The 1027774-nt window shown below is 43.9% G+C and overlaps 1 protein-coding gene across 7 annotated transcripts; it reads left to right on the top strand.

Moving 5' to 3' along the window:
- Positions 1-92633: 92633 nt before the first annotated feature.
- Positions 92634-962896, top strand: TENM4 (teneurin transmembrane protein 4). 7 transcript variants are annotated; one of them, XM_075919465.2, is made up of 33 exons: positions 92636-93077; positions 310558-310643; positions 371259-371349; positions 440543-440668; positions 443586-443874; positions 460322-460591; positions 582925-583134; positions 679999-680251; positions 689124-689222; positions 692823-693058; positions 726868-727038; positions 734228-734442; positions 736274-736484; positions 766637-766738; positions 771196-771390; positions 776568-776768; positions 807553-807738; positions 820486-820632; positions 837753-837969; positions 858822-858941; positions 867175-867436; positions 871546-871813; positions 873672-873815; positions 875940-876189; positions 895005-895237; positions 902865-903019; positions 907017-907894; positions 923005-923177; positions 927749-927984; positions 934580-934876; positions 936687-938301; positions 944134-944276; positions 956255-962896. In XM_075919465.2, exons 5-33 carry the CDS (start codon positions 443652-443654, stop codon positions 957011-957013), a joined length of 8469 nt encoding a protein of 2822 aa, XP_075775580.1. In that variant the 5' UTR covers positions 92636-93077; positions 310558-310643; positions 371259-371349; positions 440543-440668; positions 443586-443651; the 3' UTR covers positions 957014-962896. The 7 variants fall into 7 exon arrangements, with proteins under 7 accessions (XP_075775584.1, XP_075775580.1, XP_075775581.1 ...); XM_075919466.2 differs by lacking the exon at positions 310558-310643; XM_075919462.2 differs by lacking the exon at positions 440543-440668 and having other exon boundaries at positions 92637-93077.
- Positions 962897-1027774: the final 64878 nt, after the last annotated feature.

A 1027774-nucleotide genomic window follows, 5' to 3' on the forward strand; every position in this document is an offset into this window, starting at 1 on the left:
GGAATTTGTCCCATTTGCTCTTGCCGACTGGATCAATTGGCAAGAGGAAATGGGACAAATGCCTGGTGCAGAGGAATGTGCAGGGGATGAGTCAAGAGACCAGCCTTGCACAAGTGAGGAGGTAGGGCTGGCAAGAAGGGGGTGTGGCAGCCAGTGGAGAAGCATAAACTGTTCAGTGTTCCAGAAACCAGGCAACAGCCTTACACGGAGGTAGGAGTAACTCACGTGAGCGGCTGAGGTTGTCCTTTTTTCCCTTTGGGAAATAATGGTCATCATAGTCAGAATAGATGCACACTTTATGGCTTTATAATTTGTGAGATGAGGATACTTACTTAATATGTTTACAGCAGGGGTTCTCAAACTTTTTGACATGGGGACCAGTAAATCCATTCACGAACTTTTGGAGGACTGGTAACATTAATTTGCATATTTGCATATTAATTAAGCAAATAATGAATATTCAAATTAGTTGTTTCTGGTCCTCCTAAAGCCCCCAGTGCCAGCTTTAGCAAAGCTTTTGATATGGTCACCCACAATATTCTTGCCCTCAAGTTAAAGAATATGGATTGGATAAATGGACTGTAAGACAGACAGAAAGTTGTTTAGACCAGGGTTTCCCAAACTTTTTACTTGAGTTGGAACCCTTCTTTTTCAGTACTGTTTTTTGCATCCCAAAAGTATAAACATATAAAAATAAACTGAGAAAATACCAGACATATAACATGTCTGGTATTTTCTCATTAGATACATTTTATTTTTACGAGATGTATCAGTTTGTAGTTTCAAACTGCCTGGTTGCTAAATGTGCTCAGGCTGCATGAGTGTGACTACCAGCCAGCCAGTTCGCAACTACTTGAGGAGGTGGGGGGAGAGGGGGCACAATAGAATCTCCGGCCGAACTCACTCGTGCTTTGCGGGGGGGGGGGGGGGGGCAGTGCCCCGAGATCTACATATGGCCTGGTCAGTCCCGCTCCCCCACCCGTTCCCCCTGCTGCACCTCTTGCCAGCCCCACTTCCCCCAACCCCCTTCCAGACAGCCAGTTCTCCCCCACTTCTCCTCCCAATTTCCCTTGGCCAGCCCCACTGCCCGCATCCAGCCCTGCTTCCGGTGGCCACTTCTCTCTCCCCCCCTCAATCTCTCCCGGCCAGCTCCGATGCCCCAGGCAAGCCTTGCTTCTGGCAGCCACTTCTCCCCTACTCCTCCTCCCGATCTCCTGGCCAGCCGCCTATCCCCCGGCCAGCTCTGCTTCCGCCGGCTGCCCCCCGCCCCAAATCTCCAAAGCCTGCCCTGATTCCCCTGGCCAGTGCTGCTTCCGGGAGCCGGCTCTCCACTCCTCCTCTCCCTCCACCCCAACCTCCCCTAGCTACGCCTCTGCCGGGAGCCGGAACATCGGGCTGCAGGTTGTGCTCAGGCCGGCCAAGGGCTTGGTGGACCCGGTGCCACATGGGCACTCTGGGAGCCCAGAACACCCTGGCAACCATGCTGAGGCCCAGTATTTTTTTCCTGTGGCCCGGTACCAGGCCACGGCCCATAGTTTGGGAAACACTGGTTTACAGGATCGGGCCCTAAATTTGAATTTAGGAGCCTACTGTAAGCACCACATTTTGATCAAAAGAAATTGGCCTATTTTATATAATTGGTTATTTTGGATTGGAACAAGATGTATTTCTTTAGATTGTGAACATTTTGAGTTAGGAATTATGGCCTTTGCACTCTTCAGTTGTGATGGTCAATAAATAATAATAGGCAACATTCCTATTAGCAAATGCACTGCAGCAATAGCTGATCAGCCATGATTTATGAACAACTCACATCTGAATAAATGAGGAATTGCTTTAGTTGTTTAAACACATGAATGGCAATAACTTGCTAATTCTGCAAGTATCTCAAAATAATGGGGAAAATACAGAAGCAAGAATAACCCCTCAGGAAAACAGGGCAAGAAGGAAGGAACACCAGGGAGAGCTTGAAAGAAGTGTCCTGCTGAATGGAAGAGTTGCTAGTTAACACCGGTAAGTCAGTGCTTACCAAGGGGTAGGGGCAGAGGGGGAAGGCTGGAAGCTTGCACTATGTGCTGTGCTATCAGGATTTTTCTCTTAGGATTCCAAGAGAAATCTTAGGATTCTTTTGTGCTCCTACATTCGATCACATGCAATTTTCCAGGTACAGGTTGAACCTTTCCAGTCCAGCACTCTCTGGTCCAGAAACATCCGTAGTCTGGCATGATTTTAGTTAGACAGATGTCGATTTATCACGGGTGGACAAGTTTTGCGGGGTCCCATAAAGTTTGTTTTCAGCCACAGTCCTGGCTTTCAATGTTCTGTGCTGTTATTTAGCTCAAATGTACCCCTAAATGTCTTCTAAGAGCCCACTAAGTAGTGCTAGTGTTGATAATGTGGCTTGACAATATTGGCCTCCTGTGGTCCAGCAAATTCTCTGGTTCAGCACCGCTCAGATCCTGAGGGTGCCCAACTAAAAAGGCTCAACCCATAGTGTATTTGAAGGTATCTTTAATAAATTAGTAGAACTGTTTATGGTTAAAATTGAAGCACAGAAATTTAGCAGCCACATTAACTGAAGGAACTTTCTTTTGGGACTGAGTTTCTCCCAATAATATGTAAGGTGTTTTATTATTTACTAGAAGACTTATTGGAGCAGGGGGAGAGGGTGACGGGTCTGCACACCCTGTCTTCTGGCTTGTTCCCAGGTCAGCCCAGAGCCAGAGGGGGGCCATATATTCTGGCTGATAGCATCTTCCCAGTGCTGGCAGAAGGGGAGAGGGGCACACTCCAGCTGCAGGCTTTGCCCCGGGGGTTGGCCTAGGGGCAGAGGTAGCCATGCAGGCCTCCCATCAGCACTCACTGGGCCCAGGCTGGGGCAGGAATGGAGACTCAGGGCAGAAAGGAGGGGGACACGCACCCCGGCTGCTGGCTTTGCCCCAAGATCAGCCCTGGAGTGAAGGGAGCCACAGATGCCTCCCGCCAATACTCTCTGGGGCAGTCCCGGGGGCAGAGGAGCTGAGCAAGGCTGCCCACTGGCTTTACCCAGGTCTACCCCAAGGACTGCCACTCCCCAGGGCAGGCTGGGCTATTGGGTGCTGCTGGCCAGCAGCTTCTGGCTGAACTGTTTTCTGCCCCCTGTGGTTATTTTGCAGTTTAACTGCTCCTCCTGCCAGACCACTCCCTTTCCATTTTATGAGAAACAATTGAATTCCAGGCACATGCCACTGTCCTGGCACAACCAAACCCTGACCTTGCTTTAAGCTATGATAAGAGGAAGCTGCACATCAAATTTGGTGGTCCTAGCTCTTACCATTTAGGAGGAGGCTTCAGGGGGTAGCTGAGTTAGTGTATTCCAGAAAAAAAAAAACAACAAATGGTCTGGTAGCACTTTATAGACTAACAAAACATGTAGATGGTATCATGAGCTTTCCTGGGCACAGCCCACTTCTTCAGATGACCGGAGTTGTTCTTTGACTCATGGACAGACACAGACAGACAGACAGATGCACATTTCTAAAATATATAAATAGATTTTCATGACCGTAATGCTTAGACGGTCGCCCTCAGTTAGGTGCTAGACAGGAATAGAGGATGGTTCCTATTCTAAAAAGAGCTTTACAGTCTGAATAAAGAAGACAAACAATGTATTTTACATTAAGGCTGGTCAACAGTAATTTTCTTTCAATTTAACAGAGTTAACACTGGAATGGTTTAATCACTACATTAAGCACTACATCATGAAGCCAGAAGAGAAAAGAACCTACACTCCTACCTAATTACATAATTATAATGTTCACAATTATATATAATAATTTGTGGCCAGTATTTTTTTCCTGAAATGAGGCAAATTTGTAATGGGCTTTAAATTAGAAGGAATTCAGATAAGAAGAAATTATTGAGACTGTAAAGATTGTCTTATGAGAGAATAATAGATAACTAAGTGTTTTGAATTAAAGTATTTTAAAGCACTCACATGTATTGTTATCACCGTTGATTAATTAATGTATTTATTTTTTCAGCATTTTATAACATGGCCAGCTGTGTACAAGGCATAAAAATAAAGACAATCTCTGTCCCCAAAGAATTTACATTTTAAATGTATATTATTGCAACTAATGTTATAATTTGCACCTGGGTTCAATTAATTATTCAGATATGAGATAGAAGAGCAAGGAAAATCAGAACATGACTTGTGGCAATATATAATTCTTTTTCTGAAAATTAAACTCTTTGGGGGTTCGCGTTTGTATTTATTATTGTGTCTTGCTGAGCTAAGTACACCTCAGAGCTGAACAAATTGTACAATAATATTACATGTCCAAAACACAGAAAGCAGGAAACAATATAAAATCCAGAGGAAGGATTATTTTGTTGTTGTTGTTGTTAAATCATAGTTGTTATAACCTTGTGTTTGGTAGGACCTTTTAGGTTTTTAATAATATGCAGCCTAAATTGTTTTGTCTAGTTTGGCCCCAGGGGGTAATTTCCCTAGACTACTATCTTCAGTGGAGTGAATGTTTACCAGGAAATCAATAATTTGTGTCAAATTATTTTGAGTCCTAATAAGAGAGAGAGCTGGTCAACACTCACAAGAGATTGCTAGTGAAGTGGAATGAGAAATATAATGGAAAAAAGAGAATGTTCTGTTCTATACAGGTTCTTATTGTGCCCTTATCTTCATAGGTTTCGGAAAGGTAGCTCTATTAGTCTGTTTCAGCAAAAACAAGGACTCCAGTGGCACCTTAAAGACTAACAATTTTATAAAGGCGTAAACTTAATATTCCTAAAGAACACCATCAGAATAGGTCTGAATACGGACTAGAAATGGCTTTCTCATTACAATAAGTAATTTTCCCCTTCTTATTTACATCCAACCTGATGTAAAGCTCCCATCTCTGTATCTCTACCATCTGTTTCTTTTTCTTTCTGTTCATGCCTCTGATGAAATAAATTGCAACTCACGATAGCTACTGCCATAATAAAATTGTTGACTTTAAGGTTCTATCAGTCTCTTTGTTGTCTTATCACCATATTATCTCAGTGCCTATCTCAATAAACAATACATGTAGAGGGTATCATGAACTATCGTGGGTACAACCCACTTCTTCAGATAAATGGAGTATTAAAAGTCCAGTTCCAAAATAAATAAGGGATGGGGAGGGGAGGGTGGAAAGAAGTAATGGGGAAAAATAGTGAATTAGAGTGTTCATGTTACATGAACCTGATAGAGAAGCTTTAACCTCAGCCTGGATCAGTCCACACGAGAGATCCATTTCCTTGACACTACAGTACAATTATATGATGGACACATTTCCACCACCTTATACCAGAAACCTACTAACCGCTACACTTTCCTTCATGCCAAGAGCTTCCATCCAAGACACATTTCTCAATCTATAGTTTACAGCCAAGTCCTAAAATACAACCAGATTTGCTACAATCCCACAGACAGAGACAAACACCTACAGGATCTATATAGAGCATTCCTAAAACTGAAATACCCACCCAGAGAAGTGAAAAAACAGATCGACAGAGCCAGAAGAGTACCCGGACATGAACTACTTCAAGACACACCAAGAAGAGAAAACAACAGAATTTCACTTGTCATCACCTACAGCCCACAACTTAAACCCCTCCAACATATTATCAACAGTCTACAACCTATCCTGGAAAATGACCCCTTACTCTCACAGGCTTTGGGGGAAAGGCCAGTCCTCGCCTACAGACCACCCCTAACCTCAAACAAATTATTTCCAGTAACCACACAGCAGACCTCTATCATATTCACCCAGGAACCCACCCCTGCAATCAACTTTCGTGCCAACTCTGTCCACACATCTACACAAGCGATGTCATCACTGGACCCAACCATATCAGCCACTACATCAGGGGCTCATTTAACTGCACATCCACTAATGTGATCTATGTCATCAAATGCCAGCAGTGCCCCACTGCCATGTATATTGGTCAAATGACAGTTTCTATGGGAAAGAATTAATGGACACAAATCAGATATCTGAAAAGGCAACACACAGAAACCTGTTGAAGAAGACTTTAACCTGCCTGGGATCTTAGTAATGGATCTCAAAGTCACTGTGTTGTGTCAGGTCAATTCCACAAGCCAAATACAAGGGACGCATTGGAACTTAACTTCATTTCCAGGTTTGGGACCCATTGCAAAGGTATGAATAAAGACATTACCTGGCTAGTACACTAAATTCCACATCCTAATGACTTAACCAACCAAACAATGGGTACTTAACATGAACACTCTAATTCACATGTATATACCATCTATATGTTTTGTTAGTCTATAAGGTGCTTATTCATTGTTTTTTAAGTTTTTCCAATTACTCAGTCTAACCCAGCTAGCCCTCTGAATCTCATTAAACAATGTGACTAACAGCTGTCCTATATGGTCTGCTCTCTATGGAGTGGATTGTTTTGGTAAGGTTTGCTTTTCATGTACATGCTGATCTGTGTTTGCATTAGTGGAGGCAGGTCAAAGAGGTGTGGCTTGCACTTGTAGCAGAAAGTGGGGAGGTTTGTGTTGGTCCTTAGTTCCTGGGTGCGTTGATTCTACAGTCTCAAATGGGCTCCTCAGAAAACTCTGTTGCCTGCTGTGATGGGGTATCCAACCCCTACAGGACTGGAAAGGGTTAAAATGACCAGGTCTGCCTATTAACTCCACAGGCTGCACCAGAAAGGAGACACATGGAGCAGGGCATTGACGGTTCAGTTGAGTGGGAATTGGAAGGGCTTGTAAAGGCAGGAAGCTGGTGCTGTTGCAGGGAAAGGGTAGGCACTCTCTAAGGCTGAGGATGGGTTGGTCAAAACATGGCCCTTGGGCTGGATCCAGCCTACCAAGCCATCGGATCCAACCTGCGGACACAGCTAGGATCCCGAGGCAGGCTCCTTGTTTGCCTCACCCCACCCAACGCCACTCAGAAAAGCAGCTGTTGAGCCTTTTCTCTTGCACAACTGTGAGCCTGGAGGGCGGAGGGGAAGACTCCATGAGCCCCCAGCACAATCCCATTAGCTAATGGGGGCTGCCTGTTTCAATAACTGGTAGCACACGAAGCACCACGCCCCCCACTTCAGGCTCATAGTTATTCACACACACGTGGTCCCTGCAACCTGTGCAGGGGTGGGGCAGGCAGGGAAGCTGCTTCAGAAATGTGCTGGCCTGCCGACTGGGAGTCACCCAGAAAAGTCTCCCAGCCACAGCCTGCCTCTGGCAGCCCAGCTCCTCCCTCCCCCAGCCTCTGCCCCCCACTCCTGTCCCCCTACCCCACATAACCCAAACCCTCTGCCCCCCTCCTGCACCCATACCTCCTCCCAGAACCTACACCCCAATCTCCTACCCCAGGTCCCAACCCAAATCCCTGCACCCCCTTCTGCACCCCAATCTCCTGCCCCAGGTCACAACCCCCTCCTGCCCTAGGTCACATCCCAAACCACTGCACTCCAGTCCCCTGCTCTAGGTCACAACCCAAACCCCTACACCCTAGGTTACAACTCCTTCCTGCTCTAGGCCACATCCCAAACCCCTGCACCCAGTCCAGTGCCTCAGGTCACAACTGCCTCCTTACTCCAAACTCCGTCCCAGACACCACACCACCTGCACCCCAGTCCCTCACTGCAAGCTTCCTTCTGCACCCAACATCCATCTCAGACCCCTGCACTTCCTCCATTAATATCATGGAAGAGGTGCGGCCTGAAACCACTTTCCAAAATCTTGGCGTTGCCCCCACATCAAAAATTATTGCCCACCCTTGTCGTAAGAAGAGGGAGGAGGGCCAGGGGCTGATGCACCTGGAGAGAGCAGGGCAACCAGAGTGGTTGGAAGCAGTCCAGGGAAGGAGCAGTGAGGTCTGGGAAAGGAAATCCAGAACAGCAAGGCGTAGAGTTCCTGGCATAGAGGGTGGTCTCAGGTTCCTTTACCAGCTATTGAAAATGTGTCAGACTGCAGGGCTGTGAACAGGAAGACCAGCTCACCATGGGAGTGACAGAGCATTGAAGAACTGTCCTCCAAAAGGAGGAAAACACTGGCCAGAGGACTGAGTCATGAAGAGGATGCTGTGGGTCCTGGGACAAGAGAGAGAAGCTGCAGTCCTGCAAGAAACAGTGTGATGGCATGCAACCATGGGAAGGAGTGTTGAGCTCAAACAGTCTCATAATTCTTAAGCCAGTTTCACAGGCCCTGGTTCAAGTTTATTTAATTGTTGGGACTGGCAACACTGCAGTTATTCAGCACAATAAAAGGGCACGTGGCTAAGAGTAAAGATATGAAATTAGCATTTGGACAATTCAGGGTGAATGTCGGGTAAAGCTTCCTGAAGTGGAGATCTTAGGTGCTGCTGATTCTCACGATTTAAAGTACAGTGATTATGGCTCCCCCCGGAGTCAGTCTATCCTTGAACTCAGAAGCTACAGCCTGAGGGGATTCCCAGTTCCACTCAGCAACTCTGATTGACTGCCTTTTCCACTTCCCCACCTCTTGGGGAAGAACAGCCAGTCAGAGCTGTTGCAGGAGGCAAGCAGTGCTCTCCCCCCTTCACTTATCTCAAGGACCAACAGAAGGGAGGAGAAAGATGAAGGAGCAGTAGCTGATACTCTTTCCACAACTGAGGAGGAGAAAACAGAAAAAAGCATAGAAGTTCGGGGTAGCTCCGCTCCCTCCTGTGAAAAATGGGTCTGCCCTTCACTCCTCTTTTTGAATCCTACAACATGAGGCCTGGAGGGGAGGGAGCAACTGCTCCCCCAAGACTCAGAATGGGGGTCAAATACTTCTGCACTTGCCCCCTTCCCAAATTTGGAGTGGGAGGATGAAGAACCTTTTACATTTGCAGGAGTAGAGCTGGAGCTGGCAGGCAAGAGCCAGAGGCTAGGGTGGATGTGGAGTCTGAGGTAAATGGAGGCTAGGACTGAACTGAGGTGAGGTTGGGGTGAGGATGGGTTCTTGATGATGAGTAGGTCAAAGGGAGCAAGGGGCATGACCTATGTGGACTTTGTTGTATCAGATGGCATTTCATACAAACCTGTGTGATTCAGTGTCACCTAGATCTTCTATCCGAGTGTCTCTCAGGGTACGTCTAGATTACCGCGTTTTGTCGACGGAAGTTTTGTCGACAGATACTGTCGACAAAACTTCCGTCGACAAAGAGCGTCCAGACACATTGAGTTCTGTCGACAAAGCAAGCTGCTTTGTCGACAGAACTCCGTAGTCTGGACGCAGTGTTACAGGCAATAACACCTTCTGTCGACAGAGTTCTGTCGACAGAAGGTGTTATGCCTCGTAAAATGAGGTATACCGGCGTCGACAAAACTGCTGAGTTCTGTCAATGTTATGTCGACAGAACTCAGCAGTAGTGTAGACGCTGGTATAGTTTTGTCGACAAAAGTCCACTTTTGTCGACAAAACTAGGTAGTCTAGACACACCCTCAGTTGGGGAAGGGAAGGAACATTTGAGCAAGCGAGCAACACAGGAACTGACACATTTACTTACGGATGGGCAGGAGTTTAAAAATCAAGGTAAGCTCCAACCACAGTATAATCTTTTAAAATAAATAATTAATCATTACTTTGGAGTCCATTTCATTATTTTATCCATTACAGCCATCCACTAAAGACATAAATGCATGCTTAATATCATGCAATAGGATCAGTTCTGTTTATGTCTATGCCAGTACTCACAATGCACAGAGTTAGTTAAGCACTTGAAAATAGCTTAGCAACAGCAGGGTCTCTTGTGCTGTGAAACAGTCTTTGATAGGAAATGGTGAAAACTCTTATCACATGGATCATTTACCCTGCAGTGGACAAAGAACTTGAAAATGTATTGTAAGAAATGATCCTTCATGACCTGGCTTTTAGATTGGGATATTTAACATTGTAAATCTTTCCCTTCTCTCATTTCTATGATCTCTGCACCATCACTGCAAATCTGCTACAGATTGAGGTGAAGAATGCATCAAGTAGCATAAATAGCATCTTCTCCTGCATAACCACCATTTCAAAGGGCAGGGATTCTGGCATAATGTTTTCAAAAAGGAGACCTTCTGCAATTTGTCTCCTTTTGCTTGGCCTAGCAGTGAGATTACTTCTAAGCTGAGCGCTTGGGCAGCCACCCAGGACTGATTCATATGTCACCCATCTTATTAGCAGAGTGTCCTCAGCAGCCAGCATCATCTATTTCCACTGGTGGTGCACATCCACACCTACTTTAGTGCACATAACAAAATGTATTCTGCATGCGGATGGAAAATATTAGCGGGAACACTGCCCAGCAGACCCCTAATTTGTTGACTTTCTACTCTAACTATTTCCCCAAGTGTGTGGTAGGGTAAATGGCTGGGAAAGACAAGTCTTAGGACAAGAGCCTCTCCTATGAATTGCAGAGCATGTTCATGAGCTTCTATGAAAGCTGTAGGTTCTCAGCTTTTGTAGGTTTTCAATATTTGGCCGTTGTATTGGGCAAACTGGAGAACTGTGGACCTGGATAGCCTGTTATGCTTTGTTTATATATTTTGTATGTGCACTTAGACACATGTAAAATATATAAATGAATAGCCTTTGCTACTGAAAAAAAAGATTCAAGTAAAGTAGGTAATATGGGATATATATTCAGAATTATATTTTAAGCACTCTGGGGGTATGTCTAGACTACATGGCTCTGTCGTCAGAGCCATGTAGATTAGTTTACTAGACATACCCAAATGAAGTGGCGATTTAAATAACCACTTCATTTAAATTAAAATGGCTGCCGGGCTGTGCTGATCAGCTGTTTGGCGGCACAGTGCAGTAGTCTGGACACTCCGCGGTCGACATCAAAGGCATTTGTCAACTGCCCCGGTAAACCTCATCCCACGAGGCATAACGGGGTGGTCCACAAATGCCTTTGATGTCGACCGTGGAGTGTCCAGACTACCGCGCTGTGCCGCCAAACAGCTGATCGGCACAGCACGGCAGCCATTTTAATTTAAATGAAGTGGACATTTAAATTAAATTTACTAGACATTTGGGTATGTCTAGTAAACTAATCTACATGGCTCTGGTGACCGAGCCATGTAGTCTAGGCATACCCTGGGATTTTTTAAAATTTCCCTATTAGGAGCCGTGGGTTTTTGCATATGCACAGTCTGTACTTTAATTACTGTTTATTGAAAAAAAAACTAAATGAGGTTCACAATCTTTGCCACAAACACATAATTGTTAATGCAATTGATAATACTCAACCATGTTTTAAATTAATTCATACTTGACTTATAATAAGCAGTCAATAAAGATCTCAGACAAATGCAAAAATTGACTCTTTCTAAGGACATTGTTCAAAGGTCAATTGTCTACCATACTGTGGATGACCCATTTGTAAGGTCTAATCTACTGGACTTCCTACCTATTTTTTTTCTAACTGACCCTAGCATAGGAAAAATTAACCAAAAGAAAATTAGCTAACAGCTTTCATTTTGGGAAACTTCTAAACCAAATGGTGTTCCTCTAATTTCCTTCCTCTTCAGCATCATTGCTAAAACCTTTTCCATGACAATCTTCTCCTAATCTAACTACTGGAACCTCCCTGTCTCCAAGTGCTCCCATGAAGTCTGCCCCGCATGCTTCAGTTAAAAACATCTTTCTTACTAGACATTTCAGTGTCCTTCCCTCTCATGCTCATCCAGAAATTTCTGCCCTGACTCTATTCTCTGCATCAGATTCCAGCACTTTGTCTTATCCTTCAAGGAACTGCATAGCCTGCATTTCATCTCCTGCCTCCTATTACTTGCATGTGACCTAGGGTTGTAAGATGGTTTAACCTGAAATACTGACCACCCCCCCAAAAAAAAACACCGGGGTTAAAATTCTGTTAAAAAAAAGGAGGGGGAGACCAAAGTTATTGAGTAAAAAAAAAGGACCCCGAGACTTATTAAGCAAAAAAAAATAAAAAATAAAAAAACCCAGCATGGCCCCTTTAAGAACACGGGCTGGGCTCTGCCTCTCCTAACTGGCTGCAGGCAGCCGGCAGCCATCTTCTCTCCCTGCTCCAGACCAGGCAGCTCCCCCCACAGAACCAGGTAAGCAGGCGGAGAGGGGCGGGGGTTGAGCCTAGTTGGTAAGTGTGTGCAGGGTTGCCAGGTGTCTGGTATTGATCCAGAAAGTCTGGTATTTTCGCCTCTTGGCCAGGAAAAAATCTGAAAATACCGGGCAAAAAGGAAGCTTACTAAAAGTGGAAACTTGGACAGATGACCAGGGAGGGGTTTAAATGTATAACTCGAGAATGCCGGGGGGTTATCAGGAAGGCGAAAGCTCAAATGGAATTGCAACTGGCTAAGGATGTGAAGGATAACAAGAAAGGTTTCTACAGGCATGTTAAGAAGAAGGTGATCAGAGAGGGTGTGCAGCCCCTACTGGATGAAGGAGGTAACCTAGTGACAGATGATGTAGGGAAAGCTGAAGTACTCAATGCCTTCTTTGCCTCTGTATTCACGGACAAGGTGGGCTCCCGGACTAATGCGCTAAGTGACGCAAGATGGGATGAAGACGGACAGCCCTTGGTGGGTAAAGAACAGGTTAGGAACTATTTAGAAAAGCTAAGCGTACACAAATCCATGGGTCCAGACTTAATGCATCTGAGGGTACTGACGGAGTTGGCAAATGTCATTGAGGAGTCTTTGGCCATTACCTTTGAAAAGTCATGGAGACTGGGAGAAATCCCGGATGATTGGAAAAAGGCAAATGTAGTGCCCATCTTCAAAAAAGGGAAGAAGGACGATCCAGGGAACTATAGGCCGGTCAGTCTTACCTCGGTTCCTGGAAAAATCATGGAAAAGATCCTTAAGGAATCCATTTTGAGGCACTTGGAAGAGAGGAAAGTGATTAGGAATAGTCAGCATGAATTCACAAAGGGCAAGTCGTACCTGACCAATCTGATTAGCTTCCATGATGAGGTAACTGGCTTTGTGGATGTGGGAAAGTCAGTGGATGTGATATACCTTGACTTTAGCAAAGCTTTTGATACGGTCTCCCACAATATTCTTGCCAGCAAGTTAAGGGAATGTGGATTGGATAAATGGACAGTAAGATGGATAGAAAGATGGCTAGAAGGCCAGGCCCAGCGGGTAGCGATCAACGGCTCGATATCAGGATAGCGGTCAGTTTCTAGCGGAGTGACCCAAGGTTCAGTTCTAGGACCGGTTTTGTTCAATATTTTTATTAATGACCTGGATGAGGGGATGGATTGCACCCTCAGCAAGTTTGCGGATGACACTAAGCTAGGGGGAGAGGTAGATACGCTTGAGGGCAGAGATAGGGTCCAGAGGGACTTAGATAAATTGGAGGATTGGGCCACAAGAAATCTGATGAGGTTCAACAAGGACAAGTGCAGAGTCCTGCACTTGGGACGGAAGAATCCCAAGCATAGTTACAAGCTGGTGACCAACCCGCTAAGTAGTAGTGCTTCAGAAAAGGACCTGGGGGTTACGGTGAATCAGAAGCTGGATATGAGTCAACAGTGTGCCCTTGTAGACAAGAAGGTTAATGGCATATTAGGTTGCATTAAGAGGAGCATTGCCAACAGATCCAGAGATGTCATTATTCCCCTTTATTCAGCTTTGGTGAGGCCAAATTTGGAGTGTTGTGTCCAGTTCTGGGCCCCCCACTACAAAAAGGATATGGACTCATTGGAGAGGGTCCAGCAGAGGGCAACCAAAATGATTAAGGGGCTGGAGCATATGACTTATGAGGAGAGGCTGAAGGAGTTGGGTCTGTTTAGTTTGCAGAAGCGAAGAGTGAGGGGGGGATTTGATAGCAGCCTTCAACTTCCTGAAGGGAGGTTCCATAGAAGATGGAAAAAGGCTGTTCTCAGTAGTGACAGATGACAGAACAAGGAGCAATGGTCTCAAGCTGTGGTGCAGGTTGGATATTAGGAAAAACTATTTCACTAGGAGGGTAGTGAAGCACTGGAATGGGTTACCTAGGGAAGTAGTGGAGTCTCCATCCCTAGAGGTGTTTAAGTCTCGGCTTGACAAAGCCCTGGCTGGGTTGATTTAGTTGGGATTGGTCCTGCCTAGAGCAGAGGGCTGGACTTGACGACCTTCTGAGGACTCTTCCAGCTCTATGGTTCTATGATTCTATGAGGGTGTGTCTAGACTACAGAGTTTTGTCGACAAAAGTGGACTTTTGTCGACAAAACTATACCTGCATCTACACTACCGCTGAGTTCTGTCAACATAACGTCGACCGAACTCAGCAGTTTTGTCGACGCTGGTAAACCTCATTTTACGAGGCATAACACCTTCTGTCGACAGAGTTCTGTCGACAGAAGGTGTTATTGCATGTAGGGTTGTGTCTAGACTACAGGGTTTTGTCGACAAAGCAGCTTGCTTTGTTGACAGAACTGAATGTGTCTAGACGCTCTTTGTCGACAGAAGTTTTGTCGACAGATACTGTCGACAAAACTTCTGTCGACAAAACCCTGTAGTTTAGACGTACCCTTACATTTTAGGTGTCCGGTATTTTCTGATTTGTTTTACCAGACAGGAAGCGAAAATACCGAACTGTCCAGGTCAACACCGGACACCTGGCAACCCTAATGTGACCTGCTGAAGGCCTTGTATCTAGATTCTGTTCTTCTCTCACAAGCAGCTCCCTGCTAGGCAGCCTCATGGCTTTTTCGCCAAATCCCTCTTAGCAGTTTGCTGCTTCTGGCACGTGATCTCCCTCCCTCTTACCAATCATTCCTCTGTCAATGCTGCTGTTCTCATAATCTACTAAGTGTATGTCAAATACCTAAAACCTCACTCATGTCCCTTCCCCCACATTTCTTCCCCTTGTTGCTACTTTAACTCTTCATTTAGTTCTGAACACAGATCAAATAAGGGTCTTTATTCCCTCATGGACAGGGCCCTACCAAATTCACACTACATTTTGGTCAAATTCACCATCATAGGCTTTAAAAAATAGTACAGTGAGCCCTCGCTACTTCGCGGTTCGACCATCGCGGATTCACGACTTCGCGGACTTTTTTCATATATATATTATAAAAGAAATATATCGCGGATTTTCCGGAAATTTCGAAAATAGCCGCGATATATGAAGACCCCAAATATTTCGTTAATTCCATTAATAATTAGTAATATCTGCTCTTACTGATGGTTCATTGCATTACATATGACATATAATTCAGTACAGAAAGAAATAAAACACGAAAAGAGAATGTGATCATACGATAATTCAGTATACGTAGTAAAATTAAATCGAACATGAAACACAAATCAGATGCAGTCTGACTTTGTCATATTTGAATGGTGTAAGGCTGCTGATGGCTACTACTACAAATGTAATGGATGTGCATCTTTTCCATGAATCTTTTGTATGTATACGTAGTACTGCATCCAATAATATTGTTTGTTGCTTGTCTCCGACCAGTAGCATCTTCTCGCGGCCACTTTGTTTGCCGCTCTCTCGCTGGGTAGATGCTGCTACGTTACTGTGTAACTTTAACCTGTGCTGTGCGTGACTGTTTGAAGTTGAACTTTTTGTTGAACTTTCTGTTTAACCCCTGCAATGGCTCCCAAGCGTTCTGCTTCTGCTAAGGCTGGTAGTGAGCCTAAACGCCACCGAAAAATGATGACGATTGCTGAGAAGGTGACACTTCTCGATATGTTGAAAGAAGGCAGAAGTTACGCGGCCGCAGCCCGCCATTTTGGAGTGAACGAATCCACCGTTCGCTACATTAAGAAGGACGAGGCGAACATTAGAAAGACGGCTGCCATCACCTTTAGCAGGTCAGCGAAGCGAGTTGTTACTGCTCGTAATAAAACGATCGTCCGTATGGAAGGTGCTTTAGCAATCTGGATTGCCGACTGCCAGAAGAAGAACATAGCCTTGGATACGAACACCATCCGAACCAAGGCTTTGAGTTTGTATGAGAATTTTGCGGCAAAGGAACCTCAAGACGACGATGGCGACCATGCTGAAGAAGACGAAGATGATGTACTAGATGAACCTCAAGCAGGGACATCCACTGATTCCCAGCCTCAGAAACAACGTTTTTCCGCCAGCAAAGGATGGTTCGCGAAGTTTCAGAAACGCTTCGGCCTGAAAAGCGTTTCCCTGCATGGCGAGGCTGCTTCCACTGACACTACCGCTGCTGAAACTTACGCGAATGAGACATTTAAGAATATTATCACTGAAGGTGGATACAAGCCCGAACAAGTGTTTAATATGGATGAGACCGGCTTATTTTGGAAGAGAATGCCGTCGCGAACTTTCCTGTTCAAAGAAGATGCCAAAGCCTCTGGCTTTAAAGCATTCAAAGATCGTGTTACCCTCGTGATGTGTGGCAATGCTGCTGGATTTTTGCTAAAGCCGGGGCTTATTTACAAATCGAAAAACCCTCGCGCTTTGAGAAATAAAAATAAGAATCTCCTTCCCGTGTACTGGATGCATAATCCAAAAGCATGGATTACGAAGATGCTGACCTCCGACTGGTTCCACCAGTGTTTTATCCCGCAAGTCAGTAAATATCTCTTAGAGAAGGGCTTGCCATTTAAGATCCTTCTCCTTATGGATAACGCTGGTGGACACGCAACTGATCTGTCGCATGAGGGCATTCAGGTTGAGTTCCTGCCACCCAACACAACGTCATTAATTCAACCGATGGACCAGGGGGTTATCAGGGCGTTCAAGGCCCTCTACACGAAGAATACCTTGGCGGATCTCGTTGCGTGTGTGGATGCTGCCCAAGATGATGAGGATGAAACATTCAATTTGAAGGCGTACTGGCGGCAGTACACAATAGCCACGTGCATGCAGAACATCCAGAAGGCACTGAAAGAAATGAAATCTGCTACTGTTAATGCGAGCTGGAAGAAGTTGTGGCCCCAGATTGTTTACGATGACGAGGGATTTACACCTGCTGAGATTCAACACTCTGCAGTACGGAAATCTGTGCAGTTGGCTGCGATAATTGGAGGTGACGGGTTTGGCGACATGACGACTGAAGACGTCGACGAGTTGTTGGACTGCCATTCCCAGCCGCTAACTGACGCAGACCTCGAAGACCTGACGAAATCGGCCAGTGACGAAGACAGTGAAACACAGGAAGAGAACCAAGAAATTGTCGAAGAAACGGGCTTAACATTAGAATGGCTTGCCAAGCTCTGCAACCTTGCGAAGGAGTTGAAAGAATTGTCGCAAGAGTGGGACGAGGATATGGTTCGTTCTCTGCAATTCTGCCACAAAATCGATGAAGACATGACTCCCTACAGGATGCTCTTCGAGCGAAAAAAGAAGCAGCGGCAGCAACTTCCAATCACAATGTTCTTCCAGCCTCGCAAAAAAGAGCCAGTTCCTCCTGCTACTATGCCTTCGGAAGAAATTGAAGAAGTGTCCCAGGAAGAAGTTGAAGAGGTGTCCCAGGAAAAGACACCTCCGTCTGAAGAGACGTAAAATACTATCATTGGCTGCACAGTAGAAGACATCATCAGCTTCATCATCATCATTTCTACTGTGCAGCAAATTCATCGCCATCATCATTCAAGTTTTTCTTCAACTTCTTTCGTGGTGAGTACAGTAACAATCTTTATTTTTTTATACTTTAATATTCTAACATTTTAATATTTGTGCCTGTTTTAGTTTAGGGTACTGTAGTACATGCATTAAGTGTTCTGTACATTAAAGGGTGGTTTGTTAACAGTACTACGTAAAGGGAGGGTTTTAAAAGTCTGAATATACATGTTAAATAAATACGTAAATATGGTGTCCCTACTTCGCGGATTTTCAGCTATCGCGGTCGGGTTTGGAACCTATCTACCGCGATAAACGAGGGTTCACTGTAAACATTATGATTTCAGCTATTCAAATCTAACTTTTCACAGTATTGTAATTGTAGGGGTCCTGACCCCAAAAAGGAATTGGGGGGAAGGGTGGAGTGCAAGATTATTGTAGTGGTAGCACTGCCTTCAGAGTTGAGCAGCCAAAGAGCAGTGGCTGCTGGCTCAGAGCCCCACTTGAAGGCAGAGCTATCACCACCAGCAGCATAATTGAATGACATGGTATGGTATTGCCACCCTTACTTCTGTGCTGCTGCCTGCAGAGTTGGGCCCTCAGTCACCACATGCCATTTGCTGACCACCTCCTAGCACCGAAGGCAACAGTATACAAGTATAAATGATATGGTGACGGCATTCCAACCCATCTCTGCCTTCAAAGTGGGTACCCAGCCAACACCCGCTGCTCTCCTGCCACCCAGCTTTGAAGGCAATTCACACATAAGGGTGGCAATACCACAACCCCTGCTAAATCAACCCTTTTACCCCACTGAAACTCACTTTTGGATCAGGACCTCCAGTTTCAGAAGCTCCCCCCACCCAAGTCTGTGTAGTATGAGAACATAAGAACGGCCATAAGAACCAAAGGTCCATCTAGCCCAGAATCCTGTCTGCTGACAGTGGCCAATGCCAGATGCCCCAGAGGGAGTGAACAGAGCAGGAAATCTTCAAGTAATCCCTCTCCCATCCTGCCTAGAGCAGGGGGCTGGACTTGATGACCTTCTGAGGTCTTTTCCAGCTCTATGGTTCCATGGTTCTATGATCCCGTCACCCATTCCCAACCTCTGACAGTGGGTAGGGAAACCATTCCCAACCATCCTGGCTAATAGCCATTGATGGACCTAAACTCCATGAATTTATCTAGTTCTTTCTTGAACCCTGTTAAAGTCCTGGTCTTCACAACCTCCTCTGGCAAGGAGTTCCATAGTTTGACCATGCTGTATGTGAAGAAAAACTTCCTTTTGTTTGTTTTAAACCTGCTGCCTATTCATTTCATTTGGTGACCCTTAGGGTATGTCCACAATACAGCACTATTTCAAATTAACTGAATTCGGAATAGTTAATTCAAATTAAGCTAATTCGAAATAACGCATCTATACACAAAAACTATTTCAAAATAGCATTTTGCTATTTTGAAATAGCACGTCCGCACTGAGTAGACCCTGAACCGATGTTAAGGCTGGCTGGAACCAGTGCTGGCAGGGCATCAGGATAGGACTTAGTGTGTGGGGCTGCTGCCTGAGGCTAACTGAGCTCCATGCTTAAAGGTACCCTACCCCCATCCCCGGACAGACACTTATCAGGGTTCCCCGCTTGCTTATCTACCTTGATGAGGGACAGCAAAGCAGTCCTGTTTTGGAGTGCCCTGAGTGCCCGCACTCGGGGCACCACAGCACTTGGCCACATGGAGCCAGAGCTGCCCCTGGGCATGCCGGTGCATCTCATGGGGTCGTTGCCATCAGCCCGGCTGCACTTGCTGCAGGCTGCCATCCGGGGTGTCTTTCTGGGGGCTGTCAGGATCCAGGAGGCCCTGCAGGAGAGTGTCCACCCCGAGGAGCCCTCAGAGCCTCCCCGGTCCTCCCCAACGGGGGTTTGTGCCCCATTCCTCCCTCACATCCTTCCACTTACCCCTCCCTAATCCCCCTTCCTGATGTCAAATAAAAGACACATATGTTCAAAAATAGAAACTGGGTTTATTGAACAAAACTGGGATGGGGAGGGGATGAACCTCTGTGGAGACTGGAAAAAGGCGGTGGGAGAGGGGAAGAGAGAGAAGGGTGGGGGAAACCTGAGAGGAGGGAGCTGGAAGGGGGAAGCAAGGGGAAGAAGGGGGAGGGGAAGCTCAGGGCTCAGGGTTGGGGGGGGTCTCACCGGACCAACCTGACTTTCATGCAAATCTGCTCCTGGGTTCGCATGTGGCCTTTGGTGGCCAGGCAGGCAGCTAGGGATGAGATCATGGAAGTTGGGTGCATCCCCCCAAACCTGAATAAGGTCCATGATCTTCACCCTTGATCAGGAAGGTGCCCACCTTCTCCGGCCCCTGTCAGGCTCCTGGGAGCTGGAAGACTGCTCCTGGGGAACGGTGGATGTCTGGCTGCCAGTGGCTTGCTGGCTCATGTTTTGGGGCCACTGGGTCAGGGGCTCCGGTGGCCACTGCTGGCTCTGGGATGGCAGGTTTGGACCTGGCACAGTCACTGTGACCAGGGTCTACCCCTTTAATGGCTCTGGGGTTGGGGGACAGGAGAGTAAGTTTTCCTGGTTGTGCCCAGAGTGGCCACCAGGGCTCCCTGGGAAGGGCTGGAAGCCCCCTATTTCGAATTAAGTGTCTACACAGCACTTAATTCAAAATAGCTATTTCGAATTTGGTGTTACTTCTTGTAGAATGAGGTTTACCAAATTCGAAATAAGTGCTCCACTATTTTGAATGTATTTCGAAATAGCGGTTTAGCTGTGTAAATGCTATTAAAGTTAATTCGAAATAACTGTTGTTATTTCGAATTAACTTCATGGTGTAGACATACCCTTAGTTCTTATGTTATGGGAACAAGTAAATAACTTTTCCTTATTCATTTTTTCCATAATAGTCATGGTTTTATAGACCTCTATCATATTCCCCCCACTTAGTATCCTCTTTTCTACACTGAAAAGTCCCATTCTTTTTAATTTCTCTTCATATGGCACCTTTCCAAACCCCTAATCATTTTGTTGCCCTTTTCTGAACCTTTTCCAATGCCATTATATCTTTTTTGAGATGAGGCAACCACATCTGTACACAGTATTCAAGATGTGGAAATACCATGGTTTTATATAGAGGCAATAAGATAGTCTCTGTCTTATTCTCTATCTCCTTTTTAATGTCTCTTAACATTCTGTTTGCTTTTTTGACTGCTACTGCACATTGAGTAGATGTTTTCACAAAACTATCCACAATGACTCCAAGATCTCTCTCTTGAGTAGTTATAGCTAAATTAGTCCCCATCGTCTTGTATATATAGTTGGGATTATTTTCTTCCAATGCGCATTACTTTACATTTATCAACTCTAAATTTCATTTGCCATTTTGTTGCCCAAACACTTAGTTTTGTGAGATCTTTTTGAAGCTCTTCACAATCTGCTTTCATCTTAACTATCTTGACTAGTATCATCTGCAAATTTTGCCTCCTCACTGTTTACCTCTTTCTCCAGATCATTTATAAATGGGTTGAATAGGATTTGTTCCAATATGGACCTGTGGGGGACACCATTTGTTACTTCTCTCCATTCTGAAAATTTACCATTTATTCCTACCCTTTGTTTCTTGTCTTTCAACCAATTATCAGTCCATGAAAGGACCTTCCCTTTTATGACATGAGAACTTACTTTACTTAAGAGCCATTTGTGAGAGGCCTTGTCAAAGGCTTTCAGGAAATCAAAGTACACTATATCCACTGGATCCCCCTTGTCCACATGTTAGTTGATCCCTTCTAAGAACTCTAGGGCTACATCTAGACTGGCATGATTTTCCGCAAATGCTTTTAACAGAAAAGTTTTTCCATTAAAAGCATGTGCGGAAAAGAGCGTCTAGATTGGCACAGACGCTTTTCCGCAAAAGCACTTTTTGTGGAAAAGCGTCCGTGCCAATCTAGATGTGGTTTTGCGCAAGAAAGCACTTGCTTTTGCGGAAAAACTTGCCAGTCTAGACGCAGCCTAGTAGATTAGTAAGGCATGATTTCCCATTACAGAAACCATGTTGACTTTCCCCCAAGAACTATGTTCATCCATGTATCTGACATTTTTATTCTTTACTATAGTTTCAACTAATCTGCCCAATATTCATGTTAGACTTACCGGTCTGTAATTGCCAGGGTCACTTCTAGAGCCCTTTTTGAATATTGGTGTCACATGAGTTATCTTCCAGTCATTAGGTAGGAAAGCTGATTTAAAGGATGGGTTACAAAGTGCAGTATAGGGCAAAAGCACACAAAAGACCAGATTTCATGGTCTCTGATGCATTTTTTGTGACTATGAATTTGGTAGGACCCTAGTCATGGAGATCTAGTGCAGTCTGAGACTCTGTAGGGAGCCTATGTGGGTATCCACTTGTGTACCTGTTTGCAGGATAAGGACCTTGCTCTGAGAGGGCCTGTGCCACACCCCATCACCTTCACCAGACCTCCCCATTGACACATGCCTGGATTAGCCTCCATGAGGCAACTGGCAGGTTTGGGGCCAGTCAGTAAAATCCTTGAGGCAGGGACCTTTTGTTTTCAGAGAGAGGAGCTGGGATAGGAGAGCGGAACACCTCTGTGAGCCATGCCCGCCTGAAGTGCTGGAGAGATAAGAAATAATAATGTGTGCTGGGAATAGAAGAGGTCAGAAGTGCATTTTGAATAAGAATCAGTGCATGTCCATTGTGGGCTTTGGTGTGAAAATACATAGGATGACAGGAAGCCGCATCCTACTTTTTTGTTGAATTATTCCTGTTTAGCATGGATGGGCTGCAAAACAACTCTGTGCCTTGGCTGGGGAGTACAGGAGCTGAGATTTGCCAGATGAAGCAGCTGTCAAGGTCAGACAGATTTCTGTGTGTGCCCATGTGGACAGAATAACCCCGATAGTGTCATTTTTATTGAAACTGTTAATTTATTTTTATGTAGTCTGTTGAAAATCTTGTCACTAAAAGAACCCAAGTATGTTCCCAGCTCATTTTCATTGATTTGGCATCTTTTAAACAAGTCATACTAGTTTATTTTTTCTGGCAGTGAAAACATCATCTAACATGGCAAATTACATAAGGTGGAATATCCATGTATGAAATTAAGAGAACAAGCTAAGGGTGGAATTCTGAAGACAGCAGACTATTAGAAAGGACCCCAATGTTCATTATTTACAATCCCATCAATCTCTGTCCATGGGCAGTGACAGCTGTCCCAAGACAACAGGGATAGCTACTCAGAAATGCTGACATGTCAGCACTCTCTGAATGGCTAACCCGCTCAGAGGACCTCTTCCTAATGACTTCCCTCTATCAGTACAATGCTTCCTTTATGTAAGAGTGAAACTTTCACTCGGACGTTCTGAGTCCTGTACCCTAGCCAAAGAGCATTATGTAGATTTCAAGTAGCAACTGCTAACCGCTATCTTGACAGTCAGCGTAAGTCCTCAAAGTTAATTTGACACTGCAGGTTACTTTCAGAGAAGTGGTGACTACCCATCATTGTAATACTTTAGATACTTACTCTGTGTGTGTGTGTGTGTGTGTGTGTGTTTGTGTTTGTGTGTACGCAACAGTTACCAACAGATATATATTGTTATTCAAGCAAGTAAGGCATTGGTATTTTTAAAAGGCATAGGTAGAATAACAGAGCATCAATTACATTCTGAGTCAACACTTGAAGAAGCAAAACTCATTCAATTTAAAACTATTGGATCATCATATTTTTTGAAGCACAAATGCTGGCAAAATTTATGGAGATAAAGATTGCATAATCTTAACACTCTGCTAAAGAGTCCAGTTGTGGCTCCAGATTCCAGCTGCAGCTCCAAGGCTGATCCCTATCCTCTGGAAGGTCAAAATTTTTTTAATGTAGCATTTTTAATGTGATGGCTTAGATATAGAGTAAGAATTATTAACAGGATTTGTGGTCCATTCCTGATTCAGTCTGAAGCCTACTTACAACAGCACTTATAGGCTGTGTCTACATTGGCACCCTTTTCTGGAAAAGGGATGCTAATGAGACACTTCGGAATTGCAAATGCCGTGGGGGATTTAAATATCCCCCGCAGCATTTGCATGAACATGGCTGCTGCTTTTTTCCGGCTCGGGGTTTTGTCGGAGAAAAGCGCCAGTCTAGACAGGATCTTGCGGAAAATAAACCCTTTTCCGGAAGATTCCTTATTCCTACTTTCAAGCCATAACTCATTATGCCATCACTTTCAAGTAGGAATAAGGGATCTTCCAGAAAAGGGGTTATTTTCCGCAAGATCCCGTCTAGACTGGCGCTTTTCTCCGGCAAAACCCCGAGCTGGAAAAAAGCGGCAGCCATGTTCATGCAAATGCCGTGGGGGATATTTAAATCCCCCGCAGCATTTGCAATGCTGAAGTGTCTCATTAGCATCCCTTTTCCGGAAAAGGGTGCCAATGTAGACACAGCCATAGTCTCCATCTTCTTCTTTCACAGGCCATGGGGAGAACAGGATTGACTGCATTACCCACAATATATATGTCTATTTGCATCAAGACAAATGATTGCAATTAAGTCTCCTGCTTCAGGGCCTCAGTTGGTCACTTGCAAGGATCAGGAAGGAATTGGTTTGCCTGATGCACAACTGGCCAGAGGGATTCTGTGATATTTTTTGGCTTTCCTTGGACACATAACATATTGATCACAGCTGAAGACAGGACATTGGTTTAATATTGGCAGTGTTCTGAAGTGGAATAGAAAATTCTCTTTCTTAGATGCCAGACTGATATCCTGCTTATATGCTCAGGATCCTTCTCTTCTCCCAGTTTGGGGTTGGACAATGATTTCCCCCCAGGATACATAGGCAAGGTGTGACATGCAGAGCCCCCCAATGGCACCTAGCAACAGGTTCACTGTTCATAGTGTCATAGAATCATAGAATACTAGAACTGGAAGGGACCTCAAGAGATCACGTCCAGTCCCCTGTCCTCATGGCAGGACCAAACACCAGCTAGATCATCCCTTCTAGATGTCTATCCAATCTGCTCTTAAATATTTCCAGTGATGGAGATTCCACAACCTCCCTGGGCAATTTATTCTAGTGTTTAACCACTCTGACAGGAAGTTTTTCCTCATGTCCAACCTAAACCTCCCTTGCTGCACTTTAAGCCCAATTTTTCTCCCTCCTCCTTGTAACACTGTGACAGACTGCTGGCTAGGCCAGAGCTCTGCCACTGTAGCCTGGCTAAAAAGGTTGAGGGGAAACAGCTGAACAAGCCCAGGCCTGAAGAGCTATTACAAGCAGCTGTGGGCCTCAGTGGGAGAGGGCTATATAAGGCAGAGGAAGGAAGCCAGCAGAGGGCACAGAGGAGCAAGGAGCCAAGGTGTGGCTGAGCGTGCGCCCAGGCAAACAGAGGCACTAGCTGAATTGACTGTAAGCTTTGTACATAGAAGGTGGTGGGAACTAACAATAAAAGCACGGGTGACTGCACCAGAAGCGTCTCTGGATGATTTGTGGACCACAAGGTGTCCCAGACCAACAGGCCTGAGTGGGGACTCCGCCACAAACACCCTTTTAGGTACTTGAAAACCACTATCTTGCCCCCCTCAGTCTTCTCTTTTTCAAACTAAACAAGCCCAATTCCTTCAGCCTTCCCAAATTGCTCATGTTTTCTAGATCTATAATCATTTTTGTTGCTCTTCTCTGGACCTTCTCCAATTTCTCCACATCTTTCTTGAAATGCTGTGCCCAGAACTGGACACAATATTCCAACAGAGGCCTAATCAGTGCAGAGTAGAATAGAAGAATGACTTCTTGTGTCTTGCTCACAACACTGCTGTCAATGCATGCCAGAATCATGTTTGCTTTTTTTGCAACAGTGTCACACTCTTAACTCATATTTAGCTTGTGGTCCACAATGACCCCTAGATCCCTTTTAGCAGTACTTCTTCCTAGACAGTCACTTCCCATTCTGTATGTCTGAAACTGATTGTTCCTTCCTAAGTGGAGCACTTTGCATTTGTCCTTATTAAACTTTATTCTATTTACCTCGGACATTTCTCTAGTTTGTCAAGATCATTTTGAATTTTGATCCTATCCTGCAAATCACTTGCAACCCCTCCCAGCTTGGTATCATCTTCAAACTTAATAAATGTACTCTCTATGCCATCATCTAAATGGTTGATGAAGATATTGAACAGATCGGTCCCAAAACAGACCCCTGCAGAACTCTACTTGTTATGCCCTTCCAGCATCATTGTGAACCATTAATAACTACTCTGGGATAATGGTTATGTAAGCAATTATGCACCCACCTTATAGTAGCCCCATCTAGGTTGTATTTCCACAGTTTATTGATAAGAAGGTTATGCAAGAACATGTCAAAAGCCTTACCAAATTAGGTATACCAGGTCCATTGCTTTTCCCTTTTCTACAAGTCTTGATATCCTATCAAAGAAATCTATCAGATTGGTTTGACATGATTTGTTCTTTACAAATCCATGCTGGCTGTTTCCTATCACCTTATTATATTTCAGATGTTTGTAGATGAATTCCTTAATTCATTGCTTGATTATCTGCCCTGGCACAGGAGTTAAACTGACTGGTCTATAGTTTTCTGTGTTGTTCTTATTTCCCTTTTTATAGATATGCACTAAATTTGCCATTTTCCAGTCTTCTGGAATCTCTCCCAACTTCCATGATTTTTCAAAGATGATATCTCCTCTATCAGCGCCTTGAGTATTCTAGGATGCATTTCATCAGGCTCTGTTCTGTGTCAGCAATTCTTAAGAGTCCTGAAAAACTCACTGCACCCAATACATTGATTTCATGGTAGTTATCCAAAATCAAATGACATAACTAACTGTTTATATCATATTGATATTTATAATCATAGCAAGATGTATGTACAGATGATATTTCAGGACTTGTGTGTATGTACTGAAAACGTTTCAAGATTGTCTTGGGCCAAGTTGACAAACAGGTTTCCTCCTGACAAGGGGTAAGTTGATTATCTCTGCCAGATGTAAATTAAGTATGGTAAGTCAATACACTGGACACTACATTTGCATATGGAACCAAGAGGAGGATGTGAAATGAACAGAGAAGAGCACACCAGTGACCAAGCAAGAGGGCATTTCAAAGAGTCACTGGACCAAAATGAGGATATTTAGTCATCCATTCAAAGAGGAATCTCAAGAGTGCAGTTTGAGTATATCAGGAATGGATGAGGAGCCTTGAGAGGAAAGGCAATCCTGTGCTCAGCCTACGACCATGTGATTATAATATGTACCTTTCCACATATTAATAAAACAACAACCTAAAATCCCCGTCTCTTCTTAGCTCTGCCTTTCCCTTTTTATAATAATACTAATATTTCTGTTTCAGAGAGAAACAGCTAAAAGTGATTAATTGTGTAACGTTCAAAGTGAGAAATAAGAATGATGGATGTATGCATGGGATTTGGGCTTATTAGTCTAGAGATGAGTGAAGGGGGATTTGATAGCAGCCTCCAGCTACCTGAAGGAGGGTTCCAAAGAGGATGGAGAGAGGCTGTTCTCAGTGGTGACAGATGACAACGAGGAGCAATGATACCAAGTTGCAGTGGGGGAGATTTAGGTTGGATATTAGGAAAAACTATTTCACTAGAAGGGCGGTGAAGCACTGGAATGGGTTACCTAGCAAGGTGGTGGAATCTCCAGCCCTAGAGATTTTTATGTCCCAGCTTGACAAAGTCCTGGCTGGGATGATTTATTTGGGATTGGCCCTGCTTTCAACAGGGGATTGGACTTGATGACCTCCTGAGGTCTTCCAACCCTATGATTCTATGAGTCTAAACCCCTTGAAGGGCATGGAAAGTTCATGAAAACTTGGATCTTGGTTTTAACACAAAACCAGCAGCTCTGTCAAAGTCCTTGGGAGAAAAGCTACTTTATTAAATAAGAAAAGTAACCAGTGATAAGTGTAAACCTTGAGTTATGCTATGAAACCATCATGTTTATCATCAGAGGCCAAGTTTTAAGAGACAGCTAGGAAGGATAATAAGTGAAAACAAAAATGGTTACACAAGTAAAAGAAAACACTAGTTTCACTTATATAATACTTCAATGTTGTGATTCTATAAAAGACTGATCCAGAGTTGTGCCAGTAAAGCTGTTTGCACACTGACTCTTTGGGGACAGCTTACCTGTAAATTTCTGTGAGTTTCCAATGATAGGGGCTGGACACCACAAGGAAGACTGAGGATCTGGAGATTAGTATGTGCCTCTCGCTAGAGTCACAGAGAGGACAAGGCCTGATGAGACAAAGTCAGTGCTGATGTGGCCAAAAGCTTTTGGTTTCAAGGAGCTTAGTGACAGCAGGCACAGCCACAACTGTTTCATTCTAAGGGAAGGGGGTAGTGTGGTAATTCACCACTCTGGGTACCTTTGGGGTGTATCAAACAAGGACTTTGGGGGGGGGGGTTGCTTTCTTCTGCAGCATGGAGCGTGATTCAACTGTTAGCATCATCTGAGCATATCTGACTGAATCAATGCCCTTCCTACAGTTAATCAATACGATTGTAGGAGCCTCAGGCATTGGTGGCAGCTCCATCTCTCCTCTTCTCTGCCTGCTGCACATCACACTGTTTATTTTCCGGAAGACTGAAATGCCTGGGACTAACTAGAACCCTTGGGGTCAACATAAGGTATCTAGGTGAAATGTAATGGCCTGTGATATACAGAGCTTAGACTGTGATTTAGTGGCATCTTCGGGCATGAAATTATGAACTGCAAACTACAAATGTACCCAGCATTGCTCGGATCCCTAACTCAATTTTGTTTTGTTGTTTTTTGGGGAAAAAAATGTACATGCTTTACTTAAATCATTGTTCTGGGGTGGGACAGGAGATGAGGGGCTTAGTATGCAGGCTTCCATAGGGAGAGAGCACTACCCCCGACCTTTCTATCTACAGCAGCTTAGGGGCAGGTAAAAAGCGCATCTCCATTGTTGATGCAGTTCCAGTGAGCACATTGAGAGGTGCATGTACCCCCAGCTGTTGCCAGGTCCAGGTTTGGCTGCCCCCTGCACTCCCCAGCCAGAGTGAGGAAAGCAGCACACTGTGCACTTTCCCCTCACTTCCTGATGAAGGGGAACAGCTACCAATGTTCTTGTATGAACTGGGAAGGAGGGGAGCTTCAGCCCAACCCCCAAAGGGAGTCTGGTGTGGGGGAGAGTCTCGGGGCTGCAGAAGTCACCTGCCTAGTGATTCTATCTCTTTTCTGTTTGTTTTCTTGAGAAGCAATCCCATTCCAGGCACATGCCATTTTCTGGAACAAGTGAAACCCTGACCTTCTTTAAGTTAGGATAAGTGGAAGCTGCATACCGAATTTGGTGGTCCTAGCTCTTACCGTTTAGGAGGAGTTCTTGAACAGACAGACTTGTAGACAGACACACCAACAGTCAGATTGACAGATACCAAAATCTCTATATAAATGAAGGAAACCCATATTATTAGTGCTGTATTTATATTAAAACTGACCATTCTGTCCTATCCTAGTTTTTATAACATACCTGTCATTATGGCACAACTTTTAAAAAAGTAAAACCATAAAACTCAAATTTAAAATGTAGTTGGATTGCATATAATGGACATTCATCTATTTGCCCAAAGAGCTTATATATGCATCTACTAGCATAATAGATATCAACCAGACCAAGAGAGTCACATTAGAAATCTTCTGAAATATACCAAAAAGCTTCCAAATTTTACAGATTAAGCCATCTGGGAATTCTCCTCTACCATATCAGAAAAGAGGATCCACCTTGCTTAATAGCTAGTAAATTTTACTTTCAGTCTGTAGATGAATTCATCTATTGTAAGGTTTTTATTGTGGGAGAAGAAAAGGTAAATCGGAGCAGGGTAGAGAGAGGTCTGCACTGTTCCACTTTTTGACCAGTACCATTTTAGATGAGATAATTAGTCGTCAATGCCAATGTTGATGGAAAAATGCAAATGTAGTGCCCATCTTTGAAAAAGGAAAGAAGGACAATCCAGGGAACTCCAGTCCAGTCAGCCTTACCTCAGTCCCTGTAAAAATCATGGAGGGGATCCTCAAGGAATCCATTTTGAAGCACTTGGAAGAGGGAAAAGTGATCAGGAATAGTCAGCATGGCTTCACAAAGGGCAAGTCATCCTGACCAATCTGATTAGCTTCTATGATGAGGTAACTGGCTCTGTGGATATGGGAAAGTCAATGAATGTAATATACCTTGACTTTAGCAAAGCTTTTGATATGGTCTCCTAAAATATTCTTGCCAGCAAGTTAAGGAAGTATGGATTGGATAAATGGAGTTTTAGATGGATAGAAAGCTGGCTAGACCGTCGGGCCCAACGGCTAGGGATCAACGGCTCGATGTCAGATTGGTGGTCGGTTTCTAGCAGAGTGCCCTAAGAATAGGTTCTTGGACCAATTTTGTTCAACATCTTTATTAATAACCTGGATGAGGGGATGGATTGCACCCTCAGCAAGTTTTCAGATGACACTAAGCTAGGGGGAGAGGTAGATACTCTAGAGAGCAGGGATAGGGTCCAGAGTGACTTGGACAGACTAGAGGATTGGGCCACAAGAAATCTGATGACATTCAACAAGGACAAGTGCAGAGTCCTGCACTTGGGACAGAAGAATCCTAAGCATTGTTACAGGCTGGGAATTGAATGGCTAATTAGCAGTTCAGAAGAAAAAGACCTGGGGATAACAGTGGATGAGAAACTGGATATGAGTCAACAATGTGCCCTTATAGCCAAGAAGGCTAATGGCATATTAGGGTGCATTAGGAGGAGCATTGCCAGCAGATACAGAGAAGTGATTATTCCTCTTTATTCGACTCTGGTGAGGCCACATCTGGAGTATTGTGTCCAGTTCTCAGCTCCCCACTATAGAAAGGATGTGGACGCATTGGAAAGGGTTCAGCGGAGGGTGACCAAAATGATTAGGGGGCTGGAGCGCATGACCTATGAGGAGAGACTGAGGGATTTGGGTTTGTTTAGTCTGCAGAAGAGAAGAGTGAGGGAGGATTTGATAGCAGCCTTCAACTTCCTGAAGGGAGGTTCCAAAGAGGATGGAGAAAGGCTTTTCACAGTAGTGACAGATGGCAGAACAAGGAGCAATGGTCTCAAGTTACAGTGAGGGAGGTCTAGGTTGGATATTAGGGAAAACTATTTCACTAGGAGGGTGGTGAAGCACTGGAATGGGTTACCTAGAGAGGTGTTTAAGTCTCGGCTTGACAAAGCCCTGGCTGGGTGGATTTAGTTGGGATTGGTCCTGCCTTGGGCAGGGGGCTGGACTTGATGACCTCCTGAGGTCACTTCCAGCTCTGTGATTCTACGACATAGATATGTATTTCTCTATTCACCGTATTTGTCAATAAGTAAGTTGACACTTGTAGGAACTGATGCGTTATAAGTCCTCCCATTCCCTGCTCTTAAGTTGAAATTTGTGCAAAACGCAATTTGTGCAAATGGAAGTCAGCTGTGGGGAAAAAATTCCCTGCTTTAAATTGTTTCACTATAAGTCCAAGTTTTTTTGGAATGTATCTTGGACTTATAGCGAGGATGGCCTACACCTAGAAATTCAGTGTTTAAGCATTTCAACATCCACGTATAGTGCCAGTGTGTCTCTCTTTTTCCTTCTATTACTCCAGAATCTTTGCCAAGAATGTGGTTTGACATCAGCTCAACGTAGGTAAATGAGCTGTGTTCAGCAAACATGTTAGTTAATGTGTTAATTAAGATGTCTATAAGCACCACTTAGCATCTAGTATAGGAAAGGACACCAGTGCTTAAAATGTTAGCCTTCTATGGTTGACCAAGATATTAAATCCTGTTTTGAAATTTGGATGCTGGAACTATAATGTCTCATTATATTTCCTATTCAAAGGTAGTACCACCCCCTGTTTATCCATCCCAGGTTTGCCTTAGCCATCTGAACTACAATATTGCACCAAGAGCTCATGTTTAGTCAGCTACCTGCTGCAACCCCTAAGGCATTGCCAGTGTCATAGTATTTCTGCATATACTCGGCCATCTTACAAGTGTGACCTATCTGGTTTATATTTAAATGTCTGACCTGCCTTTGGCTTGTGAATATGTTTGTACAAATGAGCTTACCTTATCAAACAATCCAGATTGATCTATATAAAGAACATGTCCCCAGATTTACTTACCACTCTACCAATTTTTGCCATCTGCAAATTTGACCAGATCTGATTTTATCTCTACTTCCAGAATCATCACCACTGGATGGCTTGAAATTCAGTGGACGCTGACTTCTGTTATTGAGAAATCTTCTAAGTTATTTTAACTGTCCTTAAAATCAGTGACAAACTTCATTTCTTGTATTTCAAATGATATAACCAGACTAATCAAAACTACAGTTTCTAGCTTTGATTGATAGTTCCTGATTATGGTTAATAGATATAGTTTCATATCCTCCAGAGCCACAACCATGCTGCATAAAAAGTCATGTTTCATGACTGTGATATCAAATGAGTGATGCAATTGACCCTCTCTTTGTCAATTGAATAACAAAGCAAAACATTTGAGTTGCCAAAAGGATTTCAACACATATGCCTCTGGCATTTTTCAAATTTTACTTTTTTCTTAAGAGCTTAAATGTGATATATAAAACTCCTTGTTGTGTTCATTTTAAAACATACTGCATTACTAGTTGGTTTTAAATAGAAAAATCAGATAGAATAGCAGGATTATTTGCTTCCAAAGTAAATTAAACTATATCAAATTAAGATCATTTAATTCTGAAAGAGTGTCCACACAGTGGTTTAATGCAGTCTATCTAATCCACTTTATAGTCAGAGTGTTAGTTTCTTTGGATTAATTTTGCAGTGTGTGCCGATATAGACTAGCCCAGATTTGTAAACTGACATTGTTAACATGGATTTTACTATTTAAGGTCTCACGAAGGGACCTAACTTCCCCCATCCTGATTTTACTCTTTTCCCTTTGCTTGTTCAGCAACCTTTAATGTATTTCTTGTGATTGTTCTTCAGTCCATTTCCCATGTTATTGGTGTTATGGGTGATTTCCCATTTCAGGTAGTATAAAAGTTGGCAGAGGCCATTTGTTCAGCACCTTCCTGCTCTGCAAGGTGATTATCCACGCTGTGATTGGGACACATGGACTGTGTTCATCTTTTTTTAACTTTTTTTTTTACCAGTGCATTTATTTTTACTCGGGATTTTAAGGACATCATTCTATTCTCACACCCCACATCTGCCCCCTCACAGGGATAGTGGGACCAGACCACAGTTCTGCCACAATAGACATTGATGCTGAGTCCCCACTTAAAGGGTCTGCACTTTTCACATGCCATGGAGCTGGGCTTCACACGACCCTCTGCACTCAGTTCTGTTGCCGGCAAGAGTAATTCTCAAGTCCAACACTGGGTTCTGTAAATACAAAACTCGCTGCACAAGTCTCTGTCAAACACAAGCAGTTTATTTCTTGACAGTTTTCAGCTATACTCCTTAACTAAAAGAACAACATGATAGGAAAAGTGGCGACTTACGTCACTTCTGCAAGCTGGGAACCCTGTTTCAGCTGTGGATAAGTCAGAAGGTCGTCTAGGTTTCCAAGGCACCAGTACCAGAGTCCATCGGTGAGGTCCAAATTGCTATACTGTGGTGCAGCTTTAAATACAGTGTCTCCACCTTGTTTTGAAGTATGGACATTTCTGGGGGTTATGTATTACTTGCTAATGTATGGCTCAGCTGTTATAACTATCAATCTGATACTACTTGTCCTTTGACCTCGTTTACATGATCAGTACAACTGGGTAAATAAGATTGTTATATGTCTTGCCCTTATCTATAACTTGTTCTTGCTACAATGGTACCACTACTTACCTTAAATGGTGTGTGTTCCTAGAGGCTTGTTTCTGGCTCATCAGATATACGGGAAGAGGGGTGGGAATGTGTGCCTCACCACCCCTACACTTCACATGTACAGAGCTCTTCTGCAATTAAACTCCTACAAGTTCAGCACTGGCTGTTGGGAGAAAGGGAATGGGACAAAGCACAGAAGGGATGCTAAAGGTATGGGGAAGTCTGAAGGTGTTCTAGACAGGGGTGAGACTAGGCCAGATGAAAGTCTGAAGTCAGGCTGGTGCACCCTTGACATGAGAACATCAACCATTCTCTATAAGGTGGGGTTCGAATGAAGCAGCCATGGGTTCTACAACTGTTCTGAAGATGTAGAACAGCTGTGCTGCTTGGAGGTGCAGGATAAGATTTTTTCCCTATCTGGCACCAGCAGTGTTATCACATTGCTCAGTTGCTGAGCTGAACTTAGGATATGGTCCAGAAGAGATGGAATATGCAGTTTTGAATAAAACTTCATGGAGAGACTTAATTTGTTCCCCAAATGATATTAAATATTTTAAACAAGCCCATGCCAGCCCATGCCAGCTGGTGTTCTTCTCTATTCGCATTGATTTTCTTTTTCTTGGCTTTCTTTCTTCACCTCTCTAACCCCTCATATTCCCTGGTTTTTGTTTTTTGTTTTTTTGTTACATGTTATAGAAAATCTTTCCAATCTACTAGAATTATTTGAAGGGGTCAATAAGCATGTGGACAAGGATGATCCGGTGGATATACTAAACTTATATTTTCAAAAAGCCTTTGACAAGGTCTCTCACCAAAGGCTCTTAAACAAAGTGAGCTATCATGGGATATGAGGAAAGGTCTCATGGAGCAGTAACTGGTTAAAAGATAGGAAACAAAGGGTAGGAATTAATAGTGAGTTTTCATAACAGAAAAAAGGAAATAATGCTGTCCCCTGGGGGTCTATATTGGGATCAGTACTATTCAACATATTCATAAATGATCTAGAAAAAAAGGGGTAAACAGTGAGGTGGCAAAATTTGCATAGTATACAAAACTACTCAAGCCAGTTAAGTCCAAAGCAGACTTCAAAGAACTATAAAAGGATCTCACAAAAGTGGGTGTCTGGGCTATAAAATGGCAGATGAAATTCAGTGTTGAAAAATACAAAGTAATGCACATGAGAAAACATAATTCCAACTATAGATATAAAATGATGGGGTGTAAATTAATTGTTATCGCTCAAGAGAGAGAGCTTGGAATTCTTGTGGATAGTTCTCTGAAAACATCCACTCAATGTACAGCAGCAGTCAAAAAAAGCTACCAGAACATTAGGAGGCATTAAGAAAGAGATAGATAATAAGACAGAAAATATCACTTTGGTGCTATCTAAAATGAGCTATATTGGAATTGGAAAAGATTCAGAACAGGGCAACAAAAAGGGATATGGAACAGCTTCTGTTTGAGGGGATATACATAAGATTGGAAAAGAGACAACTTGGGGAGGATATGATACTATAAAATCATGATGGACGTGGAGAAAATAAAAAAAAGAAGTGTTATTTACTACTTCTCATAACACAAGAAGTGGGAGGGGGCACCAAATTAAATTAATAGGTAGCAAGTTTAAAACAAAAGGAAGGAAGTATTTTTCTCACAATGCACAATCAAGCAGTACAAATCTTTGTCAGAGGGTGTTGTGAAGACTAGGACTTTCAAAGGAGCCAAAAAAGAATTAGACAAATTCATGGAGAATAGAACATAAGAACGGTCATAATGAGTCAGTCCAAAGGTCCAATACCAGATGCTCCAGAGGGAGGGAACACAACAGGTAATCCTCACGTGATCCATCTCCTATCATCCATTCCAGATAGACAGAGGCTAGGGACACCATTCCTACCATCCTGGCTAATAGCCATTGATGGACCTAGCCTCCATGAATCTATCGAGCTCTTTTTGAACCCTGTTAAAGTCCTAGTCTTTACACCCTCCTCTGACAAGGACCCTCAATGGCTACTAGCCAGGATGGACAGGAATGGCATTGCTAGCCTCTCAGTTTGTTAGAACCTGGGATTGGGTGACAAAGGATGGATCACTTGATGATTACCTGTTTTGATCATTACCTCTGGGACACCTGGCATTGGCTGCTGTAGGAAGACAGGGCATTGGGCTAGATGGAGTTTTGAATGATGCACCCGCAGCTGTCCCATGGAATAAAATATAGCTCTGTAGTTGCCTGGTTTTGATGTGAAACCAGGTGACATTGTGCAGTTCAACTTTCAATGTTTTTTTTCTGAGTTTTTGCTAGAGGCACACTTGAGACACAGCATTTGGGTTTTAAAGACCTCCATATTCAGGTATGTTTGCATTAGAGACTTTGGTTTGGCCCATTATGGAGCCTACAGTGTTTGAATCCAGATTTAAGTTCTCATTTTGAGCCCTGAAAAGTTTCTGGACAGATGATTGTGGCCCATTAGGAAATACGGGTATGAAAGAGATGTAGTATTAGCCCTAATAATATTTTCCATAAGTCAGATTTGTTTAAAAATGTGCTGCAGAATCATAGGGCAGCGCTGTTCCATTCCATGTATTCATAGTGAATTCTAAAACTTTTTATAGTTTTTGTTTCCCTCTTCTGTCCTTTCTTCAGTTTGTCCACATATTTATTGAAGAGGGGCACCCAGAACTTGACACTACTTCAGCAGAGACGTCACCAGTGCAGAGTAGAACATGCTAATTGCGTCCTGCCTTCACTCCACTTCCCTATGATTCCTGCCACCACAGGGAGTGCAGAAGGGACGACTTCTGCCGCTGCCCCGTGCCAGGAACCCCAGTAATCCCTGAGCCTGCGTCCCTTGGGGGGGATGATGTTATGAGGGGTAAAGGGCAGGGTGGTAGTGGGAAGGGGCGGCATTTGGGGACAGGTTTGGACATGCCCCCCTAGACTGCCAGATCTCCCAGCCTGGATTCTGAGGTAAACAGGATGAAGTTTAATAAAGACAAATGCAAAGTGCTCCGCTTAGGAAGGAACAATCAGTTGCACACATACAGAATGGGAAGCAACTGTCTAGGAAGGAGTACGGCAGAAACGGATCTAGGGGTTATAATGGACCACAAGTTGAATATGAGTCAGCAGTGTGATGCTGTTGGAAAAAAAGCAAATATGATTCTGGGATGAATTAATAGGTGTGTTGTGAGCAAGACACGAGAAGTCATTCTTCCACTCTACTCTGCACTGGTTAGGCCTCAGTTGGAGTATTGTGTCCAGTTCTGGGCACTGCATTTCAAGAAAGATGTGGAGAAATTGGAGAGGGTCCAGAGAAGAGCAACAAGAACGATTAAAGGTCTAGAGAACATGACCTATGAAGGAAGGCTGAAAGAATTGGGTTTGTTTAGTTTAGAAAAGAGAAGACTGAGGGGGTTCATGATAGCCGTTTTCAGGTATCTAAAAGGGTGTCATAAGGAGGAGAGAGAAAACTTGTTCATCTTGGCCTCTGAGGATAGAACAAGAACAATGGGCTTAAACTGAAGCAAGGGAGGTTTAGGTTGGACATTAGGAAAAAGTTCCTAACTGTCAGGGTGGTCAAACACTGGAATAAATTGCCCAGGGAGGTTGTGGAATCCCCATCTCTGGAGATATTTAAGAGTAGGTTAGATAAATGTCTATCAGGGATGGTCTAGACAGTATTTGGTCCTGCCATGAGGGCAGGGGACTGGACTCAATGACCTCTCAAGGTCCCTTCCAGTCCTAGTATTCTATGATTCTATGATTGTGAATATTCTCTGACCCACTGATGACAGTTTGAGACCCCTGGTCTAGGTGTGCTGGATCCTGCCACGGGTGCAAGGGATTGGACTTCATGACGTGTAGAAATCCCTTCAAATTCAGTGATTCCTGTGGGGAGCCTGCTCTGAATAAGCTCTTGGCTCAAAATCATGCAGGGAAAGAGAGGACCGCATGGAGGAGGGGAGAAAGCAGAGGATGATTCCCTGGGCTTGTCCTCTTATCCTCCATATGGACCATATCCCAGTGAAGGGGAAGAGTGGAATGCAAGAGGACTTGTGAGTGTTATTTCACTTACCTGAGTGGTGCAACTAAAGATTCTCGCCCATGCCTGGTGACTTTGGCTAAGTGCTGGGCTGTTAATTTATCCCTCAGCCTCTAACATTGCAAGAGAGGATTTCAAATATTTTCCCCAGTCCCACCCTTGCATGTGACCAGCTATGCAGAAACAAATGAGTATCCTACCTGCACATACAGGACTGCTTCCGCAATTACTGGCACCTCTTAAAGAACAGGCTGAAAATGTGATGAATTATCAACAGAACAATTAAGCACCATGCTCCAAAACAAAGTAACATTACGCCGCAGGATGCTCAGAAACATGTAGCTGATCTGCACCCCTAATGCTACAAATGCTACTTAGAGGAATATCTATAAACAAATGCTGCATTGTCAGTCTACAACAATGAAGAATAATTTTCATTCCTTGAGCAGAAGAGTGCCAATTATAATCTAATTCAGCTCAGATTAACTGTGTTTTGATGACATTTTCATTAACCCCCAAAAATAAATTTATTAGCCAAGTATACTATGTTGTGACTATAGCACTAATGCTAATAAGGAGGCTGTTTAATTGCCTTAATGCAGCATTTCAAGCACAGTTACAAGATACTTTTATAAAATTAAGAGTGAGAGTGAATAAACAGTATACAAACATCTGTGACGGGGTGTCCGCCCCACATAGGACTGATGGAAAGGGGTGTTAAGATGGCCAGGTAGGTAGGCCTAGAGGAGAAGCCCATGAGCAGGAAGCTAATTGAGAGGCTATGCAGGAACTGGCAGGGCCTATAGAGCCAGGAAGCTGGCCACAGATGAGGGCTGCTGCTGGGGAAGGACATTCATGCCCTGGGAACCAGGAGAAGGGTTTGAAGCTGGTACATCTAGAGAGAGGAAGGAGCTAGAGTGGTAGGAAACAGTTCATGGAATGAGCTGCGAGGAATAGGAGAGGAAAGCCCAGAAGTGTTGAGTATAGGATCACTGGACTGGAACCCAGAGTAGAGGGAGGGCCCAGGTTCCCCTACCAACCACTGACTAGTTACAGGGCACTAAACTGTGTCAATATGGGAGTTTCAAGAAATTTGAACGAGTGAATCCAAGAAGGGGGAACAATGACTCACCTAGCTACAAAGCAGATGCTGCACTTCCAGGAGCAAGAAAGGGGCTGCAGACCAGAGAGCCAGAACAGCAGAGTGCAAGCCCAGGAAAGGGGCATTGGCCTGAAGGGCTAATCCCTGGGGGGCCCAGAAGAGGTGCCAGCCCAACTGTGAGCAGAATCCCACACAAAAGTCACTCCTCATGATTTCCAGGTGAGCTGTTAATAAAGGCTCATAATGTATCCCAGGGGGTTAAAATCCTTTCTGTTAAGAATGTTCATGGGAAGCCTTCAAAGACTTATCTAATTTTTTGTCCCCTTCAGATAGAGTTCACAACCTATGTTGCTGGGTGTGGTCTAGGGAAAAGAGAACAGGGGTTCTGTGTGTGTACGCATGAGTGAGTGAGTGAGTGAGTGAGTGAGTGAGTGAGTGAGTGAGTGAGTGAGTGAGTGAGTGAGCCAAACCTGGCCAATCCATATACATAGAGGCAAAATATACTTGTGCTTTATGGCTCAGTGCAACAAGTCAGTGCATGCACTCTACTGAAAGGAATCAGTAGGAAGTCAATGGATGACAGCATCACAACAGTGGCTACATCTAGACTACAATGTTTTATTGGAAAAAGGTACGGAAAGTGTGCTGTACAATTTGCGTACCTTTTTCCAATAGTTTTGTCGGAAGAGGCTTTTCCAAAATTTGGCCTGTTTACAGTAGGCCAAATTTTGGAAAAACCTCCTCTTTCAGAAGAGCCCTTCTTCCTCAGAATGAGGAAGGCAGGGCTTCCGAAACAGCGTGTCTGCTCTTCCGTAGTCTACATGTAGTCAGTAAGATATGTGGTGAGATTGCATAACTTCAAGCCACTTCCACTAACCTCCGAAGCAACCTCATAAACATATTGTCCTTTATCTTACCCATTTACTTTCCCCCTGTTTTTGTCTTCCCTGTCCTTGTTTTATTTAGATTTTAAACACTGCAGGGAAGGGAATCCACCTTTACCTGTACTGAAATCCCATTTTACAATGGCAGATGTTCAGTGCTTAGCACATCTGAAATTCAGGGAAGTTGTTTAAGAACTTAAATATGGATTTAGGAGCTTAAGTTTCTGCTCTGGATTTTCAGAATCTTGATTGTAAAAACTTCCCTCCAAGAGCCCAATCTAACGGCCCTTTGTAGCCAGTGGGAGTCCTGAAGTTGGATCAGACCCCCTGCACCATGATCATTTTTGTTGGTATCATGACCATGAGGGTTAGCCAGCAACCTGGGGACTAAGGGGTTAACTGTCCTTAAGCCAGGTATCAGACAGCCAATAGAAATGTAGGTAGGAATTTCAAACTGGGACAAAGGAATGTTTGGGTTTTCCCTCCTTTGTCCCTGGGCAGCGTCTCTCCAGCTACTGAGGAGGTCAGACATCATGTCTATCTCCAAGAAAAGACTCTTCACTATCTGTAAGTAGGGTAAAGTTTAGATAAATCTGTTAGGTTTTATTGTTTTATGGTTTGGGAATGGGAATCTGGTGTCTGTGCATTTAAGAATGGGTTTTCCTCTCCTTTGTAACTAAGCTCTTGGCCCATGGAAGGTCCCCCCATGAGTACATTAATTGGTAACTTTTCCATCTAGTCATTATGCTTGTAACAGGAGGATTGTGGTGATAAAAAAAAGTTCTTTCTCTTTTTTTTTATTAACCTGGTACTGGTTAATTTTTGTGTCCCAGTTTTTACTTTAGGGGTGAGATTTCCCAAGTGATCTCACCCCTGGTTTCTTTATCATTACTTGGGTGGTGGCAGCAGATTTTTATCCCCAAAATCTAGGTTTTTAAAATTTTGGGGGGAAGTTTTATACTAACGCCTGGAGAGATAAGGTTTTGGGGTACTTTTGTGGGCCCTCACTTCTGCGTTTATCATGACAGAATGGGGAAAAAGTCTTGACATGGTGCATTGGCCAGGAAGAAATGTCTCTCCTAATGCAGATGGAACAGTTCCTTAAGGGTGTTTTGGGAGAGAGTAAAGGGTACTTCCTGATGTGCTTGGGGCCTGATGGATGGAGCTAAGGGGGAAAAGCAGCCCGGAGAGCAGTCTGAGGGGGACCTCCCACAACCGGCGATCCTCCCAGCTCCCACCTTGCAGAGAAGGGAGGATACACTTCCATGGAGACCCCAGATTTTCCCTCGTCCCTCCACTCCATCCTCCAGGAACCCACTTCACCCCAATGATACACCTGTGATGCAATGCTTTAAATGTAATGAAACGGGCCATGTAAAGGCCAACTGTCCCAAGAGTATCAACAGACTGCAGCTCATCACTCTGGGGTCAGCACAAGAAGCTTTAGGCCCAAATGCCTCACAGATTCCCCCAGAGCAAAGGGAAACTGTGAGTGTGTTGGTCTTCAAACTATCAAATGCCTTTCAAGCAGTCTGTGCAAAGAAATTAGGCACTGAGTTTGATTTCTCACTGAACCTATAGGATGACAATGTACATGGGGCCTGTGTTAACTATAAATGTCTGCTATTGAATTATTTACCTTGAAGGAAGCTTAGCCTGTGTTCATATCATTTACTACTGCTGTTATAGGTATGAATCACTCTTGTCATTTACTTCATGATAAATGATAATATTTCTGTCATTGAGCTTATGTTAGCGAGACTGGGTGGTGTGCTTTAGTTAAGAAGCTGGCTTTTTAAAATAAAGAATCCCCCTTTGCTTTTGGACTATCTATAAAAACAAAAAGATAGATGCAGTGACAGCAGGAAAATTCTGACTACTCCAAATTTATATCGATGGAAGCTTCATTTTAATTACTTTCCACAGTAATAGAAAACCAGACCCTGGCTGTATTTATAATTATGTTTCATTCAAATTTATTTCCTCATCAATGTTGTATGTGAGCAAAAATCATCCTTTGATTTCTGCTTCTATTCTGCATTTCCATTTGATAACAAAACATGATTTAACATGGAAATCATAATCCAATTTAAACTCCATCCAGGGGAAAACAAAGTTATTCAATGTGAGGCTAGAAGCTGAAAAGCAGAAAAGCCAAAATAAATATGGGCTGATCATCAAGCCATTCAAATTATTTGTTGTGAACAATTTACTCCACATATTTAATACATTTTTTGCGGGGGGGGGGGGGGGGGGGAATTGTACACAAACAGATCAACCATTAAGTTTTGTCCAGTTTATTTTCCCCTTAAAACTGTTTCACAAATATTCTGTATAAACACAATTAAGCAGGTAGATTACTCATGGGCTGCTATGTATAAGTAGAGGGACCCCCATGGGAAGATTTCTGATATTAATCTAGCAGACAACAGTACAAGACCTAATGACTGTAAGCTGCAACTAGACAAATTCAGGCCACCCAAAAGTTACTTAAAAACCAAAACAATCCAGTGAGGCAGCTAACCATTGGAACAGTTTACCTAGAGATTTGGTAGATTGTTTATTGCTTGAATAAAGACTGAATATTTTTCCATGGGATGTGCTCCAGAACAACCAGCCCCTGGGAAAATGATATGGTTTGTGTGATGCAGAAGGTCAGACTAGTTGATCGTAATGTGACCCTTTAGCCTTAAAAAAACCTATTAAGTACTTATATGCATATTTGTGACGTGGGGAAGAACTGGTTAGACAGTAAGGCTACGTCTACACTGGCACCCTTTTCCAGAAATGCTTAAAACGGAACAGTTTTCCATTATAAGTATTTCCGGAAAAAGCGCGTCTACATTGGCAGGATGCTTTTCCGGAAAAGCACTTTTTCCAGAAAAGCGTCCGTGCCAATGTAGACGCGCTTTTCCGCAAAAAAGCCCCGATCGTCATTTTCACGATCGGAGCTTTTTTGTGGAAAAGACTACTGTGCTGTCTACACTGGCCCTTTTCCAGAACAGTTTTCCAGAAAAGGACTTTTGCCCGAACGGGAGCAGCATAGTTTTTCCGGAAAAGCACTGATGATTTTACAGTAGATCGTCAGTGCTTTTCCGGAAATTCAAGGGACCAGTGTAGACAACTGGCAAGTTATTCCAGAAAAGCGGCTGATTTTCCGGAATAAGTAGCCAGTGTAGACACAGCCTAATACTGCTGAAAAGGATCTGGAGGTTTAGAGAATCACAAATTGAAAACGGGTTAACAATGTGAAGTAGTTTGGGAGGAAAAAAAGCTAATATTCCAAGGTGTATTAAAGGGGTGTTGTGAACATACTCCAGGTCATACATGGCCTGCAGGCTGAAGTTTGAGAGTATGTCTACACTGCAAAGTTAATTTGAAATAAAAGCGGTTATTTCGAATTAACTTTAATAGCGTCTATACATGCAAACCGCTATTTCGAAATTGGAGCGCTTAATTCGAATTTGGTAACCTCATTCTATGAGGAGTAATGCCAAATTCGAAATAGCTATTTCAAATTAAGTGCTGTGTAGACACTTAATTTCAAATAGGGGGCCTCCAACCCTTCCCAGGGAGCCCTGGTGGCCATTCTGGGCACAACCAAGAAAATTTACTCTCCTCTCCCCCAGCCCTGGAGCCATTAAAGGGGTAGACCCTGGCCACAGTGCCTGTGCCAGCTCCAAGCCTGCCAGCCTAGAGCCAGCAGTGGCCACCGGGGCCCCTGACTCAGTGGCCCTAAAACATGAGCCAGCAAGCCACTGGCAGCCAGCAAGCCACTGGCAGCCAGCACTCCACTGCTCCCCAGGAGCAGTCTGTCAGCTCCCAGGAGCCTGACATGGGCTGGAGAAGACAGGAGCATTCCTGGTCCAGGGTGGAGATCATGAACCTTCTTCAGGTTTGGGGGGGATGCACCCAACCTCCATGACCTCCGCACTAGATGGAGGAATGTGGCCGTCTATGGCAGGATAGCTGCCAGCCTGGCCACCAAAGGCCACATGCAAACTCAGGAGCAGGTTTGCATGAAAATCAAGTTGGTCCGGCGAGACCCCTAACTCTGGGCCCTGAGCTTTCCCTCCCCCTTCTTCCCCTTGCTTCCCCCTTCCAGCGCCCTCCTCCTAGGTTTTCCCCTCCTCTCTCCCACCCTCTCTCTTCCCCTCTCCCTCCTTTTTCCATTCTCCCCAGAGGTTCATCCCCTCCCCCCCCCCCAGTTTTGTTCAATAAACCCAGTTTCTATTTTTGAACATACATGTCTTTTATTTGACATCAGGAAGGGGGGCTAGGGAGGGGTAAGTGGAAGGACGTGAGGGAGGAATGGGGCACAAGCCCCCAGTGGAGAGGACCAGGGTGGCTCTGAGGGCTCCTCAGGGTGGACGCTCTTCCACAGGGCCTCCTGGATCCTGACAGCCCTCCAATGGGCCCCCCAGATGGCAGCCTGCAGCAATTGCAGCTGGGCTGATGGCAATGACCCCCAAGACGCACCGGAGTGCCCAGGGGCAGCTCTGGCTCCATGTGGCCGAGTACTGTGGTGTCCCGAGTGCGGGCACTCAGGGCACTCCAAGACAGGATTGCTTTGCTGTCCCTCATCGAGGTAGACAAGCAAGCAGGGAACCCTGAGAATGATCTGTCTGGGGTGGGGGTAAGGTCCCTTTAAGCACGGAGCTCAGTTAGCCTCAGGCAGCAGCCCCACACACTAAGTCCTAACCTGATGCCCTGCTGGCACTGGTTCCGGCCAGTATTAACTTTGGTTCAGGGTCCACTCAGTGTGGACATGCTATTTTGAAATAGTTTTTGTGTATAGATGCGTTAATTCGAATTAGCTTAATTCAAATTAATTATTTCAAATTAAGTTAATTTGAAATAGCGCTGTAGTGTGTAGGGGATTGTTACTTTCTAAGTGGAGTACTTTGCATTTGTCCTTATTGAATTTCATCCTATTTACCTCAGACCATTTCTCCAGTTTGTCCAGATCATTTTGAATTTTCATCATATCCTCCAAAGCGCACACAAGTCCTCCCAGCTAGGTATCATCTGCAAACTTTATAAGTGCACTCCCACCCCCATGGTGTTTATATCCAATAGGTTCATTGTGAGGAGGTGACTGGCACTGGAATGAGGTGCATAAGGGATGTGCATTGCTTTTGTAGTGGCTAACTGTGCAGGATCTCTTTATGACAGCATGAAGAAAGTATGGAGGGAGAGGGAGCCATGAATGGGCAAGCTGGAGAGGGTCAGGGTCAAAGGAGCCACTCACTACACTAAACCTACTATCATTACCACTTTGTTTGAGACAGGGGATCATGTCCATCAGAGACCTTGGCAGACCCTACTTCAGCCATTTGAGATAAGGAGCTTCAGCGAAGTAATACCACAGCCTCTCTAGCCTCTGTGGGCAGGATCATTTTCTCAGCATGCCTCAGCCCTTTGTGTTATCTGATGGCATTTCAAGCACCATGCTGTGCAGAGCTAGTCTGAGCAGGGCCAGGAATACAGTGCTTACAACACTCATGCCTGCCCAAAGGCCTGTCTTCACTACTGCCCCCCCCCCACTGCTCTCTCCGGTGGAGCGACTGGGGGGAACACAACACTGAGAAATGTGGGTCCAAAAAAAGCCAACTGCTAAAGTTCCAGTTAATCCAGAGCATTTATATCACGGTCATCACGACTGTATTTTAGTACATAGAGAATTTGTGTTAGAACCCTGTATGCCCTTGGAGATTAATACCTAATCCCTAGGAGATTAATACCTAATCCCTAGAACAATTAACAAGCAGTAAATTCATCCCTAAAGTTTCTCAATAAATATCTGTCTTTCTAAAATATATGATCTACTTCAACCAGAAGTTATTGGGCTTGATACAGGAATTACTGGGAGGTATCGAGGAGGTTAGACCAGATGTGCTTAAAGGTTTCCTCTGGCTTTAAAGTCTATTAATCTGTGTAACAACATGGTGGCACATTAGACCCACAGCAGCGGCTTCCTTACAGAATTGGGGAGTAGGCAGAGACCAGACGCAATGCTGGTATACAATACTCTAAATACTTTTTATTGCTTACAAAAAGAATCTCACTCACTCCACATTCATACCCCAAACATACTGCACCAGAATCCATAGTCAGAAGTCCCAATGGCCAGTTGAAATTCCTTCCCATCACAAGGTGTGGGGAGTCAGCAAATACCACACCATATCTAAACATGGCTCTGGATAAATAAACAACTCCATATTGCAAATGCATGCAGCCTCCATTTATAATCCACTTCATGACATCATGGTCTTTCGTCTAAGCCTTTCCCCCACACAATTCTGAACATACAATCCTGGACAGGTCACCATAATCCAAGATATGCCATTTCCTCCAATTCTTCTACATTTTTACAGCAGTCCAGCTGGCGTTATTTCTTTATCTGCTGATTCTTCATATTTTCCAGGGACATAACAAAGTTGTTTTGAACAAATAGTTCTTGACCTCTCAAAACCTTAAGTTCTCATGTAAGTTGCCAACATGCAACACACGTGCTCATATAAAAACACACTTTATCCAGTAGGCCTCCATCTCCTATAACATATTAGGTGTGGATATCTACGATATAGTTGAGAGAGTCTGTCTTGTATGTTTGTGAGTCTGTTTGCTCAAGGACTCCTCCTAAACGGAAAGAGCTAGGACCACCAAATTTGCTACACAGCTTCCTCTTATCATAACCTAAAGCAAGGTAAGAACTGGGTTGTGCCAGGAAAATGGGATATCCCTGGAATGCAATTGTATCTCATAAAATGGAAATGGAGGGGTCTGCTAGCAAGGATGGTTATACTGTATAATGACCACAGGGGAGCAGCAAGTGGACAGATATGGGTACCATCAAGGCACCATGAGTTGAGAAAGGGACCGCTATCTACTATATAGTTGAGAGAGTTTGTCTGTCTGTTTGACTGTCTGTCCCCCAGCCAGGAGTCATGTATCCCTCCTGTGGATGTGTTAGCAGCAGCTGCAGCAGCCACGGACAAATGCTTCTCACCTGGGCCCAAGGGACAGAGGGCTGGGGTTGTCCTCTCTCCCCAGGGCAGCCTGCAAACTGAGCCCCTTATCTCCAGCCCAACTCCAGAGCAATGATTCTAATGAAGAAAAACAAACAAAAAAGTATCAGTTAAGGACCTAAGCAATCCTTTAGTGTGTGTGTGTGTGTGTGTGTGTGTGTGTGTGTGTGTGTGTGTATCTATATCTATATCTTAACAATGTTATGTTACATTCCAGCATAACCACACCACATCTATTCCCAATTCTGCTGCTGATTCCCTCTGCTTCTTTGTGTTCATCTACGATATAATGTCTTGATGCTGATACAGCGCTTTCACAGGTTGGGGAAGAGTGCTACATAAAAACTACAGGTGATTATTATTCCCATTCAATTAGGTAAGGAGATTGTCCCGCATTTTCCATTCCTAGTCTAAGCCTCAGTTACTATTCTTATTCTTAACATGTGCTCCCCTAAAGAATTCTAGCTCAGAAACCAGCCCAGAGCCTCCCTCTCTTGGCAATCTGTAGTATTTCATGGGATTCCTTCAGTAGTAGGGTTTTGTGCAAGTGAGAAATGTGTGTGTTAAGAGATATTTGTGAAGGCCACCAGACCAGATGTTCTAGGGAATACCACTGGACCAGATGTTCTAGGTAGAAGCCAAGGACAGATATAAAGACACTAGTGATTGCTGTATGTTCCCATCAAGATATAAGCCGTGGGCAGATTGATGGCTCTGAAGGGAGGCATCCCTACCAATATACAGGCCCTCTCAGAGAATGACAAAGGCCCAGGCCACTTCGAGTTTAGAAGTCCCAGACCAGTCCCGGCCCAAGGCCCCCAACGTAGCTAACTTCTCATCCACAGAGTCATACTAAAACCAAAGGAATATATGAAAATGAACACTTGAGACATTTATTTATTAACAATTAGGTAATTATACAAATAGCATGTATATTAAAATGTAACTTTAAGAGTGCTTTTCTGGCTTTGTTGTATACAAACTCATTTATAATTGAAGAAAAATCTAATTTACATGCAGCATCGCTGTTAATGTTAAGCATTGCAAGCCCATTCAAATACTCTTGTCCCATTGTAGACAATGATAGTTCTTTACTTGTTTTAATATGTTGAATGTGCATTCACCTGAAGCCACTGATGCAGGGAGACTGAAAAATACATAATGTAATTGTGATATTAGAAAATATAGTCAACAACCCAAGATTGAATATTTCTTGAAGCAGTTCTTTTGGCTTGCAGTCTAATTTAAAGTTGGTGGAATGTATACATTTCAGGAACACAAGCTTGTCATAGAGATCTCTTGAAATTTCGTTGTACCTTTGTTGAAACTATTCAGCCACTGAATATAGATCTTCATCACTTAGTTCTCTGAACTCCCAAAGAAACCCAAAAAGGATACAAATTTGTCACAGTGACTCAAACTAACATGTAAGACCAGATTTGATGGAGTCAATAATAACAATAAGAAACAAAAATTGACTCAATAGAGCCTTCCGGCATCAGATTGAAATGTTAGGCAGCAATTGATAGAAAACTCAGATGAAATGTCAATACTCTGTGTTACTGATTTGGATTCAGAGAGGATTGTGTCCCACTGATCATGAATCTTTTGAATATCTTTAAGAAGTCACTCAATGTTACCTCTCTCAACATCTAATGAAGCATTGCGTGCTTCAATTAGAAGATTACTTTCATGGATCATTTTTAGCAGCTCCATCCACATGGACAACATTAAAATGCATTCACTCAGGAGTAAGTTTTCAATTGAACTGTCAGCTAGTGCTGCTGTATTAGCTGATTTCCATGTAATGTAGTTACCTTTATGCGATACTGAAGTTTCATGTGTAGGTATTCAGTCTTTCAGCTTCCTCCAACCTTTACTGATGCTGCAACTGGATGGATCAGACAGTATTGATGCATTTAAAGTATTACTATTAAAAATGAAACAGGGTACACAGTAAAGAACCTGAGCATGCTTTTCCATGCTCCAGCAGAGCCAGTCTCTTGTATAGATCTCTCCATTTAGAAGAGTTGCCAGCAGATGAGTGGGAAAAGCATGATTTTCAGCATCTTTCAGTATATTACTTGGAATCTGAAAACAACTAACATTGAGAAATGATTGCATTTGAGCAACATTGTTCTTATAAAAAAGTCCAATATCAGGTTCTGATGCCACTGTTATTACACTGGGTCCTGTGCTAGTCATAACTTCTTGTCTTGTTGTGCAGCATTTCCAAGGTCCTCATTTTCTGCCTATCCAGTCTCTAAATAATGCTTAGATTCTGCATCTACCGCTACTGTTGGCATTTCTGTGACTTGATTAATGATCTCTTCATTTTGAGGCAGTGGCTTTGAAATGTCATTTATGGGTACAAAGTTTTCATCATCAGAACTGGAAGTGTCACTGTCAATATGGTCGCCATCCAATAGCTGAGGCGTCTTTTCTATGAGAAATGATTTATTGGCTTTAAACTCTGAACTGCTGCTTCACTCTGTTGTTTTCGCCATCTCTTACTTGCACCACTTTCAAATCTTTGCTTCATTTTTATAAAGGAGTTATTTTAAAACACAGTAACACACAATAAATTAATTCACTAAAGGCTATTGGTTATACAAAATTTTAATTGTATATACTTTGCAATGAACATTATGTAATAATGGTTTGAGGGTGTTATTTACTATGGTCCTTTTAGCCTTATTTCAAAGTTTTGAAATTTTGTCTGCTAAGATGTTTCCATTATTCTTTTAATAATGAATGTGTTATTATGCAGATGCAAACTCGGATATGGCCAAAAAATTGGTGAAGGCCCGAGGTCCCACAATTATTTAAATACATTTTTTACAGGTATATATAGCTTCTTTTGTTGTATCTGTTATAACTGCAAGGTGTATACAAAATGGAAATGACTTGGTAGAAAAATGTCAACATTTGAGGCCCCTTTGTCTCTTGATGCCTGGGCCAAATGGTTTCTCCCCCTCCATCCCCTCACTCCCCAATAGGGCCTGCCAATATAGTAGGGTTGCTGTAATTCCTGTGGTCTGAGCTATATATTCCTGATGGAGCATGTGCAGGCCAACAGTTCAGATCATTGAAGTAAGTGGTGCATGGGAGGTAAGGAGCACACTTTAATGAACTCTTTTACTTTGTGCAGCTCAAGGAAAAAATAGTTCACAGGAAGTAGTTCTATTTTGGTTAATGAAGATGAACCAGGAGGCTTCTGCAGTACTTGAACTTCCCCCAGCATATGCTGGCCTGCTGAAGAACCAATATTGGCACTCCACTTATTGCTGCCCAACTGATTACAGTACAGACAGATCCTAAATAGCCATGGGCGATGGAGTAATGTAGCATTTGTTGGAGCATTCCAGTTCTGGGTGGATGTTACTGTGCACATCACTAATCACTAGGGCAGTCAGAGTACATTTGTCTGTCATACGATGGATGACATTCTGTTTTGCTAGGCATGTGTGATAGCTGTCAGTCATCTGCACCAGATGCATACAAGGTATGCAAGTCAGAGGAAACTATATCTAGCCACAGAAAGAGAAGAGTGATTTCAGTTGCCAGGAGGCCTTAACATTCATTAGGGATTTTCCTAAAGGATTAATTTGAGGAAAATTATGCAAATAACTGCTGCCTATGATAGCTGGAACTTCTGTGCTAACATCACATTTTTAGGAGTTATAGAAGTGGGTTTTAAAAGCCACTTTATTTCAGTATTTAACAAAGCCTGTATAATTAACCCAGCATTGCATGGTGCAGGTGGCATTTCTGTAGGAATAGCGGTTATTTTAGGAACTACAAGCTAAAGTGTCATAAATTGGATTCATTGGAAAGTATAGACTAAGCACAGGGAACAAGACCAACTGAGTGATGGTGTAGCCTTCTAGCCCTCCTAATAATGCCCCTAATTTCAAAATAATAAGTGGAGCGTCTACACTGCCAAGCCCGTTACTTCAAAATAGCATTAGTGCGGATGAGCCGATGCTGCTAATTCAAAATAATTGGTGGCCAGAGGCCTCTCTCAGCTGCTCTTCTGACTGCTCTGGCCACACCTGCCATCTCCACTTCTCCCTTTTCCTGTGGAGCTTAAACTGCAGGCAGCAGGAGAAGGGCTTGTGCCATGTGGCAAGCTTTGCCAGCCCCATGCCACACAGCAACATCCCAGGGAGCCCAACGCTCCCTCAGAGACTTCCATGGCTGCCAGCACTCCTTCTGCTCCCTGTGACGGACTGGGCCGTGTCTGGGCACAGCTGCGGGCGTCCGCTCAGGGCGAATTGCTCAAATCCGGGGCTTCTTACAGCCCCCTTGACTGGTGACCTCTCCAAACAGGCCACAAACCAGTCCCACAGAGCACTTCAGCTGCCTGCCTGAAGCCTCCCGAGCAAAACCCCTTCGACACCCCAGCAATATCCGTGCCCCAGATGGCCCCGGGCCTATACACGGGTGGGGGGTCCTAGCACCCAATCCCACCTACCCCGAACAAGTTCTGTCCGGTTCCAAGAAACCAGCCACAGATCCCTGGTCAATTTACCCTCTGGATCTTACCCACAAATCACGCTGGGCCAATCCTTTAGAATCTATATCTAAAGGTTTATTATTACAAGAAAGAAAAGCCTGAGAGTAAGGTTATTAAAGTACAGTACGTTACATGCACCGAATCTCCCAGTCCTCGATGCAGGCTCTAGCAGAGATGTTGCAGCTGCTGGTTAAAAGTCCTTATTGCACATCCTACGATCAGGATGGGTTCACAGGTCTTCCGGGCTCTTCAATCCCTGCAGTGCTGCCTCTGGGATGAAGTGCTGAGCTGAGAACAAAATGGCATCGACCACATGGCCTCTTTATACCCTTCCTGGCCTCTTCTAGTATGCAGCAGGTCACCTGGTCCTCAGCCTCTCTCTGCTGGCAGCTCTTGGGTCTCCGCCCTCCTGCTTTAGGTGTGTCTTTGGGCCATCAAGGGCCATTGTTCCACAGGGCCTCACTACTCAGCCTGTCCATAGCAATGCTCAACCATATTCACAGAAATATTCAGCTTCCACACAGATTACAGATTCCTACCTACACACATAGACATTATACACTCACATAAATAGCGTACATAAGATCAACAAACAATAATCTCCCATTCAATACCCCACATGGCTCCCCCTACACCAATTTCTGGGGCCAACACCCCCACTTAGGGGTGCAGCAGCGATCTGGCTGCTTCCCTCCAATTCAGCAACGTGACACTCCCTCAGCTGCCACTGACCAGGGATGCAGGAGAGCTCTGGCCTGGACTGGTGTGAAGATCCTGGAACTCATTGAGGTCTGGGGTAAGGAGACCAGTCTCCAGGATCTTCACACCAAAAAGAGGAATGTGGACATGCATGGTCAGATCACCGCCAGCCTGGCCAACAAAGGCCACAATTGGACACTCAACCAGGTCTACATAAAGGTGAAGGAGCTCCAGCATGCCAACCAGAAGGCCAGGGAGCAGAGTGGATGCTCTGAGGTAGCACTACACATGTGCTACTACTTCAAGCAGCTGGATGCCATCCTGGGAGGAGGGTCAGTCACTCTCTCTCCTCCTCCCTCTCCTCCCCATTGTTGCGGAGTTCAAAATTATTTTCTAATGTAGACATGCTTCTAGAGAGTTTGGTGGGAACTGCACTGCTTTTAACAGAGGAAGGAAACTCTTGTGGTTTAGATAGTGGATTGGGAGTCCAGAGTCCTAGATTCAATTCCTTTCTGCTGCAGACTTCCTGTGGGAACTTGAGCAAGTCATTTAATCTGTCTATTCTTCAGTTCCCTATCTGTAAAAATGGGAATAACACTTTCTTTCTCCTCCACTGTGCCTAGTCTGTAAAAATAATCTATCATCACTGTGACGGCGCGTTGGGGGTTCCCCGTCTCCTGCACCCCGAAATGGCACAAACAGACTGCACCAGCCAGTGGAATTGAGGGTGGTTTATTGCTCCTCCAGCACAGCGCAGCACAGATGTAATCTGGTTACCGGAACTGGGGCTAAGAAGCCTCAGTGCCCCCCCTTTGAGATAGGGGAGTCCCAGCCCCCTCCCCAGCTCCTTATACCCTGCCTTCCAGCGAGGAACTAACTAACCCTCTTCCAGCCCTGCCCCCCAAGCCAGGGCAGCATTCCACCTTCCTTTGTTCCTCTCCATGGGGGGTGTCTGGCCACTGGTTCAACAAGTTTGGCCTTACCTCTGCCTAGTGAGGCTTTCCCTGCTGGGTCTTGCTCCAGACAGCAGGGGTCACCACATCCCAGCAAGTACCCCCACTACATCACAATCACACCAGTGGAAAATATACTGTGTGAGACATAAGAACATAAGAACGGCCATACTAGTCAGACCAAAGGTCCATCTAGCCCACTATCCTGTCGTCTGACAGTGGCCAGTGCCAGATGCCCCAGAGGGAGGGAACAGAACAGGTAATCATCAAGTGATCATTCTTCTGTCACCCATTCCCACCCTCTGACAGAGGCTAAGTTCACCATTCCTACCAATCCTAGCTAATAAGTATTAATGGAACTTCATAAATTTACTTAATTCTTTTTTTAACCCTATTAAAGTCCTGGTCTTCACAGCATTCTCTGGCAAAGAGTTCCATGGGTTGACTGTGCACTGCATAAAGAAAAACATCCTTTTGTTTGTTTTAAACCTGCTGCCTATTAATTTTATTTGGTGACTCCTAGTTCTTATGTTATGGGAACAGATACATAACTTTGCCTTATTCATTTTCTCCACACCTGTCATGATTTTATAGACCTCTATCATAACTCCACTCCCCTGCTTAGTCTCCTCTTTTCTAAGGTGAAAAGTCCCAGTCTTTTAAACAGGCTTGTAATGGTCCAAGGAGGACTGGATAGTAAAAATAGCCCTTTAACATCTATCATCCATGGATCTCAAGGCATTTTACAAAGGTGGGTAATTATCACTAGCCCCATTTTACAGATGGGGAAGGAAACAGACTTGCCCAAGGCTATCTATGCAAAACAGCATCCAGGTCTGTCAATTCCTGGACCTGTTGCTTGGGCCACATTATGGGTGTGACCTAACCTAATTCCTGTGATGGTGATAAACAAGTCTCCTTACAGTGGGCCTAAGAAAACTGCATAAGATCAATGAATAAAACTGTTTTCCCTGATATTCACCACTGTCCCTGTGCAATAATTGCTCTGCAGACATTTTTTTTCCTGAGCTTGGTATTTTATTTACACGGAAATGTCTCAGCTAACACCCACAGTAAACATGAGGCGGTAGTCAAAACGTTACCACATCTATTATCACAGGGAGTGGGCTGAGGAATTTCCACTTCTGCTATGAATAGGCCTTATTTTATTATCTTTGTTGTATACTCATCATTTGTGTTTGGAGAGATGAGCAATCCCATTCGAGATTATTGTTATCATTAATTAAGGGTGCCCAAGTCTCGGGGCTTTGTATTTATTTTACTACGTATTTTAATACAATTAATATATTTTAAAATTAAATTTACCATGAAATGCTCAAATTGTACTTGGTAAATTATGTGCCAGGGACATAGCACGGCACAAGTTGTGGTGCGCATTAGAGCTCTAACAAATAAATAGGAGTGTGGCAGATAGCTGTGCTGAAAAGGGGGTGGGAAGATGCATCACCTGCCACCAGCAGCCTGACTTCTCTGGCCCATGATCTCCTATGCCCTCCTTTTCAAATGTGAATGAGTCATATTGTCACCTGAGGTAACAGAGCCTCTCAGACTTGGCTCAGCCAGAAGTGGTTAAATTGGAGCCTGAATAACCCCTTTCCCCCAGCTCTGTGACCTACGATGTTGTGTGACTATCACCATGTTTCTCTGTGGGCACAATGCAATCTAGCAGTTAGAACTTTGGACAGGGAGCTAAGAGTTCTTCTCCCTGCCACCAGCTTTCTGCATGACCTTAGTTGCAAATGACTTGCCTAAAGTTTCAAGTGACTTTATTTTTGGGGGGGCGGGACTTCCATTTTTTTATATCGGAATTTAAATTCCTGGTATTTAAACAAAATGCAAGTAATAATCCTTATGTTCATAGCACCACAAGCTGGGCACTCAGAAATGGATGACCGTTAAGACTTTATTTCGATGCCTCAGTTTCTCCATGTTTAAAATGGGGAAAATATTCAGTTTTGTAGAATCCTGTAGCACAGATGTGGGGAACCTAAGGCCTGGGGGCTGGATGTGGCCCCTGGCTTGCCTGGATTCAGTCCCCAAGGCTCAGGGCTCCCTCATGGGGCCGGAGCACACAAAATCTACTATCTTGGGCCCCCCTAGGCTTAGGGCTGCCAGATGGTTTAACAAAAAATACCGAACCCCCTCTCCCCCCCCCCAAAAAAACACAGGGAAAAATTCTGTTGAGAAAAAAAAAGGGGGAGACCAAAGTTATTGAGAAAAAAAAGGGGGAGAGACCAAAGTAGTTAAGCCAAAAAAAATGGTGCTGTGCCTTTAAATGGCCCCACACTCACTGCCTCCCATCCCAATGCACTCACCCCTGCCTCAGAGCCAGGCCCCACACAGCATCCCCCATCCCAGTGCACTCACCCCTCCCCCTGAGCCAGGCATCCCCAGTGCTGAGAGCGCCCCGCCCCAATCAAATCCTGCCTCCCCGCGCAGAGCCAGGCACTGGGTAAGGAACAGGATATCCGGGTAAGGAAATCTTACCTTTAAAGTCACCACTCCTCCTGCCCGGCTGGGCTGCCTCGGCCCACAGTGTGTGTAGAGGGAGGCATCATGTGGAGAGCTTCCGAGTCTCTGCTCAAAGCATCACATGGGCCAGAGCAGCATGCACTCTACTCACATACCAGCCTGGTGCCCCCTAGCATGGCGCCCGGCAAGTGCCCCTTCCTCCCCCCTTCACTATGCCTCTGCCGCGCACTTCACTCCCCTGCCCCCGCCAGATGCGGCAGGGGAAAATTGTCTCCGCCGGGCTTCCGTCTGAGGGAAACTGGAAATACCGGACATTTCACATGTCCAGTATTTTCTGGATTTTTTTATCGGACAAAGGCCGCAAATACCGGACTGTCTGGGCCAATACCGGACACCTGGCAACCCTACCTAGGCTCTGGTGTGCAAGGGGAATGTGAAAACACTTTCTCCTTCTCAAGTCAGGGGACACATCAGTAAAGGGTTTTTTTGTGGCCCCTGTCTGATTTGTCAATGGGTCTGTGGCCCCCATCCCAAAAAATGTTCCCCACCCTTGCTGTAGCAGAAGGGGAGTAAGGCCTACATGACAGTGCATTAGCTCTACACAAGCAGCTTCATATCTTCACAAGCAGAGAGGTGGAATTTAGTGTAATAGTAAGCACAGTACAGGTGCCTGCGCCAGTGGATGGTAACCACTGCTGTAAGCGATCTCTAAAGACAAATAGGAAATTTAAATCGAGATGTTTGAAAGCGTAACAGTTTCCTAAATTTGAGAACACCTGCAGGAGGAAGCAGGGCTGTTTAGAAAGCTGTGGCCAAACGACTGCTTTATGATGTATGGAATGTGCCACAGAAGTGCTAAGTATTATTATCATTTATTATTACAGCTGCACACTATTCTCAGCCATTCTTTAGTTTACGAAGTCATCTTCTCTCCTCCCTGCAGCTGTCACCAGGCTGCGGTTAATTTGCTGGGTGTTTGTTTTTTAGCAGTTTAACACAAAGGAAAAACAATGGGAATCAATTATATTACATGTTACAGGCTGGAAAAGGGGGAATGTGCCAGCAAACTAAAGCTCTTTAGCATACGACTCAGTAAAATAATCTGTAAACAAAACCCTCTAAGAGAACAGAAACCTACTCCAGAAAACAGTTAAGCAAGGTATACATGGTAGGCAGGGGTTAAAATTAGTGTTCTAATGAGATGTGGAAAAGATCCATACTAATGAGAAATGACCTTCATAACTCATTTCCAGACCCACTGAGTTTCATTTGTGAAATTTATTTTTTCATATCTCATACTGATCCATCTTTGTTATCACTGTTATGGAGTTATTAATACATCAGATAGTCTTGCTGCAGTTTCATTTTTTTTACTTCAGAAAATTGCCTTCCTTACAGAAATCAGTGTTTAAAAATTGTCTTTATTTTTAATTTCCTAGTATTTTATTGCTATAATTATATCTTAATGCTGCTTTCCACCACTTTACTTGCTGGAATCTCAAAAGTACCTTAAAAGTTTATGCACAGACTCACACCACCACTGTGACATTGAGAGGAATGGTAATACTTAGCTATTATAAAGCGTTTTTCATTCCATAGCTCTGAAAGCCCCTTTCAAAGCACAGATTGGGAAACCAAGGTACAAAGAGACACATCCTGCCCAGCTAAGTTTAATGAATTAGTGATAAAGACCATTGAAACCCAGATCTGATTCCCAGTGTCCTGTGGTTGACAGTTAGGATGACATACATTTCAGTGTTTGGAGTTTGTATTCAATGCAGGATTCCCAAGGCCAATGTTGACATAAAACCTCTTGGGTCTGAAAAACAGGGTAGGAAATCTTACAGGATTCCCATTGCATGATGCTTCAATTTTAGCAGTTGCGTTCCCCATCCTGGCTGGAATCCTGAAGAATGGAGGTGCAATAAAGAAATAAAAGTCAAGAAAAGTTCATTTGATTTCATATGAAGAATTTGGTCAGTTCTCATTTAATCTCTCCCAATTTCCTCATCTTTCTCTGTTGCAGGGGAAGAATTATGGACACATCAGTAATTCAGAGTGATCACAGACAGTGGTACTACAAGACTATTAATAGTGGGGGTGCTCAGAGTCAGTCCTCTGGCATCAGTCTGCCCCTTCCTTCCTGGGGCTGGAAGCAGAGCCATATCTCCAGGAGGAGGGGATCTGGACAGGTAGAGCCCTGTAAATGTGTGGATATCCACCTCTCATTTTTGCAGATACATGTGTTGATGTGGATATAAATTTTGTATCTAGAACCCTGCATGTCTGCAGATATCCGTGGATTATTTTTGCAGATGCGGAAATTATATTTGTAGCCTCTAGGGACAGAGGCCAGAGGCCAGAGGCTGAGGCTACAGCCACAGCTGCATGCAGGTTCAGGACTGGCCGCAAAGCCCACATAAAACTTGTGGGTGCTGCAGCACAGCTCTGCATCCCTAGTTCCTGTGTCTATGAGCGTGATGCATTCCTAAGTGAGCTAGAAAGCAGGGGACCATCCACCATGTTAGCTCAGGGAATTATGATACCATCTAGCCATCCAACCACATAATATATGGGCAGTGATCTGCCGGGTACTGCAACCAACGTGCCCACTGCTGCCTTTCAAGAGAGCAGCACTGAGCACTCCCCAACCTTCGTAAGTCAGCCTGACCTGTGTCTGAATAGCAGCGCACCTCACACGTGGCATACGTGGCATTGCTGATATTCAGCCATTGCTGGTTCCTCCTCAACCCTTCAGCCACAGCTCAAAGTGAACCTCTCTCCTGAGCTTTAAGCTGAAGTTAACATTCCCTCCCAATATGGGCTGATTTTTGCACCTCTCTTCATTAGATGGTTTGAGGCAGGGCTGTGAGAGGAAGTCTCAAAAGAATCTGTTCCCCCCTGCCATTTGCAGTCCAGGTCTGACTGTCATCCACAAGAGAAACATTATCATGGAAATTTCAGCCTCTTTTTGCACACAGGCGGTAGCTAAACACCCAGGTGTGATCTCATTTGCACAAGTGGTAGGCATGAGTTCCTTCAGTGGAGTTGCTCCTGGTTTAAGATACGGGAGACAAGTAGGCCCAATGTTTTCAGTATTTGCTATTGCAAGAACATCTTCAATTTACACTCCTCACCACCACCTTTTAGAAAGATGCCCTTGGTATCAGGAATGGAAACTTGGGTGGCCCACCCATCCCTTGACATTTCTGCCATTTACACATACCCCAGGTTTGTGAATCTGAAGCCCTATAAATATTATCAGCATTAGAGTCTATCTTGACCGCTCTGTTCAAACTCTTCTTTAATTCCTTCCCCATCTCTATTCCCTCCTTTATGATTTCCAAAAATCCTTGTTGATCAGACTTCAGTACTCTTAAAATGTAACAGTTTATAGCTCTTTATCTCCAGCTAGAAACAGACACCTAGAACCCAGACCCTCTGATTGTAAGCCCTCTGGGATGGGAACTTTCTCTTAGGGCTCATCTATATTGCTGGGAAGATCAACGCCGCAGCAGTCGATCTTCCAGCATCTGATTTAATGGGTCTAGTGGGGACGTGCTAAATTGAAGGCTGAGGGTTCCCCGATCGACACCAGTATGCCCCAGTATTGCAAGGAGTAAGGGAAGTTGACGGCAGCATTTCTCCTGTTAACCTCCCGCAGAGAGGATAGTGCTCTAGCTTGGCTTAAAGTACATCAACTCCAACTACATTATTCATGCACCTGGAATTACGTATCTTACGCTGACCTTCCCCTATAGCGTAGACCTGCCCTTAGTATATATATGTATACCACCTATCCCTCTGGGATTCCAGTTTCATCTGGGGCTTTATGGCACAGTTAGAATAGAAATAATAACTTTAAAACCTATACTTGAGACCCAGGTATCCGACTCCACGGGATGGTCCTCTTGTCATTGCCTGGAGCTGTCAAGAATGCATGTCAGAGTGCTCTTCTCAGGCGTGCCTGCGACAGCTCAAGATTGTCAGCCTTCAAGGCTCAGTGTAGGAATTTAGTTGGTCTTTTTTTGTGTGTGTGTGGCTTTTGATTAGTGTACTTAGCAAAGTTCTATGTGTGCTTTACAGACACAGTATTGTATGTGTCGGCACAATGGGTGCTATAGAAATACCTAACCTGGATTAGATTTGATTGACTGACAGACATCTGGTTCAAAGTCAGTTATCCTGGTGAGATAAATCCTGTTTATAGTGAAGGGAAAGCACTTGCTCGTTAATTGAGAAAAGTAGTTAGGAGAAGGAGAGATTATCACATCTCATAAATGGCGTGAATTCTCCAGTGGCAAGATGGTCGTCTGGAAATACATTTAAGTTTATTTTTAGTACCTTGTTACAGTGCTACAGTAATAAAATGCAAGTACAGGAAGGCAGCAGTTTCAAATGGAGCTTTTAGAGAGAAGAACTAGAGACTGCTATAGCACTGTTTTCAAATTCTAGCTGCCTGTCCAAACAATACTGTCTTAATGTGGGAAACTAGCTTTTTGCTATGAAAAATTACTATTGTATCCAAAAAGCTTTTATCCTATGCAGATGATTGCTTTAGTCATCATGGTGAATGGAGAGGGGCTTTGGAAGTTGATTACAAATTAACATGATTATTTACTTGTTTGCATTATAGTAGCACTTAGAGGCCCCACTGAGGTCAGAACCCCACTGTGCTAGGCAATATACATGCACTTAGTGAGAGACAATGTTTGTCGCAAGAAGTTTACAATATGCATGACAGACAGACAGTGGGGGGAAAGGAAGAATGGTGAGATCAGTTTTACAGGTGAGAAGGAATTGAGTTACCAAAAGTTTCACTGGGTAGCCATGTTAATCTGTAACATTAAAACTGAGTAGTCTTGTGGCACCTTAGGTCATGTCTATCCTACAAATAAGATCAAAGCAGCCACAGTCGATCTTCCGGGGTTCAAATTAGAGGGCTTAATGAAGACACACTAATTCAAACTGAGAAGGTGCTGTCATCAATGCCTGTAGTCCTTCTTCTACGAGGAGTAAGGGAAACCAAAGGAAGAGTGTGCTTCCTTCAATGTCCCACAGTGTGAACGGCACCAAAATTCAAGTTAAGATACTTTGACTTAACCAGTTCTCGCTCTCCTGCTCTGTGTGCTATTTAGCTCTAAATTACCCCTAAATGTCTTCTAAGAGACCATCAACCAGTGGAAGTGCTGGTAATTCTGCTAAGCGTAAACATGGTTTTTATGCTTTATCAATGTATTTCCTTATTTCAACGTATTCACAACACCAACACTTTGGTATGAAGAGAGCTGATAAGCCTTGGCTAGGTGTAGGCTTATATAGGGTGCATCAGAGCAGACATACATTCTTAAACAGCTTTGCAAGCACTGTTCCATTTATTTGCGTTGGTGAAATAAAAATAAAGAGGACCACTCCTGTGATGTGGCAAATTCTCTGGTTCAGCACCAGTCAGGTTGCGAAGGTGCCACACGAGAAACGTTCAACCTGTACTGGCAAAGAGGAGTACAGAGGTGCGATGAGATGAGGAGACAAGGAGCAAAATACCACCCCTATTAAAGTCAGTAAGAGTTGTGCCATTGATTCTCAGCGGGCCAAGGATTCAGAACTCATGAGTTTTCTTCCCAGCTCTGTCACCATGCATGGCCTTGGCGAAGTCATGTAACCTCAGTGTGCCTCTGGTTCCACACACATGAAGAAAGACGAGAATTCCCTATGTCACAGGGCTGTTGAGAGATAGTTAACATTGGAGAGGTTATTTTGAAATCCTTGAGTGAAGGGTAGTTTTGTTCCTGTGGTCTGTTGTCAGCAGAGACAGAGTTGTGGAAAAGGCATCATTGAAAGGTTCTCAACTCTAGAGTGGCTGGCACAGAGGTAGCTGCTTTACAACATAAGAGCACCACAGTGGGTCAGACCAAAAGTCCATCTACCCTAGTATCCCGTCTTCCAACAGTGGCCAATGCCAGATGCCCCAGAGGGAGTGAACAGAACAGGCAATCATCAAGCAATCCCTCTCCTGTCATCCATTTCTAGTCTCTGGCAAACAGAAGCTAAACCTTTCCTTCCTATCCTGGCTAATAGCCATTGATGGACCTAACCTCCATGAATGTATCTAGTTCTTTTTTTAACCCTGTTAAAGTCCTGGTCTTCACGTCCTTTGGTAAGGAGTTCCACAGGCCAACAGTGCGCTGCATGAAGAAAAACTTCATTTTGTTTGTTTTAAACCTGCTACCTATTAATTTCATTTGGTGACCACTAGTTCTTATGTTATGGGATACACTTTGGCAAATCTAATGCTTTGAGACACTCAGACTAGGGATGTTAGCAACTACTCAACTATCTGATAAGCAAATGCTTATCGAATAGCTGAATAGCTACTTGATGCTCCCCTGCCTCTTGCTGCCTATATAAGAGAGAGGCAGCAAGGGGAGGGAGGAGCAGGAGCCAACTGTCTCTGTTGGGGGGGAGGGGAGGCAGAAGCACAGCAGGGAAATGGCACAAGCGGGGTCTGTTTCAGTCCCTGCTAGCGCTGGTTCCCACTGACAGTGCTTCTGCTTTTGAAATGTACAAGAGCCCATATGAGCTTTTGTACATTTCAAAAGCAGAAGTGCCTCAGGGAGCACAGCTCCCCCCAGCACCGTCTCCAGGGTGCCGCCTTCCCCCCTTCCGCCTTTATCAGAGTTGGGGGGACTGAGCAGTCCCGGCTCACACTGATCACTGTGCCTCTGCGTTTTAAATGTACTAAAAGCCCAGTGGCTCTCACTACATTTAAAATGCAGAGCACCAGTGTGGGTGGCTCCAGAGCTGGCTACTGCAGCTACCTCCTCTGCGGCTCCACACAGCAGCACTTATTGACTAATCATATAGTCGATACAATTTACGATTACCCAGATAATCGCATTTTAACCTCAAGTCAGATGTGGCCATGATCAGCGCAGAAGTGCCTGTTTACGATTACCCAGATAATCGCATTTTAACCTCAAGTCAGACGTGGCCATGATCAGCGCAGAAGTGCCTGTTTTAATGTCATAAGGCCAGAGGGAGGGAGACATAACACATTTTAAGTGAATGTCCTGTGGCATGTTCTGATGATGGATCAGTGATAGGATACAACATAGGCAGGAGAAGAAAATGAGCAGCAAGATGGTGTAGAGAAATCATCAACTGGAACTTACAACAGATAGTTTGTCTGCAAATGGTATCTGTTTAATCTCTCTGAATCTCTTTTCACTGTTCATCCATGGATTGCAAGAGATTGGGCCTGGTACCCCAAAAAAGATAAATTCTATAAGGACCAGATTCTCGGCTGGGGTAAATGGGGGACATGGCATTGAAGTCATTACAGTTGCACCCATTTACATCCGCTGGAGATTGGCCCATGCAATTGTTCTACTAAATGTTTTTTGTTGAATGAACCTGAATTTTTTGCTTCAAAATCAATAGTAGTTCTTGGGAAAGTTCCTCGGTTGAAACCATTGAAAGGCTCATGTGAATTCCCTGGAACCAACAATCTCAGCAGCAAAAGAAAGGAAGAGGCCTATGGCACCATAAAGACTAACAGATGTATTTGGACGTAAGCTTTTGTGGATGAAAACCACACATGTATGGAGTGGAAATCACAGAGGTTACAAGGGAGTTATTTAGAAAGTGTAGGACCAATGTTAAGGAGGTCAATTCAGTTTGTTAGTCTTTAAATGTGCCATGGGACTCCTCATTGTTTTTGCAGATACAGACTAACATAGCTACTCCTCTGAATCTCAGCAGCCTTAAGTATGGCTTAACTCAGCAATTCTGGTGCAAGCTCTGTAGCAACCCAGTTTTTCAACTATTATCATATCATCTGATTGGTATTTTGAATGGTTAAATTTGGGATAGTTTATATCACTACACAGAAACATGAAACTCAAAGATCATCTCATCTAAGGAAGTGGGTTTTGCCCACGAAAGCTCATGATACTATATATATATATAATCAATCTCTAAGGTGCCATAGGACTACTCGTTATTAAAGTTACAGACTAACACGGCTACCAATCTGAGACTTTCAATATCTTCTTACACCCAATATTTATTTCTGGAAACACTCACTAGCCATTTAAACCTTGCAAAACAACTATTGTAACATATATTAAATTTCATCTTCAGACTGAGAGATATGCAGTAAAATCTGCCATGTCCTTGCTACTGATGTGCGACGGACTATTCTGAAATCATCTTGCAGAACAAAGAACAAAAGCACAATAGATGCTCGTAGTGTTTTGAGAAGCGGTGCAAACACAGCTAGCCCTGTGGCATAGAGGAACACTACTGTTTTGACAAGGGATGGTTTAGGCTGTCAGGCACTGTGTACATTGCTGGGAATGTCACATAGCCAGGCGATGCTCAAGCTGCAAAGAGAGGTAATTGCCAACACCTCTGGAATGCTGGACCCCCTCCGTGCGCTGCCAAAAGACCAGCATTGATGTCAGCTTCAAAAACATTAACCATTTGCAACAAAGGCGCTGAGAAGCAGCCAGTCTGAAAGCAGATGGGCTGAAGAGAGAATCAATCACTGAAAGTGGTGGGATGGGAAGATTTAAGTTTTACAATGAAGACTGGGACAGTTTATGTTTGATTTCTGAGATCAGCATTGGCAGGTGGAGGTGGGTTGCATGGTCAAGTTAAACTTTATTACAGTTATTTTATTACAGGCATTTGGTTTCTGATATACCTGGTCTGAAGCAGAGGTGGGTCCGAATATCCCTGAGGGTATGTCTACACTACCCTCCTAGTTCGAACTAGGAGGGTAATGTATGCATACCGCACTTGCTAATGAAGCCCGGGATTTGAATTTCCCGGGCTTCATTAGCATAAGCGGGGAGCCGCCATTTTTAAATCCCCGTTTCACGAGGAGTAACGGTAGTTCGGAATAGGACCCTAGTCCGAACTACCTAGTTCGAGCCCCGTGTAGCCGCGCTACACGGGGTTCGAAGCAGCGGGGATTTAAAAATGGCGGCTCCCCGCTTATGCTAATGAAGCCCGGGAAATTCAAATCCCGGGCTTCATTAGCAAGTGCGGTATGCATACATTACCCCGCTAGTTCGAACTAGCGGGGTAGTGTAGACATACCCTGAGTTACTGGACAGTTGGGTTCTGAATCTAGCTTTTAGATATGGCTCTTTTTGGTCAAAGACCTGGGTTCAAACATCACCTGATCTTTGGGAAAATCTGGATCTCAGCTCCTTCCTTGGACCCAGGGCCATCCCATACATTCGGGGGTCGGACTCTCCAGACACCATGTCCCATGGCAGCTGCCTCAACTGTCCTATGGAGAAGGCCCAGAACAGTTCAGTTGATTACTGGGGTCCTCGTGCAGGGCAGCAGCAGGGGTCACCTCCCCATTTACCACATCAGTGGAAATTGGAGCGACCTGGCAGCCTGCTCCATTGTGCTAAGTGCAGGATGCACAATTTTTCCATTCACCGCTGAAACACAAGCCCACTTAAAAAGCCAGGCACACGTTTGGTGGCCATTTTTGACAGATGTGCAAAGGACAGAACTGCACTGTCAGCTCTCAAAGGGCATCCCAGGAAACAAGGCTGATCCGCTTCTTGGGGGGCAGTTTAGGGATGTTGGCACTGCCACTCTCTGTGCAATATTACTTCAGTGAACAGACAGTTTCCAGGGCTGTCAGTCTGGTATGTTTCATTACATTTACTCTCAAAATAAACAAGAAAAATGTATAAACCAACAACCAAAAAATAATGTATCCGGTGAAGATGAAAAGTAAGGTATAGTACGACACGGCTCGCTTGGGATTTTTTAGTGTGGTGTCAATATTGCTTAAATCTAAATCATATTAAATTCCTGCTGCACAGATATATTCTATTTCTCCCACAATATTTATGTTTTATTTGCTGTCAGCCCTCCTTCCCCTTTCTATCCCACCTCCCCCCAACACTGCCTTGTAGGAAACTGGGTTCCTTAGGTTCAGAAATCCGTGGAGTCGTCAAAAGTCTCTACATATGAATTTGAGCCAACCCCTAAGGGAGATGAGCATGGCATTTGCACACCCTATTGACATTTAAAACAAAAGTCAGACCCTGAAAACATAACAAAATTATGGGTTAGATTCCCTTTCGGTGCCTGCATAAATTAACAATACTGCCATCATTGTCATTTAACGCTACGCCTGCATCCATGTGGCAATTCATATGAATGGCACTGGCCCACCAATGTCACTTGCTGTCAAAGTTGAGGAATAATTTCACATGAGGCTGACACTGTGTAGTAGGATTCTCTTCTTTGCTGAGTTACTGTGAAGATTACATTGTGGACTTTTAAAACAAAGGACAAAAAACGACCTTGCCATTGTAGCAATTCTACAGGGTTGCTGTCATCAATTCACGTAACCTCTCCTGCACGCTTTTCAAAACTGATTCCAAAGCTCAAGAAGCAGATCTATCACATACCTTTAGGTTAGACTTGGGTCCCAATCCTAGACTCCAGTGGTAGCAGGGGGAGATCCTTCACACAGGATGAACTCCAAAACCTTCCTGACGTTGCATTCAACAGGGCTTTGTGAGAAGCCCACTGAAATCAGTGCAGGTGGTTTGCACTATACAGTACTATTCAGTGTAGGTGTCAGAGTCTGCTCCTTTGTAAATAACTATTGAATAACTTGCTTGCGTTGACCTCTAAAGAGAAAGTGGAAACCTTTGAAACATGGTGTGTTTCAAGTCTAATAGTCTGGATTGGCCCCAAATAAGTTAGTAACATTAGTTTCGGTGGGAGAGTAGATATAAGAACAGAAGACCATAAAAATGGCCATACTGGGTCAGACCAAAGGTCCATCCAGACCAGTATCCTGTCTGCCGACAGTGGCCAATGCCAGGTGCCCCAGATGGAGTGAACCGAACAGGAAATGATCAAGTGATCTCTCTCCTGTCATCCATCTCTACCCTCTGACAAACAGAGGGTAGGGACACCATTCCTTACCCATCCTGGCTAATAGCCATAATGGACTTAGCTTCCATGAATTTATCTAGTTCTCTTTTAAACCCTCTTATAGTCCTAGCCTTCACAACCTCCTCAGGCAAGGAGTTCCACAGGTTGACTGTGAGCTGTGTGATGAAGAACTTCTTTTTATTTGTTTTAAAAGCCTTAGATAAGGAACCCACGGGATTTTAAGAAAACATGTTTTCAAACAATATGGTTCTAAGACAGTTTGGCTCCAAGTACGTACATTAATTGGCCGTCACCTCCCTAGCACTCTTCAACCAGAAATCTCATAGCCATTTTACAAAGCTTCACTATTCCTGTTTTCCAGGTGAAGAAACTGTGGGCAGGTAGAAGCAGGTACACTACACAGATGCAGCTGTGCTGCTGTAGTGCATCTGGGGAAGATGCTCTGTGATGACGGGAGAGCCCTGTCCCATTGGTGTTACTACCCTACCTTTGCGAGAGGTGGACACATAGAGCACCCATGCAGATAGCACGTAGGGTGCTGTAACTTGCATCTCTCAGGCTTGTGAGTTTTCACACCCATGGGTGATGTAATGTAGCTTGACTTCAGTAATAGTTAGACTATTGTTGATTCGCCCTCTGTCACAAAGATGTTCAATTGACTTGGTTACAAGCTTCTCAGTGGCAGAGCCATTAATAGGATGCAGACCTCTAAACTCAGAGTTTGGAGGGTTATTCACTCAGCAGCATTACTATGGTTTTGCTAGAAACCAGGTGACCTGGAACAGATTTCACCGGGGCTACCTCACATGGCAAGGACACTGTTGTGACTGGGTCCAAAGACAGAATATGGCTTTGCACCCCCAGAGAAGGTCAGTTAGTGCGACTGAGGAGACTAGTAATTCCTGCCTGAATCTGTCTGCACTGATTTCTTACAAACATGGGTACAGGACAGAGCACAAAGAAACACATATCCAGGGGCCTGATCCTGAGCAGTGCCACACTCACAGGAATCAAGGGCACTCAGGCCTGGTCTACACTAGACCAGGCAGGTCAATTTAATGTACATCATCCAGCTATGCAAAATGCGTCTGCACTGTGGGAGGCTGACAGAAGCACATGTTCCCATCTGCTTCTCTTACTCCTCACAGAATAAGGAGAACATGACACTGGCAGGGGCTACCCTCAGTGTTCAATTTGGAGGTCGGCACTAGACCCGCTAAATCAAATGCTGGAAGATCAACCTTTGAAGAGTCAATCTTCTCTGTAGTGTAGACAAGCCCTCAGTGTCTTGTAAATCAAGCCCAGCACCACAGAGTTGTGAAAAAGCCTGTTTAGCTGTATTATTTCTTATAACTATAGACATTCCTCATTTCCAATATTCTAGTTCTGCACAGCCCTTCAAAAATATTCTGCAGCAGGAGACCACAAAGGGGATGGGGGTAAGGAAGGAAAGGTTAATAATATTTTACAAATTAGGGAAACTGAGGCATGGGTGTTAAGTGACTTGGCCTATGTCTTGGAGAATCAGCTTGGTGTTCTCAGCTCTAGGCAGTGCTGCCTCCCTGGCCCTGGGGAGAGATAGGTCACAAGAGATCCTGCTGCTGCCTGTGCCTTAACGGAGACAGACAGAAATAGCACATACTTGCTACCAAGCGTATGCCCTGTTGTTTTGGGCTGTAATTCTATAAAGCATATCCAGTTTTTTCAAATCAGCTTACAGAAGGGACAGCACCTTTGGAAACAAGATTAAGGTCACTGCTTCATCCCCAATCAACCTCACAGCCTCGTTTGTTCCACAGCGGCAGGAAGGCCTCGCTGTTGCTGCCGAATGTGGCAGTCCCTACAAAGTTGCATGTTCATTTCTGTGGCTGATGTCCCATCCCAGGCAGGGCTGTCATTTTAGAAAAATTATTTTAGGGGGAGGAGTTGTCTAAACATCCCCACTTCTACCTTCCTGCTGAGGGGGCAGCTGCTGCTGCTCATGGCAGGGTTAGAAGCTGATCCTGAGGGAGCGAAGAGGTGTTATGCCAGTGGGCGTGGAGGGTGTCTGACCGATGGCTGGCCTGAGGCAGGGATAAGGGCCTAGCTCACTCTGTGATCATCACAGGTCCCCGCTGCTGCTTCCTGTCCGGATGGTGTGGTGAGCAGGGAGGAACTGATGATATAGCTGTTAGGAGCCCCAGTCTGGCCTGTGTTCTTTCCACCCATGGGGTATGTCTGCACAGCAGCTGGGAAGGAACCAGGTAGACAGACTAGCACTAGCATGCTAAAAATAGCCATGTGAATATAGCAGCAATAAGGCTGGCTAGGATTAGACAGCAGAGCTAGCTTGCCCCAGCCCAGCCCCAGCCCCTACTCCTGCAGCCTCCTTCTCCCCCTCACCAACGCTGGTTCCTCTCTAGGAGGCAGCAAGGGGGAGCGCAGGCAGGTCCATGAAGCCTGCTCATGTGGAGAGCTGGCCAAAAGCTGGCTCCCCACAGATATTGGCGCCTGCTTGCCCCCTCACCCTCTGCCCTGCTGCCTCTCGAGGGGTATGTCTACACTACCCTCCTAGTTCGAACTAGCGGGGTAATGTAGGCATACCGCACTTGCAAATGAAGCCCGGGATTTGAATTTCCCGGGCTTCATTTGCATAAGCGGGGAGCCGCCATTTTTAAAACCCCGCTGGTTCGAACCCCGTGCAGCGCGGCTACACGGGGCTCGAACTAGGTAGTTCGAACTAGGCTTCCTAGTTCAAACTACTGTTACTCCTCATTTCCTGAGGTGTACCGGTAGTTCGGAATAGGAAGCCTAGTCTGAACTACCTAGTTCGAGCCCCGTGTAGCCACGCTGCACGGGGTTCGAACCAGCAGGGTTTTAAAAATGGCGGCTCCCCGCTTATGCAAATGAAGCCCGGGAAATTCAAATCCCGGGCTTCATTTGCAAGTGCGGTATGCCTACATTACCCCGCTAGTTCGAACTAGCGGGGTAGTGTAGACATACCCTATCAGAGGCAGCACCAGGGTTGGGGGGGCAGACGCAAGGGGGGAACTGCATGTAGTCAACGGGATTAACCGATAAACCCAGACTTATCAATTAATCGTGTAGTCAGCTACACGCTGACTTCCCTAAGGGCCACACTGTCCAGATTGCTATTTTTAGCCCGCTAGCTTGACCTAAGCTAGTGCCAGTCTGTCTACATAGGCCAGGAGGCATGCTCCCTCCCAGCTTCACTGTAGATGGTCCCACAACCAACCGTAAAAGCCCAGGGGTGACACTACATTGATTACTGGCAAGGAGCACAGAAAAATCAGGTGATGGTGGGGAAGAGATCAAAGCTGGGTGGACAACTGCTCAGCCACCCTATGACAAATGACGTCCCTGCTCCCAGGCTCGCTCTTATTGTAAACAATAAAGCAAGTTTCCCTAACACTGAAAACAGAGTGTTTTTCCGTACATTCCTCTTGCAAGGAAAATCAACAGCCAAGTTTGCCTTTGGATTTTACTTACAGGTGCATGATCAGTGTAGTTGTGGGAAAGCAGGAGTGACAGACTCCTAGGGAATCAGGAAGGCAGCATTTTTACGAGTCGACTTTGTAGCATTACTGCCTTGCAGTAGGGGTGTCTAATCCTTATTGCCAAATGAATAAATTCAGTGGGAAATAATCAGGGATTTCAGACATCTACCAGATGCCATTGCAAATAAAGCATCTGTCCTATGGTCAGTTTGTTCTGAATCCTCTGCTTGATTTTCCTGATTTGAACTTATGGGAATTCTGGTTTTCGATCAGGCAGCAAGAAGAAAACCTGTTATTTGCTGCTCTCTGAGAGACCAATGCACAAAAATCTTTATAGCAAAAAGAACAGTGCCATTAGAAGCCAACATGGATTTAAAATTTCTTTTTTTCCCCTATTACATTTATCTATTTCTTTCATACCACTGACATGCAAGTTATAATGGGCCAAATTCAGGCTTAGGTGTGACTTGACTGATTTCAGCATGAATTTGGCCAAATTTTCTAAAGGATGAGCTTCTCTTTTGCTGGTGTAATTTGCATCTGTAGTTGAAATACAGGTACAAATCAGATAGCTAGAATAAGTGCCTGGATCTACCATTGTAATTCATTTTTCAGGTGTGAATTTAGTGAGTGCAAATGTTGCTGCAAAAGGGAAGAAGAAATGTCACGAAGAGGGCAAAAAAATATGATAGATCATTCTATTCCCCCCTCCCCTCCACCACACTCCCTTTCACTCCAACACACACGTCTGATGGTGGGTAGGACAGGCCTTGTTCTGTGTTGGTATTTCAGGATGGGCAAACCTGATATGAGAAACTAGATGGAAATCTATTCTCAGGACTAGTGTAGGCATGAAGCAGAGACAACACAGTTCATCTTTGGGAATGATGGAACAGTCAGTCATTCTGTACAAAGCCAAGTGGTTCTGGGGAATGGGGTAGATGTATGAAAGAGCTAGGATTAAAATATAATCTGTTTTTTGTCATCCACTGACTAAAAGCTTTGTAAACCTCACAACTCTTGTCTTTTAGCTCTGCAATGAACTTCAAAACCTGAATGCACTTGTCAGTAAATACTATTTTGGCTCCGCAGGGATTTTTTAAAAATCAAGACCAGTGTATTTGTGAGACCATGATTCGAAGTAAGAAAATGGGGGTCCTTTTTGAAGGAAAACTCATCAGAGAGGGATAAAAAGGAAGAAATTGTTAGGAATCGTGGGGCAGGATCCTCCCAGGGAATCAATGGGAGGCCTGTGCTATTCAGGGGGAAATGCTGTCTCGCCTTGCTAGCTCTGGGTTGCTGGTGCTTCCTCGCTTCCTGGCCTCACAAGCCCAACGTAGCTAGACAAGGCTTCCAGTGGCAGCCCATAGGACCTTTCTGTGTGGTTGTCCCACAGTGGATATGAGCCATGGGAAAGCAATGCAGGCTCAGATTTCCTTACTGAGCTCTGCAAGGTTGATGGGTGGGTGGTGAGCATCCCCTTGCTACTCTCCTGCCTGCTCCCTCCCCATGCCCCAGTCTCTGGAGCCAGGGGAATCCTGCCACAGGGCCTCAAGAGCTCCCTTTTCTCAAAGGAGGCAGTAAGGCTCAAGCAAAATAGGGATGTTAGATAGTGGTTAACTGAATAGTTGTGTAACCACACAAAATAGGGTCAGTTACACAACTGTTCGATAGTCCTCAGGGGCAGGGCCAGTAGCCAGTGAGCTCCCAACCCCACACCCAGGGAGCCCCCTGCCACCTTGTGCTGCTGCCTCTCAATCAGGGGCAGTAGTGAGGGGTCGCAGCAGCCCCTGTCTGTGGGGGTTCAGGGCTGATACAGAGGCAGCAGAACACAGGGAGTGGGGGAGGCTAGTGGCTCTTGTGAGCCAATATGCATGGGGAGCTGGCTTGAAAGCTAACCTCCCCCCTCCCACCGCCATGGGCACTAGCTCCCACCTTCCCCTCCCTTTGCTGCCTCTGATACAGAGGCAGTGTGAGGGGGAAGTGTGTGTAGGCTTATCAGTTAATGGTGTACTCAACTATACATTGACATCCCTAATGCAAAGTGCCCACCTAGTGCTGTGATCTCATGCAGGATTGGGCACTGAGTTTTTAAATGTATTGAGGATTAGCACAGCAGCTCAGATTTTTGAGGTGTTGCAATAAAATGGAGAGGCCCAGTGGAGAGGGTCTGTTAGGACAATTGGGACTTCAGATTCACCCTAATTGTGAGCTTAGCTGTGAAAAGTATGTGAAAGCCATAAAATGTCACAATAACCTATAAGAACAAATATTGATGGGGAAAGGTGCAAGAGTCAGGCAGAGAGATTAGATTACTCCAGGCAAAAAGGCCACCTAGATATAATTCACAGACGATATTGAGATCATACTTGGAAAACAAAAAGTGGAATCAGAAATTAATTAATCAGAATTGGTGTCGGATATTAAGCCAGCCTTGGCACCCTTGCTGTACTACTGACAGGGAGTCGCTTGAGGTAAGCCCTTCCTGCTCCAGCCCTGAACCCCCAAAGCCAGAACCCCCTCCTACATCCCAAAGCTCTCATCCTCAGCCCCAACCTGGAACCCGCGCTCTAGTCAAATTATGCTGGATCATGAGAATCAATTATTTTCTTCAGCTGGGTCATGAGGAAAAGAAGTTTGAAAACCACTGCCTTAGGCCTTGTCTGGTCTTGCAAACTGTGGATTGAACCTGATTTTTTTATAGTTCCTGGGTATTAGAAAGACAAATCAAAGGTGCCCCAGAGAGTGTTAATGGTGATTTAGCAAAGGACACTAGGTCTCTTTTGAGTTTGGAGCGAGTCTAAGACACAGCATGGCATGGGGGGTACTTTGCTTTTGCAGTCTGGATGCTTTAAGATGAGAGGTAAAACTACACTCATTCATGAAATCATTGCTCTTCTTGTAAATATTACCAGCCTGAGCCCTGCTGCTAAAATAAATTTTAAATTTTCCAGCCTAAGTTTTCCCTGCTATACACACAACAATGGGATGCTGAGTGTATTCTTTCCCACTTACAACTGTTTGTTAGTGTTTCTGTGTACAGCTGCTGTATTCTGCCTCTCCAGCGGTTGCATTTCAGTGGGGAGAAGGCAATTTTAGTGTGAACTGTTTTGTGGTTGATATTGTCTACATAAATGCAAGATGCTGTCATAATCCATGGCCACAATTTTTGCTACGTTATACAACATTTCAGATTTCATTCACAGCAGGGGGTAGAATCCTCTACCACTTGAATAAAAAGAACCTCCATGAACTTTCACACAAAGGTGAGCTGTTCTGATTTCCTCCAGTAGAGGGCCGCAGTATGCACACTAGTTAGTTTTTTAAGTAAATTTTGTTTCATGATAGTATTTACTATTAACATAAAATGTGGCAGGGAAAGAAAAGAATTTGGCACTATTTTCCGGATTGAACTACAACAGCTCTTGTTGTATTTTGTCAAGTTGAAATTTCTCCAGACAGCACAGGGCCTATTTTAATCCCCTTTATTTCTTTGCTAAAAGCTTGCAACTGTAGTAACCTTCAATAGCCTGGGGCCAAGAAATAAGTATCTCAATGCTGACCCGGGAAAGAGGGCCTCCTGCAAAGCTACTGCAGTATCCAGCGGATGGTAATTTCCCCATTAAGCATTACAAAACACTTGTGCCATGGGGGTTCCAAATGTAGTTTTGATTTAACACTATTTCCTAGCACCAACTTTTAAACTATCCTTTCCTTGACACTCACAGGGGTGGATTTGAGAGGGATACACAGCAAACATCTTGGTGATGGGAGTCTGTTTTTAGAAACAGGTCTGAACAATATTAGGAATTCATAGAGCAAAAAAAAAAAAAAACCTGTAAGCATACATGCACACACATTCAAATTTACACACATGCACCTCTCCAAAGGCCTCCCTGTTATAAAATCTTTGCCCTCCCCGCCAAAAGTCAGTCTCTTCTCTCACACACACTTCTCTCCCAGCACAGGATCTTTCTGTTCTTTCTCCTCATGTGAACCCACACAGAGAGAAGAAAAAAGAAAAAGTGTGCTCATATCCATGTCCACAAACTCCCCAGTTCATTCCAATGGTTTTACATTTTAAAGTCTATTTCATTTTTCCCTTAACCATTTGCCCTCTGCCTGTTTAAAGGCTGGAATTCCACTGGAGATTAACCAACCTCCAGGAAAGATTGTGTCCCTCTCTCACGCTTCCTCGAGCTACCTTCCTACCTGTTTGCAAAGCAACCAGATGACTATGTATTTCCCTTCTAAACCCTTCCCCCCCACACATCTACCATTGCAGGAAGGCAAACTGCATCAGCTTCCAGTCTTTTGATTAATGGATTTTCCACGTTGAGCTACAGCATGTGGGTAACAAGAAAATCTTATTAAAGTGACATCAAACAGCAAAAGGACTGTCAGATCAGAAAAAACTAAAATCATATACACTACCTGTCTTTCCTTCTTGCCCTCTAAAAGAAAGGGGAAGGGGAAAACAAAACAAACAAACCAAAGATCAATACCAGCAATCACAACGGAGAGACTTTTATATGTAGGAAATTAATCGTTAGCACTAAAGACACAGTCACTCTTTTAATGAACAGGCTGCTGCAATATCATTGCAACAACTAGCAACCCACATGTTCTATTACAACAGGTTGAGCCAGTGCATGTTCCCCTGTGCCATAGTTAAAAAAAAATCAAATGCCTAAACCTGAGGCTCCGTCATTTCACATGCACAGATCTATCTTAGCACAGGCTTTTGCTTTATCTTTCCTAGCAAAGAACTGGTGATGGCTTATTTATCTCCCTACCTATCTTTGAACAGGGATGTGACTTTTATTTCAATAAATTAAATCACCTGTTTCTAGCAATGCCTTTACCCTCTTGAGTCTGGAGCTAATTCTCAAATTAATTTTTGCTTAACCCCCATATTTTAAGTTTTCAACCAAATATCTGCAGTCTGCAGGATGAATTTCTATTAAAGGACCTTGAAGAAAAGTGAGCCTTTGGGTAAGCAGAAACATCATAATGTCTGGATAATGCTCCTGGTTTTGTAGCTTTTGTAAGTTATCTGTAATAAAATGAAAAGAAAATGATAGGTTGCATGAATAGAGTAATTTGGTTTGGTCTGTAAATATTGGGTCAGATCCTGTGCTGTACTGGTGCAGTCCCATTGATTTTTAATTATGTTTATTTTGGTATTTCCTAATAGCCTTAGCATAGAAGATATTTATGTTACTTTTCATAAACTTAAAGGGACAGATCCTGATTTCAGTGACACTGGTGCGCATTCCAGAGTGAGTTTACTGAAGCTAGGCTGGATTTACAGCAGTGCCACTGGATTAAGAATTTGGCCTTCACACTTATTTTAAAAGAAATCTAGTAAGCATCAATCACAACCAGCTTGTTCAACATACTACAGCAAAAACTGAAAATGTTTTTCGCACAAAGATGGCTGAGTGCCTTCCAGGCAGCTGGTGAGCAGCAGCAAAACCTTGGTGGTGTAAATTGGCCTACCACCGTTGAGGTAGCTCCTTTGAATTTTAGACCTGCTGAGAATATGGCCCCTGGCATGGAAGTTACAGAACAGATTTTTTTATTGTATTCCTTTGGGAACAAGATTGTCAGGAGAGAAAAGACAATGTTTTGCTTTTAAACGATATGTAGAAAACCAATGCAATTCCTAATAAATTATCTGAGTTAAGGTATTTCTTTTCTTCTGTAAATTCTAGAAAGCCTTAATAAAGATCTTTGTACCAGCCCCTTAGAACTTAACATGTTGTAAATGTGGCATACTTTTAGATCATACTTTTAGATCAAGCCTATGTTATTCTATATAGCTTAGCTTTTTTTCCTGTAGTGCCCATTCCCATAGGATGCAAGCACATATATTGTTTTAGAACCCTTGCACATTAGGAAATATAAAGAGTACTGATTATAAGGAACATTGCCCACCCCATTTGCCACAGTTGTTGTTTAATCCTTGGCAGAAGTACTTATTTGTTTAAATGTCATCAGCGTACCCAACAGTGGTCAAGACACAGAAACAGACATGAACTCTGTGAGAGGAGCCATAAAGGCCATATTCTGTAATATTTGCTATTCTCAGTAGCTAACGAATCTCCTTGTGGTGGCAAGCACTATCAACAGTAGTGATTGCAAAACTGGGCCCAAAATTCAGATCCAAGTGCCACAGTCTGATCTCTGTTACTTTGGTGTAAATCTGAGATAACTGTTAAAGTCAAGAGACTTGCCCCAGATTTTTACCCAGGTAAGTGAGAACAGAATTTGAGCCTAAATAGCATGGGAATTATTTTATTAGTAGTTGTAGTAATATTTCAGTGTAAACAAAGAACCATAGACCATGACGAAACTGTCATTTTTATCTCACTTTGTAATGCCCCAAATCCCATAATCTAATTGTTACACAGCCTCGCTCAGGAGAATGGCTCAAATATTAGCTTAAGGTTGTAATAACAATTAGCAGTGCAGAAGCTTAAGATATCTGGGTAAATCACAGGGTTTGCGTACCATATTTGGGTTTGCGTACCATATTTTCTATCATTGTGGGCTAGGGGCACCTTTTAATTTTATGTTGGACATTTTTAATTGTATTGATATCTTCTCATGGAGATGTCTTATGCATGTTCATATATCCTGTACTTTATTTATATTTTAAGATGTGGACAGGGCATGTTAAATACACCATGAGTCCACTTTGGGAATCAAGCATTCAAGGAGGTAGGAGGTAGTAGCAAATACACTGAGAAGTATTTGAGCACTGGACCTGGTGGGCTGAACAGAGAGCTGAGCAAGGAACTAAGGATTTGAGTGTCCACTGCCTGCCACCCCGAGTAATAGTTTACTTCTGTGCAAGGTTATTGCCAGATACTCCCACCATGTAAGTGAATGGAGAATATTACCATTGAGCACCCACTTTGCATGGGTGTAAATGACTGCATGAGGAGCTGGGCAACAAACAATCAGCCCCAGGCTAGTCTAATCATGACAGACCCACAGACTTGCTCCTTGACCTTGGGAAAGTTGCTTAAACTGAAATTTTCAAATGTAGCTACCCTGGTTAAGCACGTAGGACCTACTTCTCATTTACACTAACACAAACTTATTTTTAATGTGGCATTAGGGTGCCCAGAGGTGTCATTTTAATCCCCTTTACGGAGCCTTTATGCTGCCAGGGTGAGGTAAAAAGTAAGTGAGAATGTGGCCTTTCAATTCATATTTTAGGATCCGGCGATTGAAGATGTTGCCCTTCTCAATGCCGCAGCCTACAAAGCTGTAAAATGGGGATAAATGATACTTATCTCCCTCACAAGGGGATGAGTGAGATGAATTCAGTAATGTTTGCACTGTGGTCTGAAAATGTAAAATGGGTTATGCTCCCTGACTGGAAATGCGGGCCTGATTCAGCCGCTTTTCCTTACAATGTACGGCAGCTCACACAGTGTAAAAAGAAAGGGGCTTCCTAGTACTCAGACTCAACAGTGATGAGATCAGTGTAATTACCTGAACAGAGTGGGACATGAGCATGAGTGGCAGAGCTGGGCTCTGTATTAATAGTAGGTAGTCATTTACAAGGCAGTGAGACAAATCCTTCTCTATACCATTGGTCCAAATACAAGTCCCATGGGCTTCAATGATATGTCTACACTTTAAGTGAAGGTGTGATTGTAGCACTGGCTAGTATATGTATATCTGTGCTAGCTTTAATCCAGCTAGCAAGAGTAATAGGACCATGGCAGCTAAAGCTAGCAGTCAAGGCACCTGGGTACATACTCAGGTTACTAGCCCATGACATTGTAACACCAACAGGTGGAACTGAACCTGGGACTTCTGAAACTTAGGCCAGGTCTATACTAGAGCTGGAAGGTCAGCTTAAAGTACACAATTCCAGCTATGTAAATAAAGTAGCTGGAGTCGACATACCTAAACCAAACTTTCACAGAGGGAGGTTGATGGGAACAAACACTCCTGTTGATTTCCCTTACTCCTTGTGACTGTGAGAAGTACTGGAAGTGACTGGTGCTATACTAGACTCACTAAATCAAACACCAGAAGATCTGTCTCCGGTATGGCAAGTGAAGATGTGGCCTTAGTGGAAGAGATAGTGTGTGAGTTACAACAGCATATCTATACTGCTATTCTTACTGTGTGCATGCATATATGTCTACCCTTGCTACAAGAACACCTTCACGTACCAGGTAGATATACCCAGTAGGATTAGGCATATGACTGAGAATCTGCAATATCAGCCGCTTGTTTTGTCACACCAACCATACCCTGAAAATCTGTCATTAATTTCAATGTAGAGATTGGGCTACATAGCCTATTGCAGGATCAGATGACTGAAATACAAACATTTCTCCAGGTAGTTTTGCAATTACTCTGATTTCAGTGAGTATGTAACCTTATAGGAAGTACGTAGCCAATATCAGATAGTAAAGTCACATTTTACTCTGCAATGAGGATGTCGAAGGGTAACTTGTCCTATAAGGGAGGCTGAGCATAGCCCCACCTGTGACTAATCAGCTGCTGCAGAGACAACACTGAGGCCAGAGATCTGCTGATTGCTTGAGGATCACGTTGGTGCATAGGCCAGTTATTTAGCCCCTTGGCTTACAGAGGGTCTGGTTGTTCTCATTTACACTGATTTATATCAAGAGAAACTTCACTAAATCATACTGGTATAAAATAGTTGTGAGATCAGGCCCTATATATCACTAAAAGCCTCAGTCAACCTAAATTCCTGATTTAATGCTTTGTAGAGTAATAGATGGAATAGTAAGTTTAAAATCTTGTTTCATGTTCTGTTTACTTTTACTCTTAATGCTTGTTTATGAATGTTGTGTACAGTGCTAAACTCAGCCTTAAAATACTCTATAGTGTGATGTCACTCATTATATTTTGTAATAAATGGCACTGACTGCATTATAATTTGGATTTGTAGGCTATGTACAAACACACATCCCATGCAATATGTGCTTTTACAAAAGAAGAAGCATACCTAATATGATTTAGCAGAGTCCAAAATATGCAGAGAGGTTGCTGGAGCATGCAGGGTAACTTTTACTCTATATTTTCCAGTACTCTGATGCTACCTCAACATCCCGAGCATAGTAACCAGTCCTTTCTTCCTTCTCTTTAGAAACCACCAACTGGAAATGCTGCTCTTCTTGCAAAGCAGAATGTTCAGTTTTCAACCCTTGTTCACATAAGTGTAGCCACTGATTTCTAAAGGGTACTAATGAATAAAAAGATTTGCATGATCAGCATCTTCCATGTTTGATTTTCAAGAGATTTCAGGAAACTTTCTTATGTAGGCTAGCTTTCAAACTAATCTTATTTTACCTAAAAGTATAGTGAGGTCCTTTCAAAACTCCACTGGGTTACAATTCTAGAGGAAGAATGTGTCTGCTCATGAAAACTCAGATATTAATGTATTTTTAATATCGTACAATACCTAGTTAGGTGACTAATTTTAATTGCTTCAGAGGATAGCTGAGTTAGTCTGTCCAGGATAAACTTAAAAAACAATGAATGGTCTGGTAGCACTTTATAGACTAGCAAAACATGTAGATGGTATCATGAGTTTTCGAGGGCACAGCCCACTTCTTCAGATGACTGGAGTTTTGAGTTTAGGATGTGCAGACCCAAAATGAAATTTTAATTGGGCATTTACATGTATATGGACAGATGTGAGTAAAGATTTGCAGGATGGGACTCTGTTCTTTCTGTGATACCATAATATGAAAGGACCTTCTTCAACTTCAGGCAACCTTTAACTACCTTGTTAGTTTTAAATTACAGTGAGTGATCTTGCACACTGGAAAATATTATTTATCCTCATTTAGACTGAGTCTGCCAGCCTAAACAATGTGCTCCTACTTATGCTGATGTACAACTGAAATAAAACCACTGATTTTAGCAGAACTGAAAACTGAATTTGGCCTGTTATGTATAAATATCGGTGAGGGATAAGACAAGGAGGAGTATGTCCGCAACTAGTGTGTTTAACTTCACAGGGTGGTTTAAATTTCCCTCAGCCCTGGTTTAAAGTTTATACACACAGGGATGAATATCTGCTTTCCCTTAGTTTGTAACAGGTTTTTTTAAGTCTATCTGTTTTAGGCTCTTTTGTCCCTCCTCACTGGAGTTTGTAAGCACTTCACAATCTTTAACACTAAGTGCTATTATTCAGATTGTACTGGTGGGAAACTGAGGCACAGGGTGACTTGATGAGGTAGGTCACAGAGGAAGTTTGTGGCAGAGTTGAGAACCAAATCTGGATCTCCATAGTCCCAAAGCTTGCATCCATCCAGGCTCAGACCAGTGTAGTTTAAGAGCAGAGGTTAGCCTGGTGTCTCAGTCTCCTCTGTAAAATGGAGATGATAGCTACATAAAATGGAATATTTGGAAGATAAATTGGTTAACATTAATCATGAGTGCATTGGAAATGTCAAGCGTTATACAAATGCTACATTTTTATGGGCAGTAGTATTTATTAATGATGCACGAGGTATATATTTCAGCTTATTCTTCTTTATTGGTATTGGATGTCTCAGGAAACTAAGATAATCTATCTGGGGAACACACAGGAAATATATATCATAGAAACATAGGGCTGGAAGGGACCTGAAGAGGTCATGTACCCTAGCTCCTTGGGCTGAGACAGGACCAATGCATATATTAGAAAATGTTATCTGAGGAGAAGAACCAAGGCTCTGCCTATTCCCTCCTCCCCTGTGCAGGATGGGGAGCAGTATCTCAGTGGTGCTACTTTTTCTCCCTCCTCAGCAGGGACACGTGATGTAGGTCAGTGTTTCTCAACCAGTGGTACAAGTACCCGTAGGGGTACTTGAGAGAAGTCTGGGGGGGTACATCAACGCAACTGAAATGTGGAGAAAACTGAATTTTTGTTTTAAGTTTTATAGTGTTTTATTATTTTTGTACTTTTTACACCCAAAAATTGCATCACCCGCCCGGCTACGATTAAGTTGTTTAAATAAATGTGTTGCAATGGAAGAAAAAAATGTTGTGTGTCTAAAAACTGTAGGTACTGGGGGTACTTTATAAAAAACAGTTGAGAAACACTGATGTGAGTAGCCGGTGCAGAGGGAATTCCTGATGCCCTTTGCTGTCTTGAGTGGACTTTCAGCCAGGCTCCAGACTGAGAGATTAGCAAGTGATGCAAGAAGTGTGTGTCAATGTCTATAATTGAATCCAGATCTTCTCTGGCCTAACCCAGTGCCTTAACCACAAGCCCATCTTTCCTCTTCTCAGTCAGATAAGGATGTGCTAGCTTTGTCACTTCAGAGGTCCTTAGTAAGTTCATGTTTGTTAAAGCACTGCAAAATGCTTGGCTGAAAGGTGTAATAGAAGTGCAAAGTAAGATTCCTAATTCTCTCCCTCAGATGCTATCCTTAAAAGGAAGGAATGTTCCCAATTCACATCTATTCTTTTGATAATACTGAAACTGTTCTGAAGAGAAATAGTAATTTCTTTCCCAAAAAATGTGAATTGGTGTCTAGTGTGTATACACAGTAGTAACTGAGCCAGATTCTGTTTTATAGGAGTATAATTCTGGAGTAATTAATTTAAAATTAGCAGAGCTAGGTATCATCTAAGAACTAGATGATATTACGCAAATGTATAAGATACCAGAATTTGTCTCAGTGAGCTAAAATCTGTTTTGCAAAGAGGATGTGCTCTAAATGAGAGGGAAAATAGTCCTTATGTTTTATTTGACTCCAAATATTGTCTGATAGGCTACATATCCTGTTATAATTTAACAGCAATTTCAACTCTCCTGGCATTTCTAAATAGGTTCTTATGCTGCACCATTAGCATGGTAGCCAAGTGCCTTTATTAAAAAGACTGCATCAAACTATCTTTATTCATGATTCTTTATTCATGAGCTTGAAATCGTATTTAATTTTTTTTTTAAAGTTGATGATTTAGTCTGTCCATTTTGTACAGTGAGATGTGATTAAAATCCATCAGATGTCATGTTTGGTACAGTAAAAGAATTATTATAGTACAGGGACTGTTTCAACATGTTTATGACTACTTACAAAGGGGATGGCCTTGAATTAGAGTTGTTCAAGGCTGTTCTGTCATATCCCATGGATTTCTTTAAAAAAAAAACAATATTCTAAGTTTTCAGAGAGAGGAAACTATATAAGTAGTGAGGAGTAATTTGATCCTCTGGGCAATTTATACTCCTTTTGACATGATCTTCCTCTTCCTTATGCAAATTTTCCTGCTTTTTGAGTAAGAAATGAGTACGGTTTTTGGAGACAAAAGAACCCATGTTCTACATAAATTAGAATGAGAGAGTCAATCTCTCATTTAAGTTGGCCCCATAGGGTCTGTGAAACATGTTTATACAATACCCAACCACTTTATTTGTAGAGAGAGGTCCTTTCATGCAAACTGCATTGCAAAATGCTTTCTGTAGTTTAAAAAATACATTTACAGAGTTAAATTATAAATAATTCAGGGGGAAAGAGAAAATAATAGGCACAGGCGAGGGAGAATAGAGACCTATACACTTAAAGGACCTTACATCTAATTGCCTATAAATAATTATCTTCTACATATTACCCGTAAGAAGAGTGCATGGTCCCTGACAGAATTATAGAACTGGATGTCAGCAGTGGAGCTCTGCTACTGTATGTAAATGGTTTTAACTGTGCTCTTGATTTTTACTGTGCTTACCGTATCTTGTTTTGTTTTATTGGCACTGTACTGTAAGCCTATTCTGTAATGCACAAATAAAAAGGTTTGCAAGCATGTGGGCTGAATCTTTTGATCTTTATCAAGGCAAAAATCTAGTTTACTTGAGTAGGAGCTTTGCCTAGGTAAGTAAGGACTGAGGGCCTGTTCCTATCTTCAGTTCCATGAGCATTGATTTTAGTGGCTTTTGGATAGGGCCTTAGAGCATGACTGGAAATCAGTTCTTGGTAAGGAAGAGAGGCTTAGGATTTGGTAGCTCAACCAGTTGTGAAACACATGCCATTCTGGCACCAAATACCAAATGTCAGGCCATAAGGGGAAGTGCATTATTCCCCGTTCTCCAGTATTTGGTAGTAAATTAACAGACAACTCCCCTTCCTGTCAATGGAACCCTTATCACAAGCCACCCATAGAGGAACCCCAGGCTGCTTAAGCAGAACTAGGAGAGCTGAGTTGAGCAATGGAGAGATGCCGGGGCCTTACAATCCAGATGGAGGTATCAGGGCACAAAACTGTTTGCTTCTTCACATAGAAATGGAGAAACCCCACTTTCCCTAATGGAAGAGTTTGAGAGTGCATTCTCTATGATCCTCCTTCCTGAAGGTTTTTGCACAAAAGGTATCCTCTGGCCATGAGTCAGGACTGCAGCAGTTCACCATAAAACATCACTGTGTTCTGCATTCTAATGTGTAATTGGTCCTATATATTGGGCTTTGAATCTTGATTACATCAGATCGGAAGACTTTGCTACCAGGTTGTGTCCTAATCTTCATATATGTTGTGGGATTGCACCTCTGCCCTTGAAAGATGCATGCATATCCTTAATGTTTTGCTCAGTGTATAGAAAGTCCCATAGGGTCCTTGGAGCCTGATCCTATGTATCTTATTCACATGGGTCGCCCCATTAATTTTAGCAGTTCTTTATTAAAAAGACTCTGCATCATACTATCTTTATTCATGATTCTGAGCCTGAAATCATTATTATAAAAAACATGTTGATGATATATTCATCCATTTTGTACACTGAGGTGTGAATAAAATCAATTGGATGTCATGTATTGATACAGTAAGGAAGGAGGATCATGTCAAAAGAAGTATGAGGAGGATTGACTCACCCAAGCAGGGGCTTCAGGATGAAACCTTTATTGTCTAATCCTGTAAACCTTAATGCTGAATTGTTCCATTCATTTGCTCTCAGAAGAGTGTTTGCAAAATCTGTTTAGTTATAAACATTGTTTATTCCTGTATGGAAAGAGAGAAGAATGATATATATCTAAATTTGGATTGCCTGGACCTCACAAGCTTTAAGGACTAAAGAAGAGGTCTGTATGAATAAAAGAACGAAGAGTATGACTTCTCCTTTAAAAATATAAAGAAAAACATTGGGGACTTTTAGCGTAAACAGTAGGTGTGCAGTTCCATCAAAGGTGAGGGTTTGAATAGGTCTGTGCAGTGTTTCACTACAACTGATTGAAAATATGTGCATCTATGCCTTTTGATTACTCACTTAAGAAAAAAAAATGGTTAGTGGTGGCTGTCATCTGGTGTGGCATATATTGGTAAGGGCATACTTAATCAGCTAAAGACACCTCTGCTGCTGAAAGACACCTTTGACCACAGCAGATGTTGCTATTTTTGCTTGATGAATGAAAACTTTATGATCTGTGTTTTCATTGTTTTCTCGGAGCAAATGTCAGTGTGGAAATGTAACCTGACATCAGGACCATTAAGTGATAATCTGAACAGCAGCTTCAGGACTTGATCTCCTTGTCCCCTGGAGCAGAAGGTCTAATAGGCTAATGCATTAGTCTTTTCAATCACCTTCTTGCTCCACAGATGGAGCTTCCTTTACAAATTCTGCTAAAACACTGTTTCCGTATCCTGCATCATGCATAGAGCATTGCAGTGCTGCATGTTTCCTACATTACAAAGTACGTACATGTGTGATATGACCCTCTGTGCTGGTGAACACAGGCATTGCTTAATAAACTGCCTCATAAAAACAGTCTGAAAATTTGCATGCAGCACACTCCTTCAAACATAGTAATTTGTTCAGAATTGAAGCAGGGGATTTTCCTAAGCAAAGTAGATTTCCCATTAAATTTACTATTGTTCAATTTTCCAAAAGCATCATTGTCTAGTTCAGTTAACAAGGAAGGGCCAATCATGTAAAGAATGCTGATCTGTTAAATCTGAATTTAACAGGCAGAGCCTAAACCCTAACTGCACTACCATGCACTTGGGCGCAATAGTTTCTATTAATATTTTAAATGTATTCAAAAATAAAATAGCTGCAGTAAATGTTTTGATGAAATGGAAGAACTTCAAAACTATGGAACAGTATTACAAACCAGTAAGAGCACTAACAGAACAGGGAAAAGCAAAAGTTATTTGCAATTGCAAGTGAGGATGTTCCATTTCCTTTCTAAAATCAAATGCAAGCTGCTCATGTGACTGATTTAGTATTGAACAAGAAGGGAAAATTGCCTCTTGGCATTTAAATGGAAATGTTTCTTGTTCAGAAATTTTGGAAGCTTGCATTCCGTACGATTTTTTTGAAAGGTTTATACAATTACCATTGAATTTGGATGAGGTAAATTCTCGTAGATATATACATTTTTCCTATTAAAATTTACCCTTCTAAAGACCCAAATTACCTTCCTCTTAATCTTGATTCCATAGTTTGCATGTATTCCAGAATCGATAACATCAATGAAAATATAGTTCATTTTTAATATATACAATTTTAAAAGACATTAATAAGAGCAGTTCTTCTGTATAATAGATCTTTGCTCCATATGGCAATGAGTGTCCTGCTGGTTACGATGATGCCGATTTGCAGTGTGCTCTTTTGCTTGGTTTTCTGTTTGGATTAACATACAGACCTTTTTTGCTCTTCCTGCGGGTTGAGAATGATAGGATGAAAACTAGAGAGAAAGCAAAGCTGGATACTGTGTGAAAAGCCAATTTCAGTGTACACTGAATTGTTGCATTATGTATTTCAGCCTTAGTAATCATATTCAGAGAGTACAATTTTAGGGCTGAATTCTGCAATCATTCTACATATGGGACTTCCATGGAATCTAGTCATTATTTTGCACTGCATCCTTTTTGCAAACAGTAATGAACATTGTAAACAAGCGCAGAGGATGATGCAGTCCCTGCCCCAAGAAGCTTTCATGTAATACTCACACAGGAGAACTGATGGAGGTAGAGGTGGGAAAGGGAACCCAGCTTCCTCCACTGCTACTGCAGATGTTAGAGCCATAGGCCTTTTAAATTGCCACCAGAACCCTGTGTGACAGGCTCTGGGCAGTGCTGAGGGCTGTCAGAGAAAGGCTAACCCTAGCCCCGCCCCCCTCCACCTGAAACCCCATCCTTTCTGGGGGTGTGGTGCGCCTCCTATTTTGCCCAGTAGCCCAGCGAGTCTATTTGCCCCCTTGCACCCAGATAAAACATTTCAGACTTATATAGCACAGTGCATTAGGCGGAGATGTTGCAGAAACCATTCAGCAGTAACTATGAAAAGTTTTTCAGGAGTGAGTTTTGAGGAGAGCCTTGACATGGGAGAGGACAGTTCTGTGAATGAGAAAATGAGGCTGTAGGCTGGTTAGGCCTCCCAGAGGGGTTCCTCCGCCTTCCGGTCAGTGGGCAGCCACTCTGCCCCACTGCACAGACACTTAAAATAAAATCCCAAGTCAGTAGTTCAATAACCCGGCCTTGCTTCAGGTTGGGATGAGAGGCAAAGTGTTCAGGGGTCTACCCCTGGTGCAGAGCAGGCAGTAAACAAACCCAGTCAGTATAAAGGCCTAGCTTTGGCTTAGGGCTGGCAACAAGCACAGTTAGGCTATATCCTCAGCCCCGGTTCAGGGCAGAGCAACAACCCAGTATAGTTAGTAGTGGAGCCCGGCCCTGGCTCTGGGTAGGCTGCAATCACCCAGGCACAAATAGTTCAGAGTACTTTAGCCCTGTTTCAGGGCAGGCCACAGCCAGTAGTTCACAAGCCCAGGTCTTGGTTCAGGCAGGGCAGCAACAAACAGTCAGTTCAGGCTCCCAGTCCTGGTTCAAGGCACGGCAGCAGACCATCCCACAGTTTAAAACAATAGTTCATAAGGCCCGGCTTTAGTTCAGGCAGGACACCAAAGACATCCAGAGGCTACGTCTACACTACAAGGTTTTTGCGCAAAACGAGCTGGTTTTGCGCAAAAACCTGCAGAGCGTCCACACCTCAATGAGCTCTTGTGCAATTAAACGGGCAGTTAAACGGCAGAACAGAGGGCTTTTTCTGCTGTAGGTAAATCTCCTTTTACGAGGCATAACTGCTTTTAGCACTACAGCTATTGTGCAAGAAGGCAAGTGTGGATGCTCCAGAGGGGTTTCTTGCGCAAGAAACCCTTAAGGGAAAAAGCACAGGTCCATGCAGTGTGGATGCTCTTTTGTACAAAAGCACATCGCTTTTGCGATGTGCTCTGAGGTGTGGACGTGCTCTTGCGCAAGACGTTTTTGTGCAAAAACTCTTGCGCAAAAGGCTTCTTGTGCAATAAGCATGAAGTGTAGATGTAGCCAGACAATTTATAAGTTCAGGGAGCCCCGGCCTTAGGGCAGGGCGGGGCAACAACACACAGTTGAGCAGTTCAAAGGGAGGACAGGCCCTGAGTCGGGGCGTGGCAGCAAACAAACACAGGTTTGGGGTCTCCTTGTTCAGGAGGGTTGCAGGTCGCTCTCCTGCAGTGGCGGAGAGGGGGAGATTGCCACCCGGTAGGTGGGTGGTACGGGGGAGAGGGGACGCAGGCCCACCCACTCTACTGCGCCCCGGCCCAGGGCCCTAGATGCAGAAGAGCAGCTGCTGGGGGTTCAGTGGGGGCTCCAGCCCACCACATGCTGGCCTGAGGCATTTAACAGCCCTCGCTACTCCCTGGGCCACTTCTCCCCCTCCCTTCTCTCCCTCAGCAGGTACCTGGATTTCTGGCAGGTCACTTGGAGAGTCAAGGGTGGTCTTGTCCAGCTGGGGTCCAGGCAGTCCAATCCAGTCCTCCACCACTTGCAGGTCCAGTGGTCCCAGCTGGTGCTCTGGCTACGGCAGAGGAAGGCATCCCAGCTGATCCTTGGGTTCAGGCCTGGCTGGCGGTCCTTGCAGGTCCGGTGGCCCCAAATGGTCCCAGGGTACAGGCTGGTGTTGGGATTCAGGCAGGTCCTCCGTGGCAGCCATGGTCGGAGGCCCAAGCCTCCCTGGCAGGAAGCCCTGAGCAGGCCTCTGGTTCCTCTGAGTCAGAGGCAGTTGGAGGCTCGAGCCAGGTCTCGGCCTCCCAGGTAGGGAGCTCCGTGTGGGCCTCTGGCTCCTCCAGAGAATGGGACCAGACTGAGCTCCCTGGCAAGGTTCTTATAGCCCTGGCCACGCCCCCTGGCTTCCAGTCAGGTGACGGGGAGGGGCTATGCTGCGTCCAAAATGGCTCCCGGAGGGGTTCCTCCCCCTCCAGGTCAGTAGGAAGCCACTCTGCCCCACTACATCCCCCTCCTTAAGTCCAGTTCCCGGCTTCTGGGACTGGGCCCTTGGTCTTCTTCTATGTGGGATAGTGCTGCTGTGTTCGCATTGTCCCTCCCTGCTCGGTGTTCGATGGTGAACACATCACGCTGGAGGGATAGATACCACTGCATGATGCGTTCATTGGTATTCTGCATTCTGTGGAGTCATTTTAACAGAGCGTGGCCTGTAAAAAGAATAAAAGCATCCCGCAGGAGTTAATATCGCAGTGCTTTGATGGCGCATTGGATCGCTAGGGCCTCCTTCTCGATCATGGCATATTTACACTCTCGGGGAAACAGCTTTCGGCTGATGTATAGTATGCAAGGTTCTTCGCCCTCAACTTCCTGAGACAGTACTACTCCCAACCTGCTGTTGGATGCATCTGTCTGGACCATGAATGGTCGGTTGAAATCTGGTCTGAATAGAATGGGTTCGCTGCATAATGCGTCTTTCAGGCTCTGGAACGCGGTTTCTCACTTGGCATTCCACCTCACCCTTTGGGGGCTATCTTTGGTGAGGAAGGCTGTGAGGGGCACCACAAGGGTGGCAAATTGTGGCACAAAGCGGTGATAGTATCTCACCAATCCCAGGAAGTGCCTCACTTTCCTCTTGGTGGTGGGGACCAGTAGCTTTGAATTGCCTCGATCTTCCTCACTAGTGGGTGGACAAGGCCCCGTCCCAGACAATACCAAAGGTATGTGGTCTCCTGCCAACCGATCTTCCATTTTTTTTGATTGGCCATTAGGCCAGCATCCTACAGGGTCCTACAATAGGTGTTCCTGCCACCGTTGACTATAGATCACCACGTCGTCGAGATACGCTGAGGTATACGCCATATGAGGGGAGAGCAAGCAGTCTATCATTCATTGGAAGGTCGCAGGAGCCCCGGGGAGGCCAAATGGCATCTTTATAAAATGAAATAATCCTAAGGGGGTAGTAAAGGCAGTCTTCTCTCGGGACTCTGGATCCAAGGGGATCTGCCAATACACTTTGGTGAGGTCGAGTGTGGTTATGAAATTTGCTTTCCCTAGGCAGTCTAAAAGTTTGTCCATCTGTGGCATTGAGTACGCATCAAATTTCGAGATTCCGTTCACTTTTCTAAAATCAATGCAGAAGCAGATGCTGCCATCAGGCTTTGGCACTAACACCACCGGGCTTCACCACTCACTCTTAGATTGTTCCACCACTCCCAACTCCAGCATTGTTCGGACTTCTTGCTCCACTTCCTCTCTGATGTGGGGGAAGGTGACGATTACTTCCACGAATTACCTGGATTAGACGGGTCCAGATGCTATGCGTTATAACGGTGATGCATCCGGGCTGGGAGGTAAATGTTTTCTGGAAGGCCTCTATGTGTTGTTGCGCTTGCTTTCACTGGTTCGTGAAGAGGGTGTCCTCAAGTTGCAGTTCTCCCTCCTCAGTCAGCTTGGGTACCTGGGGGCCCAGGGCAGGTTCAGAGGGATATGGAGCAATCATCAACCCCTCTTGTTCTCAACATGGTTTCAACAGATTCATATGGTATACCTGTTTTCTCTTTCTCCAGTTGGGCTGATAAACCTAGTATGTGACTGGCCCCAGTTTGCGGGTGATTTCATATGGTCCCTGCCACCGAGCCAGGAGCTTCGATTCTTCAGAGGAGAGTAGTAACAATACCTGATCCCTGGGTTCAAAAGTTCTCTTTCGCACTCCGCGACTGTAGTTTTGTTCCTGTGCTTCTTACGCTGCCTGGAGGTTTTCACAAGTAAGGTCACCGGCCTGGGCTAATCTCTCCCAGAGCTGGAAGACATACTGGAGAAGCCCCTGTGATGGTGAGGGGGTCTGTTCCCATGTCTCCTTCATCAGGTCCAGGATGCCATGCAGATGCCGCCCGTATAGGAGCTTGAACGGGGAAAAACCTGTTGAGGCCTGTGGCAGTTCACGGATAGCTAGTAGCAATGGGGGAAGCAATTGGTCCCATTGCTGCATCTCTGACCGGGGAAACCTACTTAACATCCCCTTCATGGTGCGGTTAAAGTGCTCAATGAGGCCATCAGTTTGGGGATGATAGACCAAGGTCTGTAGCTTCCTAATGCCCAAGAGTTTACACACCTGCCAGAGCAGATGGGAGGTAAAATTGGCTCCCTGGTCCATGAGGCACTCACCAGGAAGCCCCACTCGGGCGAAGATCTTCACCAGTTCCGAGGCAATGGTTTGGGCGTAGGTGTTGCACAGCAGAATCGCTTCGGGAAAGTGATAATCCATTAAAACAAGGATAGACTGGAATCCGGCTTTGCTCTTGGGAAGGGGACCCACTAAGTCAAGGGCTATCTGTTCATATAGAGTCCCCACTATGGGTAGAGGGACGAGTGGTGCTTTGGCCACCCCAGGGTCGGCGGCCAGTTGGCAGTCCGGGCACAACTGGCAGTAGTCCTTCACCTCCCAGTGTACTCCAGGCCAAAAGAAGCAAGATAATACTCTGGCCAGGGTCTTCTCATGTCCCAAATGGCTAGCAGCGGGAATATTATGGGCAAGGCGGAGCACAGCCCTCCAATGGCAGTGTGGCATGAGGGACTGCGTCTCCACTACCTGGGTCTGGGGGTCGCGGCTCACCCAGTAGAGGCAATCAGCCCTTAATTCAAAATGAGGCCACTGCTCGGCCCTCTGTGGGTCTGTCACTATGCTGTCGACACAGGCTATCTGTTCGTAAGCAGCCCTCAATGTTGGGTCCTCCCACTGATCCCGAGGGGAGTCTGTCAGGGCTAGAGGCAGCGGGTTCTTCCTCCCGGGGGTTGTGCAAAGGGTTGGGCGCCTCCCCTGCCTCACTCGCGGGGGGTTCCTTCTCTCTGACGGATTCTCTTGGTTGGGTCTCTGGCAGGGTTTCACCCAGCAGGTCTCCTTCCACGTCGGTCGGAACAGGGGGTACCCCGAGACTAGTCTCTCTGAGGAGGGCATGGAATCCTCACTAATCACAACTCAGGATAATAGGGTAGGGCAGGGCTGGCGCCACCCCTACTGTCATCTCCGCTGCCCGCCCTTGGATGTTGATGAGGACCCTCGCACGGGGGTAGGCCTTCACATGGCCATGCACACTCTTCAGGCACAGCTCCCCCTCTGTCTCTATGCTGATAGGGAGAAACTCCTGGTGGACGAGGGTCTGGCCACACCCCAAGTCTAGGAGGGCTGCCACTTCCTGCGAACCCTTGTGCAGGGGTTGTGAGCTTTGAAGGGCTGCTATAAGGGGCTTGGTTCTGCCGTGCAGACCTGACCATACTAACAACACACTTCCGGGTATCCCCCTTGCTGGAGCCTGCTTGGACGTTGCATCTCGCCACCCTGACTCTCAGCTGGTAGGGGTCCGGCATACGGAGCTGCCCTGAACCCGGGTGATGTAGTTGGCATGGGGCCGAGTGCTCTTGGCCTGGGTGTCAGGGTACTGAAACCCAGCCCCATAAGGTTTTTGGTGGCTGGAATGTCTGTCTTCCCAGTGAGAGTCTTAGAATCACTCTTGTGCTCCCTCCTCATGAGGTGGGGAGGTCCGGTGGGGCTGGATGACTCTCTGGCAGGTCCCGTCAGTGGCCCTTTGGGTTGGGACGAGAGGGCAATCAACTGCTGGAGATCCTGCTGTTCGAGATTCTGGAACTGGATGCCCAGCTGCTGTACCAGCTGCCAATGTTGGGCCGCTAACTGCTGAGCCAGCTGCCAGTGTTGAGCCACAAGCTGCTACAGTTGTTGGTGCTGGCGCTACAAATTTTGACCACCACCACGGTCCGTTTGGGCCAATCCAAAAACAACAACTAGGATAACAAGGGGGGAAGAAGACATTTTTATTTTATTGTATTTTATTTTGTCTACTGAGGCCCGTCCTCAACCCCTTATCTCAGGGGTGGGATCAACAGTACCCACGTTCTCCACCATGTGTAGGCTGGTTAGGCCTCCCAGAGGGATTCCTCCATTTCTGGGTCACTGGGTACCCACTCCGCCCCACTACAGAGGCAAAATGGGCTGATTAAACTTTTACAGTAAAATGTAACAATTACATGCATATCCCCCCACTTTTTTTCTTTTTTTTTTTTTTTTTTTTTTTTTTTTTGCATAGTAAACTATGATTGGTATATATTAGTATATGTTAAAGTAGCATCTAAATGCTCCAACCAAGAGTGGAGCCCCATTGTATTAGGCCCTGTGCAAACCCATGGCACAGACAGCTATTGCCTCCAGGCACTTGGATCCTATAGACAGACAAAGGGTTGGGGGAAAGGAAGTAGTATTGTATCCACTTTACAGTAGACAGTGACTCAAGGCTGATAGAGATTATAAGTGATTTGCCCAAGGTCACACAGGGCATCAGTGGCAGCACTGGAAATTAGACCCAGATCTGAGGCCCCACCTATTATCTTAATTGCATAACTCTCCTTCTTCTCTTAAGAACTATTAAGTGGGAAAACGTTAACTTTGGTTTGGCTGAAGTTTTTTTTTTTTAAATCCAGAATGAGGATGATTTAAAAAAAAAACACCTGATCGTACATTTTTTTTCTCCTTAGGAAATAACCTTTTGTGAGTGATGCAATTAAATGTTTGCTGTTCGTCTCCTCCCCTCCCCCCACGAGCAATATAGTTATAGGTGCCTGATAACAACGATCCCTTGACAGTGTTTCTGTGTGGGATCTCTGAGCAAAGAATGTAAAGACGAGACATGCTGGGAGCGGTGTTCGCGTGTTAATTACGTTGGTCGGCGCTGCAGCCAGACAACCCTTAAATACCACCGGGGCGGGCGCTAAACCCCACCTCAGAGTGGGAGTGGGAACCTGCGCGGGGGCTGTGCCACTCGGCGATAGCCATTGGCAGCATCACCTGCACGGAGCCTGCCTCCTCGCCCCCCCTCCCCTTTTCGCCGGAGTGGTGCAGACCAGCTTTGAATGCATGTGTGCTTGTCATTCCCAGGCAGTGTAGGATTGGCTCCTGCCTCCCATTCATGTAACCTGTGTGTGGCTCCCTGCCTCTCTCCGTGTGTGTGTGTGTGTGTGTGTGTAAAGGAGAGCGAGGCGAGGCGAAGGGGGGCGGGTTGGGGGAGTGCTGAATAAAAGCCTTTGGATTGCAGCTGCTGGCTTGGGGCAGCCCTGCCAGGGACGCTTCTGCCTGGGGGGAAAAGCTGGACCAGCCTTCTGGGGGGTTGTGGCTGAGCCGCCTGGCGGGATGAGCTCCTGCGCCTGGCTGTAGTTGCCCAGTTTGGGATCGTGCGGAGGAGCCGTGCATAGAAGTGGCTTGGCGCGGGGGAAAGCCTGCAGACATGGTAAGCTCGCGTTTCGCTGGGAAAAGTGCGTTTGTGTCTCTTCTTCCTCCAGCTCTGTCTCTTCCCTCCCCCCCTCCTCCCTGCTGCACACGTACTCGGGGTTTGGGGAACACTGTGCAGCCAGCTCTCTGGATTGCTCGCTATTTAGCTCCCAACCCTCCGCAAAAATCCTTCTCGTGCCCCACAACACGTGAACCCCCCTCACCATCGGTAACTTTCCATGCATTCTTGAAAGAGCCTCCCTGCCTGGCTGGCAGGCTGGCTTCTCCCAGCCTTTGCACAGCTTCATTTCCCTCTGTCCTTTCGCAGACACATTTCCGCGGCTGCTCCAGCTCCCGGTTCCCTCTGTCCTTAGTTTGCAGCCTCTTCGTGCAGCTAGAGCTCATGGCTCAGCACAGCGTCTGGAAGAGATGCTGGGTAGCTGGGACCCTAAGCCTGTAAAATTTAGGTGTGTAATTTGGGAGGGTTGCTTCACTCCCCTCACCCTGCTCCACTCCAATCCATTTGGGTCAGCGAGGATGGCAGGTCTTCCCAGAAAGGCTGCCAGAGACTGGAAAGAGGAAGGGAACAACCTAGAGCTTTTACCCAGGGTTGCAAGATTTCTTAATTATTATTGTATTATAATTATCAGCAAAAAAAGGGCACCATTATTTCTCACCACAAACCCCTCTTTCTAACCTCTTCGCCCCTTCGCCCACATGCAACACAGTGTTGCATGTGTTTACATTTGGATCTGTGTCAGAGTTGTGGTTGTGTTCCACATTTTCCAAAAGGTAGATTTCTCAGTTTAAAAAAAAAATTCTGCTAGACTACAACTTGGGAGACAACCCCCTTTCTTGGTAGTTGTTTTTTAACCCTTCCCTCACCATTCCCATGTCCTTCCAACATCCCTGCACATGGTTTGGCATTTTTAAGAAAAATGGGGGGGGGGGATTTGTTATTTTTAAAGATTGCTATTTTTAATTCTAAACTTGGATATCCAAAACAGTAATATGGTTACATAACATAGAACACACAGGCTCCTTAACTGCGTTTCTTAGAACTATTTATTTATGGTGTTCAGAATGTTATTATTGCTGTGATATTTAACTTTGAAAGTGGCAACTGGTAACACATTTGCAGTGCTTCTAAAAGAAATATTGTAAAGGTTATATGTGGAGCTATTTGCGCTATAACACTAGACTATCCAGGGTTGAAAACTATTTTGGTGAAATAAGTAAGAAATTGGATATATTTTGAAAACTGTTATATAAATGCATATTTTCTTACCCTTTCTAGTTTATTGGGTGAGTTATGAACACATTTTAAAATATCTTATTCATATAGTCAAAATAGATGTGCCTAAATACTTGATGCCAAAACTTTCCAGTCTTTGGGTAGCATATTGCTCAGCTCTTGTGCTTTCTGGAAAGTTTGATTCTTTCAACTTTTAAAATAGAGTTAAGGTAATGACACAAAGTGGCAAAAGCAAGACAATTTGAAACTGAAGTTGGGCTGTGTCCTTTACACACTCACTTGTGCTTTTTAAGTAGCAATTCATTGCTGCTAGGTTGAAGAAATTGAGGAGGAAGAGTTATCATGCTGTGAGCAACTCAAGTCTCATTGTTCTGCATAGCTGATAAAATAGTTTGCTTTCGGGATAGCCCCTCCCATAGGGTTGTCAGGTGTCCGTTTTGAACCGGACAGTCCAGTATTTGAGCTTTCTGTTCGGGAAACAAATTGAGAAAATATGAATGAGAAAATATACGTCTGTTTTTTTTCTAAATAAGATGTAATGTAGATTGTGATGTAATGTCAAGTGTGTCCGGTATTTTTGTTGAAAATCTGGCAACCCTACTCTCCCACCGGAGAGTGTCCTGCTGTTGGTGTGTGTACCATCTCTGCCTGCAGTGTCGAAGATCTACCATATACACCTGTAAAATACCACCACCATGTGTGCCAGCAACACCCAGAGACACTGTGCCCACGTTAGACAAGCAACAACAAGTTGAGGGCAGGGTATCTGCCACAGTAAACAGAGTCCTTTCTTGAGAATTTTTTTTTTGGGGGGGGGGAGGAGTTTGTGTGAGGCAGGTCCTAAGTCTGTAGTTTGTATTTATTTCATTGGCCTTTTCAGAATCCAATGCCTCCCGCTTTGTGTCACCCTGTAACACTTTATAGAGTCTGATAAAGAAACTCTAATAATAACATATATTTTTATGCCTATGATAGAGGGGAAAAAACCCTTTCTGTGAACCCATACAGCTTCCTCCTTTTCCCCCCACAAAAGCAAAGACTGAATATATTGAGGCTTTTCTGATGCTGCTTGTGATAAGGACATGCTGGTGTTTGCTATTTTGTGTCAGTTGTGTTTCCCTCCCCACTTAAATTCTTCAATCCCGGCCTCTTACATGCTGCTGGATAAATCCTCCTAGCTCAGGCTGTTCAGGGCCATTAGGATTTCCTGCTGCCATGATCCTTAACAATGCGAAACGCTTGTGCAGAGAAATGACTGGTGTTATCAGTAGAGGTAGGGGTTGCGTGAGAGGGCAAGCAGGGAGGACATATGTGGAGGGGGCATTTTCTGTAAGCAGTTAGTCATTCCTTGTGTTTTTGCTCACCTCAGGAGGTGAGTGCGCTGCTTTGCCGTGCACCTTCCTCAGAAAGAGGAGGGAGCTCTGTCTGGAGATGGGATGGGGGGAGGGGTGTTTCCAAACAACCTGTTTCCACTTTGCCCCTTAGCCTGATTCCCTCCAGAAGCCACGGCAATGGGGAGCTCCAAAAGCACTAACATGAGCTCTGCTCAGGCTGGGGATCCTGCTGAGAGCTGCCTCTGTAGCTCACCCCTACTTTCCCTTCCGTGAATCGGTCTCTTACAGAGGAGGGATTCAGTCTGGCTCTTCACTTCAGTTTTTGGGCACTTGCTGTGTGTTCTGTTGCAAGGAGAGCACTTTTGGGGAGGAGGGGCTGTCTCAGATACGGTTTGGGGGGGCTGGCAGTAGGAAGGGAGAGCTGTCTTTAATCTGTGGCAGGAGAAAAGGGGCAAGTATTCATGGATTTTTTTTTTAATTTAAAGGGGGCAAAGGGTTGGGGGAGGAATTAGCTTTCGCTAAGTTTAGAGGGTATGGCAGAAAGGAAGGCTACTGGGAGAAGAAAAGGGTGGGTGAGAGGGGGAAAAATACTCCTCTGAATTGGGGGGATGGGAAGGGATGTGCCCTTAGCTTAGCAAAACCTCAGAGGTGGGAGAGGGCAAATGTCACCTCTCTTCTTGGTGGCTTGGGAGAGACAATTTTATTCCTTGTTTTCTGCGGTACCGCTAAATTAACTTGCTAGAGTAATTAAAATGCAGTAACTCTGTTTTTGTGTGCAGGTAGCAATGATGATAGTTGAAATACTGATTCCTTATTTTGTTTGTCAGGGTGTAGTTGTGATGTGAGGTTTTTTTCTCCCTGGAATGGGTTTTAACTGAAATGCCATTTCCCTCTCTAGTGTGCTCAATGCTTCAATTAAAATAGTCTTCCCTTATTATTGTGTTTTTTCCCCAACCTAGCATTATACTTCTTTTCTGCCCAAGAAAACAAAACACTTACTGTGGTTCCACTTAAAAATAGCTGAGATACTTGAACAAGACTCTCCTCTTCCTTCCCAGGAAAGTCATTTCCAGTTTTGTTAGAATTTCTGCTTCAGTGGTTCATTTTCTGACAGAATCACATCCTTGTGAGGGAGCAGAACCACAGTCTTATGTAACTTGATGTTTCCGGATCAAAAGTTACAAATATTGCACTAATAAAATGAGAGCAATTTGACAAAATTAATATTGTGTGTCATGAATGATTTCTTACTGGGATTTAAAATCAATGCCATTTTTAATAGTTAATGAAAAATAATAGTTGAATAACAACCTTTTATTTTTTTATCGCTGTTTTATCTTTTGGCCCTGTTTAAACAAACCCCTATTTGTGTGTGTGTGATTTTTTTAATACACATTATATAAAACCGAAACAACTGAACTTGAAATTGCCTCGTCCAGATTTGATTCAAAGAGCTGAAACTCTGTAAATCAGTCAATTCAGATTTAGTAATAGAAATGTAGCTGAAGCAAAGTGCAGGACTATGTAGTACTTTAAAGACTAACAAGATGGTTTATTAGATGATGAGCTTTCGTGGGCCAGATCCACGAAATAGTTGAAGAAAATAGTCACAACCATATATACCAAAGGATACAATTAAAAAAAAAACCTGTCATTCATGCTAAAATTCGACACTCTCCGGGAGGGTTGAACAAAGACCCCAACTACCTTACCCATTACAAAGATAGCTTCCCCAATTATCACCTCTAATACTATTAGCTCACAGACATCTACCTTTCCCCACCTCTAATATCATTAACTCAGACATTTACCTTCCTTCCCCCCCCCCCCCCCCGCTGCATCCCCCTTCTGTTCTGAAATGTGATTTGTCCTTTTCATATGTGTTCATTTTTTTTAATTGTATCCTTTGGTATATATGGTTGTGACTATTTTCTTCCACTATTTGATCTGAGGAAGTGGGTCTGGCCCACAAAAGCTCATCATCTAATAAACCATCTTGTTAGTCTTTAAAGTGCTACATAGTCCTGCATTTTAATTCAGATTTAAAGACTGGTAGCTGTCTGCCCTGTTACAAGCTCTGTAAGTCTAGCTTATTATAACTAAAAGCTAAAATATTCTGTTTCTGCTTTGATCCAACAGATTGGCATTTCTGGGCGCTTTCACAGAATAACATGCACCACTTGCCTATGAATTGGGTATTCATGGATCCTTGACCAATATATTTTCAGAGGAAAGATGAAATTGTCTTAAATGTATCTCCACTTTGATACAGATTTTAAAAAATCCAGGTGACTTTTTTTTTTCTTCACCTGATATCCCTAGCTCAGGAGTGATGTATAGGCTATTATATTGTAGTTCTACAGGAGAAAAAAAAATGGGATCTACGTTCCTCTGTGCCATTCCACCATCACTATGCTGACAGTGAAATTATTTTCCTAAAAATATTTTTCTTCGATAGCTCTTTTGAATGATTGTTTCCAATAACAACTTGTAAGCCAGCAATACAGATAAAATATGAATATTGGTGCAAGTTTCTTTAGCTATATGGAGTGGCAAATACTTATTGTGGAAAGTTTACATTCCTTGACATGTTTGACCCTCATGCACATAAAACTTTATTCCTAGCGTGTAAACTTGCTTTGAAAGAAGTTGCTTGTATCATCAACAGAAGACATGGGCAGAGCAATTTATTTATTATGAGATTATTTTTTAAAGAGTTATTGAAATGTTTGTTCTTGGTGTTTGATTGCAAAGCTGAGTCGCAGGATAGATGAATATATTGGCAATCACCAGAAGGGGGGGGGGGGCATGAATAAAGTTGACAGTTCAGACTTCTGATTCCAAGAAGAGATTTGCTTCCTGGGTTTTGACACATCTTACTTTTAAATGAGATAAAGGGGGAGGGGCTGGGAACAGCAGGAGAAGTTGCTGAAAGCCTGTTTCGGTGGACAGGCCTGCGGAGCCCCACTTACCAAGTCACATTTATCAACCTATTTTAAATGAGAGAATTCAGTTAGATTTTTATTGATGTCACGTCAAGTTTTTGTACAGCAGTACACTACCCTGTAGGAAAAAGCCTACAATTAAGACTGGAGTTTTGGCAGCATGTATATTACACTTACAGCAAAATAAAATGTGAAGTTTGTGGCTATTTGTATACTGATCCAGGTTTGGGTTTATTATTGCACGCTACACTGCCTTTCTGGTGAATCTACGCTACGCTCTACGTATATAAACTCTCTCTCAAAAAAGCAGTTTGTATTAAAAGAAGATTATTGAACTTTCCACGACAAGCCCCTCACACAATGAGAAATGAAGGCTGCATGTACACCCTTAATTTGGCCCCCTAGTGCATGGTCCTTGTGGGCTCTGTCTCCCCTTCCCCCTGCCATCATTTGTCAACCACCGCGTCCTAGTCTCAATCTCTTTGCTCAGCCAGTCCCAATCTTCCTACCTCACCCAGCTCCTCATCTGATCCAAATTGCCCCATTTTCCTTTCCCATCCTTACAGATTCTGGGACTAATTGGGCTCTCTAGCTAACAATCTCTGTTTCTTTTTGAGGTGTCCCCACCCTTAGCTCCTTGTCCCAATCTACTCCCCTTCCAGGTCTCATTCTCATTCTCCCCCCTCTAATCCCCTCATTTGACTTAGACAAATTAGACTCTTCCACACTGCGTGGGCGTCAACAGAGGAGGGCATAGAGAACACAGATGAGATGGTCTCCCTGCACTCAGTTTTGGGATCGGGCACAATCCTCTATCTCAGAGCTGCAACCACAGGGACAGTGTTACTCAGCCCTCTGCTGGAGCATACCCAGCATGGATGGAATCTTTGGAGACTGTACTGTTAAGCAGAAGCCTGCAGATCCTCAGGATCTTCTTTATATACATGAGTATTCACATACGTGGATAGCTGCGGCTCATTTTTCCATATGAAGATGCTCGTGTAGATACCAGTTTTATATCTGCACAGAGTTCTACTGTTAAGCTCTAGCTACTCTCTAGTGAGCAACGGGCGAGCACAGAGTCTTTTTTTCCCCCAAGGGTTTAAAATGTAGCCAAATTCCTATGGATTTTTATGGGGATGGCAAAAAGCATGTCCCTGACATAAAGGCCACTCCGAGGGCACATTTCAAATCCCAATTCCAAAACACCAGGTACTAGAGTGATTCAAACAAAGAGGCCACCAAAATCTATTACCATGGCCAATAAAGTGTATTTTCCCCCCTAGACTTGTTGGAAACAGCTGAACTGTTCTGACGTTTAAAAACAAAAAATGAGCGAATGATGAGCCAGCCTCAGACACCCAGCATGGAAGGGCTTGACCAAGTTATAAGCAATTGAAAATGGGGCGTTATAATGGGGAGTGTTGGACAACTGTAATAGGCAAACGTTACCAGGCCTGCCTATTATAGCTATGATAAAATTTGGTATTTTGTCATCTGCCAGTCAGTGTGTCTGAACACATGTACACATGCATGTGTATGTTAGCAGATAACAAAAACTGAAGCTTTATGGTTAAGAAGGGAATGCAATTAATGAGAATCAGACAAAGCTGCATCAAAAGGATCCAGCATTGCAGAATTTGTAGAATGGGATTAAAAGGAAAGAAATCCCAAGAGAAACAGCATTGACAGAGCAATCACGCAAATTGCCCAGCCTCACACCTCTGTGGTCGTACGTCTTCTGTCAGAAAAAAACTCAATTAAATGACAGTGTCCTACTCTAACAGAAACTTTGATGATTAGAAATCACAGACAAATGACTGAAATGTGGGAAAGTATACCATTAGGGGTTATTTTTCCTTTTAATCTTCAACTTCCTGTTAAGGATGAATGACTAAATCTTGTGGTTGAGCTTGTAAATGTTCATGGCAGTATCACAAACCTGACTTAAATTAAGCCTGATTCTTATTTACATGGAGTTCCCCTTTGCCTGGCTCTGTAGTATAAAAGTGCCTTACAATGAGCATCAGTTATGTTTTATGCCCACTGTAAGGCCGCTGTGTCCTGCCAGAGTGGCATAGCGGGATCTTGGGGTAACTTAAAAGCAAGGACTCCGTGTTTTTTTGTATCTCCTCACCCCATCTGTAAAGGTGACTATCCTTGTGAAGTACTGAAGGAATCTTGCGTACATTTTCTTCTGTCTTATGCATTCATGATTGAGGTTTTTTTTGTCACCCTCATAATGGCCATCCATTGCTTCTCCTTAACTAACTAGTCAGCTTCTGTGGATCTCTGGTACTCAGTCGCAGAATGGACTGTCATGACTGAGGAGTTGAATCTTGTGAGTGGTAACTTGTGGAGAGAATCAGCTGGCTGGGCAATGAAAAAGCAGAGTATCAATTAGTCTTTTAGGCTACATCTAGACTGCAGGCTTCTTTCAGAAGAAGCTTTTCTGAAAGAGATCGTCCGAAAAAACTTCTTCCGAAAGAGCGCGACCACACTGCCAAAGCACATCAAAAAAGCGATCTGCTTTCTTGAAAGATAGCGTCCATTCAGTGTGGATGCTATCTTTTGAAAAAGCAGATTGCTAGCTCGCATTTAAGCTGTGACTACTATGGATGGAGTGGCTACCAGGGCACCTCTGCTTTTTCCTCTTTCCTCTTCTTTCGAAAGAACTCCTTCTTCCCCGTCCACACACGCCTTTTTGCAGTGTGGATGTGAGTGAAGTTTTTTCGGAAAAACTCTGTAGCATAGACATAGCCTTAGTCTTGCTTTTCTGCATGCTTCCTGAACAGAAACATGATCAACAAAACAACATTTAACTGAGGAAAGAAACTTCTCCCTTCTTTCCCCACAGCCCCATGGTACAGCTCAGCTTGTGGCCACAAAATGTAGTGTTCTGCCTTCTCAAAAGGTCCCCCCACCCCCCTCATCTACTGAGTAGCTGGGTTTCCTTGGGCTTTTTGTTCCTATTGTTAAAGAGTTTCTGGTTTTTCTTGTGAGCAGCACATTGTGGCTCCAGTCTGACCTCAGTGTTCGATCCTGAACACCTGTGTGAGACCTGAATGGGGAGAGAACTTTTATAGTTGCTGGTAATGAGCTAAGGCCAGTTCACCCCATCACCCCATTTTCTCTGATTCCCTTCCTCTTGTCCCAGGACTTCCGTGTGCTATTATAGCACTACTTCTGTGGACTACCTCTTAAATACATTCAGATGTTGGGATTTTTCCAAGAGATATGATTCCACTGCTGTGTGTTACACGCAGGTCCCTGGACAGGTACGTGATGATCACAAACTGAAATAGGCAGAGAATATTTTCTCTAACATTAGGGGTCACATTTTCAATACATGTGTTAAATATGTATAAACAAGTACTGGAAGGAAATTGTTAACACATGGAACTGTGCTGAGACAACACTACTCCTTTGAAAACCCTGCTAATGCGATTCCACCCTTCAAAAATATTGTCACAATTATTTATATGCTTAGAAAAACAAAGCTAAATATCATCTCTGGGTGACAAAGAAGAACGAAGATTGCCTTGGGATGAAGGCCTGGAAATGGTAATCATAAGTTCTAGATTGTATTCACATCTCTGCGATATACTGTCTACGGGTATGTCTACACTACCCCGCTAGTTCGAACTAGCGGGGTAATGTAGGCATACCGCACTTGCAAATGAAGCCCGGGATTTGAATTTCCCGGGCTTCATTTGCATAAACTGGGCGCCGCCATTTTTAAATCCCTGCTCGTTCGAACCCCGTGCTGTGTGGCTACACGCGGCACGAACTAGGTAGTTCGGACTAGGCTTGAGGAATGAGGAGTAACGGTAGTTCGGACTAGGAACCCTAGTCCGAACTACCTAGTTCGTGCCGCGTGTAGCCGCGCGGCACGGGGTTCGAACGAGCAGGGATTTAAAAATGGCGGCGCCCAGTTTATGCAAATGAAGCCCGGGAAATTCAAATCCCGGGCTTCATTTGCAAGTGCGGTATGCCTACATTACCCTCCTAGTTCAAACTAGGAGGGTAGTGTAGACATACCCTATGTGACCTTGTACAAGTTTCTTAGGCCTAGGTTTCCAAAAAAGCTCCTTATTTTCGATTCCTCTGTTTTTACTGAAGTGTTTTACTGTGCATGTTTGGCACCTGTAAAACAACAGGTCCAATATGTTGTCATTCTGGGGACCCAAAATTACTGGCCACATGTGAAAACATTGAAACTCAAAACCAAGGAATACTGGAGGTTCATTATCAGATGCATGTTGAACTAAATTGGATTCAAATTCTGGATGCCTCAATTTCTGGGTGTACAAGTTCAGACCTCCTACTTAAGTACCTAGCCTTCATAATTTTGGCATGAAAATGTATAGACAGTGTTTTCTTGGAAGTTCCACAAAGATTGATTTAGAAAAGCACAACCTTTTGAGGACATTGACCCATTAAGATTAATTCTGCTAAGTTTATTACTCTGGCTACTAGATTTAAAGTCTGCAGGGTTTGGAAGTTACTGATACTTTCCAGGATTCTGGCTAGGATCTTATCCCACAATGAGTTCTGATCAGGCAGAACCTTTGCCCTTCTGTGGCACTGCAGTTGCTTCCAGTGGAGCAGAATATGGGTGTAGGGGTCTCTGCATGGGACTGATTGTAAGACTGGGGTCTTAGTGGCTTACTTGTGGTGCTGGTGTCAGTATCATTTGGGGTTGGAAAAAAAAAGAAATGGCACATCTAGGATTGCCCCAATCTGCCAATCTTGCCTAGTACATGCCCCACATACGCCTTTAAATGGCAGCTGTTTGCAGACGTCTGCGCTAGAAGCTGCCGATCACAGGCTCCAGGGAACTGCGTTTATTATGCACCTGCATCATTTGTTTTTGCATGATTTTATGTCTTCTGCATAATTAATGTTTTGTTGGAAAATTTTTGCTTTTTATGTCATCTTCTGAGATAATCAGGCAGCAAGTGTCTAGCTGGAAGAAAGGAACAAAAAACAAATTAAGGGATATCAGAGGCTGACTTGGAAGGGGGAAAGAGGGAAAGGAGCTTATCAACTTCTGTTAAGTACTGGGATGCCAGTCCTTTCTTAAGAGAGACTGGTTTTCCATTCCCTCCACAAGAGATCTGAGCTATTAAAATGATGTGCCTGAAACAAGAAGGCCTGGGTTACTTTTTTTTTTAAATATTAGTTACTCTCCCTCTTCTTCCCTCCCCCCCCCCCAATTTCAGAAACAAATGCTGCTGATAAAGATTAGCGTGTGAGCTCGTCATTTAACTGATGCTCAGATTTGTTTCTCTGTCCCTCCTCTATACAAAAAAACAAAACATGAAGCCTAGAATAACCTTTGCAGAAATGGTACAGACTATATGGTTGCTTACAAAACATTCCAGGGAAAATTTCATAAAGGCTTATCTTTCAGTCTGTATCGGGGAATGGACAGGGTGACATTGGTTTTTATTTTTAATTCATTCATTCATGGGGGAGAGGGGTTGTCTGTACTAACCCTATCATTCTCTAGTGCACAAAGTACAAGGGGGTTGATATTAGGCCAGGTAAAAAGCCCATTAATTCAAAGTCTTCCATGGACTGTAACGGGCTTTGGATCAGGCCCTTATCTTGTGAGCAAAGATAAAGGCTGTCTTCCTCAGTACAGCAACGGCAAATCATTATGAATATGTGAAGGCTGGTTTGGAAATAGATGGGATTGTGAATGCCTGATTAATGAAGTGTTCTAAAATGGACTAGTGATAGGTTGGGCATTCTTAAGTCTTCACAAAAGCCAAAGTTCCTGTAATGAAAACGTGTATGGTGTGGTGTTTTGTAACTATTTTTATACCTACATCAGACTTGATGTTAGTGGCTTTGAATTATTTAACATTTTTCTTCCTCAGCTGTCCTCTCTGGTGAGTTTCCATTGCAGGGCGGCAGGATTTCTTGTTGTATAAGAAACAATGCAGTTAGACTGGTATTGTTTACAAGGATTTTTTTTGTTTGGTTGGTTTTTATATCTATAAGGTTATTTTATCTTTTTTGTTGCTGGTGAGGGGATTACGGTCCAAAGTATTAAATCTCGCTGACCAATGTGGACTGAAAATGAAAAACATGCCTGCTAAATACCCAAATGGAGAGTGTAAACCACTGAACATGCATGTCTATCATAGGCAGAGCCAAGTATTTACCATTCAGTCCATTCAAAAAAAAACATTATTAGGTCCCATAGGTAATTTAAAACCACATCTGTTAGGGCCATATGTGGGGTCAGTACACTTCTTCTTTTAAGTTCCAAGTTATCCTCTTTATGGGGTTATCTTCACTGTGGGCCTCTTTTAAAGTTAAACTGACAGCCATGAAGTGCCTGGAACAAAATAACCACATGAATTGAACTCTTATCTTTCCCTGTTTATAATTAATGCTGTAGACTTTTAACAGATATTGGAAGGTAGACATCCAGCTTTGATGACAGGGAGCCTTCTGTGAATCAAGATCATGCCTTGTGCTATGCAGTCAATAACCCAATATTTGTTTTTTATTTCTGCTTTATTGGAAATTTCATATAATTTTTCTTGGCATTCTTTTGGCTTACTTTAATAATGGATGAAACTCAAAATGGCTCTTTCAGCTGGTAAGAGTGGCTAATTTTTACCTCACATAAAGAATCACAGTGGGATCATTCTGTAAAGGCTCTTATGTACAGCTCTTAAAACAAGCTGGGGCACTTTTCTTTTCAAAGCACCCGATCATTATTATTTCGCTAACATTAATAGCACAGTCTTGAGATCCAGGCTCAAGGTGAGGCTGTGCTAATAGCACGGGGCCCATAGTCAGCAGTGGTGTGGCTCTGCATAGACCCTGAGGATCAAGAAAGTTTCCTTGAGCTCTTGCATTTCCATCGTGGGAGAACACTTGTGCTATTCCTTTATGCTGTGCTCTGTGGCCGGCCAGCTGTGCTCGCTCGCATGTGGGGTGAGTGGAGCTATGTCTCCTTGTACTTGCTGCCTTCTTTCTAGCAAATTGCTCCCCGGGTAGTAACTTGCTAGTCACACCAGGCACACCAGAGTGCAAAGGCTGCAATTCTGGACCCACTATGGAACCTGATGAAGGGAAAGAGAAGGTTCTTCTCCCCCCTACCCATATCTCCATCCTCTCCAGTTGCACACCTACATAAATGAAGGCCGTTGTTTCGTTTGTAGTTTGTGCTCAGTCCTAAATCAAATTCCCTAATTGCTGGCAAAAGCTATCTATGTCAAGGAACTGCTGCTCATCAGCATTGGGTGTATATACTGTTGCACTTCCCCATCCTCAATAATGACAGTTGATGTCAGTGGGAACTGTGTTTTGAGATATGACCATCAAAATGCAGCACTGAACTAGGTGTTCTGGGTGGGAATCAACTGAATCTAACCTTTGCACTTTGAAATTAATAGTTAGCTGATTAGCTCAAGGACTAGCTAAGTTAGTCACTGTATCCTCACTGCATCACTGTAGTTACTGCTCTTAATTACACTAGCATAGTTATCAATAATGAGTAGTCATGTAGCACCTTAGGGTATGTCTAGACTGCATCCCTCTGTCAGTGGAGGGATGCAGATTAGGCAGGTCAACATTGCAAATGAGGCAGGGATTTAAATATCCCATGCCTAATTTTCATAAAAATGGCCACCGCTTTTTGCCGACTCAGCACTTTGTCGGCAGAAAGCAGCAGTCTAGAGGTCAATCTGTCATGAAAGAAAGCCTTTTTCAACAGATCCCTTATGCCTCCTGCAAGGAGGTTTACAGGATCTGTCGAAAAAGGCTTTCTTTCTCGACAGATCCTCCCTAGACTGCCGCTTTTTGCCGACAGTGCTGAGTTGGCAAAATGTGACGGCCATTTTTATGCAAATTAGGTGCGGGATATTTAAATCCCTGCCTCATTTGCAATGTCGACCTGCCTAATCTGCATCCGCCTGCCGACAGAGGGATGCAGTCTAGACATACCCTTAGACATACCCTTAGAAACTAACAAAAATATGTATATAGTATCATGAGCTTTCGTGGACAAAACCCACTTCCTCAGATGAGTAGAATGGGTTTTGTCCACAAAAGCTCATGATATTATATATATATTTTTAGTCTTGAAGGTGCTACAGGAGTACTTGTTTTTAAAGTTAACACAGACTAACACGGCCTCTGAGACTTTTAAATACAGGTTGAACCTCTCTAGTCCAGCATCCTCAGGACCTGACCAGTTCCAAATGAGAGAATTTTCTGGACTACAGGAGGTCAATATTGTCTGGCATCATTGCCAACACTTCCACTGCTTACTGGGCTGTTAGAGGACATTTAGGGGTAAATTAGAGCTAAATAACAGCATAGAACATTGAGAACTAGGACTGGTGGCTGTGAACAAACTGGGACCATGGGAAACTGGGCCACACCCATAAAAAGTGGACATCTGGCTAACTAAAATCATTCCGGACGATGGATGTTTCTGGATGATAGAATTCTGGATTAGAGAGGTTCAACTTGTAGTTGTCAGTGGGTATCGTAACTGCACTGCTGTCCCTTTTCTTGCCAATAAATCTGAATGTGTGAACCCTGCCTCCTACTGAAGTACTGCTTTGAAGTCTGGGATGTATCTCCAAATAATGGAATGCTCCCTGGACATGTGGAAATCTGTCAACATTTTCAGGCCTTTTATTATCTCCTACACCTGTCTTCTCTACCTACTTTAACTATCACATTTTGAGGAATATTGAAAAGCAAAATTATCTGAAGTAGCTATGGATGAAAGATGTTTCATTTGAGAAGCCACCATCACAAGTTACAGAGCTTTCCTTTGGCATTTGTACAGTTCATTTCCCATCTCTCTCAAGCTTTTAATATTTCACACTAACCTACAGCTTCCTCAATTAAACAAAATTTTAAGTGGTGAAGGGGTTGGAGGACCTGGGAGTCAATGAGTGAAATACACATAGGCAGATGTAAATATCAGATCTCCTTCCATGGAATGCATTGTAATTGTAGCTCTAAAGGTTTTTTGGTGGCTATGTTGTGAGCTTGAAATGCCTATCTTTGAGGAACATGTGTAAATCTCTGAAAATTGGTTTTTGTTGTCTGAGTGGTTTGGCATAAATGCCATTTAGATATGTAGTTTTGAGTAGCAATATGATAAAGATGGTTTTGCATGTCAATGGAGCAGCATTTTTCAATTCATTTCAGGTTAAACAGTTTCCAAGTTTTTCTGAGTGCATTAATTTGTTCTCAATTTAAACAGAAACTTCATTAAACCCTGGGCGACTCAGGCCTTCCTGTTCTGAGTGTGATATTGGAATGGATTTATAAGATAGTTTCCAGACAAGGAATGGAAAAAAGTATCTATCCTTTCATTTGAATAGTGCGAATATTAGGTGTGGGAGGAACTGGAGAAATCTTTGAGAGAAGCTGAATGTTTTTTGTGTTTTGCTTTGTTCAAAAATGCTGTTCAGAATGTAATGCTTCAGGTTCCATCCTTGTGTGATCCTCTGATACTTGACGGATGAATAAGATAACTGTTGATCATCTAATGAATCTCTGCCAGTAGCACTTACCAAATATAATTAATCTTCACATTTTAAGCTTTTTAAAAATAAATTTTCTCACCAGATATCATAGCCACTTTCCCATTGTAGTCAACTGTTAGAAGGAGAGGTATTTGGGGTTCTGTTTTCTTCATTCACTGAGTGGTGCATGTGTTGTATTTCCAAAGCAACTCCCCATTTCTTGTAGCTCTGCTTACATTTTAGGTTTTGCTAGAGTCTTTCATGATAGAATTAGACTAGCTCCAGCTAATTTTTATCTCACTAGGTAATTTACCCGAAGGCTTCTGAAGCTGCAACAGTGAATAAAGGAAGTTTGGTGTAGTTCATCTCCAATATTATACCTCTGCTATTAAATTCAGAATAATTTCTTAGAAGACTTTTAGAATATTTGCTATAAAGCAAAGCCATACAAAGCTCTCATTGCTCTATTCATAACACACTGAGCAACATTTCTGGCCATAATCTGCTTTCACACTGGTATAATCCCATTGAAAGTAAGAGCCGTATTTGGCTGTACATCTGTTTCCTAACATAGGCAAGAAGCTATCATTCTGGAAGGATGATAAAGGCACCCTGCCTGGGAGGGAATCCCTCTAAACAAAGAGGACTGATGGATTGATATTGAAACATAAATCCTGATGAGCATAGATTCTGCACTGTATATCCCAAACTGTAGGATCCTACTTGTCTGGGCAGGATTCTAGAGGGATACATAGGGATATGAGCTGCGCCATTAGCTTGTGCACTCTGTTTGTTTGTTACAGCATGTATGCTAGATAGTTTGGAGGTTTTCAGACCCTCCCACTGCTCCTCCACCAGTATATCATCTCTCATTAGGGAAGTAGACTGGCCTGCTTTCTTACTTCAATTGTGTGATATTGTGCAGAGAACCCCATCTTTCTGCTTGCTTGTGAGGAAACAGTCAAAAGCAAGTCTCCATGTGGGGCACCAGAACAACAGTGCTGGCACTCAAGGAAGTGAGGGAAAGGGATGTAGGGCATAAGGATGTGACTGGTTAACCAGCATCATCCAGTAAGGTGGTTACCAGTTATGGTTCACCGATAGGGGCTGGAGCAGTCTCCAACCCACCTCAGGCAGGGGGCTGCTCCAGCCATGTGGGGCCTGATACAGGCTGGCTGGAGAAGCCCTTGTCTGCAGCTGGCCCAGCCTGTGCACCCCCGTTTAATCACTTGAACATAATGTTTAACTGATTAACTAATTCAAGGAGATTTTACATCCTTCTCTTAGCTCACTTCCAGTTTTAATGGCACTAATTAGTCAATAGAGAGGCAGTGCATCCTTAATTTAGCCTAAAGGACTGGGAAGTCAGGACTTCTGTCTCCAGCTCTAAACTGGATGCATGACATGGGGCAAGCCACTTTCTCTTCCTCAGTACAATGAATGTGGGTATGTCTGCACTACAGCATTATTTCGAAATATCTTATTTCGAAATAGTTAATTCAAAATAAGTTATTTCAAAATAATGCATCTACACACAAAATGCATTTCGAAATAGTGTTCTGCTATTTTGAAATAGCGCATCCACACTAAGTGGACGCTTAATCGCATTTAAAGCCGGCCGGAACCAAGACCAGCAGGGCATCAAGTCAGGAGTTACTTTGTGTGGCTGCTGCCTGAGGCTAGGTGAGGCCTGTGTTTAAAGGGACCCCCCTGAACAGCCAGTTCTCAGCTTTCCCTGCTTGCTTGCCTACCTCCATGAGGGACAGCAAAGCATTTTGTCTCTGAGTGGTCTGGTTGCCCACACTTGGGACAACACAGCACTCTGCAGCATGGAGCCAGAGCTGTACCTGGGCACTCTGGTGCTTCTCGTGGATGTGTTGCTGCAAGCCTGGCTGCACTTTCTGCAGGTTGCCACCCGGGAGGTCCATCGGGGGGCTGTCAGTATCCAGGAGGCCCTGAGGGAGAGCTTCCACCCTAGGTAGTGCCAAGAGCCTCCCTGGTCTGCCCCACTGGGGGCTTGTGCCTCATTCCTCCCTCACGTCCTTCCACTTACTCCTCCCTAACCCCCTTCCTGATGTCAGATAAAATACATGTATTTTCATAAACACAAACTCTGTTTATGTAACAAAACTTGGGGGGGGGGAATGAAACTCTGGTGAGACTGGGGAAAGGAGGTGGGAGAGGGGAGAAGAGAGGTGAGGGGGAAACCTGGGAGGAGGGAGCTGGAAGGGGGAAGCAAGGGGAAGAAGGGAGAGGGGAAGCTCAGGGTTGGGGGGGATCTCGCCAGACCAACTTGATTTTCATGCAAACCTGCTCCTGGGTTTGCATGTGGCCTTTGGTGGCCAGGCTGGCAGCTATCCTGCCACAGATGGCCACATTCCTCCATCTAGTGCCGAGATCATGGATGTTGGGGGCATCCCCCCAAACCTGAATAAGGTCCATGATCTCCACCCTGGACCAGGAAGGCGCACACCTTCTCCAGCCCCTGTCAGGCTCCTGGGAGCTGGCAGATTGCTCCTGGGGAGTGGCGGAGGTCTGGCTGCCAGTGGCTTGCTGGCTCATGTTTTGGGGCTACTGGGTCAAGGGCAGTGACTACTGGCTCAGGGCTGGCAGGCTTGGAGCTGGCATAGGCACTGTGGCCAGAGTCAACCCCTTTAAGGGCTTGAGGAGTGTTTTTGGTTGAGGCTGGAGTGGCCACCAGGGCACCCTGGGAAGGCTGGAGGCCCCCTATTTCGATATAAGTGTCTACACAGCACTTATTTTGAAATGGCTATTTCGAATTTGGCGTTATTCCTCATGGAATGAGGTTAACCAAATTCGAAATAAGCGCTCCACTATTTCTAATTAATTTCGAAATAGTGGTTTGGCTGTGTAGACGCTAGTAAAGTTATTTCAGAATAACAGCTGCTTTTTCAAAATAACTTTGCTGTGTAGATGTACCCTGTGAGAATAACTTTAAGCAGCACAACTGCTGTTTTTTCCAGATCTTTTTGATATCTTGTCATCTGGGTCTGTTTTCACCCCTGTGTACTTATACCATAGTAAATATGACTACTACTCATTCTCCAATGAAATGTGCTATAGAAATTCAGAACATCATTCTTTGTCTGAACTTAGAAGTCACATTTGTAACTCCAATGATAAGTAAAAACCTCTCTTTGGGGGTATTTTGTTTTATTATATTTCTGCCTGTGATTGTCTCGTTCCCTTCTGTGCCATTCTAGAAAAGAATTCCCAGTCTGATTGTAAAATGTGCATTTTTCTTTAAACAGCAAGGAGTCCTTTCTAAATTTGTTAGATTTAGTAAGGAAAGATTAGCCCATGTAGCTGTCATAGCAGGTCTGAAGGTCCAGGATTGTTAGTTCATATAATACACTGTGTTCAGTATAGCTGTATTCCCAAGTATGAATATTTTAGCAGGGTTGTATGTCACATTTAAAAATGAATTGAATTCTCTCTTTGATCTGCCAGAGTAGTTGAATCTTATGCATTCCCACAATTCATGCATTAGTATCCTTTCTTTTGGACCAGGATTTGACGGAGATTAATAGCAAGCATTTGAACCACTGCCCAGTATATTCTAGACAGGACCTTTCTTAGCTAGAGGTGATCTCTCTTCCCAGGAGGAAAACAATGCAGGAATGAGTGCTGAATGACCCTGGAGCCACAGCTAACTGTAGAACTTTTTCCTGCTTCTACCAGTCCTTACCCCTGACTGCTCTATGGTTTGGAAGATCGCGTAGGCACAGCAGTGATACTCAGCATCAATAAGAGAAGTGTGGGGTTTCTAACCTTCACTGTCCACCTGGCACATATTTTGTCTATCAGGGGTTTACCCTGCCTTTACCCTTAGCAGACCTCTCTTGGGCAAGCTGTACCCAGCTTCAACAATAATTCCCCAGAACCTTCAGTACTAGACACTTATGTTGGAGGAACCTTCTCGGGGTTCCTTTCATTCACCAAAAAGCCAACATCTGAGAGTGGCTGACTCCCTAGGATTCCACTCACAGGTCAGAGCCCTTCCTCTGGAACCTCGTATAGCCATTAAGTGAACAGCCTTGAAAATTAAGGGGCAGTAGTGCACAAGCAACTCACCAAACGTAGAGAATTCAGAGTCCCATGAGACTGGATTCATCTCCCAAGACATCTGTGGGTGGCCCCCTGTACGAAGTAAAAAATGTTACAATTAATAAGAAGACTGATAACTGGGTTAATATATTTCAATTTTATTCCCACCCCAAATCCCACAGAACTTTATGATGAAAATAGGTTCCAGATGGTCTTATAGTATCTGACATGCACAAAAACTTATGTTGACAGCATAATTTCTTTAGAAACCATACGGTAAATAAGCAGAAAATTGGGAGATTAAAGAATCTTTGTGAGAGGAGCAAGTGTATACCAGTTTTCAGTTTCCCTTATCATATCTTTAGTCCTTTGTAGATGTCAGTTGAATCCTAATAACCTCAATGCATTAATTTGCTATGTATTTTCTTCTTCATAAAGGATATTGGACATAGTGGCATAAGTAGGTCAGAGTTGGATGAACTAATCCCCATTCAAACAAGGGGGGCATTTCTAAGGAAAGTTTTATTGCCTTTGATGATTATTTCCAGTGCAGTGTTTTTAAATCTCTAAACTCCTTTTTTATTGCTGAGTACTGTACCTTCTTAGATCTTTCTCTACATGTTCCCAAGATCACGAGGGATCAGTTCTTGGTCCTATGCTATTTAACATTTTTTGTCAAAGATGGGCAAAGGAACATAAAATGACTATGATAAAGTTTGCAGATGACATAAAGATTAGGGGAGTGATAAATAGTGAAGAGAGAAGTGTGACCTGATACAGAGCAATGTGGATCCCTTGTTAAGCTGAATACAAACAAACTGTTTCCGTAAGCCAGTCATATTTATAGCTCTATCCTGGAAAGCAGTGACAGATTTCGGGTTCATGGCATGGATAACCAGTCTGAATGTGGGCTTCTTGTGGCTAATGCAATCCTGGGATATGTAAATTGGAATACGGAGTAAGAGCAAGAAGAGACCGTATCAGCTCTGTATTAAGCACTGGTGTGCTTACTATGGATAAGGCCCCGAAAAAGTTGTGATTTCACGGCCTGCATAAAAATTATTAAATTAATGGAATCCTAGGATTTTTTCCCTCTCTCTCCTACAAGTGGGGAGGCAGAAGTGGGCCTTTGCAAGAGCCAGCCTTGTGCTTGGTGTTGCTCACAGCAAGTGGCTGTGTGATGTTGGAATGGTAATTCAGAGAAGACTCAATGGCTGGTTTTATGCAAGGCATAATAGTGGCAGTGGTGCTAGCTTGGAACAGGAGCAGCTGGCCCCAGCAGGGAGGTGAACGCGGATGTTCATGCTTACAGGTCTTATCCAGCATGTGGCTTGTAGCACATGTTCCAAGTGGCAACAGCACAGGCTGCAATCACCTTTCACTATGTTCTGTGCAATTTGGTAAGATTTGCTACTTTACCTCATAACACTGCCATGAATTTTCTTAAAATGCACCCATGATTTTTCTCAGGTCTTCATTATGTCCAGCTCTAGTGTCCACAATTCAAAAGGGATGTTAATAAATTGGAAGAGGTTCAGAGAAGAAACATGAGAATGATTAAAGGATTAGAAAGCGCACTTTCTAGTAATACAGTCCAGGAGATCAGTCTGTTTAGTGTAACAGAGGAAAGGTTAAGGGTGACTTGATCACAGTCTGTAAATTCCTGTGTGAGAAACAGAAACTTGATCACAGAATACTCTTCAGCCTAGCATGCAAAGATCTGACACAGCTCAGTGGTTGAAAGTGGATGCTAGACAAATTCTGATTAGAATATTAGTGCCATTTTATTAAACAAAGGAACTAATTAACCATTAGGACAATTTTACCAAATGTTATGGTGAATTCTCTTTTATTTGAAAGTTTTGAACCAAGGTTGGATGTTTTTCTAAAAGAAAAGCTCTAATTCACACAGGAATTCATTCAGGAAAGTCCTGTGTTTTCTGTAATATAGCAGATCAGACTACATGATCATAATGGTCACGTGATAGTCATACTGGTCCCTTCTGGTTTATAATCTGTGTATTTGTGAATATATCATATGTTGGCTTTGCTCAGAAGGATGCATTTATAACCTCTTAAATGGTAAACTTTTAGGCTATGTCTACACTGGTGGGTTCTTGCGCAAGAATGGCCGTTCTTCCGCAGAGCATCCATACTGCCCATACACTCTTGCACAAGAAGACTTACAGTAAAGCATGGTAAGAGAGGGATTCTTGCGCAAGAACTACACTCTTGTCTAACAAGTGTAAGCCCTCTTGTGCAAGAGGGCAATCTGGACATGCGGCAGGTGTTTCTTGTGCAAGAAAGCCCTATGGGTAAAATGGCCATCAGAGCTTCTTGTGCAAGAGAGTGTCCACAATGTCATAGATGCTTTTGCGCAAAAGCACATGGCTGTGTGGACGTCTTTTTCCACAAGAGTGCTTGCACAAGAACCCTTGCAAGAACCCGCCAGTGTAGACATAGCCTTACTGTTTTCCCTCAGCCTATCTATGATTCTGGATCCGTTCTGAGTTAGATTTCAGAGCTTGTGTTTGACTTGCATAAGCATCCAGAACATTGCATTCTCATCAGGTGTTGATCTGGATTGCCCACATCACCTGTGTCTGGGGAAAAAAGCTGAAAATGTCTTGTGTAGTCATTTACATCTATACAAAGTGAATGTAAATCCTGTGTGATTTGATAATTTATACCAAGTCTGCCTTAATTTTGCACAGGTGTGGGTGGCCACACAGAGTAGGGCAACAGAATCGGATCTGAAACTTCTGGCTGCAGACAGAATTTTTAATGTGTAAAAGGATGGAAAAAATAAATGTTCAGAATCTTGAAAAGTGTTTAATTTGGGGCTACAAGTAGGGAAAATTGTATTAGGTTTTCTTTTTTGTGTAGTGAGGGTTGTAAGGTGAGGTGAAGGATTTTTTTGGTGTGGTGAAGGTTGTTATTTTATCTGATATTGCTTCGCTTATCCCTAATGCAGACAAATCAAAGTAATAGCAGAGGTTGCTGCTTAAACGCCAGTTTCTGTTCTCACATGTGTGCTTGGGTCCCATGTTAATTTGCTGACCTCTGGCCCAATGCTACCTTGATTATTTTAGTACTGAGTTCTGCAAGTGTCCAAAACCTGAGCAGGCTGACATTACCCAAACAAAGGCTATGTCTAGACTGCAAGCCTCTTTCGAAAGAGAGCGTCTAGACTGCACGTTGAACTTTTGAAAAAGCGGCTTGCTTTTTCGAAAGAAAGCATCCAGTGAGTCTGGATGCTCTCTTTCGAAGAAGCCCTATTTACATTGAAGAACGCCTTCTTTCGAAAGAGGAACTTTCGAAAGAAGGCGTTCTTCCTCGTGAAATGAGGTTTACCGCCATCGAAAGAAAAGCCACGTTCTTTCGATTTAATTTCGAAAGAACGCGGCTTGAGTCTGGACGCAGGTGAGGTTTTTTCGAAAAAAGGCTACTTTTTTCGAAAAAACCCCTGAGTCTGGACACAGAGAGAAACTAGGCAGGGGGAACACTGTTCTTTCCTTTCCTCCCAGTTCATTTAGTTGGAGCAGAGACTGAGTACCAGACTTCATGACTCATGTAATTCATTAGTAATATCTCTGTAGCTCTTAGGTCTTTTTCTGCACTTGGGGTTGTTCTTTGTGTGTGGACAAGTCCTTAGTGCTATTCTTGATAATGTCAATGGAGTTGAAACAAGAACATCTTGAGTCAGACTGATCCTTATCTCATATTTAACTCTGTGTTGTGTGAGTCTGTCTTTGGAGCAGCCTCAGAAAGAGGAAAATATTTTTGATTGTGCTTTATTAAAATTTTATTAAAATCTGCCAAATGTAATACATTGCTAGATAACATGTGGAATAGAATTGAGTAGATATGGTAGAATTAAAGGCTGGGGAGGATGACAATTGAGTGCCAAGGAGCCTTCTGTGTTACCAGGAAATCAGTGGGGTGAAGTGGAAGTGTGGACGACTGTCCAGTATTCCATCTAAGCTGCCTGGCAGCACAGCTTTTCTGCTGATTAATCAGGCCCACCCAGTCAGAGGCTCAGGGCTCTGTTCATGGCGCTGACTGGGCGGAGCTGATTAATCACCAGAGAAGCTGTGCTGCCACACTGTGTAGAGGGAACACAGTCTCTGCTCTGGACAATACTATGTGGACAAAAGAAGAATGGTTGAAGCTTTACTTAAGAGTATGAATATATATTCTTTGAATACCTGTTTTGGACCCATGGCCTGATTCTATGCACAGGTTTAACTATAGGTGTAATTTTTAAACCAGTTCTGTTACGTTGGTATGGCCTTGGGTATTGTTTTAGCTTGAATGCATAAATTAATGTAGGTTAAGGCCCAGTCTATGCTAGAAAATTAGATCAGTATAACTGTCACACCAGGACATTAATTGTGTCACTCAAAAGAGAGGACTTTTTAACTGACTTAACTCCAGGTGTAGATGGTGCTATATGAACAAAGTGGACTTTTGCAGTCGACATAGCTACTGCCCCTCTTGGCGGTGAAGAACCCATGTGGTAGCAAGGCTTCTTCTGTCATCATAGGTAGTGTCTTCTGTGGAGCATTTTAAGTGTAAAATATTGACTTAAACCAATATACTCACTCTATATCAGTGTAAATCAGGCTTCTATCTGCTCAGGGGCTCTCTTAATTCTGTTTTTAAATTGAATGAAGTTGAACGGGTGCAGCATCCGTAGGTGGACAACCTAATTCTTCATTGCCCCCGCTGCACCTTTTGTAGCTTTTTTACACTACTGCAGAATGAATGCCAAACGGGTGCAGAATGCAACCAGGTCAGACAGGAGTAGTGTTTTTACACCCATTTGTAGTCACTGTGCCCTGGTTAAAAAAGTTCCCAAGATGGAGAATCAGACTTTGTGTGCATATGTGGTTTAGTGGTCTTACTCAGTTTATGCCAAAGAGGACGATAGTGAGTACCAAATTTATCTCTGGTACAAGTAGATGATTTCAGTGAAATTGCATTTGTTTTATATTTGTTCCCCTGACTTTAATGATTTAAGGTCAAACACATGGTAGGGCAGGCAGCCTTTTAATAGTCTGGAGCACCCAAAGAATGAAGAAAAGAGGATTCCACCTTGCTTTTATTTGTATTCCCATCTTATTCCTTCTTAGCCTTCTCAATTAGGGCAGTGATTATCAACGATTTGCTTTGTCTGATGGTTAGTGACAGAAGGACGGGGTCCCTGTATAGATGGGAACAACTTGGCTGCTTTCTGGAACTAGAGAGACCGAAGTGAAGTGGCTATTCAGTGCTATGGAACAGAACCACATTATTTCTCTTCAGGAAATCTGTCAGGCCTTGGGAGCTTTAGCAGATCTTTATTTCAAATGGTCATGGTGATTCATAGGCGCAAAGTTATATGGGCTTTTGTTGTGGTGTATTCTCAAACTGTTTAGTTTGGCAAGCAATAGTATTCATTGTAGGCCTGTCCCCTCATAATTGAGTATCGAACCAATGATTGGCATTGTAAAACCTCTGCTCCTAGCACAAACAAGAGGGAAATGGGCAACTCCTCCCATCTCAGTTTAACCCACTTTGTTGACATGTGCCAACTTTATGTATTTTAAACTAGTTTTTGGTTGTTTTTTCTTAATTTTCCTTCTCTCTTAAGTCACTCTAAAAACATTTAATGAGTTGAAAAGAAACTCACCCCTCCCCAATTAGTGAAGAATAATACCTATGCAGCCTTCGTTTTCTAAGGGGTTTTATTACCAACTGGGACCCAAAATATCTAATGAAGTTAATAATGCACAATGTTATAATGACTGAGGGCCATTAGCAATTTAAAAAGCAGATGGCTCATAATGAAACTGTGAAATAATTATTTGTTTATTTTCTGTGCTACTCTTAACCGGCTTTGTCTTTTTCTTTTTTGCCTTGTCTCAAGTCATGGTTGTCTCTGATCTCAAGGCAAAGGTTCCCATGCATAAAATAATGGTAAAGTCTATTTATTACCCCACACTTTGTACAGGACTGAGATGTTATCCTGTCTGTTTAATGTCTCCATTTTTACTGTTTTTTAATCTATGGAACTGATGTTCAGTGGAAGCCTGTGGAACTTTTAAGTCTACAAAAGAGTATGGAAAATCATAGTTACGTAGGACCTGGGTTCCTTAGTTTTGATGCATGCTAAGCTATTATGACTTTCTGTCCCCTTGTAATGGCTAACCTGTGTATGGCAGGCCATGAAACTGTAACTGTCTCTGAGCTAATAGGACTGATCATTTAGCCCAAGATATATAGGCTTCTGCTTCAGATCGACAGGTCTCTTATTCATATGTATCTATGGCTCTGCCCCTTTCGGTGGCCAGAATAAATACAGAGGGTTGGGTGGGGGCAAGGGAAGTACATAGTTGCCATGTATTACTTTGGGCCCTGTCACCCTTCACTAGCTCAGACCCATGTTTGGGCACAGTACTCTGTTTGCACAAACTCAAGAAGTGAAAAATCATGAGATTGACCCAAAATACCAGGAGATATTTTTTTTTATTTTGTCTTGTTTTTTGAACTCTTCTTCTCCAGGATATATGTAGGTGATAATTCATGCTGACTGTGTTCCCAAATATATTGGGTGAGGTGATTTTTTTGGCCTGTGTTTTTTAAGGAGCTGGCACCTGGCCTATGATGAGCAATGAGTGCTTTCTCAACCTGATCAGTTCAGTTCTCCTCAACCATCCCCTTCCAAAGGTTGGGGTCTGAAATGGGGTCCCCTTTCTCTTTAAAGGATGTGTGGGGCAGCTCCATGGACTCTTCACCTCACTCTGCCCCTTCCCAGGCTTTGGAGGGAGTGGAATTGTCCTAAGCTGCTGGGGTCTTTAGCTCCGTCCTCCCCTTCTTCGAGATTCACTTCGTATGGGGGCAGGGAGGGAAAGCTCTGCCTGCAGCACCTCAGCCTGAGGAGGCAGGCAAATGGAGTAGGCCACTAAGGCTCACACTTGCTAGGGAGCTAGAGTTTCTTGCATCATTGTGAGACTGGCTCCATTCCCGACCAAAATTCCAACACCTGGAAACTTTTTCCATGCCAGATGGTGTTTTCTGAGGGAAATTCAACCTTCTGTGGTGCATGTCGGGGTTGGGGCATGAACATATTGCTTGTTAGGATGTCACATGCATTATGGAAGCACAGGGACTGCAAGAATGAACGAGTCGGGAGGGGAGTGGTTCTTTTGACCTCTACTCCCTGACCACTTGTGAAGCACCTGTGCAAACACTTCACTGTGTACTCCCCCCTCTTAACCTCCTGTATGTGGTCTGGCCACTAGAACGGGACAGAGAGCCACACTGCTAGCATGGATTAATCATATGTGTCTTCAAACTGAGCATCCAGATATGTAAGCCCTGGAGTTATCCTAGAAGCTGGGCTGGAGGGAGTTTTTGGCTGAGGTGGACTAGTGGTTGTGGGCATTATGAAAGAAGCAGCAGGTCTGTAGAAGGACTATAAATGAAGTTGTGTTGCCCACTTGGCGTGTTGGTGTCAGAGAGGCTGGGCACAGGCGTCCAATAGGCAAAAAACAAAACAAAACCCCAAACCAAAAAGCAGCAGAATACATTCTCTAACCAGTGGCTTCCATTTGGAGGGGGTTGAGGCCTTATTGAGCAAGCTACGTAAGAACATAATTACCTTGAACAGCTTGACTAGTCATAGGCTATGACTACCATAAAGAGCTTAAAGCAGTGCAGCTTCATCTGTGCTGTAAGCTCTCTAGCGTAGCCACTCTAAGTAAACGGGCGAAGCTACATGGACATAAGTAGTAGTGTAGAAATTGCCCTATTGATGTCAATGGCTTTGGAAATCTGTGACCTGTTTGCCTCAGGCGAGGTAGGAATGGGATGAGTGCATAGTTGGGGAGACCAGGATAGCATCGAGAGAGCCAGTTTCGCAGGCATGTTGGGTCAATCAGACAGAAGGCTTTGAAAGTCAGAGTTGGATTCTCAGCAGATGTAAATCTGTGTAGCTCGATAGACTTCAAAAGAGCTTTTCCAGTTTGTCATTTGAAGATCTGGCCTGGGGATGGAAACATTGACCTGGGCTTGAGAAAACACTGTAGTAGGGGCCTGTTGAAATGCTTTTTATCCGGTAATGTGGTCCCAGTTCAGAAAGGCACTGATGAATTTGCTGAGTGCGAGGTTCCTGCTTTTAGTACCTTGCCGAACTTGGACAGCATAAGCTGAATTCTGGTCTAACGCCATCTTAAATCCAGAATAACTCCACCAAAGACAAAATGTGATATCATCTATCCCCACTACAAGCCTTTGCCCATCAGAGCCCTGCAGGCAACATCTACTGATCTGGCAGCTTGTGCATATGTGTACGTTTGTGTGACATCAACAGTAGAAAGGTCACTTTCAAGTTCTCCCTGAAGAGCACCCTCTGAGCTGACACATGGCGATAAAGATATTGCTCATTAGAGCCATTGTGATTTTTTTTCAACCCAAAAGTGTTGTGGTGGAGGGTGGGTCAGATTTAATCCTTGGAGTGCAGTACAGTCTATAAACTGGCCCCTTGGCTTGCTGACCTGCAAAGCAGCTCTCATGTTCTCTCTCATGTCAGGAAAGAGTTACGAATTATAACACCAAAAAATAAAAGTCTGATCATTGTACAAGATGGTTTAAGTGCTGTATAGCATCACGGCACTGAAAACTGCAGACTGAGTATTTAAATCTTTTTTAAGTATCCAATGCTGGGAACAGATCGCTTTTTGGGAGGAGTTAGGAGAGGAGGAATCTGTATCTGAATTGCGGGTGTGAAATACAAACCATGTAATTTTGAGGATATCCCAAACTATGGTGACTTTTCATGTCTAGACTCCATGCAAGGAGTTTATATGTTGGAACAGCACCTTTTGAAGTTCATGGAACTATGCATTTTGGCACCAGCTGAAGATCTGGCACCTTTGTGCTTAGAAGGGAAGTTAGAAAGTGGTTATTTTAATAATTGTGTACATTTTTTAGTGGTTATACAGTTACTCAATGGTTACTCACTTGTTGGTTAAATGGTTAGCCGACTAGCCATTAATGCCCCTAGTGCTTAGCACAAACTACTTGAGCCCTCTGCCATATTCTAGCCTCACTTGAGCGCTTGGGAACTAATGGTGACCTAAGAGATTTCCAATCCCAGTTCCCCTTAGCAAAAGAATAGCCAAAGAAGGTGCTGTATTGGTTTTATTTGTTTGTTTTGGGGTTTTTTTGAGGTAGAGTGGGAGTGCCAGTAGGTCAATGGGAACAGAAAAGGATAGCCATAGGATGGAAAAGTAGAGGAGAGGTTGGGACAGTACACTGAGGAGGATGCATGTGAGAGACTTATGGCCAGAGGTGAAGATGACTGGGATGAGAAGACTTAGCAGGGAGAGGCCCAGTATTGAGATGGTAGACAAAGCGTGCCAAGAGAGAGGAGAAAAAACCAGCTTATGGATCTGGAGAGAGAAATATAAGCACTCAGCACACAGCGATAGGACCTTGAACACAAACAAGAAAGGGATAGGCCCTTGGCACCCAAGAGAATGAAAAATGTGGCTTTAACAGATGTGAGTGGGAGCTAAAACTGGACAGAAAGCCTGGCAAGTAAGTTAGAATCTGCAGCCAAAGTCAGCTGAAGGTCCCCGTTCTTCCTGTCCTCATGTTTAAGCACTGAAAGGATGTTTCTGAGCTGTTACTGGATGCCTTATGTTGTGTGCAACAAGGCACAAGGATGGGCAATGAAGGCCAAGTGAATAAATCCTTGAAGTGCAACGATTGAATTTATCATAAGCTGTATGGGGAATCCCACTGCCACCGTGGAATGGAATTTGGATACTTAAAAATGAAAATTCTTAGATCCATTGGTGTATGAGTCACTGCTACTTTGGTCATAAGAATGTAGAAACTATCCTGCAGGCACAGAACCTGCTTTATTTGTGAAAGCAGAAGATCTACTGTTTATAAATGATTTTTTTTCCCACCCAGAAATTAAAGCTGAGATTTTCCCAGGGAATTGTGGGGATTGCCTGACATTGCTACATTAAGGAGATGGCTGAAAAGAGTTTTGTTTTGGAAAACAAGGCTCTGGAATAAAAGGAGCTGTAGGATGTAGAGATGTTGTTGTGTTTTAAATACATAATAATAATTTAAATATTTAATATAATCTCTCTCTACATAAATGTTATTGACTGAGAAACGGGGCCTTCCAATCTCTTCAGCTGTTTCGAAATCTCTACTGTTGCTTCATTGACGAATGTGGAAAAGACTGGATTCTGCAATGTCTCAAGCTACTGAGACTCAACTTAAATGTTAATCATCATTTTTGTTGATCCAGGTCAGCACCTGCAGGGAGTATGTGCTCATGGTGCTATCACAAGATTTATTGGGGCTGTGCGTGAAATGTGGAATGGCTGAGGGTGGACGGTCCTGTAATTTGTTCCAAAGTCCCCATCTACTAGTCTACTGGTCATTACATTCAGATTTAAAGAGTTGTTGCCATTTTTTAAAAAAACAAGGGAAAAAAATTCTATTGAGGCAATTAGCCTTTACAAAAGCAGTGTAGACTAATGATTAGAGCACAGTTAATTGATAGTCAAGAGTGTAGATACTTCTTCTTTGTCTGCCCTGGACTGGTGTATGATTTAATCCCAGGTCCTCAGTTTCATCTTCTGTAAAGAGGCTTCTAACACCTGTCTCTTTCAGGTTAAATAAGTAGAACGGTATTATTTTATCTCATACTCTTTCTTTTTCCTTCCTTGTTGATCTTATCAAGGGACGTTTGAATTAGGATGCGGGATTATAGAGTAAATTCTGCTGGTATAAATAGGGAATATATAAAATTCAGTGCAGTTGTTTCAGATTCACAGCAATGTCACAGCAGCTTTTAGTATAGCATCTTTGTTGCTTTCTTTGTCATTTTCTCTCTGTTGCTTTCCCCTGATTTGCAGCAAAAAAAATTAAAGTCTCCGTGTGTGTGCAATTTGTGCATACAAATAGGGTTGTGCATGCACATTTTCTTATTGACTCATGGAAGGGTTCATGTTTAATTCACACAAGGAAAAGCACTGAGAGAGGAAGACCAAATGAAAGCATCTTCACTTTGGTTCTGCCCAGCGTAAGCTTGTGAATAGCTTAGAGGAAAGAGATGTTTATCTGCAAGAGAGTTCTGAGTATTGCTTTGAATGGAAAAAAAGGTGACACAGAATAAAACCACCTAATCCTTCATGGATGTGTTGGTGCAGCTTTTTATTTTTCCTAGATGGAGCAAGTGTGTGTTTTTGTTTTTAAAACCAGCCTGCAGAAAAGCCTTTGAAAGGCATGGTTTTGAGTTTTATACAATTCTGATAGTTGTGCCTCTCCCTTGAATATTAAAAGACCAAGTTCAGCAAGTCTAAATAGGAGGACAATGCTCACTTTCAATGTGATTAATGTCCTGCTGTTACTTACAAGTGGTCCATATTGCCTGAATGGGCAAAGGTAATCAACCTTGAAATCAGTATGCAAACTTAACCTTAATTAGAAGTTTCTAAGTCCAGTTTCTAAATCCAGACCAGCCAATTTTTTTTTTTTTTTTTTTTTTTTTTTGGTGATTTAAAATTTAAAGAAAGTCATTGGGGAATACTATGAGTTAGCGTGTATTTGGATGCTTACCTGTAGAATCCTGTAAGAGCTAGATGGTGTTGCAACAGAAAACAAATATGGAAACACAAGAAAAGATGGATTTATCAATTAGCTTGTTCATTAATAGTTATAGTGTCTCATTTCTGTGGAACAAAGGAATTAGGATAATCCTTTTTGTGCATGCTGTCACGGAATATTTGAAATCCCTCTCATTTTTTGTTAGCCCATCTCCTGGAATTCCCAAAAGGAATAGAACTGAAGCCCTAAAACATGCGGAAGAGGACTGGACAGAAAAATGGCACTAGTGTTGCTGAAAAGAAAACATATTGGTTGTATGCCCATTGTAAGGGACAGATGGTATTTCACTGATTCTTGTGTGTATATGTGTTTGCCATAAATCTTGTTGCTTTCATTTGTGGCTTGCCTTTTGGTGCCCAAGGACTACTGGGCTTTATTTTAAATCCTTCTCTATTTTTAAGGGTATTACTATAGTTCTCTCTCACATCAATAAGCACCTGTCTGTCTCTTGCAGAAAACCAGCAGGAACAGAATACTATTAATACATTCTCTGCCGTCTCTCTTTAAAAGGGGAAAAAAGTGACCCCTGAACCCAAAACACAGCCCAGTTCAAATCCATATATATTTGTGCTTACATTCATTTATGCAAAACTGTCTAGTATCTTCTGGCATTTCTTATCTATATAAAAAGGTGATCCCTGCCAATATCTGGGATATTTAAAAAAAATGTAGGGGGGATAGTCCTGAGTTCTCTCAGTTCACTAGTTCTCTTCCCGCCCATTTTTTGGTGACTAGTTCAAACAAACAAAATCTTTTCATCTAATAGACAAACTGTCTAATGGCAGTTGTATAAGATTCTGTCATTTTCAACACTGTGTGTGTGTGTGTGTGTATGTGTGTGTGTGTGTGTGTCTGTTACATGCACGTGCTATTTTTGTGAATAGTTACAAAGTAACTGTAACTGAGAAGGGACTGAGGTTTAGAGATTGACATCAGAACCTCTGGGTCAGTTGGTTAGTGCCTCACTTAACCCATTTGTAAAATGTGGGTAATAATGCTTATCATCAACGCAGTGGTGTTGTGAGGTTAAATTAGCTAATATTTGCAGAATGACTTGGCATCTTTCATGTACCTTTGCATTTAAATTGAAGTTGTATGATGGAGTACAAAATATCCCGATGATGATATACCAAATAGAGAATAGCTTTCCAAGGAAGTAGCAAAGGCCTGTTCCTTTTAAAAAAAACCTCAAGTCTGTCATAATTGTAGCTGGATTGGGAGACTGATGGACTAGAGCAGGGCTACTCAACACGTGGCCCATGCGGCCGCATGCGGCCCACAGCTCATTTGTTTGTGGCCCATGGTGCAGTTTGGGTTCACATGGGGCTCAACACGCAGCCCGCAGGAGGATCCACTGGAAACACACTCCACAATGGAGAGTCAATATAATGGTATTCTGTTGATATGCGTTTTAGTAGTTAAATTCCTGGACTGACATTACTCATTAAAAGTGCTGTCATACTGGTAGAAATCAGGTAAATATTGCATATTATTATTATTAGCAGAACTGACTTAATTGAGGCCTGCGAGTTGCGTAGTCTTGCCTTCATCTTTGTATTCATGCCCATCAGTGTGAAAGAAGCTATTTGCATATATTAGCATATATGTGCAACAACACTTAAGTAGTGGCCCTTGGCATGTGCTGTGAGTATTATTGTGGCCTCTGAAGCTTCCAGAGTTGAATAGCCCTGGACTGGAGAGTGATGGCAAAGATCTTCAAAGATAATTTCCATGATTCTGAAATTTAATCAGCCAAGGGCTTGTCTAAATGGGGAAGTTACTGTGGACAAACACCGTGACTTCTGTTTTTGCAGTGTTTTCCTGCATTCTGGTTTCACTGTGTGCCATGTACATCCTCCTGCCTCCTGGGCACCCCCATTTTTTTTGGATTGTCCTTGAACCCTGCAGCACTCATGGGTTGGGCGCTAATGAATGGGGCATATGCTAGGATGTTTGACGTGCACTAGCTCTTCTGCATTACTTTGCTTTTGTGAACTAGAAGTATATTTGTATGGTTTAGCTTTCTGCACAAAGGCACTTTTAGTGAGCTGTACGAGTGTCCATGTGGGGAATTAGTGCAGAGCAGCTTGCACATTGTAAATTCATACCCCACTTTCCTGCACAATAGCTTCCCCATGTAAATAGTGCCATAGTTCAGAAAGGCAGATGTTTTAAAAATAAAACACTCTTTCACCCATATAAGTCCCTTTTGTTCAAGTTACGACATTTTTTTTTCTGATGTAGCTGGTTCAGTTGAGCCTGATGAGTTGTGTACTGTTGTAGCAGGTGATGTTTTTAAAGAGCTCTGTGTTTGCCGTACATCTCCCTATGTTTTGTGTAATTGCCCCTATAAACTATTTTCAATAGTCTCTGAAAATCATGAAAAATGTTTTCACTATTATTGATTTATTCCTAATCTAATATACTTCACGAAGACACTTGAGAAGGGATTGAAACATGACAGGAAAGGGTGTTCATTTTGATAATGGTGAGCAAGCTGCGTTGTCTTTCTATGTGCATTATTTTAATGTAATTCCTTTGGATCCCCTAGCCTTCCATATGCCACACTGGGCAGCTGGGTTAATTCAAATTGTCCACTTCCTGTAGTGAGATTTTTCTTTGACTCTTCTAGAAATTTGATGTTAATTCTTTTTGTCCTGACTCCAGCAGTGACAAAGGCCTAGATTTTTAGAATAGCTGACTGTATTTTATTTAAATTAGGTGCTACTCTCAGGCTTCTAGCAAGTTAATAGCATGACTTATTTTTGGGGGGAAGCTTGGTCACCCCTACATAACTAAACAATGTAATTCGCTGCGGCTTGGCTCTTGCTGTTGCTACAAATCTGCCATGAGCTTCACTGGACACGACGGCACTAGTGGTACTGTAGAAAAGACAGCAGACGCATCCTCCAAATTCTACATCGTTCAGTGATCCGAAGGAGGAAATACACTGGAAACGTGGTAGATTTATGTCTAGTTGTGGTGAATTCCGTGGAAAGCCTTCCTTTTCCAAATAGTAACACCACAACTCCACTGCTACCACAGCTGCAGTCTCTGATCTTTCTGATGGAGGTTAATTCAGTTTATAAGTTAATGGGACATTAAAGAGTGTTTGCTTTAGTTCTCCTTGGCAGTACTTTTTCATTTGGGATGGAGAGCGTACCGCTGAGATTGGTTGTTCTAAAACCTCCACTGACCATGCCAATTTTTCTTTTGTAGGATGTGTTCTGTGCACAAGTTTTTGCAGGCATTCTGTGCACAAGTTTTTGCAGTGTGGGAAGGATCTCTGATTCTGCAGCTGCAGAATATGCTTCTGAATTGCTGGAGGGTCATGGAGGTGGGAAAAGACAATCCAGCAGAACCATATGCATAAATCTTGGACAGCTGAACTTGTGGATGTTTACCCAAACCAACCAGCGGGGCACTTGGAGGTTCATTTCCAGCAATAAACACTATTTCTAATTTATTCATTGCAGCAAATTGATGGCAAGTGGAAGATGGGCTGAGATAAGGCAGTCTGCACTGTGTGGTCTACATTATGGAGATGTGGGAACAAAGAGTGGGAAGTGTTGTCTTTTGCTCCTGATTGCACATTTCAGCTGTAACATAGAGTGAATGGTAGTGAAAGGCCTCATAAAACAGCCTTGTCACCAATTAAAACAGGAGGGCTCTGCTTCTGGTCTGGAGCAGTGGAAGATTAGCCAGCCATATGCATACAATAATCATTATTAAAAATCAAGTTTCAACAGGCTAGCCGTGTTAGTGTATTTTAGTAAAAACAACAAGGAGTCCTGTGGCACCTTTAAAGATTCACAAAAGTATTTGGGCAAAGCTTTCGTGCCATAGGATTCCTTGTTGTTTTTATTAAAAATCAGCATGTGTTGTCAGCTGTTGTTACGCAGTGGTATTTGCGAGATTCCATATTTCTTCCCTTTGTACCAGAATCTGACACTTTGTAGTGGGTGAAATCCTTGCCTCATTGAAGTGAGTGGTAAAATTCCTCTTGATTTCAGAGGAGCTAGGATTTGTTCCATTAAGAACACAAGCATTCCAGCTGAAGCAAATCAGACTTTCTGTGGAATAAAGTGATAGCAAGAAAGAGTAAGGCTGTCAGAATCTGGCCCTAGATTTAAAATAGGTAAAAGTTGTTGCCTATCAGTAGGTAGATGTTGTCAGTTTAATTGTAACCACTCTTGTGCTATCAATGTGCTCTGAAGCACTACATGAGGAAGAGCTTTTAAGAACAGTGATTCTGTTAATTACAATTTAATATTCTGGCTCAGCTTGCTGCTTCTCTTGTTTCATATTTCTGTACTAGTGGCCTGTTAGCTATGAATATACAACATCCTAGTGAGTATCAATTTACTAGGCATTCTCTTGAATTTAAAAAGGCGAAAAAGTATTCCACGGCATATTATGAAAATCAATTTGTACCAGGATGGATCAATTTAAATGGAGGTGATTTTAAATCAGTGATTCCAGTCATCATGATTTAAATGACCAAGTGAAAATGTTCAGTTGCAATAATCAATGGTGATCTTTTCCATTTGTACTTCAGTTATTTTGTAAACAATTTTCTTATTTGTTGATATAAAATGTGTTATAACTAAACAAAGGCTTAACACTAAATTCGGTATGTCTTTTTGCTACCTAAAAGTGTACACCATAACTATATATTTTATTTCAACAATAATATAGCTTAATATTTCCAAATTCTTATTATGCATTCAGTATGTTAGAAAATGATGAATGACATATTGTTTGCCTACTACATAATTAACTTTTTGCCCATGATTTGCATCAGGATGCATTAGGATGGTAAACTGGAATTGAAAAAGACAGAAAAACAGCATGTACAATTTTTTTTATTAAATAAAACAACCTCCAAATGTTCTAGATACATAAACGTCTCTCGTAAAAACATGTTTCACATTTACAACTAAATGATTTATTTAGCAGATTCACTTAGGCATATTTGAAAAACTTCCCAACTTGACCTGAAATTACCATTTTCTTTCACTGAAGATAGTTAAAGTGACAGCAGCTTAGAAGGAACTTAAGTCTTTTAAGTCTCTTAAGTTACTTAAGATGACCTAGTGGGTCACATTTGTAAAGCTTGTCTTCAAAAGTTAGATGTTTTCCCCCCAATTAATTCTTTATATAGAAAAGCAGCCTCTAACACTGAGTTTTTGATATTATCTCATGGGTTCAGCATATTGATTTTTATTTAAATGTTTAAAGAGAATAAAGTTTAGGTCTTGCCATATTTTGTAATGCATTCACATTTAATTTTGAACACGTTTACTTTTAAAGGGGAAAAAAGTTATTATAATTTAAATAACAAAATGTTTTTTAACATTGATTTTTATCCATCCTGATCAGCACTAGATACCAACCTTTTATAACCCCTGCATGTGCCTGTGATATTTTATTCATGTTGTGGGGAGCAGTGGATGAAGGAAGGAAAATGTGCTGTGGAGTTGAATACTGAACTTCCTGTTGCCACTTGGGTGATCTGGGTGGAAGGTTGTTGGAGGTGAATGTGGGTAAGAGATTGTTGGCTTTTCAGTTAATGATGATGTTATATTGAGTATTCAATCCACCATCCATCCCCATTTACCTGGTTAGCATTTTGCCTTTTCTTCCCCACATCCAGGGTCTTGCCAAGTCTTATTTCTTCCTCTGTCACATCTCCAAAATCCACCCTGACTTCTGAAATACCCCCTGATCTATGCCCTTGTATCAGCTGCAGCATCTTTCCTCCCCTTTTGGCCTTCCTGCATCTCATGTCTCCTTTAATCACTCTATGGCTATTGCTACATGATAGAGCTTACAGTATAGCAGCTCTAAGCCAAGAGGAGAGAGCTCTTCCATCCATTTAATACATCCCAACCAGTAGCAGCAGCAGCAGCAGCTCTCCCACCAACACACTGCTATCCATGCTGACACTTGGTATAACTCGTGTCACTCAGCAAAATGGCTTATTTACAACTCTGAGTGACACAAATTTTATACTGGCATAAACGATAGCATACATATTGCCCACCCTTCTAAGCTCTTGATCACTCGTGGCCAAGTGCTCCACATGGAGAATGTATGTTTGTGGTTTTAAAAACAAGAGACTATCCATGGGAACAGAGCTAGCCCCAGTGTTCTACCAAACAGAAGCTCTGATGTTCATGAATCCCAAGCTGATATGGGGCTTTGAGGTCCTCTGCTTTCTCTGCCCCCAGAGAACTGCAGAGGCATGTGGGAAAGTGATTAGACCTAGCATGCATTTAAGTACATTTTCCATAAAAACAGTATATTCTGCGCTAGGCCTTGTTCCAGGGATTCCTACTTGATTAAGGAGATACTTCACTATGTCTATGGCTGTCTCATTCATCTTTATCCATTGCCGAATTAAATGTATAATACAGCGGTTCTCAAACTTTTTGGGTTCCGAAGCCCTTTCCATGCGTAAAAATTTATGCGGAGCCCCAGTGGTCCACTGATTGTATGTGTTGTACCTATCGATGTTTCCAGTTTGTCAACCCCGCGGAGCCCCTGGAGACCTCGCGGAGCCCCTGGAGATGTATCTCAGAGCCCTGGGGCTCCACAGAGCACAGTTTAAGAAACACTGGTATAATGCATGTGCTCAGTAAGTCTAGTGTTCTGCACTCTACTTGTATGCACATTGATGCACATGTATGATCAGTTAAAGTGGTATGCACATACGGGGTTGGTTGGTAGAACCTTGTGCAATGCATGTTATCTAGGCAGGAGAGAGAGCTACGATTCTGCGTTACCTTGTTTTTCCGAGGGGTGTAATCAACTTTCAGAAGCACAGCTTGGCAAATCCCCAATAAGAGCTTGGTGTGCAGCAAGTTGGCCTATTTTGCCTTAGCTTTGACTGAAATTTATTTTAATATTTTTAAAAGATGGACACTATCTCTGACTACTCCCAGGTGGATGAGGCTGAAAACTCTCCCCACTGCTGTCTCCTGGCTTTCTAGTATATACTCTTCTACTGGCCCTTACCCAGGCTGACAGGGACTCAGCATGAATCCACGAATAGTTGACTTTATAGAGTGGAGGTTGGACTCCTCGGTCCTGTTCCCATTCTCACTGGGACCCTGAACTCTCAAACTCCCTATGCCTCAGCTTCCTTACATGTGAAATGGTGACAAGTGTGCTGGCGCCACTTTGCACATTCATTTTGAGCTCTACAAATAAAAAGCACTATAAATATTGATTTGGTTTTCCACATGCTAATTTGTTGCCAAGGGTGTGCCCTGGTTAATAGGCAGTATAGCTGCATACAGCTTGGTCACAGGTGTTCTTTAAGAAGTCTTCCAGTCAATTGTAGCTAAAGCCTTCGCCATTTTGCCTCCCCATCTTAGCTGCTACCATTTTGTCTCCCTTCTAGGGCACTAGTGTCAGGGCTGTGAAAGAGGACATTAAAGGAGCAGGTAGTCTAAGAAAATAATGAGGGATTAAGTAGGCGTTTAGCAGAAATGCCTGTCTGTTTTTGTTTTCTCCTCCTCCTTCAAGATAGGACATTTGTTGAACTACTAAATCCGGCAGTCAGCGAGTTAAAAAGAATGCATCCCTTCTTCAGTATCTGTCCGTCCTTTTAGCATTCCACTTACAGCTTGAGTGGCTGCTGTATTGAAGCACTCACCTCTGTTCCTCTCCATTTCGTTGTACCCTATTTGTCGTTGTCAGGCAAGGGAAAAAATAGAATGAAAGGACTAAAAGCAAATGGTAATCTTGGTGAGATGAAACTTTTCCTCCTGAACTCCTGAGAGTAGATCTTATACATGCAGATTTCATTCCCCTCTTAACTTGGGAGTAACAACCCCCACACACTGAGATCCATTCAGTTTAAGTGCCTGCAAACCCTTCACTGAAGTTTTCAGCCTGTGCTTGCCTGCAGACTGGTTTTTTTTTCTCTTTCGCTCCCTTTTATTCTGATGCCTTTTGGTTCTAGCAACTGGATTTCTCACCAACATGGCTTCTTCTTGGCTTTCAAAGAATATACATAGTCATAAAAAGCTGTGTTTGGCCTGTTGGGGACTTATTTGTCATGCATTTAAAAGAGGAGTTTGGGAGAGATGTTAAAAAAAGAACCCTACTGATGAGGTGGGATGTGCACAGAGGTGCAAGTAAGTGGGTGAGCTCTGGTGCACAGCTCCATCAATAGCTGGCTGAGCTGTGGCAAAAGCTATCAGGGAGCTATTTAAAGAGCTGGCAGAGACCCGGTTGCAATAGGACAGAAATTTTAAGTTCCTTTCACCACTGGATGTGCATGGGCTGGTAAGTCAAGGATTCTCCTAACCGAGTTTGTTTTTAACGCCTTGTAATAAACTCACGGCAATATATATCTTAAGGCTTGGCATGGTTTGAGACCAGGGGCCACATGTTCATTTCGTTTTAGGCCTCCCCACACACATACAGACGTTCCCCCTGCTGCAGAAAGACAAGAGATGTCTGAATTTCCACACTGCATTTGCCTCACACAGCTGCATGCAGAACGCTTTAGTTGCTTCAGTCATATCCAGTTACAGAACGTGACTCTATTATTGCTGCTGTTAATCCTGCTCAACAGAGGCTGAAAATTTGTGCAAGCTGGAAATTCAGGACCCCTCCCCCAAAAGACCGATAATAGCAGCCCAAATTATTGCCATTTTCAGGCATCAGAGGAAGGACATAATCGCCACTGCCTGCAAACTGTGTGCTCTTGGCTCTTGTTTTGTTTTTTCTATCATCTCCCAAGCATTTGGATCGAAAAGGCTAGACAATAGCGTCATTTCCCCCCCAGAATGGCTCAGCAGGCTGTTGACACAAAGTATTAACAATTATGCATTGTTACTAAAAGCCCCAATACACAGACCCAAAGAAAATGATGAATATGCAACTAATTACGCTTTTTTTTGTTTGTTCCCCAATCTGTCATCAACCAAAGGAAGGTGACTCCCATGTAGCATCTCATGGATAAATAGATGGGTTTTGGACAGTGTGTGACATGTGGTGTCTTTAACCTCCAGCGGGGAGGAGAGAAAGCGTTTAGGGAAGAACAATTTCCTCTATAATTTGAATACTTAGTCATGCCTCGTGGGAAAAAAATAGGAAAAATAGTCTAGCACCATGCTGTGTAAATACCCTCCCTTTAACAGACGCTTGTGGGATGCAGCTCCTGGTGGAGGGAAGCTGCTTGCTGAAGGCCCTCAATGTCCTGCTGCATATTCATCTTTGTGATAGAGCTGTGGAAATATAGATCCTGATTCTCTTCTTTCCGTCAGTGAAGTTTCTGTGTACTCCTGATTTACACTAGTGCAATTGAGAGGAGAATGGGGGCCGTAATCTCCCACCAGATCATCTCCACAAAGCCGAAACTCAAATTATGTGTCTCAAATAGTAAAACTCTGCACCAGTAGAGGTACTGTGGAGTAGAGAATGACCGGGAAAGAGCATATCTTCATGCCAATTTTTCAGCTCTTCAGAGTCTAATTGGATCTGCAAAATATTTAAAGACCAACTTTCATCTGAAGACAGTTCATCTGAAGACAGTTTGGCCTAGTCAAAGAGTGCTCTTGTTGCCCCTGCCCACCAGAGCACTTCCGCACTTGTTCTACTGCACCTGAGTTGTCACACTGATGTTAACAGTAACAGAGAGGTAGATGTGTTAGTCTGATCTCAGTAAAACAAAAAAAGCAGTCCTGTAGCACTTTAAAGCCTAACAAGATAGTTTATTAGGTGATGAGCTTTCGTGGGGCAGACCCACTTCTTCATATTTGAAGAAGTGGGTCTGCCCCATGAAAGCTCATCACCTAATAAACTATCTTGTTAGGCTTTGATGTTAACAGGATTGTTAAGGTGCTTGTGTGCTAGATCCAGGACTTGGTAAACCCAACCATCCTAAGATGGGGGAACTCAGCTAAAGCGATCGTCAAAGAGTTGCGTGGGATTTTGCATAACTAAACTGGAGCAAGTTTCTGAGGAATGAGAAGCTAGAGCAGCCTCCGCTATTCAGTAGAGTTTCTGATCTCATAACTGAATGGACTCATTGGACTTACCATGTGTCTTCTCACAGCAATTTCCCTTTCATGTACCTCCAGTGACTCCCATGGAGTTAACTCTTCGTTTACACCAGGTTGAATGAAAGGAGAATCAGTCCTATTGACTGAGCGCCGTACATTTGCATAGCTAAGTCTTCAACCAGGAGCATGTAGGTAGCAGCCAGGAACAATGAAAAATGCACCGAAAGGATGCGTCAGCCAAGGAAGTAGGATAATTTTTGCCTAGTTGATAGTTGCACGTGTCACAACTAGTACTTGTACTTGCATCAAAACACAGCACAGCGCTTAAAAAAATCACTTAAGGCTCACAGCATCTTTGTAACATCAGTAGTATTTCTATTTGACAAAGGGGTAAACTGAGGCATCTACAATTATAATTTTTCCAACAGTTAGGGCTGAGACATAAATAGAACCACCTGTTCTGCCTTGTAGTACCTTGCTCCTATTAGTTGACATGTTATAGATTAAAAATAACAAGTAGTCCTGTGGCATTGTAGAGACTAACAAAAATATATGAGCTTTCATACTTAATTAAACTATATCTAAAGTAACGATGTTAAATTTTGATTAATCGGCTAATGGAGTAGTCAATGGATTTTCCATTGACTACTCGGTTAGTTGATAAAGGGGGTTCTCGCTATCCCCGCTGCGCTTCTGCCTTTGAAATGTAGCAAGTATGGTGAGCAGCTCTTGCTACATTTCAAAGGCAGAGGCACAGAGTGGAACCCAGACAAGGGAGGCAGAGGTGCAGCAGGGAACCTGGGGTGAGTGGGGACTGCTCGCGCCAGGTCCCAACTGCTGCGCCTCTGCCTTTGAAATGTAGCAAGAGCTGCAGGTGGTTCTTGCTACATTCCAAAGTAGAGGTGCAGCTTCTGGGACTGGGTGTGAGCTGGGACAGGTGAGTCTTGGCTCGCGGCTGGTCACCCATTGCACCTCTGCCTCCCCTTCCTCCCCGGTGGAGACGGTGCTGGGGGGAGCCAGCTTTTAAACCAGATAACCCCAGCACTGGCTCTTACTCCCCATGCACTTCTTGCTGCCTCTGGTAGATGGGAAGCAACTAGCTGAGTAGTGACTTGACTACCTGATAAGCAGACACTTATCAGGTAGTCAACTATTCGACTAATCACTTACATCCCTAATATAAAGTGTAAAGTCCTACAGTACTCTGTGGCTATGGTCCCAGACGTTGCCGTAACACTCTTGAAAGGGTTGGTTCTTCAAAAACAATCTCTACCAACTCTAAGTTTAAATATTCAAAATAAATCATGAGTTTCCGTCATGTGGAAACAAAACTATTGAAACAGTAAAAGACTACATTTCCATAACTTTGACTCACATCTGCATGTTCAGCATTTGAAAGTCAATGGGAGCAGCGTAGCTAAGTGAAAATAGACAGCTTGCCTCTCTCTTGGCAGCCACAATGGTATCTTGGAGCAGAGGAATCACCTGTGTGATTTGCGTTTGATTTCCTCACTCACTGATAAGCAGCCTGAACACAAACACAGGAGATGCATTAAAAAGAGTTGCATGCTGTAACGATATGAGAACAAACCGCATTCTTGAGAAGTAGAATGTGCACTGTCCCACTGAAAGCTCTGTAAGCTAGGAGGGAAGAGGATGGTCTTATGGTTAAAGCAGAAACATGAAGGCTGAGATTGGGGTTTTATTGCTCACTCTGGCTTTGCCGACACTGCTAAGTTTAAAGTTCAGCAATGGCAGTGCTTTGAAGCAGCAGTGTGGTCACAAGACCGCCTCCACGAAGGGAGTAGCTAAGAGTGCCGGGTGCTTTATAATGTTGTAAAATGCTGCGCTCAAAGTGAGTTTTTTTCATGCCCCTGAGCGAGAAAGTTACAGCGCAGGGAAGTGGCAGTGTAGACTAGCCCTCTGCTAATGCCGTCTTCTGGAACACTGGGCAAAGTTTTTAAAGAGAAAATGTCAATTTGTTTTAATTGACTCATTTGAAGAGTAAATCCATTTTCACACTTTACATAGCATGCTCTGATTCTTTAGTAGCTTTGGGGAAAGCATTTGTAAAAGTTTCTCGTCTCCCCTGGGTGGAGAGAAAGGTCCCCCTGATCCTGCAGTGAGGTCAATGTGGAGTCCCGTTGATAACCAGAGGGCTTCTTGTAGGTACGAGTTTACTGCGCAATCTTGTTGGATTGGGGCCTATAGGGGAACATAACAATTGGATATACCCACAGGGTTTTCAAATATCTAAACACAGAGATGGATATATATTTTTCTACTAGCTTAGATCTCCCTTGCAGCTGTACACTCCAGTCCTGCCCCGAAGATGTGTCTAGGAGTGGAGATCCACCCATGTAGATGGTATAGTGGTAGGACTGTGGCGATTCCAGCTGCAGCCTTTTCAGTGCGGTAAATGACTCGTTTTTTTTTTCAGCTGTGAACTGCAAAGGCTTAGCTGCCTCACAAGGGGTTGAGTTGTGCTCCATTAATTAGGGTTTAAGTGCTTTGAGATCTCAGTAGCTATCCCAGGGTAATGTGGTAGTGTTCTCTTTCTATGCATTAGAAAACAGTTCCTTCTTGCCTCATTAAAGCTTTGAAAATGAGTACCTTTCCCCAACAGACTGAATGCCAATCAGAAATATTATTGACAGTCAGGTCACCCGTTAGGAATTATTAGCAACTTGGATTGAGCCCGGTGGAGCTTTGTGTGGTTATTTGTGGTGTTTTTGCCCAAATTTATCTGTTTAGGAAATGGCACTAATATATGCTAGACTTACACATGCTAGAAATGGTATTCAGAGTCTATACCACACCGTAACACACCAAAACTAGGAAAAGCCAGAGATAAGGCTGATGCTATGACTAGGGATGCAAAAGGTTTACCAGTTATGGTTAACCAGTGGGGGCTGGAGCAGTTCCTTGCCTTCCAAAAAAGGGGGCTGCTCTACTCTGTGGGAGGCCTACCACGGACTGGGGTTGCTCTGCCCACCCCTCCTTTAATCAGTTAACCAGCTAAATTTCATGTTTAACCAATGAAATGGAATCTTACCTCCCATTCCCTAGCTGTGACTTCATCTGTTAACATTATCATGCCTAGTCATCTGAGTACTGTAATACTGTATCTAGGACAAAGCCATCTTTGAAGACTCTCCCAGTGCCAAGATCCAACAGGAAGGGAACTGTGCAAAATAAAACATACAGCATCTTTTTCACTATTCAGGTTTTGCACCATTACAGAAGTATACTCTGATAATATTTATTTTAAATAAAGGAGGATCACATGATAGATTTTGGGCTGGAAATCTAGTCTACTTCCTTGCTCTTTGGCTCTCAGTCTTATTAGACTACTGTTGGTATTACTGTAATGACTAGGAGGTTTAGTATCACAGGGTGGCTTAGCCCCTTTAAGGGGAGCCTACTTATGACCAGCTTCATTAAGAATGACCCCATCTTGCTCTCTGTTTATCATTTCCTGCTTGTGTGTCTGGTTGGCTAATGAGCAACTGGACCTGAGAAACAGTTTTGCTTAGTGGAAGGGGGTGCCTGTAGAGAGAGGAGGCTCCTAAAAGGAAAAAGTCTCCCAGGGAAAGTGTTGTAGGGAAGGAACTCAAGGTAGTTGCAGAAGGACCAGTCTGAGTAGGTGTATGCTGCTTGGGGAGGAGCTGCACAGCTTCTGGCTCCAGGAAAGGAACAAAGCTTCGGAGCACCTTCCAGATAGAGACCCTCATGGGAACCAGCAAGATTTCCGGGACCCTGAGCACTGTAGGGGGTGGGGCCTTGGGCAGAAGGGGATGGACTGGGGCAGCCTGCCCCCAATGCCCCTAGGACAACACAGTGTTCCCACCCCCCACTCCAGTAGCATGGAACCCCAGGCCCTTTAAAATTGCTGGGCCCCAGGGCTGGCTCCCCTTTACTCCCTGCCCCCATCAGCAGGCCTGGAAGTTCTAGCCAGAGGAGTGGTGGACTCAGACAGAATTTGCCTTCCCTACTGACAAGCCTGGGTGAAGGTCCTTCGTGTGTTTCTCTTGCAGTCAGAGCCTCAGAAAGGGGTGTTGTTGAACACACAGAAGATTCATTGACATTACTGACAACACGACTGGGGAAATGAAGGCACATCAGACCTGCACGGGCAAGTGTGGGAGATAATGTGCCTTTTGCACGTAGTGCCCAGCTGCACTAGGCAGACAAAACGAAAAGACAGTCCGTGCCCCAAAGTGCGTACCATTGAAGTCTAAAGGACTTTGACTCTTACTCCAGTGTGCTACTTGTGTATATGTGTGACGGACGCAAATGGCAGTTCATTCTTTCACATAGGATTTTCCTTGATGTGGAGGGCCTCCCACTGGAAGCTGGCCCACCCTGGGTTTGCAGTGAGAGAGCTGGGGAAGAGGTGCTCTGTGCTCCACCCCACTTTGAAGTTGGAGGAGGAGCCTCCTTGCCAGTCCTACAGAGTATAGTGTTAATTGCAGCCAGGGGATCTGCCCCTACATTGATCCAGTGGCCTTTGCAGCAGACACACAGGAACTACACTCTCTGTTTCAACCCACAGTCAGGTGTGTAGTTTGTGAAGCCGCTGTCCGGCGTCCTGATCCTAGGATGGGGTAGGGGTTACCTGATGTTGGTATTGTACACATCTCTTCATTGCTGGATATTGCGTCCTTTTGCATTTTAGGAGTGAGGTTTTTAGCTGTTTGATGGCTTGATTTTTGACTGATGGCTTAAGGTCAATATGATCACTGTCCTTTCCAGTGCAATCCACTATACCGGATGATGCAGTGGGAGGAAAATGCCAGCCATGAGACTAATTAGCACTATGTGTGTACCTCCTATGACTGCTACAAGTGGTATTGGCACGTTTCACCTTTCACTGAGTCAGCAATGCAAAGTGGTAACCCACAGGCTGGACTTCAAGTAGAGTGCGTTTGAGCCCCCACTCTCATCTCAGTGTTAGTAAAGCAGGGCAGGAGGAGAAAGCATTTTGCCCCATGGCCTATGTCATAGTTAAGCAATCTTTTTATATCTATTTTAAACAAATTGTACTGATTAAAAATAAAAACATGACGTTGAACTGAAACTTAGATCTTAAGAAAATAGTGATGTTTGGAGAATTACAGTAATGTGATGGTAGCTCTGTGATCCTGCAGCCTTTCTGTACATCTAGAGCAGCCTTAACTGTGATCCAGTTGGCTTTTAGCTCAAGCTGTAGAAGCTCATGCACTAATCTCCAGAGGTCCCAGGTTTGGTTCCACGTGTCAGTGCTACATGAGGCTGGACCCAGCGTTGGTCCAGCTAAGATCCAGATTTGTAACTTACCAGGAGTGCACGGATCACATGTGACTATAATGACCTTACCCAGGGTATAACTGGGACTGTTGAACAGCTGTGTTCCCTGAATTCTCTAGCCTGGGGTGCCTTGACACTGCTTTGCTATCAGAACATCCACTCCTGGCCAGCTGACACTGCCTTCAGCATGCAGAGTCATTCCCTGCTGAGTACATGAGTACTCTGACCAGTCACTCAGAAATGTGCATCTGAACAATGCAAGCTCATAGAAATAAAAATGATAATTCACCAGCCTTGTTATCCCAAACAGTGTTTCCCATACACTTAAATTCAAACATACTGGTTCAAATAAAACAATAGAAAGAAACTACTGCTCAATTCAGTCTCCTTCTGATATTCATTGATGTCATGAGCAGAGAGGTGGGAGAAGAAAAGTTCGGTTTCAGGCCACTATCTCCCCTTTTCATACCTCTTTCCCTTCTATGAGTATCAACCCTAGCTTGGGGTACAGACTGTCTGTCTTGTGAATGTGAGGTTTGAACTGTCACTGTGACAAAATGTGTTTCTTTTTTTTTAACCTCTTCTTTCCCCTACCTTCCCCTAGCTGGAGAATGGCCTCCTAACAGACTATAGCTCTTTAACATCTGGCTGGGGCCAATGTATCGTTGTCTTTGAAAACCTGTTCTATAGATGTTCCCCAGAATTACAACATAGTTCAGTAGTTTCAGAGGGGTAGCCATGGTAGTCTGTAACTGAAAAAACTGTAACAATGAATGGTGCTACATAACTTAGTTCACTAACATTCACACAGTAGAATGTCATATATAGCATTGCTATATATATTTCAACAGGATAATGATGTACAGCAGATTATGAGTTTTTAAAATGATACCTCACAAGGTATACATTTGTACAGAATTTATCATAGTTCTGTAAAAGTGGTGAACCACAATAGTATAAACAGTCACAGCCTCCCTGCAGTGGAACATGTGGCTGGCCCTCTCATATTTATTACAGAGGGACAGGACAACCTGTGGGGAAGACAGATCTCAGCTATTAAATTTCTATATTAGAACAAGTTGGAAAATTGCATCCTGGGACCTATAATTACTGAAGGCATAGGAAAGACAAGACTGAACTGTAAGGCCCCAATTCACCAAGGTATAATAGTTCATAATTTTTTAAACACTTCTGGATTCCCATTGAAGTACTTTAATGCCATGATTAAATTGAATGTTAAGTGCACTTTCTTTGAAATCAGTGGGACTACTCTTATGCAATTGGGACCATGGAAAGTGGGTATCATAGGCACTAAGGATGTTAAATTTTGATTAATCAGCTAATCGAGTAGTTGATGGAATTTCCATCAACTACTCGATTAGTCCCTGCTTGCTTTGGGTCTCGACTGCTGCACCTTTGCCTTTTAAATGTAGTAACAGCTGCTTGACTCTTGCCACATTTAAAAGGCAGAAGCGCAGCAGTCGAGACCCTGCGTGAGCGGGAACTGTTTCAGTCCCTGCTCACGCTAGGTTCCCCACTGCCTCTCTGCCTCCCCTGTCCTCCTGCGGAGATGGTGCTGAGGGGACCCGGCTTTTACGATGGTTCCCTCCAGCACTGGCTCCTGTCCCTCCCCCTTGCTGCCTCTGATATACAAGCAACAAAGGGGGTGGGAAATGTGAGTAGTCAACTCGACTACTCCATAAGCCTTTTACATCCCTAGTAGGCATGGGAAGGCTCTGCTGTCCCCACCCATGCTCACCTCCAAACTCCCGCCTTCTGGTGCTTCCATGCCAGTGGCAGAATGGCATGGCCCTCAGCCTGCCTGTGCCCATTCTCCCCATGCAGGGGTCTCTCCAGCTGCACTGCCTGCCCAGTGCAGGGGCTGGCAGCTCAGAGCTGAGGGGCTACAGAGACAGGGAGCCATGCTGGCTGGGGGCCAGGTGGGGCTGTGGGTGAGGCTGGGGTCATGTTATCTGGTTCTGTGGTGCTCCAGGGCCTGGGAAGGCTAAGGCCATGCTGCCTAGTACTCTGGGGAAGAGGGCCAAAGTCTGGGAATCTGGGCAGCAGCCAGCAGCAGAGGGGCCTTGGGTGGAAGGGGCCGGGCTGGGGCTAGTTCACTCACTGCTTATGATGGAGACCTAAGTGTTCGCTGAGCCTAAAATTCATTCTAAAATGAAGTTTGACTATTTTTACTTAAATATTAGGAGCCATACACAGGTCTCTTTAAATATTTGCCTTTCTTCATGTTTAAAGGAATATATTTACTAAATAAATGTGGATGTTCTGTGAATTTGTTGATGGATTTTCCCATAAATTGGTTCCTTCACTCACTGTTCAGTTTCTATCGGAACTGAGGCACACCTTAAAAAAAAAAAAAAAAAAACCTTACCATCAGCATTTATACCATGCCCATTGCAATGGTGTCTGAGCTTCCAAGCGCAGGCATTCTAGTGTGTGATTCTTTTTTTTCTTGCTTATATGTGTATCACAGAGCGTTAGAAAATATAATGAATGTTTGAATGCGGAAACCTTTCCATTCCATTTAGAATGTTCCATCTTTAATTTGCTTAATGCACAGTGATACAGCTGATCCATTTAGCTATTCGAGGAACTGATAAGTCCTAACACACTGAGAATGCAGAATTTGCCTGTAAACAAATGCCTTACTTGTATTGGTTAGTTCTGTAGCAGTTTTCAAGAGCATCTGACATTATTTACAGCCTGTGAATGGAAGGGAAGAATATTCCACCAGGTATTTTTCCTTGCCCCAAATACATTACAATATATATGTGCATGCTGTAAACAGTTATTTCCTGATCTCCTTTCTTTCATTTCTAAAAATGTAAGTGGTTATTAGTAATTCTTTAAAGGAAGTCTAGTTGCCTTGTCACTGTTTATGATCTTTAGTTATTTTTTGTTTCAGTCAGCTTGGTCAATGGAAATCAATAAAAACAATTTCACTTCTGTTTAGACTTAGTTTAACTGTTCAGCATCTTAGTGCTACAGAGTTTGGGTTTGCTGAACTACAAGAGACTGTTTAACTGTGGTGGTGGTAGAGGTGGTTTTTTTTATATAGTAACGCGTCTCTTGGATTTCCTGAATTTCATAATTTCTTTTTACAAAATATATAGATGCCAGATTGGATTCCAATTCAGCGAAACACTGTAAGCATGTGCTTTAGAGCATTGTTCAATAGAAATGAATTTCATGTAGAGGCTCAAAACTGAGCAATGCATGAAGTGTTTTGCCGAATCAGGGACTTAGTGTAATTAAAGGAATGTGTTATTTATACTGAAATGGGTTCTAGATACTGTTCGGGAATCTGACAGAATTGCTGGGCCCCTGGGTAAGGGGGTGGGGATTATCTCATTGTCTCCATGCTCCTGGAAGGGGTGGGGCCTCGGGTGGAAAGGGTGGCCAGGACTGTGCCATGCTCCCCTCCGCCAGCCCTTAGCGCAGCTGGAACCTCGTTGCCTGGCACTCTGGTGGCGATTTTAAAAGTCCTGGGGCACTGGCTACCACCTGTGGTAGCCAGGAGCTACAGTCCCTTTTGAATCATCAGGCCCTGGGCAGTTGCACCGTTCCCCTCACCCCCGACAGTGGGCCTGGATACTGCAATCAGTGTCTCATTGTGCTGGTTACTTTAACACACATGGTTAAAGAGATGGTCCCCACTGTTAGCACTGTTGAAAGCAGTGTGGGGTGGGCCTGACCTCTTCCTGCTGCAAACCCTGTCCCTTCCCTAAATCCGCCTCTGTCTTTCAGTATCTAATATTGGATTTCAAGCTCCGTGCCAGGGAAGTTGCAAAGTGCCTTGCATTCTGGAGGCACCGTGGCTGGGATTTTGAAAGATACCTAAAGGCAATTCAGTGTCCAGACTGAAAATCAGTGGGAGTTGGGTCCCTTAAATGCCATTGAAAGTCCCAGCCTGCTCAAAATAAATAAAACCACTGCTGAGCACTCCTAAATTCTTTCTTAGCCACTGGCTGCACATGTCATTTTTGTTCTGGTCACTGCAGGACTCTCCTATGCCCACAAAGATACAATAAAGTTTAAACCCAATGGCTGGTGCCACCCCGACCTGTTTGCAGACTATGGCTAACGTTTTCAAACAGAAATAAAATTAGGTGCTTACACTCACATTGAGTTTTGCAATTAGTGGCCTGTTACCTCACAGCTCCCAATGACAAACACAGAACGTGCAAGATTTTAAAGGAGAAAATGTAAAGCATGGCTTGGTATTTGAACATCTTGACCCTGGAGGAGGCAGGGAAGAATTTAAGCAAAGTAAAGGAGATCAGAAGTGAAGCAAAATCCACCTTTCTTTGACAGGTGTAAATAGGAGTTCAATTTTCCATCTAGCACACTTGCAGATTACCTATTCTTCATTCCTTAAATCCAAAGGCATGAAAAGTCACCCAAACAAAAGAGGCAAAAGTGAAGTATTCCCCCTTTGCAGTGTTTCTCATTGCTGTTTCCACCCCACTAACTTGGAGAGAGCTGTGTAAACCCCAAGTGAGCCAGGCTGAAGAGAAACTAGCATAAATTGAAGGTTTTTTTTTTTCTTGGAGCTTATGTCCCACAGCAGTGGAGCAGTGCACCAGTGCTCCATAAACACCTTGCTTCTGTCTTGCACTGCTACTGCCTTGGGTTGCATCATACTTGTGACAGCGACATTCTGCCAGAGTTGCGCTGGGAAGAAGTGAGGTTTAATCGCACTTATCTGATGGTAATTTGTTGAACAAGGAGAGACATCCGAAAGAGAGAGAGACCAACAGAGGCTGTTCCATCCTGAACCAGGGAAATGTTTCTTCACAAGTTGGGGTTGGCATGTTTTTAACAAAAGCTTAAGTTTGTGACTCTGCTTGCTAATGCGATCTGTCATTTAAATTTCCATCAAGCTCATCGGCCCAAATATTTGCACATGCAAATTTGTTCAGCTGAGGCCCCTTGATCTGTCATATTCCTGCAAATCATGTTTTATGTGGGCTCACTCTTTGGGACAGATTGCCTACTTTTGGATTTGTTATTAAAAGATAATATTGACTTAGTTGCATTTGCACTGAGCAGCAGCCTCATCTCCTCAAGGCCGGCTGGGCTATTTTTTGTCGCAAGCTGTTTGCGAGGAATTCTATCCTGCTGCCGTTAATGACAACAATAATTAATGACACTTTCCCAGAGCTGCCAAGTGTCACGCATCTCACAGCCCTGTCATGCCTGCCAGCAGTTCAGCAACCAGCCAAACCAGCAGCTGCATTTGCCTCCTCTGCCTGCTTCTTTTGAGGGCTTGGAGCTAGCCTCTCTACTCCCCGTAGGCTGGGATCCAGCAGGGGACCCAATACCAGTCCCAGGATCCCCTGTCCCTAATTCCCCTAGTGAACTGCCCAGGCTTCCCCATCACAGCTCTCCTAATGCCTGCCTGCCCACCTGCATTAGCCCCAGGCATCCATGCTAGCACCTACCTCCAGCAGCCCTAGGTACTCCATTTCGTTCTATATCCTCAGCTGCCTCAACAGCTGCCCATCTTCAGTAGCCTCGAGTCCTCCAGCCCATCTGCACCACAACCAGCTTCCCAGGACCCGTTCTGTCTAGTGCTTCCAGCTACTGTGCCCATTATCAACCCAGCTAATACTGTACCTCACAAAGCACCCCACCCACCTATTTAGCCTCTCTGTTCAGTGCCTCTCGCCCTTGTGACAGATAGGGCTCTGGCTGGGTGCTGGGGATCCTGGAATGATTCCTTTAGGCTGTTGGGTGGGATATCTGTATTTGGGGGCTCTGTGCAGCTGTGAGTATCTATAGAGCCAGGTTTCCTCTTCTCTGTGTGGCTCATTGCTCCCTGCTGACTGGCAGGCAGGAGAGACCAGATTGTGGGGGTAAAGGAGGGGTGGCAGCTACGGTGCCTGTCTCCCTGCAAGTAGGCTGCAGGAGAGGGAAGTTGGGGTGGACATTTCCCCGCATGCCAATCCCTTTACCAAAACTCCCCCTAGGAGCGGTTCAAAATTTGGCTGGTCTGTGTTACCCTTCTGTAGCTTCTTCCACACGTGGGACGCTCTGCCAGCAGCAATGCAACAAACCCTTCAAGGCAGCTCAGAAGTACTCCCCTTGCTTTACATATGGGAAAATTTGAGGCCAAGTGACTGGTGCCAGCCAGAGCTGGGAGCGGAACCTCAGGTTTCTGATTCCCTGAAGCACAAGATCACCCTTCTCCTTGGCTGTGTCTAGACTGGCATGATTTTGCGGAAATACTTTTAACGGAAAAGTTTTTCCGTTAAAAGTATTTCCGCAAAAGAGCGTCTAGATTGGCACGGATGCTTTTGGGCAAAAAGTGCTTTTGCGCAAAAGCATCCATGCCCAGTATAGACGTGCTTTTGTGCAAGAAAGCTCTGATGGCCGTTTTAGCCATCGGAATTTCTTGCGCAAAAAAATAAGGTGCCTGTCTACACTGGCCCTCTTGCACAAGTATTCTTGCGCAAGAGGGCTTACTTGCACAAGAGGGCTTATCCCTGAGCGGGAGCGTCAAAGTATTTGCTCAAGAAGCACTGAATTGTTACATTAGAATGTCAGTGCTCTTGCGCAAATTCAAGCGGCCAGTGTAGACAGCTGGCAAGTTTTTGAGTTGTTATATTGCATTTCATTCAGTTTAGACAGTGAAATTTAGCGTAATCAATTTCACTTTTCTTTGTAATTAATTTCTAGTCAGTTTTAGAAATGAAGTGAAATGCTGCTCAAGCTGAAGTCTGTATGATCAAGCACAGAAACAGGAAGGTCTGGCTGCTGACAGGTAGCACCAGGAGTCAAGAATTCTTCCTCTTTTTCTGGGTTCTGCTATAGACTTGCTCTCTTAACACTAAGCACATCACTTAGGGTATGTCCACACTACCCCGCTAGTTCGAACTAGCGGGGGTAATGTAGTCATCCGCACTTGCAAATGAAGCCCGGGATTTGAATTTCCCGGGCTTCATTTTTATGAAGCCGGCCGGCGCTATTTTTAAATGCCGGCTAGTTCGGACTCCGTGCCGCGTGTAGCCGCGCAGCACGGAGTCTGAACTAGCCAGCATTTAAAAATGGCGCCGGCTGGCTTCATGGAAATGAAGCCCGGGAAATTCAAATCCCGGGCTTCATTTGCAAGTGCGGATAACTACATTACCCACGCTAGTTCGAACTAGTGGGGTAGTGTAGACATACCCTTAATGTTTTTTGGAATAACATTCACATCATTCAAATAAGAGATATACAGTTAGCCTAGGCGCCTGATCTGCTACCATGACAATCAATAGGGAATCACCCACTGACTTCAAAGAAAACAGGATTGGGACCGAGGCAACTGAAGACAATTACACAGCTTTACAGGGACATTACTTTCTCTTCTCAGCTAAAACAAAGGCTCTGAAATTGCTTTGTCCTGAAAGTTGGGGGCATGGAGGTCATTAAACAAGACAGAACTGGGAGTCCCATGATAGCAATAGAAACAATCAATTTTCGCTGCCTAAAATCTATCTATGCATACGTCGTACACACTCATTGAGCCAATTTTTGCCCCAAGCTTTGCAGATTCCCTTCCCTGAGCTCTAGTAATATATTTCTAGGTTTGTAGAAATGACTCTTGCTCTTCTTCCTTCTACAACTGTAATGGAAAACCAGGCCAGGGAAGAGGAGTGTGGCTTGCTTTGCTTCACTGAGTGCAGAAAATAAATAATTGTCATCTCCAGCATCCATTACTTATCCTGACTGTGTGTTTTTTAGCCTACCTACTCTGAAAGAAGATAATTTATAATCATGTTATATATTAAGAGTGTTTGTTCACGTCTGTCTGTCGACAAGTTTTATAAATCAGTTAACCTCAGACAGACACACTGTGTAGCTTTCTGTGTTGCCAAAGATGTCACTTGCTCATCAGCTAGAAGAAACACTAGCCTTAACCATCTTTTAATTTGGGTGCCTGTGAAAAACAATTAAGTATAGCGTCTCTTGTACGTGTGTATTGACTGTTCTAGTTACCTGGCAGTCTGGGGAAAACATACTGGAGAGCCAAACATTTGTATAAAAGAGAATACAGTATGTAGTCATATGAGAGATTATGTTAAAGAAGTTGGGGTGGGGGAGGTCAGTTTATATTCAGGGTAGTATAATTGATTGGTTGCCGTAAGCAAGTTATCTGGTTAGGGGCAGAATATGAGATTGGGAGCAATAGAACTGGGGAAGTGGTGAATGAGACTGGGAGGGGCTTTGGAAGTCTGCAACAATGCAAGTCCGTGCAGAGATTTGAGGGATTATTGAAAAGTATCAAGGAAGCAGGCAAAGTTAACATGCCTAGTGCATACAACTGCTCTTGGGTTCAGAGGGAAAACTGTTGCCAAATTTCTGTACTAACTTGCTTAGGTCATCATGGTAATACGTTGTTGTTTTTGTTATGGTCAAAGACAGGATCACTTCTGGGCTCTTTGGTATGAACCAGGGCCTCTGAAAGTCCATGAGGCTGTGACGCTACACACTAAAGTGGAATAAATTGTCTGTGTGCTAACTAATGGTTTAAAGATAAAGAATAAATATGATCCACTCTATGTAGGGTCAGGCGAACCAGTGTCACAGCTACTTAACTTTGTCATCACTTTTCTCTGAGAACTTGGGCTAGCCAGTTAAATGCTGTGCCTCAGTTTACATCCCTTGTCCAATGAGGAAGCTATTGGCATGCCGATTACTTTTTTCAGAACATGTGAATATAGACATGTGATTGAGCAGAGCAGTGCAGAGAAAGTGAAGAGGGGGTGAGCGATGAAGGGGAAGTGATAATGAAGGTGGGATGTAGAATGAACATAAAGGGAGTGAATGAAGATGTAAGTGGATTCAGAGGGGAACCAAAGTGTGAGAAGGTAAGAAGCTGGTCTCTTGCGTGTTTTAAATGAGAACCTGGCTGGTTGTTTTTTTTCACAGCTCATACTCACACCTCCTCTCTCTCTTATGCTGTTAAAATAATGAGATCAGCCATTGGGAGGAGGTGGAGTGAACCACATGGGTATTTTTCAGGAGCACTTCAACATCAGGCACTTGAACTTTGGGAATAACATCACGTTGTATGATGGAATTACATAGATTGACTAGTCTGTTCTCCGTACTTTCTGCCCCAGTTCTTTAAAATTTACATTTAAATTTCTTCACCTTTGTGATACTATTTTATTTCCATAGACCTGTAAATGGGTTAATCTTTAAAACCTTGCAATAATAAAACTGTTTTAATTAGCATTAGCTTGGAATGACAAGACTACAAGTAATTAAGTTACATTGGGATCTAGTTGGAATAAAATTGATACAAGGGGATAGCAAAAACATAAATCAGCATTTAAATAAAGTGAGATCAGATTGCTGTAATTAAAAGGAAAATCCATTGGTATTAAGATGTAAAAACAACTGATACTGTGTTTGTTAGATCTGCAAGATAAACAAGCTAAAAAAATGCACATCATCCCAAAAAAGAAGGGAAAAAGCCAGTGTGGCTAGGGTAAGAAAATACAATTCTATAATGTGGAAATGAAGTTAGAAGAATGAATAAATGTTATGAGTGTCAGCTTGGAATGCCATTAAAGTTAACCTGATACATTGCAAGTGAGTTCTTAGTTATAAAAGTAATTACAAGAAACAGAATCCATTTGGAATCCACAAGCAAATGGGAGAAAGAAGGATGAGCACAGAAGAAAGTCATTACCTCTTGGAAGTTATGAAGGGTACATGCAGTAGGAAGCTACCAGGAAACTTCTAGCATGAGTTTAATTAGACTGTGGACAGAGAGCCCAGAATGCATCTATCAACACATATTATGCTTTAGATTGCTTACTGCCACAGTACTTGGCACTTTCGGATGATAAAAAGGTAACTGGTTCATTAGCTTTTTGGATTAAAGGAGCCATTGCATCCTGAAGTGTTTGTTACAGTAATTAAGGTATAATAGTTTGAGTGCCCCACTTTTTTTTTAACAAGGCAATAATCTCCTTCTGCAGAACTGCCGAGACATTGAAGGGTTTGGAGGAATTGATGTAGGAAGGGCAGATGAATAGAATTCTGACACCAGAGATTCAGATTGAGCTAGGGCAGTGGTAGGCAAACTTTTTGGCCCGAGGACCCATCTGAGCAGACAGGTTTTTGTATAGTGGGTCATAAATGCTTGTTTTCCCGCCCACCTCCCAGTTGTGGATTAGCCATGGGCCAAAGGGGCATGCCTAAGGGTCCCAGCCAATTGGGGATCCCATGAAAAATGGGAACCTCCACACCTCCCAGGTCCTGTATTATTGCTGGGGAACAGGGTCACAGTGGGGCTAGCTCCCAACTGCGCTTCCTGGCAGGCACAGTGGACAAAACAGGGCAAGCCCCTGAATGTGTTCCCCAGCAGGAGCTGAATGTAAAGGCCTGAGAGGCCTGATGTGGCCCTCGGTCACAGTTTGCCCACCTCATCTAGGGAATGAGAAACCTAGCGCCATTTTTGACTAGCTCAGTGAAGATGTCCTGCCAGGACGCGTGACATGATGGTGGTCAAAATAGTTAGACTGAGGAAAGAAGAGAATACCACACTGAATACTACTGTGCCATTCTGTCGATTGGTGATAGATTCTGTCTTTGAATGTGGTATCATTTTGGTCTGCTAAAATAGGATAAGGAAATGGAACAGGTTGAGAGATGACTACAAATTCTTCAAGGAATAGGGTGGTGTGTGGTGGAGGCTTTCTGGAGTGTGGAGAGGTTGAAAAGCCTAGAGCTGTGAATCTGGAAAGGAAAAGAAGATGCAGTACTGTGTATACAATGATTAATGCAGATAGGGCTTAATAAACACACTGAGAGCTTGTCTATATGCAATGCTAAACTGACTGGTTTAGCTTAAGATATGGCAAACTAGCTTAATTCAACAGGTGCTAAAGCTGTGTAGATGCTTAAATAGTTTCAAACCTGGCTTAGCGTAAATCACCGTTTAGCGTAAATCAATTTGGCGGTGGTTTAAACTGACTAGAAGGGAGCCACTCTAGAAGTAAAACAAGTGTGTGCGCACAAGAATTTGCACCAGTTTAACTAAAATGTGTGTTCTGAGAAGGCCGTAGTTTTGTTCTCCTTAGCATGCTGCTAGCATGGAGACCAGGGAGATGGGATAACAATGTGTCAGGTGTGCATAAAGAGGAGTTGTATTTTGTGGACACTTGTGACTAAAACTGGGATCAAACAAAAGAGAAACTCTAGGAAAGGAGGAATAAACAGCTGCAATGGTAAGCAATATGTGACAACCCAGTCTATTCTTCCTCTTGTTTGATACTAACCTAAATCAGACAGCTGACGCTCAACTGTGTAGAATGACATCAAGGTAAGTGAGAGGTGACACAGGGTCTTAGTGTAAAAGCCTGCCCCCACTGAACACAGTGGGAATTTTGGCATTGGGGTCAATGGGTCTGAGATTTCATGGTCAGTCTTTAATCAGTGGAAATACCATTTGATTCTGGAATAATAGGAGAGCAATTATTCACTGTGGTACAGAACCTTCACGTAAATACATCAAAGTTGCTCTTTCTGTGTTGATCATATATGTCAGTACAAGATAATTAGCTTTAATTATAGCGTTGCCATTTGCAGGTTAGGGATCAAACGGGAAAATTAACAGACTAACGTTCTGATATAAATGAAACAGGCATTATTCAGGCTGACTTGACCACACATTCAGCTCCTCGGACTGAATGAGTGCTTATGTGGCTAGTTAATATTGGAGGTTCAAGTGTTAATTGCTCTCTGCAGGTCGCTGGATTTTTCTGTGCCCCTTGAAGGAATGGAGCAGAAGAATAATTTGAGCCGAGCCTTTTATTTTTTTTTTTTTTTTTTTAGCGGCCTCTGGTAACTTGGTGAACCATCAGCTGGGAAACACCAAGCTGCAGATGAGACTGAATGGTTATGGCCTGGCATTTGCATAGTTCCTGACATCCATGTGTAACCCAGAGTGCTTTATAGATTTTTATTGGCTGTGGCTGTACAATGTGCCAGGTTCTGTAGTGCAACTACCCTTCAATTGAAACAGCAACAGGTGGACAGTTTGCTGCATCCTCACACAAGAAATCTGGAGAGGTCATGAGAAATACTGTTACCTGCTGATAATACAGGGGAAGTTGTAATAAATCAAAGTGAAATTGGGTCAGGGCACTAGAGGTGTTTGTTGTCATTATATGCAGAAAGAGGAATAATCTCCTTAGACTCTTTAACTTTTTCCTTGCAATTGTAGCTTGTTTTACAGTATGAAATCCATTTTGATCACAGGATCTTTAATGATGACAAGAGAGTAGAACTTCAGCTCTGTGTTTCATCTGAAAGATGGTGCTCCCAGCAGCACAGTTTCCCCTTTCCTTTGCACCATGCTGAATCAGCAGGAAAAGTGTCACCTATTCCTGGAATCATCTGGGCCGGGGGTGGGTAGCTTGCGGCTTGCGGGCCACACACTGCTCATCAGGGTAATTCACTGGCAGGTCACAAGACAGTTTGCTTACAGTTACCATCCACAGGAACAGCTCTCTGTAGCTCCCATTGGCCAGGAACAGCAAACCATAGCCACTGGGAACTATGGGAGAGGGGTATCTATGGATGTTCAACATAAGCAAAATGCCTCATGGCTTGCCAGTGAATTACCTTGACGGGCTGCAGGTTGCCTACCACTGTTCTAGGCTTTCCAGCCAAACCCTTGTGTAGTTTCCTCAGCCTTTTCTTAGGAAAAGGTTGGACGACCTCACTGTTAGCTGCAGTGTCTTGTTCATAGTGAATACTACAGCTTGGGGCAGTGTCTCTGACAGTAAGATATCCTGCTTTCTCCTGCCTGCTGCCTTGTCCTGGGCATCAGTTTATGACCAGGGCTCAGTGTTTGTTCTTGGCACACCGGATATAACTGATTTCTGTGGAGTCAGTGACTCGTTGGAAAAGAGCTGAGCAGGCATCAACAGCCTGCACTTAGTAAAATAGATTCAGAGGCACTGCTGTATGAAGAGCACATGCAAGAGAGAATCAATCCCTGTTGGGAAATCAAATTAAGGCTGCATTGAAATGTACAAGCTGCTCATTGAAACGAAGTCTAACTTGGGGGTGGGAGAAGTGTGTGTGCGTGCGCGCGTGCGTGTGTGGATGGGGAGGCTGGAGTGAGGAAGTGACATGTCAGCAAAGCCTTTTAGTTAAACCACAAAGGTCCTTTGCCAGCACCGCAAAATATAAAACCTGGCCTTGCTCTGCTCTTGTAAATCTCTGGAATACAGAGGCCATGACAACAGAGGAAGCATTCTACGAAGCAAGCGCAGAATGGAATCAATTTCTTTGGACGGGCTTTTACGTCCTGGTATGAGGAATGGAAGTATTATTTCTTTCAGAATTCAGTCTCGTGGCCATTTCTCTGAGTTATTTAAAAACCAAAAAAACCAAAAGTCTCCCAATCAGGTAGTGCTGGCTCTGCTCCCGACCCTTTGTTAGTAAATCTTCTCTGCCAGGCTGGCTGACTAGCTCTTGATTCCTTTCTGCGTGTGGTTGTTTGTGTGTTGATCCATGCCTTCGTGCTGAAGACGCTTAAATGAAGAAAAATGAAAATGTGGCTCAACGCCAAAGCGGTTTTGCTGCTGACTCGCTCATCGTGAAGGATGAGTGTGAATGTGGGCAAACAGGCAGAAATATATAATGCTGTGTCCTTCATGCAACCCCCACTCAGAGCCTTGGCCACCCCACTATCATGCCTTAGCCTCCTGCACTCTTCTGAGATGGGAGTTACTAGATGCATTTCTTGCTAGGTATGAAACAGAGATGCTGAAAGGTCCTACAGCCCTTTTCACAAGAAGGTCCTGTGATACTTGGCACAAGAGCAAGGATGTTAGCCCTAGTGCCCTGGCCAAATTCCATTTTGGATCACTGCTTTCTGTCTGCATAAATTTGTCCTGCTCTTTCAAGTGCATTCATGTTTTCCTTTTGACTTTCTGACCTAATTTGTTGTGCTGTGTGTCTGCACACGCTTAAGGACTTGCTCTGTTTCATCAGATGACTGCTTGTCAGCAAGGGTGAAATCATTTCTATGTATGAAAATAGGTTTTGTATCTTCTCAAAAATGCCTTGTGGGGAAATAACTGTAATGATGATTGTTTGTATTACATATGGGTAACACTTTAAATAGAGACAAAGTCACTGTCAGAAGTTACTTTTTAAAATGGAGTTTAGTCTCTTGTCTCACTTAGGGTATGTCTACACTACCCTCCTAGTTCGAACTAGGAGGGTAATGTATGCATACCGCACTTGCTAATGAAGCCCGGGATTTGAATTTCCCGGGCTTCATTAGCATAAGCGGGGAGCCGCCATTTTTAAATCCCCGCTGCTTCGAACCCCGTGTAGGGCGGCTACACGGGGCTCGAACTAGGTAGTTCGGACTAGGGTGCCTATTCCGAACTACCGGTACACCTCGTTTCACGAGGAGTAATGGTAGTTCGGAATAGGACCCTAGTCCGAACTACCTAGTTCGAGCCCCGTGTAGCCGCGCTACACTGGGTTCGAAGCAGCGGGGATTTAAAAATGGCGGCTCCCCGCTTATGCTAATGAAGCCCGGGAAATTCAAATCCCGGGCTTCATTAGCAAGTGCGGTATGCATACATTACCCCGCTAGTTCGAACTAGCGGGGTAGTGTAGACATACCCTTAGCTACTTGTAAAAATGTTGCCTGTGGTTACCAAGTGAAGGGGTCTCATTGTGCTAGATTGTGCACATACCCACAGAAACAATCCCTGATCCAACCAGCTAACAGTCTAAGGCAGGGGTGGGCAAAAGGGCCTCCACAGGCCAGATCTGGCCTGCCAAGCAGGTTGATCCGGCCCGCGGAGGCCCTGCCGCTCTCTGCCCCCAGGCCAATTAGGATCTGGGGGTGGGGGAGCGCGCAAAACTTCCTCCTGCCCTGGCAGGACCACGCAGTGCTTTGAAGCACCATGCGCTCCTCGCAGGGTGGGAGGAGACGTCACGCACTCCCCCACCCCCAAACCCCGACTGGCCTGGGGGCAGGAGGAGTGCACAAAGTTTCCTTCCCCCTTTCTCCCCCCCCCCCCCCGCCTTGCAAGGAGCACATGGCATTTCAAAGTGGCGTACGCTCATGCAGGGTGGAGGCAGAGCGAAGGAAGCTTCGCGCAGCTCCCCCGCCCCCAGGCCCTGATTGGTTTAGGCCCTGCCCCTTCCGGAGCAGCCCCCGGCCAAAAATTATTGCCCACCCCAGGTCTAAGGGTACATCTATGTTTGGGGGTGATTTTTCAAATGACACCTGAAAGATGCTTGATCTTCTCAGAAAGGGACAGCATTGTGCTGTTTTAAAGCAAATGGCCAGGAGTTGGAGCAGTGAGGGGGAGGTGGGGATGGCACCACGGAACTGGTGCTGGGGGAACTGACTTTTGAGCCAGCTTTCCCCAGCATTGGCTTCTGCTCCTCTCCCCCCCTCCTTCCCCCTCCGCTGATTCTGTAGGAGGCAGCAGGGGCGGTGGGATGGGTGGGTCCATGGAGCTGGCACGCGGGGAAAGCCTGTTTGAAAGCCGGCTTCCCGTGTTTATCAGCTCCAGCCTGCCCCCCTAACCCTCCGAGCTGCTACCTCTCTATGGGTATGTCTACACTGCCACCCTAGTTCGAACTAGGGTGGTTAATGTAGTCATATGAATTTGCAAATGAAGCCCGGGATTTGAATTTCCCAGGTTTCATTTGCATGTTGCCGGGCGCCGTCATTTTTAAATGTCCGCTAGTGCGGACTCCGTGCCCGCGGCTACACGTGGCACGAACTAGATAGTTCGGACTAGGCTTCCTACTAGGCGTACAGATAGTTCGGAATAGGAAGCCTAGTCCGAACTATCTAGTTCGTGCCACGTGTAGCCGCAGGCACGGAGTCCGCACTAGCGGACATTTAAAAATGGCGGCGCCCGGCAACGTGCAAATGAAGCCCGGGAAATTCAAATCCCGGGCTTCATTTGCAAGTTCGTATGACTACATTAACCACCCTAGTTCGAACTAGGGTGGCAGTGTAGACATACCCTATCATAGGCAGCAGATTGGGGATGGGGAGGCAGGCGGATCCAGTGCTTGTGGGGAGCCGATTTAAAGCCGGCTCCCTACAGGCAACAGCTCCCACCTTACTGCCTCTGATACAGAGGCAGCAGGGAGTGGGGGAATGTGTGCAGGCAACAAGATTAATTGATAAGCCCAGAATTATAGGTTAATCATGTAGTCATCTACACATTGATATCCTATTGAAGACCACTAAAAATGCTTAATTTTAAGACAGATTCAGGGAAATTCTTGCCCAGACTGATTTATTCTCCATATTCACAGTGCAGGATATACCAGACTCCAGTCTCAGTGAAGTCAATGATGATTTCACTCAGTGTGGTCTCTTGGATAGAACAAAGGGGTGAGACTTTAAAGACATGGGCTCTATTCTCAGCTCTGTCATTGGCCTGATGGGTGAGCTTGAGCAAGTGACTGCCTTGCCCTGTGCCTCAGTTTCCCCATTTGTAAAATGTGGCTAATGATACCTACCTCCTTTGTAAAATGCTTTGAGATCTATTGATTTAAAAGACTCTGTAAAAGCTAGGTTGTATCTATTTATTTATTTATTACATGTTAGCATTGATTTTTTTTTTTAGCAGAGCAGGATAAAGTAGTGGGTGAACGTCTTTTGGTTCATTCCACATATCGGCAGTATTTTGCAGCTGCATATGCCACAATCAAGTTCATTTTGTTTGACCTTTTCGGAGCAAACTTTTCTGCTTTTTTAGTTTTTTCTAAAAATAAATCAAATAAAAATAAAAGTCCGCCACAGCTGAGCTAGTAAGAAGGGGAGAGAAACAGCCCAACAAAACAGCATACAGCACCTGGGACATAATAAGTGAATATGTCGTAGAGGAGAAAGTGGAAGAAACAGGTGTATTTGCGTTGCTGTCAGAGGTATGCTGCGGTACAGCATTATAGTGTGTAATTGTATTTTCATGCTGCCTAGGATGTCAAGTGCTTTGCAGAGACTTCTGAGTGTGTTTGCTTCACAGCCTAGATAAAGGCAGCAGTTGCTGTGTGGCGTGACCAAAATCAAAGGCAGAGGATTTTTTCCTAGGAAATCTGGAGGGGTTGAGGTGGGGAATGACACTAAGGTGAGGCAGGAGATAAAACCTTGTTGCTTCTCTCAGGAGGGATTCACTACAGATTCAGATTTATCCAGACACTTCTGGGGTTTGGATCATGTGGGTGAAAGTGTTGTCTTTTGTTTTTGTCACTGTCGGGGGGCTCGCCCCTGTCTTGGGGTTGCCACCCCCATCTGGGGCCTAACTCGGCCCGTCTGGGCCTGGCCCTCAAAGTACACTGCCCCTCTCGTAGGGGAAATACGGCCCACCGGCCTAGTCCTCAGTTTGCAGGCCCGGAGGCCTAGTCCACAGTTTGCAGGCCCGGAGGCCTAGTCCACAGTTTGCAGGCCCGGAGGCCTAGTCCACAGTTTGCAGGCCCGGAGGCCTAGTCCACAGTTTGCAGTTTGTTACCCTGCTCCCACGTGCCAGGGTCTCAGGCAGCAGGGGTAGGGGGGTCCGGGCCCTCCCTCTCCACCGGACCCCGACCCAGGGCCCTAGTAGTGGCGGGCGGTTCCCACCACTGGCTCGGCGGGGGCTCCTCCCCGCAACGCCCCGAGCCCTCAGGGGCTTCTACAGCTCCCTGCCCTGGGTCGCTTCCTACCCCCTGCTCGCAGCCTGCCGCGGTCCCACCTGTCGGCGTCGGTCGACGGGCTGTAGTGGTCCTCCCCCTGGCAGCTGCCGAGTTGGCGGAGTCCGGTCCAGCACTCGGGTCGCGGGTGGTCGGTCGGCGGCTCCAGCGTTGGGGCCGAGCCCGGCAGAGGCCCGGCAGCAGCACGCTCAGCTCCCCCGGCAACTCCCTCTCTGTCCAGTGGCCGCTAGCTCCTGCTCGGGTCGTAGTCTGCCTTTTCTGAGCAGGCCAGCAGCCTTTTATACCTTGGCTCCCTTTGGAGCATGCCCAGTAGGGCTGTGTGGGTGGGGCCCTCTCCGCCCCCGGCCCCAGGTGGTTTCCCTGGGCTTGAGTGCGGGGCGGGGCCGCCCCGTCACACACCCCCCCCCCTTAAGTGGGTACCTATCCCCTCGTCCGTTCCCGTCTCTTCTTCCCCCACTCTGGAAAGGAAATCAGCATTCGTGTGCGCCTTCCCTGGGCGATGGGTTATACGGAAATTGTACGGCTGTAAAGATAGATACCACCGCATTAAACGGGGGTTCGTCTCTTTCATGCTATTTAACCATTTCAGGGGGGCATGGTCTGTCACCACCTGAAACGTGTTGCCCAATAAATAATATCTTAGGGCGTCTATAGCCCACTTTATTGCCAGTGCCTCCTTTTCTATGGTAGCGTAGTTCTGTTCTCGTGGGAAGAGCTTGCGGCTCAAATATACTATCGGGTGCTCCCCTCCCTCTGCCTGTTGGGACAGCACTGCCCCCAAGCCTCTTTCTGATGCATCCGTTTGCAGTAGGAAGGGTTTTGAAAAATCTGGGTGGAACAGGACCGGGGCTTTAGTAAGCTGGTCCTTCAGTGTCCTGAAAGCCACCTCACAGTCCGCTGACCATTGTACCTTGTTCGGCTGGGTACTTTTCGTGAGGTCAGATAGAGGGGCTGCAATGGCCGCAAAGCCGGGGATAAACCGGCGATAGTACCCCGCAAGCCCCAAGAACTGGCGTACCTGCTTTTTGGTTGCGGGTGTCTTGCACTCCTGCACGGCTTTCACTTTGTCCACCAGCGGTCGTACTGTCCCTTGCCCGACCGTGTACCCCAAGTAGGTTACTTCCCGGCGTCCCAGCTGGCATTTTCGCGGGTTGGCTGTGAGGCCGGCCTCCTTCAGGGACTTCAATACGGCTTCTAAATGCTGCAGATGGGCCGCCCACGTTGGGCTATAGATCACCACGTCATCTATATATGCGGCTGCGTAGGCGTGATGGGGCTGTAACAATCGGTCCATTAATCGTTGGAACGTGGCCGCTGCCCCATGCAGTCCGAATGGCATGGTCACGAATTGAAACAGGCCCCATGGTGTAGGGAAGGCCGTCTTCTCCTTAGAGGCTGGTGTCAGGGGGATCTGCCAATACCCTTTCGTCATGTCCAGGATGGAGAAGTATTCCGCTTGGCCGAGCCGTTCCAAGAGCTCCTCGGTTCGTGGCATCGGGTAGGCATCGAACCGCGAGATGGCATTCACTTTCCGAAAATCGATGCAAAATCGCGTCGTGCCATCTGGCTTCGGGACTAGAACTATGGGACTCTTCCACTCACTATGAGACTCCTCCACCACTCCCATATCTAGCATGGTCTGGAGTTCCCGCTGGACCGTTTCCCACATCTTCCTAGGGAGGGGCCTGTGTTGGTCTCGCACCTTATGGCCTGGCCGGGTAGCGATGTGGTGATGCGTGGTGTGGACGCGGCCGGGTTGAGTGGAGAAAAATGGCGCGAACCTCTGGGCCACTCGCTGTAATTCTCCTCGCTGTACTGGATTCAACTCGGGCCCCATCGTTACCTGAGCATCCCCCTGGAGGTCCTCTACGGCTGGCCCGAGCTCTGGCTCCGGGGGATATGGGGTGACCAGTAGTCCTTCGGCGGTCTTCCACTCCTTCAAGAGGTTGATGTGGTATAGTCGTACCTCTCTCCTCCTCCCCGGCAGCCTCACTTCGTAGTCCACCATCCCTATTCGCCGGACCACCTCGAACGGGCCTTGCCATCGTGCCAGTAGCTTGGACTCTCGGGATGGCAGTAGGACGAGGACGTGGTCCCCCGGTTCAAAAGAGCGGAGTTTGGCCCCTCGGTTGTAATATCGGGCTTGGACCTCCTGCGCCTGTAGGAGGTTAGCCCTGGCAAATTCCCCTACCTTCCGCAGGCGTTCCCGCAGCTGTAAGATGTAGGGTACTGTCCCTTGTACCCGCGATTCTTGTTCTTCCCAGCTCTCTCGTAAAAGGTCGAGTATTCCCCTCGGCTGTCGCCCATACAGGAGCTCGAATGGGGAGAAACCCGTTGACGCCTGGGGGACCTCCCGAATGGCAAATAACAAGGCTGGTAGGAGCTTGTCCCAGTGTCGAGGGTCCTCAGCCACGAACTTACGCAGCATCGTCTTTAGCGTTTGGTTAAAACGCTCCACCAGGCCGTCTGTCTGGGGATGGTAAACCGTCGTCCTCAGAGGGTGGATGTTCAGTAGCCGCGACAGTTCTGCCATCAGCCGGGACGACACATTGGTCCCCTGGTCGGTCAGGATCTCCTTCGGTATCCCTACTCGTGCAAACAGTTTAAAAAGTTCCTCGGCAAGGGTGCGGGCGGTGGTATTACGTAGGGGAACCGCTTCTGGGTAACGGGTGGCGTAGTCCACCACCACCATAATGTACTGACAGCCTGAGCTGGCCTTTTCTAGGGGTCCCACCAGGTCCAACCCGATCCTTTCAAAGGGGACCCCTATCACGGGCAGGGCCACCAAGGGGGCTTTCGGCACCCCCTTTCTACTGGTGAGTTGGCACTCGGGGCAGGATTCACAGAAGGCCCTCACGGCGTGGTGTATGCCCGGCCAAAAAAACCTCATCCCTATCCGTTGCAGGGTCTTTTCTCGCCCGAGGTGGCCAGCCCAAGGCAGCCGGTGCGCCAGCCGGAGTACGGCGTTCCTAAACCTGTGGGGGACCAGGAGCTGCCAGATGTCTTCCCCCGTCTGGGGTTCCCGGACCACCCTATATAGCCGATCTGCCTTCACACAGAACCGCGGGCCTTGGGGCTTATGGGGGTCTTGGCTGGTCCCCTCCCCTGGGTCCTGTACCTGCTCCCAAGCTCGACTCAGGGTCTGGTCTTCCCTTTGCTCTCTCATAAAGTCGCCCTCTACTTCTAAGGTTTCGATTTCCTCCTCCCAGGCGGGGTGGTCTCCCCGGTTCGGTGGCAGGCCCGTCGCTGTTCCTGGGTTCGGCCTCTCCTCCCCCCTTAGACTCTTGCCTTGGGCGGCTTCCTCCAGGTCGTGTAGGGGGTTGCCCTGCCCTGGCACTGACTGCTGTCCCCACTCCCGCAACACCCGGCCTAGGCCTCTCCAATCGCGGCCTAATATCACGGGGTAGGCGAGCGTCGGGACCAAACCCACGCTATAGACCCCCACCTCCTGGCCATCATCTAGCTGCACCCATGCTGTCGGGTACGCCCGTACGTCCCCGTGTACACACAACAACCGGATGGGGCCCCCGGCTGGCTCTGGCTCAGATATTAGGTCGGCCCTAACTAGGGTCTGGCTGCACCCTGAGTCCACCAGTGCCACCGTGGGGTTCCCTTCTACCCTAAGTCTCACCACCATTTTAGCAGGGTCTGTTGGCCCCCTACCAGGTTCTACAATCGGCGCTTGCCCAAAGGGGCAGCCCCCGGGGGGCACCGCCCTTCCCTGGGCCCCCAACTGGCTCGCGACCTCCCGCTCCCATCGGTCCTGTCGCTCTTGTAGGCCTGCCAACTGCCTCCGCAGTTCGGTCAGGTCCCCTTCATACCGCTGTCGCCAGGTCAGCAACCCCGGTTTCTGTCCCCGGGGTTCTCGCGGCCCGCATCTACCAATCCCCTTTGCCAGCCCCTCTGTCCAGGGGCGGGGTCGCGTGCCCACATTCTCCACCATGTGTCGGGGGGCTCGCCCCTGTCTTGGGGTTGCCACCCCCATCTGGGGCCTAACTCGGCCCATCTGGGCCTGGCCCTCAAAGTACACTGCCCCTCTCGTAGGGGAAATACGGCCCACCGGCCTAGTCCACAGTTTGCAGGCCCGGAGGCCTAGTCCACAGTTTGCAGGCCCGGAGGCCTAGTCCACAGTTTGCAGGCCCGGAGGCCTAGTCCACAGTTTGCAGGCCCAGCGGCCTAGTCCACAGTTTGCAGGCCCGGAGGCCTAGTCCACAGTTTGCAGTTTGTTACCCTGCTCCCACGTGCCAGGGTCTCAGGCAGCAGGGGTAGGGGGGTCCGGGCCCTCCCTCTCCACCGGACCCCGACCCAGGGCCCTAGTAGTGGCGGGCGGTTCCCACCACTGGCTCGGCGGGGGCTCCTCCCCGCAACGCCCCGAGCCCTCAGGGGCTTCTACAGCTCCCTGCCCTGGGTCGCTTCCTACCCCCTGCTCGCAGCCTGCCGCGGTCCCACCTGTCGGCGTCGGTCGACGGGCTGTAGTGGTCCTCCCCCTGGCAGCTGCCGAGTTGGCGGAGTCCGGTCCAGCACTCGGGTCGCGGGTGGTCGGTCGGCGGCTCCGGCATTGGGGCCGAGCCCGGCAGAGGCCCGGCAGCAGCACGCTCAGCTCCCCCGGCGACTCCCTCTCTGTCCAGTGGCCGCTAGCTCCTGCTCGGGTCGTAGTCTGCCTTTTCTGAGCAGGCCAGCAGCCTTTTATACCTTGGCTCCCTTTGGAGCATGCCCAGTAGGGCTGTGTGGGTGGGGCCCTCTCCACCCCCGGCCCCAGGTGGTTTCCCTGGGCTTGAGTGCGGGGCGGGGCCGCCCCGTCACAGTCACCATAACATAATCCTCCTCCTCCCCCCCCCCACACCATGGATGATTAATCTTTTAAAATACAATGTAAAAGCTCCAATTTGGCTTCTAAGCCTAATGTCAGTTATAGTCACAGTCTGGGTACGTCTACACTACAGCGCTAGTTCGAACTAACTTAGTTCGAATTAGTTAATTCGAACTAAGCTAGTTCGAACTAACGCATCTAGAACTAAAAACTAGTTCGAACTAGCGTTTTGCTAGTTCGAACTAGTAAGTCCACATTGAGTGGACTCTGAACAGGGCTTAAGGATGGCCGGAAGCAGTGCCGGCAGGGCATAAAAGGAGGACTTAGAGCATGGAGATACTGTCTCAGGCTAGCCGAGGGCTGTGCTTAAAGGGTCCCGACCCCCACCCCGGACACACAGTTCTAAGGGGTGCCCCGCTTGCAAAGAAGTTCTGGCTTGGAGTGCCCTGAGTGCCCACACTGGGCACATCACACCACTCGGCCATCAGCCCGGCTGCACTTGCCGCAGGCTGCCATCTGGGGAGAGGGAGTAATTGGGGGGCTGCAGGAGAGCTTCCAGCCCCAGAAGCCCGCAGAGCCAGCCCAGTCCTCCCCATCGGGGGCTCGTACCCCATTCCTCCCTCACCTCCTTCCACTTGCCCTTCCCTAGCCCCCCTTCTTATTGATGTACAAAATAAAGATAACGTTTCTTCCAACATTGACTCTGTCTTTATTGAAAAAAACTGGGGGAGACTGGGAAAAGGAGGTGGGAGAGGGGAAGAGAAAGGCTGGGAGAGGGGAGGGCAACTAACATGATCAGGGGTTGGGAACAGGTCCCAGATGAAGAGAGGCTACAGAGACTGGGACTGTTCAGCTTAGAAAAGAGGAGACGGAGGGGGGACAGGATAGAGGTCTCTAAAAGCAGGGGTTGGGTGGAGAGGGTGCATTCAGAAAAGTTCTTCCTGAGTTCCCATAAAGAAGGACTAGAGGACACCAAAGGAAAGGAATGGGTAGCAGGCTTCAAACTAGTAAGAGAAAGTTGTTCTTGACAAGGCAAATAGTTAACCTGTGGAACTCCTTGCTGCAGGAGGTTGTGAAGGCTAGAACTAGAACAGAGTTTAAAGGGAAGTGAGATCAAGTGATGGAGGTTGGGTCCATGGAGTCCTATTAGCCAGAGGGTAGGAGTGGTGTCCCTGCCCAAAGTTTGTGGAAGGCTGGAGAGGGATGGCACGAGACAAATGGCTTGGTCATTGTCTTCGGTCCATCCCCTCCAGGGTCCCTAGGGTTGGCCGCTGTCGGCAGACAGGCTACTGGGCTAGATGGACCTTTGGTCTGACCCAGGACGGCCATTGTAAGCTCAGGGCTCAGGGTCGGGGGTCTCAGTGGACCCCCTTGATTTTCATGCACACCTGGTCCTGGGTGGCCAGGCTGGCAGCTCTCCTGCCCTAGCCGGCCACTTTCCTGTGCCTAGTGCGGAGATCGTGGACGAGGTCCACGATGTCCGCACTAGCCCAGGAAGGTGCCCGCCTCTTGCGGTCCAGGGCAAGCTCCCGGGAGCCGCCAGCCTGGTCCCGGCAAGAGGGGGTGGGCTGGGGGGCATCGGGTGGGTGGCTCTGTGCCGTGCCAGGTGCAGGGTCTGCTAGCTGGGTGCTGGCAGGCTTGCACCTGGCACGGGCACCGTAGCCAGCCCGTGCCCCTTTAAGGGGTCCGGGGCCGGGAGGGGGGCATAGAGTTTCCCTGGTGTTGGCCAGAGTGGCCACCAGGGAAACCTGGGGAGGGCTAGCCTCCCACTAGTTCGAACTAAAGGGCTACACAGCCCTTAGTTCGAACTAGCTAGTTCGAACTAGGCGTTAGTCCTCGTAAAATGAGGTTTACCTAGTTCGAACTAAGCGCTCCGCTAGTTCGATTCAAATTCGAACTAGCGGAGCGCTAGTGTAGCGCATAGGAAAGTTAGTTCGAACTAACGTCCGTTAGTTCGAACTAACTTTCTAGTGTAGACATACCCTCTGTGTTTAGTATAACCCACCACCTGCCTGTCAACATTCAGTAGTAGGTTTGGGTGCATTTCCCAATGATGAAGGAGACTGGATTCATATAGCCCTTGAGACTGAAATCCTTTGTATTGCATGGACATACAGTGTATATTGACTCGTACACCCCCATCAGTACACTGATACTCTGACCTGGACAGGGACCACCAGGGAAGAGAAATTATGAGAAGAGAAGAGCTGGCACTAAAGGAGATTGAGTTCCATGCCTGGCTGTAAGTCTGTAAGTACCCAAATGGGAAACAAATATTTAATAACCCCTTTTCAGCCTAGCAGAGAGAAAACATGTAACACCCACCAGTGGCTGGATGTTGAAGCTACAACTGATAAGGTGCATATATGTTTTAATCATGAGACTAATTAGCCACCAGAACAGTTTTCCAAGGGTCGTGATGGATTCTCCATCCCTGACTATTTTAAAATCAAGCTTAGATGTTTTTTTTCCAGCTCTCTCTAGGAATTATTCTGGAGAGGCTCCATGGCCCGTGTGATACTGGTGATCAGATGTATCACTGTGGTCCTTTCTGGCCTTGGAATCTATGAAAAAGAGACTCCCTGTGAACATGGGAGATGTCGTTCAGTCTCACTGTGCCTCCGGTCTTCCAACTATAATAATAATCCTTTGCCCCCACCCTGTGTCTTGCCTGTTTAGATTGTAGCGCCATTCCCAGCAGGGCTGGTGCCCTATGCAGCTCAGCACTGACACACACACATATGCGGCGGGAAAGGGCTGAAGCTGTGGGTGACAGAGGGTTGCCAGCTTTCCCGGAGTGCAGCAAATGGCATCCAGTCTCTCCAAAGTTTGGCAACTCTGGAGCAGGGCAGGGAGAAAGGCTCTCATGAGAAGCACAGGTTGAGCAACAGGCGGAAACGCCATTGGCCAGAGAGAAGCAACGCTGCTTCTCCCTGCTCTTCTGGAATCTGGCGAGTGAGGGCAGGGTGCAGAGCTCGTAGGGAGGAGGGCCGCGGGCTGGAGGCTGCTAGAGCCCCGGCGCTGAGCCTGCAGGGATAGAGGGCATCCGTAGGCATGCACAGCTTAGCGTGGTGCCCCAAATGTAATGGTGCCCTGTGCAGCTGCCTATGCCTGTGGACAGCCCAGTTACAGGGAGCTCTTTGGGGCAGAGGCGGTCTTATGCTGTGTGTATGCGCAGTACCTGGCACAAAATAGCCCTGATCTGCATTGGACCTCTGCTTGCTACGTGGGAATTGCATAAATGGTCTACTCCCCGCCACCCCATGTCATTTAGAAGTGTGTGTCAATCAGTTTCAGTAAAGACAAGTGAACATTTTCCCTCTGTTTTGTTAGGATGCATCTTAACAGCGCTGCCTTGATTTCCAGTTTATGCGTTTCTATCCAGGGGAGGAGGGTGTGTGTCTGGTGGCACCCTGACCTGTGTTCCACCAAAAGTTGGTGAGGGTGCTTTTTGGGTGGTTCTTTCTATTACCTTGCCTGATAATCACAGAGTCAAGGCTCAAGTGTACAAACACAAGTTACAAAGATTAGTCCTGTGCTGGAGAGCTCATAGATCTAGGGTTGCCAGATGGTTTAATAAAAAATACCGAACATGCCCTCTTCTCCCCCCCCCCAAAAAAACCACCGGGGAAGAAATTCTGTTGAGGGAAGAAAAGGGGGAGACCAAAGTTGTTGAGCCAAAAAAAAAAAAAAGGACCCCGAGGGTTGTTAAACAAAACAAAACAAAACAAAAATGTAGCACCTTTAAGAAACACTTTTGATGCTTTTTGGCCCTAACAGGCTGCCGGCAGCCGTCTGCCATCTTGTCTCCCTGCTCCGGACTGGCTCCCCTACAGAACCGGGTAAGCACCTGGGATTTTTGCCTCCTGGCTAGGAAAAAAATCAGAAAATACCAGACATTTTGGGTGTCTGGTATTTTCTGGATTTTTTTTACTGGACAGGAGGCAAAAATACCGGACTGTCCAGGTCAATACTGGACGCCTGGCAACCCTAGATAGATCACATGATGGATAGGTCACAAATGCTGGAAGAACTAGGGGGACAAAGAGAGTAACAATACAGCAAAGGGTTTTTCTACATAAAAAAGAAAAATCTCACTTCACCTGTTGCCATTCAAGAGCCATATTCCATTGAGATTTTCAGCCAGGCCACAAATAGGGTACGTCTAGACTACATGCCTCTGTCGACAGAGGCATGTAGATTAGGCTACCAGACATAGGAAAATGAAGCGGCGATTTAAATAATCGCTGCTTCATTTAAATTTACATGGCTGCCGAGCTGAGCTGACAAACAGCTGATCAGCTGTTTGTCGGCTCAGCGCGATAGTCTGGACGCGCGGATGTCGACATCAAAGGTATTTGTCGACCACCCAGATAAGCCTCCTTCATTTTCCTATGTCTGGTAGCCTAATCTACATGCCTCTGGCGACATGGAGGCATGTAGTCTAGACGTAGCCATAGGCAACCTCTGAAGATTTCCAGTCTACTTTTATAAATTATTATTTTTATTTATTGTATACATTGTTCTCTTGACTGGAGGTTGTAAATGTTTGCGCGTGTGTGTGTCTTTCACTCACCATCTGTGTGCATAATAAATACAGATAGCATCTGTCCTAGATGGCTGGACACAATTTTCAAAACCCGAATTAGCTCACACCCCCCCAGTTTGTCTAATAGCTTTTAAGTCAGTAGGAATTAAGGGCACTCAGACTTTTCAGATTTGTGCCCACAATTAGCCCATAAATGCTGTCAAGGACTGTGTGACAAATTTGTCTTGTCCTGTGTTTATGCTGAAGATCAGCCCAGATGGTCTGTTCAAGTCTTAGAATCTATGAATTTGTGCACCAAACTAGATCAGAAACAGCCAATCCTCTTATTTTTCACAATTTGTTTATTTTAAAGTAATATTTTGAATCAGATCCCTCCACTCTAGGATCAAAAAGTCTTTAAGAACATTGAATTAATTTAAGTTTCACAGCATTCTTGTAAGATACGGAAGTATTATTACCACCATTGTAGGGGTTGGTAAACTGAGGTATAGGCATTCAAGCAATTTGGTAGAGAACATATGAAAAGCTAGCAGCAGAGCTAGGAACAGAGCTTGGGAAAAATGGACCGGGAAGAAATCTGTGCCTTAATCCAAAGACAGTCTTTCCTCTCTTTATGAGGAATAAGGCCTTGATCCAGCAAAGCACATTTGTACGTGCATGCATATGATTTCAATTAGATTACTCATGTTTGAAGTAGGGATGTAAGCTACTAGGGAGAGTTGAGCCTTTAGCTTACCAGTGCGTTCCATCAATCCTGGGTGGAACAGAACGTATGTTCAACATCTCTCAGACTTGTGCTTTCCAGGAATGGATCTACACTGTCTGTGTTCACGTGATGGCACAAATGGAGAGGGAGCTCAGTGTTACTGACTGAAGGAGAAAATATCTGCCCCGGTTGACTCAATAGGCTGAGCTAACAGGTCAAAACACTAAATTCAGTTGTTCAGTGATGGGTCTGTCTGTGTGGGCGTGAACAAATTCTCCATTGTGTGCAGCACAAGTAGCCTTTTCTTCCACAGCGAGCAGCAAGGCTTGTTTGTTCCAACTATTTTTTGTGCCATAGAACAAACATATTTATTGTCAACAGTGCAACAGAATCCTGCCTCCCTTATGTCTGAGTTCCCATGTGTCTCTCTTACACTATCCTGGGGCACTGATTGTGTATGCGCTCTTATTCCAGACCCTTATCTGGCTTTTATTTTATTAGTGCCCTTGGCATCAACTTGATAGTATCTCTGTGACCCTCTGCATCACGAACCTGCTCCGTTCTTTAAGCACCAAAATAGAATTCCCTCCTTTCATCCGCTTGGCATCTGCTGATACTTCCAGGGCTGTGGAGTTTATGTGGACACTGACAGCAGATGTTTAGGCAGCAGGGGGGCCAACCAAATTTCTGGGCTGCTGGGCAAGGTGCGGGGGAGGATGGGCCCCAACAAGGCTGTCATTACCAATACGCAGCTGTGGAGGGCATCCAAAAATCTGGAGCACCACTAGGTCTTAATGTTCACTCATCTGCCTCTTATCCCTGTGCTGCAGCCTGGTGAGTGGTCTTCTGGAGATGGGCTGGTTAACTTAAAAGTGAAATAGTCTTCTAGACAGCCTATTAGTAGAACACTGAACCAGTGAAAAAGTCATTCAAGTGGTTAAGAAGCCAATTAACAGGTGTATACTGTTAGTTTCTGAATTTACTGTTAGTCTACAGGACCTTCTTTTAAAATTTGCTTTAAAAATATTAGTGTGGTGCTGAAGATTATTAAATTGTATATTTAAAAATCATCTTTTCCCCCTCTTGGGCTGCCATTGGGTATAGGAGCACCGGTTTAACAGTACTGTGATGGCCCCATAAATCCTAAGGATGTCTCTGGACACTGGCTCTGCACCTGCAGAAGGGGCAGGCCCTTGGGCAGAAGGAGTGGGGCAGAGGCCAGCCAGCCCTCCGTTCCTCCTGGACTGCACTGTGCCTCCTCCCAGACAGTCCTTAGTGCTACCTGAAGTGCTCTGCTCTGCCCAGGGCTCTGGCCTCCACTGCTGCTGCAGTAGCAGCAGTAGGCCCTTTAGAATCACCAGGCCAGTTGTCCCATTTGCCCCTCCCCCATTGGCAGACCTATTAGGTTGTGCTCTCAGCAGTGAGTATATCAAGACCACGAGCTTGAGTGAGCTGTATTAGTGTAGTCCTGCATTATGACATACTCCAGTTATTTTGTAATACACCTCGCAGAAGGCAGCTTTTTTGTAGCTGAGTAATAATTCCAGTTATTACTTCCAGACTTGCCTCCTGTGACACATAAAGGCTATTATCTCCTTGTGGTACATACATTGAGACAGGCCCTCCACTGGCATAGAAGCTATCAGTGGGGCGGTACTGATTTATATTGTCAGAGGCTGGAGAGGGATGGCAGGAGACAAATCCCTTGATCATTGTCTTCGGTCCACCCTCTCTGGGGCACCTGGTGCTGGCCACTTTCGGCAGACAGGCTACTGGGCTAGATGGACCTTTGGTCTGACCCAGTACGGCCGTTCTTATGTTCTTATGAGCAACTGACCCAGTAATTAGATCGCACAATGGCTAGCAGCCAACATTATCATGGTAACAGGACAGCTGGCCCAAGCCGTGCGTTTGTCCAGGTTCATTCCAGGTGTGACTCTATTCAAATAATGGAGTTACACCAGGCCTCAATTTGGCCCCCTGTGCTCATAGCAGCAGAGATGAAGGAAGGGTGTTTGAATGTGAACTAGCAGTTCTAGGTGACTAGGGAAGGTGACTTTATGGCTTAAGGCACTAGGCTAAACTGAGACTGGTGGACTGGGCTCACTTCCTGCTCCTCACAGATTTCCTCTATGACCTTGAGGAAGTCACATAGACCTACATTTTCAAAAATGGCAAGTGGTTTTTGGGTGCCTAAGTTTGGGGAACCCACCTTGAGATGCCTTAAAAGGGGCTGTTTTTCAGAAAAGTCCTGAGCATCAAGAGCTCTTTAAGATGTCCCAAAAGAGCCAAAACTTGATACCCTCACAGAGCCACTTAAAAAACATAATCTGGAGTCTCCTTCTGCCTCAGCTCCCCATTTGTAAAAAATAGCTATCCCTTCCTTTCCCCCTTATCTTGTATGTCTTTGAATCATAGAATCAGAACTGGAAGAGACCTCAGAAGGTCATCAAGTCCAGCCCCCTGTTCTAGGCAGGACCAATTCCAACTAAATCAACCTGGCCAGGGCTTTGTCAAGCTGAGACTTAAACACCTCTAGGGATGGAGACTCCACTACTTCCCTAGGTAACCCATTCCAGTGCTTCACCACCCTCCTAGTGAAATAGTTTTTCCTAATATCCAACCTGGACCTCTCCCACCACAACTTGAGACCATTGCTCCTTGTTCTGCCATCTGTCACTACTGAGAACAGCCTCTCTCCATCCTCTTTGGAACCTCCCTTCAGGAAGTTGAAGGCTGCTATCAAATCCCCCCTCACTCTTCGCTTCTGCAGACTAAACAGACCCAAGTCCCTCAGCCTCTCCTCATAAGTCATATGCTCCAGCCCCCTAATCATTTTGGTTGCCCTCCGCTGAACCCTCTCCAATGCGTCCACATCCTTTTTGTAGTGGGGAGCCCAGAACTGGACACAATACTCCAGATGCGGCCTCACCAAAGCCGAATAAAGGGGAATGATGACATCTCTGGATCTGCTGGCAATGCTCCTCTTAATGCAACCTAATATGCCGTTAGCCTTCTTGGCTACAAGGGCACACTGTTGACTCATATCTAGCTTCTCATCCACTGTAACCCCCAGGTCCTTTTCCGCAGAACTACTACTTAACCGGTTGGTCCTCAGCTTGTGACTATGCTTGGGATTCTTCCGTCCCAAGTGCAGGACTCTACACTTGTCCTTCTTGAACCTCATCAGATTTCTTGTGGCCCAATCCTCCAATTTGTCTAAGTCATTCTGTACCCTATCTCTGCCCTTAAGCGTATCTACCTCTCCCCCCAGCTTAGTGTCATCCGCAAACTTGCTGAGGGTGCAATCCATCCCCTCATCCAGATCATTAATAAAGATATTGAACAAAACTGGTCCTAGAACCGAACCTTGGGGCACTCCGCTAGAAACCGACCGCCATCCTGACATCGAGCCATTGATCACTACCCACTGGGCCCGGCCTTCTAGCCAGCTTTCTATCCATCTTACCGTCCATTTATCCAATCCACAATCCCTTAACTTGCTGGCAAGAATATTGTGGGAGACCGTATCAAAAGCCTTGCTAAAGTCAAGGTATATAACATCCACTGACTTCCTCATGTCCACCGAGCCAGTTACCTCATCATAGAAGCTAATCAGATTGGTCAGGCACGACTTGCCCTTTGTGAATCCATGCTGACTATTCCTAATCACTTTCCTCTCATCCAAGTGCCTCAATATGGATTCCTTAAGGATCCCTTCCATGATTTTTCCAGGAACCGAGGTAAGACTGACCGGCCTATAGTTCCCTGGATCATCCTTCTTCCCTTTTTTGAAGATGGGCACTACATTTGCCTTTTTCCAGTCATCCGGGATTTCTCCCGATCTCCACGACTTTTCAAAGATAATAGCCAAAGGCTCCACAATGACATTTGCCAACTCCCTCAGTACCCTCGGATGCACTAAGTCCGGACCCATGGATTTATGTACGTTTAGCTTTTCTAAATAGTTCCTAACCTGTTCTTTACCCACCACAGGCTGTCCATCTTCATCCCATCTTGCGTCACTTAGCACAGAAGTCCAGGAGCCGACCTTGTCCGTGAATACAGAGGCAAAGAAAGCATTGAGTACTTCAGCTTTCCCCACATCATCTGTCACTAGGTTACCTCCTTCATCCAGTAGGGGCCGCACACCCTCTCTGATCACCTTCTTCTTGTTAACTTGCCTGTAGAAACCTTTTCTGTTATCCTTCACGTCGTTAGCCAGTCGCAATTCCATTTGCGCTTTCGCCTTCCTGATAACCCCCCAGCATTCTCTAGCTATACCTTTAAACTCCTCCCTGGTCATTTGTCTAAGTTTCCACTCTTTGTAAGGTTCCTTTTTGTGTGTTGTGTTAGTTTGTTACTGCGTGTCTGTACAGCACCTACCATGATGGCAGTCACTATACAGAGCACAGCAAAGGATTTGAGATGTGATAGTGTGAAGATGACTCCATTGTCATTCCAGGCCACCAGAATGATCTGCAGTGGAAATCTTTAGAAGATACTAGGGGTGTTAAAAAGTGGTTAATTAGGTAACAGTGTAACCATTAAAAATGTTTGGTGTTACACGCCAAGGTCTTTGCCGCATAAAGCTTACACTGCAAAGCCCTCAATATAGACGGCTACCAGGGGAGGGGCCAGTAGCCAGTACGCGATCCCGTTCCTAGGAAGCCAGCTGCTGCCCTGTGTTGCAGGCTCTGATACAGAGCCAGCAGTGCAGGGTGGCAGCCAGCTCCCCGGGAACGAGCATATAACTTACGGTAACCAAGGGGCTGATACTTATCTGTTAACCATTTAAACGGTTATACTATTACGTCCCTGTAAGATACTGCTTCTCACCCCCAAGGGCACAGGCCTTCATGCTATGCTATGAATGGTTTTGGGTAAATAAAGCCTGATCTGAAAAGTCATTCTGACTTTCGTTGTGCCCATATTGTGCCGCGGAGCAGCAAAAAGAGGTTTTTTTTCTGTGTTAAGCAAGTGGTGCTCATCATTAAATGACTAAGAGCTGCTTTATCATCAAATGATGTTGTGGAAAATGGCAGAATTATTGTAAAGCAATGTAACATTTCAGGCCGTCATTCTCCTGGACTGATCAATGTCATAATGCAAAGATTACAGCATCCGGTCAGGTTGTCATCAGTGTTTATTTTGTGTCTTCAGGGCTCTCCATCTGGCCCAATCTCTCTCCTCTTTCTCCTAGCTTCTGGAGGACATAGGCAAGGCCCTTGCTGTCTTCAGACCACTCTTTACTGTGCAGCCTGGCATGTGCCAGCCAGTTTATTCTTGTGGTCAATATTCCTCGTGCCTTCCTGAGAGTGCAAACCTTTTGTGATCTTTTGCAAGTGTAAGGGAACTGTTAGCCCCTTACTAAAACTCTGTGGGAGTTTTTGATTCGCCAGCTCCCAGTGTCAAAAAGGGAAGGGTCCATGAGAAATCAGGGCCCTGGGACTAACAGACCCCAGAGACAATGGAAAGCAGCCAACACTCCAGCTCAGCCTGATTGACAGGTTGGACAGGCCAGTGAGGAAAGCAAGAGGCCAGGCCTCGTCCTCCCTGTGAGCTGAGATTGTTCTGGGTCTGTCTGAGCAAGCAGAGAGCTGAGAGACAGGTAAGAGCAGTGCAAGCTGTGTGGAGAAGAAGTCCTGAAGAAACAGAGAGCTGAGAGACAGCTAAGAGGAGTGCAAGCTGTGCTGAGGGGCAGTTTTGCAGCAGCAGAGCCAGGCACATACAGCTCAAGGAGCGCAGACCCCGTGTTGAGCAGCAGACTGGCAGTGCTCAGAGAGCCAAAAGGAACAGGAAAGCAATGCAAGGAGCTGGAGACTGGCCAAGCAGCACAGCCTGCAGCTGGATGTGGTGAGCAGCTGGGACCAGCAAAGTGTGGGGATAGGCTCTGGACAGGGAGAGGGGTCTGGCCACTTAGAGCTTGAGTCTGTGTGGTCACTGCCAGAGCAAGCGTGTCCAGCCTGCAGCCCCCCTGCAGCACATCCAGGGCCTCTAAGGGGCCTATAAGGAAGAGACTGTGGACTGTCCTTACATTCTGCAGGCTGCTGTTTTGATGTCCCTGTGCTACAGAGCAGGGCTGTGTGTTCCCATTTAACCATTCTCATTTTTTCTTATTCTTTTCTCTTTAATCAGTTGGGCTATGTCTACACTGGCCCCAAATTCCTACTTTCAGGTAGGAATAAGAGATCCTCCGGAAAAGGGCTTTATTCCGGAGGATTGCGCCAGTCTAGACGCTTTTTTCCGGCTTTTCCCCAAGCCGGAAAAAAAGCGGCGGACATGTTTATTTAAATCCGCGGGGGATATTTAAATCCCCCGCGGCTTTCCCTATTCTGACTTACCTGATTTGCATCCCTTTTCCGGAATTTGGGGCCAGTGTAGACGTAGCCTTGATGTTTAATAAATTGTATTTGCTTTGAACCTTATGAAATGATCACTGGGCCAAGAAAGCATGCAGTGTAAAGAGAGCACCTTGGAGTGGGGACACCCTAACTCCTGCCCCTAGTGACTGCAAGGTCAGGGATTAAGCCCCAGGAAACCTGGGCCCAGCCTTGTTGGGGTTTCGAGGACTCTGCTACTCAGGAGAGTGGAGGGGGAGCCCTCAGGATCAGGGATGCCGTGGGGTAAAGGAAGTGGGAGCGGGGACTCAGATCCTTTCGCTGGTCCATTTCACCGGAGTGGTATAGAAGCCAGGAAAGTTCCCCACAATAGCGGGACCATCCCCCCGCTTACACAAGTAACTGTCTGTAGTTCTAGAGCCAGTGGTTTTGTATCCTGAGGCATTTCAAAGGGTCCTGACAAATATCACAAATTCTCTAGCAAATGGTGGAGTTAGTTGGCTTTTATCAAGCAGTTAAAGGGCCACTGTATGAAGTAAATTGAAACTCTCAGAATTTGGTGAATATCACCTGGCTTTTACATAGCTCTTTAAAAACAAAGGGCCGTATTCCCTGCCATGGACGTTTCTGGCTCTAACGCAAGCACAGGTTAGAGCAGGCCGCGGGGAGATCGCCAGAGCGTAACCTTTTCCCAGTACTCCCCTTCCCAGCCCTCAACACAGCCCCTGAGCTGACACATGGTAGGAGACTGATGTTGGCACCAGCTCTACTGGTTCTGGGCTTCCAAAGGACTCCCAGGCTTGGAAAATTCCCCGCTAAGGTTTTATGGCCAACTCTGTTCCCTTCGTGCCACCCGAGCAGCACAAAGAGAGCAGATTAGGGTGTAAATGGCTAACCAATAAGGATCACCCTTACCGGATGATGCTTACCAGCTATGGTTAACTAGCAGGGACTGGAGTAGACCCTACGTGCCATGGGCAGGGGACTGCTCCAGCCCTCTAGGACCCACTGCAGACAGGGGGTACTCCAGCTCAGCCCAAGCAGCCCCAGTCTGCCATGGACCTGGCCTGGCAGGCTGGGAGCAGCTCCTATTCACAGCGCACCTGGTCCAGGCCTGCTGGAAATGGGGGCTGCCCCGGCCGGGCTGGAGTGCCTCTGCCTGGGGTGTGCCCAGGCATTCAGTTTAGCTGGATAACTTGTTAAATGGGATTTAACATCCCAAGAGCACAGTGTGCCAGAGAATCTTCCCCAGATACACCGTAAAAGAGGAAAGCCCAGTTGCCATTGTTTATATAGGATACCTACATGAAAACAATGTTCTGTGCACTTTTTTGGTTGAACAGAAGGTAATTAACAGCAGCTGTTCCCCAAAACTTAGCTGAGAGTAATGGCATGCAAGCAAGTAAACATGGGATCTTGTTTTGATTTATATTACTAGAAACCCAGAAGAGGCTTCAATGAAATGACATTGGTAAGGGGCAATGGAAAATAATACGGACAAGTGTCCACAAATGGAGCTGTCGTAATGTTTCTTTAAGATCTTTGGGTTATGTGATAAACATGCTGAAGCCTTGCTTTAATGTTTAAACCACTGAAAGGCAATCTCTGCTCTAATATGACCATTTTAAACTGTCCCCAAGGTTTCTGGCACGATTATGTTTGACCGTTAAAGATCAACTCTATGAGGCAGCTGATTTTTTTGCCAGTCCCCACAGGAGTTCCTTAAGACAGGTTTTACTGTCTGTTGAATACAGCAGTACTCCAGATGTTTTTCTCAGGCAGATGTTGCCTTACTTAATACCAAGCAGCATATTTCTTGAGCTGCTATTTTGTGTGTGCAAAGCAGCTGCAGCTGTGATTCAGAATTAATTTTCCCCTATGTCATTTAAATTTCCTATGCAGTTCATGTACCCCCAAATGGTTTCATATTTAAGAAGCACTCCTCTTAAGCAGTGACATTTGTTAAAAAATACTGGAAGATTGCTGCTTTAGACGGGGGATGCACCATGTACTTTTTAACAGTTTTTAAAGGAAACCATTTAGCGTTGCATGGAGTGTTTAATCTCCTTTGCATAGACAATTAATTGGTTTGAGTTCAGGGTAGTCTTTCTGGAGCCAAGGTAGCAGTGTCAAAACAAGAGGGAACAAAGTCATGTGATGCACCACTGTGAGCTGTGAGCTGAATCCTTCCAAGTAACTTCCTCATTTCAAGTGTTGATTTTTGACTTCTCAGTCAATTAAATCACAAAAATAGCTGTCAAAACCTCTATATGTTCTATGAGCACTACAAAAGACAGTTCTTCTAAATTTTATCATCAAAACTATGAGCTCTGAAAGATGGTTGCAGATTTGAAAAACAGTCAAGATAGTGGACACATTCAGTCTGCAAGAACCCACAAGCTAGCTCCTAAGATCCTCCAAACAGTGGACTACTTTAATAGATAATGTTTTAGGAAATGCACGTTTCTGCCGCTTTCTTTAGACCACCTCGCCCAAACGGTAGACATATTTCACAACCACCATGAGTGAAACAAATAGCCATGTTTGAATACATCAGTCTGCAACTCTATAATAACAAAATTAGTTCTGATTTAAGAAGATTTTTACATTGAATGGATCACAAAACTTCTAGACCTACATTGCACCCTTATCTAGAAACAAGCTACACAATTTAGCTACACAAATTGCATAGCTTATTTTAAGTTAATTTCGAAATAGATTACTTTGAAATTTGGTGCTGTTTATGCAGCACCATATTTCAAAATAGAGTGCTATTGCGAAATGTCCCTTAATCCTCATTGAACGAGTTTTACATGGATGTGGGAATAGCGAGCACATTATATTTCGAAATTATGGGCTAGCTCAAAAGAATAGCCATTTCAGGATACTTCCGGTATCTTGCAATAAGCTCCACAGTGTGGATGTAGCCACGGAGACCTCAGACACAAACTGTACTGCAAGAAATGGTCTTTGCCCCTGACTAGTAGGTCCCAGATTAGATACTTTATGGATATCTAGGTCTGTTCAAAGCTGCCATGAAGGACATAGATCTTACTAACTTCAATGAGCACTCAAAAGCAGAAAAACTTAAGTCAAAAAAGCCTTGGAGGAAACTTTTTTGTATATATTAATCAATGCAGCTATATAACATCAATATTGTTAAATGACAGAAATGTAAATAACTTAGTGTTTTATTAGTCATATGCATGACTTTGGGTCCAATGATAATATTCTAATTAATAAGGAACCATTTCAGTTCTGATTTAATGGCAACCTCATCTTTGATGATCTTTGGTGATGTATGTATCTCTGACTTTTCTGTTGAATTTATTTATCCGTTCCTTCCTTCTTATAAGTTCTTCATTTTTTTCTTTGAGGAGATAAAATCCCCCCAATTTCCAAATAAACAAGAAGAAGTAATACCTTCAATTTTTCTTCTGTGAAGACTTTGTTAATGTCTCAAGGGTGCAAAGCCAGGTTTGATAAAGAATTTTGTTTCCTTTTCCAAAGTTTGTGGTTCTTCATCCACAATAAGTTGCATTTTATATAGCTTTGAAGATAGGTGTGATACTTATCTCAGATCAAGTCCCCTTGGCTTGAAACACATTTTGGCAAAGCCCAGAAACCCAGATGGAGAATTGACTCTAATTTAAAACAGAGAGAATTTATTTGGTTTACTTAAGAATATTTGGGACGTATTTTAGGTATATATTGGTGGAATGACCATTATTTATGGACATGTGATTAAAACCCAAAGCAAAATAATTCATGGGGGGTTGGAGGGAGAATTATAGTCTCTTCAGCAACAACTCTGCTGTCGCTTTGGAATAAATACATGTTTAAGCTAAGAATTTCGATTGAAATTTGAGAACTGTATTGTATCAATTTGTTTGTTGCACTTGGAAATAAATCCCATTATCTGTGTTCAGAAATAGTCAGGACATCGCACTAATGCCCTGACTATCATACCTGTAATTGTAATATAAAATCCTAAATGATTGGGTTAAAGAAGTGGTTACTTTTAAGTTTTGCTGAAATGCTTGTTCCTCTTTAAAGTTCTTCTGCAGCAACACAAATGCACAGTTTTGGGAGAACCCAAAGCAAAAGAACAGTATGAAGCAGCGATACTAACTGATGAAGTCCAAAAGTTATAATGGATCCTCCAAATAGCACTTTACAGAGCCTGACCGCTTTACCAATGAGTTCTATAAATCTTTTGGGGAGCTTTTAATGCCTCAGTTATTTCAAATATTGCTACACTCCACTGAGCAGGGAACATAGCTGAATTCCTATTTTCAGACAAGGTATTACCATACTCTTGACCATTATTGTTTATTAATCTAGATGAAACACTGGGGAAAGTCTTAGCAGGCCAGTTATCTGTAGACCTACAGCTACTTATTTATGGTTGACCAATCTGGCTTTCGTCCAGACTATGAACTACAAATACTCATGTTCAATAAACTCTAAATATCATCCATCTCACTAAATGAATACACATAGCTTACCATCATGAGGTGGAGAGATAGTGTTCAGTGAGTTCTTTAGTATGATCATTTTCCAGCACTAGGAAGATTTAAAAATGTGGACATAATTGATTACCTCCATCAAACTGTTCTACAGTCCATTGCTCAGTCTGTAACTTGGCCTTTCTGAGAAGAGTCTTTGAGAAGGCAGTAGCTGACAAGCTCTTAATTCCCAATGGCATTTGATATACTCAGATTCTTTGGACCCCTATCAGCCATGTATAAGTCCTAGTCATGAGACAAATTACATTAGTCACAGCAGTTGTTCCTGAGTCCACTCTGTTTAAAATTCTATATTGTGCCCCAGTCATGGTATTTTGTATCCACCCAAAGACTGTGTACATCATTCAAGACCAGAAGCCAGAGATCACTGTTGAAGCCAGAGATCGTTGTTGCTATTGCAAGATTTCACTAATTATGGGTGCTGTTAACAAAACTGCATGACCTGCAACAATGGATCCAACTGTCAAAGAATGGATTTGCCCATTCCTCTCCCAGAGATCTCGGTGGATGATGTTAGGTGGAAGCATCTCATCTTGAGCCACACCACTGATCTAATCCTATTGTACTTTTTATTCAGTGGTTTTCTAAACTGACTGCAGGAAGCTGAAATACAGTAAGGGCTACAGTGTCATCTGTGTGCTGGTGATACCCAGCTCCAACTGCTTCCGTGCTCCTCCACTGTCAGACACTGGGACTTGGATGAAAGTTGTTTGAGTTGAACTCAGTTGGGAGAAGATGATGATGATAATGGCTGGCTGCAGTAAACATTCTGAGAATATGGCAAAGTCTCTAATCTGTATATTAATGGGGGGCTATGCCTCCTTGCCTCTTATTAGAGTAGTTTTAATCACAAGGTACTGGTACCCTATGGAAAAGTTCTATAGAACTTAATAGAAAATGTTATAAATATCCCCTTCTCTTTAAAGTGCCACGGATTATTTAATTCTTCGTAATTTCTATTGAGACTTCTTGGCTTCGTCTCTGTTAAATTCTATAGGACTTATCTATAAAGGTGTCCTATAGAATTTTAGATTTAGTTGGTAGATTTCTTATTTGCAAAAAGACTTCAGTGATCTTTGGATCAGACCTTTTTTTTTTTTTTTACTGCTAGGTATGTAAGCATTTTGGCAGCATTTAAGCATTTCTGATTGTTTGTGGGGAAAATGAGCTCAGTCTCTTATAGCTGGCAATTTCTTGCAAGGTGAAAGTAATATAAGGAATGTGCATTAAAATATATTAAAATAATCTACAATATTGAAAAGGGACACAGCTAGTGATCTCCTTTATGTGGCCATCAATAGATCTCAAAGCACTTGAGAAAGATGGGTTGGTGTCATGACACCCCTCATTTACAAGAAAGAAACTGAGGCATGAAGAAGTGACATGACCTATCCAGAGTCAGACAGCAGATCGGTGTTACAGCAGAGAATTTCACTCCTGATTTCTGGGCAGATGTGCAGAGTCAGGTTTATGGATGTTGTATTGCTGATAATGCCACCTTTTGCATGAAATGTCAAGCTGCAATCCTGGTTGCTTGTGATCATTAAAGATCCCATGCATTCTTGCTAGGGAGGTAAATGATGGTTTCTTGGCCAACTCCCAACATGGTCTGGTTTCCTAAATGTTAGTTCAATTGAATATGCAATATTATTTTCTTCCTATACCACTGTTAACTGAGGTTAGCATCATTGCAACTGTACTGCTTCACACACCTCACAGGCTTTAATAAAAACCAAAGAACTGTTCTTCATCTTGGACTCAGATTTGGCTTTTCTGTTTGTTATGTTAAGTGTGATGGCCAAAGCTCAAAAATTTGGCTTGAAAAGAGCATCTAGCTAACATTTCAGATCTTTAATATGAACTTTTGTGACCAGGTAATTTTGACGAGAAATGTTGGAAATCAGAGCAAAAATTTCCTCTCCGGCTAGTGCCACACAGTTGATATAATCAGAGTTGAAATGGCCAATAAGACTCAGGTTTCTAAAAGTGAGATCAATTCACCATAGGACTAGGTTACCAAGGGATGTGGAAAATCCTGTGTCACTTGAAACTGGTAAATCAAAATTGGAAGCCCATTTGAAAAGACATGCCATAGCCCAAGCAAAAGTTATTGGACATGATATAGGACTCACTTGGTCTGTACCATGCAGGAGACCAGATTGGATGATCTTCTTGTCCCTGGAAAAACTTAAACCAGTTACAGACTAACTTGGCTACCCCTCTGAAATGTATTGTCCCTGTTAGCTTTACAGTCTGCAAAGATTATTGATTGGTATGGTTTTGTTGACATGGATAGTTACTCTGGATTTATACCAGTATAGCTTGGCTCAATTGTGTGCCTATCTGTGTACAGCCCCTGTCCATTTAATTCACAATTAAAGGCTCAACTTGCACTCAACTCCAAGTAATCAACCAACGGGATCTGATTGCTCAGCTGTGAAATTTAACAGTCAAACCTTTGACCTTGTTTGCAAATTGTTCGCCAACATGTATTTCTGACTCTTGTAGCAGTGTTGCATCACTTTTCAAACAGGTAGTTGTCGCATATTAAATCATTTATCACAAGAAGCCAGGTCCAGGGCCCTGCTTTGTTGACTTTGTGCTACATTGGCTGCATCTTCCCTGTTAGGCAATCCCGAATGTACATTGGAAAACCACAGCAAGTGGAGACCTGACTCTTGTGCATCTCCCCCCTGCCTCCCCTCCGGAAAATACCAAGATAGCAGTTGTTGGAGTGGAAAAGAGACAAAAGCAATGCTGCTCTGCCTAACTCCACAGTGAAGAGCTACTTGGGAGCCACTGCCAGCTATCTAATCCCAGTTTGTCTATTTTTCTTATTCACTGACATGGCCCTGACCAGAATAGCTGAATGTCTCATGACACTACTGTGATTAGGGATGTAAAATCCCATTTTACTTAGTTAACCATTTAAATGTTAAATTTACCTGGATAACTGATTATATGGGGGTGGTGCCGTGGCCTGGGAGGGCTGGAGCAACCTGCCGCAGGTGGAGGGCTGTTCCCTGGGTACTGGCTAACTAGTTATCTGGTTACCCTTGCATGCTTGTGTTATAGGGCAGTATGATTTTCCCATTTTTACAGATGAGGGGCTATGGCATAGAGAGATTAAATCCTCGCCCAGGGAATCTGAGGTGGGGCAGAGACTTGAACTTGGTTTTTCCTGACTCACAAGATGGCTCCCTGGACCTCTTCTGGCCTCAGCTGTAATTAAATTGATAAGTCATGATTTATCAAGGTCACCATTCCAACCACTAAGCTGTTGACTCTCCTAGGACATACCTAGAGGTTTTGGAGATGACGTCTAAAACTGGGTGAACTCTTTAGCGCAAGTATTTTGTTTAGTAAATTTTTGCCTTTTCTGTTTGTGGACTGTTATATCATCTGTTTCTTATTCCTGATTGCTTGGTTAGAGCCTGTTTCTGATGTAGAGGGGTGTGGTTGGCAGATATCTTGCACCGTTGAAGGCAGTGGTCATCTTACCATTAATTGCAATGAGAGCAGGATCTGACTCATGGACTCCTGGGTCGAGGACCAGATATTTCATTGGTGTTAGTTGATATAGCTCCATCAATCTCAATACAACCATGCTGATTTACACCTGGTGAGGATCTTGCTCAAACACTGACAATCAAAGCTTGTTTACACATTGGAACAACTCTTAAGAAGTTTATAGGGGGGTTGTTTGAGGGTAACACCTGTATTTCTTCTAGCTTTTATTAATGCTCATCACAGTTATTGATTTTCTCTTTATTTTCTCATCCATTTCTAGCATTGAGTTTTTCCAGCATTTTAAGTCCATCATCTATCCTGACATTTCTTGTTTATCATCCATAGAGGAAAATCTAAACATCTTTGACTGACCCTTCCACAGACCTTCTTCCTTTCCAGTTATGTAGCTAATGCATTGTCCCTGAAACCTGCTGTATAGCCTCCCTATTCTGCCGGTGATTAAAGGGTGTTAATGTGGAGTGTGCATTTCCTCTTTCCACCTGTCACAATTTGTGAATATATCACTATGACCTGAGACTAAGGAGAGTCATCAGAGACAAACAAATTATGAGTTGTTTTCAGCACTGGCCAGATTTCAAGTTTCCTGAAGGCTATGACTATTTGTTTATTTCCCAGAAAGAATTAGGTAGTTAACTCCCCAGCATTTTTTGCTGGTCTTTTACATCAGCTTCTTTGATAAATCTTTTGGGACGTCACATAATCAAGTGTTGCCATAAAACCTTTATACAGATCTATAAACTAGATTACATTGTGTGGGAAATAATTAAGCTGTTCAACTTGAAGTGGGCTGTTAATATTAAATGCAAAGCAAGGGTCTGCACAGATGTGCAGGGGTTCAGGATAGGTAGTCCAATAGCAGCTTTCCTTTTTAGCCCGGCCCAAGTGTTGATGCCATGAAAGATCAAGTTTACAAAGAAACACCCTTGGAGGCCAAGTTCCCTGATCCCCTTGATTTTGTTACCTCTGGGTTCTCCATCAGGCTGCTACCATTATTGCACAGCAAGGGGAGTCATTGCCAAGTGATTTTAAAGTGTTGCATCATTTGGTGGCAGTCATTTTAATTTAGTATTTCCATGCCATCCTGCTCTGGGATAATTCATGAGGGATCTTCAGTAACTTCACGTCATTCTGTGTGTATTAAAACAACTGCCATCCACATGCAGTTGTGTGGAAAAAGCCTACGTGAACAAGGTCTTCAGTGCAAATTTTATATCAGGTGTGATGCGAGCCAGCGCATCCTTCCCCCTCTTTGCCGCAAGCAAGCAGAGAGCCACTCGTGGAGATGTCAGTCCAGCCTCTCATCATCATCATCTAGCATGCCACTAAGTATTTCAGTGGGAGCAGATTCACCACTTTTTCTCTTATTTTACATGAGGGATGTAAAATGTCATTTAAAAAGGTACCCATGTACCTGCAAAAAATCTTAGCCTTGACATGCACTGCGAGCTCTTCAGTTTAAAGATTAGCTTTATATTGCAGAGCTTTCAGCGAAGGCTCCCCAGGAGTGGAAATGCCTGCTCGGCTCCTGGGAAGGGGGCTTTGCTCCCGCTGTGAAGCTGCCTCCCCGGGAGCAGGACTGGCAGGGGCTGCCGGCACCACTTCTGGGGAGGAGACTTTGCTGCCGCAAGGAAGCCACCTCCCCGGGAATGGGGCCGACAAGGACTGCCGACCCTGCTCCAGGGGAGCCACAGCCTGTAACCTGTGTCGGGGGTGCCACAGACAGGGACTGCTCTGGTCAGCTGGCTCCTCCCACTCCAGCCGGTTAACCTTTTACATCCCTATTTTACGCCATTGATTACAATGAAATTATATCTGTTGCTCTGTCGGTGGGTTTTATACTGTCAGCCATCCCTGTAGTTATCCGAGTTCCTTCCACAGGAAATCAGTAACAATAGTGAAGTCCCTACTGGTTTAAAAGTGTAAAATTGTACTGGTGTAAATTGGAATTGTAATGGGGTTAAAAATCTGCAGAAAGTCACCCTTCAAAAAACCCTTTGCACTGTAACAGTGGCACCCCAGAAAAAATCCTCAAGATCAAATAAATAAAATTATAACCTTTGACGCAAACAAATCAATCAATCAAAAATCCAAAACGGACTAATACCCCAAGCAGACTTTTTAACTCCAAAAGAATGAAGTGCCAGAGATCCCACAAAGTCCACTAAGGACTTTGTTATTGATATTGATATTTTATGTGGGAAGCTATTCAGATATTTCAGTGACAGGGCAGCAGCGTAAAGACCCTCAGAAAGATAGAGGATAGCTGTGGTGAATCAGGCAATTAATATTTATATTATTTGCAAATAATAATGTATTTTCAACTTTAGAGAACTATACAATTATTAACGCCCCCTGAGAGGTAGGCAAATATGCTTCTGAAGATGGGAAAGGAAGCAGAGAAGTCATGTGTCTTCTGGCCATAGTCACATATGTATCCTGGAAAAGCAATGCTGCGTCCAAGGAACGCGTCGGCTTTTCTGAAAAAAATGTTGGAAAAGTGGATGTGTTCTTTTGCCATCCCTGTACACTTCATTGTACGAGGAAGACGGGATGGCTCGAAAGAGCAGGTTTTTCCAAAATTTGGTGCCATGTAGGCATGCCAAATTTCGGAAAAGCCTCTTTCAAAAGAAAAGCAGAAAAAGATACGCAAATTGTGAACCACAATTTGCATATCTTTTTCTGACTTGTCTTTGTAGTGTAGACATAGCCTCAGTTAGAATTCGGGAAGATCTGAGCCCCAGTATGGTACTCACACTACAGGAGTTTTATATTCTTGATAGTAATATCAGCATAGTATTGCATCCTTTTCAGTGGCAGAGCTGCATAGAGATACTAGTCCATACAACATGGAACATATTGTTTAGATAATAAAGTATTTCACAAGCATGACATGCTAGTAAATGCAACACAAGACTGGAAATTTATATCCTCATGTGGAATATAAAGCTAGTATTGTACAGTCATGATAGCAAACAATTGCCTCTTGCATTGCATTTCTGAGCAGATTGGTTGCTTATCTTACCCCAGTGTTTGTTATAGTGAGGAACAAATATTTCTTAATCCTGTTGCTTCTCCACCAATCATCATGAAGAAAGCAGCATAACAAACTATCTTACATATATACTCAAACTGTTGACATTTTATTACAGTTCTTAGCTTAATAAACAGAAGTTTTGTATTTTAAAATATATTTTTTATTTTACTACTATTTTTGTTTATTATTTTTGAAAAGGGGGAGTAAAAAGTCAAATTTTCTCTCTAATTCTCAGCCCCTTGTTTCTGTGTTTACACGTAGGCAGTTTTCCTTTCTAGTTCCATGGGTCCTTACCAGTTTTGCTGTTGTGGAGAAGTGATTAAACTGAATGCTCAGTTTCTTTTAATTTACTTCACTTTTTTAAAATGTCCTGTCTAATCTTAACTATATTGAGCAATGGTGCTTTTACCACATCACTTGATTTATAAAATCACTGTCAGGAATTATTTTAATGATATGGAACTCTTTTTTAGCTTTGCCATCTATGATCAAACAGATTGCATGGATGATCAAATGATAGAGTGCGTAGGGCTAAGTGTTATCAACTAATGCCAGTAGTTGGTGATAACATTTAAAAATATGTTTTCTTATTGGATTCCCACAGAACTCTGGTTCTTATCCAGCCTTCAACAACATAGTATCTGAGCATCTTACATTACTGCAGTAAGTGGGGTGACTGGCATCTGTCATAACATTTGTCATCTTTTCTTCTCCATGGGTGGTGGGCTATTTTGAGGCAATTTTTAATTTAAATATAAAGTGTGTGCACTGCATTTATTACCAAAGGACAAAGAAGCGAGTCATTATGGTGGATCTTGGCTCCTAAGATAGATGGTTCCCTGTCGCACATGAGCTTTCACACACACTCTCGTGTGGTGCAGTTGTAACCCACACACATTCTGGGTGTGGTGCATTGTCCCATCTAGTGGCATTGAGAACACTTACAGAGAGAGACTGAGAGAATGAATGAGTTTCCTCTACAACCTTCACTGTGAGGTAACTAGCTTTTAAGTCAAGCGGTAGAGGTTCGTGTCCTGAATTCCAGAGGTCTCAGGTTCGGTGTTCCCTGTTGGTATTACAAGCGGAGCATGTCTATGATTTTAACTGGGTCTCTAAAGCTGAGGACATGGTCCCTCAGCAAGGGGAAGTATGTAACCCATGCACCTGCTGTGCAAGGCTCACTGTCCTATGTAGTGGCACTCAGACCACTTACAGAGAGAGAGAATGAGTGTGCTCTACAGCCTTAGCTAAGAGGGAGGTGGCTTTTAGCTCAACCTGTAGAGGCTCATGCATTAAGCTTCAGAAGTGCCAGGTTCGGTTCTGCCTGTCAGTGTTACACAGTTATTGCTCAAGGTCCTGGTCCCAGACATATGGACGCAGCATCTTTTTTTTTTTTTTTTTTTTTTTTTTTTTTTGCTCACATGTCCTTGATATTTTGTGTGGGCCTGGAAGTCCCAGGCTTCTTTCCATCCAGTCTTCCAGCACTGATGTTCTCCTGCACAGTGGTGCACCCTTGTTGCTTGGAGTGATTGCTCTGCTTTTCCTGAATGGGTAGAGAGGCAACAGGATGGCTGATACTCCAATACCGTCAAAGGGCTATAGTTGTTTTATATGCAGCTTTGGGTCAGGATCTAAACAATGAGGTTGTAGTGAAACTTTCAACAGAGGCAGGATGAACCCACTGCACAAATTTAAAACAAAAAATCTTTGCAATTTGTGCTAGCTGGGATTTGCTTTGCCGTTGTTTGCCCACTCTTCAATCCAAACAGGGAAGACCTATTATTTGATCAGATCTGACTCTCAAACAGAAATCTCATTAGAGCTGCTTTCAGTAGCACAGTCGCTTTTTCAGATGCACAACAGCTCTTGGTTATTGTGAAAGGAAGGAAAATCTCCATTCTTTGTAATGCCCTGCCCAGGGCTGATCCTGAGAGGTGGCAAACATCCCATAGCTGTCTGCAGGATCTTCAGTGGGGGTTCAGGTCACTCCACGGAGGGCTTATTTGTCCCAAAACTGAGTGCCTTCCGCTCTGATCAGACCTAATGGAAGCAGAGGGTCCCAGCCCCTTGTACTTCTCTTCTTTCTCCTGTATGGGACCATCCTGATTATCTAGTCTGACCTCCTGCACATTGCAGGCCACAGGCCCTCACCCACCAGGCATCTAGCTCAGTTACTGAAGTCCTTCAATCATGGTTGAAAGACTTCATGCTACAGAGGAGTCATCCTCGGCTCTAGTTTAATCCTGAAAGTGACTCATGCCCCATGCTGCAGAAGAAAGCGAAATCTACCCCAATCTGATATGGGAGAAAATTCTTTCCTGATCCCAAATTTGGTGATCAGTTAGACCCTGAGCACTTTGCAACACCCTCCAGATACATGAGAGAGAATTCTCTGTAGTAATGCAAAGCTCTCTCTGTTTAGTGTCCCATCTCCAGCAGTTGGAGATTTTTGCATAATTGGGTTCAAAGTGTTCCTTGCTTGGGCAGCTTGGTTTAGCACTTGTATACACTTGACAATTAGTTTGGATTAAGGTAGTGTGTGAATTTAAAGGTTAACTTCATATGGTAAGAAGCCCTTCAAAATCAACTATAAAACTGAAGCACCAAAACTCTCTCCACTCCCTCTCAATTTCTTTCCTCCCTTCTCTTTCCTCATTTCATAATTTACTTCTGTAAATAAAATCTGAATCTTTGGGATTAAAATTTCACTTGAATTTGGAAATCCAGTTTGCAGTGTAACTCAATAAATAGAAGACAACATCTGCTCTTTAATCTCTGTAATAGGTGCAGAGAGTAGTGGTTGGGATTTAGACTTCTCCTTATTTTCACAGAGGCCTTCTGGGTATTTTACAAAGCTGCTAAAGTTCACATTCTAGGATAAGGTAGAATGTCTTTGAGGCATTGACTAGCACACATTTAATGAAGATAGAAAGCCAATCACTTAACATCGGACGAGGAACAGCAATTTCCTTCAGTCTGGCACTTTGTGTATTGAACAAAATTGCATGAGAGCTTTGAGCGCTAGGAGAGCTGTCAAGTGACCGTTTGTCTAGGGGCTAGTGCAGTCCCCTTGGAAACCGCTTTAACCCTTTTAAATGAGAGCATTACAAAATGTACATCTCTGTGTAATATATTGCTCGTAGGCTCAACTGTCAAGGGCTACGCTACAAAATGTTTAATTTTGTTTCCTGATAGTAATTTTCATGCTTTCACACATGAACAGAATCCTCCATAGGACTACTAGATTACTCAAGAATCAAGAGTTGTACATAATGTTTGTTCTTAAAAACTTTTCAATTTGCTTAGCTAACTAAATAACACTTGCCTTAGTCTTTGCAATATTCCCTAGGTGCATCTAATATAAAGAACATGCCAAATAGTGAAGTTCTTTTGGTTAAATAGGGCAAAATCAGACCATTTTAAGGTCACCTGCTGTTTACTGAGGAGGGAATTGCTAATTTTAGAGATCTGTTAATGGATTTCCAGACAACTTGTGTCTGCTGTTATCTATGTCTGTGGGCCAAATACAGAGGTTTTTCTTATAGTTATAAGTCAAAAGAGGGTGTGTTACTGACTAATTAGGTCCTGAATTGTATGAGTGCTGAGCAGTTTCAATACCAACTGAAATCAGTGACCAGGATGCTACAGCAAAGACTCTGTCACAAGCACCTATTGTCTGAGGCTCTCAGAAGATGGTGTACAAACCTCATTGTAGACTGATGTGGGAATAATCTGCCCAGGCCTAGGTCTCCTCCTGATCTATAATAGTCTGAGAATGGCTTAAACCAGGGGTGGGGAACCTAAGGCCCAGAGGCCGGATCTGGCCCCTGAGGCTCAGGGCTCCCCCCCCCCCCCAGCACTGGGAAGCCCATGCTGGCACTCCAGACACCCTGCTGTCCCACTAAGAGGCTGGAGTGCACAAAATCTACTATCCTTGGCCCCCCTAGGCTCTGGTGTGTGAAGGGAATGTGGGGAGTGTCTTTCTCCTTCTTAGTCAGGGCCACATCAGTGAGAGATTGGTTTTTCTTTTTTATATCTCACTTGTGCGTGGCCCCCGACTGTTTTTTCTGTGGGTCAGTAGCCCCCGACTCTAAAAAGGTTCCCCATCCCTGGCTTAAACCCTGAAGCACGAAGTTTAATAGCCCTTCTAATATTTTTAGACTTAATTATAGTAAATGTGAGTATCCCAGCTGTCTGGATAGCTCTCATCCCTTTTTAGAATTGTGTTGGTTTTGACCCTAATGTCATCCTGTGGCAATGAGTTCCCCAGCCTAATGATACAAACCAAATCCACAGGGAAAGCTTGGAATTACAATACATATACAAATTCAACTCACATGCTAATGGGCTCAATCGAGATACAGAATGGTGGAGTCTTTATCACTGAAGGTGCTAACAGCTTTGTGAATGGTATCCTTCCTACCTTAGCAATCTATCTACTGACTTTGATTTTTATCTGCTCAGATTTAGCATCCTTTCTCTAGAGACTTTAAGAAAAAAGGAGGGGGAAGGAGGATGGGAGACAGCGCCTCTTTCTCTCCCCCACCCCCTTCTCCTATTTATTTCGAGTTTTCATTTCCCCTACTCATAACTCCGATCATCTGAAGAAGTGGACTGTGCCCACGAAAGCTCATGATACCATCTACATGTTTTGTTAGTCTATAAAGTGCTACCAGACCATTTGTTGTTTTTTATTGATACATTGTGTGAAAAAAATATTTCCTTATAATGTTTTTCATGTCATTGGTTGTCCCCTTGTTCTTGTAAATATATGTATGAGGAAATAGAGGCACAAGGAAGTTAAGAGACTTGTCCAGGAACACAAAATGAGTCAGTGGCACAGCTTGGAAATAGGACCCAAGCGTAACAGGTTGGTCTGCCGCTTTAGGAATCACTGGGGGGCTGGGGCTAGCCAGCCCTGTTCAGACCCAACTAGAAGTGATGCAGGTGATCCCTTTAAAGGATTGGGAGAGTTCAATTGAGAGCAGTTGGAGGAAGAAGAAAGATTCTTTTAGCCAGTCCTGAAATAAGAGGTTGGAGAGAAGAATGCATCTTTCAATGCTGAAAGAGGCAGGGGGAGGGGAAGCGGGAGTTGGTAGCTGCAGCCCAGATTGGGCAGAAAAGGTACTTTTGTCTGGATATTTTGCCCAAGTTTTGTTGGAAGTGGAAAACTGTCTGGATAGAAACTTGGGTGTGGTAGTGAATCCTTCCTGGGCAAGTCAGGAGGAGATCCACCCTGAGAAAGGGACAGCAGAGGCAGTAGCTAGCATGAGACCAATCATAGAACCATAAAGCTGGAAGAGACCTCAGAAGGCCAGCAAGTCCAGCCCCCTGCTCTAGGAAGGACCAATCCCAACTAAATCAACCCAACCAGGGCTTTGTCAAGCCTAGACGTAAACATCTCGAGGGGTATGTCTACACTACCCCGCTAGTTCGAACTAGCGGGGGTAATGTAGTCATCCGCAATGGCAAATGAAGCCCGGGATTTGAATTTCCCGGGCTTCATTTGCATGAAGCCGGCCGGCCCTGTTTTTAAATGCCAGCTAGTTCGAACCTTGTGGAAGCCTAATCCGAACTAGCTACTCCGTGCCGCGTGTAGCCGCGCGGCACGGGGTTCGAACTAGCCAGCATTTAAAAATGGCGCCGGCCGGCTTCATGCAAACGAAGCCCAGGAAATTCAAATCCCGGGCTTCATTTGCAATTGCGGATGACTACATTACCCCCGCTAGTTCGAACTAGCGGGGTAGTGTAGACATACCCTAGGGATGGAGACTCCACTACTTCCCTAGGTAACCCATTCCAGTGCTTCACCACTCTCCTAGTGAAATAGTTTTTCCTAATATCCAACCTGGACCTCTCCCACTGCAACTTGAGATCATTGTTCCTTGTTCTGCCATCTGTCACTACTGTGAACAGCCTTTCTCCGGCCTCTTTGGAACCTCCCTTCAGGAAGTTGAAGGCTGCTATCAAATCCCCCTTCATTCTTCGTGTCTGCAGACTAAACAGACCCAGGATGAGGCTGAACATCAATCCTCTGTTAAAACCCCAAAGATCCAATTCATCTCTTGATAAACACAGAATTCACAGCTGTTAAAAGAAGGGTAAGAGTGTGTAAAAACATCCTAAATAAATAATGCTCTAATGGGCATAGTTGACCATCCTGTTTCTCTGACCTTAACTCTGTTGCTTTGAATGTTTGCTGACTCTGTACACCTCCTGCTGCCCTTTCTCCAGGCATGCTTAATCCTGGGGGAAGGCAATGCTAAAAGGATGTGAAAATGCAAAGAGAATTGGCCAATAGCTCAGAGGAGCTCCTCTGCTGTTTTCTGAGAGGTTTCTTGATGATAGATGGGAATGCATTTGTTGTTTTGAAGGTATTATTCATGCCAGGGCAGAAGACCCACTGGGATCAAAATAAATCTACAGCGGTAACATAAACAAGCATAAGAGAAGTGATTATTTGAAACAAGCTGGGGAGAAACTAATGGTTATAAAATGATAGCAGGACAGGTTTTAGAAGTTAGTTGGCAAAGAGGCCAACCCATTGTTTACAAGAGGTCCACAACACAGGGCAAGAGTTTATAGATCATGAAGCTGCCTTGAGATCGATTGCAAGTAGAGTAGCATAAATAATTTAGAAGGATTCACCTCTCGGACAGTGTTGTGGGCCGAATCCTCAATCAGAGTTCCTTAAAGCCAAGGGGGAGATGTGGTGGAGTCTAGGTGGAAAATACATTGTGGCTACATCTACATTGGCAAGATTTTGTGCAAATACTCTTTAATGCAAGAGTTTTTGCGTTAGAGTATTTGCGCAAGAGAGCATCTACACTGGCATGTGCTTTTGCGTAAGAGATGTGCTTTTGCGCAAAAGCATCTGTGCCAGTGTAGATGCTCTCTTGCTCAAGAAAGCTCTGATGTCCATTTTAACCATCGGGTTTTCTTGCACAAGAAATTCATGTTGCCTGTCTACGCTGGCCTCTTGCTCAAGAACACTTGCGCAAGAGGGCTTATTCCTGAGCGGGAGCATCATAGTTCTTGAGCAAGAAGCCCTGATTTTACACATTAGAACATCAGTGTTCTTGCACAAGAACTCACGGCCAATGTAGACAGGCAGCAAGTTTTTGCGCAAAATCTTGCCAATGTAGACACAGCCTGTGTGTATCCCCAGGGCTACATGCTGGACTTAGTCTAGCAGCTTTCGGTCTGACTTTGCCCTTCTGCCTGCTGTCGCACCCTGGGAGGAGGAGGATTCTGGCCAGGGGATTTACAACAGTGAAAGGTTGTCCTTTGAGGCATCCCCACGTATTGCCCCTCCTACCACATTCATGGCTGCCTTCTGCCACAGATGGGAAAGGTGTGATTCCCCCCGAAGGCATGTGCGGGTGCAATTACATTCAAGCCCTCTGACAAAAGCAATGTGGCATGTGTGGTGGTTGGTGAGGGGATGAAGTCTTCAGAAGTGGCAAGTGCTGCCACCAAGAGAGAAAATAGGCAGTCCTTCGCACAGCTGTCCACTCTGAGGCTGAGGGAAACTCGGGTGAGAGGCATCAGTGAAGGGATTCTGGCAATTGTGAGGGGAAAGAGAGAACATTCATCCTGAGACTGTAAACTGCTTGTGACAGCCAGCCTTTGTTGTTTGTGTGTACTGCACAGCAGAAAGGAGCTTATTTTTTTCTATATCTAACCCTTCTGCCAGGCGGATCCAGCAACAACCAAACCTGAGTTCAGTAGCTAGGGGTTCCTTTTCAACAATACAACACAGAAGCAGCTCGAGCACCTACCCAGCAACCTGGGAAAATCATACACCACTTCTGGGTGCCTCTGAAGCTACATTTAGGCTACAGGCTTCTTTCAGAAGAAGCTTTTTTCAGAAGAGCTCTTCTGGAAAAATTTCTTCCAAAAGAGAGTGTCCACGCTTCAAAAATGAATAAAAAAGGTGATCTTCTTTTTCGAAAAAGAGCGTCCAGACTGAATGGATGCTCTCTCACATGTAAACTGTGATTGCTATGAACGGAGTGGCCACCAGGGCATCTGTGTTTTTTCCACTTTCCTCTTCCTTTGAAAGAACTCCCTCTTCCCCGTCCACACACGCCTTTTTCCGAAAGTGCTCTTTCACAAAAAGGCTTCTTCCTCATAAAAGGAGGATTTCCAAAGACAGAAAAAATCCTCAGTTCTTTAGATTTTCTTGTGGAAGAACACAGTTGCAGCATGGACGTTCCTAAAGTTTTGTCGGAAAAACTCTTAGTATAAACATACCCAGAGAGACAATACTTCCCTACTTACAAGCATGGAGCCTGAGTGTAGCGAAGACACTTTTAATGAAAGGAGGGAAGTCGCTTGATATGAATTAGGGACAATGCCACAAGCAGGATTCATAAACATAAAACTGTGAACAGGACATCCATCCCAGTGGGCATGGGGAACAGTCACCTGCTCTATGTTCTTGAGTTCTACAACCAATGGTTCCTTTTCTGCGCCCATGCCTGCTCCCACACCATTCCCCACTCGTAGTGGTTGTATTTGTCAGTGAGGACCCAGGGCTCAGAGGTGCATCTCTGTGAGTTCACCTCTCACCTGGGGAAGAAGGCACCTCGCTTGCTCCACCATCTGAGCACTTGCTCTGGATGAACATCCTACTGGCCATGGCTCCTCTCCACTGGCCACCTCGCAGGTCGCTCACTCAGCTGCTGCTGGCTGCTGTCCCAGCCGCTGCTTGTGCAGGTTGCCTGCTCTGTGCTCCTGCTGGCACCTGCTTCCCTGCTGTGACTGCTGCAAGACAGCCTCTTAACAATGGTCAGTTCTTAGTGATTTTCAGCTTTTAGCAGTCTGGGCACAAGCCCTGTCCTGTCACGAATGATTTCAGCTCTCATTCAAGCACTGAAAATCTCAAAAGCACCTAATGATGCCTTTTTAGCTCTGGCTATGAAGAGTGGGGAAGAACAGGTTAAACTAGACCGGGTATCCTTAGGGAGAGTTCACATCTTCTGACGGGGGCATCTGCCCCACCCCTCTGACTTCCACAGGGATTTGGCTTTTGAAATCCTGGCTTAACAAAGTCCTTCAGCTGAGGGTGAGCTCTCATTTGGGACAGGTGAAGCACAGTTCTGCTCCCCTTTATTCATACAACAAAGACAATAATATTGATAACATTTCACTAGCCCTGCATTCAATACTAAAGTGATTTGTAACCCAGTATAAGCCAAAGTTGATCATTGTGAGCAACATCGCTCTATCTGTTGGATATGTTGGCAGTAGAAGTATGTTGATGTAAATACAGTTTGTTCCTGAAATCTCTCCCCTCCCAGCTAACTGTCAGAGGGGAATTCATTCAGACCCTACTTATGTCTGGTTTCCCCAGCATCACTAAAAGAGGGTGACAACGCAATGTGAACTGGTCTAGTAGCACCAAGGAACAACATTAGGGCCCGTAGGTGTCACTGTGCTAAAAAGAATCACTCATAACAAATAACCTTTCCTTTCCATGATTAGAAAAATAAAAGAAAATAGCAACCAGGACTCTCCATGTTGTTGCCTTGTGAAAGTCTTTTATTTTTCTAGCTCCCCCTCCCTTTCCCCCCCTTTAGAACTTTTGGGAGTGAGTGACGATTAGAACCTGCCTATATCAGTCACATCTGTGAAAAAGAGGCAGTCAAAAAGAGAATAAAGTTACATGTTATCTAGTTCATGTGCATGCCCAATAATGAATTCTATTTAATCATAGCTCTTATAGAACATGCTGCAGGACCATTAGTTTTTACGGTTTTTTTAGTGCTTTTCAGCCATAGATATCAAAAGTGTTTGAAAAAGGAGTGTAGCCTAATTATCCCTATTTTACAGATGGCAAAACTGAGGCACATGACAGTGAATGTCACCCAGCAGGCTAGTGATCAAGAACCCAGATCTCGAGAGTTAGTTCAGTGCTCTATCCACTGGGCACACTGTCTCTCACATGGCTACAATGTACTTACCCTCACTCTGCAGAACACAAGCCTAAACAGCAGTCTAAGGGAGCCCTAATGTAAACAGAAGTATTTTGTGGGTCACAGAAGTTGTTACTTGTACATTGTGTCATGGTGTGGGTGGTTTTTACAGGGTAGATATGCATGGGCAGCGGGTCACATACACTAGCAGAGTGTGCCTCCCCAAACAGCCAGCCATTGTCCCACCCATGCACTGCCCTGCCCAGGCCCCCAGCTCATGCAGCTCCTCTCTGGTCCCCCTGTGATCTGGCCAAGGCTGGAAAGGCTGGGATGCTGTGCCACCTGTTGCTCTGGTGTTTGAGTTGGGAAGCTATAGCCATGCACCATTCACTTTCCCTATGTTCTGGGGCTGGAGAGGCTACAGTCTTGCGCTGCCTGCTTTCCCCATCACCCTCAGGGGTTGCCAGGGGCTAGCTTGGGGCAAGGCTTTGAGTTATTGGCCATGCTGAGGAGAGAGGCTCTGGGGGACAGAAGGGGCAAGTGGAAGGGGAGGGCTGGGGCATAGAAGGCCTGTTGTGCAGCTGGGAATAGAAACCAGGTCTCCTGACTCTAAGACCTGCACTCTATACACTAGCTTAGTGCTGCCATCTATCCATTAAATATGTATGAAGGGTCATCCCTGCCAGTGAAGACCTGTTCCCTATGATACACTTCTTACTGTATCAACCTGTTGAAAGTCTTGCATGAGCAGGATTCTCTCTTTTCCCGTGGGAAGCTGTCCACATCCTACAAGATGTTACTATTGTGCAGTGCAATCTGTGTTTTCTCTTTCTTAATTTCTTCCCATTACATTTAATTCTACACTTTTGAACAGGGCAGGCAAGATGCGTCCCGGGGGGTTGGATCCGGCCCACTTAACACTTTGATCTGGCCCGTGGACTGATCAGGCTGCTTTCTATTTATATCCTGCTACCCGTGCCACTGAATTTTAAGGCTCAGGTAGCAGGATCTTATTAAAATGGCTCACGGCTCACAGTACGGTGCTTCCCGTACTGTGGAAAGGGCCAGAGCTGCGAGCTTTTTAAATAGCCGCAGCAATCCTGGCCAGCTGCCAGGCAATGTGGTGACGACAGGGCTGGGAGCCATGAGCCCATTTCTGCGTTTTTAGTTTAAAGCCACTGGCCCCAGACTGCTCCGGGGGGAGGCTAGTTCCCAGATATGCCCCTTCCACCCCAGGTCACGCCACTTATAAGGGGGGAGGAGGTGGAGCCAGCCCATGACCAGGTAGAAAAATTTATTTAAGTAGCCCTCTGTGAAAATTGTTGCCCACCACTGCTCTTGAATCACCCTTAATAATTCCTCCCTAAACTGCTGTTCAGTGTTACAGTAAGACAGCAAAGCATGTCTTGACAGCTTAACCAGGATAGTAAATATAATGAAGACCATGCAGTGCAAACTAAAATTAAATGAAAAGTCAAATAACTGGCATTTATTACATTTAAGTAGCCTTTATTCTTGAGCACCTAGCAATAATCTGTGTATTTGTTCCCTCTTATGCAGCAATATCAACAGCATGCATCTCTGGTTTTCAAATAGCAATGGACACCCATTTGTAAGTCTACTTCACCGTGCTATGCTTATTAAAATAATAACGTACATTATTAGATTTATTGACTAGCATACCAATTTTTTTTTCATGAACAAAGGTGCAAGATGTCATTAGGCTCCTGAAGGACCCCCTTTTCAGATGAGATGTAAACCTGTGAATCTGTCCCGTTTGGGTTGTTCACAACCTGGTGGTACCTTTTTTAAAGGAGATTAATTAAAAATGACTGAGCAACTTTTCTAAACAATTTTCCAACAAAAATTGGCTTTTCAATTAAGCAGAAAATGTCATGAGAACTTTTTGCTTTTGCCAAATGTTTTGGGTTTTTATAAAATAACCAAAACACTTTCAGTTTTTCGGTTTGATAAGCATACAAAAATCCTGTAAAAAGTCAATTAAGTTGAAAATGCATTTTCATCTATATATTTGTAACATAAAATATATATTTTGATAAGCTTTTATTTTTTAATCTTTGTGTAAGCAGGGTCAGGGTAAACTCTATTCTGACATCTAGTGGCGAACTGTGGCAAGTGGTGCAAAGAGACTTCAGGGGCTGAGCCCAATTTGCATAGACACACCCACCCTGTCTAGTATGTGCCACAGCAGCCCAAATCGTCACTTTGGCCACTGTGGGAGCCCCAGTCTCTCTGTTATTGAGGCAGAGGGGATAAAAGTGTTGTTACCCTGATTATGCGAATCAAGGACAATGGAATGGTGGAACTGTTTATGACAGAGGGATTCGCCATAAACTAAGTAGCACTCTCTAGACAAGGGGCATGGGTTCCAAACCCAGTCAAATTGAGAGAGGTTGGGGACAGATCTTGGTACCTGGTGGTGGGGCCCTGTCTGAGGGCCTAAACAACACTGATTGCACTCCCTCCTCTCTCCACTGTGGAATATCAGAGTTAATTTAGATTCCATTAGGAGTCTAGTTTTGAGCTGTGGAGCTAACTTTGCTGTGGGCCAGCGCTAAGGCTCCTCTGTTATGAGCTGAAATCACTGTGTGCTGTGGACGAGAGCTGAAATCGCTGTTGCTGAGGGGAGCCTGGCAAGAGCTGAAATCACTGTTGCTGAGGGGAGCCTGGCGCTGTGCTGCTAGCAAAGCAGTTTGCAAGGGGCAACCAGCAAGCACAGGTGGACAGTAGATGCAGCTGGCGGGGGCCTGTGGCTGGTAGGAGCGGCAGCTGGTGGAGCAGCGGCAGGAGCAACCAGCTGGCAGCCCGGAGCGTGGACTGAGGCGGTTGGTGGATTTGCGGAGCCGGACAGTGGAGGCGGCTTACCTGACGACAAGTAGAGTGTGGCGGAGTGACTCGCGTTGACGGTGGCGGCACGGAGAGGCGGAGCCACCGCCGGGCCACGTAAGGTGCATCGATCCCCACCCCTCCAGGTTGGAATGGTGAAACCCTGCCGGGTGGACTTTTGAACCCTGGGATGGCACTGACCCAGGGCTGAGACTCTTGGGGTGTTGGACTTTTGGGACGTTGGGGAGATTTGTGGCTGGGGGGAGGGCCGTTGCTCATTGGGTTACCTCATGTTATTAAAGGTTTGCTACTCTACTGAGGCTCTGTGCTTGCGAGAGGGGAAGAATTGCCTCTTTTGAGGCACCCAGAGGTGTATGTAAGATTTCCCAGGTCACTGGGTGGGGGCTCGAGCCGGTGTTGTATTACCTCGTTGGGAGGAGACCCCTAGATACTGAACCCGGCCCTTGCTGCTGCTATTTACTCGGCCTGGCAGAAGGGTTACATTTGTCTTGCTGATTTCAGATAATTTAATTCTGGCTATTTAAATTCTCTTTGCAATTTCAGATAAACACAGTATTCTTCACAACAGTGTGGGGTAATAAGTATTCTGCTAGTGAGATTCTGTACTTTATCCAGAGGCAGGTATGTTTCAACAACGGGTGATTTGATCCCTATGTACACCTGGGATTTTGTAATACAAGAAGTGCAAAACCAGTCCGTTCACTGATTAAAAGCCATGAAATGGAGATGGAAGATGAAGGGCACAGTACGGGTGAAAAGTATTATCACTGTTATAGTATAATTATTATATTACACTGATACATTTTATTATGATAAAGAACCTCTTTGCATAGATGTAAGAAAACATAGCAGCATCAAACAAATTAAGAACATTATGGATGGCAAAATGTTGGCTTACAGACTCATTTAAAACGGGTTTTATAGGTAGCTCCAATTTCCATTTGAAAATCCCAGATATATAGTAGTTCAATTTCGTAATTGTGAAAGGAAAATATTGTCCACAACTTACTTGCATGGCCTACTAAAAGAACCCAAGAACCTTAATTTAGTCAGTTTAATTATTCTAATTTTATAAACATTAAAATAGCCCTGACTTCCCTACTTTCTGCAAAAGCACTACGTTGAGTACTACAGGCATCCCATTTCAGCAAACTTTTTTTAAAAAGCACATTTTTCCATAGGTGAATAGACTGTTCCTTGTTTCACCCTCATTTTTATGGGCTGCTTAAGCACATTTAGGCCTTGTCTACACTGAGAGATGATTGAGTTTATTAAAGTCAGTTTACTAGCACCCACTTCTATAAAGTCAAAGGTGCATGCACCCACTATGTGCAAGAGTTCTAAGTAGTGCATCCCCAGTAGGGTGGCTACTGTCAACTTTGACAGTGATACACTGTGAGTAGCTATCCCACAGTTCCTGCTCCCCTTTGATTCTGGGTTATGCTCCTAGTGCATGCTGGGCCCAGAACTGTGCAGTGGGTGGTTCTGGGTTCATGTTGTCTGTGTCACTTGTCTCTGCCCTTCACCTTGCTTGAAAGCAATGGCAAACAAATCTTTTTGTACCCTTTTCCCACTGGTTATCCATGCAGATGCCATAGCAGAATAACCCAGAATGGAACCTGTTCAGCAGCAAAGTACTCCTATGGCAATCCTATTAACCATCTTGCACCTTATACTGCAGTAGGTCCAGAGCATATCCAGGGACTGCCAGAATGAGGACGAATCTCAGAAGGCCATGAATATGCTCTTCTGTAACGCACTTGAGATGAGTGATTGGAAGATGCTGGTGGCATTTGATCCTGTTAACACAATTGGTTTTGGTGTCATGAGACCAGCACAGACTGGTGGGTTCACATAGTGATGCACCTATGGGGCGATCAGCAGTGGCTGCTAAACTTTCCATGCATAAGATCACTTTCTTGGAAGCCTGCAAATTGCTTTCCCCCTCCCCCCGCTGCCCTGAAGTGCAACAATACCAGAATGAAGGGCAATAGCCCGGTGAAAGCTTGCAGTGCCAGACAGCTATCAGTAAGCTGGGAATTAATTCAGAGTGGGGAAATCTACAGTGCAGGCTGTGTGGTCCAAGTAGCCAAGACAATCAATACCCTTCCGCTATAAAGGATAGTGGCTCTGGGAAATGTGCAGGACATAGCGGAAGGCTTTGCTGTGATGAGGTTCCCTAACTGTGGTGAGGCGATAGACAAAATGCACATCCCATGTGTACCAGCTCCCGCCTGCCGCCCCCCTACCCCTCGTACTGCTGCCTCTTTATCAGAGGCAGCAGCGTGGAAGTGGGGGGCCAGGCAACTCTGCACAATCCGGTGCTCATGGGATACAGGGACAGTGGGAAGGGGAGTCTGTGTAATTGACAGGTTTAACCGATAAGCTCAGGCTTATCGGTTAATCGTGTAGATGTCTACACATTGGCATCCCTACTTGGCGTGGAAAGGTGTCTTACCACGGAGGAGGGAATAAGCCAGGCCTCCTCAGAAACTTTGTTAGAAGGATGAAAATTTCCTCTATGAGAGCTTTGTGGAGATGTGCAGGGAAGATTCCCACTCCAGACACGTTTTGGGAATTCTCCGCTGTGTAGATAGAGTGGCCGCCACAGATCACAGCCAATTTCCTTAAGCCTCTTATAACATGATTAAAAATGTGAAAACACCAGAGGTGCCGTACCCGTCATCAGGGCCTGGTAGCAAGACCAGGGAAGAGGGAATTGACTCCAAATTTTTTTAAAAAAGGTCCTGGCTGTTAGTGAGGTTGGATGCTCTGATTGCCTCCTGACCATTCTCCTCTTCCTTATCCACACTGTCCTCCACGCTACTGCCCGAAGCTGCCCAAAGAGTGTTTTGAGAGGAATCCACGGACTGGTGTGGGATACTGGTTGGGTCCCACCCTAGAATCCTATGTAGCTGCTCATAGAAGCTGCATGTTTGCAGTGCTCGCCAGACCGTCCATTTGCCATCTTTGTTTTCTGGTATGACTGCCTGAGCTCCTTCATGCAGCACTGCTAGGTGTCCCTGGTGTATCCTTCCTCCGCCATGCCCTTTGTGATCTTGGTATAGATATCAGCGTTGCTTTTGCTGTTTCACAGTGCTGCCTGAACCAATTCCTCTCCCTATACGGAAATGAGGCCCAAGATCTCCTGCACACTCCATGCCGGTGCTTGTTTGTGATCCTGAGCACTCATAGTCAGGTGTGCAGCTCTGAGGTCTGCTTGCCACACTGACTACACAGGAAATGAAATTCACATTTTCCTGGGGCTTTTCTGTGCACCTGGAGAGCAGCAGAGTTGAAAGTCCTGGCCAGAGTGGGGTACTGTGTGACACCTCCTGGAGGCCAAGAATGTCGTCTTCCACAGTGCTACACCTGCACTATTCTAAAGTTGACCATGCCAGGTTGAATTTACCATTACTCCTCATGAAAAGCAAGAGTACTGAAACCGACTTGAACAGCCCTTAAAGTCAATGGAACAGGTTTGGTGGTGTGGACTCCACCAAATTATTTGGAAAATCGACCTAATGTGGTTATGTTCAACCTAAATTCCCAGAGCCTTGTACAAGGAGTCTGAGACTTCTTATAAATAATAAGAAGAACTGGGACCCTGCCTCAGCCTTCCCTTGTGACATGCGTCAGCTCACTTTACCTCTCTGTGCTTGCTGATTGTACAATACTGCTACACAGGCTCAAATCATGTACAATCTTTATGGCAGATGTGGGGTACAACACGGGTGGCAAGTAATATACCATTTGATGGAATTCTAATAATAGCCTGTTAGAATGTTTCTGCTGATTTTTGGCTGTGATCCGGCCAAACACAAAAGTATGTGCTTAACTTTAGACATTCTAACAGAGTATTTGGATGTCAGAGTCCTTACATGCTGTGCTTTAAGCACCTGCTTAACTATTTTGCTGGGTTGCAGCTGATATGCAGCAGTTCCGTCTGTTTGTCCTGTCAATCAAGGCAATGGAGGAAGTGAATTCTCACTTACAAAACAAGCCTTTATCAGATCTTTTCCATATATTCACCCATCACTGCTTTACCTTGTTGTTATATATTTGCATTAAACAAAGCGCTCCATTTGTCTTGATTGAAAGAAACTTGAGATGATAACGAAAATAGGGGCTGATGTGACTTGTGGAGTGTGACTGTGCAGATGCCCTTAGCAGGGTGCATTTACCCAGTCTTCAGAGATAGCTTCTTGTGCTCCAAAAGGACGGCTGTAAAGGCTATGTTATGTATCCAAAAGGCTTACAGTTTCCTGGCTACAAATACAATGATCCGAAAAGATTTATATCCCCATTTGTGGCTTCTGAATCTTGACTCTCTTGTTCAGAGGTCATTGCTTGCAATGGCTCAGTCATAAAGCCAGTTGCTAACTTTCTGACCAAATAGTTTATCAGAAAATGCCAATCCAGCTAAACTGAAATGTTGACAGGGAAGGGTCAGTTTCCATGAAGTTTTTTACTTGAAATTGTTTGGGGGGAAAATCATTTAGAATTGTCATAGTTTAGTCTTGACATTTTCTGAAGGAAAAAAAATCTGTTTGGGGAGTGAAAATGACTTTTGTTTTGAAATGTGAACTATATATCATAATCTCTTTTTTTAATCAAAACAAAACATTTTGATTAACTCTAACTCCATTTTTATAGATTTTTGGTCCATGAAAAAATTTGAGATTTCAACTGTTGTCCTATTTTGGGACAGGAACACTTTTTGGATCTCTTGAAAAATTTTCTCGGGTGGGAAAGCATTTCCCATCAAGCTTTACTTAATCATCAGGTAAAAGAGGAAACTGGATCTAAAAACCTCGCCTTTTCTTTTGCATGAGCTGCATTTAGCAATCTCTTCACTAGAGTGGCCCCTGTATATGTTACTTGATAAATTGCACGCTGGGTTATGGTGCTCCAGGAGGTCAGCTTCAGTCAGCTCAATACTTCTTTATTTATATCTTGTCAAGTCTTACAATTAGCTGATTTATTAGGCCCTCTGCATTCTTGACCCTTTGAATATAGACCTGTGCTCAACTGTCATTAAGGTGGGCTGGAAAGTAACAAGTTTCATGATTCCTTCTCAAAAGGGGCTGAAAAACTGTAATACCTAAAGGAAATGCTAATGGCTGGATGATTGGATGTGTGAATTTTCTTAAACCTCATGTAAGTGCTGTTCTTTCCAATAGTAGTTACAAGAGTAGGTATGTCCCCAGAAGGAGGCAAGGGACCCTTGGCTATTAAGAATGATTCTGTGAATATACTGTTTCCAATGTTCCAGGGGCGAAAAGATTCTCCCACACCACACTGTGATGCTAATATAAAGCAATGGAGCATAGTCTTGCCAAAAGAATGCCAGACCCAGCAAAACTTCTTGTCCTTAAAATGAGGCTCCAGGCTGAAAAGAGACGGTGAAAATGGTATAATGGGAATCCATGTTAATTCTGTCTCTGCGTTTTCTTGATCAAATGCTCACAATTTATAAGTGAATGATTGTTACAGACCTGGCTGAGTTTCCCCATAGACAGTTGTAATTAGACCTACCCTGTGGATTCCAGATAATTCCAATCAGCGGGGTCTGTAAAGCCTCTACTCCTGCTGTTACTAACTCGGCTTCTGAGGTACACTCTTCTCTCTGTCACTTTACGTGGGGGGTGGGACTCCACATTCCAACTCTTCCAAACCACCTTCCCTGGCTTATAGACATGCCAACTCTTACAAATTAATAGAAAAATCACATCTCTTGAAGTAAAATGATTAAGCATGACTCATAAGCTTGCAATAGAACTGCCAGGGCTGATAAAAATAATATAAAAAAAATTCCTGACCTTTGAGAGTTCTATCCCAAGATCATGAGTCAGACTTAATAATTTTACTTAGAAATTGCTGTCAGCCCCAGGCTGCAGGGGTCCTGCTGTGAGCCAGCCCTGGGACTGACAGTGGAAGCCACAGACACCTGGGGATGGCAGTGGGAGCCCCTCCTCACAGAGACTCCCCACAGTGCTGGCTATGGGGTGGTCAAGTCTCTCTGCTGTCAGTCCCGGGGTAACTGGGGCTCCCTGTTGTCAGCCCCAGATGGCTGGGGTTCCCCTGCCAGCCTGGGAAATGAGAGAGGAAACCCCACTGTAGCCTGCCTAGGCTTGGGATAAGGGTGAAGAGGAATAGAGGTGAGGCTGGAAGGGCTGAGCTATGGCCTGGGTGCAGGGAGAAGTGAGGAGGGTGGGGGCTGATGGGGTGCGAGGGTTGTGCTGATGGTGGATTCTGAATAACTGAGGTGAGTACTTAATTGCTGAGGGGTGCTTCATTCCCAGCTCTGCTCTAGGCCCACCTCTGCTTCATCCCTTCCCCCAAGACCTCATACCTGCCCCACGTATTCTCACCCCTCCCCAAGTGCACTGTGTGCTTGCTCCTCCCATTCTCCCCCCCCCCCCGTCCTAAATGCTGCAGAACAGCTGATTGTTGTGTGTGGGAGACACAGAAAGGGAGGGACAAATGCAAGGTGGGAGAGGGAGGTGTTGTTCTGTGGGGTCCATCTGGAGGCACTGGAGGTGTGGGGAAAGGAAGGGAGCTGATGGTGGGTGCTCAGTGCTCACCATTTTTCCCTCAGGGTGCTCCTGGACTTGGCACCAGTGAGTCCATGTCAGTTGGAGAGGCCCCTCTAGCCCTCTGATCCAGGGAGAGAGAGTCCTCCTGATGCCTAGATGTTTACCTCCGGAGAAAGATTTACCTCCGTCAGTGAGTGACTGAACATCTTCAGCACTCAGCTCAGGTGGTTCCAGCCCTCTGGCCCTAAGAGTTCAAACTGGGAGAGCCAGTTTGTCAGCCTGGCTATTCCAGATAGCAGAATCATTGTTCAGACAGTCACCAAGTGTGTTAATCCCTTCAGGGTGCTCTTGGGCTTTATCATAGAATCATAGAGCTGGAAGAGACCTCAGGAGGTCATCAAGTCCAGCCCCGTGCCCAAGGCAGGACCAATCCCAACTAAATCAACTCAGCTATATAAGCTGCCTTAGTCCAGCATTTCTCACACGTGGCCATCGTGGCTGCATGCAGCTAGCTATCAGTGGATTTTTTGGCATCCAGGATAGCCTCCAAAGCATGAGCAGAGATGGAGGGGGTGGAAGCAGAAGCTCCGCACTGTGTCACCCAGCTGTTGCTCTTAGATGCTCTGCCTTGGAGTTCATACTGGTACTCATCAGCCCCTTGCACAATGCAGCCTACTTGGGAGTTCTAGGCATCACCTTTAGACACACGAGGATACCAGATTTGCCCGTTGCTCTGGGGTATGCTCTTTTATAAGAATTACTCTTCTGAGGAAGGGGGGTTTCTTGTGTCACTTGTGCTCTCATATGGCGCTCTACTTCTCCCTTCTGCCAATTCCCTCCCAGTGGAGCTCTCCTGCAGGGTCCCCAGGACTGGGCTATTCCCACCCTAGAATCAGATAAACACAGACACTCACACCCACTCTCAGAGCACTTCTGAAAGGACCAGTTAATCAGCATTCGCAAGCTGACCCCTGGATCTAGTAGGATGGATTGTACTGCAATGAGAAGCTATGACCCTCAGGTGCCCTTGGATTTAGTGGCCTGGGTTAAAAAGCACTTTAAACTGCCACCCTCATACCACAGTACCTCCCTAGCCTCACTTTCACACAACTGCTAGTTACCCATTTGATGAGCAAACCCCACAAGATTTTTGGGCACTACAGGGATCTTTAGCTCATGTACAAGGAGCGTTGTTGCAGAATGAATGAGGAAGCTAAAACAACATCCATAAGAGGGAGAAGAAAAGAGAGAAAAGTCCTACGCAGATAACAGCGGGTCTGAGATATGGCTTCAGCCCCAGGGTTCCGGGTCTCTGGTGTGGTATTGTAGGAAAAATTGTCAGATCAGCAACAGTTGTTCTGAGGCCACCAAAAATATTGTTGCAAGAACTCCTGCCTCAGTGTGTCCTTGACATCTCTTGATAGTTAGTTACAGACTACACATATAAATCATAGTTTTCAAATGGTTGTTACAAGGTCAAATGAAGGTCATTATTTGCTAGAGGTGTATGGACACACCAGACAGTCACAAAGATTTCTTTTTCTAACTGGATGCAAATACAATGTGGTCTCTCAAATGTCAAATTGAGTTCCTAGGGCAGGGGTGGGTAATAATTTTTCCCGGGGGCCACTTTTTTTTTTTAAATGGCCCTGGGCCACACCAGAAGGGGCAGGACCAGGATGCTTCAGGCTTCCCAACCCACAGAACATTATTGATCTATTCGTGGGGGAGCCCCTTTGCCCCCCCTTCCCACTAAGCACCCATGCCCCTGGTGGTAGGAAGAGACTTCCCATGCGTCCCTACCCCCAGGCCAATCAGAGGCTGGGGGCAGGGGAGCACACAAAGCCTCCTCCCGCCCTGCCAGCAGTGCACAGTACTTCTAAGTGCCACACGCTCCTCACAGGGCGGGGATAGGGCTCCTCCTGCCCCCAGGCCAATCAGGGCTTGGGGGCGGGGGAGCACGTGAAGCTTCCTCCCACCCTGCATGCTCCTGGCAGGGTGGAGGAAACTTTATATGCTCCCTCCTGCCCTCAGGCCCTGATTGGCGTGGGGGCGGGGGAGCAGCAAGGCCTCTGTGGGACGGATCAACTCGCTTGGCAGGCTGTATCCGGCCTGCAGAGGCCTTTTTGCCCACCCCTGTCTTAGGGTCTCATAGAAGTAATAGGTATTTAGGACCAGAAGAGAGTTCTCAGCCCTGAGAGAGGACCAAGTGTTATATAGACCATCCCTGACAGCTGTTTGTCTTACCAGTTCTTAAAAAACCTCCAGTGGTGGAGAGTCTACAGCCCCCTACTAGCAACATTAAAATGTGTTGTGGTTGGTTTTTTGGGGTGGGGGATGTAAACATGTAACTGCTGAAATTTGCAGTGTTTACACACAGGAGAGAGGCAGCTCAGCGGGAGCCAGTTCGTGTGGGTAGCCAAGCTTTTAAGCCAGCTTCTCGTGGAGCCTCCTCCTCCTCCCCCCCATGCTGCTGCCTTTGATACAGAGGCAGCAGCGTGGGGGGCAGGCAGGAGTTGGTGCTTATGGGGAGCTGGCTTTAAAGCCAGCTCCCCACAAGCACCAGCTCTCAGGGAGCCACATGCCTCCCCTGCCCCCCACATTGCCGCCAGAGATGAGGTCAGGGGAGGCAGATTGCTCCATGGGAGCTGGTACACATAGATAATCAGCTTAAGAGCTGGCTCCCCATGAGCACTGGTTCTCGCCTACCTCCCACACTGTCTCTGATACAGAGGCAGTAGCATGGGAGGGAGAGAGGGGGGAACTTGTATGTAACCTCAAAGGTTAATCGATGAATCCAGGCTCACTGGTTAACTGTGTAAATGGGTAAACTATCACATCCCTACTTCATATATAATCTGTTCCAGTGCTTAACTACCCTTACAATTAGAAAGTTTAATCTGTGTTCTCCTGTCCTCACTAGGGAAGGACAATTTATCACCCTTCTCTGTAAACTCTTGAAGACTGTTATTGTGTCTCTCCTAGCCTTCTCTTCTCCAGACTAACTGCTTTTTCCATCTTTCCACATAGGTCATGTTTTTGAGACCTTCACCCAGTTTTGTTCCTCTCCTCTGGACTTTTTTTCAGTTTCCGCATCTTTCCTCAACTAGGGTGCCCAGATCTTGACACAATATGCCTGCTGAGCCTTATCAGTGCTGAGCAGCATGGAAGAATTACTTCTCGCGTCATGCTTACAGCATAATTATTAAAAGTTCCCTATATTTGCAACAGTATCACATTTGTGACACATTTAGTTTGAGACTCACTTTTCTGCATTACTCATGCCTAGGCAGCCATTTCCCATTTTGTACTTGTGCAATTGATTCCTCCTTCCTTAGTGCAGTACTTTGCATTTCTCTTTCAGATTTCATCCTGTTTAACTCAGACCATTTCTCCGGTTTCTCAATATCATTTTGAATACTAATCCTGTCTCCAAAGCACTTACAACCCCCATCCCGGTATTATCCATAACCTTCATAAGTGCATTCTCTATGTCATTATACAGATTGTTTTGAAGATATTGAACAGAACTAGACCCAGGTTATATCCCTGTGGGACTCCACTTGCTATATCCTTCCAGCTGGATTGTGAACCTTAGATAACTATTAAGTGTGATTTTCCAGCCAGTGGTGCACCCCTTTGTATTTGTTCATCTAGGCTATATTACTCTAGTTTGTTTGAGGTGATCTCATAGACTCATGGACTTTTAGGTCAGAATGGACCATCAGGATCATTTTGTCTGAGCCCTTGCACATTGCAGGCAACAGACCCTCACACATTTCTGTAATAGACCCCCTAACCTCTGGCTGAATCGCTGTTATGTGAGACAGTATCAGAAGCTTGATTAAAGGTGAGATATGATATCTACTGCTTTCCCCCACTCCACAAGGCTTGTTATCCTGTCAAAGAAGGAGATTAAGTTGGTTTGACATGATTTGTTCTTGACAAATTCATGTTGGCTGTTACTTATTTTGTCTAGTTAGTTACAAATTGATTGTTTATTTGCTCCATTATCTTGCGGGGTACTGCAGTTAAGCTGACAGGTCTCTAATTCCCTGGATTGTCTTTATTCTCCCTTTTATAGGTAGGTACTATATTTGTCCTTTTCCAGGCATCTGGTATCTCTCCTCTCCCCAGCATTTCCCAGAAATCACCAGTGGCTCTGAGATCTCTGAAGATAGTTTCTTACATATCCTAGGAAGTATTTAATTGGACCCTGCTGACTTGAAGACATCTAATATGATTTTAATGTTTAAATAAGTTTAAAGGAACTATTATGTCTACTAGGGATGTAAATGACTAGTTGACTACTCACATCCCCCCCGCCCCCCGTTGCCTCTGTATCAGAGGCAGTGGGGTGGGGCGGGGTGGAAACAGGAGCTGGTGCTGGGGGGAGCCGGCTTAAAAGCCAGTTCCTCCCAACATGGTCTCCGAAGAGCTGCCCATCTCCTACTGCTGGCTCATACTCCCAGCTCCTACTGCCCAGCAGGCTGCCTGGCTCCTACTGCCTTTTAAATTGCAGAGCAGGGTTTGGTCCTGGACTTAGCGCGAGCCGGGATTGAGCCAGGCTGCCTTCCCCTATCAACAAATCAAGTAGTTGATAAAAATTCTATCAACTACTCGATGAGTAAATTAACCTCATTTTAACATCCCTAAAGCCTGCTGTACCTGTGTTCTCAGTGATAGAGCTCCATCGCAGGGGTGGGGGAGGAGGAGGGTGTGCAGAAGTGTAACTGATTTGAACTTGGTAAATAATTCCGCTGAGGATGCATGAATCAGAATAGATTCCAGCTCACACCGTTAGCTGTGTTAGTTCTGCAGGGGTAACAACAGACACATGGGTCATGGCAGTCAATAGACATTCCTCCTCCAAATACATGGAGGAAGCTAATCTGCTGAATAAGGAAGCATTTTTGTATAGTCATTGTTCATATCGGAACCAAATTTAGAATCCCAGAAATGTAGGGCTGGATGGGACCTTGAGAGGTGATCAGCTCCAGCCCCCTGAACTGAGACAGCACCAAGTAACTCTAGACCAGTTTCAAGTATCAGAGGGGTAGCCGTGTTAGTCTGGATCTGCAAAAGTGACAAGGAGTCCTTTGGCACCTTATAGACTAACAGATGTATTGGAGCATAAGCTTTCGTGGGCAAAGACCCACTTTGTAAGATGCATGTAGTGGAAATTTCCAGAGGCAGGTATAACTATGCAGGCCAGAATAAGGCTAGAGATAACAAGGTTAATTCAGTCAGGGAAGGTGAGGCCCACTTCTAGCAGCTGATCTGGAGGTGTGAACACCAAGAGAGGAGAAACTGCTTTTGTAGTTGGCTAGCCATTCACAGTCTTTGTTTAATCCCAAGCTGATGGTGTCAAATTTGCAGATGAACTGTAGCTCAGCAGTTTCTCTTTGAAGTCTGGTCTTGAAGGTTTTTTGCTGCAGGATGACTACCTTTAAATCTGCTACTGTGTGTCCAGGGAGATTGAAGTGTTCTCCTACAGGTTTTGTATATTGCAATTCCTAATATCTGATTAGGTGCCAGTCTGTGGTGCCAAGACAGGCAGGTTGTCTGCATTAGCATCCTCACTGGTCACCTGATCCCCCTGCAGCAATGAGACCAGGTGCCTGACATTCAAAGGCCCAACACGTGAACATCTACAAAATCAAGGTATGAGGTAGCAAAAAGTATGCAGCTTATATTGCAAACAAAAAATTGAAAGTAGTGTGAAGAGTAGAATTCCATTGTTACAGAGCTGCACAACAGATTAAGTTTGATGTGATCCTAACCGGGAGGTGAGAAGTGTGGCTTTTTTTAAACACCACACATCTATTTCTACAATATATCTGAAGGATTGGGAGCAACTGTGTCTCGGATCTTTATGGAAGGTTCCATGTTATTAAACAAACAGTAAAACTGATAGTTATCTCTGTAACGAATCATAAAGAGATTTCTCTCAATGAAATAAACTTAATGTACAGTGTCATATGATAGGCAAGTACCTGCAAATGTGGCAGGTTTAATAAGGGTTCAGAGACAGACATATTGTTTTGCAGCAGGCTAGTTAGTTAATCAGAATTTCACCTTCAACCTCCTAAATAGGGGGTAGATTTATGAAGTTGAAAATTCCCGGAACTGCTGACTGTTGCAGTTACAATCGTGCTAATCTGCCTGACCTGCTCTTAATGCTATAATTGTAGCAGTAGGAGACTGTTGAATTAAGAAAATGTTTCTCACAGTCTTTAGAACTGAAGGTGTGCATCTCTATGTAAACTTGTTAAGGCAGTAAATGTGACGGGTTGGATTTTTTTGTATTGCTGCCATTTTTCTCATTACCTCTATTAACTGGAGTCGTCTTGTTTTCTTGAACAGCACTAAGTATTTACAATGTCCGTGAGATACAATTTGATAATGTAAAGCAAGGTGGCGAAATACTTCAGATTGAGTTACAAAGAATGTAAGACACCAGTGGGCATCTGCTGTAAGTCATGAAGTGGAAGAAAAAACAAATTCCTTGGACCTATTATTGAGGAGCAAGATACAATATTCATGGGGTACTTTAGCTACCCAGACAGCTGATGAATAGCAAACAGTTAAACCAGGATTGTCAAGGACATTTGTACATTACATGGAGGAAACACTTTATGATGTGTAAAGTAGAGAATATAACCTAAAGGAGCCATTCTGTAGGTTTTTTCCTGAGCAATATGAAGGAATTGAGAATGTGAAAGGAGGTTTCAAACTAGTGAGTGCAAACTATTTGAATTCCAAATGAATAGGCTCACAAAATGCAACAGAACAGGGTTATTGGATTTCAGGAAAGCAACTCTGTTAGAATTCAGACACCTCCTGAATATGGTGCAGTGCAAGGCAATGTTGAAAGTTCCAATGGAGATAAACTTGTAATACAGACAGAACTCCAGCCAAAGAATTGTCACCGAATGATCAAAAAGCAATGTGTGCAATAGTGCAGGAAAGCACTCTGGGTGGTGCTAAGGATATTTGTTTTGGGTATAGCCCCATTTAATATTTTCATTGATTATCTTACGGACTGTGTTCATTATATTTGCCAATAATATTGAGAGCAAGATTGGCAAACTCAGGCTTCTGAGGAGAAAGGATTCATAGGGATTCAACTGCAGCTGAATCACCTAAAAATTCTTTTGGTAGATCGTCAATGGCACATACTGGAGTGATTCCAGGGCTCTGCCACTCTTTAAAGGGGTGGTACAGCCAGCTCCCTGTTTTGTATCCAGGGACTAATATGTGGGGAAGAGGGAGGTCCATGTACTTGCCTCCTCCTTACAAGTAGCTGGCTGGCACCCACTCTATCACTCTGAGCACAAAGAGAGGGTGCTAGCCATGAGCTGAGGACTACAATCCTCAACAGGATTCAGGCCATCCCCAGCAGAAGATACAAGGGGATTGAATTCCTTTTGCCAGTTGCCGCCCCACATCTGCAAAGGCGCCAGCCAAAATCTGACTCAAAATGAGGAGCGATGGCTATGCTCCAGGAAAGATATTAAACCACTGAAAATGGAATGGAAGATGTCCTAAATATGCACTACATATAACAAAAGGAGATTTGACCTAGAAAAAAATGCAGGCTAATGTATGTGGGCACATGAGGAGAAGAATAATCTGAAATACTGATATTCAGTCAGACAAAAACACCAGCAAATAATATATAAGCCTGAACTGCTATAGCATGACAAAAGGGGACAATGTTATATGGGTCTGCATATGCAGCAATGTCATTTTTTTGTCCATAGGGAGGAGTTATTCCTCTCTAGAAGGCACTGATGAAATTGCATCTAGAATACTGTTGATACATGTTGGGAATTCTGAGAACAGCAGCAAAAATCATTAAGGAGCTAGAGGATTTGACTTGGAGGAAAAAAGAAAATTGTGTGCTAGAAATGGAAGAGTGGAAAGAAGAAGAACTGTTTGTTATCCCAAGGTGACAAAGACCAGAGGGAAGGGATTAGGTTAAGTATAGGAAATTGGGCTGTATATCAAGAAATATCTGCCATCTAGCAAGACATTTAGTTAGTCTCACAAAAGACACAATGGAAGCTGCTTGAGACATTATTTCCCATCTGAAAATATATACCTGTGATTGTTACAAATAACACTCAAATATAGCTGATAGAGATTAATTAAAATGTTCATTGTCTTTGGTTTGTTCCCTTAAATGCATCTGACAGCATTTTGTGTCTAGTTAGATTCCCTGATTTATTGGAAGTTGGACTACCTGTCTTGTGGCCTAGCATGAAGTCACACGATGCTGGAAGGAAACAATCATGTGTAGCCCATGCTTATCATTCTGGGTCTCTCTACCTGGAAAACACAGAGACTGGAGAATTGGCTACTTGGCTTTTGACTACTAGAGTTTAGTTCTTTTGGTTATGGCTATGGTACATGAAAAATGCATGGCACTGAATCTAAGGGTACATCTAGGCTGCACTCTAAAATCTAAATAATATACGCAGTTTGCACTATGCAAATTGCGTATCTTATTTAGATTTTATTTCAAAATAGGCTATTTCTAAATTTGGCGCGTTTACGTGGTGACAATTGTCAAAATACAGCACTATTTCACCACATCCCTTATTCCTCGTGGAATGAGGTTTACAAGGATGCTGAAATAGCGCGACTGTTATTTCGAAAATTATTTTGAAATAGCGGATGCATTCCTTGGACTCAGGGTAGCTATTTTGGGATACCAGAGGTATCTCAATATAGCCTTGCAGTCTATTCACTTGGCTGGGACTATGAGGCTCAAAATAGAAATGTAGATATTCCTGCTGGGGCTGGAGCCCAGGTTCTGAAACCTGTGAAAGGATGAGAGTCCTGCAGCCAGAGCTCCACGAATCTGTCAGTTGACTTTGGCTCTGAGATTCACTACAGATTGGACTTCTTTGGTCTCACACTCTCGGGACCTGACCCATCCTGGATGAGGGATTTTGCCAGACCGGGGTGGTTATTTCTGTTCCCCCTACCGCTGCCCTCCCAGCAGGCTTCCCCCTCTCGCTAGCCCCGCAGCCCTATCGGCAGCCCCGTCACTTCTGTGCACCAGGCTTCTCGCTGCCTCTGCTCGCCAGGCTTCCACTACTGCACCACACAGCCCCACCTCCTTTGCGTGCACCAGGCTCCTGCTACAACGCCCGGGAGCCTCGCTTCCTTTGTGCACTGGGCCCTCAGTACCATGCTGTGCAGCCCTGCTGCCTCTACGTGCCAGGTTCCGGTTGCAGAGCGTGGCTCCTGCTGCTGCTCCAGCCAGCCCTGGATCCTCTGCGCCAGGCTTCTGTTTCCACAGGTAGGGTTCCTGCAGCCCTGCCAGGAAGCTCTGCTGCCCTGCCAGCTTGCAGGGCTCCCTGGTGCTAGCCCTCTACTGGGACTCTCTGGTGCTGGAACATCCATGGTCTGGTTGCTGGACCAGAGAGTCCCAGTTAAGAAAGTTTCAACCTGTACCATATTTTTGCAGTGTAGACATACCCTTAGTCATGGACTAGAGGCTCATGCTTTTAGATCTAAAAGTCCTGTGTTCGCCACTTACCAATGTACTACAAAAGGGTTTATTTTCAGCTTCCAGGTTGATGGAGTCCCCTTTTCTCTCTCCTACCCCAGCAGAAAATACAGCATAGCCCCCTCACTGGTGAAGTGTTATAAGGATGAATTAGTTAACGTCTGTGCAGAGCTTGGGACACCTACAGCACACACTAAGATGTTACTTAACACACCAGCAGCAGCAAAGCTGAAACTGAAGAGGCAGCCATCAGCTGTTTAGAGCCAGGGATGTTAAAGACTAGTCGATTCCCCGCCGCCGCCCTCCCATGCTGTCTCTATCACATAGAGGCAGCAAAAGGGGGGGAAAAAAAGGGTATTTGAAAGTGGCAGCCCCGCACAGCTGATCCCGGATCAGCTGTGCGGAGCTGTGCGTGTGGAGCCCATGGTCAGTTGGGGAGTCTCCAGCTGATCCCCGGTTCCACGGAAATGCTGTGCTGGAGCCTGGGATCAGCTGGGGAGTCCCCCGCTGATCCTGGGCTCCATGATGCACTGCTGCTTTGAAATACACAAAAGCCCCCACTGGGGACTTTTGTACATTTCAAAGCTGGCACCCGGTGCAGCCTGGAGTCAGCGGGACTTCTCTCTGGCCAAGGCCTGCAGGTGGAGTTCCGCATTCCTCCTTTGAAATGTACAAGATCCCCAGCAGGGACTCTTGTACATTTAAAAGAAGGAATGCGAAAGTGCCTATCGACTAGTCGAGTACTCGATGGAAATTCCATTAGATACTCGACTAGTCAATTAACTGCTAGTTAACATCCTTAGTAGAGCCCTGTGATCTGTAGTTATGTGTTCTGTGTTCACGGGTATCCGCAACTGTGAATATGGATGCAAATATCCATGGCTCATTTTTGTGGCCACAGATGCAGATCTAGAATCCTGCAAATCTGTGGATATCCACAATCATAGATGTGGATATCTGCTGCTCTTTTTTGTGGATATAGATGTGGATACAAATTTTGTGTCCATGCAAGGCTCTATAGATATGTGCACAGAATGAAAAGGGGGTATTTGGTGGCTGTGCTAAGCCACAAGACACTTCTAGACAACAATGGGTGGGGGGACAGAAACCCTGTTAATTAGTAGGGGGTGTGTGTGCGCGAAAGGAATGTATTACTAGGCCTTTTCCAGCGCTGATTCCTGTTATTTTGTAATGAGATTATCCACCATTTTATGGTGGGGTCTCTGTGCAGCTGGAGATGGGCCAGTAATGTTGGAATCTCATTTCCTCTGCTATTTTACTTATGAAAAATTAATGACAATTAACTTAAACTCAGTTGACAGGAAATGGAACTGTAACACTCTTACAACCTTAAAGTATGGAAGTGGCATTTGCTTTTTAATATCTAGTAAAGTGTTAATTTGCTTTAATATTTATGAGTAGTGATGGTAATTTTTTTTGTTTCTCTCCTCCTTCCTGTTGTTAAACTGATCAGAGTTGTTGGAGTTTTTTTGAAGAACATATACATCTCTTTTTCTATGGTCATTTCAAAAAATTACAGTTTGAAATAGTCGCCACACAAATGTACGCTCCAGTAAATTAAACAAACTGGGACAGATTCGACTTTACATTAAGGTCAGTGTAAAGGGGCCTTCCAGAGGGAATGAAGTACATCAGTCCATGTCAGAATGGATTTAGGTGATTTGCTTCCATTACTGAGAAACCAGGCAGTCTGGCTTGGGTACATTTAGTGAGACCCATTCATTAGTTACGTGGGTCTGATCCCATTGACTTTAGTAGCATAACACCAGAGAAACTCAGAACACAATATGGTTCCAGCAAATCTGGGCCTAATTTTCCACTGTTCCCCACCTTACAGTCATTTATACCAAGTCAGTGTTTGTGTAAAATGTTGCCATTCTCATCTGATATAATTTTACATTCTCTTCCCATTCACTTTCCTTGGTATAAACGACTACACAAGAAGCAGTCCAACAGAGAATTAGATTCTCTAATATAGTCACTTAGAAATTACATGTATTCCATAACATGTTTAATATCTATAGGATCTTTCATCTGATGACCCCAAATGCTCCACGTGCAATAAGTCCCTTAGTATCACAATATTGCACTGTTTTTACACATGGATAAAATAGTGCCTGGAGATTAACACCCAGACACTAACTCTCTAGAAACAGTTTTGGTTCCGATCCTGCAAACACTTATACCTATGCTTAACTTTAAGCATTTCACTACTCCCTCTGGAATCAGTAGGGCTACATGAATTTCAGTATGGATATGTCTACACAGCAAAGTTATTTTGAAATAACTTTACTAGCGACTACACAGCCAAACCACTATTTTGAAATTTGGTAAACCTCATTCCATGAGGAATAATGCCAAATTCAAAATAACTATTTTGAAATAAGTGCTGTGTAGACACTTATATCGAAATAGGGGGCCTCCAGCCTTCCCAGGGTGCCCTGGTGGCCACTCCGGCCTCAACCAAGAACACTCCTCTCCCTCCACCCTTCCCAGAGCCCTTAAAGAGGTTGACTCTGGCCACAGTGCCTGTGCCAGCTCCAAGCCTGCCAGCCCAGAGACAGCAGTCACTGCCCCTAACACAGTGGCCCCAAAACATGAGCCAGCAAGTCACTGGCAGCCATCCCTTCACTGCTCCCCAGGAGCAGTCTGCCAGCTCCCAGGAGCCTGCCAGGGCCCGGAGAAGGCGGGAGCCTTCCTAGTCCAGGGTGGAGATCATGGACCTTATTCAGGTTTGGGGGGGATGCCCCCAACGTCCATGATCTCCACACTAGATGGAGGAACGCGGCCGTCTATGGCAGGATAGCTGGCAGCCTGACCATCAAAGGCCACATGCAAACCCAGGAGCAGGTTTGCATGAAAATCAAGTTGGTCTGGCGAGACCCCCAACCCTGAGCCCTGAGCTTTCCCTCCCCCTTCTTCCCCTTGCTTCCCCAGCTCCCTCCTCACAGGTTTTCCCCTCCCCTCTCTCACCCTCTCTTCTCCCCCCTCCTGCCTCCTTTCCCCAATCTCACCAGAGTTTAATTCCCCTGCCCCCCAGTTTTCTTAAATAAAGAGAGTTTGTATTCATGAAAATACGTGTATTTTATTTGACATCTGGAAGAGGAATTAGGAAGGGGTAAGTGGAAGGACATGAGGGAGGAATGAGGCACAAGCCTCCAGTGGGGCAGACCAGGGAGGCTCTTAGTGCTCCTCAGGGTGGAAGCTCTCCTACAGGGCCTCCTGGATACTTATAGCCTCCTGGATGGCAGCCTACAGAAAGTGCAGCCAGGCTTGCAGCAACGCATCCACGAGAAGCACCACAGTGCCCAGGGGCAGCTCCTGCTCCATGTTGCAGAGTGCTGTGGTGTCCTGAGTAAGGGCAACTCGAGTACACAGAGACAAAATGCTTTGCTGTCCCTCATCAAGGTAAGCAAGCAAGCAGGGAAAGCTGAGAACCAGCTGTCCAGGGAGGGTCCCTTTAAGCACAGGCCTCAGATAACCTCAAGCAGCAGCCACACAAATTAACTCCTGACCTGATGCCCTGCTGGACGTGATTCTGGCCAGCCTTAAATGCGATTCAGCGTCCACTCAGTGTGGACGCGCTATTTTGAAATAGCAAAACACTATTTCAAAATGCATTTTGAATTAATAAGATATTTCAAATTAATGCTGTAGTGTAGACATATCCTATGTGTTTGCAAGAGCTGCACTTTAGTGTACATCTACATGGCATACCACTAGCGCAGCATGGAAGGTACATATACCTCGTGGGCAGTGGGTAAACCTAGGGCTGGGGGGAAGCAAGCCCCCAGATCTGCCCTGCCATTACCCATTCCTGCCACTTAGGGCCTTTGTGGGAACCAAGCCCCCACCACTTTAGGGGCAGGCCACTAGGGCCGGCTTTAGAAAGTGCGGGGCCCAATTTGAACCATTTCAATGGGGCCCTGGCAGCCAGGATTTCTTTGTTGACCAAAAAAAAAAAAACCCACACACAAATTTCACAAATTTTGGTTGAGCAAATAAAAAAAAAATAGCACACAAAGAAAAAAGTTGCAACTCCTTTAAATCCCCAGCTACAGGGCAGAGTCCCACCTTCCAGCCAAACCCAGAAGCCGACCCCTCCTCCTGCGGTGTACAGAAGCCGCCACGCTCCTCCTCCGGGGCTGACGCCCCCTCCTGCAGTGCGCCCGGCATGCCAGCACACTTCCAGGTTTAGGGCGCGGGGCCCTTTTAGACGTGGGGCCCAATTCGGGGAATTGGGCGAATTGGCCTAAAGCCAGCCCTGCAGGCCACCACCTCCAGCTGGCAGCTAGTGGTCCCCAGGAGCATGGGGAAGGTGGGCAGTCTCTCCCTGCCCCAGCCCCAGAGCATGGGCAGTGCCTGGCCCCAGCCTTCCAGGTCCTGGGAGAGCCAGAGGGATGGCCCCAGCCTCAGTGGGGCTGAAGCCAAGGCAGGCCCCAGGTGATTGTGGGAGCCACACTGAACAGGGGAGGAGGGAGGATGTCAGAGCGTGGGTGCAGCTAGATGGGCAGTTTGGGAAGGCATTGCCTTTCTCTACCTCTTATACCGCCTCCCATGGTATAGCTGCACACTCCCGTGAAAGGCATGCTGCTGCAGCCTTTCTCTGCTGCCTCTCATATGCTGGAGACTTTCCCTGCTGCCTGAACCTTTCTCCAGGGTGGGAAAAGACTCCAGTGTCAGAGAGGCAATGGGACACTCTGCTGTTAATAATAGTGTGGACAGGGGAGGCACTGCTTGAGCATGCAGGGAGCAATGTAGGATACATACCCACAGGGTTCAGGCGTGTCTTTACTCACCTCAGCAGTGCCTTCCCATCTGTGTTGCCCTTTGCATCCAGGGCATCCAATGCATGTGTTCTACATACTGCCATACAAGGCATGTGCAAAAGACATACCAAGTGTAGAGAAGTTTTGACTTACCTCGTGTCTCTGCACAGGAGCTGGGACTGCAACCCAGGACTGACAATTCCCAGTCCTCTGCTGTAACCACTAGACCAGGAGTGGGAAAAAGGGCCTCCATGGACCGGATCCGGTTCACCAAGCAGTTTTATCCAACCTGCAGATGCCCTGCTGTTCCCCTGCACACAGGCCAATCAGGGCCCAGGAATGGGGGAGTGTGCAAAGTCTCCTCCCCGACCAGTGACGTGCGGTGCTTATAGTCAACTGCTCAGCTGGAGGTTGACTCTAAGTGCAGTGCCCCCTTGCAGGGTGGGGGCAGAGAGCGAGAGACTTCCCATGGTTACCCCGACCCCAGGCCCCGATTGACCTGGGGTGCGAGTGCTTAGGGGGAACCACCAGCTCTTCAAAACAGTTGGTGATTGGCTCGGGATAGGGCGTGGCAAAGACTTCACGTGCTCCCCCCATCCTCAGGCCAATCAGGGTCTGTGGCCAGGGAAGTAGGGAAGTGTTCTGGCCCGGCCCCTTCTGACCGAGGCCCTGCCCCTTCCGGGGTGGCCTGGGACCATTTCAAAATTTTTTGAAGTGGCCCCCATCTAAAATTATTTCCCACCCCTACACTAGACCATGCATTTGCTCTATATATTTATTACAGATTGCATTATATTTATTTATTACAGCGTGTGTTCTCTTGTAATGTAAAATCTATTGTCCAAAATCGCTTTGACCTGCTACACTTGGAGGCTACATATTAGGTTGTAAATGAAGTTATTGCAGCTGAATAACTGCCATATGGCTCTGTCTTGTTTAAGACTTAGGGCAGGGAGGTTTTTGTTTTATTGTGCTATATTCATCTTAAAGAGGTTTTGTTTTGCTATTGGCTTATTCTCAACATGACTGTTTTTGAAGTAGGGGCGAGGAAGGGACATCTGAGAAGGAAGCAATAATTCACAAGCAAAATGATAACTATAAAGCTATAATGAAGTGCCGCCGAGTTAGAAAGATTTACCCAGCAGATACAGTAGGACCAGTTCATCCCTGGTAGATGTTTCCTGACTTCAGCATTGCTCCCCCAAGCATGACTTTGGCCCAGCATGCGTTGTTGACCTAACTCCAATATACTATATGAGAGCACTGGTTAGTCAAGCTTTGGTAACGTTGACCTTCACCCTAACAATTGTTAAGTGAATTGAATCATAGTAGCTTATTTCTCGAGCGCTGGTGCTTTAATGTGCAGCCTGACAAATTTCATTGCCCATGGCAAGAAGCAGTGAATTTCAGATATTAAACTTCCATGTGGGTTATTTGTTCCATGAGTTGATCTGTCAGTGCCACTTGGAGAAAGGGTGAAAATCAAAGAGCTGAGAACAACACTTGCTTATCAGGCACCAGTGACCTTTTAAAAAAAAGTCAGTCCTGTGAGGCCATTCATTCTCAGGAAAGAAAGTACTTAAGAGCATAATTCTTCCACAGTACCAAGAAACAACCTTTTAATAAGCATCATTAAGCCTTTAGATTGCAATAAGAGGCCATCCGCCCTTTTATCCCATATTAGATTGCCCAAATTCTTCCTTGCCCCCTTTGCTGTGGTTAGATGAAAGCTCTGTGTATTCATATTGATCATTAAAAGCACTTTCTCTCCCCTTGTACCAGTTCCCTGCATCACTTCTAATTGCAGTTTATCTGATCTCTCTTCCTTTGGCTCCAGCCCATTCAAGACTTTCAAAACTGTAGTTTAGTGCAGGTCTTGAAGCCAAGTGATCATGTTTCTTACATCACTGTGGCTGATGACATGAGGATCTTTGTTTGGAATAACATTCAGAGGAAAAATAACTTGCTATGTTTTCTCCCCCCAATCCATCTCGCTTTCATAAAAGTTATTTCAAGCTAGATGCAGCAGACTCTGGAATGACTTGTGTGTGTGTCCTGCCCTTTCCCCCTTTTTATTTGGTATTAGGTTTACCAAATCTTAGACATTATGAAAGTGTAGGTATGTTGAAATATAACTCTTGATGCAAGCTAAGCACTTCCAGGCTGTTGGAATAAATGGTTCTCAGAGTTATTCTTTTTCACTGTGAAAGACCAAAGTTGCTCTTTGACATGGTAATGAAATGATATAGGCAACAAAGCTATCACCCAGTCGAAGGGTTATCAAGAATGTGAATGTAAACAGGCCTTAGCTTCAGTGGCTCTCTATCCCTCTGGTTTTCTTCCTGGCTTGCAGTTTGGGTTAGTACAGACTTACCAGTGAAAATCAATGTAGCTATGTCAAGTCCTATTTTCCCCCTTCTTTTGTCCTGTACAGTGCAGTATGGAACACCTAGATTCCTTTTGGTTCTAAGGATTGCTATTTGGAGTGATAGGAGCCACAGCCACTGGGCCAGATAGTTTAGAAATAGAGATTTAAAGTTTGAGTGGCATACTAATGAATTAAACTAAAGCAACATGCATGCATGCACATGGACTAAATACGATTGATGGTGGGAACAGGTCTTGGTGGGCAACTACAGAGGCTGAAAGCACTATGCGAGCTGAAGAATAGAAAATGGCACAACAAAATCTTTGGTTCCCCGTCTTGTGAGCATGCAGCTTCACAAGTGAAATTCTTACCACCTTCTGTCCAGTATTGTGTGTGTGTACACATGCGCACGCGCGCGCACACACACACACACACACACACACACAATCAATATTGCCACTGGCTAGAAAAACCATTTTTGACTGTAACTTCCTCCTTCCCACAAGATTTAGTCGATCCACTTGGTGTTTCATCAGATGCAGTTTAATCTTATGCAAGAATGTGAAATGGCACGTGGTTTTCATTCAGGAGAGATAATTGACCCCTCTGTGATTTCAACCAAATGGGATGAAGAAATTCTTCATCTTTCTTTTGGGGGTGAGCGCTGGTGCGGGAGGGATAAGGAACAAAATGTTTGCCTCTGAAGAATTTTTGGAACACAAGAGTCCTAATATTTAAGGTTTGTTCCATGCATTTTCCTGTCCATTTGCTCCCGTTTTATGCTAGGTTTTGAACCAGTAATGGGCAACCTAGACTAGTGAGTGGACAGCATGAGTGGGCCTCCTTCACCTCAGTGGGCCGCAAGATTGTCATAACTAAGATAATCTCACAGGATAGGGTAGATTTACTAACTGCACATGTGTACTTAGAATTTTTGGGGTATGCTGATTAAACTGTAGCAGCACTTTGATTGGATGCAGAAGGAGCCCACAGCTCATACAATGTTGTGTGTAATGAGTACACACCTCACTTCACATGCTCTTGCTTTGTGTGTGTGTCGCTTTTGTAATACCAGTCACAGGAAAAAACGGTGTGGACAAAAACCAGCGGAAACTGTCAACTCTGTGCCTGGGCACCGCAGCCTGCCCGCAGTGCTGCCTACAGCGTGGTGCCTTTGCCCCATTTACTTCTCCTGTCAGCGGGCCTGCTTGTGGGCCACACATAGAACCCCAATGGGCTGCATGTGGCCCTAGGGCCACAGGTTGCCCACCTCTGCTTTGGACCCTTTCAATATGGAGTCATTCCAAGACAATGGGACACTGTCATGTGCCTTGCCACTCCTCACCCCATACTCACTGAGGAGCCTTGCTGCTATTAGTAGCCTAACCACAGCTTCACAAATCTCTCCCAGCCAAGGTTCTTACATAAGCTAGAAGGAAGAAAAGACAGTGAAAACACCTTTTCCCTCCAAGAAGCTTAGGGAGTGGCTCTCTATAACACAAAGGATGAAACAACTAAGCTTGGACAGCATCCTTATAAAAAATTCAGCACCATTCCCTTACAGAGAAGTTAGAATTCCAAGGCTAAAAGAAAACCTCACAGAAACTAAGACTTTTTTCATCAATATTTTGCTAGTGGATTTGTGGAGCCCACTGTCCTCAACATCTGTCAAATTTACTTTGGTTTCTAGGTTTAGGCCTTTGATTCTTAGGTGCCTGGTGTGTGTTTCAAGTCATGCCTCTAGCTGCATGGTGCTGAGCTCGTGAACAATACATTTCTGCTGCTGTGCTTGCTGTTTCAGGCTCTGGAATCCCAGTTTTGTTTAGGGTCCATGGAGTTTTCTTCTAGCCACTAGCCATCTGCCATTCCTCCTTATGGAACAAGTAGAAAGTGGTTTTGCTAGTATGACACGGTGTGCCCGGACAATCACTCCACTGCACACTTATAAACAAAATGCATCCTTTGATGGGAAAAGATTTTATGATTTTGATTTGAAGTATTCTTCCCCCACCTCGCAAAAAAACCCACACTCCAAATCAAGACAGGGGGAGCTGCTTTCTTGCTGATATTAAAAAATCAGGGCTCTGGGAGTGATCTCGTAACTTGGAGAGTCACTTTTTCCATTTAGGATGAAATCATGAGCTCAGTGCACACCATGTAAAGAAACATGCAGTATGCTATGGAGGGAGTATAGATGATAGTCCTTTCTTTCAGACCATAGGTAGAATCAGTTTTCCTGTGTTTGGGCCTTCTGTAGTCATGATACATTAGGAGCAGTGGTTGCAAACTATTCCCCCACAATTGTCATGGCATTTTTATAGTCATCTGGAACAATGAAGGACAGAAAAATCTCACTTGGAAAGAACAGTGTGTTTTTACTTCTTGCTGCGTATGGCAAATTGCACAGCAAACACACCAGTATTTTGCCTCTTTTCTATCCAATGTATAAGCCCCATGTCCTGTCACTGTAGAGTGAGTTGGGTTGTTGTGAATTCTGTTCCGTAAGGCAAGGGCTAAAGATGTGGCACAGGGCTATTAATCTAATCTGGTTGATATAATACTTTTGTGTCTAGAAGTGCCTTTCAATGTTAAGCGCATTCATTAAACCCTACGACATGAGGTATTTCTGGATTTATAGATAAGGTAACATGAGTGCAGAGAAGCTTAAGAATTTCATTATTCAAGGGTGGCAGGTATAACAGCTGTGGGCGCCTGAACCCTGGTTGCAGAGTTTGGTGGCAAACTTTGTTCTGCTTTATGCCCTGTGCAGGTTCCGGGACGTCCATGGAGGTGATATCTGCTGAGTAGCAAATACTGACTCCTCAACCACCGTGGGAGTGCACAGGGCATATAAAAAGTGTCGGGAAGAGATGCTTTTCCCTAGGGCAGCTTGAGTCTCGGGATGGGAAGCACAGCTGCAGCCAACCTAGGGTTACTCTAGGCAGGTAGGCGGGGAGCCCACCAGCTGTTCAGCCATGTCTTCGGCCACTCCTAGGTTCTTCCAGCCGCAGGGGACACTTGGGGCTTTTCAAGGTGGGCAGCGGCTTGTGGCTCCAGCCATGGGAGAGGGGCCCTGTGGGTGGAAGAGGCAGAGCTGGGAGCTAGCTTCTCTGAAGGGGGGCTCCATCCACTGCCCATGTTGTTATTTATTTGTAGTATTATAGCACCTGGGAACTCCAGCCCTATTGCACTAAGTGCTGTACAAACACAGCACAGAAAGACTGTAAGATCCATGGGGCAGGGACTATAAGAATAAAATGTGCAGAAGTGGACACCAATATCATGTGCCTCCGTTCTTCTCTGTCTGGCTAAATCCCGGTGCTCAGAAAATGAAGGCCCAAGTGTCTGCAATTGAACGTCCCAAAACCCCAGCAACCAGCATCAGTGGACAATTTTGAGCATTTTGGATTAAGTGCCTTGCTAGGTCAAGTACATAAGTGGCAGATCACGGGCTAGAACCCAGGGGTCCTGCTTGCAAACCCTTGCTCTGGTAGCCCACACATTGAAAAGGGCTTACACCATTTCATCTCTCTGCTGTTGGTTCTCTGAAGATACAGAAGATGCATGTACCTGGGATCACACACTTTATTCTGCAGACTAAAAAAATCTTTTTACCAGGCTTGCCAACCTGTAGACATCTTAATGAGTGAGGTGTCCATAAATAATTGAGCTCTGTCAGCTAGAGCAGGAAGACCCTTGGCCTTACTGTCATTCATCTCATTCAGTAAGGGATGTTCTGGTGGAACATTCAGAATCAACAAGAGTTTTGTCAGGATGGCACTGATATTGTAGCCGATTAATGTGCCTGTTCCTAGTAATGATAAATGGGTCCACTGTCGGTTCATCTGGCACAATGCCTGTAGCGTTACGTAATTGTCTGTGAATATACCCGAGGGGGTCTGTATTCAACTACTCAGCTATTATGCATCATCCTAATTCTTCGAGGAAGATGGATTTGGTAACTAGCTGCTGAAAAATGGTTTAGGTTTAAAAAGAGCAAAGGTCAGTTCTGCCTTTGTAATGGGTACAGTGATGAGCACTGGAAAATGGAATGAAAATTGGCTCTAGTTGTGCAAACCAGGGTTAAATGGTGATACATCAGCCTTGGGGAAGCAGCCTAGGGGAAGGGATCAGGGTTAGGTCCAGTCTGTTTGAGCACCTTCATTAGTCATCTAGAAGAGGGGGGTTAATGTCTCATTCATGAAATTTGCAGGGGATACAAAGTCACAAGGTATTTCAAGGCTAGAAACCAAGAATAAAGGGACTTAGGGAACTAAGAATTGGCATTCCAATTGTGGAGAAATGCAAACCACTAAGTCTGATTAAACGACAGAAATCTAGATGGATAATCCAAGATGAAGATGGGAGGCAGAGAAACCTGGGAAGCAGTGATGCTGGAACAGACCTCACATGAGTTTGATATTGCTGAGTCCCCAAAACTATGCCTAAATCCCTTGGTGCAAGGTCCCTGGATGCTGGGGCACTTAGATGGGCAGACTGGAAGAAGTTTGGTGAAACCATTTATTTATATTATTTATAAACAAAAATTAATGATGCTGAGCAGCAGATTAAGTATGAAAACATGGAGTGAGTCTTGAATAATTTTAACGGTTCAGATCCTGGGCTTGGAAGGGAAGGCTATTGGAGGGGGATTGGCAGGATAAGAAAGAGTTGATTACTCCTAGGCAGTACCCCTTCTGGCTGGTCCCCCTCTCCATCTGGGTTGCAGCCACCTTTCGCTGCTTGAGATAATCCCTCTGCCTCCTCTGGCCCCCAGGTGCCACCCTTGCTTCATACTTTCTCTGTGGACCAATCAGTCAGCAAATGAAAACATGCAGGGATGCATCAATTGCTGCTCCAGGGCTTGGGAATGGGAGGTAGAAAGGGACAGCTGCATATGAGATAAGAGAGGGAGAGGATAAAGAGAATAAAGAATTGGGTAGAGATGGGGAGCTGTCCTACTCAGCTGCTATTGCTCACTTCAGAATTCTCAGGGCTGTTTGCTTAGCTATGGGCTCTGAGTAAAATCCTAAGCAGGTATTAAATGGTGGCACTGAAGTCAGTAGATCCAAGCAGATGTATACCAGCTATGGATCTTTCCCCGGGGTTAATAAAACTACCATATCCTCCTGTCAATCGTACATAATTACCATATGTCACATCTTCTGGGGATTGGAGGTGGGGTGGGTGGGAAAGCGGATAATCGTTTTTCTTAAAATATCCAGAAGCCTGCAAATGTCAGCTAGTGAGCTCCCTATGGCTTTCTAGTCTCAATCCTCCTAGGCTCTATTGTTATGAGTCTTTTAAACACCTAAGCTAAAGATAGCAATTTTTGTATATAATATTGGTGCCTTTTCTTTTGTTTTATATAGAAGAAGGGGTTCTAAATAGGACAAGCCTCTTAGATTGTATAATTTTGAGTATACAGCATTGCCAACTCCAAACTTTGAAAACTGAACCAGTCCTCCAAAAATTAGGCAAAAATCTATGACTTTATGGCTTATTTTAAATTGCCTTCTAGTTGTTGAGCCATTAGGGCCTGCATGTTTTAGGTTGCTTCTGCAACCACAAGGGCTAGAAATGTATCTTTCCTTTTTTATGAAACCTGAGATTCTTGCATTACAAGCAGTTCTCAACTTTATGGCCTTCGATTTGCAAGAAATGGCACGTGTGACATTTATGAATTAACACCCTGATTTGACTTACGATATTGGTTTCGACTTTATGATGTTCGGTCCCATAATGAAATGGATTGTGGTTCCGAGTTATGTCTTTTTGACTTATGACACAATTTTCAGGAACCAATTCTGTCAGAAGTACAAGGACTACATGTGTAACACCTTCAGTAGCTGGGTCTTTAGGGAAAACACCAGCAACTGTGTGACTTGTGATATCTTAGGACTTGTGGTCCAGTCCTCGCTGTTCTATAGTTTGAGCCATCCAGATGGAAATGGTTAGATTTTTATATTGTGACTAGAATATGTGTTCACCTGTAGTTCATGAGGCATATAAACACGTCTTCTATAGCTCCATTAATTTAAATGAAAGTTGTATATCTATATCCTCTAGGCTGCTGTGAAAATCTCACCTCTGTATTATTTTCTTATTTCCTTCTTTGTCTAACTTTTGTTATAAACAAAAAAGGAGTTCCTGGGAGGGTACAAAAAGGAGGATTAGAGATATCAGGCTAGATCCTTAGTGGCTAAAAATCAGTATGGCTCCCTTTAAGTCATGGCTCCCTTTAAGACACCATAATAGAGGCCCAACTTAAATGTATATCCCAAATTAAAAAACATAGTAAGAGACCTAAAAAGGAGTCACTGTGGCTTAACGACCATGTAAAAGAAGCAGTGAGGGACAAAAAGGCATCTTTTAAGAAGTGGAAGTCCAATCCTAGGCTATGTCTAGACTGCAAGCCTCTTTCGAAAAAGCCTCTTTCGAAAAAGAGAGTCTAGCAAGCCGCTTTTTTGAAAGAAAGCACCCAGGCAGTCTGGATGCTCTCTTTCGAAAACGCCCTGTTTGCATTCAAGAATGCCTTTTTTTGAAAGAGCACTTTTGAAAAAAGGCGTTCTTCCTCGTGAAATTAGGTTTACCGCCGTCGAAAGAAAAGCTGCGTTCTTTCGATTTAATTTCTAGAGGTGATCCTGGCAATTACAGTCCGGTAAGTCTAACTTCAGTACCGGGCAAATTAGTCGAAATAATAGTAAAGGATAAAATTGTGAGGCACATAAAAGAACATAATTTGTTGGACAAAAGTCAGCATGGTTTCTGTAAAGGGAAATCATTTCTTACTAATCTATTAGGGTATGTCTACACTACAGCACTAATTCGAACTAAGGTAATTCGAATTAGCGCATCTAGACTTAAAAACTAGTTCGAATTAGCGTTTTGCTAATTCGAACTAGCATGTCCACACTGAGTGGACCCTGAACCGAGGTTAAGGATGGCCGGAAGCAGTGCCGGCAGGGCACCTGATTAGGACTTAGAGCGTGGAGCTGCTGTCTCAGGCTAGCCGAGGGCTGTGCTTAAAGGGACCCGACTCTCACCCCGGACAGACAGTTCTCAGGGGTTCCCCGCTTGCAAAGCAGTCCTGACTTGGAGTGCCCTGAGTGCCCACACTTGACACATCACAGCACTCAGCCATCAGCCTGGCTGCACTTGCCGCAGGCTGGCATCCGGGGGGGGATCAATCGGGGGCTGCAGGAGAGCTTCCACCCCGAGGAGCCCGCAGAGCCACCCCAGTCCTCCCCACCCTCACCTCCTTCCACTTACCCCTCCCTAGCCCCCCTTCCTGATGTACAAAATAAAGGACACGTGTGATCAAAAATAGAAACTCTCTTTATTGAACAGAACTCGGGGAGACTGGGAAAAGGAGGTGGGAGAGGGGAAGAGAGAGGGTGGGAGAGGGGAGGATAACTAAAATGATCAGGGGTCTGGAACAGGTCCCATATGAAGAGAGGCTAAAGAGACTGGGACTTTTCAGCTTAGAAAAAAGGAGACCGAGTGGGGATAGGATAGAGGTCTATAAAAGCATGAGTGGAGTGAAGAGGGTGCATCAAGAAAAGTTCTTCAGTAGTTCCCATAATAGAAGGACTAGAGGACACCAAATGAAATTAATGGGTAGCAGGTTTAAAACTAATAAAAGAAAGTTCTTCTTCACAAAGCAAATAGTCAACCTGTGGAACTCCTTGCCAGAGGAGGCTGTGAAGGCTAGGACTGTAACAGAGTTTAAAGAGAAGCTAGATAATTTCATGGAGGTTAGGTCCATAAAAGGCTATTAGCCAGAGGATAGAAATGGTGTCCCTGACCTCTGTTTGTCAGAGGCTGGAGAAGGATGGCAGGAGACAAATCACTTGATCATTGTCTTTGGTCCACCCTCTCTGGGGCACCTGGTGCTGGCCACTGTCAGCAGACAGGCTACTGGGCTAGATGGACCTTTGGTCTGTCCCAGTACGGCCGTTCTTATGTTCTTATGTAAGTTAATGAAGCTGCACTCATTCATCCCAGCTGAGGACCAGGCCATGAATTCTAAGAACAACTAGTTGAAAACTGATAATGTTTAAATTGTTCTTTCCTGAAGAGAGTATAAGTGATCGACATTTAATGTATTCTCTACTAGAATCCTTTCATGGCAGCTCTTGCCAGTCAAAACAAAACCCTTTTTTAGAAATTCTGTTACTTTAATTTTCATGCAAAATGAGGACATGGTTTGTTTGTTTTTTTCTCATTTAAAAAGGAGCACAGGGTCCATATCCTACAAACAGTTGTGCATATGCTTAACTTTACACCAGCTGGTAATTCCATTAGAGAAGTCAGTAGTCTTCTAGAACTCAACATTACTTACATCCATCCATAAGTGCATGCAGAGACATGGCCATGGGCCATACTCATCCCAGGTGTAAGTACATTAATATACAGGCAGTCCCCGAGTTACGTGGATCCAATTTAAGTCGGATCCCTACATACGAACGGGGCTTTTCTCGCCACGGAGGATGGGGGCTGCGGGACTGCCCAGATGCGCCGCGGTCCCGCCGCCCGCGTCCTCTGCAGCGAGAAAAACCACTCCGCGTCTCCCTGGTCTGCTGGGGGGGAGGACCCCCCAGCAGACCAGGGAGACGTGGTGCAAAGCCGCGGAGGGCGCGGGAGGCGGGAGCGGCTTTTCTCGCCGCAGAGGACGCGGGCGGCAGGACTGCCTGCGTCCTTCGCAGCGAGAAAAGCCTGGTCTGCTGGGGGAGGGGCGCGGGCGGCGGGACCGCTGAGACGCGCCGGTCCCGCTGCCCGCATCCTCCGCGGCTTTGCTCTGCATCTGCCTGGTCTGCTGGGGGGCCCACCCCAGCAGACCAGGGAGCTGCGGAGCGGCTTTTCTCGCCGCGGAGGATGCGGGCGGCAGGACCGCCCACATCCTCCGCGGCGAGAAAAGCCTGGTCTGCTGTGGGGGGGGGGGGGCGGGGGCGCAGATCAGCCGCAGATCAGTTTTAGCAGCAGCTGACTTGGGAACACCTGGGGTAGAGCAGCTGGGGTGCTGCCGGGTTGGTCCCCGCAGTGCTGAGGTGCGGCGCTGCAGGGACCTACCCAGCAGCGCACCAGCTGCTCCGTCCCAGGCGTCCAGATTCAGCCACTGTTGAAACTGATCAGCGGCTGATTCCAGGAAGCCCGGGGCAGAGCAGTTCTGCCTCGGGCTTCCTGTAGTCAGCTGCTGGTCAGTTTCAACAGAGGCTGAATCTGGACGCCAGTTCCGACTTACATACAAATTCAACTTAAGAACAAACCTACAGTCCCTATCTTGTATGTAACCCGGGGACTGCCTGTAATTGGAGTTACAGCAACATAAAACTCTTTCAAGAACACACTTATCGAATCAGCCTGTTTTCAAACCATGCCAATCCAGAATGTGGTGCTACATTAAATCCTTAGAAATAAATTGCTTGTATTATCCCCATAAAACATAAAACTTAACGAAAAGGGGGGGGGGAATCAAACAGTTCTCTAATAAGATTTCTTTTTAAAGATGGAAGAGGAAGAAGCAACTGGTGCTTATGGAAGTGTGGGAATCAGAGGCGGGGATATGCTGGCACCGTTTGCATGGCTAGAGAGTCTTCCAGAATGCTGACTTACAACACTTGACTCCCTCTCTACTGGAGAGTGCCAGGCCAGCCATACTGTGCCTTGATGTTTGTGGATGATGAATTTAAAACGGGGGTTGAAAAGAGACTGCCAAACTCAATTTCATATGTGGCTTAAACGGAATGTGAGCTCTCACCTCTATATTCATTCTGTTGCTGAAAAATGAAGATCTAAAATGTGTGAAGACGTTAATTGTTTTTAAGGGTGTTTTGCTTACAACAAGGTAGGGACCAAGTACAAAATCCTTAATCAATTGCAAGCATGTGATGTATACATTTGTAATTTGCTGTGGTGTTATACAAAGTACCTCTGCACCTAAACACTGTTGATAAAATCAAGCTATTTGAATTCTTGTAAGATTATAAGGGATCATCATTTTGTTTCCTAATTCTGTTCTTTTTTCTATGTGTAGAAATAGCACAGGAAACCTTTGTGAAGAGATATAGTTGTTTCAGGAGCAAATAGTGTTTTTTTTCTGGTTTGTTGGTAAGACAGCTAACTGATTTGTTTGACTGAAGAGGGAAAATTGCACACTGGGATATGTAGTTTTAATGGGCCACACTTCCATGTTAATGGTTTTTTTTTTAATTCTGCAAAATCAAGCTCCACAAACAAATCTTGGTCTGCTTCCCCTATCTTTAAACAGCCTGTGTCTGTATCCTAGAAACCGCATCGCCACCATCACAAATGCTCTTACATGTGCAGTATGACTGCAACATAGCAGCCCATATTCGGTTTAATATATGCTTTATACACTCAAATGCAGGTTACCTTTAACTCATTAAATAGAGATTAAAGACCTGTCCTTTCCTTCTGCACATTCACCCCATGCTCAATAAACAACACGTAAAATTCTTTTCCTGGTTTGTAAAAAGGGAACTGTCCCAGGTTCTAGAAGCTCTTGACAGTTCTTTTAAAAACACACATCACAACAGAGACAAATAGTTCTTGATATGTCTCTGTAAATGTAACTGCATCTTAAAGGTTTTTATGATCTGGCAACACAGAATTTCTATTTTTAGCTGTAGTTGCTGCAGTAGCAATGGATACTGCAATAACTAACTGCACAACTGCCAAGCATTTCTATTTTTATTTGGAGAATCTTTGGAGATATTTCAATAAAAATTTGCTGCAAAGTGGGTGTGGGCCTAGCCAATGTGTTAAAGAAGAAAATATTTTCGTGACCAGTGAAATGTGTTGTAAGGTATAATGGAATGCCCTCATTTCCTCTCAGGAAAGAAATGGAATGAATGCCTGCAGTGTGGACCAGCCAAATTATAAATTGGAGCACCTAGCCAGCCTCTTGAACATTAAAATATACAATGGAGATTGTAGCTATCATGAAACTTGTAGCACTCCCCTTTTTCTCTCTCCATCACAATTCACTTAGCAGTTCTTAAAATGTCTCATTTCTGGGAAGAATAAGTATCAATATTAACAATGAAAGATACAAAACTGGGTTACCACAAAATGGAGTTTCTCTGTTAAGAAATTGACCATACTAATTCAGACTTTCTGACAGTTATGAGACTAAGACAAGATTATATTCAAAATGGGCATTGTGTTGGGGTAGCCATTTGCTGCCAGATGTATTGTATGTAAACCCTTCTTTGTTTGTACGTATGTATAGGTGTGTGTATATAATAGGTATGGTTTGCAAGCAAAGGACAAGAGATTTCTCTGGAAAGTACACAGAGAAGGAGCTCGGTGCATGGGGGCTGAAACCCACAGAGACTGTCAGGATGTTGTATCAGCAAAACAAAGGGAAGGGCATAAACTGATGCTTACTCCTTTAGCTTTCCAGTCTTTCAAAAAGAAGGTCATAGATATTACATGGTATCCATTAGGAAAGAGTGAAAGGGGGAATTCAATTATTCCTAGTTCTCAGGGATTACACTGCCAGCCTGCAAGAATCTATCCTTCTGAGAAATAAAGGTAACCTGTAAAACTATCACATTGTCTTGGGGCTGCTACTACAATCCTAATAGCTCATGGCCTCACACCTCCAGGTTTTTTTGTCAGCACAGAGATTTGTATTTCCAGGGAAGAAAATAACTGGCACCAGTGAGGCAACATCTGAAGTATTGTGTCCAGTTTTATACCTCCCCCCCATTATAGAAAGGATTGGCGAGCATCCATCAAAGGGCAACAAAAATGATTAGGGGGCTGGAGCAAATGACTTATGAAGAGAGGCTGTGGGATTTGGGCTTATTTAGTCTATAGAAAGGAGAATGAGGGGGGATTTGATAGCAGCCTTCAACTTCCTGAAGGAGGGTTCCAACCAAGGAGGATGGAGAAAGGCTGTTCTCAGGGGTGACAGATGTCAGAACGAGGAGCAATGGTCTCAAGTTGCAGTGAGGGAGGTCTAGGTTTTATATTAAAAAAAAATATTTCACTAGGAAGGTGGTGAAGCACTGGAATGGATTTCCTAGGGAGGTGGTGGAATCTCCATAAGAACAGCCATACTAGGTCAGACCAAAGGTCCATCTCGCCCAGAATCCTGTCTTCCAATAGCGGCCAGTGCCAGGTGTCCCAGAGAGAGTGAATAGAATAGTTAATTATCAAGTGATCCCTCTCCTGTCATCCATTTCCAGCCTCTGACAAACAGAGACTAGGTACACCATTTTTACCCATCCAGGCTAATAAGTATTGATGGACCTAAAATCTCCATCTCTAGAGATGGAGTCTAAATCCTGTTTTGACAAAGCACTGGCTGGCATGAGTTAGTTGGGGTTGGGTCCCACTTTTATTAGGGGGTTGGACTCGATGACCTCCTGAGGTCTCTTCCAACCTATGATTCTATTATTATATTCTTGATATTACTGCTGGTCTGCTAGGTGACCATGAGTAAATCTTTCTCTCTTTGTGCCTCATTTTTCCCATCTGTAAAATGGAGATAGTGATACTGGCTTCATATTTGTAATGTGCTTTGAGATAATAAGTGCTTAAAGGCAAGGTGATTATTTACTATTACTTTATGTCATTCCCAGAAGACGTGCATGGTCTGAGGCGGTGTAATCCATGCAGACCGTGGCTGCCATTGCTATATACATTGACTTTCACCACCCTGTCCTTTGGCTGAAAATATTAAAGTGCAGTACCTCTTTCGTGAGACATTTATCATTTCTACAGCACACTGCTGACAGTGCTGAGTGATAGCTGATCACAAGGATTTGGAGAAGATGCAGAGCTGGCAAATAAAACTGATGCAGTTTTTTACATGTGGCAGAAGAAAAAAACATATTTGTTGAGGTGGGCAATAACTCTTTTCCTTGGATATAAACCCGTCAGAGTTGCTAGATTCCCCATATTGAGGTGCAGAGTTCTCCTGAAAAATGAACTATCTTTAGAAATATAATGTCAATAATTGATTTGAAAGGTTTCCAATTTAATCAAATTGGGGACAGGTTCCTGCTTAATGCCCCTGCGCTCAGCAAACTCTTCACTATAATTGGGGGATATAAGTTGTATCATAACATTTAATTATGTAGGGCCTCATGGGTTTTCTAGCTTCAGTAACCATTTTTTGCCAGTGTAGTGTGGTTAGAAATTGCTGCCAAGTCAAATTCTTACAAACAGAAGGAAGATGCAAAAGACAGAGAAAATAACTGAGCATGGGAGGTAGAGGGGTAAAGAAGAGAGCTGGAGATGGGTACTTTCCTGTCTTTCTCTCTCTCTCTCACACACACACACACACACACACACACACACACACACACACACACACACACACACACACACACGCAGGCACGCCTCCTTGTGGGAATAGCACAGCTGTTGTATCTGCTTACCTAATTTAATTTCTGTGAGGACTAGAGGTTCCAGGCCCTTTATCAGCCCTGAAGGCAGCATCAGGGATGGGGAAGCCAAGTCTCTGCCCCGCCCTCCAGTGTGGTTGGAGCTAATTATCTGGGGGGTCTCTATTCTCAGTCACCTCCCGCTCTTAGGTCAGGAGTTACAACTGCAGGTTCTGGAGTAGAGCTGCTTCCAGTGTAGGGATCCAGGCCTGGTCCTGAGTTGGAAATCAGATCTTATCAAGTGGCTCTGGTCAAGAGGCCTTTCCATACTCTTCTGATAAGCAGACTATCTTCCTTGGTCACTCTTCCCACCATCTTTCACTCTGTGATGGCTGGATTTTTTTCAGCAGTAGTGACTCAAATAACTCCAGCCACCTCTGAATACCCCAGCTATGGTAGGCCCCTGAAAATTTAGGGTCAGCCTCTCAGTGTGGCCCCTGAAAAATTAAGGCTCATCTGTCTCAGTGCTGTAGGCAGTGGTTTCTAGTTCACCAGTGTGGCAGCACCAAGAGCTTCTTGGGACTAATCTGGCACTTCTTCCCAACCTGTAAACTTAACTTTTTTTATTCACCTTCTTTTATTCACACTTCACTCTCCTGCCTTCAGCAGAGCTGAGGAAACAGTTGGTTGTAGCCTCCACCTTGTGTCAGTCTGCTAGGGAGCCAGGATTTGATCTTCTTGGCATGCAGTCTTTCAGGAGACAACTCTCTGAAGTTTAGTTGTAAAGCTCCTTAAAGGTGTGTTATAGGTCCATGTTCTCTTTCCTGCGCTCATGGGTAGCTCTATAACATCATCTGTTTCAGAAGTGTGAAGATCATGCTACTCAAAGCAGAGGATCTTCTAAATTCTCCTTTCTCCTGCGCTCACTGAGATGCAGAAGGCTATGGGGAGCAAAATGGGTAGAGTGGGCATATCTATAGGGCCTATATATAAAGAGAATTTCATCCCATAAAATCCATCTCACATCTGGACCAAGATCATTTCTATTGGTTCCAGCAGCAGTGATTGCTTGAATCCTACTTGGATGGATTCTTTCTCACACACCAAACCCTTCGTGGCTGTTCTGAATTTCATAGTGTGCCCAGCGTGCTATGAGTATACAATGGAGATAATTATTCTATAGGTGGTGTGCTGTATTTTGTGTGAGGTATGCGTTTCAGCCTCCATCTTTGCTGAGTCAGTGATGTTTGCAGTTTGGTGACTCCAACTGGAAGCCATGAATTGAAGTCCCAATGACATTAGAAATAATTAAGGAAAATCCATCTCTGAGAACATCTGTTGCAGAACTTGCAAAATAAATACCTCTTTCTGGATGGTTTTTCTCCTGCATTGCTTAGATAGTGAGATTCCTATTGTATCAGCAGATAAAGCAATTATGTATTTTAAGCAGGATTTCAAAATTAATACACTAGCTTTTTACAAACTCCTTTATTACATACATGTAATAAAAAGGAAGGCAAAGGCTCCCGAATCCTTATCTTCCCATTGCAGATCGGATGAGAAAGGGGCTGCCTGTCATGAGAAGATGAACTCAGCATTTGGTTTGTGAGCTACAGAACAAAAATGGTTACATTTCTTTGGAAGTATAATCTTCAGTGGAGTTGGCTTTTTAAACTGAAATGTAATGAAATACCAGTAGCCTTTTCATAAAATATTTGACAAAGAGCTCTTGTTTGATAGCATTTGTCAATCAATGCTGGACTATTGTTCCTTTTTTTCCCCCAATTGGCCTCTGACTGGGAAAATCACAAACAAACTTGGCATTTTAACTAAGGCATTGTGGAGTGGTTCTTTTTCAACATTTGAACGTCTCAGGTAGAAGAAAAAATGGCTCATGGGCATTGTGACGAACAAGGCAGAAAGGTGAGGAAAGCTACTAAAAGGGGTAGAAAGATGGCTTCTTTATTTTACCTGGATGCTTCCAGGAACCTTATTCTCATTTTTTAAAGATGTCACCAAGTGCTTTTGAGATATAGGCAAAATTCTGTGAAACTCTAGAACCATTAAACCAGGGATGTACACTAACAGTACAATGAACTCAAGTCTCTTCAGTGACCAGTCATTTAACCTCTCTACACTTCATTTTCCCCTTCTGTAAGGCAGATTTTAATAACAGCCACCATTTGCCATTGTGTAGAAAGCTATAATTCAGATACTGTACTCTGGTTATCTATACCTAATCATTTCATTTCTTATTGAAAGGTTAAAGCATAGTTATCTCAGGCTGTCTTCACACTGGTTCTGTCATTCATTTTCATGTTGATTGTATTCTGGAGCATGAAAGCAATACCATTTTATTTTAGTTGTGTAGGTGGTTCCCATAAACAGCAGAAGTGTTTACTGCTTAGTCATCAGCTCCTTCTTTTTCTACATCAGAGCCAACAAAACCCTACATTGTCACTTATCTGCCTGTAGCTGGTACCTAAATTCTTTGATGTGCCATTTGAACAGGACCTCATAAAGGTTTTGTTAAAGTAAATCAAATAGTCTGAGGCAGCAGAAGGTGAAAGTATGAACATGTCCATCAACAATCACCATGGTCCCAAAGGACTAACAAATACCTCGTTGGGCATCATTATTTTTTACATGGCTGTACTAGGGAACTTTTTATTGTGGCATTTTTTGTCAATACTGATGTGAGTTAGAAAGGCTGGCAATATATTCACTCCTTACAGCCTGCCAGATTAACAAACTAGGTTTGTAAAACAATAGCTCACCCCTGAATGCATTTTTACCCCCAGAAGATTGAACCATGCGCTGATACGAAACAAAAGTCTTTCTCTGAGGGAGGGCTGATGTTCCATTATGTGCGCTATGTGCTGTAGTATCGGAATATGTGAATTTATGTAGAATTTCATGAGGTTTAAGCTTCAACATAGCAAGACTTCACTGCAGAATCATAATCCATCTCTGATCTGAGCAGAGGGCTCAGGAAGCTCAGAGAACCCTGTGACAGATTTGGTGTAGGTCAGACTTGTTAGCAAAGCTTGAAACCTTGTGAGTTTAGGGTTTCAGCTTCAGTGTGAACATTGGCACCATGTTGCATGATTCAGTTACTTAGATGTTGTAATTTTGCTTCACAAGAGGAGAGTGGGGGATGCCATTGTGACAGTACATAAGTGCTTACACCAAACTGTACTGGGGGCCTGCTTGGCTTTTCTGTTCAACTTAAGGCTTCTTTTAAATGAAACAATTCTAGCCCCTTATGGTGGATAAAGAAACCTTCCAAATGTGAGTCAGCGTCATGCTGTCTGATTGATTAAAGGCTTGGCTATATATCAACGTTGTGCTGCTTTAGCTAGACCTGTATTGCTAAAATGGTACAACTCTTCCCTAGTGTAGGTATCATTATGTTGGTATAAATGTGCTTTGCATGTGACGTGATAAGGCGAATAAGCTTTACATGTGTAATAGCATCCCCCTGAGGAATTGTATAGGTAAAACTATCTGGGTGAAAGTAAAGGTGTTAAATGTCGGTTAATTTACTCGTTGAATAGTTGATGGAATTTCCATCGACTACTCAACTAGTCAATAGGCACTTCTGCATTCCTCCTTTGAAATGTATGAGAGCCCCCTGCTGGGAAGTCCCGCTGACTTGGGGCTGCACACAGGCATGCCAGCTTTGAAATGTACAAGAGTCCCCACTGACCCTGGGCTCCATGTTGCACTGCTTATTTGAAATGCCACACCAAGCCCATGATCCTATGCTCTGTGCGGCATTTCAGCAGAACCCGGGATCAGCTGGGCTCCATGCAGTGCTGTCACTTTGAAACACCACCTTGGCATTTCAAAGGGGCAGTGCCGCACAGCTGACTTTGGGTTCAGCTGTGTGGTGCTGCCACTTTGATGTACCCCCGCTTCCCCTCTCTTTGCTGCCTCTATCTGATAGAGGCAGCAAGGGGGAGGGGAATCAACTAATCAACTGACTATCCGATAAGCATTTGTTTATCGAATAGTCAACTAGTCCTTAACGTTCTTTGGTGAAAGTCACACTCAAACCCCTAACTGACATAGTCAGACTGGTCCAAAAACTATAATCCAGATCTAAGTGTGCACGCAGCCTGAAATTGTGTCTCGGTGTGGTGTGTCGTACCAACAAGAACAAACTTCCTTGTTCACCCTAGTAGGGGTTTAAGTCTGGTCTAGTAATGCCAATTTAAATGACAGTGTTAACGATGTGGAGAAATTGAAAAGGGTACAGAGAAGAGCGACAAGAATGATTAAAGGTCTAGAGAACATGACCTATGAAGCCAGGCTTCATGAACTGGGCTTGTTTAGTTTGGAAAAAAGAAGATTAAGGGGGGACATGATAGCAGTTTTCAAATATCTAAAAGGGTGTCACAAGGAGGAAGAAGAAAATTTGTTCCTCTTGGTTACTGAGGACAGGACAAGGAGTAATGGGCTTAAAGTGCAGCAGGGGAGGTTTAGATTGGACATTAGGAAAAAATTCCTAACTGTCAGGGTGGTCAAATATTGGAATAAATTGCCAAGGGAGGTGGTGGAATCTCCCTCTCTGGAGATATTTAAGAACAGGTTAGATAGACATCTGTCAGGGATGGTGTAGACGGAGCTTGGTCCTGCCTTGAGGGCGGGGGGCTGGACTCGATGACCTCTCGAGGTCCCTTCCAGTCCTATTATTCTATGATTCTATGATGTGAGTGGAATCATTCTAGCTCTTCTGGGATTAAGGTGGATATGTCAATGGTAGGTGGAGCTTCAGAAGAGCATCATCCCCACTTGACTGCTTTCCAGTGTGGTGGGTGTGCATGGGACTCAGAGGGTACATCTACACTGCAATGCTATTTCAGGATACCAGAGTATCCCGAAATAGCTGTCCCGCGTCTTCACAGCAAACCAATTATTTTGGGCTTGCTATTCTGATGTCCCAGTAAACCTCATTCTATGAGGAGTAAGGGACGTTTCGGAATAGCGCTTTATTTTGAAATTTGATGCTGTGTAGACAGCGCCAAATGACGAAATAAGCTATTTCAAAATAGCATTGAAATAAGATGTGTAGCTCAAATTGTGTATCTTATTTTGCGTTACGGTGCAGTGTAGACGCACCCAGAAAGAGTCGCTATCTGAATACACTAGCTGTGCTGCATAGAGACCATGGTATCAAATAGGGATGTTAAAGAAGAGTTGTTGTAATGATTAACTGATGAGCCTGGGCTTATCAGTTAATCCTAATGACTACACCCACTCCCCCTCCCTTGCTACCGCAGTATCCCCTGAGCATCTGACTTTTAACCCTAACTCTATCCCTGCCCCCACACACTGCAGACTCTTATAGAGATGTATCAGTGAGGAGGTTGAGGGGGGCAGGTGGGAGATGGTAGATGGGGGAAGCCAGCTCCCCATGCGTATCAGCTCCCGCAGAGCCATATGCTCTCCTTGCTGCCTCCCACAGAGGCAGCCGCGGGGGAGGAGCCAATGCCTGGGGGAAGCCAGCTTAAAAGCCAGCTCTCTGTGCGTGCTGGTTTCGTGGAGCCACATGCTGCGCCTTGTGCTGCTGCCTCTGTATACATGAGGTGGCAGGTAGGAGCTGGTCTGTGCTGGGAGCCAATTTTAAACCGGCTCCCCTTGTGGACTGGCACCTGCCTGTTATCGCACAATGCTGCCTCTGATACAGAGGCAGCAGCCTAAGGTGATGGGGGCTCCCTGGGAATGGGGCCAGGAGTGCACAGTCTGCCGCCCTGTACCTCGGGATCATCGAATAATTCTGTAACTGAAAATATTTGGTGCAGTTACATGATTATTAAATTACATGACATCTAACATCCCTAGTATAAAAAATGTTTTAAAAAGGCAAAACACCATATAACCATGTCTAAAAAACAAAGTGGCCTAGAGATTTGATTGGTCATGAAAGCATCACAAATCTAAATTAGTACTTAATTGTATCAAGCAATTGCAAGATATGGCATATCGGCAGGGCTATGAGGTTGCTTGTTTTTATTTCATCAAGCTGCATAAGTTAATACCACTGACAGGTGGGGGAACAAAGTGAAAATAGCAGAATTCCTATCTTTTAAGCCAGTGAGTAGGGGAAGTGGCAAATGCAGAACTGGAGAAGAGGCAAAGAGCAGAAATCAGGAAAGAAAGCATGGAACAGAAGGGCGTTCGTGGTAAAAGTTGGTGAACTAAGTCTCAAGTCCATACAATTTAGGCTTACTCAGTATTCTCCTTGATATACTTTTAGGCAGAATTATTGTCACAGTCTGAACATACATTTATTGTAGACAAATAATGATAGGACAGAATTGGTAAATTCTGGGGCACTGAGATGTTTGAAAATGAATGTCATTTTTACTGATCCCTTGTTCTGGTCCTTCAGTACCATTCTTTTAATGATATCTCAGCAAAGAGAAGAGTCTGAATAGCCAGACAAGAGGGAGAGGAACAGAACGGGGAGGGAGAAAGCAGAGAAACAGCAGGATGGAGCAATGGCAGGAGCGGAACATGTAGAGGCTTCTAGTTACTTTAGTGATCATCTATATTAGACAAGCCTCAGACGAGTGCATATGCACCTCACATACTGCAGCCATTTTAAAATTCATAGATCTGTAGATTCAAGCCCAAAAGATTATCTGGTCTGACCTGCTGCGTATAACTGGCTATAGAATTTCATTCAGTTACTCCTTCCTGTATTGAACCCAGTAACGTATGTTGTCTATCCTGTTTCTCACAGCAATTCATCAACCACCACTACTCTTAACTCCCCCTCCGCCATCTACTACACCTCCTTTAGGAACATAACTAATACAATAACAAAGTGGGGTGTGACGAATGGGGGGTTATTAATATGGAGGAAGTAATTAAAATTTAATGGCCTGTTTTGTCAGAGCATCCCAGATGTTCAGTCCCTGTATGAGGGGACAGTTTCTGACTAAAGATTTTCCCCTTCCTATTTTAGGTGTTGTACAGGCAGTACCCAGGTTACATACAAGATAGGGACTGTAGGTATGTTCTTAAGTTGAATTTGTATGTAAGTCGGAACTGGTACATATTGTAGGGGAAGCTCTAGCCAAACATTTCTCCAGAGCTCAGTTTTATTCTCCCACACCTCACTTCCCTCAGTCCTTTATTCTCAAGCTGAGGTGTCTGCTGAGAAAAGCCGCTCCGCGTCTCCCTGGTCTGCTGGGGGGAAGCAGCTAGTGCGGGGTTGCCTCACCCCGTTTGTAAGTAGGGATCCGATGTAAGTCGGATCCATGTAACCCGGGGACTGCCTGTAGTTAGGTGGATTTACTGCTATAGTGTCCTTACAGGTCTCTGGCTCCGTCGATGATGATAACCAGAAGACTGCTTGCGTGTGTGCTCAATGATTTGGGCCCAATGACCATAGCAGACCCCAAGAGGGCCCCCAAAGACCACAAACCAGATAAGGATCAAAGGTGCCAGGCCAGGTTTATTGTTAATCAAAGTACAGTAAGAGTTGTCAGTAGACTCTACTGAATCACTACGCACATATACTTGCCACAATGGAATGATTCAATCAGTAGGAAATTTCCACTGGCCCCTAAGTCATAGAAAGACTGTCCCCCACTCCCCCCACCCCCCAAACACCACTTTATATACAGCTATACACAAATCACACCACACTGCTGACGTATCAGGTTGCCACCCTCTGATGCTACTTAGATACCACCCATCACCCTGTACCTCATGGTTTGATTAGATCATCTCTGCATGCTGTCATTTTAGACCCTTTCCTGAACCTGGGTCTGTATCTGTGAGGAGTGGGTACCAAGGTCTTTTTTAATGAGCTGGTGGTACCATGTGCATTCAACTTATGACCGGTACCAATTATTGTTCTGCACCTGGGCCTATTACCAATTAGTGTTTTGCACTCTCAGCCCTGTTTGTGCCAAGTTCTGTCAGCAGGGGCCTGCCTCTTGCTCATAGCTTAGCTTTGCTTCCTGTGAGCCATATTTTGTCCAATGTTAGCAAGGCCTCAGGCCTCAGACCAGGCCTGTGCTGCAGGGGCTTATGTTTTAGGCTTTCATCTTACAATAGGTGTATAATGACCATTGTTGAGATATGCATCATGCAGCATTAGCCTTGTGAATATTAACAAGTCAGACTCTGGTTGGCCAGTGAGCAGAACCAAATAGTCTGTTTGCTTGGTTTCATTATCAGGATCATGCATTCATTTTGTGCTGTCAAAGCAATTAGCATACAGTCAAGCATGCATGTTTTTAAAAAATATTCTCTTACTCCTAGCTAAGGGTGGTCATCTGCTCACTTGCTTCTGCACTTCCTTTCTTTGCTTGTCCAAATTTTCTTCCTCTGCCCAAGTCATCTTTTCTGTAGAGAAAGAGAACCAGGATGGGGGTCTCTGAGCAGGTGATCTTTAGAACTGTGCCAGATTGTGGGTTCACTTCTCAGGGATTCTTCAATTTCAGTTCACTTAAGGGTCAAACCACTTGATTTGCATGGATTTTCAGGTTCAGCACAAGTGTCATCTGTTTTTTTATTAAAACCATATGAGACTGCGATTTTTGCATGGCTTCAGTCAAAGGTGGGCTGCCCTAGAAAATGCTGAAACCTGAGGAAGTCTGAATCAGTGTCTAGGTCTGATCTTAATAAGTGACAGATAGGATGAACTAAAACTCTGGATTTAAATCCATAAATTCTGGGAGAGTTCAGCTTGACAACTTTATGGATTTGAGTTCATCACTAATGTCAATGAAAAACCACATGTAGGATCACGCTTGAAAATGTTAAGAAGCTGTCACTGAAGACAATCTTATGGCAAGTCTTTAGAAACACCTGTAGAGTTTCATGAGGTTTCTTGAGTTGTGCAACTTCTCTTCTAGAATTCTATACCTCTAAATCAGTGTTTCTTAAACTGTGTTCCGTGGCACACTGGTGTGCTGCGAGGCAGTTGGAGGTGTAACGTGGAGAACAACAGAATTCAAAATAGCCACCTTTAAAGGGGCAGGCAACCTTTTTGTTTGTTTGTTTTTGCTCAATAACTTCCCCTGACCCTTTTTTTCCTCAATAACTTTCCCCCCGACCCTTTTCCCTCCAACCTTTTTATTTCTCTTCTCAACAAAAAATCCTTGGTGTTCCCCATAAAAAAAAATATTGTTTGGTGTTCCTCAGTCTTAAAAATTTAAGAAACATTGCTCTAAATTATTCTTGTTGAGGTTCATGGCATATCTCTTTAATGCCATTCCTCTCTTCCTGTGTCTGACAAGACTTGCAACAAGAGCTTTGCTGGGTGGATCACAGAGGATGAATTTAGCCTTAAAAATGCAGAGTGGAATTAGACTCTCAACTCTGGGAAGAGTGCCAATCTTTAGATTAATAATAATTCAATTGTTTTAAATTCATTTATAATTGCATAAATGTTATTTTTTCTTGATTAAAGTTAATTAATACTATTTAATTGATTTGATATAATACAATAATGCTGCTGATTACAAAAAAAATGGATGCATTGTTGAGATGGCAAACATGGAAATAAAGCAGATTTCAAAGTTTTTCACCACACCAAGGTCTGAAAATAACTATATACCAAATAGCACAGCTTTTTTCAAAATTGGCAGCTACCATTTTAAATGAAGTAAATCAAGGAAAAAAACTGAACACCACCCATAAGAACACCTTGATTCTGCCCCCCAGTACAGTGACTTGCAATCTAGATTGCATAATTCTATTAAAAAGAACCTTATTATTTAAAAATAATATTTCTGCCTGAGACTTTTGTCTCCTGTTGTCAAAGGTTAAATTGAGATGTACTATCATGGAACAATATGTTTTTCTGTTTCTTGAATGGGCTTATCTTGTATATTTTAACAGCATTCTGGTCCTGAAACAATGCTGATCACAATTATTTTGACTCTCGATTTACTTTAATGACCTTTGGAACAGTTTAGACCCCTGTCCTGCTCCCCATGTAGTCATCTATTTAGCCAATCATCCACGAGGAGAATGTTGGGCGGGATGTTATGTGTTTTGTTATTTTAGGTATGCGGTATGAGAGAGAAAATAGATGTGTGTAAGTGAGACAGTTTTGTAAGAGCCCATTGGCTGGCTAGGAGACACACCTCAATATTTGAATGTCAGCAGAAGGAGGAGGACACCACAGGAGTAGGACATGTGGAGACTGGCCAACTAGAGGTGGCTTAGCTCAGACTTGCTAAAGTTGCCAAGGAAGATCTGCAGAGACTAGTCAATCAGGGTTCAAAGATACAGGTTGCCAACAGAGGGGCAGAGAAACTAGATTGGGAACATCAGACTCCATGGTATATGAAAAATGAAGCATGTCCTCAGGATATGAAATAAGGTTTTCTGGGCCTTAAGAACAGTAAGCATTGCCCACTGGAGTTCATTGATCAGTTTTAATTGTAAACAATAAAACACAAGAACGTTAATTCCATCTGGAGCAGAGTTGTGGGGAATAGGCATTTCTGCAGGGAATTTGAAGAACACCTACCCTACCTATCAGTGGACCCCTGCTCCTAGGAACAGAGTCCTTATAATAGAGCACTGTGGTATCATGAGGTAAAATTTCTAAATGAGAAGTTTGGTGATGTGTCCAAGTGTCCAGCACTGCGTTCTAGAAACTCAGCGTCGAAATACCCATGTTCTCTGAGTCTTAAAAAATATATTGTAAAGAGACAGATATTCAACTATTTTAAACTTCTTGATTTATTAAGATTTCAAATTGACAGTAACCATTTAAAACTGTGTATATAGTTAAACAATTGATCTTACTAATAATCGCAAATAGGCTAATACTGAAGCAGAGTTAGTATTCTTACGTAATAGTTTAAAATTTTAAGGCCATAGAATTTCATCTCTTTACACCTGTATTGAGTCTAGTGTTCCCTAAGCTTTGCACTTGTGTGGCCATTCAAGAGAGATCCAAGTGCCACCCAGATAATTAGCAGAGTACCCACAGCTAGGTTTTTTTTCTACTGATAGTGCTCATCACACAAACCTCAATGCACAAAAAAATTATTCTGCACCTGAATGGAAAAAAATGGCACAGGGATGGAAAAGATTAGAGGGAACATCAATTGAGCCCAATAATTTTTATTGACTTACCGGTATTTCTTGTCTCCTATTTGTAATCTGAACGTTTCTAGTTATAAACTTCCAGCATTAGTTATAACTTCCAGCCATTAGTTATAATGCTTTCTTCCACTCGATTAAAGAATCCTTTAGGACTCAGTATTTTCTCCTTGTGAAGCTGCTTATACACCCAGGTCAAGTCACTTCTTGATCTTCTTTTTGAATGTTGTTTGTGTACTTTTTTGCATTTTGCTCGTCTGGGATAGTGAAAATACACCAGTTAGTTTCACTTCTCTGTACGGTCTGGTTTTCACATGCACGTACAACAATGTTGTTCTTTGGTCTTCAGACTCTGGAGGGTGTATTTTTTTATTTTTAATTTACACTTCACAAAATCATTTTAGTATCACCTCATTCCTTCCTTTTCTTTCACTAACAAAGCCTATGTGTTAGTCTGTATTCCTGGACAATACCTCTATAAAGTTAAAACTAGTACTTCTTCAAAACATGCCACAAATAGAAGCCTGTACTTTTTCTCATTAGTTACCTGCCTCTTTCTAGTAGTTTTGTTAATAACAATTGGAGGCCAAGAAGTTAGACTTATTCTTTCCACCTGTCTTACATTATTGTCTAGCTACTGCTCCTGTGTTAAAACAACCTCATCTCAACAGTCTTATTTTTGAAGATACATCCTTAATAATGGCCCTTTGGTGAACTTAAGAAATGGGGGGGGGGGGAACAGCTTCTAAGTGCTGGAAAAATAAAATGAAGTATCCATATATACACACGCACTAAGCTGTTTTCACTTCCAGTGATAGCAGTTCAATAATGAAGGAATTTTCCTCACAAAACATTCAGAGACAGCTTCCAACACTTCTAATTTAAATCAGTGTGTTTTAGAGATGTACTGCAGTGTGATACCATATAACAGCAACATGTCTATTATTTGAGCCATAATTCCAGATAAGCTATTAATTAACATAATAATTGCATCTGATTCTTCCCTGTTACATTGATGTGAATGATCATTTACATCAGCAGAATTAAAGAAGTTTACATCAGAATGAATCAGAGGAGAAATAGAACCAATGTGTTCTTCCAGGTTTATTGCATAGGGTAATTCCTTTATGATCTCTGTGACATGGAAACATAGAAAAAGGAATACTGTAGTAATATTTAATTAGTAAATAATTAATTGTTAGTAAAACATAAGCAGCATTAATAAGAACCTTTCCAGACATCCTTAACCCCCTCTGTGTGTGGCTATGCATGTGAATCACATGATTACCTTAATTATCAAGCACTTTTGACCACCTCACTTGAGTTCTGCAGGCTAGTTCCTTTGTCTAGGGCTGGATTGAACATTGCCCTGATCCTTCAAAGACTTAAGCATATGCTTAACTTTAGTCAGTGGGTCTATCACAGTGCATAAATTTAAGAACCTGAATTATTGTTTTCAGGATTGGGACCTAAAAGTATAAAATTTGTATGGATGGAAAAAATATGTTAGGTAGTCTTTGTGGAGATGTTTCTGAGTTTTACTTTTTCCTCTAAGCCGTGTGCAGCTGAATTTGCAATAGATAATGTTTTCTGGCTTTCCAGGTGAAAGGACACAACAAATATTCTATTAATATACAGTTGTGAACATCCTAAAATGGAAGTGTGTCTCAAGCAGAATAAATGCTGCACTGTTGCATAAAAGTGCTGAGCTGTTGTATACAAGGGTTGCTGGCACTTATTAAGGGAGACATTTTTTGGCCAGCGAACTCTTTTGTGTTAGAGCCAATCTCTAGCCTTCTCCAGCAGCTACACCCGATCCTGTGCTTAGTTGTCCAATGACTGGAGCTGTCTAGTGTTTGTGATGTCCTGATAGGGAATGATAGCAGGTTCTTTCTAGGTTCTTTATTGTGAAGTGATATTTCTCTCTCTACCCTTAGGCCTTCCCATTCCTTTCCTCAGAGGGAAGCTCAGTGAGTGGAGTGATTTTGATTAAAGCAGAGCAGAAATATGCAAAGGGGCTTCAGAGTTTCGCATGGCAGAAGCAGGTGTTGCATTGGACAGGGGAAGCGTGGCCTTTGGAGAAATTTTCTTGGGACCTCTTGGAGAGTGATTGGCCTGCAAACAATAATGAAGACCTCAGGGTTATTCTAGTAGCAGTTATCTGCTAGACATTTTCACTAGCTGTAGCCTGTCAGGCCAAGAGGCAAACAGTAGGATCCGTACTTTTTGGCAAAGTATTTTTCAGTTTCAGTGTCTTTAGAATCCCAATGAACAAAAATTGAATTGTCCTTCCCATACTGTGGTTTTTTTGTAATAACAGCAAAGAATTAAAAACGCAAAATATAAATAATGTGGTTGGCAATGTCCTGCAGCAGTTGGGTCTGCAAGGAAATGCACAATGGAATCCCCATTTGGGTACAGGTTGAATCTCTCTAGTCTGGCACTATTGGTATCTGACCAGTACCGAACCAGAGAAGTTACCAGACCATGGGAGATCAGCAATATCTAGCAGTATCACCAACACTTCCACTGATTATTGTCTCTTAGAAGACATGTTGGCTGTGTCTAGACTGGCAAGTTTTTCCGCAAAATCATCTGCTTTTGCAGAAAAACTTGCCAGCTGTCTACACTGGCCGCTTGAATTTCTGGAAAAGCACTGACGATCTCATGTAAGATCATCAGTGCTTTTCCGGAAATACTATGCTGCTCCCATAAAAGCCATGGACACTTTTCCGCAAAAAGTGCTTTTGCGGAAAAGCATCCTGCCAATCTAGACATGCTTTTCCGAAAATGCTTTTAACGGAAAAGTTTTCCGTTAAAAGCATTTTCGGAAAATCATGCCAGTGTAGACGTAGCCGTTGCGTATAGTAGACCTGAATAACAGCACAGAACACTGAGAGCCAGGACTAGTGCCTGTAAACAAACTTTATGGGACCCCAGGAAACTTAGCTACACCCATGATTAGTGGATGTCTGGCTCACTAAAATCATGCAAGACCACAGATGTTGTGGGGCCAAAGAGTGTTGGAGAGGTTCAACCTGTAGTTGACACCTGCTAACTTGGCCTTCCCTGCAGAGCTAACTTGTTATCTAAACTCAGATTAATGCCTCTTGAGTTTGCCTAGCTCAACTGAGAGCAGCTACACCATGAAATGGCACAGGAACAACAGAGTGATTTATAGCTGCTGATGAGTTGTGAACTCACTCCAGATGTAGCCTGTATCACTCCAAAGACAGCCAGCTCAAGTGGAAAGCACTAGCACAGTCAAGTCGAAGTTTTCTATGTGTGGACAGGACAACACCAGGTTTATAACTCAAGTGAACTCTACAGTGAAGACAAAGCCCATAGTCAGGCTGCAAAGAGCACTGTGGTATCCACCTATCAAGCCTCTTTCCAATAGAGAACATTTTATTTTACTATTAAGTACTAGCAACTCTAAGAGCCTATGCAATATCCAGTTGCATCTGATTTATAGCTATAAGGGTCAGATAAGTGTCTCTCTGGCCCTCTGAAAACATATTAAAATGCTGGCTTTAAAGAGACATATCCACTTAAAATCATAGGTTGTAAACAACTTTATTAACCTAGGTTACTCTCATAGCACCTGAGAACAAAAAAAGGAAATCATTTTAAAAAAGCACTTTACTTGTTTCTAGGTATTGATGCCCTTGGCTTGCTTTTTGCATGTGCCTCAGCTTGGGTGGTGAAAAATCAATCAAGCCAGTTTCCTTTTTGTTTATAATCATTTCACTCTTTGAGTTCTCTGGGCTCTGATGGTTGAGTTTCAGACACTGGAGGGAGAATGTTTGTCTAAGCACAGGGCTTTTCCATTGGAATTATTTAGATTTTGATTTGAGGTTTTAGGGAAGCTTGAGTTTTAAACAAAATGTAAGCGTGGCCGGCAAGGGAAGGAACAGGCTATTTGAAGGATCAATCTGTTCAGTAAACTTATGTTTGTAGCTGGTTGAACTTGTTTTGCTGGAATAAAATTGGTTATTAAATTGCCAGTAAATTAGCAGAGAGACACATTAGCAACTGTGGTGCAGTTATTAGGACACTAGCTTGGGGCTTCAGAGACAGGAGTTCAGTTTTCTTGCTCTGCCAATTGTCTGCTCTGTGACCATGGGCAAGTCTCAGTGCCGTGGTGTTTCACGTGCACAATGGAGATAATAGCATTGCCCTGCCACACAGGAGTGTAGTGGGGTTAGGAAAATACAATAAAGATTCTGAGGTGCAGACAATGTGGTAATGGGGCTATATAGTATCACAGATAGATGATCATTAAATGCAGTACACCAGCAAATTAAAATGATAGCATTAGAGTTACATGAGTAAGGAGGGTATTATGAATTAGTCTTTAAGGCCCCTGTTCAGCAAACCACTTAAGAATATGCTTAACATCAGGCACATGCTTAAATCCATCCCTATGAGGCAAAAGCACATGCTCAAGGCCTGTGGAGGTGCCTTGTTGAATTGGGACCTAAATATTGGAATGTTGCTGGAACACCTACAAGAGAGAATGCAGAGAAGGAGAAAAGGAGAGACTGATGCAGCAATCAAACGATGCACAAGTCAGATGTGGAGCAGAGTTAGATATTGCTATTTATTTTTAAACTGAGCTCTCTGGGGTAGGGACTGCATCCTAATGTGTGTGCTGGAAATGCCTAGTGCTTTATTATCAAAATAGGACTAGGAGTATTATTAATAATCCCAACTGGGCCTCAGAGTGCTACCAGAATGTAAATAAATAAATCCACCTGACACACATCCTAGTCTGGGAGATGATATAATCAATGTCCGATTGGACTGATGCTTGATAGGATTTATGAATCAGCACTTCCCCTTATGATCTAATGCTTTCCTTTTCACAGGGAAGCAAAGGGAGAATAGGTTAGTCTCCAATTAACCTGACTTCAGTATATTCATTAGTAAGTGAAATCAGCCCAGAGTAGTCCAAGGAAGAGAAAAGTCAGCAAAAGGTTAAATTTTATAAAGAAAGCCAAGAAAACTAAGATGCAGTTGTTCAGAGGTTAAGGAAAAGGTCACTTGTAAACTTCATGGATTGAAAAAATTGAATTTTTACAATTTCTTGTATATCATCAGACAAGATTTAGAGTAAGTGATGTGTGGGTATGTAATGCCTTCATGAAAGCTAATGATTGTGCAGGGTTGTGACAGAATTCAGAGCCTGGAGAAGGGGATATCTCAAGTGAATGCCCATGAGCCAGGGTCATGGTTGACTCAAAGTCAGTTTGCAAAAAAATCTATGCAGGGGAATGTCTGGCCTAAGCAATTGAGCTGTATTTATCAACAGGCGTCAGAAATGGGCTTCTCACCAGTAGCTACCTTAAGCTGTGTTGGAAGTAGCTGACTTGTTCATGTAGCTAAGGATGACGTGCTCAGTGTTGCTGAGCACACCGAACCCCTCATTCTCCCAAATGTCTGACATGCTGTGCTACAAAAGCAGTTGGACTCCACCGTCTCTTTTCAACAGCCCACGGAAGAAGAGAGGATTTTAACAACCATTGTCAAAACCATCTCATTTGCCTCATGGAGAAAGGGCTTAAGGAATGTATAGCATATGGGTGTGATGTCCATTCCTGCGTCATCGCTTGCACATCTGTTGTCTGGTGAACTCTGCTGTGTGTCAGAGTGCTGGGACTTTCCTGTATGTAACACCATCCCCTAAAATTTACTCCACTACGCCTACCTTTCTCACCCTCCTGTGCCCACTATACCCGCAGCCCTGCCCTGGCCCTGTCAGTGAAATTCCTCTCCCTTTTCTTTCCATTTAGCTTGCTCCCTCCTACTGAAATCCATTCAAAAACACATTTTCTGCCAGCCCTCTCTGTGTGTATCATGTCCACTCCCCAACTCTGTCGCTCTTGTCTGTTGAGATTTCAAGCAGGGATTGGGCCTGCTTCTTTTCTACACTGTGCCTAGCCCATTGGGGCCATGCTTTTTGGGGGCCATATGGCAAATATGTTTAATAACAAGAGCACTAAATGTCATAGGCCAAGGGATAGGGCACTGGACTGGGAGTCAGGTGACTTTGCAATTGCTTAATGAATCAAACCTGAGGTACATCTGGTCCCGTGTCCTATCTGATAGCAGCCGGGACTAGATGCTCACTCACATGAAGGTTTAAGAATCCCACAGCAAGCAGATATGGAATAATCTGTCCCCTACACCAGTACTTTCTGGTCTCTAATAGTTAGGAATTGGTTAACATCTGAATCATCTGGCTTAGTAATGCCTTTAAATTCAGAATTAGTAGCTAACTAAAGTGAGGAACTGGGGGGTTTCTTAGCCAGAAAAATTGACCTAAATCTAGTGTATATTTGAAAGAATGTCTGTTCAAGAACTCTCCCTAAACAGTAAGAGCCAGGACTACCAAATTCAGTATACCGCTTCCTTTTATCATAACTTACAGCAATGTAAGGGTTTAGTTGTGCCAGGAAAATGGGATGTGCCTGGAATGGGATTGCAGGAGACAGAATCACTTGGCAAGTGAAAGAGGCTGGCTGGGGGTGCATCCCTCCCCAGTCTGAGTCTTCCACTCTCCCCAGCTGCCCATTGAGGGGGGCTGAAGCTCTCTCTCCACCTCCCTCCCCCCCCCCCCCCCGATTCATGCAGGGTATTGCTTGGCTGTTCCCCTTCATCAGGGAGACAGGGGATAGTTCACAATTTGCTGCATTCCTTACTTTGGCTAGCCCTGGTACGATTCTTGAGGGGGAGGGAGGGCGGGCTCTCCACCTTTCTCCCTACAGACACCCACCCATACTTCTTGTCCCTGCCCAAAGCCCCTCCTCACTCTCCAGACCTAACTCATGTACTCCCTATCTCCTTAAACCTCTGACTTGAGCCCCTCCTGAAGGACCGGAGCAATGCCAGGTAAATATGCTAGTAGTTGTATATTGTAGACCAGATCCTCAGCAGGGTGTGGCTCCATTGACTTCATGGAACAATGTTGATTTAAATTAGATGAAGACCTGGCCTCAGAGTTTATTTAACCACAAACTATCAAGCTGAAAACATTGATTAGTGCCGCCTGGGCTTCTGCTCACTGTTTTTGACCTGTGGAGTCCTCTTGTGTAAACACACACTCTTTGGTTAGTGAGAGACATAATGATCATCTGATTTCATAAGATGAAATCAGGTTTATTTAATAGGCCTCTCTGAGACCGTTTCACCAGCAGCAAGTCAATGATGATGATTCTTATCAACCATATGCTAGAAAGGACTTTGTGATGTGACCAGAAACATGGCTAAAATGAGCAGTAAAACTAGCAATGCCGTGTAACATAAAGTTATAGGGTTTGCATTCACCTGCAAAGAGATTTCAAAGTAGTTCTTTGGAATGATTTGTGCCATCATGTAATTTGTACCTATACAACAAGGAGACTGGGGCGGGCCTGTTAAGTTTAAGGAGGACTGAGAGTCAGGTGAGATGGTCCCCACCTGGCCCTTGTGATCTCAGGCACTCGCTTCTCCTCACTGAGTGTCTGTTTCCTCATCTGTAAAATGAGAGTGATTGGGCTTTGAAAAACCCAATGACCTCCTCACCCAGGAGCTTTTACTGGATATAGCCTAGGGGACTACTGATTCCTTCTCTAAAGAGGGTGAGGGAGGAAGCAGATCGCTCCAGGCACTGCTCATTATTTTTAAGGCTGGAGAGGAACAGAGTGTCTGGAGCTGCTACTGTGATGGTTTGGGACTTCTGGGATGCCAACTGAGGTGCTGAAATTACCACTGATTCAGCTTATTCTGCTAGCCCTATTCCACGTTATCTGGATTTGCTGAGCCATGCACTAAAAGCATTCTCCAGCAAAGCACACAAGAAGAGCCACACCCTGCTGCAGAAGGTACAGAGACTGAGATCAGTTCTGGGAAGACCCGGGATAAGGGCCTTGCTGCAGCACCCAGCAGTTCACCACCCATTAGGGTACACACCCAAAGTTATATGGTGTTCACCCTCAATGTGGAGGAAGGTATCCACAGCCTCTAAAATTACATACATTGGATGATGATAAAGACAAGGAAGAAGTTTCTTAACTACTAAAAGGTATATTTTAAGTGAGTAGCAAACAGAACAAAGCAGATTACTATGAAAATAGTACAAAGCACGCAAGCTAAGCTAGGTTCACTGAAGAAATTTGTTACAATAATTTCCCTCCCAATATATTGTTTCAGGCGGAGTCTTTCACAGGCCAGGTACTTTCCACCCCCTCTGCAAAGAGTTGGGTTCAGAATGCGTTTATTGGATGGTAGAAAAAACTAGTTGGGGTAGCAGCACTAATTGTTCTAGGGAGAAGAGCAGCATTCATTGCTTTGGGGGCTATGGAACTGATTTTTATTTTGGGCAGAGCAGAACTGATGGAGGGCAAGATTGGGTCCCCCCAACCCAGTTGTCTCATGATGGATGAGGAAGAGACTGAGATTTTTTTCTTCATTGGAGGCAGAATCCCCGCTGGCTTGGCACCTGAGATTGCATCTGTACTTAGTGGGGCCTTTTGCAAATAACTCCTACAAAACACTAAACATGTTGGACTCCATTTGACTTCAGTGGATGTAGCAAGTGTTCTGGATCAGGCCTTGGTTCATGGAATCAAAGCAGTGTGTGTAGGTCTCCAAGCACTGCAGGCATGATCTGATTTTTAAGAATGACCTTGGAAACCCCTGAAAATAGGAAGCAGTTAATGGAAATAGTAACTGAGTCGAGTTCTGGTATTTTCAAGGTATTGTCAAACCAAAAATGAAATGCTGTGACTTTAAATGGAAATGCAGGTGGTTGGTGAGAAATGAAAGAGAAGAAGAGCAGTGAAAAGCAGAGTTAACATCCTCCTAGTGTGTTACAAAGATACCGATATCCTTGTCACTTATTAAAGTTTTATTTTGTTCCCCCATGAACAAGGCAATTAATTATTTAGAATACTAATCAATCAGGGATTAGATGTACTAATCAAACACATTCTAGCTGCTAAGTATTGCTCACTAAAGACATTGATCAGCTGTGGGATGCTCTGTAGACCACTGAGATGAGTATTTTACAGACAATGTGCTTTAAACCCCCCTGAGGTCAAATCCTTGACACCATCCACTGGCCCATGCAGATGGTTGAATGCCAGCCCATCTGACAGACTGTAATTGTTTTCCATTCTGATGCCCTTTACACAGTCATCAGGGGATCAAATTTCGGAGTGAGGCAGGAAAGTTCCTTGAACAGCAAGCAGCTAATGGATTGAAAATGAGCCTCTTTATGTTATGTTAATTATTTTGCTAGTTTATGTTGTTGGAACCCCAAAATGGATTATTGAGGTCTAGTTTTAAGATCTGACCACTTCAATGTCTCCTTTGTGACAATCCCTACTGGGTGCTATGATAGGCAGTTAAAGCACAAAATAACTGGGCACCTTTCCATTTATTTTTAGCCTTAACTATATTCCTTGCAATTCTATGCTGGTCCTTTCTGAGGAATAATTAGAACAACTTAAGAGTAGATTCCTGATAAATAATTGAATAAGAAGGCACATTGTTTGCAGTCACAATGTGATTGCAAAATTAGGCTTCTGCATAGCAAGTTGCTATACGATTTCTCCTTATGTTGATCCCTGTGGTAATTGGAATTTCAATTATTCATTTTCAATTACAAGCATGGCATGATGATCACAAATGTCATTAAGTATTAAATTATATCTAATGATGGATGAATTCTTTTTATGGATCATTTCTTTATTTAATGCTATCCTTTTAGGGCAGAGCTTTTAAAATTTTAAGAATTTGGTGACTGCTATTTATGCCTAGTAGCTGAGACCTACTGTCATGGACACCACCCAAGAGCAGCCAAGGTTTTTGTCTTGGTGGTGGAAAAAAAAATGAGCCAAACACACATCTCGGATTCAGATGCTTTCAAGTGTAATTTAACAAGGCAAGTGAATAGAGTAAGATATTTGCTTTCTTCCTCACTTCAGAAGATGATCTCCTTCTGCCCGTAAATGGGTCCTGTCTTGTACTGCCCACGCACCAAGTTCCTAACATCAGCATGTAGTAGTGTGTGGAATGTCATAGGAACATAAGTCGATGGGAATTCCCATACCGGGTTAGACTACTGGACCATTCATGTCAATCCCCGTTAATCATATGGGAATAGCATACAGATTTAGGGCCGAACCTTTGAGTAGCCTTGGTCCATGGAAATTTGTGGGCATTGAAAGCACTATGGAGCTTGCCATGTCATACTCTCATTGACTACATCAGAGCTATAGTGCTGGCTACTTTTCTCTTTTTATGATCTTTGTACTCTGGGTACCCCTCATCGGAGTGTAAGTAAAGTAACTCCCTCTCAGCGATTCACTTTACCACTACTCTGTGCCCTCATCAGCAGCAAATGAATAATGGGGATTACTTAGTTGGTGCCTATGCAAGTCTTGGAAGCTGATGCTATACAGATATTAATGAATAAGTCTAAAATCATCATGGTGAGGTGAGTCCTATTATCTCTTTATAGAGACATGTTGGATTGAACCTGTGACCTTAAGGAGTTAAAGCCATATGCCTCTACAACATGAGCTAAGAGTCAACTACTTTTCAGTTAAGGCTATGAGCAGACTTCATTCTTCCTTGCCAGTGATCTCAGTGTTACATGCTTCCCTCAGCTGAGGGAGCAGGTCCCAAGCTTCTTAGACCTCCCCAAAGTGCATCCCGGAAGAGCCCCCACTTGTAGAGCTGACAGATCCAGGTCATCAGCATGTGTGATTGATCTTGCAATCTTAGGGGCTAAAGCCATGTGCCGCCACTGCATGAGCTAAAGTAGCTATCAATGAAGGCTGTAGAGCAGACTTCACTCCACCTTGTCAGTGGTCTCAGTGCCTCTGGGTTACACCTATTTTATACAACAGAGAAATGAAGTGACTTGCCCAAGGTTGCACAGTGAATCAGTGGCAGAGCTGGGAATAGACTCAGGATGTTACACCTTTCAGGCAGATTAGTTCTTTCCCACCTTCCCTTAATTTCATGTTCACCTGAGGGGAAAGAAGGGTTCACTCTCCACTGCTTGGTTAATTCAGCACTTCAGAATTAGGGGATAATTGTTTTATAATGCAGGATTTTATCCCCTGTGGTTTGATTCTCTGAGCAGCAAGCATCTCTTTCAAATACACACCAGCCATTCCACAGCCCAGGTCTCTGATTCCTGCCTCCCCTTCTCTTGTTCCTTCACTCCCCCTCAGGCTTCATCTTCCCCCCCCCCCCCCCCGACTTTATCTTAGGATCTCTCCATGTCACAACTTGAATGCCTCCCTGCTCTTGTTGCTATCCCTTTGATATCCCTCCCTCCCCCAATGGTTTGTTTATTAATTGGCTCCTAGCCTGGACTTTGGTTCCTGTCTTTCTCAAACCCAGTTCTCAGTGCCTGTAGCAGCAGCGGGGAATCATCCATCACTCTGATCGCACCTTTGCTCCTGCATGGCACTGCCTTTCACAGCATTGCCAGCAGCATGATGAAACTGATTAGAATTGTACAATCCTAGTTAGTTTCGTGTTGCTGCCAGCACTTCCAGGAAATTGCTACTGTGCAGATTGCACAGATATGATCTCACCTTAGCTGATGCATGATTCTGCAGGATGTTTTCTCATTCAAGTGAGTGGCAAAAACACAGGAGGGCAGGGGGATTCCCTTAAGGCTCAGGATCTTAAACAACCCCCTGCTCACCTCGTCCCATGCTGGTATACATCTTCGTGAGGCATCGTCTTTCCAGCCTGCTGACCGAAGGGCCTGGGATTTTAGCTGTAACGAATGTATTAAACCTCAGAAATCTTAAAGATAAGATAATAAAAACAAGTGAGAGGAGGCTGGTTACAGTCTGTCCTTGGTGTGAGGCTCCTGCTTTTGTAGGATCTGCAGGTGGTCCTGAATTATTAACTAAATCTGATTTCTGGTTGTAAATTACCTGCAATCAGTTAGTAAAAAGACTTGGGTGTGATTGCAGATAGCTCAGTGAAAACTTTTAGCCAGGGTTCAGCAGTGGCAGTCAGAAAAGTACATATTTTAGTGCCTCCCCTCCCTAGAAAAGATTGGTACTGCATTCAGGTCCTGTCTCAACAGGCAGAAATAGAAGAGATCCAGAGAGAGCTTATGAATATGGCTAGACTTGAGGAAATACTTCATATGAATAAAAAGGAAAAGAGATGGGCACTGTTTAATGTATAGAAAAAAGAACAAGAGGGGGATTTGAAAAGACATACAAAATAATGAATGGTATAATGAAGGTAAATCTGGCTCCCCCTTATAAATTTGCTCTTAACACAAAAACAAGAAGGTATCCAATGACACTGAATGGCAACAAATTTAAGACTGATAAACTGACTTTCTTGCAGTGTGTCATTTAACCCATGGAATTCTTCGCCACAAGATATTGACCCTTCATATAGTAGAAGTAGAGACCAGGTTTAGTGTTTGGCTTCAGATCTGATGGTATCTGTAGTTTGGCAGGATTTGGAAAACATGTTCAGTCCTTTTCATCCCGGTACCAACTACGTCTCCTTCACCATGACATCTGTGCAACTCACAAACGTTAATGAACATTTCTGTGTGGTGCAGAATATTATTATCCCTCAGTTACAGATGAGGATCAGTGACCCAGATGGTGGAAATCTGCCCCTGAATAGTGGGGTGATACAAGAGTTATTTACTACTTAAATCCCCCACGCAGAATTTAAGTAGGCCTTAAGTGGTACATAGACTTTGTGCTGGCTTTTTCCCCAGGAGTGAATTTTACCCAGAGAGATTAGCCTGGAGTCTGGCAGGAAGCGCCTAACAGAATTGTGTATTGAATACAGATTAAATGAGTGTTATCCCAGCACCTTAACTGTGAAGCATCCTCCCACTGTGTTCTCCTTTTGGAATAATGAGAAGTGAAAAGGCACCGTATGTTGAAGAGAGCAAGAGAATTTGGTTTAAATGTAAGTACAGTGCATTCATCCCTCTGCCTTTTTTACATGGCCGTGATCCCTATAGTGTCTGAATGCCTCTAGGAATTATTATTGTGAGTTTGTTATTGTAAGTTTGACGTTTTTCCTCTCTTTTGGATCCCTCAACTCCCATTGGACGACTATCACTGATGAGTGCATAGTTGAGAAATTAGGCCAATTCTGGCAAGGAACACTCTCCGGCAGTGGCTGTATGTGAGGTCTCTATTTCCATCAGTGCCGACACCAGATCTTCTTCATGGAGATAACGCTTGATCTCAAAGTGTCAGCAATAAGCTGACAATAAGTTTGATGTAAGAACCTGGCAAACCTGCCCCTTTCCTGCTGTTTATCTTGATGTGCTTCAGAATCTAAGCTTCTCATTGAACCAAAAAAGCTCTAATCTTTATCATTACAAAAATAACATCCAAAATGTGACCAGAGTGTGTGGTGTGACATTGGTGTCTGCCGGAGTCTGCAGACAGCTTGAAAACATAGCTCTGAAAGAAACATGAATTGTTTCTATTTCTTCTCAGCGGATGCTCATTCTGAAATGCAGTGTAGCTGAGATTTCCAAGAAGCTGAAGGGAGTAAGGTGCCCAACTCTCATGGATTTTGAATGGGAGTGGTATGCCTAGCACCCTTTGGACATTGTAACCTTAAATGTCAGCATTTGAACTGTGTCACCACTGGTCATAGATCACAAGAAAAAAGGAGAATTATGCTATCCATGAGTAGCACCTTGAAACGTGTTGTATAATGTTACTGCATACTTGAGACCCGTAGGTGCTGTCACAATATAGTCATGTAGTGGATTGTGGGCAGAGCAACAACGTTCTGTTGACTCATTCAGGGCTGAAAAGTTGGAGAGAAAGAAAATGTCCTTGAAATACATTGACTTGAACAGCTTAATTGGAGACATTCCAGAGAAGAGAAGAGTAATTTGGACATCTTTGTCTGAAGAAGTTTTATGTTAGATGGGAACGTTTTCACGCCTTGTATTAGAGATGGGGTTTTTGAAAGTTTACAGGATGTCAGAGTAAGCAAAGGCACAAGGGAGCAAATGAATAAGTGAGTGGATGAGCTCTTCTTTCTCATCTGTTTTCTGAATGAATGCAACTACTGTACTTATAGTCCAGCTGGGAAGCAAAATTAAATTGTCTGGGTACTTGATGGCCTACTGTTTTTAGAAAGCTATTAAGATGCGATGCTATCTAGTAGACAGCCTCCTTGACCCTCTTTAGCTGGCTCATCTAGTGGCTCCCCCGTTGACTTCATCACTGTGCAGAAGGCAGCAAACCAGGGGTGACCATGTTTAGCATTGTCTTCCACTAAGTGGCTATTTAGTGAGCAGCTGAGAGGAAAAATGTTAGGCCGATTCCTCCATTCTGCCCCCCTCCACTTCTGGAATATTTTGTGAGGGTTGTGTTGTCTCTGAGGAGTACCGTGGAGGAAGAGGACATCTGATACAAGCATGATCCTCACTCACTTGACATCTTCAAAGTGTGAAGGGGAAAAAAGCAGCAAATGCAGTTTTAACATAGAACCAGGCCGCACTTTCTGAGCCAGACTGATCCAAGGGTAAATTACATCTCCCTGCACTGGCTGTTCTCACCGTGTCTCGCATGATTCACCCCAGCAGAAAGATGGGAGTGTTGGAATTGCTGCTCTTTTTCAGGCTAATCCCTCAGCAGGGAAGGGAAGCTTTGTACAATGGGCGAGCTTCTAAAAGAGCCCTGTGGGTGGAGGCTGCTGAATCAGATCATCACTTGCCTTTCCCCTTCCCAGCCAGTGGCAAGGGCTTTTTGAACCCTGCTAGATCTGTGTGGCTCTCAGGGGAGGGAGAAAGTATGGCCTCTTTTTTTTTATTATTATTTTTTTACACAGCTGCAACCTGCCCTGGATCGCTGGGTTGACCTTCCTCCACCAGGTTCCATAGAAAACTGGCCCTTTGTGTTCTTGTCTGTAATTCAGGCATATTTCCTAAGAATAATTAAATTTAAATGCAATGGACAGAGTTCACCATTACTTGTTGAACTTCTTACTCCCTCCCTTCAACATCATGTTATTAATCATAACTGAAGAACTAGTGACACAGCACAAAAGTGCACTAGCATCCAGGTTCTAGTACAAATCAACAGACACACCCACTTCTAAGTACAGGCACTGATGTACTCTGAAACGGAGCCCCGAGAGTGCCATGGTGGGCTTCCAAGCACTTCCTTTCAGTTACTCCAGATCGAAACACGTACAAGTGAGACAAAGATGTCAGCACTAATAATTTCCATCTGGGATGTAAAAATCAAGCTGCTTCCTCTGACCTCATCATCACTTCTACAGATTCGTCAATGGAAACTTACATTAAAATATTGATGCACGAGGCATATAGAACCAAGATAATTCTTCTTGAGTTGTATTGTCTCTGGAGTGCTGAAAGCAGTAAAAAATTCGTTTTGCTACTGAAGCTAGTGGATTGGGCATAGAGGGCCATATCCTGAGGGCTTTCATCATTTCCTGCTTAGCACATGTTCCAGGGAAAATTCCTACTGAAGTCCATTCTTTAACTTGAGTAAAGATTTCAGATTGTAAGCTGAGAAGCAAATACATTTTGTAAGAAGAGATTGTTTTTTTTTATTGTCAACGACACTCCAGCCTAGTATCATCTCCTAACTGCACTCAGATTTCAGAGGATATTCTGAATCCTGTGTGAGCTTTCACAATCGACGTGCATTGTTCTGTGTAACTGTGGATGAGAGATGCGTGTCGCTTTTAGGAGTCACGAACTAGAATTTTCAAGTGTACTGAAATACATTTGCTTGCTTAAAGAGCTGAAGTGTGAAGGCACATCTTCTCAGAGACTGAATGAATCCCTATGCCGATAATACTATTAGAGTGGCATTTCATTTGGTGTGCTGGACTAGAATAGGTTAAATGTAATACTTCAGGAATGTTGTAAGTGCACAGTCTGGTGATCCCCAGTTGACTGATTGATGAATCAGACTCAAGTTTTGTTGTTTCAAAAAGCCCAATGCTTCCTGCCAGGGGTGGTTTCCTCTTGTTTCTTTATTTTTGTCTTCAGTCAATGCCGCTGAAAGGGCATAAAGGTTCACCTTAAGGGGAATGTGGACAGATACCAGCCAGCCATTAAAAAGAATCCTTTTCAGAAGAGATGAGAAGAAAAAGCAAATGGCAACAGGTCCCTCCAGTCAAATTTCTGGTTAAATACTTTCATGGGGGTGGGAAGGCCAAGTTCGGACACTTGTGCTTAGAGCAAGCAGCTCTTTTCAAACTGGTATTTTTCAATATAGTTGTTTGCACTGAATCTGCACAACAGCCCAGATCTTCTGATCTCCTGAGCGGATGAATGACTGGCTTCTTCATCTGGCTCTGAACCCTTCACACAGGATTTCTAAACCATTATTTGCAAAGAGCAAAGCTGCCCCTTAGCACAATGTCCTCCAATGAACCAAAAGGAGAACTGGCTTCACTCTGAAATGAGCCCATTGTTCTGGCACATTGGAATGCTGCAACATCTGCTTCAGATGCTCCTTTATTTTATTTCTCCCCACAGACTGTTCTTTTTAAGAAACTAACCTTCATTCAAATCTCTGAAAAACCTGTCTCATGGTCCTGGAAGAGGCAATGGAAGTTGCTTATCTGTTGTGTTTGTGTAAGTTTTCTTATCTTGAATAGCTAGTCATACATTCAAATGCATCAGGGTTTCTTATCATCCTCTGAGCCAGATTCTGATCTTGGTTAAATCAAAGGAGCTCCATTGAAGTTCATTGATTTACACCATTGACTCGGTTGGCTTCAACAGAGCTACACTGATTTACACTTGCTGATGTACCATATTACTACTATACCAACTTGTAGGAAATGAAGCCATGTAGATAATGATAGGGTTTTATTCCAAGATAACACAGACGTTGTATATTTTATTAGAGCTTCAGCTGTATTGATGCCCAACATAATCTAACCTTTCTCTCCCTTTCTCTACATGGATTCAGTTTCACAGAAGTAATAAAACAAAGTGAAGAAGAAGAAAATGCCCCCCATAATGTTATACAAATGAAGCCCTTTAGAATAGTAGTTTTCTCTGAAAACTTAGATCACCAGCTTGAAATAAGGTGCTGCTGTTATTAAAACATTTTCTAAGCTATGCATAAAATAAAATAATTGCCAGCTTGTTGAAATAGTGTATCCTTGTTGCAAATATGATACAAATCTGACAGCATTCCTTTAATTAAACAGAAATATAACAAAAGCTCTGTTAATTGGCATGTTGGAGAAATGTGAAGGTGCTGGTTAATCAATTATCCTGGTTAACTGAGAGTTAGACTTTACCAATGGATTACCAGTCTTCAAAGAATCAGAATACAAGAAAATGAACAAAGTATTACACAGCATACAGGTAGTCACCAATCCAGCGGTACTGCACTGCAGAGTGGTTGTTTCTTGAAGTACGTTGGTGTACACAGGTGTAGTTTAGGTTATCTTATGACTCTGCATGGGCAGCACATGGCACCCACCAGGAACACTTGCCACTAAAATGATACCGAACATTATTTAATCTTTCTGTAATTCAGAAGGCACTTCAAGATCATGCAGTGCCTCAGGATCATCATTATCGCTGTAGATGCAGTAGGGGTAGGAGATTGGGATGAATCTGTAAGGACCCTATGACATATCCTGGAAGCTGCTTTTTTAAATAAATCCCTGATTTCAGTTTGCTTACTTGTCTTCTGCTTCATTTGCATAAAAGTAGAGGCAAGAAAGAGATATCAGAAATGCTAGTTAATTGAGCTTTCTGATTAATTGAATGCTGGGTAACAGAGCTTTTACTGTAAATAGAAGTTATTGTAGTATCCCAGTACTAGATGTAATTTCCTTTTTGGCTCCACTGAGACTTCTCTGCAAAGAATTGTTGTCTGATCGGCTTCAAAAAGGCAGGAATTGAAGCTAGCTGTAGAGACATATGCAACCTAGGTAGTTCAATACATAGAAGTAGCTCTAGCAGGAAGTGAGAAATAATCGAAAGGAACTGACAATGTATGAACCTGGTCCTGTGTGGCATTCACACTCAGACTGTGGTGTAAATTGGCATCAAAGAACAGATGCTGTTTACACCAATGAAAATCAGGTGGAGAAGAAATTTGTGATGGAGGTCGGTCGAGGCAGGGGTCCCTTCTTTTGCTGGTTTTGGACCTTTTATCAATTGTCCTTTGTCCTAACCAACGTAGGGGCCTGTGTCAGGGATCAGCATTACTCATCCAGAGCTCTCTCTTGGAGGAATTGCCTTATTGGTTGCCTGGTGAAACAGCACAGAACACTTTGGTATCTAATGTTGGCTGGGATGGTCAGCATGCCTTGTGTTACTCTTCTGCCTTCTCTTAGGAGTCTTCCGAGGAAAGGCCCCAAAGAAATAAAATGTCTAGGCAAAGAGGAGAGGAGTTGGGGAAGGCTGATCTTTCTGTTCTCTACAAGAAACACACTCACACAAATAGGCAGCTGAACTGACCATCGTCAGCAGAAGACTCACCAATTTCCATGGCAGTTAATGGTGTAAAGTGCTGTTCATAATTCAGACAGTCTGCAGCTCAGCAAAAGAAGACACAGAAAAGTAAGGGTGGCGTTATTACAGCCAAGAGAGCCGACAGCCTCGCCAGGCCTGTGGGAAAGATGGGAAGGATAGGCTTGGTGCTCCCAGGAGGGGCAGGCCCTTGGCTGGAAGGTGCAGGGTTGAGGGCAGACACCCCTCCCTGCCAAACGGAGAACTCTGCCCCTCCCAGATATTGATGTGAATAGTTAACTGGTTATCGGTAAGCATCACCTTTAATGGGTGATGCTTACTGGTTCCAGTTAACCAGTGGGGGTTGGAGCAGCTCCCCAGCACTCTCCTTCCACCTGCCACCCCCTTTGGTCAGTTAACTGGTGAAACATTACGGTTAACTGATTAAGCAGGGTTTTACATCCCTTCTCCCAGCCCTCAGCACTGCCTCTAGCAGGCCACATGGTGCTCCAGTGGTGATTTAAAGGGCCTGGGGCTTCTGGTGCCACCGTTGCCATGGTAGTGGTAGTGGTGGCTGGGAGTCCTGGGCCCTTTTGAATCACTGGGCCCTGGAGCAACTGATCTTTGTTCAGTGCGTGCTGAGAAGTTCTTGGAAAAAGCTCTTCTACACCTCCTTTCATGGGCACTGAAACTGCACTCTGCTAAACGGCTTGTAGGGATAAAATGTATATGTGTCTGTCTGTCTGCCCGTCCATCCTATCTGGTGTATCTATCTTCTGTACTGTGTCCTTGTACAGCATCTTCTCTCTGGCAGTTTCCAACCACTCTACACACGTTTAATTAATTAAGCTTCACAAACCTGCTCTTGAGTAACTAAATAGCGTGTTAATTAATCCTTGGCATGTATCTTAATCTTTACTCCTTGAATAGCTTTTCATCTTAGAAGATTGTCAAGTGTTTTGCAGGCTGTGGGCCCAAATGTGAAAACAGGCACTTTAATCAGGTGCCCAAATCCTGTATTATGGCTGCTCCAATCAACACTGAATCACTCTAGCAGTCTTTCATTAATAACAGCATTTTAATCATCATGTTGCACTCACCACACCTACCGACCGCACCTTTCATGGATGGCTCTCGGGCTACACAGAAATAGGGAAGTAATGTTAGTCCTAGAGTCACAGAAATGTTAGTCCTAGAGTCTGATTGCTATCCCCATATATATTAGGAGTAGTAGTAATATTATTCCCTATCAGGGAAAATGTGATTCCAGACGTTTAAGTGAGGTGCCTCAGTCACATACAGTTCTCATTACCATGATGGAGAATATAACGTAGGAGTGAATTCCTGCTTCTAATGTAGCCAGTGAGAGGTTTGCCATGGACTTCAGTGAAGCTAGGATTTCACCCTAGGCCTTCTGACTCCCAGTTTTCTGCTCTAACCATTAGTCCATGCTGATTGCCAAAGTGCTATGTTTAGGGCATGATCCAAGATCTACTGGCGTCAGAGTGGTTGTCAAAGATAGGGATGTAAAATTTCGATTATTTGACTAATCGACTAGTCGATGCAATTTGAATTGACTATTTGATTAGTTGATAAGGGGGCTTCCGCCTTTGAAGTGTAGCAACAGCCCCAGGATTGCAAAAGTGCTATGGGGAGCATGAGGCCAGCGGGGGACTCAAGTAGGTGCTCCCCGCAGCGTTTCAAAGCGGCCGCACCGCATGAAGCCCAGGGTTAACAGGGGAGTCATTTTGAAACACTGCATGCAGCTCTTGCCAGCTGGAGACCCCGGGCTACAAGCTCTTTAAGTAGCCATAGCAACCTCTGGTGGCTGCCAGGCAACAGGTTAGCCATGGGGCTGGGAGCTGCAAGCTCTTTGCTGTGTTTTTAATTCAAAGCTTCTGGCCCCAGACAACTGGGTGGGGGGCCTAATCTCCAGCCCTGCCCCTTCTACCTCAAGCTCTGCCGCATCCGGAGGTGGAACTGGCCCATAATCACGCACCAAAATACATTAAGTGGCCCTCCTGTGAAAATTATTGCCTACCCCTGCTCTCAAGTAACTATTCCTGTGGTATATTGAGTCAGGAAGGAGGGAGGGAGGAAGCACCAGCAACTTCCTGGAAAGAGTTCTGCCTAATGCTATAAACTCATTAGCTGGTTTGGATTAGCCTCTGAACAAACTAGATCTCAAACAAGTCAGCACCTTGCAGATTTTCCCAGCAGAGCATGACCAGAATGGGTGAAGATATTGGTTGTAGCTTGCCTTATTTTTGATCCTCACCTCAGTTTTGTCCTGGTGAAGCTCCGTTGACTTCACTAGAGTCCATCTCCAGCTTTCTACTGGTACGAGAGAAGCAGGCCCATCATTTATAACAGTGCCTTTTCATATCCTCCGTTCATGGACTGTCAGTCCCAAGAGCAGGAAATCAAGGTCATTCTCAATCAAGGTTGTGCTTCTAATAGAAGTGCTGTTGCTGCACAGTGGAAGTCAGGAAGAGGAAACACAGGAAGGAAGGATAGTCTAGTGTGTAGGGCATGACTGTTGTTAGGATGACCCAGGACTGTGGGTCACATTCTTAGTCCTTGTCTCTAACGAGAGGTGGGAGTTAGCTCCTTAAACCATCTGGCTGCCTCTACACTGGCATGATTTTGTGCAAATACTTTTCACGGAAAAGTTTTTCCATGAAAAGTATTTGCGCAAGAGAGCGTCTATACTGGCATGTGCCTTTGCGCAAAAGATGTGCTTTTGTGCAAAAGCATCCGTGCCAGTGTAGACACTCCCTTGCGCAAGAAAGCTCCGATGGCCATTTTAGCCATCAGGCTTTTTTACGCAAGAAATTGATGTTGCCTGTCTACACTGGCCTCTTGCGCAAGAACACTTGCACAAGAGAACTTATCCCTGAGTGGGAGCAGAGTATTTGCGCAAGAAGCACTGATTTCATACAGTAGAACATCAGTGTTCTTGCACAAATGCTCACGGCCAATGTAGACAGGCGGCAAGATTTTGCGCAAAAGCATTTGCTTTTGCACAAAATCTTGCCAATGTAGACACAGCCTCAGCATTTTATCCACTCAAGTATTCTCTTTTGGGGCATGCCAGCCTGTCTTCAGTTTGCAGGTTGACATCAGGAACTCCCTAACTCCAGTCCCTTTGAAGTATTCCCCTGCAATATCCAGTCCCTGAAACTGAGTGCTCATGGAAATCCCAGATCCTTTGCCCCCAAAGGAAAATGCATCCCAGTATACCAGTGTTACCTTAAATCACCACTCCTGTAATCCACACACCACAGAATAAGAGATCTTCCGGAAAAGGGCTTTATTCCGGAGGATCGCGCCAGTCTAGACGCTTTTTTTCCGGCTTTTCCCCAAGCCGGAAAAAAAGCGGCAGACATGTTTATTTAAATCCGCAGGGGATATTTAAATCCCCCGCGGATTTCCCTATGCTGACTTACCTGCTTTGCATCCCTTTTCCGGAATTTGGGGCCTGTCTAGATGTAGCCAATATGAACTAGGGTCTCCATCAGTGTTCCCTGTAAGCTGAGCACTTGTGCAGCCACACAGGAGAGATTCAGATGCCGCCCAGCTGATTAGCAGAGTGGATAGCTGGCAGCATGTGTTTCTACTGGTGGTGCACATCTGCACATGCCTCCTCGGTGCACATAACAAAATGTATTCTGCACATGGATGGAAAAAATTAAAACATTGGTCTGCAGTCTTTCATAATTACATTTCTTGTGTAATAAAGTAGATTCTCTCCCTCCCTCAGCAAAAGTCAGTCTGGTGCAGAACCAGTTGGCTTCACAAGAACCAGGAGCCAAAGAAACTTCTATAAAAATATCCTTTCTGCACAAAATGTCTCCTCAGTGAATAGATTCAGAGCACCTCTCCCTGTTCTTTTATGCTGAAACAGTGTTTTGTCTTCAGGCCCATCAGTGGGGGTGAGGGTAAAGGGTGCAACTGCCCTGGGACCTGGCGATTTAAGAGCGCCTGCTGCTTCTGTGGCTGGAAGCCTTGGACCCTTTAAATTGCCGCTGGAGCCCCATGCAGTGCACTCCTGGCAGCATTAAGGGCTGGCAGGTGGGTGCAGCGCAGTCCAAGTGGCTCTATGAGCTGGCTGCCCCAGCTCCACCCCTTCCATCCAATGCCCCGCCCCTTCTGGGAGCCCAAAGCTGACCCCAATCTGGCCTAAGAGCCCAGCAATTCTGTCAGCCCCCCCTCCCATTTGTTTTTATTCAGAGACAATGGGATCTTCTGTTAGTTGTAAGGTTTCCTCTTTATTCCACATGGTTTTGATGGCTTGCAGTTGTCTCTGATGGTTTTCTATTGATTGCACTGAGAGCCTACACAACTGAGTCTTGCATTAATCATCACCAACTAACCAGGTAGAATGAGCCATCTCTGAGAAATGTTATCCCCTGGTGACTAACTTCTACTTCTAGACTAGTGGTCCCCAATCTTTCGTGGCTGCCAGGCGCCCAGGGGTGGGGCCGCTCATGTACCGAGCGTCCGGGGGCAGGGCCACTCACGCGCCGCGCTTCCGGAGATGGGACCACGCATGTGCTGCACGCCCGGGGGTGGGGGCCGCCCACGCGCCCTGAGCCCAGGGCCGGCACCACGCATGTGTTGCGCGACTGGGGCAGGGTCTGCCCACGTGCCCTGGGCTGGCACCGCACATGTGCCGCGCACCCGGGGCAGGGGTCGCCCACGCGCCCTGAGCCCAGAGCCAGCACCACGCATGTGCCATGCGCCAGGGATGGGGCCAGCCCAGATGTTTCGATGGGCGCACATAAATGCCCTGGCAGGCGCCATGGCACCCACGGGCACCATGTTGGGGACCACTGTTCTAGACCATAAAGAATACTTTCATGATAGTCCCATTATTCCGCAAATTAGTATCTATGCATTAATCTCACAATGATTATAAGTCTTGATAAGTTACAAGCTTTCTGTAGATTCCAGACCTTATAAATATATTCTGTGTGAGATGTGTTTGGTATAATAAGTTTGTCAGGCCTGAGAAAAGAGTTGTTGCAAAGAACAGGGAACCCATTGAAGAGAGGCCTTTATGTCACATAGGGCACATTCCTAGAAGTTGGAGAACCTGGATTTGATTCCTTGCTCTGCCACACGCTTCCTTTGTGACATTGGATAGGTCATTTTGTCTTTCAGTGACTTAGTTTCCTATGTGCAGCATAACATAACGTAACACTTTCCTACCTCACAGTGTTGTTGTTATATTATGAAGCATGCAGATGACATGTCCATGGGGGCCATAGAAATAACTAAAGTCAGTAGAAACAAATCACAATTCCCTGCCAATATATAATGGAAGAATTTGATTTTTGTTGTTTAGACCAGTAATCAAATCCAGTTTGGGTTAGCTTTTCCTCCCTACACAGCGAAGACAGAGAGCCCTTGAAAGAAACACACCACTCTTTTTTAAAATTCCTCTGTGAGAAGGACAATAGCAACACATGCTAGTTGGCAGAAGAGTGTCATTGGCTTTGTATTTCAGACTCCTCAAACCTTTTCTGAAGGCTTCTGTTCAGTGTCTTTCAGCAGATATTTCTGCTGTGCGGTTATAAATAACTTTACGGGCTGTTTCTCTGTACACACACTCCATTCTACCAAGCGAATGGTAACACTGAAATCAAGATCCATGCTTCCCAACCTCACAACAATAGGACTGCTACTTCTCTGCAGTACCACGATTTGACCCGAGAGTCCTCCAGAGCAGAGGCTACAAAAGATTAACATTTCAGTCTGCTGAGCCCACCGGTGTGGTCTTGTCTTATCTTATAAGCTCTGCCGGAGGAATGAATTACCCTAGTTCATTAAGACCGTTTTTGAACTGTGGCGAGAGGTCACCCCCATAAGTCACCTCCAGTCTATTCTGCGAATAGAGGGGATTGCAATAAAAAGCCTGCTGGGAGGTTGAAGCTCAAGGGTTTTGTTTTCTTTATTCTTCAAGGTGGGCAGAATAGAGGGTGGAGAAATCCTGATCAGGACATTTCCTAACACTGAATAGTAGACTATAGAAAACTCCTTTTTGTTCTTTTTTTAACCCATGAATGAGTGACCTCTTGATCTTCCTGACCCCTTTATTTTTTCCATGAAAGAAGTAAAACTAGCTGTGCCTATACAAAATCTTCCTTCTTTTCAGTTTTCTCATGATTAAATCCCCTGCTGTGGTTTTTTGTTTAAGTGCACTGAATCTGCCTCTTGGAATTGGGCAGATGTTTGACTCTTTGAAGCAGCAATTTTTTATTATTATTATTTAGCACAGGGCTGCAATCAAGGCATGTTCACCCACATCAAGAATAGATAAGAAAATGTGTTTCTATAGCACCATTCATGTCTAACCATCTAAAAAGTGCTTTACAAGTGGTACATTTGGACACAGTAATTAGGAATGTACATCAAAACATAGTCCGATGCACATAATGCGGCGCGTGATAAAACAAAGGCTGTATCAATGTTGAGTAGATTATGGAAATGCACTAATTACAGTTTTAAACCTCTCCATATATAACCAAGTCAAAATAAGGCAATGGAGGATGAGGCTGAAGGCAGATGGCATATGGTGATCTGTTTTAGTGGCTTATTTAAAAGTGAGTGGAAACAGGCACAAAGAGGAATACATGGAAATAAAATGGAAGAAAATAGATGTACTTTAAAGATTTACAGTCAGATGCTCAGCTGGTGTAAATATTCCTTGTTCCATTGACTTCATGGAAGCTTACACACAGAGCTATTAGAATTATTTATACTTCAGTATTTAGAAACGTGCCATACAAATACTGAGAGTTTAATTTTGGTGGAATAGACAGCCTTCAGGATTTCACCACATGTTCCTAAAATAAGCACAAATGTACTATAGTTTTTATGCAGTTGTTTCCACATATTTTTTATGCCACATATAGCCAGAGGTTTGGCTGCATGATCTACACTCCTGGTTTGAAATACTACAGCTAGTTTCCCTCTAACCATATGTTCAAATTCCATCAGGACTAAGCTAGCCTTTCCTTATTTCTCAGCTATGTCCCATTTGGTATCTCTGGTGTACTCCTCCCAAGATGTAGGTGCATTTCAGTGGAGCTGTATATAAACAGTAGTGAAGTTAGGGCTTTGTTTTCTGTGTCGCTTTATTCATGCTAGTCCCAGGATTTTAGAGAGGCAAGATGGGTGAGATATCTTTTATTGGCTCTCCAGAGATTGATTCAATAAAAGATATTACCTCTTCCCTCTTTGTGTCTGTAATCAGTTGCTACTGGGGTTGTCAAGTGGTTAAAAATAATTAATTGTGATTAATCGTACAATTATTACACTGTTAAACAATAACAAAATACCACTTATTTAAATATTTTGGATGTTCTCTATACTTTCAGATATATTGATTATAAAAGTACTGTAATGCATTCTTTTTATCATGAAAGTTGAACTTAAAAATATAGAATTATGTACAAAAAACAACTTCATTCAAAAATAAAATAATGCAAAACTTTTGAGCCTACAAGTCCACTCAGTCCTACTTCTTGTTCAGCCAGTTGCTCAGACAAACCAGTTTGTTTACATTTGCAGGAGATAATGTTGCTAACTTCTTCATAAAAATGTTACCTGAGAGTGAGAATAGGCAATTGCATGGGCTGTGGTAGCCAACATGGCAAGATATTTATGTGCCAGATACACTAAAGAGTTATATGTCCCTTAAGGTTTCTACCACAATTTCAGAGGACATGCATCTATTTTGATAAGTTCTGCTCAGTAATGATTCAAAGAAGTGCGGATCAACACGTTCATTTTCATCATATGACTCATGCCACAAACAGAAAGTTGATTTTTTTTGGTGGTTTGGGTTCTGTAGTTTCCACATCAGAGTGTTTCTCTTTTAAGAGTCCAGAAAGGATGTTCTATACCTTATTCCTCAGATTTTGGAAGGCACGTTGGATTCTTAAACTTTGGTTCAAGTGATGTAGCTATCTTTAGAAATGTCACATTGGTGCCCTCTTGTCAATCTGCAGGGAAAGTCTTCTTAAGATGAACATGCTTTGGGTCATCATCCAAGACTGCTGTAACATGAAATATATGGCAGATTGTGAATAAAGCAGAGCAGGAGACATACAATCCTCCCCCAGGAAGCTCAGACAAAATTTAATTAATGCTTTTTTAATGAGTGTAATCATCATGGATGCATATACTCTGGAATGATGGCCAAAGTACAAAGGGGAATACAAAGTTTAGCACATCTGGCACATATATACCTTGCAATGCCAGTTACAAAAATGTCATGAGAACACCTGTTCTCACTTTTAGGAGGCATTGTAACTAAGATGTTGGGAGCATTCTCTCCATAAATGTAAACAAACTTGTTTCTCTTAGCAATTGGATGAACAAGAAACAAGGCTGAGTGGACTTATAAGCTCCAAAGTTTTGCATTATTTTGAGTGTGAGTGCAATTGTGCAGCAACAAAAATCTACATTTGTAAGTTGCACTTTGATGGTAAAGAGATTGAATTATGGTTCTTGTGTGAAGTGAACTGAAAAATATTATTTCTTTGTTTTCATTTTTACAGTGCAAATATTTGTAATGAAAATAATATAAATTGAGCAGTGTACACTTTGTATTCTGTGATGTAATTAAAATCAATATATTTGAAAATGTAGGAAAACACCCAAGAATATTTAATACATTTCAATTGGTATTCTATTGTTTAACAATGTGATTAAAAGTGCAATTAATCATAATTATTTTTTATTGCATGAATTAACTGTGATTAAATGACAACCCTCATTGCTACCCAATTTGCTTTTTATTACGTAAACACGAATTTATGCTGAAGAAATCATACACAGCATATTGTGTATGCATGAACTGACAATGAAATCTTGCACTAACCACCACCTTCACTAGGAGACCTTTTATTTTAATCAACCACTTTAAAATATCTCCAAGGTTGCCAGCACACTTTTGTTCAATCTTTAGTTTAAAACTTCTACTAAATCACATTTTTTTCTGATCCTTTAGGAAGGGTGCTAATAGCAACTTTCATAAAATTTGTGTAGTACAAATATTTTAAATAGGTGAGAGAAGTAGATTTAATGTTTTATATAATCTTCCCCCAATCCTACAATAATTTGGGTTTACTTTTACTCTTTTGTGAAGTTTTGCTGGCATATAGAAGGTTAACTCCTGCTCACCTTAGACATGAAAATAGTGTCATTCAAACCAGTAAGTCTATTGGTATGGGTGAGTAGAGCAGGATTTGCCCTGCAGCCTTGCTCCTTTCCCTGTGTTTGAATAAGGATGCTCATTTTCCTTTATCAGTCTCTGATCTGGGATGAGAAAAAGAGCTGGAGACAGTATGCACCAGTCTTTTCTGGGAGTCACTGCACGGATGTAAATTATTGCCCTAACTGTGAAATATCATTTTTGCAAGATCTTAAAAACCAAAATCTGTGAAATTGACTTCTAATTGATTTTAATTGAGATGAACCAAAACTTAAAATATCAGAAACAAAATTTGTATACCTGTTCCTCCAGTTGATACAGGCATTTTCTTGTGGCATTTACCGTATATCTGTTTCTTTCAGATATACACAGAGCATGCATTTTGTTATGAAGTGTTACTTCATAAAACATCCCAGAATTTATGATGAAGCTTAGATATCATTTGACCAACTTTGAAAAAAAGAATGTCAAGGTGTCTTTTCTAGCTCCCCAGTAATTCTGCATGCTTACCAAAAACCTGGAAGCAAACATAAAACTGTTACTGATAAAGTGTGCATATTACACCAAAATTGGGCAGTGGTATATGATGAAGATGACAGGTCACTGGTTCAGAGCAATCGGGATCACTTGGTAATAAGCCTAAATATAACTTTATACATCTAGGAACAGAGGCCATATTTATTGGATGGATGACTGTCATGGGAAGCAGGGACTCTGAAAAAGATTTGATGGTTGTGATGAATAATCAGCTGATCATGAGCTCCCAATGTGATGTTGCGGCAAAGAGTGAACTACCTCCCGGGACACGTAAACAGGGGACTCTCACATAGAAGTAGAGAGGTTATTTTACTACTGCATTTGGTACTGGGCAGAGGTGATTGGTCAGAGAGAACTTGGGGGCCATGTGCCCCCCCCAGCTGGGGGGCCAGGACAACCCCCCTCCACCCAGACCCCACCTCTCCCCTTGCTCCACCCCCTCCCCATCCTTGTTCCACCCCACCCTCTCCTCTCCACATCTCCACCCTTCCCCCTCCCTACCTCTTCCTGCCCTTGCTCTGTCCCGACCCCCATATCTTCCCTCAACTAGCGAGGCTGGTCCGCTTGTGCAGTCACCAGCAGTGGCGGGGTAAGTGGAGCAAGGGGACCCTGCTGCTTTGCTCTCCCAACCATGCCACTCTGGGGGAGGGAGTGGGACTGGCCACGCTCTCCAGCGGGAAGTGGAGTGATACGGTTTCTGGAGGAGCCCCACACTAGTCTCTCCATCAGATGCCTGCTGGCTTTTCCTGCCCACAACGTTTGGGGCCTGTGACTCCTCATGCTCCTCATGCATTGCCCCCTGGCATCAATGCTATTGCTGGTGGAATCCTGTGTCCTCTTCTGGTGCCCACAATTCAAGAAGGATGTTGATAAATTGGAGAGGATTGAGAGAAGTGTCTTGAGAATAATTAAAAGATTAGTAAACAGACTCAAAGAGCTTGATGTATTTAGTTTAACGAAGAAAAGGTGAAGGGGTGGCTTGGTTACAGGCGGTAAGTATCTGCATGAGAAACAAATATTTGACAATGGGCTCTTCAATCTAGCAGAGAATGGTACAAAAATTGAAATTGAAGCCAGGCAAATTCAGACCAGGAATAGGCTTACATTTTTAACAGAATAATTAACCATTGGAACAGTTTACCAGGGGTTGTGGTGGATTCTCTATTACTAACACTTTTTAAATCAATGTCTAAATTAAATGGGTCAGGAATGAAGTGAACTTTGTGGAATACGCTGCAGTGGTGTCAGTTTTGAGGAAAAGTCTGAGTCCGTCCTTCTCTTATCTAAATCCATTGGCTCATCCTTAGGATTAAAGCAGCCCTTAGAAAGTCATCCAGAGAGCTAAAGCTCCTATCCACGAGACATTCTCAGTTTTGGTTTCATTGCCAGGGGACTGAGTGGAGTGTAATAGGACACAGATGGCAATTCACAAATTAATGGCAATGAATTAATCTGCCAGGGCTAATATCATAACATAATTACTACAACGCTGTTCCTAGCTTAATTGAAAACTGTCTGTATAAAAGACACAATTAATGAGAAATGCATGTTTTGGTGATTCTGAAGAGACACAATTGGGGGGCCCCTTGGGGGTAATAGAGGGATAGGGGGTGGATTTGACTGTCCTCTGAAATGTGAAAAATTACCTAGACTTTCACTCAATGGGCCCATTTCTGTACATCATACAGATCTTTACCCACTTGGATTTTTTCCTGGTTCCATTGAAGTCTCAGGCAAAGTTCCCATGTTCCTCTAGCCAATATAAGTAGTTGCTTGAGGCAAATTATGTGCATATGTTAATCTTTACAAGATCTGGGCCTAGTTTTATTTTAATTGAAGGTATTCGATCAAATTCTACCCCCTCATGTGAATGTAGCCTTGCTGATGATGTTGCATGAATGTGTGAGCTGAATTTGCTCCCTGATCTAAAATCATCGAAGGACTGTATTATTATTAAATATGTAAGGGTCCGGGAAGAAGTAAATCTCTTACATTAGAACTCTCTGTGCAGAGTTAAGGATAGAGGCTTAAGGAAGGAGAACATGGACCTTGAACCGAGGTCTCATAGTTGGGACTCTCCTTCCAACTTATGTTATGGTTTCCTCTTGCACTGAAGATGCCCCTCCTAAAGAGGAAACCCCAGTTACTAAGAAAAGCCAGGTAATAATGGGGAAGTTGAGTATTAGAATTATAGATAGTTGTGTTTGTGATGACTCAGAGAACTGCATGCTAAATTATCTGCTGGGCATGAAGATTTTGGATGTCATGAGACCTCTAGACAGACATAAGTGCAGGGTTGGGGAGGAGTCAGTGGTTGCAGTATATTTATGTACTAGTTGTTGGGGCTTTTCCAAGACATAATATAGATAGATCTTTTATATTAATAATATCTATTGTGCGTTTTGTAATTTTTGTTTCGGTAGGGGTTTTGTTTGTAATTTTATTAATGTATATTTAATATGCATTATTTAATTTAGAAAAAATTGATTGAATTATTTAATTTAGAAAAAATGCTAAAATTGTGAAAGCATTAAGAGATCTGAAAGTTATAGTTGGCCAGGAAACATTGGTTATTGACCAAGCAGTGTCTGTGTTACCTTTGCAAATTTTAATGAAAAGTAGCGATAGAATTTCAGTGGCATTTTTAAAAAGCTAATTTGACACATACCTACTTTTTTTAAAGGCGCTTTTATAAATGTTGAGGTTTTATGTTGGGCTGTAAACAATTTATAATTATAAGTACACGGATGATGGGTCCATAAATGGTTATTAGTCACAAAGCTCTTATTGCCAGAAACTGGGACTGGATGATGGGATGAATTGCCTCAGCAGGGGAGGTATTATGAGAATTTGTTAGTCTGTGAATTTCAAAAGAGTGAAAGGCATTTAGGAGCTCAGGCTTCAGCTGCACTACTATGGAGAGCAACTCTCTGCAATCAACCCACTGACCGTTATTTTAGCACAGCAGTTCCCAACCACCGGTCCACGGACTGGCAGAACACCACGAACCCCTGCCTGCCAGGCCAAGCCCCCAGCTGCTAATGAGCCCCACCCGCTGGGATTCCCCATGCAGCAGCAGGGTGAGTGGCCCTATGGGCACCCAGGTAGACTGTGGCTGGAGCCAGGGTCACAGTGAGGCTGCTCCTACTGGGCCAGCCTCACTGTGGCCCTGGTTCCAGCTCCGATGAGCTGCTACGCAGAGGCATGGCTGCTGCAGCACTCAGCTGAGGCCAAGCGCCACGTGGAACCCGGCGGCCGCGGCTCTCAGCAGGGGCCCAGCATGCTATGCAGCTGCGCAGGGAAGCGCTTTGCCCTCAGCTGAGTGAGGAGAGTGGGGCAGGCACGGGGGCTCTGGGGCGGGACAGGCATGGAGGTCTGGGGGCGGGGCTAGTGCTGGGGAGCCCTGGGGGTGGGGGTTCTAAGAGGCAAGGAGCCTCTTAGAAGGGCACTGTGACATCCAGGATAGGAAGCTGGCACTGGTAGGCTCTGGGGCACTACTGGTGGCACAAGTAGTGAGGAGGATGGGGAGGGAGGGCTGGCACTTGGGACGGGGCTAATATTGGGGACTGGGGCTGGCACACGTGATCTGGGGGGATTGGGTGCAGGGGGGCTGCCACTGAGGTGTTTGGGACAAGGGGGCTGGCACTAGGGAACTCTGAGGGCGAGAGGCTGGCACTGAGGGGGGCTGGGTGCAGGGGACTCTCAGGTCAGTGGCTGGTGCTGGGGGGGGTAATGGGAGGGTGAGGGGTTCTAGGGATTAGGGCTGGTACTGGGGCTCAGGAGGCCGGGGCTGCTTATACCGCGGACCAGCAAACCTATGGCAAACTGGTCACATTTCATTTGCATATTTGAATATTCATTCACATAATAAATATGCAGCTTTGCAAATAAAATGCTATCAATCCACTGAGAGTTTGTGAGTGGGTCTTCCGGTCCCTGATATAAAAAAGGTTGGGAAGCTCTGTTTTACTAGGTCTAGTAAAGACCTGCAAAATCAACTGCCAAATCACTCTGCAGTCAGCCCCCCATGATGCAGACCCCATGGTAATGCAACCTAATATACGTTGACTCCCGTTGTGTTATTCACCTAGCTGGAGTTGCATACCTTAGGTCGACTTTCTGCAGTACTATAATGTAAGGAGAGTCAGGACTCAGTTTGTGTAGTTCATCGATTCAGTGGTGACATTTTCATGCTGTCTTTTTGTGACCTCTAGATTGACTCTGCCATCTAAAGTGTGACGCGCTTGCTAGTGAGCAGATTGGGCAAACAAACTCATTGGTGAGCATCTTTGTAGCTATAGCTGAGTATGATGCATTTCCCTTGCAATGAACAACTGATTATTTCTGTCCACTTAAAAGGCAGGGAATGCTCTGAGTATTGTGTGTTACCAGAGTATTTGATGAAGCCTTCTCGAGATAGAATCATAGAATACAAGGACTGGAAAGGAGCTCGAGAGGTCATTGAGTCCAGTCCCCTGCCCTCATGGCAGAACCAAATACTGTCTAGACCATCCCTGATAGACATTTATATAACCTACTCTTAAATATTTCCAGAGATAGAGATTCCACACCCTCCCTGGGCAATTTATTCCAGTGTCCGACTATCCTGACAGTTAGGAACTTTTTCTTAATGTCCAACCTAAACCTCCCTTGCTGCAGTTTAAGCCCATTGCTTCTTGTTCTATTCCCAGAGGCCAAGATGAACAAGTTTTCTCCCTCCACCTTAAGACACCCTTTTAGATATCTGAAAACTGCTATTATGTCCCCCCTCAATCTTCTCTTTTCTAAACTAAACAAACCTAATTCTTTCAGCCTTCCTTCACAGGTCATGTTCCCTAGACCTTTAATCATTCTTGTTGCTCTTCTCTGGACCCTTTCCAATTTCTCCACATCTTTCTTGAAATGCAGTGCCCAGAACTGGACACAGTACTCCAACTGAGGCCTAACTAGTGCAGAGTAGAGCGGAAGAATGATTTCTAGTGTCTTGCTCACCACACACCTGTTAATTCATCCCAGAATCATGTTTGCTTTTTTTCAACAGCATCACACTGCTGACTCATATTTAGCTTGTGGTCCACTATAACCCCTAGATCCCTTTCTGCAGTACTCCTTCCCAGACAGTTGCTTCCCATTCTGTACGTGTGAAACTCATTGTCCCTTCTTAAGTGGAGCACTTTACATTTGTCTTTATTAAACTTCATCCTGTTTACCTCAGACCATTTCTCCAATTTGTCCAGATCATTTTGAATTTTGACCCTATTCTCCAGATCAGTCGCATCCCATCCCATTTTGGTATCATCTGCAAACTTAATAAGCATACTTTCTATGCCAGTATCTAAATCGTTGATGAAGATATTGAACAGAGATGGTCCCAAAACAGACCCCTGTGGAACCCCACTTGTTATACCTTTCCAGCAGGATTGTGAACCATTAATAACTGCTCTCTGAGTGCAGTTATCCAGCCAGTTGTGCACCCACCCTATAGTAGCCCCATCTAAGTTGTATTTGCCTAGTTTATTGATAAGAATATCATGCGAGACTGTATCAAACGCCTTACTAAAGTCTAAGTATACCACATCCACCACTTCACCCTTATCCACAAGACTCGTTATCCTATCAAAGAAAGCTATCAGATTGGTTTGACATGATTTGTTATTTACAAATCCATGCTGGCTGTTCCCTATCATCTTGCCACCTTCCAAGTGTTTACAGATGATTTCCTCAATTACTTTCTCCATTATCTTCCCTGGCACAGAAGTTAAACTAACTGGTCTGTAGTTTCTTGGATTGTTCTTATTTCCCTTTTTATAAATGGGCACTATATTTGCCCTTTTCCAGTCTTCTGGAATCTCTCCTGTCTCCCATGATTTTCCAAAGATGATAGCTAGAGACTCAAATACCTCCTCTATCAGCTCCTTGAGTGTTCTAGCATGCATTTCATCAGGCCCTGGTGACTTGCAGGCATCTAACTTTTCTAGGTGATTTTTAACTTGTTCTTTTTTTTATTTCATCTTCTAAACCTATCCCCTTCCGACTAGCATTCACTATGTTAGGTATTCGTACAGACTTCTTGGTGAAGACCGAAACAAAGTCATTAAGTATCTCTGCCATTTCCAAGTATCCTGTTACTGTTTCTCCCTCCTCACTGACCAGTGGGCCTACCTTGTCCTTGGTCTTCTTCTTGCTTCTAATGTATTTATAAAAAGTCTTCTTGTTTTCCTTTATTCCCGTAGCTAGTTTGATCTCATTTTGTGCCTTTGCCTTTCTAATCTTGCCCCTGCATTCCTGTGTTGTTTGCCTATATTCATCCTTTGTAATTTGTCCTTCTTTCCATTTTTATTTTTAGATCATGCAAGATTTCATGGTTAAGCCAAGGTGGTCTTTTGCCATATTTTCTATCTTTCCGACACAGCTGAATAGCTTGCTTTTGGGCCCTTAACAATGTCCCTTTGAAAAACTGCCAACTCTCCTCAGTAGTTTTTCCCCTCAGTCTTGATTCCCATGGGATCTTACCTATCAGGTCTCTGAGCTTACCAAAATCCACCTTCCAGAAATCCATTGTCTCTATTTTGCTATTCTCCCTTCTACCCTTCCTTAGAATTGTGAACTCCATGATTTCATGATCACTTTCACCCAAGCTGCCTTCCACTTTCAAATTCTCAACCAGTTCCTCCCTATTTGTTCGGATTAAATGTAGAACAGCTTCCCCCCAGTAGCTTTTTCAGCCTTCTGAAATAAAAAGTTGTCTCCAATGCAGTCCAAGAACTTATTGGATAGTCTGTGCCCCGCAGTGTTATTTTCCCAACGTATATCTGGATAGTTGAAGTCCCCCATCACCACCAAATCTTGGGCTTTGGATGATATTGTTTGTTGTTTAAAAAAAGCCTCATCCACTGGAGATCATCCAGTTCTATTGCACCGAGGTGTGGGCTGTTCTTAATGCTGCCCATGTAGCGCTTTCTGGGGTGGCCTTGATTCCAGCGTCCTTGCACCAGTTCTCCAGAGGTTTTCTGGGGGGTTGACATTCAGGCATCCTAATGATGTGTCCATTCCAGCATAGTTGGGCTTTTACCAGCATGGCCTCAATACTTGTAGCATTTGGCTTTTGAAGAACTTAAAGGTTGGTCATTTTGTCTTGCCAGTGGCTTCCCCATAATGATGTGCAGAAACTACATATGAAAGGCCCCTAGGGGTACATCTAGACTGCAAGGCTATTTTGGGATACAGGTGGTATCCCAAAATAGCTACCCCATGTCCAAGGAATGCATCTGCTATTTCGAAATTTTCAAAATAACGGATACGCTATTTCGGCACGGCACCCCTGTAAACCTCGTTCCATGTATATTCCATATATTATGTGTTGTCACTCCAAATTTTGAAATATCCTCTTTTGAAATAAAATCAAAATAAGATACGCAATTTGCACTTATTTCGATTTTAGAGTGCAGTCTAGACGTTCCCTAGCTGTTCGATATGCATACGCCCTATGTCCCTTTGAAAATGCCATACTTTGTGTTTATAAAGCACAACAGACACGTTATTGGTCCTGTCTGCTGCTGTTTTTTCTGTCCCATAGGTAAAATATCTGTTTTTGAATCCTTTGTAATTACTGATCAAAGCCCACTGGCCTTGAGATTTTATGCAGGTAAAGGATTTCACTGAGCACAGTACTCAATTGCTAGCAGTATTCAAGGACAGTGCATGCTTTTCTGAAGGCTAAAAAAATTTCCACTCATTTCCTTTTGTTCTACTGCTTTAGTGTAGATTATGCTGTCAGTTATGGACATCACATCCTTTTACCTGAGTCTTTGTCTGATTGGGAGGTGGGGAAAGATCAAGAGCTAGGAGTGGGTTTGTTCAGTGGTGGTGTTTTGTTTGTTTTTAATGGCATACTTTCTGGAAAAAAAACACTATAAAACTGCCTTTGATATTGAAAAAGTGGCATTTAGAGTGCTTCGGTGTGAATTTTATTGATTGTTCTGGGTATTTGATGCAGATTTCTGAGAGGCGCTTTTATTTCCATACTCCACTCCTTTAATTTCACTGGGCTTGGTATCTGGACTAACTTTTAGCTATCGATCTAATCTATCTTAATGAATAACTTATATATACATACAAAAGAGTGAATAAGAAAAATTTAATCAATATATGGTAAGTTGGGAGGTGAACATGAAGGAGAAAAGGCTTCATAGGTAGACAGAGGATGAAGAAGTGGGAAAATAATTTGCATATTTCAATATAGAAAAATGACCTATATTTTGATTGTAGCACATCAGGCCAATAGATGTTGTTGAAATTACAGGTAGTGTCACTATTGGCATTTGCATAATGCTATGAATGATTAATTAGATATAGATTTATTCTGTGACTATACTATGGGTTTTTCTGGACTCACACACACACGCCCCCTCCTCCAACCAACACCCCTTCCTCTTTGTGGATGAGTATACCGGAGAAGATGCATCATGCTTCAGAGGAAAATATTGTGTGAATACTATGTATCATGGTGCCCAGATTTGTCCTGATCACATCTGATGATCACCTTATGATCAGTGAACCTTGTCCTTCATATAATTGCTTGGCTTAGCTACAGGTGTTGTTCATAGTCAGAAAAGTGTCTACCCCTTTAATTTGTGAGTACTAATCTTAGTACTTTCCACAATATCTCCTGTGGTATTTATTATTGCATGAAGAATGGAAGGTTTTATTCTAAAAAATAACTGCATTCCCAATGGATTTTATGGCCTTCCTTTCTTCCTTTTCATCTAGGCACTTCTGCATGTTCTGCAATGACTACCATGGACAGCTGCTTGTTGTAGGTGCAACCACTGGAGTATTTTTGAAGGGCCAGTTTATCAATCCAGCTAAGGGGACCTGAGGTCTGCTAGACCCTCATATTCCTCCCTTATCTGAAAACTGCCTTTGGCTCGTTCATCTCTTCTTTTCTTACCTACAGCTCTCCCATCTTAATAAGCTGCAAAATTTCCTCTTTTCCTTTGTGCTCCCGTTTAGAACATCTGAGATGCAGCTAGCAGAGAAAGACGCATGAGTGACAGGTCAGAGGTTGCCAGAGGATACAGGAGGATCATGGCTTCCTGAGCATCCCCACTGTTGTCACTCTGCCAGGCACTTTCCCTTCAGCCCTGCCCATTTGATTTGCTTTCACTGGGTTCTTGGGGTGCTTAAGGACTCTGTGATTTTTATATTGTCGCAGTCACAGGGAGGGAAAGATTATAAACCACACTTCACAGTTATGCCTTGCATCAGCTGTTTTCTGCCAGCACCTCGCTCTCTGGCATTCCCAGACTCATAGATATTTAGGACTGGAAGGAACCTCAGTAGGTCACCTATTTCAGTCCCCTCCACTGAGAAAGAGCTCGTTGTCTAGGCCAGTGTTTCTCAACCAGTGGTACAAGTACCCTCAGGGGTATTTGAGAGAAGTTTTGGGGGGGGGAATACATCAACACAACTGAAATATGGAGAAAACTGAATTTTTGTTTTAAGTTTTACAGAGTTTTATGATTTTTGTACTTTTTACACCCAAAAATTTCATCAGCCGCCCATAGTGTTGCCAGGTGTCTGGTATTCACCCGGACAGCCCGGTATTTTCAGCTCCTGTCAAGTAAAAAAATTCAGAGAATACCCGACATCTATTTTCTGAATTTTTCCCTGGCCAGGAGGCAAAAATGCCAGTCATCTGGCAACCCTACAAACACTCAGCACCCAGCCTCTCCCACCCCCCCGAGGCCCTCTCCCCCGGTCCCCAACAGTCCCAGCCCCCATGCTTACCTGGTTCCCCAAGGCTGCTGGCCAAAAGACATAGGGGAAGACCCTGGGTCTTAGTGCTCAACCACTCCCCTGTTCCTATCCCCACTCTCACTCTTAAAGGGGACATGCTGTTTTATTTTAATAAGCTTTAATAAGCTTAATAAGTCTTTGGAGTCAATAACTTTTGCTCAACAACTTTGGTCTCTCCCCCTCCCTTTTTTTTCCCAGTTTCTGGGTTTTTTTGGTGGGTGGGGGAGTGTTCAATATTTTTCTTTCAACCATCTGGCAACCCTACCTGCCCAGCTATGATTAAGTTGTTTCAACAAATGTGTAGCAATGGTAGAAAAAAATGTGTGTGTCTGAAAACTGCAGGTACTGGGGTACTTATAATGTTTTTTAAAAAAGGGGGCACTTCATAAAAAAATGTTGAGAAACATTGGTCTAGGCCAATGGTTCTCAACCGTTTTGGGCTCAGGACCCGTTTATAAAGGTTTATGGCCTGTCATACCCAGTAAATAGTCTGGCAGTGGAGGCCTTGGGGTGGTTTCCATCGGCTCCTGCCCTCTGGTGGGGGACAGGGGAGATAGGATCCTGCCCAACACTCATCCCACAGTGATGCCTCCTGCAGCTCTAGTACTGTGGGACAGGCTTTTCACCCTGTTGCAACCTGCGTCCCAGTGTTTGAAAACTGCTGCCTCCTGCCAGGATGTAGTGGACCGGAAGCTGGTGGAGCCATCTGGCTTTGTGTCCCCTCCCCATGCCAAGCCACCTTGCACAGATGGGCACGCCCCAGGCAGGGCAAGCAGTGCATCTGTGAGCTACACCCCTGATGTGCTCCTGCCTTTTCCCTGCAGGAACTCTGTTCCAGATGTCAATTCTCCTAGCTAGTGCCCTGGCTTCTGCAGCATGGAAAGCCACAGGCCTCACTGGGCCGGGTAGCTTTGTACCCTGGATGGCTGTTCCACTCACTCCACCCTAGTTACAACCCCATATCAATGTTCCCTCTAATTTTTCCACCCACGCATGGAATAAATGTTATGTGCACCAAGGCATGTGTGGATGCGCCCTACAAGTAGATATGCTGCCGGCTGTGGATGCTCTGCTAATCAGGTGGACACCCAATTGCTCAGCTTACAGAGAGCACGGCCCTCCATCATCATGATGGCTGGGCCAAACAGAAGTGGTGCTGGGACCCTAGAAATTGGACTCCCAGGAGTGTGGAGGTGAGCTCATCCCACTTTTGCACACATTTTGGTGACCCAAGTTTGTAGTGTGACCCCTGGTTGAGAGACCCTGATCTAGACCATCCCTGCCAGGTGTTTGTGTAACTTGTTCATAAATGCATCTGTTCATCACACTGTTAACCCTTGACTTGCATGTAAATACACTTACACTTTTATTCGTGATAGAATAAAATGATTACATACTTTTAAACCAGTGTGAAGTTGAGATATATGGATGACAGCTGCAAGCAGTAAGCTGCTCAGACAAGAGCTGCTAACACTGTTTGGTGTGGCCACAGTTCTTACATCTTGCGTACCAAAAACTGGTTGAAAAATAAAATGGTGCAAAATGTATATTGGGGTTGAGAGGGACAGTGACATCCTCCTAAAACTTTTTCCTCAAACATAGTAATTGAGGACCTCTTTTGGGTTCCAGCACATTTTGGATCATTGTTGTGTGCGTGATGCTGCTATTCTACTGAGATGAAAATCTGGTCTTTTGCTTCACGAGGGCCCTTGACTTAGCAATGCCACATTGTGTACACTCTCCTGCGGCATGAATCTCTGGCATCACAGCATTGGAACACATGGGGTTACAGACTGCAAGCCCTGCTGCAGCACTTCCTGCCAATTAAATGGGAATGGTCCAACAACATTAATGATTGTTGCCAGCCCTATTTTGACTATACTAGCTAAGGTGCACCACTTGTGACGGAAGGATAACAGACCTAAGAAAATAATGTGCAAATTTGTGTTGGCTTCATGAAGTGCATAAAAGGTGCTGTGGTCTTTCTGTTCTCATTTATTTATATCCTGGCTCTCCTAGGGGGAAAATGGTTAGCTCATCTCATCTTCACTAGGGGAGAGGTGTTTTGGTTTGGTGTTTATTTTGTTTTAAATGTAAGATTTTAAATCCAGTAAGAGGAAACAAACAGGACTGGTACAAAAGTGGGGTGATGCACCCAACGGAACACAACACTGTTTATTTCTACCTTGTCATGTTATATATTGATTTTCACCTAATTGAGCAGGAAGGTGACTACAGGGAAAGTGTGAGATCAGGTTTGGGAAGCTGTTAGGAGGTATGTATTTTAAACAGAAATCAGACATCAGAAAGAGATTTGAGGACCTCTTGTATTAGTATGCTGGACTTTCTCAAAGTAGAAACAAAAGAGACCAGACTAACACAGCTGCATCTCTATCACTTTTCTCAAAGTAGGCATGTATTTATGGACCTGTTCCCTGCATTTCACTGTATGCCCCAATAAACCATATACAATAGCAGAGGTCACCAATATATTTATCTTGTTCACTTTTACATCCAAGGAAATGCCTATAATAAGAGTGAGGTGCTATAGATTGTAGTCTGTTGTGTTAAGTTCCATCAGGGCATTGTGTAATTTACACCAGAATCTGGGTTAGTTGCTACTAACTACTATTACTAATGTACTACTTTATGTGACTGGGCCTGTTTGCACCAAACGAGCTCTCATTACCTCAAATGGATTCTTAGTCATCAAGAGCCTTCCCATTTTTAAGGAACCATAACGTGTAAAAGTTAACCAAATGTTCACAGCTGATGCACTCTAGGCTATGAATGCTGGTGTAGAAAGCTTTTAGCTGTAACCTGATTCGAGTCTGCTCTGAGCACTTACAGTGATGAAAAGTGACAGGGTTGAGTACTGTCACTGACCCAGGCTCTGTTTTTGTTGGGGTATTTTTTTTTGTTAAGTAAATGGCACCGAATCACCCTAATTATTGATAACAACCTGTAATTTTCAAACTCTTTACATCATTACCCAGGCCATTTTCTCTGTGTCTCTTTACATAAAATATTGGCTAGCAAGGCTGTGCACCAGCGAGTCTGACCTGTATTTAGCAGCTCCAAGAGCGATTAGGAATGTGTGAAGCAGCTGAGATAAAAATCACACATGTTTCTCTCCTGACTCCCTACAAAAGGAAACCTTAGCTCCAAACTTGAATTGAACTTGTATACATTTTTCCCCCTCAGGTTAGTTCGGCTAACTTTAAAATGTCTGCTGAAAAGTGGGTCCAGAATGTGGTCCTGTGTGAAGATGCTTTCTCTGCATGACTCTCTCTTATTGACTTCTGATCACTTCTGAAAAGCAGGTCCTATGGCTTTGGGGCTCTTGTATGTGTGGGAACTGGGCACAGCTGCACCATCCTAGAGGGAGAATAGGATGAAGCTATGTGCCATGTAGGGCTGTGTCCAGACTCCATGCCTCCGTCGACGGAGGCATGTAGATTAGCCAGATCGGAAGAGGGAAATGAAGCCGCGATTAAAATAATCGCGGCTTCATTTAAATTTAAATGGCTGCCCCGATCTGCCGATCAGCTGTTTGTCGGCAGATCGGGAGAGTCTGGACGCGATGCCCCGACAAAGAAGCCTTTCTTCATCGACACAGGTAAGCCTCGTGAAACCAGGTTTACCTGTGTCGATGAAGAAAGGCTTCTTTGTCGGGGCATCGCGTCCAGACTCTCCCGATCTGCCGACAAACAGCTGATCGGCAGATCGGGGCAGCCATTTAAATTTAAATGAAGCCGCGATTATTTTAATCGCGGCTTCATTTCCCTCTTCCGATCTGGCTAATCTACATGCCTCCGTCGACGGAGGCATGGAGTCTGGACACAGCCTAGGTGCAGTGCCTCCTGGGCTTCTAAGAGGGTTTGCAAACCCCTCACTTAGGCCATGCCTGCACTAGTCTTTACGCTGGCAAAACTTTTGACACTCCATGGTGTGAAAGAAACATCCTCCGCCCTGCAAGCAGCATACGATTTGCTGGCAAAAGCACTTGTATGCATAGCAATATGTCAGGAGGAGATGCTGTACTGCCAATGTAGCTGCTGCTGCCCGTAAGGGATGTAGCGGTGTAACCATTTAAACAATTAATTGATAAGCATAGGGGATTTTTTTCTCTTGCCTCCTGGTATCTGACTTTCTGAGATTCACTTGGACAATGTTTTCATCCCTCCCCCCCCCCTTAATTAAAAACTGACTTTTAAATTTTAAACTGGAAGCTTCGTCATAAGACTCCAGGAGCCTGGGCTTTAAGAAACACATTAAATATTGCAAGGCTAATTACAAAATTTTGAGAGTTGACCACACTGTTTGGAAATGGACAAGAAATGGAGCAAAACACCTTTAAACTTGGGGAAACATCATGACTGGACGTTCTCAATGGGGACCCACCTTTCAATGGAGAGTTCATCTGCCACCGACAGCATTATAATGTCTGAATATCTGAACTAAGTGAAACAGAAATACAGTGAAATCCTTTGTCTGGAGAACAGAAACTCACATGAACGTTGTGTGACAGTTCTGAGTGACTCTCTTAAAGGATTTGTAGGCTCGTTTTTCATCTGCAGAGGCCTGGAGCCCTGTTTCCACTGACCTAAAAGGAGAAATTCTTTTTTTCCTTCTTTATGGGAGGTGTTAGGGCTGCTTTGTTCAAATCTAAGCTGAAGTTTCAGATAAAAATAAGATTTATGGTCTCCTAGACTCTAGTTCACATCTTTCCTTCTTCCATGCTACTCACTGGGACTAATAAGAGAGACCCAAGGTTTGAACGGGGGTGGGAGGACAGAGGGGAGGGAGTTACTTGTGGGGACTGAGATATCTCGGTGGAGTTTTGTGGGGAGAACTTGTAAACTGCCAGTCGATGGTTTGCCTGATTCGCTCTCTTGTGTTGTCAGATCCCCACTTTCACAAGTTCACACAGAATAGAAGGCTCCAAATATTAATAAATAAAGCTTGATGGGAGGTTGTAAGGTATGGTTAAAGGACTCTTGTATTATAGAGTTCAGTCAAGAGAGGCTGCTGCAGCTTTCCCCAGGGCAGGCAGGTTGGCTCTGGGGACGGGATGGGAGGAGCAGTGCAACACCTCTTTTGACTGGGCTGGCCCAACGATCCTCTGGTGGAGGGGAGGGGCGCTTGGTGCTTCTCTGGGCCAGGGAGGGCTTGCAGCCCTGGCCGAGAAAGAGAGACTGGGGGGCCAGTGATTTCTGCGTTGGTGCCCAGAATTTCTGTTGGTGATCCTGTCTGTCCTATCCTGTTTCTGCTGACTGTAATGATGGGGTATCCTCCGTGGAGGACTGTTTCATTGTCAAAAAGTTTACTCCTGATAATCCTAATATTTTCATTTTTTAATTTCATCTAAGTGATCCTTAGATAGTTCCTTCCCCGCATTTGTGTTCTCACCTCCACTTTTCTACAGGTGTTTCTGCACCTTCTTAGTCATCACTTACCGAAATTCTACACATCTGTCTCTGTGAATCATTCCTCATTAGTCATGCCGTCCACATGTATTCATTTATACGGAGAAAACATTGTGTCCACTTAGACTTGTTATACTTTAGCTTTGTTGGAGTATAGCTACTTTGGCTACTGTAAGGATCTTGCAGTCAGTGAGTTTGGCTTCACTGTAGCACTGCTAGTTATTCCACCTGACTTACTCTAGCTTGTGGGAAGAAGGGTCATGCTACAAAACAAATCTCTGTTCCACAAACTGAACTAAGCTTCACTAAGAGATTGGATTAGCAGCAGAGTGCTTGGGTATGCAAAATTGTTGGACTAGCAGCTGATGAGTTCGGTCAATGTGAGTGTGACTCCATCCCCATTGCATTACTAGTCCAATGGCATTTTCTCCTAACCTGATCCCTTACACCTGCTGGCTTGAAATTAAAGCACCACTTAACTCAAGCTAGAAACTTGTATGTGTTGTGGGAGTCAACTTAGGAGCAACACTTGTGTTCTACCTCCAGCCAACACTGCAGTGAAGATGGCCCAGGTGGCCTTCAGGAGCAGACACTGTGGATCAGAGCTGCGTCTATAGAGAGACAATGAGGCATTGTCAAATGTAACATTATATTCTTTGGAGAAGTTGCTTGCTTATCACAGGAAATCTTTGGAGTATTTTTTTTTCTACTCGTTTAGATGTCAAGGATGAATGAGCCCCAGCCATAACTTGAACCAATTACCCACTGATCCAGAAGATAAAGTCATGCAATCAGTAAACCATAATACGCTTACCCTGTAAAATGGTTACACTTTAATCTTACACTGGGACTGTTCCTGGCATAACCCCAACATGATGATAGTGACCTTGATTGTAATATTAGGACTTTGCAGATAATCCAAGTTTACATGTTTTTTTTTAAACAGCTTCCATTAGAATCTGGTGGTAATGTTTTCCTTCGCGATCTGCAGAGCACACGTCTTGTCTGTACTGCAAGATTCTCAGCTCTCTAGAGCATGCCCTGCACTTCTCCCCCCTGCACATGGCCATCAATGGAAAATCCACGTGTGGAACAAGAACAGTGTAATACACAGTGCAATAGAAATACACAGTGCGAATGAGAGGAGAATCTGAGGAGGAAGGATTTTAGTGCAAGGAATCGGTTAAAATGAAAATATATTTGTATTAAAGTTGTATTAAATTTCATTACCTTAAAACTTGATAGCCCTGTGCAGTGCTATTTAATTATTAGGAGGGCTCAGTTATAATACAGTAAAACCTCAAAGATACGAACAGTAGAGCTAGAGACTGACTGGTCAATCGAATATCCTGTGGAATTGGAAGTCCTCAATCAGGCAGCACTGCAGGACGTCCCCACCTAAAAAAGGCAAATTCTGTACTGCCTCTGGGCTTAGGCCACAAGGCATTGGGGGTGGAGGAGGGAATCCGGGCTCTGGGCTGGGGTGAGAGGGGGCTTCTGACCCTCAGGAGCTCCTGGGCTTAGTGCTTTAGAGCAGGGTGGTGCGCTGGGGCTTGGGACTTCAGCCCCGTGGATTTGTTTCCTGAGCAGAGCAGGGGCTTTAGCTATGAGGGAAATGCCAGTCTCCCTCATAGCTAAATCCCTGAGTCCTGACATCTCCCACTGCTGCTGAAGCCAGGAGCAAAGTTATGGGGAGCCGCACACTCCATGAAGCTGAAGCTGGGAACAGAGCTCTGAGGCTGAATCCCTGAGCCCCATAAGACCTTATAGTGATTGACTGAAGATACAAAAATATTATCAAGTGTAAGTAAGGAGGCAGAGGACTGAAAATATTTTTGTTTGTGTCTGCATTGGCTTTGGTTCAAATATACTGGACCATTATGGATTTCTTTGATTGCACTTCTCTGCCGAATGCTTCCAAGCCCTGCAGGATTCCAGCACGTCTTTAAATTGTTTCCCTCTGTTGCGTGTCATCATTTAAAAATATGACGCACACTAGTTGACTTAGGTCCATGATCACTGGGAAAACATGGGACTAAATTTCATTTTTCTGTAAGGCTGTGTCTACACTACAAAGAAAAGTCAGAAAAAGATATGCAAATTGCAAACAGCAATTTGCGTATCTTTTTCCGCTTTTCTTTCGGAAGAGGCTTTTCTGACATTTGGCGCATCTACGTGGCCAAAACCTCCTCTTTCAGCACATCCCTTCTTCCTCCTACAACGAGGTTTACAGGGATGGCAAAAGAACGCATCCACTTTTCTGAAATTTTTTTTAGAAAAGTGAACGCGTTCCTTGGACGCAACACAGCTTTTCGGAAAAGAGCTGCAGTGTAGACATAACCTAAGTGAAGAGTCTCTCCAGAGTGACTTGAGTTCAGTGGACTTACCTGGAATTTCAGAAGTACAACAAAGTAGGATTTGGTTCCTGGACACCAAACTGCATAGCTCCAATGTCATGGATTGATGGTGGTTAGAGACAGTTTTGGTCTCCATAGGGTACTTTCCAACCCCCGTTTGAGTCACTGGAAGATGTTCTTGGCTTTGGGAGGAGTTGCACTGGGTCTTATGTTTAAATGCAATGGCAGTTTATTTCAGTCTGGTTTTTGTGATTTGCTTTGGTTTTTGCTTCTGTAGATGAGGTCCCTCTGAGTAGAACTTGAACTTTGATTCTGATTCAACGTGATATTAAAAGCAAATCAGAGCACACAGAGAAGTCTGCAGACTATTCTGTGTAGTTCAGAGATACCATCAAGAGGCTCCTCTAGCACATGGATGATGATATTTTTGGGTGTCATCACAGGACCATACCACTGATATCTGTCTTCAGGTGAAAAACTAAAATGGGTGGCTATAGCACTTCACTCTATCCACAGACATTCACTATCTAAGACACCAATCAAAAGTCAATCAATGAGACCTATGGCACCATGAAACAAGACACATTGTATGTGTGGTTGGGAGGAAGACAATTGTAGCACCATGCATGTATTACAGTAGAGCCCGCAGTCCTCGTGGAGGTCGTATGTGTTGATCAGGGGTTTCGGTGTTTCCAACTCATCAGCTATCACAAGTCTCAGGATAGTTGGTGTTTCTCTTAATGTCCCAGCTGCTGGAGAGAGAATGTCACCTTCAATGGAAGGGAGCGCAGAGTGTGGGGAGTTAGTTTTTAGCCTTTCTTGTTGAGGAAAAAAACCTGAAAATGCGTGTGAAAACAGGGATCCCAAGATGTATCATTTAAAAAAAATATTTTAAAGTCAAGATCATGTTGGGGGAACTGATTCATAATGTTTGAATGCTGGGGGTTGGCAGTATTGGGATGTGAAAGAGAAGACCAAAAGTGTTCATTTCGTTATTCTGAAGTAAAACTGCAAACTCTGGTAGACTGTTCCCATCAGAAATCGACATCCTTGTGACTACAGCAAGAAAAGTGGCCTCCACTACTCCCAATTCTCCTCCCTTTGCATCTCTGTGCTCTCAACTACCTGTACTGTTGCTGCTTGGGGTAGATAAGATTACATAGAGCCCACAGTTAATTAGTGAAATTGAAAGACAGTGTGGCCTAGTGGCTAGAGCACTAAACTGGGTTTGGGGGGACCTGGATTCTAGTTCTGACTAGAACAGAGGCAGGTGAGGGGGGTTGCCCCAGGCCCTGCGCCCCCCTCAGGACAACCCTGAGATGGACCATTGGTCTCACCCAGTCTGACAGCTCTTGTGGCTTTATTAATTTAAAAGCTTGTTTCCCAGATTTCCAATGAGAGCAGCACTGATGTGTGATGAAAGGTGGAAAGGTAGCTCCCACAGCACCTTGTAGTACCTTCTGAAGACCTTTGGCTAAAGAGAATGCTAAACCTTTGTAGAAGAAGGGTGAGGGAGGCTGGGAGCTCTGAAAATAAAGAGCGTGTTAAAGAAATGTGATTACCCATTGAGTGAGGGGAGGGGACTATGGATGGCTGATCCTCCTCCACAGCGTACGCTGAGAGATATGTGGGTGACAGAGAAGGAAAGAAGAAGTAGATGAAAAGGAGAGAATAACCTAGTAAAATAGCACTTTGAAGGTGATAACTTTATAAAAGTTGTATTCTGTGCTGAACACAGTTTATGTCCGTACAGAAGCTACAGTTTATATAAGCCCAGAATTTGGGCTTTGGGAATCACCCTTCATTTATCATCTAATTAGTGCCCTGCAATGGGAAAAGATAGGGAAGCAGCCCTCCCTTCCCCCATCTTTAGCAAAACATCACCTTGTGGGTCCACTGCACAGCAACATAGTGAATATACATTTTGCAGAGGAGATCAATTCATCCACCCTGACACCTCTCTGTTTCAGCCACCGGATCAAGATATTTGTAGTGTATTAAGCACAAAACAAGCCCCATTTGCAGAAGCCTTTTACTGCAGAGCAATCTCACCTGCACTCACTGCGGCACTAAAGTACTGCGTACTTCATGCTAGAGGGCTCTAACCACAGAGGACCAGTAAAAAAGCTCTTTCTGTCCGACATGAATTAGGACGCTCAGTTAAAAATTCATAGGAAGATTACATAAAACCATATGCTGCCTTTATTTTCCCCCTTTTGCATTAAAAATGTACAGCTGGTCTGCATTAGACATTCCATTAGCCTGTGCGTCTCACAATCTAGAGTTTATAGTTAACGACGGGGAGGAAAAAAAAGTAAAGTGTTTTAAGCACAATATTTGGGGCTTCCTTAAAAGGACAGCGCTGTTAGGTAGATGGAGAATGTTGGGAGGAGGAGGTTCTGCTCATGAAAAGCTGTACATATTGGAGGACACCTGGTTTTCGAATTCTCAGCTTGTCTTCTGTGCTCCCAAACAGCATGAGCAAGAATTAAAATGATATAACCTGTTTCCTGTGGTCATTTGGGAAGAAAATAAAAAAAATCTATATTCCAAATGGACTCAGGAAATATCTAGACTCCTCTAACAACATTAAGTTGCACAAAGTTTTATGGCCGCTCCATTTCTTCCGCAGAAGACCCTTTATTTGGAAGACTTGAAGAGTCCCACTTTAGTATTAGATAATTGACTGTATTGGGCAGTTAATTGCCTTGGATTAAATATACAGGCACTTATTGTAGAATCATGAAATCCTAGGGCTGGAAGAGACCTCAGGAGGTTATTGAGTCCAGCCCCTTGCCCAAAGCAGGAATAATTCACTTTGTACTGACAAAGTGAATTATTTCACCATAATCTTAGTATACATAGTAAAAAGAATAATTCCAAAGGGTCTTCTTGATACTGCTGTGTCAATAAGCTGCTTAAAGAGTTTTATACATTCACTTTGCTGAGTAAAGGCATTGTAGGGTGTGATCATGTGGAAAATGGACCAAACTCAGCTCTGGGACAAGTAACTGCAATAGCAGCAGTGTCAACCAAGTTGCATAATTTTTCAACAAAGCTTAATTTGGTTCTAAATTTGTCCCCAAGATAAAAGCAGATAATCAAGAACATAGTGCTTAGCCACTTTCTAGTGGACCTACCAAGGGGGTAGAGATCTTTTCACCACTCTTCATAGTATAGTCTCCATTTATGCCATGTGAAACATAGAACAAGGAGTAGAGAATCCAGCCCACTTATCAGAGATGCCCCAATGCAAATGGGAAGGAGCAATTTGTCCATTGTTTATTATAAAGAAAAGGGTAGTTTTGATTCTATGCTTGATGTATTTGAAGATTTAAAAAAAATCACATGAAATACACAAACAAGACATTTCATTAAATCCTCCTTTCTGGTCCATACATAGGTTCTCAAGGTAGATACTCTGATTTTGTACACATCTTTGATTTCCTTTCCGTGCCATTTGGGTTTAGTGCCTGTAGGGATAATAGAGTAGCCTTGAATGAATCATCCATGTAGACAGAGAGGAGAGACTGCTGTTCAAAAATGCAGATGATGCATCCTGACAGATTGACTATAATTCTGTACAATCATGAGAGATGAGGGGAAAAAACAGAGATGTTCTTAAAGTCACATAAATGAAAGTTGAACGTGAGACATCTCAGAATGTGTGGAAGTAGTCACCATTGTTTGGCTACATATTTAATTAACTGCTGTCTCTGGTAAATTTCTAATCAAATGTAAATTGCTATCTAAAACAACAAAGCTGGAAGTTCTGGGCAACAGGAACATAGAAGCATATTAAAATGTCTTATTTAAATTATAGGCAGTATGATCTGATTCCACTGGGTAGAGGAGTTACTCTCTTAGCTCTATATGCCCATAACTCTAACTTTTGCATCCAGCTGATGATTTAAAGGTATTTTGATACATGATTTATTCACTAGAAAACACATTGCATTAAATGTGTTAATTTAGTAAAATTTGAGACAATCTGAATTCTGTCTAACCCACACACCTGCTGGGTGTTGTTCATTATCCCATCAAGTGGCCCTTAGACCACTTACAGAAAGAGAAAATGGGTTTGTTCTGTAACCTTAGCTGAGAGCCCATTGGCCTTTAGCTCAACTATAGATGCTCATGCACTAAGCTCCAGAGATGCCAGGTTCTGTTACGCCTGCTGGAGTTACATGTCCACATGAGCTATGTGATAACCAGACCAAAGGAAAAAATTCACTGCTAATCATGCAACTGTAGCCTTGCTTTGCAGATTTTAAGGCCAGTAGGGCCCACAGTGATAATAGCACAGCTATTCTCTTTTGAAATATGTGGCACTCCGCGCACCAAATTGAGATCTCTGCACTGTGATCTCAGCCTAGCAAAAGACTTAAGAATACTTTAAGAATGTCAGTAACCCAGTGAGTTTTGATGAAACTTTTCAAATGCTTAACATTGTGCATGTATGTGCTTTCTAGATCGTGGTTTACATTTGTATTTTAGTAGATGCATAGTAAAGCCTGCTATATATTAGCCACAATGAAGCAATTTTCTTGTAGCCTTCTAACAAAAGTAAAATGTTAGTAAGTGTTTGGGCAAATATCACATGGCAGTTGAAAATCCATTATAGAAGAAATTTACATTAATAAAACTGGTTTTAAAAAAAGAAATTGGCTGCACAGCTGATAACAGCATCGCAGCCTGGAGCAAATGTTATGGCCAAGCTCTAAGTCCCTAGTTCCTAGGGAATACAGGTGAAGTGCTGAAAATATTTACACCACAGTCACAAGCTGTAATTTAACAGCCCTGTTGTGTAGACTTTTAAACTAGTGTCTTGAACGTCCTGTTTGAAGAATATGTGTCATTGTGATTTGGTCTTTATGGAGAACTCTCATTGATATTATGAGAGCTGCATGTGAACAGCAAGTACAGCATGGTCACCTTGCAATTATGTTTATTTTAGGGGCCTTGACATACGTAGGTTTGGGTTACTGAGTGAACCTGCTTACATCGGGAATGAACTCGGTACAATAGCCCCATGCCTGTCGCTGGGGAATTGGCCCATGGAGATGATGGAAGGAGAGCAAAGATTGGTCCTGCTGTGCTTCATCGAGGAAGGCAGCTTTCATCTCTGCTACGGCTTTCATAGGAACCTTGACAGCAGAACTCATCTGGGGGTGTGTACCATCACACACCTTAGTCTTGGTTTCTCTTCTACTAGCTTCCCCCATTCTGTAGCCTGTGCTGTCCAGCTCTGATCTCCTCCTGGCTCAGTGAAGGTTGCCAGTTGCATGCATCATTCAGCTGCTGCTTCAGGCACGTGTTTTAGGCTCTGGGTGGTAATTTTGGACTCTTATTTCTAACAAGTTTAGGGATGCTGTCAGCCGACGGTCAGGGCAGTGTGTGTGTGTATGTTTCCGAGAAAAGGTTTAACGTCCGTGCCTTTACTGCTAGGACCGGGGTCCCATCGCAGAGGGTGGCCAGCAGGCCAACAGACGCCCCGTTATATAGGAAGAGCTTATTACATCTTAGATTTCAGCTGCTAGAATTTCATAATTCCTTCGCAGCGGGCAGCCTTGAGGAAAGACTGAAAGATGCCCCAGTGGGTCCTGTCACCTGGGAGTGACACAGATCCAAACGCCCAAGCTCTTCCTATAACTGTCCCTTTAGACCGGCTGAAGTTCTTTTAAATTGTGCTTGGTTCTGTTACAGCAACTGAAGGAGTCAGGTTAAAGCTTAAACAGTTACAGGTTTATTGAGGAAGCTTATAAATCATATGGTTACAATGGCTATTGCTCTATTTCTTAACTATTAGCAAAATATAGGTCTTAAAAATGGTTACAAAGAAGATAAAGATAGAAAAATAGAAATAATGGTACCAAGTAACAGCTTACTCTTTCTATGTGTACACTTAAGACAGAGGACCACATCCAGGTACCATTTTTACCCCCTTCTGTGCCTCTCGACTCCAGCATGTCAGGCCAGGGCCGGTCCCTCAATTCCTAGGAAAGACGAAAATACGAGGTGGGCGTCCCCATAGAACCTCGGGAGGTCAAACACCTAACCCGACCAGCAGGTAGAGGGTAGAATGACACTCAAAGTGAGTGTGTGCTGGGCCCATCTTTTATAATCATGGGGTCACGTATTTCTCTTTCTTATCTTAATTGCCAATTGATGCTGGTCTGTCTGCTGTGAGACCAGTTCTTACAAGGGAGTTGTGAACTTAATTTACACTTGTAAGAGAGATTTGAGATGATTAAATTTTGAAGTACAGGACATTGTTTTCTCAGTGGGAAATTCCTCTTCCTGGGACTGTGTGTGTTCGAATCAACATAGATGCCAGCCGCAGCCTCGAGGCCAGCTTATTGACTTAGCTACTCTCTATCCACATATCTGTGTTTCAGCTTCTCAGGATCAGATGAGCCAGCATAGACTATGCTGATATTATTGCTCCTTCTCTGCCCTGTGCTTCAGAGAGGCAAATAAGATGGATAATATGGAGGCAGGCTGTCTGGCCACAGATGCAGATTTCTAAGTATTACAATGGGGACTGTCCTGAGTGAGCCAGCTAGCTTCATTCATTGAATGGAGGTGCCAAAAGGGAAACAGAGTTTATAAAAACTTGACTGAAAATTCCTTCCTTTATAAGTCTTAAAGGCAAGTGATGTTGTGCCAAAATGTAAAAATAGTAAATGGGACTACACAAGTAATTATAGGCCTGTCAGTATGCCATTGATTCTGGGCAAAATAATGTAATGGCCGATACAGAACTTGATTAATCAGGAATTAAAGGAAGGTAATATAGTTAATGCTTGTCAACATGGGTTTATGTGAACTAAATTTTGTCAATGTAACATGATATCTTTTATTGATGAGGTTGCAAGTTTGGTTGATCAAGTTATTAATTTTGATTTAATGAACTTAGACTTCTGTGAGGTATTTGACTTGGTCCCACATGACATTTTGATTAAGAGATGAGTACAATGTAAAATCAGCATGGCAAACATTAATTGGTTTAAAAACAGGCTAATTGATAGGCCTCAGCATGTCATGAGAAACAGAATTATCATTGAGAAGGGTGTGTTCCTGTTGTGGTCTTATGGGAATCGGTACTTGGCCCGGTGATATTTATTGTTTTTATCAATGACCTGGCAGAGTACAAAAATTCTCACTGATAAAGTTTGCAGATAACACAGAGATTGGGGGAGTGGTGAACAGTGAAGAGGCCTGGTTGTTGATGAAGAATGATGTAGGTCTCTTGGTGCTTAGGGTGCAAGCCAGCAAAATGTGTGTAATACAGCCAAATGCAATACAGTCAAATGTAAAGTCATGCTACTGTAAACAAAGTATGTAGGCCATACTTGAGGCTTCTGATTTTCAGTTTTGATCTATAAAACATTGATAAAACACCCTTGATACAATCTACTATAAAGTTGAGAGAGTGTGTCTGTTTGTGAGTCTGTCTGTGCATTGTCTGTTTGTTCAAGAACTCTCCTAAACAGTTAGAACTAAAACCACCACATTTTTTTTAGCTTCCTCTTATCATAACTTTAAGCAAAATAAAAATTTGGTTATGCCAGGAAAATGAGATGTGCCTGGAATGGGATTGTTTCTCATAAAATGTAAAGGGAGCACTCTGCTATATAATGTCCACATAGGGGCAGCAAGGGGCCAGAGCTGGGGACCAAGGCAGGTTGAGAGAAGCTTCTGGGGGTAGTCGAGTTAGTCTGTACAGGATAAACTTAAAAAACAACAAATGGTCTGGTAGCACTTTATAGACTAACAAAACATGTAGACCACCTACATGTTTTGTTAGTCTATAAAGTACTACCAGACCATTTGTTGTTTTTTAAGTTTATATTTAAGAGTGTTTATCTGTTTGTGCATCTGTCTTTGTGCGTGTCTGATGGTCTCTCAGCTGGGGAATATGCACTCTTCCCCCTGCTGGGCCCACTGGAGCAGCAGCGGCCATGGAGAAGTGCTTCTCACCTGGCCCCAAGCTACTGTGGAGAGAGAGGGCTGGGGTATTCCTCTCTTCCTAGGGTAGCCTGCATACTGAACCCCTCATTCCCAGCCCCACCCTAGAACAATTATTTAAATAAAGAAAAACAAAAAAAAATGAGTTAAGGATCCAAGGGTAAATCTTCTAGTAAATAAATAAAAACTAAACAATGACTTTTGTGTGTGCCTAGCTATACTGGAAAAACACCGGAAATACTTACTTGTCTTTAAGAGCTTGTCTACACGAAGCAGCGAGACTGGCTATGAGAGCATGAGGCCTAAAGCACACTAATGTGTTTGTAGCAGGGTGCTGGTGCAAGAGCGCCTAATCAGCCCCTGCCCTGTCAGCTCCAATCAAGGGGAACAGTTTGGGGCTGATGAAAAGGTCTGATGCTGGCCTGATTATCTGTAACACCTGCCAGCCTGATGAGCCAAGGGCTATACAAGCTGGGAAAGAGCCAGAAGTGGGGGAGTGGTCAGTCAGGGAGGGAGCTGGAGCCGGGGCCGGAGCCGTCTAGCTTGAAGACTGACTCTTCCTCTAAAGAGGAGAAAATCCTATAAAGACTCTGTATAGTTTGGCACTGGTGTTGGGACAAGCTAAGGTGAATAAAGACATGGGTGTTGCACAATGATGAGTTCTCTCCAGGCCTGATTTGGGAGGGCTACCAGCACCCCAGAAGGGGGGGGGGAGCTGGTCATGCATCCTGTTACAGTATTGAACACTAATTGGTCAGTATAAACCCTCCAGTTGCACCCTAAAAGCTCCATAGTGTGCTTGAACATACTGCTGTTTGAAACCGGGCTATACGGGAGTGCACTAGGGAATATTACAAAGAGATGGCTCATTACAGTATATATTAGTACAATGCGTACGTTACATCATTCATTACACTACGTGCAAAGAGCCCCAAATGTCATGATTTTGTCATTTGTATCAAACTCCCAAATTGCTAAAAAAAATAACCTCTCAATGTGAAATTAATAATCCCCCCAAACCCAGAAGTCCCGGTCATTCTCACAGTGAGGGAGATTCTCTACGGAATGTGAGCTCCTACTTCAACACTGACCAAAATGGCTAATGTAATTCTTGGGTATATAAATGGGAGTATGGAGTGGGAGAAGGGAAGTTACATAAACTTTGCATTTGGCACTGCTGTAACTGCGAATGAAAAAATGTGGTCCGTTCTGCTGTCCACAGTTCAAGAAGGCTGTTGATAAACTGCAGATGATTTGGAGAAAAGCCACCAGAAGGCTAAAGAGATTAAAAAACATGCTTGGCAGTGAGAAAGTCAAGGAGCTGAATATGTTTAACCTACTAGTCATCAACCAGGGTTACGTCTACATTGGCCCCTTCTCCGGAAGAGGCATGTTAATTTCCAACTTCAGAATAGGGAAATCCGCGGGGGATTTAAATATCCCCCACGGGATTTAAATAAACATGGCCGCCGCTTTTTTTCCGGCTTGGGGAAAAGCCAGAAAAAAGCATCTAGACTGGCGCGATCCTCCGGAATAAAGCCCTTATTCCTACTTTTCCCCAAGCCGGAAAAAAAGTGGCGGCCATGTTTATTTAAATCCCGTGGGGGATATTTAAATCCCCCGCGGATTTCCCTATTCTGAAGTTGGAAATTAACATGCCTCTTCCGGAGAAGGGGCCAATGTAGACGTAGCCCAGTAGATAGAGATGTACTGGTAGATCCTGGAGCCTCTGACAAGTCATCCTGACTGGCTTGGCCAGGAGGCTATCAAGTGCCGGCACTTCAGCTGCCCCTGCCTCACTGCTATGCTTTCCTGCCCTCTGCCTCGGAGCTGCCCCCTGGGAGACTTCTGCTTGCTGTACAGGATGAGGGAGGGAGAGGACAGAAACACAGATGTCAGAGTGTCCCTATCTCCCCACCTTTGTACTCCATCTCCACAGAGAGGGAGGACACAACGAGTGTGTCTAGACTACATTGCTCCGTCAGAGCCATGTAAAATAGTTTGCTCAGCATAGTCAAAGAAGCGGGGATTTAAATAATGACCACTTGATTAAAATAAAAATGGCCACCGTGCTGTGCTGATGATCATCAGATCCGGCACAGCGTGGCCGTCTAGACACAGCGCGGTCAACAAGGGAAGCCTTTGTCGACCACTCCGGTAAACCTTGTTTCATGAGGCATACCGGAGAGGTCGACAAAGACTTCCCTTGTCGACCACAAAGCATCTAGACTACCGCGCTGTGCCGGATCAGCTGATAGTTGGCACAGCACAGTGGCCATGTTTATTTTAATGAAGTGGGGATTATTTAAATCCCCGCTTCTTTGACTATGCTGAGTAAACTATTTTACATGGCTCCGTCAACGGAGCCATGTAGTCTAGACATACCCAACAGAGCTTGGAATGGAGAGAGCTTGCTGGCATTTGCTCCTACATCTGAATGTGCTCAGCAATGCGAATCTCAGTCACTTTCACACACTGTGGCTATGTCTACACTGCAGGCTTCTTGTGCAAGAACAATTGTTCTTGCACAAAAACTTGTGGAGCGTCCACGCTACAAGCCCATTCTTGCGCAAGAAAGTTTACAGTAGATTGTCAGAAGAGAGGGCTTTTTGCACAAGAGTTATTCCTCTCCCCACAAGGAATAAGCCTTTTTGCGCAAAAACCTAGAAGGCTAGTGTGGACAGGAACAAGGGTTTCTATGGCTAAAATGGCCATCAGAGCTTTCTTGCACAAGAGCGCGTCCACACTGCTAAGGACGCTCTTGCGCAAAAGCACATGGCAGTGTGGACGCGCTCTCGCGCAAGAATTTTTGCGCAAAAAGTTCTTGTGCAAGAAGCCTGCAGTGTAGACATAGCCCCGGTGTCTCTGCTCCATCTTTCCCACTCACCTCCCAACCTATTTGTGGTGGTGTTACTTCATGTAATTCTTTCACAATGTGTTCTTTTCGGTTTTTGATTGGTCAGTGCATTTCATAATTTTTATTTCTTTCTTATGCTTACATTTAATGCTTTGAGTTGTGAGTTCTAAAATGCCTAACCTGTTGTGGCTGAAGTAATTATCCCAATGGTAACATTTAAAAAATATAATATGTAGGTTTTTAGTTTCTACTGATGGTGCACATCTGTGCATTTCCTTGCTACTGGTGTACGTAACAAAATTCATTCCCTCTAATTTTTTTCCATCCATGTGTAGAACACTGGCCAGGAGTCTCCAGGAATCGGGCTTGATCTCCTGGAGGCTCCAGCAGCCAAATCAGAAGATCGGTTGCTAACAGTCCTCCCACCCTTGCCCTGTGCTGCTCCTGGAAGCAACTGGCAATGTCCCTGCGGTCCCTAGAGGAGGCAGAGCATGGGGTCTCCACGCAGTGCCCTTGTCTGCAGGAATTATTACCGCAGCTCCCATTGGCTGTGGTTCCCTGTTTCTCACCAGTGGGAGGTGTGGGGATGGTGCCTGATACGGGGGACAGTTCACAAGTCCACCTGCCACTCCGTCCCAGGAGCCATTGCTTGACATGCTAGCTGCTTTGGGGAGTGGCACAGGGCCAGAGTGGAGGTTGAGTCTGCCTGAGCCCTGCTGTGCGCCATGACCCAGGAGCTACTTCAGGTAAGTGGTGCTCAGACGAAGATTCAAATTCCTTCCCAGATCCTTCAGCCTGAACCCCTGGCTGTACCCGTGCCCTAGGCTTAGCCTGGAGCCCCTCTCACACTCTGAACTCTTTAGCCCAAGCCCCCCTTCCCTAGCCTGGTGAAAGTGCTTGAGAAGGAGGGAGGAGGGAGTGAGCAGGGTGGGGCTTCAGAGAAGGGTGAAGCAAGAGTGGACCTTGGAGAAGCGTTGGGAAAGGAGGGGGAGTAAAGCTATTTGGGTTTGAGGAAGATCCTGGATAGCGCTTCAATTCAAAAAGTGATCCTGTACTTTGAAAAGGCTGGAGACCACTGGTTTAGCCTAACCACGATGAGTAAGGGGTGATGGGATAACAGTCAATTAAGTATCTAGATGGGGAACAGAAATTTGATAACAGGACTCTTCATTCCAGCAGGCAAAGGTGTAATAAGGCCCAGTGGCTGGAAGTTGAAGCTAGACGTGTTCAGACTAGAAATAAGGAACACATTTTTAAGTTAAGTTAATTAGCCATTGGAATGGCTTATCTAGGTTGGGATGGAAATTTTTGAATCAAGATTGGATTATTTTTCTAATACATGCTGTAGGTAGAACAGGAACTAATTCAAGGAAGTCCTATGGCTTGTATTATATAAGGGGTCGGGATATATTATCACAATATTCTTTCTGGCCATATAATCTCTGAATTTCTGAGTATCATAATTTATTTGGAAATAATTTCATTGGAGATTTTTAAGAGCAGGTTGGATAGACACGTGCCAGGGATGATCTAGATCAGGGGTTCCCAACCTCAGGTATGCGTACCCCCAGGGAGTAAGAGAAGCTTGTCAAGAGGATACGGGGAATATTTGGTAAATAACTAGATTATCCTAATTGAAATATTCCAAAAGTAGTAGTGTTAGCGAAAAAAGTTGTGGATTCTAGAATCTAGAATGTATTTCCTTTCATATTGAATGGGGGTACGGGAAGGTATACTAAAAGCCAATGGGGTACGGGGACCGAAAAAGATTGGGAACCCCTGATCTAGATGATGCTTGGTCCTGCCATGAGGGCAGAGGACTGGACTTGTTAACCTTTTGAGGTCCCTTCCAGTTCTAGTGTTCTATGATTCTGAATATCTGAATTGAGAGTTTGCTTGTACTCCCTCAGAGTAAAGTCAAAATTTTCTTTGACTTTACTGAGAGGAGGATCAGGCCCTCCAATCTACATTGCTACAATCACCTATCTTTATGATATCAGATCACACGAATCACATTGTCGCATCTTATTTAGCCACCTGTGATTTTAGAACTTGTCACTGGACTTCCCTCTCTGATGCAAAGGAGGTTAGTTTGTCCAAGAGGATGGAGCCAGGAAACAATGCATTTGCCAGGAAGCTTGGGAGAGACAAAACATGCTGTACAGGTGATGCTAAGTTGCAGATGTGAGCTGCTGCTTCCTGCTCTGGTGAAGGAACATTCCCTTTGACAGATGGAGCTCCTGGCTAAGTCTCTCCTGTCCTTGAACACAAGGTTCCGCCCTCCTTTATGGCCTCGTGGCATTCCATATGGAGTGAACTCCTGGCCTTCCAATATGTATTCTAGACAAACTAGAGAATAAGAAATACAAGATCTAACCAGAATGCCTTATTACAGATCTGTGCCATCTGGAATTAACAATGCGTTTCCTCTCAGTGCTGTGTTGAAAGCATCACTACTGAAAGTGGACAGAGACCCTCATTTTCCCAAAATGTCTTCTGCACCTAATTAATTAGTTAATTATGTATGTGTTTCAGTTGATTAGTGAAGGTGTGCTGGGGAAGATTGCTGCCCTTCCCACCACTCTAAAACCATACACGTTTCTGCACTTTGCCAGAAAGACTTGCAGCACTTCCCATAGAGCAAAAAAGTCAGAGGACACTAAAGACAGATTTACAGAGCCTAAAGACATTGCTCATTCTTTGGAGTCCACTGCTATGCAGTCAGGTTGGACACATTTCTAGAAACCAGCATTAGTTTCCCATCCCATTTGCTTCTCTAACTGGGTATCTGTGCTCTCTGGGTGTGAATCCAGGTTCAGTAATAACAGTTAGCATATTGAAAATACTTGCAACTCCACACCAGTGTAGCACTTTCCATCTCCAAAGCACTTTGTGAGTGTTAATGAATTAACCCTCAGCTCACCACGGAGTGGCAGGTATTTTCAGTATTGTTCTCCTCACATCACAAAAGCTGTGAGGTTACAGCTTGAAAGGCTGCAGCAGAAGTCAGTGAGGGTATGTCTACACTGCATTCCTCTTTCAAGAGAGGAATTCAAATGCAGGTGAATGAAATTGCAAATGAAGCGCAGATTTGAATTTCCCATGCTTCATTTGCATAATCACATCCGGGTGCTATTTGGAAAACCCTATTTCTAAAAAAGAAACGCTGTCTAGATGCAGTTATTTCAAAAGAAAACCCTTCTTTTGAAATTACCCTTAAGGGTTTTCTTTTGAAATAACCACATCTAGACAGCGTTTCTTTTTTCAAAATAGGGTATTTTGAAATAGCGCCCGGACGCAATTATGCAAATGAAGCACAGGAAATTCAAATCCGCACTTCATTTCCAATTTCACTCACATGCATTTGCATTCCTCTCTCGAAAGAGGAATGCAATGTAGACATATCCTGAAAGTCCAAATACTCTATATCCAATGGATCACCATTGTCCACATGTTTGCTGACCCTCTCAAAGAATTCTGATAGATTTGAGAGACATGGTTTCCCTTTACAAACTTTGTTTAAACAAAATAGGCAACATGGGATAAAAGGGAAGGTGCTCTTATGGAACAGTAACTGGTTAAAATACAGAAAACAAAAGGTAGGAATAAATGGTCATTTTTCACCCTAGTGAGTGATAAATAGCAGGGTCCTCCAGGCTCTGTACTTGGACCAGTAATATTCAACATATTCACAAATCATCTGGAAGAAAGGCTAAACAGTGCGGAGGAAAAGTTTGAAAACAATCATACAAAATTGTTCAGTAAAGTCCAAAGCTGACTGGGAAGCATTACTAAGGGACCTCGCAAAATTGGGTGACTGGAAAAGAAAATGGCTGATGAAATTCAGTGTTGATAAATGTAAAGTAATGCACATTCGAAAACATAATCCCAGCCACACATACACAATAATAGGGTTTAAGCTCAAGAAGAGAGTTTGGAATCACAGTGGATATTCTCTAAAAACTTTAAATGACGTAATGTCACTGTATAAATTCAGGGCACAATGACTACTTGAAAACTGCATACAGTTTTGCTTGTTCCATCTCCAAAATAGATGTGTTAGGTTTGTTTAGGCCTATGATAGAACTTCCATACAAGGAGAGATTAAAAAGACCAGGACTGTTCACCTTAGAAAAGAGATAACTAACGGTGGATGTATGATAAAGATCTGCAAAATGATGACTGGGATGAAGAAAGTGGATAAGGAGGTGTTATTTACCCCTCTACATATCACAAGAACCAGGGGATCATTCGACAAAAGGGATGTACATTCCTGTTTATAAAGTTAACCAGTTAACCAGTATGTGTAACCAGTTAATCCTGGAGGGCTGGGATCCTGCGGTGGGTTCTGCTCCAGACTGGCTGGGCATGCCATGTCATGGTCTGCTCCGGCGAGGGTGGGGCCACAAGTCTATTCAGCGGTCTTTCATGTCCCCACTGTAACCATCAATTTCGGGCTCGGATTGGACTAATCGGCCATCTCCGAACCCACCCCCAACCAAACTGATGACACTGGGTGGTCCTCATCGACCTCGATGGATGAACACACACACAAGCATGCCAGTAAGGCTAATTCTTATTGGATAACTGGTTAACCCTTTACATTCCTATTCGATAAGTTGCCCTAATTTGTTCATTGCCTTTGAAGCATCTGGCATCAGCTGCTGTTGTAAGGTAGGAGCCTTGTCTAGAAGGACAATTGGTCTGCCCCGGTATGGCTGTTCTTATGTTCTTATCCTCTTGTTGGTCTCAGCTGGATACAAAGATATCTGGGTTGCAGTGTTGTCTAAGGGGAGATGAGTCAACTTGTCTCTCTCAGTCTGTTCTTCATAGTGTCTTGTAATAGGAAGCCTCTGTGGCTTCCTATAGTTGTTAAATATATGTGGGAGGATGGGGGAGGAAAGGAAGGATGATCCTGTGGGTAGAGTGCTAGATCTTGGCCACATCACTTAGTATGTCTGTGCTGTGGTTCTCCGTCTGTGGAATGGAATAGTAGCACTGCCCTACTTCGCAGGGGTGTTATCAGGCTAAATCTATTTAAAATTGCGAGACTCGCAGGGGTGGTGATGATGGGTGTCCATGCAGCACCTAGATCGGGGCAGGCAATAATTTTTGAAGGGGGGGGGCCACTGTAAAAATGTTCGAAGTGGTCGTGGGCTGGCGGAAGGGGAAGGGGCCTTTAAATAGACACAGGTGCCAGCAGCTCCCAGGCAACTGGCAAGGCCGGGAGCTGCGAGCCATTTCAGTTGCTTCTATTTAAAGGGCTTGCACCTTAGCAGCCGTGGAGAAAAGGCGAGCCCTTGAAATAGAAGCAGTTGAAAGGGTTCGCAGTTCCCGGCCCCCCAGCGCATTGCCTGGGAGTGTTGGGGAGGTATGGGCACTTTCAAATGTTTCTATTTAAAGGGCTTGCATCTGCCGGCATCTGCTAACGCATTGCCTGGCAGCCTACCAGCAGGCGCAAACTATTTAAATAGAAGCAAGTTAAAGGGCTCGTGGCTCCCAGGCAATGCGCTAGTGAAGGGACCAGAAGCCGCGAGTCCTTTCAACTGCTTCTATTGAAGGGCCCGCATCTTTCCCATGAGCTCTTTAAATATAATCCGTTGAAAGGGCTCACAGCTCCTGGCCCCACCATTAACACATTGCCGGGGAGGCATGCGCCCTTTCAGCTGTTCCTATTTAAAGGGCTCGTGTGTCCCCAACTCCCAGGCAACACGTGGAAGGGCAGGAAGTGCCGCATGAACCAGATTAAAGAGGCTATTGCCCACCCCTGGCCTAGATGAAACAATTATTTCTGTTCCCTGGATACAGTCCTAAAAATCGGTTTCACTCCATCTCAACACCTCACTGATTCCCGCTGCTGTTTGTTTGAGGTGGGACAGCAATATCCCATGAGCAACAGTATCAGTTGCTGTGGACAGGCATGGTGATATCAGAAGAGCTGTCTCCCAGTGGCCCATGCAGAGATGCTATGACGAGGGATGATGCTGGTGCTGCCTCATCCCCCGGCATGAAGTGGTTTCCTTTACATCCAGGGTTTATAATTTGTTTCAGTAGCTCTCAGCACCTTTTCCACCCCATAAAAATAGTTCCAGCACTGCTGGGCCCATGAACAAGAGCAAGTCCTCTATCAGCTTGAACTATTTATGTTTGATGTCTTGGCCTCAAGCCTTGTATGGATCCAGGGGATTGGTGATGGACAAAGGAGCGGGAAGCGACTGCTGTTCTTTCAGTCATCCTATTCAATATTAGACATAATTGGATGGTGGCTGATTAAGTTTGTTGGATTCAGAAACTGTCTCTTGAATTCTGGCTGACCTATTGCATGCATTGAGAGGCAGATAGCTTCCTCCTGACTCTGCCAGGAAGGAAGCCAGCTGGTCTCAGAAGTCTTTTACTCGGCAGGAAGGCCAAGTGTTCCCTTGCTTTTGTCAGTGGACTGAGGTCTGGGAATGGAAGAGGAACATGTGCCATCTTGGGCTTTGTGTCTCTTTCTGGCTGTGTGCAGAGGCCCCTGTAGATTCAGGGATCTTCTCCCAGAGGCAGACTCTGGGGTAGGGTGTGGGCATTCTGAAGACGAAATTTGCAGTCTGGAAAAGACTGGCTAGTTGTGAGTCAGTGGCTGCTGTGGAAGAGGAGAAGAGAGGTTTTGGTGGCTTTACCATAAATCTAAGCCCCTACCAAGGCCACATAGAACAAGACAGTTAGACTTTCTGGCCTATAACTCTGTTCTGAATATCATTTACATCACCTGCATTTGAGTTCCCTTCACCCTTGCTTCGCCTACTCAAAATCTGAGGGTTGTGCTGATCTGTGAGGGATCAGTTTAGTGTTCAAGCTCTTATGCTCTTTGGCCTTTCAGTTGAGTGATGCTTCTCTAGAACTGAGTTGCTTCCATGAGCTTACAGGGGAGAGAGCCTGACAGTCATCTTCTTGTTTGAGGACTTGAGTCCTGCTCAGAGAACAGTGATGGTCTGTCTCAGAGAGAGGCGTTAACTTTTATGCTCCTTACATCTATTTCTTCTTTGGTGACAATGCATGTTTGATCGCTTGGACCTTCAGTGAAATGCCCAGTTCATTTCACAGAGGGCAGCACACAGCCAGCAGCTAATAATGCCTTTGTGTAAACACTAGACTGATTTGGATTTGAACTGGTGACTGCAGTCTCCCATTAGGATTCCTGAAGCCACACAGAGTCTCTGTCCTGGGAGTACTTTAATGAGCTGAAAGTGTGTTTTTGTGCACATTTACTGTGAAACATAGATATACTATAGTGAACACAGTGTAGTATCTTGCTTGCAAATAGAGCAATAAGGGTATGTCTACACTACCCCGCTAGTTCGAACTAGCGGGGTAATGTAGGCATACCGCAATTGCAAATGAAGCCCGGGATTTGAATTTCCCAGGCTTCATTTGCATAAGCGGGGCGCCGCCATTTTTAAATCCCCGCTCGTTCGAATCCCGTGCCGCGCGGCTACACGCGGCACGAACTAGGTAGTTCGAACTAGGCTTCCTAGTTCGAACTACCGTTACTCCTCATTCCACGAGGAGTAACGGTAGTTCGAACTAGGAAGTCTAGTTCGAACTACCTAGTTCGTGCCGCGTGTAGCCGCGCGGCACGGGATTCGAACGAGTGGGGATTTAAAAATGGCGGCGCCCCGCTTATGCAAATGAAGCCTGGGAAATTCAAATCCCGGGCTTCATTTGCAATTGCGGTATGCCTACATTACCCCGCTAGTTCGAACTAGCGGGGTAGTGTAGACATACCATAAGTGGGCAATCTCCAGGTGAAAAGTTTTGCATTCCTTAGGTCAGTTTCTTGTGCTTACAAAATTTAAGAAGAGAAGAGGATTTCAGTGCAGGGATAGGATTCCTGGGTAAATTCTCCGACTGTATTCTCCAGTTGTTTAATTCTAGCAGTCAGTCCTTCTAGCACAATGTGGTGTTTCCTTTTTTTATTTTTGTAGTCGTCTTGTACCACTCTGCCAGAAGGGCACCTTTTGTGTGTCTCCTTCCTGTCATGGCTACTGCAGTCTGTCTGTCTTGGTGAATGAGTGCTCCGTTGATGGTTGTGTGGTGTGTCCCACCCAGCACATGCGTTCTCATAGCTAAGCTGAGAAGCATGGGAATACCAAGGTTGGGTCTGTGATATCCTTACTTTAAACTTGTCCACATAGGGTACTTCCATTGGCAGCAATATTATGGGTCTTATACAGAAGCCCACTGAAATCAATGGAAAGACTTCCATTGACTTCACTTGGATTTGGGCTGGCACCATCGGGCGGCCGACACATAAGTAGTGATTGAAAGAGGCAGTTTTCAAGAAGCCACTCACCTAAACAATGACTGCACTCCATGGCTAGCATTTAAATCAATATGCATTGCAGAGCCTTATGGCCACAGTGAGGGAAACAAACACGTGACTGTTCTCTCTGCTGTCACCCAATGTTTCAGCTTGTCTGATGGCGTATTACACCATCAAAAGCAAAAGGCAGAATAAAGAACAACAAACATCCCCGTTGAAATAGCCAGACACGGCTCAACTGTCCTGAACTGACGTAGCAAAGTGGTCAATGCTGTTTCCACACTGCAGCTGGATGCTGTCTCTTAATGTCTGCGAGAGTATGGCCCAAGTGTATCAGCAAAGAATGTGTATTAGTGAAAATGAGAGCCTCCATAATTTAAAATCTGGGTGTTATATGGTCTAGGAACTGCTCCCATAAATAGCATTACTTCTGTGCAATCATTATTTACCTCTCCTTCCAGCTGTATCTCAGCATAGACACGTATGTGCTGTTAGAGTTAACACAAAACCACTTACAATCTGAATGCCTAGTTTATTTCCAAATGGGAAGGTCAGCATCATTATCCTTGGTGGATTTAATTACCAAATCCTGCATAATCATAGCGCTTGCTTCCTGTCTGTTAATCATGTCGAGCTGTGCATATATTATGTGCAAATGTAACCAAAACAAGAGATGGAATTTCCAGGTGTGGCATGCCTGACATGTGTTCTTATAGGTTGAATTTTGACTTCCCTAATATGATATAGATTTTTATTGTGTTTTTTTTTCAAAAGGAAAACCCTGTGGCAAAGAAAAGTGGGCAGGCATCTGTTTGCAGTTAATCCTTCAGCTTCATTTAGACCCCACAGGATCTGTGAATGTAAGTCATAACAGTAGAACAAAGTTGTCAGACCCCAGCAGTGAAAAAGCCTCTCAAAAAGAATGGCAATTTTAGTGAATGGCTCCCCCAAAAGTGTTGTTGGTTTTGTTTTGCTTTTCAGGGGAGGATTCTGAAATATATGAAATATTTGTTTAAAGTTATTTCATATATTATTTGTTCCTTATTTATTATAATACTGTTTGACACTATCAACAATAACCCTAAAATGGAGAACAAATGGATGAAGTCTGGTAGTTGGGGCATGATCCTAAGTCTTTTGGAATCAACAGGTTTCTTTCCATTGACTTCATATCATGCCCTTAAATGTTTTCCTTACCTGTGTTACTGCTCTAGATTATTACAAATAACAGCAATGCCTTTTTCTTACATAAAGATTTTCATTAGCAGATTGTAGAGTGCTTCATAATCTTTATTTTTTAAATAAAACACTGTGAGACATGGAAGTACTACTATCCCCATTTTGCTGATGGGGAACTGATACACAGAAAGACCAATTGCCTGTACCAAGATCACATGGGAAGTCTGTGGCAAAGCACAGCATTGAACATGGGTTTTCCAAGCCCTAGACTAGGGCCCTAACTACTGGACCATCTTTCATAAAGACCTTTGAAAGGACTTTATACCATTTTGGCTCCGGAGTGTGGGTGTGCATTCTGCTGAGCTTAAACAGTGAACTAGAACGGTCAGTTTCATTTTCTGTCCTCGTGAGTTTCTTACTCCACATTCATCACCATGATATGTGAATTCCTTCTGTTCTCTCACACTGTGTTAATGCTGCTGCTTGGATGGATGGTGCCATAGGGGAACACTAAAGGGACTTTAAATGTTATTTGTTTAAAAATGAGTTACAATCAGCGCCAAGTCCTACACCTGCCCCGGCACACATCCCATGGCAATGTCTGTGGTGCGATAGTTACTTTATTTTGTCTCATTATTTTCTTTTTCTCTTTTTGTTGCTGTGTAAAAAGACCCAAGCACATAGCAGGGGAAACTGACCGACCACAATCCTATGTTGTGATCTACTGTGTTGCAGCTAACACAGAGCCCGCCTTGGATTGAATGGGAGTCTGTGGAAACACACCCAATGCATAGCTGCAGATTTCAGTTCAGGACAAAAGACCTTAGAAAAGCTTCACTAACTTTAATGGTGGAAGCTCAAGCCCTAGTTAATTACAAAGATTATAATATTTCTTTAATCCTTTGCACTGAAAGCAAATGTAGGTGTTATCTGTAATGATGAAGATAAAATATATTTGGATAAAGGCATGATTTTGTTTGTAGTGGCCAAGTTTTTTAAACACTTCCACTACCAAAAAAAAAAAAAGTTTTCATTAAGATATTTTTAAAATGCTAAAAATGTACTTGCATTGGGTTTTGTTCAGATGCCTCTACCTTTGTTTAATTAAGATTTGTATTTGTTTTATGTGGTTTACTTGTGAGCTTAAGCAAGTCCCAATTAATAAAAGTAAACTACAGGTTGTACCTCCCTAGTTGGCATCTGTGGGACCCGACAGGTAGCGAAGGAGGAAGTTTGCTGGGCCAAGGAGGTCCAGAAAGGTCCTGGCCTTCCCTCCTGGCAACTGATCCTGCTGCTGGTGTAGCATCACACTGGGCCCAGCCCAGGTTCTGCTGCCAGCCCTTGCCGGGTTTTCTACCCCTGGGTTACCAGCCAGGCTCTGCTCCAGCCCCACCATGCTTACTGCTCCCTGGTCACCAGCCCCCCTGCCTCTGTATCAGCTTCGTCCCTGGTCTCCAGATTGGCTCCGCTCCCGACACAGGCCAGGGTCCTGGCCACTGGAACTGTGGCCACTGGACCGCCTCTGCTCCCAGCTTCTAGCCTATTGGCCATCCACTCCCAGCCCTGGCCGGGCTCCTGGCCGCCGGCCCCCCTGCCACGAGACTCTCAGATGATCCCAGCTCTCTAGTACAGGGGCTCTCTGGCCTAGGGGCTCTGTCCCATGGTCCTGCTGGACTATGGATGTTGCCAGACCAGAGACTCCCACACCAGAGAGGTTCAGCCTGAAACATCAAATATTAGAAGCACAAGGAGGGTGAAATACGATATTTTATTGAAGCGATTTCTCTTGGTGAAAGAGAAAGGCTTGTGAGCTACAAAGAATTCTGAGTATCTTTCATAGACCTGAAGAGGAGCTCTGTGGAAGCTTGAAAGCTTGTCCCTTTCACAACAGGAACTGGCCAATAAAAGATTTTACCATATCTCTCTAGTTACCCTCCTTGTCTCTGTGATATCCTGGATCCAACATGGGTACAAAACACTGCAAATAACAAAGCAAATATGACATTTCACTCTGATGCTCTATCAATATAGGAGCCATTCTGAGTACTGAGCATTAAGGGAATCTTAGAAATTGAAGCATACTCTAACAGGCCTGATCCTGATCTTCCTTTAAAGAGTTATGTTGGTGTAAAACTGGTATAGACTCCAGTGGCGTTGCTTATGATTTACACCAATATAAGTGAAATCAGAATCAGGATTATTGTTTTATAGGAATTTGTACTGTGGGAAATGGGGTTATTTTCAATAATGAATGAAAGATTTTTTTAATGGTTTTTAACACTGAACAAAGTGAGACAATCTGCATTTCGTCAGAAATGATTCTCTCAAAGGCATGTTGAACTTTGACATGACATTTTTTTGTTTTAGGTTAGTCATGATTTTTTCCTAGTTGCAGTATTTTTAGGGCTGTCAAAGCAATTGAAAATTAATCACAATCAGTCACGCAGTTGAAAAATTAATCACGATTAATCACAGTTAATCACGGTTGTAGCAAATTGTCACTATTTCTGACAGCGAATATAGGCTTTGGAGAGGAAAATGGTGAAAAACTTGAAGTGGCATTACTGTAAACACCCCAAAAAACATTGGATTTTCATTGTGTCATATACTTAAAGACACATAATCAGGGTCAGTTTCTGCCTTATACACCTTTACACTTGAAATGAAGAAGACAAAAAGTACGAGAAACAAGTATTACCTCAGTTTTACATATGGGAGGACCTAAGGCATAGGGAAATGAGACCAAGATTTTGAAACATAGGTAATGAATGGTAGCCCCATCAGTTTATATCTGGTCACTATATAATTGACTCCCATAGGAGCCCCCAGCTGCTCAGTCCTTTCAAAAATTCAAATATAAGTAATCATCCCAAAGTCACGCATGGAGTCTATGACAGAGGAGGGATTTAAACCCTGGTTTCTGGAGTTCCCAGCCACATCCCAAATTGTAACCCATCTCTTCTGGTGTTCACCTTGGCTGACACTAGGTTTTGCATGAATTATCCCCCATGGAAGTGTTGGCATTTTCATAAATGAAGAGGAACATGTTTGCAGCTTCCAACCTGAGCTGCTTGACTGGAAAAGAAGCAAAGATTTGAGCCAGAGCAACAACTTGTTCTGCCTTTCATTGGTACGGTGTAGAATTTGTATCACAGTGCTAGGTAGGAGTCATCACCCTGGGTTCTCTTTGAAACACTGACATTGATCTGTGCATGGCTGCGAGTGTCTTAAAGTCTGTGCTGTGGAATGACTATAAAACCTCTTTGCTGAAGGATGATATGAGACTCTTCTAGAGGATTGCTAATCTGTCTCTGTCCAGAGCTACACAGCCCTTCTTAGGGCCCTTATCCTAAACCACTTCTGCTTTCTCAGACCTGAGCTGCTTTAGCGAGGAAGAATTCTTCACACCTCCTGCCATTTTGCAGTAGCAGCTGCTGCCGCTCCTTCACAGCTTGACTCCTGCCTGGTTCCCTCTCTTTCTCATGACTGGTGAGATGCTGCATTAATATCACTGAGAAACAGATGTCAGTGCAGCAGTCTGAGATCCAGCCCCCTTTCGCCCCCCCAACCCCTGTAGTTTGTGACATAATCAACATTGCCCTCTTTTTCTGTGGTGTCCTGCTCCTTTTTGGGGGGAGGGGGAACCCTCTGTCATCTTCCTTCCTTCCTTCAACCTCTGAGAGCGTCGCATGTCTATTGTGCTAGCTGCTCATCCAGCTGGATCCTGATCTCAGTTATCCTAGTGTAATTCTAAGCATCCGCCCGCCGGTTATCTCTTCTCATGTTATCTGAGCCTGTTACACTTGATGGCCAGTAAACAAAAATATAGAAAGGAAGGGGGCATTGCAGTAATGCAGGTCACAGAAGGTCTCTTGCTGGCAAAAATCCAGGTACTCACTGGGCAGCCAACACTAGGACATCAATAAACCTGTAGATTTTAATTACCTTTCCATTTAGTATTTTATCCTACATAACGCATTGATCAATGTGTCTTGCGCCCTCTGCTGTGTGTATGTGAATCTGCTGCAGCGGGCACCTGGAAGACTCATGCCTGTAGCTCAAGCTAGAGCAGCCAATACGTTGAACGTTGAAAATTTCCTCCTTCTGGCTCTGACCCTGTTTGTGATCAAGATGATAACAGGTCTAGCTGTATTGCTGGAACTAATGGAACATCTTTGACTGCGACCTGAGTGGAGAATCTTGCATCTAGGTAGCACCTTTCAAAAGAAGGATCTCCGTGAATGACAACCAAAGAGTCTGCTCCTGAGATGTGCGGAGTATCTGCAGCTTTTGCATGGTGATTGGCATTTGTCTGGATATGGATTGAAGCTCCTTGAGAAAGGGATTTGGGGGCTAATCCTGCACTTATTTCTGTCAGTTTTCCACCTGTGGTGACTCCTCAGGTTTAAATATATGTGCTTGCTATCATGAACACTTCCATTGTCTTCATGTTTTTTGCAGGGTAGAGCCCTATATTTGTACAGCACTATGTGCACTCATGGTGCTATTGAAATTATCATCCTTATAAAACTATTCTCATCTTCAGTATAGAGGAATCACTCCTTGCACTAGTGACTCAGATCAAATTTCTCTAGTGAAAACAAGAAGCAAGATTGGGTCATTTAAGGAAAATTGTCTCTTTCATCAAACACTTGCACATAGAGTGAAGTGGCATCTGACGTTCCCTTGTGATTACATGGGCTTCCACTAGTCTAAGCATGATAGCATAGCAGGCTCCATATGCCAGACAGGGAGGCTAAGATATCTGCCACTGAAGCAGTGAAGTGGGTGGAGCCTTGGCTCTTACTTCCCCCAACCAGCATGAAAGTGAAGAAATCTGTTAGTGGAAAAAGCCAGAAGATTGGTTGCCTCTGGACCAATGGGGTAGCTAGGAAAGGACTGGCAGTTGTGGCTTCCCCGCTCCTAGAATGATGAAGCCACAAAGCTTACTTCTGGCCTTCGGCAATGTCACGGTCTTGCTCTGTACGATCCCATGTGTCCAGGAGCCTATGTCTTTCTTCTGAGGGACAGTGCCTACAGCCAGCAGTGTTCACAGCCCTCGGGCTGGGTTATTGTTCTTTAGTAACTCCAAGGGAAGAAAGCTACCAAATGAACACTCCCTTGGAGAACCTCACAGCAGTTTTCATTCCAAATCTTCTGCTCCTTCTGGACCATAACACCCTAGTTTCACCCATGAACCACTTTTGGCATGTTTCCTATTTCCTTTCCATGACGAGAGAGTGTGGGTTGAAAAGCTTTGGTGTGCTTTTCGGGGATGGTGGGGGACAGGAGTGTGTGTGGTTTTGCTTTGTGCTCTAATATCTTCAGCTGGTACAAAATCATCAGGATGTTTCCACTGACTGTCCTGCTCTCGCAACAGTAGAATACTAATAGAGCTAGCAGACTATTTGTTGTTTTTTAAGTTTATCCTGTACAGACTAACTCAGCTACCCCCTGAAGCTTTGGAACACTGTAGCAATGCTTTAAATTGTCTTCACATTAGTTTGCTTGTAAAAAAAAGATTCCCTGTGCCTCATGCAAACTGCTTTGTCTTTCTGGGGTGTACAAATTGAGGGCATTTGCAAAATGCTTCTGTCTCCATCTCTGAAAAGTGCCTCCCCGTCTGTTTCCCTGATTAAGCAATTCAGTCCACTCAATGACAGAGTTTGCTCAGCTGGAGCTGACTGTTTGGTTGGGATTAATAAGCAGTTGTTCCTTTCTCTCATACATCTTCCTGCGTACCATAAAAGAAAACAAATGACTTTGGGGCTTTCCTGTTCATTTGTTCTTACACCAAGTATATTCTGGGTGCTTGTCTAGTGCATCAAACTCCTAGAAATAGAACACTGGCAGCATGAGTGAGACTTTCGTCCTGTCTCAGCCGGCCATCATCACTTAACAAGGCTGAGCCTGGGCAGTGTGAAATATGCCTTGTTAAGCACTGAATGCTGAGTGAGACAGAAATAACTGACTGATCTGGGTTACACAAACGCGTGTTGGGATTTATCGGTAGATTTTCAGTTTTAAAAGAGGGAAGGGGGAAGGGAATTGAGTGCTTGGATTGATAGCCCTGAAAGCTGATCATCCTTTACACGCAGGACAGGTTCTATATAGGCTACAGCAGAGCAAGTGTTCGCCAGGGTGCTCTGTCAGCGTGCCTCACCCTTTTGGAGGGGAGGGGGTAGAGGTTGGGAATATTCTGGGGGATCAAAGGACAGTAATTCAGTCCCTTTCAAACATTGGCCTTGCTGCTGAGAAGGGTGGCACATGTAACAGTGGCTCTTGTGCTATAGACACACGACCATCTGAAGTGGAGAGACCACCAACTTCTCAGGCCTCTGAATGGACATCTGGTGGCAATAGCTTTTGGCCAAAGGAAGTTAGGAGCCCAAATATCATTTACCTCCAATAGGATGTGGGTGCCTAGCTCCCTCAGGCTCCTCTGACAATGCCAGCATCAGACTGGATTTGAGCCCATGAAAGATGCTGTTCTTTTATTGCTGCACCATCCTAGTCCCTAGTCCTAGACTGTGATGACCTAAAGGATCCCTCCCACTTTGTTCCCTTCATGCTGGGCGGTGATTGTGGGGGCACCACTGAGCAGAAGAGTCTGACCACCCTAGAAGTAGCTTGGGAAGGCACCACTCTGCAGAAATACACTTGAAAGTCCCAATTCCTAGTTGCACCCTCTGGGGCAATAGTACCTTCCCCATCTGCACATACCATCAGCAAATTATGAGTTCCCTCTGCACTGGCACAGATACTCTGGCCAGTGAACAGGAGACATGAACCCAAAGCTTCTCCCATTCTCCAAACACCTGCTCTAGCAAGGGGGTCAGCAGGTGAGGGGCCCTTCCTACTCCGCTCCAGATGTCTAAGAACCTCCTGCTCGGATGAAAAGGAATCCTTTGGTACCTCCTCCAAATCACAATCTTCTCTTGGCTTTTATTTTTTTATTTTTAATGATTCCATGGCAACTTGACACTTCCATCCCTTTCTTTGTGATTTTGTTTTTCTTGAATTTATTTTAAATTGATTCCTATGGCCAGTCTTGGTCATGTTTTTCAATAGCATTGACACACTAGGGGCTGTGTCTAGACTGGCAAGTTTTTCCGCAAAAGCAGTTTCTTTTGCGGAAAAACTTGCCAGCTGTCTACACTGGCCGCTTGAATTTCCGCAAGAACACTGACTTCCTACTGTCTGAAATCAGTGCTTCTTGCAGAAATGCTATGCTGCTCCCGTTCGGGCAAAAGTCCTTTTGCGCAAAGCTTTTGCCCAAAAGGGCCAGTGTAGACAGCTCAGATTTGTTTTGCGCAAAAAAGCCCTGATCGCGAAAATGGCGATTGGGGCTTTTTTGCAGAAAAGCGCGTCTAGATTGGCACGGACGCTTTTCCGCAAAAAGTGCTTTTGCAGAAAATCGTCCGTGCCAATCTAGACGCTCTTTTCTGCAAATGCTTTTAACAGAAAAAATTTCCGTTAAAAGTATTTGCAGAAAATCATGCCAGTCTAGACGTAGCCTAGATGTATTCTGCATCGGTCTGGGAGGGCCCACTGTTACCATTAGATTTACAGATCAATTTTCATTGTAGTTCCCAGTTTTCTCCTGCTGATAACATTCCAAAAAACCCACCATCTGGACTGAAATAGTTGCGGAAGAGTGAGGAAGGGAATACAGTGTCCCATTGTCTAACTACTTTAGTAGTCTTGTTTAAACATACTACAGGTTGAAACTCTCTTAACCAGGACTCTTTGGTCTGGCAACATCTGTGGTCCAGTATGACCATGGATGTTCCAGGACCACAGAGTCCCACTCAAGGGCTAGCACCCAAAAGCCCAGCAGGCTGCCAGGGCAGCGGGGCTTCCCAACAGGGCAGCAGGAGCCTCACACGCAGCTGCAGGAGCCCCATACGTGGCAACAGGACTGCCCAGAGCAGCAGCATGAGCCAGGTTCCTCGATGGGACCCAGTGCATAGCGGCAGCATGGCTGCTGAGTGCTGGAGCAGGCGCATGGTGTACACACAGGCGGTGGACCAGTGTTGGGAAGTATTTGTCGCACTCTCTGAACCTCTATCTGACATAGAGATATGCAAGAGGATGCGAATATAGAGAAATCTCTGTGCCACATCACGCACTAACTAGAAGAAACAGGAAAGAATCCCTGTTATTAAAAGTTAGAGAACAGTTCCTAGACATCCCATTGTAAATTCCCAAGTGTAACCAGCCATGTTGGTGCATTCATATTCTTTACTGAACAGCCTTCCAGAGATGCCATATGTCATTCTTTTGACCTCAGAAGCACTTGTTTTGTTGTGCCTCTTTATTGAAGGTAGTGTTACAAGGGTGTTTTCTAATATGAGCTGTGTTCAGGAATCTCTGTTGTACAACCAAGGGATAATTTTCCCCTAAGAATTTTACTGCTCTTTTGAAAGGCTATAATAATTCCTATTTCATCTGTCTATAGCCAATGGCATTCTAAGGGAAACAAGGCAAACTCTGATTTATGAGTAGTTTTGTTGACAGCGCAAGGTAGAAAGTTTCATGCCATAGTCGGTATTCAGAGCTGGATTGCACAGCCCTGTAAATGCAGTTGTGAATGGGCAGTAGCTGTCTTTTTAAGCATATTTCAAATTAGGGATGTAATAGTGTCATTGGTTTATAGGTTAATGCTATAGATTACATGCATTTCCCCTCCCCCCACCCCCCGCCCCTCTGCCAGTAAATTTTTTAGCAGGATGGCCAGCAGCCTCTCTCAGTCCTGGCTTGCGAAGGGTCCAGGACCTATCCCTGCTGCAGCTCAGCATTTAAGAGGTAACAGGCAGGCAGTCCACGAGGGGAGCTGGGTCTGGGACTTAACTCCTTGCAGACCAGCTCCCTCCTGGCACCCCGCACTGCTGCCTCTAATACAGAAGCAGCAGCGTGGAGTGGCAGGGGGTTCCTCGGGAGTGGGGCCAGAATGCACTGGCTACCAGCCCCACCCCAGGGGACTATAGAATACTCGAATAACCTATAAGAATTTATGAGGTTACTCGACTATCCAGTTAACCGATATTTAACATCCCTATTTCAAATAAGGTCAGAAATGAATACTATGAACTTTTCACATAACTACCATAATGGGCCCTAAACTTGTCCATTGATTTATATATGTGTGCACTTCAGTTTAGCATTTGTAATGTTCAGGATATTTCCTATAGCAAGATCAGAGAAGTTCAAGGAGATAGCAAATTAACCTTTTCTGTTCATCAGAGGTAGGGCCCTACCAACTTCATGAAACATGTGTCATTTACTGATATATAAGCCCTTCCCCATGAAATCTGATGTCTCCTTGTTCCTAGAAGTACACAATCAAAGGAGGCTTCCTAGCTCCAACAGGCCAGGGGAAGGAAAGGACCTGTCCCTCCCCTTCAAACTTCTCAGGCAGTGTGAAGAGGGACCTGATCAGACTTACCTCTACCTCTTGGAACTTCCTGCAGCTCCAGGAAGCTCTGAAGGCAGCCCAGAAGTGAGTGTGGCAATCCCAAGATCCCCCTGCAACAGGAATGATGATTGGGTGTTTGGGTTGCTAACTTGAGATATATTTAAAAGCCTGGCTTATCGGAGGGTGGTGCTCAGCCCTTTCTGAAAGTCAGGTCTCCTCTGAGAAGCCTCAAGTTGGGCATCCAAAATCATTTGAAAATCTTGGTCTTTGGTAATAAACATCCCGTGTTCTGTCCCTATGCCTCTCAGCCTTGTCTTGCACCTTCATTATTTTCTCCTTATTTGAACTGCTTTTTGAGGTAGGGGCAGCCATTTATTTTACGTGTGAATGGCAGCTGGCCAAAAGAGGAAGACACCGTATCCAGCACTTGTCTTAGTTTTGAATTGGCAGCATGCATTGAGTCCACTCTCAATGGAAAATGATGCAGTTGCGTTACTATTTCATAATGATAAATTGTCCGTATTTCATCCAAAGCAAATGCATGAATGAACTCGAGCTCTTCTCCTCAATGGCCGGTTTGGCTCTGAAGTTGCCAGAATAGTCGGAGCGGGCAGCACTTCTGTTTGAAAAGAAACATCCTTAAAAAGGAGAGTTCAGTGAGGAAGTGGGACAATATGCAATTTTCCTCCTCTTGCATTCTTAGTCATCTTTATGTTTTGTCTCCCTTTTGTTCTTGAAGTCCGTTGTTTCTCACTAGCTTAGGGACCAGTATTTGAAATTCCCCTGGAGCCAAAGCAGCTGCGTGAATTGGCTGTTGTGTGGTACACTGGAAATATAATTCTAGAGCAGCAGTGTTTCTTAAATGTTTTAAGAACGAGGAACAAAAAACAATATTTTTTTTTAATGAGGAACACCAAGGATTTTGTGTTGAGCAAAAAAAAGGGGGGAGGAAAGTTATTGACAAAAAAAAAAGGTCGGGGGGGAAGTTATTGAGTGGGAAAAAAAGAAGGTTGCCTGCCTCTTTAAGAGTGGCCATTTTGAACTCTGTTGTTCTCCAAAGCACACTTACGACTGCCTCGCGGCACACCGGTGTGCCACAGAACACAGTTTAAGAAACACTGTTCTAGAGATTGTCTTTGAGCAGATTCACAGAGTGCGTGCCCCACACTCAAATATGGCATTGGTGGCTTATGTATCTTGAGTTTGACAACTAGTTGTGTGGCACTCAGTTGTCGGGTGGGTGATATGGGGATATTTGCGAAACTGTGGTTGACATGGATATAGGGAGGTTAACTGTGTGATGTGGAGAGCCATTGACAATCTTCTGAGAAATTCACAGCCATTAGCTTATCTTCTTCCAAATAAAGCCACATGAAACAGCTAAATTAGGCAGGGCATTAGTATCCAGTCAGAACGTTTGGTATGTTACGATATGTGTAGAAAGATAACTTTCATTCTACATGATCCCAAGCTGCGCTGCATATTCTGTGGCATTTCCAGCATTGCAGAGTATCTGTGACATTTGAGACAAAGACATGCTTTCCCTTCAGGAAATACAGATCAGATCTTTGGGATCTCGGGCTCTTGAAGGGAAAGGAAAATAGGCCAGGTCAGGATTAAGTGAGGCGGAGATGAGCATAATGAAATCTTAATGTCTTGTTCGCTCTTCTTTTCTCCTCTCCATACTTTGGCTCTGCCTCAGAGATTCCAATCCTGAGAAGGTAGATGAGTCACTCTGAACCTTTCCAGACTACTGCACCCCTTTCAGGAGTCTGAGTTGGCTTGCATACTTCAACTGTCACCTCACTTAAAAACCACTTGGTTACAGAATCAAATATAAAAATACAAAAGTGTCACAGCACCTTATTACAGAAAATGGCTGATTTTCTCCTTTTTACCATATCACTCTAAAATAAATACATTGGATTATGAATATTGGACTTACATTTCAGTGTATAGTCTATAGAGCAGCATAAACCAGTCATTGTCTGTCTGAAATGTTACTTGGTACTCACATTGCTAGTGCTTTTTATGTTGCCTGTTATAAACTAAGCAAATATATAGGAGATTGTCTATGCTATGGAGAAGATCGACTTTCTGGAGGTCGATCGTTCAGCGTTTGATTTAGCTGGTCTAGAGTAGACCCCCAAATAGAACACGGAGGGCAGCCCCTGCCAGTATCCTATACTCCTCATTCTGTCAGAAGTACAGGAAGCTAAGAAGAATGTGTGCTCCCATTGGCCTCCCGCAGTTTTGACGCTGCAGCGGCTCTGCTGAAGGTAAGCCAAATTCAGCTACACATTTTGTATAGCTGGATGATGTCCCTTAAGCCGACCTTCCTGGCCAAGTGTAGACTAAGCCTAGATGACATGATATACCCCCTCGGAGTTTTGCTCACCTAATGCTCCCAATACTGGTAGTAAGCTGGGGGGAGAGGGGGCACAGAGATGAGAAGCGCTGGTACCATGCCCTGCCCCCACACTTGCTGGCTACAGTCAGCAACCATCACACAGAAGGAGGCAGTAATCTGTATGAAAAAAAGTTTTAGTAAATAGCTCTCTCCCTATGGCAAATGGGAGCAGGAAAGGCATTAGAGCTCCGAGTCACAATTTATCATCTGGTGTACTCCTAGGGAAGGGCGCCTATTCGCCTTCCTTTATTCAGGGCAGAGTGTGCAGTTCTGGTGTGAACTCTAGTAAATTTCCCTGTCTGTGGTCCAGTTCAACAGCTCCAGAGAGCCAGGGTAAACTCAGCTCCTTTAGTTAATCGCCCAGTTTAATTTCGTCCACTTAGGTTAGATCCCTGGCCACATCATCTCCAAATAATTACGTCTCTGTGTCACAATGTTGCTCCGCCCATTTCATTCCCTCCTACTCTTTCCCTCTACATCCCCCCTTTGCAAAAATGACTTCTTTCCAGCTCATGTGTCTTTATTTTATGATACAACATATCTCAGACCTATTCCTTCTCTCATTAGGCAAGCATAAGAACTGGGGCAATATTTCACGTTTTTATTGTTGCAGCTTTTATCAAATCTTCAGAAATCCGTCATCGTGTGTCCTACCCTTGCTGTGTAGGCAGCTGTCTTCTACTTTTTGACACGAAGTGTCTTTCACTGAAGATGATTAGTATTAAAATTAGAGCAGAGACTGTCTGTGCATCTGCCAAGATGGAGCGCAGTGCAGTATATGGGAAAACGTTATACTAATTTGTATCTGTGAGCTAGCAAAATATGGTCAATTGTCACATGTTAAGAACATAAGAACGGGCATACTGGGTCAGACCAAAGGTCCATCTAGCCCAGTATCCTGTCTGCCAACAGTGGCCAATGCTAGGTGCCCTTCGAGGGAATTAACAGAACAGGTAATCATCAAGTGATCCCATTCCTGGAAAAACGGAGGCTAGGGATACCATTCCTACTTGTCCTGGCTAATAGCCATTGATGGACCTAAGCTCCATGAATTTATGTAGCTCTTTTTGAATTCTGTAAAAATCCTGACCTTTAAACCATCCTCTAGCAAGGAGTTCCATAGGTTGACTGAAAAAACTTCCTTTTGTTTGTTTTAAACCTGTGTTAATTGTGATCTCAGTCAGAGGTCATTCAACTATGGCCCATGAATATGAGTGGTTTGTAGGAGCTGGCTGCAACCTGCTCCCTCCTCTTTTTATTTCCAGATTTTAAATAGCATTAAAAGACAGTGACTAATACATTAAATTTCACTCTTCCAATAAAGGAATTGTCATAGTTGGCATGGGATTCTCTCTGGATCGTGATTGAGAGGCCGTAGTCCAGGAGGCAGTCTCTATTGAGATGCAGCCCGCTCAGTGGCAAAGTTTGAGAACCAATGTCTCTGTCACATGAGTTTGGTGATCAGTTCTAGTGGACAGGCGTCTAAATCACAAAAAATACAAACACATGTGACACATGCTTTTGCCATTCGTCTCAGCAGAGGGGCCAGGTACTACTGTTCCCTGGGGTTTGAGCCAGGAGCTACTGACAAGAATGCGATATTGGACATTGACTTCAGTGGGCATTGGATTGGGCCCTTAGGACTTTTTTTACAAGTGTTCAGCACAGCGGACCAGATTTTTAAAATAAATAGCTCAGCTCCCATTGAGATACTTGAATCAGGGCCATCTGGTCCATCATGTTCAGCACCCAGCAAGTCCTGCTGTGATGCTAACATCCAGATTTTCAAAAGAGCTGAACAGCCAAGGTGCAGACTTCTTTTAAAAGTAAAGACACCTGTTCAGGGACCCAGAGCTGAGTTGTGCTTGTTTGAAAACCTGGCCCATGTTTGAAATTTGTAAGTTCTGGGCTTTAGGGTAAAGTTTCCCAACAGTGACTCGGGAAACTAAATCTCAAAGGGACGTAGCTCTTAAGTCACTGAGGCATTTTTGAAAATGTCTCTCTAAGTCATGATTGAAACTCACTGGCGGGGCAGTGGGTAGCTTGCGCTACTATTACCTGCACAAACTAAAACTGTTCTGTAGATGAACAAAGGCCTTCTTTCAACAGGCTTTCCCTCCCCCTCCTTTCACAAGATTCCCCATTTGCTTTTATGTGGTAAGCTGCTTGGGGCCAACACTGACCCTTCCCATCAGTTTGTGTAGCACCCTTCGCAGTGGGACCAGGCTGGGACCTCTGCACACTGCCACAACCTAAATGATAACTTATACATGTGTATTAGAAAGAGGAGTGAGATGGGGAGGCTACTGAGTGGAAAGTGTGGGGAGCGGATCACTGCATAGCAGAGGTATGTTAATTAAATGTGGCAGTGGAGGAAGATCTGTGAGCCCTGATCTTTTCTTTTCAAATTAATGCCAGAGTATGTATGTCTTTATTTTAAATCAAGAGACTGGGGCCTTGCCTTTCCAGAGGTCTGAAACAAAACAAATCCTGACCTTAACTGACAGAATCCACTCCTGTTTTGATGGTATTGATGAATAAGACAACAGCAGCGTGGTGGTGTGTAGAGGCCCTTGGGGAATATTTAGAAGGCACGTTATAGTATGGTAACATAAACTAAAACAGCTATTGACAAGCATGAAGTTCAGAAGCTGCAGTTTTGCCTGAAACCCTGGCTTCCCCCCTTCCTCCTTTGAAATCTCTTGTCAAGACTGATCATTACCACATAAGGAGGCAGTAAGGAGGTGCCATTTTCATTAAATGAATCCACGGATAAAGAAAAGGATGGGAAAGAGAACAAACCTGGTTTGTGGAGTCTCGATGCTAATTGAGCAAGAATTTCTAAGACGGGGAGAAATTGGTTTTCACATACATTGTCCTTTGTAGAAGTGCTTAGGAATCACTCTTCTGGGTTTGTTGGGAATTAATCACATCTGGGAAAATCCTGTAGGAGTTAGTAGCAGGGCTAGGGAGGTGGCAGCCCCAGTAGCCGGGTCTCGGCCAGGGACATGGCCGTCAGGGCTGCTTGGCACTGCAGCAGCATGGCAGCCAGTGGGTGGGGGGCTAGGAACGGCAGTGGGATGGGGAGGCAGGCTGGGGGGGCCATTAGCAAGGTCCGGCAAATTCCCTCGTTCAGGACCAGTCAGGTCCGGAGGGTGCTGGGCCAGAGGGGTCCAACCTGTAGTGATTAGAACACAAGAAGGAGAGTCAAGTCAGGTGATTTTAGTTCTGCTGATGAAAGTCCTTTCTTATTTGCTGTGTGACCTTGAGAACAGTCCTTTATCCTTTCTGTGCCACAGTTGTCCCATATGTAAAATGGAGATAGTCACTACTGCCTCATAGGCAGAGTACCTTATAAGCTATTTGGTAAATGCCTAGCAACCTAGTAAATGCCACACGGCTTCTCAGGGAAGCTGCACAGCCCGGAACTGCCATGGCCGGGGGTGGGGGACAGTCCTCCCCTGGTCCAACTTAGTTCTGGAGCTGCCACATCTTGGAGAGGCGGCTACACCTCCCCCTCCCTGCCCAGGTTCTGCTGCAGCTGGGGTGGATCTCATAGTCCTGGGGTAATCTTATCCCAAACACTTCATCCCTGGACCCACCTATGACCCATACCTCAGCAGGAGTCCTCACCTCCTGCACCCTAACTGTTTTCCCCTGCCTTGAGTGCCTCATCCCTGGATCCACCCCACAACCCGCACCTGAGCCAGACCCCTTACACCTCTGCACCTCTGCCCCAGCCCTGAGCCCTCTCCCATACTCCGAAGTCCTCAGTCCCACTTTCACCACATGAATTTTGTTATGTGCACCAATATGGAGGTGATGTATGTACATAATTCATTATGCACATGTAGGGGAAAAATGACAGGGAATACTGCTTACAGGTGAACTACGAAACTCATTGAAGTAATTTCTTGGATAAAAGTTACATGAGCAACCCAAAACAATATAATTTAGCAAACTCCTGCTTTACTTACTGTTTAAGTGAATTCCTGCAGGTATCAACAACTTTTTTACACTGTTTTGTACATTACTATAGAATCCCTCTAATTTTTTGCTCCAGTGATCGCGGTACCAGTTTTGCATGTTAGCAAAGAATAAAAAATGATGAAAAATATAATCAATGCTACTGCACTGCGAAATGTAATGTTTGGATTTATTTTGGCAAGTATAGGTAAGTTTTAATTATTTATATTAATAATACATAGACTGTAAATATTCAAATTGGGTTTTTTTAGTGTTAGGAAGGCTGGATTGGCTTGTGGTTTAAGTTAGAGCAGTAGGAGCTGTGTGAGTTGAGTTCTATTCCTGTCTTTGCCACAGAAAGTGGCAAAATGGCACATACAGAGAATTCTCCTGTGATGTTGGAGAAAATCACTTAATCGTTGCCTGCCTCCATTTCTTCCTTTGTGCAATGAATGTAATAATACTTACCTACATCTTCAGGGGTGTTATGGATTGGAATGGTTTGGAAAGCTCTTTGAGATCCTCTCATGAAGGTCACTGTAAACATACAACAGACAGCCCTATCAGAATCTGCATAGAAAAGTGGAGTGAGGCTAGTGGGGCTCTGTGAATATTATTAGGTTTGTAGATTACGGAATGTCAAATTGAATTGACTAATCGACTAGTTGATGGATTTTCCGTCGATAAGCTGGGGAGCTGAAGTGGGGTTAACTCCCGAAGTGGATGCTAACCCCACTGCATCTCTGCCTTTTAAATATGTGAAGAGCTGGCAGGCTCTTAATACATTTAAAAGGCTGCAGCGCAGCAGGGGGACCCTGCGCAAGCCGGGACAGCTGATTCCTGGCTTGCTCCAGATCCCCCCTGCTATGCTGCAGCCTTTTAAATATATTAAGAACCTGCTGGCCTCTTAGCACTGTCCCCTTTTCAGGGGGCAGGGGAGGCAGGGTGGTAGCAGGGACTGGGCATGAGCCAGGAATCAGATGTCCCGGCTCATGCCAGGTCCACCCTGCTGCACTTCTGATTTTTAAATGTATTAAGAGCAACCATCACTGGCTCCTGCTCCCCCCTTGCTGCCTCTGATAGAGGCAGCAAGTGTGGGGGGAAGCGACTAGTCGACTATCCGATAAGCAAAAGCTTATCGGATAGTCGACTAGTCACTTACATGCCTAATGTAGATTACATCCCTAACGTAGATTAGCAAATGAGAACGTAGATTAGCAAATGAGACATAACTAAAGAACTTCACATGGAATCATCATTTACTGTACATAGGACCCTACCAAATTCATAGCCATACAAAACACGTCACAGACCATGAAATCTTGTGTCTTCCCATGTGTGCTTTTACCTTATACTATACAGATTTCATGGGGGAGACCAGCATTTCTCAAATCGGAAGTCCCGACCCAAAAGGGAGTTGCTGGGGGATCACAAGCTTATTTTAAGAGAGTCACAGTATTGCCACCTGGGGGTTCCTTTTGGTGTTTGGCAAGTGGTGATCAGTGGTTGTAATGTTTGCCAGGTGCCCAACTCTGAAGGCATCACCCCAACAGCAGCAGTGCAGAAGGGAGGGTGGCAATACCATAGCCATGTTGCTCCCTACTTCTATAGTGCTGCTTTCAGAGCTGGAAGGCCAGAGAGAGGGAAAGGTGATGACTGAGGAGCTCAATCCATAGCCAGCATCTGCGCAGAAGGAAGGATAGCAGTGCTGGACCCCCATACAAAATTACTGTGACCACTGCACAACTCCATTTTTGAGTTAGGATCTCTACAATTACAACACTTAGAAATTTCAGATGTAAATATCTGAAATCATGCCATTTACCATTTTTATAATCCTATAACCATAACATTGACCAAAATGGACTGTGAATTTGGTAGGGGCCCAAGTATACATGTATGTTGCACCCAGCATAATGGTGCCCAACTTGGTTGTAGTTTAAGACATTACTGCAATATACCAAAAAAGAAGCCTGTGATTTCCCACATACAATTGAACACAATGTTTTGGCTTTTAAAATGTCAGATGCCAAGTGTCTAGAGACCCCAACTGAGATCACAGCCCCATTGTATTGGACACTGCACTAACAGTTAATGAAAGAAAGGCCCTCTCCTGTTGCGGTGGGTTAATTGTAGAGAAAGTGCCACTTTCTGGAGTGTAATATGAAAGATTCTAAGGCCAGAAGGAATCACTGAGATCATGTAGTTTGATCTTATGCATAACAAAGGCCATATGTATTCTTGGAATCAATTCCTGTTTGAACTAGAGCATAGCTTTTGCAAAGCCAGCCAGTCACGATTTTAAAAATTGCCCTGGATGGAATCCATCACACTCATTGATAATTCATGCCAATAGTTAATTACCCTCACTGTTAAAAACCCCCATGCCTTATTTCCAGTCAGAATTGGTCTAGCTTCAGCTTCCAGCTATTGGATCTTGCTATATTTGTTTCTGCTCAATGGGAGGGACCTTTGATCTTACATTTGTGTATTTTAGACTGTGCCTCATAGAACTGTTTGCTGTGTGTGCGAGCCCTGTGATGAGGAGGGAACCTTTAATTTTGGTGTGTAAGCTAGGAACGAGGCTATGTCTACACTGGGAAAGTTTGTGACAAAAGTGCTGTGGACATGCAAAAAGTGAAAACTGGTCAAACCAGTTTTTCTGCCTCCAGTTGTTGACATTTCATGGCCACATTGTTAGCACCCTGTCCACAGATAAGAGCAAAGCAATCTGGGTTAGCATCACACAGTGCAGTGTTATGAGAAGACAGAGTTGCTCTCTGAGCTTCTTGGGATTCCCTCATAGCTCTGTGAGCTCTCCGTGCTAAGGAATGTCAAAGCAGCACAGCAGTCTCTCCAGCCCTCTTCCTGAAGCAGCAGTCTGCCTGCCACTGTGTTCCCAGGGCAAGGCACTCCAATTATTTGTTCTCTGTTCCCCAAATGGAGCAACTCACTCAGGTGTTAGATACTTCCTGGAGCTTTGAAAGGGAAGGGTGCATGCTTGCAGGGCAGCAGAGATTACAAAACCCTGAGCACAGCCCTCAGGGCAGACGTGAGATACAGGTGGAAGCCAATTCTCTCCACAAAACAAATAGTAGAGCACACACTGGCTCTTTGTCGACATTAAAGGGAGGAAAAAAGTCTCCACCATGGGTGAAAGGTTTTTGTCACCCAAACTGGGTGTTTTTCCCATTGTAGTGTAAATGCTCCCACTGTTTTGTTGCCAAATGGCAGTTTTTAGTGACAAAATGTGCCAGTTCAGACAAGCTTCTGGTTGCCAAGAGTCTTTCTGGTTGCAGCCTTGCTGTCTTTTGATGTTGAAAGGAATTTGACTATTCAAGTGAAGTTGAGAAACATGAACCTGGAATATGCTGCCCTCTCAGGTATTGGGCTCCCTTAGCAGCCCAATGAAAGCCACTGCTGTCCCCAAAGTGTCAGCAAGAGCCTCAAGGTGTGAACAGTCAAGCAGAATTTTGATGTAACACTCCAAGTCTGACATTCAGACTGGTGAGGATTGGAGTTTCTGTGGCTATAGACAGAATTCAGATCTTGTCTCTCCTTCTGACTGGCTCCTGCCATTCCAGTTGAGCACAGCTGAGTTAATCCCCTACTCTTAATAAAGTCAATTTTTTTTCTAACTTGCCTTTGGACTGTTAGATACAAATATGCCAAACACAGTTAGGTCTGTCTCCCATCTTCTGACTTGCTAGTGGTTCTGTATGTGATGAAGGCTGGTGGAGTTTGCCCAAACAGAGAAATAAGTAGACTGATTTAGTTCGCTTGGACACCGAGAAGACATTGCCTTTCCTAGTGGTGATTTCAATTTGCATTTGTTTGTTTCCTCAGAGCTATGGAACATGCTCTACAGATTTCATTCGAACATCAGAGTACTCTGTTTAGTTCTCTTAATCCTGTCCACCTTGGGAGTCTCTGAATTCCTTACCAGAGGGTGTGTGTTTAAGTGTTTGTGTTCTGTCAGTGTAATGCAAGATGACAAGTACTTGGGGAGATGATACATCTGGATTTATGGGGTTTTTTTATGATAGGTGAAGAATGGGCTAGAAAACTTTTCATCGAGGGATTAAGTCCCAGGGATATAGTCTCAGTGCTTCATGCAGTTTTAATCATGGGACTCATCAAAACCAGCACGAGACATACGGCTGATCATCCCTATGCAGCAGGTCTTTGAAAATGGACCTATGTCTTTGTTCTTTTGAGGTCAGGGTTTGAATTAACGAGAGGGATTCAGGGTCATGTCTGTAAGTGGTTTGGATTTTCCTTAGGAGGAGCAAATATGCTATAAAACTGTTCAACCGTCACTTCCTACGCCCAGGATTATGGATATCCCAGAGTGGCTTCTCCAGAGTCCCAGCAAAAGGAAATTGCCAAAGTTTCCATCCAGTAAGGCTGCTCTGTGTCTGATATTGATAAGGAGTTTGCACCAGGACCTCATTATCTCTTGTTTTGATTACAGCATCCTCATCTACATCATACCCAACTTCAAGTTAGCTCTCTCCAACCACTAAAAAACATGGCTCTTATAAAATAATGGCTAGGAAGAGGCCATGTGGGGATTGCTGGTATTTCAAAAAGTTCCAGTGATTTGAGAACTGTCAATCTGTGCACAGAGCTAGCCAACTTAAAGCACTCTAAGCCCTTTTCTCAAATGGTTTCTTATTAAGGATCACTTTTTTCATTTTGCTGGACAGCGTCTTCCAGCAATGAGCACAAGACCTAACCCTGATTACACCCATGAAAAATTAAATCAGTTTGCACCAGATCTTTAATGTTCATGCATACCAGGTAGCTTTATGAGGGATGACAGAGATGCCAAGAATCTACAGGTCCAATTGGGATGCTGGGCACTGCTGGAAATTGTTACAGATTTCTAAGATACCTACATCTGGTGTCCCAAAATCCATCTCATGAACTGAGCGGAATAGTACTCAGCTTATAGACCCCCAGAGTATTCTCCCAGGATTTGGTCCCATGGTTCTCAGGAGTCAGTGTGTTTCAAAACCTGAGTCTTAGACTTTATAAGCCATTCCTTTCGGTCATAATACCGCATGGGCCTCAGCTTCAGCTGATAATAGGTTTTATCAGTCTCAAAAGCCATTGATTTTTCTTAATAAAATTTGCCACCATAGTCATTGTCCCTTAGACAATTGTACTTTGATGGCCACACTTGCAAACCTCTATTGATGATTGTGCCTTCATTCCCCACGCAGAGCTTTCATTGATCTTGATGGGAGTTGTGTGTGAGGTTCGTACAGGAGATGCCGGCAGGGAGATAAGAGTGCTTTCGATAAGAGTTTGCACTTCAGATAAGAGTTCTGGAGGGCCACAAAAGAGCCACATTTTCACATTAATTATCGGTCACCTTCCTCTGTGTTTCAGTGGAGGGTGCCCAATTTAAAGGAGATATTAAAAAAACAACACAACAAAACCAGGAAACAGGGAGCTGCCTAGAATCTCATAGAAACTGCCAGAGATAAAATCTTTAAAAATGCACTGCACCACTGCTATAAATCTTCAACAAAGCACCATGCATCCTGAGTAGCTCTCAGGAAGATGTGTTGAAAAACCCAATCATCAAGCCTGCTGGTCAGTGATAATCTGCAGCATGCCAATTCATTCCCAACAACACCAGGAGAGTCTTTGGGGAAAGGGTTTTCTCTTTGAGAACGTGCCTTTAAAATGCAGCCCAGTACTTCCGTGTGTATAACAGAAATGCCAGCCTTTCTAAAGGCAGGGATGATAACAATAGACTTATTAATACTAAAAACCTAGCTCTATAATTATAATAAAACTATTGAGTCTCATCGCTTTTACATGGATGGCACTATGCAAATAGGGAAGCATCCGCCTTGCTAACTGCCGAGGCAATGAAAATCTTTATTTGAAGAATTTAAATCAGGTTTTCCTGCTGCATTCAGTACTCAAAGTTAGAAAAGGAGCTCTCTGCCCGCCCCAGCCCCTTTCTTTCTGAACATAACAATGCATTTTAAACTGCTCTGAAATTGAAAAGCCATTTCACAGTTTCATAGAGAAGAAATGGCTTTAGGGAACCATTTGCCTTTTATGCCTGGAACATCAAAATAAAATATCAAATGGGAAAATGAATTCTGGTGCACAAAGGGTGGGAGCAAAGCCGAATAGATTTTTATTTCCAGAGGGTTCATCGGCTGATGGGGGAAGGGGGGAGGGGAGGGTGAGAGCAGAGGTGAATGAAAGTGTAAAATCATCCTCATTTGAGATCCTAGGATGCTGCTTACATGTGGTGACAAGATGTGTAAACCTACATTTGTATATGGAGAGGCATATCTCAGTGGTTTGGTTTGAGCATTGGCCTGCTAAAGCCAGGGTTGTGAGTTCAATCCTTGAGGAGGCCATTTGGGGCAAAAATCTGTCAGGGATGGTACTTGGCCCTGCTGTGAAGGCAGGGGACTGGACTCAATGACCTTTTAAGGTTCCTTCCAGTTCTAAGAGATAGGCAATCTCCATTCATATATGTGAGGGAGGAAAGCATTCACCCTGGTTTTATTAGAACCAATAATCATATATTAATAGATTCATAATATGGGAAAGGTAGGGTCACTGACCCCCTGATAACTCCTAAGTTTCACTGTTGTTTCAGGCTTTCAGCATAGTTAAGCAGTGTCACTGCATTTCTTTATGTGCTGTCTACATTTTTAAAGTTATCTCTGCAACCATAAGGACTTATATACTAGGGATGTTAAGAAGAGTGTAATTAGTTAACACTAACAAAGTAGTTGACAAAAATTTTGATGACTACACAATTACTCAATAAGGGTTAGCACTGCAAGCACTCAGTCCTGGCTCAAGCCGGGCCCCAGCCATTACCCCCCACCGTGGCCCAGCATTAGAAGCACTTTAAGAGCCAGCGCATGGGCAGGCTGACTCAGTCCCAGTTCCAGTCGGGTCCCAGCATCTATCCCTGCTGCGGCTCTGCAATAACAGTATTAATAGTAGTAACGCAGAGCCGCAGCAGGGGGTGATGCCGGGACCTGGCACAAGTCAGGACTGAGCCAGACTGCCTGCGCATCAGATCCCCAGTTCCCTAATAATGCAGAGCTGCAGCGGGGGTAGATACCAGGACCTGGCTTGAGCCAGGACTGAGCCAACCTGCCCACGTGCCGACTCCTAAATTGTGTCCAGTGCAGAGGCTGGGATTGATGCTGAGACCCAGTGTGAGCTGGGCCTGAGCCAGCCTGTCAGCCAGCCACTAAAAAGTTCGGGTATGTCTACACTACCACCCTAGTTCGAACTAGGGTGGTAATGTAGTCAACCGGAGTTGCAAATGAAGCCCGGGATTTGAATTTCCCGGGCTTCATTTGCATGTTGCTGGGAGCCGCCATTTTTAAATGTCCGCTAGTTCGGACTCTGTGCCCCGTGGATACACGCAGCATGAACTAGGTAGTTCGGACTAGGCTTCCTATTCTGAACTACCGTTTCTCCTCGTGGAATAGGAAGCTTAGTCCGAACTACCTAGTTCATGCCGCATGTAGCCGCGGGGCACGGAGTCCACACTAGCGGACATTTAAAAATGGCGGCGCCCGGCAACATGCAAATGAAGCCCGGGAAATTCAAATCCCGGGCTTCATTTGCAACTCCGGTTGACTACATTACCACCCTAGTTCGAATTAGGGTGGTAGTGTAGACATACCCTTATTTACTTGCAGAGAAGTGGGGAAGGGGGGTCAATTTCATGTCAATAGCATTAACGAGTAAGCACCAACTTATTGGTTATTTGTTTTATTGACTACACTGTTACATCCCTAGTGTAAATACACACACATCCAACCATACATATGTTTAAATTAAAGGGTAAGAAAGGGAGGGAAATGGAAGGTATCATGTCTTCCTTGGGGGAGTTACAACTTGCTGTGTTTATTAAATGGGTCACTAGAAAATTGGGAGTTTCATCCCAGCCTTCTGCTCGTGGTTTTACCTGCCTCAGTTCAGAACACGGGGTATCATTGTCTTTGGAAGCACCGCACAGTTTTGGTTGCCTTAAACAAATCAGGCTTTTTGTAGTAAGTAGATTACAGAAGTTAAAAGTCATGGAAACATAAAAGATGTTAAATGTTTAGCAGAATATTCAACATAGTTAAAGAATAGACCTAATAAGGGGTCAGATCAGTGGTCCCACTAGCCCAGGATCTTGTCTTCTGACAATGTCAAAGGCTTCAAAGGGAACAGACCAAACATCAAGTGTCCATGCTGACGCAGAGGGACAGACTGAGCATGGGATTGCATTCATGACCATCTTGGCCTGTAGGTCCATTGGTGGTTATTTTCCGTGAACCCATCAAATTCGCTTTTGAATCCAGTTAGAATTTTGGGCTTCACAACATCCCCTGGCAACAAGTGCAACAGGCTGGCTGTGCATTGTGTGAAGAAATCCTTCCATATGTTAGTTTTAAATGCTCTGCTTATTGGTTTAATTGGATGACTCCCAGTTCTTGTGTTATGTGAAGGGATAAATAACACTTCCTTCTTCATTTTCTCCATACCATTCATAATTTTATTGACCTGTCATATCCCCCTTAATCTCTTTTCCAAGCCAAATAATCCAAGTCTTTTTATTCTTTTCTCATATGGGAGCGGTTCCACATCCTTAATAATTTTTGTTGCCCTTCTCTGTATCTTTTCTATTTCTAATATATCTTTTTTGAGATGGGGCAATGCAGTATTCCAGGTGTTGGCGTACCAAGGATTTATATAGTGATGTTATGATATTTTCTATCTTATTATGTAACCCTTTCTTAATGGTTTCTAACATTCTGTTTGGTTTGACTGCTGCTGTACTTTGAACAGGAGTTTTCAGAGAACTATCCACAGCGACTCTAAGGTCTCTTTCTGGAGCGGTAATAGCTAATTTAGACCCCATCATTTTGTATGTGTAATTTGGATTACGTTTTCCAATCCTGTCTAAATGTGTGAAGGTAACTCATTATAATAAATTAATAAAACCTAACTTACAAAATAAAATAATTTTTAAAAATATTAAGGTAGTCCAAAATTTTTACTACCAAGTAGTGTATGCAGGTGTACCTTGTTTTGAACCACATATTCAAACTCTGCTTGAAATTTTGTGAAATTTCTAGGAAAAGAATAAAAAGGAATTGATTAAATTGTTTATGAAACATTTTAACTGTTTTTGAACCAGCTCTAAGTCTCATAATGAAGTCTCTGTCTTTTTTATCTTGAGGAGGGAAAGGTCCTTAACAAACTAGGACCTAGTTTGCAAAAGGAAATTTTCTTTTCTCTTTGTTCATTGGGCAGGTGAGGAATGCAAGTACCAAAGCATGGGTTGCTGTATCAGAGGTGTTACTGCATGTAAGGCTTTGTCTAAATTTACCAGGAGAGCAGCACTGTGGGAATTGATTTTTCATTACTAGACCTACTAAATCAACCACTGATCATGTTCCTGTTGACTCTGGTACTCCACTGGAGTGAGAAGAGTAAGGAGAGTCAATGGGAGAGATTCAACATCCCACAGTGGGGACACAACATTAAGTTAGATTAAGGTACATCGACTCCAGCTAAGCTATACACATAGCTGGAGTGGTATTCCTGAGTTTGACATTGACCCCTAGTGTAGACCTGGCCTAAGGTATGAGCTTTGGAGGAAGAGTGTTCCAGCTGGAAAGCTTAGGGACTTGTGCGGAAGAAGGGAACAGAGTGTTTTGAAGCAGCTAGTGACCAAAAATCAAACAGTATGTTCAAAAGCAAGCCAGACAGTGATATCTGCTGTCAGGCTTCTGAAAAATGGAATTACTTGGGTGCACTTTGTGACAACCTGTGTTCCAGATAAACAGTATTTATGTGTATTTTGTAAGTCGAGAAGTTACGCTAGAAAATATACCCTGACCCCATGTCACTGTATTCTCAGTCGATGGAAGAATGAACAGCTGTGAGCCCTCAAAATCTGTTACCACTTAACAAAGGGGATCAGCATTGATTTTGCATTCTAATTGACAACGTTCCTTTTAGTTTGATGTCCTACAGTCAAACAAATCTTGTCAGAAACATTTGAGGTAGGTCATGATTCCTGTATAATAGCAGTTTGCTCCATGATTCACCCAAACAACTTTGTTGGGACCATACATGGAGGAAGACACTTTTTATCTAACATTATCAGAAAAGTGTGTAAAATATACATTGAGTCTCCCTCTTAAAATTTGAGAGTTAAGGTTGGTCAAATGCATATCCAATTAATGTCATCAGTAAAAAATGGGGGGGAAAATATTGTTAAAGGCTAAATTAACTGCCCACACATTATAACATTCACATATTCAGATCCTTCACTTTTATAACTAATTTCCTTTTGCTACACCCACATTCAATTCCTCTAAGTCACACTTAAAAGCATAACCCTACCTATGACCTCAAGAAAATATTTTGCAAGGCAGATCTATTTCACAGTATGATGAATGAAAAAATCCAAGGTTCTAGTTTGGGCTTTTCTTTGTAAATTTCCACATGACTAAGTGACTGGAGACACTTGTCACGTCTTTGCCTACACTAAATTCAGTTATGGAAAATTATTGCAATCACTTTAAAGATTTAGTATTTTGAGCTCATCCACATAACCTGTATAAGAGAGATTTTAAAGATGAGTTACTGAGTAAAATTTGATGCTCGTATAACATTTATGTTTAAAGTAGGGCTGTCGATTAATCACAGTTAACTCACGCAATTAACTCAAAAATTTAATCACAATTTTAAAAATGAATCATGATTAATCACAGTTAATATTGCACTGTTAAACAGTGGAATATAAATGGAAATATTAAATTAAATATTTTGGATCTTTTTTACATTTTCAGGTCATAAATAATAAAAACACAGAACTGTAATGCACCTCAAGAGGTCATCTATTCCAGTTCTGGGCCCTCATGGAAGGACCAAGCACCATCTAGACCATTCCTGACAGGTGTTTGTCAAACCTGCTCTTAACAAGCTACAATTATGGAGATTCCACTCCCTCCCTCAGCAATTTATTCCAGTACTTAACCTCCCTGGCATTTAGGAAGATTTTCCTAATGTGCAACCTCAATCTCCTTTGCTTCAATTTAAGCCCATTATTTCTTGTCCTATCATCAAAAGTTAAGGAGAATAATTTTTCTCCTTCCTCCTTGTAACAGCCTTTTAGGTACTGGAAAGCTGCTATCATGTCCCCTCTCAGTTTTCTATTTTCCAAAATAAATAAACCCAATTATTTCAGTCTTCCATCATAGGTTATATTTTCTCAAAAGCTGGCTCCCTATGTGCAACGGCTCCTGGGAGTCACCTGTGTACCCCATCCACCACGTGTAACCATGTAACCACTGAAATTTTCAGTGGTTACACGGTTACTTTATAAAACACATTTTAACATCCCTAGTGGTTGCCATTTCCATCATATGGGGAGCTCATGTCTCCATTATCAGCAAAGTAGATTCCTACATTACATTCTAGTCCAATTCCCAGCCCCCAAGGATTGCTCTGAAGTCTCAGGAATTAAAGATTAATATTTCATTAAAGATTATGTCATGTGATGAAGCCTTCAGGAATATGTGCAACTACAATTGTCAACCTTCCAGGCCACAGAATTGTAGTTTGCTACTTAGCTTGTGCAGGTTACATTTTACAGTGTTGCAGATCCACATTAAAATGTTTTGTGACTAATGACAGAGCAGGATTTAGTGTCTTTTTTATCACTCTGCACTGAAGGAAGGTCTCTTCTTTAATATTGCACAAGAAATTTTACAGTTGAGAGCTAGGTGGCTGGAATTTGTACGGATAAAAGAAGAAAAAAACACATGGTTTATGTTTTTACATAATTCATCTCCCTTGTTTGTATTATTCATGTATATGATGAAGTCTATTTTTATTTATTTATTTATTTATTTATTTTAGCTTTTGGTCCATTTCCTGCTTATGCAAATTTTTGCAATGTACGTTTTGTAATACACCATATAAGGAATGAGAGGCACATATGATGCATTTTAAGAAGTAGGTCAATGATGCTGCTTTTAAAATGTGTGTTTAAAGAAAGAAAGGGAGGAAAAATCACACACGTGCAATAAAGGAACATGTCAAGGAGATAAATCCTATGGGACTTTTTCCTACTCAAACAAATTTCTTCTTGAAGAAAATGGCTTGTGTGAGGGTTTTGTTGTGTCCAGTACAAAACTTGCGTTCTTTTTTGAAAGGTTAGAGCTAGATTATTGGCTAGATTCTAAGATGGTGTGAATGGGCAAAGCTACATTGATGTTATATGCTTCATAAAACAGTTTGATTGACACTGTGGAGCTCTGCAGATTTCCACCAGCTGAGAATTTGGCCCTCTGACTTTTTGTACAATCCAGATCAATGACTGTGGCATAAACTGTACCACCCCCAGGAGTAGCCCAGGAGCAACCTGAATCACAGAGTTGGGTCTACACTATAAATTAGCTACATCGCCAAAAGATGTAAAAAATTAACTCCCTTTAGAGATGTAGCTAAATTGGCCTAAACCATAGTGTTGGCACCACTAGGTTGTTGGATGAATTCTTCCTTAAGCCTAGCTACTGTCTCTCAAGGTGAATTTACTATAGTGATGCTCTGGCATTTCTGGGGCAGACATACCCACAGCTCCACCTGCCACCTGTTTTTGAAGGGCAGGAGGAACGAGTATTTTACTTCCAGACTAAAGCAGCACATTATAACACCCGCTGTGCCTGCTCATCTGCACTGACCAACAGATATTGTAGGGTAAGGATAGAGTCAAGGGATTGTGCCTCCCCTGCATTTCCTACCAGCTCCAGAAAGGCAGTAAACAGGCGTGTAGTTTCACATACTCCTTCATGGTCCAAGATATGAGTAGCTTGTGCAGAGGAGTTAAGTGTTCCATAATGCCTTTGTGCATATTGTCCAAGTAACACTCTGACCACAGCACTAACACACAATCAACCTGTGGAACTCATTGCCAGGTGATATTTTAAAGACTGAAACTGCACAATGCTCTTGTCAGTCTCTAGCTCCTTGACACTCAATGATTGATTGTTCTGCTCATTCTCTCTGAAACACCTGGCATTGGTTATCATTGAAGGACAGGATACTCGGCTAGATGGACCATTGATCTGACCAGAATGCTTATTTGTATGTCCTTATATTATTTTCTTATGCTACAACAGAGCATTCTAAGGGATGTGACCAAGATTATAGTGAGACTTAGTTAGGGTGACCAGCCATCCTAATATTACCAGGACCATCCCAATACTAGGGGGTTTGTTTATACAGTATATGCAACTATACCAAGAGCAGATGTCTCATCCACAGATGTGGCTGCATCGTTTGCCATCTTTGAGAATCACATATCGGATGCAGATGCAAATTTTTGTTTCTGTGCAGGCTCTGCCACTGGGATAGGGTGCTAGCGCAGATGCAGATACTTATAAAAGGTGGAGTGCAGTTTGCCAGTTGGACATAAGGTAATTATTGTAGATGCAGGTACAAATTGATTCCACACAAGACTCTATGTACATCCTTTCCCACAAAAAAAGTTTCCTGATTTTTCTTTGTTGCTCTCTGGAGATCCTAAACTTGTTCAAATAATCAGTGTTTGATTCTCTTTACATGCTTTCTCTTTTGTGGTTCACAATTTCAAACTTGTCTCTACAGTCATGATAGCTAAAGACTTTTTCTTTTTGTTTTTTTAAATGAAAGCTGAGGTTCTCAAGTAATCCCCTGCCTCCAGCAGCAGGGGTGGTAAGAAAAATACCAAATATTGCAAGAATTGGCAACACTGAAACAGCAGTTAAGAAAAATTCCTGGTCTTGATTATTAATACCACTAGGTATTTTGAATCATGTACTGTTTGCTTGCTTTTTGCATTTCACTTACTTAGACAGTGAAGCAAAATAGATTGGTTTCGCTTTATATGAATAGTCAGTTTCATTTCCTGCTTCTCAGCTACTGCTGAGATGTTTTAATTTAAAAGAAGAAAAATGTTTCACTGAATAAATTTAAAAATTCTGATTGTGTTTCTGGTCATGTTATGTTTCTCATACATGTCCCAACACGTTGCATTTGTTATAGAATTCTTCACATAATTTACTGTGTAGTGTTGCTGCATGCTTTGTCACAATTTCCACGTCACCCTAAAAATGTATTGCAACAGTGGGTGGAGTGATTGTTGTGTACAATTCCTATGCCTATTTAAATCTGTAAAGTTCTCCAGGATCCTCTGAAATGAAAGGCTCTATAAAAGTGTAAGCTGCTATCAGTATTATTTTTACAAATCAGAAATTGTAATTCTAACAGTTTGCCAGCGTCCTTATAATACCTGAGAAATACACATCCTATTTGGATTTAAACCCATAAGGGTATTTTCATAGATTTGAGTAGTGGGATTAGAATGATTTCCTCATTCTTAAATCTCTGAAGTGCAGTTATTGTTTTATATCATTTGGAGAGAATGGAAAAAACACTAGCATAATGCCAATCAATTTCATAGCACTGCATTTCAAAGTTGGTTTTAATTCAAATCACTATTGGCAATAGGTAATTTAGGAAGCACTTTCTGGACTAGGTAGCCTGAGGAATTAAATACTAAAATCTTATCAATGTAGGAGTAAATGCATGCCTTTCCCTGACTGAAATCTGTTATTTATAGATCTGACTTTCCTTCAATGGTTGGCTTTTGGATCTCCAGTAAAAGAGAATACTGTAAATACAGGTTGAACCACCCTAGTCCAGAACATTCAGGACCTGACCTGTGCTGAACCAGAGAGTTTGCTGAACCACAGGAGGCCAATATTGTCTAGCAGCATTACCAGCACTTCCATTGCTTACCAGGCTCTTAGAAGACATTTAGGGTATGTCTACACTACAAAGTTAATTTGAACTAGCAGCCGTTAGTTCGAATTAACTTTCATAGCGTCTATACATGCAAACCGCCAGTTCGAACTTAATTCGAACTAGCGGAGCACTTAATTCGAACTAGGTAAACCTCATTCTATGAGGAGTAATGCCTAGTTTGAATTAAGTAGTTTGAATTACTCTGGGCCAAACCAGGGAAACTTTTCTGCCCCCCTCCTGGCCTTGGAGCCCTTAAAGGGTCTGGCTACAGTTGCAAGCCTGCCAGCACCCAGCCAGCAGACCATGAGCCAGCCACCTTCTGCCACCCAGCCCTCTGCCTCTTCCCAGGACCAGGCTGGTGGCTCCCAGGAGCCTGCCCGGGGCCGCAAGAGGCGGGTGCCTGCCTGGTCTAGTGCAGAGATCGTGGACCTCATCGAGGTCCCCAGCAGACCAGAGGCACCGGGAGCAAAGCTGGGGAGGCGGAGGGGTCCCGCGCCACCGCTGACGCTTTGCTACCAGTGCCCCTGGTCTGCTGGAGACAGTCCCCAGCAGACCAGGGGCACCCGGAGCAGCTTTTCTCGCCCCGGAGGTCGAGGTGGCGGGACCGCTGCGCTCTGGGCGGTCCCGCTGCCTGCGAGCTCCGGGGCGAGAAAGCCCCGTTCGTAAGTGCGGATCCGACATAAGTCGGATCCGCGTAACTTGGGGACTGCCTGTAATTCAAATTAAGTTAGTTCGAATTAGTGCTGTAGTGTAGCTATACCCTTAGGGGCAACTTAGAGCTAAATAACAGCACAGAACGCTGAGGGCGAGGACTAATTGCTATAAATAAAGTTTATGGGTCTGCAAGAAACTTGGCCACATGCATGATAAGTGGACATCCAGCTAACTAAAATCATAGTGGACTAGGGGTGTTGCTGGCCCAGAGTGCTGGACTAGAGAGGTTCAGCCTGTACTATGTCCTACATGTGCTTTATAGTGCATTCTTTGGGATCTATTCTCTGTTATGTAGATTGCTAACACTGTTAAAAACTGTACTCTCCGCCCCAGTGGTGACTGTACTTTGTTGCGAGGAGAAGTGCTCCCTGTGTGTCCCTCAATGTCAGACTGTTAGACTCTGTTAGCTATTGGGTTTAAAGTGCTTTGAGATTCTCCAATGTAAGATGCTCCTGAAGCTTGAGCTGTTTTTCTTCCCTGTTCAAACCACCACCACCATGTCCAAAGCCTGCTTACAGCTGATGTCTCCTCGGTAATCTTCCTGGCTTTTGATGATCTCCCCTGGCTTTTGATGATCTCTGCCCATGCCCTCTTTCTGTGTACTGCATTCAGTTAGTCCTGAGGTAACATGATCTAGACAAGGTTTTAGTTGATTCCTTGGCTTGTCTCCTATCTGCTTTCTGAAGCTGCAGATTCCCATAGCAGTAGCAGCTCACTTGTCTCTCCGGGTGACACAGCATCTGTTCCGTTGCACTGGGTGAATTCACTATTGAACGGAAAATGATGTCGAACATGGCTGCAGGATGGCCCGCCATGGTGGCGTAATGAAGGCTGAAAACCACTTGTTGGATAAGAGCCATCATCCATGTGTCATATCTGCAAGATAAATTAGGAAAATCTAGGCTTATTATTCTGCTGCCTTTTCTCTGGACAGACAGCACTCTTTGCTGTCCTAGCCAACCACAATCAGTTTTTTTTAAATACACGTACACATGCCTGCATGCACACACGCACACAGAGCAACAGTGGAATGTTTCAAATGTATTGAGATTTGTGTTGTGAGAAATGTCAAAGGGGTGAAATGACTTGCAATCATTTAAGCACTTAATTAACTCCATGGCTGCATTTAAGTGGGTCAACTAACATTGCCAGTGAGGATTTTGACACAGCGAGGCTGATGCTGTCACCCTATACATGCCCTTTGGGAACCGGAAGAACATCAGCTAAAAACCTCAAATAAAATAAACTGATGGAAATATTTGGCTCTCAGTGGAGACAGATGCTGGTGGGGCTTTTCCAGAAATCAAGTGTGTTTTGTTTGGGGGAATCTGACCCTAATTTCATAAACTGCTTGGAGCAAATAACAGCATTGGCTTTGGTTGTGCTGGAAAAGAGAATGACATAGTCAAAAAGGTCATGAAATCTGATGGGCTCCTGTAAATCCCATGGAGTACAAATCAGCAGGTTCAAACCTGTACGCAAGACTGCAGCCATTCCTAAGACACTTAAAGACAGATATAGATTTTAGTTCCTTTGATGTAAATCTGAAGTAACCCTGTGAACGTCACTGGAGTTACTCTGGATTTACACTAGGAAACAGAGATGAGTCTCTCGTAAGTGTGCAGCATGGAAGCGTGCCAAATGTCAGTGTCTGATCAGCTAACGTAAACTCACAGTATTGCAATATAAATAAATAACTGTTAATATCTAATCTGCCATTTACTATGCCTGTCAAAAATGCCATACCAAGGGAAACGCATTCTATAAGTACTGGAGTTAACATGTGATCAATTTTTATATGAAGTATATGGTATCTGAGGCAGTGAGGAGTTTTTTCCCTTTCAAACCACAATTAGAATGATAGAGAGTAGTTGATGTTCCTTGAAAAAACAAAAGGACCATACATTTAATTAAAAGGAGCGCAAAGTCATAAATTAGCTATTTGTGAATAGTTTACTTCTTTGCTAGTGCTCTTCATCTACAAAGGACTTTGCAAACAATATCCAGCTGTCCACCGCAAGAGGCAAGAGTATAACATAGCATCCCCATTTTACAGAGAGGAAACGGAGACTGGGAGGTTAGGTGACTTGTCCAAGGTCACGGAAGAAGTCATAGTTGGAGCTAAGATTAAAATGCAGGACTCCCTGTTTCTCTGTATTCTCAGATGACTGGAGAAAACAGTCCCCCATCGTATGTTCACAGTGAGTTCTACTGTGATTTGTATGATCTAGATTTATTCTTTCTTTTTAAAAAATGACCTGATTTTATCATTGCATAACATGAAAAGACAAGCACAGCAGCCCATCTTTGCAGTGTGCCTGCAGAGTCATAGAGGAGCACTGCAAATGTGGGACACCTGTGTCAGTAACACTGACCCATCCACGATGCCTAATGCCAGAATGCACTCATATATCTTTTGCATGCAAATCCAGAGCATCTATACAATCACAGATCACATGACAAAGGAAAATAGAAAAAATACAAGAAAGCCCAAAGTATTCCAATGGAATACTCATGCGACTGAAACAGTTTTTAGAAAGAAACCACCTGTTCCAGGAAATTCTAGTTGGTTGTAGAGTCCCAATCTGTGTCTTGATTAACCCCAAAGCTCCTGGAAGAAACTTTTATCTATGTGCTGTCTGTATGGAGAAATGTGTACATCTTGCTTCTTTATCTATAGTTTCTTCCTTTTCATGTCCCTCCTTATCTCTCATCACTAGATGCTTTGATTCCCAGGGAAGGCTTTCATAGTCAGAATTGTGTTGCTAACTGGTCTTTCTGGGAAAGTTTTCGAACGTCCCTTTAGGTTGCTCTAATTTGTAGGAGGGGTCTACACTGAAAAACATGGCTTAAGATCTGGGGGCAAAGAGGAAGCTTTCACTCCCTCTCTGGAACTGTGTTCTGCTCATCTCAGGGGCAAAAAAGAATTGGGGCCTAGCTCTTTTATAGTGGAAATGTTAGATCTTCTTTCCTTACTCACACATGGAGCTTCTTAGGACTCTGCAAATGAAGATGCTGCTGTTTAAGATACATCCACAGTGGCTGAGGCAGCATGTTTTATTCTGTTGGTGACGGACACAAGCTTTTGCGCTTACACAGAGTTCGTCTTCAACTCCTTCATTTTGTCATTGTAGGCTCCACAGAGGAACACTATTCAGTGCAATCATATGTTCTTCTACATTTGAGCAGACAAGACACTGCCCCTGCCAGAGTCAGCCTCCCAAGCCTTTGGATCCAGTCTGCAGCCTGCCAGGACTCTCAAGCAGGCTACCTGCCTGCTGCAGTCCCCGGCTGCTCAAAGCAACCAGCTGCTGGGGCCATGTGCCTTTAGGTGCCACATGCCCCTTGCAAGGAGTGGGAAGAGACTTTGCACTCTGCCTCCGGCCCCTGGCACAATCATGGAAATTCCCATTGGCCAGCAACTGGCCAATGGGAGCTGCAACGATAGTGCTGGGGGTGGGGGGCATGAGGTGCAGAGAGGTACTTGGTTCTAGCAGCTAACCACTTTGAGCCCTGGGGCTGCGGCAGGCAGGGAGCCTGCCTGAGGGTCCCACTGGTCTGCTGACTGGGAACTGCCTAGGTAAGCATCTCCCCACCAGAGCCTGCATCTAGCACTCCACCCCCCTCACACACCCGCTCTCCCTGCCCCAGGTCACCACCCTCTCCTGCCCTAGGTCACCACCCAAACTCTCTACACCCTCCCTCCCAGACTCTGCACCCCCTTCTGCACCCCTCCACCAGTCCAGACTCCTCTCCTGCAACCATGCCCCCTCCCAGACCTTAATCCCCTGTCCCAGGTCACATATTCCTCCACCCAAATTCCCTCTCAGACCCTGCGCCTTCTCCTGCACCCTAGTCTCTTACCCAGCGCTCCCTTCTGTGCCAAACCTCGATCTCAGACTCCACACCCACTCCACAGAAAAGTACAGCCCTTAAACACTTACCAAAATCTTAGGGTATGTCTACACTACCCCGCTAGTTCGAACTAGCGGGGTAATGTATGCATACCGAACTTGCTAATGAAGCCCGGGATTTGAATTTCCCAGGCTTCATTAGCATAAAGCTGGCGTCGCCATTTTTAAAAGCCGGCTAGTGCGAACCCCGTGCTGCGTGTAGCCGCGCGGCACGGGGTTCGCACTAGCCGGCTTTTAAAAATGGCGATGTCGGCTTTATGCTAATGAAGCCCGGGAAATTCAAATCCCGGGCTTCATTAGCAAGTTCGGTATGCATACATTACCCCGCTAGTTCGAACTAGCGGTGTAGTGTAGACATACCCTTACAGTGGATCCCCCTCAAAAATTATTTCCCACCCCTGTTCCACATTCTTTTCCTTCTGGACACACTGTTCAGCTTCACCCTGCGCATTCTCCTTTTACTTTAGGAAGCAATGGATCGGCACCACCTGGCCTGTGTCAAAGGGCATGACACCTTTTTCAATCCCTTCTGAGCTGGTTCTCCTTTTAGGAAGCCACTTTTAACAAAACCTTTCTCATCTCCCCTTCAGCATATTATGAAGCCTATCTCGATGGTTGGGGTTCAGCAGAGGAGGCGCTGGGTGTAGGCCTCATTCAAGGCAAAAGTGGAGGTGCATACTTTCCCTCTTTCTTACTAGTCGGGCTTTGGACCAACACAGGAAACTTAGCTAGCCCAGCAGTATTCTGGGCTGCTCCAAATCAAAGCTGTGGGTTTTTTTCCTTATAAAATAATTTTTATTATGTGGGAAGCTGCCCTGGGCCTGATCTTGCAAACTTTGTGTGAGTGAAACCCCCAGTTGGCTTCACTTGGAGTTCCATATGCAAAAGGCCCCAAGCAGAATCTGCCATCCTAGCTCCCTTGATAGCACTGTCACACAAGCTTTGCTTTTGTCTCCTCTTCATTTGCTGCAAAAGAACTTGCCATTAGGTTTAGGTTGGACATTAGGAAAAACTTCCTAACTGTCAGGATGGTTAAGCACTGGAATAAATTGCCTAGGGAGGTTGTAGAATCTCCATCACTGGAGATTTTTAAGAGTGAGTTAGACAAACACCTGCCAGGAACGGTTTAGATAATACTTAGTTCTGCAGTGAATGCAGGGGGCTGGACTAGATGACCCCTCAAGGTGCCTTCCAGTCCTAGGATTCTATGTTTAAACATGAAGCGTGGACTTTCCTTGTCCTTATCAATCAGTCTTGGTGTGATCTTCAAAAGCTCTCTGTATTGTCCTGACTCTGGTCCTATAAAAGTCAATGGTAAAACTCCCATGGAAGTCAATGTGAAAGCAGAGGTAGGGCAACTCTGAATGCTTATGAAAACACCTGTGTCTTGAGCAGCTTCATCTTGCTCTGATACTGCTGCTGATTGGAATTCAGTACAGTTACACGGGTGTAAACCTGGAGCAACGAAAAGGAGTGTCTGGACTAGTGTGGTTTAATCTCACCCATATGGAGTCAGTTTTCCATTTTCAATATACAGCCTCTTCCCGTCTTATGAACCGGTTACGGACCAAGCTATTGATCTGTAACTCGGTTTGTTCGTAAGTCAGATCCCATAGAGTTATACGCGACTGTGCTGTTCATAAGCGTGGATCATGTTCGTAACTCGGGGTTCGCCATTTACGACAGCTTTGATCGTAAATGCAAACGGTCGTAAGTCGACCGTTCGCTACTCGGAGACCGGCTGTACAGAACTCTGTTGAAGGGTAGATTGTTGCTCTAAACCCAGAACCTTGCACAGGGACCAGAGCTGGTCTGCCTCAGGGGGTGCTTCTGAGGGCTGGGTCCTCCAGCAGACACAGCCCCTCCCATAGCTTTTCATTATTAGTGGAAATGTACAATCCTCTCTACTCATTGAAATGGAGCAGATTTCTCTCCCAGTGGATCTGCCTCACTCTGGGTACGTCTACACAGCAGCGTTATTTCGGATTAACTGACGTTATTTCAAAATAACATAGTACGTCTATACAGCAAGCCGTTATTTCGAAATAATGTCAAGCTGGAGGACTTCTTAATCTGACTCATGGTAACCCTCATTTCACGAGGAGAAAGGGTAGTCAAAGGAAGAGTGTTCTCCCTTCTGTTTCCTGCAACGTAGACAGCGCCAGAAAGCCAAATTAAGCTACTTCGACTTCAGCTACACAATTGCCATAGCTAAAGATATATATCTTAATTCGACTTTTGTCTGATCGGCATTTAAATTAGGATTAATTTTTGTCATTATCATCAATTGTCATGATGGGGGGGGGGGGGCTGTTCCTGCACAGATAGAGTTTAAGTCAGCCTTGCAACACTATTGTTTAGCTAAAATTTAGTTAGCATCTGTGCGGCTTTCCAAAGCTGGCTGGCTGGCAACCCATTTATCTGAAGGCTCCTGGACATCTGAGAACATGATAAGCAAAGTATCTAGAGTCTCTGAGGGGGGTAACTGGAGTGTGGATGTTTTAAAGCAGTGTTGGCTCAATCTTTATGAAGTACCCCTTTTTCATTAAAAAAAAAAAGTATACCCCTGGTACCTACAGTTTTCAGACACACAAATTTTTTTTCTACCATTGCAACACATTTGTTTAAACAACTTAATCGTAGCCGGGTGGGCGATGAAATTTGTGGGTGTAAAAAGTACAAGAATAATAAAGCTGTAAAACTTAAAACAAAGATTCCGTTTTCTCCAAATTTCAGTTGTGTTGATGTACCCCTCCCCCCCAGACTGCTTTTGAGTACCCCTGAGAGTACTCGTACCACTGGTTGAGAAACACTGTTTTAAAGTACGATGCCCCTTTAACAGGATGGATGTTTCAACAGGGTAGGGATCTGGACTCCTATTTCACCAGAGAAGTGGGAACATATTTTTCATGTGATCCTGTTTAAGCCACAATGCACTGGTGTTTTGCTGTTGGACATGGCTTTGTTGGTGGTGGGAATTTTTTTCCCCTGTTGCTAACTTAGGCCTGTTTCTCAGTTGCTTGTGGTTAATTATGAGGCTCATTTGCTTTCTGGTGTCTCTTATCCTGCTTTATTACTAGATCCAGAGAGGAAACATGACTATGGAAACTAAGCACATGACCAAGGAGCAAAGGATTTACTCCCCCCCTCCCCCCAGGGAAGCTTGAATTACTAGCTACAGCATTTGCAAGGTTAGCCGAGAGATGGAAAAGTTAACAGAGACTGTCAAATGCAGGGACTGGGAAAAGACGGTCTGGGTAATTTCTGCTGCCTGTTACACTGTACAAAATTCAAGTTGTATTACTTTTGTTATGTATTATGTGCATTATGATAACACTCAGAGGACTAGCTGAGATTAGGGCCCCATTGTATTAAGCACTGTACAACACAGAGGCCTGGTCTATACTTGCAAGTTTTGCTGATATAACTATGTCGGTTAAGGGTGTGACTTTTTACTGTTGCAGTTATACGCCTACAAGCCCTTGTGTGGACACATAGTTATACTGGTGTAAAGGTGCCTTATACTAGAATAGCTCATTCCTTTTCCCACACAGGTATAAGCTGTATAGGTAGAATTGCCTTTATACTAATACAATTGTGTCTGTGCTGGGGGTGGGGGGTGGCTGGATTGTACCACTTTATAACACTATAGTTAAAGCAGTGGAAATGTTATATATAGATAAGCCCATAGTCAGAGACTGTCCCTACCCCAGAGTTCATAAATTAAATATACAAGCATTGCACATTGGGTGAGTGGCAGTGGCAGGAACCAGAGAATTTGTCGAACCACAGGAGCAGCATTACCAACACTTCCTCTGTTTACTGGGCTCTTAGAAGACCTTTAAGGGTGAATTAGAGCTAAATAACAGCACAGAACACTGAGAGCCAGGACTGGTGGCTGTAAACAAACTTTATGGGACAGAGGGAAATTTGGCCACCCCCATGATAAAAGGACATTTGGCTAACTAAAATCATGCTAGACCACAGATGTTGCTGGACCAGAGAGTGCTGGACTAGAGAGATTCCACCCGTACCTATACAAATTGATGTCCCCCCTGGAAGACTTCTGCATATACTCAGGGTTACCCATCAGTGTTCCTGTAAGCTGTGTGCATGGGCGGCCACCGAGGAAAGATTCAGATGCCACTCAGATGATTAGCATATTCAGATCACCCACAGCAGGCAGTATATGTTTCTACTGGTGATGCACATCTGCGCATGCCTCAGTGCACATAACAAACTTTATTCTGCACATGGATGGAAACAATTAGAGGGAACGCTGGTACCCATATCCGCAATTGAGAACCACTACTGTATAGCATGGGGATTGACAACAAAAGCTTGCTCATATTGTTTGCTTGACCTTTTGTTCCTTTCCATATTGCTTGACCTTTGTTCCTCTATGTTGGTTTGTTAAGGCCAGGGTAGTTCAGCTATAGCATCTATAAATCTCAAAGCACTTTAAAAAGGAGGTTCGTTATCTCCATTTTCCAGATAAACAAATTGAGATACAGAGAGGTGAAGCGACTTGCCCAGGGTCAGCCTAGCCAGCCAGTATAAGATCTGAGAATAGTGCCCATGTCTTCTGATTTCCAGGGTTTATCCACTAGGCCACACTTGTCTTCCTTCTTGTCCTCTCTTCTTAGTCTGTCAACAAAGCTGACACTTTCTAATATCAGAGCAGGGTGGATTGATTTAAATAAAAATGATTTTAAATCACCAATTTAATCATGATTTAAATCAGCCAGCAGCAAACCTTGATTCAAATCATTGGTTTTAATCATGTTTTGCATTTGTACTTCATAGTTATTTTCCTAAAAAAAGGTTGATTTTCACTCATCGGTAACCATTTGAACATGTTTGATTTGCAACTCAGTGTAGCTCTTAGACTAAATGTAATGCTTTTTTTTGCTAACCATAAAGGTAGTCTGTATCTATACACATTTATTTAAGCAATTATGCAGCTTAATTTACATTTATTCAGATTCTTATTTCATCCATTTTTTTATTGTTAGAGAACGGTGAATGATGCATTTCTTATTTACCTGGATGATCAGTTTTTTACTCGACTTGCATGGAGCTCTGTTTGAACTGCCATACAATTAAAAAGGCTCAAACCAAGCATTTTTAAAAATTAAAGAAAACTATTTTGAAGATGCTGGATTTTTTTTCCTATCAAAACCATTAACTTCACATAAAACTCCTAAACTATTACTGACATGATGGACTCCGTACAGGAGTTTTACTGCATAGAATTCTATGGCCTATCCTGTGCAGAGGCCAGACTACATAATCATAGTACAGTAGTACCTTAGGCCACATCTACACTGGACCTGGAAGGTTGACTTAAGGTACACAACTCGCGCTGTGCAAAATGTGTGGTTCTTGTAGTCATCTTTCCTCAAAATTGAACTTGTCCAGTATTTTTCAGCTTTCTTCATAAGCCTTTTTGTTGCTCTTTTTTGAACTTTCTCCGATTTATCCGCATCTTTTCTAAATTGCAGTTTGTGCAAAGGGCTGTCGAACTGATGTTCTTGATATAAAAAGTAATTGCAGTTTTCTCCTTTTTCCAAGTGATTCTGTGATGAATTAGAGATTTGACCTGATTTGTCTGTCACATTGGTGTAAGTAAGGAGTAAGTTCATTGATGTAAATGGTGGCAAATTGATGAGATAGTAGAATCTGGTCCTGGGCATCTCTTGGGCTACATTGCTACTTAGAGAAGATGTTTACTGTTTTTAAACTAATTTGGAGGCCATACGGTTTCCTAAATAGAATTTCCAGCAGCTTGGAGTTAATAGATCACAAGTACACTCTACAAACAAGGAAATGGCTATTCATACTAAAGTCTGAGATGCCTCAGGCTATCTGTTGCTACCCATAAGAGAGGTACTCTAGGATTGGTTATAGACAGCATAGTATTGCTGATCTTGTTAATGAATGTTGGCACTAAATAGCAGGGGCTAGAGTCTGTTCTGATTTACACTGGTGTAAATCAAGAGTAATTGCATGCAAAATACAACTGAATCAGATTGTTGATATAATAGGCTTGATATAAGTCTGTTTCACCAGTGGTGTTACTCTGCTTTTATGCTGATGTAAATTCCTTGATTTTGGTGCTGAAATTAGCCCATGGAGTATGCAAACCATAGCTTACAGAGAAAAAGAAATACAGTTACTATCTGACTACTGAATTCATTTATGAAAAAGGGTGGCAGTATTTTTTTTTCCAAATAGATTATTTCTAACTAGACATGTATCTGCTTGCTGGCACTACTCCATTTTCAAAGATCTAGAAGATACTAACGTGATAAGTAACAGTCACCATGAATTTGTAAAGATGAAATCATGTCAAACCAACCTGATAACTTTTTTTGATAAAATAACATACTTTATGGAGTGAGGGGGAAGTGATAGATGTGATTACACATAAACTTTAGTAAAGCAGTCTCTCATGAACTTCTCATTAATAAACTAGGGAAATACTACCTAGGTGGGGCTTCTTTGGGGAGAGGGGGTTGAATAACTGATTGGATAACCATTCCAAGAAAGTAGTTCACAGTAATGCTGGGAGGACATAACAAGTGGAGTTCCACAGGGGGGAAGTTTTGGTCCATCAATGATTTAGATAATGGCATAGAGAGTACACTTATAAAGTCGTCAGATGATACCAAGCTGGGAGGAATTGCAAGTGATTTGGAGGATGACTGGATAGATGAGTCTGTACGGCAGGGCTACTCAACTTTGGAAGCGCTGGGGGCCACAATGATACTCACAGCACTTGCTGAGGGTCACAACTTAAGTGTGGTTGCATATACATGCAAATATATATGCAAATATATGCAAATAGCTTCTTTCACACTGACAGGCATGAATACAAAGATCAAGGCAAGACTACACAACACACAGGCCCCATTTAAGTCAGTTCTGCTGATATTAATAACATGCAATATTTACCCAATTTCCACCCATATGACAGCACTTTTAATGAGCAATGACAGTCCAGGAATCTAACTACTAAAACACATATCAACAGAAGACCATTATATTGATTCCTTTTTTATTTTGGCTCCCACCCATGGGTCACGTGTTGAGCCCTATGTAAATTCAAACCACGCCGTGGGAGCCTTCCTGGTCCAGAGTGCAGATCATGGACCTTATTCAGGTTTTGGGGGGGGGGATGCCCCCAATGTCCATGATCTCTGCACTAGATGGAGGAATGCGGCCGTCTATGGCAGGATAGCTGCCAGCCTGCCACCAAAGGCCACATGCGAACCCAGGAGCAGGTTAGCATGAAAGTCAAGTTGGTCTGGCGAGACCCCCAAGCCTGAGCTTCCCCTCCCCCTTCTTCCCCTTGCTTCCCCCTTCCAGCTCCCTCCTCTAGGTTTCCCCCTCCGCTCTTCCATGCTCTCTCTTCCCCTCTCCCACCTCCTTTTCTCAGTTTTCCCAGAGGTTCATCCCCCCCCCCAGTTTTGTTCAATAAACCCAGTTTCTATTTTTGAACATATGTGTCTTTTATTTGACATCAGGAAGGGGGGCTAGGGAGGGGTAAGTGGAAGGAAGTGAGGGAGGAATGGGGCACAAGCCCCCGGTGGGGAGGACCAGGGAGACTCTGAGGGCTCCTTGGGGTGGACACTCTCCCTCAGGGCCTCCAGGATCCTGACAGCCCCCCGACGGATCCCCCGGACGGTAGCCTGCAGCAAGTGCAGCTGGGCTGATGGCAACAACCCCACGAGATGCACCGGCATGCCCAGGGGCAGCTCTGGTTCCATGTGGCCGAGTACTCTGGTGTCCCGAGTGCAGGCACTCAGGACACTCCAAGACAGGACTGCTTTGCTGTTCCTCATCAAGATAGACAAGCAAGCTGGGAACCCTGAGAACTGTCTGTCCAGCATGGGGGTATGGTCCCTTTCAGCATGGAGCTCAGTTAGCCTCAGGCAGCAGCCCCACATACTAAGTCCTAACCTGATGCCCTGTCGGCACTGGTTCCGGCCAGTATTAACTTCAGTTCAGGGTCCACTCAATGTGGATGTGCTTTTTCAAAATAGCAAAATGCTATTTCTAAATAGTTTTTGTGTATAGATGCGTTATTTCAAATTAGCTTAATTCGAATTAACTATTTTGAATTAAGTAAATTTGAAATAGCACTGTAGTGTAGACATACCCTATCAGAGTTGTTTGCTAGTCATGCCACTGGTATCTGATCCATTGGCACATAATTAAAATTATTTGCTTCTTTTTCATTCATTCTCTAGATAAACCAGTTTCATTTTCAGTTCCTCAAGTGACCTGTCCTAGTGTCTGTGGATTAAGTTATTTGTTCACTGATTTATGCAGTCAGCGGATCTTTGGGAAATGGAGCAGACCCTGTCCCATCCACATGTGTAATAAAACTGACCAATCTGTGATGGAAACAGTCCTCAACTAGATTTCAACTAAATAACCTTAAATAGTGATTCCTAACGTACTCTGATGACCTGCCATGTCAAGAGCATGCCTTGAAATTAAATGCATATTAAAAATAGTTCCTAATTATACTGTTTACACTGCCTCTGGGGGTATAAGCTACAGTAGACTTTAGGGTGATAATCAAGCTAAAAGAAAACTCCCTCGCTGCTATATATAATCTGCATTTCTGTGAGGGGACTAAGTCTCTAGTTTGACAGCATCAAACCTTTACAAGCTAATTGGGCCTGGTTGCATTTCTCTTACTGGTTGTAGCATTGGTGTAACTCCGTTAATTTCAGTGTTGTTAACCCTGATTTACCCCAGTGTAAATGAGATCAGAATGAGGCCAAAAGATTCCACTTAGAATTTTTCTGATAATTTCTGTGATGAGGTGAACCAGACTGCAAATCACTCTAGAGCTGTATCAAATGCTCCATGCCCCACACCTTGTTTTGGATAGTGAAGTGAGAAGCTATGACTTGGTTGAAGTAAGATGACAGTGTTTAAAGAGGGCCAAATGCCATGGTAGGGATGTTAAAATTAGATTAACTAATCAAATAGTCAATGGGATTTCCATTGACTATTCAATTAGTCAATAAGGGTGCCTCCACCTTTGAACTGTATGTAGTGGGGGAGGCTGGTTGCATGCTCATTTCAAAAGGAACCACCGCAGGGAGCGTGAGACCAGCCTCCCCTGCGGGCCCTGCTCTCCTTGCAGTGTCTGAGCCTTTGAAATGTTCAAAAGCCCCAATGGGACTCCTGTATATTTCAAAAGCAGAATCCCAGCAGAACCGGCAGGAGCGGAGACTGCTTCAGTCCCTGCTCGCGCCATTTCCTGCTGTGTTGCTACCTTCCCTGCCCCCACAGAGAAGGTGTTTTTAAGTCATTGCAGGAGGAGTAACGGTAGTCCGAATTAGGGGCTTTAGTTCGAACTACCTAGCCCGTGCCGGGGGTAGCCACGGGCAGGGAGTTCGAACTACCAGATATTTAAAAATGGCGGCGCCCAGGAACATGCAAATAAAGCCCGGGATATTTTAATGCCAGGCTTCATTTGCAAGTTTGAATAACTACATTAGCCACCCTAGTTCGAACTTGGGTGGCTAGTGTAAACATACCCATACATATGAACTGGGCCTTCTCCTTGCTTTAGTTTGTGTACTCCACTCCATTTGCAATGTTAGTCAAGTATTTATAGCATGTTGAGGATAACGTATTCTGAAGAACAAGTTCTCCATTGTGTCGGTGTACTCACTGGGCTGAGAGAGATTAAAAAAGCAAATGGGAAAGTATGTGATGGAGATTAAGACGGTTCTGCATTACCGTATGTAAAAATGAGTCCCTTTTGTGCCTCTTATCTGCCGTTTGAAGTGCCATTACGTAAGCCCGACATTTATTTGTTTGTTTGTTTATGTATTTGAGAGGATGTGAAAAGCCATTGCAAAAGATGATGCCTCTTCAGTATAAAAGCATCAAAAATTCCAGGTCAGAGCTGAGATGCTGGATGAGAGGGAGTTGCACCCAATGAAAGCTTGTTCAGCCTGTAGGCTTTCAAATCCTTCTGCGGAGATAAAGAAGATCAAAGTGTTTAAACACGTTGATCCACTACTGAGAGAAATTTAGTGCCAGCAACACAGAGCAGCTGCACAGTTGCTGGCACGTCTAAACTCACAGCAGGGAGTTAATTGGTCCTTTGGATGGATTGGCTATGCAAAAAACAGGTCCGAAGAAGGGCTGCTTGCATGTGCACAGTGATGGAGACCTCTGTACAACAAGAGAAATGCAGATCTACGGTAGGTAGGATTATCAGGAGGGAAATAGCAGTTGGGAGAAGCAGGTAGTATGTGCGTGGAGGGGGGAGTAACTCTCTACTTGTATTCCATTTGTATTGCACAGAAAAAGATCCTATCAATTTACTCAAGATTAGAGCATTAGCTTTGAGCTCTTCTTGAGACACATTAAATAATGAAATGAGGGAAAATAGCTCAAAGTCAAACCATGATGTTATTTGTACAGCATATTGTGTGTGAATAGACCGGAGGGGAGGGGCTACATTAACCAGAGATTTCCTACTTTTTAATTAAAATTGAAATGTTATTTCTCTATACATTATTAATGCTTTTTTGTTGAGGGAAAAGTCATTAGGCTGGTTATGCTGTTTAAAAAATTCAGTGTAAAACGATAGCTGTAGCAGAAAGAGGATTCTGGTGTAAGAGCTGACTTTCTACTTAGAGTCTTGTACTCTCATTACCAGAGTATCAGAGCACCTCACATGCACTGACAAACTGATCCATTCGACACCACTGTGAGGCACTGTGATTAACCCATTTTACAAGTGTGAAATTAAGGCAGAGAGAGATTCAGTGACACATCCAGAAATTCTGTGGCAGAGCCAGAAACTGAGCTAAGTCCTTACCCAGTGGGATTTAGTAACAAGGATCATTCCATGAAGCTGAAGGTGCTGAGGAAAATGTGCTGATTGCTACTTTGTACATATGGCTGTGAATTTTGAGAGATGCCTGAGTTCTTTTGTACAGTGCATGCTATGATAAGCATGAAAGGCCAACAGAATAATTCCATTGACTAAAAATCTGGTCCAAAGTGTCATCCATGTTTAAGAAAAAAAGTTTTTTTAGACACTCTGAAAAAGGAGACTGTGCCCCTGTCAACTCAGGAACATGTGGCCCACTGGGGTTTTGTGTGTGGCCCACAAGACATTTTGTTTATTGTTACCCACATGCAGGGTTGCCATATTCCACTGCTTTCCCTCTGCATAGTTTTTTTTCCTACCAGTATTATTAAAACGATACACCCTTAAAGCAAGGACATGTGAAGTGAGATGCGTGCTGACTGATCACAACACTGACTCCTCCTGCTTCCAATCCCCGTGCTGCTATGGCTCTGTTGACACAACCCATAAATTCTAGGAATGCAATCTATCCCGGGAGACCGTCTTGGGTACGACAATCTTACAACCCACTGAGATGGAGGACAACTCATGCATCTCATTCACTAGCCTAGGCACTGGGCTAGAACGTGTCCCCTCCCAGATGTCACAACACATCTGTTGAATGTACCCACTCCAGTGTCTCCAAAGTGGATTCACACTTAATTGTGACAGCAGTGAAATAAAAGTATGCATGCTTGATCTGTGATTCTGAACTGTTTATTCCGTACAATGTGAAGGGAAACACAGTGGTTAGAGCATTTAGCTTGGAGTCAAGAAACCTAGCATGAAATCCTATCCCCAGTGAAGTAAACGGCAAAACTCCCATTCACTTCACAGGGGTCAGGATTTCCATCCTAGGCTCTGTTCCTGACTCTGTCCCCTCTTGCTGTTCTCTGTAAACTGTGTGCGCTTCAGTTCCCCTGACAGCAAAAATCTAGTTACCCTCTTTTGAAAAGCATTTTAAGACCTTTGAATTAAATATCAGCACTGGATAAATGCAAATTATTATTGCCTCCCTTTAAAGCCCTTAGCTAAAGAAAATGCCTTTAGCTTAAAAAAAAAAAAAAAAAAACACCACTCTCGCGCTTGATTGTTGGAGGAGCATGTGTAAAAGAGCTGAAACATTACAGAAAAAAAAATCAAAATAACAATTATAACAACATCTGTTCCACAGTAGAGTATGTGTTCCCTCCATATCAGGGAGGATTTCTAGGCACCACAGACAGTTATATTTTCTTAACAGCATATTTTTTATGTAAAGTATTAATGAGACAGAAGAAAATGGTTTTTCGGTGAGTAGATGAACCCTGCAGTAAAATGGGTTTTTTTTCCCATGCATAAAGCAGTAGCTGGTTATTGATCCAGGAGTGGAAAAAAAATTTTTTTTCAAAATAGGCCAAGAAAATACTTATTTTGTAGACACTCATTGCATAAAAGACATATTTGAATGCTTGAACTTGGTGATATGGATTATGACATCTTCAAAGCAAATTTTGCAGTAAGCCCTAAAGAAAGGTTTGATGTGCCGCAAAGCAGGCTTTCTAAACTGCTTAGCAAGCCCTGATCAGATGGTTATGTTAATTTTAAAGTATGCAAAAATATAATCAATTCAAATTAAAGAGAGAAATCATTGAAAAGGATACATTTGTTGTTTAATCACTTAGGGAACTTGATTTCAAGATCTAGACCCAGCTATAGCAACTCCATTAATTTGATTGCACTAGTGTCCACGTAAAAGCCAGTGGCAACTTAGTTCCAGTCTCTCTTAGTTTAGTTGGCAGGGACTGGGCATGCTATAGAAATTACCATTGAATTCTATCGGCTGGTAAAACAGCATCACTTACTAGCCAGTTCTGAATGGAGCCATTAACAGAACACTGCTGAGCGTGAGGATAGTCATGGTGACAGTAGGAACCCGGGTAATGGGGGAAAATAGCTATGTTTCAGAATACAGGGCTTGAATGAAGCTCCTTTATACTGCTCTGGCTGTTCATGCAAATACAACTTAGCTTATCAAAAGGACCTTATAGAAATGAGAATCTGACCTATTATGTATAAATATGGATCTACATTTTTACATAATGTACCTGTTTGTCTTGCAGCTAATTGTAGTATGTGGGGAGGATGGTGTAAATACCCCTTGGAACGTGTGGGGCAGGAAGGAAACAATGCTCTGAAGGGCAACAACTGTGATGCAATACCTGCTGAGCAGAAGCATGTTACCACAGCTGGTACCTCTTTGGGACGGAGCAGAATTCTCTGCTTCTGGTTTCCAGAAGTTCAGTTTTTCATATAAGGTTATTCTGTGGTGAGAAAAATGACTTAATTCTTAATGGTTCCCACTTATATTCATATAAGCAGGCGTTTTCCCCCAACCTGCTCTGCAAACACACTATTTAAAGTTCAAACTCAATCCCTCCCCGTCTCATGTTATAAAAACAAACCAAGGATACAACTAAGATGAGATACCAAAAATACAAGTTCTCCAGGGTTGACTGCTTCTTGGGTTCCTCCCTAAGGACTGCTCAGCTTGCTGACTAGATCTTCTCTCTTTCATGACCAGCCGTCATCTCCCTTCTCTCCAGCTGGAACACAGATTTCTCAGGTCAGGGAGCAAATCCACAAAGCCCCACTTTACACAACCCCTTTCCCAGTGCAATCAGCATCTAACAGGTGATGGGTTTTTTTAGGCAATCCCTGTTAGCCTGTTACAGCTGGGTGGTAAAAGACCTCTTGTCAGTTATCAAAGTGCTATCCTATCCTCTCTAGCTATTACAAGAAGCATTGATTGCACAGATGATAATAATGATAATTATAACAAGTGTGTTTTGCTGATGGCCGAGCAAGTGTCTGTTTGTGGCAGAAAAAGGTTCGCTTAAAGCCAGTAAGTATTTCTCTATCTACAGTGTGGATTTAAAAGTCAGAATGTGTGTAGCTGAAGTGTGCTGTGACTGAGCAGACCCCATTCATTGCAAAGGAATATGCTGACTTAAGGAAAGAGATTCTATGACTTTACTGTACCTTGAGAGAATCTTATTTGCTCCTTCTTGGAGCATAACTGGGATCTCTGAATTTATCAGCCATGTCTTTCCCTTTCTCCATGGGGTATAATATAATGAGTGTTTTACTGGGACAAACTCTACATCTGGGCAATACTTTAGAGCAAGGGTTAAGAATCTTAGGCCCGGGGACCAGATGTGGCCCCTGGCTTGCCTAGAACTGGCCCCCAAGGTTCAGGACTCACCACCCCTTCAGAATTGAGGTGCCTGCACTGGTGCTCCAGCTCCCTCACTGCCCCACCACAGGGCTGGAGCACACAAAATCTGCTTGGCTCTGGTGTGCAAGAGGAATGTAGGGAGTGTCTTTCTCCTTCTCAGTTGGGGGCTGGGTCAGTGAGGGTTTGTTTGGTTTGTTTTGCTTCTCCATGGCATGCAGCCCCCAACTGATTTTTCTGTGGGTCAGTGGCCTTTGACCCGAAAAAGGTTCCCCACCCCTGCTTCACAGCCTGGCTCTTTACATGTTGTCACTACTCCCTGTAGTGCTAAGTTGAGCGACCACATTACACAGCTAATCTGTGAGAATCATGTGCAGCAGAAGGTGCTAATAAAAAGTGAGAGAAAAGTGAACCACAGAAATTATGTAAAATGACAGCAATCATTTATAATTATAAAAAAAATGCAGTTATGTGAATGACTCCCCTCTCCCTCAATTTATCACTCCATATCAGTTCAGTAAAGCACTTTAAATATATATTGACCTAGAAGATTTCCCTGGTGTTGCTCGGGCCCCTAACTCAAAGAATATTTGTTTTTCTTCATTTAAATCATTGTTCTGGGGTGGGGTCGGGGATGAGGGGTTGAGGAAGCAGGCTGCCCTCAGGCGAGACAACAATCTCAACCCCTTCCCACTGCAGCAGTTTCGGGCCAGGTGATAGGAGCTTATCCATGGCTGCTACAGCTGCAGTGGGCACAGTCAAGGGAGAGGTTCATGTCCCCCAGTTGAGGGACAAACAGACACATTCTCTGAAATATATAGTAGATAGATATCTCTTTCTCCACCCCTGCCCCCCGGGCCCATCTCTTACTTCTTGCTGCCCCCTGTGGTCATTGTGCAATGTAACTATCCCTCCTGCCAGACTCTTCCCTTTCAATTTATGAGAAACAATCGAATTCCAGGCACATTGTCCTGGCCCAACCAAACCCTAACTTGCATACCAAATTTGGTGGTCCTAGCTCTTTCCATTTAGAGGAGCTCTTGAACAAATCGACAGACAGAAGCACATTTCTAAAATCTAGTAGCGGGAGAAATAGAAGAAGATGTAAGGCATATGCTTTTGTGTCATTGACTTCAATAGGACTTTAGCACATGCTTAAAGGTAAATAGTTTCCCAATGATTTTTCTGGGGAGAGATGGAGTAAAGCATGTGCTGAAATCCTTTGCTGAACAGAAGAAATCATGGTGCTGGCTCAATGGTCCTAAGAATTGAGGACCAAATATTCATTCTTGGCGGCCTAAAGCGACTCTTTTAAATCCACATTTAGTCCCTGTGTAAAAGTGGCCTGATTCTCAGATGTGATGAGGACCAGAAGCTGTTAATAAAGCCAGGAGTTTGGTTGGGTGTGCAGTACATTTGAAAACTAGGTCTCTTAAGTTCTACTCTAGGTTCCTGTATCTGAAATGTTTGACCTGAAACCCTCTGGTTATGCACAAGACACATGTGGTGCAGGCAGCAGCAGTTGGAGTGTAGCCCCCTCACTCCCCCCCCCCAAACAGTGTGTTTCTGCCTTTGCTTGTGGAGACCAGAGGTGCAGGAACAATTTTTCTAATGGTGATGCTGAGTGTCAGTGAATCAAACTTTAAACCTTGTATATACAGGCAGTCCCCGGGTTACGTACAAGATAGGGACTGTAGGTTTGTTCTTAAGTTGAATCTGTATGTAAGTCGGAACTGGAGTCCAGATTCAGCCGCTGCTGAAACTGACCGCCAGTTCTGACTTACATACAGATTCAACTTAAGAACCCCAAGCTTCCCCAAGTCAGCTGCTGCTGAAACTGATCAGCGCTGATTCCAGGAAGCCTGGGGCAGAGCAACTCTGCCTCGGGCTTCCTGTAGTCAGCGCTGGTCAGTTTCAGCAGCGGCTGACTTGGGGACGCCTGGGGCAGAGCAGCTGGGGTGCTGCTGGGTTGCTCCAGTAGCACCGCTCCTCGGCGCTACTGGACCAACCCAGCAGCACCCCAGCTGCTCTGCCCCAGGCGTACTGATTCAGCCACTGCTGAAACTGACCAGCAGCGGCTGAATCAGGACGCCTGGGGCAGAGCAGCTGGGGTGCTGCAGGGTTGGTCCAGTAGCGCCGAGGAGTGGGTGCTGCAGGACCAATCCGCAGCGCCCCAGCTGCTCTGCTCCAGGGTCCAAAACAAAAGCCTGGTCTGATGGGGGGGGGCACACTATCCGCGCCCCCCCCCCAGCAGACCAGGGACACGGGGAGCAGAGCAGCAGCGGCAGCGGGGTGCCGCGCCTCTGAGGCTTTGCTCTGGCAAAGTCTCAGAGGCACGGGACCCCCCCCCCCCGCGGCTGCGGCTTCAGTCCCGGTGCCTGTGGTCTGCTGGGGATGGTCCCCAGCAGACCACAGGCACCTGGTCTCAAGCGGCAGCAGCGGCGGTTCCCGCGCTCCTGAGGCTTTGCTCTGGCAAAGCCTCAGAAGCGCGGGAACCCGCCCGGTGCCCCTGGTCTGCTGGAGACGGTCTCCAGCAGACCAGGGGCACCGGAGCAGCTTATGAACGGGGCTTTCTCACCCTGGAGCTCGCAGGTAGCAATCCGCTACCTCGACCTCCGGGGCGAAAGCCCCGTTCGTAAGTGCGGATCCGACATAAGTCAGATCCGCGTAAGTCGGGGACTGCCTGTAATACAAATCACTTCATGCCAGAGGGCTGCAGTACCCCCTGCACACCTAGTTTCAGCACTTATGGTGGAGACATCTTGAAGACACGTGAGATGCTTTGTTTGCCATACCTGTGAAGATGTAGGTAATCACAGCTCCTATTGACTGCAGATCACCATTCCTGGCCAATGGAAGCTGCAGGAATTTCTTGCAGTGGCTGCGATCATCCATACCTGCAGATGTACAGGTAAACAAAGAGTGTTACAGCCAGCTACTGGCTTTCTCTGACAAGCCACAACCCAAAGTTTGAAAACCCCAGCTCTGGAGGGTACAGTGCAGTAAGTCAAAATAAAGCATGGCGTAATACATCTGTTATAAATGAAAGCCAGTGCACCAAATGTCAAGGGTGTTTGTTTTGATTAATCAATGACAATTATCAGCCTTGGTAAGAATATGTGTGAACAAATGGCAATGATTAGTGAAAATGGGGATTGCTTGATTTTTAGTCCTTTCACACGGCCTTTCAGAGACTGGGACATGGGGGTTATGCCTAGTAGTTGGAGCAAGCATCAGTTGCCAGAGTCAAGAATTAGAACCACACTACCTGGGTGAGGCAAGGCTGGGGCCAAGCAGGAGCCCTCTCAGCCATGGTTAACTGCTGTGAGAAACTGCCAAAGAGCTGCAGTTCTTGGTCTTAAGAGCCAGTCTCTGCTGATCAGCGAGGTAGCCTGCTATAGGCTCAGACTACATCTACACTACAAGTTTTTGCGACAAAAAATATGCTAATGAGGGACTCATTAGCATAAGTCATGATTTCATTTGCATATTTTCTGCTGATCCATTTTTTTTGCTAGGGGTTTTTGCGCAAAAACAAGCAGTGTGGACGTTTACTTTTTGCACAAAAAAACCTTTTTGCACAAGATCCTTATGCCTCAAAAATATGCAAATAGGATCGCGACTTATGCTAATGAGTCCCACATTAGCATATTTTCTGCTGCAAAAACCCGTAGTGTAGACATAGCCCCAGTCTGCTGCTGAGGTGGTTCAGAGATTGGTTCTTCTGCTAGCCCTGATCCCTGACACAACCAGTGTATATGTGCAATGCATTCGGTGTTTTGTAGTAGAGGAACAGCAAGGACTATTTAGGGCTACCTCATCCTCATTCAGTAAGGTACAGGCTGAACCTCTCTAGCCCGGCACTCTCTGGTCTGGCAGCATCTGTGGTCTGGCAATATCCGAGGTCTGGCATGATTTTAGTTAGCTGGATGTCCACTTAGCATGGGTGTGGCCAAGTTTTGCACGATTCTGTCAAGTTGGTGTTTATAGCCACCAGTCCTGGCTCTGGGTTCTGTGGTGTTATTTAGCTCTAATTTACCCCTAAATGTCTTCTAAGTGCCCAGTAAGCAGTGGAAGTGTCGGTTATGCTGCTAGACAAAATTGACCACCCATGGTACGGCAAATTTTCTGGTTCGGCACCAGTCAGGTCCCAAGGTTGCCAGGCTAGAGAGGATCAACCTGTACTACTCTGTGTCCATGTAAAGGTGGTAGGGCCTGTCCCTTTAGTGGAGAAACATTAAAATCAAGTCTCCCCATCTTTTTTAAATTTCCAATTAATTTGGTACTGTTTGTAGATTGCAAATATGGCAACAGAACAGCTAGAGCATTTAAGACTCCATAGGGCAGATGTTCACTCTTCAAATACCCTTTTGCAGTGAACTTCACTACTGCCCTGATGGAAACCACCTTTGTGATGAAAGGCCACAGAGATGCTAAGTGACTTACCCAGAGTCATGGAGTCATGATAATGACAGAGCATTGAATTGCAACCAGATTGCCTGAGTCCCTATGTACATCGTTAACCACAGACTATTCTTCCTGATCTACAATAGGACATAACTGGATGCCTGTTGGAAAATAAGTCTTGAGTGCAGGATCACTCTATTATATTCATCCATCCTTATAAAAGCTTTCTTCACTGCATAGAATGTGTTAATCAGGTTAAAAGTATTATTACTGTCTTGTCAACAGACACTAGTTAGAAAGCCTCATGAAGATGAGGTAAAAATTCATAGGGGAGCAACTTCAAAAGTCATGCAAAATTAGTTTTCGATAAGGTTTTGGGGAGCTTATCATGTGCTACATAATGATTTATGGCAATTTGAATCTCACTGTTTCTGTAATTAATATTTCTGGATGCTTCCTATTCAGAGGGAAGTTAATCATAATAATGCAAATGGAAGTATTATTGCAGCTCTGCATCAGTCTTCATATTTCAAATTGAACCAAAGGTTCAATATTCAGCAGCCTTCTCTATGGAGCATTCACATTGTATGGGTAGATGAATGTGCACCAAAGGTAAAATAACTGAATTAATATGAGCCAGAAGAATGTGTCTGGCTCATAGCTTCCCATTTTCCCATTTTGCTGTAAGGTCCTGATTGTTCAGCCTTTTTAAACCCCAAATAAATTATTGCAATACATTTGCTAATTATGCTCTACCAAAGTTCTGTGTAGTATTAAATTGCAGCAGTGATGGATTTAGATGAAGTTTCTTATGCTGATTTTTAGTGATTCAAAGAGAGTTCAGCTCTAGCTAGGCCTCATTTGCAAAGCTAGAGGAAAAAGATATGCATAATCATTTCCCCAATTGGGTGGTGATATTGTTCGTAAACGTATCTTTCCTTGCTTAGTGTTATTGAAGAGGGCAGAAGCCACAATTCAGATTAATTGTGGTGTGTGTTTAAAAAATGCATTTGTGAAATTGGATTCTGCAAATACCCTCTAATAGTATTCAGGCCCTGTTCTCTCTTTTTAATTCTCTCCATGCTCTGTTATTCTCTTTCTTAACCCATGATTTCTTTTTCTGTCATAGTTGATGTTTCTTGAAATGGCTGGTTCTTTTTTTGGCTTGAATGTTTTTTTTTCCCCTGCTGGTTTTTATTAAGCAGCATGTGATCGCAGAGTTTCCAAGAATATTTCAGAGCTGATTAAGAAGCTTCAGTTAACATTTCTACAAAAAAACAACCCAAACATAAAAAGATTGCTCTAGAAATTCAATTCTCAGCCCTTTGCCCTTTACCTGACAGAACCTTTTCTGTAGTAACTATTAAGGTCTGTCCCTGCCCCATGAGTTCTAGGATTATCCTGCATATGGACAGGGTGAGCCCTACTTTTGGGGGCTCTCATATGCTTCTTCTGTTGTAGCATCAGCACAGGATGCAATTGCCATGGGAACTTCATATTGTGGTGATTTACCAGTAAGCGTTTCTGATTTGTGTAAGTATTATCTGTTACATGCTGCTGGAGAGAGGCTGAATGGCCCAGTTGTTAGGCCACTAAATCTTAGCATTTGTGAGACCTAGGTTCAAGTATATGCACTGTCACAGGTGTACTGTGTAATGCTGGGTGAGTCCCTTCAGGCTAAATTCACCATTTATTCAAATACACCAGACAGCTCTCACTTAATGCTGTATGCACCTACATCCCCATAGGTGCTGGCTTGCTTGGGATTTGGGAGACCCAAATCTGAATCCCCATTGAGCCTGATTTGGAATTGGGTTTGGGAACCGGGCTGTCTCATGTGAGTGCCCAAACCACGAGGCTGAAGATTCAGTCTTCCACTTTTTTCTTTGCAGCCCAGTGAATATTTATTTATATGAAGTGGAACAGCTCCATCAGGACAGGCTGTCAGAGACCCACTCCAAAATAACCAATAACCTGTAGTTGTAAGTGTACCCTTATAAAATGACAGTTTAGGGTTCAAATCCCTGCTCCACGAGGCAGACAGGCACAAACATACAAAGCTCAGGGAGCCTGGGTGCATATCTGAAACTCAGTATTTCACTGTGCAGCAAGATGCCTAGGAATTGGGCATGGAAGCACCTTGCTTCTATATCTGTACAATGGGCTCTCCAGTGCTAGTGCAGCTCACAGAAATACATCAGATTACTCTCCTTCTGACAGAGAAGAGAGCTCAATTTATTCTCAGTTATTCTTACGTTCAAGATAGCCCAGTGGGGCATTCTAGGGACTAATAGCCTCTTCCACTTTTGTTTGTGCTCCTTCTGAAATGAGCACAACAGATGGAGGAGATCTCAAGATTAACTCAGTTTATCTTGGATGATGTCGATCACAAACCATCTGAATAGTCATAAACAAAGGATAATACATGAACGTGCATTGGACTGTGTGAGAATGCTAAATGCACCCAAACTAATGAAATGGAGGGATAAACTGGAAAGGAGAAATGGTGAAAGAGAACATAAGAACAGCCTGCTGGGCCAGACCAAAGGTCCATCTAGCCTAGTATCTTGTCTTCCGACAATGGCCAATGCCAGGTGCCCCAGAGGGAATGAACAGAACAGGTAATCATCAAGTGATCCCTCCGCTATCAATCATTCCCAGCTTCTGACAAACAGAGTCTATGGGTACCATTCCTACCCATCCTGGCTAGTACGTATTGATGGACCTAGCCTCCATGAATGTATCTAGGTCTTTTTGGAACCCCATTAAAGTCCTGGCCTTCATAACATCCTCTGGCAAGGAGCTCCACAGATTGACTGTGCATTGTGTGAAGAAATACTTCCTTTTGAATGTTCTAAATCTGCTACATATTAATTTCATTTGTTAACCCCCTAGTTCTTGTGTTATGGGAACAAATAAATAACTTTCCCTTATTTACTTTTTCCTCACCGGTCATAAGTTTATAGACCTCTATCATATCCCCTCTTGGTCTCCTCTCTTCTGAAATGAAAATTCCCAGTTTTATTAATCTCTTATCATATGGCAGCCATTCCAAACCCCTAATCATTTTTTTGCCCTTTTTCCAATGCCAAGGCATCTTTTTTGAGATGAGGCGACCACATCTGTACACAGTACTCAAGGTGCAGGCGTACCATGGTTTTATAGAAAAGCAATAAGATATTCTCTGTCTTATTCTCTATCCCTTTTTTAATTACTCCTACATTCTGCTTGCTTGCTTGTTTTGACTGCTGCTGCACATTGAGTGGATGTTTTCAGAGAACTATCTACAGTGACTGCAAAATCTTTCTCTAAAGTAGTAACAGATAATTTAGTCCCCATCATTTTATATGTAGTTGGGATTATGTTTTCTGATACAGATTGCTTTCAATTTATCACCGTTAAAATTTATCTGCCATTGTGTTGCCCAAACACCTAGGCTATGTCTACACTCGCAGCTTCTTGTTCAAGTAATATGCAAATGAGGCTAAGCGTGGAATATCGCCGAGCCTCATTTGCATACCTAATGAGCCACCATTTTTTTCAGAAGAGGCTCTTGCACAAGAAGGAGCGTCTACACTGCCCCTTCTTGCACAAGAAAAACCCTCTTGAGCAACGCCGTTACACCTATTACTTTTCAGGAGGGTTTTTCTTGTGCAAGAAGGGGCAGTGTAGACGCTCCTTCTTGCACAAGAGCCTCTTCTGCAAAAATGGTGGCTCATTAGGTATGCAAATGAGGCTCGGCGATATTCCACACTTAGCCTCATTTGCATATTACTTGTGCAAGAAGCCGCGAGTGTAGACATAACCCTAGTTTCATGAGATCCTTTTGAAACTCTTCACAGTATGCTTTGGATTAAACTATCTTGAGCAGCTGAGTATCATCTGCAAATTTTGCCACCTCACTGCAAGCTGTAAACTGGAGGAGAGCACTGGAGGGAGTAGAGGAACCATTCTGGTATGCCCTCTCCAGTCCAATTATCATGGACTCTAGGTCACTGGCATGATATAGCAATGTAAAGCCGGTGCAATTTTGGTCTGTAGATTCAGGGCACCTTGTCACAGGGAAAGGATGGGAATGCTTGTCTATATACTGATCTAGTGCCACCATACTTGAAATATTACGCTTGGTTTAGGGCACCTTCATCCCAGCGAAAAACAGCTCTAGAGGAGTCAAAATTTACAAGCATCAAATGAGAGTAGCCAGTAAAGAGGTACTAGAATTACCTTAGTGAGTAAATAAGGATCTAACTCAGTGAATGGAATTGGATTAAAAAGGCTTCATTAGGCTGAATATAAGAGAAAATCATCTTCCAAAGAGTGAGAACTATTATATTGCCAGGCAAGAGAAGGAATGGTTACCACAATGCCTAGGATACAGACTAGAGTGAAAACTTGGTACTTGCAAGAAATGTCCTCCATTGGCCATGGAATGGGATGAACCGGATGGTTCCCATCCTTTTCGGGCACGCAGACCCATTTTCAAGCTATTAATATTTTACAGAACGCCCACCCCAAACAATATAGCTCTTTTCAAACAACATAGTGTCCCTGCCTTTCGCCATTCTGGGTCAGGGGGAGCGGTGGGAAGCAGCAGCCAGCGTGTCCCTTGCTTTGCACTGCTTCCTCAGCTCCCGCCTCTTCTGCCCCTTCCAATTCACGGAGAATACTGCAAGGGGGCTCTCATGGCCAAAGGCAGCTCCTGCCCCAAACCTCGGCCCTGGGCCAGGCATGGAGCCCTGGGGGAGGAAAAAAAAGAAAAGGAAAAGAAAAGGATTGGGCAGAACTGGAAGGGGGAGAAGGCTGGAGTGTAAACAGTAGCACAGTTGGTGTCAGGAGGATGGATGGTCGCGAATGGCGAGCCCTGGGAGAGATTGCCTGGTGGAAAGTCTCAGTCCTGCAGTGAGCCTGATCCTTGCTTTTAAATTTTTTGCGGGCTTCCTACAGTACCATCGCAGACCACCAGGAGTATGAAGACCATAGGGTGGGAACTAGAGTTGCCAGGTGTCCGATACTGACCCAGACAGTCCTGTATTTTCGCCTCATGTCCAGTAAAAAATGTCAGAAAATACCGGATGCCTAAAATGTCCAGTATTTTCTGGGGGGGGGGGTTTCCCTGCCAGGAAGCAAAAATACCACACTGCCCGGGTCAATATCGGACACCTGGCAACCCTACGACACAATCAGCAACTGAGCCCAGCCCCAACTCCCCCATGCACCCCCGCCCCCGGACCTCCTGCTTACCTGGAAGCTCCCTTCTGGCTCAACAAAGAAAACAAGATGGCTGCTGGCAAAAAGCCTAAAGACCTGAGCAAGGGGAAGCAAAGCCTTCTCTAGGTCTTAGTGCTCAACCTTTCCTCTTCCTATCCCTAATCTGACTCTGCACGCACTTAAAGGGACCATGCTGTTTTAATGCTGATTTATTTTAGTTAGTTAGTTAGTTAGTTTGCTTAATAACTCTTGGGGTCCTTTTTTTGTTCAACAACTTTGGTTCCTCCCCCCCTTTTTTCCCCCTCAACAGAATTTTTTCCCCACTTGTTGTTTGTTTGTTTGTTTGTTTTGCAGCGGGAGGGAGAGGGGGTTCCGTATTTTTGGTTAAACCATCTGCAACTCTAGTGGGAACCACTGGGCTACTTGGTCTTTTCCTTTTTTACTATGTGCTCTTAACCATAGTTGCCACTGAGGTGCAGCCTATGTGGCTGCACACACAAAAATTCTTCTCCTGCCCACCTCCTCTGGAGAGCCACACAGCAGCACTCAGGCGGCTGCTCCACTGGGTAGGGCTGGCTGAGATGGCATGGTGAGGGAGCCACTGGGGCAGGGGGCTGGGACCTGCGACAGCCATGTACTGGGAGGAAGGCCTGCTTTGGTGGCCAGGGCTGCCACATGGCAAGGAGAACTGGGGCCTGTTCTGGCAGGTAGGGCTGGGAATGGGACCTGCCACATGGTGTGTGGGGGGGGGGTGTCTGCTCTGGCAGCCAGGAACCAGATAGGATGCATGGGGTGGGGTCTGCTCTGGCACCTGGGATATGCTATACAGCGGGGGGGCAGGACCTTCTCCGGCGGCTAGGAACGGGACATGCTGCGTGGCAGAAGTTCTGCTTCAGTGGCTGGGAATCAGTGTGTGTTAATAAATTAGGTGCCACACTGGCACATATCCAAACCAGCACACATGACTTCAATATTGGTGCACCAGCCAAAACTCACTCCTCTCATAGTTGGTAAATCTTAGAGGGAACACTGCTCTTAACCTTGACACGTAACATATTAACTGCTGGGGAACAATGGGCTTTAGGTTCTGTGCCTGACGATTGCATTATTTACTAACAAATTTAACCTGGTGTAATCCCAGCAGCAACATTCATACCAAACAGTTGTGATAGCAAAGGAGACTGGTGTTATGGCCCAGCTGGCTCACAAATAGCTATTTCTAATTCCTAGTTTGTACAGACTTAAGATCAGTTTTAAAAACTTGACCATTTTTTTTTCTGTTTGTTTTTCAACAGGTAGACTGAGATTGACACATGTCCAGGTTAAAATACTTCAAGGAGTATTTCATGGATTATTCCTAGATACTTCAGGAAGGTGAATTAAAAAGTGAGTGGTGATGCCTTCATTTTTGTTGGAGGGGTGTGTGTTCCCTTACAGAGTGTTACTGTTTAAACTCAAATAATGCCATTTATCTATGCGTGCGTCTACACAGCACCCTAACTCGAAATAAGATACGCATTTTGTTGTACTCAAGTTGTGTATCTTATTTTGAATCTATTTCGAAATAGCTTATTTTGAAATTTAGCGTGTCTTCACAGCACCAAATTTCAAAATAACATGCTATTTCAAGACATCCCTTAACCCTCATGGAACAAGGGTTACCGGAATTCCGAAATAGTGCACCCATTATTTCAAAAAATATTTTGAATTAACGGGTGGCTTGTATAAAGGCGGGGTAGCTATTTTCAGGATACCTCCAGTATCCCAAAATAGCCGTGTAGTGTAGACGTACCCTAGAATGTTTCTCATTCTCTGGTGATAGGGTTATGTCATGTGCTTGTCATATAAATGCCTCTTATGAGAAAAGAGAAAACATGGACAGTTTTGCTACTTTGTCTTATATCTGTCTATAAACGGAGGAAAATAGGAACAATATTTTTAAAGCTCTGTAGTGAAATGAACAACTCCAGAAGCCTTTCTTGAGTGTAGTCCTTACTCAGGCAAAAATGCCATAGATTTGAATGGAATTTTGGTTGAGTAAATAAGAAGTAAAAATTAAATACATTCTTTAGGATTTGGTCTAATCCTATGGTTAAGTTCTACCAGTTCCTCCTGATCTCCTGGTGTTCAGTATCTCACGGGAAATGCTCGGTACGTTGCAGAACTGGGACGTTAGGTCGTCTTGTTCCTCCTCATGCTCTATTAGTGTGACTACAGCTGTACAAATGGAGTATTTCACTCTCCATATCTCTCCAGTTCTTGGAGCCTTTGGAAGAAATCCAGGCCCATTGACTCAGGCAGAAGACCAGTTGACTTCCATGGGGTCAGGCACATATGCTCTCTCTTCCTGCTTTTACATTTTGGAAACACTTTGAATTCCTATTTTAGGAGGAGGGGCCTATTGTGCTAGGCACCGTACACAGGCATAATGCAAAAACAGTCCCTAAAAACAGTCCCTAAAATCTAAAAGCTTCAGCAGGGTAGCCAAGTTAGTCTGTAACAGGAAAACCTTAAAAAAACAACAAATAATCTGATGGCACTTTAAAGATTAACAAAACATGTAAATGGTATCATGAGCTTTGGGGGGAAACAGCCCTCTTCTTCAGATGACCAGTCATCTGAAGAAGTGGGTTGTACCCACAAAAGCTCATAATATCATCTATATGTTTTGTTAGTCTTTGAAGTGCCACTAGACTGTTATTTTTTTAAATCTAAGTCATCAGGAAAGGCCTTTCCCCTGAGACTGTCAGCAAAGATGCTAGTTCTGGTTGTTGTGTATTGAATTCCTGTCAGAATTATGCTGAAGACACCAACTCATTTATCCAAAAATGGTGACAATTTGATGGTAGTGTTGGCCTTATCCAGATATAACTCCTAACCCCATAACTGAGAGGTATAAGGCTTTGTACCCCTTTAATCCATTGCACCATTCAGTCTCCCAGACAACCAGTAAACTCAGATTTGTCAGTGCTAGCTAAACAGAAGTGGATGAGATGGCCACAATACAGTGTTTCATATCTTGCTTCCTTTAGAAACCACACTCTTCAGGTGTAGTAGTTTCTTTGACCACCACAGTGTGCCAGCCCATATTGTGGAGGAGGAGTTCCGAAGTACCTAGCATACTTTTTGGGAGTCCATCCGCTGGGAGAAAGAGTCTTGAGAAGAAAGGCCTCAGAGCTGAGGCCCTAAAGTGACTCAGGAAAGCTGGGTTCAGTTTGAAAACCTGCTACAAAGTTCTTACATGGGCAAGTCCCTTAATGTCTGTGTGCCTCAGTCCCCTGTCTGTCAAGCGGGGATCATAATCAGACCCATTGACCGGGTGGGGGACAAAGGAGACAGTTGCTCCAGGGCCCAGCGATTCAAAGGGACCTGTGGCTGCCGGTCGCCGCCATTGTTACTGCAGCAGTAGTGGCAGCCAGAGCCCTGGGACATTTAAATTGCTGCCAGATTGCTGTGACATGTGTCCCGCCAGCTCTGACGGCTGCAGGGGTGCACTGTGGACCAGGCGGCACTGAGGCCTGGTTGCCCCTGTCCTACCTCTTCCGCTGAGGCCCCCACCTCTGCTGCCCTCTCCTCTGATCAGAATATTTCTTTCACTGTTCCTCAGTTTTATCTGTTTAAGTGGTAAGACCTCTGTGATGTGTATTTGTAGCATCTAGCACAATGAGATTCTGCTCTTGGTTGAGGCATCTAGGATGCTTCTATACTACAGATGACAAATACATAACCACCTCGCCCTAACATTTATCTCTGTTGGACCGATAAATGGGAAGACCAGAATGCCTATAAATAGAAAAAATACAAGTATAGGGTGCAGGTGGCAGTAGTAAAAATTGTCATGCTGAATATAAAGTGACGTTCAAATGTAACTGATGCAGTTACATTGGATTAAAAGATAATGGGAACAATGAGTGAACACCAATGTTTTAATCAGCCGCGCAGAACAGCTTTTGAGCATAAATAACAGGCAGCTGTCTCACAGAATGGATCACTTACACTGGCAGATTACAGCCAGGATTGTTCATTATTTATGAGTTCTTTTGGGGAGGCACCACTTTCTAGTATAAGGAATTCATTTGTTTCCTTCTGCAATAACACTGATCGCAATGAATTAATTGGACACTCGGAGGCTGTGTCATATATATATATATATGACACAGCCTCCGAGTGTCCAATTAATTCATTGCGATCAGTGTTATTACAGAAGGAAATATATATATTTGCATGTCTATGCCATGAAATGAATTATAAAACATGACAGATCATAGATTACTGGGAAGCCATCGGCTAGGAAGAGTTGAAGCTAGGTATTTCCAGCCTCCTCGAAGTACAGTTAGGTTCTAGAGAGCATGTCCCTGAAGGATCTAAAAGGAAAGAAAAAAATTATGAGAAAAACAAGTGTTGTTTGTATCCATGATGCATAAAATGTAACAGCTGAACCAGGGAGCAGATTGAATTGGGTGGGTGGGTGAATCTATAAAAAACATGCAAACTTAAGGTAACGTTTCCTGAACTCTTTTAGGCAGGGATCATGGTGTTAGCTGTGTTTACAAGCTCTTTGTAAATGCAGGGTGCTTTCACAGAGAGGATCTCTACTGCTAACAAATTCTTATCTTTAAATATTAACTCAATGTTCCTAGCAGAACAGAGAGAGGGATGCTAGTTGCCCACCCAATGTATCTATTGAGATATTTACTGACCCCATGAATACTGGTAGCCAGTCTGTTCAGTAACAAACAGTAAAATACTTCCTAGTAAGCTTTTCCAGGGGGTAGGCCCTAATTTTGCATGAGCTGAGGTTAGTGAAAAAACTACTGGCTTCAGTGGATGCAGGATTGGGTCCCTCAAGCTGTGCTCGTCTCTGTACAGAGGTTGCGTCCCTGCACACGCGCCTCCTTGTGGCCAGATGTGGTATAGCTGCTGTCTCTCCCTATTGTGCCTCCTTGCCAGTCTTGCTCCATTGCTATCCTGGGGTGTGTCTAGACTACCGTCTTTTAGCAAATATAATCTGTGGGTTATATTCGTTTTTACAAACCCCGCACTTCCCTGCGGGTATATTCAGGTGCGGGGTATATTTGGGTGCGGGATATATTCACTAAAATACAGTACAGAGTTTTGTCGACAAAAGTGGACTTTTGTCAACAAAACTATATCTGTGCCTACATACCGCCGAGTTCTGTTGACAGTAAGTCGACAGAATGAAGAAGTTTTGTCGACAGCAGTAAACCTCATTCTATGAGGAATAACACCTTTTTTCGATAGAGTTCTGTCGAAAAAAGTCGCTATTGCATCCACACTGTACTTTTTCAAAAGAGAGAGTCTAGACTCTCTGTCGAAAAAGCGGCTTGCTTTGTCGAAGGAACTGGCTTTAGTCTAGATGCTCTTTTCTGACAGAGGCTTTGTTGTGACAGTATCGGTTGACAAAGCCTCTGTCGAAAAAAGTCTGTAGTCTAGATGTACCCTGGTCTCTCTTCCTGGAGCATGGCCCTCTGGCAAGGTCCCACTGTAGCCCATCCTTTCCAGAGCAACAGAGTTCAACCTAGCTAAAGTCCAGTGATCTCACGGTAGGTCTCATATCATTCTCTCAGGTCCAGGGTCTTTATCCCCTTCCTTCAAGGGGCTTCATTCCCACCTTCCTTGTGGTCCCATTGGAGAAGCGGAGCTCACCATCTGCTCTGGATTCCAGCCCAGGGATCCTATTTCTGGGGTCCAAGGTCGACTCCCTCCAATGCTTTGCTGCCTGCCTGGACTGCTGCTTATCTCTTTTGTCCCCCAGAGAGAGACTGTAGACTTTGTCTCTGTAGCCCCGTCTTTTCTCAACTTCTTGACTTTATGTTAACCAGCCTACTCCTTCCCTGCGGGGCCAAATGATCTTTTAAGATTGGCCCTCCCTAAAGAATAGCCAGACAGTAGAACTAGCCTCACTGACCCACCTCACATGAGCCCTGGGACACCTGTAGGGGGTACACATCCCACCGCACCCAGTACATACATTCATGAGTAGCAGACACACTGTGGGGATCCACTGGAGAAACTAGATGGCTCTCTGAAGCCTCCCACAAAAGAAACTGCAGACATCTTCCACACTGAGTCCTACTGGGGATCAGTGTTCCTTGTAAGCTATGTGCTTGGGCAGTCGCTCAGGGGAAATACAAATGGCAACCAGATGAATAACAGAGCACTCCTGGCTAGGTTTGTGTTTCTCCTTGTGGTGCACATGTAGCATATGGTGCACGGGGGTGCTGCATGGGGACCGTGGTGACCAAATGGCCACTTGTGCTGCTTGCTCCCCCACGGCGGCCCGCCTGAACGGTGCAGAAGTCAGCCAAGCGCCAAGGTGGGAGGCGAAGAACGTGACGCAGCCAACAGCACAGCCCAGAGGGAACAGCCAGGGAGGCAACAGCGGTGCCCAGAGGGAGCAGCCAGCATTTCAGGCAACAGCGCCACCCCAGAGGGAACAGCCAGCATTTTGGCATTACAGACTCTCAGACACTGGGCTACTATATATATGACTAGCCAATTAGCCCGTCATAAGACGGGATTTTCAGGTCTCTCCTCCACATCAGTCTTCTCTCCTGAGCCTCCGATCTCCCCCCCCTCCCCTTCCGCCTCCGCCTCCACCTCCGCCTCCTGCCTCTCTCTCTGTGTCTCTCTTTCTCTTCTGCCTCTCACTCAGGGGATCGCGGAACCCAAATGGCCGTTTGGGCTATGCATTCCCCATGCTGCATGGGAGGTGCGGAGCCCAAATGGTTGCTTGCACCACGTGCTCCCACGAGGCGGCCCGGCTGAGCAGCGCAGAAGTCAGCCGAGCACCACGGTGGGAGGCAAAGGGGGGCGGGGCGGTGACGTTCACGGCCATGGGGCGGAGCCTGGAGCTGCTGTCATGCTGCATGTCACCGCCCCGCCCCCCTTCGCCAACCACCGTGGCACTCAGCTGACTTCTGTGCTCCCCATGTTCCCAGAGGGAACAGCCAGCATTTCAGGCAACAGCGCCGCCCAGAGGGAACAGCCAGCATTTTGGCGTTACAGACTCTCAGACACTGGACTACTATATATATGATGCCTCTTTCGTTAAGGTTCCAAAATAGGCATTTAGCTGCTTATCTGTAGACACTTAAGTTTGCAAGTGTTGGCCATTGCGCTTAGCCTTTCCATACAAACTTTGGAATGGATTTCCTTCTCAAGTAATATTTTACTGTTATTGCAAGCAGCCAGTATTTATTCTGTTCATAGTTAGCTGTTTTAAGAAAATTTTGTTTCCATCTGGTAGCAATTAGATTTTTCTTTTGTTCTGTGGTACTGGTAAGTAAGTGCTTTTAGGTTTGTTCACCATTGGTTGGGTAAAAGAAATTAGAAACTGCTACTGGCCATCTAGTAATTTTTTTTACATCTTATCACTTTTGTTTCCCCAACTTTCCACACCACACATCACCTGCTTCCCACCTTTGTTTGCCTCATTCACTTGTTAGATCTTGTCTTTTTATATTGTAAAGTCTGTGCATGTTTGTACAGCCACTAGCACATTAGAGTCCTCCTGATACCTTTCAGCAATATATATATACCTATATATAAACACCACCACTAATAATAATAGAAAACTGCATTCTCTTCCCAGACACCTTGCTTTGATCCAACATTTAAAAAGATATGTGTAAAAATATTCTGTTTATTAAAATCGGTTTGTCAGCCAGTGTTAGTTAAGCATTAATTAATGGCGCTTTTTTCTGTCAAGTTTTAGGCTGTCATTCTCCACAATGTCTCCTGTTTTACTCATGATATTTAGAGGAGAATGAAATAAGCCTTTCTCCTTGACTACTTAAGTCTCTCTCTCTCTCTCTCTCTCTCTCTCTCTCTTTTTCTTTTACTGTCAAGTAGATCAGTCTCCATATTCCTTTCCTTTCCCATAGAAAAAATTGACACAATGATGGGAATGATGTAGCTGATCATTTGATAAAACAGTATAAAAAACAGACAAAAAAAATCTATTTGAATGTTGTCGGTCAATCACTTCCTTGCTGTTCAGATTTCTAAGTGAATTTCAGTGCTGGACACCTCCAATTTTGTTTTTCTTTTACCGCTTTGTGGCAAACTTCTATCATAAGTTTTCATCTTTTCTGTTATGGCAGAGAGAGGATGTGATTTCACACCCTACAAAGAACTGACATAACAGTGAAGCTGGAGTCGACATACCTTAAGCTGAGTTTGGCACCATCTTCACAGTGGGAGGTCAATAGGAGAAATGCTCCTGTTGACTTCTCTTACTCCTTGCAACAGCAAGGAGTACCAGCACTAATGGGTGTCCTCAGTGTTTGATTTAGCGGGTCTTTACTAGACCGGCTAAATCGAATCCCGGAAGATTGATCGCCAGAGTGTGGATCCTCTGAAAAGTGAAGAGGTGGCCTTACAGTGTAGGTTATAGACTTTCTGAATTTAACTATCTGAATTTAACATTACTATTAATAAATGCACAGGCAATATCCAAGTAGAACCTTCACTTGACAGTAACATTTAGCCTGCCTCCCATTAGGCTTAGTAATGCACTGAACTTCCATATCACTTTCCCTCTGAGGATGTGAGACTGTTGGTCATGAGTTAAACCCCACAAATACCCTGGTGAAATAGGGAAACATTACTAGGCCAATTGTACAAATGGTGATACTGCAGCACTGGTGCCCAATGTCACATGTGAAGCCTGTAACACACCTGATAATATAACTCAGTTTTCCATACTCCCATCTTTTGCTTTAGCCAAACCAGTCTTTACTGGTAGGCTGTACCTTTAAGAGACCTGATTGTGGCCCCACTAGAAAGTGAAGCTGGCAGATCCAACGGCATTGTAGTGATGGCTAGTCATGACCAGATACCATGGTGATGAGCACACTGTAAATATTTGGAGAGATGGCTATTGTATCCCTTCCCCATTCCCTTTTTTGCTCTCGTACTGTGTAGCTGTTTTCCACACGATGCCCATGTGTAAGTCTGATTAGCATTGTAGCATTCTCACAGGGCAGAGTCAAGTCTGAGTTCCACTGTAACACAGCCAAGGATAATGTGTGTTCATATTCCCAGATGCAGACTGAGAACCAGTAGTTCTTTCTCGCTCACTACCTCTGATTGACTCATGTATCCCATGGTGCCTTGTGCCACTCCCAAAGGGTCTCTGCAAGTCCTGGCTTGTAATAGGCTGTCTTGGAATGGATCGCTGACTACATTATGGGGCTCAGTGGGAATTCCGTGTATGAATCTTCGGAAGATTTTCATCCCTTTTTTGCTTTTACCGGTTTGTGTCAAGGCAAATTCATCCTGATCTTGATGGAGCATTTCAAATGCTGTATCCGTCACAGGCTAGGCTTGATTCAATTTTTAGCTCTAATTAGATATAGACTGGTGCGGTGGGAGGAAATATGCTTTGGGGCAGGTAAGCAACAGTGACCAATGAGGACCTAAAATGTTTCAAGTATGAAGGAGATCGGGCTTTTTGAGTTTAATATGAATGTTAGTTTTTAATGTGTTTGTGAGTGTTCCAGATGAAGATGTTGGAGATGTGTTCTTTCCATGTGTTTTCTTACTGATGTTACAGAGCTTGTCCTTACTCAATATCATATGGTAAAATAGTTGGAAATGCAACTTTGCAAGGCTATATCAGGGGATAATAGAGACGTTCATCTTAAATGTAGAGGATCAGTATTCAACATTCATGAAGGTAAAAGCTGTAGGATCTCTCACTGCTTAGTTTAGGATAGGCCTTCTTGGCACAGTCTAACAAAGCACTTAAGCACATGTTTAAATTTAAGCTTCTGATTATTTAATTGGGACTACTCAGATAGCTAAAGTTAAGTATATGATTAAATGAGACCACAGTCTACCATGCTGATCAGTACTGTCTCATTATTTCTTTGTAGTCTCCCATCTCTTTGACTGCTTTCATTGATTGCATCTTGTCCTGTACTTAGATTGTGACCTTTTAGGGTAAGGGACTGTTTGTTCTTTGTACAATATGGTCCTGATCCATGAAAGTGATTCCTAGGTTGTACGACAATACAAATAATTAATACAACAAATGATAATTATTTAAAAAGCATTGCTAGGTTGGAACCAGCAAGGATAGCTAAGGTCAATTGCGTATTGAGGGCAACAGAACTACTCAACTGCTTACATTCTTTCCTGGGTTGGGGACGAGAGGGATGTTATATTTAGTGGCTAACAGATGTAGTGAACTTTCTACTGGGGAATAACGCCACTGAACATAGTGTAATTACTTTAATTTAAAACTAGTGTCAAAGAAGAACCAGATCCACTTTTTGCCCAGTTGATGGGAAGAACAATCTGATTCAGCTACAGAAAGAATCATCCTGAACTCAAATTCAGACTTTTCTTTTCTTTAAAAAAAAAGTTGGATAAGTTTAAAGAAATTAATAATAACTGTATACCTCAGCACATCCTAGTTCCAGGTAGACCCCAAAGAGCCAAGGAACATGACATGAAGGGAACCTAACTAGAAGCAGGAAATGCTAGACAACATGGTGAGATCTGCAACTATTTTTCTTCAGATTCGTAATGCTTGATAAGTACTGATGTGAACTGAAGTGAGGTTTGCCCACCACTATGAAATTAGAATAATTAGTTTTCCAGAAGAATCACTGGCAATGCATTGAGAGAGACAGACAGAAAATGCATGCACACATATAAAGAGGACTACTATTTCCATTGGCAGAACTTACATTCTTTTGGAATAAGTCTAGATTTTTACTTCTTCATTTGCAGTGGTCCTCCCGTGCAAGATGAAAATGTAATAAGTCTTTGGTATGCCAGTTTTTGAATCTCTAGCAAGAAAGTCACCACAGTCTCATTGCTCCAGTGAATGGTGAAGCTAGCCTTTTTGGAGACTTTTCTACTTGCGGGAAAGTTTGTTTTCCTTTCAGTTGCACTAAGGATAGGAGATTGCTGGCAGTCATGGAATTAGCTTTATAATCAGAGGTGGTAAATTCTGCAAAATGGTTGGAATGTGCAGTGATTAGGCACAGACCTGGGTTTGGGTAATGCAGGCTTGCAATTCTCCCAAGAGGAGTTCCAAGAATAAGGAAGAAAAAGTTGTTTAAAAAGGTAACCGTGTAACTGCTTAAAATCCTATTGGTTACACATGTTGGGGGCTCTGGGGTGTATATATTAGCTTTATACTGCAGAGCCTGCAGAGAAACCATTCCCCCAGGAGCAGGTCTAGCAGGGAATGTCAGCCCTGCTTCCGAGGTGCAGTCTCTATAGTATAAGCGCTGGCCCTGCTCCCAGGGACCTGGCTTTGCTGCGGGCTCCGCAGAGCCCACACTGAAGCCAGCTTCTAAGGAGCCAGTGTGTAACCATAATGGACACTGATAAGCTGATGGAGTGGATTCACCTCATTGGCTTTCTGGGTACAGGCAGTCCACGAGTTACGCGGATCTGACTTACGTCGGATCCGCAGTTACGAACGGGCCTTTTCTCACCACGGAGGACGGGAGCAGCAGGACGCCCAGATGCGCTGCGGTCCCACCGCCCGCGTCCTCCAGGGTGAGAAAAGCTGCTCTGCGTCTCCCTGGTCTCCCCCCAGCAGACCAGGGAGACGGGGAGCAAAGCCGTGGAGCACGCGGGCAGCGGGACAGCTCAGACACACCGCGGCTGTCCCGTGGCTGGCGTCCTCCGATGCTTTGCTCCCCGTCTCCCTGGTCTGCTGGGGGGAGCCCCACCCAGCAGACCAGGGAGACGCGGAGCAAAGCCGCGGAGCACGCGGGCAGCGGGACAGCCGTGGCGCATCTGGGCTGTCCCGCTGCCCGCGTCCTCCGCGGCTTTGCTCCGCATCTTCCTGGTCTGCTGAAGGGAGCCCCCCCTCCAGCAGACCAGGGAGATGGGGAGCAAAGCCGCGAGGATGCGGGCAGGACCGCGGAGCGTCTCGGCGGTCCTGCCACCAGCGTCTCCCTGGTCTGCTGGGAGGTGGCGCAGCTAGTTCACCCTCCCCCCCAGCAGACCAGGCTTTTCTCGCCGACAATGCCAGGGGTAGAGCAGCTGGGGCGCTGCCGGGTTGGTCCCACAACGCCGCTCCTCGGTGCTACTGGACCAACCCAGCAGCACCCCAGCTGCTCTGCCCCAGGCGTCCCCAAGTCAGCCGCTGCTGAAAGTGACCACTTACATACAAATTCAGACTTACATACAAATTCAACTTAAGAACAAACCTACAGTCCCTATCTTGTACGTAACCCGGGGACTGCCTGTATACAGATGAGGTGTGCTTGTTCTTAGAGCATAGTGACTGTAGTTATCCATAGGGATGGGGCTACAATGAGGAGAAAGACTCTTAGCACCTTCTTATATACTAGGTCATGGAGTTAGTCTGAGACTGTCCATAAACATTTGAAAATAAAATATCAACACTTATTTTAAACTTTTTTACTTTTATTTTTAATCTTTTAACAACTTGACATTTACCAGTGTCAAAGGCATGTAGCAACTAAAGGAAATCGTCAACAAATGCCCGTTCCAACATTTTGCAGAGTGTATGGTCAGAAAGGACCATGAGATCCTCCAGCCTGGGCTTCTGTTTGTCTACCAAAGTCTGTCTTCCTGTGGGTTTCAGCATTGCAATGAGAAATGAGAAATCTGCTCATTTTTTCCTGGTTACTTGGCAAGCAGCTCTTGTATTTTTAACCTGTTGGCAAACACGATAACTGTATACAGATGAAATTGTATGTTTTCACATTTTAAATACATTTGAATAATTTCCACACTACTCCGCCCTGTTTGAACCTCCTCTATTAACCAATTTTCTGGTGTGTCATCACATTTAACCCACAGTCGGGAGCTCACAGCATTTGTGAATAAACCAGTCGGTGGGGGTGGGGGTGGGAGTGGGTGTGTTTTCCCCATTGACAATTATCCTGCTTATTTCCGTCATCACACAGGGGCTTTTATTGTTCCAGTAGCAGCCAGCATCTGTGATAGATTCCAGCTGGCAACTGTAGAAATGACAGTCTCTGTTCCTCTCATTCAGTGTGACCCACTGTTGTGGTGTGGCAGCAGCAGAGATTAACTGAGCAACAGTATCCTTGTTAAACCCCCAACAGTAACTTTTTTCAGTTACGGGAGCCAGCTTTCCAGATGGAGGTGGTGGAAACAAGAGGGAATCTGGCATGCTGACGAGCAAAGAGCATCTTAGAATCAGTCCAGTGGCTGTTACCCATCTTGAGTTAGGGACGGATTGCATTAATAAGGCTCATGCAATAAGTATAGAATTGTGTACCGTTAAGTATTTTAGCATTCAGAATGACTGTTCAGGGCTACAGATGTTGCACCTTCAATCTTGCAGTCTGGTGGATGTGTTGGGTTTTTCTTTACTAAAATACATCCCAGTTGTGCCCATAAGGCATGGGGGTGAAGCAATGGGATATCCCAAGAACAGAAGAAAAGTTTGTTTTCTCCTCCATTTTTCAGTGCCTGCAATAAATTACCTCCTGGTAGAAGACAATAGAGGATTTGCTTTGTGATTACTGGCCTTGTTGAAGTGATAAGATTCCTTGGGGCTTCCTGTCACAGACATAGTCTTGGAAGCTGCTGATGAGCAATGATGAGTGGTAGAGCAAATGTTTGCTAACTCTGGGCTGGCTCCTACGATGTCTGATGGGGAAGGGATGTGGGTCTCTCTTTGAAGTCTGTATTAGCTCCCTGTGTGTATAACTGGAGACAGAATAGCAATGTTATCATTTAAAAAATTCAACTAACATAATACTGACCTCTGACCTAACTGAAATTATCGTCAGGTGTGGACTTAGACATAGGAATCAGAGCCAGGGGGTCAAGTACTAGCACAGCAGAAACATACTGCAATAGCGCAGTAATTGAGAAAAGGGAGTAGTCCTAGAAATACCTGAATAAGGGTAACTGAGAGAGCTAGTCTGTGATATAGTCACATAAAAGAGCTAGGGTATGTCTACACTACCCCGCTAGTTTGAACTAGCAGGGGTAATGTAGTCATCTGCAGTTGCAAATGAAGCCCGGGATTTGAATTTCCCGGGCTTCATTTGCATGAAGCCGGCCGGCGCCATTTTTAAATGCCGGCTAGTTCGAACCCCGTGCCGCGCGGCTACATGCAGCACGGAGTAGCTAGTTCGGATTAGGCTTCTAATCCGAATTAGCTGTACTCCTCGAGGAAGCCTAATCCGAACTAGCTACTCCGTGCCGCGTATAGCCGCGCGGCACGGGGTTCGAACTAGACGGCATTTAAAAATGGCGCTGGCCGGCTTCATGCAAATGAAGCCCGGGAAATTCAAATCCCGGGCTTCATTTGCAACTGCAGATGACTACATTACCTCCGCTAGTTCGAACTAGCGGGGTAGTGTAGACATACCCTTAGAGTGAGGGTGAGTCTGGTCAAACATAAGGATGTTAAGAAGCAGATAATTGATTAATCATGTAGTCGATACAGCTTGTATCCACTACACAATTACTTGATCAGGGGAGGGTGGAGTCCAGGAGCTACCCCCGCTATGGCTCTGCTGTTTAAATGTAATAGGAGCTGGGCACGCAGACAGCCTGGCTCCTACTATATTTAAACTGCAGAGCCGCAGCGGGGGTAAATCCCAGACATGGCACGAGCCAGGACTGAGCATTCCTAGCTCACACTGAGGCTGTGTCCAGACTCCATGCCTCCGTCGACGGAGGCATGTAGATTAGCCAGCTCGGAAGAGGGAAATGAAGCCGCGATTAAAATAATCGCGGCTTCATTTAAATTTAAATGGCTGCCCCGATCTGCCGATCAGCTGTTTGTCGGCAGATCGGGAGAGTCTGGACGCGATGCCCCGACAAAGAAGCCTTTCTTCATCGACACAGGTAAACCTGGTTTCACGAGGCTTACCTGTGTCGATGAAGAAAGGCTTCTTTGTCGGGGCATCGCGTCCAGGCTCTCCCGATCTGCCGACAAACAGCTGATCGGCAGATCGGGGCAGCCATTTAAATTTAAATGAAGCCGCGATTATTTTAATCGCGGCTTCATTTCCCTCTTCCGAGCTGGCTAATCTACATGCCTCCGTCGACGGAGGCATGGAGTCTGGACACAGCCTGAGTGTCGAACCCCTGCACTTCTATCTTTTAAATATAGTAAAAGCCACCTGCTCAGCTCTTATTATATTTAAAAGGCAGAGCCTCAGCGGGATAGGTCTGGGACCTGGCACAAGCTGGGACTGAGCAGTTTCGGTTCACACTGGGCCCTGGACTGCTGTGCCTCTGCCTCCTCTGCTCCCTCCCCCCTGCCCCGCCCCACACCGCGGAGACAGTACTGGCGGGAACTGGCTTTTAATCTGGCTTCCCCCCAGCATCAGCTCCTGCTGCGCCCCCTGCTGCCTTTGGTATAGAGGCAGAAAGGAGGCGGGGAAATGCGAGGACTCGACTCGACTACCCAATAGCCTACGCTTATCGGGTAGCTGAATAATTGACCACTCTTTTACATCTCTAGTCAAACACTAGCATGATTTTTGTGATAGGTTCTGGTAAGAAGCTAGGAGTTTAAAGTTTCTGCTCTCTCTGTGACTATGGGTCAAATCCTGAAGCTCTTACATAGCTCTCAGTTCTTATTGCAATAACACTCCCTAAGGAGCAAGTGGCAGAATAGAAAATGGATTGTGACTCTGCGAGTCCTGGTTAGGTTCCTGATACGGCTCCAGAAGGGATGTAATCTACACAAGCCTGTTTGCTGCTAAGTTTGTTTCCCTCCTGGGCGCAGCACTGGTGTGTAGGCCAGGAAGTTTGGGAAGAGGCTGAGCAGAGGTTCCATCCATCTGCATTGGAGGGGGAGAATTATCCTGATGGCAACTACTCCCTCCCTCTTCCCCCCCCTCCCCCGCCCCCACACAGACAGCTTCTCTGGCAATGTGGGCAGCTTACCCAAGGAAGTGAGTGGACTCTATCCCTCTTTATTGCCCTTCACAAGCACTTAGCAGGACTCACAACTGCATACTAAATGACCTCCTTGGGAATTTTCCCTGACTGAGGACAATTTAAGGATTTGGGCCATCTTCAGGAGTTCTTTCATATGTATAAGCCTGATTTTCAGAAGTGCCAAACACCCACAGCTCCCATATCTATCAGAGGCAGCTGCAGCTGTTCCTTCCCTTTTAAAATCAGGTCATGTAGATTTTGCTGCCAGAATATGGATTTAAGAATCATACTCTAAGCACCAGGTCTTACAAATCTTGGCCTGGCCCATTAGGGAGTTTTAATGCTCCATCACTGTAATGTCTAGGCACCGTGGGAACCTGAGGAGAACTGTCGCATCTGATCTGCAGTTTCATGTGCCAGACTGAAGTTTTTCTGGTTACAGACACATTGGGCTTTTTTCCCCTCCTTCTGCCCACCTCAGATCCCCCCTTTATTTTCCTCAGCCCCTAAAGCAGTGGGTTTAAGTCTTAGGTCAGTTACTCCCTAGTGAGAGGAGACACATTTGGAATGCTGTCTGGAGAGCCAGGTCACACATTTCCAAACAATCCACTTTAGCTCACCAAAGGCTGGGCCACTTGTGTTGCCTTCGTTTTCTATGTGCACTTTATACAAATGTTCATAAGAAAAGGTAGTGAGGCCCTCTAAACTAATAACACTTCTCCTTTCTGTGCCTTTCTGTCAGACAAGGCTACTAATGGCAAAAGGGGCATAATTGTGCTTTAATTGGGCTCTGCTTGTTTCGGGGGGAGAGGGGAGAGAGAAGCCTGCCTTTTAGTTCCCATGGCCTTCCAGATAAGTTTGCAGCATAATGCCAATTAAGAGAGAGATAAAGAATATGCAAAGCAGATGACAACTGCTGCTTACCAGGAATCACTCTTTTGTGACTAAAACAATGGGGGCCTTCATTTGAGGGTGCCTTTTGCTGCTGACGCCTTCCTGGTTCTCTGTCGTCGTTTTGCATAGAATTTGCTGCTGAATGGGCTAAGCCTGGATAAAGTAAGGATGAAGCAAAAGCAAGGGCCTTCCACATGTGTGCACTCACTGCAGAGCAGAAAGGAAAGCCAAATTAACTTCTCTCTTTCCCCCTGGGTTTCCTCTCTTTATTTATTTTATTTTATTTATTTTAAAGGGATCAAGGGTTTTTTTTTTCTTTCTCCCTGTTTGTTAGTTTTTAGGGTAATTATTCACCGGGACCTTTTCAGCTGTCACATGTAACAAAAGGTAATCCAGCCTCTCCTCTCTTCCCCACCAACCTCTTTTCTCTTCAACAAATGTGGCCTTTGTTCCAGAGAGGTCATCATACAAGGAGCCCTCTGCAATCCCCTGAGATACAAACACTGCTCTGGTTGGAATCAAGGCTACCTTGAGCAAATCTGGCATTTGGTTGCTAGCTCCGTCCTGTGAAACATTTCCAATGGACAGTTGCCAACTTGACAAATTAGGCTCTGGTAGATAATCTAAATGTTTTCTTTTCTCGAGATGGGATTCCTAGACTTACTACATGAGCTGGCTATCAATTTATCTACAATAGATGTGCTGGCATGAATCAATCTCCATCTAACAGGTGGTCTTTTGCCACCAACTTGGATTCAGCTCTCAGATTGATTTGATGTGAACTCTGCAATATATACAAAGTCAGATTTTCTTTCTCTTCCTTTCCTGAGATTTAGTGCTGTTGAAAGATACACACAGTAAAAATAGTACTGTTCAGTACCAACATACTTTACAGACTGGAATGTACGGATCAGCTTAAAAAGAGTATAACCCCTTCGTTACCTTTATGTAAACATTTGCTTCGATGCTTAATGGGTCTTACCCTGAATCATAGATTTGTCTCTGGGACCTGTAGCGGAGACTTCTTGATAAGAAAAAGTACCCTTCAGTAATTATATGTACTTATTTGCATCCCTATAGTCAAGACTAGGTCAACGTTTGACTGATAAACTCCTGTTTTCAATTGATTGTACGGAGTGGGAGCCAGTGTTGTTATATTTGGCACTTTTGAAGTTATATAGGTACAGAGAGAGGAGAGATTTTTGAGGCAGTTTTGTAAGGTGTGGAAATGTGTTTGGAGAAAATAGCCCTCGAAAACTTTAGATCAAAACTCAAACTAAATCTTTGTACAAGTCGAACCTCTCATTTGGCATTCTTAGGGTTCAGCAACATCCATGGTCCAGCATGATTTTAGTTAGCTGAATGTCTGCTTATCATGCATGTGGCCAAGCTTCCCAAGGTCCCATAAAGTGTGTTTATAACCACCAGCCCTAGGTCTCTGTTTTCTGTGCTGTTGTTTAGCTCTAAATTACCCCTAAATGTCTTCAAAGAGAACATCAAGCAGTAGAAGTGCTGGTAATGCTTCTAAGAGTAACCATGTTTTCTATGCTTTATCTACCTATTTCCTTGTGCCAATACAGTAAAATTGTGTAACACCAACACTTTGTTATGAAGAGAGCTGAGAGGCCTTGGCTAGGTGTAGGCTTATATAGGGTGCACCAGGACATTATTAAACAGCATTGCAAGCCCTGTTCCATTTATTTGCTTTGGTGAAATAAAAATAGAGAGACCCACTCACCACAATATTGACCTTCTGTGGATCAGCAAATTCTCTGGTTTGGTACCAAAGGATGCCTGACAAGAGAGGTTCAACCTGTAGTGATTGGAAGATCTTTGCTTAGCTTCCCTCCCCATTTCTTTGCTTCCTATAAATAGAGGCAGACGCACCATGCTGTTTCTCTAGTGCTATTTCGGATCCTTATGGCTGTATTTTTATTACAGTGGCACCAGTTCAGATCAGGGCCCTATTATGCTAGCCACTGTACATGAATGTTGTGAAAGACACCTTGTTGTCACACGGGTCTTATATACTAAATTGACGAGACATTCAGAGAATGGGGGAAATTATCTCTAATTTAGTGACGGGACTAAAGACACAAAGAAATTAAATGCCTATCTCCTACTGCTCTAGGCCTTAAATACCTCTAGAGGTTCTGAGTCAAAGAGATTTGGCCAGCATCACACAGGGATAGCAAAGCTAGGAATTAAATCCAGATTTCACAAACCCCGTGTCTAATGCCTTAGCTGCAAGACCAACCTTGATCTCAAATGATTGATGTCAGATCAGACTCAATACCATCACTATACAACAAGGACGTGTTCCCATGAAACTTCCAAATCAGTTCTTCCAGGCTGGGTTAGCTTGGGCAAGGTTTGGATGTGTTTCCAGACTTTGGGGGGCTTTTCTGAACTGAGGACCTTGGCATTTTTTGAGGTTAGCCCCATCACCATTTTTTTATGTTGTTCTGGGCTAAAATTGGCTTTGTGGAACATTTACTTTAGAAACAAAAAACATCCATCCAGATCCATAGTCTGTCATCAGACCCCCCAGGTGCTCTACAGATTGGATGTGTATGTGCTTGTATGTATCTGTCCACACATTATTGTATCCATCACTGAAAATGTAACCACCTCTGGGGTGGAATATAGAGTATTAATATGTTGGCCATTCTCACTAAATGAAGAGTAACATATCCAGCTGAAAGTTTATATAGGGCAGAATGTACAATGAATCTAATGAACTGCATTATAAGTAAACCCCGAGTTAGCCAAACACTTTTATTCTTGTTAAATGTTCCTTGGGAATTTAATAACCACATGGTTAAGACCTGGGTTTTAGGACTCATTCAAAATGCCTTCTGGTTTCACCATCCCCCTTAAATTCATCCAAACCTTTCATCGCTGACAACTTTTAAAATCAATACTGGCTGTTTTCCTAGGAGATCTGCTGTAAGAATTCTTCTGGGGGAAGTTCTCTGGCCTGTGTTATACAGGAGGTCAGACTAGATAATCATACTGGTTCCTTCAGGATGTGGGGCCCAAGACAACCTCTTTGCCCCACCTCTTTTTGCCCCTGCTCTGCGTTTGTCCTGCCCCGACTCCACTCCTTCCGCCCCCATCCCCACTCTTGCTTCATTTCTGCCCTAGCTCTTCTCACCCCTTCTCCATCCTTCCCACTCCCATTCTAGCACTTCCTCCAAGCTCCCACACCTGAGCGACATGGCCCAAGGGATTAGCATGGGGCCTGGTGCAGGCAGAAGGCACAGGCCTCTCCCCACATAACTGGTGGCAAAGGGAATTGGAGTGACCTGGCCCCAATCTGCTTCACTCTGCCAGCTCTCAGCCACATTGCTCCATTTCCTCTGCATGAGTGTGGGGGGCAATTCCACCCTTTCCCTTAGCCTCTCCCCCAAGCCATGGATCTGGGAGCCAGCTGCTCTGCCTATTGCCACCACTGGTGAGGTGTGAGCAGGGTATGATCCCTGCTGCCTCCCTGCACAGCTGCCCTGCTCCTGCCCCTAGCAGCTCCTGTGCCTTGGGTCCGCAGCCCTGAGCCCAACCCTGCCTCCCTCCCCCCTGCCAGGGGCTGCGTAAGGCACTAAAAGTGCTCAGGACAGCACTGACTACGGAGGGGAGGTAATATCTTTTATTGGGCCAACTTCTGTTGATGAGAGAGAAAAGGTTTTGAGCTGTGTGTGTCTTGAAAGCTTGTCTCACTCACCAGCAGACTCAAGATCATCTCATCTGCAGAAGTGTGTTTTGCCTATGAAAGCTCATAATTCTATATATTATAGTTCTCTCTCTCTCTCTCTCTGTTAGTCTCTAAGGTGCCACAGGACCACTCATTTTTTTAAAGTTGCTTTTAGATGTTGGTCCAATAAAAGATACCACCTCCCTTCACCTTGTCTCTTGAATTTTGTAGCCTTATCATTAGTCTGTGGTGCAAACAAACAAAATCTGGAGGGAAACTGCAGCTTGTGGAAGCTCTCACACACAGCAGGGCTAAACTCAAAATAAGCTATGCAACTTGAGCAACGCTATTCGCATAGCTTACGTCCAAGTAGTTTTTTTTGACTTTTGGTGCTGTCTACAAAGCAGTTATTTTGAGAGAGAGCACTCGTCCACCAACTTCCCTTACTCCTCGTACAATGAGGGTTACAGGAATTGGAGTAAGCAGTCCTCCAGCTCGACATTATGTCAGTATAACTGCTTGTAGTGTAGACACGGACTGTGTTATTTCGGAATAACGTTAGTTATTCCAAAATAATGCTGCTGTGTAGACATAGCCTTATAGGCAGACTAAAAATATTTGTGCCAGTTGTTTTGTTGATACTAAGAACAAATGGCTATTATGGACTTTGATTCAAAAATCAGCACATACACTGATCCCCCAATAAGTAAGTTGTTATCAAGCTCTTTAATTTGAGGGGCAAGATCGTATTCCTTTTCCTTTCTCTGGACCCCGTGTCTGCTCATTGGAATCCTCTATCAGGATTACTTTCCACCTCTCCCTTCCTGTTCATAAAAGCTGGATGTGTAGTTTCTATTAAAAGTAAAACAAAATCTGTTTCAGTTGCCCTATAAGGTGCTGTGGTCAACCTGAAGACCCTACCTAATATTAACATGCAACACAGGGAAGTCTCCATAGTGAATCATCATCATCATCATCATCATCATAGAGAGATAGCCGAGTTAGTCTGATCTTCCTAAAACAAAAGGAAAAACTATGTAACTCTTTAAAGACTAACAACATGGTTTAATAGGTGATGAGCTTTCGTGGGCCAGACCCACTTCATAGTTTTTCCTTTTGTCATAATAATTATAATTAATAATGATGACGATGATGAATGGAATAAATCAAATCATGATAGGACTGGGGTTACAACTCATACCACTAGTGTTAGTTATACCTGGCATGTGTGTTACCCACCATGTATCATTGTAGGACCTGTTCTCAGTGCCTCTGTAGCACCGGAGATTAACAATTCTGCTGCACATTAACAGGCATGAAACTTTATCCTCTGTTGGCATTAAAACTGAATGTTTGAAAAACTAGTCTTTTGTTCTTCAACTAGATTCTTTCCACTTGTCAGAAATTTCCTGTGTGTGTGTGTGTGAGAGAGAGAGCAAGGATGGGGGGCAATCTCCCCTTACAAGTATGAGGTCATATGCTTTCCTAGGACAGCCACCATTGTCAACAGGAGAAACAGACCAAAAAGTATGGCACACGATCCCTAACATGACAACATTCTCATAGTAACGTGTTGCATACCGTGTATGTAGTATGTTTCACCATGTGATTTGACAGCATTTTACTAGTTAGCACCACAAGAAAGATAAATACAGCTCTACCCATTTTACAGGTGCTAACATGAGGTATGGAGAAATTACATGACTTGTCAGAGGTTGAAAAGTAATTTAGGACAACTTGTACTAACACTAGAATTTGATTGCCAGTCCATGGTACTAAACTCACTCTTGCACTAAGACTGCAGATACTGTGGAGTAGCATAGCTAGTGCCTCAGGAATGTGACCCTCTGATTAATGTGATGGAAAATCATTTAAAATTAACGTGAAAGTTTCTTAATGAATGTTGCATGCTGACTGATTTAAAAGCCATATATAAACTGTGGATAACATGGGCATTAATCACAGCAAGTTACACAATTTAAGGGCATTAGAAAGATAAAGGCTGCTTTCCCCCAAACACTGAAGGGATAAGCCTAAGGTCAGCCTGAGATAACATTCTTAAAGAGATCTATATTGATATATATTGTTCAAACCCATAGAAAACTTTGCCAACTCTTCTTGGGAGATAATACAAATGGCACTGCACAAAAGAAAGAAAAAAGACAGAGACAAGAATTTGACCAGCTGCAAACTTGGGGTGTGATTCTAACTTTGGATGCTCCCAGGAAAGTGAATGGGAAATCAAACCTGGTCAGGATGCTAAACATATTTCAGGGGTTCAGTTTTATCATCTTAATTAAATAGTTCCTGATGTTTCAAGATTTTGAGCAACTCTTGGGGTTCTTGAGTGCCCCCAAGTCTCCTCAAAGTCATTGGAAACTGGAGGAATTCAGCATATCCCAAGAGGTGTTCGGTATGTTACAACATTGAGCGTGTCTGTCTGTCTGTTGTTGATTTTAAGGTTCATTAGTATCATCGTGTCCAAGTCACAGGCTTCCCATTTCACGTTTTCTTGAGTTACGAATCTTCTAAATAAATAAATAGCTTTTAAACCAAATGAAATTGGGGAGCTAGGTTTACCATTTTGTTCTGCTTTGTCATGCAAATACACAGGACTGATTTTCAAGCCTGACCATTCCTTAGTGTCCCGATGCTGTAAATTGCTAACCTGCCTTACCTATTTAAAAAAATTGTAAAAACAATGAATAGTCCTGCAGCATCTTAGAGACTAACAAAATATGCAGATGGTATCATGAGCTTTCCTAGGCACAACCTACTTCTTCGGGTGATGTTTTTACATGGCTTACCTCTCTGTTATTTTTGTACCGACATAAGTGATTGGGTGTTGATAGCTTTCAGTGTATTGTATTATCAGGCTCCATGAGAGCAAGGGTAGGAATTTTGTGGAGGCAGCATACGCATCCCTTGATGATCAAGAGTTGCCACCTATTCAGCACTTCGGTTAGAAGGTTTCACAGACCTTTTATAGCATTTGGATAGAAAGATGATGTCCTATAGCAGTGTTTCTTAAACTGTGTGTGATGTGCTGTGAGACAGTTGGAGGTGTACCGCAGCCTCTTTTAACTCCCCCTCCCCACCTCCGGCGGAGACGGAAGCTCAGTTGGGCAACACGTGTGTCAATTAAAGGGGCTGCAACCACTTTTTTTTCTCAATAACTTTCCCCCGGTGTTCCACATTAAAAAAACGGATTGTTTGGTGTTCCACAGTCTTAAAAAGTTTCAGAAACACCGTTTTACAGAGATAAACTTAAAAAACAACAAAAGGTCTGGCAGCACTCTATAGACTAACAAAACATATAGCTGGAATCATGAGCTTTTGTGGACAGAGCCCACTTCTTTAGCTGTGCCCACAAAAGCTCATGATACCATCTACATTTTTTGTTAGTCTATAAAGTGCTACCAGATCTTTTATTGTTGTTTAAGTTTATCCTGTACAGACTAACTCAGCTACCCCCCTGAAGCTTCTTTTACAGAGAAACTCTTTTAAATCACAAATCACCTTTGTTTTACAAATGGACAACTAAGTGGTTTGCCTACAATTGTCCACTGAGTCAATGAGGGACCTGAAAATAAAACTATGAAATTCTAACTTCCAGTAACTCAATCCCATCCTTTTCCAATTATCATCTTATGGCAGCCTGTCCAGGGAAAGAATACACCTCAGATGTTCAAACCTGTGTGCAAACACATTTATATTAACCCAGTTTGTGCACTTTTTGGTCCTAGTATGAATTTACAAGGTGGGATTTACATGCAGAAACTGCTTCTTATTGCACATGTACAGAAAGGCCAGTTGCAGTAGTGAGGTTGAAAATCTGGACTATGTTACCTTATCTGGTGTTGTGTTCTACACTATATTAAATTCAAGTTATTGCTTTGTTAAAAATAATTCTATACAAAGTAAAATTTGGGTAAAATCTCTTTAAAATGCATACTCTGAAAAACCCTACTGGCACTTAGACAGACAAGGCCATTTTTACTGGCATATATTTTGCTTGGCGCTAGTTCAGCCTGTACTAATAGCTTAATAATTTTGGCAGGCACACCAATGAAAAATGTTACTAAACCAGACCCAATTATGTGTACAGAATGAAAACAGTTGTTGTCTCGTGGGAATAGCTACTGTATATTGTCAAGCCGCGGCTGTAAACTGCGTAGGGTAGATTGCTCCAAATTTGTTTGTGACAAATGACCTCCTGATGAGCTTGTTTCTGGGCCTTGCAGCTGATGATGTGATGACATTATCAATGGAGTGTGATACCAGCACGCTTCTTGTTACAGCTCTTAGGCCAGCTTTACAAAGTGTGGCAGCTCTGAGCTTGGGCTGGTTTTCTGTTGAATACTTGTGGTAGAAAATGCCACAAATTCTCTAGACCCAGGTCATAACAACCTGATTCCAGAGCAGTCCATCTCCTTTTCCTCATTAGCCATGAATGGTGTGCTTGCTTGGGCTATTTTAAACCTGGAAAAATAACATGGAACAGGCTGTGCTTGTAGTTTTGCAGCACAGTTGTTGAAGCACAGCAAAGCCTTTTCTTGCCTTCATTTTGCTGACCATTTGGAAAAGTTGCGTGATCTTTTGTATATGAGTCTGGGACAGTCGCTCTAACTGAAAGTGAGTCTGAATTTGGCTACAAAGCCTCTAGGGAAAAACTGAACTAAGCTAAGCCGGGTCTGCAATTAAAGGTTTGCTGTGGTGAAAAGGGGGAGTGAGATGAGCACTGGAAAGGTGGGGAAACACAAAGATTTGGAGTTTCCTTTCAGCAGCTTCTGAGAACTCTGAAATGAGAAGACCCTTCTAGCCAGCACCTGGCAATACCATAATGAGTGTGCCTTCCTGCAACTTAAATTAGAGTAACGCTGCAACACAGCAGGCTCCTGCTAAAAGGGGGAGGGGTGGGAGGGAAGAATCTTTTTTTTAAAAAAAAGCCCTTTCTGATGCATTCAGGTAGAAGAGTACAAAGTAAATAATGGAGTCTGAAGCCAAAGGGCTGCACACAAGAGCATGACTTTGCATTCCATTCAAGTCTGCTGCCAAGTTGCTTAAGCAGAACTTAGAAAATGAACTGTGAAGCAAGGCACAGCTCTGTGCTCTAACTGAGCTTGTAAATGCAAACCAGAGTTCCTCTGGAAAGCAAGTTAGAGAGCAAGCCACTTGGAACCTAGGTCACTACCAATCACTGTCCTTATCAGAGTCTTCCAGGGAGCCAGTAAACAGGCATGCTTCAGGAAATGGCATGTTATAAATGAGGGGGACTAAAAGCATTGCAGTGAAAAAGAAGGCAGACTAGTATTTATCATAGCAGTTGCATAGCTACTACCATTCTCTTGTTGTGCTAGACTGGTTGTAGGGAGGGTGATTCACCAAACCATTGTGAAGCTTCATCTGAGGTAAGCCTAATTTTTAAACCATTTTGTTTTATTTATTCCTATTGCCACCTAGTTTTCAGGAACAAGTCATCACCTCAAGAGGTTGTTCCCCCCCCCCCCCCCAACTCAGCAGAGCATGCTGCAATGCCAGTTTTCCCAGGCTTTCCCCACTGGCGATGGGGTGAAGGGGTATTTTATTTATGGCAGATTGGAAGTACTGGACATTGACTTTTTGTCTTTGTTTAATTATAAAGATGGCAAGGCAAGGCAAGTTGATTGCACAATACAAAGAAGAATTCAAATAAATGTTGAGCTATGGAATCTGGCTACTTTTCTATGCCACATGTTCAATATTTTGGTCAAAGATGGGAAGAGAAAAATAATCAAAAGCTACAGATTTCTTTTTGAGTTGTGGTGTAACATGAGATTCTAGTTCTTTGAGTATTACTACTGTGGAGTGTTAAACCCAAGATGATTATAGTAGGAGCTGATTAAACTTGAAACCAAGTTGGCGGGGGGGGGGGGGGGAGAGTGGGCATTGAAAACTGAAATCTATGGACCATAAGCATTTTTTTTCTGTGTGCATTTTTTTCTGCGGTTGCATTTTTCCTCCTCTTCATTGAAGTGATGTACCCCAGCTTCTAGTAGCCCCTGCCCAAATGACCACAATTGTCCCCTGAATCAGGCTAATACAACACACCCAATTTAAAAAGCAGTGTACATGTTGATAACCTGGTCTGTATTTTTGGTTACATCCTCCTGTTTCCTAGTATCGAGGGTGGGCCATGTATGTTGATAAAGCACTGAAGATGCAGAAAATATAAATGCATTCCTAATTCTGCTTCTCTCAGCTCACCGGCTTGGAAATGATGGGATGTTAGTAGCCGACCTCAGTGCTCAGCCAGAGTTTGGCGCAAGGGAGAGGCAGGGAAACGGAGCAGTTACTGAAGCTAGACTACAGCTCCTACAAGCCTTCATCCAAAGACTGCACAGGATTGCCTGGAATAGTGCCTGGGCAATATGCAAATTTAGCATTCGAGGCAGGAATTTTGGAAGTGGGAGGAGCAGGAGCTCAACGGGGTTTGAGATGGGCCAAGAGAGTCCATTGCTTCTTGCCCTCTTGTGGTGTGAACAGAACTGAAATTTACATCATGAGGGTTTGTTTATGGCACTTTAAGAGGAGGTGTTTCTTCAGGTTACCTAGTGACTTTTGATACAACCTCTTTGTCATTGCTGTCAGTTGTGTTCAGATCTGGAAAGGGTGCATTAATAGCAGTTGCAGAGGTGTCATAGCATGTGATTCTAGTTTGTGTCCTAGAGAGATGCTGAAAAATTATACACGAGAATACTAGAATGTAAGTAGGGATAATTCCCGTTGGCTGCAGTGGGAATCGCATCTGCTACACCTGTGCCAAATTAGATGGCAGGGCAGGGGCCTCAAACTCACATCCCCAGGGCCATCTGCAGTCCAAGCAGTCCCACAATTCCACCTATATGCAGCTGCTCGATATGAGTCCTTGTGGCCCTGGGGGGCTGTCCGTACCCTTCCCCCAAGTACAGCAGCTGCTCCATCTACACCCCATCCATTCTTCCCCCTCTTGTATCCCTTCCCTTAGTCCCTCATGCCCGAGGGACACACCCTCAGGGATTATTGGGGGTCTGATGTGGGGTGGCAGGAGGGTTCAGATACTCACTGCAGGGTGGAAGCTACAGGCACACGGAGCAATGCAGTAGCCTTTGCTCTGCTCTGCTACCATCTCTCCCAGGCCAGCCTGGTTGCTCCGCTTCACCGCAGTGGCAGGATACTGCAGCGTGCCCCAACATGGGCTGGCTTGGGAGACGGCAGCGGAGCAAAGCAAACTGCTGCGTAGCTCTGCTTCCCCACACCTCCCGATGGTGAGGTGAGGGTAGCAGGGCCCGATCGTCCAGTGCCACGCAGGCTAACCTGATTTGGGGGACCATGCCAACCATAGGATGGTTAGGGTGGCTGCTATGCGGTCCCCTAAAGCACAGGGCTCGGGGTGGCCACATCAAACTATCCTATGGATGGGATGGCTCTGCACACACCTCCCCACGGCCACAGGGACTCATGTGGCACAGAGCTAGCAGCTGGAAGCTGCTCTAACCCCATTCTGCTACTGGTGGTGAGGCCAGAGACTTCACGGGGGAGAGGGGTGTTAAATCACCCGGAAAAGGGAGGTGGGGCACTGGGGGACTGCATCAGCTGGCTGGGAGGTGTGTCAGGGAGGGGGAACATGTGCAGCCACCCCCCCCCCCAGCCCTGCCCAAGTGGAGTATCTGCTAGTTCACTAGGAGGATTTGAGGACTGGCACTGGCCCTAGGGTAAATAGGGTTTGAGACCCCAGCTGTAGGGCATTGTAAGGGGGCGGTGCTCTACTATAGTGCATATGAGTTGCCACTTTGGTCATCAGAGATTTTTACATTTTATTTGGCTAACTATCAGAGTCTTCACAAGCTCAAGTAAACCAGATTTTGTCAGGCCTGTTGTTCCATCTGCTCCTCCCCATCCATCTCCCCCAACACATCCTATCGCTTTCTGGGAGTTGGTTTCACACAAATCAGTGACCAATTTGTCAAAGATTTGCAGTTGCTTCTCATCGGTAGAACAGTGGGTCTACATCCTGATCAGATTTAGCCTTATCGTCACCTTTGAAGGTAAGAAGCCAGCTAAGTCCTTGCAGGCTTCTTTTGCCATCAAATTCTTTCTTAAAACCCACTGCTTCCTCTGCCTCCCCTGCTGTCTGGTGTTATTTACTCCTGTTGCCCAACTGTGATTGTCTGTACTGAGTTTGTCAAAATTTACAGTATACCCTCTGCGAGTCAGGAACCTTTCTTTATCTGTCCTTAAAAAGCCTTGAGTTAAACTGGGGTGCTATGTAAATATTAGTAATAGATTAAAGGCAACACACACAAAACAAGGAAAGTCTAGGTATTTTTAAATTGGAAGATTTACCTTATCATATTGTACATTTCCATTTAGTCCACAATCTTGGAGCTTAAAACGTCTCAAGAGAGCCACTTTAAGGCCAACATATAAATTAGAGATTTCAGAGCTCACCATGTTCATCTGTTTCAGCAAAAAGCAGAGATGGGGGTGTTACATCAGAGCTAATTCAATCAGGGTGGATGTGGATAAATTAGTTACCAATCTGTTTAAATTAGATGCATGGTAGTGAGTTTGTTTTCTGTTTGTTTGTTTGTTTGTTTCTAATGCTGGGTTTTACTAGCTGAGTTGTACTGGTTGTTATCGTAACATTCAAAAATCAAATTGCAGGTGTGGGTGAAATGGTCTAGTAGACTGAACGGTGTTGTCAGTCAGAAAGAAGTGGGTTCTGTCACTGAGTCTCTATGTGACCTAGGATAAGTCACATAACTTCTCTGTGTTTCACATATATGTGACAGTGGAATAGTGATACAGACTGAGTACTTATGCAAACTTCCTGGCTCATGATTTAAAATGCTATGTAAAAGGATAGTATTAGGCCTACTCCTGAGACCTGTCCTTAGTTTTTGTCCATTTATTGCTTATGCAAACTCCTAACAACTTTAGTAATGGTCACAGTGGAAACTGAAGAGGAAAGTCTTGAGATTGGCCCCATATTTTGATTATTATTGCTGATTGTTAGAAAACAATATCCTAGTTTCATAAAAGCTGCAGCCCCTACCCCTTACCTGACAATTTTTGCTGCTTTCCCACATCTCTCTTGCTGTGGTAAATTCTAACCTTTATAACCATCTAGAGATGAGAATATTCACTGAAAGGCTGTAATTAGCTCTGACAGGAATTAACAAAGGCAAGAGAAGAGACTAATTTCTCCACTCTGAGGTGATAACACTGCGTAAATGCCATTAGGTTGGTCACATCCTGTGGTAAAGAACATAACACTCGGGTTAAGGTTTTATGTATAGTCAAAGAGAATCATGACCATAGGGCCCAATCCTGCCCTACACTAATCAGTGGGAATTTTGTCATTGACTTCATTGAGAGTCTGCCTGGAGTCACAGTAACTAGTGTACTATGTTTATTATGATGCCTTTCGTTTCAAAGGACACCCAAGTATGAGATACAGAAACCACAACAGTGCTGAAATGCTACTTCCGATAGTTGCAGCTTTGAGCACTTGGGACCATAATTTTTAAGTCCTCGTTTGAAACAATAACAATCCACAAGCTGCATGCAACTGAGCTCCTTCACCACAGAAGGGTGAAGGACAACTTAAAAATCAACACTTGACACTTCTGCTGTGTTAGCTGAGATACCCCATTGTCCCCCTGGCTTTCATACACATTGGCTGAGTGCATTGTCCTCGCATCTTTTATTTTTGTAGGCAAAATTTCCCATTGAAACCAACAGAACTCTACTTAGAAATAAATAACATGTTTTTATTATTTGTATTTCTGTAGTGCCTATGGGCCCCAATATGCTAAGTGCATAGTAAGATGAGAGAGTCTCAGTCCTGAGGAGCTTACAAACTATAGAGAGAAGGGATGGGACAGAGAACAGAAGCACAATACTCTAATTTGCCCAAGAGCACACACAACCTGAGTGGCACTGTGAGGAACAGAACCCAGGTCTTTAAGAAGATATGGCTCCATGTCATCCTGGTAGCTCATGCTAGCAAGCATCCAGCTGGTACATTAAAAATAGCTCTGTGACCCTTGCTGTCTCTGCAGAGTCTTGGCTAGCACCTGAAGTCCAGCCTAGGGAGTCAGGTGGGCTGGAGCTCGGATAGCTAGTCTGAGTCTCTGCTGGAGCCACAACGTCCACAATGCTTTTTTTTTTTTTCATAATCATGCTGTCTGGAATGCAGCTAGTTCAAGTTTTTTACCAGAATTGGGATGCTTACTCTCTCCCGCAGTGTAGACACATCCTTTGATCCAAATGCACTCCCCATCTGCCCGTACCTTTGTACACCCTGTTGTGTTGGTTGGTAAATGATGATATTCATAATGGTCTGCCTGTTGTTTTAACTTTTCTAGCCATCCCATTCTTCATCTTCTAAAGAGCAAGACAATAGAGCATGGAGTTTCATCTCTCTACTGTTTTACACAATTACAATTTTCCTTTGAGCTATAGAAATTGCATGTGTTTAATATTTAGCTATCTCCAGTCTGTTTACACTAATTTTCATTTATGCAATACATCTCGTAACAGAGGTAGAGTGGGTTTCTTTTGCTATTTTTGTTTCCTATTCAAGCCTTGAGGGAAGCCTGCCGTTTTTGATCACTCTCTGCTGTGATGTAAGCCAGTGTTTAAGTTCTGCTCCAGTGGAATATCTGTGGCTTATATTCATGAATGATGGAGTTATTTGCTCTTTTCCTGGCGGTTCTATTTATAGGTCACATTGTTTGTATCTCCCATGCAGTCTTGAGAGAGCATGTAAAAAAGAAACAATCACAACTCTTCTTCCGTCTTGTTTTATCCAGATACAATCTGTTTTTAGTTTTCATCAATGCCAGCTTGCAGGATTATTGTTTCTTTTTATAGGTAAGAGTGTAAGGCAGGGGTGGGCAAAAGGGCCTCCGCAGGCTGTATCTGGCCCACCAAGTGGGTTGATCCGGCCCACAGAGGCCCTGCCACTCCCCTGCTCCCAGGCCAATTAGAGTCCGGAGGGGGAGGGGTAGCGCACAAAGTTTCTTCTGCCCTGCCAGGAGCAGGCTTCACCTGCTCCCCCTCCCCCAGGCCCTGATTGGCCTGGAGATGGGGGAGCATGGGAAATCTCATCCCACCGCCAGAGGCATTGGTGTGGAAGGTGGGGGGCAAAGGGGCTTCCTCACCCCCAGATCACTTATGGTCTGGGGGTAGGGAAGCCTGAAGCATCCTGGCCCCGCCAAAAAATTGTTGCCCACCCGTGGAGTAGGGCTTTGTTATTTTCTACAGCTTTGGGGACCCAGTTTTTTGCTGCCTTACGTTTGATATTGCAATCACATGTGTGCAAAATCCTGTCAAATCAGAATGGAAGCATTTCACACTCACAGGTGTGCACACACGTGGAAAGGTATCTGGCAATGGAAAATCAAGGCCATTGGATTTTCAAAAATCAGACAAGAACCTGATTATGAGTCCACTTATGTCAGATTTACACTACGGTGGACTTTATTTGTGCCATTTGCAAGATTAGAATCAGCCCTTTTCTGTAGAAAGGAGTCCTAGATATAAACTTAGAGTTTCAATTCAAGTTCTCTGGACTTTATGGGGGTTTAATATCTCAGACTTTGATTTGGTTTGTCATAGAAGGAAGCTACAAAGTTCAGTTTTGGATCAGAATTGTTTTAAAGCTGGTACAGAATTCAGAGCCAGGATTTTGCTGTACCTTCGAGCAGGTGCTGGCAATAAAAGGCAAGTGTGCTGCTTAGCTCAAAACAGCTGCAGCCTGCCTTCCACTGGCATATTAATAGGCAACAAGTGCTGCTGAAGAAGTGCACATCAGTGGCAGATTTGGTGCATCACCTCAGCAGCTTCTGATGGCAAGGTTTTGCATAGCACCCAATGCAAATGAAAACTGACTTTCCTTGGCAGAAAAATCCAAGGAGGCTAGGGAGCTAGCTGCAATGAATATGTAGTTTAGCAAATTTCCCCTTTTTATGGATATGTTTTGAGTGTTTGAATGGTCAATCCATAGGAAATTAAAAAGCTGGGCTGGACTAAGCCATGTTGGGTTATTGGATGAGCTGCATCAAATAGGCTTTTGGACAGATGGATGTGAAAGGACAAAGCAAACAAAATGAATAGTATTCTTTATAAATGGAAGCGCTGGCAGTCCTTAACAAATGCTGAAAAGGACATGGTGAGACAGCATGGCTTTTGCTCCAGGATAGCAACAATGGGAAACAGACATTGGATATAAAATCCAGATGATTCTTGCCCGGCTACGTTTTTATGATCCCAGAAGACACTGCAAACAGAGCTTGACTAGACCTGGGCATATCACCAAAGATTCTGAGACTGAAGTCAGAGAAACTGAACAAGGGTATTGGTCACCACACAGGGTTTATTCTGCAGTCGTTACAGAATATGGCTTTGAATAGGCCTGGTGGCCTTGATTGACTCTGAGGCTGTGTCTACACTTCAGGGTTTTTGTGCAAGAAATCTTTTGCGGAAAAGTTCTTGTCTACACCTCAAAGCGCTTTTGCGCACGAGAGCATCCACTCTGCATGGAAGCTAGGGTTACCAGGTAGCTTCCCAAGGTACACACTTGGGAGGGGGGCTAGCCAGGAGGGGAGGTGGGGACTGGCAGGGTTGGCGTGGGAGGGTTGGGGGCAGCAGGGCTGGCTGGGAGATATCGGGGGGGGCAGCCGGTGGGAAGCAGGGCGGGTCGGGGGCAGTGGGGCTGCGCCGGGGGAGCGGGTCGGAAGGGGGTCAGAGGGAGCGGGGCTGCCCAGGGGAGATCGGGAGGAGGAGAACCAGCTGGCAGGAAGTGAGGCTTGCTGGGAGGGTGTCAGGGAGATTGGGGGGGGGGAGAGAATCGGCCAGCGGGGTGCTGGACTGACCTGGGCACATGCAGATCCCAGGGCGCTGCCTGTCCCATGCACGGTCCCAGCAAAGCAGGAGTGAGTCCGGCTACAGCACCACAATGCGCTTGAACAGCTTCTGCTCCTCCCCAAGGAGTCACTCCTACATCAGACGCAACCGGAGGCTCCCAGCATCGATCGTGCCCCACCTCCCAGCCACTTCCCCAGCCCCCACTAGGCTTCCGTTGGGCGCCCAGCTAGAAAACCAGAAAATACTGGACATTACACATGTCCAGTATTTTCTGAATTTTTTTTACCGGACAGAAGGCCCCAAAATTGGACTGTCCGGTTGAATAACGGACACCTGGCAACCCTAATGGACAGCTCTTGTGCAAAAAGTTCTGATTGCCATTCACAGAATGGCCATCAGAGCACATGTGCTTTTTTGGATAGACTCTTTTTGCCCTAGAAACCCCTGCGGAGTGTCCACACATGCCTTTTTGCACAAGAGCTGTACTGCAAAAAGGAGTTATGCCTTGCAGAAGGAGGTATACCTATACTGCGAAAAGCCGATTAACTGTAGATTTTCTTGCGCAAAAACGTACTTGAGGTGTGGACACTCCGCGGGTTTTTGCGCAAAAACAACCGTTTTCACACAAAAAGCTTGTAGTGTAGACATAGCCTGAGAGTGGACAGTTCTGTGCATACCAGAAGGCAGATTCTTTTGAGTATTGTGTGTGAATTTTTGTATCAAAATCATGTGAAATTGGTAGATTCTGTTGTGTTTTGGGGGGGGGGGATTCTGTCTCGATCTCAGAGCTCAAATCAGATTCTGTGACTGGGCAAGGTGGCAAACCATGCAGATCAGAACTGAAGAAGGCCACCGAGTCTCTCACTGCATTCATTCCATTGGGTCCCACTGCAGTTCCAGCTTTGCAGAAGGTGCTCAGCAGCAGCAACTAGCAACCAATAAGAGTGATACTTACCGGCTAACTGGAGAACCATTCAGATTCCTATCTGAAACTTTAGATGGTTAATTCCCCCACCCCTTTGGGAGAGTGAAGCTGATCACACTGCCATCTCAGGTGTACTGTGCGTTGTTTAAGGTCTACCCATCACAGACCAGGATGTGGGTGGTTATGTCTAGTGGTTGGAGCTATGGCAGTCAGATCTAGTGCGCAGAATAGGAGTCAGTGGCCAAAAACAGAGCCACGGGTCTGAGCCAGAGCTCAGAATCGAGAGTCAGAGCTAAGGGTCAGGAATCCAGAGTCAGAACAGGGCAGAGCTGAAGCAGACTGGAGTAGGCCAAGAGCAAGACTGGCAAGGGAGCAATCACAGCTGTGGGAATAATGTGGAGTAACCAGTGGCCTTCTTCCTCCGCTTGCTGGTGAAGCAGATTCACCAGCTGAGTCTAAAAGAAACACCTGCTTCAGTCATGATATGTTCCTGTGACTACTCTTTTGGTACCCTCACTTGTGTTACGCAACCTATCTCTATGACTATTCAGTAAATGTAATACAGGCCGTCCTCGCTATAAGTCCAAGATACGTTTCAAAAAACTTGGACTTATAGCGAAACTACTTAAAGGGGGGCATTTTTTTCCCACGGCTGACTTCCATTTAAGCAAATTGGGGGGAGTGTTTCGCACGTCTTATAGCAGGGAATGGGAGGACTTATAACGCATCTGTTACTACAAAGGTCAACAACTTTAGTGTGGAACAGATGTATGCCAGGGCGACTTATAGTGGGGATGCCCTGTAGATTACTCAAACCACAGTGACCAGTTAACATTCTAGTCTCACATCTGTGAGTACTTCACTGGTCTTCTCATAATTTAATAGTTAGTGCATTATCCTCTACCTTGGGGCACACGTCACCTTCTTCTTTTCTCTTTGGCCCGTAATACTTGTCAAAAAATTTTTGTGTGACTAAACTTTTAAATTCCTGCTCATTCAAAGGGACCTTTGTATCAATGTATTCTTTTTTAAGTGTTTTTTGCTTGCTTCTTTGCTATTTCATTGCTAGATATACATGTGCTGGAATCCATGCTAGTGCATTGTTCACACCCAAGTCTACTAACAGTTGTCAGAACCAGTATTTTGTTTGAGATTGTGCCCGCTTTCTGAGGGACCCCTATTAAAGCCATCAATCTGCCACTGCTGCTGAGCTTAAATGCAGACTTATAAGCACTTTGCAGCCAATCAGGTGATTCTGCAGCAGCCCAGCTGGGATCACTAATGGTCTGGGTAGCCCCACCCTCTGCTGAAGGAACTCAGGCCCATAGTTCCTGATATCCTCATCCTCATTCACAGTCTGCCTTTTCCTTCCCCTTCTGAGGAATGCCTCACACTTTGGGAAGTGCCAGCCTGTTTCATTTTCATGTTTGTGAGGTGGCTGAGTGGTGTTATCCCTATTCTCCCAGATAGGCAAGTAATAGACACGGGGATAATGCAGACTGGGACAAGTGAAATGGGAGTCTTTGGGAATTACGTTCACTTTTATCAGATTTGAATTTGTGCTGCAGGGATGCCACAGTTGTTGCCCTTTCTTTATAGCAGCAATTGCTGTTTCATGTTGCAATTATGGCAGCATTCAGATAGCACTGTGTGTTAGCTGTTGGTATGTATAGGGTTTCTTAAAGGCAACACCTTGTATATGACTTGCCCAGGGTCACATAATAAGTGGGTGGTGGGGTGTAAAGAGTAACTGATCCAGGAGAGCATTCATGCAACCCATCATCATCCTTTTCCAAGGCACTGTCACATGATTTATCAGAGGCAGCGCCTCTAAAGGAGAAAGACCTGTATTTTGCGTTCCTCATCAGCTTGACAGTAGGTCTGGTAGGAGATAGATGCTTAGAGCAGAGAAAGAAACTAACACAGAGCGGCTGTACCAAAGGGCAGGAGACAGGTCCTGCACTTCAGGAAGCAGCTGTAACACCTCCACAACATTTATGTTGAGCTGAGAAAACAGAAAACGAGTGGTTCATACCCACGCGGTGCAGTGGCCCCAGCAGTGGTTGTACTACTGGCAGACAACCTCTAGAATTTGTCTTGCAATCCTGTTGCATTGTAAGAATAAAACAAAGCATTGTGTTTCCCATCACTGGGAGAATGGCACATCTTTCCCCCTTCCATTCTCTTCTTGGCAAAATAAAATAGACAAGTGAAAAGAAAAAAGAAGTCTGAAACAGAAAGTGCGCAGAGGGATGGGCCCTAGGGACAGCTAGGCTGTGTACTTTTACAAAGCCGTTCTCTTCTCAGCCTTCAGATTTTAACTGCTGCAGCATGAGTGTACCGGGTTCTCCTTGAGTTTCAGTTAATATGATTTTAGAAGCACTTTCATGGAAATAAAAAATTGGAAATAAGTCTAAGGTAACTGTGGGAGCTGATTTTACCTCTACCTGCTTCCCCTTAAAAAAACCCAGAATACAGCTACAACAAAGGGACAGATTCTGTGTTCAGCTACCCCAGTGGCATAATCAAGAGCTGGTTTTTGTTCAACATCTTCATTAATGATTTGGACGAGGGGATGGATTGTACAATAGCATGTTCACAGATGACACTAATCTGGGAGGAGAGGCCGATAAACAGGAAGATAAGGGTAAGGTCTAGAGTGTCCAAGACAAATTAGAGGATTGTGCCAAAAGAAATGTTATGAGGTTCTACAAGGACAAGGGTGGAGTCTTGTACTTAGGACAGAAGAATCCCATGCACTGCTATAGGTTTGGGACCAACTGGATAAGCAGCAGTTCTGCAGTGAAAGACCTGGGGATAAAAGCAGACAAGAAGCTCCTTATGAGACAACTGAGTGGCCTTGTTGCCAAGAAGGCTAATGGTATATTGGACTGATATCCTGAGTAGCAGCATTCCCAGCAAATTGAGGGAAGTGATTATTCCTCTCTATTCTGCACTGGTGAGGCCACATATGGAGTACTGCATCCAGTTTTGGGCCTCCCACTATAAAAAGGATGAGAACAAATTGGAGAGAGTCCAGAGGAGGGCAACAAAAATAATTAGGGGTGAGCACATGACTTATGAGGAGATGCTGAAGGAACTGGGTTTATTTAGTCTGAAGAAGAGAAGAATGAAAGGGGATTTCATAGCAGCTTTCAACTATCTGAAGGAGGTTTCCAAAGCGTATGGAGCCAGGCTGTTCTCAGTGGTGAGAGATGACAGAACAAGAAGCAATGGTCTCAAAATGCAGTGGGGGAGGTCCGGGTTGGTTATGAGGAAAAACTATTTCACTAGGAGAGTGGTGAATTGCTGGAATGGGTTGTCTAGGAAGATGGCAGAATCTCCATCCGTAGAGGTTTTTAAAGTCCCGGCTTGACAAAGACCTAGCTGAGATCATTTAGTTAGGGTTCATCCTGCTTTGAGCAAGAGGTTGGACTAGATGACCTCCTGATTAGATTTATCATAGAATCATAATCAGAGTGACTCCTCCAAAGTTAATTAAAATATATCTGAATTTACAATGGTGCAAATGAGAGCAGAATTAGGATCAACATTATGTTTACTCTAATTTACATTTGTAAAATATTTGTAACATATTGTTTAATTAGGCTTGAAACTGCACTAACTTACAGATCCACAACTATCTGAAGCAGAGAGGAGAATAAATGCTAATACCAAATCAAGAGATTGTGTTCAGGATCTCCATGAATCAAAGGAATTGCATTAAAATAAAACTGGAGTAACTTACTGGGGATTTCAACCCTTTGATGTTACACTGTCTTCCAACTATATTCAGAAGTGGAAGACAGCTATTTCTCTAAACCCCCCATTCCTCTCTGCATTTGAAAACCTTCCCTGCAGTGTTTAAAAATAATTGCTGCTGCTGGTAGTTCTCAGAATAGTTTTGTTGATGTCTGGTAATATTTTGTTAATGTTTTGGAGAAGGCCCACAGAGTTGAAGATTATTATATCAGATTTCATAAGAGTCAATGAACATGCTTACTTATCTTTCATTTACTTCCCATTAGTTGAACAAATTACCAGTCTGTGCAAGTGAATAAACTGCTGTGGATTCCATCATCAAGACAGAAATAAATGAGGGTGGATTTTGAATTAGTCAAGGAATATGTCCAAACACTCAGTTGGTGATTTATTTTTGCAGTATTTTTTAATGTTGTTTGTATTAAATTTGCACTCTAAAAGTGAAAGCCCTTGATGGTAATGCTATATGACGGATAAATATGAAGGCATGTGTATACCCTGGAGTCGGCTTGAGACTGATTTTCCACTGCCTTGAATCTTTTATAGTGATTTACACCTGTTAAAAGTGGATGTAAAATTTACCAAATTAGTGGGGTACCTCTTTACCACCACGTCACATGTATACAATCAACATTATTGTTGTTAGTGTTGCAGTACACTTAGCTGCCACAATTACGACCACGAGCCAACTAGGCACTGTACATACTCAAAACAAAGACAGCACCTGCCCCAAGAACTACCAAATCTAAGCTCCTGTCTGCACTACTCAAGTTATATTGCTTGTGCAGCTATCTCTTAAGTGCATATGTTGACTCTTTGTGTCAGCTGTTTGTGTACTCAACAGGAGTGCTGTTATCAATGCCCAGTGCAGTGCATCATTGGTATATATCCCACTGTGCAACTCATCACCGTGCAGTGCACTGACTTTTGAGAAATTTGTTGGCAGTGCATGATGGGGCCAAAATGAGTCATTCAGGGTATGTCTACACTTGCTCCCTATATTGAGATAAGAATGCAAATGTAGTGTACTGAAATTGCTAGTGAAGCGTGGGATTAAATACCCATGCTTAATTAGCATAATCGCGTCTGGCTGCCATTTTGGAATTGTATTATTGCGAAATAAAACACCCCATGTAGCAGTGTTTCAAGAGAAAACCCTTCCCTGTTCTCAGTGGTGAGAGATGACAGAACAAGAAGCAATGGTGTGGTGCGGGAGGTCCGGGTTGGTTATGAGGAAAAACTATTTCACTAGGAGAGTGGTGAATTGCTGGAATGGGTTGTCTAGGAAGATGGCAGAATGAGGGATAACAGTTATTTCGAGGGAAGGGTTTTCTCTCGAAATAACACTGCTACAAGGGGCGTTTTATTTTGCAATAACACGATTTCAAAATGGCGTCCGGACGCGATTATGCTAATTAAGCACGGGATATTTAAATCCCACGCTTTATTAGCAATTTCGGTACACTACATTTGCATCCCTATCTCGAGATAGGGAGCAAGGGTAGACATTCTCAGCGATGACTTCGAGTATGGGGACAACTTCTGACTTTGCAATCTGTGTCCCTTCATTTTTGCCCGTTTTTTCCGCAAAATCCCACAAACCCTCATGGGCTGCTTTGCTGTCCACCATCTCTGACAAACGCATGAAGCCCGCACCATTCTGCACTACTGTCATTAGTGATTCAAACACAAGGCATGTGGAAGTATTGATGTTATGGCAGAGAGGCTCTCCCTGTTGTTACCTCTGCTGCTGTTGACACACTCAAGAATTCTCTTGCTGACCGCTCCTTTGCTCTCCACTGTGAGGACTGAGGAGTTTTGAACATGTAATGAGAACAACATGAGCATCAAGCACCCTTGAACAAGGTCCATCTGCTTTTCCTTTTTATTCACTTTTACCTCCTACAAGGATTTCCCTTGGTATCATTCTCATCTACAGTTGCTCTCTACCTCTTCTTTGGAGTGTATTAGTGTTAAGTTCAAGTGTGGCTTTCATAATTGCTCCCACAAGGTGGGCATTTGCAAAATCCTCAGATTGTGCTTGGATAGTGTTTACACAAGTGAGTTTTATTGGTGCAAAATGGATCTACTATCACATTGACATAGTTGTAACTAAACATCTCTCTCTCAGAGAACGAGAGCTCAGTATTGCTAAATGCTTTGAGATATACAGATACCAAATGATATGGTTAGGTATTATTATTTTATTATTATTTTATTTTTATTGCTACCACTTAAGAGATTACTTCTTTAGCTCAAGTGGTAAATGGTTGTTATACAGTTAGGTAACCTACTTGAAAATGAGATTCTCTATTCTTCTGCAATACAGTATATAAAGTGTATAATATTAGTGATTTCAAAAACTAGTTATCTATAAATTAAAGGGATATTTAGTATCAATCAATTGCTTAATTGCAGCCAATCCTATCTGGTGTATGAAGTGAAACTGACATCTCTGACTTCCCACATGCCAGATGTTCCTTTGATGAACGAACTTTTCTGCAGCTTTTCATGACTTGATGCTAAAAACACCTGGGATCTATCTATACCACCAGTTATACCACTATTTTTGTTGTTATTGATGCACTTCAGAGTTACACAGAGATACAGGGTAAACAGTAGACAAGAGGAGCTTTCATTGTCTTGTTAGAATCAAAACCTCAGTGATGTAGTTTGTTGCGTAGTTAGCTAGGTGACTTGAATTTGGAATAGTTTCATTCCTGGGAACAGATTGTATCATATAGGTAGCATATTTAATCTGGGAGGCTGGAGAAAGATTGCACAGGGCACTGACGTAGACGGAAGCCTCTTCTTGTTCTTCTGACAAGAAATAAGAAACAAATGAACAGTTATGTGTCATATTCTGTTCTCTTTTGTGTTGAAATGGCGTTATTGAAGATTTGCCATGATTTTAAGTAGAGCAGAATTTGGCCCGTAATAATTAATCTGGGACCTACTATGTCTTACACCGGAAAACCTGCACTAACTTCAAAGAGTGTGTTTTAATTAGCTGTGGTACTCATTGCCGGAGGAGGGTGTAACATGAAAAAGGGATTAAACACCCTGCTGTGTTCTTGCTAAAACTTCAGGCACAAGCCTACTGCAGATTGGGTAATGTCTGCGTCAACATTTACAAATGTAAGACTTCATTGTCTTCACTGGTGCCTTGGAATGCCCCCTCCATTAGAAGCCTCTCCATTCTAGTGCCTTTGCTGTGCTTTGACTCACCAGTCAGAGTTCGCTGGTCTCACTGTGGCCATACATCTTCATAGCCATCAGGAATATTAGCTTCGTCCCCTAAACCCAGATGTCATTGGGGCAATGGGGTTTTAGCCATGCTTAGGGACTTGTGACCATCCTGCCTTTGTCAGCAACTAGATGTTGGAGGAGTTATAGCCTTCAAGGCAGCTCTGTACCCCTGATATTTTTCCGTAATGAGGAGTGAGATCCTTGAAGGACTGAATGAGTTGGATTTAGGGTCACTTCTGTGCCAGTGGAGTGGGGCAAAGTGGCCATAGTTCACCTCAGCATTGGGTACAGTGGATGGAAAATGGGTGTGAAACTCTCCCCATTGAAAATGGCTCCCCTTTTATTGTGTTAAACTCCATCTGACACTGCACAGGTATATAAGTGCACAGCTGGTGCTAAAGTGGGTTTAGAGTCTTTTTGGCTTGGAATAGTAGGAACCAGCAGCAAACACATCAGATAAGCAATGTTTATCTCTCTCCACTTGGTAATAACATAGATCCACAGATGTTAGGGATTGAAAATATCTGTTAGGCCATCTTGTCCCACCCCCTACTGCTTGCTATTTGCAGTAATGTATGTTCTACTGCTTGCTGAAGTCTGGTTGTCCCTAAGGCATCACCCATCAATTGGACTTTTATTGATTCTCTTAGGGGATTTAATTATTAAGAAGATTTTTTTTTATTTGTTTTAATTGTAAATTTTCCTTTTCTTAAGCCTGGTTGACACTGAAAAATGATATAATCATGGCTCTATTGGTCAGGGGTGTGAAAAATCAACATTCTTGGCAGATATAGCTATACCAAAAAAACTCTACTGGAGGTGCAGCTATGTCAATGGAAGAGATAGTCCAGCAAAGTAGCTAATTTCATTTGGGGAGATGGTGGTGCTACATTGACACAAACAGCGCTTCTGTTGGTGTAGGTGGCATCTGCATAGCTATATTGAAAGAGTATCAACATCTCACCCCCCTGTTTCTAGTTATACTGATTTGTAGCACCCATGTCAGTTCTGCTCCTTCCTCAACGCTTGCACCTTTCAGATGCTTGTAGACTTCTGTCACTCTTTTGTCACTATTATTTATGCAGAGTATACACATTTATTGGAATCTTTCCTAATGGATCAATTCTTCTATCCCCTGATAATGCACATTGGTCTTCCCTAAATTCTCTTCAGCATGTCAGTATTTTTGATAACTCCCCTGGAGAGGCATAGGTCAGTCTAGATGTGCTCCTGAGGGGACTATAGAAAGAGCAATTCACTTCACTGCTCTATGATGTATCAGTAAGACTTCAAGAAGTGGTGATGGTCCCTCACATAAGTTGAATAGGTGAGTATGCTCAGCCTTCCCCCCGAATAGAAGCATATGAAGCAGCCACATCACCTCTATGCTCCACCATGTGGTATTGGTTAATCATATTATTGTCACGGTTAGTTTGTTCTGATTACTCAGTGTAAGTAAGTATCACACTGAGATTAGGTTTTAAACTAGCCCAGCGGGAGGTTCCCATTCAGTTGTGGCATCTCCTTTTTCAGTGTTCTCCATCTCAGTAGGACAATTCCATATGCCCACAATATTGTACAAAGATCTGGCAATTTGGTGGTTGTGTTTCTTGCTGTTACATTATTGATAGTACTCTGACTAAGAAAAACTCACTATGATAATATACATGGAAACAATCATAATTGCATCATCTTACATCTCAACAATGCTCTTACAGAATGTGGCCTAAATGTTGTTTGTACTCAGTTTATCTGTGTAAATCTAAAACGATTCACTTGCAGCTGGTACATCAAAGCCCCAAATAACCCACCAGAAGCCCAGATAGGAACTGATTCCCAAGCAATCTGGGCACAGACCCTCCTTCCCCACCCCGGCTGTAACTGCTTGCAGCCCAGGTTTGTTTTATTCTTGGAGATATCCCTAAAAGCAGACACTCTCATTTAACAGCCATTATAATCATTCTATTAGCTCGCAGCACTAAACAAAACCCGTCTGTTCCCCATTTCAGTTGTTTGACACCTATTTGAAATAGTGATAGAGATGCAGCCATGAGTGTTTGGGTCACAGATTGTTGGCTGATTTGAAGGTTCAGAGGTACAGTCCTGAATCTCCTTATTTTATTTGTGTATTCAAGGCTCAATAAATAGGCACATCTTGGAAAGGGGACAGACAGAGAAGGGAGGAAGCGATGCCAAGAGAAAGAGGTGGAGGATATTGGTGGAGATGTGGAAATGAAATTGAGTAAGGACTTCCTCCCCAAGAAGGACAACTTTCTCACAAGTTGCCATGGGAGCAGAAGTGTGATCTCACTCACTGGCTACAAGCAAGCGAGTTTATGCAGATACATGCAAACGTAATGCATATTTGATCTCAAGCTTTTTGATGGCCTAGTGTGTCCCCCTCCCCCAAGCTGAAAAGACAGTTAATTATTAATCTTATTTTCAGACACAGTCCCTGGTATTTGTGTTGTGTCCTGCTCTCTGTATGAGCTCCATCCTACATCATCAGGGAGTCTATGTAAGGGAGGAGGCAGTTGACAGTATCTTGAACGGGAAAAAGAACAGACCCAACATGAAAATTATGCTTCATTTTTCATGTTGGACAGGTGAAATATCTGTGTGTCATTTGCACACTAAGCTGTACACATAAAGTCACTAAGATATTTAAAAAAGCCCCACAGTCCAGCTCTGTTTCATTTAACAAGCAGTTAAAGTGAGGGCGGGGGGAGCTTTAAAGCCAAATTTAAAAGGAACTTTGCAGAGTCTCCATTGAAACAGCTACCATTTCTCTACTTACTTGAATTGACTTAACTAAGGGAGAAAACGCCAAATCTTACGGCAAGAGGAGAGGGGGATTTTCAGTAGCTGAGTCAATAAACATGACACGAAAATGTTTTTCTTGACAGAAAAATACCCCAACAAATAGGGAGGGTCTTTTTTAATTGTTTTCTTTCATTAAAGCTCAGAACTCTTTCCATACTGTACAGTGCCCTGACAGGAAGGCATAAATTATCCAGAAGGTCTCTCTTAAATGGAAAGTTGATTATCCAGCTAGATCAGATATGAGTGGTGATACCATGCAGAAAGGCCTTAGGAATCTTCTGCTTTGCTCAGTCTATTGGGGAGAAAGTCAGTGAACGTTTCTGTTCCTCAGTCCGTCTTTAAAATGCTTCAGTTCTAACACCCTTTGTTAGTTTTGTCTCTTTAGATTGTCAGTTCTTTGGGGCAGAGAATCTCTCTCATTTTGACTGTACACTTGCTTGTGCAGGTCTGTTTCCAGTGGAATCCCACAGGGATTTGTTTGGCCTTACATTATTTAACATCTTTTTCAGGGACTGTAAAAAACATAAAACCATCACTGAGAAAATTTGCAAAGGACACAAAAATTAGGAGAGTGGAAAATAATGAAGAGGACAGGTCACTGATTCAGAGAAATCTAGATCACTTAGTAAACTAGGCAGAAGCAAGCAGCATGCCTTAAGAGGGCTAAATATAAATGTATATATCTGGAAGCAAAGAACGTAGGCCATAATTTCAGGAAAACGGAAGCAGAGATGCTGAGAGAGATTTGTCAGTTATGGTGGATAATCAGCCTAACACGAGCTCCCACTGTGATGCTATGGCCAAAAAGCCAGTGCGATCCCGTGATTAATAAAGCATAGAATCTTGGGGAGGAGTGGAGAGGGGTTATTTTACTTCTGTATTTGGCACGGGGCTGACTGCTGCAAGAATAAAATTAGAAAATAGGTCTTAAAATATTCGACACAAGGAACTCAATCTATTCAGCTTACCAAAGAGAAGATTAATGAGTTACTTAAATACAGTCTGTAAGTATCTATGTGGAGAACAAATATTTAATAATGGGCTGCTTCTCTTGCAGAGAAAGGTATAACACAATCCAGTGGTTTGAAGATGCAACTAGACAAATCCAAACTGGAAATAAGGTGTAAATTTTTAACAGTGAAAGTAATTAGCCATTAAACAATTAACCAAAGGTTATGGTGGAGTCTGCATCAGTGGTAATTTTTAAATAAAGACTGTGTGTTTCTCTGAAAGATCTGTGCTAGGAGTTATTTTGGAGAAGTTTTATAGCCTGTGTTAGGCGACAGGTCAGACGAGAGGATCACAACGGTGCTTTTTGGTCTTAGAATATCTGAATGAGATCTAGAGACCTCAGTGGGGGCCTCTAGAGGCTATTGCAGTGTTAATCGTTGAATGGCAGTCCTGTTGAGTGGTTAGAACATGGGATTGAACTTTGAAAGACCTGGGTTCAAATCTTAACTCATGGCATTGCTCATAATATTTGTTTACACTGCAGTTGTACCCAAAGGAGATAGTCGGGATTAAGCTACCAATGAATAAACAAGTATTACAGAAACACGTACAGTGATGTGGTCCTAGCCACGAAGAGCTCAACACCCAGGGTACAGAATTTTCAGGGTATTTAGATTCCTAAAAATGCTAGACACCCTAACTTCCACTGATTTTCAATTTAGGCTCCTAAATCCTTTAACATTCTGGCCCTTGGAGTCCCAGTCCTATAATTTGCTTGGCTTGGGTGAAACCTGCATCTTTGCAGAATGCCACTGACCTCAGTGGAGCTCTATAAAGGCAGAGGCTGGTGCTCCTAACAAGGTGTTTGCAAGATGTGGGCCTGACATAAGTCAACAAAGTCCACATCCAACTGCAGAAGGACTCACAATAACTTCAGTGGATACTGGATCAAATTGCAAGTGATTGTGACAAATAGAGAGAAGCAGGAGGGACAACAAGAACAATAGCAATAAATGAATGCAGAACATAGGCTAATAATATGTACAGTTGGGTCACTGTCTCCTATTGGCTTTGGGTTTAGCCCCTCTGTGCCTCAGTTTTCCCAGCTACAAAATGGGTATTTACCCTTTGGAGCACAGCAGACTGAGTGACTGTAGAAACTTGTGTAGTCAGACCACATTTAGTCTCCCTTTTTGTACTCTTTAATAAGCACACTTCCATTATTAATGAATGCAGTGCCTTTTAATTATGTTACTTCTCCATTTAACTTAAATTAGCTATCTATTGATATTAGCTAATATCTTTGCAATCTTTATGAAACATTGACTGACTTAACCAGCTGCTGTTTAATGGGATGATTAATTGGAAGTTTTAAACAGAAAATGTACTGAGGATTGTTTGTCCTAAGCACAGAATGCGGTGCCAAGAATACAGCTGTATAACTGACTATTCTGTGGCCCAGGCAAGTCATTTACTCGATCTTCTGCAGTGTCCTCATGTGTAAAATTGTGATTACTCTTTAGTGCCAGCTGCATGCATGGTGCTCTACAGTCATATGGGAACTCGCGCCTACAGCCCTCACAGGGAACGTTCCATGCAAGGGTGTCATCGGTATTATTTAATCGGTGTCGTCCTCTTTGAAGTTAAACAGCAGTGTAACTACTAAGGATGACTGTTGTTATTGCTGTTCGGCTATCCAGACCTAATCTAGCAAGCCCTCCGCTCAGAGTTCCCATAGAAAAATTCTCAAAGAATCTTGGTCTGATGATTTACTCTTCCTCCAATTGCTGGACCCCACTGCTATCCCTTTGACCAAGTCTCATCTACTAGAGAAGCATCTGGATAATTGTGACCTCAGTGCAAGTTCTGCCAGGGAGAGAGCTCCCAGGATCAAGTCCGTAGTTACGCAGAACAATCCAGCCCATACATTTCTTTCCTAAGACACTGTGCCAGCCTGAGTGAGTGGCTAATTTTTGTTTTCATGTAGAGGTTTCTCACACTGACGTCTTGCCAGCACTGGCAAGAAGTTAAAAGGCATGGCGGGGCTTAATTCCCCTGACTCCTGCAGAATGCAGCATCCTCCTTGGCTTGAGAATCTGGACCTCAACATCAATTGCTCATTTTGTGCTGTACCAAGAGTACTGGGCGCCAAACCAAGAAACGTCTTGATTGCAATGGCGCACATTTAAAAAGAATGCAAGAGAGAGAGAGGACATCTGTTCTAGTGTGTAATGAAATCGTAATGCTGGACAGACATGTGGGAGATCAAGAGATGCTTTTAAAATATTAACAAAATTGAAAAACAATCCCCAGGGGAGCTTGGGGAATATTTGATTTGATAGCGTTGAGATTCCAATTTGTTCTTCCCCAAGAGCCAAGAGAGACAGCATGCGAATCGACTAATCCCTCAGAATGGCTTCTTTCTTAAATACTCCTGGGTTATTGCTCACATAGTTTCATCTGATTGGGAGGACTTCATCTCTTAGCAGAGATTAGAGCAGGAATAGAAATCTGGTTGAATTTTCCTCTGCCTAGTTCTCAGCTATCCCTCAGCAGTGTGCCCTCACCTGTGACTACTCTGTGAATGGGGCCGATGGAAAAATCAGTTCCAGCTAATTTATTATTTTTACTTCTTTTAACAAAGACTTGAGTGCTGAGTGCTTTAAAATTAGTGACAATGGAGTTATTGTTAGGAAATTTCTTGGGAATACCCCTCCTGATGACCCGCCGTTGTGGGCGTCAATGATCTACTGGTCTAGATTCCACTTCCACTGAAAGGATGTAGTCTCTTTGTTCCAGAGGACCTTCAGTGCTCCTAGGTAGTGATAGAGCTGTGGTAGCAAGGACAAAATGGTTACAATAATTGCTGTTCTCTTCACATATTGATAGGAAAATGGGAGGAAAAAAACCCACAACGCTGCTTGGAGGTGGCCTGTTTGACACATTTGCATCTGGGTCAACACCAGTGTTCCTTCTAAGATTTTCCATTCATGAGTAGAGTGAGTTTTGTCTTGTGCACCAGTATTGTGCTCCTGTGCATTTGTGTGGGTGTGTGCCACTGTAGCACCAAAGTTTTTAGGTATAGTATTAAAATGTTATGGAAGAAAGAATGCTAAAACAAGGGATAATTAACAAGGTGCGTGACTTTAAATGTTTAGTTAATATGAAGTTGAATAAAAAGAAAATTAATACGGCAAAGTTTTCAGTATGTTAGATTAGCCTCAAGGCTGCTCTAAATCTGAACTGCCCACAGATCCATGGAAGTCATAGGAGGCCAAAAAGAAGCACACTGCAGCACTGCTCATACTGTGGCAACAGTGGCCAGAGCCTCGCCCTTTAAAATCTCCGAGTCCCAGGAAAACTGCCCTCTTTGCCCGCCTCCTGCCCCTTGACAGGCTTGGCAGGGCACTAGCTCCTGGGACTAGCGGCAACACATGCATGCCGCTAAAAGTCGGGCAGTGCTGCTGCTGTTTATCAGCTCTTTTGCTGACAAAATATTTCCACCCCCAACGAACGGCATTCACATTGTCATCAGGAGAGCGCTTCTGCCTATCACACACTGATCACACTGGTACTTGCCAATGCACAACTTTTGCCTTGGGAGGTAACACCTCTGCAAGGCTTAATCTTTGTCGTTCAGTGGACAGAGCAGACGTAGCCAAGTCAGCTGATAGACAACTGAGCTGCAGCAGCATGAAAACTGCAGCTTTTCAGAACCCTGTGTTCACATGCTGAAATAACAGAATCACATGTACCTGACCTACCACTGGGCCAATTCATGCTCGATATTTAGACAGATGTCTTCAGTGTAGACACAACTACAGTATCCTAGCCATATAAATCACCAGTTGGGAGAACTATTTATTATCAGTGTGCATCTACAGTTAATTCATTGGGTCTTCCAAAGGAACATGCAGACTCAAAATTACACTAATAGGATTGCTTTTACTTACTATAGCTAAAGAGGAAAGTGGAATATGTCTTCTGGACTTTATTGAGAAGAGTAACGAGAAATGGGTACTATTAATGACACATGTAATTTATGGCCAAAGCACAAGAAGCTTATGGTAAATTCAGCTGGTAAATGATGTTTGTACCAGTACTGGGAGATGAAGAATGCATTTGACAACAGTTTTAGTTGCATTTAGTAGTAAAAAGTCACTGTCAGTAGTTGCACAGAGAGCAGCAAGCAAGTAATAATTTCAGATTAATAATGTTTCAAGGAAGAATACAAATGAAGAGTTGTACAGCATTCCTCCTACCTGTGCGGTTACTGTAACTATTAGAAGCACAACCAGCAGCTTCTTGTTTTTTATTCAAAATCAGACCACCTTTACCCTCACCCCAACACTCTTTTGAAAGCTAAGAATAATACAGACATGTATAGTTTAGGTGGACCATGTCTTTGCTTTGTGCAATATTGAAGAATGTTTAGATTTTCCACTACTTATGATAACTGTAGCAAATATCTTTTTCCTTCCATTTTCAAAGATTCTTTAGGTACAATACAAGTATGGGAGAATGAAGTTTAATATCAAGTACATTAAGCATACCTCCAACACCTGTAAAAACCCTACATTTTAGTCTTCAAGTACAATTCAAAACAGAGTGATTCCATTTCTAATGCATCAAAATATAAATTTACAGACAGAGTAAGCTCCAAATCTAGTCCTGAAGTAAAACAGCTCCCAAAGTGTAATTTTGTGTTCATCTGTCCTTTTTTAAAAGAAGTGTGAACATTTATTCGCATGCCTGTTTTATCACTATTGCTAATTTACAGCTGTGTGAGAGCAGAATCTGTCCCACTCAAGACTGAAGAAGTGCTGATTTTGCTCTCACTTCATCTGATTCTGTCTTTTCTACCTCCCCCTACCCCCACCCAAGTGTTTGAGTCACACAACCCCGCCCAGAGCAGCCACCTGCCCACCGTGTGGCCGCTTCCTCAATCCCCCAGGTAGTGATAGTCCCACTGCCTCATCCTCCAGCAGCAGCAACCTGCCCACCAGGTGGCTGCAAACCCCAGCGGCAGGAACCTGCCCACCCACCTACGGCTCCAAACCCTAGCAGCAAAAACCCGCTTGCCTGCCCGCAGCCCCAAACCCCAACGGCGCAATCCACCCACCACATGGCTGCAAATCCCGGCAGCAGACACCCACTCACCTGCCAACAGCCCCAAGCCCCAAACTCCAGTGGCAGCTGGAATTTGGCACAGCCCCAAACCCCAACAGCAGACACCTGCTTGCCTGCCAGCAGCCCCAAACCCTGCTGGCAGCCGGAACAGCCCCCAGCACAGCCCCAGCTGCCAGAGTAGCGGTCCGCCCAGTCCCGCCCACCACACGGCCCCAGCCATGGGAGCAGCCATGCCACTCACCTTCCAAATCCAGCAGGAAGGTGAGTGCTGCTGCACAGCTCTGCAAGGGCGGTGGAGAATTATTTGTGCGTGGCTGCTCAGCATGCACCTTAGAGGGAATGCTGGTCAACCCCTCTGTTCTTCATTCCGAGAGGAGTGATTGCATCACAGATATGCTAGCCTCATGTTTTCGCCATCAAACAGCATAGAAGATGACTGGCCAAATTCAGCCTTGGTATGACCATGTGCAGCTCTGTTGAAGTGGATGGAGTTTACCATAGGTGTGAAATTGGCTTGATGTACAGGTGGGACCTCCCTGGTCCGCACCCTTGGAACATGTGCAGTCCCGAACAACAGAGTTTGCCAGGTCTTGGGAGGTCAGGGCTCCCCTCCTGACTGTCGGCTCTGCTCCCTGTCTCTGGCCCTTCTGAGGCAGTGTTTCCCGCCCGGAGGGGGCTGAACTCTTGGGCTCCTGTCCAGGCTGTGTTCCCAGGCACTGGCCCTTGCTGCTGTGCCAGCCCTAGCCAGGCCTGTGCTGCTAGCTCCCACTGCCTGTGGGATCTACACTCCACTCTGTGCTGGCCCTGCTGCACTCTCCATCACCAGCCCGGTCCCTGGCCAGCCAGGGCTCTCTGGTCCAGCAATATCTGTGGTCCTGCTGGAACACAGATGTTGCCCAATCAGAGAGTCCCAGATTTTAGAGGTTCAACATGTATCATGTTCAGGTCACAGATTCCCTCTTTGAAGTTACGGGAGCACTGGCCAGTGACAGGTGAATGGCCCTTTTACACCCCTCTGATTTAGGCAAGCTTCATATAGTTGTAATGCCTTGATTTCAATGGAGCTGCTTCTGAGTTACACCGGTGTGAGACCAGAATCAGGTCCAATGGATTCCATTTTTTTAACCTAATGTGTAACTTAAAAAGATAAAGCAAATCCATTTTGCTAAAAAGCTTAAATACATTTCTTCCCAGCTGACAAATTATTAAACCCCTTTCTTAATCCTTACTATAGATACAACCTGGATTTACATAAAACCTCTCTACCGGCAGGAAGATAGATTCAAATGGTAGAAAACATTTGCAAGCCCCATTTCAGCAGGAAGGTGCCTGCCCAGGCCCAAAAAGCAGGGGTCACTGGCGATGTTCTCCCTAATATTTTCAATTCATGTGCAGACTAAAGTTTGTTGTGTGCACCGTGGCATGGGTGTATGTGCACCATCAATAGAAACACATGCAGTTAACTGTGGGCATTAGGTCTGCTAATCAGCCTGGCAGCATTTGTATCTCTCCTGGGTGACCACCCAAGCGTTCAGCTTGTGGAGAACACTGATCACTGGCTAAGAACAGAGTGCAGATAGGACAGTGTGCTTTTTTCTTCTTGGGAGCCCCTCTGGCTGGGCATTTGCCAGAATATTACCAAGTCTCTTCTGTCCCCTGCAGATCTCCATAGCCAGCAGCTGTAAAGGAAATGCCTATAAGTAGAGTTTCAATCAGATATTTCTTGTTAAGTGGGAAACTACCAGTTGTGATGGGAGGGGAAAATTGCCACCACCAGGAAAGGGAAATGTTATTCACATGTGTGTTACCTCCTGCCCCAGCATTGTTTGGCCTCTGTGCGTACACTTGGACTGAGACCAAAGAGTCAAACAAAATTCTCCTTGTAATTAGCTGCTAAATGAAAAACAAACAGAGGTCTCGTGGCCCGGCTTTGGGGAGGATTGTTTCTTAAATAGCTGCCCCTAAGGGGCATGTAAAAGCTAAAGCTGGGCAGCATAGATGAACTGAAGCTGGACGGGCATTAGTCACAGCAAAGAGCATGTGTGGGCTTTGCTGCTCTCTCCTGCCTGTACCAACAGTACAGTCGCTGTGCTGTCTCAGGGCAGGTCTGTGCGGGCGGCGCTGTGCAGAGCACAGACCCTGCACGCACTGCTAGAAAGTGAATCAACAGCCGTGTTGATGGAAAGGCCTGGCCTAGGCAAGGGGAGTAGAGCAGAGGACTCTTCACACTTGAATCCTCAGGCTTATGCCTTACATGGCTCTCTCCATACCCAAAGGCTGCCTCCCAACTCTGCTCTTTTTAATCCTGCTGCCAGAGCTCCTAGTAGTTCATTTAGGTGCTTTTGTACAGTTTGCTCTCAATCTCTCTGTGCCTCAGTTCCTCATTGGTAAAGCAAGGATAACAGCATGTCCCTACTTCACCTGGCTGTTGTGAGGATAAATATGTTAATGACTGTGAAATGCTCTGACACTTTGGTAAGGGATGCCATATCAATAGGTACTGGAAGTGGAATTGAGAGGCTTTTCCATGTGACAGAGAGTAAGATAAACAGATTTGAGAGTGGGAGGATTATAACAGTTTGAAATAGAAAAGATCTCTTAAAGTATCAAATCCATCTCCCAAACTGGGGCCTGATCTATCTACTCACCTACCATCCTTTTTATAAGGTTACCCATCATCATGATATCTAGGCACCTTGGTATTATCCCTGATATAGAGGTGGTATGCGAACACCCTTTCCCTTTCTTTTACAGCACAACATTCCCATAGGCCAGTAAGGAGTAGGAGCCGGATCCTGAATGAGAGGGAGAGCCAAGGAGTGGCGTACATACATCCTCTGGGTGTCCCTTAGATAGTAAAACAGATTTTTAATCAATACCATGTACCATCTGTACGGTATCACATGTTTTGGAGGAAACAGCTCAGTGTGTGTGTGTGTGTGTGTACACATCCACTTTGAAAGATCTGCTGAGACGTTTCCGTAGTCCGCGCCAGAGGGGCTGAAATAATTTAGGCCATCTTGGGGATTCAGTAATTGACATTGCCCAAGTGAGCATGGTAAGATACAAAGCACCTTGTTTACTTTCTTCACCTTGAGCAGCCAGCATCGTTTAGGTGTTGGGTGAATTCTTTGCCTCTGGCCTGCTCTGCATACCTTCAGTGTCAGGGTTTTCTTTTAAACGTCTATTATCGGTGCTGTTTTATTTTGTGAGGCATTTGTTTACATTATTCTTCTCTGTTCATTTCTCTCAAGGGAGCCACTTACTTGTCTGCACTAGCTCCCGTCAACAGTGGTTGACAGGGGGACTTACGGGTTAACTGCTCCATTTAGAGCAACTGGCAAGTGCTGGCGTCGCTCAAGCTAAATGAAAATATAAATATTTGTCTCCCTACCCAAGAAATTGGGTCAAATCTGGGGAACGTCCGTTTGGACCAAAGTTTGGAGTCAGTCTTTTTAGAAACTTAACAGTTCAATACACCATTGAATGTATTTACTGACAGTTTGAAGGCTTGTCTGTCCAGGATCCCAGTTTGATAAAATCATGGAGCAAGATTGTCAGAAGTGAATAAGTGGCAGTGGAAGCCAAACTCAAAGAGGCCTAATTTCCCGAAAATGCTGAGCACCTTTCCTCTAAACTTCAGGCCTCTTTAAGGTGTTTCTGATTAAACCCTCCAAAATCAAGACCCCCCCAAAATACTAGTCATTTTTTAAACCGGTGCCACGTTATTGTTGTCTGGTTCTAAGCAGGTTCATATCAGCAGGGTATTTATCGTGAGATGAACATTTCCAGCATATTCCAACTCCTGTCTTCATTTATTTTTATCCACTCTACTGGAGCATTTGGATGCTGATTGACTGAAAAGCATAGTTCATACAGCTTGGACCTCCCTGGTGTGGCACCTCTGGACCTGGCCGGTCCCAAATGAGGGAATTTGCCAAATCAAGGGCGGTCCCCTGCCACTGGCCTCCCAGGATATTGCCCCTCCCTCTGGCTGGCTCCACTGGACCCCCACAGCCACTGGGCTCTAGCCCTGCTACTACAGGGCTTAGGCTCAGCACACTGCCACCAGCCGGCTGGCGCTCTCTAAAGATGGAGCTCCCCAGCCACCACTGCTACACTTCTCAGGGCCAGGGCTCTGTGGCTGCCCTGCTTCTGTCCTGCCTGGGGCTTCCCAGGGACTAGGCTCCATGGCTGTCCCACTAGGCTGGGGCCCCCTGGGGCCGGGGCTTCACAGCTACCCTACTTCTGCTGCACCAGAACAGATCCGCAGGGATGGGGCTCGCTGGTCTCACTATCACCCTGCCTGGTTGGGGCTCTCTGGGAACGGGGATGACCTGTCTGATGGTGGGTCTCTCCTCCTCTAGACTCCCTGACTGGCTTACATTCCCGGGTGCCCGGGCTCTCTGGTCCAGCAACATCCATGATCTCAGATTTAAGAGGCCCAATCTGTACTATATTGTTAACTCTGGGTATATAGGAATTTGAGTTTTAAAACCGTTTGTAGGAGATTTAGTTACAGGGCCTACTCTACTGCCAGGTAATGTCTATAGAAAGGCCACGTCTGCACAGCTTCCCTCTTCCGCAAAAGCCTATGCAAATGAAGTGTGGATTAGCATATTGCCATGTTTCATTTGCATAATTAATTAGGAGACTTTTTTGCGCAAAAAACCCCTCTTGTGCAAGAGCTGTTTTTTCTGAAAAAATGATGAACGGCTCTTGCGCAAGAGGGTTTTTTTGTGCAAAAAGGCTCTGTATAGACGGCACCTTTTTGCACAAAAACGTCTTGTGCAAAACCGGCTCCTAATTAATTAGGCAAATGAAGCATGGCAATATGCTAATCTGTGCTTCATTTGCGTAGGCTTTTGTGGAAGAGGGAAGCTGTGTAGACGTAGCCAAAGTGACTAATTCCATTGTATTGCCTTCCATATGGTTCAAATCACAAGCAGCAGATTCATGAAAGTGGTTCTAGTCACACAACGTGCTAAGGAGATGTCTTTTCCCAACTGTGTTCAAGGGATTTACATTTGGAACTCTCATTACCGCTAACTGGGAGATTATACATGTAAATTCCCAGCTCACCGGTGAACAAATACAAAAGTAAAACTTTACTTTGTGGAATAGCTTGTTTGGAGATGGTTTTCCCAAATGATTTGCTGACTAAATAAATAAGATGGTGGGCAGCTTCTAGAAGCTTCATTTTTCCTACATTATATACCAGTAATTTCTATTGCAGTAATAAATAAATGAGTTGATTGCTTGACTGAATACTTTGTTTTAGACTGAATCACTGAAAACAGTAGTGTAAAGACTTGGCAAAGTGAATAAACTGAAGCATTAGCCAATAATTCTCATTATCGAAGAAGGAGGAAATTAGAGTTGTAATTAAGGAAGAAAAAGCGTGTTTTGAAAGGTGAAATATGAAAATGAGGTGCAGACACCTCATCAAGGCAGTTCCTAGAATGAGGAGCAACAGAGAAAGTTCTTCTGTGACAGACCTTCATATCAAACCTTCAAAGATGCAAAATGTAGTACCTTCTGAAATTGGATTGATAGGAGCTGGAGTTGGAAATGACCTATTGGAATATCAACGAGAGACAGAATGGTCTAATGACTGAACTGCTGGCAGGGTAGTAGGAATCCCTGAATTTGAATTTTGGCTCTGCTGATGACATGTTGGGTGGCAAATCACTAGAGATGACATTTTCAAACCTGCACGTATGAAATTAGGAAGCTATTTCCATGCTTAGACACCTAAATAACAAACTTTGGCCTGACAACAGAAGTTGGCTGAATAAAAGATACTGCCTCACCTACCGTTTCTATCTAATATCCCGGGACTAGCCCAGGTACAATAACACTACAAACAAACTGTGGCCTAATTTTCAGGGTACTGTGGAGCTGCATTTCCTAATAGGACCACTTGGGCCCATTTTTATTTCTATGCCTAAATACAGAATTAGATGCTTCACTTCAGGAACTCATGTTTGAAAATGTTGGTCTCTGTCTCCTTTAAGAAGGAGTGCGCCTCTGACACCTCAGCTAACACTTAATAAGATTTGAAGAGAGGGCAACTGGTAAACAGGAGACCCTGACAACAAAGTGGGTCAGTCAGGAGATTTCAGGTGAGAATTAGAGCTCAGGAGAAGATGAGGAGGGGAGTGGGGGGGACGACTGCAGGGGAGCAGAAGGCTGTCTGCAGGCTCTTCATGGGAAGAAGGAGGAATTATCAGGAAGCCACAACAGGTGCTAGCCTGTGCAGGTTCCTAAGCCAGAGAGCTGTGTCCACCGAAGGTTGGAGAGGGTTGAAGGCTGATGGGTGAGCTAGAGAGCTGAAGCAAGAGGGCCAGAAGGTTGAATGCTGAAGGGTGAGCTGGAGAGAGGTACCAGAGTGGAGCTCAGAGGTGGTGAGAGATGCTCTGCCTACACCAGAAGGCCTGAACCTGACCTGATCATGGGCAGCGGGTGTAACTGGTCAGGTGAGGCTCTGTCATTGTGACGTTTGGCAGTAACATTTGTGCTTTATTGTGTGCCATGCAGGCTCCTTAGATACCATAGAATCTGCATGGGCCATAGCAAAAGCATCTTTGAAGAGCTGCTTTTCCCCAGAGCAGCCTGAGTCTGGGGAGGGGATGGGAGGATGGCTGTGGTTGGACCAGGACTCCTCCAGGCAGATGAGGGGGTTCAGGATTTCTCCGGGTGGGGGGAAGGGTGTCTTGTGGCGCTGGCTGGGGGAGAGAGGGTTGCAGAAGTGGAGGGGTGTGGGCAGAAGGGGCAAAGTCGAGTTACCATTCCCAAAGGGGGCTCCAACTGCCCCCACACCACATGCCAGAGATTCTGGAATTGCACAGTACAGGGGAGAGTAAGCATGGCAAGAGATGCTGCTGGGAATGTGGTGACAGAGTATAGGGACTTGAAGATCGAGACTGCTATTTTCTAGATTAAGGTTGTGGGACTTATTTTCATCTGTTAGCCTCACAAGGGCATTATAGATACTTGGATAGCTCTTGTGGACTCTTTCTGGAGTCACTGAATGTAAAGCTGAGGCCAGAGCAATTTTTGGAAATCACTGGAGAGTACCCCAGGCAGGGGCTGCCTTATAACAGACTGTCTCTACTTGACCTTTCCCATCTGGACCAGAATAAGATGATAGGGGTTTGCCTTGGTAGACTGGGACTGGAGTTCAGATATTTGTTGCACTTCATTTTAGGCACTAAAGGTTGAACTTCTCTAATTCTCTCTCTCGTCCAGAAACATTCATTGTCCGAAAAAATTTTAGTTAGCTGAATGTCCACTTTTCATGGGTGTAGCCAAGTTTCCCTCAGTTCCATAAAGTTTGTTTACAGCCCGCAGTCCTAGCTCTCAGTGTTCTGTCTGTTATTCAGCCCTAATTTACACCTAAATGTCTAACAGCACAGTAAGCAGTGGAAGTGTTGGTAATGCTGCTAGACAATATTGACCTCCTGTGGTCCAGAAAATTCTCTCGTTCGGAACTGATCAGGTCCCGAGAGTTCCGAATTAGAGCAGTTCAACCTGTACTCCTACATCCAGGGCCTATGATTAGAGCCTACAATCATTGTAAATGATCTGTATCTCATGATCTTGCATCATTCCTGAAATTAGGTGATGTCACCTAGTAAGCATCTAGTTAGACCCTGAGTTAGTATCTTCAGCACTCACACAAAACAGAACAAGTCTTACTGATTATTATTAATGTACTTAAATGGGATCTTTAATATATTAAGCCTGGTACTATCACTGTGAAGTGTGTAAGAATGATCAGTCCTCTTTTACATGTGGAGGAAAAAGTAATTAAATGACTTGTCCAGAATTGCACAATAAATTAGTGACGCAGCTAAGAACAGAATCAACCAATTCTGTTTCCAGGTCTTGTGCTCCTAAGCACTAGACATAATTCCCTATCCACCTAAGGCATAAGGGCTGTAATCAAGATGTTTTACTTGATACTTAAATCCACTGTTGTCTTAACTTAAATCCACTGCCTTTCGGACTTGTGCAAGGTCAGGCATGTACACAATACACGACAGAGATAGTGGAGTCAGGATAGCTATCTTCACTTAGCTCTCCTCTCCTTTTCTTTTCTACCCATGGTAGAGACAGAAATTCATGTTTTATCTTTTTCGTCCTATAACTGTAGCTAGAATATTTTGTGATTTAAAGGTGTCCACTGAACAACTATATTCAAGTACTGTTCCTTATGTGCATTCTACACATGGGCATGCAGGTGCACCTTGGGTCTGAGTCTGGAAATTCTACAGTAGTGCTGGTTGGCCTGCACGTGTGCAGTAGATGGTCTCATGCTCCCAACAAAGGGCATAAGGGGTAGCCATGGCCGACAACTCTCCAGTTGTTTCTTCTCAGTGGGTGGCCTGAGTTGGAAGGAATCCTGCGTCCTCAGATTTGTCCAGCTTTTTTGATGGATCTTGTAAGTACTTTTGTAAAGGAGTTTTTGTACTACTTAACCTGTTAGTACAGGTGGACTGCGTCTAAGACTGGCATGATTTTGTAGAAATACTTTAACGGAAAAGCTTTTCCGTTAAAAGTATTGCCGCAAAAGAGCGTCTAGATTGGCACGGATGCTTTTGCGCAAAAAGTGCTTTTGCGGAAAAGTATCCATGCCCAGTATAGACGTGCTTTTGCGCAAGAAAGCTCTGATGGCCATTTTAGCCATCGGGCTTTCTTGCGCAAAAAATTAAAGGTGCCTGTCTACACTGGCCCTCTTGCGCAAGAGGGCCAGTGTAGACAGACACCTTAAAGTATTCTTGCACAAGAGGGCTTATCCCTGAGCAGGAGCGTCAAAGTATTTGCGCAAGAAGCACTGATTTTGTACACTACAAAGTCAGTGCTCTTGCGCAAATTCAAGCGGCCAGTGTAGACAGCTGGCAAGTTTTTGCGCAAAAGCAGCCACTTTTGCGCAATATCTTGCCAGTCTAGACGCACCCTTGGAGTTTTATAGTATAGTTACCATAGATTGCTTTCCATGGCTGGAGTCTCTCTCCTCATGGTCTGGGACTATGCATCTCTTGCCCTTACTCCCACTGCATCAGTGACAGTCACCAGCACTGCCTCTATTGAATGAGATGCTCATCTCTGCAAATATTAGTTTCCTGTTTCCACCACATATTCACAAAGCTTATGAGTTTTGTCAAAGGAAACACCTGAATGTAGAAGGCTATGAGGCCCATCTCTGTTCTGGGCCAGGAAACAGTTTATCAGCCCCCCAAAATTAACAGAGCCCCTTCAAATACATGCTTAGGAGCAGAATCTACCAATCTAAGGACTCTTTCTGCAGGGCTTCCCATGAGAGTAGAGGACAGCTCAGTTGAAACCTCTCTACTATCATTGAAAGTAACCACCCTCCTTTTTCCCCCATCATTTTTGGGGGCCGTCCTACTTTCTTCACCAAAAATTGGAAGCTGATCATGACAGTTGGATCTTGAAAACACTCCATCAGGGATACCTTATAGGGTTCAAGGCTACCTTCTATAGTTCCTCTCCCTCCCCCTCACACTGTCTGTCCAGTCTCCCTTCAGAGAGCACTCTCATGAGGTGATTCTTTATTAAGAGGTGGATAGCCTACAGTAATGAGAGGCAATAGAGCATATCCTCACCTCAGCATCTGTTCCCCATATTTCCTAGCCCCCCAAAAAACGGAAGTTGGAGACCCATTTTGGGCCTTCAGTTACTCAACATTTTTATTTGAAACTGAAAATTCAGGATTAGCATCGATAATCCCTTCTATACGGGAGATCAAACCTACACCTCCATAGAACCTTAGTCTTGGCCTGTCCACAATTACTAAATCACTATTTGAATTCCTGGCCACAGGTTCCGTGCCTTACATATCCATGAAAGTTACATTTTAGTGACTTAACACTTTGGCCAGGCGAATCAGTGAGTTGGGAGCTGTCATGTCAGAGCCTCCTTATGCATTGTTCACAAGGAAAAGATAACCTTTCACCTCCATCCAGAATATCTCTACAAGGGTCCTTTCTGATCTCCACATCATCCAAAATACAGTGTCCACTTGCCTGTTTTCCAAAATCCCATGCTTCTGCCAAAGAGAGGACACTTCACTCTCTCAATAGCCAATGTTCACTGGTATTCTACCTTCAGACCTATTTGAAAGTCATCCAACTGGCATAAGAACACAAGAACGGCCATACTGGGTCAGACCAAAGGTCCATCTAACCCAGTATCCTGTCTGTCAACAGTGGCCAATACGAAATGCTCCCGAGGGAGGGATCACAACAGGTAATCCTCATATGATCCTCCCCTGTCACCCACCTCCAGAGAGACAGAGGCTAGGGAGATACCATTCCTACCTGTCCTGGCTAATAGCCATTGATGCACCTAACCTCCATGAATCTATCTAGCTCTTTTTTGAACGCTGTTAAAGTTCTAGCCTTCACCACATCCTCTGGCAAGGAGTTCCACAGGTTGACTATGTTCTGAATCAAGAAAAAGTTCCTTTTATTTGTTTTAAACCTGCTGCCTATTAATTTCATTTGGTGACCTCTAGTTTTTATTGTGGAAATAAGTAAATAAATTTTCCTTATTTATTTTTCCACGCCAGTCATGGCTTTATACACCTCTATCATATCCACTCTTAGTCTCCTCTTTTCTAAGCTGAAAAGTCCAAGTCTTTTTAATCTCTCTTCATATGGGACCCGTTCAAAACCCCTAATCATTTTTGTTGCCCTTTTCTGAACCTTTTCCAATGCCTGGTGCTCCAGAAGAAAGGAACAGAAGAGATCATCATTAAGTGATCCATCTTCTGTTGCCCATTCCTTTCCCCATAATCATCAAAACAGAGGTTAGGGACACCATCCCTGCCCATCTTGGCTAAGAGCCACTGATAGACCTATCCTCCATGAATGTATCCACTTCTTTTTTGAACTCTGTCGAAGTCTTGGCTTCACAATATCCCTCTTCCTAGTGGTGTCACAGCTTACTCCATGAATAGGGTTGCCAGATGATTTCAACAAAAATACCGCACACACTTGACATTACATCACAATCTACATTACATCTTATGTAGAAAATACCGGACATTTATATTTTTTCAATTTGTTTCCCAAACAGAAAGCTCAAATACTGGACTGTCCAGTTCAAAACCGGATACCTGGCAACCCTATGCATGAGAGCCCAGGCCACATCTACAGTAACCTTCCAGGATGTCCCAATAAAAGATTTGTGCTGGATAACCACCTGGAGCTCCATGCACATGTTGGCTGTACGTGACCTGCTAATTCAGGCTTCTGCTGAGGATATGACATTGGGATTTGCAGGCATGGTGCACATAGGGATCACACTTGAAGTAAGGAATGCTACTTACTGTAATGGGAGGTTCTTTGAGATGTGTGACCCTGTGTTCCATGTCTGTATTCCATGACCCACCCTCCATCCCTTCTGCTTTGGTTCCTTCTGGTTATGCAACAAACAGGGGAACTGGAGAGGTGTTGGCCCGCATGGTCTCTATGCTCTCTTTCGAGAATACAAGGAGACCAACTACATTGTAAACGGGTCAACAGATACACCTTATTAGAATCCTTAGACTTGAGTACATGGTGTGCATGTGTACCTATGTGTGAAATACAAATACACGTCTCAAAGGACATCTTGTTTCAGGTAAATAACCTCCCTTTCTTCCCCCAGGAGGTGTATGTTCCTGCCTATGTATTATGCCCAGTTTATTTTTCTCATATCACATCTCTGTATACTATCTGTTAACTGACCCCTCCTCCCCAGATATCTCTTTCACCTAGTAATAAATTTGAACTAGGTTATTTTTGTAACATGTATTTAACACTAATTAATAATAATTAACACATAGCACTTGACACTTTCTAATCACTACACAAATGTTAACCAATTACTCTTTGAGTTAGTGTAAATTAATATAATTGTGTTACTTTATATTCTGTTTGCATCTTTTGTTGATCAAGAATTAGTTCAAGTGACTTACAAGCTTTGATCAAAATAGTCATTAAGTGATTGAAAAAAAAAAAGGTGTTTTTATCCACTATTCCTTACCCCATCTCCAGTCTCTTTCTTGTTCCTCCAGCAATTTCTCTTTTCAGTATTCTTCTATACTAATGTCTTTCTGGTATTAAATTCTAGAAGTAGGATTGCTGATTGTGATCATGCAGCTGTCCTTGTGCAGACCAATACAAGACTCGGGGCCAGTTTTTCTCTCCTAAATATATGGTGCCAAGACTTCTTTGTTAATTACAGGTGTGTTAAAAAAATATTTCCTTTTTGGCCTGGTCTGGTGGTTAGATCAGGGAACCAAGACTCCACATTATATTCCTAGCTCTGACACTTTGATAAATCACTTAACCTTTTGTGGATCATATTCCCTACCAGTCAAATATGAATAATACTTGTCTATCTTCATTAGTGCCAAAGAGTCATGTACTCCAATCGATAGGCCATCAGGGCTGTGAATTGGAGAACTTTCTTGTCCTGTCTTTCCTGCTAAATTGCTGTGTGACATGGTTCAAGATACTTTTCTGATGCTTACCTCAGTTTCCCTGTAAGTAAAGTTAGGATAAGGCACATCAGCCTTTCTGAAAATTCACTGAGTTCTGTGTATGGGCAGGTGTAATAATACAACTGCTAACCATTATCACCCGTGCGTGTTAGCTACCTGTACGTGATTAACAAAGAAGTAATTGCCCGAATTTACAGCATAACCAGCGTGTGACACCTGCTAAGAAACTTAGACAAAATTAACTTGAGTTTGTGGAATTTGTGGGCTGGATGAGCAGAGAAGGATTGCCAGACTGCATTTTGCAGGAACAGGTGCCAGGCACCAGCAATGCCCGTGGCAAGTGAGGTTTGACGGCATGGCTGATGACAACATGCTTCACAAGGCTGTAAAGTAAGGAGGGAGAATGCTGGCCAATGACTCACATATGTTGTGTTTCCTATTCATTGTGATGTGACTTCATGGCGCTTTGCTCTATGCAAAACTAATAATGACTATTATCATTAATGTGTTTATGAAGTCTTTTGAAATCTTTGGATGAAAGGCACTGTGTGCAGCAGCCTTGAAAACTTGCAGGGAAATTAACCCGCCGGGCACAAAAGCTACTTTCCAATCCTCTCCCATGATGGTAATGGGAAAGGGAAAATGAACTAGTGTTATTTTGCTGTCCCTTTGTCAAGCTGGAGGGTAGAATTTTGCCTGACTGACATAAGTGCAAAGAATTATGTTTTCAAATGAGACGCAGTATTACTCTCCACCAGTTTGTTGGATCCTTCCTAACCACACTTTTCAATCCTGTAGCAATGGTAAATATGATAGAGCATCTCAGGACTGCACTGTGCTGAGTTGTCCTACAGAGATTTCAACCCCCAACCATCGGACAGTATTGGTAAATCCACCTGTCAGAAGTTGATGCATGTGGAATAACAATGATTAGAAGGAAATTCGAATGGAGAACCAGTCCTGTGAAAAGGATTCCATCTTCTGAAATTCCTTCATTGGAGGTGATGGCTCCTAAATTGGAATAACAAGAAGAGACTTTCTTTTTAATAAGGATTATTCCCTTTCTATTTTGCTATTTTTATCTCTGCATTATTCTCCCCTGTAGGCATTTTACCTAAGGAAAATATACTGCCTGCTGCATAAGCTTGAGCTATAATTGAAAGTTAAGCTTTGGACACAGTAGGGGTTGTGCTGATTAATCAGTCCCTAGCATCTTTCAGTGCTTTCTGATTATCACAGGGAGAAGTCCTAAAATAAGTCCATAGAAAAATCAGAAATCAATTCATGGGCCTTTGCAGTCTTTTTACAGATAATTCATATTTTAATAAACTTGGTTTGAAGTTTGACTCGCTTGGGGGATTTTATCAGGAAGAAGAAAAATGGTTTTATTTCTTTTGCCACTGAAGACAGCTGGGGGCAGATTATTCAGCCAACAATTTCAGGATCGGCTATAAGAGCTAGGCTGATTTTCACCCACGATAGTAGGCAAACTAGGGAAATGTGGTCTGGATCAGCAGTCCACAGCTGAGGGTCCGTGGCTCGATGGGGCCCACCCTCTCAAGCACCGGGGGAGTGAGGAGGCTGGGCCTGGCCGGGCCACTCAGCATGCCCGGCCTCCCCCCTCCTCTGGTGCTCCAGGGCTGGAGAGGCTTGGGTTGGGTTGGGCTGGGCTGCGTGGAGCACTGGGGAGGGAGGAAGCAGTGCATGCTGTGCCACCCAGCCCAGGCTCTCTAGACCCGCAGCACTAGAGGAAGAAGACGGGCGCACCAGGTCTGGCCTCCTCAGAGGGTGGGCACTGGGGGCAGCAACACCCCGCCCCCAGAACACCTATAGTAGGCAGATTTGGGAAGGCAGAGCCTTCCCCCACCTTACATACCCGACACCTGTGGGCCCCGCCCTCTAGCCAAGTCCTGGGCAGGAAGGCAAAGCCAAGCAATGCGGGGCAGCTGCTCTTCTGGCTGGTGGTGCCAGGGAGTGGGCAGTCATGGCTTCCCCCTTCTGCTGCTGTTGCCCAGAGTTGTGCCTGCTCCTCAGTTTACACCCCCCCCCCCCCCCCGCCGCCGACAGCTCACGCGGGAACCTTCCCTAGAATCAACATGAGGCCAACAGACACTTGATGCTGATATTGGTCTTCAAGCCACAAAATCACCACTGCTTTATATATATATATATATATATATATATATATATATATATATATATATATATATGATGGTTACATGCATGGTGTCAATCCCTTCACATGTACTAAATTTCTGGCTTTGTCTTCGATGATTGTGGCAGTCATAGAGCCATTTAAACTAAGCCACATACCTGATCTGTGACAGCGTTTCTCTTTTCTCTGAACACTTTATTATGTCTAATTTCACTCCAAAACATATGGCTTTCCTCTTCCTTGGTACAGGTGTGTGTCATGATCACCCCTCATCCTCTTATCAGCCAATATTAGCTGAAACAAAAAGCAGGACTATGTAGCACTTTAAAGACTAACAATATGGTTCATTAGGTGATGAGCTTTCGTGGGCCAGATCCACTTCCTCAGATCAAATATTAGGGTCTTGTAATGTAGGGCTCTAAATATCCTACTTTTAAAGACTGCTATTCTGGGATGGATGTGGTCCCTGGCTATAATATATGACACCAGTTACATAAAAGACTGTCTCAGCTGAGTGAGTAAATAATATTTAAATATTAAGGTAAAACAGTCTCCAGCCGTGCTATCTTCTGGGGGAAACCTCTGGGTTTAAGGAACAGTGTAGGGTTCCAAGTGATGGAACATTAACATGCTTACACTTGTCAAAAGCTATCTAAAACCTTCCAGCTTTCTCATATACCTGCTAATATAACTGAACAGCAAACACAAATTCTCAGTTCAGGGCAAGTGTACCTGTATTTCCTACCTGTGGTTCACCAGCTTCAGGCTACCCTCTCCTCAACTACCACATCACTTGGGCAGATACATGGGCATCTTTTGCCATCCTGATTGGGGATGGGGAGGAGGTTTCCAGGCTGCACAGTTTCCTGCCTACACCATGATATTCCAAAGAAGCCAGACTGACTAAACACGCCAGCGCCAGAACTTTGCCTTCTTTCCCGAGTCTGTGAGCATCTGTAATTGCTAGCAGTTACAAGGTACCAATACAGCCTTTTCAAAGCAAGCCCTTTTTTCAAGTAAAGTGTTACAGAGAAAACCAATAAAAAGAACCTACAATCATGACAATAAGCTGTCCAGGGATCACCCACCTCCAACAAAGGCTTGAAATCCTAAAAAGGGGGTTTTCTATGATTATAAGTTCATAATAGTCTTAGATCAGAACAAGCAACCCCGTGAATAGTTCAACCTTTCTTCTATACAACTTGGGCCTTTGATTGTCATTTTCTGGGAATAAGGAATTAGCAGCCAATGGTCCTTCCTCAGGGTGTAGATTCAGAAGCCTTGGTTTTTGCATAACCAGAGGTGGGACTTTGCAGTCACCTTCCTCTGGAGATTTTCCAGGCAATCACTTGAGGTTGTTTGTCCCAGTGTTGGTCTGGAACATTGTTCGGTATGGTCCTTTGAAGTTCATAACACACCTCAGGATTCCCATGCTGTCTCCCCACCAGAGAAGTTACATACCCTCTGCTTTTAATACAATGGAGTCCGAAGATACTTAAGTTTAATTCAGTGAGGTTTTTCAAGGATATTGCAGGAAATTGCCTTATCTGTCACTGCTGTCTTTGTCATTTAAACACTTGCCTTGACAGAAAATTGGATGCTAGGACATGTTGCCTTCAGGAATAGGTATTGTCTATCACCTTGCTGCTACTCTGTTTGATTAGTGACCTGCAACATAAGTCAGCTATGAAAGGCCACCCATCCTGCTGCACCAACAAAACTACACATTGCCTAGCACGCCTCATGGAGGTGTCACACGTTCTTGCAGGTTTTTATTTTGGGGATTGATGTCCGTTTGTCTTCTAAGCTGTGACTCATGAAACAAATCACTTCCGTTGTCATCCACTGCCGTTGTCATCTGCTACCAAAAGGCAACATATTTACTCCACCAACAGCACAGCTCCCCCCTCTCGCCCCACACGTGTGCACAAAACCGGAAATGCAATGAAAAGAAAAAGACTGGGAGCTTCAGTCTGCTGTCAGTTCCACTAATGGAAATGGGGAGCCCTGTCCATTATAAGCATCTAAGTTGCACCATCCTAAGCGAGAAAAAATGTCACTGTGAAATGCAATATGGAGGGGTATAGCGGGCCCTGTTTCCTTATGCCTCTTCTCAACTGCACCAGCAGCTCGGAGACCTTTATTCTAGTAAACCACCCAGTGTACTTTAGTTACAATGTTGGTTCCCTCCACTTTTGTGCACTGTACATATTTCCTTCCTGTGCCTCTTTCTGTTAGCTGTGTAATAGCTTAATTGGCTTTCTAGCTCTCCTCCACTCATCAATTAGGTACAGCTCTTCTTAACCAGGTCAGTTCTGTAGTATTTAATGGGCGATGCAGTGACCAAAGTGCTGGCTTAGCTTGTTGCCTAGTGTCACAGGGAATTAATCCTGCAGCCTTTATTCACATGAGCAGCTTTGTATGGACTCTAAGACCAGGTCTAAACTAGACCTGGAAGGTTGGCTTAAGGTATGCAACTCCAGCTATGTAGACTACGCAGAGGTTGGCACCCTTCCCATATGGGAGGCCAATGGGAGCAAATGCTCCCGTCGGCTTCCCTTACTCCTTGCAAGAGCAGGAGTACCAGCCACCAGTGAGGGCGCCCTCTGAGTTTGATTTAGTGAGTCTTAACTAGTCTTGCTAAATCTTATACTGGAAGATCGATTGTTGCAGCATCGATCTTCCACTGAGTGAAGACAAGGTCTAAGTGGGTACGGTACTGTAGGATCAGGCTGTTGGTTTGCTATTCAAACTGTATCCCAGACTGTCATGCAGCGTTACCTTGCCCTCTTGAGTTGAAAAATAAAGAGTCGAAGTTTCTATTAGCTGGCATGGGAGAAGAGAAAAGTTTCCAGAGTAGATTTGAGAAGGGATTGTGTGTGGAGATGAATATGATGAAAGACCCTGACTGGAACAGAACCACAAGGTCTTAGAGCAAGGAAGAATATTCCGGAATGCACTAAACCTCTTGTGCAGAATGAGATAGAGCGTGAGGAAGGACAGAAGGGAATCTAGTAGTAGTTATACTGCTAGAATGGGGATGAGAAACCCCAGGTTGCTCCTGCAGGCACTTAGGAAGTCTATGAGGGCCTTTAAGGGCATGGAGAACAATTTTGAGCTGGATACTAAAATGAAGTAATGGGAAAGTATGAGGCTGATGTGATTGTTCTTTACATTCTGTATGTGCTAGAGACATAGGGCCTGGGGAAGCTTGCCTAGGAAAAAGTGTGAGATGAGGAGGACATTAATGAAGACTTCAGCAGAGGTGAAGTAAGACACAAAGAGTAACAGATAAAATGTAATAATGTAGAAGAGAAATGCCAAGGGCCAAATTCCCTGCTGACGTAACTGAAAACAGTGTTGCTACAGCTGGGATTTTGGTCCTACATAAAAGTGAAATCATAATTGCACATCCAAAGAGATGTGCTGGAAATTCACTTACGTCAGATAATAAAAAAGTTCCTCCTATTAAAAGAAATAAAACCCAGTTAGAATCTTTTGGGGGTGACTTTGTATTTGAAAGCATCAGCTTACAAGAGCAGAGGGAGAGTATAAGCTGAGAAATGTTAAATCTGTAAAGGCTGAAAAGCACTGGGAATCCAAGCCCTGTGTTCCTGAGGAATGCATGTGTGAAGTTTGCAAATTTATGGGGCTTTGTTGACATACTGTATGAGAAACTTGAGTTTTTCAACACTTTTCTGTTAGAAAAAGCAAATAAAACTCATCTGGTGGGAATTCACTCTGTTTCCTGATAGGTTCTTTTTTTTCCCCCTCCTGTTTCTTATTTCGTGGTTAGTGATGGTAATTACAGACCCTGCTTGTACCTTGTGGATTCTGACTGCGCTGAAGAGCTTTATTGGCATGTGTGAGTCTCCTTGTATAAGATTGTTAAATAACCGGCCTTCAGTGAGCATTGTTGCAGCATTCTTGATTAGATGAAAGCAGCCTCCCCTCCACCCCATTTTTTGCACAACATAGTAACTGCTTTTCCTCACACACTTTGTCCCCCTAAGGGACCATAAACCATGATTTAGATGTTCATTATAATGTCTCCCAGTAGCACTGCTATAGTGAATGGGCCTGTTTTTAAGGTGTTTTAATAAATGTCATAACAAGCTTGTAACATCTAGGACTTTGTACCTAAGTGCTTAGCCTTCGAGTCATATAAAGAAAAGGTATGAGTGCAATTATAGTCCTAACAAAGGGTAACAAGAGTCTTTTGTTTTTAAAAAGGAAAACAATGCAATACAATTTTCATAGACCAAAAGAAGTGAGCAATAACAAAATCTTTGTAAAGTCATCTGTCCCGTCCAGTGATCAGTGTACGATTTTTTTCTTACAATGCAGCCAGAACTGCTTTTGTTTGGTACAGTTTAAAATGGCAGAAATGAAAGGGGATTCTACCAGTTCCTTACCAAAAGTATTCCGCACTATTAGGAAATTCTTGAAAATCCCCGTGAGTATAGCCAAAGTATATCATTTTGCTCTTAGACAATTTCTCCTCCTCACTGGTGTTTACTCCTCTCAGGCCCTCATTCATAGAATCATAGAGCTGGAAGAAACCTCAGGAGGTCATCAAGTCCAGCCCCCTGCCCAAGGCAGGACCAATCCCAACTAAATCAGCCCAGCCAGGGCTTTGTCAAGCCGAGACTTAAAAACCTGCAGGGATGGAGATTCTACCACCTCCCTAGGTAACCCATTCCAGTACTTCATCACCCTCCTAGTGAAATATAGTTTTTCCTAATATCCAACCTAGACCTCCCCCACTGTAACTTGATACCATTGCTCCTTGTTCTACTGTGAACAGCCTTTCTCCATCCTCTTTGGAACCTCCCTTCAAGAAGTTGAAAGCTGCTATCAAATCCCCCCTCACTCTTCTCTTCTGAAGACTAAACCAACTCAGATCTCTCAGTCTCTCTTCATAGGTCATGTGCTCCAGCCCCCCAGTCATTTTGGTTGCCCTCCCCTGGGTCCTCTCCAGTGCGTCCACATCCTTTCTATAGTGGGGGGCCCAGAACTGGACACAATACTCCAGAAGTGGTGTCACCAGAGCCAAATAAAGGGAAATAATCATTTCTCTAGATCTGGCAATGTTCCTCCTAATGCAACCTAATATGCCATTAGCCTTCTTGGCTACAAGGGCGCACTGTTGATTCATATCCAGCTTCTCATCCACTGTAATCCCCAAGTCCTTTTCTGCAGAACTGCTGATTAGTCAGTTGATCCCCAGCCTGTAACCATGCTTGGGATTCTTCCATCCCAAGTGCAGGACTCTTCACTTGTCATTGTTGAACCTCATCAGATTTCTTTTGTCCCAATCGTCAAATCTGTCTAGGTCACTCTGGACCCTGTCCCTGCCCTCCAGCATGTCTACCTCCCACCCCCCCAGTTTAGTGTCATCTGCAAACTTGCTGAGGGTGCAATCCATCCCCTCATCCAGGTCATTAATAAAGATGTTGAACAAAACCAGTCCTAGAACCGATCCTTGGGGCACTCTGCTAGAAACCGACCACCAACATGACATCAAGCCATTGATCACTACCCATTGGGCCCGACAGTCTATCCACCTTACAGTCCATTTATCCAATCCATACTCCCTTAACTTGCTGGCAAGAATATTGTGGTAGACTGTATCAAAAGCTTTGCTAAAGTCAAGGTATATCACATCCACTGACTTTCTCATATCCACAGAGCCAATTACCTCATCACAGAAGCTAATCAAATTGGTCAGGCACGACTTTCCCTTGGTGAATCCATGTTGACTATTCCTGATCACTTTCCCCTCTTCCTCTGAAGCACATGCTTAATTTTAATCAGGTAAGTACTCCCATCCATGCTGAGTAAAACACTTAACTATGTGCTTAACTCACTGAGTTCAACATGCTTAAAGTTATGCTTGTGCTTAAGGGTTTTGCTGAATTGGGACCTTAGATATTTAATGACCCATATATAACAAAATCTGTGATGGAAACAAAGTCTTCTTTTCATATTCTGTGTATTCTGCTTCCCCCCACCCCCCCCCCCAAAAAAAACAGGAAAAAATTCTGCTGAGAGGGGAAAAAAAAGGATCAGGGCCAAAATGCAGTCGCAGCCCCTTTAATTCCTGAGCCGCTCCCCCAGCCAATGTGAGCTGCACCGCATATCCCAAGCAACTTCTGTCGGGCACCTGAACCAGGCCTCAGGGAAATAAGAAAATACCAGACGTTTTAGAGGTCTGGTATTTTCTGAATTTTTTTTACCAGATGGAAGGCTGTCTGGTTCAATACTGGACACCTGGCAACCCCAGCTTTACAGACAAATTTAGGTGTTCCTATGAAGTCAGTGGGTATTTTGCCATTGATTTCACGGAGTCCAGGATTTTACCCATGGAGATGGTGGGCCTAACATTTTTTGATTACATCAGATTTAATGCCAGCATAAAAAGGGGGGGGGGCAGCTCCATGTTACTCAAGGTACGTTATTCTAGTTTACAAGAGATCAGAATTGGGCCCAGAGTTCTTGCCACTACCAACTACACAATAAGAGTCGAAGGGTATGTCTAGACTACATGGCTGTGTCGACGGAGCCATGTAGTCTAGACACACCCTAAGATCTAAATCCTAAGAAAATCCAGGGTGTGGTTCCAACAGAGCCACAGTGGCAGACTCATAGGTGTCTCCTCCCATTTGTTCTAGTTCTAGATGCATCTTTTCACTGCCAATTACTGGCCTGTTTGATCCACTTGTGTCCCTTCCATTGGAATGCGCATGTAGAAAGGGAGCTAACAGTAAAATGCCATCTCTGAACCACCACTTTGTGCCTTGGTATTGTAGGTTATCAGAACATGTATGTAGGAAGCAATGCAGGAACTTAGATGGAGTGCATTAGTAGGAGCATTGCCAACAGATCTGGGGAAGTGATTACTCCCCTTTATTCAGCGCTGGTGAGGCCACATCTGGAGTACAGTGTCCAATTCTGGGGCCCCCGTTACAGAAAGGATGTGGACACGTTGGAGAGAGCCCAGTGGAAGGCAACAAAAATGATTGGGGGCTGGAGCACAGGATTTAGGAGGAGAGGATCAGGGATTTGGGCTTATTTAGTCTTCAGAAGAGAAGAGTGAGAAGGAATTTGATAGCAGCCTTCATCTACCTGAAGGGAGGTTCCAAAAATGAAGAGAAGCTGTTCTCAGTGGTGATAGATAACAGAATGAGAAGCAATGGTCTCAGTTTGCAGTGGGGGAGGCCTAGTTTGGATATTAGGAAAAACTATTTCACTAGGAGGGTGGTGAAGCACTGGACTGGATTACCTAGGGAGGTGGTGGATACTCCATCCTTAGAGAATTTTAAGTCCCGGCTTGACAAAGCCCTGGCTGGGATAATTTAGTTGAGATTGGACCTGCTTTTAGCAGGAGATTGGCCTTGATTACCTCCTGAGGTCTCTTCCAACCCTAATCTTCTATGATAAATCTAGAGTGACTTCACCAAAATAAACCAAATTACATCTGAATTTACAATGGTGCAAATGAGAGCAGAATTAGAGCCTTGTGATACATCAAAACATATGGTGGCTTACACTCAGTTTGGTATTTAAGTATTTACTATTAAACTCAATATGGCAAGACTTAGAAATGCCCCTTTGTGCTTGTGCATATATATTCTATTTGGAATAGTCACAGGATCAAAATCCACACTCGTGAAGCTATGAAGCAGTGGTACCGTCTCTTATGTGCCAAGTTCTCAGCTTCATTCCGTACCATAACATTTCAAAAAATGAAATGCAGAGGAGCATCTGTCTCTGCAGACGTCTTTTTCTGGGCGCTTTCTAAAACTCACCAGCTTCGCTTCATTCTTCTAATCACCAGCACTCTAATGGCCTGCATTCCTGGACACTTTCTTGTTCTTTCTTTCCTATTCCATCTCTCCAACCTAAAATACTTCATAAAGACCTTTTTTTTTTTCTTCCAGGTGCCCAAACTAGTAGGTGGAATAATGATTACTTTAACAGGGAACCATCATGAGGATGTTCAGAAGCAAAGGTTTAGTTTGCAATGCAGATCTATTATTTATAATGTGGTCTGGATTTATAGAACAGACCTGACTGATGAAGATCTAGGAGGAGGACTATTACATACATGCCAACAAAATATACATTGTTTCATTTTTATTTATGTATTAGTAAGCCAAGACCTGGTGAAATGGGTCAAATTGACAGTGTAGAGTTTGAACTCCAATCTTCATAGAGCAGATACAGCAGGAAACTTGTACAAACCAGGTAGTGTGCAGGAAGTTTCTTTTCAGATCTGAAGTGTTCAGTGCTGTCTGAAAATTAGGTTCCTGTGAGGTGTTTAGAAGTGGGTTGCATTCAGTACAAGTCACCCAAAATTGCTAGTTGCTTTTGAAAATCTCAGCTACGCTCACATTTCAGACATACTAATGGTAGTCAATACTACAATGCTAGTCAATGTTTGGGGAGGGGGAGAGGTTTACATCTTTGTTTGTGTGTTTATTTTAATCGCTGTGCCGAACAGCAGCTCTTTTAGCAGTTGCAGTTATAAAGGAGACATATAAGGAATGGTTTGGGACACAGATATTTAATACTTTATCAATAGTTGTTCTGAGTGGGTTCCTGCTACTCCATTAGATACCCTTCTTTTGTAAGTTGTAAGATTGAATAAAAAGCTTAAATTAAAAAACCCAACCCTCTTCTCTTCTAATGGGATCAGCTCAGGTCACATCTCTTTTATACTCTCTTTCAGATTATTCCAATCTGATCCCCACACAGACACTGTTATTTTAATGTTGAAGACTCAGACAAAAGTGCCATGGATGTGAAAGAAAGAAAACCGTACCGATCGCTGACCAGGCGCCGTGACACCGAGCGACGCTACACTAGCTCCTCGGCAGAGAGTGACGACGCCAAAATACCCCAGAAGTCTTATAGCTCCAGTGAGACGCTGAAGGCTTACGATCAAGACTCCAGGCTGACCTACAGCAATCGGGTCAAAGACATGGTGCACCAAGAGGCCGATGAATTCTGCCGAACGGGTAAGTAGCATTCACCAGAGGCTGTTATCTGCAGTTTGAGTTAATCAGCTCTGTGCTGAGGTCCAGAACTAGGTAAAGGAATAACTCAAAGCTCTAAAGGGTTCTGAGACATACAGAGAGGAATGTCTTCATCACAGAGTCATGAGAGAAAACGCTAGAGGAGGGTCGACAGGGCTTTGCTGGAAGGAAGCCACTGCTTATTGGGTGCATATGTAATGACATCCCTGGGCAGTTTGTTGGCAGTAATTTTGAACCTGGGATGTCTTTGAGCTTGAGTATTATGGCAAAGTTTTGACCATGCTTTTGCTGGACAGTGTTTGCCTCAGAGGCTTGCTGTGGTCCCACACACAGCCCCCTGCCCTTTACTAGACGCAAGGGTCACAGCCTGCTATGCCCTTCTCATCACAGGCTTTTCTGCAGTATGGGTGTAACCCCTGCACAGTTCTGGTCTCCCTTCTCAGGGCAGACTCTGTAGTAGCATGGGGAGGGTTGGGGGGGAACCCAGGCGCACCCACTACTACAGGTTCTGGCCCAGGGAGCAGCAACAGACTGGGTTTGATCTACTCCCAGTCTGGCAACTACTTCCCTGGCCCACTTCCCAAATGATCCCTCCCAGTACCTTTCCTCTGGTACCTGAGCAGGCTATCCGGCTCTTCCATAGCACTCTGCCCTACTTGCAGAATTAGCTTTCACTCAGACACAGCTCATTCTCAGATCTTGGGCTCCTTCCCTCCTCCAAACTCTTCTCATGCTAGTAATTGCAGAGAAGCCCTTTTAACCAATCTCAAATGGCGTCTTAATTGACCCCAGGTGCTCTGATTAGTCCTATTCAGTTGTCTCCAGAAACCTCTCAATTGTCTCCAGCTGCTTCAGTTGGTGTGACTGATTCCAGAAGGTTCCTTCTGGTTCTGGGTTAGCCCTCGTTAGTTCACCCTGGCTGTGTCTAGACTGCATCTCTTTTCCGTAAAAGGGATGCAAATTAGACCTATTGCAATTGCAAATGAAGTGGGATTTAAATCCCCCCCTGCTTCATTAGCATAAAAATGGCTGCCGTTTTTTTCCGGCTCGGAGCTTTGCCGGAAAAAAACGCCAGTCTAAATGTGGATCTTTCGGAAAATAAAGCCTTTTCCGAAAGATCCCTTATTCCTTAAAGGGATCTTTTGGAAAAGGCTTTATTTTCCGAAAGATCCGCGTCTAGACTGGCACTTTTTTCCGGCAAAGCTCCAAGCCAGAAAAAAGCGGCAGCCATTTTTATGCAAATGAAGCGGGGGGATTTAAATCCCAGCTTCATTTGCAATTGCGATGTGTCTAATTTGCATCCCTTTGTACGGAAAAGGGGATGCAGTCTAGACACAGCCCCTGAATACAGAGACTTACTCTATCTTTTCCCTGAATTGAAAGACTGGGTTCAGTAGCATGGGAGCATTTTTACAAGCTCTACCCGGGAGAGGGAGATGAAAAGCATAGATAATAACTGTTAACAGTGGAGCCCAGACAGTCTTAGGTTGGAAGAAGCAGGATTTTCTGTCAATCCAGGAAAGTGTGAAAAGGGCAAGCAAAGTGAATGGAACGTGCAATTGATGAACAGGAAGGTTGACATAGTACATCTTGCACCTCTTATAGGAATAGAGTCTCAAAGGGGGATGCTCATACAACTGCCCACATTTAATTTGTGTGTGAAACTACCATAATATTGCATGCTAATCTGGTATTTTATGCACGTGCCCATAGTCACGGTCTTTGTTCTTTAGAGAAATTGCAAGGGGCAATAACTAACAGCAATTATATATCATCCTCCAACCTAGGATCTCAAAACACTTTTCAAACTCTAAATATCTACAGACGTATAGGCAAAAGAAAGTCCTCTTAGGGTATTAAGTCTATAGGTAGAGTAAAATTGCTTCACCCTGTATAGTCTCTCTGCTGGAGATATGTGAATTATTATATATGGCTAAATTGAGTCCAAATGAGGTTAAATGACCTTCGAAAGGGTACAGAGGCAGGACTAGACCTCAGGATTCCAGATTACAAATTGCCTTCTCTAACCATTAGACAGCACTACACCTATAGATTGTCATTCTTCAAGAGCTTGCTGATCTCCATCGTATGTTAGATGCACATGTACTGTGTGCACCATTGCCAGAGACTTTTCCCTCAGAGATATCCATCAGATCAGCTCTAACACCCTCTGGTGTCATGCGCTTATGCACTGGTGTAAGGGGTGCTCCTGACCCCGCACACTCTCACTTCCTTCTTACCACCCGCGATGGTTGCTGGAACAACATTTGCTTCAACAAGGCATTTTTCAGTGGTTTCGTCTCTTTATCCCTGTTTGTTTGGCTTAATATAGCTGTAGTGTAAATATTGTAAATACTGGTATGGAGAATTCAAACCCCTGCTTTGTCACTGAGGGGCTCCCTTTGCCCTGGGGCCAGGCATGTCCTCCAGGCTCCAGGTTTCAAACCTTGCGGCAAGTCCTTGCCAGTGAGCAACCCACACTGCAGTTATCTAAAGTGTTTGGGAGAGGCTCCCATAAGAGAGCACAGCCAGCTTTTCCTGTTTTTTAGCCAGAAGAAAGTCGGACGGTTGTCCTAATGGAAGAACTCTTAAACAGGATTCAAAGCCAAGTCACTCATATTCAGCACTGAGCACGTTGGCCTCGGTGCAAAATGCTCTTCTGACAATGCATGTATCTCAGCACCACCCTCTATTGCCAGTGCCAGAAGAAACATAAGAAGCAGTGTTCCAAGAGAGGACACTCACTGGTGCCAAAGAAAGGCAAGCAAGGGCAAAGCAGTAGAATGTAGCTCATGTTGGGCCAGTCCTCCATCCCCGGTCCTGTGGTGGCATCATCCACTCCTTCCAGAATGTCAAATCCAGGGCCGGACACTCCTTCCCCCATACCAGGAAGACATTGCAGCACCAATGGAATCATGGTCCCTTCAACGGAATCCCTTCAATGGTCTTTATAGTAGCCAGTGACTTATCATTCCCATTATCGTTGACCCTGATTGGACAGCTGTCAGCTCCAAAGAGCATGAGCTGGAGAAAGAATGATGCTCTGAGTTTCTTCCCTGCAATGTGGCATTCAGTACCTTCCAGGGTCAAGCCAACCCTGTTTTCTTCTATAAGACTGTCAACAGTCTGGATCCATTTCCCAGACCCTTGGCACTAGCTGGCAGAAGTAAGGGGTACTGCTCCCCTGTGGTCACCTCAGGAGGATTCTTTGTCTGAGTCTAGGGTAAAGCCCTACATCCATCCAAAGAAACAACTGGTACCCATCTCACCTGCCACTGGACCCCAGTGTAAGTGCCCCCACCATTGCCTGGTGGACAGTGACCTATGCAATAGCCATTTTGGAACCCATGGGAATTTCCCACAGTACTAGGCTCATATTCTCACTGGTCATACTTGGTTGCTTCTGAGATAGAGCTGCTGCATTGCTCTGCTCAGCACTGGATTCTGACTCCAGGACTGAACCTGGTACTGATACCCAGAACGTGGACCTCATGGAGCTAGTTGAGGCTGAAGGGGCCTTTTCCTCCTTCTCCTCGGATGATGCTCTCTCAGGACTGAGCAGTTTGCTACAAGATGACTTTTTTGGAGCCCAGAAGGAACTTCTAAAGAGGATAGCAGCTAATGGGGCTAGTGATTGAGGAGCTCAAGAAACAGCCTCATGGACATTCTGGTTGGAGAAGCTACATTTAAGATGGCCCTACCCATTTACGAGGCAGTAATGTGTCCATTCAGAGCTCTGTGGCAGACCACATTTTCCTAATCACCTTTATCTCAAGAAACTGAGGTGCCTCGTCATTTTTCTGGTCTCCATTACCCCTACCCTGAGTCCAGGGAACTGGTACACAGCCCTTTACTTAAAGAATGCTTATTTTCAAATTTCCATTTTCTGTGGCCACAGAAGATTCCTTTGGTTTATAGTAAACCAGACTGATTACCAATTCACTATTCTCCCTTTTGGCCTGTCTGCAGCCCCTAGGTGTTTACAAAATGCATGGCAATGGGAGCAGCCTTCCTCAGAGTCTACCCATGCCTCAACAACTGGCTGATCAAGAGTCTCTCAGAGACCCAAATACAGAACAGCATCAGGTCTAAGCCACTTTTCAAACATTGGACCTGTCAATACATGAATAAAAGTCAACGCTCAGTACAGAGAACAGAGTTTATCAGGACAATGCTGAACTTGACCCAGGGTCAGAATCTTCCTTCTGAGGCTCGATTCCAGTCAATGCCAGACCTCATGTCCAAGGTTATGCGGGCCACCTGAGCACAACAGCCTAGGTTTGCCTAAAGCTCCTGGACATACGACCAAGTGCACTTACATGGTCTGGCATTCAAGGCTGCACATCAGGACACTACAGATTTGGTCAACTTCAGTGTACTAACCAGCCACCACTCGAATTCAGTACTTACTGTTGCAGATCCAAACCTTGACTCTCTCGGCCAGTGGAAGGACCTTCAGTCAGCAATGGCAGGCATTCCTTTTGTCAAACCCCCCAAGGTGGTGTTATGTGTGTCACACATAGGTTGGGGAGCCCAACTTGTTAGCCTCAGAACACACGTCCTATGGGCCCAGGAAGAACTCTTTGTAGCGTATTAATTTCAGGGAGCTCAGAGCAATATGCTTAGTTTGCCAAGCGTTTCCTTCCCAGTTGACAGGCAAGTTGGCGCTAGTAATGACAGATAACAGTGGCCAGGTTCTACATCAACAAACTGAGAGAAGCATGCTTTTCTGCTCTGTCTCACGAGACCATCTGTATAGAGGATTTCCATATGAAGCACTAGGTCCACCTTGAGGCTTCTCATCTTCTCGGAGTCCAGAACACCCTGGCAGATCACCTCAGTAGATCTTTCTCCTTTCACTACAAGTCTCCCTTCACCCAGAGGTCACCACACCCATCTTCAGAAGATGAACATCTCCCCAGGTAGACCTGTTCACAACCGAGCAGTATAGGAAAAGCCATCAGGTTTGCTTATGACCATGAGCACAGCCTGGGCTTCCTTTCAGACAGTATCCTCCCACCATGGACAGCATCCCTATTCTATACATTTTCTCCAGTTCTTATGGTACAAAAAGTCCTTCTAAAATCAAATGGGACAAGGCAAGAGTTATTCTCACGCCTTTGCTAACACTGGTTTAGCAAGTTGCTAGATTAATCAGTAGTGCTTCCACTACTGTCCCCACTCCATTCAGATCTGACCTCACAAGATCATGGCCATTAGTCTTCCTGCACCTTCCTTCACTTGTCTGCATGGAAACTCTATGGCTGAACCTAGAGGAGCAAGCTTGTTTGGAACAAGTTTAATAGGTCTTGTTGAGCAGCAAGAACCTATCTATGGTTACCCACCTTGCCAAGCAGAAGCAATATGGTTATCCCAACAAGGCCTTGCTTTGACTCAGTCTTCCCTTCAGTGTGTTCTAGACTACTTGCTCCACCTAAAACAACAAGGCCAGGCCCTCGCATCTATCAACCTAGGCTAGTGAGTAAGCCACATGAGTGGCCCATCTTCATCTCAGTAGGCCACAAGATTGTGGTAACCAAGATGGTCACCCAAAATAGGGTAGTTAGTTTTGCTAACAGTGCTAAATGGCATTATTGCATATGTAGAATTTGTTAGGTGTGCCATTTGAACCGCAAATGCAGAGGGAGCACACAGCTCTCAGAGTCAATGTGTGCAATCAGCATGCAATTCACTTTACGTGCCCTTGGTTTACGTGCATATCACTTTAGTAATACCCGGTAGGAAAAAATTATATGGATGGAATATGGCATCCCTGCACATGGACATCAATAAACAAAGTGTCTCATGGGTCTCACACAGAACCTCAATGGGCCACAGGTATCCTGCAGGCCGCTGGTTGCCCATCATTGATCTACTCTCTTAAGGGGTTAGAAATTTCCAGAAATAATGTATGCAGCACATACACACCTAACATGGCATGGGCATGAATGCTACACTTTGAAGAACAACAGTTAAGGAAGATCAGTAACTATTTTATTATAAATAATTTTCTTTTTTTCCCTTTGTGCTTGAAACATCCTATATCCTTAGGATTGGCATAGCTAATTACAACAATTAGCCCATCAGTTTTATGTCTGGATTTTCAGTTGGTTGAAACCAGTGTAATCTGTTGACTTTGGTGGAATTTCACTGATATTTACCACTTGACTCTGTTAGCTTGTAATATTTTTGCTTGATACAAATAAGGCAAAGTGGTTTTTTTCTAGAGGGTGATGTAGGAAGCAGAGAAGAGGGAAACATTTCAAATTGACCAAATAAATTCAGCAAATAAAAAAGTCAGCATTTAAATGGTTTTAGCCAGAATGAGTGTGCCAAGAAAGCAAACAGTGCAAATAAGCATCGCAAAAAATAGACTAGACCTGAATAAAAAAGTTTTAGATATTTATTACCTTCCTTTTATTGACTTGAGTTCTCCCAGCTTAAAAGGCTGCCCTGAGCATAGAATATGAAAATCAATGTGTCTCATGCTGTTTATTGCAAATAAATTTGATTTTCAGTTAATTGTAGCAGTCATTTTTTTCATAATTTATGAGTTGCTGTTGCCGAAGAGCATCACTCAAGCTGCTCATTGATGTGTTTTGAGGCTGAGTGTGGATTGTTCCTGGTGGGAGGGGAACTTGTGATCATTGATTGGTGGGACTGAAATCTGCAATGAGGAGGCGAAAACAAAAGGCTCAGCTGTCTGGTGAACTGCAGAGTGCCGGCTTAATCCTTGCTTTGGGGTCTGGCCCAAAGGCAGAACTGGTGGGGTGCAGAGGGGCGAAGCAGTTACATCTGTTTTATCAGTTCAAGTTCACTTGCCAGTGAGGCTGTGGATGTTCTCCAGTATGATAGCACAGTAGTGTTATGTGCTCTCTGAGCTGGCTCCCAAGGTTTAATGGCACATATGAGCCACAAGTACCCATGCCTGTCAACTCTGTCAGAAAGCTTAATCTATTGTCATTAATTATATCGGTGTGAAGTTCACCAACTTGTACTCTGAGCATTCCAGACCACAATGCCTCAACAAGTTGAACCCCAGGTTTTATCTCACACTGAAAAGTTTTTCCCCCTCTGCTTTTGCTTAGAGCTGGTGCAGGTTTTTAGGTCTATCACTCTTTCTCCTTCTGTGCACCCTCCTCCCTTCTCTCTTCCCACTGGGAGCACTGTAGTTAACTGAATTAAGCAGATGTTTCCCTGTTAGGAGAAACAAAATGCCAACTGCCTGTGGTTAGTGGATCATTCACTGTAGAGAGGTTATTGCAGGAGAGATTACCTGCTAGAAAAGGCCTTGTGCTGGGACATCTCTGCTGCAGCTATACCTCACAAAACCCGAAATACAGCTTAGAACACTGCTGTAAGTTGTGTCGGCCCATTTTGTGTAACATCAACAGGTGGAAACTTGCGGGAAATAATAAGCTTTTACCATGGCTTTATGTGGCGGGCCCCTCTTGCCCGTCCCCTTTAAGCCTAAAGCCCCCTGGCCCGTGTCCCCAACGCAGTTTATCACTGGCCCTTTAAGCCAGGCCAAGGCCCTCCGGCCTGAGTCCACAATGCAGTCTGCAGGGTGGTCACGGGGACACAACCCCAGGTAGGGGGACCCGTGCCCACCCTACTCCACCGGGTCCTGGCCCAGGGCCCTGTGAGCGACCGAGTAATGGATCACTCCCTAGGCGGGGCAATCCAACCGAAACGCACCAAGGTTCTCAGGGCGGCTCCCGCTCCTGCCCTGGGCCACTTCCTACCTGGATCCCCGGGGCTTCTTCCTCGGTACTTGCCCGGCTTGCAGCGGCCTCCAGGCTGGCGTCTCCTCGGCAGACAGTCCCTGAGTCGCACCAACTCGCCTCCGCGTCCATTCCGGCCTCTCCTGGAGTCCTTCACCACCACTGTGCAGGAGCCTCCTACCTAGCCCCTTCGCCTCCGGCTGTCTCCCCTGACTGAGGCCTTCCCCTGGCTCTTATAGTAGAGCTACAGCCTGGGCATGCCTGGTAGGTAACCCTGGCTGTGCCTTGCTAGTTCAGTGCGGGGCTGCCTTGCCCCGTCACACTTTAGAATAGGAATGGGGGCAAATCTCAGCCCTGGATCTGAAGTCAAGGTCCAGAATATATGTCTCTAATGAGCAAAGACCCAAAATGCCTCTGAAAATAATAGTTCACAGCTGAGATCAAGCTACAACTGTCTCTTGGTTCATTTATTCAAATCATTGTAGGAGCTGGGAACTCCCATCAGAACTGGGATCTGAGTTTAGATATGGGAGTTTGGTCTTAGCCCATTTTGATAATAAAATAGAAGGAGATGGTTTTTCTGCCCCAATAAATCTTGGCACCTATAATAATCAGAACAACCATCTTAGATGTATTTCAGCATGTCTGATGGTGCTTTTCTAGTTTAGTGTCCAAACTATGTCCAGCAAGAATGTGAAGTCATCCAAGGTATATTATGTTGCAAAAAAAAACCCCCCAAAAAACAAAAACAAAAAAACACCACCACCACCACCCCACACATAAAACTGCAAATGAGTCCCTAAGTCTCTGGGTCAACTGATTTGGGCCCCACAAGTCTAAGTCTGTTAACCTGGGCTCTGAGACTCACCATTGCAGGGACACTGAGTTTGGGGATTGTTTCCAGTGTAGATGTTGTGATGCTGACAGCCCAAGGGCCAGATCATTCAGAGCCCTAGGCCAATTCACTTGTGTAGTAGTATAGATCAAAGTGATTGTTAAACACCAAGTGCATTCGTTACGTTTAATCTTCATGAGAACGAGTGGGATATCACTTGCATTATTCTCACGTAGCTGGATCCCATCATAACATAGGAGAAAGTATTTTCCTTGTGTATGCCCTTGTAACTAAATAGCTCATCAAACAAGAAAGAAGTCAGGTGGCATACAAATGAAGAATGTTAACCAAAGGGTGCTAATTTCAAAGCAAGCGGTCTTTATGTGTGGTGATTGGAGGTCAAGTCAAACATTACAATGAGTTCCTCACTCTGTCATTAAAAAAGGTCCACATGGATAGTGGCACTGATCAGCTTGTTTTCTGTGAGAAGCCATAAGCCTGGCTCTTACTATATTTAAAAGGCAGAGCCTCAGCGGGGAACCTGGCGTGAACTGGGACTCAGGAGTCTCAGCTCGTGCCAGGTCCCAGATGGCTGCGCCTTTGCTTCCTCTATCCCCTACCCTTGCACCATGGAGACAGTGGTGGGGGAACCAGCTTTTAAGGAAAGGTGCCTGTTGATCTGCTCCATGCATGTGGTCATGTGCTCCATCACAGAGGTTATGGAGGAGCACATGGCCTCATGCTGGATCACAGGCTGGTCCCACATGGCCTTCCACTGCTCCTGGTCAGCCCAGTACTCCTCCCGGTCAATGGTCTGCTCTCAGTGCTCCTCGTCAAACCCCCGGATGAGGGACTAGAGGCAGGCCATCTGGTCTGGCAGCAGGTCTTCCCTAGTTCACTTCCTCCAGTGAATTCCACGGAGTCAGGAGGATGGTGTGGGAGGTGGTGGATGTGAGTAGGGAAATTATGGAACTCACCTGAAGTGCCTTTGCTGGGATCTTCCAAGGCCTGGGAGACATCATGTGAAGGGGAGACTGGCTCCAGGGTGAGGAGCAGTTCCTGGCTGGCCGGCATGGTGTCCTTGCTGGCTTATTAGAATCATAGAATCATAGGACTGGAAGGGACCTCGAGAGGTCATCGAGTCCAGCCCCCTGCCCTCAAGGCAGGATCAAGCTCCGTCTACACCATCCCTGACAGATGTCTATCTAACCTGTTCTTAAATATCTCCAGAGAGGGAGATTCCACCACCTCCCTTGGCAATTTATTCCAATATTTGACCACCCTGACAGTTAGGAATTTTTTCCTAATGTCCAATCTAAACCTCCCCTGCTGCACTTTAAGCCCATTACTCCTTGTCCTGTCCTCAGAAACCAAGAGGAACAAATTTTCTCCTTCCTCCTTGTGACACCCTTTTAGATATTTGAAAGCCGCTATCATGTCCCCCCTTAATCTTCTTTTTTCCAAACTAAACAAGCCCAGTTCATGAAGCCTGGCTTCATAGGTCATGTTCTCTAAACCTTTAATCATTCTTGTCGCTCTTCTCTGTACCCTTTCCAATTTCTCCACATCTTTCTTGAAATGTGGCGCCCAGAACTGGACACAGTACTCCAGCTGAGGCCTAACTAGTGCAGAGTAGAGCGGCAGAATGACTTCACGAGTTTTGCTTACAACACACCTGTTAATACAACCTAGAATCATATTTGCTTTTTTTGCAACAGCATCACACTGTTGACTCATATTCAACTTGTGGTCCACTATGACCCCTAGATCCCTTTCTGCCATGCTCCTTCCTAGACAGTCGCTTCCCATCTTGTATGTATGGAACTGATTGTTCCTTCCTAAGTGGAGCACTTTGCATTTCTCTCTATTAAACCTCATCCTGTTTACCTCCGACCATTTCTCTAACTTGCTAAGGTCATTCTGAATTATGTCCCTATCCTCCAAAGAAGTCGCAACCCCACCCAGTTTGGTATCATCTGCAAACTTAATAAGCGTACTCTCTATCCCAATATCTACATCATTGATGAAGATATTGAACAGTATGGGTCCCAAAACAGACCCTTGAGGAACTCCACTTGTTATCCCTTTCCAGCAGGATTTAGAACCGTTAACAACCACTCTCTGACTACGGTTATCCAGCCAATTATGCACCCACCTTATCGTGGCCCTATCTAAGTTATATTTGCCTAGTTTATCAATAAGAATATCATGCGAGACCGTATCAAATGCCTTACTAAAGTCTAGGTATATGACATCCACCGCTTCTCCCTTATCCACAAGGCTCGTTATCTTATCAAAGAAAGCTATCAGATTAGTTTGGCATGACTTGTTCTTCACAAACCCATGCTGGCTATTCCCTATCACTTTATTACCTTCCAAGTGTTTGCATATGATTTCCTTAATTACCTGCTCCATTATCTTCCCTGGGACAGACGTTAAACTGACCGGTCTATAGTTTCCTGGGTTGTTCTTATTCCCCTTTTTATAGATGGGCACAATATTTGCCCTTTTCCAGTCTTCTGGAATCTCCCCTGTCTGCCATGATTTTTCAAAGATCATAGCTAAAGGCTCAGATACCTCCTCTATCAGCTCCTTGAGTATCCTGGGATGCATTTCATCAGGACCTGGTGACTTGCTGACATCTAACTTTCCTAAGTGATTTTTAACTTGTTCTTTGTGTATCCTATCTTCTAAACTTACCCTCTCTCTGCTTGTATTCACTATGTTAGGCACACCTCCAGACTTCTCGGTGAAGACCGAAACAAAGAAGTCATTGAGCATCTCCGCCATTTCCAAGTTTCCTGTTACTGCTTCTCCCTCCTCACTAAGCAGTGGGCCTACCCTGTCCTTGGTCTTCCTCTTGCTTTTAATGTATTTATAAAAGGTCTTCTTGTTTCCCTTTATGCCTGTAGCTAATTTGATCTCATTTTGTGCCTTTGCCTTTCTAATCTTGCCCCTGCATTCCCGTGTTGCTTGCCTATATTCATCCTTTGTTATTTGTCCTAATTTCCATTTTTTATGAGACTCCTTTTTTATTTTGAGATCATGCAAGATCTCCTTGTTAAGCCAAGCTGGTCTTTTGCCATATTTTCTATCTTTCCTACACAGCGGAATTGTTTGCTTTTGGGCCCTTAACAACGTCCCTTTGAAATACTTCCAACTCTCCTCAGTTGTTTTTCCCTTCAGTCTTGCTTCCCATGGGACCTTACCTACAAGTTCTCTGAGCTTATCAAAATCTGCCTTCCTGAAATCCATTACCTCAATTGTGCTGGTCTCCCTTCTACCTTTCCTTAAGATCATGAACTCTATTATTTCGTGATCACTGTCCCCTATACTGTCTTCCACTTTCAAGTTCTCAACTAGTTCCTCCCTATTTGTTAAAACCAAATCCAGAACAGCTTCTCCTCTGGTAGCTTTTTCAACCTTCTTCCTCTTCCTCATCCTCCACAGCCCCACCCTCGTGGAGGCTGATGCTGGGCATGTCCTGGCTGGACTCGAAAATGATGGTGGGGGAGATGACTGGCCCCCCCTCCCTGGCTGACATCCTGCTGTTCATAGTAGTGGCAGGTGTGAGGAGCTGCGCTTTGTTCCCTGGCCTTAGTGTAGTTCTGCTGGAGATTTTTTATTTCATGCAGACCTGTTTGAGGATCCATATGTGTCCCTTCTGGCCATAAACATCTGCATTCCTGCTCCTGGTGTGGAGATCCTGGAGCTTGGACTCTTCCCCCCAAACCTTGATGAGGTACTGCAGGGCTACTGTAATTTGGAAGCCCCGGGGGCCACAATGATACTCAACGGCACATACCGAGGGCCACAACTTAAGTGTGGTTGTGTATACATGCAAATATATATGCAAATATATGCAAATAGCTTCTTTCACACTGACGGGCATGAATACAGAGATCAAGGCAAGACTACACAACACACATTGCATTAATAAAATGCAATATTTACCCGATTTCTACTCATATGACAGCACTTTTAATGAGCAATGACAGTACAGGAATTTAACTACTAAAACGCATATCCACAGAAGACCGTTATATTGACTACTTTTTTGTTTTGGCTCCCACCCACAGGCCACGTGTTGAGTAGCCCTGAGGTACAGGATCTCCGCACCAGTCCAGGCTGGTGCCCTCTTTCACTCCTGCCCAGTACTGGCAGCCATGGGGGGTTCAGAGGGAGTACTGTGGTTGGACATGGCTCGTGGGATGGGTGTTATGTGGCATGGGGGTTGGCAAAGCTCTCCTCATGCCACAAGCCCTTTCCCTTCTGTCTACAGCTATAAGCTCTGCAGGAGAAGGGGAACATTGGAGTTGTCAGGTGTGGCCAGAGCGGCCACAAGTGCATCTGTGAGAGGACCCTGGAGGCCAATTATTTTAAATAGCAGAAGCTGAAAGTCCAGACTAACGTTATTTCAGAATAATAAATTTGAAATAAGCGTTATTCCTCATGAAAAGCTGGAGTCATTATTTCAAAATAAGCAGACCGGTATTTCAAAATAACGGACTTGGTGTAGTGTGCGTGCGCCGCTTGTTATTTTGAAATAAGGGGAGTTATTTTGTAATAACTCCCTCGTGTAGACCAGAGCTTACAGAGAGGTCTTATCAGAAACAAAGCAGAAATTCCTAGAGAAAATCTGGCTACCTTAAAAAGATGTCAGTAAACTGGCATTTTATTGCATCACTGCCACCCTTTGGAATTACAAACTATGATTTACCTGTGCATATATTTTACTTGCTTTAATCTTTCATTTAAAAAAAGCTAATAAATCTTTATTTAGTTTTCAGATTGATCTCAGTTTGGTCTCTTGGGACTGGAAACAGCCTGATGTGTTGTGATCACAAAGTTCAATTTTTCTGGGTGGCAAGATAGGTTAGAGAGTCCAGGGAGAGTCTGTGACTCTATGGTTTAATGACCCAGTTGTTCACATTTGTGAGTGGCTTGGTGAAATCTAATTGTAGAGCAGACAACCAGCTTGGGGGTATCTGTCCTGTTTCTCACAGTCTGCCCTGAGGTAGACACTCATCATTTGAGCCCACACCAGACAACATGAAACACAAATCCCAGAAGTTCGGTTAAGTAGAGAGATCAGGAATAGGCTCCATGAGAATTGTTTTGCCTACAACTCAAGTTCAGCCGCCTCTGAGATGAAACATGGTAGCTGTATAACAGTGCATAGCAACAGAATGTGAGGACTGCCGTATCCAAGTGAAACTACAAGGGAGGTTAGTTAGGCAGAGTACAATTACCCAAGTTGGAGATTGGCCAAGACACGGGGACTAATGCCCCATACTGGTCCAAAACATTCCTTGAATCCATCAGCTTGTGGCATGCTGTAGAGCAGAGACAGGGGTGCATTGTGTCAGGTAAATGCACAGTGCAGATAAAGCCATTCACAGGATGCCAAAGTCTTTTAAAGTCATTGAATGCTGATAAAAGGAGAATGTAAATTAATAAATAACTGTGGATTAGCATGGAGCCAGTCACTGCTCCACTAATTGTTCTCCCCAGTTTTTCCCCACCATTTTCTGAACAGAGATCTAATAACTGAATCCCCCATTCACACTACCTGGGACTGATTATGAAGCTCTGCAGGTAACTAGACATGAACTCAGGAGTCATTTTCAGGTTATATTTTTAGCCATCAAAACAATTGCATCTATTTGTGGCCCAGTAACCTCTGCTGTGATTATGTCAGAGTGAATAAACTAAGCTGGGCTGAGAGTTAGCATTTGTATGTGAGACCTCCAGAGGAAACCGAACTCCCACAAGATTTGGTTTCAGTGTTTCAAGATGTGGCACACTCACCTCTGAGATAGCTCTGAGTCAGTGCTCCAGGGCTTTTTGACAGTACTGGCGTTGCCCCCATCAGTGGCTATGAAAAATAAAATCCTAACCATAGCTGATCAGTAAGTGTCCCGTGCTACTTTCCCCAAGAGCATGTGTGTTCTGGTCAAAATCTGATTGGAGATATTATATTCTCTCTTAAACTCCCCTCCCCCCATCCACTCATCCATCTCCCTTTACTTTTAAACTGGATAAATCCGGTTGAGGCAATATCACCTGCTACTCATGGGTGGGGACAAGGTGGTGGGAATTTTCACTATGCTGCCTTGGGAAAATCATCTAACTCGTGTAGTTTTCCACATCTGCATAATGGGAGAAGAGTACACAGATATCTCTCAAGTATTAACTTGAGTGATATTTGTAAAGTACATTGCAAAGCACTGTAGAAATGCTGGGAGAGTTTTTTGTGTAGTTTTGCTATGTACTGCCAAACGGCTGCCATTCTTTATGTTTGGACACTTTCGTTGGTTCACTCAATGAGGATGAGGTTTCCTGATGTGTGAGAATGTGAACACACTTATGCCTTTGCAGTACTTTGCACTGCTATGGTGAGCATTGTTCCCATTTTGCTGGCAGGAAAACAGGCACAGAACGATTAAGTAACTTGTCTGATGTCACACACAAAGGCTGTGATACAGTCAGGAAGCAATCCCTATATTCCAAGTTCCAGTGTTGTGCTTTAACCTCAAGACCTTTAACATGATCCAGCCCTGCTTGGGGAAAGATGGACTAATTGCCATTTATTTTTTAAGACTAAATGACAAAACCAACTATTTACGAGGGAGTTAGTAAAGATTTCAAGAAAACAAAGGTGTAAGAAGTCAGTTACAAGAAATGCCAGTATCACAACAGTCCTCACAAGGAAGAATATGAAAAATAGCTAGTGTTTCTGTTACAATAAATATTCATACTAAATTAATTGTTTTTTCACTAGCACTGAAAATTCGCTGTTCATTGCACTATGGTGTACAGAGTCAGATGTTAGAGATATAAACAGGTAGCTCATCAGTAGCTGAGTGACTCTGCTCATAGTGTTTTTATACTTATAGTACTGTTCAAACGTATCATCACCATTCTTCAAATGGTAACTCTGGAGCAGAACTAAGGTCCTCAATTTCAAAAGTGGCCATTTTGGGTGCCTTAATTGCTGGCTAGCTGATCTGAGATACCTAGGACCTGGTTTTCAATGGGAGTTGCAGGTCCTCACCACCTCTGATATTCAAGACCCAAGTGCCTCAGCTCAGGTATCCAACATTAGAAGCAAGTTTTGAATTTTTAGGCCTAAGTTGCTTGGCATAGGCCTTGCACAAATGGATTAGATCTCAGGAATTGATGTCTCCTGCCCCTGTGTTCAGAGCACTTGATTATACAATCAGAAATGTAGGGCCAGAAGGGACATCAGTAGCTCATCCATTTTATACCCCTGCCCTGAGGCAGGACTAAGGATTATCTAGACCAGGGATGGGCAAACTTTTTGGCCTCAGAGCCACATCTGACTAGGCAAATTATCTGGTGGGCCAAAAATGCTCATTGGCCTGACCTCCTTCTACTGGCAGACTAACTACTGGGACAAAGGGGCAGGCCCAGCGACCCCAGCCAGTTGGGGAGCCCTCCCCCAAAAATGGGCATTCCTGTGCTGCAACCACCTCTGGCCTGCAACCTGATGTTCCACCGGGGAATGGTATATAGAGCAGGGTGAGTCCTTGACCTCATTCCTGAGCTCGAGGGGTGAGTCAACAAGCCCACAACCACACTTCTTCGCTAAAGCGGCAGGCAGAGCAGGGCAATTTCTCAACCTCGCTCCCCATCGGGAACTCAAGGAGCAGATGAAAGGTCCAACGGACCAAACGTAGCCTGTGTGCTGTTGTTTGCCCTCCCCTGATCTAGACCATCCCTGATGGGTCAGTCTAACTTGTTCTTACAAACCTATACCCTCTGCTTTATTTGTTAATCATTCAAATGCTGGACAGAAGAAATATTCTGGTTTGATTAAAAACTACAATGCTGTGTTCTCTCCTAGGAGCCAACTTCTCTTTGCGAGAGCTGGGCCTTGATGACGTGACGCCCACCCATGGGACTTTATACAGGACCGATATCGGGCTGCCTCACTGCGGCTACTCCATCAGCGCTGGCTCAGATGCTGACACTGAGGCAGATGCCGTCATGTCGCCAGAGCACCCGGTGAGGCTCTGGGGGCGCAATACTAAGTCAGGCCGCAGCTCCTGTCTCTCGAGCCGAGCCAACTCCAACCTCACACTCACCGATACGGAACACGAAAACACTGAAACTGGTAAGTGACAACTCCAGATAGTCCTTCACAAATGGCTTTCTTCGTAGTCCAATTTCAATCTGCTTTGAGTTTTGATCTGACTAGGAGAATGGAGGACAATGTTCTTAATCGCTCCATGGTCAGAGCCATCCTTACCTGTAGGCAGAATACACAGTTGCCTAGGGCACCTGAAGATTTGGGGCATCACTGGGTCTTAATGTCCACCCATCTGCTTCTTCCTATTGCTGTTCGGTAGCTCTGCTTCCTCTGGAGAGGATCTAGTTAACTTGAAAAGGAAAAAGCCTGCCAGAGCTATTAGCAGAACACTGAACCTGTGAAAGCCATTTAACAGGCATTTGCTAGCCTGTGTCAGTTTCTGAACTTACCATGTCAGTCATCAGGGCCTTAGTTTTAAAATTTGTTTTAAAAATATTTCGGTAGTGTGTTGGTGAAGTTTATAAACCACATCTTTAGAAAACTGTCGTTCGCACTCCCCCCAGCTGCCATTGGGAATAGGGGCACCAGTTGAATAGCAGTGCCCCATAAATCCTAGGACGGCCCTTTCCATGGTATGGTGTTTTGCAATAGTGTTCAAAATATTCATTAGTGAACTGCTGGAGGAGCTCCTACTTATTCACCACAGAACTGGAGATCATAAGTGGTTGTCATACCCTATCTGCTCTTCAAAGGATGGCTTCCGACAAAAAGTATTGAAATCTCTCTTCCCTTCATCCTTATCTCATGTGCAGATTTTTGTGCAGATAGTTTTCCTCCCTTCCTGTCTGGTTCCTTGACAGTAACTGTGTGGTTTATGTAAATAGGCTGGCTACTCCCTGATGGAAGTAACTATGAAATATTTGTAGAGACCTTTCCTTTGTTGGAACTCAAAGCTGAAGGTCATCAATTTTTTTTAAATCTTTGTAGCCTTCTCTCCCCAGCCACAGAGACTCCTGCGAGCTTGGCTGGTGTGGGAGCTTTTTGGTCAGCAGTTCTGCTAGTCTATAATGGGAAGGAGAGAGAATTTGTATACAGCTGTGGTTTGACCCTAGTGTCCACACTGCACTTTAATTTAATTGCCACGTCTTAATATAGTTGCTGACTCCTTGCCACTCCAGAGCCTGGGCTCAGTGAAGAAGGCTGTCATGAAGTGACTGTACTGTTTGTTCTCTTTATGCATCCTGACACAGTACTGAGGTGACAAATTAGGATGATTTTTACTTGGGAAGCCATGACATGGTGAGGTGTACACCACCCACATCGTTTTCTACTTAATTCCAACAAAATACTGCTGAGGTCTATTAAGGTTTCGTTAAGTGCTAATGATATATGTCGGACAAGGTTCAAAGATAAACAGTCCTTTGTTAATGGGAAAGAGGAACGGTTTGATAAGTGAGTACTTTTTTTTAAGTGCTGCATTCTCAGCAGGGTCACACCCATTAGGGCAGGCAAGCTTTTTCAAAGAAGTGGCAAAATCTGCAGTTTTAGTTCTAGCCTTGGGTTTTATTGTCCAGTGTTTTGCTAAGTGACCTATGGAACTTTTGTATGACTTATTGGATCTTGGCCTTGCACATCCTATTAGGTACTTTTTAATAAACAAAACTAAACCCTTGCATCCCTACTTCATGCTCTTGAAGTCTAGTCCTATACTGCATTCCTCGTCATGATATTTGAGCAGGTGTGAGCCTGTCCTTTAGCTTTCTCTTGTATTCATGCCCACTAAGGCCACGTCTTCACAAGGGTGAAGATTGATGCTGCTGCAGTCAATCTTCTGGAGTTTGATTTAGTAGGTCTAGTAAAGACTTGCTAAATTGAACTCAGAGAGTGCTCCTGTCGGTGGTCAGTACTCACGTGAGCACTCCCATTACCCTTCTGCTGTGGTGAGGGAAACTCAAATTAAGGTACATCAACTCCAGCTACACAATTAATGTATCTTAGTTTGACTTTTCCCTTTAGTGTAGACCTGGCCTTAGAAAAGCAAACCAGTGAGCTGTTAGCTTTTTTCAACAAACAGTAGAGGGACTACAATAGCTTTCTGGAGTGTTTTCCAGTAAAACATCTTTTTTAAATGGATCCAGGCTTCCACAATGCAATTTTGCATATGCAAATCATATATATGTGAAATTGTTATTTCAGTGCCAGAATTGATAGGATTTACAGTCATATGTCCATCTACATATCTACCAGATCACTCTCATTAGCATGCTGTCTACAGGCCTAAAATGAAACAACTGGGTTCTGTGCCTGTACATTCTGCCTCTTGTTTGTTCAAATAAAAATGTGTAATATTTTCATAAGCAAATTACTTGTGTCTCTAATGTGGCAGTGGCTAAAATGGAAGCCTGTTTGAGGTAAATTTAAAAATTTGGTCTAAAAATATGAAGGTTGTTGGGTTTTCTTTTTTGGCAACTGGACTTTTATATCCAAAGCTATCAAGTAGGCTATTTTGAGAAACCTCAAATTTATGGGAGAACTGTTTCAGAGGGCATGAAATGTGTATAGGAACATAATGCAATGACTCGGTTTACCTTTATTAATCAATATTAATTGTTGACAGTATTGATAAAAGCTATAGCCTTTAGTTGAAGTCAGTAGGGAGCTTTATGAAGCTTCCATCGATAATAGTTTTTATGGGGTTCATTAAAACCAGTTTTTCCATTCAAGGTTAATATCAGCCACTTTTATGTTTATTAATGATCCAAAATAAATAAGCAATGTTGTCTTTTAATGTTTGTAAATCCAAGCCTTCCGGGCAGGTTTATAGTTAGGCTCAAGGGCGAAGTTTCAGGAGGGGGTAGAGGGGTAGCAGCTGTGTGCTCCAGGACGTGGCTTGCTTTTCATCCTATTCCCCATACTGTGAAGGAGTGAGGGGAAAGTACTTGCATTCAGTGCATGCCTCTCACACCTCACATTACAACTTGCTGATAACACATATACCCTTCACTCAAGTGATGATTCTTTTCACTCTGATTGGCTGGCCCATCAAGGGTAGAAGCCACGACCTGAGTTAGAGTCACTTGAGAACATGATCGGTTTGTGCTGTTAGCGCTCTCATCAGTACAGCGCCAGTATTACTTTATAGTGTGGCTGCTCTTATTGGAGAGGAATTAACCCAAGTGTAGAGAACTTAAGTTAACTCTGCTGTGAAAAGCATTCAGGTCAGTAAGGCTATGGCTACACTGCCGTTTTTTTTGCGGAAGAGGATATGCAAATGGTGCTCTCATTTGCATAACTTCTTTCGATTCTTTTGCAGAAGAGGTTTTACCAATAAAAAGCCCATGTGGTCGGGGCCATTTGTCGGAAAAAAACCCTCTTTCACAAGATCCCTTATTCCTCAAAAATCAAGGTTTACAGGATCTTGTAAAAAAGGGGGTTTTCCGACATATGGCCCCTTCTACATGGGATTTTTTATCGGCAAAACCTCTTCCGCAAAAAGAATCGGAAGAAGATATGCAAATGAGAGCACCATTTGCATATCCTCTTCCACAAAAAAATGGCAGTGTAACCGTAGCCTAAGAGAACAGTAGTGGAGACAGCGGCCCTGATTCAACAAAGACCTAACAATGCTCATCATGAATGGTAAACATGTGATTAGTCTCAATTCTGGATCAGGACATATGAGATGAAGGAACATTATTATGCTGAGTAGCAATGGGAAAAGTTTTCCTAATCAGAGTCCCTTCCCACTAGGTGGAAACCACTTGGTGATAAAGAATTTGCTGTAGTAGAATTTGGTGTAGCACGTTCTGAGCAGAATTACACTACAACTGGCTGATAACATTTTAAAAGAGGGCTATGGTGAAAGGGGAGTTTCATCCTATTTTAAAAACATTGGACTTTTTTTTTCAACTTCTGGCTCTTGCAAAAACGCCCCGGTAAATAAGTATGGTTTTTTTTTTTTTGGTTTATTTTGTTTTGTTTTGTACTAGTAGGGTTTACTTTGGGATTAGTGTGATTTTCTAGCAAGGCACACATTTGGTTAAATATAAAAGGGAGAGAGATAGGGAGTTCTTCATTAGCAGTACTAGTCAGCAGTGATTAATGTCGTACATGTGCAGAGTGGAGCTGATGTTTCTCTCTGTGATCATTTCCTCTGGGGAACAGTGTGGGCAGCATCAGGAGGCCAGAAGGAGCTCACAGACAGGATGAGTAACATCAGATGACGCAGACTGCTTCAACATAGCCAGATACTGTGCAGAGCCAACTGCTCAATTACGATATATTGTAGAAAGAAATTATGATGTGCCGGGGAAGAGGTACAGTGTAATTATCTTGTTCATCTGACTTAGAGAGGAGCACAAATAAAAATCTTAGATTCAGTCACCCTGGAACTTTGAAGAAGTTCACCTCCATAATTTGTGTCCTGGATCCATCACTATCTAATTGTGCTTTATTGGAGACAGCACTTGGAAAATTCAGAAGCCTGTGCATGACACCAGTGTGATTCTTTTTTCCCTCTTAAAAAAATGTTGCATGTGAATTAGATTGGTTCACCAAAGGGGCCAGGTGACACCATTGGAGCTCAAAGTCCTACATTTAACCACAGAACATCGTGCAGCGGAGTACCAGTTTTGTTCAGAAAAGGTAACAATCTCATAAGATCCATTTAGCTTTTCACTCCACTAGTGAAATTGTTGATTTGTGCCAAATGTGATGAGGGTGGTTATACGTTTACTCTTTGGTGACATAATTAAGAACACTGATTTAGTCAACTGTGGGGTGGGCAGGTGTCACTTCTAAAAGCCTGCTCACTTCTAAAAGCCCCTGCCCCAGCCTTGCGGGAAGGACAACTGGACCTAGGGATCAACTGATTCTGGGGGACAAATAATGAAAAACACGGTCAGGGTGTGCGGGTCAGCGGATCAAACAAGGGAGCCGGATGGGGGCACTGTGCAGAGAACCTTGGATAGCGCCCACTGCTCCTCAGAGCTGTCAGTGGACGCCACCCAGAGGAACTGTGCCCGGACAGAAGAGAAATGGAAATAGGCCCCACGGTCGCAGAGAACCCCCTCATCTAGCATCCTCCTCCTGGTGTTATAAATAGCAGCTTTCGCTAGGGCCAGGAAGAGGTTGACGAGGAGGTCTCGTGACTTTGTGAGGCCACGGATGGGTTGTGCATAAATAAAAAGGTGTGGGGAAAAGTGCAGCCGGAACCTCAATTGCTGTGTCTAGACTACATTCCTCTGTCGTCAGAGGCATATAGATTAGACACATAGGCAAAGTCAAATGAAGCCGCGATTTAAATGATCGCAGCTTCATTTTAATTTACATGGCTGCCGCACTGAGCCGACAAACAGCTGATCAGCTGTTTGTCGGCTCAGCGCGGCAGCCATGTAAATTTAAATGAAGCCGCGATCATTTAAATCGCGGCTTCATTTGACTTTGCCAAACAAACAAATCTACATGGCTCCGTCAACTGAGTACACACTGGCCCATCAGGGTTCCCCACCCTCAGTAGGTCTTAAGTAGTCCCTCCACTTGGTGTCGGGGTGGGACACGAGGGTGAGGAAGTGTAATGTGTGGAGCATGAATGTTTACAGATGGTCTCTGGGCATGGTTCACAAGCAGACCTGCTGCAAATCTGGCATCCAGCTGGGGGTCCTGGGGTGGGGAAGCTGGGGAGGCCTACAGAACAGGGGCCCAAGAAAAAGGGCCAGAAGGCTTGCAGTGAGGGGGGCGGGGCATGCCCTCTTGCAGGGCTTGTTGCAGGAAATGGAGAGCGGGCTGCAACAAAGCTACCTTCACCTCCTGAAGTATGTGCAGGAGGGCTTGGGGGTTGGAGAGCCCCATGCACGGAGCGAGCATTTGGGGATCCACCCAGTCCCCCCTGTCGTAGTCCAGGAGAGTTTCTGACCTTGGTGGTTTCTGCCAGGATCAGCCTCCAGCGTACCGATTGTGGAGCAGGGGCTCTGCGAGGAGGTCTGCTCCCTCAGTGGTCACAATGGACCTGGTCGCTGAGAACAGCTTCCAGGTCTGGAGGAGTTCCTGGTAGAACTCTGGCAGCTCTGAGAGGTCTCACAGAAGACCCCTTGGGTGAATAAAAAAGAGTTGCCAGTTGTATCGGAGCCCTGGGAAGTGGCAGAGAAAGGTGTGCGCCAAAGTGCTCCACACCGGACTATCTGCACTATACACGAGTCTCTGCAGGGCCTGGAGGCAGAAGGTCTGGATCTGGCTGCGCATGCAGACCAGGCCCTGGCCTCCTTCCTCCAGCAGAAGACATAACACCCCTGCAGGCTCAGGGTGTTGAGCCAGTGCCAGAAATGAAGAGGACTAGTTGGTTCAGCACCAGCACCCTCCTACGCAAGGAGAGACACTGGAGCAGTCCTGTCCATGTCCGCAGCCGCTCACCCCCCCCCCCCCCAGCCTTCAAACCTTGCCAGTTCTCTGGCAGAGACGGATGAGTGGTGGATAGAAAGACACCCAGATAGAGCAGAGGACCTGCACTCCACTGATGGCCTGAAGTGCTGGTGGGAGGGAGCCTGCCTGCTTCCTGTCCCCGATCACCAGGCGAGAGCTCTTGACCCAGTTCACCTGGGCAGAAGAGGCTGCCGAGTAGGCTGCTTGGCAGGCCTCCATCGCTCCATGTCACTCGGGTCCTGGACCACAAGGAGCACATCATCTGGGTATGCCTACAGGACCAGCCGCAACTCCGGCTCTAAGCACCAAACCTGTCAACCTCCGACGGAGAAGACAGAGGAAGGGCTCAGTTGCCAGAGTGTACAGCTGGCCTGACAGCAGACACCCCTGACGTACTCCCTGCCTGAAGCTGACTGGCTCAGTCAGGGTCCAGTTGAGCTGACCAAACACTCCACAAGGGCATATAGCACCCGGAGAAACCCCACAAAACAGGACCCAAAGCTGAAGGCCTGCACGGTGCCCAGGAGATACCCGTGGTCCACCCTGTTGAACGCCTTCTCCTGGTCCAGGGACAGAAGGGCTAACAACAGACTGTCCCTACACCTGAGCTCCAAGAGGTCCCAGACCAAGTACAAATTATCAAAGATGCCATGGCCTGGGACGGTGTAGGTCTGGTTGGGATGGATCACGTCTTCCAGCACGAACTGCAACTGCAGCAAGATGGCTTTTGCTATGACTTTGTAGTCTGTGCTGAGGAGCGAGAGGGGACCCCAGTTCCGAAGGTCGCGGCGGTCCCCCTTCTTCGGTAGCAAGGCGAGTATGGCTCACCTGCATGACAGAGGGAGGACCCCGCTCTCCAAGGACTCGGCCCAGACAGTGTTGAGGTCTGGGCTGAAGACTTTCCAAAACACGCAGTAGAACTCCACGGTCAGCCTGTCCATGCCTGGGGTTTTGTTGGTGGGCATAAGACAGAGGGCTTCCAAGAACTCGGCCAGAGTGAGAGGCAGCATTAGCTGGTCTCGGTTGCCTGCACTGACCGTTGGGTGTTTGGTCCAAAGCATCCTGCAGGCGTTGGCTTCGGTTGGATCTGGGAAGAACAAACTGGCGTAGAAGGCCCCGGCCCTTCCATGCATCTCCTCCGGATCCGTGAGTGGGAGGAACCCCTCTTGCAGCCATTTTGGACACAACCTAGCCCCTCCTAGTCACCTGACCAGAAGCCAGGAGGCATAGCCAGGGCTATAAAAGCCCAGCCTGGGAGTTCAGTCTGGGCCTAGCCTCCGGAGGAACCAGAGGCCTGTTCAGAGCTCCCTGCCTAGGAGGCCAAGGCCCGGGCCGACTTAGAGGGCCTGCCTGAACTCCTGCACTGGCCTGTATCCAGGAACTGTTTGGGGCCACCAGACCTGCACGGACCCAAAGACTGGCCTTGGACTGCCCTGGGCCTGGCCCCGAGGACCAGCCCAACAGAGGATCAGCCAGAACGTCGTCTCCTGCTATTGTCAGAGCACCGACTGAGACGGCTGGACCTGCAAGCGGCTGAGGACTGTCTTGGACCGCCTCGACCCCAGCTGGATGAGACTCTCCTTGACTCCCCGAGTGACCTGCCAGAAATCCCAGGTACCTGCTGAGGGGGAGAAAGGAAGTGGCCCAGGGAGTAGCTAGGGCTGTTAAAGGCCTCAGGCCTGCGTGTTTCTGCTCTGCTGCTTCTAGGGCCCTGGGCCGGGATGCAATGGTGTGGGCGGACCTGCGTCCCCCCCGCCACCCACCTATTGGGTGGCAGTCTCCCCCCTCCGCCACGCTGGCGAGCTGCCTTCACCCCTCCTTAACCGGGAGACAAAACTGTTGTTATTGTTGGGTTTATTTGCTGCCCTGCTCTGACCCAAGGCCAAGGTGTCGGAGACTCAGTGTGTTTGCTGCTTCTAAACTGGTTGCTTGTTGGCTGCCCTCCCTGACCTAGGTCTAGGGCTTTTAAACTGCTAAACCGTTACTTCCTGAACCAAGGCCAGGGCCTCTCTGCCTAAGGGTTTATTGCCCCGCCTGAACCAAGGTTGGGCCTTATGAAATGCTGTTTCAAACTGTGGGTTTGTTCGCTCCCCGCCCTGCACCAGGGCTAGGGCGCCTGAATTCCTTGCCTATCGCCCGCCCTGAAGCAAAGCTGGGTCCTGAACTGTTTGCCTCTTGCCCCGCCCTGAACCAAGGTCGCATTTAGTGAACTGTTGTGAACTACTGACTTTGAGATTTATTTTAAGCGCCCACTACAGTGGGGTGGCGTGGCCGCTCACTGACCCGGAGGCAGAGGAACCCCTCCAGCAGGCCTAACTGGCCTACATTCGCAGTCTTTCCAACACTCTTTAGAGAGAGAATTTTTGTTCGGTCACTACTCTACTGGGTCACATTTAAATGAACTTTGTGAAGCTCTTGTGAAGTTTGGTCAGAGAAGGAACAATTCTGCTCTCCCAGTCTTAGCAGAAAAAAAGATGTGAAAAAATGTTATTTTGCTTACCCATGAAAATAGATTGGTCACTCTGCTTGAATATGAGTGTGGAATTTTGCAAAACTGAGTTCCACCAAAAACTGACAGGTGAAAATTTTAGATAGCCCCATTACCAGTTCCTTGAGCCATCCAGTTCCTACCCTCTGCTTGTTTGTTTAATCCAAGAGATTGGTTGGCAAAGTAGGAATTAATACAGTTTTTGTTAGAGAGGCTGACAAATGCAGGGGCAACTGTCACTGACAAAATCTAAAGATAAAATTTGGAACTGAAAAAAAATAATGAAATTGTGAACAACTCCTTGGTATTTAAATAAGAATTATAACTACATATCTTATTTAGTGATTACGGGTCTGTTCCAAATTCTTGAACTTAAGTGAGAAGACTCCTTTTGACTTCCTTGGGTTTCTGAGTCTGGTCCTAGATAATTTGGAGATAGCTAAAGTGCTTTGTGGCAACAGCCAGAATGTCAGTTTGGGGCCAATTCCTGGTTTTGTGTTTATTTTTTGTTAAAGACGCTACACAGCTTTATTTACCATTACCACCAGGTTTCCTGAATATGTTTCTGTTTCCTTATGAGATCAGAAATTTGTCGTGATGATCAAATCTCTCACATCAAACTCTCATCTGCTTTTCGCAAACACTTTCTGTTTAGAAGTTACATTGCAATTGTTAAGGTACCCGTGTCAAATGGTGCTTGTTTTTTGCAGGTTTTTTCTTGTTCCTTGCAGTGCTCTATTATCCATCCATCCATCCATCCATCCATCCATCCATCCAATGAAGCCTATAAAGACCACCAGTGGCTATATCATTGATCCACACCTTCTACACTGTGAATGGGGATAATTTTTTCTGATTTTTGTCCATTTCCTTGTTTCCCAAATCATGTTGACTCAGTTCAGTGGCCCTATATACAATTAAATACATTAGTATAATTAGCAGCACCAGATTTACTGTGTAATCTTAGCATTACAAATTATTTCTTAATACTCTTGTTGATTATCAGTGGTGCCTTTTCTTTTTATTACCAAGTTTTGCTGACTAATTTCCTTTTAGGCTTCATACCCTCTGTTGTTAATATATGACTCTGATTGCAGTAACATCATCTTTTTTCAGAATTAAATAATGCATTGCAAAGTACTTTCAGAAAATGAATGCATGCCTCAGATGTGTTTACTCTCTTCAAATGGCGCAGGCAAAAATAGATACTCAGACTAGGACGATTTCAGAATGATTTAAAAAATTCTTTAAAATATCCCTGTAATTTCTCATATGTTACCTGAATTCTGTAAGCAACATTGCAGGTTTCCTGATTGTCATTTATTAACCAAATATCTCTGCTCAAAATTAAAACTGGCCAACAGTCTTTATAGAATAGTCAGGAACATAGGAGAACTGGCCTGATCAAAAAATCATTGAAATCACTGGGAATCACTGACTTCAATGAGAGTTGGACCAAGTACAAATTATTCTTTTCCTACATCCTCTGATGCTAGTCCAGGCAATTAAAATTTCCAGAGCAGCACCCAATTCTAGTACAGGTTGGACCTCCCTGGTCCTGTACAATCAAGACCTGACCAGTCATGAACAAGATAATTTGCTGGACCAGGAGAGGTCCCCTGTCTGCAGCCCCCAAGCCCACTCCCTCTGCCAGTTCCCTGGGCAGCCCAGTCACCAGCTCCTGCCCACACTCCTAGTGGCTGCCACATGACTCTAGCCTTGACCTTGCTTGTAGCTGGCTACTGCGGGGCTCCAACTCCAGCCCCACACTCCTGGAGGCCACCTTAGGGCTCCAGCCCTTACCTCCCTTTCAATAGGCTGTTGTGGGGCTCTGGCCCCATGCTCCTGGGGGCTGCTGCAGGGCTCTGGTCCTGGCCTTGTGCTCCTTGGGTGCTGCTGCTATGGGCTGCCACTGGGCTCTGGCCCTGGCTCCATGCCCCTGAGTGCTGCTGCAGGGCTCCAGCCCTGCTTGCTGCAGGCTGCCAAGGGCTGCCCACCATATTGCCCCTGGCCTCAACTGACCCTCCTGCCCGTAGGCTCCTAGGCTCTGTGGTCCATTAGGACCACAGATATTGCTGGACCAGAGAGTGCTGGTTTTCAGAGGTACAACCTGTAGTCAATTGGGACTCCCTAGATATTGCAGTCTGTATTATCCCCCTTGTGATTGAAACTGTTCTCAGTCCTAGAAGCCCAGATGATGACCATGAATAAGGGAAATGCCTCCACTTTCACAGTCCTTGGGGATGACAATACTCTCCTGAAGTGAACTCTCAGGGCTTGCCTACACTACCCTTTGATCTGTCCAGTGGGAGTCAATTTGTCATGTCTAGTATAGACATGATAAATCAACCACTGAGTGCTCTCCTGTCAACTCCAGTACTCCACCAGAATGAGAAGCATAGGCAGAGTCAGTGGGAGAGCATCAGCTGTCAATTTACTGAAGTGAAGACACCATGGTATGTATATCTAAGTACATCAACTTCAGCTAGTTATTCACATAGCTGAAGCTGTATAACTAAGATCAATGGTGCTCAGTACTGAAGACCCAGCTCTAGTTCTAAAGGAGACTTTAACTACATAAGCTCCTCAAATGCCATTTTATCCACTGGAAAATTGTTCCTTTAAAGGCTGACAAACACTTTTACTTGTTTTGATGCAACTTTGTAGTGGCTCAAATCATGTAAGGTAAATCCCTCATGCCCTCTTTGAGCCAATCTCATCTCTGTTTTTCTTCCCTTTTCTCATTATTAGGGTCTAGGCACAAGATAAAGGGATAGTAGATACCTGTTAAAATATGGAAATGTGTGGAGCTGTCTTAGTCTAAGGATATGGAACAGTCTTGAACACAGCTTTATCTTGGTAGAATAGTAAGTTGGCTGAGTCGGAGACAGCAGAGTTAGAGATGGTTGGGAATTTTGTGACAATTTTTCATCAGAAAAAGACTGTTGAAACTGAATCTTTTTGCAGATAAGAGTTGGCTTGATAAATCTCAGCTAAAAAAATCAAAAAAGATTTTGAAAGGATTTCAATGTTTTCGAAAGAAAACATTCTGTATTTTCATTTTGCAACACTTTTTTCATTTTGAAATTTAAGTAAATTATTCTTACAAATGGTGGAAATTGAAAAAAAAATTATCTAAATGAAATATTTTGATTGACCTAAGATGTATTTTTTCAAACATTTGGTTCATGACAGTTTCATAATTGAATGCAGTAATAGGATTTTGATGTCTTTGTCCTGGATTCCGAATAAGAATTTTTTTAGAAATGTGACTATTTTTCCTGGGACTGGAAATAAGGAGTATGTTAGAGCATGGCTACTGAACTTTTGAAGCCCCAGGAGCCACAGTGATACTCGCAGCACAGGCCAAAGGCCTCAACTTACGTGTGGTTGCTTATACATGTAAATATATGCAAAGAGCTTTTTTCACACTGACGGGCATAAGTATAAAGATTAAGGCAAGACTACACAACACACAGTACCCGTTTAAATCAGTTCTTCTGCTATTAATAAAATGCAATGTTTACCCAATTTCCACCCATATGATATCACTTTTAATGAGCAACGACAGTCCAGGAAGTTAACTACTAAAACACATATCAACAGAAGACCATTATATTGACTCGCTGTTGTGGAGCATGTTCCCAGTGGAGGCCATGTTCAAAAGATACCGCACTGCTGGCCACAAACAAACGGGCCACATGTTGAGTAGCCCTGTGTTAGAGTATAGTCGAGAAAACAATTTAACAAATAAGGCTGGGTGCAGTTAATAGGATTAAGTGATACAAGCACTCCCCTCCCCTTGCTGCTTCTGTATTTGAGGCAGCAACAGGGGGAGGAGGCAGGAGCTGGTGCCTGCTTTTAAGCTGGCTCCCCATAAACACCCAATCCCACAGACCTACCTGTCCCCCCTCTCCACCTCCATGCTGCTGCCTCTTGATAGAGGGTCAAAAATGTGGAGGGTGAGGGGGGCAGGCAGGAGCCGGTACACATGGGAAGCCAGCTTTCAAGCTGGCTTCCTCCGCATATTGGCTCCTGTGGTGCTGCTTGCCCCCTTGCTGCCCACCTCCTCCCTTCCCCCGGAGGCAGCAGCCTGGGGGAGGGCAGGCAAGATGCTGACACACCCACTGTCCGTGGGGAGCTTGGACCCCCTGTAGACCGGGATGCTACCACAGAGCAGCCTCTCTCCTCAGTGGGCCCGGGCTCTCCACCGGAAAGAGGCTGCTGCCACCCTGCACTGCTGCCTCTCTATCAGAGACAGCAGGGTGGGGTGACGGGGCTCCCCAGGAGAGGGGTTAGAGCACACTGGGTGCCAGCCCTGCCCTCTGGGGACTGTCGAATAATTGTGTAACTGCTAAGATTCTGTGTGGTTACATAATTATTGAATTAATCGATACCTAACATCTCTAACTGGAAACCATTTCCTGTTTAGCTATTTTCTCCATCTATGTTCAAACAGATGTCCACTAAATATAAAAACAACCTTTAAAGTCAGCAGCATTTGGCTATTCAGATCTGTCTCTCTGTGTCTCTCCATCTGTCTCTCTCTCTCTCTCGTCTGTTTCCATTGCTGAATGATGGCCTAGGCAGCCTGAGCCAAAGTCTACTGATGTCAGTGAAGACACTCACATTGGTTTCAGTGGGCTTAGACTTGTATCCAAAATTCAGATCAGAAGAAATCAGAGATCCTTACAATTTTAGTATCTGATCAACTAGTCTTCAGAAAAAAAGCCAACTGAGAATGTGTGCCAATGGGAAAATTGTCCCACACTTCCCTGTATATTGCTTATTGCTTCATTCTCTGCCTTTAATGAACTAAACCAACATGCCCTATCTGTACGCTGCTTGATGGAGGATGCTTTGTTGGTTTCACATTATTTATTACTATTACTCTCAAACAAGTAAAATATATAAAATCCTCCAAACTCAGTAATAGATCATTGATGCTGACATAGGAGAACTTGTAAAAATCAAATTAACAGGAAGAAATTACCCTTCTTTTCAATTATATTGTTAATTTTATTCTGCCTTTATTCACTTGAAGCTGCCTTGTCATGAAAAATGCTTTATATAAAAGAATTTTATTTATTAATATTGCTGGTAACCTGCCAACTACTCTATACATAAACCTGAGTGTAATGAGTTTTGCTACCATTTCCCGGTGCTTTCTTTTCTTAGTTCCAATGCCCTTGAAGGAATAGAGCGGTACCGATACAAAAATGCTGAGGCGTAGTTTAATGGTTGTCCTTTGCTTCGTTACACTGTTCTGGTGGCATGTCTTATATCTGACAGGAAAGAACCTGTCACTATGATAGGGCAGATCAGGATCCATACGCATTGCCAGCTGATCCCACTGCTGGAGACTGAACTCTTTTGTTTATCCAAAATGCAGGCAGTAAATCATAGGCTTCCCCACTCCGTCCTCACGTCGAGCCTCAAACCTGGCCTGAAGTGACCATAGCTAGTCATAAGGAGCAGCTCAGTCTGCATGGCCCATTCATGGTCTAGTGCTTTTGTTAGGATGTCATTCTTGGGGGTGGGTTTTCCACTGAGCACACCTGGCCTGTAGTAATTTGCCTAACTGGTTTTTCCAGCCAACCAGGTGGTGTAATCAGTGGACGTGTTCTTAAGCCCAGTTGTAGCAGCAGTTCCGTAGATGCTCAAAGCATTTGCCCATGGCTGAAATAGTTTCTCCCTTGCCTTACTCCAGATAACTCGGTTCTGACTCTCACCTCCAATTTCTGATCTCTAATCTTTGGCTTTCACTCAGACACACACTAAAGTTTAGGATAAGATAATGTTATTTCTATGAAGTTATTTTTAGTATTTTTTAAAAAAAATGAGAATTCCATGGCATGTATTCTTTCATCCCTATAAACTCTTATCATTCACTGTATTTTAACAGAAAAGGGCTATAATCAATTTGGTTTCCAATAACATTGTCTTCTAGTTTTCGAACCTTAAGCATTGATTTAGGTGTATCAAAACAACAAAATTCTCTGTTTAATCTCTTTTCTTTAAGGTTTATTGAGAAACAATCCTATTCCAGATTCATGCTATGTTTCTGGCTCACCTTGGTTCAGTCTCTTTCAACATTTTTTCAGTTACGCCAGTTTTGAGGACTGTACTTGATTTGGTGATTTTTTTTTCTCTTTTTTTTTGTGTATGGTTTTATGAGAAACAATACTATTCCAGGCACACCCCATTTTCCTGGCATAACCAAACCCTAACATTGCTTTACATTATGATAAGAGGAAGCAGCATACCAAATTTGGTTGTCTTCTTTCTTACCATTTAGGAGAAGTTCTTGATCAAAGTGACAAACTCTCTAAAAATATATTGCAGATTGTAAGTTTCTTGGAGCAAGAATCATCTTTGTGTTCTGTGTGTGTACAGCGTCTAACGCAGTAGGGTTTTGTCCCATGACTAGAGCATGTAGGCACATTGATAATGCAAATGAATAAATAATAATGGCTAGTAAAGCACTTTGAGATCATCTGAGATTAACGATATTGATATAAGCCATTAGTGTTATTAGTGCTTGAGAAAACAAAGGTGTTTTTTTCTTATGATTAGTTCTAATCTATCTAGCCACTTAATGCTCTATATTCCTAATCAGAGAGATAGCAGAGGTATTCAGCATTATGTACAGATAGTTCTACAAGATCCATGGACTTCCTTCAGGTGAGATGTTGTTATTTCTCAGATGGTTTGTTTGCTTCTGTACTAAGAGATCCACTGTGTAATAAGCAGAAGTATTTCCATAGATACACATCGGAGGGAATTGGTATTGGTTCCAAACAAATCATTTAAGATAACTAAAGCATGGACTTGGTTTGTTAGACCATGGATTCTGGCTCTGAATGTAACACTAGCTCTAAACATCTTCATGCAGTATATTGAAATCCAAGGATAGCATTCTGAGAGCCAAGTTTTGACTGCTTCTGTATGAGTGGAGTAAGTGAAAGAGAGGTGGCAAGGAGCATCCACAAAGACATTCCCAGTTGTATTATGGGTTCTTCTTGAGCCTTAGCAAAAGACCTAAGAGAGCTGGAGCTGTGGGTAGGTGGGAATCAACAGTGCTGGAACCAATATAGGACTGTTAGACTTTTGGAACACGTGGGATCTCTTGGTATTTCCTACAGGATAGTGCACTGCCTGCAAACCTCCACCTGTCACATGCTGTGACTTAGAGGCACAATCTGGCCTCAAATGATGCTCCCCTTGACACAGCAAATACACAGGACCATCTGGAGATGGGTTCTGATGGAGCATGCTTTTATCGCTATGGAAAATGTCTGTGTGACTGTGAAAGCTTCAGCCAGTCCCCTTACAATTTACAATCATGAACAGTCATTACCCATGCAAAATCCTTTTTCAAGCATTAGCCCCATTTCCCATTTTCTGGCCCCACCTGTCTTTTGTCCCAAGGCACCGCTCGGGGGGCAAACCATCCATTTCTTTTATACCCATCTGTGTCTGGTCAACATTCCACCAATGTTCTTCGTTTCGTCGCTGTTCTGTATTAATCAAACAGATTTATTTCTCTAGTTAGGGAACAAAAGCATCTGCAAGCCAACTCATTTCCCTTCCAAAGTTCTTGGAGGGCAGCTCTGGCTCAGAGTGGGAAAGAAAACACTTGTCAAGTATTAGAGGAATAAAGAGAATTCTTTTTTCCTCTACTATTATTATTGGAAAGCTTCTCTTAGCCTCCCTACGTCCTTAGGGAATAGTAACATATTGAAAAGATCTTTCATGCAGACAGGTAACAAATGCACTGAAGGGTTGCATCAGAAAAGAAAAAAATACTTACGAGTTGTTAAGGCCTTTCCCCACTCTGGCTCTTAGTGTGCAGAAGGTGGGGGCCTGCAGAAAGTGGGGGCCTGCAACTGGGATGTGAATGGGTAACCAGTTAACCAAAAGCCCCATAGGGCTGGGGGCCGGCAGCCACAGAGGGCGGAGAGCAGCAGATTCACAGAGCTGGCATTTCCTGCCTGCAGGCGGGGGGGCTTCTCCATCCCGGCCATGCTGGAATGGCCCCCTGCCCATTGGATCCTGCTTGATCAGTTAACTGGTTAACATAACATTTAATTGGTTAACTGGTTCAACAAGATTTTACATCTCTATCCCACAAGAAACTTTAAAAAAAATACCCTGCCTCTAAAGGCTTCTGCTTAAAACTCACCAAAGTCACATATTCCCTGCCCTTGGGTGGTATGCTGTCAACACCGAATGACCCTTTGAGAACCCAGGAAGACGCATTTGGGAATTTATTTCTGTGGGGTATCCTCAAACTCTGTAACCCTCCCTCAGGAGAGAGCTTGAAAACAAACTGCAATTTCTCAATAGCTGATCTTCAGTCTTAGGCATGTGCACACAGGACCTCCTGCCTTCTAGAACATAGGAATCAGAGTATAGTCTTAAAAAGGTGGTTATATTAACAAAACAAGGCATACTGGTAAAGCATACTTGGTTTCTGGATGTTACAGAGCAACTGAAACAAGACAGATTAAAAACACCCCTCCCATCCATCACACCATCAAACGGATTCAATTTAAAAACTACGGTGTATAAGGGGTACATAAATCAGCACAGATTAATCCCACAAACCAAAAAATTATATTTAAAAAACCAATCACATCTAACTAAACATGCTTTGTTCACTTACATGTCTGTTGTTACAAAGTTTAGTTCTTTCTAGGCCTGGATATTGGTGGAAATTCCATGTTTGGTTTCTGGCTTAGTCCATCTGGGCATGTCTACACTGCAGGACAAAAGTCGAATTAAGACCCATAACTTCAGATACGTTAATTGAGTAGCTGAAGTCAAAATAGCTTAATTCAGCTATTGGTGCTGTCTACACAGCAGAAAGTCGAAGGAAGAACACTCTTCCTTGGATTTCCTTTACTCCTTGTGAAATGAGGGCTACAGGAATTCACGTAAGAAGTCCTCCATCTTGAAATTATTTCGAAATAAAGGCTTGCTGTGTGGATGGGTACTTTATTTTGTAATAACGTCAGTTATTCCAAAAACGCTGCTGTGTAGATGTACCCTCTCTGTGTCTCTCCTCTGGCCACACACAGACTGAAGCAGGCAAACCACTGTGGTTTCTTTTTTTAAATTCAGATACTAAAACACTCTTCCCATTGGCTTTCATGGCTCCTTGCCAACACTTCATGGAGACCCTCTGTCTCTGGGTTTAACCCTTAAGAGGCAATTTAGTCAACTGAATGGCTGGGATATCTATAAAAGGGTAGTACCCCTCCCATCCATCACACCAGTAATGATGTTTGTCACAGTCCCTCTGTGACAGTTTTACCTCTGCTGTGGGGTGAAGGACCATATAGGCTTGTTCCATTTGGTTTCTTCGGGTATGACTGATTGGTACATAAGAATGGCCGTTCTGGGTCAGACCAAAGGTCCATCTAGCCCAGTATTCTGTCTGCCAACAGTGGACAGCACCAGGTGCCCCAGAGAGGGTGGACCAAAGACAATGATCAAGCGATTTGTCTCCTGCCATCCCTCTCCAGCCTGTGACAAACAGAGGCCAAGGACACCATTTTATCCCCTGGCTAATAGCCTTTTATGGACCTAACCTCCATGAAATTATCTAGCTTCTCTTTAAACTCTAGATCATACTCCTCAAACTTGGTCCCATCCATTCATCAAATGAGCACAAGCAATTGTCCTGTCTTGTCTCATGACCGAACAGAATAATCTCTGTTGGGGCCATATGAGGGGAAGAACCAGGCTCCTAATGGACAGAACTATCTGGCTGAGTGAATTCAGTCGTTAACCCTGCCAGGGTAGGGAAACTGAGTTCCACATTGCTGTGTGTGGCTCTCTGGATCAAGATTTTGACCTTTTCTGCTTTGTGCAGACATCACACCAGATGTGCTGTAATGTAAAAATTTACCCAGCTCTGTCTGTCCAAACTTGTTCCTCCCTCCAATGCTATTTAGATTGTTTTGTGTCAGTTGACTGCCACCCGTTTTGTCAGAAAATGGACACGTTTCAATGGCACAGTACAGTAAGTCTTGAAATCCTAGGAAATGAATGGAGTTGACATCTTAATAGTGCTTTTCTGTCTCCAATATCTATGATAACTTTGCCTTAAAAAACTCCTGTCATATAGGAATGTGCAAGTCAGCTAAGTCTGCATGTGAGTGAAGCGCTACATACATAAGTGGCCACTTGTGCATCTGTTTGCATATGCAGTTATGGGGTGCATCTACACTGCACCATTATTTCAAGATACCTAACATTATTTCAAATAATAAAGCGAGTGTCTACAGAGCCATTCCGTTATTTCAAAATAATTTTGAAATAACGGACGGCTTATTCTGAAATCTGTAAACCTCATTCTACAAGGAATAATGCCCATTCCAAAATAGCTATTTTGAAATAAGGCATGTGTGGACCTCCACTGCTGCTATTTCGAAATAGCCCAGGGCCATTCCAAGTTATTCCTCCCTGGTGCCTCCAGGGGCTCTAAATCAAGATAGCACGTCTACATTAGAGAAGCCTGCCTAAGACTAATTTTGTGGCTTCCCTGCAGTGTAGACATGCTATTTTGAAATAAGTGAAAAGGTACTTGTATAGCAGTTGCCCTTTTTCTGTGTTACGAAAAGAAATTGTTCTCTAAGATAACTCTGTTAATAAAAATAAAGCTAGTACTACTGGTGCATGGGGCACAAAGAAAAACAACAATCTTGTACAAGATGTCCACTTGGTAAAATATTTAATTTAATGTCTCAGGAAACAATGAGAGAAATATCAGGGTCAGTTGGGTTGAAGGTCCTGAAAGACCATATCAACAAGGGGAGGGAGGTGACAAATTGTGTTTTTTATGGATGAAATACACAGAACAAATCAAATGGTTGATTTTAAAAAGAAATTCTCTAGCCAATTCTGGAGATGCACACCATTGCAGTCAATTTTTGGTGTTCCATTGTTTGGATTATGTAGTAAATGTCAGAGTGCAGAAGCTGAAGAGAAGGGGCTGGAATATAATGGGGAAATCCAAAGTAGGAAGCTACCTTTTAGAAAATGTCTCCCATTCATAACGGAGAGACAGTATTTGTGCTGACATGCACATAGATCTATTTTTTTAGAGATAGGAGTAGCTCATTAGCCTCTAAAAATGACTCATTGAATCATACGTTTTATTAAAAAAAATATTACAATGTGTTAATCTGCATTAAAATACAGACCCAGTTTGCAAGAACACAATTTTATTAAAAAAAAAAAACCTTAAACAGTGAATAGTTGGGACATTTCTTTTTGTGCACATATAATTGCACAGGTCACACACAATGGGGCAGGGTGCTCGGACTGCAAGTCTGTTTCATTGCAGTGTAGACTTCCAAGCTTGGGACGGAGCCCAAGCTCCCATCTCATAAGGTCTTAGAGCCTACACTCTAGCCCAAGCCCAGAAATCTGTACAGCCATAAAATAGTCCCTGGCTCAAGTCCATGAACCCAAGCTGGCTGGCACGGGCCAGCCACAGGTGGCTCATTGCTATACAGACATACCATTGCAGTCTGTTCTCACTGGAGTTGGTTCCAGAAATTTCCTCTCAAGTTAGCCTAGCCTGAATGAGAGCAGCCATGCTACAAAATAACACTTCAGAGACAGAGCACATGGACACTGCACTTATTCGCGTGAGAGGCATAGATTTCTGGAAGCATATATTAAGGCTCTTTGCACTGCAGAAAGAACTACAGGCAGTCCCCGGGTTACGTTGGTCCGACTTATGTCGGACCCCTAGTTACAAACCGGGGGCGGGGGGCTCCCCCACTGTCGCCGCCTCTGGCCGCGCGGGGGGCGCTTCCTCCCAGCAGACCAGGGAGACGCCGAGTGGCTTTTCTCACCGCGGAGGACGTGGGCGGCGGGACCACCGAGACGCGCCGCGGTCTCGCCGCCCGCGTCCTCCGTGGCGAGAAAAGCCGCTCCACGTCTCTCTGGTCTGCTGGGGGGGGGGCGCAGCTAGTGCGCCCACCCCCCCCCCAGCAGACAAGGCTTTTCTCGCCGATGCCTGGGGTAGAGCAGCTGGGGGGCTGCCGGGTTGGTCCCACAGCACCGAGGTTCAGCACTACTGGACCTACCGGCAGCGTCCCAGCTGCTCTGTCCCAGGCGTCCAGATTCAGCCGCTGTTGAAACTGATCAGCGGCTGATTCCAGGAAGCCCGGGGCAAAGCAACTCTGCCTTGGGCTTCCTGTAGTCAGCCGCTGGTCAGTTTCAGCAGCGGCTGTCTTGGGAACAACTGGGGCAGAGCAGCTGGGGTGCTGCCGGGTTGGTCCAGTAGCACCGAGGAGCGGCGCTGCAGGACCAACCCAGCAGCATCCCAGCTGCTCTGCCCCAGGCGTGTCCGATTCAGCCGCTGCTGGTCAGTTTCAACAGCGGCTGAATCTGGACGCCAGTTCCGACTTACATACAAATTCAACTTACAAACAAACCTACAGTCCCTATCTTGTACGTAACCCAGGGACTGCCTGTACTCTATTCGTTCTCTTTCGGTGAGTCGTGGGAAGTCCTTTCTGGGCACATATGGAGAATTGTGGGAAGGCACGGGAGGGTTAGTGTCATCAAGTGGTGCTAACCTGTTTTTACACTGTGTTGGTCAAGTTAGCAGCTGATAAGTCGTGCTTACTTGAGTTTTAGCCTATCCCCCTTTTGAGGCCAGCCAACATGAATTTAAATCATCACTTCTCTTGAGTTAAGGTTTTCTTGTGAGTGGACAGTACTAGTTAGAGTCAACATACATGTTAACTTGTCAGAGAGGACAAGATCTTACTTTAGAAAATATTAAGATGGCTTCCAGGCTCTATACAAAGTCAGCACAGTTCTCACTGACTATTGTGATTTTCCCCTGTTGCCTGCACATGTGAGCTGTACCGTCTCACACTTTCACAAGCCATGCCTCTCAACCCTGGGCTCACAGGAGGAAGGGCCGGGAGGGAGAGCACACTTTGAAATGAACAGGACAGAGGGGTTTTTTAATTAGCATTTCCAAAATAATAATAATTGGATTAATTCCTTACTAACCTCCCTTTATTCTAGACACCTCCAAGAGGTGCATGTGATTGTACTATCCTTCCTTCCCCAGAAGAGAGCAGGGCTTCTCCTCTGCCCAGTCTGGCAGCATCATTCCCTTCCCTTCCATGCTTCCTCCTGCATGGAGATTAGAGGGGAAGTTTGGTTCTCCTGTGCCTGGTCCAGCAGTAGAAATCCCCCTGCATCTCTCTTCCCTGCCAGTGTGTTCCTCCTTGGTGTCTGTGGAGGGCTGCAGAACAACCTTAAAAAAAGACTGTATTTGAGAGACAGCTTGGTAAACACCCAGCTAGGATGCCCCCAAACTTTGATTTCTGTCACCACTGACCAAGACAGCTTTTTAGTTTCATTTAGGATCTGATCTTAGGCCAAGTCTACACTAGACCCAGAAGGTCAGGTTAAGGTGTGCAACTCCAGTTATGTAGAAAACGTAGCTGGAGTCAGCTTACCTTAAACCGAGCTTGGCTCTGTCCCCAAAGCAGGAGGCCAATGGGAAAAAAATGCTCCCATTGGCTTCCCTTACTCCTCGCAAAAATAAGAGTACCAGCTGCCTTACTGAATTTAAAAGGCAGAGCCACAGCAGGATTAGCTCCCTGCTGCGGCTCTGCAGTTTCCCCCCTTTCCAACTAATCAAGTAGTTGATAGAAATGCAACTGAATAAATGCAACTTAACATCTTTAGTGAAGGCTAGGCCTTAGTTTTAGACAGTAGATGCACTGGTTGAAGACTAAAGGGTAAATGTTGCTCTTGTCTACACACTTAAATTGTATTGCATTAACTATACCAGTTAATAGCCAGCATGGGTTTGTGAAGAACAAGTCATGCCAAACTAATCTGATAGCTTTCTTTGATAGGATAACGAGCCTTGTGGATAAGGGAGAAGCGGTAGATGTCATATACCTAGACTTTAGTAAGGCATTTGATACGGTCTCGCATGATATTCTTATTGATAAACTAGGCAAATATAACTTAGATAGGGTCACGATAAGGTGAGTGCATAATTGGCCGGATAACCGTAGTCAGAGAGTTGTTGTTAACGGTGCTAAATCCTGCTGGAAAGGGATAACAAGAGGAGTTCCACAAGGGTCTCTTTTGGGACCCGTACTGTTCAATATCTTCATCAATGATGTAGATATTGGGATAGAGAGTACGCTTATTAAGTTTGCAGATGATACCAAACTGGGTGGGGTTGCAACTTCTTTGGAGGATAGGGACATAATTCAAAATGACCTTAGCAAGTTAGAGAAATGGTCAGAGGTAAACAGGATGAGGTTTAATAAAGAGAAATGCAAAGTGCTCCACTTAGGAAGGAACAATCAGTTCCATACATACAAGATGGGAAGCGACTGTCTAGGAAGGAGCATGGCGGAAAGGGATCTAGGGGTCATAGTGGACCACAAGTTGAATATGAGTCAACAGTGTGATGCTGTTGCAAAAAAAGCAAATATGATTCTAGGTTGTATCAACAGGTGTGTTGTAAGCAAAACTCGTGAAGTCATTCTGCCGCTCTACTCTGTACTAGTTAGGCCTCAGCTGGAGTACTGTGTCCAGTCTGGGCGCCACAATTCAAGAAAGATGTGGAGAAATTGGAAAGGGTACAGAGAAGAGCGACAAGAATGATTAAAGGTTTAGAGAACATGACCTATGAAGCCAGGCTTCATGAACTGGGCTTGTTTAGTTTGGAAAAAGAAGATTAAGGGGGGACGTGATAGCGGTTTTCAAATATCTAAAAGGGTGTCACAAGGAGGAAGGAGAAAATTTGTTCCTCTTGGTTTCTGAGGATAGGACAAGGAGTAATGGGCTTAAAGTGCAGCAGGGGAGGTTTAGATTGGACATTAGGAAAAAATTCCTAACTGTCAGGGTGGTCAAATATTGGAATAAATTGCCAAGGGAGGTGGTGGAATCTCCCTGTCTGGAGATATTTAAGAAGAGGTTAGATAGGCATCTGTCAGGGATGGTGTAGACGGAGCTTGGTCCTGCCTTTATTAGTTTTAAACCTGCTACCCATTAATTTCATTTGGTGTCCTCTAGTTCTTCTATTATGGGAACTAATAAATAACTTTTCTTTATTCGCCCTCTCCACACCACTCATGATTTTATATATCTCTATCATATCCCCCCTCAGTCTCCTCTTTTCTAAACTGAAAAGTCCCTCTCTTCATATGGGACCCGTTCCAAACCCCTAATCATTTTAGTTGCCCTTTTCTCAACCCTTTCCAAGGCCAAAATTTCTTTTTTGAGGTGAGGAGACCACATCTGTACACAATATTCAAGACGTGGGCGTACCATAGTTTTATACAGGGGTAGTAAGATATTCTGGGTCTTATTTTCTATTCCTTTCTTAATAATTCCTAGCATCCTATTTGCCTTTTTGACCGCCACTGCACACTGTGTGGAAGTTTTGAGAGAACTATCACGATAACTCCCAAGATCTCTTTCCTGATTTGTCATAGCTAAATTAGCCCCCATCATACTGTACGTATAGTTGGGGTTATTTTTCCCGATGTGCATTACTTTACACTTATCCACATTAAATTTAATTTGCCGTTTTGTTGCCCAATCAGTTTGGTGAGATCTTTTTGGAGTCCCTCACAGCCTGCTTCTGTCTTGACTATCCTAAACAGTTTGGTATCATCCGCAAACTTTATCACCTCACTGCTTACCCCTTTCTCCAGATCATTTATGAATAAGTTGAAAAGGATTGGTCCCAGGACTGACCCTTGGGGTACACCACTAGTTACCCCTCTCCATTCTGAAAATGTACCATTTATTCCTACCCTTTGTTTCCTGTCTTTTAACCAGTTCTCAATCCAAGAAAGGACCTTCCCTCTTATCCCATGGCAATGTAATTTACATAAGAGCCTTTGGTGAGGGACCTTATCAAAGGCTTTCTGAAAATCTAAGTATACTATATCTGCTGGATCCCCCTTGGCTGCATGTTTGTTAACCCCTTCAAAGAACTCTAATAGATTAGTAAGAAATGATTTCCCTTTACAGAAACCATGTTGACTTTTGTCCAACAAATTATGTTCTTCTACATGCCTCACAATTTTATTCTTTACTATTGTTACGACTTATTTGCCCGGTACTGAAGTTAGACTTACCGATGTGTAATTGCCAGGATCACCTCTAGAGCCCTTTTTAAGTATTGGTGTCATGTTAGCTACCTTCCAGTCATTAGGTACGGAAGCCTATTTAAAGGGTAGGTTACAAACCACAGATAATAGTTCAGCAATTTCCCATTTGAGTTCTTTTAGAACCCTTGGATGAATGCCATCCGGTCCCAGAGATTTGTTAACATTAAGTTTTTCTATTTATTCCAAAACCTCCTCTAATGACACTTCAATCCGGGACAGTTCCTCAGATTCATCACCCACAAAGGATGGTGCAGATTTGGGAATCTCCCTAATGTCCTCAACCATGAAGACTGAAGCAAAGAAATCATTTAGTTTATCCGCAATGGTTTTATCGTCCTTGATCGCTCCTTTTATATCTCAATCGTCTAGGGAACCCACAGGTTTTTTAGCAGACTTCCTGCTTATAATGTACTTAAAAACATTTTGTTATTTCTTTTTGAGTTTTTGGCTAGCTGTTTTTCAAAATCTTTTTTTGCTTATTACATTTTTACACTTGATTTGACAGTGTTTATGTTGCCTTCTATTTATCTCACTTGAATTGGACTTCCACTTCTTAAAAGATGCCTTTTTGTCCCTCCCTGCTTTTTTTACATGGTGGTTAAGCCACAGTGACCCTTTTTTAGGTCTCTTGCTATGTTTTTTAATTTGGGGTATACATTTAAGTTGGGCTTCTATTATGGTGTCTTTAAAAAGTTTCCATGCAGCTCGTAGGGATTTGGCTCTAGTCACTGTGCCTTTTAATTTCTGTTTAACTAACTTCCTGATTTTTGTGTAATTCCCCTTTTTGAAATTAAATGCCAGAGTGCTGGACTGCTGAGGTGTTCTTCCCGCCACAGGAATGTTAAATGTTATTATATTATGGTCACTATTCCCAAGCGGTCCTGTAACAGTTATCTCCTGGACTTGATCCTGCACTCCACTCAGGACTAAATCAAGAATTGCCTCTCCCCTTGTGGGCTCCTGTACCAGCTGTTCCAAGAAGCAGTCATTTAAGCCATTGAGGAATTTTATCTCTGCTTCTGTTCCTGAGGTGACAGGTACCCAGTCAATATGGGGATAATTAAACCCCCCCATTATTATAGAGTTCTTTATTTTGGTAGCCTCTCTAATCTCCCCCAGCATTTCAATGTCAGTATCGCTGTCCTGGTCAGGTGGTCGGTAATATATCCCTACTGCTAATTTCTTATTATTGGAGCATGGAATTACTATCCATAGCGATTCTATTGAACATGTTGATTCATTTAATATTTTTATTTCATTTGATTCTACATTATCTTTCACATACAGTGTCACTCCACCACCCACCCGGCCTGCTCTATCCTTTTGATATATTTTATATCCCGGTATGATTGTGTCCCACAGATTTTCCTCATTCCACCAGGTTTCAGTAATACCTATTATGTCAATCTCCTCCTTTAATACGAGGTACTCTAGTTCACCCATCTTATTAGTCAGACTCCTAGCATTTGTGTAGAAGCACTTTAAAAATTTGCACTGTTTATTTGTCTGCCCTTCCCTGATGCATTGGATTCCTTTCTCTGCAGTTGTTTGTCTGCTCTGGCCCATGGTTTGTCCTCTCTCCTCCTCTCTTTCTGATTACAGCTTAGAGAATCTCTATCAACGGATTCTCCTCTAAGAGAAGTCTCCATCCGATTTACGTGCATCTCCGCACCAATCGGCTTTCCCCCATCTCTTAGTTTAAAAACTGCTCTATGGCCTTTTTAATGTTTAGTGCCAGCAGTCTGGTTCCACCCTGGTTTAAGTGGAGCCCATCCTTCCTGTATAGGCTCCCCCTCTCCCAAAAGTGTCCCCAGTTCCTAATAAATCCAAACCCCTCTTCCCTACACCATTGTCTCATCCACGCATAGAGACTCTGAAGCTCTGCCTGTCTACCTGGCCCTGTGCGTGGAACTGGAAGTATTTCCGAGAATGCCACCATAGAGGTCCTGGATTTCAGTCTCTTTCCTAGCAGCCTAAATTTGGCCTCCAGGACATCTCTCCTACCCTTCCCTACGTCATTGGTACCTACATGTACCACGACCACTGGCTCCTTCCCAGCACTACACATAAGTCTATCTAGATGCCTTGAGAGATCCGCAACCTTTGCACCAGACAGGCAAGTGACCATACGGTTCTCCTGGTCATGACAAACCCAACTATCTATGTTTCTAACGATCTAATCACCCACTATTAACACCTGCCTCTTCCTAACAACTGACATTCTCTCCCCCTCAGAGGTATCCTCAGTGTGAGACGTTACCGCAACATCCTCTGGAAGGAGGGTCCCAACTACAGGATGATTTCCCTCTGTTCCCATTGAATGCTCTGTTCCCTTGAGACTTTCATCCTCTTTAAGAGCACTGGGGCTCTCAGACTGGAAGTGGGACAGTACTACAGTGTCCCGGAAAGTCTCATCAACATATCTCTCTACCTGCCCTGTGGGCAGATGGCGTATGTGTGCAAGGCACTCCTGGCCCTCAGAGACCGAGTTCGGGCTTTGGAGGCCAGGGTGGCTGAACTGGAGGAGCTAAGAGAGGTAATCATACATGTTACACTCGACACAATAAACAGGATAGCCCCCACTCTGCTGCTGGGCTTCTGTCTCCATTTTTCTTATGAATAAGTTTAAGTATAAACTGGGCTTCTTATTAAATGTCTGGAATATAGATGATTATAAAAGTTATGTTTAAAGAAGGTCAGAAGTCACTAGTGCCCTCTAACCTCCCCCTCTAAACTCCCTGTTAGCTGCTCCTGTTCGCAAGCTCCCTGGTCGCTGACTCACAGATTTATAAAGCCCTGGTAGCCCCTCCCCCTGACAGAGGCTCAGCCAATTAACAGAGGCTTCTAGATTTCAAACCTTTTAGAACAAACAAACAAACCAAACCAAACCAAACAGCCAAACACAAGCTCAGCACACAGCAAATAATGCCCCCCCCCCCACACACAAACACACACTAACGACAGCCACTTACCACAAGGGTCCCATATTTACTCCTCTTTTACCTGGAGAACTCCCTCTCCAAACTCCGTTAGCTGCTCCTGTTCACAAGGTAGTGGAAGAACCTTATACAGATGTTGCAAAAGGTTTCAAAACCAATCAACTCATTACTTTAGAAATAGTTCTAGCACTTAACAAAAATTCCTGCCTCAGTTTCCTTGCCACTCTGGAGTGTTCGTCAGGACTTTGGATCTTCAGGATTCCAAATCCCTTTTCTTTTCTCATGGCTTTTCTTGAACACAGTTGCTCTCTTCTCCAGACAACTTCCTTTGACTTTGGATGGTCCCACAGTCAAAGAAGTTTTCTTGCCCTCCAAAGCCTGCACGTTTTTCCTCTGTCCTGTCCAAACTTCCTTCAGCTCTTTAAATTCTTAATCTAACAACACTGTCCCTTTGTTTTCCTGTTTGGGGACTTTATATTTTCCATTCCCCTCTCCCTCCAGATGAAATTGGATGAAGTTTTTCTTCCAGCTCAGGTATCCTCTTTAGGATGCTCACTGTCTGTCTGGTTAGAGTACAGTCATTAAAATTAATACTTCCTTTCATTTGTTCTGTAACTTTTTTGCAAAGTGGGTGTTACACTGCAGAAACCATAGGTGCTGGAATTAGGGGCGTTAGGTGCCTGAAGTGGGTTCCATCATATTCATGGCTTATAGTTTGGTTCTACAACTCTCAGTATCCCCACAAATTGTTCCTGTAGCCCTGGCAGAGACATTACACATTGAGGCATTTAGTGACACAATAATTTCGTAAAAGTAACCAGAGTTCATAAGTTGAATATAGATCCCCAAACTGTCACTTGCTACAAAGTCTGTGTATAAACAAGGCCTTGATTAAGTGGTAGTGATTGAGGTACAGGGTGTCCCTGGAGATTGAGGACCTGCTGGGAGGAGTTGATGAAGATGCAGTGGAGGGCCATTAATGTCAGCTAGCCGTTGGTTCCAGTAATGCCCTGCCCTAGATCATTTTTGCTAATATGACAGCAAATGAAAATACAATATGTTTATGGATTTTTTTCTGGGTGATACAGCTTGTTAGTTATATGCAATTCAGTGTATAATAAACAATGACCCTGTACCGATTTATCAGCAGGCAGATTCACAAAATATGGCAGTGGAAATTGCTTTGAAAGGTGTTTCAGTACTAAGCTATTCATTTACTTTTGTATAACAGAGGCCCATCTTTTATAGGATGAAAAACAGTGTAGAATTTGTAATGCCATGTTATTACTACATCAAATCTGGAGCTCCCTTTTCTTATGGATGAGCAATGAAATAGAAACTGTCCAGGGTCTCAGCCTTTGAAGGAAAAGTGGAATTATTTTGGGATAGTATTAGCACAATAGTAATACAAGGCAGTATTTGTACTGGCAACTCTGAAATTTAACAGCAATCATCATAGTATTTAAAAAGTTCAATCGCAGTATCTTTCATTTTTCAGCAAACAGCAATATCCCAGAAAGTTAGGTCAGGGAGTGAAGGAGCATATACTATACCCAAATGGATCTACAGGAGGAAATATTGGTAGGCAGAAGTGTATAAAGCCGTGTCTTGGTAAATTTCTGGGTGTTCTGTAAAACAGTGACAGTGATGTACCAAGCAGAAGCTTCAGTGGAATTTTAAACAGAAGGGGTGTGCTGGCGAGATGCTCTTGTGAAAAAGCAGTCAGCCACTACATGCCACAGTTGAACTGCTACTATGGTACCATCATGCCTTTTTATGTTCTTGGAATCCTGCGATCTGAGAAAACAGCTTGACAATACGCATGCAGCAAATTCAGCTGGGAGAGCTTTGAGAATGTCTTTGTGGTGAATTTGTTTACATTTTAAAAAACCAAACAAACTTAGGAAATCTGCTTTGGCCACTAAAACTGACTGAGAGAGCAGGGGAAGGTAGAAATGAATCAAGGTGACTGCCCAAGGTTCTCAGAGACTTAGCTCAAAGGCAGGAAAAGACTAAAACCTATTTTTAAAATCTGTTCCATGAGGTTATTTTCTTAATATGCAAAAAGAACATCAGACTATCGATTAGTCTGACACTGCACTGAGCTGATTTCCTGAACAGCCTCAATATCAATAACTCAAAATCGGGGAGTAAACCAGCGAACATGGAGTGTGGTTGACCTTACCAGTAACCTTCACACTGTGTCTGTGGTAAAAGGGAAGAGCAAGCATTGAAGATGATAATGAAGGCACTTGTTTTAGTGCATATTAATATGCACAGCCATCAAACGCTCTTCCTGCTAGATTTTCATTTCACAAGTAAATTGGATGAGACTTAAAAGAGCACAGGGTGAAATACTGATATGGAGATCCACATTTCTGATGCCTGAATGCTCTTTATTGTGACCAAAAGACGTCAACAGTAAAGGTAATAAAGTACACTGTGTTGGAGACCTGAATTCTCTTGTGGCTTCCGCCACTGACTTGCTGTACAATGTTGTTTCCCCTAAGGGAGTATTGATATGTGGCTTTCTTTGTAATGTGCTTTGAGATCCAGGTTGTTCACTCTTGTGATGGTGGTTTTATGTTTATTTATTATTATACAATGTTTCCATTATTAAAAGACAAGAGCAGAAGCTGCTCTCCTGCTTCCAGCACATCTCTAGGGTTGCCAGGTGTCCAATATTGACCAGGACAGTCTGGTATTTTCACCTTCTGTCTGGTAAAAAAATTCAGAAAATACTGGACACCTACAGTGTCCAGTATTTTCTGTTTTTTTTTCCCTGCCAGGAGGTGAAAATACCAGACACCTGGCAAACCTACGACATACTTGGCAACTGGGCCCAGCCCCCGGCTTTCCCCTGGCCTCCCGACACCCTCCACACCCCACCCCGCTTACCTGGTTCCGCAGGGAAGCTGTGTTCTGGCTTGATCGAAAAAACAAAATGGCTGCTGGCAAAAAGCCTAAAGACCAAGGGGAAGCAATGCCTTCCCTGGGTCTTAGTGCTCAACTTCTCCCCTGTTCCTATCCCGATTCTGACTCTGCATGCACTGAAAGGGCCATGCTGTTTTATTTTTTAATTTTTTTTTTTTTGCACAACAACTTTGGTCTCCCCTTTTTCCCCCCCTCAACAGAATTTTTTCCGTGATTTTTTTTTTGGGGGGGGGAGGAGGGTGTTTGGTATTTTTGGTTAAACCATCTGGTAACCCTACACATCCCTGCTGTGATGGAATGAGCCATGTCCCTGTATTTGGCCCTAATGGAACTGCTGTTGGAATCCTGTGTCCACTTCTAGGGTTCACAATTCCCAAGAAGAATGTTGATAAATTGGAGAGAGTTCAGAAAAGAGCCAGGAAAATGATGAAAGGGATAGAAAATGTGCCTTAGTAATAGATTCAAGGAGCTCAATTCAAGGAGCTCAATCTATAAGTACCATGGGGAACAAATATTTAATAATGGGCTCTTCGATCCAGCAGCGAAAGGTATTTGACGATACGATCTCTGGAAGTTGAACGCAGACAAAATCAGACTGGGAATAAGGTGTATATTTTGAATGATATTAATAACGGGAATGACTTACCAAAGGTCTTGGTGGATTCTCTTTCGGTAGCAATTTTTACATGAGTATTGTAGGTTTTGTCTAAAGTATCTGCTCTAGGAACTATTTGGGGGTAGTTCTCTGACCTATGATGCAAAGGAGGTCAGACTAGAAGATCACAATAGTTCCTGCTGGCTGCAGAATCCCAGATTGCACAGTGGCTCCTGTATAAATTGTCATGTATAATTTCTATACCATTGAAAGTGGGCTAGCTGCTGTGGGTGAAATTTTTACCAATGTGTAAGGGATTTAGGAGGACAAGCCTCACTGAGAACCAAGGGGATTAGGTGCTTTTGAAAGTACTTACGAAGCGAGGTCCAGACTGTGAAAGACCCATGTATAGATATACAGGATGGAGAGACCATTCAAGACGCCTCTTTTCACTAGCACACATTCCACAAACTCCTGTCAAAATCACTATCCCTGCTCTTAGATTACATGGGGTTAGCTTCCCTCTACACCTACCTATTGTCTCCCAGGCGGTGGAAGAGGTGGAGGCATGGCCCCTTGCTATGGACCCACACAGTGTACACCATGAAAGTAACATGGTAAGAGCATATCCTCCTGTGCCTCTGATGGGGGGGGGGCTTTGCTCTCAGACCCCTTAGGCACATTAGAGCCCATTGTGTATGGAAGGAGGTGCTGGTGGGTACATGGTGTGGATGTCACTTTCAGAGCTATACGTGCAGGTACAAATGCAAGTAAGATCCTAGAGAGGTCAAGGCCTGTCAAGAACAAATGATTTAACAATTACCACACATTCCTCTTCATTCAATACGGCATTTCATTCTGGTTTGTAGATCTAGTACAGGAATTTTAACAGACCTGCATAGTAGGGCTTCCTTGCACAGTTATGGTCAGAGCCATCCTTACCCACACACAGAATATGTAGTTGGGTAGGGCACCCAAAAATTCAGGGCACCACTGGGTCTTAATGTCCGTGCACCTGCTTCTTCCTCACCCTGTTCTGTGGCGCTGCTTTCTCCGGAGAAGATCTAGTTAATTTAAAAGAGAAAAATCCTGCGAGACCTGGTAGCAGGACATGGAACCATTCAAGTGGTAATGACGCCTTTTAACAGGCATTTGCCAAGCCCAGGTATATCCTGTCAGTTCTGAAAGCTCATCATACCATCTACATGTTTTGTTAGTGTAACCCCCTTTTTCCTCCCCGGGTTACTCGGGAGCAGGTCACACTCACAGGTGTGCCTGGGCGCCTGATGGTTTGAACCCAAAAGGAGATCTTGAGCACCCCAGTGGTGATGGTGTTTAGTTGGGGAAAGCCCTTTCCACCCCCTTGCTGCAGTCCCTTGCTCGTAATGAATGTAAAATGGTGGTGCCTCCACCTAGCTGGCCTTGTACACACTCACTGGTGTGCCTTGAGAGCCTCCAGGAATATACTCATTCCAGCTATAATCTGGATCTAATTCCAGAACAACAACTACAAATCTTATACATCTAATAGACTACATTAAAATAAACAAACTTTACTTAACTTAAATAAACGGGGTTTAACAGATTAACATTGAATAGCATTAACAAAGTGCACACAATAATTGGGACTTATATTTCTAACATTTGCACTGCCAATATTGATCCCACCCCAGAGTGTGCACACCCCTGGACTCACAGTCCCAGACTCTTGCTTGCGTGGGCGCGCTTGAAGAACTGCAGCTATAGTGGAGATTAGGTCCAAACTAGACAGCAGCTCTGTCCCAGGTAGCACTTTCCCAACAAGGCCCAAAACTTACACCCTCATGCTGTGCCTATCGGAAGCAGCCTGCTAGATCCCAGTTCCAACAGGCATCTAGTCCCAGTCTGTAGCTGCATCCAACAGCTCTTGGACTGGAGCAAACTCCTCCACAGCAGCCTGGCTCCCCTTCGGTTTCAAACTCCCAAGGCAGAGTCACTTCCGTCCTGTTTTTCCCAAGGGCTCATGGGAATTGTAGTCTGGATTGCAGCACACAGGGTCTTTCCAGAAAAACAGAGGTCTGTTTAGTAAGGGGACTACATTAGTTTTTAAGGTGCTGCTGGACTATTCGTTGTTTAAGTTTTTCCAGTTGCAGACTAAGTTGCTTACCCCCTCTGAAGCTTTTGAATGTACTGTGTTAGTCTACAGGACCTTAGTCTAAAATGTGTTATAAAAATATTTCATGGGTATGTTGCTGAAAATTATAAAATCACATCTTGAAAATATCGTTATCACTCCTGGCTGGTTAGCGGCACCAGATTAATAGTACTGCGTAAGGTCTCATAAATCCTACTAAGAACAGCCCTGGTTTTGGGTCAACACGAAACAGTCTCAGCAATTCAGAAGAACATATCCTGATGGCAGGAATTCATAAAGGCAGTTGAACTGTAAGTGACAAGCCCCAGCAATCCTGAAAGAGGCACACTTTCTTCTCCCAGTGGGCTTTGGCCAGGGGGCCAAACTTGCCTGCAAGAAACCCCACCATCCTAGTCCCCTAGCACATGCACACAACCTCCTTTTAGCTCACTCTTCTAGTAAGCCCCTGGTCTGTGGTCCGGCTTACGACATTATTCTGCAGGCCAAGGCAGAAACCATCGTTTTTCTTTCCATTATGTCACAGATCTGCAGAGTGCTTCACATGAGTGGAACTGTGTCAACCAGGTTACCTGTTCCAAATGGCACCAGCTGTTACAGTACAATTCAGCTCCAGTGTGCTAAGGATGCGTTGTAGAATAGCAGTGGTTGAAGACGTTTTATATGGGTTTATATATTATTATGTATTTATTGTGGTAGCACACTGAGACATCCCCATCTAAGACTGAGGGCCTTACTCTTCTAGGCACTGTTCATGCACATGGTAAAAGACAATCCCTGCTCTGAAGAATTTACATATAAATAGATAATCTAGAAAAGAAGGATTATTTTCCCCATTTTACAGATGGGTAACTGAGGCACAGAGACATTAAGACCCATAGACAGATCTGAAAATCAGGATACCTGTGTCTGAAGTTGGGTGCTAAAAAATTGAAGGACCCCAAATCGCGGGAGAGAGTGGTCGAAAAGGTTAGTGATACATCTTCTCACTCTAGGACCTGCATTCCATCCACTTGAGCGTATCTGTTCCCATGTAGTATTGGTTACTCATAGTGATTTTCTAAGCAGGCATAGTAGTCTGCCAATGCACTGTGCAATACATGCTCCAGGTCTAAATGTGGACCTCTATTATCATTTCTGTTAAGACTTTAATCCAGATCATCCTTGTTTCATGTACTACTTCCACTACTTCAACCCATGCAGACTGTATTGTTTCATCTCTTGGCTTTCATCGCTGATGCCTGTTGCTTATTAGTCTAATCTATTTTTCTTCGCAGCAGAGGCTTACTGTTTATGCCTAACATTTGCCCTCAAAACTTTTTGACACTGGGTATGGGATCAAAACAATTAAAACATAATATTCTGCTATATGATGATAATTCCCCCTTGTCAGTGAACATTACGAAATGGCATTATTGTAAAGACCCAATTACCTTTTTTATGAGCACTGTATATTTGGAAAGTAATAAAACAGAGTTATAAAACCTAGATGATTAAGAATCTCAGCGATGCTCTGCATTTTAAGGGAGGAGGGGGGAGAATATTCTTTTAATTGTATCTGAGTTCAGACCGACCAATGATTCGTTACTTTCAAAGCAATAACATTACCTGGGAGGCAATAAAAGGAAACAGGAAAGTTGTGTGACGAATGAGTCCCAGCAGACACAAGGTATAAGAAGGGAGAGTGGTTAATGGCTAGACTAGCAGCCTGAGAGTCAGGACTCTTGAGGGTTTTCTGCTAATGTGCTGTATGGTCTTGGTCAAGTAGCTTCAACTTCTCTATATCTCACTTTACACTTGTTAAAGCGGGTTTTCTAGACATTCTGTTTCATACGGTCATAGCTATCTCACCTTACTCATGAACAGTTTTCTTCTTTAATTTATGTGAGGTTGCAGTAGCTCATGTCTATTTAGCACCCTGTAGGGTTACCTTGAAACATGTGTTGGTCAGATTTGGCATAGAGGGGATTATCATGTTCTTCTGCGATTGCTAAGGTTTCTGGCTATTTCTGTGTCATTCCAAATGGTCTGGGACAGGTTCCTTTTAGCATCATCCCTTTTCATGGCTAAGCTAATAACTTAGTTCCCAGTTCAAGGAAGAACTTGAGCTATTGACTTCCACAGGATTTAAGCAAGTGCTTAAAGCTAAGCATGTGCTTTGAAGGCCTTGCCGAATCAGGCCCATGGGGTCCTATCCTGTGAAGTACTTAGAGCCTACATCTTCCACTGAAGTTGGATGGATTTTAGGCCACTCAACACCTTCCAGGATTGAGTCGCTCCAGGGGTATGGAACATAGGCCGTGTCTAGACTACATCTCTTTTTTGAGAAAGGAATGTAAATTGGGCACGTTGATATTGCAAATGAAGCCGGGATTTGAATTTCCCATGCTTCATTTGCATAATGAATGGCAACCGTCGCTTTTTTCAAAATGGGACTTTTTCAAAAAAAAACGGCATTTTAGACGGGGTATTTTTGACAGAAATGCCCCATTTCGAAAGATCCTGTACTCCTCAAAAAATGGAGTACAGGATCTTTCAAAATGGGGCATTTTTGTTGAAAATGACACATCTAAACTGCTATTTTTTTGTTGTTTTTTCGAAAAAGCCCCAATTAGAAAAAAAAGTGGCGGCCACCATTATGCAAATGAAGCATGGGAAATTCAAATCCCGGCTTCATTTGCAATATCGACATGCCTAATTTACATCCCTTTCTTAAAAAAGGGATATAGTCTAGACACACCCATAGTGTTTTCTTTTTCCAAGTACTCATGCCCTCTGAGTTTCTGTTTGAGTTTGAGATTTGATGAATGCCAAAACCTCAAAGCCACAGTCTGCTGGAAGCAGTGCATTTTGCTCGATTACATTTTGAAATGAGAGATCTGCCAAAATTTGAACCTTTGTGACCCATTCAATCATCATTAGGTTTGTGTTCCACTGACTGTAGCGGAGATTAGGGGAAAGGAGGCAGGGGAAAATCAAGGGGAAAATCAGCTGAAAAACCATTGTGCAAAACAAATATAGAGATGGGGTGATAAAAAAAACAGTGAGAGAGAGAAAATAATTTTAGGGCTTGATCTTGAGCTCACAAGTAAATGGCAAGTTAGTGGTACAGTATCAGACCTTTAATAAACAAATATGTGTTAATAGTGTACATAAAGGAGCTATGTCAGCAGCTTTCTGATGACTGTTCTGTCCCTTCAGAGGGGTAACCAAGTTAGTCTGTAACAGGAAAAACTTAAAAACATCAAATAGTCCCAACCACTTAGCAGAGTCTAGAAAAAACACATCATCTGATTTTTTCCCTTGCTCTGCACTGTGGCCCTCCTAGAGGAATTCCACACCAAAAAATTAAAAATTCTGCTTATTTTATTTGTCAAAATAACAATCGTTATGCCATTTTCAATTATTTTGGTAATTGATTTCAAATTGTCTGTTAGTAACTATCTAAGAATACAGACAACAGAAAAGATTCAAGAAATGTTTTTGACAAATAGATTCCTTGCTAGTCATATTAATGGAGAATTCTGAATAATTCATGTAAACAACAATACAGCAGCATATTTCCACACATGCCTCCAAAGCATTGCAAAGACTTGGGGCAGTCAGAGGAATTGTTGGAGGGAAGTAATTGCTGGGAAGGATCCTGGGTGTGAATTTGGAGGGTTGTTGTGGGGGAAGAAGTATGGAAGGTTTTTTGGGGGAGGAATTATTAGAGAGTCTTCCCCGCGCAGTACTTGGCTGACACCGAGCCTTTCTCATTCAGTCAGGCTCAACCCCTGTGTCCCCATGTGTCCTTGCACCCCCACTTAAACCACTTCTGCTCCCCCCATATCCGTGGTTCCCTATAACTCCTGTCCCTTGTTGCTGTGTCCCTGCACTCTTCCTCTCATCCACATATGCCCCCACCACTTGCCTTTGTCCCTTTGTGTCCCTGAATTCCATCTCGCATTCAACCCCTACCCCAGTCTGAGTTATGTGTGCCCCATGCTGTCCACTCCCCCTTCCCGCATCCCGTACCTCCTGACATGGCTCTACAGGCAAGGTGCTATGCTTACTCTCTTCACTATACATGTGCTATGCAGGGTTTTGTTTTTTTCCTCAACAGAAAATACATTCTGCCGAGAAGTACCACAGTTATGCCTTTTACCCACCTGGGTTGCTGAGATGCCAAAACAGAGAGCAGCCTCAGGTGGGCAAAAGGCATAACTGCAGCTCTTCAGAATGTGTTTTTTGCTGAGGAAAACAAATTCTGTATAGCACATGAATTTGGCAGTGCTCGGAGAGCAGAATTTCCCCAAGAGTAACTTAGGGTAGTCATGTATATTAGTGTGACGTGAGTACAAAGTGGGTATTAGAAGTCTTGTGAAGAAGTATTTTAGTGCTATTTGCACTTACTTTGCATTGATTCTCTAGGCAATGGAGAATAAAGTCCCGTTCCCCCTGTAATTCAATACCTGGGAAACCCAGGAGTTACATCCATTCATACCAGCTGAAAGCCTGGCCCAAGAGGAAAAGAATTTTAGTGTTGTTGAACTGAGACTTGTTTTGCAGATCTACAAAAAACAACAGCAGCAAGAACACCACAACCCTGTTTGGCAGGTTTGCAGAACCTCAAAGTTCATGAGGTTCAACTTTAGATGAAACCATATGAAACCACCAAACTTAGAATGAATTGCACCCACAGCCACAGATACCGTGAGAACAGAGTTGTGCCAGATTCAGCCAAGGTTCTCAAATCTCAGTAAAATCTTTGGCAGCCATTGTCTGCATTTTGGGTTGTAACTAAATTTTCTCCGACCTCTGCTAGTAACCCCCATGAATTGCATTGCTTGAGTGAGGTTTCCTAGAGACAGAAATAAGTTTTAAAAGCTTCAGAGCCAGAGCACTGGAGCCTGGGCATGTTCTCCTGGGAGCCAATATCCCCTCATTTAATTGCAAAGATCTCTGCTGACTTGGAAATCAGTTTGTTTGTATTAAGTTGATAGAGAGCCTGTATACTTATTTCCAGGGCCTGTGATCTTCACACTGCTGACACTCTTCTCATTCCAATGTCTCTGTTGGAAAAATGCTGGAGCATTAGCACAGTTGCGTTTATTCCTTCTTATTGGTAAACTAGGGGATGGGTGCGTCCATGAAATATTTTAATGGACATGTGAATGGGATATAATCCTTGGAAAGTGTCTGTCTCTGAAGTTATGATTCCCATCACAGTCCTACATTGTTGTTTTGTTTCCTGGTTAATTTGCCACTGAAATGTCAACTGGATATGTATGTTTCTTCACTTGGCATTCTAATCTATAAAATGGTAGTGCTGAGTGCTGTTAAATGAGTGCTGTTTTCCACTCTTCAAGTGCAGGTGGAAAGTAAAATGTTTCCCATGTGTTCCTGACCTATCTTTTTGAGACGTAGTGAAGTATGAGGTAGAATCTGAAAAGCACTATAAGGCCATGTCTACACTGTGTGAGAGTGTCAACCTAAGATATGCAGCTCTTAGGTTGCAACTCTATGCAACAAGAATACTGTAGCTGGAATCGATGTACCTTAAGTCAAATTTCTCAGGCATCCCCACTGCGGGAGGTCGATGGAAGAAAGTCTCCCGTTGACTTCCCTTACTCCTCATGACCCCGTGAAGTACCAGAATCATCAGGGGTGCCATTAGTAATCCATTTAGACCTTACTAGACCCACTAAATCAAATCCTAGAACATCGGTCTCCAGAGTGGTGATTTCAGGGTAAGTGTAAGCCTGGCCTAATACTAAAGCCCTAGAGCATACATCTCAGCTGGCCAAGGCCCAAATATGAGATGAAGTGTGTGACAATGACTGATAATGTGGGGCCCAAAAATAAGTCATGAGGGAAACTTATAATGCTGTGGGATTTATTCCTTTAGTGTAAACAATTATACATTTTCTATGTGGGTTTCAACAATAAAATAGAAGTTAAACTCAGCATGTGGGACACATGAGAACTACGCACTGTAGAACTACCAAATATTTATTATCATGAATAGGACTTTGGTTTTATATACACTAGTTTTATACTTCCAAACTTTCAGAAAATGAGACTATTTTCAAAATATCTGAGGTTCTTCCTGTGTCATTTAGTGTTTTCAGGCCTCTTAATTTTTAATGTTCTTGCTTGCTTTGCTTCAAATGTTCATTATCTCATCACCAACAGAGTATGTTGAAGGTTGGTGGGAGCAAACTCTATGAAGTTGCCTAACATAAGAGATTTTGAAAAGTTGGAGGCATGTGGAAAACAAAATGACAGCTATTGTGGAGGAGGGCGGGGAGCAAATGCTGACCCAGAATTATTTGCATTGTTATTCTGACAATCCACATGTGTTCAGTTACTGTACTCCAAAGGCCCTGGCTTTTAAATAAAACGTGTATGCAGTATGACAGCAGTAAGAAATGCTGCTGTACAAAAATACAGTCTGTTTGTGTATGTCTTTCATTATTGTGAGGACTGATTTCTCTGTGTAGTTGTAGAGATTTTGTTTTAAATGACAAAGTTGATTTAATCTAAATTCATCTTGAAAATTCATTTTACTGTAGATGAAAGATGGTAAGTTTGCCAAGCGTTGTTCAACCACCGAGCCGAGCCTCAGGGGAGCTTTCTCCCAGTATTTTGTTGTTTGTATGAAGCTTAACATAAAATTGTTTTCATGTCTCAGTAGTTTTTACTAGAGGTGAACTGATGAGGTAGTGTTCTTATCTTGATCTAGGATAGATTTATGGTAAGGATTTGGATTAGAAGCTGAATTGGGATTGGATGTTGGGTTTGGGTTCAGATTTGATGGCTCCAGAGTCTGCAAGGGGTTCTCACAAGTTTGTGTTCTGTTCACCAATCATAGAGTTTAAGGCCAGATGGAATCCTCGGATCATCTAGTTGGACCTTGTGGATAATCTCATGCCTCCAACCCCACCCACATATTACATTTAACTGAAGAGATCTCAGGTACCTCTGAACAAAAACTGGGAAATAGGCCCTTTCAAAATTCTGCATATGACTCAATACGAAAGCTGTAAAGCTAGATACATCTCTGAAGATTCACCTTCCAAAATACCAATGATTTTGGCCCATCTCTAATACTCACGTTCGGTATCCTAAAGTAAATCCAATCTTGCCATTCTTGAGATTTGGAAATTTTTAAACTCTGACCCAAACATTAATTTCTCTAGTCTTCACTTCTTTTTGACTACCAACATTTTTCCTCCCTAGCATTTCCTGATTTAGACTCTGAGCTCCTTATGAGTCCATCATGCAGGAATACTACCTTGTGAAGCTATCCCTTTCCACTAAAGAAGGTGTGAGAAGCAGGGACTTCTCTCCCAGTCTGCCTGGATTGTAATGGAACTTCATTTACTGGAACAAGGGTGGGCAGTAATTTTTGAAGAGGGCCAATTCACAGATTTTGTAAGTGTTCGCAAGCTGCCCCTGAAGGGGCTGGGCCTCACACAGAAGGGGCAGGACCTCGGGCGGAAGGGGGCTGTTCCCTCTGGGTGTGGCCCACCCCTTGCATGCTCCCCCACCCCCAGGCCCTGATTGACCTAGGTGTGGAGCAGCATGCACAGTCTTTGCTCCCTTGCCTGAGGGCAGGGGAGGGTGTGAAGTCTCTCCCTACTCACTATGCCCTGCACTGCAAGGGGTCATGGTGCCTAGAGGGAATGGCCAGCTGTTTAGACCGGGGAGAGGGGGCGGGAGGTGGGAGAGTTTGCACATTCCCCCCTGTCCTCAGATCTAGATTGGCCTGGGGCGGTGGAGTGGCAGGGGGGTCGTGGGCTGAATCAAATGTCTTGGCAGGCTGAATGCGACTTGCAGACCCTATCTTGCACACCCCGGGTTAGAACATGGAACTGGGAATCAAGAGTTCAGGTGTTTTTTTCCTCGCCTTCGCTGATTCACAGTGTGACCTTGGCAAAGCATATTGGCCCCTCTGTCTTGGTTTCACTATCTGTAACATGGGGACAAAAATTGATCTAATTGCCCAGGGTTGTGAGATTTAATTCATGAGTATTTGTAGAGTACTCTGGAAAATGCAAAGCAGGAGCCAGTGCATGTGGCCACATTTTGGGTATCTCTATTATACACTTAATTCCCCCACCCCCACCCCTCGCCCACACACACACATGCACACAAAGCAAGGCCAGAATGCAATCGCAATCGAGAAGAGAAAATAAACTGTTTTTCCCTGTCACCACATAAGGTGACAGGTGAAGGCAGATGGTGAGTGATGGGTGGGCAAGTCAGGTCATCTCTTCAGCAAAACGTGACAAAGTGATTGTGGGGGATGACAGAGTAACTGAACATGCACTTTGTCATTTCATCTGCCTCTGACAAGGAAACCCAAGGCACCAGAATTAATAGCAATTACCCTGTCTTAGAGGCAAACTCCTTGCGGTCCCTGCATTTTGCTTCCCCATTTCTCCTACTAAAAGTTCATTTAAATATCTGTGAGGCAATCAGCATTTCTGCCCAGTCCCCAAGGGTATGTCTACACTACAGCACTAATTCGAACTAACTTAATTAGAATTAGTTAATTCGAACTAAGCTAATTTGAATTAGTGCATCTAGACCTAAAAACTAGTTCGAATTAGCATTTTGCTAATTCGAACTAGCATGTCCATATTGAGTGGACCCTGAACCGAGGTTAAGGATGGCTGGAAGCAGTGCCGGCAGGGCATCAGATTAGGACTTAGAGAATAGAGCTGCTGTCTCAGGCTAGCTGAGGGCTGTACTTAAAGTGTCCCGACCACCACCCCAGACAGACAGTTCTCAGGGGTTCCCCGCCTGCAAAGCAGTCCTGGCTTGGAGTGCCCTGAGTGCCCACACTTGACACATCACAGCACTCGGTCATCAGCCCGGCTGCACTTGCCGCAGGCTGCCATCTGGGGGGGGGTCAATCGGGGAGCTGCAGGAGAGTTTCCACCCCGAGGAGCCCGCAGAGCCACCCCAGTCCTTCCCCATCGGGGGCTCGTACCCCATTCCTCCCTCACCTCCTTCCACTTACCCCTCCCTAGCCCCCCTTCCTGATGTACAAAATAAAGGACACGTGTGGTCAAAAATAGAAACTCTCTCTATTGAACAAAACTCGGGGAGACTGGGAAAAGGAGGTGGGAGAGGGGAAGAAAGAGGGTGGGAGAGGAGAGGGCAACTAAAATGATCAGGGGTTTGGAACAGGTCCCATATGAAGAGAGGCTAAAGAGACTGGGACTTCTCAGTTTAGAAAAGAGGAGACTGAGGGGGGATATGATAGAGGTCTGTAAAAGCATGAGTGGTGTGGAGAGGGTGCATAAAGAAAAGTTCTTCATTACTTCCCATAATAGAAGGACTAGAGGACACCAAATGAAATGAATGGGTAGCAGGCTTCAAACTAATAACAGAAAGTTCTTCTTCACAAAGCAAATAGTCAACCTGTGGAACTCCTTGCTGCAGGCGGCTGTGAGGGCTAGAACTAGAACAGAGTTTAAAGAGAAGTTAGATAATTCATGGAGGTTGGATCCATGGAGTGCTATTAGCCAGGGGGTAGAAATGGTGTTCCTGGCCTCTGTTTGTGGAAGGCTGGAGATGGATGGCACGAGACAAATGGCTTGGTCATTGTCTTCTGTCCATCCCCTCCAGGATACCTAATGTGGGCCACTGTCGGCAGACAGGCTACTGGCCTAGATGGACCTTTGGTCTGACCCAGTACGGCCATTCTAAGCTCAGGGCTCAGGGTCGGGGGTCTCACTGGACCACCCTGATTTTCATGCACACCTGCTCCTGGGTGGCCAGGCTGGCAGCTATCCTGCCCTAGACAGCCACTTTCCTGTGCCTAATGCGGACGTCGTGGATGAGGTCCACGATGTCCGCACTAGACCAGGTGGGCGCCCGCCTCTTGCGGACCCGGGCAGGCTCCCGGGAGCCGCCAGCCTGGTCCCGGGAAGAGGCGGAGGGCTGGGTGGCATCGGGTGGCTGGTTCATGCCGTGCCAGGTGCAGGGTTTGCTGGCTGGGTGCTGGCTGGCTTGCACCTGCCACGGGCACCGTAGCCAGCCCGTGCCCCTTTAAGGGCTCCGGGGCAGGGAGGGGGGCAGACGAGTTTCCCTGGTGGTGCCCAGAGTGGCCACCAGGGAAAGCTGGGGAGGGCTAGCCTCCCACTAGTTCGAATTAAGTGGCCACACAGCCCTTAATTCGAACTGCTTAATTCGAACTAGGTGTTAGTCCTCATAGAATGAGGTTTACCTAGTTCGAATTAAGCGCTCCGCTAGTTCGAATTAAGTTCGAACTAGTGGTTTGGATGTGTAGTGCCTATCAAAGTTAATTCGAACTAACGTCTGTTAGTTCGAATTAACTTTGTAGTGTAGACATACCCCAAGAGAGGAGCCTGGGTTTAAATTTCAATCTTTACTCTTTCTAATTCAAAGTTGGTTGGGGGTTTTCTTCCCCCTGCTGTTTTTGTTTGGTTTTCCACAAACCAATAATTTGAGCACTGTGATACCATCCTGAAAGGGGTGTGGGTGTGAGAGTAACTTGTGATTTGACTTCTTAGCCCATCCCTCCATACCCTAGTCCCTTTGGGGCAGGTCAAATAGAAGAGCAGAAGGGATCCTTACGTCAAACTTAGGCTGTGTCCAGACTCAGGGTTTTTTTCAAAAAAAGTAGCCTTTTTTCGAAAAAACTTCACCTGCGTCTAGACTGCAGCCACGTTCTTTCGAAATTAAATCGAAAGAACGTGGCTTTTCTTTCGACGGCGGCAAACCTCATTTCACGAGGAAGAACGCCTTTTTTCGAAAGTGCTCTTTCGAAAAAAGGCGTTCTTGGATACCAACAGGGCTTTTTAGAAAGAGAGCATCCATACTCACTCGCTGCTTTCTTTCGAAAAAGCGGATTGCTTTTTCGAAAGTACTGCTTGCAGTCTAGACGCTCTTTTTCGAAAGAGGCTTTTTCAAAAGATACTTTCGAAAAAGCCTCTTTTGAAAGAGGCTTGCAGTCTAGACATAGCCTTAGTGTGCTGGTTAGAATCCCGCTGGCTTCATTTCACCTGGCAACTTTCTAAAGCCAGTAAGGTAATTTGGGCTCTGCCCAGCCATCCGTTGACACTGGAAGAATGCTGATTGCTGTGAACTGAAGCATTACTGTAAGGTAAAAAAGCATTACAAGAATCAATGCATTTAAGCCAGGTTGTTGTTTTTTTTAACTAGAAACAAGCCCCTGATATGTGGTGAATGGAAAGAATCCCTTCCTGTGTGTGCAGGGCTCAGAGTGGCACTGTGGACCTTTCATTGTCTTCTATATGTTGCTGTGCTATTGCTTTCTGTTTTCTTACATGGATTCATAATGGTTCCTACTGGCCATTAAAAACTATGAATCAGTCCCCCTCATTTCCCCAGGGTCTTCCTGAACAAGAGTTTCTAATAAGAATAAGGGGGAAAGGAGCATAGTGTAAATGCCTCAATTAGAGCAGATAAGCCGATGTCTGGATAAACAGATGGGGCCTGCACACCATGTGGCCATTCATGATTGTAGTCTTTTCTGATGGCCCAGGGCATTTCTGTAGTATTACCCTCAGGACACGATTGTGTGGATAATGCACAGGGTGATAGAGTGCAAAGAAGCTCCATTCTCTTGGGACTAGGAATGTTAAATATTGATTAATTGAATAGTCAATTAACCTCATGAATTCTTATCGGTTGCTCGACTGTTCTATAGTCCCCAGGGGTGGGGCTGGCAGCCATTGTGCTCCCGCCCCACTCCCAAGGAGCCCTCTGCCACTTCTAATTGCTGCCGCTGTATCAGAGGCAGCAGCGCAGGGTGCTGGGGGCGATCCACTTTAAAAACCAGCTTCCCTCGTGGACTGGATGCCTGTTTCCCCGCACTGCTGCCTCTGATACAGTGGCAGCAGTGCAGAGTGGCAGGGGGCTCCTTGGGAGTGGGGCGGGAGCACAATGCCTGCCAGCCCCACCCCTGAGGACTATAGAATAGTCGAGCAGTGCTACAGAGGCAGCAGCGCAGAGTGAAAGCAGCCCCTATCCTACGGTGGGGCTAAGCTCCCGGACCTGGCATGAGCCAGAACTGAGCTGGGCTGGCTGGCTGCCTGCCTGCCTCCTAATACACTTTAAATGCAGAGCCACAGCAGGGGTAGGTCCTAGACCTGGCACTGAGCTGGGCTGCTGGTCAGCCTGCTAAAAAAATTACTGGCAGGGGGTGGGGGAAATGTGTGTAGTCCACAGGTCAATTTATAGTTAAATAAATGGATCTCCGCACCCCCACATAACAGAGGACTAGCTGCTGGAAGAGTGGGAATGATGAAAGGAGTGCAGAAAGAAGTGGCTTTAGCTTGTGGCCAGCCTTCTCTATTCTCTACTGCATATTATGGGTGCCACCAGAAACAAATAATAGTTTACAGACTTTTGATTTTTTTTAAAATAGAATTACAGCATTAGTCAGTGGGGGTATGTCTACACAACCCTCCTATTTCGAACTAGGAGGGTAATGTAGGCATATCGCAATTGCAAATGAAGCCCAGGATTTGAATTTCCCTGGCTTCATTTTCATAAGCGGGGCGCCGCCATTTTTAAATCCCCGCTCGTTCGAACCCCGTGCCGCGCGGCTACATGGGGCACGAACTAGGTAGTTCAAACTAGGCTTCCTAGTTCGAACTACCGTTACTCCTCATTCCACGAGGAGTAATGGTAGTTTGAACTAGGAAGCCTAGTTCGAACTACCTAGTTCGTGCCCCATGTAGCCGCGCGGCACGGGGTTCGAACGAGCGGGGATTTAAAAATGGCGGCGCCCCGCTTATGCAAATGAAGCCCGGGAAATTCAAATCCTGGGCTTCATTTGCAATTGCGGTATGCCTACATTACCCCGCTAGTTCGAACTAGCGGGGTAATGTAGACATACCCGGGGAGAGGAGCAATAGGTGGTCATACCCTTTTAGGGTCAGTTCCTTAGGACCCAATCCCACTCTCCTTGCAGTTTGTCAAAACACCCACTGAGGTCATGAGTGCAGGTTCAGGATCTTACACGCTCATCTGTTTAGAGAGATGATTGTTAGGGCCCAATTTTCAAACTTTAGTGCCTTCGGTGTATTTCTTCTTAAACCCTTGTACTCCAAGTGGTGCATAGGCCATCTACAAGTCTCTTCCACTTCACTCTAAGACAAAACTTCTAGCTGACTCCAAGGGTACCCCAGTTGTTGTCCTTCAGTCTCAGTAGATCTTCTCCATGTTGTCCGAGGTCTTCCTTTTTTGCATTTTCCTTGTGGGGGTCCATGTGAGAGCTTGACGGACTATGCTGAATGATGGTTTTCTGAGAGTGTGGCCTAGCCATCCCCACTTTCTTCTCTTGATTTGAATGTCAAGTGGTTCTTGTCCTGCTCTGTTCCAAAGCTCCTCATTTGTGACAGTCTTCCAATTTATGTGAAGGATGTACCTCAGGCATCTGTTTATGAACGTCTGTAGCTTGTGATTTGAAGACTTTTTAGTATGCCAGTTCTCACATCCATACAAGAGCACACTCTTCACAGTTGTGTTGAATCGCAGTTTCGTCTTCGCAGATATTATTTGTGAACTCCATATGGGACAAAGAGTCTTGAATGCAGCTGTTGCTTTCACTATCCTAGAACTGTATTTAGGTTTCTAAAATATTGCCTTAGGGGCCTACATGCTGATTGAGGTGCCGAAATACAGATTTTGGTCTCTGACTTTAAACACCCAAGTTTGAAACGTGGCACATTCTTTGGTATGGACAATTTAATCCTTTGTGCACGTTCATGTGCATTTATAGCTCTCAGTATGTTAACAGCCATAATGGTAGAGGCCTCTGAACCATGGCAGTACAGCATCTCTCTTGAATCCTTTTTTTTCTGCTCCAGTTTTAATGATACCCATGCACCATCATTGTTCACAACTCCACTTTGTTGCATAAATTGCAAGGTTTCGTCCCCTTGGAGGCTAGTCTGATTTACCCCAAGAAGAGAGTCACACTTTCAGGCTGGGTCCAACTCAAGTTTATTGGTTGCAACCAAGGTACGGCTAAGGAACTCAATGTTCAGATCAGAGCCGACCCCCAACATCTCATAGGCAGAGGTTTTTATAGGGTTCACATCTTTCCTGGTTTAGGTGCCTTAACATGATAGGTTACTTCATCTTTGACATTTAGCATTCCTATAGGTCAGGTTAATTTTCCAAATGAGGTTAAATACAGTGCCTACTTGCTGAACAATGGGCAAGCCATACTTCCCTTTTTCCTTTCCTGCTTGAGCCGGTCACAAGTTTAAAGGATGTGGAATCTATCCATATCTCCACTTAACAGAAGACTGGTTTCACTTCCCCTCGTCTCCTTATTATAAGTTATTACCTGTGACAGGCCTTGACCTTTGTCATGTCTTACTCCTATACAAATAGCAAATATATCTAAGCATTAGCAATGTATGTATATTGTACGTGCCCCTCATAGGGGAATCAATGGCTCCGGGGGATTTGACTTCCCTTTTACACATCAACTTCCTTGTTCCAGGGAAAGCGTAAAGTACTCTACCAGTTAGTAAGGTTCAAGCCTTGCTCCCATCATTCAAAAGCAAACCTAGATTGCCTACCTTGGTTACAAATAACAGGTTTTCACAGGAGAGGAATGACTTAATGCAAACAGAAAGTAACGCAGATTGCCTGTCATTTCATTTAAGCTCGTTGGGTTTCAGTTGCCCCGATGCGGAAACAGAACAGAAATATTCAAATTTCTGCTCCATTAGTGGAAAGAAAAGGCAAAGCATCTCCCCTTTTTTAAAAAAAACAGGTATCAACTAGATCATGGTTGTTAATTAAGAGATGATCCCAGAGAATACTGCTGCTGCCAGTCTAATACATCATTCATTAACAGTCCATTTCAGAGGGATTGTTGTTTCCAAGAACTGTATTCAGCTATTTAAGAAGCCTTTACTATACCTGAGGACTAAATCAGTTATGAATCCAGTCATTTCCTGGCATTTGATAATCCAGGGCTTTAAGAGCTACCAACAATATTTGTGGTATATTTTCTGCAGCTAAAGTAGGCACAATATCATAGTGATGGTGCTATCTAAGAACATAACCTAAATGGATGTGCAGGCACGTAAAATCATATAATCCTAGGACTAGAAGAAACCTTGAGAGGTCATCAAGTCCAGTCCCTACACTCAAGACAGTACTAACTATTCTCTATATCAAGACCAGCAGTTCCCAACTGCTGGGCCTGCTGCTGGGCTGGGGGACATCTGGCTGCGGGCCATGGTGGCTCTGGGGACCTGGGGCTGCGGTACACCACTCTCTCCGCGACTGTTAAGAGAGGTGTCATGCTCTGACTCTCAGCTAACCAGCCATGGAAGAACAGTTCCCTGTGCAGCTCTGGTTGGCTGAGAGGAGAGGCAGGACACGTCTCTCCCAACAGCTGTGGCTGGAGGGAAGGCACTGGGCAGTGTACCCCCCAGGGCAGCTGCGATGTGGGAAGCAGCATCGGGATAGGTGAGGGGGGCAGGTCAGGCACGGGGGACTCCAGGTGTAGGGCTAGTGCTGGGGGGCTCTGGAGGCTGAGCTAGTAGTGGGAGGAGCTATGCAGCAGGGCTGGCACTGGGGCTCTGGGGATGGAGCTAATATTGGGGGCTGGCACTGGGGGAGACTCTGGAGGTGTTGGGTGGAGCAGGCTGTGGAAACAGGAGGCTGGTATGCGGGGGTCTGGTGGTGTAGGGCTCTAAGGGATGGGGGGCTGGCACTGAGGCATTTGGGGGGTTGGCACTGGGGGGCTATGAGGGTGGGAGGCTGGCATGGCGGGGTTGGGTGCAGGGGACTTGGGTGAGTGGCTGGTGCTGGGAGGAAAGGGAGGGATGGGGGACTCGGGTTAGGGCTGGTACTGGGGCTCTAGGGGCTGGGCTTTTGGTGCGCTGGAAACAGTTTATTTGAATGGTCGTAATTTGCGTAATAAATATGCAAACTAGGGTCCACCAAAAGTTTGTGAATGGGTTTGCTGGACCCTAGTATCAAAAAGGTTGGGAATCACTGCTCTAGACCACCCGTTGGTTAAACCTGCTCTTTAAAATGAACAATGATGTAGATTCCATAACCTCCCTAAGCAATTTATTCCAGTGCTTAACTACCCTGGGAGTTGGAAGTTTTTCTTAATGTCCAGCGTAAACCAGCATTGCTGCAATTTAAGCCTTTGCTTTTTGTGCTGTCCTTACAGATTAAGAAGAACAGTTTTTCTTCCTCCTCCTTCTAACAACCTTTTATATACTTGAAAACTATCATCATGTCCCCTCTCAATCTTCTTTTTTTCAGATGAAACCCTGTTTTTTTTCAATCTTCCCTCACAGGTCATGTTTTCTAGACTTTTAATCTTTTTTTTTTTTTTTTGCTCGTCTGGGCTTTTTCCAATTTTTCCACATCTTTCCTGAAATGTGATGCCGAGAACTGGACCCAGTGCTCCATCTGAGGCCTAAGTAACACAGAGAAGAGCTAAAGAATTATTTCTCATCTCTTGTTTACCACACTCCTGACAATACATCCATGAATGATGTTTGCTTTTTTGGCAACAGTGTTACACTGTTGACTCATATTTAGCTTGTGATCCACTATGACTCCCCCTACAGATCTCTTTCCGCAGTACTTCTTCCTAGGCAGTCATGTCCCATTTTGTTTGTGTGCAACCGATTCTTTCTTTCCAAGTGGAGTATTTTGTATTTGTTTATCATGGATGCATGCATATAAATTTCTATACATATAATATACAGTAGACTTCCGATAATCCGGCACCTTTGGGACCCAGGGGGTGCCGGATTATCGGATATGCCGGAGTATCAGGAGGTATTCTGGTGGGGGGGCTGTGATGGGTCTGCCGGGACCCGCACTGTGACCAGCGGAGGGGGGGTCATCGTCGGGCAACGGTGCAGTGAGGGGCGAACCCTCCGCCATTTTGCAGGGAGGTGGGGGAAGCCCCACACAGCCGCCGGTGACAGGCCAGCTGGGGCTACAAGCGGCAGACTTGGGGAAGCGGCTGAGCAGAGCAGCTGGAGTGCTTCCGGGTTGGTCCCGTAGTGCCGCTCAGGTGAGGGGCTGCGCTGCGGGACCAATCCAACAGCATCCCAGCTGCTCTGCCCCCCGCTTCCCCAAGTCTGCTGCTGCCACTTGCAGCCCCAGCTGGCCGGTAGCAGGCGGCTGTGTGGGGCTTCCCCCACCTCCCTGCAAAACGGCGGAGGGTTCACCCCTTGCCGCACTGTTTCCCGCCCACCCCGGCCAGACGCAGTGCGGTCCAGCAGACCTGGCACCCAGGTGTATTCCCCTTCCCTTCTCCTCCCCTTCCCTTTCCCGGCCCATGAGCGTGCGTGGGGCTCACAGGAGCTCCAATTGTCTGGCTGGGGGGAGCACTTCTGGGTTCCAGTTGGTGTCGGACTATCAGGAGTGCCATACTACGGGATGCCAGACAATTGGAGTTTTACTGTACTGTGGCTGAAATATTGCTAATCTGAGGTACTGTACTATTAATTATGGTGAAAAGTACCTGTGATGTCACTTCCCCGAAATAACAGTTATTGCAGTGTAAAGGAATCCAACGTTCGTGAACTGTTGATTGCATTAGTATGTTGACATGCAATGTCCTTAATTAACTTTATATTTAATAGAGTTTTAAAAGGGCAACACACTATATCTCTCTTGCTTTTAGTCACTCACTTTGTCTTCTTTCCTTTCAGAAATTATGGCCTTGATGCAGAAAAGCTAAGGTTCTGTGGCCTGTGTTATCTTGATCAGTCTAGATGAAGATAATGATCCCTTCTGGCCTTAAAATCTATCAATCTACCATAGATCATGTTGTGTCTTTCTCCAGCATTATCTTTCTTGTCTGATGGCAAGTGAACTAAAATGCCTCATCAACCACTCATGCATTTGTGAAGCACCCACTTTTATAATGGACTGAACCCAAACCATGGATATGATGCATCCATTTCTGAAAATAATGGGGTATCTGAAAGATGTATAATAATTTTATATCTTAGAACTACAATGATGAGCATATTAGAAGTACATGACATTTAGAGCTAACTAGCCCACTTTAAGTCTTGAAATAGTCTGTATGTGAGTACCTAAAATGTACGAGGCACTTGACAATCAAATAAAAGACATATTTCTTGCCGGTTACTATAGTAACTCCTATAAGCCTTGATCAGGTATCAGGACCCTACTCCTCTAGGCATTACTCTCACAATTTAAAAAGACAAACAATGCACCAGAGAGCTCATGATCTAGCTCAGGGGTGGGCAATCATTTCTGATAGAGAGGGAGCACGCCTAGATTTTGGCAATTGGTCAAGGGCCACACTTGTCTGTGGAGCGAGTGCAGGGTCTGGGATGGAGGTTAGGTGCAGAATGGAGCTCGGGGTAGGGAACTGGGTGCAGGAGAGGGTGTGGGGTCAGAGAGAGTTTGGGTGAAGGAGGGAGTTGTAACCTGGGGCAGGGGATTGAGGTGCAGGGTTTGGGAGAGGGTATAAGTGCAGGAGAGGATTTTCTCCTGGGGGAGGGATGTGGGAGGGATGTAGTTCAGGGTCTGAGAAGGAGTTGTGATGGGGTGGGGGAGGGGGGGAAATCATGCAGAGAGTTTGGGTGGTGACCTGGGGAAGGAGATTGGGATGCAGGGTCCAGGAGGGTGTATGGGCGTAGGAGAGGATTGTGCCCTGAGGGAAGGGCGTAGAGGGGTTGCAGGATCTGAGAGGGAGTTGGGTGTGGGAGGGATTGGGATGCCAGAGGCAGAATCTGGCTGGGAGGTGCTTACTTTGCTCAGCATGGTAACATCTAACTGTCTTAGAAGCAGCTCCTGGCTAGCAGAACTCTCAACCAGGCTTCCCTGCCTGCCAGCAGCCTCCAGCTGGCTGTTTCATGTAGACTGCACAGGCCAGATTAAAAGGCTTGGCATCCGGATCCATCCCGTGGGCCATATCTTGCCTGCCCCTGGTCTAGCTAGAAAATGTAAGATCCAAACAGTTTAGAATGTAATAATAATACAAGATCTAACCATGAGACCAACAGCTGTGATTCGAGGAGTGGGGGAAGGGTACCGTTAGAAGGTCATGCACTTAGGCCCTAATTCAGGAACATTCTTGATCGTAAGCACATCTTTTAAATATGTAAGAAATCTTATTCCTATTCATCAATCCAGTGACACCTGGCCCAAATCCACTGTCTTCAGTGGGCCTTTCCCTCTTGAAAGTTAAGCACATGCTGAAGTGATGGGCTGGACTTGGACGAAAGTGCTTAGGCCCCAGATTTTTAAAGGTATTTAAATACATTACTTGGCTCAGCACTGTAACATCTAACTAACTTAGAAGCCTGCTGCATTTTAAAAGTGGTCCCTTTGGCTTTCAGTGGTACTTAAGCCCCCTGAATGCCTGTGGGAAGTTAGCTTCTAAATCACTTAGGTGTTGCAATGCTGATGTGAGCAAAGCCCAAATATCTTTAAAAATTTGGGCCTCAAAATTTAAATCTGTGGATCCATTAGAATAGGGGTGGGCAATAAGTGGCCCACGGAGCAGACACGGTTTGCCAGGGTTAGCCCCCGGCAGGCCGTTGGCATTTTATTTACCTGTAAGTCTGCAGGTCTGACTGCTTGCAGCTCCTGTCGCCTATGGATCACTGTTCCCAGCCAGGAGGGTTTTTTTGGATAAGGCAATGCAGTCTGGCAGTCTTTTCCTGGCTCTGCCTCTGCCTTCATGTTTCTCCTCGGTTAAGTCACTTAACTGCTTCATGCCTCAGTTTACCTTACCTGTGAAATGGGGGCACTGTTACTGACCTAATTCACAGTTGTGAGGATAAACCCTTTAATGTTTATGACATTATCAGATAATATGAGGATGAGCTCATCTTTTGTACAAAACTGAAGCATTCCAGGCTCTCCCATGATTTACTTGACACACAGTCTGGTTAGACATTTTGTTTGTGTGTCCATGCTGTGTTTTAAATCTTGCAGTAGCAAATCTCTCAGTCCAGGTCTGCAGACGCAGGCTGACACGGGTTTTAAAATTTAGAGTAGACATACTCATAGTGGCTTTCTCCATGTGACTTTTCTCCATAGTAGCTTTCTCTGTGTCTATGTTTATTAATCAATTTTCCCATGTACTACGCATTTTTTGAAAGATTGCAGTTAGAATTTGCCCTCCTTTGTCTTGTACATGATTCAACAACTCATCTAATCTAATGCATCTTTAAATCCAAGAGGCAAATCTGGGATTACTAAATAAAACATGTATGTCTTTGCAAAACCTTTTAGTCGCTTCTAGCTTTATGAAACACACACACCAGCACTCCCAATTATTAGCACCCAAGTTAGTGTCATCTGAAACATTCCTGTCTGTGTTTACAATAATGGCTATCATTGCACTTTCTAATCTCCTTCACCCCTTAGTGCTGATGCTGCCTTTCTTTTCATGAGTTGCAGGTACTCTGCTGCTTTTTTTAAAAATGCTGGACTGCACCAGGATGTTTTCTTAACTCTTGAGTAGTTTGTCTCTCAAGATACTTAAAAGCATAACACTATTATAAAGCGAGGATCAAAGTATTATCTCAGCACTCTGGTTGAGGTAGCCATTTCAAACCACTTGAAAACAGAGAAAATAGTCTGTGATCTGATCTTACCTGCTTTGGGGGCATTTCTTGTACAAATATAAATCTTTTAATAGCATTAGCCAAGCACTTGTGTGCCTTCTTATTAAACTATTAATTCAATATTTGTTTTTATTGTGTATTTTAATTGATGCCTAGCTTAGGCATTCATGACAACAAAGACTCTAGAGCAAGTTGGACACCCTGTCTGTTGGTGATAAAAGGGCTTACAAAACTTGGAAGAGTTAAGTCAGACTCTTTAAATACATTTTTATTTCTTTATTCAAGGGCCAAATTTGGTCCCATGTCAATGGCTTTAGTGGCACCTGTAGATTGATGGCTAGCCTATGAAGTGTGTACATTTGTAAGATATCAATTCAATATCTCTTAATACAATACAACTTTCACACTTTCATATATGCAACTAACTTCATTGCGTGAGAAGGATAAACTTATTTTCCACACAGAAGAAATATATTTCATTTGCTAAACTAGAATCTTCAGAACAGAACTTCAAGACAGAGTTAAAGTTGAGAATATATCGCCCTTAATAAACCTCGTTTCAGGTAGCCTATTTTACATGCCTCTGTCGGCAGAGGCATGTAATCTGGACATACCCTTACAGGCAAGAGACTGTATCTCTGGATCTAGTCCTAGCTGAATTTACAGTATTGTCACTGATCCACTATTTGCTGTTTACTTAGTCATATAATTCAAAATATGCTAGTACAATTGCTTGCCTCAAAATTCTACTCTGGCCTCTGATAAATTGTGATGAATGTCAGGCTAAGAGGATCTTTAGATATTAAAGTATTTTAAATAGAAGTTGTGTATGAAAGTGCCAGTTTAAATGGAAACTGTCTTTCCGTCATGGCAGTGAAACCTATACCAACGCTCCTTAAAATAGCAGTATGGTATCCTGCTTGGAAAGTACCAGAGAGCCAGCTGATGTGACTACCTCTCAGTACCTGACTACCAACCAGGAGTACATTCAGACCCCCAGTCTAGAGGTCAGAGGTTCTGTATCACAAGAATAATCCCGTCTGATCCCTGGAGCCTGATGTGTATGACAATATCCACTTCAACTGGAAATAAAGGAGTTTTGGACAATCTGCTTTTACAAAAGTTTGAGGACGGGGCGAAAGGGAAGAGAAGGAACTTAACAAATAATTTAATAGAGAGAACTGGAGAAGGAGCCAGATGCTCAGACAATCCAAGTAGCTTTGTTAATGGCAATTAAATGCCACCACTTTTTGCCAACAGAGAATCTAACGGTCAAAGATAGCAGATGAATTGGTCGCTCTCATTAGAACGCCTGTCCTGCGGTTTCTGAGGTAGAGCTAGGGTGTAGAAGATGGCTGACACCATGGGGCTGAAGCAGACCTTCACTCTCTGAAAAGACAAACTACTGTCTTATTCTTCAGAAGGAAGTTTCATGAAGCATAATGACAAAAAAAGTAAATTCTATGCCCTTAAAAGTAACAGCAGGATAAAATACACTTCTCTCAGCCTAAACCTTACAGTCGAACTGCCAACTTGCAGACTGCTTTCCCTTGCATGGCCAGGTAACATCTTATCAGAGAGGAGCATGATGTCGGGACAAGTGGATCAGAGCAATAAATCCGTGGTGAGCATTGTTGATTTTTCTTTGAGCGTAGAATTTATTGAAGCAGATAGGGAAGGAATGTTGCCATCCACAGGTTAAAAGTGCTTGTGGGAAGCTTTCTTCACCTTTCTTTCTTGTTAAAAAGGCCACTGCCAGGATTGCCCAAGTGTTCAAAGATCTGGAGTAAGGACCCAGACACTTTCAGAATGACTTAAAAATCATGAATTTAAAAATAACCCTTTTAGGTCTTTTTATTTATGTTTTTTATTTTACTGGGAAAATCTCTGCCTGTCACTAGTGCCCTGGATTTTGAAAACTGAAAGAACATTTCATAATACTAATATTCTTTTCCCCATTTTGGGTCTGATTATTCAGAGGCTCTGTTGAGTTACATCAGTTGAGGATCTAGTCCAGTAATGGAAACTGCAGGTGCATAGCAACTTTCAGGATCAAGCCAGCGAGGGCTGTGGTTTGCATGGCAGTCCGGGATGTGATTGGAGCACAGGTAGAAACAAGCATAGTGAAAAATAGTCATATAAAGGCAGCAGCAAGCACTGCATTGGAATTTTTAATGTTTTTTAAAAAATCCCCAATCTGTTTACATTCAAATTTAAAAATACATGGAAACATTTGCATTGCTATTACATTTGAAGTTAATACATTTGAGAGTGTTCCTTCATTATTCCTTTACTTACTTGACAGTGTTCCTTTTTTATGAAGAGTTAAGTCACACACGCATGTTGTTTTCTTTATGTTAACAATTTCCGTGAATAGAGGTAACCAATACCTTGAGGAATCATTGTTTCCTGCAGAGAATGCAACCAGACTTTTGAAATGTGGATCCAGGCTTCTATGCTTTTCTTACTCCTAGCTGGTGTTTTGTATTTGGTTCCCACTTACTATGGATTTTGCAAGTGACCGTTTAGAAAACTAAATGGTCAAGCACATGTACCAGATTACTTAGTAAAGTCTGACCATTATCCTAACAGCCCTAGAGAGTGCTGTTTGTCATTTAATATCTGGCTACTCTACAAGCAGCAAGAGACAGGGGTGTGGTGCATCAGCATTTTATGATTTGTACAGTCGTATATGAAGTTCATATATGTATTTATTTTGCTTGGCAGAGAGCATCATTTGTTTCTACAGGGACCTTTGCACAGTAATACAACTATTCATGGTGGCAAGTCTCAAACCATGGCCTCCCCTCTTGCCTGGTTTTATCCCAAAGTCTAAAACAGGGGTAGGAAGTCAGGGGCCATATCAGTGAGGGTGGGTTTGTTTGCTTGTGCTTCTCACTTGTGTGCATCCCCTGCCTGATTTTTCTGTGAGTCAGTGGTTCCCAACCCCAAAAAAGTTCCCCACACCTGGCCTAAAATGTCTACACTGCTCATTTTAGCTCTGTAGGGTGAGCTACCACAAGCCCTATGTCAGTTGACAAGAACTCTGATACTTGCTTCCATAGGTGTTTTAATCACATTGTAGGTGTGCCAATAGTGTATAAATCTAATGTATCAGAGATACTTCCATTTGATTTCTACTCTGCAATATAACAGTCTGGCTAAGCACAAGCATTTGACAGCAGTGAGTGCATTAAGTCAATATAACTCTAAGCCTCTCCCCCCTCCATGCAAACAAACAAACCCTCAATATGACAAACAGGCTTGGGAACTCATGCTGACTTTGTCATTTAACATGCAGCAGGATAATCAGAATCTCCTAGTAAGATTTTCACTTTACTAGAGGGTGGATGGAGAGCCTTCAAGGCACTCCGACTAGAACTGCGTAAAGTATCTCATTAGGGGATCTTTCCCCTGTGATCACTGATTGGCAATTGACCATGGAATATTTGGTGGTACCAAATTCTGTAATGCCTGTAAAATCACAGAGTCTTTGTTTGTGCCTTGTATTTTCCAGGCATGATGAAGCCGATGAATTCTGTTGAGACCTCAAAATACTGTTTAAACAGATCTGAAGATTTCCTTTCTTGATTGTTTTATATATGGGAGTCCTTCTGTTCACAGAATAGGTACTGAATGGGATAGGGCCCATATAGACTTCTCCCTCTTCTCCACCATTGTGTGTCAACTCATCATGGCGGGATATGCCTCTAAAGAAAGAAGCTCAATCTTCATTCCCAAAGCAGTCCTAGCCTCTCTACTGTCTAAGATAACTATATGGGCCTATTGCTGTAGCATATGGGGAACCTCACAATCTTGTAATGTATTTTCCTTCACAACTTTCTTGTGAGGCAGGACAGTGCCACTGTGGCCATTTCACTGATGAGGAACTAAGGCATAGAGAGGCTGAGCTATTTATCCAAAGTCACACAGGAATCTGACAGAGCAAGAAACTGAAGCTAATTCTCTTAGGCCCCTAACAACAAGGACCATCCTGAGTCTTTGCTACTCCTGCTGGTGGGGATGGTAGTTTTTGGGACACTGACACCTGTGCACTAGGACATGGTTTGAGACCACTAACTCTTTTCACTGAGGTTCTGATGGCACCCTCAGAATCCTGCTAGCTACATAGTCTCTCCTAGTCGATGGAGGGCTAGACTGGTGCTCAAGAGACTGGAGTCCCTATTTCCAGCTCTGTCAGGAGCTCCTGGGTGGTAATGAGTCATTTCAGCTCCCCTTTTTATCTTATGTTCCATATCAGTAAAATAGGGCTCATGATCCTGACTTCTTTATAAAGCACTTTGAGATCTACTGATGGAAAGTATGGTACAGGAAGGCCCACCAACAGGGTGGGGGTGGGGGGCAAAGAGACAGCAGCCGCCAGAGCTCTGGACCCTTTAAATTGTTGCTGGGCAGTGTTGAGGCCTGGATGCTCCCAGCCCTGTCCCTTCTTCCCAAGCCCCGCCTCTTCCCCCTTCCAGGAGCATAGAGCCAGCCCCCCATTGCCCAGGGCCCCAGCATGGCTATTGGCTACTCGGTGTGCAGGAACGAGGTGGTATTCATGTTACCAAATTGATTCCCAATCCTCAGTCCCCAGTTCAGAAAAGCATCACTTATGCATGTGATTAAATCCCAGTGAAGCCAGTTGAATTTAAGCACTTCCTTAAAGGTAAGCATGTTTGTTGTTTCTTGCTGTACTACAGCAGGGCCTTTAACACTTACGTGAGGGGAGGATGTTTTGGTAATTACAGCACTGGATTACAGCTCAGGACACTTGAGTTTGATACTTTCCGCTCTGAGTTAGACATTCTCTGTGACCCTGGTCAAGTCACTTTAGGGTACATCTGCACTGCAGTAAAAGACTTGTGGTGGGCCCAGGTTGACTTACTCAGGCTCAAAATTGTAGTGTGGAGGTTAGGGCTCAGGCTGAGGCCTGGGCTTGGAAACCTTGCAAGTGGAGTTGGTCTCAGGACCAACACCAGTGTGTCTTTATCACAATTTTTAGCCCTGCCCTCTGAGTCCTGCAAGTCCAAGTTAGCTGACCAAGGCTCTGAGACACCATGTCCTGTTTTTTTGTTTTTGGTTTTTTTACTGGAGTGTAGACGTCTCTATAGGATCAATTCCACAGACTACTGAAGTCAATGGAAAACTCGCTTTGACTTTTGAGGCTTTGGCTTCATATCCTAAATTCCTAAGTGCTTCAGCTCCTCACCTGTAAAATGGAGGCTGTAAAACATCTCTGTAAGAAGGGACATTGTAAAGATTAAGGGTATGATCCTGCTCCATTGAGGTCACTGGGAGAAAGATCAAGTCCCAGTTCAATGGAGGACATACAAGTAGACAGGAGATGAATCCAGTTTCTTAGGGTATGTCTCCACAGCAAAGTTATTTCTAAATAACAGCCCTTATTTCAAACTAATTTTCCTAGCATCTACACAGCCAAACCGCTATTTTGAAATAAATTCAAAATAGCGGAGCGCTTATTTCGAATTTTGTAAACCTCATTCTACGAGGAATAACGCCAAATTAGAAATAGCTATTTCGAAATAAGTGCTGTGTAGACACTTATATCGAAATAGGGGTCCTCCAGCCTTCCCAGGGTGCCCTGGTGGCCACTCCAGCCTCAACCAAGAACACTCCTCTCCCTCCCCCTCCCCGGAGCTCTTAAAGGGGTTGACTCTGGCCACAGTGCCTGTGCCAGCTCCAAGCCTGCCAGACCAGAGCCAGTAGTCACTGCCCCTGACCCAGTGGCCTCAAAACATGAGCCAGCAAGCCACTGGCAGCTAGACTCCACTGCTCCCCAGGAGCAGTCTGCCAGCTCCCAGAAGCCTGCTAGGGCCCGGAGAAGGCGGGAGCCTTCCTGGTCCAGGGTGGAGATCATGGACCTTATTCAGGTTTGGGGGGGATGCCCCCAACATCCATGATCTCCACACTAGATGGAGGAATGAAGCCATCTATGGCAGGATAGCTGCCAGCCTGGCCACCAAAGGCCACATGCGAACCCAGGAGCAGGTTTGCATGACAATCAACCCCCAACCCTGAGCCCTGAGCTTCCCCTCCCTCTTCTTCCCCTTGCTTCCCCCTTCCAGTTCCTTCCTTCCAGGTTTCCCCCTCTCCTCTCCCATCCTCTTTTCTCCCCTGTCCCAACTCCTTTCCCCAGTCTCACCAGAGTTTCATTCCCTCCCCCCCAGTTTTGTTAAATAAAGAGAGTTTGTGTTCATGAAAATATGTGTATTTTATTTGACATCAGGAAGCAGGGTTAGGGAGGGGTAAGGATGTGAGGGAGGAATGAGGCACAAACTCCCAGTGGGGCAGACCAGGAAGGCTCTTAGTGCTCCTCAGGGTGGAAGCTCTCTCACAGGGCCTCCTGGATCCTGACAGCCCTCCAATGGACCTCCCGGATGGCAGCCTGTGGAAAGTGCAGCCAGGTTCACAGCAACACATCCAAGAGAAGCACCAGAGTGTCCAGGAGCAGCTCTGGCTCCATGTTATAGAGAGCTGTGGTGTCCCGAGTGAGGGCAACTAGAGCATGCAGAGACAAAAGGCTTTCCTGTGTCTCATCGAGGTAGACAAGCAAGCAGGGAAACCTGAGAACTGGCTGTCCGGGGCGGTCCCTTTAAGCACAGACCTCAGGCAGCAGCCCTACACAGTAAGTCCTGACCTGGTGGCCTGCCGGAACTGGTTCTGGCCAGTCTTAAATGCGATTCAGAGTCCACTCTGTGTGGACGCACTATTTTGAAATAGCAAAATGCTATTTCAAAATGCATTGTGTGTGTAGAAACGTAATTTCGAAATAAGCTATTTCGAAATAAGCTATTTGAAAATAACACTGTAGTGTAGACATACCCTTATAGAAGTAGTCTATTGACTTCACTATGTCCATTCACGCAAATAATTTTACTTACATGCCATAGGGGTTGGCAAGATCAAACCACTGAGCTGGATACAAGCTAGAAATTTTAAAGGTAAATCTGTATTTAATTCCCACCCCACTGAGCTATCTTCTCCCCTAGCTTGTGGCCAATTTAATCTACTTGATGAGGTTTCTGTCCAAGCCTATTTAACATTTTATGCCAGATATTCCATCCACATCTGTTTACAGAACAGTGTTTTTTGGTAATAGAAGCCTGAGAATTGAGCAAGTTTAGCCCCTCTCATTTAGTGTCATTTTTGTTATACTTTGTGTTGGACTTTATTCGCCCACACATGTATTTATGTTATGTTAGTACTCACATCACAAAAGAAATGCCTTACAACTGTTGTTGTCGTCTTTTGTGCAATATCGTAAATGGCTTGCTTCCGAATAACTCTTCCAGTTCCCTACAGAGGCAAATGAAAATTAGTTCCTAGGCAACAAACACTAATTTTAAAAAGACCTCGCTTGTAAATTCCAATAGATGAGTGGAGATACTGATTGCATTTTTGTGGTAGATAAACCTCAACGTTTGCCTACAGCTCCTGGTAGGTATCAAATATATTGTGCTTATAAAATGGTATAGGCTCTAGGTGCATGTTTGTTGCAGGTATGGCAGTATATAAAATGTAATGTTGTTTTTAAGTGTGCGCCAGTAATGGATTTAAACCCAGTTTTTACACTTAAATCGGAGTCAGATTTCTCTATAAATCTTGGCACAGACATCATCAGACTTCTTACAAGCCATGTTTTGGACTAATCCAGGATTCTGGCTTTTATTTGACAAGAACAAGGGTAAAATATGCTGGAAGCTGTGGCTCCTTGAAGACAAATTTGCATTTTATGAGATGTTTAGAAATGAGCTTGTATTTCCAATATTCAGCTGAAAAAAAACCCATTCTGCCTATTGTGGGCTGAAGGCAGATTTAGTTTACTTTATCCACCATATAAAATACAGGATACAGTTAGAAATATGTTAAAGATAAATGGGGCAGCCTGAGGATTTAGGGTGAGGTTAGGAGCTGGGAGAATTGGCATCTATTTCAGACTTTTTCACAGACTCACGGGGTCACCTTTGATAATCTTTGACCCACATTTTTAAGTGTCTACTAACCATGAGTGCCACCATAACTCCATTTAAAGTCAACAGGGAGGTGCAGGTTCTCAGCTCCTCAAAAATTCAGTGGTAGGTTGGGCACCCAGATGACAGTCCACTTACTAAATGTTGATATTTAACCTGTGTGTGGCACAGCTGCCTCATCTGTTTAAAAAAAAAAGTGGGAGAGAATAATGCTTATCCTCCTTTTTTCCCCTCTTAAGTGTAGTCCCCTTACTAACGGTGCCTCTGACTTTTTCTGGGAGATCCTGTGTGCTGCAATCTAGCCCTAGAGACTACAACTCCCATGAGCCCTTGAGGAAACCAGGAAGAGAGGTCTTGTCTGGGCATGTTGAGAGAGAGGCTCAACAGTCTGGGGCTCTCCATTTTGGGAGAGGGGAACTAGGCTGCTGTGGAAGATATCCAGTCCAGGAGCTGTTGTGTTGCTGCTACAACCTGGACTGAAAGTCTGCTGTGTTTGGATCTAGCAGGCTGTTTGAGGAGGCTGCTGATTGACCTAGAAGGGAGAGAATCTGTCTATGCCTGTGGCTGAGAAGGACTACACAAAAACCAACACACAGGAGGAGGCTATAAATAAATGGGCTCTTTGGGAAAGTGCTGCCTGGAACAAACCACAGAGATATAGACTAACTCTGGGTCCAAAGAGAGGCAGAGTGTCCAGCCCAGTAAACCGGAGCTGCTGGCATTTGGTGGAGCGTGCTGCAGTGGCAGAGGGAGTTTGCAGCTGGCTGCACAGCTTGGACTAACACACAGAGAACCTCCACTCCAGCTACAGACCTTCAAGCACGCACACACAAGCAAGTGTCTGGGACTCTGAGTCCAGAGTAGTGCACACTCCGGGGTGGGATACATGGTAGAAGTGCAAATGCCAGATAGATAAGTTCCTATTATTTCTGTGTACTTTGCTAATTTTATTCATTGTTAATCTGTTAAAATCTGTTTCTTTAAGATTAATAAAGGTGTGTTCATTCTAATGTAATCAATTAGACATATGTTATTTATAATTTATCTTGTTTTCCTGGAATTAGATCCAGATTATTGTTGGAATAATTTTATTCCTGGAGGCTCCCAGGGCACATCGTTAAGTGTGTGCAGGGCCAGCCAGGTGGAGGCACCACCTTTGTACATTCTTTGAGCCAGGGACTGCAGCAAGGGGGTGGATAGGGAATCCCCAACTAAACAACATCACCACTGGGGTACTCAGGATCTCCTTTTATGTTAAAACCATCAGGCACCCAGGCACAGCTGTGAGTGTGACCTGCTCCTGAGTAACCCGGGGAGGAAAAAGGGTGTCACACAAGTAATTGTATTTATTTATTGCTGGTAGAACCAACTGTGCACAATGCAAACATAAAGGGAAAAACAGCCAGACAAATAAATAAAGAAAATGGTGATCCAAACAAAACAAAATAGAAAGCAAATTTCACAGGGGAACAGTGAAACTCAGTGTACAATACAGTGCCATGTGAGTTGGCCAGCTTCTGCTGATGAAAGAGATAAGCTTTCAGGCTTACATAGAACAACTACACGTACAGGGCTGATGGGGAAAATAAAAATTCTGTGACAAAATTCAAAGTTTTTATCTGTGTTGTAACAAAAGCAAGCCCTATCAAAATATATCATGATAAAATACAAAACAGATATCCATGTGCCCCAAAATAGTCACTTGGGGTGTGCGAGATTCCCAGATACCCACCTCAGTATAAGCAAAGTCCCAGTCATTATGTTTTCCTCAAATCTCTTTCGGTGGTTGCCATTTCAAATCATAACTGTAACAAGAATAAGTTAAAATCAGCGAGATCAGAATGGCTATCAAAATAAAAAAACTCAATAATAGTAGGGGATTTCAGTTATCCCCATGTTGACTGGGTACTTGTCACCACAGGAGGAAATGAGGAGATAAAATTTCTCAATACCTTAAATAACTGCTTCTAGGAGCAGCTGATACAGGAACCCACAAGGAGAGAGGTAATTCTCGATTTAGTCCAGCATGGAGCAAAGGATCTGGTCCAAGAGGTAACTATAACACGACCGCTTGGAAATAGTGACCATAATATAATAACATTTAACATTCCTGTAGTGGGAAGAATATCTCAGCAGCCCAACACTGGCATTTAATTTCAAAAAGGGGAACTATGCAAAAATGAGGTTAGTTAAATAGAAATTAAAAGGTACAGTGACTAAAATAAAATCCCTGCAAGCTGCATGGACACTTCTCAAGGCACCATAATAGAGGCCCAACTTCAATGTATACCCCAAATTAAACACAGTAAAAGAACTAAAAAAGAGCCACCGTGCCTTAACAATGATGTAAGAGAAGCAGTGAGAGAGAAAAAGGCATCTTTTAAAAAGTGGAAGTCAAATCCTAGTGAGGAAAATAGAAAGGAGCATAAACACTGCCAAATTAAGTGTAAAAATGTAATAGGAAAAGCCAAAAAGGAGTTTGAAGAACAGCTAGCCAAAAACTCAAAACGTAATAACAAAATGTTTAAGTACATCAGAAGCAGGAAGCCTGCTAAACAACCAGTGGGGCCCCTGGACAATTGAGATACAAAAGGAGCACTTAAAGTAAATAAAGTCATTGCGCAGAAACTACATTAATTCTTTGCTTCAGTCTTCATGGCTGAGGATGTTAGGGAGATTCCCAAACCTGACCCATCCTTTGTAAGTGATAAATTTGAGGACTTGTCACAGATTGAAGTGTCATTAGAGGAAGTTTTGGAATTAATTGATAAACTTAACAGTAACAAAATCACTGGGACCAGATGGCATTCACCCAAGAGTTCTGAAAGAACTCAAATGTGAAATTGCAGAACTATTAACTATGGTTTGTAACCTATCCTTTAAATCAGCTTCTGTACTCAATGACTGGACGATAGCTAATGTAATGCCAGTATATAAAAAGGGCTCTAGAGGCGATCCCGGCAATTACAGACCGGTAAGTCTAACGTCAGTACCAGGCAAATTACTTGAAACAATAGTAAAGAATAAAATTATCAGACACATAGAAAAACATAATTTGTTGGGCAAAAGTCAACAACATGGTTTCTGTAAAGGGAAATCATGTCTTCCTAATCTATTAGAGTTCTTTGAAGGGGTCAAGAAACGTGGATAAGGGGGATCCAGTAGATGTAGTATACTTAGATTTCCAGAAAGCCTTTGACAAGGTCCCTCACCAAAGGCTTTTATGTAAATTAAGTTGTCATAGGATAAGAGGGAAGATCTTTTCATGGATTGAGAATTGGTTAAAAGACAGGAAACAAAGGGAAGGAATATAAATGGTAAATTTTCAGAATGGAAAGGGGTAACTAATGGTGTTCCCCAAAGGTCATTCCTAGAACCTGTCCTATTCAACTTATTCATAAATTAACTGGAGAAAGGGGTAAACAGTGAGATGGCAAAGTTTCTAGATGATACTAAACTGCTCAAGATAGTTAAGACCGTGAAGAACTTCAAAAAGATCTCACAAAACTGAGTGATTGGGCAACAAAATGGCAAATGAAATTTAATGTGGATAAATGTAAAGTAATGCACATTGGAAAAAATAAGCTACAACTAATCAGGAAAGAGATCTTGGAGTCATTGTGGATTGTTCTCTGAAGTCGTCCATGCAGTGTGCAGTGGCAGTCAAAAAAGCAAATAGGATGTTAGTAATCATTAAAAAAGGGACAGAGAATAAAGTGGAGAATATCTTCTTGCCCTTATATAAATCCATGGTATGCCCACATCTTGAATACTGTGTGCAGATGTGGTCTCATCTCAAAAAAAGATATACTGGTATTAGAAAAAATTTAGAGAAGGGCAACTAAAATGATTAGGTGTTTGGAATGGGTCCCATATGAGGAGAGATTAAAGAGACTAGGACTTTTCAGCTTGGAAAAGAGAAGACTAAGGGGGGATATGATAGAGTTTATATAAAATCATGAGTGGTGTGGAGAAAGTGAATAAGGAAAAGTTATTTACTTGTTCCCATAATATAAGAACTAGGGGCCACCAAATGAAACTAATGGGCAGCAGATTTAAAACAAATCATAGAACCATAGAGCTGGAAGAGACCTCAGAAGGTCATCAAGTCCAGCCGCCTGCTCTAGGCAGGACCAATCCCAACTAAATCAATCCAGCCAGGGCTTTGTCAAGCCGAGACTTAAATACCGTATTTTCCGGTGTATAAGGCGACTGGGCGTATAAGACGACCCCCTAATCTATTAGTTAAAAGATAGGTTTTCGTCTTATACTCGCCCTTAAGAGGTCAACCGGCAGCGCCCCAGCACCCCTCCGCCTTCCCAGCTTTGCTCCCAGTGTCCCTGGTCTGCTGGAGACGGTCCCCAGTAGACCAGGGGCACCGGGAGCAAAGCCGAAGCGGCGGCGGGGTGCCGCGCTTCTGAGGCTTTGCTCTGGCAAAGCCTCAGAGGCGCGGGACCCCGCCATGGCTGCGGCTTTGCTCCCGGTGTCCCTGGTCTGCTGGAGACGGTCCCCAGCAGACCAGAGGCACCGGGAACAAAGCGGCAGCAGCGGCGGGGTCCCACGCCTCTGAGGCTTTGCTCCCGGTGCTTCTGGTCTGCTGGGGACCGTCTCCAGCAGACCAGGGACACCAGGAGCAAAGCCTCTGAGGACGCCGGCAGCGGGACAGCCGCGGCGCGCCTGGGCTGCCCCGCTGCCGGCTTCCCCCGAGGGGCTCGGGCGCGCCTGGGCTGCCCCGCTGCCGGAGACCCTCCACGGCTTTGCTCCGCGTCTTCCTGGTCTGCAGACCAGGGAGACGCGGCACAGCTTTTCTCGCCCCGGAGTCTGTGTCCTCCGGGGCGAGAAAAGCCCCATTCGTACCTGCAAGTCGGGGACTGCCTGTATAACCGGCGTATAAGATGACCCCTGATTTTTGGGGGATGTTTATTAGCATAAAAAGTCATCTTATACGCCGGAATATACGGTACCTCTAGGGATGGAGACTCCACTACTTCCCTAGGTAACCCATTCCAGTGCTTCACTACCCTCCTAGAATCCAACCTGGACCTCTCCCATGACAACTTGAGACCATTGCTCCTATTCCTGCCGTCTGTCACGACTGAGAACAGCCTCTCTCCATCCTCTTTGGAACCCCCCTTCAGGAAGTTGAAGGCTGCTATCAAATCTCCCCTCACTCTTTGCTTCTGCAGACTAAACAGACCCAACTCCCTCAGCCTCTCCTCATAAGTCATATGTTCCAACCCCCTAATCATTTTGGTTACCCTCTGCTGGACCCTCTCCAATGTGTCCACATCCTTTTTGTAGTGGGGAGCCCAGAACTGGACATAGTACTCCAGATGTGGCTTCACCAAAGCCGAATAAAGGGAAATAATGACATCAAATGAAAGGAAGTTCTTCTTCACACAGCACACAGTCAACTTGTGGAACTCCTTGCCTGAGGAGGTTGTGAAGGCTAGGACTAGAAGAGGGTTTAAAAGAGAACTAGATAAATTCATCGAGGTTAAGTTAATTAATGGCTATTAGCCAGTATGGGTAAGGAATGGTGTCCCTAGCCTCTGTTTGTCAGAGGGTGGAGATGGATGGCAAGAGAGGGATTGCTTGACATTATCTGTTCGATTCACTCCCTCTGGGCATTGGCCACTGTCAGCAGACAGGCTATTGGGCTGGATGGACCTTTGGACCTTTGAATAAACATTCAGACAAAAGCGTGATTTTTTTTTTTCAACTGACTATGTCCCTTTAATGCTGCCTTAGAGGCTGATAAGATGCATCAAGGTGTTTCAGTTCCATCAAGTAACTTTTAGTACAGAGTTGTAGCTGGGTTTTCTCAAAATTTCATGGAGTGGTGGGAGTAGGCAAACAGATGCTCTTAGGGTGAACAGCAGAAGTGGGGTAAGATTGACATATGGGAATGAGGAAACTCTCACTGAAAGCAGTGTGTTGGATTGATCCTGTTAATCAGATAACCTGCTAAATGCTTATACAAGGTCCCATGGGTGGGGAGCCTAGCCGGACTGGAGCGGCCCTCTACCTCTGGTGCAGCGTGGAAGGGGGGCTTCTCCAGCCTGGCCAGGCCTGCTATGCTGCAGGCCTGGCTCCAGCCTGGCTGGAGCCTACTGCACCGTTCTCTAAGTCGATGGGTGGGGTGATTCCAGATGTGCTGGAATACTCCCAGCCCGCAGTGTGGTGGGCCTGGCAGGCTGCCGGTAACTGGTAAGAATCACCCAGTAAAGGTGATGCTCACTGCTTTACTGGTTAACTAATTAACCACTGACATCCTTAATCGAGGGGATGTAGAAAATGAAGCCATGTTCGGGCTGCCCCCCTTTAGAGCTTTGGGAGGAAACTGATTTACAGCCTGTTCCTGTTGATCCGATATGGGTAAAGATTATTCAGTTATTTCAGTGATGGTCATATCAAGCAGATGCAGGGGTGCTGGAACAATTTGTACAGTGGCGGTGCAGAGAGCTATTGAACCGAATTGTAAACCCTGTGTATAAGAGAAACCAGTTCAAGCCCCCGCACTCCTAGTTCCAGCATCTATAGGTTGATGGGATCAATATTGCAAAGGAGTCTAAGGCTAAGGGTGAAAACCTGACCACATTAAAGTCAATGGGAGTTTTGTCATTGACTGTAATGGGGGTAGGATTTTCCCATAGATTTTTAATGGCACCAACCACAAAATTGGGGCTGATTTTTTTTGAAAGTGCTCAACAGACCTCCGCTAACACTGTGACGGGTGCGTCTAGATTCCTTTCAGAAATGGTTACTTCCCTTGGAGCCTAACTGGGCGTTCAGCTCTTCTGAATATTCTGGCTTTAGAGAGAGTGTTTGCACCATCTGACCAGCTTAATCAAAACCAGTTTTCAAATGCTGTTTTTATTAACTTTTTAAAAAATAAACAACTTCAGACAAAGCAGTTGATGGCAAACAGATGTTATAGGGCTTATTTCTCACTTAGCTCTCATTGGTACTCAAACAGAGAGAGATCTAGACAGATCAAAACCTCCCCAGTATTTGTTTTAATGGATGGGCTTTCTTGAATTTGTTCCACTCAGAGGAAAATGTTAAGAAGTGAAAATGATTAATGAAGGCAATTGAATACCTAACATGTATGTAATCTGAAATCCAAATCATTAGATGTTTATATGAAAAAAGAATAGCATCTGCTGCTAAGCAAACCAGCATACTGTTTGCAATGGCTATAAATCCTCATGCATGTATGTCTTCCCTCACCCCTTTCGAACCCGAAAGCCAACCCTGCAAACTCAAGCTAGATCTGAAAATTCAGCTGTGTTATTTCTGCATTCAAACTTAGTGGACAGTTGTACTGATGATGCAACAGGTGGAATAGAATCCAGCTCCCACTTACACAGCTAGTTTGGCTCTGTAGTGCTAATAGAAGTAAAAGCTTTCCCGGAATATTGGTACTGCCATGTGCGGTCCAAATTAGGTCAATAGGTCTGCAAACAGTGGAAAACATGGTGGCAAACAGTAAATCCGTTTATAGGGTTAGTCCCAAAGTGAGTCAGCAGGTGGGGTTCACAAGAAATTCACTTTCACTTCCCATTTATAGTTTTGTATGATTCGTTTTATAATGGATGTTTTGTGTGTTCCATCTGGAAGTGGCCACTGTCATATGATACCATACTAAATGGACCCCTGGTCTGTGCCAGTGCAGTAATTCCTCTGTCCTATTGGTGTAAGCAACACATCCTCAGCTGAATGTGGTTATCTGCATTGCTACCATTATTTCTGATGGGTGTAATAGCTGCAAGTTCACAGTGTCTCCCTACTAAAAGAGCTAGATCCAAACAGGTATTGGACATCCACACATTCCACTAAAGTCAGAATCAGTTTATCTCTAGTTTGTAGCTTTTTTGCAAAAATCACTGTATTCCACTCCCCTGAAAGTCACAAAACATCTTTCCCTTTGATGGGGGCAGCATCCCTACCCTTTGGGTCAGAAAATGGACAGTGACATGACATCTGACCACTTTATTATTCACACTGTTGTGAGGACAGAAGTGGGTTTTCCTAAATGCAATGTCTGCTGAGACAGGTTGACCCTCTCTAAACTGAGACTCTCTGATCCAGCAACATCCATGGTCCGGCAGGTTCCTGGAGCAGAGAACCCCGGCGGCAGTGAGGCCAGCATCCCACCCAAACCAGTAGCAGCAGAGTTGGCAGCTGGGAGGAGAGCTTCAGCGCAGAGGTCAATGGCCAGCAAGGGAGCCCAGCGACTGGCAGCAGAGGGACCAACATTTACCTTCCCTGGTCTGGCAAACTTCCTTGTTCACAATTGGTCAGGTCCTAAGGGTACAGGACCAGAGAGGTCCAACTTGTAACAAATTCCCATTTATTAGCAATGAACTGGTTGCACTGGCAGTATTGCAGGTATCAGGAAGTCAGAGTACAGTTACTTCAGAGTCATACTTTACTATTAATTAAGCAAATAACGTTAACTCCTCTATGCAATGCAATGGACTAGTAGTCCTTGGTTGTTTGGTAGTATTGCTGATTTGTCTGGTTACTGGCTATTCTCCAAAAATAAACCATCCATGCTGTTCTCATCTCCTCTGGTCTATCTTAAAATGCAATTGTAATATTAAAACAGTGAAACTAGCACCACTTTTATCCAGAGATCTTCTCCCTTCAAGTCAAATCGGCTTATTTCATTGTCCAAGCCAAGCTTTTATTCCTATTAGCACTCCAAATTAGCTATTAGATATTAGCTATATCCAAATTAGCTGGATTCTATTCTACCTATTGCATCATCAGCACAATTATTGATAAGTTTGAATTCAGAACCTACACTGGTAATGAAGAAAGAACACGGCTGGATTTTCAGATCTAGCTTGAATTGGCAGGGCTGGCTCTAGGGCTGGATAAAGGGAAAATAAGGAATCTTTTGATAAATAACATAGCAAATTAGATGTGGAGTCATTCAGAGAATGAGCCTCATTCACTTTTGCATTAGCCCATCTTTACAATGGAGTAACTTAATAAATTTGAATGAAATTGTTATTAGTCCAATATAAAAATTGGTGTCCTGCAGTGATTAATCAGACCCAATAAATTCTGAACCCTGCAATGCTGTTTCATGAGTACTTGTCTTTCTGTAACCATCTTTGACTGCATGTGTCAGCTCATGGTCTTAAAAGGGACACTTGAATGTAATTTGAAATGAGAGAAGCTCCTTGCCAAGTTTAGAACCACCTCTGATTTACCCTGAGTAAAACTTCTCCCCTTTGATCTAATTTTCAGATGGGAAACATTCATCTGAGCATGAATGGTCATTATTTCCATGTCTTGTATGATACCAATCAGTTTGCAATTTCTAAACAATAAATAAAATCTGTTACTACTTTTATGGAAAAATACAAAATTGGATAGAAAATAATGACCTTTATATGGGTCTTGTATAAGATTTGATGGAATTTTGAATAAGAAAAGAATATCCTTCTGGGTTAAATTTTCCAATTGTTTAGAGTTATTTCTGTAACACTTTCCAATTGTTTAGAGTTATTTTTGTAACACTTTCCTTTGATTTCATTTCTGTTAAATAATTTCAAGGGGTTTTTCCCCTTATGGTTGTAAGTCTGTGAATATGGGGGCTGGGGATCCAAATACTCCCCTGTTTTTTCTGCTTTAAAAATAACTAGAGGTGCCCAGCAAACTGGGGCTGTCAAATCCCAAGTGTCTGTTCTTTCTGTTAATCTTTCCATTTCCTGCTATTTCCAGTTTCAGGGTCAGCAGTTTTTTAAAAAAATCCTTAACTACTGTAAAATCATCTGTCATTTTCTTTTCTCCCCCTAGTCTCTTAAAGAGTCTCTGCAGTGAATTACCTCTCTGTCTGAAATGAATTACTATTTCATCCCACACAAACACACCATCATTAGCTGCCCCAAGCAAGGTCTGGAATTATATTGCTCATGTATGTTAAACGACAGAGAAGCAATGATGAGATGAAATTGATTATGTGGAAAATTAGAATGCTTCAATAAATCAGTTTATTTTATGTCATGGACTTTACATGTAGCATTCTTTTTTTTAAAGGGAACATTTTATTAAGTTTCTTTTCTTTTCTTTTCTTTTCTTTTCTTTTCTTTTCTTTTCTTTTCTTTTCTTTTCTTTTCTTTTCTTTTCTTTTCGCTTTCTACAAGTCTTCTTTCAGTTACCTGGGTACCATCCCCCGACTTCAATTTAGAAGAGACACAAAAAAATGACCAAATATTTTGGGTATGTAGAACTGTTCATTACAAGTCTTGGCACAAATACAGCTTAGCCTAGTAATGGACACATTCCATTACAATTAGGCTGGAAAAGTGTCACAGTCGCAGTCATCTTTATTTGTCTGGGGTACACATTACAAAAAACACCACTGCAAACAGCACCGTCAAATACTAAAACCTTGTCCACTTGAGACAGTTGAACTGGTTTGACTTAAATTTCAAACTAATTTCGCTAGACAAATGCAAATACCTACATAGGCATTAATATTCTGGTTTAAAAATGGCTTACTGAAGGTTTGCTTAAGCCGGATAAGCCTGGTCTACACAACATGGGAAGATCGAAGTAAGAGACACAACTCCAGCTACATAAATTAAGTAGCTGGAGTCAACATATCTTACATTGCATTTCTGCACCATTCACACAGCAGGAGGCTTCCATTGTCTTCTCTTACTCCTTCTGAGGAGCAGGAGTACCAGCGCTGACGGGGGCGCCCTGTGAGTTCGATCTAGTGGGTCTATACTAGACCTGCTAAATTGAACCCCGGAAGATTGACCATGGCAGCATCGATCTTCCGTGTTGTGTAAACGTGCCGTCAGGTTTCACTGATCCAAAATAAGCCTCTCATATCAAAATAAGAGTACCTAAAAAGGGGTTTTCACTGGTTAACTATGTTAGTTTAAAATCTCTTTCAAGTTGTACTGGCGCAGCTTTAACAAGCCCTAAAAAGTGTTCATACGATTTGCAGTTTGCAGTTGTTTAATAAAACCAGTTGAAAAACCACATTGGCAGCACTTTCTCGTGTAGACAAGGGTTAGATTACTTTTATGCACGTTTGAATGGAAATGGTTTGGCATAGATGTTAGTGAGCCACGAAGGCATGGACGTAGTGATAAGGCAATGTAGCAGTGCTTCCTGCTCAAATGGCCGTCACTCCATTCCCCTGCTCAGGAGTTACTTTTCTTTAGGAGTGTGTGAGGAGTTTGTTTGATAACCCGCTGTGCTGGAATATAGTGTAAATAAGAATGATCACTCCTAGAGCTGTTTGTATGAGGAACATAAATCATGCCTAGAAAAGATGAAGGCTAAACCATGCATGTGTTATTTCCACTCAGATGTCACCCAATGAATGCATGGAAATGAAAAGGGAATACATTACAGCTCTTGAAAGCCAGGCTGTAGCCACAAGGGGAGAATGGTTTCATCGTTTTTGAATGTACAGGCCTTGTCAGTCAGCAGCCAAAACCAATAATTATTCCTTAAGAATGAAAGCCAGAAACAGGCAGGCAGTGGCACTGAGGTTGTGTGGGGCCATCATAATAAGTGTCTTCACTAGGTCATTTGTAAGCCGGGTGAAAGCCCTTTATACGGCTGTGGCTGAACCCTCCCTTTATGGCTGAGCTTTAGATTTCATCGGTGATTTATTAGTGATAAATCAAGTGTCTCCAGAAGAGTTCAGTGAAACCACAAAGTATTAGAAATTCCGTTATATCAGCAAACGAGAAGCAGGGTCTACGTCCACAGATTTGAGAATTACTTGGCAAGAGCTCAAGAGCCGTTCTTTTGAGACTGAACCTGAGCAGTGAAATTATTGGGCTCCCATTTACATAGCATCTACCATGCTTACCACATTACTCCTGATCATCACGCCATCACCGCTTCAAAGCCCACGCACTTCGGTTAAAGTTTTCCCCATTACTGACTAAAGTGGCGAAGAGTCATTACTGACTGTTTACAAGAGAACAGAGTGTTAATCTATTGAACATCTGGATTCTAGAGACCTGGTTCTATACAAGCTCTGCCATGGGTCTGCTGGATAACCTTCAGCAACTGATTTCACTGCCTTAGCTGTGTAGTTGCTGTAGCTTCAAAATGGGGATATAATTCTGGTCTCCTTTGTAAAAGCACTTTGAGAGCTGCTGTGGCTATCATATCAAGCTGTTCACAACGCTTTCCTGTAGAACTTGCTGTACAGTTTTCAAGAAAAGCATGTGGGTTCTGTACAAAAATAAATGTGCAACTACCAATTCCTTTTACCTTGTTGCACTGCTCCATTTATCTAGGTACTTACTAATCTCACACTAAATTGCTGCTCGGTCCCTAAGGCCTGGTCTACACTAGACCAGAAAAGTCAGCTTAAGGTATGCAACTCCAGCTATGTAAAATGTGTAGCTGGAGCCAGCTTACCTTAAGCCGAGCTTTGGCAGCACCCACACTGTGAGAGGCCGATGGGAGCAAATGCTCTCATCAGCTTCTCTTACTCCTCCAAAAGGAGAAGCACCGGACACCAGCAGGACCTGCCCGCAGCATTGGATTTATGGGTCTATATTAGACCCACTAAATTGAACGCCAGACAATCAACCTCTGAAGTACTGATCTTCCAGTAACTACAGACGTGCCCTGAGAGACCTGTCATAAACCAGTTTCTTTGGCTGAATTTCCCTCACCCCCTCTCTGCCCCTGGTCTCCCATCGAAATGGTTAACACCCACCAATACCCAGTTCTATGGAGCTGGTGTATTTAGGCCTGCCCTGGAGTGCTTTATATCAACATATACAGCTCTTAAGAATCCTCCTCCCCTCCCCACTTCCAGAGCCTATTCAACCTCTCAATGTTGTGAAAATATGTATGTCACTGGTCATTAATGTTTTGATGGTGGTTGTGTAATCACCTACAGGCAGATTTGAACCTGGGACTTCTTAGTGTAGGAGCCTCTACAGCAGGGACTGGCAATAATTTTTGGTAGGTACCACTTCAGGATTTTGGAAGGTGGTCAAGGGTCTCACTTTTGTGTGGAGGAGATGTGCAGTCTAGTATGGAGGTTGGGTGCAGAAGGGCATACGAGGTAAGGGATGGGGTACAGGAGACGGTGTGAGGTCTGAGAGGGAATTTGGGTGAAGGAGGGGGTTGTGATCTGGGTCAGGGGATTGGGTGTAGGGCCAGGGAGGGAGAATGGGTGCGGAAGAGAATTCTGGCTGTAGCAGGAGGGTCTTGTGACCTGGGAGAAGAGGAAAAGGGGTGCAGACTGCAGAGGGTTTGAGTGGTGACCTGGTGCAGAGGATTGGGGTGCAGGGTCTGGGAGGGTGTCTGGGTGCAGGAGAGGATTTTGGCCTGGGGGAAGAATGCAGGAGGGGGTGCAGGGTCTGGGAGGGAGTTCTGACCTGGGGTGTGATGGTGCATCGGGTATCCCCCGATCCTGCACCGTCTGCAGCAAGATGAAAATCCACCAGCCCGTAAAATAGAGAGGATTTGTTGCTTCTGCAAGGTACAGCACAGCCCGGGTTCTATGTGGGCATCGAAGTGAGGGGGCAGGCAGCCTCAGACCCCTTGGGGTAGGGGTCCATAGGACCCTAAGACCCCAGTACTCAGCTTAGTCTCTTCTCTTCATGTTTTTCCAGCCAAATAAAAACCCCTTCTCCCAAAACCACCGAACACACATCCACCAGGTAACTACACCCCTTCCTTTGTTTAGGTGATAAGCACCGGCCAGTCATTGTCTACGTGCTGGAGCTCAGGGGCGACCCCCCGCTGGGCAGTGCTCACAGACACAGGCCAGTAGGGTCACCCACAGCCCAAGCATAGCGATCAGCGAGTGGACAGCCCCCCACTACATCGCAGGGGGTACCTCCACGTGGCTCTCTAGTCCAGGAAGGGAAAGAGGCTTATGCTGCTTCCATCCCCCAGGCCAATCTCTCAGCTCCTATTGGCTGGTTGTTTCCAGCCAATAGGAGCTGAGAAATTGCCTGGCATCAATTCCTATTGGCCTGTTGTTTCCAGCCTATAGGAGCTGAGGATTGGGCTAGGGGCCTGGAGATCATACAAAGTCCCCCCCGCCCCCACACATCAGAGCAGAGAGCCACATGGACTGTACTTTAAACTGCACAGCTGAGGGTCCTGGCAGGGTAGTCCGTGGGCTGGATCCAGTGGCTTGATGGGCCAGATGCGGCCCACGGGCCATATTTTTCCCAGCCCTGCTATACAGCTTGAGCTATAAAGCCAGCTGGCTTTCAGCTTAGGCTGTAGAGCTCACTTATTCTTATCTCTCACTGTAAGTGGTCTAAATGCCACTATGTGGGACAGTGAGCCACACCCATTAGGTGTGTGGGTTACATTTACATAAGCATAAAGGCATTCATCCCAAAAGACAAGCATTTTTAATTCCTAATGGCTTTAGAGAGACAGATTTGTGTACTTTAAAAAGGCTCCTCTTTCCTCTCCACAAAAGAGAAGGATGGGGGGTAAAGAAGGTCTTGTAACTAGGAAGCTGAAAGATAACTTACAATTAAGTTCCTGTGTATAACATATGTGTATAGGTTAGGACGCGTCTTTCAAGCTTAGCAAGTTACTTTCCCATTAAAATAAATGCCTGTATTTCTTTTGATGGATGTTCTGTGGATATTAAATTCTGAGCATCCTTAATATTCACACTGAGTGTACAATAAGGCAATGTTACTTTCCAGTTGCTCCCCTAATGACAGTGTCTGCTGAATCATCCAGTGTTTCTGCCTTAATCAATACAATTCATTATTGAAGCTCGCATTTCCACAAACAGTACTCTACATACAGTATCATTGGGAAGTATTTTGTGAAATTAAAAAAAACACAGCATATTGATTTCTCCAAAGTTATAATGGGTTTGCTGTCCATCATGTAACACAGTAACCCCGCTGCATTCCTAACTGCAAGATTTGCCATTTTATTTTATTTTGGAGGCACAAGAAATGCGGCACAAATATAAAAAAAATACATTTTTAAATGAGAAACATAGTTGGTGTGTTTTTGGGTCCCTTTAAAAAAAATTCTTTTAAAGATTCTCATGAAAAGCACCTGATGGACATCCCTGAAGACCTCTGCTGAGTCACAGATTAGGTAGAGAGAAAGCACTGGTCTAGTAAATTCCCCACCCAGCTGCATCATAGTGGCTTAGCCCTGATGTGGAAGGTACCACTGCTTGTTGTACAGCCGCTTTCCGAGTTACGAACGAGTTACGGACCAACACTTGGTCCGTAACTCGAACTGTTCGTAACTCGGATCCTATAGAGTTACATGGCAACCGCGCTGTTCGTAAGCGCGGATTGCCGTTTGTAACTCGGATCCGCATTTATGACCGCTTTGGTCGTAAGTGTGGATGGTCGTAAGTGGAGGTGGCCATACGTCGGGGAGCGGCTGTAATTCCATCTCCATGGCCAGTCCAGGCTTCACTTTCTTTGCCAACATGGCTGCCAGTTCATGTTAATTGTGGCATTTGTTTTGGCATGGCAAATGTCGATGGATAGCTGTGAATCTATCAATTTCATTTTGCATATGCACCAGACTGCACAGCCGACATTTGAACATGACTAATCTGTGTTGGATTTTAAAGGTGAAAGGTTCCATTCCCAATCCCCTGAGCCACGCAGTTCATCTATGAATTGTGTAGGCACTTGAGATTGCAGTATCAGATGATAACAAATGTGGTGCAGTATTCAAAGTCAACCACTGTTGCAGAGGTTGGGAGGGTAGCAAGTGTTATGGTGGGATCCTTGAATGATGGACCTGTGAGCCTTTCTTCAATTCCAGGTGGCTAGGGGTCAAAGTAGAAAATAAAGAGAAAATTGAAATGTACGAACAGAAAAATTGTGATTTGTCAGTCTACCACAATGCTTTCAGCATGTTAGCAAAATAATGGATGCTGGAGGTCCAGTTGATATTATTGTCTGGACTTTTAAAAAGTCTTTGGATGAAAGGCTATTGAGGAAGTGAAATGTGGGCAATGAGGCACATTGTTGTGGATCAGAAGCAACTAAGAAACAGAAAACACAGATTAGGAATAAATGCTTTATTGTTACCTCAGTAAAAAGTTCAGAATGAGGTGGCACTCGTGGTGAATATATTCTTTAATAACTTGAAAAGGGGGTAAATAGGGAGAGGATAACATTAGCAAATAACACACAGATATTGAGATAGTCAAGACTAAAGAAGAGTCAGAAGAGTTCCAAAATGACTTAACAGAGTGAGGTGAATGGGAGTTGAAGTTTAGTTTTGTCAAAGGCACTGTGGAAGGAATCCTTTGAGCTACCCATGCACATAGTTGGACAACTGCAACCACTGTGGGCAGCTCGCTGAAATCCTGAGAATATTGTGTGTGGTTTTGTTCTATTAAAAGTCAGACTGTAATCTTCCACATTAACACATTTTGCCTTCTCTGTGGGAGATTTCAGCATTGTCTTCTAAAAACAAAATTAACATTGGGTACCGGGACCAAAATTCATCAAGTGGGATTAATTCAGTAAATACTGACCAGCTTGGGCTACACCCACAGCTTGTGTAAATGGGCAGATTTCCACCAACTGCAGATTTAACCCCAAATGCATGCTTTTCTCTCTCTCTGTCTCTCTCTTTCCTTCTTTGTTAGAAGAAGCATGGCTATGTCACTTCTGAGTTTCCTTCTTGCAGTGCTAGATGATGATGACCATCTGCAATGTGAGTGGTGTGTGAGAGGAGATGCTTATCAATCCATTTTATTTCCTTCTTGCAAAGACACCTGTTTGAGAGAATGATTTCTTAACTTAGCCAAAAGAAGCTGAAAGCCTGGTGCTTTAGAACTATTTTTTCTTGGTTTTCAGGAATAATAGTTAAAGCTGAGTATTGTACTCACAGCCCATCAGCACAAGATCAGCATAGTAGAGACAAATATATTGATCATACAGATTAGCAAAAAAAATGTACTGGAGACGCTGTACCCCATGCTGTTGTTAAAACAGCAATAGCTACTGTTTGTTTGGGAAACTTCTGCCACCTTCAGGCTGTTTCTTCTGTGAAACGAACCAGGGACCAACCAAAGTATTAGGTGCCTTTTAAAAGTGTTTTCCAACTTTGGGAGAAAGACCAGACTACTCCAGAGAGGGCAGGAATTGGAGCAGTTGGGTAAGTGTAAGCTTACTCAGTGCGTGCCCCAGCTGTGGGAACCAAAGCAGAGTAAAATTTCTAGTATATCACCAGTTTATCTCTGTGCTCTTAATACACGCAGCTATGAGAGATGTTCAGATGTAATGGTTCATACAGCTGTGTACTGACCCAAGCTTCTGAAGTCTGTTCCCATGCTCAGACTCTACAACACTGACAGCCTGGCATGGCATGGCCACCAGTGTGGGAGTGCTCCATGCTGGCAAGCATGTATCTGAGTAATGAGTGGGGAATTGGAGAAAGAGCCCTGTAGGTAGTGAAAGAAAGAAGGGATGGGGGGGAAACAAGACTCACTTATTTAGTGAATGGAGACCTAAAAGGACAGTGTTTTGTTTGGGTGCTGGGCTCCAGATTCCACTGGTACCCACATTATACAGTGTGTAAAGTGATTTGGGAACCTTCAGATTAGAAGTCTCTGCAGAAATGTAGCGATTAGTAAAGGCAGTTGTGCACCTGCTATGACTTAATGACTTGTGTACTCACTGTGAGTATGGAATTGCCTTGAAGCGCCAGTCCATACATGCTCATGTTTACACATATAACCTTACACACCTGAGTCTGGTCTCAGGCACCCCTGTATCATAGTCATGTAACTGTACTGACAATTGGAGATACTGCTGATTCACATTATGGTGAGCAAGCAAAGCATTGGGTTTGAATTTTTGGATTAAAGGTATAAGGAGCCTATTTGATACACAGAGCATTTTAGACCCAAATTTGACAGGAATTCCTCTATGTTTTAAATATCTTAAGGAGAAATCAAACCTTAACAATCCATTGCTTTTGACATTTCCTTTTTTACAAAGTGCTGTTATTTGCATAAGACGTTGCAAAAACAAACCAATAGGTTGCTCTCCCATTGCTGGTTCCTTAGCAACAGCTGACCAGACACCACAAATTTTGTGTACTGTACTGATATCATTGGTGTAGCAGACATATTTAGGCAGGATACGGCATAATGGAAGCTTAAGATCTTGTTAACCAATGCTAACAAAAGAGCCATGTTAATTTTAGCTCCATTAGAAACATGCAAAAAAAATTGTCACTTTCTCTTGGCTGGAAGGTCACATAAAGCATTGACATGGGTGGTAATGACTCAGCCTTCTTATGCCTCGTCAGGTTTTATAGACTCTCAATAAGAGATTGCTTGGTACTATTGTTTAATTTGAAGAATTTATCTTTGCCAGTCCCTTTTTTGAGGGAAGGCTGTATTATTATGCCCATTTTACTGAAGGTCAGCCAAGTGGGGACACAGAGAGGTTTGACTTGTCCATACTCACGCAAGAAGTTTTTGACAGAGCCTAGAAACTGGTGTCATATAATAATTAATAGCCCAGATCTTCTTGATCTCACTCCTGTATCTTAACCCTAAGCTCATCATTCTTTTGGGTTATATCTATTCTGTTCTATTTTGCTTTTCCCTCCTAAATTAAGTATAGAGTAGGTTTTTTTATATCTGTGATCTAAAAAACTTTCCAGAAATAGCTGCCAAGTAACGCTAATATCTGTCTGATATTAATAAAGTTGTTCTGTTGTAATTGAGAACACTGCTGCTATACATTCGAACAATTACGCTCGATAAATTCAAATGATGACATTAGAACTAGGGATGTTAAATATAGGTTAATAGTCAAGTAACCGCATGACATTTTATTGGTTAGTCGACTATTCTATAGTCCCTAGGGCGGAGTTGGCAGCCTCTGTATCAGAGGCAGCAGCGCAGGGTGCCAGGTGAGAGCTGGTCCGCAATGGGAGTCAATTTAAAAACCAGCTCCCCTTGAAGACCAGCTACCTGTTGCCCTGTGTTGCTGCTTCTGTGAAAGAGGCAACAGCGCAGGGTAGCAGCAGTCTGTCTGAGCTTCCGGATTTGTTATGAGCCAGAACTGAACTGGGCTGCCTAATATGCTTTAAATGCAGAGCTGCAGCATGGGTAGATCTCAGACCCATCGCAAGCCAGGATTGAGCCAGGCTGCTGGCCAGCCTGCTAAAAAATTTATTGGCAGGGGGAGGAGGAGAGAGAAATTTGTGTAGTCTATGGCATTAACCTATAAGCTTTTGCTTATTGGTTAATCGACTACACTATGCCATCCCTAATTACAGCCCTCTAACACTTTAATCCCATGTAATATTTTAATGGCTATCATTTAACTGTTGGTAATATGCAGCTCGTAGGTGCTGGAATTAGGGATACAGAGTAGGGATGTCATAGTGTAGTTGATTAACCGATTAACTGATAAGCAAAAGCGTATGGGTTAATATTACAGACTTAGACGGCTACCTCTCTGAAACTATACACTACATACATTCTCCCCCGCCAATAAATTTTTTAGCAGGCTGGTCAGCAGCCTGGCTCAATCCTGGCTCATGCCGGATCTGGGACCTACCCCTGTTGTGGCTCTGCATTTAAAGTGTATTAGGAGCCAGCTGGGCAAGCTCAGTTCTGGCTCACGCCAGGTCTAGGAGCTCAGCCCTCCTCCTCTACACAGGGGCTATTGCCACCAACCCCATGCTTCTGCCTCTGTATCAGAAGCAGAAGAGCAGGGCAACAGGCAGTTGGTCTGTGAGGGAAGCTGATTTTTAAACTGACTCCCCTTGCGGACCAGCTCCTGCCTGCCACCCTGCACTGCTGCCTCTGATAGAGAGGCAGCAGCATGGAGTGGCAGGGGGCTCCTCAGGAGTGGGGCTGGAATGCAGTGGCTGCTGCTCCCCTTTACCCCCCCCCCCCCGGGGGACTATTGAATAATTGAGTAATCCATAAGAATTCATGATGTTAATCAACTATTCAATTATCCGATATTTAACATCCCTCGTACAGAGGATGCTGCAGCACCCGCTGGCTTGAAGTGGCTTTTTATAAGATACCAGCTTTCCAGTTTGTATCCTGTAATATATTCTCACTATGAAAGTTGTTCCAAAACCCCTGCACAGTATGCCACCTTGGTCCACTTCACTTGAACATACATGGCCATTTCCTATCCCAATATGCATAAAAGCCTATGGGTTTTATTTTGTGCTCTGTTGCACTGGTGTACGCCTGACTTATGCTACACAACCAAGAGCACAATTAGTTCCAGTGCATTTATTTTACCCACAAAAGTTGGCATTCCTTTTATGTAACAGGTGGCATATACATCCATAGCTGGAAATAAAGGGCCTGATCAACTCTGCAATATAAATAATTGGGGCTCCATGCAGGTGTCAGGGTCTGTCTCTTCAGGTCTGAATGCAAGATTGGGCCTTCAGGTGTAAGGGAAGCAAGGAAAACACATTTGGTTTCCCTTATAAGATATGGTCTCATAAGTCACAACATTCAGAGATCCTGAAATTGAATGGGGTCCCAAATCATTGGTAAGAGGAACAATCTCTAGTAATGGAGTATAAAGTTTTTCCTCTCTGGGTACGTCCAGTTCCAGGTCAGGTCAGAGGTGATCTAGACTTACCTGCCATCTGACAGCTGTTTTTTGGCTTGCTGTACAGTGTTGACAGTCCTGCCACCATTACAACATGCTCTGTTGCTGGCAGTCTCCACAAATGGATTGAGTGGATCTGGGGGCTGAACTCCACGAATTGTTCTCTCCTGTCAGGATTATGGTTTGGTAGGGCATTGTGAGGAGAACCTGGCCTGCCCATGTGTGCACTGATGCCTTTCACTGGGGATTTTCTGTACTCAGTGTCTCCCACTGATGCCCTCCTCTTGCCCCCCTCTGTTTTGTTGTTGTTGACCACAGTACTTTTGTGATCTATTCCCCTTCAACCAGCACAAGTATCAATAAATTTCCTCTTATTGGGGCATTTTAAGGGGCCTCATCTCTTCCTTCTGAGGTCAGATATGCTGATGCTGAATGCACTTTTTTTATTGGAAGGATGGAGTTTTAAAAAGGATGAGAGAAGCATGTAAAGTAGTTAGAAAATAGGGGCCCAATTCTGAAGCCTTCACTCAGACTGATGAGCAGTTCCTCAGGCAAGTTTTCCCATCAGGCTGCTTGTGTCCAGTAAGGGGCTCCCTGTGATAAACCATTTGTTAGCATCTAGTAGTAAAACAAATGCAAGACTCTTAGGGGCTAGTCATTTTAGGTGCTGAGTGCCATGGAGGCTAGCAGTTCTCAGGAGTTGCTCGATACCTGTCAGGATCAGCCATCAGAGCTGCTTAATTCCTGTCAGGGTCGGCCATCAGTGAACCTTTTGTGAGGCAGGCACCTTCAATGGGGTTTAACACTTACTCCTGGGATTATTAAGCAGAAATCTCTAATCCAGAAAACATTTCCAATATTAAACCTAATTCAACAGCTCAATATCAGCCAAAATAAGGAATTGAAGGAGAGAGAGACACTAGAAACAGTATGTGCATACTGAAGACACATCTGTTACTCAGGCCTCGTCTGTCACTCAAAAAGACATCATCCAGCAAACCTGCTCAACCAAATCCTGTCTCCACTGCTCAAGGAGAGCAGCTCTTTGAGAGGCGGGGCTCTTGCTTGTGCGCAGTGATTTGAACTGATCGAGTGCTTGTGCTGTATAACGCCACGAACCTGTTTTCACTCCCCACTGAAATCAGTAGATTGACTGAAATCAGTCAATAGATTCCCTATTGACTTCAGAAGGAGTTAGAGTAGGCCTCAAATGCCTCGTTTTATGCAAAGGAAAAACAGCCCATCCCATTCATTTCTTCACTTTTGTAAAGGGTTGTGTCCATTTTCAACCAAAGTGAATGGCGACATGCCCCAGACCATGTCTTTCCTTTAGTAATTAACATGGACAACAAGCTGTGGAGGTTTCAAAACTATGCTAATATGAGGATTGATTTTTTTTTATTGTGCTGGTTGGAGCACAAATATCTTGTATTGGTTTCTTTTCATTTTCTCTCTTGAAATTAGTCTGGTACTAAAATAAAAAATATACTTAGGAAGTAAATATCTTTCAGGAGACTTCTCCAGTTATTTTTACTTAAAGAAACCTTAGCTAAATGCATTTTCAGTCTGGCTCCTTGTGCCTTTTCTTATCTTAAAAAATATCTTATTCTGTGCTATAAATAACCAGCTGAAAGGAAAGTGGTGCTTCTTAGAGAGGAGAAAAAAACAGCCAGGGTTGTTCTTAATTATGTTCAAACACAAACATTAAGAACGAATGGGGGGGTCCCTCCATGAATTTTCAGTCTGAGCAGACTGGAGTCAGTTTGTGGGGATTTAGACTTGAGGCTGTAGGGTCCTGGCACATTATTGTAGGGTCTGAAAAATGCTCTGTGGTATTTGTAAATAATCAAATGAAACCGCTCTCTTCAGTGTGGAAGTCTATATTCCTGCTTCTACAGGTTGTACCTCCAAAAACTGGCATTCTCTGGTCCGGCAACGTCCACCATCCAGCAGGACCACAGATGCTCCTGGACCAGAGAGCTGGGAAACTAAGGGCAGGAGGAACCAGCTGGGGGCCCGGGCCAATAGGGTCAGCAGCCAGGGTGGAGGCAGCTGGAGCCCCGTGGCAGCCTCTAGCAGCCTGCAGCAGTGCAGGGCTGGAACGGAGTCTCCTGGAAGCACGGGTCGGTTCGGGGCTGAAGTCCTGTGGTAGTCCCTGGGAGCTTAGGGCTGTGGCCTTAGCCCCACGGCAGCGTGGGACTGGACTCCCCCGACAGCTTCCTGGAGCATGGGGCTAACCCTAAGCCTAATCCTGCACTGCATCAGCACCTGGGAGTATGGGGCTGGAATCTAGCCCTGCAGCAGCCTGCTGGAGCGTGGGGATGGGGCTGGCGTCCCACATCAGACCCCAAGGCCAGAGCCCCACAGCAACCACAGGGCCAGAGCTGTGCAGCAATCTTATGGGGCTGGAGCCCTGTGGCTGCCCCTAAATGCACAAGGATGGAGCCCCACGATAGGAGCCGGAGCCTCTGTTGCCCAGGGAGTCAGCAGTAGCTGGACAAGCAGCCCAGCCAAGTTGGGAGTGGGGGAGGGGGAGGCAGGGTACCTTCTGGGGCAGCGTGCCAGCAGCAGGTGATGAGCTTGGGAGCTGGTGGCAGGAGACCTCCCCTGGTCTGGCAAATTCTCTCATTTGGGACTGGTCAGGTCCCAACAATGCTGGACCAGGGAGGTCCAACCGGTAGTACAATCTCTTGAGGGTGAGGAAGGAAGTCTGGGGACCTGGGTTCCTTTTCCAGCTGTGTTACAGAATCATATTGTGACCTTAGACAAGCGGGGCCAACAGCCACTGCAGGCCTGGGGGCGTCATGGGGGGGCAGGGCACAACTCTGTGCCCTCGGAAGTGGCAAGGCGTTGGGCAGAAGGGGCATGGCCAAGAGCAACCACCCCTTAGCACTGCCCAGAGCACAGTGCTGGGACTCCAGCCCCTCCAGCCCTCAAGCCGTGTGGAGCACCCAGCACAGCAGCAATTTAAAGGTGCCTGAGGCTGTGGCTGCTGCCGCTACCACAGTGGCCAGGAGCTCTAGACCCCTTTGAAACACAGGGCTCCAAGGCAAATTGCGCCTTTTTCCCCGCCCTGTGACAGGGCCTGCCTTAGGCAATTAACGATTTATCTTCCAGTGGGTTGGGACTGTAAATCAGCATGTAGGCAAATGGATCCACTCTGGCCATGCAGTCACTGCCGATGTGTATACACATTTTGTGTCTGAATGCATGATGTCCGATTTTGAGTCCAGTTGGCCATTTGCCGAGCAGCCAGGTAAGAGTCACCTGAGGGAGCATTCCTGTGAGGGACAAGTGTAGAGCCGTGGCTCTGTCCTCTTCATTGTAGGAAGAGCACAGTAGAGGGTATTCCTCTTATATTGTCATCACAAGGGATCCTTCTCCTGTTGCTGCCTCCTTCTTCCCCTGGAGATATTATGCATAACATCTCCACGTATAGGTGCTCAGGCAGAACATCTCACTCTTTTTCTTCTAAGAGTCATAACTGAGTTCCTTCCTGTTTAAAAAGCACATGAAATCCTTTGTTATCTCTCTATCTAAAAAAGTTTTTCTGGTGGGATGACAGACTGACGACATCACATCATCGGCATCACCCCTGACGCCCAGCATTGGTAGAGTGAGAAGGAGAAGCAGCCTCCATGGCTCAGGACAGGATGGGAACCCTGTGCTGTTGGGGGTGAGGCGATTCTCCTCTCTTCCCCCAAGCTGCCACTGAGAGGGGGGTTGGCAAGCATAGCGGCAGCCCCCTAGTTTTGCTATAATAAACATACAAAGCATACATGTGGCATTAGCTTCTTCTGCTTGTGTGCAAACAACACAGTTGTAACAAAAACTTTCTACACCAGTGATGGACAACCTAGGCTAGTGAGTGGCTACATGGGTGGCTTTTCTTCATCTCAGTGGGCCGCAAGAGTGTCATAACCAAGACGGTCTCACGATATTGTGTAGTTTTGCTGACCGCGCTTGTGCACTTAGAATTTGTGGGGTGTGCTGATTGAATCATAGCAGCACTTTGAGAGCTGTGTGCTCCCTCTGCATTCAATGCTCACGTGCCCCTGCTTTAAGTTACTTTAGTAATATCGATATGTGAACAAAACCCAGTGGAATCTGGCAACCCTGCACGTTTGCAGCGGTAAACAAAATGTCTCATAGGCCACATATAGAATCCTGAAGGGCCATGTGTTGCCCACTATTGACCTACACAGATGTCAAGCCACCAAGTAAGATTTACTGCTAAATCTCAGTGAGAGGTTTTGTTTTTTGTTTTTTACTGTTAAGTGTGAACCCAATTTTCTAAGACTGTTTTTCTCCAGACTTTGCATGATCTTGAGAAACACACAACCGACTCATCGCTACATGACATAGTACTACACACGTTCATTTCTATTGGTTTCTCACTCTACAAGTAGATCACTTCATTCTGATAAAGTTAAAATGAATTTTACTTCCCTTCAAATATGCAACAGTTACCAACTGATTAAGCAAAATATTACCAAAGACCATTTAAATTGATGTGAATGCATGTGTGTTCTCCATTGGTTCAGTTTGAGGGCACTTTTAAACAAATAGCATTGTCATTGAGAGCCTTAATTAGATAATAAATTAATAGATAAATGGATTAGAATGTTCAGTATGGATTTCAGAACCACTGCTAGTGGCATAAAAATGAGGTGGTTGGTATTAGCAATGCTAATAAATGGCTAAAAGAAAGCCCTTGGGAAGAATGATGATATTGGCAGCAGAAGGGGTCAATGAGGATAATTTTCTCTCCTTTGCCTAAAATGAATTTTGGAATCAAAGTGCTTCTCTGCTGTAGATTCTTCTCTACAAAAGATGTAGATTGTGTTGATCCTAAAAGGTAAAAATGTCAGCTCCACTGCATACCTGAAAGCCTGCATATTTAATAGGCAATTCATGAAAAATTCAACAAGCATACTGGCCATGTTCTAGAAGGGAGACTACACGAAGACCAGCACGTACATCTGTAGAAGCAAGCTTTAGGCAGGAATGGAAAATTATTAGTGATGGGAGAACTTCTTGAAAGGCCTAGAGGTTTGTATCAGTTTGGGCAATATCAAACTTTATCAGAGTTTTAATCTCTCTCTGCAAAACAGATCTGGAAATCCCAGGATACCAGGTTCCCTTATGAGTCTTCTGCCACTTGTTCAATTCCGTCCAGGACCAGCAAGGATACAGATTAACAGGGTGCAAGTGTAGAGTAACTCTACTGAGTTAAACTGCGGATTTACAAGGATGCAAATGAACTCATTGGCATTGCTCCAGATTTAGAACTGTGTAACCGAGATCGGAATCCGAGAAGAGATTTTAAAATTTATGAAGGGAAGTGAGGTGCCTATGTCTCCTTTATGTTTGTGAAAATGAACCGCTGGTCCTTTGACTCAAGGAGTTAGGGTAAGTTCTTAGAAATGGTTTAAAGCTTATACTGTGTTAAACAAAAGCACTTTAAAAAGCAGAAAACTTGAGAACAGAAATGTCATGCATATACTTCTCTTCTTCCACTTGAGCTTTGTCTGTAATGCATATGGCCTTCAAAATGATGTGAACGTCACCAGTTATTTGTTTTAGGGCTGTCAATTAACGCGCATTAACGCCTGTGATTAACGCAGAGCATGTTAATCGCAGGCGTTTCCGCAGCGCTGTCCCTTTGAAACGCTACCAGAGTGTTTCAAAGGGCCAGCACAGTAGGAGCCTGGGATCAGCTGGAGTCCCCAGCTGATCCCTGGCTCCCGCAGTGCTGCTGCTGCCCCTTTGAAATGCCATGGCAGCAGCATTTCCAAGGGGCAGCGCTAAATCGATCTGGGGTCAGCTGGGGACTGTAGCCAGTCCTGGGCTCTGTACAGCACTGCCCCTTTGAAATTCCGCCACTGCGTTTCAAAGGGGACTCCATCCGATCCCGGGCTTCTGCAGTGCTGCCCTGGGGCAGCGTTTCAAAGGGGCAACTGCACTGAGCTTGGGGTCAGCTGAGGACTTCAGCTGATCCTGTGCTCCCGCAGCGCTGCCCCTTTGAAACACTGCTGCCACATTTCAAAGGGGCAATGCATGCGATTAATCGCGATTAAATGTTTTAATATCTTGACAGCCCTAATTTGTTTTATTCCTTGTTAGAAAATAGTCATTATACAACTCTCTTGATATACATTAAAATAACATTAAATTAGATTGTTTCTTTTCCAAAGAGGGACTGAATTTTGTTTTACTTCTGCAGGAAGTTCCCTTAGGTCAGAGAGGTCAAGGTTATGAAAAGTCAGCACTGTACTCACCCCTTCAGCTAGATCATTAATAGTCTGATTAGCAATCTGTCTGAGGTAGAAATGTTCAGGCACAAAATACTGTAATTACTTATGGTGTGTTGCATCCTGGAAGTCTCATCGCTAGTGTAATTTAATGCTGGAGAGAACAAAGCACTTGAGAATATATTACAGGATACAATCACAATGGCTCTGAAAATGGGAAGGGATAGGCAACCTGACCTAATGGGTCTTTTTCACCTCTAATCTCTATTATCAGTGTTTTAGTCTCCCTCCCCCCATCATCTCCACATGTGTCAGTTAAGTTTCTAATTAGTGACTCTTCCAAACCTTCCTCCCTCCAAAAGGAGCTCCCTCAGTAGATAAGTAAAGGTGGCTGAGATATTAACCTGATATCCTTTCTGTCTTATATTGTGAGGAGAAAGGTTTAGAATACCTGTGTTGGGAGACATGCCAGACAAATTACTCTGTACAGGAAACAGCCCAGTTTTATGGTAGATTAGCAAGAGGGGACAGGATGCTTACTGCTGCCTCAATGGTACCTTGGGCCATAGTCTCAGAAGACTTGAAGAATGTGGTAATGGAATTATGTGTTATGGTTTCCCCTTTTATTTCCTTTCTTTTACTTTAGAGAACAGAGCTAGCATTCATTTAGGCTGTTTTTTTACATTCATTGTGTTCACGCTCCTATCTTGCTTCTTCATTTTCTAGTGGGTTGAACTGATGTTAATCAAGAAGACTCCAGCTTGCCTTCTTCCTTGCTGTCTGCAAATTTTTACATAAAGTAATAGAGTTGGAAGATAGGTTGTGGCCCAGCATGTAGAGATTGGGGTCTCGTCAGAAGGAGGAAAAGCCGAGAGAAACTTTGATCAGAGCTCAGTCTCCTGAATCAAAATGACAGCTAGTTTCACTGGATTTCAGAAAGGCAATAAAAAACTGGGGGCCCTGTTGGGAATAAATTGCTTGCTTCACTTCATGCATAGCGATGTCTGTTGTGATGTCTATTGTAATCTCTATCTAATTGTGTAACTTACTTGCCATGAGATTCTGTACAAGAGAGCATTGGGCAGGCATTGTTCTCGTGTTCAGTTTAAGACACATGCTTTCCTAGAAGGTGTTAAAGGGCTTATCCCTACACCCTCCCACTTTCCTGTGAACTTCTCAGGTGAACAGAGTACTGCGATACCCAGGGGTGGTGGGTGAAGGTAGGACTGCAGGAGGTAACACCCAGCCCCGCTCTTTCTGCTGAGGCCTTGCCTCCATGGGAGCCAAGCTGCCTCCCCATCCTCTTCACCATGGAGAGGCAGGGCAACACACCACGTCCCCCATCCTCTAGCATGGGGGCGGATGGGTGCACATGAACCCCTAGTCTCTCCAGCCCCACCATAGGGAGGAAGGAGGGCTCACGTCCTCAGTCTTCCTGGTCCCCGAGCATGCAAGGGAGGAAGGTGCGCAGTCCCAGGTTCCCCAGCCCCTCAGCATGGGGAGAGGAGAGGGTGTGCAGCCCCCAGCCTCCCTAGCCCTGAAGTTCTAGGATACCCAGCTCCAGCCTTCCTGGCCCCAGAGCACAGGGAGGGTGGGCGGTGGGGGCAGCAACACTCAGCCCCAGCATGCCTACAGTAGGCATTCTGGGGGCAGGGTAAGTGCGGGGTCAGGCTGATGGTTTGGGAAGGCAACGCCTTCCCCTGCCCAGCATACCAGCAACCCATGGCAATAATGCAAACAATTCAATGTTCATTGAAATTAGCTTCCAGCAAGCATAAATCCAATTTCCTTTTTTCCCCTTTTTTCTACTTACTTCCTGTTTGTCCCCAATTTATATGCAGTAGTAATATTTTCAGCTTTACTTTAATCCAGTGGTTCTCAAATTACAGGCCACGGACCACTAGAGCCCAGACCCCTTCCTTTCCCCCATAGCGGGGAGCCTGCATTGGTGCTCCAGCCTCGTACTCCTCACCACAAGTTTGCAGTACCAGTGCCAACTTCCTGCTGGGGAAAGTGGAGGAGAAAGTCCTGTGCCTCCCTGCCAGATCCAGCTCACAGAGAAGAAGCAGAGCCAAAAGCCAGAAGGAATTTATGTCCAACACAAAAGATTTCAACTTTCTTTCTTTATGGCAGCAGTAGGAAATTTTTTTTTTTTTTTTTTTTTTTGGTTGCGGGCCACAGACCCACAGAAAAATCAGTCAGGAAACCTTAAACAGTTCAGGACTTCCCATAGTCAGATTAACTCTTCTGGGGTTCCGGAGTTAGTGGACTCCCTTAGGCTTTGGGGTGGGGCCAAAAATGAGTTAATTGTACTGGACAGGGCTGCCAGCAAGTGGGATAAGGATGGAGTCAGGATCTGGACAGGAGCTGGGGTGCAGGATAGGGTGGGGTGCAAGGTCTGAGTGGGAGGTAGGGTGCAGGAGTATGCTACGAGTTTGGTGTCTGGCTGGGGGGAGGGTGCAGGAGCAGGCTGGGAGTAGGGTGTCTGACCAGGGGTAGGAAGCAGGAGCAAGGGAGGGTGCAGTGTATGGTTAGGAGGGAGGATGCAGGAGCAGGATGGGATAGAGTATCTGGCCAAAGGGGAGGGGCAGGAGCAGAGAATGGGTGAGTAGGAAGGATCGAAGAGAATACCACCTGCGCCCCAAACTCCCTCACCTGTACTCCCAAAGCCCTGTAGTCACGCTTGATCCGCTCAGTGTCACACCTGGCAGTATCATTTGTGCCCACATAAATGAGTAGCATGGGGTAGTAGTCAGAGGGCCGGATAATCCTCGACAATGCCTCCGTAACATCTCGGATATGGGCCCCTGGCAGACAGCATACCTCTCGAGATGAACTGTCAGGGCGACAGATGGGCGCCTCCGTTCCCGTCAGAAGAGAGTCTCCAACCACCACTACCCTACGTTTTTTTCCTCGCAGTGGTGGCAGGAGACTGCTCAACCTTGGTGGTGCAAGGCCTGGTCTCCTCCACTGTGGGGGGTGACTCCTTGTCTCCTGCAGAAAGTATAGTGTAACGGTTATGTAACAACACAGTGGGAGGGTTAGGAGCAGGGGTGGAACACTGCCTGCTGCCAGAAGTAACCAGCTGCCAGTGCTCACCCTGCACCACCTCCTCCTCCATAAGTGGCGGGTCAGCAGTCCCACATCCTAGGACAGTGACCTCAGTGGACTCCACAGGAATACTGTCCAGAAATTCCTTATGGCCTCGAATGCTCCTCAGCCTGGCCACCTCCTCCTGTAGCTCTCCCACCTGCTGCCTGAGAGATTCCACCAGCAGGCACCTTTCACAATGGTTGTCTCCCCCAGCCTGGATATCAGTCAGTGGGAATTGCAAGCCACAAATACTGCAACACCACACCAGGACCTGGGTAGAGGCATCCATGCTCAGGTTCTCTGTCTGGATACAGGCACAGGTGGAGGAGACAGGAGAAGTACTGGCACAAGCGCTTCAGGTCTTCATCACCATCAGTCACTCCCTCTGCTCAACTCCCTCTTCAACTCCCCTGTCTGCAGTCCCCTGTCCGCTTCGCTCCCCTGGTCGCTCTGCTCTGGCTTTTTAAAGCCTGGTTGTTTTATCACTTATTATGATGCTTGCATATAATCACCTAAGTTATGTGCACATGCTTGAATAACTGTAGAAAAATTAAGTTCGTGGAATGCGGTGTTGAGTATAATCAATAAGCCTCAGTTTAGTGCATGTTCCCTGAATAACCCTCGGCAACAGAATGAGAACCTGCTTGTATATGCACACTTAAGATCCTGTTACTGGACTTGAGAGAATCAGAGCACCTGATCCAAAACATCACAACCACCAGAAACTTGGGAAAAAGTTCCAATGGTTCCATCTTCAATCCAAATTTGAATTTTGCAGGTTGGTCCTCCTCTAATGGACTGAATAAAAGACCTCGGTCGTAACAGCCTTAAACTTTCACAGGGTTCATATTCAATTCTGCATCTGAGTTCAAAAGTTTGTGTCTAATCTAAAAATGGACTGAAGAAAGCAATGGAGAAAAATATCATAGCTTACCTAATAGGTCTTTTCCATTACTGAGAGCTTTGATTCTGTGAACCTGCAACTAAACATTCATGCTTGAGCCCTTCAGTCAGTAGCTGCTTTGCAGGTTTCCACCTTTAGCACCTTTCTTCCATGCTCCAAGGATCTATAACTCTGTCCACCTCACTGATCTTAAACCACTCTTTTGCTGTAAGACTTGGCTTCAGCTGAAGTTCACATATCTCTCTAATATGACAGTAGGGCATTTTTTTCTGACCGATGATTTCTAACCATTTTTTTCCAACTCATACGTGTACTTCTGCAGGTTAGCACTGTGCATCCTGATAAGTTTGGACGAAGGTTTAAACTTCTAGGACAGAAGCATAGTGCAAAACCCTGAGGTTTTTCTGAAATAGGATCAGAGCTCGACTTTTTCTGTCTAATATTTCTAGTTTTAACCTAATATTCCTAAACCTGGTCTGACTGTCTGTCTTTGAGCTTTTGCTTGTTTGGTTTTTGTTTCCTCCTTGGTGCCAAAAAATTGTGCTAGAGAAGACTTAGGAGAGATCATTTGTCTTTGCAAAAGAGTAAGACGTGCTGAAAATTCAATTTTGCCTCTTCCCAGGCTTTCTCTGAGAAAATTGCTATGAAGGAAAACTCAGACAACCAGGAACATTTTCTAGAAGACACTCTCCCACAGGCTCCATACTTCCACAGGCTCCATACTTCCAAGGAATCCAGTGCAAAGAGTTAAATTTTGAGCACTTTTTATACACCGTTATTACAGATGCTGAATAGAATCTAATAATCATTGAACCAAAACTGTTTAAACATTCTTCTTTAATCATTCATCCAGAAGGAGCCCCAGTTTTAAGCTGGATAACAGTACATCTCATCCTCTGTTGAGTGAATAAGTACAGGGTTTAATATCCAAGGCACCTTTTAGGAATCCTTCCACACAACATCCTAGTTCATATTGTGGAAATAAAACCTAGCTATGAATATTCTTGAATAAAATAATTTTTCATTTGTTTATGGTGAATTTAAGTGCTGTTGCTGAATTGATGTTCCTCAAGCCCAGTATTTATTCACAGAATAGGTACACACATGGAGAAGCTGCCTCCCATCACTCTGCTTTTCAAGTGTCTTTCAACCCTTGCAAGAGGGTAGCTACCACATCCATCTAATTCCGATATATGAAAAAAAGACATGATCTCTACCTCATAGTGCTCACTGTCTCCATTTCATACTTGATTTGTTTGCTGATATGGACAACAGTCCCTTAGACACTAGATTGTGCTATCGAATCCATTTCATATAGGCCATTGAACTCCTATTGGAATTGCTGATTATTACTGATAGGTGGTAGCTTGGAAATGAAATTCTCACTTTCTCATTATCAGCCCAATCTGAACTAGTGAGAAGAATCTGTTCTTAATGTGCAAGTTCTGAATGTTACGACAGTGGGTAGATCCGTGCAACAAAATGGGTTTGCTTCGGGGAGGGGAGGAGATACTTGATTTTGATCAAGGATTTAAGAAACATCGTATCTACAGAAGACCAGACATTTTCCTTCTCTCTTCATCCGGAAGTCTTTAAAGAAGGAAACGTACAATGAACAGTTCATCTGAGATAACCAGGATTGGACTTGGAAATATCATGAGTTTTCCATTGCCAGCTATATCAAAGTTTTGTTTTTGTATTCTTCCTGCAAGTTACTAGAAAGTGATGGCATTTTTTGGACTAACTCACTCATGTATGTCTTGGGTTATAAACTGAAATGTTGCATTTCCCAGACTCTTGATGAGTCTGACAGTAAGATTAAAACAGAAGCTAATTTGTTTATAGAACACTAGTTAATTTCTGCTTCCTCTTTTATTAAGCTGCTTCTTTATACTGAGGAAGAACTATCTTCCTTGGAAAATGATGTGAGTGTCTTAGAGTGACACATGGGCATGTGAAATTTCCATTGGAAAATAATATGGATTTTAATATGTTATTCTGGAGATAGTGCAATGTATACACCTGCTGGGTGTGGTTCACTGTCCTGTGTAGTGGCACTTAGAACATTTACAGAGAGAGAAGAATGAGTTTGCTCTACAGCCTTAGCTAAGAGCCAACTGGCTTTTAGCTCAAGCGATAGTCTCATGCATTAAGCTCCAGAAGGCCCAGGTTCTGTTTTGCCTGTCAATGTTACAGTAGGAAAAGGGAATAATAATAATAAATAATATAATATAGCTTCTCTTATCCAGAGAACTCAAAGCAGATGTGAAAGTTTCAAAGTTACCTGCACAACCCAAACTTCTGCTCTCCTGTGCGCATGCATTATGATTCACAGGTGTAATATGAAGCTCATCTGTATGTCCTGTGTAAATTGGAGGCATCTGCATTCTGACCCTTTTTCTAAAAGACACTCAATGGCAACATCTTTATTGTTTTTGCTGCGGTTGGGTGTTTCACAAGGAGCAATTCTTTCCCAGTCTTACCCAGTAGATTTTACCTGACAGCTATTGCATTATGTAATACTTTTTATATTTCATACCATGTACTTTTTCCATCTCCATGTCTTTTCAGAAAGCTGCTGGTTTTTTAATCAACTGCAGTAGATAGTTTTTTTTCCCCCACAAAGATCAGTCATTAGTGTGCACATTCCACTCTGTTAGCCATACTTGGTTCTGCTTGATTTCTTGACAAGTTCAAGTCCTAGGATGGTCTTACAGCTCTTATGTTGCAGCACTGCTGCCTTTAGAAGGACAGTTGCACAAAAGGCAGTTAAGAGGTTCAGGAGGGACTTGTATTTAAAAATAAATAAATAAAGAGGCAGACAGGAAGTGCCTGTCTATCACATACCAAACTCAGAGGTGGATCAGTACGGGGTCTGCTTTAACACTTTCTATGCAAGTTCATTTGGGGAGCAGATGCACAATTCTACTTGATCTTACAAGACAAATAATTAGCATCTATAGGCTTATAAATAGGATTTTACAGCATAACAGGTAAGCCTCTATTATTGGTGCTCAGTTCACTCTGGTTCTATTCAATTTTGAGGGAAATACAGACCTTGAAACCTATATCTGTGAGTTACAGATTCTTATTAAAACCATGGTTTGAAGGGTAGATGAATTTCTTTGGGTATTTCTTTTTCAGTTGTGTTGCCTTTCTACTCTTTCTTTCTTATAATTCAGTGTTTCCCAAACTATGGGCCATGGCCCAGTACTGAGCCGCGGGAAAAAAATACTGGACCTCTGCATGGCTGCCGGGAGCGGAGTGGGGCGGGGCGGGCTGGAAGGAGGTGTGGAGGAGGGGGGGGAACCGGCCTGCAGAAGCAGGATTGGGGGCAGTGGGACTGTCTGGCGGAGATTGGGGGCAGCCGGCCATCTGGCGGAAGCAAGGTTGGGGGCAGTGCGGTTGTCTGGCAGAGATCGGGGCGGGCGGGCGGCAGAAGCAGGGCTGGACAGGGATGCTGGATGGGGGAGATCGTGAGGAGGAGGACGGGAGAACCAGCTGCCAGAAGCAGGGCTAGACGAGGCAGTGGGGCTGGCCAGGGGAGATTGGGAGGAGAAGCCGGGGCGGGGGGCTTGCAGGAAGCGGGACTGACCCGGGCATGTGCAGCCCCGGGCACACGAGAGAGTCCGGCCCCGGGGATTGCATTTTGCCCTCCCACCCCCCCACATGCCCCCTCTGTCGAGTAGTTGCGAACTGCCTGGCTGGTAGACACACTCATGCAGCATGAGCACATCTACCAGCCAGGCAGTTCGCAGCAACGGACTGATACACCTAATAATAATAAAACTTACCTAATTAGAAAATACCGGACATTTTATATGTCCTGTATTTTCTCAATTTGTTTCCCACACAAAACCCTCAAATACCAGATTGTCCGGTACAAAACTGGACACTTGGCAACCCTATCCCTCCTTGCACCCTCCCTCCTAGCCAGATATCCTACCCCAATCTGCTCCTGCTCCCACCTCCTGGAGTGCCCATGTGGCGCCGGGTCCCCTAAGCCCTGGCCCAGGCTGGGCAGACGATGCAGCCGGGTGAAACACTGAAAATGTATTCATTTTTAATTATTTTTTTTATGTGTGTTTATATTTTTGGGCTGCAAAAAACAGTACTGAAAAAACCCAGGTTCCAACTAAAGTTAAAAGTTTGGGAAACCCTGATCTAGCCAGCTTTCTATCCATCTTACAATCCATTTATCCAATCCATATTCCCTTAACTTGCTGGCAAGAATATCGTGGGTGACCGTATCAAAAGCTTTGCTAAAGCTGGCACCGGGGGCTTTGAGAGGACCAGAAACAACTTATTTTCATATTCATCTTTTGCTTAATGAATATGCAAATATGCAAATGAATGTTACCGGTCCTCCAAAAGCTCGTGAATAGATTTACTGGTCCCCGTGTCAAAAAGTTTGGGAACCCCTGTTATAATTCATTATGCCTAGGCTGCTTTACTGGATTCTCTTTCAATGTCTGCAAATGACTCACTTCATGGCCTTGGTTAGGTCATTTTACTTTACTGAACCTCATTTTCCCTCTCTGTGAAATATATTTTCCTTTGTAAAGCACATTGGCCATGTCTACACTACACTAGGAAAGTATTTTGAAATTACTAAATTTGATTTAATAAATCCCGATTTAACAAATTTGAACTAGTGTGTCCACACTATGGGGAAGCCTCGAAATTAGCTCAAAGCAGGTTCCATATGTGTGGATGTGCTACCTCAGGGTATGTCTACACTACCCTCCTATTTCGAACTAGGAGGGTAATGTAGGCATACCGCACTTGCAAATGAAACCCGGGATTTGAATTTCCCGAGCTTCATTTGCATAAGCGGGGAGCCGCCATTTTTAAAACCCCGCTGGTTCGAACCCCGTGCAGCGCGGCTACACGGGGCACGAACTAGGTAGTTCGAACTAGGCTTCCTAGTTCGAACTACCTAGTTCGTGCCCCGTGTAGCCGCGCTGCACGGGGTTCGAACCAGCGGGGTTTTAAAAATGGCGGCTCCCCGCTTATGCAAATGAAGCTCGGGAAATTCAAATCCCGGGCTTCATTTGCAAGCGCAGTATGCCTACATTACCCTCCTAGTTCGAACTAGCGGGGTAGTGTAGACATACCCTCAGACTGAGAGCCGCAGCAAACTCTGGGGAGTAATTAGTGGCACAAGAGTGTCCACACTATTATTTCAAAATAACTATTTCAGAATTAGCGTTACTCCTGATGAAAAGCAGGAGTACAGACAAATAACAGAGTTGGTAGTGTGGACACTCTGCTTATAAATTCAAGCAGGGGGTATGTGTGTTATTTAAAAATAAATTCTTAGTGTAGACCAGGGCTTTCAGGCCATTGGATAGAATGTGTTATGTAGCTAGTATACATGATCCTGCTAACAAATTTTGCTTGAGTAGATTCCAGTGCCATTTAGTGCATTGGTCAGCAGACAAATATTCTGTCTGACTTGTTCGTAGTGTATTCTAAAAGCATCCATAGTTGTCAGATGAAGGTTTGCAATTTTATCACCTGCCAGGGATCAGGAGGGAACTCATTTCTGCATGTACAGCAACACATAGTGGACTAGATGGAGTTCTGTGGAGATCTTGGGATTGGCTGATGTCAGAGAGAGCCTTTTAGATTTAATGGACCAATAAGATTGGGAAAAATCTTATGATTCTAAAAATATTATGCTAAAAGTGTGTATAGTTCCAGTTCTACCAGTGAGGGGCCTTGAAGCAATTTTTCCAATCTAGTTTCCCATTATGTCGTTTGACAGCTACCCTGTCCCGATGGGATGATAGGTTAAAGGAAAAGATACATTACTCTATCTCCTGAATGGCTTCATAGCATTGGAGCAGCAGCAGTAGTAACAGCAGCAGCAAGGGCAGACTGTAGAATACACTATAATAGCCTTCCCCTCCTTCTCCAATTGGTGTTTGCACACAGCATAGACAGGGCTGAATTACTGTGACCTTACAAAAGAAGCAAGCAATAAAGTCTGGTCCTTGCTGGCAGTAAGCCATGCAAGATTGAATTCATTTTGAATACACCTCCTTCCTGAAGAGTTGTGGAAGTTAATTGCTTACAGTTTTTCAAATTTAAGGGAAAATCCATAGTTCCCTTAGCTTTAGCTGTTAGTATTACTGGATGATCAAATACAATTATTATCGCTGAAATAAAACTTACCCCCCTTCCTTCTGTTACCAGCAATGGAGGAAGCAGCTGACACCTTTCCTGGGTCTGGATGGGGTGTTGCAATAATTGGGCCTACAAATTTACTCATATGTTCCATCTAAATAAATGTAATAGGAGTCAGCCATGGACAGATTTGCGTCACTTTCACCTGAAGTAAGTGATATGGTTGGCTGTAGCAGACAATAGCTGTTTTCCCCATGATAAATTCACTGAACATTCACATCCTTTATTGAATAAATGGGCAGGCAAATAATTTACAGATGCTTCCCCTTCGTATTCAACTTCCTTGGTCACGTGAATCATCTTTGCTTCCTTAGCACTCTTCCTACATTTTGCTGCCACTTTTCCACCCTATCCAGAGTACTCCCATTACTCTCACTTCTCTTGTTCTTTCCCTCTGGTCTGCACTTTCTAGAAAGATGGGACTCCTCACATGTCCTACAGCTCTGAACTGCTGTTTTCCCCACCTTGTCCACAACACTTCCACTGCTTACACTCCCACATCACTCTTCCTTCCCTCAGCTGTTGCTTTGTCACCCTGGGCAAACTAATCCAATAGCTCTTTCCACCCCAGCTGTGTGACAAGGTCCTCTGACTGAATACTGTGATACTGGGGCACAGAGGTTGCAAGTCAGACATGTACATAAGATAGATCTGTCTAAGGATATTTTGAGAGACATTTTTGACCTTTTGTGTTTCTCTGTGCTTTATTAAGACTGGAACAGTTCTTTATTTTTAAAATCACAGGGCTTTATTATGTTTGTTTTTCATATCAACTATAAGGCCCTCGCTATGTTTTTGTTGCCGGAGAGTGTTGCTCTCTGCCAGTCAACTCATCAGTAATAGAGAGAAATCTGTTTGTGACTATCTTGCCCCCTAGTGCCTCGAGGCTGGAAAGAGGATATATGTGCTACAAAACAGTAGAGATGCTTCCTGAGTTGAAATAGTAGATTGACTGCCCTTAGATTCCAGGGATTCCAATTAATTCCCTGCAAGGAGGCACTTCTTCTTTCCAGAGCCAGGGAGTGGTTTAGGGAAGAGTGTCTCAATCTTCATGATACCAATGACGAGCTTGTTGTCTTCACAAATTGTGGCAGGGAGATCTTGCTGATCCACAGACCAGTTGTTGAGAAACACCAGCTTAGGGTAAGGGGGTCTCCATTCCAACATACTATAAAAACTCAAAGGGCCAGCAGAGGGCCTCAGGATTCCTGGTTTCAATCACCTATAAAAACTCCAAGGGCCAGCCATGGGCCTCAAGGTTGCTGGTTTCAACCACTGGATGCGGGGGGGAAGGGCGTTGTGGCACCAGATCTCCAGGGTTCGGGGCTCTTAAGCTATAGTGGTGCAGGAGGAACAGAGCTCTGGACTTCAACCACTGGTCAAGGGGAGGTTTCAGTGGGGACCCTGGGCTTCAGCCCCTGATGGTATTGCAGTTCAGGACTTCGGCCCTGCTTCGGGTTTCAGCCCTGTCAGGGCTCAGGTCCCTATGCTTCAGCTTTGGTGATTTGTGGCCCCCTGAAACCAGCTTGTGACCTCCCATGGGGCTGCAGACCCCTGGTTAAGAAGAGTTGATCTAGGAAAATCAAGATAAAATCGTAAATGAATAAAAAAGGAAGAGTTGTCTCTTGTGCACACTGTTATTCTGCAAACAGCCACTTTTTCTTCGTCCAGCCAGAATAGCTTTTGAAATATCCTTAAATTACTGTTGGGAATCTTTAGATGCAAGACAGCATGCCAATAGTGCCTTCACTGGCTTAGTGAGACATGGTGGGTGAGAGATTTTATTGGACCAGCTTTCAGTGTTTCAATTTTCAGCTTATACAGAGCTCTTTTTCACGTCCGTGGAAGGTTTTTAGAGAAGTCCCTAAAATTGTATTGAGTCTGAGGTACAGTAGCAATGGGTTTTCTGTTGTTCTTCTTGTCTTGCTAATTGATTGTCTATCCTTGTTTTCTCCATGTGTGTGCCATATTTTTTCTGTGGAATTAGGATGGAAATGGAATGGAGTTGGGCAGATGGAAATACCAAAACTGCTCATTTCCTTTACCTCCTTTGTGTTTCCAGGTGCTTCTCTTCCTGTTAAGATATGTGTGGATGCAAACCAAAACCAAGATTTATAAAAATTTACAAATATAAAACACTTTCAAACATAAGCGCTTATCTGATGGCACCTCAGTCCACTTTGATTTCTTTGGGAGCTGCAGGTTCTGAGAACTTCTAAAATTAAGCCACTTGTGGGATGAAATCCTGGTCCTAATAAAGTCAATAGTAAAACTCCCAATGACTTCACTCGGGTCCTGATTTCAACCTAGAAGCCTCAACAAGGACTTAGGTGCCTTTTTTAAGCACACAGTTTTGCAGACTGGGAACTAACATTTTACTGCATCTGTGAAGTTTACATTCATATTGCTGTTCCTTGGTGTTCTTTACATGTACCGTGTGGAATTCATTTAAACATCTGTAAAATAGAGAGGAGCTATGGTCAGACAGGGATTACGTCTTCAAAATGTATATCTCTTGTTCATTTTAGTTAGTCTTTCATATCTCTTGGTCGAATGACAGCATATGCAATAGAAAAAGATCAGAGGCAACTTGGAGATTAAATATATTAGATATAATAGCTAAACAAATATCCTAAATAAGGGTAAAGCTAGATATCCTAATAAAGGAAATCCTACTAATTTTTAATTCTCTAGCTCATACCCAGCATATGCTGTGTTAGTTAATAATTCTCAAGTAGTTTTTTTTAGCTGTAATCAGCCTGTTTATTTAGACTAGATGGCTGAATTAAATATTTCAGAAAGGCACGGTAATGCGTTTTGCCAGCATTTCTGTAACAGTTTGGTGAATGGATATCTTAGAGGTCCAAATAGGTGCTAATCATGTAGTGCATATTTCCCGAGTGTGAAGGTCATTTCACAGAAAGTGACATCAGACAGGATGCTCTCCTTGAGCTGCCGAAAAACACAGGACAGCGCATGACTTTCATGGATTTTTTCTATTTTTCTGCATGTGGAACAAGAAAGAACTGCAATAAAACCTCTCTGGGAAGTTAAATAAATACAAGATTGTGGCTTCATCCGTTTCTGGTGAGGGTTATAACATCATAGCGTGACACTCTGGGGTTCAGCTCAGACTAATGAGTGGTTTTGTCACCACTTGCCCTGCCTGATACTACCAGCCAGCACACAGGTCACACTCATGCTTCTGCCACCCCATTACTTTTTGCAGAACAACCCCAGTATCCCCCCTGTTTGGAATTTCCCCCAAATTGCCTGCCAGTGTGACAGTCTGCTGGGATTCCCAGAATTCCTCTCAGCCTCAGCAAGTGAGAATTTTGCTCCTCCTAATCTGTATGACAACTCCTTGGAACAGCCGCTGGTCTGCCTTGCTGGCAGATTCCTCAAGCCGCTGCCAGTCCAAACCTTCCCTTGTAGATAACAAACAATGAATCCTGGCTCCTGATTTTCCCAGAGATGTCTCCCTGCAGCATCCAGCCTTCTCCTGAAACACACCCACACGTTATTAGGATTGTTGCTTATTTATATAGACAGTATATTGAAGCTCATTAAGTTAACTGGGTTTTGAGACTGTCACTCTTGTTTCAATCACAGCAATGAATTGGTTTATAGTAAATGTAAAACCAGTTTATTTAACCAAAGGATGCAGGATTAAATGATACCAAGTATAAGGATAAAAAAGGATGATAAAAATTAGAGATAAAAATACTTACTAAGTTACCTAGTCCATTCACCAGCCAGTGCAAAAGTGTTCAGTATATGAAGACCATTACTGATAGTGGGAGGTAGATTGTTAAATTGTGGAATGACCTGTCAGATGAAGTTGTAAGCAACCTCATAGACTGGGAAATTTAAAATTAGATTTGATGAACTATATATTGTAGAGAACTATAGTGCGGTAATCAGCAAAGATGGAAAAGAGGTCTTGTCCATCACCGATGCATCTTGATTCTGCATTCAGGAGAGGGCTCTTCATAACATTTAAAAAAATCATTTTATAAGGAAAAAATGGATAAATGCATGCAACATGTAAATAGGTTGTGGAACTACCTGCCACAGGATATTTTGAAGCAAATAGCTTAGTATGATTAAGAAAAGGCTGAACCACAAATAAGAATAGAAATCATCCTGCCGTTACACATGCTAGGAAAAAATTATAATGGTCATCAATCATCTCGCTTCATTGCATAAACTGATTGCCAGGTGGTGTCAGGAAGAAATTTTCCCCTATAGTATAGTACAGTATAATTATGTGTTTTATGAGAGAATTACATATCCAGAACTTGTTTTGTGTGTGTGTGTGTGTGTGGGTGTGTGGGGGGGGGACAGAGAGAGGGGGGGGGGTTTCAGTGAGTAGCAGGTTTAACCTGATAAAGATGTATATTAACTTTGTTTGGTAAAAGTTGTTTAAAAGCAAGGATTAAAACACTCACATAATTCTATTACCGCAAAACCTTAGTTAAAGGACATAATCATAGTCTGTCAGGTTGTGTGAAATAACAGTATTGCATTTTGCAAGTTAGTGTATTTTCCAACAACAGCCAGTTAAGTGATATGCAGTCATTTTGGGGGAAAACATTTTTTTCCTTTCCGTCATGGTTATAAATTCCCTCTTAATAGCTGCAGAATATTTTCCTCTATTGATTTCATCCTTGTTTTTGTGGTTGGTTGTTTGCTAGTTATTTGTTCTAGGTTTGGAATGAAACTAAAATTAAAACAGAGATTTTATTTTTGGTCTGAAAACAACTACTGCTGGCAACGTGTCTTATTATTCCAGTACCTACTTGGCAACACTGTCATCATCAGCACCACTCTGGGAATCTTTTCCAGCAGAGAAGAGTACCATCCACATGACCAGCGACTATTGTTTTTCTTTTGATTTGCATACTAACACAAAGACATGTTTTTAAAGATGACCGGTTTAGAGCTAGACTCCAATGACAAGGGTAGTATCTCTGCTCTGCAGCTTTGGAGGAGTACCGCAGCTGTGAGCCATACCTAAGACTTCATTCTGACCCCAAATTTCATGAATTATTCTGCCTGCAGGCAGCAATATACACAGCCTCCAAGTCTCCAGCTCTTTTTAGCTCATTGTGAAGAAATCTTCAAATTAGTTACGATTTCTCAAGCACAAGCAGCTTCCCCTCTGTTCTTCATTATGATTTGTATTGCATCCGGGGCTCTGAGATCACTTAGCAAATACATGTGAGAGAGAGTCCCTGCCCCAAAGATCTTACAGTCTATATAGACAAGAGATACAGTGAGGTAGGAGAAACAGAGACCCAGAGAGGTGAAGCGTCTTTACTAAGGTCACATAGTAGGTCAATGCCATATCCAGGAATAGAACCCACATCGCCTGACTCTGACATCCTATGCCCTATGGCCATGGAGTGTAACACATTAGCTACAAGTGGCAGGTTGAGTTTAGCCATTTAGCTTGAACAATGTGGCTATTTGAGTGCGGCTAATTCTTCAGAACTGGTTGAACACCAGGGCCCTTTGGTGAAATAGAATATGGGCTGCTCACCTAGAGAAACAAGTGGCTTAGGAAAAGAAAGCTTTCTCCTGTCTCAGAATATTCAGGATCTAACCCAAACAAAGGGAAACTGCAGAAGGAAAATCTGAGGTTATGACTACACTACAGAATTTTTTCGGAAAAATGGTAGTTTTTCCAAAAAAATCTTCACTTACATCCACACTGCAATCGTGTTCTTTCGAGAAAAAAAAACCCTCAAAAGAACAGAGAGGTTTTTCTGACATTGGTAAACCGCTTTCTACGAGGAAGAAGCCTTTTTGCGAAAGAGCTCTTTTGGAAAAAGGCGTGTGTACAGGGAATAGGGAGTTCTTTGGAAAGAAGAGGAAAGAGGAAAAAGCACAGGTGCCCTGGTGACAAGTCCGTCCACAGTAATCACAGCTTAAATGCAAGATAGTGTCCATTCAGTGTGGACGCTATCTTTTGAAAAAGCAGATCACTTTTTCAATGCACTTTGCTGGTGTAGAGGCTCTCTTTGGGTGCATCTAAACTACATGGCTCCGTCGACAGAGCCATGTAGATTTGTTTTTTTGGCAAAGGCAAATGAAGCCGCGATTTAAATGATTGCGGCTTCATTTAAATTTACATGGCTGCCGCGCTGAGCTGACAAACAGCTCATCAGCTGTTTGTCGGCTCAGTGCGCTAGTCTGGACGCTCCTCTGCCGACATCAAAGCCCTTTGTCGGCAGCCCCGGTAAACCTCATCCCACGAGGAATAACGGGGCTGCCGACAAAGGGCTTTGATGTCGGCAGGGGAGCGTCCAGACTAGCGCGCTGAGCCGACAAACAGCTGATCAGCTGTTTGTCGGCTCAGCGCGGCACCATGTAAATTTAAATGAAGCCGCGATCATTTAAATCACGGCTTCATTTGCCTTTGCCTATCTGTCTAATCTACATGGCTCCATCGATGGAGCCATGTAGTCTAGACACAGCCCTACAGAAGAAAGTGGGTTCTTTGGGGGTTTTTTTGTGGAAGATCTCTCCTGAAAAGCTTCTTCCAAAAGAAGCCTGCAGTCTATAGGGGTATGTCTACACTACAAAGTTAATTCGAACTAACAGATGTTAGTTCGAATTAACTTTGATAGGCACTACACTAGCAAACTGCTAGTTCAAACTTAATTCGAACTAGCGGAGCGCTTAATTCGAACTAGGTAAACCTCATTCCACGAGGACTAATGCCTAGTTCGAATTAAGTAGTTCGAATTAAGGGCTGTGTAGCCACTTAATTCGAACTAGTGGGAGGCTAGCCCTCCCCAGCTTTCCCTGGTGGCCACTCTGGGCACCACCAGGGAAACTCGTATGCCCCCCTCCCGGCCACGGACCCCTTAAAGGGGCACGGGCTGGCTACGGTGCCCGTGCCAGGTGCAAGCCTGTCAGCACCCAGCCAGCAGACCCTGCACCTGCACGGCTCGAGCCAGCCACCCGCTGCCACCCAGCCCTCCACCTCTTCCCGGAACCAGGCTGGCGGCTCCTGGGAGCCTGCCCAGGTCCGCAAGAGGCGGGCACCCGCCTGGTCTACAGCGGACATCGTGGACCTCATCCACGACCTCCACACTAGGCACAGGAAAGTGGCTGTCTACAGCAGAATAGCTGCCAGCCTGGCCACCCAGGAGCAGGTGTGCATGAAAATCAAGGTGGTCCATTGAGACCCCCAACCCTGAGCCCTGAGCTTAGAATGGCTGTACTGGGTCAGACCAAAGGTCCATCTAGCCCAGTAGCCTGTCTGCCGACAACGGCCAACACTAGGTGCCCTGGAGGGGATGGACCGAAACAATGACCAAGCCATTTGTCTCGTGCCATCCATCTCCAGCCTTCCACAAACAGAGACCAAGGATACCATTTCTACCCCCTGGCTAATAGCACTCCATGGATCCAACCTCCATGACTTTATCTCACTTCTCTTTAAACTCTGTTCTAGTTCTAGCCTTCACAGCCTCTTGCAGCAAGGAGTTCCCCAGGTTGACTATTTGCTTTGTGAAGAAGAACTTTCTTTTATTAGTTTGAAGCCTGCTACCCATTCATTTCATTTGGTGTCCTCTAGTCCTTCTATTATGGGAAGTAATGAAGAACTTTTCTTTATGCACCCTCTCCACACCACTCATGCTTTTATAGACCTCTATCATATCCCCCCTCAGTCTCCTCTTTTCTAAACTGAGAAGTCCCAGTCTCTTTAGCCTCTCTTCATATGGGACCTGTTCCAAACCCCTCATCATTTTAGTTGCCCTCCCCTCTCCTACCCTCTCTCTTCCCCTCCCCCACCTCCTTTTCCCAGTCTCCCCGAGTTTTGTTCAATAAAGAGAGTTTCTATTTTTGACCACACGTGTCCTTTATTTTGTACATCAGGAAGGGGGGCTAGGGAGGGGTAATTGGAAGGAGGTGAGGGAGGAATGGGGTACGAGCCCCCGATGGGGAGGACTGGGGTGGCTCTGCGGGCTCCTCGGGGTGGAAGCTCTCCTGCAGCCCCCCGATTAACCTCCCCCCCGGATAGCAGCCTGCGGCAAGTAGAGCTGGGCTGATGGCCGAGTGCTGTAATGTGCCGACTGTGGGCATTCAGGGCACTCCAAGACAGGAAAACTGTCTGTCCGGGGTGGAGGTCGGGACCCTTTAAGCACAGCCCTCGGCTAGCCTGAGACAGCAGCTCCACGCTCTAAGTCCTAATCTGACTCCGGCACTGCTTCCGGCCATCCTAAACCTCCGTTCAGGGTCCACTCAATGTGGACATGCTAGTTTGAATTAGCAAAACGCTAATTCGAACTAGTTTTTAGGTCTAGATGCACTAGTTCGAATTAGCTTAGTTCGAATTAACTAATTCGAATTAAGTTAGTTCAAATTAGTGCTGTAGTGCAGACATACCCTAAGTAGCCTGAGCGTCAGATGCTTTGATCTTGCTCTTCTTAACTAAAGAAGGAGATTTATCTGATTCTGGACTTGATGGCTCCTAGGAAGTTGAGGAGAGGGTGTTTGCTTTCCATAAAGCTACTTGTATCTCATCTGGAAAAAGGAGATTGACTCTGGATATTCTATTGGATACTCATGTCAAGGACATGAGCCAGGGAAATGGCTTCAATCAAATTCTAAGAAGCATTTATGCTTCCTTCTCTAGATGGTAATAGGAGACATCGTCTGTCTGATAATAAATGTCTTGATAAGTACCAAAGGCTTAACAAATAAGCTCAGAAATTTGTGTAATACCAAAATGCAAAGCCAAGAGTGTAACTTTACCCAAAATAGCCTCTTTGTTCCCAGGCCCATTCATCCCATCTGAAAGTGATTTCCACCCCAGTTAGCCTACTTAAACAGGGTAGGATTTTCTTCACATTCTAACTATCCCATCTTTTGTGTGGCTCTCCAGTCATCAGCAGCCTCTCCTTATTTTGCTTAGATTGAACTTATTTAGGCAGATTCACTTCCTTCCAGAGAGCCTAAAATAAGCTCATTGCTTCAAAGTATCTCACTGGCTGCCAACTTCATTTCTGATTGATTTGTGGACTCTCCACGCTTAGCCTATGATCCCACGGTGCCTGATGTGGCTGATACCACACTTCTGGCTACATGAATGGAAGGCAAATGTTAAGGCCACACACCTGACGGGATCTATTTAATATTTTGGAGGAAAGTGTTTGAAGAGCCACTGTCAAAAAGGAAGGGGCGGAAGCATCTCCACAGGAATGTTTATTATCAGTCATTCTCTAGAGCAGGGTTTCCCAATCTATGGGTCGCGACCCAAATATGGATCACCATTACATTTCAAAAGGGTCGCCAAGTATCTCCCCAGGTGGCTATACCCCCCGGCACCTCCCCCTGTTTTTGAATTGCCTTGGGTCACCAAGTCTTCCTGAATTATCAAATGGGTCCCCATCTGGAAAAGGTTGGGAATCACTGCTCTAGAGCAAGGATGGGGAAACTACAGCTCCTGAGCTTCCATTGATCCAGCCCATGGTGAGGTTTAGGCTTCCCATCTGCTGCAGCAGGGTGAGGTAGTGCTAGCGCTCCAGCTCTGCTGCAAGTCTTACTGCCTCTACGCCCTGCCCCATTCCCCCACCCTGCGGGGCTGGAGCACTAGCACCGGCTCACCCCAATGCAGGGGGAATGGAAGCCCAGAATCTAACTCAGCGGTGGGCAATAATTTTTGCCCAAGGGCCACTTCCAAAATTTTTGAAGTAGCCCTGGGCCACCCCGGAAGGGGTGGGGCCTAAACAGGAAAGCCCAGGGCTTACCCCCCCTCCTCCAGACCATGATTAAGGCCTGGGGGTGGGGGAGCATGCGAAGCCTTCTTTGCTGTGATCCTGCCTTGCAAGCAGCGCATGGTGCTTTGAAGCACCACGCACTGTGAGCAGGGCGGGGCAGAGTGGAGATGGCTTCGGGTGCTCCCCAGGCCCTAAATGGCCTGGGGGCAGGGAGCAGCAGGGCCTTCGCAGCCCAGATCCACCCCTTTGGTGGGCCAGATCTGGCCTGCGGAGGCCCTTTTGCCCACTCCTGGCCTAGCTGCACATTGGATCAAGGGAAGCTGGGAACTGAATCAAACGCTGTGGGAGTGGAGTGCAAGTGAGACCTGGTGCCCCGAGTGTTTCTTTTTTCCTATCAAGGGCCAGGCTAATGAGGGTCTTTCTTCCTTCCTTTTTTCCTTCCTTGCTTCCCCTAAATGATTTTCCTGAGAGTCAGTGGCCCCTGAACAAAATAAGTTTCCCCACCCCTGCTCCAGAGAGTTATATCCTATCTTAGGTGTCCTCATCACAGACAGAAGAGAATACCCATTTCATTCTTTTTTTGGCAATATGCTCTAGCCTCAAACATGTTTTCCAGACTTAGTTTAAAAACAGGAAAGCCTCATCCACTCGGCTGATGTTTGTTCACTTGGATGGTTCATAAAATATAGCAACCCTTTGATGAATATGGGTTAAGCTTTGGGCTTGGTCCATGTATCTAATAAGGTTTGCATTATGATGCACACGTGCTAATGCAAAGCAATTTGGGTTTGGTTGCCAATATTCCACTGGTACGTCTTCACTGACATGGTTATTTAAAAAATCAGTGTAAACTAGTCTTGCAAAATTTCTATGGAAATTAACCATCCCAGACACAAAAAATGCTGCCTATGATCCAATGTCATAGGAAACAGGCTAATGATCTTATATTCACCTGTCAAAATCAAACAAAAACTTGCCCCCCACACAAGCAAATGACTAACATTTTGCAAGGCTGCTATAAAACTTTTTATTAGTGTTAGGCTTAGTGAAAGCAATTTCTGAAATGTCTAACTTTTGGCTCTAAATTATGGGGAAATGTATCTTTAAGCAGATTTGTATGTAATCATTTGCAGAGAACCTCAGGGTTTATATTGGGTGTTTTTGATCAGATACAGCATTAGTGTCATATTGAGACAGGCCATTTCATGGGCAGCTCATCATCTTTCCTACTGATTACATTATGCTTTTACCAGTTGGTTTTGAGTAAAGCTGAGTGAGCCTTTGTAATGCGGATCCGTAATTAGGCTTGTGCTTCCCATAAAACTTTAGAAAATGTAAATGATTTGCATAAATATTCCTGAAGCAAGAAGCAATAACATTAATGGGCTAGAGTGATTTGGATTGTTTATATTGACCCTCTTTATGGGAAGGTTATTTTCTATAAGCAGTTTTTCGTGTAGCTGGAAATTAGATGAACTGTTTGTGTTCTGGCTTACTTGCAGGTGCAGTTTCTGCTGTTGTGTGCACAAATGACCCAGCTGTCTAGTCATGAAATGGTCCATGGAATTTTCTGAAAATCTAGCCCATTGTTTCTAGGTTGGCAGAATTTCAGTGAAGCTCCATTCAGATGCACGGTTAAAATATGAGCATAGTTGTGCCACCCCAGAACATATCAAGCCACAAGAGAAACTGAGCTTTAGGGAGCAGCAATTCCCTCCCTGCTCACCTCCATTCCATCTTGATTCAAGGGATAGTAATTTCAGCTGTCTTGTTTCACTGCACTGGGTTAGCTTGGCAGGGAGAGAGAGAAGAACCATCATCCATTCCTTGGCACTCTCCACCTCCATCCCACTGATGGGGAATAAGCACATGTAAGGTGGTTGTGACTTCCTCCCCATCTGTCAAAGCAGTAGATCATACCTCCTTGCTACAACACTTCAGAGGTGTGTTGGTTCAGGTGAAAATTAGCTCACTGTTAATGGGTCAGGCCTGCAGTCAGGCCGAGCAATGGTAGAGAGTCTGTTTGTCTGGGGCTCTTAATCAGGGTGGGGTGGCAATCAAAAAGACACTCAGGCAGGCAGAGCAGTAACTGTCAAGGGTGGCTTAGCTCTCTGGTGGGGGAGACAGCACAAGCATCTGGTGTCCTAATTCAGGCGGGTGCCAGACCTATGCAGGCCTCCTAACAACCAGGTGGGGAGGCTGTTATTCCTACCAATAGGGTGACAGGAGGTAGGAGGACACAGCTCCTCCTGCTCCACACCCTGGCCAGCTTGCACACAGCCGAACCCTATTTGGCTTCCCTGGGCTCCTTCTAATGCCCCGCTCATCTGGCAGTACCAGGGCTCCTGGGTTGTCGTCGGCCTCACTCAGGTAGACAGGAAGTGGCAGTCTCAGCAGTTCCACAGAGTCTAGCAGCTCTGGCAGCCCCTCCGGGTCTTGGGCACTGGAGCAGCCTCCATCAGGTTAGGGTTCTAGCAATTGGGGAGAGACATCCTGCTCCTCTAGCAGCACTTCTCCAACTGAGCTAAAGGGCTGGCCTGTTATAATTCTACTTCCTGTTCTTTTCAGGCCCCTCTGTTTCCAGCGGGGTGACCTCAGATATATTGGTTCTGCCAACCAGGGAGCGGTTATATCTCCCTCCCCATCCATAGTGCGGGAGTGGACACTGATGAGAACATAGATGTGCAGCTGTTCCTTTTATTCCTTCCTACATCCCAGTGCTGAATTCCCCATAAGGCTTGCCTTTTCCCATGAGCCCCAGAAAGCTTTCATGGTTGGTTGTGGTATGAGCCCTTTTATACATGCAACGTGATTTTCATCATGATGAGCATCTCTCCAAAAGAACCTTCAAGGCACAGGTTGAATTCAACAAACTTAAACAAGGTTGGTCTCAAATTCTTGCCCATCCATCATCTGTTTAATCCACGGGAAGGACTTTACATGATGAATATGCCATCCTAGAAAACAATGGTATAAAACATTTCATGGCATTTATAGCAGAGAAAAATTGTGGTTGGGGCCCACAAAATGTTAGCAAAACGCCCATCAAATGGCAATGTCTGTAATATATGATCCTGTAAGTCTATGGAGTTTGAGTGAGGTTGACTATTTCACTCTAACCATTTATTTGCCCTATTTCTACTATTCTAGATCTCTGTCTCTCTATGCAGTGCCAACCATTATTTTTCATTTTCAAGGCACATCTATTTAAATTTTCATTTTGATGACATAACTGCCCAGAGCTGTAAATGATGATTTTTGCTGCCTTTTTTTCTTTTCTTTGCCCTGACCTGTAAATCGACACACAAAATTAAAATAAAAAAAACCTCACAAAATCTCAGGTGAAACTTCAGGAAATATAAATGATTAAGAATAGTTTTCAAGCGCAACTTTTAAAAATCAATTTTAAGTGCAAGAAACATATTTCCTGTCAAAGTAGCAGTGCTGTGACCACCTATTGTTAAAGAATAGCAATAAATTTCAATAACAACTTCTTATTCATATAATTCACTGACATATTTTGCCTGACAGCTAATCCAGCTTGCTTTTTTTTCCCCAAAGGTGTTTTATGCTGTCCATCTGAAAGGCATGATGTGCTGCCCATAGAAAAGGTGTGACTGTTGTGTGTCCTCGGGAGAATTCTCTCTTTCTCCCCCTACTAATAAAACAAAGTTCTTCTTCACACAGCATGCAGTCAATCTGTGGAACTCCTTGCCAGGGGAGGCTGTGGAGGCTAGGACTATAATAGAGTTTAAAGAGAAGCTAGATAATTTCATGGAGGTTAGGTCCCTAAAAGACTATTAGCCAGGGAATAGAAATGTTGTCCCTGGCCTCTGTTTGTCAGAGGCTGGAGAAGGATGGCAGGAGACAAATCGCTTGATCATTGTCTTCGGTCCACCCACCTGGTGCTTGCCACTGTCGGCAGACAGGCTACTGGGCTGGATGGACCTTTGGTCTGACCCAGTACGGCCATTCTTATGTTCTTATGTTATGTTCTTATGTACCTCCGTTTCTAAGAAAGCCAGGCATGTGTCAGCTAAGAAAGAAGCCTTTTGCCAATGCAATAATCAGGGACCTGTTTCAAATAATATGTTCCCCTCACCTTGAAAACAAAAATGCTGGATGGACATAGATATTCTCCCACACTCCCATCCTCAAAGCAGCAGGGATTCCAATGCTCTGAAAGGCAACTGGAACAAATTACTGTATTTTATATTCTACAGAGAAAGCAAGTTTACACTGTTAAGGAGGCAGGGCAGTGCCTCTTCTGCATTCTTCTACGGTCAGCAACCTATTTCAAATGCAGTGGTTAGAGTGCTCTGATGCCAGTTCTGTGGATACCTGTGTGAGACAGTTCATTTTAGCATAGTGCATGGTAAAGATCTCACCCTGACTGCATTCCTTCATGCTGATCAGTTTTGTCAATTAGGAAAGATGAGAGGAAATTGATTCACTCTTGTTTGGGGGTGAGCAGAAACAGCTACAAACATATTTCGTTGTGTAAGCAAGTCATGGATTTCTCCAGCTCAGATACATTTTAAAAATAGATCAGTATGATTTAGTTTGTATGTCAAGGAGGATTGCTCAAAACCGCTGTGCAAGTAGGAAAAAAGGAGCATATGTCTATATTCCCTTTTTATTTGACAGGGTTATAAACTCATCCAGCACATTATGGAGTATACATTTTGTACCATTTACCCAACCATGCTTTGAATCAAGAATGGCTACTAGGAGTATTTATTAAAGGCAAGGCACATGTTGTGTTATCATTTGATTATAATGGTGTAGATTATTGTCAGTATAATTAAGGATGCCTCACATAGGTGTTATAAACTTCACTTTTAAGACTGTATAAGAAACCAGGCATATTAACTGGCATGAGGTAATGCACAAGACTTAACTTGTTTAAAGAGGATTATGCTCTAGGAATTATTTGGGGGAAGTTCTATGGCCTGTGTTATAGAGGAGGTCAGATTAGGTGATCACAGTGAACTCTTTGGGCCTTGGAATTTATGAATTTATTATTACATCCTCAAAGATGCAAGGTACCTACAGGCAGTCCCCGGGTTACGTACAAGATAGGGGCTGTAGGTTTGTTCTTAAGTTGAATTTGTATGTAAGTCGGAACTGGTACATATTGTAGGGGAAACTCTAGCCAAACATTTCTCCAGAGCTCAGTTTTATTCTCCCACACCTCACTTCCCTCAGTCCTTTATTCTCAAGCTGAGGTGTCTGCTGAGAAAAGCCGCTCTGCGTCTCCCTGGTCTGCTGGGGGGAAGCAACTAGTGCGGGGTTGCCTCACCCCGTTTGTAAGTAGGGATCCGATGTAAGTCGGATCCATGTAACCCAGGGACTGCCTGTATTAGTTTGCACCTGTAGATTCCACATGGGGGAGTTACAGTGTAGCACGCTGATGTACACAGCAGTTCACACCCCTGCAGTCTGAACTGTGTGGCCATGTAGACATTATTAGAGAAGAGCCAGTACTTTTTTTCTACTTTCTAATGATATATTTTTGCCAATTAGAATACTTTTTTAAGGTGAGAAAAGGTCAGGCTTTGAGGCCCTAAAAAGATTGGTCAAATTAACTTGTTTTTGACTCAGTCAGGAATGTACTGTATGACTTTGGGCAAGGTGTAAGCATGCCTCAGTTTCCTTATCTCTAAGGGTATGTCTACACTACCCTCCTAGTTCGAACTAGGAGGGTAATGTAGGCATACCGCACTTGCAAATGAAGCCCGGGATTTGAATTTCCCGGGCTTCATTCGCATAAGCGGGGAGCCGCCATTTTTAAATCCCCGCTGGTTCAAACCCCGTGTAGCGCGGCTATACGGGGCTCGAACTAGGTAGTTCGGACTAGGTTCCTATTCCGAACTACCGTTACTCCTCGTGAAATGAGGTGTACCGGTAGTTCGGAATAGGAACCTAGTCCGAACTACCTAGTTCGAGCCCCGTGTAGCCGCGCTGCACGGGGTTCGAACCAGCGGGGATTTAAAAATGGCGGCTCCCCGCTTATGCAAATGAAGCCCGGGAAATTCAAATCCCGGGCTTCATTTGCAAGTGCGGTATGCCTACATTACCCCGCTAGTTCGAACTAGCGGGGTAGTGTAGACATACCCTAAGAGAGACAGTAACATCTCCCAACCTAACGGGGTACTGGGCTGAAATAACAGTTTTTAAAAGACCATGAATCCTCAGCTGAAAAGTGCTAGGAGAGACAACAGAAAGGTAAAAATTGGATTTTACCAGTTTCTTTACTGCAGACATACCCTTTTGAGTATTCTGACCAACATTAAACTCTATTGAAACAGCAGCCTTACACTACTTGCATCATGAAAAGTCATTCCTGGGCAGCACTTAATTTCCTAACCATTTAGTTTTTAGGGATATGCCACAATACATAATATATGAAGCAGTGTATTCACATAATTTAGAAGCCATATGCAGATAATGTAGGTTATCTGCTGTGGGACAGGGCATATAGAGTCTCTAGTGTCCTCATTGGCGTTTGTTTGTAAATTTAATCATAAGGATGCTATGTTTCAGGCAGTTGCTAGGTGTGTCTGTTTTATTAAATCAGTGGGGGTTTTGGCCGTCAGTACTTCCCACATTTGTCAAAATGGACTCGGAGTTCTGTATGAAGGCTCTAAAATAGCACTTACACCAGTGTTTAGTTTCAGATGTTTGTTTAGGCCTTACTGAAGGTTCTGGGACTTAATTATTTTCTGAACATGGATAGACTATAGAGGTATGTAGTTTTTGAAAGGAAAGCATGTTTCAATGCTTTACTGAACTTGACACTGAAGCTTCTTAAAGAAATAAGAAAACTTGCAGGAAAACTTAACATGTCCTTTGCTTTGTTAAGGGTACATCTATACTTGGAGCTGGAGATGTAATTCCTAGCTCAAATAGATATAACCACACCAGCTCTGTTTGAACGAGTGTCCTAGAAATAGCAGCACAGCACTGTGGCAAGAGGGACTCACTACCCTGAATATGTACCTATTGTCGTAGACAGGGATATACTTGGGGTGGTTTTTCCTTCTTACTGTTCATTCCACTGTGACTTTGTTTCTGTTTATAGCATATTAGTACAAACCGGAGATAGCACAGTCAAGCTGGAAATAAAACTTCATGTGTGAATGCCCCCAAGTTACCCACTTCCTGGCAAGCCCTCTGTGGTAGGAATGTTAAAATGTGTTTATTCAGGTAAATGTGTAACTGCTTAAAATTTCAGTGGTTACATGTTTAAACACGGGAAGGGCAAGTGGCTTTCTGGGAGCTAGTGCTCCCGACACGCATCTGCTCCCACCTAACCTCCCCCCCTTCACTGATGCCTCTGACACAGAGGCAGCAGCATAAGGGCATGGGGGAGGATGTTGCTTGTAACAATGCACATTAATGCAACAACCACCTAACCTCAAGATGGTTCTTACCAACCACCACAGGACATACCACACTAATACCATCCCTGGTACCTTCCCTTGCAACAAACCCCGTTGCCATCTTTGTCCACATATTCATTTGCTGATACCATTATTGGACCTAACCAAGCGAGTTATAAGATCAAGAACACATATTCCTGCGCATCCAGAAATATAATCTATGCTGTCATGTGCCGAAAGTGTCAGTCTGCTATGGACATTGGACAAACATCTCAGACACTTCGCGAAAGGATTAATGCCCACAAAACAGATATCAGACAAGATCACAAAGAGATAGCAGTTTCTTGCCATTTTAACCAGAAAGGACACTCTCTCAATGACTTAACCACCTGCATTCTGCTACAAAGACCTTTTACATCTGCACTTGAAAGGGAATCCTCTGAACTGTCTTTCATGTTAAAATTCGACACTTTCCAAAAAGGACTCAACAAACATTTGAACTATCTCACCCATTACCAAGATAGTTTCCCCAATTATCACCTCAAATACCACTAACTCACAAACATCCCACTCTCCCTACCTCTAATATCATCAATTCACAGACACTTACCTTCCTTCCTCCCCCCCCCTGCATCCCCCTCCTGTTCTGCAATGTGATTTGTCCTTTTCATATTTGTTCATTTTTTTTAATTGTATCCTTTGGTATATATGGTTGTGACTACTTTCTTCCACTATTTGATCTGAGGAAGTGGGTCTGGCCCAGAAAGCTCATCATCTAATACCATCTTGTTAGTCTTTAAAGTGCTACATTGCCTGCATTTTGCTTCAGCTACCCCAGACTAACACGGCTACATCTCTATCACTATTCTGCAGTCTTCAGTGAGCTCCTGACCCCATAGGCTTCTCACATGACATGGGAGCTGTTAGTCTGCTCTCTTTCCTCCAGGCTGTTCCCCAGTTCAGCTCACTCTCACCTTCCCAGCCTGACAGCTGCTTTGGGTAAAGCAAGACCAACCTAATCAAGCCCACAACAGCTCATTAACTCTTGCATGGCCAGTACTGAGTAGATATATATCATCACACCTCCTGTGTCTGTTGGAATTAACGCAACTCATTTTGAATAAACTTTTGGTGTCCAGTATGGTAAAGTTTCTCATGGCCTGGTTATGCATTGTCTCTTAGGAGACACCCTGTATTTTGAAGATTATGCACAAATGCAGATTGTAAACTTAAGTTTTGATTGCTTGTTATTTGTTTTAACTTTTCCCAACTATTTTGTGTCTGTGAAGGACTGTCTTTTCTTCTAAAGATAAAGCAGTTGTATACATTTTTGAGGGAAAGTAGAATGTTTCTGTTAATCCATTTCCAAAATTTATGTTTCTTAATAATTTCTATAGATCTGCTACAGGTCTTAGCATATTCCTCCCTGATTGTTCCACAAATGTCTTAATCTGAAATATTGGTACACGAGTAAAAAACAAGTTTGTTAGCTCTGTCTGATCCAGAAAAAAGAACATAGCATTCATACAGATCAATTCTAATCACATCATTCCTGCCTCAAATCTAAGGAGCATAATTTTGACTATTCAATACAAGAGGATATATGGGATTATTACAAATTGCTGCCAGGGGACTCATAGCTGGAATATGGTTTTATTTTTCTCTTAGTTAGTTTCCAAATTGCAAGAATGTGCATAATGAATGGTTATCTAGTCCTTCTGTTTTATCATTTTTGAGAGAAAAATAGCACATGTTGCAGACAGACTTGGCCCACATGCTTAGATTACATGGCAATCCAGAGTTGCTGTTGGTTCATTCTATACCAGAGAATTAGAAATTTTGCTCTGGCAGCCAGAATGAAAGCATATGGACCAAACCCTGTTTGCTTTATCAGGTACATAATCCCATTCTATTTAATGGGATTACTTGGGTGAGAAAATGGGCAGGTTTTATCCTTATATCTTGGTCCACTTTCCTATTTTATTTTTGTTACATTATTTATTTATTTTGTGTAACTGGTCATTTTTTTTGGTCTTTTTAATCCATCCATCAAAATGCAGATAATTCTCTTTGATTAAGATGTCTGATATGTTTGACTTCTGTATGTAATAATTAGTGATGTGTGTAAAAAGTGTATATACACCCTGTATAGCAAATCATGCAGGTATGAGCATATATGACTATGGTACATATATAGTACAGATCTTCATCCTGTATAGGGTTGCTAACTTTCTGACTGCAGAAAACTAAACAGCCTTGCCCCACCCCTCCCTCACTCCTTTTCTAAGGTCCTGCCCCCTGTTCCCTCTATCCTCCCTCCTTCTGTTGCTCTCCCCCACTCATGCTCACTCATTCATTTTCACCAGAGGTATGGGAGAGGATGAGGGCTCTCTTGGGAATGTGGGCACTGGGGCAGGGCCAGGGTTGAAGGGTTTGGGGAGTAAACTCTGGGCTGGGGATTAGAGCCAAGGGGTTCATGGTGTAGGCGTGGGCTCCAGGATTGAACAGGGGTTGCGTGGCAAGGGGTGAGGGCTCCATCTGGTGTTGCGTGCCCTGGTGTGGAGGTGGGGGTGAGGAATTTTGGGTGCAGGAAAGGTCTCCGAGCTGGGTCAGTAGGTTGGAATATGAGGGGAGGACTCTGGGCTGAGGCTGAGGAGTTCAAAATACAGCAGTGGGCTCAGTGCTGGGGGTAAGGTTGTGGGAGACAGTGAGAGCTCTGAGAGGTATTTTGGGCTCATCAGGGGAACTCAGAGATGGGGTAGGCAGTTGGGTTGTAGGAGGGTGTTCAGAGTATGTGTTCTGGAAACAGGCTCAGGGCTGGGATAGGAGGGTGGGGTGCAGGAGCAGGTGCAGGGTGGGGTGTAGGAACAGGTGCAGGGTGGGTTCTGGGATGTGATTACCTGATGTTGCTCCTGGAAGTTGTGATGTCCCTTGACCTTTAGGCACAAGATTGACAAGGGAACCTACACTGCTCCTAGTGGCCACAGTTCCCAGCCAAAGAGAGCCGTGAAATCAGTGCTCAGTGTGGGAGAAGCTCATGGAGCCTCCCTGGCTGCCTCTGTGTCTAGGGGCCACCGGGACACATCGGCCTCTTCTGGGAGCTTCATGTAGCCAGGGAAGACAGGGGGTATACCAGTCAAAAACTGCACACTTGGATAGGCAACCCTAATCCTATAGCTGTAGTATCCTCAATTGCATTCATACGAACAAGACAGGATTTTCCAGGACACCCAGCAATATGTGCCAGTGACCTGCAAACTGCTGCATGATTTCAGTGGAATCTTTCATATTAAAGGTCTGATCACATATTGCTTAAGGCATGTGTAACTCCCATTGATGTTTGTGGAAGGTTTAGGGGACGCATGATTAAAATCAGTTTTGTCAATGGGGATGGGAGATCTCCACATTTTCTGTTCATTGATCAATATTTCAGTATCAAAGAAAACAGAAAATTCTAAGGAACTGCAGTATATGGTATGTGTATGTATAGTACTGTATAATGTTATACATAAGAGTGTGTGTGCATGTATATATATATATAACATTAACCATCTGACAGAAACTTGGACATTATGAATTTAGGAATTCTTTTTAGATCATTATGCCTACTGGTACATCTTATTGGACACTAGATATATGATTGTATGTGGAATATGCATTGCCTGACCTAGGCACATGGAGGGAGTTTGAGATGTATTAGTATTACTCAGATGAGACCAGAGAATCACTACCACACAGAAAAAGGATAAAAAGCCAAAACAGTGTATCCACCCATTAGCGAACACTTTCACAAAAGGATCCTTCCATATTTAACTTCCCAGTCCTTGTTCTCAAATGAAACCTGCACAACACTTTCAAAAGATGAGCCCTGGAGCAAAAGTCATAACTTTGTTACTAACTAAAATTAATGGATTTATGGCTTGCTACAACAATCTGTAATCTATTAAGCCCTCCTCCCTTTTTGGTCCTGTGGCTGCAAGGGTGTTAACAGGCCACTTCATATTGAAAGTTCCTTTAGAACTTTAATTACTTATGCTAAACCAATTTGTTTCACCTCGTATTTAGCTATGACAATCTGGGTACCTTTCTGAAACCTTAAAAATGACAAGTAGTCCTGTGCCAACTTAGAGACTAACACAAATGTGTAGAATCATGAGTTTTTGTGGGTAAAACCTACTTCATCAGATGCATTAGAGTGGAAAAAAAATGCATCTGATGAGGTGAAATTACCCCACTTATTTTTAAATAATAAGTAGAGTGTCCACACTACCAACCCTGTAATTTCAAAATAATGGGCTGGTTATTTCTTTATCTGTACTCCTGATTTCCTCAGAGAATAACACTAATTTCAAAATAGTTATTGTGAAATAACAGTAGTGTGGACAATCAGCTGAGGCTATTTCAGATTACTCCCCAGTGCTTCCTCTGGAGCTGTATGTCGAGGTAGCGCATCCACAATAATGGAGCCTGCCTTCGACTAATTTAGAGGCTTCCCCATAGTGGGGACGTGCTATTTCGATTTTGTTATTTCCAGTTATTAAATCAATTGTAGTTATTTTGAAATAGTTTCCTAGTGTAGACGTGACTTAAGGTGCCACAGGACTATTCATTGTTTTTAAAGTTATGAACTAATACAGCTACCCATCTAAGTATTTCTCATATCTGAAGAGCTCTGCTTATGTCAAAAGCTGGTCTTTCCCCAACAGAACTTTTCCAGTTAAATATATTAACCTCACTTGCCTTGTGTTTCTAATATTCTGAGAGCAATACAACTACAACAGGACTGCAAACTTTGTGTTTAGTAAGGAATACTGTGCAGCCATGATGGGGCGTGTACTTTTGTTATCTTCAAGTAAAGCTTTTTAAAAATATTTTTATAGAAATGTTGACAATTTTCATGGTGATTACTTAGCACTGAGTAATTTTGATGGTTTTCAGTATTTGGAAAATCTGACTAATAGACTTATTATGACTTTCATATGAACTGTTTTCTGGGGGGGGAAATCATTGTTAAATGCATTGTCCTGTATTTAAACTTCTTATATGTTTTGTGTTTATATTCCTTCTGTTTTTAGTGATGTACTGCACATATTCAGACATCAGGCTTGAATAAATATAACAGCCTTTCTTTTGGTCACTTTGGATGTTTTATTTGTTTTGTTTGGAAAATCTGCTTGAAATATTTTTACTAACCATAAGTACTAAAATCCAGATCCTGCAAATTCTTTGCAGTATGTTTGCAGAATTGGGGCCTAAATACTAACTTTGGGCTCAATTTAACATCTTTGAAGTCAATAGGAGCTTTTCCTGAGTCAGGAGTGACTCTATAGAAATGTTATTTTTATACTACATCTCTCTTGATTTCATGAATGAAATTATACTGTCTGGATTTACTTTTATTCTAGCCTGTTGCTAGTCAGTTTCATTTGAGTGCTGACCTGCACTAACTCATCACTGTAGTGTTTCAGTCTGTCTTGCCCCCACTTTACTCCTGTGAGTAAAAGCTCTTTGGGTTATAAACAGTACAGAGGAATGATTAAATCCAAACCAAGAACCATTCTGAATAACTGTCAGGAAGTCACAAAAGCTTATCTAGTGATAAATTTAGTAAAATTTTATAAAAGCCTAAATTTGGTCCTTAAACTTATGAGTAGTGTTATGTTTCATTACAGACATACTTTCTACATTACACTGGAAATTACAGGATTTATAAGATACACACTGTAAAACATATTCATATTTGAGTGTATGTTTGTGTATGTATATATACACAGACATCTAAATATAGAGAAATGCACATGCAGTGTGTAAATCCACACATCGTGCATATTTACACTGGTGTGTTAATAAATATGTGCAGTATGTCCCATTTTTGAAAGTCCCCCTCCCCACACTGTGCATGTTTTCTGTTGATTTTCCTTGTGTGCCTTATAAATTTTTATTTTTTCTGTCTGTGTTTGTGTTTGTGGTTCACAGGTCCTCCTTTGCATTGTTCATCCGCTTCATCAACCCCTATTGAGCAGTCCCCTTCCCCTCCCCCTTCCCCTCCCGCCAATGAGAGCCAGAGAAGGTTGCTAGGCAATGGTGTGGCCCAGCCAACCCAGGACTCTGACTCTGAGGAAGAGTTTGCCCCTAATTCATTCTTAGCTAAAAGTGGCTCTGGAAACCTCTGTGTACCTGCCAATGGTGAGTTATTCTCTCTACCTCCTTTACTGCTTGCTTGTCTTACAAGTTATGCGTGGGCCTGTAGGACAAAGATTTGGTTTGTCTCCTGGACTTGGAATAGTAATTCACCCTGTGTTTGATGACTTTCTGCTTCAGTTTTACAGCCACTATGTGTGTTGGTTTAAACTCCTTGTGTTCCCTGTGGATTGTGTCCCGGTATCTTTGCTGAACAAACCATTGCAGTGCTGGTTGCAACAAATCACCTACCTTGAGACAGCACCTGAACCCAATGCTGACACACTGATTATGGTTTAGCTCCCTGAGCCAGCCCTGCTGAAGTGTCACACAACTTGACCCGTAGTGTGCGCACTGCAGGACAGGCTGTCAGGCAGTCTGTGAAACTTTCCGTGTCAGTCTCTGTGTGTGTGTGGATGTCAGGAACGGATCCTTTCAAATGACCAGTTTGGCGATCAGCTGGATTTCAGGCTTTATGAAATGTTTATTTTGCATTATAAACAGACCAGGGGAGTGTGTCCTGCATCACTTCAAGTCTATGAGTAACTTTTCAGTGGATTTTCTAAGTTTCACTGAGGCTTCTACTCTCAAACCGGGGCAAATGTGAGACAATCCCAGTGGCTGCATTAGGAGAATACAGATATAAAAACTAACTTCTGAAATCTCAGCCTGTTTTTTTTTAACCCAAATATGACTTGTGACAAGTGACATTAGCAATGTTACCTTCCCACACACCAGTCAAAAATATCTCTATCACAGTCAAAAATAGGTTATAGATCCAAATTTCTGCAGATAACTTTGAGAAATTTCCTAAGGGCATCATACATAGGCAGAAACATGACCCTATCCCACTAAGAACCAAATGCTTTTAATTCCCACTTATCTCAGTGGGAGCTGAGGGTCTTAGCACCAACAGGACCAGGATCCCACTGAAAGGATGAGGATGTAAAGAAATGCAAAAGAAATAAAAGGATTTGTTTTACAGTATCCTAAAGACAATGAACTGTAAAAAGGGAGATAAAATCTCATTGATAAAGAAATGTTAAATTCATCAAAGAGAGTGCAACTAACATAGTGCAGATACCAGCAGTGAAACAACAATGGCTGGCCAGCTCACTGATATGCAGCCACAGTGATAATTGCAGGAAGGTCTGATTTATGGGGGTGTAACCCCTTCACAGACATCTACCCAAAAAAAAAAGAGTGAGAGGGGTTTACAGCATCTGGTAACAACTTAACCCCATTTCTGTTGAGCCTTTTAGGAGGTTTTCTAGTATGGTGTTGTTTCAAAGGAAAGGGAAAAAAGTTTGACATTGAATTAATTCCTCCCCTCCTCAGCTTCCTTTTTTTTTCTCTTTATTGCATTTGCTATGGTAAAAACTAACTTTCCTTCAGGGCTTCTTAGTGGAAAAGGTTATCTGTTGTGAATTGTCATCGGGGGAAGGGAGGGAGAGAAACAGCATTGCATTCATTCAGAAAACTGCTTAAAAATCATATCCTCCTACCTCCCTTCAGTCACTAGTACAGTGAAGTTTGCAGTCCTTTGAGTTATCCTTTAGTGTTCACAGTAACACTGTAAATGGTGATTGGAGAGGAAAGTTGCCCTCAGTAATTAGAACATCCTCAGTAATTCTTATATGATCATAATAGAGATGTAGCCGTGTTAGTCTGGTCTTGCCGAAACAAAAGACAGGAAGGACTATGCAGCACTTTAAAGACTAACAAGATGGTTTATTAGGGAAGTGGGTTTGGTCCACGAAAGCTCATCACCTAATAAACCATCTTGTTAGTCTTTTAAAGTGCTGCATAGTCCTGTCTTTTAAATGATCACAGTATGTCTGTCTGTCCATCTATCTGTCTATACACACTTCGAGGTAAAAAGAGAGAGGGGGAGACAGAGAGAGATTAAATCCCTTAATCTCTTCTTTTACTAATTAACTGAACAACAGAAAAAGCATTGTTCAGAGTCTACAGTGAGTTGACATTATTGTATTATTGATGTGCTGGTTGAGTTAGTGAGACTTTAGGCTCTCCAGGTATCTGCTTATTTATACTCCTCATCTCCTTGCATCAGTTTGTTAAGGCTTTACATTCCCCAGGGCCTTCTTTGTGTGTAAAATTCTGCAGGTTGGTAATAAATATGTCCCACACAGACAGTGTGTCTGGGGTCTCATTTGCTTGGTGACTCTAGTTGTTCAATAATGAGAGGTGCAGGTAAATCCAGCACATTTGTGACCTGCTACGATGTCACCATCACTCTGCTATCAGCAAAAAACAAAGGTGACCTTTGAAAGCCTCATTGATTTATTATGCATCCTATCAGCCCATAATCCAGGAGTTCACCTGAATGAGAAGCATAGACCATGCAAGTCCATCAAGCCTAAATACTAAGACTCTTCTGACCCCTCTAAATGGATTTAATTGCCTTGGTTCCTGAAAGTTCTGTTTCTATGAGGCTTAGTCAGCTTAGACTTTAAATAATAAAGACAGGTCTTTATGTCCGCTAAATGGGGAAAATTAGTACAAGCTTATTTTGGTTAGGACTAAGTTTAATACAGTCAGAGCACTCATTCTCTGTGCATAGTGGAAGTCTCAACAGCAGGACTGCCTGAGAATGCCTAGCTAAAGATTTGTGTTGCACCTTTTAATTGATCCCTGCTAGATTTTCTTTCCACAGCTGTGTAAACTCAGCTTTAGAGGAATCCATCCAAAGTAACATCCCCCCCCCAGCTGCTGTTACAAATCTCCATGTAAATTGTAAATATAATACACATGGAACATAAGATATTTTTGAAGATACATTAGACTATTCATTAAGACTATTCTTTTTCTGAGTTCTGCTCCATCAAAAAAGGTACTAATGTTATAATATCTTTGTGAAAATGTTCAGCTAAAATTTCAAATGAATGTTGAAGAACTAAAATAATAGAGACTCACAGATTTTCATTTCTAAACATTTTATTTTTGTGTTCCATATACTGCAAACACATTTTTCCTAATCTGTGCTTCATTTGCCTAGGCTTTTGCGCAAGAGGGATAGGCAAGAGGGATCAGTAAGACATAGCCTACGTGTTGTACTTATGTGGACTGTTGCGTCTGAGGCACTTATACCCTTTAATCAGCCAACTTCATAACACCACTGGAAGGTGGGGAAATGCTGTTATCCCCACCTTCCAGAGAATGGTGAACTGAGATCTGAAAGACTTAAGGTACAGATTTTAAAGTTATTTAGGGTTTGCTGTGCTTGGCATGGCAACACCTAAGTACTGATTTAGGAGCCTTGATCTCATGAGATTTGGACTCTGTAAATCAGTTAGGCATTACAAAGTACAGCAATGCCTAAATTGCTTTAAAAATCTGGGTGTAAGTGATTTGCCCAAGATTATGCAGGAAGTCTGCTGTAGAGCAGGGATTAAACCTGGATCTGCTAACATCCTAACCACTGTACACCTTTGGATAGCTTTAGGTTTTTTTGGTTTTATGAGTTATATAAAGCAGCAGAGGCAGATAAAAAAAGGACACATGAAGAGACAATAAGGGAAAAAACCCAGCATAATCTGCCACACCTTTTCAGGAAATAGGATGTATGGAGGCCCACATTTTTAGTCACCTCTGATGTTGAACATCTCGCTATCTGGGTGCTAAGCCGTAGGGATCATGGGACAGAGCATGTACAACTCCGGTGGAAGTCAATGAGAATGATAGGTATGTAAGGATGGTTGTCCAGAATTAGGCCTTGATCCTGAAAGGTACCCCATATTGGTATATGTGCGTGTAGAAAGACACCCTCGAAGTCACTGGGGCTGTGTGTGCATTCAGAAGTCCATCTGTTTGAATAATTTACATAATAAGGGCTCTAGAGGCCACTTTTGAGAATTTGGACCCAACTGTCTTTTAAAATTCTCCCTACCATTAAGCCTTTAGTGCATCACTGTTTAAAATGCTTTTTGTCTTTGCTGCCCATTCCTTTGCACCAGTCTTGTGTCATTTGTTGTCAGTGAGGATGACATTACTTCACAAATGATTTAGTAGAGACCTCTCACTGTCTGCCTGTGTCACCCAAGGTAAATTTGAAAGAGTCATAGAAAAGTCCTAGAAAAGCTAAGGATAGGATTCCTTCTACCATGTTGTTATACCTTTAATGCCAACAGTTCACTCAATGGTGTACAAAGCATAGACAACATAGTCCCTGCCTCAGCAAGATTTTGCAATCATTGAAGTCAATAAGACTGCTAACAGCATGATGTTTAGTACATGTCTTTTAGGGTCAGACACTAAGGGGTTGGAACAGCTCCAGCTAAATCAATGGAACTCTTTTCATTGATTTGAGTGAGATCCGGATCAGGCCCTAGAAGCCTCTCCTTCAAATCAATGGCAAAAGTGTTATTTCTCTTTTTTCAGTTACAAGAAAACCAAGGCTCTTCCCCTCACCAGCTGTCTCAGTTCCTGTAGGTCCCTCCGTTATATTTAGGATTAATTTACTCCCTGTTTCCACTTCTCCTTCTGTTTATGCTACGTGCTGGGTCACTTCACAGCAAAAACACTTTCCTAAAGCCTACTGTTAGTCACTTTGAACTATGGGAATGGAGACCAAAGTGGCTTTGTTTTCCTATCCCTGCAAGCTGCTTGCTTTTTTGGGGCCTAAGTGCAGTGTAAAGAGTTCACTCAATTTAACCCTTAAAGTGTATTCATCTTCAGTGTTTATCACTGAGGTGCTAAAGATCAGGAAACTTGTTTCCAGTCTCTAATTTACCTCGCAGTGCCTCTCCTCAGCTCCCACAAACATAGTTGCCTATTTCCTTAGCCCCTGGTATTCCCAGCCAACCACCAGTGGGGTCACCCAAGTCCTTCACACATATAAGCTAAACTGGGTAATTCATGAACCTCACTTATATCTTCCCATTCTGTCAGATGATGCAAAGTAGCATAGCTTTATTCAAGTCAGTCTCTGCTCCAAGGAGATCACAGGCTCAGATGCACCTGTGATTAGGATCATTATTTTTCATTATATTTTTATATTGTGTTTGGTGCTGTAGTAATGATAACTATACAGACAGTCCCTGTCCCACACAGGATCCAAAGCCCATGGAATACAAATGAAAAAACGTCTATTGATTACAGTCGGTTTGTCTCAGGCCTTGTGACTGTGAACTTAAAAGATGCAAGTGTGCTTACTGTAAATATGTCCCATTGAAGTCAAACACCCATCTTTTTTAACAATGTGCTTAAATTTTCTCAGAATCATGGCTTAAAAAATAATCACACAGAAAACAACATTCCTTGGGGAACCCAAAAGAAAGGAATAATTAAGGGATTTAAAAATAATTGTACTTTGTGAGACTTTCAGAAATAGTGGATGTTAAGGGGTTTGAATGGAAGTGAGAGAACTTTTGAGGACTTTGATCACGTAAATACTAAGAGTTTATATTTTGCAATCTGATGATTGATAATAAATACACATTAAATCTTATCTCATACAGAAACTAGATTTCCCCTCTCCTCAAAAAGTATTAAATGTAGAGTCCATTCTCTGTCCTCACGGAGAGCACACAGGCAGTCCTCACATTTCAGTGTTTCCCATTATATTACATGTATTCAAACTAAAATGATAATTAGGCTTTGCTCCTGTTATAGCATCTTACATCAAAGGATTGCAGCACCCATTAGAAATGTATTCAGACAGTCCCCGAGTTACGCAGATCCGTACTTACGAACGGGGCTTTTCTCGCCCCTGAGGACTCGGGCGGTGGGACCGCCCAGACACACCGAGGTCCCGCCGCCTGCATCCTCCGGGGCGAGAAAAGCTGCTCCGCGTCTCCCTGGTCTGCTGATCAGTTTCAGCAGCAGCTGACTTGGGGATGCCTGGGGTAGAGCACCTGGGGTGCTGCCGGGTTGGTCCCCGCAGCGCTGAGGTGCGGCGCTGCGGAGACCTACTCGGCAGCGCCCCAGCTGCTCTGTCCCAGCGTCCAGATTCAGCTGCTGTTGAAACTGATCAGCGGCTGATTCCAGGAATCCCGGGGCAGAGAAACTCTGCCTCGGGCTTCCTGGAGTCAGCCGCTGGTCAGTTTCAGCAGTGGCTGAATCTGGACGCCAGTTCCGACTTACCTTAAGTACAAACCTACAGTCCCTATCTTGTACGTAACCCGGGGACTGCCTGTATTTAAATTACTCTCCCAGCATCTCTGTGAAGTAGACATGATTCGTGATCATATAACATGGGAAACTGAGGACCAGGAAGATTTAAGACAGGGCTTTAGTATCACGAAGAGAACTTGCAAAAAAAAAAAAAAGCTACAAAATGTCTGAATAATTTTCTTTGCTATTTTAATTTTTATTTATTGTGAACAATTATGTTTTTATCACTTTCTAATTTATTTTCCATTTTAAAATGGGAAATACATTTTAATAACTATTTTTGATCAGCTTAGTCACATCCTAACATTTTCTTTTAGAATTTAAATGTATTTTTAATATCAATAAACATTTTATATAAATTGATGTAGAAAAGAGTATTTTTGCCCTCCCCATTCAAAATATTTCAACCAACTATAGCCATTAATTTTGAGCACTTCATCTGTTGGATATCTCACTTGAGTTACTTGGGGTTTGATTACTAGTGTTATTGGCCATCTCCATTGCTCATTTACTTCACTGAAAGCACCCCTCATTGGTAGACACATCTGAAATCTTGGGCTTAAGAGATTTGCTGATAGTTACACAGCGAACACATTGCACAGCTGGGGATAGAACTCAAGCCTCTTGATTTCCAGCCATTTGTCTTCACCAAAAGGCCATTCTTCCTTCAGTCAAGAGAGAGGCTGTAACTTGCCGGGAATGAGGAGGATCCAGGCCCGCCAACATCAATTTCAGGCTCCAAGACAGAATAGTCGATGGGCCCTCCATGCACCCACAAGCTATGTCTGTGTAAACATGGTCTACCTGACATTTGGGCAGTGACCTGCCAGCTGCGCTGCTGGTGCCCAGTGAACAGAGCCATCCTATCCTATCCATTGGACAGTTTGGGGCAGCTGCCCAGGACCCCATAATTTGGGGCTCCCTACTGGACCAGCATGGCCTGGGAGACTACTGGGGGACCTGGCACTTGCAACAGAGGTCAGCCCCACCCCTGCATTCACCAACAGCTGTGGGAGCTGGGGGACTACTGGGAGCCCACCCCACTCTGCTCCACCATCTCCCCTTGGGGTTGCTTTCACTTCTCCATGACAGTGGGGAAGCAGAGCACCCCAGCCCCAGCCCGCTCTTCTCCCCTAAGCAACATGGCTAGGAGCCAGGCTTGAGCCCAGTGAACTGGGGCCAGATCACTCCACTTCCTGCCACCACAGTGCGTGCAGGGGGTGTAACCCCTGCTGCCAGCATCAGCCTCCTCACCCCAGTAATCCCCCTAGTTACATTTCTTGGGGAAAGAGGTGCAGTGAGGGTGAGAGAGGATAGAGCAAGGGTGGGGAGAAGCAGGGGAGGGGCTTTGGGTGACGGGTGGAGATAGGGTGGAGTAGAAGCAGAGCAGGAGCAGGAAGGGTTGGGGCCTGTGGTGGAGGGGGGATTGTCCTACACCACACACCACCACTTGAAGGGATGGCACTACCAGTGAGATGCTGGCTGAACTGCTGGGCACACTCTGCCAGCCTGGCCAGGGCTTCCATGTGCCTGCCTAGTAGGGTTCCCAACTGTCCAATCGCAGAAACCCAAAGACATTTTCCCCACCCCTTCCCGAAGGCCCCACCCCTGTAGTATCCCTTCTCTGAGGCCCTGTCCCCTGCTCACTCCCATCTCCCCTCCCACCATTGCTCGCTTTCCCCCACCCTCACTCATTTCCACTAGGTGAGGGTAGAGAGTTGGGGTGCTGAAGAGGATGTGGGGTGCAGGCTCTGGGAGAGAGTTTGGGTTTAGGAGAGGGTGTGAGGTATAGACTCTTGAAGGGAGTTTGGGTGTGGACTAAAAGGTGTTGGGGCAGAGGAGGGGGTGTGGGGTGTGGTGCTTACCTCAGGTAACTCCTGAAAGTGACTGGCATGCCCCTCTGGCAGCAGCACCTAGATGGGGTGTCTGCCCACTGCTGCCCACAGGCAGTGCCCCCACAACTATCATTGGCCGCAATTCCTGCCAATGGGAACTGTGGAGTCAGCGCACTGGGTGGGAGCAGCATGCAGACACCCCCCCTTTCCTCCAAGGGCCTCGGGGACATTCTGGCTATTTCCAAGAATGGAGTGTTGTCTGCTCTGCTATCCACCATGTTAGCTATCCACCTGGGAGGATCAGACCATGAGTTTCTTCTCTAGTCCGCCTAATGAAAGAGGGGATGGAGCTGTCCTAAGTTTTTCCTCCCATTGCACACATGCTACCAATGGAGAATGACTAGGACAAGGCTACCTTGTGAACTGCAGAGCTTTTATAGAATATGAAGCCCTCAGTGGCCACTTGCCTTGTTTTTGCTTAAGGTTTTTGTGTGTGTTAGGTTTGCATGATGAGATGGTTTGTATAAACTGGCAGTTGTTTGGCTTAAGTATGAGCCAACAATAAGAGGCATTACACTCAAGTCATATGCTGTAGGTCCTGATCCAAATCTCACAGAAGGCGAGGCTTTGGATCTGACCCCTACTGTAGCAAGGATTAAATCCTGACCCCACTGAAGTCAGGGTGACATTAACAAGAGAAGAGCTTGGCCCAGGTTGAACAACTGAAATGTTGAATGCATGAAAGATTGCTTTCCTGCTGATACTAAACATCACTAATAGAATAAGAGCAAAGTTATGATTGTCACATTCAATATATGGCAGCATTAAAATAAGATCTACCCAGACCTAGTAAAGAAACACACTGAAACAATTAAAGCAGATTTATAGCATTATAGCTGTGATAAAACCATATCTCTGTGTAAGTAAATTTACAGAGAACTTTTTTTTTAACACAAGCCACATTGAAATGTATACAGGACGGAGTCCAACTTAGAGGAAAGACAACTGGAACAAATTATATACATTCAGACTTGTTAAACTGAACTGGCAGCAGAAATATTCCTAGTAACCTGAGCATTACAGCAGCACTGGCATAGTTAAAGTTATGTCAGCATTTTCATTAAAAATCCCTGCTTTCACGAGTTTATATTTGCAGTAAAAATTCATTGTGGGCTGAAACTTGACAATCTGTGTAGGGTCTTGTCTTGGGAGAAAAAACTATTTTTACAAAATTGAAAAAAAAATCCTATTTGATGGCTTAAAATATCAGAGCGCAAACAAAAATAACAGTATTTTGGCTTTGTTAAAAACTGCTTCATTTCTTTGAATATGTAATAATCAAATGAACAATAAAACACTCAAAAGGCGAACTTAATCACCATAGGTATGTCTACACTATGGGATAAGGTCAAATTAAGATACGCAACTTCAGCTACATTAACTACATTAAAGTTACACGGAGAATTAGCTGTCTTAACTAGGCCCACTAATTAATATCCTGGAAGATCAACAGTGGCAGGTTGGATCATTCTCTGTAGTGTAGATGTGCCCCATGGTGTTAAAGAAAATGAAATATTAATTTTTTGCCCCTTTGACATATACAGTAGAGTCCGGATTATCCAACCTTTGGTAATCTGACATTCTGCTTTATCTGATATAGCCATGGACCATTGTCAGCCAAGAGTATGCGGCCCCGTGCTGCATGCAGCCTCCCCGGCTGAAGAGGCTCCAGCAGCCTCCTGCAGGCTAGAGCCTCCTGCCAGCACCGCTTAAATTAAATTAATGAAGATTGCCTGTTTCCTAGAACTGGAAGGAACCTTGAAAGGTCATCAAGTCCAGTCCCCTACCTTCACAGCAGGACCAAGTACCATCCCTGACAATTTTTGCCCCAAATGGCCTTCTCAAGGATCGAGCTCATAACCCTGGGTTTAGCAGGCCAGTGCTCAAACCACTGAGCTATCCCTCCCCCGGGAGAATAGCTCCACACCCAGGAGCTGCAGGTAGGGAAGGGGCCAGGCAGGGCTGGGGACCAAGCAGCGCCAGCAGGAGCAGCATCAGCGGTGTCAGGAGAGTGACGGGGCAGTGAGCAGGGCCGTTCTCCCAGCCCGCGCCCGGGAGCTTCAGGGAGGGAAAGGGCCAGGTAGGGTTGGGGACCAAGTGGCACCGGCAGCTATCCCTCCCTCCCTATACTCCCTATTATATGACATTTACGGTAATCCGACCACCTGTCAGTCCCGTTTAGGTCAGATAGTCGGGACTCTACTGTAGTCAGTACAAGATCACCAGTGTTTTGACCTACATCTGGTCATGCTTGTAGAAAGAGATTGCTGAGACATTCATGTCTAAAATGAAACTAGGGGCATAGCAGAATGAATTGCAATGGAAGATTGTTCTCTAAGCAGCAGCAGCAGTATAATATAGAGAAGGTAGTGTTCTCTTGTGTCAACTTCTTTGGGCAAGTCACTAACTCAGCTTCTTTATCTGTACAATGAGGCCACGTCTACACTATGAGTTTTCTTGGCAAAAAAATTTGCTAATGAGGTACTCATTTTCATGAGTCGTGATCTCATTTGCATATTTTCTGCTGATCTATTTTTGCGCTGGGGTTTTTGCGCAAAACCAAGAAGTGTGGATGTTTTCTTTTTGCGCATCTTGTGGAAAAAGGGATATTTGCACGCAAAAACCCCAGTGCAAAAACGGATCAGCAGAAAATATGCAAATGAGATCACAACTAATGCAAATGAGTCCCTCATTAGCATATTTTTTGCCGAGAAAACTCGTAGTGTAGACGTAGCCTGAGGACACAGCAAGTTAGTTTCATGACCGGAGACATACTCTATGAGCTTGATTCTCTTGATTTTCTTGTCAAACTCCTTTTAGGGCAGTATAACTAGGTTAACATCACTAAAGCTCCCTCTGATATATATCAGTCAGGATGAGAGGAGAATCAGACCTTCATGTCTCTTTATTCCCAATCACAGAGTCCTTAAGAGTCTCTAGCTCATGGTTTTTGTAAATATTTTGAGATTTGTGGGTAGAAAGTACTATACTAATAAGGACCTCAACATGTAGTTGAGTACATGATTAATCAATAAGCCTTATTGGTTTCTCTTATGGACTGCACGCCCACCTCCATTCCCCACTGCCTATGTATCAGAGACAGCAAAGGGGGAGGGGAGTGGGAGTCAGTGCCGCGTGGAGTTGGCTTTTAAGCTGTCTGCCCATGAGCGCTGGATCCACAGATCTGTGCCCCCCCTCCCACACTCCAGCGTGAAGGGAGAGGGGGGCAGGCAGGAGCTGGCACGCACAGTAAGCCGGCTTTCAAGCCAGCTCCCCAGGCATATCAGCTCCCACAGGCTGCTTTCTCCCCCTCTGCCTCTCAGCTACTTCTCTATCAGAGGCAGCAGCAGGGTAGGAGGGCAAGAGAGGCTGCCACAGAGAAGCCTCTGTCTGGGGTGGGACCAGGCTCATCACAGACAGAGGCTTCTCCGTGGGATGCTAGCGCAGCCTCTGTCCACGGGGAGCTCGGACCCTGCATGAACAGGGGCTGCTTCCGCCCCGCACTCCTGCCACTGTATCAGAGTCAGCAGCTCAGGACAGCAGGCGGGAGCCAGTCTGCGTGGGAAGCCGGTGGCAGGGGGCTCCTTAGGAGAGGTCTGAGAGTGCACTGGCTGTAGGCCCCCCACCCTCAGGGACTATTGGATAGTCATGTAACCAATAATATTTTGTGCAGTTACATGACTATTCAATTAATTGCTATCTAACATCCTTATATACAGGAACCAAATATTACAGTGTTACATGTTTGAGCCTAAACCTGAGAGTGTTCAGGGTTCAGGGCCACCTGGGAGGAGCTGTGTGTTCTCTGCATCTGGCAGAGTCTTTATAAAGCTCAATGAGACCTTCAAATAAAAGCCACTATAGAAGGTCAAACTGCTATAAAATACAGTACTGTGAGGAGTTTGGTGACTGTACATTCACAGCTGCATTTTTTTAATTGTGAAATTGATCTCCAATTGGAAAGGAATTCAAAAATTTTGATATCTTACTATATCAGTTGTTTTTCAGTCATTCACCTCCATTTTAAAATGATGACTTTGAGGCCTTTGAACTTTATTTATAAACTGAAATTTGCTAGCCGTTGTAGGTCACTGATTGATTTGTAAGAGGGAGGAAGCCAGAAATAGCTTTCCCCGTAGAACTAAACATCCAATAACTTCCCAGCCTCAGAGACTGTATCTTCCTCTCCTTTCTGTTTTTTTTTATAGTTTGCCATATGTATTATGACACACTATTAATCTCAGCCTGCAGCTTGAAGACCTTCATATGGCTCTCTCCAGTTAAGAAATCCCCAAATAAAGCAGGGATATCTTTACACAGCAAAGATGAAACTTCACAGGGGTGTTTGTTGAAAGAGGGAAGTTAACCAGTTTGAAACAGTTGACTGAAAAAATGGTTCCTGGGACTGCAAAGTGTTTGGAAGGTCTTTTCGGAACATTGACATGAGCACAGTGATACTCCTCCTAGGTATACCCAGGAGAAACATACTGTATCTTTTTTAAGTTACTTGCTATTTGTACCTGAGTACACTGCAGCAGTTTTTGTCAAGAGACGGGGCAATAGTCACCCATGTACAGCAGAAGGACCAAGTTCATAGTATTCATACATGACACAGAAGACGACAGAAGGAACATTTCATCTAGGAAGGAGTTATAGTATAGACTCTCACAGTTCCTTAAGAGTCAATTGGGTTAAGCCTTTGAAGACTGCCAGCATGAGTATACATGCTTCATATAAGCAACCACTTGTCTGGCAGTTTATGCAATGTTGGAAGGGTTAGCAGGGTTTTTGTTTGTTTTTTATTCCCTAAATGCCTCTTAATCAATTGGCCTTGTCTCTTTGACTAATGGTTGGCATTGGTTTAAAATCTATAAAATCTTGTAATGGTTAAAGCTTGGGAGTAGGGATGTTAGATCCCATGTAATTCAATGACCGTGTAACTGCACCAGATATGATTGGTTACACGACTACTCTATGGTCCCTAGGGGCGGAAGCAGCAGTCAGTGTACTCCCTGCCGCAATCCTGGGAGCCTTCTGCCACTCCGTGCTGCTGACACTGTCAGAAGCAGCAGCATGGGGTGGCAGTTGGCAGCCAGTCCACGAGGGGAGACAGTTTAAAAACGAGCTCCCCATGCTGGCCGGTTACTGCTTGCTGCCCTGCAATGCTGCCTTTGACACAGAGGCAGTAGCGTGGGGTGGCAGTAGCCCGGCAGGAGCCTTCCCTACCCCCCACCCATGTTGCTGCCTCTGATGTGGGGGGTGGAGCTGGTGGCTCCTCAGGATCCTGTGCTCGTGGAGAGCTGGCTCTTCACGGGCACCAGTTCCTGCCTCTTCCCCCCCTCCTTTGCTGCCTCTTATACAGGATTAACAAATACTCCCAGGCTTATTGGATAATCATGTAATCAATTACACGTTGACATCCCTACTTAGGAGAATGAATCAGGATACATAGGTGCTATTCCTAGCTTGCTTTGTGAGCTGGGTGAAGGTAGGACTGTGGGAGGAAAGACCTGCCCCAGCTCTGGTCTCACCTCCTGCCCCTTCTGCCCAAGCCCCATGCCTCTGCACCAAAGATAGATGGGATGGTGCGCAGCCCCAGTCCTTCCCCCCAAGTACCATGGGGAGAAAGAAGGTTGTGCAGCCCCAGCTTCTCCAACCCTGGCGCACCGGGGAGGGTGGGCAATATGCAGCCCTATCCACCCCAGCCCGGGAGTACCTGGGAGGGTGGGAAGTGTGCAGCTCCAGGCCCTGGAGCATGGAGAGGGTAGGCACTGGGAACAGCAACACTCCACCCCCAGTACATCTACAGGAGGCGTTCTGAGGGCAGTGTGTGGGTGGAGCCATGCTTGGCAGTTTGGGAAGGCAATGCCTTTTCCCCACCTATGGTACCCACCACCCCAGCACAGGAGGTCAATACTGTCTACCAGCATTAGCAACACTTCCATTGCTTACTGAGCTGCTAGAGGAAATTTAGGGGTAAATTAGAGCTAAACAACAACACAGAACATTGAGAGGCAGGACTGGTGGCTGTAAACAAACTTATGGGACTGCAGGAAACTTGGCCACACCCATGATAAGTGGACAGCCAGCTAACTAAAATCATGCTGCAACATGGATTTTTCTGGACCAAAGAATTCTGGACTAGAGAGGTTCAACCTGAATTCCTATTTACATAATATTCCATGGTACTCTAAACTCTGATGGGGTTATACAAAAATAAATTTATAAACAACATTGAAACCAAGAGACTCCCATTTTATTTTAAACATTTAATTTTGATTCTGGTGCCTTTGCTCATGCTGAGTAGTGGTTCTCAATAAAGGATACACGTACTCCCCAGGGATATGCAAAGGTCTTCCAGGGGGTACCCAATTTGTCTAGTTATTTATCTAGTTATGCAACAGGCTACATAAAAAGCACTAGCAAAGTCAGTACAAACTGAAATTTCAAACAGACTTGTTCACACTCTTCTGTATAATATATCAGTGGCTCTCAAACTGTGGGTTAGTTTGTTAATGGGGTTGCACGCGCCAGCATTAGATTCACTGGGCGCTAGGACAGGAAGTTAAAGCCTGAGCCCCACCATGAAGGGCTGAAGCCAAGTCTGAGATTTTGAGTGAGGCGAAACTTGGTTTACACAAGATAAATCAGACTCTTGAGAAGCGTACAGTAGAGACTGCAAAGGTCAAGAACCATTCACACTGAGTGTGGCTCACTCAATAGTATTTCCACTGATGAGGTGCTACCTCATCAGTAAGAAAGTGGAATTGGCTACTTGGTGACTACTTCATATAGTTGCTACTCTATATCTCTTCAGTGGTAGTACTTGGAAATTAAACTGGAGGTCGTATGAGAGATGGCAACAATATGGGTACAAGCCTAGTAAGTGGAAGAAACATTGTGGTACTTGTTTGCTTATCTATTCTTATACAGTGTAATCTGCTCCATTGTTGACTGTAGACCCCTAGCATCTGTTTACTCAGAATATCCTATAGTTTCTGGGCTGTGCTGAGCTTTGTTTGGTCATCCTAGGGTCCTATTGACCTGGGATCTATTCCTGTCTCAGCTACCAATTCCTCACTTAGCTCTGAGCAAATAAGGTAATTTCTCGTTGCTTCACTTTCTCCATCTTTAAAATGGATGTATTGTAATAATAACCCACTTTACAGGAAATGTGAGTTTTATTACATTAATGTTTTAGAGCATCGTGGAATTATCAGATGATAGGCGCTATATATAATCCTGTGCCCCTTATATGTATATTACTTATTACTGTCAGTGGGTGTTTGCTGTGGTAGTAAGCTCTGTATCAGATGTATTATTACAAATCATTCAATGATGGACGCCTAGGAATTGAACTTTAGATCCTCCTACACGAGTGGAGAATTGAGTTTTGTGATATGGGGCAGTGGGCGAAGGTAGCCCAGAGCCTCGCAGACCAGAAACTTGCAAGCCAGGGCTGGATCCAGCCTGTGGGCTCTGGGGGGTAGAAGGAAGAAGCGACTCCATGTGTTGGCATTTTCTCTCTCCCTGGCTGGAGAAAGATCAGTGCAGGGAAGTTCTGCCTGGAGGCTCCCTCTCCTCCCCCCTCCCCCCCTCCCCCCGCCTGTCTGATTCCATAATCATGGCTAATAGGAGCAGCAGGGGAAACGGAGTCATGTGTGTGCCTGAGGAGCTGCACATGAGTGTCCCCCACACCGTTCCTGCACTCTACCTCCCACCCAGCCTTCCCACCCCAATCTCACTCCTCCACCCCCTCCTGCTCATATACTGCACCCCCACTCTGCTCCTGTACCCTAACTCTCATCTACAGTCTGCTCCTGCACCCTGCCACTCGCCCAGATCCTCCAACCTGCTTCTGCACCCTCCCTCCTGCCCAGACCCCACAACCTCAAGCCACTTCTCAGCAGAATCTCTCATTTTTGGCCCCACCACAGGACCTAGGGTTGGGCACAAAGTCTTCTAGGCTCTAGGGCTAGAGCTACTGGCAAGGGAAATAAGGGGACTGACTTTCTTGCTGCTTCTCAGTTGGCTGAGCTGTTGGTTGGGTTTTTTGCTTCTCATTTTGTGTGGTCCCTGACTGATTTTTCTGTGGGTGAGTGGTCCCCGACCCAAAAAAGGTTTCATTTGTATGTCCTTTGTGCCTTGGCCATCATCCCAGAGGACATACTGCAATGCTGATGATGCTTGTTAAAAATATGTTAATTAAATTTGTGACTCAATTCCTTGGAGAAAATTATGTGTCTCCTGCTCTGTTTTATCCACATTCTGCCATATTCTTCATGTTATAGCAGTCTTGAATGATGACCCAGCACATGCTGTTAATTTTAAGAACACCTCTACTGCAAATTGGACAAAACACAAAGAAGATACCAATATGAGATTTAAAAAGATAGCTAGAGGACTCAACCCAATCTTTAAGAATCTAAAGTGCCTTCCAAAATGTGAGAGACAAGGCATGGAACATGCTTTCAGAAGTCTTAAAACTATAGAACCTGAACCACTAAAAAAATAAAATTAAGCTTTCGCTGGTGGCATCTGACCCAGGTGCTGAAAATGAACATGCATTGGTCTGCACTGCTTTGGATCATTTTTGAGCAGAACCCATTAGCAGCATGGACATATGTCCTCTTGCATGGTGGTTGAAGTGTGATGAAACAGATGAATCTTTAGTTCATCTGACACCTAAATATTTTACAATACTGGCTACAGCAATGCCATAGAAACACCTGATTTCACTTTCAGACATTGTAAGCTATAAACAAAAAGTGGATAGCATTATTTCCTGAAAATGTAAACAAACTTGTTTGTTCCAGTGATCAACAAATAGCACTGAATGGACTTGTAGGCTCTAAAGTTTTACATTGTTTTATTTTTGAATACAGTTATTTTTTGTACATAATTCTACACTTGTAATTTCAACTTGCATGATAAAGAGATAGCCCTACAGCATTTACACTGAGGAAAAATATGATTTCTTTTGTTTTTATAGTGCAAATATTTGTAATAAAAATAAATATAAAGTGAGCACTGTGCGCTTTGTAATTCTGTGTTGTAATTGACATAAAAATAGTTTAAAAGGTAGAAGACATCCAAATATTTAAATACATGGTATTATATTAACAGAGCAAATAATCAAATGATTAATCACAATTATATTTTTAAATGGCGTGAATATTTGTGTAATTTTTAAATCACTTGACAGCCCTAAAATAAAGTACTATAAAACCTTGGAGTGCTTCATAGGTTAAGCTCTCATCTACAAATAAGTGATTTTGATACCTTAGTTGGTAATGAAAGAAGCACAGGAAAGATGTGGCTATGATCAGATGATTTTGCTATAGCTGCAAATCTGGTTGAGGTGTGGTGGCAGCATTAGGAAACACAGAGCGTTTTATAAGAAATTCAGTATGAAGCCTGTTGGTGAGTTTTATTACCCTGTCAATGTAAGACTATTTCCTATATAGTACGATTTCTTCAAGTTTTGTGAAGTTTTAAAAAATAGGACTTCTGCCACTTCTTTTGCAGGCTTGTGCCACAATCTAATATAGGTCGGATGTTTTCCAGGATAGTTGATGTGAAGATTCATCTCTTCACTCCTCCTTGTACCACCCAAGCTATTTCTCACCCTAAAGTTTGAAGGATGTACATTACTGGATGAAATTACCAAGCCCCCACTCCCACAGGGTAGTTGCTTATTCAAATTATACATATTTACTTCATTTGTTCTTTCTTCATAAAGTAATGCCATTGGTCTTAAATTACATTTAGTTTTTCTACACATTTCTACTATTGCACATCAGTGAAGGATGATACTGTTCCATAGGTGTTGTTAATCCTTAAAGGTTCAGGCTCAACATGGAATTCCATTGTTGTTTTCCTCATTTTATATGATTTTATAAGGTTATTAGGATCAATATAAAGAGGTAGCAAGTAAGAGAACTTATAGTTGACATTATGGTCAGCATGCTGTATACTAAATTAGAAGCAATTAATATTGCCTTCACATGCTTCTGGTACACAAATGAATCTTGAAACAAGAGGGAGGCTCACAGAGTAATCATTCCGAGCCAAAATTTATTCCCATCCCTCTGTCACATCAGTGATATAAAAATGACAGCAGTTTTTGACACTTAAGTTCTTTATAGAAGAAGGTGTGATGGGGTGGGTGTGCCCGATTCCTTCTTGGGCTGGGCTGTATGTCTTTCAAACCTCCCTCCGAGTGCCCCACCCTTTGAGGGCCTCAGTCTCTAAGGGGATAAGGTTCTCTCACTACACGTTTTCTCCCTTACAACATTCTAGTCTGGCGGCCACAGTCAACACCACCCCATTCTCAGAGGGTAGTGGGGCCCCATGGCCAGGGTCCTTTCCACCCCCTTCCATCAGTGCAGTGGGGAGCTAGCGGCCAGAGTATATATTAACCACACCCTGGCAGCCAGAATCAGTAGTAATCACACCCTATTCTCAGGGCAATAAGTCCTAGCGGCCAGAGTCAGTAGTAGTCACTTTAGTACCCACTTGGGCTAGGGGGACCTGGACCCACCCTTTCCGCTGGGTCCCAGCCCAGGACCCTGTAAGTGGTGAGTGTGTCCCACCATTAGCTCAGTGGGAAATCCATCTACAACATGCTGAGCTCCTGGGGTTTGTCTCCCCGCCCTGGGCTACTTCCTACCTTCCTCATGGCAATCAGCATCTTCCCCACTTTCCTCTTGTGGACTGGGACCTTCTTCGGCCATTCCCACTGGCTAGCCTCTGCAGCGCCATCCATCTGTTGCTCTTTCTTCAGAGCTCTGGCAGCTGCTGATTTCTCTGCGGTGGTCAGCCCTTACTGAGCTGCTCCACTGGCCTTTATACTGGATCTCCAGCTGGAGTATGCCCAGCAGGGCTGTGGAGGTGGGGTGCTCTCAGCCAGATAGCCCTGGTACACCCCATCACAGTAGGTAAGATTCCCCTGCTTGCCCCACCCCCACACGCTGCTCAAAAAATGGGCCATTTGTATTCCACGAAAGTGAGCCAATGGGAGGAGAGCGTTACTTCCGCTTCATGGTTGCTTCTGTCCCCAGCGCAATCCCATTGGCCAGTTTCTGGCCAATGGACGTTGCCTGTTTAGCATGTGAAGCACCTTTCCCTGCCCTCCCCTCAGGCTCTTATTCACAGAGTACACAGCCTGTGTGGAGATGGGGCAGGCTCCTGCCTGAGAAATGTGCTGGGCTGCTAGAGCCTGCCTCTGGAACCCCAGCCATTCCCCCCCCCAAGCACTATGCCCCCACTCCTACCCTCCTGTCCCACATGAGCCAAACTCTCTGCCCCCCTCCTGAGCCCATACCCCCTCCCAGACCCTGCTCCCCAATCCCTTGCTCCAGATCACAACCCCCTCTTGCCCTATGTCACAACCCAAACTCCTGCATCCCCTCCTGCACTCCAGTCCCCTGCCCTAGGTCACAGCCTTCTCCTGTCCTAGGCCACAACCCAAACCACTGCACTCCAGTCCCATGCCCCAGGTCACAACAGCCTCCTTCACCCAAACTCCCTCCCAGACCTCACAGGCCCTCCTACGCCCAAATCCCTTACTTCAGGGGTGGGCAAGACAGCATTCGTGGGCTAGATCCGGCCTGCCAAGCCAGTTCATCTGGCCCACGGCTGGCCCTGCCATTCCCCTTCTCACAGGCCAGTTGAGACCTGGAGCCAGGGGAGCAGGACGTTCTCTCTAGGTTCTGGGGGGGTGGGAGCAAAGACTTCATGTGCTCCACCCACCCCCAATCAGGGTCTGTGGGTGAAGGAGCACAGGAAGCTTCCTGACCCTTCTGGGGCAGTCTACAACTATTTCAGAAATTTGTGAAGTGGCTCCCCTTCAAAAATTATTGCTCTCTTCTGCACTAGACTGTTCTCTCTCCCAGAACAGTGAGACACACACACAGATGTTGCTTCAATAAAACTGATTTAAGTATAAACAAAGAAGGATCACAGTATGTTTGATGGAATCAGCCCAAACTGTGCTTTTAACTGACCATTTCCCCAGCCTGATTCCACCCGGTGAAAATGGCTCAGCAAGAGCAGGGGTTCCTTCAGCACTAAATTCAAATGCCTCTGAAATGTTTGCCTTCAGACTTATTGTGCCTACAAATCTCACATTAATGTTGCCAGATAGGCAGATAAGTACCAGATGTGTGCAAACTAATGTCCATCCATGCATGTAAATATGGGCTTTGCAGGCATACATGCAGAATTTGAAAGGGTTTTGCTTTGAAAATGTGATCCTGTTTTCCTGGTTGTATGAACTATAATATTTGACATCTGGAAAGCCTAGTCTTTTCTGTCTGTATAGTTGCAGACTGCATGAAGTAAATTACCCACCTACATAGGTCCTTATGCTGCAGTTCTTTCTCAGGCAAAATTACCACTGACTTCGTGGTCTCATAGGACCACATATAACCTCACTGACTTCAATGGGATTTCATCAGACTAAGGACTGTGAAAGAATTTAAGGTTGTTCCAAAGGTATATGGAACAGTGTGACATATTTTCCACTTCTTCCCTATATACTCTTTCAATTCTTCCTAGTAAAATTTAAAATATTTATGCCAGGGTGAGTCCATGCTTAGGTAAAATATAAACAGTTCCCCTCAGTACACTAGGGATGTCAGCCTGTAGTCATGACCAATTAATCAATTATCCTCGGTTTATCGGTTAATCCTGTCAACTACACACACTCCCTCTTCACTTGCTGCCTCTGTATCAAGGTAACAATGGTGGGGGAGGCAGGAGAGGGTACGCATGAGGAGCCAGCTTTTAAGCCAGCTCCCCAAGAGCACTGGATCCTGTGGAACTGCCTCTCCCTGACCCCCTTCCATAGAAAGGCAGCAGTGCAGAGGGTGAAGCAGGAACTGGTACATGCAGGAAGCCGGCTTTCAAGCCAGCTCCCCATACATATTAACTCCCACGAGCCACTTCCCCTCCTCCTCATGCTGCTGCCTTTCTATCAGAGGCACCAGCGTGGGCGGGAGGGAGGGGCGAGCTAAGAGGTAGGAGCTAAGAGGTGAGAGCTGGCTTTTAAGCCATCTGTTCGTGGGTATCGGCTCCATGGAGGCAGCAAGAGGGAGAGGTAGGCAGGAGGCAGTGCTCAGTGGGAGCCAACTTAAAAGCCATCTCCCCACATGCACCGGCTCTGCCTGTCCTCTTTGTGCACCTGAAGCGCAGTGGGCAGAGGAGGCTGCCACGAAGCAGCTTCTGTCTGCGGCAGGCCCAGCCTTGTTGCAGACAGAGGCTGCTATGTGGGATACTGGCACAGCCTCTGTCCGTGGGGAGCTTGGGCCCTCCTTCCGACAGCAGCAGCTGCTGCTTCTGTACCAGAGGCAGTAGTTCAGGGTGGCAAGAGACTCCCCAGGAGTGGAGCTGGGAGCACACTGGCTGCTGGCCCCACTCCTGGGGACTATCAAATAGTAATATAACTGCTAATATTTGATGCGGTTACACTATTATTTAATTACACGATATATAACATCCCTACTATACCCTATACCGTGTAATAGAAACTGTACACAAAGGGTGTATCTAGACTACTGGTTTTTTTCCGAAAAGTGGCAGTTTTTTTGACCACAGAAAACCTCATTTTACGAGGAAGAATGCCTTTTTTCGAAAGTGCTCTTTTGAAAAAAGGTTCTATGTAATGCAAACTGTGCTTTTTTGAAAGTACTGGTTGTAGTCTAGTCGCTCTTTTTCGAAAGAGGCTTTTTCGAAAGTATCTTTCGAAAAAGTCTCTTTCAAATGAGGCTTGCAATCTAGACGTAGCCAAAGTAAATTATATCAGCCTGTACCAACATAGGCTCAGATCCTGCAGTTCTTTCTCAGACAAAATTACCGTTGAATTAATAGTCTCTTATGAACACCCTAGGCCATTCTGAGGTATAATATAAAACAGTTCCCCTTAATACAGTGTAAATTGAGGAATAGTTACTGTTGCAAAGAAAACTAAGCCGTTTTGGTTATCAAATGCTACATAGTCCTCTAATTGTTGTCCAAATCCAATGCACCTCTCCTTTGTCCCTCTGTTGTTAGGCATTTTTTATATTACACTATACTTATATCCTATACAATAGAAAACACTACAGTATACAATAGAAACTCCTCAACTTTTTCTTACCACTATTAAGCCTATGTCCCCAAATACATGTGTATTCAATATCCTCAAGTAGATCAGAATTCTCTTCTAGCTATTTTACTTTGTCTCCATTGTTTAGCATAGTGTTGATCTACAGGCTTAGGAGATACCCATAAGACAATCATTAAAATTCTTCTAACTTGTTCTCTTTAGGCTATTGGAAAGTAAATAACTATGGAATCTTTTTCAAGCATGTGAAAATTTTCCCCCTACTTTATTTTAATATTAGTAAAAAGGCTATAGATGGCCCTAAGGGTCATAATATTTGTATTGTTAAATACCAGTTTGACTGGTAAATTACCATCTTCCAGAGGCAACTGTATTGTAATGAGCTTTATGGTAAGAATTTATTCAGAAGTTTTTCAGTTCAACAGCTGTAGGGAGTTTATATCTGAAATATCAGGGAACCAAAAAGAAAAAGAAAGGATCTTTAAAGATTGGCCTAAGTGGCTTGCATGTCAGAAAATAATCCCTGAACACACCTGTGCAGCAGAAACACAACGCAAGGATTAGTGATGTACTTAATCTGTCATTATGGCATTCCCTCACTGAACTGCCTGAGTGGTTTCTGCTACCCCAGCTCAAGTTCCACTTCCACATTATCAGCGTCCACATGAATTCCAGTGGATTTTTATACTGAACAAAGCATGTTTGTTCATTCATTTTGACTGTGATGTCTAAGGTGGAATTTTAATGGAGCGAAAAATGAGGGGAGGAAAGGAAAGAGAAAATAATAACCTGAACACTGAAACTCAATGCTTAATACAATTTGCCAAGCTTTGCATTCACATCTGCTACTCTTTTCAGAAGAAACTCAACCCGCGTATTTATAAAGTGGAATTTCGGCTGCTGGTATTATTCTGCAAGTGCGTAGAACCTAGAGGGTATCTTACTGTTCATTCCTGGGGTTTTAATCCATCCAGCTAGCAGCCACACTTATTAAACCACAGTTTGTCTTATATTGTGAGATTTCCTGTGCTTTGCAGCCCTGAACCTTGTGCAAGTCTAAATCCTTGTGCTGACCAACTGCACATCTACAAAACTATGAGTTTCTTTTTAAATGTTAGGAAAATGCCTCTCTACCGAAAATGTTCCCAGTAAAAGATAGGAAATACGAGAAAAGAAAAAAGTAGATGAGCCTCTGTGATTTCTGCTTCCACTGTCCATTTGCAGAAAATAGTGTAGAAAGCAGTTTTTTGCAGAAGCCAAGCTTCTGGCCAAATAACCTCTTTCTACAAAAAACATTAAAAAGGAGGGAAGAGAGGTTAGGCAGGATCTAAGAACATAGAAACATGTTTTTTTAAATACATTTGAGTTTCAAATTGACCTGGTGCACTTCCTGTAGCATTAAAGTACCATAAATTGAAAAAAGCAAGTTGGAAATAGCCTGGACAAAGCTGCAGTTACTGCCAGAGTGGTTTTTTCATCTTTTTGAATGGAAGCCAAAGTAGTTGACTGCACTCTGTGCTGGAACCCATGCCAGCCAGCCAAAGAATAACATTTCTTAGACTAAGAAGGCAACTGTTTGTTTGTTCTTCCCGCCTGGCTGTTAATACTGGTGATGATGGAAGAGGTTAAGCATTGAAGAAAAGAAAAGAAAATTGTTTAGGGAGGAGAGTAAAGTTGAGAGGTAAATTTTCCCCTCTGTTACACTTCCCCAATCTCTGTTGTCTTCAATTGGATTGTAAGTGAGAGGAAACCTTTTCCTTAACATATGCTTTTGTTTCCTGTAAAATATGGCAGTTTTAAAAAGGAGCAATTGCCATTATCACGAGTTTTGCACAGGACCAAAATAGATGAGAATGCTAGGATGTCACCATGGCAATAGTATTCAAGGGAATATTATTCTTTTTGTGCAGATCTACAAACTCCAGTGTGTGATGCAACAAATAATAATAAAGGAATCCTTCTTATGTACAACAGCAATTGGACACCTATGATTAAGCCTGATAACACTGAATTTTGAGTTTTGGGTGCACAAGAAATGCAGGATCATGCAATTTGGAAACTGTTGTTGCTGGACTATTAATGTCTGGGCTGGCTTTCTTTCTGATGTGCCAGATTGGGATGAATCATTTCTCTTAAACTCTTCTTTCTTTCTCTCTTGTTGTGCAGTGTGTAACGTCCACGCATACTCCTCATGTGTTATAGCATGTGTCCATTCTGTGTCTAGATTGGGCTTTGATGTAAGTTCATGCCCGATGTCACCTTTTCACACTTGTTGTTTGATTTACTCTGTTATTTATTTTGAAAGTTTTTATTTTATTTGAATTCTAATGGGTGCCCTGTTTGCAGGCAGGAGGGGCTAGCATAGAGACAGCTAAACCATACCAGAGGAATCACTGGTTTTAAGGTTAAAGTCCTGTGAGTTATGCTGATAGCACAGAGGGCCAAAGATCTGAGTCTGTTTACTAGCTGTTTATCCATTTATCCTGCGTTCATTCCAATGGCATGTCCTCCTTGCCCTTTTTATTGGTTAACTAAATGTTCAACTGGTTAACCAGCCCGCCATGTCACAGTGGGCTTGGCCAAGCAGAGTGCACCGTACGTGGGTGCTCTTCCAGCTGGGCAAGGTGCAGGTTAACTGGTTACCCCGGTAAGCATGTAAGCAAGGCAATGCTTACTGGATAGCCAGTTACCCCTATATACTTCTAGGCTACGTCTAGACTGGCATGATTTTCCGCAACTGCTTTTAACTGAAAAGTTTTTCCGTTAAAAGCATTTGCAGAAAAGAGCTTTTGCGGAAAAGCGTCTGTGCCAATCTAGATGCAGTTTTGCACAAGAAAGCCCCGATCGCCATTTTCGCCATCGGGGCTTTTTTGAACAAAACAGTTTTTAGCTGTCTACACTGGCCCTCTTGTGCAAAAGCATTTGCGCAAGAGGGCTTTTTCCCAAGCGGGAGCAGCATAGTATTTGCACAAGAACACTGACAATCTTACATTAGATAATCAGTGTTCTTGTGCAAATTCAAGCGGCCAGTGTAGACAGCTGGCAAGTTTTTCCGTAAAAGCAGCTGCTTTTATGGAAAAACTTGCCAGTCTAGATGCAGCCCTAGTGATTATATGAGAATTTTGACTCATTTGAAAAAGAGTAAGTTTCTAGTCTTGATAACTCTGGAGAAAAGCTTGAATATGGAATAACTCTGGAGGAAAGCTTGAACATGAAATGAATGTGTTCCCTAAAGTTTCAAAACCCAGAAGGGAAATCAAAAGAATGCCAAGATTTTTTTTTCAAAATTCTTAATTTTTAAATTTATCTAATCCATTTGGAGCGTCTCTTGTTTTTGAATAATTGAGATGAAACAACACTGAATTATTTGTGGGTGAGGGGTCTTGTACTTATTGTTAGCATTTGTACACCTCTTACGGCGTGGAAAGCATTGTTCATTTTCCCTATTATTCTCAGCAGGCCACATGGGGTGCTGTAGTTCCAAAGAGAGCATTTTGCCCTTAAGCTTCGGGAGGGCTAGGGAGCAAGGAGAAGGAAGAGGCTGACCAATGACTTCTCTGACCCTTGATGGCCCAGGGGGATCATCAACTTTTCTCCTCCATTTCAGGGCTGTCATCTTGATGCAGTCCAGGATCTGCTTGGCCCATTCATTTTCTCCCCAGTAGTGAGCCAGACAGTGGTTTAGAAGTGGAGTGGTTTAAAGGCCACACAGTATACCTACCTTTCCTTCCCCCTGGGAGAGGTGAAGTCACAAATAGTGTATAATCTTCATTAGGGGGAGAGCCCTTTAATTATGAGGTGTATCTGGGCTCCACTCCACATACGTGGCAGGACCAGCATTTGACCTTCTGCATTTGCACAAAGTACAGCTTGATCATAGCCACCTGTCAGAAAAAGATATCTCACCTCAAGCCAGATGTGTGCTGCTTTGGAATTGCTGGGTGGGGCATTTAGAGGGGAAATGGAATGACAGGCTAGCATTAGCATTGCTAATATCTTGAACAAATGTTTTTTTCTGATTAATTAAAATAAATTGGCATAACAAGAAACACAGTGTGCGTTCTTAAAAGTGCAAAGTTGTTCTCTAATGCAGCTTCCCATTTGAGCAAGTCCCTTAATTATCTCTGTTTGTGCTCTAAAGCAAATTTGTTTTTTCATAGAAATCAGCGTTGCCTAATTCCCATTGCTGCTTAAAAATCAGCAGCACAAAGGAGTTCTTAACTGTGGAGTCTGTTAGCTCCCTATGCATACATATTGCATCTCTCAATGTCCCCTTTGGATGACCAGAGGCATGTTCATGTCCAGTGTAGAATATTTATACAAAGCCAATTTCTTGTTTTCCTTTATTTTATCATTTAAACATAGTGAAGTTTAGAGGTTCACTCAGTTGCAAGCAAGCTGAAAGATGTGCAGTAATAGAAGAGGCACTTATTTTCCCCGCAAAAATAATGAAAAGACACAAATAAGTTACCAGCCATAAAATAGATCCATCATTGACAGTGAATTAGAAAAGGAATTTTGGTGATAACTATCTTGAGAAATGATGATGTAAGCACCAAAGCAGTACACCCCACCATCAACCTCTGTCTGAATCAGTCCACACGAGAGATCCACTTCCTTGACACTACAGTACAATTAAATAATGGACAAATTTCCACCACCCTATACCGGAATCCTACTGACCACTACACTTACCTTCATGCTTCTCACTTCCATCAGAGATACATTTATCAATCTATTGTATACAGCCAAGCCCTAAAATACAACCAGATTTGCTCCAATCCCACAGACAGAGATAAACACCTACAGGATATATAGAGAGCATTCTTTAAACTGAAATACACACCTGAAGAAGTGAAAAAACAGATCAACAGAGCCAAAAGAGTATCCAGACATCAACTACTTCAAGAAAGTCCCAAAAGAGAAAACAGAATTCCACTTGTCATCACCTACTTAAACCCCTCCAATACATTATCAACAATCTACAACCTATCCTGGAAAATGACCCCTCACTCTCAGAGGCCTTGGGAGAAAGGCCAATTTTCACCTACAGACAACCCACTAACCTCAAACCAATTCTTTCCAGTAACCACGCAACACACCTCCATCATAATCATCCAGGAACACACCCCTGCAATCAGCCCCAGTGCCATCTCTACCCACACATCTACAATAGTGATTTCATCACTGGACCCAACCACATCAGCTACCAAATCCGAGACTCATTTTACTTACCATCCATTAATGTGATCTATGCCATCAAATGCCAGCAGTGCCCCACTGCAATGTATATTGGCCAAACTGGACAGTGTCTAGGGGAAAGTATTAATGGACACAAATCAGATATCTGAAAAGGCAATACACAAAACCTGTTGGAGAACACTTTAATCTGCCTGGACACTCATTAATGGATCTCCAAGTCACAGTTTTGTTTCAGGCCAATTCCACAAGCCAAATACACAAGGAAGGGTTAGAACTTAACTGCATTCTCAAGTTTAATTCTTATGCAAATGGTATGAATAGGGACATTAGCTGCTGAGCACACTATCTTCCACATCCCAATGACTAACCAACCAAACAATGGAGATACTAATTGTTCTTATCAGCCTCCTGTAACTATTTGAACCATCTACTCACTGTTTCTTTTTTCTGCCCCTCTTTTCCCCCCTTTCCTTATTTATTCTTGGATCTGGACTTCTAATACTCCTGTCATCTGAAGAAGTGGGTTGTACCCACGAAAGCTCATGATACCATCTACGTATTTTGCTAGTCTTTAAGGTGCTACTAGACTGTTGGTTGTTTTTTAAGTTTTTCCTGCTACAAACTAACTTGGCTACCCCTCTGAAGCTTTCAAAGCAGTACAGTTACTGCATGTCATGCTGCATCATCATGAATGGCTTAACAGTCCAGTTTGCAAGTGACAATCTGTGCCACAAATGCTATACAGTATCCGTGAAACCCAGGGCCAGAGGATAATTCTAGTACTACTAGTGCTTGAACCTGCTGTGCTTTCCTCTTCTCTCTTCACTTTTTTCTCTCTCAACAACCTCTCTTCAGTGTTTTTTACTGCCTGCAGCCTTCCAATGTGATGGCCTGTTGCTAGCTGAGCCTACGTGTTCCCAGCTTGTGGTATTGATGTTGAAAGTTTTCAAGCCCCTATTGTAAACTTCCTTGAACCTGAGCGTGGGTCATCCCAGTGGCCTTGGAGCATCTGCAAGTTCTCCATACAGGAGATAATTTGGAATGCGTCCATCATCTACCCAATACAAATGACTGATCCATTAAAGATTCTGTGTTTGAGAGAAGTGAATAGATAGACTATGCAGTTTTGCTTCCTCAAGCACTTCTGTGTCAGGACCTTTGGTTTCCCACTTGATATTGAGACTATGGTGAAATCTGCAAAAGTGAAAGGTATTTAGCTTTCTCTTATGCCTGCTGTAAGTGGTCTAAGTCTCTCTATCATTCGGCTGCATGCTTAAAATGCATGTCCGGTAAACCTGTATCTTGGTGATCAATGTAAGGGCTCGTCTAGACTACGGGGAAGATTCGAAAGAGGATATGCAAATTCCCTGGGAATTTGCATATCTTCTTCTGATCTCACTTTAGAAAGCGGAGCTTTGGAAAGTGAAAGTAGTTTAGACGCAGCTTTTTGGTGAACCCCTCCCTTGTCGAAAAGCTGCTTTTCCTAAAAAAATGAGGTTTACACGGCTTTTCGACAAAGGGAGGGTTTACTGAAAAAGCCGTCTCTAAACTACTTTCATGTTCGAAAGGTCCGCTGTTTCGAATCTTCCCCGTGGTCTAGACGAGCCCTTTAGTGCCCTGTTATCTCATGTGTACTTGGTCCATTAGTGATAGCTGCCTTTCTTGTCTGAGAATTAAGGTTGCCATTTAGGGCATGTTTACACAAGACAATTATTTTGGAATAGCTTATTTCAAAATAATAATTCCCGAAATAATTTCAAAATAACATGTCCGCACTATGGCGAAGCCTCAAAATTAGTCCAAGGCAGGCACCCTTACTGTGGATATGCTACCTAAGCTTAGAGCCCCAGGAAGCACTGGGGAGTAATTACTTTGAATGACTCTGGGGAGTAGTTATTTCAAAATAGCAGCAGTGGAGCATCCACACCACTGCTATTTTGAAATAACTATTTCAAAATAAGTGTTATTCCTCATGGAAAGCTGGAGTTATTATTTCAAAATAACCATTCTGTTACTTCGAAACAACGGGCTTGGTAGTATGGATGCTCTGCTTGTTATTTCGAAATAAGGGGAGTTATTTCAAAATAACTCCCTAGTGTAGACCAGGGCTCTGATACAAATTATCCTGTACAGTTAATCCCAGAGACCAGAGGCTTTGCACAGATTCTAGCATGGTGTCAGCTATTGAAATTTCTAGTCTAGTCAACATATCTTGTGTGAGCATATTGTTATAAACAGTTGTTATTGGCAGTTTCCTTAGCACAAGAACATTAATAGGAATGTATAATTTATATCATTACCAGATTTAGATCTTAATGAGTATTAACACATTAATTCCTAGCTGCTTTTTAAACTGTAGCACATTCAGCAAATTGGATGCTACACTCCCACACACAAAGCCAAGTGCAGGTTTTATGATTTGACAGTTTCATCCAATTGTCTGAGCAATCTGGTCCCTATGCTACCTTCTGTTGGGATGGGATGCTGACAGATCTCTTCAGCTAAATTGTGTTGGGTTGGACCAATACTTTGATAGGAAACCTTCAAATAATACCTATGTTGTGGTTTGAATTAGGGATGTAATAGTGCAGTTGATTAACTGATAAGCAAAAGCTCATAGGTTAATGCTATAGACTACATGCATTCCCCCCGACTCCTCTTGCCAGTAAATATTTAGCAGGCTGGCCAGCAGCCCGGCTCAGTCCTGGCTCATTCTGTGTCAGGGACTTACCCCCACTGCAGCTCTGCATTTAAAGTATATTAGGAGCCAGGCAGGCAAACAGCCTGGCTCAGTTCTGGCTTGCACTGGGTCTGGGAGCTCAGTACTCCCCATCCCCCCCAGACAGGTGATAGGCAGCTGGTCCAGGAAGGGAGCTGGTTTTTAAAATGGCTCCCATTGTGGACCAGCTGCTGCCTAGCACCCTGTGCTGCTGCCTCTGACACAGAGGCAATAGTGCGGAGTGGCAGGGGCCTCCTCGGGAGTGGGGCTAGACTTCACTGGTTAGGCTTCACCCCCAGGGTCTGTAGAATAGTCAAGCAGCACATAAGAATTCTTGAGGTTAATCAACTATTCAATTAACCGATATTTAACATCCCTAGTTTCAATTGCTGCAGTTAGGCTATATGGTGGCACTCTTCACTTCACTTCACTCTGCACTTAAAATCAGTGCCCCAGAAGTGTCAGGTGTTCTCTTTTGGGTGAAACATAAAACTGAAATTCTGACCCCTTGTTGTCATTGAGGGTATGTCTTCACAGCAGTTAAGCACCCACAGCTGGCTCATATCAGCTGACGGCCTCATAGAGCTTCATAGAAATCATAGAATCATAGAACTAGGAGAAACCTCCAGATGTCAACAAATCTGGTCACCTGCGTTCATGTCAGGACAAAGCAATGGGTAACCAAGACTAGTGAATGGGTTACATTACTGACTCTTATTTTTTGCACATGGCCACAAGATTAAAATCAACAGGTGGGCAACTTGAGGCCTGCGGCCCATTGGGGTTCCACTTGTGACCCGTGCATTCCCTCTCTGCTCCCTTTCCCCATGCCTATTTTGCCCTGGAGTTCTGCACTTATCTACGCCTCCTCCTCCCTTCCAACACTTTTGGGCGCCATGTGTCAGCTGATTCATGTTCCGTCCTCACTCTCCTTTTCCCTTCCAGAGCATGAATGCTGTGAATCAGCCGATTCACAGCACCCTGAAAGTAAAGTAAAATAAAATAAAACAAACTTTGTCTAGTTGGCTCTTTGTTTTCAGTTTTTGACAAACGATAAAAACTGAGATCATATCAGTGATTCAGCCTGCAGTGGGTTGTATATAGCATGAGTTAGTGAACCTCACATTCCTTGTGGTAGGCAACCACTTCTATTTGTATTCACTGGGTAGGAAGTATTTGTGCCTATATGTGCAACTCCACAAACATTTCCTCTTGCAGCTAAAGAGGGGACTATAAACAGACCAGTGTTGTGTGGAAAACAGCACTGAGATTTAGATTTAAATCCTATTATGTGAAAATGTTTGATTTATTTTTTAGCCAGGCAGCTCTTGGTCTGAAATAGAGGCTTTTATAAATTTATTGTAGGGAAATGGAAAGGTCTAGGTAACACAGCTCTCCCTGCAATCAGGACAGATGACTACATCCAAGGTCAGGATTTAGTTATCAAGCTTTAAATCACACAAGGTTTGATCTAGAGATATAAAAAACGCCTAAAATAGTTAACCAGTTAAATGATTTGTGTAACCGGTTAACCACCGTCCACAGGCAGGGGCTGCTCTGGCCCTGCTGCGTCATAATGGTGGGAGCTCTTCTGACCCTGCTGACCTGCCGTGACTAGGGTCCTGTAGGACGGGCCACTGTGGGCCGGGAAGCTAGCTGGGCTTACCTGGTAACTGGTTAACAGTGTAATCTTTTATATTCCTAGTTTGATTCTGTGTTCCATCAAAGGTAAAACTTATGGGTGTCCTCAACCAGAAACCTCAATCATGGACCAGGATCCCATTGTGCTAGGTGCTGTACAAAGACAAAACCCAAAAAAAGAGCTTACAATTCAAATGTAAGATAGAACACAACAGATGGATACACAATTACCCTGATGGGGAAAGCAAGGAAACAGACAATACTTGTTGTGATGGGTCACCACAGCACACCAGATCTTCTGTAGTTCATATGGTTTGTCCCACAGTGCCAGTGCAGGGTACCATATATTTCAAATTGTTTGTCCAGTCCCATTTTACAAGACTTGAGAGAGATATTCCATTGCTTCTCTGAGAAGACTTTCATAGTCTAGTAGGGTTCAATATTAGGAAGCCTTCTCGACGTTCTGCCTTCAGATGAAGTTCTGCCTACCAAACACGTTCAGACTGTGTGTATGTAATAATAAAACATGTACTCAGTATCAGCAATCTCTCATTTGTATTGAGATGATGTTCTCTCTTTTAAATTTTGAAATGCTCTGCACTTTGCCTTTGGGCAGCTTGCATAACAACATGAGGAAACAGGACAGCTCTGCTGGATTTCATTCTGTGGTCAAGTGCAGTCATCTTAGCTAGTCTATGTAAAGCATGAACAATTTTCAGCAATCATTCTTCACTCTCTTTTACTCTCTTCCCTTTCTGTCTCTAACTAGGAACCTTTTATACCAAAATGGAGCTAACATAAACAGAGTCCGGCACAGATACAAAATTTGTATCCACAGCTGTTTTTGCAAAAATAAGCAACAGATATCCACAAATTTGAAGGGTTCTAGGTATGAAATTTGTATCCGCATCCATATCCGCAAAAATGAGCTGTGGATGGATATCCACATCCGTGATGCAAAGCTGGTATCAGTGGATTTTCAGAGCACTAAACATGAAGTTTTATAGCTTAATGTGAGAGCAGGAGCTTCTAGAGCACTGCTAAAGCTTGCTTTACCTGGCATGCGCTCTTCATGATGTCCTTGATAATGAGTCCCAGGGATTCCTAGGTGGGGTTGGAGCTTGTCCATTTCTAGCAAACATCATGCTGTAATTTCAAACTGCACCTTATCCCTGGGAACTTTGGTTGACCTACAGATTTGCTGCTGGAGACCACATGCTTTGGTGTCAGATAACCTGGAAAAAGACCCAGGGATCCATCATGCCTTGGCCTGGCAGCTTTTTTTAAGGGAGAATTGATGAGATACATTTATTTTTTAATCTTTTCTTTCACTCACTTCTTTCCAAACTATTCAATGGCAGTAAATCTGCTCTATAGCTGAAAACAGAGAGTGCCTGCTGACATGTAAATGGCTGTTGGGGAGCTGATCCCTTGTGCTTGAAAAGCCAATTTCAGTGCTCTGGACTTTATTCCTCACTTATCCTCTGAGTAAACCTTAATATTCAGACCAAAATCCTGGTATCTCATGCTTGTGTACAGTCACCTGAAATTAATTATGCACTGGGGGCTCTAATTAATAGAGTTAAGGCTGTTAGCCAATTCATTCAGCATGGAAAAGAGCTGAAATGCCTTAAGAACCCTGTGAGCCAAATCCAAGGAATACACTCACATACCAGTATGGCATGGCTTACAGAGTAGGGTACAAGGGAAGGGCTGTGATTACTGTCCCCTGCATGGTGCTGGCTTAATGCACAAGAAAGTACATTTTATGCTTCATTAGCAACAACAATATTGATTGCTATTATCGGTTTCACTTGCTGTGATTTCACTGTATTTCATTATGGTCAGATGCCATCAAGCATAAATGGTGGCACAGTGTTGAACATTGTGTCAAGGTGGTTTCTGGATGTATGAAGAATTGTGGCTTTTTTAATTTAGGATTTTTCCCTGTAGCTAGGATGTTCTTTTACTGTTAGCTGAAAATTCAACCAGAACAATCATCATACAACACATTGTAATTTCAGACATCACTAGCAAATTTGATTAACTGGAACCTGTCCATATAGGGTTACACTAGTAATGTCTGAGTGTAAACGACTGACTATTTAACCGATAAGCAAAGCCTCTTTCCTGGGAGCCAGGTGGGCAGGGGCTGGCAGTATAAAACTAAATTAAACTGAGCTAAACTAAGCTAGCTAAGCTAGCTAAGCTTTATACCGCAGAGTCTGCAGCATGGGTAACTGTGTAACCGTTGTTGAAATTTTCAGCAGTTACACTGCTACCCTACTACACAATTTTTAACATCCCTACCTTACACAGGGCCTCATCTTGCAAGATGCTGAGTGCTTTGTGTGAACTGTTAGTGCCCTTGATTCCCATTGTCTTCAAATGGGAGTACAAGGAAACTCAGGAAGCCCCAAGGGCCCAATTTTAAAAGGTATTAGTAACCATAGATGCAGATAGACACCTAGTGGGATTGTTGAAAGTGCCTAAGCAGGTTAGGTGCCTCACTCCCATGATTGCAAATAATATTTAGGCTCTTACGTTCCTATGCAAATTTTGAAAATGAGTTTTGGGCTCTTAAATTAATGAAGCATTGCAATGCTGAGCAGAACCACACAGACACACTTTTACAAATCAGGGCCCAAGTGCCAAGTCACTTTTGACATTAGAACTTAGAAGCCGAAATCACTCGAGTAAAATTTTCAAAAGCAACTAAGGCATCTATCTGCATCTTTAGGCGCCTAAATACCTTTGTCAGCTTTGGCCTAAACTTCTTGCAGGAGTTGGCTGCTATGAGGCTAATATGTTACCACTGTGGCAATAGTGAACTTCACCACACAGATTTTTCTCATAAACAAAATACAGATTTTCTACAGCCACTGAAAACATGTAGGCTGTGTCTACATTGGCACCTTTTCCAGAAAAGGGATGCTAATGAGACAAGTCGGAATTGCAAATGCCACGGGGGATTTAAATATTCCCCATGGCATTTGCATGAACATGGCTGCCGCTTTTTTCCAGCTCAGGGCTTTGCCGGAGAAAAGCGCCAGTCTAGACGGGATCTTTCAGAAAATAAAGCCTTTTCTGGAAGATCCCTTATTCCTCTTAAATTCAGGAATAAGGGATCTTCCGGAAAAGGCTTTATTTTCTGAAAGATCCCGTCTAGATAGGCGTTTTTCTCCGGCAAAGCCCCGAGCCGGAAAAAAGCGGCAGCCATGTTCATGCAAATGCCGCGGGGGATATTTAAATCTCCAGTGGCATTTGCAATTCCGACTTGTCTCATTAGCATCCCTTTTCCGGAAAAGAGTGCCAATGTAGACACAGCTGTATGGTTTAGTACAGTTAAAAGAAATGATGAAACTCTTCCCTAAAAGAGGGACCTCATGAGCTATGTTATGGCCATAGAAGTGTTGTATAATGTACAATGAGCAGTTTGAGGCAGTTCCAAAACACTGACCTTACCCCCACTGGGTACTACGTCTAGACTGCAAGCGCCTTTCAGAAGAAGCTTTTCCAGAAGAGATCTTCCGGAAAAACTTTTTTCGAAAGAGAGTGTCTACATAGCAAAAGCACAATGAAAAAGCGATGTGCTTTTTTGAAAGATAGCAGCCCCATTGATTGGATCCTATGTTACATTTCAGTTGTGATTACTGTGGATGGAGTGGCCACCAGGGCATCTGTGCTTTTTCTTGGAGGCCTCTTCTTTCGAAAAAACTCTCTTCTGTGTCTACACACGCATTTTTCCAAAAAAGCTTTTCGGAAAAAGGTTTCTTCCTTGTAGAAAGAGGTTCACCGTTATTGGAAAAACCCCTCCGTTCTTTTGACTTTCTGTCCAAAAAATGCAATAGCAGTGTGGATATAAGTGTAGTTTTTCTGGAAAAATTCTGCAGTGTAGACATACCCTGGGAGAGAAGATTAGCATACAGGAGACGATTGCTCACAGCTATCACAATGATGAAGTGAAATTTAAAATTTCAATAGATGTTTGCTTAAGGAATAACAGTTGAGAAGGCCCTGTGGATTCTTAAATTCCCATTGCAACACTGTAAAATGAAACCATGACCATTTGTTATCCTTCCACTACTTTGTATGGAACCCAGGCAGAAAGAGATAACCTTTTAATGATTCCTTCCTTGTTATTAAGAGTGTGTATGTATGCTTTTTTAAAAGGCATCTTTTAAACCATACGGTGTGAAAGTTCCATTCCTTTTACACCATTCTCTTCACTTAAAGGGTGCATCTAGACTGGCAAGATTTTGCACAGAAGCGGCTGCTTTTGCGCAAAATCTTGCCATCTTTCTAAACTGGCCGTGAGAATTTGCGCAAGAACACTGATGATCTAATGTAAGATTGTCAGTGTTCTTGCGCAAGAACTCTGATGCTACGCACTCAGGAAAAAGCCCTCTTGCGCAAGAATTCTTGTGCAAGAGGGCCAGTGTTGACAGGGACAGGAATTTTTTGCGTTAGAAAGCCCCGATGGCGAAAATGGCCGCCGGAGCATTCTTGCGCAAAACTGCGTCTATACTGGGCACAGATGCTTTTGCGCAAAAGCAAATCTTTTGCGCAAAGGCACTTGCCAATATAGATGCTCTTTTGCGGAAATACTTTTAACAGAAAATCTTTTCGGTTAAAAGTATTTCCGCAAAATCATTCCAGTCTAGATGCAGCCAAAAAGTCTAAAGCTTTTCTGATGTTTGTGTAAATTAGGCTTTATATGTATTTTTCACTCCTCAGAGATTTTACAAGAAACAGTATCACTGAGTATGCTATGCCAGTATGATGAGGGCTTAAACTAATTCACAATGGCTAGAGAATTTGTGAATAAAATTTAAAACAAACAAAACAGTGGATCTTGCAGAAATACTTTTCACTGTTTTGCTGAGCAAAATGCTCCTTTTTGTACTTTAAAGGAATATCGCTGTTGACATAGCTTATGTTGTAAAATATAAATTAGGATTCTAAAGGATTTAAGTGGCTTAAGTACAAGTTTTCAGTCCTCCCAATGAGAGTAGTGTAGTCGTTCCCATCCAAGAAGCTAATTTTAATTAGACTTGGAATGGAGCTTTCTCAGCTTAAATAGAGTCCTGTGGAGAGCTTTTGTTTTCACTTTGTTGTGACTAAAAATGGCACATTTTGCTTTAAAGTGATGTATAGCCAGACACCATTTTCTGGGTTGTGAACTTTTGACACTGATGAGAATAATTCCTGCCAAACAAAAATCTATTGCTGTTCAAATTCTTTGCATGACTGTATTCATGCAAATGTTCCTTATAGTCCAACATGAAGTAGTGTATTATAAACCATTATAACACAGTCATCCTTCTCTCTGCAATTCAGATCATTAGCATAGGTCCAACAGCATTGAGGAGCAATTTCCATAATAAAGGAAATCCTCTCCCTTTTAATCACTTACCACCAAATGAACCATTTAATGCCACATTCAGACCTATTGTTTGAGGATTTCCCAAGGCTCCCCTTGATCCACTTACATTTTATCTGCCTTTTGTCTCTGGTTAACCTGCTTGCTTTTTTAAGGGGGGAAAAATCAAATCAATTGCAAGAGGCATGCAGCTGTTTAATTAAACTTTTTCCCCCCTCAAAAGTTGCTTGAGATTTCTTTGGGTTTCTCCTTAGTAGTGTCTAATCACTATAATTTAACAGATTCTGTAATTACCTGGCTCACATGGATATAGCTTGATTGCTGCTTCTTTGTTCCATCCATTTCAACTTCAAGTGACAGCTGAATTTACTCTAGATGAATAGCTCATGCAGTGGGGGCAGTACAGGGGTGGTCTAGATTTATATGCAGCCTTTAAGGCTTCCAAAACAAGAGCAAAACATAGTTCTAAAAGTTCACAGAGAAATGGATAGGCAAGGCTTCTTTATTTAAATCCTGAGAACCAGATTCTGCTGTAGTCCTTATGTGGTGGCTCCCTTTGAACTCCATGTAATATTAGTCAATGTACATAAAGGCTGTAGAATCTGGGCCTCTGCTTGTGTATTCCAGCGTAAAATGGAATATGGTAAAGGAGTGGTAGCAAATGCTAGGAAATTCAAAATTCCAACTGAAACTGTCCTCAGTTCACACTTTTTGTGCCAAGAGAGCACAGCCTGGTCCCTACCTGCCACCAGCATATTTACATAGAACCATCCATTGATTTCAGCAGGAATTTCCATGCCTGGATCAATGGTACTGTATAGCCCATTAGTTGGTGTTAGGTGGACAGAAGGCTCACAGGATCCTGTTCAGAGAGAGGTTTCTTTCTCCAATATCTAAATGAACAAGTCATGGTTTTAATGAACATACAAGAGAAAGGAGACCTATTTTTCCTGTGTATATTCTTTACTCGAAAAAGGGCAATGGTATAGCAAAGAAGCACAGGTGGTGGAAAAGATCAGAAAGATAATTTAGTCTGTCCTCCTTCTCCCAAGACTTGTTTCCTATCATCTGTTTTTAAATATTTTGTATATCTCTTGTTTTTAATGTCCAAAATAATGAGGTTTCCTGTAAATGCAGTATGAATTTAGGTCATGGTAAAAATACATATTCTGAGGATCTGGAAACACTACATTTTGCACTTATAATATATCTAATTATAATTTAAACACTGCACTCCTTATGAGTGCCTCACTTCATAAGGGTCTCAGGGGAGAGCAGTCATACAGTATAATCTTATTAATCCAATATATGTCAGTACAATGCAAACAATAAATATAGAGTATGCAGACAAAGAAATTACAGGCAATTGTACTGAGCAATCACAATTTCAGTTTTTTATCCACTACAAAGCTTTTTAAGATAAAGAGATACTATTTTCTTAACCTCAAATAATGTCACATTTTTGTAATAATAATATTTTAGCACTTGCACAGCTTTATTCCTCTTCAAAGCACTATACAAATAACAACTTAGTAATTCTAAAATCTCAAAGTTGTAGTTAGGTAATAATTATTATCCCTATTGTACCGAAGGGAAGATGGATACATATAGGTTAAATAACTTGCCACAAGCTCTAAAGTTCATAATCAGGGATGAGATCAGAACTCTTAAGACTCCTTCCTCAAAACCTTATGGTTAGACCATTCTATCACACCTTTGTATATTGGTAACTTTTGTATGATCTGTCATCTCTTGTATGATTGGCCCCCAACTGGTAAATTCTGTACATTTCTCATGTTTATTTTTGTCAGCCAGATAAACCTGGAGTGTCACTCTTTTTTATGTCAGCTAAGGTGTTCCTGCAATGCCAATCATTTCTTGAATCTGTTAGAACTGGAGTAATTCCTTCAAAATATGACCTAATTCCCCTGGTTAGCAACTGTGAATTTGTTTTTATGCTCTTGTAAGAAGAAAAAAAAAGCTAGACCCATATTTCCTCCATGGACAGGGGGTATGTCTACACTACAAAGTTAGTTCGAACTAACGGACGTTAGTTCGAACTAACTTTAATAGGTGCTACACTAGCGCTCCGCTAGTTTGAATTTGAATCGAACTAGCGGAGCGCTTAGTTCGAACTAGGTAAACCTCATTTTACGAGGACTAACGCCTAGTTCGAACTAGCTAGTTCGAACTAAGGGCTGTGTAGCCCTTTAGTTCGAACTAGTGGGAGGCTAGCCCTCCCCAAGTTTCCCTGGTGGCCACTCTGGCCAACACCAGGGAAACTCTATGCCCCCCTCCCGGCCCCGGACCCCTTAAAGGGGCACGGGCTGGCTACGGTGCCCGTGCCAGGTGCAAGCCTGCCAGCACCCAGCTAGCAGACCCTGCACCTGGCACGGCACAGAGCCACCCACCCGATGCCCCCCAGCCCACCCCCTCTTGCCGGGACCAGGCTGGCGGCTCCCGGGAGCTTCCCCTGGACCGCAAGAGGCAGGCACCTTCCTGGGCTAGTGCGAACATCGTGGACCTTGTCCACGATCTCTGCACTAGGCACAGGAAAGTGGCCGTCTAGGGCAGGAGAGCTGCCAGCCTGGCCACCCAGGACCAGGTGTGCATGAAAATCAAGGGGGTCCACTGAGACCCCCGACACTGAGCCCTGAGCTTAGAATGGCCGTCCTGGGTCAGACCAAAGGTCCATCTAGCCCAGTAGCCTGTCTGCCGACAGTGGCCAACCCTAGGGACCCTGGAGGGGATGGACCGAAGACAGTGACCAAGCCATTTGTCTCGTGCCATCCCTCTCCAGCCTTCCACAAACTTTGGGCAGGGACACCACTCCTACCCTCTGGCTAATAGGACTCCATGGACCCAACCTCCATCACTTTATCTCACTTCCCTTTAAACTCTGTTCTAGTTGTAGCCTTCACAGCCTCCTGCAGCAAGGAGTTCCACAGGTTAACTATTTGCTTTGTCAAGAACAACTTTCTCTGACTAGTTTCAAGCCTGATACCCATTCCTTTCCTTTGGTGTCCTCTAGTCCTTCTTTATGGGAACTCAGGAAGAACTTTTCTGAATGCACCCTCTCCACCCAACCCCTGCTTTTAGAGACCTCTATCCTGTCCCCCCTCCGTCTCCTCTTTTCTAAGCTGAACAGTCCCAGTCTCTGTAGCCTTTCTTCATCTGGGACCTGTTCCCAACCCCTGATCATGTTAGTTGCCCTCCCCTCTCCCAGCCTTTCTCTTCCCCTCTCCCACCTCCTTTTCCCAGTCTCCCCCAGTTTTTTTCAATAAAGACAGAGTCAATGTTGGAAGAAACGTTATCTTTATTTTGTACATCAATAAGAAGGGGGGCTAGGGAAGGGTAAGTGGAAGGAGGTGAGGGAGGAATGGGGTACGAGCCCCCGATGGGGAGGACTGGGCTGGCTCTGCGGGCTTCTGGGGGTGGAAGCTCTCCTGCAGCCCCCCAATTACTCCCTCTCCCCAGATGGCAGCCTGCGGCAAGTGCAGCCAGGCTGATGGCCGAGTGGTGTGATGTGCCCAGTGTGGGCACTCAGGGCACTCCAAGCCAGAACTTCTTTGCAAGCGGGGCACCCCTTAGAACTGTGTGTCCGGGGTGGGGGTCGGGACCCTTTAAGCGCAGCCCTCGGCTAGCCTGAGACAGCATCTCCATGCTCTAAGTCCTCCTTTTATGCCCTGCCGGCACTGCTTCCGGCCATCCTTAAGCCCTGTTCAGAGTCCACTCAATGTGGACTTACTAGTTCGAACTAGCAAAACGCTAGTTCAAACTAGTTTTTAGTTCTAGATGCGTTAGTTCGAACTAGCTTAGTTCGAATTAACTAATTCGAACTAAGTTAGTTCGAACTAGCGCTGTAGTGTAGACGTACCCAGGGAGAGAATTTCTGGCAGACCACTCCTTTTTGTTTTTCTTTCTCAAATGTTAGATCCAGACAAGTAAAATATAGGGTCAGGATAATAAGGTGTAGGATGTCTGATGAACTTTAACCACCTTTAAGACAGAATTCCAAATCAGATTGTTATAGTTGGAGCACTCTGGACATTGAGTGGAGTGAGAAAACAGTAAACAGCTACAAAGGGTATTGCCTGCATTTTTTTTTCTGTTCTTAGGAATCCTTTCATAAAAATGCTTGTTGAAATAGTGCTGTAGCTTAGCCTAGAGAAGAAATGGCTGCATCAGGGGCCAAGATTTTTGAAACCTCCATAGGAGCTGTTGAGTGCTCAGCACTTTTGAAAATCAGACAAGTGCCTAAATGTCAATCTTAAATGTAATACAGGTTGAACCTTTCTAGTCTGGCACGCTCTGATTCAGCAACATCCATGGTCCAGCATGATTTTAGTTAGCCAGATGTCTACTTATTATGGGTGTAGCCAATTTTCCCACAGTCCTATAAAGTTTTTTCACAGCCTTCAGTCCTACATCTCAGTTTTCTCTGCTGTTATTCAGCTCTAATTTGCCTCTAAATGTCTTGTAACAGCCAGGTAAGCAGTGGAAGTATTGGGAATGCTTCTAGACAATATTGACCTTCCATGGTTCAGCAAATTCTCTGTATCGCACCAGTCAGGTTCCACGGGTGCTGGATTAAAGAGGTTCAACCTATATTCTAAATCTCAGCTAAAGTACAATCTTGGATTGTTTCCCTTTATTTTCTTCAGACATACTGAATAAGTAATGAGCGTCAGGTGGATGAAAATGACATTTAAATGAAGAAATTAATCCTACATTATTTTAAAATCCCTGCATTTTTACATTGTTTGCCTCTTTTCCTTTTGGGACTAACCCCAAATTGTGTCCTGTCTTTCATCCATGGTAGATTGAGAGCTCATATGTCAAGCTAGATGCTGTAGTATATTGTTGCCCTAGGGACATGGACAAGCAATTAAATTAAAATGGCCAATGGTGTGGATATAAAATGGGAATAAGGAGTCCCTACACAGAAGAAAGATCTGACCTGAGAGCCGTATCTAATCATTGGTCGATCACTAGCCACAAATCAGGCATACACAATTTTAAGGCCAAACCATGTATTTGATATGAATAGTAGAACAGATATACAGTTAACAGCAAGTCTCAACAAACCAACCCTCCCTAACCCGAAGAAAGGAGATAGAACAGTTCCCTAGATACATAAGGTATATACAAAGCCTGAGGCGATCGATGCCTGCGACCTTCAACCCTTGGGCTAATTGTAAGCCTCTGGGGAGGACAAGCAGGGAAATCCCACGGTAGTGAGTCCTTTTAAAGAGACGACCCCGATATGGATCCTTGATCTGGAAAGGAATCCCCTCTGGACACAGTCTGATCTGTCCTTCAACAACACCGTCTGGTCCAGTAGGCGGGTAATCCAACGAAGATGATGGGAAAAGAGAGTCCTGGTTCCAGTGGCCAATGCAAACAGGAAAACCTTGTGGGTATTTACCACACAAAGTAGCACAGTCCAAAAGTCCAGGCTTCAGATTACCAAGATAGTATCCGAGCTTCAGGCAAACAATATACAGACAGAGGAGCAACAGATGAGTAGATCCAAGGCTGGGGAATATCCAAGGACCCGAGCCCTTGATACCTCAGGGCTTTTATTGGCCCCCCCAGGGCTTTTATCCTCCCCCCCAGCACACCAGGGAGACCCGAGCAAAGCCGCACAGGAGGAGGGACCCCGCCGCCCGTATGGCTTTGCTCCTTTGCCCCTGAGCAAAGCCGCACAGGCGGCGGGATGCCACCTGTGCGGCTTTGCTCCTGTCTCCCTGGTCTGCTGGGGGGGTCCAGCAAAGCCGCTGGACCCCCCCAGCAGACCAGGGACACCCGAGCAAAGCCGCGCCTGGGCGGATTTGCTCGTTTGCCCAGGAGCAAAGCCGCCCAGGTAGCGGGACTCCTGCCGCCTGGGCGGCTTTGCTCCCGGGCAAAGGAGCAAAGCCACTCAGGCGGCGGCTTTGCTCGGGTGTCCCTGGTGTGCTGGGGGGGGGTCCAGCGGCTTTGCTGGAGCCCCCCCCCCCCCCCCCCCAGCAGACCAGGGAGACCGGGAGAAGCTTTTCTTGCCCCGGAGGACACGGGCGGCGACCCGCCGCCCGTGAGCTCCGGGGCGAGAAAAGCCCCGTTCGTAAGTGCAGATCCGACATAAGTCGGATCCGCGTAAGTTGGGGACTGCCTGTATCAAAACCCTGGTGGCCAACAATGACTAATAATTACAAAGATGATATCAATGAGTGACAAAGCTGGCTACCTGTAACAGGTTAAAACACAGTACAATTATAGGGCTACTAAATGCCAAGGTCTGGTTAGAAGTGGTTGTAACAGGAAAAGGTAATAGGAGAACTTTGTTCTGTCAAACTTAGGAGGGGTGTGATGTATCCCAGTTGATAGAACTATTTACTAATTCCAATCAGTTACGTCTGAAGGGAGTGGGTTGTCCTGCCACTAACTTGATCATAGAAATTTGTATTGCTGCTGATGCATATTGTGGGAAGCACCCAAGTTAACTCTCACATATCAGGCTGAGTTAGCAGTGTTGGCAGTTGTACTTGTGAAGTGAGTACATTTCATGTGGGAATCAGTGAGAGAATAATGCATGTCCCCACTTCTCTCCCAAACATGCACGCTGTATTGCCGGTATTACAGAATAGCTTTTCAAAGCAGAACAACTCTTTAAGAAAAAGGCAAATATGCGGACATTTCCTGTCCCTGAATGACACAACCTCAGTGCACCCAGGGGTATGGACACCATGGACCAAAGTTTGGCAGAGCAGGCATTTTGTTCATTACATTTTTCTCAAGACTAATTTGATTTTTGAGGCTGGTGACCAGCAACACATATGTCAATTTTGCTTAATGATATAAAGTTATTTAGGTACGTTGTATATCCCAGTAGTTGATCATTCTATGAGCTGTTAAAGTAAAGTAATGCTTCATGTCATCCCCATCTTTTGTATTGTGATGATATGACTCCTGGTCACTGAATTTCCTACATACCTTGCGTGGCTGACACTTGCATCAGAGAAATAGTACTGTATCAGGATCACACAAAACATGGGATGGTGCAATTAAAACCCAACTCATTCCTCAAATCTGCTACAGGTGAATCCAAGAGTAGCCACCTATATGTGACTGCACAACAAATTTCATTTAAAGATATGCACAAAAATAGCCCATAGACACCACATAAAGTCCAATCTACATCAGAGGAGATACCCCAGTTACAATGGAGTAACTGAGAAGAGAATTTAGATGAGCCAAATTCAGGCAAAGGCAGCCTACAGTAAGGGGATATAATTCCTTTGAAATATCTGGACTGGAATCGAATAACAATATAGAAGTCGATATTAATAGAATTCATTTTCCCATGCCTTCTGAGCCTAATTGTCTATTATTTTAACCTTGTCTAGTCATTTACAACTTTGCAAAGTGAGTTGAAAATGCTGCATCCATTTTTGCACTGACTTTACAGCAATGTAAATGTAGGGTAAACTGAGGCAGCCCTAAATGTGCTAGTAGGCCTCTAAACAGCATAACTCCATTCTAGGATTAAGGCCTGGAAACACCACAGTCAGGATAAGAACTGCAGATAGTAAAAGACCCTGGGCACCATAGCAACCACGTTCTAAAACACTCGAACTGGGTCTCAGTTGGTAACGTAACACATTTTGCTTAAGATAACATTCATAAAATTTGCTTAAACTGTCTTGCTTCACTCCTAGATAATAAGCCTGAGAACCAAGTGCTGCACCAACTCAAGGCCATACCCGCCTGCTATAGCAACATCATCTATGCAAACTAAAATGTTATTACTGTTTTGCTGACATGTTTTGGCATTTGAACAATAACCACCTGTATATTAATTAACGAGCTGTTACTTTGCAATGGGCGGAGATATTATGTAATCTTTAGTAGTTCTATTGGCTTATGTGCTCATTTCGTCTTGCTGCTAGACCTATCAAATCATTTTTCCTCCGTCCACCTGCTGACTATATAATCTATTGTATAGTGTTAATTAACCAGTGTTCACCAGGGAAACCCCTGCGTGTCACTCCATCAGCTGGTGTAATAAATCCTCCGCTTGTTTTCACCTGCATCCAGAGTGTCCTGGCTTATTTCCAACAGTTTGGGGGCTCGTCCGGGATTCAGGCTTGTGAGCTGATCGGGAGCTGGAGACTGAAACCCAAGAGAGGTGAGTATATTTAATTTACCACCTCATTAGGTCTAGGGGTTGACGTCTCTGGTTTCCTTCAGACACATCCTGGTTCCGTTCCCATTTGAGGCATGAGATACCTGGATGAGGGTGAACCAAGTATATGAGGCAGGCCTGAAAGAGGGAGGGAGGAACATCTAACCCCCCCACTGGGGACGAGCACAAGAGGGTTGTGTACTGTTAGAACTAAGGGGCTCGTTATGGAGAGACTGGATAAATCACCAGGGAGTGATTGAGCCGTACGTTAAGCTCGGGATTGGCCGAGTACGCAAGGCGGCAGGCAGCACGAACTGGTGACCCACTCTCTCATTGCACGTAACATTGTAAAACCTGGCGGACGCCCCCCAACAGGCACTTAACGTACACACTCTCGCATAGTGCAAATCCCCGCCAGTAATTGTGAAAGTACCAAGAGACACTACAAGAAGAAAAGACCGTACGGCATAAGCCCACACACGGAAGTTCGGGGAAAAAGGCTGATCCCTAAGAGTACGTCTAAAAGGCGAAGCTAAAGAGGGACAGTTAAGTCGTGTGTGGACTCCCCGAGGAGGTACCAAAAAGCAGAAGCAGGGAGGAAAGCCGCGCGCAACCTCCGTAAGTCAGCCGGGTCGAGAGCAAAGTGCCCGAGCCCGAGCTGGAAGTAAGTCAGCCGGGTCGAGAGCAAGGTGCCCGAGCTGGAAGTAAGTTAGCCGGGTCGAGAGCAAGGTGCCCGAGCCCGAGCTGGAAGTTAAGCCCAGCCAGATTGGGAGCCAAAGCACCCAAGTCTAGGACTGGAAGAGAAAGAACCCAGCGCCTGTCCGGAGGGACTGGGAAGGTCGGACGGTGAGCTGTAGCTGTTACAGCTGGAAAGTGTGATCCGCTGAACCTCTGCGTTTTCCGGACCACGTGTTGTGTGTTTGTATGTCATACCCTGTCATTATTTGTTCAATCCCAAGGAGTGCTCCTTTTCCTGCTAAAGATAATCCTATTTCTCCTACTAATAGTATGTTAAAAACCACATTTATAATCACTCATCTAAATGAATGCAAATTGATGTATAAGGAGTGAATGCCGCTGACAAGGTCTTAAATGCAAGGGGAGGTCAGCCAAACCTTGAGGCCGAGCGGATATGTGAGGGAGTGACGACTCCCCTTATTTCATAAGCTGCTAATAAGGTCTGACACTCTAAACGCAGCAAACCCCTTCTTTGGAGTGTGTAGATTTAGTTTCCTATAAGCCACTGAACAAACAAGGAGTAGACAAAATACTCCCCTGAATAACTAAAATGAATGAGGATTAGTCTAAGTATACCCCCACTGCAGAAAGGCACCCACTATATGTATGTGCATCATGGTCCAAGGACCTGTAAGCATTTAACAGATTAACAGAAAAGAAATTAAAGCCCTGAAGGATAAAATTGAAGCTCAGAAAAGCAAAAAAAAATCCTCCCTATGGTAAGAAATGTAACTTACAAGCAGCAGTGCCTCTGAGCTAAAAGAATGCACTGGGAGTGAAAGGAAAGGATTTCCCAGCTGGCGCACCCATATCAACTGTGCTGCCTCTCCCAAGCTTAGAGGGGGAATTTGACACATTACCCCTTTACTCCTCTCTATGCCCAGACCCATATGAGCTATACATCGTTATAGCTAGAGAGGAGGCATGAAAGATAACTAAAAGGATCAGCTCTTCCCAATGAAAAAACGGGCTTTAGTAACAACTTTGCCCGATCCAAAGCAAATAAACTTAACAGCTGATAGGAAGTATTCCTCCAAATTCTCAAGGAAAGAATGCCTGCCGACCATCAAGCCATATTAACCCTAGGCATTTTAGTTAGAAACATTTACACAGAACACAATACAAGAGTAAGAAAGTCTGCCAACCAACTTCAGGAGATTCTCAAGGCCTTGTTAGCAAATAGATAACTACAGCCTCTCCGGCTGGAATCGCAGGCAATTCAAGGATGTTTCACAATGCACGAGCAAAGGCCGTCCAGAGGAAAAAAAAAACAGTTAAAACCCTTCCCTCACACGCTGTTATAATTAGCTTGAAGGCGTGGAAGGAAGTAACCTAAAAGCCACCCTAAAGTCAACCGGTAGAAATTAAATTTAAAGATGTAATCACCAGAAGCTAAATCTGCCCTAACAAGGGGACACATTCTACAACATAAATCTCCTTACAGAGCATGGGCAAGTGATCCACCCCAGAATCAGCAGCATAGATCAACTGCTGCAGCATAGATGTTATAAAAACCCTATACTAAGAAGTTTAAAATTAAGAATAGCTGACTGCAATAATACACATTTAAATTTACATATTACATATTAAAAAGAATAAGGAGTTGTGGGGGCTAATTAGAAAGCCCACTCTCCTTACCAAATTAATATTAGATAAACTTGTGTCATTAGGAAAGGTCATTTAGCAGGAATCAAGATAAACCATAAGAAAGAAAAAGAGAGAAAAAAAAAAGCATAGTAAAAAGTAAATAAAAAATTCAATTGATACTTATTTTGCTTAAGATAACATTCATAAAATTTGCTTAAACTGTCTTGCTTCACTCCTAGATAATAAGCCTGAGAACCAAGTGCTGCACCAACTCAAGGCCATACCCGCCTGCTATAGCAACATCATCTATGCAAACTAAAATGTTATTACTGTTTTGCTGACATGTTTTGGCATTTGAACAATAACCACCTGTATATTAATTAACGAGCTGTTACTTTGCAATGGGCGGAGATATTATGTAATCTTTAGTAGTTCTATTGGCTTATGTGCTCATTTCGTCTTGCTGCTAAACCTATCAAATCATTTTTCCTCCGTCCACCTGCTGACTATATAATCTATTGTATAGTGTTAATTAACCAGTGTTCACCAGGGAAACCCCTGCGTGTCACTCCATCAGCTGGTGTAATAAATCCTCCGCTTGTTTTCACCTGCATCCAGAGTGTCCTGGCTTATTTCCAACAGTAAATGATTGCACAAAGCAGTGAAGAATCCAGCCTTCTGACAGCCTATCTAATGCAAGTATACTAGTATCCCATATCACTTACATGCATTTTCTAACCAACTTACTCCTGCTCTTTGCTGGTGGCCTAATACAGATAAATTTCAGGTGATTAACATATAGCAACTTGCATGACACTGAGCACTGTTGAATGAGTGATTGCTCCTAATTACACGGTGGTAGCCAGTGTTGCAGTTTCTTTCAGTAATATATGTTAATTAATTAGCAATAAGTTTTATGAGTTTTAATGTAATCAATAATTAGAGACCTCAGATAACTCATCTTGACTGAGTGTATTGAGCAGTGCTTAGTGAGTGCATAACAGAAAGGCAAACATTACCAATATCTGTAAAAGCATAACTTGCGAACAGAACACAGCTGTTCTTGGTACTACCTGGGTTTATATTGGCTTATAATGTAGTACTTTCTTACCTAACTTGTTTTCAGTTTTGCTTCTATTATTTTCTCTTTTCCAACTTAAAGAAATATTTTAATATAGTTCCTGATTTTTCAGAACATTTAATAAATCTCTAACTATCTGATTGAACATCTGTTGTTTGTCCTTTCAAATTTTGCTAACTCACGCATCCGTTCCTTAATGTGAAGTGTACATTCAAAATTACTTATCAGCTCTTAGAAATTTTACATAGCTTATCACAAGCCAGTACTTTTCCTGTTCGTACCATTACTGCAAAGCATTATGGGACTCTTGCATACAAATATGCCATAAGGCCCCAGGAGAAGCTTTAACAGACAGCTAGTCAGAATGTACATACCAGTTACCACGTGTTAAGTTTCACTGTCTAAATATATTATATGACATTTGTCCTTGTGTGGTGGAATTTAATGGCACACAATGTTCGTGCAAATAGCTTAGGAATAAGACAAGCACATATAGAAATACCATTGTCACTATGTTTTGCCTTTGCCTTCTTTGTCTTAATAATAATAATAATAATTAATAATCACTAATGAATCATAGAATAAGGCAATATTTACATCAGCCTTTGCTATACATTTGGATTTCCATATGGTTTGATTCATTAAAGCTCATTCCCTGCAATTTTGGATCAAGGCCAGAGTTGCATCTGAAGCTTTCAAAGTGCTCTATAAAAATATTCTACCTCTACAGTTTGGACCTCCCTGGTCTGGTATCCTCTGGAGCTTACCGGTCCCGAATGAGGAAATTTTTCCGTACCACCAGCCTACCACCCCTCCCTGCTGCCAGCTCCGCTTTTAACCCCGGCCCTGCTATCACCAAGCTCTGACCACTGCTGCTGGGCTCGGGCCCTTCCCTGCTTCCCTCAGGCTCCGGTCCAGGCCCCTTGCCACCGACTGGACTGGGGATCCCCAGGACCAGTGCTCCCCAGCTGTCTCCAGCCCTGCTGCTGGGGACCCGGCCGGGACTTCCCAGTTGCTGGACTCCTGGTCAGCTCCCACTCCCCGCTGCTGGGGCTCTTTGTTCCAGAAACATTGGTGGTCCAGCCAGCCACAGATGTGGCCGGACCAAGCGTCCCGGATTTAGGAGGTTCAACATGTACTATCTATTTTACTGATGAATAAACTGGGTAGAAAGAGATAGAGTGGCTTTCCCAGAATCAGTACAGCAAGTCAGTGCACAGTGCAGTACAGAAGGACTCACATTCATGCTTTCCGAGTACTTTCCTGCTTTCCTTCCCTAGGAAGCAAATTGTTCCTCTTTCAAAAATGAAAATTCACAGTGTCATCAATTTCATAGTCAAAGGCTGCCAGTGATTGCATATGTACAGCTCCCATTGACTTTAGTGGAACTTTTTAGTGTAGATAACCAAAGGCACCGTTTAACCTTTAAATCTTACATTACTCTGACCATCACCTTTTTCTGTTTCCGCTTTACAGCAGCTCCATCTACTCATCTTAATCCGCAGATAACGCCCCAGTGCTTTGCATCATCTCCCACTGTTCTTGGTATCATGTTCAAATGTATTATTTTCACTTTCCAGGCCCTACACTATTCTGACCCAGACATCTGCCCAGATTCTTGTCCCTTGCTTCATTCTTTGTGACTCCCTCCACCCTGCTTATGAATTAAGTCAAAATGACACTTTCCTCTCCTCCCCTCTCTGTGCCTACTTTCAAGCTGTCCCAGTGCATGAAATACCCACCCAGTGCTTGTTTGCCAAGCTGCTTCCTTTGAATTCTTCCTAAAAATTCACTTTTGCCATCTTGCTTTCTGAAGCAGGTTAAGCCACCCCCACAAAATAAATACATCTATAATGTAGAAAAGAAAGTCTCATTGAGCTTTGTGCATGCCAGGGCTTAGAGTCAATGTGATTGTATTAAAGTCACTGTAGTTGTCATCCTCTCACAGAAACCTGTAATTAACCCTCACTTGTGACAGGGATAAAATTAGATTATAAACTCTTCTGGGGCTGGGGGAGGTGAGTTATGAATGTCCTCTGATTTACCTCAGTAAATAATCTGGAGTAACCCTATTTCAGTCAAAAGACTGGTGTTAGAGCAAAGCCAGGCCCGTTGTCTATAAAATTCCTTGCCTACTTTTGAGTGCTATAAACATGATAAATAATACATGGAAACATTTAACATGAGACATAATTACAGGTTCTTCAATTAAATTGTTGTTTGTAGGAGAGACTCTTAAACTTACTCAAATCATACATGGAGGCTGTGTCTACACTGGCCACTTATTCCGGAAAATCATCCGCTTTTCTGGAATAACTTGCCAGCTGTCTACACTGGCCCCTTGAATTTCCAGAAAAGCACTGACGATCTACTGTAAAATCATCAATGCTTTTCCGGAAAAACTATGCTGCTCCCGTTTGGGCAAAAGTCCTTTTCCGGAAAACTGTTCCGGAAAAGGGCCAGTGTAGACAGCACAGTAGTGTTTTCCGCAAAAAAGCCCCAATCGCGAAAATGACGATCGGGGCTTTTTTGCGGAAAAGCGCGTCTACATTGGCACTTCCTGCCAATGTAGACGCTCTTTTTCCGGAAATACTTATAACGGAAAACTGTTCCGTTTTAAGCATTTCCGGAAAAGGGTGCCAGTGTAGACGTAGCCATAGAGATGGTGGTGGGGATTCAGAAATTGGGGGAAGAAATTTAAACTGAAAATATTGCAACCCTTCAAAGGAAAAAAAATGTTCTACTTGTGTGCTGATTTGTTTATTGCTTAATTATAATTCATTGTATCTAATTATAAAAGTGCCTTGTTACAGCAATGCAGACTGTTGTTACTTATTATTAGTATTTATTACTGTATTGCTGAACTTTGGCAGTGTGCTTGGCAGCCAAGCCTTGGGGAAATCTGGTTGGCGAATCTTCTATTGGCTTGGGGAAAGTGGAGTTCAGCATGGATTAGTGCACAAACCCAGGATAGAGGGACACCTTTCAGAACCCCAAGAATTTTTGTTCAGCTCAGGAACTGTGCTACATGCAGTTTGCATTTAAGAGAGACTGAACCAGTAGAGAAACCCTGGCTATCTGTCCTATTTGTGTGAATATGTCCCACATCACTGTGGTATCTCAGCCTTTCACAGTTTTTAATTTTATCCCTCAAAAACACCCTTGTCAGGTAGGGGAATACTAGCAGTGAAAGAATTAGCAACATAGGGTCTGTGACCCATAGATGAGCAGTCCTGACTCTCTACACAGCATAGAACAATTTTATGCATGTACAGTATGGGAAGATTCTAATCTGAATTACCGTGTGAGCCTTGAAGTCAGTGAAGTTACATCAGTCTGACAGTTGCACTGCAGATCACAATCTGATTCTATATAGAGTTCATTACACTACTGATTTTTTTGGATAGTCAAAATTGATAATAACTGTGCTTTAGTTACTGGTATGGTATGGGAAGTAGCTCCACAGTTAAAATTACTGCTACCATATGGAATTTGTCTGTGTATGAACACTGAATAACGGAAAGATGTTAAAACAAAATCCTAACTCTACATGGCTGAATATATTTATCATATATGAAAAATACCTTGCAGCGGCACTTGTAAAAGTCCTTCTTAGCTGCTCTTTCCCCCTATAAGAGCACTGTTCTAATTTTGGTAAAGTACGCTATTGCTCAAGTAGAGCCTACTTTTTAAAATGCCTTTCAGTAGATACTAAAAATAATTTTGTCACTATCATTAGAAACTTGGAGTGTTGAATCAGAAACTGATTGAAATATTATAGACAGTTGGAAGATGCTTTTCTGATCACTGAAAGCACTGGTATATGAGAGAGTCCATCTTTATTAAAGCTTTTTATGATTACCAAGTACTATGTCTTAATTTAAAGGAGATAACTAGATAATTGGTTAAATTTTGCTTTCAGTTGCTCCAGAACAAATCTGGAGTTTCCCCATGGAGGTCTGACCAACAGTCTTAGTAAAGGTTGACCCTCTTTAGTTTGCCATCCTCAGGACCTGGCAGGTGCTGAACCAGAGAATTTGCCTAACCATGGGAGGTCAATATTGCCTACCAGCATTATGAACACTTCCATTACTTACAGGGCACTTAGAAGACATTTAGAGGTAAATTAGAGCTAAATAACAGCACAGAACACTGAGAGCTAGAGGACTGGTGTCTGTAAACAAACTTTATGAGTCCAAGGGAAACTTGGCCACACCCATGATAAGTGAACATCTGGCTAACTAAAATCATGCCGGTCCACAGAGTGTGCTGGACTAGAGAGGTTCAACCTGTACTGAGCTGACTCCATCTTGTATCCTGAACAGCACTCAAATGGATGTGGGCAAAGATGTAGAGAGGGGGAAGGAAGGGAATGTAATATTAGAGGATCTATCTATCTTTGGCATTCTTAATAGAGTTATTTACTAAATTCCAATCATTTACACCTGGAAGAAGTAGGTTGTCCTGCTACTAACTTGATCATAGAAATTTTTACGGGTGCTGATGCATGTTGTGGAAAGCATCCAAGTTAACACTCACATCCCAGGCTGAGTTAGGAGGATTGGCAGTTGTTCTTGTGAAGTGACACAAGCCCAGTGCACCCTGGGATGTTGGACACGGTGTACCAAGCCTTGGAAGAGCAGTCATTCTGTTCATTATATACATTTTTTGAAGACTAATTTGATTTTTGAGACTGGTTACCAACAACATATATCCCACTTCTGCTTAATTATATAAAGTTATAACAGATCTAAGCGCTCATTTTGTAGAAACTCTTGCACCTCCTCAGAGTGGAGTCTTTGCTGAAAGAATTAGTAATTACTTTTGTCACCCTGTCATTAGACTACAGAGTGGAAAAGCATAATAGAGTAACTGGCTAATGTTTAATATAGTACTGGCTTCCTCCCAAAGGTCACCATCATTAAAATCTAGGGCATTAAAATATTTAGTCAAGTCACAAAGATGATACAAATGAAAAAAAAAGTTAAGAGGGGAGGATGTTTCAGGTGCTTGTAATTCCCCAGGCTTTTTAAAGTATTAATTTCATAGTGCTGAGCTGGTATGAACTGTAGATATAATGGTAAATATGAATTATGTCAAACAAAAGAAGCAGCACACTCCAATGTGGAAGCAAATTAGCTGTCATGAGAACATAAGAACTGTCATACAGGGTCAGACCAAAGATCTGTCTAGCCCAGTGTCCTGTCTTCCAACAATGGCTAATGCCAGATTCTCCAGAGGGAATGAACAGAACAGATAATCATCAAGTGATCTATCTCCTGTTGCCCATTCCCGTCTTCTGACAGAGGCTAGGAACACCATTCCTATCAATCTGGGTTTATAGCCATTGTTGGATTTATCCTCCATGAATTTATCTTGCTCTTTTTTGAACCCTTGGACTTTACAACTTCCTCTGGCAATGAGTTCCACAGGTTGACTGTATGTTGTGGGAAGGAATTCTTCTTTTTGTTTGTTTTAAACCTGCTACCTATTAATTTCATTCAGTGACCCTTAGTTCTTGTTTTATAGAAACAGGTAAATAACTTAACCTTATTTACTTTCTCCACACCAGTCATGATTTTATAGACCTCTATTATATTCCCCCTTAGTATCCTCTTTTCTAAGCCGAAATGTCCCAGTATTATTCATCTCTCCTCATTGAACTTCAGTTGTGGAACTGTCCCATGTTTTTTATTAGTAAAATTGTTTGTTATTGACATTAGCTGTGCTTCATTATAAGGATAATGCATATACCTTACTAATTGTACATAAAAAACTGCATACTTGGGTTCCCTTGTATTTCTGTATCTTGGTTTATGTGTACATTTCCTCTTGTGCTACATATATTCTATATCAAATCAGTTGTTTTTTGTGTCTTCTGTGTTCCATGCAGTAATCAGGTATAAGACATTTTTACGTATGGTCCCAAACTTCTGAAATGCCCTTCTCTATGCCTTTAATTATCTCTAATTCTCTTTGCACTTTTGAGGTCAGATTGAAAAGGCCTGGTACTTACTTGGTGTCAATCAACATAACTCTCCATTGATTTCAATGTTTGCATGGTCATAGTTTTTTCTCATGATATTTTTGATTCCACATGTTTGTACTGTATTTTATTAGCCAGTATATATAAAGGGTGTTTTATGAATCCGTTATTATTATTCTTATTAATATCACATTGCAAACATTAATTCATTAATAAGTGCATAGTAGAGGTAACTATAAAATGAAAGTGTAATCTGAGAACAACACCTACATTTTTTATTAAGTTGCAGTGGAGTTTTCTAAATCACACCTTCTCACTTGAAATTTATTCAGCATATTTGGAAGGAGAGTTTGAAGTGGGGTGGTGGCATAGAGAGCTCTTTGTAATGTCATGTTTGATGTCTTCCTTTCAAGAGTGACTCCTAACCTACATCAGATGGTAGTTTTATTCTAATTTAAAGCATTAGATTCAGGGAGGACAAGGTAATCCATCCTCAGGAAAAAAAATCAATGCAAGTAAGTGTAATTAGCAGCACTCTCCTCTAGTAAGTCAATGGTGTAGACAGAGCCTAAAAACCACTGCAGACTCTATGTGTTCTTCCTAATGTATTGTGACTACCTCATAGCTTTTATAATGAAGTTGTTTAGATATCCTCTAGGAATAATATTTCTGTTTGTCTGGTTAAACATATTGACAGGTTCTAATAAGCCAGGGACAATTTTAGCTATCAAGAAAGACCCAGACATGCAGGCTCATGTGGGCAGCTGAAGTATTAATTTTCTTTTGTTGGGAACCAGAGTAAGCCTGTGGTGAAAAGCTTATTTCACGTGGGGTTTTTTTTATTCACCGAGTTTCTTGCATGTACGTAAAGGTATAAATCCTCAGGGGCATTCTGTCCAAATCTGAACTTGTTTAAAGACGCCAGATACGAAGATCTGTGTGTTGTGCATGTTGTCAATTGGTCATTTGCATTCATCCTAAATTGCCAAGAGAGTTTTCTTTTCTTGACAAACCTGGCAGCATAAATTAGAAGCAGCAGTAAAAGCCAGAGAATGAAAATATGATTCCTGAATTTGATTAAGTTTCCCCAGCAGCTGGGTTATTTGTTTCATAAACTTGCACTAGGTTGATTTGATTTTTTAATATAAATAGGAGTCTGAACTGGAAAGGAATAAAGGTCTTCAAATATTTGTCCATCTACATTACAATCTGGGTACACATGTGCCCCATGCGCAGGGCCGACCCACAACATTTTGGTGCCTGAGGCGGGGGACTCAAATGATGCCCATGTGCTCCCTCACTTGGGCCAAAACTTTGAAAGGTCTTAATTCTGCCTTCTTCCTGTTCTACTCTTCTCATGGTACTACAGAGAGAATACATATGCACCAGCAGCAGACAGTTTTCTACCCTCTGGGTCCTAGTGGCGCCCCCCCACAGTCTGGCATCTGAGGCGGGTAGCCCTGCCCATGCGCTTAAGAGTATACTTTTCTGGCCAGCAGTAAATTTTGATATCACAGATTATCCCATAATTGTCCTCACCAGGAACCTGTAAAGGAAGTATGAGCCCAAGCACCATTTACTCTGGCCATGTCCACACTACCCAGCCTGTTATTTTGAAATAATGGACTTGTTATTTTGAAATTATAACTCCTGCTTATGAAGACGAATACACTTATTTCAGAATAGTTATTTCAGGAGTAATTATTTCAAATTAATGTATTTTGAAATAACCTGATAGTATAGACATAGCCTCTGTTCCTTCCAGCCACACATGGCTGCAAAATGGAATTCCACGGTATCTGAGTCTCAACACAGTTTTACAGAGACTTTTGTAGCTACTTGTACTTACCAACATCAGTTAGGGAGAGTTTTAGGCTATGTCTACCTACAGCTTATGTTAGCATAAATTGTGTGTCTCAGGGGTATGGAAAAAACACCTTCCTAGGTGACTTAAGTTACACTTATATAAGTGCTCCCGTGCACAGCTCTGTGATGGCGGAACATAGCTTCTTTTGCTCATCAAAGTGGTTTTATTATCTGACAGGAGCGCTTGGTCCCATTGGCATAGTGTCTTTATCAGACATGCTGCAGTGGCGTAGCTGCAGTACAGTTGTGCTGCTGCAGCAGCGTACATATAAAAATGTGCCTACTGACTCCATGTGTAAGTCCTTTTCTAAAAAATGTTTGTTGGCAAGAGAGGCAGACTTGGGGGGGAGAGGAGGGAGAGATTGCTCCATGTGACCTATCTGTGATCTGGAAAGGGGAGACCTCTCAGAATGGGTGGCCCTATGATATTGGAGCCACTAACTTCCAAGATCCAAGTAATGGACTCTGGTAGAAATTAAAAAAGCCAGAACATCTGGGCTAGGTCTAGACTGGCATGATTTTCCACAAATGCTTTTAATGGAAAAGTTTTTCTGTTAAAAGCATTTGCGTAAAAGAGTGTCTAGATTGGCACAGACACTTTTCCGCAAAAGCACTTTTTGAGGAAAAGCGTCTGTGCCAATCTAGACATGATTATGTGCAAGAAAGCCCTGATCGCCATTTTTGCAATTGGGGCTTTTTTGCGCAAAACAATACCACGTTGTCTACACTAGCCCTCTTGCACAAAAGCATTTGTGCAAGAGGGCTTTTGCCCGAACGGGAGCAGCATAGTATTTCCGCAAGAACACTGACAATCTTACATAAGATCATCAGTGTTCTTGCGGAAATTCAAGCGGCCACTGTAGAGAGCTGGTAAGTTTTTCCGCAAAAACAGGTGCTTTTGCGGAAAAACTTGCCAGTCTAGACGCAGTCCTGAACAAAAGGAGTATTGCTTCTTTGGAAAGAGCAGGGACATATCCCTAAAGAGGATCCAAGTCACTTACCTCATTGCTTTCATCATATGATTGTCAACATGTAGATGACTACATGATTAACTGATAAGCCTAGGTTGATCTTGTCACCTACATGCACTCCTCCCCTTGCTGCCTCATGGGGGAGAAGGGGAGCCAGTGCCCATGAGAAGCTGGCTTAAAAGCCACGAGCAACAGAACTACCTGCCCCCCACGACTTCTGCGTTGCTGCCTCTGATAGAGGGGGGCCGGCAGCAGCCAATATGTGCAAGGAGACGGCTTTCAAGCAGGTTCAAGCTAGTTCTGTGGATTGGCACCGCAGTGGCATGGGGAAGGCAGGAGCAGGAGGGGGAAGAGAAGGCTGGAGCCTCTCTGTAGGGAAATCAGACCTTCCAAGGATGGAGGCTGCTGCCACCCAGCACTGCTGCCACCCAGCACTGCTGCCTGTATTTCAGAGGCAGCAGAGCGGGATGGCAGACAGGAGCCTATTCGTATAGGAAGCTGGTTTTTTAACTGGCTCCCCTTGCGGACCGGCTCCCGCCTGCTACCCCACACTGCCAGCAGCGCAGGGTGGCAGGGCCATCCCCAGGAGTGGGGTCAGAGTGCACTGGCTTCCAGAACCACCCCTGAGGACTATCAAATAGTCATGTAATCGCTACATTTTCATGTGGTTACATGACTATTCAGTCACACGCTATTTAACATCCCTACTCCAAGCCCTGTGCTGAGTACCACTGGAGAGAGCTGAGAGAGTACAGGACCAGACCTTCACAGTACCTCAAGAATCAAAATGAACTGCTAGTGATGAGCCCAGAGCATCAAGGGCTTGGTTTCTTGTTACCAGTCTTTTCAGTACCGATTATTTCAATGCTGAGTTCATTGGCACCAGACAGTTTGGCATTGTTCACACAGGTCTGCACACAGCTGCACTCACAGCTGATCCTAACTGGGATCCTTGCAAGTAGGAATAAGAGATCCTCCGGAAAAGGGCTTTATTCCGGAGGATCGCGCCAGTCTAGACGCTCTTTTCCGGCTTTTCCCCAAGCCGGAAAAAAAGCGGCGGCCATGTTTATTTAAATCCCGCAGGGGATATTTAAATCCCCCGCAGATTTCCCTATTCTGACTTGCCTGCTTTGCATGCCTCTTCCGGAGAAGGGGCCAGTCTAGACGGAGCCTATGTGGGAGTTGGAGACCTGATGAAAAGGGCATGCCACTATTTTCTGTTACTCTGGAAGGGGTGGGGATAAACATGAGCTGGCTAGAGGATTGATTTATGAGAAGAAGCAGACCATTGCAGGGCTGCAGCTTCTGATGGTAAGAGCTGCTGGCTGAGTAGAGTTAATTATGCCATGAGGGGTATGCCTATGGTGAGTCAACTCTTCTATACAGCATCAGCAACCTCTAAAAAGGTGGATTAATGGTACCAGGCATCATTCATCAGGGCAGAGTATCTATACACTCACCCAGTACTTGTTTCCATAGAAGTCTTCATGGTTAATGAAAGTAACAGATGACAGCCAGATATGACTCCCAAAGATAAACAACATAAGCAATTCAGTTTACTTGGGCTTAGAATTCTTTGTGTGGCAACTTGCAATTCTGAATTGCAAATGATCAGGTGTTAGTGGCACACTATGACTTTTTAAAATACCCATACATTCTCATACCTTATTGGCAAACTCACACAGGAGGAAAGAGAGCTTTGATTTTTAAAGGGACTTTTATTAGCCAGAATGTCCCATCCGTGCAGCTCTGGATGGCTCTGATGCTGCCTCTTGATCTATAGCAACATCCATCGTTAGGAGGAAGAAGAGCATCCTGGCTACAAAGTTCTGGCATCCCAGGGGAAGTGCGGTCAACTGTGGAAGATCTTCCCTTTGATGGACTAGATTTGTTTATCTCAAAAACTTGTCAGAGCTCTTCATTCAGTAAATGACTCCTGGGAGACTCTATGTTCCTTTGGAGTTCACACGCTAGCTTAAACTAGAAAAAAACAGAAAAACATAATCTTATTCTAGGCAGAGATGATCGCCAGGTACCTTCTGCAATTGCACCAAAGAACCTTGGCACTGCCAATATAGAGGCTGTTTTTTAAAAAAGAAAACCTTCAGTATCTGCTATGCTTTCGTTCTAGGTTCTGGCTATATCAGATCTGTGATTTGGATGGATTGCTCAGGAGTTACTCCATAATCTGTCTACTGCATTTCTACTGTTCCATCCCACCATTTGGGAATCACTTCACCTTTTTTCCAAGTTTCAAAGGAACCAAATAACATCAAACTGTTGGGTTCCACAGAGGATCTCATTTAGATATTATCTACTTTTGTGCACTTTCTTTTCATGCACTCTTCTCATAAAAGACTGTTGTGTCAGAAGGTGATGTCAATTCTGTCTGTTGGAGCAACAGAAGAAATTCCTTAACACTATGGAGGGAAAAGGTTTTATTCAGTTTACTTCCTAGTATTGAAGAAAAAGGGAATAGGGTGCCCAATTCTGTCTTCAAGATGGCTTGATGCCTTCATCCACTTCTTCAGATTCAGAATGGTAACCCTAACCTCCATAATTTCATCACTACATCCACTATAACAGCATGCAGCTCTGGACCTGCAAGGTACCAGCTTCATTTGCTTTCAGCTAGCACACAGGTACAATGTTTCAGGTGAGACAGAACCATTATCAATGCAGGGTCTTGCCATTTGGTATCTCTACAGCCCCAAAAGTATTTGTAAAGTTTAGCTGTTTCTGCTGCTCAGAATAATAACTTAATCATATCTAGATGACTGGTTCATCCATGAAAAATCACCACAGAAAGTGGAAAGTTTCATTAACCAGATTCCTCAACTTTTTTTTTGCCTTTGTCTCAAAGCTCAACAGTGGAAATCCCCATTGACACCTTCACAGAGGATAGAATCCATAGTCTGAGTGTTAAATTCCACAACAGCCGGACAGAAGTCATGTCTAACCTCATCAATCAACTTCAGACATCCTCATACAACTGTCAGGACATATAAGTCTGGTCAGGTTTATGGCCACCTATATTTTTGTGACACAGCATGCAATATGTAAGCTGAATGCAGGACTGGTTAAAATCAGTGTCTAAGAAACAGACACCACATGGATATGCCTCTGCTAATCTCTTATACCATTCTTGCATCATTACACTGGTGGAAAGCCCTCAGTCAGGTGTGCAGAAGGGTATTTTTTCTCTATCTCCCTCAACCCAGAACTTAGAGATGGCCGCATTACTTCTGAAATGGTGAGCACATCTGGTCCACCATCACTCAAGACCCACATAAAGATTTGATTACACATAACTGTATTAGAGCTCAGAGTAGTTTAACTACCTTTTGCATAATTCCTACCAATAATCCAAAGACTGGCAATTCAACCTATTACCATGCATCAGCCATGTTTTATATAAACGGGCAGGGACAAGACCAACCATCTCCTTCACATCAGGAGGCAGTTCAACTATGGAACTGGTGTATTCAGCACCGGACAGCATCTCCCAGATGTGCACAATGTTTTGGGAGACCATCTGAGCAAAAATTTTTTATCAGACCATGAGTGGATGATCAAAGATTCTAAAATCCATTGCATTTTGCATGACTCAGGCTATCCAACAATAAATATGATTGGATCAGAAATGTCTCAGTTTCTGCTTTAGGAGAGGTCTCAGACCAGAATCTCTGGTGGACACATTCCCCATTCAGTGGTTCGATGTGATACATGCTTATCCTTCAGTCTCTGTATTCCAAGTGTGTTCTGAAAGATAAAACAAGATGCTGCCACAATCAACATGTTAGTGACCCTGGTGAGACAGTTCTGGGAACTAGAATGGATGTTCTTATGAGTTTGTCCACCAAAACTCTTACCTCTTCTTCCAGACATCATGTCAAGTCAACTGGAACATCTTTCATCTGAATCCAGCCTCCCTCTGCCCCACACCTTGGCTTCTATCTGGACATCAGACAGATAAATCATTTCCTTCAGATGTCTTGAATATTTTGATCCACAGCAGAAAGATTCTACCAGACTTAACTTATACTGCCAAGTGAAAAGATTTAGGATGTGATGTGAACAACATTACTTATACCCAGGAGAGGCCCTATACGAGCCGCCGGCAACTGGCACCCTAGGTGAAACGTGCGACCGGCACGTGATCGGCACCCCTGCCTCCAAAGCCCTCAACGACCATTTATCTTGGCACACTAGGCGACCTCCTACTTCACCTGTATTGATGGGCCACCACTGCTTACACCGTATTGCGTTCCAGTGTCCCTACTGTCTTCGGAAGGACCCCTTAAAAGAGATCAATTAGATGCTAAGAGTGCATCTAGTAGCCATTTACATATATATCCCTCCCACTTTTGAAAGTTACACAGTTTATTTCTCTGACCCACTATAATTAAATATCTTAAGAGCCTTATATAGTGAAACCTTTGTTATCTGTCACTCTGTTAACCAGAAAACTTTGTTAACCAGTATTGCCCCCAGCCACAATATTGTCACATCTTCAGACGCCCAGGCCTGGCTTGGTTTACCATGATTGGCTTAATTTTTTATTTAAGAAGTACTAATCATCTTTAACACAAAATAGAAATGTGAGACCAACAGCCTCACACTATAAAACTACCAATATTAAAAACTTGAGTTTTACTGTTATTGTCTATTGTTTTTTCCTAGGTTGATGGGATCCTCAGATAACTGGAATTTTTAGATAACCAGAATGCCTTAATCCCCGAGTGTGCCAGATTACACAAGTTTTAGGGTACATGTTTTTTCACCAGAGAATCTCTTCCTCCCTGAGTCCTTAATGTGGTCCTGACAGGCTTAATGCCTGTCCACTCACATCAGAGCCCACGTCAGAGCCCTGATTGCTGTTGTATTATGTTAGTGGCAAACAAATCAGCCAAAAGGTCAGGCAAATGCAGACTCTCATATCTGTCCCTCACTCCACAAAATTTCATAAGGATAAGGGTATCACGGAAACCTCACATGAATTCCTTCTTATGGTAATGACATTTTTTTCCATTTTAACCAAAAGATTCATTTACGAGGTTTTTTTCCCCTAGACTACATGAGCTAGTTCACATATTTGCAGGGCCTTATACTTTTATTTGCAAAAGACCAAACCTTTCAAGAGTTTTCCGGAGACTACAGGTTGAATCTCTCTGGTCCGGGACTCTCTGGTTCTGGCAACATCCATGGTCTAGCTGGACCATGAATGTTGCTGGACTTGCTGGGACAGAGAGCCCAAGGAGGCCTGCCATGGAGAGGAGAGCCAGGAGCCTTGCAGCTGGGGCTGGCCACAGAGCCAGGAGCACGGTGAAGGCTGGGGTTGACAGAGGCCAGGGGCAGCAGAGCCCAGTGTCACAGGGCTGGCTGTGGAGACTGGCGGCATCAGGGCAGTGGAACCTAGGTCTGGCCTCTGAGCTCAGCAGCCTGGGGCCAACCTCAAAGCCTGGAGGCCAGGAAAAGGGAGTCCTGAAGAGCTCCAAACTGCTGAGCTCTATTTATATATATCTATATCCTTGCCTGAGGAGGTTGTGAAGGCTAGAACTATAAAAGGGTTTAAAAGAGAACTAGATAAATTCCTAGAGGTTAAGTCCATAAATGGCTATTAGCCAGTATGAGTAAGGAATGGTGTCCCTAGCCTCTGTTTGTCAGAGGGTGGAGATGGATGGCAGGAGAGAGGTTGCTTGATCATTACCTGTTCGTTTCACTCCCTCTGGGACACCTGGCATTGGCCACTGTTGGCAGACAGGGTACTGGGCTGGATGGACCTTTGGTCTGACCCAGTATGGCAATTCTTATGTTCTTATGTTCTGTATCTAGAATATATCTGTATCTATATATTCCACAATCCACCTTTCTTCCCTGCAACTCTGGAGTCATATACCTCCTGAATTCTGCATGTGCCCCAAGAGTGAATATAAATGGACAAGAGATCTGGAAGATTTCCAGTGACTGTAAGCTAAGTCACTTCTTTATAGTCAAGGAGAAGAATTTGACTTTCTCTTTAGAAGTGGTTAGGAAAGGATTGCAAACGGCAAACCTATTATTTTAACTTGGAAATAAAAAATGCAAAGTTCTGCTGAGTTGGTGAAAGCTGATTCATGATTGTTATGAAATGGCAAAAAAAAGCAGGCCTAGGGTACTATATTCTCAACTCAGTGACACCAATGTACTTCCGGGTCAACATAGTTAATCCAGATTAATTGGTGTCAATGAGATCAGACAATGGCACAACATTTTTGGAAAAGCCGTTCTGTTCTGCAGGATATTACTAAATTTAGCCCTTAAAATGTGAGTCCTCATTTATAAATAAGCTCTTTTTCCACTCCTGTACCAGTAAAGAACATTAGGGTAGTCAACCAAGACCATAGGTAATGACCTCTGCTCTAGTGTAAAAGAAAAACCATGTGTGTTACAATATCCATAAAATGGATAGAAACTTGTTTCATTAGTCAAATAGCAGCAACTGGAACCTGCTGAGCATTCCTCATTTGGAACCTAAGTCATGTGATCTTCTGGTTTTATTTAATTGTAAGCTTTTATTTTAGCCTAGACAGTATAATCTTATAATCATAATGCCCCCAGTCCAGAAAAGCTCTTGAGCACAAGTTTAACTTCGAGCATATGAATATTTCCATTGACTTCAATTATTTCAATTATTGACTTCAATTTATGTAAGTATATGCTGATTTGCTGGACTGGGCTTTATTGCCTGTTGTGAGGTACTATCTGTTCCACAGAAAGGCTGAAGAACCAAATTTCGGATAACAAACAATTATATCCAGTATTGGTCTGCAGACATGTATTCTGGAATCCCATGGTCCTTAAGTCCCATATATCTGACTGCATTCAAATGTGTTTTGTTAGTTCAGAGAGCATTAATCCAATGTATAATGTAAGTGCAGGTTCACTCATCATTTCATTACCTTTAATTATAATCATAGTCATCTTAACATGTCATAGTCCTGTTATATAATGCATTTACCTAATTAATGGTTGTAAAGCACTTGGAGAGTCTAGGGTAAAAGTTGCTATATAATAGCAAAGTGTTCTTTGTCTCTGCTAAAAGGCCAGGATCTCAAAAGAAATCTGACATAATGTTTTTAAAATGTTCCCTCACAAATAAGTGAAATATAACCAACTCCTTGGGTAAGCCCCTAGCACAATCTTACACACTAATTTCTGGAATTTTCATTTCTGGGAGGAGGCAATGAAACTCCGGGATGCTCAGAATTTGTGAGGTCGTGTCAATTGCCACCTGAGAAGACACTAATTGGCTGGGGGTGGGGAGAGAGGTAGTCTGTAGATATATCTCAAGGACCAGTCAGCTGGTGTCACATGAGCTACCTGAAAAGGGGTAGAGGACTGTGCTCCTCACTTTTCAGAAGAGAGTAGATAGGGTGGGAGAGAAGTTCAGGGAAGATTTCAGATCCTTCTTCTACTGCCAAGAAATGGAATGGAGGACAGGGGCTAGATCCTAAACCTGTCAGATGGGAGATTGGAGAAGAGTCAGAGTAAATTTTAACTTGTTTAGAGACAAGGCTGAATAATGGGACTCCAGCTTCCATAGAATGATTGAAATGGAGATCTGGAAAAGACCTAAAGGGTCAATTCCAGGTTCGTGTGCCAGAGCAAGACCAAGTAACTCTAGCCCATCACTGACAAGTGTGTGTCCAATTTGTTTTTAAAATTGTCCAATGAAGGGGATTCCTCAACCTACTTTGGAAATCTATTCAGGAACTCCCCATATAGTAAGAAAATTGTTCCCTAACATCTGACCTAAACCTCACTTACTGCTGATTAAGACCATTGTTTTTTGTCCTTGGGTAAAAATGGAGAGCAACTTCAGTGGAGACAGAGAGCAACTGATACCCATATTCTTTTATAAAAGGCTTTATTGTATCTGAAGACTGTCATGAGCCTTTTCTTCAGTTACCTTTTCTCAGCTAAACATGCCCAGTTTTTTAACCTTTCCTCATAGGTCAGGTTTTCTAATCTTTTGTCCTGTTTGTTGCTCTCCTGTACACTCTCTCTCCAGTTTCTCCACATCTTTCCTAAAATGTAGTGCCCAGAACTGGACACAGTACTCCAACTGAGTCCTCACCAGTGTGAGTAGAGTAGGACAGTTACCTCTTATGTCTTACAAATGGCACCCTGTTAATATACTCCAGAATAGTATTAGTGTTTTTCACAACTGTATCGTATTGTTGATTCATATTCAGTTTGTTGTTCACTAGAACCCTCAGATCCTTTTCAGCATTGCTACCTTCTACCAGTTATTCTCCATTTTGCATTTGAGGTTTCCTTCCTAATTGAAGTACTTTGCACTTGTCTTTATTGAATTTAATCTTGTTGATTTCATACTAATTCTTCAATTTATTTAGGTTGGTTTGAATTTTAATACTGCCCTCCAAAGTGCTTTCATAGAATCATAGGACTGGAAGGGACCTCGAGAGGTCATCGAATCCAGCCCCCCATCCTCAAGGCAGGACCAAGCTCCGTCTATATCATCCCTGACAGATGTCTATCTAACCTGTTCTTAAGTATCTCCAGAGAGGGAGATTCCACCACCTCCCTTGGCAATTTATTCCAATATTTGACCACCCTGACAGTTAGGAATTTTTTCCTAATGTCCAATCTAAACCTCCCTTGCTGCACTTTAAGCCCATTACTCCTTGTCCTGTCCTCAGAAACCAAGAGGAACAAATTTTCTCCTTCCTCCTTGTGGCACCCTTTTAGATATTTGAAAACCGCTATCATGTCCCCCCTTAATCTTCTTTTTTCCAAACTAAACAAGCCCAGTTCATGAAGCCTGGCTTCATAGGTCATGTTCTCTAGACCTTTAATCATTCTTGTCGCTCTTCTTTGTACCCTTTCCAATTTCTCCACATCTTTCTTGAAATGTGGCGCCCAGAACTGGACACAGTACTCCAGCTGAGGCCTAACTAGTGCAGAGTAGAGCGGCAGAATGACTTCACGAGTTTTGCTTACAACACACCTGTTGATACAACCTAGAATCATATTTGCTTTTTTTGCAACAGCATCACACTGTTGACTCATATTCAACTTGTGGTCCACTATGACCCCTAGATCCCTTTCCACCATGCTCCTTCCTAGACAGTCGCTTCCCATCCTGTATGTATGGAACTGATTGTTCCTTCCTAAGTGGAGCACTTTGCATTTCTCTTTATTAAACTTCATCCTATTTACCTCTGACCATTTCTCTAACTTGCTACGGTCATTTTGAATTATGTCCCTAACCTCCAAAGAAGATGCAACCCCACCCAGTTTGGTATCATCTGCAAACTTAATAAGCGTACACTCTATCCCAATATCTACATCATTGATGAAGATATTGAAAAGTACGGGTCCCAAAACAGACCCTTGTGGAACTCCACTAGTTATCCCTTTCCAGCAGGATTTAGCACCATTAACAACAACTCTCTGACTACGGTTATCCAGCCAATTATGCACCCACCTTATCGTGACCCTATCTAAGTTATATTTGCCTAGTTTATCAATAAGAATATCATGCGAGACCGTATCAAATGCCTTACTAAAGTCTAGGTATATGACATCCACCGCTTCTCCCTTATCCACAAGGCTTGTTACCCTATCAAAGAAAGCTATCAGATTAGTTTGGCATGACTTGTTCTTCACAAACCCATGCTGGCTATTCCCTATCACTTTATTACCTTCCAAGTGTTTGCATATGATTTCCATAATTACCTGCTCCATTATCTTCCCTGGGACAGACGTTAAACTGACCGGTCTGTAGTTTCCTGGGTTGTTCTTATTCCCCTTTTTATAGATGGGCCCAATATTTGCCCTTTTCCAGTCTTCTGGAATCTCCATGATTTTTCAGAGATCATAGCTAAAGGCTCAGATACCTCTTCTATCAGCTCCTTGAGTATCCTGGGATACATTTCATCAGGACCTGGTGACTTGCTGACATCTAACTTTCCTAAGTGATTTTTAACTTGTTCTTTGTGTATCCTGTCTTCTAAACTTACCCTCTCTCTGCTTGTATTCACTACGTTAGGCACACCTCCAGACTTCTCGGTGAAGACTCCTCCCAGCTTGAGGTCAATTGTATACTTTATAAACATAGTTTTTAATCCATTATCCAAGTCATTAATGAAAAAACTTATTAATACTGGACTCAGGACTGACTCTATATAGTAATTTCATCTAGACCACATTTCCCTAGTTTGTGGATGAGAATGTCACGTGGTACTGTGTCAAAAGCTTCACTAAAATCAAGATACATTATGGCTACTGCTTCCCCCATATCCACCAGGCCAATTACCTGTCAAAGAAAGACTTTAGGTTGGTTTGGCATGATTTGTTCTTAACAAATCTCTGTTGGTTATTCCTTATAAAACTATTATCCCGGTACTTGTTAAATAATTTGCTTCAGTATCCATCAACGTATTAAAGTTATGCTGCCTGGTCTACAATATCCTGGAATTCTTTGTTCTCTTTTTTAAAAAAATAGGTACTGTGTTTACCCTTCTAGTCCTCGAGGCTTCACGCAGCGTCCATGACTTACTAAAAATCATTAGTAATGGTTCCAAAATTGCTTCAGCTAGTTCCTTAAGTACCCTAAGATGAACTTCATCATGCTCTACTGACTTTGATACTTCTAACTTACCAAAGTATTTTAACATGTTATTTCTCTACTTTGGTTTATGTTTCATCCCCCTTGTTGATTATATTAATTATGTTAAGTGTTAGATCCATTACAATTTTTCAGTGAAGATGGAAGTAAAACAGGGTATGTCTACACTACCCCGCTAGTTCGAACTAGCGGGGTAATGTATGCATACTGAACTTGCTAATGAAGCCAGGGATTTGAATTTCCCAGGCTTCATTAGCATAAAGCCGGCTTTTAAAAATGGCGGCGCCGGCTTTATGCTAATGAAGCCCGGGAAATTCAAATCCCGGGCTTCATTAGCAAGTTCGGTATGCATACATTCGAAATAGCGGGGTAGTGTAGACATACCCACAGTGATTAAATACCACAGACTTCTTCATGTAATCAGATATTTCTTCCCCTTCTCTACTAAGTAGAGACCTATACTTTCCCCTTTGTCTTTCTCTTGTTCCTGATGTATTTATTAAAAAAAATACCCACTCTTCTTATTGTCTTTCATGTCTCTTCTTAGGTGTAACTCATTTTATGACTTAGACTTTGTGATTGCCATATCAATGGACTGCAGCCAGCCCTTCGCTGGCTCACATTTTCTGTTCTTTCCTTTGTGTTTTTTCAGTTCGATACTTTTTCTCAGGCTACTGCTGATCGCTCCTAACACATCACGTCTCTAAACCCAAACCATTTGCTCTGCTATCAAGTGGGAATAAGGGATTCTCCGGAAAAGGGCTTATTTTCCCGAGAATCGCGTCTAGACTGGCGCTTTTCTCCGGCTTATCCCCAAGCCGGAAAAAAGCGGCAGCCATGTAAATGCAAATGCCGTGGGGGATATTTAAATCCCCCGTGGATTTGCAATTCCGACTCGTCTCATTAACATCCCTTTTCTGGAAAGGGATGCCAGTGTAGACACAGCCTGTATGTTTAACTATCACTAATGTCAGACAGGTTGCATTGAAGACCAACGTCCTCATTGATAGTCTACTACAGCTCAAGGTCTCCAACCTTTTTACACCAAAGATCACTTTTTAAATGACAGAACAAGCGAGGATCTTCCGCCCCATCCTTCTCCCAAGGCCCCGCCCCTTCCTTGAAGCCCCGGCTCGCCCTCTCTATTCTCCTCCTCTCCATCACTTGCTATCTTCAACCCTTATACTGCTGCTTTTTTTTCTCAATTCTTCTGTAGGAAGAGGTCTTTCCAACATTTGGCTTGTCTAGACTGGATCAAATGTCAGAAAAAACCCTTCTTTTGGAAGCCCCCTTATTCCTTGTGGAAAGAGGAATATAGGGGTTACCGAAAGAGCATGTTTGCTCTTCCACTAAAAAAAGCAGAACAAACACATCCCTGGATGCAGTAGAGTTTTTGTGGGATATCTCTGGAATCCGGAAAAACTCCTGCAGTCTAGCCGTACCCTCACTGGGTTGAGACAGGATGTGTAGGCTCTGGAGTGGGAATGAGGGATTTGGGTGTGTGAAGGGGAGAGGTGTGCAAGCTCTGGGAGGAAATCTGGATGCAGGAGGAGATGGAGAAGGGGACACTGGCTCAGGGAGGGGGCTCCAGGCTGGGCAGTGTTGGGGTCAGATGGAGGGTTGGCGTACTAAGCAAGCCACCAGATTGTGGATGTGAGGGTGCAGAAATTTGTGTTAGGGTATGTGAGGGGCTCAGGGCAGGGGGTTCCAGTGTATGATAGGCTTAGATCTAGGGACTGGGGTGTGTGTGTGTGTGCAAGAGTGTTATGATGCTATGGCCATATGGGGGCTTGGCCCCAATTGGGGGTTTGTTGGCCAAGCTTCATTTTTAAATGAAATACTATGTCAAATACAAAAAGTTTCTGCGTTGTCTTTATTTATAAGAAGGGCAGGGAACCTGTTTTGAGTCGGGGTCACTGACCCACAGAAAAGTCAGTTGGGGCCACACAAGTGAGATGCCAAAAAAACCCTCCTCCAACCCCCCCCCCCCCCCAAAGCCTCACTAATGTGGCCCCAACTGTGCTGGTGGGAGTAGGGGAGATGGTACTGGGGAAGGGTGCTAGTGGGTGCTGGAGCAGGGAATAGGTGCCAGTGGGGGCAGAGTTCTGCTGCAGGGGAGAGGGTGCCATTGGGGACAGAGTTCTTTGGCAGGGGACAGAGGAGAGGGAACAGGATGCCGGGAGGGCAGGGGACAGGGTTCTGCGGCAGGGGACAGGGTGCCAGTGGGGGCAAGGTTCTGCGGCAGGAGACAGGGTGCCAGTGGGGACAGAGTTCTGTGGCAGGGGACAGGGTGCCAGTGGGGACAGAGTTCTGTGGCAGGGGACAGGGTGCCAGTGGGGGCAGAGTCCCCTGTACCCACTTTCCCCCAGGACTCCTCTCCACCCGCCCCCCCTGCAGAGGAGGGAAGCCCTGTTGCACGCCTTCTCCGGGGCTGTTGCATGCCTCCCACAGAGCAGAGAAGCCCCCATCATGCGCCCCCTCCAGGTCTGACTCCCCGCACCCGGGGAGCAGGGAAGCCCGTGCACATGCCCCCTCAGGGGTCAACCCCCCCTCCTGGGGAGAAAGAAATCCCATCGCGCGCCTCCGCCGAGCCGGCATGAGCTTCCCACGGAGCAGAGAAGTCCCGTTGTGCGCCCCCTCTGGGCCCGACTCCCTCCTCCCACAGAGAAGGGAAGTCCCAGTGAGGCCTCTGGGGACTCCCTCGGCAAGTTCCCGGCACGCCACAGACCTGGGGCAAGGAAGAAGCCAACGCATTTCCCAAACCCCCGGAAGTGACATGCAGCTGCAGGACTTCCATCCACCCCATGGGAAGCTGCCATTACCTCCATTGTCGCTGGAGGTAGGTAGTGGGGCTTCTTGGGGGTGGGGAGAAATGGGGGGCCTGGAACACCGTGCAATCGACTGGTCGATCATGATCAACGGGTTGGTGACTATGGCCCTAAGAGTTTGTATGCAGTGTTTTCCAGGAGGTTATATAGATAGAACATACATTGTTTGATTAATAAACTTATACACAAACCATCCCTCATTGGTTTGATCACTGACGTTAAAGGAAAGGGGAAGGCTGAGGCAGTCATCATGTAATATTTATTAGAAGTAAAAGAAAGTCCCAGCTACTTGTTGTTATTAAAATTCCTCTGGCACATTTTACAAAAGATGAGGGGTGAAATTCTGACCTTATTGAAGTCTGAGGGAGTGGGGGTTGATATCGCCTTGAATGGAAACAAGATTTCACCCCAGATATTAGACCCAATTCAATAGCTGTCACATGACAGCTATACAGTGACTCAATTTCAGTGATGGGTTAAGTGAGTAAGAATTTGTATATTACTTTGGTAAATGTATAAAGTGGATCCTCTGGGAGAAAAGTAAGTAATTTTGTTTCTATAGTAATATTTCTATATATGCAATGAAATTCAGACTCTGTAGTTACAAAATTCCAGTCATGATTAATTTAAATCACTTTATTCAATTATTGTACCTCTGCTTTCTAAATGAATGTTCAAAAAAATTCTTCTACATCAGACTGAATTGCATGTATTAGGATTAAAAAACCCTCCAGTCAGTTTATTCATTCTGTTGCTAAATTTATATGCTTGGTTTATTATGGGCCTATTCCACATTGTGTTTCGGTCATTTAAAGAAAGAAAAAAGAAACCTACACATGCACTTCTTGAGTTACAGATAATAAAATATATCTTTATTATCATCTCAATAATTAAACCAAATTTTTGTCACTTTCCCTGAGTGGTGCCATTTGGTGCCTGTGGCAAATAGTAAAGTAGTTTAATAAGATTTTGTTCCTAAAAAAGGGAGGCAGTATTTTAATGGGATGTAGTACTGAACTTGAATTACACTGTTAAAGGTGGTTAGAGGATGTGTCAATTTTATTGCACATGCTTCCAATATGAAAGTAAACTGTTTTGCACAACAAATAACTGCCAGTGTTGGGAACTGAGCTTTCATGTAAGTGAGGGTAAAATAATTTCTGGGATATTTGAAGGAGATCACAGATTCAATGTCCTCTTTTCGTAATGGCTAATTTTTTAGGACCCAGTCCTGTAAATACTTGCATATGGTTATACCATTGTGAATCTTATTAGTCCCATTGAAGTTACTCAAGCACATAATATTAAGTATGTGTGTGTATCTTCGCAAGATCAAGCTTTAGTATGTAAATTGTTCAATATCAACATTTTGCTCTACAATATTCTTAGAAAACTATTACCTTATTTCAACATTTAAAAAGGCTCCTAAACTATATTGTCAAATGTCAAGAGCACTTATAGAAAGTAACAATATAAACTTGAGGCCAGGTCTATACAATGCCTGGAAGGTTGGTTTAAGGTAAGCAACTCCAGCTACGTATATAACGTGAATGGAGTCGACATACCTTAAACCGAGTGTGGCACTGTCTCCATAGTGGGAGGTTGATGAGAGAAACACTTCCATCAACTTCCTTTACTCCTACCGACAGTGAGGAGTACTGGCACTGATGGGGGTGCCTCAATGTTCAATTTAGTGGGTCCTTACTACACCTGCTAAGTCGAATACCAGAATATAGACTGCCTCGGTGTCAATCTTCCTGCAAGTGGAGACATGGCCTGAGAAAATTAATCTTTCAAGGCAGTCCGTCTGACCTTTTTAGCCCCATGTTTCATGCCAAAGTGTAACACAATAGTGTAGAAAAAGTACATGCAATTTGCTTCAGGAGCCTGCATGAGCACTGTTAAAAACATAGGACTTAAACCTAAAATTCTCATGGTGAAATTTTGAAACTCGCATCTGGCAGCTTGGTGTGCCTACTTTCCACTGACTTTCACTGGGAGTATTGCCCTAGAAATCTTCCCCTCAGTAGATTCAGAGCTCCCATTGATCCAGAGATGGTTCTTGGAGGATCATGCCCCATTACATGCTTTTCGAAGCATCAACTTCAAAAACTACATTGGCAAACAGAATAAATGTATGGACAAAAATGGATTTTTCTTCTTTTTTCCTTAGTTTACATTGTTAACTTGGCAGCACTTTCTGTAAAGCCAGTTTCATTTTACCTCAGTTTCTTCTTTGTTTTAAGGACCTTGATAAACATCAAGAAAAGAGAAGAAAAATCCTTGTTTTATTTTAAAGGCACATTTAAAATATTGTCAAGATAGTCTGTAATAGGTGTTCTGTCAAAAACTAGTTTTGCATTAAAATCAGCTATCTCCTCAAAATGTAAGTTCCCTTTAGCACCATGCCAGTACATAGTTTCCAGAGAATTAAGAAAATGAAATTTAGGAAAGATTAAGGCATATTAACTATGACATGGTTCATTAGTCAATACAGACTTTGGAAAATATTTCATGTGCATGCTTGTTTCTGTCTGTAGTGAAATAGCTAGATACAGAAGCATATATTCAGAAAAAAGTAACTTTTATCCATGACAGCATCTATGTAAATATCCTTATGATCCAATAATACAGTTAAGTGGAGTGTGTGTGTATTTATAGTTTATTGATGTATATTCATGATATGCCAGAAATAATCACATGCTATATTACAATGAGTGGAAACAAACCAAAGAACGTGATGGATGAGAATAAATATCATGAATATTTATACCCTGGTTGGAAGGATTATAGTTAGTTGCCACTCAGATGCTGTGGTAATGGGGACCATATAAATAGACAGACAGACTAAATAAACTATGTTGACCTTCCATCATGGCATTCTTTTCAGCAAAATGCAATATTACTGTGGGGAATCTTGACAGATTCATAGCTTTGATTTTCTTTTAGTAGCTTCTTCAAGTGTTAATAAAAATATAAAAGTTTTTATGTCTGTTTCAGAATTATTTGAAGCTCAGCCTTCTGTCATTCATGGTTCTGAGAATGTCAGATAGAACCTAAAGGGAAAGGTCACAGAGCCCAGTACTCACAAATCAGATTCATGTGTCAAAGAGAATAAGGTTTTCCACCTGTGCAGAGAAATTTTACACTTAACTGCACCCATGGTTTTCTGCAAAGGAAATCAGTCAGGCTTTTGTGTACTCAGTGGATGAGGCGGGGGAGCTAGGTCTTAATCACTGTGACAGACTTCACATTAGAGTCGCAGCTGTCAAACAGAATTGCCACTACTTTATGTCGGCCCTTGCAGATATTTAACAGAAATGGCTTTGTTTAAACTTTTATGGGCAGCAAAATAAAAAAAGGACAGATAAAGAAGAGGTAACAATAAAATGCAAAAGAAAACTGATGAGATGGAAAGCCAAATTGGTCAAATTCTGTCCTGAGTTAAGGGTGTATGACTCCACTCGGTGTAGGCATAAATTACATGCGCAGAATTTGATGCAAAGTTCTGAGAAATGCCCTGGTTGCCAGCAAAGACTTTAAGGCTGTGTCTACATACAAATTGCATAGCTTATTTCGTGTCAATTTCGAAATAGCTTAATACTTGGCACCAAATTTTGAAATAGAGCACTATTCTGAAACATCACTATTCTGAAAGACACGGAATAGCATTGCAGTGTAGGCGTAACCTAAATAGTTTATTTCTCCTGCTGCCAATGTGATATTTTCCCTTTCTTTCTCAAGAGTAAATAATTAAAAGAGTTAGTGCTCATCACTATTGTGCTGCTGAACATCATGTCACATTCTATAAACATCATTTCCTGGTGAAATATGAAATTGTGTGTTTCCAGAGACTGCTTCATTCATAAGCCTACGATATAGATACATGAAAAGGGGGGAGGGCAAGGAGGAGGAATCCCACTCTCAGATGTGGATGCTTGTCATTCACTGGCATCACTTGACAACTCTGTGCACCATGGAGAGCAAAATTCATCCCTGCTATTCTACGTGTATACATTAAATCACAAATACAGTAGTTTCCTTTAATATGTCTGGTGCTTGAAAATCCTTCATCATAAGTATTTGAGTCTAGACATTCAACTGGCACGCACTAGTATAGCTCACTTGACTCCAGTGGAGCTGTTGCCCAAATTATATCAGCTTAGGATCTCTCCCTGCATCTTTTTATTTTACAGAGTAAATCAATTCCTATGCTGCTGTACAAGTTATACAATACTGGGCATCATAGCACCATTGTACAATATTGGCCATTTTACACCAGCTGAGACTCTGCCCATACAATTTTGTTTTAGTACTGTTCAGTCACAGGACCATGCCAGCAGCAGCATGGAGCTAGCAGCCGGAAGTCACTCTAGCCCTGCTGCACTGCCAGTGATGGTGGCAGGGGGCTCCTGTGAGTTTTAAATTGCTCAGGGGTGACAAGCAGGGCTTAGGGATGCATGGGGGAAGGGGAAAGGGGAACAGGCAGAGACAGGTGTTTTGCCAGAGGGGAGTTGCTTGCTAGCCCACTAGGAGGATTTGAGGACTGACACAGGCCCAAAGGTAAATTGAGTTTGAGACTCCTGATCAACTAGGGATGTTAAATTTAGAAATCGAATAGTTGATGCAATTTGCATCAACTATTTGATTAATTGATAAGGGTGCCTCTGCCTTTGAAATGTAGCACCAGCCCCAGGGCTGTTGCTATATTCCAAAGGTGAAAGCACTATGGGGAGCATGGGGCCAGTGAGGGACTCAAGCAGTACCCTGCTGGCTCCATGCTCCCTGTGGCGTTTCAAAGCAGCAGCGCTGCATGGAGCCCGGAGTCAGCTAAGGATTCTGAGTCCCCAGCTGACCCCAGGCTCCATGCGGCACTGCCGCTTTGAAATGCGGTGGGGAGCCTGGCATCAGGCTCCTTGTGGCATTTCAAAGCAGCACCGCCACGTGTATCCCATGGTCTGGTCCCAGGATCCATGTGGCACTGCCGCTTTGAAGCACCCCTTCCTCTCTCCCTCCCCCTTGTTGACTCTAGTAGAGGCAGCAAGGGGGCAAGAGAAGCAACTAGTGTGTCGACTATCCGATAAGTATTGCTTATCAGATAGTCAACTAGTTGAGTAGTTTTTCACATCTCTATGGTCTACAGTGTAAAAGTGTTACAAAAAAAGCAAACATCATTCTGGGGTGTATCAGCAGAAGTGTTGTAATTCTTTTGCTTTAGTTGTGCTTATTAGGGCTTAACTGGAGTATTATGTCCGGCTATAGAAGCTACATTTCAGGAAAGATATAGACAAATGGAGATGGTCCAAAGAAGAACAACAAAAATGATTAAATATTTAGAAATCATGACCTGTGTGAGAAGATTGAAAAAATTGGGTTTGTTTAGTCTAAAAACAGAAGACTGAGAAGGGACATGTTAACTGTTCTCGAGAACATAAAAGGTTGTTACAAGGAAGAAGGAGAAAATTGTTTCCTTCAATCTCTGAAGACAGGAAAAGAAGCATGGACTTCATTTGCAGCAAGGATGGTTCTAATTTTCAGGGCGGTTAAGCACTGGAATAAATTGCCAAGGGAGGTTGTAGAATCTCCATCATTACAAATTTTTAAGAGCAGGTTACACAAACACTTGCCAGGGATGCTCTATATCAGGGGTCTCAAACTCAATTTACCTAAGGTCCAGTGTCAGTCCTCAAATCCTCCTAGTGGGCCAGCAGGCACCCCCTCTGGCAGAGCCCCAGGGGAGGGAGAGGTGGAAGTCTTTCCATGTTTCCCTCCCCCCCACACACACACATTCCCCCAGCCTCTCCAGCCACCCCTGAACAATTAAAAACCCACTGTGGGCCCCCACCCCCACCTCTACCCCTGGCAGTGCAGCAAGACTAGAGCAGCTTCCGGCTGCTAGCTCCATACTGCTGCTAGCATGTCCCTGTGGCCCGGGAGAGGTGTGTGCAGAGCCATCCCATCCATGTGATGTTTTGGGCAGTTGTCCTGGGCCTGATGTTTTGGGAGGAGGGGGCCCACAGCAGCAGCCCCTGCCATGCTATGAATGAGATGATCCTCCATACTCATGGTAGCGCATAATCCCTTGGGCAGAATCAGCCCCTTCCCTCACCCTGTATTCCCTGAGACTATGTCCCTTTGGGAAGTAGCTTGGAGGATGGGGTTCAATGGAGGGTATAGGTAAGAGCAGGGGTGGGAATAGGCAGGGTGGGGGTAGAACAGAGGCTGTGTTTGGGGGAAGGGTACTAACGTTCCCCCTATAGCAGGTACTCAAGTACCAGCAGCTGTGCGCAGGCTAGATTGTGGAACTGCTCAAGTCATAGATGGCCCACAGGCCATGAATTTGAGACCATTGCTTTAGATAATATTTAGTCCTCGAGTACAAGGAACTGAACTAGATGAGCTTCCATGGTCTCTCAGTCCTACAACTCTTAGATTATTTACTCTATATTTGAGTTTGTCTGTGGGTGAGCAGAGAGAGCTGTCTAGCCATTCATCTGTTTGTTCAAGAATGCCTCCTAAACAGTAAGAGCTAGGACCACCAAATTTGGTATACAGCTTCATCTTATCATAACTTAAAACAAAGTAAGGGTTTGATTGTTCCAGGACAACAGGATGTGCTTGGTATGCGATTTTTTTTTCATAACACGGAAAGGGAGGTGGCTGCAAGTAGGGACAGTTATACTGTGTAATGACCAAAGAGGAGGGGCAGCAAAGGGTTAGAGATGGAGAACTGGGATAGCTATAACTACATTGGGGCATGTGAAGCAGGGAGGTATTGAGGTAAACTTCCCATCTGCTGCCTGGCCAGCACGGCCCTTGCTGTTGACAGCCCCAGGGAGCCACCACTTAGATAGTGCAACCTTTGCCAGTTCCTATGCCCCTAACGCCCCAAGTCTCTGCCCTGAGCCCCTCTTCATTTCCCAACCCTGAGTCCTGCATCTCCCCACACAGCCTGCCCTGAGTCCCTCATCTCCCCCAGTCCTGCATCCTCCATGCCCCCTCTATGAGCCCATCTTCATTCTCCAGTTGTGACTCCTGAATACCCCGAGCCCTTTGCCCCAAGCCTCTGCCCTGACTCTTGCACACCCCTTCCCCCCACTCCTCTCAATCCCTAGCTCCTTGGCCTGAAAGACCTGTGCAATGATGGGTAAATATTCTGGTAGCTTCTGTGTAACTACCTGGGGAAAATATTTAATAATGTGCTTTTCTGTCTGGCAAAAAAAAAAAAGACATAATACAATCCATGGGCTGAATTTTGAAGCTAGAGAAATTCAGAATAGAAATAAGTTGTAAATTTCTCACAGTGAGAGTAATTAATCATTGGAACAATTTATGAAAGGTCATGGTTGATTCTCCATCACTGACAATTTTGAAATCAAGATTGAACATTTTTCTAAAAGACCTGCTCTAAAAGTTATTTGGGAGAATTTATGTGGCCTGTGTTATACAGGAGGTGAGACTACATGATCAAAATGGTCCCTTCTGTCCTTAGAATCTAATCTATGAAATTATAATAAATAAGCCTCTGTCTTTTTTTTTAAATGGCACATGATGCACTCTTATTAACTTGTGTGATGAACATCGCTAGCTTGCAATTTGAATATCATTGGCTTCAGATAGCAAAGTCTTTAAGGGCATTATTTGTACAGGATGAAACTTAATCGAGCACACCTACCTATTCATGGAACAAAAACCATCCACACTTTCGGTGAATATGTGGACAGTAGAAGCCCTACAGTGAAACACTGAACAAAATATTGATTGAAACCCAAAAAGTCTTTTTTTTTTCAAAAGGCACTTTGGCACATAATGGAAAAGAATGTAACATACACACTGAGTAGAGAAATACATAGAGAAATAACTGGATTGAATTTAGCATTGTGGAGAAGCTGTTTTTTGTGGGCTCCAAAGCTGCAGATTATTTGTTCCTCACCAGAGTTTATTACCAATTCTAGCTGATTTTACACATGCACACAAAATGCCAACATGGGTCTGATTCCAGTGTTACTTACGTGCGTGTAAATCAGAATGATGTCCATTGAAGCCAATGAGATTGCACCTATTTAGAACGTTCTGTGGGCACATTTCAGAAGAAGGCTGTCTTAATTTTATATAGCTCTGAATTTCTTGTACCAGAGACTTGACTTGCCAATCAATGACCCTACCCTGAGTAGTTTGTTCAGGGTTGCTGTCATGGCGGGGGTGGACAAAGAAGGGGTTCCCTTTCAATTGTTCTGGAGCCCTACGTGACGCTGTCTGGATGGTGCTGCAGACTGGTTGGGGAAGCCCAGCATGGTTCAGAAAGCACTAAGAACCAGCTACTCCTATTAATGCCCTTTCTGCCTGAGGGCCCGTACCTCCCAAGGAGCCAAGCCCTCCCACACATTGCCTAGGGCCTAGTGAAGTCTGTCACTGAGTTAATTTTGTTTCTGTGCTTTAGTCATGTTGTCCACTCTCCATTTTTAATCTACCCTCTCCTAATTGCTAGTGCAATCTTCTGCAGGAACAGAAAGTACGGCATGCTACTGGAGATTAGGTTTAGCCTTCAATAGCTTGTTTTGTCTGTTGTTTGCTGATTCTAGTATGTGCAGTTTTGCCAGCAGTGTCCAAAATGACTACCTAAGTCCTGATTGGCAACATTCACATTGACACTAGTAGATAGTTTCATAATGAAAAATTACCGAATTTGTTACATTTTAACAACTTTTCTGGCATTTGGTCTTCCAAGAAACAGCTGTTCAACGCTTCTAAGGTACAAACTTGGTCTCCAGGTTGCCTGTTTAGATGAACATGTGCACTGTACAAATAGAGTTAGCCTTTTCATTATTTTATTTATTTGCTCTTTTTGTAATGTGGTCTGGAATGCTTAGTCTGCACCTGCTGTCAGGAACTTGTAGGGTTACCAGGTAGCTTCAGAAAAAAACACCAGACACACTTGATCGGGGTGGAAAGGAGGGACCGGCCAGAAGGAGAGAGGGGCTGGCCATGAGGGGGGGGGCATGGGAAGCAGGGCTGGCTGGAGGAGATCGAAGGGGGGCACCGGCAGGAAGCAGGGCTGGTTGGTGGGAGTGTCGGGGGCAGCAGGGCTGGCCGGGAGAGATTGGGAGGAGGAGAACCGGCCGGCAGGAAGCAGGGCTGGCCAGGAGTGGGGGGAGAGAATTGGCCGGCAGGGAGTGGGACTGACCCAGGCACATGCAGATCCCAGGGTGCTGCCTGTCTTGCACACGGTCCCGGCAAAGCACAATCGAGTCCGAATACTGCTCCACAATGTGCTGAACAGTGCTCAGGAGCACAGACTGGGCTTCTCCTCCTCCCCAAGGCATCGCTCTTACGTCAGACGCAACCAGAGGCTCCCAGCTACTCCCCCCACTCCCACCAGGCTTCCATCGGGCGTCCAGCCGGAAAACCAGAAAATACCGGACATTGCACATGTCCGGTATTTTCTGAATTTTTTTTACCGGGCAGAGGGCCCAAAAATCGGACTGTCCCGTTGAATACCGGACACCTGGCAACCTTAGATGCTTGGGGTTTTTGAGAAGGGCAAATTGATTGTTGTACAAAAAGCTACATTTTATAAATGCTAGTGGACACAGGAAATTAATTTGTAGAGGTTTATTCTCCACAAAATGCAAGTGTGGTATGTTGCATGTCTAAGCCTATAGGAAAACATGACTCATGAGACAGGACTGAGAAGTGGAATTGATAAAGATTCTGATCTGAAGCCTATTGAAGTTTAATGGGGGAGCACTCTTAGAACTGGTAGTATTTCCAGAAACAGAATGAAGTTATGGGCGTGCATTTGAAAATTTAGAAGATTTAACTTCATGTTCAGATCAGTAGGTCTTTTCTGGAGTCATCCCTTGATATGATGCTAGAAAGTTGCTAACATTATAGTAAATTTCTTTTGTTGATCCACTACTTCATAGAGGTTTAAGTCAGTTTACCTGATTTATCTTGGATTCAGAAGGTGTTACTTTGTAGACTAGCATTGTGGGGAAGAGTGGGCTATTAAGTCACATTTGGTTTATCTGGTTTTTAATTAGAAGTTTAGGCCCAAACACTCAAAGGAAATCAGTACAGGTTGGACCTCCCTGGTCTGGCACCCTCAGGATCTGATTGGTCCTGAATGAGGGAATTTGCTGGACTGAGGGAGGTCCCCTGCCACCGGCCTCCCAGATCACTATAACCCTGACCTCCCTCTCTTCTAGATGCATAGGTTCCAGGACAAACAGGAGAAAAAACATTTTTGTCCCTCAAGTTTTGAACACAACCACAAAGCCTATAAAAGGTATCATAAGATGCCATTGTATTTACTATTGTATCTTTTCAGAGTAGAACTGTATTATAAAATAAAGATTTTTTAATACAAAGGAGATCTAGAGTTTCAAATCTGCTATTCAGATTTTTCCCATGTTAGACCATTGGGTTTTTTATGGTACACATTTATTTGCTCCCTCTCATACAGAGTTCTATCAAGTCTAATTGTCTCACTGTACAAGCTCCATTAGCTGAGTTATCTCTCTGCTCTGTTTTATCTGTGGTTACGAAGCCAGTGGTAGTCAATGACATTTTAATGTTAAAAAATATACAACAGAAACTTGATTTTTATTGGCATTTTAGAAATCAGATTTCTAATGTTTTATTTCAATTAAATACCATCGTATTTCATCTATGACACACTTTAGAGACCCATTAGTGAAAATGAGGCTTACTGGGGTCGTCATTAACATCTCCAGCAGCTTAGACCTCCACAGTGCCAGTCTGTCTTGTAGGAGTACTAAACTTTGTCATTCTGACTGGCACCCTGCATCTAAATGTATGAAATGCAAGTATGGTGGAACTATTGACAAATATCTCTTACCACCCCTTTAAGGCAGAAGCATCCTCAGGGCCTGATTTGCTGGAAGTTTGTGACATTGTTGGAAAGTTTGGGGGTTTATTTTAAGAAGTGCCTGTTTTATTTCCTGGTAGCATGTCCGCTTTGTCTGGAAAATCTGGGCACCATGAATGGCACAGGTGCCCTCAACCCTTGTGGATCCTGTGTGGTCTTTGGGAGTGTAGGAGGGAGGTGGCGCCCTCAGGCTACAAAATGACTCATCATCGGGCCCAGAGCCCATATCCCCTACGTTTCTTAATCTCCCCTAAGACACCCCATTCATTCCTCAACCCCATGCCCTCACCCAGAGTAGCTGTGCTCTTGACCAGCGCTCAAATCAATCGGTCCGCAATTTCTGTGGCATGTCGCCGCAAATAGTGCCTTTCTCGGCAATGTGGGAGGGGGGCCTGGGCCCGCCCTTGCTCCAGGCCTCAGCCTAGGACCCTAAGGGCAGGAATCCTTATTCCTGTCCAGTTGGTGGGGCGCGACCCCTTAACTCACCAACCCGCAGACTCCAACTGCCCCGTCCTGGGCTACTTCCTCCCACCGGTGCCTCTCGCTGTGGTACCTCCATCACGCTGGCTGTCCCCCCCGACCTCCTCTCCGGTGCTCAGCATCCGGCCTTTTGAATTGCCCGCACCAGCGAGGCCTGGCCCTTCCTCCGCCCCCACCCCCATCCCTCTGGGGACGCCAGGGTATGCAGGTGAAAGTTGGGGCTCTGCGCATGCGCGGGATGCCGCAGCAGACAGGCCCGGCACGGCCTGCGCTCGGGGCCGGCCTTCTCGCTGATAAGTGCCTCAGGCCCCTCCGGTAAGTGTAGGTGCCAGCGAGCCCCGACTGCCGGGGGTTCACTGCCCCGTCACATATCCCCCCTTTTAAGTACCTTGCTTTCCCTTTCTGTTCCTCTTCTCCTTCCTCTTGCATCCATGAAAAAAAAAATCTGCATTGAGGTGTCTTGCTCCCGCCCGGTGCAGTACCTCGAACTTGTAGGGCTGTAAGGCTACATACCATCTCATTATGCAGGGGTTGGTTTCTCTCATTGATTGAATCTGAGTAGGTAATATCTTAGGGTATGTCTACACTACCCCGCTAGTTCGAACTAGTGGGGTAATGTAGGCATACCGCACTTGCAAATGAAGCCCGGGATTTGAATTTCCCGGGCTTCATTTGCATAAGACAGACGCCGCCATTTTTAAATCCCGGCTAGTTCGAACCCCGTGCCGCGCGGCTACACGCGGCACGGAGTAGCTAGTTCGGATTAGGTTTCCTAATCCGAACTAGCTGTACTCCTCATTCCACGAGGAGTACAGCTAGTTCGGATTAGAAGCCTAATCAGAACTAGCTACTTCGTGCCGCGTGGCTACACACGGCACGGGGTTCGAACTAGCCGGGATTTAAAAATGGCGGCGCCCGGCTTATGCAAATGAAGCCCGGGAAATTCAAATCCCGGGCTTCATTTGCAAGTGCGGTATGCCTACATTACCCTCCTAGTTCGAATTAGGAGGGTAGTGTAGACATACCCTTAGCGCCTCGATTGCCCACTTCACAGCTAACGCCTTCTTTTCAATGGTAGAGTAAGTCTTCTCCCTGGGGAATAGCTTCCGGCTACAGCACCGGATGTTCCTCCCTTTGGCTCTCTTGTGCGAAGACGGCGCCCAGCCCCACCGCCGATGCGTCGGTCTGCAAAGCAAACTCTTTTGAGAAGTCCGGCTGCTGTAAGACCGGCGTTCATATGAGACACCCTCTCAATCATTAGAATGCCCGTTCACACTGTTCTGACCAACACACCTTTTTGGGCTGTGTTCCCTTGGTCAGATCTGTTAGTGGGGCAGCTATCGTCGCAAAATATGGAATAAATCTCGTATAATAACCTACCAACCCTAGAAACTGACGTACTTGTTTTTTCGTTGTGGGGGTCCGGTAGTCTAATAGGGCTTCGACTTTGCTTACCAGGGGCTTCAACTTCCCCCTCCCTACCATATAGCCCAGATATGTAACCTCCTGTTGCCCTATGTGGCATTTTTCTGGGTTGGCTGTAAGTCCGGCCTCTTGTAGCACCCCTAGGACCTCTCAGACATGCTGCAAATGCTCCGGCCAAGTCAGGCTATAAATGACAATGTTGTCAATATAGGCCATGGCGTACTGTTGGTGTGCCCTCAGTACCCAATCCATCAGCCTTTGAAATGTCGCCGCCACCCCATGTAAACCGAATGGCGCTCTCTTAAACTGAAACAATCCGAAGGGGGTGGCAAATACGTTTTTTCCCTAGAGGTAGGCGTTAACGGGATTTGCCAATACCCCTTCGTTAGATCTAACGTTGAAATGAATTGAGCTTGCCCTAGCCTCTCCAGGAGCTCATCTATCCGAGGCATCGGATATGCATCAAACTGCAAAATCATGTTTACCTTGCAGAAGTCTATATAGAACCGAACACTCCCGTTCGGCTTCGGTACTGAGACAATGGAACTTCGCCAGTCACTTTGAGAGTCTTCTACCATACCTAACTTCAACATAGCCTGTACTTCCTCACGCACTGTGTCCCACATCTTCTGCGGAAACGGGTGTAGGGGTTTGCGTACTTTCCGCTCTGGGCCATGGCGATATGATGGCTTACCAAAGAGGTGCACCCCAGGACTGCTGACAGTACCTGGGGATAGTCTTGCAAGACCCTCGATACTTCCTGCCTCTGATCTGTGCTCAGTTCTTCTCCCAATCTTACTTCCTGGGGGCTTTTGACTTCCCCAGCCCAAGGCCCCAGGTCCACTGGAGGGGGGGATGGGTCTATTAACATACTTTCCCACGGGTTCCACTTTTTTAATAAGTTAACATGGTAGACCTGTGTCTTTTGCCTGCTACCAGCCAGCCGAACCTCATAGTCCACGGTCCCTACCCAATGGAAAATTTCAAAAGGGCCCTGCCATTTTGCTAAAAGCTTTGACTCTTTCGTCAGTAGCAGGAGTAAAACCCTATCTCTGGGTTTGAACTCTCTCAACTTAGCCTCACGGTTATAATACTCTGCCTGTTTTCCCTAGGCCGGAAGCAGATTGTCCTTGCTGAAGTCCTCTAGCCACCGCAACCTCTCCTTCAAGTGTAACACATAGGGAATCGTCCCCTGGACTCGCGACTCTTGCTCCTCCCACTCTCCTTGACCAAATCCAAGATACCCCTCAGTTGCTGCCCATATAGAAGTTCAAAGGGGGAGAAGCCAGTGGTCGACTGGGGGACCTCCTTATCGCGAATAGTAAAGCCGGCAATAACTTATCCCACTCCTGAGGGGCCTCCTCCATAAAGCGCCTAAGAATACTCTTAGGGGTTCAGTTAAACCGTTCGACCATCCTGTCCGTCTGCAGCTGATATACAGATGTACACAAGGTCTTAATACGTAGCAGCCTACATAACTCTGCCATCAATTTAGAAGACACATTGGTGCCCTGGTCTGTGAGTATCTCCTTCAGAATTCCAACCCTGGTGAAAATTTTAACTAATACGCCGGCTAACGTGGGGGCTGTGGTATTCTTTAAAGGAACCGCCACCAGGTACCTGGTAGCATAGTCTACTAAAACTAAGTTATATTGACAGCCCGCCTTGGACCTTTCTAATGGGCCTACAAGGTCAAGGGCTACCCGGTCAAATGGAACGCCCACTACCGGTAACGGTACTAAAGGTGCCCTGGTTTCTGTCCGGAGCTGAGTCAACTGACACTCTGGGCAGGAGCTACAACTGGCTTTCTGGGCAGGACTACCCTGTGGACCCCAGGCCAAAAGAACCTTTGGGTGATTCTTTGCAGGGTTTTTTCCTGGCCCAGGGGTTGGTGTGCACTAGTTGAAGTATATGCCTTCGGTACCCTACCGGCACTAACAGCTGGTGCAGGGGCCCCCGTCCCCCTCCTGTGTCCGTTACCCGGTACAGGCGGTCCCCACATACCTCAAAGTAGGGTCATTAGGGTCGTCTTGGTGTGGGGTCTTGCTCCCACTCGTTTACCCTGGCTTGTTTCCAGGCTCTCGAGAGGGAGGGGTCGCCTCTTTGTTCCTGCAGGATGTCCTTGCCCTTCACCCAGTCAGTTGGCCCATCATGTCCTCCCTGGGGTACCGCGTCGGTGTTCCCACCAGGGTCCTTGTGTCCCTCTGCTGCCATCTTCTGGGCAGCTAATGCATTCTCCGGCTCTGGAACGTCATTCGTCTGACTAGTTTGCTGATTCCATGCGCCTAAAAAGTCAATGAACACCCGGCCAGTCCTGCCCCAGCAGCACCGGATATGATAAATTCGGGGCCAGGGCCACCTGGCATATTACCTCTTCCACCTCATCCACTATTCTCACACATGCTGTGAGGTAACACTGAACGTTGCCGTGGACACAGAACATCCATACTTGTGCCCCCGCCCACTCTCGTTCAGCTACCAAGTCCACCCTCACCATAGTCTGTCCACATCCCTAGTCCACTAGGGTGGATACCGGGGTTACTTCCACCTTGACCCGGACCACCAGCTTCCCCAGGTCTCAGGGCTAAGGGCACTACTTGACTGTAAGAGCAGTCCATGTAGAGACAATCTCTTCTAAAGTGGCCTTCCTGACTACATTCATAGCAACTCCCACGGGTTGCACTCACTCGCGTCGGGCTTCTCCTACCCTCAGCCCCGCTGATACCTTTTTCTCCTCTCCACAACCTGGGGACCTCAGTTTCCCCAGTCGTTAGTTTTTCCTCTTCCTGGCATATCGGACACCACCCCATTCCTCGCCCTTTACCTCCTCTGGATGCGCGGGCCCTCCTTGGCGTGGGGCGCTCCATCCGGCTCCCTGTAATATCCTTGCTTCTGCCCGCTTGACCTTCGGCCGCTAAGTAGTCCTCCATTAAAGTAACTGCCTCGGCAGACGTTGATGGCCTATGGCGTCGGACCCACCGCTGGGCTCTCCCCGGTAAGATATGCAAAAACTGTTCTAATACTATATTATCTGCCAGTTGGGTACTGGTGCATCACTCGGGGTCTAGCCACCTCCAACAGGCTTCTCGTAACTTCTGAACCACTGCCCGGGTACTTCTCCTGCCGGAACTTCTGCCAGTACATCTTGTATTGCTTCCTTTACTTTATGATAATTTAAAGCATTTTTGACTGACAACCCCCTATAGGCTAGTTGTGCGGGCCCTGTCAGGTAGGGGGCCAGCAAGGTGGCCCAATGCTCCTTAGGCCACCTAGCCACAGTGGCCACTCTTTTGAATTTTACTAGATAGGCCTTGGGGTCATCCTGTGGTCCCATCTTGGTTAATCCTATGGGTAACTGCGGGGCCCCTGCTAGGCCTTCCTTTGCAGGCTCCATAACCATTTCCTCGGCTTCCCCCAGCGCCCCGCCCTGCAGGAGCCACCATTCATGCTGGGTTTGCTGCTAGTCTACTAACTCCTGAAGTAGCTGACGCTACTTCTCTTGATTCTGGGCAGCTAGTTGCTATAATAGCTGAGTCTGTTGCTGCTGCTCCTTGGCCAGCCACTCGAATATCTTTGCTGGGTCCATCCTGCCCCTTGTCCCTAACCACCTATCTAACTCTGCTCGTATAGAAATCCCCACTAGACTATTTCTTTTTTAACGGGTACTCTCCACCCCTGGTTATCAAGGGTTAGGGTTGAATGCCCACATTCTCCACCATCTTTAGGAGGAGGGTGGTACCCTCAGGCTACAAAAGGACTCATAATTGGGCCCAGAGCCCGTATCCCCTGTTTCTTAATCTCCCCTAAGACACCCCATTCATTCCTCAACCCCATGCCCTCACCCAAAGTAGCTGTGCTCTTGACCAACGCTCTAGTCAATCGGTCCATGATTTCTGTGGCACGTCACCATGAATAGTGCCTTTCCCGGCAATGTGGGAGGGGGGCCTGGGCCCGCCTTCGCTCCAGGCCTCAGCCCAGGACCCTAAGGGCAGGAATCCTTGTTCTGTCCAGTTGGTGGGGTGCGACCCCTTAATTCACCAATCCGCGGGCTCCGACTGCCCCATCCTGGGCTACTTCCTCCCACCGGTGCCTCTCGCTGCGGTACCTCCATCAAGCTGGCTGCTCCCCACCCCCGACCTCCTCTCCGGTGCTCAGCCTCCAGCCTTTTGAATTGCCCGCGCTGGCCAGGCCTCACCCTTCCTCTGCCCTGGCCCCTCCGGGGACGCCGGGGTATGCAGGCGTCAGTCAGAGCTCTGCGCATGCGCGGGATGCCGCGGGAGAGCAGGCCCGGCACAGCCTGTGCTCAGGGCCGGCCTTCTCACTGTTAAGCGCCTCAGGCCCCCCCTAGTAAGTGTGGGTGCTGGCGAGCCCCATCAGCCCGGGGTTTACCGCCCCATCACAGAGAGGTTAGAGCCATCCATGCAAAAGTTGTGAATTCTTGATATCTATGACAGCCCCTGGGTTCCCTTACAATGGAGACATACTGGTAGGGATGACTTTGTCTGTCGTTGACTCTCCAGGATTTGGGATCTGCAAAACAGTTAATGCAGTCTTAAGTCGCATGTAATAATATGTGCCAAATATTATATACTCATATATGATATATAAGAATCATTGCACCCACGACTAGAGTCCTGCTGCCAAGGGAGTGAAATGTGAAAACTGTTTAACAAACAAGTAACATTACACAAACATTAAAGAATGGAAGTGAAGAATATGACATTCATTTGAAAGGGCAGTGGCATTTTAGGGTCTATTTACACTAAAAATGCTATAGCAGTACAACTGCAGCACTTACTACAGTAATGAAAAGGATTCTTCTGTTACTGTAGTAAATCCATCTCTCTGAGAGGGAGTAGCTAAATTGATGGAAGAATTCCGCCAACCTAGCAGTGCCTACATTGGGGTTTAATTATACTTTGGGGTCTGCTTAATTATATCACACCAGGTGATATAGTTAAGCCAACCTAATTCTAAAGTGTAAATCAGCCCTTATATATAAAAGATGTAGTTTCTTACATGGGAATTTGGTCATCCTAGCAAATGCAAGGGATAGGCGATCAGAACTTTGATTTCATATCTCATCCAAAAGTTTTGCTCACCTATGGTGATTTTCATTACTAGGATTTCACAGCTTACTTTTTCTACAGGTATCTTTTTTGATAATGTCTTCAACTTGAGAAGGAAAAAAAGAGGATTGTAAGCCAAGAGAAATAGGCTCTAATCCTAGTCAAAGTATATATCAAGTTCAATAATGCTCAGACATGACATAAGTGTTCAGAATTTGTATATGAATAAAATTAAGAATTTTCTAGGGGAAAGAGGTACCTGTCAGAAAAAGGAATGTAAGTTATGAAATCCCATGAAAAATCACACAGACAAGAGTTAGACAAATGTGCTGTCTTTACTTAGCAAAGAAATCACAGAGGATATGCAAATAGAGAACAAAAATGACACATTTTTACTTGGTTCAAAGGCATTATCCATAATAGCATCTGCAAAGTGTCTGTAATAAAAGGGTGTAAATTGAAATTTACACAGTTTTTTAGAAATAGGCTCTGACTCAGAGTCTTAAATTAATGTCTGCAATAGGAAGAGTCAGCCAATAGTAGAGAAACTTTACAAAAGACACATTTTGTATTCCAGGATTACCTGATTGCCCTCCTCTGTCTCCAATACCTTTCCAGGAATGTCAGCAATAATTTGTAACTAAAATTAGAATAACAACTTGAAATCCCTTCATATGTTGATCCTTGTTTGGAAAGTTCTGAAAGGCCTTTTGAGAGCCCTAGAAACAGAAGTCCTCTGTTTATGTTGATCTCCCTCAGTGTGGGACCTTCTATTCTAAAGTAGATGGATTCTCTTGCGGTCTGGATTTTTGGCTCCCTAGACTGCATCTGTTGGTGTCCACTTTCCCTATATTCCTTTCTTCTATCTGTCCTTCAGTAAATTGGACATCCGTGTTCACCAGCTGCAGAAAAAAGGATGGTTATTTCTTCCCAAGAGGAAGGAGAAGGAAAAAAGTTCCTAGACTTCATTGTCACTGGATTGTCTAAATTAGAGATGCAGTTTTTCTCATGTTTTTTACTGCCAACATTCGTGGCACTGCAAACAAGTGGGATTTCCCAAGAGCTGCAAGATTCACAGCATACTTTGATGGTCCAGTCTATATCATAGAATCATAGAATAATAGGACTGGAAGGGACCTCGAGAGGTCATCAAGTCCAGTCCCCTGCCCCCATGGCAGGACCAAATACTGTCTAGACCATCCCTGATAGATATTTATCGAACTTACTCTTAAATATCTCCAGAGATGGGGATTCCACAACCTCCCTGGGCAATTCATTCTAGTGTTTGACCACCCTGACAGTTAGGAACTTTTTCCTAATGTCCGACCTAAAGCTCCCTTGCTGCAGTTTAAGCCTATTGCTTCTTGTTCTATCCTCAGAGGCCAAGATGAACAAGTTTTCTCCCTCCTCCTTATGACACCCTTTTAGATACCTGAAAATGGCTATCATGTCCCCCCTCAATCTTCTTTTTTCTAAACTAAACAAACCCAGTTCTTTTAGCCTTCCTTCATAGGTCATGTTCTCTAGACCTTTAATCATTCTTGTTGCTCTTCTCTGGACCCTCTCCAATTTCTCCACATCTTTCTTGAAATGCGGTGCCCAGAACTGGATACAATACTCCAAATGAGGCCTAACCAGCGCAGAGTACAGCAGAAGAATGATTTATCGAGTCTTGCTCACAACACACCTGTTAATGAATGCCAGAATCATGTTTGCTTTTTTTGCAACAGCATCACACTGCTGACTCATATTCAGCTTGTGGTCCACTATAACCCCTAGATCCCTTTCTGCTGTACTCCTTCCTAGACAGTTGCTTCCCATTCTGTATATGTGAAACTGATTGTTCCTTCCTAAGTGGAGCACTTTACATTTGTCTTTATTAAACTTCATCCTGTTTACCTCAGACCATTTCTCCAATTTGTCCAGGTCATTTTGAATTATGACCCTATCCTCCAGAGTAGTCACAACCCCTCCCAGCTTGGTATCATCTACAAACTTAATAAGCATACTTTCTATGCCAAAATCTAAATTGTTGATGAAGAGCCGGTCCCAAAACAGACCCCTGTGGAGCCCCACTTGTTATACCTTTCCAGCAGGATTGTGAACCATTAATAACTACTCTCTGAGTACCGTTATCCAGCCAGTTATGCACCCAACTTATAGTAGCCCCATCTAAGTTGTATTTTCCTAGTTTATTGATAAGAATACCATGCGAGACCATATCAAACGCCTTACTAAAGTCTAGGTATACCACATCCACCGCTTCTCCCTTATCCACAAGACTTGTTATCCTATGAAAGAAAGCTATCAGATTGGTTTGACATGATTTATTCTTTACAAATCCATGCTGGCTGTTCCCTATCACCTTGCCACCTTCCAAGTGATTACAGATGATTTCCTTAATTACTTGCTCCATTATCTTCCCTGGCACAGAAGTTAAACTGTCTGTAGTTTCCTGGGTTGTTCTTATTTCCCTTTTTATAGATGGGCACTATATTTGCTCTTTTCCAGTCCCCTGGAATCTCTCCTGTCTCCCATGATTTTCCAAAGATGATAGCTAGAGCCTCAGATACCTCCTCTATCAGCTCCTTGAGTATTCTAGGATGCATTTCATCAGGCCCTGGTGACTTGCAGGCATCTAACTTTTCTAGGTGATTTTTAATTTGTTCTTTTTTTATTTTATCTTTTAAACCTACCCCCTTCCCACTAGCATTCACTATGTTAATCATTCCTACAGGCTTCTCGGTGAAGACCGAAACAAAGAAGTCATTAAGCATCTCTGCCATTTCCAAGTTTCCTGTTACTGTTTCTCCCTCCTCACTGATCAGTGGGCCTACCCTGTCCTTGGTCTTCCTCTTGCTTCTAATGTATTTATAAAAAGTCTTCTTGTTTCCCTTTATTCCTGTAGCTAGTTTGAGCTCATTTTGTTCCTTTGCCTTTCTAATCTTGCCCCTGCATTCCTGTGTTGTTTGCCTTTATTTATCCTTTGTAATTTGTCTTACTTTCCATTTTTTTATGGGACTCCTTTTTTATTTTTAGATCATGCAATTCTCGTGGTTAAGCCAAGGCGGTCTTTTGCCATATCTTCTATCTTTCCGACGCAGCGGAAGAGCTTGCTTTTGGGCCCTTAACAATGTCCCTTTGAAAAACTGCCAACTCTCCTCAGTTGTTTTTCCCCTCAGTCTTGATTCTCATGGGACCTTGCCTATCAGCTCTCTGTGTTATTTTCCCAACATATATCTGGATAGTTGAAGGTCCCCCATCACCACCAAATCTTGGGCTTTGGATTATATTGTTAGTTATTTAAAAAAAGCCTCATCCACTTCTTCCACCTGGGTAGGTGGCCTGTAGTAGACTCCTAGCATGACATCACCTACAACCCAGAGACTCTCAACACTTCTGTCTCCTATGTCCATCTCCACCTCACTCCAAGTGTGTTCATTTTTAATATATAAGGCAAAACCTCCTCCCTTTTTTCCCTGTCTATCCTTCCTGAGCAAGCTGTACCCTTCCATACAAACATTCCAATCGTGTGTATTATCCCACCAAGTTTCTGTGATGCCAACAATGTCATAATTGTACTTATTTATTAGTACTTCCAGTTCTTCCTGCTTATTACCCATACTTCTTGCATTTGTATATAGGCATCTAAGATACTGATTTGACCTTGCCTCCCAGTTTTGCCCTAACCCTCCTTTCTCTCTTCCATTATAGCCCACGCTCCCTCCCATTTTCCACCCATCTCCCAGGTCTCCATGTTCTCCACTTACCTGTGGGCTGTCCCCATTGAACCTAATTTAAAGCCCTCCTCACTAGGTTAGACAGTCTGTGTTCAAATAGGGTCTTCCCCCTCCTCGAAAGGTGAACGCCATCTCTGCCCAACAGTCCTTCCTGGAATAGCATCCTGTGATTGAGAAAGCTAAAGCCCTCCTGGCGACACCAGCCAGGCATTCATCTCCAGGATGCACCTGTCTCTGCTCGGGCCCCTACCTTAGACAGGAAGGATCTAAGAGAATACCACCTGCGATCCAAACTCCTTCACCCACACTCCCTGGGTATGTCTACACTACCCTGCTAGTTCGAACTAGTGGGGTAATGTAGGCATACCGCACTTGCAAATGAAGCCCGGGATTTGAATTTCCCGGGCTTCATTTGCATAAGCAGGGAGCCGCCATTTTTAAAACCCCACTGGTTCGAACCCCGTGCAGCGCGGCTACACGGGGCTCGAACTAGGTAGTTCGTACTAGGATTCCTATTCCGAACTACCGGGACACCTCGTTCCACGAGGTTCCACGAGGTGTACCGGTAGTTCGGAATAGGAATCCTAGTCCGAACTACCTAGTTCGAGCCCCGTGTAGCTGCGCTGCACGGGGTTCGAACCAGCAGGGTTTTAAAAATGGCGGCTCCCTGCTTATGCAAATGAAGCCCGGGAAATTCAAATCCTGGGCTTCATTTGCAAGTGCGGTATGCCTACATTACCCTCCTAGTTCGAACTAGGAGGGTAGTGTAGACATACCCCCAGAGCCCTGTAGTCACTCTTGATCCACTCAGTGTCACATCTCGCAGTATCATTTGTGCCCACATGGATGAGTAGCATGGTGTAGTAGTCAGAGGGCTGGATAATCCTCGACAATGCCTCCATATTGGTACTACAGGATTGCAATCAGGCCTGGTTTGTATCTGTTCTTTCTCAGTCCCTTCTTATTATCTGCCTGGATGGCAAGGAATCCAGGACCATGGACCTTCCCTTTCCTAGAAAATTTCTACATAATGCAGAGAGTCATCTGTGATCCCTAGACCCTGGCTGGAGATCTAGCTGTGGAGTTGCCTGTTTTGTGTGATTTTACGGATAAGTCAGATTCCCTCACACTCAAACTCCCGTAGGCCTATTTATACCACTCATCCCATGTGTAAGGGAACCCAAACTGGTGTATCTTACACTTTCTTCTAATTCCTCAGTGTGCAAGTTTAAACAGGGGCAACTGGTTTAACTTACTCTTGCATCTGATATATTCATGAGCATGTCTACTTTACAGAGAAGATCAGTCCTCTGGAGGTCGATCTTCTAGTGTTCTATTTAGCAGATCTTGTGTAGACCTCCAAATTGAACACTGAGGACAGTCTCCCATTGGTGTCCTGCACTCCTCTTTCTGTGAGGAGTAAGAGAAGCCAACATGAGTGTGTGCTCCCGTTGGCCTCTCACAGTATAGACACTGTGGCAGTTCGACTTAAAGTAAGCCAAAACTAGCTTAAGCCGACTAGCCTGGTCCATTGTAGACCTAGGATTTGTGTATGTTAGGCCAGCTTAAAGTCCCTGACACATCAATAGAGCTGTTTATAATTAATGGTAAGAATTGAGCAGGGAGAATTTACAGAGAATTACTGATGAGGTAGACTGGGAAAGCTGAAATTTTGGATTGACAATCAGCACAGAGAATACAGAAATTATGGGAATTAGAAGACAAGAGAAAGAATTAAAGATCAAATTCAAAGACAAAGAACTAGAAGAAGTGGAAAAATTGTGTAGCTTGAAAGACTATGTCAAAGAATAGGAATTGTGAAGTTGGCATAAAAATAATTGTACCATTGCGTCTATGTTCAAAAAACCCATAAGAGCTGGAATGATAAAAGACATTTCAATAAAAACAAAAAGAATATATGAATGAGGCTATTCTTAATCTGTGATATTGTGGAAATTGCGGATCCTTCAATATTAGGCTTCCATTGAAGTTTTTATTTTAATTAGCTTACTTTTCACAGTCCACAATTTTGCATAAATGTTGAGGTTTGCCACACACTTTTTCCCCATTACTACAGTAGAACATCATTTATCTGAGCTGCTAGTGGCAGGGCTTGGGCTATTAGTCATGGCAAATGTCAGCCCTGTGATCTGCGGAGCAGCAGGGGTCCTGCTGTCAGCCCACAGGTGAACAGAGCTCCAGCTCTCAGAAGTATGGGCATTTGGGGCAGGTAGCTAGGGTTTTGGCTCTCAGCCCTGTGGGCAGCCTGGCCTTTGGCTTTCAGCCCCACTTATTAATGACTGTAATACAGTTGCAGCAAAATGTCTGATTATCAAAAAAAATCAGATGCATAACCAATGTTCCCTCTAATCTTTTCCATCCATGTGAAGTTTTTTTCCATCCATGTATGGAATAAATTTTTATGTGCACCGAGGCACCATCAGTAGAAACAAAAAAAACTGCTGTGGGTGCTCTGCTAATCATGTAGGCAGCATTTAAATCTCTCCTGAGTGGTCTACTCAGTACCAAGAATCAAACTTGGGCAATAAATGTCCTCTCAATTCAAGAACTTGCTTGGACGATGCTTGGAAAATTCAGACAAAACAATGAGAACTTCAATAGAAAGTGTATTTACCTAGCTTTATTTACTTAGAGTGTGCAAAATATAACCAGCCTTTTATACATCAGCATCACTACAAAAATAGCAATTACACCTGCAGTTATAGATCAGAAATCATTTGATGATAGGAACAGACCATTTTCAGTGTTCTAAGCCTTTATAACAGGGGCTCTGTGTCCCTGTTATAAACCTTTTCTCTATCAGGGGCCATTGCCCCATAGAAAAATCAGTTGGGGGCCATACAGAGCCCTGAGGGGGGCACTTAGTGTTGAGGCTTACCCTAGGCCAGAAATGAGGGGTTCAGAGTGCAGGAGGGGGCTCCAGGCTAGGACGGGGGAAGGGTGGGGTTAGGTGTGAGAGAAAGTAGGGATATGGGCTTTGGGATGTGGCTTAGGATAAGGTGTTTGGAGTGCAGGAGGGGGCTCCGGGTTAGGACCAAAGGGTTTGGAATGCAGGGGGTCCTCAGGGCTGGAGCAGGAAGCTGGAGTATGGGAGAGGAGTACAGTTTCTGGTGAGGTGTGTGGGCTCAGGGGTGGGCCATGGATGGAACAGGAGGTTGGGTCATGGGATATGGTTCAGAATGCAGGCTCCAAGAGGAAGTTTGGGTGCAGGGAAGGGGAAGGAGGGTTGCAGTGTTTGGGAGGGAGTTAGGGTGTGAGAGGGGGTTCCATCCTGGAACAGTGGCTAGAAGGGGGGTAGGGTGCAGGCTCTAGTTGGGTAGCATTTACCTCAGGAGGCTCCTGAGAGTCTTAAGGCAGCTTCTCTGTCTTCCCTGGATCCTGAGCAGCCCCTTTATGGAGGCACCAGGCAGCTCTGCGTGGAATGCACTGTCGATACTTGCAGGCGCCGTCGCCATATCTCCCTTTGGGGAGCTGCAGAGTCAGCACTGAAATTGGGAGTAGCACAGAGTTTCCTTGATCTCCCCTCTCACTAGTGTGAACCGGCATTGCTCCTGGCTCCTGCCTCATGGGAGGTCACCAAAGCTCAGGGCCTCCACCCCATAATGTGAAAACATGCCATGGTCTGGATGAAATAAAGCAGTAGGCTGGATTTAGCCCATGGGCTCTGGGTTCCTCACCCCTGCTTTTATAACATCCTTTGTCTGCTGTTCACTTTGTGTAAGTATCAGATCTTTCATTACAAGTTATTGAACAAGACCAACTACATTTGTCTTTTGAGTTTAATTTTGTGTCTGTGGCCTCTTATGGTATGTCTACACTGAAATAAAAGACCTAGCTGCCACTAACTTGAGCTTGTGGGGCTCAGACTGCCAGGCTCAAAATTGCTGTGTGGATGGTCTGGTTTGGCAGAAGCCTAACCTCTGAGATGGTGTGCTAGGGGGAGTGTTTTCCCAGAGCTGGGGCTGTGGCCAAGACCAGATGTCTGCGCAGCAATTTACAACCCTACAGCCAAAGTCCTACGCGCCTGAGTCAGCTGACTCAGGCAAGCCGCAGGTTTTTAACTGCTGGGTAGATGTTCCCTTCACACTCTTTGAACTTCTTGGAGGTGGGTGACAGGGGATGGGTCACATGAGGATTTCCTGTTGTGTTCCCTCTCTCTGGGGCATCTGGTACTGGCCACAGTCGACTGACAGGATACTGGGCTGAATGGACCATTGATCTGACCCAGTACGGCTGTTCTTACTTTGTGCAAAATTAAAATTGGCTTGAGTCCCGAACCTTACAAATATTTAACTTGCGTTTTAGATCATCCTCCAGGTCTTCAGAACCATTCAAGACTTCGAACTCCTCCACCTCCACTACCACACGCTCACACGCCAAATCAGCATCATGCAGCCTCTATCAACTCCTTAAACAGAGGGAATTTCACACCACGTAGCAACCCCAGCCCTGCTCCTACTGACCACTCTCTTTCTGGAGAGCACCCTGCCAGCACCCAAGAGCCAGCCCATGCTCAGGACAACTGGTTACTCAACAGCAACATCCCACTGGAGACAAGGTAGGGGTGGTTGTTGTTTTTTAAAGTTATTACAGTGTTCCATACTTATCTTAGTGTATACCATAGAGAAATATTAGAGGGTACACGTTTACACTAGCCCCCTAGATCGATCTAGAGAGGCTAATGAGGGCGATCAGAATTGCAAATCAAGCCCAGGATTTAAATATCCCGTGCTTGATTTGCATGTTCCCAGCCGGTCGCCATTTTAGAAATTGACTAGCCCGAAGTAACTGCCCGCGTCTACATGCAGCAGTGAAATGGGATTCCGAGTTACAGCCTCTAATTCGAATTAGCTGGTAAACCTCATTGCAGGAGGAATACCAGCTAATTCAAGTTACGGCTTTAAATTGGAATCCCATTTGACTGCCGCGTGTAGACGCGGGCAGTTACTTCAGGCTAGTCATCTTCTAAAATGGCGACTGTCTGGGAACATGCAAATCAAGCGCAGGATATTTAAATCCCGGGCTTGATTTGCAATTCCGGACACCCTCATTAGCCTCCCTAGATCAATCAAGCGGGCTAGTGTAGACGTACCCAGAGAGACAAGATGAGTGAGGTAATATCTTTTATTTAACCATTTTCTGTTGGTAAGGGAAACAAACTTGTGAGCTAACACAAAGCTCTTCTTCAAGTCTGTGTAAGCTCAAAAGATTGTCTCACCAAGAGCAGTAAGTCGAATAAAAGATGTAATCTTATCTAGTTTGCCTCTCTAATGTCCTGGGAACAACCCTTTGTACATAGAAAAATCCGTTTGTTTAGCCAGTGAACTGGTGTATAATTTATGCATTCCAAGTTGTATATATTATTACTTGTATCTTTTATTTGGACTAAGAGAGGATAAAATTGCTCTTCTTCCATAGACTGACAATATCATTGGTATTAACCATCACTTATAAATTTTCCCCATTTAAAACTAAAACCAGAATAATAGATTTAAAATGTTTTTTTTCTCAATTTAGTTTCTTTCTATGTGGTGGGGTAAATCAATATCCTATTTACAAAACTGAAATCAGTCAATATATTGAAAAGATTTAGCTTTCTAATTATGCTGCATCTAGCAGATATAATTGTAGTATGTAATGCAGAAAAGGGTGATCTTGTTAGACTTAACGGGAAAGGAGGAATTTCTTGCAACATTTTACTATGCTACAGTATTGTATCAAGAAGTATGGAACACTGAATAGTGGCACGAGTCAATTAATAATGCTTCCATTAGCTTTTCACGTTATTTTCCACGTCTGTTAACTTTGTGATTTTAGATAATTGTATGTCTCAGTATTGTCCTAATTTATCATACGGAACTTCCTTAGTTTAAAGTATTTTTCCCCATAAAATCGACTAAGATTTCAGCAAATGTATCAAAGGTCTAAAAACAAAACCACCTGGTATTGTGAATGGTTTTATTTGGATTTTACACTGTTAAAGTTTCATATTTATGAAATAAACTTTCTATATAATAGAAATGGTCTGCAGAGGTGTGTGGTACCTGGTAATAGGTGTGCTCCTATCCTTGTCCTAACAAAGTACACATGAGTAGTCCTGTGACACCTTAGAGACTAACAAAAATATTTAGGATCATGAGCTTTCATGGGTAAAATCCACTTCATCAGATGAGTACAAACAATGGATAATATGGAAAATAGTTGCTTGAAGAACAGAAAACATAAACCTTTTATAAATTCAGTTTAAGTGCTTCTTCATAGAGTAACAAGAAGGCTGAAATGAGGGGTAGATCTATCTATGATGCATATAGACACTGACAATTAGACCACATGCTGTCTTAGATTGATCCATACTCTTTGGCGCTCTGGGATTTTACTGGACATTCTGGATATGCCTGAATTAATTATAGTATCCCCTGATGGTTGTACATGCTGCCCTGTCGTATTCCCCTGTAAGATATGCTACATACTGGAACTACTTGGATAATGAAAAGGATGCTGCTGGCATTATTTAAAACCAGCCTAATTAGACTTTCCTCTCACTCACTCTTGATATTTTGCTTCTGCAACTTCTGGGTAATAAATGAGGCTGCCAGTTCTTTTGCCCCTTTCCCTTTGCTTGTGTTCACAGCGGGAAGAGATATACTGGTGAGAGAAAGGGAAAACACACATACCTGAACATATCCAATCTCGCTTGCACAGACACACCCACATACAATGAATCCAGAACATATACATACACCGTACTAACGACTTGTCTAGATAGTGAATTAGTGCACTGCAAGCAAGAGGGAACTTTTAATATCCAATAGCCGGGTCTACATGGCCAGTTCGTGCGCTGTGTTTACATTACAATCTCACTGTCTACACATGCCCTAACACACGCTATCACAAATAGACATGTGCATATTTTTTCCAGTTCAACAATTCTCTGCCCTCCCCACCATATCTATTTGCTTCCAAGCTGTGGCTCGTTATAATTCCTCAACTCTACTTCCTTACATCTGGGCCTCCTCGGGAATTTTGACTCAAGATTTCCCGTGATGGCAGATGCATCTGCTCCTGTTCAACTTGCTGAATCACCTCCTCTTTCTCCAGAGATTCTGCTCGACCATTCCGTTTGCCCAAACCCTCTCTTTGGTCCAAGTTTTGATATGTGTTTTCTCCCCTCCCTGTACCCAAGGAGGTGTCTTTCTGGAATGAAACTGGGGCATGTAAATTCACTTAACTGCCTCATTTGGGATGAACAAATCACCAGGAGAGAGGCAGACAGAAAATATTTACAAAGCCCTTCCCCCCCCTGCGCCCCAAAACCAAGCTAAGTTTTGTCAGTCCTTTGCATGTATGAGTCTCACTGAGATCAGTGAGAGCTATGTGCATCCACCCTAGGGAAGACTGCCCAGTTGAGTTACCAAGGCAGCACTGCTGAGAACATTTTAAAAGCAGATGTATATTTTGATCCATCTGGGTAGGAGCCATGTTTGCAGGTTCCTCTGAACTTCCAAATGATGTCCCAGTTTAGTATTTAGTATCTCAGGCTAATTGATTTCTTGGGGACTGACTGATTAAAACCCAACTAAAAAGCTGGCCCCAAAAGATTAGGACAAAATTATATGTTAGTACTGCAAATATGATTTAGCCACAGTTGTGGAAATTTTATTAGGGTACTAACTCTGGTGCATATACACTCAGGCAGTGAACTTTGCATATTGTTTCTTTATTAAGGAAATTTATGTCATAGCTTATTCTGGCCTCAATTCTGCAGTCTTCCTGTGAGTAATCCATTTGATTTCAGTGAGATTACTCAAGGAGCGGGCTTTTCGCTATCCGGGCTATATATGGCCCTAACCTTTAAATTTACTCCTTCCTTATTGACTTGGGGTTTGAACACATAAAATATAATAAACAGTATGAAAATAGTTAATATCTATTCAAGGCCTACACCTACAGGAAACTGAGTACAAAATAATGGCTAAATTGAATGGTAGTCAGGTCTCGCACACTGTACTCATGAAACAAAAAGAAGTGGGGGGAACACTTTTCAGATAATTCACAGCAGTCATATCATGCACATTGTAAGCCTATACAACCATGTTGTTATAAATACTTTACTCTGCCTCTTCTCTCTTGCTATTTGTTACATTCTCTTGTGGCATCTTGTCTTAACTTAGCCTGTAAGGACTTTGCAGGGAAGGTCTTGTCTTCTTTTGTGGACATACAGTGCTTACCACAGTGGAATCACCAAATCTCTTTAGGGTCTCTGGGCACCTACTGCCATGCCCAAAATAAATAATAACCTGGTTTTGTGAGACCAGTGGTGGAACCTCAAAGTTAAAGGCCCTCCCCTGAAAACATTGTGTTCCAAGATGTCTGTATCCATAGACCATGAGCAGGCCTGTACGCAGGGATCGTGCGAAGGGTTCAAACACTGCCCCCCCCTCCCAGTGGCCCGCACTTGCCTCAGCCCCCCTCACCTGTACTCCAGCCAGCCAGGTAAAAGGCAGGAATGGCGCACTGCCTGAGCCTCTCTTCCCCCATGCTCCAGCTGACCGAGGAAGGCTGGTGCTGATTCCCACCCCCCGTCTCCCCATTCCCCAGATGGGCCACTGTAGCAGGAGCAGGGCAGCCACCAGCCCCTCCCACACCTCGGGGTGGGCTGTTCCAGCTACGGCATAGCCAGACAGGAGCCAATTCTGCCCCAGCCCTCCCAGGCAGTCAGGAAAGCGGGCTGTTGGTCTGCTTTGAGATCTACTGGTTGACTGCTTGTGATAGACTGGTGAACTGCGCTCGACATCTTGGGCATCCCAAATTTAGATTATGACTGGGCTATAATTGGGCCCTGCTGGGCGTCCCACAGGCATCACATGATTAGTGCTGCTTAGTAGCAGAATGTTGTTCTTTTCATTGAAAAGATGGCTGCCATTTAAGACACTGGTATAAAGCAAAAGTAGATGAACTGATGAGATGTATGCATTACCTTTCCATCACTGACAGTTTATTTTGACATGGCTATATACAGGCAATTACATTGCAACTGGGCTGATTGCTTGTATTAATATTATTCTCGTTTAAATTAGTATTTATTTTTTAAATTGTTTTTTTAGGTACAATTGGAATATAACTGGAAAATAAGGGACCATTTTATATTTAAATGAAAATTATTTAAAAATAAAACCCTTTATAAAAAATGGTCTCTTATATTCAAGTTGTGCTGGTTTTTATTCAAAACCGATTTAAATATTGGTATGAGGAGAAAAGAGCAACAGGAAATATATATTTAAAAATATATTTAATAAAATTGCAGTCCACATTTACAAAAAAAAGCACACACACACCCTTTATATGGGCCTGATGAGGGAGAATGAGCAAGCATCAGAAATCTAAACTATTACAGTGATGTATAGAGAGAAAAAAAAGGTGGTCTGTCAGGTATCTACAGTCCAGTCTATGCCCCTGTTAAACAGGAAACTTGGACACATCCTTAACTACAGCATCACTACTGCTCCACCATATTAGGTCTGGTGAATGTTTCTCCAAACCTGAAGTAGTCTGTTTTAATTGCATATTATTTAACAGTCATATGTAGATTGGGAAATTCATATTATTACTCCTAACCAGACAGGTCACCTAGAATTTACTCAGAAAAAGTCGTCCTTGTATGTAGGTTAAGGCTTTCACTTGCTTCACAAACTACTGTCATTGTTACTTGATCCCAAATGTTATCATTCTATAAATAGATATTGTAGAGAAAACAGATTCTTTGCTGGGCAGTTATACAAATTCTGACCCAGCAGCTGAAAAAGCATTATATTGCCTTTATGTTTGATAATGACAGGTATCACTTGAGAGTTTTCCAGACAAAGAACAGGTAAAAAATTCTGTGTTTTGATGCTGAATGACAAACTAGTAATTTAGTTGGCCATCATCAATATATTGTTTCCCCCACTATATAAACTATTAGGATAATAAGATATGTTGTAGAGATAGTGGCAACATAATAAATAGAGGATGCAGGTTTAGTAACGTGTGGTAAATCTCATCTCTGACATCCACAGATCTTCCCTTTACTTCTGTGAGAGATCTTAGAGACCATTGTTCAGGTTTCTCCTTCAGACTGAAGAACAGAATTCTTCCTTCTGTATAAAGTAATTGTGTAGTTCCTTTCCATTGCAAAAATGTAACCACTTAGGAAACAAAATGTCAACAACTAGTGGAATAATAAATAAATAAACCACAAAAAGTTCAAAGTTTTAAAAAAATCCATCCCAGAGAAGCTAATCCAAGAATTAAAACCTTTGGGCTGTGTCTACACTGTCCACTTATTCCGGAAAATCAGCCGCTTTTCCGGAATAACTTGCCAGCTGTCTACACTGGCCCCTTGAATTTCCGGAAAAGCACTGACGATCTACTGTAAAATCATCAGTGCTTTTCCGGAAAAACTATGCTGCTCCCGTTCGGGCAAAAGTCCTTTTCCGGAAAACTGTTCCGTAAAAGGGCCAGTGTAGACAGCACAGATTTCTTTTCCTCAAAAAAGCCACGATCGCGAAAATGGCGATCAAGGCTTTTTTGCGGAAAAGCGCGTCTACATTGGCACGGACGCTTTTCCGGAAAAAGTGCTTTTCTGGAAAAGCATCCTGCCAATGTAGACGCGCTTTTTCCGGAAATACTTATAACGGAAAACTGTTCCGTTTTAAGCATTTCCGGAAAAGGATGCCACTGTAGACGTAGCCTTGAAGTATAGAAATATGGTATTGTGATAATCTGGTGTAAAAAATGGAACTGTATTTTTATCGACTACCCATTTTTGTAATTCCACATTAGCCAGAACAGAAAGAAAACATAAAACATAAAGAGAAAGGTATTTATTTTAAACAGAGACGATCATGATTACAGTATTGAGCACTGGATTGCAAACCTCTCCCATCCCAAATTTGAAGGTGTTTGGGTTTGATTTTTAATAATATAGGGACTATTTTCAGAATTCAGATTTGGGTTCAGCTTTTGAATGACCTTACCTATGGATGTTCAGAATGCAGAGTTGGGTGGGGACAGATTGAATTTCATGCAAAAGCCAACATAAATGCATAGTTTAGGTGCTTAAATCTTATTGCTCATGAGAATTTCGTATATTGCTGGAAGAGGAGCCTCTCCTCACATCTCCTCCTTTCCTCTTTCTCTTCATTTTCCCTCACTCCTCTCCCCTTTTCTCCTAGTTCTCTTTTCCTTACTTCTCCCACCTTTGCTACTTTAAAAGCACCATATTGTCTAAAAACATCTGCACAGCCATGAGATCTTACAGGTGAGTATTTCTCTCCACACTTTGTTCCAGTAAATGTGACCTTGCAGTGAACAAATAAATGCCTGCTGAGATGGCCATTTGCTTGACACAGCTATAGCTTCAGGACAGATGTGGTCCCAGAGAATTTCAAGCTGTAAGCACAGAGGACCAGATTACAACCCCTGATTCATGTTGAGTCAAGATCTTACTCCAGAATTAGCAGGTCTATCCAGAGTAAACTACTACTCAGGCTAGGTAAGGGGTAAAATGTGCCCCATGATAAATGAAGAGTGCAGTTGTATAGTAGGTGCAAATGTAATTCAGTGTGTGACGTTTCTGTTTCTGGCATGCATCAAAAGATCCCATAACCTGGTGTTCTTTCCCCTTTTATTGACCATTCACAACTGAAATATATAAAATCTTCATTTTTAAACAGATTTTAACTATTAACTATTAACTTTTACTGATTACTATGTTGTTAGGAGCCTTGCCTTTTATCCATTAAAGGTTCCATGTGCTACTGTGCTGCTTATTCATTACACTGAATGAAGCATCTTACTTTTCTTGCATTCTTGGGGAATGAGAGGAAGCAGTAAATACTTAGAGATGGGTTGATATTTCAAGTTCTCTGTCTCAGCTCAAGCATTTTGATCCACTTTACTTGAAAGCTATGAATATGAATCACATTACTTTCTCTGGGATCAACTGCAGAGCTGTGCTGTCAGTGCAGCTCATAGCCAACAAAGCAGGGGCTTGAACCAAACAAGTGCTGGCATTAGCTAGAAGGCCAGAGAAGGAGAAATGAAAATGAAGGTTAAGGACACTTTAGATAAAGGGAAGTTTGCATAATGTGTCAGTACTGAAGTTTCATGCTATCTGAATACAGTTTCTGTGACGTGTCTCTCATTTTCTGTAAGCACTTAATACTGCAAAAGTGATAAAGTGTCACAATGCTAACATGTTTCTCTCTTTAGTCTTGGCTAGGGAATTTGCTAAACTTTCAAGATGCAGATTCAGATTTAGTTTTGATGTTTGAAAATAGAGAAGGGCAAAATCAGGGATGGATTTGAATTTTGTAAAAGATGAGAAAGATATGCCTGCATCTCATCCTGTGGCACAGGCCAGGTTTTCTCCATTCTCATTTCCATCTCTGCCTCTGACTTACTGTAGGACCTAGGGCACCTTCCCCTGCCTGAGCCTCATTTTCTGTAAACCAAGATATGATTGTAAAGAACTTTGAGACCCTTGATGGTGCTATAGAATATCCATATATAATCATAAAACAATTGAAGTTGAGTGGTTAGCTCTAGGTCAGTCCTCCCCCCCCCCCCTCCAAACCAGAAGCATTAAAGTGTTTAGGCTATAAGGCTTTGGATTTGGCTTATCTCCATATGTGTACAAAGTAGGAATGGGCAAGACTTTTCAAAACCCAAAACATGGTATTTTAGATCAAGGTGCTATTCGTTTAAACCATCTACCACCTGCAGTCCATTATGAGAATTACAAATAACATTCCAGTTTTTGCCCCTCAGTAGTTGAAAGAATGTTTATTTAAACTGTGGACATGGAGCAAAACACAGATATCCCACCTTCTAAATATAAGACTAACATTGCCCCATTAATTAAGTAAAAAGTTAGATTCATTAACCAATTCAAAGTTGAAAGTGGGAATTTAAACAAAACAGACAGGATCCATCTGGTTAAGCTCTTGGCTGAAGATATTGTGATGACACAAGATAATATTGACTGTACTTGGGACTGTACAAGTGTATTGAGTCTTGACACAGCAGACTCGTTACTGGGGTACAGCTTTGCTAAATTAAGATTTGGTCTTTTGGATACAGCAGATCAAAAAGTTTCATAACATTTTTTTCAGAATTGGCAGAAAATAATAAAAAATGTGCATAGACATAAAAAACTAACTTTATATATATGCACACATGTGTGTTTATATATATGTTTGTATACACATACTTAGAAGTGAGCATTCTAAAAAGCTGTATATGTATATGTGTAATATCTTATACATATAAATATATGCTCCATCATTCTAATTCCATGCACTACTGCACTATAACCATTGTGATTTATAAGATCACACTTCATAGATGCATGACTCACTGGCTTCATTCATGTTTCCATGTGTATGTAGAAACATAGCAAAGCAGACATTCCTAGAGACATTGCAGGACAACCTCATTGAGATGGACATTCTCACCTCCTCCCGACATGACGGTGCTTACAATGATGGGTATGTGACACGTTTGCGGTCTTCCTATTTACTGTACAGTCATTATGATCTTTGCATGAAAGTGTTTGGTCACTTCATTGATGTTTTAAGGACGATGACATTTTTGTTTCTTCTAAGATTACTTTAAAAAATTAGGTTACTAAGCTTGAAGCACAGCATCCTGTACATATTAATGGCAGCCCCATTAATATGCTGATGATCCATAGCATCTCATTGACTTTCTTTGCCATTTTGAAAATCATTTCACTAATAAGATGTATCTGTAGCAATTTGCAGTCCTTTACAAACTAAGATTACTTGCCTTGCATTTAATCTACAGGTTGAACCTCTCTAATCCAGTACTCTCTGGACAAGCAACATCCATGGTCCACCATGATTTTATTTAGTCAGTTGTCCACTTATCGTGCATGTGGCCAAGTTTTCTGCAGTACCATAAAGTTTGTTTACAGCCACCTGTCCTAGTTCTCAGTGTTCTGTGCTGTTATTTAGCTCTGAATTACCCCTAAATGTCTTATAAGAGCCCAGTAAGCAGTGGGGGTATGTCTACACTAGCCACCCTAGTTTGAACTAGGGTGGCTAATGTAGTCATTCAAACTTGCAAATGAAGCCCGGGATTTAAATATCCTGGGCTTTATTTGCATGTTCCCGGGCGTCGCCATTTTTAAATGCCCTGTAATTCGAACTACCTGCCTGCAGCTACACGCGGCATGAGCTAGGTAGTTCGAATTATAGCTCCTAATTTCAACTACCGTTACTCCTCATTGCAGGAGGAGTAACAGTAGTTCGAATTAGAAGCTTTAATTTGAACTACCAAGCCCATGCCGCGTTTAACGGTGGGCAGGTAGTCCAAACTATGGGGCATTTAAAAATGGCGGCGCCCGGGAACATGCAAATAAAGCCCAGGATATTTAAATCCCGGGCTTCAATTGCAAGTTTGAATGACTACATTAGCCACCCTAGTTCGAACTAGGGTGGCAGTGTAGACATATCCTGGAAGAGTTAGTTACATTGCTAGACAATATTGCCTTCCCGTGGTCCTGCAGATTCTCTAGTTTGGCGCCAGTCAGGTCCCCACAGTGCCAAAAAAGAGAGGTTCAACCTGTATTTTGAGGCTGGCTGAACAATATTCAAAATTACTATTTTCCAAGTTCATTGCTTTACAAGAGTTCTGACTTATCTTTTTGACATGATATCAGTGATGTTGGCGCATCTCTTTAAAGCCACGCTTTTGGTGTTGACTTAACATCCGGTTTTGATGTTAACCATCACTTCTTAAATTTAAGTTTTGATCATATAACTTTTAAGTTATAAATTGCTTCTAAGAAGATTACACATTGCACAGAACCTGTATGACAATACTGTGTGTTAGTAGTTTTCCAATTTAATAATCATCAGCAGCTATAACAGTGTGGCCTGCTTCCTGCCGGGCCACCATGTCTCTGAGAACCAGGACTGGGGTGCACCACTCTTACCACAACTGTTGGGAGAGACTTGTCCTGCCCCACCTCTCAGCCAGCCAGCACCGGGTTGGGGCGGGGTCTCTTCCTGGTCACATAAGAGTGCTTTACTGAGGGCCATGCAAATCTGGGATGGCAGCCTTAGAGCAGCCAAGACCCAGGCAGCAGCGCTCAGCTGGCACTGGGAGGCACTACAGGGCTAGGTGAGGAGTCCAGGGCAGGCAATGGGGGCTTTGGGGACGGGGCTAGTGCTGGGGGGCTCTAAGAGGCGGGGGGATGGCACTCTGGGGATGGGGCTAATATTGGGGACTGGGGGCTGGCACTGGGGGAGGGTCCTAGGGAGGTTGGGTGCAGTGGGGCTCTGAAAACAGGAGGCTGGCATGGGAAGGTCAGGTCGTGGAGGGCTCTAAAGCACGGGGGCCTGGCACTGAGGCATTTGGAATGGGGGGCTGGCACTGGGGGGGTTCTGAGGGCAGGAGGCTGACTCTGGGGTGGGGTTGGGTGCAGGGAACTCTGGGGTCAGTGGCTGGTGCTGGGGGGTAGTGTAGGGATGGAGTCTATAGGGGTTAGGGCTGGCACTGAGGGGCTCTGGGGATCAGGGCTTTTGGCAGACTGGTATAAATTTATTTGCATATTTATTATTTGTGTGATGAATATGCAAATGTGTAAATAAAATGTTGCCAGTCCGCCAAAAGTTTGTGAATGGGTTTGCTGGTACCCAGTAGAAAAAAGTTTGGGAACCACTGTGCTATATATGATACTGCTTGGTATATTTGAATACTTCAATGGGGAGTAAATACATCTGCATAGCCCCATTGACTTCAGTGGGGCAGTACTGTTTAATCACCGTTCAGGATCTGGCCCATAAAATCAGTACCGAAACACTATTTAGCTACAGATTATTTAATCCAAAGAAGAGAATTAATAGTGGAAACACCGCTGCAAGAATTAAAGATTTAGCAGATGAATAGTGAAAATGAAAATAACGAGTTATGCTCTAGCAACCATTATTTTGTACAATTAATTAACAGGTTGGCCAGATGTAGTATAAACATTGTTTTGAAAGAAAATCCACATCACTTTATACTGCACAAATTATTTTATGACTTTTCTTCACAGCAATGTTTCTGCATATGAAAGTTTTCCCTATGATTACATGTGTGTCTCTGAGATAGTACCCATGGACCCCATGTTCTTTTGGCATAAAGCAGCATAACCCTATTGACTTCAGTGGGGCAGTACTGTTTTTTCAGTGCTCAGGATCTGGCCTATAAAATCAATACTGAAACACTAGCTGCATTGAGCCTGATTCTGATCCCACACTGGTGTAATTAGTCCTGATTTACACTGGCCTAACAGAGGAGAATCAGGCCTACCATCTTTACCACTATTTCTCCTTTCTTTACCTTTGCTCCTGAAGAAAAATTCAGGAATGGGGATTTGAGTGCCTTATATTTCTGAAGAGCTTTTCCTGAAAATTGGTGGCTTCGTTTATATTTTGACCCAACTCCCATGGAAGTCAAGGGGATTCTTCCCTCTGACTTTAGTGAGACTTCCTAAAGGTGCTTAAATTACTGTTTCCCAAGCTCCTCATAAACAATTAGGGTAAAATATGGCTGCTGTCAAAATGCTGGGATGGAAAATTGGGAACACTGTCACAATTCGGACACTGTGAAAGGACTTGATCTCCATTTCCCCATCTAAACTCAGCAAAACAAAACAAAACAAAGCTCTCTTGTGACAATTGGTATATTTGGGTAAATTTTCATATTCTCCCCTGTCTCCAACTTGCTCCCATTAAAATTAAAGGTTCAATGGGGCCAGGATCAGTTCTGCCTGCATGAATTGATCTGTTCTAGCTGTTCTTGGGATCTCTTATTTCACTGTAATGTGAGCTTTCCCGTGGAGATTTCTCTTATTATCAAAATGTTCTCTGTTGGCACTGTGATGTTTTTCCTTTACTCTATGTGACTTGCCTTTGTTTTTTACTCTTCTCTTCTGTGCATGGCATCCATGTATTTACAAAACATTGTGAGAAGCTGCTGACTTCATTCTGACAGCAGCCACCATCTCTAAGCTATGAATTCTTCCTCTGCTTTTCTTTTTGTGAAGAGTCACCTACCCTTTGTCTTTCTTCCCTCAGGCACTTCCTGTTTAAACCTGGAGGCACCTCTCCCCTCTTTTGTACAACATCGCCAGGATATCCCCTGACGTCCAGCACTGTGTACTCGCCTCCCCCTAGACCCCTTCCTAGAAGTACCTTCTCTAGGCCTGCCTTTAATCTGAAGAAGCCCTATAAGTACTGTAACTGGAAATGTGCTGCTCTGAGTGCCATTATCATCTCTGTCACGCTGGTGATCCTGCTGGCTTATTTTATCGGTAAGCATATTCCACTTTTCAGCCTTTTTGTCCTTTACCCTCAGTGCCAAGTGTTGCTAACATTTGGTGCAAGACCAAGTAGGTTACACCCATTGCCACTCTTAAGCAGACCTGCTAACAGAGGAGACAAAGGGAGCAACCCTTCAATTCTAAAGTGACCGAGGCTTCTGGCCATTGCATCCAGAGCCCTGGGCCTTTTAAATTGCTGCCAGAGCACTGCACCACATGCTCAGGGAGGCTTTAAGGGCTGGGGGGCATAGCATGCTTTGGGAGGCACTGAGGACTGGCTGCTCTGGGCCCCACCCCTTCTGGGAGTGTGGAGCTACTCAGTCCATCTTCCCCACGGGCCCAGTGTGGCTGTTAGTTCCCCTGCTAACAAGCAAGGCCTTTGGGGATTTGTCTGGAGGATGAGTTATTGCATGGTAAAATGGGATGTAAATCTGCTGGACGCTAACAGGCTGCGTGGACCATGCAACTGCGCACTATAGGAACTCTAGTGTACTTTGACATATTCCAGTCTCAAATAACAGCAAGTCCATGTGCACACAGGAACCTTTGCAGTAGCTTGGTCCATGTGGGTCATCTGTGCACAGCAGGCTGGTGCACTTTGGATATACACCCCAGCTTGCTATACACGATCTCTGTCTAAACAACCCCTGAATCCCTTGTGTAAGTCCATTGTCTTTGGTGGATGTTGCAGTGTTAGGCTCATTTCATTTAATAGTATTGCCAAGGTTTCCCTATTCATATGCTGTTTATAAATAGTTTAAAGTGCTCCTTTTCTGCTGGAGAAAGTGTTGGAATCAGCTAGAGTGAGACAAGCCCAGCTACAGTGAAGCATAATAGTGAGACCAGGTCCTAATCATGCTCAGTGGGAGCTGAGTCAGACTCCAGATCCTAAAATGTTGACTCTGTTCTTACTCCAGCAAAATCTCCTCTTGGCTTGGAGTTAAATATTGCTTCTCTTACTCACGTGAGTAATTGTATTAGAATGAATGGAACTACTTGCATGAGTAAGGGGAACAGCCTAGGAGTTTTAGTTGAATGAAGAAGTAGTTCAGGGGCTTTGGCCCAACAAGACATTTTGAGGATTAGTGAAATAACTTAACTTTGAAATGCAGAAGATCTGGAAATTTTTCTGTCCTGTTGTAGCCATTCAATGGCAGTTTTGTTTGAGTTTTGTCTGCAGTTGGTTTCCTGTATTTCTAAGTTTTCCAATGCTTATTGCAAGGAACAACTGAACTATTAAGATGAGAAGGCTATTCCTAACTTCTACAGTGTAGGTAGTACCCTTCATTTATTTTCTTTTTTACTGATAAACCTACTTTTAATTTATATACATTCTTTCCTAATTTTCTCTTTTAATATCGCAACGATACATACTGTTGTTATAAAGATCCTAAGACTGTAGCCACAGGTGAAAGAGCCTGTCTTTGTGGCACAAACAAGGTGTTGTCTTTGTTTTCACTGTAACATCCTGGAGGCTAATGATCTGTAAATACTGTTGTTAGAGGTACCAAAACCCATGGCTTGGATTAAAAGATTTTTTTGCTTTCATTTCTTATGTGTATAATTATTACTATCACCAGTGATCAGTTTCACCATGTTCCTTTTATGTGTGCTGCACTAATGACTGGATCTTTTCCACAACTGACTTGTGTTATGCTGTAGTCGCTTTTGTGCCTACTATAATAGTAGCAGAAATGATTAATTAACAAACATTAAATCAGTAATAGTTTGATGGACTGTACAGTCAGTTTTCATTATTTGATACTTACATTTGAATCTGTCTGTCTTACTCATGGAGCAATCTCCTTATGAACTGACCAGGGTTCCATTGTGTATGTGTCAGAGGAATCTCTTCATAGCTCACTTAAAACTTTGGTGCCCATTAATTATGCCTGTTGCTATATATATAGTTGGCTGTGTTACAGACAGATCTGGAAGGCTGGCTTGCCCTTCAGTGATCTGCTATTCAAAAACCTTTTCCAGCAGTTTTGAAAAGAGTAGACTCCTGATTTAATTCATTGTTAATATGGTTAAAAATGATGTCCCTGGGTTATGCTGGAGTCCTTTTTCCCCCATTTGGATGAATCCTGTGGCATCTGCAAAGCACTATGTGTGGCTGGCAAAGTGCCAGCAGGGTTGATCAGGTTGAACTCTAGCAATTGTGGGTCATTATTGCTAATTTCTAAAGGAACTATCAATTATTAAAAATAAAATTCATTGATGCAGCACAGCATAAACATATTTCATAAATAGTGTCGCTGCCAGACCCACTGATTTAATCAGCGGGCAAAAAAACAATAATTTAATTTGATTTTGAAGAAAAATTGGGTTTAATTTCAAGTATAATCAATTATTAATTACTGTAATGAGAGACTCTGACTGAGTTTACTAATTAACTCATTTAAAAATTATGAATAACCTTTTCATTTGTAATTATTTTCTACATCCTCTCAAGTTGCAGATAAGAATTGTATCACCTTCCCCCCAAAAAATTATTTTTGCCAACTTCTGAGAAGATGGTGATCAAAATTATGAAGTTTTTAGTAACAATGCATTTTTTATTTTCTGTTCTGTTTAAAAAATAAATGTTTATGTACCATTGATACTTATGTACCTCTGTATGCATTTGTGAGTGTGTTCAGATATCCTTACTCATGTTGAGTTGTATGTCACTTCTATTGATTTCCTTGAGACTGTTTGACTTGTTAAAGTATTGTTGAACATGAGCAAGAGTGGCAAATTATAGCCTTTATTATGTCTAGTGAATGTTGATAACTTGGCCCGTTGCCAATGGCTCTTGTTAAAGTCATTATGGAAATTCTCTTTTATGACCATTGGCCCAATAAAAAAGAAGTTGAAGCAAATGGAAAGACTCCCATTACAGAGAGCAAGTTTGGATCAGGGCTGATTGCAGTGGTTTGCAGTTCGATTATTTTTTCATCCACCTAGCAGTTGATACTAATGCTCTAGTCTACCAGGAAAGGTAGGGCAGCAGAATACCATTCAAAAGACAGTCCTGCATTCAAATTAAAACAAAACAAAAACATCTAACTCAAGCAGAATTTTTTTAACCTGAAAAGAGCCAGAGACTTCATGAACACCACTAGGGACTTTGCCCATACGTTTTATGTGCCAGATTCTCAGATACATCAGTGATGTGCAGCGCAAGGCAAGACGAGTATCTGTAACTGGACTAACTTCCATTGGTGAAAGAGACAAGCTTACACAGAGCTTCTGCTTAAGTCTGAGATGGATAGACAGCTAGTAAATCTGCATGAAAACATAGAGCCGTTTGGACCTTTTCGAAACTGTTTGCAGGAGATGGTTGCATTTTTAAAAATTCATCTTCAGCCTCCACTGTCAACTATTTAAGGGGAAAAACCACAGAGCAGCAGGTATTTCCATTTTACCAGAGTTATGCTTTTTATATGACTTATTTATCTTGAAATTCTTTGATTTCAAAGATCTGGGGTCAGGGCAATTGGAAAAGATGCAAGAGTCCATATAAACATAGAGACTAGGACCGGACCAGACTAGGCCTCAGTTGGAGTATTGTGTCCAGTTCTGGGCACCACATTTTAAAAAATATGTGGACAAAATGGGAGAAGGTCCAGAGAAGAGCAACAACAATTATTAAAGGTCTAAAGAACATGAGTTATGAGGGAAGACTGAAAGAATTGGGCTTGTTTAGTTTGGAAAAGAGAAGACTGAGAGGGGACATGATAGCAGTTTCCAAGTATCTAAAAGGGTGTCACTGGGGCCGTGTCCAGACTCAGGGGTTTTTTCGGGAAAAGTAGCCTTTTCCCGAAAAAACTTCCCCTGCGTCCAGACTCAAGCCGCGTTCTTTCGAAATTATTTCGAAAGAACGCGGCTTTTCTTTCGATGGCGGTAAACCTCGTTTCACGAGGAAGAACGCCTTCCTTCGAAAGTTCCTCTTTCGAAGGAAGGCGTTCTTCAATGTAAAGAGGCCGTCTTCGAAAGAGAGCATCCAGACTCGCTGGGTGCTCTCTTTCGAAAAAGCGGATTTTTCTTTCGAAAGATCCGCCTGCAGTCTAGACGCGATCTTTCGAAAGATGCTCTTTCGAAAGATGCTTTCGAAAGAGCATCTTTCGAAAGAAGCCTGCAGTCTAGACATAGCCAAGGAGGAGGGAAAAAATTGTTCTCCTTGGCCTCTGAGAATAGAACATAAAGCACTAGGCTTAAACTGTAGCAAGGGAGATTTAGGTTGGACATTAGGAAAAACTTCCTAACTGTCAGGGTGATTAAACACTGGGGCTGTGTCTACACTGATGCGATCTCGCGCAAAAGAAGCCGCTCTTGCGCAAAAACTTGCTGCCTGTCTACACTGGCTGCGTGTTCTTGCGCAAGTAAACTGACATTCTAATGTATAAAATCAGGGCTTCTTGCACCAGACCTCTGACGCTCCCACTCAGGAATAAGCCGTCTTGCACAAGAGCTCTTCCAGAAGAGGCCAGTGTAGAAAGGCAACAGGAATTTCTTACGCAAGAAAGCCCTATGGTTAAAATGGCCATCATAGCTTTCTTACGCAAGAGAGCATCTACACTGGCATGGATGCTCTTGTGCAAAAGCACATCTCTTGCGCAAAAGCACATGCCAGTGTTGCCGACACAGTGCCCGAGGGGGGCAACACCAGTGTAGACGCTCTCTTCTGGAAGAGGGTTTTTTTTTTTTTTTTTTTTTTTTTTTTTTGCAGGATTGAATCACTGGTCTTGAAAGATAATGGCAAGCAAAAAAATTTAAAAAGCATATTAAGCACCAGAGGCAATTTTTCATTGGAATTAACCAGCATTGGATTCACTTTTCTGTTATGTTTTCAAATATTCATAGAGGCTACGTTATGTCAATGGCAACAATGCACACCAATAGCAGTGCACTGAATGCACTGACAGTTAATGCAAAGGAAGAGCCTGCTGTACAAATCCTGAAGACACATCACAGGCTGGTCTTGTAAAGTGCATACATCAAAGAGAAAAACTATATTAGGTCAAGGCTACAACATAAACACTGCAAGAGCAGTGAAATCTGAACTGCTAAAAGGAAAGACTTCTTTAGGGAGCCTGTAACTAATCTACAAATTTGCTGTTCCTAGAGGTCATAGAAATGCATGCTGTAATTTTAACAGAAATTGTTCATTGGGGGCCTGTTTGTACAATTTACAGCTGTAACAAGGAAGATCCAGTCCTGTGCTGCAGAGTATTAAATGATATAGCTGTCAGAGGGGTCAGGAATGATTTTTTTTCTCATTTTACAAAAAGGGACAAGTTGCCAGTCTTCAAATCCTGACTCCTTTTCTGCAGTTAGGGAGTGCTTTGCTTGCACTGGAACATGACTTGTCCCACTGGAGAGTAACTAAATAGAATGTGAAGATCCTGCAAGAGCTCTGTATCTCTTAGGTTGGGGAGAGTGGGAAAGATGGCTTTCCTGCTGTACAGATACACTGCCCATTGAGTCTGCATATGTAGTAGGAAAAAGGGCTGCTAGGACAGCTCTGTGGAGAAGCTTTGCTATCACTCGCCACCCTCAGAGGAAGTATTCTTTCCCCATAGACTTCATAGGCACTGAAAATGGAATAGACTTGTTAGATTATCCAGCTCTCATGTCCACCAGCTGCTTTGCTAGATTCTAGGTACAGTATTGGCTTCTAAGTGCATAAAGGATGGAGAGCAGTTGCTTTCATCTGAAACAGAAGAAGTATCTTCCTGATCCAGTTACTAGGGCAGATGGATGTATAATTTGATGTTGTAAAGCACTTGCTCTTTTCCTACATTTTAAGCATGTGCTGTGGCTGCATTTCACAAACAGCAAAGGAGATGTGCATTTGATTCAAATTAAATATATAGTTGGAAAGTGTATTACAGAGCCAAAGCAGCCACTCATTTGATTGGAGTCATATCTCTCTCTGCTATTTCAGCTCTCCATTTATTTAAACTCCTTATAGCCACTGTTTCACTTAAAGTTGCATTGCTCACAACCAGCAAAATGCTTCAACAATAAAATGGTTCCATCAGTGGGATGCGTTCATGATGCAGCTTTCATTTCATTGTCCCAAAAATGAACTTGAGCTCAGGTTATTCTTGATCCTTTGACACCATATACTAACCTGAGTTCAACTCAGCATTCGGAAATTTCTAACTATCTTCCTATGCATTTCTCATACAGCAATTATCATGGTGTGTGAGCACCACCTGAGATCAATAGGAAAAGTCACTATTGCATCATTTTTCAGCTTGTGCTGCATTTTTCAGTCTACATTTATAATGAGATATTCAGGCTTTCATTCACCCTAAAATACAGCCTAATAATTTGCCCTACCAATAAGTTTCTTTGATTTTTGGTTTTGGCTTTTCTTTTCTAATCCAGGATTAAGGATTTTGCCTGTCTTCTCCTTTTAATTTACAGGACTCTTTCCATTCCTTATTTCCATCTAATCTCAGAAAGACAAAAACAACACACCAAAGGATCCTTTCTGCAAAACCTTTATTATACATTAAAATCTGTTTTTTAGAGCCAGAGACCTGGCACCAGGACTCCTTAGTGTTCCTTCTTGGTTCTTTAACAGTCCCACTGAATTACTGTTCACAATTCAGTTAACATTAAGGGATGTGAATTACTATCTGACTATCTGATAAGCAAATGCTTATCAGATAGTTGATAAGCTAATCAACTAGTCGCTTCCTCCTCCCCTCTCCTGCCACCCCTTGTTGCCTCCATCAGAAGGCAGAGGCCTGATCAGAAGCCTGATGCCGGGCTCCCCATGGAATTTAAAAGCAGCAGTGCCGCATGGAGCTGGATCAGCTGGGGACTCAGAGTCCCCCACTTGAGTCCCCCATTGGCCCAGTGCTCCCCACAGCGCTTTTGCCTTTGAAGTGTAGCAACAGCCGGCGGAAGCGCCCTTATTGACTAATCAAATAGTCAATGCAAATTGCATTGACTATTCGATTAGCCAAATAATCTAAATTTTACATCCCTAGTTAACATTTGTGTTGTGAAGTTATTTCCTGGTGTAATGGGGTAGCAATCACCTCTCACGAGTGCCCGCTCTGGCCATGTGCATGTGCCTGCATTCTCTCTATTTGAAGCCTCCTCAACAACTCAGCACTCGGGGGGTATGTCTACACTACCCCGCTAGTTCGAACTAGCGGGGATAATGTAGTCATCCACAGTTGCAAATGAAACCCGGGATTTGAATTTCCCGGGCTTCATTTGCATGAAGCCGGCCGGTGCCATTTTTAAATGCCGGCTAGTTCGGACTCCGTGCCGCGCGGCTACACGCGGCACGGACTAGCTAGTTCGGATTAGGCTTCTAATCCGAACTAGCTGTATGCCTCGTGGAACTAGCCGGCATTAAAAAATGGCGCCGGCCGGCATCATGCAAATGAAGCCCGGGAAATTCAAATCCCGGGCTTCATTTGCAACTGTGGATGACTACATTAAACTAGCGGGGTAGTGTAGACATTCCCTGGCTGACTTACACATCCAGGCCATGTTGACACTACACGAAAGATCGACACTGCTGCAGTCGATCTTCCAGGGTTCAATTTAGCCAGGGTTCTAGTGAAGAGCTGCTAATTGAACCTGACAGGGTGCCCCCATCAGCGCTGGTATTCCTGTTCCTGATGAGGAGTAAGGGAAGCCAACAGGCATATTTTCCTTCCTGGCCTCTGATTTGCCATTTCCCCTGCAGCCACTCTAGCTTGCCTGGAGGACTTCTCCATAGTCTTTTCTGAGATGGAATGTGGCAAAGCCACAAGCCTCCAGCAGGGGGCTTCGGGGTCTAATGCACCCCATCATACCTGGGTGTTGTGAGACTTAAATAATGAATATGTTCAAAACACTGACACCCAGTGGTGAAAGTTGCAGTAAAAGTGCAAATATTATTCAGCCACAACTGTTGTTATAACACCTATCATTAAATCTTGATTAGATTTTATTGATAATTGCAGTAAATGTTCATTTTACACGTACACATTGAAAAAATATTTTGTTGATAATATACATTTACAGATAAGCTTGTTATAAATGGATTAGCTTATGAATAATAAAAACAGGTGTGATTTGTTGATTTAAGAACACTTACTCTCTATATTTTGACATGTGATGTTAATTTTGTTTTAATAGTTTAGTTGACTTTTTGAACATCAGCATTTACTGTAATTAAATAATTGTCAGACTTACCCCTTCTCCCCTAATTTCCTATAAATGTGAAAATGTAAATAGTTACAAATAATGGCTAAAAAAGCTTAATATCCATAGTTTTGCACAATTCTGAAAATGTAAATCTAAAAAAATGGTTATAAATAAACATCAATATTATCAGCTGAAGTTATAAAAAAACATTAAATTCTACAAAGCCTGCTTATAGTGCTAAAGAACACAGTCAGGTTGTGCCCTATTGGGCAAAATTTTGCACAGACATATAATAAATGACAGTCACTGCGTGAAAGAGTTTACAGTCTAAATGAACTGTTTTTTGTGTCCGACTTTTCCTTTTTGCATACAAACATCCATTACCATATCATCTGAGCATCTTCCAGAGACAAATTACAATACATATTTTTAAAAGTACTGTAATTCTAACCTTCTGTATTATCAGTATGAGAATGACAACCTGAGTCTCCTCTGACCTAACAAGTATTAAAGAGGATTAATTTTATTTACATTAAAAGTGATGCAACTGAGACTGGAATCAGTCCAGAACATGCTAGCCATGTTGTCTGGTCCCATTAAAACCAATAGCAGAACTCCCATAGGGTATGTCTACACTTGCCCCCTAGTTCAGACTAGGGAGGCAAATGAAGCATACCAAAGTTGCTAATGAAGTGCGGGATTTAAATATCCTACACTTGATTAGCATATTCTCAGCCGGTCGCTATTTTAAAATGCTGGTAACCCGATTTAACTTGCCGCATGTAGACACAGTAGTCCGATCCAAAACCCTTCCCTCGAATTAACTGCTACTCCTCATTGCACGATGCTTCATTTGCCTCCCTAGTTCGAACTAGGGGGCAAGTGTAGACATACCCATAGACTGCAGCAGTATCTGGACTGGGTCCTAGGGAACTTTACAAACAAAAATGGTTCTGATTCTGGAATGTAGTCTGACTAAAAGCATAATGGATCAACTGGGTGCTGGTATTAATTGATCTCACCCCTGAGCTTCACATTGTATCCATGTGCATTATCTCTGGGAACCAGAGGTGTGAAAAGCTGAATGGAAAGATGTCATCAATATGGAGCTATGGACTGACCCATTAAAAATGCTTGATCTGAGACAACTCACAGGAGCCCCCTTACGTTCTTTGTCCTAGAGAAAGGATGGTGGAGAAACTCTGAGCCTTGCTTTCTGTATGCTAGCTTCCTTTGTACTCTGCTTTTGTAAAAGAACAACACTTTGGACGGCTACTGTGTGTAATGTGGAGAAGATATAGGTTGAGTAGCACTGAGGAAGAGCAAGAGCAAGTGCCCACAGGGATCTGGCAATAGAAGTCTTCACTGGGCAGTTGTAGTGTGAATCACTTAATGTTTACTCCCTGCCGCATGCCCAAGTCACTTTACCAAACTCCTCCTGAAGTCATAAAATACATAATGTTCTGCAAAGAGCAGTTCAGTACATCACAGTCTCAACTTCAATGGGAGAGAGCTGGGGAGAGGCTGCACTTTAGTACTGTACTTAGAAGCAAGGCAGCAATCATTAGGGAAAAGGAAAAAAGTGAAGGACAAAAATCTGCCAGGGCAACTTATTGTCAGTTCTTCCCTTCACACTTTTTCTTCCTCTGCAGCTGCTTGAGTCACATTGCGAAATAATTATAATGGAAATTTTATTTTTCTTGCTTTCCACATCCAGAAAGCCTTTCCAGTTATAAGAGAGTGAACATCTCTTTTTGTTTTATTTTTTTGGCTTGGTATTTTTGTCTTTGGACAGCAGCCACTGTTAGCTTTATAGCTCAGGGAATAGGAAGCTGAGATGATTTAATGGCAGTTTTAAAATAAAAGTGTTAAAAGATACAAGATCCCGCTTTTGAACTACACTTGAGGAGATCAGTTCATTCAGATGGGTATAGGGGAACTGTTTCCTTTATTTCAGCCCTAACCAATATCTGTAACTTGATATTAACAGTGTTAGGGTCAAGACAATATACGGTTGTATGTAAACTGCTGAAAGAAAAAAAACCCTCTTTTGTCAGAAAACATGGCTTAAAAAGAAATTGTTTTCTGTTTTAGCAGAAGCTCAAAATGATAAATAATATAGAAATATTTTTAAATTAATCTAAATGATTGTAAGTCTAAAAATCTAATAAATACTTTGCACTTGCATTATTACAATGCATGCTTATTGCATAGCTCAGAATCCAGAGTTTTACAAGGATAAAATCTTAGCTTTTTTCATTTTTCTGTGTTCCATGTTCATGAAAGCCACACACATTCACAGCCGAGCTTTGCAAAATGATTGCACTGGAAACTGATAGGACTCATGTAGTCACATTTTTGTGTGAGCCTATTGAACTTCTGAACAGATGCTAAAAGGCAATACATTTTATAAAACACACTGTGAAAATGGAGGTGTCATAGGCAAGGGCAGCAAGTTCTGAAACCAGGTCACTAATCTCCTAAGAATCAATAGTCCTACAGAAGAATACTGATTGAGAACATTTCATTGAGCCTGATCTAGAGTTTATTAACATCAGTAGAAAGACTCCCATTATTGTCAGTGGACTCATCTTCAGTGGGCTTTTCACAAATGTAAGACCATGAGGCACCATGGTTGGATCTCCTGTTTATCACAGGCCATATGCTATGCCCAATTCCCCTTATATTGAATAAAGCATATGTCTAAGGAAGACATACCATCTTGATTTGAAGACATCAAGAGATGGAAAACTCCACCACTTCCCTAATAGCTTATTCCAGTGATTAATCACCCTGGCTACGTCTACACTGGCTCCTTCTTCGGAATAGCCATGCTAATTTAGAACTTTGGAATAGGGAAATGCACGGGGGGTTTAAATATCCTCTGCGGGATTTAAATAAACATGGCCGCCACTTTTTTTCCGGCTTGGGGAAAAGCCGGAAAAGAGCGTCCAGACTGGCGCAATCCTCCGGAATAAAGCCCTATTCCGGAGGATCTCTTATTCCTACTTTCAATAGGAATAAGAGATCCTCTGGAATAGGGCTTTATTCCGGAAGATCGCGCCAGTCTGGACGCTTTTTTCCGGCTTTTCCCCAAGCCGGAAAAAAAGCGGCGGCCATGTTTATTTAAATCACGCGGGGGATATTTAAATCCCCCGCGCATTTCCCTATTCCAAAGTTCTAAATTAGCATGGCTATTCTGAAGAAGGGGCCAGTGTAGACATAGCCCCTCACTTTTAACCATTGGTTTTTGGTATGCCATTCTCAGATAGATTAAAGAGCTCATTAGCATCCAATGTTTTTTCCTTGTTGAAGTTCTTATACACAGTAATAAATAAATAAACCTCTAAAGTTGCATGGGCTTCCTGATTTAAAAAGGTATTTTCTCAGTAGAATTTGTTTAACAGTCTCCTTAATTATTAATAGACTGAAAAGTACATCATAATCCTCATGTGATATGAACACATCAGCCTGCTTCTTTTCAAATACAGACCAGAAATATTCCATGAATATTTTAAAATAATTATTAATATTTTTATGTTCTCCATCTTACAATGGGCATATCCAATTACTAGCATTTCTTTTGTTCACAATATAGGAAAAAAAATCTCCTGATTGTGCTTAGCTCTGCCAGCTGTGGAGTTTCTTCTGGTTCCTTTAGCTTCCTTTATCAATTTTCTGCTTGCCATAACTTCTGTTTTATATTCATTTACCCCCTTTTTTATTCTAATTTCTGTGTTCATTTTGCCATTGAGCCAAGATGGCTTTTAGGCATAGTTGTCCTCTTGATTGGGGAATTGTGGCTTTTTGGCCATCTTATAAACTATTCTTAAAGAATTCCTAATTTTCATTTACATTTTTGGTTCTAAATTCTTTCTCCCGGTCAATTTTGCTCATAATTTTCCTCAGCTTTGGGAAATTAGTCCTTTTGAAAATCAAGTACTTATGTTACTGTTAGGGACTATCCTCTGTTCACTCATAATGAAGGTATTCAAGCTAATGTGAACTAGTGACACTAGAGTTTAATAAGAATATGGCCCAGATCCTCCAGCACGGTCAAATGTGCTTGGTGTCTTGGATGGAAAAGATGGCATAAAATCATCTTTGCTGTTCCTTAGTCTTAGAAGTGCAAGATGCTGGTTTAGATCCTTATACATGACACAGAGCTGTTTTAATATCAACTCTAGTTTCACCTATCTCCCGATAAATTAACATACTACCTCAGTCTCAGGCATCAGATATCTGAACAATCTGTCAATTTACGTATTATATGGCTCTCATCAACATCATATCCCTAAAAATCATATTTAGCAATTTTGTCATGTCACAAGAGGTGTTAAAGCTGTTGCCACCACGCTTTCATGTAAGTGTTTTTCTGGTACAATGTGTAAGTGGTGGCAACAACATGGATTTGCAACTACTTAGATCACATCTGAATTTGTGCCTTGATCTGTGACCTATTTTAAGAAGTGCATAGTTGATTGCAGTGGCTAGGAGGAGGTGGTTCAGAGTGGTATTTTTTCACTCATCTTCTAAAAACAAATATGAGAAAGCTAGTTTATGAGAACCAGATTAACAAGACAGCTAAAAACTACTGTAAGCTATCTTTGCCATATTATTGACACTCATTTTTCAGGACCCACTCAGAATTCAGATGATACAATTAAAAAACAATGGACCTGATTTTCTGCTGCCTTGCTCTTTTGTCATCATTTATTCCTAAGCAAAATGAATGCAAATTGCTGCCAACTGTCTTGGATACAACTGTGCATGGATACTTCTGATTTCATAGCATTTTAAACTCACTCCATATAAGTGTAAATTACTAGTCAAGGTGCAAGGCAGTGGAGAATTACATCCCATGTCTGTAGACAGCCCAAACATTTTGAACTGGAATAGGGTTTAGTTAGCCCAGACCAGGACTGGCACAGCCTTTATGACAGTGACACAGATGGGCCAGCCTACTCTTCATTTCACAGCTGAGATCGACCTTTGCACATGAATGCTGCAGAGGAATCAGTTCTGCAGGTCTTAATCTCTCCTGAAAGGAGTTCTCTTCATGTCTGTGTTTTTATTTCATACTAATTACTGTGGAATAACATAATTTAATTACAGTTCAGAAGAGAAAGAGAGAAACATTTGCCATAAATGGATTTTCTTTCACTGTTTTTAAACACTAAGCTTTGGTGTGCGTGTAACTAGTCATAATAGTAGGCTCAGATAAGGATGTCAGTGACTCTGAAAAATACTCCTGCATTAGAGTTCAGTGATTATCCCCGCTGCCTTCCTTTTCTACTGTAAATTAGAAAATACCTTCAAAGCCTTATGTGCAGGATTTGGTATAATTTTCTGTTGGGCTTTGTGATGGTTTAGTCTGGTGCCTGGAAGTCAATCCATCCCTGTCAAGTAGCAGAGTTCATTAAGATTTTGAAAGGTCTGGTGTATATATCAGGACCTAAAAGAGCTTAGTAGAGAGGAAGTGATCCCAGAAATAAGTAGTGTTTGGGGAGGAAGTTCCATCACTGTTTCTTTAAGTGCTGATGCTAGCTTGGCTCTGGCTAGCATGTGGACATTGGAGCTCAGACAGCAGATAAGGCTTATAAGCCCACCAAACTCACAGAATCTGAGCTCAGGTGGTTTGGCCCAAGTCTCCATCTCTAATAAAGCCAAAATGATCTCTCTGCTATTTTTACAATGCTAGGCTGACTTAAATTATCATGAGACTGTCTGCCTAGGCTAGGAAGCTCGCTCCCAGCTTCAATATAGACATGCCCAAGCTATCTGTACTTTACACCTACTTGAAGGTGGTACATCTAGCAATGAATCTTTTGTGATGTCTCTGAAATTCAGCCCAAATTTGGTGAAATAATAAGTTTAAGAAATCTCAGTTCAGCTAAAATCTTGGAAGAGTCCATCTACATTGAGCATGGCCCATCCCCTAATAACTGACTATGCTGATCAGACTGCGTGCACCATTGCCACAACTAAACATGTTACATTTATGAATGGACTGCACATGTGGCATCTCCACAGAGTATGTGCCAACCTGGAGATGGGGGACTGAGCTGGCTGCTTCTTTCTCCTGTCACGATTCTTGTGGGGAAATTATGTGATCATGTCATTAAAGACAGTTATCAGGATGCATATGCATAAGGGAGCCAAATTAAACTTGCGCGGGCAACCTTAATTCTGACATTTCCCAGATTTTAATTCCATGGCTTTGCAAACTTCATACTCTCTTAACATTGTTTTTGGGATGTAATTCAATAAGATGGCTATGGGCCTCATTATAGAACTCTGTGGGTTGCATCTGACTCTTTTTTTGCCTTTTTCTCTCTGCTGGATGAGTCCTGAGGCTGAAATTAACAGATTGGCAGGTATGTTAAATTTTGTTATTGAGAGCACTTTTAGCACCGATCTGTACCATTCACTTAAGATTTATAGCTCCCTCAAGTTCTGTGCTGGATTTTGCCTGGAGTCTCTAGAGAGATGGAGAAATTGCAGTGTCATTAATTGTGCTGTGTCATCCATTTAATCAACTTTCCCAGACTGTACATTCATACCCATTTGCCAGGCTTTTGTAGAGAGGAAGTAGGGGTTTCTTCCCAAATTAACTTTAATCATTATTAGCTTGTTTTTTCAAGTTTGCTTGGAAAGAGATAAGAAAGTAAAATAACGTGCACCTTCATCTTCTAGGTCTTCTGAAAAAAATGAAGTGCCTCCTTAAAACATCTACCTAATAAAGCCATTCACTTCCATGTGCTAATGATAAGGCAGAGAAGACTGGGTTTTAGGGCTGAATATTTGAGATTCTGAGCATCTGGTCCTGATTCAGTAGAGCACAAGAGTAGTTCTGTTGAAGTCAGTGGGACTACTGACATTGCGGAATGTAAACTTGTGGATAAAGTCATTTGCTGGATCAGAGCTACCAGCTTTTTGTTCTGTGATTGCATTGGAACTTCATAGATGCTACCACAATACAAATAATAAATAAGTGCTGAACCGTAGCTGTTTTATCTTGGTGAATTACATTCCCTCAATTAGGGTTCAGCAATTATAGGTGCCTAATGAAATGATATGAGTAAAATTATATTGTGCGTAACAGGCTAATCCAGAATTTTAGTAGTTGCAAAGCAGGGTGTGAAGCCCCCTGTCTGTGCTCATTTCTCTAATTGAAGTGAGTTTTCCAATGGGAAATTTCTATTGCTAATATTATATAGACAAATTAAAATACCATTGAGAGGTACGGAGGGACAATGTTGTAATGACTTTGATCATGAAGAAATCTCAGTTATATATATATTAATACGACCTCTGTCATAAAGGGAATCTGAAAGGAAAATATTATTTCTTCAGAGAAAGATCTGAGCATGTATAACACCAAATTTACTAGCATCTGTGGGACTGAAATCAGCTGCTCCAATGCCTAACAGCAGCAAAATGTTGCTGAGGTTCATCTTTCAACTTCCTCTTCTGCTTTCTCATTGGCGCAAGTGTGGGGAGGAAATTATAGATTATACATAAGCAGACAGCTTCTTTGATAAGCTGGGACACCTTTACATATAAATTATTTTTTTTCGTAGGTCGACACTTGAAAAAAGCCTCCTAAGGAAATGAATATAAATAAGCTAAAGGTTTAAAATGCATTTTTCCTCTGTGCAGGAAATGACAAGCCTGTGAGTAGGACACTCTAAAGCTGGTGGGGGCAGTTTCTCTTCGCAGTCTGAATGAACAGGCAATCACTTGAAATTCTTTGATCCCCTGGGTAATTAGGGAGACTTTGAATAGGAAGTGCTGACTCTTTCATTGAACATGGAGTTTAACCGCTTCATTTCATAGTATGTCTTTCTAGTCATTTCCTTGAAGCCTTCAATGGGTGCTTCATCTGGAAGCTCTTTTGTGGCTATCAAGAGCAATTGACAACTACATTAAAATATAAAATATCCTTCAAAGAAGGTACCGTTATGATTTGGAGGCCATTTACTTGCACCTTAGAAGTCTCTAGAGTAGTTGCACCATACAGGAAAGAGACATCTTGTTTAGATAAAAAAGTTAAGCCTGAAGCGGTGACCATTGTGTCAAATGCATTCTTTGTGCACAGTCAGTACAAGTGACTAGGGATGTGGACGACTAGTTGACTATCTGATAAGCAAATACTTATCGGATAGTTGAGTCGACTAGTTGCCTCTTCTCTCTCCCCCCCCCCCCCCCTTCTGCCTTTATCAGAAAGAGGCAGCAGGGCAAGGAGAGAAAGGGGTACTTCAAAGCAGCAATGACAAGTAGAGCTTGGGGCCAGATCCCGGGCTCCACGGAATGTTTCGAAGCGGCAGTGCTGCGGGGAGTCTGGGGTCAGTGGGGGTGCATTTCATGCGGTGCTTTGAAATGTCATGGGGAGCACAGGCCTATGCTCCCTGCAGAATTTTCACCTTAGAAGTGTAGCAACAGCCCTAGGGTTGTTGCTATATTTCAAAGGTGAAAGTGCCCTATCAACTAATCGAATAGTCAATGCAATTTTCATCGACTATTCGATTAGTCAGTTACTCCAAATTTAAAATCCGTACAAGTAACCTCTTGGGAGGATGGGGCTGGTGATTGGTGGTAACATCTGGAGAGGTTTCCAAAGGAGATCGGAAAATTCTACTTTGATTTCTTGTTGAAATGGTAGCCTGGAGCCCAACTCTTTATTCCTGTCCTTTATAAAGTAAGGTTATCCCAGCCCAAAAGTTACTTACATTGTTTATTTGGGTGAATGGTTCATACAGAGAACAAGTTCCAACAGGCTGTGCTAATGCAGGGCAGTTTCAGCCGAGTGGGAGCCTTGCACCCCATGTTCTACCCCTTCTCTCATAATGAAAAGAGGTGAAGCCTTCTGTGGCGGTGGTTACCTGTGATGCACAGGCACCATCTTTATGAGTTGCTGGGAGAGCGGGGGGCAGAAGGGCGTGTTACCCTGAATTCTACCTCTTGCCACTCCTCACTCCACCTCTTCTCCCAAGTCTCACCCCATTTCTTCTTGCCCTGTGCTCACCCTATTCCTCACCCGAACGCTGCTGACCCTCACTGTTCTCCCTCCTCCAAGGGTCTCCTGCACATCACTGAACAACTGGTCACTTGAGAGGGAAGGGCAAAAGCTGATTCTCAGGGCTGGCAGTGCATGCTGAGCATCCACTGTTTTTACGTGGGTGCTCCATTCCCAGAGCACCCACAGAGTTGGCACCTATGCTGGGTTGTATTCTGTTCAGTTCAGGATAGAACAAAACATGCTGAGAGGCGGTATTGTCTTTGTTGCTGGTAGGAGCAGAAGTCAGAGCCATTGTAGTGTGCTGGAAAGAAGTGAAGACATCACAACTTGGGAATTGTCCTCACCATGTGTTTAACTTTATATAAACAATGTGAGGGAGTGTGATGAGGGCCCAGTCTTGCCATCCATATTGTCTACTGACTCAAGCTGTGCCATGAGAGTCACTTGGCTCTTGAACTACTGATAAGTTAGTTCCCAGAACAGCCATCAGGGCAAAGTGGGGTTCCACTTAGTAAAGTGGCAATAGGCACTCAGGAGAAATGTGTTTGTTTGCTTGCTTCCTTTAATGTCTATTTTGCTGCTTTTCCCCTTCATTTTATGGGCCTTTTCCATGATTTATTGAAAGATTGACAAAATGAGTGATTATTTCATGCTAAAAGACTCCTTTTCATAACAACATTGAATGCCAGAAAAGTATGATTAATTCAGCAGCAGTCAATTCTTCCACTTCTTCAAAAATCATATAATTTCAGTGTAGAGAGAGACAGTTATTCAGATAATTACAGTGAAGTTTATCCCAGAGATAGCAGTGAAAGAAATAGATTTACTTGCGGCAAAATTAGCCCTGAGTACTTCACTGGTGGAATCTATAGTATTTGAACTGTTTTAAAAAATAGCAGTTCTCACATGAAAGATATAGTTACTACAAAGGGCCAGCATGATGTTTTGGCCCAATGGCAATTATATTAGAAAAGGCTACATCCTGTTCAACTCTGGAAAAAAAGAAAGAGAAATGGAAGACAGAAGAAGCAAGTTGGATACACGGATTGTTCTAAAAACCTTCCCATTACATCTGTGAGCCCCCAATTTTTCCTGTCTGTTGCGCCTCACTTCCCTTGCTCATGACCTCCCTCCATCCACTCTTTTCTAATGTACTCCCTTTCTTATATTCCCTTGTTTTCTCTCTTGCTCTTTCTTAATTCTGTTTCCTCTTTATTCATTGTTTTTGTCCCGATAACCTATTCCTTCTCTTTCTGTTCTGTTCTTCTCTGCTCTCTCCACCTGGGTGCTGCTAGGGGGGAGAGAGTACTACCTTTTGAAAAGTGCTCCTTTCCCATGGGCTTTGGTTTAGCTATTATTGAGTCCCAGAAGTACTCCATAAAAGCCAAAGAATTTGCTGTGCTGAGATCAGAATTGGGACCTGCAGAAGCACTTGCAAAGCCTTTAATGTTAGTTTTTCAACTCAGAGGATGTGTCTAGACTACAGGGTTTTGTTGACAAAAGTTTACTTTTGTTGACAAAACTATACCTGTGTCTACACTACCGCTGCATTCTGTCGACAGTAAGTCGACAGAACGTGGCAGTTTTGTCAATGGCGGTAAACCTCGTTTTACGAGGAATAACTCTTTTGTCAACAGAGTTCTGTCAACAAAAGGTAAGAATGCAGGGAAGAATTTATGTCGACAATAAAGGCCTTCAGGAAGAAGCCCTGATGGATACTCCTGCCACAGCTTTCAACTCTATTGTTCCTGCCTGTAGCCATCTTTAAAAGGCACAGGCACCCGGATTAGCATTCTGGCAGCAAGCCAGCTCCAGCCGGGACCCTGACTGCGCAGCTCTTCCTGGCCCTTCCAGGGACACATCCCCACAGGAAGCCAGGAGCACCAAACACCAGGCACCCTCCTGGTCTGGGCCCGAGATAAAAGCCCTCTTGGAGCTCTGGTCCGAGGAGGAGGCTCTTCAGGCCCCACAGTCCAGGCAGAGGAACGCTGACATCTACGCCAGAATGGCTGATGGCCTGGTAAGGAAAGGCTACCACCCCTGCTCCTTAGACCAAGTCAGAGCCAAAGTGAGGGAGCTGCGGCAGGGGTCCATTAGGACCCGTGAGCGCAGCTCCTGCTCTGGGGAAACGGCAAACTATTGTGCCTGTTACAAGGACCTGGACCGGATCCTGAGTGCAGAGGAACCCCTGCCTCCCAAGAGGGTTGTGGAATCTGGCTTGGAGACCCCTGTGCAGCAGTGGTTGCAACTCCAGGGTGAGACCGCAGCAGACGACCAGCAGCTCCAAGGAGCGGAATACACCACCAGGAGCACAGCGACCCTGACCCAGGAGCCATATGCCCACACTCAGGAGGCCTCCCAGACAACTTCAGACACCAGGAAGGGAACATCAGGTGAGTGCTGTGAGGGTCCAACACACACAGGGCAGGGCAGGCGGGAGCCAAGTGGATGGTGCAGTGCTGTGACATGTCATGCTGATCACAGCCTGGGGTGGGGGTACACACATGGCCAACTCAGGGAGAGCTGTCCTACGCACAGGCACCCGCATGGCTGTGAGGCACCACCTGCTCCTGCAGGCAGTGATGCCAGGTGCAGGCAAGGGTTAGGGATGCTGGGATTGCCACACAGCTTCAGGCCTCTTAGCAACTTGCAGGAACCCCAACTGTGGCCTGACACTTGTCTGTGCTGCTTGGGCATGGGGTGTGTGTGAGGGGCGGCATGATAGTGGCCTACACACCTGGGCTCCAGGGAGGCCGTGGCTGCTGGCCAGGCCACACCATGCCTCACTGAGATGCACATGAGCATCCTCTGACCCTAGGACAGGCACTGACTGCTGAGAAGAAGGAGGGCATGTCCTGTCAGGGAAAGTGTAAGCATGCATGACTGACAACTTTTCCCTCTTGTCCTCCATAGCCGGACCAGCTGACCAGGAGGGGAGCGCCAACCTGCCCCACCACCCAGACGGCTGCAGGGAACCCATTGGCATTGGCGCATGTATTTGAACCGGGTATGCCAGCACATCTCGGTCCTGCAAGGGATGCAGGACACAATGAACCAGAGAATGGAGGTAGAGGCAGAGTGATGCAGGCGCTTGCTGGACAAGTTTGTCCAGCAGCGCACTGAGATTTGCGCTGCTATCTGGGAGGCCATGGCCTCCCCCAGTCCTATCCCTGGTCCTGCTCCTCCTGCTCAATCTGCTCTTCCCCCTCCCCAGCCCCTGCCATCCCAGACCCAGGTACAGCCCCACCTCCTGCCCAGCCCCCTACTATCCCAGCCTGCATGCATGGCTGTCTGCGAGAAGGCCTCCACAGCCAAAGTGCCAGGGGCTCTTCAAGGCAACTCCCTCAGCCCTAAGCCTCCCTCCCCCCTTCCAGGTTGACATTCTCCCTTCCCACCTGTGAGTCACTGAAGGGAAGCACTTTACTTTGTTTACAAATACTTTATTTTTCTGAACAAAAGAGTATTTTATTTTTTCAAAAAACCAACTGTGAAATAAACTGTAAACATTTTTTCACCAACACCTGTCTCTGTTGTCAGTGTGTGATGAATGCGTACAAGGTGTGAATGTGGGGCCAGGAGGGGTTTTGGAGAAGAAGGCACCGGGGCATGGGGCAATCCCACAATTGGAAGATCCTGGGGAAAATCATTGGGCTCCTTGGGAGAATTACTCCCGCAGGGCTTCTCAAAGGCGCAATGCCAGATGGTGGGCTTGCCGGATGCCAGCTGTCCAGGGCTGCTCAAAGTGCCTCCCTTCCACATCAGCCCATGTTCCCCACACAGCTCTGAGTTGATGGCCATCACCACATGCAGAAAGGGACAAATACAAACACACATAACAGGACATTAGAGGAGTTGTGTGGGGTGATGAGATGTGCTCCCCTATGCCTCCCCTCTCAGACTCCAAGAGCCCCCCCTCAGACAGCCCTCCCGTGCTCCCCGCACCACCGCAGGGTGAGGCCAGGAAGGCTTCTTCCACTCCCACCTCTTCCCCCATTCCCAGTGCCCAGTCCTGACCGTCTCCCTTATCCGCCCATCCCCACCCCCATGGACTGTCTCCCAAGAGTGACTTACCTCCATCAAGACAGCCCCAACAGTAGACTTCCCCACGCCAAACTGATGTCCCATGGAGCGGTAGCTGTCGGGGGTGGCCAGCTTCCACAGAGCAATAGCGACGCGCTTCTCCAGGGGGGTAGAGGCCCACAAGTGGGTGTCCTGGCATTTCAGGGCAGGGGCAAGCCAAGCACAGAGCTTCTGGAAGGTGGACTTTCTCATTTGGAGGTTTTGGAGCCACTGGCCGTCGTCCCACTGCTGCATAACAAGCCAGTCTCACCAGTCAGAACTGGTGCTCAGCCTCCAAACTCGCCTCTCCAGGAATAAGTTCGGTGGCAAGGGCAGTGGGGGCTGGGGGCTGCGGGTGGCAGGCTGAGTGAGGGGCTCAAAGCTGGGCTCTGAATCCAGCTCTGCCACAAATGTCATGATGCAGATGCAGCACAACATCCAGCATCACAGTTTAGGCTCCATGGCCAAAAACACAGTGCAAAGCACAAAACCAAACCTGAAAATAAACTGCTGTGGTGTCCGAGGAAGCAGAGCAACCAGAGCAAAAACTGCAGCAGCTTTGTTTCCCTCTAGGAGGTAGGCAAGCCAGAAGCAGGAGCAGAGCAACGGCTGTCCAGGAGGATCTCTTTAAGCACGCGTCTCTGCAAAGAGCGTGCAGTAGCATCTGGAATTTAACGCTGCCAGAAGCACTTCCAGGTGCCTTCTTTTGTTGACAGAGTGTCTGGCAGTCTGGACGCTCTTTTTCGACAAAGCGGATCGCTTTTTCAATCTGCATTATACAGTCTAGACACTCCTGTTCAACAAAGCCACTGTTGAAAAAAGCCTCTAGATGTACCCAGAAGGAGATGTTGTGATGGAAAGCTTGGTTTTACCAAAGCTTGCATGTGCACTTTCTCCCTTTCTCTTTCTTTGTTTAACATAGGAACATAAAAGTGGCCATACTGAATCAGACCAATTACATACTGGTCCATCTAACCCAGTATCCTGTCTTGACAATGTCCAGTGCAACAGGTAATGAACAAAATAGGGCAAATACTAGATGATTCATCCCCTGTCATCCAGTCCTAGTTTCTGGCAGTAAGAACACCCAGAGCATGCAGTTACATCTCTGGCCATTTTGATACGCAGTTACATCCCTGACCATCAGCCAGTGTGGGGCATATTCTCCAGGAACTTATTTAATTCTTTTTTGTAATCAGTTATACTTTTGGCATTCACAACATCCACTGGCAATGAATACAACAGGTTGACTGTGCTGTGTGTGTAGTTGTAGTGCTGCCTTTTGTTTCTTTTAAACTTGTTGCATAGTCATTTCACTGAGGGTGCATCTACACGGCGGCAGTAGCTCGAAATAAACTACGCAATTTGAGCTATGCAAATTGCGTAGCTTATTTCAAGCTTATTTCATGGAACGAGGTTTATCAAGACGTCAGAATAGCAAGCCTGTTATTTCGATTGCATTTGCAAATAACAGGCATGTTGTTAAGATGTGGAAAACACTATTTCGGGGATACCGGACATATCCCGAAATAGCACTGCTGTCTAGATGTACCCTGTGTGAGCTGTGATTCTTGTGTTATGGTATGAAGGGGTAAATTACACTTCCTTATACTTTCTCCACACCTTCCTTCATTTTGTAGGCCTCAGTCATATCAGAGTCTCTTTTCCAAGGAGAAAAGTCCCTGTCTTTTTAATTGTGTCCTTAAATGGAAGCTGTTCCATACCCCTACTCATTTTTATTGCCTTTCTTTGTATCTCTTCCAATTCTAATATGTCTTTTTATATGGGGCAAATGCACAGAGTATTCAAGGATTAGGTCTACCATGGATTTATATAGAGGCATTATGATATTTTCTGTCTTCTTAGCTATCTCTTTTGTTTTCTAATATTATATTAGCTTTTTTGACGGTTTCTTTACATTGAGCAGATGATTTCAGAGAACTATCCAAGATTACTTTGAGATCCATTTCTTGAGTGGTAACAGCTTATTTAGATCTCTTCATTTTGTATGCACAGTATAGTTGGGATTATGTTTTCCACTATGAATTGCTTTGCATTTATCAACATTGAATTTCATCTTCCATTTTTGGTGCCTAGTCACCAAGTTTGGGGAAATCTCTTTGTAACTCTTCACAGTCAGCTTTGGACTCAACTATCTTGAGTAATTTTATATTAAAAAAGTTTAGTGGAAATTTTGTCATTTCAGGTACATCTACACAGCAATATTATTTTGCACTAACTAGTGTTATTTCAAAATAACATAGTCCATGTCTACACTGCAGGCAGTTATTTCAAAATAATGTTGAAATACTGTCAAGCTTGGGGACTTCTTACTCTGACTCCTGTAACCCTCATTGTACAAGGAGTAAGGGAAATCGGAGGAAGAGTGCTCTATTTCGAAATAAGTGCTGTGTAGATGCTCCCTATTTCGAAATAAGCTACACAGATGACATAGCTCAATTTGCGTAGCTTATTTCAAGTTAAGCCCTGCTGTGTAGACGCACCCAAAGGGTGCACCTCTTTCTCCCAATCATATATTGATATGTGTTGAGCAGCACTAGTCCCAATACAGATCCCTGAGGGACTAAGTTCACTTTAAGCAGCATAACTGCGGCCCATGTTCTGGCTATTAAGCCCTGCCTGGGGACTCAGGGCTTCTAAACTTGGGGAGAGTTGTCTCTCTCAGCTGCAGCCCTGAGTCCCCATGCAGGGCTTAACAGCCAGAACATGGGCCGCAGATGGGAGAGATGACTATCCCAAAGTTTGGAAGCTGCAATGGGTGCAGAAGAAGGAACCCTCCCAGCCGGCACATATCTGTGACCAGTGAGGAAACAGCAGGTCCAGCTCCTAGATGGGGGGCTACAGAACTCTGTGCACTACCCCCCCCCCATATTGGTGAACATAAAAGTCATTCCACACATGGACATAAAAATATAGAGGGAACACTACTGGGAGACCCCTCTATTTATACCTCTTCAGTGTGAGAACTTGACCCTTTGTTTCCTCTTTTATCCTGTCTCTTTTATTTTATAACTGCCTAGTTTGCCTAAGGGAGACAAGTAGATGAAGTAATCTCTTTTATCTGATCAGTTTCTGTTGGTGAGAGAGACAAGCTTGTGAACTGCACAGAGCTGATCCTCTGTTCAGACTTTATCTCACTCACCTTATCTCTATAATATCATGGGACTGGCATGTCTACAACAACTGCACACTTTGCTTAAAAGATTTTGTCAAAGAGCTTTCTGAAAATCCAAATACCCTATAACCACTGGATCACCATTGTCCACATAGTAGTTGAGTCCCTCAAAAATTCTAATAGATTGGTGTGGCCTGATTTTTTTTACAGAATCCGTGTTGACTCTTCCCCAACAAAATATGTTCATCTATGTATCTGATCATTCTTTTCTTGATACTGCAGTTGGGCTTATTGGTCTGTGGCAGCCAGGATTGCGTCAGGAACAATGGCATTATATTAGCTATACTCTAGTCATCTGGTACAGAGACTGATTTAAGTGATCAGTTACATATCAAGGTTAGTCATGCTGCAATTTTGTATTTGAGTTCCTTCAGAGCTCTCAGAGTGAATACCTTCTGGTCTTGGCGACTTATTACTGTTTAATTTATCAGTTTTGTTCAAAAACATCATCTACTGACACCTGAATCTGAGACAGTTCCTCAGATTTGTCACCTAAAAAAATATGACTCAGATGTGAGAATCTCCCTCACATCCTTTGCAGTGAAGACTAATGGAAGACTTAACTTCTTCACCTTAAGTGTCCTGGTGTCCCACTGATTGGCAGGTGATCTGCATCTGACTTTTTTTTTTCCTGTTACTTTTTTTTGTCTTTTGTTAATTATTCTTTACATTCATTTGAGACTGCTTAATTATACTTTACACATAAAGTGCAGGACTTTATGCTCTTTTCTGTTTTCCTCCATAGGTTTTTACCTCCAACTTTTAAAGGCTGCTTTTTTGTCCTAACCATTTCTTTCACTCTCCACTTAACTTGTGGTGGCTTTTTGGGGGGGGAGGGGGAGGGGAAGGGAAGGGTTCTTTCACTGTTTTGTTTTTAATTTGGGGCATGCATTTAGCCTGAGCCTCTCTTATGGTGTTTTGAATACATTTCCTTGGAGCTTGAAAGCATTTCACTCTTGTGACTATTCCTCTTAATTTTCATTTAATTTTCCTCATTTTTATGTAGTTCCTCTTTTTGAAGTTAAATGCTATTGTGGGTGGGTTTCTTTGCTATTTCCCCCCTACAAAGATGTTACATTTAATTATATTATTGCTGCTATTACAAAACAGTGCTTTAGATTTAGTGCTCTACTTAGGACTGAATCAAGTATTGCCTCTCCCATTGTGAGTTCCACAATTAGCTGCTCCAAGAAGCAGTCATTTGTGATATCCAGAATGTTATCTCTCTGTCCTGTCGTGAAGTGACATTACTCAGTTAATATGAGGGTGGTTGAAATCTCCATTATTATTGGGTTTTCTGTTTTGTCAGCCTCTCTAATCTCCATGAGCAGTTCCCATTGTCATCAACCTGATTGGGTGGTCAATAACATATTCCTACAGTTTTACTCTTATTATTCAAGCATGGAATTTCTATCTGTGGAGATTTGATGGTACAGTTGGATTAATTTAAGATGTTGACTCTATGCTTTTTATCACATATGGTACCACTCCCGGACCTGCCTAACCTACTGTATTATTCCTATATATTTAACTCAGATTCAAGTGTATTTACCTCCTGAGATGTAAGACAGAATCCAAATTCAGAGCATTTGGGGGACTATGGGAATTAGGCATCCAAATCCCATTGAATTTCAGTCGGAGTTCGATATCTGACATTCATACCCTCCCTGGACATTGTTCCTCCTCCTCCTCCTGTTGTTATTATTCATTCATTCATTCATTCATTCATTCATTCATTCATTCATTCATTCAGTATTCCCAGGAGCCTCTGTATATTCTGATAAATGCTTTTTTAATAATTCAGGGCCAAATCCTGAAACTGTTGCTATTTTTTATGCATTTCTTGGTTTTGGATGGGAGTTTCCTCTGAATAAGGAATGACCAAGTGGTGAGACTTAACTTTGGGGTCTGACCCTATTAAGAACAGTGTAGGAAATAGTAGCAAGAGATTATGAGCCCACAGTGTAAATGCACATTGCAAGTCCCCCTTTAAACACAATGGAAAGCAGCTGGTGTCTTCAGCCATAGCCTTTCAATTGAGCCTTAATGTCAAGCATTGTAATGGATTGTTTTGGTTATTTATTACACTTACCTTGCCCGCTTGGGCAAGTCAACAATCTAATAAAGGGCAGCAATGAGTTTTTCAGGGTTCTGCTGACTTCTGTGGTTTCTGGGGGTCTCTTATGCTTCACTAAACATGTCTTGTCTTTTTTTCTCCCTGTGATCTATCACAATCATCTGTTTCTTTCTGCTAACTCCCTCACTTCATCAGCCTGTCCCAAGAGATGTCCATTTTGTTGACTGTGTGAATTGCCATCCTTCTTTGTCTTTTTTTATATCTTAAATGCTATCCCATGTTCTCTTTAGTATGCTGAGCATGATTTTGGCTGCTTTGTTTTTCTGTGTCATAAGCCAATGGCTGTAATGGAAACATATCAATAAGACTGTGCCTCTGAAAAGCAAACTGTGAATCCCATTACTACTTTATTGGGCTTTACAACAACAGACAATGAAGCTCACAGGCACAGAGAAGAGCTATATAATAGGAATAATGCCATGCCGAAAAAGAATGCTTTTGTATGACATAAAATTTATGACAGATCTCAGAGGGGGTAGCCATGTTAGTCTGTATTTTCAAAAATAACTAGGAGTCTTGTGGCACCTTACAGACTAACAGATTAATTTGGGCCTAAGCTTTCATGGATAAAAACCACTTAGTCAGATGCATTGGTTTTTATCCACAAAAGATTATGCCCAAAAAATCTGTTAGTCTTTAAGGTGCCATAGGACTCCCCCATTATTTTTATAAATATAAGGTGCCATAGGACTCCCCATTATTTTTATAAATATTTTTATAAAAATTGTGAGCCATCATCTTCTTTTCCATTTGAAAGGTAACATTTTTTAGCTATGAGAAATAAAATGACACCATCTGAAGTTTCCATCTACTGTCCTTTCTAAAATGAGTGTGACTCTAGTGCCTATAAACCCACTTCACCACTATATTTTGGCGTAAAGTGGCCCTCTTACTGGTTCAGTCAGCAGAATAGCCACGACATGAAAGGTCATAGAGCTGGAATCCCTTGCCACCAAGAGACACCCCTTCAAAGCAAGGTTTAGGCTTGCTGCAGGTGTGATGGTAGGGAAGCTTTTCCTGCCACTGACTGTGTGCTGTTACCTGTTCAGAAGATTTCAGAATCCACACATCTTTCACCAGCACTTATTTCATTTAAAAGTAGAGGATTTGATTTGAAAATGGAAGCTTAATGGGTCATTTGTCTCACTAGTGTGTCTTGAACTGTGGCAACGGGGTTGATTTGGTCCAGTGAGCACATACACTGTATTTTCCCCACCAAGTATTTCAATTCCAAGAAATAATAGAAGAGTGTTTTTAACTAGGCAAAATGTTACCATGGCTTCTTAAACGCACATGGCTTCCTAGGCAGTGAAAGCTACATGTTAGTACAGTGAATGGTACATTTTAATGAATGTTAATTCACTGTGCTCTTTTAATACCCAGGAGTCTTCAATATTAGAGCAACTATTGAATATCCTGTTTGGGGGGAGAGAGAAATTATTAAGATGGAACTTTCACTTTGAGAGTAGAGCAGAGCAGGAAAAAAGCCAGAGAAAGTGTTGAACATGGGTTCAGATTGATCTGGAGGCTAAGAACATCAGGTGCCTCTACTTCTTGTTTGGCTTCACTTTGCTTTTAGGAACCATTAAAACTTCAAAGAGCATGATTATGTCTGTTGTCCATAGTTTCAAGACCTCATTCTTTACATCACTTTAGTGAACATGACTGAATTTTTTTTATTGTTCTGCTCTTAAAACATTTAAACAACAGTGCGCATCAACAGTTATAAATATCCCACTGATATGTACGATCTAAAATATCCATTGCTGTTATTACTTGACGTTTCAGAAAGATGAAGGCCTTTATAGGAGAGCAAATGAGAGTCAGAATCTTCCTCCAGCTTCCAACACCATAAAGTTTTGGTATTTGTAAAACAGTAATCACAATTGCATAATCAGGTGGTGAGATAGTATTGTTTATGGAGAAAGAACTGAAATCGGAGCCAGTTTCTAAAGCAAGCACAGACTTTCTGGTTTGGTTTCAAGTACAGTTTTATGGTTAGTTTCCATATTATGCAAAAATTGACTTATAGGTACATCTTATTGGTCTATATATCTGTCCTGTCCAGGTATATACACTACACTCATCAGTATTCTGTTACAAGCTGAACAGCCCCTGTTTACTAATTGTGCTTACTCAGGAACTCTTCTCCAGCTTAATATTCAAAGGGCTATTATAATAACAATTACTTATTAATTAACACTTTATTTCATAAAAACTTTAAACGTGTAATCTTTACACATCGTATGGGAGGCACAGGGACCGCAGCTATCTCAAGCTACGTCTAGACTGCAAGCCTCTTTCGAAAGAGACTTTTTCGAAACATACTTTCAAAAAAGCCTCTTTCGAAAAAGGGCGTCTAGACTACAACCAGTACTTTCGAAAAAGCAAGCCGCTTTTTTGGAGAGAGATCATCCAGGCAGTCTGGTTGCTTTCTTTCGAGAAAGCACGGTTTGCATTACATAATACCATTTTTCGAAAGAGCATTTTTGAAAAAAGGAGTTATTCCTCATAAGACGAGGTTTTCCATGGTCAAAAAAACTGCTGCATTCTTTCGATTTACTTTCAAAAGAGCGTGGCAGCAGTCTAGATGCAGGGGAAGTTTTTTTGAAAAAAAGGCCACTTTTTTCGAAAAAACCCTGTAGTCTAGACACACCCTCAGAAATTTCCTATTTTATTTGAGGGAAAATCTGTTAATTCATGGCAAGGGCTGACTTTTTAATGAAGGCCTCTATGATAACTTTTCATTTCTAACAGACTTTCCAGCTAAGACCTTAAATCCTTAAGAACATGCATGAACTAAGCTAAGCAAGATACATGTTAGACAGGTAAACATTCATAGCCCCCTTTCACACATGGAGAAGCTAGCGAATTCTTGCCCTCATGTTTGGCTGATGGGTCTTGGCCACATGCTTATGGTCTTAACAGATTGCCATATTTGGATTGGGAGGGAATTTTCCCTCTGGATCTGTGACAGTCCCCTGGGCTCAAGCACCCTGCCTGGTGTCAGTCCCCGTAATACACGAGGTTCGAAGGGATGCCGGAAAGGATGAGACCACAACTGGGGGTTTTAAAAAGCACAAACTGATTTTATTTTGATGACGCCAGACAATCATCAGAACAAAAATTAAACAGATTGCCAGACAACACAAAACAATTCCCTGAGGCTTTTCTAAATCACAATAATTCCCAATAACTGCCCAGGGGTTAGGAACAGTTGAATTAACACTGGTATTGTCCATAGGGCTGATTATTTACACAACTTTATACAAGGAAACAGTAAAAACTCTAAACCACAACTATTTATAAACTAACTTAGTAACTTTTTAACCACTTGACAAGCAATAAGGACAACTAAGAAATCAATTAGGATAGGGATGATGGCGGGGGGGGGGGGAGTTATACCAGTTCTGGAGACAGCAGGAACACAAGTACCGGTCGCATGCTCATAAACTGTCTCCACTCGGGTCGACCAACTCGGAGTACACTCAGTAAGACTCGAGAGCAGGGGGTGCAAGGCGTCTGCGTGATCAGGCCAGGCGTTCATTCGATGTGAATCCCCAGTGAGAGAGGGGCTGCCTGCCTGTTTTATTGCCTGTGAACTTATCACCCCATAGGTTGGTTTTTGCTGCAGTGGGTGGAGTAGCAGACCTGAACACAAGTCAGCCCATTGGCTGATCTTTCACTGCAATGGGTGGAGCGAGCAGGGGAAGATTATTAATTTACATGCCCTTATATGGAAAACACTCCACCTCACAGACAGAGCCCCCTATACCAGCCTTAGAGGTATTACAGGCTATGGCTCCCTGCGACAGGCAGCCATTGTTGTAGTTCTGACTCGGACACCTGGGTCCAGGACGGAGGCCCTGCAAGCCCAACTGCCAACTGTCTCTTTTGCAGCAGGTCTCTGGGCATGAGCACCCCACCTGGGTCCGGGACGGGGTCCCTGCAAGCCCAACTGCCCATTGCCTTGTGTTCCCTTTACGGCAGTCCGTTCCGGGGTTCTATACCCCAGTTGCCTGGGACTCTCGTACTCCCTCCCGGATTTTGCCTTGTCCATTCCTCACAGGGATGGGGGACCTGGGCCCTCCCTCTTCATCAGGTCCCAGCCCGGGGTCCTAAGTGCAGGGTCGACGCTTCCCTGCACGGCTGACGGGGTGCATTCCCGAAATGTGTCAGCCCACGAGCACCACAAGGACCCTGCCCCGGGCTGCTTCCTTCCCTCCACTGGCCCCTGGGTGGCATCCTCCAGCTCCCCAGTGTCTACCATGGTTCTTGGTGCCAGTTCCTCAATCTGGCCTCCAGCGCCTCTCCCAGGGCCTCACTGGAAGGCAGCGTCCCCCATCCGGGACTCACTGCCCACCTTCCACGGACTGCCAGCCATATCCCTTCGCCAGCGCCGGCAGGCCCTTTTGAATCGGCCTGCCGGATGAGACGCTGATTGGTGGCCCCGCCCACTCCGTGATGCGGGACTTCCCCACATCACTTCCGGGCAGCTGCCCGATGCCTCCGCTTGGCCCGGCAGTATGCTGGGATCCGAGCTCGTGGTGTTGGCGCTGCCCCAGCTGGGTGAAGGGTCTTCGTTGTGCCTCGGTGCAGCGGCAGCATCAGGCCCCTCGGGCTCACCGTCACCTGTGCGGCCCACTGCGCCCCCATTCCAGCCGGCCAGCATGCGGGCCGTCACAGGGTAATATTGGCAGAAACCCAGGAGAGAGGAGGTTCCATCTTCCTCTGCAGCATGGGGCATGGGTCACTTGCAGGGTTAAACTAGGATAAATGGTGGATTCTTCTTCAAGGAATGGAGCTATTGTATTCCACTGAGGATTATGCACATGATTCTCTGTAATTTCAAATCCTTAAACCATGATTTTGAGGACTTCAGTAACTCATCTACAGTTAATGGGTCTATTTACAGAAGTGGGTGGGTTGAGGTTTTATGTCCTGCAATGTCCAGAAGGTCAGACTTGATGATCATGATGGTCACAGTCTGCAGCTCTATAAGACATTGAATGACCTGATGATTTGCCCAACGACACACACAAAATCAGTAGTCTTGGTTTCCAGTCATTCTATCCTGTTTGTAGAACAAGGTGTTCAACTTCCATAATCTTTTCAATGTTCCCCAAACAATGCTAATTTCTTCCACTTAGCTTTCTCACAATAATTATCCACAACAAATAAATTCCTACTGGAGGACAACAAAAGAGAAGGAAATCTATATTAACTAGTAGGCATTCAAATACTGTGGTAATACGCAGAGTATGAGGCAGGAAACATGGTCTACTGGAGAATGCACTAGAATTGTACTTAGACCTGGGTTCGGAATCCCTTTCAGCCACAGATGACCTATGTGAACTTGGCAAAACATTTCATCTTCTCTGTGCCTGAATTCCTCATCCCTGAAATGAGGGTAATACTTTCCTACCTCATGCAATATTGTGAGGATAAAATCCATTACATATTGTGAGGTACTCAGATACTGTGATGATCAGGGCCATGGAAGTATATATATACATAATGTATAAGCAGTTTGATATCCAAGGCTCTGTCATTCATACTTGGACTGCTCCCCACCTCCCCACCCCCTTTTGAAACCTTACTCTCATGTAGCATTTCTGGAGAAACCCATGTGCCCCCTTCAAATCAAAACCATATGCCAGTCTATCCTAAGTTTTCTGTTTGAGTCAACAGTTATATCTGAAATGACTTGGCTTTGAATGGATTCCTGAGAGTCTCTCCTTTCTGAGAGGGAGTTTATGTGAATTTTTCTTTCTTACTAGATTAATTGGGGTTTTGATAACAAATCCAGTCCCTGTTTACACGGGAAAGTGGAAGTTCTAATTTCACTCAAACTTATTTATTTTCCATTACCTACTGACAATGAAGAAAGACACTCTTGTTCATGCTAGTAGATGTCCTAATTAACTTTTAACCAGATAGTGGTAAGTGCTAATTTTGCTATGTATGTCCAAACCACTTATTTTAAAAGAACTGTTCAGATGCCTTTACAATCCACTTGAAATGGATCCTTTCCAATGCAGAGACTTTACTAAACCCAGCACTCATCATTGGGATGTTTGACAAACTTGGGCATATTTTTATAAATAAAATGACATGTATAGGAAGTGAAAATGTGCTGTTCCCTTCCTCTTTGTTTATGTTAAATGGCTCTGATGTTAATATTACTGTACATTTTCTTGGAGAAACTATTTTGTGAAATAGGAGTCGCTCCCTTAATAAGAAAATGTCATTACAAGTCCATTGAATATCGGATCATTTAGCCATTGAGTGCCTGAAGGTAAACTGGATGGTGATTAAATATGAAATGTTTATGTTCGGGAAGAAAGGAACGATACAGGAAGCCACATTGCTTTCCTTCATGTTTTCAGGGGGTGTGTCTTAATTGCATAAGCATGCTTCTCTCCATACATGTGTTTGCTTTTTAAGTGCTCTGTCATGTTCTTTAACTTTACTTGCCTTTATGTAATTTTGTGGAACAGATGCATACACTGGATGGCCTTGGTGCAAGCAGAAACCTACACTGAGTTATGTCCTGGACTCATGCAAATCCAATCAGTGTTATTCACTTTTAAACCCCCAGGATGATTAGTAGAAAGCTGGAATTGTCCCAGGGAGAGCTGGGTCACATGTATTACATGCTAGACACATACAACTAAGATCTTAATGGTAAAAGAATGAATTATATATGGCTGACTTTTAAGCTGCTTACTCAGTCCTTACTCAGTCAAAATTCTTACTGTCTTTCCCTGTATAAGGACTGGATAAAAATGAATAAGGGCCAGAAGAATAGCTTGTTAATATGACAGTGCACATCAAAGGCTCAGTTTCCGTGGATTTATTGATGAATAAGTAAATATAACATCACATCTTCTTAAGTGTTGTAAAATTGCTCACTGAATTTCCATCCCAGCTTCAGATGTATTCTGTGATCTGGAGTCCAATTCTCATCTCACGCTGGCATAAATCAGGAGCAATTCCGTTGAAACCAACAGTGCTAGACTAGTGTGAAACTAGTGTGAGAGGTGAACCAGACTGAAGAAACTGGCATGTTTTTGTTATTGCAGAACCCATATGAGCTGTCAAATAACATAAATCCCATGCTTTTCTTTTTAGCAGTGATTAGTATCAAGCAGTAGGGTGAGAGTCTACTAAGTGTCCCTGCAGTTATGAAGCTCTCCCCCACAGAAAAAGATGACTTTTCTCATTGCTCACTACAGCCATGCACCTGTTTGGCCTAAACTGGCACCTGCAGCCGATGGAAGGGCAGATGTATGAGATCACGGAAGACACAGCCAGCAGTTGGCCAGTGCCAACGGACGTCTCCTTATATCCCTCGGGGGGCACAGGGTTAGAGTTACCTGACAGGAAAGGCAAAGGATCCAGTGAAGGTATGGTTGGTGTGTGTCCATGTTGTGAGTCTTCTATGTCTGCCTCTGATGTCCAACCATCCAGACTCATACTCCATCATTCCCATACCGCCTTTCCTGCAGTACCATAGTTTGGTGCTTTCCCAATTTTTCATGCCTAGAACTAATAGCAATCAATCATGTTTTTGTATATTTCTAAATGTCATATCCTTTTAATGTCCTTTAACATGATAATAAGGAGTGTGTCTTCAGCAAACCTATGAGATCACTATCAAGGAGCGAATATCAATACCACATCTCATATGGGTACAGTATTCTACCACAAAAGCCCTAATGACGATGCCTCAAGAATTGTCACTGTGCTTTCTCCACAACAATACATCAGTCATATTGTAGTATTTCTTTTGGTTAGTAGTTGTCATTGTTGTGGATACCAAAGTATTAACTAAAAGCTGTTGGCATTGCAGGCTTAGGCATAGTGAAGTTGGCAATGTATCCTCAAGGACACCCAAATGAAATGCCTGCTGACAGCCTTCATTTCCCGCTAAAGTTAAAGATGCTGAGCCTGCTCAGAACCACGCAGAATCAGGGTCTAATTTAAAAAAACAACATGTTATTCCACAAGCAAGCATGAGTTTTGCAACATTGATTGTGTTTTCAGTGGGGGCATCAGTGCCAGAAATATCATCAGGGTCTGCAAAGTACAGGGTTTTCATCACTCTAAGAATCATGTAGGGGAGATGAGGAGATGAATTCAGATTTGAATTTAATAAAGCTCTTTGTGCTGTGATGCCGTTTCTTCATATTTAAGTGACCATAAGATCAAAAATCTCTCATTCCAGTAGAGTTATAGTTATTGGCTGGTTTTGGTAAAGTTTTTCTGATGGGGGATGGAGAAAAGTAAATAAGAGGCAAGGACTGTGGTCTTGATCCAAAGCCCATTGAAATCAATGGAAGTCTTTCCACTGATTTCAGTGGGCTTTGGATCAAGCCTTAAATAATTACACTTAGGCTACGTCTACACTGTAGCCTTCTTGCGGAAAAGCTTATGCAAATGAAGCGCGACATGGAATCTTGCCACGCTTCATTTGCATAATTAATTAGCAGCCGCTTTTGTACAAGAAGCTTTTGCGCAAAAAGGAGCTGTGTAGACGGCTCCTTTTGCGCAAAATGAGGAAGAACGACTCTTGCGCACGAGGGGGTTTTTGCACAAAAAAGAGCTGTTAACTAGCTCCTTTTTGCACAAAAGCCTTTTGCGGAAAAGTGGCTGCTAATTAATTATGCAAACAAAGCATGGCGATATTCCACGCTGTGATTCATTTGCATAAGCTTTTCTGCAAGAAGGCTGTAATGTAGACGTAACCTTTGTCTATGTCTGGAAAACTGAGTTGTTCTGGGATAACTGCCGCGTCCAGGGAACATGTCTGCTCTTCTGACATTTTTTGCGGAAGAGCAGACGCACTCTTTTGGAAGCCCTGTCTTCCTTGTTTTCTGAGGAAGAAGGGCTCTTCTGAAAGAGGAGGTTTTTCCAAAATTTGGCCCAGAGTAGATGGGCCAAATTTCAGAAAAACCTTTTTCGAAAAAACAATTAGAAAAATATACGCAAATTGCAGAGTGCAATTTGCGTACCTTTTTCCGATAAAAAGCAGCAGTCTAGACGTAGCCTTATTCATTACAGAATTTTTACTTAATGGGATTATCTGTCGTTATTAATGCCAACGAAGGCCATAGTTACATACTACTTAAAAGCAATATAGTTACTAATGACTGGTCAGTGTCAAATTAATTTAGTACAGTGTAAATCAGCTAATCAAGAACTGTAGAACCCTGGACAAAGCTTCTTAGACAATGTATTAAACTACAGACTTATCCATTGCTTCTACATTCAATGGGGCCTCATGATAAAGCTTTTTTTTTCTTTTGTCTTCTGTTTAAATTGCTATGTATAAACCCCTGTATATTGTATTTGATCTCTGCCTTTCCTATTAAAAGATCAAAATGAACATAAAAAGGATGTATCTAATAATCAAGGGGCTAAGTCAAAGTTTTTTACTCAATTTTCTTTTGGTGCTTCTCAGCTAAGCCCCCACTGAAATCAAAAAGATCTTTGTCTGAATGGGTATGTCTACACTACAGCGCTAATTCGAACTAACTTAGTTCGAATTAGTTAATTCGAACTAAGCTAATTCGAACTAACGCATCCAGACTAAAAAACTAGCTCGAATTAGCGTTTTCCTAATTCGAACTAGCATGTCCACATTAAGTGGACCCTGAACCAGGGTTAAGGATGGCCGGAAGCAGTGCCAGCAGGGCATCAGAGGAGGACTTAGAGCGTGGAGCTGCTGTCTCAGGCTAGCCGAGGGCTGTGCTTAAAGGGACCCGACCCCCACCCCGGACAGACAGTTCTCAGGGGTTCCCTGCTTGCAAAGCAGTCCTGGCTTGGAGTTCCCTGGGTGCCCACACTGGGCACATCACAGCACTCGGCCATCAGACCGGCTGCACTTGCCGCAGGCTGCCATCTGGGGAGAGGGGGCAATTGGGGGCCTGCAGGAGAGCTTCCACCCCCAGAAGCCCGCAGAGCCAGCCCAGTCCTCCCCATCAGGGGCTCGTACCCCATTCCTCCCTCACCTCCTTCCACTTACCCTTCCCTAGCCCCCCTTCCTGATGTACAAAATAAAGAAAACGTGTGGTCAAAAATAGAATCTCTCTTTATTGAACAAAACTCGGGGAGACTGGGAAAAGGAGGTGGGAGAGGGGAAGAAAGAGGGTGGGAGAGGGGAGGGCAACTAAAATGATCAGAGGTTTGGCAGAGGTCCCATATGAAGAGAGGCTAAAGAGACTGGGACTTTTCAGCTTAGAAGAGAGGAGATGGAGGGGGGATAGGATAGAGGTCTATAAAAGCATGAATAGGGTGGAGAGGGTGCATCAAGAAAAGTTCTTCATTAGTTCCCATAATAGAAGGACTAGAGGACACCAAAGGAAAGGAATGGGTAGCAGGCTTCAAAGTAGTAACAGAAAGTTGTTCTTCACAAAGCAAAGAGTCAACCTGTGGAACTCCTTGCTGCAGGAGGCTGTGAAAGCTAGAACTAGAACAGAGTTGAAAGAGAAGTGAGATAAAGTGATGGAGGTTGGGTCCATGGAGTGGTAGTAGCCAGGGGGTAGGAGTGCTAGTGTAGCACCTATCAAAGTTAATTCGAACTAACGTCTGTTAGTTCGAATTAACTTTGTAGTGTAGACATACCCTATAAGAGCATGGATCTCTCTCTCTCTTTCTCTCTAAGTATAGAGATATATGCATATGTACACGCTCACACAGTGTCAACTTTCCTGCCAAATCCTCTCTGCAATGGGGAGCTTTATTTAGAGAGAAGTCTCTGGAGACTGTCATAGGTAGAGAGCTGTAAAGAACCCTAGCGTGATCTTCTTGAATGTCTTGGGGAACCTGTGGCCTTGTGGGTATCATCTGCTTCTGGTTAAAATTAAATAAAGCCTTGGTATCTATCTCTACAGAGATAACTGTATACACCACTGAAATGCAGCTACCTCTGCTGTGTGGTAACATGGGAGGCAGCCTGTGCTAGTTAGGTTACATAACGTCTTTTCCAAATACGAAGGTTTATCATTGAAATTATGAAAACTGACTAAAAAGTATTCTTGAAGAGACTGCTTTTCCTATGGTGGAATTGGCAGTTTGGAGCTAACATTTCCTTAGTGCTGAAATGAATTTGGTTTTGCTAACTGTAGGAAGTTATTAGCTCTAATCCAGGGGTGGGCAATAAAAAAATGGTACTTCACCAGGGTTAAACCTGTGCCTCTGTATTTACCAGTGATCACAGCTCCCATTGGCTGCGGATCACCATTCCCGGACAATGGAAGATGTGATCTCTGTACCTGCGGAGATGCAGGTAAATATAGCAGTCGAGGCCTGCCAGGGGCTCGTCCCGGCAAGCCAGATCCGGCCAGCAAGCCAGTATTTGCCTGTTCTTGCTCTTGTCTGTCTCCAGTCCAGGAAAGAACTTTAGCATGTGCTCAAGGCCATCCTGATTCAACAAATTTAAATCTTTGCTTAAGCGCCATTGAAGCCAGTGACATATTAGCATGAACTTAAGTACTTTGATGGATCAAGGTGTTTTACCAAATCAGAGCCTATATCAGAACTATAATCACATGCAGTTGGGCCCAAAAATGAAACAACTCATTTTGATAACTAAATAAATTGGGCATAGTTGCTAAGGAAACTGAAGCATTGCATGTGCAAGGTAACATATTGAAAGAGCAAAGTGATTGGCAGCATAATTAGGCTTTCAGAATTAATTCTGAAATTAATTTTACTTCAGGTTAGTTAGACAAAGTTTCTGATTAGAAATTGTACTAAAATTGCATTCTTATTTGAGTTTTGTTCTAAATATCCAGTTCTCAGAGCCTGATCCTGTTCTTTTCCGAGTGATTGACAACTCCTGTTGATGTCAATGGGCGACATTTACTCCTGTGCAGAAAACCTTGTTCTGAACTTTTGCACTGGGGTAGATCTTACCCAATGGGGACATGAAGCAGTTATTTTAACTAGCTCCAGAAAAAGAGTACATCAGATCTTTCCCTACATATTTAACTGGCAATCAAGAAAAGACACATACTTTTGTGGAATGGCTATTTCTGCCTCAAACTCAGACCTTTTTTATTTTTATTTCCTTGTGCTTGAGTAAGCACTACTCATTGTACTAAAAAGAATCCGTCTTATGCTCATTTCTTCCAAGGTATCATCCTCCCTCATTTGTTCTGATGTAAGACCTTTATTAATGTCCAGTCAGACAGCATACCATGTGCTTTGACTTTCCATTTTAACTTCCATGTGTGTATCAGACTCATCAGTAATAATCCCAGAAATGTATCTTTGATGTGGACCAGAACTAATGAAGTCTTTGGATCTTTTTATAACCTCTTGCAGCTCTCTTTCCATCCCTTAGTTATAAAATAGGACTTTTGGAAAGAGAGCCTTGCACAAGCACGATGTTTGCTTTAAGACTGACAGTATCCTGAAAAATGACTTTTAGAATTCATGCAAATTCTAATAATCCAATTTACAAAATAAAAGTCATGGAATTAAACTAATTTGATCTCAGTTATATTATTCTGTGCTACAGACAGAATTACAAATGGTTTAATTATAATTTCCTGTTCCCCCAAGCTGCCTCTGTTTATTTTTGTTAATATTAATCTTAATTTTTAAACACAGATAAATAAGGAGTTTAAATTTTTCCTTGTTCCTTTGAAATGCAAAGGACAAGACTAAATTAGGCTCTTATAACAATAGCAGATCCATGTTTCTGTGAATGAAGTTTTATTCCTTTGTTGGTGTTTTCAAAATCAGACTTTTATTAATGAAATTTATGTAACAGTGTTTTTGAAAAATAATAATGGTAATGAGTCATGTGTATTCCACAAACTTCCAGTCTAGCAAAGCTCTTAAGTACTTGCTTAACTTTAGCAGTAGCTTGTTGGCACTTAAAGTTAAGCATGCGCTTAATGGCTTTCTATTTAATTAAAAAATTAAATGCAAACTCTTCTCCATGATACTTGAATACTTTCAATATTAACTGAATTAAAAAATTTTTATCTGCTTTTAATTAAGATGACATTTTAATAGTTTGAACCTGATATTTCTGCTATGGAGTTTACATTAGGAGGAAAATATATAGAGAAATTTTACATTTAAATAGATTTTTATTATTTAAAACAGCAAAATATTTTATGTAATGGCTGCAGGATTGCACTACAAGTTCAGCATTAAATGTAAATTGTGACGGTATTAGACTAGAATTCATAACGGGTAGGAGGACATTGTAGTTCTTATTTCCCAAATGCAGAATTTAGTTTTAAAAAGCTACCATAAATATGATTTGTAACAAATTATTTTGTATTACTGAAAGATTCTTTCTCATTTTGTTAGAATTATTTGATCTGTGAAACATACGGAAGTGGGTTTTAACAGCAAAGAGATTAAATAGTCGTTGATTTGAATATGGAAAGGTAACAAAGACAGCCTGTAGTGGTCCACATAGTATTCTCCTGTCCCTTAATTGTTCCTATAAAAGCTGAAATCTGGGAGGTGACGCTAACATATACTTTTCAAATATAAATGTGTTTAATTTAGCAGCCTCCTAACCAATGGTATTTTTCATCTTCATCTCTTTTCCTGTTTTCTCATAATTTCAGGCTAGGCAGCATGCGCCAGTGATTAAAGCAAAGTCCTGGGAGTCAGCAGCCCTGGGGTTTTATTTTCCACTCTGACCCTAATTCGCTGTGCTTCCCTTGTGTCCCCATTTTCCAAAGTGCCCACTGATTCTGAGAGCTTAAGTATATGGATACCCAACCTGATATGCCTAGAGCCTGATATCCAGAGGTGCTGAGAACCCTGTTGACTTTATTTGGAATTCTAGATGCTCAGCACCTCTGGATATCAGCCCAAAGTCTTTCAATGCAGGCACTCAAACTCAGTAGACTCTTTCAGAAACATGCCTTCATGTTTGTATCTCAATTTTCCCATCTGTAAAATAAGGATAATAATCATACTCCAGAAAACTGCTCTGAAGTCTAATAAAAACACCTTAAGTTCTTGAAGGGGAGGTGGTATAGAAGTGCAGCATATTATGTCCCCTATCTTTGCTATATATCCCATCTTCATTTAGACATTTCTGAATTAGGGATGACATCCCACATGTCCCCACAGTTGCAAATAATTAATTTAGCAGTGAATTTACTTCTAGTTTTCCCCTGTATAATTTGCCATTACTTAAACAGATGTTCTTGACATACTCATCCCACTCCATGGTGCATGGGAAACTCACAATCACAATATTTTTAATAACATAATTACTTTCTCCATAAAGAACAACTAGGATGTGACGTAAGATGATTTATTTTAACATTAAAATGTAATTTAACAAGCTCTGCTTTTACGATTTAAGCAGAGAGCCATTTGGGAATCCATATTGCTCTTCCAAGATACATGTTTTCAATAGAAAGATGGAGGGTAGCCAGGCATAATCCCATCCGTTCATAGTAATAAAGATTTGATGCATAATGTATTCTGAAAAAATCTGTGAATTAGTAGATCAATGTCAGAGATACAAGTTTGATCAGATTGCTTATGGGATGCTAGGCTAATCCAGGTTTCTGTTTTGTTTTGTTTTTTGTTCCTGTGTCTCCGCAGGAAAGCCCAGTAGTTTCTTTCCAGAGGACAGTTTTATAGACTCTGGAGAAATTGATGTTGGACGGCGAGCCACACAGAAGATTCCTCCTGGTATCTTTTGGAGATCTCAGGTGTTCATTGACCACCCAGTGCATCTGAAATTCAATGTGTCTTTAGGAAAGGCAGCTCTGGTTGGGATTTATGGCAGGAAAGGCCTTCCTCCTTCACATACCCAGGTAACAGGAGCATATTTCAATAAACCAACACTTACATTGGAATTGATGTACTTGTAGCTTGTATCATGAAAAGATACAGAGACCCTCTTTTTATTTCAGTTACCTATCTCAAGAATTCTGTGGGTTCATGGAAGATACTGAGATTCAGATATTAAAAACAGATGCCTAGTGACAACTGCAAAATATGGGTTCACCAACATTAGCACCAATTCAGATCCTGAATTAGGATGATTTCCTGGCTTGGAGCCATAGAAAGATAGTGTTACACACCAAATATGAAATTTTATTTCCACAAGTGCTGCTTGCATGGTACGTTTTTATAGGCACGAGGCCCAATTTCATTATTAGTGCCTATTATCAGGTGCTTCTGATTTCCCATGAAAATTACTTTTCATGCTAAAAGTTCCTACTTAAAAGTGATTGGGGAGGGGACTATGTTTTGAAGATTATAAAAAGTAATTAAAATGTTGGGTCTTTTTATTTTACTTGTTAATAAAAGTTGTAAGTAACCTACATTGTTTGGATTTGATGAACTTGGAAAGCATATATATCTAAGCTTGACAGAAAACGTGGTTAGCCCTACTGAAGTCAGTGGAAAATCTCCCACTGACTTTGTAGCAGGGCATAGCAGGGCCCCCTTTGGTCCTGACTCTCCTCTGCTCAAATCAACCAGCCAGAGATCTCTGGTACAGTCATGGGTTTTCTTTATTTACAGTACACTTTCCTATCAGCTTCTAGCTACAGACAGCTTCAGGATTACAGCTTCAAGGACTGCTAGCTCCTGCAGCCAACAGAGAAGAGCTCCCACTCTCTTTAATTTTTTGGCTCTTCCCCTTCCTTCTGGCTAATCTTTTCTATCCCTGTGCATATTTTTTCCATCCATGTGTGGAATACTTTGTTTATGTGCACCACGGCATGTGTGAATGTGCACCCTAGTAGAAACACACAAAACAACTGAGCTAGGTATCTCTGCTAATCAGCAGGGCAGCATTCGACTCTCTCCTGAGAAGTTGCAGAAGGGCACAGCTTACAGGTTTTCCTTCTCTCTTGGCTTCTTTCCTGGCAGACTTTATATAGCCCCTGACTAGCAAGGCTGGTAGCTTTTCCCCATTTGCCAGTAGGCCTGGGCTTACTCAGCCAGCTCGAATTCTTCTTTCTTGTTTGGAGTTTGCGTGACAGTGGCATGGTTAAGTTTCCTTAGCTAGCACCCTGTCACATACTTCAGTAAGACCATTTTACCCAATGTCTATAAAAAGACTGAAGCAAGGGAAAAATGCAAAAAAAAAAAAACTTGATGGTTCAGGTTCTATGCTCACAAAAGTCAGGAGATTTAAAAAAATATTGTTAAAATTATTGTTTTTTAAAAAATGCATTTATCATGTTAAACAGATGTTTTGTAATTGAGGTGGAAATCTCAGTTTTTTTCTTATACATTTTTATTGGTTTTAAGGTTTTATGAATTTTAAAAAATATGGCTATCGTGTGTTAGACTCATTAGAAGTTCTGCAGCAGGTTAATGAGGAGCTATGAGAGAAACAAATGGAGAGGAATGAGTGGAGAGAGGAGACCAGAGAAAAGCAGATCAATAAATAGATAGGAGATCCTGCAAATTATTGGGAACAGGCACAATTCCAGTCATATCCTTATAGGTTACATCAAAACATGCCATGACTTGCCAGAAGAAATATCATGTGTGATGTTCCATAAGTGTGGGTGACAAAATTTTAATGTAAATCTCTTCTGCCTATCCTGAGATAGATCTGGCCCAAGGAGCATGGTCATTTTCTGGAATCCTGAAGTATACAATGAACATCTTTCCTTTGTGTTTCAGTTTGACTTTGTTGAGCTTCTTGATGGGAGACGGCTACTTACCCAGGAGGTGAGGAGTCTGGAAGGACCTCAGCGGCAACCTAAAGGCTTTGCGCCAATGTCCAGCCATGAGACAGGGTTTATCCAGTATTTGGATACAGGAATATGGCATTTGGCCTTCTACAATGATGGGAAAGAGTCTGAGGTGGTTTCTTTTCTTACTACCACAATAGGTAAGGATTTACCAAATTATTTTACCTAATCTATGTACTTTAGGGCCAGTTTCTCATGCTCTTACTCTTACTGAGTAGCATTTTACAGAAGATGTAATCTCATTGTTTCATATGAAACCATTCACAGAGTAAAGTACTGTTCAACATAAGTGAGGCTATTTGGGCAATAGTTGATAGACAGAGGCATATCTGCCTTGGGGACAAAACTGCACACATTATTAATGCTAAATACTTGAACATAGCCATGATGGCATGAACAGAACATAACTATATTAAAGGCCTATTTAAAAATTATCGTCTGGACACTCTGTCACCGCAGATGAGTCCAGAGTTACTGATTATAGAAGTTTCCCCTCTTCTCTGAGGCTTCTATTTGAGAATTATTTTCTGTTTCTATTGGGCCTATATTTTGTTTCTTGAGTAGAATTGTACAGCTGTTCGATAGCACACAGGAGCATCAAGCAATAGTTTGGACCAGAAAATGAGGAATACCATATCTAATGGAAACTTCTGGCATCATGTAATCACTCAAATTGGAGTTGTGGTAGGACACCAGAGTTAATGCCCCATCTCTTGCCAAAAGCACTATGGAACGGATAGCCAATTGGATGAACCTATTTCATGCCACATCTAAAAGAAAGAGATTGAGATTTTTCAATGGATGATTGGGTATCCAAACCTGCCCTAGGCTCTCCAGTAGTCAAGCAATCAGGCTACATCTAGACTGCACTCTTAAATCGGAGAAAGATACACAATCTGTGCTATGCAAATTGTGTGTCTTTTTAAATTTAATTTCAAAAGAGGCTTTTTTGAAATTTGGCGCATCTACACGGCACCAAATTTCAGAAAAAAGTGCTCTTTTGAGACATCCTTTATTCCTCGTAGAATGAACATAACATAAGAACATAAGAACGGCCGTACTGGGTAAGACCAAAGGTCCATCTAGCCCAATATCTGCCGACAGTGGCCAGCACCAGGTGCCCCAGAGAGAGTGGACTGAAGACAATGATCAAGCGATTTGTCTCCTGGTGTCCCTCTCCAACCTCTGACAAACAAAGGCAAAGGCCAAGGAGTTCCACAGGCTGACTATGCACTGTGTGAAGAAGAACTTTCTTTTATTAGTTTTAAACCTGCTACCCATTAATTTCATTTGGTATCCTCTAGTTCTTCTATTTAGGGAACTAATAAATAACTTTTCTTTATCTGCCCTCTCCACACCATTCATGATTTTATAGACCTCTATCATATCATAAATGAGGTACACAAGGAAGGTGAAAGAGCACGTCCATTCTTTCAAAAAAAAATTGAAAACGCAGACATGTTCCTTGGACGTGGCATTGTATTTTTGGGATACTTCTGGTATCCCGAAAAAGTAATGCAGTCTAGATGTAGCCTCAGTTAGCACCAAGCACTGGGTAACCACTACTTATCATAGCACCTTGGGATTCTTTTTCCTGCATGTAAATATTGCAAGATATGACCTGTCCCAGGTCTAGCTCCCTCTGTTTGCAATCTGTCCTTTCCCAGAACCAATTTCTGACTTCACTATGTGTAATTTTATATTTGACTGACCTACTGAGCAGGTTCATAGCCCTGAATCCATTTTGTTGTAATTCCAAGGCTCCTCCATAAAACCAGCACTTAGCTTTCTTTTACCTACAATGACTGTTTAATGGACCTTTTTCTAAACTGCATAAAGCAGTCTTATTCAAGTATTGCCATTAATCCCTCTCCCCAAAGAGGCATTGGCATGGAATTTCAGCTGTCTGCAGTAGTTACCCGAGAGCGATGGGTTTAAATTTGTCTTGTCAGTTTAATTAAAAGTTAGGTCTTATTAAAGCAAAATCATTAAGGTTCTAACATACAGTTTTACTTCTAAAGGTTATTTAATGTACCAATATAATAATATTATATTAAAATAAAAATATAGAATATAAACAGGCCTTTGCTGTCAATAATTCAATACATTCAAGACTGTTCACAAGTAAGCAACACCAGAAATAATTGCTCTTCAACTTATTAAATGGAAGGCTTACTCTTTGCAATGTGGTTTTATTAGTATGCTTAGTTTATTGCAGCAAGTTATTGTAATCAGAACAAATTGTACCTGTATCCGACACCTTTTATCCAAAAGGATCCCTACATGTTTTTTATATATTGGGACCGATTCAAAAAAGTTTCTTCTGTTCTGAAAGATTCTGCCAGGTAAGAGAGATTCCCTTGCAGATGATAGATGCCACACAACCAGTAATAGTTCTACCAGTAAAGAGAGTTTTAAAACATAATGACTGTACTTTTCAAATTGTTTACAAAGTGTAAGCTGGATTCAGACTCTTCTCCCATCAGTACACTCGGTACACTCACACTGTAGAAAGGCAGGATACATTGCTAGCACATCTGTCTGTACTGAATAAGGCTCCCTTAAGTGCTCCACAGCTTCAAGGTGGTCTAAGTCCTCTGTGGTTAAGCTCACCGGAGCATGCACTTAGTTGGCCACTTAGCAGGTGGTGCAGGCTGTGATCTTGTTTTAGACTATGTGTGAGGAGCCACCCAATAATTCCCCCACTTATCTTGAATTATTCTGCCCTTTGCAAGCAGGAAGACTCAAGGCTTTGCACTTCCAACTCTGCCCTGCATCCATCATGGCTAGCTTCATCTGCATGGTGCACAAGTCTGCACTAACTGAGCCATAAGGACCCTGCTTGCAATCTCTAAAAGTTCCTTATTGGAGATTACAGAGTATTCTATCAAATGGGACTAAATTAACACACACATTCAGTATGTGCCAGACAAGTACTAATAAGATGGGTCAGGCAGGATTTTTGTGTATGAGGAATCATTTCACCCATCAGCAGCCAAATAAGACTGCAGAGGTTCAGTATCATAGAAAGGACACAAATGACCCACTTTTGGACAGCATGTGAAAACGACTATGCCTGATAAGTGTAGAGTCTGAATTTTAGATAAGCATGATGGTGTGACAGGAATTTTGCCAGGACTCCACGGCTAAGCTAACACCTTACAAAAAGTACTGCGAGGACTTTAATGGCCAGAAGAAGTCAGTGTCTTGCTTATATGATCATTTTTAACAGCAGCCCTTTAAAATATCTGCTGGAGGTTTCCAGTAAAATCCATTAAATATGGCACTATATATAGCAGAATATCAGATTCTTTTCAGTGTGCTCATGAGCTCTGAAAAGATATGGTTGCTACTCTCTAAGTTCATAAATGCTGTAGTGGGTTGCAATTTCTGTTGACTCCACAGTAAAGAGGATGCAGCTACCTGACATTCCTGGTTTATGAAACTAGATGTAAAATTCTAATGCCCTATGAGTATATCAAGTCATATGAGATGGTCAGGTTACTTTTATGGGCAAGGAGGGGAGATTTGTGTTTAGGTGGTATTGAGCTCTGATGGCTGTTGTTTGATTTTATTTATTGTGACATGGAAAAATCTCTGATTATTGCAGAAATTCAGAGAAATAGTTAATACAGGGAAGAAGCATTTTGAATTATTAGCATTGTCGAGAAAGAGGCGGGATCTAAGTCATCTGAGTACAGGACTGGGAGTCATAGCTCTATTTAAATCTAAGCACTGAAACTGACTCCCTTCAGGCTTGTGTATGTTGCATAATCTCTGTGGTTCAGCTTTCTGCTCTGTAAAAGTGCTATCTATCCAGCCCACAAAGGTGCTGTGCATATTACTTGAATTACTTGAAGATTAAAAATGCTATGTAACTACTAATAGTTCACAATAACGGGTAACAGTTAACAACAACCATAGAGAGCCAAATTCTACAGCCTTTTCTTTGAAAAATCTCCTACAAGGTCAGCGGTAGTCTTGTTTGAGTGTGATACATGTTCCAAAAAAAAAAATTGTGTGGATTCTGCTAAGTTCACCCCCTGGTTTCCAACTGACCAAACCTTTAGCAAAATCAGTCAGCATAGGTCAGTTTCTCTGCATTACAACATTGATGGTAATTGTTGTACACTGCCTGTCTGGACTCATCATACTCTCCATTATTCATGTGAAAACAGGAGCAAAATGCAAACAACCTGCATTCCCAGCTTGGTGGCACATTTATTTTCATAAAGCTTGATGCTGTGCCTAGTTAGAGCTTTGGAATCCTGCAAAGCTAGAAGGAAATCCCAATCACTCAGGAGCACTGTCATTTGCTTTGATAGCATTTTCATCTTGGCCTATTTCTTGTAAAGAGGAAGATTTGCCTGCATCACCACCAAAAGGATTGGACTTTCTTAACATCTTTTCCCATATATGCACCCTGGCAGCACATGTAAAACGTGGGAGAATGCACGTTAATTCCCATCCAAATTCTCATCCAAACTCATGCTGATGCTAAATAATGGTAATTCAGGAGGAGGGCAAGGGGAGATTATTGTGGCATAGTTTTCAGCTTTTAATAACATTTTTTCATTTTGTTCCTCAGAATTACAGCACAAAACAGAATAAAAGAATGGAGAATCAGGGTCTCTCAATAATGAATTAACCTTTCTTGTAAATGACATTGGCAGCACTTTCTGAAATTTTTAATAGAAACGCTTCTCTGAAAAGCGCCTTGTGAATTCACCTCTGCCTGACAGCGGTGAGTTAGTCAGAGCAATCTGGTATAAGTGGAATAAAATAGTAGGCTGAGGGAGAGCTGGAGTCAGCACATCTGAGACAGAGATGTTGGCCAAAAATCTGTTCAGTGGAGGCAAGGAACATCTGAGAGCTTGAAAGCAGCATCTATGAAGTCAGAGAGGGAGCCTGTCAGCAGCTGTTCCTGCTGAGCAATAGCAGGCTGGCCTATGTAGGGGCATGGAAAAATCAAAAGGAAGAAAGCGTTCAGCTAGGCGCTAGAGAGAAAGAAAGCATGTGGGAGGAGAGGTTGTCTGTTTACCATTGCCACTCCATACCCTAGCAGGCAGGAGGAAGTGCATGCAAGAACACCCATTCTGGGATGTGAACTCTTAACTAGCTTTTAGCTTCGGTGAGAGGCATGATTTAAGATTAAGAAAAATACTGTTGTTCTCCTGCCCCCTCCACTCCACTTTCTTGGGAGCAATCTAAATACTGGAATCCATGCAGAGGAATTTTCAGACAGGCTTAAATCAGGATTGTTCATATCCCTTCTTGCATCACCTCTTGCATCCAGGAAAAAATCATGCCCCTCTCTCTCCTAGTCTTATTACTATTGTACAGTATTCCTGTGTCAGTCTCCTAGCTGACAGCATCTCGACTTCTTCTTGCTGTTGCATCTTGGTTATATTTTAGCCTCCTGCAGGAAGGAGCCTACTGTTTGAAAGGTACCGGTAGTTCGAATCCTAGTCCGAACTACCTAGTTCGAGCCCCGTGTAGCCGCGCTGCACGGGGTTCGAACCAGCGGGGTTTTAAAAATGGCGGCTCCCCGCTTATGCAAATGAAGCCCGGGAAATTCAAATCCCGGGCTTCATTTGCAAGTGCGGTATGCCTACATTACCCCGCTAGTTCGAACTAGCGGGGTAGTGTAGACATACCCTTTGTTTCATCCACCTCACATTGCCTGAATGGGCCCAGCTCTTAAGAGAGGTTGCTTTGGTTTCTTTCCCCTTTTGTTTGCATGGTCACAGCAAGACCTCTGAGCATTTCTGCCTCATGGGGACCTTCTCTGGGCACTTATCTAAGAATCCATCACTTCCTATGCTCAGAGACATTTCCATCTGCTCATCCTGTACAGAAAAAAAATTGAAATGAAAGAAAAATGATGGGGGAGGAAAGTCACAACTTTACTTTTGTTAAACTATTAATTAGCTCTTTGCCCCCTTTCATGTCCTTGCTAAGAGCCACACTATTACATGACCAATGCCTTTTTTTTTTTTACTAGCCTCAAGAGTTCAGCACTTTCTTTCTGGTGCTTCAGAGTCCTCCTGTTTGGTTCAGATACAGCCCTCACAGGTTCCTCACAGAGTTTTAAAACCCTGTCAGATTATAGTTAGGAGCTGTGTTCAGTTAAAAGACAAAATAATATCTTTTTTGTTTTCTTGCTGCCTCATGATCAATCCCCTGCTGTGAAATCACAGAATATGTATCCTATGTTACCCCTCAACATCTTTATTACTTCCACCCACCAGGCATCCTGTTATTTTTTGCACCCAGAGGCATCTATTTGTTTAGGATTTTTCATGTGAATTCAGTGCTCATGAAAGATTGTCTGCTGTGCCACTGACATCTTACATTCCTCATGCAACCAACATGTTCATAATAGGCAGCTGTATTTCAAGCATCTCCGCTGTCCCTCCACTATGTCTTAAACTAAAGCAATTACTAGAAACATTTTCAGAAGCACCTAAGTTCCATTTTCAAAAGCAACTTAGTCACTTATGCCTAAGTCTCATTAAAAGTCAATGGCGCATAGGATCTAGGTGCCTAGGTCTCTTTTGAAAATTGGACTTAGCACATGTCCTCACTCGAAACATAAGTCAACCTATGTTAGATCAACTTACAGTCATTGCAGTAATTACAGATTGAAACTCTCTTAACTGGGATTTTCTATTCCAGCAACATCCATGGTCCAGCACAGATGTTGCAAGGCCAGAGGGTCCCGGTGCAGAGCTAGCAGTAAGGATTCCTGCAGGGCCAGCAGGGCAGTGGACTACCCACAGGGAGCTGATAGTGGGACCGCCCAGCTCTTGGCAGCGGGGCTGCCCAGCAGGGTTGGGAGACCCAGCGTATGGCTGTCCAGCAGAACTGAGGGTATGTCTACACTACCCTCCTAATTCAAAATAGGAGGGCAATGTAGTCATACCGCAATTGCAAATGAAGCCCAGGATTTGAATTTCCCGGGCTTCATTTGCATAAAGCCGGCCGGCGCCATTTTTAAATGCCGGCAGTTCGAACCCCGTGCCGCGCGGCTACACGCGGCATGGAGTAGCTAGTTCGGATTAGGCTTCCTAGCTGTACTCCTAATCCGAACTAGCTACTCCGTGCCGCGTATAGCCGCGCGGCACGGGGTTCGAACTGCCGGCATTTAAAAATGGCGCCGGCCGGCTTTATGCAAATGAAGCCCGGGAAATTCAAATCCCGGGCTTCATTTGTAATAGCGGTATGACTACATTACCCTCCTATTTCGAACTAGCGGGGTAGTGTAGACATACCCTGGGAGTGCTAGTTCATGGCATGTGTGGGGCTGCCCAGGGAGCTCTAGTGCCCAATGTGCAGTGCATGCTGAGCTACTCAGGGAGCTCCAGGATGTACAGCTGCCTGGAACCCCAGCACACAGTTATGGCTGCCAGCGGGTTGCCAGAGACAGCAGAAAGTGGGGAGCTGTCTAGGAGGCCAATGGCCAGACTAAAGGAGCCAGTGGCAGGGGTCCAAAAATGACTACCCCAGTCCAGCAAAATTCCTCATCCGGGACCAGTCAGGTCCTGAGGTTTCCGGACCAGGGAGGTCCAACTTGTATTGTGGTGGTACCCATCAACACTCCCTTCCTGTCAACGGTGTACGTCCTCACCAGGAGGACTCCCATGAACAGGAGGGGCAGTGTGGGGGCTGAGATCCTGAGCTCTGAGCTCTGTATACACCTCCCTGCCTGGAGACTAGCTATCCCGTAGGCTCTCAGTTCTGTGTGGCAGCCAGGCTCCTGTTTCTGAGCTCTATGCCCGGAGTGTGAGCAGTTCCCAGGAGCCTTGGTGCAGCTGCCAGGCTCCTGGCATGGAGCAAAGAGCCTCTGGGAAGTACCAGGATTCAGCAGAGGCCCTCTACCTGTCCTGGTGACAGACCAGCTGTCTTTCCAATTCAGTTGTCAGTGCAGGAGCCATGAAATTGACAAGAGTGGCAGCCAACAACCAATGTAAGTAACACAGTGTCTACATGGACATTGTGTCCCCCTCACTACGCCATCATAAATCCCGCACCTCTTGTGAAGTTACTGTGTTGACATTGTAGGGCACTTACATTGGGAGGAGTAAGGGAGCAAGTCCATAATGTGTCCACTGGCATAATTAGGGTGATGCAAGCTGCCGTATGTTGACCTTACTATCAGTGAAGATGAAGCCTTAGGTTCATAAATCTTATAGGACTTTGGAATAGCAGCCTTGGCTGGTGCTCAGGCTCTGAAGACAAGAGACAAGGAGTCAGCTTCAGAACTTGAGCTCTGGCACAACTCGCAACTTTCAAGCCCTGTCTCCACAGCTGTTTTTAGAGCACTGGCCATGAGCATTGCTAGCCTGTGTCTGACCTGGCGTACAGCTGAGAAAGCAACTCACTCTCAGCACCTCTTCAGTCCTTGTTATCTTCGAATTATCACAATTGATTCCAGCTACACTGATGGTTTCTATGATGTAAATAGCTGTTCATGAAGAATTGGACTGACAACCACCTTTTACACAGGTCGCTAATGGTCATTTTTAAACCAGGTTGAATAAAAACTCTGGAATTAGAAGCTTCCTGTCTTGTCACTAAAGCCCATTAAGCCATTAGCCCCTCAAGAAGGTTGTTTCTTTGTGCAAATAGCTATTGAGGTATTATTACTGTGTTTTAAACAGTGGTGGATAAATTTCAAAGGGTTCACAGCCAAGGTACCCGGTCAGCTGCTTACCCAAGAATTGCTCAGATCTTGTATCTCTGCAAAATTCAGCTTGAAGCTTTGCAAGAACAGACTTTCCCACACCGTAACAGCACTTCTAGTTACCTCCGGTGGGTCATACAAACCTGTGGGGGGAAAATAAGATGTAGATCCTTTTAAAAAATTCTTTGGTTTGGGTCTAGGCATAGATGGAGTTTGGTGGGGGAGAGACATGTATTTTTCACACAGGGTTGCATTTCCTTAGTTGAGCTCTTCCGTGAGGTTCTTGTATCCTGTGCCCAGTAAGTAACTGATTAGGGGTATGTCTAGACTACATGGCTCCATCAACGGAGCCATGTAAACATTTTACCTGACATAGTCAATGAAGCGGGGATTTAAATACTCCCTGCTTCATTAAAATAAAAATGGCCGCTGCACTGTGCAGACAATCAGCTGATCCAGCACAGCGCGGCAGTCTAGTCGCAGATCGGTCAACAAGGGAAGCTTTTGTCGACCACTCCCTTATGCCTCGTGAAACAAGGTTTACAGGAGCAGTCGACAAAGGCTTCCCTTGTCGACCTAGCCACATCTAGACTACCGCACTGTGTCGGATCAGCTGATTGTCGGCACAGCGCGGTGGCCATTTTTATTTTAATGAAGCGGGGAGTATTTAAATCCCCGCTTCATTGACTATGTTGGGTAAACTAGTTTACATGGCTCCGTCGATGGAGCCATGTAGTCTAGACACACCCTAGGTGTCTATCCAGGTAGATATATGGCTTTCATTACTGCAGCATCTTAGTGCCTCCTGTGACTTCACGAAAGCCACTGTCAATCCCTAAATCGCTTCAGTTGTGCCCCAGCCCTGCAGGTTGCTGAGAATTCTGGTTTCCCATTGAATTGAGCTGAGGGTACTCAGAATCTCCCTGTGTGCAAGCCCATTTCTCTCGTTTCCTCTGTATTGCTCGTGATTTATAATGCCTCTCCAGGTTTTTAAGTCCTTTGTAGCTTCAGTAAGTGGGCAGTTGCCATCCTGCCATTTGGCTAGTGTCACTGCCAGACAAACAACACAGAAAGCAGGTCCCTCACTGGTTCATTATTATTTCTGCCAGAACTGTCAGATGACATGTGCTGTATTGTAGCTGTATTGTTCACATTGAGGTAGGCTGGCTGCACTCTTGTCTAACACCTGTTCCCATGGTGTGCCATTCTGTCTGCTAAATGGGGCTCTCTTAAACAGCTGGGCCCAGAAACCTCACATCAGACCAGTCAGACCAAATTTAGCTCTTGCACAGAATGACCTTTTTTCCTCTTTACAAGTGTCCAAAAGAATTCTTGCATAACAACCTCGTTCCCGACTCTGATTATGGTTATTTTGCAGGACCTTTGAGTCAGACTTAAGGCACCTCAAATAAACGAGAAATCTGTGACACATCTCAAAGATTATCAAAGAGTAAGAAGCCTGTAAAGGTCAGACATGTGGCACCAACCATTTCCACGTCCTCCATGTCCTCATACAGTGTGTCTCTTTCTTGATTCTATGAGTGGAAAAGCAACATTTCAAAGTAACTTCTAGTATTGTCCCATTCCGTATAAAGTTAGATTAGTAAACAAAAGCTGGAATAATTAATTCAGAATTAGCTATCAGGACAATTTTTTGCACAAATTCCTTTTAGTATAGTCCTTGTAATTTCGTAAGACACTTCACAAATGAAAAATATATGTCGGTTAATGCACAAGGAACCTTCTCTGTACTTTGTTTACTAGAGGTTGCACCTCCCCAAACCAGGACTCTCCATCATGCATAGTCCAGATGTTCCTGGACCAGAGAGCCCTGGGGCAGGGAGCCTAGTAGCAGGAGGGCTGACAGCAAGGGACCTAGACTGTGGCCAGCAGCCTAGCCAGGGCCAGACCTGGATCCAGTGGCAGCAGGGTTGGCATTGGGAGCCGTCATCCAGCAGCCTGTCCAGAACCAGGGCCAGTGTCCTGGGCCAAGACAGGACTGGGGCCAGCTCCCCACCTGAGCTGGTAGTATGAGGCCTGGCCGGGATGAGAGGCAGAGGGGCTGGCTGGAGCAGAAACAGAGCCAGCAGCAGGGAAGGGCAGCGGGCTGGGGGACTGGTGGCAGGGGATCTCCCTGGTCCAACAAATTGCCTCATTCAGTACCAGTGAGGTCTCCAAGGTGCCCGCCTAAGGAGGTCCAACCAGTAACTGCAAAAGAAAAGTAATATTTTATAAGCTCTGCCTACCTCTGTACTAATATGGTCCGGTATCCTTGAACTCACTCTGTCACCCACTGCTTGTCAGCATGCTGGTTGCAGCAGACAAGTTCTCTTGATCTGATAAAGTTTGTACAAAAGGTTTATTGATTTGAGGTAATTACTTCAGCTTTAGGGTCAAGAAAAGGTTTATTTAATTCTAAAGTTACGTTTTTTGTTATATGTTTTAGAACAGTGGAGTTCTGCCTTAATGACAAGGCTTCTAGTATTATCTGAAGCCTTCTAGAGAAATTTGCAAATCAAGGAAACTCCAGGACATATGGTTTTAGTTTTTACACTTTTGTATATAGCTCTGTCTATATGTCCCAGGCTGAGGGCTAATGTAAGCACAGCTTGTTTTATTCCTGTGTCATATTACACTGCTGCTTAACTTTTCATTCCATTTATTTTCTAGCAGTAAAGAGCAGAAATAGGGGTTCTGAGAGTTGGTTGTATATTTTGGCAAACAGAAGGAAAACCCTCTTTGTGGAGCAAGAACGGGTTTCTTAGTGTTTAATTTTCAAACGTCTGTGCTTAAAGGGAACTCATACAATATGTGGTTGGATGCACAAACAGGTAATTGAGCACATCCGTCATGAAGAAGCCAAAAGAGGGTCAACGTCTTCCAATAGTTACCACAGATTTCTCTCATTCTTCATAGAGGAGAGAATGGTCTCTACTATTCCACCCCCCGCATCCCACCATGTATGGTAATCATTGGCACATAGTGATGATGTTTTATCAATTACCACTTTTCTGCATGCACAGATGCATTTGTAGTGAACTCATGCCTCCTTTCTTTAATTAGTCTTTACAGTACTGTCTTCAAGGTAGATACAGTAAGTGGTGTTGAACCACTTTATAGATAGGTAAACGGAGGCACATGGACATTAAATTATTTGCTCCAGTTCACACAAGCCATCTAGAGACGTGGAAATAGAATTATGAATTCAGACACCCCTCATCCCCCTGCTCTAAAAGTATCCTGTTAAATGTTTGCCATTCTGGTTACTGCATCCATTATTTATTAGTGCATGTCTATGTAAAGTGAAAATGAATTTACTTCTACTGTAAAATGAAAGCACAGCTTGATTTAGTGACATGTATTTAACTGAATCAGTCCACGTTTCAAGTCATGAGTATGGGTATGTTTCTAGAACACGTACACACACAATATCTTTTCAAATGAGACTCAAAGCCAGCTTTAGCCTTGCCCCAAGCAACAAGCACAGAAAATGTAACATACTGAACTTCCCACTTGCCAGTTTAAACCTTAAGGCTGAATAACTGTTGTTTCCTATATTAGTTTGTAACAATTTATATGAGTGAGAAGGTACAAAATAATTTTCAGTAAATTTATGCTTGCAATCCCTTAGGCAAATCAGAGATATGAGAATTTCATTTAGTGAACCATAATTCAGATTTTAAAATACACCATCTGCAAAAAGAAAGGAAGCAAAGGAAACATTCCCAAGATGTAGTCTGGAAAACCTTTGTCTTAAGTGTTAGTTGCAGTGGTGAATGTGGTACCCTCATTATACGTAGGACCTGCAATTTAAAGATTCCCTCTCACCTAAATAGTGTGAGACTGTATTCAAGCAAGTAGGTTTTATTACCTCAGGAACTGCATATGCTGAAAGTTCTTCCCAGGTGGCTTATGACATAAGGGATAAAAGAGTAGTTCAGAGTGACAGAGACACATCAAAGATTTTGAAATGGTCTCATGTAATTCCATAAGAACTGTAACTCATTGACCCTTCTGTGTCTGTCTTCAGTGTCTCTACATCTCTTAATGTATCAGAGTATATTTTGTTTGTTGTACATCCCTAAACAGCAGAGGCACATAAGGAGAGATTTTCAAAAGTGGGCAATGCTGGTCCAGGTCAAGTTCATGAGACTTTGACCATTGACTTCAATTAGAGCAGAATTGCCGTTGACTTCAATGGGAGCAGGGTAAGGCCAATGCTCAGTGCTTTCAAGCAAGCAGTGACCTTCATCTATCAAGCATTCCATACTGGTAGGATTTCTCTTAACAAAGAAAGTAAGAGGCAGGGGATAAACAGGTGAGAGAAGCACTTGCCCAAACCCAACCTTCCCCTATTTCCAAAGCCAGAATCAGACCAAACCATCTGAAATGCTCAGGCTTCCACCATCCCCATTTCCAAATGCCATCTGGCACTAGTTCTAAAAAAATACTGTCCGAAAGGCTGCTTGTGCTGCTTTTCCAGCTTGGTTTGGCAAAAGATGTGCTGAAATACTGTGAAGAAGGTTGCTCTTGCACTAACTGCTATGGTGATGAGGGCTATGTAACTAGCTAGAAAGTATTTTAAGCCAGCAATAGAAGCAAAAGTGTTGAAATCTCACATGATACACTATTCCCTTCAGCAGACTCAGCCATCCAGATAGTTTTGATAAGTGGCCCCAGCTTTTGGATCTTTATCCAAATTGATCCCAGAGCCCAAACTTTGTGTGCTTCACAATTATTAATTTGGCCAGGTCTACACTAGACCTGGAAGGTTGGTTTAAGGTACGCAATTCCAGCTAAGTAAATAATGTAGCTGGAGTCGATGTACATGAAGCTGAGCTTGGCACCGCCTCTGCAGCGGGAGATTGATTGGAGCAAACACTTCCGTGGACTTCCCTTACTCCTTGCAAATTGAGGAGTACCAGCACTTACTGGGGCACCCTCAACATTCGATTTAGTAGGTCCTTACTAGACTTGCTAAATCAAATGCCAGAAGATCAATCTGTGGTGAGGTAATTATAGATGTGGCCTTTGAAACAATGCAGAGAGCAAGGTCACTGTTGCGTTGGGCAGGAATATGCTGCTAATAGGCAGATGGAAATAAGGAATGTCTGTCATTAAACATTTGTATCATTGGACCCAGCAAACATGGAGTGCAGGGAGATCAGAATGAAATTGGATGGTGTGATTATGGCACTTCACATCGAATTGCTGGGGAATTTATTTAAAGAAGTGTCTTCCCAGTGCCCTTTACCTAATTTAGCAGCCTGATACCTGCATGTGGAGATTTGAGAGTATACGGAGGTTACATGCTTGGATCTTTAATTAAATCAGACTTTCCAACCTTCATAAAAAAAAATCAAAATCTGGCAAACCATCAAGTGGCATTAGCAGTATCAGCATCCAACTGGGCACCCTGCAGAAGAGGAAACTGAGAATGATCACTCTGAAATAATGACTGGCTTTCCAGGATGCTATCAGGATATTCACATTCCCAGCTGCCAGGTGCAGATGATTTGAACTAGAATGTGAAAGCCTTCTAAAATACAGATGAAGCAGAAGAATCAGAATTTCTGCAGGTACGGCGGGAAAGGAACCAGTCCTTTCAGACTTCAAATTGGGAAGGAAAAGGAGGAGCAAGAGAATATTGGATCCAGCATGTCTGCATTTGCTTTAGTTGTGGAGACTTTTATTTACCCACAGCATCAAGTTGGAAATTTCTAGGTGTCTGAAACCTGTTATGTCTCCTCTCTCCTCCATAATGCTCCGTTAGTGTCATTATCACAATTACTGTAGCAGCTGACAGTCCTTTCGATTTATCATTCTGCCTGCCCTGCAGAATGAATTTCATTGAATAGCATTGTTTCCTCAGAAAGCAAATAAACCCCCAAGAGCTCCCAACATGCTGGAGAGATGAAATTATGGGCTGTGTTCACGGCGAGACAGAATCTTTTTCAGCTTTTTCTGTCCTTGGCTTCGCAAGGGCTGTTTTAGTACCTATTAAACAGGCAAAGTAGTGATGAGACTTGCAGTGGCTGAGAGCAATTATGGCAGTGAGAATATTGGTGGGAATATTCCCTTGGGCCAGAGCAAGGACTGAGAGAAAGTGGCATGTTGAGGCTGGCAGGGCCTCGCATGGCAGAGGTGGGCTGCAGAGACCCTCCATTTCAGGGTTTCTCACTGGAGAGTGGAGAGGGTCTTATGCTTCTTTATAGCCCTTTTGCATTGGCATCCCTAGTATAAAAGGACTCAAGGGACAAATAAGACTTGGACTCATGGGCCTGTTGCCCTTCCCCATGTGTACTGATGCAAAGCGGGGGGAGAACACAGAAAGATCAGAATGATCATATTTGCTGCTCCCTGCTCTAGTCTAGACAAGGGGCAGTGCAGTGGATAGACTGAATGATTTGCTGCCTGGGCATAACTGAGTTTATTCACCTAACTTGTAAAAATCCTTTGGTGGTAACCCTGGGGAGGTAATGTACAACTGGGTGGGTGGGTGGTTGGTCTAATGAAAACATTCATGTTTGTAGCAAGATTGTTCAACAGGGATAGCATAGATGGGCCAAGCTTTAACATAACTTTACCATAGGAAAGGGGATTGAAAACATGAGCTAAGATGGGTTTTCCTGACAGGTTTCTGTGTTGGTTTTCTGTAAAAAACTCTGTCTGCCCCCACTTGATTGTTTTTTGTTGAAAGTCTTCTTAAGCATCCGTGGCCACTACAAGACAAAGGTTTAGCAAACATCTTTTTCTCTGAGGGTGAGCATGTTGACATGGGAATTTACTCAACCTGTTGGAACCTTAGAGGAGAGCACAAGTCTTTGAGCCCACTAGGGAGGTAGTATGGACAGCTAGTTAGAGCATAGGACAGGGAATCAGTATTCCTACTCTTGTGTTGATTTGCTGTGTGACATTATGCTAGTCATTTAACCTCCCTGGGTATGTTTTCACTGCAGCTGGGAGCAAGCCACCCAGCTCAGGTAGACACAGATTCCAGCTAGCACACTAACAATAGCAGTTGTGGGACTGGCAGGGACTTGGACTCACCACTCAAGCTCAGATCATTCCTGGACTCTTCAGTCTAACAGAAAAAGGTGTAACAGTCCAGTGGCTGGAGGCAGAAGCAAGATAAATTCAGACCCGCAATAAGTTGTATATTTTTAACAGTGACGGTGATAAATCATTGGGACACTTTACCAAGTGTCGTGTTGCTGATCAACCCAACTAATAGCCTGAATTTCAGGCTTGGGTGGCTAGTTGAAGCCCCTGCAGATACCGCAGTGTCACACTCTGCTAGGTAAAGCCCTGCTAGCAAGAGTCTGTGTACCGGGGCTAGGCGGCTCCTGCATAGGCAGACCCACTGTGCTTTATTTACCCAGCTGTACAAAGTTTGATATTACTCACTGTATCTACTTCACAGGAGTTGGCACCAGGATTAAATCATGTTTTTGTTGATCAGATTAAAGGTGCTAACTTAGTGCAGAGTGTTATTACTTAGATATATCAGTGCTGGGCAGCCCCAGCTCTAAAGCAGGCTAGATATGTTTCCAAAAGAAATTGCTGGAGTATCCGTAAAACCACTCTGCATTGAGTAAAATTTAATCAGTAGTTAGAAAACAGCCCAGGTACTTATTAACTTCTAGGAAAGCTTCTGCTTTCTATTGCCTGCTGGGTAACTAGTTTTTCTTTGCCAGTAGATAATTCCCTCTAAGTGCCTAGGGAGCAATGATGCTTGGTGGCTGTCGGAGCTATAAAATATTTAACTTTAACATATAATTGCATTACTGCAGCCTCTAATAGGATTTGGTGTCAGGCAGATGTCTGCCTTGGCCTCTGGCCCAAAGATAGAGACCCGAGTTACTAAGCTGAATAAATAAATAAGAAAGATTAAAAGTTAAAGTAGCAAAGTTGCTGACCAATGAGCATGGTAATTATCTAAAAGAAAAATCTATCCAGATCTAGCAATTTGTCCATCTCTTTAATGTATTTATTGTCTTTCATCCAAACAAAGGCAATTCACATAAGTAATTGTAGGTCAGAGTGATAGATCTTTATATAGCTCACCACAATGCATTTGGTCTTTGCACATCTCTTTGTCGAAAGCAAAGTGATCCATTGAACAGACCTCCATCTTGGGAACAAGCAAACATCAGTTCAGTTCCTGACTCTGTCATCGAGTCACTTTGTAACATTGGTACAATTAATATAACTGGTCTGTGCCCCACTTTTCCCATCTGTAAAATGGAAATAGCAACTGACTGACCTTCCTTAAAGCCCTTTGAGGAATTCAGATGAAAGACATGTACATAGGAAAGTCTTATTATTAGTAGAGACAGCAAAATGACGTTTAGATTTTCCCATTTAATGAAGGGAGGCTATACTGGAAAGATAAGTGGAAGGGTAAGAACAAAAGAATGGCCATACTGGGTCAGACCAAAGGTCCATCTAGCCCAGTATCCTGTCTTCTGACACTGGCCAATGCCAGGTGCCCCAGAGGGAGTGAAAAGAACAGGGAATCATCAAGTGATCCATCTCCTGTCATTCATTCCTGGCTTCTGACTAACAGAGATTAAGGACACCATTCCCGCCTATCCTGGCTAATAGCCATTGATGGATCTATCTTCCATTAATTTTCCTAGCTTCTTTTTTAACCCTGTTATAGTCTTGGCCTTCACAATATCCTCTGGCAAGCATTCCACAGATTGACTGTGTGTTGTGTGAAGAAATACTTCCTTCTGTTTGTTTTAAACCTGCTACCTACGTCATTTGGTGATCCCTAGGTCTTATGTTCTGGGAAGGAGTAAATAACTTTTCTTTATTCACTTTCTCCGGGACACCTGTCATGATTTCTAGAATTGTAGAATTCTAGCCTACATGATTTCTAGATTTGTAGAATTCTAGCCTACATCCTATAGTCATCTCTTTTCCAAGCAGAACAGTCCTTGGGTACGTCTAGACTACATGCCTCTGTCGCCAGAGGCATGTAGATTAGGCTACCAGACATAGTAAAATGAAGCGGCGATTTAAATAATTGCCGCTTCATTTAAATTTACATGGCTGCCGCGCTGAGTCGACAAACAGCTGATCAGCTGTTTGTCGGCTCAGCGCAATAGTCTGGACGCGCGGGTGGCGACATCAAAGGTATTTGTCGACCACCCAGGTAAACCTCATCCCAGGAGGCTTACCCGCGCGTCCAGACTAATCAGCTGTTTGTCGGCTCAGCGCGGCAGCCATGTAAATTTAAATGAAGCGGCGATTATTTAAATCGCCGCTTCATTTTACTATGTCTGGTAGCCTAATCTACATGCCTCTGGCGACAGAGGCATGTAGTCTGGACGTACCCCTTATCTTATTAATTTTTCAGAATATGGCAGCCATTCTATACTCTGAATTATTTTTGTTGCCCTTTTCTGAAATTTCCAATGCCAAGACATCTTTTTTGAGATGAGATTATCACATCTGCATACAGTATTCAATATGTGGGTGCACCATGGATTTATATAGAGGTAATAAGATATTCTCTGTTTTATTCTCTATCCCTTTCTTAATGATTCCCATCATTACGTTTCTTTTTTGACTGCTGCTGCATATTGAGTGGATGTTTTCAGAGAATTATATACAATTACTCCAAGAACTCTCTCTTCAGTGGTAACAGCTAATTTAGTCCTCATCATTTTATATGTATAGTTGGGATTATGTTTCCAAAATGCATTAGTTGGCATTTATCAACATTGAATTTCATCTGCCATTTTATTGCCCAGTCACCTAGTTTTACTAGATCCTTTTGAAACTCTTCATAGTTTGCTTTGGATATAACTATCTTTGTTTCATCTGCCACCTCACAGTTTACCCCTTTCTCCAGTTCATTTATGAACATGTTTAAAAGGGTTGGTCCCAGTACAGATCCCTAGGGGTATGTCTACACTACAAAGTTAATTCGAACTAACGGATGTTAGTTCGAATTAACTTTGATAGGCGCTACACTAGCACTCTGCTAGTTCGAACTTAATTCGAACTAGCGGAGCACTTAGTTTGAACTAGGTAAACCTCATTCTACGAGGACTAAGCCTAGTTCGAACTTGCTAGTTCGAATTAAGGAGTGTGTAGCCCCTTAATTCGAACTAGTGGGAGGCTAGCCCTCCCCAGCTTTCCCTGGTGGCCACTCTGGCCAACACCAGGGAAACTCTATTGCTCCCCTCCCGGCCCCGGAACACTTAAAGGGGCATGGGCTGGCTACGATGCCCATGCCAGGTGAAAGCCTGCCAGCACCCAGCTAGCAGACCCTGCACCTGGCATGGCTCGAGCCAGCCACCCGATGCCCCCCAGCCCTCCCCCTCTTCCCGGGACCAGACTGGCGGCTCGCGGGAGCTTGCCCGGGACCACAAGAGGCGGGCACCCGCCTGGTCTAGTGCGGACATCGTGGACCTCGTCCACGACCTCCGCACTAGGCACAGGAAAGCGGCCGTCTAGGACAGGAGAGCTGCCAGCCTGGCCACCCAGGAACAGGTGTGCATGAAAATCAAGGTGGTCACTGAGACCCCCGACCCTGAGCCCTGAGCTTAGAATGGCCGTACTGGGTCAGACCAAAGGTCCATCTAGCCCAGTAGCCTGTCTGCCGACAGCGGCCAACCCTAGGGACCCTGGAGGGGATGGACCGACGACAGTGACCAAGCCATTTGTCTCGTGCCATCCCTCTCCAGCCTTCCACAAATTTTGGGCAGGGACACCACTCCTACCCCCTGGCTAATACCACTCCATGGACCCAACCTCCATCACTTTATCTCACTTCTCTTTCAACTCTGTTCTAGTTCTAGCCTTCACAGCCTCCTGCAGCAAGGAGTTCCACAGGTTGACTCTTATGCTTTGTGAAGAACAACTTTCTGTTACTACTTTGAAGCCTGCTACCTATTCCTTTCCTTTGGTGTCCTCTAGTCCTTCTATTATGGGAACTAATGAAGAACTTTTCTTGATGCACCCTCTCCACCCCACTCATGCGTTTATAGACCTCTATTCTATCCCCCCTCAGTCTCCTCTTTTCTAAACTGAAAAGTCCCAGTCTCTTTAGCCTCTCTTCATATGGGACCTCTGCCAAACCTCTGATCATTTTAGTTGCCCTCCCCTCTCCCAGCCTCTCTCTTCCCCTCTCCCACCTCCTTTTCCCGGTCTCCCCGAGTTTTGTTCAATAAAGAGAGATTCTATTTTTGACCACACGTTTTCTTTATTTTGTACATTAGGAAGGGGGGCTAGGGAAGAGTTAAGTGGAAGGAGGTGAGGGAGGAATGGGGTACGAGCCCCCGATGGGGAGGACTGGGCTGGCTCTGCGGGCTTCTGGGGGTGGAAGCTCTCCTGCAGCCCCCCCAATTGCCCTCTTTCCCCAGATGGCAGCCTGCGGCAAGTGCAGCCGGTCTGATGGCCGAGTGCTATGATGTGCCCAGTGTGGGCACTCAGGGCACTCCAAGCCAGGACTGCTTTGTAAGCAGGGCACCCCTGAGAACTGTCTGTCCGGGGTGGGGGTCGGGTCCCTTTAAGCACAGCCCTCGGCTAGCCTGAGACAGCAGCTCCACGCTCTAAGTCCTCATCTGATGCCCTGCCGGCACTGCTTCCGGCTATCCTTAACCCCGGTTCAGGGTCCACTTAATGTGGACATGCTAGTTCGAATTAGCAAAACGCTAATTCGAACTAGTTTTTAGTTCTAGACGCGTTAGTTCGAATTAGCTTAGTTCGAATTAACTAATTCAAACTAAGTTAGTTCGGATTAGCGCTGTAGTGTAGACATACCCTAGGAGACAATACTAGTTACCTCTGGCCATTCTGAAAACTGACCATTTATTCCTACCTTTTGTTTTGTATCTTTTATCCAGTTATCAATCCATGAGAGGATCTTCCCTCTTATCCCATGACAGCTTACTTTGTGTGTGATAGAGGAGCAGTTTAGCTCTTAAACAGGTGTGTAGTTATCTAATAGATATTTTCCAACTCTTGCTTTTATAGATCTGAGACAATTTTGCAAATCCTTCCCCTCTCCCTAAGCAAGGTGGGTTTGACTAATGTGTATTGTGGGGTAATGTAACAGAGAAGCTATTGCTTGTGTAGTTTCCCATTGTGAGACAATGTGGAACTACAGGCAGTGAATCTGTCATGTATGTCATTTATTCATCACATCAGAGGAGCTCTGCATGTTTATAGTGTTCATTCAGGAGGCTTTTTTTTTTTTTTAGTGGCTAATTAGATTTTGAAGCTTTCATGTTCAAGTACTGAGGTCACTATTCCAAAACAAGCCATTTTAGTTTTTCTAGTTTGTCCCAGTATGATCTGCTAGTTTTCTCAAAATCACTTATGCAGCCATTTTGTTTTGGAAGGAGGCAAGAAAACAATGTTTTCAACATTCTCTTTGGCCATTACAGAAAATCTATATGGTAGAGTTATGCATGGCTCATTGGCTAAGCCTGCAATTGGTAATTTTGGTCCTTACTAGCAGGTGTCAGTAAAATTGTGGCAATCACTACAAGACACAGAATCCAAGAAGAAAATAAGAGAGTTAGACTAAAACCAATAAATAAATAGTTAACAAAATTGAACACCCTTTTTAAGGAGAGCATTGCTACAATCTTCTACAAGAATTCCATATAATTAGTTAGAGCAGTGGTTCTCAACCAGGAGGGCATGAACCCCTAAGGATACACAGAGGGCTTCTAGAGGGTGCATCAACTCATCGAGATTGACACTCTTCAAGGGGGGCTCAACAAAGACACCAACTACCTTACCCATTACAAAGATAGCTTCCCCAATTATCACCTCTAATACCATTAGCTCACAGACATTTACCTTTCCCCAACTCTAATATCATTAACTCACAGACATTTACCTTCTTCCCCCCCGCCCCCGCTTCCCCCTTCTGTTCTGAAATGTGATTTGTCCTTTTCATATTTGTTCATTTTTTTTAATTGTATCCTTTGGTATATATGGTTGTGACTATTTTCTTCCACTATTTGATCTGAGGAAGTGGGTCTGGCCCACAAAAGCTCATCATCTAATAAACCATCTTGTTAATCTTTAAAGTGCTACATAGTCCTGTATTTTGTTTCATCGGGATTAGTATTTAGTGGTTCAGATCCCCAGGGGAATCTCAGGACAGTGTTAGAGAGGTTGCAAGTGCAGGACTGGCATTAGGGGGCAGCAAGCAGGGCAGTGGGGGGGCCCACGTGACACTACATTACATGAATGAGCTGTTGGTGATAGGGGCACAGGTTTCTGAGAAGGTGTCACAATGAAGTGTAAGTATATATATTTTATGTCTGATTTGGTAAGCTAGTACGTTTTCAGTGAGGTGAAACTTAGAGTGTGGAAGATAAATTGGACTCCTGAAAGGTCTGGAAGGTTTGAGAACTGCTGAGTTAGAGTGTTAAGTATAATACTGTCCATACCTATTAATATGTGTATAGTTATGTCAAAGCTGAAAAATAAATATTAGGATGGAATTGAATTAGACCTAACTAATAGTATGGCATATGGGTGTACTTAAGGGAGAATAGTGCTTTTAAACACATGCTCAGTGCAATTGGCTTTGGTGCTTTATGGAGTTTACTAATTTAATTGGTTATAACAACCATTGAAGTTTTAGCCAAGTCCTCTCTTCTGCCACATGTGTGCAAACATAGCTGTTTTATTTTTCAGATTTCCATGTGGTTTTATTTTTTCCCATACTTTCCTTAAAACACTCTCACTTCACCTCCTTTTTACTTTGCAGCCCATGGGTTGAACAATTTGTATGTGCAAGCTGTAAGATTGTCACACTGTGAGGACTCCAGCTGGTGCAATGGCTACATGCTGTCAGCAGGCTGGCTTTAGGCATGGGCATTTCGGTCCTCTGTGGTTTTGTTCAGACTTGGCAACATGGTGAGCTGATTTCCCCTGTTATTGGAATCAGAAAGAGCTGCAGAGGGCAGCTGACATGCTGCCTATTTTAAACCTTCAGTAGCTGTGGCTCTTGCAAACCTAAAGACAATCTCTGAGGGTATGTCTACATTACAGCATTATTTCAAAATATCTTAATTCAAAATAGTTATTTCAAAATAGCTTATTTCGAAATATCATGTCTACACACAAAATGCATTTCGAAATAGCGTTTTGCTATTTCAAAATAGTGCATCCACACTGAGTGGACGCTGAATCGCATTTAAGGCCGGCCGGAACCAGGTCCGGCAGGGCATCAGGTCAGGAGTTACTTTGTGTGGCTGCTGCCTGAGGCTATCTGAGGCCTGTGCTTAAAGGGACTCCCACTGGACAGCCAGTTCTCATCTTTCCCTGCTTGCTTGCCTACCTCGATGAGGAGCAGCAAAGCATTTTGTCTCTGCGTGCTCTGGTTGCCCTCACTTGGGACACCAGAGCACTCTGCAGCATGGAACCAGAGCTGCCCCTGGGCACTCTGGTGCTTCTCGTGGATGTGTTGCTGTGAGCCTAGCTGCACTTTCTGCATGCTGCCATCTGGGAGGCTGTCAGTATCCAGGAGGCCCTGCGGGAGAACTTCCACCCTGAGGAGCACTAAGAGCCTCCCTGGTCTGCCCCACTGGGGGTTTGTGACTCATTCCTTCCTCACGTCCTTCCACTTACCTCTCCCTAACCCCCCTTCCTGATGTCAAATAAAATACACATATTTTCATGAACACAAACTCTCTTTATTTAACAAAACTGGGGCGGGGGAGAATGAAACTGGTGAGACTGGGGAAAGGAGGTGGGAGAGGGGAGAAGAGAGGGTGGGAGAGGTGAGGGGGAAACCTGGGAGGAGGGAGCTGGAAGGGGGAAGCAAGGGGAAGAAGGAGGAGAGGAAGATCAGGGCTCAGGGTTGGGGGTCTCGCCGGACCAACTTTATTTTCATGCAAACCGGCTCCTGGGTTCGCATGTGGCCTTTGGTGGCCAGGCTGGTAGCTATCCTGCCATAGACGGATGCGTTCCTCCGTCTAGTGCGGAGATCATGGACGTTGGGGGCATCCCCCCCAAACCTGAATAAGGTCCATGATCTCCACCCTGGACCAGGAAGGCGCCTGCCTTCTCCAGGCCCTGGCAGACTCCTGGGAGCTGACAGACTGCTCCTGGGGAGCGGTGGAGGGCTGGCTACCAGTGGCTTGCTGGCTCATGTTTTGAGGCCACTGGGTCAGGGGCAGTGGCTGCTGGCTCTGGGCTGGCAGGCTTGGAGCTGGCACAGGCACTGTGGCCAGAGTCTACCCCTTTAAGGGCTCTGGGGAAGCGGGGAGGGAGAGGAGTGTTCTTGGTTGAGGCTGGAGTGGCCACCAGGGCACCCTGGGAAGGCTGGAGGTCTCCTATTTTGAAATAAGTGTCTATACAGCACTTATTTCGAAATAGCTATTTCAAATTTGGCATTATTCCTCGTAGAACAAGGTTTACCAATTCAAAATAAGCGCTCCGCTGTGTAGACACTAGTAAAGTTATTTCGAAATTACAGCTGTTATTTTGAAATAACTTTGCTGCGTAGACATACCCTGACTGACATGAACTTAGCAAAACTTCACTTTAGGCTTCTAGATTTTTCATGTAGACTTCTAAAACCTGAGACCAGCCATGTGATGCACTTGAAGGGTTTTTTAGGCACTTCAGGTAGATGTGATTTTGTTTTAGCTTCCAAATAAAAAAGAATACCCCACTTTAGGAGAGTTCTGGAGAACCTGGGTAGGGTTCTGGATTGCATAGTAATAAAATGAACAGTGAAGATCCCACTGCCAAGGAGCTTAGACTTCTGCTATTCAACCCCCTAATCACAGTGCTTGTTTGGTCTCAGGACCTAGCAGAGACAGCGAGTGTGTGTCTACACAGCACCCGAAACTTGAAATAAGATACCCAATTTGTGCTACACAAATTGTGTATCTTACTTCGATTGAATTTCAAAATAGGCTGTTTTGAAATTTAGTGGTCTATACAGCACCAAATTTTCAAATAATGCACTATTTGAGACATCCTTTAACCATCATTGAATGAGAGTTACTGAGATGCCGAAATAGTGTGCCCTTTATTTAAAAAAAAATTCAAACTAACAGGCGGCTTGTGAAGACACAGGGCAGCTATTTTGGGATACCTCCAGTATCCCAAAATAGCCGTTGAGTGTAGATGTACCCTGAAGGAACAGCATGTCCATTTATCATCCACTGTTTTGCAAATATTTTTGAACTATGTGGAAACTGCTTCCTGTCCAATCCTGACTCCAGGCAAACAGGGATGATCGTGTAGCATGGCTGTCTCTTGTTGCTGAGCAGTTGGTCTCAATTGTCAGAATTTTTTGAAGATATAGGACCTTAATTGACCTGTATTGTCCTAGCTAGGTTTATATTCTGGGTGCCATGCAGACATTACAAGGCACTAGACGCTGGGGGGAACCATTTTTTAGTCTTCTCCAGTCCTTTCTTTCTCCCTAGATGAGGTTACTACTTCAGGACAATGATGGAGAAAAGCAAATGTGCATAAAATGAGGGCATTATAGTAAGTGTCACTCTCAGACTCATTAGAAAAAAACACCTCAGATAGCATTTAACCCGAGACAAAGTGATTTTAAGGACCTAGCCTCTTATTGTTGGAATGGGGTAGTCAACACACAATTAAAAACTGAGGATGTACTCTACAGATTATTGCTATTGTGAATTTTTTCCTAAGTGTTAAATTATTGTCTGGCTTTGATTGCAATTATAAGGTCCATGTCATTTCCCTTTGAAAACTGGAGCAGAATTTCAGTAAATATGACCGGTAATGAAATCAAGATGTAATTTGCAATGAGGTCACACTTGCCAGAGTAGCATTCTGGGAAATCAGAAAATGGAAAATAATCTTACCACTTTTAGTGCACATAGGGGAAAATTGTATCTAATACATGGGTCATTATGTATGTGTTTCACTGCCCTTTGTTATGTGCAATGCCAGGTCTGTACAATTGTACATGAATTGTACATGAATACTCTGTGTTGCCTATTAGTCAGCAAGTCTTTTGTTTCAGCAAGACCAGACTAACATGGCTACATCTCTATTACTTGCCTATTAGTGTCAGCCATAGAGAAAAGAGAAACTCTAAATACGCTTATAAATAATGGAGATTGTCCTGCAATTAATGGGTGAAGTGATAGATGCCTGTGGTTTTAGAGCATAGGTCGAGGATTCTAAGGCTAATGGTGCATTGTCCTTTAGATGCTGACTGTGCTCTTCACTGTTTGTATTGATTTCTTACGTGCAAAACATTCTATGGTCTCTCACAGTTGTAAGGACCTCCTCCTCCTTCCCTTCAACTTCTCTGCCCAGTCATTGAAAACTATAACTTGAAAAGAATTGTAAATTTCTGTATTCCAAGGGTGTTTTATTAACATTGAGACTCATGTCAAGCTGAGTAGTACTTCCTTGAGTAGTCCTGCTTCCCATTAACTTCAAGAGGAGTGCATGTGTAAATACTGGTCAGTGTGAATAAGGTTTGCAGAATTAGCCCATAATGGCAAGCTAAGATCTCACTATGGGACCTTTATACATATAAAATATGTAAAAATAATTCAACCTCTGTTCTAAGAAAATTGTATTGAAAACAAAAGTACCTGACAAAGACCTTTTTTGCTGTGGCCATGGACAAGCATCATCAATAAAGTTATGAAAAGCAACTATCACAGGCCAAGCTGAAATTTCATTTGGGGTCACGACAACTGTGGTGTTATCTCAATACTTCATAAAGTGGATCTCAACTTTTCATGAGACCATCTGTGGCAGAGAAGTGATCCGTTTTTCTTTACCTTCACAATAAAGTTCAGTGCTTATTGGAAATATATGTGGATTCCTAAAACACAAATGCTTGAAACTCAGCTTTTAGTATTTAAAACTGCCATTGCACTCTATGGATGATTAAATTACACCTTGCCCATTACAGTGGCCTTCAGGAGCCCCTATCAATCAGGACAGCACCAATTAGGTACAGGCTTCCTCTCTTGTCACGTTCAGAAATTAATGCCGCTCTTCGCTCCAGATGTTTCAGCTCATTAGACAAACAGGAAGGTTACAAATAGGTTTGCTACCACACAGCCCAATGAATTAAGCACTTGAGAGTGCAGGTATTCTCCAGTGCTCCACCATTCCCAACCTGCTTTAATGAAAGATGTGAAATTGGGTCCTTTCCTATATAACTGAAGCCAATTTTAATATAACAGGCATTTCACTTTCAGGAAATCTGGGGCAAACCGTAATATATAGTCATCATTGCAAACTACACACAAAAAATCTACCTTGTCCTTATGCAAACTTTTGTTGCAAATAGGGTGGTTTTCAATCCCTTTGTTGTTGAAATATAATATTTAATAAGTCATGCACTTCTTTTTATTAAAGACAAACTATGCTCTGAGATAGTGATAGAGATGCAGCCATGTTAGTCTAGTGTAGCTGAAATAAAAGACAGAACTATGTAGCACTTTAAAAACTAACAAGATGGTTTATTAGGTTATGAGCTTTCGTGGGCCAAACCCACTTCCTCCGATCAATATGTGGAAGAAAATCGGCACAACCATATATACCAAAGTGATACAATTAAAAAAAATGAACTCATGTGAAATTGACAGATCAAATTTTAGAACAGAGTGGGGGTGAGGGGGTAAGGTAAGTTTCTATGAGGTAATGACATAAGGGTGACACCATTATTGGACCTAACCATGCTAGTTACAAGATCAAGAACACATATTCCTGTTCATTCAGAAATATAATTTATGCCATCATGTGCCTAAAGTGTCTGTCTGCTATGTACATTGGACAAACGTCTCAGACACTTCACCAAAGAATCAATGCACACAAAACAGACATAAGACACTTTCACAGTTAGGGTATGTCTACACTACCCCCCTAGTTCGAATTAGGGGGGTAATGTATGCATACCGAACTTGCTAATGAAGCCCGGTATTTGAATTTCCCGGGCTTCATTAGCATAAAGCCGGCTCCGCCATTTTTAAAAGCCGGCTTGTTCGAACCCCGTGCCGCGCGGCTACACGCGGCACGGGCTAGATAGTTCGAACTATGTAGTTATTCCGAACTATCTGTACGCCTCGTGAGGTGTACAGATAGATCGGAATGGCTACATAGTTCGAACTATCTAGCCCGTGCCGCGTGTAGCCGCGCGGCACGGGGTTCGAACAAGCCGGCTTTTAAAAATGGCGGAGCCGGCTTTATGCTAATGAAGCCCGGGAAATTCAAATACCGGGCTTCATTAGCAAGTTCGGTATGCATACATTACCCCCCTAGTTCGAACTAGGGGGGTACTGTAGACATACCCAGAGAGAGCTGTTGCCTGCCATTTCAGCCAGACTGATCATTCCGTTAATGACCTTAAAACATGCATATTGCTTCAAAGAGACTTTAACTCCAGACTTCAACGAGAAGCTTCAGAATTGTCATTCATGCTTAAATTTGACACTTTATGTATGGGTTTAAAAAAAGACTTTAATTATCTCACCCATTACAAAGATAGCTTCCCCAATTATCGCCCTAATGTCATTACCTCACAGAAACTTCCCCTATTATCACCCCTATATCATTACCTCACAGAAACTTACCTTCCCCCCTCACCCCCACTCTGTTCTAAAATTTGATTTGTCAATTTCACATGGGTTCATTTTTTTTTTAATTGCATCACTTTGGTATATATGGTTGTGCCGATTTTCTTCCACATATTGATCTGAGGAAGTGGGTCTGGCCCACTAAAGATCATCATCTAATAAACCATCTTGTTAGTCTTTAAAGTGCTACATAGTTCTGTCTTTTGTTTATGCTCTGAGATGACATTAAAACAAATCAGAAAAATTAGACATAATTTTCCTCTCCTATTAACTCTTCTAGGAAGATCCTTATCTAATGTTTTGTCACAGTCAGAGAATTAGAAGACTTACCTTGAAACAGTTTCTGTAGAATTGTCTCCCAAGCGAAACAGTAGTAGTCTCATTGTCTGGGACTTTAAATAGCACCGTTCACAACACACTAGAAAATGTACTATGCAAAGCCAGGAAATTGACAGGGTGATACTACAGGCCAGTGGTTCCCAATCTTTTTTAAGCCTGGGACCGGCAAACCCATTCACAAACTTTTAGTGGACTGGCAACATTGTATTTGCATATTCATTATTTACATAATGAATATGAAGAAATACAAATACAGTGTTACATGACCGCTTAGCCCTGACCCAGTGCCCTTGGTTCCCAGTGCCTAACATCCTTTGACCCCCATGCCCTTTGACCCTTTAACCTCTGACCTATATAGCCCATGCCTATCACCCTTTTCCCCCATGACCCCACCACACCCTCACCCAATACCCTTTTGCCGCTCCCCATGCCCAGGAGCGTGAGGCTGCCCCCTAGGGAGCGTGGCTGTTACTGCTGCAGAGAAAGGGACAGCAGCTATTGGCTGTATGTGCTCCCTCCTCCTTTATGCCCCTTCCCTCCCCAAGCACGTCTTGTGCTCCCATGGGTGGAGGGGAAGTGTGGTCCCCAGCTGGGCCGCCATTACTAAGGAAGGAGGGAGGGAGGCACCTCCTCCTGCTACTGCCTCAGCACCACTGCCGGCAAAAGGAGCCCTGGCAACCCGCCATAACCAAGGGGGGGAGGAGAGAGGGAGGCACCTCCTCTGCCTCCTCCTGCCACTGCCTCAGCCCTAGCGCCGCCGCTGGCAAATTTGGGCATGCGGGTAGGGGGAGCAGCTGTTCGTGGTGCACGTGCTCCCTCCTTCTTTGCGCCCTCTCCCTCCCCAATCATGGAGGAGGAAGGAAGGTACCTCCTGCTCTGCCTCCTCCTGCCATGCCTCAACCACGATGGCTGCCGGAGATGAGCCACCATGAACAGCTGGTTTGAGCTCTGGCAGCCAGCAAGTCATGGGCCAGCAGCGGCCTGTGGCCCAGCAATTGGAAACTGCTGCTATAGGACTTTACCATCTCCAGCTTCCAAAATTTTATTTGTAGTGGACTTACACTAGGGAAAATCCCAGTGTCAGATCAACCCTCTTCATTTCAGATAAATACGTCCAAATTCAAAGGTTATTGAATCTGCAAAAGTGAGCTGGAGATCTTAAAAGAAAAGCTCTGTCAGGAGGTTTCTGCTATTTTTTTCTCCAGTCAAATCATAAATAGGAAGTACAAAAAAAAAAATAAGAGAGATCAGTTACCAGGAATTGTTCAGACTGTGGGTGAGGTTTTTGCACATTTTACTGAGCTTGCTTGTCTCTGTTTTGTATAGTATTAAATAATACAGAACTGTTGTTTTGCTGTTGTATGTGACCAGATGTTAAGCCTGATCCTGGGAGGTGCTGAGCAACCATAATTCCAGCTGAAGGCATAGGAGTTATAGCTGATCATCACTCCCCAAATCAGCCAATTGATCTGTAAAAAAAGCAGGACTGAAATGTTAAGGCCATAACCTCCGCAGGTGTAAATCAACATAGCTTCAAGAATCTATTTCAGACCAGCATGTCCCAGTCCATAGTCTGTACTATTGTGTATTCACTTTAAGTTATCTGTCCTGCTGCTGTCCGTGGGCTCTATTGAGGATAGAGGATTTTCTTGCCCAAATAAAGTGTCTCAAGTCTCTTTTCGTCTTCTAGAATCAGTGGATAATTGTCCCAGCAACTGCTATGGAAATGGAGACTGTGTTTCTGGAACCTGCCATTGCTTCCTCGGCTTTCTGGGTCCCGACTGTGGCAGAGGTAGGCATTTGTATCTGATGCTGTAACATCTATACATGTTGTTTTCCCTGGTTACATTTCTCAGAGCGTGTTTCAGAAGTAAACCTGTGGCAGATTGTGATGGTGCAGTAGAGTGGAAATAGATTGGCTTTGTGGGTTTGTTTGTTTATTACTTGCCATGCTTGCAGTAACCTTAGTGACACAAACCTCTGAACTCCCCCTACTTCCCCCAGCTGCATGTGAGCAAACAATAAGGACAATGACTCACCAGGCACTCCCTCTTTGGGAATGTGTGGAGAAAAGGTGGCTTAGAAATGCTGTACTATTATTTCTCCAGCAGAGCACTTTATCCATGGATTAGCAGGTTATTTCTCCAGCAGACCACTTTATCCATGGATTAGCAGGACTTTATAATGATCTTTTGTCCTCAGCCATTTAGAAGGTGGTTCTTAAGCACCCTTGGCCCTGCCTCAGAGGTCTCCTTGGTTTAACCTGCAGCAACCAAAGGGGGGGAGGGGGGAGACAGACAGGAGTGGATTAAGGCAACCTATGACATTAGGAATGTGAGATCACATGTGGCCCCACCCATGTTCAGGGGGATTAACACAAGCATTGTCCAAACAAAGAATCCACCTTCACTGTTGGCCAGTGCTCACTGTCCTAAGGCTGGTTGTGTTCCTTCCTAGAAGACGATGAGCAAACCCCCACCCTGCAAAGCATAGAGCTCTGTGAGACTCCAGTTCACATCTTTTCCTCACAGCCAAGGAGGAGGAATAACAAGGTTCTCCTCACTTGTATTCAGACCTTTATCCAAAGTATGGCCTAGTGGGTTTCAGAGTTCACAATGCAGTCAAATGAATAGGACAATACACACTTGTTAGAACTTTATGCAGACATCAGTGTAAAAGTTCATATCAATTCAAATTAGCTTCTTAACCATAAGGGCTAGAAACATCACTGGAGTTTATAGACTTTCACCATGGTATTTGCAAATTCTCCATCACTAGATGTGAAGCTGGGTGGACATCTTGATGAATTTGTTTTGAGTGAGTCCTTTTTTATTGTCATAAAATTGTGTGGCTAAAATGCCATAGATCCACATCACGCTGTCTGTGTGGAAAGGAATATGTGGGGGGACTGTTGCTGTTTTGTGTGTTATCTGTTGGATTTTCAGCCAATGGGGCTCTCAATGGTACTTGTTAAGTGGGATCATCGTGCCATGAGTCATGATACAGGTGCTCCAGGATCTGTGTTGGCTGGCTGTTGGTTTCCAGCTGGAGTTTAGGTGCTAGTTTTTGGCCTGAAAATCAGTAAATGGCTTGGGGACCTGCCTACCTGAGGGTACATCTACACATCAGGGATAAAGTCAAATTAAGCTACACAACTTCAGCTATGTCAATTGCATAGAAGAACACTTTTCCTTCGACTTCACATACTCTTCACGAAATGAGGGTTACAGGAGTTGAAGTAAGAAGTCCTCCATCTCGACATTATTTTGAAATAATGGCTTGTAGTGTAGACGCGCAATATGTTATTTCAGAATAATGTCAGTTACTCTGAAATAATGCTGCTGTGTAGATGTACCCTGAGAGAGCACCATACTGCTGCTATGGTGACCAGAAAAGATGGTCAGGCTGTAGCACCAGGGGTGTAAATCAACTTTGGATTATGCTTTCCAGCTTGGCCTGAAACTGGTTTGTTACCTTTATTGCATGCTATAAGGCTCATCTTTTGGGGAAGGGGCATGATGAGGCCTTACAGCAGCTGGAAGTGGGGATGAGTACCTGGTATGTGTAACCAAGGGGTCATTATTAACTTTTTCTTGGCTGATTAGTTTTAGCTGCATGAGAGAGATAAGGATGCTAGGTTTATATTGCTGAGCTAATGTTGGATCAATCCCAAGATCTCCTACAATAAGGGAGAGGGGCACTTTTATTTTGTAAAAACCCAAGCAAATGAATAAAGTGTTTTGCAGCGATATTCTCTAATGATGCACTTTAGAATAAGTGGCATGTGTTTGGATCATTGCAATCGTGTTTATTCAAGGGAATTACCATAATTTAAACAAAAGTGCACAAAACCATCCCAAACACTCTTTGCTTGGCTAGCATTTGATTTATAAAGATTCCACATCTATAATGGCATGTCTAGAATACATGGTTTTAAAAATGAGGTATGAATGAAAGGGATTAAAGAATTCCCCAAATCTCCAGTTTCCCTATAACTGTGGGATGTAACAAAGGAGACTTCGCAATCATTGTTGCTTTGTTATTCTCAGTTGCTCCTTTGAGACAGTCCTGGATGATTTCTCAGACAGGGCTCTTTAGAGCTCTAGCCTTCTTACATGTGGCCTGCAATTTATCTGATCTTGTACTGGGTGATCAACTGTCTTGTCAGAATACATGTAAGTCCTTCTCAACACCTGTGTAGTCTCACTGGTTATAGGTGATTATTCTTTGTCCTTGTTGAGGAGAATTGTGGCTCTATCCTCTCTGTGTACCTTGGAATAGGCTCCATTATTCAGCGTTTTAAATTTTAGACAGGTGAATGGAAACCTTCAGTCAGGACAACTAAAAAGTTAAATTACAAAGCTTCTTTTGTTCCAGGCGGTGTATAGCACCTAATACATCTTACCCAATTTATGCCTTGTATTGTACACATAGATATCACCTTGCAAATGATGCATTTGACATATACTCTCAGTGTACCTTATTTTAAGCAAATAAAGCACTGTTTAGTAACAAGAAAGCATTTCCAAGGTCCTTTCCCTTGTAAATTTCTTGTATTTTAATCAGGCAAACATGTTCCAATGTAGATCAAGCAGGTTTAATACAATGTCAATGTTGGTAACTTATTATATTGGGCCTCTGCTGTCATGATGCTTTCATACACTCAAACTGGCTGGCCTGTAATGAGAGGCATGAAAGCAACACTGGAGAAACATTGGAGAAGCATTGTGATGCTATCCTGAGAGGATAGTAACATACAGAGGGATGATTTCTTTAGCTACAATGAAATCTCTTCCTGTGTGGACTGCAATGCAGGAATAATATAAAATAGAAGCATTGTATCCAGCACAAGTCTAGTGCAGATGGGTTACAATACACACTGCGATATTGTATACAATTTCTATATAATGTTCTTCATTAAGATGTTCAGAAAATGCTTTAGTGAGTCGTAGATATGGAAGCTAATGCTTATCCAGCTGCTCTCATCTAGGGTGTTATGAGCAAATTAGACATGGCAGTAAAAGAGAATCATGATGGAGGAGCATAGGTAAGCCCAAGATTGGAACTGTGGAGTTTGTGAGCAGCAAAATAGCAGGACATAAATAGTCAGAGAAAAGGTGGAAGAAGTTCATAGCATTTTGAAAAAACAGGACAGTTTTAAATTGTATTTTGAATAGCTAGTGAGGTTGATGTCCATAAAAGGTGGTTGGGACAAGATGATGTGCTATCATTAACTAAGTGGGAGTATAGTTTAGCTGCAAATTCTGCTTCCATCTCAGCAAACAACGTGTAGACCTTAAAACCAGGAATTACACAGTATAAATTGAGGTGCGATTGATTAGTAAATAGCTAAGGTTTCCAGCAGAGGCAGGGTCAAGGAAATGATGAAATATGCAGATGGTCCCAAGATAAAGCAAAGCAAATCTAAAAAACAGTGAAGATATGGAAGGGGGAAAAGATTTAAGATCCTGGAGGACTCCAACATTTCTAATCTTGGGATTGAATGAAAGATCTAAATTCAGATTGCTGCAGCACATAGCAGAGAGACAGAATAAAGAGGCATTTTCCCCCAGAAGCATGATTTCATGTTTTAAGCATTCACTTGTAGAAAGTTATGAGGTAACCAAGAGCAAAGAGATTCCAGACAGATGGGAAACAGTGATCAGAGAGTGATTCAGGCTATGTCTAGACTGCAGGCTTCATTTGGAAGAAGCTTTTCCAGAAGAAACCTTCCAAAAAAACTTCTTCCAAAAGAGAGCATCCACACTGAATGGACTCTATCTCGCATTTCAGGTGTGATTGCAATGGATAGCGTGGCCACCAGGGCACCTGTGCTTTTTCCTTTTACCTCGTTTCAAAAGAACTCCCTCTTCCCCGTTCACACACCTTTTTCTGAAAGATCTCTTTTGAGAAAAGGCTTCTTCCTCACAGAAAAAGGTTTACCAATGTCGGAAAACCCCCCTCCATTCTTTAAATTTTTTTCGAAAGAATGTGATTGCAGTGTGGATGGAAGTGAAGCATTTTCGGAAAAACATCTGTTTTGCGGAAAAAACTCTGTAGTATAGACATAGCCTCAATGGCAATGTGGAATTGAGTGTGATCCATATAAAAGTGTTGCCCTTGGTTAAAGGCCGTGTTGATACTACCCTATTGGGAGAGTATATATGAAGAAGAGTATAGGTACTTGAGTTACCTTAGTGGAAGGAAAGAGGGGTTGTACTAATGCTGCTTCTTTTCTATTTCTCTCAGCATCTTGTCCAGTCCTGTGCAGTGGAAATGGTCAGTACATGAAAGGGCGATGTCTATGCCACAGTGGCTGGAAAGGGGCAGAATGTGATGTTCCAACAAACCAGTGCATTGATGTATCCTGCAATAACCATGGCACGTGCATTATGGGGACTTGTATCTGCAATCCAGGCTACAAGGGGGACAGCTGTGAAGAAGGTATTTGCACGTTACATTCAATTAGCCTTTTTTGCTTTGATTGCTGATATATAATTACATAGATAGAGACTGTACTGAATAGTTCTGGCACTTAGACACCACAGTAATAGGCACCTTAGCAGTACAACAGATGGCTGGAACATGAAAATGATATGTTGTAATAGCTTGTGGTTATCTGTCATATTTGTGCAGTAATTGGGTGAAAAGCCATCATACATTTCAGATAGACAGATCTGGTTGAAGGGCCAGAACATCTGATCACACGTTCAAATGTTATTAAAGCATCATTTCCATTTACACATCTAAATGTATAATTACTTTAAGAGGGTATTTTTCTGGTGTGCCATGCCAAGCGATCATGGTGCTAATGCATATAAAAATGTGGAGCATATGAGAAAGGCCCTGCATCCTTTCAAGTTTAAAAGATTAGTTGTGTTCAGGACATAAATTTAAGCTCAACTTCAGAACCAGATACCATTTCAATGGAGCGGCCATAAATTTCTTTCACTTCCCATTAGCCTTAAAACATTTTTCAATTTACAGTTATTTTGGGGACTACTAAATATGACATCTATAAGTATTTCAATTATTTTGTGCAGTCAGTCATCCTATCTGCCCTAATGCACCAATAACAAGATAAATATTCATCTTCCCCAATTCATAACCACCTCTTCATGCAACAATTTTTAGCAAACACGAAAAAATGGACAACTGTTTCCATATTTGCACATAAGCACTCAGCCAGTTACAAAGATATCTCCTGATTTTCAGAGGTGGTATGGTTCATTTGAAGTTGTAAGTGTGAAGCACTTCTGAAAATTTAATGCAGAAAACTCCAAAGAACGTTCATTCTGGGTTTAATTCATCTCTCCACAAATGCCAATCCAACACCTTAAATGGCACATAGGCTTCATACATGACCTTTGAACAAGAGTGAATGTCACTCTATAATTTACCTGCAATTGCTACAGTGAGTGTGAGATAAAGAATCCCCTCAGCTGGTTACTTTTTATACAATGGCAATGAGAATAACCTTTATTGGATTCTGATACTGAAATGGCACTTCTTAGAAGCATAAAATGAATTCTGGGTCGAGCATGGTTTTGTGTCTTCGTGAAAATTAGCTGGACACAGTGATGGTGCAAATTCCATGCTGCTAAGCCATCTCTTGAGAAAACATTTTACCTTGGCTCAAAAATGCTTAACAATGTAATAGAGCCAGGAAGCATAGAAAACTCAGTTATTATTACTGAAAAGATTTACTAAGTGGGTCACTCTATCTCTTCATTATTAAATCATCACTACTATCTAAACAAAAGTGGCAAAATGGAAAGTGTTTAAGAGTCAGAGTTAGCATCTGCTCCGAGTTAGATGCATGAGTAACTCTTTTGAGGTCAGTGAGGTTTAATACACAGAATGCAAAGCAAGATTTTTTTCACTAATATGAACCTCCTTTCCCCAGCCACATTAGAAGCAGTGGAATAAACCCCATTCAGTTGTTTTATATTATCACTGTAGCAGGGGACTGTATCACAGTCCCATTAGGTGAAAACATGAAAAAGAATAAGGAACAAAGAGTACAAGATTTTTCTTATGAGTTTTTAGTATTTTTCTAGTTTACATTTGTTTTTCGTATGCAAGATATGATTTGTATTATGCCACAAAGGAGAGGGAATCTACTTTGCAATATGCCGCATATGAAATCTGCAGTGTATTTTTTAAAATTTAATAAAAAACAGTTGATTTACATTTTTTAAATTGTGTTTACTTTTTGATTTCTCTTTCATGAAAGGCCATCTGGAATTGATTCCTTTTATTATTTCTCAGTTTTTTTGGTGTAGCTTCAGTCCTTATTCCTTGTTTATAATGGGTTTTCATACTAGTGTTTCTTCTATTTCCTCCTGCAGAAGCTTGGCATTGTGTATAAAACATCAGCTAACAATCTTACATAGGTTGTTCTTTTCACTCTTCTAAAGTTTATTGCCCCATATTTTATAAGGCATAGGCCAAGATATCAGGATGTTAAAGGAGGAGGTGAACAAATTTAAGCAATAAAAAATGAGAAGTTATTCTTTGGGCACTATATAAGTCTAATAACTTGTATGACCAAGGAAGCATATTGGGGAAAGTGTAGCTTCTGCAATAGCCATTACTTGCTGCTTGATTTATCTCACCGACAAAGGTTGTGCAAAAGTTTTAAGCTATCAATGGGATACTTTTTAAATAGGATTTAGATCATGGAGGGTATTTTCCAACCTGTGAAACAAATATATGCAAACCTCAACTGTTTGGGGGTTTTGTTGTGTTTTCTGTTAGACTTTGTACCCTCTTTCCCCACCCCACCCCCTTTCTTCTTGAGCTGAATGGCTAAATTTATCATGCAGAACTCCCTGAAAAAAAATACCATTGTCCTCAAAAACCACCAAAGCAATTGAAGAAGAAAGCACAAGCCCCTAATCCTGTCTCAGGTTCCTTTCCACGGTGTAGAACGCCTAAAGAGATATGACTACCAAGGGCGAGATTAAAGTTGCCATTGTTTGTGACATCTTTTGAAAGGGCTCATTTCAACATGAAAAATGGCCTTGGGATTATGATAAATTGGGGGTTCTGACACACACACATTCCCCCTCTATAATCTTCTCTGTTAGAGCTGAGGAGCAGAGAGCTGGCCTTCTGTGACGGAGCCCCATTTAAAACTTACCTTTTTTCCCAATTGACCTTCACAGGGAATGATTAATTGCTTGGAGGTAGCCTCTTGTCAGTTAGCCTGTGATCTTTGTTCTCTGTGTTCAAACCATCTGCTGAGAACTTAGGATTCTGTTAGTCTGTTTCATAGTCTCTTTCGTACTTATTATTGCTGAGAAAGAACAGGGCCAGGGCTCCAAGGGTCTCAAGCTAAAATTGGAACCCATGCTCCCAGTTCACTAATAGCAGAAGAGATTTATAGACTCATCCTTTCCAGCATCTTGTGATTCTCAAAGGTTGCTCCAGCTATAAGCAGAGGGCTAGGGACCTATGAAACAGAAAATACCCTTGCATGCTTCAGAATAGTAATTGCTGAGCCATTGCTTGTCAGAGTCAGAAGGCTTTGTGAATCCAGGGAATTATCACAGTAGCTTAATGGGCTGGTATGTTTCCTTTCAAAGTGTCTAGATGTTAAACAGGTCAATGGAAATCTCATTAACCCTAAAGAAACCCCCCCCCCCCTCAAATCTGCCAGTATATGCTGTGGCCTTGTTGTGTTCTGCTGCATTAGAGGCAGTAGTTGGGCAACTCTGCCCTCACAACTTAGTTTGATTGACACTTGTCATTGATCTGCATGGCATGACCACTGACAGTTTCAAGAGATGGGAATACTTTGAAAATATTTTTCTTCCTCTCATTTGCCCTATGTGCTTTTATATAAATAGATGATCAGTTCCCTCCCCCCCTCCCCCCAATCCTTGTGTTTTTGGGTGATCCAGATTCTTCAGTGGGTGGAAATTCACCCAGAGCAGAGTCAGTAGAAGTCCTCTTTGCACCACTTAAATAAGAGGCACTTCAGTGGTATATATGTCTTGTGTACTTGAATTTTCTTAAATAGGATGCCCAGATAGATTGTCTGGGATCTCTATGAAGAGACTGACCTTACTAAAACTAAAAAGCCTAAAAATTAAATATTTGCCTAAATAAATGTTCAGAAATAAGAGATATTCAGTAACATTTCATTTCTCTTTCTTCTTTTGCACTTTGTTCAGCAAAGTACATAAGCATGTGTTTTACTTGGCGTACAAGTTTAAGGCCAAGACTTAAGCACAGGCTTCAAGTTAAGCACATTCTTATGTGCTTTGCTAAATCAAGGTCTTAGTCTTTATTAGAAATGTTTTCTTAGAAGCCCAATGCTCAGAAATCCACAATGTAACATCTGATTGAGTATCACCAACATAATGCTTCATTCAAATACATCCCCATTCAATAGAAATTATGTTAATGCTATCTTAACTAAGATGCTGTTCGTGTCATTTACTGTCACTACCATTGGTGACACAGCTACATTGATAGCTTGAGAAAAATTCCAATTAAATTGGGATGGATTTTAATATAATTTCTGAAAATTACCCTTTACCAGAAAACAACATTTAAAAAGTCCTTTTAATGTTAACATTAACTGTTAACATCAGTATGAATGTTCTATCTTTTTACTAGTGGCTCCTAACCACAAAGACTAACCTTTCTGCCGACTAGCCCACACTGACCACGATGATTCTGAGCATCTAGGCATTTGTGACTTCTATTAGAAAAGGGAATTGTCCATGTTATTCAAGTAGATAAGTATTTGTAATAGAGATTATAACCAGGGTATCCGACAGAAGTGTTGTAACCTTGTTAAAAGAAATAAGCAAATGGTTTCCTCCTGGGGGTTGAGCTGATAGTCCACTTGATCTCCCCTGCCATGGAAGTGAGTGGAGTTAGTATCTTTTGATTAGATAGTGAGACAGGAGTTATGGGCTCATATTCCCAGCTAAGTAATGGTCTGAATAAGTCTAAACCTCCGGAGCAGCTGCCGCCACTGTGCACAGGGCTGGGGAACCCCGGGAGTAGCTGTCCTGCCACGGTGCACAGGTCTGGGGTTCCTTGGGAGCAGGTATCAGTGCTACGTGCAGGGCCGGAGCCAGAAAACCCCAGGAGCAGCTGGGAACCCAGGAACAGTCGCTGCTGCACATGGGGCTGGAGAAGGGGAACCCTGGGAGCAGCTGCTGCCCTGTGCAGGGATTGCAGCAGGGAGCATAGCCCTGGGAGTGGGTTGGGAGCAGCAGATCCAGGCAGGTGAGCCAAAGATAGTCAGGTTTCCAGGTTCTCCTGGGGCAGCTGCCAGGAGGAGAGCCCTGGGAGAGTCTGGATGCCTGACCTCTCCTGGTCCAGCAAATTCCCTTCTTTGGGACCACTCCGGTCCCAAGGGTGCCGGACAAGCATGAGCATCAGTGTAAGAATAGATTTTACCAAATAACATTCCTTTGTTTTAATGCAGAAATTTCTGAAGTGCAAAATAGCCGGTAGGTGCTTCCTGGGGCAGGCACTGCCTTTGTCTCATTTGACTGCACTGCTTCAAGATGCTACTACCCCAGCATAAATATCAAAATGGGTCATTCCTGAACTTTCTATCTCTGCTTCTCTCCCTCTCCCTCCCTTCAATGTAGTGGATTGTATGGATCCCACCTGTTCTGGACGAGGAGTATGCGTACGGGGAGAATGTCACTGTTCCGTTGGCTGGGGAGGAACGAATTGTGAGACACCGAGAGCTACCTGTTTGGATCAGTGCTCTGGACATGGGACCTTTCTACCTGATACTGGACTCTGCAGCTGCGATCCCAACTGGACTGGACATGACTGCTCAATCGGTAACTGTAGCAGTGACTTTTTTTAAAATAAATGTTATAAAATATTAGCAGTTGGGGCTACAATCATGCACTGCAAATTTCTGGGTTAAACACATGTAACGCATGATTGGAAGCACAACTGCAATTGCTTGACCACATAAAGAATTCTGCTCTATTGGTGAATTTATATTAATCTAATAAATAACCCCATAAAAGCTACCTGGGGCTGCTATTGTTCATTGTATTGCTATGAATTTAATTTACAGGTTGCACATAGCTGCCTGTTGTTAATTCTTGATGAAACTTCAATAGTAGCCTTCAATAGAAGCTTGGTTTCTGTGAGATTACTGAGTATTTTTTAATCAGTCATATATCAGTCAAAAGACAATAGAACCATTAGAGATGGCAGTTCTACTTTGGGTCTGTGGTTTCTACAGTGTTTGCATGAGGTGTATTTTTGGCTGTGAATTAGAGAAGAAGCCTTAATACGCAGAACTGCAGGCACTTATAAAAGGTCATACAAGAAGGGAAGCAATTGACTGCCAGTATTTGAAAGATGCAAACACCTTCCATAGAGAGCAGTTTTTAATGTGAAATCTTCAGGCTTGTTAACAAATTGGAGCTAGACTTGTCACATTCCTCAGCTAAAGAGGAATCTTCTTGGTAACCAACAGTAGGTATCTGAAATAGAGATTCAAGAAAAATGATACACAATTTTTTCTCCCTTCTTTAAGATTAACCCAGTCTCTAAATGACACTCTGTAAATATCATATACATGTTACTAGTCTGCTTGGCCTTTGTTCTGTAGTCTGTGTTCACAAATACGATGTATAAAGAAGACAGCTGCAGGCCACATCTGTAATGGTTTCTTTACCCTCTACAGCTGTTGAAGAACTGAACCACAAATATGGAGTATAGTTCTGAGTCTTGCAGTATTGTCAATCCACTTTAAATGTATTTGTAACAAAGCAAAAAACAAAACAAAAATGTTAAGAGAACTGGAAGGATTGATATGATAAACTGAATAAATAAGAGTAGTTTAGCTAAAGGATTACTGAAGTTTGTGGAGGGTAGAACCATGTTACTTTTCCTAAGTATTTTAAGAGTATAAACTTCAAAAATGGGGGAAAACGATTTAAGATGATGCACAGGGATGTCCCCAGAAGTGATGAGACGTAATTTAAAAAACTGACATTTAGACTGAATTGCAAGAAAATCCTTTTACAAGTGAAATAGACTCATCTGAAGAATATTCTTCCAAGGTAAGATGTGGAAGTTTCTTTACCTGTGACATTTAAAACAAGATTAGCCAAAGCTCCTGCATATGTAGTGTAGGAAACAATCTTCCACTGGTAAGAGGGCAGACTGGATGATTTACTCTGGTGTTTTCCCCCCAGCATTAACATCTTTGATTTCTTATACTGAAACATGAGGGAGGGAAGAGCAGAGCAGAGCTTTCAGCAGTTTTGTAACATGATTCACACCTGAATTCTTCCTCTGCGATTTACAAAGAGGTTTTAAAGTTGTAAGGATGAGTTTGGAAAATTCTTCCTTCTACATGCAAATACATACACAACTCTCCTTAGAGTATATATGACCACTCGTATGGTCATATACAAACTAGAACTGTCAATTACAATACAGAATACAAAGTATACAGTGCTAATTTTATATTTTTATTACAAATATTTCAAAGTAATAAAACCAAAGAAATAGTACTTTATTGCAATCTCTTTATCATGACAGATGAACTTACAAATATAGAATTAAGTACAAAACCAACTATAGTAAACTTCTGATAATCCTGCACCTTTAGGACCCAGGGGGTGCCGGATTATCAGATATGCCGGAGTACTGGAAGGGGGGCTATGAGAGGTCCTGGGGGGATGGGTTGGCGAGGAACTGTGCAGCATGGGAGAGGACGGCGCTGCAGGACCAACCCAGCAGCACCCCAGCTGCGCTGCCCCCGGCTTCCCTAAGTCAGCTGCTGCTGAAACTGACCGGCGGCAGACTTGGGGAAGCCGGGAGCAGAACAGCTGGGGTGCTCTGCCCCAGGGCTTCCCCAAGTCCACCACTGCTGAAACTGACCAGCGGCGGACTTGAGGAAGCCGGGGGCAGAGCAGCTCCAATTGTCCGGCTGGCCGGAGCACTTCCGGGTTCCAGTTGGTGCCGGACTATCAGGAGTGCCGGACCACTGGATGCTGGACAATTGTAGTTTTACTGTACATTCCAAAATAAAATTGTGAAATACTTTATCTCCTAAAAGTCTACTCAGTTTTATTTCTTGTTCAGCCAGTCATTCAAACAAATACATTTATTTATGTTTGCAGGAGATCATGCTGCTAGCGTCTTGGTTACAATGTTACCTAAAAGTGGTAACATGTGTTTACATGGCATGTTTGTAGCTGACATTGCAAGGTATCTACGTGCCAGATAATACTAAACATTCATATTTTGGCCACCAATACAGAGGACATACTTCCATGCTGATGACATGCACTAAAAAAAATAATGCACTAACTGACTGAACACGTTAGAATTGTATGTCTCCTGCTGTGTTTTATCTTCGTTCTGATTTATAATCCATGTTATAGCAGTGTTGAATGATGACCCAGGACATGCTGTTGCTTTTAGGAACACTTTCACTGCAGATTTGACAAAACAAAAAGAGGGTTGTGAGATTTCTAAAAATAGTTACAGCACTTGATCCAAGGTTTAAGAATCTGAAGTGCCTTCCAATAGCTGAAGAATGAAGTACAGAAGATGTTTTCAGACATCTTAAAAGAGCAACACTACTTTGTGGAAACTACAGAATCCAAACCACCAAAAAAGAAAATCAACCTTCTGCTGATGGCATCTGATTCAGATGAAGAAAATGAGCATGCACTGGTCCATATCATGTTGGATCGCTATTGAGGAGAACATTCCAGCAGCATAGACATGTCGTCTGGAATGGTAGTTGAAGATTGAAGAGATATATGAATCTTTGGTCCATCTGGCATGTAAATATCTTGCAATGCTGGCTATTACAGTGCCATGTGAATGCCTGTTCTCACTTTCAGGTAACATTGTAAACAGGAAGCAGACAGCATTGTCTCCTGTAAATGTAATCAAACTTCTTTGTCTGAGCAACTGACTGAACAAGAAGGACTGAGTGGACTTGTAGCTTATAAAGTTTTACATTATTTTGTTTTGAATGCAGTTATTTCATTAACAAAAATTTACATTTGTAAATTGCGCTTGAATGATGAGAGATTGTATTTGTATGAAATGAATTGCAAAAAAAGCCTATTTCTTTTATCATTTTTACAATGCAAATATTTATAATCAAATAATAAATAATATAACGTGATCACAGTGATTAATTTATAGCCTTACTATAAACGCATCACTTTTCCTTATACTGCATTTGCAAATCCTTCCAGTGTAAATTTTTACTAACAGGTTATACAGGAGAAGCTTCAGCAACTTTACTCTAATATTTCATTCTTCATAGAACCACATATAACATTAAAGTTATTGTGCTGTGCTTCACAGCTAAGGCCATTTATAACCCCCCATTTATAACCTTGACCTCTCTAATGGGTTGAGGCCTGGATTCTGAAGGATAAATTTACTCATTGAATTTATGGGATTAAAATGTAGCGTGAAAGAGCATTAGTGTATATAATAGCACATGGCCAGAAGCAAGAAGGTAGATCCTTTTTTTTTTTTTTTTTTTTTTTAGTTAAAAATATTTTTATAGTACTATAACACAACAAAAGGAGAACAGAAAAAAATACAGACTGGGATTGTATTCTGCAGTCAGTCACACCCTAACTCAGACCCTAACTCAGCAAAACACTGAAGAGTGTGTTTAAATCAATCCCTATTCAATAAGGCAGTTGAGCATGTGGTTAGGACCCAATGAAATCCATGGGGCTTTGGTTCCAGAGACTGCTAATTCCTAAGAATGGGGTTTTTTTCTGACACATGGATGAGGAACATGTTGTGAAAACAGAGAGAGTGATTAACCAATGGAACAAAACTACCAAAGGAAATGGTAGGTTCTCCATCTCTTGAAGCATTCCGATTAAAACCAGATTTCTTTCTCAAAGAGGTGCTTTAACACGAATTATTGCACTCAACACAGACGAGTAACTTTGTGCAATTCTATAGCCTGTATTATGCATGAGATCAGACTGAGATGATTTAATTGTCCTTTCCAGTCTTAAAATCTGTGAATTTCTGTGATTATATAGGTACGTTTAATCTGACTTCTCTGGCCATCTTGGGCTACAGGGAAAGCATGACGAGATGCTTAGTTCTTTGTGCCTGTGACAAGCTGGGAAACCCTGAGCCAGGCCCTGTCACACCAACTCCAATGAGGAAGGTTAGCTGGAGCTGGTTCAGGCAGTGTGGTCCCTAACTGGTAATGGGAAGTAGTTGTTGGCCTCATTAACCAGGGTCTACATAAGGCCGTCAGGAATGAATACATAGGAGAGGAGGTAAGGTAGGAACTAAATAATGGAAGGCAGTGCTCCCCTGCTAGCTACAGAAGCTAGCAGTCCATGAGGTTACAGATCTGAACTTCGTAATAGAAGGTGGTAGGAACTGAAGTTGTAAATAAAAACCCTGGGTGATTGCCCCAAAGAAGAGGTCCCTGCCTGGTTTGTGGGCACAGATGTGGCCAAGGGGCCTGCTTGGGCCCTGTTACTCAGTAATGTTGGAATGATTTGTGTTGGTCTCTTGTATATTTACTTATTTAATTAATAGTAGCATGAAGTTGTTTTTCCTGTTGTACATAAATAACAAAATCCAGTTTGTGAATTCTGCCTTGTCCTACATGTTCTGGGAAGAAGGAGGTCCTTGATTGCTTGTTAAGTTCCATTTCCTTTGGAGTCCGACCCGCAGGAACGGTCTTTGAATGAGCAGCTGCTACAGTTACCGGAGTCATTAGGGGAAAAATGCAATACACCTTTAAACTCAGTCCTTATCTCTTTGGAGTAGAGGACAGTATTGCTGGGTTCCCTTTCTTTCCCTCTGCAGGAAATAAACAAATAAATAAATAAATGTTCTTGAGTCCCCTAGGAAGGGAGGTAAAAACAAAGATTTCCTGTGGGTACGGTCAAAAGGAGAAGCTTAAATTCTTCCTTGTGGCAAAGAAAACAAATATTTTCTTCAATGGCACCTAGGCTGTCAGACTGGTGGTGGGACCACTATTCTATGTACCTCTCTGTCTCTCGTAGCTCTAGCAGCTCTTTCACTTTTTCTCTGTAAAATGTGTAACATGGTGATTTGCACATCGTTTCCCATTCTCTAGATGACATCTATGGGCTTCATTTGAGACATCTAAAACTAGCCTGTAAAAATGAGGTTCTTTAGCCCATCTATTTGCTCATCTACAGTGGTGATGTAGTTGACAATGACTGCTACACATTGACTCACATACAATCAATGAACTGGATTTCAGTAACTCCTACCTAATTAACCCATTGACTTGTATACAGAGTTGGCATCTGTCACTATTACTTGAGAGACCTTTAAATTAGACTGGGCAAAGCGGTAAGAGAAATTATGCTTATGGTTAAGGAAATATAAAATCAGTGGTTGTGAAGTTGTGTCAGAGCAAGGAATTGGGAGTCAGGGCTTTTCTGTGTCATTCCCACCTCTTCCATGGCTTATCGATGGTTTTTGGGAGACACAAATTAACCTCACGGTACCACAGTTTCACCTGTTAAATGCAGGTAAAAACTTTGCAAGGCTCAGTTACTAAAAGTTTGTAACAGGGAGGCAGAATGTTCTACCAGCCCAGCTGATTAGAACCTGCATTCCTGATTTCTCATTGTGACTAAATCTACCTTGGACATAAGGGAAGCAGGAGTGGTGAGAGAGAGAACTGAGGAGTTAGGTCATAATAAATCCCAGAGGGAAACAATAGAGATAGAGAAGTTTAGGAGATAAAGTGGCAAGTTCTTATGCTAATTCATGTGCCTGTATTCTTTGTTGAGAGCAGCTAGGGACTTAAAAGCTGATGCAAAGCCCATTGAAGAAATGGAAAGACACCCATTGATGTTAGCTTGCTCTCTTTGCCCTTTTACATGCACCTATGTAAGGTGAAGGTATTATTAAAATATTGATTGGTTTCATTTATTATAGTTGAATCATGCAAGTTAGTGATTAAATGTCCTGGTGGTCAATGTTGGGCAACAGGCTAAATTTTTTCCCACCTCTAACTTGTTTGGTTCATTGAAATATATGTATGTTGTTAGTCCAATTAGGAGAAATGGAGAACAGGAAAGTTTTTTTAAAAAAGCAAATAAAATGTCTCATTTTCTGTAATGGCTTTTTCCATCAGAGACTGTATGGGGGATTATTATGGAGGGATATTTTATGTACACACACAAGCACACGCACCCACACGTGCTCTTCTTGGAATATCAGAAGCTCTAATATATTTTATCAGACAGTGTCATATCTTATTAGTCAAACAGTAACAGAATTAACACATGTGTGATAAAAATGTATTTCCTCAGGCACAGTGATGTCAACCTTGGAAAACAAAACTTCATGTTAAATTCGCAATATGCCCCAGGCCACCAAAATAAAAATCCGTCTTTGGAAAATGCTTGCGTAATTCCACCTTTGAACTATCATTCTCTTCATTAAGGAGCGAAAAAGCATCTGTATGAGATGGATGTCACAATGGTGCAGAGCTGTTCTTTCAATGCCCTGGGCATCACTTATTTGCCTTTCCCCCTCTTCTTGGTCCCAAGATACATTGGAAAAAGCAAGAGAACAAAATCCCAAATCATAGCCTCTGAAACTGATAAACTTCCATTCATTCAGATCTAAAAGACTTTAAAAGAACATTTCAGGCACCGCTGCATTTTCAGAAGCTGCTTTAGATGATTCCCCTTCAACTTGTAACTTGTTCATCTCACTACCTTGCAGCTCTCCTGCCTGTAAAACTCTCATAGAAGGCAAAGGGGCTTCAGAAATAGGCTGAATAGAATAGACAATAGATTGTCAGATTCTGTGCTGGTGCAGTACCAGTATTACAGTCCTACCCCAAAGTGGAGATGTAAGTGAATAGTCGAGTAGTCAACTACTTTTGCTCTCCTCCCCACCCCCCTCGGCCTTGCTGCCTCTCTATCAGCAAGGGGAGAATCAGGAGCCAGTGCTGACGGTAGTAGAGTTGCCATATGGTTTCAACAAAAATACTGGACACACCTGACATTACATCACAATCTACATTACATCTTATTTAGAAAATACAGGACATTTATATTTTCTCAATTTGTTTCCCAGACGGAAAGTTCAAATACTGGACTGTCTGGTTCAAAACTGGACACCTGGCAACCCTAGGTGGGAGCCAGCTTAAAAGCCGGTTCTTCCCAGCACCATCTCTGGTGCTGCCTGCCTCCCCTCCCCAATGCTGCTGCTTCTGTCAGAGGCAGCAGTGTGGGGGGCAGAAGAGGCTGCCACGAAGCAAACGCTGCCCACAGTGGGCTCAGGCTCACTGCAGACAGAAGCTATTCCGGCAGCAGCTCCTATCTGTGGGAGGGTCCCAGCAGGGAGATGGGACCCTGTGGCCTGGAGCCGCTGCTGTGAAGCAGCTCCTGTCCACAGCAGCCCAGGCTGGCCACGAGCAGAGTCTGCAGCAAACCCTGTTCAGTTCCAGCTTGCACCGGGTCCAGGAGCTACCCCCACTCTGGCTCTGCATTTTAACTGTAGTAAGAGCCAGGATGCCTGTGCGCCCGGCTCTTACTACATTTAAACAGCAAAGCCACAGTGGGAGTAGCTCCTGGACTTGGCATGAACCAGGACTGAGCAAGCCTTCCTTTATTGACTAATCGTGTAGTCAATACAAATTTTATTGACTACACTATTAGTGAATTACCCGCCTCTTAACATCCTTACCCCAAAGACCTTATTTGTTCCATTATCGAAACTCCCATTGCTTTCAGTGGGGCTGCATCTCGACTGGCATGATTTTGCAGAAATACTTTTAACGGAAAAGTTTTTCTGTTAAAAGTATTTCCGCACAAGCGCGTCTAGATTGGCACGGATGCTTTTGTGCAAAAGCATCCGTGGCCAGTCTAGACGCGATTTTGCGCAAGAAAGCCCCAATCGCCATTTTAGCCATCGGGGCTTTTTTGCGCAAAACAGTTCTTCCCTGTCTACACTGGCCCTCTTGCACAAGTATTTTTGCGCAAGAGGGCTTTTTCCCGAGCGGGAGCATGAAAGTATTTGCGCAAGAAGTACTGATTTTGTACGTTACAAAGTCAGTGCTCTTGTGCAAATTCAAGCTGCCAGTGTAGACAGCTGGCAAAATCTTGCCAGTCTAGACTCACCCTGGGTGTTTTGCAGCAGTCAGGAGTTCAGAATAAGGTCCTACATCATCAAGACATGCTGAACCATGTAGCTCTGAACCTCCCTGTTGAGCTTTATGCAGAGAAGCAAAATTTCCATCAGGTTCAGCTCTGCCAAGCTGTATTTGACTCTGACTGGCACCACCTCTCCCAAGCTAATTAACTCCTTGGGCTAATTTATGCCACTGCTAAGCCAGAGCTGCTCTGGGGAAAAGTGAACATTATGCATCATTGGGACCAGTGGGCCTGGCTATAACTTTGAGACAGTCAACCAACACAATCAGCCAAATTGTGGCAGTGTCTTTTGTGAGTGCTCTTGAGAGAAGAAACTTAAAGCTCCCTGCATCCAATATTATAGGGTCAAAATTGGCTCTTACCCTGCAGACTTAGAGGTTCTCACAAAGGCTGGAGATTTTCCTGCCTTTTAAAGCTCAAATAGGTCACTTGCTTACAACTGAAAATCCAGTCTGATCAGTGGAAGGAGCAAAGCTGTCTGCCTCCACCAGGGAGTTGGTGTCAGGAGTCAGATTTAACCTCTGTTAATCCATTCTCTCTCTTATCTAGAGGGCTGCTAAGAAGTCTGGTAGACTGAGTATGTGTGTGCAGCTTGTGCTACCTCTGTGACCCATCCTGCTCCCACATCCAGTTGGGATGAGTCCCAGAGCAGTTTGAGACTGTTCTCTGACTGGAGTGACCAAGAGAGCAAATGTGAAAAATAGGAACAAGGATGTGTGTGGCAGAGGGGATAGTTGCCTATATAAGAAAAAGCCCCAAATATCAGGACAGTCTCAATAATATAGGAGCATCTAACTACCCTGCCTCTAGCACTTCTCTCATTTTATTCTGAAAATGGAAATTAGACATCACTTGGTTGGTGGGCAGGTCAGTTACATCAAGCAGCAGTTTCTTGAGCTCTTTTCAGACAATTGCTCACTTTTGTCAGTGGACAACTCCTCTGGCTCTCTCCCTCAATGGTCATTGGAACATGAGTCTGTCAACTACAGCAGAGTAGAGAAAGGCAATTCTGTACCTTGGGGGATTTGAGTAATTTGAAATGTAGTTTTGTTCCAATTTGTAGTCAAACCCCAAAACTTTAAAATTCTTAGTGAAAGCAAATGATGCCTCTGGGCAGTCTGATGGCAGCCCCAGAGCCACAGATCCTGAAAGCCTTGGGGAACTCCACTTGGTGGCCTGCCATGGACCCTGGAAGTCCAAGTTGCCCAGGAGCCATGTGTCTGGAATCTGTGGAGCTTGCACTCCCCTCTCCTCCCACGCATCTCTCTTGACAAGCTGTGGAGGAGCTAGGAGCCTGGAAGCACTGGGATTTTGCTCTACTCTGCTACCAGAAGAGCCAGGACTCCTAGGGCTTCTAGGCTCTCAACTTCCCATCAGTCTGGTTTCACACCAACTTAGCCTCTCGGCTCCTTAGCAGACTACCTAGCATACCGCTCTCTGCTAAACATTTTGCGTTCAATGAACCGCCCTTCATGACAGACAAACCTTCCGTTGAAGAATTTCCAACCAGCCCTGCTGTTGAGACATCAAACACTTGAGGGGAGGAGGGCTGGATTAGAGCTGGGTTGCAAATTGTTTGCATGAATGTGCGTCTAGGCCAATTTTATGCAGGAGGTCAGATGAACAGTCTCTTCTGGCCTTTAAAATCTCTGGATGAAATTCTTTGGTTAAAACACTATGTAGCTTAATATTACATAGATACACTATTATTTCATGTTGAACAAGCACATTTTTATTAATCAGAAAACAAAGTACTTTATATACTATAAACCTGATTAGTTTTTCATCAGGTAAAATACTTTTCTTCCTTTACTGGGGTCATTCCCATGAAAGCATATGAACATTGCATAGATGTTTGGTGCCTGATCCTTTATCATGGATGGCAGAGACTTTTATGGTTAACGTGTGGCACAGGTGCAAGATCTGGTAATCAATAAGGAAAATACACCCCACCTGTTTTCCTGGAAAAACCAGGGAAGCGAGCATTCAGTTTAAGAAATGGTGTGTTACTATGGAGATTGCAGTAGGGCTTGATAAAATGTCATGCAGCTTTTAAAGGAAGCAAAAATGAAGACTCAGGATTGATAATTGGGGTATGGTTCACTGCATACAGGGCAGTCAGTGACTGAAAATCATTACTATCGATAACTACTATTTTGTGATCTGTTTCAAGCAATTATAGTGTGCACTGACCAGTTACCAGTAGATTGATGTCCACACTGTAAAAATCACTATCAAAGTTGGCACTAATTGGTACCCTTTTAGCAGTATTAGTAGAGAGGTCACAGTTTGAACAGATGTTGGAGAGCGTAGTACTCCCTTTTCCCAGAAAGGTGATTTTTCTAGGTCAGAGTTGAAGAATATTAGCAGTTTGGGGTGACAGGGGAGAGGAAGCTTTCAGGGCAGCTGTTGTTATATACCAGTGGAGTGGATAAATAAAAGACTCAAGAGGTTAATCTGTAGATGTATCAATTTGGCACCTTTCACGAAAGCTAAATTTGTGGTATGTATTTATTTAACAAAGCAAGACGAATGATGATAAAAATTAAAATAAAAGTTCAAAATTGCAGAAAGAAGGCTCACCTTGCAAAAAATGTGTTCACAAACTTAAGCTGGGCCTGATCAAGGGACAAGACTGAGATTTGAGCAATGAAATTACAGTTGATTCTAGCAATTGCATCGCAGCATAGTTTGTTCAGTTTTATTTATGAAACAAAAACAAATTGCATTGAAATTTGGAGGGAGCAAAATGTATTTCTTATTAATGGCAGAAAGAGTGAGCAAAATGCTTTACTGCTATCAAAGTTGTCTTATGCTTGTGGATAAGGAGAGGAAATTAAATTCAGCTCAGAAAAGAATCCCTGTTAGGAGCTTCATTTATGCAGTAGGAATTGTTCCTGCTCTGAGAAGCTTTAACTCACATCCTAGAAAATGCTAAGATCCAATTAAACATCAAAGTCTAAAATGTAATCCTGCAGGTTGGAATATTTATTTTTATTTAACAAATCTTAACCCCTGGAATAAAATCCATGGAGACATAGCATTTCATGCCCTGCTATCCAACAGTAAGTGACTGTTTAAAATAATGTGCCAAATAATAAATATAGAAAAGACTGACAGAGGGGCAGAGGTAAATCAAAGCTATATGGGAGTCTCTTTAGACATTGTGGTAGTCAGCCCCTAAGGATGAAAGTAGGGTATAGAGTTTTATAAATAAGGGAATGCCACCTTACATGGCTGTAGCTTTTCAGACAGGAGTTAGGATTATATATACAGCATGTTAAAATTGCTCTTGGAAATCTGTTTTTATGACCATTCTAATGTCTCAGTTAGTAGTACTGCATGTTGTGTAGTTGCACAGAATTTACTAGACTGGCTTACAGCATTCATCCATTAAGTCTGCTATATTCTCTCCTCATGGGGAACGATGATCATTGTTTGTGTTATTGTAGCACCTAGAAACTCTAGCAGAGCTCAAACATGTTAGGCATTGGCTGCCTACATAGTAAGAGACCATCTCTGCACCAAATCATTTCTTATCTCAGTAGGCAGTTGAAGGAATTACTATCCTCATCTCAGCTCCAGCCCATTGGACAGATGGAGTAAAGAGACACAGGCAAATGAAGTAACTTCTCCAGGGTCACATAGAAAGTCTGCAGAACCTAGATCTCCTAAATTTCATGCCAGCATATAACCACAAGGCCAGCCTACCTCCTGTGAAGGACAGTGAGATTGTCTTAGGGTTAATGCAAGAGTGGGAACCATGCACTTTGTGTTCTACAAATGGCTCTACCATGGTTTTCGTGTGACCGTGAGCAAGTCACTTAACCTTAATATGCCTCAGTTTCTCTATCAATAAAATGGATGGAAATAAGCCTAACTCGCAGGTGTGCTGTGAGAGTTAGTACATGCAAGTGCGAAAAGTGCTCAGAGAGCCTCAAATGAAAAGTTCTACAGAAGTGCTAGCCATGTGTTAGTATGCTGGTGTAAGAGACAATGCTTCAGATGACCTGGAATAGTGCAGATTGTTTTTACAAATGGTCCTTGCTTCATAGCACACTGTGCATCCTCTCCCGTCAGTTCAAGATGAGTATGGACTGATTAAGATTAATGTTGTGGTGAGCAAGGGAAGAGGGGGGCTCTTTTAGAACCATAGCCAGGAACACTGAATGTATTGTAGTACATTAGCGCTAATCAAAAAGTCATGTGACCTTCAATTAATGGTATTAACAGAAATCATACACCCATTATCCAGTAATTAGTAGAGTGAAGTGCTTTTTAAAGGCTTTACATTACAAATTTGGTATTGCAACAGGAAGAAAAGGGCTTCTAAGATTCCTCTATTGGACTCTGCGTGGCAATATGGTTTGAAAGGTTTTTAATTCCTCTTTAAACTAGTTAAAAGTTAGCACCATTCAAAAGGACAATTAGCTTTGTGCCTTCCAAAATCCTGCTTTCACTATAGGATGGTCACTGTAACATCATAGAAGCTCCTTGACAAAAGGAACACCTTTAATATTACACTGATGTCCAAATAATGTTAATTATGCAGATGGATTCCCTCTGTTTCCCCAGCCCCACCTTGTTACATCCCACTTCTACTTTACTCCATTCCTAGCTCTGTAAAATGATCAAAGGCTGTTTATATGGTTCTGCTCCCTTCACCAAGGCTACGTCTACACTGGCATGATTTTCCGGAAATGCTTTTAACGGAAAAGTTTTCCGTTAAAAGCATTTTCGGAAAAGCGCGTCTAGATTGGCAGGATGCTTTTCCGCAAAAGCATTTTTTGCGGAAAAGCATCCGTGGCCAATCTAGACGTGCTTTTCCGCAAAAAAGCCCCGATCGCCATTTTCGCGATCTGGGCTTTTTTGCGGAAAACAGTACTGTGCTGTCTACACTTGCCCTTTTGCGCAAAAGTCTTTTGGAAAAAGACTTTTGCCCGAACGGGAGCAGCATAGTATTTCCGGAAAAGCACTGACGATCTTACATGAGACCGTCAGTGCTTTTCCGGATATTCAAGCGGCCAGTGTAGACAGCTGGCAAGTTTTTCTGGAAAAGCGGCTAATTTTCCGGAAATACTTGCCAGTCTAGACACAGCCCAAGTGTAGGTTTTAGCACTATCTCCACTCCAGCCTTTATTTTTGGAAAAATCTGTACAGTGCTGGAAATTGCCTGTGATGAGCCAACTTGAAACCAAAAAATCCCAGTTAAGGCAGGTTTTAATTATTAAATTATCTATTAATATATTGAAGGTCAGTAGAACTGCCCCAGTTTTCAAGAAGCTTTGGGCAATTTCACCTGATCTTATATTTTAGCACTAAATCCATACTTATTAAAGGATTTGGCAGTTAGGTCAGAAGTGGCTAAATCTCTGATTCTGCTTCACATGAATGCTAAATATTTTTTCTTCGTCTGTATTGCTCCTCACTAAATTGGAAGTGTTTAAAATTCTGCCATGTCCCTCTTAGGCACTTATTTGTTATAAACATATACAAACCGATTTGTGACAAACTAAGCAAAAATTGGCATCAATATCCCTTCTCCCCTACCTGATCTCACTTGCATTGAAACATAGTATTCTACCATATGCTGTATTGAAGGCTATTGCATATTAATATCACTTGAAAGGGGTCATTTTGACATTAAAGTTTGAGTCCACAAAGTAAGTGTTTCTCAGGAAGCTAGATGAATGATGGGGGTTTCCTTCTTCTGGTGCAACATAATAGGAAATCATGTGTCCTTGTACTTGCACCCTGCACAAAAATTTGCAAGTTGCAAGTACTTTGGAGTATAGCATTAAAATTCAATGGGAAAAACTGGAGAAATGATTTGAAGAAAATAGGATGAAATTCAATAAGAACAAATGGAAAGTATTCCACTTTGGAAAGAATAATCAGTTGCACACATCTGAAATGGGAAATGATTGCCTATGAAAGAGTAGGAAAAAGGAAAGGAAGCTAGGGGTCACAGTGGATCAAAAGCTAAATATGAGTCAATAGTGTATCATTGTAGCAAATAAAGCAAACATCATTATGAGATGGATTAACAGGAGTGTTGTACGCAAAACATGAGAAGTAATTCTTCTGCTGTGTTCCATGTTGACATGGCCTCAGCTGGACCTTTGTGTCCAGTTCTGGGTATCATATTTCAGGAAAGATGTAGACAAATTAGAGCAAGTACATAGAAGAGAACACTAATGATTTAGGGTCTAGAAAACATGACCGGTGAGGGAAGATTGAAGAAATTGGGTTTGTTTAATCTGGAGCAAAGACTGAGAGGATACAGAATAATAGTTTTCAAGTACATAAAAAGTTGTTACAAGGAGGGGAACATTTTTTTTCTTTAACATCAGAAGATAGGACAAGAAGCAATGGGATTAAAGTGCAGCAAAGGCAGTTTAGTTTGGACATTAGGAAATACTTTTTGTCAGGGTAGTTAAGCACTGGAATAAATTGCATAGGAAGGTTGTGGAATCTCCGTTGTTGGAAATTTTATGTTGACAAAGTCCTGTCAGGGACAGTCTAGATAATCTTTAGTCCTACACTGAGTGCAGGGGACTGAACTAGATGAATGCTCAAGGTCGCTTTCAATCCTAGGATTCTGTGATTCTATGACATAAATTTGACTTTTGCTGATTAGCTAAATCATGCTAATTAGTATAGCTTGTGCAATAGTGAGTATGGGGAGCAAGGTGCAGTGTTAGTGACCTAATAATGCTCCATTCTGGTCAGTTGGGCCTCATCTACACTAGGAAACTATTTAAAAATTACTAAATTCGACTTAATAACTCATGATTTAACAAATTCATACTAGTGTGTCTATGGGAAAACCTCAAAATTAGTCTGAGGCAGGCACCGTACATATGGATGCGCTCCCTCAGACTAAGAGCTCCAGGAAGCACTGGGGAGTAATTAGTTCAAAATAGCGGCACTAGAGCATGCACACTACTATTATCTCAAAATAACTATTTCGGAACTAGCCAATTAGCCCATCATAAGACGGGATTTTCAGTCGGTCTTAGCTCCTGAGCCTCTGGTCTCTCGCTCCATCTCTCTCTCTCTCTCTCCCTCTCCTCCTCCTCCTCCTATTGCTTCCCCCTCTGTCTCAGCTCTCCTCCACCTCCTGCTTCTCTCTCTCTCGCTCGCTCTCTCTTTCTCTTCTCCTCACCCTCCTGCCTCTCACTCTTTCTTTCTCTTCTCCTTCCCCTCCTGCCTCTCATTTGGGGGAACACGGAGCCCAAGCAGCTGCTTGGGCTCCGCGCTCCCCGTGCTGCATAAAGTCAGCTGTGGGAGGTGAAGGGGGGCAGGGCGGTGATGTTCATGGCCAGGGAGCGGGGCCTGGAGCCAATGTCACGCTGCACATCACTGTCCCGCCCCCCTTTCGCCTCCCGCCGTGGCGCTTGGCTGACTTCTGTGCCGCTCAGCCAGGCCACTTGCCGCCACTTGCTCCCCCGCGGAGGCCCAGCTGAGTGGCACAGAAGTCAGCTCAGCCCCACGATGGGAGGCAACAGCACCGCCCAGAGGGAACAGCCAGCATTTCAGCAAAACAGAGTCATAGACATTGGGCTACTATATATATGATTAGCATTAGTCCTGATGAAAAGCTGGAGTACAGATTTCAAATTCTTCAGCCCATTATTTTGAAATAACAGGCTTGGTAGTGTGGACGCTCTGCTTATAAATTCAATCTTGGGGGCGTTATTTCAAAATAAAGTCCTAGTGTAGACCAGGGCTTGGAGAACTGGCTGAAGCTCTAGATTTTCCATGACTTGCTTCCCTGTACTGCTGCAAAGGTTTGGACAACACCTTTGTATTCTATCTAGCACTGAGCCAGGCCTTGGGAACTACACCTTGTTTTCATTCAGTTATTTCTGTTCTATAAGGAAGAGACACAAAGATCTGGGGGTACAGATTGAGGGGGATTAGATTTTCCTCCCTGACATGCATAGACTGTTTTCTCTTATTAGAGCCAATGAGAGCCTCATTGGAGATCAGAATTTGGCCTGCAGTTTGTAAAACCGCAGTACAGGCAGTCCCCGAGTTACGCGGATCCGACTTATGTCGGATCCACAGTTACGAACGGGGCCCTCTCCCTGGTCTCCAGCAGACCAGGGAGAGGAAGCAAAGCGGAGGAGCACGCGGGCAGCAGACAGCCCAGACGCGTCTGGGCTGTCCGCTGCTCGCGTGTTCCGTCGCTTTGCTCTGCTTTGCTCCCCGTCCCCCCGGTCTGCAGACCAGAAGGATGGGGAGAAAAGCGGCGGAACACGCGTGCAGCAGACAGCCTAGACGCGCGTCTGGGCTGTCTGCTGTCCGTGTGTTCCGCCGCTTTGCTCCCCGTCCTTCTGGTCTGCAGACCAGGGGGACGGGGAGCAAAGCAGAGCAAAGCCGCGGAGCCCGAGGGCAGCAGGACAGCCACGGCACGTCTGGGCTGTCCCGCTGCCCCCGTGCTCCGCGGCTTTGCTCCAGACGCCTGTGGTACAGCAGCTGGGGCGCTGCCGGTTGGTCCTGTAGCGCCGCTCTGGGCGCTACTGGACCAACGTGGCAGCACCCCATCTGCTCTGCCCCAGGCGTCCTGATTCAGCCACTGCTGGTCAGTTTCAGCAGCTGCTGAATCAGGACGCCTGGGGCAGAGCAGCTTGGGTGCTGCTGGGTTGGTCCAGTAGCGCCGAGGAGCGGCAGCGCTACTGGACCAACCCAGCAGCACCCCAGCTGCTCTTCCCCAGGCGTCCCCAAGTCAGCCGCTGCTGAAACTGACCAGTGGCTGACTACAAGAAGCCCCTGCCCCGGGCTTCCTGGAATCAGCCGCTGATTAGTTTCAGCAGCAGCTGACTTGGGGATGCCTGGGGTTCTTAAGTTGAATCTGTATGTAAGTCGGAACTGGCATCCAGATTCAGCCGCTGTTGAAACTGATCAGTTTCAGCAGCGGCTGAATCTGGACGCCAGTTCCGACTTACATACAGATTCAACTTAAGAACAAACCTACAGTCCCTATCTTGTACGTAACCCGGGGACTGCCTGTATAGGCCACAAGTTCATTAACATTCCTGCAGGAGGTTGCAGTCATGAAACAGTTTGGCAAAGACATAGGAATATACCGTGCACCTGGGAATAGGCTAGGGAAAAGCTAAGCTATTTGTACAAACAATAAAAGAGATTAAAGATTAAAGGAAATATTTAGCCACCTTTTGGAGACAGCTGGTGTGAAAATATTTGTTAACAGGAAGGGCTTTTATACCCAAGTAGAGTGTTCTCGCTAAGATTAAATAGGCAGGAGCAGGATAATGCAGCTGGCCAGAGCCTGTGGATAGTGTAACAGGAGAATTAAAGTATTTTCTTCTTCTTATTCACTGAGATGTTAGCTAATCACACTCTCTAATTTTAATAACAGAATTGGGAGATTTGAAAAATGTGGCTCCAATTAAAAATGGAGATGGAAAATTCTATTACTTGGTTCAATGATAAAGTAACAATTTACCTGCCCTCATCAGTAAATCAGCCTTGCCCATTTCAAGATGCTTGCAAAGACCAGCATTTAATAGAAAACTTAATCTCAAATCTCTTTTCATCGTATCTCTAAGTTCCATCATGAAAATAAAGGCTACTTTGTCTATTTAATCATACTTTCGAAGCACAAGAAAACCAGGTTATAAAGGGCTGGTTGATGTGTATGACAAGCTGTGTGTTGTAAGGCTATTTAAACAGTTCACAGCTTTTTTTTCTACTGGCTGTTAAATGGAAGATTTAGACCGTTGAATGCCTGGCCCTTCTTGTCAAGAATCATTAAATTACATGTTAATGAGACTGAAGTATCTTTTTTCCACAGTTCTCTATGAGGACTTTTTGGAACTAGAACCACTTGTTCTGATCATCTAAGTGCATGCCTCTGTCATTGCTGAGTTTTACCCTGTAATGCTCGTGGATGTTCCAGTTGGATTTAAATGATCCAAGCAGTGGGGCTTCAATCCCTTATCATAAAAGACGTTAGGAGCTTTTTCCTAACATTCATCCGAATTCATCCATTTTGTAATGTCACTCCATTACCCTAGTTTTACACCTTTAAATAACTCTGATCAGTTTGTCAAAATGGATTCATAATAGCCTCCTTCTGCCTCCACTTTCACTTCTTCTCAGCCTTTCTGTAGAAATATGTGTGAAGGGCTCCTTTCCCTAGTCTTGTCAAGCGAGTACAAGCTAGGAAGTCAGAGGATCTGGGTTCACTTTCCATCTCTGCCATGGATTTCTTGTATGACCACAGGCAAGTCATTTAGTTTCTCTTTGTCATATTTTTCTTGTCTGTAAAAATGCAGGTGATGCCTAATTACACCACACACGAAAGTCATCAGACTGTAACCCACTAACAAGTGTTTTGCGATGCTTGGAAAGCTGGCTCAATATATGTGAAAAATAGTATTGTTGTGCAGATCTTTATATAGCTCATTGCAATAATGTAGCGCCCCCTCTCCACCTGGTTACCTTCTTTTAGAGCCAATCTCCTTTCAGGTTCGGATGGATAGGTCTGGGTTCTTCTGGATCCCGCCACCTACTCAATTTTATTCTTTCTGATTGATGTACTTGGCGGTGCCTCCACCCCCCTCACTCCTTCCTAGCAGGGTTGCCAGGGCAGCTTGGGAGGAAAATTCTAGCCCAGGATAATCCCCACGTATTCGCCAGATAGTTGGAGACTCCCAGAAAATAACACAAACACATACACTATAATAAACACAATTATATTAAACAGGAGACAATTATAACAGAACAGGGTAAAACATTATTTTTAGGGTCACCGGTGCCCTGCAACTGTGAAGTTAGTGTCCCGTTGGTACGCGTACTTTGTTGGGGCCCTTGATGACTGTTGACCACACAATCCTTCTCTGCAGAGGTTTAGCAGTGGGGCTGACTAGGTCCAGTACAGCCCAAAGGACTCACAAATGGGAGAAGGCAGCAAATCCCTCCACAGTTTAATAGGCTGCAGGTAATAAAATCCCCAAACAAATTCCCTGACTTACTAACTAAAAATTGGTGCACTCACACACTCCATGAATGAGCCTCAGGTTGAGAGATGACTCAGTCTCTGCAAAGGGGCTGCTCTCTTCTCACAGGGGTCCTCTTCAAGCAGGAACCAGGCTGCTTCGGTCCCAGAATTTCCCCTCACTGTGAAGGGGTGCAGGGCTCAAGATGCAGACCACACAACTGCACCAAAATTCAAAACTATAGCCTCCCAGGCCAGCCTCCAGACCCACACAGCAGGCAGCAGCCCTGAACTTGCTGCTAGAGCCCAGCTGACCATGCAGTGACTCTCTCACCCAGGGAGCTGGAGAGCCAACTCCGCCTGGCTGGGGAAGCCTCCCAGCAAACTCCACAACTGGGAATCAACAGTGGAGACATAAACCCAGCTGAGGGATCCTGCCTTCAGGTCCCTAGAGGCTAGCTCTCAGGGGGAACCCTGCATGCAGGCCTGGGACTTACTAGCTCCCACACACTCAGTCCTCCCCTTTTCCTGGCTGGCTCCAGACTCCCCTCAACAATGGTCTCTCCTTCCCCCTGGGAGGGGCATCTCACTCCCTGTGGGTTGCCGGGCAGACTCTGGCCCTGGTAGGGAGGGGGAGCCAAGGCAAACTCAGAGTGCCTCTCCCTGAGCTGCCAGCAGACAAAGCCCCGGGAATCCAAGCAATCTCCTTGGGGGTTACACTCTCCCTGTGCGAAAGTTCTTGCCGTCCTCGGCAAGGGTCATTTAACCACAACACAAACATGCAAGGTCCTTTCCATCAGGTAATAGTATACATTGTTTAGTTGACAATAAATATCATTAGCCAATAAGTAAGTATTGCTGTGTCCACATACAATATTAATTTAAACATTAAATTGTTATTCAATTTACATTAATAACATTCTTACTATATTTAAATAAACGACTTAACCTTGGAGTCTCCATTGTTAACTATCAGACACAAACAATAATAGGCCACCCGCACCCATCTATTTACTAAATGCAGAGGGACAGAGGTGGAGGACCCTGGGACATCATAGGTGAGTTTCTGTACAGGTTTTCGCTCTCGTTCTGAACGTCGAAGTACAGGAGCTTCTTCATTCTCAGGGTTCTCAGCAGTAATGACTGCAGGACAATCAATGATTTCCCTCTCTGCAGGTTGCATGGCTTCTCCCACATCCTCTACAGGTGGAACCATCCTAGCTGGTAAACCACTTGCCTCTTCATGCTGTATTGTTGACTGAGGGGGTACAAAGGGTGCAGCTTCAGGGTTAAGTATTTGAGCTAGAGGAGGCTCAGATTCTCCCTCTCTAACAGTTTCTACCTCACATAGCTGCTCATGAAGCATAGGAGGTATTGGATAATAGGGGAAGAATTCCTCTTCACTGCTACTCTGTGAATGAGGATCATTTTCTCCAGAGGAGGTTAAAGACTCACTGTCTGCCTCCTCAGCAGATTCAAGTTGTGCAGTAAGGGTTCTTTCTGCAGGAACTTTCTTCCTTAGTCTTGAACGAGTAATGGGTCGCCGGGAGGAACCACATTCACTATTTTTCTCTTCACCTATTAACTGCCCCACTGGCAAGAGGTGGTTTCGGTGAATAGTCTTACAAACATTTTTTCCATTTTCCATCCTAAGGCGATATACAGGCAAGTCTGGTAGCTTATCAACCACTATGTAGGTGTCTGCATTCCACCGGTCAGCTAATTTATGTTTTCCAGTGAGACCTAGATTTCGGATTAACACTCTGTCTCCTACCTGCAGATCCTGTTCACGGACCCGACTATCATATCTCTGCTTGTTAGCAAGGTTGCTTTTTGTGGCTGCTTGGGAGGCCAGTCTGTAAGCTTCCCGCAAGTCACGCCTGAGACTCTGAATGTACTGGAGATAAGTTGTTTCGCTAGCTTCATCAGAGGATATCCCAAAACATAAGTCAATTGGTAGCCTGGCTTCTCTGCCAAACATTAAATAATAAGGCGAAAACCCAGTGGACTCATTTTTAGTGCAGTTATAAGCATGCACAAGGTAACTGACATGCTCACTCCATCTGGTCTTTTGGGATGGATGTAGTGTTCCCAACATGTTTAGCAAAGTCCGGTTGAATCTCTCCGGTTGTGGATCTCCCTGGGGATGGTAAGGAGTGGTTCTGGACTTCCTTATTCCCAGGGTTTTTGTAAGTTCACGAATTAGTCTGCTTTCAAAATCTCTTCCCTGGTCAGAATGGATTCGGGCCGGGAAACCATAATGTACAAAGAATTTGTCCCATAAAATTTTGGCCACTGTACTGGCTTTTTGGTCTTTTGTGGGATATGCTTGGGAATACCTTGTAAAATGGTCAGTAACTACAAGTATACTGGAGTGGTTCTTTCTATCAGGCTCCAATGACAAAAAGTCAATGCACACCAATTGCATGGGTGCATCTGTAGCGATGTTCACCATAGTCGCTGCCTTTTTTGGCAGAGTCTTCCGCTTAACACACCGAGAGCACCATTTGCAGTGGTCTTCCACAGATGCTGTCATTTTGGGCCAATAAAACCGATCTCTGACCAGTTCCAAAGTCTTATCTACCCCCAAGTGACCATGATCATCGTGCAGAGACTTCAACACCATCTCCTGGTATTCTTGGGGTAAGACCAGTTGTTTCCGCACATGGCCCCTTACAGTCTGGGTGGTCCGGAATAACAAACCTTTGTTAATCACTAAACGATCCCACTCTTTTAAGAGAAGAATTGTGCCGGGGGAAAAGTTAGCCTTAGAGATGGGTTTTTCACCCTTTTCTACAGCTTCCAGCACAGGTCCAATATTTGAATCTTTCCACTGAGCTCTTCTCAATTCAGTCGGAGTTAACTGGGGCAATTCAAAAGTCTTTAGCCCAACGAGGTTTGCATAAATGGTAGGTATAGCCTTCTCAGACAACCCCAGTGTGTCAGCATATCTTTCCTCATTTACATAAGGGGACTGCACTTTTCCTATTACAGCCTTGCAGGTGGCACGAATAGCAGGAGATGGTATCTCCATCCACTCAGACTCTTCCTCGAGTGGGTTATGAGGGCGACGGGACAATGTATCTGCGTCTGCATTGGTTTGACCCGAACGGTACTGCAGCTTAAAGTCATAAGCAGCCAAGGCAGCCATCCATCGCTGACCAGTAGCATCTAGTTTAGCCGTGGTCTGCACATAAGTAAGTGGGTTATTATCTGTTTTTACTACAAAGGTCGCTCCGTATAGATAATCATGAAGTTTGTCCACAACAGCCCATTTGAGAGCTAAAAACTCAAGTTTGTGCACGGGATAGTGTCTTTCAGAGGCAGTCAACCCTCGACTGACAAACGCCACAGGTTTCCATTTATTCTCATAATTCTGATAGAGAACTGCTCCTAATCCATCAAGACTGGCATCTACGTGTAGTTCATAGGGCTTGGTAGGGTCTGCAAAGGTTAACACTGGTGCAGTGGTGAGTTTCTCAATAAGGGCATGGAAAGCGCTGTTGCATTCCTCAGTCCAACGGTCTCCAAATGGTTCATTCACCTTGAAATACCTCTCATTAGGACTTGCAAGCTTATGTTGGGGTGATCTCTTCCACGTTGGGGGGTATCCCCTTGTCAAATTGGTGAGCGGTCTCACAATGGAGGAGTAATTTTTTACAAATCGGCGGTAATATCCACAGAAGCCTAGGAAAGATTGTAAAGCTTTCAGGTCTTTGGGTACAGGCCAGGTGGTTAATGCCTCAATCTTCTCGGGATCAGTCGCCACACCTTCTGCTGACACAATATGGCCTACATATTTTACTCGGGTCTGACAAAATTGACATTTATCAAGTGACAGTTTCAACCCACTAGCGTCCAGGCGGTCTAATACTTTCATTAGTCGAGCTTCATGCTCTTCCAGAGTTTTCCCAAAAACAATTAAGTCATCCAAATACACCAGCACTTCTAACAAATTCATATCCCCCACTGTCTTCTCCATCAAACGCTGGAATGTAGCAGGAGCTCCTGAGATACCTTGGGGCATCCTCTCAAACTGGTAGAATCCCAAGGGACAAATGAAAGCTGTTTTCTCTTTGTCTTCAGAGCTCATCGGGATCTGGTAGTAGCCGCTTCGTAAATCTAAGACAGAGAACCATCTGCTTCCTGCTAGGCAAGCTAAGGCATCATCTACCCTAGGTACAGTGTATTGATCTGGGATGGTCCTTTTATTCAGTGTGCGATAGTCCACACACATGCGCACAGTCCCATTTTTCTTCCGCACCACCACAATGGGGGATGCATAGGGGCTACGGGATTCAGAAATTATTCCTGCTTCCAATAGTTCTTGGATATGCTTTCTCACATCCTCAATGTCTGCAGGTGCCAGTCTTCGGGACCTCTCCCTGAAAGGCCTGTCATCTGCCAAACGAATGGTGTGTTCCACGTTAAGGGCACACCCCACATCCCATTCTTCAGTGGAGAACACATTAGGTCTCTCGCTTAACTGCTTTTTTAACCGGTCTTTCCAACTGGGAGATACAGGAGAATCACCAAAATTAAAAAGATCAGGATCCAATGCCTTACAGGGCTTTCTGGCTGCAGCTGCAGGGCTCATAACACTCTCTACTCTATACAATCGTGCCAATACCATTCCTCTCCTGATGGCTATGGGATGGTTGGTTTCATTTCGTATTCTGACCATAATGCCAGCTTCTTCCAGCTGTGGTAAGGACAATAAACCTCTCAGAACCATCAGACCACTAGGGAGGTTATCTCCATCAGAGGACTCCATCATTACTGTATGAGGAAGGCTGCTACTGTGCTTCTCAAGTTTTCCCCTCAAGTCAATCTCACCATGTGGGGGTATGGACAGAACAGCTTTGGATACTCTTACTACTTTCCCTAGAGATTCATCGTCAGAGCTATCATGGTCAGAAGGCATTGTGGATGAGCCCAGGGTCAGTTCTCTCCATGGAGGGCGAACCACATCTGGGGTCTTCTGGCCCAAACGACCACAAAGTGTGGCCAAAGATTGGAACATGTTGCTGTTGGTTCCAATCAATATGGGAATGCCATCAGAATTTTGTGTCTCAGGACAAATCAAAGCCAGAGTATCACAATCCTGGAGACATCCAGCCAGTTCTGCAGGAAAACGTAAAGTCACTAGTACATATCCATCGTATGGGTAACTAGCATTGCTAAGGCCCCATATTGCCAATCCTTCTAGAGGATGGATCTTCACTTGAGGGAGGAATTGCCGATGGAATTCTCTAGTAATGATGGTGACCTGAGATCCACTGTCCAGCAGGGCCCTACAGGGAATCCCTTCTACCATCACATTAACTACCGCTGCTGGGCCTATCAATCCTTCTGGGAATGGGCTCCAGGAAGGCTGTTCATAACACAACTTAGTGGAGCTCTGACTGTAATGGCTCCCAGTATGCTCCATTACTGGGATCCTTGGGAGTTTCCCTGTAGCTTCTTTTTTCGTTGCGCTACCTTCTCTTCATTCCTTGGGTTGTCACACTGGGTGGAAATGTGCCCATCCTCGCCACATCGGTAGCAGAATCTCTTGTTCCTTGGGAGGGTCACCAAGGTTTTCTTTACAGGTTCTCTGTTGGGGTCCCTTCTCCCTGGGTGAAAAGGAGGGTACTTCCTTTCTGTCAAAGTTGGTGGAAGAATATCGCTAGGTGACCCCTGAGGCATCTTACTCGTCATAAATTCAGTGAGCTGTGCTGTCAGGGTTTTGAGCTGTTGATGGAGGTCCTCAGTGGTAGGCAGACAAAGGTCATCCTTCAGTTTCTGAGGACCAACGGTCTGGCTCACTGAGATCTTATTCCTCTCTCTAACCGTTCTCTTTTCCTCCTCCTCCCGGACTTCTCGCAGCAGTTGGTGGAATTCTGGAGGACTGTTCAATCGGTCTGCAAGTTTCAATTTCATAATTAGAAAATCATCATAAATGGCACCTCGTATGACCTGTTCTAGTCGTACTCGGTGTTCCTTGCTCCTTTCAGTGCCTTTACGGCGGATGCACAGTTGAAGGGATGGTTCCAATCTGTGAAGATAGGAAGATAGTTTTTCACCTGAATGTTGGTAACAGGATCGAAACTGAAAGTAGAGGTCTTCCCCAGTCTCTAGGCTCCCAAAGGCATCCTCCATCGCCGAGAGATAGTCATCAACAGTGGCAGCAGGCTTGCTGGCTTTTAATGCACAGATTACATTCCCTGCAGGTCCTCGCAGGCTTTCTGCCACACGTTTCCTCTTTTCAGCCTCACTACATTGCCATTCCTGCATCACCTGATTTAGTTGATGCCTCCAAGTGTCATAGTCATCTTCCCCTACAGGCACAGGTTTAATGCCTGAAAAGAACTTCAGTTTTCTGTAAGGGCCTGATTCATATGCTGTCTTTATGGACTCCCCTATTGCTTTTCCCATAGCAAAAATTATTTGGTCTGTAGAACTGGAAGGAGGCACAGGACTACTTCCCAAAAGAGTCCTTAATTCAGTCATGGTCTTCCCTTCCTGCATAAGGAAGTTCCCCAATTTGGACTGAAAACCATTAGTTTCAGATGGTGGGGCAGATGGGGAGGGAAAACGTGATTGTGTTTGAATGGTCACCTTCCATCCGTCCTTCTCTCCATCTGGCAGAATTACATGGGGAGTCACTACAGTAGACAGTATAATCTTGCTCTCTACAAGAAGAGATAAAGTAGCTTCCCCTTGTGCTTTCATCTGACTCCGAACCACACAGGTTCCCCATTCTCTGACATTAGCAATCTCATCTTCAATTTGTCTAATTTCCCATTCAGTGGGTACATTAGTGAGCAGAAAGTGGCGTTCAGGGTCAGCTCCCTCCAGCTCACACCAAGCTATAAGCCTCTTCTGATAATCCATACTGGGAATTTACTTAATATCCCAGGAAGACAGCAGGAGTGTATATAAGGTATGAGTTTAAAAGACGGGATCCCAGCGGTGCCTCCAATGTAGCGCCCCCTCTCCACCTGGTTACCTTCTTTTAGAGCCAATCTCCTTTCAGGTTCGGATGGATAGGTCTGGGTTCTTCTGGATCCCGCCACCTACTCAATTTTATTCTTTCTGATTGATGTACTTGGCGGTGCCTCCACCCCCCTCACTCCTTCCTAGCAGGGTTGCCAGGGCAGCTTGGGAGGAAAATTCTAGCCCAGGATAATCCCCACGTATTCGCCAGATAGTTGGAGACTCCCAGAAAATAACACAAACACATACACTATAATAAACACAATTATATTAAACAGGAGACAATTATAACAGAACAGGGTAAAACATTATTTTTAGGGTCACCGGTGCCCTGCAACTGTGAAGTTAGTGTCCCGTTGGTACGCGTACTTTGTTGGGGCCCTTGATGACTGTTGACCACACAATCCTTCTCTGCAGAGGTTTAGCAGTGGGGCTGACTAGGTCCAGTACAGCCCAAAGGACTCACAAATGGGAGAAGGCAGCAAATCCCTCCACAGTTTAATAGGCTGCAGGTAATAAAATCCCCAAACAAATTCCCTGACTTACTAACTAAAAATTGGTGCACTCACACACTCCATGAATGAGCCTCAGGTTGAGAGATGACTCAGTCTCTGCAAAGGGGCTGCTCTCTTCTCACAGGGGTCCTCTTCAAGCAGGAACCAGGCTGCTTCGGTCCCAGAATTTCCCCTCACTGTGAAGGGGTGCAGGGCTCAAGATGCAGACCACACAACTGCACCAAAATTCAAAACTATAGCCTCCCAGGCCAGCCTCCAGACCCACACAGCAGGCAGCAGCCCTGAACTTGCTGCTAGAGCCCAGCTGACCATGCAGTGACTCTCTCACCCAGGGAGCTGGAGAGCCAACTCCGCCTGGCTGGGGAAGCCTCCCAGCAAACTCCACAACTGGGAATCAACAGTGGAGACATAAACCCAGCTGAGGGATCCTGCCTTCAGGTCCCTAGAGGCTAGCTCTCAGGGGGAACCCTGCATGCAGGCCTGGGACTTACTAGCTCCCACACACTCAGTCCTCCCCTTTTCCTGGCTGGCTCCAGACTCCCCTCAACAATGGTCTCTCCTTCCCCCTGGGAGGGGCATCTCACTCCCTGTGGGTTGCCGGGCAGACTCTGGCCCTGGTAGGGAGGGGGAGCCAAGGCAAACTCAGAGTGCCTCTCCCTGAGCTGCCAGCAGACAAAGCCCCGGGAATCCAAGCAATCTCCTTGGGGGTTACAATAACAAAGAACTCAATCCTACAACATGCTGAATATCTCATCTCTCCCTTTTGGTACTTAACAGGTCGTCTGTCACCATAGCATTTGAGCATCTCACCTTCCTCTGCAGAATGGGGCATGGGTCATTTTCTGGTTTGAACTAAAGTAAAAGTGAATTCTCTGTAACTTGAAGTCATTAGATTTAAGATTTCAGGGCTTCGGTACAGAAGTTATGGACCTTCAGACAGAGGTTATGGACGTATAGCAGGAGTGGTGGTTGAAGTTGTGTGGTGTGCAATGTGAAGGTCAGACCTGCAGGAAGGTTTAACGGTAGTTTGAATTAGGAGCTTTAATTCAAACTACCTAGTCCGTGCCGCGTGTAGCCGCGGCCAGGTAGTTCGAACTACGGGTCATTTAAAAATGGTAGCGCCAGGGAACATGCAAATGAAGCCCGGGATGTTTAAATCCCGGGCTTCATTTGCAAGTTCGAATGCCTACATTAGCCACCCTAGTTCGAACTAGGACTATTAGAACCTGAATCTTCATGATTCAGCAGAAAGAGTTCAAGGAACTTTGAGTGACAGAAATGAAGGGAAATGTCTGGAGGAGGTGGTGGATACAGGATTGGCAACCTTCCTGGATTGCTTGGAATCCCCAGGAATTAAATATTTATTTAATTTAAAATTATGTCATGTGACGAAACCTCCAGGAATATGTCCATCCAAAACTGGCAACCCTAGATCACTCGATAAATTGCTCCGTTCTGTTCATTCCCTCTGAAGTGTCTGACATTGACTGTTGTCAGGAGACAGGATGGTGGGCTAGATGGACCATTGGGCTGACCTAGTCTGCCTGTTCCTACATACTTATGTTCTTATGAAATGATTGCAAACACATAAATTGTGTGTGGCATGCAGCTGGAAAGGTTGTAAGGTACTTTGAGAATGAGGGTGTGTTCTATAAGGGCTAAGCATTATTATTTCTTACAGTAATTACTCTCTGTAAAGAGCTTTGAGTGCCTTGAAGGAAAGGAGCCATTTAATTGTAGGATTATAAAACCTCTGCTTTATGGACTCATCAGACCGTCTTCTCTCCCAATCAGCAGCCCCACCAAGCACATAGCAGAAGTTCCTCAAAGCTCCTGCCTGTCTGAAGACTCCTGTCTCTAGCAGTGTTTGTTAGAAAAAGTCTAAAGCAAGCTTATATAAGGCTGAATTTCAGTCAAGTGTGATGTTAATGCAGGCAGAGTAGTCCTGAATTTTTTATATACAGTCAGTGACCTGAAGCAAATGTCCCATATAATACCAACCCCTTCCTCACCCACAAACTTTTAGGGCTAGATCCTGCCCCTAATATACTGAGGCAAGCAAAAGATGAGCGAATGAAGCCATCTTGAGTTACTGAGCCATCTTGTTGGGACACAACAGGATGGGGCGGGGAGTAAAAATGAAATTTGCTCTGGGGAGAGGAGAGCCTTACTACATGGTTCCTAGTGCCTGCTAACTGCATACATCCCAAGTGATCTAGGGGCCTCATAACACCCTGAGCAAGCTGATCCTTCCCTTCTCAACTATGGCATGCTACACATTGCATTATCCACTGCCCTGTCTGTGGCTAGAATCTTGCCCAGCTGTTCAAAGGTGCACTGAAAGGAAGAATGTTTCTGTTGCCAGGGCCACTGATGAGAGGCGAGTGTAAATGTGGCAGTTGCCCTAGGGCCCAGCAATTTCAAAGGGCCTAGGGCTCTGGGCCACCACTGCTGCTACTGCAGCATCAGCTGGAGCCACAGAGCCTTTAACTTTCCACTGCAGCCCCAAATAGCACAGTCTAGGCAGTGCTGAGAGCTGGCTGGAGGAGTCTAGCCCCAAGCCACACCCCTCCTACCTGAAGCCCCGCCCATTCCCGCAGGCCCAGATCTGAGCCTCACCCCACATTGTCCAGGGCCAAGTGAAGTCTGTCGCCAGCCTCCCCGTCCTCTCTCCCTATGTCCTCCTTGCTGTCAACCCCATGAGGATTACCAGGGAGAGAATTGTGTCCCTAGAGAATATACAAACCTATAACATGGATGGCAGCTAAAGAGAGTTATATACTGAACTGCAGGGCAGATTCAGGCCCGTTCACATGCACTGCACTGAACTGTCATGGAAGGGAGAGACTTGTTAGTCTGAGGAAAATTCTAACCATTTGAACTCACATGTGGCTTGAAAGGGGGAGAGTGTCATTAGGTTTGTGTGTCACAGATCAAAGGCAGGAAGTCCATGGACAAGTCCTGAATCTGGTGAATTAGCAATGGATGCATTTCATTTCTCTTGTGGCCTAATACCACTTTGGGGTGTGTTTTAGTCTCCAATGACAGGAGCAGAAATTGGCACCTACCATGTGTCATGCATGCCTGGTCCCTTCCAGCCCTTTTCCCCCAGACCAATAATAAAATAATATGTAGGGGACAGGAGCCAAGTGTTAGGATTTTAGGGCCAGATTCCTGGAGATACCAAGCATCCCACAGTCTCATCAAGGTCAATGAGAGCTGTGGGTGCATACCACCTCTGCAGATAAGGTCTGAAGGGCCTGATCCTATCAGGAGACAAGTGTCAAGACACTGAGCATCCTCAGCTTCCATTGACATCAGGGAGAGTGGTATGCACCCACAGCTCTCATTGCAAGCAGTGGACCATAAATCTCATTGGATAAGAGTATAAGCCCCTCAGAGGGCATGGAAGATGATTTTTTATTGTAGGAGAGGGAAAAGAGAGCCCCGACTTATACCAAAACCTAAACCTAAACAAAAATGTTCTTTATTAATGTTAACCAAAAAAGAAAAAAGAAAGAAAAAAAGAGGAAGTGATTTAATGAATCCCAGCCCCAGAATCATGGGATAACAAGCTGAAAATAGACTTTGCCAGCACTTAACTTTATTATATGTGATTTATCGATGCATTGTTTTCACACACAACCAGTTTTTAATTAAATTTGACTTTTGTTCCATTTGTTGGAAGAGCCTTCCCCTTTGAATGTGGTCAGCACAAAAGTTTGAGAAGTGTGATAGAATTAGAAAGCAAAGAGGCGGATCAATGGCAGCAGACCTCTGCAATCCATGTCCCTCTCTTTTTTCTAATCTACTTATTAGGTTCTTATTGTCAGAAAGGATTAGTGTTATGAGCGGCAGGAATTCCTTTCATTCATCGTAAGGCGAGGTAGTGAAGTGTGGCTGCTTTTTTAACAATAACATTCTGGATTTCTCCCTTCACCCTGCCCCCCCTCTCTTTTCTCCTCTCCCACAGAGATTTGTGCAGCGGATTGCGGAGGACATGGCATCTGTGTCGGAGGCACCTGCCGCTGTGAGGAAGGATGGATGGGCTCAGCCTGTGATCAGCGGGCGTGTCACCCACGCTGCAATGAGCACGGGACATGTCGGGACGGCAAGTGTGAATGCAGCCCAGGCTGGAATGGAGAGCACTGCACTATTGGTAGGGGAAAATACTTTTAAAAGAATAATTGAGGAACAGGGAGAGGATGGGGAAGAAAAGAAGCATGCTTAATTAAATCTGTGTGACTTAGTGTAGCATGAGCTCCTTTGTTCTTGGATTTCAAGATCTGACATCATACATTTTCATGTGGGAACAAGACAAAATGTCCTTTCATTTGATGATGACATAGCTATATATAGATATATATTTACTATCGGAAGTGAAATACACATATATAATATTTGATCTCTCAGACACAAGCCATTAAAACTTACCTAGATGCTTTGGAAAATGCCCTACGTTTGACTCTTGTGAAAAGGTCTTTTTCATTAGCCTCCAAGATTCCTCTGTGCTGTGATAGCTGCTTACTCAGAAACATGCAGCCTATTTTAAGTTTCTGTTCCCCTGATTCACTCCATTATTTGCACAACTTATCAATGACATGGAGATTTATAATCAGAAAATTTCTCCCTGATTGCAAAGCTTTGTTATTAATTCTCTCTTTGCCTCACTACCTCTCTAGTCATCTCTTCTTTCTGACCTTCTTCATATGTTTGAGGCACCTGGCCATTACTTTACGTTCTGAACTTGTAGTGCACAGATCATTATTATTGTAAGGTGCCATCAATATGCTTAACACTATAGAAAGTGGCACTGTCCCTTCTTAAGGCATCTGTATGCTCATTAATAATGTGGTTCAGATTTAAATTGCCTCTTCATCTGAGTTAACTTTACTCCCTGAAGCACCTTGCCTGTTCTTCTTTCTGAGATTCACAACTTTGCCCTTTGATCCCAGTTCAGTGGTACTCCCTACACAACCTGTTCAAGTCACACAGCCGTTAGTAGTATCCCAACTACACTTAGAATTCACTAATGGGTCAAGCTCTGCTCACAGTGACAACAGGGTGGGTTTGGAGTAGCTCAATTGACTCACAAGGAGTCCCTCCAGATTTACACTAGTGCCATTAAGTGCCAAATATGGCCATTTGTTTTTTATCGGTTATTCTTAAATTCATTTGTCAACATAGCTAAGCATTCATGTTATCAGCCTGGGCTCCGGGCAGAGTCACACATGCAAAGACAGTCTATAACTGAAGCATAATCACAAATACTTTAATTCCAGCATCAGGATTAGTCAAGAACCATGTTTGTGGCTCAGTTCTGGCTAATGTCATTCTACCACAGTATGGTCTTCACAAACATCACTAATGAAAAAAGCCTGACCCTCAAAAACTCCCCACAACTCATTAGAACAGTGGTCCCCACCGCAGTGCCCATGGGCACCACGGCACCTGCCGGGGCATTTATGTGTGCCCATTGAGTGACCAGAGCCGGCCCAAGCCATTCTTGTGCCCCGGGTCCCGGGCGCGTGGCACATGCGCAACCCCCGTCCTGAGCGCCCGGCAGCCCCAAAAGGTTGGGGGCCACTGCATTAGAAATTATATTCTGTTTTCTCTTCCATGTGTCTAACAACAGCTTTCAGTTTTTCCCATTAACAATGGGTGAAAATCTGTCTTATTAATTACTTTAAACTGAAGGGAAAGCAATTGTGTCAATAGGGGCACTGTGGCTGTGTAATATTGTGTGATAGTTCTATTTAGTGTACTCTCTTCATCAGACTATAGACTTTGAGGGGTGGATATCAACAAAAAATCATTATCTTTGGGGAAAATACTTAAGTTTAGGGAAATATCTAGAGCCCGAGGACAATTTAATTTGGGCTGTAGTCATACACAAAAGTATGCAGTTCATAGGGTGGATCTCATTCTATTAATGCTGATGCAAAAATAAAATACAGATATCTTTGTAGTAATGCAAAGAAAGTGTGTGATATTTCAATCTGCAGCTGATATAGCAAGATTGCTTTCAACCTAATTTTACCTTTCACACTAATTAAAGTGACCACATTATTTGCAGCACTCGTCATTCTTAGTGTAGACATTATCATGGCAGAGGCAAACACCACAGTGCAGCAAGCATCACGATTTTAATGGCACCCACTGTACTTTCATATAGAACTATATTCCCATTTTGCAGTGCTATCTGGGCTTTAGGAACCATCTCTTATTTTGAGTGCAGAAGTAATTCAGTTTCCTTCCCCCCACCTCCCTCCAGATACTGTGGTTTAACAGCAAATTTGTACGTAGGCTCATGCCTCTGATGCTGTAAACCATATTTCCTAAAGAATATTCATTGGCAATTGTATAGAATATAAAGGAGATTTGACAAAGTCATAAATATCCAAGGAAATTGAATAGGCGTGTGAAGGAGTAATAAGCTAGTAATATTGGCACAGATGAAAGGACATTGACTTGGAATTACATTAAGTGTGTGGTAAGCATTCCCCTTGTCCTTGTGTAACTTCCCTGCATGGCAACTTGTTCTGTTGACAGTAATCCCTTATATGTCTGTGTCATTGCCCAGCCTGCATTAGCAACGAGAAGCATAAAACCCATTGCTGAAGTAATTCTTTAATAATATTGCCATGTGTGCAGGTAACAGTGGTAGAAATGGATGATACAAGTAAAGGAAGTTTCTCCTTCTATTTCCTGTTGAGCACATATGAGAGTAAGAACGCCTTTTATTTTCTCGTTTACTGGGAAAGGAATGAGCAGGAAGCACGTTCTCATGATACCTGGAAACTGTGATCCCAATGGATTAATTTTCTTTGCTCATACAAAGAGAGAGTTGTGTGACCTCATACAGAAGCTTGATTGCTCACCTTCTGAGATTTCATTAGCATAACCTCAGTTAATTCCCAACCAGGAAACTGATGCAGAAGCTTGTGTTCATCATCCTAATTCAGCAACCTTCCTTCATCCAGGCAAGAGGATAGAACATAAAGTTGATTATGTAACTGCAGTAATCTTTAAATGCTGCAGAATGGCTTGATTTATTTACTCTGAATTCTTAAAACAAGAACTAAGCAACATACACAATGCAGCTTTCACTTGGTAGAGTCTCCAGTATGTTACAGCATTTCCTTCTGCCACAGTAAAGTAGCAACAATTTAATTTTGTTGTATTAGGCTGCACCAATTATCTGCCACTCTCAGGATATGTCAACACTAGCCCCCTAGTTTGAACTAGGGAGGCTAATGTAGGCATTCAAAGTTGCAAATCAAGCCCGGGATTAAATATCCCGGGCTTTATTTGCATGTTCCCGTCCGGTCGCCATTTTTAAATTCCACTAGTCCAAAGTAACTGCCCGCGGCTACACGCAGCAGTGAAACGGTAATTCGAATTAACTGTTACACCTCATTCCATCAGCTACTTCGGACTAGTGGAATTTAAAAATGGCGACCGGATGGGAACATGCAAATAAAGCCCGGGATATTTAAATCCCGGGCTTGATTTGAAACTTCGAATGCCTACATTAGTCTCCCTAGTTCGAACTAGGGGAATAGTGTAGACATACCCTCAGGGACCACTAAAAGAACCTGAGCTTAAAGGGGAAATCCCTCCCCCTGGTTCCAAAGGGCCAAGTTGTACTTTGGCTCTGCATTGGGCCACTCCATAGTTGAGTAGGGGTGATCCATGAGTGAACTACCGAGGGTGACCAGGCCATCATCTCTGGCGAGTCTAGAAATTGTGTGGATCCATGGGAGTCTAGCCATAAACTTTGCATAAGGGACATAGTGAACTACACCCACTGGCTCTAGTACAGGCTTCAGAGAGTTATGACTGCTCTGCCTCTTGCCTCTGTGATGCAAGGGAAAGAGTCTACCTGGCAACTTGGGCTTTACACAGGAGACTCAAATTGCACCCTCTGTGTGAATTCTTCTGTGCAGCTATTTAACAAGTACATGAGCTTGGAGGCTTTAGTGGATATTGTATGTGACTCTTCCTAGGTGCACATGTGGAGGAGAGGACACCATGATTCTCCTACCCAGTTGCCACCCCTTATAGTGGAGTCAGTATAGACACAGTCCTTGTGGGCTATGAACACAGGACTGTAGTGCCACAGTCAGCTCTAGATTGGGTGGGAAGATGGTCCCGTCTCGGCACTAGACAGCAGAGAAACCCAATGTGGGTGGGAAGAGAAGCACATGCTGACCTCCATGATTTTGGCTGAGACCACTTGAATGTTGCATGATCGCTCCGCAGCAGTGAGATTTTACCGCAGTGAATGCCGCAATGCATATCTAGACAGACAAACAGACGTCATCCCGCCCAATGTAAGCCGTTGCTTATAACACAATCAGGCATTGTTTTGTCTTATTTAGAGAAACTCCTGATTTTTAGAAGAGATAGGCTATCACCAAAGCTCTGGCATAAATAATCACACACACTGTGAAGAGGCTGGGCTATAATCAGTGCCTCTCGGTTTTTACCTGTGCGGCTGGAACCCACACAAAACGCACTGAGCCAGAGTTGTGTTCTCTATGGGGTAGAAGTGCCAGATCAGAATTACAGGTGCTCAGATGCCCAAGCATGTTAGAATATTTGTCTCTATCTGCAGATCAAACTGAGCAGCTTTTGACAACTAGTCTCACAACTAAACCCAGTTTGGTGTTTTCCGGGGAGAGGTTCAAACCTTGTTAGCACCCACAGCAGAAGTGTGCACGATGCCACACTCCCAACAAGCTTTCTGCATCAGGTTTGAACATAGCTTAGCCCTGGATGGGGAGGGGATGTAAATGGCAATTGGCACTGGATGCTAAACGTGGGCCAGCTATAAAACTTCTATCAGTGTCACTGTGGCAGAAACTCATGTTATCTTCACTTGCTAAGTACATGAAGGCTGCATTCTGCCCTCTCACTGACATTTATGTTAGACCACTTTAACCCCAGTGACTTCATTGGCACTGTGCCTGATTTATTCTGGTGAACAGCAGAACATGTACATTCTGGGCCCCATAGTATATTAGAGCTCCCATTGCTCCAAGCCCGTTTTATAGGCTAAGCTTGTTCTGCATACCCGTTGTACAGCTTCCCTTTGCACCTCTCACAAGGACTTCCCACAGGTTATAGAATGAGGCATTAATGCCAATGGCACAACTTGTGAATGGGAACATTATGAAATCAGGTAGAAAAAATTATGTCCGAATTTACTAGTGTGGCAAAAGGTTGGGGCCACATACGGAATATTCTCATATGAAGCTGCATTGTTCTTCAAGCCAGCCAAGTTAAAAGTAAATGCAAATAATTGGTATATCTGGCATGGCAACTCCCTCACTACGCCAGTCCCCCATAAAGATTTTCACATCTGAAATTTCAGCAGTGAAGCAAAACTTTGCCCAAGTTTTGCATGTTGGGCTGCTCTGAAATTTTAAACCAGAATCTCTTGGACTTCTGCAGCCATCCGGCTTTCTTATAAAGCTGTGCTGCATGTGCTCAGTCCTTCTATATGGGAGTGATTTGTAAACCTCAGTCTGTTGATATCTGCTGGGGAAGTAAGGCGTGCTTAGGTCGCTTGCAAAAGTGGGCTTGTGCTTCTGCTAACCCATTATACTCACAGGATTCTAGATTTAAAAGGGAGGGGAGGAATCCTGCTAAGGTTTGTGACTTCTTGGGTGGTCTACATGAACAGATCTGAAATGAGAAACTCCCCCTTAGGGTGCAAGGACTCTTCTGAGTGCAAGATCACAGAGTGTTTAGGAGAAGAGCTAGAACTGGAGAAAATAACATTTAACAGCTCTTACTTGACAACAGCTGTGGAAGCAAAGTGTTTGCAGGAGGGAGCAAAAGAGAGAAAAGCAGAAAATTCCTCCAAAGCATCTTTTTTAACATAGATAAACTGTTGTTAAGAGTGTTTATTGGCTAGAGCAGAAAGCTGTAAGTCATGACTTTGTATTCTATTTTTGCTTCTGCCAATGACTTCTTGTGTGATCTTGGGCAGACCACTTGGGTAGTGGTTTTCAAAGGCACATGCCATCTATTAACTTACAATGAGAATTGGGTTCCTGATTGCCCTGTTTGTCTCCACAACCCCTCTGTGCCTCATTTTATCTCTCTTTACAATGGATGTATTAATATTTACCTTCCTTGCAGAGCTGTTGTGCGCTTAGTTTAATTTTCTAAAGCAATTGGAGATCTTTGGCTCTGTAAATCTAATATGTTATAATTAAAGAGATCCAAAGTGAAAGACTTTTCAGTGCCAATAGGGCCACAGGGGAACAAGGCATCTTGGTTAAGAAAATGTAACACTGTTAGGCAAGATGAAAGAATTTTAAAAAGACTCTGTTTTTCCTGTTGCAGAGGTGGGTTGTTGCAAGCGATCAGAACTTTACAGTGTTCTGCCATTTGTTTTTACTTTCCTGTTTTTCTTGCTGAGCTTTTTGAATCCCTACAACCAGATTAAATGGATGATTGAACACTGCTTTCCTCAGTTCTTTGATTGAAAATTGTTTTGTTCCACCCTTTCCTTCTTTCTCCTCTCCCCACAATAAAAGTTTTTCTTTCAATATCATAGCAAACTTTCCTGTGCCTCTCTTTGCACCTGCACAATCTCATAGTAAGCTGTACTGCACTTATTCAATCCTACCTTAAATGTCCTGTCTTTTATCTCCCAAGCTCACTATCTGGATAAGGTAGTGAAAGGTATGGTCTTCCTTCCTCTTTTTTCCTGTTGTCTTTGTGGTTTTTTTTTAAATGCACCGTGAACATGCTGTCTTGAGGTTGCATCTTTTTACTCATTGTCACAAATCTCTTGTTAATACCTGAAAGAGTGAATGTTCCAGTCATTTTGGTAGGAAATGCCTCTGGAACTTCATCCTTCGTAAATGCTGTAATCTCGTGTTAACATTATATCAGTGTTCCTTTCCTCTCTCCCTCCCCTCCACAACATCTCTCATCCCCTTCCCACCCAGCCAGGTAATCAAAGTCAGGAGGAAAAAAAACCCATGTCTGTCAGTACAGCAGGTGCCCTACCCAACATTTGTTTTGTTAAATGTATATGACCCATATGGTAACAAGCAGGTGAGTGTGCAATCTGTATGAAGTCTCCAGGTTTTAATCTTTAGGTGGAAATTTTATCCAGAATGTCTAAGGGAAGATACTTTTCTTTATATGAAAATGCTATGGTCTTGCTATTGCCCAGCTCTGTAAATCACTAAAGTTCCATTGAATTTAATGAAATTGCATTGGTTTACACCAGCTGAATTTCAGGCCTTACATGCCTGTCTGAATTAGTGAAAAATGTCTGGGCTTGATTCCGATGTCATCTTTGCGTCAATCAGAAGAAAACAGAGTTACATTGATAGAAAACGAGTGCAATTGGTTTTCATACTATATTTCCATACTCAAAACACTCAGTTCCCATCTCAGAGGTGCAATACGTTATCTGATTTAATTTATGAAATTATAACTGTAATGGCCAAACCGACTTTAATACAGAAATATTGACTGCAATCAGCATTTCTCAGATAAGTATAACAAATGGATAAGAAATGTGATTGAGTGGGTCACAGATGTCCTTTTCGGTGTCTGCTGATACTACACACAGAGCAGTTGTTTTTCCAGTTTAAAAAAATCAGCTCAAGGGAAACTCTTCCTACCACTAAATTTAGACTTCAAGTTCATTTTCAGTTCTGAGCAATCACAAATGGCAACCAACCATTAAGAGATTCATGGAGAAGAACACACGTGCTATAGTATTGGTCCTGCGAATGGTTAAAATGAAGTGTCTTTCCACAGTGTTTTTTCTTGTGTGACAAGAAAACATGGTGGTCCTGACAGCTGCACTTTTCCAGATGAATTTATGATCTGGCATCTGCTTCCTGCTTCATTTGATAGTAAAGTACATATTCAATCAGAGATGCAAATAGGGAAAGACTTTGCGTGGCCAGACACATATTAATGATAAGAAAGAGTCGATGGTTTCAACAACTAATTAGTCGTTTTGTGAGAGAGAGATGCACCAGAGAGCATGTTCATTCATGAATCTTTATGTTTAGATTGACTTTCAGTTTAGTGGCAGTTAATTTTCTCTAACTGCACAGGGTCAATGAAACACCCTTGACTTGCTTTAAACTAATATAAAGGATTCCTTGTTAAATTAAGGAGTGGGGCTCTTAGTCTTTCTTTAGGGAGTAATAGTGGTGGCATTCTTAAAATAATATATAGGTCAGCACTAGGCGGTGTGATCAGAACCTCTGGCTAATGTTGTACATGTCAGTGCTTTGCATTTCAAAAACTCTCAGGATTTCTTCCTTTCATCTCCATTTGCACTGGAGAAGATTGGATCAAAAGATAACAGATAAGCACCAAGGGAAAACAGAAGATGAAAAATCATCTTGCAGAGCCTCTCTCCTTGAGATATAGAGACCTGAGATAATCAGAAGGCTCCCGCACTGTCCCATTTAAAAAAAAAAAATCTTCTACAAATTTACGTTCTTGCTCTGAACAGCCTTTTGACTGATTCTGATTGCCAGGAATAAAGGCACATTATACTTACTGTGTTTTGCAGTGGATAATGGGTTAAGCAACATACTATGAATAAACCATTCACTTGCCATTTACATTGCATTCCCTCCTTTGGAAATATTAGCAATAGCCAACTCTTTCAACATACATGATTTTTACTTGGCTAAATGCACACTATGCAATTTTCAAAATTACATTTCTCATGCCATTTTGGCTTTCTTAATTATTAACATGTTTCTGGTTGAAATCCCTCCCCAGCAATCTTGGCTTATTGAGGTGGAATAGGATTGACTGCTGGCTTTCCTACTGTTTTAATGTAAATCAGTGAGTCAGTCAAGGCTTTAGAATAGGTTTTCTCTTGTTTCGTAGGGATGAGCAAATTTCAGGAGCAAACTTAAATATGTTTAAAACCAAGTAGTTCTTCACTAATGGAGGGCTGAACTGAAATCATTTAATCTTATCACTGGAATTGGGCACTCCAGATTAACGCCATTTTTTCAAAAAATTCAGTGGTCTGCCTTTATTCTGTTTGGAAGTTTGTCCTTGAGAGAGTTTCCTTATATTCTAAATGTCACTGGAATGAATAATATCACTCGGGATAATTCATACCTGTTTATGGGTGAATAATTCTTATCTGAAAAGTTAGTCATCTAAATCTGCAGTAAGGCCCCTAATAAATGGTCTGGTTTTCAAAGGTGCTATGCAATCACATTTTCCTTTTAACTCGGTGAATTTTTAGTGTGTAGTCACTTGCCAAATCCTGTTTGCTTTCCTTGCCCATTTAATATGGGTGTAATTACATGAGTGAAACGAGCAATATTAAGCCTTAACATACTAGAAACATCTGATTTGAGGCCTCTTCATCCATCTCTTAAGTAAGATCACTCTTGTCCATTGGTTGAGTAGTTTGGAAAACATTTTACCTTTGTGTTACTATAGTATTGAGAGATCTCTTAATGCCTTGCTTTGCCTTGAAGCACACAGAATTTTTCTAGATAACTTTAAAGTTATTTTTCTTGTTGGCAACCACTGTTTGCATTCATTGGAGTTGCATCCAGCTTGTGACCACATGGATTCAGAACTCTACCAGGTCTGGGGGGACATATCAGGAGATGCAACAGTGCCTTTTTTTTACAGCCTGATAGAGGAACGACAAAGGAGAATAAATTCATTCTCCTTGCGCAACTTGATGATCAAACCTGTATCACTTAAGCTTAATTTTATATGGCAATGAGGCTTAACTTGAAGGAAGTCCCAGCTATACTTAGTTTATAATTGAGACTAATTAGGGGGCCTTAATTTTTCAGATCATTAACAGGATGTTATTCTGGCGACCAATCTTAAAATGGCAGGGTAATCTCTTCCTATTTCTAGTGAATGTCCCTGTGATAGTGTGACATTCATTTTTGTCTAGTTGAAACAAGCCTGTCTAGGCTGCTTTTTGCATGGTATGCTTGAAGTCCCCATGAATGAGCAAAGCTGCCTTCCCTTCTCTCTTAAGAATGTTTTTTATAGTAGCATCTTCAAGTGTTTCAATTAGAAAATCACGTAGGATTCAATCTTACACTACCTACTTAAGTAAAGTTCCCATTGACTCCAGTGCACAGATTTAGGGAGAGCAGAAATACGTCCTTAAAAGTGTTTTCTCCCTGAAAGCCTCATTCACTTTTTCAATTCCTTTTCCTGCCTAAATTTCATTTAATAAAAACAAAACAGGCAAAATCATCAACTATCAGAGATCACTGAGCTTGCGAAACATGGTGACCTAGGTCTGAGGGGAGTATAAAAAGTATGTATATTCCAGCCTTGCTGATCGTCAGAAGTGCTTCTCAAACACCAGATTATCTCGTGGCTTTAGTACACAGGTTTTATGAAAAGATTCATTTGCATTGTCATTTCTTAGCATTCTTTATTGTTGCAGGGCTGTTGTGGAACACGTAATACTGTATCTATTCATATCTGTGTGGTGGTGACTGTAGCCACATCATACCCTGCAGAGACATGTAATAAATGAGATTTATCAAGCCCCTTGCCTTCCCTCTGCTCACCAATCGATCTCTCCTGGATGCTAGTCCAACATTCCAGAACTCTGAGTTCCAGCGAGCAGCACCAGTTGTTTATTTTTAACCAAACTGGCAGACAAATGTTTTCCCCTTCACCCCTAAATTTCCATTTCCAGCCAGTGAACCAGGATGGAGAGTATTCATGCATTCATCACGGGCAGCTTTTCTGAAGGTTAAACATTACAGTCATAGGGTCTAAATCTTACAGTTTGTCAGGGCTTGGAAGAGGAGTTTTATCCCACTGGGAAAGGGAGAGTCCTAACTATGCAATGGAACACATATACACACACCAGCAAGGTTTTCTGTCCATCTTCTCTCCAAACTATCCACTGTGGTCTCCTTAGATTCACCTGGACAAAGTCCCGTGGGAGCCGTGAAAATCCATTCAAGTTGATGTAACATAGGCTTTATACATTTAAACATACGGAAAATTACATCCAAAAGACGGTAAAAAGAATATTCCGGTTGCAAAGTCAAGCTCTTGGAGGTGAAAAATGACAGGATTATGGTTTCCTGGCAAACCTAATTCCTCCCTCTTGGATATGCATTCTGAAGCTGTTTTTAAGTACGCAATCACATATTTTTACTTTAGGACCCCTGCCTCATTCACTGCACAGGATAGGTGTGCTCACTGAGGGTATGTTTACACTGCATTCCTCTTCCAAGAGAGGAATGCAAATGCAGACGAACGAAATTGCAAATGAAGTGCAGATTTGAATTTCCCGTGCTTCATTTGCATAATCGCGTCCAGGCACTATTTTGAAATACCCTATTTTGAAAAAAGAAATGCTGTCTAGATTCGGTTATTTCGAAAGAAAACCTTTCTTTCAAAATTACCCTTACTCCTTATAAAATGAGGTTTAAGGAATAAACAATGAAATAATCGTGTATAGACAGCATTTCTTTTTTTGAAATAGGGCATTTCAAAATAGTGTTCAAACGCAATTATGCAAATGAAGGACAGGAAATTCAAATCCATGCTTCATTTGCAATTTCGTTTGTCTGCATTTACATTCCTTTCTCGAAAGAAGAATGCAGTGTAGAAATACCCAGAGAGAGTGCGTTTTGTCAGATCATTATAACTTGGAGAAATTTGAGTAGGTTTTCATGGCAATGGCAAAATTTACAACTCTTGACACTAGAGTTTGTCAATGAGCCTATTGTAAGAATTTATTTTTTTACATGGGTAAATAACATAATAGTTGCCAATCTTGTACTTTGAAATTGCTTAAACTTTTTAGCCTAAACTTTAAAAAGAGCTCACTCTGAGACAGATACTGGGCATGAAAAACTTCAGCCCAAATAGCTGATGTTTGGCAAAACAGCTGCAGACCGGGTTATAAAATGGGACATATCAAGTAGCCTTGACTATAGGCAAAGCTACCACTTCTTCCTAGAATAACGTGTGTGTGTGTGTGTATATATATATACACACACACACACACACACACATACACACACTCTTTTCGGAGGAATGATATACCAGGTGTGTGTGTATGTGCATAAATATAAAAAGGTCATTTTAAAGAGTTTCCCCCCACTCTGATGCTTGTTCAGTTGGACCAGTGCAAAGTTGGGCAACTGTTTTTGAAAACAGATCGATAGAAAAAATAGTTTCACTGTAAGTGTTTAAATATCTATAAAACAGATTTTTCCAACTGAAATGGCACCCTGCACTCAGTGGAACCTATACAGAGTACAGGTGGGTAGGAGTGAGTAGGAGTGGTGGGTAGGAGTGCTCTACCAGCACTGTATGGGATGACTTCTCTACTCACTCATGACCCTCCCTTGTGGGAGCAATGCAGTCATGCCAAAGTCATGTTGATCAACTCTTCATAGTACATCATACCATCATGTAGTCTCTCTTCACAGACAGATATGTACATATCTAGTTGCATAAATACAGAGAGGCAGAGTGGCCCAATGGAGAGGATGCTAAAATGGGGCTTAGGAGACCTGGGTTCTCCCCAAATATAGGGTGGATTGCTGCACGCACTGCTAAATAATCAGGAAAGCAGAGTGCATCCCCATTCCAGAAATCCATCATTGCAGTAGCGGTGGGAAGCCACGAGTGGTAGTCACCAAAGCTCGAACTACTAGTACAATGACTGTAATGCCCTTCTCTTACTGTACTGTCCCTTCGATTCCTGATTGCAAAAGAGGCAGGAAACCGTATACATGGGAGAGGAGAGATAATTAGAAGGCAAAGGAAAAAGTTGTTTTAAGAGGTTCCCCAGCACATTATCAGGTTGTCTTTCTATGTCTATAGCCCTCCTAACGCCTTCCAGTGCACTCGAATGTGTTTGTTTGCCTTGCAGAGGGTTGCCCTGGTCTGTGCAATGGCAATGGCAGATGCACTCTGGATATGAATGGCTGGCACTGTGTCTGCCAGCTGGGCTGGAGAGGAGCGGGCTGTGATACTTCCATGGAGACAGCATGCGGCGATGGAAAAGACAACGATGGAGGTAAGATGAAAGTGTGTGTGCACTTTATCAGGCTTCACAGGACCTTTACACTATTTTCCTTAGGGAGGCCTTTAGCTAGCTGGGACAACTCTGAGGTGCAGAAAGTTCTTATTCTTGACAGCCAGTGGAGAATGGATATTGAACTTTGCCAGACTAATTCAGGCATATTTTGTATATATTTAAATTGATTGAATTGATTGCAGAGGCAGGAGGTTTATTTATCTTGAGAACAGGCACTGCACAGTCAGAGGGAGTGCAGGATTCCCTGCACCCCACTCCACCTGTGTGCCTCAGCAATGGCACAGGGCGATGAGTTTCCCTGTCTCCTGAGACTGCAATAGGAGTCCTTACTCACTTGGGGTAGATGTGAAGCAGCAACCTAGAGGTTTAACTAGCTGAACCACATGCCCCCAAACCATCCAGCCCCTCTCAGTCCACCTTTTATTGATTCCAGTTCCATGCATAATGAGTCAGGCATGAGAATAATAGCTCAGCATAATGCAAAGTTAATGTTCAGAGTTATCTCATTACAAAGGAAACCCTGGAACAGTGTGAAGGTTTGAATTAGAGGACTAGAGATGAGATATTAAATTTGAGGCACAGGAGAGACTGCATAATTTGTTTTGTTGTCACTCAGCAAAAAGCTCTGTTAACCACAGTCCGGGCCAGGACCCAGACTGAAATGCAGACTGAGTTTTCACATGTCTTGTTTTATCATATTAACAAGAACAGTACAGGATTTTTTTAAAGCCAAGCCTGTGATTATCGACTTCACAGGGATTGGGCTTCTGATAGAATATTTAAAATGCCTTTGTACATCTGGCATGGTACATGGACCAAATTGTCCCCTTATAAAGATGGGGGAGAAACACCCAGAGCCTCATACAAAGAGTGCAAGATGTAGAACAAAGGCCGCTTATTCCATCAGATGAAACCAAATACGACTGTATTCGTTCTATCTATTAACAGCTGACACAAGGCACCAATAAAGTTCACCACACCACATGTGCAAAAATATGGTAAATATATCCAAACATAATCCTAGTTTCTGTGGAAAAAATTGTCATTTCTTGGAGCGAAGGCACAGAATCTCAGAGGTAATCCACCCCAGAGCAAATGGAGCCCATAAACTTAACATCAAAAAGAGGGTGATCAGACTCCGGCTCTGTGGGGATGTACTCAGGGATTCCATGGTCTGAGGTGTCCATTTCTAATGTGGTGACTCACTGCGTTATCCATTTCAAAGGAACTGTTGATTACCTTGTCAGCCAACAAGGCAACAGATGTAAATTGGAGAAGCAAAGGTGAGTGCTATGTTTATCCTGTGATAAGCATTGGAAAATGCAATCCAGCCCTTTGTATGCATTACAACCTAAAGATAGAGAGTCCATGAGAGATGGACACAACAGTCATAATGGGTTTTACTGCACTATTGCTGCGGACATTGTGCAGCTAGAGAGCAAAACAAGTATAAGCTTAGCTGGCTTGGGGACCACTTTGTGGTTTGCTAATGTTACATACATGGGAGATATTAGGACATAGTTAGTGTTGAGACACTTTTCCCTCATCCTGGGGCCAGCTGGAGATCACTAGCTAGAAGGCACTCCCTGCTCCTAGAGCCAGGAGGAAGGTAGGCATAGGAGCTAGGATAGTGGTTCCATGCAGGGTGATCTTTGCGGCTAGACCTGCCAGCTTGGCCACTGCTCTGCTTTGCTGGGATGGAGCAAAGCAGCCAGAGTGATAGATTTGACCCATGGTCTTTAAACCTGTAACTTGAAAAATCCGTTTTTGCTCTGCACAGGAAGATAACTGGGAAAAGATGTTCAATGGCTCACACTAAAGGCTTGTTGGCCTGTATCAGAGGCAAACAGTCCTGCGCCGCCCCACTGGGAGATTCCAGGGCGATTGTGCCTCATGCACTCACATTACCTCCAAGAGCACTGAGGGAGCATGGGCCAGAGTGACTCCTGCTTCACTCTTTCAAGGAGCATAGTGATTTGGCACCCAGAGTGTGTGGGTATCAGAGACCTGTCTCCTACAGCAAAGATACATTTGTGCTCATAAATGATATGGAAACTCCCAAAGGGTATGTCTACACAGCAAAGTTATTTCAAAATAACAGCCAGTGTCTACACAGCCAAACCGCTATTTCAAAATTAAATCGAAATAGCGGAGGGCTTATTTTGAAATTGGTAAACCTCATTTCACAAGGAATAGCGCCAATTTTGAAATTGCTATTTTGAAATAAGTGCTGCATAGACACTTATTTCAAAATAGGGGGCCTCCAGCTCTTCCCAGGGTGCCACTCTGGGCACTGGTGGCCACTCTGGGCACAACCAGGAAAACTCCTCTCCCGCCCCCCCCCCCCCGTCTCCGGAGACCTTAAAGGGGTAGACTCTGGCCACAGTGCCTGTGCCAGCTCCAAGCCTGCCAGCCCAGAGCCAGCAGTCGCTGCACCTGACCCAGTGGCCCCAGCATGAGCCAGAGCCAGAGCCAGACAGCCCTCCACCGCTCCCCAGAACCAGTCTGCCAGCTCCCAGGAGCCTGCCAGGGGCCAGAAAAGGCGGGCACCTGCCTGGTCCAGTGCAGAGATCAGGGACCTAATTCATGTTTGGGGGGATGTCTCCAACATCCATGATCTCCTCACTAAACAGAGGAATGCAACTGTCTAAAGGCGGATAGCTGCCTGCCTGGCAACCAAAGGCCACATGCAAACCCAGGAGCAGGTTCGCATGAAAATAAAGGAGCTGCGGCAGGCGTATGCCAGGGCCACAGGGGGCAGCTCCCAACCAGGGGCAGACCCAGACCCCTGTCCCTATTTTGATGTCGTGGACTGCATCCTGGGGAGCAGGTCAGTCCATGCCCCACAGGTGGTCATCAACCCTGGGGCAGAGCTTGCTGCCTCCTGCTGCTCCAGCCCCTGCTTCCTTCCCAGTTACCGCTCCTCCTCCCACTCCTTCTCCCCCTCCCACTTCTTCCTCCCCACCCTCCCCATGCCCTCAGGGACGCCAAGGCCCCTGCACCTGCAGTACTGGGAGACAGTTGGGCCAGCGACACCCCCAACCTTGAGCTCTGAGCTTCTCCTCCTCCCGCCTCCCAAGTTTCCCCAGTCTCATCTCAGTTTCATTCCCCCCCCCCCAGTTTTGTTGTAATGAACACGTGTCTTTTATTGTACAGCAGGAAGGGGGGTTAGGAAGGGGTAAGTGGAAGGATGTGAGGGAGGAATGAGGCACACCAGGGAGACTGTTACTGCCTGCAGAACGTGCATCCAGGCTCGCAGCAACACATCCAGAAGAAGTTTCAGAGTGCTCAAGGGCGGCTCCGGCTCTATGCTGCAGAGTGCTCTGGTGTCCTGAGTGAGGGCAACCAGCGCACGCAGAGAAAAAAATGCTTTGCTGTCCCTCAGCGAGGTAGGCAAGCAAGCAGGGACACCTTAGAACCAGCTGTCCGGGGGGGGGGGGTCCCTTTAAGCACAGGTCTCAGATAGTCTCAGGCAGCAGCCACACAAGGTAACTCCTGACCTGATCCCTGCCAGAACCGGTTCTGGCCAGCCTTAAATGCGATTCAGCGTCCTATCAGTGTGGACGCGCTATTTCGAAATAGCAAAACACTATTTCGGAATGCATTTTGTGTCTAGATGCATTATTTTGAAATAAACTATTTTGAAATAATGCTGTAGTGTAGACATACCCTAAATGATCTGGGAAAAGGGGTAAACTGTGAGGTGACACAATTTGCAGACCATAAAAAACTACTCAAAATAACTAAGTCCCAAGCTGAATGTGAAGAATTATTACAAAGGGATTTCACAAAACTGGATGACAAGGCAACAAAATGGCAGATGAAATTCATTGCTGATAAATACAAAGTAATGTACATTGGAAAACATAATCGCAACTGTACACATAAAATGATGGGATCTCAATTAGCAGTTACCACGTTAGAAAGCAATCTTGGAGTTATTTTGGAAAGTTCTCTGAAAATGTCCACTCAGTGTGCAGGGGGAGTTTTAAAAAAAAGCAAACAGAATGTTAGGAACCATTAGGACAGGGCTAAGTAATAAGCCACAAATTGTAATGCCACTGTATGAATCCATGGTGCATTAACACCTTGAATAGTGTATGCTGATCTGACTGCCCCATCTCTAAAAAGATGTATTAGACTTGGAAACTTCCATATCAGGAGAGATTTAAAAGAATGTGAGTTTTCAGCCTGGTTATGATAACCAGAATATGATAGAAGCTTAATATCATGAATGGAGTGGAAAAGATGAATAAGGAAGTGTTATTTCATCCTGTACAGAACACAAAAACCAGGCATCCCCCCCAATAAAATTTAATGGGCAACAGATTTAAAACAAATAAAAGGAAGTACTTCATGTAGCACACCATCAACCTGTGGAACTCATTGCCAGGGGAAGTTGTGAAAGCCAAAACTATGACGGGGTTCAAAAAAGAATTACGAGTTCCTGGAGTATAGGTCCATGTATGGCTATAAGCCAATCTGATCAGGGATGCAATACCATGCTCAGGGTGTCTCTAGCCTCTAATAGCCAGAAAATGGAAGTGGCTGAGAAGGGATGGCTCACTCAGTAATTGCCTGTTCTGTTTATTCCCGCTAAAGCACTTGGCATTGGCCACTGTCAGAAGATAGGATACTGAGCCAGCTGGACCTTTGGTCTGTCCCTGTGTGGCTCATTATCATGTTCTGTTGGCGGTGCAAAGACTAGAGTAGATTATTTCTCACTCACGTGCCAGTACAGGGCAAGTTTCAGTCTAACTTTTAAATATTAATTTGTGCATATGTGTCTAAAGCAAGAGTCAGTTTGGGTCATACTTTTGTAAGCAGTTTGTACCTAACTCCAATTGACCCCAATGGGAATCTAAATGTTTTTTTATATTTTTAATTTGGTCCTTTGTTCCCAGAAGAGCTTCTGTGTATTCAGAAGTTTTTCATAAGAGAATTGTGATTTGGGGCTTTGACTCTTGTTTATAGTAAGTGGCATTTTACTCTGCCTGAATTCACCATTCAGCTGGTTCCAACGCCATAACACTGCCACTATCAATTCCTTACTGTAATGGGAGCTAGAGTTAAAATCTTTTTTGTCAGGTCAGACTACATGGGAGACAGGAAATAGAAACTCTTCTGTAAAGGAGAAAGCTGTTTGGCCCACAAGAAGCAGTAACAAGCTGTGGCAAGAGTAATTCAGAAATGAATTCAAAGAGAATCCTTGTCGCATTTAGAACATCAATATTGCCAGGAAAAATCCCAATAAAAATGTGTCATTGGGCAGGCCTACCAGAACTGTTTTCACATGTGGGGTCTAATTCTGCCATCAGTTACATGGATGAACAACTTGAACTGAAGTAGCATTGCACCAGGTTTTACACCAAAGCTCATGTTTATCCCAGGGTCATTACAGGGGAAACAACTATCAGTAATTCACCTTTAACAATCCAGTACAATTAAGCTTTCAAGGATTATGCAGGCTGCACCCAAGGAGTCACAAAATGTATTACGGCAAACTGCACAGGTTTTATAAAAATGTGCATAGAGAGGAAAATCCTAGAGTGAATCTTGACATTGTTGTTTGTTACATAACCACGCTATTTCAGACATGCAGACACTAGTCCCTCTGTTACAGCCCACATGCAGAGAAGTCTGTCACATTCTTATAACAGTGCAGACTAGGGATGTTAAATATTGGTTAATTGAATAGTCAATTAAATTAATGAATTCTTATTGGTTAGTCAATTATTCTATACTCCCCTGGGGCAGGGCTGGCAGCCAGTGTGCTGTGGCCTCACTCCCAAGGAACCTTCTGCCACTCCACACTACTGCCTCTGTATCAGAGGCTTCAGTGCAGGATGCCAGGGGCGAGCTGATCTTCAAGGGAAGCCAGTTTAAAAACCAGCTCCCCTCATGGACCTGTTGCCCTGTGCTGCTGCCTCTGATAAAGAGGCAGCAGTGCAGGGTGGCAGTAGTCCCTGTCTAGGGGGAGTCTAAGCTCCCATACCCAGCATGAGCTGTTACTGAGCCGGGCTGCCTGCCCACCTGGCTCCTAATACACTTTAAATGCAGAACTGCAGTGGTGGTAGGTCCTGAACCCAGCGTGAGCCAGGACTAAGCTGGGCTGCTGGTCAGACTGCTAAAAAATGTACTGGCGGGGCGGGGGGAGGGAAATATGTGTAGTCTATAGCATTAACGTATAAGCTTTTGTTTACTGGTTAATCGGCTACACTATTACATCCCAAGTGCAGACCTGGAAGTCTTAAGCAACCAAGTGACTAGCCTTAAGTAAAACCTTGAGCCTTAAGGGAGAATATAGGGACCATTTCCTTCCTGGAAAATAGACTTCCTACCAACAGTCACCTCTGCCAGGGACTGTGTCTGAGGGCTTATCCTACCCAACTCAGAGCTATGTTGCATATGAGCAACCCTGCTTCAACACTTTATTTTGGAAAAGCTTTCCTCCTGCACAAATAACTTTGTATTAACAGCTGGAGCTTATTGAAATGTTTGGCTAGTCTAGCGATTTTATTATCTAAGCATCTTCCAGCGCCCTGAGCTTTTCGGGGAACTATTAATATTAAACTAAATATCTCCTTTTCGCCAACGTTTTTATTCAATGACATGTTAAGTTTCGGATGAAGGATTTATCACTGATCCTGAAATTCTCTGAGGAAGTGAGGTCAATACCTGGAAGGGAAGATTCTAAGGTCTTCAGGTAGTTGTGTAGTTTATTTGGTATGTGGCTCTCGTTTGAGTCAATATTTAACTAGCTTTCCAGTAAGGGACAATTAGATGCAGTTAAGAAAGAGGTAAAATCAAGGCCCTGACCATTTATAGTAATTAAAGATGCCATAATAAGTTTGGCAAGGAACTGTTGTTATTCCCTATTGTTCTTTCTTAATTCTTATATTGATAATATTACTTTCCTATCTGCACTCCCCTAATTTACGTGCAGAGTTCTTCTTCATCTCCTATTTCAAAGTACTGTGCAGCCTGGATGTGGGGTGTTAAATAGCTATTGTGCTCCCATCCAAAGAATGGTGGACAACATGATTCCCATGTAGCATACTAAAAAAGACAAAAGGGAGTCACCCTAGAAGCTCTGTGTAAATATAGCAACCTATTTCTAAAATTATTTCTCAATCATTATATGAATGAGATAGATAAATGTGCTTGAGCCTCCTCCATATATCCCAGTAATATTGGCATGGGATCTCTGATGTCTCTCCCCAGTTGAAACAGATCTGAAGGATACTCAGTGATGATTATGGTATCTGCAAGGCATTTTAAAAGTATTTTTCCTCTGTTAAAGTAACTTGGATCCATCCCAGGCTGTTTAGCACATGAGAGCAGCCTGCTGACCTTCTCTTCTCAAATGCCTTCTCCCTATCAGGGGACTGCCATATCAGCATGATCTTTTTCTCTGGAGAAGTGAAAACGGCACCATCCTATTCTCTCTTCCCTCTCTTCTGTCACAACTGAAATATCCAGATCTCTTTCCTCCATTTATATCTGATTCATGTGACCCTAGCACGGGGAAGCCAAGTAAAATTGCAGTGTCCCAAAGAACACAGGGCTTCCTACTCATCTTTCCAATTCCATACTCAACTAGTTCTTGTGCAAGTGTTTACAGTTTGAAAACACAATCCTGCCTCTCTTTCTCCAACCCCCTCTAAAAGAATTAGATTCTCTTCTCTTTCATTCTGCAGAGCACCAGGCAACTCAGTTCTTTCATTTTGGGTTTTTACCTGAGTCTTCTGGAATTAGCCACTGCTGGCACAAGATACCAGAGTTGATGCACCAACTTCTTGTCCTACCCGGATCTAAATACGAAGGCCAGGTTCTCAGCTGCTATAAATCAGCATTTTTATATTGGCTTCATCACAGCCCATTGACTTCAAAGTTAGGCCAGCTTCCTCCTTTGATCATTTTATTTACTTTGGGGAAGGGTGAGAGATTTCCCAGGCCCCTGGGCAAGGTGGGCAGCAGCTGTGTGCTCCCAGAAGGGGTGTGGCCAGGGGCAGAGCAAGGTGGAGCTGGAGGCATGAAGCCCACAGCCCCACCTGGAATGCACCGAGACCCTCCTCAACCCTTGGCAGCCCAAGAGTCTCCAGCAAAGATTTAAAGGGCCCAGTGCTCCGAATGCCATAGTAGTGGTGACCAGGAGCCCTGGGCCCTTTTGAATCACCAGGCTTCTGAGCAGTTGCCCACTTTGTAGTGTGGAAGCCTTAAGAGGGTGCTTTACACTCTAGTGCTATGAAGAATCTGGCACTTTTTTTTACCACTCTCCCTGCTTTTGTTTGAGGGCAAAAATGTTCTCTTGGGAGAGCTGGTGTGAGGACTAAGTGTGCTTTTGCAGAATGTAGGGGCCAGATGGGAAAATAATGTCAGGATTGTAAAAGAAATAGTATAAAGAACCCGACACAATCCCAAAACAAATTCGGTGGCAGTAGACACCCTGATAGGTGCTTTGCAGTGTTTAGTCAGTTCAGATTTTTTGTTTCCTGCATGCTGTTTAGAACCTTTACTTAATACATGCAAGGCTTTTATAGTACAAGAAGATTGTCTCCCAGACATGGTAGGAGGGCTTTCCAATTTCCTGATCACATAAAGAATGATTCGGTAATATGCTAGCTGCATTTACGAAGGCTAAAAGAAGTATTAAAATCTGAACGAACCTGGGAAAACAGATGTCATAAATTAACATTTATCATCATGAACACATCCAGTCAGACAACAGGGTCATCGTGGAAGAGCCACAACCTGCTAAAGAGAGGAGGAAACCGCAAGCTTCGCCTGAAAAGATCTAACAGCTTTTATACGGTGATTTGTTAGAAATCTTTGTCTTGGAGGAGAGCTATTAGTCACCCTCCCTCAAGTAAGACAGCAGAATCACTAATTCACATTTTCAGGAGTTTCATTTCTTCTGTGACTTTCTGGCAGGACAGCAGCCATTGTGCAGCATGTGCACTAGGCATCTTTGGGACTATGTGAGTGTCATGTGGAGCCATACCTCAGGACACTCAGAAATGGATATCACTGCACCATCTCCATAGCTGCTGCATTGCAGCCAGGGAATTGACGGTCTATCAGACGGTCAGGCCTTACCAAAATGCCTGTTCCTGGCATATTCCTAGAACAGCACTTGCCTCTGCCTTGGAAAGAAGGTGTAATGACACTGTAGGGTGCAGAATGTGACAAGGAAGGGATGGACGTTCTCTAGACAAGCCTCATCTGAAGAAATGGAGAGATCACATGTTCACATGAGTTCACGACCACTTCCATTGTGAAGAGGAAATCATAGAATAAGGATAGCTAGACAGGGTGCCTCCCATTATTATCTTCATGTTATAGGCAGTTAGAGCAATCCTATCAACAACTATTTAACCCTTCCTCCCCCTTCCATTCCACATCATAGTCTTAGTCATGCGCTGTGACAAGCAATAGCTCTTTGGAATAGGGATTGTCTTTTTCATGACCTGTCTGTAGAGTATCTAGCACGGTGGGGCTCTAATCCTTTTGAAAGAGATACATATGGAGGAAGAGTTAACACACTTTATTGTTCTTGCTGTTTCATAAACACTAGATGCTGCTAGAATACAAATATTGTTTATTCTTTTGAGTCTATAAATGTGTACTGGGTATTTCAAAGAAGACACAGTCCTCTTTCACAGAGAGTTTGGAATCTAGCTTAGAAGATAACCAAAATAAAAATGGAGGCAGATGGGGAAGGAGGAGAAGGACAAAGTGGTTGCTCGGGAGTGAATGGACCCCCTCGTCCCCTCCCATCCATTGTTCTATTACATTTGTGTTGAGTTTTCCTTTGATTCTATATCATTTTTGCAAGATCATACTAGTATAGGGCCAGATGCTGAACATTGTACATTGACTAGTGCTCATAGGTAAAATTCAGCTCTGCACAGAGCTCCAGCACAAAGTCTATTGGCTACTTGAGTCTCATAGGTATAAGCTTTGATCTAGCCCTCTGCACATTTCTTTGGTCTTTGCTGTGCAAGAGGTCAGACTACATGATCATAATGGTCCCTTTTGGTCATAAACTCTATGAAGCTATGAAGCAGCAAGAATAATCAGATATGTTTATTCTGGCCACAGATGTGCATCTGTTAAAACCTCCTCTTTGTTGTCCATGTAATAACTCTGAGATCATTACAGAGCAAATAATTATCAGTCTAACAGATAATGTTATGCTGTCATTCTGTGGAGTGACGGACAGACAGGAGCACCTCTTACTCTTGTACAGAAAGAGGAAATGCCCCCTACTGCTTTAGAAAGGCTAGCCATTTTTTGTTGCTTAGTGTATTACAAAAGGTTTTCTTGGGCACTGTTCTCGTTGAAAGTCGGCAGAAAAATTTCCAGTGTCTTCAATGGGAGTAAGATGAAGTTTTGAATTCATCAGGTCTATTCTTCCAGGATTATAGCATCAGGGTTCATCAGGAATATGTACCTGCTTTCAACAGGATAGTCTGTTTTCATGGTTGCTGGCTAGTATTAGAGGTGTCAGGCTCCAAAATATTCTGTGTAGATGCTGTTCTGTCCTCTCCCATGGCCCATATGTTCCATCACAGTATTCCCCATGCAGCACCCATCATCGTTTGCTTAAACACATAACACCTCTAGCTGAACGTTATTTGCATTCCATTCGTTGATGCTAGCATGAAGGATTTTGGTTGCAGCATCCATAACTCTGTAGAAAAGCTCCATTATTCAATCCTGGCAAGCTAAGACACTGCCCATTAAATCACCCAACACAGTTCTGAGGCTATGAAAAGTCACAGCTAATTTGAAATTTTATTAGCTCTCAGCTGATCTTGTTTACTGCAGAAGCAGTCTCTTGAAACCAGCCCTTTACCTCTGTATCCTGGCGTTGAATGCTGAAGTTGAAAGCCTTGGAAACACGGCAGCATGAGGCTTGAAAAGGGAAGCAGAGTCCTGCTGCTCCTGGGAGCACTTTGCAGCCAGCAAACACTGAGGTGACCTGAAGAATTCAAAAGGGGAGGCCCCACCGTTGGTTGAAATGAACTCCCCTGTGATGCACTTGTAGGCATGAATGGGACAATTAGTGTTTGTACTGAGGAAAAAAATACTTCACACTTGTTTCATCAAAGTTTAGAAATAAGTTGAAAAGTCCTCTCCCTGTACACAGTAATGTCCAGCAGATCATTTCCTAGGAGTTAATGACCAACTCTGGCTCTTAATCCCATCTCACCAAGGGGGACTTTGAGAGAATTTAAGAGTCCAGACAGGGAAGCTTACAGGCGACGTCATTCACCCACAGAGTATCTCTGCTCAACCGCCTCTAAGCCTTCCACAGTACTGGAAGGGAAGGGAAGGGAAGGGCATCAAAATCCAGGATTCTCCTCTCATGAGTATGCAAGTGCTCCTTCCAGGAAGTCAGTGTCCAGGCTGCAAACTACATGTTGTTATAAATCATCCAAACATTATTTTACAAGGAAATACTTGTAGCCTTGATTCTGCAAGTCTTTGCATGGTGAGTAATAAGGAAAGAAAGGTGGCTGTGCTTCTGCTAACCTGGAGGTTATCCCAGGGATGCAAATAAGGCACAGGATTAGCGTTGTTATCCACATTGAACATGGTGGCCTAGACTAGTGACTGGTGACCAGTGATTGCGGGTGCCTCCATTTTTGGGTGCATAGTGTGTGACATCTTAAAGGAGCACATTTAGGAAGTGCCGAGCCACCAACACCTGAAAATCTAACTGGGTTCAGATGTTGTGGATTTAGCATCCCATCTCCAAGTCACTAAAAAATCACTTGTCATTGGTCCCCATATCCCATGCATCTTTTGGGCATGCTCTCTCACACTCACACAGGGTAAAGAATCAGAGGGGTAAGTTGTAGAAAGTGGTGAATGAGGATGCATAGCTTTAAGTATCACCCCAGCAGGTTGGTGAGGCACCTAGAAGAGTACTTCCTTCTTTGTCATCTATCTCCTTGCTTGACAGGAGTAGCTTGGTGGCTTAATTAATGCAGGATCCAGTATAGCTTCATTTGTAAGCCCAGGTTCTCTCTTGGATGCAAGTTTCCACTGACAAGCTAAAACCAGCATGGCTGGAAGTTGAAACTTGACAAACTCAAACTGGAATTAAGGCACACGTGATTAAGAGTGAAATGGATTGTTACTATTATTACCTCTGTTGAGCCCTTCCAGTTAATTAGAGGGAAGGGTTTTGGATCAGACTACCACGTCTACACACGGCGAGTTAATTCGGGCTACTGTCTTTTTAAAATGGCGACCGGCCGCGAATATGCTAATCAAGCGTGGAATATTTAAATCCCGCGCTTCGTTAGCAACTTTGGTATGCTTCATTTGCCTCCCTAGTTCGAACTAGGGGGCAAGTGTAGACATACCGTCTATAAAGTGCTACAGGACTTCTCATTCTTGCAGATTCAGACTAACACGACTACCCCTCTGATACTCATTCCCAAGGAGGTGGATCCTCCATCGCTTGAAGTCTCTAAAACAATCCTAGATGTCATTCTAAAAGATGGGCTGGATGCAGGAATCACAGGGTGAAATTATCTGGCCTGTGTTATTCAGGGCATAGGGCTAGAGGATTGTGACAGTATCTTCTGGCCTTAAAGTCTCCGAATAGCACCAGCTGGAGGCTGGAGAGCAGAACTCATGCTGCTGAGCACATTCTCCCTCTGAGAATCAAGCTCTTCCTTCATGTATGCCCTGTGTTGAAGGGATTTGTTTGAAGGTAGAGAGTCAGTTAAGGAATCTTGTGGTTACTTTGAAGCTGTTCTCCCAAGGAATGCATCATGTACTGAATGTGGTAGAAAAATGTTGGTGTCACAATCTCCACTGGTTGCAACTTTAATTACTTGGTGGTAACCTTTCGACAACAACATGTGCCTCATGGTTTGATTATTGTAATTCCCTTCACCTGGTTCAGGATCCAGAAACCGATTCATTCACTGATTTGTGCAACCCTCAGCATATTATAGTCACTGTGTACTCTGCCTCTACCGGTCAGTGGATTGACTTTAAATTGATATCTTTGGTTTTCAAAGCCCATTGATCATATTAGAGACTACTTCCTTGAGCCTCCCCTAATAGAGAGTTATGCTCTTACACCTTCGACCTTAGGAATTCTGTCGTGTCTCTCAGGTCAGAGTGCCTTTGCTGCAATAGATTGTAGGATGCAGAACCCATTTCTGTGTCAGTCCGTCATTCCACCATTAAAAAAATACCTCCAGCCATTGTTTGTCTCAAAGGCATTTTGGAGTAGGACCCATCTGTCCTTGTCAGTATCTTCTTCCCCGATCCTCTTTGCCTCTCTTTTTGTATTTTCACTTGTTTACATCGCTTTTGGATTATCGGAACATGGCTTTTAGTGCATTTTAATTTGTTTTTATTCATGTGTATAACTCCTGGAGCAACTGGCTTTGTGGGAAGAGCTCTTCATACATGTCACTTTATCCTTACAGTTTTGACAGGGAAAGTAAAACTCCCAGGATGTGAGGAGACAGAGCTGTATGCAACATCATTTATTTTTTCTTACCATTCACTGAAAGACACCACATTGTTAACTGATGGGCTTTTTTTTTCCAACAAAAAAAAACCAACAACAAACAAAAAAAGATATTTGGATGGGTGGCTGAACATTGTTATTTGTTTTCTGGTTTCTAGTTTAAATCTTGCAGGTCTTTGAGACATCTCAGACACAAGCTGCTCATACATTTTACAAGCTGAAAGTTTAGCACTATAGTTACCAAACACATATAAATCTGTAGGGGAACATTTTAACCTGCCTGGGTACTCATTAATGGATTTTAAAGTAACCATTCTTCTACAAAGGAATTTCACAAGCCAACTACAGAGAGCAAGTGTGGAATTGACCTTCATATGTAGATTTGACACTATTTCCCTCTGCCTGAACAAAGACATTAACTGATGGCCTATTATAAAGTGAGTCTTCCTAGCATTTAATATGTCATTGACATCAAAAGCTAAGTATGGGACACTTCCAGCACCCTCAGATAGCCTCATTAGTATCAGCACTACTATTGACAGGTACATTTTTTTCTTCTCTCTTCTTTTTCTGTTATAAATTCTGATAATCCCCCCTTTTTTTCCCCATACAAGCTCATCTGAAGAAGTGGATTTTTGCCCATGAAAGCTCATGATAATATATATTTTTGTTAGTCTCTAAGGTGTGATGGGTCTACTTGTTGTCATTAAGGCCAGTGAAACTTGAGTAGTCCTGGGTTCAACTCACAGGGAATTTAAGGACTATAAAATGTCAGGCTACATCTACATTGCTGCGGGGATCGATGCTCTGACATTGATCCATCAGCAGTTGATGGAGCGAATCTCATGAATACTGCTGCAGAGTGCTGTCTGGTCAGCCCTATTACTGTACCCCAGAGAGCTCCTGTAGACCCTGCGATAACTTGACCAAAGAGATGTTTACTCCAGCCACCTTATTCCCAACGTAGCTATAGTTATTCCCAATCTAGAAAACACAAGATTGAAAAGTATTAGGAGTAAGGTAACCTAGTTCCCAGCATTCCTGCATCTGTGAGATATTCTCTGGTGTATTCACTCCTGAAACTCACAGCTGCAGCTTTCTGTGACGACAGAAATTCCTTGCCATCTTACAATTTCAAATCCCAAACTGCAGCTCTGATGTCTGAAATAAAGACAGGATAATGAAAAGGTATGGTACAGCAGGTTTGCCAGCCTCTCACTACAGTGTCTGCAGCCTTAGAAAACATTATTAATGTGTGGGAGCAAATGACAAGATGTCATCTCACTTGAAGGTGTAATCTCTACAGTAATGGGATGGGTTTTTTTAAAAAATAACTAGATATAGATTGGCATATTATAGCTACACATTTCTTTATTTTTTAAATTGTGTCTCAGATTCCAACTGAGATTCAACCTTGCAAATTTCTACTAGCCCAATCATCTGTTTCTTTTGATGGGCAAGTAAAATATAATTAGTACTTTTGTCATTATCATCAGTCATCATGAGACAAGGCAGATGGGCCAATTTTGTGTGTGAGCTGGTGCATTTTCAAGAGAATTCGGAAGGAGTTATAGAGAGAGAGATAAGTATGAACAGGAAGAGAGATAATAGATTGGATTTTCAGAAGCACTCAGTGTTGGACTAAATGTGATCCCATTAACATCAATGGCAATTAGCTAATGCTAACCACTTTTGAAAATCTCACACTCTCACTCTCTCTCTCTTTCTCTCTCTCATGCAAACATAGTGTCTTGGGTGGACTTCTACAATTGTTGCATTTGAAGCCATAGTAAAATTGTAGAATTCTCCCAGGACTGTCATGTACACACAACATTGGTCAGATTCTGTTCTTAATTGCACTGGTGTGAATTTGGAATAATTTCTTTAAGTCAGTGGAGTGTTTCATGATTTATGCCTGTGCAAGTGGGCTCAGACTGTGGCACTCGGTGTATAATAAAGGCAAGCTGATTCCGTTTATTTTGTAACATTTTCTTAGATACAGAAAACATTCTGTCCTGCCGCCTGGGGGACAGTTTCTCTCTCTGGGCACATTCAGTTTTTGCCTCTGTGCTGAGACTGTCAAGAGGATACTAGCAATTGAGGGTGGTTTGGCTGATACTGATCACTTCTAGGGGCTGAACTGACAGCACCGTACATTTCACATAGGCCTCTAAGCAGCTGTCACATGGGAACAGTTTTCATTCCCTATCAAACTGCTTTATTTGAACTGATGGTTTAGAAGCGAAGGGCTCCATATCCCATTACCCAAGCCTCAAATGTCTAGTCCCTTAATCTGATTTAAGACTCCATCTCAACTGCATGCTAACTACTTTTATTTTTGAATGTAATGCTTCACCAAACCCCCACAGAGCTATCATGCTTTTTCTTTGCATTTCCTTCCCCATCATTGATTATTATCAAGATGCTTGTGATGAACTGTGGTATCACAGAATGTATTGGGGAAGAGAGGAACAGTCCTATGGAAAATAGATGCTTCTGTTTACACATATGCTCAGTTGGCTAACAATACTTAATTCTAGTAATATGCTTAGTAGGTTTTCCTCATGCACGTGACTGCTAATGCTATTTTAATCACAAATTTAGTGTTGGTGAAAAATACAGGATGGACAGCCTGGGAGTGGGAAGAGCTCTGTTGACCCAGAGAATAGCTACAGCACAAGCAGATGCAGGGCACTCTTTCCCTCACAGGCCCATTGTATCCCTTTCCCCACCACTGAGTGTGGGAGGGACCATGCCTGTCATTCAGCTTTCCAGGTGACCATTAGCATGGGAATCCACTGACTTCAATGGAGCTTTGGAATTTTGCAACAGTTAAGGATCTGGGCCTACGTGCCTGCCTTTATTCGCTACCAGCCTAGACTGAATTTGATGGGGTGACCAAATGCGAAGTGAAAAATTCTGTATCCTGTCATCAATCCCCTGAGATTTTTAGTTCTCTAAAAAAAACCCTGCTATTTGGAGCTTCATCTGTTCAATTCAAATATCATTTCAAACAACAAACCATAATCTGAGCGGCTACGTCTACATTGGCCCCTTTTCCGGAAGGGGCATGGTAATTTTTGAAATCGCAATAGGGAAATGCGCGGGGGATTTAAATATCCCCCGCAGCATTTAAATAAAAATGTCCGCCGCTTTTTTCCAGCTTTTAGAAAAGCCGGAAAAGAGCGTCTACACTGGCCCTGATCCTCCGGAAAAAAAGCCCTTTTCCGGAGGATCTTATTCTTACTTCAAAGTAGGAATAAGATCCTCCGGAAAAGGACTTTTTTTCCGGAGGATCGGGGCCAGTGTAGACGCTCTTTTCCGGCTTTTCTAAAAGCCGGAAAAAAGCGGCGGACATTTTTATTTAAATGCCGCGGGGGATATTTAAATCCCCCGTGCATTTCCCTATTGCGATTTCAAAAATTACCATGCCCCTTCCGGAAAAGGGGCCAATGTAGACATAGCCAGCCTGTGTAAATCTGTGTCACTCCATTGAAACTGTAGAGCTTCACGAATGTCTACTAGCAAGGGATCTGACTGCTTGGATATTTCTCATGCGCCCTGCTCTCAAATCTCTCTTTCCTCTCTGCAGATGGCTTGGTGGACTGTATGGACCCAGACTGCTGCCTGCAGCCTTTGTGCCATGTTAACCCACTGTGCCTGGGCTCACCTGACCCCCTGGATATCATACAGGAGACACAAGCCCCCATATCCCAACAGAACTTGCACTCTTTCTATGATCGAATCAAGTTCCTGATTGGCAAGGACAGCACACACATCATCCCAGGAGAGAATCCATTTGATGGAGGGTAAGTGTTTGTGGTCTTTTGAAACAAGAATTAAAACTCAAGTCCTTTGTTCCTTGTCAGAGGTGGAATGGTGAATTCTGTACAGTGAAATACTAATAAAGAAGGGCAGAAAGATGCCGGGGACAAAAATAGGGTCATTACTAAGTCCTGCCCACCTGCCAGTGGGAAGTAGCTATCAGAAGAATGTCATGACTAATAGAAAGCTGCTGAAGATCCTCCCAGGATACACACAGATCAAGAAATTAAAGGGGCAGAGTCCATTTTTCTGTACTGCTAAATCCATATCCTCCCTTCTCAGTTTTTCATTATGCTCTTTCCTTTAATGGCAAGACTCCATCAGCTCCACTAATCTTTGTAGAGTAGTTGAATTAATTTTCCTTATTGGGTCTATGTCCATCTCTCAGCCCTTTTTATCTCTTATCTTACGTTTATCCCAGGGTGCATCCCAAAGGTCAGAATCCTCCTGTGGTTTTCGTGAGACAGCACACAGTTGCCCTCAGAATTAATTCAGAAGCATGTTCTATTTAGATTACATGCCCATGTCCCATATTGGGTGAACACGGTTTCCCCATTCAGAATGTGCTTTCTAGCATCAAGGTCACTTAAGATTCCTTGCAGGGCACTGCTGCGGCAGAGCAAGTGGAAGCCAGAGAATTAGACTCTTCCTTCCTGTGCAAATGGCCCAAGTTGCTTTTTTTCACAAAGCATCCAGTGAGCAATTTCCATGAATCCAGTTTGGTCCATGGGTTGGCCTCCCTTGTTCAAATGAACGTAGCTTTCCAAAACTACTCTGCAACAGTGCCTTAAAAAGGAGCAATCTCAAGTTGTGACAGAGTCAATATCTCTCCCCATCTCAGTTACAGAGAGGAGGAGTTGTAACTAGCACTACAGCCTCAGGCTACATATGACTATTAAAGGACTCCAAAGAGCTCAAAAAGGTCCTACTGTGCAATGAAGGCCACATATTTCTGATGTAACTATTAAAGCAGAACAGAGGTTGGAGGTTTTTAATGCTAAGATATTCATCATCATCACCAGAAGTAGGGAATGGCAAGAATCACTTCAGCAGTTCATGCTCCAAATCAGCAAAGTGAAAGCCTTACTTTGAGCACAGAAATAGATCTGTTGAAGTCATAAGGCATTCATGCTTACAGTAATGCAGTTGCTTAAGTACATTGCTGAACTCTTGATAATTCACTATGTTCTGCAAGCCACTGGAAGAGTTCCAGACATTTCTGATCAAACTTGGTAGTGTCAGAGTTTAAATTCAGTCTCATTAATTATCCCTTATGTTCAGCTTTCCCACAAAAAGTAGACGTGCCATGGAAATGCATTGGAATTATAAACATCTAACTTGGCTTGCTCCTAGGGCCAATTCAGTACTTGCAATTCCACAGCCACCAGAGGCCCTGTTCAAACTGATCCAAGACTATTCTGTGGATCAGGTGACAGAAGGATATTGCCCTTGGTACCCAATGCATGCTACCCTCTGTGACTCACCATCTACAGTGGTTCTGGAAGCTGACCTCAGACGTGAGCCTCATAGAAGTACATCAGTTTCAGTGAATCTGCTTGATATACTGATGTCCATGATTTGACTCTTTGCCAAGTTTCTGCAGAGCCCGAGAAGGCTAACTACAGTGCTTTGGAGTAAAGCCAAGCAATCATTATGTAGCAAACAATGTTATCATTGTCAGTCTTCACAAGACTGTAAATTTTGTAGTTGGATATACTAAGCAGTGCAGACTGTACCTTAGCTGATTCTCAACTGTCTGATACCAGGATTCTTAGTTATTGAAGTAAAAAGTATGTACCAGAACACGGACTAAATTATACCAGTAATTTCATTTTCAAGATGATATTTTGGGGTAGCATTTCTCAAGGCTGAGCTGTCAATCACAAGCCTTATTATAGAGGAATCTGATGTCATATCACGTATAACAATATTTTTAAGGACAGAAAAATTTGTTATATGTAGACCCCACATCCTGTCCATGTTTAATGAGCTTTTCCACTGACAGCTGAAGAACTGTTGGCTTATACCATCCATATATTACAATGCAATTTGTTTCTGTTCTTTAAGAGCCTACTCTGCTTTCAGTAACAAGCAGATATTCAAGGAATTACACATGTTGCTCATTCATATAGTGGTGAAGCTTCTCAATAGCTTACTGATATGATGAAATTCACTCAGGGACTCAGCACAAGATCTGTGTTACTGCTTGAGTGCCACTTAAGCCCTTAAAAACAGGGCTTAAATGGTTCATAGGCTTTATGCCGGCTCTATGTTTAGGAGTGGATTTCACCTTCAAATATGTAAATACCGTACTATTGAAAGATCTGAGCTCAAAAGAGACATCTGCCACCCAGAAGGGTAAGGTTTCATGAATCCCTGCCATATAAAGCTCTTCCTTTGCTAGAACAGGGAATGCAAAGATTTAAATTAATAGGTAGAGCTCTGCAGAGATACAAAATGTTGTATTCTCATTCACATCCATAGCCGCAAAAATTATCTGTGGATATAAAATGGATAACTGCACATTTTCAGAGTTCTAGATAAAATATTTGTGTCCACATCCATATCCACAAAAATGAGGCGGGGATATTCACATCCACAGATGTGAATACCTCTGGCCATAAAGAAGATATCCATGGATTTGCAGGACTCTATTTAAATGACACAGGTTCATAACTTTTTTTTTCATTTCTAACTTTGGAACTAAAACATTTGACTTCCTGTTTAATCTACTGTCAGCATGAAGAGATTTTCAATTACATCAGTTATTTATAACATTTTGTTATTCTTTAAATATCAACACTGGGTGAGTCTCAAAAAATATGACCTGCAGACAAGCCACCTCCAGCTATGACATCACATCTCACAAGGGAAACAGCCTTGGTCTTAGCCTAGGAGCTCTCTAAGGAAAATGCAGATGTGCTGCAGATAATGGTGTTAGTGGCTCAATAGAAGGGTACTTTTTCTTCTGACCAAGTTCCAAACCAGTGCCCATGCCCAGCAATGTATCAGGGACACTGTGACACTGAGCTGTTTATTGCTCAAGCCTTAATCCGGGGGCAGGGCTATCAGGAAGGGAGAGCCAGGGGTATATAAAGCCTGCTAGTAAGCAACCAGGGTATGTCTACACTACCCCGCTAGTTCGAACTAGCGGGGTAATGTAGGCATACCGCACTTGCAAATGAAGCCCGGGATTTGAATTTCCCGGGCTTCATTTGCATAAGCCGGGCGCCGCCATTTTTAAATCCCGGCTAGTTCGAACCCCGTGCCACGCGGCTACACGCGGCACGGAGTAGCTAGTTCGGATTAGGCTTCCTAATCCGAACTATCTGTACTCCTCATTCCACGAGGATTAGGAAGCCTAATCTGAACTAGCTACTCCGTGCCGCGTATAGCCACGCGGCACGGGGTTCGAACTAGCCGGGATTTAAAAATGGCGGCGCCTGTCTTATGCAAATGAAGCCCGGGAAATTCAAATCCCGGGCTTCATTTGCAAGTGCGGTATGCCTACATTACCCCGCTAGTTCGAACTAGCGGGGTAGTGTAGACATACCCCCAGGGAGCTTAGTGAACAGGAGCAGCTAACATGGAGTTTCATGAGGGAGTTTAGAGGGGGAGTTGGAAGAGGGCTAGATATACTTGGCATTCTTTAAAACTTTTAAACTAAACTAAAATTAAAACTGCCTCATTTAAATAAAAACCCTATAAATCTAATTATCTGTAGGAAAGAATGCAGGCAGAACTCCAGCAGCAGAATGGGGGCTATCCTATTTATTGCACCCAATGTAGTATGTATGATTACCTGCCTGATGGACAGGTGGTGTATGTGTAAATTCAGTGCAAGGAACTCCTGGCCCTCAGAGGCTTTGGAGGCCAGGGCGGCTGAATTGGAGGCGCTAAGAGAGGCAGAGAGGTATGTAGATGAGGCTTTCTGGGACACTGTAGAACTGTCCCACCTACAGCCCCTGTGCTGTTAAGGAGGTTGAAAGGCTCAGGGAAGAACATTCAACTGGAGCAGAGGGAAACAATCCCATAGTTGGGACCCTTCTTCCAGATGATGTTGTGGTATCCTCTCGCACTGAGGATACCTCTCCGGCGGAGGGAACTTCAGTCATTAGGAAAAGGCTAGTGTGAGTAATGGGGGATTTGATAATTAGAAATATAGACAGTTGGGTTTGCAATGAGCAGGAGAACCGTATGGGGACCTGCCTGCCCGGTGCGAAGGTTGAGGATCTCTCAACACATCTAAGTAGACTTATGTGTAGTGCTGGAGAGGAGCTGGTGGTCATGGTACATGTAGGTACCAATTATATAGGAAAGAGTAGGAGAGAGGTTCTAGAGGCCAAATTTAGGCTGCTAGGAAAGAGATTGAAATCTATTACCTCTGTGGTAGTATTCTCTGAAATGCTTCCAGTTCCACACGTAGGGCCAGGTAAGCAGGCAGAGCTTCAGAGTCTCAATGTGTGGAAGAGACATGGTATAGGGAGGAGGGGTTTTGATTTATTAGGAACTGGGGAAGCTTTTGGGAAAGGGGAAACCTAAAGAGGAAGAATGAGCTTCACCTAAACCAAAATGGAACCAGATTGCTGGCACTTAACATTAAAAAGGCTGTAGAGCAGTTTTTAAACCAAGGGCTGGGGGAAAGCTGATAGGTGCGGAGGAGCACATGGATCAGACCGAGACATCTCTTAGGGGAGGGTCTATTAATAGAGATTCCCTATGTTCTAATGAAGAGGAGAGGATAGAAGATGATTTTTAAAATATGGGTAAGATCAGATATGAAACAGTCAAATGAAAAACAATCTAACACATCAGGAAATGGCAGACGAATAAACAGTGACACATTTTTGAAGTGCTTATACACAAAAGCTAAAGTCTAAATAATAAGATGGGTGAACTAGAGTGCCTCAATTTAAAGGAGAATATTAATATAATAGGCATCACAGAAACTTGGTGGAATGAAGACAATCAATGGGACTCAGTCATACCAGGTTACAAAATATATCGGAAGGACAGAACAGGTCATGCTGATGGGGGAGTGGCCCTGTGTGTAAAAGGCTATTCTTAACTTAGTCCTAAGTGGAGCACAGGATCTGGTCCAAGGGTTAAATATATATAGACCGCTTGGAAATAGTGACCATCATGTAATAGAATTTAACATCCCTGTGGTGGGAAAAACACTTCAGCAGCCCAACACTGTGGCATTTAATTTCAGAAAGGGGAACTACACAAAAATGAGGAGGTTAGTTAAAAAGAAATTAAAAGGTACAGTGACAAAAGTAAAATCCCTACAAGCTGCATGGAAACTTCAGACACTATAATAGAGCCCTAACTTAAATGTATACCCCAAATTTAAAAAAAAGTAAGAGAACCGAAAAAGTACCACCGTGGCTTAACAACAAAGTAAAAGAAACAGTGAGAGATAAAAAGGCATCATTTAAATAGTGGGAGTCAAATCCTAGTGAGGAAAATAGAAAGGAACATAAACTCTATCAAATTAAGTGTAAAAATATTTTTTTAAAAAGCCAAAAAGGAGTTTGAAGAATAGCTAGCCAAAAACTCAAAAAGTGATAGCAAAATGTTTTTAAGTACATCAGAAGCATAAAGCTTGCTAAACAACCAGTAGGGCCTCTGGATGATCAAGATGCCAAAGGAGCACTCAAAGACAATAAAGTCATTGCAGAAAAACTAAATGAATTCTTTGCTTTGGTCTTCACAGCTGAGGATGTTAGGGAGATTCCCAAATCTGAGCCATTCTTTTTAGGTGACAAATCTAAGGAATTGTCCCAATTGAGGTGTCATTAGAGGAGGTTTTGGAACAAATTGATAAATTTAACAGTAACAAGTCACTGAGACCGGATGGCATTCAACCCAAGAGTTCTGAAAGAACTCAAATATGAAATCGTGGAACTATTAACTGTTATGTGTTAACTGTTGTGAGTTAACTGTTGTATGTGAACTGTTAAATCACTTTCAGTACCTAATGACCTGGAAGATAACTAATGTGATGCCAATATTTTAAAAGGGCTCTAGACGTGATCCTGGCAATTAGAGACCAGTAAGTCTAATGTCAATACAGGGCACCTTAGTTGAAGCAATTGTAAATAATAAAATTGTCAGACACATAGGGCATGTCTAAACTACATCCTTCTTTCGAAAGAGGGATGTAAATTAGATCAAAATTGCAAATGAAGCTGGGATTTGAATTTCTCGTGCTTCATTTGCATAATGGCGGCTGCGCGTTCTTTTGAAAAAGGGTATTTCAAAAATGAAACCACTGTCTAGACATGGTTCTATTGAAAAAAAACATTTTCGAAAGATCCTGTACCCCAAAAATGAGGAGCATCTAGACAGTTGTTTCACTTTTGAAATACCCTTTCTCAAAAGAATGCATGGACGCAATTATGCAAATAAAGCTGGGGAAATTCAAATCCTGGCTTCATGTGCAATTTCGATCTGTCTAATTTACATCCCTCTTCCAAAAGAGGGATGTAGTTTAGACATGCCCATAGAGAGATCTTGGAGTCATTGTGGATAGTTCTCTGAAAACATCCACTCAATGTGCAACAGCAGTCAAAGAAGCTAACAAAATGTTGGGAATCATTAAAAAGGGATAGAGAATATTTTATTGCCACTATATAAAACCATGGTATGCCCCCATCTTACAGATGTGGTCGTCTCCTCTCAAAAAAGAGATATTGGTATTGGAAAAGGTTAAGAGACGGGCAACAAAAATGATTAGCGGTTTGCAACAGGTCTCATATGAAGAGATTAAAAAGACTGGGACTTTTCATCTTAGAAAAGAGGAGACTAAGGGGGGATATGATAGAGGTCTAGAAAATTATGACTGGTGTGGAAAAAATGAATAAGGTAAAGTTATTTACTTGTTCCCATAACATAAGAACTAGGGGTCACCAAATGAAATTAATAGGTAGCAGGTTTAAAACAAACAAAAGGAAGTTTTTATTCATGCAGTGCACAGTCAACCTATGGAACTCCTTGCTAGAGGAGGTTGTGAAGACCAGGACTTTAACAGGGTTCAAGAAAGAGCTAGATAAATTCATGGAGGTTAGGTTCATCAATGGCTATTAGCCAGGATGTGTAGGAATGGTGTCCCTAGCCTCTGTCAGAGGCTGGGAATGAGTGATGGGAGAGGGATCACTTGAAGATTCCCTGTTGTGTTCTCTCCCTCTGGGGTATTGGTATTGGCCATGTCAGCAGACAGGATACTGGGCTAGATGGACGACCCAGTATGGCTGTTCTTATGTTCTTCAGCACTCGGAAGAAATCATTCTGTCTGCCTTCCTTTGTCCTCCGTGGAGGCCACCAGCCATTGTGCCTGCCCTCCCTCTAATGCAGCAGCCACAATTTAGCCCTCACTGTCTATTTATTGCTTGAGTTTGTATGTAATGCTGTTGTTAGAAGGGAGGTGTTTACCATCCCTGGTGGGACCATATCAACACAGTACGTTTGCATTTCCTACATGGCCTGTGTGGAAGTGGCAGCAGAATGAAATATATGATGGAATATATACAGTATATCCCTGGGGCTTTATAGAGATGCAGCATAGCTACCTTTTAGAAAGAACAGCAGCACAGATCATCTAATGGAGTACAAATAAATGAATATCTCATGACAGCTAGCCTATGAGTGAATTTATTATTGAATTACACTCTAGCTTTTTAAGAACAAGCCGAGCTGACAAGCCACCTCATCACCACAAAAGGGGGAGAGAAAAAAATATAGTGATAAATGACGCTGATAGATAAAGGTAAAGACTGTGTCTCCTGCAAAATACCAGCAATTATATAGTATTCCTGTCTGGATTTAAAAAACACTGTCCATATTGAAATGAGTGTTTATGATGATAAGGCAAGTAGCTAAATTAAATTCTGAATGCGCAGAATGTCTTTTTGCATCATTTTGATGAACAGATAACAAGTACTCTTCTGCCACTTGATCATTCTTGTATTGATTTCAAAACCACTTACCCTTGCTGTTTGCTTTGTATCTTTAAGCCGTTCTTAGTTGTCCGTCACCATAAGCAGCTGCACAAGATGCACTGATGTCAGGTTGTTGACTTTCAAGTGGGACACCTGATACCCTTGTTCTCTCTTGAGGGACAGCGTCAGACAGTAGTCTAAATTCATGGCCCGCGGAGTCTTTTATGTCAATTGTCAGCATAGGACTAAGCTACCTCTGGCAGCCAGGCAGAGAACTGACTTTTTTCTAGAGTGTGTTTTAAAAAGAATGCATGGTGTTTTGAAAGAGTATCTGTGTTTGACCCCCTGATGGTTTATGCTACAGCTATCATGTGAAGCCATGATACGGTGCTATCAGTATAATTAACTTTCCGTGAACCCACTATAATTATATGGGCAACTGGAAACAAAGAAAAGAGCTATAGAGTAGAGCTCAGTGTTGTGTGAGTGCCCTTATGACAATTGGCCTCTGGCACTAGCTACAAAGAGTCTTTTCCCTCCTTCACTTCTAGAGCCAGTACACAGGTAAGGAAGGTTTAATGGTTTAAAATTCCCACTGGAAATCAGATTTCTTGGTTCTCTTTCCAACCCTGCTACTGATTCCTGGTGTAACTGAGAGCTAATCATGTCACTTCTCTATGCCTACGTTTCTCCATCTATACTATAAGGAAAACAATATGTACCTACTCTAGAGGAGTGTTTGAGGACATGTTAGGAAATTATTATAAAAGCATTCTGAGTTCTTGAGATACAAGGTACAGTACTTTATAAATGCAACAGTTTGGTATTTTATAATATATTGTAAGTATGTATGATTTTGGGTTTGTTTGTTTTTGTTTTACTTTGAACAATCAAATCATATCTCATCCATTATCTAGCACCACAGCCGATCAGCTGATCCTAGTGAGAGATCACGGAAAGGTTGGAGGAGATAATACTGTCCAAAGCTTGTGGTTAATACCCTTTCAGTTCAGTTCTAAGGGATTTAAAATGAAGATCTACATAGCGCTTTCATAGTACCCTTGAGAGGAGGGATTTGTTTACTTTTTCCATGTCTCCCTGTGTCAGATTGCAGACAGCTGCCCCGAAAAAACATGTAGACCTTTCCTTTCCTATGACAAAATGTGTATTTTGGGGAAGGAGGGTACTTAATACAGGACAGCTATTCTGAGGAAAAACCACAGTGAAAACAAGACACTTTAGTTTTATTCTGAGGTAACTGGCTTTGCCTTCACTGTGTTTTCACTATGGAATAGCTTACATGGGTTAGTTACCTTGTGGTAAAAAATCCATTTTTATAGCAGTCAGGATAAAACCTGACACAGGAGCCTGAAACTAAAGTGATCAGTGCAGTCCTGAAGATTACAGTCTTAGTTAGTCATGGCAACTCCACACTGCTTTCTGTGGTTTTGGCTTTAATGTGAAGTATTGCATTTAGTCTGCTTTGCCTCTGGAAGAGCTTGACATGGACACACAACATAATGATGATGCAGTGATGCATTCTCTACCTGGCTTCTACTGAGGTAAGTTTAACCAGAGATGGATGCTATATAGAGGATTGTGAGATTCTGCTAATGATCTCCCTCACGTCAGCTGATCCAGCCCATAGCTTTAGCTTGGCTCCAAAAGGACTATGAAATACATCCACTTCTGGGGTGAAACACAGAAACTTTTAACAGGCACAACAACTCTATTGTACAATTTAGGACAGGGTTTGAAGAAGAATACCTTATCTACTTGAACTATATTATTATCATTCATAGGTTTGAATAAATCTTGCTATAGATCTATTAGGGTGTGTCTACATTGCACCCTTACCTCAAAATAAGCCACACACTTTGAGCTATGCAAATTGCATAGCTTATTTCAAGGTAATTTCAAAATAAAGCACTATTCTGACAAGTCTCTTAACCCTTGTGGAACGAGGGTTATAGGGATACCAGAATAGTGCAGCCGTTATTTCAAAATATATTTAAAAAAAACGGGTGCGTTTAAAGACTAGACACTTCCAGTGTCCCAAAATAGAACCAGTGTCTAGACATAGCCTTAGTGTGTTTAGTAAAGGTCATATTACATATTATTCATCATAATGATCATTTCCTAGCTCTAGCTTTGAGATTGAGAAGACATTTTTATGTTTTAAACAAACAAATAAAAACCACAAGAGGTTTTTACATCATCTCATTGTCACCTTCTTCTATTGCTTTCTCAAAGCCTTGTTTTGCTTTGGTTGCTTTCTGCCTAAATGGACTCCTTAAGAACTAAAGATCATGTACTCTGAAACTGAAAAGAGCAAAGAAGAGGTCAGAGGGACCAAAATAGCTCCTTTTACTTTGATAATATTCCTCTTAAGCAAAGATAGTGTACTTATAAAAAACTCTCTTTCCTGTATGGCAAACAATAAATGTATATGCCCTTCACCCTTCTTTTTTACTTGAAAATGTGGTGTGTGGTGTCATTTAATCTCATTGTGATTTTTATTCTATGTAAGAAGCTACTGCCAGAATATACCAATATTAGAAAGACCAATGGAGATGCAATCAGGGAGGCAGTTCCAATCCTTTTGTACATTTCTTTCATCATACTGCTAGTACTGTAGCTGGTAAACTACTACCCTTCAATGAGGAAAGAAAAATAGTCTAAAACTAATGTAATAGTTCGAGGAAATTATGGGAGCTTATTGTCATGGAAAAATTAATGTATCAATTACATATCCAAAAAATATTAGAGGACAACTAAATACTGAGTACCATTAATTCCATCCTCAATGTACATTTGGCTGCAAAAATCTCCATGTTAAAAAAATCTCTTTTAATATTACTATTTAATAGGTGTGCCTGGTTTGATAAATATGAATGGAGTCAGTAGTTCTACTCCATTTAATAAACTTGCCCGAAACAACACCTTCTGGATCGTTTAAAGAGGCTTTATTTACAAGGGTATTATGGGAATAACCTCCTAAATAAAAAGATTTGCTTATTATCTGGCTCCATAATGTTTCTGTGAACTAAAAGTTGTAGTGGTTATCATTTTGTTTGTGATATATACATGGCAATTATTTGTAAACCTGCTAAAACTTCCTAAATAAATTATTAGCTATAAAATCAAAACCTTACCCCCTAAAAAACCAATATATTTTCTTGAACTATTCTCTTCATAATTTCTGAAACTCACAGTTTGTATCAAGCTAGCAAAGAGCTATAGATAGTTTAATAATCTTTTCCGCAGTGCCTCCGAGAAGTGAGATAATTGCATCAATAATGTTTAAACAATGTGTTCTTCAATCTGTGTGTTCCATTTAGTCCTTCTATCACTGTGTCTGTCTTGTACAGATGGTGGACAGGGAAAGCCTTTATTTTGTGTCTTGTGAATTAAGCACATTGTCTGAGCTTTCTAAAAGCTTGCTAAATAACTATTAATAATGCTAATTATAATATCTGTGAGATCAGGTAAGCAAATTCCTCCACAGTTTGATTTCTTGAGCCTCATGAGACCTGGCATAAGAATAAGCGTATCATTCATTTCTGAGAGTTAGTGCACTATAAAGTCGTTACCTCTCATAGAAATAATAGCTTCTAGAAGCACATTTTTGTGGGGTATGAAATTAACCTAATGCATGATTATATGCAAAAATAGCTTGTGCAAAAGAGCTACTGAAACCCTCTAAAAGGTTAAGAACCTAAAGCTCTGATCAACTTTCCACTTATACAAGTTTACCAGTAAATCAGGAGCAACTCCTCTTAGAGATACACTAGTTTCAATGGGAGGAGAATCAGCTTTTAAATCTTTGTTGTTATGGGAAGAAAGAATTCCATGTAACCCTTATATCATACTGTAACATAACTTTATTTTGTACAGCACTTTCTAACTGTATTCTAAAGTACTTTTTCAAGCTTCAGTAATATAGTAGGACCTAATTATTATTATTATTACTACACAAATCACTGCTAGTACTACAGTCTTCTCTTAATTTCTTGTTTTGGAACACCCTTCCTGTGTCTTGCTGCCTCAGCTGCTCCTCCTATTACTGATTTCATCTGAAAAGTCATTTTTCCCTGTAAATGGTGAGTTGGTGAGGCAGAGAGATGGTATAGATGGCAGGAGAGAAACAGAAGCTTCTCTTTCCAACAGTGGCCAAACTGGTGGATCAGAGAGGAGTAGGTGCTTCCAGAAGTAAGAGAGAGAGCCTGGGTTTGTGAAATAGGACCAAATCTAAGAGGAGTTCTATAAGAAATAAGGGCAATTTTCAAAATAGTTCCTGACATCAAAGGAGTCTAAGTGAGGTGATTATGTCACCGTGGGTTTTTTACAAGTGGGAAATGTACAACTGTTTACTCACATAATGTTATTTTGCTACTAAACTGGCATATATCAAAGGTGCCTTTGTAATTTTGGGGAAATTCAGATATGAATAGCTTACTGGCAATATTGCCAGCAAAATGGTGGCCAGGGTATTGAAGAAGATCATTGTCCACTGAGAATGTCTAATAATAGCTCCTATAAACTACAGTGTAAGTCTGCATTGAGCATAGTGATGGCAGAAATACATAACACAGGGATTGCTTGACAAACTAGCGGGGAACTAAATGCACACACTGGAGGTAAGTACAAAAGGAGTTCAGAAGAACTGGCATCTACTCAAAGGCTGTGTCTACATTGGCAAGATTTAGTTCAAAAGTCGCTGCTTTTGCGCAAAATCTTGCCGCCTGTCTACACTGGCTGTGAGTATTTGCGCAAGAACACTGACGTTCTACTGTATGAAATCAGTGCTTCTTGCGCAAATACTCTGATGCTCCTGCTCAGGGATAAATAAGTCCTCTTGCGCAAGTATTCTTGCGCAAGAGGCCAATGTGGACAGGTAACATCAATTTCTTGTGCAAGAAAGCCCGATGGTTAAAATGGCCATCAGAGCTTTCTTGTGCAAGAGAGTGCCTCTGGCACGGATGCTTTTGCCCAAAAGCAAATCTTTTGCGCAAAGGCACATGCCAGTATAGATGCTCTCTTGCTCAAATACTCTAATGCAAAAACTCTTGCATTTAGAGTATTTGCACTAAATCTTGCCAGTCTAGACGTAGCCAAAGAGACAACATCAAAGGTCCAACAGCAAATTATCCCAATACAAAGACAAGATGGGAAGACTAGTAACTGGCCATTGTGGCTACACAAAGGATCATACAGAAAGGGGAAACATGGATAAATTGCTATGGATGAGTATAAAAGAAAAGCATAATCATGTAGAGCACATGCAAAGCAAAATGAACTACACCTAGCAAGAGACATAAAAGATCATAAGACTCATTGTGACTAGATAGTTACTACAGTATTAGCAATGGGAAGGAACACAAGCCAAAACAGGGAAAGAACAAGGTAAGGAATATTTAGATAAGTTAGATGTATTCAAGTTAGCAGAGCCTGATGATATTCATCCTAGAGTACTTCAGGAACTATCTGAAGCAATCTCAGAACTGGTAGTGATTATCCAGGAGAAATCCTGGAAGACAGGTGAGATCTCAGAGGTCTGATGAATGGCACATATGTTCCATTTAAAAGAGGGAATTAAAAGAGGGAATTAAAAAGGACCTGGAAAATTATAAACCAGTCACCTTAACTTTGACACCTGGAAAGATACTGGAACTAATTATTAAACCACCATAATTTATAAACAAACAATTTATAAGCACCTTTCAATGCAATTGTTGCTAAGTTCCAGAATAGGTTTCAATGGGAGATTGTGGAATTCCCATCATCGGAGGTTTCTAAGAATGGGATGGACAAATACCTGTGAGGAGTTAAGTTTATTTGGTCCTGCCTCAGCACGAGGCACCTGACTACATTACCTCTCACCATCCCTTCCAGCCCTGCATTGCTGATTCTATAAAAGAGGCAGTAGAGAGATTCTCAGATACCATGGTGATGAGTTTGGTATAAAAACCCACTGTAAATCTAAGGCTGTTATTGTACACCTTGATAAGTAAGAGCCTTATCGAGATACCTCAGATGCAACTTCATTATCTGTATTCCTAAAATTATGCCAATTCTATTGTTTTTTCTCCAGTTTTCCTTATCTAGTTTGAGTAATGGGCTTGGAATATAACATTTTGATTAATTGCCTGCATTATTTTAGATTGTTAATATTTTGCAAAAATGCTCTACATTTTTCACTCATTCCAAAAAAATAGAGACAATTAAATATAGACAATAGGAAAAATATTAACAATTAAAAAACCCACCCCATAAAAGACATCACACTTTTCCTGATGCTCAAGTGATGGAGCCATGCATCTAGCTTAGATGCATACGTTAAGAAAAAGAGCTGATGGGAGTTTAGTTCCTGCAGACAGCCAAGATTTGACTTCTCTTTCTCAGTTGCATTGTTTTTGCTTTTTTGCCTGGCATTCCTTTTCTCCTGTGTCTCCCACTCCATCAGCTCCTCAGGAAGTGGAGCTGTGGAAGCTGTCGCAGGTTCTGTCTGTCAATGCCATGTCAGCAAATCCCTGAATGCACAGTTGGTCAGATGTCAACATGTCTAGGTCCTCCTTAGCCTGACACTGGCATTCTGGTGTTCCATTTATTGGCAAGGTTCTCTGCCTAGCCTAATTAATTTGTTTTGAATCCCAGCTGCCAGACATATGCCAAACTCTTTCAGGAACTTGCAGGTGTTATACATAGCTGCATGGGAGCCTTTCTGGATGGCTACTTTTTAATTTTAATTTTCCTCTTTAAAAAAGTCTTTCTTGTTTAACATTTCAAGAATGCTTCATTTCTGTTTTCTTGCCAAACTTCATGATTCAAGTGACATCCACAGGTTTGTTCAGTAGTTGTCAGCTGTCGGCTTTCCAGGCTGCCAAACTAAACAGGAAGAACCAGATTGTTGATGGCCCTGTGCAGGAAGAGAGTGCAAGGAGTCTTCTTCCTCATAGCTGGGAAGCAAGGGTCCAGAAATTGCACTAGATTAGCCCAGTAATTGTTCCTGCACCAGAGAGTCCCAGTGGTGGACCAGGAGCCCAGGTCAGTTGGCTGCAGTGAGGCCAGTGGCCAGGAGCCCTGCTGCAGGAATCTACCTGGACCAGTGGCAGGGTGGCCAGAGTGCCAGTGGGCTCCAGCAGGGCAGCAAGCTCTTGGTGGGAGCAGAAACTGAGCCCACTGGGTCGGGAGCCTGATGGGGCTGGAAGAGGAGTGGGGCCAATGGCAGAGAGGAACCAGCAGGGAGGCCAGCAGCAAGGGAGCCCAGCTGAGCCAAAGGCAGGGAGAGCCAGCGCTGGCCCAGGAGTGGGGCCGGAAGCAATGGGGCCAGAAATGACCTCCTATGGTCTGGCAAAATCCCTCATTAGGTACCAGTCAAGTCCAAAGGGTGCCAGACCAGGGTGGTCCAACCTATACTGTATCCTGTGCTGTAAATGAGGCAAAGGCCAATAGCATGTAATGATGTGCTTTATTGGCAGGGTTTTATTCTGCCACTCATCACGAATGTATCTGCATACATCACAAAGCAGTACCACACTCCCACAGCAGTATAAGCACCTATGTGTAAGACAATAGACCATAATTTATCTTCACTGTGCCCCACTGAGGTAGAGCAGTGCTATTTTCCCCATTTTACAGGTGTGGCACAGAAAGACTATGTGATTTGTCAAGGTCACACTGGAAGACTCTGGCAGGACCAGAAATAGAACCTAAATCTCCCAAGTTCGACATGAGGGCTGAACAGCAGAAACCTCCTTCCTCTCCAGTCACTCCATGCAGCACTGGTGACGCCCCAGAATGTTCAGCTGTGGGCAGCATGATACCAAAAAGATGTCAAACTATTTGGAAGTAACTTACAGAAAATTAACATTTATAGAGATGTTGGGACTCCTGAGTAGAGATTAAAAATATTTACTGCATTAGCTACCAGGGTGGGGAGATCATGCTAATCATCCCAATGTATTTCAAGCTTTTCAGCTTCCAAGAAAAAAGGAGCTATGGAGTTATGCGTTAACACTAAGTAAAGGAAAAATTAGCATGTATACCAGAAAATAATTCCTAACTATGAAATCAATGAGCTTAATCCAATGCTTGTTTAAAGTCAGTGAGAGTATTTTCATCCATTTCTACAAAACTATGGAAAAAGTTGTCTACTGCACAATGCCAACCATATTCCCAGCACTAAACAAATAATTATTAATAATTATTTCACACATACAGAATGGGAAGCAACTGTCTAGGAAGGAGTACTGCTGAAAGAGTTTTAGGGGTCATAGTGGACGACAAGCTAAACATGAATCAACAGTGTGACACTGTTGCAAAAAAAGCAAACATGATTCTAGGATGCATTAACAGGAGCATTGTGAGAAAGACACAAGAAGTCATTCTTCTGCTCTACTCTGGGCTGGCCAGGCCTCAATTGGAGTATTGTGTCCAGTTCTGGGCACCACATTTCAAGAAAGATGTGGAGAAATTGGAGAAGGTCCAGAGAAGAGCAACAAAAATGATTAAAGGTCTAAAGAACATGAGCTATGAGGGAAGACTGAAAGAATTGGACTTGTTTAGTGTAGAAAAGAGAAGACGGAGAGGGGACATGATAGCGGTTTTTAAGTATCTAATAAGGTATTACAAGGAGGAGGGAGAAAAATTGTTCTCCTTGGCTTATGATGATAGGACAAGAAGCAATGGGCTTAAACTGCAGCAAGAGAGATTTAGGTTAGACATTAGGAAAAAATTCCTACCTGTCAGAGTGGTTAAGCACTGGAATAAATTGCCTAGGGAGGTTGTGGAATCTCCATCACTGGAGATACTTAAGAGCAGGTCAGACAGACACCTGTCAGGGATGATCTAGAGATGGTACCTGGTCCTGCCATGAGGGCAGGGGACTGGTCTCGATGGCCTCTTGAGGTTCCTTCCAATTCTATGATTCTATGAATAATAATTGCCTAGGAGGTTTAATGTTAAACCAGACAAAGAGCTAGGAAACTTCCTGTAGGGAATAATCTTTCCTGGCATGAAGATGGATTAGATTACCTAGTTGGCATTTTTTTTTTAATTTCTAGTATTTTATAACTGTTGGCGTACTTGGATTTTTTTTCCACCATGTAAATACAGGCATTTCTAAAGAAAATTGTAATTTCTCTATAGCTGTGGAAGGGAAAAATGAATGTGTCTCAACCTTTGATGACACTATGCCCTAGATCATACCCAGGGGGACAAGTGGACAGTAACTTAATCTTCTAGTGGTTACAAATTACTTCACAAAGCAGTGGTCTAAAATTGCTGTGTCTCAGACTCACCATCTAGCAAGCCACATGGTAGTAATTCAACAATGATTTAGTGTTCCCTAATTATAAGGAAACCTCTATAGGAAAATAAAAGACCAGAGGGGCTGGGAAAGGCTAATTAAAAAAACAGACTGGAAAACTGGTTATTGTAAAACAAGGGATCTGTATAGCAACATGTAAACACAATCTGAAAAAAAATAGTTCAGGCAGTATATGAAATCTGTTAACAATTCAATGGAAAGACAAGTCTACAGCAAAGAGGCATTCAGTTTAGCTCAACTGCAGAAAATATATTTGGTGCTGGCAAAACTAGACTGATGGAATAAATCTTCTCTATTAACATGCGAAATAATTTTATGTAAATATATTGGTAGACCTTCCGAGCAGGGCTGAGAGTCTTTGCAGTACCACTTAACATGTTTGCAGTGTAATTGCATTTAGACCAAGGTCTTCTGAAGGAAATGGTGACTAAATTAGCATCAACCAGGTTCCTAGGGGGCTAGGTGCATTGTGGGTAGTCGATCTTGCCTCCAGAAAGGACATAATGACACTGACGAGGCCAGTTGCTTACAAAGCACATCATTAATTGGTTTTCCCAAATGGGGCAAATTTTATCAACTGGGTAAGTAGAAGATTTGAAGATCTGATCAGGCAGGGTCTGGGAGTCAGTTTCTTTCCCATCTGCCTCCCCTCAACCCCGCTAGGGTTAATTAAGTTCAGATATTTGTACATGTTGCCCCAGCTTCATTTTATGACTGTGATTTGAGAAGGACTGCCTTCTGAGTATTCTTTACAGAGTGCAAATAAAAGAGTTATTATAATCCTCAAGAGGATTTTTTTTTGGGGGGGGTAGGTAGGCTGTCCTGAAAGTTACTTGTTTCTGAAGATGGGCTAGCTTAGTCCAAATCAGTAAGCAAATAGGGTATGTCTACACTACCACCCTAATTCGAACTAGGGTGGTTAATGTAGGCAACCGGAGTTGCAAATGAAGCCCGGGATTTGAATTTCCTGGGCTTCATTTGCATATTGCCGGGCGCCGCCATTTTTAAATGTCCGCTAGTTCGGACTCCGTGCCCACGGCTACACGCGGCACGAACTAGGTAGTTCGGATTAGGCTTCCTATTCCGAACTACCGGTACACCTCGTTCAAACTAGGGTGGTAGTGTAGACATACCCATAAATATGAAGCAAAGAAGCTGAACAATGCAACTTGGAGAGTTGTGGAGAGAGGGAGGCGTATCGCTCGCTGATAGCTAGAAGTGCAGACGTGTTTGTTCAAGTTGTCCCTTTAGGGTGAATTCTTTTGCGTATTTGTATTGGCCTGTAACAGTGTGGCTGTTATTTATCCCTACAGGCCTAAGTGCCCATGATATCATGAAGGCTATGGGCCAGATCCTCAGCTGGGGCAAAGCTCTCTATTATTCCAGCTGACGATCTAATCCAGTGTATTGGCTACAACTTTTCTCACGAGCTGTCATCTGCTTAGACCCTGGGAGAATAACCATCATAGTTATCTTTTGTCTAGTGCGTCAGTGAAGGCATCCACATCATTTGGTGTCTTTTCTTTGTTTGTAGTTTGTGGGGAGGCAATGGAAGAAAATAGGAAACCACCACCATTGTCTCATGAAAATGTGCTCTATTTGTATTGCAGCTCAACCACTTTAGCATGAGCTAGCAGCCATTGGTAATTCCTCTGGCATCAGTATAAATATGTAATGCTAATTCAGTGTGCCAAGTCCATTGTTCCCAATAGCTAGAATTTCTTGGTCTTCAGAACAGGAGTACACTGTGATGCTTATCTTTCCACAAAAGGTAAGGCTGATCAGAAGGCCCCAGGACCTGTTGACCATTACAGACTCTACTTCAGCTCTTACCAGAGAAGAATGATCTTGTGAGTAAACTTCCTCAAAATGGAAGTTATGGGTACTGCCCCTAGCTGTCCATAAACATTGGTACTTTGAGTCAAGTAGTTTTTCATAGTGTTCTGTAGACTTCAGTGGGGTTACAGTAGAGTGAATTTCCCCGCCTGTCAAATGGACAATATCCTGGGATGTTGCAAAGCAGGGTAGTTAATGCAGTCCTTGGATGGAAGGTGCTGTGGAATACATAAATTATTGTTTTTGTGACGGGACTGCTTCTCCTTCCCCATCTGTCAGAATCAGGGCTTATTCTGTGGAAAAACACCAGAGTAAAACTAATATAAGGGAAATAAAAATCCAAGGAAAATACATCTTTTTTTTTCTGGGACTGATCCCAGGGAATATAGGAATCAAGTGACTAGCTACTAGAATTGAAAAAGTCAGAAGCTTTTGTTTCCGAGTATCTGAATGCCATGTTTTGAGCCGTACTCTGCCATCAACATATACATGAAAATCCCTGCTTAAATCAATGGATAGTTCTGCTATACCTGGACGGCATGACAACTAAAAAGCTTGCTTTCTATATCATGGAATAAATGCCCAGTGAAATCCTTATTTGATACACCAAGGTTCCACAATTTGTTATTATCCCTCAGGAAAATAGGTACCTAGAAATAGACACTGAGATCAGACAACCAACAATAGTCTTTTTTGGAAGCTCGTTGGCAAGCTGTACAATCTAGGGCTTTGAATAGGGACTTTAAAATAGAGACCTGTGTATTCTGTCCTTGGCCCTGCCACAGATTTGCTGAGTGACCTTTAAGCATTCTGAGATCCTGGGGTGAAAAGTGTCTTAGAAGTACAAAGCAAAATTTTGTAACTATAATCTACTTGTGGTTCTGTCAATTGCTGAAACATTCTATAGGGAAGCCATCTGTCTAATCCTGGCAAAATTGTCATCACAGTTTCTCCAAGCAATAACTTACACTTTTTTATGAAGTATGGAAGATCTAACTCATCAAGGCAAGTGCATCTCTTTGATCATTATGCCCTAAACCTGCCCTGGCAGTATTTGGTACATTCCCATCTGCCTCTGTTCTAAAACATGTTTTGTCCTTAATCAGGCCAATACTTTCAAGATACTATGAACCTGAGGGGGTTATAGCTGTGTCAGGATATCATGTGCCCTATAGGAGAAAATAGCAGAGGACAGTGTATTTGCCAGTGGTTAAATATTACAAGAGTAGAAAAAAGGTGAAACCAGATTCTGCCCTTGGATGCTCGTGGACAACACTCAAGTCAGCAAAAGCCTTGTGCCGCCATCTGGGGACATGATTCGTGTTCTGTATTCTAATGCATATGGTATACCGGAACCTCTGTACTTCAGGTGTCCCTAATCTGGGAACACCCATGGTACAGACCCTGGTAAGGGGAGGAGGAAGCAGCTCTGCATGCTGTCACTCCTCCTTCCTCCCAGCTAGGGGAATGGCGGTGTAGTGACATGCTGCTGCTAAGGCTTTTCCCCGCCTCTCCCATAATGCTCCACCTCCATCCCCCTCATGCCCAGACTTCGCAGTGCCCTCCCTGACCCAGCAAATTCTTTAATCTGACATACCCTTTTTCCCAGGGTAGCCAATTAAAGATGTTCAAGTGTATTTAGTATCCCTGTATGAAGGTTACGTTGGGGACCATTTCCGTCTTTGATGTGATTCACCATTTCCTATTATTTCTTTCCTTCGTGCAGCCATGCGTGTGTGATTCGAGGTCAGGTGATCACATCAGATGGAACCCCTCTCGTTGGAGTGAACATCAGCTTTGTCAACAATCCTCTTTTTGGATACACGATCAGCAGGCAAGATGGCAGGTATGGTTTCTGCTGTACATCTTCCAGTATGTAAGCACCCAGGGATGCATATCATGGAATCAGCAATGGAGAATGACGCTCCTAGCAAATACACAGTCACATCTGGTGCAACCAGCAGCCACTTTTATTCCTGTTAATATTACTACTGATATTATTACAAAAGTGCCCAGAAGCATTGGGTGCTCTGTGTTATCTATGCATTTAAAGAAATTATAGTTCCTACCCCAAACCACATATTCTTTATTACTTTATATAGAAATTATTGGGCAAAATAATTAAACTTGTAAAATGCAGTACTGCTAGAGGCAAATGGTAAAAATCAGTTCCACTGAACCATAACAAAATCACTGTGAATTTGGGCAAGTCCTGTATTTTATCTTTTGTCTCTCAATACTAATTGACTCTCTCTCCTTTAAGGACAAAAGCTAAATATAAGGAGTAAGGTTCTGACTGACAGAGCTGCATGTACTCTAGCTAATGGTGATTAACACTAGCACTTTGGAAAGGGTGACCCAGCTCCTACTGACTTTAATAGCTCTCCAATCTGACACTAGTGTTGAGGATTAGACTTGACCTGGCTAGAACAGCCAATGAGGTGATAATGAAGGCGATGAACACTTGCTAGAAATGTATGCTTTGTGTAGTCTTGGCATGTTCCCATGGGACTTGGTGCCCATTGAAACTTTTCAAGATATGTTCTCATTAATGTTCCATCTGCTGGAAAATACAACAGTAAAATGTGAGTAGCAGGGCTATTTCCATGGAAAACTGATTATCTCAGTTAAATTAGCATATCTTATAAGGGAAGCCGGTGCTTTTGCAAATCTTGAGGCTTAGAGACTATTGAAAGAGATAGATAATTGTTCATTCACATTTATACTGTGGTGCAACTCCATTAATCTCAGGCCTGGTCTGCACTGACATTTTTGCTCAACCTACCTACATTGCTTAGGACTAAAAAACTTCACACCCCGTGCAATTTAGTTAGATCTGGCTAACCTCACTATGAATGCAACAAGGCTGACAGAAGAATTCCATCTCAGATAGTTAGGAAAACCCCCTCTTTGGATATATTTGCTGTGTCTCTATAGCGTAAACAGACCCTAAGTGGAGCAACTCCTGATATGCGCTCATGCAAGTGAGACCAGAATCAGGCCTTAGAGGTCAAATTCACTGCAGTGTAAATGACTGGCACAAAGGCTACACAAATAAAAATAATAATGCCTACAAAAACTTGACCATAGGTGGGTAGCTGGTGTGCTAGGATTCCCTGTTTTTCATGCGGCCTTAGGTAAAGTAATAAAGTAGCTATCAGCAGCACATGAACATAGTTCAAGGGTGGGCAATAATTTTTGGTGGGAGACCATGCCAAGATTTTGGAAAGTGATCAAGGGCCACACTTTTCTGTGGAGGGGTTGTGGGGTCTAAAATGGAGGCTGGGTGCAGAAGGACACATGGGGTAAGGGACTGGGGTGCAGGAGAGGGTGTGCTATCTGAGAGGGTGTATGGGTGAAGGAGGGGGTTGTGACCTGAGGCAGAAAAATGGGGTGCAAGATCTGGGAGGGTGTTTGGGTACAGGAGAGGATTCTGGCCTGGGGTAGGACGGGGTGCAAGGTCTGGGAGGGAGTTGTGACATGGGGCAGGAGGTGCAGAGGGCTTGAATGTGACCGGAGGGAGGGAACTGGGATGTGGGAGGGGCAGGGATGCCAGAGGAAGGGTCTGGCTGGGAGGCGCTTACCTAAGCCCTGCAGCATCTCCAAGGCAGATTGGGCTCTCTGCCTGCTGCAGCCCCAGAACGCTTGAAACTGCAGGCTGCTCCCTCCACATGGCTCTCAGCTCCTGGCTGGGGGAGAGGCTTGCACTGCTCCTGAAGAGGAGCTGAGAGCTGAGAGATTGGCTGGAGTCCGTTCTTATTGTCCTGTTCTTTCTGGCCAATAGGAGCTAAGGATTGGGTTGGGGGCGGAGACAACACAAAGCTTATCCTCTCCCTGCAGAGCAGAGAAACACAGGGATTGCACTTTAAAACCCAACAGCTACATGCCTGAGGGTCCCAGCAGGGTGATCCGTGGGCCGGACCCGGTGGCTTGGCGGGCCGGATCTGGACCTTGGGCCGTATTTTGCCCAGCCCTGACATAGAGTATGTCTTCAAAATAAGTCCCATCACCAGGCTAGCATTCCTGTCCTTTACTGCTGGGGCCCCCCCACACGGAAAACAAATGGAGTTAGACAGCCTTTGCAATTGTCCATACTCCCTTATAATTTCCCTTCATTATGTTCTATATCTCTGACGCTGTGCTTTGTGCTAACAACATTTCAGAACATAATATTCAAAAAACAGTATGATTATATTACTGAGTATCTTGAAACATAAGAATGAAGTTATAATTGGCCCCAAAATATTATTTTGACATTCACTCATATATTTTCTTGCATGATTGGGCATAATGCTACATCTGTGTGCACTGGAAGGAGGTAGTATATGAAGAGATGAAGGCATTGTCCCTTTAAAGAACAAGAAGTTATTTCATTTTCACTGGTACAATGTGAGAGCTATCTATAAAATTATCTGAAACATTGAAGGTACCATGGTCTAAAGATTGAGTGCAGGGGTGGGCAATAATTATTGATGGGGGGCCACTCCAAGATTTTGGTTAGTGGTCAAGGGCCGCACATTTCTACAGGAAGTACGAGGGCTGGGACTAAGGTTGAGTGCTGAAGGGAGCTCATGGCAGGGGACTGGGATGCAGGAGATGGTGTGGGATCTGAGGGAGTTGAGTGAAGGAGGTGGTTGTGATATGGGACAGGAGCTTGGAGTGCAGGATCCGGGAGGGGGAATGGATACAGGAGAGGATTCTGGCCTGGGGGATGAGTATAAGAGGGGGTGCAAGGCCTGGGAGTAAGTTGTGACCTGAGGGAGGGGGGTGAAGAGGGTTTGGGTGATAATTTGGGGCAGGAGGAGGCGGTGGCCTGGGGCAGGAATAAGTAGGAGTGAAGTGCCAGAGGCAGGCTGTGGCTACGAGGAACTTACTTAGGCCAGAGACCAGTGGAGCCAAGAGATTTTGCTCAGAGGACAGCACACAAAGCCTACTCCTCCCCCAGGCGCATGGAGAAGAGAGCCACAGGGAGCAGTCAGCTGCTTAAAGCGGTGTGAGGCTGCTCTAATGCATCTGGCTGCTCTGTGCATGAAAGTCTCGGTGGCGCGGCTCAGAGGCCAGATCTGGAGGCTTGGCAGGCCAGATCTAGGCCATGGAACAGATCTTGCCTGCCCCGATCTAGTGTGTAGCTTTTAGATACATCACTTCATCTCCCTGTGCCATGTTAACCTGTCTGTAAAATGAAGATAACACTTTCTTACTGGCTTGCCATGGTGTTTGTGGAAATAACGTGCTTTCAAAATGTAACATATTATTGCTATTTCAGTTGCTGTTCTATACTTCAGTACAGCGCAACAGTTGGACCCTCTTCTAATAATCTTTTCAACAGAACAATTTTAGTCTAAGACATTGTCTACACAAGTAATTTGCACCGATTTGACTGAATCAGTTTAGAATCCAATTTAGTTAAATCAGTGCAACCCCTTGTGGTCTCAGAATAAGAAGGTTCGCAGAAGGGAATCATGCCTATTTAACTAAATTGGATTCCAAACTGATCTAATTAAATCAGTACAACTTTCTTATATAGACAAGGCCAAAAATGAGTTTCATTATAACTGGAATTCCAATTTTCTAATTGCAATGAACTGTAACAAATTAGGACTTGAATTCTACTTCAGTGTAAATAGCTTCACTACGTTCTAGTTTTCTATAAGTAGGTTTCACCCTGTTGTCACATCAGTCAACTGTGGACTCCAAGGGTGAAATCCTGGCTCCACTGAAGTCAATGGCAAAACTCCTATTGATTTCAGTGGATCCAGGATTTCACAACAGGTTAGGTTGAATTAAATAACCCCAGAAAATGAGAATAAATAAAAGTTCATATGTGTTCTCAGACTGTTTATCATGATACAGTAATTCCTCATTTAACACGTGCACGCTTAACACGTTTTCGCGATAGCGTGATTTTTTTTTAGGGAACGTTTTTTGAATTACACGATCATCCCTGGAATAACATGATTTCCCCAGCCAGCCCATTGCTGGTGGGTGCACAGGGCTTCTCCTGCCTCCCTGCAAAGCAGCGGAGGGTTCGCGGCTCGCCGTGCCGTTCCCCGCTGCCGCCCCCTCACCGAACGCCTTGCCCCCTTTCCTCTGTCCCTGCTTGCAGGCCGGTGGCTGGGTTTCCCCAGCCAGCTCGTTGCCGGCAGCTGCGCGGGGCTTCCCCCGCCTCCCTGCAAAACAGCGGAAGGTTCGCTGCTCGCTGTGCCATTCCCTGGTGACCCCCACTCACTGGACGCAGTGCGGGTCCCGGCAGACCCATCACAGGGGCATACTCCCAACCCAATCCCCCTCCCCTCTCCTCCCCTTCCCTTCCCCAGAGCCAAACACCTCCCCTCCCTGCTGTAACCCAGTCCCCTTTCTCCTCCAACTGTATGTCCCGGTCCCAACAGACACCGCCGCTTGAAACGCAACCCCCACCTTTTCCGTTATTTTCAATGGGAAAATTGACCCCACATAACATGTTTTCACTTAACACGATCATTTTTTGAAACATATCTATAGTGTTAAATGACGAATTACTATACATGTATTTTTCAGATCCCAGGGCATGAGGATAAACCCACAGGTTTCAGAATGTACTCTTGTATATCTGACTTCTCTGTGCCACCTGGCTAATAGAAGGACCTCAACCCTGAATCCCTGTGAGTTGTTCTACTGTGGCATCCAGCCCCTCTCACTTGCTACTCAAAGAAATCCCAGATCCTCTGCCCCCAAACTGCGGAATACCCAGTTCACCAGTTTTAATTTAAACCAGCTCTTGTATAAAATCACACAGCACCTGTGAGCACTGAATACACCAAAGAAGAAACAAGAGAGAATGGTGGAAACAAATGGTTACAATACAAAGCCCAATCAGATAATGCCAAGAACCCTTATCACTAGCTCCTATCTAAGAGTATGCCTAAACTACATGGCTCCGTCGACGGAGCCATGTAGATTTGTTGTTTTGGCAAAGGTAAATGAAGCCGCGATTTAAATGATCGCGGCTTCATTTACATTTACATGGCTGCCGCGCTGAGCCGACAAACAGCTGATCAGCTGTTTGTCCGCTCAGCGCGCTAGTCTGGACGCTCTCCTGCCGACATCAAAGCCCTTTGTCAGCAGTCCCGGTAAACCTCGTCCCACGTGAGCAGCCCCACCTCCGGACACCCGGCGCGTGAGCAGTCCCACCCCCGGATGCCCGGCATGTGAGCAGCCCCACCCCCGGATGCCCGGTGCATGAGCGGTCCCACCCCTGGAAACTCAGCATGTGAGCGGCCCCGCCCCCGGGTACCCAGCAGCCACGAAAAGTTGTGGATCACTGCCTTACATGCTACTCTTTATGGATAAATATCCCACAACACTCCTGGGTCCGAGGTGGGAGTTGCTGGCAAAGAACAGAGGACTCTTTGCTAGGGAGCTCTGTGTCGCACCCACCCATTCCCAAGATCAGCAGCCCACCTGAGAGCATTGCTTAGGATTTATCCCGTGGCAGGTTGCTGAGAGTAATTTTGCAGAGTTTTTTTGGTTCATTTGGACAACTTGGAGAATGTCTACATAGCATTATGGAGCCCACAAGAGCAAGCCTCCCAGCCCACCTCTCTCTGTAGGCATCAGAGCCAAAACTCCAACCTGAGCTGCAGTTTAAAAGCGCTGTCTACACAGCTATTTCTAGTGCACTTGCATGAGCCATGCTGCCCAAGTCTGTCATCTCAGGCTGAAAGGCTTGCTGCCATAGACTCCAGAATGCGCTATAGTAATACACATCAAGGCTAAGCCATGTAACTCAAGAAACAGTAGTTGATGAGTAGCGGTGCCTCTTGCTGTACAATGCAAGCCTCTGTGTTTTCACAGCTGCTTGAGTCTGACATTAGATCGATGCCTTCCTTTCTGGCTCGGGTTTCGCGTCCATGGGAGAAGCAGGTTTTATTCCCCTGAAGGCTAACATGCCTGACCAAAGCTCATTAGCGCCCAGAGCTCCTACCAGCTCTGCTCGCCAATGACAGAACCAGAGGCATTTCTATAAATAAACGACTCCTAGTTTTCCAACAGTTGTTGAACATAATTTTTTTACATTTATCCCTTCCTTCCTTCGCCCTCTTTAGTGCTCAGCCTTGTGCGAAGTGAGCTTTTCCCTTCTAATAGCAGGGCTTGCCAAATGCTAATTGACTGTTAAAAATGTCCTCATCAAAGCACAAATGCTGTTCAGATAGCTGGCAAGCAATTAGCCATTAGGCTTTTAAAAGCCAAGTTACATAGGTCTGGGAAGCTGATGGCCCACTTGAGCTGCAGAATAAACCCCTTACATACCTTGAAGTTTTTAAATGCTGTCCCCATGGACTTGAATAACTTTCTTTTCATAACTACATTCAGTAAGCAGAATCTAAGATACAGCCAAATGATGACAGTGGATGAAAATAATAAGTTGTAACAGTGATCAGCCAGGGATTTTTTTAAAATGTGGTTGAGTTCTTTGTTGCTTCTCTGTGATTTGTGAAGATGCCTGAAAGTTTTTTAATTAATTTAAAAAGATTTTTTTCTGCTTTTTTCATCTAGAAATATCATTACACCAAATTAGATTGCTGTTGGTTTTGCTTGAGGATGTATTGGGGAACTCAGGGCACTTTAGGGCTTGCTACAGCAAATGCATTATGTCGATAGGAGAGCATGCGCCTGTCAATACAATTACTCCACCTCAGTGAGAGGCAGGATAGCGTCTCCTGCCAATTTATCACTAGTGTGGACAGCTCTTAAGTCAATATAATTTGCATCATTCAAAAGGGTGGTGCCTTTTTCACACCCCAGAACAATGTAAGTTACATTAACTTAAATGGTAAGGTAGACAAGCCCATAATGTATTCAGGATGGTACGTAGTGACACGCTGAACTCAAAGCATGTGGATTGTACTATTGAAGTCAGTGATTCTGCTCATAAGCTGAAAGTTATGAACATGCTTAAATATCATCCTAATTTGGAGCCTAACACATTAATTGAAGATTCAGCAGTGTTGTCTAACAAAGACTTCCTTTATTCAAAAAGTGTTTTAGGCATAGATGTTAAATAGATATTAAGATAAGGAAACAAAAACACTGGGGGTCTTAAAAGTCTGACTAAAATCCCTTTCCCTCCCAATTTCTTTTTTGCTGTCTTTGCTCTTGTGATGTCATCATGTCATTAGTTCTACAGCATTTTATAAATCTTCCAGTGCAGACAAACTGCAAAGCTCTAATGTAAAAAGCAAACGGGGGTGGGCGGAATCAAACCAAAGCACATCAATGCTGTGACTATAAATTATAAAGAAGCTAAACAAGGGCAGTCTAGATCATGAGCTCTTTGATGTAAGATCCATCTTTTTGTTCTGTCTTTGTACAGCACAGGGTATATATTTAGGAATACAAATTCCAAGTCTGTGCAGGGTTTGATTTTCATAGGTATTGGGCTCCCATTCATGGGAGCCAGGGGACTCCGGCTCTTCTGAAAATCTGGCCATTACATTTGAAACTTACGTTATTGTAAAATCAGCTCCTTCTTCTACTCTCCTGTCCCAAAATTATTTCTTTGCTGATCCATGTTCTCCCTGCCCTAATGGATGATGTTGTCACTAACACATGAAACAGTATGTCAGTGAGGTCAGCAGTGGCTGAATTCTGAGCAGGTAGGTGAAGGAGGAACTGCTTTCCAAATATTTTACTTAAATGTGCAAGTCCAAGTGGTGTGTGACTGATATTGGATCCTAAATATGTTCTTAAAAATAATAAAGGAAACCTTTGAGGGCTGATAACTCAGTAAAGCAATCATGAACATAAACTTTGTCTTTTAAAAAGAAGGTAGTGTGATTCAATGACTGTCTCTTTACTGAATGTTTCTATTCCTGGCTTTGCCACTTCCTTACAGTATGGCCTTGTCCAAGCAATTTAACTTTATGGTGCCTCTGTTTCTCTATCTGTAAAACAGGCGTGATAAATATTCTCTAGCTCACAGGGGGTTGTGAGCACTAATCCTTTAATATTTGCATAGTGGGGTCCTTGTTTGGAAGGTGCTATGAACATGTTAAGTACCATTTGTCTTATTTTTATTTGTACTTTGTGTCTTAAAACAGCTTTGATCTCGTCACCAACGGTGGGATTTCCATTATCTTACACTTTGAACGGGCTCCCTTCATCACTCAGGAACACACACTCTGGCTGCCATGGGATCGCTTTTTTGTAATGGAAACCATTGTTATGAGGCATGAAGAGAATGAGATTCCAAGCTGTGATCTTAGCAACTTTGCCCGTCCCAACCCAGTGGTCTCCCCATCCCCCCTGACAGCATTTGCAAGTTCCTGCTCAGAGAAAGGCCCCATTGTTCCAGAAATCCAGGTATGAATCTTCTTTCAAAAGTGACACTTTTGCTCCTTTCATTGCTAAAAGTAGTCAAGCAGAGCGAAGCACGTCCAGGAGGGTGCATCATGTTCTGTTTCTGTACTTGTTAAAACAGTCTGTGACACTGATTTGGGCTCCATTGGCAGCTTTCCAGAAGCCTAGAGGCCTTGCCTGATTTACATTATCTATTTACATACTTGCAAAAAATCAAAAACAGTCACTTGGCCAACATAACTCTCGTTTTTGTTCATCTCTGATAGATAGATAACGAAATGCTTATTCCCCAGCAGCAAAAACTGCACTGGGTCCTTACCTCCTGTCTACAGGGAAAGGGTGGCTGCGAGACACATTTTAGGATGTAGGCCTTCAGTGTACATTTCAGCACCCATTGCTAAAATGTGTAACGCTGCTGTTCTGCTCAAGGGCACAATTCTGCACTGAACTTTCCCAAAGCTTGAGAGCATAATTCTCAGTCTTCAAATCTGAAGAAAATAGTGTTGGTGTGAAATCCTGGCCTTACCGAAATCAATATGGATTTTGCCTTCATCTGCCTAATTCCCACACTGTGTAACATACATTATAAAAATACCCTACTGGAAAAGTGCTTGATAATCTACCATTGCATTCTATTAGACACACTTCTCAATAGAGAAATATTAAAATGAATGGACGTAATCATATTTATTCCTTGAGGGATATAGGAATATTTATTATATTGCAAAGCAGAGTCATAAGACATTTATAGAAGATCCCAAAATACTCAGTGGTGTGAAATACAAATGATCTTTCACAGAAATGCAAAAATCTCTAGAGTATAGTGTTTCAGCTATTTTAACTATATGCAACAAAATAACAGTTTTACAACTGAATGGGGATTTTAGGTAATCAGAAGGATAATATCTTAAGTCGAATTTCTGATGGGACATCAGGGCTAATTCCCAAGCAGTCAGGGCCTTAGTTTAATCTGTCATCCAAAAGGCAAAATGATAGTACTCAAATGTCATTGTTTCTCATCAGTTTTTGGGTCAGAATATTATGTGTGTCATGTTGAAGAAATTGAACAGAGTAATAGTTTCTGTGTTCATTGGAGCAGGCGTGTGATAGTGAGAGAAAAGAAACATTAACTCAGTTAACATTTAATTGAGCATCAAAACGTTTCTACGTCTAACATGCAAAATTGTCAGGCTTTGCAACAGGCAGGAGTTAAAGACTCACTGATATCAATGGGTTAAAGGAAAGCAGCAGAGAGAATTCTAAATAAGTGTAAAGAACAAGCCGTTATAAGTCTAGTAGTGAGTCAGCCATTTCTGCAGATTATTGAGATATTATTTCTATTGAACTAGCATGTCAGAGCCCTGTCACAGACCAGAGCCCCATTGTGCAAGGTGCAGTACAAACACAGCATACATATCTGTATGAATATAGCTGCAGTACTAATTAATAGCTAAACAGAAGTATGGGGATAATTCCTGCTCTGTTACTCTTGTGTGTTCTAGGCAGATTATGGCTCATCTTTTTTCCAGTGGCATTTTTTGTGTGTTAGGACAAGTGTTGATTGTGAAATGCGACAAAGCTCAATATGCAACTATTTTGGAAATTCTTGTGATCCTCACTGTTTGAATCAGCTCTTTTGGCAGGATCCTTTTAAATATATTCTTGGCATTTGTTTGATGTGTATGTGCTACTCAGTTGACCCTTCCTTTGCAATGGCAGTCAATAGGCATAGATTATGGCAGAGAAAACTAAAAATTTCATACACAGAATTGAACCAGATATTGCAAAACAATACGCTGGTGGCAGCTATTTCTAGCTGGTGTTTCCTAAATAGCTTGTATGTGAAGACAGATTAGATGCAAGAGGCCACTTTCTTTGCATCACTGCTCAGCTGAGCCTGGTGCCAGCATAGCTTGTTGCTAAGATTGTAAAATATATTTTAAAATTCCTGGGTTTTCCCACATCTGTCATTTTACACCCTCGTAAGGGCATAGGAATGTAAATTGAAAAGGCTGCATTAGATAAAGTAAATATTTATGAACGTGGTGGAACAGTACTTTAACTTCCAGGATGCATCAGTTTGTCAAGTGCTGCTGTGCTCAGAGGTTGTGAGTTATCACTTGAAAAACTGTTAGGTCTTCGATAATAGCCCAAACAGCCGCTTTTAGGCACTTCATTTCCCAGACTGGTGGTTATTTATAACAAAAACCTATTTAAGAGGCACATCCCAGCACAACTCAGGCTGGCTAAGCTTCAGAAAACAAGAGTTGAGTCTAGTGGTTCCAAGTCGTGCACTAAAAGGAAGTTCAGACTGCTATGGGCTGTTCTTGGCTCGGCCACTGACTGGGTATCTTTAGCACATCCTTTTAGCTCATCTGTCTTTCGTTTACCATCCATAAAATGGGCAGGGTTCTTGTGAAGATTGGCTTCTATTTAAAAAGCAGATTTCCACAGCCTTCAGTAACCCAGATGCAATGGAAGTGCTAAAAGCATTATTATAGTCAGCACTGGTAGCAATGCCTGTAGATTGGATTACCCAATACTTTTCATTAGCCCGTTTTCAGTTGCTTACACAATTTCTATGCCAGCCATCTGTCTGAGGCTGATCTTTGAGAGGAAAGTTTCAGCTAAAATGGTTCAGCCTTTTCAAAGAACAAGGTTAGGGGAAAATACATTGTAATGTGAGTATTACAGAAATTCATACTGCCATTTCACTAGGAGTTCTTGCCTCTCTGTGATTTGGAGCAGTTACTGAAAATTTGGCAGGGTGACTGCCCCACTATTCATGCCTTTTGACAACTCCAGAAAATTTGCCCCAAACTATCCAAGTTATAGCCCTCCCCAAACTCTTATATTCCTATATGCTCAGAAGAGACTGGATAGAGTTAAGCAGCCAGACTTGCTGAAGATTCCACTGGTACTGAGCAGCCTCAATCCCCTGGATAGCTAGCCCTGAGCAAGAATTTTTCTGCAGCTTCTCACCCAGTTTGGTGGGGACTGCTGTAGCAAAGGGCAATGGGACTGAAAACAGACAGCTTTGTCTCTGGGGTTCTCATTACTCGCCTGCTGGTGTCCAAGCAACATGGTGGCAGAAGAGGAAGAAGTGGAATGGCCGGAAAGCAGAGAAACAAGAAATAGGTTTAGGGGACAAGGTGAGAGCTCAAGGGACAGGGGCTAGGAGCAGGAGCTGGTGGGGGAACGGGCAGGAGCACAGTCAGGGCAGAAGACAGGAGGGCAGGAACAAGGCAGAGGAGCAGGGCAGGAGCAGAGGATAAGGAAGGAAAGAAGCAGAAGGAAGGTGAAGGGCAGGAGGGGAAGAAAGGAGCAGAGATGGTGAGACATTGGCAAGAAGTGGGGCAGGATTGGGGAGAGAGAGGACTGGAGCAAGCTAGGAGAGGATGGTCCGGAGTCGGGTATGATAGCTGCCGGAGGGATACAGGGACACATAAGGCGCACTGTCTCACAAAAGAGCCCAGGATATGAAGATGGTCACCAACAAAAACAGCAAGATACAGTGGAAAACGGAGAAAAAAGGAACATTGGCTGAGGGCATGTTGGTCCCCTTCCCCACACACATACAAATCCCCCAGGGTATGTCTACACTACCACCCTAGTTCGAACTAGGGTGGTAATGTAGGCAACCGGAGTTGCAAATGAAGCCCGGGATTTGAATTTCCCGGGCTTCATTTGCATCTCGCCGGGCGCCGCCATTTTTAAATGTCCGCTAGTGCGGACTCCGTGCCTCGTGTAGCCGCGCGGCACGGAGTCCACACTAGCGGATATTTAAAAATGGCGGCGCCCGGCGAGATGCAAATGAAGCCCGGGAAATTCAAATCCCGGGCTTCATTTGCAACTCCGGTTGCCTACATTACCACCCTAGTTCGAACTAGGGTGGTAGTGTAGACATACCCCCAGAGACACATAAGGAATGGGCCTTCGCAAATAACCTTATAAATTGTGTAAATTTTGTAAGTGATGCCTTGTAAGTGGGCTGGGTTAGAACTTCTCAAAGAGTTTTTCTAAAAGATGCACGTGTCTGGTTAATTGCAACTTTGCTGCCATTTGATATCTGGTCAGTTGTGAATTAACACCTCCTGGCTGTTTATCATCAGGCCCTGCAAGAGGAGATTAACATTGCTGGCAGTAAAATAAAGCTGAGCTACCTGAGCAGTCGCACGGCTGGTTATAAGTCAGTCTTGAGGATCAGCATGACCCACCCTACCATCCCCTTCAACCTCATGAAAGTCCACCTTATGGTTGCTGTAGAAGGACGCCTCTTTAGAAAGTGGTTTGCTGCTGCCCCAGACCTTTCCTATTATTTCATCTGGGATAAGACAGATGTCTACAGCCAGAAGGTGTACGGACTCTCGGAAGCCTTTGGTAAGCTGACCTCAGAACATGTCTTCTCTCTTATTCTAGATTATCCTGCTCTTACATTTTCTTCTCTTCACTGCCATTTCTAGAACATCATCACAACATAACCATCATAGGCCTGATTCTCCACTGCCCTGTATTTTGTGTGGTCCTCTGTGTCTGTAAAACAATTACAGAAGATGTGAGGCAATGGAGAATCAGGCTGCACAAGTTATTTGCCCCAAATCTTGAACACAGCATCATTCATGGTTCATGGCCAGCAGTGTTTGCAGCTGAAGAAGCTGAAGTCCTTACAGGAGGGAGAAGCTTCCTCTGTGCTGCCTGCATAACAGTCATAAAGCTACCGCTCCTTCCCCTTATGGTGGGCATCAGAGCCCACCCAACCCAAATGTCATAGCTGTTGAATCAGTTGTTAGGGAAAGGACACTGGAGGTGGAGAGGCACAGGCATTGGTTGCTCCCTATCTGATTGACAGTCAGCCAAAGAATCCTTAAAGGAGCTATGGTCCTTCACTCACAGTTCTGCACTAGGTTCAACCCAGTGTAGTAGATCAAGCCTTGACAATGGCCACAGCACGATGAGAGCCCCACCTCCAGGATGTTGCCGCTGTTATTTTAAAACAACAGACATCCACACGACCCTCCTCCTCTTGACCTTAGAACAGTTCTGGGATATCTGCAGTTCTGCAGCTAGATGCCTCTTTGTTCCCTTGTCCTGAGTGGAGATCTGCCTCTTGGGAGGAGAGCAGGGGCCTCTTTGTCTCAGTCTACAGAGAAAGAGAGTGAGTCTCTTACTCCACCTAGGCATAGGGCTGAGCTTCTTTGCCTATTGGACATGATAGGAACCCTATGTTACAGCATAAGTGAGGCTCTGGACAAAATATCATGCACTGATTATTCGTAACAATGAGAGTCCAAGTGGCACCTTAACGACTAAGGGTATTCTACACCGCAGCATTATTTAGACATAACTGATGTTATTCTGAAAAAAATGTGCATCTGCACAGCAAGCCGTTATTTCGAAATAGTGTCAAGCTGGAGGACTTCTTACTCCAACTCCTGTAACCGTCATTACACAGGGAGTAAAGGAAGTCAAAGGACGAGTGCTTTTCCTTTGACTTTCTACTGTGTGGACAGCGCCAAAAGCCAAATTAAGCTATTTTGACTTCAGTTACTCAATTGACATAACTTAAGTGGCATATCTTAATTCGACTGCTGTATAGACGTGCCCTAACAGATTTGTTTAGGCTTTTGTGGGTAAAACCTACTTTGAGTCTTTAAGGTGCCACAGGACTCCTCCTTTTTGCAGAAACAGACTATCATGGCTACCCCTCTGAGATAATTCATAGAGAAAGAAGTATCTACCTACTGTGGGTAGTTTGGGGCCCTGCTTTTTATGTAGGCCTCAACCTGTCTACTTTAGTGGAGTGTACTGCTTTTGTTTTGTTTTAAGCTAGACCATGTTTCTCTGTCTCAGCCCACTGCATTTCTGCCAGGCAGCCTTAGCAAATGAAATAATGAATAGAAGCAGCATGCTACCATTTTGGAGTCTGGGACCATTTTTGCTAAACCCATTTTTGCTAAGGGTCATCCATTGCTTTGAATTGTGTCTGTGAGTCGGCACCTTTTGAATATTTAGCAGATTTGTCCAACATCTACTGCTGTGTTGACCTTTTTTCTGCAAGTGGCCTTTAAAGATGAGAATATTAAGACTCTGCATTAATGTGATGGTATTTTAAATAGAATTGGCACTTGCCTGTAGAAATGGCCTTTCCCCCACCTAATTAAAGCTCTCAGCTCTCTGCTGAATGTGCATTTCTGAGGTTATTAACCTATGGGCTTCTTTTTTTCCCCTTTGCTCCCAGTTTCTGTGGGCTATGAATATGAATCATGTCCTGACCTGATACTGTGGGAGAAGAGGACAGCGGTCCTTCAAGGTTATGAAATTGATGCTTCCAAACTTGGAGGATGGTCCCTGGACAAACACCATGCCCTCAACATACAGAGCGGTAGGTTGGCTCTAACAAATGAGCATGGGTGATGCAGTGGTATAATGCATTGTTGCTTTTCTCTATTAATAATTCAGCCAGAGGGAAAACACACACACACACTATACTAAGAAATTCTTCATTGTAACCTACATTTAGCAGCAGCTTTGTGTGGGAAAATCTGAAAAGAACAAGCTGCTGTAGATCTATTGTACATTTTTATGAAGTGTGCAGCCCTAGCTTTGTAGTAGGGATAAGGGGGGAAACTGCAGAGCCACAGTAGGGTTAGCTCCCAGCCCTGGCTCTTAATAATTTAAAAGCAGAGGCTCAGCTGGGAGGACTGGGTGTGAGCCAGGAATCAGCTGATTTCTGACTCGCACCCAGTCCCCCCGCCACACCTGATTCGCCTACCCCCTGCAGAGACAGTGCTTTTAAGCCGGCTCCCCTCAACTTCTGCTCTCCACCCTTGCTGCCTCTCTGATATAGGCAGCAAAGGGAGGTGGGGGAAGCGACTAGTCGAGTCAGTACTTAACTACCAGATAAGCATATGCTTATCGGGTAGTCGACTAGTCAACTAGTTGCTTACATCCCTACTCTATACTACATATAAGGAATGAGAATTAATTCATGGTCATCAAAAAAAATCCCAAAGCTCAATCCTCTGTAAGTACATGGGGTGTATGCACATGGTTATATACGGCCCATCCTTTGTTGACCCCATTGAAAACAAACCCACCCAACACAATCACACTTAGCAAAGCACAGCACAATAAGCACTCTTGCTGCCAGTGGTGAGAACACGGTTTGGAATGTGCACTTGAGGAGAACATGTCCAATATTACATCATCCTGCTCCACAGAAAACTCAATTACTTGGCTTCCCACCCCAAGTTTCCCATCCCTCAATTTATGTGCCCAGCTCCTCTGTTAGAGTATGTCTACACTGCCACCCTAGTTCTCCTGCAATGAGGAGTAACAGTATTTCGAATTAGGAGCTTTAATTTGAACTACCTACCCCATGCCGCGTGTAGCTGCGGGCAGGTAGTTCGAACTACGGGGCATTTAAAAATGGCGACGCCCGGGAACAGGCAAATAAAGCCCCGGATATTTAAATCCCGGGCTTCATTTGCAAGTTTGAATGACTACATTAGCCACCCTAGTTCGAACTAAGGTGGCAGTGTAGACATACTCTAATTCCTTAGAGCTTAGCTGTCTTTGAAACTGTAATGCCTACATTCTTTAGCCTCTTATGAATGTTTAGAGAAGGGGTATTGAGCTGCACAGAATGACTGAAACATGAAAAAAGGATAGAAAGTTTGCATTATCCCATGTGATAGCAGTGAGTAGGGAGAGGGTACCCACCATTCAGTTGGCACAATTAATCAAAACTTTCCTCATTTTCTCACAAACAACAATGAGGCTCCCCTGGGCCCTGTTGATGAAACCTACTCTAATTAATACTCCACCCAGATTTTCCTAAGTGACTAATATCACCCAGCATGCTCCTTGCCAGTGAACAACCCCAGTAGATTCTCTCATTAGTGACAAGTTGTCTTGACCTTCCTGACTCTACAAGTGGCCCAACAGTGCTGTTCTACCTGTCATCACAACCCGTAGGAAGGCCCTAAATGCCATTCCAAGGATTGTGAGGCACTGGATATTTTATTATACTCTAAAGCAAAGAAAAGCTTGGGTTCCCCCTACCCACTCACCCTTGCCCTTCAATATCAAGTAATCTCTCTCAACCTCTTGAAACACCTACACAAATAAATTACAGAGGCTGGCCATTGATAGCATTGATACATCTTTTTAGTAAATGGAGGGGGGTTAGAATGAAAAATTTTCACTTTGAATAAGGGGTCACCAACCTGAAAAGGCTGAGAAACATTGTGCTATTGGAGTTACTGCAGCCTGTTGTGGCCCTCGACATTACCTTTTTTCACAGGATCCTACAAAACCCAGGGACAACCCTGGAGAGATCTCTTTGTGGTGTGATGCAACATGAATCTGACAGCTGGGATGCCAGGATTCTGTTTCTTGAGCTGCTGTTGATTCATTCTGTGACCTGGAGCAAGCCATGTGTTCTCTGTCTACTACAGTTTCACCATCTGTCTTTTATTCCCTTTCTGCTCTTATTGTTTTCTAGGTATCTTGCATAAAGGAAACGGGGAAAACCAGTTTATCTCTCAGCAGCCACCTGTCATAGGAAGCATTATGGGCAATGGTCGCAGGCGTAGCATTTCCTGTCCAAGCTGTAATGGCCTTGCAGATGGGAACAAGCTCCTGGCACCCGTTGCGCTAACATGCGGGTCGGATGGAAGCCTTTATGTTGGAGACTTCAACTATATCCGAAGGATCTTTCCCTCTGGCAATGTCACCAACATACTAGAGCTCAGGTACACCAGGCCCCTCACAGCTGTGGTAATTGTGTACTTTTGATTGTGCAGAAACATTATATACCTAGAGGGTAAATGAGACCCAAATTCTTTTTTTAAACTCACAGAAGGGGCCAAATTCATCTCTGGTGCAAGGCTGCTAAATTTGACTTACACCAGAAAGGTGTGAAGCCTCATGAATGCATCCAGAATGGAGTCACAGGCCCAAAATAGTCCATCACTTTTATTTCCCACTAACTCAGACTGAGTTAATGTGTCCTCCTTAGTCTGATGAGAGACTAGTGGGAATTCTAAAAATTAACAGTCAGCCTCCGGGATGATTTACACTTGGAAGGACACACATCACTAATGATGATATATAGAGGGTACTCAGGACACAGGATTATTCAAACCTAGGTCAGTGAGCTCACCAAGGAACTCCCAGAGCTGTGACTTCCTGGTGAGTATTTTGGGATGGCAAATACCTCCAGTGAATTCCTGCTTCAAAATCTTCATTGAAAAATGGGGGCTGGATGAAGAAATTCTGTCCATCTCACCTGGGCTGTCTCTAGACTGGCAAGTTTTTCTGCAAAATCATCTGCTTTTGTGGAAAAACTTGCCAGTTGTCTTCACTGGCCGCTTGAATTTCCGGAAAAGCACTGACGATCTCATGTAAAATCATCAGTGTTTTTCCGGAAAAACTATGCTGCTCCCATTCGAGCAAAAGTTTTTTTCCGAAAGACTTTTGCGCAAAAGGGCCAGTGTGGACAGCATAGTACTGTTTTCCGCAAAAAAGCCCCAATTGTGAAAAAGGCGATCAGGGCTTTTTTGCGGAAAACCGCGTCTAGATTGGCCATGGACGCTTTTCCGCAAAAAGTGCTTTTGCGGAAAAGCATCCTGCCAATCTAGATGCGCTTTTCCGAAAATGCTTTTAACGGAAAACTTTTCCGTTAAAAGAATTTTCGGAAATTCATGCCAGTGTAGACGTAACCCTGCTGTCACTTGCCCCCTCAGAAATGGGAAAAGAAAACTTGCCAGAGGAAGAGGGTGGGCTGCAAAGCAGCATGCGCAAAAGAGGGGGAGAGGGAATCTGTGAGATACAGACAGGGAAAACACAGAAGGTCCATAAATGTTGATGAAATAAAATATATTGTGACTGAGTCAAAATTTGTTTTGACTCATCTGCTGTCTTTTTCCCTCCCAAACATGTCATGACAAACACACTACCCTGTTCAAGGCAGTGGATCTGATTCTGATCTCATGCTGGGACCACCCGGATAAATTCCAGGGAAGTCAATAGAGTTAAACTGGGGTAAAGTAACATCTGAATCACACTCATTGAGTTTGCCTTCAGAGATTGAGCTGAAACACAATGAAGTCAATAGGAGCCTAACCAATGATTTCACTGAACTTTGGGTTAAGCCCTAATGCAACATGTTTGTAACTAGACTGGAGATGAAACTGTCCATTCTGTACTGGGAGTTTTACATGGAGGTGTGTGTCAAGATGACTAGCCAGTGATGTATTTTGGTCCAAGCACTCATTGACCAGTACATTGCACACAGAATGGTAAAGACATGTTGTTGCAGTTTAACTCAGCCTAACCTATTGACAGAAATTTGTGCATTTTTACTTTGTTTTTTAAATGCCATTTAGTTATCTGGCAAATCCCAGACACAGACTGTGGGATGCTACAGTGTGTCTTTATTTCAACCCTGTGAAATAGCTCTAGTGCCCAATGCTTCCCATTAGGTGTGTAGTTCTCAAATGCTCTCTTTTTCCTGGTGAAAGTATTCACTGCATTTTTGAAAACTCAGAGGCTGTGTCTACACTGCACCCTTTTTCTGGAAAAGGGATGCAGATTAGACACTTCGGAATTGCAAATCTGCGGGGGATTTAAATATCCCCCTGCATTTGCATTTACATGGCTGCCGCTTTTTTCCGGCTTGGGGATAAGCCGGAGAAAAGTACCAGTCTAGACGTGATTCTCCAGAAAATAAGCCCTTTTCCGGAAGATTTCTTATTCCTACTTTCAATAAGGAATAAGAAATCCTCCGGAAAATAGCTTATTTTCCGGAGAATCGCGTCTAGACTGGCGCTTTTCTCCGGCTTAGGAAAAAAGCGGCAGCCATGTAAATGCAAATGCCGCAGGGGATATTTAAATCCCCCGCGGATTTGCAATTCCGAAGTGTCTAATCTGCATCCCTTTTCCAGAAAAGGGGTGCAGTGTAGACACAGCCAGACGGTCCAATCCCCTCCCCCCAACACACACAGAGCTACCAAGAACTCATCCATAATGTACAGCATCCCAGTGGAACGTAAGGGAATGAGGCAAAGCTGAATCTTTTTGGTTTTACAGGATACTTTTAAGAGCCAGTTTCTGAGAGACTCTGAACAGTTACAGCTCCCAGAAGATGCAGTTGCATACCATCTCTCAAGATTTGGCCTAAAAATGTGATACTTCTCTCTCCCCTGAGATGTGACTGTAAAAATGACCCCTACTTACTCAGCAGATGTGTATTTAGAGTTATGTCTGCTGGCAAAAATAAGGCCTCAGCCCTGCAACAAATTTCACATCGGAAAATCCTTATTGACTTAACTGCAGCTCATTGCAGATTCACTGCCCAAGGTTGCCTTGAATTATATTCCTGTTTGGTGTGAGGAATTGTACAAGGGCATGACTCATCACTGCAGCGCATCCTGCTGGCTGGCGTGGGAATTAGCTCAGTCTAACAATGCGCCTTCCTCTACTAATGTCTCACCCACCATCATTTCTTTTCCACTTCTGAGACGCATATTGCTCCCTGGTTCACAGCATACTCTTCTGGGCACAGCCCTTCAGCTGTTGCCCATTCTGTTCTTTCTGCACTTCCAGGGGACCGACATCCTCAATCTAGCCACTTGCCTTAGTGGCAGACTGCAGTCTCCATTCTAGTCACTCTTTTCAGTGGCAGGCTGAAGTTCGGGCACTGGCCACCCCCTATGTTGCTCCACTCCCTATGTGGCCAGTTGATGGAAAGAGGGGACTGGGCCCACTACTCCAAGCCCCAACCCAAAGACCCTACTGCCAGCAGCCACATGTTGATTTTCCTTCAACTCCCACCACTTGTCTCCCAGAACTATTTTGCCATAGCCCCAGCACCTTCCCAGCCCTTTGTATCAGGAGCTGGCAGTCCTCAGGCTAGCAGTCCTCAGGCTGGAGCTCCCTGTTGCTCCCATGACTCTGCCACGCACCGTTCCAAGATATTCTTTCAAAGCAGCCAGTTCTTCTCCCTTCCACTCCAGGAAAAGACTGCTTCTGCTCTGTTGTTGAACACCCTTTCTTATATGGCCCTCCCGCCTGTCACTGGCTGCTCCAACAATCTTTCTCCTGATGGGTTCTCTACAAGTCCTTCTCCCATTGGCTGGTTTTTGCATGGCTTCCCTGAAAGCTGCTTTAACTCTCCATCTACCTGGGTAGGGCAGCTGCCCCTACCACAAGAATCAATATAATTAAAAGAGAGAGAGCTGGATTCTGTTTCTTCTTGTGCATCAGCAAAAGAATTTTAAGCCCACAAAGTCCATTGGGTGCCACTGAGACCCTAATTTGGCCTATAAGATTTTTATTTTGGGTGCTGATGTACAAGAGAAAAGTATCCCAACTGAGATCCTACAACTGACACATAAAAGTCAGTGTGGGGGAGGGCTTTCTAAGTAACCTGAGCTCATTCAATACGCAAATTATGGAGAGTTAACAAACAAGTAGCTCTATGATAGCATATTTACAGTCACTTCTCTGGTGAAGTCACAGCTTGAATAAGATACTAGAAATGGGACTTCAAATATTGGGGCATGATTCCATAGTGGACTACGTGAAGGTGCATAGCATCCTTCCAGTGCTGAAAGGTTATTTTAGTGATGGAGGGCTGTGATTTCCAAAGGAGCTTATGGCAGATAGGTGCCCAACCCACACTGTAATTGTATGGAAGTTGGGTGCCTCACTCCCTGAGGCATTTTTAAAAATCCCATTCCAAGTTCTTTCTGTATTTCAGCATTGTTAGAAACATTCTGTGCGTATAGTTTTGGTTGAACAGTTTCTGAGTGAAAAAGAGTAAATTGAAAACCTTGAAAGAGTGGCCTTGTTGGATTCTCCAAAGAGCCACAAAGTTTAATTTAGTCCCATGTTAATCCTGCTGGAACCATTACTGCTTTATCTGTGCACATGCTTAGGTTATGGGGTCCAAAAACACTTCTTCACTCCCATGTGGTATAAATTAAATGGGTACAGAGGTATAAAAACTGGGGGGGAGAGCCTTTATTTTGGCCTAAATGGATTGTATATGTGCCCCCTCAAGCAGCAGTCACACCCCTACAGTTCAGTACACTCTCTTTAGAGCACAGTGCTCTTTTCTGGAGAGGAGAGGCAGCTGCAACGTGGTTCCAGCTAATTACAATGGAGTATGTAACTTGGCCTATGGGGAAAAAAATTCTTCTTGAATTCTCTGCCATGGTGTCTCTGAAATTCAGGTATCAAATACAAAAGAAACTGGCCAGAACAACTCTGCTGATAAATTGCCTTGTAAAATAGAAAGAACCACAATGAGCAACAGTGAAAAAGCTGTAAAGCTCACTAGAAAAACCAGGCTTTTGTCCTGAAATTATATTCCATTGTGGGGTGGGTGAGGGTCTGAGTATGGGTGGGTGTGTTTTCAATACGCTTGCAAAAAGTGAAATGTGCTTGACCCCATCTCCTGCATAAGTGAGTACCATTGAGATGGTGAGATCATACTTCCTTTGTGATATGCAGCAGTACATAAGTGAGCTCACTGACAAGTGATATCCAATATAAAATGTCGTACCTGCTAAGTCTTTATTTATTATTGCATTGTATGGTACAGTTACTGTCAAGTTTTCAATCTGCTAATAATGCTTCTAACTCTGCCACTAACACCTCATACTTTCTTCTATTCCCTGCTTCGCTGCTGTCTGTCAGAAATAAAGATTTCAGACATAGGTAAGCCAACCAGTGGAGAATTTTATGCCTTTCTTTGTCTTGTTCCATGTTGTTATATGGAGAACCAAGAGTGCCATTTCCAGATGATTCAATAGCAAATGAAGACAGTGTGATTAAAGCTGATGTAGGCAATCGGTCATCCAAACTGGAAGCCATTAATCATGCGTCAGGGTCATAATGGAATTCTGCCTGGTCTATAAATAGTCATACTCGTTGAAACAGAGTATAAAGGTGGGAGGGAAAGGGAAAGAAGGTTCTTGTCAAACAACTGAGTGAGTGGAAAAGCGAATACAATTATCCATGTAATTTAAAAGGACCTCTGGGTGACCCATTGGTTAGTGTGTCTTACATGTCCTCTGTATGCCTGACCCACACTAGACCTCAGCTCTGGTACATCTCCCAGCTATGGGAGGTAGACCTAGCTAAAGCTCTAGAGGCTCATGCTTTTAGTGTGATTTGATCCCCACTGATGATTGTTATAAAAATTAGGACATGCTCCTGATTAAATGGCTGTGAGGCTGGGGCACTAGGGCTATGTCTAGACTGCAGGCTTCTTTTGAAAGAGATCGTCTAGACTGCACGCAGAACTTTCAAAAAAGCAAGCCGCTTTTTCGAAAGAAAGCACCCAGTGAGTCTGGATGCTCTCTTTCTAAAAAGCCTGTTTGCTTTCAAAGACGCCTTCTTTCGAAAGAGCACTTTCGAAAGAAGGCGTTCTTCCTCATGGAATTATGTTTACCACCATCGAAAGAAAAGCCGCATTCTTTCGATTTAATTTCGAAAGAACGCGGCTGCAGTCTAGACGCAGGTGAAGTTTTTTCGAAAAAAGGCTACTTTTTTCGAAAAAAACCCCTGAGTCTGGACACAGCCTAGGTGTGAACTTCCTTTATCACAGGGGTGGGGAACTTTTTTTGAGTTGGGGGCTGCTGAAAAATGGGTGCAGCAAAAAAAGTGAAAAGCAAAAAAAAAAAAAAAAAGTCAGTCACATGGCCCCCAACAGACAAGTAGAAAGACACTCCCCCATTCCCCTTGCACACCAGAGCCTAGGGGGCTGGGGCTAGTAGATTTTGTGGACTCCTGTTGACTTAGTGGTGGGGTCAGAAATGAGGGGTTCAGTATGTGGGAGAGGGCTGTCAGGAAGCGGGCTTGGGTTTGGGTCTGGACAGGAGGGAGGGTGCAGGAGCCTCGGGAGCCAGTTCTAGGCAAGATGAAAGCCGGATCTGGCCCTCGGGCCATATGTTCCCCACCCCCACTTTATCACAAGGACGTATTTAACCTCTAGTGTCCATCCTGCAGCCCTGTTTGTATAAGAGCATTTTGGATAAGACTCTTTTGAGAGAGGCTGCTAGTTTCCAGCATATGCTGTATTCCAAATGAATGATGGCAATAAGAGGTTTTATTTTCTGTTTAGCACAACTTGAAAGTTTGGGCATCACAGATCAACTGAAACAACTACAGGGCCAAGAGTAATTCTGTTTATTGCAATAGGTAGTTTCTTTCATCTAATCATACAAAAAAGTGTCAACCAGTGAAAATGGCATAGACCTCTCACAGGCTGGAGGAGAATTCATCCCCCTGCGATCTGCAAGGTGCTCAGGGCTATTAAAATCAGCAACACTAAACTCCTGCTCCAAAGGGATTCAGCACTTTAGTTGACAATGAATATCTGTGATCAGCAGTGGCTAGTGTGCCACAGAAGGAAGTCCCGGGAAAGAGCAGAAAAGAGGGTAATAATTCGGGCACAGGAGAAAGGGTGAGTTAGAAACTAGCCCCCATCTGACCTGCATAGAAACACAGAAGTTGCCAGACTGGATCAGATCCATGGTCCATCTAATCCAATATCCTGCCACTGGCAGTGAACAGCACTGAATGTTTCACAATAAGGTGTAAGAATCTTCACAGTAGGTAGTTAAGGAATAACCTGCCCCCCAGAGACGGTTTTCTTCCTGACCTCAATAGTTAGAAGTTGATTTATATTCTGGAGCAGGAGAGGTTTTCTCTAGGTCCTTTCTAAATATACATCTTTTGACAAGCTATAGTGATTGCACAGGGAAATATCCACAATCGCTGCATCATATATATAGTAGCCCATTGTCTGTGAGTCTGTAACGCTGATGTACACGGCCACGCCCCCTGGCCGTGTATGTCAACGCCCCGCCCCACTTCCCCTCCCTCCATGGCAGTTCGGCTGAGTGCTGCCCCACTCAGCTGGGCCCCAGCAGGGGAGCAAGAGGCGGCAAGCAGCCTTTTGGGGTCCACACTCCCCAAGCCCCCAAAAGGCTGCTTGCCACCACTGGCTCCCCCGCTGGGGCCCAGCTGAGCGGCGCAGCATGCCATGGAGGGAGGGATAGGGGGGCGGAGCTGGACGGAAGAGGGGAGGGAAGCAGCGCTGGCAGGGGGAGGAGGACGGTGGCTGTGGGGCTGGCTGGTGGGGAGCAGAGCTGGGGGAGGATTGGTGGCTGTGGGGCTGGACAGGAGGAGGGGGGTGGGAAGCAGACCTGGTGGGGGGTGTACAGCCACTGGCCGCAGTCGGACCCCAAACGGCCGCTTGCCGCCGCTTGCTCCCCAGCTGTGGCCCAGCTGAGTGGTGCTTGTGCTGCGCCACTCCATACAGCTGAGCCCCGGTGGGACAAGAAGGGGGGCAGGGTGGTGATGTACACGGCCAGGGGGCAGGGCTGTGTACATCACCGCCCCCCCTTCCTCCTACCGCCGTGGCGCTGAGTGGTGCGCCCCTCAGCTGGGCTGCCGTGGGAGAGGGGAGAGGGGGGCGGTGACATAGACAGCCCCGCCCCCTGGCCATGTATGTCACAGCCCCGCTCCTCCTCCCCCGCGGCAGCCTGGCTGAGTGCGCGACACTCAGCCGAGCCACCACGGAGGGAGGAGAAGGGGGCGGGGCGGTGACGTACATGGCCAGGGGGTGGGGCCGTGTACATCACCACCACCCCTTCCCCTCCCACCCCTTCCCCTCAGCTGAGTGCTGCACCCCTGAGCTGGGCCGCCAGGGGAGCCAGCAGTGCAAGGGGCTGTTTGGGCTCCCCCAGGGTGGGAGGGGGAGGGAAGGTGGTGACGTACACGGCCCTGCCCCTGGCCGTGTACGTCACCGCCCCGCCCCCCTCCCTCGTGGCAGCCCGGCTGAGCAGGCAGCACTCAGCCAAGTGCCACGGCGGGAGGAAAGGTAAAGGAATAGGGGAAGGGGAGAGATGGAGGGGAGAGAGAGGCAGGAGGAGGAGGAGAAGAGAAAGGGAGAGTGAGAGGCAGGAGGGGGAGAAGAGAAAGAAAGAAATGGAGAGAGAGGCAGGAGGTGGAGGAGAGCTGAGAGGCGGGGGGAGGCAGTAGGAGGAGAGAGAGAGAGAGCGAGAGAGCTCAGGAGAGAAGACCTGAAAATCCCGTCTTATGACAGGCTAATTGGCTAGTTAAATATAAATGTCTATGTTATCATGGAAGTAATAAGTTTGAGTGCCACACTGCTATACACATTCACTCTGCTTTTTTTTACCTGCCTTCCTCCCTGCTGCATTTGTATGTGGTCCGTCTAGATCATAAGCTCTGTGGTGCAAAGGTCATGTCTTTTCATATACAGGTTGGACCGCCCTGGTCCAGCACAAGGATGTTAAGGACTAGTTGACTATCCGATAAGCAGATGCTTATCAGATAGTTGAGTTGACTAGTTGCTCCCCCCTCTATTAGACAGAGGCAGCAAAGGGGCAGGGAAGAAGGGGTACTTCAAAGCAGCAGTGCTACACGGAGCCCGGGGTCAGATGGGTATTCCCTAGATGACTGCAGGCTCCGTGTGGCATTTCTGCGGAACCCGGGGTCAGCTGGGGACTCCGCAACTGATCCCTGACTCTTCTTGGCATTTGAAAGTGCATAGAGCCCGGGGTCAGCTGGAGAGTCCCAGCTGATCCCGGCTCTGCATGGCATTTCAAAGCGCAGCGCCGCATGGAATCCCGGGGTCAGTGGAGGACTCTGAGTCCCTCGCTGACCCCAGGCTCCATGTGGGCGCTTCCGCTTTGAAGTGCACAAGAGCTGGTGGAGGATCTTGAGCATTTCAAAGCAGAAGGGCCCACATGGTGCCCAGAATCAGCGAGACTTCCCATTGGCCCCGGGCTGCATGCAGAGTTCCAACTTTGAAATGCACAAGAGCCCCCTTGCTGGGGGTTCTTGTACACCTCATACTTTCTTCTATTCCCTGCTTGTACATTTCAAAGGAGGAATGCGGAAGTGCCTATTGACTGGTCAAGTAGTTGATGGAAATACCACTCGAGCAGTAAATTAATCGATATTTAACATCCTTAGTCCGGCACCCTCAGGACCTGACCAGTCTTAGATGAGGGATTTCGCCAGACCAGGCTAGGTCATTTTTTGACACCTGTCTCTGGCCCAGACAGCTCCCCACCTTCTGCTGGCCCCACTGGGCAGTCATCACTGACATGGCTCCAGGACCCGCCACGCAGGGTCTCCCTGCTCTGCCAGGCAGCCCCCCTGCCATGTGCTTAGAGGCCCCGCCATCAGCTCCCTGTGGGCAGGTCACTGCCCTGCCCTCCACTGGCCCTCCACTGGAATCCTGGCCACTGGCCTTCCACCGGGACTCTCTGGTCCTGCAGCATCTGTGCCAAACCACTGATGTTGCCGGACCAGAGAATCTAAGTGTTGACACTAAGAAAGTGTCAACCTGTATCTGTAAAATTCCTAGTATGTTCTTGGCCCAATGCTGTCCAAATAATAAGAAAAGCTAAATAACCACAGGAAAGGGAGGCTGTGTCATGAGAAAATATTTTAGACAAGCAAACCTTAATCAATTGAGGTATTCGTCGAAGTCAGAGAACAAGCCTGTTGGTTTGGAACCACCAGAGGCAAGAGGTCACTGTGGCATTCTGCATAGCTAGAGACAGATGAAAATGGGCAGACTGTGGGCACTAGAGAGAAGAGTACCAGGAAGAATTGCACACAGCTAGAAGCTTCAAATTGATACAGGTCCTCAACATGAAAACTTTGAAAGATACCTTTCAAGATCCAGCAGATCCAAAGGAATGGAGAAGTGTAAGAGACATATAGATGGCAACTTGGTCTTACTAGTAAGAAAATCTAGCTTGACTGAAGAGTTCTCCTGCCATTCCAATAAGAAAAATGATGCTTGTTGGGTATTCAGTACTCAAAAGAACCAAAAGAACATTCTGTAAAGGACAGATGGACAACAGAACAGTGTGCTGCCTTCCCAAAGCTAAGACACAAGACATTACTCTTAAGATTTGATAGGCTTCTACAAATTGAAAGACTGGGATCTGTACTATGACACTTGTCATGAATATTGTACAGGTAGTAGATTACATCAGGGAACTCAGAAGTGTGAAGAAGAAGGTCCAAACCAGTTCCTATAAGATTTTTCTTGTCCCATGAGTGAGAAAACCCAGAAGTGAACTAGTGGCAAGCTAAGTTGTGTAAAGTGTAGGGTTTTGGTTTTGTGGAACATTGGCCTACCTTCTGTGGGTAGAGGGAGCTGAATATTTTAGATGGCCTCCATCCCAGGAGAAAGGGGACCAACCATATGCTTAAAGGCAGATTAGCTAGAATACACGAAGGGATTAAGATAAATACAAAAAGGGAGGCAAAAAGGGGAAAATATGAGCAATTAGCACAAAATACAGATGCTGAAGACAAAATTAGTCAAAGAATCAAAGGATATAAAAAGAAAAAAATCTTGAATTATCTGTACACCAACATTAGGATTCTAAGTAATAAATGAGAGAAATGCATGATTGGAATGTTAAAATTGTAACTCTTTATGAAGGGTCAAATGGACAAAAGGGTAGCTGGAGTGGCACTCTGAGTCAAAAATGGTGTACCTTTTTGACTCACTGATAACTCTGAAGACAATGATCTTGAATGCTTATGGATCAGTGTGCTAACAGATAAAGCATAAGATGGGGTATTAGTTGGTATTGTCTACAGACCACCAAATCACTCTCTGAAACAGGATGACTGCCTCCATACACACTTATCTATAATGTGTAGGGGAAAAATTGTTATCATGGGAGAACATCAGTTTGAGTGATACATGCTGGAGGTCTCATGCTGCTAATACTAAAACAGCCTTGGAATTTCTAAGCATTATAAACGACAATTTCCTAACTCAGAAAGTAATGAAGCCAACACAGGGGAATTTTTATTAGACCTTGTCTTAACAGATAAAGAGGAAGTGATTACAGAACTAAAAATAAATGGTAGCCTAAGTACAAATGATCATGACTTGTTCACATTTATAATGTGCGAGCAGAATAATGTTCAGTAATACATATACTTTATGCTTTAATAGCACCAATTTCACAATGCTGAAAACAATTATGAACCAGATGAGTTGGGACGAAGAATTTAATCTGAAAAATTTCACTGATAATTTGGAATCACTTAAGAGCACCTTACTAAAAGCCACAATCACACAAGTCGGGGGAAGAAGGCCTCTGGTTAAATAGCTACCTGGTTTAGTGGCAAAGTGAAGGCAGCTACCAAGAAAAAAGATTATAACAAAAGGGGACATTGATAGTAATGAATATAAATCATTAAGTAGGGATTGTAAAAAATTGATAAGGGAAGCAAAGGAACACAAGAAGAACTCTATAGTTAGCAGAATTAAAGACAATAAAGAATGATTTTAAATGTTAGGGACAAAAGGAATCCTGAGAGTGATATTAGTCCTTTACTAGATGGAAATGTTAGAATTATCAGTAATAATGCAGAAAAGGCAGAGATCTTAACTATTTCTGTTCTGTATTTGGGGGGGAAACAGATGATGCAGTCTCATCTAATGTTGATAACACTCTTTCCATTCCACTACTATCTTTGTAGGATGTTAAACAGAAGCTACTGATCTTATTTATATATTTAAATCAGCAGGTACAGAGAATTTGCACCCCAAGAGTTTTAAAAGAATTGGCTGGACTGTAAATTTTGTTTTTCAATAAGTCTTGGAACACTGGGAACATTGCAGAAGACGGAAAGAAAGCTAATGTTGTGCCAGTGTTTCAAAAAGATAAATGGAAAAACCAGTCCTTGGAAAGATAATGGAAAGGCTCTTGCAGAACTTGATTAATAAAGAACTAAAGGAAAGTAATGTCATTAATCCAAATCATCATGGGTTTATGGAAAATAGATCCTGCCAAAATAATTTACTTTTTCTCATAGGATTGTGAGTTTGGTAGATAATGGCAATAATTCTGACTTAATATACTTAGACATCTATAAGGCATTGGAGTTGGTCCCATACAACATTTTGATTAAAAATGTAGAATGATATAAAATTAAAATGTAACACATTAAATTGATTTAAAACTGGCTAACTGATAGGTCTCAAAACGTGATTGCAAATGGGGAATCATCATCAAGTGGGTCTGTTTCCAATTTAGTCACAATAGGGATTGGTTCCTCGCCCTAAGCTATTTAGCATTTTTATCAGTGCTCTGAAAGAAAATATAAAATCATCATTGTTAAAATTTGCAAACTACAAAATTGCGGGTATGGTAAATAAAGAAGAGAATAGGTCCCTGATTCAGAGTGATATGGATTGCTTGGTAAATTGGGAAAGGAAACAAATGATTCTTAATATATCTAAATATAAATATGCACATCTAGGAATAAAGCATCCAGGCCCATACGTACAGGATGTGGGATTTGCAGTGGCTGTGAAAGATTTAAGGTTTGTGGTGGATAGTTAGCTGAATATAAGCTCCTTGTATGATGCTATCACGAAAAGAGCTAATGCAGTCCTTGGATTCACAAACAAGGAAATTGCTAGTCAGATCTGAGAAGTTATTTTACCTCTATACTTGGCACAGGTGTTACTGCTGCTCTAATACTGAATCTAGTTGAGATGCCTAGAATTCAGGAAGGATGTTGATAAATTGGAGAGGGTTCAGAAAGGAGCCACAAGAACGATTAAAGGCTTAGAAAACCTGCCTTATAATAAGAGATTCAAAAGAGCTCAGTCTACTGAGCTTAACCAAGATAAGGTTAAAGGGTGACTTGATTACTGTCTCAAAGTACCTACAGAACAAAACATTTAATAATGGGTCTTCTTATTTAGAAGAGAAAGGTATAAAAAGATCCAGTGGCTGGAATTTTAAGTTAACAAATTCAGACTGAAAGTTAAGGCATAAATTTTTAAAGGTGAGAATAATTAACCATGAAACAATTTACTAGGGATCACAGTGGATTCTCCATCACTGACAATTTTTAAATCAAGATTATATTTTTCCCTTAAGAATATGCTCTGGGAATTATTTTGGGGAAGTTCTGTGGCCTGTGATGTGCGGAAGGTCAGGATGGATGGTCACTCTGGTCTCATCTGGTCCTGAAATCTAGGAATATATGAACCTGATCTCTGTCCCCATATTTTCCTAACCCATCACTGAATATGCTGAATAAGGAACCTATAAACCCCTAGCTGCTTTTTAAGACTCTGGTCTTCAGCTAGTGTAAACTGGAACAACTCCAGTGACTTCAGTTCAGGATCTGACCCCCAGGGTGTGTCTAGACTGCAGGATTTTTTCGAAAATAGTGGTCATTTTTTGAAAAAAAATTCCTTTGCATCTAGACTGCTGCCACATCCTTTCAAAAGTAAATCAAAAGAACGTGGCAGTTTTTTCGACCACGGAAAACCTTGTTTTTGAGGACTAACGGCTTTTTTCGAAAGTGCTCTTTTGAAAAAAGGCGCTATGTAATGTAAACTGTGCTTTTTCGAAAGAGAGCATCCAGACTGCCTACGTGCTCTCTTTCAAAAAAGACGCTCTTTTTTGAAAGAGGCTTGCAGTCTAGAAGTAGCCTCAGTGTCCACGTGATATACTGAGATGACGTTGTGATGCTGTGCCAAAGTTTCCCAAAACTTAGCTACTGGTACAGACACTCGATTATGACAGCTGCAAATAGAGCTCCAGGGGATTAAAGTGCTGAATCAGACACCCATGGTTCCTTCTGAAAATAACAAGATGTGCAGGGTGATATCTGAGTCAGCTCATGCTCCTTACTGTCAGCCCAACTCCAGCGGTGGCAGCATCAACATGGAAGATAAGTATCAGGGGCTACAGTGATTTAGGCTTCAGATGACTACAGAAACCCTTGTCTGTTTTACTACATTGTATTGCACAGAGATGACAGAGGTTAGAAAGAGGGAAAGAACTGATCTGTGTTACCCCAGGCACAATTGTTTCAGTTGTTGTTCACTTCAGTCTAATTTGCTGCTGGGTTTGCCTATTGATTGCAACACTAAATAAATAGAAAAGCCCAGTAACTGGAATTTCATGGCCTCAGTGCTCCCATCTTCTTACTGATGGAGGGAAGTAGTTTTAAACTTTTAAGCTACATCTACACTGCAAGCCTCTTTCGAAAGAGGCTTTTTCAAAAGATACTTTTGAAAAACATCTTTCGAAAAAGAGCGTCTAGACTACAACCAATACTTTCAAAAAAGCAAGCCACTTTTTCAAAAGAGAGTTCTCAGGCAGTCCGGATGCTCTCTTTCAAAAAAGCACAGTTTGCATTACATAGTGCCTTTTTTCGAAAGAGCGCTTTCAAAAAAAGGCCTTATTCCTCGTAAAACGAGGTTTTCAGCTGTCGAAAAAACTGCTGCGTTCTTTCAATTTACTTTCAAAAGACCGCGGCAGCAGTCTAGATTCAGGGGAAGTTTTTTTGAAAAAACCCTGTAGTCTAGATACACCCTTATAGTAAGAGAGTTGTTTATTCAGCACCTTTCTTCCTGACAGATCTCAGGGGGCCTTTACAGCTATATACAGTCACAGCCCCACTGGAAAATGATGCACAACCAGTTCTGGAGTAGAGTGGCACAGCCAAGTAGGTTGCATCACACCAGTTGGGATGGGAAATTTTGACCAAGGCCACTGGGGCAAAACCATACTTGATCAGTGTTCAGCATGGGTACATCATTTTCTGGAGACGCGTGTCATTTTATATAAGGAATAGATGTGATCCTTGCCCTCAGACACGTACAACTTATAAGGCCCATCAAAGTCAATGAGCACTTTTCCAGTGGTATCAATGGCCTGTGGATCAGCACATGGGAGCTCAGCTGTGTACTATGGACCAGCTAATACTATAAGGTAGTGTAATTGACACGGGGTGCATTGTCCAGGGTAGTGGAGTTACCCTCTGCTTTTGTAAAACATACCATAGGTTCTTTAACTTCCACCTGGACAACTGCCAAAGATGTGCAAACTCATGCCACATTCCAGCCATTGCATGGCACCTGGAACGATCCCCTTTTTACAGCCATACATCTATGCCAGCATTGACTAGATGGGTTTATGAAGGGGATGGTTTGATGAGAGAACATGATCTTGGTAACTAATTGACCATTCATTATTAGTGGGAAAGAGGTCAATGGAGGGGATGATAGGAGTTACTATAGAGAACTTTCTGGGTGTCTGGCTGATGAGTCTTGCCCACATGCTCAGGGTTTAGCTGATCGCCATATTTGGGGTCAGGAAGGAATTTTCCTCCAGGGTAGATTGGCAGAGGCCCTGGAGGTTTTTCGCCTTCCTCTGTAGCATGGGGTACAGATCACAGCTGGAGGATTCTCTGCATCTTGGGGTCTTCAAAGTATTTGAGGGCTTCAAAATCTGAGATATAGGTGAGAGGATTATTCTAGGAGGGGTGGGTGAGATTCTGTGGCCTGCATTGTGCAGGGGGTCAGACTAGATGATCATAATGGTCCCTTCTGACCTTAAAGTCTATGAGTCTATGAGACTGCAGTCCTCAGTCGTAGTTTGTCACACTCTCCCCTCTGAAGGTCTTGACCACAAAGCCATTCACTAAATACCACTTAATCCTGGTTGTAAAGGAGTGGCACTTAGGTCCTATGCTGGCCCTTTGCACAAGGGTGATGGTTACTTGGTGTGACTGTAACCATCTCTGCTGCTGCTAATGGAGACCTGCTTGCCACCGGCAATCTCCCACCCAAGTGTAATCAGATCAAAGGATGGGTGCAGCATCTGGTCTTGTCTGGCAGCCTACCTCATTCCACCAGGTGTTCTACCTGCTGCTTTCTATTGTTTGTAGAATGCAAAGGGGTTAAGCCATAAGACTCAGAGAGATGGAATAACATTTCAACTATCAGAAATGGATGAGATACTTTTTGTTCCTTAAGTTGTGTCCAGTACAGTGCAGTTGAACTGACAGGCTATGCCTATACTCCGGGTTTTTGCGGAAGAGGCAATGCAAATGAAGCGCTGAAACATGCAGTGTGGACGTGTCTGTTTTGCCCAGATACCCAAGGATCTTGCACAAAAAAGGGTTTTTGTGCAAAATGGACACGTCCAAACTGCATGTTTTTGTGCAAACACCCCAAGCACAAAAACAGATCGGAAGAGATGCAAATGAAGCATGAGAAAATGCTAATCAGCACTTAATTTGCATTGCCTCTTCTGCAAAAACCCATAGTGTAGACATAGCCAGAGTGTCTGGGATAAAGCCATTTCCAATAGTAGCAAGAAATATGATGAGTTGACCGATGAGGCTTTCACTGCTGGATCACTGATTGAATTCCAGACCGAGCTGCAAGTGACCCAAAGTGATTACCATGTGATCAGTGGTTTATTTAAAATAAATCTCTACCTCCTATCCTTCTGAGGATCAGTTTGTTACTAATTATAACTCTGCAACTGTGGTATCAGGCATTTACAGAGGATTAATATTGGCAGCACACAGTCCAATATTTCCTTTTTAATTATGTATATATAATGCATTTGAATCTGTGAATTAACACTCACTCATCCCAGGAATCTAAAATGAGAACCTAGGTAACTCTCACCATGGGTTACCAGTAGCTGTTGACAATATTACATTCACGGAGCAGTGTTAAAGTGGCTGGTGAAATTTGGGCAAGAGGTGATATTTTGTTATTTTTTCCCACTAATTGGTGCTGTTCTACTTGGTTCTCTGATCAATTGTTAAAAAGGACTGACATTGACTTTGGTGTCCATTTTGCTTTCATTCTATGTAAGGGTTAAGATCAGGGAAGATTTGGGGTTCTCTCTGAGAGAAAGGTACAGCTAAGACAAACCACCAGAGCAAGGCTGTGAAGTCCAATGAAAAATGACAATAGTAATATTTAGTGCAGGGCCTGAGAGTCCGGACTCCTGGGTTCACAGGCAAATGACACTACAAAATTGGAAAATATTCTTATTAATGGCTTCCTTTAGCCACCTTTTTCACATAGTAGAGATTATGAACAGCTCAAAGGCTAACTGACATTCAACAGAGCCTTGTAAACGCAGTTAGCTGAAAACACAAGGGCCTGATCAAAATGGATGGTGGATTCCCATAGGGCACCTTTTTCCACCGGGGTGGAAGCCACTTGCTTAGTGTGAGTGACATGCAGGTAAATGAAATAATACCCTACCAGCCTGCTGTCAATAGAAAGGAATACAGATGGAGACTGAACTGCCAGGTTGGAGCTGTCTTGAAGGTCAGAGCATTTTATTTAGCACGAATCAGTGTCATTTGTGGAGATGAAATCTGTTCAGACTTTAATAGGATAAATCACAAGGGATATTCTGGGATAAATCAAAAAGGCTTTTTTCCAAAGCAGTAAGTAATTTGAATGAAAAACCAATTCATGGCTTTTAAAATTGAGCATCATGCAGTATTTTGAAAAGAAAGGAAAAGAGCAATTCTCAAAGGAAAGGGGAATCAGCAAGCCCCAACTGGCTGCTTATAGAATAACTGGTCATTAGGATGACTTTATGTCACTGACTGCCAAATGAATACCCTGTAAATTTGACACTGAATATAGTGGAGATCCGATGAATGTAGGGATTTAGAGAAAGTGGGGTACATGGGAAGAGATATTTTCAAATATGTCCTGGTAGTTTCCTTGAAAATCCAAGAGGAAAGTAGAGCTCGGTTCATGCCATAGGTATGATTAGTTTAACATTGTTGATTCCTAGGCTCAGAAGAGAGTGTAAATCAATAGCTAGTGATGGCAAACACTTAAGTTGAATAATAGAGAGATAATATTATATTGTATAGAGTTTCCTCCAAAGACCTTGGCTTAAATAAATGTCTAAATTCAAGTCTATTGCTGTTTCCATCTAAGTGTATTGTACAGTCTCTATTTAGACTCTGTTGGTCTCAGGAGCATTTATATGAAACAATATATTGTTTTCAGTCTGCTCACTCAGTGTTTTCAATCTGCTTTCTAGTTTTTTGAGAGCCAGTGAAGTCTAATGGTTAGAACAGACTGGAGTCAGGATTTCTAGGCAGTATTCCTTTCTCTGCTGCTGGCCTGCAGTGTTACTTTGGGCAAAGCATTCAACCTCTTTGAGAGACATATTAAAAGGATGATTGATGCTCCCATTGAATTCAATGGCAAAACTCCCATTTACTTCCACGGACATACAATAGGATCCTCAGGACTCTGATAAGTTTAACATTGTTGATTCCTAGGCTCAGAACACAACATGAATAATAATAGATAGTGGCTTTTACCCGCAGATCTCAAAGCACCTTACAGAAGTTACTTTTTCATGATGACCATTTAACAGATGTAGAAACTGATTCACAGAAAAGCAGAGTGCCTTATCCAAGATCAAACTGCAGTGACACCCACTCTGGTGCATTATCCACTGGGCCACATTGCTTCTCTTGAATTACTTTTGATCTACCTAGAGTTAGTACTATTATACTGCATGTAATAATGAACCAAATCCACTGAATGCACGGCTATAGCACTTCTTCTTCAACATTATAGTCCTCCAAACTATTGATGCTATCTGGTGCGCTTAGGGAAACAAAGACTGAAATCCACCAGTGACGCTAACACTCCTGTATATTTGTTTTCCAGCCACAGTCCAGCTCACAAGTATTACCTGACATCAGACCCAATCACTGGCTCCATCTACCTCTCTGACACTAACAGCCGACGCATCTATAAGATCAAATCGACCTCAGTCGTGAAGGATGTTGTCAAGAATTCAGAAGTGGTGGCTGGGACTGGCGACCAGTGCCTTCCTTTTGATGAAACCCGCTGCGGAGACGGAGGCAAGGGCACTGAAGCAACACTCACTAACCCCAGGGGTAAGACACAGCCTCTTCTTGCAAGCATTTTAAAGTGGGCTTTGAGAAATGTGGCAAATCAACAGTTCTGGAAACAGCTCTACTTCTCCACAGAACAGGTATACACACTTCCCTAGGCCAACCCACTCTTTGCTCTGATTTGGAGGGACCACTACTGGGGATGAATAGATTGTTTACTCCCATGCCCTTCCAGTCCTTGTCCTTTTATTGAGTTGGCTAAGAATGGTGCCAGTCTGGAGGGGGATTATTTTATGAGCATATGTCCAATGAGAAGTGTACTGAGAAGACCAATCAACTTAGTTCCCAAAATGCCTTGGGAAAATTGCATCTGGTTACATTCAGTTAAATTTGGTTCATTTCTTTGAGATTACTTTATTGGCAGGGAAGGCTCTGTAAGCATTGCTATATATATAAAATAGAGACAACACCCTCAGGTTCCACACTGCATTTGTGATCCAGAGCTTGTCTCTATGAGAAAGTTACACCAGTTTAGCTACAAATATGACTTTAACCAATATAGCAAAGCCCACGAAAAAGACTACATGGACATTAATTTTGATACAAAAGTGTCTTATTTCAATGTTCCTGGTCAATTTAACCTAAACTGAAATAAGCCTGGTTAAACCAGAATAAGAGAATGTGATACGTATATGCCATCAAGTGCCAGCAATGCCTCTCTGCTATGTATATTGGCCAGACCAGACAGTCTATGCTACAAAGAATAAATGGACACAAATCAGAGATCAGGAATGGTAACACACATTAACCTGTAGGTGAACATTTTAACCCGCCTGGTCACTCAATCATGGATTTAAAAGTAGCCATTCTTCTACAAGGCAATTTTATCATCCAATTACAGAGGGAGACTGCTGAACTGGAATTCATTTACAAGTTCCACACTTTGAACTTGGGCCTGAATACTGATTAATGCACTACAAAGGCATTTTTCCTGCCTTTGATATTTGTATTTACACTCCAAAAACTATTAATGGGACATAGCCAGCCTGACTCAATTAGCTTCATTAACACAGGTCCTAGAATTGACAAATAACTGCTTTTGCTCTTATTTATACCCTGGATCTGTAATTTCCACTCCAACTCATCTGATGAAGTGGGTTTTACCCATGAAAGCTCAAGATATAATTTATTTGTTAGTTTCTAAGGTGGCATAGGACGACTCGTTTCAAAATAAGAGAGCCTACATAGACTTTTACACTGGTTGAACTAAATTGGTTTAAAATCACACCTTTAGTCAAACCTGTGCAACTTGTTATGAGGCCAAGTCCCCAAACTGGCATGCTGATCTGTATGCAACTACCAACCTCTTGAGCCCATCGCTGCTTCTTGATAAATCCAGTCATAAGACCAGATTACAGTGAGGAAAGATACTTTCCAGTGGCTAACCTTGGACATATGCACCCCATGCATGTGATATCTCACTGGCATGGTGGCCATTACACTGATCTAGTTTTGTCCAGTGTTGACAGTGTTGCAAAAACTTGTTCTCACTAACTATGCAAATGCAGCGACTGGGTCTCAGCAGAAGGAAAGTCAGCTCTGCAGCTTTATTTCTTTAGAGGAAATGCCTTCATTCATACTATGTGACTGACTGCTGGATGTGAGCAAGTGGGGGAAGATGCCCTGGAGAGACTGTCTGGTGCTGCTGTTATAGATGAATTATATGCGCAGGGAGCCCCTTCTGCTCCACTGGCTGCATTGTCATCTCTTTGGTTAGGAACCTAGGGAAATATCTATGAAGTGTTGTTTTTAAAAACAAACAAAAATCACATTTGGGCCTCCTGCCCAGCTACCTCTGCACAGTGTCTGTGTGTGGCAGGTTTCTCTCTCAGTCACTGAGAGAAGTTATAGGACCCCATCTTCCATCAGCACCCGCATCTCCAAACCTATGCACCTGGCTGCAGTCTTTACAGTGGGGGAATATATGGGACCCTTTAACATGTCACTTTCACAGTGGAGGTGAAGGCAGCAGGGCTGTTTCTCTCCAGGCTAGACAGGCTGGGAAATTATTTTTCTTGACATACAGATGGCATTATTCTCATGGCTTCCAAAAAACAAGAACCAAGTTGTGAATTTTTGTAATGTGTATGCTAGCTCTGTCTCCTGGTAGGATGTGGGGGAACATAGCCCAGAATGCTTCATACTGCTCTGTACCAAAAAACAGTGAAGACATCTCCCTTGATGACTGACATTCAAAGGAACTTCGGTTTGCAGCAGAAAAGCAAGTAACCCATTCCAGCTTGTATGCAGCTACCAGGGAAGTAGAGGCTTTTGTTTGCATCGACAGCTTCAGTCAGGAGAATCTCTTCCATGTGCCAGAAAATACTCAAGAATATGAATGTGACAATCTTGTAGAGCTACCCAGAGTCAATGGCGAACAAGACCCGCCGCATCAAAACTCTCACATGGGCTCTCCGTGGCCCATTCCCTCCTTGGCTCCTCAGCTGAAACAGGGCATATTATGAAATACAGCAGATCAATAGTTTTATGTCTTTCTGGGGTCTCATATTTTAATTTTTTATTTATATTTATATTGTGTTTTTAAAAAATGGTAAGCCACCTTGAATATTTTAAATAGAGAGATGGGGTAAAAATATTTTAAATAAATAATAGAAAAACCATAGGTGCTGGTAGCATTTGTTAAGCCATGGTCCAGCCCTTCCAATTCATTTGACACAGAGCATGGCAAAGCTTTTAAGATGCTAATGAATTTCAGCATACCCCGTACATTAAAGTGTTATCACTTTCTAATTATCAGCTGCTAATACTGATCTTATTCTACAAGCAGGCTTTTAAAAATATTAAAACTCCAGCTTGTCAGAGTGTTTTGTTTCCATCTAAGCACTCGCCAGTGGGTCTTGTCATGAAAATGTTGTGGCACTGAAATTGCCAAGAAGCCTGCAATTAACAGAGATCCGAGTGACAAGACTGACACTATATGAAGATAGTTTCAGAAGGGGGGGAAGAGTCCATCCATTCAGCGCCACAAAAGAGATGCAAAATGAAGTAATTAATTTGAGGACAGATCATCTTTGTCAGTGTGTAGCACTGAATGCATGAGCAAAACCTCAATTGTTCACTAAGTGCTCATCAGTTCTAGCAGAATAAAAAAATAACAGGAAAGACAAGCACTTAGCCAGCCAGCCAAGAAAACTTCATGTATCGGTTTCTTCTGAACCTTACTAACTTGTACTCTGGATGTGAAGATCTGTGAAGATCCCGTTCCTTTACATCTTCTCTGCCCTCAGCTGAGGATCTCCATTCCTTTCTCCCATGCCAGCCACCAGAATAAGCTAGAGCACCCCATAATCCAACTCAACAGCTCACTAGGAACCATTTTGTTAGCGCATGATCATCAGAAGCATTGCAAGCACACACCCCTGCAGCCTTTAACATGCTCCCCTCTCTATTTCCACGCTGCCCTAATGCACAGCCTGCATGGAGACATAATAGCAGCATTAGGATTTCCTTACATCAGGGGAATCCCCATCTACTCCTTTTGAGCAGAGTTAAGCCAGCAGGGCAAAGGAGACTCCGCCTAAACCAAGGATCAGGCCCTTTTCTTCCCACTGGATTCTCTCTTCCTCTGTTACTATTTAACTAGGCAAGTATAATGTTTAACTCACTAAAGCATTTGGGGTTACACTTTTTAGGAAAGATACTATGCAATAAAGTTGCATTGTGATGGTGGTTAGAACCAAGACCTGGAAGCAAATAGACGTGTGGCCTGATTTGGCTGTAGCTGGCTAATCTTCCCAGACTGTATAGCCCAGACATCAGACCCAAATGTCGACCACTGTGAAGAGCTGTCAGCATACTTTACTGATAAGCTCAACCAAATACATATGGAACTAACTAGGAAAGAAAATTCCAGCCCTGACCAAATTGTATTATCCACCCCCCAACGCTGATCGAGCTTGGGCCTATCCAATATGCTGACGCTCAAGAAGCTCTAAAATATTAAAGCCACAACCTTTGAAATGGGTCCAGGCTCCTCTTGACTGATTAAAAACCAGCAAAGAACAATTAATCCCACTACTTATGGAAATAGTTAAATGGCTTTGTATAATGCGGTCAACACCCACCTCTCACAGGCACCCTCTCTGGTTGGGTGTGTCTGCATTCTTAAGTTTTGGTGCCTTTTGGGGGTACTTAAGGCATTTTTCAATGACATAGCGCTCCAGCCAAGCCAGTTTGCTTGTTAACCAGAACTGACCCCTTCCAGGATAGACAATCCCCTGGCGTCTCTCTCTAGCCTTCCCTGGGCTTTGGTCTTTACATAGTCCACCCCTAATATGGGTCTGTATCCACATGGCTTCCTCCAAGGAGACACTATTTTCCTGAAGCCTCCCCAGGCTCAGTCCCTACTCAGTCCTTGCAGGCAACCAGGCCCAGACTGAGCTGAGCTACTCCCTTTTATACTGCTCCAGCATTTAGAGCATGCCCACTGTGGCTGGGGGGGGGGGGGGCAGAACTTCCTCCGCCTACTGGATATTAAACCCTTCTGGCCCAATGTGGAGTATACACACCCGATCACAGGGCGTGAGGATGGTGAAACATGGAACAATGGTTTGCAGATAAAAATAGAAAAGTTAAAATCAGAAGTTAAAATTTGTCTTATGAGAAAGGGAAATTAGTCAATGAAATAAATGGCCTACACGTTTTCAGAAACAAGTCCATTAAAATGCTATGAAATTAATACATGGAAAAACTCTCCTCCTTCCAGAGACTGGGACTTGGATTGACCTGACTGGTCTTTTCCAGCATTTTCCATCCATGAGTATCCTGGTAGCACGTCTTCATTTAAATCATTTGGCACTGACACCATGAGCAATATACAGTATTTCCAAGCTATGATGCAAAATCACTAGGAAATCTTTTCCTCTGAGCTACAAAATTGTGGGGCCTAGTTCTCTGCTGTGGTTAATTGCTCCTGACTTCAGTGGGGCAGGCCAAATCAAGTATCCGCTCTACTCTGTGCTGGTTAGGCCTCATTTGGAGTATTGTGTCCAGTTCTAAGCACCGCATTTCAAGAAAGATGTGGAGAAATTGGAAAGGGTCCAGAGACGAGTAACAAGAATGATTAAAGGTCTAGAGAACATGACCTATGAAGAAATAGGGAGGAACTGGTTGATAATTTGAAAGTGGAAGGCAGCTTGGGTGAAAGTGATCATGAAATCATAGAGTTCACAATTCTAAGGAAGGGTAGAAGGGAGAACAGCAAAATAGAGACAATGGATTTCAGGAAGGCAGATTTTGGTAAGCTCAGAGAGCTGATAGGTAAGGTTCCATGGGAATCGAGACTGAGGGGAAAAACAACTGAGGAGAGTTGGCAGTTTTTCAAAGGGACATTGTTAAGGGCCCAAAAGCAAGCTATTCTGATGTGTCGGAAAGATAGAAAATATGGCAAAAGACCACATTGGCTTAACCACGAGATCTTGCATGATCTAAAAATAAAAAAGGAGTAATATAAAAATGGAAAGTAGGGCAAATTACGAAGGATGAATATAGGCAAACAGCACAGGAATGCAGGGGCAAGATTAGAAAGGCAAAGGCACAGAATGAGCTCAAACTAGCTACGGGAATAAAGGGAAACAAGAAGACTTTTTATAAATACATTAGAAGCAAGAGGAAGACCAAGGAGAGGGTAGGCCCACTGGTCAGTGAGGAGGGAGAAACAGTAACAGGAAACTTGGAAATGGCAGAGATGCTCAATGACTTCTTTGTTTAGGTCTTCACCAAGATGTCTGTAGAAATGCCTAACATAGTGAATGCTAGTGGGAAGAGGGTAGTTTTAGAAGGTAAAATATAAAAAAGAACAAGTTAAAAATCACCTAGAAAAGTTAGATGCCTGCAAGTCACCAGGTCCTGATGAAATGCATCCTAGAATACTCAAGGAGCTGACAGAGGAGGTATCTGAGCCTCTAGCTATCATCTTTGGAAAATCATGGCAGACAGGAGAGATTCCAGAGGACTGGAAAAGGGCAAATATAGTACCCATCTATAAAAAGAGAAATAAGAACAACCCAGGAAACTACAGACCAGTTAGTTTAACTTCTGTGCCAGGGAAGATAATGGAGCAAGTAATTAAGGAAATCATCTGTAAACACTTGGAAAGTGGCAAGGTGATAGGGAACAGCCAGCATGGATTTGTAAAGAACAAATATCAAACCAGTCTGATAGCTTTCTTTAATAGGATAACGAGTTTTGTGGATAAGAGAGAAGCAGTGGATGTGGTATACTTAGACTTTAGTAAGGCATTTGATATGGTCTCGCATGATATTCTTATCAATAAACTAGGTAAATACAACTTAGATGGGGATACTATAAGGTGGGTGCATAACTGGCTGGATAACAATACTCAGAGAGTAGTTATTAATGGTTCACAATCCTGCTGGAAAGGCATAACAAGTGGGGTTCCGCAGCGGTCTGTTTTGGGACCGGCTCTGTTCAATATCTTCATCAACGATTTAGATATTGGTATAGAAAGTACGCTTATTAAGTTTGCAGATGATACCAAGCTGGGAGAATTTGCGACTACTCTGGAGTATAGGGCCATAATTCAAAATGACCTGGATAAATTGGAGAAATGGTCTGAGGTAAATAGGATGAAGTTTAATATAGACAAATGCAAAGTGCTCCATTTAGGAAGGAACAATCAGTTTCATACATACAGAATGGGAAGCGACTGTCTGGGAAGGAGTACAGCAGAAAGGGATCTAGTGGTCATAGTGGACCACAAGCTGAATATGAGTCAGCAGTGTGATGCTATTTCAAAGAAAGCAAACATGATTCTGGGATGCATTAACAGGTGTGTTGTGAGCAAGACACGGGAAGTCATTCTTCCGTTCTACTCTGCGCTGGTTAGGCCTCATTTGGAGTATTGTGTCCAGTTCTGGGCACTGCATTTCAAGAAAGATGTGGAGAAATTGGAGAGGGTCCAGAGAAGAGCAACAAGAATGATTAAAGGTCTAGAAAATATGACCTATGAGGGAAGGCTGAAGGAATTGGGTTTGTTTAGTTTAGAAAAGAGAAGATTGAGGGGGGACATGATAGCAGTATTCAGATATCTAAAAGGGTGTCATAAGGAGGAGGGAGAAAACTTGTTCATCTTGGCCTCTGGGGATGGAACAAGAAGCAATGGGCTTAAACTGCAGCAAGGGAGGTTTAGGTTGGACATTAGGAAAAAGTTCCTAACTGTCAGAGTAGTCAAACACTGGAATAAATTGCCCAGGGAGGTTGCGGAATCTCCATCTGTGGAGATATTTAAGAGTAGGTTAGATAAATGTTTATCAGGGATGGTCTAGACAGTATTTGGTCCTGCCATGAGGGCAGGGGACTGGACTCGATGACCTCTCGAGGTACCTTCCAGTCCTAGTATTCTATGATTTTATGATTATTTTTTAATTCATAAAATAAATGTCTCCCAACCTCCTCATTCACCTTGGCTCCAAACTAGTGCCCATTCAAACCAGTAAGAATTGGTGAAAGCCCCTAGACATCATTTATACAGATGCATATGTTGAGCAATGCTGACAAATATTTGTTACATTAGAAAGATATTTTATTTTCCTCTGGTTTGTGATTTTCCTGCTCTTCTCCTGCCTAGGCATCACTGTGGACAAGTTTGGGTTAATTTACTTTGTAGATGGCACCATGATCAGACGTATTGACCAGAATGGGATTATCTCAACCATGCTGGGCTCCAATGACCTGACATCTGCCAGGCCTCTCAGCTGTGACTCCGCCATGGATATTTCTCAGGTACCAAAATTTGTATCAAATCAAAAGACCCGGCCCAGTTTTTCTCTGTGATTTTTAAGTCTCACTCTCCTATAACGACTAAGTGTGAGCTTGCTTTTTTGTCACTAGACAATTTGGCACAGCACAGTTTTAGGACTGAATCAAATTAACGTCTGGGAAATAGTGATTGGATGCTGTGGTGCCAAAATTAGCAACAGCAGGAAAACAAGTCTCTTGAATTGCATCAAATTGCAAATTGGCTGCAGCTACCATCATCCTGGGCTTTTAAGTCCTGCTGCCTAAAGGCAAAAACAACCAAAAGTTCGGTGTTTGGGACAGTAGGCAAACCTGTTACAGGCCAGGACTCAATTTTCTGGACGCTGTCCATCCCATTAAATAGTGCCAGTTTGGAGGTACAGTCCTTTAAAAACCTTTTTTGCCATTCATTATTGGATGGCCAGAGGAATTTCACCCCATTCGGCAAAAATACAAATCTTAGCTGGTGGGCTAAGTGCTGTTATTTAGCCACAATGGATATCAATGGGGTTTCCCTTTTGTAACTACCTACATAATTTTCATGCTCCCATATGGAATCTATTCTTCATGTTTTCCCCCCTAATTTGAAAAGATTACTCTCGCTTCTTTGTAGCAAATTCCCACTGTCCGCAATTTATGAAAAGGCTAAAATTACAAGTTTAAAAGCTCTCATGCCTCATACAGAGGTAAATTTTGATGGTTAAAGGCCATCTTGTGCATAATGGTCCCCATCTCAAAAGCATATTCCTTTCTTTTAACAGAATCTTAGTGCCAACCAGAGGAAGTTTATTGTGGACCAGGCTTTTAAAAAATATTTTCAGATCGCTTATAGCTTTTCTATAATAATGTCCTCTTTAAAGCATTCTAAGATAGCTTCAGAAATGTACCATCTGCATCCCCCTATTTTCTCACACTTTAAAGTGAAAGGCTCTATTCCCATATGACCAGCTCTGAGACAGACAGACAGACAAACATGACAGACAAGTTTTAAAAAAACTCATCTTGGGGAACTCTCTTTTCATCATTTATAATGACTAGAAAGTCTCAGCTGTCAGGCCCCTGAGGCACTGTGAGACCAGAGGGCATGAAATATTTAGCTGCCAACACTGACGAGAAATGGGTTTTAAGGAACTGAAAATTCCCTTGTCAGTTCAAAGTAAACTCTGCTCTTGATGCTAACTCAAGGCTGCAGTGGAGCAATGCTCTAAAGACTATGGGAATGTATGGAGACATGCATTATTGAAGGAGAAACCACAGGCTATAATGTTGTATCACAGGAAGGGTTAAAGTAGGCCAGGAGCCAAGAAAAGATAGGGATTTTTGAGAATGTAGCAGATGGAGATGGAACATAGCGAACTGTGTCTAGCACTGAGGTTCATGCCTCACAAACTAGAGTGTTAGAAGTCACAAGACCATATTAACTGACACACTTTGATAAATTTGGGTATGTCTACACTACCCTCCTAGTTCGAACTAGGAGGGTAATGTAGGCATACTGCACTTGCAAATGAAGCCCGGGATTTGAATTTCCAGGGCTTCATTTGCATAAGTGGGCCTCCGCCATTTTTAAATCCCCGCTTGTTCGAACCCTGTGCCGCGCTGCTACACGCGGCACGAACTAGGTAGTTCGAACTAGGCTTCCTAGTTCAAACTACTGTTACTCCTCATTCCACAAGGAGTAACGGTAGTTCGAACTAGGAAGCCTAGTTCGCACTATCTAGTTCGTGCCGCGTGTAGCCGCGTGGCACAGGGTTCGAACAAGCGGGGATTTAAAAATGGCGGCTCCCCGCTTATGCAAATGAAGCCCGGGAAATTCAAATCCCGGGCTTCATTTGCAAGTGCGGTATGCCTACATTACCCCGCTAGTTCGAACTAGCGGGGTAGTGTAGACATACCCTAAGTTTAGAAAGAGTTTAAATACGATACACAGATCAAAACCAAACCATATGTTTGATATGTCCCCTAGTAGTGACCCTCGGCCAGTGGCTTGAAAGCCATGTGGGGCTCTTGTGGTGTCTGTAGATCTGACAGGAGCTCCTCTACTTCTGCTTGCTCTTATACACAAGTGGGAGAGGGAGGGAGTTTCTTGGGGCTCAGGCTGCTGTGGACCCTTCATATCTTTCCAAGCAGCAGGAGAAGTGGGGGACAAGGAGAAACAGCAGCCAGGGATAAGGGGAAAGGAGTTGTTGTATTAGAGAGGCAGAGTGGCACCCTGACATTGTAGTGCAATGTCTATACCATGATACGTGTCATTGTAAAGTCACAGCGGTGCAACATTACCCCAGTGTATGGATTGTCGGGGAAGGAATTAGAATAGCAAGTGCAGGAATATCTCTGCTCTGCAAATTCTAAATTGGCATATGATCCCTTATATGAGCCATAATATCTGACCTTATTCCGAAATAACATAGTGCGTGTCTACACTACAAGCCTTTATTTCAATGGTGAGGTGGAGGACTTCTTACTCCGACTGTTGTAACCCTCATTTCACAAGTAGTAAGGGAAGTTGAAGGAAGATGTTCTTCCTTCGTCTTCCTATTGTGTAGACAGCGCCAAAAGCCAAATTAAGCTATTTCGACTTAAGCTATGCAACTGAAGTTAATTTGAGTTTTGCCCTGCAGTGTAGACCTACCTTTAGGGACCACAATCAACTATTAAATGTTGTAGCAACCTAATGGACTGCTCTAACTTACACCAGAGCCAGGGCTGGGTCTGCTGCATCTTGAGGAATCAGAGAACTGGATCCAGCTATGTATTTTGAGATCTTTCACTACTACTAGAACTATAACTTTAAGAGGGCTTTTAAGCCCTGTTGGCCAATAAGATGTTTAAAAGCCTGGCTTAGAAAGATTCTAAGGTAACTAAGAATATCCTCCAGACCTACTCTCCATCCCTTCAATTGCTGAATCGCACATGCTGGGTGAGACCCTCTTAAAATTATTTGGCTCCCTTCAGCTCAATGTCAAATCACTTTTTTATATGTGAAACAAAATAAAATGATCTCAAAGTATATTTCTATGGCTCTTATTAACACTGAAATGTCTTGGAATAGAAAAGGACCCCAACTTATACTGAAATTTTCACATTGGAGCTACGCATTGAATTGACTGAGAATTTATATTTATCCATGGTTGTAAGACAAATGCCTGGATCCCAAGACCCTGTGCTAAGTTTTCAAAAAGATGTTCATAGCTTGCATGCACAAAATATGCAGTTACAATACAGCACATTTAGTAGCACAAACAGCTATCCATGTTGTCTACAAATCTGTGTAGCTTGCATTTAGGCACCTCTTCTGGAACCCCTAAATTGTAATCTCTTTAGAGCAAGGCCTTTTTTTGTTTTTGTTATCTGTACAGCACCTAGCATAGCAACGGGCAATCTAGGCTGGTGGATGGGCCACACGAGTGGCCCTCCTTCATCTCAGTAGGCCACAAGATTGTTGTAGCTGTACTTGCATACCTAGAATTTGTAGGGTGTGCCAGTTGAGCTGTAGCAGTGCTTTAACTGGATGAAGAGGGAGCGCACGGCTCTGACAGTCAAACTTGTGTGCAATAAGCGCTCACATGCCCTTGCTTTACGTGTATGTTGCCTTAGTAATACTGGTAGGAAAAAAACCCAGAGAGAGAAACCAATGAAACCTGGCACCCACGTGCATTGGCAACTGTAAATAAAATGTCTCGTAGGCCATACCTAGAACCCTGATGGGCTATGTGCGGCCCCTTGGGTCACAGGTTTCCCACCACTGACCTAGCGCAATAGACTTGGGGACCTTGATGTGCTCCTGCAAGATAAATAAATATAAATTTAGTCCTTTCTCTTACTTCTCTTTTTACTCATTTCACATGCCAAGTAGACTACTCACCTAGATATGGAATGCATGAGTTGCAGGTTTTAGCGGTTTGATTGAGAAGGCTGATTTTGAGTAGCAAATATTAAAAATAGACTTTTTAACAGTTTCTTTGTGTTGTTCCATTGTTAGGTTCGTCTGGAGTGGCCTACAGACCTGGCAGTCAACCCGATGGATAATTCCCTATATGTCCTAGATAATAACGTTGTTTTGCAAATCTCTGAAAATCACCAAGTGCGCATTGTGGCTGGGAGACCTATGCACTGCCAAGTTCCAGGCATCGATCACTTCCTCCTCAGCAAAGTGGCAATCCATGCAACTTTGGAATCTGCCACAGCTTTGGCCGTCTCCCATAATGGTGTCCTGTATATCGCTGAGACAGACGAAAAGAAGATCAACCGCATCAGGCAGGTCACCACCAACGGGGAAATCTCACTTGTTGCTGGTGCACCAAGCAGCTGTGACTGCAAGAATGATGCCAACTGTGACTGCTTCTCTGGGGATGATGGCTATGCAAAGGATGCCAAGCTAAATGCCCCTTCCTCCTTGGCAGTGTGCGCAGATGGGGAGTTGTATGTCGCTGACCTTGGAAACATCCGAATCCGCTTTATTCGGAAAAACAAGCCATACCTCAACACACAGAACTTATATGAGTTGTCCTCTCCTATAGACCAAGAACTCTACTTGTTTGACACCAGCGGTAAACACCTTTATACCCAGAGCCTTCCCACTGGAGATTATCTTTACAATTTTACCTACACCGGGGATGGAGACATAACCCTGATCACTGATAACAATGGTAATTTAGTCAATGTCCGGAGGGATTCCACTGGGATGCCACTCTGGCTGGTGGTACCCGATGGCCAGGTTTACTGGGTCACTATTGGCACCAACAGTGCTCTCAAGAGCGTGACAGCACAAGGGCATGAAGTGGGTATGATGACATACCATGGCAACTCTGGCCTTCTTGCCACCAAGACCAATGAAAATGGATGGACAACATTTTATGAGTAAGTACTGCTAGGGTAATGTGCCACTGACACCATTTTGTATTCCGTGGTCCAAGTTATCTTAATGGAATAAAATTCACTGGATGAAATTCACACCAGTGTAGAATGTCCCAAGTGCAAAAAGCATCAGGTCCCATGTAAGCCCTTAATATAGGATTTAAGTGTCATATAGTGTGGGCTGAGCTCTCTGCATTGAGTAGTTTTTAACCTACAGATTTATACTGAGATTTTCAAAGCTACTTCAGGGACTTAGATGCCCAAATCCAATTAGCTAGAACTGGAAAGTTTGCTGCAGATCAGAAAATCTTGCTTAGCTTTGAAAATATCAGTCTGGGGTTTGGAAAAGATCTGTTGTCATAATTATTATCATCATCCAACATCACACTTAGGAGCCCTAGTGGGAGCTGGTGTGTTAATGCTTCAGTGCCTCCTTTGGTCAGATGAAGCATTGTACAGGGTCAGCTCAGGCTGGCAGGTGCAGTCAGACAGCCCCTTGTGGCTGTGTCTATAGTAGTCCTGTTCTGAGCTAACTATGGAAAGTATTCATTTGAGTCCTGCTAGGATGTGCCGCTTTTCCCTTGTACTTTGGCTCCCTTCAGCTCAATGTCAAATCACTCTTAGACAGAATCAAACTCAATGACTCCTCCTACTGTACTTCACACTGCTTCCTCTCTCCTTGGGCTCCATAAGCTTCTTCGGCCTGTAGATCTGGACATCCCTTCTCTGGGGTGTTGTCTCTGGACAGCTTCTCACCAGCTTGCTGGAAGGACTTTACATCTCCAGCCTGCTTGCTCCTCTGCTCTGCAAGCCCCTTCTCCCTTCTGCTTCTTGGCTTTTTTTTTTCTCCTGGCTGCTGTGATACTGCCAGTCACCACTGGCTGGTGCTTGCTGCATTAATGCCTCGGTTGCCAGGCTGGCATGGGGTCTATAATACTCTTTGTCATCTAGTCCTGAATGAGGATCCCATTGAGTTAAGTGCTCTACAGACACAGAACAAAAAGAAAGTCCTTGTCCCAACAAGCAGAGGCAACAGATAGGAACAGACAGAGAGGAGCACAATGAGACAGTATTGCGCAGGAGGATGGGCAGTGGCCTCATCTCACCAGCAGGCTTGGTGGAAAAGGAGAGGCTTAAGCAGGGGTCTGAAGGATGGTAACGAGTTACTTTTGTGGATGTTTATGGGCACTTCCCCCAAGTGTGAGAGGCAGCATGGGCAAAAGTACAAAAATGCTCATTTGAATATTTTCCAGGTGTGCGTAGGTGCTGGAACTAGCCCCCTAGGCTTGAAGTGGTTTCCATTATGTAAAGGGAGTACAGTCCAATGGCCCTCATTACCCCCACTGTACTAGTAGTCCCAGCACCCCTGCAAGTGGGCAAGGAGTGAGAGTCCCTCCTATGTGTACTCCCGTGTTTTGTCCAATCTAGTCTGAAATGGCTCAGGGTGCAGGACTGACACCTCTTCCATAGGAAGACAATTCCCCAGTCATGTCACTATTATTGTAATTGGCATGCTTTGTGAAGTGTCCGCCACGCGCTCCATGCTGCACAGGATGCTCCCTGTCCCAAATGTCTCGCAAACACAGAGAACACGGGGGGCTGGGAAACTTGAGGTAGGGATGAGCCGGGAAAGGTGTTTGGTTTAGTTTGGCAGTTTTTATCTTTGCCTCCCTTATGCAGTTTGCACTTTCCTCTGTTTATTCTCACCCCAACCCTTTGTGACCACTCTTTGTATTCCATCACCATGTAAACAGTGTCCCCATAAAAAGCAGTGTTCCCGCTGATGCACCGGATTATTATTACCCCACGTTGTTTAAGTGGAGCACATGTAGGTGCTCCGGTGCCATAAGACTGGACCCAATATAAGAATCTGTATAGACCTGAATGTACGTTACCTGGCCTAGACCTGCTATCTCCAGGATGAGGCTGAAACAGGAGAGAGAAAGAACCAAGAATAAACAATGGTCAGATCAGTGTGTGCTTCACTGATGCTTACAAACTTATTTGACCCTAATTTACCCCTTCTCTCTAGTAGGGTTGCCAGGTGTCTGGTATTGACCCGGACAGTCCGATATTTTCACCTCCTGTCTGGTAAAAAAAAAATCAAAAAATACCGGACACCTAAAACATCCGGTATTTTCTGATTTTTTTTCCCTGACAGGAGGCAAAAATACCAGACACCTGGTAACCCTACCTCACCCAGCAACTGGGCCCAGCCCCCGTTCTCTCCAGCCCCAGCTCCTGGGCCCCTCCTAGCTGGCCCTCCCCCCAAAGTTCTCTCCCCCCACTTACCTGGTTCCACAGGGAAGCTGTCTTCTGGCATGGAGGAAGAAAACAAGATGGCCACCAGAAAAAAGAGCCCCAAAGGCCATGCTTGTTTGTTTTTTTTCTCAACAACTTTGGTCTCTCCCTTTTTTTTTTTTTTCCTCAACAGTGTTTTTTGTTTTGTTTCTGGGGGTGGGGAGTGTTTGGTATTTTTGGTTAAACCATCTGGCAACCCTAGTCTCTAGCTGAGTTAGATACAGGATCAGGTTGGCCCTTTTCATATTAACATGTTCTAGACTCAGGTTACAGCAGTTTGTTGCTTAATATTTAGTAATAATACTTATTACTAGCACTTTTCTTTATGGATCTCAAAGGGAAGTATTACTGTCTCCTGTTTAAAGAAGGGGGAAATGAGGCACAGAAAAACAGTGATTTGCCAAGCTTAACCACCAGTGTAGCCAGGAATAGAACCCAGATCTCCTGCATCCTGAGCTGTCCCTGCTAAGCTACACAGTCTCCTGGCATCACTTGTCTTGCCTTCAAGGGGGTGGGAGTAAAGCCTCTGCTAAATCAGGTTCTGTATACTACATAGCAATATTCCTGAGTATATCGCGATTACTATCTGCCCTCCTTCTTTCTAGGAGAAGTGCTTTCTGGGGAACAGGGTTGGAGTAACTAGTTGTTTTCTCTAGACACTGATGCTCTGTACAGTGTCACAAAGCTCTGTTTCCTGTCTCCACAGTCACAGACAGTTATGCCTAGCTTAGGGGGTCAGGCATGTTTGAGAGCCCACTCTCCAGCTCAAGCTACAATGTCCATGCTGCTGTTTTTAATGTGCTCGCTCAAACCCCTCTAGCTCAAGTGTATGTCCAGCGGCAGTTGATACACACCCTAAGAAGCTCTGCACTTGACAACAGAGCTAACCATGGAAAACGAAGCAAACTTGATGTTGGGATCATTAACAATCACATTTCTCTCCACTTCCTCTGTACCTTTGTAAGAGGAAGGAAAAGGCAAGCTGTGGTGTGGGTATATTCATTGCCGCTGTCAGTTATTTCTTGCTGTTTCTGAAACTGGTGGGGCCAGATGCATGCCTGGTGTAACTATTGTCATTTTGGTGGAGTCACATGATAGCTTTTAACCCTTTGTAGCTAAATGGAATCAGTGTTGTCTAAAGCTTGGCATGGAGGAGGGGGAATCAGAATTCATCTGTGTTCCTGACTCAGCTACTGATTTCCCAGGCTAAGATGCTCCAGAGTCTGTATTGGTACATGTCTGTATTTGTATCAGGGCACTTTTCTCTAGTTTAAATAAATCCCATGTGCCTTAATGATTGGACAATGCTTTGAGATCCTCAGATGTAAAACACACTAGAAGCTGAAAGTCGTTTAACTGCAAGTTACATAACACTCCGGGGCCCCCACTGGACTTTTCCTCTTTCTCAGATTTACGTTTACTCCCAGCAGCAAACACTGGCACTGGGTAACATTAAATGATCACGCTGTAAAAAAGGAGCAGTGCATTACTGAGCAGCAGGGGCCAGCATGGATACCTGAGAGCAGGCAGAAAGGAACAGCAGTTAGGAGCTGGTTTGAGTCTGCTGGATACTGTCACTGCAGGGGGAAGTTTGAGTGTATCAGAAACTGGGGACAGCATCTAGGGCAGCAACAGGCAACTTAGGCTACCAATTGGGCTGCATTAGTGGCCCTCCTTTATCTCAATGAGCCGCAAAATTGTTGTACCCAAAACTGTCTCCCAGGATAGGGTAGTTTTGCTAACCGGGCGTGTGTACTTAGAATTTGCAGGATGTACCGATTGAACCGTAGCAGCACTGTGTTTGGGTGCAGAGAGAACACCTGGCTCACACAGTCAACGTTGTGTTCAATCAGCATGCACCTCAGTTCCCATGTCCTTGCTTTACGTGCATGTCACTTTAGTAATACTAATAGAAAAAAATGACATGGACAGAAACCAGCAGAATCTGGCAGCCCTGTACTTTGGCAGCCCTGTACATCGGCAGCAGTAATCAAATGCCTGGAGGGGCACACATAGAACCTTGATAGGCCGCAGGTAGCTCACCAGTGCTCTAGGGTCACATCTTACCTTTAACTCATGTGCAAAGGCCAACATATGGCATGGCTCTATTGGACACTTCACCATTCACCATGCAATTGTTTGCAGGTAATTTTCTCCCTGTAATGTTGCTAATGTTCAAGTATCTAAAAGGGTGTTACAAGGAGGAGGGAGAAAAATTGTGCTTCTTGGCCTCTGAAGATAGGTCAAGAAGCAATGGTCTTAAATTGCAGCAAAGGAGGTTTAAGTTGGACATTAGGAAAAACTGTCAGGGTGGTTAAACACTAAAATAAATTGCCTAGGGAGGTTATGGAATCTCCATCATTGGACATATTTAAGAGGAGGTTGGATAGACATCTATCAGGAATGATCTAGACAGTGCTTGGTCCGACTGTGAGGACAGGGGCTTGGACTCGACCTCTCGAGGTCTCTTCCAGTTCTAGTGTTCCATGATTCTGGGGGGCAACTTATGCCACAGTCACAAAGGGCCTGAGACACAGCTGAGTTGGTACAGCTCTAGTGAGTGGAGCCGAGGGCAGGATTTGTGGATCTAGCTTTGGAGGTCTGGCTGGAGCACACCATGGAATCCAGCTCCCCAGGGCTTCCAGCATATCTGGACTCAGTTTGGGGAGTGTGAGGGCCAGGAAGTGTGGTTGCTGCAGCACAGAGCATCCTCCCCACTCAGCAAGGGGACAGGAGCTGTGCTGTACTGTGCTCAGAAACTGCAGAAATTCTCCATAACCCTTGTAAGTAAGTTATTCCTTCCTCCCAGCCCACACAGAAGTAGGGTTGCCAGATAGTTGAAACAAAAATACCAACCCGCCCTCCCCCCCAAAAAAAACCCACCTTCTGTTCACTTTCTGTTGAAGGGGAAAAAAGAAGGGGGAGGGAGACCAAAGTTATTGAGCCAAAAAAAAAAGGACTCCAAGGACTTATTAAGCCAAAAAAATTTTTTTTAAATAAAACAGTATTAAAACAGAATGTCCACTTTAAAAGTGAGTGCAGGGATAGGAACTGGGGAGATGTTGAACACTAAGACCCAGGGGAAGCATTCCCCCTAGGTCTTTTGCCCGGCAGCCATTTTGTGCCAGCAGTTTTGGGGAACCAGGTAAGCATGGAGGCTGGGAGTGTTGGGGGCGGGGAGGAGGCTGAGTGTTTATAGGATTGCCAGGTGCCCAGCATTTTTGCTGGAAAAATGCAGAAAATACCAGACATCTCAGGTGTCCAGTATTCTCTGAATTTTTTTTACCGGACAGGAGGCGAAAATACCGGACTGTCCGAGTAAATACCAGACACCTGGCAACCCTACACAGAAGGCCAGACGCAGCAAGCCCGGTGCTGGGTTGTTTAGCACTGGGACTTAGCAGGAGGTTAACCTGCTTTTTCACTCTTCTCTTCTAAAGTCAAGTGTGACTCTGATTGTCCAGCAGCCACATTAAATACTCACCTTCATATTGAACCTTTGTCCGTAATAATCTATGGGAAAGGAAGCAGGTCTGGGAACTGCAGCAGGCTAAAAATCTCTTGCTATCCATCTCCTCAAGCCAGAGAAAAGAGACGCTGTGTAGTGTGCTGAGTTTTTCTTGACTTGAAAGAATTGCTATCAGTCTTTTTGTAGCTTATTAGTCTTTTTTTTTCTCCAGAAACCAGAGCCTTGTTAATTTTTTTTAAAGTTAGGACTGCAGTAATTATCTTGATTAGCTCATTGTGATGGTATCACTGTACACTACATAATTTAATTTCCCCCAGAGCCTAAGTCCAACCTTTCATGCATTATTTAGCCAATATAAGGCTTTTTAGTTCAAGTCTTTTGTCTGCTTAATTAATTCTCAAAGTCACTTCCTCAGATGCAAACACTGGTGTTTACACATTACAGTAATTAATGCTTAGAATCCAACAGCCCAGAAACCCCAAACCTGCTAGAGCTATTCACCTACAAGAGGTGATTCATAGACTGAAAGGAAAAAAAGTTTTCTTGAACCAGCTCCTCAGACTGAAGTTAGTGGAACTATGCTCATTTACATCAGCTGAGTTTTTGGCCTTTATATTGTGTGGGGGATAATGTCTCATAAAGGACTAAAAGTTGCCCTGCCTCACACATGCTCTATAGAGCAGCTTACAAAAGCATGTTGGATGAAATGCACAACGGGGCATGTGTTGGTCCTCTGCCCAGGAATGAATTTCATCCTCTGTGCACAGCCCACAACCCAGTAATAATAACAGTAACTTTGTAGCTTGTGTGAATAGGTTTTTTTTCCCCATTCACAGGGGCAGAAGTTTGCATGTTGGAAAATGGAAAGCTTCCATTAATTCATGTGAGTGAGTTTAGAGCCAAGGTTGGAGTTAGAATTGCTCTGTTAAACTTTGCTTGTGATTTTGTTATTTGTTTAATGTTTTTTGTGATGTGTGTAATTTATGTCTAGGTTTGAGCTGCATATGGCACCATTAATGATGAACTATGTTGTTTTATGAAGGATAGCAACAATATACATTTCCCTAGAATCTTTCATTATGGTCCCACTATGGAAATTAATGGAGATGGTATTCTGCTCATCCAGACTAACAATGCCTGGATAGTCCAATGTTCTTACAATATTCAGTGGTGAAATGGTAAACAATGCTTAGGTTTAGATCAGTATTATTAAGCTTCAGAGTTAAAAATCTCTTATATAGAGGAGGTCATACTTCTCAGAACAGGGCTGTTTGGGTGGGTCTTGGTCAGATATTTCTGGTTCAGCTCATGTGGAGAATATTAGCTAAATACTATAGACTTTTTTTTTCAAATTCTGGTTTGGGGCCCTCCCCAGAGGAAATAGAGCCGTGGTCCCCAACACGCCCGCCAGGTGCTCGGGGCTGGCCTGGCTTGCATGCGCCCGCCAGGTGCTTGCCTGGCTTGGGGTTTGCATGCACCCGCCAGGTGCTAGGGGCTGGCCTGGCTCCGGGCACATGGCGCACGGTAAGTGCCGGCCCCGGGGGCGGGGGGGGGGGAAGGCGCCGGCCCCGGGCGCGTGGTGCTTGCGGGGGGGGGGGAGCGCCGGCCCCGGGCGTGCAGCGCTTGCAGGGGGGGGAGCACCGGCCACGGGCGCGCAGCGCTTGTGGGGGGAGCGCCGGCCCCGGGCACGCAGCCCTTGGAGGGGGCACCGGCGCCGGGTGCGTAGCTATGGGGGGGCCCTGCCCCCGGGCATACGGCTATGCGGGGGCCACCCCCGGGCGCGCAAGTGTCCCCGCCCCCTAGCGCCCGGCGGGCGAACGGCCACGCCCCCTGGCGCCCAACAACCTCAAAAGGTTGGGGACCACTGAAATAGAGTATACTGCTCTGAGTACTGGCCCAGTCTAATGCTTGCCTCCGATCCCCATGTGCTGTATAAACTATGCCAACCTATTGTGTCTTTTTGTCTATATAAATGTCAAAGATATTATTTTCTCTGTGTACAGTTGGCGAGATGAATGGTTTCACTAGCCACTCACATGCAGCCACCTTTTGAGTGGAAAGCAGCTTAACACATACCTTTGGGAAAGAGAGAGCATTCCTGTCCATATCACTGAGCATTCCAGAGGTTCTGGGGAGCCCTAAATTAGAGCAGCCTCATCCAGGGGTGACTGCTGCTGGTGCTGTAGCAACCAAAGATATGGAGAATTCAAGCCACCTTTGTTCCTTCTCCCCCTGTAAAGTCATTTCTGTGCTCTGCCTCATGGCAGCAATGTGTACGTTAATTGTAATATAATTAATTAGACTCTTACCCTTGTTCCTTTGAAGAAGTTACAGTAAAATGCCGGTAATTGCAGAGATAAATAACACTTAGTTCTCTGGACATATTCTGTGCCACAGAGACGGTAGTTCTGGGTACCTGGACCTAAAATATTTATACTCCTGGGGGGATTCTGCACCACTGTGAACATGCAGAATTCGTGTCCCCCACTGATTTATTTGCAAAAAAATTATTTTCGTATGAGGCTGCAACAGGGAGCTGCAAGAGCAGTCACATGCTCCTGCCCTGCAATTGCTTCGGAGCAGCCAACAAAAAGGTCAATCACTGCACAGGAGGGCAGGGCTGGGAACACCCTGGCCAGTGGCACCTAGCCAGCACCGGGCTCAGCTGCTAGTCCTGGGGGGGTTGGGGGGAGGGAGGACAGGCTTCCTATTCCCCATAAGAGACAGCTGAGACCCACCCCCAGGAGCCTACTTTGGCTTCAGAAAGCTCCACACTCCCTCCATCCCTCTTCCTGCCTCTATTGCTCCTCAGCCCTGTGGGGAGGGGTCACTATATGGGGAGCCACTCCCCTGTCCACCCAACCCCCATTAATCTGGGCTTGCCCACAACCAAACATCCCCTGCCAAACCTCATCTCCCCCCCCCCCCCCCCCCCGAACTCAGATCCCCTGCATGCAAACCCCCACCACAGCAAGCCTCACTCGGTCCATTCAGAGCCCCCTGCTCCCAGGCCCCCTGTCTAGCCCCAACCTTCCTGCATTGGGATCAGCACCCAGAGCAGCCCTGCAGAGCCCCCTGCACTCAAATCCCCACAAGTCCCACCCCTATACCTGGCCCACCCCAATGAGCCCCCTGCATTCAGATCCCCACCCTCTAAACCCTAGCTGGCTGTATTCAGACCCCCACCTCACTAAGCCACTGAGCCCCAGCCATCTAAACCCTGGATCCCCATTGTCCCTGCACCTGAAATCCCCCATTAAACCCCTGAGCATCCAGATCTCCCCTACTCCCAGACCCGCACCCAATCTCCCCACATAAAACCCTCTCACCCCAGCCTACACCCCTCCACACTGGGATCCTGCTGGCCTGAGCCTGCTTTGCCCACACCTGGTACGGAAGGGAAATACCCAGGGGTGTTTCTGAGGCAGGCCCAGTCTTTACTCTGTGTTAAGATCAGATAGGCTACGTCTACACTGGCATGATTTTCCATTAAGTGCATTTTCGGAAAAACACGTCTAGATTGGCAGGACGCTTTTCCGCAAAAGCACTTTTTGCGGAAAAGCGTCCGTGGCCAATCTAGATGCGCTTTTCCGCAAAAAAGCCCTGATCGCCATTTTCGCAATCGGGGCTTTTTTGCGGAAAACAAATCTCTGCTGTCTACACTGACCCTTTTGCGCAAAAGTTTTTCGGAAAAAGACTTTGCCCGAACGGGAGCAGCATAGTATTTCCGCAAAAGCACTGACAATCTTACATGAGATCGTCAGTGCTTTTGCGGAAATTCAATCGGCCAGTGTAGACAGCTGGCAAGTTTTTCCGGTAAAGCAGCTGCTTTTCCGGAAAAAGTGGCCAGTCTAGACACAGTCATACAGTCTCAGCACCAAGTCCCTGTCTGGAGAGGTGAGAGTGGAAGAGGGCCTGCAAGGTGATCTCCCACATCTGTGCAGCAAAATGATCTGTGTTTTCCACTGCCAAGTTAGGACCTCTATATTTATTTATTGCCAGATAAAATGGGCTCATTTTAAAATATTATGTGCAGAATATTTTGGTGAAGAATTCTTAATTTTTTGGCTCAGAATTTCGTCAGGAATATACAGTATGTAGGGAGTTGTTAGTGTCATAAGGATAGTGAGAGCCCACAATTCAAGCACATCTAAGTTTGTTGTTGTTTGAAGCCTGCATGATTTTAACATTCAAATAAGTAATTATATATATGGATCTTCTTTTCTGTTGCGCATTTGGGGAGTTGACATGTAATAATAGGGTTGGAGTATTGATTTAGTACTCAGTTGTTCAGCTGTAATATATGTAATATATAGATAGTGCAATAGGTTTTTTATATATTTTAAATTGTGTTAAGTGTTTGAAAAGTTGTGAAAAGGTTAGACTTTGTGCGGTGTATATATGTTTAAACACACACAAAATGCAGTTTGTGAGATGCATTCAGATTCTGTGGCACTAAATATAACCTTAGTGGCATGTATTTTTCCAGCTTGTTTGACTGCCACTTGCAAAAGAGTGATGAAATGTGAAAAAACTAAGATGAGGAAGCCTTGTGAATCCTGGAACAAGTGGACTTGCTGTATAGACATCACTTGTGATGCTGCCTTGATTCCTAGGAATCATGCTTCAATACAGCATTAATATGATAAATGAAAGCTCCAAATGTTTACAAGCTAACAATTAGGCCTCATCAGTACCGAATACCATTTTAATTCTGTGCATTGAACCTTAGCTAAATAAATTTCCAATTGGGGATGGATGGCAACAGCTTCCTTTGCTGGCCTAATGATTGTCACTGTAATTGCAAATGCCGAGTCCTTGCCTTTGGTTTGAATAGGAGGCAGCAGCTGCATTATCTGGCGATGAATTCATTGCTGAGTGCAGCTGTGCTCATTCCTGTGTTTCAGAATTTCCTTAATTCTGGTGCTTTTGTAGCATTTGGAGAACACAAAAGTCTTAGGTTGTGATGAAAACTGGGCCACCTCTAAATCCTTAGATTGTGGAAACAAGTCTATGCAGCTTAGCTTTGAAATGAATTGACTGGGAGAGATTTATCTTACTACAAATACCAGGACACACCTGCAGCTACATGAGAGCTAGTCACCTGGTCTTCCTCTAGGAGCTGGGAATTTGTCATATAAATGACTTTGTGGAGGTGGAGGTGAAAAGAGATGAAACATCTATGTCATTCACTTTGACTTGTTAAAACCTATTAGCTATTCAGAAACACAGAGGCCTTAAAGTCAGAAGGACCCAAGGGGTTGGGGGGGGGGGGTGTAATAAACAGCATCCTGTATGTACCATATGCTCTAATCCAAGACAAAAGCGCAAAGTGCTCCAGTCATAAGCAAAATATATAATGAGAAAGGAGGAAAAGAAATGTGCCATGAGAAAAGCACTTTGTGTTCTAATGGGAATGTCCGTCATAACTCACATTTATATTAAGAGCCGCCTTTTGTGTTGCCATCTGAGGACTACAAGGCTTTTGTGTGGACATGAATTTTTTGCACTTCATCTGCCACTAATTAAAAATAATAATAAAAATGTTAATACTATGGTTGTGCTACCTTCTCACATTCCTCTCCGTCGGATGTGACCTTTTAACAGCTGCGAATAGGTGAGATATCACCCCCAGAGTAAACTAGTTCCATACCTACATCAGTTCCTAACGTGGCTGGGATGAAGGTGGCATAGTCATTTAGAATGCAGACATTTCGAGCTACCTCTAATTCTCAACCCCAGATTCCTCTCCTGGTTCTTGGGTGACATTCACCACGATAGCTGCTGCATTTTATTAAGCTGCATGTGTGTCATGTTATTTAAATTATATTTAGAGGGTTTTTATTCAGATTAAATATAATAAGCCTCTATAAAGCTTTAGGTGCCCTAATAGACATGTATATGTATGATATTTGCATATATGCAAATTAACTCATATATCAGGTACAGGCAAAAAATGACCCATGGCACACCATGAGCCTCGGACAGGCTCCCAGCCTGCCCTATCCCTGCATGCCATTCAGAGCAGCCAGCAGCGACCTGTGCTTCTCTGAGCACTGCTGAGGGTGCGGGAAGAGGCTTTGCACTCTGCTCTGACCCCAGTACAATCCCGCAGTTCCCATTGGCTGGAAACCAGCCAATGGGAGCTACCTGTTTGCAGCGTGCAAATTCCCCTTCCCTTCCTGGGGTACACAGCACACAGAGCAATGTCTGGCCCCCACAACTGGCCACTCTGTGCAGCGTGCAAGGCATGAAATGCAGGTTGCCTGCCTGAAGGACCTGCTGGGCTGCTGGCCAACAGCTGCCTCGGTAAGTTCCCCCCCAGCCAGAGCCTGCCTCTGGCAGCCCAGCTTCTCTCTCCCCCCATCCTCTGCCCCGTGTAACTCAAACCCATGTCAGAATCCTCTTCTGCACCCACACCCCCTCCCAGAATCTGAATCCCCTCCCTCACTCCAATCCCCTGCCCCCAGGTCACAACCCTATCCGTCACCCAAACTCCCTCCCAGACCCCTCACCCCTCTTGTACCCCAGTCCTCTACCCCCAGCTCCCTTTTGCACCCAACCTCCATTTCAGACCCCGCACTTTCTTCATTAATATCATGGAAGATTGTGCCCTTGACCACTTACAGCAGCAGGTTCAGCACATGGGACTGCACAGAACTTGGCCTCTGCCACTGAGCTAGCTGCAATGAGAAATAGACTGAATGCCTGATAGTGCCCATGAATCGGTCAGTGCTAGTGGATGTCTGAGATGTGCTTGGGTAGGAGCTGGGTGGTGCTTGTGATGCGGTACTAGGTTGAGCACTGCAGGGTGTCTGGGAGCACTGGTAGGGTTGCCAGGTGTCTGGTAGTGGCCCAGACAGTCCGGTATTTGCAGCTTCTGTCCGGTAAAAAAACAAAAAATACCGGACATGTAAAATGTCCTGTATTTTCTTTTTTTCTCAGACGGAAGGCCACTGAGGATATTCTTCCCCTATCACGTCTGGTGGGGTTGGGGGGAACGTGGGGATTTAAAGGCACAATTACTCTTTTGTGTGTGTGTGTGTGTGTGTGTGTGTAGTTTTTGTCGTTATTGTTGTTGTTTTGCTCAACAACTTTGGTCCCTGGGGGTTTTTTTTTTTTCCTCAACCAATTTTTTTCCTGCCATGTTTGCTCTGCATGAGACTGAATCTGGTTCACTTCATAGTGAATCATAGTGCTCTTAAGACTAGGTGAAATAGCAGCTCCCTTCTTGCACGTGCTCTCTCTTTGGTCTGTGGGCCAGAATCTCTTCTCACTCACACCAGTAACAACTTTTTAGACATCAGTGAGGTTACTCCTGACTAGCCCCACAGTAAGAGGAGAACGGGGTGTATCTGATAACATCTTGTGTTTTTTTATAAGTGGCGCCATCCTTGCCCTAAGGTTGTTAAAGCTCCAGGTTTGGATTATCAGGGTCAGATTTCAGTTTCCCAGAAGTTTGGTGAGCACAGTAGGGGAAGTGGATTTGAACTGATTGCTCCTCTTAGAGTGGCCCTCTGTGTACAGGATACTGATGGCAATATAAAGAGCGCTTGTACTATTATGTACCACACCACTGGGGACCTAGGAGAAAGACATGAGAGAAAGACACTAAAATAATTGTTCACTTGTTCACTGCCCCTGCAAGGGGTGTAAGGATAGCTGTTGGGACGCAGCTGATGTATGAAGTTACATAATATTTTCAAGCAAGAGACTCACAAATGTCTTTGCAGGAGGTACACTGACACTTAGCACCCAAAATGCTTGAGTTCCCGTCACAGGGCAGACAAAACTACAACTAATGGACAAAGAAAATTACTCTGTATTCAGAGCACTTTGTTTGACTTCCAGCTTAAACAAAAATCAATGCAGACTCAAATCCTGTGCACCAAAGTCACTTGGAAAAGGCTTAACTGGTCTCTGCCAAACTCAAGAAAACTGTCCTCAATTTATTCTCCTCCCCTGCCCTCCTTTTCACAACAAGCTAATTAATTACCAGGGCATGGTGCCCAGCTCTCCTAATTATTCTAAGCACCATAGTGTGACATGACTGTGGGCCAGCCTCTCCCTCCCAACTCATTCCCAACCCAAGGGATGAGAAGACCGGAACCTACCTGTAGCTTGACTCCAGAGAGTCCCGGAATGTAGACACAATGGCAAATGAACACTTGCTCACTTCAATTTATTCTAACTATTGAAGTTGGTTTGAAAATAATCACATCCTTAAAGATTAGGGGCCAACTCCAGCCCTTAGGGGTAAGCAGTCACCATCCCACTGACTTCAGTGAAATGGCATTCACTTGCTCCAGGGCTGGATTTGACCCTTTCATGTTTGGTGTCCTGTGGAATACAAATGAATTTGGGTCTGGCAGTGTGAAATAGTGCAGCGAAGATAGATCTGGGGATGAGCAATAGGAGCTCAGGTGCCATTGCCGTGGTGATGAGCACAGCCTTATAAGAACTCCGTGGTGGATAAAGCTGCTGGGGCACTTTTCCCTGTTCTTAGATCTTAGAGAATGGGATACATCCTTTGTGGGGTGGGATGGCCTAAGCAGCACCATGTGTCATTGGTTATTGGGGTGGGGCAGAGCAGGAGTCTTATGACTGCTTACAGGATCCCATCTCTGTGTTATCTCCTCAGTAGACCTGAAGGCTTTAAGGAATTGTGCCACTTTGGTTTCCTGTTTCTCTCCACTCCCAGTTTACAATTGGGAAAACCCTGCTTTAGAGAGCTATGCCGGATACTGTTACCAGATGATTTTAAAAAAATACCAGACACACTTGATCTCAGATGGGGAGGGGAGCCTGGCCAGGAGGAGATCGGGGGCGGAGATCGGGGGCAGTTGGGGGGGGAATGGGATGGCAAGAAGCAGGGAGTCAGGGGGAGTGGGGCTGGCCCAGGCGCACACAGATCCTGGGGGGCAGCACGGCCGGCGCATGATCCCAGTGGGGCGCATAGGCGAGTCCGGCCCCGGGGATTCCATCCCACTGTGCTCCTCTCTACAGTGTAGTAGCATACTGCCTGGCTGGTAGACACGCTCACGCAGTGTAAGGGTGTCTATCAGCCAGGCAGTACGCAGCTGCGTACTGATACTCATGATAATAATAAAACTTACTTAATTAGAAAATACTGGACATTTCTATGTCTGGTATTTTCTCATTTTGTTTCCCGGACAGAAAGCTCAACTACCAGACTCTTCGGTTCAAAACCGGACACCTGGCAACCCTAATGCCGGAGTCGAATCTGTGTAAGGGCTTCTGGTTCCAGCCTGTTCTTTGTAAGGCAGCAGTACCTACGCCCCCCTGCATTGCGGTACTGACCACACTCTGTCCTCCTTTTCAGGTACGACAGCTTTGGCCGCCTGACCAACGTTACCTTCCCCACAGGCCAAGTCAGCAGCTTCCGCAGCGACACTGACAGCTCAGTGCACGTCCAGGTAGAAACCTCCAACAAGGACGATGTTACCATAACAACCAATCTGTCAGCATCAGGCGCCTTCTACACCCTCCTGCAAGGTGAGTCCAACGACTGCGCCTATCCCAGGTTCAAATGCATGCTAAGGATTACACAGCAGGAAACAGACCATCTTCTGAATAATCCCAACATGAGAAAAACCCTCTACCAGGCCCTCTGCAATACGCGGATGCGCACACCACTTGCACCTGCCTAGCAAAGCAATGGGAAACATTACAGGACTTGCTGTCAGTTCTGCAGCTGTTTTCCACTGGGTTCTCAGTTTGTTGCCTAGCTGTGCATTCTTCTTGCAATTCTTCTTCTCCCTCGTCATTGCCATTATTCTTCAAACCAAGGGGCTAGCTAAACCTGACTACTCCTCTAGTAGACCCTGTTATTTCACTCTTTTAATAGCTTCCCACTTAGTCACTGGGTGTCCCATCGGAGTAGTTTTCAATTAAGGAAGCCAAGTGTTGGGGGTTATTACGCTTTGTGCACTGAGCAAAAACCATTGAAATGACCAGCCCATAGTCCCTGCCCCCTGCGTCTGCGCTAGGGTTGCCAGATGATTTCAACAAAAATACCGGATACACTTGACATTACATCACAATCTACATTACATCTTATTTTGAAAATACCGGACATTTATATTTTCTCATTTATATTTTCTCAATTTGTTTCCCGAACCGAAAGCTCAAATACTGGACTGTCCGGTTCAAAACCAGACACCTGGCAACAATACTGGACTGTCTGGTTCAAAACCGGACATCTGCGAAAAGGGGAGGGGAAACAGCAGGCAGGAGGAATGAATGAAGGGGAGAGGTGTGCAAGGTGGTAGGTTAGCACTGTGATCGCTGCATGTGCTGGGCCAGTGCTGCAGCTGGTGTAAATTGGCACAGCCCTACTGACTTTACTAGGAGGGACAGGTAGGAAAGTAGGAGGAGGCAGAAAAAGGTGGTGAGGCCAGGGAGTAGGCAGAGTAGAAGGTGGGAAGCAATAGGGATGGGGCACTGTGATTGAAATATTGCCGATGCAAGTTGTAGAGTGATTCCCTATGGCTGAGGAACACAAACTTGCTGTTCTCCTGGCAGACTTGGGGCTGTACTCAGTCTCCATCCCTGGGGGCTGGCCAGCCTTCTGCATTCTCCACTCCGTTCTGGCTCTGGTGAAGAGCCAGCAGGCTCTGTCTCACTCCCACTCTGCTAATTCCTGCTCTGTGCCCAGTGAAGTTGCTTTTGGTCAAATGTAAGTTTTCTCCTTTGTAAGAAATGTGTCCATGAGTCCCAGTCACCCAGTAGTCACATTTATGCTGGTTCCTTAAAACACAGATTTCTGGGCTGTTGATATCTTTTTTTTTTCTATAGTAAAGGTTAATTGGCATAGGAAATTGCTCCCTATGTCTGAGAGCACCTTCCCTGGCTATTGGGAAAGCAGTCTGGGGCCCAGGCCTGGTTCGGTTGTGCCATACATTGCTCTAGGACATAGCTGGTGCGTGGCAATGTTTCCTTGTACGCTACAGGACATAAACCAACTGAAACCCTGACTAGCCCAGCCAAAAATCCACGCATTAAGATGTCTGGCAGATACTCAGACATGAGGTTGGCTTCACCTCAGGAGCCTAATTAAGCAATAGAACCCGCTGTTGGGGGCTCTTTAGTGAGATAATTGACTGTGATGTGATTTATGCCTCTCAAGTCAAAGGCCAATAAATTGCCCAATAAATCTCATTATAGCATCACCCAAAAACATGAGACTCGGCAGTACAAAAGGCCATTTTTTAAATTTGTAAATGGGAGTGGTTTTGGTTCACAGGCCTAATTGAACAGGGAAATGAGTTTTTCCCAAATGAAGTGAAATTTCTAGTATGTTAACTTTCTTGTAGAGTTTGGAAAGACATGTGCAGTCCCATCAGGAACAAATCCCAATTAGCCATGTTTGCCAGGGCTGCATAGGCCAGAGCACAATTGGGCAGCATGCTTTCAAAGATGCAATAATATTTTTGCCTTGCTCAGCCAGAATTGGATTTCTGCCAAGCAACAGAAAAGAGACTTCAGGAAGAAATTGTTAGCAAGATCTAGTCTGCATATTGGCTCATAAACTAAGAACTTTAGCTTAATAGATTCCTAAAAGACTCAGCTAACTCACAACGTGAAGTGAAATTATATGGTAAAAGTGGTGTTACACCTTTGGCCTAGGAGTCTCTCAGGTAGAGAGCATGGGAAATTCTAAATCAGTTAATGCTCGGAGGGGGAACCATACATTACAAGGTGGTGGGATGGTGATAGAGGAAACAGTACGGGGTGGAGGAAGTATCCCATGTACAAATCAACCAGAGCTTGGCTAAGGAGCAGCTGCAATGTAACTGTCTTCCATGTATCACTCCACAATAGAGCAACCAGATTTGATCGGGGGTTTTAAGGCTCTCTGTCCCTCTCAGTGGTTGTTCACAAGAGAACGTCCAGTACAAGCAGAACTCTTAGCAATAGCCCAGTGATGGGTGGTTGGTGCAGAGCTTCATGAGCAGCCCCAAACTGGCCAGCTTTGACCATGAAACTATGAGAAATCCGGACTGAGCTCTGAGCAAACTGAGGCAGAGCCAAATGAAAAATTGGGCTCATTTACAGTTTGGTTCAGGACTTACTGTGACACTGAGCGGAACTAAAATCCAAACTGACGCTGGCACAAAACCCTGCTCACGAAGACATCTGGGTTTTACAGAGTTCCAGAGAGACAAAGGGAGAGTCTCCATCAGTGTAAATGGTGGGGGTAGAAGGTCCAGAATTGTATTCCCCAGGCTGTGAGCAACCGATGGCCTTGCTGTTGGGGTTGGATGCACCTGTGCTCACGTTGTGCAGGAGGAAGGTAAACTGTCCTGAGACTCCCACAGACAGCTTCACTCTCAGTGCAGCTGAAGCTGCCAGAGGCTCTCTCACTTCCTGCAACAGATCCCCCGCTCTTGGTGTGGAGGACGAGGGATGTCAGATGTAAGGAGGTCAGAGGAACAGAGCGAGTCTCTGCTATGCCTGATTCTCCATTGGCATGAGTTAAATTAGCCAAACTGAAGCTTTTATGCCTAGTCTGGGCAGCTGAGAATCAGGAAGCCCTGGCCAGTCCCCTGATAGGCCTTGCTCTCCAATGCCCCTGGGCACTCAAGGCCTTGGTGTCTACAGACCTGATTCAGAGCCACTGGGTCCTCCACTAGGAAAGAGTCCTGTTGGCTTCAGTGTGCAGCTTGGATATTCAAAGGGCTATGGTACTGCAGTCAGGGATCACTGCAGCACTTGGATACACACTGGTAAATTCCAGTGTCACTGCAGTGATGGTGACAGTCAATCCCTTTGTTATTTGCATGCATCTGGCTTATCTGGTCCAGCTGAGATCACTGGAAAACTCCATTTGGCTACAGAGGGTGCTAGATCAGGCCCATAATCAAAGAGGCCAGCCAGTCTTAGGCTTCCTCTCCTGACTGTATCCAGTTGTGCCATTTGCCAGTATATCCGCGCCTGAGGAGAGATGATAATTTCGCTCTGACCTGATTTCCCCTCGAGCTGCAGGAGAGCAGCTAGTGAACAAATGTAACTTGCTTCAAAATGGAAAAACAGTTTTCATGAATTTTTAAAGGGATTTTTTTATTCACAATTAGGTATTTACAGCAGCCAGGGAGACAGAGATGGTAGCATTCCCCAGTCTTAGGAGGAGCTGGCATGCGCTGCATAATGGGCTCTGAACAACTCTTTCACACTGAGTGGAGCCCTAACCCGCTTCGGCTTCTCTGCTAGTGGCAAGGAAACTGAATTGTGATTGATGGGATTTGTGCCTGATTGTCTCCTTGGGGAGTCTGGAAAGGGAAGGCAAGAATATTGCCTTTCCCCTCCACTCCTGAACTGGTGCGGGTTGACCCATGGATTCCGTAGATCTAGATCCACTGGAGTCCAGATGGAAGACCTGTCTCTACTCGCTTTCTCCTGATCGCCATCCTCCCACAGCACATGTTCGTGCCTCAGAATCCTCTTTCAGGGTAGATGGGAGCACCTCATTGGGAAAGCAGCTAGCATTGAGGTATAGTGAGAATCCCCACTGCTTGGGGTAGAGGAACAAAGCAGCAGAGAGTAGCTGGCTCCACTTACAGGACCTGGTCTCCACCATAGGAGGATACAAGACTTAATATAAATAGACGTATTTTCAAGTAGATAGATAATTTCAGGATTTTTAGGATGTAAAGATAAAGACCAATGGACACACGAGTTTCAGAAGAGACAGAACCAGAGCTTTCAGCAGCACAAACCTACCTGCCTGCTATGTAAGCTAAAAGAGTAACTCTTAGCTGAGAGAGAATAGCAGGTTTTTATCCTAGTGGTGGCCAGCGCCTATAAGGAAACCTGAACACACATGCTGTGCCAGAGTATTACACATTATTCCCCTGTGGTCTTGTATAGCCTGCAAATGCGTGCAGTCCAGAAAGTGAAACTTTCTCTAGACTGAAAATGGACAATTCCCAAAGAGATGTTAATGGTATACAGTACAGGTGAGTGCTAAAAGGCATGGGAAAGCTTGCCAATAACTCAGGTAAGGAAAATAATGAAATATGAGTTTCTGTCACCAGTCACTGAGTCCATCTCTTATCTTTCTCCAGACCAAGTGCGAAACAGCTACTACATCGGTGCTGATGGCTCTCTCAGGCTGATGCTTGCTAATGGCATGGAGGTGGCCCTGCAGACTGAGCCCCACCTGCTGGCTGGCACTGTGAACCCAACGGTGGGGAAGAGGAACGTGACCCTGCCCATTGACAATGGCCTCAATCTGGTTGAGTGGAGGCAGCGGAAGGAGCAAGCTAGAGGGCAGGTTACCGTCTTTGGACGCAGGCTGAGGGTGAGCAACAGGCAGTGCGGGTGACATTTGATTTTATCTTTCAGTCGTACTCGGTCTCATAGTAGAGAGGGACTGGGACCCAGTTTCAGTCACTATAATGGGGAATTTTTATTCAGCATGGGGGCTGGACAGACTGTATCCATAGCTGAGATGGCCTTTATACACCTGCCTGCGTCCTGACCTACCCTGAGCTGTATAGGATAGCAGTGCTGGTTCTGCTGCAGGAAAGGATATGGGTGCACAGAGCTGCACATGTATTTCCAGTTGGCGCTAGGCACTCAGATTGAACTTCAGTCTGAGCATGGACAATTTTGTAACCCTCATAGTTCATTCAATGTGCAGTCTCTAAAAATCTTTCATTTCTGTTAATTTGTCACTCACCTGTGTTAGTGAGGGGAGTCTGTGGGCTGCTGGGAACATGCATGTGTGCACCTACAAAGACTGCAACACACAAAAAGCCCATCTTCTAGCTACTGTTCTCCTTTTGGGGGAGGAGCAGAATTTCTGTGCTAGTGAATGACATGTTTGGAAAACAGCTCTGCCCACGCCAGTGCATTTTATGTACTTGTTGGAGCCTCTTAAAGATCTACCCCAATGAGCCTGTAATTCCATTGCTGATGAAGCTATAATAATAGTATCGACTACATAGCCATATGAGCTGCCACTCCTGGAGCTAAGGGCTCTGAGCAGATCAGAGGTGTAGTGCTCAGCATTTGGCAGGATCAGACCTTGTGAGAGAGATGCTCAGAGTGATAGTTAATGTCACCAGATGGGATTCAAGCAGCTATTTATGCACACTTGGGCTAAGCCGTAAATAATAACACACATGGCCTCTGAATATAAATTTTCTGCTCCTTGCTTCTCATCCTCTCCTCTTTCTTGCAGTGTGCCCCTTGCCACTCCTGAGTCATTTCTGCTCTTTACTAAAACACACACACACACACTTGTTGTACACTCTGCCACTCCCGACCTTGTCCCCAACATGGACATTACCATGGGCCATATATCCTTCTCAGACTCCATTACCAAAAGAAAATTTTTGCAAGCAGAAATCACTGGGAGCTGGGCATATGCATGTGAGTCCCTTCTCCTGCTCCTCCATTCAAAGCTGCATTTCTGTTTAGGGACCAGTTGGCTCAAATTTTCTTTTTCCATTTTAATACATAATGAAATTAGCAAACAAGTTGTTCTCTAAGGAGAGACGGGCTTGCAAAACCTGCAGCTGTGTAAAAGCCTTTTGGTGTTCAGAGCAGCTTTTACTGATTTCACCAAAGCTCAGCTGCCTCATCAGTTTTATTTTCTATAATCCTCACACAGTATTCTCCCAAGCACAGCGTGGTTTTAGTTTGTGCTTTTGAGCACAAGCATTCTAAAAATCTATATTTATCTGTGACTATGTAAATCTGATGTTATGGATTCACACTCCTTGGGCAAGTCCACACTTCAAGCTGAGGGTGCAAGTCCCAGCTTGAGGAGACACCCACCAGTAGAGCCCTGCAAATCTGCATACTAACTCAATCAGAGCTAGCCAACAAGTGAGAGAGGAAAGTGTGTGGTCGGTGAATCTTTTGTGTGACCGGGGGGGAGGGGGAATGTGACACTAACATATATTCCATCCCTGTCATCTACCAGTTATCTGTCTAGATCAGGAGTGGGCCAATTCTGGCCCACAGGCCAGATCAGGTCCACAAAGTTAGTCTCTGGTGGGCCTTCACCTCTATATCCATCTGTGCCTCCATAAGTATCGGACAATCCCAGCTCTCGTTGGCCATGGGTCTCTCTTCATGACCAGTGGGAGTGGCAGGAAGCAGCGTTCCGGTCCGTGCCACTTCCCGCCACTCCCATTGGCTGGGAATGGTGATCTGCGGTCAAAAGAACTGTGATCGCCGGATATCTGAGGAGGCACAGGTAAATAAAGTGGCAGCAGCCCGCCAGGAACTAACACGAGGAGGGCACTATTTTTTATTGCCCATCTCTGCTCTAGAAGTGCTTGGGGGTAGGGATTGTCTGTTACTTTGTTTGTACAGTACCCAGCTCAAAGGACCTCCCTTCTTAGGTGGTCCCTTCGTGCTGCCATAATAAACATGATTAATAAAAAATATGCAGATCCATGAGCCATAATAGCCAACCTGCTGAGGGGGAGAATTCACTGTGCATGGTAAAACAGTAGCCACAGACAAATTGTATTACCCCTCTGTAGGCCTGTGCAAGGAAGAGCCATGGAATCCATCCATCTGGGATCCTGTACATTCAGGCTTTACACAGGAGAGAGGATTTGGCCCTTAACACGTGTTAATTTTCAGCTTCATTGATCCACTATATGTAACAGTGTTTGTCAGACTTCTCCATGGTTCCAGCTTTGCTGATCTGGCAGTTTGTGCATCATCAGTCTGCAGCCCTTGCAGCAAACCTTTACCTTTACATATCCAGCATGGCCTGGGTGAAAGCTTCCATGCTCTAATTGGCCTTATCGGCACAGCAGATTGATGGCCTTGCTGGTTGGCTGGCTGCAAATTCTACTCTGCCAATAACAAATGGCAGTGCACAGGCTCCATCCCAAATTGGAGCGTTAGCTAGAACACTGCTCCTGATAATGTAGCTCATTCTTTTTCTTTTTATAGATTGAACTTTTTAATAAAGAAGGATGTAAAATAATCTGTGGCGGTGGAGCACGTGGGATGGCTGACAATTACAGAGCTGTCTGCTTAATCAGTTTTATTTATTTAACCAAGGAAGCACCCATTGAGATTAGTCTCATCTTCACCAGGATGCTGGCTGCAAGATAGCAGCCACACGAACATTAGTTGTCACAACACTACCTCCCATCACAGCCTGTGTTACTGCGGAGATCTCAGAGCTGATGTTGCTAACCATTAACAAACAATTAAAGCGTTCTAACCTTGTCCCCGGTATATCTATAAAGAGAGGAAGCCCTGACTCAGACAAACTGATAACCGCAGCTTATTTGTCATGGGAATTCCATGCAAGCAATATTTTTCTCTTTTCAATTGTATTCAGTCAACCCCTGGAGAACAAGTTCTGATTACAGCAATGCCATTTGCACTCTTAATGTTAAGGTTGCCACTGCATTTTCATTATAAATCTTCATTTTCAGGGCTTTACAACTCACATGCAAAAGCTGGCTCCAGAAGCTCTTGATGTACATTGTGTTTGACAATATTTTTAGCGGTAGGAGCCCAAAAAGAAGGTTAGAAGTCAGTGCTGGTAATGAATGATACTACGATTCCAAAGCAAGCTCATCTGCTTTATTGATCTGTTCTGGGCTTTGAGTCGGGGGTTTATGTTCATATCCCTCATATTAGCTAGAGGATAGTTAGTTATATATGAATGTGGGAAGAGTATATTTTGGATTTAAATTTAAGGGCTACTTACCCAGATCTCAGTCCTGCACTCTGATTAAGTACACAGGACCGGATTTGAAAGGTAGTTGTGTACCATTAACGTTTATGGGATGTTGCCTGTATGAAGATTGACAAATTTGGCCCTTATTTATGATTTAAAGAGCACCTAATTTGTGCCAGGCTATGGGCATTTGTTCTTGCCAGAAAATAGAATCTTTGGCCCTTGGAATTTATATACTCAAGGTGTTAATGGGTGGAATACTTTACAGCAAAAACTTCTAAGCCAATACAGATGGCAAGAGCATTGGAACTGGTGTCTTTGGGAGAAGATTTTCCGGTGCTGTTTAAAAGATGAACATGAGGCAGAAGTGCATGTAAACAGGAAGAGTGCTTCCCATGTGAATCCATACTTTGGACTCATATTTTAGGGTTTAATTAGTTTTGAAGTGGCTCTGTGTGTTGGGACCTAGGGGAAGTGAATGGTGCAAGGGCACGAGAATGGGATGCAGAAAGGTGAATGAGCTGAACAGGTGTCAAGGGGCTATTTGGTCATTCAGTCCAGTTCAGAGTGGCCGATGCTCACATCCCAAAGTAGCAAGCACCGTGCCTGGCGCTGTTGCTGGCGTTCAGAGCAGAGAGGCCAAAGAGGGAGTGCACTGAAGTGCCTGCCTAGCCGAGGAAGCGCTCCCTCCAGTTCTGCTGGCAGAGGGCAGTGCAGGGAACTTGCACTGCTGCTGTATCTGTTCTGTGGAGAAAGGGGAGGCAGCTACATTCTCCCTCTTACACTTCCTTTTGAGTAACTGCTGCTCCTGTTTCTCTATAGTAATCCAGCACTGTCTGCGTATCCGATTGCTCTGCTAGTGACACATGCTCCTCTGCAGTTAGGATTTTTATACCCTTTTTACTTATTTCCCAGCTTGCTCTTGGCTAGGCTTTTGACTGATTTCCTGTTTCTCCCATAGCCCGTTTACAATCTGTTTTAAATGCTGCAGCACATCATCTACCTTGGTGCCACATTACTCCTTTCTTTTCCTCAGCTCAGACTTTTATTTAGCCTTTTTTATCTATCACCTCGATGACATCATCAACACTGCCCTCTTCCTCCCATCACTTCTTTATCTGTAAATCTTCATCTGCGGCTTGCCCCAGCTGACCCCACCACTTCTGCCTCAGCTCCATCTTAGCCCCCAGCTGACAACACCCACCCTTGCCTCAGCTCCATCTTTGCCCATCCATGCCTTTTACTTTCTCTTACCTCCCCTAATAAAACTCTCTTGCCTTTGCTCTCCCAAATCCCAACTCTTCACACTGTCATTTGCAAAACACCACCTCACACAAATGCACCCTCACATCATTTCCTTCTTCAGTCAGCTCTTCTATACTCTGTTACAGAAGGCATGGGGATGCATTGGAGAAAGTCCAGAGTAGGGTAACAAAAATTATTAGGGAGCTGGAGCACAGGACTTACGAGGAGTGGCTGAGGGATTTGGGCTTATTTAGTCTACAGAAGAGAATAGTAAGGGGGAATTTGCTAGTCAGTCCTTGAATCAGTGGTACAGTACTACCTGGAGGGCAGTTCTAAAGAGGATGGAGAGAGGCTGTTCTCAGTGGTGACAGATGACAGAACAAGGAGCAATGGCTCAAGTTGCAGAGGGGGAGGTGTAGGTTGGATATTAGGAAAAACTATTTCTCTAGGAGAGTGGTAAAACACTGGAATGGGTTACGTAGGGAGGTGGTGGAATCTCCATCCCTAGCGGTTTTTAAGTCCTGGCTTAACAAAGCCCTGGCTAAGATGAATTAGTTGGGGTTGGTCCTGCTTTGGGCAGGGGGTTGGACTTGATGACCTCCTCAGCCCTAGGATTCTATGATTCTCTATACCCTATGCAGAATCCATTTTAAAACTGCCCTGCTACTTCTAAGAACTATGCATAGACTATCTCCAGCCTGCGTCATAGTCCTGGTCTCTTTCTTTTCCACCCTCTCTGGCTTTGGGCTTCTCTGCTTAATGCTGTGCAGTCTTGTCCATGCTCATGTGACCTCTCGCCGTTTGGAACAGCCTCCCTGTAGGTCTCACTCCTGCATTTTGGATTTTGACTAAGGACTTTGTCTCCTTTTACCTAGAAGAAATAATTTCTCTTCTCTCTATTGTTAGTTACTTAACTCTTTATTCCCTCCCAAAAACAGAACCACAGGGAATTCGAAAGTGTCCTGAAAACGATTAGTTGAAGATCAAACCTAAATCAGGGCTGAGAACCAAATCTCATTCAGTTCAGGAGTCCTGGTTACCAGCCAACTCCCAATGTGTATATTTTTTAAATTTTTGCATAATGCTTAAATACAACAGTAACGTGGCTTTATAAATGCTTAAACACACATAGCTAAACAATAGTGTATGATCCATTATTATCGGTAGTTCTTTGAAATATAGTCTCTGAACAATAATACATTTTTCCTTTTACCTTTGACATATATATAACCTGGCCTTCAACTAAAAGCACAAAGGATACTTAGACATCAGGAATGTAATTACCCAAGATGGGATTGGGCCAGGGCATTGGGCTTAACAACCCCACCTCTTATTGGCTACAAGGCTAGGAGGTCTCTAATGACTATAGGCGGTCAGGGCCTTCATTTTACATTTCACAGGAAAGCCTGTACCACTGATTCAAGGACTGACTCAAGGGACAAGCTGTACCTGATTAATCATCCACACTGTTCCTTACAGCATTTGCAACAACAATGACTCAATACCATTAAGGTTTAGCAGCATATCTCCATGCAGATTTACGGCCTGTGTGCTGCAGTAGTCTTGGCCCCTGTGCAGGCCCAGCCTTTGGGCAAGGCGAGCAAGGAGGTTGCCTTGGGCCCCGTGTATTCAGGGCCCTGCGGCTTCGCACATTCGGGGCCCCACACTGCCCAGCCCATGAGCGGAAGATGTGTGATGGTTTTGTGGTACAGCCAACATTCTCTACACTGTGGCTGAGCTTTCAAAAGCACTTGGCAGTGGCCTAACTCTGATCCCACTGAAGTCACTGGTTATAACTCCAGTTATCTTGTGTGGAAGCAAAAGTAGGCCAACAGAATATTTTTGAAAATCTCACCCCAAGACAATAAATGCATAAGTATGTGCTATGCTTTATACTGGGAGTGATCCAAATTCGTGTTTGGTGGGAGATGTGCTGGATAAAAACCACTTGTGCCTTTCTAATTCTCTTTCTGCTTCTGTCCTCTAGGTTCACAACAGAAACCTGCTGTCCCTTGACTTTGATCGTGTGACAAGAACAGAAAAAATATACGATGACCATCGCAAGTTCACCCTACGAATTCTGTATGACCAAGCAGGCAGACCTAGCCTCTGGTCACCTAGCAGCAGGTTGAATGGTGTGAACGTGACTTATTCTCCAGGAGGTCACATTGCAGGGATCCAGAGGGGAACTATGTCAGAAAGGATGGAATATGATCAGTCTGGCAGAATTATATCCAGGATCTTTGCTGATGGAAAAGCATGGAGCTACACTTACTTAGAGAAGGTATGTATCCTCTTCTTGCTTACTGATGGCTACTCACTGTGTTTGCTAACTTGGGTCTAGTTTCTCTGCTGGAATAAATTGACTTCATTCTTTAGACCTCCATGGAGTGACTCTGATTTACACCAATGGAGGATCTGACCCTCAGGGTGTGTCTAGACTACATCCCTTTTTCGAGAAAGGGATGTAAATTAGGCACATCAATATTGCAAATGAAGCTGGGATTTGAATTTCCTGCGCTTCATTTGCATAATGGCAACCACTGCTTTTTTTCCAAAATGGGGCTTTTAAAAAAAAACAGCAGTTTAGACAGGGATCTTTCAAAAATAAAACCCTTTTTCAAAAGATCCTGTACTCCTCAAAAAATGAGGTTTACAGGATCTTTCAAAAAAGAGTTTTATTTTCGAAAGATCCCTGTCTAAACTGCCAGTGTTTTTTGGGGCGAGGGGAGAGGGTGTTTCCCAAAAAATCCCCATTTCGAAAAAAAGTGGCGACCGCCATTATGCAAATGAAGCGCAGGAAATTCAAATCCCAGCTCCATTTGCAATATCGACATTTACATCCCTTTCTCAAAAAAGGGATGTAGTTTCGACTCAGAGTCTAACCTACCTACATCTATGCAGTCTACCTATTTTAAGATGCATATAACTGAAGTATCTTAAGCCCAGGCAACAGCAAAAGTTAGCACTAAGCATTGCCCAAAGAGCAATAGTCTCCATCCCACCTCACCTCGCTCTGCAAGTGTTTTCACCCTGCAAAACTCTGATTATTGAGATACAATAGTCCTTTGCTGAGCTGGATGTAATAAAATGTCACCAATGAAAACATATTAGATTCTAGTCAAGTTATAGATGCCATGAGTGCTAATAAAAATAAGAGTACATCAGGGACTTATTTTGGATGTTCCATACACTGTAGAACCAACAATCCATAAAGTCTAGCAGTCCTGCAAAGGCTTATTCCTGATGCTTGATAGGAAGTATGTGTGGCAAGGGCAGGTGGGAAAGGAGAGAAACTCATTCACCTAGCCAGTTCCTGAGTGCTCTGTAGTGGGTGGGAAATGTCTTTCTTTTTGCTGCGGGGATCAGCATGACATTTAACCATAGCATTATCCATTCCCCTTTTAATCCATCTGTGATTCGATTGCTCTTTGGGGAGGAATTGTTTCTGGTTTTTTTATGTCTGCGTAGCACTGAAGACAGAGGGGATGGACACCAGGACATTAAGCATACGTAATGAGAGGTGCACACACAGCATCTAAAACAATGAGAGTTATATCAGTCATAACTGGGGGGATCCGCGGCTCTGTGCTTTCAGTCCAAAACTTACACCAGTAAGATTCTAAGCCTTCCTATTTCTCTTCTGACCACTGAAGTGAGTCTCTCACTGTATGAGCCCTGCTCATTATGTAAAACTTATTGTCCTGGGGCCCACCCCTACTGTCTTCAGTGCTGTGCAAACATAAAAGAAGATCGATCCCTCCACCACCACCCCCAAGTGGTAAGTATAGTACAGACACCAAATAAAGTAGAAATCCCATCATGAAGAGCTGATGCTGAACAGTATAACACAGAGTGACAGAAGGGAGAGGAAAGTTGAGGATCAACCAAGTAAAGTGGCCAGATGGCGACGGGCCACTAGTAGTTACTTGGTGAGGTCTGCAAGTCACTAAAATTATGCTGGCCACATATGTGCAATGAAGTGAAGGCAAGACATCCTTTGTCCTGAAGTCTTACCTTCTCTGATAAATTCAGAATGATCAGGGCTTAACATGTTAAGAAATAATTTTATTCATTTTTCCCACTGATTCTAGTCCATGGTGCTGCTCCTCCACAGCCAGAGACAGTACATCTTTGAGTTTGATAAGAATGATCGACTGTCATCTGTCACCATGCCAAATGTTGCTCGGCAGACCTTAGAAACCATCCGGTCCATTGGATACTACAGGAACATTTACCGGCCTCCAGAGGGCAACGCCTCAGTCATTCAGGATTTTACTGAGGAAGGGCAGCTCCTTCATACCTTCTACTTGGGGACAGGGAGGCGTGTCATCTACAAGTATGGCAAGCTGTCCAAGCTAGCTGAAATGCTCTATGACACCACTAAGATTGGCTTCACCTATGATGAAACCGCTGGTATGTTGAAGACAATAAACCTGCAGAATGAAGGATTCACTTGTACTATCAGATACAGGCAGATAGGGCCACTCATCGACCGCCAGATTTTCCGCTTCACTGAGGAAGGCATGGTAAATGCACGCTTCGACTACAATTATGATAACAGCTTCAGGGTGACCAGCATGCAAGCAGTGATCAATGAGACACCATTACCTATTGATCTCTACAGGTACGATGATGTGTCGGGCAAAACTGAGCAATTTGGTAAATTTGGGGTCATCTACTATGACATCAATCAGATTATCACCACTGCCGTCATGACTCATACTAAGCACTTTGACGCCTATGGCAGGATGAAGGAGGTACAGTATGAAATATTCAGGTCACTCATGTACTGGATGACAGTGCAATATGACAACATGGGGAGAGTGGTGAAGAAGGAGCTGAAAGTCGGCCCATATGCAAACACAACAAGGTACTCGTATGAATACGATGCGGATGGCCAACTGCAAACAGTATCTATCAATGACAAACCACTCTGGCGATACAGTTATGACCTCAATGGAAACCTCCATTTGTTGAGTCCTGGGAACAGTGCACGTCTTACTCCACTAAGGTATGACCTCAGGGACAGGATTACAAGATTGGGGGATGTGCAGTACAAAATGGATGAAGATGGCTTCCTGAGACAAAGGGGAAATGATATTTTCGAGTACAACTCAGCAGGCCTGCTCATCAAAGCATACAATAAAGCTAGCGGGTGGAGTGTGAAATATCGCTATGATGGTCTTGGAAGAAGAGTTTCTAGCAAAACTACCCATGGCCATCATTTACAGTTCTTCTATGCAGACTTGACCAACCCCACTAAGGTCACTCATTTGTACAATCATTCAAGTTCTGAGATCACCTCCCTCTACTATGATCTTCAAGGCCACCTCTTTGCAATGGAGCTTAGCAGCGGAGATGAGTTCTACATAGCCTGTGATAACATTGGGACCCCTCTAGCAGTCTTCAGTGGCACAGGCTTAATGATCAAGCAGATACTGTACACAGCATATGGGGAGATCTACATGGACACCAATCCCAATTTCCAGGTTATCATCGGCTACCATGGTGGCCTATACGACCCCCTCACTAAGCTCATTCACATGGGTCGCCGAGACTACGATGTGTTAGCTGGGCGCTGGACAAGCCCAGACCATGATATGTGGAAATATCTGAGCAGCAACAACATCATGCCTTTCAACCTTTATATGTTCAAAAACAACAATCCTATTAGCAACGCTCAGGATATCAAGTGCTACATGACAGGTAAGAGTTCTCTATGTCTGTTTTTAATTAGTGTGTACACAAGCTGGTTTTTGCACAGGTGGAGGATAGTGATTTTCTTCAGTGATCCAGCCATCATAGAATCTGCCAGCCTATACAGGGACCGAGTTTCTTTTTAAAAGGAAAAGAAAACATCCTAGAGTCTTCCAGACTAGTGAGGGGCCTGGATTTCTAATATAAAACAACAAACAGAATTTTTTGAAAAACAGGAACCCACACCAAACTTTTTATTTCTTCTTTGCACATAAATAAGCAAAAGAGGGCTCAAGGCCAATATATGTTTCCTTTGCAGGTCACCTTTAACCCTTCCACAGCTGGATCGCTGGATGCATACACAGAACTCATGAAAAATTTAAGTCAAGAAACTACACATCTACCCAACAAGTTTTCTTTTTTCTTCCTTCCTGCTCTTTTTATTTGTCCCTTTTATTTTGTTTCCGATTGTTCATTTCCTCCAATATCGCCAGCTTAGTTGCAGATTAACATCTTGATAACCCCTCTCATTTGTATATGGATAACTATGTTTATACAGTTGTGCAGTCGAGACTTGCTTACATTTAAAAGTTTCACATAGGCTTTTTTCAGCGAAAGGGCAATAGCAACCTAAACCTTTTATCATAGCAAGGCATCATAGAGCTCCTTGAGATAGCAGCACAGTTAAAAGTTAATCCACCTCACAGAGTGAACAATCTCCTGTGAAAAGCCAACAAAACCAAGTACTGTTTGTCTTATATTTAATACTTAAATATAGGAAGATTAGGGACTTTCTTAATCTCAATAAGCAGAACAGATCCACTAAGCAAGTGTTTAAAAGTGAGAAGAACAGCTCTCCAAAGTGAATTTAGTTCAACAGAAAAGATTCTAGGAGACCTGAGTCACTCAGAGCTAATGGATCATATGATTTCATCAGATGGAATTAATGAATTTACTTCTCTAATATATTTTGTGTGTGTGTTTGTGTAAGCCATCCCAGGTGAGCACACATTTTAACAACCACATATTCTGCATGTGCCACATATTTGACAGGGAAGCTGCTTTAGAAAGATTGTAGAACGTTTTTTTAAAAAACGATCAGGACTCCTTTCTGTATCCTCGTATCAGTAAAATCAGGTGGCTCTGTTGCCATGAGTCAGTGGTATGAAATGGGAGAGGAAAATAATAATTGACCTAAATCAGCTTTTCCATATCATATATATAGTAGCCCAGTGTCTGAGAGTCTGTAACGCTGACGTACACAGCCACGCCCCCTGGCCAAGTATGTCAGCACCCCGCCTCCCTTCCTCTCCCTCCGTGGAGGCTCAGCCGAGCACTGCACTGCTCAGCTGGGCCACGGCGGGGGAGCAAGTGGCGGCAAGTGGCTGTTTGGGGTCCGCGCTCCCCGTACATGGGAAGCGCGGACCCCAAATGGCCGCTTGCCACCCGGGGCCCAGCTGCCCACTTTTAAGCTCTCATATTTCACTACCTTTTAGAGCCCCCAGGTATGTGCATGGGCATGTAGTTTTCATCTACATGAGACATTAAACCTGTCACTGGTGCATAGATGGCCATTACCAGTTCTGGAGTGCCTGGTGTCAGTTTGCTGCTGTGAAGTTAAAGTTTTTGTACAAGTGGTCAACACACATTTTTGTAGCAGTATAACTATGTTGGTTATGGGGGTGATTTCTTATTGATACAATTATACCAAAACAAGGCCTAGTGTAGACACAATACTACTGATGTGAAGATGCTTTAAACTGGTAGGCTACGTCTAGACTGGCATGATTTTCCGGAAATGCTTTTAACGGAAAAGTTTTCCATTAAAAGCATTTTCGGAACAGAGCATCTAGATTGGCACGGATGCTTTTCCACAAAAGCAATTTTTGCGGAAAAGCGTCCGTGCCAATCTAGACACGCTTTTCCGCAAAAAAGCCCTGATCGCTATTTTCGTGATCGGGGCTTTTTTGCGGAAAACAAATCTGGGCTGTCTACACTGGCCCTTTTGTGCAAAAGGACCTTTGCCCAAACGGGAGCAGCATAGTATTTCCGCAAGAACACTGACAATCTTACATGAGATCGTGAGTGCTTTTGCGGAAATTCAAGCAGCCAGTGTAGACAGCTGGCAAGTTTTTCCGGAAAAGCAGCTGATTTTCTGGAAAAACTGGCCAGTCTAGACACAGCCATATAGTTTATTCCCCTGCCCAAACAGGACTAGATATACGGGGATTAGCACTTCTATATGGGTACACTCACCTTAGACGGGCGGTATTCTTTTATACTACTAGAGTTAAAAGTGGTAGAACTTTTGAGTGGAGATAAGGCATTCAAAGAGCTTTGGAGATAAAAAGTCCTGTGTTAATGGCCTTTCCTGAGGAACTTGACATGATGGGAAGGTTTGTGTGTTCCAGTGAGTAAGAGAGAGTTTTAACTGCTCTGAGGGCCATTGATACTGGACAAGTCAAAGGGTAGGGACCTGACAAAAAGCAGCCTCCTGGATCTCCGGAGTTGAGGGAGAGGGTTGAATAACCATCCAACAATCTAGCCTCATAAAAAGTTAAGTAATAGAAAGACAGGCAGGGAGCCCACTCCACAAGAAGCATGATAGACGGGGATGTCAGAGCCTTGTTCATATCCTACGTGACATCTAACAGTGCCAAAAGGATTCTGATATTCTTAGTGGGTCCAACCTTGCACGTTTGTCCACATATAGAGTTCTCATTGATGTTCCCAGGTTTGTATGTTGCACATTTCAAATGGTGGCGACTCCTTGGCCATCGCACTCCTGCCTGCCAATACCCTGTGGTGGATGTGGGCAGCACCCTTCCTCACCCAAATTATTTGGGAAAAGGGATGAATCCATTAGCATACTCTGGCTCACTTAGGCCATTCAGGTGCCCAGACACAGACCAATTATACAATCCTCAGGCTTTGTCTACACTTACAATCCTACAGCTGTGCCACTGTAATACTTCAGTGTAGACACTCCAATAGCGATGAGAGTTCTCCCCACCATTGTAGTTAATTCATCTTTCTGAGAGCCAGTAGCAAGGTTGATGGCAGAATTCTTCCATCGACCTACTGCTGTTGTATTGAGAGTTAGAGCGGCATAGCTGCATCTCTCAGGGTGATGGATTTCTCACACCGTGAGAGGTGTCACTGTGCCCATGTACATTTTCAGCATACACTAGCCTCAGTCTCCCAGTAAAACATTTCTCAGCACGTGTGTAGGAATTGGGAGCATGAGGTGGGGAGAGTGGGAGGAGCAGGTATTTACGTTCTGAGAGGCCCATTGTTCGACATGAATTTTTTAGCAATTGTACACGTTGTGGTGCAGAGCTTTGCTGCCAACATTGGGAAGCCTGATGGATTGAGCTGACATTTTCATTACACGTGTCTGCATTAAGCAGGCTCTTTCAGTGCCCTCAAATGAATTTCCTGTGAAATGTGTTGGCAGGGCTACATAGCTGAAAAACCCTCTGTGGTGCAAAATGTACTTTTCTTTTTTCAAAAGGGTGTCATTGCCTTTGGCAAATTAATATTTTCCCCCAATCTCTTAACCTTTCCTTCTGCCTACTTATTTTTTCCTGTTCCTTCCAGCCTCCCCCCCAAAAAGAGCAAATTTTGTTTACTGCTGTTTTTCAAAATAAGATTTGTAAGAAGCAACCAACAAAGCTTGGATCAAATCTTTTCAGATGTTACACATTTTCCTGCTGTTTAGCAGCCCCCTATGTGCCCCTTTTTACATTGTTTTGAGCATGTTTGGTGAATAACTTCTTCCCTAAATAGATTTACTTTGTTCTCCTGACCACCTGGTCCAAAATATGCATATCAAAGCTGTTAATTTCACATTAGGAGGATTTGGAAACAGGGATGGCTTATCACCAAACACAAAAATAATCAAACAAAGCTTTATTCTCCCCCTTCACACTCCTCCCCTTCTTTCCAGAAACACTTCTAAAACAATCAGTGTGGTGAGAGAACAGAAGTGGGTTTTTTTAAAGAAATCCTCCTCTTTCCACATGGATTAATGCAAGGGCTTTCTGGACCCAAGCCCAAACTCAAAACTTTGGAGTGCAAGAAAACAAGCACTAGATAGTGTTTGTCTGGCATCTGATTCTCCTATGAACTCAAAGCACATTATTTTTCATTTGTATCCCTAATGCTTTTCCAACTGTCTCTTTAGAAACACACATTTAAACACATATGGGGAAAAGACTGCATGTTTTTTAAACAGATTCCCTCATCCAGAATGTCCCATTAGCGTCAACTCAATTTGATGAAACGAAAAGCAAACCTCTTGTTGATATACTGGAGCTTGAAACAAATGAATCACCAACACAATGCTAATTACAATATGGAAGTCCTAAAGCCCTTGGGAGCTAATAGTTAATTAAGCTGTGACCCTCATCCCCACAGCTTTTCCCAGGAAAGAATTGTATTCAAAGGCTGGATAAATGATGGGTAGCTTATTGGTGATTACAGTAGTGCCCGTTTTTCCTTCCTTCTTTCTGGAATTGATGGAGATGAGCAAGGTTAGACTCATCATTTGCACTGAAATAGACAAATAGGGAAGGCATTTATATGCTGCTCGCAGGCAGATTCAGGAGCTAGTAAAGCTAATTATTTTTTCCAGGTAGGAATTCAACTGTCTTTCCTGTTAGCCATGGAACTGAAGATGCTTGAGACTGAAAAGACTGACCAGGGTATCAAGGCCCATGCAGGAATGTTTCCTGTGGTATATCTATGCATATGTCTACACTGCCACCCTAGTTCAAACTAGGGCGGCTAATGTAGGCATTCGAACTTGCAAATGAAGCCCAAGATTTAAATATCCTGGGCTTCATTTGCATGTTCCCGGGTGCCGCCATTTTTAAATGCCCTGTCGTTCGAACTACCTGCCCGTGGCTACACGCGGCACGTACTAGGTAGTTCGAATTAAAGCTCCTAATTCGAACTACCATTAAACCTCCTTGCTCCAACATTCTCCCTCTGTCATCTTACAAAATAAAAGAGTTTCCTGAATAGTCCCCTCCACTGAGTTTGACTATTATATATATGGAGCTGCTCACAATGTAAGGGCATGCACTGTCCTGCCCAGGTTGGCTGTGAGAGGGTCAATGTGCGTAAATGGCACCGTCATGTGGAGGCTACTTTTAAGTAATAGTATAAAATATTTAGCAAAGTAACCTACCTATGGTAAATGAAGAAGTATGGTTTTTACCTATGTAAGCCGTGGATACATCTTTAAAAGCTGTATCAGAATCCCCCATGTCCTGTATGTCTGCCCTGACAGTCCCCACCTGTGTGTCATGGCACATGAACACCTCAGTTTTCTTTGTAGCCTGTAAACCACGTGGGGTGCTTCAGGATGACACATGAAAGCATAGATTTTTAAAAGCCACCTAGAGCATCTGAATCCTTAGGCCGGAAATAAGAGCTTTTTGCTCTGTACCGCACCATTGTTGGGCATGGTGCCTTACAAACGCAGAGAAGTTCTGTGGCCAGAGAGATTGCTTTGGCCTTGGACATTTTCAACAAAATGTATACTTCAGCTGTGTGTGAAAGCGGAGCACTTGGACTGGGTACTGTTTGGCTCTGTGGTCATTTCCTTCATCCCCCATCGTTCTGGAATGTGATTCTTTAAAGAATAATTTCTGAGGGTGTTTCTCATATGACTGAATTGTATTAAGCTCTTTGGGGCCATGGCTGGCGTCTTGTCCCAGGCTTGTACAGCATCTTGCACAATGGCATCTCGGTTGGTGGCTAGTGCTTTTAGTCTCTATTGCTGTGCAAATAATAATAACAGGTATCCCTGCTTATTCTTCTCTCACATCCCAGATGTCAACAGCTGGCTGCTTACCTTTGGTTTCCAACTGCACAATGTTATCCCTGGATATCCCAAGCCAGATACAGATGCCATGGAGCCATCATATGAGCTTATCCACACGCAGATGAAAACCCAAGAGTGGGACAATAGCAAGGTGAGCCATGTGACCGCATGTTCTATCTACTTTAAGCACTGAAATGGCTCTTGTCACCACAAGATGAGGGCACAGTGTTCATAGTGGAAATTAAAATCAGTCTGCTCTTGCAGATACTCAGGGGATCTGAGTGAAAGTCAGCTTGTAAGTAGCTGCTGTCCCTCTCCACTTCAGCAATGAAATGTGGCTAAATAAGTCCATCTGAAGTTCTTTATCACCCTGGGTTTTTTCTGTGATACTAGCTGGTGATTGCTGAACAAAACTAGCCTGTATTGTTTTTCTCTCTTGAAAAATGTCTGTTATCGTAGATCACATGCTAGCCCCTAAAACAAGGAATCAGAGCTGACAGAAAAGATCTGTTGGATCATCCACCCATCCCTCAAGAGAGAATTATTTTCTACAGTGAACTTTCTAAAGCTTTGTCTAGTTTGGTTTTAAAAGCAAAAGAAGTCCCATTACTCTATTGAGCAATAGAGTTTCCTTGGTGTTGGCCAGAGTGGCCACCAGGGAAAGCTGGGGAGGGCTAGCCTCCCACTAGTTCGAATTAAGGGGCTACACACCTCTTAGTTTGAACTAGTAAGTTCGAACTAGGCTTAGTCCTCATAGAATGACTTCGAATTAAGTTCGAACTAGCGGAGCGCTAGTGTAGCGCCTATCAAAGTTAATTCAAACTAACGTCCGTTAGTTCGAATTAACTTTGTAGTGTAGACATACCCTTATAGTGCCAGTGTTATCGACCAGATTGCGTAACCAAATTCCCCTCTCTGACTCCTTGGATCCCAGAACTCTGTGGGCCAAATATTTCCCTGAGTTACACCAATGTAAATTCAGTGGATTGACTTCTGATTCACATCACGGTAATGGCCTAAAAGATCAGAATCAGTTTCCTTATCTCCGAAGGGCAAATAAGAGCATAATAATAAGGCGAGTAACTCTTCCTCAATGATTACATTTTATCTTCGGTGAACGTAACAGGAATCCCGACTCCCTCTCCATAATGTTGGGCTACTTGCCTTGCAGAGATGGGAGGTGGGAGACTAATGCTGATGTTGAGTAGCCCCAACCCGAAAATACCCAGCTTGCTAGATACCTTGCACTAGGTTCGGCTTAGCTTAATTCTCCCCTAGCAGCTCCAGAGTGACATTTAAAATCCAATACTTTCCTGTGCTGCACTTTTTTCCTGTGACTATGAGGCTGTCACTAAATTGTTTGTTGAACAAGTTCAATGTTATTGGCCAGCAGGGGATGCTTCGTGACCTCTGGCATATTGCTGGGCTGCAGCACCTGAATCCAATTTTGCTTCTTTTTCCCTTTTGTCTTGTTGAATTACCAAGTAATTGCGGGCACTCGTGCAACTCTATCTGCAGGGGAGGGGGGGAGGATGGAATTAGTCATCATTTCATTAACTACACTGCTCTGTCTCACGAGCACAGGGGCTCTGATACCTGGGGCTTGTTGTCTGCAGTGGTGGCTGCAGGGGCAGGCAAGGGGAGCCCAGCTCAGCTGTTGGTTTTCCTCAGCACATACTGTAGGAGGCAGAGGCAGATCTGAATTGTTCTGGCTGTGGAATGAAATAGGCTGCTGTGTATCCTAAAAGTAACTTCCCCGGGGGAAGATTCTCCAAATACTCAAGGGGCTTTACTCTTCCTGCCTGCTATTGCTGATTCATCAGAAAGCATTCTGTCCCCCTCCCCAAAGTTTTTTAAATGGGGCCAATCCTCTCCACTCCCTCCCAACAAGAGCCACTTTATTTTTCATTTGAGGAGGTTAAAACCAGAAGTGACCTTGTGGTTAATGAGCAGGACTGGAGTTTAGGTGCTCTGGGTTCTGTGCAGTGTTACTTGGAGAAAACTCTCTCCCTATTGCCCACTCTGGATGCTGGGAATCTGCATAGCATGGTGCTGCCATGCGCTCAGATCCCACAGAGCCTACTGCAACATCTGTGCCCCTAACACTTCTGCCTACTGAAGATGGGGAAGGATGAGGGGATTGACCTAGTGACAGATCCTTGCCGTTGCTCCACCTCCTTCATGTGGACATAAAAGACATCCAAATGGAGCTAGGTACTGCAGTGCAGGTGCTGCACAGTCCCTGTACAAACTCACTGAATGTTATCCCTGACCCTACTCCACACAGATGCTGCACCAGTTACACCCCCAGTCATCCTGCTGTGCCCTCCAAGAGAGGGTAGAAGTTGACCTTTTGTGCAACAGTTTCTTCCATCACAAGGTGCTCTTCCCCACATGGGCGATAGGAGATTCCACTCACTGAGTCTGCTTTAATTTGATTTAATGACGTAGGGCACATCTTCACTCACTTGTGCCAGAGATCGATGTTTTGGCAATTGATTTAGAGGGTCTGGTATGTAAAAATCAAACGCTTAGGCCAGCTCTGGCTGTCTCTGTAGTTACAGTCGCAAGGAGTGATGGAAGCTGATGGGAGCATTTGCTCCCACTGGCCTCCCGCTGTGGGGATGCCGCCAAGCTCAGCTTAAGGTAAGCCGGTTCCAGCTACATATTGCACATAGCTGGAATTGCTTACCTAAAGCCAACTTTCCAGGTGTAGTGTAGACCTGGCCTTAAAGGCCACAAACTTAGTCCATAAAGTTTGGCAACCAGTCATAGATTTGGTAAGGAATTTTCTGACAAAACATATTTTTCCTTGGAAAATGCCAGTGTGTCAAAACCAAACCTGTTTGTGAGAAAGGGTCACGGTTGACAACTCTCCCAATTTAAAAAAGAAAAAAAGTTTTGAAACTCTTAAAGGTAATTTCTTATTATTTAATTTTTCTTGGTTTTTTTAATTAATGTATACTAAAAAACAAGTTAAAAATTAAAGGTCAAAGTTGTAATGAAACATTTTGAAATTCTCAAAACAAAATGGTTTTATTGATCTAATCTGAATTTTATTTATTTATTTATTTGTTCATTTATTTTTGGATTACCAGCTTGTAAAAAATGTGCCAGATTCTGACTTTTGTCCTGAACTGGAATAGAAAACATTTTAGCAATCTCAAAAATTCTCATGTGATTGGAAAACCATTTTCCATTCACTTCTACTAAATCTGCACTTAGACACCTGAATAAGTAGCCTGTTTTTTCAGATGCTAAGCAGCCTTGACTAAATTGCGAGTTGTGGATACTTGACACCTTAAAAAGCAGATCAATAGATTTTTCAAACAGGAAAGAATCATAGCTCTGCTCTATGCCATTTTCAACTCAGGTGGTAATTTTCTGTTTCTCTTCCTTGCTAGCTCATTAAAATGGGTTGTAAAATGAAATAAAAATGATGGATCATTTCCTCTGACCTCTTGCTTAGCATAGACCAAAGAATTACACTCCACAGTACCTGCATTGGGACTGTAACTTTTGTTTCACCTCTAGCATACTTTTCAGAAAGACGTGCAGTTCTGCCTTAAGGACTGACAGTGATGGAGAATCCTCCATGTCTCTAGGGCTACGTCTAGACTGCATCCCTCTGTCGACAGAGGGATGCAAATCAAGCACATCAACATTGCTAATGAAGCAGGGATTAAATATGCTGCACTACATTAGCATAAACATGGCCGCTGCTTCTTTTCGAAACAGAGCTTTTTCGAAAAAAAAAAAACGGCAATCTAGACGCAGATCTGTCGAAAATAAACCCTTTTTCGACAGATGTTGTATTCCTCAAAAAATGAGGTTTACAGGATCTATCAAAAAAGGGTTTATTTTCGACAGAGCCGCGTCCAGACTGCCGGGTTTTTTTCAAAAAAGCTCTATTTTTAAAAAAAAAAGCAGCAGCCATGTTTATGCTAATGAGGCACCGGATATTTAATTCCCTGCTTCATTAGCAATATCGAGATGTCTAATCTACAGAGAGGTGTAGTCTAGACACAGCCTAGATAAATTTTTCCACTGGTTAAATACCCGCATTGTTAAAACTTGTGTCTTGTATCTAATCTGAAATTTTCTAGCATCACTTGTCAACCATTAGATCTCATCTGCTAGAATGCTCTCCTGTCAGAAATCTCTAGAAGTCCCCATGCAGGTATTTGGAGACCATGATAGTCACCTCTAGATTGTCTCTTGGATAATCTAAACAGATTGAGTTTCTTTATTGCATAGCTTTTTTATTGACACTCACTCTCTCTCTTTCTCTCTCTCTGGATCACTATCGTTGCAGTCATAACACAAAACAAACTCAGTTGCTATCCCATGTCTGGATCACTTTGCATAATAAAGCCAACCTATACTTTCTTTTGGTCACCATTCCTTTCATATAAAATCATAGGGCTGGAAGAGACATCATAGGCAGGAGGTCATCGAGTCCAGCACCCTGCCCAAAGCAGGACCAATCCCAACTATATCATCTCAGCCGGGGCTTTGTCAAGCCAAGACTTAAAAACCTCTAGGGATGGAGATTCCACCACCTCCCTAGGTAACCCATTCCAGTGCTTCCCCACCCTCCTAGTGAAATAGTTTTTCCTAATATCCTGACCTCTCCCACTGTAATTTGAGACCCTTGTTCCTTGTTCTGCCATCCATCACTACTGAGAACAGCCCTTCTCCATCCTCTTTGGAACCTCCCTTCAGGAAGTTGAAGGCTGCTGTCAAATCCCCCCACCTCCCCGCCCACTCTTCTCTTCTGTAGACTAAATAAGCCCAAATCCTTCAGCCTCTCCTCATAGGTCATGCACTCCAGCCCCCTAATCATTTTGGTTGCTGTCCGGTAGACCCTCTCCAATGCATCCACATCCTTTCTGTAGTGGGCGGGGGGCAGAACTTGGACACAATACTCCAGATGTGGCCTCACCAATGCAGAATAAAGAGGAATAATCACTTCTCTAGATCTGCTGGCAATACTCCTTCTAATGCACCTTAATATGCCATTAGCCTTCTTGGCTACAAGCATACACTGCTGATTCATATCCAGCTTCTCATCCACTATAATCCCCAGGTCCTTTTCTGATGACTTGCTACTTAGCCAGTCTATCCCCAGCCTGTAACAATGCTTGGGATTCTTCCGTCCCAAGTGCAGCACTCTGCACTTGTCCTTGTTAAACCTCATCTGATTTCTTTTGGCCCAATCCTCTAATCTGTCTAGGTCACACTGGACCCTATCGTATCTACCTCTCTCCCTAACTTAATGTCATCCACGAATTTGCTGACGGTGCAATCCATCCCCTCCTCCAGGTCATTAATAAAGATGTTGAAAAACTGGCCCTAGAACCGGTCCTTGGGGCACTCCGCTTGAAACCGACCACCAACCTGACATCAAGCCATTGATCACTACCCATTGGGCCCAACAATTTAGTCAGCTTTTTATCCGTCTTACAGTCCATTTATCCAATCCATATTTCCTTAATTTGCTGGCAAGAATATTGTGGGAGACCATATCAAAAGCTTTGCTAAAGTCAAGGTATATCACATCCACTGACTTCCCCATATCCACCTCATCACAGAAGCTAATCAGATTGGTCAGGCATGACTTGCCCTTGGTGAATCCATGTTGACTATTCCTGATCACTTTCCCCTCTTCCAAGTGCTTCAGAATGGATTCCTTGAGGATCCCCTACAAGATTTTTCCGGGGACTGAGGTAAGGCTGACTGGTCTGTAGTTCTCTGGATCGTCCTTCCCTTTTTTGAAGATGGGCACTACATTTGCCTTTTTCCAATCATCCAGAATCTCTCCCGATCTCCACAAGTTTTCAAAGATAATGGCAAAGGCTCTGCAATGACATTTGCCAACGCCCTCAGTACTCTCAGATGCTTTTAATCTGGATCCATGGATGTCTATCTTTTCTAAATATTTCTTAACCTGTTCTTTCTCCATAGAGGGCTGCCCACCCTCCTTCCTATACTGCATTGCCTAGTGCAATAATCTGGGAGCTGACCTTGTCTGTACTTGTTCTTGTACTCTTCTAACTGAGCCCTTTTACTTAACCAGTGGACACTTTTCACCTGTCTCCAGTGTTGTCAGGGGGCCTAGAGTAGGGATGATAAATATTGGTTAATTGAATAGTCAAGTAACCACACAAATTCTTATCATTTGATTATTCTGTAGTCCCCGGGGGTGGGGCCAGCAACCAGTGTGCTCTGGCCACACTCCAGAGAAGCTCTGTGCCACTTGCTGCTGCTGCCTCTGTATCAGAGGCAGCAGCGCAGGGTGCCAGGCGGCAGCTGGTCCGCGTGGGGAGACAGTTTAAAAACCAGCTCCCCTCACGGGACCCAGCGCGAGCTGGAACTGAGCTGGGCTGCCTGCCCGCCCAGCTCCCAATACACTTTAAATGCAAAGCTGCAGTGGGAGTAGGTCCTGGAATCAGCATGAGCCTGGACAGAGCCAGGCTGCCTGCCTGGCAGCCCGCCCCCGCTCCTAATACACTTTAAATGCAGACACACACCAGGGTAGGTCCCAGACTCCATCGCAAGCCAGGACTGAGTTGGGCTGATGGCCAGCCTGCTAAAAAATTTGCTGGCAATCTGGAGGGGCAGGGGAGGGAAATGCGTGTAGTTTGTAGCATAAACCTATAAGCTTTTGGTTATCGGTGAATCAGTTAATCGACTACACTATTACATCCCTTGCCTAGAGAAGGAAAGACTCTAGGGCTGTGTCTAGACTGCAGGTTTTTTTCGAAAAAAGTAGCCTTTTTTCGAAAATACTTCACCTGCGTCTAGACTACAGCCGCGTTCTTTCAAAATTAAATCGAAAGAACGCGGCTTTTCTTTCGAAGGTGGTACTCCTCATTTCACAAGGAATAACGCCTTTTTTTGAAAGTGCTCTTTCAAAAAAAGGCGCTATGTAATGCAAACTGTGCTTTTTCGAAAGAGAGCATCCAGACTGCCTGGGTGTTCTCTTTCGAAAAAGCAGCTTGCTTTTTCGAAAGTACTGGTTGCAGTCTAGATGCTCTTTTTCGAAAGTATCTTTCGAAAAAGCCTCTTTCGAAAGAGGCTTGAAGTCTAGACTACGTAGCCCTAGATAGCTACTTCAAAGATGTTTTACTAGAGCTACTGGGCACAAACTGAGTTCACAGTGCCTCTTCCCAGTTTGTGCGTTCCCATACTATACTTGCCTGATTCTGCAATGCTACTTACACTCCTCAAGGTTTCCGTAGTCATAGCCTAGACTCAGCAAGTCAACAATAAGCTCATGTTTTAGTGAGGGAAATATACACCCAGGTATATTTGTATGAGGAGAAACAGGTTCAGATTTCTGTCATATCTTGGCTGTTTATGGTGGGAAATGAATAAGTATCACAATGTAAGGAACTATTTAAAACAGTAGATGATAGAAGTATTTTAAATCCTCAAGAAATGCAGGCAAAATACAAGCTACTATTACAAGATCGCTGTAATGTACTATTCTCTTGAGCTCTTTGCAGCAGCATTCAAACAATGAAGGTCATTCTCTTTTCTCCAATGGGTCATTACTAGATACAGTAAAATGTTGCCTAAGAGTATCTGATTAAAACAGATCATAAGGAAAAACAAACCCAGAGTATATCTGTCAGTTTTGTATAGTGACAAATATTGAAATAAAATAACCAATAAATCCTAACACAACTTTCTTCTTCTGTAACGCTGGTTTTATACTATATCTCTGGATTATAGTTGCTAAAAGCCAAAACCTTTTTAGTGAACTCTGTGCCATCTTTAGTTCAGGTGGTAATTTTATGTTTCTCTTCCTAGTTCATTAAAATGGGTTGTCAGATGAAACAGAAATGACAGAGCATTTCAAAGGCAGGGACGCGCTGTCTCTTTGAACTCTGCATAATCTGTTTGCATCCTCCCTTTTCTTTTCACAGTGGAGCATATAGGCTGACGTGTATATGTATATATGTATGAAGGGGTTTTTTTAGAAAAAGAATTGTTCCCAAATACACTATTATTAAAGAGAGACATTCAAGGTCATCAGATCTTAAAATTAATCCATTTTCAAAGTCATCCCATATTATAGGACTCATTTTCAAGACAACCAAGATGTTTTTAATCATTATGAGTGATAATGCATTGGGCTATCTTTTCAGACTTGTGTTGCTGGATAGTTGGGGAATGGTAGTGCAGCATCCAAGCTAACCACCCCTTTGATTTACTCCTCGGTTAATATTACTATCGCTATAAGCAATTTCCAGTGGTAAGGCGCAGGGTGGCAAGTCCGTAGACCTGAGTAGTAGTATTGGCTCTGCCACTGACTCACTGTGGGGCCTTGGGGAAGTCCCTTCATGTCTCAGCACTTCCTTATTGTTGATTGAAATTACTACTTCAGTGAGGCTCTTTCTGAAGTGAAAGGAAGAGATAGTCATTGCTGGAAATAGACAAGATGGACAAAATACAAGTGAGATGGTTGAGGTGATGTGGTACATTGTGATTTCTAGGTAAAAGGTGCTAAATGCTATTGCTGTGGTATCACAGGGATACCAGCTAAACTTCAGGCCAGATAGTATGTCCAGATGTATTTCGGGTTTTGTTTGTGTTTCAGTGATGATGGCTGTAGGAGAACATTATGTCTCCTCATGAATGTCACTGAGGCTGTGTATTGCTATGTCAAGGAAAAGTCATGTTTTTAATATGGTGCATGAAACACAACAGAGGCTAAACACGTATTTTCAATCAAGTATTTAATGGTGTGATTTGGTGACAAAAAACCAAGGGCATTCAATCTAGCTGTGCCTTAACTTTTCCAGTTGCCTGATTAGTCTCCTGTTCAGAGAATACCTGCCCTGTTCTGCTCTGGCAGGTTGGGGCAAAGTTCCTGTTCAGCTGCATCTTGCAGTGTCAGCAGAATCTCATAGTTGATTAATAAGGGACCCTGTGCTACACCAGCTGGTAATCGGAACAGCTGAGGAGTGGAGAAGGAAAAAAATGCAGATATGCAAATTCTCCAGGGCATGCTGATTCTGAAGGGCATGAGCACTTTGTCAGTGTGGAATCCTGGATTGTTTGCCCAGAACTAAATGGGTAACAAGTTCAGGTAGACTTGTCATTAACGATTCACTGCTGGCAAAGATGACTTGAGGCAAGTGTGGGGGAATCTTATATGGGGCTGCATCTATAAGGGTCACGTGACAGCTGGCCATCCAGCACACCAGCACCCATCCTTTGAGTGAAAGGAACCAGGCTGCTCAGTTGTCTCACGAGTGGATAGGGGCATCACCTGGCTCTCGAGAAACAGACCAGACAGCACACCAGGTATAAATGGAAGGGAACAGTCTAGCATGGGGGAGGCTGATCTAACAAGCCGTTTACACATTTAAGTACTGGCAAAGTAGGTCCATCCCTATAGGAATTTCCATGCAGTTTTGCCAGAATTCAAAGGGACCCTAAGCTTTCCGTCTGAGTTCCAAACAGTGGGACTACTATTAGCCCTTCTTCTCTCCCTGATCGCAACAGGGATGGCAGCAGAAATAGATCAGGACCCTGGAATGGCATTTATTGCTCTCTTTGTGACAAGCCTGGGGAAAGGAGGCCAAGCTAGAACCTCCTAAAAGAACCTGTTCATCTAAACCAAAGCAATAGGAAAAGCTTATCCAGCCAACTTTTTCATGGCTCATTCCATCCGTGTAAGATTTGCTCATTATCAGACTTGCCCATGTTACAGTTGATGTTAGGCTGTGTCTAGACTACATGCCTCTGTCGTCAGAGGCATGTAGATTAGACACATAGGCAAAGGTAAATGAAGCCACGATTTAAATGATCGCGGCTTCATTTACATTTACATGGCTGCCGCGCAGAGCCGACAAACAGCTGATCAGCTGTTTGTCCGCTCAGCGCGCTAGTCTGGACGCTCCCCTGCCGACATCAAAGCCCTTTGCCGGCAGCCCCGTTATTCCTCGTGGGATGAGGTTTACCGGGGCTGCTGACAAAGGGCTTTGATGTCGGCAGGGGAGCGTCCAGACTAGCGCGCTGAGCAGACAAACAGCTGATCAGCTGTTTGTCGGCTCAGCGCGGCAGCCATGTAAATGTAATTGAAGCCGCGATCATTTAAATCGCGGCTTCATTTACCTTTGCCAAAACAACAAATCTACATGGCTCCGTCGACGGAGCCATGTTGTTTAGACGTACCCTAAATGACAAATCTCCTTTGACTACAATGGGAACAGGCTCACCATGTGTCTCTCGTCAGTCCCCCTGAGCAGCATCCACAGCCTGAGATTTTGTTGTTTTAACACAACTCCCTTCATCACAGAGCAATGACCATGAGATTCAGGTGTTCCACACCACTCAGAATCGAGTGCTATGGGAGTTATTAGCATTTATATCTGCAGAGTCATATATTGGGTTATGATGGAGAAAGGGTTCTTTTTCTGCCTCTTTAGCAATGGTCACATTGTGTCCTAGTAGAGTTCACCTACAACCCCACTGCTTTCTGGTGACTCACACAGGGGACAGGTCAGTGCCAAATTTAGCCTCGTAGGGCCTCCCACAAACTTCTAGTGACACATTTGGCAAGTCACTTCATCATCTGTGCCTCACTCTCTTCATGGCTAGAACGGGGCTGCTAATATATCCTCTTGGGCATCACAAAGCTAACCTCATTCATTGTAAAAAGCTTTGAGACCCTTCACTAGACAGTGCTGTAGCAGTTCAGTCTCTTGTTGCTAGAATATTACAACTCGAATATGTAGCAGCAAAATAGAGCAGGCACTTGATCCCATGCCTCATTAACAGATTCTCATAACAGCCCCATGTAAATTAGCATTGACTCAGCCAAGAGGCTAAAGCTGGACTAACCATGGAGTCTGAATTGTCCTCTGTCACCCCCTGAAAAGCATCTCTCCAGGAAAGGTCCAACACATACTGAGGAGAACAGGAGTGGTCAGCTTCCAAGGATGTTAAGCCAGCACCTAAAAAAGTGAGGGTGGCACCCTTTCTAGTGTTACCTGTTTTTAATGCTGGCTGTCATTATCTTACTGAATTAAGCCCTGGGCGGGAACAGGAGACTTTTGTTATGGCATCGTCTCACTTTTGTGAAATGTGAGCGAATAATTATTCCTGGACAGGAGTAGGAAGGAAGACTGCACTCCCATCAATTGATGAGCGTGTTTCTGCCGACGTTTTGCAGTAAATGATAAGCTGCTGAATCAGTCCGTGTGCTTGCTCCATTATATGCTAACAGCAAAAGTGACTTTGTATTAAAACTCTCTCCAGATGATGTCAGGATAAGGTCTCAGTTCAGATCTTACTCAGACAGAGTGCCCCCTGATGTCAATGGGAGTTTTGCCTCTAAAAATGGAGCTTCGAGATTGGCTCCTAACAGCTGAAGTCCTGATCCCACAGGAACCCGGGGAGCACTGTAGAAGTCAGGAGAAGGGAGAGTTAGCACCTCACTTAGCTGTTGAATGATCCACCTTGGCCAAAGCTTCCAGCAGCGCCACGGAGCTCTGGAAATCAGTGTGTTGGCCAAAGCGAGGATCACACTGTAATGCTCAGCCTCTGAGGCTGTTACAGGGTGGAATAAAAAATGGGTTAAAACAAAAGGAAATTGCTACTGTTCAAATATGTCAAGCTCATTGAGCAGCTTTCCACAAAGCATTTTACAATTATTAATCCTGGAAGGTTTCCAGTCATCAGCTATGAATCATTTCTGATTTACAGATAAGTAAAAACTGAAGCATGAGCTTCAGTTTCACAGGGGATATGGGGTGGACTGCAAACAGTTCTCACTGTCACCACCAACCCATAAACTCCTCTCCATGCTGGGTTCCTCCACCCCAGCTTTTTTCTCTGTCAAGGGGACGATGTTAGTCAGTTCCGTTGCTTAGCATGCTGGCAGTTATAGAGAATAGCAGGCAAGCACAGGAATCTCAGTTGTTTTGTTTAAAAAAAAAGACTTAATTTTCCATATGAAAGTTAAGAAGTATCTAGGGGAAGAAGTACCCTTTAGATCTTCTCACTGGATCATGCCATGTTATTTCTCTGCTCTCCAATGTGCTAATGATACCTTTCAGTCCCCATGCACCTCTTTCTAATACGGGTCTTTCTTCTTCTCTCCCTTCCCAGTCAATCTTGGGAGTGCAATGTGAAGTACAGAAACAGCTGAAAGCCTTCGTCACCTTAGAGCGCTTTGAACAGATCTACAGCTCCAGCATCGCCGGGTGCCGGCAGGTCAAGGAGAACAAGAACTTTGCCTCAGGAGGATCTGTCTTTGGCAAAGGGGTCAAGTTTGCCATGAAGGATGGGCATGTGGCCACCGACATCATCAGCCTAGCCAATGAGGACGGGCGCCGGATTGCCGCCATCTTGAACAACGCCCACTACTTGGAGAACTTGCACTTCACCATAGAGGGAGTGGACACACATTATTTCGTTAAGCAAGGGCCGTCAGAGAGTGACTTGTCCATACTGGGCCTCACTGGCGGGCGGAGAACCCTGGAGAATGGCGTGAATGTTACAGTGTCCCAAATCAACACAGTGCTCAGTGGAAGGACTAGACGTTACACGGACATTCAGCTGCAGTACGGTGCACTGTGTCTAAACACCCGTTATGGGACCACCTTGGACGAGGAGAAAGCCCGTGTGCTGGAGCTGGCCAGGCAGCGTGCCATAGCCCAAGCCTGGGCCAGGGAGCAGCAGAGACTGCGGGATGGGGAGGAGGGCATTCGCTCATGGACAGAAGGGGAGAAGCAACAAGTGCTAAACACAGGCCGGGTGCAGGGATATGACGGCTTCTTTGTGATCTCAGTGGAGCAATACCCAGAACTCTCAGACAACGCCAACAACATCCATTTTATGAGACAGAGCGAAATGGGCAGAAGGTGACAGAGAGGGTCAAGATGGTGACTTCTTGCCAAAGACAGCTACTCTTTTGTGGCCACTTACCTGACTGTGTTGTACTCAATCCTTTTTCTAAAACGAACCTGGTGGGAGGGGGGGAGGAAAATAAAGAAAGAATATGGTTGCACTGTAACTCATGCAACATACTTTTTTTATTATTTTAAATTTGGCCTTCACATGTTTTTTGCAATGAACAGAAGGTATATTTTGCCGTAGTGTGATCACAGTGAAATTTACTGTCTCTTGTCCTTTTTTCCCCTTTGTGAGGAATTTAAAGTGGGGAGTGGTCAACGTACATCCATAGGTTACTTGGTGTGAAGTGAGAAATGGCTGTCTGTGCTAACTTGTTTCCTCCTAATCCTTTCTTATTTGGGACAGGGACAGATAGCCTTCCACCCGAAGAACAAGCATGTGTCTCAGAGAGCTCAGGCTGGGCACGCTGGAAACAGAAGATGGAGATGAAGCTCTCAAAGTGACTGTCTGAATCGTGTGCCTCAAAAGAGAACTTACACATCGTTTTTAACCTTTCACTTGGGACATTAAGTGTTTCTTGGGCTCCTGCTGCACAGAAGTAGATTATAGAGGCAAAAGGAGATGAGTATATTAACTTGCAAGGTGATTCTCTTCCTTCCTGAACTGGAATTAAAAAAAAACATCTTTTTTCATTATGATGATAGATTTTTTTCTCTTTCTTTTTTGGTCCATGCACAAATCCTGCTCTTAATTTTAAAAGCCAGTAAAGACCAAGAAAGGTGATCCTATGCTATTGGAAAATATCATGTCTCATGCATAGAGTTGTTTTCTGGGTGCGTTGAATGCACTGAAATTGTGGACGTAACCTCCTTAAAGGCATAGTATTTCAGTATACCAAGTTGTGTGATCGGCAGTCTGTTGGGCCATATCGAAAAAGCAACTTCATTTTTAGGAAGCTAATAGTAGGTTTCTTTCCCACTGACCTGCCACTGAAGAGTACAGCAAAAGCATCTTTGCTTTTGGGGGCTGTCTTTATTAGCCTGGAAACTGGTTTTCGGTGCAGGTTGGTAAATCATTGATAACTATGACATGGGAGTCTTGGCAGCATGGGGTTTAGAAGGTGTAATAAGCAGCAGCAGGAAGGGAAATACTGGAACTAATCCTGCACCTGTTCCTTACCCCCTTGTGCTCCACTGGGCTACAAGGAGTGTGAATTAAATGAATGGCCCAATGAGGGTTAACAGCGAACCAGAAGGCGTTTGAATAGAAAGGCCCACTAGGTTGGCACCCAAATAATTTACAAGAAACTGCTGAGAAAGTTGCTTGACATGCTCATGTCAGTTGTTCTCCCCTAGAGTCGCTCTCGCTTCCGTTGTGCTCCCTGGAATCAACAACCCCACCAGCAGCATCACTGCCGTCCTCTTGAGAGGGCATCCCCGGGTCTGCTCAATTACAGGATAGCAACAAGGGTGGAAAGGACCCAATGGGCACAAACACTGCAGATAGAGAAAATTATGGCGTGTTTTCACTTCTGTCATGGCCTCCCTGTAGATGCAGAACTTGCCTGATGCTGTTCTCACAGTATTGCCAGCTAGATGTGAAGGAAATCCCTCAGGAGAGCTTGGTTTCCCTAACATTTATAACCTAGTGTCACAGACCAAATGAGAGCTGCATCCTGAGTTTTAGGTCCTGCTGCTTATTTACCATCCTGCTACTTTAATAATTCCTCCTGGCTTGCAGGAAGGGGAGTGATTTTGCTACAGTAACTCAGTGTTATTCTTTGAACTTCACCTTGCAGAGCAGGACGAGCGTTGGCCAGGACTGAACTGGCAGCATCCTTTATGGAGAGATATACTGGCAGGGATAAATAGCAACGGGTGGTAAGTCTTGAAAATCAGCACCAGTTCTGTCGGAGTAGCCTCGCTTTCTGGGAGGAGGAGGAGGTTCTGAAATGGAGTTGGCTGGAAATGAACTAGCTGCTCATTTTCAAACCTACTGTGTTATGAAACAGCTAGTTCCTCTGTTCCATACATTTCCACTTTTTTTTAGTGCTGCTCAGTCAAGGTGTGGCAGGGAAGAGAGGGAAACCTTATGTATCCGTTCACATTGGTTTGTTAAAAATGTAATAGGAATTTCATGGTGGTAAATGGCCTGCATATACGAGGAATAGAGAAGAGGCAATTCAGGTATGAAATACTCCCACTGAAACCTTGCTGGACTGAGATGCTACCGTTATAGCCTTTCTTCAGGTTATTATGCAACTAATGAATCCAAGTAGGTCTCCCGTTTTTCACGAGTCTCACGAATCTGCCAGTAGCCAGGAGCAATCCAATCCACGGTGAAGCAAAAATCAGTGCAAATTAGATTCAACTCTTCAATCTCAAGCAATGTGCTGTGTCTAAAATTGCCTGACTTCCCATTAAAGTCCATAGTGTCCTGTAGTTGGAGTCTGTGCACAGCCCAGGAAATGTAAAAGTTATTATTTTGAATCTCTTCTCTCGTAACTATTAAAAAGCCATTTATACAGAACCATGTTTCTCTAGCACTGAGAAAAAACAAAACAATCAAGGAGACAAGTTGACTACTTGTGTCTGCAGCACTATTTATAGAACAATAGTATCAAGAAAGGTTTGGGATGTCTCCCATGCATCTTAAGGGTCTCGTCTACAAGAGCCCAATGTTTTTCTGTGGAGTTCATCCTCCAGGTTAAGGAGAATGTTAAAAAATCCAGAGCTGCATATTGCCCTGTTGAATAACATACTACGTGCAACTACCCTTAATTGATTATAATGTATAAGAATCTACACAAGGAACAAATATTTAATATTGGGTTCTTAAATCAAATAGACAAAGGTATAATATGGCTAAATGACTGGAAGTTGAAGGTAGACAAATTCAGATTGGAAACAAGATGTACATTTCTAACAGTGAGCATAATTAACCTCTGGAATGATTTACCAAATGTCATGGTGGGTTCTTCCATTGCTGATCATTTTTAAATCAAAAGTGGGCAGTTTTGGTAAAAGATTTATTCCAGAAATTGTTTGGGGGCAATCCCTACGGCCTGTATTATACTGGAGGTCAGACTAGATGATCACAATGGTTCCTTCCGGCTGTGGAAGCTATGAAAAAATATTTCCCATATGGTATCTCTAGCCTCATTTACAACCCACACTTGCAGTGAGTAGCCGTCCCCCTTGTGGGGCTGAACCTCACGGGGGAGTTATGAGATAGCTATGAACTTTTGTCTAAAAGAGTTTGATCTCAGGCAGTAGAGGTTTGTCCATTTCAGATGCACGAGTCCTGCGTACTGTGCCTACAGCCTACACTGAGGCATTATCCTAAATATTCATTTTAATAGTAATTGTGTAGGAACCACTGCCAGGACCCAGGCTAGCATGGAACAGCTGTGTTTAGTTTCTGACTGAATAAACATAGGCAAAAGAAATCCAGCCCCCATCCCTTGCAGGTTTCCTTCAAAATTTAACTAGTGCAAATCAGCAGATTCAAATTGCAATGAGTTGTGTTTGAGTGCCCCTTCACTATACTAATCAATTCACAGTCTAAGCCAGCAGTATCAAGGACAAGCACCCACAGGTCTTAGTCTGTACTCAGACAAAACTCCCATTGGATTAGTGGATGTTTTTGCCCAGAAGTTGCTGTGAGGATCAAGCCACATGTATTTGTTTTGAAACAAAATTAAATTTGGCACTTGTATCATCTAGACGAGGCTCGTGGCAGGCAGCTCTGCTGCAGACAGTTCTACTGCACTCTTCAACCTTGTTTTAAATGATCCAACAAAGGAGCTTCCAGCTATGCCCTTTGGAAGGCCACAGTGTGGGAAGGAGATCTGCATATTTTTCCCTTTTCCACCCACTGCAGACAGGAATTCGTGCAGATTTTTTTCCCCTGCAGGTTTGGATCACTCTACCTCTGACTTCCATTATTCAAAAGGCATTGCATTTGTAGAGCAATTTCAGCCCCCGCTAGACTAATTTAGCACTGCAAGATGTACTGCAATGTTTGTTTCCTCCAAGCTTTTTTTGGACAGAAATTGTCTATCCAGAGCTTGGAAAAAATCATTAAGCACCAGTGACTGGAGGGACTCATACAGTGCTTCGTATCTTTGTCATTACTGCTATTGATCAGAGCCATGTCAAAAATGGACCAACAAATCTAAAAAATACCAGGCAAGAATAGAATAGATAGAGGCCGTTAAGCAACCTCATGCTTGCTTTGGGTTTAAAGACAGATGATTCGGAGCTATCCTCAAGACGCCATTTGTAGGTTAGGGAAAGTGAGGGACTTCTGTATTATATCTGTGGTCGCTTTACTGAGTTACGGGAATCAAGGTAAGATTCTTTTCAGGCTGCTAAATGGATGCTGCAGCAAGAATAAATCAAAATTGGTTAAAAAAATCTAATAAAGCACCTTTTCAGCTGTGACTTGTAAGTGTCACCATGATAAATGACAGTGCAATCCATTATGCAAAGACAAGACTCTTTAATAGGAAATTTTAGAATTCGATTTTATGATTTACAGCGAGAGCCCCTATTATATTTATAGCAGGGCCGTCTGTTTTGATTCAATCGCAGCATAAATGAAACCAGGGCCACAGATCTGAGTTAGCCGTACAGCTGCTCTTTAAACACCAAGGGGGAATAAACACACAGTGTTAATAATGGAGCTAAAGATTGCTTGGCTTGTTAAATGGTATTTGGTTTATCTTCGTGTTTGGCAGTGAAGGGCTGTATCTTAGCGCTGTTGAACCTGGGTAAGACACGTACAAATTACATTCATAACGGTGCACACTGTAACAGGCCCTTTGGTGAAATAAACTTTGGACCTTGTTATCTTGAAACACACAATCCATAGCAAGCAAGATTCAATGGAATCCATGTGTTAGCCACTGGGCTGTTTTCGTAGCGTTAATACTCTCTTTATTCAAGCAAAGTTTTTCATAATTTTTTCTATTATAGTTCATAGTAAATATTTAACTATATTATTTTCCCAATTTACAATAAAGATGTTAGTGATTTTTAAACAAAGCCAATGGACTTTTAACTGTAAGGTACATTTAACTAAAATTTTCCATGATTGGTGAGTGACTTTTTAAGACACACCGTTTGCATTGTATAAAATGATCTGTTTCAACATTTATACCCTGTTTCAGAATGCCCTGCCCACTAAATGTACCTTGTTTAAGGAAGGCTATATCATGTCCTATGGCTGTGATCTTATTTCCTATAGTGATATATCAAACTGTGTTATTTGAATTGAAATCAGTCTTAAACGTGGAAAAACAGGTGGAGGTAGACATCAAATTTATTGTCTCTCTCCTTTTTTGTTTGCTATAAATACTTGTGCTAATGACAAAATGTTACATGGCTTAACTGTTATCCCCCAACCCAGAGGGGAATGGCATTTGGGCAGGGGAGCCCTGAAAACTCCCAAGTGAACACCAACTAAAAAAAATGCAGAGCTCATAACTGTTCTGCCACAGAATAGGTCAAACTGCAGGACAGTTTCATTGATGTGATCGAAGTAACAAATCAAAGAACCACACTTTCCTGTTAAAACAAATCTGCTTATTTTGCATGAGGCCTTCTGAATGCAGCTACAGTCTAGAAGGAGGACTTTGTAGCAAAGCTGCAGCTGTAATTCCATCCCTGGAGCCTCTTGTCATTACCATGTGTAATAATTTTCCTGGAGTCTGGAACTAATTTTTGAGAATTTTTTTTCTCAACACTTTGCATTTCTAACACTGTATTCTTGACTATGTAAATACTACAAGGCTGTAAATAAGTGCAAATGTAGATACCTTCTAGAAAAAAACAAACAGAAGTGACCGTGTGTAGCCTTCGGTGACAAATAAAAGAATATTTTGTGTTTAAAGGGTTTTTTATTTTTGCTGTTACGTAAAGGTGAACTGTAGATATCCTACACCACTTGGTCACTCGGATAATGAGCTAGGTAATTCAGAACAACAGAGCATGTAAGGTGTGCTCACCTCTTATACCCTGTCCCCAAAGACACTGCTCCTTGTCTGGGGGTGCATCTACACAGCACCCTAAACTTGAAATAAGATACGCAATTTGTGCTATGCAAATTGCGTATCTTATTTCGATTGAATTTAGAAATAGGCTATTTCGAAATTTGGCATGTCTACACAGCGCCAAATTTCAAAATAACACTATTTTGAGACATCCCTTAACCCTCATGGAACGAGGGTTACCAGGATGCCGAAATAGCACACCTGTTATTTCAAAAAAAAATTAAATAACAGGTGGCTTGTGAAGACACAGGGTAGCTATTTCGGGTTTCCTGAAATAGCTGTGCAGGGCAGACGTATGTTAAGTGGATTTTTTTTTTAGTGTCTAGTCTGTGAAGCAAAAAGTATGTTCTTGCTCTCTAACAGGGAATTCATAAAAACCCATCGCCGTGGAAGATCATAACTCACACAACCAACACCCAGGAATCACATGTTCTGGACAGTTGAAGCAATTTAAATTAACTACTTTTTGTAAATTCCACTTGGTTCCATTTAAAAGCGGAATGTTTCAGTTTAGCATAAAACTCCTGCCTAACTGAGGTAAGATGCACTGAAATAGGCTTGCTTTAAAAAGAATTAGGTGCATTCTCACAGACTTTTGCAGTGTTTGAACTAAATCAGTTAAAGTCAAACCACTGCAGCTTTCTTGCATAGATAAAGTCTCAGTTCCATTCCTGCCTCTGTCACCAACCACGCCTACACTGGGGGAGAAAGTCAATCTAAGCTGTACTATGATGCAACTCACCAAACCCCAGTGTCAAATCTCCCAGTCAGTGGAGCCAAACCCAAGTCACTTAGGCCATGTTTTCACTACCCAGAAGATCAACGCTGCCATGATTGATCTTCCAGAGTTTGATTTAGCAGATCTAATAAAGACCCGCTAAATGGAATTCAGAGGGTACCCTGTTGGCAATTGTGCTTCTTAATTTGACCTTTCCCCATAGTGTAGACTGGGCCGCAATGTGTCTCTGCCTTCCTGTGTGGAAAGGGCTCCTGCCTTTCATCAGCCTGTAAAAGCTGTGCTCACATCTGAGGCTAGCTACAAACATTAGACAGCAGTAATAGGAATATTGGGAGGATTAAAGTTTCTAATGTGCTTTCAGTTAGTCTCATTGCCATCATATTGGTAATAGTCATAGAGCCAGAGTCATGAAAAAGAGAAAGCAGCTAATTTTCCATTTCCCCAAATAAATGTTATTTCCTGCTCATTGTGGGCTAAATCCTGGTCAGCATGTGAAGAGGACTTTATACAGGAGATATACACAGAACCTCAGTCACCCTGCATGCTACTGAATGTTAGTGGAGAGCAGTACTACCAGAACACATGGCTCCTCTGCCCTGTCCCCACCTGGGCCATGAAAGTCGCATGGGTTCATGACTGAGTCCTGCACTCCATGACGCCTTATCGATACCATCTAGTATGCGTCACAGGGCTGGCACAGATCACATCTCCCGCTAGTGGCTAATCAACATAAAGGCTACAAGCTACTGGCTGAGCTACTCCTTGGCCTCATCGAGGAGCTGTACTATGATGCTAAAAGTGCCCACTGCTGCTCTCAACTCAGTTGCATGGAGTAGCAATTTCCAGCCGCCCAGCTCAAAGCCCTTGAGGTAAGCAGCACTGTAATCTCCAATTTACACATGGGGAAACCTTACAGATGAGGAGCGCAGCCTTCCCCAAAGGCCGACTCCCCAAAGAGCTCTCCATTGACCCATACCACCTTGCCCATTTGCCGCTGCCCTAAGGCTAACGTGCAGGATGTAGGACTAGCCAGCGTTAACCCAGGAGCACTGGGTCAGTACTGAGCAGCAACTTTGTTAAACCAGTAGAATACATCCTACTAACCTCCTTATGGATCCATGACAGCCTGGGCTAAAAGGCCTGCTGGTTGTGCAGTGGTTTTCAAACAGGGGTAGGCAAGTTCTTAAGCAGGCAAAATATCCTGTAATGGTGGGCAAGACATTTTATGGATTTGGGGAGAGCCCAGCTTAAAAAGCTTGCCTCCTGACCACTCCTTCATGCCATCCGGGGGGTGGGGAGGGGCACACTTTGAAAACCCCCTAAAAGCTGTTCTTAAATGAAAGGTGGAAATTTGGGGGGAGATGTGTTCCCTGCCCCACACAGCACCTCTGCCTAACCTGACAAGATGGGGTATTAAGCAGTTTGCAAACAGCTGGTGTTTTGTGTTCACAGAATTACCTAGTACAATGTGAGGACCTTTGCATGATGCAGCCAGCACCATGTCTCATAGCCACCCAGCCAAATTGTTCTACAGGTATGTGCTTGCCAGGACACATGGCTTGTCTAGCGTCAAGAAAATGTTTTACTAGCTGTTCTAAGCATAGGCTTATGGCTCCATGGTCAGGCAATGGCTTTAGATTAGAAACACAAATTCATATGTCAGTGCACTGGCTCACAGCAGCGCTGTAAGACACGGGCCTCTTAGTTACTAGCATATGAGTCTGACTGAAGCTGGGGGGGGCGGGAGGTGGAGGGAAGGGCATCTCTCTACCAGCCAATAAAACTGTGCACTGTTAGGATCCTGAACGGCACATCTTGCAGCTGAGAATTTTAATACACTGGCAAGAAAGGTGCCAGGGCAGAGGGCGGTATGTCGCCAGTCTACAAGCAGCAGCCGCTGGCCCACAGTGTATTTGGGACTTTCAATACTAAACACTGGTTCAATGGGCTAAATTTTCAAAGGAACTCAGCTCTCACCTAGGCACCAAAATAACTGTCCCAGGAGGGGGGGGACACTGATGGGGGAGGCAGTGATGGAAACAGGAGCGTGAGCACTTTGGAAGAGTGAGTCAGCCATTCTCGCTGACACACCTGGGCGCCACCACACACAGGGCCCTGCCAGGCCACTGGTATTATTTGGCCTACTCTCTCTTATGTGCAATTCAGTTGTATGAAAATCAACATTAGAGGCTTAGTGACCACATTCGAATCCAGCGTATTGCTTCCGTGTGGAGGGAGGGAGAGGAACAGCCCCGGAGGGGGTGGGGGTAGTAATTCTGTGCTTGTGCTTTTTAGCTGCTGCACGAGCACACTTTGTAACTAGCTGGCTGGCATGCATGTGGAAGCGCATGTATTACTGAAAGATTTTTTTTTCCAGAGAACAGCTGCAAACTCATTTGGCCCTGATGTGGGCTGCTCTGAGACATGGTGTTTTACACTCTCATTTCAGCCTTCTTTTTGCTCAGTGACACCATGCCAGTCCAAGCCACGTCCAAAAGTCAGCTTGGCCATCGCTACCTGGCCTCTGACAGGGCCGCCACAAGACAAGATGGCGGCAGTGATAAGGGTGCCAGCCTGGGCCATATCAGGCTGTTCCGAAATGTGTGACTTTGGGTAAGTCTCTTTGGCCCAAGGTCTCAAATACATTAAAGTAGCTAGCACCATCAAGGGGCCTTAGATTTAGCATTATGTGATTCTGGCCAATGGGAGCAGTAAGGAAAGCCTGCAGGAGAGCGATTTCCTGCGCTGCCGTTCCCACAGCCAGAGGAGCGGGAGTGGCAGCATGTGGAGTTGCTTCCTCCCCCCACAAGCTGGCTCCCCTCCCCACCTGGCAGTGGGAAGCTAGTGCTGGTGCTCCAACTTTGAGGGCAATGAGGTCCCACGGAGCTGGAGCACCAGCACAGGGTCTATGCTGCAGAGGTGGGGGGGACGAGCCCCGAGCCCGTGACCCACCTGCAACACAGTCCATGGACCCCACTTTGAGAACCACTGATCTAGTCTGAGCGCCTGCTTGAAGTTCAACCTAGAAGTCATTCCTTCTTCTAGCCCAATAATTTGTAGCTACATTAGAGCATGGGAAGAATTTTCAAGGATGCCTAAGTGACTGAGGATGCTACATCCCACTTACAAAAAAGATTTAAAAGCTTCAGGGGGTAGCCAAGTTAGTCTGTACCAAAAAAAACAACAAATGATCGGGTAGCACTTTATAGACTAAAAAAACCATGTAGATGGTATCATGAGCTTTCGTGGGCACAACCCACTTTTTCAGGTAACCGGAGTTTTGAGTTTAGGGTGTGCAGACCCAAAATAAATAGGAGAAAAGGTGGGGGGGAGGAAAAAAAGAAGGGGCTGGGAGACAGGGAGCAGAGGGTATAGAAAATAGGGGGGTTAAGGGAATCAGTGAGTATCTGAAGACTGGGTAGTTAAAATGAAGCCGATAAGAATCAAAGTCAATTGATAGTATCCTTCCTGACACAGGAATCTACACAAAGAGCTGTTTGTACCTCTATTGAAAGTTAAGTAGATAGCGCCCCAACCAGCCTTCAATGAGATTTAGGAGCCTAAGTGATTTTTGAAACTGAGACTCAGGAGCTTTTGAAAATTTGACTCCATGTTTTTGGAAGAGAGCCAATCTCAATTTACAGACTCAGTGATTGATAGAGAATGAAGCACATGCCTTAGTTGCTCCAATGATTAATTGCTCTCCCTGTTAAAAACATGTGAGAGGATGTGGTCAGTTGGTTCAACCCATTATAAAAAAAGATACAAGTGTGGCCATTTGCAAAATGCAGGGATGAGTTTGGACTTTTGAGCATTCCACAACATTCAGTATGTTTAGATTGGGCCTGGCTCTCAAATTGTCGCTTCGAGTTTTTAACCTTGAGTTCAGAAAATGTTTTGTTACCTCCAGGGTTTTCTTGCTATAAAAACTATCTGTGGTCAGATCATTAGAGCCAACTTCCTGAGCAAAGCACGGCCGATAAAAGAAACGTTGTAAACAAGTGGGACTGCACAGCCCTTTGATTTCTGCCTCTAACAGTATGACATGAAAGGATTCACATGGAGCCAAGTTGCTATCTTCTAGCCAGGAGATGCTCATATCCTCCAGGATTTTTACATAACCATGTCTCATCAACCCCAATCAGTCTGCGCTTGGAAACCCTCAAGGCCTAAACTGAAACCTGGCGTCTGAAAGTTTGGCAGAAAAGGCTCTTTAATGAGCAATTCCGTTCATCAGCCGTATGCAGATAGTCTAGCACCAGGTTAACATCCCATGACAGGTCATGGCTAAGCAAAGGATTATGGGACCTTTGCAACTGCTGTGATTAGGGATGGGGTAATTAAGTTGTTCATGGTATTTCATTTATAAATCTACTTTCTTTACAGCCAGTGCCTGATACAGACTGAAGGGGGATTGTTTTTACCCTTAAAATAAAGGGAATGAAAACAAAGTAAATTTCCAGTCGACACACTCATAGAAGTAGGACGATACAAACATTGATAATTGGCTTTGGGGAAGCATTTCCACTTTCCTTTTAGTAACTTTACAGGAAAAAGAAACTCTGAAAAATGGAGGAAAACTTCCTCTAAAATATTATGAAGATCCTGCTTTTCATGTAACTACTTCACAGCATGACCAAATCCAGCATTTGGCTGCTCATACAACCATCTAGCTGGGAAAGATCACTGTTGGGGAACCCATATGACATAAACCAAAAAAACACCAAGGAAGAATTTGACTTAAAAATCTCACCTGTGTTGATTTGAGCATCCTAATGTGGCATTTGGAATTGCTAGCAAAGCTCCCTGCCTTTGAAAACTTGGCACAGAACTGAAACTCATTAAGCCAAGACAGCTTTGGCCTCAAACCCTCAGCCTTTCCTTTGGGGACACATGACATCAGCTGGGATGCATGCGCTTTTGTACTATCACAGTGACAGAATGCACCCCTGGATTCACACTCTACAGACCGTTGGAATGATCTTTATACAAAGCAAGCCTTGGGAGGGAGCATCTGAAAACTCTGGATTTGCTGTTCTGTAAGGGTATAGCTACACTTGCATCCTCTTTCGAGAGAGGAATGCAAATGAAGACATTTGAAATTGCAAATGAAGCCAGGATTTAAATATCCATGCTTCATTTGCATATTCATGTTATGGCGCTAGTTCGAAATAGTGCTAGTTCAAAATAACAGATGCTGTTAAGATGCTGTTATTTCAAGAGGAAAACCTTTCTTTCGAAATAACCCTTATTCCTCATACAATGAGGTTTACCAGTTATTTCAAGAGAAGGGTTTTTCTCTCACAATAACCGCGTCTTAATGGCGATTGTTATTTCGAAATAGCGCAAATATGCAAATGAAGTGTGGGATATTTAAATCCTGGCTTCATTTGCAATTTAGAATCTCTTGATTTGCATCCCTCTCTCGAAAGAGGGTGCAAGTGTAGCCATACCCTAATATCGTGCTAAAATGGGTGCAGCAGCATTACACGTAAAGCTTTACATTCCCCACTCTATGAGGCTAAAAATACACATTCAGACACATGCAGCACCTGGTCACACAGACCTGTCTTGAACAGTGGCATATAGGCTTGTCTTCATATGCATTTGAGCAGTAAACAGTCACTAAGTGGGTCAGCCCACCTGCAATCGCTGCCCAAACAGATTGATATCAAAGTGATCAGTCCCTAAAATCCAACCGCTCAGCTGCCTGGTGGAGAAACACCACAGGCCTTTCCAGAGGCCATTACACTATGCAGGTAAATAATGGGAGCATAAAACGAGTGTGAAGGCGAGCTGTGTTGCATCCCTGCTAATCCTATATCAATGTAGCACAGAGGCTGATTGCTCAAATGACACGTGATGTTTGCTCAAAAATGGCTTTTGTGAGCTATTAACACTTCATTAATATCTAATGAATGGCAAATTTAGAGAGTTCCCCAAAGTGGCTGAGAGCTCCTGGTACCCATATACATGAAATGATAATGCAATGCAAATAAAGCTGCATAGCACAAAGGTTGCAAATTAGTCCATCATCTAATAAAGGCAGCTTAGTCTTACTAGAAATGAAATCCCTGGCCCCATCTCACATGATTTCTATGAAGGAATGACTGCAGGAGTCCAAACAACAGCCACCTGGCCTGTCTCTTCCTCCTCAAGCACTAGGCTGGAGTGGATTAGATACACAATGTACACAGAGTTTGACAAATCCTGCTACTTGTGGCTTTAGAGCCTAATCACAAGAAGGCTATGTCTACACTGGGGCGATTTTGCACCACAGATATGCAAACGAGGCTAAGCGTGGCATATCGCCGAGCTTCATTTGCATACCTAATGAGCCGCCATTTTGCGGAAGAGGCTCTTGCACTAGGAGCTGTCTACACTACCCTTTTTTGCGCAAGAAAAACCCTCTTGCTCAATGCCGCTACGCTGATTATTTTCAGGAATAACGGCATCTTTGGTATGCCATATCTTCAGTACTATGTACAGATCTCCTCACCCCAGAAATGATATTTTGGCCTTGGAAAAGGTTCAGAAAAGGGCAACTAAAATGATCAGGGGTTTGGCGCAGGCCCCATACGAAGAGAGGCTAAAGAGCCTGGGACTTTTCAGCTTAGAAAAGAGGAGACTGAGGGGGGATATGATAGAGGTCTATAAAAGCATGAGTGGTGTGGAGAGGGTGCCTCAAGAAAAGTTCTTCATTACTTCCCATAATAGAAGGACTAGAGGACACCAAATAAAATGAATGGGTAGCCGGCTTCAAACTAATAACAGAAAGTTCTTCTTCACAAAGCAAATAGTCAACCTGTGGAACTCCTTGCTGCAGGAGGCTGTGAAGGCTAGAACTGGAACAGAGTTTAAAGAGAAGTGAGATCAAGTCATGGAGATTGGGTCCATGGAGTGCTATTAGCCAGGGGGTAGAAATGGTGTCCCTGGCCTCTGTTTGTGGAAGGCTGGAGATGGATGGCACGAGACAAATGGCTTGGTCATTGTCTTCGGTCCATCCCCTCCAGGGTACCTAGTGTTGGCCGCTGTCAGCAGACAGGCTACTGGGCTAGATGGACCTTTGGTCTGACCCAGTACGGCCATTCTTATGTTTTTATGTTCTTAGCTCAGGGCTCAGGGTCGGGGGTCTCACTGGACCACCCTGATTTTCATGCAAACCTGCTCCTGGGTGGCCAGGCTGGCAGTTATCCTGCCCTAGACGGCCACTTTCCTGTGCCTAGAGCAGAGGTCATGTCCGCACTAGACCACGATGTCCGCACTAGACCAGGCAGGCGCCCACCTCTTGTGGTCCCGGGCAGGCTCCTGGGAGCCGCCAGTCTGGTCCCGGGAAGAGGCGGAGGGCTGGGTGGCAGCGGGTGGCTGGCTCATGCCATGCCAGGTGCAGGGTCTGCTGGCTGGATGCTGGCAGGCTTGCACCTGGCATGGGCACCATAGCCAGACCGTGCCCCTTTAAGAGCTCCGGGACCAGGAGGGGGGCAGATGAGTTACCCTGGTGGTGCCCAAAGTGCCATCAGGGCAAGCTGGGGAGGGCTAGCCTCCCACTAGTTCGAATTAAGTGGCTACACAGCCCTTAATTCAAACTACTTTATTCGAACTAGGCGTTGTTCCTCGTAGAATGAGGTTTACCTAGTTCGAATTAAGCGCTCCGCTAGTTCAAATTAAGTTTTAACTAGCCGTTTGCCTGTGTAGCGCCTATGAAAGTTAATTCGAACTAACGGCTGCTAGTTCGAATTAACTTTGTAGTGTAGACATACCTATTGTTATTTGCATAACAAGTGCCATCATAACCCTAACATAATACATTTATTTAGAACAGGGCTACTCAACTTTGGAAGCCCCAGGGTCCACAATGATACTCACAGCACATGCTGAGGGCCGCAACTTAAGTGTGGTTACATATACGTGCAACTGTATAGCTTCTTTCACACTGACGGGCATGAATACAAAGATTAAGGCAAGACTACACAACACACAGGCCCCATTTAAGTCGGGTCTGCTGAGACTAATAAAATGCAATATTGGCCCAATTTCCACCCATATGACAGCACTTTTAATGAGCAATGACAGTCCAGGAATCTAACTACTAAAATGCATATCAACAGAAGACCATTATATTGACTATTTTTTTGTTGTGGCTGCCACCCGCGGGCCGCAAACAAACAGGCTGCGGGCCGCATGCGGCCCATGGGCCATGTGTTGAGTATCACTGATTTAGAATTAGTATTGGTGTCTCCTGCACATCTGCATGTCCTTTGCCACCTCCACCCTCCCTCACACACATTCCAATCTGGCAATGCAAATGTGGGCATCTGAAGACCAAAGCAGTTGACCGGAGGTTTGAATCTAGCCCGTTACATACACATGGCTCTGAGACATAATGCTATTGGCATTCCACCATAATTTAGCAGGAACTAACAGCTCACGTAGTCATCTATATTCTGTGCATTCACTGCAAGGCTGTTAGATCTACTTTTTACCCCAAGATTATTCCTGGAAAACAGATTGCTTCTGACAAGGATTTCTTCTTTTCTACTTTATTGTTGATATCCAGGGTTGTGAGGGTTTTTTTAAAGACCAGGTGGTTCCATTGTATCATATATTGCATGTGACAAGATTTCAAGCTGGAAACGTCCTATAATTTTGTTACACGGTGTAGAGCAAGTCCATATTTTTGTATCATACAATGTAAAATTGAAATATGCTGGAATGCATAAAATTATATGTGAGACGCTGATAATAAATACATCTCTGTAGTTAGAAACACACAGGAACTTTCTGGTGCCATACACCAGATTTTTTTTGGCATATTATGGCTTTTATCCATGCTCCATGCATCAAAGTCGCCTGCTGAGAGCTTGCTGCAGGGCAGTTGGCAAAAAGGAAGAATCTGGCTTAGACTCAGCAAACCACAGGCTCCCACAAAGCAGGGGAGGGCTGCGGAGTGTGTGTGTGTGAGAATTAGAGCAAAAAGCAGAATTTAGAATCTGTATCTTCAAGGATGAGTCTCTGATTTACACCCCATAGGACTCCACTGATGACAAGGCAGCTGTTCTAGAGTTAAGCATGTATTCTTCACGTGTCCAAAGCCCGGGGATTTAAAAGGGCCCAAGGCTTATGACTGCTGTTGATACTACCACATCAGCAGCCGGAGCCTGGGCCCTTTTAAATCATCAGCAGAGCCCTAGGCAGTATGGGCGTGGACGTGCTGAAGGGCTGGTCCCCCAGCCTTGCCCCTTCCGGCCAGAGTCCTGCTCCTTCTGGTGGCGGGAGGCCTGCTAATGGGGGAGGGGGAAGAGCAAAGGGGGCAGTTACCCTGGGGCCCGGTGATTCAAAGGGGCCCAGGCTCCCAGCTGCCTCCATTGCTACTGCAGCAGTGGTGGCAGTTGGAGCCCCAAGCTCCTTTGAGTGGACACTGGAGCACCGGACCAGGCACTCGGCCAGGCTCTGAGGGCTGGGAGGGGAGCCCCAGCACCACAGTCTGGGCAGTGCTGAGGGCTGGCTCCCTCCATCTCCACCAAGACCCCACCCCTGGTAAGGACACAGAACGGGGGCCCCTGGTAGCTGTCAGCTCTACCGGGGAGCCCAGAGGCCTGGCAATTCTGTCAGCAGCCCTGCTACTGAAAACCCCCTTCTGATAGATGGGGCATGAGAGCGAGGCTAAGTGACTTGCCCAAAGCCACACTGGAACATGTTTAGGGCTGTGACTGAATCATAGCTCTCCCGAATTCAACTCCTCATGCCAGGCCTTAACTGCAAGGCCACCCAGGGGAGGCAGGAAGACACACTGTACTGGCAATTAAAATGCTATTGAAGAGTCAGTGTTATGGCAATCATGGACCATTCAATCGGAATAGTTTAAATCTGCAATACTTTATTTTAGCTGTGCGGCGGGATGTATGGCTCTAGCTGTCTTCACTAAGGACTGATCAGCTGATGAAGAAGTTTTAAAACAAGAACGTTTATGGCAACTTCATATATATAGTTGTTTCATTACATAATCAAGATGTTAACACTCTTTTTAGAAGCCATGTAGGTTTTCAATAATCCTTTCAGTAAGCTTCATCCCTTTTAAGGTAATAATAATAATAATAATAATAATAAATATTATTATTTATTATTCCTGGGGGAATTTGCAAAAGGCTCCTACTCCCTTAGGCTCCTTTGAGGATACCAGCCAGTTGCCTCAGCTGTGGATCATTTGCAATACCCTGGGCCATAAGAGTAGAAAGACTAGTGGGTGATTCTCTTTATAATTAGAAGTGACCAGAGTCTTTGCCCAAAACTTCGTCAGAACGTTTGTTGAACTTTGAAAAAGTTCTGATCGGCTTGTTTGTTTTTAATGGGATCTGTTACTCACTTACTGAGCTTTGACCCGTGTCATTTGCAGGCAGTATCAAACTGGCTATTGGCTGAAGCTGTAGAGCAGGCTCGTTGTCCTCTCTGTAAGTGGCCTCAGTGCCACGTGACAGGACAGTGAGCCATGCCCAGAAAGTGTGTGGTTACATTTGCCCTCCCAGTTCTGGTTGGGATATTGTCCTTTTGGAAATGGCATCTGGGAGTCTGTTTTTTTGTGAGGTCGGTAGCCCAAGGGCCTGACCATGGACTCCTTTGTCATCGAAAATGCCACGTGGTATCACTAGATGCCTGTTGGGGTTCAAAATGTGGCCTAACCCTTGATGTCCTTGGGTGCACAGAGGCTGCAGGAGCAGCCTCCACTCTTGCAGACTCCAGGGCTTCCACTGGTTTAGACTCTGGAGCTTTGAACCTTTTTGATGCTTTGAAATTTTACAGCAGGGGGCAGCTCTCCAGCCCTAAAGGCTGATACAAGCTGTGGGTACTCCCCTCCCCCGGCTGAAATCAGGATCTACACTGACAACTGGTGTGAGCAGCGCATCTGAAAATGCATGGGGAGTGGGTGACCCCATGGCATGGGGAGATAAGCTCCCTTGCCCCACCACACCACCCACCAGAGCTCATGCTCCCCCCTCACTGTGACTTGCTGGGCTTTGCCCACGCCTGCTCCAGGAAGCCGGTGGGTGATGCAACCTGCCCCAGCCCCAGAGCTCCGGGCAGCCAGTAGGCAGTGCAGCCCCAGCCTCGTCTGGCCCCAGCGCTCCACAGAGCCAGCCCCAGGCCCCTTTGAATCACCCTTTTGTCTTTCCCCCGCCCCCCATTGGTGGGCTTGATGCAAAACCCACGGCTGTATTGCTCGTCCTCCTGTGATCAACGCTCCTCACACAACACACCTTTCGGGATCCATGGGTCTTAGGCATGGCTATGATGATGTATCGTATTCGTCATCCGGTGCCCTAAATGCCCCAATAGCAGGCAGGTGGCCCAAACGAGACAATCACTACACTCTCAAATGAACTCACGCAGGAAGATGACAGGAGACAAAAACACGATATCACCTATGGGTGAACACTTGTCCCGGATCCGCAAAGGGAACCTGCCCAACACTTTCAGAAGAAAAGGCAGGGAGTTTACATTCATGACTCTGCTAGACACTAAGGCTACGTCTAGACTGTTCACAAATTCCGGAAAAGGGATGCAAATCAGGTAAGTCAGCATAGGGAAATCCGCGGGGGATTTAAATATCCCCCGCGGATTTAAATAAACGTCCGCCGCTTTTTTTCCGGCTTGGGGAAAAGCCGGAAAAAAAGCGTCTAGACTGGCGCGATCCTCCGGAATAAAGCCCTTTTCTGGAGGATCTCTTATTCCCCCGCGGATTTCCCTATGCTGACTTACCTGATGTGCATCCCTTTTCCGGAATTTGTGGCCAGTCTAGACGTAGCCTCTGGCTACATCTACACGACAAGCTTCTTGTGCAAGAAGCCTTTTGCGCAAGAGTTTTTGTGCAAAAATTTTTTGCGCAAGAGCACGTCCACACCTCAAAGCACATCACAAAAGCAATGTGCTGTTGCGCAAGAGAGTGTCCACACTGCATGGATGCTCTTGCGCCAGAAAGATCAGTGAGCATCCTCACTTGCCTTTTTGTGCAACAGCTGTGCCGTTTCTGTCCCCTGCTATTCATGCGGGTTTGGCGAATGGGAACACAGCTCTGACACATCGCACCTGAAGCAGATCAGAAACTGAAGACCCACTTTGAAATTTTCTTGTGAAAACTTTGTCAACATTTCAGACATTCCAAAGATTTTCACAACTTCCCCTGTCCCAACACACTTTTTATTTCCCATGAAAAATAAAAGAGAGAGGAGAGGAGAGTGTGGGGGTGAAAGAAGAGAAGGCGATTCATCCCAGCACAGAGCTTTGGTGGTGCATAGAACTGACGGTGGCAGGCAGGAAGTGAGCTGGGCTATCTGATGTAAGAATTTCATAGCATTTCAATGTATTCAAAAACCACAGTGTCTCCTTTTTTTAATCCACCTCCCATGAATTCTTTGTGAAACATGACTGGATGCAACCCTCTTACAGCTGACCTTTTAATAACAATAAAATCACTCAGTGGTGCACTTTATTTTGATTTATCATTGCACAACATAAAGGGATTATATATCAAAGGAAGCTCTAAAAATGATAAGGCTAATAGGAAGAGACCAAAGGAGGATGGGGAAAATACAGGAAAGGGCTTCATTGGTGTTTTCACTGGAGATAAGATACAGAACCAGGGCTTATTTTAAATGGCCCTGGGAAGGGCTTTGGGGTTTTTTTTGGAGGGAGGTTTGTTTGTTTAGCAGCTGAAAATGCAGGGATCACTTCAAAACAAACTGTTTTGAAAAAGAATGTATAGATACCCCCTTCAATTATCGGGAAGCTAGTAATTTACAGGAAGGACTTCATTTAAATTATGCTCACCCAGGGGCTCAGACATTTAGCGAATAACAAAACTATCCAGGGTTAGAATAGTAAATACCATGCACAAAAAATCCTCATGCTTTGGAGACCCTGGCAGATCTACACTTGGGCCATTTCGACACTAGACCCGGAAAGTTAGCTTAAGGTACGGAGTTCTAGCTAGGTAAATAACATAGCTGGAGCCTGAGTGGGGTAGCCGCATTAGCCTGTAACTGAAAAAAAGTTAAAAAAAACAAACAACGAATGGTCCCGTAGCAGCTTAGAGACTAACAAAACATGTAGATGGTATCGTGAGATTTCATGGGCACAATCCACTTCAAAATAGATGGAGTCAACATTCCTTAAGACGAGCTTGATGCCATATTCACAATGCTCCTGCAGCTTCCCTTGTGATTGCAAGGGCACTGACAGGGACAACCTCAGCATTCGATATAGCGGGTCTTTACTAGACCCTCTAATTCAAATGCCCAGAAGATTGATCTCCAGCGCGGCAAGTGGAGACATGGCCTTGGGAAAGCTTTGCTGGTATAGCTATGCTGGCATTCTAGATTGGCAAAGCACCCTTAGCGTGGAAGTTGTATTAAGCAGTAGCCACAATAGTGTAGCTGCGATCAGGATGGATAGTTGTGTGGCTAAAACACTGGACTTAGGTCTCACCTCTGCCACAAATGTCTTGTGAGACTTCGGGCAAGTCACTAAAATTCTCTGTGCCAGCTTCCCATCTGTGACATGGGGATAATAATACTTCAATTTTCTGATACTATAGAATCATAACATCAAGTTGGAAGGGACCTCAACAGGTCATCTAGTCCACCCCCCTGCACTGAAGCAAGGCGATACACAGGTATAGTGTGCAGCGCAATAGGGCCCTGCTCTCAGCTGTGACCTCTATAATTTGTATTAGAGTAACCTAATTTCCTTCAGTAGAAGTTTGGGGTATGCAAGGAACAACAGTTCCTAATACAACACGGTTAAAGTCTTTGCCTTTCTTTTTTTTTAAGTCTGAAGAGCAGCCGGGGAATCAGGCTGGAGAAATTCCTGCTGTCATAAGCATCAGAAATTACCAAATATTAACATTTCAGCAGTTACGGGATTGGGAAGGTGGCTTACACAAGAGCTATCTAAATGCAACACTAACTGCACTTGAAATCACATCTTTTGCAGGGGTGTTTTGAATCTACCTCCTAAGTTATATTTGATAACTGTTTAATTCAGTCTGTTTTAGCTTTTCATTATTGTGATTGTTGTAAACTGTGCAGTTCTCGTGTACCTGTGCATAGCTTGGGTTTTAGAGTATACCAGAAAGGGCATTGGCTAGATTTAAAATGATTATTAATACCATTCTTTTAAAATCTTACACTTGAGCTAGTACTAGAATTGAGCAAGCATACTAGACAAAGAGCCTGATTCTGATCTCACCTTGGGGTAAATCCAAAGTGTCTCAATTGAATCTACTGGGGAAACTCTGGATTTGTACCAACATAACTGATCAGAGGCTATTCTACAGACCCTGCCATAAGAGCCCTACAATCTATAGCAGGCATTGGACCCCTTTTTGTGTCAGGGGCCAGAGAAGAATCAGCCAGGGACCACACACAAATGAGAAGCAAAAACAAAAAGATAAAAAAACACCCACCCCTCACTGACCTGGCCCCCAACTGAGAAGCAAAAACACCAAACCAAACCAAAAATAAAACACAAAAAAACAAAATTTGCAGACCTGGCCTCCAAGCAGGAAACAAAAAAAACAATCAACCAACAGATTACCTCACTGACACTCAACTGGGAGTACTGGGCTCCACTTGTGCTCCAGCCCCACAAAGGTGCTGAAGCTCGGGGCTTCCTTCCCAGCACAGACACTTGCTGTGGTCCAGATCAAAGTAAGCTGGAGGCCACATTCAGCCCATGGGCCATAGGTTCTCCACCTGCATCTATAGTAAGATAAATCATATTTGGACACGGAGTGAATACAAACACTAGAGCGAGGTGGAGAGGAGCAACACCACAATCATGTGACTCTAATTGCATATTGTAGTGGTTCTGAGAATTCATTGGTGTATCTGTGATACTGTTGATAGCACCAGCACAGCAAATCACTTACACATATGCATGCTACTACCTGGAGTACCCAGGGGTGCAAGGCATCTTGCTACTGTAACCCACACACCTTCTGGGTGTGGTGCACTGTCCCATCTAGTGGTGCTGAGACCACTTACAGAATAGGAAGGGCACTTTTGAAAATGATGCCACTTCTGAATTTTGTAGTCTTTGTGCTAAAGCATTTCCCTTGTGCCACACTTCAATCCAAGAAAGTAAACGTCCGTGGGAGCTTATAGTTTGAGAGTCAACCTCCCACTCAGATTCTGAAGGATTTTTAAATAAATCTATTGATTGTTGTGTGCTTACTGCACAAAGAGGAAAATTAGTGCTAACAGGGCCACAAGTAGTCTTTATAATACCTAAATGGCCACAGACATTGGGCCATATGCCAAGCCCAGTTTCATTAGCATAACAACCAAGATAACTTAACTTAGGTGCTACAGGACCATTGGTTGTTTTTAATATTTTCCTGATTAGAGACTAACCACTCTAAGGTGCTACAGGACCATTCATGGTTTTTTAATTTTTTTTTCAGTCAGGTTACCCCTACGCTGCAGCGCTATTTCAAGATACTTCCAGTATCCCAAAATAGCATTTTCTGCATCTTGTCAGAACACCCATTAATTGAAATAACAGGCACGCTATTCCGATGGCCCGATAAACTTCATTCCACAAGGATTAAGGGACTTGTCACTATAGTGGTTTATTTTGAAGTTTGGCGCTATGTAGATGGCACCAAATTTTGAAATAGACTATCTCGAAATAAGGTACGCAATTTGCATAGCTCAAATTGCGTAGCTTATTTTGAGCTAGCACCGCAGTGTAGACGCACCCGTACAGACTAACATGGCTACCCACTGGAGACTTTAACTTAATAGGGTTACGCCGTGTACTATGTCTGAGAAAAAAAATAGCCCATAGAATCTTTTTGAGTGTGTGCATTTTAGACACTTAGATAAATCCACAGCTATCTGGAACCAATTTTACACTGCATGTAACCAACATACTGGAACCATTACTTTTGGGGAAGCCAAGGTAATCCTGCCTACCCATAAATCAGTACTGTACCATGTAGTAAGGGGAAGGCTGTAGCATGGTATTTTCTGACGTCTGTCATCATCAAGTATTACACAGATGGCCGCATTCAAAGGCCATTTTAAAAAGAAAATTGAAAATAGCTTCAGAAAATAAAGAAAGCAGAAAACACAGGATTTCATTTGGGGCTGCAACAGTAAGGAACTGAATAAGAATATTACCAGCTGTGATCAATTTGATGCAATACACACAGCTTTAAAAATGGCTTAGCACTGCAGAGGGGGTCAAAATTGTCCTGGGGATTTAGGATTATGTTATCTTCTGTTCTGCAACATGACAAAAGTGTCATGGATGTGCTGATAGCAGGTATTGGAGACTGAGGATTAAGCAACAGCACAGATAGTGAACTGCCTTCTTCTCTTTGCCTTCTGTGGGTTTTTAAAGGGTACTGGGCCTAGCTGAAGCAGGAATTAACCCTGTGCCCTGTGGCTGAGCCACTGAGTAGTACATAGCCACCTACCAATAAGGGTGGGCTGTTTTATTATTTAAACCAGGAGCTGAAGGAAAAGCTGTCATCTATTGAGGAGTACGTGGGTCGGACCACGGTGATCCTGACGACACGGATCTGAGTGCCAGGGGAAAAGAGTGAAAACTGGATATGCTTTAGCAGCTGCAAACAATCCCCCTAGGCCTGGGGAAAGCCCTGAACAATAAGTGTTCATTAATGCAGCTTAACAAGCTATCCCAGGTATCTACGCAATCTTCAAAATTACAAACCAACCATTTCCATATGGTGGGAGACAGGGAAGGCTCCGGGGCTCTGATAAAGGATTGCTCGGGAGAAACGTCATCTCATTCCAGTGTTAGGGTTACTGCTTTCTCCGGGGACGGGATGTTAATTGCCCTCCTCCCATACACATGTCGAAAGGATATTTCAGTGCCTCCAACACATTGTCTCAAACTCTGGCTTTGTTCACTTGTGACAGGAGCACTTTAGATGCTCTGTGCTGGGTTTTACTTTTCAGGAAGCCTAAGTCCTACATTTGAACATATTTCGACAAGGGGGTCTGACCTTTCAATGAAGTTGCATGCCCTTAGTGAGTTGCAGCCAGCCATTGCAAGGGCCAGATGCTAGCAGGAGACACCAATACTTACTGTAAATTAATTATTATGCTAGGGTGCTGATAGCAATGGGTAAGCAAATAATGATGATGACTCATGCTTTTGACTCAAGATCTCAAGTCTGTTGCTGCCACTGATGACTCTCCCAAGGGTACGACATTGTGCATGGGGTTCCTTTAAGAAACATCCTGCTGTCTTCTTACCTGTTTCAGTCTAAGCCCCCCAGCAGTAGCCTCCTCTCAGAATGGTACATACCTGGCTGACTACTCTGTATGATGGCTCCAAACCTCCCTTTTAGAGCTACACAACATTCAGTGCCTAACATACTAGCTTTGCACCTTTGAGGAGTTGTGATCTTCAATCTCACCCGTGTCCTTAATCAACTCTGTTTAGAAGTCACAAAGCTTGGCTTCTCAAAGACATTTGTCCTCTGCAAAAAAAAAAAAAAAAAGTATGGCACACTCCAACACGATTAACAAGCCAAGCGTGCAGGAGCACTCCAACAATGGGATAACAAAGCATTTTTTCTGGCATCTATGGGGGTTAAATGTTTTGACTTTTCTGGAACACCTGTTACCAGACAATGTTCTGGCATTTTACAAACACTTAGTGGCAGCACATTCTTGTGGAGGAGATTGGGATCACTGTCTACATTTTACAGCTGGAGAAAAAGAGAAGAGGGGTATGTTTTTGTAATCCACTGAGGATGTGTACTCCCATGTAGTGGTACTTCGACCATTTACTGAAATGAAGTATGAATTTCCTCTGGCCTTGTCTGAGAGCCAGCTAGCTTTTAGCTCAAGGATTAGCTCCAGAGGTCCCAAGTTCGGTTCTGCCTGGCGATGTTACATTTTCACCTCAGAGCTGGCCTAGACTGTTACGCAGGTTTAACACAAAGCCACTGACTGTTCTCACAAGCAAAAGCCTTTTTACCTGAGTGTGAAGGTGCATTAAGATTGGGCTAGTTTACTGTGGTGGGAGGTAACCAGGATCCTTTTTAAGTCCACCTGGAACCTGCCCACTTTGCAGTGAGGCTGTCATTCATGAGCTGATAGTGCTGCAATTGCCCCTGAAGGACAGACACATTCTCCTACAATTGTCTGTGAATAACACCGAGAATCACAGGCTACGACAGACACAGGTGAATGCTGCACCAGTGAATCTATGGTAACACAGGCATGGCTGCTCACCCTTGAGCTAACGGCTGTGAAGACAAACCCAAGGAGATTAAAGGGATTTGACCGGGTCTCACTCCATGTTAGCGGCAGAGCCCAGAATAACATTTCCACTCTCATGACTTCTAATGCTCTAATCAGTAGACCTGGCTCTCTCCCTGATTATGAAGAGAAAGGCCAGGATGGAATAAAAATACTTTTTTTAACTGCACTTAGCTCTTTGCTTTCCGAGTCATGTCTCTCTAGCATCCCAATCTGGCTTCTGGGAGCAGTGGTGATACAAGACAGATGCATTGCTGCTCCCGATGTTCTATTCTGGCTCACGCACAGTCTACCAAATTACCAGTTCAATTGATTCCAGGCTGGCCCTTGCTGATGATGAGGTGAAATGCAGTGAGAACACAGCTTGAGCCTCTGATACCAGGCGGACTAGCAGGGTGAGCAGCTGGAAGTAGGTTTTGATGTATAAAAATGTGCTCATGCTAGACAGACAGCATTGGTGGAGAATACATCACAGAGCACCAAAATGACTTTTATAGACTCTCACTCTACGGCTGGCATCCTGGAGTTGGGGTAGCCAACAGGTGGGTGTGTGTTCTAAATCCCCCTCTGTGCTGACCCACAGAGGATGCGCATGGTTATGGCCCCTCTGTTATGCAAGCCTGACTCTTTAGCTTCAGCTTCATGCTGTTAGCCCTGACCATCTCTGATTCAGTCCCCAATATGTCAGCCAAGAAGGTGGGGGTGTCACACAAGCATTGGTGATGGTCATTGGTTGGGCTGGATATTGGAAGAATTTGGTAAGTATTTGCTCCTGTTCATTTACTTTAAAGAGGTAGGTGGGAATCACTGGGTTACATAAGGCCCTACTACAGCAGTGACCAATGCACAAGCATAGTTCTGCAGGGAAGCTGCATACGATGCAATAAAATCAACTACCGTGTGGGCGAGGTAGTCTTCACATTTTCCTACACAAGGGCTCCTCTCCCTTTATAACCCTGCTCAGCTCCTGACTTAAATAGAGTCCTTGTGTTCCTGGATTGCAAGGCCTGCCTGCCTCAGCTAGCTCCAGCAGCTGCATTAGCAATGGGGTGAGGAGGCACCACTGTCCCGCCACTCATCATCAGAGCTGAGATGTTGCTGTGGTTGTGGACTGCCCCCTGCACCTTGCGAAGATGTTCTAGTGTTAACTGTCTCAGGAGGAAGCCTATCTCTAGTGCCAGCTGTTGCTGAAAGCCAGCCCCTTGCCTTACACCCATTTCTTCAGTCTCATCTTCATGGATCCAAGTGAGTGCTACCTAGAAATGTGACATCCTGCTTGGCTTATGCCAACACAGAAAAAACCAAATCCCTGCACCTGGCCACAGACAACGGCTCTATAATCAGCAGTGGGGCCGACAGACTCACCAAGCCCCTGGCTCCACGCTTCCGTAAGGGGCGGGGCCTCAGCCAGAAGGGGCGGGGCAGAGGCTAGCTTTCCCCAGGCAGCCCAGTGTGCACTATGAGGGGATCTAATGGGCAGCGATTTAATGGGCCCAGAGCTCCAGCCACTGCCACGGCTGAATTCACAGGCTCTAAAGTGAGACCTCAATGTTATCTCACCGGTCCCCTGACTGAATTGCTGAGGTGCAGAACGTTTTTCCTGTAAATTAATTGAGGCTATAATTTGGGACTGCCGAAAAAAGTTACCGTCGAGAACAAAAATGTTCAGTTTCAGTCCCCAGCCCCAGGCTGGCCCTTTTATCTCTTCTCCAGACCACAGAGATAGCCAGGCTGCTGCTAAGCAACAGGGGGCTCCCAGATACCTTGTGTGTGGTGTTACTAAATGGGTGTGTCTGAGGTGAAATGGGAGCACAGAGCAGCATCTGAGTCTACAATACATTTCTTCCAGTTCGTTCACTCAGGTCGTTCATTCATCTACCCCGAATGGATAGTCAATGGGTGAGGTTTCAGATGTCAATTGTGGGGATTAACATGCCCCAAAGCCATGTCAGCATGAATATCCAGTTTACTCTGTAAATTATGCACATTTGGGAAACAGGGACGAAATCCTAGCTTCCAGTTCATAGGTCACTAGCACTGAATGAGAGTTTCTTTACCTGGTAGTACTAAGAGTTCTCACTTACTTTGGGGGCCAACCAGCTGAAGGCATCTACACCAATTCATTCAGAGCTGGTCTGTTACAAGCAAACACCCTAATATTCAGCTGTGGATACTATTTCTATTTGGACTTTCCAGGGGGGGTTCCCTCCCCCTTACACAAAAAACAACCCTATTCTTTAAGTCAGAATGGACTGTAGTGAGAGAGAGCAACAAAACACAGCTCTGCATGAGAGCATGCAGCATGCGGCCATCTGTGCGGCCATATTTCTGATTGGTCAGGAGATCTTTCCTAAAACACAATGGGAAAAAGCTGGATCCGGAAATCTTTACTCATGTGAGTCATACCTGTTGCCCACATGGTCAGTGGAACTACTGGTGTGAGTAATGGTTTCGGGATCAGAAGCTTGGTCTTTCCAGGGACCTCCTTCGAGAGAAATGAGTCGCAGTTATTGATGGCTCAAATGTTCAAAACCAAAATCAGCCAGCTACACGGGTGGAATTAGTGACATGACAAGACTCTTGTAACCCAAGTGCACCATCACACATTTATCTGCATGCATGCTCTCTCTGAATGGGTCCTGGCTGGTTAGCATGGCTAATAATTTAAGAAAGCAATTGAAAAAGAAAGTGGAAAGAGAGACAGCTCTGCCTTACTCCTGGTTTCTAATGGAAAGGGGGCAGATGTGATACCACCGGACAGTACAAATCCAACAGGAGAGTTTGATCAATTTTAAGGTAACATGGAGCAAAACCATAGTTTTCCAGAAATGCTATTGACTATGATCAGTCAGTCCTACCGAATAGACCAGTCACTGGGATGCTTATCTCTGTAACCACAACAAGAGCTGGACTGGTCGTGAACAAGAGATTCCTCTGGTCATGAATCTCCTCTTCCTAAACTATGTGATTTTCATGCCGAAGGGAAAGCCTAAGATCCTGAAGTAGCCTTGCTCTCCGGAGTCCTGCATTGAACAAGGACCTAGGCCAAGACACTGTATATGTATTAGCTAGCTACAAAGAATTTGGGGCTGGATTCATCAGAGGGGTATCCAAGTGCCTTTCAGCCTGGTAGAGGCAGGTCGCTAGCAGTCCTTATGGAGTCTCCAACTCCACTTCTGTCTGCCAGCTCATAGGATGCTCTGCTTGGAACAGGTTCCTTTAAGAGGGGAAGACGCCGCTGTCTTGCCTTTCTAAGGGCCTGGCTACATTGCAATCGGAGTGTGGATTGGGCAGGTGTAGACAGACCTGTGCTAGCTTTACTTAGCTTCGGTGCAGATCGCAATGAAGTTATGGTAGCTTGTACAAGCCCACCTGAGACCCTGGGTCATGTCTTGGTTGGCCATTTAAATGGGCCGCCACTGCTGCCGCAGGAGCAGACAGTGGCCAGGAGCATGGGGCCCTTTAGAATCACTAACCCTGGGGCAACTTCCCTCTCTGTCCTTCCCCTCCCCACCATCAGTGGTCCTGGGTACATGAATTTACACACATCCATCTGCCAATCTAGATACAGGAAGTTGGCACTGTTCTTTCAAGGGTGATACCCCAGTACTCTTTTCCTCCCTGGGAGATTCTCTAGGACCTGCTGTGCTGCGTATTGTGCACTGCTACATGCGTTGACACACGTGCCACTGCTACTTCAACCGAACATAGCCCCTCACTTGTGTCAAAAATGTAGGTGGACCAGCTAGGCAATGAAGAGTTCCTGCGCATATTTTCAGGAGGCAGGTTTCTGCATTGCAGGAGAGGCTCTAGGAGACACAATGATATATTGGCAGCAATTTCTACCTCATCAAATATGGCAGGCCATGAGGAGCAATGAACATTCATTTCTGTCGCCGGTGAAAGTGATGCTGATGGCTACTGTTGCTGTGATTTCCTGTTTGGTTCGTGGTCAGTTCTAGAGAAGAACAAGCACAGAGCAGTGGAATCTCATTGTTTTTGGAACCACAGACTCCCAACAGTGGCTGCAGAACCTTTACATGAGGAAACAGATCTTCTGGGGGCTGTGGAAGAAGCTTGCACCACATCCCCAGAGCCAGAACACTTTATTCAGGAAAGCAGTACCAGTTGTACATGTCGCTATTCCCCTTTGAAAGCTACTAGTCCCTTGCAAACCACTCTGGGGTGGGAAAGTTAACTCTTGGGACTGAAGATGTGGCAGTTTGTAAGGAAGTCAATGCCATGATTTACCCAGGGGTGAGTGCCACACATACAAAATTTCCAGAAATAGCTGATTTTCAGAGGCTGGTTTTTCCCAACTGTGCAGGGGTCATTGATGACACTCAGCAGTCCTAGTACTTTGTCTACCACACGGGACGAGTGCGTGAAGTGAGATTACTCTTCGAACATCCTGCAAGGACTGGTGGATCATGTAAGTAGATTGATTAATACCAACATGGGGCACACAGGAATGAATCATGCTAGCAAGATGCTATATAAGGTGGGTGCATAACTAGCTGCATAACCATTTTCAGAAAGTATTTATTAACGGTTCACAATTCTGCTGGAAGAGCATAACAAGGGGAGTTCCACTGGGGTCTGTTTTGGGATCGGTTCTGTTCAATATCTTCATCAACGATTTAGATATTGGCATAGAGTGTACGCTTATTAAGTTTACAGATTATACGAATCTGGGAGGGGTTGCAACTGCTTTGGAGGATAGAGTCATAATTCAAAATGACCTGGACAAACTGGAGAAATGGTCTGAAGTAAATAGGATGAAGTTTAATAAGAACAAATGCAAAGTACTCCACTTAGGAACGAACAATCCATTTCACACATACAGAATGGGAAGCGACTGTCTAGGAAGGAGTATGGCAGAAAGGGATCTAGCGGTCATAGTGGACCACAAGTTAAATATGAGTCAGTGTGACACTGTTGCAAAAAAAGCAAACATGATTCTGGGATCCATTAACAAGAGTATTGTGAGCAAGACATGAGAAGTCATTCTTCCACTCTATTCTGTACTGATGAGGCCTCAATTGGACTATGTCTAGACTGGCATGATTTTCCGCAAATGCTTTTAACGGAAAAGTTTTTCCGTTAAAAGCATTTGTGGAAAAGAGCGTCTAGATTGGCACGGATGCTTTTGCGAAAAAGCACTTTTTGCAGAAAAGCATCCGTGCCAATCTAGACGCGGTTTTGCGCAAGAAAGCCCCAATCGCCATTTTCACCATCGGGGCTTTTTTGCCCAAAACAGTCCTCCCCCATCTACACTGGCCCTCTTGCGCAAATACATTTGCTCAAGAGGGCTTATCCCTGAGCAGGAGCATCATAGTGTTTGCGCAAGAACACTGACAATCTTACATTAGATCGTCAGTGTTCTTGTGCAAATTCAAGTGGCCAGTGTAGACAGCTGGCAAGTTTTTCCGCAAAAGCAGTCTAGACCCAGCCTTGGAGTATTGTGTCCATTTCTGGGCACCACATTTCAGGAAAGATGTGGAGAAATTGGATAAGGTCCAGAGAAGAGCAACAAAAGTGGTTAAAGATCTAGAGAACATGAGCTATGGGGGAAGACTGAAAGAATTGGGCTTGTTTAGTTTGGAAAGGAGAAGACTGAGAGGGGACATGATAGCAGTTTTCAGGTATCTAAAAGGGTGTCACAAGAAGGAGGGAGAAAAATTGTTCTCCTTGGCCGCTGAGGATAGGGCAAGAAGCAATGGGCTTAAACTGCAGCAAGGGAGGTTTAAGTTGGATATTAGGAAAAACTTCCTAACTGTCAGGATGGTTAAACACTGGAATAAGTTGACTAGGTAGGTTGTGGAATCTCCATCACTGTAGATTTTTAAGAGCAGGTTAGATAGACATCTATTAGAGATGGCTTAGACAGTACTGGGTCCTGCCGTGAGAGTAGGGGACTGGACTTGATGACTTCTTGAGGTCCTTCCAGTTCTAGAGTTTTATGATTCTATACAGAAGAGGACACTTTATGCCTGAAAATGTTGTTGTGTATCTGTATCACTGATTATTTTGTGACCCTGCCTCTGCTCTTGTCTTGGATCATGAAGCCATCCATACCCCATCAATGAGGGCCCTGGGAAAAGGCAATTCAATTATAAGCTAAGTAGCTGCAGACACACCATGGAATGTGTTTTGATAGGCTGAAGGCTCATTGGCTCGCACACCTGTCTGGATGCCAGTATGGCATACACTGTTCCTAGGATCACAACTTGCTGTGCACTGCACAACATCTAACAGGTTAAGAAGAATATGTGCATCCTGAGTGTGCTCAGGATCCATCTGCTTTACAAAGTGTATGCAGGCAAAGTGTATGCGGATCCAATACACACAGACTGGTCCCGGGTCCTAGGTTATAAAGGAATCGGGTCACCATGTGTGCACATATCCTGCCCACAACAGGTTGACTTCTGTTTGTGCCACTATGGTACACCTCCTCATCCTTTTTGGGAAGCTGCTTTTACTGCACCTGGAGGGAAATACACCATCATATTTACGTGACTATGCAAATTTTTAAGCACCCCTTCCCCTCCATCAGCTGGGATATCTCTGAAGGACATTATCTATTCTTATATGTTACACTGCAAACATTTAAAAAGCTAATTATGAGAAGGTACTTACTTCAACAGCTTTGGGGCTTGGTTTCCAGAGTGTGGTGGCCCTAAGATAGGCTTGTTGTGAAATGTTTTTTGCCCATTTCATAAATAAAGCTACATGTAAACTCATTCCTTTTTAAATCACAATTGGTATTACTGATGATGGTGATGGTTTCTAACTCTTTCACATATGACCTATAAAATAACCAGGGCTCGCTGAACCACGGCGAGCCCCGCTCACCAGCCGCGTTGTCCAGCGATCTGCACTTGCGCAGATCATTCTGTGCATGCGCAGATCGCCGGAACCTGGCTCTTCCAGGTTACAATCTACTCACCATGGGCGAGTAGACTGTATAATTTGTCGAGCCCTGAAAATAACAATTAAGTCCGTAACTTAATTTACAACAGCATGGGCTTCACACAATGGCTTGTGGGTTTGCATTAGAAGGGGTGAAGGACCCATTTCTTCTTCTTTTGCAAAATTCTGAGTTTCTAACGATTGTGCCTGTTAATACAAATCGGGGCTAGACTGAACCTCTCCTTTAAATCTTTACAAAACTGCTGCCCCATTCCTGATGGTGGTGACGTTGACAAATGCTGTGACTGGACACCTGCCTAATGTTTTGGTGCCTGAGGGCCTGACACAATTCATACCTTTTTTTGAAACCTGTTACGGTGAGTTCTTAAAGTTATCAGGGTGTTCTAGATAGGTTGCCATTAGGGAAGGGAGCTGAGGAGAAATGCCATAATTGTGTTAATTTAGTCAATAAAGCTACGGCTACACTACAAGCTTTTTCCGGAAGAGGAAATGCAAATGGAGTGTTCATTTGCTTATGTCACACACTCATTTGCATTTTCTCTTCCGATCCTTTTTGTGGACGAGGTTTTTGCACAAAATAACGCTGTGTAGACTGTGCAAAAAAGGGGGGATTGCACAAAAAGGCACTTTCTACACAGCACTGTTTTGTGTAAAAACCTTTTCCACAAAAAGGATCGGAAAAGAAAATGCAAATGAAAGCGCGACATAAGCAAACGAGTGCTCCAATTGCATTTCCTTTTCCAGCAAAAGCTTGTCGTGTAGCTGTAGTGTAAGAATTGTCACTAGTTCCACGTGCAATTCATAGGTGTTAGAGACTCCTAATCCAGGGACTGCTTGGACATGCTTAAATGTTGGGGAGCAGGAGGCTGGCAGCAGGAAGAGGGGCATTTCAGAATAGGACACCAACAGTTGTTATGTGCGATTGCCAAAACCTTTCTTTTTTCAGTTTTTGAATTTCAACATGTTCCATACAAATATTAAGAAAGAAATCACATCCCACCCTATATGTAATCAATGTGCACCTTTGAGAATGAAGAAAAGTTTTTACTGTGCAAAAAAATTCCCTGCACTTTCCCCCAGTCCCTGTGGCTTCAGAGATTTGTAAACTGTGGGCAGAAAGACTAAAAAAGTATTTCAATTGTAATGGTTCCAAAACTGTAAAGATAGTATGATTGAATTACTTGAAAAGCTGAAAGACCCATTTCCAAACTAAAACATGCCACCAGCATTCACCAGCACCAGGAAATTTACTTAAACTGTCATGGTCAAGGGTTACTTTGTAGAAAAAGTAAAAAAAAGAACAATGCAAGCAACAGCTAAGCCACAGGACAATTCCAGGGAAATTTTCTATAGGCCATTTTTAGAAGAAAAGACATATTCTGAAGATACAAACAACATTTGGGGGGGAAAGTGTTGGTGAAAATCAACAACACCATCCAGAATATAATGACTCTGTGTCTGTCTCCTTTCTCTCCCCATCAGAAGTGGCAAATGACAAGCAATAATGACAGGCTGTGACATGTGAGGACAGGAGCAGCAGGGGCTGTTCCAAGCACTCCTGTAGTCCTACCGTTGTCCCCTGTCCAGTCAGGGAGTACATGGCAGAAGGTCTCCAGGCTGATGAGCACTCTAGCTAGCAGCTGGAGGAAGGAGCTGATGAGTTGGTCCTTTGGGCTCAACAGCAGTTGGATGTTGCACTCTGAGCAGGAGATGATTCTGAAGGAATTAGAAGGAATAAGTGGGGGGCATTCACTATGGGGCTGCTGGCTGACAAAACGTCTCTGCTTCCTCTCCGAGGAACTCAGATTGCTCCTCTGTTCTCCTCTCTATCCCTGCGAGGAAGTCTTCCCGGCTCTTCTCCCTGCCTTCTCAGGCAATGTAATTTTTCTCAACAACTTTTGTTCTTATAGGCCATATATAGCTCATGAGCAGCAAGCAGAGGCACATAATGCTGAGAACATTTTATGAGTGGTTTTAAATGGAAATTGTTTCCGCTGTCTCGGGGCGAGGAGAGGAGGGAGAGGAGGGAGCAGAGAAGTTCTCCGTGGGGCTGTTACCAGTTTTCAGTTTCTTTTTTTATACTGATCAACATTGGAGAATGTAGAGGTATCAAGGTACCACACTGGAAATGAGAAATTTCCAGTCCTGGGGGGAGGGAAGGGGTAATCCAGCACTTTACAGCAGCAGAAATATTTCTGCTAGTGATCAGCCCTCAACATATTGCTGAAAAGAGGGGTTTGGTCAGCTGTGAAGGTAGTCTGAGTACATTCATGCCACCAGTGAACCTTAAGAACCCGCTGGAATTCCTGTTGCATGAGAAACCTGATGGCAGCATGTGCTTACAGGGTTGGGCAGACATTAGACTACATTCTGAGCTAGCATGTGGGATTTCATGCCTCAGGAGATCTGAACAATGGATACCCATTTCCCCAACAGTGCCAGAGAATTTGGCCCCTGTGCCTGCATGACAAGATATGCAAAGGAAAATAAAGATGTCATGTTTCTGTCCTAAGCATGTTGAAAATCCAGCTCACCCCCACAAGCATGAAGCTCACACAACAGAAAAGAGACAGGACACTGATTTGTCTATAACTGCCTGACCGCATGGGTGCCTGCAGGGGGAGGGCAGGGAGGGCCACATCGTGGGGCAGGGAGGTGGCATGTGGGAACACTCCATTTAGCAACTAAAATTTTGACAGGGATATGGGGGGTTGGGAGTTGCTACCAGGAGTCATCTATGCCTGACAGGACAGCTCCTCCTCCTTCACTCAGCCAGGTTGTCTGTGAAGAGATGGCAAAGACAGATACTTTAATTGAGCAAAGATTCCAGAGGAGAAAAATCTATGTTGAAACTATCTTTTCCTTACAGAAGTGTAAGTTGTCTGGACAGGCGTTTTCCCTTCCCCAACCATCTTCTCTCTCATGCATACACACACAGCCCCATGATCCCTGACAGGAAACAGAGAAATGGACAGTGGGGTAGACTGATTTTTACTTTGCTGTTTCAGACATTTGCTTTAGAAGCCAAGGCAGAGGCCATTTCAGGGTGGTTCCTCAGATAGTCTGACCATCTGGGGGGGGGTGAGGGGGCAAAAGGAAGCAGCAGAGAGGGTGGACACAGGGGAGGAAGGGTGTGTGTATGTATGTATATATGGAGATATACCTATCAAGCTCATAGAACTAGAAGGGACCTTAAGAAGTCATCGAGTCCAGTCCCCTGCCCTCATAGCAGGAGCAAGTACCATCCTCGACTGATCCCTAAATGGCCCCCTCAAGGATTGAACACACAACCCTGGGTTTAGCAGGCCAATGCTCACCCCTGTTGTATAGGCACAGGCACTACAACAGTGTGCCTCCAGGTGCATGCCACCCAAGCAGGGAAAGCGCACCATGTCCAGCAATGAAAAATAAGTGCACACTATTTCAAGTCCTCTTGATCTAAAATTGGGAATTTAGACACACACGGAGAGCGAAGGCTATTGAGGGGGAGGTTGGGCACCATTATAACTTACCAGTTAGGGCTTATGGTTCCTGCAAAGGCATAGGTCTCTCCAGAGGACACTGATCGGGGAATTCCACAACCTAGATCTCTGGGTAAATGTGCACAACTTCCACCTTGTCCCCCAGGTGTCCTGTGGGCTCCTCCATGATTTCTCCTGCCTCACTGCCCTCACCCACCTCACTCTCCCTGTTGGGCGATAAGGCTAGCTGGATTTAGGATTAAACGGAGAGCAATTTCAGGCTCAATACTGGAGGCCTTTGGTTGTACCCAGGCCAGCTCCAGGTAGAAGAGACTGGTGCAATGAGCCCTCCCAGAAGACTGACTGTGACCTTCCCATACAGGCCCCTCAGCTGCTTCATGGGCCCCCGTCACCACAACCCTGCAATCTGGTGATGGTCGGCTCCTCCAGCCTCCATGAAATTGGCCGGTACAGATGAATGCTCCCACTGCCCCGGCCAAAGTTGTGGAGGGTACTATAATACAGCCTCTGCCCAGACATGGATCCATAGTTGAGCTGTAAAGAGTGACTCTGGAAGCTGGGTTCATGTCAGAGCAGCATGTTACTACTCATGCCTATAGGGCAGTGATTTTCAAACGTCTTGGCTCGTGGCCCACCCAGCTCAATACAAATCTTTCTGTAGACCACCAGCTGCTAACGGAAAGTTGATGTTAATTATATAATTATGCCTGAGCCATTTTGCTAGTGTTGCAGCTAGGGAGAACCATTTAATTTAACCAGTAAGACAGGAAATATTAATCAAAATTATTAAGCAGATTAAGCGCTTCAACTTTCTCATGTTAGTTTATCAAACTTCATTTTAAATAAAGTAAAATCTTAATTTATATTCAACACCAAAGGTTTCAACATTGTCTTTATTTGTGGCAGGGAATAGGGAACTTATTTTTGGTCAGGAGCCACTGACCCACAGAAAAATTGGGGACCACAAGTAAAGAACAACAACAAAAAACCACACACCCCTCCAAAACCCTCCAACCCTCACTGATGTGGTCCCCAACTGAAACACCTCATTCCTCTGGTGCTCCAGCCCCATGTGGGAGAGGACCTGGAGGATTGATGTTCAGGGCTTCCCATAGGCCAGATTAACTCTTCTGGAGTTCCGGGGTTAATGGATTTTGTGAATACCCCTTAGATTCTGGGGTGTGGCCAAAAATAAGGGGTTGAGTGTGAGGGACAGGGCTGCCAGCCAGTCAGATAGGGATGGGATGCAGCATCTGGGCAGTTTGCAGGATAAAGTAATATTGGTTGTTTTCACATCTCAAGGCAAGATGTGTGATGCAAGAGGTCTTAGAAATTTCTTTTTTCCCATAACAAGAAGAAGATTTGAATTGCAATTGTTTTAAAAGCCAGACAAGAAGGCTATTTGGTTTAGGTACTTTTACTGAAAGTTATACCCTGAATCTATGCAGTGTTAATTGGGCCATCCATCTGATGGCACCGACCTGGAGAAAGCGAGTAACTTTCTAGGTCGGTGAAGATTCTGTTGAAATTATCTTTGGTCAAAGTCATTAGCCCCAGTACACAGCAATTCATAGGGCTGCCTTGATTGATATCTTTGCTTTCAGTTGTAATTTGGCCTCTTTTGGGGACTAGAAAAGAAACATAATTCTTGAGCCCTTTTGCTTTGAAACTACTAGCTAAGCATTTTTCTGCCATGTCCCCTAGTACTTTCTTTCTATTGAGCCTATGAACCACTTGTCCCAAAGTGTTACCATATTGTCTATACTTTGCTTTTATGAGAAATATTGATTGACCTCTGAAACTGAAGGATCTTGGATCTTCTTGCTTTTCTTAACTGCTTCGTTCCTCTGTTCTTTGTCCCTCCTGGGAGGGGAGCTGCACGCATTCTTTGCTAACAGAGGTTTTCAAAGCTTCACAGGGGAAGTGCTAATCTGTCGTGAGTGAAGTTAGAAATATTATTTTTAGTCACCCCTCTGAATGGCTCACCATTTGACATTGAGAAGTGCAGCTTCCTCCGAACCGAGCCAGTGTAATTATTTATATTATCACAGCCCCAAGGAACACCAGTAGTAGAACAGGAGCTCAGTCTGCTAGTGCTGTACAAACAGAGAACAAAGAGACAATCCCTTACAATCTAAGGCTGGTTTAATGCATCCTTTGGGTGCAATTCTAAGTACTCATGTAAGGGAGTGGAGAATAAGGCCTCCAGGTTGGCCTCAATGCAATATGGCATCAACAAGAAAGAAATCAATCCTTGTCTAGAATAAATGTACAGCAGAAAAAAAATGTTAATAGCTGCTTTCAGAAGGGTTTCGGTACTGAATTAATTGCTGTGTCAGTTACTTTGGTTAGCTTATTGATCACTGGCCATAGTGGCGCTGAAACTATTTTAGGGTGGGCGTAACTGAGCTGCACCCCGCCCCCTGTACACTGTTCACATGCCTCATCGCCCCAGGCTGGGGTCACACCAAGAGTTGCCAACTCCCCCAGACTGGATGGAGTGGATGCCATTGCTGCAAATAGCATTTGCTCCAAGAGGTCTGGTAACCTAGCTACAACTAGGACCCCAAGTGGCAGCAGAGCCTCCAGGGCAGGTGGCCTGGACCCCCGGGGATGGTGGGCAATGGGACTCAAGGGGGGCAAGGCCTGTGGGAAGAGTGGGACCCCAGAGGAGCTGCTCAGAGGCAGGGACCTGGGACTGGTGGAGTGATGGCAGGTGCGCAGCAGGGCCAGCCCCAGGAGATGTTGCAATCCTCCTGCCTCCTACTTCCCATGCCTATGAGGGTCCCTATAGCCAGTGGCCCAATTCAAAAGCATGGGCTTGGCTTTAAGCATGGACTCAAATCCCATTAAAAAAAATCAATGGAACTTAAGCCCAAGCCTGAGTGCAGCATGCTTTCCTGAAATGGTGTCTGACTTGTCCAAAGCCTGTCCGTGATGGAATACCAAACCCACATCAATCTGCACAGTGCAGCTCTTCTGTTGGGTGTGTCATGATATGTCCCTGCATACATTCTCACACTTTTGTTTGCCTGGTGTAAAGACAATAAAATGGTGTTCAGCACCCCAACACCGCTGCAACCCCCTTTCGAATGAGGGAACAAGCCCTCTGCCCTCACCAGGAGCTGAGCACGTGGCTGAACCACATTCATGTCATGGGGAAAGGAGTGAGAGGGAGGAAAAAGAAGCAGCCATGTTTGACATCAGGTGTCGTTAGTGCAGAAAACGTTTTCCTTCTGCAATGTGGTAAAGACAGAAACCAGGACGCTTGGTTACACTGCAAGAAACAGCCCATAAATTGGAGCATACAGGATTTGTCACTATGTACGGGAACAGTTACAGCTCAACTAGAGAAACGTATACGTGATTATTGCCCTGGTCTCAGAAACTCTATAATCACGCTGGAAGGATAAAGCATTGGAGAAGGACACCACATTTTCAAAAACTCCAGGCTATTACCATTAGGCAAAGTTAAGGAAGTAGAAGTTTATTTTCTCTGGGAGAGGTGGTCTGGGGGCAGAGATCTAATTACCACTTTTGGAAATTATAAAAAGGCCTAAAATTGCTCCCAACAAACCTCTGCACACTGGGAAAACAAGAAAAAGTGCACTGTGAACTTTGGTGTTACTTTCATGTGAAGGGTAATAAACATATGGACCACATTACCAGGGAGATCTATGTGCTGTAAAAAAAGGCATGAATAGGATCAAGAGGGAACAGGTGAGAAAACCCAACAGGCTAAAGTATATTGGGACTCCAGCAGCCTTTCCTGACTCCAGGGACTGCCTGCATGGTCTTATGTAAATGTTTTGCTCGACTCTCTGTAGCCTTTCAAAGTGGTTTCAGAGCTTTCCTGCCAGCTTGAATTTTAAGCATGATTTGCAACAGGGTTTCCCACATGTGCGTGCACTGAAGCGAAATTCCTGCCAGTGGCCTCCTCCTAGTGCCAAAGAGAGAACAGCTCTTTATGGAAAGCTGGAGCAATAGGTTTGGAGAAAGTCCAAGGGCCGCCTTGGCGTCTGCTGAACCCAGCCTGACACGAGGCGCTTGTTTACGAGAGCTGTCCCTTTTTAAGGACGAGTATGTGGTGATGTAAACATGCTGTGTGAGGAAGAGGGGGGCAGGCACTTTCCAGTGGCTGGCCTAAGAAGAACTGTATACCCCAAGAGCCTGAGCTAGGGCCCCAGAGAGAACAGCAGCTGGAAAGAGGAAATCTGGGCTCCGGGAGCCCAGCCAAAGAGCACTAGTTGGAGAGCACCAAGCAGGAGCCCTTCGCTGAAGGAGCCTGGGCAACAGAGCCAGCCAGCCTCTTGGGCAGGGGTGGGCAATATTTTTTGATGGGGGGGGGCTATGCCAAGATTTTGGAAAGTGGTCGAGAACCGCCCTGTTCCACGATACTAATGGAGGAGGTGTGGGGTCTGGGGCAGGTTCAGGCTTCAGTCCTCCCTCCTGTGGTCATGAAGTAACGTTTGTTGTCAGAAGGGGGCTGCGGTGCAGTGACGTTTGAGAATCCTGAGCTAGTTCAGTCCCAGCCTGTGCAGGTCCCTGTTGCACCACTACTAGCACTCTGGCCAGGCTGGGTGCCAGCCTAATCACAGGCTTCCCAAGGGTAATGTTGAACCTGACTGTTCCCTTCTCTTGGTCTCATCCCACGCCTAGGCAATAGCCTTCTGCAGTACCCTAAATAGCTTCCTTCCCTGTTTGCTGCAGTTGCAGCCTCAGACCTTGATCTGTCATCCCGCCACCGGAGATGGACCGACTCTCACTTTCCTCTGGATCAGGAAGGCCACCCAAAGCAGAGGCCCACGGCTATTCAAATCCCCAAGGGTAGAGGCATCCCTGGCTAGGTGATGGATTATGTGCAGGAACTGAACTCAGAACCCCTGGATCCAAAAGCAGGAGTCTGAGCTAATGGCCCAGCTCTGGACTTTGAAGGCAGTAACGTACTTACGCCTCTTTACGTCACCCCCCTAGAGGAAGACAAAGACACATATTGCCAGTGTGGGTCACGGCATTTACTCCCTTCGAATACTCCTACGCGTCACTTGGTTTTTACCTGTTTGCATTACTGTGTAACACCACATGCTCCATGAGAAGAAAGTCAGACAATTTGTCATGGCTACCCTAGAACTCTTATGTTCCCTGGAAACCTCTCAGTCAGTGGCAGAGTTGTGTAATGCGTGTAAAAGTTTGGAATGAGCTCAGCCAGGCAGATGGTCATTTGTAAGGGCACATTCCCGCCACACTGAATACTGGGATTTGAAGAGGTGATAAGAATTACATTTAAAATTCCCCTTTCATGCAGGAAAATGTTTTACAGAAGAAGCCACATAGGGATCAACCATCCACTGCTGAAATTCAGCTGCTTCTGGGGAAGGAACATGACAACTGTTCTACATATAACTGCTGTGGGGTTTCCTCGTCATCATTCATACTGGAGTTTCACAAACTAAACTACAAGGTCAGCCTGACACTCACTTACAGGAAGGCTGCTTTGGCAGTGGCAAGAGGTATTCGCGTAAATGAGGTGCAGGCCGAGCTATGATGTTATATTTGGCACAGTGGTCACACCAAGTACGCCCATCACTTATAACACTGCAAGGACAAATGTTTGTAGGTTTGCTGAGCAACTAACCTGTTATGAAATATTTGCTCAGCATGGGATAAAAATCACAGTGAAGGAGATCTGCTGAAGTGCTTGTTCACGTGGCATTAGAATGGAAATAAATATATAGATCTACCTTTCCTACCCTGGAGGAAATGCATTTGCAAATGCGTACAAGTCTTTGGAGGGAAGTGAAGAAATGTTCAGACTCAATTCTTTGGGGTAGGGACTGTCTCCATGCATCTGAACCACACCTCGCTCAATGCAGCCTTGATTGGGTCCTCTGGGTACTGCCATAACAAATATTAGATGAGAAGAAAAACTTCTCCAGTGGAAGCTATAAAGGGAGGCATAATATGGGCCCTAAACTCCACAACTGTGCGAGATCAGCAGGAGTGTGCCATTGTCACAGGTGTTCCTCACCCCTTTTCTATGAAACCTCCTGACAGCCCTGGTGTCATAACCTCAGTATCCTTATGATTGCTCCATGGTGGTCTCTACTGGCCAGGAATTCTATTTATCTGTATAGGTGGGAAGGAATAAGACCAGGCCTGCACAGAGTCTCTGGGGTCAGGGAACTCACTGACATGAAACCCCAACCCTCAAGTGACTCCACATCCTATTATAGTGGATTGGGTCTAGAACCCCTATATGCCACTCCAACCGTTGGCTGGTCTGTCTCCAGGAATCAGTTGGCCAGTTCAGAGCCTGAATACATGGGAGTAAGCAGCTGAAAGGGCCCTAAATCCCATGTAAACAAGGGCCATTATTCAGCTCTGTGCAATTGCCTGGGATGGAATGCAGCTAAGATACCAGGAAAGATGCCGTAGGATGTTCAGTGACCATAGTAGGGCCAGGTGGAACTTATTTTGCAACTTATAGAAGAAGTGGCAGTGTCAAGGACACACGATCCTCAACACCATGGGCCACCAAAATCTCCTCCAGCACCTGGCTTTTTACCAGAGCCTACCAGATCATAAGCCCAAACTGCAAAGCCATCATTCCCCACCTCCCAGGCCCTAGAGGACTGGTCTGCACAGGTTCTTTTCTTAACACTGAACATTCTATCCATCAGGGTCCATTTTCAAAGCAGCAGGTAAAAAATCATCATTAAGGACAGGTCATCCTTCTCTGCTATTAGAGAAAAAAAAGTCCCACTTTTGCACCTACAGAAACAGAATACAACCTAGAACTTGCTAGTAAAATGCTGCCAGGACAGTCACATTGAGTGCACTGGAAGCTGGTGTGGTGTGACTGTAATCTGCGTACCTTGACTACTAATCACACTTTAATGAGAGTAAATTGAATTTCTAGGCACACATTAATAATGGATGTATGAATTAACTCTTAGGAACCATCTCATGATGGCTTTGCTGTGCTGAAATGATTATAGGCAGTCTTTCCTAAGTGTGGTGTATAGGCATAGGAGACTAAGTTAGAATTTGGGCTCTGGGAGACTTCAAGCCTTTTGCGAGAACATGGCAGCATCACAATTGCAGGGCTTGTGAAAGCTAACATTAGGAACCACGCCAGCCACCTGCTACTCAGAGTGCACATCAAGATTTTGGTATATAAAATCTGAAATATAATACACTTGGTCTACAGTGCCTCCAGTTATTGTAACCTGTGGATCTCTTTTCTTCAAGCTGTAAAGTCGTGTGCTTTTAATTCTTAGCCTGGTAGCCTGGTTCTGTTCCTTATGCACCAACCAGGATTGTGACTGTCATAGTAACTAAAGGAAGCCTTGTTGGATCTCTGTGTTATGGTACCATCTCTTACACAGATGGCCTTTGTTTGGAGTTTTTATGGCATGTTCTACTTAGATTTCACCACCACATACAAAAGCGAGACTGCTTGGAGCCTAATCCAGAGTCCATTGGGATCACTGGGGAACCTTTCCATTGGCTTCAGTGAGCTTTGGGTTAAGTTATTAAGATGTGGTTTGTCAATCTATCGCAACAGCCTTCTGTGGCATGTGAGCAACTAACCTCTCCTCATTGCTTATCATCCTTTACTGGCTGCATTTGTATCACTGAGAACAGCAGCTAAGAAGTGCTGCTTATGGGTATGTTGACTCGGAGGTCGAGTCTACTCTCATTTATTCCAATTTCACACTTGAGTGAGTGGCCCCCTTTGCCTTCCTGGAGTTATTCTAGATTTACACTGGGGTGACAGAGCAGAATAAGGCTGTTAGCAGAGTGGAAGTATATATATTCCCTCCATTTTAAAACAATTCCTCACATCCACCCTCCTTTAACTTATGAAACAAATTAGATACAGAGAGTCCCTTCTAAGTAAACCATAAAGTCCCACTTCCTCCCCTACGTGGCTCACTTTCATTTCTCAAAGATGTTTTCCCCAAAGACTTTGAACTGGATTTAGTAGCCTCATTAGAACATAAAGCGTGTTTGGAACATTAAGAAGCCATATGGTTCCTACGTGTCTGCCCCTACTCTTGGTTTATCTTAAGATCACTTCTTGGGTTTTCCTCTGAGGGATATGGGGATGTGTGGGAGCAATCGACCCCCTTGATCCAGAAACCAGGCAACCTGACTCTTGAATTTATTTATAGCCTTGGCTTCAGGCGCCCTACTTGCTAACCTCTTCCATATGTTTATTACCCTTTGTGTGAAACAGTTGTGCGTGAGCTTTCCATTGTTCTTCATTCTCAGAGTGGACCCTGGATTTTTCCAAAACCCTCACTTGAGATTCTGTATTTCACTAGGGTGAACACAAAGCTGGATCAAGGAGGATCACAAAGGTCAACAGTTACATAGGTGGATGGGAAATATGACTACTGTATTGCTAACCACAAGCATTCAAAAAAAAAGATCACAAGTCAGCCCATCCCCCCCACCAAAGAAAGAAAGAGAGAGAAAGATATTTTAGACTGAATGATTATGGATTGATTTATTTTCAGTTGGCTTTCTGGGTTGTCTGAGGGTACATCTAGACTGCACTCTATAATTGAAATAAGATATGCGATTTGCGCTACGCAAATTTCACATCTGATTTCGAAATAGGCTATTTCAAAATTTGGTATCTACATGGCACCAAATTTTGAAATAAAGCACTATTTTGAGACATCCCTTATTTCTCATGAAACTAGATTTACAGGGATGCCAAAATAGCACGCCCATTATTTTGAAAATTATTTTGAAATAGCAGATACGTTCCTTGGACGCAGGGTAGCTATTTTGGGATACCTCCGGTATCCTGAAATAGCCTTGCAGTCTAGATGTACCCTGAATTGTCGTGGAGAAAACTTTTCAAACATAAACCCTAACTGTGAGGCCTTGCAACTATTAGTTTAAATGAAAGCTGACATCAAAGTAAAGTCTTGTCACCTGGAGCAGTTAACCAAAAAACCAACCAAAAATCATAGAAGCAGGCAATGTTGTAGCCATCAAAGCAGGCAGGGTTTATTGATGCTCCCTCAGGGTGCGAGAACAAAGGCAGCGATGGATGGATTTGGAAAATGATGCTTTTGTCCCTCAGATACAAGTTGGTGGAACTTCAGTGAGCACAAAGGAACCTATTTTCCTCTAAAGCAAGTAGTGCCACCAAGGGACAGACCTTCACATGTGACAGGTCCAAATATCACGTGTTAAGTAGGGATGTAAGCAACTAGTCAACTACCTAAAAAGCATATGCTTATCGGGTACTCGAGTACTCACTCAACTAATTGCTTCCCTCTCCCCCCCCCCCTTGCTGCCTCTATCAGAGAGGCTCTTAATACATTTAAGACATCCCAGAGGCTCTTAATACATTTAAAAAGTAGATCCTCAGCAGGGTTAGCTCCCAGGGCTTGGAACTAACCCCACTGCAGCTCTGCAGTTTCCCCCCTTATCGACTAGACGGTGGAAATTCCATCGACTACTCAATTAGCTGATTAAACACAATTTAATATCCCTAGTCTTAAGCTTTTATGTCAGCGTTTGCACCACAAAATGCCAACCTGGCTGACCTAGCTTGGTCATCTTGCCTCCAGTTCTACTGAAACAGGTAACGAGCATGGTGTCTGATTGCTTTACAGGCCTCAGTCCCTTTTTCACTATTTGGTCTCTAGCAGGGCATGAAGACCCTACATGGGCTACTGTCCCATCTGTTATCCTCTTTATCTTTTCAAAGAAGTCCTACCTGCTATAAGGAGCACTGTAGCACATTTACAACAATAGGTAGCCAGCAGTGAACCACGGATTCACAGGAAGTTTGAATCTATTCAAGTAGGGTTAATCAAAGCCAGTATTAATAGTAGATGGGTAAAGCTTGCTGGGGGCCAGGCTAGTCCCAGGTATGCTGCTGTTTGAGGTGACTCTCAGCATGGGTACCTCCCAACCCTTTATCCTCTCTCACTCCTTGGTCACTTTATTGTCCCTTTAGTTGGGACTATAACATTACACTTGCTCCGGAAAGGGAGTCTCTTGCAGAGCTAATAGCTGAATGCAGATCCAAAAGACAACCCATCCTTCACCTTTGCTGACAGCAGTTCTACCATGCACACCACCTATGCAAGTCCTAGTACTAGTAGTTTTGGGACTTCTTGAATTCATGCAATACGTTTAAGATTTAGAGAGAATATTTATAACATGTAGGAGACATGCTTGTCCCACCCTTATTTTAAGTTCTAAAGGCAAGAACTTTCTCACTTCATTTTAACACGGAAGTGGAAATGCAGTTAAGCCTTTAACAGACCACAGCACCATTAAACAAACAGAATAGTACAGGGAATGAAGAAGTGTCCCTAAAAATTACAAGCGCTATGGTTTAGTGCTTAGATAGATGATGCAGAATTTCAAAGTGCTTTACAAAAGAGGTCAGCATCCTGACGTCCATTTTACAGAAAGGGAAGTGGCAGCACTACTGCACTGTAAGGAGGCAGAACAAGTAGTATTTGCCCAAACTAGATTTGAGCCAAGACACCAGGATTTACACTTCACGTGCAAAAGGGTCATGAAATCTAATGACCTCAAGTGTTTGGATCTTGGTTTTCCAAATCAAGACGACAGCACTTCCAGCCTGTACTGCTCCGCTAGGACTTTGGACCCCACTTCAGCCAGGTTCCTTAGCACATGGCTATTTTTAAACATCTGGGCTACGTTTAGATTGGCATGATTTTCCGGAAATGCTTTTAACGGAAAAGTTTTCCGTTAAAGCATTTTCGGAAAAGAGCATCTAGATTGGCACGGACGCTTTTCCGCAAAAGCACTTTTTGCAGAAAAGTGGCCGTAGCCAATCTAGACGCGCTTTTGCACAAAAAAGCCCCGATCGCCATTTTCATGATCGGGGCTTTTTTGCGCAAAGTGAATCTGAGCTGTCTACACTGGCCCTTTTGCGCAAAAGTTTTGCGCAAAAGGGACTTTTGCCCAAACGGGCGCAGCATAGTATTTCTGCAAAAAGCACTGATTTCTTACAGTAGGAAGTCAGTGCTTTTGCAGAAATTCAAGCGGCTAGTGTAGACAGCTGGCAAGTTTTTCCGGAAAAGCGGCTGATTTTTCAGAAAAACTGGCCATTCTAGACATAGCCCTGGAGTCAGTGGAATTATTCAATGAAATACCTTGCTTAGTCGGAGCCTTAGCTCAAGGCCAGTCTATACTTGCAGCTCTGCACCAGGGCCACTGAGTCATTATAGCCCTTAATGAAAGTGCTACCTACGTGCACAGGAAAGCTGCTCTAATTGATGACAGTATGGTACTGCACCTCCACAAAAGGCGGAAGCTAGTGTCTAGGGAAGAATCCCTCCTGTCAACATAGTAAGCAGTCTGCACCAGAGTTCGGTCAGCATAACTCCATCACTGCAGGGTGTGGTTTTCCCAGAATGATGCAGTTACATGGGCAAGTTTTATTTTAGACCAGGGCTCAGTAATGACTGAGAATTAAGAGTACCTAGGACTACAGACTGTGCCTTTAATAGCTTCAGGGCAAGGACTGTTCTGCAGCCTGTTTACACATTTTACAGAGCACAATAAATTTTTCTTTGAAAAAAATCACCATGAAATATTTAGGTGCCTAAACTGTAGACAATGATTTTCAAAAGCCTATCTACAATGTTGGCAATTTTGGCCTTTGAAAATCTGGCCCCGTATAAATACGGTTTGACAATAAAGGAGTGTTACTCATTGAATTACTCATGCGCCTATGTAAGTACTGACCATGCCCAACCCTGCTTTGGTTGACAGAAGTAAACATGTAGACTGCTACAAAGCCAGGGCAGCTTTAGAGATGGAAAAGTTAAAATGGTACTTGCTACATCTTTACATCTGTCCTAAGTGCTAATCCTCTGCTCTCCAGCATCTGTGGTACATATTTATTGGGCTTTCAGGAAGTCTGAAAGAGGTAGGGTACACAGCTCCTATTAGAAAATCAGGAATAATGGGATAGGTGCTGCTGGCCGCTTCCCACATTTGTCACCCAGCTAACTTCTTAGCAGCTTTTTCTTCCCTTGCTGCCATGAGGCTTCAGTTTCCTCATCATTACCAACAAGATATATGAGACTGGCGCTTCTCCGACCATCTCCTTGATATTTTCATTCCTCATGGCTCATGCTCTACAGACATGTCTTTAATCCCATCATAAAAGTCATAGAAACTAGAAACAGACTTCACATCCCCTAGCTGTTTCAGCAGCTGTTTTTTCTTTTATCTGTCTAAGCAATCACTATCCACACTAACAGACCTTTAATAAATACCTAGTGCTTTTCCAAATATGCCGTTAGCATCCCATTTTCAGTTTTCTACTCTTCCAAGGAGAGGGGTCCTCTACAGCCAGCAATACAAAAAAAAATCAGGAATATTAAGTGTTAATGTTAAACATGCAGGAATGAGGCCTTTTAGATCTCTTTTGCACTCTCTAAAAGCAGCAAAATAACATTTTTCCTATCCCCTTTCAGATCACCTTTTAGGAAAGGGAAAAGGTTAGACTAACAGTGGTTTAACTGTTCAAGGAAAGTAGAAACTACACTGCTTTAGACAATGGACAAAACACTAGTTTAAAACATTCAATGATCAATTCTGTGCAGGCCCTTGAAGTTGTGAGGAATTGTTTAAGTAGTTCTCTCTCACCTTTGATTCTATGATTAGCTAAGCCTATTCTTTCAGCAATCCCAGCCATGTAGTTAGGTCCTTTTTATTCCAAGATAAAGGGTTTTGTAGTTATGCCTCACTGTCCAGAGAGCTCCTTCCAATTTTATGAGCAGGACAAATTTGGATTGTTGAATTGTACAAATTCTTTCCTTGAGATTCATGTTGCCCTTTTTCTTGTTCAGAAGCTGCTTATACCGCATTGGATTTTGATCATTTCTGCTTCTCAGGAATTCTATCAGAACAACAAAGTTAGCAGGGATTCCATTGCTCCCATATCCTCAACAAGTGTGAAAACTACAAGGCTTGAAGGATCTTTATTCTGGAACAATGCCACTGAGAATAGACTGGAAAAAGATCTTTAAGAAAATTTTTTTTAAAAGATCTGTAGGTTTGTCTATAGATAAAAATATTTCACAGGCCTTTGGAATAGTGCAACACAAACGTTGTGTGCTTAAATACTGTGTGACGCTGCCACCTTCTGGAGAAAGCTACTTTCCACATCCCACAGTAAGGTATGGCAGATAGATCAAGGAAGGGTGGGTTTTAATGCAGAAATAGTTACCTTGCTGGGAAAGAGAACTAATACCTGCTTTCAAAGATAGCAGGGAGGTTTTATAGGAAGGAAGCTCAAAGTTTAAACTCACTGGTGAAGTGTAAAATAGAAAACAGTTGATGTTTCTTGAGCAGGAAGGGACAATACAAGTATCAGTCATACTACATGTTTTCCCATGTATTGCAGTTGCTCTTGGAGTAGGAGTTTCCCGTTACAGATTTTTCAGAAATACCTGATTATGCCTTTCATCCAAACATCTCAAACTGCTTAGTGTCAAGGAATCAGAGGCAATGAATGACTCATCCAAGATCAATGATGGAAAAGATCATTTGTCTGACTCCTATTCACCTATTATTATACCCATTCCATTGTGCTGCACTCCAGAAGTGATTTAGTATTCTGCCTGGATAAAGCAGTGCTTTCCAATGAACCTGCTAAGTCTTAAACCATAGGAGGCCTCAATTCTGTAAGCTGCCATGTGCAGGCAACCCTCTGTACTTACCTCTTAAAAGGAGGTCTCCAAAGGCACAGATGACCACAGCGTTCAGGCCTTACAAGGCTATCTAGTTAAAAATGTGGGTTAGCTCTCAGGTCAGTCCTATCAGGGTTCAGCTCCTTCCCTGGCTCAATGGTCTCAGTCTTATATCAGGGCGCAGTATCCATACTGTCCAGTCACCACAGGAATTCATGGTCAACCCTAACCCTTACTACCTGAGGTGTCTTCTCTAGGCCTTGCTTCCTTGCAAGTTAATCAGTTCCCCTCTCCATGGGCTCTGTACATGGAAATGCCAGTTTACTCTGCTCCTGGTTTCTCTGAAATCTCCATTGACTGCTCTCAGGTAACCCTTTAATGTCCCACCTCCCCCACCCGGATTCCTCAACCAATTCCTCACTTCAGGTGAGCCTTGGACTGGGGGAAACTTGTCCGAGGTGAGGCTAGAGCCAGAACTCCCTTAAATAGCCTGCCATCCTGTGACATCATCATAACTGCATGGAGGGCATAAATGGCCCTTTGTACGGTATCTTTTCTTCAGTGTTTCAAAGCCCTTTAAAACCTTAGGGCAACATTTGCCCCCATGCAGAGACTGCCCAAGGTCTATGCACCACTTGAATGCTCAAGAAAATGCTGCATAAATCTTGGGTGAAATCACCTCCAAGCAGGGAGCCTCCAGAAAGAGTGGTTTTCACCTGCTGATGAAATAGGCATCCCAACATGAGGTAGGTAAGGATATTTTCAGGTTATTGCTTTTATTAGCACAGACAAGACAAAATACAGACAGACCTTGCCTTACAGATTGTACTGTCTAGAGGAGACAGGGCATACTGGGAAGCCCAGAGATGGGAAGAGATAAGGATTTTAATTATTTTTCATAGCTAATATTGGCTTCTTTCTTGCAGGCAACACAGAAGAATCTCTTAAGGGAGTATCTGAATGAAGGTTAAGTAGTAGCTTGACAAGCCAGAGTAGAGGGGGAAGGTAAGGCACTGAGCATTTTTGCCCTGATTCTTAAGTATTTAAGTCAATGACTTTAAGGGCATGGCTGTGTCTACACTGTCATGAATTTCCGGAACTGCTTAAAATGGAATACTATTCCGTTTTCAGTTTTTCCGGAAAAGAAGCGTCTACATTGACAGGCTGCTTTTCCGGAAAAGCCCTTTTTCCGGAAAAGCGTCTGTGGCCAATGTAGACGCGCTTTTCCAGAAGAGCCCCAGTTGCCATTTTCGTGATCGGGGCTTTTTTCCGGAAAAGACTACTGGGCTGTCTACACTGGCCCTTTTCCGGAACAGTGTTCCGGAATAAGGACTTATGCCCGAGCGGGAGCAGAATAGTTTTTCCGGAATAGCGGCTGATTTTGTACAGTAGAGCATCGTTGCTTTTCCAGAAATTCAAGGGCCAGTGTAGACAGCTCGCAGCTTATTCCAGAAAAGCGGCTGATTTTCTGGAATAAGCGGCCCAGTGTAGACACAGCCCATGTGTTTAAAGTTAAACCTGCTGAATTGGGGCCTATGTAATTTTCTTACAGTTAAGCAGGAAGGCTCAAAACATTTAGGCACTTAACTCCCTGTAACACGGTGCGACTCACCACTGCAGTGTCTCCTGCTGGTCAGATGGGAGTTAACTGAGCACTGGAGCGCCCACTTCTGGCCGGTGTCTTACCTGCTGTTACTTGTTTTCTGTTAATGGTTCTATCACCTTATGTTAGAACCCATGTCCCTCCCAGACTGCAGCACCCTTCCCTCCATGGCAGTGCCCCCACATTCTGGGGTCCTCCCCCTCAGAGAACCCCCAATCTCCATACCCACCTTGCCTCAGGTGACCCTACTGCCAGTCATCATCTAGCCCCTTACCTCAGGGGCAAACTGTAGTCTGACATGGCCACTCATCATAGGCAAGGGGGTGGGGACCTGCTGCCTCTGCCTGCCCTAGTATCCCTCAGACCTCTGTCACTGAGCTTCAGCCTGGAGCTCCCTTGGCTCACCCTGTCTTTCCTCAACACTGCTCTGTCCATGGTACCCTGACTATCAGGCAGCTAGGTCTTTCTCCTTCCAGGGCCGGAGTAAGAATGTCTCCAGCTTGGCCAGTCATCTCTTTTATACAATACCTCCTGGGATCTGATTGGCTGCCACAAGGCCTCTCATGATTGGCCCATAGCTAAAGCCCTCTCCCAGGACTGTTTTAATCCCTTGTATGCTAGGAGTCGGGTGACTGCCCCACTACACTATCACTCAAATCAATGGTAGACACAAGGTGCCTAATTAACTTTGAGGAGGTGGGCCATGAGTCCGTGACTGATGTGTCTTCACCCATAGTTCTTATAGCAAACACCCAAACAGGGACTTGGTATGGTTCTAAAGGCATCCGCTGCATCCCATTCCTGAAAGTGCACTTCTGCCTCGCGCCATGGAGTTTTACTTACTAGGAACAGACCACAACACATTCCCATAATGTTAGAGACAGTCTGGGTTTCAGAGGGAAGAATTAAAAACAAATTAGAGGTAATGAGCTCTAAACTTGTTCTAAATCCAATCAGGGCCTCAGTTTTGGCAAGTTTAGATGAGGAGATGAAGCAGGGTCCAAGCCTCTGAGCAGGCTATTGTGGAGGTCTACAAATATTTGAAAGCCACTTGGTGAGATAAGACAAGAGCTAAAGGGCAGGTTCTAGTCTTCCCCATCCCCAAACTACAGTGACCCCATATCCCAATATTATTGGGACTGTCCCAATATTAGGGGACAGGGTCTCATATACTCAACCTATATTATCCACTCTTACCCCAATTTTTCACATTTTCTATCTTGTCACCTTATCCCCAACACTACAGAAAAGGAGCAAGAATAACTCAGAGTTTTGGGGCTGATATGCAGGATTCTAGCCCAGATCTCATGTGGCTATTCAGATAGCCAAAACTTAGCAGCGTGAGGATGATACAGAAGTTCTGGAGTGTTCGTGTGCAAAGATGATCTTCAGGGGAAATCCCTATATTGTAAGAAGCTGCACTGGTGATTCAAAAGATAAGTCATCCCTCATCCTTTGGAGTTAGTTTTCAACCAACACCCCCTAATGATAAAAGGCAGTGTGTGTGTTTGTGCGGAGGATAACCTAGCAAGTACTTAGAAGAGAAACCTTCAAGGAAATCACAGGATGATGTGTAAAGTGGCCTTTCAGTCTGGGCTTTGTGTTAAGGTGTTGTGCTGCTGGGGTTGGTAGTTTCTTTTTGATGGGGAAGATAGAATTATTAGTTGTAAAATAAAATCCTGACAGCTCGTGGTCATTAAAGATCCAGTGTATGTGGTTACAGGAGTTAGTGTCCTGGTCTACATCCATCCTAAGATAATGGCTTTCTGCTTACATGCCCAACCATCATTTCAAGGACAACACACAGTATTCATGGGCACTTCCTGTCCTAAACTGTTGTATAATTAGCTTTGCAGAATTCAATTTTTATTATTCAATTTTGCTGGATAATAATTCAACCATTTTTCCTATTTTTATTGATTTTAAATTTTCAGTTCTGGGAAATTGGGGCAGTGTATCAAACAATAGAGGATAAGTCAATTTAATGACAACAGATGTTGAGATTTAAAAAGTTACATTTTATAATGAACTGCATAAATTGCCAACATGGGATGACAAAATATCCAAAGTAAATAGCCTTAAAACAAACTAACAAGTTTTCCCAGCATCATTTTTCTTATTTTGCGTATCTGCAAATTTTGATAATCAATGGGAACATTTGTCGGCTTGTCTGTACGGTGAAATTGATGTTTAGTGGCATTTACCAATAAAACTAAGTCTCTCAAGCCTAGGTATAATGTTGCTATTCCTTTTTAACAACAATACATAGGCCCCTTTTATTACAGGAGCCTCTGACCTTTATTCAGAAGATCTTGTGTGCTACAGTCTAGCCTTAGAGACTACAACTCTGGGATAAATATAAATTTGGGCTCTATAGAGTGAACCTCGTTCTCCCACACTAAAACTTGTTTTAAACTGGTGTAAAACGAGAGACATCGAGCCTAGTGTGCATTCAAGGAGGGCATGAACCTCCTTATTACTAGTCCAAGACAATGAAAGAGGCAGCAGCTGTCAGATTCTACCCCAGTAGTGGATGAAATGATTCATGTCTACTTCTGAATGTGCTTTGAGATCCATTGTGATGAAAGAGTCCATATAAATGCCTGGTATGTGTGTAAAGAGTCACTATGTGACTCGCTCGTGTACAGCTTGAATTTACTGGCGGAGAAGGAAGGAGTTTCTGGTGAAATTGAATCTCCAAGATTTGCTTATGGAGGGAGGAAAAATATCTCAGAAGTAGCACAGACATATGGGGTGCTTATGATACAGATACACCCTTCCCCTGGTCCTGGTTGATAGCACAGTAGTTCCACTAGGTCTCCTCGATAGTGGCTGCACTCCCAAGCAGTGTTCCCTGTAAATTGTGTGCTTGCATAGCCACTCAGGAAAGATTCAAATGCTACCGAGATTATCAGAGTGCTCCCAACTTGGATTTTTTTTTATTTCCGTTGGCAGTGCATATTCACATGTGCGTTGGGGCACACAAAAATTATTCTGCACACAGAGATGGAAAATATTAGAGACAACATTGGTCCCAAGCAGTAAATAATTTAAGCTAGATAGTGATACAGCATGATAGAGTTCACACTGTGGTCATATTAAGGGATCATATAAAGAAATGAAATAAAGAAACAAAATGGTTAGTAAATTTCCCATTTTGCTCCTCCTCAGTCTTCATGCTGGGCTCAGCAGCAGTTCACATGGGTGGGCCTTTATGTCTGCTGGGGTGACTACATCCAAAAGTTAGCTCTATGGTCCAGATCACTAGTGGTGTTTAGGCACCTACCTTCCACGGCTTTCAGGGAAAGTTAGGAGCATAAGCACTGTGAGGCTCTGGGCCCCCAGACCCCATCTTGCAAATGTTGTCAGAGTAGTGCCATTGACTTGAATATTCAAACCCAGGAGTAAAGCCTGACTTCAATAAGACTCTGAGCATGGTTGATTTCAGATAGACTTTGAGGATTGTCACTGGGAGTTGGTGGCCTATGGGAACAGAGTACTTCATACCTGGTGAAAATCCATGCCTTAAAACTGTAGGGCTATGTCTACACTGGTGGATTCTTGCGCCAGAAATATGCACATTGCCGTTATTCCTGAAAAGAATCAGCATAGCGGCATTGCACAAGAGGGTTTTCTTGCGCAAGAAGGGGCAGTGTAGACACTCCTTCTGGCGCAAGAGCCTCTTCTGCAAAAAAAAATGGAGCCTCATTAGGTATGTAAATGAGGCTCAGCAATATTCCACGCTTAGTCTCATTTGCATATTTCTGGCACAAGAACCCGCCAGTGTAGACATAACTTAGCTGTTTACTCCATTTTCCCTTCACCACAAGCACTCTAAAACTCTATTCACTTCCACTTCACAGTGCTAAACAACTCGGGAGCACTCTTCTAACCCTATGAGGACTCACTCTGACCTGTGACCGTACCCTATGTGAAATGTACCATCAAAAATATTTTCAGCACAAGCATATGAAAAGGCACATCTGCAATGCACCTGCAGTCTGCTCTTTCAATTTCCAACTCAAAACCCTTCAGGGCATTTCTACCCCTTGCTCCCATAAAACAAATGATTGGAACTACACTAATTTATAGACCATGTTCGTTAGGTGACATTAGAAGCATGTGTACATTCAAGATGTATATAAATCTGGGCCCAGAGCAAGCTGCTACACCGTATCTTGGTTAGGACAACAGCAGTGAGATTGTATACAGGTCACCAGCTAAAACTGTTGAGACAGAAGTATAGATTAGATATACATACAAAAATTCTTTGCCATCCACCTCCCTCATGCGGCACCAATCCACCCAGACAGAAAAGTGACAAGTTCAGTTTTGAATGTCAAAGGACTCCTCTGATGGGCACGTCTCGCTGTAAGCAGATGGTTAAAGCTTATCTGTAGGAATCCATTTACTAATCAAAATCTACAGTGTGTGTATTTTGGAAGGGGAAGGCAGCAGAAATTTGTATTTAAAAGCTGAACAGGATGAAGCCTAAGCCACTTAGCACAAACTTGTTTGCAATGCACCACTAATCCCCTCCTCTCCTGTCTTTATTAACCTCCTGTGCTCTGCACCTGTGCAACAGATAATGCTACTTTGTTTGGATAGAGGATTTCCTCCCCGCCAAAGAAGGAGACTATCCAATAATATTTTGAAAGCAGGTTGTGCCTCTTGTTGGACGTTTCGCCTCCTAAAGTTCCATGTAACTAATTTCCAGAGGGAATGGCCATTTCCCAATATTCCAAGCATTCATTTTCTATGGAGAAGGACTTTCAATTATCTACCTGATACTTGACACTCGACACACTTTGCAACAGATGATCAGCATCATTAGCTGATGTTTTACAAATGGGGAAACTGAGGCACAGATCAGTTAACAAAGAGTATCCAGCAGAGCTGTTCTCCACAAAGTATGCACACATTGTGTTTAGTGTCCAAGACTCACCCTCCTTGGTGTTACAGTAAATAAAACAAAAAAAATCAAACAAACCTTACACAGAATGTCACAATGTCCCCGGATATATTCTTCCCAAGTGCTCTTTTCACATAGAAATGTTCCAGTTTTAATAGTCCCCAGTGGGAGAGGATCAACTGTGACAGCCAAGTCAGTGGCAGAGCCAGAAACAGAATAAAGGTTTCCTGACTCCCAGTGCTGTGCCCGACTCACCACGATGGAGCCTCCAGCCGGTAGCCCTGGGAATTAGCTCAACAACTCACTGGATGCTTCCCTCTAGCTAGTGCCTCCCCATGTTCTTGCGTGTCATTCTTGGACCATGACATCTTCTTCAGGACACTGCCCTCCAGCAGTGCCCACTCCAGCGTCTCCAAGCTCCCTTCTGGGAGTAGGTGTTTATCCAGCTTCACACTCCAGGTTCCTTCCCTCGCAAAGGGCACCCAGTTCTCCTCCCAGGGAACACCAGTTCCCATGTACCCACCTTGCCTCCGTGACCCACTGCCAGTCTTCATCTAGCCCCTGCCTCAGGGACAAACTGCAGTCTGTAATGGCCACTCATCACTGGCAAAGGGGTGCAGACCTGCTGCTTTTGCCTGCTCTGGCTGCCTCTCTGCAGCCCTACTAGCCTCAGGCCTTGCATCAGGCCCTGCAGCCTGGAAGCTTGCTTGGCCAGAGCTTCCCCAACTCTGCATTGCATCACATTTCATTGCAGCCAGGTCCCTCCTGCTCCCTATCCAGAGCAGCAGTAAGTTCTCTGGCTCCAGGAATCCTTCTTTATATAGCCCCCAGCTGGGCCCTCATTAGCAACAACTGTCTCAGCTGGGGCTTCTCTCTCAGCCCTTAAAGGGCCAGTGCAGGGCAAGCTCTACAATACGATTACTGCAAGTCACATCTTTAGAGAGCCTTCCACCGGAGTCAGTGGTTCTCAATCCATTTACCATTGTGAGCCACATACACAGCTCTGTGTTGTGAGCTTCAACCATGCAATACACATCCTACCTGGCCGGCCCTGAGGGTTGTTACATGGGCTATGGCTGTGTGCTGCTTGGCTCTCCACCCATGGCCCACTGGTTTAAGTGCTCCCAAACATTAAATAAAGATGACTTGCAAAGAAAACAAATTGAGTTTGTGCTTCTTTAGGGTATATATAAAGATGGTCTTGAGGGTTTAGGTCATAGGTGGGATTTTTGTTGCGTATTTTCAAAATTATAAATTCAGATCTTGCTACCTACCCCTGTTTTTTCCCCCCCTAGAAGTGTCTATAGCTGACAGGAGAATTAGTAGGTCTGAGACAGAGAAAAACCATTCAATTGAAACTTGATGAGATAAGGGACATTTTTATTTAAACAATTTAAAAATATTTTGGCATTCATACCTTTGTATCTCAAACCATTCTTGTTGGCCCTGATTTGAGAAGGCATCCCTCTTACGCATGTGTTTCGCTTTAAAGCAGGAGCTGAAAGGCTTTCCTGAATAGAGCTGGAGTTTGTTTCAGTAGTATCCTCAGGGCCTCAGTTAGGCTGTACAAACCCAGCACACAGGACAGATCCTGCCCTGAAGACTGTACACTCTGAAACAGACAACACCCCAACCCCTTCAGCTGAGGGCACAAAAGATCTCAATCCATGTCCCTGCACCATCCAAAGAATCCTGCAGCCAAAACAGGAGAGACAGGATTATCCCTTTCATTAATGAAAATGACTGTCATGATCACGAGGGTTAACCAGCAGCCTGGGGACTAAGGGGTTAACCTTACCTAACCTGGTACAATCAGCCAAAAGGAATGTAGGTAGGAATTTCAAACTAGGACAAAGGAATGTTTGGTTTTTCCCTCCTTTGTCTCTCTAAGGGTATGTCTAAACTACATGGCTCCATCGATGGAGCCATGTAGATGAGTTTACTAGACACAGGAAAATGAAGCGGTGATTTAAATAATCGTTGCTTCATTTACATCAAAATGGCCGCCACGCTATGCCAATCAGCTGTTTGGCGGCACAGCAGGGCAGTCTGGATGCACTGCAGTCGACAAGGGAAGCCTTTGTCGACCACTCTGGTATGCCCCACAGGCCCTACTAGGCTAGGCACTGTACATAGCCCCTGTCCCCACAGAGCTTTCTGTTTAAACTGGAGTCTAAGCTAGCTCCTACTGATGTCAAAAGGAACCTTTCCATTGACTGCAATAGGGGCTGGATAAGTAAGTCCTTAAAGGGGGAATGTACAAGAGGCTTGGTGTGCTCTGCCATGGATTCCACCCACCCAAAAGCCTAGCTGCATACTCGGAGCTCAGAACATTCACACAACAAAAAGTAGTTCTAGACAGTCTAAAAAAATCTCAGAGGGACAGCAATGCATCAGTTCTAGCCAGCTACTGCCCAGCATCAAATCTCCCATTCCTGAGCAAATTCGTTGAGAAGCTAGTTCTAGAACAGCTACCAGCTCATCTAATAGAGGCTAACGTTCTAGACCAGCACAATCTGGATTCAGGCCAAGCCAATGAGCCAAAACCAATTGAGAGGCACTGAATTCTGGTCTGTCAGTGGACATGTAATCCCTCCCATTCATTAACCCCGTGTAAGATTATTCAGCATAGGGGAAACCTTGTGACTTCTTACACAGCTGTGGGAGGCTAGGCCTGAGGCTCCTTGATGTGCTCTGCGTTCTGTACGATGTGTGGGCAACTCAGACCAGACCCACTCAGACAAACCACCAGGAACAGCCTTTATTCTGTAAAAAAACATAGAACAGGATCACAGTTCAACAGCTCCTCCTCTCTGCATGCAGCCTGCGAGCTGCTTCTAGCTCAGTCCCTGCTGAGACCCTGCTCAGTGCAGAGGGTACATGTCGCAGTTTGTAGTCCACAACTTGTAGTTCCCAGGGCTGTTGTTGAAGCACACTGGACCTTGGGCTACAGAGAGGAGATGGACATCAGTTCTCTTCCTCCTAGATCTTTCTGCAGCCACTGATGCTGCTGACCACGAGATTCTGCTCTCTTGTCTGAGAGAGGTGGCAGGGATCCAGGGAAATGAGCTAAAATGGTTTGAGTCCTTCCTGGAGGGACACAACCAATGAGTAATGATAAGAAATTGCACCTTCACCATCAATCCCCCGCTTGGAGCGTCTCACAAGGATCAGTTCTTTCTCTGGTGCTTTTCAAACATCTGTATGCAACAACGGGGTGAACTGAATGACATGCATCTGACGAAGTGGGTCTTTGCCCACGAAAGCTTATGCTCCTACACTTCAGTTAGTCTATAAGGTGCCACAGGACTCCTCGTCACTTTTGAATGGTTGCAAGTGTCAGCAATATGCAGACACCACGCTGTTCTACCTATCCTACCCCACGTATGACCGCACCACTACCACCAAGATCAGGAGTGGGCCATAATTTTTTTTTTGGGTGGGGGTGCTCCAAGATTTTGGAAAGTGGTCAAGATCATTTGTGCAGGGGACAACATTCTTGTGGGGGAGGCCAGTCCCACACTATGGCTATGTCTACACTCGCGGCTTCTTGCGCAAGTAATATGCAAATGAGGCTAAGCATGAAATATCGCTGATCCTCATTTGCATACCTACTGAGCCACCATTTTTTTCAGAAGAGGCTCTTGCGCAAGAAGGAGCGTCTACACTGCCCCTTCTTGTGCAAGAAAAAGCCTCTCACGCAATGCCGTTCTTCCTGAAAAGTAATAGGTATAACAGCATTGCACAAGAGGGTTTTTCTTGCACAAGAAGGGGCAGTGTAGACACTCCTTCTTGTGCAAGAGCCTCTTCTGAAAAAAATGGTGGCTCATTAGGTATGCAAATGAGGCTCGGCGATATTCCATGCTTAGCCTCATTTGCATATTACTTGAGCAAGAAGCCATGAGTGTAGACATAGCCTATGGGGTGAACTCCTCCAAGAACTAAGAACCATCATAAACGTCATCCCTTCCTACTCCACATTGCTTTGATCTTGCCTTCACTAGCACCCACATAGCGGCAGGTATATTCAATATATGAAATGAGTACCCCACCAAATCTAGATGCTCTATTGCACACACTGCTCTTTCCTAGGAGAGAGTGAGAGAATGCACATGTGACAAACATGTAGTCATGTGGTTTAACATATAATTGTAAGGCACTCAGGTATTAAGGTGATGAGTGTGGCCTTTATGGGAGTTATGCTCGTTTCCCTGGGTGGACAAGAAAAAATATAATAAGAGTAACTTCACTAGCAATGTATGCCTCTAGCTTTTCCCAAGTGTCACATAATCTGTTATCAGCTGAGTATGCAAGTACTTCTATCAGCACTGCTGAGTAATTATGTGATTATTTCAGCCCTTTAAATTACAGCTGTAGCTTAACCCTAGTAAGTGCAAGTGACATGGCAAAGATGAGTTCCTCTGCTGTTTGTTAATTGCAATTATGAAAAATCAAATACTCTGCCAGAAAACACAGCGCCACTCGTTAGTACTTTCCCTTTAATATCTTATTGTCACAAACAACATCAGAATGGCAACCATTAATAAAATAATTTCTTGTTAACGCATTGCTGTCCAATACCAAAGGCCTCAGAATCAATAGTTCCTCTAATCTTTTCCACCATGTGCGGATTTCTTCCATCCATTTGCAGAAAAATGTAATGTGTCCAGAAGCATGTGCAAATGTGCACCACCCAGAGAAACAAAAAACCTAGCTGTGGGCCCATGCGTGAAATGCTGAAACGTTCTCCACCCTCAGACCACAGTTCACCTATGGGGTCTCAGAACTATCCTTTGAATCTCTCATGAGAGATTGCACAAGCACACATCTTACAGGGAACACTGCTCAGGATGCCTTAATAAAAATGTCTAAAAGCAAAATTGCAATAAACGAAGGTGCCATTGTGCTTGGTATTGTACAAACACATAAATAGAGACCGTTTTAGCAGTGAAGAGCAAATGATCTAAATTAAAACAAAGGGTGGGAAGAGAAACAGGGGCACTGGAATTTGAAATCCAAACAAAACAAAACAAAAAACTAAACACACAAGAGGCTGGGGTGAAATCAAGAATGGAATGCAAATACCCTATGCACTGGATCTTCCATGTGACATCTAAAAATCCATTGACTAGCAAGCTGAGGAGGGAAAATGGACAGCTCCTTACAAAAAGGAGAGTCATCAGGCTTGGTGGCAAGGGGCGGGAGAGCAGAGGATGTAGCCTGCTCCTCAGTTTAAAGGCAGGCTGTGGGGCTGAAATATTTCTCACTTCTAATTCTGCACAGCCGTCTTCAGGGGTGGGTAAGGACAGATCTCCTGGCCTAGCACGCCAACCTAGTGAGCCAAAGTTGGAGATCCTCTCCAAAGGCATGTCCACACTAGGGAGTTATTTCAAAATAAGTTATTATGAAATAACTCCTGGAATAACAATTTTGAAATAGCGCTATTCCTCTTCACAAGCAGGAGTTATTTCGAAATAACAAACCTTTTATTTAGAAATAACAGGGTTGGTAGTGTGGATGCTCACCTTATTATTTCGAAATAACTTCCTAATGTAGGAACGCCTCCATGGTGTATATGGTTAAAATGGAAGGGAAAGTCCAGGAAAATTGAGTCAAAGAGGTTGTCATTTTTAATTCAGTTTACAACGTTGAACATTTTCAACAATGGTGAGCACCTCTATAGCTTGGCAAAACAACAAAAATCTAAACATCTAATGAAATTTTATTTGTTTGACAATTTGTCCAAGTTGGAAATTAATGAAACATTTTTGTTGATATTTCACAATCCAAATAGTTTCTACTAGCTCTAGTGTCTAGGCTAAACCCACCTGCATGGCCTCTCTATCAGTGACCCCAGCACCTGCATACATCTTCCTAGCACATGGGCGGGAAGTGGCATTGAGCGACTTCTGCACAGTGCATCCATTATGAAAACCGGAAAAGGAAATCCAATATCTTGAGCCTCACTCTGAAGGATCATTCTGAGATGCCATAGGTGAATTGTGGCCTGAGGGTGAAGAACATTTTGGTGTCGTGGTGACCCAAAGTCCATTGAATTCAGTGAAAAGATTTCAACTGATGTCAGTGGTCTTTGAATTTTACCCAAAGTCATTTTAAATGGGGATGGACAACCTGTATGGTCTTGACAAGGACACAGAACAAGCTCCTTCAGGTGGTGTAGCACAGTTACATCTCCTTAAACTATGGAGTAATTTTGAACACAATGAGCCAAATCCTCGGTTGGTACGAGTCCATATCACTAGAGCCCTGTGCGGATACAAAAACGTCAATCCGCATCCGCCAGGTTCAGCTCTTCGTCCGATCTGCAATCTGGATTTTATTTCCATCTGAATTCAAACAGCAAGCCGCCTGGAGGGGACGGGGGAGGGAGCACAGATGAAGGAGGAGGCAGAAGGATTGTGCAGGGAAGAGCCAGGCAGCACCAAAGCATGGGCTGGGGGAAAGGGGCTCTGTAGGTCAGTGCTTACCAGAGGAGGGGGAAGGGGACTGGGCAGAGGCTGCACTCAGACCCTCCTGCAGGGAGATTTAGGATGGAGCTTGTTGTGTCCTTTCCCTGTCAGCAGTGCAGGGGCCTGCCCTGGTGCCCCCCTCCCTCCACCTGGCCACGGGAGTGGGAGGGAGGGAGGGAGGAGGAAGGAGGAGAGAACCCTGCACAAGTATATGCTTCACTGTACGCCAGGGGTGGGGAATCTTTTTTGGGTCGGGGTCTGCTGACCCACAGAAAAATCAGTCGGGGGCTGCTCACAAGTGAGAAGTGGGGGAAAACCCTCAACTGTGGCCCCCAGCTGAGAAGAAGAAAGACACTCCCCGCATTCCCCTTGCACACCAGAGCCTAGGGGGGCCCATTTTAGTAGATTTTGTGCACTCCAATCTCAGGGGATTAGCAGGGGGGCTGGAGTACCAGTATGGGCTCCCCAATGCTATGGGGGGCCCTGAGCCTCGGGGACCAGATCCAGGCAAGCTGAGGTCTGCCCCCGGGCCCGAGGTTCCCCACCCCTGATATATGTGGATATGAAGCAATGTCTGCAGATATGCAGGGCTCTAAGAATTACTCCAAGGAGCTTGCCCAGTGTTTTCATCTGGTGCCTGCTTTACACATTTCCATTTGTGCTTTTTCCTCTGTTGCAGCATTGCTGAATCCCGGTCAGAGGCTGACCCTCCATCAGGCTTATGTAGTTGGTTCAGATACCAGACACATTAAGTCGTCCAGTCACTTCTGGGTATTTTATGGGATCCTGAAAAGGCAACCTATTAGAAGTGTTACTCTATTATAGATTGGGCCATTGATGGGATCAGCAAATATGGAGTCACATTCCGGAATGGATTACACAACAGGCTATTTGAAGAAGGAAACGGTTTTGAGTCAAATGCTTTCTGCTGGTAAAAAGCAGAGCTCTACAAAGTATCAAATGTGTTTATAGTACAAATGCCCTATGGATGGTTTAGATTTTTCCAAAAGTGACTGGAAGAAGCAATGTTATTGTTCTGCAACATGACATCATGGGTGATAAAAAAAAAAACAAGGCGAAAAAAAATCTGGTGATGAACTGCAAAATTAAGTTGCCTTCCAGCAACCCAATAAAGAGAGAAGAATATCTTCCATTTACAGAAGGAAGATGGAAAGTGACAGAGCTACCCTTTATGATCAGTTCCACTGGTGGCGGCTAGTGCCTCAGCCAATGTTAGTTTCACAGAGTCTCCACCCCCCCCCCCCAAAAAAAAAAATAGAGCAAACCTTTATGAGTTAAGAAGTGATAGCCTGACAATATTTCACTGCAGGAAACAGCTTTTAAACATTAGCCAATTTGCTAAGGCACATGGAAACCGGTCCTTAATCTATCTTAGGCAGTTCCTATTTTATCCTTTACCATTTATGACGAGAGTACTTCATGTGACAGAAATTTAAGGCCCGATTCTCCATCCAAGAGGAAAAAGTAGTTACCGCTACTAAACATTTAGGAACACACCGCTGAAGCTCTTCAGGACTTTGTTTGCTGCGCGTCACGTTCAGTTTTCGTTGACAGCGCTTCACAGGAGCACACACTGAAAAGCTTCAGCTGTTGCTTTTTATAATCTTGTTGGGTTTACATAAAATGCACTTGTCTTATTTTAACTAATTGGAAAGTTGTTTTGTTTTGATTAATATTAATGAAATGAATATTGACAATTTCATGCATATAGTGCATGTTATCTGCAGATTTCAAAGCACATCATTGTCCTGTTTTACTGGTAAATGGAGTCACAGAAAGTGACACAACCTCACCAGGATAAGACAAGTCAATGCTAGAGCTAGGAAAGGATCCCAGGTGTTCTGGTTCCCAGAAGCCTCTGGGTACTTCCTGAGTGCAGTTACGTAACAAAAAAATTCCACATTTGTAAGTTGCATTTTCACGATAAAGCGTTGACAAAGCAGTACTGGTCTGACATGAACTGAAAGATACTGCTTTTTATCATTTTACAGTGCAAATATTTGTAATTGAAACTATGAAGCGAGCACTGTACCCTTTTATTCTATGTTGTAACAGAAATCGATATATTTGAAGATGTACAAAAACATCCAAAATATTTAATAAATTTAAATTGGTGTTCTGTTGTTTAACAGTGCCATTAATTTTTTTTTTAGTTAGTCATGGGAATTAACTGTGATGACTCAACAGCCCTAGTTTTCATTTAAGACACTGAACCTGTAAGTCAAGAGATCTGTGGCACAGCTGGGAACTGAACCCAGACATCCTGTGTGGCCTTGGGCCATTGACTGTAGGGACTGATTTAAAGGTACATGGGTAACCAATGCCTAAACTAATTGATTTCAGCCCCTAAGTATCTTTAAAAAGCCTTAGTCTCTCTATCATCTGCAAAATGGGGTTAGTATTCCTACTCTCCGTCTGCCTTGTCTGTACAAATTGTAAGTCCCTGAGGCAGGGACCATCTATAACTATATTCAATGCCTACTGCTGCAGTCTCCAGGTGCTGCTGTAATACAAATCATAATTTCTCCGGTGGGAGGGGAGAAGGCAAGGCACCTGCTCAGAGTCACCTTACTGCAACCCTGAGGCAGTGTTAGCTGTGGGGACTCCTTCCCCCATCCCATGTGACAAACCTCAGTGCACAGCCCTGCTTTTTGTAGCAGAATTTAGACCCACTGTTCAGCAAAGTACTTAACTCAGGAGTTCTCAATTTTTTTGTTGTGACCCCCTATGGAAATATTTCAGACTATGCTGACCTCTGCCTCAGAAGTGAAGACCCCTCTTCACCATATCATGCCATTTTTCTTCTCTATTGCTGCTGGCAAGGGCTCTGCCTTCAGAGCTGGGCACCCAGCCAGCACTCACTGCTCTTGTGACCCCCTACAATCGCCTTGTGGCCCCATTTTGCATTAGGATTCCAAGTTTGACAAACGCTCATTTAAGCACATGAATCATCCCATCTCTATTCAGCAAAGCACTTAAGCAAGAGCATATGGAAAGCAAAACCCATACTTAAATGCTCTGCTCAGATGGGCCCTTAGCCCTACAAACCTTCCTCCAACATGGCATGTTGCCACATAGGTCAGTTATTGTTTTTAATTCCGCTTGTGATACGTGTAAAAGATTAATGAGATATAGCTTCTTGATTTAGAATATATTTCAGACATTCTTACTTCAGATCATTTGCCCTTCTCTCGCTGGGTCATGTTAGCAGCGTGATTTATGGATATTTATTCCCCAAAGCGGTGTTTGAATACCGATGGAGTGAATATTGATGCTGCTAAAGCCAAATAATCAATGCACACTTAACGGCATGTAGGATGTGCTCAACTACCTGACAGTAGTTTGGAGGCAGAGAGGTGGACAGCCAAGATCCTTTTGCTGGTTCCTTAAACAAGGCGTGTGCTTCAGTATTCACACTGATTTGCTGCAGACACATCAGTGATAAACAACTTAGAGCTTCATTCTATATGTGGTACCTGATTTTCCAAGATCTACAGACACTGTGGACCAAAGAGGAACCCTGAAAAGCACAGCTGGAGAGTCTTTTCCAATTTAAAGGAGTATTCCCTCAATGAGGGAAGTAACACAGTATTAATTTCAGAAAACAATGTAAACAGGGTTCATAAACATAAACCATGAGTCAAAGACCCATGCTCAAGTAGGTTGGGCAGGGCCCTTTTCCTCTCAGGCTCTTAAGTCCAGCAACCTAAACGTCCCCTTCACATGCCTAACCCTTCTCTGCACCCCACTCACAGTTGCTGTCCTTGGTCAGTGCAGACCCAGAGTTCACCTTGAGTGAGGGTCCTTCCTCCCTGCACTGCTTGCTCATCGCCCTGCGGGTCACTTGCTCCTGACAGCCACCTGCTTACTGCGCCTCTCCACCAAGTCACCTGCTGGCCATTCATCACATCTCTCCACTAGCAACCCACTGGCTGCGCCTCTCCACCTCACCAGCCAGTCGTTCACCAGCTCACTGTCAGTCACCTTCTGCTGACACATACCTCTCTGCTGTGCACATCAGTCATTTTTAGCTTTATCAGACAGGGCAGAAACACAGTCCCTACCATAATTTATTTCAGCCCTGACTGAACATTTATCATAATAAAGAGCTTTCTAATGAAGCCTATTTAGCTCTTTCTTTAAACAGTGGGGGAACCAAGGTAGGACCCTTGGAGGAGAGTCCACACCTCCTTGTTGGGACACTTGTTCCCACCCTTACTTTCACAGGGCTCCTGCATTTGAACCCCTGGCCAAAGGCAATCCTTTTCACTGAGGGTTACCCCTCATTTAGGACAGGCTAAACACACTCCTGCTTCCCTGTATTCCTACAGTAACTACAACATTGGTAACAGCATTTCACTACCCCTGCATTCAGTCCTAAAGCGATTTGTGACCCAACACCTGCTGAAGTTGATCACTTTGAGCAAAACACTGCCCTGCCTGTTGGATATCTAAGCAAAGCAGGAGCAAACGGCATTTACATAAACACACCCAAAGTCTCTCCCCCACCCGCTAGCTGTCAGGGAAGAATTCATTCAGGCTCTGCTTATATTTAATATAATTACTGTGTTAAATGTATTGTATGTGTGTGGTTTTTTTCTTGGACGTCTCCAATTATAATTATCTGTCAAGTAAGTACAGGTTACTCTGTGATTAGAATTTTCCTCCCAAGGTGCCCTATGGACTCTGCCAAGAGGAAGCAAAGTGGAGGTGGAGCAACTGTCATATAAATTCATATGGGAAGAAAAAGAAATTACACCCTGCCAAGTGGGTGGTGGTATCAAGAAGAACCCAGGTCTGTTCATCAAAATCTGCAAAGAGATTGGCTCCAAACAAGGTAACTGGGTGGCTAGGAGATGCTACACAACCTAATGAGAGTTAAGATAGAGTTTGATAAATGTATTAAAGGCATGACATGATTCTGTCGCCTTCAATAGCAGGTGGCTGGGTTGATAAGACAGATGGTCCTTTCCAGTCAGTTCTATGTCTGTATGAAATATGCAAATGGTCCCATTGAACACAACAGAAAACACTATAAAAACTACAGAATTAAACAGAGAATAATATCCCTAAGTTGGGGTTTTGATCCAATTTAGAATTCCACAGCAGAAATACAGTTTTCTATTACGTTTTGTATTGTGTTTCCAAAATCCTATCAAACAGTTATAATTTTCCTACAGGGCTTTTCCATGAGGGGACTATCATAGGATCATTTATCGTTCTTGGGTTTGACACAACAGAATGAATACTAAGGATGCTGCTGGTTTCTAAACTATAACAGTCCAGAAGACAAAAAATAATGAAGATTTTCAACACACCAAGTGTAATGTTTTTAGCACATGAGCATAAAATATCTCCCATCAGTGAAAATCCAATCTCTACCAAGAGGTGCATGATTCCCCCTACCTTCCACAGCTGGAAAATTACAGTCAAGTGAGCTACAAAGATGATAGGATAGCCCATGCAAATAGAAGTGCAGAATCCAAGGGGACACAGCTGTAAAATCAGTAGCATGAATAAATGTCCATATAATGCAACAAAACTCCAACTGCTAAAAAGCTTAGCAGTGCCTAACAGCTGGACAAAATATTTTCTTTCCTGCTAACTTTTAATAGGTCCTAATTAAAGCTGGCAACTTTCCATGAAATCAAAAGAACTAAAGAGAGTCCAGCTCTCACATTTTCAAGCTTCTGAGCCCTTCCCTCCTCCCTACCTATCTCCACCCACATGGGGGATTAAATAGTAAGTCGAGACAAGATGAAATGCAATGCTCCCGCAGTTTTGTTTGATTTATTAAATGAGAGAAGTAACCAAGTGGGAGGAAAATAGGTCAAATGTTCCAGTACGTTATAAAAAGCTAAAGACGTTGCTCCTGCTTTTTAACATTTCTTTTAAACACGTGCCACTCAGGGTAAGAAGGCAAATGAGATTTTAAGGGGAAATAAGTCACATTCTGAAGGGGGAATAGGCGAGAGAAGGGGATCACAAAGAGATGGCAAACAGCATGGACAGCAGCTGAAAGGTACATCAGAGGCATGACATTCTCACCTGACCAGCAGACAGTACAGCTCATTCAGAGTGTAGCATTTATAACAGCAGCAGCTGCCATATTTACAAGACAAAACGCTATCCATTAGACTCTCCCATTAAGCCCCATAAAACATGGGCACAAGGAACATTTTCTCCTGAGTACAATAAGGGCATAATGAAGTTACTGGACAAGAAAAGGCTAGTTCCTCCCCCTTCTCTCCCTACACACATGCCTTTCCTGCTTCAGCATCTGTCCCACCTTTCTAATTTGTCTCTCTGTCCTTTGGTTCCATCTTTCTCCATAAACAGGCCTCACTGTCTCAAACCTCTCTTTGCTGTTTGCTTCAGTGGCCTGATTAGCTGTACTGCTCCAGCTATTCCCATCTGCAACCAAAGAGTCTGTCCTCCCTGCCACTTAAAAGACAGTGCTGTAGTCACTTGTGGTTCCCCACCCCCCGCCAGTCTGGAATATTGTCATTTGCTTTTAATTGGACTCTCCTGGGAAAGAACCTCGAAACTGCAGCAGTTGCAAGCATCCCTGCCTACCAGCTTCTAGGCACAGGAAAAGATAAGTGGCAATGCGAGTTTTCTGTGATTGGTGCAGCTAGCTGGCTAGGTGCTCATCTCCCCTTAACACCTGGCAGAAAGTCATGAAAAGATAACATAAGAACATAAGAACGGCCGTACTGGGTCAGAGCAAAGGTCCACCTAGCCCAGTATCCTGTCTGCTGACAGTGGCCACCACCAGGTGCCCCAGAGAGGGTGGACCGAAGACAATGATCAAGCGATTTGTCTCCTGCCATCCCTCTCCAGCCTCTGACAAACAGAGGCCAAGGACACCATTTTATCCCCTGGCTAATAGCTTTTTATGGACCTAACCTCCATGAAATTATCTAGCTTCTCTTTAAACTCTATTATAGTCCTAGCCTTCACAGCCTCCTCTGGCAAGGAGTTCCACAGGTTGACTACATTCTGTGTGAAGAACTTCCTTTTATTAGTTTTAAACCTGCTACCCATTAATTTCATTTGGTGTCCTCTAGTTCTTCTATTTAGGGAACTAATAAATAACTTTTCTTTATCGGCCCTCTTCACACCACTCATGATTTTATAGACCTCTATCATATCCCCCCTCAGTCTCCTCTTTTCTAAACTGAAAAGTCCCAGTTGCTTTAACCTCTCCTCATATGGGACCTGTTCCAAACCCCTAATCATTTTAGTTGCCCTTTTCTGAACCCTTTCCAAGGCCAAAATATCTTTTTTGAGGTGAGGAGACCACATCTGTACACAGTATTCAAGATGTGGGTGTACCATAGTTTTATACAGGGGCAGTAAGATATTCTGGGTCTTATTTTCTATCCCTTTCTTAATAATTCCTAGCATCCTATTTGCCTTTTTGACCGCTGCTGCACACTGCGTGGAAGTTTTCAGAGAACTGTCCACCATAACTCCAAGATCTCTTTCCTGATTTGTCGTAGCCAAATTAGCCCTCATCATACTGTATGTATAGTTGGGATTATTTTTCCCGATGTGCATTACTTTACACTTATGCACATTAAATTTCATTTGACATTTTGTTGCCCAATCACTCAGTTTGGTGAGATCTTCTTGGAGTCCCTCACAGTCTGCTTCTACCTTGACTATCCTAAACAGTTTGGTATCATCTGCAAACTTTACTACCTCACTGCTTACCCCTTTTTCCAGATCATTTATGAATAAGTTGAAAAGGATTGGTCCCAAGACTGACCCTTGGGGGACACCACTAGTTACCCCTCTCCATTCTGAAAATTTACCATAGCTAGCAGCTGAAGCAAGCCAACTTTAAGCTAGAATAAGACACAAATTTTGTACAGTGAAGGTCACCAGTCATTAGAACTACCTACCATGGGGATGTGGTGGATTTGCCATTAATGAAGACTTTACATTAAGAATGGATTGCTTTAGCCTGGTCTCATCCCCCTTCCAAACACTGTAGTGGGAGGGATTGTCCAATCCCCTCCCCCAGGGTCCTTCCCCATTTCACCCTTCCCGCCAGACACCTGCAAAACAATTCTCTGTAGTAACTCAGAGCTCTCCCCATCTCATGTCCCATCACCAGCCATTGGAGCTATTTGCTGCTGGCAGCCACAAATCGGCTACTTGCCATTGTAATGACAGTCTTGTCATATCATCCTCTCCATACAGTCAAACTCAGGGTGTGTCTATACTGCACCGTTTTACTGGAATAACAGCCATTATTCTGGAAAAACAATACAGCAATAGCATTATTTCGAAAGAAAATCAAAATAACAGAGGGCTTTTTCCGATGTTGGTAAACCTCATTTCTCGAGGAATAATGTCTCTTCCCAAAAAGATCTTTCGGAAGTGGGTATGTGTGGACGCTCCACTGCTGTTATGTTGCAATAGCTCCTCACCAGGGCTATTCTGAGTTGTTCCTCCCCAGTGCCTCCTGGGGCTCTAAATTGAGATAGTGTGTCCACATTCGGGGAGCCTGCCTCAGACTAATTTTGAGGCGTCCCTGTA

This window comes from Pelodiscus sinensis, chromosome 1 (assembly GCF_052426305.1).
Source record: "Pelodiscus sinensis isolate ZL-2025 chromosome 1, ASM5242630v1, whole genome shotgun sequence".
Classification (NCBI taxonomy): domain Eukaryota; kingdom Metazoa; phylum Chordata; order Testudines; family Trionychidae; genus Pelodiscus; species Pelodiscus sinensis.

Bases quoted from the DNA above. Each gene is read 5' to 3' on its own strand.
- TENM4 (XM_075919465.2), top strand. From the start codon at position 443,652: ATGGATGTGAAAGAAAGAAAACCGTACCGATCGCTGACCAGGCGCCGT. The intron at 876,190-895,004 runs GTACACCAGGCC...TTTGTTTTCCAG, and splicing joins ACCAACATACTAGAGCTCAG to CCACAGTCCAGCTCACAAGT. The intron at 903,020-907,016 runs GTACCAAAATTT...TTCCATTGTTAG, and splicing joins CCGCCATGGATATTTCTCAG to GTTCGTCTGGAGTGGCCTAC.